The sequence below is a fragment of the Cervus elaphus genome, chromosome 18 (genome assembly GCF_910594005.1).
Source record: "Cervus elaphus chromosome 18, mCerEla1.1, whole genome shotgun sequence".
Taxonomy (NCBI): domain Eukaryota; kingdom Metazoa; phylum Chordata; class Mammalia; order Artiodactyla; family Cervidae; genus Cervus; species Cervus elaphus.
In genome coordinates, this window is record NC_057832.1 from 52,169,801 (window position 1) to 53,130,889 (window position 961,089).

The 961,089-nt window shown below is 38.7% G+C and overlaps 13 protein-coding genes, 2 long non-coding RNA genes, 2 other non-coding genes and 2 pseudogenes across 33 annotated transcripts; 10 read left to right on the forward strand and 9 right to left on the reverse strand.

The window, feature by feature from the left end:
- Positions 1–489: 489 nt before the first annotated feature.
- On the reverse strand, positions 490–86,657 carry PTPN12 (protein tyrosine phosphatase non-receptor type 12). 5 transcript variants are annotated; one of them, XM_043871591.1, is made up of 18 exons: positions 86,199–86,657; positions 49,176–49,284; positions 38,250–38,326; positions 36,587–36,682; positions 35,827–35,865; positions 32,824–32,895; positions 29,279–29,338; positions 27,021–27,163; positions 25,006–25,072; positions 22,859–22,936; positions 22,664–22,762; positions 15,253–15,338; positions 10,278–11,251; positions 6,242–6,319; positions 5,335–5,402; positions 4,341–4,371; positions 1,905–2,012; positions 490–1,367 (listed from the first exon to the last, which is right to left on the reverse strand). In XM_043871591.1, the coding sequence occupies exons 1-18, from the start codon at positions 86,295–86,297 to the stop codon at positions 1,306–1,308; spliced, it is 2,346 nt and encodes a 781-aa protein (XP_043727526.1). In that variant the 5' UTR covers positions 86,298–86,657; the 3' UTR covers positions 490–1,305. The 5 variants fall into 5 exon arrangements, with proteins under 5 accessions (XP_043727526.1, XP_043727529.1, XP_043727528.1 ...); XM_043871594.1 differs by lacking the exon at positions 86,199–86,657 and adding an exon at positions 86,036–86,054; XM_043871593.1 differs by lacking the exon at positions 86,199–86,657 and adding an exon at positions 85,030–85,403.
- On the reverse strand, positions 28,784–28,888 carry LOC122675000. Its single transcript, XR_006335156.1, has one exon. It is a non-coding gene; the product is annotated as a small nucleolar RNA U13 (small nucleolar RNA).
- On the reverse strand, positions 42,841–44,902 carry LOC122673748. Its single transcript, XR_006334816.1, has 2 exons — positions 44,742–44,902; positions 42,841–44,080 (listed from the first exon to the last, which is right to left on the reverse strand). It is a non-coding gene; the product is annotated as an uncharacterized LOC122673748 (long non-coding RNA).
- Positions 44,079–44,719, forward strand: LOC122673747 (60S ribosomal protein L17-like). The gene has a single exon (XM_043871596.1). The coding sequence runs from the start codon at positions 44,116–44,118 to the stop codon at positions 44,668–44,670; it is 555 nt and encodes a 184-aa protein (XP_043727531.1). The 5' UTR covers positions 44,079–44,115; the 3' UTR covers positions 44,671–44,719.
- Positions 86,658–86,913: 256 nt separating the features above from the next.
- LOC122674785 lies at positions 86,914–156,764 on the forward strand. The gene is made up of 5 exons (XR_006335034.1): positions 86,914–87,183; positions 87,984–88,039; positions 107,690–107,788; positions 112,016–112,152; positions 154,064–156,764. It is a non-coding gene; the product is annotated as an uncharacterized LOC122674785 (long non-coding RNA).
- LOC122674784 lies at positions 112,993–113,311 on the reverse strand (annotated as a pseudogene).
- LOC122674783 lies at positions 147,614–148,315 on the reverse strand (annotated as a pseudogene).
- Positions 156,765–200,729: 43,965 nt separating the features above from the next.
- On the forward strand, positions 200,730–292,118 carry LOC122674033 (gamma-secretase activating protein). Of its 4 annotated transcripts, XM_043872038.1 has the most exons (31): positions 200,730–200,931; positions 211,558–211,634; positions 213,370–213,426; positions 215,292–215,361; positions 215,657–215,710; positions 219,811–219,899; positions 224,274–224,343; positions 225,529–225,578; positions 228,719–228,823; positions 229,056–229,115; positions 230,304–230,347; positions 231,498–231,583; positions 241,682–241,759; positions 243,151–243,228; positions 247,862–247,954; positions 248,076–248,293; positions 256,833–256,902; positions 257,426–257,508; positions 260,718–260,771; positions 269,912–270,040; positions 271,107–271,165; positions 271,852–271,883; positions 273,621–273,682; positions 277,480–277,575; positions 280,041–280,111; positions 280,584–280,678; positions 286,225–286,344; positions 287,162–287,223; positions 288,756–288,857; positions 289,029–289,128; positions 289,526–292,118. In XM_043872038.1, exons 1-31 carry the CDS (start codon positions 200,823–200,825, stop codon positions 289,615–289,617), a joined length of 2,565 nt encoding a protein of 854 aa, XP_043727973.1. In that variant the 5' UTR covers positions 200,730–200,822; the 3' UTR covers positions 289,618–292,118. The 4 variants fall into 4 exon arrangements, with proteins under 4 accessions (XP_043727973.1, XP_043727975.1, XP_043727974.1 ...); XM_043872040.1 differs by lacking the exon at positions 277,480–277,575; XM_043872039.1 differs by lacking the exon at positions 213,370–213,426.
- Positions 292,119–292,131: 13 nt separating this feature from the next.
- CCDC146 (coiled-coil domain containing 146) lies at positions 292,132–436,154 on the reverse strand. The gene is made up of 19 exons (XM_043872043.1): positions 435,972–436,154; positions 412,215–412,384; positions 339,032–339,114; positions 335,630–335,839; positions 330,627–330,684; positions 328,609–328,785; positions 326,448–326,521; positions 325,334–325,561; positions 324,499–324,685; positions 309,166–309,261; positions 308,090–308,260; positions 304,840–304,928; positions 304,585–304,749; positions 303,149–303,373; positions 301,369–301,597; positions 297,857–297,985; positions 297,186–297,323; positions 294,052–294,300; positions 292,132–292,577 (listed from the first exon to the last, which is right to left on the reverse strand). Exons 2-19 carry the CDS (start codon positions 412,371–412,373, stop codon positions 292,374–292,376), a joined length of 2,871 nt encoding a protein of 956 aa, XP_043727978.1. The 5' UTR covers positions 412,374–412,384; positions 435,972–436,154; the 3' UTR covers positions 292,132–292,373.
- FGL2 (fibrinogen like 2) lies at positions 370,720–377,058 on the forward strand. The gene is made up of 2 exons (XM_043872042.1): positions 370,720–371,500; positions 373,680–377,058. Exons 1-2 carry the CDS (start codon positions 370,885–370,887, stop codon positions 374,387–374,389), a joined length of 1,326 nt encoding a protein of 441 aa, XP_043727977.1. The 5' UTR covers positions 370,720–370,884; the 3' UTR covers positions 374,390–377,058.
- A 245-nt stretch (positions 436,155–436,399) lies between the features above and the next one.
- Positions 436,400–502,740, forward strand: FAM185A (family with sequence similarity 185 member A). 2 transcript variants are annotated; one of them, XM_043873298.1, is made up of 8 exons: positions 436,400–437,066; positions 440,325–440,434; positions 445,031–445,123; positions 450,630–450,768; positions 466,628–466,669; positions 476,856–476,951; positions 480,864–480,998; positions 500,434–502,740. In XM_043873298.1, the coding sequence occupies exons 1-8, from the start codon at positions 436,637–436,639 to the stop codon at positions 500,544–500,546; spliced, it is 1,158 nt and encodes a 385-aa protein (XP_043729233.1). In that variant the 5' UTR covers positions 436,400–436,636; the 3' UTR covers positions 500,547–502,740. The 2 variants fall into 2 exon arrangements, with proteins under 2 accessions (XP_043729233.1, XP_043729235.1); XM_043873300.1 differs by lacking the exon at positions 500,434–502,740 and adding an exon at positions 493,463–498,188.
- Positions 460,537–460,608, forward strand: TRNAC-ACA. Its single transcript has one exon. It is a non-coding gene; the product is annotated as a tRNA-Cys (tRNA).
- Positions 502,741–513,388: 10,648 nt separating the features above from the next.
- FBXL13 (F-box and leucine rich repeat protein 13) lies at positions 513,389–723,031 on the reverse strand. Its single transcript, XM_043871784.1, has 21 exons — positions 722,772–723,031; positions 706,818–706,921; positions 706,261–706,351; positions 691,997–692,064; positions 690,777–690,931; positions 689,365–689,474; positions 687,256–687,420; positions 655,500–655,595; positions 652,963–653,095; positions 624,620–624,672; positions 620,951–621,051; positions 608,429–608,558; positions 586,575–586,673; positions 585,914–586,031; positions 585,655–585,817; positions 578,758–578,877; positions 577,886–578,012; positions 549,731–549,814; positions 528,630–528,764; positions 523,243–523,406; positions 513,389–513,572 (listed from the first exon to the last, which is right to left on the reverse strand). Exons 1-21 carry the CDS (start codon positions 722,985–722,987, stop codon positions 513,389–513,391), a joined length of 2,616 nt encoding a protein of 871 aa, XP_043727719.1. The 5' UTR covers positions 722,988–723,031.
- Positions 608,112–643,828, forward strand: LRRC17 (leucine rich repeat containing 17). The gene is made up of 4 exons (XM_043873296.1): positions 608,112–608,488; positions 627,141–628,046; positions 635,928–636,083; positions 642,339–643,828. The coding sequence occupies exons 2-4, from the start codon at positions 627,275–627,277 to the stop codon at positions 642,734–642,736; spliced, it is 1,326 nt and encodes a 441-aa protein (XP_043729231.1). The 5' UTR covers positions 608,112–608,488; positions 627,141–627,274; the 3' UTR covers positions 642,737–643,828.
- On the forward strand, positions 722,990–800,265 carry ARMC10 (armadillo repeat containing 10). The gene is made up of 6 exons (XM_043873301.1): positions 722,990–723,489; positions 762,425–762,573; positions 765,096–765,230; positions 768,269–768,445; positions 798,241–798,312; positions 799,333–800,265. The coding sequence occupies exons 1-6, from the start codon at positions 723,351–723,353 to the stop codon at positions 799,582–799,584; spliced, it is 924 nt and encodes a 307-aa protein (XP_043729236.1). The 5' UTR covers positions 722,990–723,350; the 3' UTR covers positions 799,585–800,265.
- A 260-nt stretch (positions 800,266–800,525) lies between these two features.
- Positions 800,526–897,891, reverse strand: NAPEPLD (N-acyl phosphatidylethanolamine phospholipase D). Of its 7 annotated transcripts, none has more exons than XM_043873292.1 (6): positions 854,785–854,919; positions 851,496–851,638; positions 825,725–826,031; positions 811,030–811,676; positions 808,043–808,157; positions 800,526–803,766 (listed from the first exon to the last, which is right to left on the reverse strand). In XM_043873292.1, the coding sequence occupies exons 3-6, from the start codon at positions 826,013–826,015 to the stop codon at positions 803,638–803,640; spliced, it is 1,182 nt and encodes a 393-aa protein (XP_043729227.1). In that variant the 5' UTR covers positions 826,016–826,031; positions 851,496–851,638; positions 854,785–854,919; the 3' UTR covers positions 800,526–803,637. The 7 variants fall into 7 exon arrangements, with proteins under 7 accessions (XP_043729227.1, XP_043729226.1, XP_043729228.1 ...); XM_043873291.1 differs by lacking the exon at positions 854,785–854,919 and adding an exon at positions 854,576–854,768; XM_043873293.1 differs by lacking the exons at positions 851,496–851,638; positions 854,785–854,919 and adding exons at positions 845,992–846,121; positions 846,862–846,914.
- Positions 897,892–897,995: 104 nt separating this feature from the next.
- Positions 897,996–925,957, forward strand: PMPCB (peptidase, mitochondrial processing subunit beta). Of its 2 annotated transcripts, XM_043873287.1 has the most exons (14): positions 897,996–898,139; positions 899,184–899,321; positions 900,058–900,144; positions 900,543–900,672; positions 902,721–902,919; positions 903,359–903,438; positions 905,911–906,023; positions 906,863–907,006; positions 909,899–910,059; positions 911,245–911,330; positions 911,418–911,506; positions 911,674–911,749; positions 911,841–911,949; positions 922,863–925,957. In XM_043873287.1, exons 1-13 carry the CDS (start codon positions 898,044–898,046, stop codon positions 911,903–911,905), a joined length of 1,464 nt encoding a protein of 487 aa, XP_043729222.1. In that variant the 5' UTR covers positions 897,996–898,043; the 3' UTR covers positions 911,906–911,949; positions 922,863–925,957. The 2 variants fall into 2 exon arrangements, with proteins under 2 accessions (XP_043729222.1, XP_043729221.1); XM_043873286.1 differs by lacking the exon at positions 922,863–925,957 and having other exon boundaries at positions 911,841–912,467.
- Positions 912,100–942,444, reverse strand: DNAJC2 (DnaJ heat shock protein family (Hsp40) member C2). 2 transcript variants are annotated; one of them, XM_043873285.1, is made up of 17 exons: positions 942,181–942,444; positions 939,937–940,038; positions 937,268–937,343; positions 928,991–929,089; positions 927,879–928,020; positions 926,459–926,539; positions 925,285–925,350; positions 924,861–924,952; positions 924,663–924,784; positions 924,101–924,250; positions 918,146–918,234; positions 918,002–918,071; positions 916,395–916,579; positions 915,632–915,732; positions 915,397–915,504; positions 912,464–912,618; positions 912,100–912,227 (listed from the first exon to the last, which is right to left on the reverse strand). In XM_043873285.1, the coding sequence occupies exons 2-17, from the start codon at positions 939,967–939,969 to the stop codon at positions 912,153–912,155; spliced, it is 1,644 nt and encodes a 547-aa protein (XP_043729220.1). In that variant the 5' UTR covers positions 939,970–940,038; positions 942,181–942,444; the 3' UTR covers positions 912,100–912,152. The 2 variants fall into 2 exon arrangements, with proteins under 2 accessions (XP_043729220.1, XP_043729219.1); XM_043873284.1 differs by having other exon boundaries at positions 939,937–940,127.
- A 3,513-nt stretch (positions 942,445–945,957) lies between these two features.
- Positions 945,958–959,429, forward strand: PSMC2 (proteasome 26S subunit, ATPase 2). The gene is made up of 12 exons (XM_043873297.1): positions 945,958–946,113; positions 947,827–947,864; positions 948,424–948,505; positions 949,584–949,683; positions 953,934–954,065; positions 954,468–954,540; positions 954,898–954,993; positions 955,665–955,829; positions 956,704–956,791; positions 958,558–958,760; positions 958,985–959,081; positions 959,167–959,429. The coding sequence occupies exons 1-12, from the start codon at positions 946,044–946,046 to the stop codon at positions 959,322–959,324; spliced, it is 1,302 nt and encodes a 433-aa protein (XP_043729232.1). The 5' UTR covers positions 945,958–946,043; the 3' UTR covers positions 959,325–959,429.
- The last annotated feature ends 1,660 nt before the right edge of the window (positions 959,430–961,089 follow it).

A 961,089-nucleotide genomic window follows, 5' to 3' on the forward strand; every position in this document is an offset into this window, starting at 1 on the left:
ATTTTTTGACATGAAATTATAATAGCATTTTCTCTTCCACAATGATCCTCCTTCTATTCATATACGATTACTTTATCTCACCTTAGTCTTGTAATTTCTTCCCTCTTTTGTATGCAGAGGCAAAGTACAGATTATCTAGCAGCTTCAATCCAAAATGTCAAAATTCAAACTTGGTACTTATGGACAGGACCTCTGCTGCAGTGCAGGATGGGAAGAAAGCAGTTCCCCTTATCCAACTGCACCTTTGTTTGGAGATTTCCTGGATCCCAGTAGGCAATAATGATAAGGCTGAGAAGTATGAATAGGGCTGACGCAAGATAAGTATTTAGGACTGCACAGCCATGTTGTTGCAGAAGGTGCTCCCTATTTTATAAACAAGAGATTAAACCCCATTCACAACATGACTTAAAGATAAGATTGAGCTGTCAGGAAGGTGGATATTAAGTCTAATTTTCTAAAAATGAGGAATGAAAAACCAAAACAAATAGGCACTGTAAAATTGTTTTTGTTTTTTTAATGGCAGGTCAAATATCCTGAACACATATAGTTTGATAGTCTTCTAATCCCAGTTGAGTTCAAATATTAAAGTAACACACACAAGCTAAGAGAATTCAATATTGTTCCAAGGCACTTACTGAATCTCCATGACTAGATGAAAACAAGGACAATTAGGATGGACAATTAGACAGTATATAATATAAAAATAACTTTTTGCTTACAATTTACAAAATGTATTATTATTACAATCTTTGATCTCTGATAACCTGTAAAGCTGGCTGCATGAATCCAGCAGTTTTAAAAATCAGAAACTATTTTCTAAAACTTCAGGGCAAATAATTTACAAATAAGGTACACAAAGATTTAGACCATGCAGAAATTTCTTACATCTTCTGTTAACAATATTTTATGACTGCAACTTTATCAAATTATATACCTACTTGCCCTGTACATATACAAAATAATGCATACATGATAAAACATTAGCAAAAAAGAGTAGTCCTTAAACTCAATTTATCATAAAAGTATTACTATATTAACATGTCTACAAGCAGCGTGTAACAGGGTTAAGAGACATTAAGGCAATAATACTTGAAGTTACAAAATAAACCAAATGTAATACTTTTCCTAAGTGTAATATAAGGCAGGTAGATGGTCCCAGCAAAAAAAAAAGAAAAGAAAAAATCACGAAGGTAACGATCTACACTGCTGTTAGTCCCACATTTTTAAGATGGAATACCATAAATCTGGCTTTCAGTGGCACTTGAATTTTCCAGTATAATTTAAAGTGTCTTTTAGTTCCCTGAATCATGTCCATTCTGAAGGTGGATCTCTTGGTCCTTTAGGTTTTCCACAGCGATTACCAAAACCTATAATCAAAATACCACAATAGTTGGCTAGTGTTCAGAAATACTTTTACACTAACTATTAAACCATATTTGTAGACATTCTTCTTTTCTGGAACAAATAAATTTCCATATGGAAATTTAGCATTTAAACAAATATCTACAAACATAAACCAACTCTTAATTTCTTCTGTATAGTTGAAAAAATAACTGTTTCTTTTATAAAAATAAAATCAATTCTATAAAAATGTAAGAGAAACATTTAGGATATTTTAGTCTTTTCAACACAAAAGTAAGATTTGTTTACATACTACATTTTATATTTTAGTTTTTAATCTCATATGAAACAGGATAAATTTACTTTACAATTAATTCCAAGCAACTTTGATGGTACATGTTTTATTCTTAGCAAGTATCATTTAAAAACCTGAAGAAATCATAGCATAAAGTTTGATAAACTTTGCCTTAAGGAAATTCTGGAATGATGGCAAATAACTGTTTTTCATTCTTGCCAGCATTAAACACAATTTTAGTTTAAAAATTATTTTGTAAACAAATTACCAATCTCTGTGGCTTCTGTTGGACTTTCTGATAGTTGATCTTTCTTGTTACTAAAAGTAGGTGGACATTCTGTACAGGTCTCTGTATGAATACCTCGTGCTGGATGATCTAAAATGCAAACCAAAGCCATTATTAATCAGTCATTTGTCGTATAATATGTAAAAAATTCCTCTAACTGCTTTTAATGTGGACAAATAGTTAAAAGAGCAGTTTTCTCTTGAGCATCACAGTTTTAGAGGCCCAGGCAAATGCAAGGGTAATGAACACAGGAAATCATGTTAGGTGTGCTTACAGGCACCTAGAAATCTGCTATGTGAGACTTCTTATACTCTTATTTTAACTTCAACTGAAACGCTTTTCTGTGGAAATCAATAGCAAATAAGTTCATAGTTTATTAATGGAGTTAATATTTGCACCTAAAAAAGTAGTAATTCTTTTAAGGTTTAGTATTGCTTAAATTAGTATTGCCTAAATTGTAGATAGTTTACTTATTTAACTGCCAGTGCTTAAAACTAGTAACAAAAGAAATCAACTACTATGATTCAGTCATTCTTTCACCACTCACCACCTTCATCACATCCCCTATACCCCTGTAATGAACTTCTCTGGAAACTTGGAATACAAGTCAAATGATAGACTATCCTTGTCATCAGGTACTCATAGTCTAGAAAGAGGCTGACAAACTTTTTCTATATATGGCTAGACAATAAATATTTTAGGCTTTGTAAGCCACATATGGTCTCTGTCCCATATTCTTCATTGATTTTTGTTTTTATTTTCTAAAATTAATTTTGCTTTAAAAATAATAAAATTTATTTTATTTTTTAATTTTACTGGAGTATAGTTGATTTACAATGTTGCATTTCTTTGTTTTTATGTTTAAACAACTCTTTAAAATGTAAAAACCATTTATTCAGCTCAAGGGCAGAATAAGAAAACAACCCAAGAGCAGAATTAGGCCTATGGGATATAGTTTGCCAATCCTTGGTCTCGTAGGAGAAACAGACAAGAACATTAATTATTATAGCAGTGTGGTAAGTATAGGGACAGAGAAGAAAGGCATGTAGATGAAACTAGTGGTGGTGATATATTCATGGTTGCCTTCTATGAGGAAATGATGATTTATATTAAAAGCCTCAATTTTCTGAATGAAGTAAAAGGTTTACTACTGAGTAAGAGTTAGTGGGATTCATGATTTTAGAAAAAAATAAATGCTGAGGGCTCAACTGTGGATCAACCTCAGAATTGTATGCTCAATCTATAAAACTGAACAATGTTCCCCAGCAGTATTGAGTAATCTTGAGTGATAAAATAAGATGGCATGGGAATCAGGGACAAGAAAGTTAAGGATAACTATGTGTGTGATTAAAGTGATGGATGATGGTATCTAGACTGAATAGAGGAGAAAGAGAAACCAGAAAGGAGTTAACAAAATAAAAGACCCAGGGATCTAGCAGTAGTAATATAATGAAGATAATAATAACAGCACTGCTACCATTTCAATGCCTACCATGTGCTGGGCACTGTGTACCTTCATAACAATCATAACCTACTCTAGAGTAGGTTACTATCATTATCCGCGTTTCACAGAGAAGAAAACTGAGGCCTAGAAAGATTAGGTCACTTCCCAAAGCCACGTCATAAGTAAAATGGCAAAAATAAGATTCCAATCTCGGTAGGCTTGACGCTAAAACTTCTGCTCTTTTTCCTTATATGTTGCCTCAGAAAAGTAAACAGAGAATAATAAAGAGTTTATGTGATGGAATGAGCTCCATTAGGTACAGATTCAGGGTGACAGCAGCTGAGGCAGAAGAGAGGTTAGGGCAGAGATGATAGATAAACTGAGGGAATCGTACAGGCTAGGATGTTTGGTGAGCCACTCACATGGTGACTCCTTTAAAGGAATGAACAATAACTGGACCTGTTTTACTATGATAGTAAAAGTAATGCAATGGAAAAATTTTCTAACTTGGTATTATAACACTGGGTTGAGCTAACATAAGCTTACAGACCTTCACAAATGTGAAAGTCCTAAAAAGAAAATTTCCAAAACAACCCAATTCAATCATCTAGGTTAATTTTGGGCATTTATTCAAATCACTGTCACATGTAAATCCTAGGTGTTTTTATAAACAACAGAAATAAAATATAAGATATTCTAAAAATGATTTCCTTCCTATCAGTCATTAATGACTGATAATAAATGCTGTTATGCTCCTGACCCATAATAATACCTGATATAATAATAAATTTAAAAGAATTACACTACATAATTCAGGTTTCAGAGAAGTCATCTTACATATGTTTTCACATGGAGAAATAACCAAATAATAACACCAAAAACAAACAAATAACCAAATGTGTACACCATGAGACATGCTATTTTATGTAACAATCTATATAATCTATAGCAGAAAAGAACACAATCCAACTTACCACATCTTTCACTTCCAGAGGTTATCAAGCCCTATAAGGAAGACATTCAAAAACTATTATAGTATATCCCTTTCATGCACAAAGTATAGAAAATGTGGTGTTATATGAGTATATATCCCAATAAATCAAGATCTATCAAGATTCTCGGTGTCAAAGGAAAAGAAAACAATGGTATTTTCAATTAAAGAGTTCAAAAATTTTTTTTTTCTTCTTTTTTTTTTAAGAGTTCAAAATTTTAATATGGTGTTTTTATGTTGGGAATAAAAAGACAGGGAAATTCATTTTTCCTTCTGGATGAAAACCAAACTTACAGCATTTACTGATGAGATAATATGCATACAAGTGCATTTTGCCAAGCCTCTACTGTATTCATCAAATTATATTACTGACTGTAAGACATATCTTTATTAGTATGTTACCAATACTTTATGTACCAGTTAAAGTATGTCACAATGTTTTTTTTAACCAATTTTAAGATAAACTCCAATTTCGGAGATATTCAAATATGAGGAAAATACACAAAATATTAATGTTGATAAAAACAGCATTCCCATTGCTAAAATATTGAGCTACCAAAACATTTCCTGAATGTGAAAGGAAACCTCACATAACCAGAAGAAACAAAGGGAGAGACTATATACCTGATTTTATAATAGAAAGAACAAACTCTAGGATGTACTATGACCCTGAAAATCATTAACTCCTGTTCCATTCATATCTCCAAAATGGTTTGAAACAAGGCATAAGTTACAAATTTCAAAAGCATCTTGGAAAATAATACTCTGAAGTAATGGTCATGATGTTCTTTAAAAAAATTTTTGATCTGACATTTTATATAGGCTTTTTATCTGAAATCATAGCATAAGATACAATTATCAAAAATTATATTTAATAGTGTTAAGGTAACAGCTTTTATAATAAACAACTGTTAAGATCAATTAATAAAAGAACAAAAATACTGAGCTATAGCTGTTCTAATCCCCAAAAGACTCACTTCAGGTTTTTTCTGTTCAGACTGTTCCTCATTTTGAAGTTCATTCCACTCAGCTCTTACAGATATATCTGAGAAAAATTAAATCTTACAATTAAAATTAACATCTTTAATTCTTTAAATTTCTTGCATTCAGGTAATATTTTAAAACAGATATTACAGATATTTAGAAACTATCACTTCCATTAAGTTTTTTCCCAGTTTTTATTAACTGAAGAATATTCCTTCAATTTTTTCTTTTTAAAATTTAAAAATTCCATTATCAGAGCTTATATAAGCACATTGTAATCTACAGGTATGACAGATTTATTTATTTAGCATTAATGAAGTTTACAGCTTCACTATTTTTTTTTTAATTCTTAAAATCAGTTAAAATTAATAAAATACTGGTAAAATGCAACAGATAAGACAGGTAGTAAGCACCTCCACTGAGCACAAGACATTGTAAATATAGTAAAGTTGTTTCTGTATTCCATTTCAGGATGAGGAGGAGAAATATGTATGTGATCACTTCTCCCACTTTTCATTGATATTCTTGTGGACTTAAGTGTCACTCAACATCATCTGAGTGACGCTGCCAACAACAGAATTTAAATGTATGTCTATGGTGTAAGTGCTATTTTTAACAAATGTAAGTGCTATTTTTAACAAATGAAAAGACAAATTATATACTGTTATAATTACATTTAACTGAATTATAGTATTTGATATAAATGCAGCCATTTTATTAGCAGTCTTAGCAAATAAAAACACCATTTTAAGGTATTTTTCATACAAAATATTAAAAACATTTATCACTGTAAATTCAAACCTGTTTTTGAATTTAATTATGCAGCTCAAGAGCAACAGATTGTTTTTCAAAGCTTATTATTAGAGTATAAAATACGTAAAATCAGAAAGATACACTCACTATGTTCATTTGCTAGTACAAATGATTCAGGAGTTCTTTCAGGTAGGGGAGGAGGCGAATCTTCACTAACATCAACATCTATATTAAATACATAAAATTTAGACAAATTATGAACTTGTTAGAAATGTTAACTCATTTAAAAATGAACTTGTTATCTAAACAAAATGAGAGCTTTTTTGACATTCTTAAAGATCACTGTCACAAGTATCTAAGAGAACTGGTCTTTAAAAGTGCAAAAAATAAACAAGATATCCTTATCACTAGACTCATTATCAAAAAGAATTAGGAAGCGTATTGAGCAAAAAAACCTCCATCATTGTTGCACAGAAGAAATGTCAGTGATTCTCCTGACACCCTTTAGGCATCAACCACACTGTCCTCTGAGTTTTCAAACTCCAACAGAGAAGCCAGCAGGCAAGTGCCACTGGGCTTGCTGATGACCCTTTGAGTCCACAGAGGGAAGCTTTGTCATTTGAAGTCAGTGTTTCCCAAACTATAATCAACAGCATAACTCCACTTATGAGCTTTGGCATACTGTGGACCATATAAATATATATTTAAGTCCCACTCATTTTCAACTTAATGATGTACTTCAGTCATGTTTTAAATAAATATTCATGACTAAAATTGATAGTGCTAGTTATTTTTCTAATACACAAAATATAACCATTACAAATTTTAGGGCAAGAGAGGGGACTTATGTATACCTATGGCTGATCCATGTTGATGTATGGTAGAAACTAACATCATATTGATAAGAAATTATCCTCCAATTAAAAATAATTTTTAAAAAGGGTCCAGTAAAATGATTCACATGGAAGCAAATTTTTTTGGAATGTTCATTTCTTTAATGCCTAATATCTTGTGAACAGTGCCATATGACCATACTTTGAGAATACTGACTGAAGCCATATTATAAAAGATTTTCATCAGCAAAAACAAAATTAGCTCTTGGAAAAGATAATGCATTAAGTAAGTCTCATTAAGTAAGTCTCATCAGTTAGCCTTATGATGCACATGAAGACTATTAGGTCCTTTGACGTTTCACTGGAGGTAGATAAAGAAAATATGAAGATACAATTTTTTTGTATTCCTAACCCTTAAAATTTTAACAACTGTGCTATGATACTTTGCTGTTTTACATTTGACAGGACATGAATTAAAAAGAGAGTGAAAATCAAGAAAACCCTTTTCAATTTTCAACATGCATGAGGCTAGGTATGATTACTGTGGTCCTTCTACATTTATTTAACTGAAGCCAAAGAAAATCAACAGCCCCCTGGATTCTCCTGAGAAGAGTTACAGTCCAGTACTTTATATATATAATATCAGTATTGTAACTCTTTCTTGCATATAAAGTTAAGCAAGTAAAAGAACTATCCACCTTACCCGGCAGTAACGGTCTGAGTATTAATCCTATTTCCCCTTGCCCCTGTGTTACTAACAGCTCACAGTGAAGAGATGGGTATTGTAAGGAAGGAATGCATCATCTTGGCATTGTGGTGTCATTTCATAATTAAGTGAACAAATCAAGGAAGTAGTCTGGTTCTTTACATCAAGTATCAAGTATCTTTTGAAAACTCTATACCTCTTCTGTTGTAACAGTCTTCATTTTTAAGACTTTATTTTCTAACTGTATACTTGGCTTCTCAATTGCATGTTTCTCCCTGGATCTTTGAATTGCCTTTCCTGTGTAATAAAATTCTGTTTCAGATGTTAGCTAACCAGAGATGCACATTTTCATAGGCTTTTGTAAATAATACACTTTATGGGAGCCTAGTGTAGCCATGTTTGAAAATCTTTCAGGAGGCCTGAGTCAGTATTAAAATCAGAATTCATAGCCAGGAATTTGTTTCCAGGCAATAACTTATGCAAAAGGTTGTTTCAGGCATCAAAATTATTCCATAACAAATTTTAAAACAAACAAGCAAACAATAATCTAATCCTGGTGTCAATGGTTCATCTACAAGGTAAAGAATAAATAACATTAAAATTTAGGACTGCTTGAGGGACTTCCCCGGCAGTCCAGTGGTTAAGAATCCACACTTCCACTGCAGGGTATATAAGTTCGAGCCCTGGTCAGGGAACTAAGATCCTAGTACAGTGTGTTCAAAACAAAACAACAAAAAAAACTGCCTGTAGTTACGTTGCAACACAGAATGTTCCACAGGAAAATCTTTAATGCCAAAGTCATTTAAGCATAGTTTTGGTCAAACTGCACTGCCTGATACGCTAAAACAGACAAAAAAAAACCAAAAATGACAATTTCTTGTCTATGTATTTTCTTGTGTAGCTATAACACAGCAGTTATTTTTTAAATCCTGAAGTTGAGGGAAAAAATATTAACAATTTTAAATTATGCCAAACTGTTACAATATTTATTATGGCAACCAGTATCTTCTAAAGATCCCTCAAATAAAATGCAGAAGAATCAAGAACTAGCTTGCTGCTGCTGCTGCTGCTATGTCGCTTCAGTGGTGTCCGACTCTGTGCAACCCCACAGACAGCAGCCCACTAGGCTCTGCCGTCCCGGGGATTCTCCAGGCAAGAACGCTGGAGTGGGTTGCCATTTCCTTCTCTAAGAACTAGCTTAGTTCTTAGTAAATTTAAGAAACTAGCTTAGACTCTCATCTACTCTATCAGATACATCCCAAAATAAAGAAAATGATAAATAATGTTTGAGGTAAGGAAAACAGGTACCACAGTATGGGTGGACTTGTCAGAATTAGAAAAAGTCACCTTTCATGTTCACAGTACTAATTTTGCCTGCACATAATAAACAGCAGTCTGTATGTGTCACTACCAAAGTTCATGGACAAGTAAAAGACCACTGATAATCAATCTGTCAGTAAATAGCTTTTGTGTTTATATATTTCCTCTCAACTTTATGTTCTGTTTAAGATAGCAATCATGGTAATTTTTATCAGATTAAAGAGGAGCTTCAAGACCCAATAATACATCGTGCAACTTAGGGCATGTGTTATCTTGAGATGCTTAAAGAGTCATTAATTCAACAGTAGTAGCACTGATGACTAGATATGGAAATATCCCACTTTTTACTGACTGAATTAAACTTCCCATATTCTGTTAAGCAGTTGCAATATTGCTCCTTGGTTAACCTCATTGTTGAAAGGAGCTTTTACTAAGAACAATTTTAAAGAGGTATGTTGTAGTTAAAAGATCATAAAAGATAATGAAATAGATATCTGTTATGTTTTTGTTGTTTAGTTACTAAGTCGTGTCCAACTCTTTGTGGACTGTAGCCTGCTCCTCTGTCCGTGGAATTTTCCAGGCAAGAATACTGGAGTGGGTTGCCATTTCTTTCTCCTGAGGATCTTCCCAACCCAGGGATAGAACCCTCATTTCCTGCACTGGTAGGCGGATTCTTTACCACTGAGCCAACTGGGAATCCCTTACTCTCTGTAACATACATGGGTGAAATTAAAGAGCCAATATGTCAGTGTCACTTTAAGTAATTCTACCTTCTCTAAATTATTTCCAACTATTCAATCATAGAAACTTTTGACCCATTTATACTAAGAATTGTAAGATATAAGAAGAGAAAGTTTTCAGTTACAACAGTTGAAATATTTTGGAAACACAAAGTCTGGTAATGCAATGTGATCAAACTAAGGTAACAATAAAAATAAATTGTTGTTATTGTTCAGTTCATAAGTCATATTTGACTCTTTTGTGACCCCATGGACTGTAGCCCACCAGGCTCCTCTATCCATGGGATTTCCCAGGCAAGAATACTAGAGTGGGTTGCTATTTCCTCCTCCAAGGATCTTCCTGACCCAAGGATTGAACCCATGTCTCCTGAACTGACAGGCTGATTCTTTACCACTGAGCCACCAGGAAAGCCAATGGTAGAGGTTTACTTTTTAAAAAAATTAGCATAAAAATTGAATTTTGCTGTATGTTCCAGAGTAATGTGTAGAATAAAACATAATGAATTAATATAACAAAACTGCTCAGAACAGTGACTGACTGGCACAAAGTAAAAAATTTTAAGTGTAGATACTATTATTATTACCTTTTTCAGCACCTGAATGTATTGTTCCCGCTATATCATGTCTAGCAATGGACATTGGTAATACTTTCCTTGTAGAAACGCTACTAGTGGCAGCAGAAACAGTGGCACTTGCTGTTGAAATACTAGTTTTATTCTTGGTCACAGCACCATCAGAGTTCCTTTCATCTGAGTCAGAGTCATCAGAGTGAAGAGGATTAGTAAAACTGAGGGGTGCTCTGAACAGAGGGGAGCTGTCATGATGATCTGCAAGATCATGGGTTTCAACTTGTATTGTGGGGCTTGGTGTTGAACTCACAGTTTTCATTGTTTGACAGTGGATATCTGAGGATTTGCCTTCAGAATCAGGCATGGGTAGAGTGTTCTCAGGTCCATGAAATGACCACGTTAAATGTCCTTTTCCATCAAGAGGTAAGTGGTCTGGCCTTGGAGGTGTGTCTGAATTCTTCTGTGAGGCTTCCGGTAGAATAATCGAATCTTTATTTGACTGTGTTGCATTGCAGTCCACACAAGAATTCTGGGAAATATCATCAACTTTTAGATCTCTTGAACTCAATTCCTGTGACTTAGAGATTTTATCAACTGTACACGGTGAAGCCGAAGCCGATTTAATTTTAATTGCGTGTCCCCTATTTAAGAGTGTGTTCCCATCAAAACTTTTTGGTCCTTCTTGAAGAGGAACCTTCTTAATCTCAAAACTTAAATTTCGCTCCAACTTTTTATCTATCTGTTCAATAGCTGATTCATTTTTCCCTGTAAGTTCTGTTGATTTATTATAGTTTCTGTTGAGGTCTGTTGAAGGTTGTTCTGATGAAACCATGTGCAACACTGGCTTTGGATGATATCTGTCATTGTCCTGCCACACAGTAGTGACTGTTGGAAAAGCTGAAGGGGGCGAAGGTGTCAAGATGGGGGGCACTGGGTGAGGTTCTGGAGGCTGCAGTATTTCTTCCTTAGCATCCCCTTCTACAAGGCAACTGGGAAACATGAAAAAAAAAAAGGTATTATAAGAATGTTTATCCTTTTAAAGAATAAGTTGATAGGTAAGTTATGTAGCTAAGCCTCTTATGTTAAAAGTCAGTAAATAAAGTCTGTGGTTATGAATAAAAAATTAAAATTTGCCTAACTAAGAAAATTAAATGTTTAACAAGGTAGTAATACATGAACATTGTTTCAAGAAGTTAGATAATATTAAGAATTTTAATAAAAAACCAGCAGTCCCCTCCCAGCCCTCCAGTTACCCTGAAACATCAAGTTTCAACTTTCTTATTTTTTCAACTTAAAAAAAAAATTTATTTAGTTGAAGGATAAATTTACACTTTACAATATTGTGTTGGTTTCTGCCATGCATCAACCTGAATCACCCACAGGAAGACATATGCCCCCTCCCTCTTGAGTTTCCCTCCCACCTCTCACTCCATGCCACCCCTGGAGGTTGTCACAGAGCCCCAGCTTGAGTTCCGAGTCACCTGGCAAATTCCCACTGGCCATCCACTTTACATACGGTAGTGTGTTACATGCTATTCTCTCCATTTCTCCCTCCCTGAAGTTTCAACTTTTTAAAAACTGCTGCTTCTAAGATTTACATCCATATTTCAAAATATTACAAAATGCACAAACTTATTCTGGATCTTTCTATTTCACACATACATTACTGTCTTCCAGCTATGTAAATGTCTTCTCCATCTTCCTAAGGCTACTAATGTTTGGTTAGTTCAGTCTTATGACTAAAGTTATCATTCATAGCAATGATAGCATCATTCCCTATTTTTTCTTACATAACTCTTGTTTTTCCCTAATAATTGCCTTGGGTTTCCTATATATTATCTGTAATTCAGTCCTTCAAATTTTCCTGCAGATTTGAACACCCTCTCAGCTGGTCAAACACACCACATAACCATCAATGCCACAGAGACGTCCCTCTTAGAAACCTTGAGCTTCCCACTCCAGTTTGGACCACTGGCCCCTGAGGCCACCGCAGAGCAGACGATCCTGTTTCCCAGATCACATCTTCCCTTTTCTAGGTATACACGCTTGATTTAATGGGTTATACCCTCCAATTGCTTCTTAAAAACTATAAATAGGAAACAAATTTCCTGAGGCCTATATAATTATTATATTTTCAAGGTTACTGACTTTTGGAAAAGGTATAAATTCTAGATTAGATATAACTTTCCTTCAGAATTTTATATCAGAATTATGATTCCTGTTCCTTTGAATGTGAGCTATTTATTCTCCCTCTTGTAGCTTTCAAGGTTCTCCCTTTTTTAAAAAAAAAAAAAGAAAGAAAGAAAAACCTTTGATGTTCTATAATCTCATGCATGCTTAATTGCTCAGTTGTGTCTGACTGTGCGACCCCATGGACTGCAGCCCCCCAGGCTCCTGTGTCCATGGGGATTCCCCAGGCAAGAATACTGGAGTGGGTTGCCATGCCCTCCTCCAGGGGATCTTCCCAACCCAGGGATCAAACCCAGGTCTCCTGCATTGCAGGCGGATTCTTTACCATCTAGGCCACCAGGTAAGCCCACAATCTCAGGGTGTTAACTTTTTAAAATCCATTGCATTACAGTTTTTAATCCACTGTATTGAGAACTTTCTATACAAACATTTATGTTAATACTAGGGACTTACTTCTTTGCTAATTTATTCTCTTCCAGTCTCCTTCCAGACTATGGCTAGCTTTAGTTTTCATTATTGTTACTACTATGTGACATACTTCCTAGTTTGATTCTCTAATATCTTTTCTCCACATTTTCTTCTTTTGTTCATTTTCTTGGGACATTTCCTTATCTTTGAGCCTTCCTTAATTAAAATTAAATTTTGATTTTAAAAACTTATGCTATTATTTTTAATTTCCAAGAGTATCTTCTTTATTATGATCTGGCTCTCTGGTTCTTATTTCATCGTTGCAGCACTAAGTACTGAGAAAACAGGCCCCTCCCCCCATTGTGTGCGGTCTGTTTCATCCACGTCTCCCTTTTCCCTGCTTATTTGGATATGTCTTTCATGTTAGAATCTTTTATCAAATGTCTGATAACTCCTGGCTCTGTTCATTTTAAATCTACAATTTAAATATTTATAAACCAGAATCATATGACTGACTAAATCGAACACAACAAATGAGCCACCTTCTCCAATATAACCTACACAACAGATTAACCTGCTTACTGCAGCCTACTAAAAAACAAAGTGTACTGTTTTTTATCAGTCTTATGCTATTTGGATTTTATTTTCAGTTAACAGACTATTCTTTGTGGAACACAATGAAATTCTGCCAATTTACTCTACTGCATGAATAAGAAAGAAGATGACCTAAGTGTGTTACACAAAATCACACACCCATAAAAATTTGAGTATATATCCCCAAATAAAACCATGACATAAGCTGAATGAACATTTTTCTGTTAATACTCATTTACTACTTTTTAAAATTACCTTTTCGTTTGTTGAAGAAAAACAGAACTCAAAGTCTTTAAAAAGGTATATGAGACGGGTTTAAAATTGAGAACACTCTACTCATTTTTTTCTCCTTCAAAATTAGGAAGAGGCTACCACTATTTGTTGTTGGAGGTAGATGACCATATAAATCACAAATATCAGTGCATACTTTGAGGACCTCTACCTTGGCTCAATCTCAAAATCCAAATGAAAATATTTTAGTGTAGCAAAACAATGTTTCTTCATTTCCTTTAAGGTCATTATAGTGTCTTTAGGACTCTAAAGAACTGAGAGAACTTACAAGCTATAGGTTTAAACTGGCTGCCTCCCACAGCAAATATGAAAATGAAAATCAAACAAGAAAGAACTGCTGAGAAGTGCTAGTGGGCAGCTAACACCCTAAGCATTGAAACACTGACACCTAAAACCATCATAGGTTTCCTGATCTTCCTTATAGAAGCATGCAAAGGAATTCTAGAGACTATGATATATAATAACTATTACATCTTTTCTTACTTACTGTAAGCTTTTACTTTTGTAAAGAAGGATCTCATAAAGTACAGTAACTCAATGCCAAGACACAATCATAGTTGCCTCACCCAACTTTAGTCAACTACTATCAAACTTTTAAGGGGAAAAAAATTGGTGAATCCTATACAAAGAAGTTCTACTTTGCGGAAGGTCAAGCTGTTTGGGCAGATCTATGCTCAGGATAAGACACAGTAAAGTCATCCCAACAGCATTATTACAAATCTTCCACTGCGCCTCCTTTTAACTCAGTAACTCAATCTTAACTCCAGCATTTGGTGAAAACCAAGTATGTGCCATATCCTGTATGTAGCATTTTCATATACATCAGTTGATTTACTCCTCAGGAAAATACTTAAAAAGAAACCAATGAACCAACCAAACAAACAGAAAACAAAAATCAAATAAATTAAGTGACTTACAACTTCAAAGCTCGTAAGCAGCTGAAAAAGATTTCAAACAAAATCATTTTGACTACCTATATTCTTTCCACACTACCATCCACCTGACCTAGCACTAACCTGAAAGAAACGGGGGAGAAAAAGGGTAACAGGAATATATATTGTTATCTATTATAAATGAGCACTTGGTATGAAAGTAAGATAATCTAGGGATAAACTAACTCATCTTTGTAATAATATTATTTAACCTCTTCATATAACTTCAACATGCAAATAATTTGACAGTCTTATTACTTGTTATTAGAAAACTGAAATAAATCTTTATAATATATAAATTTTTAGTTGTACCATATCAAAAGATGAGCTATAATCAATTCATGATTATGCTCACTGTTCTGGTATACTATTGAAAATTTATCTAATCTGAAAAGTATTTTTTATAGTATACCATTAAAAGATCAGCTGCCATACATATGCTACATTCTAAACAAAAGAATGATAAGAGAAGTTATTAAAAAAAACAACTTAGTAATATTCAGATTTTTGTTGTTGTTTCAGTAACAGTAAGTAAAAGATAAGTATCATTTCAAACAAAATGTGACATACAATACCTGCGGGTCCTTGGTGGTTTTGGAGGGGGAGAATCTTGTTTGTCATGATCTATGGAGCTGATCATATTTTCAGTGTTAACTTCATTCTGCCAAGAGGAAAAAAAGCTTCATTAAGGTTAAGGGAAAAATAATTTTCCTTCCTCATGTTTCAGATAAACTTTTTAATTGGGCTTTTGAATTTTTAAAACAATGTTAATTTTGCTGAATAGTCAAATAGGTATTATATCTTCTATATTTAAGAATGAAAAGCCAAATTCAATGAGAAAAATTAATATATAAAAAAAGTCCATCTCCAGTTACTAAAAAAGTCAATCGTATACAGCAGCATTTCAACATACTTCAAACGCTCCTGCAAAGAAACAGATGTTTCAAGAAAATGAAGATCAAAGATCTTTTTTTTAAGGCATCACTATCACTAGATTTGTAACATGCAGATGTCGGGGGAGGGGGATCCACAAAGTAAGTCTTATGTCCTTCAACTCTCCTAAACTTCTTGGAGACACCTATTGCTGCCTACTATTTTTAAACAGGTCCTGAAACGAACTTTAATCATTCATTGCTCCATCATCCCTCTGTCAACATAGAATGCCTACTCCATTAGGGTACACAACCCCTATATCACTGCCTAACCAAATGGACCCAAACAAGGCAGGCAGAGCCTCCAGGGATACACTCAGTTCTTGCTGGTGACATGGACCCGTGAAGTCACTAAAAGGGATGATCCAGAGTTAGTACAGCTTTAGGTTGTATTTAGTTATGATTGTGAATAGAGATGTGAAATTATTATATAAAACATTGTCTTGGATTAGTTTAGCTTCAGAAAGTACCTCATTTTTATATAGCAAGGCTGTGTTAAATCTGGGCCAGAAGACAAGAATGATTTTCACCTTTGCCTACATCTTAGATAATTTTAGAAAACAAACAAACAAACATCTTTCTAGATACTATAATCAACTAAAAAGTTAGTCACTCAGTCGTGTCTGTCTCTTTGTGACCCTATGAACTTTGTCAACTAAAAACTCTGAAACTGTAGTTTGCTTTTTTTTTTAAATCAAACGAACCTCTTCCATGTCCGTCATGACATCTTCCTTATATAACAGTTTCTTGCCAGTGTCCTTTTTACTAAGTACTCCCAACAAAAGGAATCAGAGACTCTTAACTCTACAGCAAATTTTAGTGTACCCGTCTCCTAATTTCAGATGCATCTGAAGTGTCTTACACATCTTACTGTGTATCTTGTTTTAGTCAAAACAAGAGTTACATTATGAGATGAAAGTTTTCATCCTTCATTAGCCACCTCTCAAATTGGAGGCTTCTGTTGTAGGGATATCTGCTCTAGATAGGGTGACCATACAATTTATTGTCCAAATTAGGACTTGTACACCTAGACAACGAGTATAAACTGGTTTTGCTTCAAGTAAATCAGGACTCTTCATTACCACACTTTTAGATCCTCGACTATCACCAGAATTTAGACTCTGTATCATAAAGATTCCTCTAACATGGTAGTAATCATTTGCTTATTATTCCTATTAATTAAACCATCATACACCCAAAATAGCACTCATTAATATATTTATACTAAAATCTATATAAATATTCTCACTAGGTTAAATAACTGTTTCTAACTTACAAAAACACAGCAATTTGTAATAATTAAAACATAAATAGCCTCATGTCGTGTCAAGTCAGGTTTTGCTACCAAACACATATGCACATACACAAACACACCAACAGTACGTTTTCAGCGCATTTTCAATTTTAGAACAGCAAGCATTGAAAAGGATACAAAAATGTAAAGGACATGGCCTCTAACTTTAAGAATTAAATAACCATCCAACAAAAAAGTGAAAGGGTAGTAAATCATAAAGTGGTAAAATCTGTACACTGAAGCTATGTGATCAGAGAAAGGACATGTTATAGATGAGAATATAAAGGATATAGTGGGGAAAATATTAAGAAGTTGAAAATATGAACGTACCATGCAGAATGGCACTAAGGGGTGGATAAGACATTGACAAGGAGAACAGAGGAGCGAGGTATAGAACAGGTGGGACTGGAACAAGAAGAGAAAGTAAGGATATCTGCAGGCAAATGACTGTATGTGACAAAGCAAAGAAGGTGTCATTAAAGACTCCTTATTCTGGGTGAAAGAGTGCCATTAACAAAAAGGGACAAAAGAGGAAAAGACCTTCTGGGGGAGGTCAGATTTTGAGCATGTTGAATTTCCAGTGATTAAAGGAATCGATGTGGCAAGGCAGAAATGCAACTCAAGAGAGCCACTGCCCACACTGCAAGAACAAAACCTCCTACTCACTGGACTTAAGAAGGGAACAATGTTCTTGGATTCCTAGTTTTTACCTACAATAATATTTGCTGTACTCTTATATCTTCTGATCTTCTTATATATACACCTTTTGTCCCCACATTTGTCCTAATGTATACTGCTCTCTTTGGCTGCTTTTATTACCAGTTAAAACAATCACCAACTTTTGAAGTTGAAAGGTATTTTAGAAATTAAAGAATCTACCAGAGATTAGGTTCTAGTATATTGTTTGTTTCAAGCAGAGATTACTAAAATTACTTTAAAACTTCTGACTACCTTCACCCATTTCACTAAAGTTATGTTATGTATTAATATTTCCACATAACAGAGCTGTATCAAGGGCCACAAAAAAAACAATTAGAACCTAATAGTCAAATACTAAGGATGACACCACTCTTATGGCAGAAAGCAAAGAACTAAAGAGCCTCTTGATGAAAGTGAAAGAGGAGAGTGAAAAAGTTGCCTTAAAACTCTACATTCAGAAAACTAAGATCATGGCATTCGGTCCCATTGTTTCATGGCAATTTGGGCTCCAAAATCACTGCAGCCATGAAATTAAAAGACGCTTGCTCCTTGGAAGAAAAGCTATGACCAACATAGCGTATTAAAAAGCATAGATATTACTCTGCCAACAAAGGTCTGTCTAGTCAAGGCTATGGTTTTTCCAGTAAGTCATGTATTGATGTGAGAGTTGGGTTATAAAGAAAGCTGAGTGCTGAACAACTGATGCTTTTGAACTGTGGTGTTGGAGAAGACTCTTGAGAGTCCCTTCAACTGCAAGGAGATCCAACCAGTCCATCCTAAAGGAAATCAGCCTTAAATATTCATTGGAAGGACTGATGCTGAAGCTGAAACTCCAATATTTTGGCCACCTGATGCAAAGACCCGACTCACTGGAAAAGTCCCTGATGCTGGGAAAGATTGAGGGCCGGAGGAGAAGGGGATGACAGAGGATGAGATGGTTGGATGGCATCACCGACTTGATGGACATAAGTTTGAGTAAACTCTGGGAGCTGGTGATGGACAGGGAGGCCTGGCGTGCTGTAGTCCATGGGGTCGCAAAGAGCTGGACATGACTGAGTGACTGAACTGAACTGAACTAAGGATGTATTATCATTTGCAGGACAAAATAAATATTACAACAAGGTGCTTTAAAAAAAAATGAGGAAAAAATTCAGAATTCGATAATATCACTCCCAAAATGTACAACATGAACATAACAAGGATCATGACACAAATTATTGTTGTTTTTACTCAATAATCCTAAAACCGAAAATTCTGGTGTCAATTAATGGTAGTATCTTTTACATACAAGAAAAAAGGCATGTATGCACACCTTACACACTTGCTTACTGAGATATTTCTTTTTTTTTTTTTTTTTGAGGTATTTCTATATCCCAAGTCCATGCTACTGAATTTGAAAATAAATTTTCTCTTTAGATCTCCTACTCTTTTTTTTTTTTTAAGATCTCCTACTCTTGGAAGTGATTTTAGTTGTAGTTGTAAATATCTCTAACAAATACTCTTTATTAAAGAGTCATATTGTTGACTAGCATTTCAAACGGAAATCTCTACAAAAATAATTCCAGAACGTAGAGCTTTAAGAGGTTTTGTTTCTAATTCCTCAACTTCCATATTAAGTAGTCAGAGAAATAATAAAGGGAGATTTATGATTATTTCTCAGAGCATAGGTTCAAAAATGTAAGTAATATATTTCAAATCATTTTACTCATCATACAATTCTAAGATAATTTCCCCCAATTTTTTAGATCCCACATATCTCTGACTGGGATTTGTGGCTTCCAACCGTATATAAACATGTTTAAAAAACAAGTCATTTATATTTTAAAGTACCTAGAAAACAAGATTTCTTAAGAGGAAAACATTTAAAAATTATCTAAAATGATAAGATATCTTATCCACTTCTGTCCACTTGTCTTATCCATTCATCCACTGAAAAATATATTCCAGACATTATGGTATACAACCTTTGGCAAAGCCATCAAATACAGCTTTCTTATAATGGATTCTATAGAAAATTGTTTTTCCCTCTTGTGAAATAGGAAAACCCACCTTGTTCAAATGGCAAATTCAGCAGTCACCCTGTCAGCTTTAAGAGAATTTAAAGATGCAAGCATGTAGTATGTGTCTCCTATATAACCAGGCAATGAGATAAGAGACTAGGACTGAAATAACTACTATCTGCTATTGTATGTTATTTAACCTAATCTCATATAATGTACGGTTTTTCTTGTATTCCTTGGGGATTTGTAAACCTTTGAGCTACTAGGCAGAAACTATAACAAAATTATACTTGTAATGTGGAGTTCAGGCTAGTAAAAAGGAAGTTTAATTTTAGGAATAAAATCTAAAGAAAAATCAGGTAATGAGAAAAACAAAGATGAAAATAATGCAATGTTTATCACATATTTTCTGGCGATAACTTAAATACAGTTAAAAGCTTTAAAAAATACAACACTGAACACTGTAATTTTTTTTTCTCTAGCAAAGGCAACAAAAACAAATTTAAGCAAGTGGGATTATATCAAACTAAAAAGCTTCTGCATAGCAAAGCAAACAATCAGGAAGATGCAAAGGCAGCCTACCAAATGGGAAACAATATTTGCAAACCATGTATCTGATGAGGGGTTAATACCTAAAAAAATTTAAGAAACTCACATAACACTGTAGCAAAACAAAACCAAAAAACAAACACAAAAAAACCCCCACCACAAACAAGTCAATTAAAAAATGGACGGAAGATTTGAAAAGATATTTTTTCCAAAGACACGAGGATGGCCAACAGGTATGTGAAAAGGTGCTCAACATCACTAATATTAAGGGAGATGCAAATCAAAACCTCACACCTATCAAAATGGCAATTATCAAAAAGACGAGGAAAAAACAAAAGGGAACCTTTGTGTATTGTTGGTGGGAATGCAAATTGATGCAGCCATTATACAAAACAGCACAGAGGTTCCTCAAAAAATTAAGAATAGAACTACTATATGGTCCAGCAATGCTACTTCTGTATATTTATCTGAAGAAAACAAAACACTAACTTGAAGATACACACATACACACACACAAATGCAATATGGAATATCATTTGGTCTTAAAAAAGAATGAAATCTTGCCATTTGCAACAACATGAATGGAACTTGAGGGCATTATACCAAGTGAACTAAGTCAGAGAAAAGACAAATACCATATGATATCATGTAGAATAAGAAAACAAAAAACCAAACTCAAAGATACAGAAAACAGATTGGTGCTTGAAAGAGGTGGTGTCGGTGATAGACCCAGAGTGAGTGAAACAGGGTCAAAATTTGGAAATTTCCAGTTATAAAATAAGTAAGTCATGGGATATAATATACAGTTTGGTGACTATAATTAATAATACTGTATTTTATATTTGAAGGTTCCTAAGAGTAAATGGGCTTCCCAGGTGGTGCCCGTGGTAAAGTATCTGCCTGCCAGTGCAGGAGACATAAAGAGACATGGGTTCAATCCCTGGGACAGAAAGATCCTCTGGAGGAGGGCATGACAAGCCACTCCAGTATTCTTGCCTGGAGAATCCCATGGATAGAGGAGCCTGGCAGGCTACGTCCAAAGGGTCACACAGAGTCAGACATGACTTAGCACATAAGAAAACAAATATTAACAGTTCTAACCACAAGAAAAAAATTCTGTTAACTATGTATGATGATGGATATTAACTGGACTTATTATAGTGATAATTTCACAATATATGCAAATGTTGAATCACAATGGTGTACACCTGGAAAGTAATGTTACATATTAATTATATCTCAACAAAAATTAATGTAAATAATTTCTATACATTAAAAATATTTGTTTCTAGAAATAAGGAAATGGTATAACTCTGAAATATAAAAACTTTAACTTTGAAATTAATATTGCATTTATGGAGAAAAACATATTTTTCAATTAAAGTTTCAAGAAAAATGTAGCTTCCTTAGTTTTTGTAAATTTAAAGGAGTCTCAAGTAAAATTATACACAGTAATATACAGACATTCTATTTTATATTATAAAATATTTGGCTATGTTGAGCACAGGCTATAACAGGCTTTAATTAAACTAAAGAGAAAACAGATGTGATAATACATGAGGCATAGTTGCACAATGATTCCTTTGTTGATGAAGGAAATAAGAATGAGGTCACATGCATGAATCTTAAAAATCCGAAACTATCACATGTCTAATAAAGGAAATACACTATCCCCCAAATGCATGGGTCAATATTAGATTACTTGACACACTGAGGCAATAAGCATTTGGTTAACAAATCTCTCATTTATAACACCAAGATATTTCAAACAAATAGTCTCGGAAATTGCCAAAACCACATAAAGGGGGAAAAACATTAAAACAAAAGTTGTAAGTTTTGCCACTAATATCTTCATTTTACTTAAGTTATAGGGGCTAAATTGGTTTATCAAGTGACAGTTAACTTAGGTTCAATAACAAAGACGTAAAGAAATTTATCCAAAAAAACTCCAAAATATAGCCCAATACCTTCAAGGATAGAATGATTATATAGAGGAAGTAAGAGGAGTACTTTTTAAAAAGGCAGAAAGAGAGCACTGTGAGAAAACACTAAAATGACAAAGAACTAAAGCCCCAAAGGGACATAATCGTGATCCTGTAATTCTACTTAATTAAAAAGTACACACAAAGTAATAACAAAGCTGTATATCATGATGACCAAAAACAAAATAAAATTCATGTAGAATCAACTTAGAATTTCTTTTGTTGGATGGAAGGGGAGACAAAAATGCAGTTAACTTGTTAAAAGTAATCTATACTTGAAATGATATTGAATTATATCATTTTTAAGATCTAAATTCATAACTTATTTAGAATATTATTTAACTTTTATTAGAGTCATTAAATATTCATCACAGTAGAGACTGAAATAGGGAGAAGAAAAGGAATTAAATAAAACTAATAAGTAACAGATATTTATTATTAGATAAAACACAAGATGAAAATTAAAAAGCTAAATATCACATCTTGGTAAAAAGTAAATTTTCTAAAATTAATAGGCAAAGAACACCTACCACTCCATCAGTAATTTTCTGGGTGCCATGAATTTCATATAGTTGTAGTTGTTTTTCAAACAGTTGGGCGATAGCTCTATGAACAAGCTCATATTGTTCCTATTAAGGAGATGAAGTGATAAACAAGGGAAAAGACATTAAAAAATGAAGGCAATTATAAAAATACACTTAATAAAGTGAAACAGAAAAACATACCTTAGTTTGTACTGCAGAATGCCTCTGTGTTCTCATTTCTTGTATTAAGTTAAAAACGTTAAATTCTTCTGGTATTTTCTAAAACAAAGAATTTAAACATGAACTCTGGACAATAATTCAGAAAAACAGTGTAACAGTCTTCAGCTTTTCATACAGATGTTATATATAGCTGGATAACTGAAAACATTTATTAAGCACTACCTACCATGTATCAGAGACTGTCTAGAGCCAAGAACTAATCTTGACTCTCAGCAGTTAAGTTAGTGAGCCAGATATGTTGACAGATAAATGTCCAGCCAACGTATGGTTGCAATACAGTGGGAGTAAAGATGCTGTGACCAACTCTGATATTGTGATTGGAAAATGAAAGAAATATACACAAACATGGCAGATAGAATGTATAATCTATTTGGGGAATAGAGAAACTTGTTGTAGATAAAACTAACGGAAAGACTGAATGAAGGAGAGCTACTCAAAAGAGAAAAGATAAGGCTACTTGGTATCAGAATACAAACATGATAAATTTTTTTTTAAATTCATTTTATAGGCTAGTTGAATTCATTTTATAGGCTAGTGTTTTCTTGGCTGTCTCTGTAATAGAGCTACGTCTCTGGAGACTGATTGTGAATCCTACAGAATTAAGTTTCTACACCTGGTATTTTAACTACTACAATAGGCAACCACGACATGAGCAGATGTGATATTCGGGTAACTTCTGTAGCAGGGCAAATAACAGAGTGAAAAGGGGAGAAACTGGTAGAGGTTTACTGAAGCAGTCCAGAAAAAAAAAAAAAAGAAAAGTAGAAACAGATTTGAGGCATATTGCTGAGGCAGAATTATTAGAACTTGGTCATCAGCAAGAATATTTTGGAGAGATGAAGATAGAAAAGTTAAACATGATTTCTAGGTTCACTGCTTAAGAGTCTTGACATATATCAAAATATTTTTTTTATCAATTCCTAACCTAAGGCTTAAGATTATATTTGTTATGTCAAACTCAATCAAATGGGGACTATATTCAAGATACACAATCCTTCTGAAATGACAAGATGTTTGTCTGCTTGTATTCATCCAAATGCTTCCCATCCCGATTTTAATCCCTAATTTTTATGTTAAAATGTGTTATAAAGCTACTTAAAATTTTTCATATAAGTATCAGGAAATGATTAGAATGGGGGAATACAAAAATAAAACTTAACAGGCTTTTTGAAAAAACTATTGAAAATTTAAATATTCCTTATGCAAAAGTACAAAATGGAAAGGCAGAGAAAAAAAAGGAAAAGAAAAGGAAAAGAAAATAAATTTTATTGTTTGTATTTTATATGACAGATTGACATATTCATAGAAACTATAATGCTGTGAAGAATAAAACTTCTTCCTAATTCATAGAAAATGAATGTACTATTGAATCAGCAAATAAACCAAATCTACATATAATGAGGAGACTTATGCTTTTTAAATCTGTAATGAAGGCTATTTCTTTATATCCTCCATGGTATCACAACCAATTTCTTGAAAACAGAACTAGTAGCAACAGTAATAACAAGGATAATAATAAAAACTAACAGTAAATGGAACGCTTGCTACCTGCCACACATAGTAGTGATGAACTTTACAAGTTTCTTAAGAACTTATTTAATTCTTCAATTATTGACATTATGATTCCCACTTTCAAATAAAGAAATTATGGTACAATGAGATCAAGTAATTTGACCAAGATCCCACAACTAGTAAATGACAGAGCCAGAATTTTAACCTGGGGGCGTCTAGCTCCAGTCAGCATTCTTAACCACTATACTATATAATGTTTCCAGGTAGACATAAATATTCACTGAATTGATTATATTTATACATAGATAAATATAAAAGGCAACAGGGGTGCAGTATTTTGAAAAGTCAATGCAGAGTGTACATGTCTAATGTAGGTCTAAATTCATCCAGAACAAATGAGTGACAATATGTTTATTTTGCTGCCCAGTGTATTATCTCAAGCTAATATGCATCATTTATACCTTTCACTGCCTTTATCTCTTACATAGCAAAGCTACTTCTAAAAAAGTAGTAACATGTATAATAAAACGTATGCTATAATTTACTGAACTGTAACAGATGAATTAGATATAATGTTATATAAAAATTATTCTTACCCCAGCTTTTAGTAAATTCCATGTATAATCTATGGCACAAATGGCACCTGTTCTTCCACAGCCTGCACTATGGATATAAAATTTGAAAAAAAAATTTGATTTTTTAAATAAAAGAACTATAAGATAAACGTGGATGGAAATGTTAATACTCAGATGCAAAAAATCATTTAAGAAAGCTGACAAAATTCTACTCATTTGGTAAGTAAAGTACAACTTAAGGTGTGTGCAGGCAAACATCCTTAATGTTATGATTTATATCTTGTTTTCCTTTAATTTAAGGAACTTTCAAGAGTAATACCTAGAAGCCTGAAGCCTTCACTTTGAAAGTCTGTCTACCTCTTGAAACCTTGTCTAGCTAACAAAATACCTTGCAGAGATAAATTTATACTATGTTCTAGATAGCTCTGGTAGAGGAAGAAATCTACATCATTTCAATTTGCAAAAGGTACAGGGAAGATGAAGATTAACAAGCCCTAGAAACTGGTTTGAACATAAGCAGTGATTACACTAAAGAAAGAAAGGCCACTAATGCTTTCTAATCTCCTGAAGAATAGAACCTAAAGAATGTAAAGTAAAATATCAAAGTTAGTTATTTTAAAACATGACAAAAATACTTTAAAGCAACTGGTTTTCAGCTAGAGGGAGGCAAATGTAACTAAGGACTGAAAATCACTATGAGTAAATTAAGATGTTACTGACATCTTTGATAATTTTAGGCAGAAAAAAATTTGGGCAGCACTTTAATATGTATTTTGAAACTTTTAGAAATATCAGTAATTTGTTAAACATGTAATCTAAGAATTCATGATAAAGTACATTATAAGCAATTTTGTATGGTTTTTTAAAAAGCTCTTAACAATAGACATCAATAATATTAATTTTAAAGCACTGATTTGTCAATTCCACACATCAAAACATTTCTAAAATTTTAGAGTTAAGAGTTATTAGAGCTAACTGATATGTATTTAAAACTTGATAGTTAAAAGTGTGATATTACAAAGACAACCATATCAATGAAACACTACAGTTAACGTAATATTTTGGTTGTTCAAAAATATTAAATGATCAACTTATTTTATTAAAAGAAAATCTTCACATCAAATTGGATTTATGACCTATATACATTGGCTGGACAATATGAATACAACAGGAAATAATTTCAGTTAACTTGTAAAGAAGTCAAGCCAAAGCAATTTCTTTATCTTACAATTCTACAATTAAACAGACCCTTCTCTTTTTAACCAGTTAGCTACTTAGACTCAACTAATCACAGACGAACTAAAGAAAAATAATTTTAATTAAGCAGGTTGCTAACTGATGCCCACGTCTACATCAGCAGGTCACCTTTCTGGTTCATAAGGAAAAAGCAGCCCTTTCACGTCACTAACACAGGCATCACAATCTGACCAACTGGCTAAGAAAACTATCTTTGGTGCTCCATCACCACCAATGTCTTTTTTTAACTTTTTGTTTTTTATATTCAAGTCAATTAACAATGAGGTGACAGTTTCAAGTGGAAAGCAAAGAGACTCAGCCATACATATACATGTATCCATTCTTCCCCAAACCCCCCTCCCATCCAGGCTGCCACATAACATTGACCGAGTTCCCTGTGCTATAGAGTAGGCCCCTGTTGGCTACCCATTTTAAATATAACTCCACTAATATCTTTTAACTATTGAATTAACCTGAGTTAATTAACCTCTGAGCCCAAAAAATTTCATTTACTTTTTATAACAAATGTGAATGCAGGTATAAGTCACTTAAAAAATAAATTGCTGTTTTATGCAATAAGTACTATGATTTTAAGTCTTTTGGAAGGATCTAATGTAAAATAAAAAATTAAGAAGGAAAACTGCCTCAGGATCCAAATAGCTTTTACTATTTAGAAACCCATATAGTGACCAATCTAATGAAATTCCAAACTTATGTTTCAAAATGCTATACATTACCCACATTATAATGCCATCTATATTGAAAAATATTTAATTGATATTTAGAAAATTCTTTTGTACCTGCAATGAATACAAATAGGCACATCTTCATGTTCCTGGTATTTCCTCATTAAGCTTATCATGTCCAGAATAGAATCAAATGATGAAGGAACATCATGGTCTGGCCAGTTCACATAATGAAACTGATACAGCCTACGGGATTCCTTCAAGAATAACAGAAATTCAACCATTATGAAAATACAGTTATAAATTTTTTATGAAAATACAGTTGGAAATTTTAAACCATACAGAAAAGCTGTACATCTCACTTTGCTGCCATTTCTAAGATATATATGTCATATTCAGCACCTCATTAAAAAAAATTGATAGCCTACATTTATCACATACCTTTACTTAATCCCCCATGTAATACGATGGGGAAGGTACTATTAGTACTACCCTAATTTTATAGGTAAGGAAATTGAGACAGAAAGAATAACTTGCATAATGTTTCATAGCAGATGACAGTATGGGATCTGAAAGCAGGCAGTCTTACTTCCAAAACCTGCACTTTAACCATTATACTACATATACTGTTTAGTTAATCTACAGTAGTAAATGGGTGAGAAATATACCATAAGTATTGTTTTAGAATCTATTATAGTTAGAAGGCTAATAGACTATTTAAATGAAAAAGAAAATTAGAAATGAAAATTTCCAAACCCAAACCTACTCAAATTATGGTGCAGGCTGCCATCCATCTCTCTACCCTTTCAAGGGGTTTGTGAAATGGCTTTCACACTATTTTAATAATACTAAGGTGTCATTTGCCATTTCCACTCATTCTCTCATCAGTCTTCTCAAGGCTACGTGACTTAGGATGATGTCATCACTTTGAGAGCTAATGGAATGTCTGCTTGTGTATTTAAAAAAAAAAAAACTCAGTTTTAATTTCAAATATAGTAAATGCTAAAAAGATATAACCCACATAAACCAGAGCTCTTTGGAAACTTCGGTAATTTTTAATAACCTGAAGAGTGGCTATTCTAGGTGTTAAGCAGAAAAAGCACTGCTTGGAATTCAGGCAAAACTGCATTCAAATTCTGCTTCTGTCATTAGTAACTTTAGGCAAGTTACCTAACTTCTCAAAGACCATCTTCATCAGGGGGCAATGGAGAAAACAGTATCTACCCCTATACAAGCTAAGAGGGCTGAAATGCCTGATACACTACTGAAATTCCATACAGTACCTATCATTATTAGTACAGATTAAAAAATAGCAACCAAAGTGATAATAATTGAGTCAACTAAAGGGAAACGATTAGTCGGGTCAGGGGTTGCTACAATTACTGGAACCATGTCTACTTATAATCAGGAAGGAATTAAGTATGTTTATAAATGCACTGGTTGGGGAAGAATGGTAAGCTTTATGGCCAAGCTTATTTACTTTAAAGTGATTTAAATTTAAGACTGAGGAAGAATTGATAGGCATTCTCTCATAGCCGTCAGATTTTTGATTCCTCCTTTGATTTTTTCCTGAAAAAAATGTCATTTTATATAGTTCTGTTGAAGTCACAGGCCTCAAGTAAAAACAAGATATTGAATGCACTGTCTCTTCATTGCTGCACATAGGCTTTCTCTAGTTGTGGTGAATGGGGGCTACTCTTCGTTGTGATGCAACGGCTTCTCATCGTGGTAGCTTCCCTTGTTGCAGAGCACAGGCTCTAGACAAGCAGGCTCAGTAGTTGTGGCACATGGGCTTAGTTTCCTCAAGGCAAGTGGGATCTTCTGGGACCAGGGACCCCTTGCACTGGCAGACAGATTCTTTTTTTTTTTTTTTTTAACGTCAGACAGGTAATGTGCCAATGTCTTAACAAGGTTTGGAGGGAGGCACATGTCACGCAACAGCGTGAACACCCAATCATCATGCTCATGAGCTACAAAAGGATCTACAGACAGATTCTTAACCACTGGACCACCACGGAAGTCCGAAGACTAGCTTTAATGGTGGCTTGTCTCTTTCTGAAACATTGTAAACTAGTAAAAGTGGGTAATAATTATGTAAATAATAACATAATCTGTTTATTGAAATAGAGGAAGAATATCTACAGCAAAGAAACCAATTATTCCATAGTGTGAATATTTAGGAAAAGATTCTAAGTGAGTTAAAGTTTATATTACTTAAAATATTACATCTGATTTTCTTCTTTGTTACACTACATGACAAAAAAAACAACACATCTCCTTAACTATGTAAGATAAGATAGTATACTGTTTACACATATCCTCTCTTTAGGGTACATATTCTTAGAAACTGTCTCTAAATGGAAAATACTTACATTTTGAAATTCAAGTAAGAGTGTCCTAATGAAGTAGTCTGTTCTTGCTTGTTCAGCTTCCTAAATAAAGAGAAACACTTGTGAGTCAGTGAGAAGATTAAAACAAAAATATTTACATGCCAAAATAATAATTTCATATTTAAAGTTTACAATATGAAATTACCACCTTTAGAATTCTAGGTATGTCTAATAATTATAAAAACAAACATTCTAAAAGCCATCAATTTGGTTATTTAAGTTTTATTTAGAAGTTTGTTTTTAAACAGAAGTGTCTGTCAACCAATTACTTGGCTAGGAGTGGATCATCCAACAAAATACTTGCAAAGTGACAACCATCACCAGAATCATGCAATAGAAATAACACCTACAAACAAAATGTCACTCCTAAGTACCTACAAACACCTTCAATCATTTTATCTATTATGCTTGATTTTTCTCTACCTAACACTCAAACTCTGAGTTAAATGGTTGCCAAATAGGTAAGGAAAAGGATGCATTCAGAAAATCCCAAATTATTATTTTGGTTGATGACAACATAGTCACTTTAAAAGTCTCTTACTGTTATTTGTCAAGGTATTAGAATGAAGCCTCTTCATCAGTTTGTCACTAAGTAAACTATTTTTTTGCCTTTTTTAACTAAAACTACAGATATGCGAGGATACCGATTGTCAAGAGCAACAGATATGCTGCTTTATTAATAAAAAAAGTCAACATTATTCCGGCTTTAATGTTATAAACCATGATAATTTATTTTGAACTTTTCAAATAACGTTAGGGGGAAAGTATGTTTTTAAAACAGAGAATAAATGAAAACATTGGTCCAAGACAACATTTGCTCACCTATAAAAGGTGAGATAAATATTTTTGACTTTGTAGGCCATAAAGTCTCTGTTGTGCTATGATAGGCAAATATGTAAATTAGTGGGTACGGCTGTACGCCAATAAAACTTCACTCACAAAACAGGCAGTGGGCTAGACTGACCCATGGGCAGTGCTGAGCGAAGTGGTTACAAGCAGCAACATGCTTCTGAGCTCCTGCTAGCCAGGCCCTCACCCTTCACCAACTCTCCCTCTTTCCCATCTCCAAATCGAGAGAACTTCTAATACTCTCAGTCTTTTTTTTTTTCATAATCTCAGTTTTTTTTTTTTTTCATTTATTTTTATTAGTTGGAGGCCAATTACTTTACAATATTGTACTGGTTTTTGTCATACATTGACATGAATCAGCCATACTCTCAGTCTTAAACACTCTGATTGCCAAGTCGAGTCAAATCACTTACTATGGTTATTTTCACTACCTTGCTTTCTAGTCATACATTTGATTTGCGTTTTACAACAGTGATAACAAATCTTGAGTTCTCTGAAACAATCACATGACACACAAATTACTTTCCATTTTCAAATCTTGAAAGAAAAATTTTGCTTTTTCAGCAATCCCATCACTGACAAATCAAACCAGCTCTTATTGATCAAATCAAACTTTTTATTAACAGGACTTTAAAAAATTACTCTTTAGTGCAATTGAAAAACTAATCCTCAAATCAATTCATCTTTTTCCAAATTTTAAACTCTTTCCTACTTTTCTCTATTCATTATGATAAATTGTTTACTATTCCTGATCCTTGCCTGTTAAAAAATTTTTGTTTTTTTGTTGACAATTAATCACTATATGCTGTCACCTAAATTGTGACATTCATTACAGTTAGTACATTTAAATTTAAAAATGTTCAACATAAGCACATTGCACAGAACTAAGTTTCCTGAACTGTCCAGGTACTTAATTCTGTAGAATACTCTCTAAACTGGGGGGGGGAGGAGGGGGCGGGTAGGGGTGGGATTAGATAGTGTTCTGTCACAGAAGTACAATATGGTTATATACTGTTTTTTACTCATTGCAAATAATATGAAATGCAGTAGAATTTTTAAATATTTAATTCACAGTTAATTCTAACCAGGATTTTAGAGAATTGACTATATATTAAATGCAGGCTGTTATAAATATGAGTTAAAGTGAACATTCTAACAATCACACTGCATTGTAAAGGAGACTGGGGAACATAGCTTGAGTCCTTATCTAAATCAACCAAGAAAGCACTAAATTCCTGGCAGCATAAGAGGAATTCAGAAGTCCTAAGTACAAATAAGTCATAAAATTAAGGACTGCTTGAATACGACGACGACGAGTAAGATCATAGAAATTATATTTCATTTAACCATGGAAAACAAAATAAAAAACAGTTTTGAGATGGGTAATGTAATGGTCAATTTTATGTGTTAATCTGGCTTGGCCACGGTGTGCTCTGATTCTTGGTCATACATTATACTTGGTGTTCCTGTGAGGGAGTTTTGGGGTGAGATGAACAATTAAATCAGTGGATTTTGAGTAGAGTGGCTGGCCCTCATCCAGTTAACCCATGAATAGAACAAAAGGATCAGACTCCTCCAAGTAAGAGAGAATTCTCCAGGAGACTGCTTTCAGCACTGGCTCTTCCTGGTTCTACAGCTGACCGTCTTTGGACTGGAGCTGAAATGTTAGTTTGTCTGGGTCTCAGCCTCCCCACCTTTAGACTAGAATTGCAGTATTGGCTCTCGGTCTCCAGGCTGTGGGTCTCCAGCCTGAAACCGAAGCATCAGCTCGTCCTGGATCTCCAGCTTGCGCACCTCTGCAGATTTTGGACTTACCCGCCTCCATAGTCTCTTTTCTGTATATACACATTCTACTGCTTCTGTTTCTCTGGAAAATCCTGACTAATATAGCGAAGTTATTTTATTTTCATGTAAGCTTGATCATGGTCTTTTGAGTTGAACAAATAAGACAATTTTCTTTTAAGTGATTATAAAAAGACACCATCATATATAATCCAAAGCAAAGTGTTGGTTCTATTCTAAAGCTTGCTGTTTCTTTTTTCCCCCTCATTGTTTTTGTTTTTTAATTCATCTTCTCAGATTTGTGCTTTGTTAGTTTTAGAACTTGAATTTAATTCATTTCCAAAGCTCATCAAATAGGTATCTATTTTAAGTTTTATGTCAAGTTTCCTGCCATAAAGGGTCAATCTCTGCTTTTAGGATGGAGGTTCTCAAACCTTTGTATATAATTATAATAATTCTGGGGAGAATAACATAGATATGAAAGATTAACATCATAAACTATGCTTCATCATCAAGGATCTTTCCCATTAGTTGAATAAGAGCATAGTTATTTGTTTATTCTTAGATATGTAACACTTATAATCAACTTACATGCAAAGACTAAGACATAATTAACATAATAAGGAAATTATACATTCATGAAAAGTCATTCTCAAAGTTCCTTAATTTATAAGCATTATGCAACACAATACTGTAAAACAATTATACTCAAATTTTAAAAAGCAGTATAAAACAAGCATTATTAATATTTGTTTATTATAATTATAGATTCACATGAACACGTTGAGTGCTTAGCTTATATAACCCATAAGTCAGCACATATTGTAATTTAACTACTCATCAGTCTGACATAGCCACTACCTGATTAAATAATGTATATGAAAATAAGTACTTACACAAGAAATTTTAAATGGTGCAAATGTTATAGGGTCTTCTCCATACAAAGGCCAATACCGTTCACATTTTTTCTGTTGTCCAAAAAAAGGTTAGTAAATAACTGATAATTTGTTTTATTTGAACTTTTACAAATATTTTGTGTTCCACTTGTTCTTCATTCCCAGAAAACAAACAACTGCCGTCAGTAGGCAGGGACTAGGAGCTTAGATTTATCCAACTCTTTAAAGGTGGGCTACTAATTCCTCATCAAGATTAGTAATAAGAACTTTATTCAACTAAGTGTATAAACTGTTCATTTCTACCTGCTTGTTATATAGACTCCAAAGATCCTCCTCTAGAAAAGAAAAATTGCTTTTTTTTTTTAAATGCCTAGCACAAGGAGGTCAATTTAGTATAAGAAGTTGCTCAATTTAGTGTAAGAAATTTAGCATGTAAGTTTTAATGGCTATAAAATGACAATATCTATAATACCTAGTTGAATTCTCATTAAGTATAAAATCTGTGGCATAGTGGAAAGAGCACTCCACTTGGTATAAGAAATGTTACAGGTAGCAATTTTACTATTTGTTTACATTTAGTTCCTTTACCTATAAAAACAGGGATAATAATCCTTATCTTACATGATTGTTTTAAGTAATTTGAGTATATTTCAAATGTTCTACTGTTGGTAAAAACACTATACAAGAATAATGTATTATTTAAACTATTCACTTTTATTTTAGATTAGAGAAGGTATAATCAAACAGTATCCTGTCTTATTTTCCCATAATAAACAGGTATAGAAATAGTAGAATATTCATTTACATTGGTTTCTAGTATTAAGCCTCATTATTTTAAAAATTTAGGTAAGTGAATAAAAGTCTAACTTCATAGAAGATCCAGTGATTCTGATGCAAGAAATAATGTAATTTTACCAGTAAGACCCAATAAAATGAAAGTCTTTATAACTGACAATCTAGCTTAAAATATACATTTTAGCAGCGGGAAATACATCATTCTTACTAAATCCTCATAGTTCTAAATACAGTAAGTGGAATTGTTACTTATAGGCTGGAATTAACTGTAAGTTGACAATACTGCTCTCAGGGCAAAAAGTAGAACTGCCTAATATGTCAGTTAGCTTAGAGTAAATACTACTAAAATTTTAGAAGGTTTAAAGTCACAAACTTCATTTCCCAGTAGAATTTATAGAAAATGATAAAATTAATTATTTTGAAGGTTTTTTTCTTCTTCTTGGTCTTTCACTTAGTAAAGCTTTAATATCCTGAAGCAGAAAACAAGTTTATAGGAGATTAACTTAGTAAGAATTGAAAGTTTGTGACTAACATGGCTCTCATTCAGAGCAACATTTAGTAAAGATTATATTGGTATTTATATTCCAGGTATGAACTAATTACTGATACAATTGATACCAAAATGTATGTGTTAAACATCATATATGAATTTTACTGTTGTTCAGTTGCTAAGTTGTGTCCAACCTTTTGTGACCCTATGGACCACAGCACGCAGGCTTCCCTGCCCTTTACTATCTCCTAAAGTTTGCTCAAACTCATATTCATTGAGTTGATGATGCCGTCCAACCATCTCACCCCCTGTCACCCCCTTCTCCTCCTGCCCTCTATCTTTCCTAGCATCAGGGTCTTTAATCTATAATAATTTGTCATTCATTTCAGAGATGAGGAAGCGGAAGCTCAGAGGGGGCAGTTCACTGCACCATGCTCCAAGTGCCAGTAAAGTGTAGGTTTGTTTGATTTCATTACCTGTGCTCTTTCCATTAGGTCACACTCTTAAGTCAAAGTGGAGATTATCAAATGAATCCATAGCCCTGACCGATAAAACAACAAAACCAACTAACAAAACACTATGAATCCAAAAAAAGTCATTAGGTTCAAAAAGTTTTTGCACTCAATACAACTTTATCTTTTAAGCATTATTACTGATATATAGTGTGAGCTTATTAATAGAAAGAAGAGAAACAAAGCCTAAATCTTAAAAGTAACTTAAAAAAATTTAGGAAGGTTAAATTTCGTAATACAACTAATTAATAATAATAATGGTACCGAAGTACATACTGACAATATTTAAACAGATAATTACTTAACAGTATCTTAGTCTGTATATTAATCTTACACTGTTCATTTTCTGTCCCATTGCTAATGTTTCCGCTACTGGTAACTAATGTGGTTGGGAGGAATGACAAAAATTACTGGTAAAAATAAGGTTTTCTAGTGATTTATAAATAATAATATTTTACATAACTGAAAGATATAGTATCTTGTTTTATGCAATGTATCCTTGGCTGAAAATTTTAATAAGTTTTACAACTTTTAAATCATTTCTTAGTTTAACTATAATGCAGTTAATGAACTATGCTTGCATAAGGATACTTCAAACTATCACATAATTTATTTGTCACATTTATAGACGTTCATGCTTAAAATGACGCTTTAGGAATCAGTTCTGCAGGAGATCAGAATGGTTTTGATACTAATTTCATTTGTACACATTTTTTACCAATGTTAAAAATTTCAAGTTAAGGAATTTTCTTCTCTTTATTTTGGAGATAACATTACAGAAATGTAGTGGAATTGGCAGACAGAAATTAGAAATTTCAAGCTGTAAATTAATCAGAATTATTTAAATCATTTTTATTGTCCATAAACAGTGTTCTACTTACAAACCATTAAATATTATAAGACTAATTAAGTAACAATATAGAATCTATTAAGTAACAATACTAAGTAACAATATAGAATCTGTTATTTTAAATATATCATAAAATGTACCTATAAAATATAAAAGTATTTTATGTGCTTAAGGATGATTTGGCTCCTGTTGTTAAAATGAAAGCAACAGCAGAACACACAAAAAGAGAAAAGAATTAACTATTTTAACAACTACGGCTAAGAATATAATAAAAGACCAAGAATATATATCCCTAGAAATGAAGTAATAAAAAAAAATACTCCACAATTACTTTAAATGTTAACAGTTATACATACCCTTCCCATCTCAAATTCACGACAGGCCATCACAATGATCTAAAAAGAAAGGGGGTAGGATAAGATTGAGAATATATCAGTTAAATGCAATTTTACTTTTCCAACAAAATGAACATTTCAAGAATTATTTTTATTCTGAGCAGAAGTATACCTGGTAGGTTTAATATTAAAAGTATGAGTTAAATTGGTTTCAAATAACAAGATGTATTTGATTTGAACTGAATTTTTTGAATCTTACAGATATGTCTTTTGTAATTAAAATAATGCATTCAGGATATTTATCACATAGAATAGCACTATTAAATACTTTGCTTACTAAAGGTTGAATGTAACTGTCTTTAAACATGAAGGTTATTACATTTGCTTTCCATCCCAATAGTTTTATAATGTAATGTTTCAAACATACAGCAAAGTTGAAATAATTTTACAGTAAACACTGTATAGCTACCATCTATGTTCTACCATTAACATTTGACAATATTTGTTTTTATCACATAGCTGTCCTTCCACCCATCTATCAGTGTTTGGTAGTTGTCTTATACTACCAACTTAGACCAAGATTTAAAGTACTGCCATACTCTATTCTTGAAATATTTCAACAAATTTGTCAAAATTTAACAAGACAACCTAGCCATCAGTTTCTGTCTTTTTAATAAACTAACTATAATTAACATATCATTAGGACTCAAAAGTCATATTGTAGGATATAGTTAACACATCATTATGGCTAGAAAATCATGCCATTTCATGCAATACTTACTACAACATTGTACTCCCATATCATCCTCCAAAAATCTATTACTGTATTTGCTAAAGGTCCTTGGGTTGCCACATACGCTTTTGGCCCATAAACACCCTAAAAAAGTTAAAAACATACAAATTATGATTACCAAAAATATTTTCTTACCTAAATTTTAAGTTTTCAAATTTTATTAGCATTCCTGCTGTTTTCACCTAAACAATTTCCAAATAATTTTTCTTTAATAACGTATAAAAGCATGACAAAATATATTTCACTTCAGCTTCTGGTGAAACATGGTTCATAGAATTCAAAAGTAAACATCCTTATGCTGTTTTAAAAATTATTAGTTACCTAGGAATTGAAAGCCCTAGTCAACAAAACTAACTAGCAGAAACTTAAAAGCATGCATCAATTCTAAAAAATAAGACTAGAACTAGCTAATAGTTCTTTCTTAGCTAGATTCTTCCATAGCTGCCTTTGGTTTAAGCACCTACTAAATATACTTTTAATAGTAAACCCAAGAATATATCAAACAAACTAGCAGACTAAAATGTTAAACCAGCACATACAGCGAGCCAGTGTTATTAGGTACAGTTAAAAACTAGAACTTTTAACAAATGTCCTTATGAAAGAACATAAGCATCAATTATATCTGAAAGAATGAACTATGTATTAGGTTTTTTTTTTTCATATTTATTCATTTATTTGGTTAAGCCAGGTATTAGCTGCAATACTCAGGATCTTCGTTACTGCATGTGGAAGCTTTCTGTTTGTTTTTTAGTTGCAGTATGTGGGATCTAGTTCCCTGACCAGGGAATGAACCCCTGCATTAGGAGTGGGAAGTCTTAGCCACTGGACCACCAGGGAAGTCCCTATGTATTAGTTTTTGTTTAACTATTAGTTTTGGGCTCTGCCATATTTGTAATAAAATTGACTTTTCAGGAAAAAGCTTTTATTTGGAACCATAATTCTTCAATTTTGACATTGATATTAATTTTACCATATAACTCTTACCATCTTAATATTTTTCTCAACAAAATACTATAGTAAATAAATTCAAAAGCACAGAGTAACAGAACAAAATAGTCTTCTATTTACTCAAGTAGCAGTCTGAATCTCTCTACTGGTAAATACCCTATATGGTTCATTAACAGAAATGACTAAGTACATTTGTGTACATAACAAACGTGACAATTTAGCAATCAGTAAAGGCTTCCCAGGTGGCTTGTGGTAAAGAACCTGCCTGCCGATGCAGGAGATGCGGATTCGATCCCTGGGTCTGGACGATCCCCTGGAGAAGGAAACAGCAACCCACTCCAATATTCTTGCCTGGGGAAATCTCATGAACAGAGGAACCTGGCAGGCTACACAGTCCATGGGGGTCAACAAAAAGTTGGATGTGACTTAGCACCTAATCAGCAACAAAGGTGTTTATAATAAGCTTTCAATGTAAAAGAAGAAACACATAAACAAAAGAACTTTATCTCCACTATCATAAAATTAAGCAAAAATCTTTAAGGATGCTAGAAGGAAAACATAAAAATATGTCATGGCTGTGACTTTATTTTTACTTCTTTTACTGTTGCTATCACATCAGGCAATTTAAAATTTTTTAATAAAACTAGTATTGTAGGAAGTCATTAAATATGGCAGAGAAACACCGTTTAACGTTAATACATACCTTAATAAAATTTGCATTGATATAGTCTGAATCTTGAGAAGGAGTCTTTAAAGTCAACTTAACTCGGCTATGATCAACTACAGGGAAAAAAAGGGATTTTTTTAAATAACGTCCTATGAGCAGACAAGTTTTTTCCCTAATGAGCCATAAATAAGATTAAATAGCTAAAATTATTCACTTTTAAAAAATGAATGAAAATTGACTTTAAGCAGGGTAATTTCTAACATCATATTGATAGGAAGTAGGTCTCATTATAAAGCTGTGTTTCAAAGTTCGAATCAGAATATTCAGAACCTCTTTTAAAAATACAAAGTCCTGGGCATCATCTTCGATTTACTATACAAGAGTTTGGGATTTACATGTTTACAGTTTTTAATAAGCATTTTAGGTGGTGAGCACTAAAACCACTTAATACATTAGTTTGTTTGTCAGAATTCTTTTAAGGAACTCTAACTTTCATATTTTATAAGAAATTATAAAAATTAAGTAAAAGTAAAAAATTAAGTAAAAGTGACAAGTAAATTAAGATGATGTGTGAAAAGTGCTAAATACTTCACTTGACAAATAATATTAATGGGTAGTGTTCACTCAGCTAAATTGGTGTCAGCTGATACCTCCACTGTTAAATTACTATCCTTTCTTTTGTACTTAGTAAATATCTGGGGCTAGATTTTGAGCCTGTGAAATCCTACTAAAGTAGTAGGATCACCTAATTTCATGGTCCTAATAACATGTAACATGCCACAATCATTTTGGTTGTTTCTAATCCAGGGACAGTGATTATTAAAGACAATTAAAATACAAAAAGACATACAGAAATGGTAACAAATACAAATAAACTTAACAGACTTTTTGTTTTTTGGCCTCGCTGCGTGGCATGCAGGATCTTAATTCCCCAACTAGGAACTGAACCCGTCATCCTGCAAGTGGAAGCGTGGAGTCCTAACCACTGGACTGTCAAGAAAATCCCCTAGCAAACTTTTTAAGAAAAATACTTAATTTATTAGTAAACAAACTGAATTTGTACATTAATACAAAGGCCCAGTTCTGCTAATTTCATTTATTTATTTTTGGTGAAATCTTCTTTGGAAATATGTAGGAAGAGATATATAAGAAAGACATACTAGTTTCCAATTAAAATTATTTATCCCCTTTCCATGTTTCCAGGAAAGAGAATACATGCATGTGTATCAATGCTTTGTTCCTTGTTTCATTACATCCGACATGTCTTTTTTAAAAAGCTATTTTAGATCAGAAATCTACATATAAAAAATGCTAAGCTTTGGGTAAATGATAATAGAACAATTCTGAAGTCAGTATATGGCAGTTAAATAACTATATGATGCTTCTTCTTACCATGTTTGCCAATAATGATAGGTCCCAATTAATTACCCTTATTCATGTGGCCTATCAGCCTATATACAAAGTATCTCAAAGACAGAGACTTTGTACAGTAGTTGGCTGACCACTGATCCTTAGTAAGTGTTTCTGGGGACTGTGAGTCCAATGAGCACAGTGGCTCCCAAATGACTGCCAATACTGGTACCAAGCTGCTGCTACATACAAGCTGGAAATTTTTAAAAAATTCTCTGGAAAATTTTATGTGTATATAAAAATAAATAGTATAAAGATCTTCATCTATCATTACCCATCTTCAGTAAGTGTCAACATTTTGCCACTCTCATCTCAGCTATTGCTGATCACATAGCAACAAGGGGCTGGGGAAAACAACTTAGAAAGCAAGATTTCTGAGTCCCATATTCTGCGGTAAGTCTGATTCAGTCAGTTCACGATGGGACACAGAAATGGATTTTTTTTTAATGAAATAATGCCATTAGAAACAACATGATGGACCTAGAGATTATCATACTAAGTGAAGTCAGAAAGAGAAAGATACAATATGACATCACTTATATTTGGAATATAAAATAGGACACAAATGAACATTATGAAACAGGAACAGATTGATGGACATAGAAAACGGACTTGTGGTTGCCAAGAGGCAGAGTGGAAGGGGGAAAGAAGGATTGGGAATTTGAGATTAGCAGATGCATGCTATTACATATAGGATGGATAGACAATAAGGACCTAATATATAGCACAGGAAACTATTCAATATCCTGTGATAAGCCATAATGAAAAGGATTATGAAAATGTATATGTGTAACTAAATCACTCTGCTGTACGCCAAAAACTAACACAACATTGTAAATCAGCCATACTTCAATGAGAATTTTTTAACGGCTTTTTTTTTAAACACTCTAAGGCATAGGCAAATTTTCTAGTCACTGCTTCATACTGTATAATCACAGAATATGATTGAGAATTTAAACATCAGTATTATGCTGTGTATAACATAGGATGCATATTTTAAGATTCTTTATCGGTGGTCCTGTTAAGCATAAACATGAGGAGAAATAACTTAAAGAATATGAAAGAAATGATTGTTTTTCATTTCATGGCTTTGCTGCCTGCTTCTGCAGTCTGCCAGGAGCCATTTCCAAATACATAAAACCAGTATTCACTACACAGGCGGCTCTTTAAAGTAGCAGCTTTTTTCTTCTTTAACAAACATCAACATCTATTCCAACAACAAATACACATACACACACAAAACAATATATAAATATATTGTTGCCTCCAAGAAAACACACACCTATTGATATATCCTAGGTGTGAGAAAGAAAAGAATCTCCATAATAACACTGGAATAGGCAGAATACCCTGATCCATCACTTCTAGAGGCTAGCCAGCTCAGTTTTAGCCCTTTCAACAAACAAAAGCGGCAGGTCATCCTTGACAAAGGAGTATCTAGAAATTTCTTAATTATGGGACTGGTCTCAGTGGTCTAGCATAAAATAAACCAAATCTCCAAGATAGCCTGAGAAAAACCTAAGTGATCTTTGAATAGTGATTATGAAATTACTTTTAATGGATCAAAAGTAAGAATGTCTGCTCTTGCCACTTCAAGTCAACATTATACTAGAGGTTTCAGCCAGGGAAATAAGGCAAAACAGACACTCAGATTGGAAAGGAAGGAGTAAAACTATCATTATTTACAAATGACAAGATTCTGATATGTAAAAAATCCTAACATTTCCACAGAAAAATTACTAAGAAAAATGAGTCCAGGAAGGTCGTGGTCGTTTAGTCACTAAGTTGTGTCTGTCTCTTGTGAGCCCATGGACTGGGGCCTGGCAGACTTCTCCGTCTGAAGGTCAGTGGATTAAAAAAAGAGAAAAAAAAAAATCAATGTGCAAATATGAACTATATTTCTATATACTAGTAACAACTTGAAAATAAAATTAATTCCATTCACAACAGCATAGAAACTTTTTAAAAGAAAAAATACAAGATTTGTACACTGAAAACCATAAAACACTGCTGAGAGAAATTAAAGATTTAAATAAACAGAGTTGTCTTATATATATGGTTCCCTGGTGGCTTAGATGGTCAAGAATCCACCTACAATGCGGGAGACCTGGGGTTAGTCCCTGGGTTGGGAAGATCCCCTGGAAAAGGGCATGGCAACCTACTCTAGTATTCTTGCCTGGAGAATCCCCACGGACAGAGGAGCCTGATGGGCTACGTACAATCTGTAGGGTTGCAAAGAGTCGGATACGACTGAGCGACTAAGCACAGCACATATATATACATAAACACTTTCTTTATCCATTCATCCGTTGATGAACACGTAGATTTAAAGAGGCAATATGTTTTAAGATTGCAATTATCCTCAAACTGATCCATAGATTCAACACAATCCTTATTAAAATTCCAGTAGGAATTTTTGCAGAAATTGACAAGCTTATCCCACAATTTATATGGAAATGCAAAGGACTGAGAATAACCAAACCAATTTTTTAGAAGAACACAGAGAACTTAACACTCCTTCTTGCTTTTAAAACCTACTATTAAAAAAAAAAAAAAAAACTTACTATAAAGCTACAATGATCAAGATACTGTGATCTGGTGTCAATGAAATAGAATTAAGGGGTCCAGAAATAAACTCTTACATTTACGGTCAAATGATTTCCAACAAAAGAGTTAAGGCAATTCAGTGGAGAAAGGATAATTTTCAACAAATGGTGCTGGAACAATGCCACGTGCTCAAAGATTATTTTAGATCCTTACCTCACACCATATTAAAAAATAACTCAAAATAGACTATACACTTAAATGTAACAGCTAAGACTATAATACTTACAGGAATGAAATGAAAAAAACACAGGAGAAAATCTTTGTCATCTGGATTAGGCAAAAAGTTCTTGAACTGAACATGAAAAGCATGACCCATAAAACTGATAAACTGGACTTCATGAAAATTAAAAGTGTGCATTAAGACACCACTAAGAAAATGAAAAGACAAACCATAAAACTGAGGGGGGGGAAATGTGCAAATCATAATACCTAAAAAATGACTTGTATCTGGGGTATATAAAAATACCGGGATGCATGTATCTCTTCAAATTAGTGTTTTTGTTTTTTGTGTATATACAGCCAGGAGTAACACTGTCGGGTCATATGGTAGTTCTATTTTTTTGTTTGTTTCTTGAGAAAACTCCATACAGTTTTCCACAGTGGCTGAATGAATTCACAATCCCATCAACAGTGTAAAGAGTCCCCATCCTAAAAATGGGTCAACTTTATGATATTTAAATTATACCACAATAAGGCTGTTAAAAAAAAAAAAAAAAAAAACATACCTGCAAACACTGGTCATGCTAAAGACTCAAAAGAAATTGTCAATTTGCATTATTTTTATGACAGGAGGAAAATACGTATTTCTAAAAACTATTACTTTCAATTTAATTTTCCAAATTAAAATGATTAGAAATTTATTGGAAACTGACTTGTCAAACCTTAAATAAAGTAAAAAGGTACTGCTACTCTGCCTACTGCACAATGGTTAAGAGCTCAGATTCTAGGGCAAGGTTTCTCAAGCTCAGCACTAACTTTTATTTGACCTTGGCTCTTCTTTGTTGTGAGGAGGCTGTGGCCTCTAGACTGTAGGTTGCAGTAGCTTCCCTGTCCTCTACGCATGAGATGCCAGTAGCGGCCTGCTCCCGCCACATCCTAGTTGTAAGAACCAAACAACCAAACTATGTCTAGCATCACTAAATGTGTCTTTAGGAGCAAAATCACTGTGGCTGAAAACCAATACTTTGGATACAAACTGCCCGGGTTTAAATGCTCACCACACTATTAGCTGTGTGGCAAGCTATTTAAGTTGGTGATGGACAGGGAGGCCTGGCGTGCTGCAGCCCACGTGGTCTCAAAGAGTCAGAAACGACTAAGCGACTGGACTGAACTGAACTAAAGCTATTTCACCTTTGTCTCACTTTTTTATCTGCAAAATGGCATACAATAGTACCTCCCTCAGTTTTGTTTTGATGATTATGGCAAATAATCCATTTCCTAAAGAAACTGGCAAACAACACAAAGCAAGGCTTTCATTTTTCAGAGGGCCAGTGTAACAGCACTGAACGTCCCCCTCTATCTCTAGTTAAAATTAATAAAGCTTCCTCCTTCTCAGTTTTCTCTATGTAACTCCTACTACATTATTCTCAATAGCACTAACCACTATGAGAGACCACACATGTCATTTGAATTGTTCATCACCTTGCCTACACTATAAGCTCTATAAGGGCAGGGTGTTTGGTCAGTTTGTTTTCTGCTGTTATGTGCAGCGCATTGTATATGTTCAAAGCTTCTTGTAAAATGAATGAATGATACAACATATGAAAACAGAAACCTGAAGCTGTTTGAGATTCATTTCCTCAGATGGTAGAAAAAGAAGGTGGAAACACTGTTTCTTTAAGAGTGTGCACCTTTTCCGGTAAGCGGCCTGAGCTGACCCTTAAAAATGGTGCGCTATTCACTCGACCCAGAAAACCCCACAAAATCATGTAAATCAAGAGGTTCAAATCTTCGTGTTCACTTTAAGAACACTCGTGAGACTGCCCAGGCCATAAAGGGTATGCATATCCGAAAAGCCACCAAGTATCTGAAGGATGTCACTTTAAAGAAGCAATGTGTGCCATTCCGTCGTTACAATGGTGGAGTTGGTAGGTGTGCACAGGCCAAACAGTGGGGCTGGACACAGGGTCGGTGGCCCAAAAAGAGTGCTGAATTTTTACTACACATGCTCAAAAATGCAGAGAGTAATGCTGAACTTAAGGGCTTAGATGTAGATTCTCTGGTCATTGAGCACATCCAAGTGAACAAAGCCCCTAAGATGAGGCGCAGGACTTACAGAGCTCATGGTTGGATCAACCCCTACATGAGCTCTCCCTGCCACATTGAGATGATCCTTACTGAAAAAGAACAGATTGTTCCTAAACCAGAAGAGGAGGTTGCACAGAAGAAAAAGATATCCCAGAAGAAACTGAAGAAACAAAAACTTATGGCCCGGGAATAAATGCCGCAGAAAATAAATGCAAATAAAAGTAAAAGTGTTGGTTGTCTTAAAAAAAAAAAAAGAGTGTGCACATTAATTCCGTCTCTTCATTCCAAAGCAAAAACGACAACCCAGTTGTGGATATGACTAGTGAGAGAAGCGAAGTCCGATGCTGTAAACAGTAATATTGCATAGGAACCTGGAATGTTAGGTCCACGAATCAACACAAATTGGAAGTAGTCACCGAAGATGGAAAGAGTGAACGTCAACATTTTAGGAATCAGCGAACTAAAATGGACTGGAATGGGTGAATTTAACTCAGATGACCATTATATCTACTACTGGGGGCAGGAATCCCTTAGAAGAAATGAAGTTGCCCTTATACTCAAGAAAAGGGTACGAAATGCAGTACTTGGATGCAATCTCAACAATGACAGAATGATCTGTTTATTTCCAAGGCAAACCACTCAATATCACGGTAATCCAAGTCTATGCCCCAACCAGCAGTGCTGAAGAAGCTGAAGTTGAACAGTTCTATGAAGACCTACAGGACCTTCTAGAACTAACCCCCCAAAAAAGATGTCCTTTTCATTATAGGGGACTGGAATGCAAAAGTAGGAAGTCAATAAATACCTGCAGTAACAAGCAAATTTGGCCTTGGAGTACAGAATGAAGCAGGGCAAAGGCTAATAGCGTTTTGCCAAGAGAATGCACTTCTCATAGCAAACTCCCTCTTCCAACAACACAAGAGAAGACTCTACATGTGGACATCACTAGATGGCCAACACCGAAATCAGACTGATTATATTTTTTGCAGCCAAAGATGGAGAAGCTCTATATAGTCAACAAAAACAAGACCAGGAGCTGACTGTGGCTCAGATTGGGAACTCTTCATTGGCATAGACTAAAATTGAAAAAAGTAGGGAAAACCATTAGATCATTCAGGTATGACCTAAATCAAATCCCTTATGATTATACAGTGGAAGTGAGAAATAGATTTAAAGGACCAGATCTGATAGAGTGCCTGATGAACTATGGATGGAGGTTCATGACATTGTACAGGAGACAGGGATCAAGACCATCCTCAAGAAAAAGAAATGCAAAAAATGAAAATGGCTGTCTGAGGAGGCCTTAGAAATAGCTGTGAAAAGATGAGAAGTCAAAAGCAAAGGAGAAAAGGAAAGCTACCCATTTGAATGCAGAGTTCCAAAGAATAGCAAGGAGAGATTAGAAAGCCTTCCTCAGTGATTAATGCAAAGAAATCAAGGAAAACAATAGAATGGGAAAGGTTAGAGATCTCTTCCAGAAAATTAGAGATACCAAGGGAACATTTCAGGCAAAGATAGGCTCAATAAAGGACAGAAATGGTAGGGACCTAACAGAAGCAGAAGATACTAAGAAGAGGAGGCAAGAATACACAAAAGAACTAAACAAAAAAGGTCTTCAGGACCCAGATAATCAAGATACTGTGATCACTCACCTAGAGCCAGACATCCTGGAATGTGAAGTCAAGTGGGCCTTAGGAAGCATCACTACACACAAAGCTAGTGGAGGTGATAGAACTCCAGTTGAGGTATTTCAAATCCTAAAAGACGATGCTGTGAAAATGCTGCACTCAATATGCCAGCACATTTGGAAAACTCAGCAGTGGCCACAGCACTGGTAAAGGTCAGTTTTCATTCCAGTTCCAAAGAAAGGCAATGCCAAAGAATGCTCAAACTACTGCACAATTGCACTTATCTTACACGCTAGTAAAGTAATGCTCAAAATTCTCCAAGCCAGGCTTCAGCAATACGTTCACCGGGAACTTCCAGATGTTCAATCTGGATTTAGAAAAGGCAGAGGAACCAGAGTTCAAATTGCCAATATCCGCTGGATCATCGAAAAAGCAAGACAGTTCCAGAAAAACATCTATTTCAGCTTTATTGACTATGCCAAACCCTTTGACTATGTGGATAACAATAAACTGTAGGAAATTCTGAAACAGATGGGAGTACCAGACCACCTGACCTGCCTCTTGAGAAATCTGTACACAGGTCAGGAAGCAACAGTTTGAACTGGCCATGGAACAATAGACTGGTTCCTAATAGGAAAAGGAGTACATCAAGGCTGTATATTGTCACCCTGCTTATTTAACTTATATGCAGAGTACATCATGAGAAATGCTGGGCTGGAGGAAGCACAAGCTGGAATCATGATTGCCGGGAGAAATATCAATAATCTCAGATATGCAGATGGAGAAGGAAATGGCAACCCACTCCAGTATTCTTGCCTGGAGAATCCCAGGGACAGAGGAGCCTGGTGGGCTGCCATCTATGGGGTCGCACGGAGTCGGTCACAACTGAAGCGACTTAGCAGCAGCAGATATGCAGATGACACCACCTTTATCTCAGAAAGTGAAGAAGAACTAAAGAGCCTCTTGATGAAAGTAAAAGAGGAGAGTGAAAACATTAGATTAAAGCTCAAGAAAACTATGGCAACCAGTCCCATCACTTCATGGCAAATAGATGGGGAAACAGTGGAACAGTGGCTGACTTTTTTGGGGGGCTCCAAAATCACTGCAGACGGTGACTGCAGCCATGAAATTAAGACGGTTGCTCCTTGGAAGAAAAGTTATGACCAGCCTAGACAGCATGTTAAAAGGCAGAGACATTACTTTGCCAACAAAGGTCTGTCTAGTCAAGGCTATGGTTTTTCCAGTAGTCATGTATGGATGTGAGAGTTGGACTATAAAGAAAGCTGAGTGCCGAAGAATTGATGCTTTTGAACTGTGGTGTTGGAGAAGACTCTTGAGAGTCCCTTGGACTTCAAGGAGATCCAACCAGTCCTTCCTAAAGGAGATCAGTCCTGGGTGTTCATTGGAAGGACTGATGTTGAAGCTGAAACTCCAATACTTTGGCTACCTGATGTGAAGAGCTGACTCATTTGAAAAGACCCTGATAGTGGGAAAGGATGAAGGAGGGAGGAGAAAGAGACGACAGAGGATGAGCTGGTTGGATGGCATCACTGACTCGGACTTGAGTTTGGGTCAACTCCGAGAGTTGGTGATGGACAGGGAGGCCTGGAGGGCTGTGGTCCATGGGGTCGCAAAGAGTCAGACACAACTGAACTGAACAGTAATTCTAGAGCATAATAAGAGTACCTCAAAATCATACTGCTTAATTTAGAAGAACTATTCAGAAATCCATACCATTCACTACTCTGAAGTGGATTGGTAAGAAAAGTGAATTATATTTTCCAAAAGCTTAATGAGTGGTTACTATGTGCTCGGGACAACTGTAGGCATTGTACATGCACAAAGTAATCTTTTAAGGTAATTATTATTTTAATCTCCATTTTGAAGATGAAGAAACTAAAGCACAGAAAGCATGAATCCAAAATCACACAGATAACAGGTGACAGAAGCAGGACTTGAACTTCCAGTCAGAACTCGTCATTATGCTCTGCGGCCAGCTTGTAATAACTGTGCTACTACCAGCCACCCGCAGGTCCCATATCTGAGAGTAAAGCTGAATAACAAGGATGAGGGATGAAATTTATGCAAAGAGGACAGTAAGAAAGAGGGAAGAAGACAAGTGAGGGAGGAGGCAATTTGAAAAAGGGATATTATAGAAGAAGGAAATTTAAAAAATAAAGACTGGTCAACAACATCAAAATAGTTAACAGAAAAGAATAAGCACTAAACAACAACAACAACAATAATAATAAAAGTCTATCAAATATGATAATTAAAGTCACTGGAAAATTTATCAAGGACATTTTAGAAAGAATAAGCTAGGAATGAATGAGATTTTGTCAATTATACTTCAATAAAGCTAGAAAAAAAAGGATGAAAGGAGAGTTGAGAGAATGGTATCATGGAATGTATACATTTCTAGATACTTGAAGGAAGGAAAAGAGAAAGACTATTGGCAGCTTTAAAAGGCAGCAGGTATGATATAAATTTTTAACTTTTACAGTTAAAGGTACTCTGATAGATTATAATGCTATCAGTCTTAGGCATAACCTCAGATACATACCATGTTCTTAGATTACTAAGAACAAGCAGACACACAAGCATGAATCATGGTTCATTTTTTTTTCATGGTTCATTATTAATGCTCATTAATCAATTATAGTTCTTATGAATAGATAATAGATGAGTTAATATTTTTAGCATTTTATAAAATGTATTATACTTATTGAATTATGTCTGTATTATTTTATTTTTTACAAAAAATTTCTCTGAACAGGGAGTCCACAAAATATATTTTTACTTGGATTTTTCAGATTTAAAAGTGGGGCAGTATCAGAGTAATTGTGATGCTTAAAGGGGAAAAAAATGAACAATAAAACAACAGCAAAATCTACTATCATAAGGAAAGGCAAGCACAACCACAAATTATTATCTTGTAGTGTACCTTGAAAGAGAAGCTCATCATTATTTTCCTAACAAATAAACTCATTAGGAAGAATAAAGCTAGTTTAAGCTATAAAACTACTAATTAGCATATCCATTTGTTCCATTAATGGCATTTTAAACTTACATGGCAGTATGTCCTTATATCTGTTCTTTTTAACATTTTCTTCTTTTTCTCCAGTGGCTGTGGGATAAATCTTTTCTGTTCTATATTTGGTTGACAATCTTCTTAGTCGCTTAAAATCAAAAGAAAAGAAGATTCAAATTTAGAAAAACATTAGTATTTCAAACTGTTAATGAAAATTTGAATGGTATTTAGCTCTTCATTGAATTTTGCTAACCCCAATTTCTCACAACTCATTTTCTTGTTTTTCTAAGTTCACGGTAATCTCCCTAGCTCTTAATAATTAAGCCCTTAATAATTAACCCTAAGATTTTTTTTTCTTAGCATAAAAGCAAACCTAAGATTAATATTCCAACTAGTAATTTTAAAAGGGGGGCAGTAGAATAAAAGTGGCGGTAGAATAAAAGTGGTAAAGAGTCCACCTAACAATGCAGGACTGAAGAGACTGGGTTTGATCTCTGGGTGAGGAAGTTCCCCTGGAGAAGGAAATGGAAACCGATCCAGTATTCTTGCCCGGAAAGTTCCATGGGCAGAGGAGCCCGGCTTGTTACAGTCCATGGGGTCACAAACAGTTGCACATGACTGAGCAACTGAACACAACATGGCACCAGATACAAATAATTTTATTTAAAGAAACCATTTTTAAGCTGAGTCAGAATATTTAACTCAGGATCCAAAAAACAAACTTTAAAATCACATCTAAAAGATTATATAAAAGTTCTTATTTCTTCTCTCAGTAAACCTTGAGCACCCATGATGTGCCAGGCTCCTTCCAAGGCATAAGCTAATAATTACTTATAAGACACTGCAAAACAAAGTTCTTTGATACTCAATTGGAAATGTTCAACAAAGACCAATTCTGCTTATTCAGTGCATTACAGAAGTGGTTTGTGAGTTAGTGAGAAATTCTTACCACATATGGCAGTAGGGATGTTCTTTGAGCTGGAATATTTCTGCATGTCAGTAATACACTTCCTGCTTTCAGAAGCACTGAAAGTCAGCATTGTGAATTGTTTAAATTCACTACTCAACCACATTGCTGAAATCTAATTTCAAAGGAACCTACTTTCTTCCAGGCTTAAAAACATATCGAAGGCATTCTGGTTCTACTATTCAACAAAAGTATTAAATACAAATGAAAAAGATGTCTGGTAACATTTAATTTTTTCACCATTTTATTTTTGTTCCTTGTGATACTGATAATTAAGCAACTAAGAATAGTATGTCTGTATTTTCACAGACAGAACTTTAATTGAACATCCTTAACTTATTCTTGTATTGACATACTTAACATTTAACATCTGAAATAATCTTAAAGTAGACCCTCACATACAGAATAAATAAGTTTTTTCTTCTTCTCTGAAAAACTCCTAAATTTTATCATCCCAATCTTAGAGACCTAAAGCAGGAATATGTTTTTTAAAAATGAAAAATCTTAACTAGAATTTTGTTTTGCACAGGCACAATGCCAAAGCAAAACTGTCCACTTTTACGATGTTATTTCCTGTAGTAATAAAGTTTTCAAAGTATGGAAGTGCATGGGGGGGAGGCGGTGTAGAGAATTGTAGTTATTTAGAAAGTAAATGGGCTGTTGGTGAGGGTGTGGGAAAACCAGAACTTTGACACAACACTGGTAGAAAAGAGTATTAGTACAACCCCTAAGGAGGGTAATTTGGCAATTACAAATACACATAACCTCTTAACCTAGAAATGCACGTCTACAAATTTGTTCTCTAGATTAATGGCACATGCTCATGAAATGATGTACACACACAGTTATTTACGGCAGAATTATTTATAACAGGAAAAGAACACAAAATTGGAAAAGACAGTAGAGGGCTGGCTAAAAAGGTCTGTTTCATTTACAGAAGCAGGGTTGAAAACAAATGACAAAGCTCTTAATATACAGTGATTTGGAAAGATCTCAAAAATATATATGAAGTGTAAAAAAGCAGAGAACACAGTAGTGTATATATTACTATTAGTGTTAAAAATATTTATTTGTATTTGCTTGTACGTGCATAAAACATCTCTGAAACTATTTACAAAGGTTGTTGTCTATGGGGAAGAGAATGAGTAGCTGTATGCTATGGATGGGAAGGAAACATTATTGTACATTCTTTCGTACATTTTGGATTATATGAATACATTACCTATTCAAAAATAAAATTGTTTAAAAAATAAAAGTAGAAAAGTTATTCACAATTTCTCTATTCTACATTAACAAAGATCCTCCTAGTTACTTACATATATATCTTGCATATTTATGCAATTTTTTATTTTCTCTGCTCAAAGATTTTCAAATATAGTATCAATGTATTACAAAATATTCTACGTGAATGTGACTAACAGAAAGATAGCAATCCAAACAGTAGCAGAAACACAGGGGTAAGAGACTGTAACTTAGGTAACTATCCTTGGAAAAAAAAGATACACCCACACACACTAAAAAACAAAACAAAAAAAACTACAAAGAAAAGGAAAGAGGGGATGAATTTAATTGTAAAATGTAAATGCACTTCTGGAATGCCTGCTCCAGTCACTCTAAGCATTTCTTCTTTTATAAGAGAAATTATGTTATTTAAACATGCAAATTAAAATTTTTATAGGAAATTACTTTTCATTTCTCATATATGAAGCTTTAAGAACACTTTTGTGTACAAGTAAATATCTAATTTGAGTCTGAATTTTTATAGATCCAGTTTTCTTAAAGACTAACACAACAACCTGGATAGCATATTTAAAAGCAGAGACATCACTTTGCCAACAAACGTCCGTCTAGTTAAGGCTATGGTTTTTCCAGTAGTCATGAATGGATGTAAGAGTTGGACGGTGAAGAAAGCTGAGGGCCGAAGAATTGATGCTTTTGAACTGTGGTGTTGAAGAAGACTCTTGAGAGTCCCTTGGACTGCAAGGAGATCCAACCAGTCCACCCTAAAGGAGATCAGTCCTGGGTGTTCACTGGAAGGACTGATGCTGAAGCTGAAACTCCAGTACTTTATCCACTTCATGCGAAGAGCTGACTCATTGGAAAAGACCCTGATGCTGGGAGGGATTGGGGGCAGGAGGAGAAGGGGACAACAGAGGATGAGATGGCTGGATGGCATCACCGACTCGATGGACATGAGTTTGAGTAAACTCCAGGAGTTAGTGATGGACAGGGAGGCCTGGCGTGCTGCGATTCATGGGGTCACAAAGAGTTGGACATGACTGAGCGACTGAACTGAACTGAACACAACATAGGATGTTTTTCTACAGTCATGCTTCCAACAAATCTATGTAAGTAGCATACTTAGAAATTTTCTTACCTCTTAAGAGATAATAACCTATGTTCTTACCTCTTAGAGATACTAATCTATGATATAGTATAAATAAAGCCATGGTGGTCCATTAAACATAAAAAATTGTTTTGTGCATTTAAAAAATTGACATAAAAAATTCTACCCAACTATATTAAAAAGATATCTTCAAATAGGAACTTATTTCCTAACAAAAAATCAGCTTTATAGTTAGTTGGTTGAATTAAAATTCTTGATCTGAAACTCTAGCTGTAAGACACTGAATATATTTAACCTGTGTCTCCTCCTCTGTGATCTGAGAATAATAACTACTCTCAGCAAAGAGCCTGGCATGAAAAAAATGGGCTCAATAATTGTTAACAATTACTATAGAATATTTCTGAAACTCTTTAAATGTTATTTGCTACTACAATTTTCTTTCTTTCTTTTCTTTAAATAAAGCCTTTCCTAGATCAGAGATCAAAAGGCATCACATATTCTAGGCAATTTGTTTTCCTAGGAGTGTTGCATATTATAAAGCATGCTTCATTCATACTGTCAATTTTGAGCATGCTTCACAGTCACCTGGAGGGCTTGTTAGACGAGAAACTGCAGGGACCCACCCTCAGAATTTGTATTTAATGAGTTCCCAGGTGATGCTGCTGCTGCTACAGTCTGGAATCTGTGCTTACGAGCCCCTGGTGTAAAGTATGTTCAAGAAGGAGTATAGTGACTGAACTGCATGACAAATACATAAACAGAATGCATGTTACTTCCTCTACTAAACTTTAAACTCTATGAGTACAAGATTATTGTCACATTAAAAAGTGTAATGCCCTGTATTACCAGAGCATACTTACTTCTTATATGTTAAATAAGTTAATTTTAGAATAACATCTGAATGCTGGGCTAAACAAAAGAAAATGGTTTCATTCTTTTAGTACCACATAAAATTTAATCTCAGTAGTGCCTGGAGGAAACAGCACCACCAAGGCTTATTTAACTATATGAAATGGAAAGTACTTACACATATAATGTCATTTTAATTTCCTGACCACCATTTCCATTATCTGTAGTGATGTTGTCTCTATGAAATTGAGAAACACGTCATAATGTACTAAGGAACGTTACTTTTAAGTATAGTGCTATGTGACAGTTGTATGAGAACAGCACTGAACCAAACACTAATAAAAATTATTTATTTATTAAGTTACACATAATTATACTAAAGTAAGAAAATACTTAGAAATCATTGTCCTAACTGAGCAAAAATATAGCTAAATGGTATATTTACATAAACTTATAAGCACTATTCACACCCTTTATTATGTGTGGCTTTTTTAACTAAGCAAAGGAAAAAAAACCTTTAAGAAAGACATTTTCAGCTACCCTTAAAAGTCTTGAGAAAAATCACATCATAAACTCATATAATTCCACTCTAGAATTTCTATTTTATAAAGCAAGTCTGGTCATTTTAAATCCCACACCTGAAAATTCTCCAATGGGTCTATCACATCCTAGATAAATTACCACATCCTTTAATTTTAACATATTTTGAAATCTGCCTGTCTAATTTCCCAGCTTCTTTTTATAACACTCTCTCACACAGAGTATGACACTTCAGCCATATAGATTTATCACCACGGCCACCACCACCACCACCAGCAACCTTCCACCCCTCAGTTCTACAGGTTTTACTCTTTCTGGTGAGTTAGTAGGACGACTCTGGCTAGAGTGTTATTTCCTTTCTGAAGCCTCTCTTAAACCTTCCCTTCCTCATTGCTCCCAATTCCCAGAACTAAGTAGTCAAGAATTCATTGCTCTATTACCACTTGTGAAAAGTATTTATAGTTTAATGTCTCACCCATTAAACTATAACACTGAAGCCAGAGACTGGGTATCTTACTGTACTCTATAAACTGCTGCTGCTAAGTCGCTTCAGTCGTGTCCGACTCTGTGCGACCCCATAGCAACCCACCAGGCTCCCCCAATCACATTAAAACAAGTGATTTCAAGAATTGTTTAATTAGACTTCTCAGGCAAGTTACAGAGATGCCTCTGATATGTTAGAATTTGTGATGCAAATAAAAATAGGGTTTAACAATCACTGTGTTTTAAAGTTTCAAACAAATCACTTTCTCTTTACTTTTTAAAAACACAAAAGGTTTACTCTCCAATTCTAAATCAGTAACTGATTCTCAGAGGCCTCTAAAGCCATATACAACATGACTATCCTCTTTAAGGGATCCAGTTGTGTGTCAAGACTTGGTTCTTTAAAAGGGTAGAACAGTTTCCTTGTTTATCTAAGGACCAAAGCTAATGAGAATGTGTTTGTGACGCTTGTTGACTCCAGAACTGTCTGTCCACTCGATTGTCCACTGGGTGTCCCATAGGCATCACAAAATGTCCAAAGCACATGTCCAAACAGCGCCACCATTCAACAGTCGCTCAAGCCTAAAAGCTGGGAATCATCCTGACTCCTGCCTTTACTCCTCCCACCTCAACATCCAATCAATCCACTGGCAAGCGGTGTTAGCTCTGCCCCTCAAATTTATCTAGTTCTCTTCATATTAACCAAACAGACCTAGAATTCAGAGTACATGTAGACAAGAACAAGTATTAAATTTGATTCTGACCTGGATTTTCAATCAGAACAATTAAGAAATCAGTTCTAATGAGATGGATGAAACTGGAGCCCATTATACAGAGTGAAGTAAGCCAGAAAGATAAAAACCAATACAGTATACTAACACATATATATGGAATTTAGAAAGATGGTAACGATAACCCTATATGCAAAACAGAAAAAGAGACACAGATGTACAGAACAGAATTTTGGACTCTGTGGGAGAAGGCAAGGGTGGGATGTTTCCAGAGAACAGCACTGAAACATGTATATTATCAAGGGTGAAACAGATCACCAGCCCAGGCTGGATGCATGAGACAAGTGCTCGGGCCTGGTGCACTGGGAAGACCCAGAGGGATGGGGTGGAGAGGGAGGTATGAGGGGGGATCGGGATGGGGAATACGTGTAAATCCATGGCTGATTCATGTCAATATATGAGAAAAACCAGTACAATATTGTAATTAGCCTCCAACTAATAAAAATAAATGAAAAAAAAAGAAGAAAGAAAACAAATTGACAGAAAAACAGTAGAGCTTAAATAAAATTAAGGCAACTCAAATTCTTTTTGGTGTAAGGTGGAAAATAGATAAATTAGGTATTGGAGATCAATCCTTCTAATACTCTGTTATTAGGTCATACACTACTGCCTCCAATTCCTAAATGTCCCCAACAACTGAAAAAAACAGTATCAACTTTATAAGACACTAATTTTAGAAAATATGCACACAAGAATATGCAAATCATAATAATGTACCTTAAAGTTAAATAAAGTGAAATTACTTTATACTGTAGCAAAATATAAGAATAACTAAACAGTACTGCTTTTGCCCTTGCTCTGTAATATTTCTGAAGCAATTATCAGGAAAACTCATCTGAAGTTTTAAAATTCATCTATGTGTACTGTGGCACATAGTTGGCAGACAGTAACAACTGATATGAAAAAAATTCATCTGGTTTTATGCCTAAAATATTAATGTCATCAGACACAAAAAGCCACTGACTCATAATACTACTGAGTTAACCCAACGACAATAACTGGATGATTATTAAGACAAAATTAAAAAATTTAAAACCTCAAATACAAAGTAGCAGCATCAAGTAGTAAAATCAGAGTATAATTTCCATAAAACATACACTCTCTAACTGGCTATTCTTTGTATCTTTACAAATATATTTATGTAAAAATATGTATGCTATTAATAATAACTTATAAGCAGTTAAAATAACAGGTCTTTCAAGTACACAACTGCAATGTTTACCTTTAGTTGCAAATTATGCAACTCTGCCTTTCAAAATTCATCTTCCTATCTTTGCTCACCCTTTTACCTACTGCTGCACGACAGACTAACTTATCTGTCATTCTTCAGAAATGCATCGCTATGCCTTCTCATGAAAGCTAAGTCAGGGCCCATACCGCTGCTTCATTTTGCTATACAGTAGAAACTAACATAACATTGTAAGACCACTATACTCCAATGAAAATTATTAAAAAAAAAAAAATGTAAGTCAGGGCTGGTACTTAAAAGACATACTTTGAAGTAAATAGGGGCCAATCGTGGGCTTCCTAGATAGCACAGCAGTATAAAAAAATTCACCTGCCCATGCAGGAGATGTCGGTTTGATCCCTAGGTCAGGAAGATCCCCTGGAGGAGGAAATAGCAACCCACTCCAGTATTCTTGCCTGGAGAATCCCATGGACAGATGAGCCTGGTGGGCTACAGTTCACAGGGTCACAAAGAACTGGACACGAATGAACACACATGCATCAAAGGGGCCAATCTTACCAGTCTTTAGGTAATAAAATTTCAATGCTTCAGTTATTTTCAGTTGGCCAAGCAAACTCCTTGCTTCTTTACTGCTCAGTACAGAAATCATCTTGTTGAAACATTTCCTGAGAATAGTACTGGAACCCAACCCCATCTTCCACTTCCTCCCTTATTGCTTCCTCATTTCTACTCACAGCACTTGGTATTTATCTCTCATCTAGAACATATCCCAATTTGCAATAATTATTTATATGTGTACATATACCATCCCTGATAGAATATGAGTTCCCTGAAGATAGAGACCATGTCTTATTCGATTAATAACAGCTACTACCAGTGTAACCTGTGACAAACTCCAGCAAGTCAATAACACTGTTTAGGTCTTCTCAGGTGGTAATATTCAGAGGGAAAGGATGCAAATCAGAATTGGCCAGTAAACTTAGGAAGTGATTTTCCTTCCCTCCTTAAACTTCATTATCACTTCATAATGAGACAGCTTTAAGTCAAAGAAGCTAGGGTTCAATTCCTAATTCCATTAAATACTAGCAAAGGGGATCTCTTCAACACAGTAGTTTTACAATCCTCCATGAATGGATGAAGCAATAGATCTTCATTTTGAGAATTAGTTTTTAAATAAAACTTTGTACTGCAGACTTTATTTTAAAACAATTAATATGGCAAAGCACAAAAGCTAACAGAAAAAAAGGTAGTAAAAAATTTCACATCAAGCCTATAATCATTTTTTGCATACCCTAGACAACAAGCAAATGGCTTCCTTTTCTTAAAGGAAGGACTCCAGTTTTCTAGTTGGAAAAGAAAATATAGTACTTTCTCAAGATCAAAATATTAGAAGGATATAATTTATAAATTATATAGAAAAAAACTAGAATCCTATTTGAACTAAGAGGACAATACAATTGTTTTGTTAATACAGCAAATGGAGGGACTTCCGTTGAGGTTCAGTGGTTAAGACTCTGCGGCTACTGCAAAGGTCAAGGGTTCAATCCCTGGTGAGGGAACTAACATCCACATGCCACGTGGTTTAGTCTAAAAATAAATGTAAAAAATAACTAATAATTTAAATGCAGTAAATGGGAAAAAATGGGTTCTCAGGTTTATTTTTGTTTCTGCTCACAAAGTCCTCACCTTCTCTTTCATCTGTTTCTTCATCATCCTTTATCTCATGCCCCTCTCACCATTTAACTCATGCAAACACTGATTCCATATTTTCTATGTCAATCCCAACTTCAAACATTTTCTTCCACTGTCCCCACAGCAAATTGCTCAAAAATTTCCAAAATCTACATATTAATGCTCCAGCTTCTGACTATGCCTCCCTTCATCTGGTTATGTCTTGACTTAAGAAAACACAATCACTATAGTCCTCATTACTCTGTAGTCTAAACTGGGAAATACTCTAAGCCCAGACTCTCAAAGTATTCCAAAGCAATTCATCACTAATCTCATTATTCCAAAATATATAACATAAATATACAGTAGACTTGAAGATTTTGAGTCCCAGGGTCAACACATTAAGTTACAATAACTGTCCAACTGAAAAATAAAGACCCCTCAAATTAATAGTGTGGATGTAGAATTCATATTTTCATCTTTGCAAAAACAAATGTAGCACAGGAAGAGTCACCTTTGCAATTTAAGAAAGCTCAGTTCATATTTACCACCATATGGAAATGAAACTCATACTTCTGGTAAACCATGAACTCCTGAACCCCCTGAAAATTTCATTCTTCTCTTTACCACTTGTACTGAAAACTACTGCTCTGAAGTCACCAATAATCTCCAAAAGGCATCAAAATTAATAGCCTCAATTCCTGTAAAGTGTTTAACAAATGATCTTCCTCTTTTTAAAACTCTTTTCTTCGATTCTATGAAACTACTGTCTCTTGACTTTCCTCTTACCCTTTCTGGTCCTTTAAGTATGTGTTCTCTATTCATCTATTGTCTCCTCAAATTTTGTCTTTTAGCAAGTCTATCCCCTGCTCCTTACTACTCCTTTAACTATTACATTGGGCTTTGTTGGTGGCTCAGTGGTAAAGAATCCGTCTGTCAATGCAGGCCGATCCCTGGGTTGGGAAGATACCCTGAGGAAGGAAATGGCAACTCACTGCAGTGTTCTTGCCTGGAATCCCATGGACAAGAGGAGCCTGGCAGGCTGTAGTCCATGGTGTCAAAAAACAGCAGGACACAACTTACTAACTAAACAACAAACAACTATTATATGACACAATCTCCAAATCTGTGTTTTCTGGAACATTCACAACAGCCTCTCAACTCTAACTAGATACAAAGAAATTGACTGATTTTTTCAAATGCTTCTATGTCCCTTTTGATATTCATGGCACCTCTACCCTCCTTAGCCATTCAGGCTTAAAACCTCCCAGTAGTTTTGGACTTTCCCCATTTATCTGTCCACTTGCTTCCTCTCACATCCAACCAGTTTCAAGTTCCAGTGAGAATACCTCAGTAAACAGCTACCAAACCCGACCCTTAACTTTCTAGTCCCACTACCAATGAAGAAAGATAGTTGTTTTAAGGACAGAATGATGGGTAACTTAATTTTCTTTCCTTTAATTATATTAAAGGAATTGTATTGTCTTTTCAATTAAAAATATTTAAGAAACCCTTTGAATGACTATGTAAAAATGGGAAATTTGGTGGCATAACAAAATAATAAATAACTGATAATTAATGTACGCCAAGGAGTAGAGACAGAAAAACGCATTTGTGTTCATCATCATGCATGCAAAGCACCCTACCCAACATTCACCATAGAGCTTGCCTTTAAATATGTAAAGACTGAGAAGAGCATATAAGATCAACAGATGAGGAATTTAAGGAACATTTTTAATTACGCGCTTCAGATTAGCTGACTTCTTATGGTGGTGGTTTACTCGCTAAGTTGTGTCTGATTCTTGCGACCCCATGGACTGTAGCCCGTCAGGCTCCTCTGTCTACAAGATTCTCCAGGCAAGAAATACTGGAGTGGGTTGCTATTTCCTTCTCCAGGGGATCTTCCCAACCCGGGAATTGAACCTGGGTCTCCTGCATTGCAGGCAGATGCTTTCCCAACTGAGCTGTAAGGGAAGCTGCTGACTTCTTATAGAAACTAGCAAATACCAAAATATCTTTATTTGTATATTCAAATAGTGTCTTTTTTTTCTTAAAAACACTAAGAGATTTTAATCTCTTAACGAGATTTTAATCTCTTTTTGTGTGTACCCTAAGATTTGATGCCATACCAGAACAGAACACTTGAGACCACATTGCTCATTACCAGTGACAATTTCTATTTAAAATTCAGAAAGCAATTTCCAACTATACATTATAAGTCTATTTAGGCACCATTAGACAAAATAAATTACAGGCAAAATTCCAGAATGGCTCACTGATGTTCTCCCTAATCCTTCCATTATGGATCTATGCAGACACCACATATGTCCTTTAATTTACCTAAAAGCTTGAAAATTACCTGGCAAACCAGGCTTAAGTTTACAAGCCATATTTTTGCGTCTTCTCACTCCACTCCCCAAGTCTAGTTACATATAAGGAACTCCTATTAAAATATGCTCTGCCAATTTTCCCTATCAATGCATAAAAATGCTTTGATTAATATGAAGTATTTATGTTTTTAAGATATAAAAAATTAAGTATAATAAAGGATCTACTTCCACACAATCATTTCATTTCTCAAAAAGGAGACCAAGTAGAGATAAAGTCAAGTTAGGTTGCCAAACTTTTGTTTGTAAATTTAAATTTTAAATTCTTATTAGAGACAGTTTGGCAATTCCTTAAAAGGTTAAATATAGAGTTACCATGTAATCCAGTAATTCCACCCCTAGGTATATACTCACGAGAACTGAAAACATATGCCCACACTAAAAACTATACACAAAAAATAATCATAGTAGTATTACTCATAAGAGTCAAAAAGTGGCAACAACCCAAATGTCCATTGACTGATAAATATAAACAAAATGTAGTCTAGTCAAACAATGGAATATTATTTGGCCACAGAAAAGGAATAAAGTATCGATACATCCTTAACTGATGAAAGTTGAAAACATGCTAAGTAAAAGAAGGCAGACAAAAAAGGCAGATATCATTCCATTTATATGAAATGTCCAGACTAGGCAAATTTATAATCAGAAAGTAGATTGGTAGTTTCTAGGATGCTGGGGTGAGGGGGAATGAGGTCTGACAGGTAATGGGCATAAGGTTTCTTTTTGTTGTGATTTCTGATATTAGATATTGATGATTTCTTGCAACAAGTGTTTCATTCTGGCATTATTTTAGACTTGGTCTGGAAAGGGCCAGATTATACTACTGTGAAGTTATGTTCACCCAAAGTTACCAAGGGCATGATTTTGTCTTCGCATATCTCTTTGTAATAAAGATAAATAGTACTCCTCTTCAAACAAAAAGCCAGACTTAATCATGAAAAACTAGGACCCACCTACATACAATTATCAAGATTTCTGCAATATTTTAAATAAAAACAAACTTGCAGTAACAGACTAAATACACAACAAAAATAATTTACAAATAAAATCTAGAATGTGTTTCTTAATTTTAGAATTCTTGAATCAAAATAACCCAAGATTTGAAATAAAAGATGTGACATTTTGATGACTTTCAACCATGGTCAAAGTCACTGAACAGAATTTACTAATATTTCCTCTAGTAAAACCTTTACTAAGACAGGCAGAAGATAATGTCAATCTGTATAGCAATCTTGGTAGAAAAAATAATAACTGAAACTTCAGGTGATTTTAAGAATTGTTAATTAAACTGAATTATGAGTCCATATTAACTGTTCTGAGAGAATTTTACTTTGAAAATGAATCACAAGTTTTATTTTATTATGACTGTTAAATTTTCATAAACTGTCTTTTTTGTGCAAAAGATGAATATATAGAAACACTATATAAAGGACTCCTACAACTCAATAAAAAAAACACACAATTTAAAAAGAGGCAAAGGACTTAGATACTTCTCAAAAATATATATAAAAAGCATATGAAAAGATGCTCAACATCACTAATGAGCACAGAAATACAAATCAAAACTACAATAAGATGCCACCTCACCAGTGCAACAGCTACTATCAAATAAACGCCTCCCCCCCCCAAAAAAAACGAATGTTGGTGAGGATGTGTAGAAACTATAACCTCTGTGTACTGTTGGTGGGATTGTAAAATGGTGTAGCCACTGTGGAAAACAGCATAGTAATTTAAAAAATTAAAACTTGAATCCTACAAGTCCACTTATGGATATATACCCCAAGTAACTGAAAGCTGGCTCTGAGACAGGTATGTGTATACTCAAGTTCATAACAACATGAATCACAATAGCCAAAAGGTGAAAACAATCCAACTGTCCATGGAGGGGCCAATGGATAAACAGAACATGGTATACAGATACAATGAAATACTAATTGACCTTAAATAGGAAAGAAATTCTGACACATGCTGCAGCATGGATGAAACATGAAAATACGTTAAATAAAACAAGCCAGCCACAAAAGAACAAATACTTTTTATTCCACTTAAATGAGGTATGAAGACTAATTAAACCCATATAGATAGAAAGGAGAACGGTAGTTGCTAAGGGCTAACTGGGAGAAGGGCAATAGGAGTTAGTTGTTTAATGGGTATAGAGTTCTGGTTTTGCAAGATGAAGAGTTCCAGATATTGGCCTCACAACAATGTGAATATACTTAGCACTACTAAACTGTACACTTACCACAATTAAAACTTCTTTTAAAAAAAAGTAACAAAGAAACCCTCCGTAGTTGTTTGAATAGAAATTAAATGCCCTAACCAATATAGGAAAGGGACAAGCTAGCTGTTGGGAAGTGCCTTTAAAGTGTCTCAGATTACCAAGTCACACAATATTCATGTAAGGTTAGATAGCTATGCTCTACTAATGAATTTCTGCCTTTTCATACTGTTCATGGGGTTCTCAAGGGAAGAATACTGAAGTGGCTTGTCATTCCCTTCTCCAGTGGACCACATTTTGTCAGAACTCTCCACCATGACCCGTCCCTCTTAGGTGGCCCTACACGGCATGGCTCACAGTTTCATTGAGTTAGACAAGGCTGTGGTCCATGTGATTATATTGGTTAGTTTTCTGTGATTGTGGTTTTCAGTCTGCCTGCCCTCTGATGGAGAAGGATAAGAGGCTTATGGAAAGTTACTGATGGGAGAGACTGACTGAGGGGGAAACTGGGTCTTGTTCTGATGGGACCATTCTGAAGTAAATCTTTAATCCAATTTTCTGTTGATAGGTGGAGCTGTGTTCCTTCCATGCTATTTACCTGGGGCCAAACTATGGTAGAGGTAATGAATATAATGGTGAGCTCCTTCAAAAGATCCCATGCATGCACTGCTACACTCTGCCCCCAACCCTGCAGCAGGCCACCACCAACCCACGCCTCAGCTGGAGACTCCTGGACACTCACAGGCAAGTCTGGGTGAGTCTCCGTGGGGTCACTGCTCCTTTCTCCTAGGTGCTGGTGCACAAGATCCTGTTTGTGCCCTCCAAGAGTCTATTTCCCAGTCCTGTGTAAATTCTGGCAGCTCTATGGTAGGGTTAATGGTGACCTCCTCCAAGAGGGCTTATGCCATACCCAAGTCTGCTGCACCCAGAGCTCCACAGGAGACGCTCACAGTTCTATCTCAGTCTCTGTGGGGTCCCTGGGTCCCGGTGTGTACTAGGTTTGTTTGACCCTCTTAGTGTCTCTGGCAGGAATAGGGTTTGATTCTAAACGCAAATTCGCCCCTCCTACTGTAAAGAGCAATATTGCATAGGAACCTGGAATGTTAGGTCCATGAATCAATGCAAATTGGAAGTGTTCAAACAGGAGATGGCAAGAGTGAAAATCAACATTTTAGGAATCAGCAAACTAAAATGGACTGGAATGGGTGAATTTAACTCAGATGACCATTGTATATACTACTGTGTGCAAGAATCTCTTAGAAGAAATGGAGTAGCCATCATAGTCAACAAGAGTCCAAAATGCAGTACTTGGATGCAATCTCAACAATGACAGAATGATCTCTGTTTGTTTCCAAGGCTAACCATTCAATATCACAGTAATCCAAGTCTATGCCCCGACCAGTAATGCTGAAGAAGCTGGACAGTTCTATGAAGACCTACAGGACCTTCTAGAACTAACAACTAAAAAAGATGTCCTGTTTACTATAGGGAACTGAAATGCAAAAGTATTCCTACTTTTGCAAGAAAGTAGGAATACCAGAGTCAAGAGACACCAGGAGTCAAGAAACACCAGGAGTAACAGGCAAATTTGGCCTCGGAGTACAGAAAGAAGCAGGACAAAGGCTAATAGCATTTTGCCAAGAGAACGCAAACACCCTCTTCCAACGACACAAGAGAAGATTTTACACATGAACATCACCAGATAGTCAACACTGAAATCAGATTGATTATATTCTTTGCAGCCAAAGACGGAGAAGCTCCATACAGTCAGCAAAAACTGACCAGGAGCTGACTATGGCTCAGATCATGAACTCCTTATTGCCAAATTCAGACTTAAATTGAAGAAAGTAGGGAAAACCATTAGACCATTCAGGTATGACCTAAATCAAATCCCTTACGATTATACAGTGGAAGTGAGAAATAGATTTAAGGGACTAGATCTGATAAGACAGAGTGCCTGATGAACTATGGATGGAGGTTCATGACATTGTACAGGAGAAGGGATCCACCATCCCCAAGAAAAAAAAGGCAAAAAAGGAAAATGGCTGTCTGAGGAGACCTTACAAATAGCTGTGAAAAGAAGAGAAGCGAAAAGCAAAGGAGAAAAGAAAAGCTACCCATTTGAATGCAGAGTTCCAAAGAATAGCAAGGAGAGATAAGAAAGCCTTCCTCAATGATCAGTACAAAGAAATCGAGGAAAACAATAGAATGGGAAAGACTAGAGATCTCTTCAAGAAAATTAAGAGATACCAAGGGAACATTTCAGGCAAAGATGGGCTCAATAAAGGACAGAAATGGTATGGATCTAACAGAAGCAGAAGATATTAAGAAGAGGTGGCAAGAATACACAGAAGAACTGTACAAAAAAGATCTTCAGGACCCAGAAAATCACAATGGTGTGATCACTCACCTAGAGCCAGACATCCTGGAATGTGAAGTCAAGTGGGCCTTAGAAGCATCACTACACACAAAGCTAATGGAGGTGATGGAATTCCAGCTGAGATATTTCAAATCCTGAAAGATGATGCTGTGAAAGTGCTGCATTCAATATGCCAGCACATTTGGAAAACTCAGCAGTGGCCACAGCACTGGTAAAGGTCAGTCTTCATTCCAATCCCAAAGAAAGGCAATGCCAAAGAATGCTCAAACTACCGCACAATTGCACTCATCTCACACGCTAGTAAAGTAAGGCTCAAAATTCTCCAAGCCAGGCTTAAGCAATCTGTGAACTGGGGACTTCCAGATGTTCAATCTGGTTTTAGAAAAGGCAGAGGAACCAGAGATCAAATTGCCAACATCCACTGGATCATCAAAAAAGCAAGAGGGTTCCAGAAAACCTATTTCTACTTTACTATTTCTACTTTACTGACTATGCCAAAGCCTTTGACTGTGTGGATAACAATAAACTGTAGGAAATTCTGAAACAGATGGGAGTACCAGACCACCTGACCTGCCTCTTGAGAAACCTGTATGCAGGTCAGGAAGCAACAGTTAGGACTGGTCATGGAACAACAGACTGGTTCCAAATAGGAAAAGGAGTACGTCAAGGCTGTATAATGTCACCCTGCTTATTTAACTTATATGCAGAGTACATCATGAGAAACGCTGGGCTGGAGGAAGCACAAGCTGGACTCAAGATTGCCAGTAAGCTCAGATATGCAGGTGACACCACCCTTATGGCAGAAAGTGAAGCACTAAAGAGCCTCTTGATGACAGTGAACAAAGAGAGTGAAAAAGCTGGCTTAAAGCTCAACATTCAGAAAACTAAGATCATGGCATCTGGTCCCGTCACTTCATGGGAAATAGATGGGGAAACAGTGGCAGACTTATTTTGGGGAGCTCCAAAATCACTGCAGATGGTGACTGCAGCCATGAAATTAAAAGACGCTTACTCCTTGGAAGAAAAGTTATGACCAAGCTAGACAGCATATTAAAAAGCAGAGACAATGCCAACAAGGTCCGTCTAGTCAAGGCTATGGTTTTTCCACTAGTCATGTATGGATGTGCGAGTTGGACTATAAAGAAAGCTGAGTGCTGAAGAACTGAACTGCTGTGTTGGAAAAGGCTCTTGAGAGTCCCTTGGATAGCAAGGAGATCCAACCAGTCCATCCTAAAGGAAATCAATCCAGAATATTCACTGGAAGGACTGATGTTGAAGCTGAAACTCCAATACTTCGGCTACCTGATGCGAAGAGCTGACTCATTTGAAAAGCCCCTGATGCTGGGAAAGACTGAAGGGGATGACAGAAGATGAGATGGTTGGATGGCATCATAGACTCAGTGGACATCAGTTTGAGTAAACTCCAGGAGCTGGTGACAGACAAGGTGCCCTGGTGTGCTGCAGTCCATGGGGTCGCAGAGTTGGACACAACTGAGCAACTGAACTGACCTGAACTGACTAGTGAATTAACTGCTATATTTCGGGGGGAAAAAGAAAACCACTTTCTCTGTTTGTTGACATACTGGATCTGGACACTTATAATAAAAGGAAAAAGTAAGAATCAATTATCACCTCATGAGGATATGTCTTATATCATTTTTTTCCTAACCTACTCTCTGTGTCAGATATTCGTTTAGGTGGTACAGATAAACCTGCCCTTATGTAGCATATATTCTAAAAGTAGATCCTAGTCAGGTATTTCATTCCTTCTTCTATCCATCATTTGTTTGTAAATTTTATCCCATCACTACCACTACTGCTGCCACCCAAGATTTTAATTTTCTATCTGCCAAAGATAATCTCCTATATTTATTTTAATTCCTCCACAATACATAGGGTCTTCCATGTATCACATATACAATGAAATATGACAAGTCTTTTAAATAAAATTGGCACCAATAACCATACTCAGAGCATCACATAGTCAATGAACTGGCACCCTATTATCACACTTATAACTTCCTCAGTTCAGTAAGTTGAGATAATACAGTCTGTGTAACTGGAGAGGATACATCTAAAATGCTACCTGAGGGACTTCCCTGGTGGCTCAATGGCCAAGAATCCACCCTCGAACCACAACTACGGAATCGTGCTCGAGAGCCCCCGAGCCACGGCTACTGAGCCCGCACGCCTACAGCCTGGGCTCAGCAACGGAGAAGCCACCGTGATGAGAAGCCCACACACAACGAGAGAGAGGAGCCCCCGCTTGCCACACCTGGAGAAAAGCCCATGCAGCGATGCAGACCCAGCACAGTCATAAACAAATAAAATTAAAATGCTACTTGAAATTTCATCTGTGTTGTTTACCATTATACTGATACGTGAAACTGATAAAAAATGAAGTGTAATTTAAAGTAATTATTTAAATGGAATAAGATAGAAAGTCCAGAGGTAAACCCATACACCTATGAGTACTTATCTTTGACGATGGTGGCAAAAATACACAATGGAGAAAAGACAGTCTCTTCAATAAGTGGTGCTGGGGAAACTGAACAACTATGTGTAAAAGAATGAAATTAGAACACTTCCTAACACCATACACAAAGATAAAGTCAAAATGGATTAAAGATCTAAATGTAAGGCCAGAAACTATAAAACTCTTAGAGGAAAACACAGGCAGAACATTCTATGATGTAAATCAGAGCAAGATCCTCTATGACCCACCTCCTAGAGTAATGGAAGTAAAAACAAAACTAAGCAAGTAGGACCTAATTAAGTTTAAAGCTTTTGCACAGTAAAGGAAACTATAAACAAGATGAAAAGAGAACCCTTAAAATCAGAGAAAAGATCAGCAAATGAAACAACTGATAAAAGTGTATGTGTATGTGTGCGCGGTCATGTCCGACTCTTTGCAACCTCAGGGACTGTATAGCCCACCAAGCTCCTCTGTCCATGGGATTTCCCAGGCAAGAATACTGGAGCGGGTTGCCATTTCCTTCTCCAGGGGATCTTCCCCACCCGGGGATTGAACCTGTGTCTCCCGAGCCTCCTGAATTGGCAGGCAGGTTGTTTACCATTACTGCCACCTGAGCAGCCCAGCTGACAAAGGATCAGTTTCCAAAATACACAAGGAGCTCATGCAACACAGCGTCAGAAAAACAGGCAGTCCAACTGAAAAAAGTAGGCAGAAGTTCCATTAAGACACATTTCACCAAAGAAGACAGATGGCTAATAAACACATGAAAAGATGCTAGTGATCACTCATTATTAGAGAAATGCAAATCAAAACTGCAATGACATATCACCTCACACATGTCAGAATGGCCATCATCAAAACATCTACAACAATAAATGCTGGAGAAGATGTGGAAAAAAGGCAACCCTCTTGCACTGTTGGTGGGAATATAAATTGATACACCCACTATGGAGGACAGTATAGAGATACCTTAAAAAACTAGGAATAAAACTATCATATGACCCAATGATCCCACTATTGGTCATATATCCTGAGAAAATCATAAATGAAAAAGACATATGTACCCCAATGTTCACTGCAGCTCTGTTTACAATAGCCAGGACACGGAAGCAAACCTAGATGTCCATTGACAGATGAATGGGTAAAGAAGCTGTGGTACATACATATAATAGAGTATTACTTGGCTATAAAAAGGAATGCATTTAAGTCGGTGCTAATGAGGTGGATGAATCTAGAGCCTTAATTACACAGAGTGAAGTCAGAAAGAAAACAACAAATATTGTATATTAACACATATATATGGGATCTAGAAAGATGGTACCGATGAACCTATTTGAAGGACAGCAATGGAGACAAAGAAATAGAGAGCAGATTTGTGGACACAGTGGGGGAAGGATCATGGAAACATGCATTACCACGTGTAAAACAAACAGCTGTAGGAATCTGCTGTGTGCCTCGGGGAGGTCAACCAGGTGCCGTGACAACCTAGAGTAGGAGGATGGGGTGAGAGATGGGAGGGAGCTTCAAGACGGAGGGGACACATATATACCTATGGCTATTTCATTGATGTATGGCAGAAACCAACACAATATTGTAAAGCAATCATCATCCAGTTAAAAATAAATTTAAAAATAAATAAAATAAAGTAATAAGCCCCTTGTCCTAAATAACATACCTGAAAACACTTTGTTTTCGATTTGTTTCTTTATTTTATTACCTACAATGTCACCAAAGAAAGTTTTCAATCTTTCACCACCAAGGGGGAAAAGGTGTAAATGGGTGTTAATACACACATATAAAAACCTATCCACAGAGTCTTAGAGATGAGGTATATATGTGTGCCTGTGTATACACACAGTTTCCCAGATGACACAGTGGTAAAGAATCCGCTTGCTAATGCAGGGGATGCAAGAGGCTTGGGTTCAACCCCTGGGTAGGGAAGATCCTCTGGAGCAGAAAATGGCAACCTATTCCAGTATTCTTGCCTGGGAAATCCCATGGACAGAGGACCTGGTGGGCTACAGTTCATGTGGTCACAAAAGAGTCTGACACGACTTAGTGACTAAACAACAACATATTTGTACAGTAAAAGCAAAGGGAGCCATTCTCAATGATGGGAAGCCTCTCAAAAGTCCAAGTTCCCAGATACCTACACCAAGGGCGAATCTTGCCAACTGGCTTTTCTGAGGATAGTAATCCCAGAGTTGTTAACTTTTTCTGCACATAATTATAAATGAAAAAGGAATCACCTCTCCTCCATATACCTCCCCTTTGAAGTAATCAACCAAGTTAAGCTTCTTGCCTTCCAAAAAAAGTCTTACCTATTAACAGACCTAAAAAGCTAGTTTTTCTCTATCCTGGCTGACATTTGCTATTATCAATTTATGAATTGCCATAATTACCAATTTTTAATTTTACCAAATTTGGTGGGAGCTGATGGACCTGTCTCCAAAGTAAATGCTAAAATAATTTGTATTTCTCTGATTATTGAATAGGTTGGTGATTTTTTCCCCATGCTTAGTAATTATTTGCATTTTTCTTCTGTTAATTTTCTTAGCATTTCTTAATTTTCCTATTGGAGTATTCTTTTTATTTATATACAGAAGCTACTTATATTTCAGATAATAACCCTCCAGCTGTTAAATGTGTTAAAGTGTTTTATCTTAATCCACTGCTTATCTCTGCATTACCTTTCATATTATAGATTTTTTTGGTGAGGTCAAATTTGAGATTTATTATTGTAGTATCTGTGCTTTAAATACAAGTCAGGAGAAAAAGCACTCTACTCAGATAGGCTTTCTCCCTAAATGTTTCACCAGTCTCTTTACATGGCATACTCACTCGTTTAGAGAACCATTATATTAAAAAAAAGTTTACCCAAATATGATGGATCTTTTTGAACTTACTTATTTGAAAATAAAATGAAAAACTCTTGCAATTCAGCTACCATTTTAGACTACAAAGGGAAGTCTCAGGCAAAGGAGTCTTCTCTTGCCTCACCTTGTAAAGTAACTATTCTTAGGTACTAGCTAATTTCTAGTGCTGAGGCCATTAGGCATCTGGTCCCATCACTTCATGGCAAATAGATGTGGAAACAATGGAAAACGGTGACCAACTTGATTTTCTTGGGCTCCAAAATCACTGCAGAAGGTGACTGCAGCCATGAAATTAAAAGACGCTTGCTCCTTGGAAGAAAAGTTATGACCAACCTAGACAGCATATTAAAAAGCAGAGATATTACTTCGCCAACAAATGTCCATCTAGTCAAAGGTTTGGTTTTTCCAGTAGTAATGTATGGATGTGAGAGTTGGACTATAAAGAAAGCTGAGTGCCGAAGAATTGAACTGCTGTGTTGGAGAAGACTCTTGAGAGTCCCTTGGACAGCAAAAAGAGCCAACTAGTCCATCCTAGAGGAAATTAGTCTAGAATATTCACTGGAAGGACTGATGCTGAAGCTGAAACTCCAATACTCTGGCCACCTGATGTGAAGAACTGACTCATCTGAAAAGACCCTGATGCTGGAAATGACTGAAGCACGGAGGAGAAGGGGACGACAGAGGATGAGATGGTTGGATGGCATCACCGACTCCATAGATGTGAGTCTGGGTAAACTCCAGGAGTTGGTGGCAAACAGGGAAGCCTGGCGTACTGCAGTTCATGGGGTCGCAAAGAGTTGGACACGACTGAGCAACTGAACTGAACTGAACTGAAGTGAGGCCATTAGGGTGACTTGGCACTTCACTGTCAGCTTGATTTCTCTGAGTCATACAAAACCTCCTGTCATAATACTTAATGTGTTGTGTAGTTACACTGACAATCTCTGGGAGTACATTATTTTAGAGCATATCCTCTACAATCAAACACTTATTGTTTAAATTATAAATACTCTGCTACCTAGAACATTTCCTCTAAATCTACTTTTACTACTTCTACTGTGGAAAACTGATTTAGTATTTATTCTAAAAGTTCATAGTATTTTTAAGCAATTCCTTGTTTATTAAGTATGTCTTAATACTTAGGAATCACTAACAGCTCTACTATATTAGTTATTTCTATAAATGTTCTTTTTGACTGTGCTTGTTTAGTTAATAATTCTACAAATTGGTGTCCCCTGTGCTTGCTTAGTCACTCAGTGGTGTCCAGCGCTTTGTGACCCCATCGACTGTAGCCCGCCAGGCTCCTCTGTCCATGAGACTTTCAGGTAAGAATACTGGAGTGGATAGCCATTTCCTTTTCCAGGGGATCTTCCTGACTCAGGGATCAAACCGGTGTCTCCTGCAGTGCACGCAGATTCTTTACCACTGAGCTACAGTGGAAAAGCCCATCATACCCAAAAGTAAACTCATGTCATTTAGAGTAAAAACCCAAGTTCTAACAATGACCTACAAGAACCTGGATGGTTTGCCGTAACTCCCAACACTATCACAAATCTACTAAATCTACTCCTACTCTCCTCCTCATCCTGCTCAAGCACACTAGCTTCCTTGATATCCCAACACACTCTAAACTCAGATACTTGGGCACTTAAAGCTCTTTCTGTCTGGAATACTCTTCTCCCAGGTAAATGCATGGCTTTCTCCTTATTTCAAGTCCCAGTTCTATGTCTTAACTACTTTATGTAATAATAATATCTCCTACACTTGTCATATGGTGAAAGCGAAAGTGAAGTCGCTCAGTCGTCTCCGACTCTTTGCAACCCCATGGACTATAGCCCACCAGGCTCCTCCATCCATGGGATTCTCCCGGCAAGAATACTGGAGTGGGTTGCCATTTCCTTCTCCAGGGGATCTTCCCGACCCAGGGATCGAACCCAGGTCTCCCGCATTGCGGGCAGATGCTTTAACCTCTGAGCCACCAGCGAAGCCGTAGATTTATCATATTAAAAACCTGTTTTTCAGCTCTTCCTATATTAAAACTGCACAGGACTTTGTAGTCCTTCCAACTTAAAGGGTATAATCTATTTCCTGAACCTTTGAGGTTGAGGTGGCATTATAACTTGCCTTGGTCAATAGAATGTAAGAGCACTTAGAACATACTTCAAAATATTAGATATGGCATAAACAATATATGCACACAAAACATGGCTTATAAACAATATAAAAACTTGCATATAATAAAGCAACAAAGGGAAAATTAAATGTGCTGGTTAAATATTCATCTTATACTTCTGGTTTAGATTAAATTGCGTTTTCCAGAAATACTTTAAAAAGAATCCACCAGCCATAGTAAGAATGTAGAGTATGAGAAAATATCAATGTTTTATTATTGTCTGAGACTCTTAATAAGCAACATTAGAATTCATGTCACTGTAATATTTCATAAGATTTGTAAGATTTTCTATTTTTTAAATATTCAAGTATTTGGTTCTATTTCTCTTAAGACCTAAGAGCACAAAAAACAGGAAATATGCTGTATCTGAGCCAATAATAGAGGAGAGAGACTAAAGAGGTAGGTGAAAAACTAGGTATAATGATATTTCATCATCTAGGAAAGAAGAGGCCAAGACAGTAGAGTCAGCCAGTGCCTACTTAATTACCCATTCAAGAAAACTTAGTTTAAGCATATCTCTTATAATTAATAATAACTTCTTTGAATGCTCTTTTTCACACAAAGTATTTCTGTTTCTAGCTTTTGAACTATTACCATACCTATCCTTTTTACTTTTCCATAAAATGAAAAGATAAAACCATCTGGCATATTAAACGTTAAAACTGTATTTCTTACTTTAATGATTAATTTTCTACTATCTAAATTATACAGTTATGAAAAAATAACATTTGTTATTTTGTGCAACATCTAATGCCAGTGAATAGGTTTAGAGATAAACATTTAAACATATTCAATTTCTTCAAATAGTTGCAAAATCCTAATATTAGTAGCTACCTGCACTATGTTCCTCCTTGGCATTTATAACCTATTTGCAGCACTAGAAGTAAAGAATTATAAACAACTAGGCATAAATTACAGGAAATTTCTGAATTATACAGTACATCCAAATCTACCTCTAACACCCATTAATGAATCTTTGGCACAGACAGGCCAATGGACAGAGTAGCTAAAGACAAGACAGAGGTACAAAGTCAGGCAGACAGACAGCACAGAGACAGACGCACTGACAACCAGGCATACACAGTATTAAAGTACTTAAATTTTAGATGAATCTAACTATATTTAGATTTATTCATGCAAAATCTTACTGGGAAGAAAATATATTAGTCTTTCAGATAGTGATAAATTTCACATGTATATTTAGAGAGAGAATAAAAAATGACTAGATATAATACTCTGATAAAACTGATCTTTAGAATTACACTTTCATCTAGAAGGTAATGTTCTGGTTTCATATTTTAACAATGAAAGTTGTAGCTTAAATCTTAAGTACCATAAATATGCAGCTCATAGACTATCTTACTTTTATAGTTTCTACACAGTTTAAGGTTTAGTATGTACTGTATATGTGAAATTATGCTCTGCCAGAGCCAACAGAGTTCTCTCACGTCACAAGAACTCTGTGCTTCTTTGTCCCTTCTCTGAAAGAAGGTGGGTGGAGTTTACTTGGGACTGAAACCTTAAAATAGAAGCTCATTTTTTCCCCCCAGTTTTGCTTCAAAGGTTTTTGTATTAGATACACCTTGGGCTACCAGTCTAGTTAAGTTAAGGAACTATAACTTTCTTTCACTAAGAAAAGTCCCTACCAATCACATGTGAACAAACTCCCTATCCTGGTCAACTCCACACATTTATACTACATAGTACCCATCTCACTGGAAGCAGGTTGACTGATGGGATGTGAATTTCAGGAATGTGAACGTGAGACAGCAATTCTAATTATTCTGAGCTCTTCTCTAAACAGACATAAACTGAGGAACACAGGTTAGATCACTTAAGAGATGCCTTTATTCAACAGCACGTGTAGTGGAAGTCGAATATGGAGAGCTAAGAGTAAAGCAGGTGCACACAGAAGCAAAGACAAGTGTCCAAGCAGCTCTGGATGGAGAAACTGATAGATATGGAGAACCACAAGGAGCTGAAATAGTCACCCAGGTTATGGATGGATCCCACTTCTTGGTTCCTGTCCTTAAAGCAGTTAAATAGAATACTCAAGGGCAGTATATATATACACACACACACATATATATATATATATATATATATATATATATTTTTCCCCCCACTTAAACTGGTTTCTTGGAGAAGGAAATGGCAATCCACTCCAGTATTCTTGCCTGGAGAATCCTATGGACAGAGGAGTCTGCAGGCTACAATCCATGGGGTTGCAAAGGGTCATACACAACTGAAGCGACTTAGCACGCAAACAGGTTTGCAAGTAGGCTACAACCAAAAATCTATACCAATAAAGAATTTTTCAATAATTTTCAGGATATTTATGCCCCACTTTTTTCCTTTTATTAACTTTTTCCCTAAATAATAATAAGACAACTGTTGGTCTCAACAACATCATGCTACAGAAAAAACATCTGCTATGATAACTTGGGACAAACAGCTCTGGAAACTTCTAACTGTAAAACCTGTAACAAGTTTCTTAGTTTCCAAATACCATTCATGTTTCCTTTAACATCAAAGGGTCTATGACTTATAACTCCAGTGTACAATGAGGGGAGGTGTCCAGAAAAAGTCACTCTCCACACTTTTATAGAACGGGAGTTGACTTTTTTCCATTCTCACTATAGTTGTCGTCCCAAATGTGTTGTCTCAAAATCTCAGTCATCACCTAGTAAACTAAAATATACTGAGGAATCTAAACAGAGGCTTACCACTATAAATAATTTGCTGAGGATCTATAGACTGTTTTTTAATGCAATTTTTTTACAGAGCATTTTCAACAGATGCTAATGAAAATCACTTATCTGGCCAATTAAGAACTATATAAACTGAGAGTACTACATTATGTATCTGGGATAAGGTAAAATTATCAGATTAAAAAACACTGGCTTTGTGGAACTCCATTTTAAAAAGATCCTTCATAACAACCAAACCATACATTGTAACTAAGAGTAAATAACTATGCCACAATCATGAGACATCAAAACACTCCTCACCAAAACATTCAGGAATGCTGAGGCCAGTACTATATGCATCTCATACTCAGCATTTAGGCTGTTCTCGCTCTGGGAATCTCTTCCTGTTTATTTGGTTATATCGGCTTTGCTTATTTTTTTTTTACACTGCCAGCCACCCTGTTCTTCTCATCTAAAACCCACAGTTCTTATCTCTGTGTCTTTGCAAACGCTGTTTGTTTTCTATCTCTGAAATGCCTTTTATCCTAGTCCACCTGACAAACTCTCCCTTCAAGAGCCAAGTCAAATGTGGCCCCTGTGCTAAAGCTGTCCATGTTCTCGTCAGGCAGATTTAGGCTCTCCTCCCTCTATGGTTTTAATCTTGAATATACTTCCCTTGGAGTAATAACACATCTTAAACTACTATTGAGTACCTTCTATGTACTACATTAGAAGCTTTAAATATACATTATCTTGGTCCTTCTAGGTAAGTATTATAGCCCCGATTTCCCTACATAACCTGCCTGTATGGATAACAGGGCCAGGACAGAAATTACTGTATGGTTCCAAAGCTGGTTATCTTTCTACTAGTCTAGAGTTTCTAAGATTTTTTGGAACCCTTGAGAATCTAAGAACCTTCACCTCTCTCCCAACAGGTTTACACACAAAACATGAAGTATAATTTTGAAAGGGTTCACAGACCCCCTGCAGCCCGTCCACTGCTCCCAGGAACACGTCTTGCTGCTTCTCACAAGTATATTCACAGCCAGTAAATTTCTTAAGGGAAACAACTGTCATATTTTCAGCTGCCAGTTCTAAACACAGTGCCTAGGGTGTAGTGAGTGGATGGCAGGAATCACGACCGACCTGAATTTTTGCATTTCTTCAGAGCCGACCAGCGTAACTACTCAAATGTTGTTAAATAGCTTTTCAAATGTAGAGTACAACTAATAACAGTTATTACAGGAAATGTAGATATTAGCATACATCCCAAAGCCTCTGAGATTAACATGAGCCACATTCCACATTCTCTAGGAAAAGCTTTTAGGGAACAACTACTTATATCTGCCATAAACCAGTTCACTGACATTCTAATCTTATACAAATGGAAACAATATCTGTGTTATTTCACAGGGAAGGAGGTAACTGTCAAGGTTTGAATGCATGAATCTAAAAAAATTAAATACTGCAGGAAATATGAAATGCTGGGAGAGGGGTTCAATTCTTGTTTGGAAGACTAGTGATTTAGAACAAGTGCGTTTATCACCGGACTTGCCTTAACAAGTCTTCAACTTAAATCTAATGAAAGGCTTTTTCTCCACGGTATTAAAATTCAAATCTGCAAAGGAGAACAAGTGCTTTAAGATAAACTGGACTAATAGATTTATCTCAGAAAGTGAGAGTTAATTACGATTCTTGCTTCTGAGTTCTGGGTGAATGTGGTCAAGTTATTCTAAATTTTTAGTGTCCTGATCTTCAAAGTACTGGACTATAAAATAGAAGGAAAGTTTTCTAAGAAAGCAGAAAAATATGTTCAGCAGTACAAACACAGATAAGCATTTTTCAAGGATGAGAAACAGTTCATTCCGAGGAAAGAAAGGACGCACACTGCAGAGTGCCCGAGTCTAACACTGGAGAGGATGAGAGACTGTGTTAAGGCTCTGGAAGGCCAGGTTAAGAAGTACAAACTTTATCCTACTGGCCTGTGATTCTAAACCAGGACAAAAACTACAAAAAGGGGTAGGGAGTAGGAGGAAGGGAAATTTGTAAGATGGACATATAAATACCGTTAGAAGAAAAGCAGAGCTTGGGTTTAATGCTTTGAAATGCCTTAGGCATTTAAAATTCCAATACTTTTAATGATCATCGAAAGGAGCCTTGAGGATTCCTGTGAAGTCACATTTTTCTGTGATAAAAATAAAACCATGTTTCCAATACAGTTCTATATAAATATTAAAGAAAACAAATGTAGGCAACAAACAGTGGGACTCAAACCCACATCTGATTTTAAAACCAGTATGCCTTCCATTATCCTACAGATGCCAGCACTTGAAAGCAGTATTTTAGGAAAGTGAGCATGATATATGGAAGGAATTACATGAGGCAAGAAACTACAGGCCAGGAGAGAACAACAGCTATTGCTGTAATCACTCCTGAGACACCTACAACTTACAAGATACCGCTACTGTTGAAGAGATGCCAGTGAACTGATATCTGGATTTTCTTAATGAAATCTAAAACCAAAAGTTAAAAATGGACATTTTATTTAAATTAATAGCCTATGATAACATACCCAGAGTACGAGTCATGGAGTGGAGGATACACAGGCAGTTACTTTAAGTGCTTCCCTCAGTCCTTATGACAGCAACCAGTGTCCAGAGAAAAATATGTACCACACTATTTTCCACATTTATGTATAAGATACTACAATTAATAAATACATACTTACTTAAAAGTTTTACTAAATTCATTCCAGTACTTTATCTTTTATTTTCCTCTTTTTTCTTGGGTACTGAAAATAAAAACATTTGTGCAAGCATGCCTGTAGGCAGGTGGAGGAAAAAGTAACTCTCAGGCTGATCTAAGAGACAAGCCTCTTGGACCACTTGAAGAATCCACCTGAAGAATAAATCTGTCTTACAGCATTAAGCTCGCTACAATTTCTGCTCACGCGACGGCCATTAATGCCTAAATGCCAGGCACTACATTAAGCAGTGGGGATACAGAGATAATTAAGTCCCAGTCTCCAGCCTCGGAGGCTTTCAGTCTGGGGAAGTCAGAAATGTAAATGTTTATGAATCTAATGAACTGAGTATTATAGAAACTCAGAAGTGTTTAACACATGAACAAAAAATTTTAATCTATCTAAATGTTAATATCTTACTTTCAGTTTCAATCTTTCAAAACCCTTTTCCAAATTAAATGTCAAATATTGACGGGAAAAAAGCTAACAACATTCTAAAAGTAAATACAGTGAAACAACCTTGAGAATTAATACTTCAGGTAAATTTTCAGTGTGCTAGCTCAGTGAGCCATTTCTGGAAAGTTACTTAAAAGTTCACTTCCAATTGTGAAGTTAGTTAAAAGATAAAGACATTTGGCTGGACACTCATCAGAGTAAGAAAATCTTAACTAAACCAGTGGCAATGGAAAAGGACTAAGATTAGCTCAAATGCTAGGACTGCAAAATATTGCCTATCATTCTAGCTTTAAAGACATTTTAGACATACCATACCATTTATATAAGCTTACTGAGATATACCTACAGGCCAACCACAAAATAGAACTTTACATCCTCTTAGCGACTTGGCAGCAGCAGCAACAGGCAGTTATCAGACAGACAGACAGACAATAATAAGTATTGGTAAGGATGTAAAGAAATTAGTGGGAATGGAAAACGTGCATTTTCCTGGTAGAACCATAAAATGCACAGCAGCTTTGGATAACAATCTGTCAGTTCCCTCAAAATGTTAAAGGTACTATAGGTATATATCCAAGATAATAAAAAACAGATATCCTAACAAAAACTTGTATAGGTTCACAGTAGCATCATTCATAAAATAATACAAAATGTATTATATTTCATGTATTATTATACAATACAAAAAATTCCCAAAGTGGAAACAACTCAAATGTCTATCAAGAATTGAATGGGTGAACAAAATGTGATATATCCATACAACAGAAAATTACTCAGTCATAAAACAGGATGAAGTCTTTCTGACCATGCAACAACACAGATGAATCTTGAAAACATGTTAAGTCAATAGGATCAGTCACAAAACACCACATATTATGATTCCATTCATATGAAATGTCTAGATGAGTCAAATCTATGGAGACAGAAGGTAGATTAGTGGCTGCCGAGGTCTGCAAAGAGGAGAGAGGGTGGGAGGAATGACTACTAATGGGTATGGGGTTTCTTTCTGGGCTAATAAAAATTGACTGTGGTAACGACTGCACATTTTTGTGAACATACCAAAAACGATTAAATTGCACAACTTAAAATGAATGAATTTTATGCTAAATAAATTATATCTCAATAAAGCTGTTATTAATTTTTAAAACACTACAAGCCACAATATTGAACAGTGTAACAAACAATGAAATCTTTAATACTATCTAGTGTGTGCAGCATAAGACCTTGCCAGGCTTTCAATCTTTCCTCTCCCATTTTTTAGCAAATCAATTTCACACCTTAAATCAAAACTTTAGAAGTCTTATTTGACAAGTTCTTGTTATCTGTATTTTTATGTGTGTGCTCACTCGCGTCCAACTGTTTTGTTACTCTATGGGTTGTAGCCCGCCAGGATCCTCTGTCCATGGGATTTCCCAGGTAAGAATACTGGAGTTGGTTGCCATTTCCTCCTTCCAGGAATCTTGCCAACCCACGGATCGAACCCACGTCTCCTGCACTGGCAGGCAGATTCTTTATCACAGAGCCACCATTTGTCTTTTAAAATTATAATTAAATAGCAATCATTTTACCAAAAGATATACATATAGATAAGAAATCCATGTATGAAAAATGCTGTCCCTATCTTATTATTATTATTATTTTTTAAACAGAAAGCAGGAAGGTATCTGTGTCTTCCTCTGGCTTCAGCCATCTACATTCAGAATGCTAAAGTAAATGGAAGGAATTTATACTACTTCAGCTATTTCCTCTTCAGCCTATGATAATCTGGCTTTATCCCATACCCCAACTCCAAACTGCTTTTTCTAGTCACCAAATCACTCCTACTTAGCAAACAGAATTGGTGCTTTCTTAAGCTCACCTTACCGGTCCTCCCAGAATTACGTGACTTTGGTAATGTCTTCCCCGAAACTCTCCCAGGCTTTTCTGACATCCTCTAGGTTTCTTTCCTTCCTCTTTGACCACACCTACCCAGGAGTAATCACCAATATTTTCATTTAGAGGCTGCTCTTTAAATGTTGTTGCTTTTCAACCTTAGGTTGGCCACACCATACACTTGACTGAATGAGTTCATGACTCTCATGCTTTCAAATACCTCTTACATGCTTTAATTCTGTCCCATTAGCTCTCTTGAGCTCTACATTTCTCCAAGATGTCTCATAGCTCCTCAGTTTTAATGTGTCCAAAACTAAACTCATTCTCTCTAATTCTGAAGTTTCTCCCAACCATCTTCTTCCTGGTCGCCTCTGCTTTTTGTCCTTCCTTCCTCCTTACCCTACCAAATAGAACCTTCCAACTTGGGTGACAGTATACCAAGCTAGAAACTCTAGAGTCATACTACAATATTCCTCTCTCCTTCACTGCTCACATCTAGTGAGTCATGAAGACTTCTTTCTTAGTCCTTATCAGATCTTTTGTATATTCTCTGTCCCACTATCTTAAGTTTGGCTGAGGCCGTCATATCTCACTTCCTATATTTCAAAAACTTCAAAAATGCTCTCCTTCATCTGGTCACCCATTCATCCATCAGAATCAACTTTCTGCAACACAAATCTGTCAAATGACTGCTTACTTTCCCTATAACGCCGAGACCTGTAGTGTATAAACTGTTCAAAATTACTGTTACTGATCTATAGAAGAAAATACAGCACAGATTCAAGAACCTTCACAACCTGATCCCTTACTGGCTTTCTCAGCATCCCATTAGCCTTTACCATGCTAATACCACTGTTTCACTGGTTCTCAAAATATGGTCCAGAGATGGCCCACACCTAGACCATTTTAAAGAATCCACGAGGTTAAAACTCTTTTCTAAGTTATGCTTCCTCACCTGCAAATATACAAATGCACAGACTTTAGTACAATGTTTTTATCATTTTCATTCTCCTTAGGAGTGTACACTGGATTTTTCTAGAGGATACATGACACTTGATGCTGTGAAATATGACACTGCATCAGTGTGAATGCAATAGATACGAGAATCCAGATCTCTTCTATTAAGCCAGACAGTAAAAAAAAAAATTTGCAAAAGTATAAAAATAATACTTCTTTCCACCAGCAATTTTTTCGAAAAATCATTTGTTATAAAATACAGTGTATGTATGGAATGGTTTTATCACCATTATTTTAAAGTAAATTATTTTTTAAAGTATCTTTTAATTTCTAATACAGTAAAAACAAACAAACCTACCTCTTTGGAGTCCTCAGTAATTTTGAGAATGTAAAAGACTCCTGAGATCAAAATGTGTGAGAACTGCTACATTAGTTATAGCAGATTATCTACCACTCTCTAAACATGCTCAACTCTAAAACCCCTATCCTTCGGCATGGAAATGCACCCTCCACTGCCTGCCAAATCCCAGCCAGGTCCAAAGGAACCTCGCTCAGATGCATTCTGGAGGATAAAAAAATCAGGTTTTGAAGTCAAGCAAGATACCTTACTTCTCAGAGTGCGTTTCCTTTATCTCTAAAATTTAGGTTATAGCCACCTCATAAACAGCAGATATGTTAAATAAGACAGTGTAAAATGTATGGCACAGTGTTTAAAAAACAGAAGGGATAAAAAATGTTAATCTTCTTTCTACTTAATTTATAACATCACAAACACTACTGTAGTAAGATAAAAACAATATAACAATTATTTAATCATTACAAAGCAAGCAAATTGGTTGCTTTGAGCAGTTCTTCCAAGATTACTATTCGTAGAGCAGATGGTTTTATATAATAAATTCCTTGAATGCATAACTACTAAGGTACTTCTGCAGTGACCTGTGATTGATAAATTTAGATTAAAATATCAGTTAGTCTAAATGGCATTTTAACTGAGGAATGCTTGCTATAATGCCTGTTTAGCCTTAAAAAAAATCCATAAATCTTCTCCTCCATGTTTCACAAAAGTACTGTAATTCACACCTCTGCTGCATCCTGTTTTTGAAATACTCCACTGACTCTACTTACTAAAGTATTGTTTTTATCTTCATAAGTACAACGAGAATGGGTTTTTAAACTGAAACTGCCATACTGATTTGCAGCTTTACTGTCATCTTTTACAATTTTTAAATATACAAGTGTCTAGTGTATATCACATAAACTTTAGCCTGATTATAATAAATTTACTTCTTGTTTCAATACTTTAATTATGCATGACAAAGCTTTAAAAAGCAAAATAAAATTACTGAAAAACGAAAGCCTAGACATCTCTTTCTCCTTCTATCTCATCTTCTTTTTTCTTCTATCTCTAGTTATATTTAACTGACTACATAAGTCAACCATTTGAGAATACTGAAGACAGCACGATCGTTTGTTAGATGAAGATCCTAAATATCAGTCCCATATTTCAGTCTTGTGAAGTAGGCAGCATTTATCTTCTTTCAAAGCTGAGAAAACTTGGTCAATTCATTTTCTTGCAAGTGGCCAAGGTCAGAAAACTAACCAATGGCAGAGATGGCAGTAAAACCCACACATGTCAAACATAAATGGGCATCACCCTATGTACATAGTTACTTCTCATGATCACTATCTGCAATTTCATAAAGATGACAAGTTGAGATAGTTGTGATCAAGTTCTGGATCTGACACAGATTATTGGTTTAACCATCAACTTAAAATCATTTTGGTGCTGTAGTTTACACCATCTCAATACCTTAGTATTCTCCTCTTTCACAGGACGGGGCACACAAAAGGCCAATGCCAGGAAGAGACAACTCACAGAATAACGACAGGCAGAAAAGTCTCTACCTTTACTAGTCATCGAGATATTCAAATTAAAACAACATACTATTTTTCAACCTCGAATTATCAAAGATCCAAGATTATTATATGAATACTCATATGTTACCGTTAGTTGTAAAAAGTGACACAACTTGAAAAAGTTATGCATTTACATGTATCAGATATTTACATCCTTTTATCTAGTACTTCCAACACCACTGGAAGATATGCAATAATTCAAAATAAAGAAATTCTATGCTCAAGTTCTCCACAGAATTATGACACATAATAGCAGAAAATCAGCAGCCTAAACTTTCAACTATAAGAAAATGATTAAGCTATCTGACAGTGGCTAGGTGAAATATTGTATAGCCACTTAAAATTATTTTTACAAAGGAAAAAACACCTAAATATTAAGTTGGAAAAAACCCTAAGAATATTAAATGGCACATGTAGTATGGTCACAGAGAAGCAATAAAGACATTAACAAAGATAGCCTCTGGGTGATGGGTTATAAGAAGACTGAACAGAATAATGGAAAGGAAAGACCAGTGTGAATGCCTATTCCACTTGCCTAAAAGTAAGGGATTCTTAATTAATTACTGTTCTAGAATTTCCAAATTTGAAACAATGAACATTATCACTTTATAACTCAATAGGGTTATAACAGCTAGATTATCCCTTAGGCTCAGTTCTCAAATGCTAAAAATTTAAAAATGCATTTTTAACCCATGTCAGAATTTAAGAATAACAGAAGAGTTTATTATTAGAAGAATCTATTAGCCTATATATTTTCTTTTTGTGGCAGAAGGGACAAAGTTTTCCTCCAGCTTTCTAGTCAAGAGAAAAAGAGGCATCAACTAGCAGACTTAATTATAGCTATTGCTTATCAAGTCACAGAATAAAAAAAGCAAGCACTGTAAAAGAACAGCCTTAGTCATCAAATCTTAAACGCAGAATCACCTAGCTCTCCCTAGGTATTAGGGAAGAAAAAGGAAACTCATTTAGTCCTGGAGAAATGAAATCTCCAATAGGAATCCCTGACTCATCCCCAAAGCATGAACCCGAAGGCTACTTCCCCTGTACAGGAGTTCAGAGACTGGGCACTTGTCCTTACAGCCTGCATCACCAAACAATGCCCTTTCCTGACAGGATATGCCCAAAGAGAACAAGAGGACCAACATGCCAAGTGGACAGGGGTCACACACCTCTCTTTCCACAACCAAAGTAAGACTGTATAAAACTAGTTTTAAACATTTTACATCTAAGTATATATTTTCTTTTATGTTTGCTAGCAAGTAATAAAAGGGGGACTCTGTCCAATTACTGTGATACCGTTTCAAAGATACCTAACACATTCAAAATTCCCAATAGGAAGAAGGAAACGTCTTCTTTAACTTTTTCAGAAAAAAGGGTAATTTGGGGGGAAAAAAATACATGGGCTAAGTATCAGGAGGAAATGTTTAAAATAAACCATAAATTATTTAATCAACATTTTTTACACTTTCAAAAGATATTAACAAAACCAAACTCCTATCTTCTATTATTGGTTTAGGGAGGCGAGAATCACAAAGCTCAACTATACTGTTATGCCACTGAGTAAAGTTAAGGGTTAAGAATTTTAACGCTAAAGTTTTACTAGACCGAAGTCTCTTTAAAATGTGAAAAGTATTTCGTATTTCAGTGCGAAAAGTCATTTCACCTGCACCTTGTAAACAATTAAACTGCACTTTGAAACAAAAACTACCAATGTTTGCGACTCATTTTTATACACATTAACTGTGTATCCTTTTCACAATCCAGAATTTCAGAGTTAGGTGACTACTCCCGAAGGTGAATCTTGCCCAGAAGCAAAATTTTCCCTAGCTTATTTCCCATTTCCAAACACCGCCAAGACTAAGGAGCAACCACTTCCCAAAGTCCCACTTCCTTTTCCATTCCCCAGACCTCCAGGGTTTCCAACGCCCCAGTCTTGCGCAATATCCGTAGGAGCAGCGCCGCAACCACCGCCTCCTAAACCGAGAAACAACCCTAAAGGGAACATTGTCCAGCAGAAAAATAAAGGAGGGGGGGTGGCAACGGAGGAAGTCGACTTCTGGTCCCACGCCTTCGGATCTGACCCCCTCGTAGTGATGGCTCGAGAGCAATTCCACGACCAAGACTTTTAACCTCCTCTCCAGCCCGCCAGTACAAGCAAAGGGCGGAAGGGGGAGGGGGATGTCGGAAGGGGGGTGGGGAGACTACGAAGGTTATCTCCCAGTTCAGGGCTTCAGCCCGTACAGTCGCCTCCGCCCCACCAGGACTATTGTTCCCAAGTTCCCCACCCCCACCCCGGATAGGAAGTGATAGTCACATCCCCTCCGCCTTCGGCAGTATCCCCTAGGGAGTCTGAAGTAGGCTTCCTTCAGGATAACCACGCACCCTCCACCCCCACGCCCTGCCTCTACGCACACTTACCCCTCAACCTCAAATCACGTTGACCCCCTACACCATCTAAAACCTGGGTCTCAAGAGACAGGAGACAGGACGGCAGTAAATGGAAATCGAACATACCACGAGATTTCCTATGGACTATCCTTTCTCTTGCATTGGAGATACTGCGAACCCAGAAAGAGCAAAAAGTCCTACCTTGCCCTCTTTTGAGACCAGCTTGAGCAAAGGGACCCCACGAGTTAAATGCAACCTTAATAGCCCCGTTCCTCAGTCCGGCGCTATCCGCTCTCCTTCCTGCCTCGACCCTCCCAGGAGGAGCAGACTGGATGGGGAGATGAGAAGAGCCCACCGGCCTGCGCCTCATTCGCCTCCCGCTCCCAGCCCGAGAAACAATAGGTGGTCGCGGGCGGCGGCGCTGAGTGCGGGCTTGGCCAGCGGCCTCTGTCTTCGCGTCCAAGACGCGGGTGGAAGGGGCCGCGATCGCAGGACGAGAGGAAAGGAGGACGAGGGGCGATCTCACCTCCCAGCCTCCGAATCCACCCCGGCCCTTGGGGTTGGCGCGCGCCCCCTCCGCCCGTCTCCTTACAGCCGCACACAAAGCGCTGGCGGCCGGGCCGGGCGGGCGAGGCGGCAGTAGGCTCGGATGCCGGTGAGAGGAGGCAACAGCAAGGGGAGGGACTCACCATGAAGTCCCGGGCGAAGTTGTCCTCCCCATTGTGGTCCGGACTCTTCATGGCCTGGACCCTCTGGATGAATTTCCTCAGGATCTCCACTTGCTCCATCCTCCCGCGTCCCCCCGGCTGCGGTCGCTGGCCCCCCCGCCGCCCGCCCGCCCGGCGCAGAGCCCGCTCAGTCTTCCCCAGCTCGCCCCCACTACCCGTCCCGTCTTTCCCGACCCCTGACGCTCCCTGCTCCTCCCTACCGCCCAAGGCAGCGGCGGCACCGGCGGCACCGGCCCGGCTCTCGATCCTACAACTTCCAGGAGCAGCCACTCTCCCACAGTAGTAGCCGAGCCGCAGCGGCTAGCGCCAACCCCAACCCCCAGCTTGCTCCATCCTCCTTCCCCGCCCTGCTCCTGCTCCGTCGGAGACGCAGCCACCGCCTTAGGAACACGGCTCTCCGATCGCCCTGCCCCCCCAACCCCTTCCCGGTTCCTCCTTCCCTCCCTCCCGACTAGCAACCGCAGCCGCCACTCTCCACGGGCGCGCCCCCGCCGCCACCCAGACGCGCGGCCCCGCGCAGCGGCTAGATCCCCGGGGCTACGCCGAGCTGAGCCGCGCCCGCTTGCCACGCCCCCAAGCCCGCCCCGCCGGTCCTAGCCGGGCTAGGAGTGGCTGGAAGGCGCTTCAGCCGTCAGCTGGGAGGCTTGACCTCATTTCCGGGGCGTGATTCCGCCACAGCAGTTTGCAGGTCTTAAGAGAGGTGGTTGGAGGGAATTCGACTCCGCCGGGCAGACCCTAGTCAGGTGGAGTAGGACTTGAGTTGGAAACTGCGGTCTCCCCGCCTTTTTGTGGAAAAAGCACATTTCTAGACTGCTTTCGCGCCGCCGCTAGCTGTGGGCTGGGACTGCAAGTCCCGGCCGGCAAGAGTCCAGGAGTAGGGGCGGGAGAGGGCGGCGGTGGGAAGAGAGGCATGCTGGGAACTGTAGTGTCTTCTCGTTCGCAGCAGGTACGTCTTCATCTTAATGTTGACGGCAATTAGATCTTGGCACTTTGGGCAATGGCTACGGCCAAGAGAAACGAAGCGCTTCTTCAGTGAGAGGACTTTTTTGCTTTTTTGAAAATCAGTCTAAAACCTGGTGAATGAGCGCCTGAGATTCACAGTGTGTCCTAATACATACCACACATGTTTGCTGAATTGGAGAGAATTTGTCTCGCCTTTAGATTCGGAGCAACTCAGAACTGAATAATAATTTTATTATATAAATTATATAATTTATATAATATAAATTATATAAATGATAACTGAAAAATAATAATTTTTACCATAGAATGCATCTTTGTAAGTCTTCTAGTAATCAAAGAAGTCTGTCCTAGTCTCATTCACCCTTTTACAATGAAAGTGTTTGCTCATGGTCCCCCAGTATATTCTTAGCAGAGCCCAAGCTAGAACTCAGATCCTTTTTATCTCACCCGCACCATGTTACCTCTCACTAAGGAGCGTAAACGTGATAATGTGACTGAAGTGGAAGACCTGATCCATGAACTTCTCTAGGTCACTTTCTTTTTTTCACTATACCCACAAACAACGCTTTTTCCAGATAAGATTGGTTAGGCAATTCGGTTAAAATAAATATCAGTAGCAAGCCCCGTTTCCCAGATGAGTGTTTAGAAGCACCGTGGAATTTAATAATAAACTTGAAGAAAACAGGTGTGAGTAGCAAGATCCAATTTCCTATTTGTTTTAAAGAAAAATATTTCTTTTTAAAATAATACAACTGATACATACCAATCTACTCTTCTTCTCAGAAAGAACCACTTCCAGATGTGTCCTTCCAAATGTCTTCCTGTGCATTTGTATACAGGTATGTGCATATAAAAAGATACAGTTTTGTCCTATATTTAAAAAAAGAGTTCCCTTAGAGGAATAGTTTAATTTCTGAGGTGAGCTTTTCAAACAAGGATCTGGAGTATTTTAATCAGATTATTGAGACTCACTGGATATGAGGAAAGATTAAGATCTGGATTCGCTCATCCACCAGTATAGCTCACTATAGGGTACCCTTTTCCCCTAGAACTAGGCAAGAAATTAGACTGTGAGCAGAGAAATGGGCAGATGATCAGGACTGCCTCTACTTTTGATATGTCAGAAGAATGTGCAAATCAGATTGATAAAGACTATATGCTGGACAAACTATATCAGTCTAGTGACAGTGGGGTGGAAAGTGTTAACTTGTTTGAGTTATCCAGCCCTATTTTGGCTGATGGTTTTGCTGGGGCTTTTTTGTTTTTGTTTTTAATTTTTCTTATTACAAGTTTCTCTCTCTCTCTCTCGCAACACGAGTGTCTCCAGATCTCAACAGCTACCTTTGGCATCTCATGTAGGTTAGGGAAAGCTAAAGTACCCTTATGGATTTCAGGTCTTTCTGGCCATGTATGAGTAAGTTGTGAGGTAATAAGGGGAGAGAATGGAATGAACACTTTTGGGAGGCAATACATGACACAACAAAAGCTGAAACTAAGATCATAGCACTGCAATTACAGAGACTCAGAAGGAGGTGAGAGAGAATGAAAGAACTCACAGAACTCAGTGACTGATTTAGTGGGCAAAAAAGAAGGTGAAATTTTAAAATAACTAAAATTGCCAGATTAGAAGAGATCAGAAAGTTTGACAGAACACGAGGCTGTGCATGGTATGGACAAATGGAGACTTTTGCACAGATGGTGTGAGAAACTGGCACACCATCTTTGGAAGCAGTTTGCCCTTGTGTGTGTGTGTGTGTGTGTGTGTGTGTTAGTTGCTCAGTGGTCTCTGCAACCGCATACCCCATTAACTATAGCCTGTGAGACACCTGTCCATGGAATTCTCCAGGCAAGAATACTGGAATAGGTTGCCATTCCTTTCTTCAGGGGATCTTCCCAACCCAGGGGTCAAACCCAGGTCTTTAATGTTGCAGGCAGATTCTTTCCCATCTCAACAACCAGAAAAGCCCAATTTGGCCATGTGTGTGAGTGTGTTAGTCACTCACTCATGTCCTACTCTTTGCAACCCCTTGGACTGTAGCCCACCAGGCTCCTCTGTCCATGGGATTCTCCAAGCAAGAATACTGGAGTGGGTTGCCATTTACTTCTCCAGGGGATCTTTACAACTCAAGGATCAAACCCATAAATGTATCAAAATGAAAATGTCATGCATACTTTGACTAAAAAATTTGTTGATAATATTTAGAGCTGTGTACAAGCATATGTACTTTATACAGGCTTATTTGTAATGGCAAGAGTGAAAACAGTGTACCTGCCTATCAAAAGAGCACTGGTTAAAAAAAAATGGCATATTTAAGTTCTATGAAGCCATTAAAAAATGAAAAAAATAGTCTGTGTTGAGGTCAAATAGGTTTCAGAATCTGCTTATTAAGTGGGAAAAGCTTGGCACACATTGCGTTCATGTTATTCCTCTATTTATGTAAAATGGAATGTGGATAAAATATGAATAAAATGCTTGAACATGCATAGAATTTTTCCAAAATATACTTCAAAAACTGTTAGCTATGATTGCCTCTAGGAGGACCTTGAGAATCTTTGGTAGAAAGGATACAACTTCCAATGAGCATACTCTGTTATATTCTGAGTATTTTAGGATGTGTGTGCATTACTTTTCAAACAAAGTTAAATCTATTTAATTAAAAAATGTTTAGACTTTCAGTCTAGGCAATAGGAAGAATGGCAGTATCTTTAATAGAAACACACAAAAAAGGAGGAAGCACATCTTGTCTGGGTGATGTTTTAAAATGGCACAAGCTGTTTCAGAATATCCACCTACTTATACCACAGTTCCCAAGGAATGTGACTGCTCTACTCATCCACAGCCAAGGATTTGGGCGCTTGACCCAGGTTAACCAACCCATGTTGACTGGCCAGCAGCCTTGACCTGATGTAGGAATGTGATCTGGGAGTGTCTGTTCTCACTGTTGAGAACTGGAACTTAAAACCTAGAGAGAGTAAGTCATTGAGCTCAAGGGCAGAAGCTGAATGCCCTGGGGTAGAATTAGGGGTTTGACAAAGCCTGTGAGAAGAGTAGGAAGTACGGAGAATCCGGTTAGTCAAGAAAGGAGCATGAAGTAAGCATACAGAAATAGTAAAGATGTCACCTTACACGCGTGTGTAAGAGGGGAGAGAGGGGGAGAATCTCTGGGACAGCTTAATTTCCTTGCACTTTCTAAGGCAGGTTCTGTTAACATTTATTCCAGTGGTCAATTCTGCTTTTCCTGAAATACAGTAGGGCAGTAATAAAGATCATGGGCTCTAAAATGAGAGAGATGAAGATTCAAAAGCCCATTACATTTCTTAACTCAGGGAAAATCACTTAACCTTGACTTTAAGCCTTAGTTTCATCTTCTAGAAATGCTAGCTGGTGCAGTCTTAACACGATGTGTTTCAGAATTAGCGTACTACGCCTCATACTTACTTATAGAAAACACAAAATAAGAACTGGTTAAAAAAAAAAAAAAGAACTGGTTAAACAAAGAAGGGAACAACAGAGGGTGAGATGATTGGAGGGCATCACCGACTGGATGGATATAAGTTTGAGCAAGCTCTGGGAGTTGGTGATGGACAGGGAAGCCTGGCGTGCTGCAGTTCGTGAGGTCGCAAAGAGTTTGGACACAACTGAGCGACTGAACTGAACTGAAAGAAAGATTTAATGATTTCCAGATCTTTTACTTTTTTGCCCCAACCTCTCTTCTTTGGCTCTTTCCCTACTCAATAGTAACCTTCACTGTGGGTAAATATGTGAGGGGTGAGAAGAAAGCCAAATAATGTTTTAAAAGATCTCCCTTAGTACTTTTGTGAAGATTTTAGTGGGAGTTTAAAACTAATAATCTGAAAGAGAGTTGAGGATTATATATCTATTTCATATTCATAGTGTTCCTTCCCCTTCTAGCTCAGGTGGAAGTAATGCTTTATATCTATATAGAAATTTAAACTTTTGTCATATTGTTATGTCTATTCTCATAAAAACTGCCCTTGTTATAGCTTTCATAGTTGTAGCTCTATGTGAGTTCTGGTTTTTTTCTATTACCTGGGAAGTTATTTGGCATCTCTGATTCATTAATAGATGAAAAACTGAATAAAACATGGGAGTGAACCTGAGTAGCTCATGTGAAAAACAAATGTCAGGTGCATGACCAGAAGCCACAGGTCCTGAGTTTCCAGCTTGTTGCATAAACCACTGAGTCACAGTGCTTTTATACCTGGTATAAGTGAAACTACAGATAAAGAATCAAACCCATTCCTAAGAGTCTCCTAAAGTAGCACTTCTAATATTAACCTTTCATTTCATGCTCCAGTCCTCAGTCTTCTCTCTACTCTCAAACTTAAGGACTAGTAGCTGATAAGTTATGGGAGCATGGATAAGAAAGGAGAGAGGGAAATTCTTCTCTACTTTATTTCTGGTATTCTTTACTCCCCCATCCCTAGACTTAGTTATAGCAACAGAGCTCTTTACATCTTTTTTTTTCTTTTTTCATTGAACTGGGTCTTCATTGCTGCATGCAGTCTTTCTCTAGTTGTCGCAAGCAACTCTCTAGTTGAGGTGTGTGAATTTCTCACTGTGGTGGCTTCTCTTGTTGCAGAGCATGGGCTCTAGGTGCACTTCACTTGTCGTGGCGCACAGTTTAGTTGCTCTGCAGCATGTGGGATATTCCCAGACCAGGGAGCAAATCCATGTTCCCTGCATCGGTGAGCGGATTCTTAACCATTGGACCACCAGGGAAGTCCTATGTTCACCATTTTTTAACATGTGAGTTTATTATTGAAATAAGAAATTCAGTTTATAGGGAACTGGATGCAAAAGGAGCATATCTTCTTTAGTCTATAGTAGAATAAGACTTTTAGAAGAAAGGCATATAAAAGTGGAAAGAAATTTGGAAAGGATGAAATTTTAAAATAAAATGCATTTCTAAAGTTATGTGTCAAGAGGTTTTGTTTTTTTTTTAATATTGTACTCCTTGTTTATTCTCATAACTCTGCCCTAAAGTAAGCAAGCTGGATAATATCATCTCTATCCTTATTTATACATTAGAATACTAGTAAGGATGCCTAAGCTTAAAGAAATGAAATGATTTGCCCAAAATCATATAGATGGCAGAAATGAAATCAAAACCCTGATGATTCTCAACTCTCTTGAAGCTTCAGTGTTACGCAACAAAGGCTGAATAGGATAACAATAAATGCTAACTACAGTTCAGTTCAGTTCAGTCACTCAGTCGTGTCTGACTCTTTGTGACCCCATGAATCTCAGCATGCCAGGCCTCCCTGTCCATCACAAACTCCCGGAGTTTACTCAAACTCATGCCCATCAAGTCGGTGATGCCATACAGCCATCTCATCCTCTGTCGTCCCCTTCTCCTCCTGCCCCCAATCCCTCCCAGCATCAGGGTCTTTTCCAGTGAGTCAACTCTTCGCATGAGGTGGCTAAAGTACTGGAGTTTCAGCTTCAGCATCAGTCCTTCCAATGAACACCCAGGACTGATCTCCTTTAGGATGGACTGGTTGGATCTCCTTGCAGTCCAAGGGACTCTCAAGAGTCTTCTCCAACATCACAGTTCAAAAGCATCAATTTTTCAACACTCAGCTTTCTTCACAGTCCAACTCTCACATTCATACATGACCACTGGAAAAACCATAGCCTTGACCAGACAGACCTTTGTTGGCAAAATAGTGTCTCTGCTTTTTAATATGCTGTCTAGGTTGGTCATAACTTTCCTTCCAAGGAGTAAGCGTCTTTTAATTTCATGGCTGCAGTTACTATCTCCAGTGATTTTGGAGCCCCCAAAAATAAAGTCTGACACTGTTTCCACTGTCTCCCCATCTATTTCCCATGAGGTGATGGGACCAGATGCCATGATCTTAGTTTTCTGAATACTGAGCTTTAAGCCAACTTTTTCACTCTCCTCTTTCACTTTCATCAAGAGGCTTTTTAGTTCCTCTTCACTTTCTGCCATAAGGGTGGTGTCATCTGCATATCTGAGATTATTGATATTTCTCCTGGCAATATTGATTCCAGCTTGTGCTTCTTCCAGACCAGCGTTTCTCATGATGTACTCTGCATATAAGTTAAATAAGCAGGGTGACAATATACTGCCTTGAGGTACTCCTTTTCCTATTTGGAACCAGTCTGATCCTTTCACATGATGACTTTTAGTTCCTGTATTCAGGAATGGGTTGTTAACAAGGACTGTAACATATGACTGCACCATGTATAAAATCCATCCAGTATATTGGTTGGACTCAGGTTCAACTGTCAGCAAAAAGCCACAAAATAAAACAGGCAAAAAAATCCCTTTTATTCAGTGACTGCTGTTATTTTAAATTAAAGATAAATTGTGGACAGAAACAGAGAAATACTGTATTATTTCACTTATATATGGAATCTAAAACAAATTCATAGAAAAAGAGTTCATACTTGTGGTTACCAGAGGCAGAGGTGTGGGGAGGGGAGACTAGAGAAAGTATTCAAACTATATAAACTTCCAGTTATTACATAAATAAGTATAGAGATATGCTATGCAATATGATGACTGTAGTTAACACTTTGATGATATATAGGAAAATTGTAGAAAGAAGAGTAAATCCTAAGAGTTCTCATCACAAGGAGAAACACTATTTTCTTTTTCTTTTTATTGTATTTATGAGATGATGGATGTTAGCTAAACCTTGTGGTAATCATTTCACAATATATATAAATCAGACTATCATGCTGTACACCTTAAACCTACACAGTGATTCATGTCAACTATTTCTCAATAAAACTAGAAAAAATAAATAGTGATTCCACTTATATATGAGGTATCTAAAATTGTCAAATTCATAGAAACATAAACTAGAATGGTGGTTACCTGAGTCTAGGAGTAGGGGGAAGGGCAGTTGTTTATTGGGTTTAAGTTTTGATTTGCAAGATTTTAACAACAATGTAAATATACCTAATATCACTGAACTGTACACTTTAAAGTGTTTTACTGTCTCCTGGAGGGAAGAGACACTTTATATATACTTAGTACCCTGATCTTTATGTCTGTTGGCACCAGTTGGGTGTCTGCTGTCTGGGATGTCTCTTCATTGCCTGGCTCTGATAGCCAGGAAGCTTGCATTTCTGGGTCCCATGGCACTGTGGCAATTCTTTGGCAAGTTATACCCCCAAGGCACTGTACAGAGTATAGACTGAGACACACCCCCCAGCATTTCTGTGAAGGTGGCCTCTTTGTTTATTTTGGATTTTCAGTCTGAGGAGCAGTCTTCAGGTTTGGCCACACTTTGTGGCATGTAGATCTGCCGTCAAGAAACATAGGCCTTGCCTTGTCATGCCATCTGGGCTGTTTCCCTGTGCCTTGCTTCAGTTAATCAGTATCATCCAGCAAAGACTTCATACACTTGTCTGGAGCCCTGATATTTGCAAGTGCCACCTAGGGACCCCTTCAGATCATCTGGGTATGGTGGCCAGTGGGACTTACACTTGTGGTCCTACAGGACTGTATACATTTGCATACATTTAAAAACTGATACTTGAATGTCTCACTTCCAAACAGCCTAAATCGAGGTGCTGAGATCTTCCACTTTGGGACACTGGAAGATCTTGTCACATACTTAACAACTGGGACCTATTAGAAATATAAGAAGTCTGCTTGGTCAAGCACAAAGATTTGAGAGATAGGCAAGAGGAAATGAAACAGCAAATTTCATCTCCTACTTGAGGCCACACCTTCAAGACTGGGAGAGATGGTTTCATCTGCTATTAGAAACCAACACACAGAGTCACGCAAAATGAAGAAACAAAGGAATATGTTCCAAATGAAAGAAAAAAATGAACCCTCAGGAAAACAAAACATTAATGAAGTGGAGATAAGTAGTTTTTATGATAAAGAGTTGAAATTAATGGTTATAAAGGTGCTCTCTGATCTGGAGAGAACACAGTGAAAATGTGACAAAGAGATGGCAAATGTAAGAAAGTACCAAAAAAGGTCACAGAGCAAAGAATCCAATGACTGAGCTGAAAAATACACTAGCTGGGTTTAAGAGCAGACTAGATGAAGCAGGAAAAAAGATCAGTCAACTCAAAGATAGAGCAGTGAAACTCACCCAATCAGAGAAGCACAGTGAATATAGCTTAAGGAACTAATGGTACATCAAACAGACTAACATTTGTATCATTGAGCTCCCAAAGGAGAAGAGAGAAAGGGGCAGAAATCTTATTTGAAGAAATAATGGCTAAATAGTTCTCTAACCTGAGGAAGGAAACAGACATTTAAATCCAGAAATCCCAGCGTTCCAAATGAGGGGAAATCAAGAGGCCCACATACCAAGACATGCTATACTTTAAATGTCAAAAATAAAGTAAAGACTTGCTGCTGCTGCTAAGTCACTTCAGTCATGTCCAACTCTGTGCGACCCCATAGACGGCAGCCCAACCAGGCTCCCATGTCCCTGGGATTCTCCAGGCAAGAACACTTGAGTGGGTTGCCATTTCCTTCTCCAAAAAATAAAGGTTAGAGAATCTTAAAAGTAGCAAGAGAAAACTAACTTGCTACACACAAGGAAACCCCCGTAAGACTTCCCAGAGTTTTCAACAAAAACTTTGCAGGCTATAAAGGAATGGCACAATATATTCAAAGTGCTGAAAGAAAAATACTTCTAACCAAGAATATTATACATAGCAGCAGAGCTCACTCAGAAGTGAAGGAGAGAGAAAGCGTTTTCCATATGTGCAAAAGCTAGAGTTCATCACCATTAAACTGGTCTTAAAATAAATACCAGTGGAAATTCTTTGAGCTAAAAAGAAAGGGTGCTAATTAATAACAAGAGCACATGAAAATAAATCTCACTGGAAAGGCAAATATATAGTAAAGATAGTGAATTAATCACTTATAAAGCTAGTGTGAAGGTTAAAAGACAAAAGTAGTAAAAAAAAAAATTAGTTACAAGGGATACGCAAGAGAAAAAGATGTAAAATGTGACATCAAAAACATTAAAATGTGGTGGGAGAAGTAATAACAAGCTTAACAGTTGGATCAAACTTAAGTTATTTTTACTTAGAATTTTATAGATTAAAGTTGTTATATATAAGCTTCATGGTAACCACAAAGCAAAAATCTTGAATAAATACACAAAAGATAAACAGAAATGAATATAAACATACCATTAAAGAAATTTAACCTACAGTCAAAGAGAGCAGGAGAAGAATAAAGGCACAGAAAGGAACTACAAAAACAGTCAGAAAATAATTTACAAAATGGCACTAAACACATATCTTTCAATAATTACTTTGAAAATGGACTAAATGCTCCAATCAAAAGACTGAATGGCTAAATGTATTTTTTCTTTTTTTAAAGATCCATCTATATACTCTACAAAAGACTCACTTTAAATGTTGAGAATCACACAGACTGAAAGTGAAGGTATATTTTCCATGCAAATGAAAGCCAAAAGTAAGGTGAAATAGCTATGCTTATATCAGACAAAATAGAATTTAAAACAAAGAATGTGATAAGAGACAAAGAAAGACATTACATAATGATAAAGGGTCAATCCAACAGAAAGATAAAACATTTTATAAATATTTATGCACCAAGCATAGGTCACCTAAATTTTGGAAGCAAATATTAGCATAGCTAAAGGGAGAAATATATAGTACAATAATAGTAGGTGACTTTAGTATCCCACTTACATCAATGGATAAATCTTTGAGACAAAACATCAATAAATAAACACCTTGACCTTGAACAGCATACTAGACCTGATAGACTTAACAGGTGTTTACATATGATCTGTATTCCATCCAAAAGCAACAGAATACATTCTTCTCAAGTGCACGTGGAATACTTTCTAATATCGATCATATATTAGGGCACGAAGCAAGTCTTGATACATTTAAGAGGACTGAAATCATATCAAGCATCTTCTCCAACCACAATGGTATGAAAGTGAAAGTGTTAGTTGCTCAGTCATATGCAACTCTTTGCAACCTCATGCACTATAGCCCACCAGGCTCCTTTGTGGCATTTCCTAGGGAAGTATACTGGAGTGGGTTCCCATTCCCTTCTCCAGGGGATCTCGAACCCAGGTCTTCTGCATTGTATGCAGTTCTTTACCATTTGAGCAACCAGGGAAGCCCTTGAAACTAGAATAAATAACATGAAGAAAACTGGAAGATTTGCAAAAATGTGGAGGTTAAACAACATGCTACTGAACAACCGAAGGGTCAAAGAAGAAATTAAAAAATATATAAAAATATACCTTGAGACAAATGAAAATAGAAAAAGAATATACCAAAATTTATAGGGTGCAGCAAGAGTAGTTCTAAAATGGCAGTTCAAAGCAATAAATGCCTTTCTCAAGAATTAAGAAAGTCTTAAACAACCTAACTTTAGTTTTTTTTCTTTTTCATTATGGTTTATTATAGCATATTCAATATAGTTCCCAGTGCTATACAGTAGGACCTTATTATTCATCCATTCTATATGTAATGGTTTGCATCTGCTAATCCCAAACTCCCATCCATCCCTACACCACTCCCCCATCCCATTGGCAACCACAAATTTGTTCTTTATATCTATGAGCCTCTTTCTGTTTCACAGTGCAAGGGAAAGTCACTCAGTCATGTCTGACTCTTTGCAACCCCATGGCAATACAGTCCTGGAATTCTGCAAGCCAGTATACTGAAGTGGATAGCCTTTTCCTCCTCTAGAGGATCTTCCCAACCCAGGGATTGAACCCAGGTCTCCCGCATTGCAGGCAGATTCTCTACCAGTTGAGCCACGAGAGAAGCCCAAGACTACTGGGGTGGGTAGCCTATTCCTTCTCCAGGGGATCTTCCCGACCCAGGAATTGAACCAGGGACTCCTGCATTGCAGGTGGATTCTTTACCAACTGAGCTATGAGGGAAGCCCTGCCCTTCTGAAATCTAAAATATGACACAAATGAACTTGTGTCATATTTTAGATTTCAGATATAAGTAATATGGTAGTTGTCAAACAACATAATCTACACTTCAAGGAATTAGAAAAAGAAGAATGAACAAAGCTCAAAGTTAGTAGAAGGAAGGAAATACAATTAGAGCAGGAGTAAATTAAAATGAGACTAAAAAGACAATAGAAGGAGATGGGAGGGAGGTTCAGAAGGAAAGGGATATATGTATAGCTATGGCTGATGCTGATTCATGTTGAGGTTTAATAGAAAACAACAAAATTCTGTAGCGTGATTATCCTTTAATTAACAAATAAATAAATTAAAAAAATAGAAAAGATCAATGAAATGAAGAGCTGGTTATTTGAAAAGATAAACAAAATTGAGAAGTTCTTAGAGACTTGCCAAGAAAAAAAAGACTCAAAATCAGAAATGAAAGAGGAGGTAATATGATCAATACCACAGAGACAGAGTGGATTATCAGTTCAGTTCAGTTCAGTCGTGTCCGACTCTTTGCAACCTCATAGACTGCAGCACAACAGGCCTCCCTGTCCATCACCAACTTCCAGAGTTTACTCAAAGTCATGTCCATCTAGTCAGTGATGCCATCCAACCATCTCATCCTCTGTCGACCCCTCTCCTCCCGCCTTCACTCTTTCCCAGCATCAGGGTCTTTTTCAAATGAGTCAGCTCTTCACATTGGGCGGCCAAAGTATTGGAGTTTCAGTTACAACATCAGTCCTTCCAATGAGCACCCAGGACTGATCTCCTTTAGGATGGACTGGTTGGATCTCCTTGCAGTCCAAGGGACTCTCAAGAGTCTTCTCCAGCACCACTATTCAAAAGCATCAGTTTTTCGGCACTCAGCTTTCTTTATAGTCCAACTCTCACATCCATACATGACTACTGGAAAAACCATAGCCTTGACTAGACGGACCTTTGTTGGCAAAATAGTGTCTCTGCTTTTTCATATGCTGTCTAGGTTGGTCATAACTTTCCTTCCAAGGAGTAAGTGTCTTTTCATTTCATGGCTGTAATTACCATCCACAGTGATTTTGGAGCTCAAAAAAATAAAGTCTGACACTCTTTCCACTGTTTCCCCATCTATTTCCCATGAAGTGATGGGACCAGATGTCATGATCTTAGTTTTCTGAATGTTGAGCTTTAAGCCAACTTTTTCACACTCCTCTTTCACTTTCATCAAGAGACTCTTTAGTTCTTCTTCACTTTCTGCCATAAGGGTGGTGTCATCTGCATATCTGAGGTCATTGATATTCCTCACTGAAATCTTGATTCCAGCTTGTGCTTCATCCAGCCCAGCATTACCAATGATGTACTCTGCATATAAGTCAAATAAGCAGGGTGACAGTATGCAGCCTTGATGTACTCCTTTCCTGATTTGGAACCAGTCTGTTGTTCCATGTCCAGTTCCAACTGTTGCTTCCTGACCTGCATACAGATTTCTCAAGAGGCGGGTCAGGTGGTCTGGTATTCCCATCTCTTTCAGAATTTTCCACAGCCTGTTGTGATCCACACAGTCAGAGGCTTTGGCATAGTCAATAAAGCAGAAATAGATGTTTTTCTGGAACTCTCTTGCTTTTTCAATGATCCAGTGGATGTTGGTAATTTGATCTCTGGTTCCTCTGCCTTTTCTAAGACCAGCTTGAACATCGGAAGTTCACAGTTCACATACTGTTGAAGCCTGGCTTGGAGAATTTTGAGGATTAGTTTGCTAGCGTGTGAGATGAGTGCAGTTGTGCAGTAGTTGTGCCTTCTTTCGCATTGCATTTCTTTGGGATTGGAATGAAAACTGACCTTTTCCAGTCCTGTGGCTACTGCTGAATTTTCCAAATTTGCTGGCATATTGACTGCAGCACTTTCACAGCATCATCTTTTAGAATTGATATAGCTCAACTGGAATTCCATTACCTCCGTTAGCTTTGTGTGTAGTGATGCTTCCTAAGGCCCACTTGACTTTGCATTCCAGGTTGTCTGGCTCTAGGTGAGTGATCACACCATCGTGATTATCTGGGTCGTGAAGATCTTTTTTGCACAATTCTTCTGTGTATTCTTGCCACCTCTTCTTAATATCTTCTGCTTCTGTTAGGCCCATATTATTTCTGTCCTTTATTGTGCCCATCTTTGCATCAAATATTCCCTTGGTATCTCTAATTTTCTTGAAGAGATCTCTAGTCTTTCCCATTCTATTGTTTTCCTCTATTTCTTTGCATAGATCATAAAAGTGAAAAAGTGAAAGTGTTAGTTGCTCAGTTGTGTCTGACTCTTTGCAACACTGCCAAGCTCCTCTGTCCATGGGATTCTTCAGTCAAGAATACTGGATTGGGTTGCCATTCCCTTCTCCAGAAGCCTACACACACACACAAGTGGAATCACACAGTATTTGTCTTTGTGACTGATTTGTATATAATACAGCACATTTTCTTTATTCATTCATCTAAGGACTGGGCTGTTTCTACCTTTGGCCATTGTGAGTGGTGCTGCTGTGAACATGTGTGTACGTGTATGTAGAGCAATATTGCTGGGTCATATGGTACTTCTGTGTTCAACTTTCTGAGGAACCACTAACCTATTTTCTACAGTGGCTGCACCTTTTTATATTCTCACCAGCAATGTACAAGGGTTCCAATTTCTCCTTATCCTTGCCAACACTTGCTATTTTCCTTAAAAATATTTTTTTCTTTTGCTAATTTCTAGTGATCTTAGTGGGTTTGAAGTGGTACCTTGTGGTTTGATTTGCATTTTCCAAAGATCATCGATGTTGAGCATCTTTTCTTACGCTTTTTGATTATTCGTATATCTTCTTTGAAAGCATGTCTGTTCATGTCTTTTGTTCACTTTTTAGTTATATTCTTTGTCTTTGCACTGTTGAGTGATAGCAGTTCTTTCTGTCTTATAGTTACTAGACCCCTATCAGGTATATATGAGTTGCAGATATTTTTTCCCATCCCATGGGTTGTCTTTTTCCTTGGGTTTTAAAACACTAAAACACTGCTCTCTGCTACTTCCATCCTATCTCTTTTTCAATTTTGAATACCTAATATATTGTTAGTCACTGTTTTAGGTACTAGCGGTAAAAATACAACTATTGTTTACTCTCTTCACACACTTTTTTTTTTCCTTCACTGTCTGTTGTTTTTCTCTTAATGCCTTAGTGTGAGCATTTTCTGGAGTTATGTTACTTTCTCTGTGGAGGCTTCTTGCCCCTTTTTTTGTCCCCGATAAAGCGTATTTAACCTTCAGGGCCCAGTCTAAACATCAGTCCTCTGGGAAGATTCTGTGATTTCACCAGGAATAATTAATCACTCCTTCTTTGATCCTATAGCACTGTATACATTTAAAACAATATTCTAGTCTTTACATTGTTTCATAACTGTTTATTTATATCTCTGGGATGTGAGCTCTTTAACATAGAGATCTTATCCTCATAATTAATAAATTTCTCCCAAGCTCCAGTAGAAGTCGGACACATAGAGGTTATTCAATAAATACTAAGTTATCGGACCCTTCTTTTTTTAAACTTTTCTTTATGAAAAATTTTAAATTTATTAAAAAAGACAATAGTGAGATGAATTACTGTTACTTATCTGTCAGCTTTGACAATTATCAGCCTGTGACCAGTCTCATCTCGTCTACTTCCCTTCCATTCCCTCTCTCCAGTGAATTATTTTGAAGCAAACCTCAGAAATCATTTCAGTCAAAAATGCTTTTCTGATATTTTTAAAGGGAATGTTTAAATATTAAATATAAAACTTTAGTGTACATGGAGTCAGCTAACTAGAACCCTCAATTAACTGTCCCCCAATTTTAACAGAACAAGACAGATGAGAAATTATCTGTGATCTCAAAGCTTATATAATTTGATTTAGTAGGTTCTAATCTTGTAACAAATCCAACATAACCTTCTAAATTTCTATACTTAGAAAAACTCTCAGATTTCACTAAGCTTAATGGTATTGCAAGACCTAAATTATCATAGAAATAGCCAAGGTAAAGTATTTCACTTAGGCAAGAAATATACTTTTTTATGGTAAAGTTAAAAAAATTTTTTTTGTTAAATCTCATTCCATCAGAAACATGTTTCATTACATTTAGATATAAAATGATAAAGCTGGAGGCACAAAAATTTTTTTAAATTACATTGCATAATGAAGTGTGGAGTGTTATATGAGTATGGTTAAGAATATTGAAAATTACTACCCTTTACTTTTTTTAATTTAAGGAACATCTTTTGAGCTCTTTCTATTTCCTGCATTACCTTTGGGGGTCTGTTGGAAACTTGTGAAGGTTTTTTCTGATACATCTAATGATTTACCACTTTGCTAAGCTACTGTCCTCTCTTGCCTGCCTTTTATGATAGTCTTCTAACTGGTCTTTCTGCATCAGCCCTTGCCTGTCTGCCTCAAAGGTCAGAACAGTCCTTTATAAAATATGTCAGATTCTATCACTACTCAGCTCAAAACCTCCTAGTTACTTCCTATCCCACTAAGAGACAGCATGCTATATTCTCAGTGTATGTGGATTGCTCACTAGGGTGTGTTTTGGAAATTTGTGCAAACCTTTTGCGATGTACCTTGATTGAGTGGCATTTAGTGTGTTTGAGCCTGCTAGTCCATCCTACAGCTTCCCTTAAACAATCATTTCTTATACTCTATGATTTTTAAATCAATTTTAGAGGTAAAATTTATATAAAATAAAATGGGCCATTTTAACTGTGCAGTTTGGTCAGTTTTGACACATGTATATACCCTTGTAGCCACCACAACAATCAAAGTATAAAGCATTCTCATCATCGCAGAAAGTCCCTTTGTGTGTCTTCTGCATGACTTTTGAATGTCCTTTGGACATTCTTGAAGGTGAAAAACCTGTTTATAATGATCTGAACCTAGACCTAACTCCATTTATATAAACATACAAAATGTTTTTGCATGGTTTTAAAGTACATTTGATTTTCCAGAAATGCAACCATCATATAATTTGAGGGAAGATGACACTCTAGAGTGTTCAGAATTTTACCAGAGGTCTGTCATTTAGAAAGGCATTTTAAAGATTGAATCAGCATCACCATTGGTGACTTTTGAGGCTTAAAGAAAACACACCTTTATCATTCTGCATTTGTAGGTGTCGCATTTACAGTGGTTAGAAAGGTGGCATTTTTATCTTTTACAGTGTTTATGTCTAAACACTTACCTATTGAAATAGATTAATTTTGTTATAACTTACTTCCATTTATTTCTCATTTGTATTACAGGTTCAGTATTGTATTAGTTCTTTTGAAGTTAGGTGTGTAGATAAGTTTTATCGTCAGTGAGGTTAATTTCAGGACATAAGGGAAGAATATACAACATTTGTTATAAAAAGAGAGCACTGGACCTTCAGATTAGGGGACCGTCCTGTATATTCCAATCCTGCCTCTTTCCTCCCCTAGATTACCCCTCTTTGAATCTGCTATTTACTATTCTCCTCCCTGCCCTTTTCCTCTAGCTACAGTGGCCACTGACTCCCTTGCTGTTCCATGAAATTTCCAGGCATGTCTGGATGTGTGTCCTCATTTGCTGTTGCTTCCTCTCCTGGAATGCCTTGCTACCACATATCCATATGGCCCGCTCCCTCCCTTTCTTCAGCTCTTTACTTAAATAACACTTTCTCAGTGAGGCTTTCCCTGGCCGCCGTATTTTAAATTCCATCTCTACCACTCAGCACTCCTCATGACTCTTCCCTGATTTATTTCTCTTACAGACTTATTACTCTCTGAACAGACTTTGTATTTTGCTCTTCTTTTTTTTTTTTTTGGTTAACTGTTGACCTGCCCTATGCCCTCCCCCTCACCCACCCCCCCCCCCACCCCCCAGCCAACACACTCTAAAATCTAAATTTCATGAGGACAGCTGCAAAATGTGGATTGGTTCAAAGTGGGGGTAAAAAATCATCCAGTTCCCCAGCCAATTGAAATTTGGTTCTGATATGCTACAGAGTCAGCCATGGGCTCCCTTTATCTTCCACCCTGGTGTATTGTACTAGCTTCCCCAACCTTTAGTCTTATTTAAAAAGGCAGCAGTATCCCTGAAGTTTAGAACAGTGCCCAGTTCACAGTAGGTACTCAATAAATATTTATCGAATGAATGACTGTCTTTAGATTTCCAAAAGAGGTGTTTTTGTGTGATTTTATCTAAGAATTTGGAGCCTTAGATACCTTTAGTTTTCCATTAATGTGGCTTTCTGGAGAGTAATACAAAGTGTATTACCTGGAGATGTACCATTTGTGTTCTCCTTATGTTGTAAAAGTTTGGTTGGTTCATAATTCGTTCTCTAAAGGTCCTTTTGTACTTTTTTCCTCATTAAGAAGATTGATAGCTATAACCTAGTGTTATTTATAAACTATACCCATAAGGCACATTGATGTGTGTCCTACATATGGTGTAATTAATCTGAATCGTAAATTACTTACCAATCATTTGCCTCCAGGTGTCAGAGGCAATATATGGTATCTTTCTTAAGAATAATACTGGGAAAACATTGTTAATACAAATATACTTCATTGATTTGAGCTCCTACTATTTTAGAAATTGAATTAATTTTCTTGAACTGAGCTAAAAATTTTAATCTTTGAATAATCTCCAGATAAAAGCAAATCAGTGGTTTAAAGAGAATTATAGGTGGATGATCAACCTGTTTAAGAGAACAGCCTACCTATAGATAATCATTTGACACAATCATTTGTTTATTCATTCAGGCCAATATTTATTAAGCAGCTGTATGCAGCAAGCGTGGGTCTGGAAATATAAGGGCAAATGAGGCAGACTCCCAGTCTAATACAAGCAAGTAGTGACACAAGTATAGACACAATAAAATGTCCTGGTCGTCAATAGAGCAGTCTTACAGGGGACAGAAAGGAATAGATGTGGCCTGCAATGGTCACGTCTGCCTGCAGAATTGAGAATTAGATGGAAAAGTCTTCAAAAAGAAGTTAATGGTTGAACGGAATCTCTGGAGTTACAAATGTGGCTGTGTGGGTTGAGTGATGAGATGAAGATATTGTAGGCACAAACAGCAGCAGGGTGTAGAGGACGGAAATAATCCACCTGGTTAGCAGAACTGTTTCAAAGTATTGGAGTATAGACCACTGTGGGAGCGCGATGAGTTAAGACTGGAGTGGTGGGTAGAGATCAGGAATGAATGACCTGGTACCATGTACTAGAGGAATTTGAACTTTATCCTGTGGGCCATGGAGAACCAGTGAAGTCCTTCAAGAGGATCATTGCATCACTTTACTTCACTGGAGTTTGGGAATTCATTAGACAAATGGAATGGGAGGTATTTCAACTGTTAACAGCAGTCCAGATGAGCATTGTTTGAGATCCCATAGTTAAGAATGTAGCAATTAAGATAAAGAAGAGGGAGACGGATTGGAGAAATGCTGGAATCTGTAGGACTGGCTGATGGTTTTGGTGGAGGCATGGAGGGGAGAAGGACTTAGCACAAGTCATAATCTCAGATGCCTCAAGAGCCAAACAGTTGACAAAAATGAATCAAAGAAACCTCAGCACCCATTGTGGCTGTTATGAATACTAGCTGAAATGAGAGCTTACCTGAGTCTAGATGGGACATCTACTCTTCAGTTTTAGCCCATTGTTCTGTATAAGTGGAGCCTGATGTTTCATCTTCTGATTTTTAAAGAGAACCCTAAATCCTTATTTTTCTGTGACATCTCCCAAATCTTACATGTTGGCTCAAAGTTTTTTTTTTTTTTTAAGTTCTGTCTGAACCAAAATAAACAACTTCAGTAAATAAGCAGATAGGTTGCAGCCTCTGTCCTAAGATGATGCCTTTTTTTTTTTTTTTTAATGATTAGAAGTACAATGCTGTTCACTAAGATTGGAAGTAGAGGGAGAGAAGCAGATTAGGGAGATGATATGGAGAAGACTAATGAGATTTTGAACATGTTGAGTTTGAGGTACATCAATTAACAGCAAGCTACAAATGCAGGTCTGGAACACAAGTGAAAGTCAACTGGAAAATAAAGACCTGGGAGTTATTAGTAAATGAATGGGAGGTGAAATTATTAGCCAGTTTGCTTTAAACAACATTTCAAGAAACCTTTGTTTTTCTGTTCTTGCTCAGTGACAACAATTGTTAGGTGTACCTCTCCTGGCCCATTTAGGAACCCTCCATAGTACCTGACACAGTCAAGGGCTTCAGAAAAATTCACTTTCTGACAAAAACAAGGATTTTTCTTGAGGATAGTTTCTGTAACACTACCCTTATTCCTATGTCTGTTTGCCTTTTGGGTTTCTAAGCAACATCTTTCTGTCACTGATGGAACCAGAAGAACTGACTTGTGGTAGTCTCTCTGAAGGCAAAAGTCAAATATCTCCAAATGTTGCTGGTTGTTTTTTTTTTCAATATTACAGATTGTAAGACCTTAGAAAATAGAGATTCTTCTTTCTTTCATAGTTCCTCATTAGCAGCTAATTTTCTTCTGTGAATACTTAGAAATGAGAATTGAGTGACATTATTCAGAGTTTGAATGCCATGTGAAGATGAACTCATTTCCCAAGGTGGTAATCTTAGTCACTTGCTCATATTACATGTAGGATTTGAGTTACTTGCAGCTCCATCAGCCTTCAAGTAGGTGTAATGTGTGTCCTCATTTCAGGACCTAGGCTGAAGGAGCATTGCTTTTTGGGGATGGCAGGTAAAGATGGCTGGTGGAAACTCACTGTCTTTTAAAACTTCTGCTCAGATATTGTGTATATCATATCTGTTCACATTCCATTGGCTAAACCTGACATCTGTGGGTGGGGATACATAATCCTCTTGGGGATGATCACCAAGGTCTACAGTAGTAGACAAGTGTGTTATCTGTGCTGGGGTGTGATGAGATGATGAAAAGGTAGGAAGTACTATAATTGAGATCTTACTCTTCTGATGGGATAGGAAAAGTGCTTATAAATAATTTGATATCTGTGTGGGAGAGTAAAGGATTTATTTTTATTAATGTTGTGAAAGAAAGAGCCAAATTCCAGGTACTATTAAAAAAAAAGAAAAGGGCCAGATTCCAGCAAAGTGAGTCCACAGTCAGATCACATGCTGGGCGCTGATGACAGCCACCAAAGTGGAGTTAGTAAAAGCAATACTGACGCTGCAATGGCAGTAGTAATGCATTCCTGGCATTCAGTTCTCTGCTGGCCTCTCTGATTTTAGACTCTCTGTATATCATGGCAAACACAGACTTTTCTGGACTATGATCACCTGGAGAGCCTCTGCCCCAGCTATGGGGAGCAGCTGCCATTTCCCAATCCCAACAGGTGTTGCCATGTGGGGACACTAAGGACACTGTTGCCACCTTCAATATTTGAAATCTCACTATTTTTCAGTGTTGGCTAAAATTTAAAAGAAACACACTGTGGGCCAAACAAAGTATTCCTGTGGGTTAAATCAATCTTAGTTTGTGACTGCTTATCTAGAGGAGTGGATTAATTTCATATCCTTCAGATAATCTCCCGTGAACATGCTTCTCTCAACATATGTATTTGTTCTAGTTGTTTTACAGTTCGGAGGTGTGATTGACTTCCTTTTGCAAGAATGGAGTTGCTTAAATGACATGTATTCCTGAATAAAAGTCCAAAAAGGAAGAGAAGGTAATTTCATCCCTTCTCGATTTTTATGCAATGATCAAATTATCAGCAGAATATTAATTTTAGAGCTGGCTTTTTTCCGTGGTATACTTGGAACCAACCCAGGAGAGGCCTGACTTACTGCACAGAGGCTGGAAATGATCTGGTAGCAGCACCTGGAGGGTACTTCCTTCTCATTTCTATTCTTGTATTTGTTCTTTCCACCACTGGCATTAGTGCTTGATGTTCTCCTCATACATAGCCAATTCAGAGTTCATAGATGATGGTGACTAGAAGAAGGTTTTACCCCTAATTTTATTAGAACCAAAGAGTCAGATTGAAATGGCTGTATTTGGATGTGTGGGTGTCCCAGTTGTTTTATAGTGGCTTCCACAGCTAAGCCCTTCTGTTGCACGAATAAGGCTAATTCACAGAGAATAAATACTCTACCACAGTGATCTTCACTGGGGTCTTCTCAAGGACAAGTACAAGATTTCCATAACCCCTGGACTGCCAAGATTCATATTTCAAGATGACTTCAAATATTCAGCTAATCAAAGGGGATAAAAACTTTAGAAACCACACCCAGAAATATGTCAGACTTGTTTCTTTTCTGACTATAAATCCAGAAAACAATTGAGATTCTTTAAATTTAAATATAAAGCCCTATGGTTTATAAAATTAAAGGAATTTTTCAGAGTATTAGGAGTGCATAGCATTGTACCGATAGCATTGTTGTTTAGTTGCTAAATCACGTCCAATTCTTTTGCTACCCCATGACCCCATAGCCCACCAGGCTTTTTGTCCACTGAATTTCTCAGGCAAGAATACTGGAATAGGTTGCCATTTCCTCTGGGGCATCTTCCCAAACCAGGGATTGAACCTGCATCCCCTGCATTGTTGGTGGATTCTCTACCACTGAGTCACTTGGAAAGCCCATACTAATAGTGTACATATTTCTATTTGGAGCAGTTTGACATAGTTAGAGGTAACAACCACATATACTTGCCACTACAGTATGTTAATAGATTATGTCTAAATAAACACATATTCATAGCATTTGCCTCTTGTGATCAAGTATTGTTTAGAAAGAGATAAATTTAAGCTTTTGTATTATATATTCAAATGCATTAGCTTTAATTACACTAATGGTTTAAATTAAGAAAAAAAGTTATATTAAGTTTGACAATATAAAGTTGTTTATCTGTACTCTTTAAAAATATTTGAATTTGAGTTAGCATATAATAAAGTACAGAGGCACTTAAAAATGAGAAAGAACAAAAGCTAGTTTATGAATGAGTTTGTGGGAGTGGAAACAATGGGTAGAGATGGTGAATAATTTACCTGAAACCTAAAAAATGACTAGATGTTAAAACCGAGTAGAAAACTTAACTCAAGATTTCTTGGTAAAAGGAGAAATGTAAGTTACATAGTCTTACTGACCACTAAATTGAAATAAATCAGTTGCTCAGAAGAAACAAATACTGCTTAACATTGAACTCAAAGGAAAATTTACCTCACAGATCTTATTATGAAGGACACTGTACAAACAAAAATGTCACCAAATTGCAATTTAATGAAAGATGCCACAATATTCTTTTCATGGTCATTTCAACATAGGCTTTTGGCAGAAGTCCAGAGATACAATGTTCAATAGATTTCTATGAAAGCTGAAGAAATGTACATTAATTTTGTAATTTGGGGGTGATGGTAACACGAATGAGAATAGATTGAATAATTGCTTTTCCCTTTAAAGTGTCCACTTAGCAAAAAATAAAAGAAATATTGAGGACAACATATTGTAAAACAGACCTCCTGAGATCTTTTTGTTTTCGTTAATTCTAAAAGTATTTATTGATGTCACAATGTATATATTTGTTCTGCATGTGACCTAAAAATGTTCATAAAGATCATATCTTTAGATGATCCTTAAGTATTTATATATGATTTATATATCCACTTGTTCTAAGGATTTTCACCTATGCTGAGGTGAGGATATATAATTAAAAAGAAAAAAATCAATAAAATAGTTCATGGGTCTAATTTGGACAAAATATTTTAAATTGTTAATAAGACAAATAGTTCAAATAATGAGCAAAGTATTTTTAAAAATCCAGAGACATTTGAGATTCTCATAAATTTTATCTGTCTCTTTGCCCTAGTCATTTGTATTTCTGTTAAATAAGTGTTTCAGGTCATGTTCATATGCATTTATTTTGAGCCTTGACTTTGAGAACACAAATAGCTAATGCACGTGCCAGGTGATTTTGATCATAATGAGTGATAAAAGATGAAAGAGAAAATGTGGTGATACAAACCCTATATCAAACACCAAAGCATAAAACCTAATAGTTTTCTCACCCTCTGCCCTTTTTTCTCAAGGGAAATTGTGTGTGACATTAGTTTGAAATGGGTAAGGAAACTCTCCAAAGGTTGTAGAATGGATGGGATTAACTTTATTAAGGCTCTCCTATGAGAGACATTGTGAGGTTTTATGTTGTGTTTCTTTTACAGATATTATATGTCTTCAACTCCTGTCCATAGCATCTTGTACACAGGTTAAGTAATTTGACAAAGAAAGTGTACCAGGTTGTAATGATGGCTGTAACACAAGGAAGCTGGTTCCCCAGGGGGTTAGGTAACCTGCCCAGAGTCCCGCACTGAGGAGAGGGCAGAGCTGGGGTCTGACTCCATGGTACACAAGCAGCAGTATCAGCCTAGAGAGACCATAGAAACAGGTATTTTTAAAATGGAAAGAGACTTCATAGATCATCTAGTTATTTCATTGTCCTTTAGCACACCCATTTTACACACAAGGAAAGAGAGATACAATAACATTTATGGTCTTTCAGATGGAAATAAGATGTGAAATTATTGAAAGTGACAGTGAAAATCGCTCAGTCGTGTCCGACTCTTTGTGAACCACAGTCCATGGAATTCCCCAGGCCAGAATACTGGAGTGGATAGTCTATCCCTTCTCCAGCAGGTCTTCCTGACCAGGAATCGAACCAGGGTCTCCTGCATTGCAGGTGGATTGTTTACCAACTGAGCTATCAGGGAAGTGTGAAATTATTGGATCAATTTAATTCTTTGCCTAGTATATAATTTATTGTTTTTGTTTTAGTTATTAAGTTGTGTCCAGCTCTTTTTCAAGCTCCTGGACTGTAGCCCAGCTGGCTTCTCTGTCCATGGGATTTTCCAGGCCAGACTACTGGAGTGGGTTGCCGTTTCCCTCTCCAGGGGATCTTCCTAAACTGGGGTTTGAACCTGCGTCTCCTACATTGGCAAGAGTATTCTTTACCACTGATCCACCAGGGAAGCGACTCATATTTTAATAAGTAAATAAGAGGACAATGTGGTAATAATTATTAACTTTTTTGTGAAGAGAAATACGTTGTTGGCAGTAAGACAAGCAGAGTAAACTGAATAAATAAAATCTAGATGCCTGAACTTTCCTGAGGTCCCCACCCAGACCTTCCCCCACTTCTCCCACTATTTTCCTATCAAATGCTTATAAGCTGGTTTAGGACAACATAGGAGTTTAGAGAAATCATAAGAGCATATTTTCATGTCTGAAGTTCACCCAAATCAATTAGCCTGCCCTTTACCAATTCCTGGCTTCCCTGGTGGCTCAGAGGTAAAAGAATCTGCCTGTCAATGCAGAAGATGCAGGAGACACAGGTTTGATTCCTGGGTCAGGAAGATCCCCTGGAGGAGGAAATAGCAACCCATTCCAGTATTCTTGCCTGGGAAATCCTATGGACAGAGGAGCCTGGTGGGTAACAGTCCATGGGGTCACAAAGAACTGGACACGACTCAGGACATGCACAGCATAGTCACCAATTTCTAATTGGAAGTAGTTCTGAAACTTAGGAGAGGTGGCCTACTTTAAAAAAATTAGTGGTTCTGGGACTTCCCTGGTGGCCCAGTGGTTAAGAATCTGCCTTGCAGTGCAGAGGATGTGGGTTCAATCCCTGGTTGGGGAAGTAAGATCCTACATGCCCCAGGGCAAGGAAGTCCATGTACTATGAGGAGCAACAAAAGAGCCCATGTGCTGCAAGCAAGACCCTACACAGCCAAATAAATAAATTTTAAAAAAAAAAAGAAAAAAAAAAAATTAGTGGTTCTGAAAACCTGAACTCTGAGTTTCTCCGGATAAAATGTTTTTGTAATGTGATAACTGTCTATTTTTGCTTTGGATAGAAATAACTACTTTACTCATCACATTTAATTTTTTTTTTTTCTTACCAGACTGCAGCAGGTTTAATAGTGGCCCCAAGGGTATGCCCAAATTGCAACCCCCAGAACCTACAAAGAGGACCTTATTTGCAAAAACAATCTTCGTACATGTGATTGTGCATTTTGAGATGAGATAGCTCTGGATTAAGGTGGGCCCTTGTTTGTTCTTAGCTGCTCAATTGTGTCGACTCTTTGAAACCCGATGGGCTGTAGCCTGCCAGGCTCCTCTGTCCATAGACTTTTCCAGGCAGCAATACTGGAGTGGGTTGCCATTTCCTACTCCAACATTTAATTTTTTTAAAAAACAACTACTCCTTTGCCTCTTATTTGGAGCAATACTAGTCCTCCCTCAGTGTGGCTAGTGATGTCCAGCTGGGGTGTGTGGTCCACAGAGGTTTTACCCGTTAAGAGAACTTGGAGACTGCAAGCTCTCTCTCTCTGAGTAGCTGGTTCCAGTGTTTATTCATCCTTGTAATTAGGGCATTCATCTTTACATCTACTATGCATGACTCCTACATTTTCTCTGGCTCTGCCTGCTATGCTGACTGGGACAAGCTGGGCAGAAATTCCCTTCCCAGGGAACCTTCCCAAATGCAGGCAGATGATGCCCAGTGCAGTGGTTGTTGCCATGTGAGTTGCAAAACAAATTGTAATGTGCCCATCATATCCTTTAAGTCACAATAATCCTACTCTAATGCTCAGCTCAAACTAGTCACTGTGGTAAATCTCAGTACCCCGAAATTATTGTATCTTCTCCTTCCTTTCCCCCATCAAAACAGCTACTTGTTAAATATTGAGTGCAACAAAATAATTATCTGATGAAATGTTTTTCATTTGGTAAGATTGAAGGAAAAGACTATTTTCTTCAGCAGCCATTTGCTTTTTAAAGTAAGCACCTATTGATTAAAGAATAAAATGCTTATTGCTTTTTTTTTTTTTAACAAAAGCACAACAGGACAAATCCACACTTTTATTTATTTTCAAGAAGTTTAAATCCTCGAACGGTACAGCATCACACAGATTCTGTGTCCAGTGGCCTCAGCAGGAGGATTACTTTGGAATTTGGCGCGGACCATGCCACTGTTTCCATGAGCTTGAGTTATCTTTCCCCAGATTACTCTGGTTTTGTTAGGTTTTCCACCAGGAGTTACTGTGTTGTTCTTTGCTTTGTACACATAAGCACTAGAATTCAGTTTTATCTCGAGCATATACACCTTCAATTTTCAGGAAATCAGTGTGTTCCCTTTGGTTCTGTAGACCCCGTTTATAGCCAGCAAAAATGGCCTTGGACCACAGCCTTCCAGACATATTTGTCGTTTTAGAAGTCCCGTTCCCAGCAGGCCTCCACAGGGTCCAAGATGGCTGAAAGAGAGCTGCTCATTGCTATTAATTATTAGAACTTGAAGCTAATGTTATTTCCTTTCAGGCTTGTGCAGTTTAGAAATAATAATGAAGTGTTTGGGGAGGGAGGTGGGAGGGGAGTTCAGGATGGGGAACACATGTAAATCAATGGCTGATTCATGTCAATGTATGGCAAAAACCACTACAATATTGTAAAGTAATTAGCCTCCAACTAATAAAGATAAATTTAAAAAAAATGAAGTGTTTAGCAAGTTGTACTCATCCCCCAAAGTAATACCGATTATTATTAGATCTGTATTATTATTAGTCCAAACAGTTCTTTGGTTCTATAAATAATATTTCTATCCCTTTATCTGAAAAGTTTTCTGCTTTAATACAGTCCATATTAACAGTTCTGAAATAGACAGTAGGTTAATAAGCTCATTTTCTTAAATTTGTCCTTATAGGTCTCATTATAATGTCCTTTAAAGCTTTAAGTTGCTTTTCCCTGGAATCTAAGTAATTTGTAATATATCTATAAGCATTTATTTTCCCCATATTCCTATAAGATGCACACTTTTAAAAATGTAAACAGCCAAAATAGAAACATTACTGTAACTTAGAATTAACCCATCCTGGGAACAAAGGGAAGGTAGCTCAGTGGTTAATATATTTTATAGTATTGCTCATACATAACAATGTTAGACACAGTTTCAAATGTGTTACTTTCTTGACTCATATTTACAATGAAAATCACCAGTATCCTCTATTCTTTTCTATTCTCTCCTGGTATACTTGTATAAACCCCATCCTATGTCAGTTTATACTTGAACAGATTGTTTTTCTTTCCTAAAGTAATTACACTACTGTGTTGTTCAGTCACTAAGTTGTGCCCGATTCTTTGTGACTGCATGGACTGCAGCACACCAGGCTTCCCTGTCCTTCACTATTTGCCAGACTTTGCTTAAACTCATGTCCATTGATTCAGTAATGCCATCCAACCATCTCACCCTCTGCCACTCTGTTCTTCTCCTGCCCTCGATCTTTCCCAGCATCAGGGTCTTTTCCAGTGAGTTGGGGCTGCTTGTATCAGGTGGCCAAAGTATTGGAGCTTCAGCTTCAGCATCAGTCCTTCCAATGAATATTCAGGGTTGATTTCCTTAATATTGACTGGTTTAATCTCCTTGCAGTCCAAGGGCCTCTCAAGAGGCCTCCAGGACCACAATTCAAAAGCATCAATTCTTCAGCACTCAGCCTTCTTTATGGGCCAACTCTCACATCTGTACATGACTCCTGGAAAAATCATAGCTTTGACTATATGGACCTTTGTCAGCAAAGTAATGTCTCTGCTTTTTAATATGCTGTCTAGATTTGTCATAGCTTTCCTTCCAAGGAGCAAGTGTCTTTTAATTTTGTGGCTGCAGTCACAATCTGCAGTGATTCTGGAGCCCAAGAAAATAAAATCTATCACTGTTTCTACTTTTTCCCCATCTACTTGCCAGTAAGTGATGGGAACGGATGCCATGCTGTTAGTTTTTTAAATGTTGAGTTTTAAGCCAGCTTTTTCACTCTCCTCTTTCACCCTCATCAGGAGGCTCTTTAGTTCCTGTTTGTGTTCTGCCATTAGAGTGGTATCATCTGCATATCTGAGCTTATTGACATTTCTCCCGGCAATCTTGATTCCATCTTGTGAGTCATCCAGCCTGGCATTTCACAAGATGTACTCTTCAAATAAGTAAAATAAGCAGGGTGACAATATACAGCCCTGACATACTTTTTTCCAATTTTGAATCAGTCCATTGTTCCGTGTCTGGTTCTAACTGCTGCTTATTGATCTGCATATCCCTTTCTCAGGAGACAGGTAAGGTGATCTGGTATTCTCATCTCTTTGAAGAATTTTCTGAAGTCTTGTGATACACACAGTCAAAGGCTTTAGTGTTGTCAGTGAACCAGAAGGAGATGTTTTTCTGGAATTCTCTTCCTTTTTCTATGATCCAACAGATGTTAGCAATCTGTCCTCTGGTACCCCTGCCTTTTTTAAACTCAGCTTGTACATCTGGATGTTCCTGGTTCACATACTACTGAATGCTAGCTTGAAAGATTTTGAGCATCACCTTGCTAGCTTGTGAAATGAGCTCACTTGTGTGGTAATTTGAACATTTTTTGGCATTGCCTTTCTTTCGAGTTGGAATGACGACTGACATTTTCTAGTCCTTTGGCGACTGCTGAATTTTCCAGATTTGCTGGCATATTGCATGCAGCGCTTTAACAGCACCATCTTTTAGGATTTGAAACAGCTCAGCTGGAATTCTATCACCTCCACTAGCTTTGTCCTTTAGTAGTGCTTCCTGAGGCCCACTTGACTACACACTCCAGAATGTCTGGCTCTAGGTGAGTGACCACACCATTATGGTTATCCAGGTCATTAAGGCATTTTTGGTATAGTTCTTTTGTGTATTCTTGCCACCTCTTCTTAATCTCTCTGCTTCTTTTAGGTCCTGGCTGTTTCTGTGCTTTATTGTGCTCATCTTTGCATGAAATGTTCCTTTGGTGTCTCCAGTTTTCTTGAGGAGATCTCTAGTCTTTCCCATCCTATTATTTTCCTCTATATATATATTTTTTTTTTTCTTTGCATTGTTCACTAAGAAAGCTTTCTTATCTCTCCTTGCTGTTCTCTGGATCTCTGCATTCATTTGGGTGTGTCTTTCCCTTTCTCCTTTGCTTTTCTCTTCTTTTCTCAGCTATTTGTAAGACTTCCTCAGACAGGCACTTTGCCTTCTTGCATTTCTTTTTCTTTGGGATGGTTTTGGTCATCGTGCCGTATACAGTGTTGTGAATCTCCATCCATAGTTCTTCAGGTACTCTGCCTACTAGATCCAATCGCTTGAATCTATTTGTCACCTCTACTGTATAATCATTAAGGGATTTGATTTAGGTCATACCTGAATGGTCTAGTGGTCTTCCCTACTTTCTTCAGTTTAAGCCAGAATTTTGCAATAAGGAGAGTTCATGATCTGAGCCACCGTCGATTCCAGGTCTTGTTTTTGCTGACTGTGTTGAGCTTCTCCATCTTTGGCTGCAAAGAACATAATCAGTCTGATTTTGGTATTGACCAGCTGGTGATGTCCATGTGTAGAATTGTCATCTCTTGTGTTGTAGGAAGAGGGTATTTACTATGACCAGTGAGTTCTCTTGGCAAAACTCTGTTAGCTTTTGCTGTGTTTCATTTCATACTCCAAGGCCAAACTTGCCTGTTACTCCAGGTATCTCTTGACTTCCTACTTTTGCATTCCAATCCCCTATGATGAAAAGAATATCTTTCTTTTGGTGTTAGTTCTAGAAGGTCTTATAGGTCTTCATAGAATCATTCAACTTCAGCTTCTTTGGCATTAATGGTTGGGGCATAGATTTTGATTACTGTGATGTTGAATGGTTTGTCTTGGAAACAAACTGAGATCATTTTGTCATTTTTTGAGATTATACCCAACTACTGCATTTTGGACTCTTTTGTTGACTATGAGGGCTACTCCATTTCTTCTAAGGTATTCTTGCCCACAGTAGTAGATATAATGGTCATCTGAATTTAATTCGCCCATTCCTGTCCATTTTAGTTCACTGATTCCTAAAATGTTGATATTCACTCTTGCCATCTCCTGCTTGACCACATCCAATTTCTCTTAGATTCTTGGACCTAACACTCTATGTTCCTATGCAGTGTTGTTCTTTATAGCATCAGACTTTACTTTCATCACCACACACATCCACAGCTGAGCGTCATTTCTGCTTTGGCCTAGCCTCTTCATTCTTTCTGGAGCTATTTCTCCATTCTTCCCCAGCAGCATATTGGACACCTACTGACCTAGGAGGCACTTCTTTCCGTGTCATGTCTTTTATGCTTTTTTATACTGTTCATGGGGTTCTCAAAGCAAGAATACGGGAGTGGTTTGCCATTCCCTTCTCCAGTAGACTACGTTTTGTCAGAATTCTCCACCATGACTTGTCCATCTTGGGTGGCCCTGCACAACATAGCTCATAGCTTCATTGAGTCACACAAGGCTATTATCCATGTGATCATTTTGGTTAGCTTCCTGCAAGTGTCGTTTTCATTCTGGATGCCGTGAGATTGCATTTCTTGCTTCTTCTGTCTGCCCTCTGATGGATGAGGATAAGAGGCCTGTGGACACTTCCTAATGGGAAGGACTGGTTGTGGGGAAAACTGGGTCTTGCTCTGGTGGTCAGAGCCATGCTCAGTAAATCTTTAATCCAGTTTTCTGCTGATGGGTGGAGCTGTGCTCTCTGTTAGTTGTTTGGCCTGAGACGACCCAGTCCTAGAGTCTGCAGGCCCTGTGGTACGGTAATGGTGACCTCCAAGAAGACTTACGCCAATACGCACCTCCTGGGACTGCGACTGCCTGTACCCCTGTCTACAGGGCAGACCACTGCTGACCCACGCCTCCTCAGGAGACCCTCAAACAGACAGGCAAGTCTGGCTCAGTCTCTTGTGAGATCATGTTAGTGGTATCCCACTAAGCATCTCCTGTTCTTATTCATCCATTTTTCTGTCTTGTTAGAAATTTTAGTTTTAATGCAAATTTCCTTGGTGGCAGCCATCTCTTTCAAGTTTGAAATTACTCTTAGCCATCATCATTAAAGTTGCTAATGAAAATGCTTATGGCATAGGGTTTAGGTCGGATACCTTGAGATGATCTTCAGTGCCCAAGTCCCTGTTAGCTCTGATAATACAATGGAAATAAGGAAACACTGAAAAGATGAAGATAAAATGTTTTTTTGAAAAGGGAAAGAGGCCATAATGTCAGAGAAATCTAGAGAGTCAAATATACAGAATGAATGATACAGATGAATAATATGACTAAATGGGAAGACGTGAGAACAGGGGAAAGTATGTGATCAAGAGAGAGACATATGGCAAATAAAAGTTCAGTAAGTAGATAAAAGTTCAATGTATACAGCAAGACTTACTTAAAATTGGCACACCAGATTTCCATTATTCTCAATGCTTGTTTTAAGATACACTTCTAAGATAATTTTTAAAATTTACCATTGGCATTTAACGTTCTCTTCAAAAGTTAATCTACCTTTTTATATGAAGAAAAATCAATAACATTTATATTTGATTTTGGCTAACATATAGAAACTTATATTTTTCATTTTGTAGAACCGCTGTATGAAATGCAAGAGTAGGCAGGGCTTTGAGATCCAGGTAGATTTGAATTCAAATCTTGTTTTTTCCATTTAGTACTTGTTAATTCCAAAAGAACCACTGAATTCTCTTGCCTCATAGGCAGAATGGAGCCAAAATTAAAAATGTTCAGGTCTATAATAAAGTTTAGAAATTATACATGCTAAATTATTTTTCAGGTAGTGTACATAAAATATATCAATGCTATTTAAAAAAAATATATCAAAGCTATTTTTATTAAGTCATGTAGTCCCATTAGTCATTGATATAAGTAATATTTCTTGTTTGGATTCCTTGCATTTCATTTAACAAGTCTTGTATATTTTCTTATTTTTGTGTGCTTGGTATTGTGTCATTAAATGTGAAATTTTAATATTCAAAACCAATCCTTACAAAATAACTCTACAATTTAATATAATTATTTCCTATTTGCAACCAGAATTCATATTGTTCTGCTAATGGGTATCACCTTAACCAAGTAATCAAGTTAAAATCACTAATGAGAAAAACTTCTCATTGTGTGTCCCTAATACAATGCACCAAAGACACAGCATCACTTATTATGCATTCTTGCCAGTGATACATGTTTTGATCTCATAATGAGGAAACTTCAAAGAAATCCAAATTGGAGGATATTCTGTAAAAACAAATAGACTATATTTTTAAAAAACATTTAAGAGGAAGGCTGGGCAACTTTCCAGATTAATGGAGATTGAAAGCTATAACAACTAAGTGCAGTGAGTAATCCTTGATTGGATTCTGAATTAGGAGGAAGGTTGCCATAAAGATCATTATTGATGAAGTTTGACTATGGGCAGTCTATTAGATAATAATATAATATTGTATTAATCTTGAAATCCCTGATTATTAAAATAATAACTATAAATACATACATAGATAGATAGGCGGAGAAAGAGAGAAAGCAAATGCTAAAGCAAGTGTGACAGACTGGTAAAGCTGGTGAAACTGGATGAAGAATATCAGGAATTGTATGTCCTATTTTTACAGTTCTTTTGTAAGTTTTGTAAATTACTTAATACGAAAAAGTTCAAAAATTGTATATCTTGTTTTATAGAAAGTAATTGATTTCCTGATGCAACTAGTTAACTTTTTAAATAGAATTTATTTAGAAAAGGCTTACAGGTCCAAATCACAGGTATAAGTCTGCCCTTAGCAACCTATCAACTTGTCATAATTGATGCATTATTTTCATGAATGTGCTTAAAAGAAGTAATGAGAGTGATGAATTCTCTCTCATCTTTTATAATGTGTGGTTCCTCCAGGCTAGCATAATGCCATAGATAGATCTGCAAGTAGAAGTTTGCATTATTAATGTGAATCAAATCGATGATTAAGTAGGAAGCAGCAGTTACAATGAGCAGTTTTGAAGTTTTAACTTTTTTTATGTTTTTACCTTTTTACATATGAATATGTAAAAGTTGGACCTAGCAAAAGAATAAGCTTCTTTTGGGAAAAATAAATCTCAACCTAGCCACTGATTTTCAGGGAAAACCATTAATATATGTTTTAAAGAATCATTTTGAATATTTTAGATTTGTTTTCTTTGAGAATCTAAGAAGATATCTCTCATATAGCTTTCTCTGCAATCTGGAAACAAATTAAATCTTACTTTTTAGTATTTGGTATTTCAAAAGGTAAAAGAGAGTCTTGAATTTTTCATTGTTTCCTCCTCTATTAGGAATGAGAAATTCTTTGTATGTGGCAGTCAAAAAATGCAGTTTTCAAACAACACAAAAATGGTACTGTTATTTGGATTAGCATCATTTCTGTATTCTCAACTTTGTGTGCATGCATTCATTTTAGTTTATAACTTTAGATTCTATCTTTCTTTAAAAAATAGATTTCCTTTATAAAACTAGCAAAAAGCAAGTGCCAATTTATTTCATATATTCTCTAGTTGAGAGTGGCCACAGGATCCAAGAGGCCCTGTGTCATGAGGTCAGTGTTGTGGGGGCTGAGGGCTTTTGTAAGCCCCTGGTTGGTCTGACTGGATTTCCAGGGTGAGTTAAAACAGTCTTTTATATCATGGGATACCTTTCCCAGGTTGTGCAATGTAACCTTTAAAACCAAGCAAACCTGTTGCTCAACTACTTCAGTCCTGTTTCTTCTGTATCCACATCAGGTTATTTTCATACAAACATGGTTCATTCAATAGGACATTTATGTTGCAGGAAGGGGGAACATTTATACCACCTGACAAGAAGGACTGGAAAGATTTCTGTGGACTTCTTGAATTTTTTTTTTAATTAATTTGAAAATATGCTGTAAGCCAACTGGGGTTTGGAACACACTCTGAAAAAGCAGGCTTTATTGTCTGGATAAAATTCAGGTTCAACCAAGAAGAGGTGATATCAGATGTAATTGTTGTTTGTGGGTGGCTCTCCCCCTTCTCCTCTCTAACCATCCAGGCTACCACTGGGCTATCCTTTATTTCTCAACCTAGGACTATGCCACAGGTGTGTCAGGGGAGGCACTGCCGAGAGCCACTTCCCACCAAGACCTTAGACCAGGTCACTGGAGTAGGAATGGACATACATGTTCTTGTTCTGGGGCAGAAGGTGGGAGAGAAAGTGAGAAGAGTACGTGAATCGTCCTGACAAGAGAGCATACTTAATCGTTTCAATCATTACAAATTTCTTTAGTTTTTACACAGTGACTTTAAGAGTCAGTCATCTATTCCCTTTGAAGTAGATGATTCCTTTCTTACACTTTGTGTTTTGCCTTCCAAATTTATTTTGAGAAAAATGTGCATCAACCAAGTTTGAACTCAGTTTAACTGATTAATTTGTTCATTCCTCAAGTATCAATCCCTCAAAGAAAAAGAAAACAATGTGATCCCAAGAAATGAGTTTGAAAATTTTATTTTTAAAAAGAGGAAAAGAAATTGCTAACATTTCTTTGGATGGTTCTATGCTGTAACTTTCCACTGTCAACATCTGAAACTTGCAGAGTTTCTGTTACAAAAGCTGCTCTTGCATAATGCTCTCTTCTTCACTTTATTCTATAGTATTTCAAGCCCACAACTACTTTGCTGCATTATGAGGATATTTCAAGGTCTACCGCATGTCAAAATACACATATTATTAATTTTATCCAGGTATTCAACAAATGATTACTGAAGGCCTTGTTATTGTTGTTTGGTTGCTCAGTGGTGTCCAACTCTTTGCAATCCCATGGACTACAACACACCAGGTTTCCCTGTCCTTCACCATCTCCCAAAGCTTGCTCAAACTCACGTCCATTGAATTGGTGATTTCATCCAACCATCACTGTCTGTGAGCCAAAGATACAAAAATGAAGCCCCCAGCCTAATAGAAATGTATACAGAATAATTATAGTCACAGAAATGTTAGAAAAAATACCTGTGAAGTGCAACTAGTACCGGACAATGAAATAGCTAGTTGTGCCAGAGAGATTCAAGGAATGTGGTAATATTTTATCAAGGTCTTAAAAGATGACTAGAGATTCGCCCAGTGGGTCCACCCAGTGGGAGTAGGCATTCCAATCACAGGGAACATTGTTTGCAAAAGCACGGAGGCCTGAAATGCAAAATAAATCCTGAAAGTGGCCTGGAATCACTGGAATTTAGGGTACAAAAATTAAGAATAACTTCCTTTCACCAGTTGGCTGGCTCGCTCTCAGCTGCCTCTCACATTATCCTCTTGATTTCACTCTGGCTTCTGCTTCCAGTACAACAGGGCTCTTATTAGCACTCAGCATCTCTGGTCACTGAGGGTAGTTTCTGAGCTAGTTTATGAGCATCAGACTCCTTTCATGAAAGGGACACACCTCGTGCCCCCGCGTATATTACTCTCTTTAACAAAATCAGTCCTGCCCAGTCTAATTATTCTCCCTATTTGTTGGGGTTTATTCCCAAAGACTTTCGACTGTTTTCAAGTCAAGTCTACCCTTGAAGAGTAAAGATTTGTCATCATTTGGGATAATTAACTAAGGAATACAATGCAAATCCTGGAAATAATCCTGAGAAGTATTCCAAAATGCTTCTAAAAAGTATTTAGAAATGCTAGCATCTTTATAGCCTTTTAAGATGATTCTTTGGAGAGAGATACATCCAGAAATAATAAGGTAAAACTGTGGAATTCAGTGGTGGGAGGGGAGGGTAGTGTGGAGAGTTTAGATGAAATAATATTAGTGAATAGACATTTGGGGTCCATTGTAATAATCCATTTTTACATATGTTTGAAACTTTTAATAATAAAAAGTTTTAAAAGTCACCTTACATTATAGTCATCTTTATCTGTTTTATAGGTTGGGAAGGAATAATCATTTTCATAAACATCAAGATACATGGTACACTTTAATGTCATCAGTTCATTACTTCCCCCACCCAAATTGAGAGAATCTAAGTTCTCTGTAAGGACCTCTGGTACCTTTTGCTATAAATTTTTTAAATATCTATTCATATATAGATAAATAATATTTTATCAATTTCAAAGATAATTAAGTAGGAAGCTAAGTATGTACTGTAAATCCAGTAGATTGTTCAATTGCGAAATCATGCCCAACTCTGTAACCATGTACACTAAAAATTCTACCTTTTACCTCAAAGAGTGCATTACTTCTTATTTTAGCTTGTCATTTTTTTTTTTATTTTACAGTACAACTGCACTATGAACACGAATGAAAAATACTATCAAATGTAAAAGTAGAGTTATTTTCCCCTCTGTTATGTCGTTATATTGATTTATTTGCCCCCTTTATAATGCCCTCCTCACCTATTAAAAAAAAACAACTTTGAGAACTGGAGGCATTCTTAGAGAATACAAATCATGTTCAAATCAGACTCTATTTCAAATTGCCTAGCCTGTAAAGTAGCTTATAGATGTCTTCAGCCCATTTGCAGAATATAAAATGTTTTGTTACAGGAATGGTAAAGTGACTCAGTGGGTCCTGTTATTCCCTGGGAGAACCCACAGACTCCAGAGCACAGGGCAAGCTTGCCAGTCCAGCTCACCTTTCGATCCAGAGAGCCTGTGGAGATGAACAATGACCGCAAGCAAGGTTGTGCTCTTCCTATTCAAGTCAATCCTGAACTCACAGCGTCTGCATTTTGTCGTGGTTCTCCTTACTCCAAATCCAGCTAAATTAACACACTCCTCATTCTTAACCTTTTCATTTTATAAATCCCCTCTACAAATTTAAATTTACACATTTTTCTAGGACACTTTCCCTTTAGGTGATGGTTTCCCAAAGTGTCTCACACCTAAATTGCTTGGAGTGCTGCCCCCACCACAGGCGTTCTGGATTAGAAACTCTGGAGGTGGGCCATGGGAATGGGACTCCAGTGCACGTTAATGACTGACAGCTAAGTCTTTGGAGGAAGTTTTCGTTTGGCTATGAAATGGCAGGAGAGTGAAAAAGTTGGCTTAAAGCTCACCATTCAGAAAGCTAAGATCATGGCATCCGGTCCCATCATTTCATGGCAAATAGATGGGGAAACAGTGGCTGACTTTATTTTTCTGGGCTCCAAAATCATTGCAGATGGTGACTGCAGCCAAGAAATTAAAAGATGCTTACTCCTTGGAAGGAAAGTTATGACCAACCTACAGCATATTAAAAAGCAGAGACATTACTTTGCCAACAAAGGTCCGTCTATTCAAGGCTATGGTTTTTCCAGTAGTCATGTATGGATGTGAGAGTTGGACTATAAAGAAAGCTGAGCGCTGAAGAATTGATGCTTTTGAACTATGGTGTTGGAGAAGACTCTTGAGAGTCCCTTGGACTGCAAGGAGATCCAACCAGTCCATCCTAAAGGAGATCAGCCCTGGGTGTTCATTGGAAGGACTGATGCTGAAGCTGAAACCCCAATACTTTGGCCACCTGATGCAGAGAGCTGACTTATTTGAAAACACCCTGATGCTGGGAAAGATTGAGGGCAGGAGGAGACGAGGACGATAGAGGATGAGATGATTGGATGGCATCACCGACACAATGGACATGGGTTTGGGTGGACTCCGGGAGTTGGTGATGGACAGGGAGGCCTGGCGTGCTGTGGTTCATGGGGTCACAAAGAGTCGGACACGACTGAGCGACTGAACTGAACCGAACTGAACTGTTCCTGTCCACTGCCCATCTTGAGAAGTGTATTTCCTCAAGTTGTAAAATGCACTGTTGATTTAACAACACCTTTTCATGCAAAAAAAAAAACACCTTTTGGGGAAAATTTTAGAAATAATTGCAAAAATATCCATCAGTTCTAGAAATGGTGACATTACACCTATATTTACCAGTTGTCAAGTCACTTAATAGTGAGCTCTTTTAAAATACATGTTTAAGTGATGAAGAATCACTTAAACTTGAAATTTTTATTTTCAAATTGTGAGTATTTTATGCCAATGAAAAGATACTACTGAGGCAAGTTGTGCTGTTTTGCAGTAGCAGTCTTCAAACTGTACCTATGCCTAAACTATGATATAAATACTTTGCAAGAAATATGAAGGCCAGAAAAAAAGAGTTTTAGGAGAATTAGGATTCTGTATATTTAGTTTCTCTTTGCACTCCTTAATAGTGATCTGAAAAAGAAATTTCTGGAGAGAGGACCAAGATGACAACCTAAGAGGCTCCCGAGCTACCCTCCCATGGATGCACTAAAAGTTGCACATGGAGCAGATACCGCTGAAAGATCCAGAAACTAGCCAAGCAACTCCTACACGCCGGGTAAGTAAGAAAATACCCACATAAAAACAGGCAGGAGAGAATGAGACATTCTCTCACCATAAATCTTACTCCTGGCATGGAGTAAGGACTAAACCCCCAACTCCCAGTTTTCCCTTCAGTGGAAGGCTTGCACCCTACATGAAGCACCCTGAGTTTTAGGACTCCCATTTAACTAGTTCCCCAAACACCTAGCTCTGAAAGCTGATAGGACTTACATTCACAAGGCCATAGCAAGCAAAAATAATATTGTTAATAAATTGTGTTGGAAAATTGGACACTTATCTAACATCCCACACAAAAATCAATTCAAAGTGGACTAATGACTTGAATACAATGATTCCATAAAATTCCTTGAAGAAATCATAAGGGGGTGAGCTTTTTGACACCTGGGCTTCCCCAGTGACTCAACAGGTAAAGAACCCACCTACAAGGCAGGAGACACAGGAGACACGGGTTCGATCCTTAGGTCATGAAGATCCCCTGGAGGAGGAAACGGCAACCTGCCCAGTATTCTCTCCTGAAAAAAATTCTGTGGAAAGAGGAGACTGGTGGGTTACAGTCCACAGGGTCACAGAGTCAGACACACCCGAGTGACTAATCATGAATGCAAACTCTTTGACGTTGGTCTTGATAGTGATTTTTTTAAATTTGATATCAAAAGTAAAGTTAACAAAAGTAAAAATAAAGAAATGAGGTGACATCAAACTAAAAATAAAACGCTGCACGGCACAGGAAATCATCAATAAGATGAAAAGGAAATCTGTGGAGTGGAAGAAAATATTTGCACACCACATATTCATGCAGAATATACAAGGAACTCATAGAACCCAGTAGCAAAACAGGAAATAACCCAATTAAAAAATAGGCAAAGTATCTGAATAGACATTTTTCCAAGGAAGACATACAAATAGCCAGCAGGTACATGAAAAGGTGCTCAGCAGGTAAATGCAAAGCAAAATCATGATAAGGTATCACCTCACACCTTCTAGAATGGCCATCCTCTAAAAGACAAGAGATAGCAAGTATTGACAAGGCTGTGGAGAAAAGGGAACCTTTGTGTCCTGCGGGTGGAAATGTAAATTGGTTCAGCCAGTATGGAAAACAGCATGGAGAGTCCTCAAAACATGAAAAATAGAACTGCAGGATGATCCAGCAATCCCACTCCTGGGTGTATATCGGAAGGAAGCTAAATCACTATCTCGAAGAGACAACTGTATTCTCTTCATAGCAGCAGTATTCAGAGTAGCCAAGATGTAAAAACAACCTAAGTGCCTGTCCTCATGTGAATGGATAAAGAAAAGTGGTTTTATATATACAGATACACATATAATGGAATTTTATCCCACCTTAAAAAGGAAGGGCATCTTGTCATATGCATTGATAAGGGTAAAGCTGGAGAGCATTATACTAAGTGAAATAACCCAGACAAAGACAAATACTGCATGGTATTACTTACATGTGAAATCTGAGGGGGGAAAAAAGTCAAACACATAAAAACACAGTAGAAAAGTAGCTTCCTGTGGCAAGGGTGGGGAGCTGGGTACAGTGAAGGAAATAGGGAGAGGTTGGCAAAGTGTTATATAAAAAAGAATGAATAACATCGGAGGATCTAAGTATAACGTGACTATGGTTGATAACAGTGTATTTATTGTATGACTGAATTTGGTAAAAGAGTAGAACTTAAATGTTCTCACACACACAAAAAAGTAAATATGTGAGGTGCTTGATATGTTAATTAACTCAATGGGACCAATTATTTTACAATGTATACATATATCAAATCATCACATAGTACACTTTAGATGCTTTATAGCTTTGTCAATTATATAGCAAAAAAACTGAAAAAAATTTTTTTTAGCTCATCTGCCTGAGGATACAACATTTCCACCTCTTCTTTCACACAATCCTGCCCCATTATCTTATTTTAAAGAAGCAAGGCCTTCTCTTACTCTGATCTTTCCATCGTGTATTACCCTACAGTAGAAAAACCTCTGTAACCCACTGGGGTAATATAGAATAGATATTGGTATTGTTGTTGAGAAAGGGAGTCACAGTAAAGAATTAATAATACATCCTTTTCCTAGTTTTACTATGTTTTACATATATTTTCCTAGTTTGCTTTTAGTAAAATCAGAGGAAGATGTCAATTATTTGGTGCTAGGTTTCCCCTGATTTTTAGCATATGTTTCTAACAGAGTGCAAAGAATTGAGGGCATTGCTGTAACAAAACTCCCTTTATTCCCACCTTTTTATTTACATGAACAAATTTTTCTCAACATCTACATTAATATTAAAACGCAAAAAGGTGGGGAGATAATACTGAGGTTGAAGCCTATCTCAATTTAGTCATAAGTAATGCATAATTATCTCTAAATTGATACCTGACCTAATTTTAGCAAAAGTTAAAATTGACTTAACTTTAACAAAACCATTCAGTTCTCATCCAGCTCATTAAGAGACATATTTAAAATAAAATTTTGTTTTTTCTGTTTAATAATCAAAACTCATAATATATTTATATTATCTTTATGAATAGTATACTAGTAGTAATAGAAATGATAACTCAATCCAGAATCATTTTTAAACACAGCTGCATAGTCACTGATATAAAAAAATGTAGTTTCAACATTTATGCCTTTTATTGTGATAATTAAGACAATTGACAAAAGACATAAAAATATGTCATATTAGGATCAAAATTTTTAATAGAAGCAGAATGAAAATACAAGTTAAAGGGGAAAAAGGAAAGATGCAAAATCTCATTGTTAAAGAACAGCTTGTTCATGTATTTTTTTAAAAACAGATGTTGTGGTACTTAGATTCTATTGGTTATATTTTTTACAGTGTGGTATTACTTTTTTATTTTTATTACTTTTTAAGAGACAATATTTACAATACACTGGAAGTTACATCCTTTGCAAGCAACTATTTTACCTTGGGATGAAACATTTTAGATGTCAGCTTAATAATATGCAAGAGAATACAAAGCTCTACAAGATTCTTTTGGAAATGTTTGCAAGTAAAAAGTTTGAAGACTATTTTAGGAAACTGTCAGCAATCAATGTGTAGAACAGAATAGAATAGGGAGAAATTGGGCAGGATACCAGTTAGGGAACAATTGATTTTTTCCAGACATAAGGAATTTGAACTGTATTAAGTTTATAGTCATGGAAATGAAGATAAACAGACTGAAACCAAAAGCTACTATGAAATAAGAATTGTTAGTGTCAGTCCCTGCTTCATTTCATCTTAAGTTTTAAATATTGTCAAAACTGAATTCCGGAGTGTTTTCCACCTATGGCTTCTGCACAACTTAGTCTTGAACTCTTTCCTGTCTTCTCCTCCCCCCTCTCCTCCTTCCTCCCTTCCTTTTCTCCTCTCTTCTTTTCTTCTTTCACCCACTGTTCATTAGGTACTCTGCAAAGTGCTGGGACCTCTGAAACAGTTAAAATCCCAAGTCCCTCCCCTATAGTAGGGAAGCTTACAGCTGAGTGTGGTGGTGAGAGAGATGCCATATGTGGCTCACGTAACTCCACCTCCCTCCCGTTTGTAACACGCTGAAGGATAGGGAGCGTGAGGGTCCATTTCCCAGACTTCCTGTGTGGCCCAGCCTCTACCCTAGCAGACGTATGAATGTCATCTTTGGAAAGCAAAAGTGAGACAGAGGTGGCACATCTGCTGTGTCCAATAGCAAGCAGGGATGCAGAGGATCTGGTTTTCTCTGGCAATGTAGTGGAGGCCCCAGGATCTGGTACCTACTTCTGTGGGTGCCAGGGACATCCATTTTGATGACGGGGACCTGGACTGATGCCATGTGCCTGGAACCAGCAGTTGGGGCTCCCATTTCCTTATTCCCCAGCTTTCTGATCATTCCTCAGTTTTCTGAGCATGGCACAGGCAATAGCTACCTTGGTTGACAATCATTCCTGGAGGCTCAGACTGGAGCCTGTTTCCCCAGACTTTCTAACAATTCTATTAACATCCAGTTCTTTATATTAAATCTCTTTAGTTTCAATGAGCCAGAGTGGCTTCTTTTATTAGCAGCCACATTCTGAATGACACAAATGAAGCCCATCATTTCTCCCAGCCTCCTACCAGCCTCTTGTATTGTTTCCTAGGTCTCTTTTTGTTGTCAGAGCTGTTACCCTACAAGCCAGAGATAACCCTGGAATGGATACATTGTTGCCTGAGTTGCTACTGTTCCTCTCCTGTGTGTTTTAATTCTCAGAACTAGTCTCTGACGTGACTTGTTGATCCTCTTTTTGGTGAACTAGAGTCTCTCCTGCCCTATCCTTGTGACAGCTATTCATAAATAGATCTAAAAGGTGACTTTGGAAGTATTAAACCTTACAGACTGTTTCTCTGTCTCTGTGTTCCACCCACCTGCTTGGGACTCCTTTACTTCCTCTTGTGCCCTTTGGACAGTATGCCTTGCTCACGTGGCTGCGCCTTCATGGTGTATCTTTCTGTAACTGGGTAATTTCTTTTAGAGCACTGATTCTGTTTAGCTCAGATGGTAAAGGATCCACCTGCAGTGCAAGAGACCGGGGTTCCATCCCTGGATTGGGAAGATCCCCTGGAGAAGGGAATGTCTTCCCAGTATGTCATTACCAGAAGGGAATGTCACTCCAGTATTCTTGCCTGGAAGATTCCATGGACAGAGAAGCCTGGTGGTTTAGGGGCTTCCCTGCTAGCTCAACTGGTAAAGAATCTGCCAGCAATACAGGAGACCAGGGTTCAATCCCTGGGTCAGGAAGATCCCCTGGAGAAGGGAACGGCTACCCACTCCAGTATTCTTGCCTGGAGAATCCCATGGACAGAGGAGCCTGGTGGGCTACACAAAGTCCATGGGGTCACAAAGAGTAGGACAGGACCGATCAACTTTCTGTTTAATTGACCTAGGAAGTTCCCTGGAGAGCTCATTTAAAATGCAGATGCCCAACCCAACTCTGATTCGGTAGGTTTGAGGTGTGTCTGGTAGTCTGCATTTTAAACAAATGCAGCAGGGCTCTCTGACCCACCCTGACCTTGCATTGCACCTTGACAGCTCTCTGATGTCCGTGCCTACCCCACTTTGACATCAGAGAGTTGTCAGGTGCAATGCAAGGTTAGGGTGGGTCAGAGAATCCTATTGAGAAATCTGTATGCAGGTCAAAAAGCAGCAGTTGGAACTGGACATGGAACAACAGACTGGTTCCAAATAGGAAAAGGCGTATGTCAAGGCTGTATATTGTCACCCTGCTTATTTAACTTATATGCAGAGTACATCATGAGAAATGCTGGACTGGAAGAAGCACAACCTGGAATCAAGATTGCTGGGAGAAATATCAATAACCTCAGATATGCAGATGACACCACCCTTGTGACAGAAAGCAAAGAACTAAAGAGCCTCTTGATGAAAGTGAAAGAGGAGGCTGATTCATGTCAATGTATGACAAAAACCACTACAATATTGTAAAGTAATTAGCCTCCAACTAATAAAATTAATGAAAAAAAAAAAAAAAGAAAGTGAAAGAGGAGAATGAAAAAGTTGGCTTAAAAGTCAACATTCAGAAAACTAAGATCATGGCATCTGGTCCCATCACTTCATGGCAAATAGATGGGGAAACAGTGCAAACAGTGACAGACTATTTTTTTGGACTCCAAAATCACTGCAGATGGTAACTGCAGCCATGAAATTAAAAGACACTTGCTCCGTGGAAGAAAAGTTATGACCAACCTAGACAGCATATTAAAAAGCAGAGACATTACTTTCCCAACAAAGGCCCATTTAGTCAAAGCTATGGTTTTTTTAGTAGTTATGTATGGACGTGAGAGTTGGACTATAAAGAAAGCTGAGCGCCGAAGAATTGATGCTTTTGACCTGTGGTGTTGAAGAAGACTCTTGAGAGTCCCTTGGACTGGAAGGAGATCCAACCAGTCCATCCTAAAGGAGATCAGTTCTGGGTGCTCATTGGAAGGACTGACGCTGAAGCTGAAATTCCAATACTTTGGCCTCCTGATGCGAAGAACTGACTTGTTGGAAAAGACCCTGATGCTGGGGAAAGACTGAGGGTGGGAGGAAAAGGGGGACAACAAGGATGAGATGGTTGGATGTTATCACCAACTCAATGGGCATGAGTTTGAATAAATTCTGGGAGTTGGTGATGGACAGGGAGCCCTGGCGTGCTGCAGTCCATGGGGTCTCAAAGAGTTGGACATGACTGAGCGACTCAACTCACTCTTAACTCACCCCACTTTGGTGGGTTAGAGCAGAGACTGGGTCCTAGCTCCTTCTCTCTTCCATGTACCATGAAGAATGAGGGAAGAGGGAGGTTAAAGGTAGCCCCTAGGTTGTAAATTTGTATGGATTATGATGGAGCACTGATTCAAACAGGGAAATGAAGAAGGAAAGCTGGTTTATAGAGGAAATAATGAATTCCATGTGAGGCATGTTGGTTTTGACATCCAATTGAAGATGGTGATTATATTGTTGGCAGCTTGTAATTGACTGATGACTCAGGTCTTGAGGTTGAGTAGTGAGATAAATTCTCTGTTGGGTGAACTTCAGAGAATTGCTGCTGTAGCTAAATTATTTCTTTAATGTGATGCAACCGTGATTGTCCTGAAGATGACATACATCTATTGGTGTCATTCCCAATATGACATGGAGTCAAATACAATGTATTTTGTGTTTTCTGTTGGATTGTAGAATAGGAAAAGTAAGAGGATTCATGGTGGGATACTCAGTGTTATATGTTGCTTAGGAGATGCCTAAGGCCTAACTCTTTCCCTTAGAGCTCTCCTCCTCTCCCTCATTCCTTCCTTTGCTTACCCCCAGCTAACTGACAGACATATTGCTGTTTTATAAATTGGGGGAGGCAAAATTATGTGGGATAATTGTAAGAGAGGAGAATAAAACCCAAAACTGCAGTTATTATTGTAAATGTTTCAACTGGGCACAAAACTAGGTAATATGAAATAGTAGTTTTCCTATAGATGTCTCACAGGTCTATGTCTAGGCTCCATCCAACCTATTGTAGAAGTTCTTTTTTATTACTCGGACTTAAAGCCATTATTTAAAAGTGACTTTCAAGCTCTCTTTTCAAGTGAAATCTTTTGTAGAAATAGTATATCAGAAATGTAACTGCACTTGATTGAGTTCAAATATATACCATGTATTCATTCTAAAGTTGTTGCCTAAATTTCATGAGAACAGTGAGGTTATTTTGAGGAAGATAAAAAATTTAAATTAGGATATATGGATGATGGTTGTATATGAGCAAACAGATTTCTTTCCATATATATATATATATATGTATATATATATATATATTTTAAAATCCTGATTCATTCAGAAAAGTGGATTCAAATTGAACACTTAAAAAAATGTTTTGGAACTACAGGACACTATAGATAAACAGATATGGTACCATAACCCTAACTCTGAAATCTACCCTAAAATGATTTGACCTTGGCAGTGGGTCAGTCATAAACAGTCATTGAACACTTAGTATGTTCTAGATACTGAGACTGCATTAGAGGAAACAGACTCAAGGAATTTATAGCCTAACCAGGAGGATAGTCACTAAACAAATAGTTCTAAGTGATTATAAGTACTTAAATTGCAAGGTGAAAGGAATTCTAAGTATGCTGGGGATGTATGACAGGAGACCTAACCTTGTACAAATGTGATCAGAGATATTCTTCTTAAGGGACATGATGTTTAAGTTGAGACATGAAAGGTGAATAGGCAAAGGGAAGAGCAAAAAAAGTATTCCAGGTAGATAAGCCACTACGTGTGATGGCCTAAAGGTGGGAGAATCATGGTTTATATGAGAAATTAAAACTTGTCATGGCTTTTCTCCAACAAAGCTGGAGAGACTAGTGAGCTGTTCATTAGAGGCTGTAGAGTATAAGACTTTCTAGCCAATGCAGTGGAGTAATTTATAAACTGTTAATTGATGTGTTTTTAGTGCCTGTACTGTATTAACCATCAACCTCCACCACTTGGGCTATAGGCAAAGAAGTATTTCCCCAAGATGTAAAAAGAATACCACAAAGAAAACAAAAAACAGAAACTTCAAATTTTGACTTTTAAATCTAAACGAACAAAAAATAGTAAGAGGCCAGCAACTAGAAGACATGGGGCCCTGTAGTGGCTGAGTAAGGTTATAGTGTAGGGCCGTCATAGGGTGCCTAAAAGAACTGGCAGAGACTTACAGATAAAGGTGATCTCCAGCAGGCTATGGGGAGCAGCCAGATACTATCCCACATGGCCAGAAAGTGACACATAAGAGTAGGCTGACCTTGAGGGTACTGGTGATACAGTGCAAACACTGACGAAGCAAGTGACTAGAGGAGGAAGGATCAGGAATCATATTGGGGTGGTGTTGAAGTCCATCAGTTAATATTTCCTATATCATCCTGACATATCTATGTTAAATATTTGGGCGTTATTTGAAAGATAATGGAAAGCCGCTGAAGGATTTTAAATAAAAACCTGATTTGATATTGTCTCTGTAGCTGGGTATAGAAAATGATTTGAAAGAGGTGGGGCTCATCTGGAAGGATGTTACAGTCGTTTAGATAAGAGATGATCATAGTCTGTGCGAGAATGGTAGCAATTGGAATAAGAAGAAATGCACAGCTCACAGACATCTGTTTTAGTTGGCTCAGGCTACTGTAATAAAATATATAATAAATATTGGGTGTCTTAAACAATAGAGACTTACCTTCTCACAGTTATGGAGGCTGAAAGTCTCAGATCAAGGTCCCACCAGGGCTGGTTTCTGGTGAGAGTGCTCTTCATGACTTTCAGATGGCCACCTTCTTACTATGTCCTCAAATGGAAGAGAGATCTCTATTCTATTTCCCTCTCTTCCTCCTCTTACAAAACCACAGTCCTAGCTAGCAGAGGGTGGGAGTAATCAAAGATGACACTTAGTTTTCTTGAGTAGAAATGATAGTAACATTTATGGAGATTAGGATCACTGGAGGTAGAGAATATTTGGCGAAGAACTATCTGAACCTAATGTTAAATGTGTTTATTTTGAAGTACTATGAGATATGAGAAAGCAAATGCCGAGAGAGTAAGTTGATTGTATGGGTTTGGAATTCAGAAAAGACATCTGGGGTACAGATGTTGATTTAGGACTTATCTCTCTACAGATGGTCAGTAGTCGTGGGAGTGGGTGAGAGCCCATAGGCAATGGTTCTCCATATTATACATCATCAGAATCACTTGGTTAGCTTAAGACACAGATCGCTTGGCCACATCCCCCAAGTTTCTGATACCACTGTACTTTCAGAGGCATATGAACAGTTTGAGACTTTTGAAATTTTGACTTTCAAGAGAGCTCATAGCAATTTATATTTCTAATCAGTTGAGTATGAGAAAGCCTACCCCACTGTACCCTTTATTTCATTCAATATTGTAATTTTTTGATGTTAGGGGCAAAAAATGTGAACTAATTGCAGGTTTTTGTTGTTGTTGTTGTTTTCTTGGCCACTCCACACATCATGAGGGAATCTTAGTTTCCTGACTAGGGACTGAACCCATGCCTTCTGCAGTGGAAGCTTGAAGTCAACCACTGGACCACTAGGGAAGTCTCTAATTGCAACTTTATTTCACACATCTTGGGTGTTTTTTTTAAATTGTCTTTGTTTTATTTATTTATTTTTTATTTCTGTCAGTGAGCAGCATTTCCCAGTTTTGCCTCCCCCCAAAAAATTCTTGGTAACTTCATCAAGTGGGATTATAGGATGCCTCTGTGATGGTGAACATTTTTTCCCCCACATTTTAAAATGCTGTTTGTGTGTCCTTCAGTTTTTGGTAAAAACCTTTCTGTTTTTACATATTTATCTTTTAGCACATCTATTCTTTGGCCCCTTCAATACACCATCACATTTTGTGACTGGCGTATTTGGGAGATAACTCACGTTGATGAAATGTACCCTAATGTGTGTGGATTGTCACAATTAGGCAGGTCTTTAATATTCATCTCTATGAATATGATGAAAATACTCTGCTACTGATACTTTTACAAGTTGAATAATACAAAAATGTTACCTAGATGGTGCTGGAGACAGTTTCCATGTAGGGTAAGTAAAAACCAAGACAGTCATTCTGACTTATCCTAGGTTGTCCTATGGCCAATTAAGGAGGTAGGGCCCAGAAAGTCTTCCTCTTTGTCTAAATGTAGATCGCACTTGACTGGCTCTGGTAAACTGGCCATGACCTAATGTTCCATTTTACACAATCCCACTGCATGTGAAAGCCAGCCCACATGCTTAGCAGTGAAGCTACTGATGACAAAACCGGATCCTGCTAGGAGCTCAGCTATCTTGTCTCTGTGGCTCTTCGAGTCAAAACTGGGTTTACTTTTAGTCAGCCATGTTAGATGACTTGAAATTGTACTTCAGTGTATGCTTCAAACAGTTTCTGGCTTTCCTGACCTGCAGTCTCCCTTGTTAATTTGTCATAAGATCTACCCAGGCTCCCTGTCATCACTTCCTTTGACACTTGACAATCTCAGTGCAGTGAAGCTGGGATTATGTCTGGTTTCATGGCAGTGAAGCAAATGTTCCTGCAGTCATCATCAAGTTGCATTTCTTAAACCCCTACCCTAGTGTTAGTTAATCATAGAGGTACTTTCTGGCTCTTTGAAGTGAAGGCTAGTTGGCAGATTTTGCAGAGTGAACAGAGACATAATATGGCCTCACAGCAAGGCCAGTTCTCTCCAAATCCAAGGGACATTGGATTTTTACAAGATATTTTTACTCCAAATGGAGATTTGGAGATCCTCTACCTTCTTAGATGGGGAAAGAACAGAACATAGTGGAATGGACTTGAATTTTGAGTTTGGCAGGTCAGTCCTCTGGCTTTATGATCTTGAGCAACTTTGCTTATTTCTTAGGACTTGTTCCTTCATTTGTGAAGTGGGGTAATACATTTCTTACAGGGGTGTTGTGAGAATGTGGAAACATGTAAAACACATTGCAGGTGCTCAGATGTTAGTTCCCTTCCCTTATTGACTAGGAATAGCTGTGAATCTGTAAAACAGGTTGTCAGTACATGACTAGGACTCAGAAAGTAAGTTCTTTAATAATAGCCTGAATGTTAGTTAATACTGGCTCAGCCACAAGGGTTTGGGTAATTATTTTATTGCCTTGAACTTCCTTTGGCACAGGGCCCCACCCACCCCACATGAAAATGAATACTACTGGGCAGCCAAGTGTTCCTCAGTTGTAAGCACTCTCAACACAAAGGTGTACAAAGGAATTTAATGACCAGAAAGCAAAAAACTGCAGTTGAGTATTGCATATGAAGAACAAGATTCCCAATCAATCCAAGGACTCTCATATGCCATGTCCTTAGCATGACTACCTTCCCTTCTCTTTTTATAGTCCGCAAAGATAGGAGGAGACAAGGAGGTAGATACAGAATGTTCCTGTTTGGGGCTCATTGAAAGCCTCTGATGCAGCTTCCTGCCAGAGCTTCACTTTCTCTTTGCTGGAGATTTTTCACAACTACAATAACACCGTAACTTGAACTTCTGAAAATCACAAATTAGGTAGAAGCTGGCTGGGCTTTAGATTCCACCTGTGCAGAGGGAGATGAACCATCCAACTTAGACTTGAGGTATGCTGATCACTATCATCCATATCAATTACTAAAACAGAATCTCTAATCTTTATGAGCAAGACATGGTGGACTCATAGTCTCATGGCTGTGTTTACTCCAAAGAACACATTCTTGTAAATTTTTTAAAATTTCATTCGATTAATTTGGGCTGTTGTCCACACAATCTCCCTTCTAATCCAAATTCGACAGGTATAATTATTTGAATATATTTTACTTTAAGCATACTGAATAGAGATATGAAAATCAGAATTTGTATAAAATACAATGTAATTTAGAGGCTGGTTATTAACTTTATAAAAAAGAGTTCCTTCTCTAGTTGAAACTTCATTAGCTCAATGAGAAAGACAGGCAGCATTACATGGGAAGAGCTCTAATCTAGATCCTAGGGCCATCACCAACTAGTTTTATCTTGTTATATCAGATAATTCTTTGGCCCTCAAAGAATTTCTTAATATTGGAAAGTTTGGCAAGATATTCTCCATTGTTTCTCCTGTAAATGTGGGTTATAGGAACTCATTTCTTGTGTCAATCAAGGCCCAGATTTCTTTCTTGGACACTGAGTTATGTCCAATAGCTCTTATGGAATTCTTAATTCTTATGGAATTCTTAGTGGAGTCAGGAATTTCCCAAGTTCTATTTCCCATAATTCCTGAGTTCTACCATTAAGCATCACTGGTAATCAAATTCTAAATATTTTAACAACAGCAATATAACATTAAATTTAATGGCATACGGAGAAAAAACAGTTCAAATTAAAAACATGCTAATATGTTTCATATGATAATAAGCTTATTCAGTAAACTTGAAAAGTTTCTAACAATGTTATATTATATGTTGCAACTAATATTTGTATCTATTTGTTTCTAACTAATGCAGTATTGTTTTACACTTGTATCTGTAAAATCCAGTGAGCAGTGCCTTTCCCATTCGATTCAAATGTGTACAAGTTGACACTAGTAAGATCACTTTCCTTTAAATCACACCAGCCATAATACATGATTTGAGACCTAAATTTAAATTCATACTGCATTACAATTCCCTTGCCTTTTTCTGATTCATTTAAGAAGGTTGATAGTATTACTCTTAATTTTTTTAACATTTTGGATAACTCATTATTTAAAACAAATTTGAGAACCGAAACTCCACTAATCATTAGAATGACTTTAAAAGTGACTCACCGAGTTTGGTGGTCAGCCTATTTTTTAAAAACTTGGTTCGAATGGAAAATTGAAAAAGTAAAGGGCTATTAATAATGACAGGAGGTGGGTGTATGAACAGGTGTAGTAGATTGTGGTGAGAAAGATGTGAAATTGCTGCATTTCTAAAGAACCACATCCCCATCCCCATTTTTTTTGTCACCTTCGCAAATAGTGGTTTTATGATTCAGAAAAATATGTACTGAATATTGAGACTACACCACCAAAATATGTTTCATTCAAGAGGCTGAAAAGATTTCAGTATAAAGTTTTAGTACTCAAAAGTAAGAATGAGTCTTCTTTGTTTTCACCTGAACTTTATACGAATAAAGGAGATCAAACGTTTTCGTAAGTGTTTATAATGACCATGGTCCTTCATTTCCCACATCCATGCAGTTATCAGGTCTTACTGGTTCTATGTCCTAAACATCTTCAGTTTCATCCTCTTTTATCTGTCTTTACTGTCATCACCTATGCTCATGCCATTATAATTTCTTATGATTCCATCAGTTCCCAACTATTTTATTTCCAATATTGATTCTTCATTCTGTTAAAAAATTACTGACCTTCTAAAATACAAGTCTAATTATGGCTCTCTTCAGTGAATTCCCATTGCCTTAAAAATAAAATTCAAACCTTCAGCGTGACATGGAAGATTCTTTATGATCTGACATTTGTGCTTCTGTTCAGCGTTATCCTCTCTGTTCCACTCTCCAACTTCACTTCTTGGTCAGGCTAAACCAAACTTTAGCTCCCTAAATGCACCCTGTTTTCTCACCATACTTCTCTGCACGTACTGCTCCACTTCCTTGCAGTGGCTTTCTCACTTTTTCCTCTGGGAAACTCTTACTCATACTTTAAGACTCAGCCACCATCTCCTTTCTTCACCTCTAAACACGTCCAGATTGGTGTTCTTCCAGAACATCCCCGTGGGTGCCCTGCTGCCTTCGTTCTGCTTTGAATTGTACCTCATCACAGCACAGATGTGTAGTTGTCCACTCTCTCTATTGAGAGCTCTTAGAGGAAGAGGATTGTATCTCGTTTATCCTTTTCTCTCAGCACTTAGCATGATGCCTGGCAGAGGAGGCCTTCTCTAAATGTATGTTAAGATAACCAATGTATAAATACCCTGGGAAAGAGAAACTCAACATGGAGCAGCTTTAAAATGGGATAATTATGACAGTTGTTCAGATTGTTTTCAGTACTATTGAAACTGCTATGTTTTATAATAGAAAGACTAAAAAAATATAAAAATCTCACAGGAAATATTATTTTTACTTGACTAGAAAGAACCACATTAAAACCTTTCTTGATACACTTTTATTTTACTTAGAAAAAGAAGCTTTTTCCCCCCTCCATAATTTTGTAAATTCATAATTCCCTTTCTCAAACTGCAGTTGTCACTGGCATCTTAAATCTGTGAAACCTTACCAATCCCAGTTAAAACAGTGGAGGTAACTATTGTTTGCACTCCAACAACCACTCTCTAGAGTAACTAGAAATTCTTCTAGTTGTATTTTCACAATGTAATTCTGTGAAAAACCCAAGTCCCAAAACAATATACTTTCACAGATAGAAACAGTAGGCACAGCAAGGATGAATCTTCATAAACTTGGGCATCCAGGAAGTATTATCTTATTATTTTTTTTAATATGATGGTCATTCTAAGAACTTAATTTCTACATAAGTAACCCACTCCAGTATTCTTGCCTGGGAAATTCCATGGACAGAGGAACCTGGCGGGCTACAGTCCATTGGGTCGCAAGAGTTGGACACAACCTAGTGACAACCACCACCACCAAGATACTGAAAATGAAAGTTGCAGCATGTAGCTTTCTACCAGAACCAAGTGATGAATTTTATTATCTAAGCTCCAAAGCACGTAATATACCTTCTGGGGAGTTCAAACCAATTTCATGTAAGTTAAGAATCTTATACAAGGTTAATGCATATGATGAATTCTGTGTAAATTAAAATATTGTATAAAGTTCAAAGTGTGTAATATTGTGTTGAACAATAAAAATTTTTAATGTCAAAAATAAATTATTTTTAAATTGTCAGCACTGTGTCTGCCAAACCAAGGATGTCTGCAGGACAGATTCAGCTTTCTGGTAACACATTTGGATCTGTTGATCCATACTTTGATTAATCAGTTTCCAGTGTTTCCTAACATATTTGACACCAGTATACAGGTAAAAGTATGAAAATATTTGTACAGCATATTCAAAGCTTCTTGTTGCCTAGAGGTATCTCAAATGTGGCCTTCTAATGCTTAGTTCTCAGCCCTCCCCCCTGAATTATTGAGGGGTTGAAGAGTTATGTTGGGTACCCCTTCATTGCATCTCTTTGCAGTGCCCACTAGGCATGGCCCAGTCTACAGTAGAAAGCATTGAATAGTGTTTAGAGAAAATGAGATGACAGTAACTTTTGGTGATGGTGTAATAGGGAAGAGGGGATGGTTGGAGGAGAAATCCAAAAATGTGGAGAAGTGTTTGGTAGGAAGCAGGGAGGGTGGCTGGCTAGAACACCTCAGTGAAGAACCTGAGTCCTGAGTGATTGGTGTAATTCCCTTAAAGGTCATTGTACCTCTGAGGCCTGGCACAGAAGCTGACACAGTGAAAGTGAAAGTCACTCAGTCGTGCCCAACTCTTTGTGACCCCAATGGACTGTACGGTCCATGTCATTCTCTAGATCAGAGTACTGGAGTGGGTAGCATTTCCCTTCTCCAGGGGATCTTCCCAACCCAGGGATCAAACCGAGGTCTCACACATTGCAGGCGGATTCTTTATCAGCTGAACCACAAGGGAAACCCAAGAATACTGGAGTGGGTAGCCTATCTCACCAGCGGATCTTCCCAACCCAGGAATCGCACTGGAGTCCCCTGTGTTGCAGGCAGATTCTTTACCACTGAGCTATCAGGGAAGCTGAAATAAAAAGTGCCTAAAAAATGTTTGTTCAATAAATGAAACCAATACCAAAGTGTTGATTCCAGGAGCAGCCTCAGCCCCACCTTGGGGGGATAGGGTGAAAGTAGTTCCTTATCTGTCCCACCCATGAGTACTTAACCTCTCCTTCCTCCTTCTCCTCACCCCTCCTTCCCTGGGGAATTCTTTATCCTTAGGGATCAGACTCTTTTTCTCTTTTTCTATAACCCTTAGAAAATATTCCCAGATTTATGTTTTCTTCCCTCTCTCTCTCTCTCTTTTTTTTTCCCCCCCATGATAAGGTAAAATGAAAGAAAGGAAATGCTAGTTGGTTTAAACCAAGTAAGGATGCACAAAGACTTCTAAGGGATAAGAAAGCCAAAAGACAGAATTACTGGATGGACCCAGCTTCTGGATTTCAACTTCCTTCATTCGCCTTAAAACTGATCTGCTTGAGGACACCCCCTCACTGCACTCCTTTCTCCTCTCTTACCTCCCCTTCCATAATCTCCGTCCGCTCCACCTCCTACATTAAGAAAAAAAAGACTTCCCTCCCTCTGAGATATTACAGCTCTTTGCCTTGGGGTAGAGGAACTTCTGAAGTGCCAGGCAATTTAAATTATTGCTGTGGACAGTGAGCAAGAGGAATAATTATAATAATCCTTTTGAAACTCAAGAGGTTTTCACTTCTTTACTTTCCACAAAATTAAAGGAGGAATTAATTGAGTGGTCAGTTGGTGACTCATTAAAGGTAGTTTTTAATTATCTATTACTATGTGATTTTAATTATATAACTCTTAGAGGCTCAAATAATTGTAGGTTATTGCTATAATAAAACTCCTTTCAATCCCATCTTCTCATTTATGTGAATAAGTTTTTTCAGAGCTTGGACTTTGCTAGTGGCCCAGTGTCTGGGACTCCACATCCCTTGTGCAGGGCTCCTGGGTTCCATCCTTGGCTGGAAAACTGGACCCCACATGCTGCAACTAACTCCTGACACAGTTAAATAAATTAAGTATTTTATTTTAAAAAATAGAAAACAAAATATATGTCTAAATTCTGGCAATATGTAATATTAGCCCATAGATGCATGTTGTTGTAGTTGTTATACAGTCTCTAAGGTGTGTCTGACTCTCTGCAACCCCAGGGACTGAAGCGTACTGGGCTTCCCTGTCCTTCACTGCCTTCCAGAGTTTGTTCAAACTCATGTCCATTGAGTCGGTGATGCTATCTAACCATCTCATCCTCTGCTGCCACAAATGCATACACTAAGTGGAAAAAGGCCCCTTCATGGTAGGTGGTGGTGGTGGTGGTGGTGGTGGTTTAGTCACCAAGTCTTTTCTGACTCTTGCGACCCCATGTACGGTAGCCGACCAGGGTCCTCTGTCCACTGGATTTCCCAGGCAAGAATACTGGAGTGGATTGCCATTTTCTCCTCCAGGGGACCTTCCCGACCCAGGGATTGAACCTGCATTACAGGCAGGTTCTTTACCACTGAGCCACAGGGAAGCTCCTCAGGGTGTGTAGAGTGTGGAGAAATAGGTGAAGGAGATTAAGAGGTACAAATCTCCAGTTATAAAATCAATAAGCCACAGGGATGTAATATTCAGAATAAGGTATATAGTCACTAATACTGTAATAACTTTGTGTGGAGAGAGATGATTCCTAGATTTATCATGGTAATCATTTTATAATGTATACAAATGTCAAATCACTATGTAGTATACCTGAAATCACCATAATATTGTACAGTAACTGTATTTCAACTTTAAAAAGTGAAACCTCATCTGCTTCAGGAAAGTATCAATAAATAATGACTAAAACTTTTTAAATCAACAAGTAGCAATATAAGTATGTTATTTGGACATATGGAGGTAAAAATAGAAGTAGTTGCCTATTGAAAATGGGAAGTGGGGGGAAGGCACGTAATACTTTGTTATATGTCTTCTAGGGCAATTTGATTCTGTTTAAACCCTAAAGAAGCCTTCCCTGGTGGTTCAGATGGTGAAAAACCCGCCTGTTCACCTGCAGAGCAGGAGCCTTGGGTTCTATCCCTGGATTGGGAGGATTTGCCGGAGAAGGGCATGGCAACCCACTCCAGTATTCTTGCCTGGAGAATCCCCATGGACAGAGGACCCTTGCGGGCTGCAGTCCATGGGGTCGCAAAGAGTCTGACATGACTGAGCAACCAACCACGCAAACCATAAAGATGTGTAAAATAGGAAAAGGTATCAAGGCTGTATATTGTCACCCTGCTTATTTAACTTATATGCAGCGTACATCATGAGAAATGCTGGGCTGGATGAAGCACAAGCTGGAATCAAGATTGTTGGGAGAAATATCAATAATCTCAGATATGCAGATGACACCACCCTTATGGCAGAAAGTGAAGAGGAACTAAAAAGCCTCTTGATGAAAGTGAAAGAGGAGAGTGAAAAAGTTGGCTTAAAGCTCAACATTTAGAAAACTAAGATCATGGCATCTGGTCCCATCACTTCATGGGAAATAGACGGGGAGACAGTGGAAACAATGTCAGACTTTATTTTTTTGGGCTCCAAAATCACTGCAGATGGTGATGGCAGCCATGAAATTAAAAGACACTTACTCCTTGGAAGGAAAGTTATGACCAACCTAGACAGCATATTAAAAAGCAGAGACATTACTTTGCCAACAAAGGTCTGTCTAGTCAAGGCTATGGTTTTCCCAGTGGTCATGTATGGATGTGAGAGTTGGACTGTGAAGAAAGCTGAGTGCTAAAAAATTGATGCTTTTGAACTGTGGTGTTGGAGAAGACTCTTGAGAGTCCCTGGGACTGCAAGGAGATCCAACCAGTCCATCCTAGAGGAGATCAGTCCTGGGTGTTCACTGGAAGGACTGATGCTGAAGCTGAACCTCCAGTACTTTGGCCACCTCATGCGAAGAGTTGACTCATTGGAAAAGAGCCTGATGCTGGGAGGGATTGGGGGCAGGAGGAGAAGGGGACGACAGAGGATGAGATGGTTGGATGGTATCACCGACTGGATGGACATGAGTTTGAGTAAGCTCCAGGAGTTGGTGATGGACAGGGAGGCCTGGCGTGCTGCGATTCATGGGGTCGCAAAGAGTTGGACGTGAGTGAGCAACTGAACAGAACTGAACTGATGTTCTTTGATCATTTTAATCTATTTATTAACTGTAATGGTAACTAAATACAAAAGAAAAAATAACAGCTTTATAGAACCAGAGAATATATCAATTTGCATGCAGATTTTTATTGCATTAAGTTGATAGTGATCAATCAAAGATTTTCAAACATCAAAACATGGCATGGGCTTCCCTGATGGCTCAGTGGTAAAGAATCCGCCTGCCAGTGCAGGAGACACGGGTTCAGTCCTTGATCCGGGATGGTCCCCCATGCCGAGAAGCAACGAGCCTGTGTGCTACAGCGACTGAGTCAGTGCTTTCGGCCCGGGGAACCGCTGCAGCTCCTGAAGCCTGTGTGCCCTAGAGCCTGTGACCTGCAGCAAGAGAAGCCCCAGGATGCTCGGGCACCGCAAGTAGAGAGCAAAGTCTGAGCAGCAACAGAGACCCAGCACAGCCAAAACAAAAAGAAATGAATGAATAAATACTTTTTAAATGGTCAGTTAAAAGAAACATATCAATAGTTATGATACTCCAAATCGCATCTTTTGCCATTATTAAAATTTGATGACAAAATTTATATGCCAATTTTAAAAGATATTAGAGAATATAAAGGTTTTCAAAGTTATTTTAGGGATGTTTCAAGCAGAGTCTTAAACACTGCTATTTTAGGAGCCAGGCCCCACATCTTGGGACCAAATAAAATCCTATGTACTTTTTTCAGTGGTTGGAGAGAATCCATCTTTAGTATTGTAATAAATGGTCTTATTTTTCACTTTGGCAGTGGAGCCAATACTAAAGAATGCTGCAAGAAAATCTCAGTAATTAGCTGTCATTCAGATAGGAGAAAATGTCTAGGGTGTTTAGCTTTAAATAACTTCTAAATGCAAATGATTCACAAACTTATAATTCTACCCCAGACCTTTTTTCTGAGTTCTAGATTTACATTTTTAGCTACCTGTGACATATCCACATGGTATCTTCTCACAGGCAATTTGCCAGTGTCATGTCCACATTTACAATTCTGGTGTCATGATTACCCTCCCTGCAACCCCACACTGGTTTCTCTTCTCAGTAAATATCCTTTCCATCAGAGTCTCAGGCACTGTTATCCCTTGCTTCTGTTACAGTGACTGCTGCCACCACTGATACTCCTACATTACTTGGAGTCTAAAATGGGGAAAAAAGAAATGGAAAAAAAAATTAAAACACTACATGATTTCTTTTGTCTTCTTTGAGTCTTAGAGATCCTCTTTCTTTTTCTTGGGCCAGAACTAGAGGCTTCTGGAGTCTCTCTGTGCAGGAGCAGGTCCAGTTCTGGTTTCAGTCTTCCCTGAGTCCAAACTAGGAGATACTGGAAGGGGGAAAAAAAAAACAAAACAAAACAAAACACAGGAAACTCCCTGCTGATTTAGCAGGATTTCACATTCTCATCTTCTTTTCCAACCTGTCTACTATATTACATTTTAGAGCAGTCATTTATTCTGTCCACGTTATATCTCCATTCAGTGGGAAAGACAGGAGGGAGTCACTTACCCTCAACTAGAACCTCTGTATTCTGCATCTTCACTTCTTTTTCACAAGCATTTTCCATTTTATAAAATAGTTAATAGGCACCTACCACACTTTTGATCAGACATTTAAGCTGCTTTCAATTTCTCCCTATTATGAACTATAGTGAATATATACTTAGAACTCAGGAAAATCTCTTTTTATGGGGCTTAGGTCTTCCAAGCAGATTTGTATTATAATGAGACTTCTATTCACCATCAGGATCTCTCTTATATTAAACAAATCTAATAGGTATTAATTTATAAACAAGATCAAGGAACTCTGTTATGGTACAATCAGCAAGATCCCCTGGAGGAAGGCATAGCAACCCACTCCAGCATTCTTGCCTGGAGAATCCCATGGACAGAGGAGCCTGGTGAGCTACAGTCCATGGGGTTGCAAAGAGTCAGACATGACTGAAGCGACTTAGAATGCATGCAACGCAATCCTAGTCTCCAGTTCTGATCATTTTGCTGCATTGTTTATTCTGTGGTGGCAAAGTTTCCATTCATAACTGAAATCTAGAAAGACTTCAAAACTTTAAGTTGAGGTAGTGGTCTAAGTTTTCTTCTTCCAACTCTGATCAAGCAGGTTACCAATGCTCTTCTTCCTGCTCTGCCTGCCCTCTGGTGGAGGTGCCAAAGTGTAGACTGGGAGAGCAAGCCAGCTATAAAAGGGGGTGGGTGTGGGGGAAAGACTGAGTTATGCCTAAATGGCAAACCAGCCCCTGAATAATTAAAGAACCAGTGTATGACTTCATAAACCTCTGTTCCTAGGCTTCTCTAACCTCAAATCGTGTCCCCACAATAGAATCTATCATAAGGCAATTGCTCCCAAACTGGTACTTCTCCATAGATACTGCTCTGCACCTTTGGTTTTGTTGACCTGATAATTCTTACACAGGGAAAACATTTTCTTTCCCAATTTTATATCTGGGAAAAACACAAGTTGGTGAATTAGAAAGAGCTAGGAAGTGAGGGTTCCGTTCCCAGCTCTGTTGTTCAGTCACCCAGTCATGTCCAGCTCTTTGTGACCCCATGGACTGCAGCATGCCAGGTCTCCCTGTCCCTCACTATCTCCCAGAATTTGCCCAAGTTCGTGTTCATTGCACTGGTGGTGCTGTCCAGCCATTTCATCCTCTGATGCCCTCGATCTTTTCCAGCATCAGGGGCTTTTCCAGTGACTCTTCTGTGTAAATCAGATGACCAAAATAATGGAGCTTCAGCTTCAGGATCAGTCCTTCCAGTGAATATTCAGGGTTGATCTCCATTAAGATTGACTGGTTTGATCTCCATGCTGTCCGTAAGACTTTCAGAAGCCTTCTCCAGCACCACAGTGCGAAGGCATCAATTCTTTGGCACTCTGCCTTCTTTACAGTCTGTCTCTCACAGCTGTATGTGACCACTTGGAAGACCATAACCTTGATTATATGAACCTTGGTGGGCAGAGTAATGTTTCTGCTTTTCAACATACCGTATAGGTTTGTCATCACTTTCCTGCCAAGAAGCATTTGTCTGATTTCATGGCTACAGTCACCATCCACAGTGATTTTGGAGCCCAAGAAGAAGAAATCTGTCACTACTTCCACCTTTTCCCCTTCTATTTGCCATGCAGTAATGGGGATGGATGCAGTGATCTTAGTTTTTTTAGTATTTAGTCTTAAGCTGGCTCTTTCACTCTCCTTCTTCACCCTCATCAGGAGGCTCTTTAGTTCATCTTCACTTTCTGCCGTTTAGAGTGATATCATCTGCATATCTGAGGTTGTTGATGTTTCTCCCTCCTATCTTGATTCCAGCTTGTAACTCATCCAGCCCAGCATTTCTCATGATGTGCTCAGCATAGAGGTTAAACAAACAGGGTGACAGCAGATAGCCCTGTCACACTCCTTTCTCGATCTTGAGCCAATCAGTTGTTCCATACAGGGTTCTAACTGTTGCTTCTTCTTTTTTTTAAAATTGTTTAGTTTTTATTTCATAATCATAAATTTAACTTTGCAATCCAGCTAAACTTGGAGGGGGATAAGGAAAATATGGAACCCAAAGAACTGTAGCAAGAGCACAAATAACATAGGATATGTCGAGCAGATGGGGGGAGATGGGGTGCTCTCCTGGGCTACAGAAGGAATGGTCTGGTGGTTAAGTAAAACACAAGTCAAATTTATTAGATTTGTCCACAGTCAGTAATGGTGATCTTCTTGCTGGTCTTGCCATTCCTGGATCCACAGTGCCCCATGGCTTCCAGGATATTCATGCCCTCTTTCATCTTGCCAAAGACCACATGCTTGCCATCCAGACCCTCAGTCTTGGCAGTGCAGATGAAAAACTGAGAACAGTTTGTGTTGGGGCCAGCATTTGCCATGGACAAGATGCCCAGACCTGTATGCTTCAGGATGAAATTCTCATCATCAAATTTCTCACCATAGATGGACTTGCCACCAGTACCATTATGGTGTGTGAAGTCACCACCCTGGCACATAAATCCCGGAATTATTCTGTGAAAGCAGGAACCTTTATAACCAAATCCTTTCTCCCCAGTGCTCAGAGCACAAAAGTTTTCTGCTGTCTTTGGAACTTTGTCTGCAAACAGCTAGAAAGAGACGCAGCGCAAGGGCTTGCCGTCGACAGCAATGTCAAAGAACACGGTGGGGTTGACCATGGCTAGACACGGGAGGCTCCGGGGTGGCAGCATCTGCAAGGCCTAACTGTTGCTTCTTGACCCACGTACAGGTTTCTCAGGAGACAAGTAAGATGGCCTGGTATTCCCGTCTCTCTAAGAACTTTCCAGTTTGTCATGTGCCAAGCAGTCAAAGGCTTTAGCGTAGTCGATGGAACAGAGGGAGATGTTTTTCGAAATTCCCTTGCTTTCTCTGTAATCCAGAAAATGTCGGCAATTTGATCCCTAGTTCCTCTTTCTTTTCTAAACACAGCTTGAACATCTGGAAGTTCTTGGTTCATATAATGCTGAAGCCTAGCATACAAAATTTTAAGCATGATCTTACTAGCTTGGGAGGTGAGTGCAATTGTCTGATGGTTAGTACAGTCTTTTGCACTGCCCTTCTTGGGAATTGGAATGAGGATTGACCTTTTCCAGCCCTGTGGCCGCTGCTGGGTCTTCCAGATTTGCTGATATAATGAATGCAAAACCTTGATGGCATCATCCTTTAGGGATTTGAATAATTCTGCTGGAATTTCATTGCATCCACTTGTTTTATTAACAGCCGTGCTTCTTAAGGCCCACTTGACTTCACACTTCAGAATGTCTGGCTCTTGGAGACCAACCACATCATTGTAGTAATCCTATTCATGAAGAGCTTTTTTCTACAGTTCTTCCATGTATTCTTTCCATCTCTTCTTGATCTCTTCAGTGTCTACTAGGTCTTCACCATTTTTATCCTTTATTGTGTCCATCTTTGGGTGGAATGCTCACTTGATGTTTCCAATTTTCCTGAAGAGATCTCTAGTCTTGTGCTTTTTTGTTGTTTTCTTCTATTATTAACCATTGTTCATTGAAGAAAGCCTTTTTGTCTCTTCTAGCTATTTTTTGGAACTTTGCATTTTAATTGAACGTATCTTTCTCTCTTGCTTTTTGCTTCTCTTCATTCTTCCGCTATTTGTAAAGCCTCCTCAGATAACCACTTGGCCTTCTTGCTTTGCTTTTTCTTGGTTCAGGTGGTTCAGAATCCCAGCTCTAGTACTGCTAATTAGTTGCATACCCTTGGACCAGTCCCCTGAACTCTCCTAGTCTGGGTTTCTTTATTTGTAAATTAAGAACAATATTACTAATGGGTCTATGTGAGGATCAAATGAGGTAATGGTAGTGAAAATGCTTTGTAAACAACAACCACTCCACACCTCTAGGATAATACTAATAGTGTCCACAACTGAATCAATGTTTAGCTTGACTTGGTTGCCTTTGTATTTTAAAGCAAGAAAAAAAATCACTTTATCCTTTTAATCTTTAGCAAATAAATGAAGCCTTTGGGCTTAGATCCGTAGAAGAGGCAAACTTCGTGTCCTGATGTGACCCAGGTCTTTGTGTGTACTCTCTAGATCTCATGTTCATTTTGCTTTTAATTACAGCATTTACAGAGTGGAAACTTTAAAATGACACATTTTAGAACTAGTCATTATTTAGTGACTCTACATTTCAAAAATATTTCTCATGTCTTTAAAATAAATTGTCAAGTTCTTTTGTTATTCAGTTCAGTTTAGTTGCTCAGTTGTATCCAACTCTTTGTGACCCTATGGACACCAGGCTTCCCTGTCCATCACCAGTTCCCAAAGTTTGCTCAATCTCATGTCCGTTGAGTCAGTGATACCATCCAACTATCTCATCCTCTGTCATCCGCTTCTCCTTCTGCCTTCAATCTTTCCCAGCATTAGGGTCTTTTCAAATGAGTCAGTTCTTCACATCAGGTGGCTAAAGTATTGGAGCTTCAGCTTCAGCATCAGTCCTTCCAGTGAATATTCAAGACTGATTTCCTTTATGATGGACTGGTTGGATCTCCTTGCAGTCCACGGGACACTCAAGAGTCTTTTCCAACATCACAGTTCAAAAGAATCAATTCTTCAGCACTCAGCTTTCTTTATGGTCCAACTCTCACATCCATACATGACTAGTGGAAAAACCATAGCTTTGACTAGACGGACCTTTGTTGGGAAAGTAATGTCTTTGCTTTTTAATATGCTGTCTAGGTTGGTCATAACTTTTCTTCCAAGGAGCAAGCATTTCTTTTAATTTCATGGCTGCCGTCACCTTCTGCAGTGATTTTGGAGCCCAAGAAAATCAAGTCTGTCACTGTTTCCATTGTTTCCCCATCTATTTGCCATGAAGTGATGGGACTGGATGCCATGATTTAGTTTTTTGAATGTTGAGTTTTAAGCCAGCTTTTTCACTGTCTTTGTTCACTTTCACCAAGAGGCTCTTTAATTCCTTTTCACTTTTGGTGGTATCATCTGCAAATCTGAGGTTATTGATTTTTCCTCCAGCAATCTTGATTCCAGCTTGTGCTTCATCCACCCCAGCATTTTGCATTATTAATACCCAGCATAGTGCCCAGCTTTATTACTACTTTGGCCTAAATATAAATTTGTTAACAGAGTGATGATAATGGTTTTTAGTTTAGTTTTATTTTTTAAAACATTTCCTTGAAATTGTAATAATTTAAAAGATTTATTTATTTAAACATATTACATGTTTAAGTTAAATTTAAATGTTTAAATTGTATATATATTTTGTTCTGTGTGGCTGAAGAGAAATGTGAAAATATATAGAATTTTTAAAAAATTATTTATTTACTTAATGTCGGGAGAGTGTGTAATTTCCTTGGTTCTGTCTTGCTGCAACAAAGATTTGAAACTGCAGACCAGTGTTGTAGCTTGGTTATGGCTCAGAGTTTTATTCAGTAAGCAAAGAATAGTACACCCTGGAGGCGTGAGGGTGTCCGACCCCAAAGGAGAGGCCTCAAGCCGTGCTGGCTCCCTCTTTTTACAAGTTTTGTTTCCTGCCCCCTGAGCCTGCCCAATGCAAATTAGGCCTGGCCAGGAAGGGGGCGTGTTTGCTTCACCCGAGATTCTCACTCAGGTCTGCGGGTTTTCTTTTGTTCTGTCTTTCACGGAATTTCCCCTTTCTTTGTCTTTCAGCCACCGCCATTTTGGACTCCCTTTTCCTATTCTAACTACTTAACATTTAACTATTTATTCTTGGCTGTGCTGGGCCTTCATTGGTGTTCTGGTTTCTCTCTCATTGCAGCGAGCAGGGGCACTCTCTAGTTGCAGGACATGTACAGCTTCTCATTGCGGTGGCCTCCCTTGTTGTAAAGCACAGACTCTAGGGCATGTGGGTTTCAGTAGCTGTGGCACGTGGGCTCCATAGTCGGGGCTCCCAGGCTCTAGAGCAAAGGCTCAACCGTTGTTGCTCTGTGGCATGTGGAATCTTCCCAGACCAGGGTCAAACCCATGTCTCCTGCATTGGCAGGTGGATTCTTTACCACTGAGCCACCAGGGAAGCCCCAAAATATATGGAATTATATAACTAGAATAATTGGGAGTTCTGTACTCCTTTCCCTCCTGTGCACACAATCTCTCCACACTCCTGCCTCATACTAGAAGAAAAACAACAAAGGTAGTTATCTGAAAAGAGAAAACTGTCAAAGGTGCCTGGTCTGAGTCACCATTATTCTTGCCTCGGTATTCAAAATAGCCACCTATCTGGTTTTCCAGCTTCAATCTGTTCATAAAATAGCAATCAAATGATTCTGTTAACATCCAAGTCAAATAATGCCACTTATATGTTCAGAAATATCCAATGGCCTTTACTCCTCAGTCTTCTTTTCCTGCCCACTCCTTCACTCCCTCAGTCCAACCACACTGGCCTTCTTGACCCCCAGGTCCACTTCAGCCTTGACCTGAAAGATGCTTCCCTCAGGTGTCCACAGGAGTAGTTTCCTCACCTCCTTCAGGTCTATTCACCTTTATGGCAACTTCCTTGTCATCTCTTAAAATTCCAATTCTCACCCCACCCCTATGTTCCTTCCTTTTGTAACAGTTATTACTGAATAATGTAACAATATGTTTATTTATTTCTTTTGTTTATTATCTATCTTCCCCTCACTGACCCAGGAGTGCAAAGGGTTTTTTGTCTGTTTCATTAACTGCTGTATCCTCAAAACCCAGAAGAGTGCCTGGCTCTTAGTAAGTGATCAATAAATGTTTGCTCTATGAATGGGTGAATAAAACAAAGATAAGTCATGGTCTTATTTGATTTGCAACACTTACTTGAAAAATTGCAAAATTTTAATTAAAAATTTTTAAAAAATGACACAGAAGCTTTGAATATCTCCTGAGGATGAGACCTATGACTATAACATCCAAAGCATCAGTGTTCTTTTCCAAATATTTTGGACATTCTATGTCTCAAAAATTAAGATCTCCTTTAATCTAGCACTGTCAAGTCTAATGTAAGTATAACTATGTAAACCACTCCTGATTTGTCATGAAATGAGGAAGAATTGAATTATAATGAAAAATCTGCCCTTTGTTTTCTTTTTTTTACCTTTTCATTTTTTTCTTTTTTAAAAAAGTATTTATTTATTTTAATTGAAGGATAATTAATTTATAGTATTGTGATGGTTTTTGCCAGACATCAGTATGAATCAGCCATAGGTGTACATGTGTCTGCTCCATCCTGATGTCCTCTGTTTTCTTTGGCGCCATAATTTCCTGATGATCTTAATTTTGGCCATCCATTTTCTGACTTCTGTTTCTCTCCGATTTCCAAAATACAGATATTAACAAAGAGTCTTGCTTGTATTTCTTCTCTCACTTGGCATGCTCTTATCCATTTTTATGGCTTCTGTTACCTCCTTTTTTAGATTGCTCTCAAATGTAGAAGTCCAATCTTGACATTTCTTTTCTTTTCTTTTTCAATTTGTTTGTGTATTTATTTGGCTGTGCTGGGTCCCAGTTGCGGCACATGGGATCTTTAGTCGTGGCATGTGGGATCTAGTTCCCCAACCAGGGATAGAACCTGGGCCCCCTGCATTGGAATTTCAGAGTCCTAGCCACTGGAACATAGGGAAATCCCCAACCTTGACATTTCTTATTGGCTCCCAGTTCTACATTGTCCAGGGTGGTTACATCCACCTGGCCGTCTTTCAAGTTCTCAAACCTCTCATATCTAAAATCACATTTACCTTTTTCCTTTGAAATTCTTTTCGATTCCAGTAACCTATTTCTGTTCATGACTCTGCCTTCTTCCAAACTTGGAACTGTTTCCAAGTATTGTAATCATTTGTGACTATTTTTTTTTTCACATTGTCAGGTGTCAAGCCTTGCTGCTTATACTTTTAGAATATCGTTTTAACCATCCTCTTCTTAGCTTTCGGTAGATCGGGGATGGGACCTGAGATTCTGCATTTCTAATATGCTTCTGAATCAAGCTGATGGTGCTGCTGTATTGACTGCACTTTGATAAACAAGGCGCTGCTCTAGGCTGACAGTGGCCATCTGACTTAGTTGCCCACTTCCCAGCCCATGGCCAAATCTGAGACTCAACTCTCTTTCAAAAATAGAGATCAAATATTGCCTAGTCTTGCTTAAAAAGTAAAAAGGTCTTTTCTGTGTCATAGAAGATTTGGAAAGTTACAGAGTCAGAAGATAAAAAATTCAAATCAACCACATTGGTCATTAATACTTTGAGATATGTATTTCCTTTTAGTTGTTTCTATATTGTAAATATACGTTCAGGTTATATCTGTGTTTTTCAGACCCTAAAAGGATTGTTTATCTTTTGTTTCCCAGTGAAAATTTGTTAAGTGTATTGAATCCCCTGACTTACAAAGTAGAATCTGCCTTTTCTATGTGATAAAATGCTTAATGCTCCTTTGCTCAATCTCCCTTACAGCTGGGAACTGAGGACTTGGTACGGCCAAGCAGATGCATCCTCTAGGCTTTGATTCAGGAGCTGGTGACTCACAGCAGCAGGGATGACGCAGAGTCCGCCCTGGCCAGGGCGCGGCGGCGATGGCAGCTGCATCCCGTTCCCGTGGCAGCAGGGCCAGCTGTCCTGGGGCAGCGTGCGGGGTCCGGCATCCGAAGGCTCGGCAGAGCACGCGTGGGCTCGGTGCTTGGCAGCTGCCCTGATGACTTCACAGGAACAGCTCTGCAGGGCGTGTTGGGTGTGGTTCTTGCCCCGTGGTTTGTCTTCCCACCTTTACTTCTTAAATTAGTTTAAAAGTTGAATTAATTTACTGGCAACAAGCACTAATGATGTTAATAATAACTAACTCTCAGATGCTAACAGTAACTGACTCTTGGATATTAACAATAACTAGCTTTGGATGGTGCTTACCGTATGCCAGGCAGATTTCAAAGTGCTTTATGTATATTAATTCATTTAATTTTTACAACAACCCTATGACATATACACTGGTATTATTTCCAGTTTACAGATGATGAAACAGCAGCAGAGAGGACAAGTTCCATGTTCAAGGTCATATGGCTAAATAGCAGCTCTGAAACTCTAATTTAGTCCGTCTTAACCTAGCTCTTAAGAGGTCTGATACATACAACATTTCATATCCTGATTTTCTCATATAATAGGAATTTTGTGAGCATTTCCATGTTCCTCTGAATATTTAAAGTAGTTGTATACTGTTCAATTATAAGGCTGATTCATGATTCATTTAACCAACTTGCTGTTGTTGGACATTAAGTATATCCTGGTGGCAAAACTTTTTTTTCTTGTTTCAGTTAATACCTATGACTGTTTCTCTAAGATAAAGTTCTACGAGTGAAATGCTTGGTCAAAGGGTATTCTGATTGCCTTCCAGAAATATTATTCCAGTTTACACATACAGCAGTGTGTGGGAGCATCCTGTTTTCCTTGAGACCTTATTAGCACTGAATATTATTAACATTTTTAAATTTGTGGTACTGAAACTGATACATAGTTTTCTTTTAAATCCAAAATTCTTTAAATATTTAAAAATACTTTTATTGACCATTTGTTCAGAGTTCTTTTTGTGAATTGACTGCTTTATCACCTGTGGGATAAAGTTGAAACTTAGAAGGCAATTCAAGGCCTTTCTACTCTGACCCCAACTACTTTCTTAATCTGTTCTAAACATTCACCCAACACACCAGTGGGGATTATTTTGTGTTAGTTGAAACCACATGAGGATACTATGTTTGTAGACCAGAAAGTGATTGACTATTGGCAGTTTTATGTGGTTAAACCTTATAAATCTCCAAACGTTTGCTCTCCCACTAGTATTTTCATGAATGTCCTCTGCCTGTCTTTGCTTGGTGAAGTCTTTCGTGTTCTTGATGGGGCTGAGTTCACTGGCATGTTCCCTGCTCCTTTGCATCCATATCCTGTTCGCCTCTCACTGTAGCTGAGGTTGCTGCAAATCACCCTTCTTCATTATTTCCACTCTGTGTCTTTCCTGTCAGAGCTATAGGATGGTCCTAGGGTACTGCGGCTGAATAATGTGTTTGCATCTGTGTGGCAGAGGCCAAGCCCTCTGCTGCTTTTTGCCAGCAGAGACTCTGTCTTGTTTATTTTGGCAGCCACAAAGCTAGCAGAGTTTCAGGCTCATAGCAGATACACAACAAATATCTGTTGACTTGAAGAACCAGTAATGCTAGGGCCCAGAAAGTGCCTTATTAGCCACATATTCATTGTGATTTCCTTCCACATTAAGTAAGGAAGAACAGGTGTAACACTCTCTTGTATCTTCTAATTTGACCGGTTAGTATTGTGTTTGGAATCAGTCCTCCTTATTTTGAATCCTCCATCCTTATAACTTTTTTCCTGTATTTTTGGATGTGATCATTATATTGGAAATCATTGAACATTATATTGGAAGCAAGATTCTCAAGGATGAAAGAACACAGTTCTCTTGCTAGCTAAATAAGTAATCTATGTACTTCTTATTTTTCCCTTTTAACCATATTCACCTTTTTTTCTTGGGTGAACTTTCAGGAACTTTTAGTGACTTCCAGGAAATACTAATGCTAATGCTAAAGTTACTATAACAAGATTCAGGATCATCAAAAGTAAAAATGTTTTTAAATATTAAAAGCATTTCAACTGAGCCTTAAGATAAAGGTTTCTGTTTATAAAAGAGATACATAGTGCATTCAGCTTAAATTGTACTTCAGGAAGAAAATCATGGAATCATATAACTTTAAAGGTAGAGAAGAACTCCCAAGTATGTACTCAATATGTACTGTCTGGTGGAAAAATCCATGTAAGAGTGGAGGAGAGAAGATAACTTTGGCTCCATATTCCCCCACCCAGTTAATTTTCAAATGATATTTCAACCTTTGTTCATCTCTTACCTACATATCCTGCCTTTGCCATGCCTTGAAGAAGTTCAAGTAGAAGCAGTGTCAATGCCAGGCCTTGTGTGTTTTTTTTGTTTTTTGTTTTTTCATTTTTGGCTGTGCTCAGTCCTCATTGCTGTGATGGGTCCTCATTGCTGCGCATGGGCTTTCTCTAGTTGGGGCGAGCAGGGGCTACTCTCTAGTTGCGGTGCCCAGGTTTCTCACTGCGCTGGCTTCTCTTGTCGCCAGCTCTTGCAAGCTCTGGAGTGTGGGCTCAGTAGTTGTGGCACATAGGCCCAGTTGCTCCAAGGCATGTGGAATCTTCCTGGACCAGGGATCAAACCTATGACCCCTGCATTGGCAGGCATACTTTTAACCATTGGACCATCAGGGAAGTCCTCCTTTGTGTTTTTACTCAGAAGGGACTGGATGCCCTGATATTGGCCTTTTCTTTCCTGCTTGGTCATTGGTGTGTGTGTGTTCAGCCTTTTGCCTTTTATAAGTGGGCTCCTCTAGCCAGGGAGCTGGTTCAGTTACCAGACCCAAAGATCCAAAAGGTCTGTTTAAGATTTGATATAGGGGATAGGATGTTACAATGAAGAAGACAGGTATTAATAAATCAGCTACTGACAAGAGTATAGAGAAACTGGAACCCTTCTGTACTGCCTGTGGGAATGAAAAATGGTACAGCTGCTTTGGAAAGCAGTCTGGCAGTTTGTCAAATAGTTAAACATAGAGTTACCATATGATTAAACAATTCCACTTCTAGGTATACAGAAGAGAAATGAAAATATATGTCCACACTAGAGCTTATGCTTGTACATGAATGTTCTTTGCAGTATTATTCAGAATAGCCACAAAGTAGAAAAAAACCTAAATAATCATTAGCTAATGAATAGATAAATAAAATGTGGAGTGTTATTCAGCAATTAATAGGAATGAAGTACTGATACATGCTACAGCATGGATAAACCTTGAAAAGAGGCTGAGTGAAAGAAGCCAGTCATAAAGGACCACACATTGTGTGATTTTATGTGAAATTTCCACATAGGCAATTCTCTACAGATAGGAGGTAGATTAGTGGTTGCCCAGAGTGCTGGCTAAGAGGGGTGAGGTTTCTTTTTGGTATAATGCAAAATTCTAAAATTGATTGTGGTGATATATATACAAGTTTGTTAATATACTAAAAGCCACTAAATTATATACTTTAAATAGGTGAATTGTACAGTATGTGAATTATATGTTAATAAAGTTGTAAAAAGGAAAGAATGTGTCTTCTTTTCTTTTAATTTTGTCTCCTATTACTTCTCTGACTAGTTGGACATTCCCAGCATAATTTCACATTTGCTTTGCCCTTTAATTCCGCTTGAAGTCCAGCCAATAGCTAATGTAACAGGGTAGAAGTTTAACTCACACTACAGCTCAGATGCAAAGAGAAAATGGAAGTTCTTTATTTAGTCTATAATTAGTCTGGCTTTCCTCCTGAAGCCAAACTAATGGATAGTGGGAAAAATGAATGGCATGTTTTGTTACCAGTCTCTGGGAGGCTGCTGGTATGGAAGGGAAGGCTGGAACGCATCTACCTGCTGCTCACACACACTATTCTTGCTGCAACTAGATCCACTCAAATGACCAGTGGACAGTGTGGTGCTCCATATGTATGATTCTGAATTCTTGTCTTGATTCTTGATCCCGTGCCTTACTTTGGCCTCTGTTTTTTATGTGATTCAGGACTTGCTTTGAACTCTGGTTGTGTGTGCTCCGTAACTCATGATGGCTCTTCTGATTACTGGCTCTGTTTTGAGCACGGGCTCCTAGTCAGTGCCTGTGACCTGGGTTTGCTGTAGCTGGTCACAGAGATTCATTGTTTCATTCTCCTAGTCGTGGCTTCTTATGCCACCTCTATGATCAGTAGGAGCTCAGGTGATGAAATGAGCATTTTGTGGTTTTCCAAAGCATTAGAGCTTAATAGAATAGAATGTGTGAGTGCGTGCTAAGTCACTTCAGTTGTGTCTGACTCTGTGACCCCATGGATGTGTAGCCCGCCAGGCTCCTCTGTCCATGGGATTCTCCAGGCAAGAATATTGGAGTGCGTTGCCATGCCCTCCTCCAGGGGATCTTCCCTACCTAGGGATCGAACCCATGTCTCTTATGTCTTTTGCATTGACAGGCAGGTTCTTTACCATTAGTACCTCCTGGGAAGCCCCAATAGAATAGAATACATGCACATATTCCCTTCTTTTGAAACTGTATTTAAAAGCACTCTAAAGTGTTTTAAACAAAATTTGCCATGTTTTTGTAATTTTGTATTAATGATGCTATGAGTACTTTTTTTTTTTTTTTTGGTAATCTTCCTCTCTTTATCTACATCTATATCCATTTTTTTTTTGGCAAGAGGGCTGTTGCAATTTGAATGGAGGGAAGTGTAGAATAGTACCATATTTGTTGGTCTGGAGGGAGATAGCCTATGATCTACATGTGGCTTTTTGTTGTCGTTGTCCTTGCAGTATTATTATTTTTAAATTTATTTTTCATTGGATGTTAATTGCTTTACAATGTTGTGTTGCTTTCTTCCGTAGAATGATGTGAATCAGCCATAAGTATACATATATCCCCTCTCTCTTGAATCCTCCTCCCAGCATTACCCATGCCACCCCTCTAGGTTATATGTACTTTAAAAATGGTTTTAGCTTGACCAACCCAATTCAGTGATGTGATAGTTTGGAAAGCAGTTTGAAGTAATACATTAGTTAAGAAAAATATGTGTGTAAGTGGACTCAAGCAGTTCAAACCTATATTGTTCAAGGGTTAGCTATTTACTGGCTATTTTGAGAAATTTTTTTCTGAAAATTATATGTTACATAAACAACCAAAAGCAAAAGGAAATTCAGAGGTTCTTGATGAAAGTGAATGAAAAGGGTGAAAAAGTTGGCTTAAAACTCAACATTCAAAAAACTAAAATCATGGCATCTGGTCCCATCACTTTATGGCAAATAGATGGGGAAACAATGGAAACAGTGACTTTATTTTCTTGGGCTCCAAAATCGCTACAGATGGTGATGGCAGCCATGAAATTAAAAGATGTTTGCTCCTTGGAAGAAAAGCTATGACCAACCTAGACTGCATATTAAAAAACAGAGACACTACTTTGCCAACAAAGAGCCATCTAGTCAAAGCTATGGTTTTTCCAGTAGTCATGTATGGAGAGTTAGAGCAGAAAGAAAGCTGAGTGCTGAAGACTTGATGCTTTTGAACTGTGGTGGTGGAGAATCTTGAGAGTCCCCTGGACATCAAGGAGATCCAACTAGTCCATCCTAACGGAAATCAGTCCTGAATAGTCATTGGAAGGACTGATGTTGAAACTCCAATACTTTGGCCACCTGATGGGAAGAAATGACTCCTTAGAAAAGACCCTGATGCTGGGAAAGATTGAAGGCAGGAGGAGAAGGGGACAACAGAGGATGAGATGGTTGGGTGGTATCAGTGACTCAACAGACATGAGTTTGAGAAAGCCCCAGGAATTGGTGATGGACAGGGAAGCCTGGCGTGCTGCAGTCCATGGGGTCACAAAGAGTTGAATCGATTGAGGGACTGAACTGAACTGATAAACAACCAAAAATATTTCAAAATTGATATTTATTCAGGACTGAATAGTGTCCTACAGTCTGAGAGCCCATGTGAGGATAGTCTTTTTTTGTTTCTTACCAAATAATATATTGTTTTGGAAGGAAAATTCAAATTTAAAAATATTTAAGAGACTTCCCTGGAAGTTCAGTGGTTAAGACTCCATGCTTCCTCTGTAGAGGGCATGGGCTGATCTCTGGTCAGAGAACTTAAGATTCCACATGCCACATGGTGTATGGCCCCCCATTTAAAAATATATAACATATAAATGCAATTTTTTTTGGCTGTGCCCTGCGGCATGCAGGATTTTAATTTCCCAACCAGGGATTGAACCTGCACCCCCTGCAGTGAAAGCACAGCTTTCACTTAACCACTTAACCACTGGACCACTAGGGAAGTCCTGCATATTGAGTTTACAAAAAGACAAACTTGATTAAAATATTTGATTACTAAATGAATAGGGATTTGAGAATGTATTTTTTTTTAGTAGTTACTTATTTATTTTGCTGTGCCGTGACACATGGGATCTTAGATCTTCTTTGAAGCATGCTGGATCTTTAGTTGCGGCATGTGGGATCTAGTTCCCTGACCAGGGATCAAACCCAGGCCCCCTGCATTGGGATCATGAAGTCTTAGCCAGTGAAACACCAGGGAAGTTTTGAGAATGTATTTTTTTTGGAGAATGTATTTTATAAGATCTTTTATTCAATAGAAGCTATCTATGTGTCTATTATGTACATATATGTAAATTTAAAATTCACAGATATATATGTAAAGATATTAAAAAATGCATATATAGATAAATAATAAATGCATGTATATATTCTTAGGTATATTGCCTAAGATTCAATTGGACATAATTTTCACATTATCACTTAATCAAAATCATACCTGTTAATTTCATAAGTTATACCTGTTAATTCACACAGAAAATGAAAGTTTGATAATGACAGTGTAAATCAGGTGTACTCTTTTGAGTATTTATTACTTATTCAGATATCCAAAAGTATTAAGGAGGTATAAAAAAATGCCCAAGTCATTTCTAACAACACTAAAGCAGTTAGAAGTAATACTAATAAAACATGTGAAATTAAGTAGGTCACTAGACCTAAAAAACTGTTATAATGGTAGACAAAGGACAGCCAAGCAAGAAAAGGAAAATTGAAAATGGGAAGAGCAAAAAGAAGGACTGAGCTAACCAAAGCCCTGGAAGGATCACTGGCAATCAGCATGGAAGAGTATAACACAGGAAGAATATGCTTATACAAGTTAACCGCTGATTGCAAGGACTTTATGTACCGTCCTTACACAGCTCATACCTCTCATTCCATTTGTGCTGATTGGGATACAGATTAGACAGACTGCTGTATCCAAAGGGCCCGACATCTAATGACAGCAGGTAAAATCCAGGGTCTGTAAGGTGGCTTGACTTAGGCCTGAGTGTCTGGGATGGAGGCTCCCTCTATTTTGTGTCTTTTCGATTCTTAAAGATGTTGCCTTTCTCATTCACACCACTGAAAATGGCTCATTACCATACCAACCAAGTCCACATTCCAGCCAGCAGGAAAAGGAAAAGAGGGCACAGAAGGCCTTATGAAACCTGGCATGGTTATCAGAAAGGGAGATGAATGAGAAAGACGCCTGACGGTGTGTCCAATGCAATTTAAGACTACTTCGATTTGGAAATTTAAACAGTCCCGGTAGGCAATATTGTATCTTTCTGGGAAAAAATTATCAATTTCTGAGGTACCCCCATCCATCCTGTTCCTCTCCTGAAGGTTCCTGGTGTAAATGGAAGAGGGATGTGGTTTATGTGTCCCCACTGATGTGGGATGAATTGGAGAGATTCGGCTGCTCACCAGTGTCAGCAGGGTACAGTCATTGAGATGATCTCTTTCCAGGTCACTGTGTAAGAATCGACAAACTCCTCTGCCCTTGATTTTACTTTCACTTGTTCAATACAGTGATTCCTGGACCAGCAGCCTCAGTACCACCTGGGAACTTGTGAGAAATGCAAATTATTGAGTCCTAATCTAGACCTACTGAATCAGAAACTCTAGGGGTGGAGCCCAGCAACTGTGTTTTAACAAATACTATACGTGATTTGAGGCTTATTAAAGTTTGAGAGCCATGATTTATTGCAATTCACTGAAAGGACAAATCAGAATACATGGTTAACTGACTGACTCTGTTATTGTCTTGGTCTCTCTCTTGTTTTTACAATTCCCTGGATCTAAATGAAGTAAGCTTTTTGTTTACTTCCCCTAATGTAATAGACTACTACTGTAAAGCACAAACTTTCAGAGCAACATCCCACAACAAAACAAACCAACAAACAAAACTTGTGGGAATGGGCTCTTTGAGTTTGGTTGGAATAAGTTACTTGGAAAATAACCTGGATTGCTGCATGATTCTATTTTGAGTACCAGAAGCTATTACATTTGCCTTTGCATTCCTTCTTTAAGATACACTAATTTCCAGCTCCCTCCCCTGCTGGATACCATGAACTGACCTTGCCAAGTCATCTTGTCCTCAGGGCGGTAAGAGAAAGCATATTATTTTTCCAAGTATTGCATTAACCGGTTGCACATACTCACTTTTGCCAGGAGTCTACACCTAAATTTGATGAGAATGATGAAGAGGACTGGCTGCCTGCTCCTACATACTCCACAGGAAGAAATAGTACAAGGCAACAAAAACAGAGAAATAGCCAAAATAGAGAATGTCTAATTCTGGCTCTGTTTCTGTCCCAGCATTCTCAGTGAAGTGCAGAGTTTCCCCAGATTATAAAATACAGATAATGTTCTGAATGCAACATTAAATAAAAAGGCATTTGTTTTGATTCATTCTGTGCATAGGAATAATCATTTGTCTTCCTTCTCAGTGTGAGTTAGAGTTTATTCTGCCTGAATAGAAAACAGTTCAGTTTTCATTCATTTAACAGTGGTATGTTTCCTTCAGAAAGAATTCTAGTAATGCCTAGCAAACCAAAAAAAGTGGAATATTAAACTTTTATAATTATTTAAAAACAGTAACTCTATGATACATTAATATGGTTGTAAATTGGAAAATTGTCATTTTTGTGAATAGGGGATTTAGAGAGAGAAGATTCTTGTCTCCACCTAAGCTCTTCTCCATATCTAACCTTTTGAATAGTTGTTTTAAAAATGTAACCTGCACACTCCCCTATCTTGGGGCTTCCCATTGCGTTTAGAGTCCCCTTCAGCTTTCAGGGCTCTGCCCTTGTGTTCTTTTGTGTTCCCCCCCAGTGTCACATCAGGGATTCTCTCCTCAGCCCCCCACCCCCACTCCTGCCCTTTGCTCATTTGGGCTTTCTTGCCGTTTCTTGAAGGAACCACACTCTTTCCCATAGGAGAGCTTCGGGATATGCCCTTTGCCAGGAATGTCCGTTCTCTAACCCTTTACAAGGTTAACTCTTACTTACTCTTAATTTCTCAGAGAATTGTCTCTTACTCAGAAATGTCTCTTCCTATGTAAATTTAGGAGTCTCTCTTACTAACCCTTTGCCTTCATATTGATTGTCACAATTTGTAGTTACGTGGTAATTTGGTGCTTCTTACTGTCTAAGTTAGATTATAAATCCTGTACCATCAGAGATCTTTTCCACTTTGCTTCCAGCATAGTGCCTTGCACACAGGAGGTGTTCAATAATTTTTTTTTTCCAAACCTTTCACTTTTATTTATTTACTTTTGGCTGTACCTCAAGGCATGTGAGATTAGTTTCCTGACCATGGATCCAACCTGTGCCCCTGCATTGGAAGGTGACGTCTTAACCGCTGGACTACCAGCAAAGTCCCTAGGAGGTGTTCAATAAATATTTGATGATTAGATTACCAAGTATGATACAGCAAAATTGGCATTGTAGTTTGAAATGATAATAAATTATCCATAAATTTTAACATTACAATGAGTTGAATTTGATTGTTCACAAATGGATTGAATTTCAGAGCTTGCAGACTGGTTATTTGACACTCAGATTACATTTCTCTAACAGAAAAGCTGACATTGTCAGTTCAGGTCTGCATCCACTGAAAACAACAGTTACAGATCTTCTGCAAGATCAGGACTTTGGTTTCCAATCAGGATTCCTGGTTTTCAGCCCATACATAATTTTTAAGGCCTTTGTTTTTGTGAAATTAAGATAGGAATGACAGATTCAAAAGGTGATTTTTAGTTTTCTTCTCTCTCAGTGTCTCTTTCATGATCCGATTGTTGGCACAAGGAGAAATATTGCTGTCAAGCTGTGCTCAGGATAAGGGATAGCCTTAAGAAGCTAGGCAAAAGGATCACTTCCAGAAGTAGTTTGGAAGGAGATCTGTCAGCACACCACTGTAGCTCCGGGAGTAGAAATATGTTTGTGTGTAAGTGAACTAGGGGTGGGGAGAGGGGGAGGAAGAGGACGGCTGCTGCTAGGAGCAGGGTGACCCTGGGATCGGCCCCTTGTGCCGATGGCTGGGGTATCACACGGTTTAGTCACAGTGGCAGCTGCAGAGCCCTAACCCCCGCTGGAATGCTGGCCATCAAAGACCTCGCCAGTGGCACCAAACGGCCGCCCACAAGTGCAGTTGTATTACTAAAAGGGTCTAATATTGCAGCGCTCTTCCCTTGAGGTCCGTTCACATCAAACTCAGTTTTGTTTTTCAGTCTGTCCCACACCTATAGATGCATAACAAGCTCGCAAAGGCCTAAGTGGCTAAAAATTTCCTGATCAGAATAGGAATTTCCACTAAAAACACGCCTGACGGGTGTTCCTCCGGCCTTGTTTGAATCAGTGAGTCAGTTCAGCCACTCAGTCATGTCCAACTCTGCGACCCCATTGACTGCAGCACACCAGGCTTCCCTGTCCATCACCAACTCTTGGAGCATACTCAAAATCATGTCCATTGAGTCGGTGATGCCATACAACCACATCATCCTCTGTCATCCCCTTCTACCACCTTCAATCTTTCTCAGCATCAGGGCCTTTTCCAATGAGTCAGTTCTTCGCATGAGGTGGCCAAAATATTGGAGTTTCAGCTTCAACATCAGGCCATCCCATGAATATTCAGGATTGATTTCCTTTAGGATGGACTGATTGGATCTCCTTGCAGTCCAAGGGACTCTCAAGAGTCTTCTCCAACACCACAGTTCAAAAGCATCAATTCTTCGGCACTCAGTTTCCTTTATAGTCCAACTCTTACATCCATATATGACCACTGGAAAAACGATAGCTTTGACTAGAGGGACCTTTGTTGGCAAAGTAATGTCTCTGCTTTTTAATATGCTGTCTAGGTTGGTCATAACTTTCCTTCCAAGGAGTAAGCATCTTTTAATTTCATGAGGTCACCATCTGCAGTGATTTTGGAGCCCAAGAAAATCAAGTCTGCCACTGTTTCCATTGTTTCCCCATCTATTTGCCATGAAATGATGAGACTGGATACCATGATTTAGTTTTTTAAATGTTGAGTTTTAAGCCAACTTTTTCACTCTCCTCTTTCACTTTCATCAAGAGGCTCTTTAGTTCTTCATTTTCTGCCATAAGGGTGATGTCATCTGCATATCTGAGGTTATTGATAATTCTCCTGGCAGTCTTGATTCCAGCTTATGCTTCATCCAGCCCAGCATTTCTCATGATGTACTCTGCATATAAGTTAAATGAGCAGGGTGACAATATGCAGCCTTGACATACTCCTTTCCAGATTTGGAACCAGTCTGTTGTTCCACGTCCAGTTCTAACTGTCGCTTCTTGACCTGCATACAGATTTCTCAGGAGGCAGGTCAGGTGTTCTGGTATTCCCATCTCTTGAAGAATTTTCCACAGCTGGTTGTGATCCACACAGTCAAAGGCTTTGGCGTAGTCAATAAAGCAGAAGTGGATGTTTTTCTGGAACTCTTTTGCTCTTTTGATGATCCAATGGATTTTGGCAAGTTGATGTCTGATTCCTCTGCCTTTTCTAAATCCATCTTGAACATCTGGAAGTTCAGGGTTCACGTACTGTTGAAGCCTGGCTTGGGGAATTTTGAGGATTAGTTTGCTAGTGTGTGAGATGAGTGCAATTGTGCGGTAGTTTGAGCATTCTTTGGCCTTGCCTTTCTTTGGAATTAGAATGAAAACTGATCTTTTCCAGTTTGGTGGCCACTGCTGAGTTTTCCAAATTTGCTGGCATATTGAGTGCAGCACTTTCACAGCATCATCTTTTAGGATTTGAAATAGCTCAACTGGAATTCTATTACCTCCACTAGCTTTGTTCATAGTGATGCTTTCTAAGGCCCACTTGACTTCACATTCCAGGATGTCTGGCTCTAGGTGAGTGAGCACACCATCTTGGTTATCTGGATCCGAAAGATCTTTTTTGTGTTCTGTGTCTTCTTGCCACCTCTTCTTAATATCTTCTGCTTCTGTTAGTTCCATACCATTTCTGTCCTTTATTGTGCCCATCTTTGCACAAAATGTTTCCTTGGTATCTCTAATTTTCTTGAAGAGATCTCTAGTCTTTCCCATTTTATTGTTTTCCTCCATCTTTGCATTAATCACTGAGGAAGGTTTTATCTGTCCTTTCTCTTCTTTGGAACTCTGCATTTAAACGGGTATATCTTTTGTTTTCTCCTTTGCCTTTTGCATCTTTTCTTTTCTCAGCTATTTGTAAGTCCTCCTCAGACAACCATTTTGCCTTTTTGCATTTCTTTTCTTGGGGATGGTCTTGATCCCTGCCTCCTGTACAGTGTCACACACCTCGGTTTTCAGGCTCTCTGTCTATCAGATCTAATCCCTTGAATCTATTTGTTTGAATACTCATCTCCTTTACAGTCAGTCCACTTCATATTTGGACAGGTCTCATTGTTACATCTTTCACTTCCTTATACTGTAATGAAATCTGCCTCCCTGCACTTTCACCTCATTTGTCTTTGTTCTGCCCTTGGGAACTATGCAGAATATGTCTAATCTGTCTTCAGCATGATCGTTCTTTAGACGTTTGAAGACAGCTGTCAGACCCTCTTCCCTAAATTCTCTTTTTACCCAGGTAAAAGAGCTTTCAGATCTTTCAGGTATATCTTTTATAAACAGTGTATTAATGTGGAAAATATTTGAGCAGTTGCCCTAGGCAGACCTGAGTTCTGTCAATTTGTTTACTCAATTATTTATTCTCTTTGCACTTAATCCCACTAATAAGTAGAATAAGCATAATAAATCCAGTAAAGAAAAGGTACACTAGGGAGGAATCTGACCACAGCAGGGGAGTTCAGCTAAGGCTGTTTTAGGAAGTCATGACTGATGGATGGATAGTCGTTAACAAGGTGAAGAGGAGAGTGCTTTTCTGACAGAAGAAACAATATGTACAAAGGCCCTGTGTGGGGTAGGCCATGTGATGGAGGCATCACTTATCCTCTTGATTTAAGTTCTGTCTATAAAATAACCTCTTCCCCTATTGTCCATATGGAATCATTCATAATAAAGTAATCTGTTAACCCAGTCAGGACTGTTCCTTCACTGTTCCACCAACAGTCATTCCCACTTCTGTCCTTTTCCTTCTGTTCTTCTCTTTCTAGGAAGGTCTCTCCTTTTCTGTATATCCAGTTCTTACCATCTTTACAGTCCATCTCCAGTTCTGTTTCCTCTGGGAAGTTTCCCTGGGCTCAGCCTCAGATCTGTTTTAGGATATTATGGTTAAATGCAGGGTTTTGTAGTCCTGGGGCTTTGAGTCTAGGCTTGATTACTGACTGCTTGGTGGCCTTAGGCAACTTACTTAACTTCTCTGATTTTCATATCTGTACAAAAGAGGTAATGATAGTAATTGCTTCATTAAAGTACTGGTGAGGATTGCGTGAGATTATATGTATATGTATCTGGGAGCCCTTCCCAGTGGTTTCACTTCCTTGTTCTGTGTGTTCTCTGCTCTTGTTCAGTTGCTGAGTCCTGTCTGCCTCTTTGTGACTCCATGGACTGCAGCACACCAGGCTTCCTTGTCCTTCACTGTCTCCCAGGGTTTGCTCAGGTATCACTATCTAGCCATCTTATCCTCTGCCTCCACCTTCTCCTCTTGTTAATAAGACTGACCCTAAGGAGACAGGAGTAGGGAGGACGCCATTTGCTTTGCTCCTGGGTATTTGAAGTCTCTGGTTCCCAGCTATCCTTGCTGCCCACCCAGTCCAAGTGCTCTTGCAGTTAGCCCAGAGCTGCTTCCCTGGTGGCTCAGGGGTTAAAGCGTCTGCCTGCAATGCAGGAGACCTGGGTTCGATCCCTGGGTCGGGAAGATCCCCTGGAGAAGGAAATGGCAACCCACTCCAGTATTCTTGCCTGGAGAATCCCATGGACGGAGGAGCCTGGTAGGCCCCAGTCCACGGGGTCGCGAAGAGTCGGACACGACTGAGCGACTTCACTTTCACTTCACTGTGCATGTACACAGGGCCTCTGAGCTATTCACTGGCTGATCTACTTACCTTACAGCTCCCCAGGTGCAGCGCCATCATGCACAACCAAAAGAGCCCAGGAAATTACAGAAGGAAGTTATAGTCATGCTTTAAATGGCAAGTAAAAGTATTTATCAGAATGTCATATTTAAGACTTTTTTTGATTTATAGTTCTTTTGCAGAATCTCATTTTGTAAATATAGCCTGATGATTTTTAATAACAGAAAAACAAATTATTTAATTAATGAACAAACAAGTTTTTAAAGAACTTAAATTCAAATGAGGTTAACTAGGTGAAATTCTAGTGTTACCTTTAAAAAGATAGCAACCTATTTGTCAAGCCTGCAGTCAAAGTTGTAGTGGAAGAATATTGAATTTCTGTCTCAAAAAAAGGAATGGAAGTATGCCAGATTGATTAAGTACATTGATTTAAGATTTTGTCTGTTTACAGACTGCAGGCAATTGTGATTCAATATTGCAAGTAATTTTCTTTGTAGAGTTAAAAGAATCTGCAAAATAGAAACTAAATCAGTGCTGCATTTGCAGTTTAAAATGCAACCCCTTACCAGTATCACTCTGCACTTATTTCATACTTCAGATATTTCTCATACCTTGCTAGGTCAGGGACTATAAAAGACATTTTAATGCATGTCTAGTTTTGCAATCAATCAAGCTAATTTAAACTATCCTCTAACAGGTGAGGTAAAAGATTAGTATTAAGGTCTGGGATTAACAAGTGGAAATAACTCATTCTGTGAGATCCTCCGGGACACAGCACATCTCAGGGTTTAAGGCTCAAAGAAAATCTATTTTGAGAAAGGCCTGAGTCAAAAACTCTGTTGTGGACAGCTTCGTGTCCTATTAAAGATTTTATCTTTAGCTTTTGTTTCCAAAACATCATCTCTTTATTGTGATATAACACAGTTCTACCCCACGGCCCTTAATTCTATCAACTGAATTTTTCTGCCCTTCCCTTTGTAAAACAGAGCCCCAGTCAAATTTACTTCAATTATTGTTTTAACAGATACTAAAACCAAGATCAGTGTGCCTGTTTTTCTGTTGCAACCATTTTGAATGTAAGTATTCAAACAGTATGTAAAATTTTACTGAAGCATGTAATTCAGAATTTGAAGTCCCGAATTTTGTTGTTCCACATTCTTGTCAACATTTATTGTTGTCAGTCTTTTGAATATTAGCCATTTTGGTGGGTATATAATGATGTCTCATATAGGTACTCATTGGCATTTCCTAGTAACTGATAATGTTCAGTACTTTTCATAGGCTTCTTGGTCATTCATAGGCCTTTATTTGTGATATTTCTCTTTAAATCTTTGCTACTTTTTTATTAGATGGCTTATGCTTTTGTCATTGGGTTGTAGTTCTCTATATGTCCTGGATACCAATCCTTTGTCAGATATATGTCTGTGAACCCATTTCCTCTCTGACTTCATCCATCTTGGTCTCCTTTCTGTAGCATAATTGAACCAGCATCAAGTATTGTCTCTGTATCTTGTCCAAAGACCCTTATAAGTCTGTAAAATAAATACCTGCTAGGTAATATCCTTCTTTAATGCCACAGGAAGGCAAAAGTGGGGTTTCAGAAAACTATTGAATGTCAGGGGCTGTTTTTTCTATTTATCATTCTATAGTATCAATGGTTATTTTCAGAATGGAAATTAGCATTTTTAGTTTACTTTCAAAAAATAATTTCATCTAGTTTTTTTTTCTTTTTTGGTTATTATATGTATCTTTTTATTAATTTATTTATTTTTAATTGGAGGATAATTGCTCTAGAATATTGTTTTGGTTTCTAAATACATCATCATGAATCAGCCGTATCTATATCCCATACCTATATCCCCTCCCTCTTGAGCTCCCTTCCCACTAGTTTTTTTTTTATGTTCATAAAGTAACACAAAGTAAAATAAATATAAGGATAATTATAAGAAAATAAAAGACAAAACTAATGTTTTAATGTTAATTTATTCATTGTTACCTAGGGGAAAAAGTAGCTAGTGCTATGTGATTTCATGGTAATAAAGTTGATAATGATATTGCAAGTTTGTGAAGACATCTTCCCCCCCCTCAAAGTACTTTCACGCCTTTTTTCAAATCTGTAAAATCAAGAAATAAACTTTAGAATTAATCTCTAAGAGAGGAATTAATACTGCAACTAGTGTAACTGTTATGGCAAATTATTGTGTTCAGTATTTGCTCTTAAAACCAAGATGCAAGTGAAAATCTTGGCATGTTAAAGTACTTTTGCACCATGCATTACTACACTGATAGTAATGCAAAAGATTAAAAACACTTCAAGCATCCCCCTATAGGAGACCAATTCAGATAAACTGTTCATGCATATGGTGGAATACTTCCCCTTCTGTGTCTCCTCCTACTGAATATATCACTTACGTTGTTTTATTTTTTCTTCATTATTTCATAACTGTAGAATTTTACAGATGAAAGCACTTTGGGGTTTTCTGACTCTATCCCCTCATTTGATAGAGGAAGAAAAAACAGACACTTTAAAAAAAATGTCCAAAACAATAGAACTTACAATTTTGGAAGTTGGGACTAGAAATAAGTCTTCTTTTGATTTCATAATCAAATCTTTTCATAATCTGAATAATTTTTTTATTTCATCTTTCTCCTCTGTTGTTAAACCCTATGGATTTGTGCTTTAAGGTGACACTTATATTTACCCTTTTCTTTCTACTGTGTTTGCCAGTATGGTGTCTAATTATATCTAAACTGGATTGTCACTCAGACTGATCTTTTTTCCTCAGGTCCATCTTGCACTCTTTTGTCTCACTGCTTTTCCTAATGTAGACCTTTCATCAGTTATCCCTGTACTCCAGAAACCTCAGTAATTGCCACTGAATCATGTCCTAAATTCTCAAGTATCTCCATACTCTAATCCCATCCTGCCTCTGCATCCTTAGTTCCCACTCCCCCCAACCTGCGCCTGCCCATCTGAATGGTCTCACTGCGCCCCGGGTGCATGCGGACTCCTCTTGTGGTTCCTGTGTTGGCTCCTTACACTGGTAAACTGCCTACTCTTCTCTCCATTTAGCTGCCTACATATAGTTCATAGTTCAACATCTAGCTCAAGCTCTGCCTTCTCCAGTTTTCTAAATTTCCTCAATTGCAGTGACTTCTAACCCCTAAATATACACTACAGCATCCCACTTAGCAACTGACACTTGTACTGGCTTTATAACTGATAAAACCCAAAATCTCAGTGGCTTAACATCATAGATTTATTTGTCGTTCGGTGAAGATAGTGTAAGTGTTCGTGTGTTGCTCATGGTGGTGGTAGGGGTGCTGTGCTTTTCGCAGCCGTTTAGGGGTCCAGGGTGATGCAGGCTCTGTCATATTGAATGCAAAGTTCCCAGAGTTGCCCAGGCATTGGAGAAAGAGTGGAGAAGGTACATCTGCTTCTTAGGCACCTCAGTCAAGTAAGGACAAGTCAACAGTTTTGGTAATGAGAACTAATCACCTTTGCTGGGAAATGTACCCCCTGACTGGGCAACCGCATCCTAAGAACTACTGTACTCTCATTCTGTTGTTTGGTGGGAAGCACAGATCTCAGAGAGGGGAGTAACCATCTGGCTTTGTTACAGTGTTATCCTGTACTGATTTTAATTGCTTGGTGTCTTTGTATTCCCAGCTGGATTTTACACTGTAACTAAAGTTCCACAAATGTATATAACAAAATGAGAGTCTGGCACATAGTGTATGCTTTTTTTTTTTCCCCATAGTGTATGCTTAGTGAATGATTGTTAAATAACAGAATAATTTATGCAGTCTTCTTTTTCTTTGAGTTTCTAATTCCTAAATTAAACCAGAAAGAAAAACAAAATAACAAATCTCTAGAGGTTCTGTCTTTGTTTTTTTAAAGAACACATTTGCATTGGATTCTTCACAGGCAGAAAGTGAAATTTAGCTGAGTTGTGTGTGTTAATCGCTCAGTCGCTCAGTCGTGTCGGACTCTTTGCGACACCATGGACTGTAGCCCACCAGGCTCCTCTGTCCATGAAATTCTCCAGGAGAGAATAACAAGGGGGTTGCCATTCCCTTCTCCAGAGGGTCTTCCCGAGTCAGGGATTGAACCCGGGTCTCCTGCATTGCAGGTGGATTCTTTACTGTCTGAGTCACCAGGGAAACCTTAGCTCTGTTATCTTCACTTTAAGAATAATAAGATTCTGTCCAGCTTCAAAAACTGTTTTTAGTTGGTGTATTGTGTTTCTCTTTCTTTCCCTAAACCTGTTCTGTTATTGAAAAATTGACACATATACAAAATAGAGTGAATATTATAACTAAACCCTATGTACACACCACCTGACTTCAGTGATGATTGAGGATCCAAACCCTACATTTTAGACATACCTTTAAAATATATTTTTTTTTAATTACAGTTCTCTCTTCCTCACTTTTTTCTTGGAATTTATTTATTGAAGAAACCAACTCATTTGTCTTATAATGGTTCTCACATTCTGAATGTGGCTGAATCCATCCTTATGGTTCCTTTCACAGTTTAGTGTACCTCTGTCCCCAGTATTTCCTGTAAACTGGAGTTAGGTCTAGAATCTTAATCAGATTCTGGTTTGATTTTTATCATACATGAGATTATGTATATCTGTCAGAAAAGACATAATGTCTTGTTATCACTCTTTTTTGCTATTAACATTTGTCAATGGGTTTAAGAGTTGTCACCCTCATCCATCCATTATAAATTTCTCCCTTAGCTTTCACCTTTGGTCTTGGCTGCCACTGATGATCATTACCTAGATCCATTATTTTATTATGCACATCCTGTGTTTGTTTACAATAAGATCTTCCAGAATTTTGATATGTTTTATTATTTTTTTATCTTATATTATTAAATATATTTTAGAGATTTAAACCCCACCCCCCATCGTAAATGTGGTAATTAAGATCTGTTTGACACAAAGTATTTTCACATACACTATTTCACAGATACCATCTAATTATTTCAAAACACCTTGGTGTTAAGCTGGCTCTGTGACCTTGGGCAAAGGTCCTCATCTTAGAGATGAGGAAAACAATAGCCACCTCTAGGATTATTATGAAAATTAAACAAGTTAAATACAGCCAAGTTGTTTAGAATAGTGCTCACCATATTATAGTAAGAGTGAAATAAAAATTTGCAGTTGTTATTATATTATGTTGCTATTGTCAAAATTTCTCTCAATTTTAATCTATTATGTTGCAGTTTTAACTAATGTTTCTTTGACATTTTTATCTTAGTTTTTATGAAGATTAATAGAAATGTTTCCATGTAGTTTCATAGTCTCTGATCCCCTGAGTCATAACCTTGATTAGCTTACTTGTGATAGCAACTTTACTATTGCTTACTGTTAAATATTATTTAAATGCTCTGTTTTCTTTACTTATAGAAGACCAATGAACAATCATTTTCCAGCCCCAACCACTCCCTCACCCCCCCTAAAAAAACAATTCAAAGAAAGATAATATTTAACTTGTACTATTTAGGCTATCTATACCATATACCTATATCTATATCATTATGAGATTAAAAAAGCAGCATACTTTCACTATTTTGTATGATAAGCTTTTAACACATTTTGGAATAAACCTTAATGAAATCATAGTATCAGAGCTTAGAGGATTTTGGAGAGCATTTCATTTGCAGGTGAAGCAGCTGAGGACTAACTAGGTTAAATGACTCATCCCAGTTGTCCAGCTGCAACACAACCAACCAATGGCAGAACCAGGACCAATATCCAGATCTTAAGTCAAAACCAGCCCAGGTCTCCGAACTCTCCATTACACTGCGTGATGCTCAACCATTTTTACTGTTCCTCCATTAATGCTCACAATACCTTTCTACAGGCAACAATGTTAATATTTAGAGTGAAAACTGCACGCTTGAAGACACAGGTGTCAGTGGAAGTTAGCAATGTAGAACCCAGAAACCCCTCTCTGTTTCATGACACCTGAGTGATATCAGATGGTAAATGTATGTAAGACTGAGTGTAATGTGTATGTACATTAATGCTTAGACATAAAGAGAAAAGACAACTCCTGTCCACCGACTCTGTGGAAAGGTGACACTTGTGACACATAGTCATATATGAGGATAGAATTGCAAGGCAGATTTTAGGTAATTTTTTATTTTTTTGGGGGGGTTACCTTTAATTGTGGAGAATTTTAAATATACACAAAAGTAGACATGATAGTATAATAAATTCTTATGTTCCCATCACTCGGCCCCAGTTTGCATTAACCTAAGGTCAGTCTTATCCCAATCCTCCCCTCATCCACTCCCTGCTTTGTGTTATTTTTTAGCATATTTTTCTAGAAGACAGAAACAGTTGTTGTTTTTTAAATATTTATTTTAATTTATTTTTTTTGGCTCTGCTGGTTCTTAGTTGCAACATCTTCATTGCAGCGTGCGGGAACTTTTTTTTAGTTTCGGCCTGTGGGATCTAGTTCCTTGACTAGGAATCGAACCCGGGCCCCCCTGCATTGGGAGCTTGGAGTCTTAACCACTGGACCACCAGGGAAGTCCCCAAAAAGAGTTTTAAAATAATTACTGCATGACCAATTATCATGCTTAAAATTTCTTACTAAAATTAAACAGGCAGTTGGTATTCAATTTTCTCATTGTTTTATTGATACAAACATCAGCTTTCTTAGTTTGTTTTTTGAATCAGAATCTAATCCCTCACATTGTGATTATTTCTTTATATGTTACCTCTCTGTTTGTTTACTCTTTGCAATTCACTTGTTGAAGAAAATAGATTTTTTTTTTAACCTGTCACTTTCCTCATAGTCTGGACTTCACTGCTTACATGCCTGCAGTGTAGTTACAAGACAGCTTGAAACATTAAAGAAAGGTTTGCACGTATTATTATCAGGTTTTACCAGTTTGGTGGTAATATCTTGTGCACTGATGATGACAACCAGAGGTCTGGGCTTTGATCCTGCTGGCTGTGAGTGCCTGGTGACGGTGTGAGATGGGCTTTTTCAAATGAGCAGCTGCCGCCAGTCTGAGAAAGCTTGGCTAGTGCCCCAGTCCCTTCCTCCTCTCTAATCTGAATTGGGCATTTTTTATATAGTTTCAGAGCATCCCTTACTTTTCCTTCATAATATTTGTCACAATGTGTAATTGCAGTGGTCTTTGAAGATTTATAGTCAGAAAAGTCAGGGGTGCATGAATGTAACAGTGTATATAACTAAATTCTTTATAACACACAAAGCATGGTTTCTAGCTCAGCATGGGAAAATATAAATTTGACAATTCATGCTAATCATTTCCACATTGGAAGTTTTTTCTCTTGTGATTAAGCACCAAGTCAGATTCCATTCTTCCTTCCTCTTCTTTTCTTCCCAGGGTTGACTGTGTTCTTAGGCCAGGTCATCCAGTGTATATGCTGTTCTTAACTTGGTCCTCACCTTTAACTGAGTTTAACTGAGTTGGGGGCTATTTCTTCAGCTTTCATTTTTTCCCAATTTCCCAGGCTTGTTGTAAAACTCTATGGTGAGTCAGTCTTCCAGACAAGAAGAGGAGATTCAGAGGAGGCAGGAGCAGACTATAGATGCTAAGGGGCCCTGAGAAGGGTGCTGGCATCCTGTCCCCTGCTGGGGCAAAACTGAGAAGGTAATTTCAATACCTGGATTTACTTAATTTAATCTCAGGTTTGGCCACACCCAGCTAATAGGACCTGGCCAGCAAGGACTGAACGAGTCCTGGCAGATGGGCTGCGGCCACCTTTATAGAACCTTGCACGTGCCAGGGTGCTGTGAGGAAACTGTTGAGAGGTTTTAAGCCTCTGAAGGGTTTGAGTTCAGTGGCAAACTGCCAAGAGGCCCAGCGAAGCAGGAGAGACTGAGTATGTGGACCTTGAGTCCCGAAGCATGGCGGAGACCAAGGCCACCAGAGTGGATGCCAAATACCACTTGTGGTAAACAGTACCTGCTGGTGCGTGTTCGTGACCCACCAAGGACTGCGTGGACAATAGCACCGCAGATGTCCCCAGTGCTGGAAGGTACTTAACATTTCCTGGGGAAGTTGGCTCATTCTCAAGAAAAAGGGAAGCAGAAGGAGGAGGAAAACTGAATCATGATGAATATCTGTGCTGTGCTTTGTCGCTCAGTCGTGTCCGACTCCTTGCGACCCCATGGACTGTAGCCTGCCAGGCTCCTCTGTCCATGGGGCTCCTCCAGGCAAGAATACTGGAGTGTGTTGCCTCTCTCAATGAATATTTAGTAGTTTTAAACAAAAAGGAACTGAGTTATCTTCAAGTGGCAAGGTTGAGTTAATTTTTTTTTCTTCCATCGGCAGAAAGGGGACTAAAAAGCTAAGTTTGAAAAAGACAGATAAAAGCAAATTCCCACACGTCTGGGTGACTATAAATTTTAAACTCACTACACAACTTGGATTTATGTGTTAATTTTTAAATGTCTGTCTTCACTATAAGTTTCATGAGGGCACAAACCATCCCTTTTATTCTTCTGCATTCTTAGCACCCAACCCAGTGCTCAGCGCTTGACAGATACTAAAGAGGAATTTACTGTATGAATATTAGGCCCGCACATCTGAGCTCCTTCCAAAGTACTTGATACAGAGCAAGCACATAATAAATGATCTTTTCTCTTCCTTCCTGGAAGAATGTATATTTCCTTGGGCACAGTCCATCTTGCTGGTGAAAGCCAATTCTGCCTTGGGTGGCTCTGAAGGTAAATGGGCTTTGGTATTGTATGTGGGAGCTACTTAAGAAGCTGAAGACACAGTGTTTGTGTTTTCTAACCTTTTTCTATAGCCAAAGGGTGCACTGGATATAGCAGTAGCTGTAGCTACGACTATAAAGGGTCTACCCTGTGGAAGATGCTGCATACACCATAGTAATTTCCCCACCACAACCCAGTCCTGGCCTCTTGATTCCAAAATTTCCTCTCCTTTCCCTCTCACCCTGAGATCGGATCTGTTCTGATTTTCCTCTCCTTTTTCTGTGCTTTTATCCTCTCCATTTTCTTGTGTGCTTTTCCCCACTTACACACCCAAGCTTCACCCCTTTTCAGGGTAGAACTCCCAGCCAGACAGGATATCCTGGATGCTTCACATTTCAGGAAGAGTCATCTTGTTCTTTGGGAAAATCAACAAGACATTTTATAAAATATTTCAATACGCAACTTAGCATCTAAATTTTCAGTTCAGTTCAGTTGCTCAGATGTGTCCGACTCTTTGTGACCCCACGGATGCAGCATCCTAGTCTTCCTGGTCCATCAACAACCCCCGGAGCTTACTCAAACTCATGTCCATCGAGTCAGTGATACCATCCAACCATCTCATCCTCTGTAGTCCCCTTCTCCTACTGCCTTCTGTCTTTCCCAGCATCAGGGTCTTTTCTAGTGAGTCAGTTCCTTGCAGCAGGTGGCCAATGACATCCTGGAGTGCAAAGTCAAGTGGGCTTAAGAAGCATCACTATGAACAAGGCTAGTGGAGGTAATAGAATTCCAGTTGAGCTATTTCAAGTCCTAAAAGATGATGCTGTGAAAGTGCTGCACTCAACATGCCACCAAATTTGGAAAACTCAGCAATGGCCACAGGACTGGAAAAGGTCAGTTTTCATTCAAATCCCAAAGAAAGGCAAGGCCAAAGAATGTTCAAACTACCGCACAATTGCACTCATCTCACACGCTAGCAAAGTAATGCTTAAAATTCTCCAAGCCAGGCTTCAACAGTATGTGAACAGTGAACTTCCAGATGTTCAAGATGGATTTAGAAAAGGCAGAGGAATCAGAGATCAAATTGCCAACATCCATTGGATCATCAAGAAAGCAAGAGAGTTCCAGAAAAACATCTACTTCTGCTTCATTGACTACGCCAAAGCCTTTGACTGTGTGGATCACAACCAACTGTGGAAAATTCTTCAAGAGATGGGGATATCAGACCACCTGACCTGCCTCCTGAGAAATCTGTATGCAGGTCAAGAAGCGACAGTTAGAACTGGACGTGGAACAACAGACTGGTTCCAAATCTGGAAAGGAGTATGTCAAGGCTGCATATTGTCACACTGATTATTTAATTTATATGCAGAGTACATCATGTGAAATGCTGGGCTGGAGGAAGCACAAGCTGGAATCAAGATTGCTGGGAGAAATATCAATAACCTCAGATATGCAGATGACACCACCCTTATGGCAGAAAGCGAAGAAGAACTGAAGAGCCTCTTGATGAAAGTGAAAGAGGAGAGTGAAAAAATTGGCTTAAAACTCAACATTCAGAAAACTAAGATCATGGCATCCAGTCCAATCACTTCATGGAAAATACATGGGGAAACAATGGAAACAGTGACAGACTTGATTTTCTTGGGCTCCAAAATCACTGCAGGTGGTGAATGCAGCCATGAAATTAAAAGACACTTACTCCTTGGAAGAAAAGCTATGATCAACCTAGAGAGCACATTAAAAAGCAGAGACATTACTTTGCCAACAAAGGTCCCTCTAGTCAAAACTATGGCTTTTCCACTTGTCGTGTATGGATGTGAGAGTTGGACTAGAAAGAAAGCTGAGCACCATAGAATTGATGCTTTTGAACCGTGGTGTTGGAGAAGACTCTTGAGAGTCCCTTGGACTTCAAGGAGATCCAACCAGTCAATCCTAAAGGAAATCAGTCCTGAATATTCACTGGAAGGACTGATGCTGAAGCTACAGCTCCAATACATTGGCCACCTGCTGCAAGAAACTGACTCACTAGAAAAGACCCTGATGCTGGGAATGATTGAAGGCAGGAGGAGAAGGGGACGACAGAGGATGAGATGGTTGGAGGGCATCACCAACTTGATGGGCTTGATTTTGAGTAAGCTCCAGGAGTTGGTGATGGACAGGGAAGGCTGGCGTGCTGCAGTCCATGGGGTCGCAAAGAGTGTGACAAGACTGAGCAACTGATCTGACTGAACCAGTGAGAAGAAATCTATGAGCTCAGTTAGACTTGGAAAATATGAGCTCAGTGGTATACGGAAAAATATACCACTGTATAGTATTCCTGAACTTGCCTGCAGCTTGTTAAGTGTGCCGATTCCCTCAGCAATTCACCTAGAGATCAAGTGGGTTGGCCTGAAACCTTTTAATTTTCCCTAGTTAATTCTTTGCATCTGTTAAGTTTAGGAAGAATTTCCAATGTACATAGCAAGGACTAGGAGGGTGAAGACATATGACAAGTACGGACATTAGTGGTAGAGAGCAGAGACAAGGAAATTTTTGAGTGAAACAGAATTTGATCCAGCACCTTTGTTCTTTCCCCAGTACTAATATATCTGCATGAATGCTGATATGAAAAGAAAGAAAACTGGAACTTCCCTGGCAGTCCAGTGGTTGACTCACTGCCAATGCAGTGAGGGTGGAGGTGTTCGATCATCCTTGGTTGGAGAAATAAGATCCAACATGCTGTGCAGCCTAGGGGTTTTGGGGGAACCTAATGGAATTTTGGAAAACTGATAATATTGTTGGTAGCAAAAGATAATGAACTATCCAAAAAAATACTGAAAATGTTGGTCAAGCTTGCCAAATAGTATTAATTACAGTCATTTCAATGACCTTCTTTCTGTTGTGTCTTACTATGATGCAGCACAAACAGTGATGTATAGCATCAAATGTGTGACTAAGCTGTAAGCTTTATTTGGTTAGAACAGTAACCTACCTCCCTCTGAATACCTGTTTGTATCTTTATATAGTCAGTGTTCATAGGTAGTTGTATATGAGCATGTTATCTTCTCAACTGTAAAATGTTAAAAAGAACATTGCATAGATAAGGCCAGTCTTTATTCTCATTTTTTGGAAATTCAAAGCAAACCCCTGTTAGAATAGTAGGTTACCCTTGTTATGATCTCTGCCTCTTTTGAGAATTTTATTTCTTCCCCCTTCCACCTTGAATAGGAGAATTTCACACTTCAGACTTACTCCACTTGGTAAAGAATAGCACTTACAGAAAGGAAACCCTGGAGCTTTGTACTCTGAGACCTCCACCCACCCACCTTCACCACTGAAGGCATTCTCAGTCGTCTCTCATTTCCTCAAGTCTCAGGATCAGGGGAGGAGAGCTTTCTCCTTTCTTTGGGTGTGTGCCAGTGGCGGGTAGGGAGAAGAAGAGTAGAGAGTTGGAGTGGGCTGGTGATGCCTGGAGACCTCAGCACTGGGAGTTTGAATGGCCTTGTGGAATCCGGAGCCATCTAGGCCTTCTGGTTCATGATCATGTCACTGTGTCCATTCCTTAAAAAGTGAGAATATTAGGCTAATAATTCTTAAAGGAAACAGTTTTGTAGTATGAATCTCTTCTTAACAAAGCACATGAAAGAGGATTCATAGCGTGGGCTTTCAGACTGTTGTAGTCTCCTCTCCCCAGAATCTGTGGCTCTGCTGTTTCGTATCAGCAATCTGGCTTGTGGCCAGAGAGAGCATAATTTCCAAGCATGTTGCTCTGAAAACTATTGTCATTCAGAAAAATTCCCCCTTGCTTCTTAAACTAGTACTTCCCAAATGTTGGATACTTTGAGAGGTGTGCAGACTTGCAGTCATGTCATTTAGTTTTGTATTAGCTGCTCTTCCTGTGGTATTATGCAACTAAAAGCATTGTCCTAGCTGATCAGGTACTGATGGAATTCAGCACTGAAGGACCTTGACTGTATTACTCAGGAAAACTAAACCTTGGTTCCCTGAGACTTGCACTCCTGTTCATCATTTCCTGTCTTTAGATGTCCCTACAGAATTGAGGACATCACTGAAGAATGAAAACACAGTGCCTTCTGAGTTTCTCACAACCCATTTTCGTGAATCAAAGGAAAATGGCACTGATAAGGAGAGGCAGGTTGTATTAGAATTATTTGAGTCCTTAGCTGGATTTCCTTACTGTCTGATTCAGTCCCTTCCTTTGTGTCTGCCTATCCGTCTGTGAAGAGGGGATAATTACACCTGTTCCTTAGAGGGATGTTACAGAGATTTGTTTTAGAAGTCTGTAAAGCTTTGTGAGTATAGAGAAGTATAATTATGAGAAAAATATATTGTCATTGCAGTGGTCCTGGCAAGTCTTGATTCCAGTCATTAATATATCAATGAATATGCATTATTCATTTTCATTACATAGAAGTTGGCTTTTCATGCTCCATTTTTCCTGATGCATGTATGTCTAAGAGGAGGGCATTGGGAGAATGGATAGTCAGCCATAAATGTGGGTTTTAAAAGATCCATTTTCTTTTCACTCACTCGTGTTCAGGCTTTGAGCTAAAGGAGATGAGTTAAACAAATGGCATGAAGAAAGTGGCAATCCTGAATGCCACTGTGCAGAAAGCAGATTCTAATATATTTCTAGCTTATGATCAAAAGGGGTCACTTGAATCAGAAAAGATTCCTTCAGGTCAGAAATGTTTATTCTGGGAAAAAACATCCTGTGTAAATCTTGGCAAATCACCTGAACCATTTTAATTGATAAGTTTCCCTAAAGATTTGAAAGAAAAAGTCAATGGACAGAATCCCTGTAATGGCAGTTGTTGATTATGCCAGAGGCAAAGCTATCACAGGTATATAGGAAACGCTAGTTTCTTCCCAAACATCATTTAACCTATTATTAAATTTCCATTGTCTTTTAAGGAGGAAAGCAACAGCTGTTTCCTGAAAATTGTTAAAATTGCAGTAACAATGCTAAAATTGCATCAACAATGTGGTCAACTAAGGAAAAGCGCAAACAAATCCATGTTAACTCAGAAACCCAGAATGGAGCGATTGCTCTTTTCCTCTATCCCTCACCTCTCATTATGCAGATCCACAACAAATGGTGGTCAAGTGCCTGCTATGTGATGGAATGGCAGTTCTCAAGTGTGGGTCCTCAGACCAGCAACCACAGCATCATCTGAGATCTCTCATTAGAAATGCAAATCAGAAACTCTGGCTGTGGAGCCCAGGGATCCTTATTTCAACAATCGCTGCAGGAGATGCCCATTCACATTAGAGGCTCCTCTTAGAGCTGGGATTTCACAGGGTAACAGTGAGGTAGACCGGACTGTGCATCATATGGGCAGTGCGTCCTAGGGGCGGTGCAGGTAGTGGCTGATCACCAGGGGCAGAGCCCATCCCTTGCACTCCTTACAGGGTGCGCCTCTGTCTGAGCCAGCTCAGAACTTGTATTTTGGGAGGGAAATTATTCTCTCATTCCGGTCTCATTCCAAGTAAAAAGCTCACATGGGAGCCATTCCAGCTTGTGGTTAATACTGCGTACGATGGAAAGCAAAGCTCTTCTCTACCGCTCTCGTAACGTCACTTACAGAGATGGAGGAGGGGGCCATGATGGAGAAAAAACGGACTCAAAGCCTGAAGAGGACTTAATCCTCACCATTACTCTCTCTCGTCTCTGTTATTCCCTACCACAACTCTTCTCCCCTTCTCTTCCTAACTTCCCCGTGTCTAGCATGCTCTCCAGTGAACACTGGGAGAGGTGAAAAAGTGACGGGGAGAAATGTTAGAGAAGGCTCAGAGAGAGAGGATGCGCAGGCCAGTCCCCTGCCTGCCCATTCACCTGGGATTCGCATTCTAAGGGGCCAGTTGCACATTGCTAACCGTAGCGATCCAGTGTCCAACGCCACTTCCTTCTCCCTCTCCTCAGACAAAAAGCAGTTTCTGGAAATAGAACTTGTCTTTCACTTAACAGGATGTGACTATGATGTATGTTCCAGTTTCAGCTCTTGCTGACCCGACTCTCAGTAGGAAGTGCCATCCCCACCCCAGGCTTTGGTGGAGAGTGGTGGGCAGTGTGGCCAAATTCCTGAGGCCCACAGAGCACTTCTGTCCTCATACAGTCTTAGCAGTCAGATTCAGGGGACCGATCATACTTGGAATCAATATTCCCTGCAAGAAACCTTCCCTTAGGAAGCCTTTGATCTTTGCAACATCAAAGAGAGACTGGGAGAGAGCAGACTTGACTTTACACCTATGGTTTAAAATTAATATGTAAATATATGAGAGAGAAAGAGGAAACTTAGATCCAGCTGTCTGAGGCAGCTGGGTCTTTATCTATGTTTTTTTAATGAGATGATTATTTACAGAATACACTGCAGACTTCTGAAGGACAAGACAGCAGGGTTGGATTCCATATCATCAGTACACAGGGAGTTAGGATTTTTTTTTAACAACGAAAGAAGTTTCGAAGAAGGCATTTTTAAATTTTCTTTTTCCTTTCAATCTTTTTTTTTTTTTTTTAGATGAAGACATTTTAAAGAAAAAATTAGCAACATTGCTTGAATTTTAGAAGGGATTAACTACCCCTAAAGGATTCTTAGGCATTTATCCAGTAGTATGTGGTAAACCTACTGTTTGCTTTTTGAGTGGGGATTAGGGAGTATAAGTGAACTGTTTTTCAAAACTCCCTAATGTTCCTTAACCTTCTATTCCATTTTCCTGGTTGGCTTTGTAGGATGTGTCTTACCTGGCTATACAGGGTATCTTTCACTGTTAAAATTTTTGTGTTTCCTTGGTTACTCAGTTCAGTTCCGTTCAGTTGCTCAGTCATGTCCTACTCTTTGCAACCCCATGGACTGCAGCACGTTGGGCCTCCCTGTCCATCACCAACTCCCAGAGTTTACTCAAACTCATCTCCATTGAGTCGGTGATGCCATCCAACCGTCTCTTCCTCTGTCCTCCCCGTCTCCGCCTGCCTTCAATCTTTCCCAGCATCAGGGTCTTTTAAAATGAGTCAGCTCTCCGCATCAGGTGGCCAGAGTGTTGGAGTTTCATATGCATGTATCCCCTCTTTTTTGGATTTCCTTCCCATTTAGGTCACCACTCAGCTCTAGCAGCACTGCCTGTGCTATACCTAGAGACTCTCAGACAGAGTGAAGGAAGTCAGAAAGAGAAAAACAAATACCGTTTGTATGAGGAATCTAGAAAAATGATACTTATGAACTTATTTGCAAAGCAGAAATAGAGACACAGATATAGAGAATAAACATATGCTTTTTTTTAAATACCTGAAATTCTTCACCCTCTTGAGACTCAGCTGAGCGTTTGACCAACCTGGTGTAGATATTAGGCTTTTTCTTAAGCAGCGAGTTTTGATACTATCGGGCTTCCCTGGTGGCTCAGAGGTTAAAGCGTCTGCCTGCAATGCAGGAGACCCAGGTTCGATCCCTTGGTCGGGAAGATCCCCTGGAGAAGGAAATGGCAACCCACTCCAGTATTCTTGCCTGGAGAATCCCATGGATAGAGGAGCCTGGTAGGCTACCGTCCACCGGGTCGCAAAGAGTCAGACACGACTGAGCGACTTCACTTTTACATTCACTTTTGATACTGTCAGAGAATACCCTGATTGGGAACTGTACTATCTGCTCCCAAGGGTAGACACAGATTAGATGGGCGTTTGGAAAGGTGGAGTCCGTGAAGGAGAAGGTGACTCATTACAGGCTTCAGGCCGCCATTAGTTCCAGGCATTCCATGGTGTTCAATTCCATGCAGAATGAAGAAATACCTCTTTCTCATTGGCTTGTATTTTTCTCTCTAGTCTCTCTTCCAGTGAAGGTCCAGAGACCAGCCTTCGCTATAATGACATAGATACAGATCATCTTTTTAAAGAAAAATTCTGCAGTGCGAGGAGGTATAATCTCAAAATTTGGAAAAGGTTTGGATTTTTGTGAATGAAGAGGGTTTAAATTACATATTTCAAACAATTAAATGGACATATGGGGGAACATTCATGGACTCTTCAATAAACTTTTTTTTTAAATTACCTGCAGATCTCACTTCCACCTATTAAATTATTTTCAGTAAATAACAGGGATTTTAAAGAGGACTAATGCCTTGTCATTTCAGTGATTAACTGCTGGGATCCTCTTTTGAATGCGCTGGGCTTGTTTCTGTTTCTCTGAAGTAATCTGTATTATTAGCATGCACAAAGAGAAAGGATCAGAGGCTTCCTTTTTTTTTTATTTTGGCACAGTAAAATCTTTTTCAAAAATATTTTCTATGATATGGATTTTTTCTGTCAAGTCATGTTCCCTTTGTATATTATGATTCATGGTAAGAAAAAAAGAAACCATCACCAAAATTTAAAAAGAAGCTACTTAATGAAGAAGATCTTCAAGCAGTTAATGAGTCAGTGTGTATTCATAGAACTTTGATCAATGCTTTCAGGGACTATTTTGTACTGAGCACAAAGACACTAAAGAGATAGGCCACTGGGAGGAAACTGGAGGGAGGGAAAAGGCTACCACGGAGCTCTGGAATCAGGAAATTCCCAGCCCTAATTACCAAAGCCCAGTGGAGGGGACAGTAGCAAGAATAAAAACAAAAACAAACCCAGAACCACAAACAGGTAAAAATTCTTTCGTTTTAGATCACTTACAGCATATTTTTACTGTGAAATCTTGTCCAAGAAAAAAGGTTCGTCTGATTCAACAGCTGAAGGACAGCCTGTCATGTCCCTTCCCCCTATAGCTGACACTCACTGGAATCCACTGAATCGGAGCTTCACATCGTATGGCAAGAATATTTCATTTTCATCAAATTTGTTTTCCCAGGAACATTCAAAAGAGCACACTAAACCACCGCTTTTCGAGATGGTAATTTATTTATGTAGTTTTTATTTATTCAAGACCGTGGACTGGCTGAAGCAGTCCCTGCAGGAGTTGTCCCTCCATAGGCGGTGACAATAGGCTTCTGTGGAGGGAACTGCAGCTTCAGTCAAGGCAGCTTTCTTTCAGTCAAGGGAAACAGGAGCTGCAGGCTCTGCTGCCAAGATTTTAATGAATTGCTTCAGATATTCTCTCTCGTGGTTTCCACTGTGCTTAGAAATCTGAAGAAAAAAAAATCTACGTACAGAACACATGGCATTTGGACATTAAAAATCTGCTGCACACACAAATATCTGTTACACGTTTCTTTTTAAATGGGTCAGTGTTGTTAATGAAATTCAATGTGTGCATTTTTAGTGAAAATGTTTTTGTAATATATATTTATTCTTTTTACGTCTTTATTATACTTATGCCGTCAGTCTCCCTATGAAATAAAGTCATCTGATTGCTCTGAAAAAAATGTTTAATTTTAGGAATTTTTTTTTTTTCCCCTGAGAATAGGTAATGGAAGATTCCTATTAAGGAAAAAAAGATAGTCATGTAAGAGGTGAAAAATTTTTCATCATACTTCTCCTTTTAATTGACTATGGTTTCTTTTCAGCTAGTTTTGGAGAATTCACTTCATAGAGCACAAGAACTACTAAGTTTAGTAATTTTATTTGCATTTCTGTCAATGCAATCTAATTGGAAACCTTCGCATCCTCTGATAATTCACTGTTTTAAATCAAATCCATTCATGTCACTATTTAAAGTTTGCTCTTGAGACAATAGATGGTATTTACTTCTATAGAAAATAATGAGACTTTTGAAACGCCAATCATTCTGATAAAATTTATGCTTTTTAAAATATTTTTCATCTTCAAAACAATCACAAACTTACAGAAAAGTTGGGGGTATCACCAAAATATTTTTTTTTCCTGAACCATTTGAGGGTAATTGCTGATCTGATGGGCTTCCCAGGTGGCAAAGTGGTAAAGAATCTGCCTGCAGTGGAGACATAGGAGACATGGTTTCCATCCCTGCGTCGGGAAGATCACTTGGAAGAGGAAATGGCAACCCACTCAAGTATTCTTGTCTGAAAAATCCCATGGACAGAGGAGCCTGACGGGCTACAGTCCAAGAGGTTGCAAAGAGTTGGACACAACTGATCGACTAAGCATGCACAAATGCTAATCTGATGTCTCATTATTTCCAAATACTTTAGTATGTATCTTCTACAAACAAGAATATTCTCCTACATGACTACAATACAACAATCAAAATGAGAAAATTAATTTTGAAACATCACTACTGCCTAATTCTCAGACCTGTTCAAGTTTATTCAGTTGACCCAATAATGAACTTTATTTTTTTTTAATTGAAGTATAGTTGATTTACAATGTTGTATTAGTTTCATATATATGTGTATATATATATATGTTATTTTTCAGATTCTTTTCCATCATAACTTCTTATAAGATATTGATTATAGTTCCCTATGTTATTCAGTTGGTCCTTGCTATTTATATATTGTACACATAGTACTGTGGATCTGTTAATCCCAAACTCCTAATTTATCCCTCCCTTCTTCCCTTTTGGTAATCATAAGTTTGTTTTCTGTGAGTCTATTTCTGTTTCATAGATAAATTCATTTGTATCACTTTTTTTTAGATTCTACATATAAGTGATATCATATGATATTTGTCTGCCTATCTCTGACTTCAGTTATTATGATAATCTCTAAGTCCATGCATGTTGCTGCAAATGACGTTATTTGATTCTTTTTTTTTGTATATTTGTACCACATCTTCTTTATCCATTCACATGTCCATGCACACTTAGGTTGCGTCCATGTCTTGGCTATTATAAATAGTGCTGCTATAAACATTGGGGTGCATGTATCTTTTCAGATTTTCTGAGTATATGCCCAGGAATGGGATTGCTGGATCATACGATCTCTATTTTTAGTTTCGTTTTTTTTTTTGAGGAAGCTTCAGATTGCTTGCACCAATTTACATTCCCACCAACAGTGTAGGAGTGTTCCCTTTCCTTTACATCCGCTCTAGCATTTAGACCCAATATGAATTTTATAGAGAAGTATCCAGGTTACAGTCTTGTCCATAGCTGTCATATTTCTTCAGCCACCTGCTGTCTGGAACAGTTCCTCAGTTTCCAGTGTTCTTCATGACTTTGACACTTTCAGAGATAACAGTCCAGTTATTTTGTAGAACGTTCTTCTATTGAGTTTGTCTGATGTTTTCTCATGATTAAACTTATAATTTTTGGAAATGATTTTATCCTATAATTTCTGTTTGTATTATTACCGATATTGTTTACTTTGATCCCTTGATTTCAGTGATATATTTGAGGATTAACCAGTATTTTGTGGAGTGGTACTCGGAAACTAGCTAGATATCCTGCTCTGCATCAAACTTTATTTATGTGTATTATGGTGTGTGTGTGTGTGTGTATATTCCTGCTTTATTTGATTTGTTGCCTTAATTAAACAGGGAGGCCATTAGACTGCGGTGAATCTAATGCTGTGGCAGCCTATGTAAGCAAACCAGAATCTAAGCCCATATATCCCTCAAGATTATGAAATCAAAACCTAAGGGTTTCCAGTTACAAAGAGCCAACCAGGTTGAAGCTAGAGCCAATCAATTATTTCCTTATGTTGTTCCCTACTGGAGTGCTCTTCAGTTCAGTTCAGTCACTCAGTCATGTCTGACTCTTTGCGACCCCTTGAATCGCAGCACGCCAGGCCTCCCTGTCCATCACAAACTCCCAGACTTTACTCAAACTTATGTCCATCAAGTCGGTGATGCCATCCAGCCATCTCATCCTCTGTCGTCCCCTTCTCCTCCTGCCCCCAATCCCTCCCAGCATCAAGGTCTTTTCCAATGAGTCAACTCCTCGCATGAGGTGGCCAAAGTATTGGAGTTTCAGCTTCAACATCAGTCCTTCCAATGAATACCCAGGACTGATCTCCTTTAGGATGGACTAGTTGGATCTCCTTGCAGTCCAAGGGACTCTCAAGAGTCTTCTCTAACACCACAGTTCAAAAGCATCAATTCTTCAGTGCTTAGCTTTCTTCACAGTCCAACTCTCACATCCATACATGACCACTGGGAAAACCATAGCCTTGACCAGACAGACCTTTGTTGGCAAAGTAATGTCTCTGCTTTTTAATATGCTGTCTAGGTTGGTCATAACTTTCCTTCCAAGGAGTAAGCATCTTTTAATTTCATGGATGCAATCACCATATGCAGTGATATTGGAGACCAAAAAAATAAAGTCTGACATTGTTTCCACTGTTTCCCCATCTATGTCCCATGAAGTGATGGGACCAGATGCCATGATCTTAGTTTTCTAGATGTTGAGCTTTAAGCCAACTTTTTCACTCTCCTCTTTCACTTTCATCAAGAGGCTTTTTAGTTCCTCTTCACTTTCTGCCATAAGGGTGGTGTCATCTGCATATCTGAGGTTATTGATATTTCTCCTGGCAATCTTGATTCCAGCTTATGCTTCTTCCAGCCCAGCGTTTCTCATGATGTACTCTGGATATAAGTTAAATATGCAGGGTGACAATATACAACCTTGACGTACTCCTTTTCCTATTTGGAACCAGTCTGTTGTTCCATGTCCAGTTCTAACTGTTGCTTCCTGACCTGCATACAGGTTTCTCAGGAGGCAGGTCAGGTGGTCTGGTATTCCCATCTCTTTCAGAATTTTCCACAGTTTATTGTGATCCACACAGTCAAAGGCTTTGGCATAGTCAATAAATCAGAAATAGATGTTTTTCTGGAACTCTCTTGCTTTCTTGATGATCCAGCGGATTTTGGCAATTTGATCTCTGGTTCCTCTGCCTTTTCTAAAACCAGCTTGAACATCTGGAAGTTCACGTTTCACGTATTGCTGAAGCCTGGCTTGGAGAATTTTGAGCTTTATTAGCGTGTGAGATGAGTGCAATTGTGCGGTAGTTTGAGCATTCTTTGGCCTTGCCTTTCTTTGGGATTGGAATGAAAACTGACCTTTTCCAGTCCCGTGACCACTGCTGAATTTTCCAAATTTGCTGGCATATTGAGTGCAGCACTTTCACAGCATCATCTTTCAGGGTTTGAAATATCTCAGCTGGAATTCCATCACCTCCATTAGCTTTGTTCATAGTGATGCTTTCTAAGGCCCACTTGACTTCACATTCCAGGATGTCTGGAGTGCTCTTAACCAGTTTCAATTTGGTGTTGCCCAATTCAAATGAAATTTTGTGCAAATAAACTCTTAAATTTTTAATATGCCTTTTATCTTTTAACAGTTTACAATCCTTTATTATAAATATTATTTCGATGCTCAAATTGTCCCAGGTGTAGCCAGTGGGAATCTCCTTCACACTGGCTCCTATGTCCTGACATGTTGCCATCATTCTTGGAGCACCTTCTTGCTTTCTGGCACTAAGAGATGTTTCCAGTTCATCTTCTTTCTCATACCAGACAGGTACACTGGCACTGGAAGTATTGTTGCTCCCAGGCTTTCAATGGTTGGAACTAGTGTATGTGTATATGTATATCGAACACATACACACATTTATATCACATCTACATTTCTATCTATCATCACCATCATCTCTCTAAAGAAAACTGTAAGTTTACACTAATACTTGCAAGTCCTGTCCAATACTACAGAGTTTACTTAAGCCTTTTTTTCTTTTCTGGTGACACCCCTGCCTGCCAATGAGTAACATGATTTATATCATTCTTAATATATTTACTTATCTGATACAATCCCCACGGTAAGTAGCCAGTCTCCCATCTCGGCTGCCATACCCACCCCTGTGCAGATGCCCTCCCCAAACCACCTGAAAGCTGATATCCCATACTGAGCAACCACCCCCACCTACCTGCCCAGCTCACCTTGATTGGATTCTGACACCTCATGCTAGGTGATACCTTCCACCTCCCTTGCCCCCCCGCCCCTGCCATGAACACCCTCTTCATCCTGCTTGGGCCCCGAAATATAGATTTTGGCCAACATCCTGCCCTCAACTCTAGCTATGTGAATGCTTTGCCCCACCTGATGGTTAGAGGATGGAATTGTTTGGGATAAGAAGAGGAAAGGGCTTTTTGAAGGAGGAAGGGAAAAGAATAAGGAGAGAAAAGGAGGAAGAAGAAGGGAGGGGGAACACACATCTTTGTTTAAATAAATCACAAGTAAGCAGATTAAGTTTCTGTTAAAATGATACAGTTGAAATAAAAGAAAACTCTAAGAAGCCCCTTAGAAATGGAGTGAGGTAGAATATAACAACATTTCTCCCCTTGGTAGTTACAAGTAATACCAAAGTCCAGATATTAGAGATGGCAAACCAACTTTCACATGATTGTATACTTCTAAGATGATCTTTTTATATTTTATACATACCACTGTTCTTCCTATTTGAGAAATAGTAATTCCACACAGATGATATTTACTCATCAGTTGAACTTTAAAAAGGAATTGGGGAAGCATTCTTGCTGTCAGAAGTATTTAGCACTGTTCTGATTATTTCACCCCAATTCTTCCCTATGCCCTGATTAAATCAGGTATAATTCCTTTAGAATGGGTTCTAACTGTTGTCTAGTCCATCTTGTTAAATGTCAGCCCTCTATATTCCTTCTAATCATAGGGCTATTATTGTCCAGAGCATTTCCTTACAGGATCTATGTCAGTCTTTTCAACAAACTGCAGGGAAAGTACTCTCACACTAACATTGTAATGATAAGCAAGCAGATTTAAACAGCTATTCTATCAATCACTGTTGTGAAACAGTGTCAGCTCTCTAAGAAAACCTGTACAGACATATACGATATCCCTAAGCATACAGCCATCTCCACAACACACAGGACAAAGATTTGCACATAATATCAGGAAGATGTTCCTGAAAGCTTGAACAATAATTTTATTAACAAATTCAGAGTGAAGATAATTTTTTTTATTTAAACTAGCTTTTAAAATAAAAAAAATTCATGTGTGGCCAAGGTTTTAAAAAAACTTTAATTATATTTCCCAGAGTTAACTATTGTTAATGGTTGAGACAATCTTAAATGGTAAGAAATAGGACTATGTCTTTTGTCTCTTTTTAAATACAGGAAATAGGATTACTGTTTTAGATGAAGAAGTGTGTTGGATGTCAGTGTGCTCCACTTTCACGTTTAGGACAGAATTTAACATGACTGCAAAAACATCCTATTATAACAGAATTTGGAATTGATTTAGGTACATACAAATTATCCACCTTGAACATCTTGTATATTTTTAAAGATTCCCTAGAAAAGCTACATCTTTGTTCATTTCCTATTGTGTAGATCTCTATATTGCTGAAGCCACATCCAGTAAAACAGTGTAAAGTATGAACACAAAGAAGGAAATCCCTTTACTTCTTTCAGGGTCACTGTGTTGTGATATGCACAAAGTAGGTATACCTTGCAAGGAATCTTGTAATTCTGAACCACTTGTCTCCTGTTTCTTGGAGTGAGATCTCTACTTCTGCACCAAATCCACACACACTTGGAACTCAACAACTCAGTCACAAAGAAAGAAAGAAAACAACTCTTATTTAAAGCATATAGTAGCTAGAACACTGCTTCTCAAACTTTAACAGGCATGTGAATCATTAAGGGTCTTGTTAAAATGCACAGTCTGATCCACTCTTTACCTCTTTTCTTGCCGGTGTTTGCATCTCTCCTGTGTTGCTTCCTGGTGGCTCAGAGGGTAAAACGTCTGCCTGCAATGCAGGAGACCTTGGTTCAATCCCTGGGTCAGGAAGATCCCCTGGAGAAGGTAATGGCAATCCACTCCAGTACTCTTGCCTGGAAAATCCCATGGACAGAGAAGCCTGGGAGGCTGCAGTCCATGGGGTTGCAAAGAGTCGGACACGACTGAGTGACTTCACTTTCAACTTTCACTTTGTGAAGTGGTAGCACATTACTGTTTGTCCACGCTCTGCTTTCTAAAAGTCCTGGGCAAAGATCCTTTTCTGTTTCCTAAAATTTCCTCCCTTCAGTTTCTGATTTCTGCAATTTGCTGCTAGAACTTGTGGCCTGTGGTCTGGTTCTAATTTATGGAATCTGTACTTACCCCCATTTTAGACTTCTCTCTGGACCGAGATTTTTAGTTCTGCGATGTCACCACAGCTAACCCATCCAAGCCTTTTCCTACCTGGCCCTCTCTGTGGCGAAAGTAAGGTAGCAGTACACAAATGGAAAGATCCTTGCATGAGGTAGGAGGACTTTGATATTCAAAGTGTCAGCTGTGGACCACCAGCATCAGCATCACCTCTGAACTTGTGAAACTGGAGACCCCAGCCTGCTGAGTCAGAATCTACAGCCTCACAAGATCCTCAGGTGATTTGTATGCTCATTGAATTTAGAGAATCTCTACTTGGGGTGATTTTAGCAGAAATAACTAAGAATTCAGTCCAAACTGGCTTACATAATAAAGGAGATGTATTGGCTCTTATAATTAAAAAGTCTGCTGAGTGAGTTTTAAGTGTGATCTGATCCAGAGGTTCTTAAATTATCAGGGCTCTGAAACTAATGTTTTGCTTATCTGGGTTTTTTTCCTCCAAGCATACTCCCCTTTTTTATTTTATTTTATTCTTTTAAAATATAAATTTATTTATTTTAATTGGAGGCTAGTTACTTTACAATATTGGTTTTGCCATACATTGATATGAATCTGCCATGGGTGTACATGTGTTCCCCATCCTGAACCCCCCTCCCTCCTCCTCCCCATCCCATCCCTCTGGGTCATCCCAGAGCACCAGCCCTGAGCACCCTGTATCATGCATCAAACCTGGACTGGCGATTCGTTTCACATATGATAATATACATGTTTCAATGCCATTCTCCCAAACCATCCCACCCTCGCCCTCTCCCACAGAGTCCAAAAGACTGTTCTATACATCTGTGTCTCTTTTGCTGTCTCACATACAGGGTTATCATTACCATCTTTTTAAATTCCATATATATGCATTAGTATACTGTATTGGTGTTTTTCTTTCTGGCTTACTTCACTCTGTATAATAGGCTCCAGTTTCATCCACCTCATTAGAACTGATTCAAATGCATTCTTTTTAATGGCTGAGTAATATTCCATGGTGTATATGTACCACAGCTTCCTTATCCATTCGTCTGCTGATGGTCATCTAGGTTGCTTCCATGTCCTGGCTATTATAAACAGTGCTGCGATGAACATTGGGGTACCCGTGTCTCTTTCAATTCTGGTTTCCTCGGTGTGTATGCCCAGCAGTGGGATTGCTGGGTCATATGGCAGTTCTATTTCCAGTTTTTTAAGGAATCTCCACACTGTTCTCCATAGTGGCTGTACTAGTTTGCATTCCCACCAACAGTGTAAGAGAGTTCCCTTTTCTCCACACCCTCTCCAGCATTTATTGCTTGTAGACTTTTGGATAGCAGCCATCCTGACTGGTGTGAAATGGTACCTCATTGTGGCTTTGACTTGCATTTCTCTAATAAGGAGTGATGTTGAGCATCTTTTCATGTGTTTGTTAGCCATCTGTAGGTCTTCTTTGGAGAAATGTCTGTTTAGTTCTTTGGCCCATTTTTTGATTGGGTAAGCCTACTCCCTTAATATTATTTTATGTTAATAAGAACAATACAAAAATACAGGACCATGTGTCCTAATGTGTTCAAAACCTATTATGACTGTAGGATTCTTTGGTGGAAGTTATGAAAATTGCAAAATGATAGGCCTTTAAAATTGAGAGCCTTGGCCTCAAGTAAAATAAAAGTCTGATTTAATTTTGTTTAAACAATAGGGAAATTTGTTATCTCTAATATCAAGAAGGCCAAGGTAGGGCTGGCATCAAGAATGAGAGGCCAAGGCCCTCCTTCTCTGCAGTTCTCTGGGCTCTACCCAGTTCCCAGTTCTATCTGTTGACTCCCTCTTCAGACTAGTAGCAGGACTGGTGAAGTTCCAGGAATCATATCCAGGCCTTGAAATAGATACAAGCTTTTATAGATTTCTCATGACTTTTTTTTTTCTTTTTTTTTAGGAATAGAGAAATCTTTCCCAGAAATACCATATTAGAGGTTTCCTTACAACCCATTGTCCAGAATCAGGTTTCATGCCATGACAGAGACCTCTAGTTGCTTCTAAATATCTGTTCTCCCCATTTCCTTTAGTAATATTATCCTGATTTTTTATCAGACTTTATGACTAGTCATTTAATTTTAAATTAAATTCCTTGTAAATTATTTCCATGTAAATGTAAATAAAAATGTTATGTAGAACTTGTGGGAATTATTTTTTAAAAGGAAGGCAGCATCCTCTTTTATCTTTCATTCTGATTTCTATAATGCAGACATGATGGCTGAAACTTTCACATTCACCTTGGACCATGACGACAAAGACATACTCAAAGACCTGGAAGAAGCCTGGGTCCCTGATGATTTCAGAGACCTGCCCTTAACGAGCACTGGACTACCTACCTCCAGATAGGTGGGAAAGTAAGACCCGTGTCTTTAATTCATTGTTAATTTGGGTTTGCATTGACTTCTGGTGAATCTAATCCTGACTAGTACACATGCCCATTCCCAATCAGTCGCTGGCAAGAGGAACTGTCACCACCTTACTGGGGGCAAGTGGATGGGTGAGGGGTAGTAATGATTACCACAGTAAATACTACTTAAAAATATATTAAGTACTTCTGCTAGAAACAGATTACTACAGGAAAGCAGCATTCTCAATATCTACATAAGAAGCCACCTTATGGTAAGTACTTTATCATCTTAGTTACAAAACTTAGATTATTATTTCCTAGAAAGTTCAGAAGAATCTTCAGTTCAGTCCAGTCTCTAAGTTGTGTCTGACTCTTTGCAACCCCTGGATTGTAGCACTCCAAGCTTCCCAGAGCTTGTTCAAACTCATGTCTGTTGAGTGGGTGATGCCATCCAACCCTCTCATCCTCTGTCATCCCTTTCTCCTCCTGCCTTCAATCTTTTCCAGCATCAGGGTCTTTTCTAATGAGTTGACTTGTCTCCTCAGGTGGCCAAAGTATCGAATGGAGCTTCAGCATCAGTCCTTCCAATGAATATTCTGGGTTGATTTCTTTAGGATTGACTGGTTTGATCTCCTTGCAGTCCAACAGAGTCTCAGGAGTCTTCTCCAGCACCACAGTTCGAAAGCATCTATTCTTTGGTGCTCAGCCTTCTTTATGGTCCAACTCTCATATCTGTACATAACTACTGGAAAAACCATAGCTTTAACTATATGGACCTTTGTTGGCAAAGTAATATCTCTGCTTTTTAATAGGCTGTCTAGGTTTGTCATAGCTTTTCTTCCAAGGAGTTCAGTTCTGCTCAGTTCAGTAGCTCAGTCATGTCCAATTCTTTGCGACTCCATGAACCGCAGCACGCCAGGCCTCCCTGTCCATCACCATCTCCTGAAGTCCACCCAAACCCATGTCCATTGAGTTGCTGATGCCATCCAACCATCTCATCCTCTGTCGTCCCCTTCTCCTCCTGCCTTCAATCTTTCCCACATCAGGTCTTTTCAAATGAGTCAGCCCTTTGCATCAGGTGGCCAAAGTATTGGAGTTTCAGCTTCAACATCAGTCCTTCCAATGAATACCCAGGACTGATCTCCTTTAGGATGGACTAGTTGGATCTCCTTGCAGTCCAAGGGACTCTCAAGAGTCTTCTCCAACACCACAGTTCAAAAGCATCAATTCTTTGGTGCTCAGCTTTCTTTATAGTCCAACTCTCACATCCATACATGACCACTGGAAATACCATAGCCTTGACTAGATGGACCTTTGTTGACAAAGTAATTAGGCATCTTTTAATTTCATGTCTGCAGTCACCATCTGCAGTGATTTTGGAGCCCAAGAAAATCAAGTCTGTCACTGTTTCCATTGTTTCCCCATCTATTTGCCATGAAGTGATGGGACTGGATGCCATGATCTTAGTTTTTGAATGTTGAGTTGTTTGCCAGCTTTTTCACTCTCCTCTTTCATCCTCATCAAGAGAATCTTTTGTTCCTCTTTGCTTGCTGCCATTAGGGTGGTATTATCTGCATATCTGAGATTGTTGACATTTCTCCCAGCAGTCTTGATTCCAGCTTGTGATTCATCCAGCTTGGCATTTTGCATGATGTACTTCCCATAGAAGCTCAATAAGCAGGGTGACAATATACGGCCTTGATGTACTCCTTTTCCAATTTGGAACGAGCCTGTTGTTCCATGTCTGGTTCTAACTGTTGAGGAAGAGGAACCTTGCTTATGCATTACTTAGATTCTAATGGGTTTTCTGATAACCTCTATTAATTTTCATGAAAAAATTATCAGCTGTGCTTTCAAAGGATTAGCCTCCAAACTATGAGGTTTGGATTTTAATTGATTCACTTCTACTTAATTTCAACCACTTGAGCTTACAAATAAAAATGTTCTTTTAGCACATTTATTGCTCCAATGAGTGCCAGTTTCAAACCTAGTATCTATAGTCCTTTCCTTAAAATCCTTGCAATTTTAGAATTTTTGGTTAGATTTGTTAAATAGGCCATTTTCTAACTTCTTCAAAATCAACATGTGTGATTTCCCACTTTCAGAAGTTCTTTCTTGGTTGGGAGAATGTGTGTGAAACTTTTAATTTTGACATCTCTATTAGATAAACTATTTTCATTTAGAAATTAATCACTCATCCCACATTTCCAATTCCTTTAGTTTTCTTCAACTCTAAAACTCAAGATGAAACTACAAAGAACCTAGGCTATTTTGAGGAAGTTATGTGGTTCAAATTCTGTGATTTCTCACTGTGGTCCCAGAATTCCACTCCAGTTAGGGTGTGGTATTTGTATAACTAGGAATCCTCAGGCTGAATGGTAATTTGAGTCTTCTAAGTCACTGGACATAATCAACACAAACACCGTTTGCCATAGACCTGTGTTCTGACCCCAACCTTGTGGTTAACTACTAGCTTTGCTTCTTGAGACCAGACACTAATTTCACCTTTTTAAGCCTGTGTCCTCATCTATAAAATAAAGGTCTTGATTATAAGATCTTTAAATCTCCAACTCTATGCTATGCTCTGGTATTAAGAAAGATGATGATTAATTCTTAAACCCCCCCCAAAGCAGAATATCCCTACTCTATCCAAAAGACAGTTCCAGTACCTAATGATTCTGAGGCAGCTTTCTTTTCTTTTTTTTTGGAGGTAATATTTAAAGTGTGCAATGTGAGGTTTAATGTAAATATAAATTATGAAATGATTACCACAGTCAAGTTAACACATCCATCAAAGAAGCAGCTTTTTAACTAAAGAAGATAGGACATTATCCAGTTCTGCATTCTCTAGAGCTGAAGGATAATCCATCAGCATTCTTTTCCTATTTACCTTCCACAAATTGTAAACCAGTAAGTCACCTTTCAGGGCTTTTCTGGTGGCTCAGTGGTAGAGAATCCCCCTGTCAATGCAGGGTTCCATCCCTAGGTCTGGAAGATTCCCTGGAGGAGAGCATGGCAACCCACTCCAATATACTTGCTTGGAGAATCCCATGGACTGTGGAGCCTGGTAGGCTAGAGTCCAAGGGTTCACGAAAGAGTTGGACCCGACTTAGTGACTAAACAATTACAAAAACCTCACCATTCACTAGTCTTTTCCTTAGTGAATTATCTCCAAAGCTCAGCTATTTGTATACTGTTTTTATGATGTTGGCTGTATCTTTCTAGTCTCTGTTATTATTTCTCAGCTTCTTTATGTTCTTTTTTTTTAAATTTTATTTCTTGGTTTTCAGTGATCTCACTTTTATGCACTCCCAATATTATCAGCCTAAGTAAGCATTTCTGTTAAAGAGTTTCATGTACTTTACAGGTAGGATGATTTTCTTATGAATATGGTGGTGAGAGTGGAGAACTACCTGAAATCAACCACTGCCTCAACTGGAAAACAGGTCTGTATGGGAAAATCAAGAGTTTCTTTTATCTTTATTTACAGAGGAAGTTTTCAGATCTTAGCAAGCCTAAAAAATCACCTTAAAAGAAAAATGAAGCTGTTAGTTGCTCAGTCGTGTCCAGCTCTTTGCAACCTAAGACCCTGGTTAAAATGCACATTTTCTGTGCCTTGCCCAGGTCTAGACTAGAGCCCAGGAGTCCACATGGTAAAACACCTTCCCAGATGACTGCAATGCACGTATTTTCAGACCTTCACTTTGAGAAACGTGACACAGAGCTCCTTAGTCTGTTACTGCATTTACTCATTCTTAAGTAACAGACGAGCAACTTCTGGGTGCTGCTGCAGAGAAGTGTGCCAAGAGGCAAGATTCAGTTCATGTCTCCATGTGGTATTTGATTGTCAAATGAGGTGTCCTAGCAACACTTCTCTATAGGTTCAGGGTTAGGAAGGTCACTAGGGGCTGAAGCTGTGAGAAGACTTTCTGGATCCAGCTTGGAAGGCTCTGGTGATTTTTTTTTTTTTTTTTTGAGAGGGAAGATGGAATCAGAGGGTTTCTGGAGTCAGGCCAACCTGGAACTGAAGGTCTAGGTGAAAAGGCTGGAAGGGTCAGGTAAAGCATAGGCACTTGTTCCTGGGGTCGGCTTTCCTCCAGGTCTTTACATAGGGACATGAAGACAGCTTTGAGGGAGAGTAATAACTTGGCATTCATGTTCAGGATGGATTGGATCTGCAGTGCCGGATCCAAGCAGTAGTGACAGAACACTCTCAGTTGGAAAGAAACCTGAATGGCAAGATTAAAAACAAACAAACAAACAAACAAACAAAAATACTGGACTTGTTTGTACTTGTATGGGGGTGAGATGGTGTCCAAAGTGACAGATAACCCTGGAGGAAGGAGAGCACTTTTCAAAGACAAAGTGCAAAGGGAGCCTTAATTCAGCTTCGTTGAAGCCAGTGTAGGGAACAATCTGGTAAACAGGCAGAGGACCTGTTCGTGTTGAGCCAGCTGACCCTTTCCAGTGTCTCCGCACCTCTCTTAAAATAGAATCATCTTCTTCACACACTCCTCCCTGCCACTGACTACCTAAATAATACTAATAAAACACCGTCACCCTGAAATTGGGTCGAGCAAGCCCAAGTCGCCACCTGCTTTGGCCCTGGCAATGAACTTGAAACTTTCTCAGGTGAACCAGCTAGTATTACCTCTCTCTAGCCAACTGGTTTCTGAACTTTGTTGCACAGTGGACTCACCTGGGCACTAAAAGAGACAAAAACAAACAAAAAACCAAACACCTAGTGCCCACATGTAACGTGCAGCATAATTTGGAAACCATCGGTTCACCCACATCTCCACAGCTTTTTCCTTTTCTTTTTTTAATTTTAATGGGAGGCTAATTACTTTACAATATTGTAGTGGTTTTTACCATACATTGACATCCACAGCTCTTAAAAGACCAAATCCCCCGTCTCTGCCTTCAGCCTGGAGGGTGCCAGCGGCGGGTTTGGGGCCGGGTGGGGTCTGGTCCCCGCGCCGCAGTCTCCCTTCCCCCCGGCCGGGTGTGCCCAGCTCGGGGCTCGCGTGCGCGGCGCGGGCCGGGAGGAGGCGGTGCTGGGGCCTCTCGGGTCCGGGCGGCGGCGGAACCGAAAGCGGGGCGGGGGGGTTGGGGGGGACTGGGGAGGGGAGAGAAGGAGGGGCGGGCGTCGGGCGCGGTGGTGCGCGGCCGGCCGGGAATGCCCGCGGCGCGGGGCCCCAGAGCCGCTCCGTGGCCGCGTCCAGGCGATGGCTCTCCGTCTGATCGCCGACTTCGATCTCGGAAAGGACGTGCTCCCGTGGCTGCGGGCGCAGCTGGCGGCGTCGGCGGCCGCCGGGGCCCGAGGCGGCGGCCCAGGTGCTGTGGGCGCGCGTCCGGCCGGGGGGCGGGGCGAGGCGGGGGGCGCGTCCGGCCGGGGGGCCGTGGGGGGAGTGGAGGCGGGACAGTCACTCATGTCTAGGGATTCTCGGGCTGCGCCCAAGTGGTGAGCGCCGACCCAAAGCGGCAGCCTGTGCCCCCTGCCAGCCTGTGAAGTTTGGTCCTGAAAGGGGAAGCTTGCCCTCTTTAGAGTCTGAGCTTTGCCATCCACACCCCGGGCCGCTGGGTGAAGGTTGAAGGGGCAGCCCCCGGGCAAAGTCTCGGCCGAGCTACACTGCTTCTTCTGGCGAGTCTGCCATCTTCTGGCTTACTGGTTGCCCACAGTAAGTCACCTTAAGCAGAAAGGCAGGGGACACTAGTGGTACCCTAAGCATCATCTCATCAGGCAGGAGGAGCAGCTGCCCAGGCTCTGCTCCCCTGGCGCAAGGCTGCGGGGCGTGGGAGAGGGTGGCTCTCTATGCTTCACTCACATCTCACCTGTTTTAAAAACGTTTGTCACCCGGGTAGGGGCTCTAGCAAGACTAGGGGCTGGAAGGTCTCACTTTATGAGAAAGAAAAGATGCTCAGGTGTCCTGCCCTATTTTCTCAGGGTGGATTGGAATACATTCCCCGCAGTTGAGGCTTTGGTTTTCATGTGTCTCAGAAATCCTTTGATTTTGAGGGAGTGAAAAGTGACTTTTGAGCCTTCCCAGCATTGATCAATTGAAGCTTTAAAGAAGGGGAACTCCGTGATTTCTCAGGTTGTTTTGTAAGAAGAGAAGTTTGCTTCACATAATATTGCATCTTCAGGGCTTAGATTCAGGTTCTAAGCAATGATACCCTGGAATCCCATTTGTGCACAGGAGCTAGCCACTTCAGTGTATTTCCCCCACTTCTGGTTTCCTAAGCACTGTAGACTGCTGGAAGGCATTTTTGGGAAACGGCTATCAAATTACCAGTATCTACAACTCCTTTCCCCTCATCACTGGAGAAAGTTTTCTGTCCTGTGGTTTTAGCAGAATATTTGTAGGGTTCCTTGTTTTGGCATGTTGGCTCTCTTGGTTCCAAATACAGAGTCATCTTTGTCTAGCTCAAGACTCCAGTTTGACTAGTGAGTTTGACTAATGACTAGTGTCATTATTAGTAAAGGCTCACTTTGGTGGGGTGAGGGGGTGGTGCTGCATTTTAAAAAGTCTCCTGGATGTCTAGTTTATGAAGGTTTGTGCCTTTCAACACAAAGTGGTCCTTTCTTTGGCCTGTGTACTCAGTCATGTCCAACTCTTTGTGACCCAGTGAACTATAGCCCACCAGGCTCCTCTGTCCATGGAATTTTTCAGGCAAGAATATGGAGCTGGTTGCCATTTCCTACTCCAAGGAATCTTCCCAACCCAGGGGTCGAACCTGTGTCTCTTGAGTCTCCTGCATTGGCAGGCAAATTCTTTACCATGGTGTCACCTGGGAAGCCCCTTTTCTCTGGACCATCTCCTTATATAGCTAAGTGGCAGGTGCTCAAGAATGAGAAGTTAGATGAAGTGTGAAATGCCACAGTCTTAATGTTTCAGTAATGTGTTGTGATTGAAAAGCTGTGTGTGAGCCTGTTAGGTTTTGGCTTCCTTGTGTCTTTAATTCATCTGTGAAGACACATAGACTTGTGCATTGACATTCCACCAAACAGCAGATACCCTTGGGTCCTCAGAAAGTAAACTTACATATTGGTAGTATTTTGCTCCTACAGAGCAGCTTGGCAAAAATATTAGCCCTGTTATACTAAAAGACATTGTTACTTCTGATAATCACTAGTGGTGGCAGCTTAAAAACCCCCACAAGTTATTTCTTCTTCTGCTGTAATTTGTAGCACTGGCAGAGGAAACTGGAATTCTATTTTATCTCTAGCATAGCTCTGACTCCACACATTTGTGCAAATTATTTTCCTTTCAAAGTCTTGGCTTTTCAAATGTAAATTATGAATAATTATACCATTGTAAAGTCTCCTCTCTGCACACTTGCTATCTAAATTTGAAGCCTTAATGTTTTTACATCAATAAATACAGTTGAAGATTTCTTAGTGGTGCTAAGTAGTACTCCTGAGGTATGACATATTTCTGGCAAAATAGCCAGAGAGCTAGGCTAAGTTAGCCAGGCAGAAATTCAGTGGGATAGCATTTTAGTCAATAAGGGGTTAAGAAATAAGGAGACCAGATTTGGTTACTGCTTCTGTTCCTGGTTCTGGGTTGAACTTTGGGGAAATTATTTCTCCTGAAATAAATGAAGAAAATGTTTGTTCTTTAAAAAAATTAAAACAGTTATACCAAAAAAAAAAATTAAAACAGTTATACAAAAGAATATTTTAACACATGTAAGCTATAAATAATATAAAAGCAAAACCATGTACTTGTCTTAAAAGTAGAACAATAGCAAGACTTTTGTTGGATCTTGGGTCTCCCTATTTGATCCTATTTCTCTTTATATTTCCCATCTATATGTTGTTGCCTACAACCATTTAAACTTTTATATATGTGAAAATATATTTGTAGTTTTAACCTGTATCTCCCTAAGCAAAATATCATTTCATTTTCTTTTTTTTCCCTTTATTTATTTATTTATTTTTTCAGTGGGTTTTGTCATACATTGATATGAATCAGCCATAGAGTTACACGTATTCCCCATCCCGATCCCCCGTCCCACCTCCCTCTCCACCCGATTCCTCTGGGTCTTCCCAGTGCACCAGGCCCGAGCACCTGTCTCATGCATCCCACCTGGGCTGGTGATCTGTTTCACCATAGATAATATACATGCTGTTCTTTCGAAACATCCCACCCTCACCTTCTCCCACAGAGTTCAAAAGTCTGTTCTGTACTTCTGTGTCTCTTTTTCTGTTTTGCATATAGGGTTGTCGTTACCATCTTTCTAAATTCCATATATATGTGTTAGTATGCTGTAATGTTCTTTATCTTTCTGGCTTACTTCACTCTGTATAATAGGCTCCAGTTTCATCCATCTCATTAGAACTGGTTCAAATGAATTCTTTTTAACCACTGAGTAATATTCCATGGTGTATGTGTACCACAGCTTCCTTATCCATTCATCTGCTGATGGGCATCTAGGTTGCTTCCATGTCCTGGCTATTATAAACAGTGCTGCGATGAACATTGGGGTGCACGTGTCTCTTTCAGATCTGGTTTCCTCAGTGTGTATGCCCAGAAGTGGGATTGCTGGGTCATATGGCAGTTCTATTTCCAGTTTTTTAAGAAATCTCCACACTGTTTTCCATAGCGGCTGTACTAGTTTGCATTCCCACCAAGAGTGTAAGAGGGTTCCCTTTTCTCCACACCCTCTCCAGCATTTATTGCTTGTAGACTTTTGGATAGCAGCCGTCCTGACTGGCGTGTAATGGTACCTCATTGTGGTTTTGATTTGCATTTCTCTGATAATGAGTGATGTTGAGCATCTTTTCGTGTGTTTGTTAGCTTCTTGTTTGTGAACTTTAAGTGAAAGAATATCATATGAATTCTGCTTTTTTTTCCTTCTCAGTATTGTAAGATTTATCCATGTTGACTGGTATGTGATGTGTGATGAATTGCTTCAGTCATGTCTGACTCTTTGCGATACCACAGACTATAGACTGCCAGGCTCCTCTGTCCATGGGATTCTCCAGGCAAAAATACTGGAGTGGGTTGCCATGCCCTCCTCCAGGGGATCTTCCCAACCCAGGGATCGAACCTGGATCTCTTATATCTTGTGCATTGGCAAGCGGGTTCTTTACCACTAGCACCATGTTGACTGCTGTAGGGCATTACTTTTCACTGCTGTGTAATATTCCGTTTGTGTGACTATACAATATGGTAAACATGGAGATGCAATGCTTCGATCTTTGTTTCAAGGACGGGCTTGTCCTAGGTGCTGTGAATGTGGTATCAGAGCCCTCAGCCATCAGCATCTTCAGGGATGGCTTCGGCAGAGGGCTGTATCACAAAGTTTATGCCCCTTTAGGTATGCCCTCCTCTAATAAGGGGTTCAGGTAGGATATAAAAGCCTGGGCATTTTTACTCACATGGGACAACTGTGGCAATTCATTTCAATTCTAGAGCTTCCTTGATGGAGGACCCCAACGTCACCTGAGGCCGCTGGACCTTTATTGTAGCTTGACTTCTTCCCCCCGCCCCCCCCGCCCCCGGTCCTGCTTTCTTCTCCTTCCTGTTACAGACATTAATCCTACTTTAATGAGCACAATCTAGTAAATATCCTGTGTACTAAAGTGTCTCAGGGTGTTCCCTAGGGAACCCAGCTTACTTATCCTTTTCCTGATGGTGACCTTCGGGAGGTTTCTGGGTTTGCTGTTATAGTCAATGCTTTTACTAACCTTGTGCACGTCCCCTGGTGCAAGCTCCTCCAGGACAGATGTCTGACAGTGAGGTTGCTGAGTCACAGGCCACGCACATCTTCACTTTTCCTGCATGCTCAACTGCTGCATGTGTCAGACTCTGCGACCCTATGCACTGTAGCCTGTCAGGCTCCTCTGTCCGTGGGTTCTCCAGGCAAGAATGCTGAAGTGGGTTGCCATGCCCTTTTCTGTGGGGTCTTTTTGACCCAGAGATAGAGCCTGTGTCTCTTGCATCTAAGACATTGAAGGCAGATTCTTTATCCACTGGGTGGCCTCCTGGGTAAAATACTTGTATCATTTGTGTTATCAAAATATTTTGGTACTCTGTATCTTTACAAGCTCTTGAATTTTCCAAGTGTTTAATTTCTTGTCAGACTGGTGTCAGAAGTAAATAATACTTCTTTATGATCTGAGGTTGAACATCTCTATATACTTAAGTGGCTATCTGTGTTTCTTCTTCTGTAGGGTGTTCATCCTTTTGTCTATTTTTCTGTTGTGGGTTTTTTTTTCCATATTGATTTTAAGGCATTCTTCATTCTGGATTCTAGTCCTTTGTTAATCATATATGTTGCAAGTATTTGTTGTTTTTTTCAGTTTGTAGTTACCTTTGATAAATGAGTTCTTGATTACAATGTAGTCTAATTTGTGAGTGTTTTTCCTTTATGGTTTGTGCTTTTGGGATATTTTAAAGAAACTTAGAAGCCATGAAGACATTTTTATATTAACTTCTAAAAGCTTTAAAGCTTTTCATTTTGAATTTTGTTATTTTTTAAATTCATCTGGAATGTATTTCTGTGTGTAATGTGATATACGAATCAGATAGGGGAACACTGGAACCTTTAGAAGTAGTCTTGATATCTGTTACTTTTAAGCTGGGTGGTCCTTACATGGTTTTATTTTGTTGTTATTTGTAGCTTCAGTTCAGTTCAGTTGCTCAGTTGTGTCCGACTCTTTGCGACCCCATGAATCGCAGCACGCCAGGCCTCCCTGTCCATCACCAACTCCCGGAGTTTACTCAAACTTATGTCCATCGAGTCAGTGATGCCATCCAGCCATCTCATCCTCTGTCGTCCCCTTCTTCTCCTGCCCCCAACCCCTCCCAGCATCAGGGTCTTTTCCAATGAGTCAACTCTTCGCATGAGGTGGCCAAAGTATTGGAGTTTCAGCTTCAGCATCAGTCCTTCCAATGAACACCCAGGACTGATCTCCTTTAGGATGGACTGGTTGCATCTCCTTGCAGGCCAAGGGACTCTAAAGAATCTTCTCCAACACTACAGTTCAAAAGCATCAATTCTTCAGCACTCAGCTTTCTTCACAGTCAACTCTCAACATCCATACATGACCACTGGAAAAACCATAGACTTGACTAGATGGACCTTTGTTGGCAAAGTAATGTCTCTGCTTTTTAATATGCTGTCTAGGTTGGTCACAGCTTTCCTTCCAAGGAGTAAGCGTCTTTTAATTTCATGGCTGCAATCACCATCTGCAGTGATTTTGGAGCCCAAAAAAATAAGGTCTGACACTATCTCCACTGTTTCCCCATCTATTTCCCATGAGGTGATGGGACCAGATGCCATGATCTTATTTAGTTTTCTGATTGTTGAGCTTTAAGCCAACTTTTTCACTCTCCTCTTTCACTTTCATCAAGAGGCTTTTTAGTTCCTCTTCACTTTCTGCCATAAGGGTGGTGTCATCTGCATATCTGAGATTATTAATATTTCTCCCGGCAATCTTGATTCCAGCTTGTGCTTCTTCCAGCCCAGCGTTTCTCATGATGTACTCTGGATATAAGTTAAATATGCAGGGTGACAATATACAGCCTTGACTTACTCCTTTTCCTATTTGGAACCAGTCTGTTGTTCCATGTCTAGTTCTAACTGTTGCCTCCTGACCTGCGTATAGGTTTCTCAAGAGGTGGGTCAGGTGGTCTGGTATTCCCATCTCTTTCAGAATTTTCCACAGTTTATTGTGATCCACACAGTCAAAGGCTTTGGCATAGTCAATAAAGCAGAAATAGATGTTTTTCTGGAACTCTCTTGCTTTTTCAATGATGCAGCGGATGTTGGCAATTTGATCTCGGGCTCCTCTGCCTTTTTTTGGCTTACATGTGTTAAAATATTCTTTTGTAAACTGCATTGTTTTTCTTTGTTAATAGCTAGTAGTTCCACGGTCACTAACCAGATAGCCCTACCTTTTCTCATTGACAGCAAAACCACTTCTTTTACACATCATGTTTCCGTATGCGTGTGAGTCTTCTTTTCTGGGTTTAAGTTTTGTTCCATTGGTCTATATAAGGTGAAGACATCTTAATAACTATCTTTCTGTTAAGTCTTGGTAACTGGTAGAGTAAGTCTCCTCACCTCAGTCACTGTTTGGATCCCCTTGGCTATTTTATGCTCCTTGTTCTTACATATAGATTTTGGAATCAGCCTGTCAGATTTCACCAAAAAGTCTGTTGGATTTTTTATTTGAGTTACAGTGAATCTATAGATCAGCTAGGGGAGAAGTTGCATCTTTACAGTATTAAATCTTCCCAACTGTGAACAAAGTATATAGCCTGTTATTTATTTAGAGTCTTTTTATGACTCTTAACAAGTCTTAAAATTTTCTCCATGAAGATTTGCTTGATTTACTCCTGGGCTATTATTTGTTTTTGTTGCTCTCAAAAATGGCACATTTAAAAACATTATATGTACTATTACTGGTATGTAGCAATATAATAGATTTTATATATTAGTTTTTGTGTCTAATGCTTAATCTCCTCTTGGGATGTATCAGATCCTCAGGAAACTTAAGAAGAAGTCTGTGGTATGTGAATTTTCTGAGGTTTCAATGGCACATATACTTAAGACCAGGAAGAATGTGGGTTTCCATTCCTGTGTCTCCTTGTCCACTTCGATTAGTACTAGATTTGTGAATTTGTTAGAATTTAGTAATATTCCAGACTGATTGTTCTTTCTAGTATAGTAATTATTCATCTTTTCCAGGGAAGTGGTATATTGTACCAGGTGACTGTCTCATGGGTAGTGCTTTTGCTGTTGCCTCCTAGGTACCCCCAGACAGATCTGGGGGCCAGAGACTGGCTTTGTCACATGATTGTTGTTTATCGTTTCAGTCTCTTGCCACTGTCCTTCCTGTTCACTGTTCCTTCCCCTACTCTCCTAGTCTTCTTTTCTGAGTCTCTTCTCTCTTTATGGCTTCATCACCCCACCCTTGATTTTCCTCATTTTATCCAGAACATGAAATATAAATCACATAATGATGTTTACTTCATAAGTTTAGGAATTATAGCATCTAGTCATATTGAGCAGGAGGATTTATGTGAATTATTTACAGAATAGAAATGTCATGGGTATAATCATATTTTAACACTCCTTGATCTGTGTTTTAGAACCTAGTTCAAGTTTTTTTATAAGGCTGTGAGACTTCCCATGCTCCCATAGTCATTGGAAAGAAAAGAAATACTTTTATATGAGATTTATCTTATTTCATAGCAATTGGAAACCATATCTGCATACTTGCTAAACATCTTCTTTTAAAGTGAAATCACTGGTGTTTAGCAAAGAATACATTGAGCTGGATGAGACTATGTGGCAAACCAGCTTAAATTTCACATGAGCTGTGACTTTGCCAACACCTTTAGTATCTATTTATTTTTTTATAATAGATTTACTTTTATGCAAGTATCTATCAAAATGCTACATTTTTTCTTCATGAACTCTGATTTAACTAAACTGTAAAATTAAACCACATTTCCTCATTTGAAATTGCTAAACTTCCTCCTCAGGACTTTCCAATGATGAACTGTGGGAGAATAGTCAGAATGAATAAGCAAAGAGGTTATTAAATAAGTCTTTAAAAGGGTGTGTCTAAAACATGAGCAGCTAATCTGAAGAGGAAGGGCTTGCCGGTTTATAGTGTGTGGTGAGATGCCAGTCTCTGGATTTCCAGTATTGCCAAATTTATCTAATGCAAATGTCCTAGAGATGAGAACCATGAGCTTAACTGCAGGATTATTTAAAACTGCAATCATTGCTCCCTAACAGACCCATAAAGGCATAATTTTTATTATTTCCTTCAAATCTGTATATCATGATTACATTATAAGCTGGTTATAATTGTGCTGTCTAATAAATATTGTTTAATGTATATCGTATATATGTAGTTCAGTGGTTCTCAGTTCTGGCTGCCCATTAGAATAACAAAGTGAACTTAAAAACACACACAGGAGAAAAGAAGAAAAAAAAAAAAAAAAAACACACACAGGAGAGAGTAGGACCTTCACCAGCTCAAAAAAAAATCTGAATATTTGGGGGCAGGATTTGGGCATCCATGTTCTTTTAAAATTTCCCCTGATGATTCTAACACAACCAGCCTTGAGAACCACTGATTTAATGGAATAAGCATATATCAATTGTTGTAATCTGCACTTGTTGAAGACTTTTTTCCTCTTTATTATAGTGATTTGAAAATAGGTGTGCTTTTGCAAGGAAATTGGATTTTCTTAACAAGATTCTTATAAAGCAGTTTCTTATCTTAGTTAAAACCTTTTAAGTGTACTTTTGAGAAAGTCCCAGCATCCTTATAATCTGGAAAGAAAAAAAATACTTTGCGAAATATTGACACATTCCATTCCAGGAGTTTTGAGTCATATGCAGGATGAAAAATAACTCACAGAAATTCTCTTTAGGTGTCTGCAAAATCTACCTTAAAGGATTTTTTAGTAATTACCCATTTTCCTATTGTAAGTATGATAGAGGAAACAGTTCATTCTGTTTACCTTTTCTTTGCTATTCAGCAGTAAGCTAACTGAATCATACTGTTATTCTAAGAGACCAAGTGATTATTTTTTTTAATCATTGAGAAGTGTTTCTGATACCTCACTAGACATTGAAAGCTGTATATACACATATATAAGCAACACTTGCCCCTCCCTTTGCTGTGTCTGCAGAAAATCCATGCAGTTTCTTTCTTTGAAGAGTTGGGAAGAGAGAGCGCAGGATGATTCCTGGGTTCTCAGTGAACCCGCTCTTTGCCTCTCTAAATGTTTTCCACTGCCAGCTCCAGTTGCAGGGATTGAGCTCACCAATTATCCTGATTTTGTATCTTGATTTTTCCTTTTTAATCAGGAATACAGGCTGAAATTTGCTCTGATTTATAGGGTATTTTGCATATTTTTTTCTGAATATTGGTATTTGTCATAATCAACATGATATTTTAACATCTGAAAACACTATTCTTGTATGGGGAAGATGAGTCAAGTTTAAGCAATTTATTTAGAGGAAATTGGGGAAATATGCATTTCTCTCTGATTAATGATAATAATTATCGATGATGTTTCTAACCAGTGTTTACATCCTTTAACTGTAGAATTCAGAGGAATATCCTAAAATTTTAGAAGAAAGGTGATGATCAATTAACTTACAAGTTAAATGTTTTGTGTAAACATCTTTATATCTGTCGTTGAAGAAGGCCTTCATACAGAAAAGTATACAGATCACAGTGCACAGCTCACTTAATTTTCACAAAGTGAGGCACCTCCGTGGAACCAGCACTCGGAGCAGGAAGGAGAACATGAATAGAACCCCGAAGATCCCCTTTGAACTCCTTTTCAGCTGTCGTTCATCTAGCACCATAGATTCTTTTTGACAGTTTTTGAAACTTGTGCATAAATTATATCATACAGTTTGTGCCTTTTTGGGGAGGAGTGAAAATACAAGTTTCTTTTACTCAATTATTTATGTATGTATGTATATTATAGCAAGTTAATTAATTCTTACTATTATGTAACATTCCATTGTTTGAATATATCATGATTTATTAGTTCTTTGCTTGATGAATATTTTGCATTTCCAGTTTTGGCTATTATGAATCATAGTGCTGTATATGTCATATGTGTCTTGCCAAACTATGTATATACTTCTGATGAGATATAAGTACACAGACAATTGTTGAGCCATATATATTCAGCCTTGGTAGATTCTGCTAGTTTTGTCCAATGTACACTTCCATTAGCAAGATTTCCGTGAGATACTTGCTAATCACTACTTTCCTCTTCCTTAGAGGTCATTACTAATCTGATCTCCATAAAATAGATTAGCTTTGCCTGTTTTTAAGCTCTATATAATGGAATTATCAGTGTTCTTTTGTATTTGGCTTTTAAACTCTAATGCAGATATATTTTTGTTAGATATGTTTTTAAACATCTCCTTTTAGATATTAACTTGTAATTATTTCTGTTTTAGGTGTTTTAGAAAACAATTATGAGTGCTTACGTGTACTAAATGTTGAAAGAAACAGAAATATTATTTATACCTGTAAGGTAAGTCTATATGATTTTTTAAATTGTGGTAGAATATACATAACATGAGGAGGGCATGGCAACCCACTCCAGTATTCTTGCCTGGAGAATCCCCATGGATAAAGGAGCAAAGCATTCATGGGATCGCAAAGCATTGAACATAGAGCAGCTAAGCAAACATACATATACTTAACATAAAATTTACTCTTTAACCATTTATATTTATTTTTTCAACAGAGTTTTATGCTTTATCTTTTTAAGGTGTAGTGAATAAGACTTGTTGGCATTTAATCCTTAACATATGACTTTTTTTTATTTTGTGAGATTGAATAGGGTAATTGAAATTCAGTCTTATGTAATATTTTTCCTTTTTTTAAATAAAATAAAACTATACCCAATGTCTGATACAGTGCTCAAAGGTTTTGAATAAATGAACAGTTTCATCCTCTAGAGGAAAAATGCCAAGTAAGAGATATTTGAACTTAATCAATATGTTAAGTTTTTATCTTTGAGAAAACATTAAATATTATTACTGTACATCATCTGTTCGGATTTCTGTATACTCAGAGTTTTGAGGCATTATTATTTAACAGTGTGTTTTCAATGTTAACTGTTCTAAGGAAAGAAAATTTAACTTCGTGGATAACTTTACTGTAATAGTGAAACATTAAAGAATAATTGCAGTGGCCAGTTTGCTTTGCAAGTTGTATTACTGTTTTTGCTTTAAAAAAGTTATTTTAGGTTGTATCCATGAGGATGCTACATTCAAGGAATTCTATGATTCATGAAGTTTTTGGTGGTTGTTCAGTCGCTTAGTCATGTCTGACTCTTTACCAAGCTTCCCTGTCTTTTACCATCTCCTGGAGTTTGCTCAAACTCATGTCCATTGAGTCGATGATGCCATCCAACCATCTCATCCTCTGCCGTCCCCTTCTCTTCTTGCCTTCAGTCTTTCCCAGCATCAGGGTCTTTTCTAATAAGTCAGTTCTTCTCATCAGGTGGCCAGAGTATTGGAGCTTCAGCTTCAACATCAGTCCTTCCAATGAATATTCAGGGTTGACTTCTTTTAGGATTGACTGGTTTGGTCTTTCAGTCCAAGGGACTCTCAAGAGTCTTCTCCAACACCACAGTTTGAAGGCATCAATTTTTGGTGCTTAGCCTTTTTTATTGTCCGGCTCTCACATCCGTACATGACGACTGGAAAAACCATAGCTTTGACTGTATGGACCTTTGTCAGCAAAGTAATGTCTCTGCTTTTTAATACACTGTCTAAACTTGTTATAGCTTTTCTTCCAAGGAGCAAGCGTCTTTTTATTTCATCACTGCAGTCACCATCCACAGTGATTTTGGAGCCCAAGAAAATAAAATCTGTCACTGTTTCCATTGTTTCGCCATCTGTTTGCCAAGAAGTTTTACTTATAAGACTATCATGGACTCATTCTACCTACTTTCAGTATCCATCGTTCATATTCTTTTACAGAAATAAATGAAAGTAGAAAAAGATTTGCTCCGTCACTCTGCTGTGTCCTATAGACAGGCTCCCTCAGACTCCCTGAGCTGTATGTTCTTGGTCCCTTTCACCGCTTGACCTGTGCTGCCATCTGAATCGTGTTCAGTCCTTCTCTGATATGCATAGCAGGCTACCTTTAGAGTGCTTATTGCTCATACTGGTTGAATTATTGCAGATTTCTTTTAAAACTAGTAAATTCCTAAGCAATGACCTTTAATAAACATCTAGTTAATTTTTTCCTTTCAGGACGATAAGGGAAATGTCTTCTTTGGATTGTATGATTACCAAACCAAACAAAATGAGGTAAAAATCACCATAAATTATACATTAGTTATCAGTTACTTTACTGCCTTTAGTTTCCCTTTTTATTTATACTATCTTTAAAAAAAAAAACAAAACTGTGAGGACTCCTGCACCAAATGTCAACTGTAGTCTTTTAGTCCTTTGAGATTTAAGCTGAATAGGCTCAAACCAATTATCCAATATTCTGTAGGAATGTAGGAAGTCCAGTGGCCTCCCTACGATGTGTGTTTCCCAGAATCTTAGGATGTCAGAATGACCTCTGACTCTGAGTTCTGCTTCTACAGAACTTTACTGATTTTCTTCTGGTTACTTCTCAAAGATCCAGTTATAGAACCAGCCTCTTTTTCTTAATCTTTCCCCAGACAACTCACATAAGACATTGGTTAATGTGACAGGCTTGTCTAAGTCTTGAGGCAAATGGGAGGGGTCCCTTTGTGTCTATATAAAAATAATTTGTAAATATCAAGAGACTGAGAAGTCTATAAATGTACACTGTCACAGAGTCATTCCAAAACACATTATTACTTGAAAAAGCAAGTTGCTAGAATAACGCATTCCATTTGTTTTAAAAAACTTGCAAGAAAATGACATAATATATATGTGTGTAAATATATTAAAAACTCATTTTGAATGATCTGAAAGACTACAGAGTAAATTACAAAATGTTTCTTTTTCAAAAGGGGTTGGGATAGGGTGAATATAATGGAGAACTTAGACTTTTTATTTGGTAGTGTTTGCATGTTTTAAACACTTATTAGACTATGTGTGTTATTATATAATTAAAAAGGAAGAAGCAGTTACAATTAAGTATATACATTCATTCCTCTTCTTATTTATAAATAAGGATCCCTCAGAGCAAGAATAAAGGAAACCATAATTTGTCACATGAATTCAGAGCCTTCTTATTAACTCAAAGTTTACTTTTCCTGACTTCTCGACATTTTTAATCAACTTTTGGCCATTGCATTCTAGTATGTTTTCAGTGCTTTTTTAGTCTGCAAATACTATTTACCTTCTTAATAGTTCTACTAGTCACTGTTTCTCTTAACTTGTTCTCTCCTGAAGTCTAACATTCTGTCTTTCCTTATACCCTGAATATGTTTTAAGAGAGTTTGCTTAATATAACTGTGATTGTCTCCATTTCCTCAGTCTGCACCTCACATCCTCCTTCTACATGACCATCTTAATTTTCTTTGATATTCCAGGAAATAGAATCTTGCAACATTTAAACAGCAAGATAATAAAATACAGATTAGATAAAAATAGCAGGTTACTTTGCCAGTATTCTAAAAATGGGCATCTTTTAGGAGATGCACTTGTGACAGTCTCTTAGACATAGTTAATGATGTCATAGTTATATAGTTTGATTAAAATGTTAACTTGCCTTCATAATCCTAATTGCTCACCCTTGAGTGCTTATTATGTGTAGCAGACATCGTAGTAAGTATTCTCACATGGATTATTTAACTTAGCACTTCTAAGGATCTCCCAAGATAGGTAGTAGCATGATTCCTATTTTGCTGGTGGGAGGATAGAATGGTTGAGTAACTCATCCAAAGTCACAGCTGGCAAGTGACAGAATTAGGGTTTGAGCCTGGGTCCAGCTTGACTTCAAGGTCTGTGCTTTTAACCACTACCCTGTGTTGTCTTGTGGTTAAATTTCAGTGCCAAACCTGGCCTACAATAGCAAACTTTTTTCTTAAAAAATAATCTGAAACTTCTCAGTATAGATAAACTGGTTCATTGATGGTCCTTTAATAAAATGCTTGCCACAGTGATACTTGCTAAAAAGCTGAGTGGGGATTTGCATTCATAAAATTGTTTAACATGAAACTCCAAATTAAAAAATACTTCTCTTTTAATAGCATCTCTATACATTTGAGAAAGATTTGCAAGTTGTCAGTTGCTCAGTCAACAGGGAGAAAACTTTGCTGGGTAAGTTGAACTCTTTTATTGCTACAAGTCGAGAACTAAGCTATATTTTTTGAGTTTCAAAGTATTGAATTTTTACAATAGTTGATTATTCTGGGAAAAGATGTACTTTTGAGATAAGATTTGAAATAAAGAATCTGTAGAGTCTACCTACAATAAAGAGTGCTTTGTATTTTACTTTAATTATCCACTGACAGATCCTTTGAGCCCTCCCTTATTCTGGGTGTTCTCTGGTAAACTTTAACAAGCCACTGCATAGATCATTCGCTAATGGATTTTTTTTTTCTTTTTCTATTAGCTACAAGTTTAGTTCAAGCTGCTAAAGAAGGAAAGAGTAATGAGCTTCAACCAGGTAATGACATTACAGTTTTTAGTACTTGTTGATAGATGAAGATTTATTGAACTACTAAGTCAAACTGCAAGCATATTTACAAATAGGTTTATCTCAGAATAAAAAGGCAAAGGTCATGTCAGGCATGTTCTTTGCATTTCTTCCAAGTAAACAAGAACGTACAGAAAATAATATGACAGTGAATAACAGAAATATTAAAAAAGGCAATTACCACCTGCAGACTGAACAGGTGCTACAGGCAGAAAGAAGCTGGTCCCAAAGGTCGGGAAGAGGTTAGTATTTGAGCCTAGACAGTTTGAGGGATGATCCTAGGAAACTTCATTAAAGGAGTTTTTAAACAGAGACCTGAAAGGAGAGGGGCAGCAAGCATGCGTCTATGCAATGGTTTGATCCCTGGGTCAGGAAGATCCCCTGGAGGAGGGTATGGCAGGCTACTCTTGCCTAGAGAACCCCATGGACAGAGGAGCCTGGCAGGCTGCCGTCCATAGGGTCGCACAGAGTCGGACACCGCTGAAGCAATTGAGCAGCAGCAGGAGGGGAAACACATTTCCGGCAGAAGGAGTAGCCAGCATGAAGGCCCGGAGGCTGGAGTGCTTGGTAGACTCTGGCTGTTCCAGGATAGTGAGGTCAGTGAGGCTGGACTGGAGTGAACAAGGGCAGAGTGGTGGGAAATAAGGCCAGCAGGAAATGAACATGAGTTGCAGACAGATCATGGAAGCCCTTAGGAGGTCTTTTGTTCAGCTACAATTTCAGAAATTATGTGACCAGAAAGTTATAGGATCTGTTGTAATGGTTAGTCCTTTGAACAAATATTATGCAAATATTTTGCCTTTTGCTGAAGGCTAATTTTTTGTTTGTGAATAACTTGATAAGCCAGTTGATTATAAAATGTAGTTTGCCTCAAGGTGTTAACACTGTGTTGCTTATCATGAGGTTCTTCCATTGCAGATGAGACAGACTATAATGTATCTCATATAAGCAAGATAGGGTTTCCTTGGTCTACAAACTTTACGACAAAATCTGTCAGCAGTACATCTCTTCTTGGCCGAGGCCATGCAAACTTGTTTTATTCAGGAAATGGTCTTCCATAGGAAGCCAGGCACAGCTGCCCCTTTTACCCTTCCTGGAGGTATTATATTTTCCCTAAGACATAGCAGGTCCCTGTGGGCAGTGTCTTGGGCCCCATTGCTGCTCCAGGACCCCAGGAGCCTTTGTAGTCAGTAAGTGCTGCAGATGCTCCATGGAGCTGCTTTGATTCCGAAGTTCCAGTAACCAGAGCTTCTAAACAACTAGACTTGACTGAACTCTTCCAACCTTTTCACTGTTTCACAATATGTACCTTTACCTGCATCAGACCAGGTTCTTTCTTTTTCTCACTCTTCACCCTCCCTGTGCCATGCCTATCCTTGTGCTTTTTTTTTTTTTTCTAATTTAAATTCAATTTAAACAAAGCAAAAATATTCATTCATTTCTCCCCTCACCTCCTACCCCCTGCCTCCTACAACCACCAATCTGTTCTCTGTATCTATAAACGTGGTTTGGGGGTTGGTTTGATTTGGTTTTTAGGTTCCACATATAAAAGAGATCATATGGTATTTGTCTTTTATTTTAGTTGATTTACTATATTGTGTTAGTTTCTGGTATACAGAAAAGTGATTCGGTCACGCACATATGTATTTTTTTTTTTTCAGATTCTTTTCTATTATGGGTTATTACAAGGTATTGAATATAGTTCCCTATGCTCAACACTAAAAACTTGTTATCTGTTTTATATATAGTAGTGTGTATCTGTTAATGCCAACTCCTAATTTATCCTTCCCTAACCCTTTCCCCTTTGGCAAAGTTTGTTTCCTATGTCTGTGAGTCTGTTTCTGTTATGTAAATAAGTTCATTGGTATAATTTTTTTTTTAGATTCCACATATAAACGATACCTTGATATTTGTCTTTCTCTGACTTAACTTCCTTAGGTCCATCCATGTTGCTGCAGATGGCATTATTTCGTTCTTAGTATGACTTACCTCACTTAGCATAATGCCCTGAGGTCCCCCCATGCGGTCCCTTTTGGTGCGGCTGCTCTGCTCCCTACAGCATCCGTGTCCTGCCGGGTCTGTCTTGCCTTTCAGTGATGTACTCCCAGGCTCCGTTGATACCTGGATTCTCTGAATTCTTAAGACAACTTTAAGCACTTCATGGAATCACTGTGGATTTTAGGGCCGAAAGTGATTGTAGAAATGGTCTGATTCTGTAGTTCTTCACTTTATTTTTTAAATAACAAAACACTGGTAATTCCCTGGCAGTCCAGTGGTTAGGACTTGGCTCTTTCATTGCTGGGGCCCGGGTTCATTCCCTGGTTGGGAAACTAAGATCCTGCAAGCTGCACTCAGTGTGGCCAAAAAAAAAACAAAAAAAAAAGCAAAAATAAACTAAAAACAGAGCACGAAGGCCTAGGAAATCTTCGTGATTTATTTAAGTATAAATATCAGGTTAGTGACAGATTTTAAACTAGAATTGATATCTCTAGAATCCTATTCCAGAGTGCTTCCTGTTACACTATGAAAGCACATGGTATGTTATTGAGACACATTTCTGTTTGCCCAATTACTCTTTTCATTAAGCTACTTATATAAGTATCTGGGCTGCCCTAAAGAAATGAAAAATTAGTATAGGAAGATGAACTCTGCCCTGCCCTTGATAAGCCTCCCATTTTAAAGGTAAGTGAATTTAGCTGATAATCTCACCTGGGAACAGATTCATTGACAAAAAAGCTGAATATAGGTGATTTATTATTTTTCCAATGAGAAGATTCCCCCGCCTGCCCCCTAAAAAGCTTTTTTCCCTAGTTGGAATATATAAACTTTTTGGGCAGGAGATGAAATAGTCAAATATCAACTTGTACTATTTACTGTATTAAATTAGTTATATATACTTAAAACAAGACAATAAGGAAAATTGCTTTTTTTTTTTGTCATTCCCACATTTCAGTCTATTTTTCTTCACAAGTATCTTTGACATCAATATTTCTTATTCTTAGAGCCATTTTTTGAGTCATCAGGCAGACTCCCAAAGCATCTCACTTTATCTTGTCTCAGTTATTAGAAGTATATAGCCCTTTTGAATCGTGAATGACCTGTCACTGAAATTTTTATTCTAAGTACCCATTGACCAAACATTTGCTTTTGATTTTTTTTTGTTGTTGTGTATTTGTGATCCCACATAATAACTCACTCACTGTTTTGCTTTCAGTAAACTCTAAAAGGTATTTTTATAGAAATATCCAGTTCTTTAAAATGTGAGGCAATATCCCAGAAAATATTTTATATTCTTTACATTTTTTTTTTTCTTGACATAGGGCAATACTCTTAGGTTGCTTTCTTATATAGTGAAAACTGGCATTGATTCAATTCCAGGCTGCTGTGCTAGCCCCAAATTGTAAATTATTACTCAAAATAAAGTCATTGAGAAAGCACATGAGAATATTAGAGCTGTTATAAGAACTCAAATATAAGGCAACTCCTTTTCTGAGGAGGGAAACTCTTGGTCTAAATTTGAATATCTGTGGTAACCCCATTCTAGCCTGTGTCCAAAACTTCCTCCTAATGACTATCTTTAATGACATTTGCTCAAATGTGACACTAAGGAAATAAGGGAGTCTTTATCCATGCAGCTCCACCCTTCCTGAGGGAAGCCCAGCCCCTGTCCTCGTTGCTGTCAACCCTAACACATTCATTCATCAGAAATCTTTATGTTTTCCTACACACACAATATTTGCCATTGTGCTGCAGAATTGTAGTGACACTGAACTGAGATGTATTTGTTTAGACTTAAAAGCTGAGAGGGCCCCTGAAGTGATGGTAAAAATAGCTGAGAAATGAGTGGGAACTGGTTTCTCACTCCATGTACATTGACTTCTCCTTTATGATGTTTTCTGTATCTATTTGCGGTTTTAAGAAGTCTCAATGTTAAGATAACTGCTTTTGTTTGTGGAGTAACTAATACAGTAAATAATGCATTTTACATTTTCAAAGTTCAGGCCTATGTGGAAAAGTAATGTGTAATATTCTGGACTTTGCTGCTATTAAAAGCATCCTTTACTTTATAGGATCAAAGTGCTTAACTCTGTTGGTTGAGATCCACCCCATTAACAATGTGAAGGTTCTGAAAGCAGTGGATAGCTATATTTGGGTACAGGTAAGTGAACATATCTTTATCACTTATCTCTTTAATCAAAAGACATGAAATCTAGAGACAGTGGTGTTAAAAGTGTTTTCATACACATTATCACATTTAATCCTCAGAATAATCCAGTGAATGGGTATGGCTGGAATGAACACCTCTTCCCTCGCAAACATGGAAATCAAAATTCAAACCTAGCTCTCTGTCTCTATTACATCATGGTTGTTTGATATAATAGATGTTTTTACATGATAAAATATTGAATATCAAAACACATTGAAAGGAACTTTAAAAATGGCTTATCTAATGTTTCATAGAGTTGACAGGTTAAATACCTGAGTTTAAATGACATAATTAATCCCTGAATTTCTCAACTCCATGCACTGATGCAGAAGCACTGTGTGTATAACACAATAGACTTAGATACAGTCAATCCTCATTACTTACACATAGAATTTGCAAATTCTGCTACCCACTAAAATTCATTTGTAACCCCAAAATCAGTCGTTGTTAGACATGTGAAAATTTGTCACCCAATGTACATGTTCCCTGCTGAGGTAGAACAAGGTGACCCAGCCTTTCAGATTCAGGTCTCAGACTGTAAACAAACATTGTTTTCATAGTCAACTTAATGCCATGTTTTTCACACTCTTTGGCAGTTGGTTTCATGTTTGACCTGTCCTCCAAGTGTATTGCTGAAGTAGTGTTTCATGTTTCTAAGTGCAAAAAGGCTGCCATATACTTTACAGAGGAAATCTGTGTGTTCATTAGATCAACTTCATTTAGGAATTAGTTTATAGGGCAGCTGACTGAGTTCACTGCTAGCGAATCAACAGTATCTTTAGTTGTGGCACACCAGATCTTTTGATCACTGATGCAGCATATGGAATCTTTTTAGCGTGCACACTCTTAGTTGCGACATATGGGACCTGGTTCCCTGACCAGGGATCAAACCTGGTCCCCCTACAATGGGAGTGCGGAGTCATAGCCACTGGACCACCAGGGAAGTCCCACAATGTCTTTAAATAGGGACACACATTAGACCAAGTTTTGTTTTATTTTGTTGACAAAAATGTTGCAGCTAGAGGCTCATAGGTGCTTTTATCACTATTTCCCTTAGGAACAGTGGTTCCGAGTTCAGTGTTTGTGGTGACCTTATGGAACATAGGGCTTCCATGGTGGTTTAGAAAGTAAAGAATCTGCCTGCAATACAGGAGAGTCAGGCTTGATCCCTGGGTTGGGAAGATCCCCTGGAGAAGTGCATGGCTACCCACTCCAGTATTCTTGCCTGGAGAATCTCATGGACAGAGGAGTCTAGCAGACTACATGGAGTCACAAAAGAACTGAAAATGATTAAGCACTGATGCAGGCACGTATGGATTGTAACTATCGCTGAGAACAAGAATCGACTGCCCGTGTTCCTGCTGGGCTGCATGAACAATTAGCTTGTGTGGCCTCCCCCTACCCTACCTGCTCTCAGCCTCTGACCCTGGGTCTCCCTCTGGCAGTGTGTGTTGGGAGAACGGGTTGTCTCTCATGTGCCTGCTTGTCCACTGTCAGCCAGCCCTTCCAGTTGTGCATTTCACCACCACTCCTGGCTTCTCTCTGGGCCGCTGCTTGCTGCCAGGCAGGGCCTGCCCTGGAACTGCTAAGCTACATTCCCTCCCCCAGGAATCCACTCTGTTTGTTTACACTGTCCTCAGTGCAGGGGTGACTGTGGGACACTTCCCTTTTCTGGCATGTTCTTTTGGTTTCCTTACCATTTTTATCCAGGGCTGTGTAGGCAATGATGATGTTATTGAAGGATGGGTAATCAGAGTGTAGGAAGGAAAAAGGTTTTACAAATATATTGTTGCATAACACTCTGAATATATTTTAAAAATACTGATTTGTATTATTAATAGTGAAAACTGTTAATAGTGAATGTTATGTGCATTTTATCTTAATTGAAAAAATTAAAAATGCAAGGTGCATGATTGCACCCCTACCCATGTGAAGTAGACCCACAATCATCCTGGTCCATCCAGGTCCAAGCCCTGCTCCCTGCTCTCATGCTCAGGTCTCTTAAGAAAGAAACTCCTCCAAGCCTCTACCCATGGCAAATCCCCACCTTCACCCTCTCTTCATTCTGCTCTCCTTTAGAGAAGCACCATTCATTGTCCACAAAATTTGGTCCTACCCTGTCATCTATTTCCTTTTTCTTTCCAAAACATCCATGATGATTTCCACTAGTACATTTTTCCCTCTACCTGTGCAGGCTTCGTGAAGAAACTTCTTCAGGACAGTAGTGAGTGGAGTCCGGATCTCAATCTGGGACTCTTGTAGAGTTCCCCACTGGCATGCACCTTCCAGATAGTTTATTGGATAATTACACACATATCCATGTCCACATGCCTATAGTATGTACGTTCCATCAATGAATATTAATGATCACAATCTAGCTCGATACCTTAAAAAAAATTATTTTCCTAATATAGTCTATATAGATTCCTACCCACAAAGCAAACAAAACAAAATCTCCAAAATCGTTGCCTGCTTTTGTAGAGCTGTGTCTGAAGCCTGTGTTACGTATACTCTCACTTGTAGGCCTTACTCCAGGGTTGCCTCAAATTAGAAAGAAAAACAACCACCTGAATGGAACTTTTAAAATCATGGTTGCCTCACAGAGACCAGGCAAGGGTTTAGAGCTGGTCTTCACCTTAGTCTAGGTCACAGCCCTAAGCCAGCAGGCCCTGGTCACCTCTGGAGACCCAGGGGACACCAAATCTGTAGTTTCTCCTTATTTTGAGGCATTGAGTATTTGCTCTTCCATTCTCTGTGCGGTTTCACTCATCATTGCTTCTCCGCAACTCCAGTGCACAAAGTATCCTTTTTGATGTACACAGTTTCACAAATCAGCAGAAATAAGCTGTATATTCTTCTCATAGCGGAATTCTTCATTGCTTTCTATTTTACAGTTTGGGGTTTGTTGCTGTGAAGAATGTGTGTGTGTGTGCGCTCAGTTGCTCAGTCGTGTCCGACTCTTTGTAGCCCGCCAGGCTCCGCTGCTCACGGGCTTATTCCCAAGCAAGAATACTGGAGTGAGTTGCCATTTCCTCCTCCAGAAGATCTTCCCCACCCAGTGATCAAACCTGGGTCTCCTGCATTGCAGGCAGATTCTTTCCCTCTCAGCCATGGGGAAGCCCTGCTCTGAAGAATGGTATATAGTTAATGCTTTGTTTTTCTCAAAGGGAAATGACTACAGGCAGTTTTAGAAGTTAACCAATTCTAGGGACTTCCCTGGTGGTCCAGTGGTTAAAATGCCAAGCTTCTACTGCAAGGGGCACAGCTATAATTCCTGGTTGGGTAACTAAGATCCTGTATGCTGCAGTGTAGCCAAGAAAAAAAAAAAAAGATAAATCTTTTTAAAAGTTGATAATTTCTATTCTAATTTGGCATTATGAAAAGTTAGGATACCATGTAATATATTTTATCAAAAATTTCCCTAGTCTTTAGAAAGGCTGTAGGCTGTAAAACAAGGATGTGAAAAGTTCTGTTCTTTTATTATGCTTTCAAGTTTGGAAGGAAAACCCAAAATTCACCAGTGGATCTAGTGAGCTGTCTTTCATGTTGCAAAGTGAAACTTCAGATTTATAGTTAATCCTATGATGATGAAGGAATTAAGTCACTGGAGTCATCCCATGGCCAGGTTCCCCTCATTATCACAGCTGATGGGGTCAGGCCCTGTGTTTCTGGCTGCCCGCTTTGTCCTGTGGGCTGACAAATAAGGGCAGGCACAGAGGAGGAGGAAGGGCTGGATCAGGCCTTTTCTTCCAGTGGCAGTCTTTGGATACCTTGAGGTAAATCCTCCACCACATGCCGCACTGTGACTCACTGTCCTTTCCTGGAAAGTCCCTGGTTCTGTTGCGCTTTGTCTCTCGGATGTGGAACTTTGGAAGTTGTCGTGGAGAGTTTGTTTACTTGGCTCTCAAATTAAACACTAGGTTTAGCTGCATGAGAAACTGTTATCGATCACTCTTTTTTGGTGCTTGTGAAATGGAACTTTCTGTTCAAATGTTGTTTATTGATATTGTTTTTGATTGACTTCAGAATCCCACGTTCCAAATAGGAAGCACCGTCCCTAGGACGGGCTCACAGTTCAGCCTTACTGTTTAGAGGAATTGTGTTGGACCCGCCATCAGTGCCCTCCTGCAAAACCAAGCTCCTGAAAGTGTTCCTTTTTCTTCCTTGCTCCCATCTATAGAGTGTGTGTGTGAATGTGATTTGCCTAAACTATTTTGCGGTTCCCACTCCCTTCTATGGTATGTAGTAGTACAGTAATTGAACATAACTTTTGAAATAATTGTGTAAGCAAGGTAGTTGCTTATGACTTTAATTTCCTGTTTATAGTTCCTCTACCCACATGTTGAAAGTCGCCCTCAACCAGAGAATCATCTGTTACTGCTTTCAGAAGAGAAATGTAAGTATATCTTTAGGGTTTTTGTAGGGACTTCATGAACAGCATTATCTCCTAGTGAAGCATAGGATGTGATGAAGCTTCTAACTGTCCACTCGCCAGTCCAAGAGTCCACTGACTTTGATGTTCACTGGAGATCTAGGACTCCTGTGGAAGGGCTTTCTCTCTGCCTCACTTGTTGTTCTCTGGGGCTCTGTTGTTCTCTGATGGGCTTCTGCAAATTTGGATTTCCAGTTTGGGCACATGGTAGAATGTGTGTAGAATAGTCATTTTTGTCTTCTTTAGTCCATCCTTCTTAGGATGTCTGTCACAGTTGAAACTATAATGTAAGGAGAGAGGCTTGGATGGACAGAGGGAATGGCACTGGAAGTTAGAAGAAACCCATGGCAGAACTCGAGGATACTTAGGGACTTGGTCAAATTCAGGTAGAGGCAGATAAGATTGGGGCATCCTTTAATGATGATTTCAAGTAGAAGGAGGGATGGACAAAATTCACTGGTGGATCTTATCTAGGAAGCCGCCTCTCTTGTTATGAGGTGAAGCAGCTGATTTGTGATTGGAGGGACAAGACTGAAGATTTAGTTTGTGTTCACTTCCTATACTCTTGCCCAATTATGTATCTCACATTTTTGTAACTAGAACCAGTAAAGATACATATGGCTCATTGTAAACTGCTTACTGAGAAAAAATGGTCCATCTATACATCAATAAAGTGTTTATCGTGTTCTGTTAATGACCCCTATAAAAATACCTCCCCCTAATATCTGGCATAATGAGTTTTCTATATGATGTTTTCATATAAAGAGGTATTTGGTATTTGGAAATCGAAGATAAACCCTGCCAAATGAGCCCTTATTAGCCCTATATAAGACTGATGGTACTGGGGAGGGAAACACTTGTTCAGCTAACCTAGGGGAGTAGCAGAGTTAAATGTTTCATGTGTTGTTGGTATTGAGGAGCAGAGTATATGCTGGACTTGAAACAGACTGTAAAGGGAGGGTGGAAAAAGGTGGGCTTTTGTTTTGAATCTTTCTTGTGAGATTGCCATCTGTGACAATACTATTTTTCAGCCAGTTGTTTAATCTGCTTTGCTTTTATATATAAAAAAAGTTCACAATTGTTGGGTGAAAAAAAGTACTCATATTTTTCATGAAGGTTAAACTGTCTTTCTGTTTTCTTTTTTAAAAGATATTGAACAATTTCGTATCCAAGTTGTCCAAGAAGATGGAAATCGAGTGGTAAATATTTGAAATTTTGCTTCAGAGTTTTTTCCCATAAAGAGTAGCATTTCTAGACTATTAAGGATGTATTCATGTTATAGAAACATTCTACTTTATTTGGTGTCTTTCAAGTTATAGATTGGTTGTTATAACATGTGAAATAATATAAGATACATGAAGGAGTTGATTATTTCCTTCATATCTTTCTCACCCCCACCCCCCAATCAGTCTCCTGAGATAACTAATGACAGCCTTGTGTGATGCTTCCATGCCTTGTACCTTGCTCAGGGTTAGGTGCACAGATACTGGGATTTAGTTGCTTTTACTAAAATAGATTCATAGTATAAATATTAATTTGCTGCCTTTGCTTTTGCTTAATATATCAGGGGTATCCCTGTAGGTTTCTAAACGGAGATATGACTTCTTTCTCTTAATTTGTATACATGTATACATATACATGCATATAATAAATGAGATCATAGCATATATGCTGAGGTTCTATATAGTTCAGTTTTATTTTCTTTTTTGCTTGTTTTCCACATCCCCTTTGACTCTTCACCTCTAACTTTTGTTCACAACCATGTGTATTGTGTATCTTTTCATACTTTTCTCCATACCTCTGTGTCTCACATCCCCACCCTGATACACCCAGGGGTTTGTTTATTATTCACTCTTTCTTTATTCAGCTTTGTGGAATTACTGCCAAGCAGCCGAGGGTAGCTTAGTTCGTTGCCTTCAGAAGTGCAAACAGTCCCTGGTGTGGATATACACAGTTTTGTCACCATTCTTCCATGGATGGATATTCACTTGATTGCCTTTTCCCCTCTTTTATTTGTTTACATTACAAATCATTTCAAATGTTTTTAACTTTACATGTTTGGTACACATGTTTCTTTGGGTTAAACCCTCGGGGATGGATAAGTGGGTTGATGGTTATATGCATTTAATAAACTTCAACACATTTTGCCAGATTACATTCCAAGAGACTTGTAACAATTTAGTTTTGCAAGCAAAATATAAAAGTACCCTTTCCCTCTATCCATACCAGTAATAGATGTATTTCCCTTTTTAAAAAATCCAGTTTGATGGGTTTAAGTTGTTATCATTATTATTTGAGTTTGTATTTCCTTTAATATTGTTGAGTTTGAACATTTTCTATGCTTATTGCCTATGTGAATTTATTTTTCTGAAAATTGTTTAGTTATATTCTTGTCTATATTTTTTTGCTAGGTTGTCTTTTTTCTTGACAGTTTTTGTGATATTACTGATATCAAAATGATTTCCTTTAATATTTAAACAGTCTACATCAAAATACTCTTTCTCTGATTTTAATTTTAAATTATGTGAACAGAATTGAAATGAGAAATGGCATTTGTTAATTGTGTATCTATGATTGAAAGCCTCAAATCAAGAGGCCTGGCTGGGAAATGATCAGAAAGTATGTGACCCATCTGGGCCCCAGATGGATGGGAGGGCAAAGACAAGGCCAATGGTTGGAAATGGTCAGGCCAGAGAGGAAGGACCAAGGTGCAAAATCCCAAAACCATCAGTGAGGATTTGGAGGTAGTTAAATAAACAAATTGGAGTCAGGAACTGGAAATGGCTACAGACAGAGGACTGCTGGTCAGAAGAGGGGTTGGGAGTCATGAGAGACATTGCCGGGAGAGTGAGGCCAGGAGGCGCTTGTCAGAAGCCCAGGAAGGATTCTCCTGGCCAAGATGATACAGCCCCAGCACACCTTCATCCACGTTGCCCTTCTGTGAGGCACTGCTAACACCCCTATATAACAGCCCTATAACAACCTATAACCCCTACAACAATCCCTAACATCCCTATATAAAAGCAATGGTATTGTATTTATCCCAGCGTTTTCAGGAAACACAACAACGTAGACTCACACAGGTAAGGTAACTCTGGAGAGGGAAGAACTGCTATATGAACCTGGGTTGCCATCAGATGGAAACAAGATGCATTTCCCAAAGTTAAGAGTCAGATAAGTACTCTTGGATCTTTTTCCAGAAAATGTGATGGAACCAGGCAAACAGAAATAGAAGTGTATGATTCTGCTTGCCCTGTGCCTCCCTTGAGTTCCGACTTAGCCTCAGAGGAGAAATCCCATTTGAGATTAGAGAGGGTTTAGGTACAAATATGGATCATTTTGATGGTCCATTAGACCATCAAAAAAAGGTCTATCCCTTCTTTCCCTCATTCTCCTACATCAGCTTGTCTTCATTCTTTATTTACCTGTCCCAGTATAGTTAGCTTTTGCTTGTTGAGCATTTTGAGGAAAATGAACTCTTCATTCCTTGTATTACATTTAGCATTTCTTTGTCAATTTAGCCTTGCATACCTTATTTCCTTTCCCTTCATTTGACAAGTATTTCTTGAGTACTACTACATACTAGAAACAGTCAAGTCATTGAAAATATAAAGGTGTTGTAGAAGAGTGCATACTCATTGGGGTAGACTTACAGCATTAACTAAAGTATAAATGTGATAGAAGCACGCCAAAGTGACATAGAAATACAGAGATGGGGAGTTTTGCCTTCATATTGGGAGGTGAAATTGGGTTTTGTACAGGAGGCAATACCTCAGCTGGGTCTTGAAGGATGAATAATTAAGTATTGCTGAGAAATGGGCAGTATCATCATACTCATTGTAGAAGATGGACAGGTAAGAACCATGACCAAAGCCACATGAAGGGTTTATGGCAGATCTAAGATTGTTGCCCAGTACTCCTCTCTCCTAGGCTTGAGTTTTCCCTTGTTCTCACAGTTAACCTTTGGTAGCAAAGCCCTCTAGACTGCAGATACTTGAGTGTATTATGTCCAAAACAGGAAGCTTTGAATCTTCTATTTGCCTAGCTGTTGATTTGTGATAGGTGTGGCCTTGCCTTCAACAGCCCCAGCCTGTCTAACTAAGAACAAGAAAAAAATAGTTTATTGCAGAGTGTTGTGAAGAGCAAGTAATGAAATGATACCTTAAATCTTTTTTGGAAAGACTTTCCATGTGTATATGTTGGAGGTAGGGGGCAACTAAAAATAAACTGTGGAAATATTTACATGTGTTATAAAGATAGAATATTCAAAATAATTATTAAACCCAGATGTTCTTCTTTAAAACAGTTATTTATTTCTAAAATCTCTTTGCCTCCTTAGGTAATTAAAAATTCTGGCCATCTCCCAAGAGAGAGAGTAGTCGAAGATTTTGTTTGGGCTCAGTGGGATATGTCAGAGCAGAGATTATACTATATTGATCTGAAGGTAAAAACTAGTCCACTGGCTCTCTTTTTTATGGGAGTGTTTTAATTTTGAATTATCACTATTGTAATTTATTAATTACTTCATTTTCATTGATGAGAGCAGTCAAAGTTTATTACAAATAATGAAGATTTTCATTACTGTTTACTTTTTGGTTGCTTCCTTTTCTCTCTCTTTAGTGTTTGTTTGTTTGTTTGTTTTCTTAATTTGTCACTTACACTGTTTTCTCTTTTAGAAATCAAGGAGTGTCTTAAAATGCATCCAGTTTTATGCTGATGAGCACTTTAAGTTAATGGTAAGTCCGGAAAATGATTGGGCTATATGGTGAAATTTTATACCCATTTTGTGATTTGTGTGAAAGTCGCTCAGTCATGTTTGACTCTATGACCCCATAGACTATACAGTCCATGGAATTCTCCAGGCCAGAATACTGGAGTGGGTAGCCTCTCCCTTCTCCAGGGCATCTGCCCAACCCAGGAATTGAACCCAGGTCTCCCACATTGCAGGTGAATTCTTTACCAACTGAGCCACAAGGGAAGCCCTTATACTAACAATTACTCCTTTTTAATGAAAGTGATCATAAAGAGCATTTTAGCATTCTTGATCATGTATTAATAGCTTATATGAGCAAGTAAGATAGTTCCTGCCAGCTCAAAGCTTCAGCTTTATAGTAAATGCAATTAATATAAGCGATTAGAAAAGCACACACAGGGAATTTCTGCCAACTGAATGCTTCACAACAAAGAAACATGGTTAAGAGTGAGGGTTAGTAGAAGGTAGTATTTAGTAGGAGGTAGTATGTGGTAGGTGTGCTCAGTATGTGATGACACGTCATTTGATCCAAAAGGATGTGTGAGGATGGTGGATTGAGTCTAAAGTTGATGAGAGGATATAGTTTAATTAATAAAAATCTAGAATCACTCCTGGAAAAGTATTTGGAGTGTAGTGAGAAGTATCATTGTAGTGAGGAGTCATAGTATCTTTATCTGTGATGGAGAGAACATTATTATTCTTCCTGGCTAGGATTAATATTGGTGTCTAATGCAGATTGACATCATACCATTATAAGAATTTCATTTACTCCCCCTCCCCCCACCCCCTGCCTTTTGGACTCACACTCATTCTCTTTCTAAAGATACCATTCCTTCCCTCCCTACACAATCGTCTGTGTCCTATAAAAGCCTACTCCTTCCAATTGACTTATTACACAACCCATCTATGGTAGTCAAATCTGAAGCAAAATCTTGATGTATATTTATGATTGATAAATATACATCAAGCTTGTGATTTATGTAGACTCCAGAATATTCCCAGTGGACTTTCTCTATGTGGGTTTGTGAAATAGCCTCTGAAGATAATGCTAGTTAAAGGAGCTCTTCATCATTATGTAAACATAGTGTCGTCAGGTTTGCTCTGGTTTCCAAAACTATCATCACTTAACTAATGTCATCTTTTGCTTTGTTATCACTTGATTTTTTGACAGTTTGAAGCACCCTTGGATATATCATTAAGTGACTCAGGATTCAAGTAGGTTACTCCTAAATTATTATTATTTTTTATAGACACTTCTGGACAGAATGATTATATTTAAACATAATCTGTGATATACTGCTAAAAGGATAATTTGATGTTCTGTTTGTGTGAGGGAGTGTTTCTCATCTTTTCAGTTTCTGTTTTCTATAGGGAATATAAACAATGTCATCAAGTATAAACACAGGGTTTTTCCATGTAAAGGCAATCATATTGATTTTCTTAGCCATTTATTTCTATAGGGTATCTTCATTTTTTTGATCTGTGGAAGTGCTCTGTAATTCAATAAAAAGATTCAGAGTCAGAGTCAGAAAGTTCTGTGTTTAGAATGAAGCATCAGAACCCTTTTCTTGTTGCCATCAAAGAGGATGTCTCAGGTCAATCCATTTATAGCTCAGCTGAGTCTATGCTTTATTTTTTTCCCCTGTTTTCATTTTTATACAAAAGGCAAGATTTTTTCGCCCCCAGACTATTTTACATTTAGTAAAAACAGGAGATACTTTTGAAAAAATAGACTCAGAGCCATCAGTGCACAGAAGAAATGAAAGTCTTCCTGAATTAATGATAATTGCAAAATGCTACATTTCACTAGCTTTATTTGATCATATATGAATATTCAGTTCTGTTTATTTTGAAATGTAGCATCAACATTATTCTAAAATTAGACAAAAGTTGAAATATTGTGTATTCTTTTCCCTATTGCCAGGACCATGCCATTTATGTACCATGTATTTTAAAAAATTACTGTTTTTTAAAAAAATAATTTTATTTATTTATTTTTTGGCTGTGTTGGATCTTCATTGCTGTGTGGGCTATCTAGTTGTGGCAAGCAGGGACTGCTCTCTAGTAGCGTCTCATTATGGTGGCTTCTCTTGTGGAGCACAGACTCCAGGGCACGAAGGCTTCAGTAGTCGCAGTTCCTGGGACCACAAGCTCAGTATTTGTGGCACATGGACTTAGTTGCTGTCTGCAGTGTATGGGATCTTCCTGGACCAAGGATTAAAAAATTATTGTTTTACTTATTTATTTTAACAAAAAGACATATTATCTACTTAAATTTCTCAGAGACATGTGGATAAATTATAGTGGTTACTCACATCTTTTATGAGGGAACTTATTTGTAAATTCTTATCCTTTATGCTCTTAGACTTGTCAACTTTGGATATAGTGATCTTCAAGACCAAGAGGAATTATCCGAACACCTGACCTTATGTGTTTTTACCAACCATACAGGTAGAACCGGGTTGTATTTGTCAATTTATTTAATTTTACTTGAGTTCCATATATTTAGCCATTGTTCAGCTATATAGATCCTGAACATAAGTGATCATGTGGATATTTACATACCAAATTAACTTCTCCACTGTAATTTTATACATTTGCTGTCTGTATAAAAGAAGCCACAGTCCAGCTATTGTTCTAAAAGTTTTTCTTTGTATTATTTCTCTGGTAGAAGGGATGGGTTCATATTTAATCAAGCTACATTTTCTCACCTGCTTCATTTTAAAGAAACGACATACAATGAGAGGGATGCTTTTTGTGTCTGGCTTACTGATGTTGGAGTTCTAAACCCATGTGATTTGCTACTTTCAGAGCCATGCTATAACCTACTGAGCTGACAATCAAATCTTCACATACAAGTTATGAGTATACAGTATTCCATCTCTTAAGACCTGTTTATTATAGATAGAAAAAGTAGAGAGGGGGGAAGATAATGTCTGAAAACGAGAGGAGAGCAGTATGGTTACGGTCAATGAATCTCATGAAAAAACTGCTCATTAACTTTAATAATCATCTAAATAATCAACTCTAATAACTAAATCTAATAGCCATATTTAATACCCCAACTTGAGTGGACAGTTACTATTAGAGTTAAGTAGCGCTTGGACTAAAATTACATTCATTTAAAGACATATTATGTAATATTCATTGAGCTGACACTTATGGAGCATTAATAGAAAGTTACTACTTAGTATGGATGTTGGACATTAAGTACGTGCACACATAGTATTTGAATAGAACCCTGGTACATTTTATGAATGAGAATTATAGGAAGCCATGAGAGCATATAGTGGAGGTTTAATAGAAGATACTGTTATAGTATGTTCAAGTATGTTCTACTTCAGCCAATGCATTCTTAGTCCTGAAAATTGCTTCCTTTTCCACCTCACTCTTTCAAAATGCTTCCCATAGTTTTCTCTCCATTTAGGGTCTCCTTCAGGCCCACAAGTCCCTCTATAAACCAGTCTTGGGGAATTTAGGTCAGGAAATAATATTTCCCTTGATACTTGAAGGATGTATGTAAGCTAAGAACAGGGTGACTAGTTGCAGTAAAGTGAGCAATAGGAAAAGTATTGGGAGAGAGAGCTGAAGAGGTAGGCAGGGGCCAGGTCATGTAGGGCCTCTCAGACCATGGAATGATTTTAGCAAGAGATGAGGGTGGCTTCTCTTGTGTTGTTGGAAGAGGGTGTTTGCTATGACCAGTGCGTTCTCTTGGCAAAGCTCCATTAACCTTTGCCCTGCTTCATTCTGTACTCCAAGGCCAAATTGGCCTGTTATTCCAGGTATTTCTTGACTTCCTACTTTTGCATTCCAGTCCCCTATAATGAAAAGGACATCTTTCTTGGGTGTTCTAGAAGATCTTGTAGGTCTTCATAGAACTGTTCAGCTTCAGCTTCTTCAGCATTACTGGTTGGGGCATAGACTTGGATTACTGTGATGTTGAATAGTTTGCCTTGGAAATAAACAGAGATCATTCTGTTGTTTTTGAGATTGCACCCAAGTACTGCATTTCAGACTCATGTTGACTATGCGGGCTATTCCATTTCTTCTAAGGGATTCTTTCTACTGTAGTAGATATAATGGTCATCTGAATTAACACCCATTCCAATCCATTTTAGTTCACTGATTCCTAAAATGTTAACGTTCACTCTTGCCATCTCCTGTTTGACCACTTCCAATTTGCCTTGATTCATGGACCTAACATTCCAGGTTCCTACGCAATATTTTCTTTACAGCTTCGGATTTTACTTCCATCACCAGTCACATCCACAACTGGGTGTTGTTTTTGCTTTGGCTCTGTCTCTTCGTTCTTTCTGGAGTTATTTCTCCACTGATCTTCAGTAGCATATTGGGCACCTACCTACCTAAGGAGTTCATCTTTCAGTCTCCTATATTTTTGCCTTTTCATACTGTTCATGGGGTTCTCAAGGCAAGAATATTGAAGTGGTTTGTCATTCCCTTCTCCAGTGGACCACGTTTTGTCAGAATTCTCCACCATTACCCGTCTGTCTTAGGTAGCCCTTGGGTAGCTCATAGTTTCATTGACTTAGGTAGACAAGGCTGTGGTCCATGTGATCAGATTGGTCAGTTTCCTGTGATTGTGGTTTTCAGTCTGTCTTCCCTCTGGTGGAGAAGGATAAGAGGCTTATGGAAGCTTCCTGATGGGAGAGACTGACTGAGGTAAACTGGGTCTTGTTCTGATGGGCGGAGCCATACTCAGTAAATTTTTAATCCAATTTTCTGTCAATGGATGGGGCTGTGTTCCCTCCCTGTTATTTGGCCTGAGGCCAAACTATGGTGGCGGTAACAAGGATAATAGCGACCTCCTTCAAAAGGTCCCCTGCGCACACTGCTGCACTCAGTGCCCCCAACCCTGCAGCGGGCCACAGCCGACCCACACCTCCGCCAGAGACTCCTGGATACTCACGGGCAAGTCTGGGTCAGTCTCTTGTGAGTCCGTGGAATCCTCCAGGCCAGAATACTGTAGCGGATAGCCTTTCCCTTCTCCAGGGGATCTTCCCAACCCAGGGATCAAACCCAGGTCTCCTGCATTGCAGGCAGATTCTTTAAAATGAGCTATCAGGGAAGCCCAAGAGAAGACAAAAGAGAAGACTCTACACATGGACATCACCAGATTGTCAACACCGAAATCAGATTGATTCTATTCTTTGCAGCCGAAGTTGGAGAAGCTCTATACCGTCAGCAAAAACAAGACTGGGAGCTGACTGTGACTCAGATCATGAACTCCTTATTGCCAAATTCAGACATAAATTGAAGAAAGTAGCGAAAACCACTAGACCATTCAGGAATGACCTTAATCAAATCCCTTATGATTATACAGAGGAAGTGACAAATAGATTCAAGGGATTAAATCTGATAGACAGAGTGCCTGAAGAATTACAATGGAGGTTCATGACATTGTACAGGAGGCAGGGATCAAGACCATCCTCAAGAAAATGAAATGCAAAAAGGCAAAATGGTTCTCTGAGGAGGCCTTACAAATAGCTGAGAAAAGAAGAGAAGCAAAAGGCAAAGAAGAAAAGGAAAGATATTCCCATTTGAATGCAGAGTTCCAAAGAATAGCAAGGAGAGATAAGAAAGCCTTCCTCAGTGATCAATGCAAAGAAATAGAGGAAAACAATAGAATGGCAAAGACTAGAGATCTCTTCAAGAAAATTAGAGATACCAAGGGAACATTTCATGCAAAGGTGGGCACAATAAAGGACAGAAATGGTCTGGACCTAGCAAGCAGAAGATATTAAGAAGAGGTGGCAAGGATACACAGAAGAACTATACAAAAAGGTCTTCACAACCCAGATAATCACGATGGTGTGATCACTCACCTAGAGCCAGACATCCTGGAATGCGAAGTCATGCGGGCCTTAGGAAGCATCACTATGAACAAAGCTAGTGGAGGTGATGGAATTCCAGTTGAGCTATTTCAAATCGTAAAAGATGATGCTGTGAAAGTGCTGCACTCAATATGTCAGCAAATTTGGAAAATTCAGCAGTGGCCACAGGACTGGAAAAGGTCAGTTTTCATTCCAATCCCAAAGAAAGGCAATGCCAAAGAATGATCAAACTATTGTACAGTTGCACTTATCTCACACAAGTAAAGGGTCAAAAAAGGGGAGGAGGTTTAGGAATTAGATTTGGACATAAATATACAAAGGTTATGTAGAACATTCAAGGAAAAAGGAAAGAGTATGGGGAGACAAGAGGGAAACCAAGTGAGATGTTATAGCAGCCAAGAGTCAAGGGGGTTTCATAAAAAAGAGTGACTTTTAGTAGGTGGTGAAAAGTGGAGCCCATTGGGTATGGCTGCATGGAAGTTACTGTGTGTAGTTTGTGCTGGGTGATTGAGGTAAAATCTTGATTGTGCTGGGTGAAATCTCATGTGAGAATTGAAAAATTATAGCAACATGTGCATGCAAAAGAGAGGCAGCAGCTGGATGGGGAAGTGGGATTGTGGGGATATTATTTTTTGAGACAGTAGAGACTGTAGTATGTTTGAACGCTTATAGGATATTTAGTGGAAAAGAAAAGATGACAATATACAGCAGAGAGAAATAACTAGTAGAGTGAATTTGCTTAGAAGGTGGGATGTAATGGGATCCAGAGCTCATGTGGTGCCCCCAGGGTTGGTTCTTCCCTGCTACTTAATTTAAATCTGTTGGATATAAACAATCATTTTAGGTTTTTATTCTGTGAAGCTTTTATTCCTTTTAATTTTATTCCCACAGGAATTTCTCACATATATTAGTAGTTTATAAATAGGCTATCTATGACATATCTTAGAAATGTTAGGTTAATTTGGCAAAAGATGTGAAAGAGCCTGTTTTTCCTTTCTCAGTGACGTCTAGGAGCCTTGCTTTTCAAAGTCAGCTTTGAAATCGAAAAAATAAGGCTGTTTCAAATGGGATGCTTTCAGATTTAAGATGAAATAAACCAAACGAAACACCCTTTTTATTTTCAACTCATAAGTTATCAGTTCATGTATTTCCCAAATTCCTTTTCAAAAACAGCTTTTGAAACTTTGTGATTAAAACAAATACCTACTTCAGCAAATGGAGAAAGGTGCAAATTGTCTAATTCCTGTATGGCTCCCTCTATAATAAGGAGCTTAGTTTTCCACTGGTGTGGAGAACAGAAAACATGGTTCATGAAAGAAATGCCAATAGACTCAGGACCTTTTACAAACGCTACTTATTTCAACTATTACATTCATGCTGATGCTGTAATAAGATTTGTTGTTCAGTTGTTCCATATTGGTCATTGAGAGCTACTTTGACCTTTCACCACCACTTCTTACCTGAATTTTCCTGCCCTAAGAAATGAAATCTGCTACCTTTCAGAGATTTAAAGGTTAAAATCTCGAAGATGAGGGTGATCATAAGAGTTAGTGCTGGGCAAAAGTACTCTGTTAATGTCAGACCACTGATTTATTAGGATTATGAGTTCCTATAGTTTTTTCTGATACATTTTTAACACTAGGATGGTGAATCAGGGACTTTCTACAGCATTGAAGGAAAGACTGTACACCCTATCTGAGTTGCTTAGTTGTGTCTGACTCTTTGCAAACCCATGGACTATACTGTCCATGGAGTTCTCCAGGCCAGAATACTGGAGTGGGTCAGTCAGTTCAGTCGCTCAGTCATGTCAGACTCTTTGCAACCCCATGAACTGCAGCACCCCAGGCCTCCCTATCCATCACCAACTGCCGGAGTCTACCCAAACCCATGTCCATTGAGTTGGTGATGCCATCCAACCATCTCATCCTCTGTCGTCCCCTTCTCCTCCTGCCCTCAGTCTTTCCCAGCATCAGGGTCTTTTCAAATGAGTCAGCTCTTAGCATCAGGTGGCCAAAGGATTGGAGTTTCAGCTTCAACATCAGTCCTTCCAATGAACACCCAGGACTGATCTCCTTTAGGATGGACTGGTTGGATCTCCTTCCAGTCCAAGGGACTCTCAAGAGTCTTCTCCAACACCACAGTTCAAGGGCATCAATTCTTCAGCGCTCAGCTTTCTTTATAGTCCAACTCTCAGATCCATACATGACTACTGCAAAAACCATAGCCTTGACTAGACGGACCTTTGTTGACAAAGTAATGTCTCTGCTTTTTCATATGCTGTCTAGGTTTTTCATAACTTTCCTTCCAAGGATTAAACGTCTTTTAATTTCTTGGCTGCAGTCACCATCTGCAGTGATTTTGGATCCCCAAAAAATAAAGCCAGCCACTGTTTCCACTGTTTCCCCATCTATTTCCCATGAAGTGATGGGACCAGATGTCATGATCTTAGTTTTCTGAATGTTGAGCTTTAAGCCAACTTTTTCACTCTCCTCTTTCACTTTCATTAAGAGGCTCTTTAGTTCTTCTTCACTTTCTGCCATAAGGTGGTGTCATCTGCATATCTGGGGTTATTGATATTTCTTCCAGCAATCTTGATTCCAGCTTGTGCTTCTTCCAGCTCAGTATTTCTCATGATGTACTCTGCATATAAGTTAAATAAGCAGGGTGACAATATATAGCTTTGATGTACTCCTTTTCCTATTTGGAACCGGTCTGTTGTTCCATATCTGGTTCTAACTGTTGCTTCCTGACCTGCATACAGGTTTCTCAGGAGGCAGGTCAGGTGGTCTGGTATGCCCATCTCTCAGAATTTTCCACAGTTTATTCTGATCCACACAGTCAATGGCTTTGGCAGTCAATAAAGCAGAAATAGATGTTTTTCTGAAACTCTCTGGCTTTCTTGATGATCCAGCGGATTTTGGCAATTTGATCTCTGGTTCCTCTGCCTTTTCTAAAACCAGCTTGAACATCTGGAAGTTCACGGTTCATGTATTGTGGAAGCCTGACTTGGAGAATTTTGAGCATTACTTTACTCGCGTGTGAGATGAGTGCAATTGTGCAGTAGTTTGAGCATTCTTTAGCATTGCCTTTCTTTGGGATTGGAATGAAAACTGACCTTTTTCCAGTCCTGTGGCCACTGCTGAGTTTTCCAAATTTGCTGACATATTGAGTGCAGCACTTTCACAGCATCATCTTTTAGGATTTGAAATAGCTCAACTGGAATTCCATCACCTCCACTAGCTTTGTTCATAGTGATGCTTCCTAAGGCCCAATTGACTTCACATTCCAGAATATCTGGCTCTAGGTGAGTGTGAGTGATCACACCATCATTATTATCTGGGTTGTGAAGATCTTTTTTGTACAGTTCTTCTGTGTATTCTATCCATCCACCTCTTCTTAATATCTTCTGCTTCTGTTAGGTCCATACCACTTCTGTCCTTTATCTTTGAGCCCATCTTTGCCTGAATTTTGTTCCCTTGATATCTCTAATTTTCTTGAAGAGATCTCTAGTCTTTCCCATTCTGCTGTTTCCTGACAGGGATCAAACCCAGGTCTCCTACATTGTGGATGGATTCTTTACCAGCCAAGCTGCCAGGGAAGCCCAAGAATACTGGAGTGGGTAGCCTATCCCTTCTACAGGGGTCTTCCCAACCCAGGAATCAAACCAGGATCTCCTGCTCTGCAGGCAGATTCTTTACCAGCTTAGCTACCAGGGAAGCCTGAATCAGGGACTTTCTAAAGCATTGAAGGAAAGACTGCACCCCCTATCTTGAGAGTCAACCCTGAAGTGGTACTTAGAATGCTCTGTTCTGGGTCCATGGTGGCTGTAATTCTTTTTTGTGCACCACCTACTGGGAGGTGGTAAGGGGTGAAAAGTGTAACTTCTCCGTCCTGCACATTTAATTGTAAGAGTTGCCCTTCACAAGTTCCCAGAATTAGGCCTCTGTTTTGCATTTTATAGAGCTTTTTACAATGAGATAATTTCCCTTGGAAAACTTTGTCCATAATAGCTTTCATTGTCCAAATGGTTTCCCTCAGGCTAGCCAACTTTGAGATATTATCTTCATCATTGATGAATATTCATTAAACATCGCTGGATACACCATTAAGAGCATGCTTTTTTTCCCCCCCAAACTCTGACTTCCCCAAACTCATAAATAGCAGCGAAATTATTCTGGAATAATAATAATAGCAGCTAACCTTTATGACTACATATAACTTTTTTTGCCAGAGCTTTATGCATTATTGTCTCATTTAACACTCATATTAGAACCACATGAAGGAGGTGCTATGCTTTCCTTATTTACAGATGAGGAAACTGAGGCTTAGAGATTTCAGTTAATATGATTCAGGCAAATGTAACAAATACTGATGCCCGAGTGTCAGCCCCAGAGTTTCTGATTTAGTCTGTCCGGGTATCTGTGAGCTCAGGAAGCTTTAATGCGCTTTCAGAGGCGAGAACCGGTGCTCTAGGGCTGTGCTGTCCCGTGTGGTAGCCACTAGCCACCTGCGGCTATTTAAGTTGTTAAAATTAAATAAAATTTAAAAGGAGTTTGTCAGTCACAGTAGCCATCTTTTAAATGCTCAGTAGTCACATGTGGCTCATGGCTACCAGACTTAGAACCAGTAGAACATTTACACGATCAGAGAAAATTCTAGGAGCGGGACAGGTTTGCAGAGCCTGTGCACAGTCCGTTTCCCCTTGCTGTGTCTTTTTTTCCCCCTTTGGGATTGAGAAGGGGGACTAAGCTGCAACCTGTTTGGAGATACTTGCTATGACGTCTGAATATGGCTCTCAATGTATGTTTTTACGTAAGTTTATTCTACACCTCATGTTAACTTTCTTCAAAACAAGGAAAACAATAACCTCCGTTCTCTAAAGAATGGTGTGTAGAGATTTTTTTCTAGAATGGAGATTATAATCTTCCTGATATTGTTTACATTTCATGCTCATTCCTTAGGACAGATTCCTAAAAGAACAGTTGCTGGGTCAACAGGTGTGAATATATTTAATTCTCTGCAAAACTGTTTTTTCAGAGACGTTGTACTCATTCACCTTTCATTACTATTATTTGAGATTGTTCTTCCATTGGCAGAATTGATTATAATTTTTAAAACTTTGTTAATTTTAAAAGAAAAATGTGGTACCTTATTTTAATTCTTATTTCTTTATTATCAGAGAGAGGCTGAAGTTTTAACGCTGTCTGTTAAAAATGTCTTTGTTCTAGTGATCATAGAACATAAAAGAACAGGATAAACCAGTAGGTTTACATTCTATAGTAAACATATAGAATGTTTACTATATGAAAGTATTCAAAGTGGTACATGGAACTTTGGTAACTCTTTTAATTACTATTTTTGTTTATGCTTTAGTGTAGCATTATTTTATTTTTAGTGAGTCTGCTGTAGTTTTAAAGAAAGTTATTATTGTGTGGTCTTTAAGCATAACGGTAATTTAAAATCTAACAGAATTGTTACCTTTTTTAATCTGATAGAGTTATTCTTTTTTGTCATTTCATGTTGAAAATATTGCAATAAAATGAATTTCTAACAATATATTGCAATCTTAAAAATCATTAAAAGAGTCAAAACTGATAAATATTATAACAGAATGCTTAAATACGTCCTGAAATAGCCTTCTTAGGGAAAATGGACCTTTTTTCCCTACCATGATTTTTAACAAAGGAACTCTAGTGGAATATGGTACAGGAAATGATTCACTGAAGTAGAATAATGATAGAGTTCACATAGCTAGTGAATATTCACTCTGGGACTAGAACCAGGTTAGTCAAGTTCCTTTCCACCCTAGAAATCTCCTATTTCAGGTGATCACATAAATGCTGACATTAGAATAGAAGTATCAGTCTAAGCATAATGCCCTCATTTGTAAGTCATTGATGAATTTACCCACATGTACAGGTGGCAGCAGCTGCTGACGTGATGGACAGTTTTACACATTGACGCAGGTGGGCAGGCTGAGGTTGTTCTGAAGTGGTGGGCTAAGTGAGCGGTCAGCACTCATCTGAAAAACCAGTCTATCCCAGGAGCTCTCCTTTGACCTTGGGCCACAGACCTCAGTGACCCAAATATAGGTGGGAACAGGCTCACACACCACTTGCTCTCATTGCCTCAGTTTGCCTTCCATTGTAAATAAATAATAAGACTGGAAACTGTCTGTAAAAAGGAGACATATTTTTGATCAATTGGGGTCCGTAGCTATTAGTCATGACTGGAGAACAGACTGAAAAAGAGCACAGCACGGGGGAGGACGTGTATGTAAGGAGAATCTCATGAAGCTTTGTAAACTTCTCCAGACTCCCATGATTTCGTATATGGAAGTCTCTCTCCAGTTTCCTAGCCTTCAATAGCCTACCACTATACATTGCATATAGTGTGTGCTGAGTAATTGTTGAATTGAAATTTCTTGAAAGTGAAAGTGAAGTCGCTCAGTCATGTCCAACTCTTTGCAACCCCATGGACTGTAGCCTACCAGGCTCCTCCATCCGTGGGATTCTCCAGGCAAGAATACTGGAATTTCTTAGTAACTTGTGAATAGTTAATTTCTAGAATTTGGGAATAATCTATGAGGTAAATTGAGGCAGAACATCTAAAGGAATGGCAGTAAGGTTAAGTAGCTTAGGAAACTTTATTTGTCTGTGATTCTTTTAAGCTTTACTAAATACTTTCTTCCTTCTAGGAAGTTTGTGTGTATGTTACTGCCCGAACTTTGACTCTTGTGAACAAATCACATATTCAGTGTTCTACTTTCATAAAGGTACTTTTCATTTATTCTTTTTTTTAGCATAATCATTTTTTCCAAATAGCAAAATATATAGATTTTAAAGTTTTATTACCTTATAACAAATTTGATCAGTACATCATATATCTGTATACTTATATAATACATATTTCCTAAAAAAATTTATGAATGATGAGTGTTGTTAGCTAATTATTTTTATATTATTTTAAAAATAATATTGTGTAATATATATTTTTTCTTGACCTATATCTTTTTACCAGGCCTATAGACCAATGCAAAGGGATGTATTTGCTGACAGTGTGTTTTTTATTTTTATATTATTACTAATTGAAAGGTACCTATAGATTTAGCTTACAAGGGTACATAAGGTTTTAGTTTAAAAAGTTTCTACCATCTTAGACTTTAACAGCTCTTAGACCTAAGATACATTTATTTCATTTCATACATCTGTGGCCCAAGAAACTGATATGTCAATAGTCAGCCTGGAGGACAGGAGTGAAGTGTTTAATCTTTTCTAGTTCTGTAGTTGATAGCAGAGTGCCCTTTAATAGTTTTAAAATTGACTTTTAATAGTTTTAGCCTGAACCATGCTAAAGTGTATTTATTCTGCTTGTTTAGTTGCTTAAAATTAGTAGTTATGTAATAATACTGTGGGTAGACTTAAAATTATTTAAAATTAGGATTTTCAAAAAAATTATGCCAGGTCACACCAGATTTTATTCTGCAGCCATGCCTAATGTTACATTCAGAAGTTAGAGATCAAAGTAAAAAAATGTTTAATAACTTAATAATGAAGAAAACAAGAAAATTCAGAAGACCTATATGCATGCTTTAATAATACAAGTTTGATATTTGTGGGACATTTTCATGCCTTTTTCAAATGGTTAATAATTAAAGCCAGTAAATAGAACTTTTCTGAAAGTTGTACTAAGAGCTAATAACCATGATTAAGCGTTAGGAGAATGGAACGTGAAGCCCAGTCCTACCCTGAGTATACCAGATAACTGACTCACAGTGGGCTTCCTCAGTGATTCAGAGAAGTCTTCAAGGGCCTTAATGACGGCAAGAGTGTGGCAGTGAGCCTTGAGGCATGAGGGCCAAACAGCCACCTGGTCCTCTCCATCTCTTGGATTCTTAAGTAAAGTTCTTTGGATCCTTCTATCCCAGCACAACCCACCTTTTAAGCTCTAAGATTATGTGTAAGCCCAGACTCAGGTGATCCGTCTTCAGTGCTGGCTTCTGGAGAGTGATGGGGGAACCGTGAGCTCTAGGACCCTGAAGACACTTGCTTTGTCAGTTTCACAGTTACTCAGTGTGGAGAGTATGATGTGGAGTCACTGCCTTGGGTGGAATTGCAGCTCTTTGTTTCTTAACATCCTTTCTCTGGCTTGGTGTTCTCTCCACAGGGCACAGCAAGACCTTCACTACTAGTCTTGGGAGTGTTGACTCATGTGTGACAAAGGGCATTACTTTTCTCAACCTTGGTGAGTGAGCAGCATATGTGTCTCTCTGCTCTGACCTTTCCTTCTGGTACATGTTAGGCCTTGTTTTTCTTTGCACCCCATTTTCTCATGCCTGTTTGGGACTCAGGTTGTGATGACTATGACTGACCTTTTTTTTTTTTTTTTGACTGACCTTTTTGAAGCCAGATAGGGGAAGGTTTTCTCTGGATGCACCGCCCCCCGGCCCCCACCAAAATGAGCTTTTTGAAAGAAGGGATGGTGCGGAAGGAATGTATCTCCCTTCTTAGAACCTAGGATGTCAGCGTTCCTATGTTTTTAGTAGCAATCCTAAAAGATCATTTGTTAGTATAAAAATGACGACAGTGAATGAGATGTTTCTTAAAAGCCTATGAGAAATAATACATCATGTTGTCCCTTGATTTTAGAGACAAAAACCCTTGAGAAATCATCTGTTCCCTGTTACTAATTGCTAAAAGCTTCTGAGTCCCATAAATCATTTATAGATAGATCAGCTTGAGTGAGTTGTCTTTCACTGAGTAAATATGGTAAAGGGAACTTGAGTATTAGACTGAAATACATTAAGTGAAAAAAAAAAAACATATTAAGTGAGTCTATAATGAAGTCAGTAAAGAAGGGATTTATTGTGGCTCCCAGTGGAAAGCTGCTTTTCCATGACAGTTGGGATGAGTGGGCACAAACCGGTTAGTTAGTACAAGACTAAACAGAACTATTGCTTGCCTGGCACAGTATTTTTAAAAGAAAAACTTCAGATTTAGAGCAGATGGGTTCTTTAATATTTTCTTTATCCCTGTTTCCCAGTTTGCCTACTATCATCACAAAGTCTTGTAAAGGAACTGGGCAAAGAAAGAACCAAAATGATAAGAAAGTTTATAATTTTTTTTGGTCTTTTAAATTGAAGTGTAATTAAGTTACAATATTATATTAATTTCAGGTGCACAACAGTGATTCATTATTTTTATAGATTATACTCCACTTAAAGTTATTACAAAATAATGGCTATGTTTCCTTGCCTATAAAATACATCTTTGTAACTTATTTATTTTGTACATACTTTGTACCTGTTAATCTCCTACCCTTATTTTGCCCTTATTCTCTCTCCTCACTGGTAACGATTAATCTGTTCTCTATATCTGTAAGTCTGCTTTTGTTTTGTTGTAGATAATTGTTTTATTTTTTTAGATTCTTCATATACATGATACAGAATATTTCTTACTTCTCTATCTGACTTATTTCACTAAGCATAATACTCTCTAGGTCCAGCCACACTGTTGCAAAAAAAAAGATTTTTATTTTGAATGATACTGTTGATGAGGGGAGATATCCTATGCTAAGTGGGTCAGTATGTGGCAGTTTTTAATATGAGCTCTGTGGGAAATTATTTCTGAGAGGCCTGATTCTACTGTATCCTGTGGTAAGAGAGATAAATGTAAGATTTCCTGGGTCTGAGACTTGATTCTTATCAGCAAAGCTATATCAGTATCCCATCTCTAGAATGATGTGGGAAACTTTCCACTAAAAAATCTTTCCATTTTGCAAGGTCAAATGTATGCTTCCTTTTTTTTTAACCCCTAGGAGTGACTCTTGATAAGGGCAGCCATGATTTAATCTATGATCTTTAGAATGTAGAGAGTGAAAAAATAGTAGAGCTTTGTTAAAAATAGGCTATCTTACATAAGTTGTCTTTCCTTCTTGAAACAGATTTTGTTACATAGGCACAAGTTTGTACCCAAGATTAAAACTATTCTAGAGGTGACTTTTATGACAACAGTATTGCTTTTTGAGTGAGGTCTTTTTGCAATTTATTGCATGTAATTTCCCTGAAATGTCACCCTATTAGAAGGGGCTTCTATTGATTTAAATATTAAAGAATAGAGTTTTAAGGGAATTTTTCATGAACCACAAACCACCTCTATATAAGACAGATATATTTATACATTAAAAAACTGTCTTTTTTTTTTTAACACTATATTCTAAGTGTTTTGCTTAAGTTTTCTTCATCTTTACAGCAATTCTTCTTGGTGATGTTATCCTTATTTTCAGTTTAGTCGCTCAGTCGTGTCCAACTCTTTGAAACCCCGTGGACTGCGGCACACCAGGCCTCCCTGTCCATCACCAACTTCTGGAGCTTACTCAAACTCATGTCCATTGAGTCAGTGATGCCATCCAACCATCTCATCCTCTGTTGTCCTCTTCTCCTCCTGCCTTCAATCTTTCCCAGCATCAGGGTCTTTTCAAATGAGTCAGTTGTTTGCATCAGGTAGCCACTTAAAGTACTGGAATTTCAGCTTCAACATCAGTCCTTCCAGTGAATATTCAGGACTGATCTCCTTTAGGATAGACTGGTTGGATCTCCTTGCAGTCCAAGGGACTCTCAAGAGTCTTCTCCAACACCACAGTTCAAAAGTATCAATTCTTTGGTGCTCAGCTTTCTTTATAATCCAACTCTCACATCCATACATGACCACTGGAAAAACCATAGCCTTCACCAGACGGATCTTTGTTGGCAAAGTAATGTCTCTGCTTTTTAATATGCTGTCTAGGTTGGTCATGACTTTTCTTCCAAGGAGCAAGTGTCTTTTAATTTCTTGGCTGCAGTCACCACCTGCAGTGATTTTGGAGCCCCCCAAAATAAAATCTGCCACTGTTTCCACTTTTTCTTCATCTATTAGCCATGAAGTGATGGGACTGGATGCCATGATCTTAGTTTCTGAACGTTGATAGCTCAGTTGGTAAAGAATCCCTACTTTACAGATAATGAAACTGAAGCTCGGAAAGTCTGTGTTGTGTTCTCAAACTTCTTTTTGTGTCTCTCATCAGGGGCGCTGCTTCCCTTGTGGCTCAGCTGGTAAAGAATCCACCTGCAATGTGGGAGACCTGGGTTCAACCCCTGGGTTGGGAAGATCCCATGAAGATCTTATATTAGTTTATTGCTGCAGTAAGAAATCACCACAAATTTAGCCCTTAAATAAGCAACACATTGTCTTGTGGTTCTGGAGGTCAAAATTCTAAAATGAGCAAGTCTTAGGGCATCATGGTAGGGGTAGAAGTGGTTCCTCTGGAGATTTCAGGAAAGAGTTGATTCTTCACCTCCTCCAGCATCTAGAGGCTAGCATCTCTTGGCTTGTGATCACATCACTCCAGTCTCTTTCATCATTGTATGGTCTTCTCTTCTGTAGTCAAATCTTCCTCTTTTCCTTATAAAACCATTTGTGATTACATTGGGTCCAACTGGATAATGCAGGATCCTCCTATCTCAAGATCCTTAATCACATCTTCAAGGTCTCCTTTATCACTTGAGGTGACATAGTCATAGGCTCTGGGGATTACCACATGAACATCTTTGGGATGTTTAGCCTGCCATAGGTACTACTGACACTTTTGGTGAGACAGTAACTTTTGTGTGCACACTGAGAGATTTGACATTCTTGGAGCCCATTCATTCATCAAATGACAGTATAAATCTCCCCTCTGCCTCAATAATTGTGACAACTTAGAACACCCTCATGTATTTCCAAATGCCCCCTTGCCCAGGGACATAGTACTACCGTAATTAACTGGTCAAGTAAGTGGTAGGATGAGGAGTTAATTTAGGTCATGATGTCTTTCCATTGTGCCCTACCGTATCATGATTTGTGTTTTTCTACTTAAGTGCTGTTATAATGCAACCACTTATGCTAAGTATTTTAGCATCATTTAATCTACATTGACTTGAAAGGACAGCTATAAGTCAACTATTTAGAGTTTTACATCCTCTTTCCTTTCCCTTCCACAGAATGCCTTTTATGAAAATAATTAGCATGTATTTCTTTACTTCTTAGGGAGAAAAAAGGAGTCTAGCTGGTTCACTTATATTAATAATCTAAATGCTTCATCTGCATGAAATTCACTCCTACTATATGAATTTTTCTGTTTTTCTAAGATCCTAGAAAAAATTATTGGCAAGGACTACTTCTATCCTGCCCCCTCTCCAAAAATCTGTTTTGTATACCTTGCCTCAAATCCGTATACAAAAATTCTGTTCTTTGTACAAAAATATCTCATGAAGGGACTGTGAAGGTGTGAATTCTAGGCAGCTTGTTATGCAAGGAAATAAATTAATACATCATGAAATGTCAGAATGCTTACAGAGATTGTTTTGATGAATATCAGTTTAAAGGTTCTTTAGAGAAAATGCTGCTGCTGATGATAATGGTGACAATGAGCAGTGGGCAAACATAAGAAACTAAATTTTAGAACTTCCCTAACATGTCAGAAATTATGAAGGAAATTCCCATGATAAACTATTTCCAGCCTGTCATATTAAGGAATAATTCATGTTGCTGGATATTTTTAAATTCTGATTTGTTCTCAGAGTTCATTCAGATTCATATAAAGCAACAATTCATAAACAAAACTACAGATATAAATTAAGATAACCATAGCTAAATATCTAAAGAGAGCTATAGGTAGAAATGAATGATATCTTGCTAGTAAGATGAAACATACTGACATCAGACAGCTTTTTATTACATTGGTCAAAATTTCTGTGTTTTTAGAGATTCAAAGAAAAATAGGGATACTGTAAAGTTGTTGACTCTAATCTATATTGTACAGCACTTGCCACTTGGAGCTGACTTAAATCTCTCTTCCATAGACTATTACGTGGCCGTTTACTTACCTGGTCATTTCTTTCATCTCCTTAACATTCAACATCCAGACCTGATCTGCCACAGTCTGTTTCTGACAGGTATGCCTGTAGTTTTTCCCTCATGAACATGGTCTGTTTGGGTTCGTTTAAATGTTAATGTTTATATTTGGGGGAGTGGGGTTCTTTTATTTGCTGATCTCCTTTTTTTTTTTTTGGCCAGAGAACAGTGAAGTGATTGGTATGCTACCTCATAGTCCTTTACAGTCACTGTCAGGGTCTCTGGTCCTGGATTCGTGTTCTGGAAAGCTCTACAGGGCGCTCCTCAACCAGTCATATTTATTGGAGTTCCTGTGGAACACCCGGCTGGACTGTGAGAGGATGGCCTTGCTTCACTGTGTGCTCTCATGTGGCCGAGACCCACGACGACTGGAAGCCAAGGTGGGAATATAGCTTAAGTTTAGAAATCTGCAAATGGACGACCCCAGATGTATACGTTTGGTGGTTGAAATGAACAGAAGTTAGGTTTATTCGGTGACAACTGAGGTTTATCATTTTTGTCCTGACTTGAAGGTATTCTTCCCTTGCGCTCTCCTTTTTTATGCACACAGACCTCATACTGTGAGGCATGTCTGTTCTTTTCAGTATTCTCTTTTCCATATTGTGAGTGAATGTTAGCTCTAGCAGTAACTTCCAAGGAAGTGCTCAGTAAAATAGAGAGTTTCTCAAATATCTACTTTTTCTCCTGGTCTGTATTTTGTGAATATCATCAAAAGGACTAAATTTATTTATTACACTTTAATTAGAGATAGCTCACATTTATATTTCACATTATAGTTTATGAAGCACTTTCAGACATCTCATTGCTTAATTTTACAACTATTTGGTGAAGTTGGAGAAACCCTTCATTAGACTTGATTGGGACCAATGGGTAGTTGATCAGTTGAAAAAAAGATACCTTAAATATTTTATTATTTTAACCTAAAACCTGTAGATGTACATTTATTTCCCTATCTTTTGATGTAGATTTAGGTCCATTCTTTGTCAGCTAATTGGAGTTAAAAATTATTTTTCTTACATAAAACCACTACTAATGTCATAGCTTTATCTGTACTTGTAAGGCTCTTCCAGTTACTTTCTTTTTCTTTTCTTTTCATTTTATTCTCTAAGGAGGTCAATAGTTTAAAGATCCTTTCAAAGCAGTTGGTATATTATCAGGCAGTTTTTCCTGTTATAGTTGTCTCACACCTAGTTTTTTAATAAGTGTTTTTAGAGATATGCCTTGGAGTCTTTCCCAAACATTCAACTTTATTTGTGTGTGTGTGTCCGAAAATATCTTTATTTGACCTTTACTTATAGCAGGGAGTGAGATTTATATTGAGAGTTTTGAGGGAAATAACAAGAGAAGAAATGATGATAAGGACCATTACCAGCAGCCGTGCCAGCATCCCAGGCTCAACTGCTGGGGAAAGCTGCTCTCCTTCTGTAATGATCATTTAACTGAGTATAGATATGAAGTTGATAGTTACTTTCTCTTATTTAGAAAATAGTAGAGAAGGACCCAAGGCAAGGGAGCCCTCTAAGCCCTCTAACGGGCAGAGCTATGGAGAGGGACTGGCCAAAGAGGCCTTCTGATCAACAGCTACAAGAAGCTCAACAAAAGACTCTGATAGGGCCATAATTCCTGCGGCAGAGGCAGTCCATGTTCCTGCACACTTGGCGCCGACAGGGTCCCCACAAGCCAAGCAGCTGCACCACCTTCACGCTCAACTCTCACTGGGGCAGAGCTGCCACAGGCAAAAGAACCAGTCGCATTTGTGCGCACAGGGTCTCTTCGGTCGTGTCTGACTCTTTGTGATCCTGTAGACTGTGGCCTGCCAGGCTTCTCTGTCAGAGAGGGGTTCTCTAGGCAAGATACTGGAGCCTACTGGCCAAGACTGGTTGCCGTACCCTTCTAGAGCACTATATTTCCTACTACCCTCGCCGCCAACCCCCCTGAACACCTGGTGCTGCCAGAACCCCTGCGCCCCAAGCAGATACACCACCTCCACACCCGGCCCTCACAGGGGCACACCCAAGTCCTCCAGGGCAGCCTCAGGAGCAAACCCCAGTGGACGACCCACATGCAGAGGTGGAAATAAAACCACAGTTGAAACCCAGGGGCAGTGTGGCTAAGGAAGAAGACCCAAAACCTTCCCACCAGCTGTACAAGCTGCAGATTAAAGCCACACAATCAACTAGGCAGACTCTGTGTCTGTGGAATATATAAAAGGCCATTGAGAGTGCCCACAAAAGAAGATGCACTAGCTCTGATAGCTGTGGACATTGGAGGCAAGAACACACAGGAGTAGGACCAGATTAGAATCTGAGCAGCCCCCACAGCAGGTCCAGAGATCAGCTCAGTGTTGGAGGGCATCCTAGGGAGGGGACTCTGACAGCAGTGACTCAAGAAAAACATTTATTATTCTATGTGTTGACTTGTTCTGTAGATTCTTTTGGATTGTTTTTTCTTTTTTCCCCCTCTGTTGTAGTTGTTGATTTTATTGGCACTAAGAAACCCAGTTAAGCTTTTGAGCCTTTTTTCCCCCCTCAGTCATCTTTTATTGTTGTCATAAACCTGTGCCTCTGCATTGGGCTTTTGCAGTTCTGTGGAGTTTTCCTCTTTTTTTTTTTTTCCTTTTCTCTTTTTTTAATTTTAATTTTTTAAACCTATTATTATTTTTTCTACATTTATTTCTTTGTTTGCTTTTCCTACTGTTCTTTTCCCCTTGCAGTTAATCTTTAACATATATAAACATTTATATGTTATATTTAACATATCTACATTTAACATTATCTTCCTCTATTTAACTCTGCATGGCTATTCTTTCTTTCCTTTCTTTCTCTCCTTTCCTCTCAACATATTTGTTACTTTTATTTCCATTGCTTTTTTCCCCAGTTGGCACTTTGCTTTAGTTTTTTTTTCCCCAGTTTGTGCTTTAATTAGTGTTCTTCTGGTAGATATAATTTATGGTTTCCTTTGTTCACCAGGTCAGTCTATCGTACTTTATTTTTGTTGAACTGTTTTGATTTTGCTTATGGGTGTATATACTGACAAAGCTGACAAAGACAAGCAAAGGTTAAGTGAATTCAGTGCCACCAAACCAGCTTTACAACAAATGTTAAAGGGACTTATATAGTCAAGAAATACAAGAGAAGAAAAAAGATCTACAAAATCAATCCCAAACAATTAGAAAATGGCAATAGGAACATATATATCAATAATTACTTTAAATGTAAGTGCATTAAATCCTCCAATTAGGCTGATTCATGTCAATGTATGGCAAAAACCACTACAATATTGTAATTAGCCTCCAACTAATAAAAATAAATGGAAAAAAAAATAAAGACAAACCTGGAAAATAAAAAAATAAATCCTCCAATCAAAAGACACAGACTGGCTGAATGGATACAAAAACAAGATCCATATATATGCTGTCTACAAGAAGCCCACTTCAGACCTAAAGACACATATAGACTGAAAGTCAGAGGATGGAAAAATATATTCTATGCAAATGGGAAGCAAAAGAAAGCTGGAGCAGCAATCCTCATATCAGACCAAATAGACCTTAAAATAAAGAAGATTACAAGAGATAAGGAAGGACACTACATAATGATCAGGGGATCAATCCAAGAAGAAGACATAACAATTGTAAATATTTATGCACCCAACATAGGAGCACCTCAATCCATAAGACAAACACTAACAGACATAAAAGGAGAAATTGACAGTAACACAATAATAGTAGGAGACTTGAACACCCCACTCACACCAATGGACAGGCCATCAAAACGGAAAATTAACAAGGAAACACAAGCCTTAAATGATACATTAGATGAGATGGATCTCATTGATATCTTCAGGACATTCCATCCAAATGCAGAAGAATACACCTTTCTCTCAGCTGCACATGGAACATTCTCCAGGATAGACCACATCTTGGATCACAAATCAAACCTCAGTAAATTTAAGAAAATTGAAATCTTATCAAGCATCTTCTCCAACCACAATGCTGTGAGACTGGATATCAATTACAAGAAAAAAACTGTAAGAAACACAAACACACACAAAAAAAAAAGAGAAAGAAAAAAAAAAAGAAACACAAACACATGGAGATTAAACAACAAGTTTCTAAATAACCAACAGGTTACTAAAGAAATCAAAAGGGAAATAAAAAAATGTTTAGAAACAAATGACAATGAAAACACAACTTAAAACCTATGGAGTGAAGCAAAAACAGTCCTAAAAGGGAAGTTTATAGCAATACAATCCTACCTTAAGAAACAAGAAAAACATCAAATAGATAGCCTAATGTTACACCTAAAACAACTGGAAATGGAAAAAGAAGAACAACAAAAAAAAACCCCAAAATTAGTAGAAGGAGAGAAATCATAAAGATCCAAGCAGACATAAATGAAAAAGAAATGAAAGAAGCAGTAGTAAGGATTAATAAAACTAAAAGCTGGTTCTTTGAGAAGATAAACAAAATTGACAAATCCTTAGCCAGACTCATCAAGAAAAAAAGAGAGAAGAATCAAATCAACAAAATTAGAAATGAAAAAGTAGAGGTTACAACAGACAATGCAGAAATACAAAGGATTATAAGAGACTATTATGAACAACCATATGGCAATAAAATAGATAACCTGGAAGAAATGGACAGATTCTTAGAAAAGTTCAATCTTCCAAGGCTGAACCAGAAAGAAATAGAAATAATGAACAATCCAGTTACAAGTACTGAAATTGAAGCTGTGATCAGAAATCTCCCAAAAGACAAAAGCCCAGGACCAGATGGCTTCACAGGAGAATTCTGTCAAACATTTAGAGAAGAGCTAATGCCTATCCTTCTAAAACTCTTTCAAAAAATTGCAGGGGAAGGGACACTTCCAAATTCATTCTACAAGGCCACCATCACCCTGATACCAAAACCAAACAGACAACACACAAAAAGAAGACTACAGGCCAATAATCACTGATGAATGTAGATGCAAAAATCCTCAACAAAGTTTTAGCAAACAGAGTTCAGCAACACATCAAAAAACTCATACACCATGATCAAGTTGGGTTTATTCCAGGGATGCAAGGATTCTTCAATATATGGAAATCAATTTGATAGACCATATTAACAAATTGAAAGATACAAACCATATGATGATCTAAATAGATGCAGAAAAAGCCTTTGACAAAATTCATCAACCATTTATGATTAAAACTCTTCAAAAAAGTTTGAAGAGTACATAGAAGGAAACTACCTCAACATAGTATAGGCCATATATGATAAGCCTACAGCAAACATTATTCTCAATGGTGAAAAACTGAAAGCATTCCCCCTAAGATCAGGAACAATACATGGGTGTCCACTTTCACCACTATTATTCAACATGGTTCTGGAAGTCCTAGCTACAGCAATCAGAGAAGAAAAAGAAATAAAAGGAATCCAGATTGGAAAAGAAGAAGTAAAGCTCTCACTGTTTGCAGATGCCATGATACTGTACATAGAAAACCCTAAAGATAGTATCAGAAAATTACTAGAGCTAATCAGTGGATTTAGAAAGGTTGCAGGATACAAAATCAATACACAGAAATCACTTGCATTTCTATATACTAACAATGAAAAATTAAAAAGAAATTAAGGAATCAATCCCATTAACTACTGCAACAAAAAGAATTAAATATCTAGAAATTAACTTACCTAAGGAGACAAAAGAACTATAACAGAAAATTATAAGACACTAATGAAAGAAGTCAAAGATGACATAAACAGATGGAGAGATATTTTGTTCCTGGGTAGGAAGAATCAGTATTGTGAAAATGACTGTACTACCAAATGCAATCTACAGATTTAATGCCATCCCTCTCAAATTACCAACGGCATTTTTCACAGAACTAGAACAAAAAATTTCACAATTCATATGGAAACACAAAAGACCCTGAACAGCCAAAGCAGTCTTGAGAAAGAAGACTGGAGCTGGAGGAATCAACCTTGCTGACGTCAGATTGTACTACAAAGCTACAGTCATCAAGACAGTATGGTACTGATACAAAAACAGAAATACAGACCAATGGAACAAGATAGAAAACCCAGAGATAAACCCATGCACCTATGGGAACCTTATTTTTGACAAAGGAGGCAAGAATATACAATGGGGCAAAGACAGTCTCTTCAATAAATGGTGCTGGAAAAACCAGACAGCTACATGTAAAAGAATGAAATTAGAACACTTCCTAACACCATACACAAAGATAAACTCAAAATGGATGAAAGACCTAAATGTAAGACCAGAAACTATAAAAACTCTTAGAGGAAAACATAGGCAGGACACTCAATGATATAAATCAAAGCAAGATCCTCTGTGACGCACCTTCTAGAGTAACAGAAATAAAAACAAAAGTAAGCAAGTGGGACTTAATTAAACTTAAAAGCTTTTGCACAGCAAAGGAAAGCACATAAGCAAGATGAAAACACAACCCTCAGAATGGGAGAAAATAACAGCAAATGAAACAACTGACAAAGGATTAATTTCCAAAATATACAAGTAGCTCATTTAACTCAATGCCAGAAAAACAAACAACCCAATCAAAAAATGGGAAAAAAACCTAAAGAGACATTTCTCCAAAGAAGACATACAGATGGCTAACAAACACATGAAAAGATGCTCAACATCGCTCATTATTAGAGAAATGCAGATCAAAACTACAATGAGATATCACCTAACACTGGTCAGAATGGCCCTCATCAAGAAGTCTACAAACAGTAAATGCTGGAGAGGGTGTCGAGAAAAGGGAACGCTCTTGCACTGTTGGTGGGAATGTAAATTGATACAGCCACCATGGAAGACGGTATGTAGATTCCTTAAAAAACTAGGAATAAAACCACCGTATGACCCAGCAATCCCACTCCTAGGCATATACCCTGAGGAAACTGAACTTGAAAGAGATACATGTATCCCATTGTTCACTGCAGCACTATTTACAATTAGCTAGAACATGGAAGCAATCTAGATGTCCATTGACAGATGAATGGATAAAGAAGTTGTGGTACATCTACACAATGGAATATTACTCAGCCATAAAAAGGAATGCATTTGAATCAGTTCTAATGAGGTGGATGAGCCTAGAACCTATTATACAGAGTGAAATGAGTCAGAAAGAGAAAGATAAATACTGTATTCTAATGTATATATACGGAATCTAGAGAAATAGTACTGAAGAATTTATTTACAGGGCAAGAATGGAGAAACAGACATAGAGAATAGACTTATGGACAAGAGGAGAGGGGAGGAGAGGGTGAGATGTATGGAAAGAGTAACAAGGAAACTTACATTACCATATGTAAAATAGATAGCCAACGGGAATTTGATGTATGGCTTAGGAAACGGAAACAGGGGCTTTGTGTCAGCCTGGAGGGGTGGGATGGGGAGGGAGGTTAAAAGAAAAACAAGAAAGAAAATAGTATTTGATCATCTGTGACATCTGTTGCAACCAGCCAAAAGTCTGCTGTCTGATTGCTGCTCCTTTTCAGATACATATTTTAAGATTTTTATATCATCTTGTATATTCTGTAGTTTCGTTGCAATGTATTAGCTGTGGATTTGTGTTATGTATCTTCTTCAGGATTTAGAGTTCTATTGCAAACTGGCGTAATGATTTTTCATTATGGAAAATTCTCTACCAATATGTCTTTGACTCTTATCTCTCCTTCATTCTATCTCTGATTTATTTCTGTAATCCTTGTTAGCTATATCTTGGAGCTTCTTGCTTTGTGTCCCTTGTCTCAATTTCTTTCATCTTTACACCAACTCTTTGTCTCTTTGAGCTGTATTTTGAGCATTTTATTTTTTCAGCTTTACCTTCTTTTTTTCAAACTGGAGTATAGTTGCTTTACAGTGTTATGTTAGTTCCTGCTGACAACAAAGTGAATCAGCTATCCATATACTCACATCTTCTCCCTCCGGAACCTTCCTCCCACTTCCTACCCCAGACCTCTAGGGCGTCACAGAGCACTGAGCTGAGCTCCCCGTGCCCTGCAGCAGCTTCCTACTAGCCAAGCCCTCAACTTTTACCGACCCACCAATATTCTTTTGGTGTCCGTATTTCACTTGTCTGGGGGGTAATATTTTATTAATATTTAAAGATTTAAATATTATTTAAACATCTAGTTTAAATATTTAAAGAATATTTAAACATTTAAATTTAATAATATTTAAATAATATATTTAAACAAATATTTAAGTAGTATCAATCAATAATATCAATATTATTATTAAATATTTACATATTACTAAAAATAAACATTATTTAAATATTTAATTGTTCAAAATAAGACAACCAGCATGATACGTTTGGAAATAAGGACAACTTGTTGGCAGGATCAGAAATGTGAGAGGCTCCATGGCTAGTCAAACCTCATGGCATCAGTTCTAAGGTTCAGGAACAAAGAGTTTTGTTTCTGCAGCAGGCTGTTATAGAGGTTGATTGAGAGAATCGTAGATATAACAGGGATTATACTGTCCTTGGGAAGACAGCATAGCCATGCTGACAACGATTAAGTGGTGTGACTGTGCTGGAATTCAAACCCAGGTCTGCTGCCTCCAAGCTCAGTGGTTGAGTTTGGTTTTCTCCTGTATCCATAGCTCTTCACGCTGTGATTTTGCTGTTATATGTCCTACTCTAGCAAAAACAAACACTGGATTGAAGAAGACTTATTTGGATCCTAGCCAAGGGCGTTTATTAAAATGCTGTATGAAGAGGACCTCATTTGTAAATGAGGTGCTGGTTACCCCCGCAGCTTTGTGTTATGTAGAAGTGAGTGTGTTCCTAGGCAATTCTAAAATAGATATCACACTTTAAAAGATTCGTACATATCTTGTGCTTCTTTGGTGGTGGGAGGGCACGGTTTAGATTTAAATACCAACGGAATTGTCTTCTTACTTTTTAAAGATTATTCAGTGGATTTCTGAGAACATCTCTGCCTGCCATTCATTTGACCTCATTCAGGAATTTATAATTGGTAGGTGTTTATGATGGTGCATGTTAAATTGAATCCGTGATCCTTTTGCTTAAGGGAAAGCAGTAAATTGATAATGCCTCAATATGTCAAAATGTTGGATAGGAGCATTTTATTTTTAAACTGCATTGTAGTCAGCAGCTAATTAAACTTCATTCTCTTGTGGTTTTGCAAGAAGCTGTGACTCTTCAGAGACTGATGAAATATAACACATGATCTTGATTCTATAACCTTATTAGTGATTTTTTTTCCCCAGTAAAAAGTAGTGCTCAGCATTGTGTTGGCTGGTTCTGTGTGAAGTGATATAATGTCATTTTTACAGATGTAAATGTCAAATAATTTTTGAACTTGTTCTCAATGTAAAAAGTAGAACCTGAACAGCAGATAGAACCATGATGATTAGCCTTTTGAGAATGAAGAAAAAGACAATGAAAACTTTTTTTGGTTTGCTTGTTTTGGTGAATTACAAAGTCTACTGCCTTTTCTTCATATTAAAACATGTCTCCCCCTCCCCAAACTTACTCAGCTTCTTCATATTGGAGCATTTATCCAGAGACAAGTAACATGGATAAACTTTTGCCATATTCCTCACTGCTCACTTGGGATACAGTAAGTTAACACTTTATATATTTCTTGTGTAATTAAAATTGATTCACCGTTGTGGGTCAGTTTGACATCCTTGTAGAAGTAACCAAGGCCATGATTTCATTTCTATTTTACCTCATAAGAATCTGAAAGTGAAAGTCACTCAGTTGTGTCCGACTCTTTGCGACCCCATGGACTATACAGTTGATGGAATTCTCTAGGCCAGAATACTGGAGTGGGTAGCCGTTCCCTTCTCCAGGGGATCTTCCCAACCCAGGGATCAAACCACATTGCAGGTGGATTCTTTACCAGCTGAGCCACACGGGAAGCCCAGGAATACTGGAGTGGGTAGCCTGTCCCTTCTCCAGGGGATCTTCCCAACCCAAGAATCAAACTGGGGTCTCCTGCATTACAGGCAGATTCTTTACCAACTGAACTATCAGGGAAGCCCCCATAAGGATCTGAATTGGAGATTTCTGGTAGAAGAGACAGTGAATTGTTACTGTTGGCCAAATGTATTTAACATAAAACTCTAGAATTGAAGGAGAAGATACAGTGTATGTGTTACCTTCCTACTACCAAGCAGAAAGAAGCTTCTATCATCTTCCAATTGTTTTAGTTTTTAAAGATTTTCTAACAGCAGGAGTAGATGAAAATAAATCTTAGGATTTTATAAATGAGCAGCGGCTGGACCACTGCTATTATTCAGAGCCATTCTATTTACTTAGTAGATTAGCACCTTCATAAGCTTTTCCCCCAGCCTTAGGAAGAAAAGCTGTGATAACTCTAGAGTGTCAAGATCAGTTAAACTCAGTAATCTTAAGCAAATTCACCCCATTCATCGTTTTCTTCCTGTTGGTCCAGACTCCCTTCCTTTTAGTTGGGAAAAAGTATTTCAGGAGAAAACATTGTTCATTGTCTCTTGAATGTGGTTCAATAAACTGAACTTTGTTGGATCACAAGTGAAAATCATGTACAGGCTGCCCCTGAAAAAGATTCTGCCTCTCCTCCTTTCATGTTTAGATGTTAGAACTACGGTATGCTTACTCTTGAGGCAGAAGTTTGTATCAACAAGGCATTTAGAAAAATAAATTTATTTCAGGAGACACAGGAAAATAAGTACTAGGATAAACTGTAACACTTCCCATTTTGTTTTAAAACTATCTAAATTTAATCCTTTAAAAAGGCCTTTCAGATGTGTTTGATTTTTTTTTTGGTGGTGGCCCTGTCATGCAGCATGTGGGATCCTAGTTCCCTCTACCGGGGATCGAAGCTGTGCCCCGTGCAGTGGAAGCACGGAGTCTTAACCACTAGGGAAGACTTAATCACTAGTCTTCCAGCCAGGGAAGTCCCATGTTTGATTAATTTCTAAATTATTGACATACACAATGGTAGTGTTTTCCCAAAGGTCCTTTCTTCTTGTCTCTCACTGTTAGAGTTGTTAAACTTTCATGGCGCATTGTAAAGTTATAAGGGAAAGATCTGAGCTTGTTTCTTCTCCAGGTCCTCACTGTTTGAAGAACATTCTTCAAAGGTGCAGACTCTGTGGTAATGTGGCAGGAAGTTTGCAGGTTAACCCCCACCTCCACCCTGGCCAGAAGCAGGAAATGTACATTTCAGCTTCCTCCCCTCACCACCAATGCAGGCTGTCACTGTCCTATGTTCAGTGTCTGGGAGACTAAACAGGACCTCTAGTTCCCAGGGTTGAGAATATGTTAGTTGGATGTTGTGTGACTGTAACCCTGACAGACAGTTCTTCACATGTGTGTTTCTCCTTCTTTGTGGGGCAGAGGAACTTTGTGGACATACAGAGTGACATCAGGAAGTCCTACAAGAAGTATAATATGAAAAATATGAAAAAACCAAGTTAAACCACTGCACAGAGCTTATTTTAGGGTTTACCACGTTGCTTTAAAGTTCTTGCGGTTAGAGTATGTTACCTTAAAGGTCTCTTCTAGTTCTGAAATTCTATGATCCTATGATTTGATTTTAGCAATGATATAAATCATTTACTTTTTTCTAATCTGCATATGCTGTTAATGCTATACTCTTAATAAATACTTGCCACAATAGAAAATTTTAATTCATACTTCTATTACTATATGGAAATAGATTATTTCTGTAAATAGCTGAATTGGATTTTTTAAGATACTAGAAAATATTGTGCTCTTACACATAGATAATCCTGAATTATGGTTTGCAGACAATGAGGCCTGTTGTACCTATTTTAAGATGTTATTTATAACCTGAAACTGTAGTGAAATTTCTGTTCCTGAGTAGTGATAAGTGTTAAGCACATTTAGATTCTTAAAACAGGCTTTCTCCTGTCACAGTGAAGATCTCGGTTGCTTCAATGTTTTGGAAATTTATTTCTCCATCCCTGTGATGCTATTTTTCTCAGGAATATTGTATGTCAATGAAACCCAGGACATTTGAGTTCTAAACAAATACCAGATTTTATTTCTATTTTCCCATATATCATCTACTTTTTTTTTAGGAAATGAAAGAGGAATTGACTAATTGAGATATTAATATATACATAACAACAAGGAACCACTCTTTTCAAAATAAGTGGCAATTTTGGCAGTTTATTTTTTTATTTAAATTTCTGTTTTAATGCTCATGAGTTAGAAGAATGTTATTATTTGGATTTCCTGATATGAATTGCCTCTTGCACATTTGCCATGGTGATTGTGCTGTATAAACTCTTTATGGAGATCTCTTATTTCTGAAATTATGTTGGAGGATGAAGTGCAGAACAGTTTTCCACTGAAGTCAAAAAAACAATCCCATTAGTGAGATGGGGATCAACTATAATATATTTAAATGAAGGGGAAGAGGGAGAAAGGAGTAAAAAAAAAAAAAAGGAAAGTGTCCACCTTATCATAATACTTGATGGTGCAAATGTAATTTGCCTCCTTTGTTCTTAAATGAAATAATAATAATAATGTATAAATAATACATTATTCTGTGTTTCTTCATAGTAGTCTTATTCTTTCGTTTAGTGATGCTGTCAACTATTATAATCGTAACTTTACAGAATATTTCCTTCCTGAGGTAAGAGATAGGCTGTGTTCACTAGTATTTATAAACCCCAAGGTTTATTTAAAGTAGAGGTTAGCAAACTGGGAGCTGCCCTCAGCTTCTTTGTGTACAGAAAATACTTCCTGAAGGCTCGGGCTGGTGGTAGTTGATACGTTTAGCAGTTGTGTGTGTGTTTCCCCCCTCCACAGGAAATTCCTGGAATAACCCTTGTGACAGAAGAGATTCCGTTGCCTCTTATGAAGGTAAGTGCTTACAGAGAGACAAAAGTGCAGGCTTTCATGGCTTCCTTGCTGGCCTCCAGTCACCTGCCCCAAACGTCATGGTAGTTCCAGAAGGGATTGTGAACTCTCAGGGAGGGTGGGGTGAGGGGGAGGGCCAGTTGTCTAGGCAGTCCTTCCTAAGTGGTAGTCTCTAAGGATGGTATCAGGGCAATTCTTAGGAGTGCTCTTTAAAGAGGGAGATTTTCTGAAGACAGAGAATATGAAGCATGTAAAAGTCATACTTTCCACTGTGCTTGAAGCCAGTCCACGCTGGAGGAAGTCCTGTAGATTTTCTCTAGAGGACCCGAGAGCTGTTTGTTTTTTTTTCTCACTTCATTTACTTTGTCACCCCCTCAACACACACACACACACACACCACAGAATCTTAAAACCATTAAGTAACCTGGGCTGGGATTATCTAGTTTCCCTCTGGTTTTGAGAGCGGCCGTTCTGCTTCTTAAGAGTGACCTGTTCGGGCTCTCTGTGGTCTCAGCGCACCTTCTTCCTGCCCGCCAAGCGGCAGCCTTAGTGTATCTCCACAGTCTGGTGGTTTCACAGGAGTTTCTAAGACAATGGGGAGGGTGGGGTAAGGTGGGTGAGTAGAAAAGAATGTGTATGTAGTTAAAAACTGGAGAGTATTTTAGCACAGTTTCCTTGAAGCTCCTTTGTTGTTTTTGGCACTGCCTCCTGTTAATTATAGCTTGCTGTGTGCTGGGAAATCTCAACTTCTGGCAGCAGGCAGCCCGGGGTGCCTCTTGGTATTTACATTTGATTCTTTTGAATCCACGAAGAGCAGGCCAGGCCCAGGAAGCTGGGAGGAAGCTGTGGGCGTTTGAGGTCATGGTGATGCCCTGGGGGTGAGAGAGGGCCAACTGGGGCAAGTTTAGTGGTTCTTGGGTTTGGACTTCAAGCATCCTTTGAGTAGAGATGGATAAAAGAGGTTTCTAGACAGCAATGTGAGACAACTTTGAAGATCTACAAAAGCAGGAAAATGATGCAAAAGAAAGGTTTGATTAATAGCTTAAAAGATTCTTATTAAGAACCTCCACCCTTTTATTTTATTGTTTTTGCTTTTACCACTAGTTCAACAAATCAAGAATGTGTTTAATGGACACACAATAAACCAGTGAAGAAAGTTTTAGAAGAGAGCCATGTCACCCACAGTTCTTTAATTTCTAACATAACTGTCTATTTGCCCCATTTCCTCTTGGTCTTTGTCATAGGTGTGCATATTTTGCCTAGTACTGGCCATCTAGGGATATTTAATAAAGATTACAAATTATAGTATATCATGTACATTTTCATGTTGGTACATAAACTTCATAATTTTCATAATTATGATTTCTAATGACTCCATAGGTTTCCACTGTGTTCCTGTGTCTTAGTTTACTTAATCATTCTTCCATTTTGAGACATTTAGTTTGTCTCTAGCCCTCATTGAAAAAATTATTTTTGCTATTAAAAATAATTTGGCAGTGAATACTTTTATGTAGGGTTTTTTTGGGGGGTGTGTGTGTATTATGTGATTTATTCCTCTAAGGTTAAATGCCCAGGAGTATTACTGAGTGAAAGGCCATGACAATTTTTAGAGCCTTTGATTTTTATTGCCAAACTTATATTAAAAAAATGTTGTGATAATTTACAATTACAAGGGATTTATGAGTTTATCAGTTTTACTATGACCTTACCAACATTGTGTATTTTCATTAAAAAAATTAAGTATAAAAGACTGATGGGAAGGTTCTCAAGACTTTTACCCATTGATTTATTCTAAGAATACAGTCTGTCTTTGCTTGGGAACAAGCTAGCTTATTTTGGCTCTCTAACTCTGTGTGTGTGTGTGTGTGTGTGTGCACATAAAATTATTTTTTTATGTAGTTCATTTTTTTCCCTCTTTGTTATTCACTTTGCCTTTTCCTTACTTTTTTTTCTACTCTCCCCTAATTATCTTTAGCATTTGGCTCTGCAGAGAGTTATTTCCCATTAACTGTTCCCAAACATGCTTGGGAGTTCTTCTGAGACACTACATGGTGTCATATACAAGTCAGAAGTATTACATAGGACAAGTATGAGCTGTAGATCTCTTCACTGTCCTTTCTATGCAGACATGATCCATCAGGGAAGCCATAGGAATGCAGAGGGATTTGCTCATGGACTCAGGAGATGGTGGTACTGAGTTTGGTTTGGCCAGCTCCTGCCCGTCTCGCCCACCCCCATAACTTATCGAACCTTTCAGTTCACAAGACACTTGGCCCTCACAACTCCCATTTGTTTTCCCATCTCTGCTTGCATAATACCTCTCACTGTAAGCAGCTGTCTTTGACCTACTTCAACCGCAGGTCCCAGCCCAATTATATTGCAATGGATCTTGTTGTAGTAGCATATCCCCCCTACTTTTCCTTCCTCCCTGGCCCGTTATGTGACTGTTCTTGCAACTTCCCTGATAGGAGTTGGCTCTGAGCACCCTTAACCTGAATCACAAGTTACCTTTTGAAAGTGTGCTTGCTGCTGGATTTTCTATGAGGCCCAAGGGACCCCTGTCTGCTCTGAGCACACTTGCTTCCATTCTGCTTGTAAGATGTCTGCCCTGATAAGGAGTCTGGAGAAGGAAGGACAAAAGGAAACTAGACGAGCACTTTCCTTCTGGTCTTCCTGCAAATAATTTTAGTGTGAAGCGGAGCACTTTATAAATGTTTAATATACGGACATCGAATTTAATTGGTTTATACCAGTTTATCATCTGAAAGACAAAAGGTTTCCTTTATAGAATGGTTTCTAAAAGAATTTTTAAAAATGAAACAAAAAGTATATTAAAACAAGGTCTGCACCTTAAAACCTTAAAAGGCATGTCATCGAGAATGGCCTTCCTAAGAATGATTTAATCCCTTCCACAGGAAGTCATGTAAGAATTAAAAAAAAAAAAAAAGTAGAAACAATAGCTCACTTGAATATCAAGAATGGAGAACTGTAGTATTTTTATTAAAGTATTTTTAAGACAGGCATCTTTAGTTTCATTTTATACAGTAAGAAAGGCTTTAATTTAACCATTTGTGTTGTGACTATTAACTATCTGACCCAGAGACTGGGAAGGAGAAGGACTTCAAACCCTTTCCAAGTTATGGCCGCTCCAAGTGAGACGGCTGCTGCAGTGTCCATCAGGGGTCTGCTGCAGTGTCCATCAGGGGGCTGGATGCCCCTGAGCAATTGGAGAAAGAGTGGTTGACACCTGTGCTGTTCTCCATTCAGAGACTTTTTCACTTGATTATGCTTCTTCTCTTCTTAAACACTTAAAAAGTGTTTTAAAAATACTGTTTTAATTGGGCAAAACATGAACATAATTAAGCTTTTAGTGAGATACAAAAGACACCTTTTTCCTTGATCCTTCCAATGCAGACAGCCACCATCACTTGAAGAAAAGTTTTCTTAGCCATTCAAAGTGTCAACACAATCACAGCGTAACAACTTACAGTTTTTAAAAATGAGCATTATTGCTTTGACAACAGTGTAGTATTACCAGAAATGTCAACTGGTTATGTGTGAGATATTGACTTTCCAAAGTTTAGTTTGTACATATGCGATCTTGTGATATAACTAGAAATATGTGTTTCATCTTCTTCCATGGTTCCTGGCACAGAGCTCTCCTAAAATCTTTGTGATTTCCTAAGAGATAAGAACTAGAGGGAGATCTTTTGTTATAATGTTAAGTGTTCCAGTTCCTGAAATAGCTCCAGAGCACAAAGGTGAAAAGAAGGTCTTATTATTCCTAACAAGCCCCTTTCAGCCACACCTGAGTTTGTCAGTGAAGTTACTGGAAAGCACCTGAGGGTGGAGCTGGTTGCCGGTAGAACTGACCATGTGATTAGAGGGTTGGCCCTTTCAGCCCTCTGCCAACACCACCTTCCAAGGCTAGAGTGGCTAGAGATAGAGTTTAGCCACCCATGGCCAATGGTTTAATCAATTGTGCCTGTGTGATGGAGCCTCCATAAAGAACCCTAGTTGAAAGATTTCAGAGATTTAATGGGTTGGATGAATATATGGATGAATATATGGAGGTGCAAGGGTGGGGGTGGTGCGCCCGAAGAGGACATGGAAGCTCAGAGCCCATTCCTGCCCTCTCATCTCTCAGTCTGGCTGTTACTGAGTTGTATCCATTTATAATCAACTGGCATATAGGAAGGAAACTGTATTCCTGAGTTCAGATCCACTGTAACACATTATAGAACCCATGAAGGGGGCTCTGGGAACCTCGGATTGACAGGCAGTTGGTCAGAATCACAGGTAGCAACCTGGACTTGAGAGTAGCATTTGAAAAGGGGGCAGCCTTGTGGGACTGAGTCCTCAACCTGTGGGGTCTGAGACTGTCTCCAGACAATTGGAGGACACCTTGCTGGCACTGGAGAATTGATGAATGTGGAGGGAAAAACCCACACATCTGGTGACCAGAAGTGAAGAATTTTGTGAATAGACTGTTGGAGAGAAAAAACACAAGTTATTCCTATATAGTGTATTTTTAGAGGCAGAGAATTATGGCAAGTTCAATTAAGATTGTAGAAACATAATTTTATAATGGTCCAAAGAAACACTACTTGTTAGAGACAGCACACCAGGCTGGAAAATCCATTCCTGTCATTATCTGTAGAGATGGGAGTACCTTCAGTTTACTTCCCAGATGTTCAAATTGAGGAACAGACCTGATCAAAGATTCCTGTTTTTCTTTCACTTCTGCCAGTCATTCGACTGTGCTGCTTTTGTTCATAGTTTGGTTGAGAACATAATGTTTAATTCTTAAGGTTGAGAGGAGGAGACTGTCTTAGCATGGGCTTTCTCAAGATACATGCTGATTGTGAGATGTAATAGTTTAGAGCCATATTTAGGAAGTTACATTAAAAATTACATCCCATTAAAAATGAGTACTACTACCCAGCTGGGAAGAGAAGAGAGGTATTTTTACTAAATGTTGGGAAGAAGGAGAAAGTCCACTTGTAACTAGGAGAACTCGTACATACAACATGCGGTTTTCCTAGCAGGACGCCTCAGGAGTCACAGTCACTGTCCTCTGTATGAATGGCCCTGCTTAGAGCATCTTGGCTCAGTATGGTACCTTGCTGGCTTTGTGGACACATAGATGTTTCTATTTTATTCTGTTTGTACAGGAGGTAGTGGGCCACTGTGTTTCTCTGGGCTGCAAGTAAAAGCTGATGCTGAGATAGTATCCACTGAAGAGCCAAGTTTGATGCTTTACCTCTGCTAATTGAGCCCTGGCATGAAGGGTAAAGTTGGCTTCCTCTTCTGTAAAAGAAAATGCTGGTTAATCAGCAGATGTAGGATCAGAGCCAGAGGGCCTTCAAGAAATGAGAGGCAGATGTTTTTTTCCTGGCAGTAATTTGCAGATGAGCCAATAAGTACCACAGTATTGTTTTGTTTGTTTTTTTTTCCTTTCTTGGTACTTCTTTTTTAAAGAGGAAAAAAATCAAATTTATTTCCCACATAAATGGGAAACAGTCTTTTAATATAACCCTTTAGTCCTTTTGTTCAATTAATATTAGTTGTGGTGGACTACATTTGGTAGTTATTTCATGTCATCCTAAAAGTCAAATTAAGATTATTTCTCAAGAAGAGACTTAAAATAATTTTCCTTCCTTTAAAATCAAAATGTAAAACTGTCCCTTGTATAGGGAAATGCTCCTGGGTCATTCCTTGAGGATCTGATGGACTCTAACGCCAGAGTCTCCCAGAAGTAGCTAAACTCATGGGTATTTTCTTATAAAGCATTTTTGTGTACTTGAAATCATTATAAACTCTTTTCAAGAAGCTGGCAATGTGCTTCTTAAATTGTTGTGGCTTTTCCTTTCCTGTTGTCCCTGATGAATACGGTGCTTAGTACTCAGCTAGTTCCACAAATGCTGCCTGACAAAGAGGAGTGTCTTTCTGTGCTCCCAGGTTGGCTGGTAGGGTGTGATTGTGTAGCTCCCACGTCCTCTTCCCCCCATACTATGTAACAACAGCTAACATTTTACCTTGGTGCTTCTTTTACTCTCTGGGTCAAGGAATGTGCTGGTGTTACTTTGGCATTTGAAGATTCTTTGAAAGTTAGATTGAACCTGCTCTCTAACCCTATCTCCTATTATGTCACAACACAATTGCAAGTCTGCAAGCAGGTGGTTCTTCATCAGCCTTTAAGCCAGAGATGTAGATGAAAACCTTTGAGAGTGGGTAAGAGACTGACATGACCTGGATGTGCTCAAGCATGTTCTCGGCCCAGGCTGAACAGTAGACTTGCCTGGGGAATGTCTAAAACTCACGAGGCCCAGGTCACAGCCCACAACAGTAGGAGTCTAGGGAATGGGACCCAGGTGGATACTGAGGTTGGCAGTCATACCCTAGGGGTAGACATCTTCACTGCAGAGATTGAAGTGCCGTGGGTTGTTTTCTCTACTTTTTCTAAAGCTCTGTCTGTGGTCTGAATCTTTGCTTATTTCCTAGGAGCTGCACGTGGAACATCCTGTCTTCACCCTTCACTTATATATCCATTTTCATCTTCTAGGTCTTATTTATTTCCCAGACTTCCAAATGGGTTTCCCTGGTAGCTCAGCTGGTAAAGAATTCACCAGTTCAGGAGACCCCAGTTTGATTCCTGGGTCGGGAAGATTCCCCTGGAGAAGGGATAGGTTACCCATTCCAGTATTCTTGGGCTTCCTTGCTGGCTCAGACGGTAAAGAGTCTGCCTACAATGTGGGGGACCTGGGTTCGATACTGGGTTGGGAAGATCCCCTGAAAGAGGAAATGGCAATCCACTCCAGTATTCTTTCCTGGAGAATCCCCATGGACAGAGGAGCCTGGTGGGGTACAGTCCTTGGAATCACAAAGAGTTGGATATGACTGAGTGACTAAGCACAGACTTCCAAATAGACCTCCCAGTTTATAATGATCTTTGTGAATTTTCATAGCTTAAAAAATCGCATCACTTATCTCGCAGATACCAAGTACTAACATACGCCATTAACTGTACTCTCTCAATATCTATATTATAACATCCAGCCCAGTGACCTCCTTCAATGACCTACACATGTTAAATAGACCTACAAATATTAAAATATTTCTGGGGCTTTTGGCTATCCTTATTTAAAGGTAAGTTATTGTTTTAAAACTTAGATAATGTTTCCTTCGACCTCAGTAGTTTTAAACTATTTTAAGCTATGGATTCCTTTGAAACTCTGATATAAACTATAGACCTTCATCCCAGAAAAGTGCTCATAAGAACACATACTCTGTTTTACATACAATCAATAGACTCAGGACCGCCTCTGAAGCATGTCCTTGGACTTGCTTGTTTTATCTGCTTATTCTCAACTAAGCAAGGTTATGAGGAAAGGGACTTTTTTAATGGGGCGAGGGTGAGAGGAGGGTAGTTTGGGAGAGATCTTTTCTTTGGAGCCGCAGTGTTTGTGTGAAAATAGAGTCTTCTGACAGAAGGATGCCTTTGGCCTGAGGGGAAGAAGGTCTTGCATAGGTAGGACACCATCATTCCTTCCTCCCCTGTCTCAGCCTGGGCAAGGTTGGATGGACCGTGCAAAGCAGGCAGAACTAATTGCACAACTGACCACTAGATGTCACCACAACACCAGTTAATTTGCTGGCTTCGGGCACTAGTTGCCTAAACTCAGATGTAGAATAGCTGCAGCAAGAAAAGCTGCAGTGACTTCCTGTCAGGGTCCTAATTCTGTCAGTTGTCTACAGGGTTTGCTTTCATTATTGTTCTTTCAATATAAGGGAGACAAAATGGTAGACAAAGATATATTCACTATCAGTGTATGGAGAAGGAAAGAAAAGATAAGAGAGATAGGTCAGGTGGAGAGTGGGACCTGACTCTAGGTTTCCGATTTCCTCTTGAAATAACAATTTCTTGGAAATAGCTCTTCCTGTCTCTGTGAAAATGGGTGTTGGCTGGACAGGCCTTTCAAGCTTCTAAAATAGCAAGTTTGTTTTGTTATGTAACTCACTTTCCTAATACCGGTATCCATTTTAAGCCACTTGTGACTGTGCTTTCAATAAGAATTTGGGTGATGTGCTATTACGTAACAAAGGGCATTTTTCTTGATGGGGCATTTTTTTTAAGTTCACTTTTTTTTCCCCTTGTAATACAGCCTAGTCTGTATTACACCGTAGGCATTAAGCTCACTTTGTTTCCTGGCCACACATTGTACCCTTGATCCCAGTCAAATCTTTTTTTTTTTTTTACTTTTATTTTATTTTATTTTTTTTTATTAGTTGGATGCTAATTACTTCACAACATTTCAGTGGGTTTTGCCATACATTGATATGAATCAGCCATAGATTTACACGTATTCCCCATCCCGATCCCCCCTCCCACCTCCCTCTCCACCCGACCAGTCAAATCTTTTATAAATGCATATATTTTGGCACGATAATAGATACCATGAATCTGTCTTCATTAATTTGCAAAAACAATTTTTTGTCAAGATATCCTTTAACATTAAAAATGTATTACTATAGCATTTTATTTTAAAATGAACATAGTGAATTTTTTGCTTTGGGCTAGTACAGTGATATCAATATGTCAAAAACCTAGAGGGGATGGGTGCCAGCTAATTCCATTTTGAAGTAGTTGACAACTGAGTGTGAAAGTTCACTTCACCTTTCTGATTCTTGAGTTTTGAAAAATACCCTTTGGAAGTAAATAAACTTAACTGGAAAGTAAACCTATGCTTCCATGTGCTCTAAATCTTGTGACCATTCTGTCACTGAACATGACATTGTTGATATAACCTGAGTCAGAATGGGTTTCTGGGGAAGAAATGACTTGATGTGTTCAAAGCAGACTTCCCTGCTTGGCCCTCACCCAGGGGGAGTCACACTGGCTTAGGGAAGTGAGCAGCTCTCTCTCTGTATAAAAGGGGCTCGAAAAGAAAGGGAGGGAGGCAAGCCCCTTTGAGTCTGTTTTAGAATTCCTGTCAGGACAAGACTGTCATCCCTTGTGGGAAGCATCCGCTCAGAAATGCTGTCTCATGAGAGCTTTGTAGCAAGGCCTGCCCGGGCTGTGCCCTGTAGTTCAGGCCCCAGGACCTGCTTCTCGAGCCCGCTGATGTTTTTGTCTCTTACAGGTGCATAGCTTTAAGGGCTACTGGGAAAAACTGAACTCCAACCTGGAATATGTTAAGTACTCCAAGCCACACTTATACTATAACAACAGCGTGGTCAGGAGAGAGTGGCACAACCTGATCTCAGAAGAGGTAAGTGTGGGTTCCTGAAAGGAGAGCAAGAAGCCTAGCAGGTTAGGTTAAGTGAGGCCCTGAGGTCATAAAGCTGGCTGAGGTCCAGCACTCTCCACTGTTGCCAAGCACTGTTCATTAGTGCTGCTGATCCCCAGCAGGCAGACCAAGGTGCTTCTGTGATTTCTTTCTCTTCAGGAGGAAATTAAAGTTGCAAAGAGGTTAAGGGACACACACAACACGTTCATAGTAGGAGTGGGATTCACATTCGAGTCTCAGATGTGTTCTTGCATTACTTACATAGTTAAAAAGTGATTTTAAAAAATCTATATGTTCCCAAATTTGTGGATGCTAGGAGTTAGGGAGGGCTTCCCTGATGGCTTAGTGGTAAATAATCCACCTGCCAGTGCAGGAGACGTGGGTTTGATCCCTTGATGGGGAAGATCCCCTGGAGGAGGAAATGGCAACCCACTCCAGTATTCTTGCCTGCGAAATCCCATAGACAGAGGAGCGTGGCTGGCTACAGTCCATACAGTGGCAAAGAGTCGGACATGAGTGATCAACTGAGCATGGCCAGACGGGTTAGGAATGGTCGAAAGCAAAAGAGTGAATATGACCCCTATAAAGGGGTAACACAAAGGGAGATCTTGGGGGTGATGGAGCAGTTCTGTATGTGGATGATGGTTGTACATTGTCATATGTGAATCTATACATGTGATAAAATGACAGAACTGTATGCTCACTGATTTGGGTATTGTACTGTTGTTGTTTATATAAGGTATGAACACTGGGAGAGACTGGGTGATGAGTATGTGAGCTCTCTCTGCAGCATTGTTGGATATAGTTGTAGTGTTATTGTATTGATATATAAAATATAGTTGGACTTGCAGCTCCTTGAGAACTTGTAATAGTTTCAGAATAAAAGTTTTTCAGCCAATTTTTTTAAGAATCTAGGTGTTATGATTACCTTGAAACAAAATCTCCTTTTTTTCTGAACTCTTAACTATATTGTATTATGACCTTAATGTGAAAAATGTCACCCACAAAACCTTCACCTTCCACACCTCTGATGTATCTTCACTCCTAGAAAACAGGAAAAAGAAGGTCTACGGTGTATGTGAGAAATATTCTTGATAATGCAATAAAGTAAGTAAAATGAAGGATTATTATAGCTATAAGATGGCTATCTTTTGTAGTTACTTTGCTGGCTGCCTTTCAGGGAAGTAGCTTATTACTTTTGTTGTATTCTCAATGAGATGATGCCGTCAGCAGCATCCCAAGCCCTGTTTTGGAGATTGGAGCTAGAGTTTCTTGTGGGAAAAGTTTATATGTTAAACCTTTTAGATTTGCATCCTGGGGATGGATGACTCAGAAGGAATAAGTGGTAATGAAAGCTCTTTTTAATAGAGCACTTTAGAGGGGTACAAGTAGTGGGTTGATTTTAAATAAGAGTTAGTCGGCTGGTGAACCTGCTCTTATTTTGAAAGCATGTTTTCTGAGTAGATGAGTCATCTCAGAGTGCTACAAGCATAGGCCCCATTCCAACCCCTGTTCTATTTTCTGTTCCCATTATTTCCAATAACTGAGAGCTGCAATTGTTCTAAATTACCGTCATTGTTTGCACTAAAGAGTTTTGAGATTTTATAGTTGCTTAATGTGGCTTTTGCCAAGTTGATTAAAGTTTTTGAGGTTTTCAGCAGCCTGAGAACAGTTTCTGCAGTGGTTTTATGGGTTTTTAAACGACAATATCTTTGTATGGTATTGTGGGTTGTTTTTTTTTTTTTTTAATTAATGTTTCCTGTGTGAATAACATTGGCTAATTTTTCTTGTAGGGTGATTTCTAACCTAGAAGCAAAGAATTTGGGTAAGAAAAGACCTGTAATAAAGCCTTCTGGATTTCAGTCAGTTGTTTGTTTGTAACACCATTCTTCCTCCCACTGTGGGTTGGCAGGGAAATCACTTCCACTAGCCCAGTGAAGGCAACACCCTTTACTATCTTCCTGTCAGAGCGGCTCCCAGTTTCTTCCATGTCTCTCTTGGCACCAGGTCCTTCGGGAACAGATGCTGAATGCGCTTTTGCTGGAGGACTCCCTGACTGTAGGTTTTCCTCCCGTTTCCCTGTAGAACTGATCTAATTAACATGCTCACTGGCTGTACTTGCAGGGTGTATTTCCCTTGGCTTAGAGCTATTCTCTCTCCAGCTGTCTATCTGTGGGACTCTTTCTCACCTCTTAAAGGTCAGCCTCGCTTTTTTTTTTTAAGCTGTTATTTTTATGTTTTTTAATGGGCTTGGATGTTTAGGTATGTGCTGGGTGACGCTAGTGGAAATTATTTCATACAGTGCTTTGCTGCACATCCTGCAGCTGTGCACACAGCCCGCATGAGCTGTGAAGTCACCGAGCAGCCCCGGGGAGCAGGTCGCCCGGCCTGAAGCCAGGGCTCTGCCACCAGTCCCGGGCAGGGGCAGTCAGCCAGGGGTGTGAGCATGCTTGCAGGCTCCCCTTCTTGCGTCACTCTGGGGTTTGTAGCATGGGAAGTGTGACTGGTCTGGCTGAGGTTCCTGTGTCCTCTGCTCCCAAGTCTGGTTAGAGCTCCTTCTGCTCCCGGACGTCAGGGCCGTTTGCATCTGTTACTAGTCATTCTCTCTTGATGCACTTTAGGGAACTCGCTGCTTCCTCTCACAAATTCTTTGTGCTAGTTTCCTAGGAAGAAAGTCACTGTCAGAAGTGAACATTCTTTGTGAAATGCGGAACAACCATGAAAACTGCTGGGCTCTAGTTTTGAATTTTTCATCATGAAGGTTATGTAGGATCTAGTTAGGATTTATCCCAAGGGGTCAAGAAGCATCTGTGCCCTCCTGAAAGGAGTCCTCAGCTCCCTGACCAGGGCAGTTCTACCTCTTGACCGGCACTGTGACCCAGGTTCTGGCAGAGGAAGATGGGGCACAAAGATGCTCTAGGAGATCTTCCTAGAGACAGTGTTGGCCTGCCCCTCCAGTCTTGCTGGCACAGTGCAAATCATGGTGGAGAAAGTGCCATTTGGTTTAACCTTACACACCACTTTTCCATCTCAGTCTAACTACATTTTCAGTCCAATAACTTGTGCCAGTTATTATTTGCCACAGTAACTGACTGCGGTGACTGGTCCCCTCACCTCAGTAACTATAAACTACAAGTTGGAGTCAGGAAGGGAGTCACGTGATCCTTCCACTCAGTCCCCATTGCTGGGTTTGCCACTCCTTAGGTTTAAGAGAGGACCTGAGTTGTTTGGTCTCCTGTGAAGCAGAGGATCTCAGTGACAAGCCTCCACATTGAAGAGAAATTGAAGCCAGAGGGTATTGGTGTTGGGAATGTGTTCCTCGTGTTCCCTCTCTCTTTCACAGTCTGTGCCTCACTCTGGTTCACAGCGCTCCCTGCATATCACCTGAGTGATAAGTTGCAGCATGTAGGACAAGGTCACACTGAATGAAAAGTTTTCATCCCATCAGGAAAGTGTTATATTTTCCCAGTGACTCAGAGAAGGGAAGCCCAGACTGAGGCCTCTTCCTTCTGGTCATTTCCTAAAAACCACCCTGCTTGACTATCACTCTTTTTAATTTCAGAGCCAAGATTAACACCCCTCTTCCAGGAGGAAGACAACCACCAGCAGCTGCTTATCGGGCTGGTAAGTGGGACATTTGGTGCTGGCAAACAGTGAGCTCCAAGGAAAGGGGAAAGGGCTAGATTGTATTTCTCATTCTGTCAACACATGGTTGTTGCCATCCACTCACTGTAGGCCCTGCGTGTTCACTGGTAAGGAACACATATATAATTTCTGCCCTCTTGGAATTTGTTGTCTTGTAAGAGAATCACAAATTAATCAGTCACCCCAATAAATGTATAAAGCATCATAAAGAAATGTATAGCACTGAGAGTATTTAAAACAGGAAAGACCAGCATCTCTGTGGCTTTTGTATTTGGTTTTAAAATACAAAGGAATAAAGTATTCTTTCTCAAGAGATCTTACTGCTAGGAAGACCAAAGATGTAAATCAAAATAAATTAATTGAAAAGAATTGGCAAATTCATCCAAAATCTTAAAAAACAAACAAACAAACAAACAAACAACTAGTTAAACATCTAAATCTGAAAAACATCTTTAACTGAAAAACTAGTTTTAAAAAAATTTAATAAAATATTTTTAATGCTGTGCAGGCTTAGAATGGGATAATCTATTACCTTAGATAAGGCTAGTTTAAAAATATGAGAAAAAAAAAAAATATGAGAAAAATATGTGTAAATACATAGCCATACACTTAAAAATTCTAGTTAAACAATGTTTCCTTAGCAAATAGAAATTACAAACTTGAGTCAAGAAGAAATAGAAAACCTGAAAGTATAATAACCATAAAATAATTTGGAAAAAATGTCAAAGATTATCTCTAAAAAAAGCCCCAAGTTATCTAATGAGTTAGTTCTTTCAAACTTTTAAAGACCAGATTATTCTCATATTATGTAAAGTATTTTTGAAGAAAGATGGGAAACTTTTTACTCACTTTAAAAAGCATAATCTTTAAACCAGAATCCAACAATGACCACTTTTACTTGTGAATATAGATACCACAAGCTTAATTAAAATACTTTCCAATACTCTGTTTGAAAATACAACTTGGCCACATGGGCTTATTTCCAGGAAGGCTTAATATTAGAAAATATATTAATGTAGTTCATCATATCACTGAGTGAGTCCAAGAGGCAAAAATGACTCTATGGGTGCTAAAAGTTGATGAAAGTATAATTCCACTCTTGGAATTTTAAACAAAGTATAGTCTAATATTAGTAGCCAACATCCTTCTTAATCTCACTTGGAAGCATTGGTATTAAAATCAGAAAGAAGCTAAGTATACTTGCTATTTTCACTAAAACTTTACATTATTCTAAAAATTTTAGCCAATGAAAGAAGAAACAAGAGTAAAAGAATATGGTATAATTGTCTAATACAACAACAAAATAATCAACTGGGAAAATGGAAAGTAAAGTTTTTAAAATAAAGAATAAAAATAATAATGTAAGTTAGTAAGCTGACAATGCTATATTTATTTTCATTTTATTAGAATTAACTAGTTAGAAAAGATAACGAAAAACAGTATATAATTTCCAAATCCTTAGCATCTAGCTTTAATGAAATTACAAACAAAAAGTCAATGAAATTTCTCTGACAATTGACTAAGTGACTCACTTAACAAAATAAGGAAGAATGGGACTGACATTACGAGATATCTAAATGTGCTTCTGATCTACAATAGTTGGAAAAATATGTCACTAACACAAAGATAGGAAATTCTAATTTAATTTTGAATATTTGGTGAATGATAAATGAAATATTTGAAAATCAATGTGAAAAGAAATAATTTTTAGTCAGTTGATCAATCAGTGGTTGACTATTTTGAAAAGTCAATTAAATTGGATTTTTCCCACCCCAAATACCACTTTATACCATAGAAATATCAGATTAAGGAATCTAATATAAAAATTAGTATAATGTATTAACTGTGAAATAATTTGAATAAAATAAGTGGATAATTAAATAATACTGAGAAAGCTTTTCAAGTGTATTATTGAATGTAAGCATATTGGTGAAGCTTGATTGAAATCTTGAAACAGAACAACAAAAAGGCAAGCAATAATATTTAGAAAAAAACATTTGCCACATAATGTGATAAAAGGATAACATTTGGCATATAAATAAAGCTTATAAATCAAGCTTATAAATCAGTAAGAGAACAATATACCAGAAGGGAAATGGATAAAAACTGTTACCAATGAATTTTCAAAAGTTAATTTAGGCTGAAAATATCTTGAGTTGGGGCAGAGAAAGAAAAACAATACTTAACATTGCGGTAACCAAATGACAAACAGAATAAGTATTTTTTTGTTTGTTTTTGCCTTTCAAATTGACAAAAATTAAAAATTATATTAGGAAGGGTCAGAGAATGGGGAATTTGACAGTCGCATGCAATGGAATTTGAAATTAGTATTAATATAACCTCAGAAGAAGGCATTTCAGCAGTGTCTCTGTAAGTCTAAGTATAGGACCCAAGAAATTCCATTTCTAGGAATTTAGCCTGACAAAATAATCAAGGCTATGATAAACAACCCTTGTATACAGAGTTTTTGGGTAGTATTATTAATAGTAATAAATATTCCATATGTATAAGAAGGGAATAAATAGTTCAATTATAGTATTTTTTTATAAAATTGGTTACTGTACAACTATTACAACTAGTGTGATAAAGAATATTTAATGATAAACTATTAAATAAAAAAGCAGATTGTAAAATATTAGAATGACTATACACACTGGAAAAAAGGAAAGTAAAAAACCGAAATGTTAAAGTAAAATATTAGAATGACTATACACACTGGAAAAAAGGAAAGTAAAAAACCGAAATGTTAAAGTAAATGGTAGGATTATGAGCAATGTAAATTTTCATTTATATGATTATTATGGAAAAATTAAACTGACAAGAATATGCATCATATCTTATGCAGAAAAAAAATAATGTTTTTTTTAAAAAGCTTAATCATTTAATACATGCAGGAGACCGAAATAATATACCACTCTGTCTTGGCCCAGGATGCCATGGGCTTAGTTTTGCCCTGGGTGTCTGTTGTAAATCTGCTTAGATACTAATAGAAGATGCCTACATATGTGTGTGTGTGTGTGTGTGTTGTCAGTTGTACAATTCCCATGGTGTTTATTGGTACAAAGATTTCTTTAGCCAAGAGGGTCTGTTGCTGAACAAGGCATTTAGACAAAAGAGACAAGAAAAGGAAGAAGAGAAGAGAAAAACAAAAAGCTGGGAACGCCACACTAATTGGGGAGCCCCAGGGATGGTCATAACAGTGCGGCTATAGAAATAAGCCAATTTGGAGGCACTAGAATAAATATTTCCATACCTTTGCATGTCAGGGAACTCCGTGGAATTGTTTTAGCCAGTGCGCAGAGGGAGGTATCTGGGGCATTTCCTTTTTATTCCAGCCTCTGTCCTTCCAAACATCCAAACCCTGTTCCTTCCCATTAGCATAGACTTTCTATGTTTAGAGTTGCTCCTGTTAGTTCTCCAGAGCCAGAACAGTAGACTTCAATCCTTTGGTAGATCCCAAAGTTTTTGACTACTGAGCCTAGTGATTTCCACTGGCTAACTTCCACTGGCTACTTTGGAGAATTCTTAACAGGACTGGCAGCCTGACTGTCAGCTGCTCACTGGGCTTTGGGTGTGTCATAAATCATTCCTCTTGAGGAAAATGGTAGTGCCGCCTGATTTATGCCCATCAAAGGAACATCGTGGGTTATACATTTCTGCTAGTGGGATCTTCAGGTCCAATATTTTTCATATTGATAGGGAATATTAATAAATGAATTCAAACCAGTTGCAGATGTGAGTGGGTAGGTTGTGACTTATCTACATTCTGTTTTCAGATGGTGTCTGAACTAAGAGACCATCTTTTGAGACATCTACAGGGTGTAGAAAAGAAAAAAATTGAACAGATGGTTCTGGACTACGTTTCAAAACTGGTTGGTTTTGCTTTATCTTCTCTACCCGTGCACCCCTCCCCCAACCCATCTCCTTGGTCCCCTGGTGTATAGTTTCCAGTATGTGGTTCAGTATGTTTTTCATATTAGAATTTTGGATCTCTCCTGTCCTCAAACCTGATTATATGATGCTGTAGATTGAAGAAGGGAAAAAGAACCAAAAAACAAGGAGAACATGGCCTTGGAAGTGGTTTATTTTTCCCTTCCAGTAGTGCTTATTATATGCTTATGGAACAGTGCATATATATGTTTACATATGCATGGAACAGTGACGAATTCAGCATGGGTGCCAAATGTTCGTGTCATCTTGGCATTTTCCAGCTCCTTATTAAACTGTAGGTAGTAATTTATGTACATGGAGGTTTATGCAAACGTGAGAGAACTTGAACTTCAATTCTTAATTAGCTCCAGCGGCCTAATTAGGCGAGATTCCAGCTCAGTTGTATAAACACTACCACATTAGAATCTGTAGGTGAGATTGGCAGCTCACTCACCAGGTAGCCATTCATTGAAATTGTGTGATCGAACTTAATAACACTGGTCCTTGTATAAACGGAAGTGATGAGGCTGGATTGAAATCTGAACCTGTCTTGCTATCTTTCAAAATGCGTATGGAACTGAGGCCTGACCCTACTTAGAATCTAGGAATAATATGATAGATAAAATTTTTTTAAGTATCTAAATATAAGGAAAGAGAAAAAAAAACTTCAATACTCCATTTCTCTAGTTTGGATAGGACTAGTGTATAAATGTGAACAAATATTTTTGTATTGAACGCCAGAAGATTCAATTTATTGGATATGGCTCTGATTTAATTTCATGTTCAATTTTTATAGTTTTTCCCTTTTATTGCAGTCACTAGGATCTGTTTTTAAATGATATATTTTAATTTCTACAGCAAAGTTTGACTTTTATAGGCATTTGCATATACTAATGTGTACAGACAGGGCATTGGCACTTTCTTAAATAATAATTCTTTACTGTAGAAAAGGAACTCACTTTACAAATGTGTTACTGGTCTTTCTTAGTGTTGATACTGACTTGATTTCATTGTCCTTTTAAAAAAATTTTTTTTTGTTTATTTATTTTTATTGTGCTGGGTCTTCATTGATGTGCAAGCTTTTCTCTAATTGCGGCAAGTGGGGGCTACCCTTTGTTGCAGTGTATAAGCTTCTCCTTGCGGTAGCTTCTTGTTGCAGAACGCAGGCTCAAGGGTGCATGGGCTTCAGTAGTTACAGTGCAACAGTTGCTATCCCCAAGCCTAGAGCACAGGCTCAATAGCTGTGGCCCGCGGGTTTAGTGGCTGTGCAGCATGTGGGATCCTCCTGGACCAGCGATCGAACCTGTGTCTTCGGCACTGGCAGCAGATTCTTTACCATTGAGCCACCAGGGAAGCCCCCTTCTTTGTCCTTTCATAATGCACGGTTATTTATCATATCATGTATCATCTTTCTTTCTGTTGACTTTACCTCTTCCAGAGTTTTAGGGTTTTTCTTCAAGCATCAGTCTTCCCTTTATTTCATCATATTAAAAAAAAAATCCATGTGACACTAGTTTGTGCTAACAGCTCCTAGAACCAATAGGACCAGAAATGGTAGCAATGTCGTCTCAGAAAACTGAGATCTGGTGCCCCCTGCCTTTCCAACCCAGCAGTCACTGACTGATGCCAAAGCTGCTTGCCCTGCCCAGAAGCAAACATCTGCGTCTCCCAGTCCCTCCTAGGAGGGTGACTGGACAGCCTTTAAAAGTAAATCCTGGAAAGTTGCTGCAGAACCTGATTATATTGCTTGTGTGTTATCTTACATGATTTCAGCCAGAGAGAAACTGGGAATCCATATCATTGAGAATAAGTAGTGTCTGTTGTGCTCATATGGAAACTTCCTAATTTTGCTCCCTGTCCTTTGCCTACATGTGCAGTGCATGGATTTGTGGTCCTGATAACAATTCCTTGAACACTGTCCTATTGCTGACAAGCTAGTAAAATGTAGAACTTGACTTGAAACTAGTTTTACTTCACAATCCATGCTCGGGACCTCCATTCTGTTCAAAATCGCCTTTCCTCTGTCAGCTGCCTACCGTGTCACCCTTGCCACATAACAGGCCTAAGGCAAAACCCTGTTGCACTTGACCTTCACTGGTGGACAAAGGCCTGTGATTGAGGGCCTGTGCTGTGAGCGGTGGGGCCGGTTAGCGGTGGGGAAGCCCAGCTGGGACACTACCCATGATGACAGTGGATGCTCTGTTAGATGTGGCTGCACATTTTCAGTCTTTCCATTTTGAATTCCAGTGCTTCAGAATTGACTTCTGAAAGGCTGGTTCTATGTCCAGACATAGCCTGAATGCCAGCTACCCTGAATGTGCCCGTCAGAGCTATGGGAGCAGAGCTGTAGGGGCTCCTGAGGGGAAAGGGTGTGAACGGAGGTTAACAGACTCTCTTTACCCTCTAGCTGGATCTCATTTGCCAAATACTGGAAGCCAGTTGGAGGAAACATAATCTTCATCCCTGGGCTCTCAACTTGTACGCAAGTATTTCTTGCTCTGTTTTATTCTGGTGTACAAAGTGCTAAACAATTCTGCTGCTGGTATTAGCAAAGCCTTGATTAAACTTAGTAGATGAAAGTAACTTTCACCAGTTCTTACACCATCCATCCTAGTTCTGAACTCAACATTTAAAGTTATGCCCCTGCTGCTTCACCCGTCCTCTTTCTTTGGCATATGCTTGGTGAGGAGGGAGGGGCACATAAACTCAGTTCTGCCAACAAGGGGAATTTGAGTTAACACAGTTTGTCATTTATGTGCCTACTGTCTCATTAGATTCTAGGCATTTCAACGATGGTCATCATATCTGGGAAGCTTTCTATAGGGTATTGCCTTTCACGGATAGCATGAATTTCATCTGGATGTGGCACTCAGAGCCACTGCTTATGTGCAAATGGGGTTTTGGAAATGAGCTGCTTGGCTGAATTGCTGCTTTGTTCTTTGACCTGCAGCAATAGACAGGCGAGTGCTGCTGAATTTGCGGTCTTTCACATTATGACCAGGATTTTGGAAGCTACTAACACGTTGTTTTTACCCCTGCCTCCTGGTAAGTCTTGGCTTGTTGTTGTTGTAATAAATTTGTTGTTTCTTCTGTACTTTGGCACATTATGAGTTTAAGAATGAGACCTCCTGAGTCAGAAATTTTTGGTCTCATGTCACTGTAAGAGATGGGTCTGAGATTGGTCTCTGCTGACCACGTCTCCTCTGATTTTTTAAAAAAATATTTGCTTATTTATTTATTTGGCTACACCAAGTCTTAGTTGTAATACAAGCGATCTTTAGTTGCAGCACACCCGATCTTTAGTTGCAGCATTTGGGATCCAGTTCCCTGACCGGGGATAGAACTCAGGCCCCCTGAGTATTGTATTGGGAGTACACAGAGTCCTAGCCACTGGACCACAAGGGAAGTCCACCTTGTATATTTTAAAGAGCAGATTGAAGAAGGCCAAGAGAATAGCCAAGCCTAACTTCTATGGAAACTTGCCGGTGCATGCTTTCTCAGTAGATGTGGGAAGCTTGGAGTCAGCTACTATTCCTTTCTGGAAATATGAAGTACTGGGCAGGGGAAACGGGAGAAGTCTTTTAGGAGGGTGCAGACTGAAGTGATGTAATCCATCTCCTCTTTCCTGGGGGAGGATTTATGGCCTCCTGCTCCCTCTCCTTGAGTGTCAGTGACTATTACCTGTATTCAAGACCCTATGGACGAGGGAGCTATGGTTACCCAGAAACTCTCCTCTGATTATTAAACTGTACTGTAGCTTGTCACCAACTTTAGGGGGCCAGATCTGGTCCTCTTGCAACTGTCTAGGATATTTTGAACCAGTGGAAAACTTTTGTTGATGTCTGCAGGCCTAGTTTATCTGATCAAGAAAGTTAACATTCAGAAGGAAGTGGACCTGGCTGTGTTTCAAAAATTGAGTTGATTCTTATGTGTTCCTTGGAAACTGAAAACTTCCCTTGGGATTTTGAAACAGGACCAAATAGGTCTCAAAGCACTCTTGGCACGTGTGTCTGCAGTCATTCATTTAATTAGTCATTTTTTAAAATTCAATCAACAAACATCTGTTGAGCAATTACATGCCAGGTACTGGGCTGGTAATTAGAGCAGTTCCAAAAATTAACAAAAGTCTACTAGGGAAAATATGCATATTAATCAGTATTCATTTTAAGAAACAAATAAGCTCCTGTTTGCTCTAAACTGCTTAACTTATGCTGAATATGTTTAAGTTCTGATGAATTTTAAGCTTATGGTAGCTGCTGCTGCTAAGTTGCTTCAGTCGTGTCTGACTCTGTGCAACTCCATAGACGGCAGTCCACCAGGCTTTTATGGTAGCTATCACTATGTAATATATATTAGCCAATTTAATTTAATTTGTTCTTTCATATACATCTATCCATCCATCCCTCATTAATTTGCTCCTCTGCTCATTCATTTTCCACTGACATGTATATGGTACCCATTTTTGTGCCAGGTACTGTTTTAAGTACTTTACATAAATTAGCACATTTAATTTTCATAATGATGCTAAGTGATAAGAGCTTAAATTGAACCACATTGAATTATTTCTATAAAATCAGTTTTTGACCAACAAAGATGGCACTTTCATATGGTTCCATTTAATATTATTCCCATTTTATAGATGGTGAAATTGAGGCACAGAAAGGAAGTAACTTGCCTAAAGTCACATAGCTATTAAGAACAGAGCAGCGCTCAAATCCAGGGAGTTTGGCTCTAAAATCTATGCTTCTAACTACTATTCTGTGCTGCCTCTTGAATTTTATATTCCAGTTGAATTAGTTGATATTGAAACATTGGCTATTTATGGGTGCAGAAAATCCCCACAGCACATCTCAGCTTCTCGGCATTTGTGAAGTATCTGATACAGTCTGGAATCCATTATACTTTCTCTATCCATACACCTTATTTTATAAGATCTGCTTGTAGTGGAGGCACACAAGGTGTTTCTTATGATTTTGTAGGGATCTGAAAGTGACGGTTCATGAGAAGAATGGTAGGTTTTAAATGGAATATGAATTGTGAAGTACCCTCTAGAAAAAATGAAAGGATTTCATGAAAGTTATGTATGATTTTCTGGCTTAAATTCTTAAATGCTTGTCTTTAATACAATAGACCTGGTCGAGGAATGTTCACCATGGATATCTAAGCTCCTTTTATAAATAAATAAAACTGACTGGGGATAATATTCTATCTGGGAGATCATAAAAATCTACTTTCTACGGAACGTTGCATTTCTTCACAGAGATGGATAAAGACAGGAAACAGAAAAACATTACCTATAGTGACTGAGAATTATTATGAGTAAGACTTAAATGGCTGGTGTCCATGGATCAAGTAAGGAAGAGCAGTTTCTCTTTCTCTTTTTTTCTGAAATGTTTCTCTAATATGAAGTGGCACTGGATTGTGTGTGTGTATAAATGCAGGTTATTTTTGTGTGTTCATATGTAAATGAGTTTGCTTTCCAGGCCCCCTGGACTAAGGAGAACTGTTTGAGTTCCAAGTACAGGAACTTGTAACTGGAATTAGTTAAAGATAAAAAAGGGAATGGGGACCACAGAAGGGAAGTCATAGTTTAGAGCTGGAGCATTTACAATTTAAAAGGGCCCTGTGTTCCCCTTACTGCCTGGAGAAGGCCCAGAGTCCTAGAGGATGAGTATTAGCGTTGGCTGGTGGAAGAACTCTCTCTTTTGGAACTGATGCCTACTTCTGCCCAGTTTGCTCTGTTGCTTAAATCTGACATGCTGAGAGGAAGCCAAGAACAGGCTGTTGAATTTGGGACTGTGCCCTTGGGAAAGAGGATGAAAGGGAGTGAGGGATCTTTAGGACATGGATGTGGGGCTAGAGAGGGATTTTGAATCCAGAGAACTATAAGATCAGTAGCCTATTATAAACTCTTTTTCAGAAATAATCTCATAACTTTTTTAATCATGGGAAGACTGTCCAAATCCATTTGAAAAATCTCATGTTGTTAATTAGCTAGTAGAATCTTTTTTTTTTTTTTTTTTGAATCAGGGCATTTGGAAGATTCATCCCATTGTCATCCCCTTAACATTTGCTTGAGGGCAGAGTCTGAACTTTATCTGACCCTCAATGTTGCCAGGACATGGGACTCAAGTCTCCCTCTGCTCATGATTCATGTGCTTGGAGAAAGAAGCTCTATGACCTCTCTGAATCCAAGTCCCAGCGGTCTTTGGCCATCATGTCTTTGTCATGTGTGCCTTTCAGGCTAGGCAGTGAATCTTCGTCATCCCCCACCCACATCTAATCAGTTTCCAAGCCAGTTCACATCACATTGCCCCTGCAGTCCCTTCCCTCCCTGTCACTATCAGTGTCCGCGATCCCTCGTGCACAGGTTCATGCACCGGCCTCCCAGCAGGCCTTCGTTCCTCTGATAGCAAACTGTCACTCCTGTCCATTCTTTGCCTGCAGAGAGTGTGCTTAGTCTCCCAGTTTTGTCCGACTCTTTGTGACCCCATGGAGTGTAGTCCACCAGGCTCCTCTGTCCATGGAATTTCCCAAGCAAGAATACTGGAGTGGGTTGACATTTCCTTCTCCAGGGGATCTTCCTGACCCACGGATCGAACCCGCATCTTCTGTGTCTCCTTCACTGCAGGCAGATTCTTTACCTGCTGAGCCATCAGGGAAGCCCATTCTTTGCCTGTTGTTATGTTAATATTTCGAAAGTAAAATTCAGAACCTCCAACCATCCTGCTCAAAAGCTTCCAGTGCCTCCCCTGCTAAGTCACTTCAGTTGTGTCTGACTCTGTGCAACCCCATCCCTGGGATTCTCCAGGCAAGAACACTGGAGTGGGTTGCCATTTCCTTCTCCAGTGCATAAAAGTGAAAAGTGAAAGTGAAGTCGCTCAGTCATGTCTGACTCTTCTCGACCCCATGGACTGCAGCCTACCAGACTCCTCTGTCCATGGGATTTTCCAGGCAAGAGTACTGGAGTGGGGTGCCATTGCCTTCTCCAGAGTTTCCTAAATGATAGATTCCTTGCTGACACTCAGCATTCAAACCCTGACACCTACATTCAGAGCACCCTTTACTTTTCCTTTGTAGAAATGGTCATTAAAAAAGTGTATATTTATTTTGTGATTATTTTATTGTCAGTCTTCCCCTTAGACTGGAAAGTGGATGGGAGCAGCAGTCATGCCTGTTCTCATCACTGCCTTTGCCTGTTTGTTGAGTAAATTAACCTCCCCAGCCTTACCTCCCACCATTCCTCTTACACATCTGTTCTAACCCAAGTGAATTGTTTACTCTTTCCTGAATGTGCCACTTGCTTTCTCACCTTTGAGCCTCTGTTCATATTATTCCATTAATACCAGTTATTGAAGCAAGATAACATGGTTAAAGGCCTAGACTAAGATGCTACAGCCTGGGTTCAAATGTCAGCTCTGCCACTTCCTATCTGTATGATCCTGGAAAGGTTTCTTAGCTCCTGTGAATCTTGGTTTCCCAATTTATAAGATAAGGATTGAGTAGTACCCACCCCATGGTGTTATATGAGAGGCAAGTGAGCCTGTACATAGATGAAAGACCTCAGGACGTGTCTGGTATTAGTCACCGTGTTGTACCATGTGCCAGGCTCTTCATAGACCTAGCTCGAGTTCTCACAGCAGCCCTGTGGGAAAGGTGCTGGTGATTCTCCTTGAGGGATGAAGAGACCAGAAAAGCTTAGTTACCTGTACCTAGTAAGCAGCATAGCACGATTCTGGCCTCTGTTTACTCAGACCCACGTGGCTTTTGCTGCTTCTCTAGTCTGTACATTATCTCACATCATATCCACTCTCAGGAATGGCATCAACCCTTCAAAGCACCTCTCACCTGACATCCAAGAGGGCTTTTCTGGTTTTCTGTTCAGTCTGATATCTTCTTCTCCCATGGATGTTGTGTGTCTGGGTTAGTGTTAATAGTGGACTTACAGCTCTAGCTTTGTGAGAACTAGGGTAGTCCTGCTCATGAGACTTAGATTTGAGAGTGCCTTTTTACTGAATTCCTATAGATTTGCTATCTGACCATATCATTTTAGTTTTTCTTTTCTATGATTTAGTTCAAGTAGACCCCAAAAGCCTTTCTCCAGGGAATACCCAAAGATTAGTCATAAAAAGTGTTCCCTTCTGGTCCAAATATTTTCTCCTTGAACAAAATGGTCCCTGGCCATCAGCCTTTAGCCTGGGCATGTGGAGTCTGAAGTTCTTCTGTTAATTTTTCTATTTTGCAATTTTATCATAGAATTATAGACCTATTAAAAATATTAAAAAAACTATATAAAAGAACTGTAAAAAAAAAAGTCCATTTTTATGCACTCTTCTTCTCTTTGGCCTAGGAAGATGTACAAGGTGGAGGGAATACATGTTTATTGGAAACTTACTACATACCATACGTAGTTGTGATAATACAAAGAAGGAACCTTGGACCTTATCTTCAAGGGTCTTCAAGAAGCATTTATTTGACTCTAGGCATCAAGCGGGGAGCTGAGTGCTTTCTTGCCATCACCAGATTCATTTCCTCTGGGAAGCTGGAGATGCTGACTGACTGTGTTTATCATCCTGGATCTCTCTTCCCAGGTTTTCACACTCTGCACATGATCCTTGGCGTCCGCTGTCTCCCTTTGCATAACCTGTTGCATTACATTGATCACGGAGTGTTACTTCTCACAGAAGCAGCTGTCACAAGGCTCATGAAAGGTAAGGCCTCTGAGTTTGCCTCATCCCAGCCCCAGCACCCCCAGGGCTGCCTTTGTGGGTGTGCGACTGTGTGGTCACTCCAGGTCCTGCCACAATCAGAAGGGCCCACACACAGTTTAATGTTCTGCCTTCAGTCTATAGCTGAAGGTGGGCTCCATGATTCCACAGCTGGGCCTACTGAGTATAGTTTGTTTCCCGTAACCATCCTTGGGCCTTTAGCCCTTCGAGGACTTCTCAATCCACATACAATCCTTTTCCGTACATGAGAGTACTTGAGGATAGGAGACTGAAGGCTTGTTTCTCAAGAAAAATCTCATAAAATGGCTTGCTTTCAGCTGATTAACTCTGTCCTCTCAAATTAAGACTTGGAATGCAAGGTAAAATGAGAGATACAGTACCTATGGGAATTTGAACTTGAAAAAAGGTCTGTAGTATAATGACTATTAAATTATTTGACTGTGGTATTTTATAGATGAGTTTTGCTAATATATATTGAAGTATTTGCCATTCCTCAAGGTGCATTCTGTTTTAAGTTAGCAAATTGCTTTTGTGACTGACAGCCTGTTTCAGAACCCTGTTTCATGATATGTAGCAGTGGCTTCAATAAGAAATCCCTTTTTTATTCATAGAGACACAAACTAATATTTTCATAGTGTTGTTAGGCTTATCTTGGAAAACAAGGTTGGGACATGTGTTATCAGGGTGAAGCACTGAAGTATTAGCTTGCTCAGATATTAAAACAGAGATTTCTGTTTTGTTTTGTTTTTTTCTTTTTGTTTTGTTTTATTTTGTTTGCCAATTTCTAACTTTCTCGTAGATCTGGACAATACAGAGAAAAATGAAAAACTAAAATTCAGCATCATTATGCGGCTTCCTCCGGTAAACCTGAAGTATACTTTATTTTCTAAGCCTTGGCATGTACCTTCTTCAATTTTTTCTTGCAAAAAGAGCATTTACTTGCTTTGGGTTGAAGTCAATTGAATTGTTTCACGCTTCAGCCTTTTCCAAGAAATCCCATCCATCCCCACCCTCTGTCTGCTGCCCCCGCTGGGGCTACCGAATACTTGCCACTCTGGCTGTGTGTGTGCTTCTTGGCACAGACCACCTAGAACGTTTAACCATTTTCTCCTCTTAGGAAACCACAGTAATATTTACATCTGTGAGTCCAAGGGGAGGCAGAGGGGAAACACATGCTTTTGGCATTTAAACTGATAAGAAATTTAAATACAGGTGAGGTCAGAAGGTTCTGGAACTGCATTTCCTCCCACTGTTCCTGCCATGGCAGGAAAACATTCCCGGGTTGGAGGAAAGATGAGAAACATGAGCGAAAGGGTTAAACAGGCACTCCTTGTTTTTGTGGAGGATATTAGCTCTCTGAGTCAGAAATGCTGTGAAATTAAGAAATCCCACTGCAAGGTCTTCAGAGCCTCTGACTCTGTGGACTTCCTGGCCCTGAGAGCCTTGGCCAGCTCTGTGCTGTTTACATACCTTGAACACTCACATCTCTAGCATGATCCTCTCACCAAGGGGTGTCTGATGCCTTTCGGGACCTAATCATCTTGCTTTGTAACATCCTCTCACCTTCACAGGCTTACCGAAGCAAAAGCAAGAATAGAAAACAAAGCATATTTTCCATGGCTAGATCTCTCTGGGGAATATCTCTGAACATTTAGTTTGGTTTCTGAACATGTTTTTTTTTTTCCCTTATACTCTTAGGGAATTGAAAATTTTTGGCAAGACATTGGCAGAGTACAGGGCTACAACCTTTAGCTTCATATCAAAATATCACTTAGGGTTGGCATGCACACACTCAGTTTTGAAGAGTAACAGATGAGCTCCATTTCAAAAAAAAAGTTTGGCAACATCAGTGCACAAATTGCTTTCCACAGAGTTGCATTTAAGGGAGTATTTATTCAAAATTCAGAAGCATACCTCATAGGAAATGGCCTTTCTCCAAGGTCATTAACCATAAAGATGACATCTTTTAGACTAACTAGCTGGAATACAGCTTGTAAAATTATGAGTAGATATAAGGTAAATTTACTTATTGCTGTGAGCTATAGGCTCCTCTCTATATTTTCCATATTTTTATTTTTTATTACTGACTTAAATTTTTTTATTGTGGAAGGTACAGAGATTTCCTACATGCCCCCGTCACCACACATGCATGACCTCCTCCATTATCAACAGGCCCCATGAGAATGGTCCATCTTTTACAATGGATGAACCTGCACTGACACATCATAATCATCGAAGTCCATAGATAACATTAGGGTTCATGCTTGGTGTTGGTCATTCTGTGAATTTGGACAAATGTATAAAGAGATATAGCTCTCATTGTAGCGTCATACAGAGTATTTTCACTGCCCTAAAAATCCTCCTCTACATATTTTTTTAATTTGCAAAAATAGCTTACAGGTCAGAAGATCTGTCGACTTTGGGATCATCCTGTTAGTTCTAATATTATTTCCCGGAACCATGTAAAGCGACTGCTTCAGAACTACAACAAACAGGTGAGTCTGTGTGGAGCAGAGCCCTGCTTTATGTTTTTTTGGAGCTGCTTTGTCCATTTTATGAATGGCGTTTCTTGGTGCTGAAGTATGGACAGTAATTTGTAGTTCTTACCACTTTAAGTTTGTGCTTTTTTGGAGAATCAGCTGCCTTCACAGCCATTTCCCTTTTAGCCCTGGAGTTCTGTAATGGACAAGTCATCATTCAGTGTGGAATTTCTGCCTCTGAACTACTTCATTCACATCCTGACAGACATCGAGTCCTCCAATCCAGGTAAGTCACTCCTCTGTTTCTCAGAATTTGCCTGTTTTCCTTTGATGCATCCATCAGTCTCTGTTTACTTCTGTGTACCCTTTTCTTGCCAAAAGGTCCCTTACTGGTAAGTAGGATCTTATTGCATTTGGTTTTAATTAGCAATATACAGTTTACTACCTCAATTACCAAGGGAATAACCACCTTTCAGGTTTTAAAAAAATTAAGAGTTATAACCCATTTGGTTGGTGTGAATGGCCTTTCTTGGTGCTGAAGATTAATAAATTTTAACAACACATTCTCAGAATAATATGTTTTACTAGGATATAAAATAACTATGATTTCAGTGAGTTGTAGGCACAATATTATAAATGTTCTGTGACCTCATAGTAACTCTTTTCTCTCTTTTTCCTTTCAGCTCTATATGCTTTTGAAGGACATGACAATGTGGATGCAAAGTTTGTAGAGGAAGCAGCTCTGAAACACACCGCAATGCTTTTAGGATTGTAAAGAGAAAATACAGTTATATCTGCTTCCAATATTTTAATCTTGCTTATTAGCTCCATTCTCATTAGGAATTCTTTAGCAATATTTTAAATTGGCAACCAAAGTCAGAGTACCTTGTTGAGCCATCTGAAGGTCAGTTTGATACTTTGTTCAGCTAGAACTAAACCACTGTGTTTCATCCCATTTTGAACAGCAAACGAACAGTCAAGTGTAGAGAAATGACAGCCTGCCCAAGGAGGTATGCAGTAGTGTAAATTCTTCCGAGTGATTGATCCTCCTAGTACTCTCATAGGCCAAAAGTTAGCTACTGTTATACTCTGAAATAAAATATGCTTAAAAAATGTAGGAACAGTGCTTAGAAAACCAAAAATTAGATGTGTCATTGAAATGAGTATGTGACAAGCAGAAAAATTAAAAGTTGCAGAAAAGCTCTATTGGAAAGAGGATACTTTTTAAAAAAACTAAATTTAAACAAAGTAAGATCTATTAATTCTAGTACAGAATAATTTGTAGAATATAAAAATTTGTATATACGTAGATTAGGATTTGTCTTTGTGAAGGTTCAGATGAAACTGTATTTAATATTGTAAAGTGTTTCTTTATATTTATAAAACTTTGATTTAGCAATACCTTATCATTTAAAAAAAAACACTGAAAGTTTTAGCCTGACTCCTTTGTTCTTTGAACTTTGCCTTTTCATTCCTATCAAGAATCATGAGTCCATGAACATGTGCCCCCAACCCCATGAAGCCTAATGAGTTTTCTTTTTTATCCCTTTCTCTTCTACAGTGACATTCTGACCATAATATAGTTGCTTCCTGTAAAAAAGCCCATGACCCTTTACTTTGGTCTCTTTACACTTTCCCTCAGTGAACTTGTAAAATTTTAGTATATGTGCTGCCAAAGCGAGCACATGAACTTGTAAAATTTTAATGATTACAAACATCACTAGCTGGTGTAACAATTCAGCTTTTCTAAAATCATCATTGTATTCTAAAAATTATCCTTTCTTACAGAATTTCCCGTTTTGGTTAAATATTTCATGGTCACTGAGGCTCAAAATCTTGGAGCCATATCAGCAAGGCGGTGCTGATTTTTCCTCCTGATAAGGTCACTATTTTTCATTCCCTACGCTTTCCTTTTCTTACCGGGGTTGTTTCTGTTGCTTTCTGAAGTCTAATTCATCTGACGCACATTTGAGATAAACACTAGTTTGATCCTGTCGCCACTTTCCTCATAATCCTTCAAGCACTTGGCATTTATTACAGGATAAATTCCAAACTCCTTGACGTTCAAGATCTCCCATATCCTGGCCTCATACACTTCCCTGGTACTAGTGTTCCCTTCACACCACGCTGGCTCACTGGGCCTGGAGCACGGCTTTTGTCTTCTTACTTCCAAGTCTTGCTCAGGTTATTTCCCCCACCTGGAATTCCCCTCCAGTTATTAAAATCTTATTTATGCTTAAGGGCCAGATAAAAAGTTGCATCTGAGTGATTGATCCTTGGCCATTCCAATGCAGAGTGGTATCTCACTCTCTAGACCTATAGCATTATTGTAATATTTAAGCATTCAAACCTTTCTGATTTTTAAAAATTAAGTTTCCTTTCGATATTGTTATACCTCCTATGTGTTTGTTTTTGAATCCCTAATTACTGATCCTGTAGCACAGCAGCTGTGTGTTAAGTATGCAGTATTTTCTGGCATTAACCACAGCTTATTCAGCATCACTTATAGGCACTCCTAAGGAATTGCTTTTTAATGATTTCACAAAGCAGTCAGGCGGATTCAGGACTCCTAGATTGAGGAGGAGATTCAGTCTATAGATCCAGTCTATCAGGTGGGGGCTTGGCACAGATTTTGTTTGATTTAGCAAAACAAACAAATGTGATACTTCTCACTCCCAGAGTAGAGAAATTAAATCCGTAACTGATATCAATTTGAAATTACAATAGTTTGAGCATATTAATGAGTGGAAAAACCACAGGCTTCAAATCTACTTGTGTACTTTTATATGAGAAAGTAAACAGAATCATGAAAGTATATTTGGATGCAATACAATATAGAGTAATGAAATAAGTGAAACTGGCCTCATTTTCAACTCTTTCACATGCAGAGTTTAAATATTTTCATTGAAATTTTGAAAGATCTGGCATCAAAAGAAAGTAATAACAAGTATATTTGCCTATAATATTGTGGAAAATCTAGTTTATAAGAAAGGTAAAATAGGGCATGATTGTTTTTGCACAAAAGGATTCTTTATTTGTAAACAGAATCATTTATAATGTCGCTTTAAAAAAGACAAGGTCCTTTACTGCTTTTCACTCAGTTTAGATTTACCAACATCAACTTCCAATACAGCTATTTACTTAACAAAGTGAGTTATGCCCCTGTGATACTTGGGATGTTCTTCTTTTAAACCATTTTTTCTTTCTCTTTAAAGTAAGTATATTGAGCAGGACCTCCTTTTCTTTCTGTAATAAAGACCACTGCCAATTTCTGTACTTTGTTGAAAAGGTATTTATTTTTATTGCATTTTTATAGCACTCAGACTACTATATATTTCTGAAATGTAATCAAGAGATGGAGTGAAAAATCAATGAGTGTGAAAGGAAGGAAGTATATGTTGTTGTCTGTTGGGTAATTGTGGATACTGTATTTGTTTGTAATTTAGGGCTATTTGCTGACATTTTCCAGCTGTGGATATGAAGAAGCCTGGTTGAAGTATCTCCTTCAGAAGCCTGGGTTGGTTCACATGTTCAGATTTCAATCGGCTTTGTAACAGGTTTCCTTATGTGTCTCATGTTGGCCCCAGGTTCACTGGGTTTGAAAGGAGCCAGAGCGCCATACGGCTTTGGCAGAGGAAGAGTGGCCTCTGCCTCTGGGATGTAGGCATTTGGACGCTGCTCCGCAGTTGTGTAAACACCATTGGGCAGCTGGCGAGTTTCAGCTTCCAAGAACTCCTGCAAAGAATGATTTATCCTTTTCAGTTTTTGAAAACAGTGGTTAAGTCACTTCATCCCCAGGGCCCATCAGACACAGCTGGATCTGAGCACCCTTTGGCTATGCTGGCCAACATTTCAAGGGACAAAAGGGTGTGGGGGTAGAGTCACCAAACCCACACACGTCCCCACATACATTTCCTCTCACTAGAGTGACCCATGTGGCTCAAGCATCACGCTGTTCCTGGGGTTTAGGGTTGATCACAAACTGGTTGATAGAGCCTAAAGTCACCACATTCCAAACTCAGTATCTTATGTTGCTGCTGCTGCTGCTAAGTCACTTCAGTCGTGTCGGACTCTGTGCGACCCCATAGGCGGCAGCCCACCAGGCTCTGCCGGCCCTGGGATTCTCCAGGCAAGAACACTGGAGTGGGTTGCCATTTCCTTCTCCAATGCATGAAAGTGAAAAGTGAAAGTGAAGGTGCTTAGTCGTAAGCACTAGTTATTTCCATCTCTGTGACAAAGGCAGGATAATCTATTTCCTTTGGTAGGTCACTGGTGAGCAAACGGTACAAAGGAAGAGATAGGAGTAAAATAGAATCAGAGGAGAGAAGAGGTCAGCAGCTTGCTTTGAGCCTCAAGATTCTGCCTGTATTTCTGGAAAACAGGAATCTCTTATAGCATTAAAAAGAACTTGGGGGAAAAAATGGAGACAGGTAAATGACAGCTGGGACACCACAGGTAAAAATCTGAATGCCTTCAAAAATACAATCCTAGGCAGTGAGTGTAAGAATGATAAGTCAGACCCTATTTTCGGGAATTCTCAGTATGTGTTTGGAATACACTTTTTTCTCGGCTTAGAGAGTGAACAGTGATCTTCTGGGGATGTCCGCCCCATAGTCAAGAGTAAGTTGTAGGTCTCTTTTGAAAGAGATGCCAAATTCCACTCTCAGATTATTGAAGGGTCGTGGGAGTAGGAAGAAGAGCTGGACACAGAGCTCCTGTGGAGTCAGTGATAGAGTTAGGTCATTGGTGGGAGAAGGGTGGCGCTGGAGTCATCGCTTCTGCACCAAATGCAGAGTCTGCAGAAACTTGTGGTGAGCATATGCTTGAGGCCTCACAATATGCTGTGGTGGCCGCAGCAGATGGACATCGAAGAGTAAGGTATGGTCTGAGCAGGGCTGCAGAGACAGAGACTAGAGATCTAAGATAAAACCAACGCCAGCATGGTCGTTGCCATGCCAGTGGGAGGCCTGGCATGGGACATGGTGCTTGCCAAATGCTCTCCAGGGAATATTCTGTTTACACTGTTGTACTTTGACTACCTACATAATAGCTTAAAAAAGCAAAGCTTCTCTCTAATGAGTTGTTAGGACTCTGTGTACGGTGGAGTAGAAAAATTTCATGTATTTTGGGAGGATTGACAACCCCTGAAACAGCCCTTCCTGGCACCCTTTACAAATGCAATGTAGAAAATACAGAAGCCATAGCTTACCTGAGACTTTTCAGCGATGGCCAAAGCATACATTTCTTCATCTCGAAGTACTTTCAACCATTCTCTCTCAATGTCTTTATTGAGGGGCAGACCCTTTTCCATCCTGGAATTGCAAGTGAAGATGAACTGTTCCTTCTCCTTGACTTCCTTTTGGAGTTCAATGGCCATAGCTTGTTTCATGGACAGCTCAGCAACAAGAGCCATCATTTTTTCAGTAGCATCTTTGATCTTTTTCTGGTAGCCATTCATCTAGGATTAAAAAGTCCAAGGCTTAGCCTGTGTATACACTCCATGAAGACAGGATACTGGTTGGCTGGGATAGTGGGTGGCATTTTTGCCTGAAGAAGGGAGAGGTTAAATGGGAATTCACAGAGATTAATCACTGGAGGACAGCTCAGAGATTCAGCCCAACACTCTGGCTGTGAAATAAGGACAAGGAGGAGGGAAAAGAAAGAGATCTGTTCATCTAGTCAACGGATTTCCAGGTGGGTAGAATTGAGGGGAATAGTTTAGTGTCTTCATATTTAAGAGGTGGTAAGAACAAGGGAAAGGATATTCTTGATGTCTAAGTTTTGACCTGATTTTGCCTTCTTACTAGTTTGCTACTTATCCAGGGGGGAGAATCTGATAGAATGGAACTGTATTAGTTACTAATACACTGACTTAAAAAAGATAATCAGCATCTGTGATGATTTTTAATAGAAGCTATTACCCTTCAACATGTATGTTTTATTGATCATAGTTCCAAGGATGCATCATTATGAGGTCATAAGCAAGCATGAGCTGAACTGGGCTATCTGGACACTAATTTGAAATGCAATATTCCTAGTTGTGTGTGTTAATGCGCATGTGCTTACCTTTTCCTATAAGCTATTTATCATTGAATTAAAGAATCAAAGAATTAAAAGATAAGACTAAGTGGAAAATTTGATTTTAAAGGACAGAAAAGAAGTAAAAGTTGGAATTGGTGGTTCCTATAAGCTTTCTGGCCCACTGCATGGCCTTTCAGTGTGGCTGTAGCCCTGGTGGGGCAGTAAGAGATGACTCCTCCCACCCGCCAACGCTCACTGTTGTATTATTTTGCCTTAGTATTTCTTCATATCCTTTCACTACTGATATCATAGTATAAATGTATTTGGTTATAGCCTGTCATCCCACAGGAATGATGGGACTTCATGGGGACAAGGACTATTTGTTTTACTCATAATGTTCCCAGTGCTTAGAATATAGGAGGCAAAATTAAAACTGAATGTTTGTTGAATGAAGGAATGAATACATTCTTAGTCTATTTTAATTGCTCAGTCCTCTGAACCAAGGTAATTTGAGACACAAATATGAGCTTCCAAAAACTACACCCGACCTCAAAACACTTTCTTCCCTAGAAGATCAGTAAACTGAGTTTTAAGATTATGTATATTTCTCAAGATCACTTGCTAGTGTTGGTAAATCACAGATCTGGGATCTGAATGTCTTATCTTCCAACTCTGCCTACTATGAAGAGGTTATTTTAAATGGAGGAGGATGAAAGCCAGGTAGAGAGCATGGAAGGTGGGGAAAGGAAAGGGGAGATAAATCATGAGGACAGGACTTAGTTCTGCTGGAACCTTCCTGGCCACGTGTATGGTCTCGACAGCTCCAATTTGTGTTACTCTGGCTTTCCAGTTGACCACTGGAGAGACTGCCATCAGCTTTGACAAGCCAACCCTAAGCAAAACCAACTTCCCCCACAGAAAGGGAAATTCATTTTCCAAAAGAAAAGAGGGCAACATTTAAAGAAACTCCAGATATGCTAATTCAGGCTAAGTTTATGAGCTTAAAAAAGTTTCTTAAAGGTTTCTTATTTTATGAGGCAAAGCTGAGATTTGCACAAGTGCTGCAGTCCATTAGTGGAAGTGATTAGAACAGAAGAGGAAAAACCAAATAAAAGTGGCCAAGAAGGCTTCAGATTTATAATAATATAGTGTGCCAGAACTGTTTCTTAAACAAAACTGTCAACTTATTCAATAAATGTGTTTCTAGAGGATGTGAGGCATCCGGAAAACTAAGAATAAGAAAGAACCACTGCCCTCAGGAGCCCGCAGTGGGGGGCATGGTGTCGCTGTTATCTGTGGTATCTTCTTAACGGTTTCCTCCCTTTAGCAATGTGTGGACATTGGGTCTTTCCCCTTTTGCACACAGCAGCTCGAGCAACTGTTGCTGACTGAATAAAACCCTGAGCTGTCACAGAAGGATTCTCCAAGGGGCTGGGGAGGCCAGGCAGGCAGCAGACCCTCTGACTCCAGACAGTGTGAAGTCCTGCTGCAAAGGCAGTGCAAAGCCTCCCGCCTCTCGGTATAGCTTCCAGTCTCTGCCTGACCCCTCAGCTTTGGATCAGAAGCCCTGGTATATTAAGCTTAGGGAATTAGGAAGCTCAGCGTTACTGGCCTTTCCTCCCTAGTGGGGCCTGGTGGCAGCTCTGCCCCGTGGTGCTCTGTGACTGCTGTTCTCTTTAATGGTTCCCTTCCATTCTGGGGGGCTTCCCTGGTGGCTCAGTGGTAAAGAATCTGCCTGCCAATGTAGGAGACGTGGGTTCAATCCCTGGGTCAGGAAAATTCCCCTGGAGAAGGAAATGGCAACCTACTCCAGTCTTCTTGCCTGGGAAATCCCACGGACAGAGGCGCTTAGCAGGCTGCAATCCATGGGGTTGCAAAGAGTCAGACACGACTCAAGAGACTAAAGAACACGCTGCTGGGATCTGGCTGCTTCTGGATTTCGGCAATTCCCATGCAAACTACTGGATGTGTGAGGCCCTCCCTTCACAAGGAAGTAGAAAGGATTCAACATGGCACATGAAATGTGAAGATAATGATGGTTATTTTTGAGTACATACTCTGTTAAGTGAAATTTGTGTACTGTCATTGAAAGGCTTAGAATTTCCCATTATAATGAGAATTCATTCAGGGAAACAAGACTGAAACTTACCTTGGGCGATTCTCTAAGAGTCATCTTTACAGTATAAATTTTAATTCTTTGTATTTCTCTAGTCATAAAGCCTCACCTCTCCAGGGCTTTTCTCAGTAAGTGAAGCCATCTATGGAAAATGAGGGTGATAGAGGAGGAAGGGCAGAAGAGAGAGGGCAGAAACTTGGGCAGACCTTCTTGGCTAAGAGTAGTGTGTCCTGCTTGCAGGCCTGCGTCTTGCTGTAGAGCCTGTCTGTGAGCCGGGAGACCTGTTCATAGATGAAATCCTTCTCCAGCAGCTTCTCCTCCTTCTTGGCCAGCTGTAGTTCCAGCTACAGTTAAAAAGAATTTCAAAGGGAGAAAAAAAGTCATGCAAGTCAAAATCTTCCCTAATTAGAGTACTATTCCCCCTTCCCCCCAGTGAAAACCTCTTGCCTTCATAACTCCAGAAGGTCTTTAGAACTGGACAAAGTCCAGACTTACCCTCTTCAACCTCCTCCATCCCCTCCCCTCACACGCGCTATGGAGTTCTTTCTCCCCATGGCAAAAAAATGGACCTCCATCTAGCTCCCATATTGTCATTCCTCCCCAATGCTTCCATCAGGAAGACTAATTCATTTAAGATGCCAAAATTGCTCCTATGGGCTGTGAGACAGAGATGGGTATCTTGAAAGCACTCAAATTTTGCTTCTTTTGGCAACATCTAAAGTCAAGCTTAGCTTTTCTTACTAAATTACAATGGAAGGACTACATTAGTGACTGGAATCATGAGGGATTAATCTGCATAACATGAAACAGTACCACAGATAATCTGTGACAGTGATCAACAAGGGGATAACATGCTATTTTAAGAAAAGACATTTACCGCATCCACTTTTTTGATCATTTCTTCCTCAGTCATATCTTTCCCTGGAAGTAAGCGTGTTCTGTTCTCTCCCTCGGGGTTTATAAACTTTTTCTCCAGGTCCTTTATTCTGTCTGTACACTGTGAAAACTATTAAACAAGAAAGAAACATTAACTTTGCTCAGTAAATCTTAAAGTCACATAGCCCAGGGTCTTTAGGGTCCTTCCAGGCACAGTTGGAAGGGAATTCTTAACAATCCTTCAGCTGTGACTCGGGGTGAGACAGTATTTCTTCTCACTCATGGTACCATGAGGAAGATGCCTGTTAACTGACTTTATTAATACAAAGCAAGGTGGTGACTTCTGGGGCATCAAAAAAAAAAAAAAAAAAAGACTTTATAACCAGTCCTTTTATTACTTCCCATCTGTGTTATATTCATGAGATACTGCGTAGCTGCAGAGCTCTGACTATACACACCTGATCTCTTTATTGCATGCTGTTACAGGGGCCAAGGTAGATAGCACACAGGGTAGACAACACACCAGACTCCAGTTTAAATCCCTTTGCTGGCAATAGGCTTAATGGCCTACCAGAGAAGAGTGAAGTTCTTATTACTAGGTGAACACAGTGCACAGTCTTTGAGGAATAGCCTGAACTATTTGTATTTTTTTTGGTAAACACCCAATATATTGTTTCATGTATCAACTATATTTGTTGACCCTGAGACTTTGGAGGTAGATGAAGAAATACAGAAATTCCCAAGGAGAAGTGGCAGCTAAAACTAGCTGTTTTATAGGGAGAGATGTTTAACACAGCGAAAACCAAGAGTCATCACTTTTAGCTTTTCTACTGAAAATCTGTATAATCTCAAGCAAATCACTTATCTTCTCTAAACCTTAGTCTCCTCAACTGTCAAATGGGAAAATAAATCCCAAATTCATGGGATTGACCCATTAAAAGGGATAATACATTTAGAGTACTTGACATGTCCAAGAGTGATCTAGGTAGAATTTAAAATTTTAAATTTATTCTTGTCCTCCCAGCAAAAAAGAATTTCAAATGGTGACATGAATATTTTTTTCTCTCTCCACACTTCCTAATTGCCCTTAATATGGAGTTAAAGTATCCTTTTATGTGTAATTAAGCATTTGTTGTAATTGTTATTAATAATATTTAATGTCTCCATGGTTAATTAGGGAATTAAATAGGAAAAAATATATGGTACTTGCTTATCAGAGTGGTACCTTGACTGATCTTATTTTCCCATGGGCTTGAAGAAAAACTGTTTTCTTTTTCTATATAAAATGGTGTTCTTATGTCCTAAAATAGTTCACATGACTTCTGAGGACCCTAAAAAGAGGCTATCATTATAAATAAAATATTGCAGGAAAATGTGACTCATGATAATCCTTGGATTAGACTGTTGGGCAATTAAAAACTGTTTCAAGGAACCAAAAAATTCAAACCTTAAGAGAATTCTGAAAATGATACAAAAAAGAGGAAGATTGGGGGGAGGAAAAAAGACCACAAAACACTGTCACCATAACAAACAACAGGGTATGACAGGGATCTGGCACTACATGGCAGGGGCTTGCCTGAAGTTCAAAACTTCACATCATATCCTTCAAAGGGCCCAAGTGATTAGTGCTGAGTATACAATTACATAATTAGATGCAGTCTGAAGACTAAAGGGAAACTTTCTCTTCAACTGTTCTTTAGCTTAGAACTAACTAAGATTGCCCCTGGGGGGCAATCTGGAATGGTGAGGCTGTGGAAGGGAGATGGTGGATGAAGGATGGAAAGACAAGCCTGTGAAATGGAGCTAGGCTGGAGTGCTGCTTGGGTCAATACACCTGGGTGACTGTTCCCAGTGGTGGGTCCTAAGAACTCTACTTGTCTGATACTTAATTTGAATTTCTTTGCATTTCTTTAACGTATCCTCTCACACTGGTGTCCCAATTCTTCAGTAAAGTCAGTTTACAGACACAGACCTCACAGGAATGGCCTTGTGTCAGTGCGGGTGGAAAGAGGAGTGTGACACAAAAGTGGATCAGATGCTGTGTTTGCGATCTGAGGAGGGGATCCCCCAAATGAACCACTGATTGGAAGCAGGAGTTAGTTTGGGGGAGACCTGGGGGAGGCCTGGGGGCTGTTCCAGCCAATCTGTCTGACTCAGGGCTACACTTATTGAAGAAGTGAATGGGAGAACATATAGCTAAAGAAACACTGGAATCCAAACCTTAGCATATTTGTGCAAAATGAAAGATCCTTTTGTCTATATAGCATATTACACATTCAAATGCCATGAAATAGTAAATGCATCAACCAATTTCATAAAGTCCTATAAATTTCCGTGACATGATTGAAAAAAAAAAATGACCCAAAACTGTGTCTATGGCATGAGCTAATGAAAATCATTTGCCTGTATACCTAGAAAAAGACCAGGAGGATCTCATCTAAATTTTTCGTAAGTTTAATAGTAATTATATCTTAGGGATGTAATTTTTGCTTTAACTTTTTAACATGTTTTACAAAACTTCGTAAGTGGAACTTGTCCTAATTTTATAATCAAAAAATCTGAAAGCAAAGGTGACTTTTTAGAAACATAGGTTAAAATGTGTTCCTGCTACATTGAATCAATGGAAAAAATTTAGCCTCAATTGTTTCAGTTTTTTTTTCTTCTATTTTCACTAAGAAAAAAAGTATAATTATTACATAAGAAGAAAATAGCTTTATATTAATGGTTTTATTTATTGGCTATTTTGTGTTTAAATGCTATGACATTATTCTACTTTTAAAAAACCACATCAAAGGCCACGTTACTAAATTACAGGGAAATTACAGGTGTTAACAAGGAGTCTATAGATGATTATCAATGTATAAGAAACAAAAATCTTGGCTCTAGAGAATAAGAGTATCAAAAGTAAGAGAGCTAGATGGTCTGCAGGATCTTCCAGCAGGCTTCAAAAACATAACTATGTGGGTGGTGGTGGAAGCCTATCATCCTCCCAGGTGGTACGGTGGTAAAATATCCACCTGCCAATGCAGAAGATGTGGGGTTCAATCCCTGGGTCAGGAAGATCCCCTGGAGAAGGAAATGGCAACCCACTCCAGTATTCTTGCCTGGGAAATCCCGTGGACATTGGAGTCTGGTGGGCTACTGTCCATGGTGTCAGCTACAGTCTAACATGACTGAGCACACACAGCAAAAGCCTGGATGACTCAAGTTTTGAGCTCTGAAGAAGCTGAGCTAGAGTTGAGATTTGTGAGGGTCTAAGTTCCAGGAAAGGCAGAAAGTGTTTCACCAGGGATTGAAAGACAGTCTATAGTTCAGATGTCTGAAGCACAGATTGTACCCTGGAGCAGCATTCAAGGGCATTTGTAAAGAAGACATGTAACTCATGAGTTCTCCTAGGTACCAGGAGTAGCATGACTTGATTTACAAGAAAGAACTTATATGACATACAAACAAAGGAGGAAAAAAAAAAAAGGCAAATGGTCCCAGGAATTGTGTCATGAATACATGTCCCACCTGAATCTGGAGCACGGCTAAGTCAGCATCCAAGGCACTCTTGACTGGCAGTGATTTCCGGGTCACGTGAATCTGCCTTTGCTTCTCAGCAATCTTCAGTTTCAGGAATCGGATCTTCTCCTCCAGGACATGTAGTTCAATTTCTCCATTAAGCTTCATCTTCTCTTGGATATTTATTTTTTCATAAAAAATGCACACTTCCTCTTCCCGCTCTATCAGCTGAACACCACTACAGTCAAATTAAAAGGCAAAGGCTGAGAGGATGTTGAGGCCACTGTTTTACTAGTCATTGTGGTACCCTCTGGATCTGGGTGCAAAATAACACATCAACATTGCATAATTCCAGAAGATACTCACTGTTGGCTTTCTAGTTAAACTCTACATTTTGAATTTTGAATTTTTCTGGGCATTAGACAGAGAGGGTTGTTTAGCATCTGGACTCTGAGCCAACTATGTTGTTGGCTGGCCGTAGTATATCTGCACGTCCCAAAGGTTTTCCCGGTGTGGGAAAGAATGTCACTTCGCACACACGAACAATGTGATCCCAGAGTCTGATTTTCTGTAGACCCTTTTCATGGGCCAGACTCGCCAGCCGAGATCTGGCCAGAAGTACCCAGGCAGGCAGCCAGGGAATGTGTTTCTTGCAGCTATTCTGCTCTCTCTAATTTGCCAGACCCATTAGGCTCTTTCACAGTTAAATATTTCTGATGCACATTTCCCCATAAGCAAAATCCTGTCTTTTGAAATCATGCCAGGGGAAAGACCCTTCTTGAGGAGACTATGGGGAAAAAACAAAGTAAGAATTTTCTAATTCCAGCCTCACAGAACCGACCAGGGTCTGGGAGCACACTGCCTACATGCTTCGATTTGTGCCAGGAGCCACATAAGAGGACTTTCTTTTCCCAGAGAGAACACCTGCCAGCCCTTTGAAAAAGTTGTGTTCGTTAGGACCCTGAAGTTCTCCCCTGATACTGTCGGCATCTATTATCCCAAAGCAATCTTTGATTGCTTTTCCTTTCTTTCTCTCACCTCCCTCAAGACATGTGTGCACAGGGTTATATTTGGTTAATCTTAGCTCTGTTTTTTGTCTCACTTACTATTCACTGGGTCATCTCCTGAGCTTCTTTAATCTCTTGACATCAGAAGCCAGGTGCGATGCTTTATCACCTTTTTTACTTTCAGGGCCCAGCACTTACACAGAACACAGCCTTACACAGAATAGCACACATCAAGGTTTGATGGAAAAAAAAAAAAAAAAAACAATGCCTGACGTAATTACTACAGGGTTCTATAGTCTCAAATGTCAGATTTCTTAGAGCACAAGAAGCTTGGGAAAACTGTTAAGTAGTAATCGATTAATATTATAGCTGGGAGAAGTAATGCTTCAAGAGTAACACCTCTTGAAGGTGATACTTACTTGCTGAGAAAATGTACTGGATGAATCATTTAATAAATCTGTCCCCAAAGTGAATATAAGATCCAAAGACTTGTTATTTATATCAGTTATTCTGAAATAATTTGATAGTATCCTAAATGGTAGCCTGAGAAAGGACTGTGATCTTTAAGCGAGCAGCTTCCCAAACCCTACTCTTGCCTGTCTCTCTTATGAGGACAAAGTGTCTTATTTTCAAGGAGAGCATGCAGCCCCCCCTCCCTGCCTTGCAGAGGCTAATGACATCTAAGTGTCAAATGTCCTGTCAAGTCTACATAGAAAAATGGGCAACATTTCTAAATCAGATCTCTGGGTTCTTTACTCTCACATCAGGTTCCTGGTTTTCACCTTTCATTTCGACGCTGAACAGCTCTTTCGTATTTCTTTCGAAGCTGTACCATCTCCTCTTCAATCATTGTGATCATGTTGGCAAGTCTGTCGATGTTATTTAGCTGGGCTTCTTTCTTCTCTTTCATTTCTTGAAGCTTTGCTACAATTTTGCACACATCGTTTTGCATGCTTTCTCTGATGGTAATGTTGTTGGCATGCTTCAGCATAGAATTTTGTAGCTTTCTTTAAAAATAATGGGAAAATGGGTATGATTATAACTTCCTTTAGTTTCTTTAAAAACAATGAAGACTTCAGAGAAATAAACTGTCAAAGTAGCTCTTGCCTTAGTATGTTCCTTGAAATGACAATAGTAATAGTAATGATGATATTCATCATGTCATACTGTTTGGAATTTCTGTAATTTTCCAAGTATCCAACTTCCTCTAATCTGGATTAGGACATCTTTCCTTTGTGCCCCAAGAATCTGCTGCTCCCCTTTATCAAAGCAAGAGACTACAGTGATTCATTTACTGCTCTGTTGCCCCCAGGGGACTCTGCTGTCTTGAGAGTGAAGGTGGTTATATCTGACAATGTCCACTGGACCTAACGTAGTGCTTGACTTAATATGGCATCAGAATCAATGCCAAATGAATGCATGGCCTCTGGAAATGACATTTGCTTTCATGTAGGATGAGAACCGGATTAGGATGATAGCTTTGTCTTTTCATACCAGTCCCCTCCCAGCTCTACTCCCATCTCCCTTCCACTACCCCCAAAACAAGAGCCTATTTTGTAATATCTTTAGAAAAGAAAACCGGGCAATAGTGGCCACCAGAAAAAGTCCAGGTTGCATAGATTCTATGAATCAGGGACTAAATACAGGTGGGAGAGTCCACCAGATCTTGTCACATGGTAAATAATAAAGTTTAAAAACAACCATTGGATTAATTCACTTAATAACAAAAAGTCCTATGTAAAGGGCTATTTCTATGGATTAAAAAAAGTGGGCCCAGAGAGCTAGGATTACTTGCCCCAGGTCACACAACTAGTAAGTGGCAGGACTGGGATTTGAGTCTAGAAAAGTCACCTCTCTTAACAGCTCTGCTATACTGCATCCCACAAGCACATTAGATGCTAGGTTGGTTAATTAACATTTGATTGTCTTCTAACTTTAAATGCAGACTGTCAAATTTGTGCTTTTATTTCTAGATGAATAGATGAAAATAAAATGAGAATAGTTACAGATTTAGTTTTCCCCTCACTTAAAAAAAATACAGCTCCCAAGAAGAAGCGTAAGGAATCACATTCAAATGCTCATTAGCTTGTCAGCTCTAAAGCAAGCTATGTGAGCAAGGGCTTTTCTAGCTTTGTAGAAGACTTGTTTTCTACTTTATCATCCCCAGGGTATTTTATCATTCAGTGACTCAGAAGATAGTAGTTACTGTAAGACTTACCTTTCTTGAGTAACTGCACTATTTCTTAAAATCTCCAGTTCATTTAATGACATTTTATGCCTTTCTTTTATTTCATTGACTTTCTGGTGAGCTTTGTGAAGTAAGTTAATAAATTTGTTTCTTTCATTTCGAATAGTGTCATACAGTTTAGCAAACTCTCTGAGTCTGTGAAAACACAAGAATTTTTGAAACTTGTGAAATAAATATTTGTTTCCCTCTCTAAACTAACTAGATAAGTCCTTGAGTAATTTTTACCTCCGATGAATTTCACGTTTTTTCTTCCTGTGTATCCGGATTTCAAGATCCTTTGCTTTGATCTCCCTAACAATGTTGGTATATTTTTGCTGAAATATAAAAGTTAATTGTGAAATTTTTAAAAAGTCCACCACCAACAGCATGTGGATATTCCCAGCCTCACCCCATCTCATAAGTATCCACTAAAGACCATTCTATCTTCATCAGCTGGGTTGTGCAGATCACAGGGAAGAGGCGAGGGCAGGGACTGAAAATTACCTGGCCAGCTGAACTGAATTGCATTGACTGGGACAAAGGGTTCACTAAAGGGCAGAAAGATCCAGAGAGGAGGGGGGGGAAGGGGTCTCCCCAGGTTGGTCTGAGGAAAATTCAGGGAACTTTTCAAGAGCCAAAGAATGATTATGGAAAGCAGGATTGGGTTGGGTGAGTGAGAAATTTGTGAACGATAGTTAAGGGAGTGGGTTTGGAATCAGGCTTTGTTTTTTGTTTTCCTTTAACTAGAGGATAATTGCTTTACAATATTGTGTTAGTTTCTGCCATACATCAACATGAACCAGCCACAGGTGTACACATGTCCCCCCTCTCCTGAACATCCCTCCCACCTCAGCTCCCACCCATACCACCCCTCTAGGTTGTCATAGAACTGTTGTGAGTTGAAGCCTCATGATTTCTGGTGAGAGACTGAAGTCATAATTTTATTTTTGTTTTTTTATTTATTTTTGGCTGCGGTGGCTCTTAGTGGCGGCAGTCAGGATCTCTGTTGCAGCACGAAGGTCTGTCTCTAGCTGCCCGGCCGGGGCTCCAGCATGCGCAGGCTCGGTACTTGGGGCGCAAGCGCTCTAGGGAGCAGGCTCCGTGGTGCACCGGCTTAGGTCCCTCCCACCCCCTCCCACATGTGGAATCTTCCTGAACCAGAGCTCAAACCTGCAAACCAGAGCTCAGACCAACCCTGCATTGGAAGGTGGATTCTTAACCACTGGACCACCAGGGAAGTCCCTGAAACCATGATTTTAAAGCACCTTTCCGTTATTTTGTACGGTGGGTGTTTTTTCCTACAGAATGAAGTGCTATGCTGAGACCAGCCCCATAAGGAGGTAAGAAAGAGATTCCACACAAATATTTTAAAAGACAGCAGTTATTGTTTCCAAAGTCCTCAAGATATACCAAGTGCTAAAAGAACTAGTACGTCTTCAAATCTAAAGATGTCGTGTCTCTCATCTAGGGTGAGAAATGTATTCAAAGAAGTACAGAATTTTGCTGGTAGAAACCAGTTTCTGCTGGCCTAAGGACTGTGAGAGCAATTCCCATAAAAGAAACTAGGCATCTAAGTAACTGTGTCTATGAAGAATTAAAGAGATGTAAAATGTAGTCATCCACTCCCACTTGGAGGTGATAGCAACGTTGACTTTCTTTGTCCCTTCATCTTTTATCTTAGGGATGTAGATGAGAGGTGAAAATAAATGATAAGATTGACTGATCCTTATGGAAAGTATAGTGTATTACCACTGTTTAACAGATTAATCCCCAGTGCTCAGAATACTTCCGGGAAACAATATTTTTCCTTTATTGATTTCCATATTTCAAGAGAAAGAATTGATCTCCTTTGAGAGCAGTTAGCTAAATTAGCCAATTTAGTCATGAGATTTGGCAGACATAGATTAGTCACACATGGGTAACACATGTATCAGGTTTTGAGGTTAATTTAAAAATTGTCTAGTTCATGAAACAGATCCATGCTTCTTGTAACAAGCATCCTGCTCCGTATTTCGTTCCTCTTCCTCCTCCCCTCTGCCACGCTGTTCCCTCAGGCTGCCTCCTTTTCCCGGTTCCTCCCTGGCCACTGTCTTTCTTTTTTTTTACGGAAACTCCCTGAACCCTACTGGGCTTTGCCTGAGCTTCTGGGACAAACTGGATCCAAACTGTTCAACGGGGATTAAGTGACCTTCACCGCCTGACCTCTCCTCTCGGGTCTCACTATTTGACACACTTTCCCCATCTTCCCATGCCCCAACCATGCTAAACTTTTTAGTTTCTCTCTCTCAGATATTCTGGGGTGGTGGGGATGTGGCAATAAACAGTTAAAGGGCAGTTTGAATAGTTGGCTATGGGTTGTGTGATGCAGATCTTTACCTTAGTTTTCTCTCATCTGTATTTACCCTCATGGCTCAATAATGCTCTTTTGTGCATTCTTTCCAAAAAATAAGAAAGAAACGCTACCCTGTGTGAATGCTTGCTCAGAATTAAACAAAGCTGCACTCAGAAACAGCCAGCATCTGGGTCACATGGTAAATTTAGGTATTCTACTTGGGTAACATGTCATATCATTTTTAAGAAGAGTTATATACTTTTTATTTTTAGTTTTTGGGGTGGTGGGTCTTTGTTGCTGTGTGTGGGCTTTCTCTAGTTGCAGCGAGTGGGAGCTGCTGTTTTTTGTGGTGCGGTGGCTTCTCTCGTTGTGGAACACCAGCTCTAAGTGTGTAGTCCTCAGTGGTTGCAGCACGCGGGGTTAGTTGCTCTGGGGCACATGGGATCTTCCTGGACCAGGGATGGAACCTATGTCTCCTGCATTGGCAGGTGGATTCTTTACCACTGGACCACCAGGGAAACTCCATAATAATTTTTAAAAGAAGGTCTCTGGATACAATCCTTATGTGGAATCAGTGATTATAATGTTAGGATTTTAGCTGTGATAGAAAGATTGTTTTGCTGTTGTTTCATTGTTGATTTTGTTTGGGGATGTTGCACTGGGTCAGCTCTGGTACTTGGTCAGGAGCCCAGGAAAGGCATAGGGTGAAAGAGTTACTAAAGGTAACTGTCCTCACATTGTTTTAAATGATGCTGACTCGATGAACTTGGGAAGGAGAGTGGTTTGATGCTGTGGCTCCTGAGTTGTTCTGGGTAAATCATGATGGACTGTGGGATGATGGTGAATCACAGACACCTGTGCCTTTGGGCCTGTCAGCCGTTTCACCTGGAGGTACCCACCTTATTCTTACTGAAATTGTCATCTGTTCAAATCCTCTGCTCATTGTCATTGAGCTAATTCTTTTCCCCTCTTAGATGGTTGACTGTTGCCAGCTGAATCCTGAGACTGTTTTTCAATGCATGGTTGAGTTTTGTTTAGGGAAGCTGTGTAGTCACTGAACTTGAAAGGGACTTAAAGTCATAGTTTTCTAATGAACATTGTATTAACATGAGGCTACCCTGGACTGTTGTGGTAATTAATGAATGGTTACAAAAATGCAGTTACCTGAGCTTTCAGGAAATCCTTGGATTTTTGCTCCTTCTCATCAATTTTGATTTGAGTCATACGGACAAGGTTGAATACCAGTTCTTGAATGTTTTCTTGCTCCTTTAAAAGCTTGTTCTCCTCAGCAAGTTGCTGTTCTACTAACTTAGACTCAGCTTCTGATAGGATTTTCTTTTGGAAAAACACAAATATTATAAAGTATTTATTTGAAGGAACACACTAAGGCCCTTGGACTGCAAGGAGATCCAACCAGTCCATCCTAAAGGAGATCACCTGGGTGCTCATTGGTAGGACTGATGTTGAAGCTGAAACTCCAATACTTTGGCCTCCTGATGTGAAGACCTGACTCATTTGAAAAGACCCTGATGCTGGGAAAGATTGAGGGCAGGAGGAGTAGGGGATGACAGAGGATGATGGTTGGATGGCATCACCGACTCAATGGGCATGAGTTTGAGTAAACTCCAGGAGTTGGTGATGGACAGGGAGGCCTGGCGTGCTGTGGTTCATGGGGTCGCAAAGAGTCGGACACGACTGAGCGACTGAACTGAACTGAACTAAGGCCAGTATCTCAGACTAGTTTTAAAATCTTCTATGTAGAGTTTATTTTATTAAAACACAAAAAGTAACTCTGCTGCCTTAGTACCAAGTATTTATCTTATAAAAAGAAAGTGCAAACATGATAGCATAGAACTTTTTCTTATTCAGATTGTATTTTCAAGTAAATTTTTGAAGAGAAATAAAAGCATGTTTTACGTTGACAGTGGTTTTGAATAAACAAAATTTGAAATTGGATATTGGTGAAATAATGCATTTATTATTTATTTTGAATCAGTAGGCTTTTTACTTTAAACTCTCATGAATTTGTATAATTTTTTTTTGCTAGCTCAAACATATTTTTTTCCTCCTCCAAAATTTTAATGTGGGTTTGAGTGGACTTTGAGATAAAGAAACAGACTCATATTGGGTAAGATCATACTCTCTTTGACTTTTCTACTAACGAGGTTTCATGGAACACAGTTAAAAACACAGCTTTGCATTAGTCATTCTTAGAAATTTAAGTGAAAGTTGATATTAACCTGCTGGGTTAAATTCCTCTTAGCTACTTCAACTTCCTTGTGGAGTTCTCGCCTTCTCTCAGATAATGTAGAATCATCTTTAGGAATAGCTTCAATCTGGAAATCAGAATTTAAAACAGGTATTATACAAGAAAGAAATTTTCAGTGTCCTGTAGTCAGCCCCATCATGAACCTTTTGAAAATGGTGGGCAAATTATGATTCTCACTCTTACAGGAAACTGCTTATCATGCTGAATATTCTTTGTAAAGTCATGGTAAATTGAAATATGAAGATTTGCAAGAGATTTGTAATTCACCAGCTGCAAATATTCTACTTCTTATTCATTTGGAAATAAAAACCTTACCATTAATAGTTGCTAACATTTATAGAGCGTGAGTGTGTGTTAAACAAAGTTCTAAGTGCTTATGTGTATGCTGCTGCTGCTGCTGCTAAGTCGCTTCAGTCGTGCCCAACTCTGTGCGACCCCATAGACGGCAGCCCACCAGGCTCCCCCGTCCCTGGGATTCTCCAGGCAAGAACACTGGAGTGGGTTCCATTTCCTTCTCCAATGCATGAAAGTGAAAAGTGAAAGTGAAGTCGCTCAGTCGTGTTCGACTCTTCACGACCCCATGGACTGCAGCCTACCAAGGCTCCTCCATCCATGGGATTTTCCAGCAAGAATACTGGAGTGGGGTGCCATTGCCTTCTCCAGCTTATGTGTATAGTCTTATTTAATTCTCATAATCACCCCATTAGATAAGTAATATTATCTCCAGTTGTACAGATGGCAATGAGGAACAAAGACATTTAAGCACCTCGCCATGGTGGTATATGTGTGAACCCAGCAGTCAGACTCAGAGCCCATGGTCTTAACACTGTATTTTACTACCTCTTCAATGACTCAGCACTTTGGAAACATGTATTCAAATGATATTTTTTATATCAATACTTACCTGAATTCATTTATGAAATACTATAAGGAAAAATGGGAATTATTAAGAAAAGAATAGTTGTCTACTCTGTAGTAGTTTGAGTACCTGGAAAGTTGTTATACAAAAGAAAACTCTCTTTTTTGTTGATCCTTGAGATTCCACCATTACATTTCTATTGTATTAGCTTGTGCTTTTGTCCTCTGTCAAAGTACTTTGAAGAGAGAACGTCTTATTATGAGATGTTGTTCCCTTATTAGCAATGAACTTATCAGATTCTTTATGATGGAGAAGAGAGCAGAGAAAAAGAGGACATGTGGCAGCTGAAGGGGAAGGAGTACCATCCAAGGATACAAGAAGGGTTACATCGGGGTGCTGACTGCATACTTGACTCAGAGAAGATTTAGAGTTGGGTCTTCACATCAAAAGCTCATGACTCCAGTCTGATGTGGTTTATTTCCTACTGTGACAGCATACACTTCTAGGCACCAAAGTTGAATATTGGCTAAAATTTGTCCCAAGAAGAGAAGATCATACTCTTTTAGTGATTTAAAGGTCACTAAACAGGATCCTTCTGAAGTTCACACTGATCTTTTAAAGTAGCTGAAATGTGTCTTTGGATGCTCCACACCTACGAACCTGTGCATCTTCAGTAGCATCTCTTTTGCCCACAGAGGCCCAATGACATCCTGCTTTCCACGGCCTCTCCTACTACAGAGAGCCAGCTGCTGAGAAGCACATACTGGACTTAGGACAATGAGACATGGTACTGTGAAATCCATGTAATAATATATAGAATTTGTGATTTGGATGAGCAGATAATTCCTACAGCAGGTCAGGAAGTGGAGAGCTTCACATAGACTTGAATAATCAAGGAAGGTTTCAAGGAAGAGTTGAGAAGCCAGCAAGGAAGACTTTGATTTTTCCTTCTGGAAAGTAGAGTTAATTCTTCCTGGACAGATTGGAGTCCAGCAAGTATCTTGGTCCCTGACTATTTCTCTGCCACTGATGCCCAGGAGCAGGCTGCTCCAAATGTTGCTCCCAAGTGTCGGCAAATCTGTACACGAACACTGACAGGGACTAGAGAAGCTTGTACAGTTTCTACAGAAGATACTATGAGAGCAAACTCATCAACTCCTCTGTCAGCTAAAGGCTCCTGACAAATTTTCCTGGATTCAGGTCTCAGGCATTTTAAGTTTTTTCCAATGTTTTAAATTACAAACAACACTACAGTGAATGATACTCATTTTTGAACTCTGCATAACTGCCTTTTAACATTTTCTCAATTCTCCACAAACCCAGCCCTCTAGTTTCAGGAGGGAATTAAGTGTGCTTTGTTTGTGAGAGAGGTAACAAGGTGAACCATTGGTAGCAGAGCTTCCTGGCTGCCTAGCCAATATCTATCCTCCACTTTGACCTTACTAACAGAACCCCAGTTTTGTTCAGAGCTGCTGTATATCCAAAAATCTTCAAACTCCTTCAAAGTTGGGGGGTGATGATAAGAGCCAGGGTGGGCCAATAAAATGTAAGTGGAAATCTGGAGGGGCTCCTGGAAAAGTGACTGTTTTAGGAAGACAGTGTCAGCCAAGTCAGCTGCCATGTGCATTTTGCTCTCTGCTCTTCCTCGCTTCTGTATGATCTTATGCCCAAAGGCTTAATGGCCATTTTGTAACCTTGGAGAAAAAACATCCATGTTAAAGATGACAAGACAAGAAAGCTCAGAGGCTCTGTACTTTTCATTATGTGAAACTGCTTGGTGTGTGCCTATCTTTGGATTTTTTTTATTATTTGAATGAAGCAACCCCTATTTACTTAAGCCACTGTAATTGAGTTTCTACTACTTCTTGAAGCCAAATTGAAAACCTGATTGATACATCTTTTCCAAAGGAAATCTTTCTAAGGTAATCTGGGGACTAGGCTGGAATTAAGCTGAAGTTTCCACTAATGGAGAAGAGAAAAACTGATCAAGTATCAAAGTTCTAATATTAAGTTCTAGTACCGAGGTAAAGTAATTGACCATTATTTTCGAGCCCCTAAGCTGTATATATAGTATGTTTTGTAAGCTTATTCATTTTAGTTATTTATTTGATTTTTATAGAGTAGCATTTGATATATTTTTTAAAACTGTGCATTTATTGAAACAAAAAATGAAAAAAGTAAGTGAGAAATTAAACATCTTTGCTCCCCACTTCCACATTCAGATGCTACTCATCAGGAGGCAGCATTAATACTTTGGTGTCTGTTTTTCCTGACATTTTTAATACATGAACAAACATTTACTTTCATAAAATTAAGAAATTAGGCATATTCTGTTGTAAATATCCCAGTTACTTTGTATCAGTGAACTTCAGTTTCTTTAAGGCTGTTGTTTTTCTAAAATATTTCAAATTTTCATGAGGTCTGTGGAATTCTGGGAGAGTCTCTACAGTCAAAGGCCTAAGAGAATCAAACAGTTGTCCCTAGGGGGAAACAAATTTTGAAGAATAGCCTGATCCCTTCATGCTTATCTTTTATCTTTTTTGGTTTTGGAATGCTTGCAAGTCTGAAATGTTCAGACTGGGAGTGACTGGCTTGACCCACTCCTATTTTCAAGTACCGCCAGTCAGCGTAGGACCATGGCTGGGCTAATTATAAGTCATAAGTTCAAAGAGGATGTTAGTCTCCCCCTGAAACTGAACTAGAACAAAAGCATAGACTTTTCTTGAAGTCAGTGACAGAAAAGGACTTTTATTTTCATTTCTGTTCTATGCTATATGAGTGTTATTTTATGGACTTAATAGCTAGAAGTAGTCCAATATAAATAGCATTTCTTTACTAAAATATGAACAACTTGTGAGCATGCTACCACAATTTCTTCTTTGGTCAGGAGAAATCCCTTATATATTTGTGTCAAGTGAGATAAGTCTATAGTGGCAAACCTCATCATCAGAAACAGCATGCAGTTAGCTTTATTGTACTCTCTTAAATATAACTTGATAGCTAAGGATTACCAGATAGATGAGAAAAATTTCTAGTAAGAAAGAGAAAAAATAAACAAGAACACAAAACACACACGCACAAAAACAGAAAAATGTAATTTTCAGAGAGAAGAAAAAAATAAAAAGCTATTATTAATATCTTTGGTGAGATTAAAAAAAGATATGAAGTATGCATAAGGGTACAATAAAAAATAAGCATTAGGAGAAAAATAGCTTATGGAAATTTAAAATATAACAGAATGGAAGAAAAAGTGGAAGAAATTTCCCTTGTAGCAAGTCAGAAAAACAAAACAGTGGAAAATATGAGAAAAAAAAGAGAAGAAAATTAAAAGGATTCTTTGAGAAGGTCTAACATCTGGATAATAGAAGTCCCAGAGAGAGAATAGTAAAATAAAAGTGGACAAACTTGGAGAAATTATTTAAGATGGTGTTTCAGAGATGAAAAACATAAGTCTCTTTATGCAAAGAACCCACTCTGTGTCCAGTACGATGGCTAAAAATAGAAGCCTCACAAGTGGGAACTTCATTGTGAAATTTTAAATTTTGGGAGGCAGTAAAAAATCCTACAAGTTTCCAGCATGGAAAAAAAGAAAAACTGGTTTCAAACAAAGAATCAAGCGTGAGAATGGCACCAAGTGTCTTAGTAGTGCAATAAAAGACAATTGATCTATACCTTCATTATGAGGAAAAATAATTTCCAATTAAAATATCATATCCAGTAAAATTATTAATTATCTGTTGAGCTAAAGTGAGGATAAAATATTTCTCGATATGCAAGGTGTTCTGACAATGCATTTTCTGACACACTGGTCTTAAAAGATTAGTTTCCATCCACCTTTTCTCAGGGAAAGGTGAATGATATTCCCTTCCCACAAAAAGAGAGTAAGTCAAAGAGAAATAGAAGAGACTCATGGAATACAGGATCTAACATAGGAGAGAGATAAAGGGAGTCACCAAGATGGTGAGTAAGGCTCCCAAGCTGGGGAGTGTACATGTAGAGAAGTTAGACCCAATTTGCAACAGATCAGAAAGCTGAGAAGGGAAAAGCAGCTTCTGATATCTGGCAGTTGACCTGGCCCTCACAGCTGGTGTTCTGTTGAACACAATTTCACAGAAAATCACCATCAGACAAGACCATTCTATGATCATAGACAAAAACAAGACCACTTTGTATTTGTCTTTGGTCACAGATACAAACAAGAACATTGTCCAAGCCACAAAATATCATGTATTCCCGTCTCCTGGTCTTCCTTGCTTATTATAGCTTTAGCCTCAATCTAGTCTTTTCTCTTTCTGCCATAAAATTTATTTATTTATTTATTTTTTTAATAAGATACTCATTCATAGGATTACCCTCACTTTCTGACAATATTCAAATCTAAGGCAAAGTCCTGTTTTCTTAAAACATCCCCCAAAACATATAACACCAGCCCCAAACCTATATGTCCTTTCTCATAGGCTATATGCTGAGACCCTACTATTCCGCCTGGTGTGTATTTTCTCTTGCTGCAATGAGTAGTAAACTCAACTCATTCAACCATAGATGTGTTCCTACTGGTCTTTGGCTAGAGATTACTGAAAAGTCTCAGAAGTGATTTCTATAAGAAGATTAAATGAATAGACTACCAAGTGTGTTTTAACATGCTGAGAGGAAATTTACACAGTAACAGGACAGTTTGGGGTTGAACTAATGATAAATACACAGAAAACTACAAATAAAAACACAATGTATATAAATATTGGGGAACACAATTTTGTAAGTAATTATCTAATGTGATTCAGGTGTGAATGACATTTATTCATAATAATGCAAATATGAAACTTCAAAATTGCTAAAATTATAGCATAAAGCTGTTTAGTATATGGAGGGACAAGAAATAGGTATGTTCAACAGACACGGTTTAAAATAAGCTTGAAAGTGAAGTCTCTTAGTCATGTCTGACTTTTTGTGACCCCTTGGACTTGTAGCCCACCAGGCTCCTCCATCCATGGGATTTTCCAGGCAAGAATACTGGAGTGGGTTTCCATTTCCTTCTCCAGGAGATCTTCCTGACCCAGGGATTGAACCCAGGTCTCCTGCATTGTAGGCAGTCGCTTTACTGTCTGAGCCACCAGGGAAGTAAAAAATAAGCTTAATCCTCATCTTTTATAGTGAGAAGTATTTTTTGTTTTTTTTTTTATCTTTTTTATATATAATAATTTGCATCTAGTTATATCTTTTTTTTTTAAAATTAGTTGGAGGCTAATTACTTCACAACATTTCAGTGGGTTTTGTCATACATTGATATGAATCAGCCATAGATTTACACGTATTCCCCATCCCGATCCCCCCTCCCACCTCCCTCTCCACCTGATTCCTCTGGGTCTTCCCAGTGCACCAGGCCCAAGCACTTGTCTCATGCATCCCACCTGGGCTGGTGATCTGTTTCACCATAGATAGTATACATGCTGTTCTTTTGAAACATCCCACCCTCACCTTCTCCCACAGAGTTCAAAAGTCTGTTCTGTATTTCTGTGTCTCTTTTTCTGTTTTGCATATAGGGTTATCGTTACCATCTTTCTAAATTCCATATATATGTGTTAGTATGCTGTAATGTTCTTTATCTTTCTGGCTTACTTCACTCTGTATAATGGGCTCCAGTTTCATCCATCTCATTAGGACTGATTCAAATGAATTCTTTTTGACGGCTGAGTAATATTCCATGGTGTATATGTACCACAGCTTCCTTATCCATTCATCTGCTGATGGGCATCTAGGTTGCTTCCATGTCCTGGCTATTATAAACAGTGCTGCGATGAACATTGGGGTGCATGTGTCTCTTTCAGATCTGGTTTCCTCAGTGTGTATGCCCAGAAGTGGGATTGCTGGGTCATATGGCAGTTCTATTTCCAGTTTTTTAAGAAATCTCCACACTGTTTTCCATAGTGGCTGTACTAGTTTGCATTCCCACCAACAGTGTAAGAGGGTTCCCTTTTCTCCACACCCTCTCCAGCATTTATTGCTTATAGACTTTTGGATAGCAGCCATCCTGACTGGCGTGTAATGGTACCTCATTGTGGTTTTGATTTGCATTTCTCTAATAATGAGTGATGTTGAGCATCTTTTCATGTGTTTGTTAGCCATCTGTAGGTCTTCTTTGGAGAAATGTCTGTTTAGTTCTTTGGCCCATTTTTTGATTGGGTCATTTATTTTTCTGGAATTGAGCTTCAGGAGTTGTTTGTATATTTTTGAGATTAATCCTTTGTCTGTTTCTTCATTTGCTATTATTTTCTCCCAATCTGAGGGCTGTCTTTTCACCTTACTTATAGTTTCCTTTTTTGTGCAAAAGCTTTTAAGTTTCATTAGGTCCCATTTGTTTATTTTTGCTTTTATTTCCATTATTCTGGGAGATGGGTCATAGAGGATCTTGCTGTGATTTATGTCGGAGAGTGTTTTGACTATGTTCTCCTCTAGGAGTTTTATATCCTGGTCTTACATTTAGATCTTTAATCCATTTTGAGTTTATTTTTGTGTATGGTGTTAGAAAGTGTTCTAGTTTCATTCTTTTACAAGTGGTTGACCAGTTTTCCCAGCACCTCTTGTTAAAGAGGTTGTCTTTTTTCCATTGTATATCCTTGCCTCCTTTGTCAAAGATAAGGTGTCCATAGGTTCGTGGATTTATCTCTGGGCTTTCTATTCTGTTCCATTGATCTATATTTCTGTCTTTGTGCCAGTACCATACTGTCTTGATGACTGTGGCTTTGTAGTAGAGTCTGAAGTCAGAAGGTTGCCATTTCTTTCTCCAGGAGATCTTCCTGACCCAGGGATTGAACCCGGGTCTCCTGCATTGTAGGCAGTCGCTTTACTGTCTGAGCCACCAGGGAAGTAAAAAATAAGCTTAATCCTCATCTTTTATAGTGAGAAGTAAAAATAATCAGGTCTAAAACTGAAAAATGAAGGAGTAGCATTATTCACATATTGCTTAAATGATGAAGATAGATCACAAGAATTAGCTAAAGGAAGAGGACTTAATTAAGAATAGGAAATAAATGGTGTATATGCTGTCATGTACCTTTCTATACCTGAGGCAGACATTGCTAATCAACTACAGAACTGATAAGCCAGTGCTGAGTCTCAGAATCCTTTGCAAAATGTTCACTACAGGGGGCTACCACCAGCTGAAGAGAATTGGCATTTGCTTTCCTTGGACCATATGATCTTTACAATTCCTCTCAGTTCTTTCATCCTATGATTATAATATGAATGTCTTGAGCAGGTGACACATGAAAGTATCATTTAAGAATTTTTTTTAATTTTATTTTTTTCATTTAAGAATATTAAATTAGTAGCAAAATGGAGAGTAGATTGAACCTGGAAAAAATAGAACAAAGGGAAAATAGCTGGTGGCAGTGGCAGTCATTCAGATGATGCAGAGTGGATACTGAAAGGCTTTCCTGAGGGTTATCAATAGGGCCTGAATGTGCCATCCTTGCCACTGGAATGAAATAGCCATATTCAAAGTCTTATTCTGATTATAAAATTTTATTTAGCCTTTGAAAAAGTTTATATATATATACAGGAAGAAAAGCAACAGTTGTTTCTTGGTACCGTCTTCTTGGAACCACATACTTTCACATCTGTAATCACTTTATTCCTTGCAATAATCCCAGTTCAAAGGTTGAAAATGCCAAACATCAGCAGCTGTTCAGTGAATTTAGGATTTAAACCTGACTCTGCCTGACTCAAAACTGATGCTCTCCTCCATATAGTTGTCACAATTGCCTTGAACACTGGAAGGGAGTCACTAAGAGAAATGCAGAATCACTTCTAAGAGCAGAGAGAGATGAATCTTCTAGAAAACTACAAATAAGGGAAAAGTGCTGTTGGAAAAAGCAGTCTCCTGCCTGCAGCCTTTCCACCCCCACTTGGCACGCACGCATGGCTACAAAAGAATGGGCTTTGGCCCTAGAACTCTTCCTTATGAAGAGATAGGGAATCCACACGGCCTGTACTGGGTTTATCACTTTGTATGGGAATATCTTTCCCTGTTTCAGGCACAGTGAGAACTCCTTGGTTCTGCTTAAGCCTGTATGTCAGTGGCCCTCAGGCATACTGCCAGCTTTCAGTATTTCAGACTCCACAAGAAGGATCAAGGTTCCTTTCACCGTAGTGAGACAGTTGTGAGCATAGGCCAATCACCCTGAGTTGGCCATCAGGAGAGACTGCTGGCCACTGGGGACCAAAGTTCACTACTGAAGCTGATCTTCCTGTCTCTCCTTTGTGGAGGTAGTGTTGTTCCATCCAGTACTTGACTGCTGTGTTTTCCTTGGTGACTCCAACACCAAGATGCAGTGGGCCCCCTCCCCAAGATAGGTGAGTGATGCATGTCATTCTGCTTCCTTGGGGTTGACGACCTGCGTGGTACATGACTTGGTGTGTACATACAGAAAATGAAATAGTTACTTGGTTAGAGGATTTTGTTGTTGTTGCCACAATCTTGAGCATGTTTTTATTTTGAAGGAAAATAACCTTACAGACATAATATTCCAACCCTTAAAACATGACAGTGAATGTCAAATCAAAATCCCTAGAGTCACTGAGGGGACTGTGTTAGAATGTAGATATGGGGTTTTATTCCTCTTCCATACCTCAGTGGAAGTCAGTAGGAGCTATGATTAAAATCAGAAGTGCACTTTAATGTGTAGTTTGATTTCCTGAAAGTGTGATATCTTTAAGAAATTCTCTACATTTCAATTTGTCATGGTTTTCCCTAACCCTAGCGAAATCTCTCTCCTTATGGCAGGCTAGTCTTTTTCTTTTTTTAAAGCCCAATAAAAATCATATATATTTCATGAAACTGCATGATCACCTGTATTTCAACATACAGAAACAGAGCCCATTGTACTTTAGTAATACTGGTAATATGGCACTTAAGGCTTTTCTTAATTAAAAGCCAAGAATCTTATTTGCCTTTCTTTGAAGGAAAAGACTGTAATAAGGGCAAAGTTGGCAAAGTGATGAACCAAAGAGAGAGGAAATTCTAGTTATAGACTTCAGAATTCAGTTTAAGATGTATATGGATGTTGGTTTTTTTTTTAACATTTTTCACATAACTCGTTATTTATTTTGGATATATTTAATTTTAAAGTATAGTTAATTTACAGTGTTATGTTAATTTCTGCTATACAGCAAAGGGGTTCAGATATATAGAGAGACATTCTTTTAAAATATTCTTTTCCATTATGGTTTATCACAGAATACTAAATATGGTTCCCTTTGCTATACAGTAGGACTTTATTGTTTATCCATTCTAAATATAATAGTTCGCATCTGCTAACCCCACATTCCCACTGCATTTCTCCTCCACCTCCTCTCCCTTTTGGCAACCACAGATCTGTTCTCAATTTCTGTGATCCTGTTTCATAGATAAATTCATTTGTGTCATTTTTTTGGATTCCACATAAAAGTGATATTTGCCTGTATTTTCTCCCAGTCCATTGGTTGTCTTTTCATTTTGTTTATGGTTTCCTTTGCTGTGCAAAAGCTTATATGTTTGATTGGTTTAGTCGCTAAGTCGTGCCCGACTCTTGCAACCCCATGGACTATAGCCTGCCAGGTTCCTCTGTCCCTGGGATTCTCCAGGAAAGAATATTGGAGTGGGTTGCCATTTCCTTCTCCATTATGTTTCATCAGGTCCCCTGTTTCTACTTTTGCTTTTATTTCTATTGCCTTGGTTAACTGACCTAAGAAAACATTGGTACAGTTTTTGTCAGAGAATGTTTTGCCTTTGTTTTCTTCTAGAAGTTTTATGGTTTAGCATTTTATATTTAAGTCTTTAAGTCACTTTAGTTTATTTTTGAGTGTGGTGTCAGGCAGTGTTCTCTTATAACTTCATGAATTTTTAAGAGAATGTGTTCAACTTCCCCAACATAACTTACTGAAGAGACTGTCTTTTCTCCATTGTATATTCTTGCCTCCTTTGCCCAAGATTAACTGACCGTAGATGTGTGGGTTTATTTCTGGGCTCTCTACTCTGTTGCATTGATCTATATGTTTTGTACCAGTGCTATGTTATTTTGATTACTCCATCTTTATAATATTGTCTAAAGTCTGGGAGGATTATGCCTCCAGCTTTGTTCCTTCTTGGCAGGCCCACCTTCTACCTGCTCATGCCTAGACTTGGCAAATGCTTCAGGGAAGAAAAAGCCTACCTGTATCTGTTCATCCAGGAAGTGTTTACACTGTTATAGAATTTACTTCCACAACTCGCATACGTCTTTTAAACATATGTGATTTTTATTTTATTAATTTTTTTCTGGTTCTTATGACAGGAACTATGGTCTACTCCAATGCTTTATATCTTAACTGGAAGCAGAGTTACATTTTGTATTGTTTATGTGCCCTTTTATTTTAGATTTTCTGGTAAAGACAAACTTAATTCTGTTTCAGTTCAGTTCAGTTCAGTTGCTCAGTCGTGTCCAACTCTTTGTGACCCCATGAATCGCAGCACGTCAAGCCTCCCTGTCCATCACCAACTCCCAGAGTTTACTCAAACTCATGTCCGTGGAGTGATGCCATCCAACCATCTCATCCTCTGTCGTCCCCTACTCCTCCTGCCCTCAATTTTTCTCAGCATCCGGGTCTTTTCAAATGAGTCAGCTCTTCGCATCAGTCAGCCAAAGTATTGGAGTTTCAGCTTCAACATCAGTCCTACCAATGAACACCCAGGACTGATCTCCTTTAGGATGGACTGGTTGGATCTCCTTGCAGTCAAAGGGACTCTCAAGAGTCTTCAACACCACAGTTCAGAAGCATCAATTTTTCGGCGCTCAGGTTTCTTCACAGTCCAACTCTCACATCCATACATGACCACTGGAAAAACCATAGCCTTGACTAGACAGACCTTTGTTGGCAAAGTAATGTCTCTGCTTTTTAATATGCTGTCTAGGTTGGTCATAACTTCCTTCCAAGGAGTAAGCATCTTTTAATTTCATGGCTGCAGTCACCATCTGCAGTGATTTTGGAGCCCCCCAAAATAAAGTCTGACACTGTTTCCACTGTTTCCCCATCTATTTGCCATGAAATGATGGGACCAGATGCCATGATCTTAGTTTTCTAAATGTTGAACTTTAAGCCAACTTTTTCATTTCTTCTCTTTCATTTTCATTAAAAGGCTTTTTAGTTCCTCTTCACTTTCTGCCATAAGGGTGGTGTCATCTGCATATCTGAGGTTATTGATATTTCTCCCAGCAATCTTGATTCCAGCTTGTGCTTCTTCCAGCCCAGCATTTCTCATGATGTACTCTGCATATAAGTTAAATAAGCAGGGTGACAATATATAGCCTTGACGTACTCCTTTTCCTATTTGGAACCAGTCTGTTGTTCCATGTCCAGTTCTAACTGTTGCTTCCTGACCTGCATATAGGTTTCTCAAGAGGCAGATCAGGTCTGATAGGCAGATGGTCTGGTATTCCCATCTCTTTCAGAATTTTCCACAGTTTATTGTGATCCACACAGTCAAAGGCTTTGGCATAGTCAATAAACCAGAAATAGATGTTTTTCTGGAACTCTCTTGCTTTTTTGATGATCCAGCAGATGTTGGCAATTTGATCTCTGGTTCCTCTTCCTTTTCTAAAATTCTGTTTAGTGTGTGTCATATTTTAGAACCAATATTGTGACTGTTATCAGCTTATAACTGCTTTTGAGATCACCAATAGATATTTCTCTACGTGACAAGCTATCTTACTGCTCCCATTCAACTTATCTTTCTTTCCACTTTTAAGAAAAATGTTTTGTTGAGTCAGCATTAGCAACATATTTGATAGACTAACTTCACTTACTACTGGAATCACCATAGTAGATTACTAAAAGCCATGATAATTTTTGTCCTATTATTGTTTAAAGAAATCTTACTATGATTATTTGCTTAATAAACAAGGATTGTTTTATTAATAAAAGCAACATTTACTGGTCTTAAGAGCCTGCTATTCACCACATCTAGGTTTCCACCAATTCTTGGAATAAATATTTTAACTGCTCATCACTGTAGATCTCATTGTGGCTGAGGTGGAGTACCAGAAAGTCTGTGTTTATCCAAAGTTCCAACTTAACTTTGTAATGTGCAAGGCTTTGGGCTAAGATGGAATAGCTTGCAGTAAGCCAGTACTTTGAGTAAGAATAACTTGAAAAGTTAGATTAAAAAATATATTTGAAGGTATAAGATTTGCAAAGATCTAGAGTCTTCAAAAGTTCTAACATTATCTGGGATAAAAGAATTTATACTGGACTCTAATAAGTCAAGGATGAATGATGTAATTTTAAGGGTAGCCACTGAAAGACTAAAAAGAGAGTGCAAAACTAATGCATATCAAAAAATGGGGAAAATAGAAAATAGAAAAATTCATCTTTTTGATTAATTTGAAAGAAGAAAAGACGAGAAAAAAATGGTACAAAAAATAGATAAGACAGAGAAAAAGCAATAGTAATACAGTGGCCATAAGCCCAAATGTATCTGTGCATGCTCAGTTGTGTCTGACTTTTTGCGACCCCATGGACTGCAGCCCGCCAAGCTCCTCTGTCCATGGGATTTCCCCAGCAAGAATACTACAGTGGATTGCCATTTTCTTCTCTAGCAAATGCGCTTTTGGACTAAATACAAGAACTGAAAGGCAGAAATTTTCAGACTAGATATTAAAAAGTATATGCTGTGTATGAAAGACAGACCTGGATAAGGACACCGAAGGAATGAAAGTAAATGGATAGAGGAGGAAATAACTATGAAAACAACAACAAAAAAGTACTGTAATGGCTGATGTAGAAAATGTAAGCTTTTAGAGAAAAAAAAAATTTTTAGAGTTTAAAACTTTTCAGTTATAAAGGAATCAATCTACATGTAGGAATTTTAATAAACCTATTAAAAATAGATGAGAAACATAAATACTGTTGTTTTAATAATAAAAATAATAAGCATTGTTTGTTTTGTAAAAGTGTGCAAAGCACTTTTCACCCCAATGAGATGTAAAAAAGTTCATGAGTGCCATCTGACAGTAAGATCGAGACCTAGTCATTTAGAACATTCATAACTCTACAAGTTATTTTCACAATTTAATAAAAGTTGGTCTTTCAATCATGATAGGGTAGGTTATTGCCTCAGAAACAAGTCTAACTATCATTACCCAAAAGCATGAAAGCTTATTTCTTGCTCTGACAAAGTGGCCAGTCAAGGTGGTTCTTCAAGACCACAGTTGGCTCAGTATTCCTGGATGCATTTATTTACAACATTTCCATATAATCATTGGAAGTCACCACAATGGCCATGGGAGGGGGGAAAGGGGCTAGAGGTTCTCACACTGCTCTAGGATGGAAGGAACATGTGCCATTTCTGCCCACAATCCATTGACCAGAACCAGTCATATGACCCTGCTCAATCACAGAGGGTACAAGGAAGTATAAACCTTTTATATACCCAGAAGGAGAGAATTAGGCTTATAGGTTAGAGTTGGAAGTGTCTACCATAGCTGGAAACTCCTGTTTACGTTTCTGAGGTCATAAGAAAACAGGTATGATTTTTGTACTCCCAGCTGCTTCATCTCAGAGACTGATCTCTTTTTCACCAAAGGAAGCACTGGCCAAGGCCTGGGCATAGGGATGCAGTCCTTTTTATGATTCACTGCCTTTCAGCAGTGCTTGGTCCATTAGCACAGGAGGTGCCATGTGAAAGAGGAGGGAATCAGAGACAATGGGACCAAAATCCCTCCATATGGGAGCACAGAGGTAGTAAGAAGGTAATAGCTATATTGAAGCTTCTCTAGCTGTAGTACACCTCTGATACACACAGAATTATTCAGGGAGCTGACACTGGGTTCTGATGGGCGTTGGCTAATTGGAGGTGCAGGCTGGCTGTCTATCCGTATTCACATCATCTGGTCTTGTTTCTGACTGTTGTAGTCTCAGTGACAGCATTCTGGATCAGACTCTTTGACCTCTTTCAAACATAGTGGTTCACTTGGTCCTACCCTGAAGTGAACCCATTAGCTCTTCCAGAACTGGATGGCCCGGCCCTACTGCTTCCCTGGCCAGGCTGATGCGTGATCCCAATAAGACATTTCTCTAATCTTGGGATAACAAAACGATTGAAACATTCTGTAAGGCTGGGCCTCTATAACAGATTTGATGCATTTTAAAGCTATCTTTTATCTTTTCTTTTCCTTTCCCTCTTTCCCTACTGACAGCAAAAACAAGTTCTTGAAATATTTTTGCTTCAGAAAGATGGTACTGAGGGAATTTCCTGGCTGTCTATGGTTAGGACTTTGTGCTCTCACTGCTGAGGGCCTGGATTCAGTCCCTGGTCAGGGAACTAAGATCCCACAAGCTGCACCAGTGCTTCTCAAAGGAAAAAAAGAACAAACCAAAAGCCAAAAAGATGGCACTGAGCTTGCAAACCAGATAGCAGTGTCCAGCACCCACCTCTAACAGAAGCCTTTGATGCAGTGCTTGAGTTTGAGTGAGCGCATCCCAGGACACTTTCAAGAGTAGCTCCATTTTTTTTAAATTTCGAAAATCTCGTTCTTTCTCTCTTTGCTTTCGAGAAAGTTCATCGTGGTAGTTATGCTTGTCAATAAGACAGTTTCGTAAATTGAGATCCAAGATCCCTCTGTTCCAGGTAAAAAGAGAATATGAAAGTGATTTGTCATCAACTGCCCTTTTTCAAGGTAGCATGGTCAGCAGATACATACAGAACTATTTTCATGTTAGAATCAAATTTTAAGTAATGCCAAAAGCAATTTCATTTGCAAGTTCTTGTCAGTGTCACAGTCATAAAAACCCAAATGGAAGAGCAAATTGGCAGAGACAGAAGTTCCTAGTTTCTCTGAAATTTTACTTAAAAATGAGAATTAACACTCTCCTAGAGACTCATATCACAGAATTGCTCCCTTTAGGAAAAATATCATGATTACCTCAGAAATACTGTAATCTGCAGGGGAAAAAAAAATCCTTCAATTATAGCACACTCCAATGATACAATTTTCCAGAGGTACATTAGAGAAACTTAAAAAAAAAAAAATAGAATAAATTGCGTCCTTAAGATTTGGTCACAAGAAATTGAGGACAATGAAGAATAAAGGATAGAAAAATACTTTGAAATGCTTTATTTAATAATATATTTTTATTAATGGTAAAATGATTTAAAATTCTATAAAAATGTTTACTAAGTGAATATAAATCTGTTTGAGATTATTTTGAATCTTAAAATATAAATCAAAGAAATATTTAGATGACAAAACACATTAATGTAACAGACCTTTCAGTTAGTGAACTTGCTTCGTTCTCTCTAGTTAATTCTAATAGCTTGACCAATTGGTTATATTCTCGCTCTTTAATTTCAAGTAAGGCCCGTTTGCCTTCAACTTCCTTTATTACATCCTCCTTCTCTTCCATTACAGCATTAATTTTGGTTTCAACTTTCTTTAGGCAATCATTTAGCTCTTTGAGTTCATATTCCAAGACAAGTTTTTTCTTTTCCATTTCTCTGTGGGGATACATACGTACACATATATGTATGTACACAACACATTCACACATACACATTTGCCTTATTTTGAGCCCTGAATGTCCTCACCTGTTTGTACTTTCTAACCAGGCAACAGAAGGTCTAGTCATAAAATCAGAAGTGAGATGAAGACCACAGATGAGTGGGACTGAGGGGGTATCTCCACTGAGTGTCCCTGAGGGTAAGCATTTGTCCAGCTTCCCTACATTCTCCCCAGGTCCCCAGCGCTACCATCTCTTGGGATTCAACCCTCATACTCTGAACTGACCTAAATTTCTCAACATTGGTACTGGTGGGGCTTGGGTTTTAGAACCACTACTACTGTCTGTCTCCTTTCCCCCCTCTTCTCCAGACTTTTGTATCTCCACTGATATGTCTTTTTTAGTTCCTCTAAACTTTGAGAATTTTCTCTGTGATTTCTGCCTGCAGTCTACTCTAAATGTGTAGGGGCTTATGCACACAGATAGCTGACAAGTGAAGAATTACTGTTTTTTGGGCTTCAGGCATCTGGCTAGCTGGCATATCTAGACCATGAAATTCTATGCAGTTCAAACAACTTATTCCATATGCAGTTCTGTTAAAGTCAGTTAGAGCTCTCCATAGAGATATGATTTACATATTAGAAAGAGAATATTGTCCCAAAATTAAGACATAAATAAAGTGTTAGGAATGACAGTAATGGGCTGCACCACATTCTTTTAAAGAACTTAATATGTACAACCTAGAGAGAGCCAAATGCAGATATTTCTAAAATTATAGCAGTAATTTGATATGTTCAGTGGCTAATATTCTTATTTTAGCATGCACACATAACTTGGGGAAATGTGGGCCGGAGGGATAGAAAATAAAAAATATTAAACCATACACTTTTTTGCGTGTTGTTTTTTCTATCTCTTTTCCAATTTGTACGGGGATGGATTGATGGTGGACCACTTCATCCTAGTAAAGAAATGGAGCCATGTTAAATTATGTACTCTTAATGAGAAGCAGTTAAGCAAATTAAATAGAAGAGAGAGAAAGGAGCTACAAGGTGTAGAATTTTTACTATCTGTCCTGTACCCTGCAGTGTGCTTTAATTATTCCATTTAATTCTCACAGTGACCTTTCAAGACCGTTGTGGTTACCATTTGAAAGAGGAGCTAACTGACCGTAGTGAATGCTGTGGGTGCTTTGCCCAGGTTCTCTTTATGGAGATACACCCATCCCTCAGAGGTTTTGAAGGCTGCTAACAGCTTATGCTTGCTCTCTCCATGGAGCGCCAGGGCTGTGGCGGTGATTGATGCGGAGGTCCAGCAGCCCACCCCCGACTCAGGGTGGAACAACTTCTGTGGTGCGATTCATGATCTGAGTTCCCCATGGGATCAGGTTGAAACCAGGGGTCTCCTGAAACCTTGTTTTGGCCTGACTTCTTCCACAGCTCTGTCCTGTTTCCCTCACTCACCTGTCGGATTCTCCTTAGAGCTTTACCTCCGTGAATACGCATCTTAATCTCTAAGGCTGAGGCTAAGAGAAGGTAAATGATTTTCCCAGAGTCACATAACTTCTAAGCAGTAAGGCCAAGATCAGAAGCTAACTTTGTCCAACACCGCTTTGCACTACGCTCTATGGATTCACGGAAGATTCACTTTTAGCCTCAAGAATGGTGTGTACATACATGGCAGGGGGTGTGGAAGAAACCCTTCCCACCTGAGGATCATGCTGGACTTTGGGGCCTGGGGTAACACAGATGCTTGGGACTTGAAGACATCCCTGCAGTGTGGTATATTTCTGGGGTCTTGCTCAGCAGTCTTGAGCAGATCTAAATTTTGTGAGGCTAAAACTTGTACAATTTGGGGAATTCTTTTTAAGAGAAAGAATCACAAGTTACAAATGCTAAATTAGGTTTAGGGCTTTGGAGGCGGTTCATGCATGTGAGAGGCTGCAGCCTTAGCTTCACTGGGTTCCTTGTAAATCCATCTCGGCTCAGTGTCCATGTTCTAGGTGGCAGCTGGGTATGTCTTGGCCAACTGCTTCTTCTCTTAAGGAGGAGGTCAGAGTGAATCCTAATTCTAAGCCAAGGCATCTCAGATGTGTTGCTTTAAAAAATAACTCTAGGTTACTTAAATTGTTTCAAGACCTGTTGCAAAATATTTAAAAATAAAATGAATTTTAATTATTTCTTAAAACATAAATATGTTTTAGGAAAGAGTCAGACACAACTGAGCAACTGAACTGAACTGAAAACATAAATATGGGCCTTGTATAATATTCACAGTGAGAGGGAAGTGAAGTGGAATGAAACAGGCAGACAAGGATAAAGTAATGTGTGTCAGTTGCTCAGTTGTGTCCGACTCTTTGCAACCCCATGGACTGTAGCCCACCAGGCTCCTTTGTCCGTGGGATTCTCCAGGCAAGAATACTGGAGTGGGTTGCCATTTTTATAAAGAGGTTAGGACATTTGGTTGCTCTTGAAGGAAGTGATTGTGTTTGTGACACTGCTTTCTAATATTGGAAAATGCTTGGCGAGGTCTCAGTTCAGTCCAGTTCAGTCGCTCAGTCGTGTCCGACTCTTTGCGACCCCATGAATCACAGCACACCAGGCTGCTCTGTCCATCACCAACTCCCAGAGTTTACTCAAACTCATGTCCATCGAGTCAGTGATGCCATCCAGCCATCTCATCCTCTGCCGTCCCCTTCTCCTCCTGCCCCCAATCCCTCCCAGCATCAGGGTCTTTTCCAATGAGTCAACTCTTCGCATGAGGTGACCACAGTATTGGAGTTTCAGCTTCAGCATCAGGTCTAGAGAAACCTTTTCTCCCAGTCAGGGCCCAACAGAGTGATGCTACTGAATATTCAAAAATCTTTTGTGAATCCCCAGAGCCCAGGTTTAGTTTGATAGGATCAATCACAACTGCATAACATTTCAGTTTGTGTGTTTTGGTCTTTGTCAAACCTCTGTAGTCAATGCAAAAAGTGCAGTGATACTCATGCATTTTCATGTCCTTGCAGATACAATGTCTACATATGTATGAGCTGAAGTAGCACACCTTTAAGGTGACCTGATATTCAAGCAGTTCTTCTAGCTCCTTCTGCTCCTTTAGTAATTGCTTTTGCTTAGATGTCAAATCTTCCCGTAAATTTTTAATTTCTAATTTCTTCTGCATTACTTCCTTACGTAATTCTTCAGTGCTTTCTCTCAATAGTCTCATCTTCTTCTCCATTTCCTTTAAAAGGCATGAAAACCATCAGGTTATACAGAGTCTGAGCAAGCATCTGTTTGGCTAAAAATAAAATTAAAAAATTTACTTACCATTTTGATTATATTTGTTTTGAGCTTCATAAAATATTTCTTACAGAGTTAAATGCAACTCTTGATTTCCAACCTTTTCAATAAACGCATAGCAATTATACTGTGTGTTAAACGTTTTACATTAGATTTGAACTCTTCTGTTTTTTTTTAATTAATGCTCTTTTCTGTCTTCCTACATTTTAAATGTTTCCTTTTTCTGAGTTAATGTTTATTTGATACCAAAAGGCATTAGTAAAAATTTCTAGCCTTTTTCTAGTAGCTTTGTGATTTGACAAATCAGATACAAATAATGTTTGAATATCTAGGTTATGGTTAGTCTGAGTCACACGTGAGAGTTAAAGATTAGGGAGTTCATATTAGGAATGTCTAATCCTTGACATTCCTTAATCCCCCACTCTCATTAATACTACTTCTCTAACTCATGCACATTCTCCTCAAATGCCTTCTGCCTCAGACTCCTAACAGGGCTTTGACTGTTTCCCGTGACTGATTATCTGAGGAGTGTTTAGTTTATGAGAGAGAAGCCTTCTTGTACTCAGGAGGGTCACACATTACTAATGACTAAGGGGAAGGATCCACTTAGCTTTCTCTGGCCTTTCTGCTTATGGCTCTCTTCCACAGCTGCTCCTGGAGGTTAAAATTGGTGAGTGATCCTACGATCTGAAACTAAAATTCAACATACTTTTTCCTATAGAATCTCTGTTGAAAATGGTGGTTAGGAATACTTATATGATAGTATATAATATATACTTATATATACATTCTTACATTCATATATAATATGTATATTCATACTCATATATGTAATAGTATCTTACTCTATGTTTAACAGGTTTTTGTGCCTTGGAATTAAACCACCAACAACATACTTTTTTAATAAAACCATTCAGAAGGTATAGTGCAGTCCCATTCAATGTGATGTGTGCTGATTTTCCATTTACTTTCTATGATAGCAAAAAAAAAGGGACATAAATTCCTCCTATTCTTGTTTGCATGCCTCTTTGCAATATGGCTGTGTCATATTTAGTGTAGGACCTCTGCCCCTTGATTCCAGATGTGGCACTATGACTTGCTTGGACCAATGTGATGTTACCAACAGTGATTTAAGCAAAAGCTCAAAAACTGCTTGTGTTGAGGTTTGCCCTTTCTTGAGATTATTTGTCTCTTTCTTGACACTGGAAACCCTTCCATCATCATGAGACTAACCAGTGACCTGTGACCTTAGACCGACTACACCAAAATGACTGACATAAAGCCATCCTAGGTCATCCAACCCCAACTGAGCCAGCTCAGGCTAGAAGAATTCACAACTGTTGAAAATAAGAAATGGCTGTTGTTTTAAACTAGTGTGTTTTAGGGAAGTTTGTTAGGCATGAATTACTAAGTGATACATCTGTATAAAAATTTCTTACAATAAGCTCCAGACATTCAGGAAGCTAAGAGAGTAATAACTGTAGCAAAAATAATATTTTTAAGTGGCAACCATAGAATCCTTTTTTCTTCTGAAAACAAAGCAGATATTGTCCAACCAAACACAACCTAAATTAGATGCCAAGGAGCTAAATCCTGTAATAGGCAGACTTATGCTTACTGCAGAAGTTATACAGGTTATTCCTTTCATCATCATCCATAGTTAAGACTTCTGGGCCTTTCAAATGTTTCAGGATATGGTTTCTGTGATAAACATTAATATTTATCAAAAAGGTTATTTCAATCCAGCTGTATTTAACAAAGTCTAGATCATCTAAGACTTACTCCTGGCTTAGGTATCTTCTCGAATTCCTTTAGTATGAGGTTTTTTTCTTCCACTAAGCTGCAAAAAAAAAAAAAAAAAAAAAAAAAAAACTTTGACAAAGTACAAAAAAGTAAACTATTTGCACAGTAATAATTTTCTACTTTCTCTTCTCAGAACACACTGTCAGGTGTGTTTGTCAACCTGGTGTCCATCCTTCATGATGGCTTTACTGACTCCCACAGGCTCATGTTAGGGGCTCCCTCTCCAGTCCTCCCTAACACTGTACACACGCCCATCAAAGGAGTTTTCTCACCACATTGTAGCTGCTTGGGATCACAACCTCCCCTCCAGACTCAGGTTCCTTCCAGGCAGGCTCTGGGATTTTTCTTTATATTATTTACAAGAAACTAGCACCTGTCTGGATTACTGCTACAGCCTTTACTGGTTCCATCAAATTAGCAAATCCCACTAGCCAGTAGGTCTAAAGAGGCATGCATACCAGGTTTATTTTTATGAAACTGTATTTGCAATAAGTAAATGAAGGTTTTTGCAATAACTGTGTGCCACACGGAATTTTATAGGTTAGTTGTGTGGACTGTAGGCTGAAGCTGAATTTCTTCAGAGTTTTGAGTACTTACATCTTTCCTTTTAGAAAGAAAGAAAGTGTGCGACCCCATGGACTCACCCGCCAGGCCCCTCTGTCCATGGAATTCTTTCTCCAGGCAAGAACACTGGAGTGGGTAGTCATTCCCTTCTCCAGGGATCTTCCCAACCCAGTGACCAAACCCAGGTCTCCCACATGGCAGGCCAATTCTTTACCATCTGAGCCATCAGGGAAGCCCTTTCCTTTTAGAGCTTGTATATTTAGTTCAGTTCAGTTCAGTCACTTGGTCGTGTCTGACTCTTTGAGACCCCATGGACTGCAGCACACCAGGCCTCCCTGTCCGTCACCAACTCCCGGACTTTACTCAAACTCATGTCCATTGAGTTGGTGATGACATCCAACCTGTGTACGTATTGCTCTTTTACTTCCAAGCTGTGGATCCTGTACCTCAGCTGTGTTGCCACCAGGGGGTGATAGTGTGCTGCCATCTCTGGGTTGCAAAGCCCACCTGCTTGTGCCTGAATTTCAAAATGGTGACATGAGACTCTCCCACAAGATAAGACTTAGTCTCTTCTTTAAATATAAAATGTTTTTTTTTTTTCTTGAGCAAACATAAAATGGCTAATTTTTTTGAATGTTTCAGATTAATTAAATTTCAATCATACATTTTCCTCTTTTTCATTAAGAGCCATTGAAACTGAGGAGTTAGGGACCTCTTCCAAAGTCACCAGTCAAGGCTAAACTAACTTTCAAACTCAGCTCTATCTGACTTCAAGGCACTGTTCAGTATCAAGCTATACCTGGAATACACTATTATTGAAATATTCCACTGATTTTTAGAATTTAGATTGCTTTAGATTTTTTGCTTTTATAAATAATAATAGGCATCTTCATGCATTGTCTTTTTTCTTGTTTTGGATTCTCATTTTTGTGGGGCATTACTGGGATGAGAAAAAGTTATTGTGTGTGTGCCTTTTGATATACATAAACCTCTAACCTTTCAAACTGACATTAAAATCTAAAACTGACACTTGCAGCTTTCCTGACTTAGGGGTGTTTCAGCATCAGAGCTCATTCATTTCTTTTCTGTAGCAAGAGTCCTAACTGAAACCATGCCATCCAAGGATTTTGGTTTTAAGGACTTGTAGGCGAAGAAGCAATGCCGGAAGCCACGTGTGCTGCCAAGTGCACGAGGCATCATCCACCATCAGGAGCAGAATCAGCTTGACTGGGTGGAAGTTGTAAGAAGGTCAGTTTCTTATCCAATATAAGCAACAGCCATCACGAGTCAGGCTGTCCAAAGCTGGGCTGCTCTGCTATGGGAGGCTGTGAGCCCCCATCGCTGGAGGTGTTTGAGCACACAGTGAGTGGTTACTGAGAGGAGGTTTGGGTGATTCTGAGAGTATTCAGGGCTGAGAACCTCTTTGGAGACCAACAGTTCTCAAACTCTGACAAGAATAAGAATCACATAGGAAGTATGTGAGCAACTCAAATGTTACCTTGGGTGGGAAGGCCTGGACAGAAAGTGGAATGGTTAGTGTTAGAGTTGGATCCACCTTTTAAACATGGATCTAAGGTGCTTCCCTTTCAGTTATGAGGACTATATGCAGCAAAACCTGTTCTAAGCTGTTTCTGTTCTTGGTTGCCACAAGAACTTTTTTTTTTTTTTTTTAATGTTTAGAAGGTAAAATCTGTTCCAGCTGTGAGTATTTTCCTTACTACTAATCCTGATGATCTGCATGTCCCTCTGTCAGTCTAACTTTCTGGAATTCCAGAGGCATCACTAAAATAATTTCTCTGTTCCTTTCTTATCAGATGTTTGTTTCTTGGTTCCAACTTTGCTATCGCTGTTGGACTAAGAATAGAAAATGACTGCTAAACCCCTGGGTGAGCACCAACAGGGATCGAGCCATGGCCGAGGAAGCAGTCACAAGGCCATGATCACACTGCCCAGCCCCGCACGCGTGCAGCACGCACATCCCCCTCCACGTCCACACCCGCCACAGACAGCACTGACCGTGGCTCTGTTTCCCCAGCTGACTAAGGCTTGTCAGGATAGTTCAGGTTTAGCATGAGAGACTCAGCTGATTTGCTGTCCAGATCTTTAGGATTTCTAGGAAGCAGAGAAGCCCCCAAAAGGTAACAAAGTAAAAGCTAGAAAAACCTTGAAAAGAATACTGAAAAGTCTTTTCAGGGAAAGTTTCTGGAAAAATAATGACTTCTACTTTGTTTCAAGTATAAGTTCTCAACAGTATTTATTTAATCACTTCATTATTTATTTGTATGTGTTTACTTATTGAAGTAGGTTGCATATTCATTCCTGAACTGCATAGTTACCAAGAGATCATCAGTGAGTGTTAATCCAAAGCCAAAAACTGTTGCAACAGATTTAATCAACCAACCATGTAATTATACTTCCCTCAGCACTTATTAAGGAGTTTATATTATTTGAAAACATAAGAAAATCAACTAAATTATAGAGGAAAAATCTTTTCTCTAGAATATTTAAACAATATATTGTTCTTACTAGTTGCCAATGATTCAGAAGTTCCTGAAGATGTTGGGGTAGAGGAGTGCTAGTTATTTGGACTTCTGTTATTCAGGCCCAGAATAAAATGAGATTTTGTTGTGCTGGTCTGAAAAATATCATCTGTATATTTGGATGAATAGGTTTTTTTTTTCCTCTCACTGGCTTGGTTTCTTTATTTTTATGTGGGGATGGAAATATCTAATTTCTTCCCAGGGAGGAAGTGTTGAGTGAATTTGTTTCCTTACCATGTATTACTAAGTATGTTAAGCCAATGAAATACACAGCCTGTAAGTCTTTCCTAGTATTTATTTTGATATCACCATTATTTTTATGGAAATAAGTTTGTTAATTCTTGAGCTAATAGTTGAGGATGCAGGGAAGTCTGCTTAAGCTAAAGTATTACATGTTAACAAATCCAAAAATAATACACACAAAACATTTCTGCAAATGTTCATTTTAAATGTTCTTGTTTACTGTAGATCACTGTGTACAGTCCCCACCCCCACCCCCATCCCAAGCAACTCAATGAACAATTTGCCTGTCTATACCTAAAAGGCAAGAGTTCTGGTCATTTTTTTCCTTTCCTCTTGGCAGGAATACTTGGAAATTTTAAACAATTTAAATATCAACTGACTTATGTTCCTCTTACCCTTTCATGGAAATGTCAAGCATTCATATTTTCAATACTAATGAACAACTACCAATTGTTTTAATTTCATTATTTTCTCAACTGAAAGAGTGCTTACAGAGCACAGAAATAGCTAAGCTTTCTTTTTATAGATTTCACTGGTGAGCCTGAAACAAGTTTAGATTGAAAGACAAAGAAGAACTCAGATTTTTTTCCCCCTGAATATAATTCTCCTGATTAGGCTAATCTTCATCCCCCAGTTGAAATAATAGGCCCCAAAGAGAGGATTTAAAACCAGGGCGCGCGAAGTCCTCCAAAGGTCACTCAAATCATTCCCTTATCTCTTGGCAGGACTGAGTTCCATCACTCTGCAGGGAATCTATCTACTCTTAAAAATCGCCAGAGAAAGTTCCGCCACCTTAAATGATAACACATTCTAGGAGAGATGGTTTGGCTTTCTCTCTGGTGGTACCCAGGCACAGCACATATCACAAAACGTAGACTGCAGTTATTTTGAAATTCAATCTAAATAGTGTGATTTGCTGAACAAACTCTCACTGACTTGCTACTCACAGGAGGAATGTTAGAGGCAATTTTAGAAATAGCATTTATCCCTTCCAGCAATACATTTCCGTTTTAGTTCATTGAATGACATCCCCCAGATTTGGATAAGTGAGTGTGTCTTCCAAAAGGATATCACTTTTTTCCTTGACCTTAAGGAATAGTCTGGTAATAGGAGAAGAGGGTTGATTATGTGGTCCCTGTTCCTGTATTAGAAGAATCAAGGGAACCAGGTATGGCCCTCAGCTCACATAGGCTTGTTTGGAAAGTCCTCACGGGGCACTCGCCATGTGGACATGGGATCCGGGACCACAAAAAGAAAGGGGCCACCACCAGGGCTGGAGAGACCACGAGTGTGTGCCAAGTCCTTGTTCTATGGAGCGTGTTCTTTGGTTTCAGTTCCTGATGCTTATGGTTTTCCTGACACACGGAAACCACCACAGGGATCTCCTCTTCCTAAGAGCATCTTCCTGAAACCTGAGCTTATTTTTCTAAAATTTTGTAACCTTCTTGTTCAGGGACTGCCTGTTCTAGGGAATCAAGGAAAGAACTAGGCTTGTGGTTCTCTTATCATTGCTATTTCATAACCCCTGTACCTGAAATTCCTTCTTCAGTTAGTCTAAGTTTTTTCACTTAGTTTATATGGAAGCAGCTTTGCTTGCATCTGTCTTCAGCAAACTTGAGAGAATCGTGTACTTACCTATTCAGTCTGTACTGATTACGGAACTCTCTTTCCTTCACTGCATTGTATTCATTTTGATACTTGAGAAGTTGTTCTCTCATTTTGGAAACTTCGGTGGTGAACGCCTGTGGAAAATTATCAGCTTGCTGCAGGTGAAACTGCTGCTCTTGTATTTGCTCAGTGAAACGTTTGGCATCCTGTAGCAGCTGGACCTCTGATTCTTGTGTGCTGGATCCCATAAAAACAGAGATTTGCATAATGAAAAGTGTATACCTTTAATACCCTTAGTAGCTCCTGTGGGGGGTCTGGTGAGGTGTGGAGGGAGTATGTCCACACTGCTGCCCTGTTCCTTCCATTCCTGGGTTCAGTTCAATTCAGTGGCATTTCTGTGCCAAGTATTGCACTAGGTATTAAAAGCAAATGGAACTCACAGTCTAGCCAAGGGGAGCAGACATGAGTAGGAAGCTGGAGTACCAGCTGACAAGTGCTGTCCCTCGTGTCTAGATCAAGATGGTGGGAGATGACAGAGAAAGGATTAGTTGGATGGGAATATGATATTTGCACTTGACTTTAAAGAATGATCATGACCTTCCATGGGGTGAGAAGAAAAATACCGAGAAGAGTGGGTTCTCCCTCCAACTGCCCTAGCAACCCTGGCTTTCTTGAATTCTTGGATTCTCATGACCTGATTAAAGGAAAATCTTTTCTTCCTTAGTGATAAGAAAAAACAGTTAAATTTTCTAATGACACTTTACCAGGAGACTAGGAAGGAAAATTCTTCTATAAAATTATGAACTTAATTTACATATTTCTGATCATAACTCCAATGCCTGGCTACAGCTGGATGTGAATGTCACAGAAAAGAGCAACACCTACAATTCCAAGTACATTCTATGGCTTTGGCCTTATCCTGGAAAAGGGTGAAGCATGTGGCTTGAGGCAGAATTGAATGAGCATAGAAACTGGACTTATTGGAATCGCCAGTATCTTCAAGCAATCGCTGACCTATGGTGCAGTCTAGTGTCAGATCCAGCTTTATCAGCAGATTTGACTCTTCTTTCTCAGAAATCCTTCCTCCTTGCATTTGCTATCTCTCCTCTTCAGAAGCAAGACCCTGCCAGTTCCTGTTTTAAAGGCAGCACTGTGTGCATGCTCCCCACCAACTTTTCTCACTAGGAGAACTCTTCAGGGTTCTGTTCATTTGCAGAGATGCCCAATGACTTAATCAAGCCTGTCTCAACTGAAGTTACCAGCCCCACCCATTTTCTCAGTCTTTACTACATCATTTACTCAACAGCAAAACATTTATTGGGATATCAGATGTTAGGTACCAAATAGCAACAACAGTTATAAAGATACATGTAATTTCCATTCATGAATGCTAGAGTTATTTCTTACAATTCATTTCCTTGTATATACTGTATATATATGAAGTTACCTGATATCCTTAACATGAGTCTTCAACTATGGAATTGTAAGGTATTGTCTTGGGCCATTGAGCCCATTTTCCCTCAGAAAGTAGGCAAACACAGTGGCTACGGTTCCAGCCAGAATGCAAATGGTAATTTACACACCTGAACTTGATTTAGAGCATCAGCAGAAGAGAATTTAACAACTCTTGTAACATGATTTCTATGGAAACCTCATTCAATTTCAGCTCAGCATTCGCAGCCTTTATCTGTCCCGCTGCAGCCCCAGCACCAAGAATGAGGAGTCTGCATCTTCATGTCTTTCCCACCCACCAGGCAGTGGGGGTGGGAGAGAGTGGTGGGTGTTCATTGTAATCACAAAAGAGGGAACTCATGTGTGTTTGTGTGTTTGGGGGGGGTGGGCAGAAGGAGGTAAAATGTGGTAGCAGAAGGGAAGTAGAAGGAGGTAAATGGTAGTAGCAGAAGGGAAGTAATGGTTTTGCGACACAGCCTGGAAGGAGGAAGAAAGAATGCCATGGCCTTGGTCCTGCATGACTCTCACTGGAGTCCAGGGAGCTGAGTTGTGAGCCAGGCAAGGAGGCAGCCACATAGCACCACACAGGGCTCTGTGGGCTCTAGGTTAGAGTTATCCAGAGGGTGAGAAGGGTTTCAGTCCACAAGGAGGCTCAGATAACTGTGTGGAATTTCTCACAGTAAAGCGGTGTGAAATATGTTGAAAAGATCACACCAGACTTTCCATCTAAATCCTCTAAGTTCCTGAGTCCTGAGAGCTGTGTGTACACGCTGGCAATTGGGATGAGTTGTGCAGTCCCTGTTATAGGGGTGAGGGTGAGAATTTGGTTTAGGGCGGGGGAGGAGCAGGAGACAAAGCTGAGGGCTCTGGAGGGTGGTTAGGAGCCAGGATGTAGCTGAGTGTGTATGAGGTGGAGCCTAGGGGAGGCTCCATAGGGATGCAGCTCTGCTCTCCTTCATTCCTCCCCTAGGCTCCCATCCTCAAAGCAGCCAAATTCCTAGGCAAGTGAAGCAGTAGGAGTAATGGTTGGATATGAGCGAGGGGGAGGGGGAGGGGAGGATGGCATGTCTATTCGCTGTGTCCTTGGATTTTAATGAAGACGTCATGCAAAGCTATGAGGCAGGAGGTGGGGAAAAGGAAGAAGGGGACTTGGGAGTAGCAGCACTACAGGATTTCCACTTCTTTCTTCACTCTCCTTCCCCCTTGATTCCCAGTGGCTGATCGAACATGCTTGGGAAACCTTGTTGAATTATTCTATTGTCGCCTAGTCTCTGACCTCTGCTGATTACAACTGGGCTAAGGTGAATGGCTGGGGACAGGAGGAACAGGTGAGAAGTAAAGACAGAAATCTTAGCAGAAGTAGACTGGAGTTGTTACAGAACCTAAACCTCTCGAGTGGTGAAGGTGGGGAAGAGAGAATCTTACAGGAGTGTCCTGTAGCAGAGAATGTCAGTGCCTCACCAGAGTCACCTAGGCCCACTCTAGTGGTCACCAGTAACTTTGGTGGACAGTTGTCATATATAACAACAGCATCTGTGTGCCTCTGCCTGAGAGCTTTCTCTGGCCATTGGAACTTACGGCTTCTCAGAGGGTAAGCTAGAAGTGTCAGGAGCTCATCTACCTAGAAGCAATCCTAGATCAACAGGAGATGGAAATTAGTGAACAGATATACCAGTGTTCTCACCCTTCAGTGGGAGAGTTCTGAGGCGTGTTCTGTAGTCACTCAGGGGGTCCTTGGTGAGACTGAGCCCCAGTTGTCTGCAGTGTTAACCTGAAGATTAACATATCCCCAGCTGAATAACTTTCTTCCCCATGTCACTTCCCCCCTACCTCATGATAATTTTTGGTATCACTGCTTAAACTGCTTGAACTCAAATCTTTGTCTCAGAGTCTGCTTTGGGGAAAATGAAAAATAAGACGGGTCCCATTTCAAGGAAGAAGTAGAAGCATGAGTCTCCATGTTGGTAAATAGCGTACCTCATCACAGTATCATGCAGCAAGGTGTACTTGGCTTTTAACTCTGCCATCCTGGTTCCAGGAAGTTTCCCCAGAGCATGTAACTAGCAAAGAGAACACAAGGAACACAAGACCACTATTAGCCATAATCCTCTTTATGCCTGAAGCAAAGACAGAATGGATATATAAAATCTTTCAACTAAACATTAGGAAACATGCGGCAACAAGGCATATTAGAAAGGTGGCAGGTGTTCAGAGAAAATGGTTCTAGTACTATTCTGCTGAGTTCCTGGGAAAGTCTTTTACCTCTCAAGATGAATACTGTGATTTCTTCATCTGTTACCTGAGGGAAGGAATTGATTTAAATTCTTCCAACTCTAAAAAAAATCTCATCTATCTAGCTTTAGCAAACAAGGTACAGAGTATAAATTACTAGGGTGGCTATTTGTAAGTTGAAAGAACTAATAATTATTGAGCCTCTATTATAAGCAGCTGTTGTACATTAGCTATTTCATTCATGAAAATGTTTTGTGAATAGGGGTTTTTCCCTTTCAAACTGAAGTTTAGAAAGCTTAAGTAATTTGTTTAAAGTTACAGAAGTAGTTAACACCAGTCGTTGTTTAGTCACTAAGTCACGTTCGACTCTTTTGTGACCCTGTGGACTGTAGCCTGCCAGGCTCCTCTGTTCATGGAATTTCCCAGGCAGGAATACTGGAGTGGGCTGCCATTTCCTCGACCAAGGGATCTTCCTGACCCAGGGATTGGACTCGTGTCTCTTGTACTGACAGGTGGATTGTTTACTGCTGAGCCACTACAAATGTCCCCAAATGTATTCATATGACACCTTAAATAGAATTCATATGTAAATTTTTAAGTGTTGAGTTGCTTTTGATAGGTTGACCTAATATTTGATTTTATAAACATTTAATTAAACACTTCTATTTTGGTTCTGCAGTTTTCTTTCTGTGTTTCTGAGCCAATATATAATTTATTTTGAATCACAGACATTTTCACTGGCTTCAAAAAAGAGTGCAGGCCATAGGCATTGTGCCTTTTAAGTCTAATTTCTTAAAAAAATTCACATGGGGCACTCTTAAAGGAGACAAGTAACTGGGAAAATGTTATGAAAAGGTTAAGTGTGTGTGTGGGCTTACATGGTTATGTGTGTACTAGGAAGCCCACACAGGAGCCAGCCTTGTAACTAGCAGCAAACTGACCTAGTGAGATAGTCACTGAAGTTAAGCCATTAGGTAAGGTAATCATAGAACCATATGTTTAAAAACACATATAGAACTTTGTTTTAAGGCTGTAAAGACCATTACCTCCCATCCATTGCCCTGCACCATGGAAACAAGTGAATTGACGTAGGGCCTACCCTACAGTAGCTCATAGTTTGAGGTGATAGGCACAACAGAAATTACTGAATGCTTAGAACTACACTCAGTAGTTTTAATGTTCATAAAAAAAGTATATTTGATATTTTGTAATTATTTTCTTTATATTGTAAGGTAAAGCAAATAAGTAAAATGATAAATTATAGACCCCTTCCATGGGGTGGAACTTCTAAAATGGTGGTGTGAAGTAGTTGATGAAGTCCTTCTCTCAAAGAAACATTGATCAAGCTGGTCAAAATTATCTAAGATACCCATTTATGGTCTCTGGAAATTGACCTAAGGGCATGATAGAAATTGAGAGGTATTTATTTAATAAAATCTACTGAAACTCAGACAAGTAAGAAGACTATGGCATTTACCCCATGAGCTGCATCCATCACTCTTAGGTCCCTCTTGTATAAGAAGCTTTCTGGGCAGGGTTGACAGTCAATGAGAATCCCATTGCCCCACCTTTCTGTTGCTGAAGATGTATTCCAGGGGGTGGGGCAGCCCTCCCCTCACCCCAAACTGTATGGGAAGAGCTTTACTGGGCAGGTGACTGAAGCTGTTGAGTAGTGCCCATCCCCGCTCCCCAATCTCCTGCTGAACAGGGAGACTCTGGGTAGGCTTGGCAGCCTAAGATCAGACCCCTTAACAAATGCTGATCACCTCCTGCCTGAGGCTGCTCACTCGATTTGGAAGAGTGTAGAGTATTCATGCCCCAAAGAATTGTCAAAAAGAATAGTTATCACAAGAATTAACAGTAAAAGGAGGCTAATAGTTTAGTGATATCAGTGGAGGCAGACCAGCAGAAGTTTAACAGAGAAATTGGGGCCAGAAAGAGTCAAAGAGGGCCCTGCTAGTATCACACTTGATACCAGTGGTCCAGAAGGCTGTGGAAAAGCTAAAGGCTGTGACCTGTGAGGAGGAACCAGAGAGTACACTTCCAAGGTCCCTGAGCTAAAGGCGGGGCAGATATGTCAACTCCCTGAACCTTGAAAGTAGTCCCCAAGCCACATACAGACTCAATGGAAAAGAGTGAAACCTTGAAGTGTTTACTGGCTCAGGAGGCTTAAATACAATCTCTGACCAACCAGTGGTTGACCAAGCTATGGAGCACCCCCCACCCAAGAAGCCAAGCTTAACAACAAAAACAAGGAAAGATTATCTACACAGAGACATTAGAGGCTGCACAAGAACAAAGACTAAAACAGCAACAAGAAGAAGCCTGGAGAGGATCAGAATCTGGACTTGCCCCAGTGTTATCCAAAATGTCCAGTTTTTCAACAAAAAATCATGAGATATGCAAAGAAAAAAAGTCAGAAACTGCTCTGGGGTGTGTAAATGTTGGACTTAAAGACTTCAAAGCAGCTATTATAATATGTTCAAAAAATGAAACAAAATCACATTTGAAGAATTAGAAGAGATTATGATGACAGTTCATCAGATAGAGACCATCAATAAGGTATAGATCTAGGTTAAGAACTAAGATTTTTTACAAATGATGTTCTTCGGGTAATAAGAATGTACAGTTTTTATATTTTTATTTTCACTTATCTATATTTCATAATTTTTTCCAAATGGATACATACTACTTTTAATAACAAAAAGTTAAAATATGCTTGAAAACAATTGCTATAAGCAATAGGAATTCAGAACAGAATTTCAAACTGGAGAATACTGTGATCAGATCGTAGTGGCAGATACAGCCGAATTCTAGCTCAGACTTATTGAAAACTCAGCTGAATTGTCCCTAACTTGAGTCTCATCTGAAACAGCAGTAGTTTGAAGCCTGATGGCAGGTCAGCCATGGATGCTTGTTGGCGGGTTTTATGACCACAGAAAAAGCAGGAAGGTGGACATATTTCTTTTCCTATTTGCTATTTACATCACTCCACCAGCCAGGTTACCTTTGGTATCCAGAATCTGGAAGAAAGCTGACAGGGCAACACTTGTGATATGTGTTTGTAGTTTCTGCATAACTTGGAAAAGGTTAAATTATAGATGTTTAGAAAAAGGATAGATAAGCTATCTTACTATGGTCTACTCTACTAAACACAAATATCTCTTAAAAAGAGTCAGGCTTCCCTTGTGGCTCAGTGGTAAAGAATCCGCCTGCCAGTGCAGGAGACAAAGGTTCTATCCCTGGTCCAGGAAGATCCTACTTCGTGTAGAGCAGCTTAGTCCATGCACCACAACTGCTGAACCTGTGCTCTAGAGCCTAGGAGCCGCAACTACTGAACCAAATGCCCTAGAGACTGTGCTCCACAAGAGAAGCCACCACCACAAGCAGCCTGCACACCACAACTAGAGAAAAGCCCCCACAGCAATAAAGACTTGGCACAGCCAAAAAGAAATTGAATAAATAAATATAAATAAAATTTTTAAAAGAAAAAGATTCAGTTCTAGTAGATGAAATTATTTGTCTGTAAACATAAACTTGGAAAAGACAGTTGCATTTTCACCCTGCGTGACACAACTGGTTACAGAAACCAAGTTTGTCATGTTTTAAAAATGCATGCTCTAAGAAATAGAGCATAAAGCCCAATCTTAAGTTGTCAAAGAATATACACAACAAAAGGTTAGATATAATGTCAGAAGTTCATAAATAGGATTTCACAATAGATTCTTGTGTTACTGAATTGCCTTGTTGGTAATTGAGACTGGAAGGAAACATTTACTCTAGAGTTAAAAGTGTAACAAGAATTCATGATTCATAGATGACATGTAATAATATGGAAAAAATTTCAAAAATTGAAATTTTGGGACATTCCAAGGAAACTAATAGCTCAGTAAGAGCTTTTACCAAGTGGACTTATCTGGAAGGGGTCAGCATGAGGAAACAATTAAGTGTCTGTGTGGGTGTCCATGGGGCAACCAAGGTAACCATGGTTATTAACCTACTCTATTCTTATTGCTTCTTTGACATTACCTACGGGTGGTCTCATCCTGAGAAATAGCTGCCATGCTATGGGAGGTAGGATAAATATTTACCATCCTTATCTCTCTCTCACCCTCTCCCTTTCACTGCTAGAAATAAAGAACATAGCCATTAGATGTAGCTCAAATGCAATCAAACTCTAAACAACAATTCATCACTCATTTTGTTTGACTTCTCGCCTTGGTTGTCATATGAAGTTTTAGCTTTTCTGTACACCTAACCTAACACATTGACCAAGCAAAATCTGGCCACCTAAAGTCATCAACAAATCTATTTATCTACACTTACACACAGCCTTAATTTCTTTCCCCACGTCTCAAAAATGAAGTCTTCCTTTCCTCCTGGTCATGTCCCACCCATCCACATGTGCTCTCAAATTATATCTCCTACCCAATCATTTCATGGGAAATAGATGGGAAAACAGTGGAAACAGTGTCAGACTTCATTTTGGGGGGCTCCAAAATCACTGCAGATGGTGATGGCAGCCATGAAATTAAAAGACGTTTACTCCTTGGAAGGAAAGCTATGACCAACCTAGACAGCATATTAAAAAGCAGAGACATTACTTTGCCAACAAAGGTTCGTCTAGTCAAGGTTATGGTTTTTCCAGTGGTCATGTATGGATGTGAGAGTTGAACTGTGAAGAAAGCTGAGTGCTGAAGAATTGATGCTTTTGAACTGTGGTGTTGGAGAAGACTCTTGAGAGTCCCTTGGACTGCAAGGAGATCCAACCAGTTCATCCTAAAGGAGATCAGTCCTGGGTGTTCATTGGAAGGACTGATGCTAAAGCTGAAACTCCAATACTTTGGTCACCTCATGAGAAGAGTTGACTCATTGGAAAAGACCCTGATGCTGGAAGGGATTGGGGGCAGGAGGAGAAGGGGACGACAGAGGATGAGATGGCTGGGTGGCATCACCGACTCCATGGACATGAGTTTGAGTAAACTCTGGGAGTTGGTGATGGACAGGGAGGCCTAGCATGCTGCGATTCATGGGGGTCACAAAGAGTCAGACACGACTGAGTGACTGAACTGAACTGAACTGAGCCCCTTCCTAGGCATATCTTCTCGCCTTTATAATAACACCTGCTTCCCCTCTTTGCTGCCTCAACACATAAGAGCCAAGTACATTACAAGTGGACTTTGGTTTGAATTCCAGCTGTGCTACTTTTTAACCCTGTAATTTGGAGTAATATTTAATCCATCTGTACCTCATTTATAAAAGAGGAAAAATAGCCCCATTTCATAAAGCTGTGAAAGTTGCTCAGTCATGTCCAACTCTTTGCGACCTCATTGGAATTGCCCAGGCCAGAATACAGGAGTGGGTAGCCTTTCTCTTTTCTAGGGGATCTTCCTAACCCAGGGATCCAACCCAGGTCTCCCGGCAGGCAGATTCTTTACCAGCTGAGCCACAAGGGAAGCCCTCATAAAGCTGTAATGAAGACAAAAGGAATCAATATATATAAGGTATTGAGTATAGTATCTGGTAAACAAATAAGGACTTTATCAATGTTAGTTATTTTATTATTATTATTATCATTAACATTATCCTCAACCTATAAATTTGCTCAAGTCTATCTTATAAAAACAAACAAAACAAAACATACCTTGAATGCCGTGCTCCCGTTTAAATAACCCTTTCTTTCTCTCCTTCTCTTTCATTTCAGTTTTTTCTCAGAAGAGTTGGCTCTGTCCTTTATCTCCACTCTCTTACTTTCCAGTCACTCACCGATCTATAGGGGTCAGGCTGCCACTGTATCACCAGATTGGTAAACTGACTGATGATTTCCCTATTTCTCTGGCTGATTTTGATATTTTTCTCATTATCACTGTTTTTCAATAATTTGTTTAGGATATGTCTTGGTGTGGTTTTCTTTGGCTTGAGATTTTCAGTGTTTTCAATCTGTGGGTTTATAGTTTTCATCAAATTTGGAAAAAAATTCAAGTGTTATTTCTTCAAATATTTTTTTCTGTCCCCTTTTCCTCTCCTTCTGTGATTCTTTTTTTTTCCCTTCTGTGATTCTAATTAAGCATGTTGGGCCACTTGATGTCCACAGATCACTGATGTTCTGTTCATTTTTGTCTTCCAGTCTTTTTTGTTTCATGTTGGATGGTTTCTATTGTCATATCCGAAACTTCACTCATCACTTTTTCTTTAGTATCTAACATGCTGTTAATCCCATCCAGTGAACTGTTCACCTCAAGTGTTGTTTTTTCATTTTTAGAAGTTTGGTTTGGGCTTTTTTATTCTACTCTCTCATTATGCTCATGCTCTCCTCTACCTTTCCCCCCTACATTCAAAGCATGTGTAATGGCTGTTTTATTGTCTTTGTCTACTAATTCTGCTTTTGTGTCTACTCCATTATTGGTTTTTCTCATTATAGGCCACATTTTCTTGCTTCTCTGCATGCCTACTAATGTTTGATTGGACGACAGACATTGTGATTTTTACACCGTTGTGAAATGGATTTTTTTTGGGGGGGGATACTCCTTTAAATATTTTGGGACTTTGTGAGTCACAGTTAAGTTACTTGGGAATAGTTTGATCCTTTCAAGGCTTGCTTTGAAACTTTGTTGAGGAAGTCTAGAATGAGCTTTCTTTCTGGGCTAATTTGGCCCCACTCCTGAATCAGTACACTTCTACTGTGCCAAGAGGTCTTCTAATCGCCTAACGAACTATTCTTGGCTCTGTGTGAGCTCCAGGTATTGTTCTATCCCAGTCTCTCTGGGAGTTCTTTCCCAGCCTCAGCACTGTCCTCAAATGCATGCACTGATCAGCATTCCTTGGCAGATTTCCGGAGTGCTCTCTCTCTCTCCCGCCCCCCACCCCTGTGAAACTCTCCCTTCACCTCACCTACATAATTTAGCCAATGTGGCCTCCCTGAACCCCAAACTCTGTCAAATCAGCAAGCCCAGCTGGCTCTGTTTGGAATCCCCTCCCTCTGTTATTACTTGGAGAAACACTCTTGTAAGTAGTAAAATGGGGCAATTATAGTTCTCAGCTCATTTATTTACCTATTCCAAGGAATCAATGCCCTGTGGTATTGTCCAAAGTTTGGAAACCATTGTTCCACCTGATTTGGTCCATTTTTCAGTTGTTTAAGGTAAGAGGGTAAATCTAGTTTCTGTTTCTCCATCTTGATTAGAAGTAGAGCCTTAGTGACCTCTTAATTATTAAATTCAAACATCCCTCTGTTCTTATTATACTTGATAATCTTATGACATTTATTACTATTGACTTCTGACAGTTCATTGTTCTTGAACTCTCTCCTCTGGTTCCTGTGGCATATGGTTTCACGGTTCTTTCCTAATTCTTCTGTTTTTTTCTCACCAACTTTTTGAAAGTTGGTGTTGCCCATGCTTTTGCCATGACCTTTTTTCTTTTTAAATTTATCCACTGTACCTAGTCTGAACTACCTGTATAGTCGGAACCTGCCTGTATGCCAATGACTCTCGAACAGAGGAGTCCGCAGGCTACTGTTATTAGACAAACTAGGACTTTGTTTGGGTAAGAGCCATTCAAGACTATGAGAATTAAGAGAGAGCAATAAACATCTTCCTCTAACATTTAGAATACATGATTTACTTAAATGATATAATATCAACATTCATATACTGCGACCATTTTTTAAGAGAGAAATTTGATATTATGGGGCATTTCATCCACAGATTCTGTTAAACTAGATATGTCAGATAGTTTCATAGAATAGACAGACTCTAGTGCTATACACAAGTCTTCATCACTTCTTTTTGAGAATGTGGCAGTAGATAACTAAGCACTTTCCTGACTTCAAGTTGTGTCCCCTTGAATCTCCTTCTAGCTGCCAGCAGAGTGCTGTATCTAAAATACAATTTTCGTACCTTTCCCCAGGGAGAGGTCAATCCTATTGAGGCATGGCCAGTTGGAGAAGAATGCCTGTGCCTTAAAGTACAATTTTCACCTTGCTTAAAAGCCTTCAAAGGATCCTATCACTTTCAGGGTGAAGTCTAAGTTCCTCTACTTGGTATACAAGGGCCTTGGTTATCTGGAGATTGCCACCCTCTCCAAACCTGGCTCTTCTCCTTCTAAACCTACTGTGACCATTTCATTTCTAGAACATGTCCTGTGGTTGGCAGAATGATGCCCCTCCCCCCAATCCCAAGATGTCCACATCATAATCCCTATTATGTGTAGATAGGTTACTTTTTATGGTAAACGGGACTTGGCAGATACGGACTTTAAGATAAGGACATTACTGTGGATTATCTGACTGAGTCTGGTCTAATCACATGAGTCCTTCAGAGCAGAGAATGTTTCTTGGCTGAGTTAGAGAGATGAAATGGAAGAAGAAGGAAAGATTGAAAGTGTGAGAAGGACTTGACCTGCCAGAGGAAGTGGACCTCAAGACAAGAAATAAGGGCTGCTTCTAGAAGCTGGAACAGGAAGAGAACCAGATACTCCCCTAGAGCCTCTAGAAAAGAATGCAGTCCTGTCAACACCTTGATTTTAGCCTATCAAGACCCGTATTGGACAAGATGTCCTACATAATATAATAAATTTGTGTTGTTTAAGCCACCAAGTTTATGGTAATTGGTTATGAGAGCAGTAGAAGACAAATACCGTCTCATACCATGTCTTGGTATGTTGTTGTATTGCCCTAGCTTCAATTTCTCCTGTCCACTTGGAGACTTCTTATTCTTCTTTTGAAACATCTCAGTTGTCAGCCTCTGTGGCTGGCTTTCATTTCCAGGCAGATTACTTCTTTCTCTCTACTGCTTCTTTAATTTTAGATGCATATCTTATTGTACACATGGTAAACTATTATCAACATATGTTTAAATATGTCACTCCTGTTAGGCTGTGTACTCCCCGATGATAGAAATCCTAGGGTGTTCATCTCTCAGCCCCAGCACATAGCTAGGTATCTTATAAGTACTCGGTAATATTCTTCACACTGTGTTGACTTAAGCTTATCTTAAAACCAGTGATGTGGCTGTAAGAACTCTCGTTCATTCATTCACTTCCACTCCAACTTTCCCATCAGAGAGGGCAGGTGTAAAAGGAGGACAAGAGCAGGTAACTTGGCCTCAACACAAGACTTGAAAGAGCAGAGAATGTGCCACACAACACAGGCCACCTCACCCACGGCTCCCCTGCTCCCTTCTGTGTGGCTGGCAAGGCTCACAGGATGAGCAGAGAGCTCCGGGACTGTTTCCCACAGCTGTCTCCTTCCTCCTTTGGTGGCCGACCACAGGAATGCGGGGGAGGCCACAAGTGGCAAACAGGGCCTCCCAGAGTAAAGGTATCAAATGCAGTGGACATTGTGGGTGAGGAATGCAGGTGGCTTAGCTCTGTGTAAGACTTAAAGTTAAGTTACAATAATTTTAAGATAACATGCACAGCCAAATAAATAAAAAGCATGTCAAAGCACATACATGCTAGTGAGTGACATTCCTTTAAAATACATTTGTCCCAGTGAAACTGCAGTTGCTTGGAATTTTAACAATCATTTATCCTTTGTTTAAATGATTTCCCCCCTACTTCCAAAGATCATGGGAAAAGATGATAGCAGGTTGGAGTGGCTGTGAGCCCAGGAGGCAGGAAATGAGCCAGATTAAAACCCAGATTCCTCTTTCTGAACTTCAAAGGGCGAACTAATGGTTAAGAGTAAAGAAGCTAACTGGGCCAGAGTCCTGAGGGGTATTTACATGAGAGTCAGAACATAATGGAGTTAGGAAACAGAGCTAAAAACCATGACAAATGACTAAAATCACAAAAACAGGAACTAGAAGAGTAGGGGTGGGGGCAGGAATGGCGGTGTGGGGGCGGGGCAGGAAGGACTGTGTTGCCTGCTGACTCTGACCAATCAGTTTTCATCCGTTTACATGCCGGGGCCCCACCTCTAGGGCACCTTTACAGACCTGTGCCTTTAGGTAAGGAGAGATCGAAAAGTGGAGCTGGGACCCATCTCAAACACAAGGGTTACAAATGTATAAAAGATGGTCAATTATTCATCTCACTATGCAGGTCACAGAGTACAGCCCCTGCATTGCTGCTGTCCCAAGGAGCCATCACTGTAAATGTGGGTGAGCCTGGAGCACAGTGGCCTAGGTCCCTGGATCTGCTACTCTCTGCTGCTACTCCCAACTTTCAGGCTCCTCTTTGTGCTAAGGACTCTGCCCCTCTCTCTTGGCTGGCAGCCAATTCCTCCTGCTCTGGGCTATGAGGTTACAGATAGAGGATATAGCCACTTCCCACAACAAAAAATCTTGGGACCTTTGGTGCCCACCTTCCTGTTTTGAAGATGCATTTGCCCACACTGCTCTTCCCGGTGTTCATAAATAACAGTGCATTTACCAGAGAGGCATCTGGGAAGCCCCGGTGCCAGCTGAGCATGCTCTGTGACAGCGTCCTCCACTTCCCCTTCTAGCAGGCAGATTGTGATGGACAGTGAAGCTTTTCACTGCTAACCAAAGAAGTGTCCTTTGGAAAAGAACAAAAACCTGAAGTGACAGCTCGCAACTTCCTCATTGATACCATGAAATGGAAACTCAGGAGCAGAATATGAGGATGTTTGAGTTGCATTCTTGCTAATCTCCTGGTAGGGGAGCCTTAAATCCTGGCAGCATATTTGGGCAAGCCATTTAAATTTTGTTCATTTTATCCCAAAGTATTTTAATCTTTTTGATTCTATTGTAAGTAGAGCTGTTTTTGTGATTTCATTTTTGGATTGTTTATTTCTAGTGTGCAGAAGCCATTTGATTTTGATGAGTAAAATTATTAACCATGAAAATATAGGCCACTCCTTAAAACCTGCTGTAAGCTTCCCTATGTGTTCTACAGATGCTTCTGTTAAGGCAGAATATCTCTCACTCTTTTATTCACTTGATATAGCCCAGATATCTAGAACCTGCTGAACAGTAGAAGTATTTCATGAGTGATGTTACTATAGCTCACACATTCCTCAATTAGAGTGCTCATCTTGTAATGTTGAAATCATGCTCAGATGTCTGTCCACCAGATGGGAAGCTCTCTGCAGGTGGAGGTCATTCTGATGTCTTAAGAACCTGGCACACAGCAGGTGCTCAGCATATGCCTCAAGAATCCATCAGCTTCTGGCAGACGGGGGTGTGGCATGAAAGGTTGCACATATCAGTAAAATTATTAACCGTGAAAATAGAGGGCGATCCTTAAAACTTGCTGTTTTATCTCAATATATGACCTGTCCTCGCCATATATACATGTGAATTGGGCCAAAAGGATAAAGGACATCACCTAAATAATATAAAAAAGTCAATCTAGAAGGAACACCAACAGCCTGAAGGGGGTGCGTGCGTGTGTGGTGTGTGTGTATGTGTATGTGCAGGTGGGCGTGTGTGTATAAAAGTTAAGAGGATATAAGCTGGTATTATTTGTGGAAGATTTATGGAATGGTTGATTGTATGTGGAATGCACATTCCCCATACAGGTTGGAATGGAATATTAGCCTTTGAATAGAAAAACTGTCCAACATTTTCTCCTGACAGCTTGTCACTGGGGGAAAGTCCTCAACTCAACCTGATCTACTTCCAAGGATGGGTAGCTCAGCCCATAATCACTCAGACTTCTATAGACTGTTAGGTCATATTTAAGTACCAGAAATATTAAAATCCATGAATAAAGCATAAAATCCAATACCTGAATGTTTGAATCCTAACGAAAACTCTTTAAAGGGAAAAAGAATAGAATTTTTATAACTAAATGGGTATTATAATGTGTTACACTTAAACTGAAAGATCCTCATAATCTTTTGTTATGTACTTATATGAACCAATTAGTCACTTTATAGATTTCTTGAAACACTATAACTTGAATGGTAACCAATGGATAGCAATTGCTCATGGTAATTATATAACAGCCTATTCTGGGATTTCCTCAGAGAAGGGTGGAATATTCAGAAATTAACACAGTTTGCCAAGAAGTCTGTTTTTTTATGATATTTGAAGACATAGTTTTTAGTTTTGAAAAAAGAAGAGAAAACCATATAATGTCACCAAGTATAATTTTAAAACTTTTTTCACTTGATACCAACTTTGATACCCAAGCAAAGTAAAATAAAAATACATGAAAAAAGTTTAAAAAGTAGATTTTAACAAACATTTCACCAAACACAGCTGTTTCTAGTTCACTAAGTCAGTGATTACAAAATATTTTAATGTGCTTTCTGGCAAACATAAAGAGCCTCATTTCATGGAAATGCCACGTTTCCAGTTATCCTTGATAGGTTGTAAAATTTAGAGACTGGTAACTATTTCTACATATTTCTTAATCAGGAAAAGTAGGTAAAATACTGCCTTTATCTCTTAAAATATATGAGATGGACATTAATCCATGTCACAGCAGTGTATTTTACTCCAAATATTGCAAACTAGCAGTCCCAGGTGGTGCTAGTGGTAAAAATTCCACCTGCTAATTCAAGAAATGTAAGAGACTCAGGTTCAGTTCCTGGGTTGGGAAGATCCCCTGGAGAAGGAAATGGCAACCCACTCCAGTATTCTTGCCTGCAGAATCCCATGGACAGAAAAGTCAGGTGGGCTACAGTTCATAGGGTTGCATAGAGTCAGACATGCCTGAAGCAACTTTAGCACACAGCAGTCAAAAGTATAAATCTGTAGATATTTTTAGTATGTACAATTTTTAAAATTAGAAAATTAGCTGGGAACATCTAAAAATTTGTAGATTTGGCCATAAAAACTGAATTCCCAGCTTCTCTTGAAAAAACTTTAGATTTGATGACATCGGATTCATATTCCAACATTACAATAATCAATTGGCATTTAGCAGAGACTGACTTTCAGAAATAATAAAAGAGGCTTCCCCCCTTTAAAAGGAGCCCAGTCTACCCTACCCTTCCAATGTATGTACAATGTACTAACATCTAGGCTGTTTCACTTGTTACCTTTACAGACCTTGTAGTAGTAGGCATTTAACATTGGGACACTGCTTTATGTTTTATTAATACATATACACAAACACATACAACTATATCATCTGAAGTTTAAAACCTAATGCTTTAAAATTTCTGAGATTTTCTTACTGTTTTTCCATTTCAGTTTCTGATAATTTTATGAAAAGATTAAATAAACATGATTCTGATACTTTTGACTAACATTTTAAAAATACTTAAATTGAGATATTTTATTATTTGGATATTGAAATATATTTATTCAGTTTATTAAAACTTTATACACCATGGAAAAAAAATTAAGCTAAAAAGGTTCTGAGGAGAATGTGAAAAAATGTGTCATTTGGCTCAATTTTGGAGGAGGGGGCTGAAAAACAGGAAACATTCAGTTGAAGAGGTTTTCCTTATCTACAAACACTACCCTAGCAGCTAAGGATCTTTTTGGCTTTGTATCTTATAAGCTTTGACAAAATAGCAAATTATAATTTGTAAGAAAGTTGCAGATAAATTCTGAACAGCTTACCCTAGCAGTTATCATTTTAGTTGAGCTTTGAGCCAAATAAGAAGTAGACACTGAGTGATGTAGTCAAATGAGAAAATTATTTCCAGGCAAGTCAAGCAGTGGAACCCTAGGGATTCTAAGAGGGGAGTCACTGGAACAAAAATATAGATTCAAAAAGAGCATAATTTATGACTTATGAAAGACTGAAAATTCCATTAAGTAGGGACCATGCTTATCTTTCCCATCACTGTGTTTCCAAGGTCTAGTTCCTACGGGACTCACAGATGCATGCAGAGTGAGTGAGAGGAAACACACATGCGGGCGCTGAGCAAACAGCGGTCGTTCAATAAATGTTTATTAAATAAATGGGTAACTCATCAAATGAATTTATTCATGAAATAGAACCACACCATAGTGAAAGTCGCTTAGTCGTGTCCGACTCTTTGCGACCCCGTGGACTTATACAGTTCATGGAATTCTTCAGGCCAGAGTACTGGAGTGGGTAGCCTTTCCCTTCTCTAGGGGATCTTCCCAACCCAGGGATCGAACCCAGGTCTCCGGCATTGCAGGCGGATTCTTTACCGGCTGAGCCACAAGGAAAGCCCAAGAATACTGATGAAAATATACAAAAAGTGCAAATTAATAATTCTTCTTTTTGACATTTTTTATTGAGAGACTGTTATGTACTATGTTAGGTGCTTTATGTATGTTATTTAGTCATCACAATAACCCTATGAAATAAATATTCCAATCTAAATTTAAAAAATAAAACAAAACTGAAGATGACTGAGAAACTTGAACAAGGTCACAAAGCTCTTAGGAGGAATTTGACCACAATCCTATTCTGTTACTCATTTTTAAGTGAATTAGAGAAGCTCAGGAATAAGTAGCATAATCTTGCTGATAGCGTGGAGATAGTGTGAAACACATCTAGAGAACTAAAGGTAGTACAGGTTGGCAGACATAAAAGACCATGTAGGGGTGGGTGGTATTTGTGGAAGGACACTGGGCCAAATTGATGCTGTGAGGATGGGTAAGAGGAAGAAGAAGATATTAGCTAATTTGAAATCACTTATAGTGTGAAACCAAACAATAGTAGTCAAAAATAATTATGAAAAAGGAGAAATATTATGTAATGGTATGAATATAAAGGTAACTATTGTAATAAAAGCACAAGCCTTCCTAAAATCCAGATGCTCTACTATGTATAAAGAGAGACATAAATAAATATAAAGGACAAATAAACTTTAAAATAGAATTATACTGTAAGAAGAGAAAACAGGCAAGGAGCTAGGGATAGAAGCAATAATTGTTTGAATACTTTGTTTTATAGACATGATTTAGAGCAGTAATAGTACCTTAATCATAAAATTAAAATCATTTCCTCAAAGCTGAAAACAAAATAAATCAATTAAACATAACTATGTATCCAGTTGTTTCATAACTGCATAATAACTTTAAATATTATGTAAAACAGAGAAGTATGAACTGACTGGATAGCTAATATATCAAGTAATTTTTCTTAGTTGAGGAAATATGATAATGGCATCATAGTTACACTTTAAGGGAGTTTTTGTCTTTTAGATATACATAATAAAATATTTATGAACAAAATTGCTTTGATATTAGGGATTTGCTTTACAGTAATCAGCAGTTCAGTGATATGGGAAATGAGTGAGGGATGAACTGATGATTGCTGAAGCTAAGTTTTGGGTTCTTGGGGGTTCATATATTATTTTCTTTACTTTAATGTAGGTTTGGAAATTTTCTTTAAAAGGTTATATATATTTCTTGATAATCAGAAGTATCAGAATTTAGATATCTAAGAGTGTTGACCTAAAATACTTTAAAGGCCATTAATTTATTCCAGTAATATTATAGTTTCTATATATGTATATTTATATATTATGAGCTTCCTATATATCTTAAAATAATCAAAATTATAATATATATTTAATCATCCACATAGTCAACATTGGGCTTCCCTGGTGGCACAGATGTTTAAAGAATCTGCCTGCAGTGCTCAAGACCTATACCACAGAATTAGAATATACTATGTTCACTGGTTTAAAAAGAAAGCATAAGGAACAAAATTTCCTAGAACATGTTACAGAGATACTTTGAATATGTTCTGACAGTCTTATCAAACTTAGAGACTACATTCTATTCTACAGAGGAAAAGAGATACAACATTGATTGGTATTTCATCAAAGTGGTTCTTTATTTTTTACAGAGAATACACTTATTTTGAGCATTTTGAGAAGTGCTGTGTATTTTGAGAACAATAGATGAATGTAATTAATATATATATGAATAAAATATTAGTTATAATTGCAAAGAAATCCATGGAAAAATCTGAAAATCTAAAAATAGTGTTTAGATTGTGCATAATAACAATATATGCTAGAAAAGTACACTAGGAGCCTGGAATATATTATCTCAATTAATCTTCTGATAATCCTATGAAATAGGTCTGTGTCAGAGAGTCTGTGTTCTAAGGAGAGAAGCAAGGGTTCAAATTCATGGTGACTTCAGGGTTCATCTGCTTTTCACTGTTCTACTCTGGCTCCTGCCATGTTGCCTAGAATCAGACAACAACAGTTACAGACTTAGTACTAACTATTGAGAATTTATTATCCCTTAAGCACTAATTTCAAACAAATAGCTGGCACCATATTTTAATTATGGAATTCTAGAAGAATTCCCATTAAAATCAGAAATAAGGTAGAGAAGAGTGGTAGGTATGAGTCATTAAATATAAATCAGAAAATATATACCAATGCATTTAGACAGAAAATGATGTGTATATATGGCAAAGAAGGAGAAATAGTCATTACTTGCAGCTGATATAAATGCCTACATGAAAAATAATTTTATAATGCAGTAAAGTAACCATTTATGAAATAAATTTATAAAAATATAGGTTTCCAAATTAATCAGACTAAGAAGTTTTAAAATATTGAAGAAGAGATCTGATTCATAACAATAGGAAAGATAAAAAATATGGAAATATATTTAACAAGAAATGTGAAAGCTCTGTATACAGAAAACTATACAAAAGTGTATAGGGAAATGTAAAAGAAGGTTTGAACACATGTCCCAGGTTGATATCTTTTTATAAAGGCCAGTTATCCCCAAATTAGTCACTAGAATTTTTGGAACTTAAATGATTGCCCACTCCTAGGCATATACCCTGAGGAAATCAAAATTGAAAAAGGCACATGCACCCCAGTGTTCATTGCAGCACTATTTACAACAGCTAGAACATGGAAGCAATCGAGATGGCCATTGACAGATGAATGGATAAAGAAGCTGTGGTACATATATACAATGGAATACTACTCAGCCATAAAAACAAATGCACTGCGGAGTCAGTTCTAAAGAGGTGGACGAACCTAGAGCCTATTATACAGGGTGAACTAAATCAAAGAGAGAAGTATAAATATCAAATACTGACATGTATATATGGAACCTAAAAACACAGTACTGATGAATTTATTTTCAGGGCAGCAATGGAGAAAGAGACACAGAGAACAGATCTATGGACGGGGCGGGGAGGGGAGGAGGGGAGGGGAGGAGGGAGAAGGTGAGATGTATGAAAGAGTAACATGGAAATTTACAAAACCATGTAAAATATGTAGCCAGCGGGAATTTGCTATGTGACTCAGGGAACTCAGACAGGGGCTCTGTGACGGGCTGGAGGGTGGGATGGGGAGGGAGTACGGAGGGAGGTTCGGGAGGGAGGGGACACGGGTGTACCCATGGCTGATTCTTGTTGATGTATGGCAGAAAACCACAAAATTCTGTAAAGCAATTATCCTTCAATTAAAAATTTTTTAAAAAGAATGCCCTAAAACAGATTGTACAGTTAGAATAATAAGTCATTTAAATTTTATAAAAGGAGGACTTTTAAGTGTGCATTTTCCCTTTCAGATTTAAGATGCATTCTAGATCTACGGTATTTAAACAGTAGGACAGCACCAGAATAGGAGCCATATCAATGTAAACAGAAAACATTTTGCTTATGGATAGGTTCAAGTCAGTGCAAGGAAAAGGTGGAATTCATTAACACATTATATTGTAAGAACTAATCAAACATTTTGGGGAATGATATAGCTAGGCTTCTATCTCACACTTTAAAACAAATCCTAGAGTAGTAAAATTCAAACATAAAAATTAAAACCATAAAAATAATAGAAAATACACATGGCCTTTAGATGATTGTAGTATTATGAAGGAAAAGATTAATAGATATAAAAATGAAACATCTAAAGACTTCCATATATTTAATTACCACAACTGAAATTCAAATGTCAAAGTTGAAAAAAAGTATGCAAATATTTGATATACAAATGGTTAATAATACAAATTTACTTTAAAAAGAATAAGGTTTTACAAATTAAAAGAAAAATATCATGTTAGAAGAATGAAGTATGGTGTTTAGGGATTCATGCTGAGGTGGTAAAACTGTTAAGAACAAAAAGAAAGTATTATTGTAAAAGTCAGGACAGTGGCTACCTACAGGTAAGTGACAAGTAGGAGAATTTGGGGGAGCTGGCAGTATTTTTTTTTTTTTGTCTTGGATGGTGGTTGAGTATTTGATTTGAATTGTCTCTATATTTTGGACACTTTATGTACACTTCAGACTTTTAAAAGATTAAAATCTTTGTAGAAGATGGTCTAATTTTTCTAAAGTTACACACACACACATATATATATTTGGAAAGATGATTTGAAATCTCTGAAAATGTTAATAAAAGTAGCATTACACTGTACTCAACAACAACAACCAAGAATCCAAAATGGACAAAGGATCTAAATAGACATTTCTCTAAAGAAGAATACAAGTGGTCAATAAGCACTCAACATCACTAATCACAAAGTCAGAATGAGATACCCCTTCACATCCAATAGGATAGCCATTATCAAAAGAACAGAAAATAACAACTGTTGGCAAGAGTGTGGACGAATTGGAACACCTATGCATGGATGATCAGAATATAATATGGTACAACCTGATGTGGAAGACAGTATGGCAGTTCCTCAAAAAGTTAGAAAACAACCGAAAAGTCCATCAATATATGGGTAGATAAGATGTATAAATATAGTGGAATATTATTCAACCTTAAAAAGGAACTATATTATGATACATGCTATACCATGAACAGACCTTAAAGACATTATACTGAGATAAGCCAGATGTAAAGGGACAAATATTGTATGATTCTGCTCATACGAGGTACCTAGAATATTCATATCCATAGAGACAGAAAGTAGAAAAGTGGTTACCAGGAATGGGGCAGCAGAGAAGGGGGTTTATTCAATAACGAGTACTGAGTTTCAGTATGAGATAATGAAAAGGTCTGGAGATAGATGGTGGTAATGGTTGCATAGCAACGTGACTGTGTTTAATGCCACTGAACTGTACACTTAAAAATGATTAAAATAGTGAATTCCATGTTATGAATATTTTACCACAATAAAAAGTGATAGAAAAAAAAAGATTTAAAAAAAGAAAAAAATGGTGGGAATGTAGTTGTCATATACATTTCTACATTTTTTTCTTTTATTGAGGTATAGTAACAGTTGATTTACAGTATCATATTAGTTTCAAGTGTTCAACATGGTGATTCAAATTTTTATAGATTATGTTCCATTTAAGATTATAGGATATTGGCTATATTCCCTGTGCTTTATGATATACCCTTGTAGCTTATTTATTTTATACATAGTAGTTTGCCCCTCTTAGACCCCTACCTTTATCTTGCCCCTCCCCATTTCCCTCTCCCCACTGATAACCAGTGGTTTGTTTTCTGTTTGTGAGTTTGTTTCTGTTTTGTTATATTTGTTCATTTCATTCTTTTTGTTAGATTCCATGTGGAGGAAATGCTTTCAGCTCTTCACTCATGAATATGATGTTAGCTGTGGGATTATCATATATGACCCTTATGTTGAGGTATGTTTCATCTATATTCATTTTCTGAAGATTTGTATTATAAATGGATGTTTAATTTTGTCGTATACTTTTTCTACATCTATTGAGATGGTCATATGATTTTTATTCTTCTATTTGTTAATATGGCATATCACATTGATTTGCAGATATTGAATCATCCTTGTATCCCTGAGCTAAATCTCTCTTGATCATGGTGTATGATCTTTTTAATATATTGTTGAAATTGGTTTACTAATATTTTGTTGAGAATTTTTGCATCTATATTTGTTATTGATGTGTGTATGTGTTGTTATTGATATTGGCCTGTAATATTTTTTGCGTGATTTTTGTGTAATTTTCTTATCTTTGTGGGAATTTTGTATCAGGATGATGCTGGCATTGTAGAATGAGTTGGAAGTGATAAGTCTGTGATAATTGGGGACAGTTTGAGAAGGATAGGTGTTAACTTTTCTCTAAATATTTGGTATAATTCACCTGTGAAGTCAAGTGGTCCTGGACTTTTGTTTCTCAGGAGGTTTTTTAAAAAATTATTTACTTATTTATGGTTGCACTGAGTCTTTGTTGCTGTTCTCAGGCTTTCTCTAGTTGCAACAAGTGGGGGGCCACCCTTCGTTGCAGCGTGTGAGCGTCTCATTGTGGTGGCTTCTCTTGTTGTAGAACACAGGCTCTGGGGCGTGGGCTTCAGTAGTTGCGGCACATGGGCTCAGTAGTTGTGGCTTGTGGGCCCTAGAGTGCAGGCTCAGTAGTTGAGGCTCACTGGCTTAGTTGCTCTGTGGCACGTGGAATCTTCCTGGACCAGGGATCAAACCCATGTTCCCTGAATTGCCAGGCAGACTTGTCCACTGTACCACCAGGGAAGTCCTGTTGGGAGTTTTTAAATTACTAATTCAATTGCAGTACTTCTAACTGGTCTGGTCATATTTTCTATTTCTTCCTATTTCAGTCTTGGTAGATTGTACATTTATAGGAATTCATCTATTTCTTCTCGGCTGTCCACTTTATTGGTATATAACTGTTCTTAGTAATCGCTAATGCCTCTCTGTATGTCCGTGGTGTTGGTTGTAACTTCTTTTTCATTATTGATTTTATTGTTTTGGACCCCCTTTTTTTCTTAATGAGTCTGGCTAAAGGTTTATCAGTTTTGTTTATCTTTTCAAAGAACTATTAGTTTCCTTGATCTTTTCTATTTTTTAAGTCTCTATTTCACTTATTTATGCTCTCATCCTTATGAGTTCTTTTCTCTTACTAACTTTGGGTTTGTTCCTTTAGGTGTAAGGTTCTAGTTCTTTCATGTATAAGGTTAGGTTGTTTGAGATTTTTCTTGCTTCCTGAGAATTTCTGTATTTCCTCATTTTTTTTTTTAATGAACAAGCATTACATTTATAATCAGAAAATTTTTCTATGAAAAGAGATTTAAAAAGTTTTTTTTTCACATGTCCTCTAGAATGTAGCTCTGGACAGGGTGAGGCATAAGATGTCTTTAAAAAATTATTATTCTAAGAACTTATATTCTAAGCCAAACAACACAAACAAGCATAAAAAACAGGTGGAAAATTGTAGCAATGGATTATGTTTTATATAATTAAAAATTGTAGCAATGGATTATGGATTATATACATATGTATATGTAATATATACATAAAAGTATAAAGGAAATTGAATCATATAGCAAGACATGTGAATAGTTCATTTGGTAACTCCCAGTTATTTTGAAATATAAGGAAACTACTGCTTTCTAAAACCCCAGAAGCATTTAGCTAGGAAAGTTTTAATATGGGTGGACCTTATTTTTGTAGCATATTTCTCTAGTCTAACTACAAATTAAGGGTACTGTAGAGATCAGTATAAGTAGATGGTGTGGAATTGGGAGACTTGAGCAGCCTTGGTCAGGCATGGGCAGGACATTTAGTTGTTTTGAGACCTCCTTGCTTATCTGTAAAATGAAGCGGCTGATAACATGTCCTGATAACATGTAATGTAATTTCCTGAAGTTTTACAGCACTAGAAAAGTGTGAAATAGTTGTTTAATATTAAAGTTCATTTAATAAACTAAAAGCAGTTTGTTTTAGATATTTTATATTAATTACTGGAATACATATCTAATATATTCAACTTCCACCATAATAATATTATTATTCTATTTGCTATAGTAGTGTTATTTTAAAATATGAAAAATACAAGAAATCACAGTGAATTAAATTGTTATGAAAGCAAATAGCTCCACAGTAAAACTCCTTTAAACATTGGAAATTGGGTATGTTGGCTAAAAATTTACATTGTTTGTAAAGTAAAGCTATTTGGAACTTCTATGCCCTAAAAGTTTATTTAACTTCATTTATATCAATGTAATAATACAATCTGAAGCAATTATTAACACAACTGACCACTGTGAAAATGATGGATAAAGCATTTATCTTTGATGCCCTAATGCTTGGATGCAGTCATGTCCTCTAACTTTGTTCTCTCAATACCCATTCCGGAAAAGAAATCCTATAAAATTAGCTTTACATATGGACTTAATATCTTCTTTAAACAAAACACAGACCCCACCATAATTCAATTTCTCTCCCTCTTTCCCCCTTGAGTCTCTTTTCTTTGTTTCTTTGTCATCTTTATCCCACCACCTTCATAGCTCTGGGCTCCACTACATTCCTCTGCGCTATGTTTCTGTTTTCTGTGTTTGGGTGGAAATTAGCAGGAAAATTAGAAAAGATGGGCCACATAATAAGCAGCAGATTATAGCTAGCTGTGGAGCAGGGAGGAAGAGCAACTTAACTCAGCCTAGATTCTCCAAGTCAGGCTAAAGCCCTCTTCTGGGTCTTGCCTTAGAAAAGAGAAAAGTAAACCACCCACCAATCCACATGCTTGTAGTTGCTAAAGAACAACTTCTTCTTCCTCCCTGCCCCTACTGCTTCACAATGCAGAATCAAAGATAAAACAGGAGGGAAAAAATAGGGAAAACAGCATATATAAAAGCAAAAAGTTTTAATATATTTACCTTCTATGCTCTTATATTTTCAGTGCTACAACTGTATCTTTATTCTGTGCATTCTGCAGAATCCATACTTTATTGAATTAATAAACCCTATGCTCATTAGGGCTCCTCAGGTGGCGCTAGTGGTAAAGAACCACCTGCCGATGCTGGAGACATAAGAGATGCAAGTTCAATCCCTAGGTTGGGAAGGTCCCCCAGAGGAGGGCATGAAACAAAACCGACTCCAGTATTTGTGCCTGGAGAACCCCATAGACAGAGGAGCCTGGTGGGCCACAGCCCGTGGGGTCCCAGAGAGTTGGATATTACTGAAGCAGCTTAGCATGCACATGCTTATTAAAGTAAAATTTAGACCTAGGGAAGCTATACATGCCATTTATATAAAATAGGATTTTCTTTTTAAAATCCCTTTCATTCCAAACACTTGTTTTTCTCTGCTTTGTAAATGGATCATTTCGGAGTGGCAGCAATTATGGAGGTGGGTTAAGACACAGAGAAATAAGCCTAATAAAGAAAAGAAAGTTCTCTTCTCTGCCAGGCAGTGTATATCCAACATAGCCATCTTTATATACAGACACTGTGCAATCTTTGTGGTCTAATTTGAAAAGAATGACTCTAAAAGTGGCTATTTTCAGAGTTAGCAAAGGAAGAGGCCAATGCCATGGCATTGAGGGAGGGAGCTGAGGGGTGCAAAAGACCTCAGTGCGCTTACTGACCCCCTCTCTAAGGCCAAACATACTGTCCTGGCCCAAGGCTGGCTCTGGTTTGAACTACTTTGCAGCTTAAAGCTCCACAAAGTGAGGAATGGGTCTGGTTTTTCACTGTTGTCATCCCCAGGGTCAGTACAGAGCACGACTCAATAAATGGAAAATAAGGACTCATTGAATGGAGGAATAACAAAAATGAAGTAGGTCTTTATAATTTTCCATTGGAATTAATGATTTAATCAAAGGACCATCTGCACTTATAACTTTCTATGCTATTATATGGCTTCTAAGTAATAACATTTAGTCATCAACTATTACACCTGAAAAGGACCTTGAGATCTCTAATCTGACCTCATATTACAGATGAGGAAAAGTGACAAGAAAGCTGGAGTTTGCTCACTAAGATCATGGGTTTCTGGACTACCACCCTAAGGCTCTTTTCACCCTGTCATGTCATGCTGTTTTTAAGATGATAATGGTAGTAAATGGAAACTTACTTTAAGCCTATGTTTATACCATAACTGACCACAACTTATGCATATATTTTGTCATCTTTTTGTGCAACAAAAATTGTTAAAGCTGAACTTTAATATATATAAATTATCAAAACACATGCCATATCATTTGTACATGTAAACATGATTGAAATAAATACACAAGCAGAGAAAGCTGTGGTAAATAGTGGTGGACACTTTAAAATAAGCAAAATAAGGGCCAAGCAATTTTACATTTGTTGATAATGATCAAGAAATGGTTTCTTATACTCTGAAAATTTTTCAGTGCAAACAACAGGATATGACTGAAATCATAGATAACATCAAGCCAACAGCAGAGAAAGAAACTCAGTAAGATAGACTATACTTCAGAATGCTATAGTTTGAATCATGTTTAAAAAGATTTACTTAGAAGAACTTGGATGATGAGTTATCGGTGTGTTCAAATGTTTACTATTAAATTACTACATTTACTCCATTTCCTAAGTTTTCTTTAGTTATTAGCACAGTGGAAATCAGCTTAAAATGAACATTTATTGAGAATTCATATACTGAGATGTATTTCATAAGATAAACTTGAGTCTTTTAAAAACAAATTTTGAAGAAAATAAAGAACAAGCATTCAAAAGATATACATTCAACATGAAATTATTCAAGTGGCATGGAATTAGTTTAATAGTTTTGCTTTTCCATAATAATTTAATTGTTTAAGATGCACACTATATTTATGAATGAACTGAAACAAATTCCTAAGTTAAATTTTATTATTCAGTTTAAATTGATATAACTATATAATATAAATGATATTGCATGATATTATATACAATTATATAGAATATAATTAGACATATGTAATATGTTACATATTATATAAATTCATATTTTTATATTATTTTTAAATGCCTAGTAAAGACAAAACAAATAATACCCTAAGGAACACAAATGATAAAACAGATAAAACCAAATTAACACTTAACTTGAAATGGCTATATAGACATTTCCAAGAATTTAAAGCCTTGGATTTTGTAACAATATACAGTGAATCTTAATTATCCATGTACTGTGTGTTTGCGAATTTGCTTACTTATTAGAATTTAGTTGCAACCCCAAGATAATACCCCAAGATAATAATGGGCTTTGGGGACCATTTGCAGACACGTGCAGGGCCGTGAAAAGTTTGAGTTGCCCACCGCGTACATTCCCAGCTAAGCTCAGAGATCAACACTGCTGTTTTGTTTCCTCTCTCATACTGTAAACAAGTGCTCTTTTTGTGATCTAAATGCCATGTTTTTCAACATTTTTGTGTTTTTTTTCCATTTATTTTTATTCGTTGGAGGCTAATTACCTTTTGTGTTTTTTTAATTGATATTTTCACTATTTAAAATGGCCCGTGAGCATAGTTCTGAGGTACTATCAAGTTGTTCCTCAGTGCAAGAAAGTTGTGATAAACCTTAAGGAGAAAATACATGGGTTAGAAAAGCTTCCTTCAGTCATGAATTATTGTTCTCTTGGCCATGAATTTTGTGTTAATGAATTAATAATATATGTTAAATAAGATGTCTTTAAACAGAAACATATTTAAAATAAGGTTATATATTGATCATTTGACAAAAATATTATGACCAGAGAGGCTCATAGAGACCTAACCCTATATTTCCCCTAGGGGCAATGGATTGGTATTTGCTAATTCAGTGTTTGTGGTGACTTTAGAAGATATAACTACCATAAATTATGAGAAACAATGGGAAGACACACAAAAAAACACAATTTCACTTTTTTTATGATTTCTTTCTTACAGTATTTGTTTTGTTCGAGAAATATGAAAGGAAGCTCAAGATCAATCTCTAATACAAGATACAAAGATATATTTTGTTTCCTCATTGGTTATATGAAGATTTTTAAGTCTCTGGAAATTTAGAAAAATGACAGCAAAATTAGATGCCATGCCCCATGGATCTCTTGGATCCTCCATGATCCCCTTCTTGGTGTGGGATACATAGTAAAGAGATTTTGTTGATAAGGTATTGACAGATGAACATTCCAAGACTCCCATGGAATATTCCAGTTTCATAAAATTTTAACCTGAGAATCCCTGGATACCCCACTGAAGACAGGCCATTAGTACATCAAGTGATTTTATGTTCTGTAGTCTTATAAAGAGTGAACCTTTGGATATTTCTGTTGATCCAGAACCCCTCTAAGGACCCACATAGTGGATCCTTCATGGAAGGTCCATGCTGGAGGGATTCCTAGTTTAAATCACATCATCTATGCTAGTGTGAAGTACTTGCAAGATGTAACAAAGAACCTACCAACTGTTATTCTAGCTTTAACCCAAATCAGGCAATTCTTGATCTTTCTGTGGGTTGCTGAAATTAGGCTTTTGTTTAAAGTTCTTTCCATGAGATATGCAATGAACCTTTAAGGAGTATTAAGATAAACAATATTTACTGTTGAGATTTCAATTCAAGTAGTTTAAAAAGTGAACATTTTAATTTTTACCATGAAAGCATGCACTCCCTAAAGAATTATTTAATAAGTCAGAAACTACAAATATGTTAAATTAATAGGTGTAATATCAACGAAGGGATCTCAACATTACAAATAATAATAATTATTAAATTTACTTACTCCCTTTGATAAAAATAGAAACATAAAGGGTTTATTTAAAAAAAAATTGTATTAAGGGAAATGAAAATTTGCTTTTGTAATCAGATCCAGATACAGTAAATGCAGATCCCTTCTAAAAGAAAAGAAGATTGAATATGTTGTGAACATGGACTGATGAAAGCACTTTTCACATAGGCTTTTTTTTTTTCATTTATTTTTATTAGTTGGAGACTAATTACTTTACAATATTGTAGTGTTTTTTGCCATACATTGACATGAATCAGCCATGGATTTACATATGTCCCCCTTCCCGATCCCCCCTCCCACACACATAGGGCTTATACAAACATATCTTACTACTTTAAAATTCCAACATATATTGATGTTAATTTGTTTAGATCTGAAAAACAAGTGCGTATAATGTATCAGTTTTACGTTGAGAGTGGATATGGGATTGAAGGTTCTGACTGCCCTCATCAGTAAATGATCCTAGGAGTCAGGACAGGCTGAGCATGAGAAAGTCCAGAATGGTTTCCTCGCAAGAGGGAGAAGACAGAGAATCAAGGTCAGAGGGTGGGAATTTTGTGCAAGTTGAGGACAGGAAGTCAGCTCTTCAAGTTTTTGGTCATTTGATGGCTGACTCCTTGAAACCCTCTCCCCTGGTCTTTGTGACACTGTACTCTTCTGATTCTCATATTTTACAATCCTTTTGGTTCCTGTGGTTTCAAATTGACATCCATTTCCATTCTGTGCTGTGTGTAATACTTAGATATTCAACTGTATATTAGATATTTCTACTTGGTGGCTTGTCACTCTATTCAAGACAGAAATACTACTGCTACACTCTCCCCAATTTACTGCTCCCTTTCGACTCTCACAGAGAAGGCAATGGCACCCCACTCCAGTACTCTTGCCTGGAAAATCCTGTGGATGGAGGAGCCTGGTGGGGTGCGGTCCATGGGGTCGCTAAGAGTCGGACACGACTGAGCAACTTCACATTCACTTTTCACTTTCACACATTGGAGAAGGAAATGGCATACCACTCCAGTATTCTTGTCTGAGAAATCCCATGGACAGGAGGGACAGAGGCAAGCTACAGTCCATGGGGTCACAAAGAGCTGGACACCACTTAGCGACTAAACACACACACACACACAGACACAGACACACACACACACACACACACACAACAATAGCTGCTACCCCTTCACCACCCCTTCTGCCACCATGCTAGCACCTTTCATGTGCAATAGCATTTCCTACTGGTTTCTAGCAGAAGATTCATTCTTAAAAACTGTGTTAAAGAAAAAGATTCCCATTCTCAATCATAATTTTTAAAATGCAGCATATATTATTTAGCTTATGGCCAGCTATAATGCATGCTAGTAAATGACTGATAATTTTCAGATCCACCTGTCCTGGAACTCTATTTTGACATAACATTTATCAACATCTAGTCACTCATGTTCCAGAAAACACACTTTGGGAATCAATAACTTAGACTATTTAAATGGCCTCTAAACTGTTCTCCTTACCTAATCTTTCCCTTTCCAATGTGCCTACAGTTTCAATGATTAACTTCTCTCAAATGCTTCACTGATTAAATTATTTCTTTGCTCAAAACTTTCAGTGAGTCCCCACTTATCTAAGCAGTGATTTAAGTACCAGGCTCTCCACAACATGGTACCAGTATTCTTTTTCAGTATTATCTCCCTGCCCCCCACATGACAGGATGGCATAGGAGAAAAGACATGAACTTTGGAGTAAGACCAGGTTCAAATTCCAGCTCTGTTGCTTGTTGTTGTTGTTCAGTAGTGTCTGACTCTTTTCGACCCCATGGACTGAAGCAGGCCAGGCTTCCCTGTCCTTCACCATCCCCTGGGCCTTGCTCAAACTCATGTCCACTGAGTTGGTGATGCCATCCAACTGTCTCATCCTCTGTCATCCCCTTCTCCTCCTGCCCTCAATCTTTCCCAGCATCAGGCTCTTTTCTAATGAGTGGGCTCTTCGCACCAGGTGGCCAAAGTATGGGAGCTTCAGCTTCAGCATCAGTCCTTCCAATCAATATTGAGGATTGATTTCCTGGTTTGATCTCCTTGCTGTCCAAGGGACTCTCAAGAGTCTTCTCCAACACCACAGTTCAAAAACATCAATTCTTTGGCACTCAGCCGTCTTTATGGTCCAACTCTCACATCCATACATGACTACTGGAAAAACCATAGCTTTGATGATACGGACCTTTGTTGGCAAAGTGATGTCTCTGCTTTTTAATACACTGTCCCTTAAAAAGTGTGAAACTATAGGCAAATCATTTATTTCTTTGAACTCTTTCTCTGCTCATCTGCACATACAGGAAGTAACTGTGTGGATGGGAGGATGTAGTGATACAGTATTTGTGAAAGCTTCTTGAACAACTGTAGCAACTCTCTGCCCCCATGGGCTATAAATTTACTAGGCAGGTTGAGCCTCTTTCATGTGCTAGTCAGTGTCTGCCCGTGGTAAGTGAACAATAATCTTTTAAAATTAAGAACTCAGAATCCCATCTATTAATGTCAATAAAAATGATTAATAAAGCAATTTTCTGCCTTTACTTTGGGTATTTTCTATGGTCCTGAAGGGACAGGAACCAGTTCCCATAGCACATCCAAACATTTTAGGTGGCACTATAACACTGGCCTTCGGCTAAGTGGGGTTTGCAGGGCCCAAGAATCAACAGCAGTACCTGGAAAGCAAATCCTTGATTCACAGGGATGAAACAACAGCCCAATGCAAGAGTCATAAAGCTGTACTTTTGTTAGATTTAGAAAAGCTTAAAAGTGCTTAAGATTTCACTTGAAAGTTCAACATGAACAAAATGCAAAGTCCTCAATACTCCTTCCTAAGAAGGAAAAGGGGATTTTTGTTTGATGTCTGCAGCCTAAGTGCCTGGAATAGTGTCTTGCATGTACAGGATGCTCAGTTAATATAGGATGGGTGGATCCATCTTTTATATGCTCTAGTGTACGTATCTTTATGTTTGGAATATACAAATCTGAGTATACAGATCTTTAATAAATACTTGACTGGACTTGACTGACTAAATGTGTGGATTAAAAAAACATATACTTATTAAACCCAACTGTGCCAGGTGTTAGTTGCAGCACACAGGATCTTAGTTGCCTGACTAGGCATCGAACCTGGGCACCTTGCATTGGCAGTGTGGAGTCTTAGCCACTGTACCACCAGGGAAGTCCCTAAACATGTGGATTTAGAGTCAATTCAGTCAAAGGCATTCAATAACGTACCTTAAACTAAACATTGTTCCTATGTATTTCTACTTTATAAGATATTTTAATCTATTATCTATATTATCATCATTCTTATTCTTTTTAAAATTCCCTAATCACTCATTTATTTCTCCCCTCACAATAAGGGAGTGTCACAGCTTGAAAGTGGGTGAGGAGAGAGAAATGAAATTAGGAGATTAAATATATATATTTTAGTCAAAAAGTTAAGAGTGTATCTAAGATTTATTTGAATATATTAAATGGAATGAAGAGAAAAACAAGCTTAATTTTTTAAAAAGCTGGAAGAAGATGGAGGAAAATGAGACCTAAGGTGTGTATAACATGTTTGTCAAATTTGTTTGGAAAGAATGTTACATTTTATACACTGCATTTTTCCTTCAGCACTCCAGCACTCAAGGTGTTTATAACTATCATTGCTGGATGAGGGAAGAATAGCCAAACCCCTCCTTCACAGTTACAGGAACCAAGATTCAGCAAAGCTAATGATAGATCCAATAAAAAGTAGATCCAGAGGTAGAATCTAGGTCCCCTGAGTATTCAGGAACAAATACAGTTTGTAAGTGTAAAGTGAACCTGACACATTTAGAGAACACGAATAGTTAGGTTGAATAGGAGAGTTGGGCTGGGATGGAGGAGTATATAGAAAAAAGAATAGGAAATCAGGTTAAAGAAATACATAAGAGACAGATTGTAGAGTACTGCAAATGATGATAGTAAGAATTTAGATTTTTAGCCATAATTTTGAAATGGTTTTTAAAGCCATAAAATCCTTTTAAAATAAATCTTGTTTTAGTCGCTAAGTCATACCTGACTCTCTGTGACCCCAAGGACTGTAGCCTGCCAGGCCCCTCTGTCCATGGGAATAGCAACCCACTCCAGTATTCTTGCTTGGGAAATCTCATAGACAGAGGAGCCTGGCGGTACATGGGGTTGCAGAAGAGTCAGGAACAATTTAGCAACTAAACCACCACTACCACCAATAAGAAATCTTGTATGAGATGCCAATATGTAAAACAAATTAAAAGGAAGTGGTTTCTCCAATAAAAGCTGTTCCCTCTTCCTGCCCTCAACCTCTCAGGAGAAAAGTTTGAAAACTGTGGGAAAAAAAGTTTGAAAAGTATGAAGTCAGGAATGCAGACATGTTCGCGGCAAAGTAGTGACGTAGCAAGTGGCATGGGGACCAAGCGGAGGGCCCACTGTGGAGGCAGAAAGCACAGAGGTGGGACTGGTAGGGCTGCCAGGAGGAAGGGAAGGCAAAGATGCTCGAGACAAGGGAAGGAGCAGAACACAGATGGACTAGTTCACAGACTCACTTGGGTGGTGGCAGGACAGCACAGTCACAAAACTGCCAAAGGGCAAAGGAGGAGGCTGCTGGTTTTGATGAAAGACAATGTTGTACCTTATAAAGTGTTTTCATCATTTAGACATTTCTCCTACACTGTGCGACGGTCAAAGAAATAGAAAGCAGAACTTTTTTTCTTTACTGGTTTTCTTCCCCTTTTCGAATAGATTAAACAAAAGTCCACTGCAAGAGTCAGAAAGTTGAGCTTTATTATATTTAAAATTGTGTTTAAGTGCTTGAGATTTCACCTGAAAGCCCAATGTGAAGAAACTACAGGATTCTCGATGGCTTATTCCAAAAAGAATAAAAAGAACCATATCCATTTTGGTAACATTTCTGTCCTTCACACAATCTGGATAGCTAGCACATTCAATTTTATCTTTAAAAACTATTTCCCCCACTGGGGAGTTAAGTATCATGAAATGATTTACTCCAAGTACAATTATTTTCTTGTGCTTCATTAAATAAACAATGAAAGTGAAACTTGTTGAATATGTGCATCTGACTGGCTGCACGAATTCCAAAGAGGATGATTTTGATTGAGAATAAATAACAGTTTTGGCAAACTGAGTTTGATGAGGACAGTCTCTTCCTCCGCGTTTCTGAGACTTGTGATGCAAAGAGCTCCCGCCCTTTCCTGAGAACACAGAAAGCCTGACTCAGGCCGGCCGCTGGCAGCTGCCGCTCTTTAAAACAGCTCCAGCCCGGCACCCTTCCCTACTGGGGTGAGTGAGCGCCACCGCAAAGATGAAACTGGCGAACTGGTGCTGGCTGAGCTCAACTGTCCTTGCTACATATGGTTTTTTGGTTGTGGCAAACAATGCAACAGAGGAAATTAAAGATGAAGCAGCCCAGGATGCCTGCCGGGTGAGACTAGAAAGCAGAGGGAGATGTGAGGAGGAAGGCGAATGTCCCTACCAGGTGAACCTGCCCCCGCTGACTATTCAGCTCCCCAAGCAGTTCAGCAGGATCGAGGAGGTGTTCAAAGAAGTTCAGAATCTCAAGGAAATTGTAAGTAGCCTGAAGAAGACTTGCCAAGACTGCAAACTGCAGGCTGATGACAATCGAGACCCGGGAAGAAATGGATTGCTGTTACCAGGCACAGGAGCCCCGGGAGAAACTGGGGACAACAGAGTGAGGGAATTAGAGAGCGAGGTTAACAAACTGTCCTCTGACCTTCAGAATGCCAAGGAGGAGATCGACGTGCTTCAGGGTCGCCTGGAGAAGCTGAATCTTGTAAATATGAACAACATAGAACATTATGTTGATAGCAAAGTGGCAAACCTCACATTTGTTGTCAATAGTTTGGATGGCAAGTGTTCATCTAAGTGTCCCAGTCAAGAACAAATACAATCACTCCCAGGTATGTATAATAATGTTTTCTTATCATTTGTTGATGAATGTTATATAACTCAATAGGATCTATAAACATTAACCTGATAAATTATGTTAAATAAAGGACAAATTAAAAGTTAAGCCTTTTATTCATCAAGGTAGTACAAGGGAAACTATTATCTTTCTAAATGTGACCACAGAAAAGAGATAGGACCTAATTACAAAAAAAAAAAAATCATAATGAGTTCTGTATCCATTTTAAAGCACTTTTAAAGATCTTATTTGCTGACACCAAAGCTACACACAAACAGGAGTGGAGAGAATGTCTTAATGTTTCGGTGACTTTAACTTACTTATTTGTTCACTGAAGTATCTGAAAACAATAGAGTTAAGGCAGTGTTTGTGGTTGTACCCTGTTCGCAAATCAGTTTTTTTGTGGTTGGGTGATTGCTCCTTAAACAGCAACAAGAGACCTTTGAAAGATTTTAGCAAGTAATCTGCAGTTAATAATCCCAAACATCTAGTGGAAATGGGAGATTTTCTAGATCGGATAAAAATAGTTATATGGCTTCATGTGTGTGCAAAACTTTTTACTTTGAGACCTAGTGGCACAAAAACTATTTTATGCAGAGTTTTGGCATGCTACTAAGGAAAGGAATACATTCTTATTTCTTCCTTTCTTTTATTAGAGTTCAAGCATATAGCAGTAGAATCCATCCTCCCCATCCAGATTATTTGAATTAACTTTAATAAATACATGTGAAAGACCACAAACCTAACTACCCACTCTGTCCAAGAACTGCTGGCTGTGGCACTGGTTCCCCCAAACACTGGTTTTCCACATGAGTTCTTGGGACCCTTGCTGATGGTCTTCTGAAAGCCGTCTCTAAGAGTGTGACGTTGAAGGGGTGTGGTGCCTGCGGCAGAGATCGCGTTCCTTTGAAAGAAGCACCTCATGTGTGCTCCACTCCCAGGGAATCAACCAGTGAAGGTGTTTGGGAGTTTCAAGGACCACTGTTGCTAATACTCCCAGCAGCCTGTATCTAAATGGACCCTGCACATTGCAAGGCAGAGGTTCATGTCGCAGGTGGCATACCTGGGTGCGCATTAAATTGGTACTGCATGGCAATGTGTAATGACAAGAACAAGATTCTGCTATTTTTCTACTAAAGTTTTGGGGAACTATCTGAATATTCTGAGTTCTAAACAGACATGAAGTGATCATTTGTGGCTCATAGTGGCTTGTATTAAACTTGCCTGATCTGGCAAGGATTTTTATAAAAATTATTTTGGAGTAAATATCTCTAGTGGTTCCTAAAGAGCCACATTATTTGATTATTATACTTATCCTGAATATAATCACCTATGGTTTCCTTCTAAAAACCAAACATGTGAAACGCTAAATATTTTCCTGGATAATAAATTCAGAATAAGGATATTCATGTATTAGTGAAGTTTTTTTTTTTTTTAACTTGAGCTTCTTTAATTGTCAAGCAAGTAAGATAAATGGAAATGTTGGTCAATGCTGTATTTTAGAATTTTAATAAATCATTTGGAATAATCTTCTAAAATGGCCTGAAAGTGAAGTATATCAGCCTCTTTAGGCGAAAGGAAATAGAAGCCTGTGCGTCCTCTGTATGCATGGAATGCAGTTCTAGGAGAGTGGGAATCATCTGAGTTTCAGGACTAAGGAATGAAGTGGTTACAATGACAAGCTTTGCTCTGTCCTGGCTCTGCCATTCAAAGATCCCATGAAGTTGAGCAAGCCACTGATCCTTTTTGAGCCTAAATATTCTTTTTCACCAGCAGAGTGGTAATACTACCTACATCATACAGTTTACGTGCAGATCAACTGTAAAAATGTCACCAAGTCATTGGCAGAATCTCTAAGACACAGGCAGAGCCCTCACTAAATATCATTAAATTACTAAAACTATCACTTTTATTTCTTATTGTTATTACTTGTTAATATTGTCAATATTATTAAACCAAGAGTGTGTTAAAGAACTTTGCCTGCTTTATAACACCGAGGCCTTGTTCTGAGGCTTTAATAAGCATTTGCTAAACAGGTTCAAGTAATTAGCCAAGCAAGGTTTCATTGTCACCATTGATCGAATTATCAAACTGCTTTTGTGCATATCAAGAATTCTTTAGATGCTTAGTTTTTATTAACAAAATCCAATGCCTTTCTTTTTTTATTCCTTCAGTTCAACAACATCTTATATATAAAGATTGCTCTGAATACTACACAATAGGCAAAAGAAGCAGTGAGCTCTATAGAGTTACACCGGATCCCAGAAATAGTAGCTTCGAAGTTTTCTGTGACATGGAGACCATGGCGGGAGGCTGGACAGTGCTGCAAGCTCGTGTTGATGGAAGCACCAACTTTACCAGAACATGGCATGACTACAAAGTAGGCTTCGGAAACCTCAGGAGAGAATTTTGGCTGGGGAATGATAAAATCCATCTTCTGACTAAGAGTAAGGACATGATTCTCAGAATAGATCTTGAAGACTTTAATGGTGTCAAACTCTATGCCTTGTATGATCACTTTTATGTGGCCAACGAGTTTCTCAAATACCGTCTACACGTTGGTAACTATAATGGCACTGCTGGAGATGCCTTACATTTCAGTAAACATTACAACCACGACCTGAAGTTTTTCACCACCCCGGATAGAGACAATGATCGATACCCCTCTGGGAACTGTGGGCTCTACTACAGTTCAGGCTGGTGGTTTGACGCCTGTCTTTCTGCAAACTTAAATGGCAAATATTATCACCAAAAATACAGAGGTGTCCGAAATGGGATTTTCTGGGGTACCTGGCCTGGCATAAGTGAGGCGCAACCTGGTGGTTACAAGTCCTCCTTCAAAGAAGTCAAAATGATGATCAGACCCAAGCACTTTAAGCCATAAATCACTAATGCTAATTCTTCTGGGTATTTATTACCCAATAGGGCAATTAATTCCTTCAGCACTTTGGAATGTTTCATACTCCTTTTCCATGGCTTAAAATTTATCTCTGAGCAATGGGTTCTTATGCTACATGGCATTTGAAATAAAACTGAAAAATATGCCTTTTAAAGAAGTCCTTTGTCACTATTCTGCTGTTATCCAAATAAACACTTGCAAGCAATTGGGAATATTAAGAATCACGCATTAGACTTATAGTTCTTTTAATTCCTCTTATTTAAAAAGTTTTGTATTACTTATATTACTCATTCTAATTAAAAAATAATTGGTTTTTTTCAGCAGGCTAGATTTTATACAAGTGACCTCTATTTTGACAGAGATTTAAACACATCTTTTCAGGCTATAGTTACTGGGTATTTATTTGTCTCTAAATACCCTCTTCCTCATTATGAGATAAACTTACTCAGTTTATGGCATTTACAGCATTTTAGTTTCCAAGAAAGGGGAAATATATATAATTGAACCTGCTCATGTACAATTTGTGAAATGTAAAATTTTATCATTGAAAATATTTTAAAATGTGATAGTATCATGTCACTCCAACAAGCATTTAGAAAATTAATTTAACCTTAAAGACCATGATTTAAAGGTAATTCTTTTATAGTTTATAACTCTTTAGATGTTTGATGGTAAAAACTGCTTTAATATAAAAAATATTTTCCTTTGCTCTAATGCATAATAGTTTTTAATTTAAGACTGCTCACTGTTGTGCGAAGCTACTGGTAAAGTTTCTTTTGGAGAAGTAGGTGTGGGTGAGGAGTGAAGCACTTATCCAGAGGCTATGACATTCTGAAAGCCAATCTTAGATCCAAAGCATCAATATTACTAAGTGATTCACTTTATACAAAGCTAAATTTATATGGCTAATAGGTAAATCTTCATGTTTATAAATAACTTGAATATGAAATATATAGAAGAGTAGTTCAAATATGTATTTCCACCCTAACTGGTGTATTGCTTACTTTGCTATCAGAACACAGGTTGTTTTTTTTTTTTCTTTTTTTAACACAAGTAGCTAGAATGCTTATAATTCATTAATTCTAAAATGCAAGAATCATATTTAAAGGATTATAAAAATAATTTGTTAAACTTCTCTATTATAAAAAGGAATCATTTCAGAGAGAACAGCAGTATTCTATAGCATGTTTTAAAAATGCTCTAGAATAACATTTGGAAGAATACACAATACTGTATGTGAGTCATAGACATACAGTCAATCTTTAATTTCTAGTGTCTTTTTCTACTAAGGTAGCCAAGTTTTCAAAAGTAAATTCACAAAAATGCAGCTTTACCCATTATTTGAAAATAATTGAGAATAGTATCATTAGGTAAGAAGTTAATTTTTCAAGTATTGCCTTTTTATAGATAATTTGAATCAAAAAGCAAGACATTCTTTTAAAAATATATAATGTACAAAGTTAAGGTAAACATAATGAAAAATTATGTTATTATTAATAATTATTAAAATGCCAAAACAAGGGAAATGCAAATAGAATTAAGTGATTACCAAAATATAAAATATCATTGCAGATTTCAAAGACTTCATATCTCTCAATTGGATACTAAGTGTAAATGTTGTAACTAATTTATTCTTTACTTCTCTTTCTTTTCTGATTTTTACAAAAAGGCTAAGAAGATTTTGATATTATACAATATAATATTTCAGATAAAGGCATTTTTACTTACTGTATGTAACTACTAACATGTATAAATTTAGGCAAATTTCTGAAATGAAAAATAGATTCCTTCAAAAATACAGTTCTAAAAAAAATAGCTCACATAGCAACTATCCACTGATTTTAATAGGATGAAGGTATCATTTCAGGAGAATTTGGCAAATAATTCATTAATCAACATAAATACTCAAAAGCCTGTCTATCTTTCCACCTTATTCAAAGAATCAAAATTTTATTTTCTATTATACATTTATGGCACCTTTCTCATAAATTCTATAACATAGAAATTCCTTTTAGAAGTCAGTTCATGTCACTTATAAAATATATTTTAGAGTTTTATAATTTTTACCATATTGATGGGAATAGATTCTATTTGAGAGAGTTTTTTGCCCTAGCAAAACTATTCACTAATATCATGAGTTAATGTTCACAAATGTGGATTGACTACTAACAAATATTTTAGAGTCTTGTCTTGGTTCCATTTTAATGACTAATATTTGTTATCTGAGGTAACAAATTATTTTTGAGCTTTATCACACTTTGAAAATATTGACTAAGATTAGGTCTTTAGAAATTCTAAATGGAATTGGTTCACTAATCACCGAGAAAAAAAAATCAAATTTTTCTGATAAGTAGTAATGCTCCAAATGAAATGATGACACGTTTATCCAATAAATAAAGAGCTTAAATATACAAGACAAAAGAAATCTGAGTAACAAATTTGCTGCTCCTTATTTTTGAATGTCTACCCAAGGAAAGGGTAGAAGGTTTAAAGATAAAAAGTGATGGGTAACAGTGTCATGATAAGCCTTTGCTTAGAATTCTTATTTTCCTTTATGTATAAAAGGAAATGTTCTTATGTTTATCTAAAACATAAAAATTGGTTTATGTTTTATGTCTTTTAAAAACATTGTAAAATAAAAGATTTAATCATCACATCTATTTATTTCTTCAATTTGGAAACATTAAGTACTATTGTTTATAAAATAATTTCTATATATTTACTGTTAGCTGAAAAGTTGCATAATGTTTACCTAATTAGACAATACCTTTCAGTCACTGATGACTTTAATGAGAACTATTTCATTAACAGGAAGACAGGGGCAAATACAGGAACACCATTATCTTATTTTCCTCTTGAATACTGTTGACACATTTGAAATATGGAAGTTCTGGTTTTATTTTTGTGGCATTTAACCCCATCTCCTCTTTTTTCCATCATTCATGTTGCTGCTCTGGTTTAGTCCTCAACACCCTCTTAGGATAATGCAAGCCCTTCCTAAGTGTGATCTGTGCCCTCAGTTTGAATCTATTCCAACCTGTCCTCCATATCACTACCAGAGGAATGATTCAAAAGTACAATCCCTGGTGGTCCAGTGGTTAAGATGCATGTTCCCAATGTAGGGCTCACAGGTTTAATCTCTGATTGGGGAACTAAGATCCAGCATGCTGACTGGTGCAGCAAAATATATATATATATATATATATATATATATATATATAATTTTGATCATGTTATTTTCCTGCTTAAAACATTTTAACAACTCCTTCTTTTTTTATACAATAAAATTCAGCAAATAAGCTCCTTCATTAACTGATTTCTGCCTATCCTTTCTGCCAATATTCACACTCCTGCCATACTGAATGCCTTGTTCTAGAATAAACCATGTTCTCTCATATTTTCATTACTTTGTGTTATGTTTCATTACTTTGTTGTTCCCTTGGTCTAGGTAGAATGCCATCCTTAACGCCCGCTGAGTTTTATTATCCATGATTAACAGCAGGGACTCAGAAGCCAGAATTAAGTTTTAATTTCAGCTCCATTATTTGCAAGCTCTGTGAGCACAAGCAAAATCACCTAATCTCATTTTTTTGGTTCCTTCAATTATAAAATAGAAGTTAGAGTAGAATCTGACAGAGTTATTGAGAGGATTAAATGAGATAGTGTATATAAGGACCTAGCATATACATATGTATTGTCATCGTTATCATCTTTCTAAATAATTATCTTTTCTGGGCAGCCTTCTCTGATGACATCAAGGGGGGTTTGGTGTCTCTTTCCATTGCTTTTATACCATCCTGTATATTCCTTATTATCCATTACATTATTCAATAATTGTGTAAGTTCTACTCTGAAATCAATCTGTTTGATTAGGATGTAAAGGAAATTTGATACTTGAGTGTTATTACTCAAAGTGGTTCATGAATATGTTACTACAGATGCAGTTCAGTTCAGTTCAGTTCAGTCACTCAGTCGTGTCCGACTCTTTGTGACCCCATGAATCACAGCATGCCAGGCCTCCCTGTCCATCACCAACTCCCAGAGTTTACTCAAACTCATGTCCATTGAGTCAGTGATGCCATCCTCTGTTGTCCCCTTCTCCTCCTGCACCCAATCCCTCCCAGCATCAGGGTCTTTTCCAGTGAGTCAACTCTTCGCATGAGGTGGCCAGAGTATTGGAGTTTCAGCTTCAGCATCAGTCCTTCCAATGAACACCTAGGACTGATCTCTTTTAGGATGGACTGGTTGGATCTCCTTGCAGTCCAAGGGACTCTCAAGAGTCTTCTCCAACACCACAGTTCCAAAAGCATCAATTCTTCTGCGCTCAGCTTTCTTCACAGTCCAACTCTCACTTCCATACATGACCACTGGAAAAACCATAGCCTTGACTAGATGGACCTTTGTTGGCAAAGTAATGTCTCTGCTTTTTAATATGCTATCTAGGTTGGTCATAACTTTCCTTCCAGGGACCACAAATGCAGAGCTATAGTCAAAAGAAGCCAGAGTTATAAATGGGGAAGGAGTGGGTATCATCAAATCTGAGAACTTAGGAGATGATGAATACAGTTTAGCAGTGATTGACTTCAGGGGAGGATATGGCAAGACAGGATCAGATATACTATAGGGTTGGGTACTTAAAACAATGGCAAACTTTTAGAAGGGGTCTGGGAACATGCTTATGGGTATATTATTATGCAGAGAAGGATGGTTTTACCAGGCCAGTGATTGTTCTACCTGGCTGAGTTTCTAAAGAAAAAAAGCATTTTACATACTTGTATTGCAATTTTGAAACTAATTTTAATCATAAAAAATGCATGAATGCTTTAATTTCTTAAACAATCATCACTTAGATTAAAGACCCCTTTGCAAACCACCTTCAGTTCCAATCCCCTCCCTCTCCCCAGAGCTAACAAGCAGAGTTGGCTAAATCCAGACTTGAATTTCATTCTGAACATTGACAAATTATAATGTTTATTGAATGATTGCCAGGTTTCTTTTGTTTATCTATTGGAACAAGTGGAAAGTAAGAACAGAAGTGAGGGAGGGAAATGGGGTATACTTAGAGAACTCAGAGTCCCCTGAATTCCTAAGTGTGACTGAGCCTCCATTGCTCCTTGAAGCAGTTCCTCCCCCACATTTAATAAGGTTTTTCTTGCTAAAGGCACTGTTGCATTCTTTCCTGAGGGAATAATCTTTCAAAAAATTTTTATATAATTGTTAAATGTTACTTTCCATTTACAGTCATTACAAAATATTGGCCATTCTTCCTGTGTTGTGCAATGCGTCCTTCAGCCTATCTTATACCCAATAGTTTATACCTTTCAGTCTTCCACCCCTATGTTGCCCCTTTTCCTTCCCCAATGGTAATGACTAGTGTGTTCTCTAGGTCTGTGAGTCTGCTTTTTGCTATATTCACCAGCTTGTTGTATTTTCTAAATCCCACATATAAGTGATATCATGAAGTATTTGTCTTTCTCTGACTTTTTTCACTTAGCATAATGCCTTCCAAGTCCATGTTTCTGAAAATGGCAAATTTTCATTTTTAATGGCTGAACAGTATTCTATTGTATTTATATACCACACATTTCTTTATCCATTCATCTACTGATGGATACTTAGGTTACTTCCATATCTTGGCAATTGTAAATAATGTTGCTATCAACATTGGGGTTCATTTATCTTGACAGCTGCATGTAAAAGAATGAAATTAGAACATTCTCTAATACCATATACAAAATTAAACTCAAAATGTATTAAAGACCTAAATGTAAAACTATACAACTTGTAGAGGAAAACATAGGCAGGATACTCTTTGACAAAAGTTGCAGCAATATTTTTTGAATGTGTCTCCTAAAGTAATGAAAATAAAAGCAAAAATAAACAAATGGGACCTAATTAAACTTAACTTTTACGCAGCAAAGGAAACCATCAGCAAGATGAATAGGTAACCTACTGAATGGGAGAAAATATTTGCAAATGATATGACCAAATAGGGATTAATATCCAACATATATAAACAGTTCATACAACTCAATATTAACAAAAAACAAAACCCACAAACAGCCCAATTGAAAAATGGGCAGAAACTGAATAGACACTTTTCCAAAGAGGAAATACAGATGGCCAACAGGAACATGAAAAGATGCTCAATTTTGCTAATCATCAGGAAAATACAAATCAAAATCACAGTGAGATATCACCTCATACCTGTCAGAATGACAACCATTTAAAAAAACACACACACAAATAACAAATTTTGGCAAGGATGTGAAGAAAAGGGAAATCTTGTATACTATTGGTGGGAATATAAATTGATGCAGCCACTGTGGAAAACAGAAAAGAGTAAAAATAGAACTACCGTGCTGCTGCTGCTAAGTCACGTCAGTCGTGTCCAACTCTGTGTGACCCCATAGACGGCAGCCCATCAGGCTCCCGTCCCTGGGATTCTCCAGGCAAGAATACTGGAGTGGGCTGCCATATGACCCAGCAATTCTACTCCTGGGTATGTAGGTGAAAAAAACAAAAACACAAATTCTGAAGGAGTGATGTTAATCCTCCTTTAGGCTCTTCCATCTCACTCCTCAGCATCTCCAGATCTATAACCAAGGTTAAGACATGCCCTCCTGAGAATTATAAAGTCAAATTGCCAGAGAAGCTTTTATACAACTTGGCTAATTTATATCAGCAGAAGTTTGGGGAACACACATAAAGATGGATTTTGAGGTTGCTTGACCAAGAAAGAAAGAAAAAAGTACCAGAATTTCATATGTGACTGAATTTATTGACAGAGGTATATTTACCAGAAATTCTGTATTCAGGAGGCTAGTTTGAGCAGATGTATTTGGCTCTAATTGTTTGATTAGTTAAAATAAACCTTGATTCAATAGCACCTAACACTGACTGAAGTTGGGAAGTCAAAATTGTCTTGGAAATAAAAGAATCATGAAGAGAGAAATGTTGGAGTAGATTTTGTTGTAATTCATTTTTAAAGTATTTATTGAGTGTCTGCCATGTGCTAGATAGTCTTCATGGAAGACAAAGATATATCAATGACTGAAACAGACAAAATTCCTGTGGCTCAGACAGTAAAGAATCTGCCTGCAATGCAAAAGACCTGGGTTTGATCCCTGGTTTGGGAAGATCCCCTGGAAGAGGGAATGGCAACCCACTCTAGTATTCTTGCCTGGAGAATTCCATGGACAGAGGAGCCCAGTGGGCTCCAGCCTATGGGGTCACAAAGAATCAGACACAACTCAGTGACTTAACAGTATACTTGGGGAGTTTATATTTAATCAGAGGAGATGAATAAACAATATATGATAAGTGCCATGAAAAATTAATCAGGGCAAGAGAGATAAGCAGTTTCAGAGGGAAGGTGTTATTTTCTATAGGGAGGTCTGAGGAGACCTCCTTGAGGAAGTGACATTTGATTAGAGACATAAAAGATAAGGGAGAGAAAAAAAAAAAAAAAGATAAGGGAGAACAAGCCAGACAGACAACTGGGAGAAGTATATTCCAAGCAAAGAGAGCATCAAGTACAAAAGTGCTTGGTGTGTTTTAGAGTCAGCAAGGAGCCTGGAAAAAGCAGGCAGTCTGGGGAGGAGGGGGTTTAGCAGATGAGATCAGAGAGAGCTTGGGGAGTTGGGCTTAAATAAGAAATGGGGGTGGGGGCTGCCAACTCATGTGAGCCATGATAAGGATTTTGCCTTTTGAGTAGATAAGAGTCATGAAGCTTTTGATTCCAGGAGGTAGATGATCTCATCCAGTTTCAAAAGGATCACTCTTGTAGCTGGGCTTCCCTGGTGGCTCAACTGGTAAAGAATCCACCTGCAATGCAGGAGACCCCAGTTCAATTCCTGGGTCAGGAAGATCCACTGGAGAAGAGATAGGATACCCACTCCAGTATTCCTGGGCTTCCCTGGTGGCTCAGCTGGTAAAGAATCTGCCTGGAATGTGGGAGACCTGGGTTTGATCCCTCCATTGGGAAGATCCCCTAGAGAAGGGAACAGCTACCACTCCAGTATCCTGGCCTGGAGAATTCCATGGACTATATAGTCCATGGGGTCGCAAAGAGTCAGACACGACTGAGTGACTTTCACGTCCTTTCTTGTAGCTGAGGGTAGGAGAGAAGAGTGGAGCACGAACACCAGGCCGATGGTGTTTGCAATGAACTTGGAGGGTGATGGGCTGGGATAAAGGTGTGGACCGTGGACAGATGTAGAGGTATCATAGAAAACTACAGTATTTTAGTCTGAGCAACTTGAAGTAGAGAGCTGCTGTTAACTGAGATGGGGAAGATTGCAGGGGGAGCCTGTCTGGAAAGTGTATGTGGGGGTGGTGGGGGAGGGGATGGGGATCAGCAGTTTTGAATATCTTAAGTTCAGGTCTATAACACATTCAAGTGGATGGCATTTGGATGTTAGTGTGATGTTCAGGGAAGATACGTAGGTTGCTAAAATATAGCTGGTAACAAATCCGTGGGACTAGATGAAATAACATAGTAAACAGATGCATGTGAACTGAAGACTTTCAGAGAAGAAGCTGGAGATAAGGAGGAACCAACACAGTTGCATCCCATCCGATCACCCTGTAAATGTGTCAATTGAGAAGTCTCTGGGTAGCTTCCTTATGAAGAGGGCAGAGATTTATTCCTAGTGGAACAGATACTTTCTCTGGATTACTGGAGATTTGGATGCGCTTTTTCTTGCTTCTGTCAGCCACACTGTTGTTGGCTTACTGGATGTCTTAGAAGCCATTATGTTACTGTGGATTTCTACAAGTCACTGCTTTTGACTTAAGCAGTCATTTCACAGTGAAGGGAGGAGGAATACCATATTGAGATCTTACACAGTGCATCATCTGGGAGACGCCACCTTCTGAGGGTGGAGGGTTGTCATTCATGCAGGATATGGTGTATGCATGTGTGTGTACACATGTGTATATAGCAAAAGAAATATGACCTAGGCTACAGACTGAAAAAACATTCTTTGTTGACAGTGTAATGCCCAACTTTGAGGAATCATGTATGGACATTTTAAATCATTAGAGCACTAGTTTGCTATGATTATAAACATTTAGTTAAGAGGAGACTTAATTTTATTCCTTTTTATTTTTGAGACGTTAGTGATCTTAAAACTTTTTTTTCACAAATATTTTCCAATAGTTTTCCAAGTCAGATGTAACCTAATTTGTATTTCTAATAGCTTTCAAAGTGCTTACAACAGAATGGTTATCAGTGAATGTGACTGGAAGTTTCCACTTAGGTTGGGTCCAGCAGCAGATAGAGGGTCAGGAAGACCCCCTGGAGAAGGTAATGGCAGCCCACTCCAGTATTCTTGCCTGGAGAATCCCCATGGACAGAGGAGCCTGGCGGGCTACAGTCCATGGGGTCACAGAGAGTCGGACGCGACTGAGCGACTAAGCAGCAGCCACAGCAGCTGCAGCCAGCAGTGAGTATAGGTCTCTGCATGTGGGGAGGTTCCCTTGTGATGTGTAGATGCATGCACACGTGCACATACGTGCACACCCCACATGTACATATATGATATACATGCAGGCTTACATGTGGAATTTGTGACATGCATGCTATAACACACAAGGAAGCCTGTCCATTGAAATAAAATAGACATGCAGCTCTTACATGTAGTCCAAAGTCAATACAACAAAAATCACAATGGGCCAATAGCTAGCTTATATAACATAGCTCATTTTATATAAACATATACAAATAGACTATCATAAAATTGAGCTTTAGGCAGTTTCTTTAAATCCTTGAAACAAATTCTGTGCTCTTAGTGCTGCTGGTATTCCTTGAGCCGCTCCTTCTGCACTGCCTCTCTTCTCATCCACAACCCCGTAGCATGGCTCCTTCTACTTCGCTCTTTTTACTCCTTTGCTCTTTTTACTTCTCTTTCAGGTAAGCAACCTACTGTCCTCATCATTATATTCAGTTCTCCATTGCATCTTTGCTCACCCAGAGTCCCAGGAGGGAACCAAAATTAAAACCTAGCTAACTTGTGATCAGTGTCCTCCTGGACGTCACATAGTAACTCAAAAAGATCTTTATTATTTTATTAGCTATTTTCAGAAGGAAATCTACACTATAATGCTGAGAATCTATTCTTTTGAAAGTGAAAAAAATCACATTTTAAAATAAACAGCTTTTTTTTTGTTTTGTTTTAGCCCCTTATAACAACTATTACATGTATAGTTACTATTTTAATCCAATAAATATTTATCATTTGCCTACTATGTGTATAGCATGGTGCTATGTGCTTATTAAAGTATTCTGAATAAGGTTTTTTCCAAATAATAACTTTCTGAACTCTCAAAATCTGAGTTTAATTTCTAGCATTCAGGATTTTCTCTGAGTAATTAAGGATGACACTATTAAGATGAATTGCTTCTCCATCACAAAAGGCCTCATACAAAAGTTCAGCAAATTTGAAATCATGTAGTATCTGAAAACTTGCTCACTTGATATCTCTGAAAATTGGGTTTCTCATCTTCTACAAGAGGGAAGTACTTTGTGCTTACATAGTCGTGAAATTTTATCAAAGAAGGGATTCAAAACTGTTTGCTTACATTTATTTCTCATTCAGTAATGAGTATCATAATTTTTCAGTCAATCTAATTAATCTGTTTTACTTTTTGTTTAGAGATTTTGCTTCTAAATGCTCATGATTATAAGCAACTATCACTTGCTGAGAGCCAGCCACGTGCTGGACACTTTCCTAGGAGCATTTCCAGTGTTATTTCTGTTTGCTGTGATTCATGCCACAATAAGGAGGTAATGTTTTACACTTAATAAAGTCTTCCCTGAAGAAGGGGAAAAAAAAAACCGCAATCTTTGTTATCTAAAGCTGTGCATCATGTGTGGGCCATTATCTATTTTCAGCTCTCCTGGCCTTCTTGGTGTTTTTCTCATGAAATAGACTAATTTTCTATGATAAATTACCTGTGATAATTCCATGGTAAAGTATTGGGTTGGCCAAAAAGTTCTTTTGGGTCTTTCCTGTAAGATGGTATATAAAAACTTGAACGAACTTTTTGGCCAACCCAATACATACATTGTAAGCCTCAGTATCACCCCTGCTCTGACTTTTTGTGTGAATCTACAAAACAGAAAATGGTTCCAAATAAATCTCAACTTAAAGTGAAATAACTCTCTTTGTATCTTCTCAAAAAACAATTACATAATATTCTGTTGACAGGAGATATTTTTAAAAATATATATATTTTCAAGGGTGTTAATGTCCTTACTTAACCTAGTGGTTAAAAATTATTTGCTTTCTGTAGCTAAGTCAGAATTTATAACAATTCTGACAGAAAAGGCAAGCAAGTTTCTGTACTCTCCAAACACTGTTTTACTTCCATGGTTACGTGGCAGGATTCACTAAGGAAAACATTCCATTTAAGTACAAAGCACTTTGTAAGTTCTTTGGGAGCCAAAAGATTTCTCTTGTAAACACTAAAGTTTTTATTTTCATTTGTTATATAATTCTTTTCAAATGCACATATCATTTAGATGAATGGTACTGGTGATGGTGACTTTGAAAATTTCTATCGTATAACAAGTCAGTGATTAAAAATCTAGAGAGACTCATGGGTATATCACGGGTAGTTATGTCAGTTGGATGGTTACGGGAGTTACGGTATTTATGTACAGTATTTATGGGGTTGGTATTTAACAGGCTGAACCACTAGAGGAAAGGGTCTCAAACTGTGTCCTCAGTCAACCTAAAAGGTTCTGCAGACATGTTTCATGAGTGCTAAAGGAAGCGGGGAAGGAGAGGATGCCAGGAGAATATATGATGCATGAAACACTGTTCACCTTGAATAGGTCTGGTTTTACTTTTATCTTTTTTTTTTCATTTATTTTTATTAGTTGGAGGCTAATTACTTTACAATATTGTAGTGGTTTTTGTCATACATTGACATGAATCAGCCATGGATTTACATGTATTCCCCATCCCGATCCCCCCTCCCACCTCCCTCTCCACCCGATCCCTCTGGGTCTTCCCAGTGCACCAGGCCCGAGCACTTGTCTCATGCATCCAGCCTGGGCTGGTGATCTGTTTCACCCTAGATAATGTACATGTTTCGATGCTGTTCTCTCGAAACATCCCACCCTCGCCTTCTCCTACAGAGTCCAAAATTCTCTTCTGTACATCTGTGTCTCTTTTTCTGTTTTGCATATAGGGTTATCGTTACCATCTTTCTAAATTCCATATATATGCGTTAGTATACTGTATTGGTCTTTATCTTTCTGGCTTACTTCACTCTGTATAATAGGCTCCAGTTTCATCTATCTCATTAGGACTGGTTCAAATGAATTCTTTTAAATGGCTGAGTAATATTCCATGGTGTATATGTACCACAGCTTCCTTATCCATTCGTTTGCTGATGGGCATCTAAATTGCTTCCATGTCCTGGCTATTATAAACAGTGCTGCGATGAACATTGGGGTGCACGTGTCTCTTTCAGATCTGGTTTCCTCAGTGTGTATGCCCAGAAGTGGGATTGCTGGGCAATGGAAGTTCTAATTCCAGTTTTTTAAGAAATCTCCACACTGTTCTCCATAGCGGCTATACTAGTTTACATTCCCACCAACAGTGTAAGAGGGTTCCCTTTTCTCCACACCCTCTCCAGCATTTATTGCTTGTAGACTTTTGGATAGCAGCCATCAAAAAAGAAATCAAAATATGCATAGAAACAAATGAAAATGAAAACACAACAACCCAAAACCTATGGGACACTGTAAAAGCAGTGCTAAGGGGAAGGTTCATAGCATTACAGGCTTACATCAAGAAACAAGAAAAAAACCAAATAAATAACCTAACTCTACACCTAAAGCAACTAGAGAAGGAAGAAATGAAGAACCCCAGGGTTAGTAGAAGGAAAGAAATCTTAAAAATTAGGGCAGAAATAAATGCAAAAGAAACTAAAGAGACCATAGCAAAAATCAACAAAGCTAAAAGCTGGTTTTTTGAAAAAATAAACAAAATTGACAAACCGTTAGCAAGACTCATTAAGAAACAAAGGGAGAAGAACCAAATTAACAAAATTAGAAATGAAAATGGAGAGATCACGTCAGACAACACTGAAATACAAAGGATCATAAGAGACTACTACCAGCAGCTCTATGCCAATAAAATGGATAACTTGGAAGAAATGGACAAATTCTTAGAAAAGTATAACTTTCCAAAACTGAACCAGAAAGAAATAGAAGATCTTAACAGACCCATCACAAGCAAGGAAATCGAAACTGTCATCAAAAATCTTCCAGGAAACAAAAGCCCAGGACCAGATGGCTTCACAGCTGAATTCTACCAAAAATTTAGAGAAGAGTTAACACCTATCTTACTCAAACTCTTCCAGAAAATTGCAGAAGAAGGTAAACTTCCAAACTCATTCTGTGAGGCCACCATCACCCTAATTCCAAAACCAGGCAAAGATGCCACAAAAAAAGAAAACTACAGGCCAATACCACTGATGAACGTAGATGCAAAAATCCTTAACAAAATTCTCGCAAACAGAATCCAATAACATATTAAAAAAATCATACATCATGACCAAGTGGGCTTTATCCCAGGAATGCAAGGATTCTTTAATATCCACAAATCAATCAATGTAATACACATTAACAAATTGAAAGATAAAAACCATATGATTATCTCAATAGATGCAGAAAAAGCCTTTCACAAAATTCAACATCCATTTGTGATTAAAACTCTCCAGAAAGCAGGAATAGAAGGAACATACCTCAACATAATAAAAGCTATATATGACAAACCCACAGCAAGCATTACCCTCAATGGTGAAAAACTGAAAGCATTTCCCCTGAAATCAGGAACAAGACAAGGGTGCCCACTCTCACCACTACGATTCAACATAGTGTTGGAAGTTCTGGCCACAGCAATCAGAGCAGAAAAAGAAGTAAAAGGAATCCAGATAGGAAAAGAAGAAGTGAAACTCTCGCTGTTCGCAGATGACATGATCCTCTATATAGAAAACCCTAAAGACTCTACCAGAAAATTACTAGAGCTAATCAACAAATATAGTAAAGTTGCAGTATATAAAATTAACACACAGAAATCCCTTGCATTCCTATACACTTACAATGAGAAAACAGAAAGAGAAATTAAGGAAACAATACCATTCACCATTGCAACAAAAAGAATAAAATACTTAGGAGTATATCTACCTAAAGAAACAAAAGACCTATACATAGAAAATTACTTTTATCTTGAATCTTGGGGCTTCACCTTCAATTTCACTTAAAAGATTTTGTTCTATTTTCAAAAAATATTGTAAAATCACTGCCTCCCCATTGCATATCCCTTTTGGGGCTCAGTCAGTGAAAATAAACCTAAAATAGATACACAATAGTTCTAACTTGGTATGATATTTCCAACTTGAAACATTTAAATATCTGAGAATTTTGGTGGGCTTGATGTGGAAAATGCAATCAGAAATACAGAAGAAATTTCTCCTCTTCAGTGTGCCTTGTAAAGTAGCCATTCAGTAGTGTGATTATTTTGGTGGAGGGTTTACTAATTACTATATACATCTATTCCTTTGAAAATGGCAGTCTATGGCCATACCACCCTGAACGAGCCTGATCTCATCTGATCTCGGAAGCTAAGCGGGGTCGGACCTGGTTAGTATGTGGATGGGAAAATGGCATGGCTACACGTGTGCCAAGAGTTTGCAAGGCATATCAAGAAGAATAACAGGCTTCCTGCTTTCAAAGTTCCTAAAGCTACTATAGATTAGCTTTTTTTTTTTTTTTTTAGATAAAAAAATGGAAAAAAAAATAAGTGGCGTGTGGTACAAGCACATGCAGAGAAGTTACAGCACAGAAGTGTCTCCACTTTGTCAGGAAGTGCCATGCTTTAAGAAGGTGGAATCTGAACTGTCCGGGGGGGAAATGGGTAGAATTCTAAAGCACTGAAATGTGGAGGAGAGCAGTCCCAGGCTGGGTAGAGGATGAACAAAAGCAGGCTGGAAAACCAGGAGCTAGTTAGAAAAACAACGATACATCTAATTTGACTGGAGCCTGAGTTATGTAGCAGAGAACAGTTAAAAAAACAAAATAAAAAAGGAAGAAAGAAATGGTGGATGAGACTGTAGAGGGATTTGACTATAAGTTCATGGAAGTAACATTTGATCTTTATGTTAAAGCAGGAAAAAATTCACAGTCTAAGTATCTACAGTCTCTCCCTGCCACCTATTGACTGGTTTTGTGTCTGAATCTGGGGTGATGTTGGGACACTGGGTGGGGAGGAAAGCTGGAAGTAACTCTGAAGACTGTTTTATAAAATAATGAAATGGCCAAAGATATCAAGGAAAAGATGGGTGTAGATACGAAGAGGAAAACCCAGCTGGGGATGGGAAAAAAAAGTTCCTGGAGGAGTTTTTAAAGAGGGAACAATAGGGGTATATGTGGTGGGGAGAGGCTTCTGCTGTGATGAGGAATTTTAGGAAGTTTTGCCATATGACATGCGGTGGAGCTCCCTCCTCTCGCCCTGAAGGAAGCTTCAGTGTACTCACATGGCTTTCTACGGCTTTCTGGGACAGATCTGTGTTTCCTTTGGCTGTGCTGAGATGGGTTTTAGGGTGGGAGAGAGGCGGCTCGCTTGAATTCAGTTAGACTATCTGCACAGAGCATGCGGGCTTTCCCCAGCGCCTTGAGGGACTGGGGCCCTAGTGCTGGCGGTGACAGGAGATGTGAGTGGAAAGAACAGGGGACCTTCAGCTCTGCATGCTTCACCTCTACACCCAACGTAGCCAACTCTGTCTTACATGCTGTGCTTCCATGTAAGATTTTTTTTTTTACTGGGAAACAAGTAATAAAAGCAGTTTAAAAGGAGGGTGAAAATCACAATGGTAGGCTGTTTGAGGTGCCTCTGAAGATGACAAATGTACTATTGGTGTAAAGTGAGGCTCAGGAATTGAAAGTGTATGACTAGTATGTGCAGAGCGGGAAAGCAGACCCATTTTTTACTGAGCCATTTTCCCACTCCCTGCCTCACCCAGCCACTGTGCCCCACCCGTCAGAGATTTTCTTTCCAAACCATTCAAATTTAAGATAGTTTGAGCCTGTCCATTCTTAGATGTAGACAGCAAAATTCCTGTTTTCTTAATCTGTGGTTCAATATTTGGTAATTCTTGTACCCACTTAATTCATATCTCTGATGCCACCCAGGTATACCTATTTGCCCATACCTAGGTATACATGCGGAGAAGGCAATGGCACCCCACTCCAGTACTCTTGTCTGGAAAATCCCATGAACGGAGGAGCCTGGTAGGCTGCAGTCCATGGGGTCGCAAGAGTCAGACACAACTGAGCGACTTCACTTTCACTTTTCACTTTCCTTCATTGGAGAAGGAAATGGCAACCCACTCCAGTGTTCTTGCCTGGAGAATCCCACGGACGGCGGAGCCTGGTGGCTGCCATCTATGGGGTCGCACAGAGTCAGACATGACTGAAGCGACTTAGCAGCAGCAGCAGTAGCAGGTATACATGGGCTGGGAATATGTAAAGAACATTTGCCTCGGAAGATAAGTCCAGAGGTTCTGGACTTGGCATGAGGTTCTAAGCTTGCTGTCATCTCCTTTCTGTTTCCCCTTATATCAGCATACATGCTAGATAAAATAAAGGCTAAAATATGATGACTCAAACTATCAATATACTAGGAGAAAACACAGGAAATAATTTATGATAACAGAGTGCCAAAGGTCTTCTTAAGTATGGCATAAAATCTTGAAGTTCTAAAAGAAAAAGTCAATAAATTTAAGCACACATAAAATAAATTTTCACATGGAGAAAAACCATCTTAAGCAAACTCAAAAGAAATCCAAAATCAGAGAATAAGATTTCTGCAATGCATATTATGCACAAAAGCCTATTTTCTTTATGTATAAAGAGTTTCTTTGAGTCTCTAAAAAAAAACTACACACAAAAAAATAAAAAAAGATGTGAATAAAATTTACCAAAGAAACAAACAAAAAACCAAAGTACAAATAGGTCTCTGTATTAACCAGCTTCTGTAAATTTGATGCTTTAACATCTGCCCTACATGCCTATGCCAGATACGCCTTGTTCTAAACAAGCTGATAATATGCCTGAGTCACCTTGCCTCCCTCATCGTCCTCCTCCCCCACATTGACAGGCATCTTCCTCCTTGGAGGAAGAGGAAGATGACTTGTCAAATGGAAACCAACCAATCCAGAGTCCACACCCTCACCAATCTCCTTTACTGGGCCCTTGTGCTCAGGTCACTGTGCAACTGTCCTAATCATCCCAATGCCAGGTGCCAAACAACTCAGGACATCGCCTATGCCCCAGAGTCTGCTGAGATTATCCACACTAGCCAATCCTAAGCTGCTTATCCCAAATCACCCGCTCCTTCCCAGGGAAATCACAATAAAAGCTCTTACGTACTGTTCCTCCCTCTCCTCTGCCTCCTGATCAACCTGGTGCTTCCCCATGTGGCCCCCCTCAGTGTTATGGCATGCCCCCCCCCTTATTTCTAGAAACGGTGAGTAATAAACTATCATTTCAATGACAATTGTCTCCTGACCTTTTGGCCTTCCTATATGCCACATTTTCTATTAATACATCTTATTTATTTATGTATTGGCCATGCCCCAAAATTGTAGGTTCTCAGTATCCCAACCAGGGGTTGAACATAGGTCACAGCAGTGAATGCACTGAATACTAACCACTAGATTACTAGGGAACATACAATACACTATATTTTAAAACAGTCCTAAATATATGAAAAGAAACTCTATTCATTTTAAGATAAATGTAAGTAAAGACTATGATGATATAACCTTTTCTCTCATCAGAGTGACAAAGGCTGAAAAGCCACACAGTGCACAGTGCTGGTATGAGTAAAGACACATTTATTGTTGAGGGGAACATAAATTATTACAACCTTTATGGAGAGCGTCTTGGCAGTAAAAAAAATTTTTTTTTAAATACACGAACTCATGATCTGGCAATTCTACTTCAAAAGAATTGAAAGTAGGATCTCAAAGAAATAGTTGGACACCCTGTTCATAGCATTATATTCATAATATCCAAGAAGTGGAAGGAACCCAAGTGTCCACTGACAGATAAATGTATAAATAAAATATGGTATTTTGGGTTGACCAAACAAGTCTTTCGTGTTTTTCATAAGATGTTATTAAAAACCTGAATGAACTTTTTGGCCAATCCAGTATAAATGGAATATTATTCAGTCTTAAAAAGGAGGGAAATTCAGTCACATGCTACGACATGGATGCACCTTGAAGACAATATGCTTAGTAAAATAAGCCAGTCACAAAAGACAAATACTGTAAAATATAAGGTATCTAGAGTAGGTAGCACAGGGGTAAAAGAATCTGTCTGCCAATGCATGAGACATAAGAGACACGGGTTTGATCCCCGGGTTGGGAAGATGCCCTGGAGAAGGAATTGGCAACCCATTCCAGTATTCTTGCCTGGAAAATCCATGGACAGAGGAGCCTGACAGTCTATAGTCTACGGGATCGCAAAGAGTCAGACTGAGCAACTGAGCACAGATGCATGAATGAATAGTCAAATTCATGGAAACAGAAAGCAGAATGTGGTTGCCAGGATCTGGGAGGAGGGGCAAATGAGAAAGTGTTGCTTGATACAGAGTTTCAGTTTTGCAAAATGAAAAATTCTGGAAATTGGTTGCACAGCACTGTGAATATACTTAGCACTACTGAACTGTACATATAAAAATGGTCAATATGGTAGGTCTACTTTTCCACAGTTAAAAATTTTTTTTGAATGAACAAACCCATTGAACCAACAATCCCACTATTAGGAATTTGTCCTATGATTATTTCAGTGTGAAATGATGTACACATGAGGTTATTGACTCTATCATTATAACAGCAGAGGATAGAAATAATCCAAATTAATCCAAATTTTATAATGGAAATTGGTTATATTATGTTCCATCCATGCACTGAAATACTATGCAAACATTAAAAAGAATATAACAATTGTATATATGTGTATAAAAAAGGAAGTATGAATATTATGCTACCACTTACGTGTTTGTGCACAGATTTCTGCAAGGCTCTCTAGGAGACTGTGAATGATGGTTGCCTCTGGGGAAGGGGACAGCAGCCTGGCATGGGTGGCAGACTGGCTTAATTTTCACTGTATGCTATTCTGCATCTTTGAATTTTGTACTGCATCATATTTTTTTGTATTAAAAAATGGTTAAAAAGAGAAAGATAGTAATCTCATGGTTAAAGTCTTTAATACCCGGCTCTCTAATACTCTGTTCTTTAACTTCCTGGCTTCTGACTCACTGGCTTCTATCTCACTGCTTAATTGCTGAGATCCTGATCTTGTTTGCCTAATGAAAACTGTAATAATTGCCTTGTTTTAGTGGACTTCTCTGATGTTCACTACTGCTGTGTGTGTGTCTGTGTTAGTCACTCAGTCGTGTCTGACTCTTTGCAACTCCATGGGCTGTCACCTCCCAGGCTCTCTGTCCATGGAATTCTCCAGGCATGAATATGGAATGGGTAGCCATTCCCTTCTTCAGGAGAGCTGCCCAACCCAGGAATCAAACCCGGGTCTCCTGCATTGCAGGCAGATTCTTTAACATCTGAGTCACCAGGGAAGCCCTCACAACTGCTGACTAATTTACTAATGTTACCTGTAAGTCCAGTTGCTGAAGAGCCAAATTCCCAATCATACACCTCTCAGCTTTATTCCCCAAATAGTCTACCTGGCGGACAAAAGTACCATCTCCCCATCCACCTATGTAAAATAGATTTTATCAAAAAGGGCATTATTTATTTTAATCCTTAAGCTTTCATCTTTAACACCTAATATATTCAAATAGTTCTTGGATTTTTAAAGGTTCTTTTATCACAAGATGCACATACTCTACTGAGAACTACAAACTTGATGATCAAAAGCCAACTTTCTCTCTCAAGAGCTGTCTTTCACTGAGAAGAAAACAATACATTAAGTATTTCTCCTAATCATTATATTAAAAACCAGCATCTGTTCACAGTGATAAAAAAAAAAGCATCTGAATTTACATTATTGTTTAAAATATTTAAATCAATTTGCTACAAAATAGCTAAAGAATCAATGAAAAATAGATAATTAAAACTTTGTTAAATATATAATTAAAATAAACACACCGGCAAGCATGCACACACAGACTAGGTTCTTGTGTCAGCAAAGCAATCAAGAAAGAGAAAAGGAAATCAAGGAACATAAACCAAACATATGAAGGAACAGATGAGCTGCAGAGGGTAGAACGCTCACTGCTATGTTTTCCTCTGGTTCCGAAGCCTGAGTCCACCAAGTGGTGGATGCTCAGGAAAGATTTTGAGAATGATTAAAGGGAGATAATCTTACATGTGGGCTTCCCTGGTGGCTCAGGCGGTGAAGAATCTGCCCACAATGTGGGAGACCTAGGTTCGATCCCTGGATCAGCAAGATTTCCTGCAGAAGGGAATGGCTACCCACTCCCGTTCTCTTGCCTGGAGAATTCCAAGGACAGGGAAGCCTGGCGGGCTACAGCCCATGGGGTCACAAAGAGTTGGACATGACTGAGTGATTAACACACACACAACCTCACTTACAGGAGGCAGAGGAACTGCCAATTCCTTTCAGTTCCCAATTTTTAACATTCTCTGACTCCTACTTGCCACTGATAACACGTTCAGATAGCAGAGTTTTTTTTTAACCACACCCCGGATTCATGTCCAGAATCATCTTTGAAGGTGCCAAGGGTGAGGATACCCTAACAGGGGACCTTCTTTTATCTTTTCCTGATACAGTTTTTACTGATTGAATTGGGGGTGTTAATCACTTTGCAAAGTGGAATATTGCTTCTATTCCCATAATCCTAATGTAAATTTCCAATCTTTATAAATAGACACAAGCCATGTTAATACCCCAAATGTTTAGTGTATTCCAAGCATGATCCATGATCTTCCATACTGTAAAGACTTTAAAATTTCTATCTTGCTGTTAAAGTAAAAAACAAAACACTTTATGGGGAAAATGGAACCTATCTGTATTGTTTAATAAATTATTAGTCTGTTGAAAGTTTCTTGACAGCCAAACAAAATCCTGAAGAATTATTCTTGCAAGCCTACCTAGATGTTTGAAGGAAAAGTAAAAAGATTCCAAAAACTATAAGACTTGTAGAAACATTTTTAAAAGAAATTTATAGTTGGTGTTTTTTTAGTGCATATCCTCTAAGTACAGCTATTAGTGAGGTGTGATAACTAAGAAAGGATAGGGAAACCAAAGAGAAATATTTAAATGGAGAGTTAAAATATTTATCTTTATTTTTTCTTTTAATATACAGTTTACTTTAAAAGTAAATTTGTAAAATCCTAAAATAGCAGTGTTTAAATGTGTGACTGTCAAGTGAAGCATGTCAGGTGAAATGTGCATCAGTGTTGGAGACAGGAGGCTAGGTTGCATGCCTGGCTCTGTATCTGCCTCGCAGTGCAAGGCAGGGCAAGCCTCAGCCTTTCAGAACCTTTAAGTGGAAATAATGATATCTCAAACTTATTTATGGAATTATTATGAAAATTAAATTACATACTTGAAACTGCCTTGCCTATAAGCTCCTTGGGGTGGGGGGATATCTTACATTTTCTTCTTTGTAACCAGTTACTTGATTAGTTAGTTCATGTATAAAAGAAGTAGAAAACATTATCTCAAGAAACTCTACACTCTAACAGAATTTTGTATTATACACAGATTCACACTTTTACTTCCTTACTGTTTTCTTCCAGTGTTCACACTGCCCCTTGTGTCTCCCAAATGCTCTGTGCTACTTTTTCTCTGTCCATTGGTTAAATCAGGTCAAAGACTTAACAATGACTGGCATAAAAATTATTTTTAAGAAATGAAAGGAGTTGCTGACAAGTTCTGATGAAAAGCAAAAGAGCCAAAAGGCTCAGGCAAGATACACTCGTGTTTTGGTTTGGCTCTTGGCATTCAGACAAGAATGATTTTATGACTTCCAAAGCTTGGAAAAGCTCAATATCTGACACTGACATTTGACAACCAAGTTGACCCTTGGAAATCAGTGCTACTTTACATAACCACGTACAGATTAAAAGTAGAAATTTTGACTTGGGGAATACCATGAAAGCTATCACTTAAATTAAGCCTGAATGTGTAACAGACATGATGCTTTGAACAAAGAGACACACACTATTTGTTAACAATATTTTTAAATACTAAATATTTACTACTTATCTCTGTGCAAGATCTTGAGCCAGGTCCTGTTTAGCACATGGTCCTTGCCATAGTGTTAGAAGAGGACAATTGCGTATAGCTCATCAGAGGGTATAACTTGGTACAGTCTTTTCAGAAAGCCATTTGAAAGTCTTTCCCAACATCGGGGACCCGGTGAGTCAGTGCTTCCCATCAGGGGGCCAAAGGATTGGAGCTTCAGCTTCAGCATAGTCCTTCCAATAAATATTCAGGGTTGATTTCCTTTAGGATTGATTGGTTTGATCTCCTTGCTTCCAAGGGACTCTCAAGAGTCTTCTCCAAGGCCACAATTGGAAAGCATCAATTCTTCGGTGCTCACCCTTCTTTATGGTCCAACTCTCACATCTGTACATGATTACTAGAAAAAACATAGCTTTGACTGTAGAGACCTTTGTCAGCCAAGTGATGTCTCTGTTTTTTAACATGCTGTCTAGGCTTATCATAGCTTTTCTTCCAAGGAACAAGCATTTTTTAATTTCATGGCTACAGTTACCGTCTGCAGTGATTCTGGAGCCCAAGAAAATATAATCTTCCACTGTTTCAACTTTTTCCCCATCTATTTGCCTTGAAGTGATGGGACAGAATGGCATGATCTTAGTTTTTGAATGTTGAGTTTTAAGCCAGCTTTTTCACTCTCTGCTTTCACTTTCATCAAGAGATCCTTTAGTTCCTCTTCGCTTCCTGTCATTAGAGTGCTATTTCTCCCAGCAATCTTAATTCCAGCTTGTGACTCATCCAGCCTGGCATTTTGCATGATGTACTCTGCATGTAAGTTAAATAAGCAGGGTGACAATATACAGCTTTGATGTACTCCTTTCCCAATTTTGAACCAGTCTGTTGTTCCATGTCGGGTTCTAACTGCTGCTTCTTGGCCTGCATACAGGTTTCTCAGGACAGGTAAGGTGGTCTAGTATTCCCATCCCTTTCAGAATTTTCCCCACTTTGTTGTGATCCAGACAGTCAAAGGCTTTAGCATAATCAATGAAGCAGAAGTAGATGTTTTTCTGGAATTCTCTTGCTTCCTCTGTGATCCAACAGATGTTCACAATTTGATCTCTGGTTTTTCTGCCTTTTCTAAATCAGCTTGTACATCTGGAACTTCTTGGTTTACATACTGCTGAAGTCTTGACTTGAATGATTTTGAGCATTACCTTGCTAGCATGTGAAATGAGCACAAATGTACAAAGTTTGAACATTCTTTGACATTGCTCTTCTTTGGGATTGGAATGAAAACTGATCTTTTCCAGTCATGTGGCCACTGTTGAGTTTTCCAAATTTGCTGACAAATTGAGTGAAGCATTTAACAGCATCATCTTTTAGTATTTGAAATAGTTCAACTGGAATTTCATCACCTCCACTATCTTTGATGCTTCCTAAAGCCCACTTGACTTCACACGCTAGGATATCTGGCTCTAGGTGAATGACTACATCATCACGGTTATCTGGGTCATTAAGACCTTTTTTATACAGTTCTGTGTATTCTTGTCACCTCTTCTTAATCTCTTCTGCTTCTCTTAGGTCCTTGCCATTTCTGTCCTTCATTGTGCCCATCTTTGCATGAACTGTTCCCTTGGAATCTCTAATTTTCTTGAAGAGATCACTGGTCTTTCCCATTCTATTGTTTTCCTCTATTTCTTTGCATTGTTAGTTTAGGAAAGCTTTCTGATCTCTCTTTGCTATTCTTTGGAACTCTGCATTGAGTTGGGTATATCATTCCCTTTCTCCTTTGTCTTTCACTTCTTTTCTCAGCTATTTGTAAGGCTTCCTCGGACAACCACTTTGCCTTCTTGCATTTCTTTTTCTTGGGGATGGTTTTGATCACTGCCTCCTGTACAGTGTTACAAACCTCCATCCATAGCTCTTCAGGCACTCGCTACCAGATTTAATCCCTTGAATCTATTCATCACCTTCACTGTATAATCATAAGGGGTTTGATTTAGTTCATGCCTGAATGGCTGAGTGGTTTTCCATACTTCCTTCAATTTGGGCCTGAATTTTGCAATAAGGAGTTCATGATCTGAGCCACAGTCAGCCTCAGGTCTTGTTTTTGCTGACTGTATAGAGCTTCTCCATCTTCAGCTGCTAAGAACATAATCAATCTGATTTCAGCACTGACTTTTTGGTGATGTCCATGTGGATAGTCATCTCTTGGGTTGTTGGAAGAGGGTCTTTGCTATAACCAGCATGTTCTCTTGACAAAAATCTGTTAGCCTTTGCCCTGCTTCATTTTGTACTCCCAAGGCCAAACTTGCCTGTTACTCTAGGTAACTCTTGACTTCCTACTTTTACATTCCAATCCCCTATGATGAAAAAGACATATTTTTTTGGTGTCCTTGTATGTCTTCATAGAACTGGTCAACTTCAGCTTCTTCTGTTTAGTGGTTGGGGCATAGATTTTGATTACTGTGATGCTGAATGGTTTGTCTTGGAAATGAACCAAGATAATTCTGTTGTTTTTGAAATTGCACCCAAGTACTGCATTCTGGACTTTTTTTGGCTTTGAGGGCTACTCCATTTCATCTAAGGGATTCTTGCCCACAGTAGTAGATATTTCATGATATCAACTAAAGTTGAATATAAGCCTAAACTATGACACAGGAACCCCAGTCCTAGGTATACACCTAAGATAAATGACTTCATAAATATAAAGCATGCACAAGGATGATCATGGTACTATGATTCCATTCATATGATTTTTTAAAAGAGGAAAAACTAATATGTAGTGACAAGTCAGAATAGCGGCTAACTTCGGTGGGAGCAATGACTTGGAAGAGTTTCAAGGGACACCACTGAGTTGCAGGAAATACATTTTCATGTCAGTGTGAATATGGCATGAATGAAGAAGAGATAAATTCAAGAAAAAGTTAATGGAGATATTTAACCCTCAAACTGATAAAGAGAACACAGGAGGAGAATTAGGATTGGGAGAATAATGAATTTAGTGCTGAACATGTTGGTTAATGGCATACGTAAAAAAGTGCTATACCCTGAGTATTTGTGACGTTTACTGAATATATGTTACACCTTAACAAAACATTTTTTAAATAAAAGTTTTCAACAGGACAAGAAAAGTCTGTAGAGTGTCAGTCCTGATCATTAGGCAGCCATGGCAGGGTTGAGGAGCAGGTGTCCAGAGTTAACCCACACAATCCATTGATGTGACTTCATTTCCAAGCACCACTTTGAACATTAATCCCAAAGAGTGAATTTAACACAATGTAGTCCCTGCCCTGTTAAGTCTTACTGTTTAATGTGATCATAATATCAGTGAGGAATTAAATCTGCTATGCAAAATATTGCATGATGAGAAGATATTCAATACATATCTGTTAATGATCCAAGTGAAAGTTACAGCCTACAAATGCCATAAGAATTGATAGGTTGGAGAAAATACTGTGTGCTGGCTGCTCAGATACAGTTTCTTGAAGGACGTGGGAACTAAGCCAGATTCTAAAAGGTTAGGAACTGATGCAGGGTTGCAAGGTGTGGCCTCTGCAAGTGTTTCATCTGATTTCTTTTTAGCGAGAGTAGCATAGTCTTTCAAGAGGCAACATGAATAGGAGAATTATGGACAGCCATGATCTTGCATCATGCTTTGTGACTATGTTGCTAGTTTCCTAGCCATCTAAATATGGAAGACTCCATACTAAGAGGAGTAACATAAACAGAAGATCATGAGGGCCTATGTGAACTATTAGATTGCAAAAGTAGTTTGGGCCCAAATCGCAGAGTGCTATGATTGCGGAACACATTCTGTAAGTAATGTTAGATGAGAGCATGACATCCATGTTTTACAATTAAGTAGCACTGGGCCAATTGTATGACTAGCGTTAGCAACAATAAATGTGTAAGCGACTTCTGGTTCTTTCAATGAGATACCAAGCATCTGGATCTTTAGAAGTGGATTTCTGACTGCTTTCTTTCAGAACTTTTGTTATTCTGCAGATTCAACTTCTGTTTGGACAACTGAAGGAGGAAGGCTTATATAGAATAGGTTAAAAAATTGTAAGACTGGGGAATCTTAGACTTCTGATTCTTAGAAAATAAAACTAGATGCCAATAGGAATAACCTCAGGGGTGTTTATTATGGAAATAAAGTTGTTTGAAGCCAGTAATTCACCCTGCAAGATTTTGCTGGCTTAAAAAAATAAAAAAGAGTTCTCAGGCAGTAAAATCACTGGTGTAAATACTACTTAAAACAGTTGGACAGTTCTTTGACCTTATAATCAAAGGTATCCACTATATTAGGGGGGGTCATACCCAATGATTAATAGCTATAATTTGTGCATACATGACTATTAACAGATTCTTGAAATATTTAATGAGTTGTTACCTTGAAGAGCAATATTCAGGAGAAGTTGTCCTAAGTTCTCCTTTGACGTTACAAAGCAAACATTTCCTGTTTCTTTATCTGTGGCTTAAAAAATTTGACTATAATTTTTATCATTAGCACAACCTTTGGTAGAAATAAACTGTTCCCTTATTTGATAGAATTATTAGGAATAGTGGTATGAAAGTAGAAATACTATTTCAAAGACATATGATGGATTTTAGCAGAAATAGAGAACCCTGATCATTTGAAAATATTAATAGAGATATAAACTCATCATTATAAATATATAAAGATACAGATAGAAATATATATAAATTTGTGTAGAATAAATATATTTATGTGCCTATTTCTTATCTCTGAGAGTACTTAGAAGCAATGACAGTCCAGTAGCAGTGAATACATCCAGCACTGAGATCTTAGTTTTCAAATATTGTTCTCCTCTGAAAAGGGAACTAGAAATCCTTCGAGAAATGGCTGATCCTAGAGTTGGAGCAAAGAAAATGTAAGATGAACCTGCAATATATTCTTATGACAGAAAGTTAAAAAGTACATAAAGAATCTTAAGAACATGTCAAAAGGTTAAGTGAGCCTTCTTGAGAGAGTTACACTGGCCAAATCTGGGACAATTGAAGTATCAAAATGAATAATGGCAATGATGGATTATAACTAACTGAGTAGAATAAGAACTCATAAGTTCACCCTGATGGATGGATGGATGGATGGATGGATACAGGAAAGAAGAGAACATTCTACCTTACAGTAGGAAGCCGACTAATAAGTATAGAAGAAATGATGGAATAAGAAACTTGCCATTTTGCAGCCATCATCATCATAATAATAATTAATTTTGGCAAGAATCATCAGAGATGTAAAACTAGTAGGTGAAAATTTTAGCAGAGCAGGATACTTAAATGGAAGCAATATAATCCCAGCTGCTGCTGCTGCTAAATCGCTTCAGTCGTGTCCAACTCTGTGCGACTCCATAGACGGCAGCCCTCCAGGCTCTGCCGTCCCTGGGATTTTCCATGCAAGAACACTGGAGTGGGTTGCCATTTCTTTCTCCAATGCATGAAAGTGAAAAGTGAAAGTGAAGTCGCTCAGTCGTGTCCGACTCTTCGAGACCCCGTGGACTGCAGCCTACTAGGCTCCTCCATCCATGGGATTTTCCAGGCAAGTGTACTGGAGTGGGGTGCCATTATAATCCCAGCTAAGTTAGTTCAAATCCTAAAAGATGACACTGTTGAAGTGCAACAGTGTCATCTTTTAGGATTTGAAGTAATTTAGCCATTATAATCCCAGCTAAATTACTTCAAATCCTAAAAGATGACACTGTTGAAGTGCTGCACTCAATATGTCAGTAAATTTGGAAAACTCTACAGTGACCACAGGACTGGAAAAGATCACTTTTCATTCCAATCCCAAAGAGGGGTAATGCCAAAGAATGTTCAAACTACCATACAGTTGTGCTCAATTCACATGCTAGCAAAGTAAAGCTCAAAATCCTTCTAGCTGGGCTTCGGCAGTATGTGAACTGAGAACTTCCAGATGTACAGACTGGGTTTAGAAAAGGAGAGAGATCAAATTGCAAACATCTGCTGGATCACAGGAAAAGCAAGGAAAGTCCAGAAAAAAAAATCTGCTTCTTTGACTACGCTAAAGCCTCTGACTGTGGATCACAACAAATGGTGGAAAATTCTGAAAGGGACAGGAATACCAGACCTGTCTCCTGAGAAACCTGTATGCAGGTCAAGAAGCAACAATTAAAACCAGACATGGAACAACTAACTGACTGATTCCAAATTGGGAAAGGACTACAATAAGTCTGTATATTGTCACCCTGCTTATTTATGCAGAGTACATTATGTGAAATGTTGGGCTGAAAGAATCACAACCTGGAATCAAGACTGCCAGGAGAAACATCAACAACCTTAGATATGCAGATAATATCACTCTAATGGCAGAAAGTGAAAAGGAGCTAAGGAGCCTCTTGATGAAAATGAAAGAAGAGAGTGAAATGGCTGGCTTAAAACTTGACATTTAAAAAACAAAGATCATAGCATCTGGTCCCATCACTTCATGGCAAATAGATGGAGTAAAAATCAAAGCAGTGACAGATTTTCTTTTCTTGGGCTCCAGAGTCACTGTAGACAGTGACTCAGCCATGAAATTAAATGTGCCTGCTCCTTGGAAGAACAGCAGTTTAAAAGGCAGAGATAACACTTTGCTGACAGGTTCTTACAGGCAAAACTATGGTTTTTACAGTAGTCATGTATGGATGTGAGAGTTGGACCATAAAGAAAGCTGAGTGCCAAAGAATTGATGCTTTCAAATTATGGTGCTAGAGAAGACTCTTGAGAGTCTCTTGGACTACAGAGAGATCAAACCAGTTGATCTCAGTCCTGAATATTCATTGGAAGGACTGATGTTGAAGCTCCAATACTTTGGCCACCTGGTGGGAAGAGCCAACTCACTGGAAAAGACCCAGATGCTGGGAATGATCGAAGGCAAAAGGAGAAAAGGGCAGCGGAGGATGAGATTGTTAGATAGTATTACCAATTCAATGGACATGAATTTGAACAAACTCTGGGAGATAGTGAAGGGCAGGGAAGCCTGGTGTGCTGCAGCCCATGGGGTTGCAAAGAGTTGGACATGACATAGTGACTGAATGACAACAAAGAAGATACTTAAATAGCCTCAGATTATCTCCCCATAGGGCCTTATTAATTTCAAGATGAAAAACAATTACTTTATAGAAAAGAAAGCTAGAAGTCACCAGCTTAACCAAGTGATAAAAGCTGAAAACATGAGTAATGGGACAAACTGACATCAGGTGTTCCTGATATGTGGTTTATATGTATATGTAAAACAAAAGCTCAACAATAGTTGTAGCAATTATTCAAAACATTTACACCAACAAAATATTTGGGTGGGGATTTACTTTTGCTTCTGGTTTTAAGTAAACTCTGATTTTACCCAAAGATTTTTTTTAGCTTATTTTTATTACTACTATCAATTTTCTTAGATGTTTTATTCAGTTATATTCATGTAAAGTTAGGAGTCCAGAATTCATATGTCCTCTAAACTCTTTTCTCAAGTACAGCTCTCAAAATTGACAAGTTGCTATGTGGTCAGTTATTATTAAAGAAAACACTCTCCTCATTTTTGGGTATTTCCTAACTGTTCATCTTATTTTTTAAAAAGTCAGACAGAAATGTAGCAAAAATCATATTCCCGGGAGGAGCCAAGATGGCAGAGGAGTAGGATGGGGAGACCACTTTCTCTCCTACAAATTCATCAAAAGAATAACTGAACGCAGAGCAAACTTCGCAAAACAACTTCGGATCGCTAGCTGAGGTCATCAGGCGCCCAGAAAAGCAGCCCATTGTCTTCGAAAGGAGGTAGGACAAAATATAAAAGATAAAAAGTGAGACAAAAGAGCTAAGGACGGAGATCCATCCCGGGAGCTCTTAGGCGGCATTGCTTGGGGTAGGGTCCGGCCCGAGTGCCCTGAGGACAATTGGAGGGAACTTCTGTGAGTTGCCAACTTGAACTGTGGGAGACCAACAGAGAGAGAGTAAATTAACCGGCCCGAACACACTGCCGGCCGTTCGCAGAACAAAGAGACCGAGAGGGTCCAGAGAGGAGCTCGCAGGCTGCGGACCGGCCCAGCCCCGCCGGAGGCAGGAGGCAGGGGGGAGGGGAAGGTCGCCGCGAGACACAGGGCGCAGGCACCCGACTGGCGCCAGCGGAAACTGAGACTGGGTCCGCGGAAGGGAGGGGGCGCGCCACACCCGGGGAGAGTGCGCCCACCAAGCCCCTGGCTGCCTGGACCGCTCTGACGGGGAAGGCACAGAGAGCAGGCGCAGCTTTTCCTTCCGCGCTTTTGTGGAACACTGGAGGGCTGGAACCTCGCGCAGCGCGGGGCGCACTCCATATAGAACAGCCGGGAGCCTGAGCAGCACAGACGGAGAAAGCAGCGTCAGCCCCTCCCAGCAGCCCCAGCCCATCCCCGCGGCGCAAGCCTGTCCCCACAGCGCCAGCCCCTCCCTGCAGCACAAGCCCCTCCCTGCCCCGCAGAGCGACGGAACTAGCTACCTGAATAAGAGTCCACCGCCGCCCGCCTGTGTCAGGGCGGAAATGAGGCTCTGTAGAGACCGGCAAACAGAAGCCAAATAAACAAAGGGAACCGCTTCAGAAGGGACTGGTGCAACAGATTAAAATCCCTCTAGGAAACGCTGACTACACCAGAGGGGCCTGTAGATATCGAGAAGTGTAAGCTGGAACGAGGAGCTATCTGAAACTGAGCCGAACCCACACTGACCGCAACAGCTCCAGAGAAACTCCTAGATATAATTTTACTTTTTTCTCTTTTTTTTTTTTTAATTTTTTATATTTTTTCTTTTTTTTCTTCTTTCTTTCTTCTCTTTTATTTTCCTTTAAAATCCCCTATTACTCCCCCATTACTCCTTAACTTTCATTTCCACAGACTTTTATGATTTTTTAATTAGGGGGAAAAAAAATTTTTTTTTCTTTTTTTTTTTTCTTTTTCTTTCTTTTTTTTTCTTTTTTTTCTTTCCTTTTTCTCTTCTATTTTCTATTTTTCTTTTTCTCTTATTTCTTTTAAAGTCCTCTAGTACTCCTCTACTACTCCTTAATTTTCATTTTCAATACACTATAACCTTACAAAAAAAAAAAAAAAGAAGAGAAGCCCTATTTTTAAACCGAAGATTATTCTCTCCCAATCTTGACTCTCTGTTTTCTACCTCAGAACACCTCTATTTCCTCCTTTCCCCTTCTCTTCCCAATCCAATTCTGTGAATCCTTGTAGGTGACTGGGCTACGGAGAACACTCTGGGAACAGACAGCTGCGTAGATCTGTCTCTCTCCTCTTGAGTCCCCCTTTTTCTCCTCCTGTTCATCTCTATCTCCCTCCTCCCTCTCCTCTTCTTCATGTAACTCTGTGAACCTCTCTGGGTGTCCCTAACAGGGGAGAATCTTTTAGCCATTAACCTAGAAGTTTTCTTATCAGGGCTGTATAGTTGGAGAAGTCCTGAGACTACAGGAAGAATGAAACTGAAATCCAGAGGCAGGAGACTTAAGCCCAAAACCTGAGAACACCAGAAAACTCCTGACTACATGGAACTTTAAGTAATAAGTGACCGTCCAAAAGCCTCCATACCTACACTGAAACCAACCACCACCCAAGAGCCAATAAGTTTTAGAGCAAGACATACCACGCAAATTCTCCAGCAACGCAGGAACATAGCCCTGAACATCAACATACAGGCTGCCCAAGGACACACCTAACACATAGACCCATCTCAAAACTCATTACTGGGCACTCCATTGCTCTCCAAAGAGAAGAAATCAAGTTCCACGCACCAGAACACTGACGCAAGCTCCCCTAACCAGGAAATCTTGACAAGCCAATCGTCTAACCCCACCCACTGGGTTAATCCTCCACAATAAAAAGGAACCACAGACCTCCAGAATACAGAAAGCCCACTCCAGATACAGCAATCTAAACAAGATGAAAAGGCAAAGAAATACCCAACAGGTAAAGGAACATGAAAAATGCCCACCAAGTCAAACAAAAGAGGAGGAGATAGGGAATCTACCTGAAAAAGAATTTAGAATAATGATAATAAAAATGATCCAAAATCTTGAAAACAAAATGGAGTTACAGATAAATAGCCTGGAAACAAAGATTGAAAAGATTCAAGAACTGTTTAATAAAGACCTAGAAGAAATAAAAAAGAGTCAATTAAAAATGAACAATGCAATGAATGAGATCAAAAACACTTTGGAGGGAACCAAGAGTAGAATAACGGAGGCAGAAGATAGGATAAGTGAGGTAGAAGATAAAAGGGTGGAAATAAATGAAGCAGAGAGGAAAAAAGAAAAAAGGATCAAAAGAAATGAGGACAACCTCAGGGACCTCTGGGACACTGTGAAACGCCCCAACATTCAAATCATAGGAGTCCCAGAAGAAGAAGACAAAAAGAAAGGCCATGAGAAAATACTCGAGGAGATAATAGCTGAAAACTTCCCTAAAATGGGGAAGGAAATAGCCACCCAAATCCAAGAAACCCAGAGAGTCCCAAACAGGATAAACCCAAGGCGAAACACCCCAAGACACATATTAATCAAATTAACAAAGATCAAACACAAAGAACAAATATTAAAAGCAGCAAGGGAAAAACAACAAATAACACACAAAGGGATTCCCATAAGGATAACAGCTGATCTATCAATAGAAACCCTCCAGGCCAGAAGGGAATGGCAGGACATACTGAAAGTAATGAAAGAGAATAACCTACAACCTAGATTACTGTATCCAGCAAGGATCTCATTCAGATATGAAGGAGAATTCAAAAGCTTTACAGATAAGCAAAAGCTGAGAGAATTCAGCACCACCAAACCAGCTCTTCAACAAATGCTAAAGGATCTTCTCTAGACAGGAAATACAGAAAGGTTGTATAAATGTGAACCCAAAACAACAAAGTAAATGGCAACGGGACCACACCTATCAATAATTACCCTAAATGTAAATGGGTTGAATGCCCCAACCAAAAGACAAAGATTGGCTGAATGGATACAAAAACAAGACCCCTATATATGCTGTCTACAAGAGACCCACCTCAAAACAAGAGACACATACAGACTAAAAGTGAAGGGCTGGAAAAAAATATTTCATGCAAACGGAGACCAAAAGAAAGCAGGAGTCGCAATACTCATATCAGATAAAATAGACTTTCAAATAAAGGATGTGAAAAGAGACAAAGAAGGACACTACATAATGATCAAAGGATCAATCAAAGAAGAAGATATAACAATTATAAATATATATGCACCCAACATAGGAGCACCGCAATATGTATGGCAAACACTAACGAGTATGAAAGAGGAAATTAATAGTAACACAATAATAGTGGGAGACTTTAATACCCCACTCACAACTATGGATAGATCAACTAAACAGAAAATTAACAAGGAAACACAAACCTTAAATGACACAATGGACCAGCTAGACCTAATTGATATCTATAGGACATTTCACCCCAAAACAATCAACTTCACCTTTTTCTCAAGTGCACACGGAACCTTCTCCAGAATAGATCACATCCTGGGCCATAAATCTGGTCTTGGAAAATTCAAAAAAATTGAAATCATTCCAGTCATCTTTTCTGACCACAGTGCAGTAAGATTAGATCTCAATTACAGGAAAAAAATTGTTAAAACTTCAAACATATGGAGGCTAAATAACACGCTTCTGAATAACCAACAAATCATAGAAGAAATCAAAAAAGAAATCAAAATATGTATAGAAATGAGTGAAAATGAAAACACAACAACCCAAAACCTATGGGACACTGTAAAAGCAGTGCTAAGGGGAAGGTTCATAGCATTACAGGCTTACATCAAGAAACAAGAAAAAAACCAAATAAATAACCTAACTCTACACCTAAAGCAACTAGAGAAGGAAGAAATGAAGAACCCCAGAGTTAGCAGAAGGAAAGAAATCTTAAAAATCAGGGCAGAAATAAATGCAAAAGAAACTAAAGAGACCATAGCAAAAATCAATAAAGCTAAAAGCTGGTTTTTTGAAAAAATAAACAAAATTGACAAACCATTAGCAAGACTCATTAAGAAACAAAGAGAGAAAAACCAAATTAACAAAATTAGAAATGAAAATGGAGAGATCACGTCAGACAACACTGAAATACAAAGGATCATAAGAGACTACTACCAGCAGCTCTATGCCAATAAAATGGATAACTTGGATGAAATGGACAAATTCTTAGAAAAGTATAACTTTCCAAAACTGAACCAGGAAGAAATAGAAGATCTTAACAGACCCATCACAAGCAAGGAAATCGAAACTGTCATCAAAAATCTTCCAGCAAACAAAAGCCCAGGACCAGATGGCTTCACAGCTGAATTCTACCAAAAATTTAGAGAAGAGCTAACACCTACCTTACTCAAACTCTTCCAGAAAATTGCAGATGAAGGTAAGCTTCCAAACTCATTCTATGAGGCCACCATCACCCTAATTCCAAAACCAGACAAAGATGCCACAAAAAAAGAAAACTACAGGCCAATATCACTGATGAACATAGATGCAAAAATCCTTAACAAAATTCTAGCAAACAGAATCCAACAACACATTAAAAAAATCATACACCATGACCAAGTGGGCTTTATCCCAGGAATGCAAGGATTCTTTAATATCCGCAAATCAATCAATGTAATACACCACATTAACAAATTGAAAGATAAAAACCATATGATTATCTCAATAGATGCAGAGAAAGCCTTTGACAAAATTCAACACTCATTTATGATTAAAACTCTCCAAAAAGCAGGAATAGAAGGAACATACCTCAACATAATAAAAGCTATATATGACAAACCCACAGCAAGCATTACCCTCAATGGTGAAAAATTGAAGGCATTTCCCCTGAAATCAGGAACAAGACAAGGGTGCCCACTCTCACCACTACTATTCAACATAGTGTTGGAAGTTCTGGCCACAGCAATCAGAGCAGAAAAAGAAGTAAAAGGAATCCAGATAGGAAAAGAAGAAGTAAAACTCTCACTGTTTGCACATGACATGATCCTCTATATAGAAAACCCTAAAGACTCTACCAGAAAATTACTAGAGCTAATCAATGAATATAGTAAAGTTGCAGGATATAAAATTAACACACAGAAATCCCTTGCATTCCTATATACTAACAATGAAAAAACAGAAAGAGAAATTAAGGAAACAATACCATTCACCATTGCAACAAAAAGAATAAAATACTTAGGAGTATATCTACCTAAAGAAACAAAGGACCTATACATAGAAAACTATAAAACACTGATGAAAGAAATCAAAGAGGACACAAACAGATGGAGAAACATACCGTGTTCATGGATTGGAAGAATCAATATTGTCAAAACGGCTATTCTACCCAAAGCAGTCTATAGATTCAATGCAATCCCTATCAAGCTACCAACGGTATTTTTCACAGAACTAGACCAAAGAATTTCACAATTTGTATGGAAATACAAAAAACCTCGAATAGCCAAAATAATCTTGAGGAAGAAGAATGGAACTGGAGGAATCAACCTGCCTGACTTCAGACTCTACTACAAAGCCACAGTCATCAAGACAGTATGGTACTGGCTCAAAGACAGAAATATAGATCAATGGAACAGAATAGAAAGCCCAGAGATAAATCCACGAACCTATGGACACCTTATCTTTGACAAAGGAGGCAAGGATATACAATGGAAAAAAGACAACCTCTTCAACAAGTGGTGCTGGGAAAACTGGTCAACCACTTGTAAAAGAATGAAACTAGAACACTTTCTAACACCATACACAAAAATAAACTCAAAATGGATTAAAGATCTAAATGTAAGACCAGAAACTATAAAACTCCTAGAGGAGAACATAGGCAAAACACTCTCTGACATAAATCACAGCAAGATCCTCTATGACCCACCTCCCAGAATATTGGAAATAAAAGCAAAACTAAACAAATGGGACCTAATGAAACTTAAAAGCTTTTGCACTACAAAGGAAACTATAAGCAAGGTGAAAAGACAGCCCTCAGATTGGGAGAAAATAATAGCAAATGAAGAAACAGACAAAGGATTAATCTCAAAAATATACAAACAACTCCTGCACCTCAATTCCAGAAAAATAAATGACCCAATCAAAAAATGGGCCAAAGAACTAAACAGACATTTCTCCAAAGAAGACATACAGATGGCTAACAAACACATGAAAAGATGCTCAACATCACTCATTATTAGAGAAATGCAAATCAAAACCACAATGAGGTACCATTACACGCCAGTCAGGATGGCTGCTATCCAAAAGTCTACAAGCAATAAATGCTGGAGAGGGTGTGGAGAAAAGGGAACCCTCTTATACTGTTGGTGGGAATGCAAACTAGTATAGCCGCTATGGAAAACAGTGTGGAGATTTCTTAAAAAACTGGAAATAGAACTGCCATATGACCCAGCAATCCCACTTCTGGGCATACACACTGAGGAAACCAGATCTGAAAGAGACACGTGCACCCCAATGTTCATCGCAGCACTGTTTATAATAGCCAGGACATGGAAGCAACCTAGATGCCCATCAGCAGATGAATGGATAAGGAAGCTGTGGTACATATACACCATGGAATATTACTCAGCCATTAAAAAGAATTCATTTGAACCAGTCCTAATGAGATGGATGAAACTGGAGCCCATTATACAGAGTGAAGTAAGCCAGAACGATAAAGAACATTACAGCATACTAACACATATATATGGAATTTAGAAAGGTGATAACGATAACCCTATATGCAAAACAGAAAAAGAGACACAGAAATACAGAACAGACTTTTGAACTTTGTGGGAGAATGTGAGGGTGGGATATTTCAAAAGAACAGCATGTATACTATCTATGGTGAAACAGATCACCAGCCCAGGTGGGATGCATGAGACAAGTGCTTGGGCCTGGTGCACTGGGAAGACCCAGAGGAATCGGGTGGAGAGGGAGGTGGGAGGGGGGATCGGGATTGGGAATACATGTAAATCCATGGCTGATTCATATCAATGTATGACAAAACCCACTGGAAAAAAAAAATAATAAAAAAAAATAAATAAAAATAAAAAAAAAATTAAAAAAAAATTCCTTAAACTAAAAAAAAAAAAAAAAAAGCATATTCCCTGTTTTGCTTCTCTGCTAATAGAAAACAGTATATTTCAGTGCTCTTCTAAAGTAACTACATTTAGTTAACTAAATGTATGTTCTGTCTATCATTATAAGACAAAACCTTTTATCTTCATTTTATTGAAGTAGTCTATCCAACAATGAAAGAAATCTCTCTTAATTAATTTACCAACAGACAGAATGCACTTAAGTCATTGCATGTATGTAAAGATTTATTATGCCTTCAAAGTATCAGAACCTAACTACTGCATTAGTCCAGGATTATATGATAGGCTTTTGGAAGAGAAGGTAGGGACTATTTTAAAGAGCTTCAAATAGTATGTATCACACACAGATTACATATAATAAATTATTTTGATAATGATATTAACTTCATCTGAATTTTTAAGTAGGTAAGGAGGCAAGTTTCATTGTAGTAATTTATAAAGAGAGTAATAAATAAATATATATGTACCTCATGTAGACAAATGAAAGCTGGAGTTGTAGATAAATCAACAAATCGCTCATCTTGGATATTAATTGTGGGTGCAATGGCATAAATGGGGTCTTCTTGAGCCTTTCCACCTTTCTCCTCTTCCTCTTCTTGTTCTGTGTCTGTGGTACTGTCTTCCATTTTTCACAATTCTAAAATAAAATCATTCCATATTTAGCTATTTTTGGATATCTTCAGTTATAAAGTAAAATTAATGGAGGATAGGATAATAAAAGCAATTAGAGTAATCTGTTCAATGAAATTATAGATCAGGAAACTTAGCTGCAATCACATTACTATAAAAGGCTACTTTGTTGCAAAGATGCTCTCCATTGATACACTCAAAGCAATTATTTCATTAATTGGAAAAAATAATTAGTAACTAGAATTTAGGTTCCATGAAGGCAGAAAATAAACCTAATATTGTTCACTGAGTATTGTAGTAGGCACTCAATTACTATTCATTGACTGGATTAATAAACAGAACCTTTATCCTTAAAATATAGCACAAAGTTAATTCAAAGTATTTTTGGAAACATAAAAAACAACACCCTGCGGTGCTCCACTCTGCCTTGGGCATGCACTTGTGCACAAGGCCCCCGGGCTAATTGCTCAATACCCACACTGCCTGCTGCCGCCACTGCTCAGGCCCGTATGCTGGTGCACGCTGACACCTGGCCCGTCTCTGTGCTCATGGGCATGTGCTCAACTGTTCCATCAGACTCCACTTACAAAATATAAGCTCAAAATAAAATTACTAAGTATTTCAAGCTGGTGACACCAGAACATTAAACCAAGTACAGGCCCCTCCAAAAGTGGGTCATTTTATCACTGCACAGGTCACACATCCTTGAAAACAGCCCTGTTTATTGACCATTGATTTGCTCATGTAGTCAAGTGGACATAGAGTCATTTCTAAAAGGAGCCCTGTGTTGGCTAGCAAGGTCTCTATTGGTTCACTTTGATGGCATTGGGATGGCGGCTCCTCTGAGAGCTGGTAAGAGGCCTCCATTGCATAGGAGAATGCCAATCTAACCTGCTCTTTTGATCTCCGCATATGTGAATGTGCACTCAACAGAAGAGCACGCCTGCTTTCTTCTCTTACTAGACAGGATAACTTCAACTGTCAGAATTTCTTTTTGCTTTAATTTTTAAAAAATTTTTATACAATTTTTAAAAGTTACTCTCCATTTTCACTTATTACAAAATACTGGTTATATTCCTCATGTTGTATAATACCTCCTTGAGCCTATGTTACACCCAACAGTTTGTACCTCCCTGCTGGCAATCACTCGTTTGTCTATATATTTATGAGTCTATTTCTTTTATATTATATTCATTAGTTTGTTGCATTTTTTAGATTCCACATGTAAGTGATATCATACAGTATTTATCTTTTTGTTTGACTTATTTCACTTAGTGTAATGCCCTCCAAGTCCATCCTTGTTGCTGCAGATGGCAAAATTTCATTCTTTTTTATGACTGAGTAGTATTCCACTGCGGAGAAGGCACTGGCACCCCGCTCCAGTACTCTTGCCTGGAAAATCCCATGGATGGAGGAGCCTGGTGGGCTGCGGTCCATGGGGTCGCTAAGAGTCGGACACGACTGAGCAACTTCACTTTCACTTTTCACTTTCATGCATTGGAGAAGGCAATGGCACCCCACTCCAGTTTTCTTGTCTGGAGAATCCCAGGGACGGGGGAGCCTGGTGGGCTGCCGTCTATGGGGTCGCACAGAGTCTGACACGACTGAAGTGACTTAGCAGCAGCAGCAGCAGCAGTATTCCACTGAGGAGTATTCTCCATCTTCTTTATCCGTTCATCTGCTGATATACATTTAGGTGGTTTCCATATCTTGGCTGTTGTAAGTAGTGCTGCAGTGAACATTGGGGTGCATGTATTTTTTTGAATTAGTGTTTTTTCAGATGTATACCAAGGAATGGAATTGCTGGGTCACATGGTAGTTCTATTTTTAGTTTTTTGATGAAGCCCCCATTCTGTTCTCCACAGTGACTGCACCAATTTACATTCCCGTCAACAGTGTAGGAGGGTTCCCTGTTTTTCCACATCAATGCCAGATCATGTTACTTGTGGTCTTTTTGATGTTAGCCATTCTGACAAGTGAGGTGATATCTCATTGTAGTTTTGATTTGCATTTCCCTGATGATTAGCAATATTGAGCATCTTTTCATGTGCATTTTGGCTGGCCATCTACATTTCCTCTTTGGTTAAACGTGTTTTCAGGTCTTCTGCCCATTTTTTGATGGATTGTTTTATTTGATGTCGAGTTGTATGAGATATTTATATATGTTGGATATTAATTCCTTATTGGTCATATCACTTGGAAATATTTTCTCCCATTCAGTAGGCTGTCTTTTCATTTTGTTGATGGTTTTCTTTGCTGCACAAAAGCTTTAGGTTTAATTAGGTTCGATTTATTTTTGCCTTTATTTCCTTTACTTTAGGAGAGGGTCCAAAAATATACTGCTGCTTTATGTCAAAGAGTGTTCTGCCTATGTAATTTTAAGGTTTTGTTGAGCACGTATCACCTCTCATGTCTATGTTATCCCTACTCTGATGATAGGGATTCTCCTTCCTTTAATATGGAAAATATGTTCTAAAATATGAATCTAGATGGCATGGTAGGCTCTGATTCCTGAATTTATTAAAGTGGTCACAGGCATATCACTGATTCATTGTTTTCTCCTCTCTAAAATGGAAGTGATAGTAACTAATTTTTCTATTTCATAAAGAAAATGCATATTAGATGTAATAATGCCTCTGGGCTTCTAGCTTCCACTCTACTATCTCAGTTTTCTGCCGCAGCCATAGACCGCACACGCACTTGCCTTCCTCCTCTCGCTACAATAACATGTCACAGGTAAGCATGCACTTCCATCATGAAGTACTGAATGTCTGGCTGTTTTTCTTTATGTGATATTAATAGTAATTGATATTGTTTGGACTGCCCCTTCTTTAACACACACACTTTTAATGCCATAATACAGTTTTTTAAAAAATAGAACCTGTTATTATTAAGGTATCACAACCTTAGTCAGTTTATTGCTTAAGTCTTCAGGGAACTGGAAATGGCTTGATGACATATCTAGATTTGTGTTAATAAGCTAAAATATGTATGTTCAATCATTTCATGGATGAAAAATTTTAGAGCTTTCCCAACAAAACATTTTCTTCAGAAAATCAGGTCATAACTGTTATTTTCAGCTTTTTCTTTTAGCCTTTTCTTTAAGAAATATGTCAAACATAACCATAGTAACTTCAACAAATAACAATTCATGAGTAATTTTGTTTTATCTAAACCTTTCACTTTCCATCTCCACTCTCCATATTATTTTGAAGCAAAACCTAGACATCTAGACTTAATAATATATACTGAAGAACTCCCTAAATATCTCTGTATATTTGTAGAGATAGTTCTCATTTCATTTCACAGCTGCAAGGCACACCTTTGCATGGGTATGCCATAAGCTATTCAAATAATCCCTTATTTATAAATATATGGAATGTTTCTGTTTTCTGCTATTACAGTTTTGCAAAGTAAAGTACACCAATTTATTTAAAAGTATATTTTCAAGGCTCTTGGAATCTTTATAATCCAGATGGCATTAACCTGGAAATGGAAGCTCAGGCTATCTTTTCAGAGCATTGCACCTTTAAATACAGTACAGCTTACCTGGGCAACGAAAGAAGATGCCATACCGAATTTGCACAAATTCCTGAGTCTGTTGATGTTTTCAGGCTCTATTATCTTGAAAACAGTCTAAATATTTTATGGCAGGTAAGACATTTTACATAGGAAAGCAACTAAAGGACACTAATTGAATTCTGATAGACATTATCAGACAAAGTTCAACCTTTAGAAAAGAAAGGGAGAGTAAGAAAGTAAAAAAACACAAGACAGGCAAGTGCAAAAGTCTCATGTGAATTAAATATAAAACACTAATCAATCTAGTTAAATATAGTGACAGAAAGGCTTTAAGTAGATACCAAAGTTTAATAGACAAAAAAAATTCAAGGATTACTTAATATAGCAAAGCCCATTGTACTAATATTATCATGCTGCAGTCAATATTAATTGAGAGCCATAAATATAACAACAATATATACTCGCAGGCCACAGTGATATAAAAAAGAGAATATTTATGAAACTTCTAAATGCCTGGTGTAAGAACTATATAGCTATCAAGTATAGTGATTCTAGAGCCATATATCTCCATAATACCTAAATCAATTAAGCAAACATTTATTGAGTTGTTTTATGAAGATCAAGAGTCTACAAAGGTGTAAGCAATTTACAATCTAAAGAGGAATGAATGCAGGGAAATAATTTCTGTGTCATACAAGATAAGTTACAATCAGTCATTTCAATTGCGTCCGATTCTCTGCGACCCCATGGACTACAACATGCCAGGCTTCCTTGTCCATCACCAACTCCCAGAGCTTGCTTAGACTCATGTCCATTGAGTCGGTGATGCCATCCAACCATCTCAGCCTCTGTCGTCCCCTTCTCCTCCTGCCTTCAATCTTGCCCAGCATCAGGGTATTTTCCAGTGAGTCAGTTCCTTGCATTAGGTGGCCAAAGTATTGGAACTTCAGCTTCAACATCAGTCCTTCCAATGAATATTCAAGACTGATTTCCTTTAGGATTGACTGACTTGATCTCCTTGCAGTCTAAGGGACTCTCAAGAGTCTCCTCCAGCACCACAGTTTGAAAGCATTAATTCTTTGGCACTCAGCTTTCTTTATGGTTCAACTCTCACATGCATACATGAAAACCATAGCTTTGACTATATGGACCTTTGTCAGTAAAGTAATGTCTCTGCTTTTTTTTTTTTATGTCTCTGCTTTTTAATATGCTGTCTAGGTTTGTCGTAGCTTTTCTTTCAACGAGCAAGCGTCTTTTAATTTCATGGCTGCAATCACCATCTGCAGTGATTTTGGAGCCCAAAAAATAAAGTCAGCCACTGTTTGCATTGTTTCCCCATCTGTTTGCCATGAAGTGATGGGCAGATGCCATGATCTCTGTTTTTTGAATGTTAAATTTTAAGCCAACTTTTTCACACTCCTCTTTCACTTTCATCAAGAGTCTTTTTAGTTCCTCTTTGCTTTCTGCCATAAGGGTGGTGTCAGCTGCATATCTGAGGTTACTGATATTTCTCCCAGCAATCTTGATTCCAGCTTGTGCTTCATCCAGTCCAGCATTTCACATGATGTACTCTGCATATAAGGTAAATAAGCAGGGTGACAATATATAGCCTTGACATACTCCTTTCCCAATTTTGAACCAGTCCATTTTCCATGTCCTGTTCTAACTGTTCTTCTTGATCTGCATACAGATTTCTCAGGAGGCAGGTAAGATGGTCTAGTATTCCCATCTATTTAAGAATTTTTCACAGTTTGTGGTGATCCACACAGTCATAGACTTTAATGTAGTCCATGAAGATAAAATAAACCTAAATAAAAAGCAGTTTTCTTAGAAATGTAGGTAAGGCTTAAAAAGAAACTTGTATCCTTGAATTTAGATTTTAATCTATATATATTGGGAGCCATTACATTTTTGGCAGAGAGGAGTTATCTGAATTTGTAAAGATGTTGCTGGCAGTGAGAAGAATGGTCTGGAAAGGGTGTGAATTTGGAGGCAAGGAAACAATTTAGAGGCTTTGAGCCAGTCCCTGTACTATGGGTAGCAGATGGATGCCATAGTGAGCAAAACCAGACAAGTCCCTGACCTCAGGGAGGTTCACAGACTGGTAAGCAAGATGGCAATTAATCACAGAATCACAGAGATAAATATAAAAATTATGAGTAACTGAAAGAGGTGCTGGGAAAGCATGGATGCAGAAGCAGGGTTATGGGGCAACTACATGTTCCCAGTGAGTGCCATACACAGGGAAAATTCTGCAGTGAAGAAACCCTGACTGGAAGGTTAGGTACTGAGCAGTACCAAGGCAGCGCCATGCTATACTATAGGAGCCGGAGGAGAGAGGCCGTGGCTGTATGAGGCTTTCTAGGAGGGAAAGGACATGCACTGAGCTTTGACACAGAAAAACAAAAGGCCGCTGAAGGAGGAAAGAAGAAAAGTAAAAGCTTTAGTCCCATTGCAGAAGAACACTGAACTCCTCTATTATTCACACTTCACCTCGGGGCTAAAAGACAGAGCCAAAATAGGAAGCTTCCCAAAGAATAATTAAGCAATAAACATTGCAGGGCATGCCTTGTTTTGTAAGATACACCACTACTTCCTCTTCCCTAAAGCTAAAGAGGTGATCATTTTGTCTTGATTTTGAACTGTTCAGGAAATTTGTCTTGATGTTTACAAGAAACACATGCAATAAACTGAAAACCCCGCACACCAGAAAATGGGCAGGATACACGAATGATGTGACTTTGAAGGTAAAATGGCAGTGCTTGCATCAAAATAGATGTAGCAGGAAACCACCATATTGCCGTTTGATATCACTAGTCACTAAACAGGCATACATTTTGCTTATCTTAGAATAGTGAGGTGTGATGTAAAGTCAAACATAGTATTTCTTTGTCCCACACAGAACCTGGGCATTAATTTTTGTCATTTAGCATTCTTTAATTGCCCTGAAAACATAATCACATGCTCCTTTCCCCATCACCCACTGCTATAAAAGGTTAGTTACATGAACATTTCTATAATAATTCAGAGCTAGACCTCTTGGAGGACGGGAAAATTCTGGGACACCTAATTTTTTGTTGTTTCAGTTTCCTATATTTATTAAAAAACATAGAAATGTCAAAATGGGGTTAAAAAACGGTGGTATATTTAAAGTTGTAGGGCAAGTGCCTCTCAATCCTGTCAGTGTATCTCTGTGATTATACATGTATTCTCTTTTGAAGGTAACATTAAAGTCTACATTGAAGGCTTTTCTTTCTGAGAGGCCTCTGGTTCACAGTGTGACAGGCTCAGAATACTGGGCAGCCAACCCAACACGCAGCCTGCAGTCACCTCGGATCCAATTAATTCAGCAATAACAACAACAAGATCATTATCAGATATTAAGACATTGGCAGTCTTAAATGCAACAGATACAATTATTGAACTTATTCATGTCTAGGTACTTTATTCTATGTACAATTATATAGTACCCATTAGTACCATGCAAAGACAAGATTAGACTTGAAAGTTTTTTTTATTAATAACAAATAGATACAGATTTCAGGTCATGTTTTTAAGAAGAGGGAATAGAAAAGCTTTGTCATTCAAAGACCCAGCAAATCAAACCACAGCTTCTTTCTGTTCCTAAAAAAAATGAGAAAGAAAAAGAGCCACTCAAAAAAGAATCTTGGAAAAATCCCCACAAAAAACCATTCTTGCACAGAAAATAAATAAATAAAACCACTGCAGTCAGTAGCGGAGAAGGCAATGGCAACCTACTCCAGTACTCTTGCCTGGAAAATCCCATGGACGGAGGAGCCTGGTAGGCTGCAGTCCATGGGGCTGCTAAAAGTCAGACACGGACTGAAGTGACTTAGCAGCAGCAGCAGTCAGTAGATAAAATCTGGTTCATAATCAAAGTGTTAAACTAATAATGTGGCTTGGACATCCTTTAATTAAAAACATTTCATACACTTAAAAGAAAACAAAACTCTTGAGAGGAAGCTCCAAGTGCATATCTAAACTTTAAAGTAAATGTTCACAGTATTAGAGAGTTAAGTCTTAAATGATAATGTATGCATGTATAATCAATGAAGAGGGCTTCCCAGATAGCTCAGTGGTAAAGAATCTGCCGGTCAATGCAGGAAACATGGGTTTGATCTCTGGGTCTGGAAGATCCCCTGGAGAGGGAAATGGCAACTCACTCCAGAATTCTTGCCTGGGAAATCCCATGGACAGAGGAACCTGGTGAGCTACAGTCCACGGGGTCGCAAAAGTCGTACATGATTCAGTGACTAAACAACCACCACGACCAGTGAGGAGCCTGTTAACTGCCCATCATCATAGAGACCCAGGATTCTTACAGGACGAGCTCCCTTCTCTGGGATGGAAAGATGCTGAGAGAGCTCTAGCCCCACTCCCAACTCATTTCACAGTCGTATCACCTCCTCCTGCACACTCCCACCCCAAACACAGATATAAGAAAAGCTATCCTTTCTTTAAAACTTCCTGCTTTCTTCTTAGAAATCTGCACTGCTAAAAGGAGCTCTATGTTACTCATTTCTGAGTGGGTATAACATATTGGGTCATGATGGTGAGCACCATCTATGTAGAAGAACTGTCATGGAAACAGTTCTTCTACATAGATGTGAAGCTGACATGATTTTTGTCTCTGACACACCCTCCTGATTGCCCCCATCAGCGTGCAGATACTCTTGCCCAGTGGTCACTTACCTGTGCACCTAATTATAAGAACATTTATATGGTCCCTTACTATTTAAACAAAACTTTCCCTCATATTGTTTTACTTAATCCTTACAACAGCCATGTTCCATAAGAATAATTATCTCCATTTCATAGGTGAGGGAATTGAAGGTCAGAGAATATAAATGATGTGACTAAGATCAGACAGCAATAAATGACAGTATTTATTCAAACCCATGTTTACTGCTCTAAATCCCTTAACCTTTTGCATTTTACTCTGTGGGACACTTGCCACGTTCTTAGAAAAGCCCTTGCCCCTAGGCCTCCAGTAGTGGAAAGCAGGATCAAGAACACAGGCAGGCTGATAGAATTTAACTTCTGTCACTACAAAGATGTAAGGCTAGGACCCCTTTGGGAAAGAGCAGGCCAGCAGAGTATAAATCAGTTAGAAATGAATTATTCTTGTAGAGCAGTGATTGTCAGTCCAAAAGGCCTTAAGACTGATCTGTGCAAAACCATGGAGTATAGAACTTGTTGTTATAGTTACAAATCAAAGGAATGCGTTCACATATATGAAGTATGACAAGAAATGCTGGATCTTACATCTGCAATAATTTACAATCAGTCTACAAGTTTGGTCAGGCTTCAGAAATTCAAAGAATGCCTGAGAGGTCCTATTGATCGCTCTAATAGTTTCCAAATAATTTAGTATTAAGCAGAGACTGAGTATCAAAGCCTGTGGGAGGTATGAAATGCCCAAGTATTTCTGGGCATTTCTGACATCTTCTGCCATCTTCTGCCAGTCTCCCAGAAGGTCTGTTAAACAGAGATTCTTACACATGTGCATACAATCTAGAATCCTCACATTGATGGCCATTCCTCACTCTTGCTATGAAAATGTCCATGGTTTTCAAATTCTATTATCTTTGCTTGAATTAAAAAAAAAAAAAATGATACCAGAAAGCACATGCATAGCATTCCAATATTTGCCTATCCTATCTAATCAGCCTTGCATACCTCTTCTGTCATTTACACCTTTTCTCTTCCCCAGGTCACAGTCAGAAGAAACTGTGGATCTGTTTCCTTAGCAAAGATGTTCATGAAATATGGGAGTGTCACTGCCTCCGAGCTTGCAAGAGCCCAGGTCTCTCCCTTCTTCCTTCTCCTTCTCTCTGTCCTCCCCCTTCTCCTGTTATTTCATCTAAGATTAGGATTAGTGTCTTTTACTTAGTCTGCCAGGATGACAGAAAGGGCTAACAGATCAATTACTTGGAATTCGTCAGTGTGGGCTTATCTCATTCCTCCCCTCTTCCTATATAACCCTGGGCAAGACGTTCAGCCTCTAAGTGGCTGTTTCCTTAACTGAAAGATGATTTAAGAGTTGTTGTGAAGATAAAATGGGACAGTGTATGTGAAGTCTCAGATTCAGCATATAGTCCTCAATAAAATGGCAGCCTCCTCCCATCTCTGCCTGGTTCCTTTGCTTTCATATACAATATGCCTTGGGTTATTTTTATAGGGAAAAAAATAAACAGAGGTCAGCCTGGGACTGCACCAAATTATTTCAGGAATCTATGGTCTGGAAAAGGCGACCTGGGTCCTCTTCAGCATGATTTTGTCCCAGAGCTCTCCTTAGGATTTGGTGTGAGAGTCCTGGTAAACCTAATCTTCAAATCCCACTGTGAGATGTTTAAATCTAGGATAAGAAAGACTATGTAGGATATTGGGTACTGGAGAAGCAGAAAGGGAGCAACTAAAAATTCTAAAAGTCCTTAAAACGAATATGTGTCAACTCTGAGTCACGGAAGAGCCAACTTTTTTTTTTCCCCCTAGATTTTATCTGTATTTATTTTTGGTTGCACTGGGTCTTTGTTGCTGTATGTGGGCTTTCTCTAGTTGCAGAAAGCAGGGTCTATTCTCTAGTTTGGGTGCGCAGGCTTCTCATTGCAGCAGCTTCTTTTGTTGCAGAGCATGGGCTCTAGGTGCGTGGGTTTTAGTAGGCGTGGTGTATGGGCTCCGTAGTTGTGGCTTGCAGGGCTTAGTTGCTCTGTGGTATGTGGGATCTTCCTGGACCAGGAATCAAACCCATGTCCCCTGCATTGGCAGGCAGATTCTTAACCACTAGACAACCAGGGAAGCCCTGTGGGAAGAGCCAACTTTACAGACAGTAAGTAAAGCAGTCAAGTTCCTTCTCCTATATTTAGAAATTTCACAGATTTCTATTTTCATTGCATGAGTATTTCCTGTTCACAGGTTTCCTCTGGTCCAAGGCAGATCTCTATTTTGGTCTTCCTCTCCCCAGGCAGCATCCCTTACTCAATTTCTTTCCATTCTCTAAAGGCAAAGGTTTTTACATTGCTTATTATAGGGTTAGAAAGGCAGAGACATTAATTGCCAACAAAGGTTTGTCTAGTCAAAGCTATGGTTTTTCCAGTTGTCATGTATGGATGTGAGAGTTGGACCATAAAGAAAGCTGAGCGCCAAAGAACTGATGCTTTTAAACCATGGTGTTGGAGAAAACACTTGAGAGTCCCTTGGACTGCAAGGAGATCAAACCAGTCCATCCTAAAGGAAATCAGTCCTGAATATTCATTGGAAGAACCGATGCTGAAGATGAAGCTCCAATACTTTGGCCATCTGATGGGAAGAGCCAACTCATTAGAAAAGACCCTGATGCTGGGAAAGATTGAAGGCAGGAGGAGAAGGGGACAACAGAGGATGAGATGGTTGGATGGCATCACCAACTCAATGGACCTAAGACTGAGCAAGCTCCGGGAGTTGGTGATGGACAGGGAAACCTGGAGTGCTGCAGTCCATGGGGTTGCAAAGAGTCAGACACAACTGAGCGACTGAACCAAACTGAACTGATAGGGTTAGAAGAATATTTAGCAAGACAATCTTCCTATTGTACATTGGAAGAGGAAATTGAAAATAAAATAAATCAATGCACCTTCTTTCTGAGCTGGGGAACAAGGAGAGGTGGTGAGGAATCAAGCTGGCATGGTCCCCTGAGGCACTCTGTCTACCCATGATCAAGCTCAGAAAATGAGACAGTGAAACTTGGACTTTCCAAGACATCAGAGGGATAATGTGCCTCTCATACCAAGTAGGACTTGGGGAAAGTGGCAAGTTTCCAGAGCCATCATCAGTCCTACCCTTTCATGTGATAAAGCAGAGAGGGTTGAAGAGATTTTAAAGTGGAATAGAAGAGGTGTTGAGGGTGACTGGGAGTGCCACACCCCAAGAGCCCTTGGTGTTATGATAACAAGACATTACTTCAGAAAGTTCTGTGGATCATACAATTGAGCATCAGATGGGGATGTAGGATTCTCAGAAGATGCCAGCATGGAGGCCCACATAGGGGACCCAGGTGGATGCACATCTCAGGAGGAATCAGCATGGTCAGACACCACTAACTAGACAGCCACTCTGAACTATAATGCTACCTAACAACCCTGAACTTGGGTCTCATGCTCAGGAGTAGGAGAGGAATGGGGAAACATGAATTCAGTAATTTTTTTTTTTAAATTCAGCTTTATTGAGGTATATAATTTATGTTAAATAAAACTCATTGTAAGTATACACTTGATGAGTTTTTACAGATACAGACAGGGTGCGATCACTGCCACGAACATTCCCATTGCTCTGAAAATGTCCTTTGTGCCCCTTTACAGTCAGTGCCCCTTCCCTTCCCGTCCCCTCCATCTCAGGCACCTGGAAACCACCAGTAGTTCTGCCTTTTCTAGAATTTCATGTATGTAGAATCATATATGTTTCTGGCTTCTATCATTTAGCATAAGGTTTTTGAAGCTCATCTACATTGCTATGGATATCAGTATTTCATTTCTTTTATTGCTGAGTGATACTCCACTGTATAAATACACCATGATTTATTTGCCATTCTCCAATTGATAGATGTTTGTTTCTCTTTCCTGGCTATTATGAATACAGTTGCTATGAATATTTAAGTACAAGTCTTCTTGTGAAGGTATATTTTGGGTAAACACCTAGGAATGGAATTTCTGGGTCAAATGGTAAATTATGTTTAATTCTATAAGAAACAGTCAAATGGTTTTCCAAGATGGCTGTACCATTTTATATTCCTACGAGCAATGTATGAGGGTTCCTACTGCTCTACATCCTTGTCAATACTTGGTATTGTCAGTATTTTTAGTTTTAGCCATTTTGGTAGTTTTGAATCTAATAATTTTGTAGTTCAATTTGTACTTCCATAATGACTAATTATTTTGAGCAATTTTCTGTGGGCTTAGTTGCCATTTATATATCTTCTTAGTTCAAGTGTATGTTCAATTTTTTTTTTTTCCACTCATTTAAAATAGTCAGTTTTTGTTATCATTATAAGAATTCTTTGCATATTCTGGATACAGTCCTTTTTAAATTTTATTTTTAATTGAAGGATTGATGTTTCATAAATATTTTCTCTCAATCTTTCCTAGTCTCTTCATTCTGAAGAGCAAAACTTCTGAATTTTGAGGAAATCCAATTTATAATTTTTCCTTTTTTAATTCATGTTTTTTGCATCTTGTTTAAGAAATCTTTGCCAAACTCGAGGTCACAAGATTTTCCCTATGTTTTCTTCTAGAGCTTTTATAGTTTAGCTCTTCTATTTGCAACTTTTAACTATTTCAAATTTATGTGTATGCTGTGATGTGAAGGTTAATGTTCTTTTGGAGGAGGGATGGAGAGGCAAATGGATATTTAATGTTTCAGCATATATGTTGGGAAAAGTATCCTCCTCCCATTGTTGTATTATAATTATAGTAGCACCTTCCTTAAAATTAACTAATCAGATATTTTTAGGTCTATTTCTGTAGTCTCTATTCTATCCCATTGATTTAAATGTCTCTTCTTATAGTCATACAACATTGTGTTGATTATTGCAGTTTTAAAATAAGTCTTAAAATTAAGTAGGATAAGTCCTCAAACTTAGCTCTTTTTTCAAAATTGTTTTGGCTATACTTGGCATTTTACATTTCCATTTCCATTTTAGAAGTAACTTGTCACTTTCTAATTTTTAAATAGAATTTAAAATAGAAGCCAGCTGAAATTTTTGACTGCACAATGAATCAATAACTAGTTTGAGTGATATGCCATCTTGAGTCTTATTTTCCTTGTGTAGTATTTCACTCCGCTTGCATAGATCCTCATTTTCTCTCAGTGGTGCTTTATGGTTTTCAGAAAATAGGTCTTGTATATACTTCATTAAATGTATCCCTGAGTATTTCACATTTTTGTATTTTATTGTAAATGGCATTGTCTTTAAATTTCAATTTCCAAATGCCATTTTTAGCCCTTAGAAATAGAATTGATTCTTTTGTTATTGACCTTGTTTCTTGTAAACTTTTTAATTAATTGAGTTTAGCTTTGTATAATAGTCCTTAGAATTTTCTATTTAGATGATCATGTCTACATATAGACAGTTTCACTTCTTTCTGTCCAATGTAGATGCCTTTCATTTCCTTTTATTGCCTTATTATAACATTTAGGGCCTCCAGAACAATCAAGTGGTGAGTGTGCCTTGTTTCAGATCAAAGGAAAAAGCATCCAGTCTTTTATGGTTAAGTATGGTACTGAGTGTGTGTTTTGCATGAATGCCTATATTAGGTGGAGGAAATTCCTTCACTTCCAAGTTTGTGGAGGGTTTTTAATCAGGACTGGGTACTGAATTTTACTAAATGTTTTTTTTTTTAATCCATTAAGATGATTATATTTTCCAATATGATGCTGGAACAACTGATCTTTAACATCCTTAGGTAAAAAAATGTTCCTCACCTCATACTCTGACTAATTTATAAAAACTAACTTGAAATGAGGCATAGGCCTAAATGTAAAACCTGAAAGTAAAAAAACTTCCAAAAGAAAATGTTTTGGAAAATCTTTGCAACCTTGATTTGGAGAAAGTTTTGTTTTTTTCTTGTTTTAATTTTTTTTTGTTTTGTTTTTAGATGGGTGAGTTTTACTTTGTGTAAATTATACCTCAATAAACTTGACTTTAAAACAAACCAAAGCAATCAAAAAAGATCTAAACATACACAGAATACTGAAATGTAAACTATTATAACAAAGGGAAAAAATTTAAAAAATAACCAAAAATAAAAAATAGATTCTCCACAAAGGAAGTAAATTAGACAACTAGAAGACTTCTCATTACAAAACCAGTACTTCCTCAGAGTACTCAGAGACAGTGCTTGTGTGCATGTCACTCAGTTGTGTCTGTCTCTTTCTGACCCCATGGACTGTAGCCCACCAGCCTCCTCTGTCCATGGAATTTTCCAGGCAAGAATACTGGAGTGGCTTGCCATGTTCTACTCCACTCCAGGGAATCTTCCCGACTCAGGGACAGAACCTGTGCCTCTGCGTCTCCTACACTGGCAGGCAGATTCTTTACCACTGAAGCCACCTGGCAAGCCCACTGAGAGACAGTATATGTCAACTAAGTTATTACTTAAGAGTGAGGGTAAAATAAAAACACTTCATAGTCTGAAGAAATTACTCAGAGACTCTCAAACAAAAATAAACCTAGAAGGAACGAGATGAGCAAATAAATTGGTAAACCTTGCTAAATTTAAATAAGCTTTAAATATAAATAGCAATAATAATAACTCCTTGCTTGGCTTCAAAAACAAGGTGGAACTAAAAAGCACAAGACAATAAATGACATGAAAGATGGAAGGGAAAAGACTTATGTTAGAGAATTCTATTATTTGAGATGAAGATAGAGATATTGATTGATTAGACATTTGCTAAGTCATGTGAAAAATTTAAGGATAATGATTAGAAGAAAATAGTCTTTCAAATTACTATAGAGGCAAAAGGTGAACAAAGAAAAACATTTAAACTAAAGACCTGAACGAAGAAAAGCAGGAACAGCAAGAACAAAAAAGGCACAAAAAGGCAAGGTTAATAGAAAACACAAAATAAGATGGTATGAATAAGTATAAATGTAAAAGTAATTACAAAAAAGTAGGTAGATTCAATTTACATGTTGATACAGGTTCTTGAATTAGATTTAAAATATCTATCTATATTCTGTTTATAAGAGACAAGTCCCAAATATAATGTCACAGGTTTGAAATAAAAAGATGAAAATATTATTATTAGATTAAAATATGCATCAAGATAGAAAGCAGTACTAGAGATAATGAGGGATATTATTTAATGACAAAAATTTTATCAAGAAGTAGTATTAATCCTGACCCTGTACACAACTAACAGTATTGCCTCAAAATATGTAAAATGTAAATGGAATTTCTACTCAAAGTATATGTTAATGGTACTGCAATGTGAATGGTTGCAACATTATTGCTGCTTTGTTAGAAGTTCAATGAAGAGTTGGCACATACAAGAACTCTAGATAGAAAGTATTTGACTCTAGCCTAAAGTGAGCTTTTAAAGTTTTTCTCTTATAAGTTAACTTTCTGTTGGCAATAAATATTATCTTAGACACATACACACACACACACACACACACACATTGCTTTAATGTATACCCTGAGAATCTTCAGATATCTGTAAACTAGATGATTTCTCAAGTTGTTCAATGTGAGAGAAATTTGACTACATTAAGTAACAAGCTTTTTCTGGTACATCATCTGCATGAAAACAAGTAACATGGGATTTCAAATGGAATTACCTACATATTCATTAACTACTTCTTAGTATTATAGTTATTACTCTAGATTATTGAGTTTATTAAGATTTTGTAAGAAGAACAGATGTTGTAAGATATAGTTATTTCAAGAGTTTATAATTAAGTTAGCAAACTCCTAGGGCACCCCTCACTTAAAGTGAATTCCAGAATCCTTTCTTTAGGTTACTTTTTTTTTTTCCTGAAAAGTCTCCAATGCCCTCTGCTGTTCATTTATTGAATTTTTTGTTGAAGTATCAGATGGTAAAGGGAGAAGGGAATGGCAACCCACTCCAGTGTTCTTGCCTGGAGAATCCCAGGGACGCGGGAGCCTGGTGGGCTGCCGTCTATGGGGTCGCACAGAGTCGGACATGACTGAAGCAACTTAGCAGCAGCGGATGGTAAAGAATCTGCCTGCAATGCAGGAGACCTGGGTTCAATCCCTGGGTCAGGAAGATCCCCTGCAGAAGGAAGTGGCTACTCCAGCATTCTTGCCTGGAGAATTCCATAGACAGAGGAGCCTGGAGAGCTACAGTTCACAGGGTTGCAAAGATTCAGATGTGACCGAGCGACTAATGTTTATAGTTGATAATGTGTTAATTACTGCCGTACAGCAAACTGATTCAGTTACACATCTGTATATATACATTATTGAGATATATATATTCTTTTCCGTTATGATTTATCATAGGATACTGAATATAGTTCTCTGTGTTTTACAGTAGGATCTTGTTATTTATCCACTCTTATATAAAAGCTTACATCTGCTAACCCCAACGTCCCACTCCATCCCTCCCCCTTGGCAGCTACCAGTCTGTTCTCTATGTCTGTGATTCTGTTTCTGTTTCATAGATAGTTTCATTTGTGCCATTTTTAGATTCCACATATAAGTGAAATCGTATGGTATTTGTCTTTCTGTATTTGACTTACTTCACTTAGTATGATATTTTCTAGCTGCATTCATGTTGCTGCAAATGCCATTTTTTCATTCTTTTTTATGGCTGAGTAGTGTTTCTCTGTTTATATGTACCACACCTTCTTTATCCATTCATCTAGTGATAGACATTTAGGGTTGTTTCCATGTCCTGGCCATCATGAATAGTGCTGCTATGAACATAGGGGTGAATGTATCTTTTTGAATTATAGTTTTGTCTGGATATATATATCCAGGAGTGGGATTGCTGGATCATATAGATAATTCTTTTCTGAGGAACTTCCATACTGTTTTCCACAGGGGCTACACCAACGTACATTCATTCCCACTATCAGTATACAAGGGTTCCCTTTTCTCCACATCTTCTCCAGCATTTGTTATTTGTAGATTTCTTAATAATGACCATTCTGACATGGCAGTACCTCATTGTAATTTTGATTTGCATTTCTCTAATTATTAGTGATAAGCATCTTCTCATGTGCCTATTGGCCATCTGTATTTCTTCTTTGGAGAAATTTCTATTTAGGTCTTCTGCTCAGTTTTGGATTGCATTGTTTATTTTTTGTTGTTGAGTTGTATGAGCTGCTTGTATATTTTGGAAACTAAGCCCCTTATTTGTTGCATTGTTTGCAAATATTTTGGAAACTAAGCCCTTATTGGTCGCATTGTTTGCAAATATTTTCTCCTAGCGTGTAGGTTTTCTTTTTGCTTTTGTGATAGCCTGCTGTGGCTGTCCACAGGAGATTTTTGTGACTGATATCACTCAGAGCATCTTGTAAGATGGAAGACAGGTGCTGATGTCATGCAAGTATCATCTGTCATTCATAGGGTGTAAGAGTTGTAGAGCTCTGCAACTTAGAAAACCTAGCTGGCATTTTTTTAATGCTGTAATGAAATTACTTATAATAATGCTTATCCTTGTATGTGACCTTACAATTGTGAGTTATTGGATCTTCAAGCACAAATTTTTTAAGTTTCTTATTTCTGTAGCACGAGGCAAGTAAATTTCCCTTTTTTAAAACTTGAGAGAGATCCCTTTCTGAATAGATTCAGTCCACAGAACTTAATGTGAGGACCATTTCCTGTCATCCACAAAAAGCCTTGAATCTTCACGACTTTGCAGCCTGAGAGCCTCATGATGAGTTAACTCCTAGAAGGACTCTCTGTAAATCACAGCCCCTGTGAAGGGAATGGAAGACACAGGGAAGGGATCTCCTGAGCGTGATCAAGACCTGGTGTACTTCAGCCAAATGGAAAGTTTAAAGAGCCCTAGGCAGATCAGGACTTCCAGCTGCAGGGGCCCCACCCTCCCTGCCCCCCTTGAAAAGACTCGGCCACTCAATGAGAGACTGTCATTCACTTTGCAGATGTATAGTCCAGTATGGAATGAATTTGTTCTATAAGGCTGTCTGGAGTATGTTAAGTCTTCATCACAGGACGAGGTGTCAAAGATTAATCACTAGGCTAGCTTAGGAAACAGCTGCTTAAACCACAGCTTTAACTATCAGAATAGTTAAATATAAAATATCTCAGACAAAATTTCATCATGCTACATTAAATTGTACACTCACTGAATATTAATTAAGTAAAATATTCATGGGCATTTAGATGGTAAGAAATCCTTTACCTATTTAATTATTTGTTTCTATGGAATATATTTTTAAATATACTTTTATGTTAAAATTCCTGTTATTTTTATTATAAAGCTGAGATCATACACTATACATACAATTTTATATTCTACTCATGTCACTTAACATTATTGTGAGATAACAGAACAATATATATCAATTGGTCTCTGTCCTTGGCTCCCAACAAAGGGCTCCCGAAACTCTTGTAATTTCCTGGGTGATAGGAGTGTCTTTTGTTTTAATGAAGTGCCTTTGGGTGGACTCCTGGATGAGGTCTGGTCACCAGAAAAAACAAGACATGATTTGAAGCTTGGAATCTACAGCTCTGCCCCCAAGTTTCTTGAGAAGGAAGGACTGAAAATGGAGTTGATAAGCCTACATGATGCAGCTTCCATAACAATCAGACTGTATGCTGTTTGGAGAGCTTCCAGATTGGTAAACACATCCACACCAGGAGAGGAACACATCCTGACTCCACGGGGATAGAGGCTCCTGCAGTCCAGACCCTCCCAGGCCTCACCCTCTGTGTTTCTTCATCTAACTGTTCATCTGTATCCTTTACTAATCCTTTAGTAAAGTGGTAAATTCAAGTATTTCCCCAATTTCTGTAAGCCACACTAGCAAATTAATTGAATCTGAGGAGGGGCTTGTGGGAATTTCCAATTTCTAGCCAAATGGGATAGAAGTTGTGGGTAACCTGAAGACTTCCTACTTGTGATCGGCATCTGAAGTGGGTGGGAGCAGTTTTGTGGAATTGAACCCCTAACCTATGGGATCTAACATTAGTGTCAGAATTGAGTTGAATTGTAGGACATCCAGCTGGTGTCACAGAAACTGCTTTTTGTTGAGGGGAAAACCTCCACACACTGGATGACTGGAAGTGTCAGAAGGGAAGTTATGTGTGGTAGTTGTGGGTGTAGTTCTTCGATACAAAGAAGGAGAATTATAGGTTTTTCTTTATGTTGTAGAAGATTTCACATATCATTGAACAGTCTTCAAAATATAATTTTTAAGTTATTGCATAATATTTCAGATGTTCACAAATTAATGTAACACCCTCCTATTTTTTGGACATTTAAGTTGCTTCAGTTCTTTATTATCATAAGTAATCCTGTAAAAAAATTCCTTGAATGTAAGTTTTTGTGAATATCCCTAATTTTATGTTTATATTAAGTTCCAAAAAGTACAATTTCTAGGTTGTGGATACACACATTTTTAAGGTGCTTTATGCATATTGCTAGACTGAACTCTGAAAGTTTTAAGAATATACTCCTATGAGCACTGCATGTTCATGACTGCAGGAATGGCTTTTAAAAAACTGACTGTGCAAAAATGTTTTACAAGTAAATTCTAAATATGGAGGGAAGTTATATACGACTTTCTATTCATTTCGTAAATAATTTTTTTTCTCCAAAGGTGTCAGGAAAATAGAAGGACCTTTTAGTAGAGTGGTGAGAGGGTCAGACCTTCTAATAGTTTCTTAATCTTTCAAAACTTGTCTCTTCATCAATAATGTGAGCATAAAATACAGAGTGTTTTGTGAGGATACCATGAGATGATACATGTAAATATGCTCTGAAAACTATAATGTCATAAAGGTGGAAGGTGGTACTTTTATTGGTTATTATTGATATGCGGACAGACTTGCTACATGACATCAGACTTATAAAAGTATCACTAACTTTTTAATATCTTATGTTAACTTTAATGTACATAATCTTCATTCTAAAGCTCAGATGATCCAAAAAGTAATGTGTTGGTCAGTTTTATTTTATTTATTTGAAAATAGTAAAGCAATGACTTTTGCCACATAGACAATTATTGTTCAGTTGCCAATTCCACTGACTTGGTTTGCGTCAGAAAAATCACCATAACAAAATTACCATACCATAACAAAATCATCCATTAGGGTTTCCTATTTAATCTAAAAATATTTGCCATGTGTAAGTTGAATGGTTCTATGAAGACCTACAAGACCTTCTAGAACTGACACCTCAAAAAGATGTCCTTTTCATTAAGGGAAATGGAATGCAAAAGTAGGAAGTCAAGAACACCTGGAGTTACAGACAAATTTGGCCTTGGAGTACAGAATGAAGCAGGGCAAAGGCTAATAGAGTTTTGCCAAGGGAACACACTGGTCATAGTAAACACCCTCTTCCAACAACACAAGAGAAGACTTTACACATGGACATCACCAGATAGTCAACACTGAAATCAGATTGATTATATTCTTTGCAGCCAAAGATGGAGAAGCTCTATACAGTCAGCAAAAACAAGACTGGGAGCTGACTGTGGCTCAGATCATGAACTCCTTATTGCCAAATTCAGACTTAAATTGAAGAAAGTGGGGAAAACTACTAGACCATTCAGGTACGACCTAAATCAAATCCCTTATGATTATACAGTAGAAGTGAGAAATAGATTTAAGGGACTAGATCTGATAGAGTGCCTGATGAACTATGGACATAGGTTCGTGACAGTGTACAGGAGACAGGGATCAAGACCACCCCCAAGAAAAAGAAATGCAAAAAAGCAAAATGGCTGTATGAGGAGGCCTTACAAATAGCTGTGAAAAGAAGAGAAGCAAAAAAGCAAAGGAGAAAAGGAAAGATAAACCCATTTGAATGCAGAGTTCCAAAGAAGAGCAAAGAGAGATAAGAAAGCCTTCCTCAGTGATCAGTGCAAAGAAATAGAGGAAAACAATAGAATGGGAAAGACTAGAGATCTCTTCAAGAAAATTAGAGATACCAAGGGAACTTTTCATGCAAAGATGGGCTCAATAAAGGACAGAAATGGTATGGGCCTAACAGAAGCGGAAGATATTAAGAAGAGGTGGCAAGAATACACAGAAGAACTGTACAAAAAAGATGTTCACAACCCAAATAATCACAATGGTGTGAGCATCACCTTGAACCAGACATCCTGGAATGTGAAGTCAAGTGGGCCTTAGGAAGCATCACTATGAATAAAGCCAGTGGAGGTGATGGAATTCCAGTTGAGCTATTTCAAATCCTGAAAGATGATGTTGTGAAAGTGCTGCACTCAGTATGCCAGTAAATTTGGAAAACTCAGCAGTGACCACAGGACTGGAAAAGGTCAGTTTTCATTCCAATCCCAAAGAAAGGCAATGCCAAAGAATACTCAAACTACTGCACAATTGCACTTATCTCACACGCTAGCAATGTAATGATCAAAATTCTTCAATCCAGGCTTCAATAGTACATGAACTGTGAACTTCCAGATGTTCAAGCTGGTTTTAGAAAAGGCAGAGGAACCAGAGATAAATTGCCAACACCTGCTGGATCATCAGAAAAGCAAGAGAGTTCCAGAAAAGCATCTATTTCTGCTTTATTGACTATGCCAAAGCCTTTGACTGTGTGGATCACCACAAACCATGGAAAATTCTGAAAGAGACGGTAATACCAGACCACCTGATCTACCTCTTGAGAAATGTGTATGCAGGTCAAGAAGGAACAGTTAGAAATGAATATGGAACAACAGTCTGGTTCCAAATAGGAAAAGGAGTACATCAAGGCTGTATATTCTCACCCTGCTTATTTAACTTATATGCAGAGTACATCATGAGAAATGCTGGACTGGATGAAGCACAAGCTGGAATCAAGATTGCTGGGAGAAATATCAGTAACCTCAGATATGCAGATGACACCACCCTTATGGCAGAAAGTGAAAAGGAACTAAAGAGCCTCTTGATGAAAGTGAAAGAGGAGAGTGAAGAAGTAGGCTTAAAGCTCAACATTCAGAAAACTAAGATCATGGCATCAGGTCCCATCACTTCATGGCAAATAGATGGGGAAACAATAGAAACAGTGATAGACTTTATTTTTTTGGGCTCCAAAATCACTGCAGATGGTGACTGCAGCCATGAAATTAACAGACGTTTGCTCCTTGGAAGAAAAGTTATGACCAAGCTAAACAGCATATTAAAAAGCAGAGACATTACTTTGCCAACAAAGGTCTGTCTAGTCAAGGCCATGGCTTTTCCGGTGGTCATGTATGGATGTGAGAGTTGGACTATAAAGAAAGCTGAGGATGGAAAAACTGATGCTTTTGAATAGTGGTGTTGGAGAAGACTCTTGAGAGTCTGTTGGGCTGCAAGGAGATCCAACCAGTCCTTCCTAAAGGGAATCAGTCCAGAATATTCATTGGAAGGACTAATGCTGAAGCTGAAATTCCAATACTTTGGCCATCTGATGTGAAGAGCTGACTCATTTGAAAAGACCCTGATGCTGGAAAAAATAGAAGGCAGAAGGAGAAGGGGATGACAGGGGATGAGATGGTTGGATGGCACCACTGACTCAATGGGCATGAGTTTGAATAAACTCCGGGAGTTGGTGATGGACAGGGAGGCCTGGTGTGCTGCAGTCCATGTGGTCGCAAAGAATCAGACACGACTGAGCTACTGAACTGAACTGAACTGAACAACTAAGTTGAGTGCGTTCTCAACATGCTTAAACCAATGCCTTTTGCAAAGTTATTCCTGTGGGATTTTATTAAAAAGACAGTTTGTAGATCAGTTTGAATAATTATGATGAAATGAAACACAAAACCAAGGACAGATATAATATGCAGTGGAAACCTGATGAACCTAAAAGCTTGCATTTATCATGAGTGAGCCTTTATAAGGAGGGAGATGGACTAGGACAGAAAGGAGGAAAGGATAACGGATAATTTAAGAAAAACACTTAATTTTTAAACAGGTAATGGCTTGCGAAGAACTCTGTGACTTGGGCCCTTGAGGACTTTAGCTCAGTTCATTAGGATTTTTAGATATAAAATAAAAATAGTATAAGCTGCAACTTGACAGCCTGTGCACTGGTGTTCACATCCATTATCTCATTTGATCCCTTAAAAAAAAAAAACAAAAAAACCTTTGAGGCAAGACAAAGAAGGTATTATTGACCTAATTTTAAGAGCAAGCAGTTAAAATTCAGATACATTCAATGAACTGCCCTGAGGTCATTTAGAGTCTGAAAGGAGACAAGACGCTAATGATATTCCTATATTTGCTCTCGAAGAGGGAGTTTCCTTTGAGAATACTAATGAGTCTTTAACCTCTTGCAGAGCTATTCTCCATTCCAGGGTAACCCGCACTAATTTAATGACGTTGGAGCTAACCACTCACTGAGGGTACTCCTATTTTAAATCACGTTCTCACCTTTAAAAGCGCAGTTTCTTAGCTCTTCTCTTCGTCCTGATCCTTATTTAGGCTCCTAATTTTTCTCAGTGGATCTTCCTCTGTCTCACTCCAAAGCTCCACCCTCTTCGGAGAAGTCGCGTCCTCGGTATCCAAGGAAACCAAGCAGCCTGGCCCATCTTTTGCTTTCCTCGCTTTCCATTGGCCAGTGGATACCGGTGTAGATTTCCCCCCCCCCCCCCCCCACCCCGCCGTCGTCCTTCCAATGGCTAAAGGGCTTGAGGGAAAAGCGCAGGCCTTCCGAGTTCCGTCCAATAGCTGGCTCTAACTACCCTTAGCATCCTGCGCATTGCCTTCTGGGAAATGTAGTTTCTCAGTTTTCCAAACCCTTCAACATCGGCCACCGTTGGAACTACCTATCCCACCGGCCCTTGCGAAAGGGGCGGGAGTAGGCGAGGGGTTCTGGTCAGGATGGATACTTAGAACTTTAAAATTCCAATTTGCCGCCTAGACCCGTGTAGCTGACGTTTACATTGCTGAACGAAGTGAGCGGTCTTGCTATTGCTTCAGCAGACCCTCTTATCAAGTATCTCCCTTTTGGCTTGGTCAGCCCAGCGGCAAGCCGACGGGACGTGGGGAGACTAACCTGAGGCTGAAGTAATCTGAGGGAGAAAGAGGGGCACGCCATGTTCCCCTTCTCGGGATGGGGGCTGGGCTGCCTCCGGCTCTGTCTGCTCAGAGTGTCGGCCGGCGAGGCCACCGGGCGCTGGGCCTGTGGGACATGTCAGCCCCGGCTGTACGGCTCAGGTGGGTCCCAGCCCGAGGTCTCTAGGTCTGACCCTGCGCGCAGGACTCTGAAGGAGTGGGCGCTGCTGGTGAGCCCTTTCGGACGGCTGCGGGCGCGGCTCCCATGCCACCTGACCGTGAGGCCCCTTGACCCCCTCACCTACCCAGACGGCGACCGCGTGCTGGTCAGAGTGAGCGGAGTGGAGGGCGGGGCGCGGGCCCTGGCCGGCCTGCAGGTGAACTACGACGAGGGGCAGAAGGAGGTGACCATCGTAGCTGATGCCATCGACCACCAGGCGTCCGTGGAAGTGAACGCGCCCCTGAAGTTTGGTAAGTGACTGTAAAACGGGTTTGGGTCCCGGGGCACACCCTGTGACCTTCTGAAATTAGGCCGACGTACATTTTTAATTTGTCCCTTTGGACCTGACTTTTCAACGTAATTTACTCCTGACCCCTTCAGAAGCTGTGTCTTTTTTTTCCTGTTTTACTTTGGGTTTCTGAGTAGCAGTTAGGAATTAAGTTTTCAGTTATAGCAATTTTACAAATCTAGTAGAAACATGATTTGGAATAACCTAAGCCACATAACCGGAGAAGGCAATGGCACCCCACTCCAGTACTCTTGCCTGGAAAATCCCATGGACAGAGGAGCCTGGTAGGCTGCAGTCCATGGGGGTCGCTAAGAGTCGGACACGACTGAGTGACTTCACTTTCACTTTTCACTTTCATGCATTGGAGAAGGAAATGGCAACCCACTCCAGTGTTCTTCCCTGGAGAATCCCAGGGACGGGGGAGCCTGGTGGGCTTCGGTCTATGGGATTGCACAGAGTCAGACACGACTGAAGCGACTTAGCAGCAGCAGCAAGCCACATAACATTTTTATTGTCTTATCCTCCTTTGACACTTTGTTCCTATTTGTGTTACTGCACTTTGTCCATAACAAAGTGTTTTATTTTTCAGGGTTATAGTATTTTGGTAATCCATTCAGTGGCATGGCAGGCCGTCCACATTTCCACTTGCTCATGGCCTGGGGTCTGTTCCCCAAACAGCCTTGCCTATAGTATGTTCCATATAATCTGGACCAAGTGTTTGGTTTCTAATAGGCACCCGGCTTCTTACTGAAAACCTCAGCATTCATTTTGGCCTAAGTAAATTTTCTGTGAGTTGCAGGCTTTGAAGAAAAACACATAGTTAGATTGTCCCAGAAAGGTCAATTGATAATGGCTGCCAGATATATTTTCTAGGTGTTTTGAGTTCCATGTTATTTCTCACATGGAAGCCACAGTTTCTGTGACACTTCTCTAGGAACGTCTTCCTAGGTTCTCTGCCTTCCTAAGACTGAAGGAAGATACCATTAATGATCATAATAGCAGATAACACTTCCAAGATAATCTTTTCTAATTACAATTGCACTATATTATAGACACTGTTTTGTCACCATTTACTGTAAGAGAATTGAAATTCAACAAGTTTGATGACCCCCTAGTGGTAAAGAACCCTCATGTCAATGCAGGAGACTAGAGACTGGTTCAGTCCCCTGGGTGGGGAAGATCCCCTGAGGAGGGCATGGCAACCCACTCCAATACTCTTGCCTGGAGAATCCCATGGTCAGAGGAGCCTGATGGCCTACCATCCACAGTGTGGGAAAGAATTGGATATGATCGAAGCAACACAGCACAGCACACGTTTCATATACTGAGTATTTACTATGGGTGAACAAGTAGAGGAGATCCATGCCCGCGTGAAACTTTATTTCTAGTGGGATAGATCAAAAAATATGCCTGTTGTCTCTCAGATATAAGGTGGTGGAGCTGAGATTTGAACTGACTAAAGTCTGCTGAACAACTATGCTTTATTGCTTCTCAACTTTTTTTTTTTTTAAACTAACCTAGATGAGTAAGAGACCCTGATCTCAAAATATAAAAGTCTACAGTGGGGAGGAAGATTTGCTAATGCATTAGATAGTACAAAATAAACTGAAAATTGAAATAGAGATAAACAAAATTTTATGGCAGCTCAGATAAAAATGAGCTACCCAAACCTCATTATTTGTTGATTCCTCTTTTCAGAGCCAGAATCCCATTTACAATTTTACTGTTTCCATGTGTGTATTCCACAGGCCCCTCAAATCAACATAGTTCAGTTTTCTTCATACTCAACTCGTGTTCCTCCAGTTTGTCTATAACTGTTTCAGTGAAAGAGTGAGAATAGCATTACTACCACTCAATATCTAGCCTTAACTTCTCTACCCATCTGTTGAGGGTAGAGTATATTTAGAGTCTGTTTTCTTTTCCCCATGCCTGTCTTTACTGCCTGAGATCAAGGCTTATGTTATAACACTACTTAATGGCTAAAAATTTGCCAGCTACATTTGCATCCATGTAAATATGGGGTAAAATTGTCTTTTATGTTTTTTATATTAATCCAAATCAAAATATTTCCTTTATAGAGACTACCATATACACAACTGTAGAAACTGATCTTTATTGGAATTGTAGTGTTAGGCCCCAGTAGTTTGTGTTTGGGGCAGCATTACTTCACTGGTCTGGTTTAAGGGAAATCATCAATATTTGAATTAGGGATTAAGTATTGGTGTTTTAAATTTTTATACAGACACATTTAAGGTTACATATTAAGTTGAATTTAAGGTTAAAGTTGGGCTTCCCAGGTAGTGCAGTGGTAAAGAATCTGCCTGCCAGTGCAGGAGATGTAAGAGACTTAGGTTTAATCCCTGGGTCGAGAAGATCCCCAGGAGTGGCCCACTCCAATATTCTTGTCTGGAGACTTCCAAAGACAGAGAACCTGGTGGTCTGCAGTACGTGGGGTTGCAGAGAGTCAGAGACTGCTCAGCATGTACGCATACACACAAGGTTAAACTTTCAAACTAAGCATGGCTTATTTTCTAAACTTTTTTCATGTATATTACTGTTATCCACAATTGTGAGGTTTTAATATTATTCAGTACTAAATTTTTCAGAGTGTTCTACTCTGTGTTGTTCTACTCTTTATTACTTCAGATTACCTTGTGATATAGCTGCATGATAATATGGAAGGTTAGAGGTAGGATTTGAAAACCTTAGTCATGATCATGTACACTGATACATACATTTCTTCTACAGTATGCTTTAAATTTGAGGGAGGTTTGGAAACAAATCTTTGAACTTTAAAAGAGAATAATCTAAATGACTTATCCAGTTCACCATAATGATGTTAAGTTGCTGTATTCTTACTCAAATTTGTGTGAGTGTATTTTCTCAGTGGGAAAGAGGCTTCTATGATCTTTCCCAGGTGTGCCTATAAGAATTTGGAATCTTCGACCTCCTTTGCTTACGTCCTATGTTACTTCCTTTCTTTAGATGATAGAGGCCAACAGAAATAACTGCTTTTTAAAAACTGGTAGAAAAGGGCTTTACATTTGGTCCTGCTGTGGTGGAGGTCCCTTACCTTTAGAGAGAGACTACTGACAACTATGTTCTTCCCAGAATTCTGTAATGTTATGAACATGACTGAGGAACTGAATTTCTGCAGAATACTTAAGTGCTTTGGAGCCATTAGCCATAGTAACTTGGATTTTCTTTTTTTCATTTGTAGATTTGAATATCCAGTCATCAGGGTCTGGCTGTGTAAAGGTCCAAAATATTGAGTGTGATAATTGCAAAATTGAAACTGAGCAGGGGACTAGCATCTTACAGTCTGTTAAGGTATATTTATTTTTCTAATTTTGTTTTAATATTATTTTTTAAAACACTTTAAACTGTGAACCATGGTATCTAGTGAAGGCTGTTATTCTGAACATTTACTGAAAATACTGAGTATCATTTATTTATCACTCAGAAATTCCTTGTAAAACTTTTGTTTTAAAATCAGTTTTGTTATGACACTGTAGAAGTTGTAGCAACTTTGGAGGTTTTCATCATATTACATTTAGATTTCATTTCAAAGTGTACAGCAAAACTCATAATACATTCTTAGTATTCTTAGATCTTACCAAGCTTAAGAGATTAAAGAATGATTTTCTTACATTTATTAAGGAGTAAGGAAAAGTCTTTAAGCATTATAAATATGCTTAAAATATTAAGTTAATCAAAATTATAATGTACCAGGTAGCCCATTACTTAAGGATTAAGTAGGTATTTCATTAAACAACAAAAGCTTCATTTTGTGCTGTAACACTTTTATATTTAATTTTCTTAAAATTAGATTTGTCTCAGCTCTAAATGATTTCAAATGCATATTGATAAATTTAGCTTATTCTTACTGGTACTTCTTATATTTCATATTCAAAACTCAATACTTTTGTGAACTTTGTTAGTATTGTTGAAGAGAAGTCAGTCATCTCTGCTTCATAATTGCAAAACATTTTCATTTTTAATTTCATAAACATTAATTAGAATGATTAATTGGATGCATTAAATTTTTTTTTACATTATTTGTTTTGTTCCAACCACCTTTATTTACACACCTGCCTTTGTCATCTGTTCACATGTGATCCTTTTCAATACATTTAGTTGCACACATATCAAAAAAGATTACATACCCTTTTGGAAAAATGAGATGGTTCCAGTTCTTATTGTAAAAGATTGCACAGTGTGGTTTTCATGTTGAATGACTAGCTGGATGAGAATACCACGGTCCCTTTTTGTTCTTATAAACGTATTGTTCACTCATCAATGCTTGAATTTCAGAATACTTGTCTAGAATATTGTCCCCTGGAGACTCAGAGTCTTAGATTTTCAATTTCACAATCAAAATTAGAAGCAACTATACTGCTGTCTGTCTTTGCATTAATCTTTTGATTCATCTGAAAATTCTGAAATATCTATTTTGTCAGTTTTTCTTTTTTCTATCATTATGTGCATTACATGAAAAGTGATTTCTCAGCTTTGGCACTATTGACATTTTGGGCTGGATAAATTTTTGTTGTCAGGGGCTGACCTATGCACTGTAGGGTGTGTAGCAGTATTCCTAGCTTCTGTAAACAAAGTGCTAAGAAACAGTCCTCATTTAGGACAATGAAAAATATCTCCACACATTGTCCTCCTCTGGGGGGCAAAATCACTTTTAGTTAAGAACCACCATTCAAAACTTCCCTCCTTGCTCAGTCTGTAAAGAATCCGCCTGCAGTACAGGAGTCCTCCTGCAATGCTGGAGACCTGGGTTCGATTCTTAGGTTGGGAAGATCGCCTGGAGAAGAAAATGGCATCCCATTCCAGTATTCTTTCCTGGGAAATCCCATGGACGGAGGACCCTGGCGGGCTACAGTACATGGGGTAGCAATAGTCACACACAACTCAGCAACTAAACTACCACCACCAAACACACTATTCAAAGCAAGTTTATCATTCTTCTGTTGTCTTATTCTTTTAGACATTTTCTGTCAGAGTTAGGAATAATTGAAAAATGATATTGAAATATCTACTCAGATAATGAAGTAGCAAATGTTTTGAGACATATGAAAAATAAGATTACTAAGATCCCATAATGTATTTTAGACTTACAAAGGAGCCCAGTGGACCATTACAGTAATTTTAAGATAGAATAATGCTTATCCTATTTAAAAAATTAGTAAATCTTCTATTTACTTTTTTAGGATACCTCTTAGAAAGAATAAAAGTCATGATACATCAATCCTACAAATAGAATGTGTTAGTTGCTCAGTTGTGTCATACTCTTTGCGACCCACCAGGCTCCTCTATTCATGGAATTCTCCAGACCAGAATATGGGTTTGGTTGCCATTTCCTTCTCCAGGGGATCTTTCCCACCCAGGGATACAACCCAGGTCCCCCGCATTGCAGGCAGATTCTTTACCGACTGATCTCCAGAGAAGCCCACAAATAGAATAGTTCAAAAATACTCAAAAATTAAATTTGGGTCCACTGAATCTTAGTGATAGTTAGAAGAATTGAGTTGAGAGAATCATTCTTGAGATTTCAGAATTTAACTGACTTAAATTCACAAATGGGGACGCTTCATAAAATACCTGGTTTAAAGCTTTAAATATGGTATAATATTATTTCTAGTTAGTGATTGCCTTTAATGTAAGTTTCTATTCCACTGATTTTAAGGATTTGAGATATATTTGATCTATGTAATAAGATGTTTATAGCAATAGTAATAGCTACTGGTGGCTCAGTGGTAAAGAATCTGCCTGTTAATGCAGGAGACATGGAAGATATGGGTTCTGATCCCTGGGTCGGGAATATCCCCTGGAGGAGGAAATGGCAACCAACTCCAGTATTCTTGCCTGGGAAATCTCAAGGACAGAGGAGTCTAGTGGGCTACCGTCCATGGGGTCTCCAAAGAGTCATACACAACTTAGTGACTGAACAACAACAAACAAACAACAAAACTGTCTACTGAGTTCTTATTATATATCCAGAAACTTAGCTAAGCCTTCATTTATTCCGTGAATTGTCTCCTTTTTATCAAGGAAGAAACTGTCAGATACAGAGACTGAGGAACTCATTTAGGTTCCCATAATTAATAAATAGAGCTAAGATTTGAACTTGGGTCTTTCTGCATTCCAAGCTTATGCTATCTTCACTTTTCTTTATTGTCCAAGCAAAATGTCTAGCAGAAGTACATTTTTTTCAGCATAATTAGAGAATAAATGAGTAAACTTTTCAAGCAATAGTCTCTTACCTCGTTGAATGCCACACATTTGCATTTTTTAAAATGCAGTAATAATAGTTTATATTATACTAAGTAGTTTCTGACTTATTTAAACATTTAACTATTTCATAATATTTTTGAGCTTTAGGCTTCTTTGAAAATAGGATGATTATTTACTTGGAAAAAATATACATATATATGAAATTTTGCTTACAATTTCGTAAGTTTTGCAGACTCCAGAATGTCATGTAAGTTTGGTTAAGAACTCTTGTTGTTGTTCAGTCCTGTCTGACTCTGTGACCCCATGGACTACAGCATACCAGGCCTCCCTGTCCTTCAGTTATTTTGGAGATATTCTTTTTTAAAGTTCATGAATTACTTGTCTCCTTGATAAAGACAGTATTATTAAATACAATTGGACTTCTGACTCATGTTTCTATGGGCATGAAGTAGTCTACCATGCTGTAACATAAATGAGCTTTTTAAGGGGGGTTCATTTTGCCCTTTTTACTGAATTTTTTGAATTTTATCCCTGGGCTGTTTTACCTAAAGTTTTATTGTTTTTTTTTTTTTTTTTTCCTCCAAGTAAAGCAACCAGAAGGCATGTGATTGTTTTGAACTTTTCCCCCTACTTTTTTAGATACTTTTCTGTTGTTGCTGGTTGTGATATTGATGGGTTTGCTTTTGCTGTCTTTCATTCTCTGGTATTTACCTGTTCGTTTTCTCTTTATACTTGTGGTAGAACTGAAGACTTACACAGATATTAAGGTGAAGAACGGTACTCTGAAAAATAGATCAAACCATCTAATAGCTCACACACAACTATAGTTTAGTTTTCATTTGTGTCCAAGTTTATTTTTCATTTGTGTTGGTGACTCATTTCTATTCAGTTACTGTAGGTTCCTTTCATCTTCTGGCTCTGTCATCTATTAAAGCCTTATTGTAATATACACTCACCTGATGGAAGGGGCAGAACACAGAGAAGGCACATCAGTTCTAAAAGCACAAGGCTGGGTATTAAACATAGCATTTCCACTTATATTCTGTTGGCAAGAACTTAGAAGCACCTAGGTGGCGCTGGTGGTAAAGAACCTCGCCTTCCAGGGCAGGAGGTGTAAGTTTGATTCTGTTTATAATTTGCTGTTTTCCTGTATATCACCTGATAAAGTTGTCTACCTTTCTGATTGAATTTCTTTCTCTGTAAAATGGGGAAACACATAATATGCATCACTCTGAGTTGTGAGAATTAAATGTTAGTTTGTAAAGTAGCGAACACTGTTATTGATGCAAAGGGAATGCCAAGTCATAGATGTTATTGTTATTAATGATATGCATATTAATAATGATGAACAGTAACTGATTATTGTTATCATCTTCATCATTCATGTTTAGTTAGCCAGTCACAGTGATCTTTGATTCCCACCCCTTTCTTCAGTTAAGCTACTAAAACCCCTGAGTCCCTCTAGTCCAAACAGCTTTATTTAATCCCTTTAATAGCAGTTGACATTCTTTTCTCACAGATGTTATTATTCAAAGCAGTACATTTCTATTTCATTCCTAGTTCCTCTGTTACTGCTTTATTATTATTATTTAAAAAGAAATGTATAAAATGTTGAATATTTATTAGTGTAAGTCAAATTTATGCTCTCTTTTTCTATATGTTTATTTTGTATTTGTCTTTCAGAGTCAAAAATTACATGTTCAAACGACAGGAGGCAAAGTGATCTGCCTGGGAACGGTTTATGGAAATATAGATATCCATGCATCAGATAAAAGTGTAAGATTGAAATTTTCATTTTTAGTAGTTGCAGTTTTATCTCAGCTTGGCTCACATAGAGGGTAGATTCTACAAAATTTGTGGTATAACTTCCCCTTTTTAATGCATTTTAGTTTATTAGTAAATTTAAGTTTGAAATAGAGATGATTAAATATTATACAACTTAATTTTAAATTTATATTTTAAAACTTTTGTTATTTAGCTCCTTATTTGGAATCAGTAATATCTTTAAATACTTAATATTTGTTTAAAATGTTTTAAAATTGAAGTAGAGTTCATTTACAGTATTGTGGTAATTTTTGCTATATAGCAGTGATTCAGTTATACACACATATGCATTCTTTTTTATATTCTTTTCCATTATGGTTTATCCCAGGATATTGAATATAGTTCACTGTGCTATACAGTAGGACCTTATTGTTTATCCATTCTATATGAAATAGTTTGTGTATAACCCCAAACTCCCAGTGCCTTTTTCCCAAATACTTAATATTTAATTGTGATTCTGAAGAAATTTTTTTTTTGATCATGGGTTAAAATTATTCATTAAGTAATACTATGAAGAAGTAAAGTGAAGTGAAAGTTGCTCAGTCGTGCCCGACTCTTTGCGACCCCCATGGACTGTATAGTCCATGAAATTCTCCAGGCCAGAATACTGGAGTGGATAGCCTTTCCCCTCTCCAGGGGAGCTTCCCAACCTAGGGATCAAACCTAGGTGTCCCGCATTGCGGGTGGATTCCTTTACCAGCTGAGCCACAAGGGAAGCCCCAAGTAATACTGTACTTGGAATTAAATTTTTCTTTTTTTTTTTTTTTTTTGCTATTAGCCCTTTATTGACATAATTTATAGAACACATAAAGAACTTACAACTTAGGGATTTCCTGGCAGTCTAGTGGTTTAGTTCAGTTCAGTCACTCAGTCATGTCCAACTCTTCCAACCCCATGGACTATATATAGCACGCCAGGTTTTCCTGTCCATCACCAACTACCAGAGTTTGCGCAAACTCATGTCCATCGAGTCAGTGATGCCATAAATTTTTCTTAGTGTTAGGTTTATCTGAGTATTTTTTTTTACCCAATACCTGTTCATTTTGCCTTTAGGCAATTGAAAGATGAGTTTCAAAACTCAACTTTCTTCAGTGTTTTCCACAAGATGGCGCCATTAGATAGCATTACTGTTTTCCAAACGCTTTTACTAGCCATAGGAATTTTCATTTTTATAAGACAGTTTGCATTTTTCATTCAACTTTTGTTGCTTTCTGTGATTTAACATAGTATTAAGAATAAAGGTATGATTTTGAAGTATAAATTTTCAACAATTTTTCAGCACAATCAGTAATATACTGAATCTTTTAGAAAGGTGTAAGCCACCTTTTGGGCTTCCCAAGTGACGATAGTGGGAAAGACCCCCCTTGTCAATGCAGGAAACATGAGACATGCCAGTTTCATCGCTGCGTCAGGAAGATCCCCTGGAGGAGGGCATGGCAACCCACTTCAGTATTCTTGCCTGGAGAATCCCATGCCCCTGGAGGGCATGGCAACCCACTTCAGTATTCTTGCCAGGAGAGCCTGGTGGTCTGCAGTCAGTGGGGTTGCAGAGAGTCAGACACGACTGAAGTGACTTAGCACACAGTTACAAGCCACCTTTTGGGGCTTCCGTGGTGGCTCAGGAGTAAAGAGTCCACTTGCAATACAGGAGACGAAAGAAATGCAGGTTCAGTTCCTGGGGCAGGAAGATCCCCTGGAATAGGAACTGGCAACCCACTCCAGTATTTCACCTGGAAAATTCCATGGACAGAGGAGCCTCGCAAGTTACAGTCTATGGGGTTGCAAAGAGTCAGTCACAACTGAGCACACAAGCCATCTTTTATTTTACACTTAATTTGCATGGCTGTTTCATCATGAATTTGTTCAGTTCCATACTCAACTTTATCCTCAAATGATTGGTAGAGAGGAACTGGAATCCTATATGTAGATTATTGTTGGCATAATTAAACAAGGCAGGTTATCACACTAGTTATTCTGCCTTTTTATTTTTCATCGCCTTTTCCTTAGAACCTGTGGGAGACTGTTTAAACCCAAACATTCAAATTTATCTTTTTAAAAAGTATTGAAAGACACTGCCTGGCTTTATGTGGCAGCTGTTTTGAGATGGCATTTAGCTTCACCTCTCTGATTGTGGTCTTGGAGGTACAAAAGGAAATTGGATAACTGCAGTTGTAGAATAGTACATACTGATGTTCAGATGTAACTATCAAAGATTTAAGTCATCATAATTATATTTTGGCCACTGTTTCCACTCATCATTTATCTTTTCTGTCAACTTTCATGGTTTATTGAATATTCATTTATTCTTGTGTTCTGTTTTTTTTTGTTGGTTTGTTTCCTGCCTAACTGGGTTTTGTGTTGTGCTAACAAATCTATTTTGATATTTCTTTTAGCTTATATTATGCATAGTGTTAATTTTTAAGACATATTTATAAGTTTGTGGGGCTTTATATAAAAATTGCTTATAAAATATATTAACTTTTAATATACAGCTTTCATGGAAATGTTTTGGATATTTGAGAGGTAGCATAGTGAACTGGTTAAGAGCACAAAATTGAGCATCAGCGTACTTGGGTTTGAATCCTGGCACAGCCACTTACTAAACTCTTTACTTTCAGATTAGTTATTTAACCTCTATGTATTTTGGTTTTCTAGAAAATGGAATAATGGTGTTACTCAGATGGTTGTCATGAGGATTAAATGAGTTAAAACATGATATAGATAAAGTACTTAATACAGTGTCTGGCATAGCTAACTCTGTTGTAGTGTTGATGACGATGATGTTGATAGAGGTAAGTGAAACACAGGAAAGATAATTTGACAAGTCCTAAACCTCCCAGTTAACTTGACTGAGACTCTTTCATTATTCATAACATAGGGATGGTGTTTTTTTTTTTTGCTCAAGAAGATTGTGAGAATCAAGTGAGCCTGATAAATACTCAACAGTATTCTTTATGTATCATTTTATATGGAATGGCTATTTTTTAAATTGTATTGTTAATTTCTATATCCTAAGTTTGATACAGAGAAGATAGAAATCCATTTTATCTGATTGTTGAATGAATTGATGATATAGTTATCATTTGACCTTCCTTTCTTAGTGTGGACTACAAGGCTACAATTTTCCCTTAAAGCTTCATTTTAATTTGATAATGTTTATTTATAATAACTAGACTTTATGAGAAAAAGTTCTTTTTGTGTAGGAAGGTAGATTAATTTATAGCAATATCTCTCTAAGAAAGGTATTTTTGAGTCTGCTTTTTGTTCTTTCTTTAAATAGCTCCTTTTCTTAACAAGCAAGCTGTACAGTTTAAATGAGTCTATTTTTTACTCTTTGTGCTGTTACCATTAATATAAATCAGACCTTCAATATTTAAACTATGGTGCCCTAAGTTTAATCATTCCAGTTAGTATCTGATACAATGCGTTATATATGGCCCTCAGTGAATTTTCTATTTCTTTAAAGTAATTTTATTGATTGATTGGTTAAAATAGTTATATTATTGTGGTGGGGAGAGTTGTATTTTTGGTTGCTTTCATTTGCTTTGAGGATATTTTTTTAGCTTCCTACAGGGTAAAATATTTAGTGTTTAATGAACAAAGTAAATTTTTAGCTTTTTCATAAATACATAAGGAATGTCTTAAAGGCTTATTTGATTGTGGGGAGAGTCTAATCAAAAGTTCCTCCTTTGCCAGTTCAATTAAGTTTCAAATATTCTTTCAATATTTATCTTTTGGTATTCCCTAAAACAGCCTCACTGTTTATAAAAAGCTAGAGTAATCATACTTGTCTGCTTTATGGAAATACTTGGAGAATTTGAAGCTATGCATAAAGCAACTTTTCATAAAGAAATTTTGTAGAAAAAGGATAATTTTTTTAGGAATATTAAACCTTTACTGTTACACTGAAGGATACAAAGCATGTGTATCCTCACAAATCTGAATGTATGTAAAATATCTGTCCTTTGACAGATTTATCAAAACTAGATTTAAAGTAAACCTGTGAATCCATAATTAGTGGAAAAGAAACTGTAGTAGATAAAAAGTAATTAGGTGTATTTATTTATTTATTTATTTATTTTGGGGGGTGTATTTAATATATCTAATAAAAGTCCGTTAAAAAAGAAAATTCTGTACTTCAAATCCAGATGGCAAAGTAATTCTAGTGTACTTACCATAACAACCTCTAGGTACTTTTATTTCTTTTTGTATTTTAGTATTCTTGAAACTCAATTCTTATTAGATAATATTTTGCACTCAACAATTTTTGAAGGAAATATTAAGATTGAATAATACGGATGCCAATGTGTTGAGAAACAAAGATGTTCTGTCTTTAAATACCTCAGTGTAATGCTTGAATCTGACCCTGGGCAAAACTGTGGCATGCCTTCCTGGTGATTAAGTTTTTATGTCAGCAATTTTATATTAACTATCACTTTATGCTTATAAAATATTTGCTTAAAATACTGTAAAGATAATCTGGAGTTCTTAATTAGATATCTTCATTTTACATTGTGCTCAGCATTTGAGACATAAATGCATACTAAATTTTGTTAGGGAAGCTTAGACATAAATATAAAAGTATTTCCATTTTGCTCGATGTAAAACTACTGACATTCGATGTAAGGGGAAAACATTCTAGAAATAATAGTTTATTTACTACATTAACAGATGAGAGGAGAAAAATCATATGATAGTCCAATAAAATCAGATAAAGTATATGCTAAAATTTAAAACCCATTCATCATTTAAACAGCGACAACAACAAAACAGATATGAAATAAAAGGGAGCTTCCTTAGTCTAACAAAAAGGGATCTAGACGATCTCTGTAGCAAACATCATACTTAATGATGCAGTGTTGTAAGCTTTCCCTCTGAGAACAGGAATTAGATAAGGATGCTTGCTTATAACTTCATCACTTCTATTCACTGTTGAATTGGAGGCCTGAGCTGGATAAGCCAAGAAAGAGCAGGAAAAATAATATGAGAATTGGAAAGGAAGAAATGAAACTATCACTTGTAAACAATATAATTATGCACATAGAAAAATTATTTTAATCCAGGTAAATTATTAGAATTAAGTGAGTTTAGTGAGGCTTCGAATTTAAGGTCAAATAAAAAACCAATTAAGATGAAATGATGTTTAAAAAATACCTTTTATAATGATATTTAGAAAACACAAAATATGAATAAATTTAACAAAGCATGAAGAACTCTACATAGAAAATATAAAGCATTATTGGGAGAAAGTAAAGAAGATCTAAATAAATGAAGGAATATAATGGATCTGTTCCACAGAGAATACACTGTTGCTCATAATCATGTAATTAGAGCTGGGGAGTTGAAGTCAGTAAGTTGACTGCATGCTATACATATTAGTTGCTCACTAATTCTGTTGGCATAGCTTTCACTTTTTATTAGCCTTCATTTTATACTGATTGAATCTTTCTCTTACTAGACTGTGACTGTAGATAAACTACAGGGAAGTTCTGTTAATATATCTACTGAAGATGGTTTGCTGAAAGTCAAGTATCTTTATACAGAATCATCATTTCTGTCTTCTGCTGCTGGGGATATTACATTAGGAAGTATTCATGGTAAGATGACAAAGGCCTAATACATCTTAGATATGCCATGTAACAAATTTTAAGACATGACTATTTCTTTGTCGTTGAAGGAGGATCTGCAAATTAAGAAGGTGTCCCTCTAAATAATTAGTTACAAACTAATCATCTTTAAAAACCCACAAAATAAAGTGACTCATAATGTACTGAATTTTATTTTGTCAAGAAATTGAATATCATGTTGTTATACATGAAGCTAAAAATAATTCTGATTTTTAATGCATTTCCTTGTAGAATGGAACAAACAAAGAAATGTGTGCAGGAATATTCAGAGGAAAGCATGATGAAGTGAAAGCAGTGTTAAAAAATAAAGATGGGTTCTGAGTGTTTTAGGTTATGATAGGAAAGCTAAGGATGAACTACATTAATGAAGCATTTGTGTGAGAGAGTATAGTGATTCAGTGATAGTAATTTTGGCTAAAATACTTAAGTGTGTTAGTTCTAGCACCAGGTCCTCTCAGTGCCCTGCCATTTTCAGTGTTCTTTAATTAAATACAATCTTACAACTTTCAGAACACTTCTGTGCAGTTAAATAATGTTACTTAGTTAACTTTTGTGTTACTGAAAGAAAAGAAGAGAACATAATGGTAAAGTAATATGGCAGAGGGCATGCTGGTATTTAGTGTCACTCAGCATGCTTCTTAATTTCCACATAGCGGATGATTTAAGTCCAGACATGTTTTCTGAAATATATATAGATATTAATAGAATTAAGAATCTCTTTTCCTGGCAGGTAGTGTATACACATCTGCTAAATGCCTTTTGGACCATTTTCCAGGAGTTACAAACAAACATTTGCTGTACATAGTTGACACTCACTTAACTTCTATAGGAAAGCTGAATATTGTTATCTATATACTTTGGTGAAACTTCCAGATTTTCATAATCAACATGAATTATTAAGTAGTGTTAGAAAACCTGACTAGTGCTAACCATGCTGTATAGCAAACTGGCAAGTAGTCTTAGAGTTAAAAAGAAAACTCAAAAAATGAGTACTTAAATGCTTGAAATAATTCTTGAACCTCAATTTCATAGTTAAACCTTGTCAATCATTCTTGTAGGCTTAAAGTATTATTTGAGACCAGAATAGCTTGTGTCCAGTAGAGCTGCACCTGAATAAAACAAATAGTTTTCTTACTTATTCATCAGGTTTTTTTTTGTTTTGTTTTGTTTTTTTGACTCAGTTGTGCCTTGACTAGTTCTGGTACTTTGTAACTCCATATTGGAACAATGACTTATATGTAAGCATTGCATTTCTAACTGTCAATTGTAACTGAAAGTGCTGTACTTAATATATTAAGTAACTTTTAGTGGAAAAGCAGTTCCTTACCATATTACATGTTGATTAACACTCAGGATAAGAACAGATCTCTTCTCTGCAGTACTTTATATCATGTTTATTCTAAATTCATTAATTTTTTTTATTTATTTTTTTGGTTTAAGTTAGTCAAGAATTGAACTTGGTACAATTTAACATCAGTAGTTTGCATGATAGTAAAACAAATGTACTTTTTTTAAGCAGTCCTCAAAATACTTTAGGTCTCTTGATTAGTTACAGTGGCTGAAACGGAAACAGATGGCTAGGAATAAAAGAGTTCATTTCTTGAGCTTTTGTAAAATGTTTTTTATTTACTGACCTCTACTTTGAAGTCAAATACCTTTTCTTGGGTTATTTAAGTCTAATCAGACCTGCATCCTCTTTCAGACTTTGTCTCTGGTTGGATTTTTGAAAGGAGACTGTAAGATGGAAATTAAGAGTGCAGCAGATTTACCAGGGAGGCCTCTGGGGCCCAATGCCATACAAAGGAAGAAAGCCTAGTTTCCACAGGAGAGATTAAACTTGATGAGTCTCAGCAACCCCAAAGGATGCTGTGAAGCTGAGATGGTCCTCAGAATTGTTTCAGGTTGGGATGAGGGGAGGTAGACCTTTATGTCCCCAGTCCTAAAATGCAGGCTGCCCCAGCAGCAGTATGATCCTGGATCAAAATGGCTCTCTTCAGCTAAACCAGTTCCCTCAGGGGGCAGACAGTGAGGACTGTCTGCCAGCAGTATTCCCAGCTGATCAGAAAATAAGCCCTTCAGTTACAGAGGGGATTCTAGATGACAGCGTACAGCATCCTCTACCTTTATATTTATTGATTCACGCAGTACCTTTATTGACCACCTACTGTGTGCCAGCTTTTCAGGCCCCAGGGGTATGAAGTTGGGCAGGAGATGATCTCTATCTTTAAAGAGCTCATAGTCTAGTGGGAGGATTGGGTGTCATCTTTCTTGTTTGTAATACTGGTAGAGCAGAAAGAAGTAGAAAGGAAAATTGATCCAGTTGCCATGGTACAAAAGGTTCCATTTGCACAAAGGTTGTACAAATACAAAAGGTTGTTCAGCCCTGCTTTCTCTATCTGATCCTTGGCTCTCACTCTACTTGGTTTTCCAGTGGTAGTCAGTATAAGAAAGAGAGAGATATGAAAGAAACCATTTTTGTTTTTTAGTCACACCCAGTGCCTGCCTACTTTTTAAATCACGCTTCAGAGAGGCCCAAGTTTCTTGCCTTTCCCTTCTATGCCATACCTAGTTCCATCCTTGTCCCAAGGGATTATATGCACGTGTTCCTTGAGTCTGGAGTGTGAAGATGGGATGGGTACAGAAGAGTAGCCAGTGTTCCAGCCGTACTTCCTAATAAGTTTAAAGATAGAGTCATGACTGGGGGGTGGAAGTCCCTATGTTCTAGCTACTGGAGTTTAGTAGAGAGAGATACCTCCCAAGAATCATCCTAAGCTGGAATGCTAAATATATATTCCAGTGAATTCTTTGTTATAAGTGGTGATGGTCATATAATGCAAATTAGATACATATTTTGGTTGTATTTAAATAAACTAGCTTGGGAATCTTTTATGGGAAAATAGATTGCTACTTCTAAACATCTTACAGAAAACAAACTCATAAAAATGTATATATTCTAAGACCTGCCTGTTGAGGATTTGTTTAGTTTGGCTTCTTTTTCATAAGGTAGATTTTTGTTTTTTAACTCCAACATACAGATGTTGTAAAAGCCTTTTATACCACAAACATCATAACAATAACTGTCTTCAGATATATGAATTTGGAGCCCTTGTGTCAGTAGGGGGGTGTGTGTGCACTAAATTGCTTCAGTTGTGTCTGAATCTTTGTGACCCTAGGGACCATAGCCTGCCAGACTCCTCTGTCCATGGAATTCTCCAGGCAAGAATACTAGAGTGGATTTCCTTGCCCTCCTCCAGGGGATCTTCCCGACCCAGGCATCGAACCCATTTCTCTTCTGTCTCCTGCATTGGCAGGCAGGTTCTTTACCACTACCACTGCCTGGGAAGCTCATCAGTAGGTGGGTGGGCGTTTGTGTGCAAACATTCATTGTGTGCTTCATGAAGTGAGTCTGCTTCTTTTACTTACTGGGTAATTGGCTGTTTATAAATGAAGACTATAAAACTTAGAAATGTCTAATTGTTTGCTCTCAGTTATAAGTTATTAGTGGAAGAGCAAGTATTCAATCCAGATTTCTTGACTTTTAGGGAGATGTTTTAAAACAGTGTTTGTACATAGCCATGGTGAATTTCTTGATTGCAACCCAAATTCTATCATTGCTTTGAGGGCTTCCTGGGTTGCTCTACAGATGCTTCCTCTAGGCAAACAACACTATAACACAGATGCACTGCTTCAGCTGGGTTCTAAATTGTAAACTCCAGTTTCAGGGTCATTTATTATGCCTTAAATGAGTTTTTGGTATTCCATAGAGTGTTTGGGTTCAGCTTAGCTCCGTGGAGCCAATCAGGTACTCAGTTCATTCTATAAAAGTGTTGCTGCTATCTTCAGTGTGTGGCTTCGAAGGGTTCCTTCCATAAAGGAAGAGGGAGCTTGAAATTTATTTTTGTCTATGTATTCTTTTTGTTCATATATTCTGATGCAAACCAGTACTGCTGAAAAAAGAGGATGCTCAGTAATGAAGAAAGGGAAAATGAAAGGAGTAATAAGTCTTTCCTGGCCTTGCAAATTGACTCCTATATGTAGAGAAAAGAAAAAAAATCTAAAATGTTTTTTGAAATGAAAATTTTAAGTACAGCTAGCTATATTTTCTCGATAAGAAAATAAGTAATCTAACTAACTAGTAATATTTACTATTTGTAATGTTGCTGCTGCTGCTAAGTTGCTTCAGTCGTGTCCGACTCTGTGCAACCCCATGGATGGCAGCCCACCAGGCTCCCCCATCCCTGGGACTATCCAGGCAAGACCACTGGAGTGGATTGCCAGTTCCTTCTCCAATGCATGAAAGTGAAAAGTGAAAGTGAAGTCGCTCAGTCATGTCCGACTCTTAGCCACCCCGTGGACTGCAGCCTACCAGGCTCCTCCATCCATGGGATTTTCCAGGCAAGAGTACTGATGTGGGTTGCCATTGCCTTCTCCATTTGTAATGTTGAGTACCACACAATTGCACTCATCTCACATGGTAGCAAAGTAATGCTCAAAATTCTCCAAGCCAGGCTTCAGCAATACGTGAACTGTGAACTTCCAGAGTTCAGGCTGGATTTAGAAAAGGCAGAGGAACCAGAGATCAAATTGCCAACATCCATTAGATCATCGAAAAAGCAGGAGAGTTCCAGAAAAAATTCTACTTCTGCTTTATCCACTACGCCAAGCCTTTGACTGTGTGGATCACAACAAACTGTGGAAAATTCTTGAAGAGATGGGAATACCAGACCACCTGACCTGCCGCCTGAAAAATCTGTATGCAGGTCAAGAAGCACCAGTTAGAACTAGGCATGGAACAACAGACTGGTTCCAAATCGGGAAAGGAGTACGTCAAGGCTGTATATTCTCACCCTGCCTATTTAAGTTATATGCAGAGTACATCATGAGAAATGCCAGGCTGGATGAAGCACAAGCTGGAATCAAGATTGCCAGGAGAAATATCAATAACCTCAGATATGCAAGTGATATCACCTTTATGGCAGAAAACGCAGAAGAACTAAAGAGCCTCTTAATGAAAGTGAAAGAGGAGAGTGAAAAAGTTGGCTTAAAAGTCAACATTCAGAAAACTGAAGATCATGGCATCTGGTCCCATCACTTCATGGCAAATATATGGGGAAACAATGGAAACAGTGACAGACTTTATTTTTGGGGACTCCAAAATCACTGCAGATGGTGACTGCAGCCATGAAATTAAAAGATGCCTGCTCCTTAGAAGAAAAGTTATGACCAACCTAGACAGCATATTAAAAAGCAGAGATATGCTTTGCCAACAAAAGTCCATCTAGTCAAAGCTATAGTTTTTCCAGTAGTCATGTATGGATGTGAGAGTTAGGCTGTAAAAAAAGCTGAGTGCCAAAGAATTGATGCTTTTGAACTGTGGTGTTGGAGAAGACTCTTGAGAATCCCTTGGACTGCAAGGAGATCCAACCAGTCCATCCTAAAGGAGATCAGTCCCGGGTGTTCATTGGAAGGACTGATGCTGAAGCTGAAACTCCAATACTTTGGCCACCTGATGCGTAGAACTGACTCAGTGGAAAAGACCCTGATGCTGGGAAAGATTGAAGGCAGGAGGAGAAGGAGATGACAGAGGATGAGATGGTTGGATGGAATCACTGACTCAATGGACACGAGTTTGAGTAAACTCTGGGAGTTGGTGATGGACAGGGAGGCCTGGTGTGCAGCCGTCCATGGGGTCGTAGAGTCAGACACGATTGAGCGACTGAACTGAACTGAATGTTGAATCACATATTAAGTATGTATGCCTTCTAATACAGAAGAAACTAGTGTATTCTTTGATTCAACAAAAATTCCCTAAGGTTCTGGCACTGAGAATCTAGTGGGAGAATAAGTACTTGAATAGTTTGTGTTCAGATGTAAAATTTTATTACAGTTTACTATCTTTTGATTTTCTTCTAAGTTGTCAAAAATTAGATTCTTTGTAAAGTGTAGTTTGTTGTATTCTGCTATTTGAATATTTGTGATTTTTAAAGAATTCTGTATTTATATGTATTCTAGTAAATATATTTTTAGAACATTTATAAATATATAGTATCCTGACTCAGAAAGAAAAGCTTCCTTGAAATGGTTTGCTGGGATTGATTTTACTTACAATTTAAATAAATTAATTGGGTTTAATATATAGGAGGACTCATGACAGTCATTTTAGTGTTTTATATTTAACATGTTATTTTTTGGAATAAATGATTAATGAATAAAACTATTTAAAATATTTAGATTCTCTGTATAACTTAGGATCTTATTTTAGGCTCTTTGGGAACATACATTAATAAATTGATGACTGTTAGTTCTCATCTTTCTGTACTTCAGAAGTCCTTTGTTGCCAAAAGATTTAGCAATATATACATGCTAAATGCTTTCTTAAATAACTTTGGATTTTAGAAACTTTCACAAAAGTAAAAGTTACATAAACTATGCAAATACAATTAATAATTTTGATAGCACTCAAAACTTCATAAAGATATGTTTCAGTTTTCTCTAAGAAGAACATATAAGTTCTGGTAAATTTATAAATCTGACTTATGAATTTAGAAACTCAGAAATACAAAATTCTAAAGGAAGAAAACTTTTATTGGATTAAATGGGATTCTTCATAAGCTCATGAAAATGCTTTGCTCTGATTTTAGCGTTTATTCTTAAGTTCATTAAGTTTGATTGTCATTTGACACGTAATTTATGTTAATGTTGAATCTGGACACTTAAACTTTTTTATGTGAAATTATAGCTTCCTTTGTGGTACAGATAGCGTAGATTTTTTTTTTCTTTCATGATTTAGACATGTGATAAATATGCTGCTATTCCATGCAGTGTTTGGACTCCGCTCATTTCCTTGGAGGGACTGGACTCCTTCCTTAAAGGTGATAATGCCATTTTCATTGTATGGCCTCCAAGCTTCCACTAAAGGAAGAGAGATCATAGAGGATCATGTGAGAAATTTGTTAGCCAGAATGTCTTAAAATGACTTTAATTATAGAAGTCTGAGATAAAGAGCTTAGTGTGTTTTAAGGAAGGAGAGAGGCACACAAATATTAGTGGGTGCTGGCGTCTGTGTCACAGCTTATATTTATAATTTTTGTTCAGTCGCTAAGTCATGTCTGACTCTTTGTGAACTGCAACATGCAAGGCTCCCCTGTCCTTCACTATCAACCAGAGTTTGCTCAGGTTCATATCCATTGAGTCGTTGATGCTGTCTAACCAGCTCGTCCTCTGTTGTCCTCTTCTGTTGCCTTCAGTCTTTACTAGCATCAGGGGCTTTTCTAGTGAATCGTCTCTCTATGTTAGATGGCCAGAGCATTGGAGCTTCAGCTTCAGCATGTGTCCCTCCAGTGAATATTCAGGGTTGATCTCCTTAAGGATTGACTGGCTTGATCTCCTTGCAGTCCAAGGGACTCTCAAGAGTCTTCTCCAGCACCAAATTTGAAAGCATCAGTATTTAAAATTGCTTTTTCTCAAATGTCTGTGAATTCCTCCTCTTTACACACCCCCTTGGTATTCAGCATTTCATCCTGTTTCATTGTTCTTTTAGTTCTTTCTTTTCCTTGGACATCTTAGACACTTTTGACTCAACTACCATTGTATTCCAATAATTCAAATTTGTATCTCTAGCCCTGACTTCCAACTTATACATCCATCTGCTTAGTAGACATAGCCATTTGGATCCTTAGAGTCTTCTCTGATGACTTCATGTTTCTAACTTCTTTTCTCCTATTTTCCCAGCCCCCACCCCCAACCTCATCCATAATGTATTCCTCCTCTTTTATTTCCATTTGCAGATTCTAATACTACCGTGTACGTTATTTCCCAAACTAGAAATCCAGAAGTAATCCTGAACTTCTGTCACCTTCCACATCTAGTCAACACCAAGTTTAGATAGGTTTTAGGTGGCTCAGTGGTAAAGAATCCGCCTACCATTGCAGGAGATGCAGGAGACACAGGTTTGATTCCTGGGTTGGGAAATTCTTTTAGAGGAGGAAATGGCAGCCCACTCAGTGTTCTTGCCTGGAGAATCCCATGGAAAGAGGAGCCTAGCAGGTACAGTCCGTGGGTTTGCAAAGAGTCAGACATGACTGAGCTGCACGAGCACACTCACCTAAATACTTCTTTCGATCTATCCCATCTTTTTCTTCCAAATTTCTACTCTTCTAATTAAGATTCTTGTCAGCTCTTGCCTCACCTCTAGCAATAAATTTGCTTCCAGTCTTGCCTTCTTCAAATTCATTGTCCTAACTATTGTGTGAAAGTGCAAGTGCTAGTCTCGCAGTCGTGTCTGACTCTTTGCCACCCCATGAACTTTACAGTCCATGGAATTCTCCAGGCCAGAATACTGGAGCGGGTAGCCTTTCCCGTCTGCAGGGGATTTTCCCAACTCAGGAATAGAACCCAGGTCTCCCACATTGCAGGCAGATTCTTTACCAGCTGAGCCACCAGGGAAGCCCAAGAATACTGGAGTGGGTAGCCTATCCCTCCTCCAGCAGATCTTCCCGACCCAGGAATCAAACCATGGACTCCTGCATTGCAGGTGGATTCTTTACCAACTGAGCTGTTAGGGAACTATTATATGATTGTTTATTAGAAAAGAAGCACATTGAACATGGCATTGTCTTACCCAAACCCTTTCCTACTCAGTGACTTAGCTAACTTACTACCTTTTTTTGACCTTATGCTTTGTGTTTTAGAATTACACAATCTCTTACTTCTTCCTGTATACATTCATACCTGTTTTATACTTCTGAGTTTTTGAGCAGAGCTTTTGATCATACAGATCAGTTATAGTCTTTCTAAAATGTTTTTCCCAGCTTTCTTTATCTCATTTACTTTTAGTAATCTTTTCATACTCAGCTAAAGCAGCCTTTCTCTGTTTCTGGCCTTCCATTGACCCATAAATTCTTGCCTGATTGTAAACTCCTCAATAGCAGGGATCATGTTTTATTTACCTCTATATGCTTTGCATTTAGCCATGTGCCTGCATGTAGAAAATACTTTCTTTCTGCTCCCCCAATCTTCCCCTTAAAAAAGAAGCACAAAAAGGATTTAACCTTTATGGATATCTTATTTCTGTTTGGATAATGAGAGCATGTGTGCTGTTTTTACCAAAATCACATCTATTTTAGTGAAGAAAAATAAACTGTCTTTAAATTGATAGCTAATTCCTCCTCTGATCCTTTTAGAATGAAGAGTGGCTAGTTAAGGAGAACTGTTTATTTTCTCAAACATTGGATTTTGTGGAAAAATTAAATAACTTGAAAGAAGAGTAAGCACACATAATTATTACAGATCATATGGCATCTGTTTTATTGAAAGGAAAGCTTTTACAAAGGTCTACTCCTCTCAGATAGTTGATTTGTTTATTGTTTTCACCGTCTGGTGATGGAGAAAGGTAAAACCAAATTATAGAAAACTGTGCTGGTAATGTCCATTCGGTTGATCTGTGTACTTTAAAATATTCTGTCTTCTTCCGCAAAGTATTTGAGATAATGACCTTGGAATATTTCTGTTTAGGGTAGAGATTTTCTAAACAGTTTGATGAGTTGAGAATATTTTTTTGTTTATTGTTTTAAAAGTCCTTTAGCACTAACAAAAACATTTTGATGTATTCCTTATATTTACAGATATTCTTTATTTCCATAGTTTTATTATTCCCTTATGCTTTTCCTGTACAGAACTCTAACATTCAAGAGAGATGTAGTTTGAGACTGTATAGATTCTGCTATAATTTAACTGACTTCCCTGGTGGCTCAGATGGTAGAGCATCTGCCTACAATGCGGGAGACCCAGGTTCAATCCCTGGGTCGGGAAGATCTCCTGGAGAAGGAAATGGCAACCCACTCCAGTATTCTTGCCTGGAAAATCCCATGGACAGAGGAGCCTGGTAAGCTACAGTCATGAGGTTGCAAAGAGTCGGACACGACTGAGCGACTTCACTTTATAATTTAACTAGTCCTCTTTTTTTTTTTTTTAATGAAACTAAAACTTCTATTTTTTGACTCTAAAACCATTGTTTTCTTGATCACTTTTGTCATACTCACTCCTGACTGACTTTTTGAAAAAGACCACATTTTCTATTTTTGTTTAAAAAAGTAAATTTTTATTGCATTCATTGGAGACTAGTTTAGTAAAGCTCCTTTTGTCTTGCTGAATGGGTGAACTCACTAACTAAATGACTGACTATAGAACTATGTCAGTTTTTTTATTGTTGTTTTACTAATAGTTAGAATCACAAATATAAGAGGTCTGCTTTATCTTATTTTTAAGGTGTTCATAAGGTGAAAACAGTAAAGAGAATTCTGAGTGTCTGACACAAGCTTAATCTTCCTAAAGATTAGGAAGGAGTGAATACTAGATGCTTTTCTTGTGTTCTTCTCATCTTGAAATTCTTCTTTGACTTTGGTATAGGACAAAGTCAGTAGACTAAACACTCTATGATTCTTCTACAAATTTGTTTTTACCTGTTTTTCCAAACTAAATTTGAACATAGGTTCAAAAAATAATAGCATTTACTATATACAGGGCAATATGCTAAGCTCTCAAAATATAATGCTAAGTAAGAAACACTTAATCCCTGTCCTCATAGACTGGCCTAGCTGCTCCAACCTAACTGATGAGCATGGTTTAAATATAGCACATGTAGTTACACCTTTTTACCTTTGCTTACATACCTTTTCAACAAAATCTTTCCCCCTCAGCATCAAATTTTACTCATATTTCAAACATAGACTCTGATGAAATCTCCAATATGATTTTCTCCCTGTTCATGCCACATCATTTTATTCTGCTTCCTCAGAATGGTTATGGAACCTAATACATACTATTCAGTTACAACATGAACTTAAAATTATTAATAAACACTCATTTTTAACTTTTCATGTATGTATCTCACTAGATAGCCTATAAGGTTTTGAGTGGCCAGTCTATCCTCTGCACCCCCTGCAAGTGATTGTGTCCTTCCCACATACAAAATACACTCCCTTCCTTTCAAGGTTCCCAGAGTCTCATCCTATTGCATATCTGCTCAGAGTCTAGAATGTCTACACCAAAATCAGATCCAGATGTAGATAAGCCTCCTTGGGTATAGTTGCTTAGGTCTAACTCCTCAAGTATAGTTCTCAATCTTAAGACCTGTTCTCTAACCTCCTCAGCCCATACACACCACCTGCACACTAAGCATACAGTGCTGGGATACACAGAGGGTGATGGCTATAGACTTTCCTGTCCAAAGGGGAGAAAAGTAAGGGGCACAAAGGAGTCATTGGTCCATAATGATTTTGAAATTTAGGTAGGAAAACATTGGAGATTCTTTGATTAGAATCATGGCCTTGTGATAATTCTTTAGAAAGGTTTCCAGGCTTTGCCCTCTGAGCTCTTGGTTTCTCCGTTTGAGTCATCCTTCCTTTTTCATGAAATATAGCATGTGTTTGCAGCTGAGGAATTTTCTTAATCTGCTTCCTGCCAGCAGAATTTTGGGACTCCAGTGGTCTCATTTCACTTTGTACTGTTACTGTCCCTTTTGGTCGAAGTTAGCAATGTGTTTGCTGATATAATTCTCACAAATTTTGTCAGCCTTCTATGAATTCACATTGGTGTTTATTCTATTAGATGAAGGCCACATCCAAGAATCTTTTCAAAATGTGGACTTCTGCAGAGAAATTAAGATATGGTGCTCGCAAGCTTTCTCAGGGACCTATTGCTTGATTGAGAGGATCTGTGAGATACCCTCAGCTGGTTTAATGGACTTTTTGTACAGGTAAATTAATACTGTGAGGTATCACTCTTAATCTTTCTGGAGTCTTGACAAAAGGTTTTACATCAATCCATCAGTTTCATTTTTAGGCCATGTTCTGGCAGTACACTGAATTCAAACTTTGTGTTGAAGCTATTCTTAACTTTCTCATCTTTTGCCATCTTGAGAAGCTGAGAATTTTCAAAATGATTCTTGTCCTGATTGTTTTTTTAAACAATCGTTTCTTTAGTGTATCTTACTTTGTTTGCATTTTACAGATGCTACAAGAAAAAATAGGCAGCACCAACGACACTTTAACTCTGCTTGGCCATCTCTTTAACTAGATCATTCAGTTCATTAGGCACATTTCCTACTTTCCACATTACTGAATGTGATAGTGTTGTGAAGTTTCTAATACTGCTTAACAAAGATCTGCCTTCCTCCAGTTTCCAAAACACTTTTTTCACTTCCATTTAAGCCCTTATATGAGAAGCACTCAAAGTCCAGCTTTCTACTAACACACTGTTCAGGCAATTTAGGCTTTTTCTACCATGCTCCTAAAAATCCTTCCAACCTATGCCTACTGCCAATTTCCAAAGCTATTCCCATATTTTTAGTTATTTATTGTGGCATCACCCCACGTCCAGCTTTCAACATCTTTTCTAGTTACCTTTTCCTTTGTAACATATTCAGCAGCTGAAAACAGCAAACACTTATTTTCTTATACTTTGGGTGGTCCGGAATCTGGGTATCACTTAACTGGGTCTTCCGCCTCAAGATCTCTCTTGAGGTTGTAATCAAGGTATCAGATGGGGCCATGGGTTATTTGAAGGTTCAGCCAAAAGTGAATCTGCTTTCTAGTTCACTCATGTTGTTGTTAGCAGGATTCAGTTCAGATTCTATTAGCTGGGGACCTCTTTAGGTCCTTGGTCTTGGGCGTCTTTCATAAGGAAGTTAGACAACATGGCTAGCTGGCTTCCATCGCAGCAAAAGGGAGCTGGCAAGACAGATGCAAGAATCGTTTGTAACCTAGTCTTGAAAGTAACATCTCATTGCCTTTGCCCTTATTCTCTTTGTTAAAAGCATCAGTAGGTCCAGCTTCCATATGAGTGAAGGAGCTCCATGGGCATGAATACCAGGAGGCAGGGATCATTGGAAGCTATCTTAGCAGCTTTATGATCCTTGGCCACTATTTGCATGTGAATCTGCATTTACTGGGTTTGAAAATTGGAAGAGTATCTAGAACACATCAGTGAAATAATATTTACTTAACCATGTAAGAGGAGGATCTGCACAGCCTTGTAAATTACTGAAACTTGAAAATAATTTTATAAGCTTCAGTTCAGTTCAGTCGCTCAGTCGTGTCCAACTCTTTGCGACCCCATGAATCGCAGCATTCCAGGCCTCCCTGTCCATCACCAGCTCCCGGAGTTTACTCAAACCCATGTCCATTGAGTCGGTGATGCCATCCAATCTTCTCATCCTCTGTCGTCCCCTTCTCCTCCTGCCCCCAATCCATCCCAGCATCAGGGTCTTTTCCAATGAGTCAACTCTTCGAATGAGGTGGCCAAAGTACACAAACCAAGTTTTACTCCTACACAAGTGTACCTCTTGTTCACATGCTCACGTGAAGTATGATGAAATATAATTTCTCTTTTAGAGAAATTTTTACAGTCAAAGCACATTTAACTGTTGGACAAATGAATCAAGTGCCTCCTTTCTTTGTTTTTCTTTTTCCCAGGTACTGATACATGTCAGTATTTAAAAGATACATGAAATGAAATAAATGATTTTACTCATCCTAGATTAATTCTGAGACAAAATTTATTCTTCTGCTCTTTACTTCTTTTGTTGTTTTTGTTCAGTTGATAAGTTGTGTCTGACTCTTTGTGATTCCATGGACTGTAGGTTGCCAGGCTCCCTATCCTTCACTATCTCTCAAACCATGCTCAAACTCATGTCCACCAAGTCAGTGATGCCATCCAATGATCTCATCCTCTGTCACCCCCTTCTCCTCCTGCCCTCAGTCTTTCCCAGTTTCAGGGTCTTTTACAATGAGTCAGCTCTTCGCATCAAGTGGCCAGCGTATTGGAGCTTCAGCTTCAGCATCAGTCCTTCCGATGAGTATTCAGGGTTGATTTCCCTTAGGATGGACTGGTTTGATCTCCTTGCAGTCCAAGGGACTCTCAAGAGTTTTCTCCAGCACCACAGTTCGAAAGCATCAATTCTTCAGCACTCAGCTTTCTTTATGGTCCAACTCACACATTTATACATACCTACTGGAAAAACCATAGCTTTGACTAGACGGACCTTTGTCAGCAAAGAGATATCTCTGCTTTTGAATACATTGTCTAGGTTTGTCATAGCTTTTCTTCCAAGGAGCAGGCGTCTTTTAATTTCATGGCTACAGTCAGTGTCCACAGTGATTTTGGAGCCCAAGGAGAGAAAATCTGTCACTGTTTCCACTTTTCCCCCATCTATTTGCCATGAAATGATGGGACTAGATGCCATGTTCTTAGTTTTTTGAATGTTCAGTTTTAAGTCATCTTTTTTCACTCTCTTCTTTCACCCTCATTAAGAGGCCCTTTAGTTCCTCTTTGCTTTCTGCCATTAGAGTGGTATCAGCTACATATCTGAGATTGTTGGTATTTCTCCTGGCAATCTTGATTCCAGCTTGTGCTTCCTCCAGCTCAGTATACCACATGATGTACTCTGCAGGGTGAGATAAAATAAGCAGGGTGAGAATATATAGCCGTGGCGTACTCCTTTCCCAGTTTGGAAACAGTCTGCTGTTCCATGTCCAGCTCTAACTGTTGCTTCTTGACCTGCTTCACAGGTTTCCCAGGAGGCAGGTGAGATGGTCTGATATTTCATTTCTTTAAGAATTTTCCACAGTTTGTTGTGATCTGTACAGTCAAAGACTTTAGTGTAGTCAAAGAAGCAGTAGATGTTTTTCTGAAATTTTCTTGCTTTTTCTATGACAATTTGATCTCTGGTTCCTCTGCCCTTTCTAAACCCAGCTTGTACATCTGAAAGTTCTAGTTTCATGTACTGCTGAAGCCTGACTTGGAGAATTTTGAGGATTACCTTGCTAGCATGAAAAGTGAGTGCAGTTGTATAGTAGTTTGAACATTCTTTGGCATTGCCCTTCTTTGAGACTGGAATGAAAACTGACCTGTTCCAGTCCTGTGGCCATTGCTGAGTTTTCCAAATTTGCTGACATATTGAGTGCGGTACTTTAATAGCATCATCTTTTGGGATTTTAAATAGCTTAGCTTCTTTTAGTCTACTTGTTTCTTACCATTTTCTTTTTTTACTCCTTTTTTACTCTTCACTATAGTTTTAGAATTATAATAGTGCAGTAAATATAGGTGGTATAACTCTAGGAGTAATTATCCCTTAAACACACATAAAGAAAAATCCAGCTGTATTTGATGCTTGAGGAAGGCACTGGGAAGAATGGTTTCAGTGTCCTATGTTTATCCTGGAAAATAGATTTTCATTGAAAGAAGGGACTATTTGAAGTTTTTTTTTTGTTAGTCATATTTCAATTATTTATTACTCCTGTCCCAAACCTTTTAAACTCTTGTCAGAAAAACCACTGAAATCTCACAGATAGGTTTGCCAAACTGGCCTAAAAAATAACAGTAATTACTCTTTTCCGTGGATTATTTTAGTGTTATTTGGTTCAAAAGTTGGCTTTGTGTGGTCTGATAAATATTGTAATATTTAGGTTGAAAATGCCTAGTCAGTACATTTAAGTCTTTTATTTATTTATTTTTTTACATTTTTTAACTTTTAGAAGAATCATTATTTTTCTTCCATGTTTTCCAGAAAGGGGTTTGTTTTTTCAGTTGTGCTGTAGTAGATTAAGTTAGAGTGGAAGAAGAGAGTTTGTATAGATGCCTAAAGCTATTTATTTTGTAGTTGTGCCTAAATCTCTGACTGGGATTGTGATACTGAGAAAAATTGTGAACAACAATAATAATATTATTAAATAACCTTGTGGATATCTAACCATGTTGTAGAACATTATTAATACCTTTCCTTTCTAGATTATCCCTAATGTGTAAAGTTGCCTTTTTCTCTCTTTTGCAGGTAATATAACATTACGAAGCAAGATGGGTAACATCACAGTAGGTATGTGCTAAGTGGTTGTTGGTAAATTTTGCATTCTTTTTAAAATAGCTATATTTGCAATATTTTATTAGAGCACATAAAATCTACAATTTAGCCGAAGAACCTAATAGTATCCTGATATACCAGTCAGATATAGGCAGACCCAATATATGAACTGAGGAAGAGATGGTTGGATGGCATCACTGACTCAGTGGGCATGAGTTTGAACAAACTCCGGGAGGTAGTGAAGGACAGGGAAGTCTGGTGTGCTGCAGTCCATGGGGTCACAAAGAGTCAGACATGACTTAGCGACTGAACAACAATAAATATATGAATGTGTGAAATTATTTCTAAAAGTTCATTGATTCATCATCCTATAAATACTATATAATTATAGGTTTGCTATCAATCAGAATACTGTTAGAATTCTAATTTCACCACTTTCTATTCATGGAAAATTACCTAACTGCTCTGTAACTAAGCTTCCACCTCTGAAAAAAATAGAAATAACAGTAAGAACCTATCAAATGGGGATCTTGTAAGGATTAAATGAGATATTTAAGTACTTTAGCATAGCATCCGACATATGATAAGTATTCAATAAATAATAGCCATTTTAATTATTGTTTTTGTTCTAATCCTAGGCCAGAACTAACAGTGGCTAATGGTCCTTTAGACCTAATCACCACATGTGATGCTGTGCCTGTGGGAATAAAAGTTCAGATTCCCAGATAGCTTAGATAGAGCTCTTTTCTATCCCTAGTTGCACCTGCTTGCCTGTTAGGTGAAGGCACACTCTGAGCTCTAAGAGTGGTGGTTGATTTTTAGACCTTAGAGCATAGGGGTCGGTGGTGGGAAACCAGGATCTTTGTTGAGGAGCTATGGCTTATTGCCAGTATCAATGCCCCGACTTCCTGGTTTTGTCCTTTTGACATTTCATGTTTTCTTTTGTGTGTGTTCTGACTGAAATGGTAAATATACTCAACAGTCCTTTTCACTATCACTTCTTCTGGGTTCTCAGACTTAAGATGCACATCCCTTTTTAAGATTTCTAGACATTGTAACCTTTATGTTCAGTGAGGGATAAATAGAAGATAAAGGCTTCCTAAGTGATAGTTGTCAATCATTTTAACAGAAAACATGACAGGATTTACCTTTGTCCCAGAGAGAAATCAAAATTCACTGTTGACTCTTCAGGCCATTCCATCAGAGGGTGCATCTAGGGTTAGTAAGGAAAGTTTCTAGGGTGAAAAAAAGATACACTAGTAAAAAGCTGAGCTATCTGGGGTGGTGCGGGGCGGGAGGAGAGTCCTAGACATGGGTAGAGTTTGTAGCAGTAAGGGAAGGGGAGGAAAGAAAAGGAATGTTTTAAATTGGGAGGCACAGTGAGTTTCGCTGCCCACTAGCAGGCCCTTTAGACAGATGAGAATTTTAGAAATACTTATATGATAATGCTAGTATTATTGTTGGATGAACTGTGGGAACGTAAAGGGGAAACCGTTCTTTCTAAAATTGGAAATAAATGCATTATTACCCATACTGAAAAAGAATAGCAACAGCCAGGATGAATGAACAGTAATTTACATCTTTGAAGATGTTTTCACAGTGTATAAATGATTAACTGTATAAATTTTAAGGGCTTCCCTGGTAGTTCAGCTGGTAAAGAATCCAGTTCTTTGCAATGCGGGAGACCTGGGTTTGGGAAGACCCTGGGTTGGGAAGATCCCCTGGAGAAGGGAAAGGCTACCCACTCCAGTATTCTGGCCTGGAGAATTCCATGGACTGTGTAGTCCATGGGGTGGCAAAGAGTTGAATACAACTGAGTGACTTACACACACACACACTAATCTGGATGGGGGTAAGAAGAGTGGGTAGTGTCCTCTTTCCTCTTTCATTTTATTATCTGTAAGACAGTAAGCCACAATGTTTTAACCTTAATAATAGTGTTCATTTCTTAAATTCCTTTGATTCTTTGAATATCTCTATTAAGACGTTGGAAGAAAGTATAAATTATGTCACTGTTTATATTGGTCTTAAAATTGTGTTAGCATTTGAAGACAACCCTGAATATGGCAATAAGTAGTCCACATATATTTACCAAGTGCCTGCTCCATACCAAGAGCTCATGTAGATACTGGGGAATATGTTGGTCAAAAGATATTGTCTTCATGCTCACCTTTGAGCTGAGAAGAAAGACAGTAAGTATGTGAATGACAAAAGATAATTTCACATAGTGTAATGAATAAATAAGAGAGGGTAGTGTAATAGAGGGGAAAGAAAACTGCTTCGTTTAGCAATCAGGGAGAGTCTGGAGAAGAGATACTTGACTTAAGGTCAGAATAACGGGGAAAAGGCATGTAGAATTCTGGATGCACAGCTCCGTAGATACAGAGGACAGCCAGTGCAAGCCCTTAATGTGGAATGAGTTTATCAGTTTGCAGAAAAGATAGAGTCTTTCATAAGCAAAGTGTCATTTTTCATTTATATATATCTATAATTTCTCTTATCTTGTTTTATAGTTTCCAGTGTAGTAGTCTGAGATATCTTTGGTTAAATTTGCTTTTTTGGCCCCATTATGAATGGAATTTTAGAAAATTTCATTTTCTAATGGTCTGCTGCTGGTATATAAAAAAAATACAACTGATCTTTATTCATGGACTATGTTTCTTGTGCCCTTGCTAAATTTATATATTCTAAATAGTGTATTTTTCAGAATCCAGAATTCTTTTCTAGGTTGGCAGTCATTCCATTTGCAAATTAATATAGTTTTATCTCTTTATTGCCAATCTGTTTTCCTTTTTTCTCTTGTGCCTTATTAGGCTAGGTAGGTTTTACAGCACAAATTGAATAATAGTGGCAGATTGTTCCCAATCCTAGTATCCAGTATTAGAGGAATACATTCAGTGTTGTGCCTTTTAAGTGTGATGTTAGCTATGCAGGCTTTTTATAGATACTCTTATCAGACTGAGGAAATTCTTTTTATTCCTAGTTTCCTGAAAGTTTTTTTTTTTCCTTTTCTTTGATCATGAATGTATATTGAATTTTGTCAAATATATTTTCTGTATTTATTGAAATGATTGCTTTTTTAATTCTTTTTTTACTCTATTAATGATCAACTGCATTGATTTTTGATGTTAACTAACCTTGTATTCCTCGGATCAACCGTACCTAATCATGATATAGTATCCTATTTATGGCAGAAAGTGAAAAGGAACTAAAGAGCCTCTTGATAAAAGTGAAAGAGGAGAGTGAAAAATCTGGCTTAAAACTCAACATTCAAAAAACTAAGATCATGGCATCTGGTCCCATCACTTCATGGCAAATAGATGGGGAAACAACGGAAACAGTGGCAGACTTTATTTTCTTTGGCTCCAGAATCATTGCAAATGGTGACTGCAGCCATGAAATTAAAAGACAGTTGTTCCTTGGAAGAAAAGCTATGACAAACCCAGATAGCATATTAAAAAGCAGAGGCATTACTTGACTGACAAAGGTCCGTCTAGTCAGTTATGGCTTTTCCAGTAGTCATGGATGGATGTGAGAGTTGGACCATAAAGAAAGCTGAGCACTGGAGAATTGATGCTTTTGAACTGTGGTGTTGGAGAAGACTCTTGAGAGTTCCTTGGACTGCAAGGAGATCAAGCCAGTCAATCCTAAAACAAATCAGTCCAGGATATTCGTTGGGAGGACTGATGCTGAAGCTAAAGCTCCAATACTTTGGCCACCTGATGTGAAGAGCTGACTCACTGGAAAAGACCCCGAAACTGGGAAAGACTGAGGGCAGAAGAAGAAGGGGGCGACAGAGGATGAGATCATTGGATGACATCACCGAGTTTGTGGACATGAGTTTGAGCAAGCTCTCGGAGTTGGTGATGGACAGGGAAGCCTGGCGTGCTGCAGTCCATGGTGTTGCAAAGAGTTGTATGTGACTGAGTGACTGAACTGAATTGATCCTATTTATTCGTGTTGGGTTGAGGTTGCTAATTTTTTTTTTGAGATTTATTTATTTATTTTATTTATGGCTGTGCTGGACCTCTGTTGCTGCGTGTGGGCTTTCTCCCGTTACGGCAAGTGGAGGCTACTCTCTAGTTGCTGTGTGCGGGCTTCTCATTGCAGCAGTTCCTCTTACTGTGGAGCACAGGCTCCAGGGTGCGTGGGCTCAGTAGTTGTGGCTTGTGGGCTCTTGAGTACAGGCTCAGTAGTTGTGACGGATGGACTAAGTTGCTCCACGGCATGTGGTATCTTTCCAGACCAGGGATTGAACCCATGTGCCCTGCATTGTCAGGCAGAGTCTTTACTACTTACTGTACCAGTAAAGCCCAGTTGCTAATATTTTGTCAAGGATTTTATATTCATGTTTATGATAAATGCTGATCTGTGATTTTTTTCTTTTGTAAAATCTCTGTGGGTTTTGTTATTGGGATTACACTATGCTTATAAAATGAAGTTGAATATGTATATATTCATATATAATCTCTGTCCATATGTGTGTACAACAGATGAGAGGAAAAGGAACACTTAGTGGGATGGGAACATGGATAAACATGAGCAAGCAGTTCACGGAAGAAATATTGTGTATATATGCACAGTGTTGTTTCACCTTACTGCTAATCAAAAGCATCTAAGTATAAACCGTCATGACTTAAAACATTGATAATATCCATTGTTGGGAAAGTTAGGGTGAAACCGGGATTCCCATCAGTTAGTTCAGATATAATTGATCATTATGTAAGTCAGTTTGTTAATGTATATTAAAATTGGAAGCATCTACATTTGCTTTGTTCCAGCACTTCCTCTTTTAGAACTTTATCTCTAGGAGAGAGTCTGGTAAGGATATAAGGATATACACATGAGGCTATAAAGATATATACATGATGTATGTACATATCATCTCTGTTTTTAATAGCAAAAGAAAGTATACATTTTAGGTTGTTCCCAGTAAGAGAATAACTAAGTATAGTATGATACAGTCATAAAGTGAATGTTCTTCAGCCTTTAACAATATAATTACTTAGGTCTGTAGTATACATTATAAAAAGATATTCCTGACATTTAATTAAATGAAAAAAATAGTAAAACATTGTACTATTATTTTAAAATATGCTTTCATATTGAGTATTAAGTCAGAAAAAAGAAGGGAGGGAAGGAGAATGAGAGTGGAAGTGAGAGGAGAGCACAGCAGAATTCATCCAGAATTTATATAGAAATCAAAGTTGTTTGGATCCTGTTACAGGTTTCTTCCTTTGAATATATCTGGACCTAAGTCACTGATTTGTGGGAATAGATCCCATTTTTACTGACAGCCAGAGCAGGAGATGCCATACAATTCATGAGGAGCCCACTTGAGCTCTATCGTAAGTAAAAAATCAGCATTGCTAATTTTTTGTTTAATAAGAGTATACTATGTAAAAGATTAAATATATAAACAAATAAGCTGACATAATCTTTATGCAAGTCATTATAGTCCTAGTTACTTACTTGGTGATGTGCTGTTTCTCACTTTAATAAATTGGATGGAAACAACTCTGTTAGTGCTGGAAAATAGTAAGCAATCAGGGTCAATGAAGAGTCAGAACTGCCCTGAGACAACAATTTTTTTCATTTCTGTAAGCAAGAGTTATGTACCTATCTGTACATTACTGAAGTCTTAGGAAAAAGAACTGATTTTACTAAATTGATAAATCTTTAAGTAGAATCAAATTTAACATTGTGTTTTTTTGGTGGGGATGGAAGCTCATTTTCTTAAAGTGTTTTGCTCTAGGAGCAGCAGACTTTATCTGTAAAGAGCCATATTGTAAAATTTTTGGACTCTGTGAGCCACATAGTCTATGAATACTCTGCAGCTTTCTCATTTTGATATGCTAGCAGCCATTGACAGTATACGAACAAATGGATGTGTCCGTGTTCCAATAATACTTTATCAATAATAAGAAGAGGTGGACTGTAATTTGACAACCCTGCTATAAAATCTAAAGACCATTGTTGTTATGATTCTGGAGAAATGTTGGGTCTGGTACCTTAATCCCAAAGGTGACTAGTGGGTAATGTTTATTTGAAATTTCTTGATTGGTTGATTTTTGTTTTCCTTAAATCAGAAGATTTGTTGGACAAAGTTGAGGCAGCTCAGCAAATCAAGACAACCTAATTAAAGTCACTTCATAACTTGAGTTTTGAGAAATTGAGATCAGTAGAAGCAAGACAATTACAAAGAAAAAGTTATTTAGGTACCTGAGAAGGAAATTTGTTAGTCTACCAGAGGTTTCAAAATATTGGAATGGATGTGGAGAAAAGGCTATACAGTATTATCAAATTGGAATATTAAGAGGCTAAAGATGATACAGTTATTATATTGTCTAATTTCAGGAAAATAGATTGTGTTATCTCCATGATTCCTTTTAAGAAGAATATGTGTAATTATGGTCCTTTAAATCTAGTTTAGGTAATATAATTGATCTGCTTCTTAGGTAATCTCCTCAATCACTTGGATTTTATATATACATTCTAACCTACATACAAACGGAGAAGGCAATGGCACCCCACTCCAGTACTCTTGCCTGGAAAATCCCATGGACGGAGGAGCCTGGTAGGCTGCAGTCCATGGGGTCACTAAGAGTTGGACATGATTGAGTGGCTTCACTTTCACTTTTCACTTTCCTGCATTGGAGAAGGAAATGGCAACCCACTCCAGTGTTCTTGCCTAGAGAATCCCAGGGACGGCAGATCCTGGTGGCCTGCCGTCTATGGGGTCGCACAGAGTCAGACACGACTGAAGCGACTTAGCAACAGCAGCAGCAGCTACACACAAAAACCCTGTTCTTCCTAATTTCCATAATACATATAGAGCTCTCTTAGAAGCTGAAGTTCTATTAAAAAAATTGACTATGTATATAAAAATCCTAATTTTCCCTACACTTATATTTTTAAAAATAGTATCTTTCTTCTGGAATACCTGGTCATCTTCCATTTTTAAAAAGTCAGTAGGAGAAAGCAGGGCTTGATAGTATATAATGGTGGAATAGAAGTTGCTCACCCAGCCTTACTTTGCCTGTTCTGTGTTCCCTCTTTTGGAAGGCACTTCCAGAAGCTGTGTACTGGAAATTATATCTTTTAAAAAGGGATATTTTCATAGTTTTTTTTTGAGGGGGGCTGGTAGTAGCAGTTGCCTTGTGTGTTTCTTATAAGCCCAGCCTGCTATAAGCTACCTTCCTAACAGAATTCCTAGGGGCAGGACATTAATTTAGAAAATTTTCCTCAAAGTGACCTTAAAATTCTGCCTTTGCAAATCCTTTACATCCTGTATATGAAATTTGTTCCTTGTTCTTAAAATTAGTGTAGCTTTGGAAGTGTAAGAATCAAATTGCAAAATCATTATCTTTTGTGTTGCTGTTCTTTAGTTATCTGCATGTTGAAATGAGGTAAAATTATAAAAATTCAGAAGAACTTTTCTGAATGTGTTTGAACAATTTCAAGAGAATTCTCCCTTTATCTGAAAGAAAATAGAAAAGTTTGGAATTTTAGCCTTTTGAGCTTAGTTGTTATTCTTTGCTTAATAGCAGAGTATATATTACAAATATCTATTTATTTGGTTATATGTAGTGTTAGCTGGTAGCTGACATCAGTTTTTCCCTTTTGTGTGTGTAATTTTCCAGGAAGACTCAGTGGTCTCTGTCAGATGAACAAAATCTTTTTCCAAAGTTGTGGTGATAGAAAACTCTCTGTGGGATTTTATTTATTCTAGTCAGTGTCTGTACTAGTAATTTTTGTTCACTTAAGCTCTAACGCTTTTTTCCTTAAGGCTTCTTCCAAGGTCTATAATAGAATTTCTCTGTTTTGTGAATCTCCATAAAATGAAATTCTATGAATGAAGCCTTAATTTGACTCTTGGTAATTAATTTTTAGTTCCATTAATTTGTATTAAAGTGAAAAGTGAAGTTGCTCAGTCGTGTCCGACTCTTTGTGACCCAGTGGACTGTAGTCTACCAGGCTCCTCTGTCCATAGGATTCTCTAGGCAAGAATACTGGAGAGGGTTGCCATTACATAGCTTTTAAAATATTACCTTTGCTTTCTCTTTTGAAAACACATCTTGAATTTTAATTTTTTGGACAGCCTCCAGTGGGTGGGCCAGTATTAGAGCTCAAGACTGATAACATGAGTGTATAATTTATTAATGGGTTAGGATATAATTACTTAGCTATTGTTTATGTCCCATGTGAAGAGAAAAAGAAGTGAAAAGCATTGTTTATGAGCTATATAAAAATCTTATGGGTTTCCCCTAGAAAAAGCAAGAAATTAAATATTGTTTCAAATATTTTACTTTGTTCAGCTTGGGGTAATACGCATTTTGTAGTTTACATTTCTTTTTTTTTACCATAATATATTTTTACTTGGCTTCTTTAGGATGCAGTAAGGCAGGAGAAGGGGATGACAGAAGATGATGGTTGGATGGCATCACTGACTTGATGGACATGAGTTTGAGCAAGCTCCGAGAGTTGGTGATGGACAATGAAGCCTGGTGTGCTGCAGTCCCTGGGGTCACAAAGAGTCGAACACTACTGAGTGACTGCTTTGAATTGAATTGATTGAAGAAGTTTTTATAGGAGTTTCTCTTGGTACCTGAGGAGAGAAATATTCATCTTTGTCCAGCTGCTGCTGCTGCTAAGTTGCTTCAGTCATGTCCGACTCTGTGCAGCCCCATAGACGGCAGCCCACCAGGCTCCGCCGTCCCTGGGATTCTCTAGGCAAGAACACTGGAGTGGGTTGCCATTTCCTTCTCCAATGCGTGAAAGTGAAGTCACTCAGTTGTGTCCGACTCTTCGCGAACCCATGGACTGCAGCCTACCAGGCTCCTCCGCCCATGGGATTTTCCAGGCAAGAGTACTGGAGTGGGTTGCCATTGCCTTCTCTGCCTTTGTCCAACTACTCCATGTCATTTATCTCCAGTGGCTTAACTTCCCAACTTCAGGGTTCACTTGTGACGCTTAAAAAAAGTGTCATCACTGACACTTTTATCCAAAAAGTGTCATCACTGACACTTTAATCCAAATTAAATACATTGGATCTAATAAATGGCATTTTGAATATAGGTTAGAGATAAATTATTATAAATTATCTTGAAGTCACATTTTAAACTATTTATTCCCAAGTTTTTATCTCTGTTTAAAGTCTTAAACATTTATTTTAAAGAAGAATGATGGTTCCTTTGTGAGTATACAAATTTTTTTTCTTCATGTTTTGTAAAAAGTGTATAATTTTTGGCATTATTTTCACCATACTCCTTAATTTGTTTCTACCTTGAAGTAATAAAAGCACCTAATAAAATATGCTTTTTACGAGATCTCTCTAAAAAATATTCTTTGATCTTCTCAGGACAATCAAATAGAAAAGCTCAAAGTTCTATTGCTGTGGGAAAGGACGAAAAAGGAGAAGCTACACAGCTCCAACTCTTCACCACAGTTATCTTACTTCTTTATCTGACTGTCATTATTCCCTGAAACTTGAAACATTGGATGATTGAAAACTGGGTTCAGTGATGACAAAGGGAAATCTGAGTGTCAAACCAGGACCACCTTAATTATGATTTTCTTCCCTTGACTTAAAGATAACCTGTTCAGTTTCCAAAACTTGAAATATTTAGATATAAATAAACTTCACCCACTTTTCATGTCATTCCTTCCCCTCCGCATCTCTCTAAGAAATGCAGCAAAACCTTGTGTAATGTAGTCTTTCACTGTTAGCTGCACTTTTTAGTACTAGCTCATTTGCTAAAAGGAGAAAATATAAGAGTTTTTATTTTTATTAACTTTGCTACTACTTCTATGTGACTGTATGTGAGATAGAATTCTTTAGTAAATTTTGAAAGTTGATGATAAACTAAATCTGTCAATAATACTTAATGGTTTGGGTTGTCATTACTTCCATAATATCCTTCCTACAAATTGGGCTTTAGATTAAACATGTTTAGAGTTAAGTTTTGGAGGTTACTGCAAACATAGGGATTTTCTTATTAGTTACCTCAGTGTAGATTTGTTACCTCTGATTCTGTTTTCATTTTTAAAGCAAAAGATGGTATGGTTACAAGGAAAATAGAAAACCTTCAGGATTCTTAGCTCCTTATCCTAATGCTGAAGTAGAGCCTTTTATTTCAAGTTTATAATTCCAGTTACTCAGATAAGAATGATTATGCTTATGGTTCTTTCTTCCTCCTAGATTCGTCTTCTGGATGTCTAAATGCCTTGGCTCAGCAGGGTGCCATAGATGTTTATGTCAGCCAGCTGGGGAAAGTGGAATTGAAAGTCCATAAAGGTTAGCCAAGTGCAATGTTTTATTTTGACATATGATATTAGAAAGATTTTATGTAACATTCAGGAAACAGAATGGTCAAATTATCTTATCTATACTGACAGAGATTTCAATAAAATTTTTCCATGCTAGAACCTGATTTAAAGACTGGAATACTGGCCCTCAACACCAGTGATCTTTGAAACTTTTGGAATAGATGGCCATGAAGACTATCTTTTTTTTTTTTTTTTTGTATTACAAACAAAAATGTTGTAATTTATTGACTGTTATTTTGGAATTTTTCAGTTTAATGTCTGAAATAAATACTCTTTGGAGGGAAAGAGTTCTCATACATTCTTTTGGTAGCTTTCCTGCTCCCTTGTAAGAGGACTTTCTCAGGCCATTATGCTAGAATAATACTTTTGAAGGTATGATCCTGAAATAAACGTGTCACCAAGAAGGTCCTCTAAAGTGATTATTAACTAAGTCTCTTGCAGCAAGGGTCCCCAACCCCTGGGCCTCGGACCAGTAGTGGTCCCTAGTCTGTTAGGAACTGGGCTGCACAGCGGGAGGTAAGCAAAAGACCAGTGAGCAAAACTTTATCTCTATTTACAGTCTCTCGCCATCCCTTGTGTTTTGGCCTCATCTCAGGAAAACAAGCTCAGGGCTCCCACTGATTCTGCATTATGATGAGCTGTATAATTATTTCATTATATATCACAATGTCATAGTAATAGAAATAAAGTACACAATAAATGTAATGTACTTGAATCATCCTGAAACACCACCCTCTCTAACCCCAGTCTGTGGAAAATTTGTCTTCCACAAAATCTCTCCTAGTGCCGAAAAGGTTGGGGGCTGTTGTAGTATCACACTTATGATGTGTCTCTTTGTGTAATCTTATTTCTAATATAAATAGCTTATTCTAAGAGTTCAAGTCTTTTATGAAAAATTATATACTTTTTAATCACCTGAAGGCTGAATATGCAAGTCTTTGCATGCATGCATACATGCACATAGATGTACACATGCATGGTGATAAGTGACTTGGGTACTTGAAATAGCTTGGCTATAGGGGCTTAAGTGATCTGGATTCGGAAAGTTAAGAACCATACCTCTATATAAAATTTTTTTAAGAGAAAATCTGGAAGCTCTTGCATATAGGCCAGAACATGGCTATGTTTATAACAAGGAAAAAAACCTCCATAGAGACCAGTTGTTCCTGTTAGTAATTTCTTTGTCATGTTGGTTTAGTACTTTTTTTGTTCAATGAGGCTCTCTTCTCGTATCAAAATAAAACTACAAGCATAAACATGTGAAACTGAAGTTATTGCTGATAGACAAGTATTATTTGATTTCTTAAGATCACATTTTTTCCTTTTAAATAAGATAATATTATGTTCTCACTAAATTTCTAAGAGCTTCAATAATACTGTTTAGGATATTTTGTAAATGTCAAAAAAAAATTCATATAATTGCATTCTTGTATTGTGAAGACCCAAGGAGAAAAACCATTGCTACATTTAATGTTACTAGTAACAGAGTAAAAACATAGTTTTGGATAGCTCTTACATGAAAATCATTTACTATTTTGTATGAATGGGAAAAAAAGTAAAAGCAAACAAAAAGCATTGTTAATCTTCGTCCATTTGAAGTATTTCTAACTATTATTTGGATTGTTTTTCCAGTAACTTACTGAAATAGCACATGATATTGCAAGATTTGATTGAAATTACAATTTTATGTTTTCTCCTATTGGGACCATGATACTGGCAGGAGCGTAAAGATAACTGGAAACAAAGTTTGCTATCTTAATTCAGGTCTCTTAATTCTCACTAGACTTGGGAGCACTAACTTTCTGGAGTGATGGAAAGTTTTCACAATTCTGTTGCTTACTAGTTAGTAAAGACATCTGGAATCCTTTCCAGCTCTGCCACTGTCTTGCTGAAGGGTTTAAGAGCCAGCGACTTGAGTCTCCTCTGCTCTCCTTTAGGCCCCTGTAGTCATTTTGCCAAGTAAAAAAAACTGTCACAATGCTTATTTCCTCTCTTCCTATGAAAGTTAACATGGTGACCTTATGAATTCATTTGAAAAGGCTGTGTTTAGGCTTGAGAGTCAGAGTCGCATCTGAGTACTGACTTTTCCACTTAAAATTTTTCCTTGATAAAGCCTTTAATCTTAACCACATAATGTCCCTTCAATAAATGATGCTATTATTAGTATTCACTTTTTAATTTTTAAAAAATGATATTGATGTCAGTAGCCATGAAGCAGTTTTTGAAGTGAAAAGAGTTTGAAGATATAATAGGTGCTGCCCTTTCTAAAGAAGATAGTGTTAGAGATGGCACTTTGGGTAGAGCTTTCAAAAATCGTGAGACTTCATTCACAGATAGGAATGGAATTTTGATAGTGATAGTTTTTGTTCTTTAAGGGTGTGGAGAGATAGAACTCTTCGCATCATTTAACATTTTTAAGACTCCCAGAAATTTACAGTCCCTTTATTTAAGAACAGAAAAAAAATATGTTTTTAAAATGATCACATTTGATATATTTAAAGTTTTAAAACCTTTAGAAAAGGTTTTTAAAATCCATTATTTTCTACATTTTAAAGTATACTTGGTAGAAGAACATGTATCTTCTATTTATCCTGACATTTTCCTAGTTTGCTTTTATTTTTGAGTTTTCCTAAAGCCCTCATAATATGTTTTTATGGGCAGCTCGTATTTAAGTAGCTGACACTGAAACTCTGAAAAGCAACTTGTGTTTTAAATAAGATAAACCAACTGTAGTAATGTGTTTTGTCTCCCCTTATGAGGAGTAAATGCTAAAGTCCATCAGTTTTAACTCCAGATTTCCAGCTCCCATTAGAAAGGCTGAGAAGATACAGAATTACTTAGGGAAACGTAAGCTGATGTTAACCAAACTGGAAAGCACACAGTGACCCATAAACAAAAGCCTTGTAGAAGCAGTCTTTACAGCATTCACAATAGTTGTCATCCTGACCTTCTTTGTGGACAGAGATGAGGTTACTGTTTTATGGGAAGGGCCTCTTATTTGTTTGATATGTAAGAAATGGAGGAAAAAACCTCTTGAAATGAGAATGTACTGGTAAATTTTCACTGCAATCCATGTAGTTGTTTTGAAAAATGACTCCTCCTTAACAGGTGTTTGTTGTTTTGGTAAGATTGTAGTAGAAGTAAAGTTGAGTGTCTTGCTTCAGGTACACCAAAAAAAGTCTGTAATCCATTAAAAGAAACATTAGCGAGTTGAAATCTAAATATTCCTTTTTAAATTTTTGTTATTGACCCTCCCCTGCCCCACAAACAAGGTACTACTGAAAGCATAAGAGCTCAGGGTTCTAGTTATAGTGAGCAGTGAGATCACAGTCTGGTAATACAATGAGGTAGCAGTGTATGAAATACCCCAATGATAAAGAGCACTGGTTTGTTGTCATTGTAGTGGATCTTGATTCTAGCAATAGCTGTCGAGGAAACTTAAGCAAGTTCTTACCTGTAAAATTGGGATTACAATAATACCTCATAAAGTTGAGAGGGAAATTAAAAGATAATGTAATGAAGGTGTCTGGCTCTTAGTAAATGCGCAGTTAATGGTAAATTCTGTCTATAAGCTGCGTGTCTATTAAACTCACTTTTCTGGTATTGGACAAGCTGACTAAGACTATTGGCAAAAGAAGAAATAGTAGTTCATGATGGCCTAGTGGCTCATATTCTTGCCAGAAGATACTGTGATTGCCTTGGGAATAAGAGATATTGACCACCTGAGAGTGAGGAAAAGGTATTACTATTTAAATCAAATATACTAATGAGTAAAGACAGACTATTGGGAGCAATGCTACTCTTTAAGTAATTTTTATAATAGTCTCCAGTACTTTTTATTTCTTTGCATTAAATAAGCTCTCCTTTAAATTTATTACAGGCTCTATTCTTGTCAAGGTTGCATCTTCTCTTCAAGCTTATTTACAGTTATCAGGGAAAGAGATTGATGTGAACTCAGATGTCCATGTTGAAGAAATGCATGAAGCTCATAGAGATGATGGTGTGATAATTACTGGTAAGGAGATTGCGTTTTGCTATGTAAGATGAATAGTCATTGTCTATCTATAAGTAGAAATATGCTATTCTTAAACTGCAGCTTCAATCTTTATTCTTTTCTGTTGTCACATAGTGATGTTTGACACATTTTTCTTCTAGCTGCTTATCAGTAATACAGTTGCAGGCATTTAGTCCTGTCTTTGGATAAAATAGATTTTAAAAACTTTCCTATCAAAGAGATTTCATTTATACATTCACCATCAATATAAATTTGAGTTGCTTCTACCTCCTGGCCACTGTGAATAATGTTGTCATGAACATGAGTGTGCAAACTTAGCCTTTAAAAGGAAGGCAATCTTGTTATATGCTTACAACATCAGTGCCCCTTGAGGACACTACAGTAAGTGAAATAAGCCAGTCACAGGAAGACAAATAATGTCTGATTACATTTATATGGGATATGTAAAGAATCAAAATAGAGAGAGAGGAAAATGGGGAGTTGTTCAGCAGGTATAAAGTTTCAGTTTTGAAAGATGAAAAAGTTCTGGAGATCTATTGCACAACAATGTGAATATACTTAACACTACTAAACTAAAGATTTTAAAATAGTTAAAATGATTGTAATTTGATAAAATGACTGATTTTTTATTATAATAAAAAACAATTAAATGGTAAATTTTATTTTCTGTGTTTTTTACTATAATCAAAAATCTCATTTTTTTTTTTCTGACATAGTTGCTTTCTAATTCTTGGTCTTAAAAATCAAATACAGTTGACCCTTGAATAACAGGGAAATTGTGGTCATTGGTCCCCCACCCCAGTGCAAAGTCAAAATTCCACCTGTAACTTTTCAGTCAGTCCTCCATGTTAGTGGTTCCACATCTGTAGATTCAACAAACTGCAGATCATGTAGTAATGTCATATGTATTATTTTTAAAAAATCTGTGTGTAAGTGGATTCACATAGTTCAAACTTGTGTTCTTCAGTTTGAACTGTAAACACATATATCATATTGTAAGATATGAAGTTGCTGCTGCTGAGTCGCTTCAGTCGTGTCCGACTCTGCACGACCCCATAGATGGGAGCCCACCAGGCTCCCCCATCCCTGGGATTCTCCAAGCAAGAACACTAGAGTGGGTTGCCATTTCCTTCTCCAGTGCATGAAAGTGAAAAGTGAAAGTGAAGTTGCTCAGTCGTGTCCGACTCAGCAACCCCATGGACTGCAGCCTACCAGGCTCCTTTGTCCATGGGATTTTCCAGGCAAGAGTACTGGAGTGGGGTGCCATTGCCTTCGAAGATATGAAGTTAACTTTGTATAATTGTAATAAATAAATAGGAGTTTGGTGTGGTATTATGCACATTGTAAACTTGATCTTTTAGTTTGACAAATTCTTAATTCCAAAAATGTGTAGTTTTTCCACATTTTTTTAAATTACCTTTGGCTATACTGATAGTTGATACTACTTCCAAAAATATTTATGGTGTGGATAATACATTTATGTAGTAAAAAGTGTAATCAGTAATGCTGGTGAACGTCTCCTTTACATCTTACTAGAGTGTAATTGAGAAAGACATTGAAATCACCATGAGGTTTTGATATAATTTTATATATATATATATATATATATATATATGCAAGGTGGTTTTACATTGCTGGTCTCTTCATTTCAAATGTGTTTCCAATATCCAGCATTTGCACTCTCCTCACGGTTGCTGGTTTTGATATCATATTTGTGTGTGAATGATTCCCTGTCTTTATTTTATGTTTGTCTTTATTGGTGAGCTTTCCTATTTGTAATTTGTTTCTAACTGTGGCCTTTTCTTTTCCATGTAGAGAAGTTCCTTCAGCATTTGTTTCAAAGCTGACCTGGCGGTGCTACGTTCTCTTAACTTTTGCTTGTCTATAAAGCTTTTGATTCTTCATCAAATCTGAATGAGAGCCCTGCTAGGTAGAGTATTCTTTGTTGTGGGTTTTTCCGTTTTCATCACTTTAGATGTATCATGGCACTCCCTTCTGGCCTGCCGAGTTTCTGCTGAAAAAATCAGCTGATAACCATATGAGGGTTCTCTTATATGTTGTTTGTTGCTTTTCTCTTGTTGTTTTTAATATTTTCTCTTTAATTTTTGTTAGTTTGATTAATATGTGTCTCAGTATGTTCTTCCTGGGATTAATCCTGTAATGGACTCTTTGCACTTCTTGGACTTAAGTGTTTCCTTTCCCGTGTTACAGAAATTGTAAACTATTATCTCTTCAAATATTTTTCCTCCCTTTCTCTCTCTCTTCTCCTTCTGGGACCCTTATAGTGTGAATGTTGGTGCATTTAACATTGTCCCAGAGATCTCTGAGTTTATCTTTATTTCTTTTCATTCTTTTTTCTCTATTCTGTTCCATAGCAGTGATTTCCACCAATCTGTCTTCCAACTCACTTACTCTTCTTCTGCCTCATTTGTTCTGCTTTGATTCCTTCTAGTATATTTTTCGTTTCAGTTATTGTATTGTTCATCTTCATTCTTTAAGGCTTCAAGTTCTTTATTAACCATTTCTTGTATCCTCTCAGTCTGTGTGCCACTCATTTTCAGAGATCTTGGACCATCTTTACTATCATTTCTATCAATTCTTTTTCAGGTAGTTTGCCTATCTCCACTTCACTTAGTTGTTTTTCTGTAGGTTTATCTTGTTCCTTCGCCTGGGACATATTTTGCTGCTATCTCATTTTGTCTAACTTTCCATATTTGTGGTTTGTTTTTCTCAGGATGGTAGTTCTTCTTGGTTCTAGTATCTGCATCCTGGGAGGTGAAGTTGGCCTAAGGTCTTGGGCAGGCTTCCTGGTGGGTGGAACTGGTGCCTGCCCACTGGTGGGTGGAGTTGGAACTTGTCACTCTGGTGGGCAGGGCCGTGTCAAGGAGTGTATTTATAGGCAGCTCTTGGCTCAGGACCAAGAAACTGAGAAGAAATGGAGTAGCCCTCATGGTCAACAAAAGAGTCCAAAATGCAGTACTTGGATTCAATCTCAAAAAGACAGAATGATCTCTGTTTGTTTCCAAGGCAAACCGTTACAATATCACAGTAGTCTAAGTCTATGCCCCAACCAGTAATGCTGAAGAAGTTGAAGTTGAACAGTTCTATGAAGACCTCCAAGACCTTATAGAATTAACACCCAAAATAGATGTCATTTACATTATAGGGGACTGGAATGCAAAAAGAGGAAGTCAAGAGCTACCTGGAGTAACAGGCAAATTTGGCCTTGGAGTACAAAATGAAGCAGGGAAAAGGCTAATAGAGCTTTGCCAAGAAATGCCCTGGTCATAGCAAATACCCTCTTCCAACAACACAAGAGAAGACTCTACACATGGACAACAAAGATGATCAACACTGAGACAAGATTGATTATATTCTTTGCAGCCAAAGGTAGAGAAGCTCTATACAGTCAGCAAAAACAAGACTGGGAACTGACTATGGCTCAGATCATGAACTCCTTATTGCCAAACTCAGACTTAAATTGAAGAAAGAAAGTAGGGAAAACCACTAGACCATTAAGGTATGACCTAAATCAAATCCCTTATGATTATACAGTGGAAGTGAGAAATAGATTTAAGGGACTAGATCTGATAGACAGAGTGCCTGATGAACTATGGACGTAGGTCCGTGACATTGTGGAGGAGACAGGGATCAAGACCATCCCCATGAAAAAGAAATGCAAAAAAGCAAAATGGCTGTCTGAGGAGGACTTACAATTAGCTGTGAATAGAAGAGAAGCAAAAGGCAAAGGAGAAAAGGAAAGATAAACCCATTTGAATGCAGAGTTCCAAAGAATAGCAAGGAGAGATAAGAAAGCCTTCCTCCGGGATCAACACAAAGAAATAGAGGAAAATAATAGAAGGGAAGGACTAGAGATCTCTTCCAGAGAAGGCAATGGCAACCCACTCCAGTACTCTTGCCTGGAAAATCCCATGGACGAAGGAGCCTCATAGGCTGCAGTACATGGGGCAGCTACGACGACTGAACAACTTCACTTTCACTTTTCACTTTCACACATTGGAGAAGGAAATGGCAACCCCCTCCAGTGTTCTTGCTTGGAGAATCCCAGGAACAGGGAAGCCTGGTGGGCTTCCGTCTATGGGGTTGCACAGAGTCAGACACGACTGAAGCGACTTAGCAGCAGCAGCAGCAGAGATCTCTTCAAGAAAATTACAGAAACCAAGGGAACATTTCATGCAAAGATGAGCACAATAAAGGACAGAAATGGTATGGACCTAACAGAAGCAGAAGATATTAAGAAGAGGTGGCAAGAATACACAAAAGAACTATACAAAAAAGATCTTCATGACCCAAATAACTATAATGGCTCACCCAGAGCCAGACATCCTGGAATGCAAAGTCAAGTGGGCCTTAGAAAGCATCATTATGAACAAAGCTAGTAGAGGTGATGGAATTCCAATTGAGCTAATTAAAATCCTAAAAGATGATGCCCTGAAAGTGCTGCACTCAATATGCCGTCAAATCTGGAAAACTCAGCAGTGGCCACAGGACTGGAAAAGGTCAGTTTTCATTCCAGTCCCAAAGAAAGGCAATGCCAAAAAATGTTCAAACTACTGCACAATTGCACTCATCTCACATGCTGGCAAAATAATGCTCAAAATCCTCCAAGCCAGACTTTAACAGTATGTGAACCGTGAACTTCCAGAGGTTCAACCTAGATTTAGAAAGTAAGGCAGAGAAACCAGAGATCAAATTGCCAACATCCGCTAGATCATTGAGAAAGCAAGAGAGTTCCGAAAAACATCTGCTTTATCGACTATGCCAAAGCCTTTGATTGTGTGGATCACAACAGACTGTGGAAAATTCTTAAAGGGATGGGAATACCAGACCACCTGACCTGCCTCCTGAGAAATCTGTATACAGGTCAAGAAGTGACAGTTAGAACTGGACGTGGAACAACAGACTGGTTCCAAATTTGAAAAGGAGTACATTGTATATTGTCACCCTGTATATTGTATGTTGTCACCCTGCTTATTGAACTTCTATGCAGAATACATCATGCGAAATGCTGGGCTGGATGAAGCACAAGCTAGAATCAGGATTACCAGAAATATCAATAACCTCAGATATGCAGGTGACACCACCCTTATTGCAGAAAGTGAAGAACTGAAGAACCTCTTGATGAAAGTGAAAGAGGAGAGTGAAAAAGTTGGCTTAAAACAGAACATTAACAAAACAAAGGTCATGGCATCCAGTCCCATCACTTCATGGCAAATAGATGGGGAAACAGTGGAAACGGTGGCAGACTTTATTTTTTTGTGCTCCAAAATCACAGCAGATGGTGACTGCAGCCATGAAATTAAAAGACCCTTGCTCCTTGGAAGAAAAGTTGTGACCAACCTAGACAGCATAATAAAAAGCAGAGACATTACTTTGCCAACAAAGGTCCATCTAGTCAAACTATGGTTTTTCCAGTGGTCATGTATGGATGTGAGAGTTGGACTATAAAGAAAGCTGAGCACCAGAGAATTGATGCTTTTGAACTGTGGTGTTGGAGAAGAGTCTTGAGAGTCCCTTGGAGTGCAAGGAGATCAAGCCAGTCAATCATAAAGGAAATTAGTCCTGAATATTCATTGGAAAGGCTGATTCTAAATCTAAAGCTCCAATACTTTGGCTACGTGATGTGAAGAACCGACTCATTGGAAAGGACCCTGATGCTGGACTGGGCAACATTGAAAACAGGAGGAGTAGGGGATGACAGAGGATGAGATGGTTGGATGGCATCACCAACTTGATGGACATGAGTTTGAGTAACTCCGGGAGTTGGTGATGGACAGGCAAGCCTGGCATGCTGCAGTTCATGGGGTCACAAAGAGTCTGACACGACTGAGGGACTGAACTGAACTGAACTAAACTGGCTCAGGACAACTTTATGCAGCCTGTCTGCTGATGGGTATGGCTGTTTCTCTAGCCCCTACCTCACCCCAGCCCCCCTACCCTGCTTCTAACCCCACATTAGTTATTTGTCCTAAAGCATCCCAGCACTAGAGTCTGCAGGCTTTTTGGTGGGGTTGGGTCTCAGTGTCAAAATGTTGACCTCCGGGAGAGTTCACGCAGATGATGATTGTTCACTGGGGCGTCCGCCACTAGTGTCTTTGCCTCCACAGTGAGCCACAGCTGATCCCTGCCTCCACCGGAGCCCCTTAAAAATCCACCAGTAGGTCTGGCCTAGGCTTCTATGGAGTCACTGGTTTTTCTTGGGTCCAGTACACATGAAGCCTGTGTGCACTCTCTGAGAGTGGTTTCTGTGTTTTCCCAAATCCTGTAGAGCTCCTGTACTGCAGCCCTGCTGGCATTCAAAGCCAAATGCTCTGGGGGCTCCTCCTCTTGTTGGCAGATCTCCAGACTGGGGAGCCTGATGTGGGGCTCAGAACTCTCACTCCTATGGGAGGACCTCTGTAATGTAATTATTTTCCAGTTTGTGGGTCACTCACTCAGCAGGTATGGAATTTGATTATATTGTGAAAGCTCTTCTTATACCATCTTGTTTTAGCTTCTCCATCTTTGGGTATAGAATATAATTTTTGGTAAGTTTGAATCTTTTGTTGATGATCGCTCAGCAGTTAGTTGTGTTTTTGGTGTTTTCATGAGAAGAGGTGAACTCAAGTCCTTCTGCTGCACAATCTTGTCTCTAGCTCAGAGGACACTGAAATGAAAGTGTGTGTATGCATGTATGCTGCAGGCTTACCCATGAGATATTCTTGAGAAGAAGAAAGTATTTGTGGTGGTGGTGGTGGCAGTGGGGTGTCTTCTTGAGTCAAGTTTCACAATAATTAACAGCCACTTTATTAAATCTTGGCAGAGTGTACAGATTATTTGGGGGGAGGGAGAATTTTTTTCCTCAAAAGTAAAGGAATTTATTTAATGATAAAAAAAAATCAAGTTTTGTCTTAGATATTCATTTTATTTATCATAAAAGTTAAAAAGGCAGCCTTAAAATCATAAAATATTAGCAAAAAAGTAGCAGTAGTAAAAAATAACACCTGTACAATTTCAGATTAACTCTGTGCTTAATGGTCAGACTCTTGGTTACACAGAGAAAACCTGATGAAAATTTTAAGTGTTAAATGTGGTAAGAATAAATTTCTTGTGATATGATATCTTGAATTTGATAAAGAACCAATAGGGTTACCTTTTTTGGCCCTCTTAATGTAAAGTAATAATGCAAATTTATTTAATAATGCTCTGAATGATAGCATAATCAAATTATTTTGCATGTTAGAATGTTTGAATTATAAATATTTTTTCACTTTTCATTCTGTAACTCATAAAATCATGCATTTCTGAAATTTATATTTAGTTTAAGTTCCTTTTCAAAACCCTAGTCTCATCATTTCAGCCTTTAAAAAAAAGACCTCATTATATGCTCTAAGAATACTTAGTAGTCCTGTCATTAGATAAAATCATTATTTGCAGACCTGATATCTTTTATTAAGTTCTTGCCCGTTTCCATTCCACTAAACAGGTACCACTTCAAACTTAATATATGTGAAAACAGATATTATCTTTTACTAGGCTAATTCTTCCTCCTCCTGTAGTCTCTATTTTCCTTTTTTTGGTCAGTCACTCAGCAAACATTTATTGAGTCAGGTACTGCTAGAAATTAGGAGTGCAAAGATAAGGTAATAAAGCATGGTCTCTCTGACATATGAGAAGCTTATGTCCTAGTGAAGCAACATAGACAAACCAATGAATATAATAAAGTGGAATAAATGTTGTAATAAAGGTATGTGCGTGGTACCGTGAGAGCATGAAGGTGGCACGTCTAAATTATACTAGCATTGTGAATTTGAGGAAGTAAGACAAGTTCAATATAGTTGACTGTAGCGAGTGAGGGGCACAGTGGTATACAAGGAGGCTGGAGAGTTCAAGAAGGATCAGATCATAGAGGGCTAATTTGGCTTTCATAGCAAATGCATTGCAAAGGCACTACAAGGTTTCAATCTGGAGTTCATATAATAGGATCTGTGTGTTAGAAAGATCACTGAACTTCCTAGTGGTCCAGTGGTTAAAATCCACCTGGCAAAGCAGGGGACATGGATTCAAACTGTCGTCTGGGAAGAGACCACATGCTGCGGGGCAGCTAAGTCCATGCATCACAACCAGCGAGTCTGCATGCTGTAGAAGCCGTGCTCAGCAACAAGAGATGCCACCATGATGACAAGCCCATGCACCACAATTAAAGAGTGGCCCCCTCTTGCCGCAACTAGAGAAGGGCCTTGCACAGCAGTGAAGACCCAGCACAACAGCAATAACAACAGAAAAAGAAAGATTACTGAATGTTGAGTGGAGGAATATTGGAAAGGACAGTGGCAGGTGAAGGAAAAGAAAAGTTAATGATAATTAACAGGTTATCACAGTAATTCAGGAGAAAGAGTTTAGTGGCCTGGACTCCACAATGATCTATTTTAAATCAAACAAGTGACTAAAAAGCCTTAAATAAATTTTGGTTGAAAAACATAGATACAATCAGTCCTAATGAGATGGATGAAACTGGAGCCCATTATACAGAGTGAAGTAAGCCAGAACGATAAAGAACATTACAGCACACTAACACATATATATGGAATTTAGAAAGATGGTAATGATAACCCTATATGCAAAACAGAAAAAGAGACACAGAAATACAGAACAGACTTTTGAACTCTGTGGGAGAAGGTGAGGGTGGGATGTTTCAAAAGAACAGCATGTATACTATCTATGGTGAAACAGATCGCCAGCCCAGGTGGGATGCATGAGACAAGTGCTCGGGCCTGGTGCACTGGGAAGACCCAGAGGGATCGGGTGGAGAGGGAGGTGGGAGGGGGGATCGGGATGGGGAATACGTGTAAATCTATGGCTGATTCATATCAATGTATGACAAAACCCACTGAAATGTTGTGAAGTAATTAGCCTCCAACTAATAAAAAAATTTAAAAAAAAAGAAAAACATAGAGGTATACCTCATTTTATTGTACTTTATTGTACTTCACGGATACTGTGTTTTTCACGAATTGAAGTTTTGTGACAATTCTGCGTGGAGTTTGTATATTGGTGCCATTTTTTTCCCAGAACATTTGCTTCCTTTGTGTCTCTGTATCTCATTTTGGCAATTCTTGCAGTATTTTAATTTTTTAAAGTTATGATGTGTTTTGGTGATCTGTGATCTTTGATGCTACTGTTAAAATTATTCTGGGACACCATGATGATCCCCCTGTGAGACACTGAACTTAATTGATAAAGGTTCTGTATCATCTGATTGCTCCACCAATTGGCTGTTCACCTGTCTCTCCCCCTCTCCTCAGATCTCCCTGTTTCCTGAGAAACAACATTATTGAAATAGGGTAGTGAAATAACCCTACAATGGCCTCTAATAAGTGTTCAAGTAAAAGAAAGAGTTCTAAGGAACTCTTAGAATGAAAGGAAGAGTTCTAAGTGTTCAAGTGAAAGGAAGAGTTCAAGTGAAAGGAAGGAACTTCCAAGTGAAAGGAAGAGTCCTAAGTGTTCAGGTGACAGGAGAAGTTGCATATCTCTCACTTTTAAGTCAAAAGCTAAAAATGATTAAGCTTAATGAGGAGCGCATGTTGAAGCCAAAATAGGACGTGAACTTGGCCTCTTGTACCAAACAGGTAAACAAGTTATGAATGCAAAGGAAAAGTTCTTGAAGGAAACTAAAAGTGGTACTTCAGTGAACACATGAGTGATTAGAAAGTGAAACAGGCTTATTATTGACATGGTGAAAGTTTTAGAGGTTTGGATAGAAGATCAAACCAGCCACAACATTCCCTTAAGCCAAAACCTAATCCAGAGCAAATTCCTAATTCTCTCCAATTCTACAAAGGCTGAGAAGGATGTGGAAGCTACAAAAGAAAACTTTGAAGTTAACAGAGTTTGGTTTAAGGAAAGAAGCCATCTCCATATCATAAAAGTGCAAGGTGAAATAGCAAATGCTAATGTACAAACTGTAGCAAGTTATCCAGAAGATCTAGCTAAGATAATTAATGAATGTGACTACACTAAACAATAGGTTTTCAATGTAGAAGAAACAGCCTTATATTGGAAGAAAATTCCATCTAGGACTTTCATAGCTAGAGAAGTCAATGTCTGGCTTCAAAGCTTCAGACTTTATTAGGGGCCAGGGCAGCTGGTGACTTAAAGTTGAAGCTAGTATTCATTTTCCATACCAAAAATCCTATACAGCTTCAGAATTATGCTCAACCTATTCTGCAGAAAAGACTAGAGATCTCTTCAAGAAAATTAGAGATACCAAGGAAACATTTCATGCAAAGACAGGCAAAATACAGGGCAGAAACGATATGGACTTAACAGAAGCAGAAGATATTAAGAAGAGGTGGCAAGAATACAAAGAAGAACTATACAAAAAAAGATCTTAATGACCCAGATAACCACGATGGTGTGATCACTTACCTAGAGCCAGACATCCTGGAATGCAAAGTCAAGTGGACCTAAAAAAAATAGAAAAAGCAAGAGAATTCCAGAAAAACATCTACTTCTGCTTCATTGAATATGCTAAAACCTTTGACTATGTGGATCACAACAAACTGGAAAATTCTTCAAGAGATGGGAATACCAGACCACCTTACCTGCCTCCTGAGAAATCTGTATGCAGGTCAAGAAGCAACAGTTAGAACTAGGCATGGAACAACAGACTGGTTCCAAATCAGGAAAGGAGTACATCAAGGCTGTATTTTGTCACCCTGCTTATTTAATTTCTTTTAGAGTACATCATGAGAAATGCCAGGCTGGATGAAGCACAAGCTGGACTCAAGATTGCCAGAGAAATATCAATAACCTCAGATATGCAGATAACACCACCCTTATTGCAGAAAGCAAAGAAAAACTAAAGAGCTTCTTGATGAAAGTGAAAGAGGAGAGTGATAAAGTTGGCTTAAAACTCAACATTCAGAAAACTAAGATCATGGCATCCTGTTCTACCTCTGCATGGCAGATAGATGGGGAAATAATGAAAACAGTGACAGACTTTATTTTGGGGGGCTCCAAAATCAATGCAGATGGTGACTACAGCCATGAAATTAAAAGACACTGCTCCTTGGAAGAAAACTTTGACCAACCTAGACAGCATAATGAAAAGCAGAGACATTACTTGACCAACAAAGGTCCATTTAGTCAAAGCTATGGTTTTTCCAGTTGTCATGTACAGATGTGAGAGTTGACCATAAAGAAAGCTGAGCACCAAAGAATTGATGCTTTTGAACTGTGGTGTTGGAGAAGACTCTTGAGAGTCCCTTGGACTGCAGGGAGATCCAGCTAGTCCATCCTAGAGGAAATCAGTCCAGAATATTCACTGGAAGGACTGATGCTGAAGCTGAAGCTCCAGTACTTTGGCCACTTCATGTGAGGAACTGACTCATTGGAAAAGATGCTGGGAAAGATTGAAGGCGGTAGGAGAATGGGATGATAGAGGATGAGATGGTTGGATGGAATCACCAACTCGATGGACATAAGTTTGTGCAAGCTCTGGGAGTTGGTGATGGATAGGGAAACCTGGCGTGCTTCAGTCCATGGTGTCACAGAGTCGGACAGGGCCGAGTGACTGAACCTAACTGACTCTGCCTGTACTCTAGAAATGGAATAGTAAATCCCGGGTTTGTTGCTGCACATCTGTTTACAACATGGTTCACTGAATATTTTAAGCTGACTGCTGCTACCTACTGCTCAGGGGGAAAAAAAAATTCAAAAAATTGCTTCTCAGACAATGCACCTGGCCACCTAGGAGCTGTGATGGAGACATACAGTGGTGTTAATATTGTTTTCCTACCTGCTGATACAACATCCAAGTTGATGTGGAGTAAATTCAACTTATAAGTCTTACTATTTAAGAAATAAATTTCATAAGGCTCGAGCTGCCAAAGATAGTGATTCCTCTGATTGATCTGAGCAAAACAAACTGAAAACCCTCTGGAATGGATTCACCAGTCTAGATGTCATTAAGAATATTTGATTTCATGGGAAGAGGTCAAACTATCAACATTGAAAAGAGTTTGGAAAAAGTTGAGCCCAACCTTCATGATGACTCTGAGGGGTTCAAGACTTCAGTGGAGGAAGTAACTGCAGATACAGTGGAAGGAAATGCAAAGAAGCTTGAATTATAAGCAGAGCACAGAAAGATATGACTAAATTACTGCAGTTTCATGATGAAAATACAATGGTTGAGGAATTGCTTCCGTGAATGAGCAAAGAGTGGTATTTTTGAGGTGGAATCTAGTCCTGGTGAAGATGCTAGCAGACTGTTGAAATTATAACAAAGGATTTAGAATATCACACAAATTTAATTGATAAAGCAGGAGCAAGATTTGAGAGGATTAGCTCCAATTTTGAAAGTTCTACTGTGGGTAAAATGGTGTCAAACAGTATTGCATGCTATGGAGAAATTGTGAAAGGAGTCAGTCAGTAGAGCAAACTTCATTGTTATTTTATTTTAGGAAAGTGCCATATCAATTCCAGCCTTCACCAACCACCACCCTAATCAGTCAGCAGCCATCATCATCAAGACAAGACGCAGTACCAGCAAGAAGATTATTAATTGCTAAAGGGTCAAATAATGGACATTTTTTAGCAATATTTTTTACTTTACAATTTACAGACTTTTATTATACTTAAAAGTATATCAAATTTTAAATTATGATTGTAAATGGATGCTATGAGGAAGATGTATGCTTACCTCATTCGTTACTATGAAGCTCCTTAGCCCATTTAATTATTTTTTGTGTTATTATATCTTATACTCTAGCCCCTGTTTCCTAAACCAGGAAGGACCAAATTGCAGAACAAAGTTTATTTTCTGCTCACAGCCCAAGAATCAGATTTCTTTTGGTGAGTGGCACATGATACACTGTGAGATTGGGCCCCAAATGGTTCTGTAAGTTGTCTCTGATATTAGATTAAATCCATAAGAATGGTAATACAGAGAGATTTCAGATAAATATTTCAGCAGTCTTTTGTAGAGACAGCTGTATGAACAAGTTATTGGGTTTAGAGAAACCTTTATGTTTCATTTTGATTTCAAAACTGGTGCTCAAAAGTCCACAGATCTCATTTATGAACTGGATGTAATAATTTAAGAAGAGGTCTTGAAAATCAAAACAGATTGTTTTTTCTGTAGAGATTTCCAGTCTGAAACCCAACTTTGGAAGTAATGAGCAGCTTTATATGTGAGTAGTTATTATAGGCAGCTGAGCTCAGCTCTTCTGGGCCTTCCTTACAGAGTCTGTGAGGCACAGAAACAGAAATGCCCTCGCTGCTAAGAGGTCTGGATTGTATCTGTAGCATGATTTCTATAAGAAACCATGCCAGTAAACTTTAGTTCGTAGGGCTCAGGCTTCCCACAGGGTTAGCCTGTGTTAGCCTGTAACTTTATTTGATTTCCTGCTCCGTGGTATCCCTTGTTGTTGCCATCACTGATAAGTAAATGTATGTTGTATAATTCTTAAAGTGATGTATAAATATGTGCTATTCTAAGGTCAAAGGAAATCCTGGAACTCTTAGGCTAAAACATTTACCTACTAAAGAGTTATGCACAAGTGTATTATTTGGGATATATTCTCTAATCCTTTTGAGATCCTTGATTCTAAAGTTTTGTGCTCTAACCAAATATGGTAGGGCTTCCCTGGTATCTCAAATGGTAAAGAATCTGCCTGCACTGTGGGAGACCTCAGTTCAATCCCTGGGTTGGGAAGATACCCCTGGCATGACAAGGGCATGGCAACCCAGTCCAGTATACTTGCCTGGAGGATCCCCATGGATAGAGGAGCCTGGTGGGCTGCAGTCCACGGGGTCGCAAAGAGTCGGAGACGACTGAGCTACTAAGCATAGCACAGCACGTATATGGTAAATTGGATAGGTGGTAAATAGCTTAGGTTAGATATTTTTTGAAATAAATTGACTTCTCTATTAGGTTTTAAACTGGATTCACCAACTTAAATTTGAAACCTCCCCACTGTATATCAAGCCATTCTCTAAGACCAGAGGTGCATGTGGTACAAAGTTCTTTTGTCTTAAAAGCGCCTCAATTTAAATGATTAGAGAGTATTAGAAATAAAATATGTTGTCAGTTAAACAATTGTTTGTTTGACATTGTCTGCATGGTAGGGAGAGTGGTATTAAATATTACTGGTTTCACTTTATTTTAGTCAAACTGTAAATGTAAAGCATGATGAAAGTAAGTTCATTTGGGATCAAAATAAACTACCAAGTCAGAAGAGAGTTCTCAGCTTGTTTGTATGCTGGAAACTTACATATTTAATGGTATTGTGATTTCTATTGGAAAACTAGTTCATTGGTTGGAAAAGAGGTTGAAATGAGACTAAGACCGCAGGATGCCACTTTTAAGAGCTAGAGACAATATTTTCTCTCCAAATAAGAAAAAAAGTTTAGTCTTTTGATATGACTCATAGGAATAACTTTTTTTTAGAACACACAAGTTTTGGTTTTCTTCCAGTTTATAGCATTTAGAGAAATATTGATTTGTCAGTCATGTAGATGTGCTTCAGGATGACAAGGAAGAAATTTGGTAACATTGAAGAATGCTATAGGTTTATGGCTGGTTGCTTAAAAATACTTTGACAGAGTTAATGTAGAAACTGCCTTCAGATTATTTGTGCTTTTATGGTATTTTGATTCTCCATTTTATTAAAGTTTAAGATCCTGGGAGTGTAATAGATAGACATCAGCTTTGTTTGTTAAGGTGTACCAAAAAAGGAAGATCAGGTTTTGTTTCTATTCATCTGCAAACTTTACCTGTTAAGGACAGATTGTAAATGTTAGATTTTTCAGGCTACATATGGTTTCTGTTGTGTATTCTCTTCTGTTTTTCATAACCCTTTAAAAATGTAGAAGTCATTCTTAGCGCTTACAAATAGGCCTCAGGCCAGATTTGGCCTGTAGGCCATAATTTGCTGACTCTAGACTAGAGATCAAAGTGCAGACCCCAGTCTTAGAGCATGTGAACTCTGTGTGTGATGCTTAGGTTTGTTTCTTTTTAAATTGTTTTTGTTTTCATATTTATTTTGGTCATTCAAGAAAGACTGAACTGTAGCCAAATCTTACCCTGAGGAAACTCTCCCCAGTAATGAAGAAAAAAAGATTTGTGCACATAGAAGTATAATAATGTAAAATTTAAGAAACAGTACAGCCATAGAAAATTTAAGATAGCAAGTAAAAACACAAAAACATGTTCAATATCACTAGTCAGTCATGAGATATGAATTAAAACCAGAATGAGATGTTACTATATACCTATTAGCATGGCCAAAATAAGAAATACTGATAATATCAAATACTGGCAAGGATGGGGAGAGATTGGGTCTCTCCTGCATTGCTGTTGGGTGTGTAAAATAATATAGCCACTGAATTAAGTCTGGCATTTTGTTAAAAAAAAAAAAAAAGAAAACTAAGTGTGAAACTACCATATGATCCATATGACATTCCTGGGCTTTTACCTTGGAGAAATGAAGCTTACTGTTTCACATAAAAACCTGTACACAAGTATTCATAGCTTTATTTGCAATAGCCCAAAACTTGAAATGACTAAAATATACTTCTACCAGTAAATTGTCACACACACACTGTGTGATATGTCCATACAATGGAGTACTGTTCAATAATGAAAGAGAACGATCTATTAATACAACTTTGCTAGAACCTGAAGGCATTATGCTGAGTGAAAATAGCCAGACTAAAATTGAATTTCTAGAAATGAAAGCTGCATTATCTGAGATGAGAAATACAGTTGGTGGAATTAGACACAGAATAATATTTCTTGGGCAAAACTGATTAGTTGTATACTTGCTCAAAGCCTAGTCTACTGTTGACTTTGTCATTTTCCATGATAATTGAGAGAAAATACGATGATGGGCAGCATTAAAACTAGCTCAGAAATACTTTCTTGTTGAAATTTGTTAAGATGTCCTGGGTTGCACTTTTGTCAAGGGAAGCCTGTATGTAAACAGTTTTAAGAATGTTGACAACATTAAAATATTTGGTTATGTGCTTGTGTTTGGTATTAGAGCTTTTGTTTGTGAAATACATAAAATAATAAGATTTCAAAGTAATTATTTTCATGCTTTTTCTTAAGTGTATAATTTATTTTCCTAGCCAGCTGGTGAGCTTCTTGAGGATTTTAGCATGTCTCTTTACATTGTTTAAACTTCCCTAAGATACTTAGCATGGTGCTTCCCACTTTGGGCGGTCATTAGTGTTTATAATATAAAAGAGGGAATCTTCCAACTGTGATGCACTGAAATTTAATTGGTTCCTAATAAGACAGCACCAGAATTATCCCTCTGAACCCAATGTAAGTAAACAAAGTCAGTTACAGGGTTTGGAGTGGGGAGTGGTGGGGTGGGTAGCAGGAAGAAGCTCACCTTAGCGAAGATGCTTAAGCCTATTTTTAAACAAGAGACAGAAATATTGCCAGTTACTCCTTACAGCCCTGTCTTTGTCCATGGCTAGTGCTGATTAGATCAGGTTCATTTTGGGTTAAATAATGTGTAACACCTCTCAATTAGGTATTTGGAAATCAATCAATCATGTAAATGTACAACTTGAATATTTATATACTTGGGTAAATTTGAACATGGCAGATTTTGAGAGCAAATGCATAAGTTTAAAAACATCCTGAGAATAAACTTTTTTCCCAATTAATGGAAGCCAAGCCACATGGGGATAGAGTAGTCATTTCCCATTTCCTGGTCAAAAAATATTGCCTGATTCTCATTGGCAAAGGGAATTAAAAAAGGAACAAGGTTTCTATAACCCCAAGTTCCAATCCATGTTACAAGATTTTTGTAGGAAGGAATTTATAAACTTTATAAATTAGAATTAGAGTCTCCACAGATTCAACCCAAAGTTCAGAGCTTTTAGTGAATTACTTATTGGCAAGAGAAAGCTCTTTTCCAGCAAGCTAAATGGAACTTTATAAATTACCTTGCTTGTGGTATTTTTCATAAGCTAAAATCACTTGTGTGTTCAGTTTGTTAGTAGTAATAGCACTGTGCATGGTCTCTATTGCTGCAGGAATAGAGGAAATAGGTAGATTTGGCTTCTCTTTCCATAAGCAAGCAACTCATGATTGGGATGAGTTGCTTGCTTATGGAAAGGAGGAGAAGGGGACGACAGACAATGAGACGGTTGGATGGCATCACTGACTTAATGGGCATGAGTTTGAGCAAACTCCAGGAGATGGTGAAGAACAGGGGAGAACGGGCATGCTGCAGTCCATGGGGTCACAAAGAGTCAGACACGACTGAGCGACTGAACAACAAAAGATCTTAGGTATTTGGGAAACCCTTACTATTTTTGACACTTTACTATTGTTGCTAAAATGTGTAAAAAAATAATAGTTCTAATTATTCCTGGTTGTTTTAACAACTGGTATTCAGAATTACCAAAGAGTTCATGCTTTTGTACTGTGGTGTTGGAGAAGACTCTTGAAAGTCCCTTGGACTGCAAGGAGATCAAATCAGTCAATCCTAAAGGAAATCAGTCCTGAATATTCATTGGAAAAACAGATGTTGAAGCTGAAGCTCCAATACTTTGGCCACCTAATGTGAAGAAATGACTCACTGGAAAATACCCTGATGCTGGGCAAGATTGAAGGCAGGAGGAGAAGGGGACGACAGAGGATGAGATGGTTGGATGGCATCACCAACTCAAGGACATGAGTTTGAGCAACCTCCGGGAGATGGTGATGGATAGGGAAGCCTGGTGTGCTGCAGTCCATGGGGTTACAAAGAGTCAGACATGACTGAGCAACTGAACTGAACTGATTCAGAATTACCAGTTCTTTCCTCTATGTTTGTTTTAATTACCAGAAAAAGAAATTCTATACTAGAGAAAAACTGTTGGTTATAGATACCTTGAAATCATGATCTATTAAATGCAGTACAGGCACAATGAAGAGATTAAAATTGACAAAATTGTGAATCCCTTAATAATAAAGATTAGAGGAAAAAGAGAAGCCTCTAACACAAAGATTCACCAGTTGAATGACAAAGATTAAGCAGTTTCATGAGAAATTGGGATATGATGATACTGGAAATACCGCAAAAGAAATGGAAGGAAAAATCTCCAGAGGAAGTCATTGAATACTCAACTGTCTTTTGCTGAAGATGCAGTAAAGAAATAGACAAGATTATGTCTCAGATCAAAGGGGAGAGGCAAGAATTCAGAGAGTTGTATCAAAGAAAGATACCAAGTCTTGACACAAAGACTGAATGGTACAAAGTAGCTTTTCAGCAGGTGGGAACATACATATATACTAAGGAAGGAAAAAACTGTAGTAGAGAAGAGAGTTTGTTTCCTGATTTGTGTGCTTGGATTCAACAAAGAAAATGTATATGATGAATTGAGACAGTGTATTCACAATATTCCTCAGTTCAGATTTGACTGGTTTCTTAAGTCCAGAATTGCAGTGGAGCTCCAGAGGTATAACATCTTAACTACCTTGATTGAAAGAAAAAAGAACTAGAAGACTAGAGATGGCAAAAAAAAAAAAAAAAACAGGTGAGCACAATGATTGCCATAGCCTATTAGCTTGAGGGTTTCCACGCTGTAGGTCAGGGAGAGGGGTAACACAGGCAGAGCCCAACATATTCACCACATGGAAGAGATAAGGGCTGCTAGAGTTAACAAGAGAAAGTTCCAAAGTGAGCCGAGTTATACAGGGTGCCCATGACTATTTAGCAAAGTATGGATCAACATGTGTGTAAGGAAACCACCTGAAACATGCTACAATGTGAACAAACCTCAAAATAATTATGCTGAAAGAACCTAGATATTTTTTAAAAGACTACATAGGGTACATATTGTATGATTCTATTTATTAAAATCATAGAAAATGCAATTAATTCATAGTGACACAAAGTAGGTTAGTAATTGTTGAGAGATTGGAAGAGGTGCAGATACGACAGGCATGGCAGGGCAGGAGGGAAATATTACAAAGGGACACAAGGAAACTTTTGGGAATGTGGATATGTTCATTATCTTTTTTTTTTAATTGAAGGATAATTGCTTTACAGAATTTTGTTTTCTGTCAAACCTCTTGAGGATGGTTTTTCAGACTTTTTCATATGTAAAAGCTTATTACATTACATACTTTAAATACATGTATTATTTAGTCAGTTATACTTAAATAAAGCTCTTTTTAAAGCCTGCATACAAAAATGAATAAATAAAAAACAGAGTAGTTTCCCTTTCCATATTGTTTTGAGGAAAAGAAAGGAGAGAACAAGCCCAGGTAACTAACCTCTTTGCAACTCTTCCAATTAAGGCTGTCTTTACTAAGATTTTTGCTGTTTAAAATGTTTTTTAGTTTTAGAGATATATTGTTAGGATATATGTAGTCAGTATTGCTCTTGTCAATCAGGATATAACTTTATGCAATTTTGTGTTTCAGGATTCCTGAATCAAACAAGCAAACATGAAAAATGGATTAAGGCTGATGCCCCAAAAGGAACTGTACGTTTTAGAAGCCAAAGCTGGTTTCAGTCCCTGAAGCTGCAGGACTGAATGACTTGAATTATATTTCTAACTTTTAACAATGACTACAAAAAAGCAAATACCAGTGTTCATACAAATGTTGAAAACAACAAACTGGAATGTCTTGGAGAAATCTTTTCAAAATTTGTACTTCGCTGTTAGTTTTCGTTTGTAACAAATTACCACAAACTTACTGACTTTAAAAAATACCTGTTTGTCCTGGGATCTTCTGAATGCTGACACTACTCAGCACTAGTCCTAAGGCCTCTACAGTCAACCACCTCGTTACCTGGTTCCATCAATCAATGGCCAGCAGCCTCTGCACAAGGAAGCACCTGGCAACCAAACAGATCAGGAGCCAACCAAGCCTACCAGACCACCTACACAGTCAGTCTGCCAAAATAGAAAGACCCATGCCCTCATAGGGGGAACTCCTAAGGCATATAGCTTTTGATGAGAGGAGTGCACTGCTGGAACACAGATCACTTCATGATTGGTAAACACAACCAACCTGTCAGATACATAAAGAACAAAAACAGCTAGTTAGGCAAAATGAGGCAATGCAGGACCGTGTTCCAAACAAAGGATTGAGATAAAAAACTCCAGAAGAAGAACTAAGTGAAGTGGGAGATATGAAATCTAACCAAGAAAGAGTTTAAGGATATCATCATAAAAATGACCAAAGAACTTAGGAAAAGAATGGCTGCACAGACTGATAAGTTAGAAGTTTTTAACAAAGAAAAAATAAAAAGAACAACCAAACATAGATGAAGAATACAGTAACTGAAATGAAAAATGCACTAAAATCAGTGTAGTAGACTAAATGATACAGAGGAATGGGTTTGAAGCTGGAAAACAGAGTAGTGGAAATCAGTGATGCTGAAGAGAAAACAATGAATAGAAATGAGGATATTTTTAAGAGACTTCTGAGACAACATCAAGCTCATTTTTATTTGCATTTTAGGATCCCCACAGAATAGAGAGAAAGAGGCTGAGAACATAATTGAAGACATAATAGCTGAAAACTTTCCTATTTTGGAAAAAACAAACAAAACCCAAAATTAGTCAAAGGGAAGAAATAATAAAAATCAGAGCAGAGATAAATGAAATAGACTCTTAAAAAATACAATAGAAAAGATCAGTGAAGCTAAGAGCTTGTTCTTTGAAAAGAATCTGAATTGATAAACCATTAGCCAGATTCATCAAGAAAAAAAATATCCAATTCAATAAAGTCAGAAATGAAAAAGGAGAGGTTACAACTGATGCTACTGGAATACAAAGGACCATAAGAGACTACTGCAAACAGCTATATGTCAAAAAATGGGACAACATTGAAGAAATAGGCAAATCCTAAAAACGTATGCTAAAAGGAATCAACAGTAGACTCCCAAGACTGACTCAGGAAGAAGTAGAAAATATGAACAGATCAATTATAAATAATGAAATTGAATTAGTGACAAAAAATTCCCAACAAACAAATAGTTCATGACCAGCTGGCTTTACAGATGAATGCTACCAAACATTTAGAGACAGCACTTGTGCTTCTTAAAGTATTCCAAAAAATTGCAGAGGAAAGAACACTGCTGAACTCACTCTACATGGCCAGAATCACCATAAGATCAAAACTAACAAAGATAATTATACACATATACAAGTTATAGGCCATTATAACCGATGAATATTGATGTGAAATACTGAACAAAATATTGTCAAATCAAATCCAACAATACATCAAAAGGATCATACATGGTGATCAAGTGGGATTTATCTCAGGGATGCAAGAATTTCTCAGTATACACAAATCAATCAATGTGATCCACCACATTAACAAGTTGAATAATAAAAACCACATGTCATCTCCTTAGATGGAGGAAAAGGTTTTGACAAAGTTCAGCTTTCATTTATGTTTAAAAACACTCCAGAAAATGGGCCTAGAGGGAACATACCTCAGCATAATAAAGGCCATGTATGGCAAATCAGTGCAAACATCATACTTAGTGGTTAAAAGCTGAAAGTATTTCCTCTAAGATCAGGAACAAGACAAGGATGCCCACTCTTGCCCGTTTTATTCAGCATAATTTTGGAATTTCTTGCCACAGCAGTCAGACAAAAGAAAAAAAGGAATAAATGGAATCCAGATTGGAAGAAGTGAAGTGAAGTCACTCAGTCGTGTCCAACTCTTTGTGACCCCATGGACTGTAGCCTACCAGGCTCCTCCCATGGGATTTTCCAGGCAAGAGTACTGGAATGGGTTGCCATTTCCTTCTTCAGAGGATCTTTCCCACCCAGGGATCGAACCCTGGTCTCCCGCATTATAGACAGACACTTTACCGTCTGAGCCACCAGATTGGAAAGGAAGAAGTAAAACGGTCACTGTTTGCAGATGATACACTGTACACAGAAAATCCTAAAGATGACACTGACAAAACTACTAGAGCTTATCACTAAATTTGTAAAGCTGCAGGATACAAAATTAATACAGAGAAATCTGTTATTTGCACACTAACAATGAACTATCAGAGAAATTAAGAAAACAATCCCATTTACCATCTCATCAAATATAATAAAACACTTAAGAATAAACTTACCCAAAGAGGTTAAAGGTTTGTATTTGGAAAACTATAAGACACTGATGAAAGAAATTGAAGGTAATTCGAACAGGTGGAAGGATATGCCATGTTCATTGATTGGAAAAATTAATTTTATAAGATGACCATACTATCCAGGGCAGGCTACAGATTCAATGCAATCTCTACCAAGGGCATTTTTTTCACACAACTAAATATTTCTAAAATTTGTATGGAAACATAGAAGACCCTAAATAACTAAATGATCTTCAGAAAGAAGGAAGCTGGAAGAATCACATGCTCTGACTTCAGATTGTACTAAAAAGCTAGAGTAATCAAAACAGCATGGAATTGGCACAAAAACAAGGGTGTAGATCAGTGGAACAAAACAGAGAGCCAAGAAATAAACCCATGCACTTACCGTCAATTAATCTGTGACAAAGTAGGCAAGAACATATAATGGGAAAAAAGTCTTTTCAATAAGTGGTGCTGGGAAAACTGGTCAAGTACATGTAAAATAATAAAATTAGAATATTCTCTAACACCATATGCAAACACAAATTAAGGATGGGGAGGGAGGCGGGAGGGGGGAGCGGGATGGGAAACACATGTAAATCCATGGCTGATTCATGTCAATGTATGGCAAAAACCACTACAATATTGTAAAGTAATTAGCTTCCAACTAATAAAAATAAATGAAAAAAAAAAAAGAATGTAATACCAGAAACAAAACTTCAAGAAGAAAGCATAGGTGGAACACCCTTTGACATAAATTGTAGCAATATTTTGGATGAGCTCTCCTAAAGTAAAGAGAGTGGAAAAGAAAACAAATGGCACCTGATTAAATTTAAAAGCTTTTGCACAGCATAGGAAATCATCAACAAAATAAAAAGACAACCACTGAATGGGAGAAAATATTTGCAAATGATACAGCCAATAGAGGGTTGTATCCAAAATATACGAACAGCTCTTACAACTCAATGTAAAAAAAAAAAAAAAAAACTGATTAAAAAATGGGCACAAGATCCAAATAGACATTTTTTTCCTAAACAAGTCATACCAGTGGCCATCATCACTTGAAAAGATGCTCAACATCATGATAATCAGATAAATTAAAATTAAAAGCATAATGAGATATCACTTCACATTTGTCAAAATAGCTATCATCATAAAATACCACAAATAAAAAATATTGGCAAGGATGTGGAGGAAGGAGAACCTTCTTATACTTAGTGGGAACGTAAATTGGTGCAGCCACAATGGAGAACAGTATGAAGGTTTTGCAAAAAAAAAAAAAAAGAAAAAACCTAGGACTAACATAAGACCCAGCACTTCTACTCCTGGTTATTTATCTGAAAAAACAAAAAACATTAATTTGAAAAGATACTTGCACCCCAATATTAATAGCATTTACAATTGCTAAGATATGGAAGCAACCTAAGTGTCCAGTAACAGGTGAATGAATAAAGAAGATGTGGTATATATAAATACAATAAGGGACTTACCTATTGGTCTAGTGGCTAAGACTCCACACTCCCAGTGCAGGGGTACCAGGTTCAATCCCTGGTTGGAGCCAGATCCCATATGCTGCAACTAAGAGTTTGCATGCTGCAGTGAAGATTGAAGATCCCAGATGCCACAACTAAGAGCCAGCACAGTCAGACAAATAAATATTTAAATACAATGGAATATTACTAGCCATGAAAAATAATGAAAATTTCAGCAACATGGATAGACCTGGAGGGTACTATGCTAAGTGAAAGTAGTCAGAGAAATATGCATACTATATAATATCACTTATATGTGGAATCTGAAAAATACAGTTACTGAATATAATTTTTAAAAAAGAAACATACATACAGAGAACACATGAGTGGTTACCAGTAGGGAGAGGAAAGTGTGGAGGGAACAGGATATGGGTAGGGGATTAAGAGGTACAAACTGCTATATATAAAATAAGCTGCAAGGATATATAGTACGACATGGGATATAGCCAATATTTTGTAATAACTAAAATTGAATGTTACCTTTGAAAATTGTCAGTCACTATATTGTATACCTTAAACTTACATAATATTGTATATCAACCATACCTCATTAAATTTTTTTAAAAAAATATGAGTTATTAAGCTTAAAAACGGAGAAGGCAATGGCACCCCACTCCAGTACTCTTGCCTGGAAAATCCCATGGACACAAAGGAGCCTGGTAGGCTGCAGTCCATGGGGTCGCTAAGAGTTGGACACGACTGAGTGACTTCCCTTTCACTTTTCACTTTCATGCATTGGAGAAGGAAATGGCAACCCACTCCAGTGTTCTCGCCTGGAGAATCCCAGGGACGGGGGAGCCTGGTGGGCTGCCGTCTATAGGGTCACACCGAGTCGGACACGACTGAGGTGACTTAGCAGCACCAGCAACAGCAGCAAGCTTAAAAAAAAACAACCCTGTTCATCAGCTCACTGTTGTGTAGATCAGGAGCTCAGTGTGGTTAGATTCTCTATTCATGGTATTGCAAGGCTGGACTTAAGGTGTTGGCCAGACTGAATTCTCATCTGGGTGATCTGAGAAATAGTCTACTTCCAGGCTCACTCATATTATTGGCAAACTCCAGTTCATCATGACTGTGTGACTGAAATCTGTTTCCATTCTGTCAGTTGGCAATCACTCTAAGCTTCTAGAAACCACCTGCATCCCTTCTCATGTGGCCCTCTCCATCTTCAAGCCAGCAATAATGCAATTAGTCCTTCTCATACTTTGACTATCTGAGTTCTTTTTCTGCAACCAGCTTGAGATAACTGCTTTTAAAGAGCTCAGAGGATTAGGTCAGGCCTACTCAGGATAATCTTTGTTTTGTCATCTAATCTAATGTAATCATAAAATGATATTTCATCATGTTCATAGTTTCCACTTAAAAAGAAGAAATTGTACAAAAATAATAGGTAATAGGGGGCAGTTATTTAAAAATTCTTTGTACCAGGGCTCTTGTATAAAATGTTTTCTACTTAGCACTTATTATGACAACAATATAAATTTAAGCTGTGGCTATATCACAAATACATACACAAATAAAATACATCAGAAATATGATACAATTGCTACTGATTCTTTTTTTTTTTAATGTAATTTAAAGCATAATGCATTCTGGTGGTGAGGCAGCATTCAACTACTTTATAGCCTGTTGTATGAAGATAGATTTTTACTTTTACAGTGATGTACTATCTAAGTTATTTTATGAATTTTCTTTCTTCCAAACCTTGTTGACCCCTGGAAGATTTAAATTATATAATACTGAATAGATGTTATCTATTGGATTGTATTTCTTTGGTCTTAAATTCTGATTTTCGAATAAACCTTTCCAAATATGACCTGTAATAGTCTCTTTTTGTTAATATTTAATTTATTTGGAGTTCTGTTTTTACCTTTTTATTTATGAAGCAAAAAGTCATCTTTGTCTGGTGTCTCAAAGTCTCTTTTTGGTTCATACTTCATAAAATTATAATTTGTGTGGGTTTGGACAACACTCACATGTTAGTATGTTTGATGTGATTGTGGTGTGTGTGTGTTAAATTATTAAGTAGAGGGAACTGGGAGGCAGTAAGGCAATTTTTATCATCTTTTCCACCTTCTGCAATTATATAAACATTTTCATGACTAAAAGTTTATGAACTTGGTCAACAATAGCCAGAAAGGTGAGCATAAACAGCAGTCAACTATATTTACAATTATTAAAAGAATGGTACATATTTGGATGACAGATTCAAGTCCAAACTGAAAGGTAAAGTCATGTATTTTACTGTCTTGAACATGGACCTATATATTTCAAATGCTTAAGATCTGAAGACCTACATATCAATAATATTATGGATACCTTGAGTAATTTGCACCCAGAACTTAACAATTTCACCACTTGTTCACTCCACTTCTTGTTCCCCTTTCATAGCCAACCTTTTCTAACACCTACCATTTTTCTTTCATTTCTGCTACTATAAAATCTGTCTCCCCATAATGAACAAATGTGTCTCTTGTTTTTGTTTAAAACAGGACCTTACTCAAAGAATTTTGGAGCAAGCGTTGGCAGTTAAATACCCTGCCTGGTTTCTAGAGAAACATAATGGGTGTGTTTCTCCTTACTGTGGTTTCACCCAGGCAGGCATTATTCCTTTAGAAAGCAGTTGCATCTTGCGTATCTTTCCAGTTATGTGCTCGAAATACTTAGGGGTCAGAAACTAATTTATATGCAGCTGCCAGAATCTACAAATTTAATTAAAAATCACCCTCTGGAACAGTCATCCTATGTCTCGGGTTAGGTGTTAAAATTTCCTACTCAGTTGATTCCGCAGCCATCCACTTCCAGGAACCATTTCACAGCTAAGTGATACTGCTTATTTCAAAAACTTTCAAAACCAACCTAAGAAAGGGGAGAATTACTAAAAGCATTTAGCTCATTTCAGTTCAGTTCAGGTCAGTTGCTCAGTCGTGTCCGACTCTTGTGACCCCATGGACTGCAGCATGCCAGGCTTCCCTGTCCATCACCAACTCCCGGAGCCTACTCAAACTCATGTCCATCACGTCGGTAATGCCATCTAACCATCTCATCCTCTGTTGTCCCCTTCTCTTCTGACCTTCAATCTTTCCCAGCATCAGAGTCTTTTCCAATGAGTCGGTTCTTTACATCACCTGGCCCAAGCATTGGAGTTTCAGCTTCAGCGTCAGTCCTTCCAATAAATATTCAGGACTGATTTCCTTTATGATTGACTTGTTGGATCTCCTTGCTATCGAAGGGACTCTCAAGAGTCTTCTCCAACACCACAGTTCAAAAGCATCAATTCTTTGGTGTTCAGCTTTCTTTATAGTCCAACTCTCACATCCATACATGACTACTGGAGAAACCATAGTTTTGACTAGATGGACCTTTGTTGGTAAAGTAATGTCTCTGCTTTTTAACATGCTGTCTAGGTTGGTCATAGCTTTTCTTCCAAGGAGCAGGCGTCTTTTAATTTCATGGCTATAGTCACCATCTGCAGTGATTTTGGAGCCCAAAAAAATAGTCTCTCACTGTTTCTACTGTTGCCTCATCTATTTGCCATGAACTGATGACAGGACCAGATGCCATGATCTTAGCTTTGTGAATGTTGAGCTTTAATCCAACTTTTTCACTCTCCTCTTTCACTTTCATCAAGAGCCTCTTTAGTTCTTGTTCACTTTCTGCCATAAGGGTGGTGTCATCTGCATATCTGAGGTTATTGATATTTCTCCCGGCAATCTTGATTCCAGCTTGTGCTTCATCCAGCCCGGCATTTCGCATGATGTACTCTGCATAGAAGATCAATAAGCAGGGTGACAGTATACAGCCTTGATGTACTCCTTTCCTGATTTGGAACCAGTCTGTTGTTCCATGCCTAGTTCTAACTGTTGCTTCTTGACCTGCATACAGATTTCTCAGGAGGGAGGTCAGGTGGTCTGATATTTCCATCTCTTGAAGAATTTTCCAGTTTGTTGTGATCTACACAATCAAAGGCTTTGGCATAGTGAATAAAGCAAAAGGAGTTGTTTTTCTGGAACTCTCTTGCTTTCTTGATGATCCAACAGATGTTGGCAATTTGATCTCTGGTTCCTCTGCCTTTGCTAAATCCAGCTTGAACAACTGGAAGTTCACAGTTCACGTACTGTTGAAGTCTGGCTTGGAGAATTTTGATCATTGCTTTGCTCGCTTGTGAGATGAGTGCAATTGTGCGGTAGTTTGAACATTCTTTGACATTGCCTTTCTTTGGAATTGGAATGAAAAAGGACCTTTTCCAGTCCTGTGGCCACTGCTGAGTTTTCCAAATTTGCTGGCATATTGAGTGCAGCACTTTCAGGGCATCATCTTTAGAATTTGAAATAGCTCAACTGGAATTCCATCACCTCCACTAGCTTTGTTTGTAGTGATGCTTTAAGGCCCACTTGACTTCACATTCCAGGATGTCTGGCTCTAGGTGAGTGATCACACCATTGGGGTTATTTGGGTCATGAAGGTGTTTTTTATATAGTTCTTCTGTGTATTCTTGCCACCTCTTAATATTTTCTGCTTCTGTTAGGTCCATACCATTTCTGTCCTTTATTGAGCCCATCTTTGCATGAAAAGTTCCCTTAGTATCTCTAATTTTCTTGAAGCGATCTCTAGTCTTTCCCATTCTGTTGTTTTCCTCTATTTCTTTGCATTGATGCCAGAGGAAGGCTTTCTTATCTCTCCTTGCTAGTCTTTGGAACTCCGCATTCAAATGGATATATCTTTCCTTTTCTCCTTTGTCTTTAGCTTCTCTTCTTGTTTCAGCCATTTGTAAGGCCTCAGACAGCCATTTTGCATTTCTTTTTCTTGGGGATGGTCTTGATCACTGCCTCCTGTACAATGTCATGAAATCTCCATCCATAGTTCTTCAGGCACTCTATCAGATCTAATCCCTTGAAATCTATTTGTCACTTCCACTGTATAATCATAAGTGATTTGATTTAGGTCATACCTGAATGGTCTAGTGGTTTTCCCTACTTTCTTCAATTTAAGTCTGAGTTTGGCAATAAGGAGTTCATGATCTGAGCCACAGTCAGCTCCTGGTCTTGTTTTTGCTGACTGTATAGCGCTCCTCCATCTTTGGCTGCAAAGAATATAATCAGTCTGATTTCGGTATTGACCATTCTGGTGATGTCCATGTATAGAGTCGTCTCTTGTGTTGTTGGAAGAGGGTGTTTGCTATGACCAGTGCATTCTCTTGGCAAAACTCTGTTAGCCTTTGATCTGCTTTATTTTGTACCGCAAGGCCAAATTTGCCTGTTACTCCAGGTAGCTCTTGACTTCCTATTTTTGTATTCCAATCCCCTACAATGAAGAGGACATCTTTTGAGGGTGTTAGTTCTATAAGGTCTTGTAGGTCTTCATAGAACCATTCAACTTCAGCTTCTTCAGCATTACTGGTCAGGGCATAGGCTTGGATTACTCTGATATTGAATGATTTGCCTTGGAAACAAACAGAGATCATTCTGTCATTTTTTAGTTTGCATCCAAGTACTGCATTTTGGAGTCTTTTGTTGACTATGATGACTACTCCATTTCTTCTTGCCCACAGTAGTAGATATAATGGTCATCTGAGTTGAATTCACCCATTCCAGTCCATTTTAATTCACCAATTCCTAAAATGTTGATGTTCATACTTGCCATCTCCTGTTTGGCCACTTCTAATTTGCCTTGATTCATGGACCTAACATTCCAGGTTCCTATGCAATATTGCTCTTTACAGCATCAGACTTTACTTCTGTCACCTGTGACATCCACAACTGGGTGTTGTTTTTGCTATGGCTCTGTCTCTTCATTCTTTCTGGAGTTATTTCTCCACTCTTCTCCAGTAGCATGTTGGGCACCTACTGACCTGGGGAGTTCATCTTTCAGTGTCAAACCCTTTTGCCTTTTCATATTGTTTATGGAGTTCTCAAGGCAATACTGAAGTGGTTTGCTATTCCCTTCTCCAGTGGACCAAGTACTAAGAAAGGGGAGAATTACTAAGAGCATTTAGCTAATTTTAGGGAACTGTATTAAAAATACCTTTTTAAAAAGTAAGACTTTTTAAAGCTTTTCAAAATAACTTTCATATCTTTTACCTAAAGTTTAATCTTTACTTTGTATTTGTGGGGTTCAAAAGACAGTAACCCAATTTAAGGGATGAGTAGTGGGGGAAATAGAGTAAAAGACTGATCTAATACTACCAACATTGTGGCAGAACAGAGTTCTTTCTTGGACTCTATAAGCCTTAGTGTTACATAGTATGAAATAAATAATCATACACTGGCATGTGATCATTGGAATTCTGTTAAAATCTAAAGAGAGTTATTATCTTTTATATATCTTTTATAATGATATATCTTTTATAGTGATATAAATTCATAGATTAAAACTTATTAAAAACTACATGTAGATACACAATCAGTAACCCATATCTCCTAGCATAAAGTTGGAAGCTTTTTTTGGTATAGCATAGTTTAAAAATTTCTCCATAGTGAAAATTTGATTAAAAGAAAATCTTTTTGTTTTTTAAGTTACCTCCATATGTTCTCCATAGTGGCTGTACCAACTTACATTTCCACCAACTGTATGGGAGGGTTCCCTTTTCTCCATTCCTTCCCTAGTATTTATTATTTGTAGCCTGTGAAGTGATATTTCATTATAATTCTGATTTGCATTTTTCTAATATTTAGTGACATTGAACATTTTTTCATGTGCCTATTGGCCATCTATATGTCTTTTTTGGAGAAATGTCTGTTTAGATCTACCCATTTTTTTGATTGGGTCGTTTAGTGTTTTTTTGATATTGCACTGTATAAGCTGTTTATATAGTTTGTAAATCCCTTGTCAGTCACATCATTTGAAAATTTTTCTTTCATTCTGTTGTCTTTTCATTTGTTTAAAGCTTCCTTTACTGTGCAAAAGCTTTTAATTAGGTCCTATTTTTAAATTTTTTATTTTATTCCCATTATTCTAGGAGATGGATACAAAAAGATACTGCTGTGATTTTTTGTCACAGTGTTCTACCTATGTTTTCCTCTATGAGTCTTATAGTACTTAGTCTTACATTTAGGTCTTTAACCTACTTTGAGTTTATTTTTGTATATGGTGGTAGAGAATATTATAGTTTCATTATTTTACATATAGATCTTCAATTTTCCCAGTATCACTTATTGAAGAGACCCTCTTTTCTCTATTGAATCTTCTTGTCATAGATTAATTGACCATAGATGTCCAGGTTTATTTCTGTAGTTTCTATTGTTCCATTGATCTCTAGTTCTGTTTTTTTGTGCCAGTACCATACTTTCTTGATTACTGTACCTTTGTAGTTTAATCTGAAGTCAGGGAGCCTGAATAAAAAATTTTTTTGCTTAGTTCTATGGAAAATGCCATTGGTAAATTGGTGAGAATTGCATTGAATCTGTAGATTCCCTGGAGTAGTATAGCCATTTTAACAATATTGATTCTTCTAATCCAGGAACATATTACATCTTTCCATCTGTTTGTGTCATCTTCAATTTCTTTCATATGATCTAGCACTCTTACTCAAAAACTAAAATTTGAAAAGATACTTGCACCCCAGTGTTCATTGCAACACTATTTACAATAGTCAGGACACATGAAAGCAACTTAAGTGTCCATTGACAGATGAATGGATAAAGAAAATGTGAAATATATATAGATATGTATACACACACACAACAGAATATTACTCAGTTATAAAAAGAATGAAATAATTTGGAGCAACAAGGATGAACCTAGAAATTATTACACTAAGTGAAGTAGGCCAAAGACAAATATCATATTATACCACTTATATATGGAATCTAAGAAAAAGATACAAATGAACCTATTTACAAAATAAAAATAACCCCACAAACAGAAAGCAAATTTATGGTTACCAAAGGGAGAGGGTGGTAGGAGAAAGGATAAATTAGAAGTTTGGAATTAACATGTACTCACTACTATATATAAAATAGATAACAAACAAGGATCTTCTGAAAAGCACAGGGAACTATACTTAAGGGTTTGTAATAACTTATAAGAGAATATAATACAAAAAGAATATGTATGTATGTGCGTGCATGTATATAACCAAATCACTGTGCTATACACCTAAACTAACACAGCATTGTAAATCAGCTATACTTCCATAAAAAAGGATCTTTCTGAGACATTGCAGGGACAGTGCAAATTTGATTAAAAGGGACTGTTTCTTTTTAATTTGCCTCTGACTGTTAAGTCAAATGTTGAAATGAGTCCTGGGTTAATTGGCATTTAGAGCTCTCGTTAAGTGTCTAGAAATTACTAGAAAGCTTTGTTTCTTTTAAAAATGTATATCTATATCATTTATAATAAAGCCTCACAGATCCTTAATGTCATTGCTCTCACTCAAAACTCTTACTGTTTTATATAGCCTTCTGCTTTCTTTTCTAAGGAGAAGTTTCTAAATTTCTTGTCAAAAACATCATATCTGTCAGGATTGTTTTGTATACAACTGTAACCATAGATTTGATAATCTCATCAAAACAATTGGTTTGATTAAGGTAAATTTAAGTAGAAAAGTTACATAGTAGCAGTATTTGATTTGGCTTTTTTTAATTGTGATTGTTAGATAGAAGAACTCATAGATGTATTTACAAACACATAGCTGGAATAAAAAATCTGGAAATGACTTCCGTCTTCTTTACACTGTTTAGATCCAGCTAGTAAAAAATACTTGCATCAAATGAAGTTGCCAGATTCTAGATTTTTTGTTCTTGCTTGAGGTTGAAGGTCATACTGCTTCCTCTTCAGTATTGTATGTTGACCCTTTTGTGGTCAATTCTGAATCTTTAAGTGATGTATTTTGTTGCTGTGTACGAGATTTGCCTTCAGAATCATAGCCAAACCAAAGTGGAGGGTCAGAAGCGCTGTATTCCTGGTGCTGAACTATAGATGACATTCTTATAGCTGCCTCCCTGTAATAACAGTGATGAGCATTAGCTAGTTGAAAAAGTAATTGCTAGTGCAGAATTTTCAAATTAGACCACATTTGGAGTTAAAGAACTCACTGTCACAACGTGAATTCACATCTCTTTTGCCTTCCTGAGGGGAGGGTGTGGGTAAATTGTGCTGATAATCAGGATCCCAAAGCTTCAGTGACTCAGTAGTTCTCTGGTTAAGTCAGGTCAAAGATTAACAGGTACTGAAATGGGTAAGGAAATAGCATGGCCAAGGCATGGGAAAACTGAGGGCATTCTGTCTGTAGCTAGCACTCTTAAGTGAGCTCTCTGCTTGTTATTCGAGCTTCTTTGATAGGAGTATCCTAACTAGGCAACCTGTGAAAGTTAGCTGTGCACCAGAGCAGGAACTCCTAACCTAGAGTCCACAGATCCCTGTTGGGTATGTGGATGAACTTCAGGGAGGGCCCAGGGATTCCTTGAAAATTCATGCAGTTTTGTATCTACTATGCCATTTTTTTTTTTTTTTTTGAGGAGAGGGTTTGTGACTTTCATTAATGTCTCAAAGGTGTCCATGACCAAAATGATTAAAAATATGTGTTTCTTAGAAAGAAGGAAGCAAAGAAATCATCAGAAAGTTTTTTGGGACCCCAGTTCCAATATGGGGTGGTGGTGTTCCCCACACCACCGAACAGTTCCAAGATATCAGCTGGCCGTCCTATAATTCAGCCCAATGCTGACACTATATATCCAGGCATAGCATTAGATTCTGCAAGTTAAGGGCTCAGACCCATGGAAAACCTTCCCAATGTCAATCTCAAGTCCAGGTTGTTACCTGGGCTTCTGATCTACCACCTACAGCTGCTCACAGAAAACAGAGACATTTACTTACTGAATCACTGGTTGATTAAAGGATATTACTCAAGAACAACCAGGTATCAGAGCTGCATGGGGCAAGATATGGGGAAAGGATGCCGATCTTCCTTGCTCTCTACAGGCATACCACTTGCCCCAAATCTATGCATTCAGCAAACTGGAAGATCTTCAGCCCATTCCTTTTGGGTTTTTATGGAGGCTTTATTATGTAGGCATGATTGATTAAATCATTGGCCATTGGGTGAGTCAACCTCCAGTCCCTCACTTCTCCCCAAAAATCAGAGGGTGATTTTTGAAATCTTCCTGAAAATGTTTCACTCCTCTATTCATGGTTGATTCCCTTGGCAACCAGCCCTCATCCTTAAGTGCTTTCCAGAAGTCACCTCCTTAACATAAACTCAGTTGTAGTAGAAAGGGACTTGTTATGAATAACAAGACACCCATATTTCACCTTGTGGCTCTGAATCAGTTTCAGAAACTAAGATAAGAGACCAAATACTATAATAAAAGATTCTTCCATTGCTCTTATCACTCAGGAAATTCCAAAGATTTTGGGAGCTGTGAGCCAGAAACCATGGAGGAAGACCAAATATATATAAAAGATAAATTTTGGTCCTCTGAATTACCAAATATATATGTCCTATAAAGCACAATATTTCAACATCAGAAAAAAAGTATATCTAACTTGGAAATAATGTCATTTCCAGGATGGAAGGATTTTCCTGGGAAGCTGGTTTGAATGTGAGATCAGCACTAGAAAGGAAATAAGTAACTGGCAGCTTCTGTAGGAACAGAGATAAGTAACAGCGTTTGTCCGTGGGGGGGATTCTTTGCTTGCTATTACTGTATATTACATTCAGTTATTAATTGCAAAAGTTTGGAAACTGGGTCATTGATACAGAAGCTGGTGTCATATACTTTAACTTAAGTTTGTGTTCAATGGCCATATGAGTTCTGGTATGGCTATGAAATTTACAAAAAAGCTAAGATAAAATACCGTTTTTAAAATACCGTTTCACTTCAGTCAGATCTTAGGTAGTTTAAAATAATTGTAAGCAAACTCAGCAGAGAGACAGCCAAAGCATTGCCAGTTCTGTTTCTTACCACATAGCTTTTTGGCTACTATACTTGCACTCATAAAACTTACAAAAGTTTAAAGAACAATTTAAGGAAAAGCAGTTGTTATACTAATTTCTAGTTCTGAGCCATGAATCCCTGTGCATTAAAACTTAGCAAACAGATGTCTTCTCTTTAGAGAAATATTTATTCTCAAATTTGAAGAGAAGTTTATAATTCAATATCAATATAAAGTTTTGCATTCTGCTAATTTTTCAATCTTTTTTAAGAAATGTGATTCTATGTTTTAAATTTCTTATATAATCTTCGTATGTCCTCTAAGTAGAATAGTATCATGCAAAAATAATAGATATCTTTAGCTTTCTCTGTTTTCCTCTGAAGATTTTTCTCCCTTTTCAATTCTATGTAGTTGAAAAAATTGCCATGTTTTTTAAAGTGTTTCCTGTGAGATTTTTTTTTTTACCTCAAAAACCTGCCACAATATAATACCAAATGCCGGGGGACTCAGAAGCATGGTTAAGTGGTTAAAGCACTATCCTGGGCAACAGAGATCTGTTGTTACTTAGCCTTCAGCCTGTCTCTGCCTGTCTAAACTTTGCCTGTCTTTTAAGACTCCAACCCAACTGTTTCCTCCTCTAAACTTTCATAGGAAGTTGACCATAGAATTAGTTTCTTTCCAGTACATAGTTTCATAGTATTAACTTTTTATAATTTTAGACTTTGTTATTTTTCTTTCCTTTAAGAAGGTATTTAAGGGCATATTACATTTCTTTGCATCTCCTGAAATACAGTAGTAATAGCAAAATCAAGAGACTTTAGTAGTTTACTCAGGAGCCCTTTAGCTATCTTATCTTCTGCTGGTTTTTGGTCTAGTTTGGTTTGGTTTAAGTTGCTGTTTCCAACATCCTAACAGCAGAGAGAGCGCTGGACACACATACTATATTTCACAGTTCTTGATAATTTAATGCCACTGATGATAACAGTACTACTGAGTTTAGGCAACAAGGTCTTGACCTACTGGAAAAGGACATGTTTAGGAGTAAAAGATTTGTAAATAGTTGAGCAAATTATTTATAATCTTTGGCCTCAGAAGAACAAGAGTTTTTGAGAATTCTAGTTAACTGGTAAGAGGATAAGTACTCTTAATGCTAAGTTTGTTCAGTTGCTAAGTCGTGTCTTACTCTTTGCAACCCTGTGGACTAGAGCCTGCCAGGCTCCTCTGTCTGTGGAATTTTCCAGGAAAGAATACTGGAGTGGCTTGCCATTCCCTTCTCCAATATTAAGTTTGGGGATACATAAATACTGGGTAATAGAGTTCCTCAAATGACTCATAAGACCCAGTAAGATAGATGGTAGGTAATGTGATATAAAAAGTTAGCAAGTAATAGGAGTTTGAAAAAATAACAAGAAAAAGAAAGTTGAGGATTTTGACTCAATATAGACAAGAAAAATAGGGAATAAATAGGAAAACTACTCATTAAATGCAACATCATGTGACAGAATAAAAATGAACTGCATGTTAAAAAATAAAAAGTTGCATATTATATGGAATTTAGAAAGATGGTAATGATAACCCTATATACAAGACAGAAAAAGAGACACAGATGTATAGCACAGACTTTTGGACTCTATGGGAGAAGATGAGGGTGGGATGATATGCGAGAACAGCATCGAAACATGTATATTATCAAGTGTGAAACAGATCGCCAGTCCAGGTTGGATGCATGAGACAAGTGCTTGGGGCTGGTGCACTGGGATGACCCAGAGGGATGGGATGGGGAGGGAGGTGGGAGGGGGGTTGAGGATGGGGAACACATGTAAATCCATGGCTGATTCATGTCAATGTATGGCAAAAACCACTACAATATTGTAAAGTAATTAGCCTCCAACTAATAAAAATAATTGGAAAGAAAAAAAAAAAGCTGTATATTGAGCCCTGGCCATAGATGAAGTACACAGTGGTACAAGCATTTCTTAGATCTGCAATTCCATACTGCCTCTACTTTAGCTGTTAGTGATAAGCACTGCTCTGCCTTTTACTCACAGTCAGCTTCACTGAAACTAAACATCAGAAGGTCTCCTGGCCATTGAAGGTGATCCGACAAGAGAGGAACAAAGGATCAGGTCTGAGACCCCTCTTCCCCCAGTCACAAATGCCAGGAGGTTAAGGCTTCCTCAAGTCTAGAATGTCTCTAGGGCTAACTTAGTTGTACATATTTTACCAGCAAGCATGGTCCTGGGGAAAACTGAAAAATCTGAATCTGTTTAGGGCAAATTTGGCATTAGTTTTAGAGTTTGAATACTAGTGTAGACTATTTCCTAGTTTGCTTCCTCTCCACCCTTTAGAAAATCTTTAGGCTGTAAACTAGCTACCCTCACCACCTTACTAGGACTTTTGTCATCCTTGCATTGACTGACTCCTAAGACACAGGACCTAACCAAGAGAACGGACCAGCATGGTGACCGCCAGTGAGTTTCAGAGTTACTTTTCACAACATTCTATGTCACTATGTATTTGCACATAAGAACTTTTGAAAAGTATCAGGAAACTTGAAAATGTAGAAACTGAATGCTCCTGCTAGAAACATGTTTGTCTGCCTGTTTGTCTCAAACGCCCCCTCTTTCTTTTTAATAACTTGATGCTCTAATCTATATGGGAGCTGGGAAGTATTGAAAAGAAAATGTCTACTTAGAAATCACTGTGTGTTCTAAGTTCCTTCAAGTGCGTATGGAATCCTTTGAGTACCTCCTACTCAGGCTTGGCCTGAGCAATACCAACACCTGGTAAGAAATGATTTGAAAACTGAAGCAGTCTACTGCAATGGTTAGTCATTACACATTTAACCTGGTGAGAGAGGTTTCTTTGGATCAGAATAGAACAAAGATTTTCAAATATGATATGCCACAAACAGTTGTATTACATTAGAGGGTTTAGTTTGTAAATGACTTTTGTTTTTCATAAATTAAAAGGGATTAAAGGTTCAATTCAGTCACAGTCATGTCTGACTCTTTGCAACCCCAAGAACCACAGCACGCCAGGCCTCCCTGTCCATCACCAACTCCCAGAGTTTACTCAAACTCATGTCCATTGAATCTGTGATGCCATCTAACCATCTCATCCTCTGTCGTCCCCTTCTCCTCCTGCCTTCAATCTTTCCCAACATCAGGGTCTTTTCAAATGAGTCAACTCTTCGTGTCAGGTGGCCAAAATATTAGAGTTTCAGCCTCAACATCAGTCCTTCCAATGAACACCCAGGACTGATTTCCTTTAGGATGGACTGGTTGGATCTCCTTGCAGTCCAAGGGACTCTCAAGAGTCTTCTCCAACACCACAGTTCAAAAGCATCAATACTTTTGCGCTCAGCTTTCTTTATAGCCCAACTCTCATATCCATACATGACAACTGGAAAAACCATAGCCTTGACCAGACGGACCTTTGTTGGCAAAGTAATGTCTCTGCCTTTTAATATGTTATATAGGTTGGTTATAACTTTCCTTCCAAGGAGTAAGCATCTTTTAATTTCATGGTGGCAGTCACCATCTGCAGTGATTTTGGAGCCCAAAAAAATAAAGTCTGCACTGTTTCCACTGTTTCCCCATCTATTTCCCATGAGGTGATGGGACCAGATGCCATGATCTTAGTTTTCTGAATGTTAAGCTTTAAGCCAACTTTTTCACTCTTCTCTTTTACTTTCATCAAGAGGCTTTTTAGTTCCTCTTCACTTTCTGCCATAAGGGTGGTGTCATCTGCATATCTGAGGTTATTGATATTTCTCCTGGCAATCTTGATTCCAGCTTGTGCTTCCTCCAGCCGAGCATTTCTCGTGATGTACTCTGCATATAAGTTAAATAAGCAGGGTGACAATATATAGCCTTGATGTACTCCTTTTCCTATTTGGAACCAGTCTGTTGTTCCATGTCCAGTTCTAACTGTTGCTTCCTGACCTGCATACAGGTTTCTCAAGAGGCAGGTCAGGTGCTCTGGTATTCCCATCTCTTTCAGAATTTTCTACAGTTTATTGTGATCCACACAGTCAAAGCTTGAAAATCACTAATCTAAAGACAAAAGAGCAGCATAGCAATGATCAGACCTAGGTACAAAGTATGGCTCTTTTATTTGTATGACTTTAGGCATGTTATTTAACCTGTTTAAGATAGTTTCCTTATTCATTTTTATGGTAATAGAGTATTTGTGAGTATTAGATAATAGGATTTAGCACAGTACATGGCAAATAATAATAGTTAAGTAATATTATTTGTTCATATTAGTAATAAAATTCAGTAGGTCCAGATTTCAAAGGTCTTTCCACAAAGACATTCCCGTGAGCTGGAGAGAACTCTGAATTTATTAAGATTTTCTAACAATGCAGATCTCTTACAGTGTTTAGGTGATAATTTACACTGCCAACAACTGCTAAATAAGGTCTTCAAAGAATTTCTGTACTGCTGTTCAAAACTCTGACAACCATCTAGATTTTCTCTGCTAATCTCTCTAATGTTTAAAATTTTGGATTCCAGACCCCAATAATGTCAGAACGGTTCTTTTTCTCTTTGCCAGTTATAAACTTAATGGCTCTTCTGCTTCTTTATGGCTCAGACCCTCCTGGATTGTGGAGACCATCCTTTGGGTCTTTCTCTGGCTTTCCATTATGCTTTTCATTTTTTCCTTTGCCTATCTTGCTTTCCTCACAGAGGTCTATAAGTTGAAAGACTTGTTGAATACAACTGCTTCAAATGTAGACAGCTAGATATTCTTGTCATATTTATAATCTCAGTTATTAAGAATTTCTCCTTAATTAAAGGAGAATTGTATCTCTTATGGGCTTCCCCGGTGGCTCAGACAGTAATGAATCTGCCTGTAATTCAGGAGACCTGGGTTCGATCCCTAGATCAGGAAATCTCCCAGGAATGGAATGGCAACCCACTCCTTGTGGGCTACAGTCCACGAGGTTGCAAAGAGTCAGATATGACAGCGACTTTCATTCACTTATTATGTAGACGTCTGGAATAATTTCCTGGGATCCCTTCAGGCTCTGAAGTTGTAGAATGACAGAATATCTCATACTGGAAGCTCTCCTGCAAAAGAGCTATAGATAATTTGCTCATTGACCAAAAGTTTACTACTTCCCTGGTTCAGAAAGGGTGGGCTGAATAGACCTCTTTGATTTGTAAAGCTAGTGAAATATTTTCAGATTCCATTGAGTATGGAGGAATTTGTATATAGGACAATTTCTTCTGAGGGCTATAACTAGATTTTATATGATTTCATACATTTGTATGTTCAAATGGAGTCAGATGTGTGGGAATATTTTGCTTTGTGATTCAAAGTCACAAAACCTCTTCCCAAGAAAAATCTCCTCCATCGTAACTTCCAGATGTTTCATTTCACCCAGACGAAACAAAGCTCTCGCTGTTGAGGGAGCAAGAACAAACAACGGCTTTTTTTTAGACTGGACGTAGGTAAGGGATTAGATACCATCATGAGCTTGTGTCTTCAAGGGTTCACATACTCTGCAGCATTTCCAGCTCCGCCAAAGGATCCCATGGGTCTAAGTGAAGAAGAAAATGCTCTAGTCTTTAGATCTGAGCCCCAACAGCGAAATGAGGCCAGACCTTACCACTTCTGTAATCAAAATTTTGAAACCCAGGTATCTTGGGACCTCCTTGACTGACAAGTAGCATCCTCTCCTGGAAGCTGGATGTCAAGACAGATGCTCCTGGAGCCTTACTGGTCCTGGCCACCATGCTGTGGGACAGCCCTCTCCACTGCTAGACAAGGATAGAATCAGAAAATTCTAGGCCTCTTTCTTACTGGATCTTAGCAGGAGTGGAGCTATAAGGGAAACTAAAATGGTTTGGCCTCTTTAGACAATAAGATGGGCAGACAAGCTGGCTCCCCTTTAAGCATGAGGGCCAAGTCTCTGTCTGCTCCTGGCTGATAGGGACAGCCAGGCCTGGTGGTAGAAAACAAAATAGACCTTTAACTGTCCTGGATTGGGTAAAGGAATTTTCCATAGATTCAGCTAGTTAACTAGAGTTTTGCATTGGTTTGGGGGGCCAACCCCAGCTAGTAGTAAAATCTTACTTGTTTATTTTCTTTGCATTTTTTTTTTCAATCTATGGACTTTGCATGAGGAATGGGTAACCATGTTTAGGTTCACAGGGACCCTAGCTAAGTCTTCCATTCATTTACTTAACATCCTACATTTCAGAAGTTTATTACCTTCCCAAAATAATGATTGGCAAAATATAATCAAAAGACTAAAAACTAAACTCCTTTGTGTAATACATTATCCATTGTCTATCATCTTACCCAAAGGTGACATCTTGGCTGTTGTATGATATCACAAGGTCAACAGAAACTCCTAGGACCTTATTTCATGGTGTAATACTCTGAGTTAATAATATTCAAACAGACCTATCAAGAAAGGTTGAATCTCTATTCTTCTTCAACAATTTTCAAGAACCTGCCCTCTTTTTTCTGATCCATTTTCAGTTGGCTGTCTTCTCCCTTGGCAAGTCTAGGCCCAGTGGGAGTGCTTATTCTATAAGTAATAGCTTTGTTTTTGTTTTTTCATCTCATTTTAGCACACATATCCCTAGATCAGAAATGATTTTCTTCCTCAGTTATCAAGTGAACAGATCTCATGGTTCAGCTCTTGCCAGGGCTGTTTAATTAAGAAAGTTCTTCTGTGAAATCTACATGCTTAGAACTTTGTACCTTGATAATTATGAACTTTGTACCTTGATAATATTAATTCTTAGTGTTCATTTTTCCAACTTTCAGAAAAGAACCTGACCTTCAGGGACTGGTCAAGAATTTTCATATGAACACTCCACGGGTTACTTCATCAGGTCAATTAAAATACTTCCATGTTTTTATTTCCAGTCAATAGAAAAAAAAAAAAAATTAACAACAAAGCAAAAAACTGCTTTCTATCTAAAAATTATAGGGTAACACCTGATACCGTCTACCTTTATAGATTTCTTATTTACCCAGCTGTTATTTCATTGGAAACATTTTATAAATTGAGGAAATAGGCATTTGGCCTGTAGCAGTTATCAGAATACCTTACTCTGAGCTCTAGATCTTAGTAAAATAACAAATATAAAACAAATAGCTTTGGGGGAGATGGGACTCTTAGGATAACTGTTAGTAATTTGTACCTAATTGTGAGCTAGCTCAAACAGTAAAGAATCTGCCTGCAATGCAGGAGACCAGGGTCCAAGCCCTGGGTCGGGAAGATCCTCTGGAGAAGGGAATGGCAACCCACTCCAGGATTCTTGCCTGGAGAATTCCCATGGACAGAAGAGCCTGGTGGGCTACAGTCTGTGGGATCACAAAGAGTCAGACACAACTCAGTGACTAACACCACTACTGCTATGTCTGATGATTTTCTTAACCCACATGGGAGATTAACTGAGTGGTATTATTTTGAGAAGGAAAGAGAGGAAGAGCTAGTGATTATTCCTTGAGGAGCAGAGTTAGGGCTTTGGGCAGCTGCACAGTCAAGGAAAGGGAAGCACTAAGAGTAGAAGGGCTACTGGAAAAGGAATATAAAACCACAAAGACCATTTTAGAGGTCAGCTCAATATATTGGCTTCAGTTAAGTGAAAAATAAAAACTTCCTAACTCTGAAAGCCACTATGTATTGTATTATGAATGCTGTGGTGACATAATCTGTTTTCTCAGGAAGTAGTTCTCAAAACTTTTCATACTCAGGTACATACTTACTTGGAAATAAGTCTGCAGTACTGCATCTTTAGGATCCGGAGTTGTCGGCAGCCCATTTCAAGGTTCTCAAGCATTTGGTCAGTAAGCAGGATACAACCAGAAACATCCAAAACGTGCAGGTAATGGCATTTTGCTGATAACATCTCCATTGCTGAGTCAGTAATCTGTACATAGAGCCAAAGTAACTACTGATTATTTCGACCAACTGCATCCCAAGGAAGAGTAGCATATTGGTCAGTTTGGGCTATTATAACAAAATACCACAGACTAGTTGGTTTAACTAGCATACATTTATCTCTCAGAGTTCTAGAAGCTGAGACGTCCGAGATCAAATTGTCCACAGGCTCAGTGTCTGGTGAGGGTCCTCTTCTGATTTGTAGATGGCTACCTTCTTGCTGTAACTGTACATGGTGGAATACTGGGGTGGGTTGGCATTTCCTTTTCCAGGGGATTTTCCCAACCCAGGGATTAAACCTGGGTCTCCTGCATTACAGGCAGATTCTTTACCATCTGAACCACCAGGGAAGCCCGAAGGGAGCTCGAGTTTCTTCCTATTCTTTAAGGACACTAATTCCATCATGGGGGTGCTACCCTCATGACCTCAATCTAAAACCTAGTTACCTCCCCAGAGCCTCACCTCCTAATACTGTTGCACCAGGGATGAGAGTTTCAACATGTGAATTTTGGAATGACATAAATACTCAGTCCATAACAAATATAGTCGGAACCCTTGCATATTCTCTTATCATGTGATGAGCCTATGACTTAGGTCAGTGACTTAGTCTGTTTCCAGAACAATAAAAGGTCTCTTTCAAGTGGTACTAATAGAATTTGTGATCTTGCCGTTATTTTTATTTTAGTTACCTGTTTGGGATGGGAAACTTGATCAAAATTTTCCTAGTAATACTTGTCACACCAGTATGAGCAACTTATGAAATTCTGCTGTAATAGCATTTGGCTTTAAATTTAAAATCCACTCTAAGGCAACATCAATTTGAGAAGCATAAGTTTAATAACATCACATGTTACAAAACTGTAATATATGTATTACATGAATATATATATATATAAATAATATATATTAACCTACAGACAGAATCAACTTGCTATAAGAAGTGATCTGGACATCTCTGATGGTTTGTGTATGGAATAATTGGTTCTGGAAAGGGGCTAGTAGGTGAGAGAGATGTTTGTAGGCAGCAGAGGAAAGAAGAGCAGAAGCCACAGAGGCTACATGAATCTCACACTGAGAATTTCTGCTAAGGGTTCCAACATCTTGAGGGTTTGCACAGATGTTCTGTAGAAGTAATTCAACTCCACTTCTTAGATTACTTCACTTCCTCAAGGTCTAGCATTTGAATTTATAGTTGAACTGAGACTTGCTGCAGAATCAACTAGATTACTCTCCCCAAAGGAATTTTTTTCCAACTGGATTTAATTTACTTTAAATGTTTGAACATTCTAAAAAACATGCCATGAGGCTAAGCTCTTGTTTTTTACATAAAATTGAGAGAATTATGCAGAAACCCCCTTTAATTTGAAATGTATACTTTTTATGTTTGGAAAGATAGATGTCATTGTCTAAGTATGCCCTGTTTCCAGAACATGCACAGGACCAAGGTTTAACATTGCAACTGATTCTCACATAAATGCTTTCAGACATTCCTGGCACACTCTATGGGTCTCTGAGGATATGATATCATTGGGAGCAGGAGTTAGCCTGCCCTAATGAATTGTAGAGAAGAGAAAAGACAATGAGATGATGGAAAAATCCCAGAGAGGTAGAGCTCAGAGTACTAGGTTTTTTTGATACTGGAGGAACTGAAAAGGAGCCCAGCATTTCCTGTAGATCAGAATCCCAAGTGTTCAGTGACTGAGGTGATGTTTTTGGAACTTATGGGAGCTGGAAACGAGGTCGAGGTGACTGGCCACATTCTTAACTCCCAGATACAAAGTCTTGATCTCAGTCCTATTGAGCAGAGATTATGTTATTCCCATTTTAGTGCCGGGTAGGATGAGGTCATAGTACTACTCACTAACCTGAGAGGTGAGCTGGTTGTAGGGACCTTCCAGGAGGTGTATAAGATGTCCATTCAAGGTTAACTCATGGATTTTTGGGAAATGTAGCCTAGAATGATAAGCCAGACACTGAAGTGTATTATGGCTCATCAGAAACAATGGAACTTAAATATATTAGACAGGATCACAGCCTTATGGTTTCTGAGGCTGTGGGGAGTGTTCATATTATGGTCATTACATCTTCTGAATCAGAATATTCATTTCACCTGCATAGATGGTAAAGCTCAATGCTTTTCCTTAACATTGAGATTCTGAAATAATCTATTCTCCTTGCTTTTTCTCAGTCTAGATCTTCAGTGTAGTATGATGCATTTTATAAAATGTTATTTTTGTAATCCTCCTTAGTTTCTGGGCTGTGAGCCAATGTCCACTGCACATTTTGTAGAAGGAACTCTGTCGGTTTTTCCTTACAAAAAACAAAACAAACACAAATCCTCTGCCTCAGTTCCTGTTCTCTTTAGAGTCTTTCCTTTTCTCATTCTCCTATTTCCCTCCCTTATTAGTGGAGCCTTTTAAATACCCAGTCAACATCTGTGCTTTCTTTAGAGACAGGGCAGTTCCCAGTGAGCCATGTGTTACCCATGTGTCTATGTGTCCGTGTGCAGTGGAAGCAAGAGCCCGGCGAGCTGTGACTGCCCAAGCTGCAGAGGGTTCATGGTCACTGCTGGCCTGAATACCTTACCACAGCTTACTTCTAGAACTAGATGACGCTGACCAGAAAGACATCTGGTTTCCCTAGTTCTAAAGGCTGTTGAACAAAGAAGAATTTTATTGTAAATTTTCTAGATAAATTTTGTCATGATTGACAATAGCTTTCCCACCACTGCCTCCCCCTTATTGTGGGATGGTTAATGATAGAGAAATCAGGAGGTTCTAGCATCACTCTCTTAACCTACTCACTACCCAGACTGAACAACTGAGAAGCTGAATTTTTAGACCAGTTAGAACTCAAGGAGTCTTGAAAGTTCAGGTGATACTTTAATGTGTGCAACAGAAGAGGACAAAATTGTTAGTAACTTAGCAATTTCTGAGGATTTTTTAAGAGATATTTTAGTTTTCTTCCCTTTGAGTATTTTACTTCCTCCAAGATTTTTCTGTTAATTTGTTTTGGTCTTTATCTTCTCCTTTAGAGGCTTTTCTCCTAAGTGTGGCCTCATGTCCTTGACTGTCTGCTCATGATTGATAGTGGAGAGCTAAAAACTGATTGGACTTCCCTAGAGGCTCAGCAGTAAAGAATCCACCTGCAATGCAGGAGATGCAGGTTTGATCTCTGGGTCGGGAAGATCACCTGGAAAAGGAAATGACAACCCACTCCAGTGTTTTTGCCTGGGAAATCCCATGGATAGAGGAGCCTGGTGGGCTACAAATAATGGTGTCATAAAAGAGTTGGACATGACTTAGCGACTAAACAAAAACAACAAAAGCTGAATAGAAGGTCTGAGTGCATAATATGGGCCTTCTCTTCTTTCAGCTTCAATGGGCTAAATGAGTTATTTGTTGGAAAATCCACAAATGTCAGTATTTTTCAGTGTTTCATCTTGGACTAGTCAGAGTCCCCAGAAAAAAGGATTCCAGCCTCCTGCCTGGAGGGAAAGATCTGGCAGCCAAATTCTGGATGCTGTGTTGGAAAAGTGCTGAGTATCTCTGCATTAAGCATTTAGTCACTTAATTCCCATTTTCACTTTTGTATCCAAGTTCTCAGTTTTACATGATGTCTCCCAGCCTGGCAACCTTCTGTTTTATTATCTGTAGAGCGGATAGTAGAGAGATTTTACTCCCTTCCTCCATCAGAGGACATTCAACAATATCTGGAGACATTTATTATTGTTATGACTGGAGGTATGGGGGGGGCTAGGTGCTACTGACATGTACTGGATAGAGGGCAAGGATGCAGTTAAACATCCTACAGTGCACGAAACAATCCCCTACTGTAAAGAATGATCTTGTCCAAATGTCAGTAATGCCACGGTTGAGAAATCTGGCTCTAGGAAATATATCTCAAATCTGGTGAGGATGAGGAGGGGCAGTTGCCTGAAAGCATAGAATAGGGAAGGAGATCTAATGATGTACCTACTTCTCAAGAACTTTTAACCCAGTCTTCCTTGTTTTAGCCATCCTCTTAACCCAGTTGTAGAAGTATACAGTATTGCCAAGTTTGAAGGCTATGGTGTAAATCCATTCTTTCCCCAGCTTTCTCTACTATTGGTTTAGGATTCAAAGTTGTCTCTGGTATGCTAAATTAATTCATCTATTTTCAGGTTTCCAAAATTTTGTTGCTTTTGTCTCCTACTGTTTTCCCTATCATTGTGGGCCCTCACCCTTCTTCTGCAGTTTTGGTAGCATTTCAAGAGGGAACAAAATTATCAGGGTATATTTAATCTGCCCTATTAATCCAGCACCAGAGACCTCTATTTCTTGACCTGGTGATAATATCCGTAGTATATTAAGAGAAAAGAAAGCAGGTTAAGTGTATTTTAGAAAGTATGATTCTGTTCTTTAAAAAGCAAGACAAACCTTCTTTAACTACAATCTCTGTACATAGAAAAGAATTCTAGAAGAGTAAGTATAAAATGCCAGTGGTTACGTCCTGGATGGTGGTATGACTTTGAATTTTTACATTCATACTTTTAATATATGCAGTCCAAAGATTTTGCAATAAGTATATATTCCTTTCAAAGACAGATATCAAGAAAAATTGTCAAACACTTGAAAATAAGACAAAAGATGGTTGCCTACCCTTTCAGCGTTTACTGGAACATGATTTAAACCAGTCCAACTGGGAAATTCTACAAGGAATTATGCCATTTTTTGGACATGCTATGTATTATTGATTAGGACTCAAACTCTACCTGTTGTATTTTTGTCTAAGAGAGATGCAGATTATTTCTGGTAGAAACTATAGCTCCAAGGTTATTGATTTGTTACCTTGTAGGACTTTAACCAATTTGGATTTAACCTAACAATCATGTTCCAACATTCTTTCTTCAGTTCCTGTAAATACTCAGTTTGATCAAATGCTGTATGGACTGACTTTATCATTTTGCTGGTTCTCTCATTAGTGAATTAAATATATATTTGACACATTTTTATATTTGTATGAGAATTGTCTTTAACTTTTTCCAGGTACTACTTTTACACAAATGAAATCATAAAGCTATTTACAGTTTGGGGAAGGAGAACTCTTGATGAATACCTCAGATATGGCAAAGAAAAGTTCTATTATGAGTCTAACACCTAATTGCTATCCTACCTGTGTTCTTTGGCAGTACTTCAATCTGACATGTCTGAGCTCTAACTCCTGCACATACCTTTGGACAGCCAGCAATACTGAGAGATGTGAGATTAATACAATAAATGGCCAATGCTTTAATAATTATATCTGATAGTTGGGGGCAATAAGAGACATCCAGATGTTCCAAGGTCAGTGAGCCTTTGCAGAATACCTGCAAGAAATTCCAAAGTTAGTGGTTTTCTTTTTTTCTTTTCTTAGTCTTTATTCAAATTTTATGCCATTTTACCCCGAGGCAGTTTATTTAGTATGCATTTCAGCTCTTGAGATGTAGATATGTTACATTTTGTTGCAAACAAAGAAGCCATTGTGTCCAAAATCTCCTTATAACAAAAGATATTCAGACGCCACTTAACATTTCAGTAATATTCAGATTCCTGCTAACAGAATTTGGTTTTCTATCACTAATGGAATTTTACCCATATGGTTAGTAATTATTAGAGTTATATTCAGTTCAGTGAATAGAAGAAATCTGGAGATAAGAATTAGATGGCTAACACTCTGGGGTTGACACTAAAATATAATGGAAAAAGCACAGTTGTTGGAATCAGACAGACTTGAGTTTTAATTTCATTCTACCACTTTATTAGCTTTGAAACCTTAGCAAGTCACTTAATTTTTCTGAGCCTCAGTTTCTTCAAGTTAGGGAAAATAATATCTACCCTCCAGCATTGTTCTGGAATGCCAAAATGTTCATCTAAAATTTCTAGGGCTAGAAAAGGTCTGGAAATCATTGAAACTTCTTCCCTTTATCTTGGTTGTTCTTAATTTTCATTCCTACTTTCAGTAAAAAGGAAAAAAAAACCTATATTAAAATTTATATATAGTGTCATTTGAGAGGCAGTTTAACAAATTGATTAGTTCTTGGGAAAGACTGAGGGCAGGAGGAGACAGAGGATGAGATGGTTGAATGGCAACACTGACTCAATGGACATGAGTTTAAGCAAATTCTGGGAGATAGTGAAGGACAGGGAAGCCTGGCGTGCTGCAGTCCATGGCGTCGCAAAGATTCAGACACGACTTAGTGACTGAACAACAAGCACTCAATAAATATTAATTATTATTGGAATTTGCATATGATACCAGTAATAATAAAGATGCACGTTTATGTTGTACTTTGGAGAAAACCAAGAGATATTGATTATTTTACCCTAAATCATCATCTTTTTCTGACCACAGTAACCATCAGTGATTCCACTTTCGTCTGACCTCATACAAAACTTGTCTTTTTCAACTGATTCAGCACTTCCAGTGCTTGACTCATTCCTGTTTTGTAGCTCAGTTTACATGGAGATTTGTTTTCTCTAGCAACTAAGTGAGGTCAGATATTGGAAGGGGCAGCTGGTAAGGCGATATTGAGGTCCCTGTTATTGGAGCTAATCAAGCATAGAGGGCACAACTAGGGAAATCTAGCTTTAAAGGATTGGAATTGGTCTTAAAATTCAGCTCACATTCAACAAGTTTTTCAGTTAGAGTGCAATAAGTCTCTCAGAGGTACTGTCTGGAACTCTGCTTGCTTCTTATGCCCCTTTCATAACATAGACTACAGTAAGTTCTCAATAAATACTAGCTGCTTACTCAATCTGTGAGTATCTTCAAGGATATAAAGACTTGTGTTTTAATAATACAGGAATTCTTATGTTGCAAGGGGTAGGATAACATTGTTTTCTATTTAGAGAATGGATAGAGTTCAAGGAACCAGAGAAAATGTAAAGCAAGAAGGAATAGTTAAACTATAAGAAAAACTTATTAAAAGATGAAACAAGCTTCAAAGGGAAATTCAAGTCTCTGCATGTCTGCAGACTCTTTTCAGAAGCATCTGTCAGTGTCTTGGACTGCTTGAATCAGTTCTGCTTTAAGCCATTTTAAAAGCTTTGATGTTCTTTGAAGTTAAACTTTCTCAGAATTTTTAAATTAAAGAAGAACATATAAAAATGATTAACAAGGCCTATGATGCATTCGTGGTAGCATTCTCATTCAGGGAAAATCTGAGGCACAAAGATGAGTCCAGGGCTTTATGTTTGGCATAAATCAGTGCAGATCTAAGAAATAAGTCAGAACTTTTCCTCTCTTACAATCCATATTTTCCTTTAGAGACTGTAAGTTGTATTAAGTACTTAAGTCTGCAGGCATGTTTTTCAGCATAATCACTCATGAAATTCCATACCCGCCCCTTACCCATAAGATGATTTATGCTCTTCTGGCTACAGTGCTTCAGAATCACACATATATCAATGCTGTTGATTTTCTTATCTTAGAAAATGCTAGACTGAGCTTCTTCAAAGTAAAAATCTTTTATAATGAAAATGGAGAGAAAGTGCAAAAATTATCTATTTGACTTTCATCCCATGTATCAACCAGTTTTGCCATGGGTTAGCAGTCTTGAGAAGGAAATGGCTACCCATTTCAGTATTCTTGCCTGGAGAATTCCATGGAGAGAGGAGCCTGGTGGGCTATAGTCCATGGGGTCACAAAGAGTCAGACACAACTGAGTGACTAACACTTTCACTTTCTCAGCAGACTTTAAGACAACTTCCAAATCTCTTAGTGAGTTAAATAATTTCTTCTCTGTATTTCATGAATTGAATCACTGTGTGGGGGCTTAATGACTGCATTCCTAAATTGGATATGTGGAGGAGACTGAATCTCACTAACATTTACCAATTGTGACAATAATGTGCTTCTGTCAAAATCCTAATTTAAACTACCTCAAAAGGTGTCAGCTCCCAGTCTTAAAAAAGCTCACCTCATGGTGCATACTCATAAAACCATCTCTTGACTATTTGCCTTATTAAGTTCTGATTAATCCTGCTACAAAGTTCTGTGTGGGAGTAGGATAGAGTTTTCTACTGATAATTATGGAGAATTCTTTTGCTATCATGAACCATTTTCTATAATGAAGACTATTTTGGGCTAGTTGAAATACAACTTCCTCAATTCTAAGTTATAAACTGAATTCAAAACTATAGTCTCTTATAATGCTTTGTCCCCATTAGGCATCAGAACAGGTAGGAGTGGTGATTGCCTGGGCATACTCTGGGCCCTGGCCCCAAAACCAAACTATCAGACCCTAGGTGTCCACCACCACCCCTGCCACCCCACTGATAAGATGCCTCCCCTGCATTCACGTTCTCCCTGCCAGGGAAACTAGGCTTACCTTGGGCTCAGCGTTAGAGGATTATACCACTTTTAGAGGAGCCTACTGTTTTTAAATACGGAGAGGACTGTGAAACGGAGAAAAGGCAAGGCCAAGACCCAAAACAAATATTTCCAAAGATACTTTCACCATGAAATTTCTTGTCAGTTATATAGTGATTTGAGGGAATAAGCCATAGCTTCAAACCACCTCAAATGTACTTTATTCCATGAAGTTTTTCCCAATTCCTCACTCTGGAAGTAATGACTCTCCAAAATTTCTATAGCTTTAAATTTTTTGTCCTTCTCACTTTCCACTTATATTATAGCTATATATATATAACTGTCTTATCTTCTGCATTGACTGTAGCTTCTTGAGGGCAGAGACCATGTCTAAATTATCTTGTGGCCCCAACATCTGGTATAGAGATGAAGTTCAAGATGAGAGTTTCCGAAGAGAATGGAAAATGTCTGTCATCAAAGGAGTGAGGAGAATGAGCTCCGATAGATTCCACTAAGCCCAGTCCTACCTGGCACTCTGTTCAGTAACTGTTAGTGAACAAGGGTGGTTAAGAGGACAGAGTTTGGAGTCCACTAGCCTAATTTCAAATCCTGCCACTTAGAAGCTCTGTCTCTCTAGATAAATTATCCAACTTCTCAATGTCTGAATCTCACTTGCAGCAGGGAAATAAAATGGTATCGTATTATGGCACATACTTATAGTTGTTGATAGGGGGATTAAGTAAATTAAGATGATTAAAGGAATTGAACAATGCCTGGAACATAGCAGTTAGTAAATAATAGCTAGTAATATTATTTGTACCTACTTATTCTCTATGGTTATGATTTCAAAATTTTTAAAATCATCACACCATAATAAAAATATTTTGAGCATATACCTCCAAAAAATGTAAATTAAATGTACTTGCAAATTATATAGATATTCAAATATATATTACAAAGTATATAAAAATAGAAATAAAATATATGAGATAAAACTAAATCTTAATAGAAGTTCTAATATTTTCTTGTCACACTGAAATAGATTATCTTGTCCACTTGCCAGAGTAAATGCTTTCTCTAGAGAAACCTACTCAACGGTATGCCTTTGGTTGTCAGTAAACCTTAATGACATACTGGCTGTACAAACTCTAGGTATTTGGTAAAAACAAGGGAATTACTTTTAAAGTATCAAATGTGACAAGTACATAAAAAGATGTCAAATGTAAGAAAATTATAAACAGGTTGAGTGAGTGGAAGAAAATGCATATTGGAAGGAAGATCAAGAAAGATCAAAACAAAGTATCTCTGAGTTATAATTTGAAATTAGGACTGTTGAAAAAAATCCTAGATTTTCATCTTCAAAAAAAAAATGAGCTAAGGTTGGACTACCCAAAGGTCAGTTAGGTATTTTTTTGTGGCTTGAAATATAACCGATATTTTTTTCCATTTTTAAAAAATAAGAAAAGGATATCAAGTGGCCCAGTTACCTGACACTCCAGCAGCCCTGTGGGACAAGAAGGGTGAGGAAATTGCTTTTTTTTTTTTTTGCTTTAAATGATTATTAATAGTATTTTTTAAATTGAAGTGTGGTTGGTTTAAGTGTTGTGTTGTGATAATTTCTGCTGTAAAGTAACTCAGGTATACAATATATGCAATATTTTTTGTATTCTTTTTCATTATGGTTTATCCCAGGAGATCAGCTGTAGTTTCCTGTGCTGTACAGTAGGACCTTGTTGTTTATCCATCCTATGTATATTAGTTTACATCTGCTAACCCCAAACTCCCAGTCCTTCCTTCTCCCAGCTCCCTCCCCTTTGGCAACCACAAGTGTGTTCTGTATATCTGTGATTCTGTTTCATAGATAATTTCATTTGTGTCATATTTTAGATTCTACATATAAGTGATATCATATGGTATTTGTCTTTCTCTTTCTGACTTGCTTCACTTAGGATGAAAATCTCTCCATGTTTCTACAAATGGCATTATTTCATTCTTTTTATGGCTGTATTCCATCGTATATGTGCCACATCTCCTTCATCTATTCATCTGTCAGTGGACATTTACTTTGTTTCCATGTCTTGGCTATTGTGAATAGTGCTGCTATGAACATAGGGTACATGCATCTTTTTACTTCTTTTAATTTTTATTTTTTTGGTTTTTTTTTTTAATTTATATTAGTTGGAGGCTAATTACCTTACAATATTGTAGTGGTTTTTGCCATACATTGACATGAATTAGCCATGGATTTACATGTGTTCCCCATCCTCAACCCCCCTGCCACCTCCCTCCCCATCCCATCCCTCTGGGTCATCCCAGTGTACCAGCCCCAAGCACTTGTCTCATGCATCCAACCTGGACTGGCAATCTGTTTCACACTTGATAATATACATGTTTCAAGGCTGTTCTCTCATATCATCCCACCCTCGCCTTCTCCCACAGAGTCCAAAAGTCTGTTCTATACATCTGTGACTCTTTTTCTGTCTTGTATATAGTGTTATCATTACCATCTTTCTAAATTCCATATATATGCGTTAGTATACTGTATTGGTGTTTTTCTTTCTGGCTTACTTCACTCTGTATAATGGACTCCAGTTTCATCCACCTCATTAGAACTGATTCAAATGTATTCTCTTTAATGGCTGAGTAATATTCCGTTGTGTATATGTACCACAGCTTTCTTATCTGTTCGTCTGCTGATGGGCATATAGGTTGCTTCCATGTCCTGGCTATTATAAACAGTGCTGTGATGAACATTGGGGTACATGTGTCTCTTTCAGTTCTGGTTTCCTTGGTGTGTATGCCCAGCAGTGGGATTGCTGGGTCATATGGCAGTTCTATTTCCAGTTTTTTAAGGAATCTCCACACTGTTCTCCATAGTGGCTGTACTAGTTTGCATTCCTGCCAACAGTGTAAGAGGGTTCCCTTTTCTCCACACTCTCTCCAGCATTTATTGCTTGTAGACTTTTGGACAGCAGCCATTCTGACTGGCGTGAGATGGTACCTCATTGTGGTTTTGATTTGCATTTCTCTGATAATGAGTGATGTTGAGCATCTTTTCATGTGTTTGTTAGCCATCTGTATGTCTTCTTTGGAGAAATGTCTGTTTAGTTCTTTGGCCCATTTTTTGATTGGGTCATTTATTTTTCTGGAATCGAGCTACAGGAGTTACTTGTATATTGTTGAGATTAATTCTTTGTCTGTTGCTTTGTTTGCTATTATGTTCTCCCATTCTGAGGGTTGTCTTTTCACCTTGCTTATAGTTTCCATTGTTGTGCAAAAGCTTTTAGGTTTAATTAGGTCCCATTTATTTATTTTTGCTTTTATTTCCAATATTCTGGGAGGTGGGTCATAGATTTGCTGTGATAAATAAATCTTGCTGTGATTTATGTCGGAGAGTGTTTTGCCTATGTTCTCCTCTAGTAGTTTTATAGTTTCTGGTCTTACATTTAGATCTTTAATCCATTTTGAGTTTATTTTTGTGTATGGTATTAGAAAGTATTCTAGTTTCATTCTTTTACAAGTGGTTGACCAATTTTCCCAGCAGCACTTGTTAAAGAGGCTGTCTTTTCTCCATTGTATATTCTTGCCCCCTTGTCAAAGATAAGGTGTCCATAGGTATGTGGATTAATCTCTGGGCTTTCTATTTTGTTCCATTGATCTATGTTTCTGTCTTTGTGCCAGTACCATACTGTCTTGATGTGTGGCTTTGTAGTAGAGCCTGAAGTCAGGCAGGTTGATTCCTCCAGTTCCATTCTTCTTTCTCAAGATTGCTTTGGCTATTCGAGGTTTTTTGTATTTCCATACAAATTGTGAAATTCTTTGGTCTAGTTCTGTGAAAAATACCATTGGTAGCTTGATAGGGATTGCATTGAATCTATAGATTGCTTTGGGTAGTATACTCATTTTCACAATGTTGGTTCTTCCAATCCACGAACACCGTATATTTCTCCATCAATTTGTGTCCTCTTTGATTTCTTTCATCAGTGTTTTATAGTTTTCTATATATAGGTCTTTTGTTTCTTTAGGTAGATATATTCCTAAGTATTTTATTCTTTTCGTTGCAGTGGTGAATGGTATTGTTTCCTTAATTTCTCTTTCTGTTTTCTCATTGTTAGTGTATAGGAATGCAAGGGACTTCTCTGTGTTAATTTTATAGCCTGCAACTTTGCTATATTCATTGATCAGCTCTAGTAATTTTCTGGTAGAGTCTCTAGGGCTTTCTATGTAGAGGATCATGTCATCTGCAAACAGTGAGAGTTTTACTTCAGTTGAAAATTTCCCTAAAATGGGGAAGGAATTAGTCACACAAGTCCAAGAAACCCAGAGAGTCCCAAACAGGATAAATCCAAGGCAAAACACCCCAAAACACATATTAATCAAATTAACAAAGATCAAACACAAAGAACAAATATTAAAAGCAGCAAGGGAAAAACAACAAATAACACACAAGGGGATTCCCATAAGGATAAGGATAACAGCTGATCTTTCAATAGAAACTCTTCAGGCCAGAAGGGAATGGCAGGACATACTTAAAGTAATGAAAGAGAATAACCTACAACCCAGATTACTGTATCCAGCAGGGATCTCATTCAGATATGAAGGAGAATTCAAAAGCTTTACAGACAAGCAAAAGCTGAGAGAATTCAGCACCACCAAACCAGCTCTTCAACAAATGCTAAAGGATCTTCTCTAGACAGGAAACACAGAAAGGGTGTATAAACTCGAACCCAAAACAACGAAGTAAATGGCAACAGGATCATACTTATCAACAATTACCTTAAATGTAAATGAGTTGAATGTCCCAACCAAAAGACAAAGACTGGCTGAATGGATAAAAAAACAAGACCCCTATATATGGTATCTACAAGAGACCCACCTCAAAACAAGGGACACATACAGACTGAAAGTGAAGGACTGGAAAAAAATATTTCACTCAAATGGAGACCAAAAGAAAGTAGGAGTTGCAATACTCATATCAGATAAAATAGACTTTAAAATAAAGGCATCTTTTTTAATTAATAGTTTTATCTGTGTATATACCTGGAAATGGGATTGTTAGATATTATGGTAGTTCTTTTTTTTAGTTTTCTAAGTGACCTCCATAATGGTCTCCATAGTAGTTGTACCAATTTACATTCCCACCAGCAGTGTAGGAGGGTTCCCCTTTCTCCATAGGGGATTTTTTTAAGTGATGTAGATTTTTTTTAGTGATGACCATTCTGACAGCTGTGAGGTTGTACCTCATTGCAGGGTTGATTTGCATTTCTCTAATTATTAGTGATGTTGAGCATCTTTTCATGTGTCATCTGTATTTATTCTTTGGATAAATGTCTATTAAGATCTTTGGGCAGGGAAATTACTTCAGCTATAATAATCAGCGTTAAAGAGTTGATGGGTTTCTATTTGCACAGTCAGTCACTGGACTTCTTATTTTTTCTCCTTCTTTCCCAAGAAAATGGCAACTCAGAACTTTAAGGACAAAGTCACAGTGTCCTCTTGTGACCTCTTCCATTTAAAAATCTCTGTTGAATAATGAGTTCATCAACCATTATTGATGCTTTGATCTCCAATTTGGTGCATAATGGAATAAGAGATGATGTAATCAAGGGAGGTTACTGGTCTAGAAGAAAAACAAAGGGCCAGGAATTTGAAGTTGTGTCTGTGACCTTGGGCAAGTTACTTAACTTCAAATTTCCTCATCTTTAAGAGGAGAATGAAAATAACTGTCTATTTCTCAGGTTTACTGGAAATGTGTACTCCAGGATCCCTTAGCAGACATAATACCCTATGTAAATGCTGACTTTTTGTCTGTCATCAGTGGAACCAGAGAGGCTGTAGAACAATCCTGCCTGCCAATTAAGACATGAGAACACCACCTTACCACCTTCAATGTGCTGGAGGGTTTGAGATGAAGAAATATTATGCACATAATTTAACTGGAAGTTAACAAAGAGGATTATTAGAAGTCATAACATAGAAGAATCACAGCTCCTATGAGACATGCTTCAGGTGCTCAGTTCATGTCAGGTGAGGTGCAGTGAGCCTAGGCATGCTGCATAAGAGAGAGATCAAAAACACATTAGCCACTTAGGCTTAAGAAACATAAACTCATGCTATTGTAGGAAAGTGAGATTCTGACGTTTATTTTTCCTGCCCTTTTATTTTTGCCTTCAGATAATCTGACTTTTGGCAAGTTTTAGCTTTTATAGGATAAACTAATGTTCCAGGGACAGAAAATTGAGAGAGGCCTCCAAAGGATTTTCTTCCTTTAACACATTCTCTTATAGTTCTTTTCTGTGGATGTTCAACATGAAAATAACAGATGTATGCATTCATTTAATGAATCCATCAGCATTTCAGTTGTTGGAGAATGGTTCTCTCCAGTGGGAGTAGGCAAGAAGCCAGGACTTGTGTGGGATGTTCTCAGTTTCAGCTGTTTATCAGACATGAAAACATGGTACCCAAGACTCCATTATGCCTTGAACAGTAGAGACTGTGGGAAAATGACAAGCTGTCAAATCCCACATCCTTTGAAGTGCTGGCAAATTTCTAATTCTATTGAATTGCCTCAACAATTGGAAACACACTAGCATAAGGAGCAGTGGAGAATTCTGGGCTTATTTCTTTTGCTCATAGCCTTTGAAAAGAGAATAAAGCCTAGGTATCTTGGTAGGAGTTTGTCTGTGACTCAGTTGATTTCAGGTGCCTTAGGTCTCTAAAGAGTATTTTGTTCTATTATAAATCCTAGGAGACTGTTCTTGGCATGGGTAGCCATGAAGCATCAATTTCTGTAACAAAGCTGATACTTATTCCAGGTTTTGTGGGAGGTGCTTTTTCCATAAGGTTTCAGATACTCCCATCTTAATTCTACCAGAGGGATTCCTTAGTTCCTTCTTCTAAGACCATGTAAAATAATTCTGAACCTGGGATCTTCTGGTACCTTCATCATAGACTATTTAGTCAGTTACTTCCTAATAATAACCTTTATTAGTAGATAAGATAAAGAATTTTCCTGAGTGGTATAGCCAAGAGATAAAGTGTCCAGACGTCTGGATGCCCCATGTTCCCACATGCAGGAGATTTCAGAGCTTCCACTCCACCGGAGGCCAAGAATTGTGGCCGTTTTGGAAATGGATCTTCTGTTTGTTGCTTTTCCTGCAATCAATAAACATAACTGTATCCCTGGGGAAGAGGTGGAGTTATTGAAATCCCATGCTTTGATAATTCTTAAATGGTTTAATCTTGGAAACCAAATAGAAATCAATGTTTTTTTTTAAAAAAACATTGTTGCCATGTGGAGCCAACACATCTAATTCATCTTTGGCACTGTAAGTTATTCTGTATCAAAGGCCACTAAAACTGATTTTGGTTTAGTACTGGGGGTGAGGTCTATGAACTGATGAGAATGAGTGATGAGAGTCTGGTATAAACAACATTTTATAACTATTCAGAAAGCTTAGTAATTCAAAGTAAGAGTTTAAGATCAGAAAAGAGTCACTGGAGAGTCATTCAGTTCTTGTTTTTAGGTCAAGAATGAATCCAGGATGACTGCTAGGGCAAAACAAGAATTCAGGTTTTCTTACATTTCCAGAACAGGCTGGCCATAGGCGATTATTAAGGAGGAAGACGCAGATAGGACTGTTGTGGAATGAGGTGAATACTCCTAGGCCTTTCCAACCTGACTAGCCATGTAGATGCTCCACCCTGGTTGTAAGGGTTTCAGTTCTCTAGCACAGGTAGTCCAGGGTACAGGACTGAGAACCCGGAATCCTCAGTCTCCAGTAGGACTCAGCCTGGAGCAGACCCATATCTATATAACCATTCAGTGTACTAAACATTCCTGGGTCAGGCTGAAAGCCAGATGATCAGCCATGGATCTTGCTTTGCTGTTCTCCCAGCTATGAAATAGCTTATAATTTGCCCCATATGGCCACACTTCCCCTGTCCCTTATTCCTTGATCTCTCCTCTCTTCTCCCCTTTCTGTTTGTAAGTCAAGATAAATCCGTTAGTAAAGGTCAAATAAAAAGTAAAATCAAAAATTTGTAAGTCAGGGTAAAAGAGGTCAAAACACAATGAAGATTAAAGGGGAAAAGGAACTTGTTGTCTCAAATGTCCAAGCAGTTAGGGCAAAATTAAGGATCTCAAAAAAGAAGAGTCCTTAATAGAACAATGAGGGATGTGAAGGTTCTAGCACCTCCTCTGCCACTTTTACCCAAAACCAAAAGTTATCAGATACCTTTGTGATCATCAGAGAATATGACATTAACCTAGACTTTAACTGGGCTCTTAAAATTCATCAGCGGTGCCATTTGCAAGATACCAGTAAACCAGCTTGTGAAGAATATAAACAACAAGCTAGACAGAAAAGACACAAGAGAGTAGATGAAGCTGAACCACTACCACATGCCTCTTACCTCTCTTGTGTGGATATAAGTCCTACCCACTGCATTCTGATTAGAGGGTTTTAAAAGATAGGTAGCCTTCTCTGTTACAGATACTTTTTTTCATTAAAAAAAATAATAATAAATAAAGAGGAGGCCATGACTGGGTTTGAAGAACAATGACAGTTACCTACATTTGAATCTTCCCAAAGCCATAAACTCTATTGAGAGGACAAATAAAACTACATAGGACCCATACATTCATCATTACTAGGACACAGAGACTACCTCACATTACCTATACATAGAGTAAAAACAGAAACAATCTCCAGCAGAGCTCCCTTAGCCACCATGAGTCTGTGGGTAAAGAGAGTGGGAGAGCGGATGCTTAAGACTGTCTTCAGAGTAAAGGATGACGAGAGCTGAGAGGATGCACAGACAAAATCACTCCCAAGAAAAGAAAGTGCAGCAGTAAATGCCAAAATGCTGGGTCAGACTTAGTAGTTCATAGCCCTGGATACCTGACTTGGCAATGGAAAAGGGCTTGAAAATGAGGATACCACAAACCTCCCAGGCAGCCAAATCAGAATCATGATTGTTAATGTTATTGTTCAGTCGCTCAGTCATGTCTGACTCTTTGTGACCTCACAGACTGCAGCATGCCAGGCTTCCCTGTCCTTCACTGTCTCTGGGAGTTTGCTTAAACTCTGTCTATTGAGTCGATGATGCCATCCAACCATCTCATTGTCTGTCTCCCCCTTCTCCTGCCCCCAGTCTTCAATCCAAAAGCATGGCCATCATCCTTAACCATAGCGTGACCCTGTCCCATCCAAACCATTACCATTCTGTGGATTTGCTATGCAGATAGTCCCTCATTCATTCTCTTCTGTTGCTGTTTAAGCTGCCGTCTTTCATTCTCTTCTGTTGCTGTTTAAGCTGCCGTCTTCTCTCCCCTGGACTATAACAAAAACCTCTCAACATATTTCTGCCTTTAATGGTGATAGCAATTCTTTCTCCCCTCTGATCTTCAATCCATCTTCTATACTGCTTATTAAAGTGATTTTCCAACAGATAGGCTCTCATTGTCATTCCCATGCTGGATTAAGTATCTCGACTGAATCCTTCTGTAGCTTCCTTTATCACAGCATAATGGCAAGAATTGTCACTCTGGAATAAGATATGTTATACCCTAGCTCACATGCTTGCTTGTTTCATTATTTGGGGTAAGATTCATAACCTCTCTGAACTTCAGTCTCCTTATCTGTAAAGTGGAATCAAAAGTATTACCTACCTCATAAAGTACGTAATTACTGTATGGGAAATACTTTGAACAGTGTCTGGCATGTAGCAGATGCTAAATTAATGTTAACTAACAATGACTAAGTAGTATTGGATTTCTCTAAGTCTCTTTATTCTACTAGACCCAGCCTCAATATTCTTTAAAGATTTTAAAATGATTTCTCTTTTCAAAAACAGATTATCTCAGTGTCCACTACATAGAAAGTCCAGTCCAAATGTTTTCAGTTCAGTCACTGAGCTAACTGTCACATTTTCATAAAATCAGTTAATTTGAATTAGACAGATTATTGTCTTACATGAGGGCATGGAGTTCTTCATTCAAGTTGAACTTAATCATCTAAGTTTTCTCCAATTTTGTAATTGCAAATAAAATTCTAGTGTTGTACTAAGGAAACTGAAGATCTTTCTGGAAGAACATGACCAAAGAAAGCACTTGAACTTTGGAGCAGCCACAGGCCCCATCTATATAAGCACAGCCAGGCACACTGCAGAGAGTTCACAACAGCCACAGGTGCCATGCTTGACAATGACCGCCTACCTGCCCAGCTTACCTATGGGTCTCTGCTCTTGGCTCCAGCGATTTTCAGTTCCTAACTTCATTGCTGGGCCTCAAGATCTGATTCAGAGCCCACTGTACATTGGTCATCCCTTTTTGGATGCTACTGATTCAGCCAACATCCAGGAATCCAAAACTCGTGTTCCAGACTTCCAGTTTCCAGTCTGTCATGGAAGTCTGGAACTTATCACTCCCATCCTCAAAACAAGAAAAAAGCTGAGCAAACTGAAAATCAGCAGCTCTCCTTAGATCTGTCAGATAATTGAGGTCATAAAACAAAACACCACTGTCAAAATTGGAGAGTCAGGCAAGTAACAGAGAATTCGGGCCTACTAGGAGGGGAAACTTGTGGCTGGAACAGTACCAGCAGGAACTCTGAAAGGGTAATTGACTAATTGCTGGAAACTGAGAATGGATGAGCCTGAGAGAAAAGTTCCTGGCAGGCCAGTTTTAAGGGGGCCTACAGCCTTTCATGAGCTTTCCCTCTAGGAGGGCCTCGAAGTTCTCACAGCAAAGACTCAAGGGGAGGAATAAAGTATTTAGTAACCATTTTGAAACAATGCTCGGACATATGCAAGGCTGGTTCAAAATTCAAAAATCAGCTAATGTAATTCATCACATCAATGGGCTAAAGAAGAAAAACTATATGATCATATCAAAGATTGTATTTGACAAAACCCAACACCCATTACTGAAGAACACTCTCAGCAAGACTATGAATAGAGGGGAACTTCTTTCAACATGATAAAGAACATGTACAAAAAATCTATAGCTAACATCATACTTGGTGAAAAGAAACCGGTGGTTTCCCCATAAGATCAGGAATGAAACAAGGATGTTTTCTCTTTTCACTCCTATTTTTCATCACACTGGAAGTCCTAACTAATTCAGTAAGAAAAAGAAATAGAAGGTATGTAGATAGAGAAGAAAAAAAAATGCCTGTGTTTGCAGACGGTATGACTGTTTGGTAGAAAATCACAAAGAAGTAACAAAAAGCCAAAACAAAAAAACATACCAACTACTAGAACTAATAAGCAATTATAACAAAGTTGCATGATATAAAATTAGTGTACAAAAAGGAATGTTCCGTATGTCCATTTTGGCCCTATAGACCTCCTTCCTCCGAGATTTAACAAGCTGTGCTCATACACAGGTGGGCAGTAAGAGGGCATAAACAGAGAGGCCTGCCTTTGTAGTATGTGAACATGATGCACAGTGTTATGAGATTGTAACAGAAGTAGATAATGGAGTCAGACTAAGATGAAAAAAAAAAAACAAAAAAACCCATCTGGGGGCTTAGGGCACATACACATTGCCAAAAGCAAAAGGGTTAACTCAGTGCCTAAGTGTGTACATCAATGTCCTTAGTATTATACTAATTTAACTGGGATGTTGGGAAATATGTCTAAAATCATAATCCTAATGAAAAACAATGATCCATTTCCTTTTTACTTTGTATATTCTCTTATAGCATTCTCAAGAATAGTAGTAATTAATTATGTAGTGTTGTAGAATTGCTTAATGCTCTTATATATACATATGTTTAATCAATTATAATTTAGGTGCCACTAAAAAATGCACCCAGGGATCAAACCCACATTCTCGCACATCACAGCAGATTCTTTACTCCTGAGCCACCTGGCAAGCTCCCCAAAATGCACTGGTTCATTCACAGGAATAAAAACTTCTAAATTGTTTCTTCTAAGAACATATTCGAAACTATCTCCATACCATAGGAAAAGGAGTCTTGCCATTTACATAGATACTTAATTTTTTAAAGTATAAACAAAAAGATAATTCTTTTAAAAAAAAAATAGACTTTATTTTTTAGAAGAGTTTTAGGTTCGCAGCAGAATTAAGCAAAAGTTACAGAAATTCCCCATATATCTCCTACCCCCACACATGTGTAGTCTCCCCTATTATCAACATGCCCCACCAGAGTGGTATGTTTGTTACAATTGATAAACCTGTATCAAGACATCATAATCACCCAAAGTCCATAGTTTACATTAGGGTTCCCTCTTGGTATTGTACATTCTATTAGTTTTGACAAATGTGTAATGACATGTACTCACCATGATAGTATCATACAGAGTAGTTTCACTGCCCTTAAAATCCTCTGTGCTCCACCTATTAATCTCTTCCTCCCCTATAGGTTTTGATCTTTTTACTGTCTTCATACTTTTGCCTTTCCAGAATGTCATATAGTTGGAATCATACAGTACTTAGCCTTTTCAGATTGGCTTCTTTGACAGTAATAGCATTTATACTTCCTCCATGTCTTTTCCCGACTTGGTGTCTCTTTTCTTTATGTTGCTGAATAATGTTCCATTGTCTGGATGTTTATGTATCTATTTACCTATAGAAGGACATGCTGGATGCTTTCACATTTTGGCAATTATAAATAAAACTCCTATAAACATCTGCATGCAGGTTTTTTTGTGTGTACATATACTTTTAGCTGAACTTTGATGCTTTGCAGGATTTATCTCCCATTCTTTGAAACAAACATGTCTAGTCAAGACTTCCAATATACCTCCCACATTGATGTAGTGAACCCTTGAGATAGTCTGCAGTATGTCCAGATGTTTCACATCCTTTCAGTTTGAACTGGAAGGACAGACTGTTCCTGGTTGACTTAAATTGAAGCAAGAGGGCTGGGCCTCTGCCTCATAGTATCAACCAGCAACTGGATTAGCTCTGATCCAGGGAAGAGGCTTACCCTGGGATGCAGCAGCTCCTGAGGAAGGACTCAACTGGGGGAGTGAGTGCCTTATCACTGTCCACCCTGACGCACCAGCTGAAACTGTGGAACTCAGGTTGGGACTTGAAACCATGGTCTTTAAACCAAGATCACACACCTGATCTCAGGAATTAATGAAGCTCAGGTTCTTGATGTCTCATTGCAGAAAGAATTCAGTGAAAGACAGTGATAGGTAAGAAACACATTTATTTAGAGAGAAACACACTCCACAGGCAGAATGTGGGCCATCTCAGAAGGTGAGAGCAATCAAAAAGATAATTCCTTAACAAACTAATTTTTATTCACCTTGAATATTGACCACAATTTATTTGGTATTAGTTAGTTTGTTAGTTCAGTCACTCAGTCGTGTCTGACTCTTTGCGACCCCATGGACTGCAGTACACCAGGCCTCCCTGGAGGCCTCCATCACCAGCTCATGGAGTTTACTCAAACTCATGTCCATTGAGTTGGTGATGCCATCCAAACATCTTATCCTCTGTCATCCCCCTCTCCGCCCATCTTCAATCTTTCCCAACATCAGGGTCTTTTCAAATGAGTCAGTTCTTCGCATCAGGTGGCCAAAGTATTGGAGTCTCAGCTTCAGCATCAGTCCTTCCAATGAATATTCAGGACTGATTTCCTTTTGGATTGACTGGTTTGATCTCCTTGCACTCCAAAGGACTCTTGAGAATCTTTTCCAACACTATAGTTCAAAAGCATCAATTCTTCTGCGCTCAGCTTTCTTTTATGGTCCAACTCTCACATCCATACATGACTACTGGAAAAACCATAGCTTTGACTAGATGGACCTTTGTTGGCAAAGTAATGTCTCTGCCTTTTAATATGCTGTCTACGTTGGTCATAACTTTTCTTCCAAGGAGCAAGGGTCTTTCAATTTCATGGCTGTAGTCACCATCTGCAGTGATTTGGAGCCCCCCAAAATGAAGTCTGTCCACTGTTTTCCCATCTATTTGCCATGAAATGATGGGACCAGATGCCATGTTCTTAGTTTTCTGAATGTTGAGTTCTAAGCCCACTTTTTCACTCTCCTCTTTCACTTTCATCAAGAGGCTCTTTAGTTCTTCTTCGCTTTCTGCCATAAGGGTGGTGTCATCTGTATATCTGAGGTTATTGATATTTGTCCTGGCAATCTTGTTTGGTATTAGGCTAAACTAAATAATATTATAGCATCCCTATACACAATTTGGGCATACTAAATATACACACACATTGACATATTCATGTAATCTAACAACTACTAAGATGTATACATATATTTAATTTACACACATATACTCAACAATTGGGCTTCCCTGGTGGCTCAGCTGGTAAAGAATCCGCCTGCAGTGCAGACGACCTGAGTTTGATCCCTGGGCTGGGAAAATCCCCAATAGAAGGGAAAGGCTACCCACTCCAGTATCTTGGCCTGGAGAATTCCATGGACTGTGTATAGTCCATGGGGTTGGAAAGAGTCAGACACGACTGACTGACTTTCAATTGCAGGCAGGTTCTTCACCATCTGCATCACCAGGTTAAGGGAATGTAAAAAGCAGTTGACTAAATAATTTTATTTATTCCATTGGTTCTATTCAAACAACTTAATAGAACAAAACTTCTAATATATTTGTACCATAGCATCTCAGTTAAAGGGGCTTCCCAGGTGGTGCTATTGGTAAAGAATCTGCTGCCAAATGTGGGTGACACAGGAGACATGGGTTTGATCCCTGGGTTTGGAAGAGGAAATGGCAACCCATTCCAGTGTTCTTGCCAGTAAAATTCCATGGACAGAGGAGCCTGGTGGGCTATAGTCCGTGGGGTTGCAAGGAGTCGGACATGACTGAGCAACTGAGCACACACACACATCCCAGTTAAACCAATTCTTTTGCCAAACTTGGCGGTCTGTTATTTAAATTTGCAAAATCCTCAAGGAAGAAAGTTTCTTGAGAAATGCCCAGCTATGACTATATCAGACATTGCTTCCAAAATGAGTGTGTCTTTCAAGAGTACCAAATAATTTTAGTTTAACGTGATCATTGAATGTCTAATGTTCTCAGGAAAAAAAAACTAAAGTTGGGAAAAGTAATTAAAACCAGATCCTAAAAAGTTAATACATCTGAGGCTCCAGATACTCAAACTTCATATTCTGTGGTTTCCAGTAAAACTAAAATGAGGTAATTTTTTATTCTTATTATGTTCATGACTCTTGCAAAACCAAGCCAGGGTAAAAATGCTTATCTTCTCCTTTTTCTCATTAAATCATTATGTAGTTTTCAATGTCATATGCCAAAAAGAGAGTCCCCTACCTTCTAAATAACAAAAAATTTCCTGATAAATTTAGGATAATCTAAACATCTCAGTTTAATCACGTTTGTTTCATATCCAGATAAAGAATTGTGAACGTGGCTTATGTATCACTTTCTCCTCCTCCCTCTTTGTTTCATCTCTTTGGAACTTAATGATTAGGCTGGAGGAAGGAAAGAGGAGAAAGATTACCACATGCCCATTAGTGTAAACCTTGAAACCTTGGAAGAGGTAGAAAGAGATTGAAAGTTACAGCATTTCAGTGTGAGCATACAGACACACATACACATACACACACACCACGTACACTCCAAAAGCAAGGAGAAGAGGGGAAAAAAAGGGATGATGAGAAAGAGAAAAAAAAAATTTTTTTTATGAACTTGAACAGCCAATCTTGTACAACTGATAATTAAATTATTCTGTATGTCCATGCTCCTGTATTCCCCATCTTTTGTTTTCTTTTAGATCACTGAAATCAATACATCAATAAAAGACTACATTTTTAAAAGCTATACCAAACTTAGCTATATGATCATACAATTAGCATATAGGTAAACTTTTTCATCTAAAATCTCAGAGCACCTTAAAATAGTATGATTTTCAGGCTCCCAAGAGGGAAAATAAAAAGGCCATGGCAGGAAGCACTGGCTTCCTGATACTTAGCTTCAAACTTTGGTCATCTCTCTCTTTCATTCCAAGAAACACTTTTAAATGAATAGTGATGGATATTAAGAGGTCTTGTGTGTCATCACCATAGGGGGTTTTAATACTTCTGAATGATTTGTAGTTATTGATCAAATGTAATTGATCACCATGAAGGAAATATAATCCAATATTAGAAATGTTAATATCTGTTTAATTTTAATAACCTTTATTCTGTTGCCTTGTTAAAGACCTTTTGAATGCTTGACTAGATCATATTTAGGGATAAAGTTTTATGTAAATTCATGTTTAATCCTTAAATGAACTGCGATACATAAATCATGGTTTAACCTTAGAGGAACTGCTTAGCTTTTTCTTCTAGTAGGTTACACGCATTATAACCCCTTTTGTTATTGTAGAGTTACAATCTTGCCCTATGCAAGTTGTTGGTCCTCTCTGGGATCTTTGCTTTGAAAAATAGTGTTTGTTCTTTTTACCTCTTTATACAGTTGAACATACTACTAGGTAGATTTCTTAGGAACCTGATAGAAATTTGGCAAACAGGATCTGAAACTGGGAGAAATTCACATCATTTGACATTATTGCCTCCTAAAGGAGACTTTTTTTTTTTTTTCTTTCCCGTCCCTTCTTTTTAAAGGAGACTTATCAGTGTTACATTTTCCTGTTCAGTACCATTACATTGTCCTGATACAATGAAGTACAGTGAAAATCATTTGAAAACAATTTTTCCCACTAGGTTATGTTGACCATCAACCATTTAGAACAGCAGTTCTCTGTTTCTACTCTTCATTTCTGTAAAATTAGATTAGTTTGCTGAGATGGCATAGGACTTTAGACTGTTTAAGCCCTCTGGGCCTTAATTTCCTCACTTGTAAAATTACAGAGATGGTTTAGATGATTATAAGATTCCTTCAGCTTCAGAATGGTGAAATTCTATGCTAAAGTCTAGAACACCATTTGACCTGGCACTCTGTAGCCCAACAGTTCATATAATGTTTTAACACTCTCCTATTAGTTATGTTAGAACTTCTTGAAAAGTTCATTTCAAATTCATGGAAGACAGCTTAACTTCAGGTCTGCCATGCTCTGGTGGACTTTTCACCTAATATTTGCATTATCTTTCTATGTGTGAGATGACTTCTTTTCTGTCAATAAGAGTTTGTATTTAAATTATTTTTCTGAGTTTAATCCCAGATTTTCATAAATACTGGGGTTTCTGAACTCTCAGGATACTTTAAATGGGGTTTCCAATGCATTTAACAGTTGCCACATTCCTAGATTATTAGTTCTGTTTAAAAATGCTGTCTGCCACTATTTTACTAATCAGTAACCAGATTTTGCCCTAGTTCAATACAAGTATGATATATAATTTCAGTTGTCTTCTTTTAACAGCAAATTGAGTTGCTTAATGTTGTGATAAACAGCATGTGTGGCTTGCTCACAATAACTACTTTATGACTTTCTATCTATCACTCAACACCAGGTCTAGGAAATTTACTTCTCATGAGTTCTTAAAGTACCATTTGAGCATATAATCATTTATCTTATCCAATTACTTATCTCATGCTTTCCATCCTGGCAAAGTATACTACCAATTATGTTTGAATAACTTAGTTCCTAATGGTTAAGTACCTGGTGTAATTTTTCAGCCTCCCCCAATTTTCATGGTTAGATGATATAACATTTCTTTCTACAGAATATTTCTATTATATTAATATGAGAAGACTTTTACCACATTGCAGTTCATTATTCTCCAAATAAAATGTCAACCTATCCCTGTCTATCCTATGAGTCTGACATCTGGAAGGGAGAGAGTAGACAGGAAAACATAGAAAAGCAAATCCTGTCAATCACCTCGGGCTGTGGAGACCTGACTAAAGGCAGAGTTGATCCTGGCTCAAGCAAGATCACATATGTATTATTAGTTTCATTCCGCTTCTTTTTTTTCCTGTTGTTACCCACAAAGGTTATTCAATTTGCACTTAATTTTCAATCTTAATTCTTTAACAACAACAACAACAAAACATAATTATCTTACCTGGATTCCAAAATCGGTGATTTTATCACACTCAGACACTGAAAGTTCCTTTAATTTTCTATGTCTGGAAAGTGTCATCAAACCCTAAAAATGTTTAATATAAAGATTATTTGATGATATATTAGTATAGAAGGTGTATTTCCAATAAGATAGCAACAGTTTATGCAAACTAAAAATACTTAGCTTCTGTTTTATATTTCTTTAGACCTAATCATACAATCACTTTGGTTAGACAACATTATTAAATAAAATTTTCAGGTTATCTCTAATGTTTTACAAAAAGTATTACAAATCCTAGAACCAGAAAACTTCTTATCTTGCCTCCTGTTTCCAGGAAAATGTTATATCAATCAATGTAAAGAAATCTTCAGATGCTTAAGTTTACAGCTTTATTTTATTTGAAGACACTTCATGTGGCTAATGAATCTATTTATCAATAAATTTATGCTTAGTCTAAAATCTGAAAATCTTTAGCTCATTTTATGATGTTTAATTGCTTGGAGGGAGAAGAAACACATCTTTATGTAAAGGCCCATAGACAGATAATTATTCACTAGTAGTTCATTTCTTTTTTCAGGCTAAAAGTTATGTTTCTTTTTATTTAAAAAACATGGATTTCACTTTCATTCCTTCACTTTTTTAATGTGTGGTTTTGTTGGTGCTCAGATGATAAAGAATCTGCCTGCAATTCAGGAGACCCGGGTTCAATCCCTGGGTCAGGGAGATCCCCTGGAAAATACTGGCAACCCACTCCAGTTATCTTGCCTGGAGAATTCCATGGACAGAGAGGCATGATGGGCTGTAGTCCATGCGGTGGCAAAGAGTCAGACACAGCTGAGCAACTCACTTTCACTTTCGTTGGTTGGCCCATTTCTCAGTACCTATTCTCCTAATCTGGTACAACATTCAGGTAAGGAACTGACTGTTGTGCCTTATAGATGCCATCCTTCTGTTTTGCATTCAGGATCATGTTACTTTTCTATTTCCTAGATATGCGTCCTAGACTATGTGGACTAGAGCAGTTTCTCCTCCTTTTATGGTCCCAGAGCTGGCTGGCAGGGAAAAATGCTGGAAATAGTATATGATTTGTCCTTTTTACATTTTATTTTCAGGACTTACTTACCTTTTGATCATAAAAACCACATTTGGACTATAATTGAAAATGGGTCATGCAGGTATTATATGCTGGTGTTTTTTTTGTTTGTTTGTTTGTTTGTTTTTTTGCTGGTGTTTTTTTTTTACTGATTTACATATTAGGCCTTTCATTTTTCAAAAACAAAATGCATATCAAAGAGAACAGTGCTTGAAATTCTACTTGATTGAAGTCACTGTTAAATTACAATTTCTAATTTCATTTAACAGCCTGTATGCCACACAAAAATAAAATGACCCCATTTATTCTTTTAATTTCATTGCAAATGTGATTCCCTTCCTAGGAACACATTATATTTTCTGTCTCATTGTTTCAAAACAAAGAATGGGCAAACTCTGTGAAGCCATCACATGTGGTCTGGGTTCCAGATGTGGATGCTGTTTTATTCATGTTAAAAGAATTGGAATTTAAATACTCTCCCAACAGAAACTAAATTGTTTGAACAAAAATATCAAGTAAGTGGTGCAGTTTTTCTCGTTGCCCTATGCTTGATAATAGCTAAACATGTTTTATTATTCTATGTGGAATTTGTTTTATGAAAAACTATCTCTAAATAGTTCCTCTGAAGTTTTCACTTTTTATTGCTTCAATGTAGGCTATATTAGAAATTTTTTAAATGAACTATAATGAAGTATACTTGCTAAGTATGACATTTAACAGACTATGGACAGATAATAAGAAGCCTTGGCACTGAAATTTATAAATGCTCCAAATTAGAAGGTGTTCTCTGAAGCAAATGATGGTTCCAACATTTTACAGTCTTTCTTTATACCTTAGAAGTCTTAAATCTCAGGTCTAGGCAAAATTCATCCATTCTTCATTTATTATTCATTTGAAAAATATTTAATTAGCATGTATTATATTGATCGGGCTCTGGGATAGAAGCTGGGAGTATAAAAGTCAGTGAGGTGCAGTGTCTACCCTCAAGGAGTCCGTAGTCTGGCATTGAAGACACACTTACAATAGATCGCTACAATCCTGTGAAGGTAAATATTGTGCACAATGATTAAACCAAAGAGGGAAGATGAAGCCACTATTTTGGATTAGAGAAGATTGGGGGAGAGTTATGAGTGGGGAAGTGCAATTTGCCAAGTAGACTACAGAGGGAAGGACATTCCAGGCTGAAGGAGCAGAATGCGCAAAAGCATTAAAGTGTGAAATATTATGGTGTATGTATGAAGCTGTATAGTATGGCATGATTAGATTTACATGGATTTTTAAAAAATTATGTGAAAAGCTGGTTGAAAAATTTCTCTTAGGAAGAAACTACAAGGTTTTGTTTTTGTTTTGTTTAATCCCTTGTTAATTGTTTGAGGGAGGAGTCCTGGGAGTTGGCTGTGCCAAACTTTTACTTCTGGGAGGGATGGAAAGAGGAAAGTGGGAAGATAAGACAGAAATAAGAAGGAAAGTGGATACTTAAATTTCCAGGGAATTTGTAGTATCATGAAAATGTAAATCCTCCTTCATCTCCTTCAAAAGTAAGCCAAACTCAAGAATGCTTTCCAGGAAAGGTTCTGTTTTATTTTGCCAAAACTTAGAAGGGACTGAATTATTGTAATCAATTAAAATGCAAAGGAAAGCAAATAAGTGGTAGCCTGGAGAAGTCACCAGCATTGCAGGTTATATGAGAATACCTTAGGAATTCATAGGCATCCTGGGGAGCACTTTTCTCCTAGACAGGCCATGGAATTGAGGGACCGGGAGTCCCTAGTGGAAAATTGGCTTATATTATAGCTCTGATGGCTTCTCAGGTGGCTCAGTGGTAAAGAATCTACCTGCCAATGCAGGAGATGAGGGTTTGATCCCTGGGTCAGGAAGATCCCCTGGAGTAGGAAATGGCAACCCACTGCTGTATTATTTTTAATTTTAATTGGAGGATAATTATTCTATAATATTTTAATGGTTTCTGCCATACATCAACATGAATCAGCCATAGGTATTCATATGCCCCCTCCTCCCCCAAACTGCCTTCCCACCTCTCTCCCCATTCCCCAACTCCAGTATTCTTGCCTGGGAAATCCCATGGACAGAGAAGCCTGGAGGGCTTCAGACACGACTGTATGACTAAACATGCATAGCTCTGGCATCATGTCTATAGGACGGAGTGTCAAGACTTAAGATTCAAAAGGAAGCAGGCACCACATCATGGGGGCCTTGAGCATTATTCTGGAATATAGATATTATCCTATGCAACACTTTAAACAAAACTCCCTCTTCAGGGAATAAATGACAGTAATGCAAAAAGGAATGAGGATGTGTTTCAAAAGAGGTATGGAGACCACAGAGCAGGGAGTGATTTATTTTAGTTGGAAGGAGGAGGTGTCAGTCTTTCGTGGAGGAAGAAGAATTTGAATTAAGCCTTAAAGACTGGGTAAGATTTTGACAAGTAAAGTAATAGGAACAGTGTTTCAGACCGAGAAAACAGCATGAACAAAGGCTTCATTTGGAAAGTGTGAGTAGTTCAGTCTGGGGTTCCTGGGAGTAGTGGGAGGGAATACTGCACACTGCCAGGAAGACTTGCGTGTACACCAGATAGTTGGAGCAGACAAAGCCTTTGAAAACTATTCTTTTTTCCCCCAGTTTTACATCTGGAATTGTTTAGCTGATGTAGATACACATCAGCAATGAACTAGTTACCAAATGTTGAAATAGTATGTGTGTTTGTGTGTACTTACTATATGACTGAGTCATACTACTCCAGGCTTAGAATATCACTGACGTAAACAGAAAACATACCTCCCCCAACTCTTTATTTTGAAAATATTCAAATCTATAGACAAGCTCAAAAAATGGTATAATGAACACTTACATATCCTTTATATTTATGTAGGAATATAGTTTTGTATGTATATATGATGTTGTTGTTGTTCAGTCATTAGGTCCTGTCTGACTTTTTTCGACCCCATGGACTGTAGCCTGCCAGGCTCCTCTGTCCATGGGGTTTTCCAGGCAAGAAAACTGAAGTGGGTTGCCATTTCCTTCTCCAGTCTATCTTCCTGACCCAGGGATCAAACTCGTGTATCTTGCACCTCCTGCATTAACAAGCAGATTCTTTACCGCTGAATTACCAGGGAATATATATATATATATATATTTTTTTTTTAATTCATATGTGTAGTGTGAAACATTTGAAAATAAGTCTCTGATATCATGATGCTTTACCTCTAAATATTCTATATGCATCTTCCTAGGACATTTCCCCAGGTAGCTATATAGTCTTATGTATATATAATATGATACCTAAGATTAACAGTAGTACATACTATATAATACAGAGTCAGTATTCAGATTTTCTTTTTATCCAATCCCCAGAGTTCATGCATTGCATTTGGTTATCATGTCTCTTTAGCCTTTCTTTTTTTTCTTTAAATTTTACCTTTCAAGATCCCAGGCCAGCCATTATATAAAATATCCTACATTCTGGATTTTTCTGATTGTTCCTTACGATTGGATTCTAGGTAAACATTTTCTGCAAAACTACTACCTAGGTGCTGTTTCATTTGAACTGTATTTTTTTCTATTTACTTAATAAATAATCCATGATGTGATCCTTTGAGACCACATGAGTTCCCTGTTTCTCAACATCCTTTCAGTCAATGATTTGAGCATTAATTGATGATCCTTGCCTAAATCAGTTATTTTGTTGAGAGTTGCAAAAATATACAGTTTTCTGATTCTGTCTTTCCTTCTGAACGTAGAATCCGGTATTCACTTAAACCTTTTTTTCCATTATTCCTTCTCTTACTCCCTACTGAATAATTTGGGAAGTACTTTGAATAAAAGATTATTTTAGACATAACAATTAACTGTCCCACTTAATTTTTTGTGTCAGTTATTAACAACCTTTTTTATTGAGATATAATTAACATATAACATTTATATTAGTTTCAGGTATACAACAGAGTGATTCAATATTTGTATATCTTGTGAACTGATCATCACAATAAGTCTCTTTAAAATCTGTCACCATATATAGTTCCAGTTTTTTCTTGTCATGAGAACGTCTAAGATCTACTCTCTTAGCAATTTTCAGATATACAATGCATTATTATTAACTGTAATCACCATGCTATATTATTATATCCCGTGACTTATTTATTTACTTATTTAATATTTAAATATGTTTATTTACTTATTTATTTTATAACTATAACTTATTTATTTTATAACTACCTTAACCACAAGCTTAACCCCACCTCTGCCAATTACCAATCTGTTTTCTGCATCAATGATGTTTTTTAAGATTCCACATATAATTGAGATCATGTGGTATTTATCTTTCTCGGTCTGACATTTCATTGGCATCATACCCTAAAGATCCATCCATGTTGTCACAAATGGCAAGATTTCCTTCTTTTCTATGGCTAAATGCACACACACACATATATAGACCACATTTTCTTTATCCAGTCATCCATCAATGGACACAGGTTGCTCCCACACTTTGGCTATTGTAAATAATGCTGCAATGAAATGGGGGGTACATATATCTTTCTAAATTACTGTTTTCATTTCCTTTGGATAAATATCCACAAGTAGAATTGCTAGGTCATATGATAGTTCTTTTTTTAATTTTTTAAGGATCCTCCATACTGTTTTCCATAGTGGCTACTCCAATTTACATTCCCACCAACAGTGCACAAACGGCCCGTTTTCTCTGCATTTTCACCAACACTTGTTAGTTCTTATCTTTTTGATCATGTTTATTTTAACAGGCAAACAATGTTTTAATTTTCCCACATTCCTGTTAAGTGTGTTTACAAAATGGAGTTACTCTTTTGCTTAGTGTAATTATGTTGTTTGTTGGCAAAGATGACACATTGAAGAAAATAAAAAACAACAGTATTTTGCCCCATTATAAGACTATAAACATTTGGTCATAATTTAAAAAGAACCAAGTTTTATATATGAAATTGAACTGTATGAAACCTTGTTAATCAGTTTCACAATCTGAAAGATTTAGTCTTTACAACTTGGATGTGGCTTTTTTTTCTGAAAGATGGTGCTTTCAGAAAAAAGTCTAGACATTATAGAATACTAACATTAGAATAAAATATAATGAAATTTATCTGATAGCCACATTGCCACAAACCACCCTTGTTTATGGTATGTTTCAGTTTGGGAACAGTCAACAGTTTAATAAGGCACACCAGAAGAGTAAATAAGCATAGATAAATTTTAAAATCTGTTCTTCTTTGAGTAAAGAAGGTCTCTAGAAAAAAACTATATAAAATTACATAAGATTGCGTAGTTTGTCCAACTTTTAATTCATTTTTTCTTGAATATTCTTTATAAGTATAGCTGGTAGACTTTCAAGATTAAAACACTGTTACAAGCCTCTCTTCCATAGTTATGAGATAAGCCTTTATAAAGGTATGGTAAAAATATGAAAATATGACAAATGATTAATAACTACATTATTACAAGGAGTTCATACAAGTTGGCAGAAATATTGAGACCCCCAATATATAAGTGACTAAAGAATATAAATATAAAATTTACATAAGAAAAAAGATAATCACAATGATAAATCTAGGGGGAAATTATATTGATAGAATTTTTTTAAATGCAAAATCAAATAGCAATAAAGTTATAATGTATATCTATTTTTTGTTGAAATTAAAACAGCCAATACTGGTGAATGAGTATAAGGCCAGCCTACTTATTTTTTTAGTTGATGGCAATAAAAATTACTACAACTTACTGGGAAAGCAAGTGACCAAAACAACAAGAAAATATCCTGTTCAAAGAAGGGAAGATTTTAGGGGGAGAAAGGTTAGTAAAAACTTTGGGGCAGCTTTCTTGTCTTATTCCTGTTTCTACCCTGAAACCTAGAATTACTGCCTTAAATATAGTAGGGACTAGATAATTAAGTACCAAAAGAAGGAGGAGAAAAGAATGAGTGAATAAGTAAATAAAATGTCTCAAATGAAAAGTAATTTAGAATAACTTGGGGGAAAAAACCAATACATGGGTGCATTATTAAATTCTTGTCTATATCAACAAAGAATTATATAAAGTATTAACACCATGCATATTTCCTGTACGAGACCCACAACAGTTCTGGGGAGTTTACCGTCTATTCCAAATAAACTGTAACAGCACAAAAACACCAATATTCAAGCAAAATATTAAACTTTGTATGTTAACATATACAAGTATGTATGTATATGAACAATTTTATTTAACAGAAATTAATATATCCTTCTCTGTATTCATGTTACTTGGTCCATCTGTGAAGTTCAACCTTGCTTTCTGAAACATCACTTCCCTTAGTTCCTATGACATCACTCTGAACTCTTTCCTTATCTACTGCTCTGGATGTTCATTTTCAGCTTCCTTTGTGGGTTTATCTTCCAAATCCACCCAGTAAGTATGCGAGTTCCCTGGAGCTTTGAAATTGACCTCTCTTCTTCTGTCTCTCATCCATAACTTCAGGCACCTCAGCCTTCTCTACAGCTAGCCCAGATCTCTCTTCTGAGCTCCAGAGTTTTAAAATTAGACACCTGAACATGCCATAAGCACCTGAAACTTAGCACTGTTACTTTCAAAGGACTAGTATTCAAACTGGAAACCACAGTGTTTAATGAGTTCTTCCTACTGTTTCTTGTGGTTTAAGCAAGAAGTCTGGTTACAGTTGAATAACTCGTGGTAGACTTTTCTTCTACTTAATTAAGTACATTGTTCCTTTCTCTGCATTTTACAACTCTTATGCCTCTCTCTTTGTTTTGGTCTTTTTTTCTTAATTGAATATTGTTAATTTATAATGTTGTGTTAGTTTCAAACGTACAGCAATGTGAATTTATAGTCTTTTTCAGATTCATTCCATTATAGGTTTTCAAGATATTGAGTATAGTTCCCTGTGTTATACAGTAGGTCCTGTAGTTTACCTATTTTATATATAGTAGTGTGTATATGTTAATCCCAAACTCCTAGTTTATCACCCCTCTACCCTGCTATCCCTTTTGGTAACCGTAGTTTGTTTTCCGTGTATGACTCTCTCTATAGCGCCTAGATTTCTCTACCTGGGAAATCTATAAATATAATCCATATAACTTACGATATTTAATATCTGATTACAGGATGTTGGAAAACACATCCTAAGAAATAAGATGGAATGTGGTACACAAGAGTCTAGAATGACTGACAATTTTGATATAATTATTGGAGGTGTGAAAAGTGAAGTCGCTCAATTATGTCCAACTCTTTGCGACCCCATGGACTGTAGCCTACCAGGCTCCTCTGTCCATGGGATTTTCCAGGCAAGAGTGCTGGAGTGGGTTGCCATTTCCTTCTCCAGGGGATCTTCCCAACCCAGGGATCGAACCTGGGTCTCCTGCATTATAGGCAGACACTTTACCTTGTGAGCCACCAGGAAGTCCATTGCAGGTGTAAATCTACCATTGGAGGTGTAGATCATGATAAGTCTGTAAAGAACAAAAGGTCCCTAACAGCAAACATAGGAAGCCTCCTTTCTTGTTGCTTTTTTGAGGATAAAATGGGATATAAGTTATTGTGATAGAGGGGATAGAGTTAGAAGGTATTGTTGAAAATCTTTTGTGTAAATTTTCTGTTTCAGTAATGCTTATATTGTAATATACCTAATGCCTATGATAACTTGGTAAATGTGCTGAGAAACAAAACAGACAAAAGTGAAGATTCTGAAGTCAAATGAATCTCTTGTCTTCTATCTGTCAACCAGGACAAAAAAGAGCTCTTAGTCTGGAGAGAAGTGTCCTGGTACTGGATAGAAACATGTTGAAAGAGAATTCAGCATCTTGCGTCCAAGTCTTAATACTTCTCTTGTTTCTTTTCCTGGTAATGGTACTGCTATGTCTACAACTGGTCAAATAAAAACGTGGATTTTATCTGCGTTTACTCCTTGCCCCACTGCTCTGCATATCCAATTAATCAACCACCAAGCCCTACCTACACTACCTCTAAATATCTCTTATACATGCCTCTTCTGCCACCATGATCGGAACCTCATTCTTTAAGCTGTCATCGCAAAAGCCCATCCTTCTTAAATAGATCTTCCTACTGTTATGTCTCTGTACACAAATCTGTTTGAGTCCTACTCTGAGTTTTGCATTGGCTCCCTTTGTATATATATAGCACATAGTCTGAATCGCTTTGCAAGGCACCCATGGCCGTACTCATTCTACCCTCCACCTCTTTCTCCAGCCTCATCTCCTGCCACATCCTCTGTCTCAGGCCATGCTCTGACAATACAAAGGCGCTTGTGGATCCCCAACACACAGCCCTCTCTCGTGTCTCCATGCCTGCCTCCCTGCTTCTTCCTTCACTGGAATGCTCTTTTCTTCAACTTAACAAACACCTACTAAAGCTCTTAGCTGCACCTCAAAAGCTGAAGAGCATCTCCTGACTCCACCACAGAGACAACAGAGACAGAAGCACTCACTTTCCAACTCATTCTTGCTGCCAAGATGCAGTGCAGTGCACATAACTCCATAACAGCAAATAGATCTCATTATGTCATAGGTCTGATAAATTATTGCTATATACTTAGGTTGGAGAAGGCAATGGCAACCCACTCCAGTATCCTTGCCTGGAAAATCCCGTGGATGGAGGAGCCTGGTAGGCTGCAGTCCATGGGGTTGCTAAGAGTCAGACACGACTGAGTGACTTCACTTTCACTTTTCACGTTCATGCTTTGGAGAGGGAAATGGCAACCCACTCCAGTGTTCTTGCCTGGAGAATCCCAGGGATGGCAGAGCCTGGTGGGCTGCCGTCTATGGGGTCTCACAGAGTCGGACATGACTGAAGCGACTTAGCAGCAGCTGCAGCATATACTTAGGTTAAGCAGTTTACAAGTCTTCACAACACTATGAGGAAAGTAATGTTATAACTACTGTATTAAAGAGAAGGTAATGGAGGCACAGAGAGGTTAAGTAACTTGCCTGAGCTCTCATAGTGTAGTGACAGCAGTGAGGATGTGAAGCCACACTCTGAATTCCTGCTTTTAGTAATTTTTAGCCATGTAATACTGTTACTCAGTGGTGTTCTTTTGCCACTAGGCTATACCTTGAGGTCTGTGTCTATAAGTTTAGTACCCCTAGATGTTTTCTTAGGCTTTGATACACAGCTGACAATGAATAAGTATCTGTGAGTGAATGAGTAGTCTATTTATAAAATTATCTATTTTGATGAACCAAATTTTCTCTTATCTTGCTAGTATACTCTCATAATTCTTGAGTGTAATCTATTTCCCTTTGTAATTGTGCAGCTTCCCTGGTGGCTCAGATGGTAAAGAATATGCCTGCATTGAGGAGACCTGGGGTCAACCCCTGGGTTGGAAAGATCCCCTGGAGAAGGGAATGGCAACCCACTCCAATATTCTTGCCTGGAAAATCCCATCAACAGAGGAGCCTGGCAGGCTACAGTCCATGGGGTTGCAAAGAGTCAGACACAACTGAGTGACTAACAGTTTTGTAATTGTGTGAATCATTGTTTACATTTAATATGTTTCTTTCTGAAGCAGTCACTGTCTTCAGTATTGCTTACACATTCTTTTAGGAATAAAGAACAAAACTTTTATCTGAAAATACGTTTTATCTCGATTAACACATCCTCTTTCTAAAATCACTGATAACACTATCTTGTACAATGTCCATGAAAATATATCTTTAACCTCACAAGTGATCTTCCCTTTTACACTCTGGCTAGCAATTACAATTTTGTAAAAATAATTTACCTTTTCTTTTTAATTATTTTTATTTCTATTTACTTGATTATTAATATGGATATTGTAACCATACTTTTTAAAATGTGCCAACCTTTCCAACCTAATTTACCAACCTACAAGTCTAAAGGAAAGCAGGCTTTGGTCAATACACAGAAATAGGTCCTCTATATGTTTGTGGAGGGAAAGAAAATAAGCATCTCTGTTTCCTGGAAATAGAGTAAGTCACCTTGGGTCTACTTGCCTCCTACCTGGTGGAGGTTGAAAGGAAAGTTATTTCAACCAAAGATTCTCCTGGAGGAAAGTTACAAGCTCAAGTTGGTCACTTCTTTTTTTGCAATGATATTAGTAGGCATTTTTCTGGAAACGGAGAAAATTGACTGGAAGCTCTATGAGGAAAACCGCTATTGCTAGTGATGGGACCAGCAGATTCATATAAGGCCACTGGGTGTGAAGAGGGGCCTGGAATGGACTAAGGAAAGGTCCAGTTCAATAGGAAAAAGTTCAATTGGGCAAACTTCTTATGTGCTTTTTTTTTTTTTTGATCCAAGGCAAATCCATTTATCTCTGAGTTATTCTGCTTTCTTTTAACTCCCATTCTTTCTGTTTCTTAAATCTCAAGTGATTTCCTGTGCTTCCCGCTTTAGGAGTTGTGGTGCACTAAACCTCAAGCCTTTATTTGTGTTTGTGTTCCATGCAGATGGGTGGTCTCTTGAAAGCATATCATCAGGTTAAGACGTGCAGGTGTAAGCATGCCCACTCCATCTCAGATCATAGCTGAGAAGATGTGGCATTTTGAAAAATCTTGTGTTTGGTTTAGAGGAAGAAAATGGTACCAGATCCATTCATCCCCTTACTCACTACTCACTGATCAAATATTTTACACAACTTTTATCCATTAGGTGTAATGCTGGGCATCCCAAAGATGGTACAATCCAGCTTCTACCCTGAAGAGTCTTACAATGTTGTAAGGAGGCAGGCATGGAAAAAATATTAAAATACATTGAGTGACTCAAAAATATATTGAACTGATTGCTTTATTGGAGACATTATAAAGTACAGTGGATATTTCCTCTTCACTTTCTGCAGAGTGGTGACATCTGCACATCTGAGGTTGGTGATATTTCTCCCGGCAATCTTGATTCCAGCTTGTGCTTCATTCAGCCTGGCATTTTGCCTGATGTACTCTACATACAAGTTAAATAAGCAAGGTGACAATATACAGCCTTGACATATTCCTTTCCAATTTGGACCCAGTCCGTTGTTCCATGTCCAGTTCTAACTATTGCTTCTTGACCTGTATACAGATTTCTCAGGAGGTAGTCTGATATTCCAATCTCTTGAAGAATTTTCCACACTTTGTTGTGATCTACATAGTCAAAGGCTTTAGCATAGTCAATGAAGAAGAAGTAGATGTTTTTCTGGAATTCTCTTGCTTTTTCTATGATCCAACAGATGTTGGCAATTTCATCTTTGATTCCTCTGCCTCTTCTAAATCCAGCGTTAACCTCTGGAAGTTCATGGGTTCACTTACTATTGAAGCCTAGCTTGGGGACTTTTGAGCATTACTTTGCTAGCATGTGAGATGAGGGCAATTGTGTGGTTGTTTGAACATTCTTTGGCACTGCCTTTCTTTGGGATTGGAATTAAAACTGACCTTTTCTAGTCCTGTGGTCACTGCTGAGTTTTCTGAATTTGCTGGCATATTGAGTGCAGCACTTTCACACCATCACCTTTTAGGTTTTGAAATAGTTAAGATGGAATTCCATCACCTCCACTTACTTTGTTTATAGTGATGTTTCTTAAGACCCACTTGACTTTGCACTCCAGGATGTCTGTCTCTAGGTGAGTGATCACACCATCATGATTATCTGGGTTTTTAAGATCTTTTTTGTATAGTTCTTCTGTGTATTATTGTCACCTCTTCTTAATATCTTCCTCTTCTGTTAGATCCATACCTATCCTTTATTGTGCTCATCTTTGCATGAAATGTTCCCTTGGTGTATCTAATTTTCTTGAAGAGATCTCTAGTCTTTCCCATTCTGTTGTTTTCCTCTACTTCATTGCATTGTTCACTTAGGAAGGCTTTCTTATCTCTCCTTGCTATTCTTTGGAACTCTGCATTTAGATGGATATATCTTTTCTTTTCTCCTTTGCCTTTTGCTTCTCTTCTTTTCATAGCTGTTTGTAAGGCCTCCTTAGGCAACCATTTTGCCTTTTTGCATTTGTTTTTCTTTGAGATAGTTTTGATCACCACCTCTGTTCAATGTTACGAATCCCCATCCATAGTTCTTCAGGCATTCTGTCTATCAGATCTAATCCCTTGAATCTATTTGTCACTTCCACTGTGTAATCATAAGGGATTTGATTTAGGTCATACCTGAATGGTCTAGTGGTTTTCCCTACTTTCTTCAATTTAAGTCTGAATTTGGCAATGAAGAGTTCATGATCTGCGCCACAGTCAGCTCCTGGTCTTGTTTTTGCTGACTGTATAGAGCTTCTCCATCTTTGGCTGCAAAGAATATAATCAACCTGATTTTGGTATTGACCATCTGGTGATGTCCATGTGTAGAGTCTTCTCTTGTGTTGTTGGAAGAGAGTGTTTGCTGTGACCAGTGTGTTCTCTTGGGAAAATCTGTTAGCCTTTGCCTTGCTTCATTTTGTTCACCAAGGCCAAACATGCCTGTTACCCCAGGTATCTCTTGACTTCCTACTTTTGCATTCCAGTCCCCTATGATGAAAAGGACATGTTTCTTTTGGTGTTAGTTCTAGAAGGTCTTGTAGGTCATCATAGGACTGTTCAACTTCAGCTTCTTCAGCAATAGTGGTTGGGGAATAGACTTGGATTACTGTGATGTTGAATGGTTTGCCTTGGAAACAAACAGAGACCATTCTGTTGTTTTTGAGATTGCACGCAAGTACTGCATTTCAGACTCATGTTGACTATGTGGGCTATTCCATTTCTTCTAAGGAATTCTTTCCCACTGTAGTAGATATAGTGGTCTTCTGAATTAAATTCGCCCATTCCAGCCCATTTTAATTCACTGATTCCTAAAATGTCAATGTTCACTCTTGCCATCTCCTGTTTGACCATTTCTAATTTACCTTGATACATGGACCTAACATTCCAGGTTTGTATGCAATATTGTTCTTTACAGCTTCAGGCTTTACTTCCATCACCAGTCTTCCACTTCCATCCACAACTGGGTGTTGTTTTCTTTCTGGTTCAGCCTCTTTTTTCTGGAGCTATTTCTCTGCACTTCTCCAGTAGCATATTGGGCACCTACTGACTTGGGGAGTTCATCTTTCAGTGTCATATCTTTTTGCCTTTTCATACTGTTCATGGGATTCTCAAGGCAAGAATGCTGAAGTGGTTTGCCATTCTGTTCTCCACTGGGCCTTGTTTTGTCAGATTCTCCACCATGACCTGTCTATCTTGGGTGGCCCCACATGGCATGGCTTGTAGTTTCATTGAGTTAGAGAAGGTTGTGATCCATGTGATCAGTTTGGTTAATAAAAAAAAAATTTTTTTTCTTTTTATATTTTTTCTTTTTTATTTTTTCTCTTTTATTTTCCTTTAAAATTCCCTATTACTCCCCCATTACTCCTTAACTTTCATTTTCATAGATTTTTACGATTTTTTTAATTAGGGGGAAAAAAAATTTTTTTTTCTTTCTTTCTTTTTTTTTGTTTTTTTTTCTTTTTTCTTCTATTTTTTTCTTTCCGTTTTCTCTTTTATTTTCTATTTTTCTTTTTCTCTTATTTCTTTTAAAGTCCTCTAGTACTCCTCTACTACTCTTCATTTTCATTTTCACTACACTATAACCTTACAAAAAAAAAAAAAAAAGAGAAGCCCTATCTTTAAACCGAAGATTATTCTCTCCCAATCTTGACTCTCTGTTTTCTACCTCAGAACACCTCTATTTCCTCCTTTCCCCTTCTCTTCCCAATCCAATTCTGTGAATCCTTGTAGGTGTCTGAGATACGGAGAACACTCTGGGGACAGACAGCTGCGTAGATCTGTCTCTCTCCTCTTGAGTCCCCCTTTTTCTCCTCCTGCTCATCTCTATCTCCCTCCTCCCTTTTCTCCTGTTCATGTAACTCTGTGAACCTCTCTGGGTGTCCCTAACGGGGGAGAATCTTTTCGCCATTAACCTAGAAGTTTTATTATCAGTGCTGTATAGTTGGAGAAGTCCTGAGACTACAGGAAGAAGAAAACTGAAATCCAGAGGCAGGAATCTTAAGCCCAAAACCTGAGAACACCAGAAAACTCCTGACTATAGGGAACTTTAAGTAATAAGTGACCGTCCAAAAGCCTCCATACCTACACTGAAACCAACCACCACCCAAGAGCCAATAAGTTTTAGAGCAAGACATACCACGCAAATTCTCCAGCAACACAGGAACATAGCCCCGAATGTCAACATACAGACTGCCCAAGGTCACACCTAACACATAGACCCATCTCAAACCTCATTACTGGGCACTCCATTGCTCTCCAAAGAGAAGAAATCAAGTTCCACGCACCAGTACACTGACGCAAGCTTCCCTAACCGGGAAACCTTGACAAGCCAATCGTCTAACCCCACCCACTGGGTAAATCCTCCACAATAAAAAGGAACCACAGACCTCCAGAATACAGAAAGTCCACTCCAGACACAGCAATCTAAACAAGATGAAAAGGCAAAGAAATACCCGACAGGTAAAGGAACATGAAAAATGCCCACCAAGTCAAACCAAAGAGGAGGAGATAGGGAATCTACCTGAAAAAGAATTTAGAATAATGATAATAAAAATGATCCAAAATCTTGAAAACAAAATGGAGTTACAGATAAATAGCCTGGAGACAAAGATTGAAAAGATACAAGAATTGTTTAATAAAGACCTAGAAGAAATAAAAAAGAGTCAATTAAAAATGAACAATGCAATGAATGAGATCAAAAACACTTTGGAGGGAACCAAGAGTAGAATAACGGAGGCAGAAGATAGGATAAGTGAGGTAGAAGATAAAATGGTGGAAATAAATGAAGCAGAGAGGAAAAAAGAAAAAAGGATCAAAAGAAATGAGGACAACCTCAGGGACCTCTGGGACAGTGTGAAACGCCCCAACATTCGAATCATAGGAGTCCCAGAAGAAGAAGACAAAAAGAAAGGCCATGAGAAAATACTCGAGGAGATAATAGCTGAAAACTTCCCTAAAATGGGGAAGGAAATAGCCACCCAAGTCCAAGAAACCCAGAGAGTCCCAAACAGGATAAACCCAAGGCGAAACACCCCAAGACACATATTAATCAAACTAACAAAGATCAAACACAAAGAACAAATATTAAAAGCAGCAAGGGAAAAACAACAAATAACACACAAAGGGATTCCCATAAGGATAACAGCTGATCTATCAATAGAAACCCTCCAGGCCAGAAGGGAATGGCAGGACGTCCTGAAGGTAATGAAAGAGAATAACCTACAACCTAGATTACTGTATCCAGCAAGGATCTCATTCAGATATGAAGGAGAACTCAAAAGCTTTACAGATAAGCAAAAGCTGAGAGAATTCAGCACCACCAAACCAGCTCTTCAACAAATGCTAAAGGATCTTCTCTAGACAGGAAATGCAGAAAGGTTGTATAAACGTGAACCCAAAACAACAAAGTAAATGGCAACGGGACCACACCTATCAACAATTACCTTAAATGTAAATGGGTTGAATGCCCCAACCAAAAGACAAAGATTGGCTGAATGGATACAAAAACAAGACCCCCATATATGCTGTCTACAAGAGACCCACCTCAAAACAAGAGACACATACAGACTAAAAGTGAAGGGCTGGAAAAAAATATTTCATGCAAATGGAGATCCAAAAGAAAGCAGGAGTCGCAATACTCATATCAGATAAAATAGACTTTCAAATAAAAGCTGTGAAAAGAGACAAAGAAGGACACTACATAATGATCAAAGGATCAATCCAAGAAGAAGATATAACAATTATAAATATATATGCACCCAACATAGGAGCACCGCAATATGTACGGCAAACGCTAACGAGTATGAAAGAGGAAATTAATAGTAACACAATAATAGTGGGAGACTTTAATACCCCACTCACAACTATGGATAGATCAACTAAACAGAAAATTAACAAGGAAACACAAACTTTAAATAACACAATGGACCAGCTAGACCTAATTGATATCTATAGGACATTTCACCCCAAAACAATCAACTTCACCTTTTTCTCAAGTGCACACGGAACCTTCTCCAGAATAGATCACATCCTGGGCCATAAATCTAGTCTTGGAAAATTCAAAAAAATTGAAATCATTCCAGTCATCTTTTCTGACCACAGTGCAGTAAGATTAGATCTCAATTACAGGAAAAAAATTGTTAAAAATTCAAACACCTGGAGGCTAAATAACACGCTTCTGAATAACCAACAAATCATAGAAGAAATCAAAAAAGAAATCAAAATATGTATAGAAATGAATGAAAATGAAAACACAAGAACCCAAAACCTATGGGACACTGTAAAAGCAGTGCTAAGGGGAAGGTTCATAGCATTACAGGCTTACATCAAGAAACAAGAAAAAAGCCAAATAAATAACCTAACTCTACACCTAAAGCAATTAGAGAAGGAAGAAATGAAGAACCCCAGGGTTAGCAGAAGGAAAGAAATCTTAAAAATTAAGGCAGAAATAAATGCAATAGAAACTAAAGAGACCATAGCAAAAATCAACAAAGCTAAAAGCTGGTTTTTTGAAAAAATAAACAAAATTGACAAACCATTAGCAAGACTCATTAAGAAACAAAGAGAGAAGAACCAAATTAACAAAATTAGAAATGAAAATGGAGAGATCACAACAGAGAACACTGAAATACAAAGGATCATAAGAGACTACTACCAGCAGCTCTATGCCAATAAAATGGACAACTTGGATGAAATGGACAAATTCTTAGAAAAGTATCACTTTCCAAAACTGAACCAGGAAGAAATAGAAGATCTTAACAGACCCATCACAGGCAAGGAAATCGAAACTGTAATCAAAAATCTTCCAGCAAACAAAAGCCCAGGACCAGATGGCTTCACAGCTGAATTCTACCAAAAATTTAGAGAAGAGCTAACACCTACCTTACTCAAACTCTTCCAGAAAATTGCAGAAGAAGGTAAACTTCCAAACTCATTCTATGAGGCCACCATCACCCTAATTCCAAAATCAGACAAAGATGCCACAAAAAAAGAAAACTACAGGCCAATATCACTGATGAACATAGATGCAAAAATCCTTAACAAAATTCTAGCAAACAGAATCCAACAACATATTAAAAAAATCATACACCACGACCAAGTGGGCTTTATCCCAGGAATGCAAGGATTCTTCAATATCCGCAAATCAATCAATGTAATACACCACATTAACAAATTGAAAGATAAAAACCATATGATTATCTCAATAGATGCAGAGAAAGCCTTTGACAAAGTTCAACACTCATTTATGATTAAAACTCTCCAAAAAGCAGGAATAGAAGGAACATACCTCAACATAATAAAAGCTATATATGACAAACCCACAGCAAGCATCACCCTCAATGGTGAAAAATTGAAGGCATTTCCCCTGAAATCAGGAACAAGACAAGGGTGCCCACTCTCACCACTACTATTCAACATAGTGTTGGAAGTTTTGGCCACAGCAATCAGAGCAGAAAAAGAAGTAAAAGGAATCCAGATAGGAAAAGAAGAAGTGAAACTCTTGCTGTTTGCAGATGACATGATCCTCTACATAGAAAACCCTAGAGACTCTACCAGAAAATTACTAGAACTAATCAATGAATATAGTAAAGTTGCAGGATATAAAATTAACACACAGAAATCCCTTGCATTCCTATATACTAACAATGAAAAAACAGAAAGAGAAATTAAGGAAACAATACCATTCACCATTGCAACAAAAAGAATAAAATACTTAGGAGTATATCTACCTAAAGAAACAAAAGACCTATACATAGAAAACTATAAAACACTGATGAAAGAAATCAAAGAGGACACAAACAGATGGAGAAACATACCGTGTTCATGGACTGGAAGAATCAATATTGTCAAAATGGCTATTCTACCCAAAGCAATCTATAGATTCAATGCAATCCCTATCAAGCTACCAACGGTATTTTTCACAGAACTAGACCAAAGAATTTCACAATTTGTATGGAAATACAAAAAACCTCGAATAGCCAAAGTAATCTTGAGAAAGAAGAATGGAACTGGAGGAATCAACCTGCCTGACTTCAGACTCTACTACAAAGCCACAGTCATCAAGACAGTATGGTACTGGCACAAAGACAGAAATATAGACCAATGGAACAGAATAGAAAGCCCAGAGATAAATCCACGAACCTATGGACACCTTATCTTTGACAAAGGAGGCAAGGATATACAATGGAAAAAAGACAACCTCTTTAACAAGTGGTGCTGGGAAAACTGGTCAACCACTTGTAAAAGAATGAAACTAGAACACTTTCTAACACCATACACAAAAATAAACTCAAAATGGATTAAAGATCTAAATGTAAGACCAGAAACTATAAAACTCCTAGAGGAGAACATAGGCAAAACACTCTCCGACATAAATCACAGCAAGATCCTCTATGACCCACCTCCCAGAATATTGGAAATAAAAGCAAAACTAAACAAATGGGATCTAATGAAACTTAAAAGCTTTTGCACTACAAAGGAAACTATAAGTAAGGTGAAAAGACAGCCGTCAGATTGGGAAAAAATAATAGCAAATGAAGAAACAGACAAAGGATTAATCTCAAAAATATACAAGCAACTCCTGCACCTCAATTCCAGAAAAATAAATGACCCAATCAAAAAATGGGCCAGAGAACTAAACAGACATTTCTCCAAAGAAGACATACAGATGGCTAACAAACACATGAAAAGGTGCTCAACATCACTCATTATTAGAGAAATGCAAATCAAAACCACAATGAGGTACCATTACACGCCAGTCAGGATGGCTGCTATCCAAAAGTCTACAAGCAATAAATGCTGGAGAGGGTGTGGAGAAAAGGGAACCCTCTTACACTGTTGGTGGGAATGCAAACTAGTACAGCCACTATGGAAAACAGTGTGGAGATTCCTTAAAAAACTGGAAATAGAACTGCCATATGACCCAGCAATACCACTTCTGGGCATACACACTGAGGAAACCAGATCTGAAAGAGACACGTACACCCCAATGTTCATCGCAGCACTGTTTATAATAGCCAGGACATGGAAGCAACCTAGATGCCCATCAGCAGATGAATGGATAAGGAAGCTGTGGTACATATACACCATGGAATATTACTCAGCCGTCAAAAAGAATTCATTTGAACTAGTCCTAATGAGATGGATGAAACTGGAGCCCATTATACAGAGTGAAGTAAGCCAGAACGATAAAGAACATTACAGCATACTAACACATATATATGGAATTTAGAAAGATGGTAATGATAACCCTATATGCAAAACAGAAAAAGAGACACAGAAATACAGAACAGACTTTTGAACTCTGTGGGAGAAGGTGAGGGTGGGATGTTTCAAAAGAACAGCATGTATACTATCTATGGTGAAACAGATCACCAGCCCAGGTGGGATGCATGAGACAAGTGCTCGGGCCTGGTACACTGGGAAGACCCAGAGGAATCGGGTGGAGAGGGAGGTAGGAGGGGGGATCGGGATGGGGAATACGTGTAAATCTATGGCTGATTCATATCAATGTATGACAAAACCCACTGAAATGTTGTGAAGTAATTAGCCTCCAACTAATAAAAAAATTAAAAAAAAAATATTCAATTAGGGTTACTTACTTAATTTATTTTTTTACAGTTCTATTTGAAAATAATTTGGGTGCTACCAGCAATTCAAGAGCCTTTATTGCTGTGAGGCCTTCTAAAAGTCTAATATCCCTTTAGGAGACTATGCTGTAATGTGGCAGAGATGAGATATGGTATACTAGGAACTAAAGAATGCTAACTTATTTAGAAAGACATGTAGAAAAGTTAATCTCACCATGTGATTTATGTTTTCTTTAAAAAAAGAATGCATCAATAAAATAAAACCTATTGATATTGCCTTGAAATGAACTATGTTGAGAGCGTGATTATCTGGTCATTATGGATAGCATGACTAATGTTTATTATAAATAAAATTACATCCAAAATATCTTAAAAGACGCTATTAGCTTATGTTAGGAAGTTGCAGCTATTGTCAGAAACATCCGTGATTTCTTGCTCAGCATCTACCCACCCAGGCACAAGTATGGAAGGAGGAGCATTCAAAGCTAAAAGTACAGTATGTGTAAATATCCCAAGGTAGGAAACAATTTGGCTTGTTTCAGGAGCTAAAAAGTGGCAGTGGGGCTGGAAGAAAGGGAATTAGAGGAGCAGAGACATGAATGATAATGGAGGAGTCAGCAGTGAACTGTTTAATTAATGGTAAATGTCTTTAAAACTTTGGTCTTTCTCTGATTTTATTTCTGTTTTATTAGACATTGCTGCATTATCCTCTCAACATTCCACACATGACTGCACTCTTCTGGTTATCTTAAAAACCTTTTTCATCTTCTATCTTTAGTATACTCCGTGCATTCATCTTCTTCCCACTCTTTAATACTGGTTTTCTTGTGTTCCTCCCAGGTACACATTTCTCCTTACTCCCTACACTCTCTCAGGATCTTTGCCACATACAAACCTCCATGCTGATGACTCCTAAAAATCTGAGTCTTCCTTCTGGATCTCTCCCCCAAGTCTTTGGCCTGAATATCCTACATACTCTAACTCATTCTAATAAAACCAAAACCACCTTTCCCTCAAAACCTATTACTTTTCCTGCATTACCTAACTTTCTTTGAGGTAGGACCTCCATCTACCCAAAATCAGATTTGGAATCATTCTTATCCTCTCGACCTCTAGGCCCTTATCTTCCCCATCTAGTCAGTCACCAAATTCTTTCAGTTTTACCTCCTAAGTAGTCTTGACAGTGTTCTTTCCACACTACTACTCTGACCTAGTTAAAAAATTCATCTCTTTAACTCTGAAATAACTCCCACTGCTTTCCCCTCCAATCTGTCCCCCAGAGAATTTGTTGTTGTTCAGTTGCTAAGTTGTATCCGACTCATTGTGACCTCATGGACTGCAGTATGCCAGGCTTCCCTGTCCTTCACTCTCTCCCAGAGTTTGCTTAAACTCATGTCCATTGTATCAGTAATGCCATCCAACCATCCCATCCTCTGTTATCCCTTCTCCTCCTGCCCTCAGTCTTTCCCAGCATCAGGGTCTTTTCCAAAGAGTTGGCTCTTTGCATCAGGTGGCCAAAGTATTAGAGCTTTTCAGGTTTAGCATCAGTCCTTCCGATGAATATTCAGGGTTGATTTCCTTTCATATTTATTGGTTTGATCTCCTTGCAGTCCAAGGGACTGTCAAGAGTCTTCTCCAGCACCACAGTTCGAAAGCATTCATTCTTCAGCATTAATTCTTCTCTGTGGTACAACTCTGACATCCATACATGACTACTGGAAAAACTATACAACTTTGACTATATGGACCTTTGTCAACAAAGTGATGTCTCTGCTTTTTAATATGCTGTCTATGTTTGTCATAGTTTTTTTTCCAAGGAGCAAGCGTCTTTTAATTTCATGGCTGCAGTCACCATCTGCAATGGTTTTAGAGCCCAAGCAAACAGAATAACCCAGATAATCTAAAATGGGAGACTGACCATGACTGTGATTCCCCTTCTAGGTGCTACTTCATCATCCATTGATTCAAGTCCAGACTCCTTGGCATAGTGTGACATTCCGGTGGTAACCTCGCCTTTTCACAGTATATTCTATCAGTACTAAGCTGCATAAAGTTCCCTGAATAAGCAAGCATAGGCATGCTTTCGTGTTAGACTGGCTGAGTTAATAGATCCCTTTCTCTGCATCCTCTATCACTCCATCTGCCATACCATATTTAAATGAGTCACATTTACTCTTCCAAATTGGGCTGCAGGGAACAAATCTTACTCATATTTGGTATTGTAGGGCTCAGCGTTAGTTCCTTCAGTGAATATTTATCAAGCATCTCCTACCCTCAGGATTCTGGGAAAACAGCAGTGAACTAAATTAAGTCTCAGCCTCATGGGTGTTATGTTCTCGTGAAGGGATGCCAGGAGATGGCCTACACAATGGACACTTAGGGTGAACATTTTTCTAGTGCTCATGGTGAAAAATTTTGAAAATCAGGCAAATGAAAGAGTCTTCTTAAACCACTGTCTAAGCATATGTCTGAAACATAGCTCTGACTCATTTTTCCTTTAAACAAGTATGGGTGGTGACTAAGGCAACCTAAGCAACAGATTTAACTGCCCTAACTGGGGATCCTGTGGTCTTCAGTAAATGATAATTCTCCTAACTAGCAGAAAACCTGTTCCCATATACTGGAAATATAACCTTATATTCAAACAATCCTCTGGGGCAATAGGGAATGAATAACATCCTGCTGAATTAGACATTAAGAAAAAGCTATCGAAAATTAAAGGTTTTTAAAGATACCATAAAATATCATCACATTAGTAAGCTATTTCCTTCACTTACAAACCCTATTCTCTTTATATTGGAAGATGAAAATTAATATCCTTCTTCTTTCTGTAAAATATGTTTATTAGATAACTTCCTAAACAACTTTGATTCTTGGATGATGTAATAGATTAGTCACTATTTTTCCCAAAAGGAATGAATGAAGACAGTAAAATTATTAAAAGGAATGTATAAAGTTTGAAGTAACTGTTCTCTTCCTTGCTGTCCCCATTTAAATTAGTTCTCTCAATTAAATATATTGCTTGATTTCTAAATATCTATAGTTTTTTCTTTGCTGATTAACTTCCTCATGAGCTTCCATGATTTTCCAGACATAAAAGCCCATTACCCATGAAACCTTAAAGAGTTCATCTACCTTCAAACTAGTAAATTTCACTGATTTCCCTGCTTATTTCTAGAGCTCTTCTACATCTCTGTAAAGCTGTCTTTCAGGTGACTCAAACTAAGCATGCCTATTTCCCCAGCCTGTAGCAATCCTCCTCCCACTGTGGAAAGGGCACAGCTCAGTAAGGGATACCACCGTTTATACAGCCACTCAAGCCAAAAACCTGGTATCATCCTTGGATTTTCTCCTTCTCTTCCTTACCTCCATATTCATTCTGTCTCTAGTTCCCATTGATTCTTTCTCCAAATGTCTCTCAAATCTGCTGTGCCAGCCTTACTACTGTCTCCCTGGTTCTAGCCCTGATACAGACCCTCATAATTTTTCACCCGGATTACTGCTTTATAATCAGTCACTGACCATTTATGCTTAGTCGCTCAGGCATGTCTGACTCTTTGTGACCCCCTGGACTATAGCCTGCCAAGCTTCCTTCTCCAGAGGATCTTCCTGGCCCAGGGATCGAACCCAGGTCTCTGGCATTACAGGTGGATTCTTTACTGCCTGAGGCACTAGAGATGCCCTAGTGCATTATTCCCATGTCTATCCAGCAGATAATGATCTTTTCAAAATTTCAGTTTAAATATTTTATGGCCTAATTAACAATACTGAATGTCCTTCTATTGCCAACAAGGCAGAGGACAAATTCCTCACTGTGGCTTCTGGGCCTCTCATGACCTGGCCCCTGCCTACCTGTCAAACATCATCTCTTACCACTCTCCTCACGATCAAGCTATATCCAAATGCGCAGATGTCCTTAATGCCACCATACTTTCAACCTCTTTATCTTTGTGCAAGCTGTTTCTGTGACTTACCACATACCCCTTCTCCTTCTCTTGTGAAAGAAGGTCTTCTCTGACTGATTCAGGTTAAGTTTCCCTTCTGTTTGTTTCCCGCACCCATCTCATTTTATAACCATTGTTCCACACCTGTCTTCCACTAGAATATAAGGGCTAGGAGGAGGGGCTGGGTCTGTTTGGTTCATTCCAGTACCCTTAGCACTGAGCACAGTGTAGTCAGAATAAATATTTGTTAACTAAATGTATAGTATGATTCAAACTGAAAACTCACTATTGAAAAGAATCGTGAGTGAGCATAATTATTAGAAAACATAATCTATTTTTTCCCAAAGGTATAAATGGTCACATTTGACCTCTGGTAATATCTGTAACATTCCAGAGCTTAAATCCTAAGTGTTAAATCTGTAGTCATATTTGCATTTCATCAGACCTACAGTCCAGGCTGGTGTTAGCTGCCCAGTTTGACATCTGGGCTGACTCATTTTAATTTGATTGTTTGAGGTTAGCTTCCAGAGCTGTTGGACCTTGTGTTGTCAGTCATTTCCCTTCTAGGTCAGAATTTAACTGACTTGAAGGAAGAAAACAATAGCCTTCAGAAGACTAATTTTTCCATCTTTTAGCAGAAAACAACTAACTTTCTTCTCCACAGGTGTTCTTTCAGATTCGTTTTTTGTTTTTTTTTTTTAACAAGAAAATAAAAACAGTGAATGGGACTTGAGGCTCTATCCCTAAATTTTATACTTATCCTCAGTTGATAAAAATTTTAATATATGATCTTTGAAAATAAAAACTGAGTTTTTCGCAAATGCTAAAAAGTAGGATAGAGCATCTAAACCTCCTTTCGTTAATTCAACAAATGTTCACCAGATACTTCAGGCTTGTGAGGAGTGCTGTGGTGGAATTATACTTTGATGTAATTTATAATGTGCTTTGATCCGTCTCGTTACCCTGTGATCCTTCAGACAACAGCTGGGCCTTCTGCTTGTGTGTCAGGGAAGAGTTTTTACAGAACAGCAGAGTAGAAAAACATCCTGGACTTGTAAGCTTAAAATTCTAAACCCTGAAAGACTTGGAGCATGACATTTTTAAAAACCATGTAATCAGTTGGAACATGTCTTCCACCCCCAGATTAGATAAAGAATCTATGCCAAGAGAAAAGACAGGGAGCAAAGAAGAGAAGAGGGGAGAGGAGAAGAGAAGGGGAAGGGGAGGGGAAGGGAGACAGCAGCTCAGGAAGGAGGGGAGCTTAGAGGAAGTAGAGGGGAAGGGAGAGCCAGAGGGAAGCAAAAGGATAAGATGCTGGGATACAGGGCCCATTTCCAGACCTCCCTGGACTTTATCTCCTGATAGGTTGGGAATATAAGAGTACATGAGAATTCATCCTATCTTTCCCTGGTATGCTTGTGAAAAGCAACAAGGGATCAGAGTTTCCCTATGCTCATCATTGTACCAGCTAAAATCTAATGAGGAAAATAAAAACAACTCTTGTTTAAAACTGAGGAAATATAATCGTGAAAGAAAATTGACTAATAGGTATTAGACACCTCAGGAGCCTAATGGAATAAGGACAAAATCCTGAAATTAGTAGTAGCAGGAAGCCAGTACGACGCCTATGCTGGAAGGACAATGGAAAGAGGTGGTGTTTCTGACAGCCCAAAGTCCAAGGTCATGTGGGAAACTGGAACCACAACAATCCTGACTAAAGGGAATAGATCACAAAAGAAATGCAGCTGATAATAATAATGCAGGGAAAGGTGGACAAGAACCCTGGCCCTCCCTGCTTCCGACCCCCCTGTTGTTCACAGATACCTTACAAGCACCAAACCCAGCTGGAATCAACTGACATAAGTCAGCCACTCTGTAGGAGAGTAAGAAGGGTAAGGCATGGGTCTGAGGACAAATACACACAGATGTAAAAGTGGGAAAATGTCTGCAGGGGATATCTGGGACTGTGGACCTAAGAAGGCCTCATAGAGTCCCCACACCTCAGGATGACCTGGAGGGGCCCAGAACAAGGCACATACGACAAAGGAGCCCCAAAACTTGAGGGGACCTTGGAGCTGGGACAGGGAATATGCATCTGGGATTTCCCTGGAAGGAAACCAAAGACCAGATGGGCCATCAGACTCTTCAGGGGATTCCACCTTGGACAAAAGACAGCATTGAGAAGACCAGGCTTGATTTCACCATAATGAGTTGACTACATGTAACTATCCTGACCTCCCCATGTCATTCTATATTTAGACAACACTCCAATACTCCTTAGTTGGTAAAGAAGCTGCCTGCAATGCCAGAGACCCAGGTTCGATTCCTGGGTTGGGAAGATCCCCTGGAGAAGGAAATGACAAATCACTCCGGTATTCTTGCCTGGAGAATCCCATGGACAGAGGAGCCTGGCAGGCTACAGTCCATAGGGTCGCAAGAGTCAGACACGACTTAGCAACTAAACTGCCACCACCAACAACACTCCAAGTAAGAGGAGAGGAGACCAACTAGCAGAATGGAGGCCAAATGTAAATTCACTCTTAGATAAAAAAGAGAAAGAACCGTACCAATAAACAGACACAGTTCTTTATTTAAAAGAGCCTACTGAATGTGTGGGGAAAGATGGACATATAACACAGGTATCAGTAATGTGGTGAGAAAGAGGTCATGAAAGGATACACTGAGGCTGCAGATGTACACAGAGAAGTTGCTATGTTTGCCTGCACGGTAGGACTTCTCAGAGAAGGCCTCAGAGACAGTGGTATTTGTTGAGATTGAGGGATGACTAGGGATTTAGCAAGCGGATGGAGGGGAGATCCTAGCCTCTGTTGTCTTCTTCTGTCCCTCCTAATGCTCTGATTTCAAGAGAAGCCAGCATATTTATTACCTAACTGCAGTCCATTAAAGTCTCTCAGAAACATGAAAATCTCTGGATTTATCTTCATTTTGAATGAAGCAGTGTTGGAATGATAGGATGGGTGTGACCTGTGTTTCAACTGTAATGAGTAGCTACAGCAGCTTGCAGGAAATTAGTTTCTTAAAAATATATCCTTTTATAGATTTGAAGAGGCCATTTTTATTCCCCCCCTTTTTTTTCATTTTTTAAAAACTTTTATTGTTTATTAAGGAGGCCATTTTTAGATTTCAGTTTTGAACTAAAGACTTGGATCTAAAGGCACTAAGGTAGTCTTTTGGAATGTGTAATCCACAAAGAAAATATATTTAAGCCATCTAAAATATATCTTCACAATGAGCAAATGTCCATAGTTGAAACAAATTTCAGATCTAACAGTCTGATCTGTCAGGACTTTCCTGCAAATATTGTATTTTGCCATTTTTTTGAAATAGAAACAAAACCATTGATTTGCAAATAACCTCAACCATCACTATTTCAGAAAAAATTTTCCCAAACTTACCCTTTATAATCAAATAATTTAAGAAACAAATAATTGTTGTTCTCTCCATTGTTTACAAAATGGAAAATGATTGTGTTACAGAAAACAATAGAAGTCCTTTTCTTTTACCTCATTAGAGATGTCTGTTCCAGAGAGATCAACTGATACCAAAGAAAAGATGTTTGCAATAAATTCAACTCCTAGGTCAGTCAGATGTTCACAATTTCGTAAACTCAAGTAGGTTAGATTATAGCACCTGAAAGAAAGTAGCATGAAAAAGTACTTTAAACTTTTCATCACCCTGTCAAATAGCAATTTCTTTGCATAAAAACTATCTGGGGAAAGCAAATGCTATTGAAACAAGGATTTTATTTTTCTCATCATAATGTTAATATTAATAGTAAGCTTAAAAGTGGAAATAATTGACATTACACAGCTGAGTGAAATATTTTTTCTGTGATTTCATTTCATCTTGCAATTTCTGATAAGAAAAAAATATCACATGCATGCAAAATAACTCATATAAATACCAAGATGAATAACCACTAAAAGGACAAAGTTAAATCTCTCACTTTTCCGTACACATTTACTACAAGAACTGGACTTCACCTGTGGTGAACAGCAGACCTTTGACAAGTAAAGAGGTTCAAGAATAAATTCACCCACTAGAATATCCCTTGGGATACACTGGAGTAATTAAAGGTTTACACAGAGACAATGTTCTTGAAAAGGACAGATAAGTCACCCAGGTATAGCTATTTATAACTTCTTGAGTGATTCCATCTCAAACTTTCTCCAAGGTGAAATTAGTAATAAACAGAGATAGGAAAATATTAATTCACTCTATGACTCCAATATCTTACTTGGTTTAACTGAATATTAGACCAGCTTCTAGGCATCCCTGATGTTTTCCAAATGGCTTCAAAAGTCTATCTCTGATCTCTCATATCAACAGATACACAACTACTAATATTATATATAATATTATTGTTTTATTGTACCGTTCTGATAGTTTTGCAATGGAGGCATCACCCAGGTGGGTACAGTTACTTAAGTTTAATTCTCTTATCTTTGTGCTTGCAGGACCGTCAAGAAATTGCTTTAGTCCCATATCGCCAATTCTGTAGGAAAGAATAAGGAAAGTTCTACATGTGATGTTATGTGTAAATATGTACAGTACTATTAAAATAAGAGCTACTACACCCAGTACATTCCAAAATAGCAAGGTAATATCTATATCTGGTATTTTGTCCACATTTGTAAACCAAATTTGGTTATTTGGCTTTTACTTTAATAGAAAATATATAAATGATAGTAATGGAAGTATTAATAAAAATGCTATTCCTGTTCATTTGTTCATTTAATTAGGTGGCATGACTATTAATAAAACAGATGGCCTGCAAGGTATCTTCCCTGAAGTTAAAATCTGATCATGTTAAATAGTGCCTGTTGCAATCTCCTGCAAAAGAAAAAGACCAAAACTTAGGATAGGGAGAACCAATACTTACAATCAAACTACTATCAAAATCTTAGAGGAATTTCCACTATGTACAGGTCAGTTTAGCTGGACTAGAAAAAACCCAGTAAGTTACATATAGATCCTTTCTGAAGCAGACAAAACCTGATGCTGTAAGAAGACCTTGACCTCAGCCTTCCCACACTGTCGTTAATCAGAGAAACCTGTGTCAGTGCCACCCCTCCCATAAGTCCTGATTTATAAATGATTCTCTAAATTATAGTCAACAAAAACCACACTTTTAATAAAATGACAAGAAGAAGAAAATTCTGAAGTAGTATTAGGCAAATTAAATAAAATTAACACAGGGAAGGCAATTCAGTTAAAATACTATGCTAGTAAAAATATTAAACAAGACTAACAGGGTAGTTTTATATTGATTAGGATTAACCTCCAAAGAAGAGAATATGGATGGGTGTGGAATTTGGAGATCATATTCTTCCCTGCCATGAAATTATGTACAGTGAAATGGTGTAATAATGTGGCAATTTAAGATATGTGTGTGTGATCTAGCAATTTATAAATATATGTGTTATGTGTTAAAAAAAATCTTACTATCCATAGAAATTAACACAACATTGTAAATCAACTATACGTCAATAAAATAAATTTTTAAAAAATCAGATTGGTCTTGGATTTCTTCCCTGCAAGAGAAATACCAAACATATAAATATAACAGTATAAAGAATATTTATAAAATATAAATTTTAAATGTATTTTCTGTTACAGAGGAAAAATCCAAGGCCAGTCTGATTTTTTTTCTGGTAATTTGATTTTTTTTAACATTTTAAATCAATTTATTTGCTTTGGAACATTTATAGGCAATTCTGGGCTTCCTGGGTAGCTCAGCTGGTAAAGAATCCTCCTGCAATGCAGGAGACCCTGGTTTGATTCCAGGATCAGGAAGATCCCCTGGAGGAGGGCTTGGCAATCCACTCCAGTATTCTTGCCTGGAGAATCCCCATGGACAGAGGAGCCTGGCGGGCTGCAGTCCATAAGGTCACAAAGAGTCGGACATGACTCAGTGACTAAGCACACACACAGAGGCAAAGTCATGTTTATGGTCATTGTAAATCAAATCTTACTTTAAGTTTTGTTTGCCTTTGAATATGGATTACAAATTTTTGAATATTAAGTATATTCATAAGCCTAATTGTAAAAAACTAAGTCATCCTACAATCTTTTAAAAAATTACCTTTTAACCAAATAATTCTTAAAAATACTACTATGAGGACAAAAATCCAAGTCATAACTTTTTATGCAACATATAGTGTTAGTCGCTTAGTCATGTCTGACTTTTTGCAAAACCATGGACTGAAGCCTGCCAGGCTCCTCTGTCCATGGAATTCTCCAGGCAAGAATACTGGAGTGAGTAGCCATTCCCTTCTTCAGGGGATCTTCTGGACCCATGGATCGAACCCAGGTCTCCTGCATTACAGGCAGATTCTTAACCATTTAAACTAGCAGGGAAGCCCCTTTATGCAGACATAATATAGCATAAATACAAATTGAAGGAAAAATAATTAGGAATTCAAAAAGAACATAACTAAAGTACAGTTTTGTATTAGACTTGGCTTTTGACAAACAAAAATGGGACATAAAAATTAATATAATTAATGTAATTTAAGTTTCATGGACTATTAAAGTATATTCAACATGATAAACAACTTAACCATCAACCTTCCCATCAGCCTTACCCCTAGATAAAGACTCCAAAAGACAGAGGTCACATGTTTGTACCATGATGTTATAAAACTAAAAATTAGTAACAAAATTATAATTAGATATAAACTACTTAGATATCTGAATATATTTTTAATAAATAATTCTTGGACAAAGAAAGAGAAACTCAAGTAAGCATTATAAAACTATATATCTTTCCAAAATTTATGTATTTAACATAATTTCAATTAATATCTCAATAGGATTTTTTTCTGAAATGTGACAAAATTATTCCAACATTCATTTGGAACAATAAACTGGCAAAAATATCTAATAACTTAAAAGAAGACAACTCATGAAGAGAGTTTCAGTCTGTTAGATATTAGAATATATTTTGCTGTTGTTCAGTCACCCAGTCCTGTCTGACGCTTTGCAATGCCATGGACTGCAGCATGCCAGGCTTCCCCATCCCTCACCTTCTCTCAGAGTTTGCCCAAGTTCATGTTCATTGCATCGGTGATGCCATCCAGCCATCTCATCCTCTGATGCCCGCTTCTCTTTCTGCCCTCAATCTTTCCCAGCATCAGGGACTTTTCCAATGAGTCATCTGTTCACATCAGATGGCCACAGTACTGGAGCTTCAGCTTCGGCATCAGTCCTTCCAGTGAATATTCAGGGTTGATCTCCCTTAAGATTGACTGGTTTGCTCTCCTTGCTGTTCAAGGGACTTTCAGGAGTCTTCCCAGCACCACAATTCAAAGGCATCAATTCTTTGGTGTTCTGCCTTCTTTACGGTCCAGCCCTCCCAACCATATGTGACCACTGGGAAGACCATAGCCTTGACTATATGGACCTTTGTCAGCATAGTAATGTCTCTGCTTTTCAACAACTGTCTAGGTTTGCATCACTTTCCTGGCAAGAAGCAATTGTCTTCTGATTTCATGGACTTCCCTGGTGGCTCAGATGGTAAAGAATTTATTAAGCTATAATAATAATGATAATAGATATACTTATTGAGTGTTTATTAAGTGCCAGACACTATTCTAAACATATTATATGAATTGATTTATTTTATCCTCACAACAATCCTGAGTATATACTCTTTATTTTCCCCATTTTTATAGATAAAATACTTTGCAAGATTAGAGAAGAGAGATGAATGATTGAAACAGAAAAAATAGCCTGAAAACACACATTTATACACACACACACACACACACACTGACGTGTATCTGTGTTTATATATATGTATATATAAATTTATATGATAATCCAGGAAGCATAAATATCAATAGAAAGGATTTTTTCACATAATGGTCAAGTTGATGGGTTAATGTAGTTAGTCCTAAACCTGGCTGTGCATCAAAAGTACCCATGTTGCTTTTTTAAAAAAATATGTTAGTTGATGTTCTGTCCCTAGATATTCAGACTCAGTAGCTCTGGGATAGAGCTTGGGCATGTGTAGTTTTATTCAGCTCTTCAGGTGATTCTGATGCTCTGGAATTTTCATTTTAAATCATAAGTATTTTTAAAATGTAGCTTTCTGTTACTGATTCCTAATTTAATTGCACTGTAGTAAGAGAATAGTTTGTTGATACCAGTAATATAAAAGTTGTGAGGACTTGCTTTAAAACTTTATACATAGTCCATTTTTTGAAGGATTCATATGTGGTTGAGAAAAATATATGCTTTGATTCTCAACTTTCCCATTTTAAGTGTATCTTCTATAGATGAATTTTTAAAAATCTAATCTAAAACTCTAATATTAAGCCTCCCCTATCTTTTTTCAGTCAGTTCAGTTCAGTTGCTCAGTTGTGTCTGACTCTCTGCGACCCCATGAACCTCAGCATGCCAGGCCTCCCTGTCCATCACCAACTCCCGGAGTCCACCCAAACCCATGTCCATTGAGTCGGTGATGCTATCCAACTATCTCATCCTCTGTCGTCCCGTTCTCCTCCTTCCCTCAATCTTTCCCAGCATCAGGGTCTTTTCCAATGAGTCAGCTCTTCGCATCAGGTGGTCAAAGTATTGGAGTTTCAGCTTCAACATCTTTTGTTATACTCTATTACATTTTTCTTTTTATTTTTTCACTCTGCTATCATATCTTCAGTTATCTTCCAACTTCATATTTCTCTGTTCACTGAGTTCTAATCTGCTGGTTAGCAATCCATTTTATTTCAATAATTATATCATATTTTTTTATTTCTAAAAGTTAGTTTTTCAAGTTGTTATTCAGTCATTAGGTCATGTCTGACTCTGCAACCTGATGGACTGCAGCACAGCAACCTTCCCTGTCCTTCACTATTTCCTGGAGTTTGTTCAAACTCTTATCCATTGAATCAATGATGCCATCCAACCATCTCATCCTCTGTCATCACCTTCTCCTCCTGCCTTCAATCTTTCCCAGCATCAGGGTCTTTTCCAAAGAGTTGGCTCTTTGTATCAAGTAGCCGAAGTATTAGAGCTTCAACATTAGTCCTTCCAGTAAATATTCAGGGTTTATTTCCTTTAGGACTGACTGGTTTGATCTCCTTGCTGTCCAAGGAACTCTTGAGAGTCTTCTATAGGACCACAGTTCGAGAGCATCAATTCTTCGGCGCTCAGCCTTCTTTATGGTCAAACTCACATCCATACCTGACTACTGGAAAAACCATAGCTTTGATTATATGGACCTTTGTAGGCAAAGTGATGTCTCTGCTTTTCAATATGTTCTGTAGGTTTGTCATAGCTTTTCTTCCAAGGAGCAAATGTCTTTTACTTCCATGGCTAGTCTAGTTATTTTGTTGCCTGCTCATATTTCTGGTTCCATTATCTATTTATTCAAACATTTTATACATAGTTACTTAATATTCTATGACTGATTCTTCTAATATCTGAATTTCTCAGCTCAAATTTATTTTGCATATCTTTGTACACTTGATGACTCATATCTTGATACATTTGGTGGTCTTTTTTTTTTTTTCATTTGATGGTCTTTAATTGTGAGCATCTATTTATTTGATTTTAACCTATGGGAATCCTGGATGCTTAAAGAGAAGATGCTTTCCTTCAAAAAAGCTTGGAGATAACTTATTCCAGGGGCTTGGGTACTATCTACTTGAGACTATTTTGTCCCTTTTGAAGGGTCCAAACGCTGCAGAAGTCTCATCCTGCTTCCCTATCTTGAGTCTTACTGAAATTGATTCTATCAATGCCAATGTTGAAATGAACATTTATGCTAATAGCAGCCCCACCTTTTATGTTTGCTTGCTCTTCACTCTTCATCTCAGAGAGTCTGCTCATTGAGAGGATGGTGATGAATCATGAACTGGATATTTCTGTTACTCTTTGTAGGCTCAGCAATGTATTGGAAGTATGTTTCATCAAGAATCTAAATTGTTTGTATTAATAGTGAGGAGTCCTTTGAAGTGTTTTGCCAACTATACTGCTAGAAGCATAAAAACCTCCATTTATTTTTAAAATTAATTAACCTACAGAAGCCTGAGTGAAATATATGAGTGCAATTCAATTTTATTTATTTTAATACAAATAGGATTAACTGTTATGTTCTTAGTTGCTCAGTCATGTCTGACTGAGTGACTGAGCGTGGACTTCAGCCCACCAACCTCCTCTGTCCATGGGGATTCTCTAGGCAATAATACTGGTATGGGTTGCCATGCCCTCCACCAGGGGACCTTCTCAACCCAAGGATAGAACCCAGGTCTCCCATACTGCAGGTGTGTTCTTTACCAGCTGAGCCACCAGGGAAGTCCATTAGCTGTTGTATAATAGCTTCCATATTGTGCTTCCATTATGATTACAGCTTGTTCATGAGCTTGCAACTACAAGATATCAGCTGGGGCTTTAGTCATCTGCAGAATTTACTGAGTGTGGAGGATCTGCTTCTAAATTTACCTACATGTCTCTTGGTAGGAGGCCTCAGTTCCTTATTGGCTGTTAACTAGAAGCTTTATTTCCTAATCCAGGTTTTTCCCATTTCAAATCCTGTCTTTGCCTTCCCTCCCAACCCTTGGTGCCTCCCCATTTTAATAATAGGGACCATGGGTTAAGATTTTGTTTAGCGTAGCTTATTACTCTGACTTGTCTTATGTTATCCAAACTATTAACCAGTTTCTTTGTAGATCACATGCTATTTTGTTATCTTCTGGCCCCATGATATTTTAAGAAATTTACATAGGAAAGAGACTGAGATATCAATTGGGGAAGAAATTTTAGCAAGAATTTGATCCTTGCCCACCTGAGAATGCCAAGTTAGAAGCCTATTTGTAACTCAGGTGAAAAAAAAGGGTTTCAGTAAGAACTTGCCATCTGTGAGCAGATACACACAGAGGAAAAATCTAACTAGTACCCAAGATGAAACACTTCAGTAAGATTGGTTCTTCATAGGCAAGTCAGAAAGTCCATTTGGGAAAAAGACCTATTAACTGAACTAGCTGTGAGAACCTTCACTAGGATAAGTAGCCCACAAATGTTCTGGTGACTTCATTTAATCTTACAAGAGCCTGTGATTCCACATATCCTGAGCATTCCCTGATAATCTCCCCGTGCCCACATATAACTACTCTGGGTTGGGCGCCCCTCCTTTGTTCTACCACAGAACTCTGCACTTAGCTCTTCTTAGATCCCTAACTTTCATGTTTACTATACTAACCAATGAGCATCTTGAGGAAGCCTGGAACATTCTAGATAATCAGTGTTTCTTGACTGAATGACTGTTTACCTTACACAGTTTGCCAGATTCAACACAGTGAGATGCTTCAAAGGTGAGAGTGATTTGAGGCTACCATCTGTTATTCCCTTGCAGTCTACCATGTAAATGTGCCTGATGTTTGGATAACTCTTGTCTATAAGTTTGAAGCATGCATCAGTAATCCTTTTATTTCCTGTTTAAAAAAAAAGAAAAAGTTAAGGATTGTATTTGAGTCACCACAAGATTAAAAGTAAAAATTAATGCTAAACTACTTTTTAATATCTCACACCTTCAAATCGGATCTTTTTGATGTCACAAGCAGAAAGAGCTTTGAAAGTACTATCGGAAATATGTGGTGCACCAATGAAAACTACTGATGAAATACGACGGCATTTTTCAACTAAAGCCTTTAGAAGGAAAAAAAGAAAAGATTAATCAGATTATATAGAGCACATTTATCAAAGTCATGAGATTATTTTTTCTCTCTGTCTTTTCAAAAATGGACACATTAACTATTAAGTTGTCCTACTGTCAAAGAAAATGGGAACTTTTACTTTTTCCAATATACTTTACTACACTTACATTTGAGTAATGCGTAGGAATCTAAATGGTGTTACAAAAATAGGAAAACATGAGACAATGGAATACTGAAAGAAATCAGTACATGTAGAACTAGACATGTAGAACTAGACTTAAGGTTTATACTTAAGCTTACATATGATTTTGTAAGATTTGATTGCAATATCATTGAAATAAAAATATCCTAAATGTGAAATGAAGTTTCTTAGGGTATTTAAAGATTCAAATGTTCAAATGTGTGTATAAATTTCATAATTATATAAACATCAATTGCAATGAAAAGCCCATTTATATTTTTCAGTAATTCAAGCCACTAGAAAATGTGCCTACCAAATGGGACTGAGAAGAAAATGTAGTTTCCAAATACCTACCTTTACACAGTTGTCCGTCAGAGTCGGCATGTCATTGATAGTCAGATGCATTATCCCACTGCAGCTGTTTGCAATGTTCCTGAAGCCTTGGACTGAAATCTGAATTGTACAAAGTTGGTGAAAATGATGGGAGAACCCATTAGCATCACCTCTAATAAAACCCAAAGATAATAATAACCAAAGATGTGTTATGATTTTGCTACTGTGTTTTAAAATTGAAACCATAACGTGTTGCAAACATAAAAAGGAAACACATATTCCAATCTTGATTTCCTTATTTTAATTTTTATATGTATGTTTTGTGAAATGATCACCATGGTAAGCCTATTTAACTTGTTATTCTATTTTGTATTGAAGTAAAATTCATATAACATAAAATTAGTCACTTAAAGTCTCTTAACTAATCATAATTTTGTAGTCACAGCTTCCATGTAGTTTCAAAACATATTTATCACCCTAAAAAAAAATCCTTTTCCTTATTAAGAAGTTGCTCCCCATACACACCTTCCCTGCTGCTGCTGCTGCTAAGTCGCTTCAGTCATGTCTGTCTCTGTGCGACCCCATAGACGGAAGCCCACCAGGCTCCCCCATCCCTGGGATTCTCCAGACAAGAACACTGGAGTGGGTTGCCATTTCCTTCTCCAGTGCATGAAAGTGAAAAGTGAAAGGGAAGTCGCTCAGTCGTGTCTGACTCTTAGCAACCCCATGGACTACAGCCTACCAGGTTCCTCCATCCATGAGATTTTCCAGGCAAGAGTACTGGAGTGGGGTGCCATTGCCTTCTCCGACACACCTTCCCTAGCCCCTGGCAATCACTAATCTGTTTTCTGTCTCTTTGGATTTACCTATTGTAAATATTTCTTACAAGTGGAATTATGCAGTATGTGGTCATTTTGAGTCTAGTTTGTTTCACTTGCCCTGATGTTTTTGAAGTTCACAATATGTTATGTGTCAGTACCTTATTCCTTTTTATGGCTGAATAATATTCTATCTTATGGATATATCACATTTTGTTTATCCACGTATCTGTTTTAGATCTTTTGGACATTTTGAATAGTGCTGCTGTAAACATACATGTACATCTATTTGTTTGAATACCAGTTTTAAATTCCTTTGGGTGTACACCTAGGAGTGAGATTGCCAGATCATATGGTAATTCTACTTTTAACTTTTTAAAGAACCATCAAAATATTTTCTACAGTGGCTGTACTATTTTACATTCTCACCAGCAATCTACAAGGGTCCTAATTTCTCCACATCTTTGCCAAAACTTATTTTTTTATTTTTTCATATTTTGCTTTTTCAAAAAATTTCCTGAGTTTGCAGTAGTACCTCATTGTAATTTTGATTTGCATCCCCCTGATGACATCTGCATTGCAGGCAGATTTTTTACCAGATTTTTTACCAGCTAGGCTTCCACCAGGGAAGCCCAAGAATACTGGAGTGGGTAGCTTATCCCTTTTCCAGCAGATCTTCCTGACCCAGGAATTGAACTGGGGTCTCCTACGTTGCAGGCAGATTCTTTACCAGCTGAGCTACCAGGGAAGCCCAATGACTAATGAGATTGAAATCTTTTCATGTGCTTATTAGTCGTTTGAATGTCTTCTTTAGGGATATGTCTATTCAAGTCCTTTGATTATTTTTTAATTGGTCATTTGTCATTTGTTCAGTTATAAGAGTTCCTGTATATTCTGGATTCTAGACCCTTAGATATATGACTTGGAAATATTTTGTTCATTCTTTAGGTTGTCTTTTCACTTTTTAATAATGTCCTTTGATACACAAGTTTTTTATTTTGATGAAGTACATTTTCTCAGTTTTTTCTTTTGTTGCTTATGCTTTTGATGTCATATCTAATAATCCATTGCCAAATCTAAGATCATGTAGATTTATTCTCAGTTTTTTCTTCTAAGTGTTTTCATTTTAGTTCATATTTAGGTCATTGGTCCATTTTCAGTTAATTTTTTTATATAGTATGAGGTAGGGAACCTACTTCATTTTTTTCATGGATAATCCAGTTGTCCAGCACCAGCTGTTGAAGAGAATATTCTTTCCCCAACTGCATGGTCTTGGCACCTGTGTTGGAAATCAGTTGGCCATAACAGTATAGATTTCTGGACTCTCAGTTCTACATGTCTGTCCTGTGGCAGTACCACACTGTTTTGATTACTATAGCTTTGTATGTTGACTTCTTTCAGCTATCATTATCTACATTAATAGAAGCAACAGTGGTAGAGAGTTTTCAAAAAATAGTTACTGGTCAAAAGATCAAATATATTTCCCTATGGGTTATCTTAAAATAACATTGTTATTTAGACTTCATTTCCTAACAAATGGTCTTGGATGGGCAATAAGATGATGCTCTGATTCAGTAATAGGAAAGTAAGACTCTTTCCAAAAACAAATATCAGGGGGAAGTCTTGTACCAAATCATCTTCACAATATGAGAGGGAGATAGAGGAATAGCAACTGTATATATTATGATCTCAATGTTGTTTTTAAAAATATATGTGTCACAGACAGACAAAAAACTGGAAACATTTCAAAATATTGTTTATCTTTGGATGCTGAGCTTATGATTTTTATTTTCTTTTATGTTACTTTTTTGTTTTAAAAATCTTATTTAATGAGCATATAATTCTTCTGTAATCAGAAAAAATTGAATAAAAGGAAAGAAGAAGGAAATTCAGTCCTCTTCCTCACACAGTAGGCTTGCAGTCACATACCTAAAGAAATCTAATGTATGCTGAAAGTGAGTATCTACTGAAGACTTCTGCTCCAGGACATGGTCCTTTTAACTTGTTAAAAGGCCAAGCCTCTAGGTGATATTTGGCCTAAAAGTGTCCTGTTAGATGATTTCAAAGACTTCCTGGTAAAGCTCAGGAAAACGTCTATTGAATTCCTCTTACCCCTACTCCTTAGTCATGGACTGGAAGGGAAAGTTTCTGATCATAGTATCCAAAATGTTCCATGAGAAGCTGTGGTGAGCTCTTGGAGCCCAGTAGGTCTCATAATAGCTATCATTTAAGTAACACTTATTGTTTACCAGGAACTTTTTAAGGCAGTTTTCATATTGTTGTTCAGTTACTCAAACATGTCCAACTCTGCAATTCCATGAACTTCAGCATGCCAGGCTTCCCTGTCCTTCACTGTCTCCCAGAATTTGCTCAGATTCATGCCCATTGAGTCAGCAATGCTATCCAACATCTTATCCTCTGCTGCCCTCTTCTCCTTTTATGTTCAGTCTTTCCCAGCAACAGGGTCTTTTCCAATGAATTGGCTCTTTGCATCAGGGGGCCAAAATATTAGAGCTTCAGCTCCAATATATTTTCACATAACTGGTCTGTGTCATCCTCACAACCACCCATTAGGATGTGGATCCTAATGCTACCGTGTTAGTCTGGGTTCCCCAGAAAAACAGATCCAATAGGAGATAAGAAGATAGATATATAGACAGACAGACAACTAGATGGAAAGGAAGGAAGGAAGAAAAAATATGCATACATAAATAGATAGATAGAGTTCTTATAAGGAACTGGCTGAAACAACAATAGAGGCTTCGAAGTCCCAAGATCTGCAATTGGTAAGCTGCAGACCCAGGAGAGCTGAAGGTATTGTCTGAAGTCAGGGAAAGACTGATGTTCTAGCTTGAAGACAGTCAGGCATAGAGAGTATATTTTCCCTCTCAGCCTCTTTGTTCTATTCAGATGCTCAACAGATTAGATGAGACCCACCTACATTGAGGAAGGCAATCTGCTTTAGTCAGTCCACTGATTTAAATATTGATCTCATACAGAAACACCCTCATGGACAAGCCTAGAATAATATTTATCAAAAAAACTGAGCACCCATGGCCCATTCAAGTAGACACACTAAAATTAACATCACAGCTTCCTTGAATATTTTGGATGTTGACTTTTCCTAGACTCATGGTTAATGCTCTTTTTGCTCTTGCCTGCTTTGTCGTGGCTGATCATCTAAGCTTGCCTGGCCACATTTTTATCCAGATCAGCATCTTTGAGACCATCCACCCCATCTGGCACCACTAACTGTTTGAATCATACACAACTAATAAGAAAGCCCTAAGACCTTATTGTTGCCCCATATTTTCAAGTTAAAACACAAAGTCTCAAGTCTTAAAATGTTAATTCGAAATATTTAATTGAGGAGCTTAGGCAATCATAAAGGAAATCAGTCCTGAATATTCATTGGAAGGACTGATGCTGAAGCTCCAATATTTTGGCCACCTGATGCGAAGACCTGACTCACTGGAAAAGACCCTGTTGCTGGGAAAGATTGAAGGCAGGAGGAGAAGGGGATGACAGAAGATGCGATGGTTGGATGGCATCACTAACTCAGTGGACATGAGTTTGAGCAAGCTCCAGGAGTTGGTGATGAACAGGGAACCCTGGCGTGCTACAATCCATGGGGTCACAAAGAGTCAGACACGACTGAGCGACTGAACTGAACTGAGTGTCCTAAAGTTAAAGTTTGAAATCGGTAGGGGAAACATTCCATTTTAGAAAATATTTTAGTGAAGTATATAGTTGATTTACAATGCTGGGTCAATTTCTGCTGTACAGCAAAGTGATTCAGATATATATATATATATTTTCTGTTCTTTTCCATTATGATTTACTACAGGATATTGAATATAGTTCCTTGTGCTGGACAGTAGGACCATGTTGTTTATCCATCCTATGTATACTAGTTTGCATCTCCTAATCCCAAACTCCCAATCAAAAATTCCATTTTTAATGCTTGTGTATGAGTATTATTTAACTTGTACAGCCTGTATTTTATTATTTAGACTGTATAACTTAATTTTTATTATTTAACTTGTGTAGCTTTGTGACCAATCATGTTTTCAAGCACTGTGAAAGTTCTCACAGGGTATATGTGATTATACTATGTTGTGAAAGGTCTCATAACTGACTGCTCACACTTAAAAGACATACTACAAAATGTCTGGAGGCAGGAACAGTAAAAGAAGAGAGGCTGTTCTAAGGAGCTGAGACTTGTATAGACTGAGGTAGCCCCAGGAGATGAGGAAATGGAGACTCAGATCTCTTGATCGATTTTCTCCAGATTACAGATTGGTAGAGCAAGAACACAGATGGGCAATCCAGTACTCCTTCTGATTAACATTCTGCAACAATAACATCCAGTTCAACGTTCCATCCCAGCTTCCAGAGCCCTTCAAACTTCGTCATTCTGGCCGTTGAGGCGTCCAATTCTCCAGTACTCAGTGGACCTGTCTGCTCTTTGTCCGACCTTGTAACCTTTCTCCACATCTTTTTTCATCTAATCAAGCCTTAGCTATTCCTTAAGTCCCAGTGACTCCAGCCCTATCCTGCTGCCTTTCTTCTCTCGCCCTTACAGGTCTGTAACTATTTTAGCATATAACATTCCTATAATTTGTGCATGTTATATTTCCCCCAAGGAGATGATCTTATACTCTCTTTCTTTTAGACTTCTTACTGTGTTGAATAACGATCAGGGGATGGATGAATTAAATTTAGGAGTAAGACAAAGTCTGGGAAAGAGTACAGAATTTGGCTACAGACAAGATTGAAAATGATTCAAAGTTGAAGGTAAAACACAAGCAAAGGCAGAGCAGTGGGAGCCCTGGGCTTAGATGGTGTGGCAAGATCACCCTTGGGACGAATAAGAAAAACTTAGTAGGTAAAGAGGGAGGAAAAACTAATGAAAGACCCATAAGACAAAAATTAGGTATTTCATATTGTACTGCCATGGATTCTTGAATAAGTTTTCCATAAGTACTCACAGAGAAAAGTCCAGGGGAGATAAATTAACATTGTAAATCTGGAGAACAGAGGACAGGGAAAGAATGCTGGGCTTGCAGCCAGCAGAGCTGGGTTTGAGTCTATCTCTTTCTCACTTATAACAAAAGGCAACTCAACCTGTCTGATGCTTAGTTTTCTCATCTATAAAATGGGTATAATAATACTTATTTTAGGAGATTCTTGAGAAAAGAGAGTCGTGTATATAAAAGTGGTTAATTAGCATGATACCTGGTATGTGCTTCGAGTACTAGTTTTCCTGTTACTGTTCTTCTGGGCATATTGTGAGCTCACTGAAAAATAAAGATTCAAGAACTAGAGGTAAAAGACCTTGAAAGATCATTCTAGTGTATCCCTCACACCATAAGTATGATGAAATGGTATTTAGAGAAGTTGGGTGATTTGAGAATAGATTCCTTATCTATTCCTCATTGTGTGTCCCCATGCTGGACATGGTGCCACACACAGAGTGGGTGCTCCATAAGTGCTGAATGAATGAACAGATGTTCTTGAGTCACACAGTCAACGACAGAGCCAAGGCCAGAGACCATTTCTCCCCATAATGAATAACTCCAGATCCAGGGATGGGAGCAGTTGTTTTTCACAACACTTCTAAATTTCTCCCCTTATCTCAGCCGTAGTGTATTGCCCTGCTTCCCCAATGACTAAGCAGAATCTGCCTGCAATGCAGGAGACACAGGTTCAATCCCTGGGTTGGGAAGATCTCCTGGGGAAGAAAAGGGCAACCCACTCTAGTATTCTTGCCTGGGAAATGTTATGGATAGAGGACCCTAGCAGGCTACAGCCCATGGGGTTGCAAAAGAATCAGATACAACCTAACAACTAAATAATAACAACAACAAGTTTATTACCCTAACACTTGTATCTCTAATAATGGCTTCCCAAAAACAAGTAAAAAACTTTTTCTCTCTTGCTGTCTTGGAAACATGTTCATGACAAGATTTCCTGAACAAGGGGGAAAAAGTGATAGCAGAAATCAGCCACAGCTGAGTGGTTCCTTGTAATGCAGCCAAAAACTGGGTGGTATCAACCAATAAGATTGTATCCAGGAAAGGAAGGGGGAGGGGCAGGGAGACCTCTGAGAAAAGCTTTTCAGTTTTGTCCTGGCATGAAATGCTTAGTTCTGTACATAGTTTATTTTAGAATATCCAAAAAGATGCTTGGCTAATATTTTATGACTCAAATATTCCTGCCAGAATCTTTTAGGCCAACCAACTATTAGTTGTCCTTTCTCTTCACTGAAGTAATGAGGATACAAGCCTAAAATTAAAGATTCCTCTCTAAGAGAGAAAGCAAACTATTTCACCATGGTAAAATACTGGGTTTTGCCACATCTGATATCTGTGCATTTTCTTTATAGGATTTTTCTAAAATTTGGGGTCGGATCTCTTTTTGTTTACTTTTGAGGTAATTTTGGCTTCAATTTGGACAACTGGAGCCCTGCCACACTGCTGTTTTCTGGTTAAGCTCCCATTGGTTGAGAACTTGGGGAAGTCGGCCACACCAGTGGTGTTCCAGTCTCAAATCCCAGCAGACAGCTACTGCTGCTAAGAGGGGCAAAGAAGCCTTGGTGCTCACAGGGAAGTTCTCTCCATCTGCCTCTGGCTGGGTCTCAGCACAACAGGACAGAGTGGTCTGTGAAGGAAATGAGCTCTCAGTGAGCCACATGAAAAGAAGACCAAAGTGCTGAGCAGCACAATCTAGCTCAGATCCCTCCTCAGTGAGGATCACATCTTACCGAGCTCCCATTTTCCAGTCCTCCTTTGTCTCTGAATCAGTTAGCTCAACAACACAGAAAAAGAGATATATGTAGGGTGAGACCCTCGATGACAGAAACACCCATCTTAGGTAGACATAGCCCATGTTGTGTTCCTGTACCATTTTCAGCTGTTCCTCTCATTCTCACCAGCACTATAACCAATGGCTAATGAGTAATGTGATGACTTCAGTCTTATACATATATCCTTCACAATCTCTTGATGACCTCAAAGAAGCCTGACTTAGCAAGTGGAATGAACTGTTGGAAAGAAGGATTTCTCCCAAAATATTATGGAACATTTTGTTTTATTGCATTCAAATGTGCCTCAGGCTTCAATAGCAACACTTCCCAGGATCTGTGTTAAGAGAGCTTGATAGGCTTTCAAATATTATGTCTTCTGTGGTGGTAGGATAAGAGACCTAATTATTATACCTACCAATCTCTCTCTTTGCCTGTACCTGTACTTTCCAGCCTATATATTCTTCATGGCCACTCCCGCCTCTATGTTCACTAATGCACTTCTCCCAGGTAGCTCTGGACGAAGCTTCGGGTAGAGCTGTCTCTTTCTCTTACATCTCAGAGCACCAACAACCAGAGCCTTCACGTCGCATTGTGCACCTTCTGCCTTGTATAATAATTCCAGGTGTGCACATGTGTAATATCCCTGCCCATCTTATCCATCAGGCCCTTTACAACACCGTGCTGGGAGCAAAGTATGATGCAACAACATCTTGTTAATAGGCCAAGTAGTTGTCAAGTAAATTGTGTGTAGAATGTAAATTAGAATTAGTAGTTCTAAAGTGGAGAGGGGGGCCATGGTCAATATCATCCTTTGTTAAAGATTGTCATATTTATCTAAGAACATTGAACAGCCAAAAAAAAAAAAAAAACTTTCATTTTTCAGTGTGAGTAAGGAAAATAAAACTAAAGCACAAGATTAGTGAAGCCTGCAGATACCAGGAAGGCAAGCATAGGTGCCAACTCTGCAGGTATGTACTCACGGCACAATGACTGAGGACTGTGACCTGCAGAAGCAGGCTGACCCTTCCGAAACTCTACCATTCTTGTCTGGAGTATACTACATAGTTCTCTTCTTCACCCACTGGCCAATTACTTACAGCTTCCCCTGTGCTGTAATGGAGGCTTATCTCCTTTTAAATCAAGAGAATCACAACTACAATACTTTCTTCTTAAAACACAATGATCCACAGAGCTCCTTTGTCTAGATTTATTGAGTTAGATGGAGGCTTTACAACTACAGTCCTAACCACAGGCTTCACCCAGATCCAAAGAACTAAAGCAGAGTTTTATGAGCAGTTCATGAAATTCTGTGTGTAAGCCATTTGCTATGATAGGGAAAAGAGAAGAAACTGAAATAAGTTTAGTTTTTCAGAAAACATTACAATTTTTTCAAGCCTATTTTCAGGAGGGGGTAATATGATCTGAGTCCCCTGAGACTCATCATTTTATCATCCGATTCTTCAAGATCTAAAAATTGTTGCCAGATGTTTTATTTTTTACTACTTAATGTAATAAACATCCTTAAATATTTTGGCTACAGAGATTACATTAATCTATGGATACTAAACAATAGGCTTTTGTTTTATTTCTTCATTTTTTATTTCAATGCGGCTTGTATTAAGTTGCATTCAAACTAATAATTATGACAACCATTTAAATGTATGAGTCTTAATAAGATTCATAAAATTTTTCATAATTTCTTCAATATTTTTTTCCCAATACAGGTTGAAGTGTGATTCAGAAAGGACACAAAACATTGCTTTAACAGGAAAACTGAGGCCCAAGACCTGACCCAGAGAAGCAGAAATTGCACTGTGACTTCTGATTCATGCCTGCTTTTCCACTACAACCACTCCTGAGTGATGACACTTAAGACCATATAACATTTTTCTCAAATACAAAATTTAAATGCAGCAATAATTTCTTTATCATATACAATATATAGCACTTTATAGTTTTACAAATGATAGTCTAATGGCTCAACAAAGGACAGAAATGGTATGGACCTATCAGAAGCAGAAGATATTAAGAAGAGGTGGCAAGAATACACAGAAAAACTGTACAAAAAAGATCTTCACAACCCAGATAATCACGATGGTGTGATCACTCAGCTAGAGCCAGACATCCTGGAATGTGAAGTCAAGTGGGCCTTAGGAAGCGTCACTATGAACAAAGCTAGTGGAGGTGATGGAATTCCAGTTGAGCTATTTCAAATCCTAAAAGACGATGCTGTGAAAGTGCTGCACTCAATATGCCAGCAAATTTGGAAAACTCAGCAGTGGCCACAGGACTGGAAAAGGTCAGTTTTCATTCCAATGCCAAAGAAAGGCAATCCCAAAGAATGCTCAAACTACCGCACAATTGCACTCATCTTACATGCTAGTAAAGTAATGCTCAAAATTCTCCAAGCCAGGCTTGGGCAATATGTGAACCATGAGTTTCCAGATGTTCAAGCTGGTTTTAGAAAAGGCAGAGGAACCAGATATCAAATTGCCAACATCTGCTGGATCATTGAAAAAGCAAGAGAGTTCCAGAAAATCATCTATTTCTGCTTTATTGACTATACCAAAGCCTTTGACTGTGTGGCTCACAATAAACTGTGGAAAATTCTGAAAGAGATGGGAATACCAGACCACCTGACCTGCCTCTTGAGAAACCTATATGCAGGTCAGGAAGCAACAGTTAGAACTGGACATGGAACAACAGACTGGTTCCAAATAGGAAAAGGAGTACATCAAGGCTGTATATTGTCACCCTACTTGTTTAACTTATATGCAGAGTACGTCATGAGAAATGCTGGGCTGGATGAAGCACAAGCTGGAATCAAGATTGCCAGGAGAAATATCAATAACCTCAGATATACAGATGACACCACCCTTATGGCAGAAAGTGAAGAAGAACTAAAGGGCCTCTTGATGAAAGTGAAAGAGGAGAGTAAAAAAGTTGGCTTAGAGCTCAACATTCAGAAAACTAAGATCATGGCATCTGGTCCCATCACTTCATGGCAAATAGATGGGGAAACAGTGGCTGACTTTATTTTTCTGGGCTCCAAAATCACTGCAGATGGTGATTGCAGCCATGAAATTAAAAGACGCTTACTCCTTGGAAGGGAAGTTATGACCAATGTAGACAGCATATTAAAAAACAGAGACATAACTTTATCAACAAAAGTCCATCTAATCAAGGCTATGGTTTTTCCAGTTGTCATGTATGGATATGAGAGTTGGACTATAAAGAAAGATGAGCCCAGAAGTAATGATGCTTTTGAACTGTGGTGTTGGAGAAGACTCTGAGAGTCCCTTGGACTGCAAGGAGATCCAACCAGTCCATCCTAAAGGAGATCAGTCCTGGGTTATCATTGGGAAAGACTAATGCTGAAGCTGAAACTCCAATACTTTGGCCACCTCATGAGAAGTGTTGACTCATTTGAAAAGACCCTGATGCTGGGAAAGATTGAGGGTAGGAGGAGAAGGGGACGACAGAGGATGAGACGGTTGGATGGCATCACCATCTCAATGAACATGAGTTTGGGTAAACTCCGGGAGTTGGTGATGGACAGGGAGGCCTGGCGTGCTGTGGTTCATGGGGTCGCAAAGGGTTGGACACGACTGAGTGACTGAAATGAACTGAACTGAATGGTTGAGAGCCTGGTCTTCAGAATTAGATGGATCAAGGTTCTAATCTTTGTCCAGACATTTTCAATGTGACCATAAGCAAGTTACTTACCCTGTTGTGGCATCATTATAAGTGGAGATAGCTTATATTAGCTTGCAAGAGCAGGTTGTTAAAATTTTAGGAACTATGCAAGCCAGTTGTTAAACACAGCTGCTAAAAAATTAAAACATATAAACTTAAATAAGCCATATTAACAAATGTAGTGAATACCCAAACTTATGACTTTATAATTATTTTACTATTATGTTTTATCATTATCTATGCTCTTGAAGATATGTATGTTTATTAGATCTGTGTGATGACAGTATTACATAGCACACATTTCTTCCTTTCTCACTGTTCATTGACCTCTGTTAGCTTGAATAGGCCCTGGTGAGAGTATTTACAGCATGGAAATTAGCAACCACTGTAATTCAGGAATTTGCCTGTTCCTTCTCAGGTGTTAAATGTTTACCAACACACTAGTGCTCAGTTTCCACATCTCAAAAATGGGAATAATAATACACACCTCATATAGTTATTTATAAATATTAAATGGGATAATAAATGCAGAGCACATACCTCAACATCTAGTTCATAGTCAATACCCAACAAATGGTACCAATTTTTATTGTTGTTTAGTCGCTAAGTCATGTCCAACTGTTTTGCAACCCTATGGACTGTGGCCCTCCAGGTTCCTCTGTCCTCTGTCCATGGAATTTCCCAGGCAAGAATACTGGAATGGGTTGCCATTTCCTTCTCCAGGGAATCTTCCCAACCCAGAGATTAAACCCTGCATTAGCAGGCATAATTTTTTACCACTGAGTCACCAGGGAAGCCCACCAATTATTAGTGCCATCCATTCAAATATAGAATAAGGTAAAATATAAGTAAATTATAATTTTGAATTTAGCTGTTACCAATTCATTTTGGTACATAATCTCTTTATTCACAGCTGGCTTAGCTGGTCACATAACTCTTACTATTCCAATTACCCTCTATTGATAAACTGCCAAATCTGTACCTCCATTCCCAGCTCTGCTGCAAGGACAGGACTTCCACTCTCAAGTAGTTCTTGCCATTGACAACTAGATGTATCACAGGAAGCTCAAATTCAGCTTTTCCAAAATAAAATTCATTATTCTTTTCCCCCACTCATACTCCTTCTTTAGTTATCTTATTTAATCATCTTATAGAAACACAAAATCCTAAAGCTGAAAAAGATCTCAGAGATCTAGCCTAACCTAGCCATTCTACAAAAGAGCTGAAGCAGAAAAACCAAGTAACTGCCCAGGGCTGCACAGGTGCTTATGTGGCATAGCAAAGGCTAGATGGGGGTCTCTTAACTTTAGTTTGGGGCTCCATTCACCAACCCAGTGCCTTCTGCTTATGAGGCAGAGAGAATGAGATTGCTCTGCTTATGCAATCTCTGTTACATTTGGCTAATACATTCATCTCTGGAGGTGCCTCCGCAGCTTTCTCCCACTTCTACCACAAACCCCAGCAGTGAATAAGTAAGACCTTCCATGATCTTTCCCTCTCTGAAAGGGGAGGTTGGAATTTATGTAGCGTACGGAGAACTGAAATGACCTTAGAATCCTCCAGTTTGCAGTTTACACAGTCCACCTTTAAGATTCCTGAGTCTCAGAGAGATTTAATAGTATAAGAACTACTGATAAACATCTGTTGCTGTATTGAGTATTCTAATCATTTGAACATTTCTGGGATGCTATCCCTTTTCATTTCTGTTGACTTGTATAATAACTGAAAAACAGTTGATGAAACCATAACTTTCACTGTAATATTTTGTAGTTTCCTAGGCTCTTTTCTCCCAGTAAATCTGAAGAAATATCGGGCTCAGCTCTTACCAAGAAAAGATAATCAGACCTTGCTCTAGCAAGTTACCAAGTTCTCAGACACCTAACAAGTGTCCTGAGCTTCTACCTGAAGAACTTCGCTAACCATGCTCTGAAATCGGCTGCAGTTTCTTTCATTCATTCATGAAATGTTGATCAAAGTCTTACTATGCGTCAGGTATTTATGATATGCCAAGGATACAGATACAGATAATTAGGCTCAATCCTGGCCAGCAGGAGCTCACAGTGGGGCAGAGAGCAGACAAATAAGCAGACCATCAAATACATAGAGAACACTTAGTGGAAGTGGGATGAAGAAATCTTAACCCAGATGGGTTAGGGGAAAGGTGGGGTCAGTGAAGGGTTCCTGGAGAAGGTTGTCATTGAACAGAGCCTCAGAAGCTATATGAACGTTAACCTGATGAATGGGAAAATGAGACAATATGAGGGTATTTAGGCAGAAGGCAAAAAGTGAGCCTAGTGAAAGTATTTAGGCTGGATGGAAATGAAGAACAAAGGATCAGAGAGGCAGAAACTATCATAAGCCCTCTTGCTCTCTGGTTTAACTTTAAGCTGAAAATCTTAAATCTGTACCTTGGTCCAAACTACCCCCTCTTCATCTGGATCCTTTTCCCACTCCATGTTCAGGGTTACTGGTTTTCTGGACATTTGGGTTTCATCCTGAGATTGGCTACAACCCAGCCTTCATTACCAGCACAACTGTGGTCACTCTATGCATAACTTTTTATATAATGCCATAATCCACTGCTAAACACAATTGGAGAGGCATTAAATATGTAGGAAAACTGGCTACCCAAGGCAGTATCAACATGAGAACCCTTGAAGTAACACACAAACAGAGCAGAGGGTAAAGGAAAAGCATAACCGGTGATCTGCCCTCCTAATCGGCACTTTCTCACGTACACATAGGGTAGATTTATCCTTTCCATTAAAACTGTAACTCCTACCCATATTTCTTGAGATTTTGAAAGAAACAAGATCTTACAGAGCTCTGATATGAACATGGAAAACTAATGTGGATCTCTTTGGAGCATTTTGGCTGATACCTTTTAGTCATGTCTTCATTCATTAGGGGCATATATTAGATAGACGGGCTTCCCTGATAACTCACTTGGTAAACAATCTGCCTTCAATGCAGGAGACCCTGGTTTGATTTCTGGGTCAGGAAGATCCCCTGGAGAAGGGAAAGGCTACCCACACTAGTATTCTGGCCTGAAGAATTCAGTCTGGCCCCTGTACAGTCCATGGGGTCACAAAGAGTTGGACATGACTGAGCAACTTTCACTTTTCATGAGATAGAATAAAACTAGGTGAGAAGCTGTACAGATATAGCTGCAGAGTGTTGCAGGCAAGGAAAACAGCCTGTGCAAAAAACCCGGAAGCAAGAGCTTGTATGTTGAAAGAACATCAAGGAAGCCAGTGTGGCTGGAGAGGAGTTGGTAAGAGGAAGAATAATAGGAAATGAGGTCAGAGAGACAGTTAGGGAAGGAGGCAGATTACACAGGGTCTTGAAGGTCCTTTCAAGGCTTTTGTTTTGTTGAGCAAATACGAAGACTTGCCAGGCATTTGAACTGAGGGAGTACATTGACTTCTGTTTTCAGAAGACCATTCTAGGTGCTACTTGTTGAAAAGAAACTTAGAGGTTGAAGTGAAAGCAGAGAGACCAGTTAGGAAGCTGTCACAATAATCCAGGCAAGAGATGATGGATTGGATGATGACTTGGATTTGAGTAGTAACTGTAGAAATGGTGAGGAGTGGTCAGATCCTGGATAGATTCTGAAGTGATAGTCAACTGGACTTCCTGGAAGAGTGCACGTGGAATGTGAGAAAAAGAGGAGTTAAGATTGCCATATTCGTTGGCTAGGTATGCTGTAACAAAGCCACAAACTGGTGGCTTAAACAAGAGCAATTTGTTGTCCAGCAGTTCTGGAGGCTAAAAGGTCCAAGGTCAGTGTTAGGGGTGTTGTTTCATTCAGTGTGAGGGAAGGATATGGTTCAAGCTTCTCTCCTTGGTTTCTAGATGGCTGTCTTCATGTTTCCATGGCACTGTCCAGTATGCATATGTTTGTGTCCAAATTCCCCCAAATTTTAAAAAAAAAGGACATCAGTCGTACTGGATTAGGGCCCACCCTAATGATATCATCTTAACTAATTTCATCTGCAATGACATTATTTCGAAGTAAGTTCACATTCTAAGATACTAGGGGTTAGGAATTCCACATATTAATTTGGAGGGGATACAATTCAATGTGTAACAGATGAATTCAAGACTCTTGGCCTAAGCATCTGTAAACATGGAGCTGTCATTAACTAAGACAGGGAAGGCCAAAGGAGGAGCAGGAATTATCTTTTAGAGCAGAGACTTTTTTTTAAGATAGGAATCTAAAATTTGAGAGAGAAGTCTGGATTCAAGATACATATTGTCTATCATTAAATGTATCTATGTGCATATGTGTGCGTGTGTATGTATATAAATGTACACACATATATACGTGTATTCTCTATATAACATATATATACACATGCTCATACACATATATACTCCTATAAGCATATATACTTATATATGTATATATGCATATATAAACATACTCCTATGTACATACATGTATTTGTATATGTGCATGTGAACATATATTTGTGTGTGAATATTACACATATATGATTTTATGTGTGTGTGTGTGTGTGTGTGTGTATTTGTCATTGTAGGTGATATTTAAAGCTATAATCTGTTAATAGGTGACATCACCAAGGGTGTGATGAGAAGAAAAGTAGACCCAAACTGAACCTTGGGGCTCTCTGTGATTAAGAGGTTGAAGAAAAGAGGTGACTTAGAGAAGCACCTTAAGAAACATTGTCAAAAATAGAAAAAAGAGTGAGAGCTATAGCATAATATAATTTATGAGAATTAATATCCACACACAGAACCACAATATAAGAAATAAAAAATACATTAATATATGTATATTAATGTATTCTTTTTTGTTGCTAGAGGAAGACTTCCATGTTTTGCTCATTTTTTAATTGAAGTACAGTTGAATTACAATATTGTATTAGTTTTAGGTGTATAGCATAGTGATTTAGTTTTTTTGCAGACTATATTCCATTATAGGTTATAAAATACTGGGTATAATTCCTGTGCTACACAGTAAATCCCTGTTGCTTATCTATTTTATGTATGGTATTTTCTATCTGTTAATCCCATACTCCTAATTGGCCCCTCCTGCCCTCCCCTCCCCTTTTGTAACCATAAGTTTGTTTTCTGTTTCTGTGAGTCTGTTTCTGTTTTGTATATACACTTATTTTTGTATTTTTTTTTAGATTCCACATATAAGCTATAACATACAGATTTCTCTTTTCTCTGACTTATTTTACTATATATATATGTAATATACATATAACATATATGTGTGTGTGTGTGTGTGTGTGTGTGTGTGTATTTGTATACATAAAATTGTTATAGTACCTAAAGAGTTCTGAATGGGTTCTGCTAAGGTCATGTTCTTCCTGGAAAAATTGTAGCAATTGCAGATGGAACTTAAGAATGTCTAGGCCTGGGCCAAATGATAGTGGCCATTGGAAAACACTGTTAATAGTCTAAAAATAATATCTAATAGTAGCTAAGCATTTCCTATATGCAGCCATCATTGTAAGCCTCTTACATGTGTCAAATCATTTAATTGATACAAAACACAGGTAGTCACTATTAAGAGCATTTTCCCCCTCTCATAGATAAGGTTAAGGTATACAGAAAGATTAGGACCTGCCCCAGTCCCATACCTATCAAATAGCAAACTCAGGATTAAAATGCAGGTACCCCAGAACCCATTTTCCCAATTACTGTGGTATGTTACTTTCACGATGTCATGAACCACATCCTCAGAACCACAAGGGAAGGGAGAGGAGTGGTTCCTTGAAGCAGAGAATTAGATGCAAAGGAAAACTACCAACATCTCATATAGTGGTTCATTAGTTTCACTTCTTTAACTAAACATTAATCCAAATATTCAACAAGCATCTGATAAACATCTACCATGAGTTAGGTCACACATCATTCCTTAAGACGTATAAAAAGATGAATCCATTCACTGTCACCAAATGTCTCCCAGATCATAAATTACAAAGGAGCACAGGAAAAAGTAACTTCTTTACATGATAAAACCATTTTGTCTCCAAAGAGTCTTACCACATTGTATTTAAATATGGTTTTTAAAAAATCATTTTATGGTATAAGCTTAGATTTTATAACTTTGAGTAAATAGTAAATATAAAAGCAAACAAATTAAATTTGTTTGACTGATTCAGCCAGAATCATTTTGTTAAATGAATGTAGTTTTTTTTTTAAGGAAAATGTTGCACTCAGGCTCTGAAGAAAAATTTTTTAGAAAAATATGCTAATAGGCTTTATTTTTTAACACCAACTGTGTTAGGAACTTAAGTTACATTATCTCCAATATTCCCCAGTTTGAAAGAAAAATTTTAATTACTTTGAAAGATATTTTAACAATGGCAGCTTATTGAGATAAAAATGCTATCATTCAACAAATATTTATTAAGTGCCTGTATATGGCTTAACTTTGCCTGGAAATCAAAGAAATACAAATTGAAAATATAAAATAGCATATTCAATGTTGAATTGACAAGTTTTTTATATAGAATATATTTATGGGATTGGGAATACATGTAAATCCATGGCTGATTCATATCAATGTATGACAAACCCACTGGAAAAAAAAAAAACTATAAAAAAAAAAAGAATATATTTATGAAGATAAACTATTTTACATTCATCATAAATGTAAATCGGGAATCTTTGTAGAGCATGGACAACCTTAAAAATAACCTCTGATCATTTCATTTCTAAAAATTTGACAAACCCACTGGAAAAAAATAATAATAATAATAAAAAAAATAAAATAAAATAAAAAAAATAAAAATAAAAATTTGTACCCAAAATTACATACACATATGCTAAGATATGGCTACAATAATTTTCCTCAGAGATTATTTATGATAGCCAAAAAAAGGTAGACCAGGAAAAAGAATTGTAAGCCAATAATGAATGGTTAAAATATAAATTGATGTTTTGATACAATGGAATCCTATATACCTATTAAAAGTAAAGTTACAGGAAAATATTTAATGGAATAAAGAAATGGAATAATGAAAGATATGTGTAGTATATAATCCATTTCAATTCAAAAGAATACTAGACATGCATAGCATAAAGACCCTAAAATTCTAGTAGTGTTGATTATTTCTGGGTGGTGAGTTTTCAGGTAATTTAATTTTTTTCTTTGCAGAGGATAGTGAGAGAGCTCACTGCAGCAGCCCTATCACAATTCAGGCCAAGAGGGAGCAGAGGTTCTTCCAAAGAGACGAAACTGGGCAGAGACATTACTTCAGCCACATCAAAGATGGTAACATGCAGGAGAACATGTAAGTGCTAGTATTCATTAGGAAATCAGTCATATAATTTAATGCACCCTACAGTGTTTATCCAGTCCGATAAGAATGTAGAATATTTCTAAAGCATATGTAATTGATTTTCACTTTTCTTTGTAGTTCTCCATCATCCAGTTATTTATTTTTTCTAACAAGTATGGTTCAAATACTTTCACAATATTGTATAAATACATCTTTCCTTTTTTGGGCAGCCATGGCTACATTAACATTTAGCTCTTGACATATTTTGTTTATGTTAATCCAGAGTTTCCAAAGACAGAGATGCTATTTTACTCATCACGGTGCCCGGTATGCAGCAGGCTCTCAGTAAACACCAATGAAAAACATTTAGTCATAAGCTTCTATTCTCAACTCTTTTTGTTTTATCAGGACATTTTGCCTTGGTCAAATATATTAACACATACCTTCATAGTGCAAAATTGCAAACATATAAAAAGAAACTACATTTTAGTTTCCAAGGGACTAACCTATAAAACCTGCGAATAGTCAGCTTTCCTTCTTTGAAACCATTTTGTATTGTCACACCAATGCAATTAGACCAGGTAGGGTGAAACTGTACTCATAGGTAGGTAGATGGAGCCAGGAAAGTAGATGAAACCTCCCCAGAAGACTTCATAAGTCCCTCGGGAGCAGTAACTTCCAAAATACACTTATTCGTCCGGAAGTTATAGCAGCAGCCATTGTTAACGTATCTATGGTGCATAATGAGCCCATTTCTTACAAAGTTTCAAATGGTAAAATTTCCAGTGCCTGACAACTAGGTTAAATCTCTGTTTGTTGATAAATTATTGAGTGAACAAAGGAAAATGGAATATAGATGAATAAAAAACCCCCTAACATTATTTTGCATGATGTGAAATACTAACATCACTGTAGTTTGAGAATTACAAATTCAGGATCAATTAGGAAACAAAATCTATTCTTGATACATTCAGACCAAACTCAAACACCTAAGACAGGCAGGCAATGCAGTGAAGTGGTAACTGTCCCAGAGTAAGTGCATGTTTGGACATTACTGAGTGGAGAAGAGGGTGGTTCACTGAGGAGAGGGCTCCATTTCAAGGGGGTGAGGCTGACTCTGTTCCAGCCCCTTTTACCATGTGGGAATGCAGGCCCAAATTTGCTAGTTCTTATGTATTTTTTTTTTTAAGAGAAACTTGAAGTCTAGATTTTTATTTGAAAACTCCAAAATTCCAAATGTTGGCTCAAAATTTAAAGACAGACTGTATCTATATGTTTTGTATAAGTATCTGGCCAGAAGGTCATCAGTTTGAAACCTCTGACTTTGAGCTGTGTTTGAAAATATTTAACCTTAGGACATGTTTATGTGTGTTTGTGTGTCTATGCATGTGTTTGTGTTGTTGCTGCAATGAATACTTGGTGGAAACTGAGAAGAAAACAGAGTTAAGTCACACTGTGAGGAGGGTTCTGAAGCACTGAGGTGAGTTAGACACTACTATATATAAAATAGATAACTAATAAGAATCTAATGTATAGCACAAGAAACTCTACTCAATACTCTATAATGACCTATGTGGGAAAAGAATCTAAAAAAGAGTGGATGCGTGTATATGTATAACTGATTCACTTTGCTATACAGCAGAAACTAAACATTGTAAATCAACTATAGTCCCGTAAAATTTAATTTTAAAAGAAGGACTAAAGGATGTATCTTTCAGGGAGAGATTGATCAGTGGGATGTGTCGAAAGCATATTGAGTTATTTCTGAGTTTGCAAATATTCTTCCTTTGTGATCAGGCCATCTGTGTTTGCTGACATTCATATCCAAGTTAGGCCCCCATCATTCCACAGGGACTGAGAGATACAGACACTCTCTCTCTTGATGATTACATATCAAAGGCTGGCTCCCAGGTCCTTGAGGAAGACATTCATGGGTTGGAAAACAGGTAAGAAACTTTTTAAGAAGTCGACATCTCAAAGGGAGCAAAAACAGAATGTACAACTGCACGTTTTCTAAGGTAAGAAAAAGGAGGTCAGGGATTCAGGGTCAGAAAGAAGCCTGTATGAAGTTTTGTCAATCTGGAGGGAACATGAAGGCCATCTTGTTCATAGAGTGGCAGATGTCGGTGCTTAGCAAACTATTGATATATCAGTAGATTGGATTTAAACAAATGCAAACTCTAGCCTTGCAGCTCTATCTTAGCATCCCCCACATCCTTTCCCCTACATCCTCCCCAGTGCCTAGTGTACCAGGAAACCATGATGTGCCAGTGGTGGTGGCTAAGTAAGATTTCTGTCCATTCAAGAACTTGGCGGAGAAATCCATGCTGTCCCTGTATTCCTTCCAGGAATACCTGCTTATAGCAGTACCAGCATGCTTTCACCAGCTGTGCAAGCCTGAGGACCTTGGTCTTTTCATTAGATGAGCTATGCACAGCATGTGTATGCGTGGTAAGTGTGATATGTATGAAACTCTCAACATGGTGCCTGGTGTTTAGTAACGGTTCTCATTTGTGTCGTTATATTATTTTCATGGAATGATGAACATATTATGACACTAGTTGCAATACACAGAGAGGTGGAAGAAAAGTCAAATGAGTGGTGACTTAAATCGATCAGAACAGAGCAGAAGAAACAATCCAGGAGGCAGGAACTGTTTCCACAGTGCCATGCCATTCCCTCCACAATTCCACACTATTTTCTGCCCAGGTTTCTTAGTCTTGTTCCTTCAGACTTAAATATTTCCCCATGTAGACCTCAAATCTTCATGTTATTTGGACCAAGGATATAATGCAATTAAAAAAAATCATTATCTTTGTTGTATTTCCTTTCTTACATTGATCACTTGTAGCATTTTACCTAATACTATTTACTCTCAGAGTCCACGTGGAAGCAAACTAACTTTTCAGGAAGTTCTTTGCAAATTCTCCCCACCCTCTCCCCCAAATATTTTTCTTTGTTTGTATCTTGGTAGCAATTCTAAAAAGTTTTCAAGATTTGGACTCTGCTATCATAATTGTGCACAGAGTATCTACACAGAAGTGGTCTGCTTCATCATCCAATGAGCTCTGCCTCTTCGTGGATGTGACACTCCAATGGAGGGAAGCCAAGAGCCTATAGTAGCGATCCTGGGGAAAATTTAAGCAGCTGTGTTCACGTAATTGAAAACCTCTGAAAAGTGCTGCAGTCTGTGCACAGCGTTAGTATAACATGAGGGCTGGGGCTGGATGCAGCCCGTTCTCTGGAGGACTTCTTTGCCTGCTGCAGGAAAGAGAAGGCTGAAAGACAAACCTGGGTGCAGCCGGAAAGGTCCAGATAGATGAGCTTGTGGCATCCGTTCCCCAAATTCAGGTACTGTAAACCTTTGTCTGTGAACTTTCTGCAGTAAGCCAAACTAAGATTCTGTAAATTATAGAAGTACCTGAGAAGACAGGAAGAGAGAAGAGAGGAAGGAAAGTAATTATACTTAAGCTGTTTCCTCACATCTTTGTTAAGCCACTATGACAAAGAGAAGTAAAGCTGTAAATTAATCTTTTCTCCTTGCAGATATTCAAGAGTTGAACTTCATTGTTAATTCTCTTCCTGTTAAGGAGATTTCAGTAGCATATCAGATAATGCATAATAACATTTCAAATGAAAATAAAGATTTGTCTAGATATTTAAGAAAACCGATTGGGATAAAGCTTTGGGGGCGGGGGAGGTCTGTGCATTCATATTGTTTGCAAGTTAGTTTGTGTTTGAAAGCAGTTTCAGTTTGTGTTATTGTTGCATTTAGCTTTTATATTGGAGCACCGAAATAACAGTGCAAATGTCTAGGAGGACAAACACTTTGTAAACATTTAAATGGTGATTAACTGTTACATGAGAGTTAGGATTTGGCGCAGAAAGTTAAACATAATAGGCTCTTAAAATGGACATAGTAAGCAAATGGCTTGAAAAAATAGATTTGCATGTGCATGATTTTCTAAGTAACAGTTTCATTATTATAACTAAAGAAAGACTGACTGATACACAGAGCTTAAAAGTGGATTAAAAACAGTCTGCAAATGTGTAGGCAACATATGAGAGGAATAAAACCATATCAGAGGCTATAAATCTCACTGGAGTTGCAACAGATTAACTATGGCATTACCACCATAACCAAAATGAGAGCTTTCAGGAAAAAGGAGGGTCTTTAGGACAACTCTCTGCAAGACTAACAGTTTGAGGACACTCTATGGGCAACTTTCAAAGCCCTCCTAAGCCCGGCATTTTTTAAAAGTGCAAGAACTCTCACTTCTGCTCTTGTAATAGAATTAAACAACATGCTCTTGGCTTGTGATCTGCAGCAGTTTAACAGTGAACTAGAAAGCAAAAAGGACAAAATGTAGGAGAAAAATGCCTCTCTGTCCCTCAAAAGCCCACAAATGACTAATAAAGTTTACTTCCACATAAATGGAAAATTAGATATGCAAGCTTTGATCATTAATCAGATTTATTTCCCAAATCTGAAAATATTTTATGATATAATTCATATTTCATAGAGGATTATTTGACTCACACACATTTCCCTCTGGTAATAGCTATTTCCCTGAGATTCAGCAGAACAGAGAGGGAAGTCTTCTGGATTCCCCAGTGGCTGGTGGGCAGGGCTCTGAAGGAGAGAGCAGCACTAACATCCCAAAGACATGACCCTTCTGGGGCCCTTGAGAGCATTGCCAAAGTTTTAAAAATGTTTTATCTTCCTCTCCCTGAATTATACCCTTGTGATTCAACTAAGTAAAGTACAATTTTCTTGGGGGGTTGTCATTCCCAAGAACTTTTTAGCTTTCCAATTTGGAGAAAGGAATAGTGAGGCAGGCACCATGACACAATGGAAAATACACAGGGTTTTGGAATCTGACCAAATTGGATTTGAATCCCAGCCCTGACACTTACTGCAACTGCCCCTTAACTGCTCAGAGACTGTTTCCGTGTTTATTAAGTGGAGATTATAGTATTATCTTTTTTTTCAACCCTGACCAACTGTGGGGCCTCCAGCTTTCCTGAACCTTAGTTTTCTGTAACATGAACATCTGTAACATGAACGTAATGTATCTGCTTTTTCCTCTTAATAAAGATGTGGCAAGTACATAAGAATGTATATATAGTAGTATTATATTGAGGATGATTTTTGATGATTAAAATCAGCAGGGATATGGTAAAACCTTTAAAAATACATACATTGTTATTATTGCTACTACTGTCTCAAATAATACATATGAATTATTCTTACAAAGTTTGACCTTTTTTCCATTTAATGGAATAGGTACTTACCTGACAATAGTGGTGCATACAACTAATTTGAAGAGTTTGAGGGGCCTCGTATTCCATCTGTACCCTATTTCAGTCATGGTGGTAAAACCATGTGTAATCTGTTAACCCCAGTGAGATTGATAGTCTGCTGCTGTTTCTGTTCCTCCATCTGTTGCCCATTTATTTGCTGACTGTTCTTCCTAACCTATTTTTAAGCTCTGTACATCAATCAGTCTTTCTTCAGGTATAATAAGGAAACCATTACTTACACAATCATGCATATTCAAATATATTCAAGTCTGGTCCAAGTCTATTTTTCAGTTTAAGTGCATGTGATCCATTAACAAATACCAAAAATGAGAATTGAACAAGCAGCTTTTAACTTTTTTGTGTGTCACAGATACTTTTGGATCTATGGCCCCTTTGTCAGCATGATGTTTTTAACGTAAAATAAAATACAATTACAAAGGCAGCCAATTTTATCCAAAGATATTATTAAAATATTTTTAAAAACCAAATGAGTGAAATAATTGTATATGCTTCTTTATTAACATGTTAAACAACAACATGTAGTGACGGGTCTATTAACTACAATGCTTTTGAAGCAGTACTGAGTACCAATGATAATTTTAAATATTTGTAACAACTATAAGAAAATACATGTGATAAGAAAACAATTGTGATTTGTATGGATGAAAGAGTCCCAGGGACTGCTAATACTACCCTGATTTTTTTAATCTATATTTCAGTTAGAGCTTAGTGAAAATAGAGATTTTTTTTTCTCCTATCAAAATTTATGGAACCCCTGATTTCCATTCATGATCTTCTTGGAGGATCCACTGACCCCAGGTTTGGCAAAAGTCACTTAATTAAACTAAATGACTCTGAGATTCAAAGTCTAGATCTATCTCTTCAAAGTGGAACCTCATGGAACCATCAGTTTGAAAGTAAAACACAAATCTTGAGTGGCTCTGTTAGCCTTTCTAGGCTTTTATAGTGCTGCAGACTTAGAGCTTTGGGGGATGAGAAAAATATTGGTTGACAGTGAAATCACACTTGGCAAATTTTATGCAATATTGCCACTTTTTATCCTGAATTTTGGCAAAGAAATATGTCCCTTATATGAGTAAGATCTGGTTCATCATTTTTCCAATCCAGAGATGACTTGATCATTCTAATTATACTTGAGGCAGTGTTTTCAGACAATGTTTTCTAATTATCTGATAACTTTTTCTTATGTGTGTGGGGAAGGTTCTCTTTGTGATTTATTTTTCTACTGTTACTATAATCTTTAAGACATCACAATTCTTACAGAAACTACAGAGATCACTTTTTCTTGTTTCTTGGGGTTTTTTTTCCATTAAAGAATTGAGGCCCTCTGTGTTAGATCTTCAACACCTGAGGGTACCTATTACTAGAAGGAATGTAGAATTCTGTATTTAAATTAACATTTCTCTGAAAAATCTCAACACAAGGTCCAGTCTGTAAAAGAGAGTATTTGCATATGGATTCTTTTGAGTTGAGTACTGGACTTAGTCTTGCAGAGGCAGTTTTTATTTTTTTTTTTATTTTTTTTTTTATTAGTTGGAGGCTAATTACTTCACAACATTTCAGTGGGTTTTGTCATACATTGATATGAATCAGCCATAGATTTACATGTACTCCCCATCCCGATCCCCCCTCCCACCTCCCTCTCCACCCGATTCCTCTGGGTCTTCCCAGTGCACCAGGCCCGAGCACTTGTCTCATGCATCCCACCTGGGCTGGTGATCTGTTTCATCATAGATAGTATACATGCTGTTCTTTTGAAATATCCCACCCTCACATTCTCCCACAGAGTTCAAAAGTCTGTTCTGTATTTCTGTGTCTCTTTTTCTGTTTTGCATATAGGGTTATCGTTACCATCTTTCTAAATTCCATATATATGTGTTAGTATGCTGTAATGTTCTTTAGAGGCAGTTTTTAAATAGAATTCCTGCAGAAAATCCAAATGCAGTGACTTGACCTCCTATTTACAGTGTGGACCCTAAGGATTTCCAGTCACGGCCACAGCTTACTCTGTTTACCCCGCTCTGATAAGTCTGTGGCAAGACTATATAACATGAGGGTACTTGTCAATAAGAAGTAGCCAGTCAATTTAAGGGTTGATTCATCTATAGGAAAAATAGACATCATGCTTCTATAGCATATAAGGCTCCATTAAGAAGCAAAGATCATAATATTAGTATCTTTACTCACCACTCTGTGCCCAGAATAGTGGGAAATAGCAGTTGATCAATACATGGTGAATAAGTGAATGAATGTTGCTACTAGAACTCAGGGAGGAATCACTGTGGAGTTCTGATAGATGGTATGATTTGAGATGTAAAGTCTGCAGATTAGCAAAAAGAAGAGAAAGGCATTCTAGCTTGTAGAGAAAGAGAAGCATGTAGCAATCAACTGACCAGAGTTGAGAGTTTCCTTTGGAAAACCTAGTCAGATAAGTTTGATCAGATAATGATAAAGAACAATAAAGAAGAGTCCAGACCTTAAGCATGTCAAAGACATAATAAGACTAATTTCAGGACAATACACCTCACAACATAAGGGAAGAGAGACCAAGGGTGAACTATCTGGATGCTGCACCAAATGAGGTACTGAGAATGCCACCTCGACTGTGGCAATGGAATAAATGGACAGGGTTTAATCCAGGAAACATTTAAAAGCAAAAAATACTTTGGAATGGGCATGTGCTATGGGCAGGCCTTGTTTTCAACTTTAGAAAACTAAGCAAGTCCCCAAAGAAGTGAGGAAAAATATTCAGATAAAAAATTGGCAAATCATTGTTGCCAAGAAAGGCAAACAAATTACATTTTTCTTTGGAAAGAAACGCTAAAGGCACCAGAGAGAGAACACGAACAGCAACAAACAACACTTCTCTAGTTATTTATAGCTTAAAAAATGTTATTACACACCCAATCATGATTAAAACAATAGAAAGCAGAGCAGAAATAGAGAATCATTATGAAATGTATTTTTATTATAGATAAGAAAGCCAGTGTACATTTTTTTCATATGATGAAAAACATCAGTATCAAGTAGCATTTATCCTGAATGTTGTCTCAATAGCAAGAACTAGAAGTTAAAATCAAAACAAAATTCTCATTTTAGGTCCTATTTTCCTATATGTTGCCCACTAAAGATACAGCTTCATTTGTAAAATAAACATCCTTAAAAAACTATGCAGAGCTGTACTATTATTTTAAATTTTCTAGAAGAAAAAGTTATCTTAAAGTATGGTTGGGAAAAATGTTTTGAGTTTAAAAAAAAAGTGATATATATGCTACTCCCAAATTGTCTACTTAAAAGAGTTCAGATTTTCACATATGGATTTATAGATTTTTAAATATGTATCTCTCTCTTCCCTCTCCAGCCCCCCCGAATCACTTTCTATCTATAGATAGATAAAATACATACATACACATCCACACATGTACTATATATATGAACACATTCATACATGCACATATATTCATTCACACACACACATATATATCTTAAGTGGAATTTCTAAAGAAAACTACTGAGTGATATTCTATATTGCAGGACAGAGAATCCTACAGAATTCCTGAAAGGATCAGAGGCCCTCCACAGTGGTGCTGCTGGAGCTGGCTTGCACTAGCCCATGAGAACCAATTGTTAGCATCTCTTCTCAACTCTACATTCAGAGGCATGTTGGTAGCTTAAAACTGGCCATGATGGAATTATTTATGTCACAGAAATCAGTAAATCCTACAAATCAAAGCATACCTTGACCCCCTACCTCAGGCAGTTATTAAATATTTACTGGAACACTGCTGTCCTAGGAACACACTTTGAGAACTACTGGTACAGAGAATGCAGTATTGCTGAGAAAACAATGATGAGAAATAAGATGATAGCTTTGAAGGACTGGAATAAAAATCTGACCTGAAAATGAAAGGGGATTCTTAAGATAAAACATGAACAAATAATGTTGAAACATTAAAAAAAAGAAAAATGTCCATCAGTTAACCTAAATTGAGAGATTGTTTACAAAATAAATAAACAGTATTCTTCAAGTGTCATAAATAAACAGGATTCTTCAAGTGTCAAGGTCATGAGATACAAGGAGCAACCATGGACTGGTACAAACTGGAGGGCACTCAGAAGAAATGACAGCTGAATGTAGTGTGGAAGCTCACATTGGATCCTAGAGCAAAAATAAAAGAACATGAGTGGAAAACTTGATGAAATTTGAATAAAGACTTTAGTTAATAGAAAAGTAAAGAGAAAACTATCTCTTTTTTAGCTGAGAAAATTTGTTTTAATGTCTAAAAGGTTTACTGTGTCCCAGGAAAAATTAATTAAAAGAACACAAGTTTGGAAAATGTTTTTAATTTCTCAGCAAAAAGGAAATTCCTGCCAGCATCTTGGCAGAAAAAAAAAATAGATTACCAACAAAAGAAGAGAAAAATCAGGCTGGCTTTAGACTTTTCTTTAACTTGAAATAGTGAAGATTATGGAGCAGCATTTGTAGGGTTTTAAGTAGAGTAAGGGGACATGATTCAAGAACTATACCTTGAGAGAATTTGTTGTTCATCCTCTGACACAACAAAAAGTCATCTTCAGAAAGCTATGACTGAAAATCTAACATTTGCACATATTTCCAGATAAAGAGTTTGTAAAACAATGTTTCCAGTCATCATGCATGCATCTCTGTCACTTCAGTCATGTCCGACTCTACTCTTTGCGACTCCATGGACTGTAGCCCACCAGGCTCCTCTGTCCATGGAATTATCCAGGCAAAAATACTATATATATATATATATAGTGGGTTGCTATTTCCTCCTCCAGATCCCAGTCATCATAGGATGAATCAAAATTAAAGAATAAGGAAATTGTGATACAAATAGACCCTCAATGAATGACAAAACTACAGTTGGTGGTGATGGTGGTTTAGTCGCTAAGTCATGTCCGACTCTTCTGTCCATGGGATTCTCCAGGCAAGAATACTGGAGTGGGTTGCCGTTTCCTTCTCCAAAACTCGGATTAGGACCACCTAATCATAAATATGATTACAATATTGAGTACAGACATCAAAAATCAATATTAAAAAGAAAGATGATAAAAATCACAATTCATATGTATTTACATATAGGTGAGTCAAAGTAGAGGAACATCAAGCTCAAGGGAGAATTAGAATGTAGTAGATCTCTTGTCAAACACAGGGGGAGCCAAAGTTAGTATTTCATTGTGACTTTAATAATTAGAGAAATGCATGATAAAGCATGTTTTTAAAAAACATAGAAATAGCCACTAGTTAGAATACACAACAGAATATGCATTTATCTAAATGCATTCAGATTATAGATATAACACATTTTATAACAAAAAGCAGAAAAGATAAGTACAGTGCAGTAACATAAAAATAAAAAACATAAAGCAAGATGATAAAAATAAGACTATATACTCAGTTTTGACAAGAAATATTAGTCTTTTAAACCACTTTCTTAAAAAGGCAAAGAGATTGAAAATTTTTAAAATAGAAGTTAACTATGTGGTACATGTGAAAGATAAACCTAAAATATAGCAACACAAAGGTTAAAAATTATGGGTATACATAGTTATTTCACAAAACTGCAAGCAAAAGAAAACAAAGGTGACTGTGTAAATAGCATTTTAAAAGAATTTAAGACAAAGAAACTTCAACCAGGATAGAAAAATATCATTTTATGTAAATAAGTGCTACAATTTATAGATAGATTGTATGTACAAGCATACTACTTATTAATCCTTATGTGTTAAATAACATAAAAATAAATTAATAAAAACTTCATTATAATAGGCAACTACTATATCACTATGACATTAAGAATTTACACAATCACATGCATATATACATAGAAATTTTGTTCTCTGAAAGAAACTCTCTTGTTTTAAACATTCATGGATGATTTATTGAAATTGATTATATTAAGTAGTCCACCAAGAAATCTCCATAAATTTCAAAAAGTAGAAATAATTTTGTCCACATTTCTTGACCACAGTGTACGAAACTAGAATTAAAAGCAAAATTCTCTTCTAATAATTATTGGATCAAAGAGGTAAGCAAATATATAACAGTTTTTCAGAAAAGGAGAACAATACTTATCAAATCATACAAGCTTTGCCTAAGTTCTTCTTTAAAAGTAATTTCATACCTCTGTTTTTTTATTTTAGGAGAAAAGAAGTCAATTAAATCATACAAATGAAAAGTTTAAAAAGATACATGTACATCATATCCAAATCCAAAAGTATTCATTTAGAAAATATAATGAGGAATCATAATCAGAAAGGATACCATGCACAATGGCAATTAAAGACACCACAAAAACTCTCTGTATGAGTAAAACAAAATTTTGAGACACCTAAGAGCATTTGAAAAGATATTTTTTTGAACTATACTATGTTCCTGATGGGCTTCCCTGGTGGATCCTTGGTAAAGAATCTGCCTGCCTCTGCAGGAGATGCAGGTTCAGTCGCTGGGTTGGGAAGATTCCCCTGGGGGAGGAAATGGCAACCCACTTCAGTATTCTTGCCTGGGAAATCCACGGGACAGTGGGACCTAGTGGACTACAGCCCATAGGGCTGCAAAGAGTTGGACACGACTAAGCGACTGAACAACAAAATGTTCCTGATAGGGAGATTAAATACTGTAAAAATATGGCTTAATTTCTAATTTATTTTATCTTTAATTATTGGCATACTGGTAAATATCTAACAACTGACTCTTCAAAAACATATATGCATATGTATATATGTTTGCTATAAAATTATACATCTTACTATTTCACATTAACTATTCTACAGATATAAAAGGTGAACAGCCCACAAATTACAAATAGTAACATACACAATACTGTTTATTACATAGCCAGTTGATTCTTACACAATGCTTTCATTAATTGACTTTTGCCAAACTCATAAATATAGCTGGTACTTTTGTCTTCTCCTGTGTGTACTCAAAGGAAAAATAAAATTGGTCAGTCTGCTATATTTATTTTTACCAAAAAATAGAAGTAAAATTTAAAAAATTGAGGAATGAGTATAATTCCAATACAAATATATTTATTTATATTAATGGGTAAGGCAAAAGTGAAAGAAAAAGGTGTGTGTCCAGATTTCACTCAGTCATCAATGATGTGACTTCTTTGCTGAATCAGATAACAGTTTTCAAGTACTGAAAAGATACTTGCTCAACATTTTTGTGCTATTCACAATGTTGCAGCTATAGACATGACATGCCTTTTTTCAGTATGTTTTGTGGAAGTATAGTTGATTTACATTGCTGTGTTAATTTCTGCTGTACAGTAAAGTGATTCAGTTATACATATATTTCCACACATTCTTTTTAATATTCTTTTCCATTATGATTTGTCATTGGATATTGAATATAGTTCTCTGTGCTACACAGTAGGACCTTGCTGTTTATCCATTGCACATATAAACACTTACTTCTGCAAACCCCAACCTCTCACTCCATCCCTTCCCCTAACTCCATCCTTTTTGGCAACCACCTGTTTGTTCTATGTCCATGAGTCTGTTTCTGTTTCATAAGTAAATTCATTGGTGTCATATTTTAGATTCCACACATAAATGATATCATATGGTATTTGTCTTTCTCTTTCTGACTTACTTCGTTTAGTATGACAATTTCTAGATCATCCATGTTGCTGCAAGTGGCATTATTTCATTCCTTTTTATGATTTTTTTATGATTTTCTATCATGTATGTATATACCACATCTTCATCCATGCTTCTGTTGAGGGACATTCAAGTTGTTTCCATTGTCTTGGCTATTGTGAATAGTGCTGCTATGAATATAGGGGTACATGTATCATTTTGAATTATAGTTTTGTCTGAATATATGCCCAGGAATGGATCATATGGTAATTCTATTTTTAGTTTTCTGAGGAACATTCATATTTTTTCCCACAGTGGCTGTGCCAACTTGTATTCTCACTAAGAGTGTAAGAGAGTACCTTTTTCTCCACACCCTATCCAGCATTTGTTATTTGTAGTCTTTTTAATGATGGCCATTCTGACACGTGTGAGTGAGGTGGTACCTCATTGTCGTTTTGGTTTGCATTTCTCTAATAATTAGCAATGTTGAGCAGCTTTTCATATGCCTATTTGCCATTTGTATCTCTTCCTTAGAGAAATGTCTATTTAGGTCTTCTGCCGATTTTTCAGTTGGGTTGTTTGACTTTTTTGTTGTCGAGTTGAGCTGTCTGTATATTTTGGAAACTAGGTCCTGTCAGTGGTATCATTTCAAATCTTTTCTCCCATTCTATAGTTTGAAACATGACACACTTTTAATCTACTATATTGTTTTCTCCAGTCTAAACAATCAACAGAAAAATAAGCCAGGCCCTAATTTTGTATTATTTGCCATTTTCCATGCCATTTTGGCTGATTTCAAGCTATCAATGAGAGATCACTGAACATGGAGTTGGGAAAAGATGCACGGAGCACACTATTTTATAGTATTTTCACCATACAGGTACAATAGACATAAATAACCTCAAGAACACAGATAATAGTGATGTGTACAAAAACATTAGAAGATGATGAGTTTTTAGTCCTACCTATATAAAAACTTTAGACATATAAGGAGATATCACACATCACTTAAGAAAAGTTTTATTCAGTAAATGATGCTGCAATAATTGGTTAGTTATTTAACAAATCTTTTTTTTAATCACTGAAGTATAGTTAATTTATAATGTTAGACCCCAGTGTTATAGTATTAGATCCCAGTGTATGGCAAACTGATTCAGCTATACATACATGTATACATACATATATATATATATATATATATATACACACACACACACACACACACACACATGTATATAATATATTCTTTTTCAGATTTTTTCCATTATAGGTTATTATGAGATATATAGTTCCCTGTGCTATACAGTAGGTCCTTGTTGTTTATCTGTATTATATACAGTAGTATGTATATGCTAATCCCAGACTCTTAATTTATTTCACCCCCTCCCCTGCTCCGCCCTGCTATCCCCAGGAGTTTGACAACTCTTTTTTTTTTTTTTTTTTTTTTTTTTTAATACAAGTTTTTTGTTTTTTTTTTTTAAATTTTTTTATTAGTTGGAGGCTAATTACTTCACAACATTTCAGTGGGTTTTGTCATACATTGATATGAATCAGCCATAGATTTACACTTATTCCCCATCCCGATCCCCCCTCCCACCTCCCTCTCCACCCGATTCCTCTGGGTCTTCCCAGTGCACCAGGCCGGAGCACTTGTCTCATGCATCCCACCTGGGCTGGTGATCTGTTTCACCATAGATAGTATACATGCTGTTCTTTTGAAACATCCCACCCTCACCTTCTCCCAGTTTGACAACTCTTGATGTGAAAACAAATATTCTGAGCTCATGGACTGCACACAAACAGGCTTTGGGCCACATGGGTCGAACCTGTTAGATCGTTGCTTTATTTATCTACCAAAATAAATTCTAGCTTGATTATAAATTTAAAAACAAATCATAGAAGAAAAAAATGTATATCAAAAGCCTGGAAGGAGGAAAACTCTCTATTTTTAAAAGACTCAGAAATTTCAAAGGAAAAATTTGGTAGATTTGACTGAATAGAATGCGGCAAGTCAATTAATGAGATTAACAAATATGTCACCACCCTTTTCCTAGGCTTGCACATTTCCATAAAATGGTTAGAAAAGATAAGGAAGAGTACCACCTAAAATTTTTTCTGTTTAAGCATCTCTGAATACCTCACTGTCATTTTTAAAAAGATCCTAAAATAGTTTCATTCTCAAAAATGATTCACTCCTTCATAGGAGTTTGAAAAATGTTTTGAATCTCTCCCAATATGAGTATATACTTTTTCCTGATTAGTTTTTCCTTGGTGAAAATATGGAATAATTGAATGATGTAAATTTTGGATAAAGTTGAATATCCTGTCAGCTCTTAGTAATATATTCTTCTGTGCCTTCTCCTCCAAAGAAGTACTAGCTTGTCAACAGTCCATAGGTCAAAAAAAACCCAGCAAATATTAGGTTTCCTGGAGGTGATAAGGGAGTCCTAACAGGTAACCAGAGTATGGCAGTTGGGAAGCTGGCGCTGCAGAGTTCAGTCTGAGAAAGCAGAATATTGGGTTTCTGTTGTAGAGAAATCTGAACACTGGACTAGAATTGAGGAGCCAGGCTTCAAAGTCCAAGAATGAGGACCACCAGAAAGAGAAAGGCAGAGCTTAACTCAAGCTACTGGGCAAATTCCTACAAGAGTGACACCAAAACACCAGCCAAGGCAAAGGATCAGTTAATTATTCAAAGGGTACCCACCAAGAAGGGAGAGCATCAGCACTTGAAAGCAGTCTCCTGTTATCAGGATAGGGCTGCCACAGTCGAGGGGTGTTAGTAAAAGGAGCACTGCCTTTGGGTGATACTACAGCAACTCAGGGCCTAGAGGAGCATAACTATTTTCAGGGTAATACAGATAACACAAGCATTACCTTGGCAGGAGTCTCATTGTCCTGTTGGTGATAACTGTGTTAGATAGATTGAGATACAGGACTCCAGGGCAGCTCTCAGAGATGTATCTCATTGATTCATCCTGCATAACAATAGAGGGAAGAATCTTATCAAAGTCTAACAGGCTTTGCTATTTCCCCATTATCTATCATCTCTCTTCCTTCCCCCAAAAAAGTATATGCAAGACTTGGTCTCTTCATACTCTTTATTAGTTATAAATCAAATCAAGTAGAAGGTTGCTTTGCTTGCAACTTCATTACTCCCTCCCCTTCCCTTTCTTTGGGCTTCCCTGGTAGCTCAGACAGTAAAGCGTCTGCCTGAAACGTGGGAGACCTGGGTTCTGTCCCTGGGTTGGGAGGATCCCCTGGAGAAGGAAATGGCAACCCACTCCAGTACTCTTACCTGGAAAATTCCATGGATGGAGGAACCTGGTAGGCTATAGTCCATGGGGTCCCAAAGAGTCAGATATGACTGAGCAACTTCACTTCACTGTTCCCTTTCTTTGGAAATAAAGTCCCATTCCATCCCAATGACACTTTATTAAAATTTGAACCTTTGCCATTTCAGCGCCATGACAGGAAATTTGAGCTCATGTCAAAGTGTCAAACAGTCTTGACTCTTTAGATATATGAAAATGATTGAAAAGGGGCCCATTTTTAAACTTTAAAATCATTCTGAAAGACAGGAGTAGTAAACTCTTTCAACTGGACTTCATTAAAAAGTGAGTCCATATTTATACACAGAGATTATATATATATATATAGAGAGAGAGAGGGAGAGAGAGAGAGGGGGAGAGGGAGGGAGAGGGAGGGGGAGGGAGGGGGAGGGAGGGGGAGGGAGGGGGGGAGGGAGGGAGAGGGAGGGAGAGGGAGGGGGAGAGAGGGGGAGAGAGGGAGAGAGAGGGAGAGAGAGGGAGAGAGAGAGAGATGTTTGTGTGTGGTGAAGTTTCTGTGGTTCCATTACGGAATATTTAAAACAGCTGAACAGATTTTCACCAAACTTATGATAAGTTTGAGATGGGCTGAATTATAGGCTGCATACATGTTGAACATGAAATTTAGTGTCGGGAAAACTGTGCAGGAGAATCTTAAAGATTCAGTCAGCCCTCCTCCAGAGAGTTGAAAACCAGAACAAGAGAACAGTATGACTGCAACATGAGAAAGACAGAAAAACAAAGAATGATTTCAATCATGAGCCCTAAACTCAGGTTTACAAGATAGATGAACTGCAAGCTTGGATTGCAATGGTGCTGCTTCATGTGTGGGTAACTATTTGTAAAATGTTCTAGAATGAGTAGCAGCAGGTTTGTGTTTATTTAATGATGGTGGATGAGTCTCCCCGGGAATACTGAAGAGGTCTGCTAGTTTTAAATATCTGTGGTACATTGTCCTAGAAATAGGCCATTACAGGAAGAGGTAAACTGTCACTAGGCTAGCTGATGTGGTTTGGGGAGGGATTCTTCATGGTCAGTATGGCTGCCCCCAACAGCACAAAGGATCGCAAATGTTTAGTTTCAGCAGGACTATCAGTGCTTAATATTCTATTCCTAGCTATTTCTTGGAACCATGAATACTAAAATAAGAAAATCCTACAGGTCAAAGCATCTTGCACATGGGATAAGAATTGGTTGATTTAAGGTGCAAACTGTACTTTAAAGAGAACATAAGGGTTTTTTTAGGTGTAAAACTGTAGTTCTGCTGTAGAAAAGATTCTGTGTGTCAATAATGCCTGAGAACAAGTACAGGGCTTTTAATAAACACTGTATTCTTGTCACTGCATTCAAGATGCCAGCAAGTTTTCTAGACATTCCATCACAGAAATGTAGGATTGGGATATGCATGTATAGATTTAAAAAAAGTAAACAGTACACTTTTCCCCAACAGAAATGGAGAGAACAAGCATAATGTGTGGCGTTATAGTTTAATACAAAGAATCTATCTTCAAAAATATTCATGGTGTCAATCAACTATTGAAGTGACTATGCGCCTGTTGGAAGATTCCGGCAAAAATGCAGATGAAATGGGACATGGAGGAGAGAAAGCTGGTTTACACCCTTAGAGTTGTAGTCACACAGATGTAACTGTGGGAACCAGCAAGAGGAAGATGTAGTAGGCTTTCTGTAGCATGGAATAATCTGATGTTCCTTTGAGATGAGGAAGCAAACCATTCTCTTCATTTTCCTGTCTGAAGGAGAATCAAACTAATTTTGTTTTCAATATTTAAAAGAACAAAAGAACTCAAGTTGCAATCCCCAGATACTTGAGCACATAAATGCAAAAACTGTTTCTGTGTTTAACACTGCAAAATGGTCTGTGGAATTTGTCCACAATGCACTCGAATCTTTCTGGATGTAATATATTCATAAGGCAAGCTTCTTAAAAATCAAACCTTTCTGAGTGAATGTTACTCAACTCCTTAAGCCTGTCTCTTAGTCTTTGTCTCAAAAGGAAAGACAATAGTAAAATGTAGCTGGATGAAATTATCAGCCCTGTATATTATTAGACTAAAACTGGAAAAAAGACTTTGATGTTCACAAATTCAACACAGATGGCATTGTTTTGACTTTCCTATTAGAAAGCCAAATTTACAAAATATGATCTTTTTTCAAGCAGGAACTAAAACTCCCTGAGGGCAAGAATTGGAACCTAATTCGTCTTAAATTCCCTATAACACCTCTATTTTATAACATAAGTTCCCTATATATAATGTATCTTTAACACAGTAGGTACTAAAAATATGCACATCAAGAATGAAGTAGAGTAGAAATCTGAAAGAAGAAACTGTAATGATGAGGCTGGGTAGATAGCAAGAAGGAGCCAATTCATGAAGTCTTTTCACCTGTGCCAAGGTGCATGGACTTCAGTCTGGAACTGGTGATTTATGAGCAGCAGGAAGCAGTCAGGCTCTTCTGTTCCTCCCATCTCCAAGTGAAGAGCACAGACTGTGCAAAGGCGGAACAGCAGGAGGAGCTTGGCGCACGCAGCGAAGAAAGCATAGCAGGTTGTGGCTGCTGCAGCTTAATGTGCAGCAGGATTTAGAAGAAGATGAGACTGGAGAGGGAGGCAGAAGCAAGCTCACCAAGGGTCTCCAGAGTACACTGACTTTATCCAATAGTGTGGATGACAGGCATTTGTATAAATGGTGGAAGATAGTAGTGAAATGGTCAGATATGCCTTCTAGAAGGAATATTCTGTGGTCACGCAGTGGAAGACAGATTGAAAGAGAGGATGCCTGGAGACAGGGCCAGGAAGGAGCTGACTAGGGCCATGTGTTCATTTCCCTCCTCTTGGGCACCACAGCTGACAGCCAGGAAGACTGATAAATTGAGCCTGTTGTCTCTGCTGGAGCCCATTTTTTTCTGTCCCATACACGTGTGACCTTAAACATAAATGTAGTTCATTTTTGTGTTATTGTTGAATAGTTTTCACTTTCCAGAGATTCCAACCTTGGGCATATCTATAGGATAAATAATAGCATTATATAAATTGGATAAAATTTCTTGGCAATGTTTAACATAGTTTGCTTTCTCCATATTTAATATAAATGAGCACACAGGCATGTATTTTGGCAGAACCTCTGTGTTATTAGTACTCTAGTGGAGTAAGTCTGAATCCATATAAACAACAGTAAAATAAGCTTCTTATACTCACTGTGAGTGTTGGACAGTCAGAGACATTCAGCTCTTGCAGGTTTTTACAGAGACCTAAATCAAACAAGTTACATATTGCTAAACAACATATTACAAATATTTAAACTTAAAGGTTTTCCACCCTACATTCAATGCTGTGTATTCATTAGAAAGCAAACCAAAACCCTGGTAAGTAACTTGCTGTAAGTATATGGTTTCCTTTCCTAGAAAAATTATTTGGACTTTAAATTAAAATATTCTTATTATTGTTTGAGGATTACAAAAGGAAAGGGGATGAGAGAAAAATACTACTTTGGAGGAAAAACTGTATATACTTAGAGCTTTTTAGCTTTGAAGCATTTGAAAAAAAACAATTTGGTTTTTTTGTGGTGTGACACTTTTGTTAATTTGGGAGGTTGTGTTTCCTTTTAACATTACGAAATTTTTCAAACGTACAAAGAAGGTTGAGAGAATTGACGGATTATACAATGAATATACTCATCACCCATATTCTATAATTCATATTTTACTATATTTGCTTGATCACATACCCACCTGTACATCTCTGTCTCTATCCCTCAATCCATCTTACTTTCTTATGAATTTTAAGTAAGTTGCAGACATCGGGACACTTACCCCCAACAAATACTTCAGCGTGAATGTCATGAATAATTCAGCATGCACAGTAATTGGCAGAATGTTTATATTTTAGGTTAAATATCCACAAAGTTTACAAAAAATTTTAGATTGATATGTGGAGAGTCAGAAAGGCCAAGTGCCTGATGAGTTCTGGGACCAGAGACACCTGCCCAGCTTGTGATCTAGAAGGGAAATCAAGACATGTGTGCAAAGAGCTAGACAGCAAAGTGTTACACAGTCAGCTCTCTGGGTCTAGACTGGCATGAGTAAGACTCCAAATCTGAGACAGAAGAGAAACAGTGAGGGAACACACAACAGCGAAGGGGAGGAATGCTTGGGGCAAAGAGGAGAGAAGGCATTCTAAATGGAGGAGACCGCTACAATCAAGAAAACTCCAGGCAAGGAGTGATCCTGGCATTCACACTGAGACAATGAATAGAAAACACATCTGTTGCTTGTAACCTCAGAGCCCCACGATAATAACAAGAGAAATGTTATTAATCATAAATCCATTTTGAGCATTTCTTTCTCCTTACAACTATGCCCTAAGTAATAAGTGCAAACCAGAACCAATTTCAGAATTTTAAAAATGAAAAAAAAATTCTTGAAAATGTGCACATTTTGGAAGTCATCAGTAATACTGAAGGGAAAAATAGATTCCAAAAAGATAACTAAATTTGAGATTATTCATATTTTAAATAGCAGTTACTTGAATTCATGCAATTCAACAAACATTTAACAAGAACCTGCTATGTGCTAGAAACTCTGCAGGTGCTGGAAATACAGCAGTGAACAAAATAGAGAAAAATTCCTGTCCTTACGAAGTTTATATCCTAGTTGGGGAAGAAGGACAATAAACAAAAGAGGCAACATACTTATTTTGACAGATGGTGATATGTGCTCTGGAGAGAAATAAAACAAGAAATGGATTAGAGAATCACCAGTGAGTGGGAAGGGGTGCTACTTTAAATAGAGCAACCAGAAAAGGTTTTGCTGAGAAGGTGACATTTGAACCAAGATGTGCAGGAGATGGCAAGGACAGTTGCAATTTACCCTGAGCTTTTCTAGAGCCCACATTCAACATGATTGGTGATTGGGAGATGGCAAAGGAAAGAAAAAAATAAGTTCAGCAGACCATCCATTGCAGTCCTACTCTTGTTTGCACATCTCAAAGCTATAAGAAGAATCCCTTTAATTTCTTGAATCCAGTTTCAGTTTTCATAATGCTAAGTGCTAACAGTTTAACTGAGCTCTTCCCCTGGACCAGGAACTGTGAAGTATTCAATGCGGTGAGCCTGTTTCATCTTCCCCCAAAATACTAGAGGTATCATCAGTCCCTCTTCACAGATGCTGAAGATGAGGTTAAGTAATTAGCCTCAGATCACACAGTTAAGCAAGTAGAAGAGCCTTGATTCACATTCAGAGCCCAAACATTTAGCCATGAAACCAGGCAAGTAGGAGGGCGTGGACGCCACTTTCTACATGTACCTTTATTATAATAATTGGAATGCCTTTGCCTTAAAATAAAAAATAACTTGAGTTCCATGTCTCTTGGTTTAGAGTTTATGGGAACTTGAATAGAATTTGTATCCTGCTGTTATGTGAAAATTGTATAAATCTTCATTATGTTGAATTCGTTCATTTCCTTCTACTTTTGTGTCTATTCTATTAATTTTTGAGAGTTTGATATTGAAACCCCAACTAAAAAATCTTAATTTGCCTACTTAAAAATAATTTTAATATATAGTGGAACTATATGTAACTTTGCTCTGTATTTTCCAAGTCTCCTGTAAATGTGTTATCATACTTCCATAATTTAGAAGAAAAAAAACTTGAAAATTTGATTTTATTCGTCAGTTGCAATGTTCACAAAAGTCTCTATTTTTTTTCCTTTTGCAATCTAGGGACTGCCGTACCTCAGCTGGATCTCATTCTTCCTGAACTGCTTTAGTTAAGATTACCCAAACTTGGATTTCAAAGGAATACTTTCATTGTTCCATCTGTCACACCAAGTAATTGGGACCAGCTGGATGTCAGGATGCGGGTGGTGACCGTCGTAATCCTACTTTTCTTTTGTAAAGTCGCTGAGCCCCGCAAGGCAAGCCCTGGGGGTGCAAGAAACCGGGTGAACCATGGCCGGGCTGGTGGGAGCCGGAAAAACTCCAACCCGGTCAAACGCTATGCACCAGGCCTCCCCTGTGAAGTGTACACGTACCTTCACGAGAAATACATAGATTGTCAAGAAAGAAAACTAGTTTATGTGCTGCCCGACTGGCCTCAGGATTTGCTGCACATGCTGTTAGCAAGAAACAAAATCCGCATACTGAAGAACAGCATGTTTTCCAAGTTTAAAAAGCTGAAAAGCTTGGATCTGCAACAGAATGAGATCTCTAAAATTGAGAGTGAGGCTTTCTTCGGTTTAAATAAACTCACCACTCTCTTACTGCAGCACAACCAGATCAAAGTCTTGACAGAGGAAGTGTTCATTTATACACCTCTCCTGAGCTACCTGCGTCTTTATGACAACCCCTGGCGTTGTACTTGTGAGATGGAAACGCTTATTTCAATGCTGCAGATTCCAAGGAACCGGAATTTGGGGAACTATGCCAAGTGTGAAAGCCCACAAGAACTGAAAAATAAAAAACTGAAGCAGATAAAATCTGAACAGTTATGTAATGAAGAAGAAAATGAACAATTGGTTCCGAAACCCCATTTGTCAGGAAAACCCCCAGTCATCAAGACTGAGGTGGACTCTTCCCTTTGCCACAACTACGTATTTCCCATACAGACACTGGACTGCAGAAGAAAAGGTTTGTAAGTTGCTTACTTTTTCATTTTTGTGGATGATTAAAAATGATTTTTGAATGTTATGAATCCCTGCACCACCACCCCCCACCCCATGACTTAGAATTTCTGGTGTCATTTCCACCATGGGAGATTTTAGTGAGGCTCTTGACATATTAGTGAAGACACTCTCAAAGTGTAGCCTGAGCACTGTTAATCTACCCTAGGACAACAAACAATTTAGTTGTCTCTCTCATTTCTGGCATGGGTTAATAACTTATTTGTAATATTAAATTAAAACCAGATGTCATTGGATTAGCGTCATATAGAACATGGTATTCTTCCAATTACTGTAAGGGTTTTTTTTTTTTTTTTTAAGAACAGAAAGGAAAGGTTAAGATGAACCAAGAGACTCCAACACATCTCAAAGAAATTATAGACAGGAATCTGTTAATGTTGAAGAAACAGAAGTCACTTTGTTGATTTATCAGCAAAGTCATGCACAAGGCTTGCCCCCCTCACTCTGAGTGTGGAAGGTGTCACGTGGTTAGATCACACCATGACCATATGACACCAGAAGATTCGCTTACTATGACACTCTGTGAATTTTGATGCTAAAGTAGAGCAATTACAGCATTTTGGCTGGGAGATGCCATCCTGGGATCCTCTAAGTTTGAGAGAAAGTGCTCATTAATTGAGAATCTACTATGCTCCAGGTATTCCACATACATGCTGTCCACAGCTGTCAGCAAGGTAGTAGTAGTATCCCATCTGTAGAGGGGAGGAGGAGGAGAAAGAGGCTAAGGCATGTTCAGACACTTGATTGTGGTCTCACAGGTAAGCAGCAAAGCTAAGTACATCTGAGCCTCTGGCATCCAGAATTAATCTAATCATGTTCAAACAAGCTCCTGAACAAGGGAAGCATTCAAAAATTCGAGGAAAGTCAGTATACATAGTTTCTCTGTAGCCAGATTGGGTGGAATTTCCCTAACACTGTTACAGTGAGTACTTGGTGCTTCATGCCAAAGAACACGTTTTACTAGAATTTTCTTTGTAATGCTTAAAAACTTGAATTATATATTTTAAAAAACTATTACAAAGCTACTATTCCTAGACTTGAGTTAGAAAATTACTTGATATTGCTGAGGTTCTATATTTAAGCTAAAGTTTATTTGTACTTGCTATCCCAGAGAAAATAGAGTTAAATTCATTAATTATCTGAGAAAAAATGCCATCAAAACAAAATTGAAGATTTCTACAACTAGACCACTCTGTAATTTAAGAAAAGATAACATAGTAGTAAAGAACTTTCTTTTTTACTGTTTTTCTACCCTTGGGCCATTCCTTCTCCAGTGAGTCTATTTCTGCCTTTGTCTTTGTTTCCATAATATTTTTGTCTCTTGCCAAAAATCAACTTAGAAAAATACAAATTTATTTTTATTGCTTTCCTTCCTTAAGCTATTGTTATCTAAACACAACCTTTCAGATATGCCCCATAAACTCATTACCCTTGCTTTAGAAACACATATTATTTACTGGGAAGCAAAGTTTCATGACATGCACAGTTAGTACATATCATTCAGGTTCATACACTATAAAGGACAACTTAAGCTCCTCCACTTATTAATAATGATGTAAATCAGAGCCTATACTTTTTAGATTATAAAATGAAGGGTAGTTTTGTCTTTTAATATCATCAATATAAATCTCTCTTAATATGGTTGATATCACTCAATTGATTCAGCTGATCATTTACTTTTCATTTTTTATTATATTGTTGATTCCCATAAGTTTAAAGTCAAAGATCTTGTCTTTTAAATTCCCTTTGGTACTGCCTGGCACAGGGCCGTGTTCTTTAGATTGATGGCAATAATTGAGCTGCTTCCTTTGCTCTTACAAGGCAGTAATTTAAGCAACTTTTAAAAATAAAAATACATAGAAATTAAAAATCATGACTAGAATTCAACTATGACAATCTGGAATTTTATCCATTGTAGTTTTCCTTATTGCATTCTACAAATAGATAATAAATGTCAACTACTAAGAATGAATGTTCAGTACTGTTCATCTCTTAACTCTCTGCCAGAGTATAGTAATATTTTTGATTGTGCTCCACATGTTGGACACCATGTAGGATCTCATTTCTTTTTTTTTAAGTTACTCAGTTGTGTCCAACTCTTTGCAGCCCCATGGACCGTAACCTGCCAGGCTCCTCTGTCCATGGAATTCTCCAGGCAAGAATACTGGAGTGGGAAGCTGTTCCCTTCTCCAGGGGATCTTCCCAACCCAGGGACTGAACCCAGGTCTCCCATATTGCAGGCAGATTTTTTACCATCTGAGCCACCAGGGAAGCCCTAAAGAAGTCAAGAGTGGAACTAGCAGTAATATTAATGAGAAGAAGTGTTAGTCGCTCAGTCATGTCTGACTGTTTACAACCCCATGAACTGTAGCCCACCAGGCTCTTCTGTCCATGGAATTCTCCAGGCAAGAATACTGTAGTGGGTAGCCATTTCCTTCTCCAGGGGATCTTCCCAAACCAGGGGTCAAACCCAGGTCTTCTGCATTGCCGGCAGATTCTTTACCATTTGAGCCACCAGGGAAGCCCATATTAATGAGAACTGCCATCTAAATGCTCTGTGTGCCTAAGATATAGCAGTTTTATGCATTGTCATTTAATCCTTGGGGCTTCCCCAGTGGTTCAGTAGTAAAGAATCCACCTGCAATGCAGGAGACCTGGTTTCTGTCCCTGGGTCGGGAAGATTCTCTGGAGGAGGGCATGGCAACCCATTCCAGTATTCTTGCCTGGAAAATTCCATGGACAGAGGAGCCTGGTGGGCTACAGTTCATGGGGTTGTAAACAGTCATAACAAGAAAAAGAAATAATAGCTGTATTCACTGGAGACAGGCACTTTGCCAACAAAACTTAGTCTTTCAAAGGGAATAAATGTGAAATTAGTTGAAAGGCATATTTATGCCTTATTGAGATGGATGGATTTAACAAAAATACATGAAAGTAAGTTTTAAAACTGCTTTTTAGCTTCACACCAGAATAATTTGCCATTTTTAAGGATTCATTTTCCTGCTAAGATTAGGGCTGGGGAGAATTATGACCAAAAATTGCTCCCAGCTGCCTCCGAAGTTAATTTCACTATTAGTTTGAAGAGTAATTAGGAATCTTTAATTGGCAATAGACAAAGTCATTTATGTCTCTCTACCTACCACTACACCAAACCTTCTGACATTGCTGACAATCAAGATAGCCTACTAAATGGGAAATTACATGGAAAAAATCCCAGTTTCCTCCTCAAAATCAGCAAAGTTTGGTGAGGGGAGAGGCAATGCTTGTCAGGGGTGATAATCAAGTAAATTTGGTATTTATTGAAGGTTTACCAAAATTATTGGATAGCAGCAAATAACCATGTGGTGCCTGGTCTAGAAATGGGGACATTGACCAAATTTGACTTCTAGTCTCAGGACATTTATATTTATATAATCTTTATCAAAGCCAACCATATTTCACATCAATATTTGCAATTGTCATTTAAGTTTAAGGTTAAAAATAAAGGACTGTTTTTACTCATCAGTACAACAAATAAGATTTTTCCATGTGCTCTAAGCCTACTGGTGGAGGCTTTGGTTTGCCTTTACTGATATTACTTGTGGATCCTATTTTTACCCAGGGCTGCTGGTAACAATGCTAAAGTTGGTTCTGCAATTCATATTCCTCTTCCACAGGTCTACCACAGTGGTTAAGCTGGGTTTTAGGGTGTTCTCATAAACATTTTTTCTACCCATTTATTTGTGGTAAACCCACTTTAGCTTGTTCTACAGTGGTTGCTTGCAAGGCCTCTTGTCATTCACTCTCATGTCCAACCCAGCAGATGTTGGTTCAGCAAGCAAATCCTGATAAATAGGCTGCTTTCCAGAGCCTAGAAGATACTAACTCTGCTAGCAAGGAAGACCTCAGCCTTTAATGGCTTTGTTAGGGTTTTGGTGAGGACTTGGGCTTTTATTCATAGTGATGTGAGAAACAAAGGATCCTGCCATCTGGAAGATGGCAATCCATCTGGTAAAATGACAGATCTGACTTATGTTTTAAAGTCATGTGGACTTAGGACAATATTGGGATAATCCGGACGAGAGGTGATGGTGGCTTAGACCAATGTGGTCACAGTGAGGGAAGAGAGGGGAGGTGGGATCCTGGGTATTTTGAAATGAAACTTTATTCTTCTTTTAAAAATCTGAGAAAATGCCACAACCATTCATTGTCAGTAATTATTCTAAATGCTAAATGTCAAGAAATTATTTCTTCTGCCTGCCCTCAAGTATTCTCTGTGGTTTTCAGTTCTTCCTAGGATCTCCATCTCCTTGTTTACATGGAGTATGTAAGAGGGAATGTAGCTCTCCATTCAGGGTCTTGCTGATCCTAAAGGAAGATATTACCTCAGTGTTCCATTATAATAAGTTCAAATCTTAAAATCTTTCACATTTTTATGTGTTGGCAGACACAGCTCTAGGTCAAACAAGACAGTATCTTATCAGAGGATGGAAATAAAGTCAATCCAAATTCTCAAAGCACTTTTACTATAAGAGGGCTCAATATTCTTATGGCTTCCCTAGTGGCTCAGATGGTAAAGAATCTGTCTGCAATGTGGGAGACCTAGGTTCGATCCCTGGGTTGGGAAGATTCCCATGGAGAAGACAATGGCAACTCACTCCAGTATTCTTGCCTGGAGAATTCCATGGATGAAAAGCCTGGTGGGTTACAGCCCATGGGGTCGCAAAGAGTAGGACATGATTGAGTGACTAACACTTTCACTTTCATACTTTCAATATTGCTGAATCATTTTGGGTTTCAAAATCACTGCAGATGGTATCTGCAGCCATGAAATTAAAAGACGCTTACTCCTTGGAAAAAAGCTATGGCCAACCTAGACAGCATATTAAAAAGCAGAGACAGTACTTTGCCAACAAAGGTCCATCTTATCAAAGCTATGGTTTTTCCAATAGTCATGTATGGATGTGAAAGTTGGGCTATAAAGAAAGCTGAGTGCCAAAGAATTGATCCTTTTGAACTGTGGTATTGGAGAAGACTCTTGAGAGTCCCTTGGACTGCAAGGAGATCAAACCAGTCCATCCTCAAGGAAATCAGTCCTGAATATTCATTGGAAGGCCTGATGCTGAAGCTGAAGTTCCAATACTTTGGCCACCTGATGCTAAGAACTGACTCATTTGAAAAGACCCTGATGCTGGGAAAGTTTGAAGGCAGGAGGAGAAGGGGACGACAGAGGATGAGATGGTTGGATGGCACCACTGACTCAATGGACATGAGTTTGAGCAAGCTTCAGGAGTTGATGATGGACAGGGAAGCCTGGCATGCTGCAGTCTATGGGGTCACAAAGAGTCGGACACTACTGAGCAACTGAAGTGAAACTCAACATATTTAACGAGCTCATTATTTCCCATGTGTTATTAGATAACTAACTTTGTTGCTGCCTAAAAATGACCCCAAACCCTAGCAGCTTAAAACAACAAACTTTGTTATCTCACAGTTTCTGTAGGTCAGGAAGCCAGACGTGGGTTGGCTAAGTCCACTGCTTCTGGATCTCTCAGGAGGCTGCAATAAGGTATTGACCAGGGCTTGGTGCTGTGGTCTCATCTGAAGGCTCAACTGGAAAAGTATCTTCTTCCAAGTTCATATGGCTTGGCAGGATTCAGTTCCATAAGGACTGAGGGACTGAGTTCCTTGCTGGCTGTCAGCCAGAGGCCACCCTTAATTACTTGCCATGTAAGCCTCTCCAACATGGCACCTTGCTTCATCAAAGCCACCAAAAAAGAGTCTGCTAGCCTGACAGAAGTCACAATTACTTATAACCTAATTATGAAAGTGACATCCTATCATATTTGCTACGTTCTATTGTTAGAAGTAAGTTACTAAGTTCAGCCCATACTTAGGGAGAAGAGTTTACACAAGAACATGAATATCAGTGGAGGGATTGTTGGGTGCCATTTTAGAAGCTGGCTTATTTATTTGTGATATATTAGACATTGTTCTAAACCTCCTTCATGAAGCTTTCATGGATAGGAGGGTACAAAAATGAAAAAAAAAAAATCAGTAAGATGTACACTGTATCTGATATTGCTATCTACTGTTGAAAAAAAAAATGGAAATGGTTTATTACTGTTGTCTGCTTGAAAGCAGAGAGATGTCATTTTAAATACAGAGCCAGAAAGGTCTTATAGCCTTATATATTGTTTCCACCCCTGTTGCTACCCAACCCTCACTTTACCCTACATACACCAGGTTTGAGGATTCTAGGCAGATGGGCAGCATAAATGAGGCTGGAAGGTACCATGACTAGCCAGCAGAGCATAGCAGTTAGAAGCAAAGGTTTGGGGGCTAGCATGTCTGTGTTTAAATCCTAGGTGTGTGACTATGAACAAGTTGTGCCTCTACTTTATCTGTAAAATGAGGATAAATGTACATACTAGCTTATATGATTCTTGCACATAATACTTGTTAGAACACCTAGAAAAGTTCTCATGCAGAGATTCTAAGATACCAAGATCCCATCAAGATGAAAAAGCTAATTTAACAGTAATAAGGATACCAGAGAAGGAACCATTCCATTGACCATGGATTCTAAGCTGTTAAAAGAAGGGAGGAAATCAGACTGGATCTTTATGAAGGTAAACATACTATTAGTTAAGAAATCATATATACCAGAGGGTTTTAAAAAAATATTTGGAAGAAATTATCAGCAACTCAGTTATTCAGCAAAAAGGGAATCATGGACAGATGTATACTACCTTTCATAAACTTTACCTAGTTCAAAGAATTTCTACATATTCAAGAAGTCTTTGTGTCATGCTACTTCTCAGGTATGAACTAATCTGCGTATTTTATTTGTTGCTTCTAGTTTCTTTTGTTCAAACAGGTTTGTTTCTCTTCAGAGCTTCCACTTGCTCTACTTAGAATTGAGCAAAACCTCTTCAGAATATTTTGCTAAAGATTAAAATAAAGGGCAAGTATTATGCTAAAATATAAACACACTTTATAGTTTTATAAAAGCATACTTTAAAGACAAATATAAATATGAAAGATAGGTGAACCTTAATTGCCTATTAACCTATGAAAGCTGGACTCTTCTTGCAGAGGCTTCTCTTGTAGCAGTAGCAGTGGTAGCATTATTATTATTGTTGTTGTTCCTGAGGAGTCCAGTTACTGCAATATCTCGGGAAGAGTTAGGGATGAGTGAGTACAACTGAGTCACAAGGATTCAGGGAGTAAATGGTGATCAGGAAGCAGGAGGAGCAAATGAGGACTATACTTTCTCGAATTTTAGCATCCAAGGAAAGGAGAAATAAGATGACAGCTTGAGGGTCATCAAGGTCAAGGGCTTTTGCTTCTTTTTTAGGATGGTGAAATCTGAGCTTATCTGTTGAGAGGGATGAAATGAAGATACCGCAGAGAGGCAGTAATTAGTAGTCAAAGCTCTTAGAGGAGTAGGAAGGGAATCAGAGGGGATGTGCTCATGAAGTGGTTTGATTTGTAAGTTTTATTTTGTTTCAGCTTTCTGTTTTTAAAAAGCTTTCCAGGTGATTCTAACAAACGGTTAGCCTTGAGCCCAACTAGCCCACACTGCCTGTTGTCCTCTTCTTGATTTCTTGCCATCTCTAGGAAGTTTCTCAGAACATTTCAGCAATGAGCGATATCTGACCCTCTAAGTGAGATGCACTTAGGTTGCTGGGCTTTGGTGGAATTCAGTTATATTCTCAGGCTTGTTCATTGGCTTTAGATGGGTTATCCCTTTTCCTTTCAAGAGCTGACTCTTTATCACATGAGTGATAGAGTCAGTGGGGTCAAGAGGAAAGCTTGGTAACCTGAACATGATTTTGTTTTCTAGAGTTGAAGAAAGTCCCAAACAACATTCCTCCAGATATTGTTAAACTTGACTTGTCACACAATAAAATCAACCAACTTCGACCCAAGGAGTTTGAAGATGTTCACGAGTTAAAGAAATTAAACCTCAGCAGCAATGGCATTCAATTCATAGATCCTGGTAAGTTCCACAAATAGCCCTTTTAACAGGCCACAGGTATTCTCTGGCAACGTTTATAGTAAATACAATTTAGTTTTTGAAAAACTAAAAAGAACTTTGAATTTAAATTAATATGATGCTTAAATTAGAACTTGCTTGGCAAGAAATATTTGCCAAATTGTTGCTTTATGAAGTATGTAATAGTGTATATTACTAAGCAACAGTTATTAATTGGTCAATTATTCAATTGGCCCAAAGAAGTGTTTTGTAGGCTATATTTTAAAAATAAGAGTATGTGGCTAATAATATGCTACACATGTTGTGATTTTTTTAAAAGGAAATTCAGATTTGGCATTCTCTTTGCTATTCATTAAGTCCCAACTTGTTTAAAGTAAGACTTTAACAGTAAATTTGAAACATTCTACTAAGCAGAATAAATTAAGTTCATAAAATTAAGCATGCTCATAAATTAAGATAAAAATGTGCTCAACTTAGAGCCATATAGATTTTAACCTAATCCTGGATCAAAATCAATTCTTTTTCATCCTTCAAATCTCTTCTCCATTTGCTAAGCAAAGCCTCTGATAAGAATGAACATGGTAAGTTAACACACTGAATTTAGAAAGAACTGAGAATGATTACAGTGTTGATCAGGTTTGTAATGTACATAATATTTGTGTCTTCCTAATTGAGAAGCCCACTGTTTAAAAATGTGTATTAATGCATGTATGCTATCCTAAATCACTTCAGTCATGTCCAGCTCTTTGTGACCCTATGGACCGTAGCCTGCCAGGCTTCTCTGTCCATGGACTTCTCCAGGCAAGAATACTGGAGGGGATTGCCATGCCCTTCTCCAGGGGATCTTCCTGACCCAGGGATAGAACCCAGGTCTCTTATGTCTCCTGCATTGGCAGGTGGGTTCTTTACCACTAGTGCCACCTTGGAATACTATTTTGTTGTTATCTTTCTTTTTTAAAAAATTAATTTATTTTTTTAATTGAAGGATAATTGCTTTACAGAATTTTATTGTTTTCTGTCAAACCTCAACATGAATCAGCCATAGGTGTACACATGTCCCCTCCCTCTCATACCTCCCTTCCATCTCCCTCCCCATCCCACCCTCTAGGTTGATACAGAGCCCCTGTTTGAGTTCCCTGAGCCAGACAGCAAATTCCCATTGGCTCTCCATTTAACATGTGGTAGTGTAAGTTTCCATGTACTCTCTCCTTACATCTCACTCTCTCCTCCCCTCCCACCCCATCTGTGTCCTTAAGTCTGTTCTCTATGTCTATTCCTCTTTTGCTGCCCTGCAAATAAGTTAATTCGTACCATCTTTCTAGATTCCACATATATGTGTTAGTGTATGGTATTTATCTGTCTCTTTCTGACATATTTCACTCTGTATAATAGGCTCTAGGTTCATCCACCTCATTAGGCACACAAACGTGTGCCTTTTGTGACTAAGTAATATTCCATTGTATATATGTACCATAGATTCTTTATCCATTCATCTGTCGATGAGCATCTAGGTTGCTTCCATATCCTAGCTATTGTAAATAGTGCTGCAGTGAACTTTGAGGTAAATGTGTCTTTTTCAGTTTTGGCTTCCTCAGGGTATATGCCTAGTAGTGGGATTGCTGGGTCATATGGTGGCTTTATTCCTAGTTTTTTAAGACTCTCCAAACTGTCTTCCATAGTGGCTGTTATCAATTTACATTCCCAACAGTGCAAGTGGGTTCCCTTTTCTCCATACTCTCTCCAGCGTTTGTTGTTTGTAGACTTTTTGATGATGACCATTCTGACTGGTGTGAGGTGATATCTTATTGTAGTTTTGATATGCATTTCTCTGATAATGAGCGATGTTGAGCAATTTTCATGTGTCTGTTAGCCATTTGTTTGTCTTTGGTGAGATGTCAGTTTAGGTCTTTTAAAATTGAAGTATAGTTGATTTACAATATTGTATTAGTTTCATTTGTACAGAAAAGTGATTCAATAATACATATATATTTTTTCAGGTTCTTTTCCATTATAAGTTATTACAAGATGTTGAATATAGTGACCTGTGCTACACAGGAAATCCTTGTTGTTTATTTTATATATAGTAGTGTATAGTTTCACTGACTTACTAACTCATTATTGTAATCTCTAAGCCCATCCACATGGCTGCAAATGGCAATATTTCATTCTGTCTGAGTAATACTCCATTGTGTGTATATGTGTGTATATAAATAAACATTCATCTGTTGATAGACACTCAGGTTGCTTCCATGTCTTGGGTATTGCAAATAGTGCCTGCAATGTTATCCTTTCCCCCCTTTGTTCAACTCAATTTCAGGAAAGTATGATCTTTTCTACATTAACAAATATGTACTGAGTATCTGGAAAATGTCAACCACTTTCCTTGGTAAATCTTCTGGAACAAAAAAGCATCTCAGAACTTTTAAGTGGTCATTTCAGGCTGATCATTTAAGTCAAAATGATCTTTAAAACTTTTAAAATAAATACCTTCTATATTTCAGGGTTTTTGAGTTGAAACACTGCCAAAGCAAACTTACTTTAATGATGTATGCTGGTAGGTATATAAATGCAGTGAAATATATAAATCTTTTAAAAGGCAGTGTGAATAACAGTCTCATAAAATGCCAGATATTATTGCAGAAAAAGGAAAGAAGGCACCCCCCATTTTAGAATCTGAAAAGTAGCTTTCCAAAGTGCCCAAATACGTATGGTTTAAGTAACAACTTTAGCATTTTCAAAACAAAATATAGGAATGTTTACAGATGCTTTCAATCTGAAGGGCTAACTTCTGTTAAGAAAAGTAAACAGTGAGATGATTGACTCATAAATGTTAGCAATTTTTTTTTAATGCAGTCTTTTCAGAACTATCATTGCAAGGGCTGACCTTTTGCTCCTTCGCAGCAGCCTGCTCCTCACTCCCTCCTCCTCCCCACGCCCAAGTCATTGCTTTGCACCAAAATATAATTCTTCGGGGGGCTTCCCTGGTAGTTCAGCTGGTAAAGAATCCTCCTGCAATGCAGGAGATCCCGGGTTCAATTTCCTGGGTCGAGAAGATCCCCTGGAGAAGCGATAGGCTACCCACTCCAGTATTCATGGGGTTCCCAGGTGGCTCAGAAGGTAAAGAATCCATCTGCAATGTGGGAGACCTGGGTTCAATTCCTGGGTTGGGAAGATCCCCTGGAGGAGGGCATGGCAACCTACTCCAGTATTCTTGCCTGGAGAATCCCCATGAACAGAGGAGCCTGGCGGGCTACAGTCCATGGGGTTGCAAAGAGTTGGACGCAACTGAGCAGTTAAGCACACATGGATTTTGTCTGAGAACAAATGATATGAAAACAGTTAATGGTATTGGTTTGAGAGTGTATTTTTGAAATTCAACATAAGGGCACTGTATACCCTAACCAAAAGTATTTTAAAACAGCAATGAGAAAATGTTTAAAATAGAAACAAAATATTTAAAATCAGGATTTGCCTGTTATAGCATACCTGGTCTATTCATATTAACTGAAAAAGGGATAATTTATGTTTAGATTTCTTTACTCTCAGAGAAGGAAAAATAGCTTTTTGTTGTATTATTTTGTGTTATGTGTTCAATATTTGTTTTAATTATCTACCCTCTGGTGAGATTAAATACATATGAATTCAAAGCTGATACCTACCATAGCTTGCCAAAATACAACCAGATGTTTTCAAAATATTGATACATTTTTTTTTTGTTTTGTTTTGGACAATACAATAGTATAATTCCTTCCCCATAAGCTTGGAAATGGCTGTTTTCTAGGCATATTCAGAGTTTATTCATGTCCCAAAGAGCTGTCAGATTTCTGAACACATTTCTCATTTTTTGTGCACTTATGTCTTACATTGAAATATTTTCCTAATTCATGTCTTTCTGTGGCATTTTTCCAGTGAGTATTAAAAAAAGGCACATGAGCACAAATTATATTTTTTAGAGAGCTAACTTAAAACTGATTTTTCAAATAAAAAATTGTACTCCAGTTAATCTAATCAAGGGGAGAGCTTTGAGTAAAAACATGTTTCAGAATTTTGCATTTAGACATGTATACTGTTAGGGAAATATAATTAAAACCAGAGCCCTCACTCAGTACAGAAATCCTCTCCACAAAGTAGTAGAGAAAGAAAAGTCTTTCATTATTGAATAAGCATTAAATCAGAATGTGATGTACACAACAGGCAATCTGCTAAGAGATTGCAGAGGCAGAAAGAATCTCACCCTTTATGTAGCCAAGCAGAATACAACCTAGCATATATGTGTTTTTAGGATACATGTTTGATCCCCGGGTAGGGAAGATCCAACCCAGAGAAGGGAAAAGGAAAAGGGAAAAGCTACCCACTCCAGTATTCTGGCCTGGAGAATTCCAGGGACTATACAGTTCATGGGGTTGCAAAGAGTTGGACATGACTGAGTGACTTTCACTTTCACTTTCAGTCCTTAAGTAAGACTTGACAGCACCACTTGCCAAACATAATTCATTTTAAAACCTTACGGAGCAATTGGAGTAGCCATCTGTGGTAGCTAATTGGTTTTATCAAGAAGAAAACAAACTTCTGTCTTTATGACAAGAGATAATTTTGCACCTTAAAGGCTCTACCCTCCCACAGTGAGTGGGAGGCAGGAGTGTTTCCTCCCTTGATGTTTCCATTTCAAAGAGATTGTTCCCAGGTTTTTGGGTTTTTTTTTAGACTTTAATGATTTTTATTTTTTTGAAAAAATACAACATTTAAATAGTTCTCACACCTTACAAACTTGCAATTCATTTCATAACCTTACAAATTACCGTCATTAATTTCTAGTCAAGAGATGATAAATTTCCAGTTCAGCAACACATAAAATGGAAACAATGCATGTGCCCACAACACAGCAAAGAGACACAAAACCAGGATCAACAAATACAATGACAGTTAAAAACTTCTCAAAAAGGGCACTAGTATGTGAAACCTACTCCATTTCAAGTATGAAATTAAAAGCCCAAAGAGGACCATGATCAAACACAGTGATGACTGTTAACACCAAGAGACAGGGGTCCAGAAGAATGCAGTGTCTCTCCTGAGGATGTCTGTGTCTGGTCCTGTGAGTGACAGCCCCTGGCCTGCTGGCACCCTACCCCAAGTGCTTCAGTCACTCACATGCTGTAAAACTCATTCTTAGAAACTTCTCAAGAGGATCCATTTCCCCTGTATTATTGCCAAATCCACATTCAAAACAGAAAACAGGAAAACTTTGAAATATGTAACAGCAATTACATTCACATCTCAGGGGTGTTATTTCTTAGAACGGGTGGTAATATGTTCTACCTTGCCATCTTCAAAGTCTTTAAAATGCAATCTCCTGTCATTCTGAAGGAGACATTCTAAAATAATCTAAAAAAGAAAGTCTATCCACATAAGTTTTCTGAAATTCTGGGGGAGGGGGGTTCAGGATGGGGAACACATGTAAATCCATGGCTGATTCATGTCAATGTATGGCAAAAACCACTACAATATTGTAAAGTAATTAGCCTCCAACTAATAAAAATAATTGGGAAAAAAAAATATTTGCCTTACCCCTTAGCAACCACAAGTCTGTTTTTCTATGTCTGTGAGTCTAAATTCCTTTTTAAACATTAGGATATAAAAGTTTGACATTTAGATCAGTCAGGATCAACCCTAAGGGGAAAGAGATGGCACCCACAGGTTAGAATATTTTGAGGAAACTTTTAATTTACAAAGGAAATAATTACCAGGGTGGACCGGGGTTTACAGAACCACAGATGTTCCCATCAGCACAAGGAATCCAGCAGCAGTTGAGGTGTTAACGACACCCAAACCTGAAAGGTGAAATCACAGATACTAATAGAGAGGAAGAAGGAGAAGCAGAACATGGGGCAGAGAGACTTCCCTGGCAGTCTAGGGATTAAGACTTTGAGCTTTCATAGCAGTGGGTACAGATTCCATCACTGGTTGGGAAATTCTGATCTATCTGCCTCATGTTCCCAGGTTTTTAAGAAGGATGTTCCTCAGAGAGCTGAGAAAGGCCTCTTTAGTCTTCGAAAGGATGTATATACATCCTTTCAAAAAAGAAGAGAAAGTACTTGGAAGTTTTCTAAAGTAAGAACTCTGAGAAAAAGGAGGTTAAGGAAAATCTTTTCCTTTATTTTCAACAGCGAGAATTGTCTCTTACTTTTAAATTTGTCCTTATAATATACAGTGCACTTAACCTAATTATTCATTGGTTTAATAAATATTTCCTGTTTCTAGCTGCTTTTTTAGGACTCACACATTTAGAAGAGTTAGATTTATCAAACAACAGTCTGCAAAACTTTGACTATGGTGTGTTAGAAGACTTGTATTTTTTGAAACTCTTGTGGCTCAGAGAAAACCCTTGGAGATGTGATTACAACATCCACTACCTCTACTACTGGCTAAAGCATCACTACAACGTGCATTATAATGGCCTGGAATGCAAAATGCCTGAAGAATACAAAGGGTGGTTTGTAGGAAAATATGTTCGGAGTTACTATGAAGAATGCCCCAAAGACAAATTACCAGCATACCCTGAAACATTTGACCAAGATATGGAAGATGATGAATGGGAAAAAGTACATAAGGATCACACAGCAAAGAAGCAAAGTGTAAGAATCACTATTGTGGGATAACGGAATTGTTCTTGTTGCAACTAGTTTTGCCTTTGCTATACTGGTGTTGGAAAACTGCATGTTTACATTTTGATTAACTGTATTACTTATTTATGCAGGATTATTCAACTAAAGGAAGGTTCCCTTGATTATTATTGTTGTTGTGACAATATAGTAATCAAAGGAATACTCTTATCCTGCTTGCCTGCCTGTTTGCCGAACAGCTTTTGATGATGATTCCACACTGGTAACCTGCAGAAGTTGGGTCCTAATGATGGCATTAGATTTTCATAATGTCCTGTATAAATCTTTTTACTGCTTTTTGAAAATAAAAAAAAAACTTGGTTCATTTTTACATGCTTTTCAAGAGTTGCGTGCACATACCTAAAGATGATCAAAATGAAGAGATACAAATAATTAGTAATAATAAAATCTTATTGTCTCCCCTCTACCCCCTTTTTTTTTCCAGTAAGTCAGCTTATGCACTGAATAAATTTCCATGTTTGATTCCTGTGCACTCCAAAATGAGGTCCTGGTAAACCCAAATTCTCCACTACTTTTCACTGATCCTTGCAAAAAAAAAAAAAATGTCAAGCTAAACTGGAAGAATTGTCACATGCAATAAGCCAAGAATCTGAGAATTATATTAGAGACTGGTTAGAAGACCGGACTCTGAGAAGCAGTTGTACGTGGTGTGAATCATGAGCCCTGAACAGGTATAGACACTAGTAAGTGTGGAAACAGCACTGATGTTTTAACAGAATTTAGGCTATGGAGCTGCCTGTCAGTGGGAAGGATCTGAGCCCTTCCTGCTAAGCTAATATGTGAAGGAGCATAAAACAGGATGAAATTAGGATTCAGGGTCAGGATTTGAGATGAAAAAGAAACAAAAAGGAAATTGATATCAAAAGCAACTGAGGGAGCAGGTGGTATGGAAGAGAAGCCCTATGGGGTTGCAGGTTAAAATTAGCTCACCTAGAAAAACAGATCCACAGAAAGAGAGGAAGTATTTGGAGACTAACCCCATCAGTTTGTATTTTGATAGTACTATTGTATTAGAAAAATAAAATGAAATATATACATATCATTAAAAATACAACTTTTTTATGCAAATTTCCTTTTTCATATTGAGTTGAATATATTTTCATTTCTTATTCAAGGTATTCGTACAAAGTTTAGCAACTGACCTTTGATACTTGCACAGATTTCCAAAGTATAGAAATGGTAAATAACAAATAGTATTGAACATGTTTTTTTTGGCTGTGCCATACATGTTTTTTTGGCTTATGGGATCTTAGTTCCCTGACCAGAGATTGAACCCAGGCCATGGCAATGACAGTGCCCAGTCCTAACCGCTGGACCACCTGGGAATTCCATTGAGCATTTCTGAAGCACCTACTAGAGCTCAGACACTGTGCTAAGAGCTTCACATATTCTTTTCTAATTCTTACAAGATTCCCCCGAGGTACATAACATTATCCACCTTTTCTAGATGAGGAATCTGAGGCACAGAGTATGTACTTTTTCTCCTGAAACACCTGTGAGGGCAGGAGACAATCTTTGGGTCAAGTCAGTTAAATCTGTACTAATATGTATAGGAAACCAAGAGAGTGGGAAACAGAAAGAATTGCTGGAGCTTGTGGTTCAGGAAATGACACTGCCTTGTAAGATTCTAACCTCTATGCCCTTTTTCCTATGGTTTGGGTCAGGGTGGAGACTTAAGAGACACTGGTTCTCAAAGCAAGTTCTCACATTATTCAATATGAGATATTAAATGCAGCTGTTAAATTTGAAGTGTTACCAGAGAGATGTAATAAATTTACTTATTGTTGATGAGCACTTAGAGTGGAATATTAAAGAAAACATCCAAGATTTGATGGTGGAGAAAGCCCAGGTGGGACCATAGTAGGAGACAAAGGCACACAATAGAGATGTGAAGGTTCTGGAAAGGAATAAGGATATTAAATCTGATTCAAAGAAAGGACCCAAATTACTCTCTGGTTTAGTTTTTGGAGGCCAGCTGGGAATTTTATTGGTTGATTTTTATGTTCAGGATTATCCCCAGGGATCTATTTGGAAATAAAGCTCTGGAACATATTGTGATAGAAACTGATCTGGATCATCCAAAAGTAAGTTGTTTAGAATCACTACTCTCTTCCATGGCCAAAATTTAAATATGTTTTTAAAAGCTTAAGATTCCTATTTTTCTGTATCAGAGTTCATACTTTTCTCAGGGAAGCATTGCTGATCAATGATGGAATGAACAATTAGACAGTTCCTCTCCTGCCAATTTCTTACTTATCATTTAAGAACTTGTCTTTGCAACTTCCTTCTGTTCAATAGGTGATGAAATTCAGGAGTTTTTTAAAAGCATATTTTATAGTAGTCAAAAATAATACAATCCTGAGATCTCCGTATTTGAACACATATGTTTAAATATCACTTGAATTTTTATTCAAATACCCAAGTGTTTGCTTTTTTCAACTAGTTCTAAGATTCTTTGGTTTTTTTTTTTTTTGAAGTAAATCACATTTACTACAAGCTAAGGTCTCCTGAGTCCTAAGTCTGAGTCAGTTTTGACCTAAATCTTGACTCTTTGAGGAAGATATTTAATATTAAATAATGTGGATTATTCATTTGTTAAACATTCCCTTCCCTGGAGTTTTCACCGTGGATCAATTAATACCCATTTCTGAGAAATCTGAACAAGGCTCCTGCTCTGGCAAATAGAAGCAATTCAGTAATAAGAAATTACTTGGCTAAATTCTGTGAGATTTGGGGGCTTCTTTCTGCAGGAGGCAGAGTATTTGGTGAGTGGATGGGGAGATGTAATATGTATCAGTCAACAGTGTAACTAATCAGTATAAATGAGAGAATCAGTAATAATAACATGTATATGGTAGGCAAACTAGAAAATTACTTAATAAATTCTATTCCAAAAAAAAATTAAGTATTTTATTCTATGAATTCTAGAAACATAAACATGCAACTTTGGGAATATTTACAAATCAAGTGTTTGCTAAACTGATCTCATCTTGCCAGTCATTGAGTCAGTGTAGAAAAAGTGCAGTCAAGTGGAACCTCTCATCCCTTATGAATCTGTTTTGCTCAGGTTCAAAAATGTAACTGCTGGACTTAAAAATCACTATGTGTAAAAAAAAAAAAATATGTGTATCCTTCGCAAATGTATGCTCAAGTGTTTGATCATATACCCTGCATCAGTTCAGTTCAGTGCTACATCACATACTCTGCATCAGTTCAGTTCAGTCGCTCAGTCATATCCGATTCTTTGCAACCCTATGGACTGTAGCATGCACGGCCTCCCTACCATCACCAACTCCCGGAGTTTACTCAGACTCATGTTCATTGAGTCGGTGATGCCATACGCCCATCTCATCCTCCGTTGCCCCCTTCTCCTGCCTTCCATCTTTTCCAGCATCAGGGTTTTTTCAAATGAGTCAGCTCTTCACATCAGGTGGCCAAAGTATTGGAGTTTCAGCTTCAGCATCAGGCCTTCCAGTGAATATTCAGGACTGATTTCCTTGAGGATGGACTGGTTGGATCTCCCTGCTGTTCAAGGGACTCTCAAGAGTCTTCTCCAACACCACAGTTCAAAAGCATCAATTCCTTGGCACTCAGCTTTCTTTATAGTCCAATTCTCACATCCATACATGACTACTGGAAAAACCATAGCTTTGACTAAACGGATCTTTGTTGGCAAAGTAATGTCTCTGCTTTTTAATAAGCTGCCTAGGTTAATCCTAGCTTTTCTTCCAAGGAGCAAGCATCTTTTAATTTCATGGCTGCAGTCACTATCTGCAGTGATTTTGGAAAGTGAAAGTGAAGTCACTCAATCATGTCTGACACTTTGCTACCCCATGGACTGCAGCCTACCAGGTTCCTCCATCCATGGGATTTTCCAGGCAAGAATACTGGAGTGGGTTGCTATTTCCTTCTCCAGGAGATCTTCCCAACCCAGGGATTGAACCCGGGTCTCCCGCATTGTAGGCAGATGCTTTATTGTCTGAGCCACCAGGGAAATGATTTTGGAGCCCCCCAAAATAAAGTCTCTCACTGTTTCCACTGTTTCCCCATCTATTTGCCATGAAGTGATGGGACTGGATGCCATGATCTTAGTTTTCTGAATGTTGAGTTTTAAGCCAACTTTTTACTTTCCTCTTTCACTTTCATCAAGAGATTCTTTAGTTCTTCTTTGCTTTCTGCCATAAGGGTGTTGTCGTCTGCATATCTGAGGTTATTGATATTTCTCCCAGCAGTCTTGATTCCAGCTTGTGCTTCATCCACTCCAGCATTTCTCGTGATGTACTCTGCTGCTGCTGCTGCTGCTGCGTCGTTTCAGTCGTGTCTGACTCTGTGCGACCCCATAGACGGCAGCCCACCAGGCTCCCCAGTCCCTGGGATTCCCCAGGCAAGAACACTGGAGTGGGTTGCCATTTCCTTCTCCACATGATGTACTCTACATATAAGTTAAATAAGCAGGGTGACAATATACAGCCTTGACATACTCCTTTGCCAATTTGGAACCAGTCTGTTGTTCCATGTCCATTTCTAATTGTTGCTTCTTGACCTGCATACAGATTTCTCAGGAGGGAGGTCAGGTGGTCTGGTATTCCCATCTCTTTAAGAATTTTCCACAGTTTGTTGTAATCCACACAGTCAAAGGCTTTGGCATAGTCAATAAAGCAGAAGTAGATGTTTTTCTGGAACTCTCTTGCTTTCTTGATGATCCAGCAGATGTTGGAAATTTTATCTCTGGTTTCTCTGCCTTTTCTAAACCAGCTTGAACATTTGGAAGTTCATGGTTCACATACTGTTGAAGCCTGGCTTGGAGAATTTTGGTCATTACTTTGCTAGTGGTGAGATGAGTGCAATTGTGTGATAGTTTGAATATTCTTTGGGATTACCTTCCTTTGGGATTGGAATGAAAACTGACCTTTTCCAGTCTTGTGGCCACTGCTAAGTTTTCCAAATTTGTTGGTGTATTGAGTGCAGCACTTTCACAGCATCATCTTTTAGGATTTGAAGTAGCTCAACTGGAATTCCATCACCTCCACTAGCTTTGTTTGAAGTGATGCTTCCTAAGGTCCACTTGACTTCTCATTCCAGGCTCTAGAGTCTGGCTCTAGGTGAGTGATCACACCATCATGATTATCTGGGTCGTGAAGATCTTTTTTGTATAGTTCTTCTGTGTATTCTTGCCACCTCTTCTTAACATCTGTTTCTGTTAGGTCCATACTATTTCTGTCCCTTATTGTGCCCATCTTTGCATGAAAAGTTCCCTTGGTATCTCTAATTTTCTTGAAGATATCACTAGTCTTTCCCAGGCTATTGTTTTCCTCTATTTCTTTGCACTGATCACTGAGGAAGGCTTTCTTTCTTATCTCTCCTTACTATTCTTTGGAACTCTGCATTCAAATGGGTATGTCTTTCCTTTTCTCCTTTGCGTTTAGTTTCTTTCCTTTCACAGCTGTTTGTAAGGCCTCCTCAGACAACCATTTTGCCTTTTTGCATTTCTTTTTCTCAGGGATGGTTTTTATCACTGCCTCCAGTACAATGTCATAAATCTCCGTCCATAGTTCTTCAGGCACTCTATCAGATCTAATCCCTTGAATCTATTTGTCACTTCCACTGTATAATCTTAAGGGATTTGATTTAGATCGTACCTGAATGGTCTAGTGGTTTTCCCTGCTTTCTTCAATTTAAGACTGAATTTGGCAATAAGGAGTTCATGATCTGAGCCACAGCCAGCTTCCGGTCTTTTTTTGCTGACTCTCCAGAGATTCTCCATCTTTGGCTGAAAAGAATATAATCAATCTGATTTCATTATTGACCATCTGGTGATGTCCATGTGTAGTGTCTTCTCTTGTGTTGTTGGAAGAGGGTGTTTGCTGTTTACAAGTCAAGCATTTTCTGAACTGATCTCATCTTGCCAGTCATCGAGTCGCTGTAGAAAAACTGCAGTCAAGTGGAGCCTCTCATCCCTTATGAATCTGTTTTGCTCAGGTTCAAAAATTCAACTGTTGGACTTAAAAATCACTATGTTTATCCTTGCCAAATGTATGCTCAAGTGTTTCATCGTATACTCTGGCTACCTATCATAATATTTGAACAGGCATTTCTCAGCCTTGCTCTTATCTGTCTTTTAAACATTTTAAAGAATATGTTAATTTTCTTCTAAAGTTTTTTGTAGATAAGGATTACAAGTACAACTCAGCCAAACAGCCTAAAATATCAGCCAATATTTTCCTTCAATCTAACAAAAAGTGAGAAAGTCAAACTTCTTACCAGAAATGTGTATAACTTTAGGCATATCAATAAACCAACTGACCTCAGCTGGGGGGAAAAAAAAACTGGAAAAGCTGAAACATCTCTGAGATTAGTTTTTTAATCTTTGATAGACTCAAGGTTGTTGAAATGAACAGTGATTTTATTAAATAAGCTATGGCAACCAGACAACCCCCTAAGGCCTGCTGCCGGCAGCCCTGGGAACTGGCCCCATCCTTCAGCTGGTGAACACCAGCCCCAAGACCTGCCAGGCCTCACAGCCAACCCAGTGGGCCAATAACCACTGAACAAGGCAGGGTCTTTCCACCAAACTCACCAGGGACCAGCCATGTCTACCAGACTGCCCACTGTCGTTGGCCCTGCCACAACAGAAGGACCCTTGCAGCCCACCCTGAGGACAGCCCTAGAGCATTTAACTCTGGTAACCAGTGGAGAGTGTGCTGCTCAGCCCCATTGGACATAGCCTACATAAGACCACTTTTCCATGATTGGTAAGTTTTTTACATTTCTTAAACACATAGAAATAAAAACAGAGAATTAGGCTTAATGAGATAGCAGAGGAATATGTTCCAAATGAAGTAACAAGACAAAACTCGGAAGAAGGACTAAGAGAAATAGAAATAAACCATCTATGCAATAAAGAATTCAAGGTAATGATCATAGAAGTGCTCAATTAATTGGGAGAAGAATGAATGAATACAGTGAGAAGTTTAACAAAGAGGGGAAAAAAACCTGAGGAATATCATAACTGAAATAAAAATATACTAGGAGAAATCAACAGTAGATGAAATAATACAGAGGAACAGAACTGGAAGAGTTCACCCAACCTGAAGAGAAAAAAACAATTTCTTTAAGGATACTTTAAGAGACTCCTGGAAAAACATCAAGTGTACTAACATTGGGCTTCCCAGGTGGTACTAATGGTAAAGAACCCACTTGCCAATGCAGGTAGATGTAATAGATATGGGTTCAGTCCCTGGGTTGGGGAGATCCCCTGGAAGAGGGCACAGCAACCCACTCCAGTATTCTCCAGTATTCTGGAGAATCCATGGACAGAGGAGCCAATCAGGCTGTAGTCCACAGCGTTGCACAGAGTCCGTCATGACTGAAACAACTTAGCACACCTGCATGTACTAACATTTGCATTATAAGAAGGAGAGAGAAAAGGGCAAAAAACTGACATGATAGATGAAAACTTCCCTAACCTGGGAAAGGAAACAGACATTCAGGTCCAGAAAGCACCAAGAGTCCCAAACAAGATGAACTCAGAGGTCCATAACAAGACACACTGTAATTAAAATGGCAAAAATTTAGAAAGAGAATCTTAAAAGCAGCTAGGGAAAAACAACAAGGGAACTAACATAAGACCATCAGCAGACTTTCCAGCAGAAACTCTGCATGCCAGAAGGGAGTGGCATAATGTTTTTAAAATGATAAAGGGAAAAGGAATACTCCACAAGGCTACCACTCTGATTCAAAGAAAAGACCAAGGGTTTTTAAAGAGGAGCAAAAGCTGAGAGTAACTGGGTTTACAAGAAATGTTAAAGGGACCTCACTAAGTCGAAAAGAAAAGGTCACAACTAGAAATATGAAAATTACGAAAGGAAAAAATTTCATTGGTAAAGGCAGGTATCCAGTAAAGGTAGTATATCAACCACTTACAAAACTAGTAGGAAGATTAAAAGACAAAAGTAGTAAAATCATCTATATCGACAATAAGCAGTTAAGAGATACACAAAAAGGTATGAACTGTGATGTCAAAAACAGTAAACTTGAAGGAGAGTAAAAGTGCATTCAAACTTAAGAGAATAGCAACTTAATCAAATATGTATAAAGATTGCTCTACATACACTTCATGCTAACCACAAAACAAAAGTGTAAAACAGGTACACACACACAAAAAAAGAGGACATAAATCCAAGCAAACACTGAAGATAGTTACCAAGTCACAAAGAAAAGAGAACAAAAGAAGAAAAAGTAATAAACTGGTTTAAGATGGCAGACTAAGTACCTGTTTCAATTTTCCTTTCCTACCCAAATTACCGGAAACAAATTTTTCTAATCTATCATGTCCTTGGAAAACAACAGGGATCGTCTTGGTGGATCAGAAATTAATAGCTCCTAAAAATCCAAATGCAAACATTACCAGACTGAATGAGGAACATTCAGAAGATGGCTGCTGTAAAAGATGGAACAGCATTGTCTTTGTGAAGGGTGTGTCCCAGAAGTTAGAATATGTAGGAATAGTAACACCATTCTCACTAAAAATACAAGAAAATGATTCAAGAATAAGACAAGAGAGCTGCATATCCTTGCTACCAGAGAAAGAAGTAGAAGATATAAGAATAGTAATGAATGGAAATATTTCCAGATGATATGATAGTCTACCTAGAATACCCAAAAGAATCAACTGACAAACTATTAAAACGAGGAAGTCAGTTTAATATATGATCAGATAAAATGACATTATATATAAAGCCATCACTTTCTGCAGCACCAGCAATAACCAGTCAGAATAACTCCATTTTGTATTTTTCTTTTGCAATTAAAAAAATACAGATAACTGTTGAAAGCCCTTGTGAACCTCTTCCCCATTTCATTCAACTCTCTCCATCTCAGAAGTAACCGCTATCTTGCGTTTGGAGTTTTTCATTTGCATGCATGCTTTTTATATTTTGCTGTCTGTGTGTGTGTCTGTATATGTGTACACAAGTGCCCTTAAATATATAGCATTGAAATTATTTCAAAAAATGAAGTATATAGTATTATTTTACACATTGAAAATTTGTATACAAATGGTATTAGATTACATATATATATTTGTGCAACTTGCTTTCACCCATTAATATCTTTATCATTCATATTGATATTTTGAAATCTATTTTTTCTCTCATTTCCAGAAATATATATATGGAAACTTAAAAATGTACCTCAAAGGACATATGTTTTAATGCAATGGGCTGAATGTTTGTGTCCCCCCAGAATTCATATATTGGAATCCTCACCCCCAATGTAATGCTGTTAGGAGGTTGGGCCTTTGGGACGTAATTAAGATGGAATTCTCAAGAATAGGATTAATGCCCTTATACAAGGGATTCCAGAGAGCTCTCTCTCTCCTGCTGTCTACCATATGTGGATACAGGAAGAATACAGAAGTCAACAACCTGAACAAGGCCCTCACTAAAACCCAACCAAGACTAGGCACCCTGGTCTTAGACTTCCAGGCTTTAGAACTATGAGAAATAAGTTTCTGTTGTTTACAAGCCACCCAGCCAAAAGAGAACTTTATTATAGCAGCCTGAACTAAGACAGTTAAACACAAAACTTTACAAAGCAAGTTAGAAAACTTGGAAATAACCTTAGTGTCCATCAGTAGGAAGAAAGTTAACTAACTTATGGTATAGCCATAGTATGGTATTCCCTAAAATCAGGGAAATGATTTTAAGTACTTAAAAATAATTTAGTAGTTCTATATGTACTGACATGAAAAGATTTTCAGGGTATAAGAGAAAATATAAAACAATATTATCCCTTTAATGTTAAAAATTAAAATTGTGTATTTTTAATCACAAATGCTTAAATGTATTTTAGAAAAACAGAAAAAGTAATAATGTTGAGTACCACTGGGTAAGTGAATGGATTTGAGAGGAATGAAAGTAGATTTTTTCTTCTACTGTCTATTGTTATTATTTCTTTAGTGGGAATATGTCCTTATATTGTGGATAAATTGATGGTATATAGATACACAAATGCTAGACAAAAAAAAAATCATTGAGAATGACCAAAGGACCAGGTCTCAGGGCATACAATACAGGAAGAGCTGACTCTATTATAGGACTTTTAAATAGTTTTAATAGGCATTCTCATGGCCTAAGACTGTAACTGAAGTTTCCATTTTAAAATACAGGGAAGCAAGACAAACAGTTAGTAAACATACTTACTGACAGATCTCAAAGTTTTCAATCGGAGAACACAACCACGAAAATTCAAGCGCAGCACGTTTAGACGCCACCTTTGCAAAATAGACACTATATATTTATCTGTGATTATATTTCTTACTGCAGAAAAATCAATCTAAAAAGGATAAACAAAAATGTTAAGAAATGAGAAAGATCTTTGGCATGTGAAATTTTAAAATATTTTTAAAGCATCAAAGAACTAAAATTTCTTTATCGCATCACTCTTTTTTGTTTGTTAGGGTTTTTGTGGTCATTCCCAGGTTTAACTACAAACAGATTCCAAATGTCCAGTCCAGGTTGACAGCTGGGAGGGCAGGGATCTCACATTCACCCCCAACAAGAGTCAATTTGTCATGGAGTGCCTGGATGCCCACCCCTTCGTTCCAGGTGAGCCCCAAGGCTTCCCCCTACTTCAATGTCAATGGACCCTTCTGCATTCATCACTAATGTGTGCCTGCTTCTTTTTTCATGAGCACAAACTATACATTGAGTGCTTGACTATGGAAAGACAATATAGTATGTGGATTATAACGGATTTTCCATAACTCATAATTTTGTGGGGGTAGTCCTAGAGATAAGGAAAGATGATCTGGGTGCAGTGTATAAAACTGAAAAGCACAGATTTTTCTGTAACCTCTGAATGGCCAGGGCTGGTGGATAAAAAACAATATAGTATTTTTTTATTGAAGTATAGTTGACAACAGTAACATAGTGTTAAAATACTACCTTTCAGCTAAAAGGTTAAGTGTACTGAACATCCTATTTCTTATTGCTTTCTGAACAAAGTTATTCTTCATGCTAAAAGGTTTATTACAGTTGTGTTACATTTGAGCACTCACAAATACACACAGACATAATTGCAAATGAAGGGCAACAGATAATTGTGGAAAGAGAAATTTGCTGAACATTAACTTCCTACTCTGGCTTTGCTCTTCACTGCCATGTGCTCATATTTTCTCCATCTTTACCCAGTGAGGTCTCTGGGCAGGAGTGCTGGCTTTTTCTGCCAGTTTTCTGTAAGATTTGCCCTGATTTAATATGGTACATATTCCTTCTTTCCCAGACCATTTGGATTCAGTTTATTTCTTCTTTATGGGTTTTCCAAAGGAAAAAGTGACACCCCCTAATCTGTCACATAAGTAAGAGATTTATTATTTTAAATCAGTGGTTCTTAGTGTGGTCCAGAGACAAGCAGCATCAGCATCACCCAGGAACTCACTGGAAATGCAAATTCTCAAGCCCTTCCTCAAAAGTACTGAGTCAGAAACTCTGGAGGTGGCAACCAGCAATCTAACAATCCCTTCCAATGATTCTGATGCATTCTCAAGTTTAAGAATCCCTGCCTTCAACTAAAAATTACGTCTAAGACAAGAATACTAAATTTGGTAGCTAAGAGGTGTTAATTAAGACGAGAACATTTTTAAAAATTATCATTGCTACATAAGGTAAGAGTAGAACACTATAGTCAAGAATGGAATGGTGCTCTGATGGGATGTAAAGATGCTGAGTTGATTATGGAGCTAGATTCCTTGTACCTTGCCAACTCCTCTTGGGTTCTTTGTCAAAGTTTCTACAGAATGACCCCAATCACCTATTCATAGGTCAGTCTGAGCACATGATATCATTAGTCCTCTAATCAATAGCAATTAAGGAGGGGTGGTAAAGTCAGCTATTGACTGGACATAGGCAACAAGGAAAATGTTGCCACTCCAACATTTGTTGATGGCATAAATGATCAGTTATTAAGATTAAAGCAGTCATCCAAGAAAAAGAAAAGAAAGGTCATCAAGGATAATACATGCTTATTTTTATCATTGGCTAAGACCTACCACTCAATGTTTCTTTGGAATGAAAAATAAAGCATGTTCTACTTTATGGGAATAGTATAAATATAGTGCAATGACAAGAATAATACAAGAGGCATGAGCCTGGGAGTCCACATTAGAAAATGCCTGAGTGTATATATGTGGATGTGCATGCAAACACACCAAGAATTATCAAACAAGCTTTGTTTACATGTTGTCTATTTTAGCCTGATTTCAAGCTCAGTGGTTTTTTTCTTCTTCTCTTTTACTCCGTATTTTGTGCTGCTTTGTTGTGTTTTTTTGAACTAAGAACAGTAGCTAATATTTATTGAGTGCTGCCCACATGCCAGACTCTACAGTAAGCACCTTTCTTGCATTTTGCTTAGTTTATCTCTGGAGCTCCTTGAGTAAGGCAATGTTAAGCCTAACTCAGATATAATAGAGCTTTATTTAAATCCAAAAAATAATATTCAATTTATTTCTACTATTTAAATTAGAAAATACTTCTATCAAATCTCTTCAAATAACATTTTTTATCTTTTCCTTCAGGCTGTGCCTGGACAAAAGTTAAACAAGCGTACCTCCTTTTTGTGATCCCATGTTGTGGAGCAGGGAAGAAGGTAGTCCCCATTACTGCTATAAGGTGGCCTTATAGCAGTCTATTCTCCTTTAAGAACTAGAATAAAGACATTGCTTCAGGTAGTGTCTACTTACACCATTCCACAATGAGCCCATTTGTGTCATCAACAACCAGGAGCGATTAACTTGACCACATATTATCACATCTCTTAAACTGAGGTAGGAGAAAATCTAAACACAAAGAAAAATAATACACAATTTTGAAAAACGTGAATTTTGATCTAACTCTTCCATTTTCCATTTGTGTGAGTGTGTGTGTGTTAATAAGGGTAATACAGTCCATATATTGTGGTAGCAGGGGTTTATGTGCTTGCATTTTATCTAAAGATAGAAATTTCGTCTAGAGTTCTAGAACTTATTTGATGATGCCTTTGATATAGTGTGACCAAATTGATAGTTGCAGAAGGATGGTAAAGAAGATAGGTAGATTTATTTTGTTTTCCGAATGAAAATAGCATTCTGCTAGAAAGTGAATGATTTCCCTAAATGAAGGCATTCAATAATCGTTTGCTGAAATGAACTGGGTTCTTTTTAAAGTTACAGGATTCCTGGGAATATACTTAAAATGTATGTTGTAGTGAGTTGATATATGTATACATTGTGAAAGGATTCCTCCATCTAGTTAAACACATCCAACACTCACATATTTATCTTTATTTTAATTAATTTGTTTTTATGAGAACATTTAAGTTCTATTCTGTTAGCAGATTTCAATTTTACAACACAGTGTTATCAACCATAGTCACCATGTATCACTTTAGATTCTCAGACCTTATTCATATTATAGCTAAATGTTTATACCCTTTTTCTAAACTATGAGTTACATAGCAGAAGAAACCCAGCTGATGCAAAAATAGCAAACTGGATCATGTAAGATAAAATTACACAGGGTAAGGCACAGAGGTAGAAAGAGATGGAAAATATGAAGGAAGTTAAGAGCACATTATATAACATGAAAAGGTTATAGATAACATTATACAACATTCTATATATGCCCTTATAGAATTTCCAGAAGAAAGGAAGAGAACAAATGGAAATCAAAGCAAAACTCAAAAATATTAAAAATAAAAATGTTTTAGAATGATGAAAAGCAACAATTATCAGATATAAGAAGCACAAGAAATCCCAAACAGGATACTTATCCCATGGCTTTGTAGTGAAATTACAAAAGGCCATAAGCAAAGAAAAACCTTAAGTGCAACCAGAGACAGATTATCTACAAAAGAATGTCACTTAGCAGTCTCAGAAAGCAAAAGTCAGCAGAAAGTACTTATCAATCTCAGGTACCACATGTAAGTAAATTACAACTCAAGGATGAGTATTAAGTAGACACCCTATGACGAACATTGAGAAAGTTTGCCTTCAATGGACCCATCACAAAAGAACTTGTAAATGATGTTTATGTAAGAAGAAAGGAGTGAGATGAAATAGTAATGAGAGGCAAAGAAACTAATAAGCATAGGAGTAAACCCAATAACCTTATAAAAGCATATAATGATGATGACTAATGTGAGGGGTATAAAAAGCAAGGGGCAAAACCACTAGAAAATACCAATATTCTAAGACTGGAGAGAGTAATCAGAGTTAAAATGTTCTAAATTCTGGTAATTATTCAGGAAGAAAGTTTAGATATTCATTTACTTTAAGCTTTATTAAGGTAAATGTACATGTTAAAAATATTTAAGTGAAACCATTGAAATAGAAGAAATAGAATGGATATCTTCTAAAATATAAAAATGGGGGGAGGGAATAGCTTTTTAAATTCAACAAATAAAGGCAGAAAAGGGCAAAACAAGGAAGCACATAAAAAAACAAGTAGTATAAAATGAAATGAAAAACTGAATCTAAGTATATCTAGTAATAATAAATTTAACAAAATTCACCAGTGGGAAGACAAAGATTACCCCTAATAATGTTTTTGCTTTTAAGTTTTACCTTCTGATATTAATATAGCTATCAAAAATCTCCTTTCAGTTGTGTTCATCTTGTTCAGCATTGTACTTTAGGTGGATTTTTAAAGTTTATCTGACAAAGAAGGTCACTACATTATAATTAAAGTAATTCTAACAATCTACTAAGGATATATAACAATTCTAAATGTGTAAGCATCTGAAAACATAGCCACAAGGATACAATGAGAAATTGACAAATCCACAATCATGATGAAAGGTTATATCAGAACTCTCAATTGTTGATAAAACATTCTGAGGAAATAATCTTTCCTGGATTCCTCAGTGCTCCTGCAAAAAACTCTAGTCTCCGGAGACACAGAAATCTGTATGACGTAAAGGTAATGTTTTATCTTTACCTCCTCTATAAACACTTTACTTTCCTGTGAACTATGGAGATTAGATCTGTAGCTATCTGTCTAGTTAATTCTCTGATCCGAAAGGATGATAAAAGTTTTCTTTTCTCCCCAAGAATGTCAAATGGGTATAATCCAGCCTACTTTCCTAGGTCAAGCTCCCAAGATGTCAGGAAGATCCTTACTAATTTAAATTCAAAGAGATATGGGTCCCAGGACCTTGGCAACATCTCTATGTCATAAAAATCAGTGATACTGATTCTTATCTGGCCCTTGGAGAGATGTATTTAAGCCCTGCCTCCCTGATAGGTCAGTTGGTAAAGAATCCACCTGCAATGCAAGAGACCCTGGTTCGATCCCTGGGGCAGGAAGATGTGCTGGAGAAGGGATAGGCTACCCACTCTAGTATTCCTGGGCTTCCCTTGTGGCTCAACTGGTAAAGAATCCACCTGCAATGTGGGAGACCTGAGTTCAGTCCCTGGGTTGGGAAGATCCCCTGCAGAAGGGAAAGGCTACCCACTCCAGTATTCTGGCCTGGAGAATTCCATGGACTGTATAGTCCATGGGATCACAAAGAGTCTGACACAACTGAACAACTTTCATTAACTAACTCCCTCTTTTATTTACAAGGACCTTGTTACTACATTGGATCCACCCAGATAAGCAAGGATAATCTCTCCATCTCAAGATCTTTAACTCACTCACATCTCCTAAGACTCTTGCCTTGTATTCACAGGTTCTGAGGCTTTGGTGGGGTATGGGGTTGGGGTGGGGGAGCAATTATTATTCTGCCTATCATACTATGTAAGGAAATGAAGGTGAAAGTGAATTTCCCCTAAAGTCAGGAACACAACAAGGGTGCCCACTCTCACCACTACTATTCAACATAGTTTTGGAAGTTTTAGTCACAGCAATCAGAGAAGAAAAAGAAAGAAAAGGAATCTAGATTGGAAAAGGAGTAAAACTCTCACTGTTTGCAGATGACATGATCCTCTACATAGAAAACCCTAAGGACACCACCAGAAAATTACTAGAGCTAATTAATATAGTAAGGTGGCAGGATATAACATTAATACACAGAAATCCCTTGCATTCCTATACACTAACAATGAGAAAACAGAGAAATTAAGGAAACAATCCCATTCACCATTGCAACAAGAAGAATAAAATACTTAGGAATAAATTTACCTAAAAAAAAAAAAAAAGACCTATATATAGAAAACTATAAAACACTGATGAAAGAAATCAAAGATTACAAACATAGATGGAGAAATATACCGTGTTCATTGATCAGAAGAATCAATATAGTGAAAATGAGTATACGAACCAAAGCAATCTATAGATTCAATGCAATCCCTATCAAGCTACCAATGGTATTTTTCACAGAACTAGAACAAATAAGTTCACAATTTGTATAGAAATGCAAAAAGCCTTGAATAGCCAAAGCAATCTTGAGAAAGAAGAATGGAACTGGAGGAATCATCCTGCCTGACTTCCGACTATACTACAAAGCTACAGTCATCAAGACAATATGGTACTGGCACAAAGACAGAAATCGAGGTCAATGAAACAGAATAGAAAGCCCAGAGATAAATCCACGCACCTATAGACACCTTATCTTTGACAAAGGTGGCAAAAATATACAATGGAGAAAAGACAGTCTCTTTAACAAGTGATGCTGGGAAAATTGGTCAGCCACTTGCAAAAGAATGCAGCTAAAACACTTTCTAACACCATACACAAAAATAAAATGGATTAAAGATCTAAATGTAAGACGAGAAACTATAAAACTCTTAGAGGAAAACATAGGCAGAACTCTCTCTGACATAAATCATATCAAGATCCTCTATGACACACCTCCCAGAGTAATGGAAATTAAATAAAAAATAAACAAATGAGACCTAATTAAACTTAAAAGCTTTTGCACAACAAAAGAAACTATAAGCAAGGTGAAAAGACAGCCTTCAGAATGTGAGAAAATAATAGCAAACAAAGCAACTGACAAAGAATTAATCTCAAAAATATACAAGCAGCTCCTGCAGCTCAATACCAGAAAAATAAACAATCCAATCAAAAAATGGGCCAAAGAACTACACAGACGTTTCTCCAAAGAAGACTTACAGATAGCTAACAAGCACATGAAAAGATGCTCAACGTCACTCATTATCAAAGAAATACAAATCAAAACCACAGTGAGGTACCATCTCACGCCAGTCAGAATGGCTACTATCAAAATGTCTACAAACAATAAATGCTGGAGAGGGTGCAGAGAAAAGGGAACCCTCTTACACTATTGGTGGGAACGCAATCTAGTACAGCCAGTATGGAGAACAGTGTGGAGATTCCTTTAAAAACTGGAGATAGAACTGCCATACAACCTAGCAATCCCACTGCTGGGCATGCACACGGAGGAAACCAGAATTGAAAGAGACACATGTACCCCAATGTTCATCACAGCACTGTTTACAATAGCTAGAACATGGAAGCAACCTAGATGTCCATTGGCAGATGAATGGATAAGAAAGTTGTGGTACATATACACAGTGGAATATTACTCAGCTATTAAAAATGCATTAGAATCAGGTGAGGTGGATGAAACTGGAGCCTGTTATATAGAGTGAAGTAAGTCAGAAAGAAAAACACCAATACAGTATATCAATGCATATATATGAAATTTAGAAAGATGGTAATGATGACCCTATATACGAGACAGCAAAAGAGACACAGATATAAAAAACAGACTTTTGGACTCTGAGAGACGGCAAGTGTGAGATGATTTGAGAGAATAGTATTGAAATATGTATGTTACCATATGTGAAATAGATGACCAACCCAAATTCGATGCATGAAGCAGGGCACTCAAAGCTGGTGCCCTGGACAATCCAGAGGGATGGAATGAGGAGGGATGAGGGAGGACAGAGGGAGGTTCCAGACTGAGGGACACGTGTACACCCATGACTGATTCATGTCAATATATGGCAAAAACCACCACAATATTGTGAAGTAATTAGCCTCCAATTAAAATAAATTAATTTTTTAAAAAAGAAGTGGGAAAAAAAAGAAAGTGAAAGTCGCTCAGTCATGTCTGACTCTTTACAACCCCATGGACTATACAGTCCATAGAATTCTCCAGGCCAGAATACTGGAGTGGGTAGCCTTTCCCTTCTACAGGGTATCTTCCCAATTCAGGGATCAAACTCAGGTCTCCCACATTGCAGGCGGGTTCTTTACCAGCTGAGCCACCAGGGAAGCCCAAGAATACTGGAGTGGGTAGCCTATCCCTCCTCCAGTGGATCTTCTTGACCCAGGAATTTAACTAGGGTCTCCTGCATTGCAGACAGATTCTTTACCAACTGAGCTATCAGGGAAGGATATGTAAGGAAATGATCAATACTAAATTTAAGAAGCCAGTTACATCTGTGGGAGGGAAAAAAAATCCAGAGAGGCTTTAACTGTATTTGTTAAATCTTATTTCTTAAGCTGAGTGGTGATTACATTCATTATATATTTTTTGTGCATGCCTAAAATATTTTATTTTAAAAACCTCATTTTGACAAAAATATCTAGGAATGAATGTAACTAAGGTGAAAGACTAGTACACTGCAAGCAACAAAGCATTATTGAAAGACATTTAAGACCTAAATTAATGGAAAAGTATCCCATGTTAATAGATTGGAGGACATAATAACAATAAAAGAAATTTAACCAGAATTTGAAATCTGCCTATGAATAAACACACACACACACACAAACCCTGCAGATTCAAAGAGTGTTCTATCAAATATCCAAGGAATTGATAATACTAACAAGAAAAGTACTTAAGATAGCAGTACTACCCAAAGTGCTCTACAAATTCAATACAGTCTCTATCAAAATGCCAATGGTCCTAGCAGGCAAGAATATACAATGGGGCAAAAACAGCCTCTTCAATATATGGTGCTGGGAAAACTGGACAGCTACCTGTAAAAGAATTAAATTGGAACACTTTCATACACAAAGATAAATTCAAAATGGATGAAAGACCTAAATGTAATACCAGAAACTATAAAACTCTTAGAGGAAAACATAGGCAGAACATTTGATGACATAAATCAAAGCAAGATCCTCTATGTCCCACCTCCTAGAGTAATGGAAATAAAAACAAAAGTAAACAAGTGGGACCTGATTAAACTTAAAAGCTTTTGCACAGCAAAGGAAACTATAAGCAAGGTGAAATGACAACCCTCAGAATGGGAGAACATAACAGCAAATGAAACAACTGACCAAGGATTACTTTCCAAAATATACAAGCAGCTCATACAACTCAATGCCAGAAAAACAAATAACCCAATCAAAAAGTGGGGGGAAAACCTAAACAGACATTTCTCCAAAGAAGACATACAGATGGCTAACAAACACATGAAAAGATGCTTAACATCGCTCATTATTAGAGAAATGCAGATCAAAACTACAATGAGCTATCACCTCACACTGGTCAGAATGGCCATCATCAAAAAGTCTACAAACAGTAAATGCTAGAGAGTGTGGGTGTGTGCTGTTGGTGGGAATGTAAATTGATACAGCCACCATGGAAGGCGGTATGGAGATTCCTTTAAAATCTAGGGATAAAACTGCCATATGACCCAGCAATCCCACTCCTAGGCATATACCCTGAGGAAACCAAAATTGAAACAGACACATGTATCCCATTGTTCATTGCAGCACTATTTACAATAGCTAGAATGTGGAAGCAGCCTAGATGTCCATTGACAGATAAATGGGTAAAGAAGTTGTGATACATATACACAATGGAATATTACTCAGCCATAAAAAAGAACGCATTTGAGTCAGTTCTAATGAGGTGGATGAACCTAGAACCTATTATACAGAGTGAAATGAGTCAGAAACAGAAAGATAAATACTGTATTCTAATGTATATATACGGAATCAAAATGCTGTTATGTATACACTGGCCAAGTCATTCTGCAAGGACTACATGTTCAAGTTGCTTGGTAAAGCTGAAGAAGGATGACTATCAGGTTGAGATATATGTATTTCTTGAGGCTTATACAAATAAAAAATAAAAAAATAAAATGCAGGAATGAGAAAAACGTGCCTGTGAAAGGCATTGGAGCATTGGACCTTCAGTGGGAGAGGTGGGCACCTCAAGTGAGACAGGGGTGAGGGGTCGGGACTGGAAGAGGAGGGCATGGTGTGGGAGGTGAGGCACCAGCAGCATGAGGCTGGTCCAGCACAGGGCTTAGAGCCCAAGTGCACAGGAAAGGGGTCTAGTCAAGGAGTGGGACTCTAGGGGAAGAAAGTCAGGTGGTCATACTGAGGGGTAGGGTGGAGATGGACCTTAGAGATGTGAGAATCACATCCATTCATGAGGTGAAGGACTGGCCTGTGTGGAGTATCAGAACCAGAGGAGTGTAAGGAGGGTGGTGCTTGCACAGGAAACATGGCTATGACAATTAGAGATTGGTACATATGGGGAAGAGGTGGATAAACCGAGTAAGTTAAAAGCCTAGAAAATTGGGATCCAGGTTTCTCCCTCTATGAGAAGGTATAGTTGTGAGTGTGGAAAGGAAGAAAACTAGAATGAGCTCTCTGCTGTTAGATTGGAATTGAGTATTAATGGGAAATCATGGTTTTCAGTACACAAGTAGATAAGAGATGAGGCTTGGAGTGGGAAAATCCTCCCCTGAAGCTCATGGAGAGTGGACTCTTGAACCAAATCAAACTTCTGTCAGCAAGAAAGAGCAGAGAGATTGACTATTGAGCAGGAAGCATCTTGCCAGTCCACTGTCCGATAGATCATCAAAGTAGGGAGCAAATGCCTTTAGCTCCAGGACGCTTTTACCACTTATTTGATTTCCTGGATCTTACTCACTAAACTGTAGTTATTGCTAGATCATGCATCAACAAACATTTTCTAAAAAGGGGCAAAAGAGTATATATTTTGACTTTGTGGGCCAAGAAGAGATGTCTTCAACTCATTGAACAACAATTCACCAAGAGATAAATTGTCTTTTTTTACATTTGAAAATGTGAAAACTACTCTTAGTTAGAAGTTCATACAGAAAAGGTGGTGGAGGGCAGTTTTGTCCCTTAGGCCACAGTTGGCCACCCTTGCTATAAATCATCCCCATCCCCATCTCTCCCATGATGGGCCCAGCCAAATTCTTAACCCTGTTTATTTTTTTTTGTCACCCCTGTCCTAAGGGCAACCTGTGTCCAGAAATACTCATTTCATCAGAACAAATAGAACCAAATTTAGGGACAAGAAATGAAAATTCCCCAAAGATATTTTTTGGCAATACTGCCTTGTCTCAAAAAGGCCAGTTTTCACAATTCCCAGAGATTAAAAATAGGATTGTTAGAATGTGAATGTATTTAAAGATTGACTAGTAATTCAGGTCATCATTAGACATAAGTGTTTTTATATGTCAGAGTAAAAGTCTTGGGTCCATTCCACCATTGATTGTGTACCAGTGGGATTGTTTAGTATTGGTTTAGTCACATTTAGTATTAGTAGGCATGTACACTTATAGATCACATCAACTTTATCCCCATTATACAAATCAGGAAACTGAATACCAGAGAGATTAGATTACATGCTGTAGGTTATACACTATTTCAGTCAGCTCAGACTACTGTAACAAAATACCATAGACTGAGTCACATTTCTGGAGATTGGGAAGTCCAAGATCAAAGCACTGGCAGATTTGGTTCTTGGTAAGGGCTCTTTTCGTGGCTTGTAGGCATCTGCCTTCTTGCTGTGTCCTACATGGCAGAGAGGAAGCTCTGGTTTTTCTTCCTCTTTTTCTCAGGGCAATAATGCTATTATGGGCACTCTACCCACATGACCTCATCTACACCTAATAATCTCCCCAAGATCCCACCTCATAATACAATATCATCTCACTGGGAGTTCATTCTTCAACACATGAATTTGGTGGAGGCACATTCAATCCATAACACACAATTATTCGGATCTCAGATTCATACTCTGATTTTCTACATTTAAGATTCATTTCCTTACACAATTTCCACAGAAACTTTTCCCCATTCTAGAATGATAGATTGTTCTCACCCGACTGCCACCCTGCCTAGAATAGAATGAGTCACAAAACACCTTTCAGCATAAAATTTAATCCTCACCATATAAATTCTATTTTGAGCATTTTTCCAAAGGCTCATAGTTACTGGACACTTTCTAATCATAAATTTCTTGACAGTATGCAATGACTTTCATAATTTTGCTGATAAATTCTCCTAAGAGACATTTGTATAAAAATTCTGCAAACACCCATTTACTTGAATAAAAAAATTGTTCAAAAGTAAACTGCAGTTGTTTAATAAAGCCATTCTCCTCATCCAAAATCAAAATGAAAATTTTACCAGCACAAGGTCAAGAGTTTTCTGTTCATTGTTTAAACTAACCTTTCCTTTTAGCACAACACTGAATGTCAAAAAATATAACAACACTGTCACCTCCAAACACGTAGTGGAAAATTTATATTCTGTTAGAAATAGAACTCCCAAGAATAAAACAGTTAATCTGCTTTCATGTTCTATTGATGCTTAATCTTTAAAAAAAAATCAAGTATTATTTCAACACCTGGACTGTTCTTAGGAAATATCTTGTTCTGCTTACTCAAAGTAGAACATTCTAGAGAAGTTATTTTTGTGTTGTTTTTTTTTTTTAGTTGAAGGATAATTGCTTTACAATATTGTATTGGTTTCTACCATACACCAACATGTGTCAGCCATAGGTATACATATGTCCCCTCCCTCTTGAGCCTCTCTCCCACTTCCCTCCTACCCCATCCTACCCCTCTAGATTGTCACAGAGCCCTGGTTTGAGTTCCCTGAGTCATACTGCAAATTCCCACTGGCTATCTGTTTTACATATGGTAGTGTATAGTTTCCATGCTACTCTGTCCATTCGTCCCACCCTCTCTTTTCCCCACTGTGTCCACAAGTCTGTTCTCTATGTCTGCGTCTCCATTGCTGCTACACAGATATGTTCATCAGTGCCATCTTTATAGATTCCATATATAAGCTTTAACATACAATATGTACTTTTCTCTTTCTGACTTCACTCTGTATAATAGGTTCTAGGTTCATCCACCTCAATAGCACTGACTCAAATGTGTTTCTTTATATGGCTGAGTAATATTCCATTGTATATATGTACTTCTTTATAGCTTCTTTATACTTTCATCTGTTGATGGACATCTAGGTTGCTTCTATGTCCTGGCTATTGTAAATAGCTCTGCAATGAACACTGGGGTACACGTGTAGTTTTCAATTATGGTTTTCTCAGGGTGTATGCCCAGTAGCAGGATTGTTGAGTATTATGGTAGTTTTATTCCTAGTTTTTTAAGGAATCTCCATATGGTCTTCCATAGTGACTGTATCAATTTACATTCCCACCAACAGTACAAGAGGATTCTGTTTTCTCCATACTCTCTCCAGCATTTATTGTTTGCAGATTTTTTAATGATGGCCATTCTGACCAGTGTGAGATGATGCTTCTTTATAGTTTTGATTTGCATTTCTCTAATAATGAGCAAACAGTGGAAACAGTGGCAGACTATTTTTTTGGGCTCCAAAATCACTGCAGATGGTGACTGCAGCCATGAAATTAAAAGATGCTTACTCCTTGGAAGGAAAGTTGTGACCAACCTAGACAGCATATTAAAAAGCAGGGATATTACTTTGCCAACAAAGGTCCGTCTAGTCAAAGCTATGGTTTTTCCAGTAGTCATGTATGGATGTGAGAGTTGGACTATAAAGAAAGCTGAGCACTGAAGAATTGATGCTTTTGAACTGTGGTGTTGGAGAAGACTCTTGAGAGTCCCTTGGACTGCAAAGAGATCCAACCAGTCTATCCTAAAGGAGATCAGTCCTGGGTGTTCATTGGAAGGACTGATGTTGAAGCTGAAACTCCAATACTTTGGCCACCTGATGTGAACAGCTGACTCGTTTGAAAAGACCCTGATGCTGGGAAAGATTGAAGGCATGAGGAGAAGGGGATGACAGAGAATAAGATGGTTGGATGGCATCACCAACTCAACGGTCATGAGTTTGGGTAAACTCTGGGAGTTGGTGATGGACAGGGAGGCCTGGCGTGCTGCAGTCCATGGGGTCGCAAAGAGTCAGACACGACTGGGTGACTGAACTGAATAATGAGCAATGTTGAGCATATTTTCATGTGTTTATTAGCCATCTGTATGTCTTCTTGGGAGAAATGTCAATTTAGTTCTTTCTTCCCACTTTTTCATTGGGTTGTTTGTTTTTCTGGTGTAGAATTGCATGAGCTGCTTGTAATATTTTGGAGATTAATCCTTTGTCAGCTGTTTTATTTGCTATGATTTTCTCCTATTCTGAGGATTATCTTTTTACCTTGTTTATAGTTTCCTTTGCTGTGCAAAAAATTTTAAATTTAATTAGCTCCCACTTGTTTATTTTTGTTTTTATTTCCATTACTCTAAGAGGTGGATCATAGAGCATCTTGCTATAATTTATGTCAGAGTGTTCTGCTTATGTTTTCCTGTAAGAGTTTCATAGTTTCTGGTCTTATATTTAGGTCTTTAATTCATTTTGAGTTTATCTTTGTGTATGGTATTAAGAAGTGTTCTAATTTCATTCTTTTACAGGTAGCTGTCCAGTTTTCCCAGTACCACTTATTGAAGAGACTATCTTTTCCCTGTTTTATATTCTTGCCTCCTTTGTCAAAGATAGCATGCCCACAGGTGCCTTGGTTTACCTCTGGGCTTTCTATCTTGTTCCCTTGGTCTGTATTTCTGTTTTTGTGCCTGTACGATATTGTTTGTAGAATAGCCTAAAGTCAGGAAGGTTGATTCCTCCATTTCCATTCTTCTTCCTCCAGATTCCTTTGGCTTGTTTTTGTTTTTAATGCAGTATTTCTGATGTATGAAATGGTAGATATTCTGAAAATTTTATGAGTGTTTTCTCATGTATATAGAATCTTAAGAAAAATAAGAATTTAATGTTTTTCACATATCTTTCTTCTGTTTCTCCCTAATTTAAATTTATTCTCAAAGGAGACATATGCTCTCTAGAAGACAGTATCCTAAAAAGCATTCTACTATGTCTTCCAAATGCCATTATAAATCAAAAAGCTGTTTTGGATATAATACGTTTCATATGGGTCTGAACTATGATGGTTAGAGTCTGACGTTCAAGAATTGGGTCCCAGGGACATACAGGCCAATATCTTTATGTGTCACTTAAAATATTTTTAAAAATATATTTCATAGGAAAAATAATTATGTGGCCAAATAATTTTTGGAAATTCAGATCAAAACAAAGTAAAATATTATGAAACAGTTAAGCACAGAGAGAAAGAAAGAAAGTCACAAACACTAGGCTTTTTGATGGAAATTCTCTATTCTCATGCTTTCAAGATGCCACATTATCCTGGTTTTTCCCTGACTCTCCACCCCTGATTCTCTGCCCTCTCCATTTTCCTATTAGTCTAAAGAAACAATAGGATACACAAACATTTACACACACACTAAGGAATTTGCTCCCACAATTATGGAGGCTGAGAAGTCCAAGATCTGCAGCTAGTAAGCTGGAGACCCAAGAGAGCCAGAAGGGGTAGTTACAGTGTGAGTCCAGGGTCTGAGAACCAGGAAAGGCAGTGGTGTAAGTTCCAGTGCCAATCCGAGTCGAAGACAGGAGACAGATGTCTCAGCTCAAAGGCAGTCAAGTATAGAGAGAATTCTTTCTTGCTTACCCTTTTATTCTACTCAGGCCTTCAGTGGCTTGGATGATATCCACCCACGCTGGGGAGGATATCAGTGGCTTGGATGATATCCTCCCACGCTGGGGAGGGCCTTCTGCTTTACTCAGTGCACTAATTCAAAAGTTAATCTCATCCAGAAACATCCTCACAAAACACACCCAGAACTAATGATTAGCCAAATATCTGGGGACTCATGGGCCATTCAAGTTGACACATAAAATTAACCATAACAGTCCCCAGGTGGCTTCCTTGCCTTTTCTTAAATCATGAGTATTTCCCAATACTCACCCTTTGGCACCAGCAGATTCTTAAAATTTCTCTCCCTCAAAGAGTTTGTTCATTCTTAGGGCTTATATGATATTTACGATAACAACCTAATCAAATTGTTTAATGCTATACTTTCAGTAAGAAAGGAAAGGTTGTGTGGAATTAGAAAGGGCACTTAAATTTATTGTGGACTTCCTCTGTGCTAGGCATTTCATGTCAATTCTTAGAAGACTCCTGTTATGCGTCCATTGTTATCCTATTTTAAAGATGGAGGGACCTAATTCCACATTACTTTCCAGTTCTATCTGGATTAGGCTTGACAAATAAGATACAGGATGCCCAATTAAATTTGAATTTTACATAAACAGCTAATAGACTTTTAGTACAAGTATGTGCCACATATTGCATAGGACAAAGTTATCCTAAAAAGGAAAAGCAAACTTGAGTTTTAAATTTAGTTGGGCATTCTATATTTTTACTTGCTAACTCTGGCAACCCTCAACCTGACTGGGGTCTCCCATTGCTTGTGCTTGTCCTGTAGCTCTGTATATAGACCCCCAGTGTCAGCCTGGCCATCTGTCCCTGATCACTTGCTTGTCACCATGGTCATCACATGTTGACAGCTCCCATAGCCTGATCCATGTGCTGTACACATCTACAGGACTCTCATCAGGAAGGAATTCTTCCATGCTCAATACACGGCCGAGTTGTGGCTGTTTGGGCAAATCTTCTGAAGACTATTCTCTATCACAAGCAACTTTGGGACAGTCTTCCCCTCACTCCACCTAGAACTAGCACCACCCTGGCAGTCATGCTTCTGGTTGAGTACCCCACTGGCATATAATTCACCTCCAGGAGAAAATACGGATAGAGAACTGATTTAAAAGAACAAAGCCAGAACACTTACTCGGCAGGGGACATAACCATGATCACACACACACACAAAGGCAGAGAGGCATGTCACAGCTCAGGGCAGCATATGTGCCCCAGAAAGGGAGAGTAGACAGGATTTGTGTTCAACATTTTTTCACCATGGATAAGACTGTAAGTATCATGTTTATGAAAGCAGTGAATTCCACAGGCTGTACGACATAGCTAACTCACTGAATATTGGAACTAGTACCAAAATCAACAAGATGAAATTGAACAGAAATAACAGGAACCACTGTGTTGAGGTTGCGAATAGCAGTGACATAAAGTAAAACTGCTGGCCAGCAGTTCAGATAAAGAAGACCTCAGCATTTTTGTTCAACACAAGTTCAAGGATAGGCATTATGATGTAGTAGGGGGAAAGACAAGACTTAGATTCAGACATACCCTATCTCAATCCCTGATTTCACCACTTAGGGAAAGAGTGGGAGCTTCTGGCAGACATCTGTGCTACATTCCCATGCAGACATGTCTCCCTAGTGGGAACCCTCTGAAGGCCACAGCAACTGACTGCTGAATAGCCTGCCTTGAGCACGATGGTAAAAGTCCCTGTGCCCATCCTTGTTTCAGAAACTGTGGAACCTCCTACCTTCAAAGGACTGAGTCAACTTAGGAAGCACAGATGTGATGGCCAGTGTGGGCTCAAGTGCAGTGTTCTTCTTGGGTACTTGGGCTCTAAGATTTGCACAACCAAGGAGCAGGACCCAGGGGGAATTAGGATTACAATTCATGATTGAGATTGACTTTACTGACTGCCAAAAGGGGGCATATAGCAAACTGACCTAAGGCCATCAGGGAACACACATGAAGGGTAACTGACCAAGACTAAGGGAGAGAACAGAAGCCTTTCTGGAAATGTAGTCTTTCTGGAAAAGATGACATCTGAGCTGTGCATTACAGGAGTGAGCCAGTCAAAGAATAGAAGGGGGCCCTATACAGAGAAGGCATAGTGACTGCAGAGAGTGTCCTATACTTGGGTAATAGACTAAGTAATGCAGTATGGCTAGAGCTGAAGGTTCCTACAGAGAAATGGTGGAGGATGAAGCTGAAAGATGGTGACGGGCTAGATCAGGAAGGGCTTTGTGGGCAATGTTAGAGCCAGTGGGGAGTCAAGGAGAGATTTTTAAGCAGGAAAGTGACGTGAATAAATGTGACTTTATAAAGACAGCTCTGGTGGACAAATGAAAAATAAGTTGGAAGGTCAAGGTCAAGAATAAGTGCTGGGAAAAAAAAAAAGAATAAGATGCTGGAAGACCCAACTAAGGTGCTTTGATATTAATAATGGCACTGAAAGTAATGAGTGCCAAAGAAAATGGAGAGTAGAAAGTATGAGAGATTACATGTTAAAATGGAAAGGTAGGGACTTCGCTGGTGGTCCCGTGGTTAAGAATTCACCTGCCAATGCAGGAGACATGGGTTCGATCCCTGGTCCAGGAAGATGCCACATGCCCTGGGGCAACTAAGCCTTTGTGCCACAACTATTGAAGCCCAAGAGCACCCTAGAGCCCATGCTCTACAAAAAGAGAAGCCACTGCAATGAGAAGCCTACATGTCACAACTAGAGTAGCCCTCACTCACTGCAACTAGAGGAAGCCCTTACATCACAGTGAAGACACAGCACTGCCAAAAATAAATAAATATAAATTTTAAAAAAGGAAAATGTATTAATAAAAGAAAAGGAGGACAGCATATGTAGTGGGGAATAAAGGAGGGAAGTTTATCATAACTCGCAGATTCTAGCTAGATTACTGGAGTCGATGATGATGCTGTTCATTTAGAAACGGGATACAGGAGAAATAGAGGGTTGGGGGAGGCAAATGATGAGTTCTACTTTGGAAATGATGAATTGGCTTGTACCTTTGGAACACCCAAGTAGAAACCATTTTAAAAGCAGTTTTTTAGTATCTCTGTAGGTAGGTGGGAGGTAAAGTCAAGATATTTTACAGCTCTTACAAGGAGAAAAATATATTAGCTCAAAAAAGGACGGTTGAGAAATGTTTTATAGAATAGAAATGAGTTGCATACAGTTATAGACACAAGGAAATAAATTAATAGAAAGAAAGAAACTAAAGGGGCCAGGGAAGGAGCACGGGTAGCAGTTCCATCCTATTTAATTTTACCTTATAGTGCAGTAAAAGGAGAGCTGTCTTCTGAGTATACCACACAGCTTCTTGAGTTAACTGGTAAATTGCCTAGTGTGGATCATAAGCCATCTGAAACAGATGGTAAACTGCTAAAATGAATTAGGTTCCACCACCCATTTCAATGGAACATTGTATAGTATGGAAAGAAAAACACTTGGCAAGCAGAAGCATGAGTCAGGAGTAAGTGGTGAGTGGTGTGAGTCATGCATGCATTTAAGATCGTCAAAATCCTGGCTCTGCTCCTGACTTCATTACTTCTGAGCTTCTCATCCCTCTAGATGCCCAGGCTCAATGATATCCTATCAGCCTCCTCACTCATTTTTTCACTCTACATACTACCTGCTTCAGAATTCTGTGAGTGCTTTGGTTCTCACATGGGCCCTTTCCTTTTTATTCCCACTAAATGTTTTTTTCAAGTCTGCCATCAGGTCACTGCCCACAAGTTTAAGCCCAACTCCTGAGTAGACACTCAAGGCCTCAACGATATGGCTCTGTCTCATTTTTCCAACTTTATATCTTGCTACTCCCAACACATTATTTTCCATTCCAGTCAAACTGACCTTATTCACCCATACCTGAACTGTTTCTACCATTTTCCTGGCATCATTTTTCTTCTAATTCTCACCAAATACCCCTGTTTTTGTTCTGTTAGAAAAGTGTTTCCTGACAGTACTATCTACAACAGCACACCCGTCACTTTTTCTTTTTCAACTGAGATATGTTGTTCAGTCACTTAATCATGTCTGACTCTATGCGGCCTCAAGGACTGCAGCAAGCCAGGCTTCCCTGTCCTTCACTATCTCCTGGAGTTTGCTCAAACTCGTCCCTAGAGTCAGTGATGCCAACCAATCATCTCACCCTCTGTTGCCCTCTTCTCCTCTTGCCCTCAATCTTTCCCAGCATCAGGGTCTTTTTTAATGAATTGGCTCTTCACATCAGGTGGCCAAAGTATTGGAGCTTCACTTTCAGTATGAGTCCTTCCAATGAATATTCAGGGTTGATTTCCTTTAGGATTGACTGGTTTGATATCCCTGTAGTCAAAGGGACTCATGGGAGTCTTCTCCAGCACCACAGTTCGAAAGCATCAGTTCTTCAGTGCTCAGCCATCTTTATGGTCCAACTTTCACATCCATATATGACTACTGGAAAAGCATAGCTTTAATTGTATGGACTTTTGTTGGCAAAGTGATGTCTCTGCTTTTAATATGCTGTCTATGTTTGTCATAGCTTTCCTTCCAAGGAGCAAGCATTTAATTTCATGAAATTAATTTTATTAATTAATTTTAATTTGTTCATAAATTCATTTTAAATTTCATTTAATTTCATGGCTTCAGTCACCATTCACAGTGATTTTGGAGCCCAAGAAAATAAAATTAGCCACTGTTTCCATTTTTTCCCCTGTCTGTTTACCATGAAGTGATAGGACTGGATGCCATTATCTTAGTTTTCCGAATGTTGAGTTTTAAGCCAGCTTTTTCACTCTGCTTTTTTACCTTTATCAAGAGGCTCTTTAGTTCCTCTTAGGCTTTCAGCCATTAGGGTGGTGTCATCTGCATATCTGAGATTGTTGATACTTCTCCAAGCAAACTTGATTCAGCTTGTGATTCATCTAGCCCAGCATTTCCCATGATGTACTCTGCATATAAGTTATATAAGCAGGGTGACAATATATGGCCTTAAGGTACTCCTTTCACAATTTTGAACCAGTCCATTATTCTATGTCTGGTTCTGTTGCTTCTTGACCTTCATACAGATTTCTCAGGAAGCAGGTAAGGTGGTCTGGTATTCCCATCTCTTTAAAAATTTTCCACAATTTGTTGTGATCCACACAGTCAAAAGTTTTAGTGTAGTCAGTGAAGCAGAAGTAGATGTTTTTCTCTGGCATTCTCTTGCTTTTTCTATGATCCAGTGGATGTTGGTAATTTGATCTCTGGCTCCTCTGCCTTTCCTAAATCCAGCTTGTACATCTGGAAGCTCTCCTTTCACATACGATTGAAGCCTAGCTTGAGGGATTTTGAGCATTACTTTGCTAGTGTGTAAAATTAGCACGGTTGAACAGCAGTTTGAACATTCTTTGGTATTGCCTTTCTTTGGGATTGGAATGAAAACTGACCTTTTCCAGTGCTGTGGCTATTGCTGAGTTTTCTAAATTTGCTGGTGTATTAAGTGCAGCACTTTAACAGCATCGTCTTTTAGGATTTGAAATAGCTCAGCTGGAATTCCATCACCTTCACTAGCTCTGTCCCTAGTAATGCTTCCTAAGGCCCACTTTACTTCACACTCCAGAATGTTTGGAATTCCATCACCTTCACTAGCTCTGTCCCTAGTAATGCTTCCTAAGGCCCACTTTACTTCACACTCCAGAATGTCTGGTTCTAGGTGAGTGATCACACCATCGTGGTTATCCTGATCATTAAAACCCTTTTTTGTACAGTTCTGTGTATTCTTGCCACCTCTTCTTAATCTTTTCTGCTTCTGTTAGATCCTTACCTTTTCTGTACTTTATTGTGCCCATCTTTGCATGAAATGTTCCCTTGGTATCTCTGATTTTCTTGAACTGATCTCTAGTCTTCCCATTGTATTGTTTTCTTCTATTGCTTTGCATTGTTCACTTAGGAAGGCTTTCGTGTCTCCCTTGCTATTCTTTGGAACTCTGCATTCAGATGGGTATATCTTTCCCTTTCTCCTTTGCCTTCCACTTCTCTTCTTTTCTCAGTTATTTGTAAGGCCTCCTCAGACAACCATTTTGCTTTTTTGCATTTCTTTTTTTTAAGGATGGCTTTGGTTACCTCCTTCTATACAATGTTACAATCCTCTGTCCATAGTTCTTCAGGCACTCTGTTTATCAGATCTAATACCTTGAATCTAGTTGTTACTTCCGCTGTATAATCATAAGAAATTTGATTTAGGTCACACCTGAATGGTCTAGTGCTTTTCCCTACTTTCTTCCATTCACATCTGAATTTTGCACTGAGGAGCTGATGATCTGAGCCACAGTCATCTCCCAGTTTTGTTTTTGCTGACTGTATAGAGCTTCTCCATGTTCACTACAAAGAATATATTCAATCTGATTTTGGTATTGACCACCTGGTGATGTCCATGTGTAGAGTCATCTCTTGTGTTATTGGAAGAGGGTGTTTGCTATGACCAGTGCATTCTCTTGGCAAAACTGTTAGCCTTTGCCCTGTTTCATTTTGTACTCCAAGGCCAAACTTGCCTGTTATACCAGGTATCTCTTGACTTCCTACTTTTGCATTCCAATCCCCTATGATGAAAAGGACATGTTTTTTTGGTGTTAGTTCTAGAAGGTCTTGTAGATCTTCACAGAATGATTCAACTTCAGCTTCTTGTCTTTAGTGAATATAACTGACATTAATGTTAGTTTTAAGTATACAACATAGTGATTCAATCTTTGTATATATCACAAAAAGATCACAGTAAGTCTAATTAACATATATCACCACACAGCTACAATTTTTTTCATGTGATGAGAATTTTTAAGATCTACTCTTAGCAATTTTCAAATATACAATATAGTATTATTAACTATAGTCACAATACTGTACATTACAGGACTTACTTTAGAACTGAAAGTTTATGCATTTTGACCACCTTTACTCATTTTGCCTACCTCCACCAGTCTGTTTTCTGTATCTATGAGTTCATTTTTTCCTCTTGTTGTCTGTTTTTTTAGATTCTACGTATAAGTAAGATCATACAGTATTTGTTTTTCTCTTTATGACTTATTTCACTTAACATAATGCCTCCAAGTTCTAACCATATTGGCAAAAACGCCAAGATTTCCTTCTTTTTATGACAGAATAATATTCTAATATATGTTACATATAATAATTTCACATTTTTTATGCATTCATCTGCTGATGGATACTCAGGTTGTTTCCATGTCTTGGCTAATTGTAAATAGTGCAGCAGTGAACATGGGGTATCTTTTTGAGTTAGTGTTTTTGTTTTCTTCAGATAAATACCCAGAAGCAGAACTGCTGAATCATATGGTATTTCTATTTTTAATTTTTTTTTTGAGGAACTTCCATAATGTTTTCCATAGTGGCTGCACCAATTTGCATCCCCACCTTTGCTTTTGGCATTCCTTTTAGTAAAGGTGTTCTTCTTTTACCCTGATGTATTTTCTTCATAGCATTTAATTCTGTGTAACATGTCCTTTTGTGTTTCCTTTTTTACTATCTTATTCTTCACACTTGCCCTGTGAGAGCAAGATATTTGTCTAATCCATCACTATACCCCTAATACCTAAAATGGAGCCTGTGTATTATAGTATTATAGGCATCCAACATAGTCATTAAAAAAATAAAATGACATCCTTGAGTACCTGCTTGTGCCAGTCTCCTAGATGCTGAGGATAAAGAAATGTAAAACATCAATAGATAGAAAGTTCAATTAAATAGAGTTGGGAGACCAGAAAGAGGATCTTTCACACCTGTAGGGAGAACAGAGCCCAAGAAGAAGGACTCCTCTTCCTCCCACGGCAGAGACTCAGCCAGTGAGAAGCCATGGACTCTTTGTTTACTTAGCCCTCACTCACAACTTCCTTCTCCTTCCCTATAAAAGTGCTCACCTTCCTCTGACATGGGGGGACTTGCAAGTGACTCACAATGGTTACAGACCTCTGATTGCAATTCTCTGCTGATTCTGAATAAACAAACCTTTGCCAGAGAACTGTCTGACAGTGCACTTGTTTTAGTTCAACAGAAGTAATCAAAACAGATGTAATCCCAGTACCCCAAAAGCATGTAATTTAGTGGGAGAGACAGACAAAAAATAAGAACACGGTTAAAAATTAATATTAATACTAATTACAGCGAGAAGTGCTATGAAGGAAAAGAACAGGGATTGATTTTAGATTAAGTAACCATTTGTAAACTTCTTGACTTGGCATTACTGATTAGGGCTAAAGCAATAAAAGTCAGGTCTATGGACAGAGCAATCTTGTACCAAAAATAAACTGATCCTAAAACAATTTTTAGATGTTTGGATTCATTTGCTTTTTTATCCACACCACAAATTGAGCCAACATACACATAGTTCTTTGATGGAGCAGTGTAGTTTTGGAAGCCTCCCTTATGTGAAGTTCACACAATACTTTCCTAAGAAATCTGGAACCAGTCTGCTTTGGTGAATTGAGGTCAGACTGACCCCTGAGGTTATCAAAATATGGACTCAAAAGTCATTGAGAATACTCTTTTGTTTTAGAATCCCAAGTAATTTAATCTAACAGGCTTGGACCATCTGGTTTTCCTCCTGCAACATGGTACAAGTTTTAACAGTTATCCAGTTGTTGTTTTTTTTATCCCCCAAGTGAGATGAGTCATCAAACTATAAAATCTGAAGGCGATTTTGTAAATTTTTGCAAGTCCACATACTATTATCATTTACAAACAGAAAGTTATAGGTGTTTAAGATGAAAGATGGCCCTAAGATACTACTTACATTATTAAGCTAATTAAGCGCTCTTTCATTTTATGACAACTGAATTACTTAACTAGATTATTTAGACTTTCCAAATTCATCAACATAGGAGGTTTTTTTTCTGTATTGCTTGCCAAACTACACACATACAAAAAACCTTGCATTTTCATGGAAAATAATCTTTGCCAACCCTCTCAACTAGCTCTGAGTTTGACTGATAGTGTATGAGCTCTACCATCTGCTAACAAAGCAGCCTTTCATAATGGATAAATGATACTAAGGAAAATGATAGTGAAACATAACCTGACTTGTTTTCATAAGTTGATGCAACTGAACATAAAAAGCAAGCCTACACTTTTCCAAGTGAAGTTCAAATTGTATCCCAATAATTGAAACTGGGTGCTGTTTGAAATTATTCCTTCAAAACATTGAGTGAGTGAGTGAAGTCGTTCAGTTGAGTCCGACTCTTTGCGACCCCGTGGACTATAGTCCACCAGGCTCCTCCATCCATGGGATTCTCCAGGCAAGAATACTGTGAAACATTAGGCAGTCTAAATACATAAATCTCTTTTAAAAGCTAACACTTCCAAAAACTTTAAATAAAGTTTAGATCCAACTCATATTACATTGTTTAAGTCCCCAAGAATTAATTGACCAGAGAAGTCACCAAATTAAATGTCATTTTAAAACTATGATTAAAAAAATTAACTCTGAAAATCTATTGTATTAATAGGCTTAATAAACCCAGTTCTTCAAGACATGAGTGTTAGAATCATTAATTTCCAGTTTTACACTATAAGTTTACTCTTTTATTACCTGTACATTTTAATGGATATCCTTGACAACTTATTTGACTGGGGAAAATTTGAGAATGTCTCCAAAAATAATGCTGTGCTTTAGTGTCATGTCAAGATTTAGTAAATTTTAAAAGTTACTCTTTATTTTTTTTAAAGGTAGTACAACTAAACAGATATATAATGGCTCTTAATTATTGTTTTTTGTTTCATGTTTATTTTACTCCTATGTATATATATTATGGGGCTTCCCAGGTGGAACCCACCTGCCTGCGCAGGAGACGTAAGAGACGCAGGTTCCATCCCTGGCTTGGGAGGACCCCCTGGAGGAGGGCAAGGTAACCCACTCCAGTATTCTTGCCTGAAGAATCCCATGGACAGAGGAGCCTAGCAGGCTACAGTCCATAGGGTTGCAGAGTCGGACACAACTAAAGCAACTTGGCATGCATACATATTATAAATTATTATTTTACATATATATGAATAGCACATTCATATATGTGTGTGTGTGTGTGTGTGTAAATATATACATACATTCTTTTTACTTAGAATTCTCTAAGAGGAAAAACCAAAGTGATAAAGAGGCTATAATTTTAGCCAAGTAGTCAGGAAAAACAAGTGCTGGTCTTAGTTTCATAGCTGTCTGGCTTTGGGAATGTCATTTAATTTCTTAGCTCCTCAGCTGTCCCTCCTGAAAAAGGTAAAATCTCAGTATAAAAATCTGTTCTTTTCTAGATCATGCTATGGTTTAACTATTCTGGCAGACTCTATAAATCTATCCCCAAAGAACTCAATATCATTCCAGACTGAGGCGGAGTGGGAATTGGAATAGAAGGAGGGACAGGAAGCCTGATCATTACCCACGACATGATGTCACAAAGCAATATTTAAAATGCAGAAACTGGCAATGATTTTCATTGTCCTCAGCAACATCCCCAATAATTTTACATGTTTCCCATATATTGATAGAAGTGAATCCAAATGTCAATTAATTCAACATAAATTCTTCTCTGTAAGTTTAGTTTTGTTGGGGTGATGAGCAAGGGCCAGGAGGGTTGAAACAACCAACAGTCAAATCACTAGTGAGTAGCTGGACTTTTAATCACTATATTATCAAACTAAAAGACTTCTTATGAGAAAACATGCAAGCTCATTTCTCCATCAGAACTGCTGAAGTTTCCATGTACAAGTTTCTGTTAAGGCCTGGATCACATTAAAAAATGGTTTATTGGCTCCTGGGTTCTGTGGTTCTTTATCAGTTGGCATTTTTAGTTCCTCTAAACTGGAAGGAAAGCTATAACAATGAGACATCACTTTACCAACAAAGGTCCAACATATTAGTCAAACATAATATGTCAAGATATTAGTCAAAGCTATGGTTTCTCCAGTGGTCATGTACGGATATGAGAGTTGGGCCATAAAGAAGGCTGAGCGCCAGAGAATTGATGCTTTTGAATTGTGGTGATGGAGAAGACTCTTGATAGTCCCTTGGGCTTCAAAGATATCAAACCAGTCCATCCTAAAGGAGATCCATCCTGAGTATTCATTGGAATGACTGATGCTGAAGCTGAAGCTCCATTACTTTGGCCACCTAATACAAAGAGCTGACTCACTGGAAAAGATCCTGATGCTGAGAAAGATTGAAAGCAACAGGAAAAGAGGATGGCAGAGGAAGAGATGGTTAGATAGCATTATCGTCTCAATGGATGTGAATCTGAGCAAACTATTAGAGATAGTGAAGGAGAGAGAAGACTGAAGGGCTGCAGTCCATGAGGTCATGAAGAGTCAGACATGAATTAATGACTGAACAACAACAGCAGAACTGGAAGGTGGAAGTGGCTCCTTTGCAGCCACTACATCTTGTTTCTTATTTGTTGTAATTGTTGTTTTGCTTTTCACTAAAACCAACACATTTTTTTCCTGATAAAGAGGAATGCCCTTTTAAATACTGACTGATGAATGGCAGTTTAGATCCACCTTCAATGAGACTGACCATCTGTTATCTCACCCAAGCCCCCACTCACAGTTCCATGGCAGTCTTGCAGTTAGATGTGGCTTACTGGCAAAGTTCTAATCTAAGGCACATCATGGGAAGTCTTGACTGTGAAGTCTTAGGGAAACTTTGGCTTTCCTAATAATCGAAGGTAGACAACCTATTGCCTTCCACCGCTGTGATGTTCCTCCTTCTTCTGGGCTGGTAAGTGAATATGAGGTTGAAAGAGGAGAAGCCATATTGCAACCATGAGACAATAACCAAGAGGATACCAAGGGTTGTGAAGTGAAAAAATAGAAGAATTCCATTTTTATTGGCATTGTGGAGAAGCAGCCCCAAATGGCCTTCTTCTGTTATAGGGAAAAAACAAGTCCTTGTTTCTTTAAGCCCCACCATCAGTCATGTTTTCCTGTATTGGTAGGTGAAAACAGTATGACCTGATACCTTAGAGAATTACTAGACCCAGAGTGTTGTGCCTAAAATAGCTACTTTGAAGCACAGTGCACTGTTTGCATCTAGTCAGCTTCTGAAACTAAGGACTTAAATGTTTTTATGCTCTCTGTAAGTCACCTATATGGAGGCCCATAAAAAGAAAGGTACTGTGTTCTTGAGGCCTAAAGATTGTTCAGAACCTTATCCTTTCCTCTTCTGTTTCCATCAGCACTAGATATTTTTTATTTATTGAAAACTTACTTTTTTATGTCTAACCATCAATAATTGCTGACTGTCACAGCACAAGAAATAACCTGAGGAAAACTGTGATCCTTTTATTCTAGATCTGTACTACCTTTGTAACCTTGAATTGGAGCAGCATAATCTAATTTTTTTTTCATTTATTTTTATTAGTTTGAGGCTAATTACTTTACAATATTGTAGGGGTTTTTGCCATACATTGACATGAATCAGCCACGGATTTACATGTGAATCTAATTTCTTAAATGACATATTCATTCACTTGATTAAATATTTTAAAATATTCTGTATGCTTGTAAATCAGAGAATATAATATGAATAAGACATACTCCTAGACATCCAGGAATAATTTCATATGTATTTCATTGAGTGCTTTGACTAACAGGCAACAAAACTATGTTGAGAAACTATCTTGTGTTTGAAGTTAATTATGCCACTTTCTGTCAACTGCCCCTCATGGACTCAAAACTGACATTAATAATGGCCTGAAAATAGCTTGTATCACTACCTATGGCAGAATTTAAAGAAAGGTATCTGATATAAATATTCTATATTATATACACAAAATGCCATTAGAACAGAAAAGGAAGCAAAGATGGGTATGGATGGTACATTTGAAAAGAGAGTACAAAGATTAGGAAAACAGAATTGAGGAAAGGGGTCAGGAAGTAAGCTGAAGGAGTTCCTACCTAGTGGCATATAGTTATTCAGTGAAAGATGGAAAGTGAAGGTGAAGGACAGTGAAGTAGGGTAGTTAGCATGAAAAATTGAACAGTGGTAACAGTCTGTTCAGGGTGCCACAACAAAATACAATAAATTAGGTGGCTTAAACAACAGAAGTGTATTTCTTATAGTTCTGGAGGGTGGGGAGTCCAGGATCAAGTGTCTGTCCAATTTGGCTCCTGGTGGGAGCTCTCTCTTCTCTGCCTTCTTGCTATGTACTCACATTGCAGACAGAGCTCTGGTGTCTCTGCCCCTTTTTGTTCAGGCAACTACCCTACTGGGTTAGGATCCCAACTCTATGACCTCATTTAAGCCTAATCGTCTCTTCACAGGCCCTGTCTCCAAATACAGTCACATTGGAAGTGAGGGCTTCAGCATAGAAATGGGGAGAAGGAGGGACACAAACATTTAGTCCATAAATGAGAGCTTCAAAAGTTTCTGTAAGAAATGGAAGGAAGAGACCCATGGAAGGATACATGGGCACTGTTTGGAGCAACTGAAGTTAAATACCATTCAGGTTCAGAAAACCATGATAGCCCAGGCTTTCTGCATAGAAGCATTTATTGGTGGCTTGTGAGAGAAAGAGTGCCAGGCAGGCTCACTAAGTCAAGGAAATAGATAATGGGGTTCCAAGATGTTGAGGTTGCTGGAATCTATTGGCAAAGTGCTGGAAAAGTGGAAGTTACACAGAAAAGAGGGCTCAAAAAGTCTGCATAGGGATCCTTGCCTCTTTGACTGCATTTTAAACAGTGTGTCTGTGCAGGGGACATGCCTTGAGGCTGAACAAGAAAACCACTCCTGGGGACAAAGCATGTACCAGGAATCTGTAAACAGTACAAGTCTAGTTCATACTGGACTGGGAAATTTACAAATTGAGACAAATCAGAGTAGAGACATGTCACAGAACACTTAGGGCATTCAATAAAGATCCAGGAAGGTCACTTGATAAGAGTAAGGATAAACTAGCATAAAAATATGTTATTCTAGTCTTTCCTTAACAAAGCTTAAGTATAAGCTGAGAAAAGATGAAGCCTGTCTTCAAGTAAATTAACTGCAAAACCCAAGTTAATGCTTCTTAAAGGAAATAGGCACTCAACAATGTAACTTACTAAACATCTAGCATATGATAATTAAAAAATTATAATATCTGTAAAGAAGAAGGAAAATCTTACACAACACATAACCAAGAGAAAAATTTAGAACGTAAACACATAGAGAAATTACAGGGATAATAAAACTGGTAATCAAGTTCTTTAAAACAGCTATTATGAAAATGCTCAAGGATTTCAAAGAAAAATGAAAGAGAAAGTAGAAAAATGTTTTAATGAACCAAATAACTTCTAGAGCTGAATGTAACATCTATAGTGAAAAAAATCACTGGAATGGCTTAATAGCAGATTAGACACTACTGCTTTTTTTTTTCCCCCTAAACAAGCACTGTTTAATTATTTTGAAGTTATGCAGTCAACAATAAAAACAAAATTAAAAATCCCTACTATAAAACTAGCCAAATGTCACTGCTGCTCCTGCTGCTAAGTCACTTCAGTCATATCCGACTCTGTGTGACCCCATAGATGGCAGCCCACCAGGCTCCTCTGTCCCTGGGATTCTCCAGGCAAGAATACTGGAGTGGGTTGCCATTTCCTTCTCCAATGCATGCGTGCCGTCTATGGAGTCGCACAGAGTCGGACGCGACTGAAGCAACTTAGCCAAATGTCACTAATAATCAAAAATTTCCTTGCTCTACATTCTGAGGAAGTTATTGTTTATTGCAGCCATCCTCTCTGTCTCTTCCTGAAAAGTTTCTAAACTCAAGATTGACTGGATGCATTTTTCCCCTTTTAAGGTAGCTGAAGAAAAAGCAGGTTAATGAAAGCTAGTAAGAATTTTAAAACATTGTAAGTTCATCCTACTTCCAAAATTCAGCAGTATGTTGCAGGCCATCTACTATACAAATCATTGGTGCCTTTTTGGGCTAATTTTATGAGTAATTAAACAGAAGTTAATGACTTTTTAAAAAACAGTTGCATATTTACTGTGCTGAACTTGAAGACATTACAATAAATACTATTCAAAATGAAGCACAGGAAGGAAAAAAAGTCTTAAAAAAGGAAAAGGAACTCAGTGAAATGTGGGGAAATACTAAGTTGTTTAATGTATGTGCAATTAATTATGTATTAATTAATGTATGTGTATGTGTAGTCCCAGAAAGATAAAGAAGAATGAAAAATATTTGAAGAAATAATGGCTGAAAACTTTCCAAATTTTCTGAAAAATATAAACATATATATCTATGAGTTCACTGAATTCCAAGAAAGACAAACACAAAGAAAACTACAAGGCATATCAAAATCAACTTGCTGAATATTCAGTAATAAAAATAAAAGTCTTCAAAGCAACAAGAAAGGAAAAAGACACATGCATATAAAGAAAAATATTCCATTGACTTCTCATTTAAAACAATGATACAGAAGATAATAGAATGACATCTTTTAAATGGAATGAACGAAATTTTTAAAGGTTGAGAAAATACAAGCTAAGAAAATTAAGCACCAACAGAAATGTGCTTCAAGAAATGTTAAAGGAGGTTCTTCATGCTGAAGAAAAATGGTTCCAGATGAAAACTCAAATCTAAACTAGAAGAAAGAACACCACAATCAATCAATTTGTGGAAAAATAGAAAATACTTTTTTCTGTATCTTTAATTTCATTAAAAGATCCCTTCCACTACCCTTTCACTTTCTTCTTTCAACGCAGTTCAATCCTTAAGCCATTAGATTGGTCCAAGCGAAAGAAGCATCTGTGCCAAGGTGAGGGGCTCATGGGGGCTCTGTTTGCCCAAAGCAAGGCATCAGAACTTGGGGAGCATCCATTCAGTGGAGCAGCCTTCCTTGCACAGGGTTTTGGAGACCAAGACAGGTAAGGAGGGTGTCCCTTGGGGGAACAGGTAAAGACAGTTCCCCCATGTCCCCAAGGGGGAATGGCCCACAGTAGAATATCAGAGCCTCAGTGGAAAAAGGAAGACAAATGAGGAAGCATGGCTCACTGTGGGATGCTGGAGCCCAAGAAGAGGACATCTGCTCAGCACAGACGGAGACAAGCAGAATGAGAGGGCACTAGTCCCTGTGGAAGAACCGTGTAGGGTATTGGAGTCTGCAAGGAATGAGGGGGAAGTCCCTAAGGAGGGACAGCCATTGTGGGATATAAGAGCCTGAACAAGACAAGAGGATGGCCTAGTGGTTTCCCTACTTTCTTCAAGTCTGAATTTTGCAATAAGGAGCTCAGGATCTGAGCCACAGTCAGCTCCAGGTCTTGTTTTTCCTGACTATATAGAGCTTCTCCATCTTCGGCTGCATATAATCAATCTGTTTTTGGTACCAACTATCTGGGGATATCATGCTGTGCTATAAAGTAGGGAAGTGCTCAGAGGATAATAGTTATGTGTCAAAGGGACATAGAAGGGAACTTGAAAGGACTCCTACTTCTGAATCTGGAAGAATTTGAGCTTCAAAATAAATAGTGTTGGTAACAGATTATATATCTCATTGAATAAAATAGAAAACCATGAGTCATACAGATATAAATAAACTGAAAGGTTGATGAGGAATGGGAATATTTACATAATTGTAAAGCACCTCCTCGCAAAATGCATATCCATTTCAAAGAGGGCAGTTGAATAGTGGAGAAGCAGACACCACCTTAAACAAGCAATCACCTGTGAAATCACCAGTCCTGGGCAAATCCAAATTCTGTATCATGTAGTGAGAAGAGCACAGTCTAATGTCTGTGGTATTTCTAATAAAAATTCACAACCTGAATCTATTCTGGAGAAAACAGAACAAGTTAAAATAAGAGATCTACAATAAAATTGGCCTGATTTTCATGTCAAGGGAATGAAAATTAAAGAAAGGCAAACTCAAGGAGACAAATGGCCATGGTAATCAGCTGTTCTTGTGTGATTCTGGATTGCATCCTTTTGCATTATTGGGACAACTGGGGATACCCAAATTAGATCCAAGGATTTTGATGGCTAACTTCAAGAGGATGCCCTTGTATATAGTGAAAACTCCAGTGATATTTAGGGGTCATAGGTTATCATGTCAACAACTTACTCTCAAATCATTCGGAAAAAAAGTACTTTGTATTGCACTTGCAACCTTCCTGTTTGAGATTGCTAAACATTAAAAATACACATTGGATGAAATATAATTGACTCTTTAAAGGAAAAATAAACTCTAGTGTAGGGTTTATAAACACATAAAAATAAAGTACATGGAAATAATAGCATGAAGCACAGGAAGAGGAAGATGAAAGCATACTCTTGCTAGGTTCTTATATGTAAAGTGATAAAAAATATTTTAAGGCATAATCTGAAATGAATTGAAAATTCAGGTGCTTACAATGTAAGCAAACATTAGCAGTCAACATATAGGAGTTCAAAGAAAAACCAGCTACATAATTTTAGGAAGGAGTTTGATATGGCTTAGAAAAATAGCTAAGAATGACATATTAATATGACATAAAAAGAAATAATCAGGGCAATAGTAATGGATTTTGTTACATAAAGCTTTAAATTTTCTCTGGTCAGACTCCATGGGCAAAACTGAAAGCAAGCATGAAGTGTAGGCATTAAGGGCTTCCCTGGTGGCTCAGACGGTAAAGCATCTGTCTGCAGTGCGGGAGACCTGGGTTCGACCCCTGGATTGGGAAGATCCCTTGGAGGAGGGCATGGCACTCCAGTATTCTTGCCTGGAGAATCCCCATGGACAGAGGTGCCTGGCAGGCTACAGTCCACAGGGGCCACAAACAGTCTGACCCGACTGAGCAACCAAGCACAGCACATTAAGTGTAGGGGAAAAAAATTTCAAATATATTCCAGACAAAAGGTGAAAACTACCAGTATATAAAGGGTTCTCTTATAAGCTGTAAGAAAATTATAGGAATTCCAATTTAAACACAAAGAAGATGTGAACAGGCAATTTATAAAGAAGAAACAGTGGACAAAAATGTCCTCATTCTGACTCTGTGCTATACATAAAGTGCGAGATGAAATATATATACAGGTATACATCTTGTTCCCCAAAATAACTTGAGCTCAGTTCCACATTTAGAAAGATGGGTTTACTACATGGGATTTTATAATGTAAATCTGCCATCAACCAAAATAAGGTGATATTTTACAATTCTTCCACCATTTATCAGGTAGTCCCACAAAATAGGGATTACATATTTATCAAAATAGGACAGAATATAACCAGTAGTTGGAATTATGGTTTACATTTCAGAGATCAATTCAATGAGTTATAAGATATAGATACATGATTCTTGTTTTTATAAACTCACAATCTAAGGAAGAAAGATGAGGGGCATAAATATATTTAACTAACTGAAAGTTGCTTTATGACAAGCCCCATTTACATTCCAGAGTGTAGGTGTAACACTAAGGTTAAAGGATTAGGGATTAGAAATTAAAAGGTATGCAGTGAAGCATCTAAAATCTGTTGTACCTTAAATGACAACATGTTCTTGAACAAGGAAGAAAAGAAGGACATTTTTTCATTCTTATTTACTATTTCTTTAATTTCTCCACTTTTGATTATTATAACAATTTACAGCCATCCAAATGGATGACTTTCAAAAACTGAGATAACCCAAAGGTAGTTGTAAAAAATATTTTTTCTTCAAAATATGGTTTCCATCATTCATACAAGGTTCATAAAACCACCCTTTAAGAAATTATCAAAACAACTAGTTAAGACATGAATTCATACGAACCTGTAATATTGCTCTTTTGGGTAACTGTGAAATGTCAAATTCAGTAATCCCACCTACAAGAAAGCCTTCAGACACAAATTGTTCAGGAAAAACGTGTTCTTCTTTAGACCTTGTTTTGAATTTTAACTTGGAGAATTTTTGTAATTGAAGTTCATGCTTTAGCATCTGCCATGAAAATAATTTACAGGTTCCATGGAATTGTTGTAAGGACTAAATGAGATGACACATAATAAAGCACAATGCTTGATACAATGATAGCACCAAATAAACATTATCATCATTGTCATTATATAAATTATCATTGTCCAGAGCATATGTAATAGTCTCTGAACCACCAAAGCATTATAGATCATTTCCACTAGTTGTCATACAATACTGGCATAGGCAGTCACCTTGAAGATGTGGTCCAGCCTTCTCTTGTAGAAATGAGAAAGCTGAAACCCACAGAGTCAAGGTTCTGGTAATGACAGAACTGATACTTGGGGCATGGAAGGGTAAGGGTTACCCTGGAGCTATAAGAGGAGAGTCAGGGGACTTCTTCTCTGGTCCAATGGTTAGGACTTCACCCTCTCACTCTCAAGAGCCCGGGTTTAAGGTCCCTGGTTGAGGAACCTAAGATGCTAGAAACCGTGTGGCATGGCCAAAAATGGAAAAAAACAATATATATATATATATATATATATATGTATACATATATAAATGTTTTTCTTTAAAAAATGTCAGAAGGAAAGAATTTGGAGAATTGCCTGATGTATCATTACAGTAAATCCCCATTTTTACTTTCAATACATTCATTAAAGTGCATAATCAAGGAAAAAACCCTAAAGGGCAAAGAAGTGCTGTACCCACACACACACACGCGTTTGCTGTAATATGTGTGCGTATTGGAGCCTGAGGGAGAGCGCACGACGGAGAGCTGGCGCATGGCTCTCTCCTCCCAGCGGACACCTCATCCTCACTCCACCCTAGTGAATGCAGTAGTGCTGTTAGGCCAAGAAATCACATAGCTAAAATAAAACAGTTTTTTAAAATACTCAATTAACTATTTAATGCATATCTACTCTAGTATTCTTGCCTGGAAAATCCTATGGGTAGAGGAGCCTGGTAGACTACAGTCCATAGGGTCGCAAAGAGTTGGACACAACTGAGCAACTTCACTTTCACTACTTTCACTTATATTAAGGATACTATTACTCTGTCATATATAATATACACTATCATATATATTTATATATATATATCAATTACTACAAAATATTATGTTTAGTATATGGGGATGGCTAAAGAGAACAGTTCTGCCTTCTCTCAGGGACATTCAGTTTAAGGGGATATAAATGGCAGCCTGGTCACGCAGTTACCTTTTCACCAGGAACCATAAAACGGGGTTTAATTTCTTCCTATTTTTCTCTTTTCTATTTATCCCGACTTTATATTTCAGACTAATAGTAAAGCATTACATACTAAATAATGTAACTACAAAAATTCCAGCATGTCTCTGTATCTGTTCCTAGTAGTTACTGTGAATATTCTAAAAAAACATTAAATTATAATCTACTATACTGATAGCTAAAGCAAACTAGAGATGTTTTTATTATTATAAGTTTGGAGGAGTTTGCTTGGATCCTCTGTTTTGACTGCTTTAATTTCTAATAGGTGTCCCAGTTAAGAATGATTCAAGTGTAGAAATTTAATAGTTTTAAAGATAATTTAGTATTAAGATTTTATCTGGAAAAGAATAAATTTAGTCTTTATCATTTATTTCTATTATAATCATAGCAAACCATTTCTCTTCCACTTTAAACATTTATTTCCACCTAAACACTTGCTTAAACAAAATTCTTAGTGTCTTTATCAACAAATTTAAGGGAAATGTTAAGAAGATTTTTCCTTGATGTTGAACTTCAAATGAAAGAGCAAAATTTATTAGGAAATATTTTGGGTAAGTGAGGAGGCATTTAGATTATTAAATTAAAAGAACAAGGACCCCACTAAAAGTATATAATATTCAAGTTGTTAGTGTTTTCCACACATAGCATTGTTATCTGAGACAACATCAATGTAACAGCAAAGTTCAGTTTCTAAAAAAAATAAGTTTACAATATGCCATACCAGCTCATCTTCTCTCTTTCTAAACTTATGTCTTGCTCTATCCCTCCATTTATTTAGGGTAATTATCATCTTGTAGCAGTGGAACATCTTTTGTATCCGCAATAGTGCATCTGAAGAAAATGCATTAGATTACTGTATATAATTACACAGTATTATAATTAATATTCTATCAGGTTTATAATATGAAACAATGCTGTGTCTGATAGTTTTTATTTTAATTGCATCTGAAATTGATTACTTTTGACAGCAATATATAGTACTGCTGAGACTTCATTAACTTGTAAACATCACCTTTGCCCTTATAAATTAAGATATTATAGATGTAGCAAAATGCCAAGTTATATAGCATTTCCTTTTTAACAAATCTGTTCTTTATAAAACCAGAACTTCCAGATTTATTCATAGAAATAGAGTCATGAGATAGTACTTTTATATACCCTGTGATTAAATAGATTGCCATATATATACATATATATATATATATGTAAGCAGAGGTCCAAAGCTCAAGCATAGGGGCCAAGCCAGGAAGGAGGATGATTAAGGCAGGCCTTGGGGACACCATTCTTAACTATAGCTAATTGCTTCCTTTCAGAAATAAAGACCCACTACCTGCTTAGTCGGTAAAGAATCTGCCTGCAATGTAGGAGACCTGGGTTCGATTCCTGGGTTGGGAAGATCCCCTGGAGAAGGAAATGGCAATCCACCCCAATACTCTTGCCTGGAAAATCCATGGACAGAAGAGCCTGGTGGGCTACAGTCCATGGGGTTGCAAGAGTCAGACACAACTTAGCGACTAAACCACCACCACCACCCTTATGTTAAAATCATCAGAGTCTACTCTGAGGTACCAATAGGAGCCAATCAAGAGGAAAGGATTTACTGATTCGCAGCAGCCATAAACAGGTCAATATGTAGTTAGCTGCATGAAATCTCTATTCCTGCTCTAAAGAGCACATACATGCACTGTCCGCTCATTACAACTATCAAGGGTTTAAGTAAAAGAAAATTGTTTTTCTTTAAGTTTTCTCAGAAATTCATTAAATGAAATATAAAGAATAAAGAGCTCTTTATAAAAAACAATTTTGATATCTAACTGTCCATCTACCTTTCTATCCCAACTCTTTATTTTGTAAAAAAAAGTTAATAGTAGCTCCCTATTTATATTGAACCTTGTATATATATCACACAAATAGATATAGAATTTTATTTTGAATATGCCTGCTTTCTATTACACTAAAACTCTTTGAGACAAATCTCATTAAATACTTTAAATTAGTGACTTTACATTTCATGACAGTATTATAGACATAAAAATAATAAATTCTCTAGTAAAAATTATGTTTAACTGTTAAGTTTGTTGAAACTTTGGATCCATGAAAACAAAAACCAATTGTTACTGTATAAGGATTTACCTCTAAGTTGTTCTTTTCTATTTTTCACATAAGAGTGCCAGTGATGTAATACATGTTTTTTAAGTCTGAAATTGTCATATACTATTGCTGCTTCCATTTTTTCAGCCAGAACTTCGTCTTCATTTGTAAGAGGTATTGCTATCTCTTTCCATGTGCTATAAGCAGAAAATACAGGAATATAATATTTTGAAGTTACAGTAATACATTAGTAAATAAACAGAGACAGAAGTAATATACTGGGCCTCCTTTACCTCCTCAAAAACCACAGCTTCAAGAAAGCTGTTAAATTATTTGCATTGTTTTATTTACAGTCAGTCCTTGCATTTTCTTGAAGCTTGCATTTCCCTTGTATACATTTCTAAAGCCCCCAAAGCTCTGAAATTGAAACTCTTTTTTTTTTTCTTCTCCCATAACCTATTTAGAGGCAAAGCTAGACCTGACCTATATTTTGCATCAAAACTTCTCAGAATCTGACACATAACAGTTCATAGTATTTCTTCATTTCCCTTAGCAAGAATATACAAATACGTTTTATTGTAGAAATACTAATGTGTTCAGATATGTTTGGTTCCAGTGTGCCATCTCAGACACAACTGAAGATGTTATATAATACACAGTGTGTACAGAGATTTCCTTTTTAAAAAATTTTTTAAGAAAGGGAATCTAGTCTCCTCCTTATGGGGCAGTGCAGCTCTAGACCAAGCTGTATCTGTTTGGGAAGGGAGGAAAAGCAGTAGCTGGCATCCACAGCAGCTTCTCCAGGTGAGTGGTGCTGGAGAGGTGTGTAGGACTCTGCGTGGCCAGCCACAGAAGCTACCCCAAAATTTAATATCCACTATGTCCCTTTTGTTCTTCTGTTTGCTGTTAACATCTAGTAAAAGTTAATGAACCTTTAAAAAAAAAAAAAAAGAAAGGGAATCTAGATTTCCAAATATGTCTGTCTCCAAGGATTTCAGATAAGGGGATTATAGACCTGTACTTTCAGTTTTGAAGTTCTATTTTAAAAAAGACAAAGTGGTATCTTGAAGAAGCAAAGACTATCTTTTAACTAAGTAAAAGCTGAATAAGTATAAAAGAAATATATAATATAAAATGGTGAAAACAAGATTAAATAGATAAAATCAGTACAACTGGCCAAAAGTGAATTGTTCTTCATGTGGAGAATCTCTAGAATAAGAACACAAAGAGGAGGGAATAATATATAAAACTCATGTTCTTACTAAAAGTGGGTCTTCAGTAAACGCCCATTATAAAAATTACATGCTTTTATCATTAATTCTGGAGTCACCTAAAATGAAGAAAGACATGAAATAACAAGCATTAGAAATAAATGGAATGCACAGGCTACCTCTGGAAGATATACAAGAGAATGAGAGCAGTGATTGCATCTGGAAAGTAGAATTAGGCCTAGGGAGATAGGAACAGACTTCTAGAAGATCAGTTCAGTCAGTCAGTTCAGTCACTCAGTCATGTCCTACTCTTTGCGACCCCAGGAATCGCAACACGCCAGGCCTCCCTGTCCATCACCAACTCCCGGAGTTTACTCAAACTTATGTCCATTGAGTTGGTGATGCCATCCAACCATCTCAGCCTCTGTCTTCCCCTTCTCCTCCTGCCCCCATTCCCTCCCAGCATCAGGGTCTTTTCCAATGAGTCAACTCTTCACATGAGATGGCCAAAGTATTGGAGTTTCAGCTTCAGCATCAGGTCTTCCAATGAATACCCAGGACTGATCTCCTTTAGGATGGACTGGTTGGATCTCCTTGCAGTCCAAGGGACTCTCAAGAGTCTTCTCCAACACCACAGTTCAAAAGCATCAATTTTTTGGCTCTCAGCTTTCTTCACAGTCCAACTCTCACATCCATACATGACCACTGAAAAAAACCATAGCCTTGACTAGACAGACCTTTGTGGGCAATGTTATGTCTCTGCTTTTTATTTATTTATTTATTTATTTTTAAATTTTTTGTATTTATTTATGTGGCCACACCAGGTCTCAGTTGGGGCACGTAGGATCTTTCAGCTGTGGCATGTGGGATCTAGTTCCCCACCAGGGATCGAACCCAGGCCCCCTGCATTTGGAGTGAGGAGTCTTAGCCACTGGACCACCAGGGAAGTCCCCTGTCTCTGCTTTTTAATACACTATCTAGTTTGGTCATAACTTTCCTTCCAAGGAGTAAGCGTCTTTTAATTTCATGGCTGCAATCACCTTCTACAGTGATTTTGGAGCCCAAAAAAATAAAGTCTGACACTGTTTCCACTGTTTCCCCATCTATTTCCCATGAAGTGAAGGGACCGGATGCCATGACCATAGTTTTCTGAATGTTGAGCTTTAAGCCAACTTTTTCACTCTCCTCTTTCACTTTCATCAAGAGGCTTTTTTAGTTCCTCTTCACTTTCTGCCATAAGGGTGGTATCATCTGCATATCTGAGGTTATTGATATTCTCCCAGCAATCTTGATTCTAGCTTGTGCTTCTTCCAGCCCAGTGTTTCTCATGATGTACTCTGCATATAAGTTAAACAAGTAGGGTGACAATATACAGCCTTGACATACTCCTTTTCCTATTTGGAACCAGTCTGTTGTTCCATGTCCAGTTCTAACTGTTGCTTCCTGACCTGCATATAGGTTTCTCAAGAGGCAGGTCAGGTGGTCTGGTATTCCCATCTCTTTCAGAATTTTCCACAGTTTATTGTGAGCCACACAGTCAAAGGTTTTGCTATAATCAATAAAGCAGAAATAAATGATTTTCTGGAACTCTCTTGCTTTTTCAATGATCCAGCAGATGTTGGCAATTTGATATCTGGTTCCTCTGCCTTTTCTAAAACCAGCTTGAACATCTGGAAATTCATGGTTCATGTATTGCTGAAGCCTGGCTTGGAGAATTTTGAGCATTACTTTACTAGCACGTGAGATGAGTGCAATTGTGTGGTAGTTTGAGCATTCTTTGGCATTGACTTTCTTTGGGATTGTACTGAAAACTGACCTTTTCCAGTCCTGTGGCCACTGCGGAGTTTTCCAAATTTGCTGGCATATTGAGTGCAGCACCTTCACAGCATCATCTTTCAGGATTTGAAGTAGCTCAACTGGAATTCCATCACCTCCACTAGCTTTGTTCACAGTGATGCTTTCTAAGGCCCACTTGACTTCACATTCCAGGATGTCTGGCTCTAGGTGAGTGATTACACCATCACTGTGACAAACCGTGCAGAAGCGTGGCTGTGAGGAACTACCCCTCACCCAAGGTCAGGGGTGGCTGCCGAGAGGAGTTACCCCACATCCGAGGTCAGGGGCTGCGGCCTAGAGGAGCTACCCTACGTCTAAGGAGCGGCGGCTGCACAGGCGCAGGAGGACCAAGAGGAGCTACTCCACCGTTCAAGGTCAGGAGGGGCAGCCATGAGGAGATACCCCCCAGTCCAAGGTAAGGAGCAGCCGTAAAGAGATACCCCACGTCCAAGGTAAGAGAAACCCAAGTAAGACAGTAGGTGTTGCAAGAGGGCATCAGAGGGTAGATACACTGAAACCATAATCACAGAAAACTAGCCAGTCTGATCACGTGGATCACAGCCTTGTCTAACTTAGTGAAACCAAGCCGTGCCACATGGGGCCACCCAAGACGGATGGGTCCTGGTGAAGTGGTCTGACAGAATGTGGTCCACTGGAGAAGGGAATGGCAAACCACTTCAGTATTCTTGCCTTGAGAACCCCATGAACAGTATGAAAAGACTAAATGATAGGATACTGAGAGAGGAACTCCCCAGGTCGGTAGTTGCCCAATATGCTACTGGAGATCAGTGGGGAAATAACTCCAGAAAGAATGAAGAGATGGAGCCAAAGCAAAAACAATACCCAGTTGTGGGTGGGACTCGTGATAGAAGCAAGGTCCGATGCTATAAAGAGCCATATTGCATAGGAACCTGGAATGTAAGGTCCATGAATCAAGGCAAATTGGAAGTGGTCAAACAGGAGATGGCAAAAGTGAATGTCAACATTCTAGGAATCAGCAAACTAAAATGGACAGGAATGGGTGAATTTAACTCAGATGACCATTATATCCACTACTGTGGGCAGGAATCCCTTAGAATAAATGGAGTAGCCATCATGGTGAACAAAAGAGTCTGAAATGCAGTACTTGGATGCAGTCTCAAAAATGACAGAACGATCTCTGTTTGTTTCCAAGGCAAACCATTCAGTATCACTGTAATCCAAGTCTATGCCCCAACGAGTAACGCTGAAGAAGGTGAAGTTGAACGGTTCTATGAAGACCTACAAGACCTTTTAAAACTAACACCCAATAAAGATGTCCTTTTCATTATAGGGGACTGGAATGCAAAAGTAGGAAGTCAAGAAACACCTGAAGTAACAGGCAAATTTGGCCTTGGAGTACAGAGTGAAGCAGGGCAAAGGCTAATAGAATTTTGCCAAGAAAACGCACTAGTCATAGCATACACCCTCTTCCAACAACACAAGAGAAGACTACACATGGACATCACCAGATGGTCAACACCGAAATCAGATTGATTATATTCTTTGCAGCCAAAGATGGAGAAGCTCTATACAGTCAGCAAAAACAAGACCAGGAGCTGACTGTGGCTCAGATGTGAACTCCTTATTGACAAATTAAGACTGAAATTGAAGAAACAGAAAACCACTAGACCATTCAGGTATGACCTAAATCAAATCCCTTATGACTATACAGTGGAAGTGAGAAATAGATTTAAGGGACTAGATCTGATAGAGTGCTTGATGAACTATGGATGGAGATTCATGACATTATACAGGAGACAGGGCTCATGACCATCCCCATGGAAAAGAAATACAAAAAGGCAAAATGGTTGTCCGAGGAGGCCTTACAAATAGCTGTGAAAAGAAGAGACACCAAAAGCAAAGAAGAAAAAGAAAGCTACCCATTTGAATGCAGAGTTCCAAAGAATAGCAAAGAGAGATAAGAAAGCCTTCCTCAGTGATCAATGCAAAGAAATAGAGGAAAACCACAGAATGGGAAAGACTAGAGATCTCTTCAAGAAAATTAGAGATACCAAGGGAACATTCCATGCAAAGATGTGTTCGATAAAGGACAGAAATGGTATGGACCGAACAGAAGCAGAAGATATTAAGAAGAGGTGGCAAGAATACACAGAAGGACTGTACAAAAAAGATCTTCATGACCCAGATAATCACGATGGTGTGATCACTCACCTAGAGCTAGACATCCTGGAATGTGAAGTCAAGTGGGCCTTAGAAAGCATCACTACGAACAAAGCTAGTGGAGGTGATGGAATTCAGTTGAGTTACTCACTAAGTCATGGCCAATTCTTTGCAACTGCATGGACTGCAGCATGCCAGGCTTCCCTATCCTTCACTATCTCCTGGAATTTGCTCAGATTCATGTCCATTGAGTCAATGATGCTGTCCAACCATCTCATCTTCCGCTGGCCCCTTCTCCTGTTGCCTTCAATCTTTCCCAGCATCAGGGTCTTTTCCAGTGAGTCAGCTCTTTGCATCAGGTGACCAAAGTTTTGCAGCTTCAGCTTGAGTCCTTCCAATGAATATTCAGGGTTGATTTCCTTTAGGATTGACTAGTTTGATCTCTTTGCAGTCCAAGGGACTATCATGGTCTTATCTATTGAGTGTAGAGATAAATTTGGTTCAAATACATACCAACTTCCCAGAATTCAGAATTCTACTTTTCTAAGTCAAGCATTTTTCTCATTTGCTCATTGCTGTAAATGCTTTGATAAGTTAATAGATACAGCATGCACATGTTAATCATGAAGTCAATTTTAGGCATATAAGAAAGGCCTGTGTGCCCCCTGATATTCTGCCTCATGTTCAGTGACATTTGAAAATTCTTGCTTTTAGTGGGCATTACAAGTAAATTGTCTGTGGTGAGGGGAGAACATAAGTTATCGAAGTCTTTCTTTACTAAATTCTGATCTTCATGCGGGAAAAGAATCCAGAGGAGTAAAATCAGAGTTTCGGGGTTGGTGCAGGGGGAGCTGCATGACATCTGTCTCAGCCCCATGGATTGTGGGTCTGAGCCTTATGGAGAAGAGACTACAGCAAAATCCAAAAACTTGCTCTTATGAGGTGTACAACACAAAATAAGGCAAGGCATTTCCCCCACTTCCGTACAGCACACACAGCACAGTGCCATCAAATTTCATGGGACTTTAAATTTTGAAAGTAGGAAATCATGTGATATAAAAGTATTACCTACCAAAATCTTACATTATGCCAGGTTTTGAAATAATGCAGACCCTCAAAATAAAGTTTTATCAAGAAGCGCTTTATTTCAAAACTGGTGGGAAAATGAATGGAAGGTTTTAAGTCCTTGCTAGACGGTGGTAATATTTGGGGGGCATGTAAATAAATGTGGCCTTAGACTCAAAGTACAGGTTTGACTTACTAGACATCTTCAGAAAAGTTATAAAAGTTATCTCTTTTGAACAGTGTGACCACCAGGTATGGTTTGAGTAGAGCAAGGAATCCAGTGAAAGGAGTGCTATTTTGGCATCACAAGGATTTGTGGTTAAAGGAGCCTGAAGCTCCACCTCAAGTTAGACACCAAAGCTCTTAGGAAGTCAAGAATAGCAGTACTACGACTCCACCTTTAGATGGTTTCACAGGTTTGGGACAGAAACAATCTTGGAATTCTTGAATTCACACAGAACAGCTTTGGGATTCCCAGGAGCAACTGATTGGAATTTTAAGGAAAAACCAACCTCTGTGTTACCCAGATAGGGGCTGGAAGCAGTGAAATTTGGGATATCAATACTGTTAGCAATGAGATGTTGAGCTTCCCTGGTGGCTTAGTAATGCGGGCATGGGTTTGATCCCTGGGTCGGGAAGATCCCCTGGAGAAGGAAATAGCAACCCACTTCAGTATTCTTGCCTGGTAAATCCCATAGACAGAGGAGTCTGGTGGGCTACAGTCCATGCAGTTGCAAAAAGAGTCAGACGTGTCTTAATGACTAAACTACAACATCAAATCAGTACTCTTTTTTTTTTTTTTCTTCAGCTAAGACAGCAAAAGAGATGATTTATTGTACACGTTACATTCAGCCACAACTGAGAAGAGAACTAGTCCATAGTTATCACAGGTCCAGGGCAAAGGATCAAAAGGGACGGCTTTGATACGAGCAAGGTAGGTCTCTCAAAGGTGGTCAAGGTGATCAGAATGGCCATAGATGTTCCAGATCCATTGAGAAGTTCTAGATAGTAGGCATGCAGTCCACAATTTGTACCAGCGTCCCTGGCCTCTGGCTTCCCTTGTCTCTGCTTCTGTGGCTTCCATGGGTGTACAGGTTTACTTGGACCTCTGCCTCATCTTTCTTCTTTCACGCTTCAGCCTGTGCATTCACTTCTTCCTCCACTTCGCTCTCATGGCGCAGAGGTTTCTCAAAAGATGGCGCTAAGGCCGAGAGCCAAATCAGTACTCTTACTTGTATCCCAGGCTGCTGAGAACTGGGGAAATTTTATTTTTTAATCAATTAATTAATTTTATGGGGAAATTTTGAAATAAATGAAAGGATAATGAAATGCCATTACAAATCATTAATTCTAGCTTACAAACATACCAAATTCATGGCTGTTTAATGTCAGTAGTGATTGGTCCCATTAATTTTAAACTTTGTAAGACACTTACTTTATTTGCGTGTGTGCTCAGTCGCTTCAGTCGTATCTGACTCTTTGTAACCCCATGCTCTGGAGCCTGCCAGGCTCCTCTGTCCATGGGACTCTCCAGGCAAGACTACTGGAGTGGGTTGCCATGCCCTCCTCCAGGAGATCTTCCCAACCCAGGGATTGAACCCCTGTCTCTTATGTCTCCTGCATTGACAGGTAGGTTCTTTACCACTAGCAGCACACTAGGCTTCCCTATCCTTCACTGTCTCATAGAGTTTGCTCAAATTTATGTCCATTGAGTCAGTGATGCTATCCCACCATCTTGCCTTCTTTTCTTTTTTCTTTCAGTCTTTCCCAGCATCAGGGTCTTTTCCAATGAGTCAGTTTTTCACCCCAGATGGCCAAAGTATTGGAGTTTCAGCGTCAGCATCAATCCTTCCAATGAATATTCAGAGTTGATTTCCTTTAGGATTGACTGGTTTGATTTCCTTGCAGTCCAGGACTCTTCAAGAGTCTTCTCCAGCACCACAGTTCAGAAGCATCAATTCTTCATTGCTCAGCTTTCTTTATGGTCCAACTCTCACATCGGTATGACTACTGGAAAAACCATAGCTTTGACTATATGGACTCTTCTCTTTCACCCTTATCAAGAGGTTCTTTAGTTCTCTTCACTTTCTGTCATTAGAGTGGTATCATCTGCACATCTGGGTTGTTGATATTTCTCCCTGCAATCTTGATTCCAGGTTGGGATTCATCCAGCCTGGCATGTTACATGATTGAATGTTTATGTTCTCCAGAATTCATATGCTGAAACCTAATCCCCAATATAATGGATGGTATTTAGAAGTGGGGCTTTTGGGATATGATTGGGTCATAAAGGTGGAGCTCTCATGAATAAGAAGTGTGTCTTTAGAGAAGAGACCCCAGAGAGTTCAGTCTCCCCTTCTGCCATGTAAGATTATAACAAGAAGATGGCAGTATATCAACCAGGAAGCAGGCTCTCAAGACATCAAATCTACCAGTACCTTGATCTTGGACTTCCCGGCCTCCAGAACTGTTAGAAATAAATTTCTCTTGTTTATAACCACTCTGTCTATGATATTTTCATTACAGCATCCTGAACAGAATAAGACAGGGTGGAGTGAATTAATTTAAATCCCTCCCAGTTCTAAAATATTTATTTTTCATAGGCTATAAAAGTTAATAGTAAAAAAGAAACCATGCCTTTAATGAAGAAGTGAGCAGGGTCTAACATAGGTATCATGGCATGACATAAAATGTTAGATTTCTCATGATGAGTAGTTTTATTTTTTGACCTCAGCATTATTGAAAGACTATTTAATGCTCAAGGGGCTTTTGTACATGGAAGGAAACAGTGACTACTTTTTGTATTTTAGAGCTATGTTTAATAAACATATTTAATTCAGTACCACTTGGAAAAATCCATTTTTGTTAAACATGTAAATATCTATTGCAAATTTTATTAGGTAAACTCCTTGAATGGCATCATCAACTCAATGGGCATAGGTTTGGGTAGACTCCGGGAGTTGGAAATGGACAGGGAGGCCTGGCATGCTGTGGTTCATGGGGTTGCAAAGAGTCAGACATGACTAAGCGACTGAACTGAACTAAACTGAACTGAACTGAAACTCCTTGAAACAACTTAAATGAGATTAAAACCTTACAAAGATGTTCTTTAGAAGTCTCAAATGCCATACATAGCAGAAAAACATACATTATGCCATATCATTAGCTACTATTACTTAACTTTACACTTAAACTTATCCTAAAGTAAACAGTATGAATCTAGTTTCATATCTTCATTTGTTGTTGTTGTTCAGTTGCTAAGTCATGTCTGACTCTTTGCGACCCAGTGGACTGCAGCACGCCTGGCTTCCCTGTCCTTCACCATCTCCCTGAGTTTGCTCAAAGTCATGTCCATTGGGTCAGTGATGCCATCCAACCATCTCATCCTCTGTCGCCCCCTTCTCCTCTTGCCTTCAATCTTTCCCAGCATCAGGGTCTTTTACAATGAGTCGGTTGTTTGCATCAAGTGCCCAAAGTATTGGAGCTTCAGCACCAGTACTTCCAATGAATATTCAGGGTTGATTTCCTTTAGGATTGACTGGTTTGATCTCCTTGTAGTCCAAAGGACCCTCAAGAGTCTTCTCCAGCACCACAGTTTGAAAGAATCAATTCTTTACTGCTCAGCATTCTTTATGATCCAACTCTCACATCCATACATGACTACTGACAAAACCATAGCTTTGAGTAGGAGGACCTTTGTTGGCAAACTGATGTCTCTGCTTTTTAATACACTGTCTAGATTTGTCATAGCTATTCTTCTAAGGAGCAAGCATCTTTTAATTTCGTGGCTGCAGTCACTATCCGCATTGATTTTGGAGCCCAAGAAATTGAAATCTGACAGTTTCCACATTTTCCTTATCTATTTGCCATGAAGTGATAGGACCGGATGCCATGATCTTTGTTTTTTGAATGTTGAGTTTTAAGCCAGCTTTTTCACTCTCCTCTTTCACCTTTATCAATAGGCTCTTTAGTTCCTCTTCACTTTCTGCCATTAAAGGGGTATCATCTCCATATCTTCATATGCATATCTGCATATCTTCATTATTTGTATTTTTTTAAATTTTTATTCCTTCCAGATTACAGTGACACTTATCTTAATGCCTGCTCAGGAAATAGTAATCCACCCACTCTCACAAGAAAATGAATACTTTTGTAAACCAGCAAGGATATAGGATATGGTTATCTTGTTTGGGGAACAAGGTCTGTGTGCTTCTCCCAAAGTATTAAAACCCCAAATTTCCTTTTCATAGTTAAGCTTCGTTTGTTGTATCAGTAAGATTTTTTTTAAGTCCGTATCTTTCATTTAAAGTTTGGTAACAAAGTGCTCTCTCTGCCAGCAAGAATAGAAGGCTATATGCAGTCTGATACTTCGGTGTAAGAAGTAAAAGGGAAGGGGGATACAGTGTACTTGCTCACATTTTTTTCAAAAATAACAGTGGGGAGATACACTAAAAGCTACTAAAATTGGTTACCTAGAGAAATGGATGGAATACAGTAAATAAAGAGGCTGGAAAGGAAGCAGTACTTCCCTGAATACTCCTCATTTTATTGCTCTGATTTTGCCATCATGTAATGTTAAAAATAATTGAAAAAGCATAATTATAGCAAAGAAATAAAAGATGACCATCAACACAAACAACTATTATTTTAAATAACAAAAAAATATTATTTTAATGAAAATACCAGGTAGGATATATACATCTTCAAAGCAAAAAGAACTGAGTAATTTTCTTAAACTGCTTTCCATAGTTCTATGGTTAGTAGTCCTCTTGTATAGTTATTTCAAAACCATTATATAGGTATTATAGGATGAAACTAATAACCAATTAGTTAATGTCTGTAGGAATCAAGATTCATTAAAAGTGGGTCAAGCAGACCATGGGTGCCTCCTGATACAATGCACTGGAAGGAGCCCAACATCTGCTCTGCAGTATTCTTGTTACCAGAGAACAAAAAGAAAAACAAACCTGAATATCAGGTTTGTAGATTTACCTGCACACTTGCAGGAAATACAAGAAACAGGACAAATGAAAGGAATTAAAGGAAATGGGATGTGGGACCTTTTATATGACAGGTGGTCTATTTTCTTCAATAAATTAGTGGCAAGGGAAAAAAAGAAGAAAGAACTATTGCAGATTACTAGAGATATTAGATATTAATATGTAACAACCAAGTATAATATGTGGACCCTGTATGGATTTCAACTTAACAGAGCCATATGTAAAAAGGCATTTTTGAGGCAATTTGGAAAACCCAAATATGGACTGATTATGGAGTCTATATATATATATCTGAATGTAGTCAGTACCAGATGATATTCAGGGATTATTGCTCGTTTCATTGCGTTTCACAGACAATTGCACTGTGCTGAGTTCTCTGTCAGGGCTTTCCAGGTGGCGCAGTCGTAAAGAATCTGCTTGCCAAAGCAGGAGACGTGGATTCCACCCCTGGGTAGAGAAGATCCCCTTGAGTTGTTGTTGTTCAGTTGTTCAGTTGTTCAGTGGTGTCCCATCCCCTGGAGGAGGAAATGGCAACCCACCCTGGTATTCTTGCCTGTGAAATCCCAACGACAGAAGAGCCTGGTGGGCTCCAGCCCATTGGGTTGGACATGACTGAGTGACTGAGTACAATATTCTCTAAAAATGCCATTTCTTATTAAAGATGCACAGTGAAGTATTTACCAGTAAAAGTAATACAACTCCTGGGATTTGCTTTCTAATACTCCAGACCAAAGGTGGAGAGGAGAATAATTAAGAAAATTGGCAAAATATTGATTATTATTTAAGCTGAACGAGGGAGATTATTATATACCCTCACTTTTGAGTTATGTGTTTTTTCTATAATAAAAATGTTTTAATGCTATAAATGCCTTTTCTTCTTATAATTAGTAGGCCCATCTAGAGATTTCGTTTCCTAAGAAATGAGAATCAAGTCTGTGAAGCTATTTTTCCTTCTTAACAATAGACAATTCTTTCATCTTGGAACACACAGTTAAACTGTCTATCTACTGTTATGAGAACAATTTATCTTTTTATAATTGTTTGGCTTATGGTTTCTTGTATTCATTCTTCTCTTGACAAAGAATAACAAACAAATGTTTATTATTAAAATGGGCATGTAAACAGGCTGTCCTTGCTGTGAAGGACCGCGTATTGTGAAGCCATGATAAATGACTGCACCATAAAAGATGCTGAAACCATGCAAAGCACTCTTAATTATCAATGAGGAAAATTACGATTGTTTGTGATCTGTAAAACATTTTTATCAAAACATTAAAATCTCTCTGACTAGCAGTTATAACTATAGGAAAGAAAAATGAAGGGGGAACAAAACTAATGTTTATTTGGTGTACTATAATTTAAAATGCCTTGGGATTGTTTAGTCGTTAAGTTGTGGTTGACTCTTTTGCGACCTCATGGACTGTAGCCTGCTAGGCTTCTCCGGCCATGGAATTTTCAGGCAAGAATACAGGAGTGGGGTTGCCATTTCCTTCTCCAGGGGATCTTCCCAACCCAGAGATCAAACTTCAGTCTCCTGTATGCATCTTTTGCTTTCCAGGCAGATTCATAACCACTGAGCCACCAGGGAAGCAATCATTGCATATGGTGACTACAGCCATGAAATTAAAAGATGCTTGCTCCTTGAAAAGAAACCTACAACAAACTTAGACAATGTGTTAAAAAGCAGAGACATCATTTTACTAACAAAGGTCTGTGTAGTCAAAGCTCTGTTTTTTCCAGTAGTCATGTATGGATGTGCAAGTTAGACCATAAAGAAGGTTGAGTGCCAAAGAATTGATGCTTGTGAATTGTGGGACTGGAGAAGACTCTTGAGAGTCCCCTGGGCTGCAAGATCAAACCAGTCAATCCTAAAGGAAATCAACCCTGAATATTCATTGGAAGGACTGATGCTGAAGCTGAAGCTCCAATACTTTGGCCACCTGGTGTGAAGAGTCAATTCATTGGAAAAGACCCTGATGCTGGGAAAGATTGGAGGCAAAAGGAGACGAGGATGGTGGAGGATGAGATGGTTAATAGTATCACCAACTCAAGGGACATAAATTTGAGCAAACTCCAGGAGATAGTGAAGTACAAGAGAGCCTGGTATGCTACAGTCCATGGCGCTGCAAAGAGTCAAACACAATTTAGCAACTGAACAACAACACACATTTGCAGTTTGCAAAGTTATATCTAGTTTCTGTTTTTTCTGACTTATGAAGTGGGCATTCTTTCTATGCCTTGGTGAATTGTCATATCCCATGCTAAACCTGGATCCGCTGCTAATATTTTGTACTTTTAATGTCATGAAATATCTCTGAGAATTTCTTTTCAAGTGAAACTTAAGATTTGAAGTAGCTACAGTGTCTCTTAGAATTCTGTGCAAACTTTTAAAGATTCTCTATCAGCTTCCAGCTAGACATTGGACACAATCTGATTGTGTTTTATGAGGTCAGTTTCAAAATATTGACAATGTTTACCCTTCTGGATCAGTGGTTTTTAATAATTTTAGTATCTTACAGCAGTGGTTTTCAAGCTTTTTTCATGTGACATTATTCTCAATGCAGGACTATCTAGAGAATAAGGGGTAAGGAGGAAAGGACCAAGAATGCCATCCCCTGGATCTTCCCTCTCCAGCTCCTGAGGTTGCCCCAAAACACTTCCAAGAACACACTTTGCAGATGTCTGTACTCCATAGTGGATCAAAATCCTGTGCTTGATACAGTCATTGAGATTCACATATCATGATGCAGATCATTTATGATCAAACAAATGGGTTCTTCCCAGTGTATTGGTGCCTCAGAATCATCCCAGCTTGACAGAAATATCCCATCCCTCTATTTCGTCTCTCTGTTGCAGACACTGGTTAGGATCCAATGTTACTCTCTACCCATCCTTCTTGTTCTTTTTTTAAACTTGTTCTTTTTTTAAACAAGTTTTTAAATTTATTTGTTTTCCCTGGTGGCTCAGTGGTAAAGAATACACCCGCAATGTAGGAGATGCAAGAGACATGGGTTTGATCCCTGGGTGGGGAAGATCCTCTAGAGAAGGGAATGGCAACCCACTCCAGTATTCTTGCCTGGAGAATTCCATGGACAGAGGAGCCTGGCAGGCTACAGTCCATGATGCAAGGAGTTGGACACGACTGAGGAACAAACACTTTCTTTTTGGCTGTGCTGGGACTTTGTTGCTCAGGCTTTTCTCTAGTTGCAGTGAGCAGGGGCTACTCTGCATTGCACAACTTTCTTGCTGCAGTGGCTTCTTTTGTTGCGGAGCACAGGCTCAAGGGCACTGAGCTTCAACAGTTGCAGCGCGTGGGCTCCATAGTGGTGGTTCCCCAGCTCTAGAGCACAGGCTCAGTAGTTGTGGCCAATGGGCTGAATCGCTCTGAGGCATGTGGGATCTTCCTGGATCAGGGATCAAACTTGAGTCTCTTGTGTTGGTGGACAGATTTTTACCACTGAGCCAACAGGGAAGCCCCCCCACCCATCCTTCTAAATGACTCTTCAGTTCATTCCTGGCTCTCAGCACTCGCTGTGACCATAACTTTGATTCCACTTTTCAATGCCTGGCTTCACCAGCAACTAGCCCTGCCTACGCCCACTGAGACACTGGTGAGGGATCTAGAGATATCACACATCTAATTCAAGTTGCTGTTTCTCTCCCCGCATGCCTTTTGTTATTTTAGCTTCTCTCAGTTACACAATCCGTTCTAAAAGTCTCCATATCCTGCAGTACTTCCTTGCCCTCTTTACAGGGTCAAAACCAACTGTTGGAGCTGGTTGTTTCTCTCATTAAGTTGGTCTCACTTTTAAGTTAGGTCTTATTAATGTTTCAGCCATATCTTTGTAGCATAATTCCTGGACAGACAGCAAAGAAAATGGAGGAGGATGTAATACAGAGGAAGTAGATTAGAATGGAAAGAAACTATCCTCCTCTAAAGCTTTCCATAATGCTTTTTTTTTTTTTTTACCATTGTAAAGATGCAAGAGAGGGGCAGAAGGAAAAAGGGGGAAATTTAATGGGAAGATCTTATCAGAAAGATGAATAATAACTGCCTATCCAAATGCTTCTTGGAAATTTGGGGAGGTTACTATGAGTGTTGCTTTGTGTGTGTGTCTGTATATATGTATGAAATGTTCCTTCACTTTCCTAAGTGTCCTCAATTTCAAAAACAATTTGACCTCATACCCCTCATGAAATCTAAAATCTATTTGAGAGCTCCCATCCAAACTTAAGACGTATAATGTAGAATGTTTGGTTAATAATACTTACCAGCTGATCATCCAGTCCAAAAAGTTGTTCCAGGTAAGTTTCAGACAGTCTCCGAATTTTTGGTTTCATTAATGGATCAATGCACATATCCCTTTAATAAAATCATAAGATGTAGTCAAAAAATCATTTCATTTCATAATTATTAGCTCCATAATTAAATCTGTGATTTTAAAGAGTGGAGGGGAAGGGAAGGAAAAACACTTCCCCTTGGGAGAAACATGTCAGAATCACCTGGAGAACTTTTTCAAATTACTCCCCCTCACAATTCTGCTGATGTCATCTCCCCAAGAAGGGATGCCTCTGTCCTCATCCTCAAGTTGAAATAAACTGCCCTATGAGCACATGTTCTTGATAACAGTGTGCTATGTTTCTGAGTTAGGAACCAGTGGAGAAATTATTACTATTGAAGTTTAGGGGACTTGAAAGCCCATGCAAAGATTCTTTAATAATCTTAAGATTGGAAACATTCATTAGCAACACGTCTTTGGATACTATACAATGAATGTTTTATCTTCAAAATAAAATATCTCCCTACCATTAATCAAAACATTACTCACCAGAGTAGAGTTTCAAGACCGTTTTCCATTATTCCAATGATCATTTCCTCTAAATACCTCAGAGGATCCTCAGGACATGTAACAAGTAGACCACATAACAGAGCCTGGGGAAATGAAGTACAGTCAGTGTGTCTGGATATGCATGCTCTTCCTAAGCAACAGATAGACTTTCTGTTCAGTCAATTACAAAGTCAAATAATGTGACAGCTTTTTAAGTAAATGTGCCTTATCGATACCCCCGCTATATTTATTCAGTGCTACCAAATGACAAGAACAAAATGCAGTTTACCTTTACTCTTTAAAAAAAATACATTGTAAATGGCAACAGAGTCATTGCACAGAATTTTGCATTACTTGAGGAGTACTTTACAGTCCAACTGAAGACGTAGTTGTGATTACCATAGATCAATGGTTTCTACCAACTTTAAATATGAGGAACCCTTTTTTATTGACGTATAGTTGATTTACAATGTTATGTTAGTTTCTGGTATACAGCAAAATGCTATGTGTGTGTGTATATATATATATACATATGCTGTGCTATGCTTAGTCGCTCAGTCATGTCCGCCTCTTTGCGACCCCATGGACCGTAGCCCACCAGGCTCATCTGTCCATGGGGATTCTCCAGGCACGAATACTGGAGTGGGTCGCCATGCCCTCCTCCAGGGGATCTTCCCAACCCAGGGATCGAACCCTGGTCTCCCACGTTGCAGGCAGACACACACACACACACACACACACACACACACACACACACACACACACACACACACACACACACACACACACACACACACACACACACACACACACACACACACACACACACACACACACACACACACACACACACACACACACACATATATGGGCTTCCCTGGTGGCTCAGTGGTAAAGAAACCACCTGCAATGCCGTAGATGCAGGAGACATCATGAGTTCAGTCCCTGGGTGGGGAAGATCTCTTGGGGGAGGGCATGGTAACCCACTCCAGTATTTTTGTCTGGAGAATCCCATGGACAGAAGAGCCTGGCAGCCTACAGTCTATAGGGTTGCACAGAGTTAGACATGACTGAAGCGACTTAGCAATCACACATGCATATATCCATATATATATATATAATTTTTCATTATGGTTTATTATAGGATATTGAGTATAATTCCTTGTGCTGTACATTAGGACCTTGTTGTTTATCCACATTATATATAGTAGTTTGTATCTGATAATCCCAAACTCCTAATTTGTCTCTCTCCACTTTTTAACTTTTTCCTCTGGTAACTGTTTTCTATGACTGTGAGTCTGTTTCTACTTTGTAAATAAGTTCATTTGTATCACATTTTAGATTTCACATATAAGTGATATCATATGGCATTTGTATTTCTCTTTCTGGTTTACTTCACTTAGTATGATAATATCCAGGTCCATCCATGTTGCTGCAAATGGCATTATTTCCTTCTTTTCTATGACCAAGTAGCTTTCCATTGGTTGTATATACTGCATTTTCCTTATCCATTTATCTGTTGGTGGACATTTGGGCTCCTTCCATGTCTTGGCTATGAGGAACTCCTTTTTAAAGTCAAAAATTTCTCAGATTCAACCATGAAAATGACTGAGAAAATCCAACATCAAAATCAAAATCTACTGTGAATTCAAAAATTCTTTTAAAAATGCTTTCAAATTTTATCATTCACAATATTTTCAGGGTTATATTTGAAAAACTGTTGCACAGTTCATGTACTTGATAAACAAATGACTTATTGGATTATATCTAAAATAATCCTTAAGGCACATATATGGAACGTCAGAAAGCTGCTGCCATCTTATTTTCTTCTATGAGTTCCTCCCCAAAGAAGAAACTTCTTATTAAAGTATTGGTGAGACATATATTGAATATCTCTCCATTTGAGACAGAGGAAAAGGATTTGCAGCACCCATCTCACAGAAACCACCTGGAATCCTTAGACATTTCTCTTTGCCTCTTGGTTCACTGGTGGGTCTCCTGGGTGTGTGTGTGTATCTGTGTGTGTGTGTATAGTGATGGAGGCACTCCCTTTGGCCCCTATTCCACACAAGACCTACTCTTTCTGGATTTTTTCCTGCTCTTATCTCTTATGAACAAAATAATTCCTCCTTCCAGTCATGCAGAGTTCTTCCCACCTCCATGGGCCAAGTCAACAGATGCAGGCCTCGGGTCCTGTATTAGATCCTTCAAATAAGAAGAGGATCATCTCTCTTGATTGAACCCACACAACACATTTTTCCCCTTTCAGTAACTCCATGTCCCTCTCTTAGTGCACAGCCTGCAAGTTGGGAACCTAGCCTTTAGGACTGTGCTAAGACCTCCATGTCTGTCCCTCCTCACCTCTGCCTTCTGACCTAGCCCCACCCCAGGTGCTTACAGTGACCACTCAGCCATCTGCAGACTAATTTCCTTCTCCCTCAAACCTAAAGAATATTGTGACAGAGGAGATCAGTATTTTCACCAAAGTTGGCAAGCTGGATTTGAACAGCCTTCTATTGAAGTTGTTACCTGGAGGCTAGACTTCAGAGCCTGGCAGGTTACAGTCCATAGGTTGCAAAAGAATCAGACACGACTTAGCAACTAAACAACAACAATGGCAGGAATTCAGCCAGCTCCCTAAATAGCCCTGATGAAAAGCCCATCTGCATTCTAGCACTTCTGTGCCTTGATCACTAGAGTACTGAGCTCCTCCACTTCCTGCTCCACATCCTCCCCCTCATCCTGGTCTGGTACCCAGAGGACATCTGCATCAGCATAAACTGGGAAGTGACCCAGTCTCAGAGGATGAGACATAGGAACCTGCATTTTGATTAGCTCCCCGGGTGATTCTTATCACACTAAAGTCTGAGAACTAGTGCCTTACTGGAGATCACCTTTAAAATAAATTATTAAGGAAACTGGCTTCTGATTAATGAATATGAGAAGTTGCTTATTTCTTTATATTTCCAAGCTCCACAGATCAGAAAACTACTTTTCCTGAAAAGTTATCCTGCAGAAATCAAATCAAGTTGAAAGGGTAAGTCTCTGGATTGCTAGCAAAGTCATGTAGAACTAACATACTTGAAGTATTCACTTTTTACATAAGAAATCTCATTGTTCATAGTTTCCCATTGGGCAAAATAAAAATCTGAGGTTTGACATATTAATGTGTGAATAGTGCATAGCTCCATATAAATAAGAAAGTGTATTTCTTATGCTTATCTGTTAGTGAATCAACAGATTTTTTTTTCTGCTCAGTGAAAATAAAAACTGTAAAACCATTAACTTGGTTTTTATAAGCAGAGACAAAATATGCAAACATGCCCACAAGATGAATTTTCAGAGTTTGATTCTGAAAAACAATGAGTAGGGCTTTATTATTGCTAGTCTTCTTAGTAAAAACTTACATGGTCAAGGACAAAAAAACACCATGGCTTAGTTGTATTCTTCAGGTTTATAAATTCACAAAGCAATTGTGCAACCCTCCACTTTCTTTTGGCTCTGCTTCCCTAATCTCAGTCCAGAATATTTCCCAGATATTCTGAAAAATGTCGGGGTACTGAGGACAAATGGGAGTTTATCCAGGACAATTGTTTCTACTCCTTTACACTACTACCCATCTTTCAAGAAGCAAGATAATGCAATGAATGGAGTCCACTGGGTTTAACTCTGACATCTGTAATTTTCTAGTATGTAACCTCTGACAAGTTACTTCTCTTGTTCTTCTGTTTCCTTAACTATACATGGGATAATAAAAGTATGTATGTTATAGGGCTATCCTGATAATTAAATGAATTCATGTATGTAAAGAACTTTAACTTGTTTCATAGCACAAAATAAGTACTCAACAGATAAAAGTGATAGTAAGCCATCATCATTTTTAAACCATTTCACTGCTAATTATCACTTCCATTAGAGAAAAAAGATTGGACAAAGAGAAAATAAATTTTAAAACATTCCCTCATACCATTCAAAGGCCAGTGTAATGACAGAGGAAGAGAGACTTACTTTATACCAAGTCTACTAGAAGAAATTAAAACCAATGCATTTGGTGGGAAATGGTTAGGAGAGAGAATTTTATAGAACAATAATTTAAACAGCAAGATAGTAACTGCCTATTAGAACTAATGGGTAGATGTAAGACACTTGAGAGAACAAATCTTGTTTATCTTTTTAGATACTCAGATAAACATAGTAAAAAAAAAATGCTAAGGGCCTAAGTAGCAGTATAAAAAATGATTTCTTCTTGAGAAGAAAATGACTGCCAAATGCTTGCAGGAAACTCAGAAGTTGGAGAAACTTTCAAGTGGTAAGGAAACAGTAAGGGTCTTTCTCTTGGCAAGAGCAGAGCCTCAGGAGCACAGACCAGTTTGGCTGGAGTAAAGGATAAATGTGAGAGATGAAGTCAGAGTCACTCTGTGAAGACACCAGAATTCCATACTGGGACCCAGGACTGGTTCCTCCTCTACATCCATTAGGTTATTCACAATCAAACCCATGCAAGATCAGTCATGTGGCCAAAGTCACAGATGGCCATATGTCAGAGAGTTACAGTTCAGTGTGTTTCTAAAATCTCTCTAGGGATGACCTTGACTTTTAGCGGGTACATTCTTACTTCTGGATTTCACAGATGAGGCAAAGAAGGGCCAAGTGATTCACAGAGCCAGCATATTTTTAAACTACAAACCCAGGACTCCTCCCTTGCGCATACTATGCACTGAAACAAAATTGTGTTGCGTGTGTATCTTCCTCCAGAACTTGAGGATTTTTTTTCACATTATCTATCCAAAAACATTTTTATTCATATGCAAATGCAAAAACACATTCTTCTTTCAAATAGATCATAATCAACATATAGTTTACACCTTGTTGCTGGTTTTTGTTTTCCTTTCTTTTTTTCAGATGAGATTGCTTTTAAAATTGCAATGTCAGCATCACATACAGAAACCCCTTTACTTAGGAAGTGGCCTAAGTTCCTAAGCCCTGTTCAAAGTCCCTTCTACCTTCGTACCCTCCAACCTTCAAAACAAGTCCAAAGTGACATCTCAGAAATGTTCACCATCCCCATCTGTGGTAGAGATGGTGTTGGCATGTGTCTCTATGGATTTTACAGTTAAAAATGTGAAAGTAAAAGGAGTTCTGTGTCTTGTGGACATTTAAGTAGAGGGTGCCAAATTTTTATTTTAGATACTCTATAGCTTAAAACATATTGAAGATTATTGAAAGGGACCAACTGGCTTTAAGCATTAAGGAGGGACCCCAGGGACAGGAAGATGCCTCTCGAGGTTAGAACTTGAGGAGTTTTAAGGCAGACTGGACCGGTGAGGAGACCGGTCTGTATAAGGTGAGAGCAAGACATTGGATCCCAGGCCCAGCAGGATTGTGTGTGGCCCAGTGGGGTGGTGGTTACCAGCCAGGTAATCCCAAGTTGAGTAGGTGAGTTGTTACTAGAGAAATAGTAAGTCATATGCTTTTTGGCTGAGTGTCCCATGGGTTTGTCTCTGAACTGTATCTATGAATCGGTGGGCTGGGCTCAGCAAGCACAGCTGCCCCCAGGAGAAGCCACGACCTTCTGGCTCCAAGGTCTAGCAAGATGACTTAGTGTGACCAGTTCCTTCTCTTCTACAAAAGCCTGTAGTCTCTTGCTCACATATTTGGTAATTCCTGATTCTTACAACTGTGGCAAGTATTTGCAGCAATTAATCTAAAAAAAAAAAAAAAAATTCTGATAGTAGAATCTATGTGATTTAGAAATAAATGTATTTTTAAAATACAGCTTGGAAACTTAATCATGAGAGAAACACAAAGTATAAAAACTGCATAAAAATTCTTTAAAAGTATTTATTTCTAAAAATGGAAAATTTTGCATAAAAACCATGATTTGTAACTGAAACATGCCCTCTGCTGGGCAGATCTAGTTTTGCAAATTCCTTTAATCTTTCTCATATGTTAAACGGAAACCTGAGCTAACACTTTTTCACTCTCAGATGTAGTCTCTGTATGTAGCCGTTTAATAGTTTTGTAGACACTATACCCTTAATATCTTGCCCGTCTTTGGTCCTTATGGGGCAGGCCTTGTTTGTAGACAGTGTGCTGACTTCTGCCTAGTTGTAGAAAACTGAGGGAGAAACAGATTTCTAAATACTTTTGATGACCTACTTTTGATAGTCTACCAACAGGGCTTCATTGTATGGACTCCTAGTTTGGTGATAGCTTTTTAAAATACAAATATCTTTTGAAAGGAATGTCTCCAAGGAAGGAGATTTCAACAGTGGTAGGATGTGTATTTCAGAGTTCTCAGAGAGAAAGAAATGATGAATATAGTGAGAGTGAAAAATTAGAAGGCAATGTTCAGTTTCCCTACAATTATATTGAGGTGCAGGCTCTCAGTGTTGACAAGTATGCAGTTTTTTTTAAGCTTTGAATTTCTAAAGTATACTTTTGCCAAATCTTAGAATAATATATAGAAAGTGAATATTTTATTGTCCAAATCCCCAAATCTTTGATCGTTTAGTTCATTTATTTCAAATCTAAAATTAAAGTTAAAAAATATTTGGCTCCAAGGTCTGAAAAAGGTCACTATATTTATTTCTGCTATATAAACAAATACATCTAGGTTGCATGAAAGCTGTGCTAGATGCTAATGGTCTATAAGGGAAAACACTAGCTTGCTGCAACACAGAAGATATGAACCATGAAGGAAGAGATTATTTCCTGCGGTTGATCACAGTGGTTTCAAATTTAGTTTTTAAATCAGAAAGAAAAAAATCTTTTAAAAGAATCTAAACTCATGAAAATCCCAAAATATAATCCAGATGAAAGCAGAGTTGCTCTTGGATGTTTCTGGATGGGTATAAGTGGAAAAAGAAAAACTCTTTTTTAACCTCTAGAGCATACCTCACAGGAATTCTTAGAACTAGGATTCTGCTAAAAAACAACAACAACAAAAAAAACCTTTGGAAATCTATCACTGTGCAGCCAGCGACACACAGGCCTACCTGGAACTACAGAGAGAGGGTTTTATGAAAGTGCCATCGTAAGCTGAAACAGAGGCTAGCCCATCTAGGGAAGAGGGTGTCCAGGAGATCCCAGCTGGCCAGAGGAAAAGGATTCGCATCCCAAGGAGACCAGACAAAGGCCTGCGAACTGGCCAGCCTTTCTGACCTCCTGACTTCCTTGGATGAAAAGCCAACATTTCCCAGCAATTAGTGTTTTTATGTTTCCTATGCTTTCTCTGTATGTTTTTCTGATTCTCCACCAATCAAATTCACTTGATAATAGTATGGGAAAGCAAAAAAAAGGAAGCACATTTTCCTACACAAGCCTGTTTTCATTATTTTTTTTAATATAGGAACTCTTTCTGATTATAAAAATAGTATATATTAGATGTAATTTGGAAAATTGAAAAATACAAAGAAAATAAAAATCAACCATCATCCTGACAACCAGAAATAACCTCTAATAAAAATTTTAATTTTAGTCTTTCCTTAATACATATATTTTTTTACAAAATTAAAACTAGTATCATAATATATATAATTTATTTCTCCCTTTTTTTCTTAATTCCTGGCTAGTTATTATATTGTGAGCATTTTTACATGCCACCAAAAATGCTTCAAGACATCATGTATTGAGATTGGTTGATAATCTATTGCATAAAACGTATACCATAAATGTTAAAAAATTTCAAAATGATTGGACATTTGTTTCTTTTTTCCATTATTAAAAATTATATGATATACATATTAATTTTCACTGCAAATGATAATGTACATATCTTCACTCTATTTACCTAGAAATAAAATATAGAATCGAACTGTATATTTTGAAGCTCTTCATACATTTCTCAAAATTGCTTTTCTAAGAAGATAGTATCAGTTTATACTTTCATTAGTAGCCAGTGGAAGTGTCCATTTCACCTTGCCAACTCTGAGAATCAAAACATTTATTTTGTTGATTTGAGGGAAAGACTACGTTTTATCTATATTTCATTTTTGTCAGTGGAGTTAGTTTTCTTACATTTCCCAACTGCTATAGACTGAATCATGTCACTGAAAAATTCATATATTGAAACTCTAATCCTCAGTGTAGTGGTTTTTGGAGACTGGGCCTTTGGGAGCTAATAAGGTTTAGATGAGGTCATGAGGATAGGATCCTTACAATGGGATTAGCACCCTCATATAAAGAGATACCAGGGACATTTGCTCTTTCTCTGCCCAGTGAGGACATGGTGAGAAGGCAGCCATCTGCAGGCTAGGAGGGGAACCATCACCAGAACTCAGCCATGTTGGCACCATGATCATAGACTTTCAGCCTTCAGAACTGAGAAAACAATTTTTTGTTATTTGAGCCACCCAGTGTATGACATTTTATTTTAGCAGCCCAAGACAACTAAGACACTAGCCACCCATGATTTTCTGTACATTTGATATGTCCTTCATTTAGATAGGGATGCAAGATACAATAGTAACCAAAGAGAGAATCTCAAAGGGATAGTGAAATTCAGAAAGATGGCAGGACCACTTGTTGAATCCCTACTCATATCCGCAGAAGTCTCGCCTGGAGTCTTTCTCAGCTAAGGGTTTAAAGGCTTTTGTGGTTTAAGACAAGCCATGGCAACACTTAGTCCATGACTTATTCTCTGTTTTAGTCCGTTTGGAATCTTATAACAGAACACCATAGACTGGATGACTAATAAGCAACAGAAACATATTTCTCACAGTTCTAGAGACTGGGAAATCCAGGATCAAAGTGCAGGAAGATTCTGTGTCTGGTAAGCAGTACTTCATAGATGGCCATCTTCTGACAGTGCCCTCATGTGACAGAAGGCTGAATGGAACTCTCTGGAGTCTTCATTATAAGGACTCATACTCCATCCACGAGGGCTCCACCCTCATGATCTAATCACCTCCCAAAGGCCACACCTCCTAATACCATCACATTGGAGATTGGGTTTTAACATATGAATTCTGGGGAGAAACATTCAATCTACAGAATGTTCATATCACTTTGTTCATTTCCACAATAAACACTAATCATTATGATTCCTAAAGATTTGAAAATAGGTATGTATTTGCTTCGGTGCATGTGAGAACAACTGTCCCATCTGTGACACACTGCAGGTGACCAACCTGACTAGACAGCCACTTCACCTTCCCTGTGCTACTCAGACTCTTGCTAAAGTTCCAGAAACTGGGTGCCCGTGGAAACAACAACCTTCTCAGAGACACAATGATCATTTCTGGGTCAAAGGTAATTTTCTCTGACTTATTAAATATGTTAATACATTCTCAACTTGCACTGTCTAAAGTTGCTGCTGCTAAGTCACTTCAGTCGTGTCCGACTCTGTGTGATCCCATAGACGGCAGCCCACCAGGCTCCCCCGGCCCTGGGATTCTCCAGGCAAGAACATTGGAGTGGGTTGCCATTTCCTTCTCCAATGTGTGAAAGTGAAAAGTGAAAGTGAAGTTGCTCAGTCGTGTCCGACTCTTAGCGACTCCATGAACCGCAGCCTACCAGGCTCCTCCATCCATGGGATTTTCCAGGCAAGAGTACTGGAGTGGGGTGCCATTGCCTTCTCCACTGTGTAATGTGGCAGCTACTAATTTCATGTTGCTATTGAGTCAGACACAACTAAGCGACTGAACAATTGAGCACTTCAGATGTGGCTTGTCCAAACTGACATGTGCTGCAAGTATAAAGTACACACATTGTTTTGAAGACAATATGATTTTATATTGAGTCAGTATGAGTCCATATTGAAATGATTATGTTCTGGATAGATTGGTTTGTAGAGAATCTAATGTCACCTATTTCTTTTACTTTAATGTGTCTGTAGGACACCGAAATGGATAAATGCATAGGGTATTAAGGAGAAACTTTGAGCTAGAGACAGCTTCAGAGTCATAGCTGCAAGTGGTTGAAGCTATTGACGTATTTTCTACCAGCACAGGATAGATGCCCAGCAAATGTTTGCTGATGAAAAATGGTCTAAGGTACCCTTCTTAGCTGTCCACTCTTGCCATCCTGTCCAAGAAAAAAAAAAAAGATCCTAATCTGTTGTTTAAAAAAAAAAAAAAAGGAACCTGATTAACTTGAATTGAACATAAAATCCAGCAGTCTTTAAGCTGGTGTGCAAATCTCTAGAAGCCCACAAAGGCTTTCCAAGGGGTATGTGAGAGTGAATAGTATAAAGGACTCCCCAGTCTCCAGATCCTCACCTTCTCCACATATTCTTTCCTGAACTTAATTTGCCTCAGGACACATTTTGTGGTTTTCTTTTCCCATTCTTTCCTTTCACAATTGCTTTCTCCTCCTCTACAAAGTGAGGGCCTGTCTCTCATTCATCTGGAATCTGACTACAAATAAAACTGAGTCAGAGAGATTTAGAAACTTGCTCAGACTTACACACTTAGTAATTGGCAACACCAAGAGTCAAACCTAGGCAATCTCATAATAAAATATTAATATAATTCCCTTACATTGCTTCAGACACTTTAGGCTTCAATTATAAATGTCAACTAAACATGGAGTTTATTGGTCCTACACTAGAAATTCTAAAGGTAGATCCTGCTGTAGGGTGAATTTAATCCGGTGACTTACTGACGTCAGGAGAGACCTGATTTCTTTCCATTTTCCCACTCTACCTTCCTTCACCCTAAAACCATCTTCCCACGTGGACACAAGAGAATTGGCGATGGCTCCCAGGGCTACATACTTCCCCACAAACATCCAGAGATGCTAGATCTCTGTCCCAGCATTCCAACCAGCAACCTGACCTAAAATGGTTTAGATCACATCTTGCCCTCCTCCATGATCCTTGCTACCACCTGCCATAGTCACAAACATTATGACCAGGGGAACTTGAATGTGCTAGTTACCATAAGTCAATCAGGGTCCAACCCCAGAGATAAGGATAATCAGCTTCCCTGAAGCACCCAGGCTATGTGGGGAAGAGGTAGTTATGGAATAAGAATGTAAGAAATAATAGGAAGAGGGAAGTAGATGTTATGTAGGCAGCTTGTTAGTGTCCAGTATACATCTGCACCTGAGGAACATAGAAAAGAAAGGAGAAGGGATATTTACAGAAGGGTTGAGACCCACTTGCTGGGTGATAGTAAACGATATCTTTGTTCAGATAATACTTTGAGATCCAACTTGATCCCAGATTCTTGTATGAACAAGCTGGGTATATCTGATTATATTCCCAAAATGGCCATTACAATATCTCCCATCCCATGAGTTCTTTTTGGATTGTGACTTTGATACACTTCCCATTAAGAAGTGGGGTCTATGTTCCCTCCTCTTGAATCAAGGTGAAAATAATGTTATGTTGACTTCCAAGCCTAGGTCATAAATGATGATATAACTTCTACTTAGTTCTCTCTGGGGACATTTGCTCTTAGAACTGAGCCTCCATATTGTGAGGAAGTCCAAGCAGCCCATGGAGAGGCACATGGAGGAACCAAGCCTCCTGGTTCACAGACCTACCTCTGGCACCAACTTGCCAGGTATGTGAATGAACCATCTTAAAAGTGGATCTTTAACACCCTGCTGATCCACCCTAGATGGTATCACATGGAGCAGGGACAAGCTTTCCCTAAAGATCCTTGCAAGAATTTAAGATTTTTAAGCAAACTAAACCAAATGCTTCATGTTCTTTTAGGCCACGAAGTTTTGTCGTTGTGTTACACAGCAATGAATAATTGATACAGAAAACAAATGATAAATGACTGTATAGCCAGATCAAGCTTGTCATTCCATCCATCCCTAGCTACATACATTAAGATAGAAAACACACAGCCATGACTATCTTTTAACACTTTATTATGGAAAATTTCAAACATATATAAAGTAAACAATGAACCCCTATGTGCCCATCACCGAGTTTCAACAGCTGTCACCATTCTGTGATTTGTGTGATTCTTTGGGTTAAATCAACATAACATTAATTTCATCTGGATTATATGTTTCCCCATTTTCCACCTGTTCTCTATTATAATATTTTAGGTAAAATCTACATGAATTCAAACGCAGAAATCCTAGTTGTGTAATTCTGACAATGGATACACTTAAATCTCAGTCGTTTTCCAACTTCCCAGAAAGTTCCCTTGTGTAGCCTTCCAGTTAAGCCTTCTGTATCAGTCAGGATCCAGTTAGGAGACAGAAATCACACCAGTAATTTGAATAAAGAATATTTATTCTATTTTAATAACTAAATTCTAATAAATAATTTAATTCAAAGTTGTTCATATTAACAATGATTTTAAATTAATAATAATTAACATGTTAAAGAAAATAGGAAATGATAGACAAAAAGGATGAAAAGATGCAGGATTTTAATTGGAATGTATAAAAAATCAAATGGACATTCTAGAACTGAAAAATGCACTATCTGAAATTAAGAACTCATTTGATATACTTAACAGTAGACTAGACTCAGCATAAAATAGAATCTGTAAACTTGAAGACAATCAATGAAAACTATCCAAACTTAAGCACAGAGGGAAAAGAGAATGGGGGAAAAAACAGAAAAGAACAAAAGAGGCATAGGACCAAGTTAAAAAAAAAGAAAAAGCTAACATATTTATGACGGGAGTCCCAGAAGGAGAAGAGAGAATTAGGTAGAAGCAAAATTTGAAAATGATCAAGAATTCTCTAAAACAGATGAAAAATATGAATCAACTGATTAAGTAAGCCCAGTGAATCAAGTAGGATTAAAAGAAAGAAAATCAGCCTCTATTCAAAAGTTGGCAGGGAAATGATATCCTAAGGAGACAACCAGGTTTTATTCAGAACAGGTAGGTGGAGTTCAGAAGAGGTTAAATATACATGGAAATCTGTGATGAAAGATAATGTATTCCAAAACTTGCAGAAGATGGGTTTTAGAAGAGTTCTAGGCATGGAAAATTGGATCAGGTGAATAGATGGAAAGAAAACAGGTAACCAGGTTAAGGTGGGTATGTGACACTCTCTTGCACCTGCTGGTAATGTGGTAGCAGAGATGAGTGAAGGACTCCTTAGAATAATATTGTCTTAGGCAGTAGGGAGCACTTCTAAGGGCTTCCTTTCTCTGGGGGCAAAGCAGGGTGGTAGGCTGGTGTGGAAGAGATGCTCTCATCCAGAGGAGGAACCAGGGGTGCCTCCAGCAGCTGGGCAGTTTTATGGCAAGTGGAGAGGAAGGCGAGGAGAGGTTACAACTTCCCTGATCCTCAACTCAAGTCCACTTGTGCTACCTGTTCCATGGCCAACTTGGACATAGCTATGACTCAGAATGGCTTCATACTGAATCATAAATACAGTCAGCCCTCTGTATCTGCAGGTTGTTTATTCAACCAAATGTGGGTCCAAAATGACTGGGAAAAAATTCCATTGTTTCAAAAAGCAAAACTTTAATTTTCTATGTGGAGGCAATTATTTACATGGCATTTATACTGGATTAGGTACTATAAGTGATCTAGAGATGATTTATTTAGAGGTGATTTATACAGTAAGATGGAAGTAGGTTGTATGTAAATACTGTGTATGCATAGATTTTAGTATCCATGGGGGTCCTGGAACCAAAGCTGAGGATACTGAGGGATGACTGTATTACATCCTTTGAAGAGGCTCTGTCTTCTTCCCCAGCTCTGGGTGTGAGGGCAGTTTCACCCCTCCAGGCCTACTTGCATTGATGATAGTACAAAAATGGTTTCAAAAAGGAAAAATCGATGATCCAGATTTTTCAGGTTCTCCCCATGGAAACTAAAATTCATTTTCTTTATAAAAGTTTGAAATTGTGCACTATGAAGTCAGTCATGTGTTAATATATCTAACCAAGAAAAACGTTTAATAGAAAAAAAAAGATGATTCTGAGAGATAATTGTGCAAACATTCCACTTTCTGGCCCCTACCTCCTACTTTTCCAGCTCCCTCACTCAAATACTTCCTCTACCCTTTTTCATTCACCTCTTACAAACTTCCACTTTCTACCCACATATCAGTATTATGTCTTGTTCTCATATCCCATGCAGTCCTTAGAGTCCTAGGCCCATCACTTTAGGCACTCTCAAAAGCTTAGCTCCCTCCCCACTGCCCTTTCATTATACATGTGTGGCAAACTCCTATCCTGGATGAAACCAACTCTTATTTGTGTACTTAGGTCTGATTTACTGAGTGCTGCTTGAGAAAATCATGCAACTGGGAAGATAAGTAGCAAGCTTTCTACACATTTTCAAATATAATTGTATAGAGGTAAAACATGAATGAAACTCATCATAAAAAAAATTAAAACCATACAGATGTATATGGAGTAAAAGATTAGAGTTCTCCCCTAAAGCTATCCCCCAAAACATTTGCTGTTAATAGTTTGCCATATATTCTATGCATGTATTATTGTCTTATATACATACACACACATATAAAAACACACTTATATACAAATACACATATGCATACAAATATGAAGTCAGATAAGTAGCTAGATTTTAGTAGACACATTTGTTAGGTAATTTGCATTTTTGTCTTAAGGCACAGGTATATATTGTTCTACATAATATCCCATTCCCTTATTTACTATGTTCACTATGTGACAATGTTACAATGAATACACTTGTAAATCCTTCTGGTTACATGAGCAAGTATGTCTCTAAAGTGGATCCTCAGAAGTGGAAATGCTTGGTTTAAGGATATTCATATTTAACATTTTAATAAATATTTGAAAATTACCATCCCAAAAGGAGAGGGCTGTACTGAATTGCCCCCCCATCCCGACTTGCATAGGAGATTACTCCCCGAGCTGGGCTCTCAACACTGCCTTACCCTTCTTCTTTCCTTCCCTGGACTTCTAATTCTCCCTCCTTGTCTGAATAACTTAACTACTCAAAACCCCTTCTACAACCGCCATCTCCTCCCAAACATCCTCATTCTTGACAAACATTTCACCTCATATTTGTAGAGAAAATGGAAGTCACCAGAAGATAATTTTATTGGCTTCCTAACTCGGACATGGGTTTGAGTAAACACCGGGAGTTGGTGATGGACAGGGAGGCCTGGCGTGCTGCGATTCATGGGGTCGCAAAGAGTCGGACACAACTGAGCAACTGAACTGAACTGAACTGAACTCGGAGCCTACAAAGCCTATCCACCCCTTGTCCTTCTTCCTTCCTGTTACAAGGTGGGTGGGGAAGGACAGTCTTTCCTCCTTCCTTCCTGTTACAAGGTGGGTGGGGAAGGACAGTCTTTCCTCCCATTTAAGTCTTGGTTGTGTGGATCTTCCTTTCACACAAATGGCTGACTACTTTCTGGGTCAGGAAGATCCCCTGGAGAAGGAAATGGCAACTCACTCCAGTATTCTTGCCTGGAAAACCCCATGGACAGAGGAGCCTGGTGGGCTACAGTCCATGGAGTCACAAAAAGTCAGACACGACTGTGTGACTTCACTCACCTTCTATCTAAAGATCTCAGTTTCCACTCCTCAGCTAACCTCAATCTATTTTCTGCCTTCATCACTCCATTGAAAACCCACACTTACTTTGGGCCAAATCCACTACAACTTTTCAAGTCTTTATCTTAGGTGACACTATTGCCCACTTTCTTCATAAGGCCACACTCTCCTGCTTTTCTTCCTCTATCTCCAACGCATTTCATTCTCACTCCTCTAGCCCTTAGTTCCTCTTGTCCAAACCTTAAAAGCTGGAGTTTGGGGTTTCTGTCCTGAGGCCTTTTCCCCTTTCTCCCTGGGAGATGTCACTCATTCCCACCCCCCTCCCCTTTCAGCCACCATCACCCCGCTGTCTTCAACTCTGATCTGTGTGTTCAGCCCAGACCGCCGCCCTGTCCAAAGCTGACTTCATCTCTCCCCTTTTCGCTCCCCTTAACCTCCACTTCCTCTCTTCGCCAAATTCCAGTCCCTCCTCTGGGAATTCTCTGCCCCTTCTTCCCTTTTCTAACTCCGCCGCCACGTGGCTCCAGTACCTCGCAGACCTGAGGAATGTAGTTCTCCTTGAAGTATTTCCTCAGCCTGGGGCTGGCCCGGCGCAGCGAGGCCATGACCTGAGGCCCTACTGAAAAGCTGCGCTGCTCGGTGGCCCTCCCCACGCCGGGAGCAGCAAGAGCCACTCCGGAGCGAGGGGCTAGCGCGTCCCGGCGTTGCCACGGCAACCGCGCGACGTAGAAGGCGGGGCTACGCATTGCGTTGCTTCGCGCCCTCAGTGGCCTGCCGGGAAGAGAGGCGGGCCTCGGCCCCGGGCAGGGAGCTGCCTCCGGGCGTCCGGGGCGGGCCCCGGCGTGTGCTCTTGGGCGGTGCAGTGCTTGCTGCGCTTCACCCAGTCTAGATCGCCTCCAGCCGTGCCCCGCCCATTCCCCAGGAAGCCGCCGGGAAGCTTACGGGCTAAGTGGACTCTTTCACTTTTCAGCGGGGCGGTTTCTGAGAGGCGGAGCTCAGTCGCCCATTTCCTTTCTCCGGCGGCGCAATCCCGGGCGGCGGCGCCTGGACCCTCTGGCTTCGGACACTCCCGCGCCGGGCCCAGCGCTGTGCGCGGCCCCAGAGGTAGCATGGGCGGCGCCCGGGACGTGGGCTGGGTGGCGGCGGGCCTGGTCCTCGCGGCCGGCGCCTGCTACTGCTTCTACAAGCTGACGCGGGGCCGGAGACGAGGCGGCCGCAGGCTTCGGCTGCGCCCCTCGCGGTCCGCAGGTGAGGCCACGGGATCCCTGGCAGGTGGCGGGGACTGGGACTGGGGCTTTCCCTGGATGAGGGGTTGAAAAAGCTTCCCGTCATTGTGTATGATCCTTTAATGTGTTTGCTTGGAAGCTCTTGGCTTCCTTGCTGCTGCTAAGTCGCTTCAGTCGTGTCCGACTCTGTGCGACCCCACAGACGGCAGCCTATTAGGCTCCTCTGTCCCTGGGATTCTCCAGGCAAGAATACTGGAGTGGGTTGCCATTTCCTTCTCCAATGCATGCATGCACGCTAAGTCGCTTCAGTCGTGTCCGACTCTGTGCGACGCCATGGACAGCAGCCCACCAGGCTCCTCTGTCCACGGAATTCTCCAGGCAAGAATACTGGAGTGGGTTGCCGTTTCCGTCTCTATGGCTTCCCTGTTCTGGGAGTAAATAAGAACCCCAGCCAGGGAGGGAGGTTGGTGAGAAGGGCGAGGTCGGAAAGCCCAAGTGCAAAAGGTGGATCTTCCTCTTAATTGGATGAGTGTAGAGCTTGGTTCCCTACCTTCATTTCTTTTTTTCAAAATACCAGGATGGAAAATTGCTGTAACTTTCTTGCCCAAGTCTGGTGGCACAGAGGAGGATTAAGTTTCCCAGAAGTGTGTTGATTGCCTTTCGCGTTAAATCTTGCTCCTGACCTTTTTGTTACCAGAGAGTTTCTCCTGAGTGTGCGTGGGGTGTTGCCCGGCCTGCAGCGATAGGTGAAATTCTGCATGCGGTTAGCCTGGAAGAAGGGACACCTGAGGGGCAGCTCTGAGAGGAGGTACTTTGAAGTCACCGTGGTCTATGTATAAGCAAAGTTTGCGAGACAGGAGATACAGATATAGCTATGTATATCAAATCAGAATGCTTGTCTGCATGCAGGACAACCCTCTTGGTGGACAAGTGCATGATAAAGTTTGGGTCCAAAAGTTGATTGGTCCTTTCAAGATTCTAACAATTTGCTCATGTTCTGAGGGGATATTTCAGGTCATGGGAGTTGTTACAGAAATTATTAAAAAATAAAATCTGCCAACCAAGAAATTCCTCTCTACAAATGTGGGAAAGAACTAAATAGTTTTATTATCAAATAAGCATTTAACCAGATGGCTATGCACATCACGAGCAGTCTGCTAGTGGGATTGCGAAGACTGAATTCTCACCACTTTTAGTATCTACGCAGGTGCAACCTGTTTCATATTATGTAGGTACCCTCATGATAAACAGTAATTTGTCCTTAAGAGGACTTAACTGAACCATTTGCTACACATGGTTCTCTCTAAATTCACTGGTAGTGAGATGGTGTTTGTGTTAATTACTCTTATATAAAAGGAAAAAATAAGACTTGTCAGTGTCTTTATAACCATGTAGTCACAACATAGAACTAAGTACCAAGCTCAGACTCAAACGGATAAGGAGATGGGGACTCCTTCCTTGATTTTTACACTTCAAACAGATGACATCAAAGCCACTGAGAAAGACTTCTTAAGGTTGTAAACCAGCAAGAGGCTTAGCTTTCTAAAAGATGTACATTCATACTAAAAGGACAAAGGAGTTACAGTTAGAAGTTTGCTCAAGGAAATCGTCACAAAAAAGGGAGTAGGCACAAGGAGAAGAGAATCCATTTTTTAAAAGATTTGTACTTATTCTTGCTGCCAAAGCTTAATTTGTTGTCTTTGTGTCAGAGATATTTCTGTGTAAGTGTTTAGTCAGGTGACCTGAACCCAGATACCTACTAACTTATACTTACTGAAAAAGACGAAACTGACAGTCTTACTACTTCCCCAAATCATTACCATGGTCAGACAGCTTACAAAATAAGTTGTTCACAGTCCCTCCTGTTGGTCATTTATTGGACTGGAACCTGGTGGTCTATAGTCGATGATGAGAGAGTGAAAGAAGGAAAGAGGCTAATATTCCCTGGGTTACACAGCCGACTTTTGTGCTACAGGGAATCAGCCAGAAATAGAGAAAGACAGACAGACAGATAGACACGGGGACCCAAGCTCTGATGGAGCAAAGGTTTTAATCAACATGGTGTGAGCATATATACTGTCTTACAAGGTAGTTATTCTCAGCAAAGATAAAGATTAAAATTCCAGACTTAAAAAACATAAGGCGATCCATATTAAAGAGAGAGAGTTGTAAACAATCACTTTTACTGTATGGTTCGTAAGAAGGAAGAGGGTACTTACCACTGTATTGAAAAACTAACAAAGGAGATGCCTGGATTCCTCAGCCCCGGGAAAGGCTTGCCTTTCATCTTAACTCCTGAATATTCAGGAATTAATAAGGAATAGAGGATTCCTATCAGATCCAAAACAGCGCACAGGAAGCCTCCTGTTAAATGCTTCCTGACAAGTCCCCCTATTTTATTATATTTGTAAAAAAAAAAAAAAAAAGGGTCCTGATCAATTGAGTCTGGTTAATATTAACCAACCTTGTAGAAAGGCAACGATAAACAACAAATACAATTATCAAGATAATCACCAAAGTTCCAGTTCCAGACCGGATGCTGTGGGTAATACTTTGAAACCATTCTCGTGGGTCTGGCCCAGATAGTTTGTTCAGCTAAAGTTTCCAAATTAGTGGAAGAGGGCAGATGTGTAGAAGAAGTTTCAAAGATTTCCTTTTGCAGTAATTGTACATTCAGAGAGGCATTATCATGTAAATGAAATTTGATTTGTTCCCAGTTGTAGGTATTATGATTGAAATGAACAGGGGTAACACAAAATTGGCAGTTAATAGAAGTTACAGAACGTAAAGTCTTATTAAATTGTAAATTTCCTATGGCTATAACAAAAGGAACTGGGACACAGGCCTGTATAAAATATGACTGATTATTGTTATGCCCGATGTCCGAATCCCCGAGCGGGGAGAGAGAGAAGGCTTCCAAGACAATGCAACTCGCAAAAAGGGAAGTTTATTACTGTCTCGAGCCAGGGCTTTCTGCCACAAACATCACAGTGGTGCAGGGTCAGAAAAGCCCTGGCTCAAGCTTGGTACACAAATTTATAAGATATGCAAAAGCGGTTAGTAGCTGGCTTAAGCGGATTGGTTACATGTTTGCAAAGTAATTCTATCGGTACAGACTTTCGCGGGCTTTTCAGCTCTCCCTTTGTTCTTACTGGGCGCATATTGATTGGCTGGCTCCAGGTTACCTGATGGGGGTAGGGAATCTTACCATTTCGGGGGAAGCTAAAACTTAGGTCCAGGCCGCCCGTCACGGTATTAACTCTGGCAGCCTCACATTCCCCCCTGTCTTCTTGTTCCTGTAGAGGAATCCTTCTCTTCATCCTGAGCTACCATCTGATATTGCTGCCTCAATACCATAATCTGAATGGTATTTAGACGTTCTTTAATAAATGACATTAGCCGGTTTAAAATACAAGGGCCAAATGTGAGTGTTAATAATAGCACTATAAGCGGGCCCAGGAGGGTGGAAACTAAGGTGGTCAGCCAGGGGGAGCGTTGAAACCAAGACTCAAACCATCCCTGCTGGGCCTCCCGTTCCCTCTTTCGTTGCGCCAGCCCTTCTCTTACTTTTGCCATAGATTCTCTTACCACTCCTGTATGGTCTGCATAGAAACAACATTCTTCTCCCAGAGCCGCGCAGACCCCACCCTGTTGGAGAAAAATCAAGTCCAATCCTCTCCTATTCTGCAAGACCACCTCAGACAAGGAAGTCAGAGACTTCTCTAAGTGGCTGATTGATTCTTCTATGCGAGTTATATCTTCATCTATGGCGGCTCGTAGGGAAGAAAACCCTTGGCCTTGCAGAGATAGTGAAGCTATTCCTGTCCCTGCTCCTGCCAGCCCAAGACTGAACAAGGCTGCCATGGTGATCGCACTGATTGGCTCTCTCTTTTGTCTTGGCAATTCTCGGTCCCAATGTGAGTACATAACCTCTTCAGAGTGGTATAAGATTTTTGGCATTACAGCAACCAGAACACAGAATTCTTGACTCTGGTTAAAAACCTTCACATTTAAACATGGGGTTAGCCCAGTATGTGAACAAATCCACCAGCCCCCAACCTCTGGCACAATCCAATTTTTGCCATATAAGCGTAGGTTACTAATAGTCCGGGCACAGAGGGAAGTTTTATCACGTGGCACTGTGCCCAAACAGAGTCCCTGTCCCCAAACTTCATTCATTGTGAGACCAACCTTGCGTTCTTCCCATCGGCATGGGGGTGGGTTCTGGCCTGAAGATAAGTAGTAAGAGACATTGAGGCCTATGGCCTCATAGAAGGGGGGGTGAAGATTATAACAAAGCCAACAGGACTGGGTTGCATTAGGGTTGGTATGGTTTAAGACCGTAAAGGCTGCATTCACTAAGGCCCATAGGGGGTCCTGAATTGCTGAGCTAATGGTAACAGCCAGAGGGCCAGGGGTTTCTGTCAGTTTGCCTCTGAGGCTAGGGGTAGAGGAGATGTTAAATGTTCCTGGCAAGCTTGGTCTGAAGGGGGTTGGCTTGGGGGTCGCCTTGTGCCCCTGTAATGCTTTGACCAGATTGGGACCTAAACTATGTACCTGCACCGGCTCAATAACCTGTTTAATGATTAAAAGCTCGCCTGGGTAGGGGCCGGGCCAATTTACGTGGAGCTGAAAACCCCAAGTCAGTCCTGAGGTCCAGCGGTTTTCTTTCTTCGCCCGTTCCTGGTTAAATCGTACTCGTACCTGAGGCCCCTGGTGTCTACGGTCCTTGAAGGTGAAGCTAACTAGATCTCTGTTTCCGACATCCCACCTCTGGGGTCCATCACAAGAGGTCACACAACTCCAGCTCCTGCAATAATAGCTTTCTATGCCACCACAGGTTTTCCAGTTATTTTTTACATAGCCCGGGCAAGCCCAAAACCCCAACCTATGGTTTTTTATCCCATCCCTATAGTACTTATCATGGAGACCGTCCTGCTTTGCGAAGAGGCTTGAGAGGTCGAAGTTCAGGTCCGGCCACCAGGTGTTTGGAGGGTGGATTCCTGAGGTCTCATTGAGCAGCTCATGAGTTTGCCCGTCGTTGAGTTTCCATGTGATCTTAGCAGGTTGATGGGGGTTATGACTGGTCGCTCCTGGGTCTATGAGAGCTGCCATCAGCAGGAGAATTAGGAGGTCTCCCAGCGGACAAGTTTCAGTTTCAAAGGATTTGACGGGTGAGGACTCGCCTTCCATTCTGCTCGCGCTTTTTCCTGTTCTTCCGATGTGGCTTGCCGCACGTGATTGCAATGAACCCAGGGTCCAATCCCGTCGACCTTGACAGCGGTAGGAGTGGTAAGGAGAACAACATAAGGGCCTTTCCATCTAGGTTCTAATACTTTAGATTGGTGTCGTTTTACCCAAACCCAATCACCTGGGCCAATATTATGTGAGGGGAGGGCCCTCTTGTTTTGGCCCTCATGTATCTCTCGAATCAATTTCCAAACATGGTTATGCACCTTACTTAATGCTATCAGAGTTTGCTGGAATTGTCCCAAAGTAGGGGGTGGCAGATATTTTCCTTCGAAAATAGGATACACAGGAGGGGGTCTTCCATACAGAATCTCAAAAGGAGTAAGATTCAGCTTATAAGGGGTGTTACGTGCCCGAAAGAGTGCAAAGGGGAGGAGGGTCACCCAGTCCCCGCCAGTCTCTATTGCCAACTTTGTCAAAGTTTCTTTTAGGGTCCGATTCATTCTCTCAACCTGTCCTGAGCTCTGGGGATTATATTCGCAATGTAACTTCCATTTCGTCCCCAGAGCTTGGGCCAGCCCTTGTACAATCTGGCTCACAAAGGCAGGTCCATTATCAGAGCCCATAGTCACTGGCAGCCCATACCTAGGCACTATCTCCTCTAAGATCTTTTTAGCAACCACTATTGCTGTCTCTCCCTTAGTGGGGAAAGCTTCCACCCACCCCGAGAAGGTATCTACCAGTACCAACAGATAGCGGTACCCATACTTGCCTGGCCTTACCTCGGTGAAATCTATCTCCCAATGTTGCCCTGGCTTTTCCCCTCGGTACCTCGTTCCCGAGTGCTGCTTCTTCTCTGCCCTCATCAGCTGGCACGCTTTGCAGGCTTGAATTATCTCTCGTACAGTTACATTTTGACGAGGGAACCTCAGGCAGGCCATCTGGAGAAGTGTTAGGGTCTTTTTTTCTCCCAAGTGTGTAGTTGTGTGCAGGTGTTCACACAGGTGACGACCCAGGGAGGCAGGCAAGATCAGGTTGTTGTTTTGGTCTCGGTACCATCCATCTTGGTCATCTTTCTGGAGGGTGGTATCCTTGTTGATCCAGGCGAGATCGGGGAGGGAATATTCGGGAACTGGTGGCAAGGTCCCCATACCAGGGGGTGGAAGTCCCACGGCTAATATGGGGGCGGCATAGTCCCGGCTAGCCGCTTCTCGAGCGGCCGCATCAGCAGCACGATTGCCCAGCGCCTTAGGGTCTTCTCCCTTCTGGTGACCGGGGACATGTACTATAGCTACTGCCCGGGGTAGTTGGACAGCTTCCAAGAGCCTGCGAATCTCAGGCAGATTTTTGACCTCTTTTCCCTCAGCTGTCCGAAATCCCCTTTCTTGGTATATGGGACCTTGAATATGGGCAGTGCTGAAAGCATATCGGCTGTCAGTAAAAATGGTGACTCTCTTCCCTTTGGCTTGCTCCAGAGCCTGTATTAGGGCAATCAATTCTGCTTTTTGTGCAGAAGTGTTTGGGGGTAGTGTCTCAGCCCATATCGTCTGCCCTGAATCATCAACTATGGCTGCTCCCGCCTTCCTTTGCCCATCTTTCACATAACTGCTCCCATCGGTGAACCATACTAGCTCACTGTTGCTTAGGGGTACATCAGTTAAGTCTTTTCGTGCCGCCAGGGCCTCAGCCAGTATCTCACTGCAATCATGGAGAGGGCTGTCCTTCTCTGGGTTGGGTAGGAGCGTGGCCGGATTTAGGAAGCAAGGGGTCTGAAAACGCACCCGTGGGGCATCGAGCAGCAAGGCCTGGTAGTGTGTCAAGCGGGCATTGGAGATCCACTTACCCGGCGGCTGCTTTAAAACCCCTTCCACGGCGTGGGGGGTGTAAACCGAGAGTTGCTGTCCATACGTCAACTTGTCAGCGTCGCGGACGAGGAGGGCTGTAGCTGCAATGATGCGAAGGCAAGGGGGCCACCCAGCGGCCACCGGGTCTAATCGCTTCGAAAGGTATGCTACCGGCCGCTTCCATGGTCCCCATTGTTGAGTCAAGACCCCCTTTCCTATTCCTTGCTTTTCATCTATAAACAGCTGGAATGGCTTATTTGGGTTAGGCAGGGCAAGGGCTGGGGCTTCTAGTAGGGCCCGTCTGAGTGTCTGGAAAGCCTGTTTCATTGGCTCAGTCCAAGTCCACTTTGGGGTCTCTTTACTTCCCTCATATAAGGGCCGGGCCTTCTCAGCAAACCCCATAATCCACAGTCTGCAATATCCAACAGTCCCCAGAAACTCTCTCACCTGGCGGGGGTTTTTGGGCTCTGGTATCTGCAATATTGTTTCTTTCATGGCCTGGGTTAGCCACCTTTGCCCCTGCCTGATCTTATACCCCAAATAGGTGACCTCTTGCCGGGCTATTTGTGCCTTCTTTGCGCTAGCGCGATACCCCAAGATGCCTAGGGTCTGTAATAGGTCCCCAGTGGCACGGCTGCAAGCTTCCTCTGTGGTTCCAGCCAACATAAGGTCATCTACATATTGTAGCAGAATGACCTCTGGGTGGCAAGCCCGATATTCGTAGAGGTCCTCACTCAGAGCCTCATTAAACAAGGTAGGGGAGTTCTTGAACCCCTGTGGGAGGCGGGTCCAAGTTAATTGTACTACTGGTTGGCCCTCCTCCTCAGTCCACTCAAAGGCAAATATCTCTTGGCTCTGGACTGCCAGGGGTAGGCTGAAAAAGGCATCCTTCAAGTCCAGCACAGTGTACCAAGTGTACTCAGGCAGTAAACTGCTCAGGAGGGTATACGGGTTAGGGACAGTTGGGTGTATGTCACTCACCCGTTTGTTGACTTCTCGCAGGTCTTGGACAGGTCTGTAATCTGTCCCCCCTAGCTTCTTCACCGGCAGTAAGGGGGTGTTCCAAGGGGATCGGCATCGCCTGAGAATTCCGGCCTCCATGAGCCGTCGAATGTGGGGAGTGATCCCCCGCCGAGCTTCTTGGCTCATAGGGTACTGTCTCACCCTCACAGGAACTGCCTCGGCCTTTAGCTCGATGACGACCGGATGTCTCTGTTTAGCTAGTCCCATTCCTGCTGTTTCTGCCCAGGCCAATGGATATTTATGGACCCACGGTTGTACATCTAGTGCTATGGTCTCTGAGGGCTTAGGCGCAAAAAGTCTGTATTCATCCCTTAAGGCTAGGGACAAGACATGTATCGGTTGTCCAAGTCCATCCGTGACTGACATTCCCCCTGGGTCAAAATGGATCTGAGCATTAACTTTAGTCAACAAGTCTCTTCCAAGTAGAGGGGCTGGGCATTCTGGTATCACCAAAAACGAATGGGACACCTGGTGGGTCCCTAGATTTACTTTCCGTTCTGTGGTCCAACAATATCTTTTTGTCCCCGTGGCTCCTTGCACTAAGCTGGCTTTCTTAGACATTGGTCCCAGTTTTTGATTTAAAACAGAGTGTTGGGCGCCAGTATCCACCATGAAGCCAACGGGTTTCCCCTCCACATGTATGGTTACCCAGGACTCGGGGAGGGGTGCCGAGTCTCGACTCCCCTAGTCACTGTCTTCCCCCGCATATAGAACTCGAGTTCCGGGGGGGATTTTCTCTCTCTGGGTCATTCCTCTCCTTGAGTCCCTCTTAGGGCACTCGTTTTTCCAGTGCCCCTGTTCTTTGCAGTAGGCGCACTGATCCTTCTTTAGGGCCTGCCTTTTTGGTTTTTCTTTTTCTCCCGTCCGGGGGTCTCGAGGTTCCCTCAATTCTGTTCCGGCCTTTAACCCCGCAAAAAGAATCTGGGCTAGCTCCTTCTGGTTCTTCCGGTTTTCCCTCGCCCTATGTTCCCTCTCTTCTTTCCTGATCTTTTCCGCTAATTCCCTTTCCTCCCGCCGAATTCGCTCTTCCCTTTCTTCTGGGGTCTCCCTATTATTGAATACCTTTTCAGCTACTTTCAGTAAATCCTGTATTGTCTGTTCTCCCAATCCCTCTACCTTTTGTAATTTCTTCCTAATATCTGGGGCTGCCTGATTCACAAACGCTAACAAAACTGCAGCGCGTGACTCCTCAGCCTGGGGGTCCATAGGTGTATATTGCCTGAAAGCTTCCATCAGCCTCTCTAGGAAGGCTGCCGGGCTTTCAGTGGGCTCTTGCCTTACTAAATTTACCTTTGCCAGATTTGTCGGCTTTCTTGCTGCAGCCCGCAGGCCAGCCATTAGAGTCTGGCGGTACACTCGGAGACGCTCCCTACCTTCCACCCGCTCAAAATCCCAGTTAGGCCGCAACAGAGGAAACCCCTCGTCCACAAGATGAGGCTGGGCGGTTGGCCTCCCGTCGACCCCTGGTACCCGTTTCCGCGCCTCTGCCAGAATTCGCTCCCGTTCTTCCGTGGTGAAGAGCACCTGCAACAGCTGCTGACAATCATCCCAGGTGGGATTATGAGTAAACAAAATGGAATCTAAGAGGTCAATGAGGCCTTGGGGCTTCTCTGAGAAAGGAGGGTTTTGGGTCTTCCAATTGTACAGGTCACTCGTGGAAAAGGGCCAGTACTGATAGGTTCGCTCTCCGTCCGGGTTAGTTGGTCCCACTCGGACGGGGAGCGCCTGAACAGTGGATGAAGGTAACTCTGGGTCCCCAGGGTCTTGCTTACCCCTATCTCCCTTAGTTTTCCCCCGGGTCCCCAATGCCGGTCCCCCCTCACGGTCGGTTCCCGTTGGCCCTCTTAATCCTCTCGGTTCACCTGTGGGAGCTTCTCTCCTCGGAGGGGATTGCAAGGAGGGCACATATGGCGGAGGCCTTATCTCCGTTTCTAGATCTATCAGGTTTGGATAAGATGATTCCTGAAGGACTGGTTTTGGGTCCTCTTTCTTTTTGGTTTCCTCCGGGGGGGTCTCCATCACCAGGACCTGTGAACTGGAGGAACTAGGAAGTTTGTAAACAAAAGGTTTTAACCATTTAGGCGGATTTTCTACTAGATCCTGCCAGACCATGACATAGGGGACTTGACTCGGATGGCCCCAGGGATCAGGAGCCATAATCTTCTCCTTCACAGCCTGTATGATGGACGGTTGAAAGGTGCCTTCCGGAGGCCATCCAACCTGAAAGGCGGGCCACTCTGCAGAACAAAGAGTTATTAATTTACCTTTTTTGACTAGCAAAGACAAGTCATGGGCCCTGGCCCTGACATCCGAAAAATGGTCAGTCATGAGAGAAAGTGGGGTAGATTCTCCCTGCCCCATGGTCAAAGAATAAACGGTAAGGAAGAGAGAGAATAAGTCAGAAGTGAGAAAGAACGATGCACCAGAAGAGAACGAGACTAGAGACAATGCCGGCACACACACAAAAACACGGAGAGCCAAAGACAAACACACGGACAAACAAACGTCGGCCGACGACACAGCGCTGGGTTTTCGGGCCCCCTGAATTTTCTTGCCTCCCGGTAGCAGATTCACCTTACCGAATGACGTCCGCTGTTCACCAGGCTCGGGGTCGGGAGAGGAACTTTCCTTCCCGCGGAGTCGGCTGCCCCCCAGCGCGTCCGCTGGCCTTGGCCTTACGCCGGCTTGCTCCCCCTTTATAAAAAGCCTTCTCGCGGAGTCGGCTGCCCCCCAGCGCGTCCGCTGGCCTTGGCCTTACGCCGGCTTGCTCCCCCTTTATAAAAAAGCCTTCTCGCGGAGTCGGCTGCCCCCCAGCGCGTCCGCTGGCCTTGGCCTTACGCCGGCTTGCTCCCCCTGCTTCCTGAGCACCGGTGTTATTATTTATCCTTCCCCTTTGTCCTGTAAGCGTTCTCTTCTCCCTGTCAAGGGATCCCGGACGAGCCCCCAAATGTTATGCCCGATGTCCGAATCCCCGAGCGGGGAGAGAGAGAAGGCTTCCAAGACAATGCAACTCGCAAAAAGGGAAGTTTATTACTGTCTCGAGCCAGGGCTTTCTGCCACAAACATCACAGTGGTGCAGGGTCAGAAAAGCCCTGGCTCAAGCTTGGTACACAAATTTATAAGATATGCAAAAGCGGTTAGTAGCTGGCTTAAGCGGATTGGTTACATGTTTGCAAAGTAATTCTATCGGTACAGACTTTCGCGGGCTTTTCAGCTCTCCCTTTGTTCTTACTGGGCGCATATTGATTGGCTGGCTCCAGGTTACCTGATGGGGGTAGGGAATCTTACCATTTCGGGGGAAGCTAAAACTTAGGTCCAGGCCGCCCGTCACGGTATTAACTCTGGCAGCCTCACAATTATAGCGAAAGAAATAGTTACTATGACCACGACTGGTCCCTGTGAAATGTCCGGTCTAAGTCCCAAGTTCTTCGGTGCTGGCAGCAAGTTTCCATATGTCCCATTGTTCAGGCCCAATTTGTTTATCAAGGACGATTTGAGGAGGTGGAGTGGATGCCATTCCACAGTCAAGCCAGCCAAGAAGTCCTTTGTCATGGTAATGTTTCATTTGTAACCTTTTAAATAATGTTTTTTGTTCTTTCCCTAAAGTTTCAGTAGTGTAAACATGGTTTACATACAAAGGGCAGCAATGTCCAAAAGTCTTCTTTTGGAGGCAGGACGAAAGCTCAAGTTTGTCGACTAACGTTAAAGCATAATTTTGCTGGGCCCAAGCACAGTGAAAGGACTTCATAACCTAAAGAAATGTTAATTAGTTTTCCCTCCTCCCCAGGGTGTGAGGGTTCCAGGGAGGGGGTATATGGGTGGAGTCATTAGTTGATATGATCGGTCTTTTCTCCGTCCATTTTATGACCTATAATAAAGGGAGGTTGGGTAAGAAAGCCCAGTCAAGTTTGGGAGGCACAGGCTAGCAGGCTGAGCATTGTCAGGAAAGTGTATTCAGGACTCCAAGGCATTCCCTGTTGAGAGACCAAATTTTCAGCTTGATTAGTAAGGGGTTTTTTTTTGTCTTTTTTTTTTTAATAAATTTTTCAGACACTCAGTCGTGTCTGACTTTTTAACGACCCATGGACCGTTGCCCGCCAGGCTCATCTGTCCATGGGATTCTCCAGGCAAGAATACAGGAGTGGGTTGCCATTTCCTACTCCATAGTAAGGGTTTTTATCTGTCCTCAAGAGGGGAGGTCATAGGATTGATGCTGTCAAGGGCAGTGCTTCCTGGAGATCTTTAGAGCCGCCATGGCCCGTATTGGAATTTCTTCCTCCTGGGGTTCTTGTTGTTTCATCTTCATTTTGAATGTCGGGGGCCCCCTTGGGTCAAATCTTTCGGAGAGGAAGCCATGTGAGTTCATTGGATCCATCTGGGGAAATACAAGCATATCCCTTTCCCTGTAAGATTAGTTTCCCAGATTTCCATTGTTTATTGAACCCGTCTTGATACCAAATGGGCAGAGGAAGAGAAGTGTCCTTTAATTCCTTCGAAAATGTCTTTCTGGCCTTGTTAAAATATTTCCCTGTGGTAGGTTTAAAAAATTTAAAACAAATAAAGCTGTATTAACAATAGTTACAGGTTTAGAAAATATCTTATGTTGGAATCTAGTAAAGTCTGCTTTAGATAAGGAAGACAGTAGTGTTCCTGTGTATTCCCCCTTCTTTAATTTTTTTATTTGTAACTTTAGTGATGTGTTCGTTCGACAGTGTCTTGTGTCTGTGGATTATTAGGAATACCTGTAATATATTTAATAGAAAAAGATTTTAAAAATTGTTTAAAGTGTCTAGAAATATAGGCAGGGCCATTGTCTGTTTTAATAGAACTAGGAGTTTATGGTGGAGGTTTCTATATTTTTTAATAAAAAAAACAATGTATAGAGTCAGAGACTATATTAATGGGGTAAGGATGTAGGCAAATAACTTGAATTCATTTTGTTGAGCAGAATGAAATTTAGTATAAAAGACTTTATATTTTTTAAGAGACTAGAATGAAGCTTTGGTGTTTTTAGTCCCATCTATATAAAAGAAATGCAAGAAATAATAAATTTTTTAGAAAAGCTATTTGGAAATCAGTAGAAGTTTGCAATGTGTTCTCAAATTGAGATTTATCATATATAACTACTAGCAATCTGCTAATTAGAGAAAGGAAATGTCTCAAAACTCAGATAGCACCCCGGCCCCTCACCCACAACATGCATTTTGAGATAACCTTGGCACCAGGTGAGTTGTCCCAGGCCATAAAATGATTGACATGAATCTTGAAGAAAGGCAGATTACCATACAAATAGTTTTGTTTACATAGATTAGGGGAACAATATCTGAGTATAACATACTGGCTTGTCAAGTAGGTTCTGAGCCATTAGGCGGAACCGACTTGAAGACAGAGTCTGGGGTAAATGTATAGCATATTAACATAGCTTAAGACAAACACTTCCATAAGAAAAATGCATTGGTTAACTAAGGGTTTGAGAATAGTTAACTTCAAGTGAAACCAGGTGTCATTATGGCAACACAATATTTTAAGAGAAACCTCCTTTTAAATTTGTAGAGAAGGAAAAAAAAAAGAAATATCGCTAGTTTGTTTCCTCCTGCCACTTAAGAGAGATAAAAATGTCTGACACTTGCAGCCTATTTTCTCCATTTGGAGACCCCTGGCCTTCCTGCCTGTTAAGTCAAACTAGATTGGCCAAGTAAAAGACTGAAGGTTTGTGGGGGCAGGGGCCCAAAAAGTCTGGTAGGTATTCTAGAGGGGACTGCTTGAGGGTAAAGGAGAACGTCATTTAGGGCTGGTATATCGACGGCAGCACTGCCAGATGTTGAGGGTTTGAGGGAAAAGATGGAATTTGCCCCTGGTTTTTGTTGAAGGGGATCTGGGGGGGTCTCCTGCTTGGAGTTTTCTGGAATAGGTTTTCCTTCAATGTCAAATTTAGATTTACATTCTTTGGCCTAATGCATTTTTCTATGGCAACGGGGGCAGACTTTTGGAGGTTTTTTTTTTTTTTTTTTAAACTTTTCTTAGGGAAGTCCCTTTTTAAATGGTTTTTATCTCCACATGTAAAGCATCCTCTATTTTCCTTTTCTTAAGGCAGCAGCCATTTTTCAGCTAGCATTTACATCTTTTGAGTTTCTGATCTTATATTGTGACAAGCCTTCAAATAATCAAAACTAGTCCCTGTCTCACGAATTGAGGCTATAGCCCTTTGACATTCCTGATTTGCATTTTCATAAACAAGTAATTTTTTTCGTTGTCTTTTAGCTTTTTTCTTTCTTTCTTTTTTTAATTACACTATGGGCTTAAGGGAGTCGTTGCCAGAATCATTAGGTTCTATCAAGGGAGAGACTTTGGGATTTGTGCCCGCTGGCAGGGGAGGAGCACTTGGAGCAACTGGGGCAGGGTTAGTGGGAAAATTCTGCAATATCTTATGTTGTTCTAATTGGGCCTTTTGTAAGGCTTCATCGTTTAATTCATATTCATGTACTAAGTGTTCTGCTTGTTGCTGAATATCAGGAGGGCTAGAATTACCTTGGAATGGCAGAATCACAGCTTCAGTGAGAGCCCATAGGGGCCAGAAATCTATCAGAATATTTTTCTCTGTCTGACGGCTCGTTCAACATTCTCTTTGACCTGATGCCAAATTTCTAAATCAAAACTACCTTCATCAGGGAACCAAGGGATACATTCAACCACTGTCTGAAGGCAAGCCTCTATTCACTGGTGTGAAACCGAAAATCCTTGAACTTTAAATAAGTGATGAAGTAAAGTAGAAAAGTGAGGGGGCTTTCCAGCCGATTGACCCATGTCTTAGTACTTACCGGCCTCAATAGACCCTCTGGGGTCACTCCGTCTGAATCTGCCATGTGTACCAGAGTCCCTCTTCGGGCGCCACTTGTTGGTCCTTTATTGGAAAACCTGGTGGTCCGGGGTCGATGGTGAGAGAGTGAAAGAAGGAAAGAGGCTAATATTCCCTGGGTTACACAGCCGGCTTTCACACTCCAGGGAATCAGCCAGAAATAAAGAGAGAAAGACAGACAGACAGATAGACACGGGGACCCAAGCTCTGATGGAGCAAAGGTGTTTTAATCAACATGGTGTGAGCATATATACTGTCTTACAAGGTAGTTATTCTCAGCAAAGATAAAGATTAAAATTCCAGACTTAAAAAACATAAGGCGATCCATATTAAAGAGAGAGAGTTGTAAACAATCACTTTTACCGTATGGTTCGTAAGAAGGAAGAGGGTACTTACCACCGTATTGAAAAACTATCGAAGGAGATGCCTGGATTCCTCAGCCCAGGGAAAGGCTTGCCTTTCATCTTAACTCCTGAATATTCAGGAATTAATAAGGAACAGAGGATTCCTGACAGATCCAAAACAGCACACAGGAAGCCTCCTGTTAAATGCTTCCTGACACCCTTCCTGAAGCTATTTTTTTTTTCCTTTGAAGAAGATTTAAGAAATACCCATTTTGTCAGAATCATCCTTATATTTTGCATGGTTATCTTTTTTTTAATTGAAATAAACATTGTATTAGTGTTAGATAAACAGCAAAATGATTTTAAATTTATTTGAATTGCAAAATGATCTCCATAAGTTTAGTTGACATCTGTCACCACAAATTTTCTTCTAATGAGAGCTTTTAAGATTTATTCTCTTAGCAACTTTCAAGTATACAACACAGTATTATTAACTATAGTCACCAAGCTCTTTATTACTATAAGTACTTATTGCCCTTATAACTGGAAGTTTGTACACTTTGACCAAAATCTTCCCATTTCCTTCGGCCCTCAGCCCCTGGCAACCACCATGACACTCTCTGTTTCTATGAGTTAAGAGTGTTTTTTTTTTATATTCCACATCAAAGTGAGATAATTCTGTACTTGTCTTTCATTTGTTTGACTTATTTCAGTGGACATCATGCCCTCAGGGTCCATCCATGTTGTCATAGTGGCAGGATTTCCATCTTTCTTTTGGCTGAATAACATGCCATTGTATGTATGTGCGAGTGTGTGTGAGTGAGTGTGTTACCATGTTTTATGTATATATTCGTCCATCGATTGACACAGAGGTTGTTTCCCTGTCTTGACTATTGTAAATAATGCTATAGTGAACATTGGGGTGCAAATATCTTTTCAAGGTAGAGGTTTTGTGGAATCATGAAGTGGAATTGTTAGATCATGTGATAGTTCTATTTTTAATTTTTTGAGGAACCTCCATATTTTCCATAGTGGTTGGAAATTTGCTTTCCCACCAACAGTGCACAAGCATTCTCTTTTCTTTACATCCTCACCAGCATGTGTTTTGTCCTTTGAAGAAAGCCATTCTGACAGGTATGAGGTGATAGGTAACTGTGGTTTTGGTTTGCATTTCCCTGAAGATTAGTGATGTTGAACCCCTTTAAATGTACTTCCTGGTCGTTTGAATGTCTTTCAAAAAAGATCCATTCAGAACCTCTCCCCATTTTGTAATCAGATTGCTTCCTTTTGTTTTTTCTTACTGAGTTACATGAAGATTTTAAGTATATTTTAGGTATTAACCATGTATCAGATACATGATTTGCAAATGTTTTCTCCAATTTCATAGGTTGCCTTTTCATTTTGTTAACGGCTTCCTTTGCTGTACAGAAGATTTTTTAATGTAATTCCACTTGTTTATTTTCCTTTTGTTGCTTCTGCTGCTGTTGTTTAGTTGCTAAGTTATGTCTGACTCTTTTGTGACCCATGGACTGTAGGCCACCAGGCTCCTCTGTCCATGAGATTTCCCAGACAAGAATGGAGTAGGTTGTTATTTCCTTCAGGGGTTCTTCCCAACCCAGAGATCAAAACCACTTTTCCTGCATCAACAGGCAGATTCTTTACCAATGAGTCACCAGGGAAACCCTTTGTTGCTTCTATTTTTTGGTCAAATTCAAAAAATCATGTTAAGACCAGTGTTAAGAAGCTTACCGTCTATGTTTTTTAGGAGTTTTAAGTTTTCAGGTCTTATATTCAAGGCTTTGATCCATTATGAGTTGACTTTGTGTATTGTGTAAGATAATGGTCCAGTTTGATTATTTTGCATGTAGCTGTCTAGTTTGCCAAGCACCATTTATTGAAGAGACTGTTCTTTCCCCAGGTATATTACTGGCTCCTTTATCATAAATTAATTGATCATATACATGAGGGTTTATTTCTGGGCTGTCTGTTCTATTCTGTTGATCTTTGTGTCTCTCTCCCCTGCCCCAGTACCATACTGTTTTGAGTACTATAACTTTGTAGTATATTTTGAATTCAGGAAGCATGATGTTTCCAGTTTTCGTCTTAACATTACTTTGACTATTTGCGATTTTTTTTAGTTCCATAAAGATTTGGGGTTGTTTTATTTCTGGAAAATTGGCATTGGAATTTTGATACCTCTTGCTTCCTTGGTGGCTCAGATGGTAAAGTATCCTTCTGTAATGCAGGAGACCTGGATTAGATCCTTGGGTCAGGAAGATCCCCTGGAGAAGGAAATGGCAGCCCACTCCAGTATTCTTGCTTGGAGAATTCTATGGACAGAGGAGCCTGGTGGGCTACAGTCCATGGGGTTGCAAAGTATTGGACATGACTGAGCAACTAACACACTTTGGGTGGTATGGACATTTTAGCAATAATAAATCTTCCTACCCCTGAGCATAAGTATGTTTGCATTTATTTGTATCATCTTCCATTTTTTCCATCAGTGTCTTATAGTTTTTGGTGTACAAGTGTGTCACCTCCTTGATTAAATTTATTCCTGGATATTTTTTTCTTTTTGATGCCATTACAAATGGGGTTGTTTTCTTAATTTCTCTTTTTTATAATTTGTTTTTGTGCAGCTGATTTATTTTTCAATTTTTATTTATTTGTTTGTTCATTTTTGGCTGTGTTTGGTCTCCCTTGCTCTGTGCAGGCTTTCTCTAGTTGTGGTGAGCAGGGGCTACTCTCTAGTCGCAGTGCACAGGCTTCTCATTGTGGTTGCTGCTCTTGTTGCAGAGCACAGGCTCTAGGAGTGTGTAGGCTTCAGTAGTTGCAGTGCACAGGCTTACTTGCTCTGTGGCATGTGGAATCCTCCAGGACCAGGGATCAAACCCATGTCCCTTGCATTGGCAGGCAGACTCTCATCCACTGCACCACCAGGAAAGTCCACAACTGATTTTTTTTTTTTTTTAATATTGAATTTGTATCTTGCAACTTTGCAGAATCCGTTTATTGGTTCTAGCAGTTTTTTAGTGGAGTCTTCAGAGTTTTCTCTGTATGTCATCTGTAAATAAAGTTTTACTTCTTGCTTTCTGATTTGGATGCCTTTTATTTATTTTTCTTATTGAGTTGCCCTGGCTAGGACTTCCAGTACTATGCTGAATAAAAGTGATGAGAGTGGGCCTACTTGTCTCGTTTCTCAGAAAGCTTTCAGTTTTTCACTGCTGAGTATGATGTTAACTGTGGGCTTTTCATATATGACCTTTATTATGTTGAGGTACATTCCCTCTATGGGGCTTCCTTGGTGGATCAGTGGCAAAGAATCTGCCTGTTTAATGCAGGAGAAGCGGGTTTGATCCCTTAGTAGGGAAGATCCCCTGGAGAAGGAAATGACAACCTACTCCAGTATTCTTGCCTGCAAAATCCCGTGGACAGAGGAGCTTTGCAGGCTCCAGTCCATGGGGTTGCAAAAGAGATATGACTTAGTGACTAAACACCAACGGCAACATTATCTCTGTACCCACTGTCGAGAGTTTTTATCAGGAGTGAATGTTAGATATTGTCAAATGCTTTTTCTCCATCTGCTGAGATAATTATGTGATTTTTATTCATTTTATTACTGTGATGTAACACAGTATTGATTTGCAGATATTGAACCACTCTTGCATATCAGGAATAAATCCCACTTGATCATTGTGTAGATCCTTTAATGTGTTCACTGATATTCTGTTGAGAATTTCTGCATCTATATTCTGAGTATGTCGACCTGTAATTTTCTTTCCTTGTGGTGTCTTTGTCTGATTTTGGTATCAGGGTAATACTGGCCTTGTAAAATAAGTTTGAAAGTGTTCTCTTCTACTTTTTTGGAAGAGTTTGAGAAGGACTTGTATTATTTCTTCTTTAAATTTTTGGTAGAACTCACCAGTGAATCCATCTGGTCCTGAACTTCTGTTTTTAAGGCAAGTTTTTGATTACAGATTCAGTTTCCTTACTGGTAATTGTTCTGTTCAGATTTTCCATTTCTTCATGATTCAGTTTTGGTGAGTTTTATGTTTCCAGAAATGTATCTCTTTCTTCTAGGTTGTCCAGTTTGCTGGTGTGTGATAGTTCTTAGTAGTCTCTTAACGATCCTTTGCATCCTGTGGTATCGGTCGTAATGTCTCCTCTTTCTGTTCTTGTTTGAGTCCTCTCTTTTTCTTGGTAAGCCTAGCTAAAGGTTTGTTTATTTTATCTTAAAAAAAAAAAAAAGCAGCTCTTGGTTTCATTGATCTTTCCTGTTGCCTTTCTTGTCTCTATTTCGTTCACTTCTGCTCAGAAATTTGTTATTTTCTTCCTTCGTCTAACGTTGGACATTGTTGTTTGTTTTTCTGGTTCCTTGAGGAGCAGTAAAGTTCGGTTGTTTGACATCTGTCTTGTTTCTTATGTAGGCATTTATTGCTATGAAATTCCCTCTGAGAACTGGCTTTGGTATATCCCATATATTTTGGTATGTTGTATTTCCATTTTATTGCTTTATTTATTTTAATTTATTTTTAATTGGAGAATAATCAGTTTATAGTGTTGTGTAGTTTTATGCCAGACAACTATGTGAATCAGCCATGTTGTAGGTATTGTTTCTTCGCACAGTAGTGTCTTGAGTCTTTGGACCCCATGGACTGTAGCACGCCAGGCTTCCTTGTCCCTCACTGTCTCCCAGAGGTTGCTCAAACTGATGTCCATTGAGTCGATGATGCCGTCCAACCACCTTATCCTCTGTTGCCCCCTTCTTGTCCGGCCCTCAAATCTTTCCTGAGGTCCTTTCCAATGCGTTGGCTCCTCACATCAGGTGACCAAAGTATTGGAGCTTCAGCTTCAGTCCTTCCAATGAATATTCAGGTCTGATTTTCTTTAGGATTGACTGGTTTGATCTCCTTGCTGTCCAAGGGGCTCTCAAGAGTCTTCTCCAGCACCACAATTCCAAAGCATTAGTTCTTCAGCCGTCACCTTTCTTTGGGCTTCCCTGGTGGCTCAGCTGGTAAAGAATCTGCCTGCAATGGGGGATACCTCGGTTTGATCCTTGGGTTGGGAAGATCCCCTGGAGAAGAGAAAGGCTTCCCACTCCAGTATTCTAGCCTGGAGAATTCCATGGACTGTGTAGTCCATGGGGTGGCAAAGAGTCAGACATGACTGAGTAACTTTCACTTTCAGCTTTCTTTATGGTCCAAATCTCATTCATACGTGACTACTGAAAAAACTATAGTTTTGACTATACGGACCTTTATTGGCAAAGTAATGTCTCTACTTTTTAATACACTGTCCAGATTTATCATAGCTTTTCTTTCAAGGAGCAAGCATCTTTTAATTGCATGGCTGCAGTCACCATCTTCAGCAATTTTGGAGAGCCCAAGAAAATAAAATCTGTCACTATTTCTACTTTTTCCCTCTCTATTTGCCATGAAGAGATGGGATTAAATGCCATGTTCTTAGATTTTTGAAAGTTTGAGTTTTAAGCCAGCTCTTTCATTCCACTCTTTCACCTTCATCAAAAGGCTCTTTAGTTCCTCTTTGCTTTCTGCCATTAGAGTGATATCATCTGCATATCTGATGTTGTTGTTATTTCTCCTGGCAATTTTGATTGCAGCTTGTGATTCATCCAGTCCAGCATTTCTCATGATGTACTCTGCATAGAAGTTAAATAAGCAGGGTGACAATATACAGCTTTGATGTACTCCTTTCCCAATTTTGAGCCAGTCTGTTGTTCCATGTCTGGTACTAACTGTTGCTTCTTGACCTGTATATAGGTTTCTCAGGAGGCCAGTAAGGTGGTCTGGTATTCCCATCTCTTGAAGAATTTTCCACAATTTGTGGTGATCCACACAAAGGTTTTAGTGTAGTCAATGAAGCAGAAGTAGATGTTTTTCTGGCATTCTTTTGCTTTTTCTATGATCCATTGGAGTTGACAGTTTGATCTCTGGTTCTTCTGCCTTTTCTAAATCCAGCTTGTACATGTAGGAGTTCTTGGTTCATGTACTGTTGAAGCCTAGCTTGGAGAATTTTGACTATTACCTTGGTAGCATGGAAATGAGTGCAGCTGTCTGGTAGTTTGAACATTCTTTGACATTGCCCTTCTTTGAGCTTGGAATGAAAACTGACCTTTTCCAATCCTGTGGCCACTGCTGAGTATTTTTAATTTGCTGACATATTGAATGCAGCACTTTAACAGCATCATCTTTCAGGATGTGAAACAGCTCAGCTGAAATTCCATCACCTCCACTAGCTTTGTTCATAGTAATGCTTCTTAAGACCCACTTGACTTCACACTCCAGGACGTCTGGCTCTAGGTTTGTGACCACATCATCGTGGCTATCTGGGTCATTAAGACCTTTTTTTGTACAGTTCTGTGTATTCTTGCCACTTCTTAGTCTCTTCTTCTGTTAGGTCCTTGTTGTTTCTGTCCTTTATGTGCACATCTTTGTGTGAAATGTTCCCTTGGTATCTCTAGTTTCCTTGAGGAGATCTCTAGTCTTTCTTATTCTATTGTTTTCCTCTCTTTCTTTGCACTATTCTCTTAAGAAGGCTTTTGTATCTCCTTGCTGTTCTCTGGAACTCTGTATTCAGTTGGATTTATCTTTCCCTTTCTCCTTTGACTTTCTCTTGTTTTCTCAGCTATTTGTAAGGTTTTCTCAGACAACCACTTTGCCTTCTAGCATTTGTTTTTCTTGGGAGTGGTTTGGTCACCATCTCCTGTACAGTGTTACTAACCTCTGTGCATAGTTCTTCAGACACTCTGTCTACCAGATCTAATCCCTTGCATCTATTCATCACCTCCACTGTATAATCATGAGGAATATGATATAGGTCATACTTGAATGGTCTAATGGTTTTCCCTACTTTCTTCAATTTAAGCTTGAATTTTACAATAAGGAGCTGATTATCTGAGCTTCTCCATATTTGGCTGCAAAGAATATAATCAGTCTGATTTCAGTATTGACCATCTGGTTATGTCCACGTGTAGAGTCATCTCTTGTGTTGTTGGAAGAGGGTGTTTGCTATGACCAGTGTGTTCTCTTGGCAAAGCTCTGTTAGCATTTGCCCTGCTTCATTTTGTACTCCCAAGGTCAAACTTGCCTGTTACCCCACGTATCTTTTGACTTCCTACTTTTGCATTCCAATCCCCTATGATGAAAGGACATCTTTTTTGTGTGTTAGTTCTAGAAAGTCTTGTAGGTCTTCGTAGAACCTTTTGACAACAGCTCCTTCAGCATTAGTGATTGGGGCATAGACTTGGGTACTGTGCTGTTGAATGGTTTGCCTTTGAAACAAACAGGGATCATTCTGTCTTTTTGAGATTGCACCCAAGTACTGAATTTTGAACTCTTTTGTTGACTATGAGGGCTACTCCATTTCTTCTAAGGAATTCTTGCCCACAGTAGTAGATATAATGGTCATATGAATTAAATTTGCCCATCCCTGTGCATTTTAAAATGTTCATTGATTCCTAACGTGTTGATGTTTACTCTTGCCACCTTCTGCTTGACAACATCCAATTTACCTTGATTTATAGACCTAATATTCCAGGTTCCTATGCAATATTATTCTTTACAGCTCAGACTTTACATTCACCATCAGACACATCCACAACTGAGCGTTGTTTCTGCTTTGGCCCAGCCTCTTCATTCTTTCTGGAGCTATTTCTGCTTTCTTTCCCAGTAGCATATTGGACACTTACAGACCTGTGGGGCTTATCTTCCACTGTTGTATCTTTTTGACTTTTCATATTGTTCATGGGATTCTTGAGGCAAGAATACTGAAGTGGTTTTCCATTCCCTTCTCCAGTGAACCACATTTCGTGAGAACTCTCCACTATGACCCGTCTGTCTTGGGTGGCCCTGCATGGCATGGCTCATAGCTTCATTGAGTTACACAAGCCTGTGATCAGTGTGATCATTTTGGTTAGCTTTCTGTGATTGTGGTTTTTATTCTGAAGACTGTGTTTGATTATAGTTCTTGCTTCTTCTGTCTGCCCTCTGATGGATAAGGATAAGAGGCTTGTGCAAGCTTCCTGAGGGAGGGACCAGCCGTGGGGAGAACTGGCTCTTGCTGTCTTGGGTAAGGCCATGCTCAGTAAATCTTTACTTCAATTTCCTGCTGGTGGATGTGGCTGTGCTTCCTCCCAGTTAGTTGTTTGTCCTGAGGTGACCCAGTCCTGGAGTCTACAGTCTCTACAGTAGGGCTAACTAGCAACCTTCCAAAAGGACTTACGCCAACACGCACCTCCCTGGACTGCTGCTGCCAGCGCCGCTATCCCTGAGGGAGGCTGCTTCCAACCCAGGCCACTTCTGAGCCTCGCCTCTGCAGGAGACCCTCAAACACTCACAGGCAGGCAGGTCTGACACAGTCTCTTGTGAGGTCCCCACTTCTTTTTCTGGTGTGCACAAGATTTTGTTTGTGCCCTCCAAGAGTCTCTCTTTCCCCCAGTCCTGTGGAAGTTCTATAATCAAATCCTGCTGTCTTTCAAAGTCAGTTTCCCTGGGGATTCCCTTTGCTGGCTCCCAGTTAGCAAGTCTGACGTGAGACCTAGAACCTTCGCAGCAGTGTGAGAACTTCTTTGATATTATTCTGCAGTTTGGGGGTCGCTTACCTGCAGGTATGGGATTTGATTTTGACGTGATTACATCTTGTTGCAGCTTCACCTTTGTCCTTGGACATGGGATTTTTTTTTTTTTTGGTGAGTTCCAGTATCCTGTCAGTGGTTGTTCAACAGCTTGTTGCTATTTTGGTGTTCTCACAGGAGAAGATGGGCACACGTCCTTTTACTCCGCCATCTTTTATCTGGTGATGATGACCATGTCATTGTGGTCATAAAAAAAATTCTTAGTACTGTTTCAGTCTTCTTAAATGTATTAAGACTTGTTTTGTAGCCTGACATGTAAACTGTCCTGGAGAATGTTCCACATGTGATTGAGAAGAGTTTGTATTCTGCTGCTTTTGAATGGAATGTTCTATAAATATTAAGTTCATTTGGTATAATGTGTCCAATGTTTCCTCATTGATTTTCTATCTTGATGACCTATCCATTGATGAAAGTAGGGTTTTGATTCTGCTACTGTTATTGTATTGCCACCTATTTTTCACTTCAGGTTTGTTAATTTATGTGCTCCTATGTTGGGTATATAAACATTTACATATGTTATATGCTCTCGTTGGTTCAAACCCTTTATCATTATATGATGACCTTCTTTATGTCTTATTATAGTATTTGTCTTAAAATCTGTTTTGTCTGATAAGTATGTCTGCCCCTGCTATTTTATTATTTCTATTCGCATGGAATATGTTTTTTCATACCTTCACTTCAGTCTTGTGTTTGAATCTTTAAAACTGAAGTGAATCTCTTGTATACAACTATAGTTTCTGTAATATTGTGATTTATAATAAGAAATGTGTATTTGGTCTTTGGGCTTCCCAGGTGGCTCTGTGGTAAAGAATCTGCCTGCCAAGCAGAAGATACAGGTTCAATCTCTCAATCAGAAAGATTCCCTGGAGAAGAAAGTGGCAACCCACTCCAGTATTCTTGCCTGGGAAATCCCACGGAGAGAGCTGGTGGACTCCAGTCCATGGGATTGCAAAGGAGTCAGACACAACTTAGCGACTAAACGACAACAGCAAATATTTGGTCTTTATATCCATCTCTGGCACAGAGTTCCTAAGACCCTTGGAATTTCCTAAGTGATGTGATTGGAAAAGGTGATTTTTTAATGTTGATGAGGTGACTTTTGGAAAGCATTGAAGGTTGGGGGCTGATTGCTGGTGGAGCCAGCTTTGTGATTAGAGGGTTGGAACATTCAGTCCCACTTTTCCCACTTTCCCCTGACCTCTGGGCTGGTGAGAGGGGCTGGAGGTTGAATCTGTCACCAGTATCCAACAATTTAATCAATTGTGCTAATGTAAAGAGGTTTCTATAGAAACCCAAGAGGAGGTAATTCCTTTGTTCCTTTCTTCTGCTCTTGTTATTTTCCTTTGTGATTGGATAATTTCCTGTAGTGGTTATGGGGCTTCCCTGATAGCTCAATTGGTAAAGAATCCACCTGCCATGCAGGAGACCCCGATTTGATTCCTGGGTCAGGAAGATCTGCTGAAGAAGGGAAAAGCTACCCACTCCAGTATTCTTGGGCTTCCCTTGTGACAGCTGGTAAAGAATCCACCTGCAATGCAGGAAACCTGGATTCAATCTCTGAGTTGGGAAGATCCCCTGGAGAAGGGAAAGGCTATCCACTCCAGTGTTCTGGCCTGGAGAATTCCATGGACTGTATAGTCCATGAGTTTGCAAAGAGTCAAACACGACTGAGCAGCTTTCACGTGTAGTGGTTGTAACAGTCTATTTTAGTTGATAACAGCTTTCAGTTTGAAGGTATGCATTCCAAAGCTCTGCATTGTTACTCTCCCCACCTGCAACACACACTTTGTGTTTTTGATGCCACAGTTTGCATCTTTTTATTTTGTGTATCCCTTAACAAAGGCTTCCCCAGTGGCTCAGAAGGTAAAGAATATGTCTGCAATACATAGACCCGGGTTTGAAATTCCTGGGTTGGGAAGATCCCCTGGAGAAGGGAATGGCTATCCACTCTAGTATTCTTGCCTGGAGAATCCCATGGACAGAAGAGCCTGGCAGGCTACCACAAAGAGTTGGACAGGACTTAGTGACTAAGCACACACGAAAGGCCAGTGTAGTGGTGCTGAATTCCTTCAGTTTTTGCTTGTCTGGAAAATCCTTTATCTCTTCTTCAGTTATGAAGGACAGCTTTGCTGGATACAGTATTCTTAGTTGACAGTTCTTTAAGCATTTTGAATGCATGATGCTCCTCCCTTCTGGCCTGCAAGGTTTCTGCTGAAAAGTCTCCTGATATTCTAATGGGGGTTTTCCTTAGATGTAACAAGTTGTTTTTCTCTTACTGCTTTTAAAATTCTCCCCTTGTCTCTTAATTTTTGTGTTTTAATTATAATGTGTCTTGTGGTTCTGTCGTGTTCCTCCTATTTATAACTCTCTGCTATATGGATCTGGTTTTCTTCCTTCCCTAGGAAGGTTAGGGAAGTTTTCTTCCATTATTTTCTTCCTTCCCTAGGTTAGGGAAATTTTCATCCATTATTTCTTCAAATAAATATTCTGCCTCTTTGTCCCCTTTGGGATCCCTGTAAGGTAAATGTTGAACCACTTGATGTTATCTTCACTTTTTCTTTTTTCATTTTTCTGTTCAGATTGGATGAGTTTCACTGCATTTAGAGTTCCATGATCCTTTTTTTTTACTTCATCTAGTGTGCTGTTGAACTCCTCTAGCTTCTTTTTCAGTTTGTTTATTGTATGCTTCAGCTCTATGGCTTCTTTAAAACTTTATTTTAAATTGGAGGATAATTGTTTTTCAATGTGTTGGTTTCTGCCATACAACATTGTAAATCAGCCATAAGTAAACTCTTACTTCTGTTTAGTCCTTTTTTATATTTCCTTTCCCTCTGTTGAAGTTCTTGTTGTGTTCATTCATTCTACCAAGTTTGGTATGCGTGTTTATGACCCTTACTTTGAATTCTCTATCAGGTAAATTACTTACCTGCATTTTGTTAAGGTTTTTTTTTTTTTTTTTTGATGTTTTATTTTGTTCTTTCCCTTGGAACATATTCCTCTGTTTCTTCATTTGACTTGATTCTCTGTTGGTTTCTATGTATTAGGTTGAAACAACCACCTTTCCCACTTAGAAGGTCTTGTGCAGGAGATGAACCTTACTGTTCAACCTTGCCCCAGCTCTTAGCTGTTTCTCAAAACTTGTGGTTGTCCAAACAGCCTGTTTTATTTTTATTAGCTCCTAGATTTTGATGATGTGCCAAGAGCTGTCAGTGTCCCAAGAGGAGATTCTCAGTAAACCCCTAAGTGAAGATTGATTGGAAGTCAGACTCTAAGGTAGCAACTTTTAAAGTATGCAAATATACCTCTTTTGGGGGAAGTCTGGGAGATGGGTGTTTCTGTCTGTACCTTCTTTACTAAGCTGTGGAATGGCAGCCAGCTAAGTACCATTTCCTTGTTTGCTACTGTCTTATTGAATCTGTGAACATAAGCCCCACTGACCACCCCCCGAGCCAGGTGATCAAGGGGTGTCCCTTGGGTGGCAGCCCCAAACCAGAGGCATACACAGACTCCTTTCTGGGAAATACCAGTGACCTGCAGCAAGGCAGGGAGAGAATGCAAAGATGGCACCTGCCTGTTCTCCCTGTCTCTAGAGAGCCTTGCTCTTGGTTTCTTTCATTGAAAATGTTGGCTTCAGTCTTTTGCCTCTACTGTGTCCTTGGGGGTTAGCCATGATGATTCTGTAGAAACCCTTTAGGTTACTCTCTCTGAATTCAGTATAGCCTTGTGAGTCTTGTGAATGCAAGCCCTGTTAACTTTCAAAGCTAGATGTTTTGGGGGACCCATCTCTCACGTGGAAGTCTTAAAAGTTGGGACACGAGATGGGGACCCTAAACCCCTTGCTCCTCAGGGAGAAGCTGGGAGTTGTCAGTTCCTTCCCAGTTGTGTGTCACTGAACCAGGGGTGGGGTTGATGGTGACAGTGTCTCAGCCTTTCCTACCTGTTTCCCAGTGAGTTGTTTTCTGATTTGCCCACTATATAGGAATCACTCAGTTTCAAGATTTTGTTCACAGGAAATTGTTTCATATGTAGCTGTAGATTTGGTATGTCCACATAGGAGGTGAGTTCAAGATCTTCCTGTGTGACTATCTTGAACAAGAACCAAGTGGTCTTTTGTTTGTCTTAAACATTAAGAAAAATTTAATTCCTGTTCTGTTAACACTGTTTGAGAGCTTGAAAGAGATGGAAATAGTCCCAGTTCATTCAACAACTTGATCCTCAACCTGACAAGAATAGCATGAAAAGACTGTAAATCTGTCTCAATTGTGAATAAAGATTACAAATACTAAATAAAATACTAACAAATTAAACCTATTACACGATTAAGGTAATAATATTCCAAGACCAAATTGACATAAAGGATCCAAATTGGAAAACAGATTGATGTAACTTTTTGCATAAATAGATTAAAAGCAAAAGCACATAATGACCTCATAATTAGAAAGCCATTTGATACAACCTTGTAAATCAGCTATACTTCAAATTTTTTTTTTTAAGTTGCATTAGAAAGATATTTGAAGGGGAATCCCCTGGTTGTCCAGTGGGGTTAGAGCTCTGTACTCTCAACACCTAGGGCCTGGATTCAACCCCTGGTCAGGGAACTAAGATCCCACAAGCTGTGTGGTATAGCCAAGAAGAAATAGAGAGAGAGACATTTGAATATCATTATTTCTAGTAAAAACAGCAAGTTAGGAATAAATAGAAGGAAATATTCTTAAGTTGTTGAGGAACATCCATCAAAAACCGAAAGCAAACATTCTTTTCCATGGTGAAACACTACTAGCATCCTTATTAAATTCAAGAACAAGCAAAGTATGGGATTTTACTGGTGGTCCAGTGGTTAAGGCTCCACACTTCCACTGCAAGGGGCACAGGTTTGATCCCTGGTCAGGGAACTTTAAGATCCCACATGCTACATGGCATGGCCAAAAATAAACAAAAAGAACAGGAGAAGGGTACCTGATGTCACAACTGTTATATAGCATTGTCCTGGAGTCTTTGGTAGCTTGATAAGAAAGGAAAAACTGGATGAATATTAGAAAGGAGGCAAAAGTATAATTAATAAATCACATAATGATTTACTTGGAAAAACTTAAGAGAATAAACTGAATAACTTTAGAAACAAGAAGAGTTGAATAAAGTAATTTGAATGCAAGATAAATATACCCTATAGCTTTTTGTATATAAGCAGTAACTAATTCAAAATATAATTGAAAAGATTTTATGATAGCTATAAAATCTTTAAAAGTTAGAAACACATCTAGCAAGAAGCCTATACAAAGATAATTTTTATAAAGGACATAGACGCCATAAAGAGAAAAGCATATTATGTTCCTGATTGGAATGATTCTGAATGGTGACAATTATCTTGAAATTTATCTTACTATAATGTTATTATTTGGTAGTCACTTTTCTTTGAGAATTGTAATGTCTCCTCAGTTTACTTGAAGAGATGATGAACTACTGAACCTAAAATTCTTTCATCATCTTACTAGTATAAAGCTAAGTGGAGAACTGGGACATACATACCTCACTGCCTCACCTATATAATAGCAATCCAAAAACTAATCAGTTGAATTGCTGGATATTTGATCATCACCATCCTCTAAACTTTTTAGACTTTTAAGGCTTTTATTTCTTTACTGAAAAAGTAAAACGTGATTTTTAGTAAAAATTCAAGCAGACACCCACCAGTGGTCTGACACCAATTTTGGGAACCCCAAGATCCTACATCTACTCATAAGTGAGCCAGCGGTAGCTTTGGGCCTGAACCCCGCCCACCAGTTGCCAGATACTTTGGACTTCTTAGCCAGCCACCCCAGAAATCAACTCCACCCACCAGAAGACCAGCGTTAGATCTGGGAATCCCAGCCCTGTGGTCACTCATCCCAGAACCAAGCTCTTCCCACCAGTGAGCCAGCACTAGGCCTGGGACTCCCAGAGTTTTGCAGCCGGCTGTCTTTTGGCCCTGGCAACCAACTGGATGAAGGGTCTGCCACACCTACCAGACCACCACAGTAGTCAACCTTCCACAACAGAAGAACCCATGCCCCCCCATGTAGGGAGCCCCCCTAGGGATTATAACTCTGGTGACCAGAAGGAGTATGCTGTTGGAACCCATAGGGTGTCTCCTGCATAAGACTGTTTCTCCAAGGTCAAGAAACGTAACCAGCATACAAGATAAATAGAAATAAAGACAGTAAATCAGGCAGAAATATGACAAAGGAACATATTTATCCAAAGAAGAAACAAGATAAAACCCCAGAAGGACTAAATGAAGTGGAGATAGGCAGTCTGCCCAATAAAGTGTCTGAGATAATGATAAAGATGATTGAAGAACTCCAGAGAAGAATGGATAAGTACAGTGAGAAGTTTAGCAAATTAGAAGATGTAAAGAAGACCCAAACAGAGCTGAAGAAGATGATAACTGATTTAAAAAATATACTACAAAAAAATCAACAATAGAAGAATAGATTAGTGAGCTGGAAGACAGTATAGTGGCAATTATTGAAGCTGAACAGGGGGAAAAAAAAATTTTGAGAGACCTCTGGGACAACATTAAGCACACTAATATTCACATTATGGCAGCAGTCCCCAAACTTTTTGGCACCAGGGACCAGTTTCATAGAAGACGATTTTTCCATGAATAGTGGGCAGTTGGTGGTTTTGGGATAATTCAGGCACATTTCATTTATTGTGCACTTTATTTCTATTATTACATCAGCTTCACCTCAGATCATCAGGCATTAGATCCTGAAGGTTGGGCACTCCTCAATCATGGTGTCCTAGAAGGAGAAAAAGAGAAAGGGGCAAAGAATATATTTGAAGACATAATAGTTGAAATCCCTCCTAACCTGGGAAAGGAAACAGACGTCCAAGTCCAGGAAGCAGAGAGACTTCTAAACAGGATCACCCAAAGGAGATCAGTCCTGGGTGTTCATTAGGTGTTCATTAGAAGGACTGATGTTGAAGCTGAAACTCCAATACTTTTAGCCACCTGATGTGAAGAGCTGACTGATTTGAAAAGACCCTGATGCTGGGAAAGATTGAGGGCGGGAGGAGAAGGGGACGACAGAGGATGAGATGGTTGGATAGCATCACCGACTCAATGGACATGAGTTTGGGTAGACTCCGGGAGTTGGTGATGGACAGGGAGGCCTGGCCTGCTGCAGTCCCTGGGGTAGCAAAGAGTTGGATACAACTGAGCAACTGAACTGAACTGAAAGAGGATCACACCAAGACACACTGTAATTAAAATAGCAAAAAGTAAGATAAAGAGATTATTAAAAGCTCCAAGGGAAAAGCAACAAGTTCCATGCAAGCAAATTCCAGTATGTCTATCAGCTAACTTTTCAGCACAAACTCTGCAGACCAGAGGGAGGTGGGACAATATATTTAAAGTCGTGAAAAGGAAAAACCTACTTGGCAAGGCTGTTGCTCAGATTTGATGGAAAGAATGAAAATTTTAGAAACAAGCAAAAGCTGAGTTCAGCACCAACAAATCAGCTTTATAAGATGTTTTTTAATTTATTTTTTTTTATGTTGGAGTATAGTTGATTTACAATATGTGTTAGTTGCAGGTGTATAGCAGAGTGATTCAGTTATACCTATATCCCTTCTTTTCCAGATTCTTTTCCTATCTAGGTTATTACAAAGTGTTGAGTTCCTTATGCAACACAGTGGATTGTTGTTGAGCATCTATTTTATGTATAGTAGTGCATATATGTTAATTCCAGTCTCCCAGTTTATCCCTCCTCCCCACCTTTCTGCTTTGGTAACCATAAGTTTGTTTTTCATTTTTGTTTTTTAATTTTCCTGGCTCTGCCAAGAACACAGTCTAGAGTCTGTGTTCTTGTGGTCAGCAGTTTTCATCTGCTTTCTGTAAAAACAACGGGAATGTGTGTCAGGCCTTTATCTGTATCTTTCAAGGAACTGGGAGTTTGGTGATTCTGTTAGGTGGCAGGATTATAGTCTAAATTGTTACCATTTCCTTAGCCCAACAGCTGGTCTTTGTTTCCTCTTCTTCCCATTTCCCGTGGGCCGGTCATTAACTGTTGAGTAAGCATATTACTTCAAAAGACAAGGACACGGGCTTGTACACGGTTTCAGAATGATCATCTCTAGGTCCGTCCAAAGAAATATTAGTGCAAATGGCGTTATTTCATTCTTTCTTATAGCTAAGTAATATTCCATTGTATTTATGTACCACAACTTTTTCTATTCCTTTGTGGGTGGGCATTTTGGTTACTCCCATGTCTTGGCTATTGTAAATAGTGCTGCAGTGAATAATGGGGTACATATGCCTTTTTGAGTTACTTTCTCCAGATATATACTCAGGAGTGGGCTTGCTAGATCATCTGGTAGCACTACTTTTAGTTTTTTAAGGAACCTCCATTCTGTTCTCCACAGTGGTTGTACCAATTTACATCCCCACCAACAGTGTACGGGACGAGGCCCTTTTCTCCACACCCTCTGCAGCATTTTTGTTTGTAGATTTTCTGATGATGGCCATTCTGACAAGGGTGAGGTGATACTTCCATGTAGTTTTGATTTGTATTTCTCTAATAATTAGTGATGTTGAGTATCTTTTCATGTGCCTTTTGGCCATCTTTATGTCTTTGGAGAAATGTCTATTTAGATCCTCCACCCATTTTTTTTGGTTAGGTTTTTTCTTTTTTTTAATACTGATCTGCATGAGCTGTTTGTGTATTTTGGAGACTAACCCCTGGTCAGTTGCTTTGTTTTCAAGGATTTTCTCCTATTCTGTGGGTTGTCGTCTTCTTTTCTTGATGGTTTTATTTTTGTTTTTACTTTCATTACTCTAGGAGGTGATTGAAAAACAATATTGCTGCAATAGGTATCAGAGAGAATTCTGCCTAGATTTTCCTCTTAGGGGTTTTATAGTATCTAAACTTAGATTTAGATTTTGAGTTTATTTTTGTGCATGGTGTTAGGGAGTATTCTAATTTCACCCTTTAACATGTTGCTGTCCAGTTTGCCCAGCACCCCATGTTAAAGAGACTGTGTTTTCTCTGTTGTGTATTGTTGCCCCCTTTTGTAGTTGACCATTGGTGCATGCGGCTTCCCTGATGGCTCAGACAGTAAAGAATCCACCTGCAATGTGGGAGACCTGGGTCGGGAAGATCCCCTGGAGGAGGGCATGGCATCCCACTCCAGTATTCTTGCCCGGAGAATCCCCATGGACTGAGGAGTCTGCTGGGCTACAGTCCATGGAGTTGCAAAGAGTCAGACACGACTGAGCAACTAAGCAAAGCACAGCACATCGGTGAATGGGTTTATCTCTGGAGTTTTATCCTGTTCCATTGATCTATATTTCTGCTTTTGTGCCAGTAACATTGTTTTGATGACTCTAGCATTGTAGTATAGTCTGAAGTCAAGAAACTTGATGCCTCCAGCTCCATTTTTCTTTCTCAGGATTGGTTTGACTATTTGGGTCTTCTGTGTTTCCATACAAATTGTAAAAAAAAAAGATTTGTTCTAATTCTGTGAAAAATGCCATTGATAGTTTGATAGGTATTGAATTTAATTGGTAGATTGCTTTGCTTAGTATAGTCATTTTAATGATACTGATTCATCCAACCCAAGAACATGGTTTATCTTTCCATCTGTTTGTGTCATCTTCAGTATCTTCCATCAGTCTTATACTTTTCAAAGTACAGGTCTTTTATCTCCTTAGGTAGGTTTGTTTCTTGGTATTTTATTCTTTGTGATGTGAAGGCAAATGGGATTTTTTCCTTAATTTGTTGTTCTGATCTTTCTTTGCTAGTGTGTAGAAATGTGACAGATTTCTGTTTTTTTAATTTTGTATCCTGCAACTTAACCAAATTCACTGATGAGCTTTAGTAGTTTTCTGGTAACGTTTTTAGGAATTTCAAAATATAGTGTCATGTCATCGTCAAACAGTGAATTTTACTTCTTCTTTTCCTCTTTGGATTCCTTTTATTTCTTTTTTTTTTCTCTGATTGCCCATGGGTATGCCTTTAAAAATTATGCTGAATCATAGTGGTGAGAGTGGATATCTTTGTCTGGTTCCTTACCTTAAAGAAAATGCTTTTGGTTTTCACCATTGAGAATGATCTTTACTGTGAATTTGTCATATGTGGCCTTTATTATGTTGGGCTTCCTAGGTGGCACAGTGGTAAAGAATCCACCTGCCAATGCAGGAGACAGAAGAGACACAGGTTCAATCCCTAGGTCGGGAAGATCCCCTGGAGTAGGAAATGGCAACCCACTCCAGTATTCTTGCCTGGAAAATTCCACGGACAGAGGAGCTGGGTGGGCTGTAGTCCATGGGGTTGCAAAGAGTCAGATGTAAGTGAGCCCATCCTAAATATATATGGGTGGGGGAGTTTCCCTCTCTGCCCCCTTTCTAGAGAGTTTTTTTCTTTTTTTAATAATCACAAACAGGTATTGAATTTTGTCAAAAGCTTTTTCTTCATCTATTGAGATGGTCATAATGTTTTTTATTAGTTTGTTGAAGTGGTATATCACATTGATTGATTTGTGTATGTTGAGGAATCCTTGCATCCCTGGGATAAAGCCCACTTGGTAGAATTTGCTTATGAAGCCATCTGGTTCTGGACTTTTGTTTCTTGGGAGCTTTTTAATCACAGTTGCAATTTCGGTACTTGTGATTGGTCTATTCATATTTTCTGTTTTTTCCTGGTTCAGTCTGGGGACATGGTACCTTTCCAAGAGGTTGTCCATTTTATTGGCATATAGTTACTAGTAGTAGTCTCTTATGATCCTTTGTTTTTCTGTGATGTCAGTTGTAACTTCTTTTTCATTTATAATTTTATTGATTTGAGCCCATATCCCACGTAATTGGGCAGTAGGCACATGAAAAGATACTCAACATTGCTAATTATTAGAGAGATGCCAATTAAAACCACAATGATATATCATCTCACACCTGTCAGAATCGCTGTCTTCAAAAAGGTCACAAATAACAGATGCTGGTGAGGATGTGAGAAAGGGGAATCATTATATACTGTTAGTGAAAGTGTAAATTGGTGCAGCCACTGTCAAAAACAGTATGGAATTTCCTCATAAAACTAAAAGTGAGACTACCATATGATCCAGCAATTCCACTCTTGGATACGTATTAAGAGACATAAAAATGCTTTAAGGTTGGCACTGTTACTCAGTCACTAAGTCACGTCTGGCTCTTTGCAACCACATGGACTGCAGCACTCTGTTCCCTATTGTTCACCATCTCACAGCGTTTGCTCAGATTCATGTCCATTGAGTCGGTGTTGCTGTTTAACCATCTCATCCTCTGCCACCCTCTTCTCCTTTTGCTTTCAATCTTTCCCAACATCAGGGTCTTTTCTAATGAGTTGACTCTTTGTATCAGATGGCCAAAGTATTGGAGCTTCAGCATCAATCCTTCCAATGAATATTCAGGGTTGATTTCCTTTAGGATTAACTGGTTTGATCTTCTTGCAGGCCAAGAGATTCTTAAGAGTCTTCTGCAGCACCACAATTTAAAAGCATCATTTCTTTGGCACTCAGCTTTCTTTATGGTCCAATACTCATATCTGTACATGACTATTGGAAAAACCATAACTTTGACTAGACAGACCTTTGTAAGCAAAGTGATGTCTTTGTTTTTTAATATGCTATCTAAGTTTGTTATAACTTTCCTTCCAAGAAGCAAGCATCTTTTAATTTCATGGCTGCAGTCACCATCTGTGGTGATTTTGGAGCCCAAGAAAATAAAATCTGTCACTGCTTCTACTTTTTCCTTTTCTATTTGCCATGAAGTGATGGGACCGGATGCCATGATCTTAGTTTTTTTAATGTTGAGTTTTAAGCCAGCTTTTTCACTCTCCTCTTTCACCCTCATCAAGAGACTCTTTAGTTCCTCTTTGCTTTCTGCCATTAGTGTGGTATCATCTGTGTATCTGAGATTGTTGATATTTCTCCGGACAATCTTAATTCCAGTTTGTGATTCATCCAGCCTGGCATTTCACATGATGTACTCTGCATAGAAGTTAAATAAACAGGGTGACAGTATACAGCCTTTCTGTACTCCTTTCTCATTTTGGAACCAGCCCATTGTTCCATATAAGGTTCTAACTGTTGCTTCTTGACCTGAATACAGGTTTCTCAGGAGACAGGTGGTCTGGTATTCCCATCCCTTTAAGAATTTTTCACAGTTGTGATCCTACACAGCCAAAGGCTTTATCATAGTCAATGAAGCAAAAGTTAGATTTTTTTTTTTTGAATTCTCATGTTTTCTGTCTGATCCAGTGAATATTTGCAATTTGATCTCTCGTTTTTCTGCCTTTTCTAAACCCAGCTTTAGAAATGGATACATCTGGAAGTTCTCAGTTCATGTACTGCTGAAGCCTGGCTTGAAGGATTTTGAGCATAAGCTTACTAGCATATGAAATAAACGTAGTTGTCTGGTAGTTTTAACATTCTTTGACACTGCCCTTCTTTGGAATTGGAATGAAAACTAACATTTTCCAGTCCTATGGCCACTGCTGAGTTTTCCAAATTCGCTGGCATGTTGAGTGCAGCATTTTAACAGCATCATCTTTTAGGATTTGAAATAGCTCCGCTGGAATTTCATCGCCTCCACTAGCTTGGTTTGCAATAATGCTTCCTAAGTTCCACTTCACTTCACACTACAGGATGTCTGGCTCTAGGTGAGTGACCACACCATCATGGTTATCCAGGTCATTGAGAGCTTTTTTGTACAGTTCTTCTGTGTATTCTTGACACCTCTTCTTAATCTCTTCTGCTTCTGTTAGGTCCTTACTGTTTCTGTTCTTTATCGTGCCTATCCTTGTATGAAATGTTCCCTTGATAACTCCAATTTTTTTTTGATGAGCTCTCTAGTCTTTCCTATTCTATTGTCTTCCTGCTCTTTGCCCTGTTAACTCCCTTGGAATAGATGAAGAAACTGAGGCTTCGAGAGGTTATGTCTCTCAGCTGGTAAACAGCTTAGCTGGAATTTGAACTAGACTTAACCTTGGCTTACTTGTAACTACCACATTACACCTCCTTCTTTCAAGAGAAAATTCTATGCTTTAACCCTTTTCTCTATAAAATTTCATTTGGCTATTCATTAATAATTTATATATCTATAAAACTTTTTAATTAATAATTTATATATCTAAAACTTTTTAATGGTGTGTGGGAAAATGTGTGAGGAAGTTATAGACTTTGAAATGGTTTGGAGGTATGAATGAGTTAAATGTATCCTTTTTATGCCATGTGTGTATGTATAAAATTACACAACTTCGGGGCTGCATAGGGACTTCTGGGATCACTGTGGTGTTTGACCAGCCTTATTTTACATGTGAGAAAACCGACCCGAAAGAGGTTAGGTGGTTGCCTGCAGCTTTGTGCTTTGATTTCTCTGGTCTCTGCTACTCACTCCTGTGTGATGTTAGCCAAACCCTTAGATGATCCTGATCTCAGTTTTCTTGTGGGTAAAAACACTTTTGGATGAGCCCACAAAAGTCTTTCTATATGACAATCTGTGTTTTTATCATGCTTTCACTTACCTTTTCAAATATTGTTTGGGTGAAATACTTGTATTAGCTGTAAATGAGGTGGGTAGTGGGTTCAGGAGTAAAAAGCATGATCCAGAGGTTCTGATTATAAGACATGGGAGTGAGAATCTGCTCCCTCTTTAGCTTTTAGATTTTCCTAATAGTTGATTTCTTATTTGGCTGCTTCAGGACATCAGATCACCTATTGGTTCTCATAATCTAAGCTTGTCCATTTACCTCATATTTGTCTGTGATTCCTCTTTAAGCAATATATTCTATTTTAATATAATACTATGTGTTTATTGTAAAAAAAAAAAAAAAGAAAAGAAAAAGAAAAAACAAGAAAGTACTCATGAGCCTGGGGTAGAAGATAAGTCATATGTAATCCCAGGATCCAAAGATGATAAGTTGAATAATTTGAGACACATTTTACTTTTTAGGATTTGATGAATTATTGTGGATGGTGTGAGAGAAGTATAAAGCAGAGACGCCCTTGGTTTGGGAAACCAGGTAGATAGTGGTCTCATTCAGTGAGAGAGAGATTTTGAAGCCTAGTAGACTTGTATGGGAAGGTGATGTCTTCAGGATAGAGTACAGTTAGTTTGAGGTATCTTTAAGGTACCTAAATTGAAGTGCCAGTTAGTAAATTGATTTCTATAAATTAAGCTCCAGAAATAGAGTTTTAACTTCGGGATTAGGATTGAGGAGTCATCAGCATATAGATGAACACAGCTATGATATCATATAGCAGCACCTATTGTAAATTGCAACACCCCGCCCCCAGCCACACTCCATGGAGGGCCATGTATTGTGGACTGTTGTGCTGTCTGACCTGTATACATAGCTTAACTTGGAAAGAATCATGTTCTATGTTTATAACACAATGACTGCATTATACAAATGGTTTCTGTTTTCCTGTGGAGATTTCTATAAAGGACTTTTTAAAAGGTCCAAGCTTTAAACTTCAGAACTTCTGAGCAGATCCAGCATTTGACTGCTTGCTCTTTTCCTTAGAATGACAGCTTCTGTCATCACCCCCAGTTGGACTGTTCTTCTGGCATCACAGTCGTCATGCCTTGCTTATAGAAACTGAACAAAAGTACCTCACTAGCAGCATGATTGGGTCCCTCACATAGCTTTTCCTCTGGCCTGTGATCGGAGCAGTTCTCCCAAATGCAAATTCTGTTTCTTAATGAAGCTATGCCTGTGGGAAGTGTTCCACTGGATGGGTGTACGTGATTTTTAGAAAGAGGAAACAGAAAATGCTGTTGGCATGCAGTGCCTTAGTAAAAGAAAAGTACCAAGACCATCGCCTAATTTCTTAATACCTATAAGGCTCAGTATTCCCTCTGTAAATTGAGAATCATAATAGTATCTTCTAAGAGATCACTTGACAATTAAATGAGTTAAGGTATATAAAGTGCTCAAAACTGTGGTTGGCATCAGAGTATGATTCAGGATTGTCCCTTTAAGTCTTATATTGATCTTAAATGAACTTTAAATAACTTTATTCTTATGTAGAAGACTTAACCAGTGGATCATATGATGACACCCTAAATGCTGAACAAGTTCAGAAACTCCTTTACCTGCTTGAATCAACTGAGGATCCTGTCATTATCGAACGAGCTTTGGTCACTCTGGGTAACAATGCAGCCTTTTCAGCCAACCAAGTGAGTACCCTAGTCTCCGTAAACATGCTCCTCCCATTCTCACACACCGGCAGTAATTGTGACTCTGATAAGTTACTTTACCTCCCAGAACCTCAGTTTTTTCATCTATATATACTGTGGTTATGGATATCTACAAAATAATGTTTGTTTACTTCTAAAAAGCATAGCCTAATAGTAATATGATTAGTAATCAGATTGTATGTATCTATGAAGTTGGTTACCAGCATCACGTTTGTAATAAGTGTATCTAATCAACACTTAGTATTATTGCATGGCCTTTTTAATTATTCACAACTCAGCAGTGCTGCAGTAGAGCAACAGAAGCGTCTGACATTTAAGTACGTGCTTGACATTGTACAAAGGGCTGACAAGGATGGTTCTGAAGCAGGTTCTCGCTGGACCACACTCTGACAGCCATGGACCAGTGTAAATGTAAATGGCTTCTGCTTCCCCCCAGCCTCCCATGGAGAAAGAGTAAAACAGTTTTTGTCATTATTTTCAGCTAATGCCCTTTGTTAACCTTGTCATGAATGCAAAATTTTGAATTTATACTTCATTTCAGTCCATCTTTTATCCATCATGTCAAGGTTAGCTCTAGAGATTTATAGGGAGATATAAGGAATATGTGTGTATTATGTACCTTTCCATTATAAGTGACAGACCCCAACTTAGGTTATTTTAAAATGAAAAGGAAAACTACTGAGCTCAGTTAACTTGGACGTCCAAGGATAGCTTTGGTTTGAGACAGAAGGGTGAATAGAGATCAAGGTTACAGAAAGCATTATCAGACCTCTCTCTCTCTTTCACTGTCTTTTGACTGCTTGCCCCTGCTTCTTTTTGTGTAACGATTTTTGTCTCTCTGGCCACAAAGAGGTTTTCTTCACAGGGATGGAAAGAAAGCCACTGGCCTCTCAAGCTTTCATCTTTGACCCTCATGCTCTAAAAGGTGGAGTTACTCTACTAGTATCAAGTGCCAACACTTTGGCCCAATTGTTGGGCTGGCCTGGGCCATGATTAGCAGGTCCTGGCTCACACGCAGACCAAAACAACAGGGAGGGTGTGAACACAGTTGACCAGCAGTCTCACCAGGAACTGTATGGGGTGGAGGAGGTACTGTGTCCGTCCCAGTAGAAAGAGGGCTGCCAGGCAGACAAAAATAACAGATGGTGACTAGCTTATTAGCATGCCTGTATTGAGGGTATTTCTGATGCCATAGTTTTATATTCCTTTGAAACAAACTGTAGTCAGAGTGGGTGAGAAGCCACTGTGAACAAGTAGTTTCTTGGGTAGCAGGAGTTGGTGGCCCTTGTCATCAGTTATGGTGCCTTCATCTGCTTTTATAGTACAGTTTTTTGCTTTTTGTTTGTTTTTTTAAGACCGTCTCCTAGTAACCACAAGTCCTTAGGAAGAACCTGAAATTGCAGAGGGAAAGCTTCTTTATCTCTTTTCTTGATAGAACAGCATGTTTTGACCTGACAGGAGTCATTTTCAGCTTATTTTTCTTGTAGGAAATGAAGCGTTATGCCTCTTTGAATGTTGGGATGAAGGCACATAATATTTAGTGTTGCAGTTGGTTGTGAGAAACCCCCAGATTATTTTTTCTTTGAAAATTTGGACATCATTTCCAAACTGTGTGGAACTTTAATTCTTCAGGATGTTAATAAGTGTTCCTCCCCTCCCACAATTGAAAAATGATCTTTTTGGATAAAGTTTATAGAAGTACTATATTCAATACTCCCCTCTTGGAGATTCCAATCACATGACCATAGGATTGCATCACAGTAAAGAGACATGTTTACTCTTGTTATAACCAGAGTTTCTCAAAGTTACTTATCTATGAAACCTACTTTTTTAAATGAGACTTTTGGTTGCACTTGGTCTTTGTTGCTGCATGCGGGTTTTCTCTGCTATGAACACAGGCTTTTCATTGCAGTGGCTTCTCTTGTTGTGAAGTGCAGGCTCTAGGCGCACGGACATCAGTAGTTGTAGCATGCGGGCATAGTTGCTCCATGGCATGTGGAATCTTCCCGGACCAGGGATTGAATCTGTGATCCCCCTCATTGGCAGGTGGACTCGTCACTGTACCAAATCTCCTTTTTAAAAATGGAACATCTGTTTACATCTTGAGGAATTAGTGTTCCAAAGTATTCATTTCAGCAAAACACTAGTTTTGATCTAAATCTTAATGCATTTGCAAATTGCCCTGTAAGAGAGAGATAACTTATTTCAAAGTAAAATTATTTTGTTTGTAAATTACTTTGAGATCACTGCAGTAGCTCTACAAATCTTCATTGTATATCTCTGCTATAGTTTAAATATTACATATATTAATAATTTATTTTCAGTTTCTTTAGCTGTAAAATTATGTGTAATAAACTTTTAAAAAAATAAGAATTAGAGGTTGAATATGGGAACATTATTTCCGAAGAGTCATTAATTTATATTTATATTTGTAGATCCAAAGAATGTAGTAAAGGAGAGGTTGCATATTTGAAGTCATGGTTCTGTTTTTTTCCTCCTAGATCGTTATTCGTGAATTGGGTGGTATTCCAATCGTTGGAAGCAAAATCAACAGTCCAAATCAGAGTATTAAAGAGAAAGCTTTAAATGCAATGAATAACCTGAGTGTGAATGTTGAAAATCAAATCAAGATAAAGGTAAGTTACCTGAAATTACAAAAGGTAAGATTTTCTAATAAATGGGAGAGGAAAAAAAGGTAAGTAATGAAATTTTAGTAGACCATACTTTATAGCTTTTAGCCAAGAATTTATTATTATAAAGCCAGATTTATTATTTCTGGTTTTATTCAGATAGAATCAACATAAACATTGTATAAGTTTAAGGTATAAAACATGATTTGGTACATGTATATATTGCAAAATGATTACCCCTACCGCATAGCCTTGGGCTTGCAGGTGGTACTAATGATAAACAACCTGCTTGCCAGTGCTGGTAGACGTAACAAACGCGGGTTCAGTCCCTAGGTTGGAAAGATCCCCTGGAAGATGGCACGGCAACCCTCTTCAGTATTCTTTCCTGGAGGAGCCCATTAACAGAGGAAGCTGGTGGTCTAGGCCCATAGGGTGACAAAGAGTTCGACATGACTGAAGCGACTTAGCATGCATGCACTATACAGCCGTAGCTATCACCTCTGTCACCTCATAATTACCTGTGCATGTGCACCTGTGGTGAGAACATTTGAGACCTCCTTTCTTGGCATACAAGTATACAATGTAGTACTGTGACGTATAGTTATCTTGCTATACATTAGACCCCAGGACGTATTGATTTTATAACTTTTAAGTTTATATACTTTGATCAGAATCTCCCCTTTTCCTTCACCTGAACATGCTACTCTCTGTTCTATGAGTTTGATTTTTTCATATTCCACATATAAGATTTTTGTCTTCTCTGACTTATTTCACTTAGCATAATGCCCTCAGTCCATCCATTTTTCACAAATAGCAGAATTTCCTTCCTTTTTTATAGTGAATACTATTCCATTGTATATACAGGTTACATTGCCTTTATCCATTTGTCCATAAATTGACATTTAGGCTATTTCTGTGTCTTGGCTATTGTGACCAATGTTGCAATGAACATGAGGGTACAGATACTGCTTTGAGATAGTGATTTTGTTTCCTTTGGATCTATACCCAAAACTGGGATGCTGGACCATGTGACAGTTCTGTTTTTAATTTTTTGAAGAATGCCCATACTGGTTTCCACAGTGGCTGCACTAACCACCAGCAGTACACAGGGTTCCTTTTTATCTTCTTTCAATACTTGTTACTTCTTGACTTTTTGATAATAACCATTCTAATAAGTGTGAGGTGATATTTCACTGTGGTTTTGATTTGCATTTCCCTGATGATTAGTGATGTTGACCATCTTTTCATAAACCTATTGACTATTTGTATTTCTTTGGGAAAATGTCTATTCAGGTCTCCTGCTCATTTTTTTATGCAGAATAAGAGGAGGAAGGCACCTGAACCAGCCAATAAGAAATACAGTGGACTTTTGAATTTGATGTTCAGTTTAATCAAAGTGTGAAAAAGGAACCAGGCCAAAGTCAGATAATATCAGCAGAAAGATACAATAAGTTAGGAATTAACGTTAATTCAGCTTTTATTGAGCTCGTGCTTTATATTGTAGAGTTTAGAAATGAACATGATTAACTCTTGTAAGAAAGCTAGAAAGAGGGATAAGGCAAGTCCAAAAAGAATTGTAATTCAAGGCAGAACATGATTAAATACTTTAAGGAAAAATGCAAGTAAAATATTGTTGAATACGCAGAAAGGAGAGTTTTCATTCAGAAGCTTCTGTAAAAGGTAGAGCCTGAGGTGGCTCATAAAACTGTCCAAGGTTTCTACAGCTGGAGTTGAGGAATGAGGGAATCCCAAGAGAAAGGAACAAGGTGAGGTAGGCAAACTCCAGGAATAACTGAGATGGCCTGTTTGGTAATCTTGTTGCTAGAACTGAAGTGAAGATAAGATTCAGAGGCAATAAGGATGTAAATGCTCAGCACATTTTAGGAAATGCTTGGAAAGATAGGAGCATCCTATGAAAATATATGATTTATAATAAGCTAAGGAAATTCCATTTTTTAAAGGATGGGTGCATAATGAAATTGTGACCCAGGACAGATTGATTTGTAAATATAATTTGGATTTTGAAGCCAGATTAAAAATTTAATCTGTTTTACTTACACAATTTGCTTTACTGCCATCATTTTCGTTTCTGTGGTAATATGAATACATTTGGAAATTTTTTAAAGTTAGTTCTGGCTTATGGGACAGTTGGTAATTCCTTAGCATTTTATATTAGGGAATTTTTCTTACCAGTTAGAACTCTTGATGAAGTTCAAACTTAGGTGAATACCAATTACTTGTGAGACATAATTTTTTCAAGCTGGAAGGCTCGTGGCCAGGCATAGAAAATAGAGTTTCAGAAAATTTTCTGTCTCCCTTGGTTTAGTCTAGATCTATCATGTGTGACATGGGCATACGACTAGCATTGCATTACTTTTAGCCAGTGGTGGTTTACAGTATTGTAAAGGAGTAGTTCATCTACATATACGTCATAAATAACAACCTTGGACCAAATAGAGTTTGCCTCTGCTTACTCGTAAAAGAAAGAGCTCTGAAGAAAAGCTCTATTTAGTGTCCCCCTCCAGTTCTTTACTTCTAACATGATGTGCCCCTAGATCCTACAGTTCAGGTACGGACTATGGTACAAAATGTCCCCGCAGATCTTCCTCCTTACCCTGACATGCCCAGACACAGAAAGGTAGACAGAATTGGGAGGCCCCCAACAAGTGAGAGGCCCCCCCACTGGTGTTGAGAGCCTGGTCTCTGGGTCTGGCCATTGCTCTACTGTCTTATTACATTGGGTGGAGAATCCAAGCTTCTTGAAGGGTTTACAGTCCTTGTCTATAAAATGACCATAATACCACTGTCCCATTAGTTGTCTTAGGACTGAAGTGAGTATATGTGTAAAATGCTCAGTGCCTGCTATTAATTAGGGAACTTAAGAAAAAAAAAAGTTATCCAAGTTTGAGATCTTGATAGAGATGCCATCTTTCTTAAAGAGTCAGCTTCATCCTAAACAATCACCTGATTCCACTGTGCAAGAGTTACGGTTTAATAGGAAAGTATTGGAGATTGTAAGAAGATCCCCTTTTCCCCATCTTCAGGTATACATCAGTCAAGTCTGTGAGGATGTCATCTCTGGCCCCCTGAACTCTGCTGTGCAGCTGGCTGGACTGAGGTTGTTAACAAACATGACAGTGACCAATGACCACCAGGACATGCTTAGCAGTTACATTACAGACCTGTTCCACGTGTTGGTCACAGGAAATGGAAGCACCAAGGTATGAAGGAAATGGTGAATATTTGCAGTACAAACAGCTATTGCATCCATGTTATTAAGATTGAAATTCATTTTACAAGTCACCTGTCTTAAGTTGATGTTCCTCAAAAAGAGAGAAAGTTTAAAATTTATTATTAAAAACCATTCACGGGCCCAAGAAAGTATATTATTTTTATATCCTAACACTGAATTTCAAAATTAACTTAGGAAAATGGTCTGTTGTTTCTCTTATCAAAAGAATGATATTCATTTGGTTTTATGAAAATCAGTTTCCTCTTTACAGAAGGAGCTAGTGTTGACTGCAGCAGATGCAGGACTATTGTGATAAAAGGAGAGTTGGAGTGATGGTGCTGGCAATCCCAACCTCCTGATTATCCCTCCCCCTTACCATTCCCCTTTGGTCGCCATAAGTTTGTTTTCTAAGTCTGTGGGTGTGTTTCTGTTTGGAAAATAGTGTATTTGTATAAATGTTAGTTTCCATCTCTCCGTGATGTACACGGTTTGTGTTTCTCTATCTGATGTACTTCTGTTAGTATGATCATCTCCAGGTCCATCCCTATTGCTGCAGTTGACATTCAATCTTTTCTTATGGCTGAGTAATAGTCCATTGTGTATATCTACCACATCTTTTTTATCCACCCGTCAGCGGACATTTTGGTTGTTTGCACATCCTAACTGTTGTAAATACAGCTGCAGTGAAGGTTAGGGTACATTTCTCTTTTCAAGTTATGGTTTTCTCTGGGCATAGGCCCATGAGTGGGGTTGTGTGATCATTTGCTAGCTTTTTTTTTTCAGTTACTTAAGGAACCTCCATACTGTTCTCCATAGTGGCTGTTACCAATTTAAATTCCAGTAACAGCCTGAGAGGGTTCCCTTTGCTCCATGTCCTACCCGCCGTGTATTCACTGCAGACTTGTTCATAATGGTCATTCTGGCTGGTGCAAGGTAACACCTACTTGTAGTTTAGATTTGCATTTCAATACTAATAAGTGGTATGGAGCATCTTTTCATGTGCTTTTTTCCTTAAAACAGTGTGTAAAATTTACCTCTTTGCATTGGCTACTTGAAAGTCTACCCTTTTATGAATTCTCCTTCAATTACCACACCATTTGTTCAGGGCAGATATCATTTATAGCCCTAAAGGCCTTGGGAATATAATGTGCCTATAAGCATCAGTTTTCAAGCTATAGATATGGGAAATGACCACAACATGTCAGAAGTTCTTCATGCTCAACTCCATTTACTGGGGCAGCAAAGCCTTCCTGACAAACATCTTCCACAGTTGTAAACAAGAGAGGCATGTGCCAGGAAAACAACCAAGCCCTTGTGTCTCTTTAATTCTCTCTGTTACCCTTCATCACCCAGATAAAGCCCAACCTCTACAAGAGCTCTGTGGAGGGCACTGTCTTCCGTTAAATGGGAGGATCCTAAGTAGGAATGCTGGGGTTGGAAACCAGACCACCAGGAGTCTAGGAGAACAGATGTGTTCTAAAAGCCCTACCAGCCCAGAGGGTTCACCGTGCTTTGGGTGCAGTATGTTTGGTTTGGCTGTGGGAGGTCTGACCTAGCTCTGGGCACTGTGGTTCCACCCAGAGGGAACCAGGCACCGCAGGTCCAAGGGGAGCTCATTTGCTGGCACCTCCTTCCCAGCTGCAGCAGCCCCTTAACAGTCCACATTCGGGGACCAAGCCTGCCTGGGCTTCAGGAATGCGAACCAGCCTAGGAACCTGAAGCCAGAGAGGAATGTAGTCGGCATTCTTCTTTTTTTTTCCTTTTAATTTTTGGATTCTGTTGGATTGTAGCTGATTTGCACTGCTATGTTTAAGCGTTTAGTAACTTGATCCAGTTACATGTAGACATACCTGTGTGTTTGGGGGTTACTTTCCCATGTAGGTTATTACTGTGTCAAGTCGAAGTCCCTGTGCTATTGGTTAGCAGGTATTGCTATTGGTTGGTTACCTGTTTCATTTCTGTTAGTGGCTGTGTGTTAATTCCAGCCTCCTAATGGATCCCTGCCTTCTGCCTTTCTCCTTTGGTTAGAATAAGTTTGTTTTCTAAATCTGTAATTGTGTTTCTCTTTGGAAAAATGTACTTCATTGCTCTCAGTTTTTAGATTCCACCAATCAGTCACATCTTAGTGTATTTGTCTTTCTGTCTATGACTTACTTCATATGATCATTTCCAAGTCCATTTACACTGCTGCAGATGCCATGTCTTCCTTGTGTTCTCTGGCCGAGTAATATTCCCTTCCATAAAATATATCACATCTTCTTGACCCATCTGTCTGTGGATATTTTAATTACTTCCATATCCAAGCTACTGGTCAGAGTGTGTGTTTCTATTCCAAGTATGGATTTCTCTGGATGTAGGGCAAGGAGTGGGATTTCTAGTTCGTATAATAGCTCTGTTTTTACTTTGTGAAGGAACCGCCATCATCTCCATAGTGGCAGTTACCACTTTAAAGTCCAGGCAACAGCTTAGCAGGATTCCATTTCTCTAATTTTTTTCCACTGATTTATGTTTTTAGATTTTTAATGATGAGCATTCTTTTTGCAGCCAAGTGAAACCTCATTGTGCTGTGATAAATTTCACTACTATAACCAATGTTTAGCATCTTTCCTTGTGCTGCTTTTCTTAAATCACTGTGAGTGAAGTTTACTTCTACGAGGTGGCTTCCTGAAACGCTGACTTTAGTGAATTCTCTCTCAGTTACATACCCTAGGACATTTGTCGGGGGCAGGTATCAAAATGTGAGAGGCCTTTTGAAAGTGAAGCGCCCTTAGGCAGTGGTTTTCCCATTGTAGTTTCAAGAAGCGACCACAAGGAGGCAGGATTTCCTCAGGCTCCACAGGGCTTGCTAGGATAAACATAGCCTTGGTGAAAGTGCTGCTTCTGACTTATAAATGAGAGCCCCATGTGCCAGAACAAACAGCCAAGGCCTGGTATCCCATTACATCCTCCACCTTATTATTCACCCCGTTGGAGACATCCCAAACCTGCAAAAGCTTGCTGGTGTGCTGTGTTCCAAAGTTGGGGTGACCCTAAGGAAGGAGGGTGGAGGTGGGAACCCCAGCAGCAGGAGGTGCTGCTGCAGACCAGGTGCCTCCTTCACAGGTTTGGGTATTGAGGGTCCACCGTCCCACCACCCTTGAGTGTACTTGCCTAGGTTTAGCTGTGAGTGGTCCTGCCTTGTTCCTGACCTTGTCATCCTGTTCACCGGGGACCGGGTGACACAGGTCCAAGGGTCCTGTAGTGGTATTTGCTGGCACGTGCTTCAGCAGCTCCCTCAGCCCCGTGGTAGTCCAAACTTGGGAACCAAGGCAGCCCAGGCTCCAGAAATGTGAAACAGCCTGGGCTCTTGAAGCTTGAGGGGAATGGAGTAGGCATTTCATTTTCTTTTTAAATTACTTTTTAGGTAATATTGGAGTGTAGTTGACATACATGTGGTGTTTGTTTGAAGTGTGGAACTGGATGATTGAGTTTAATACAGATATGCCTGTACTCGTTTTCAGATGCTTTTTTCATGTAAGTTATTACTGTGTTGACTCTGGCTCCCTGTGCTTTACAATAGGCCCTTGTTGATTATCTGTTTAATTTGTATGAGTGGGTATGTGTTTATTTGAGACTCCAATACATCCTTGCTTCCGTCTTTCTTTTTCATTTAGGATTAGTTTGTTTTCTAAATCTGTGTGTTTCTGTTTCTATTGTAGTTGATTTACGCTGTGATGTTTGAAGTGTACAGCTGGATGATTGAAGTTATTTTTTTAATTTATATATTTTATTGAAGTATAGTTGACTTACAGCTATATAGTTTCAGGGGTACCACAAGGTGATTCAGTTAAAGATACTGACTATAGTTCTAAGTGCTATACCTTTGTAAACCTTTGTTGCTTGTTGCATATCTTTTTAACTAGAAATCTAGCATTTTATTCTTACTAAATGAAATAAGTGGAATCAAAATGTCATAAATTTTTTAGTTTGGCAAAATTTCACAAGTTTTCTAAAATATATATGTTATACATACTATTATATATATATATATATATATATATATATATATATATATATATATAATACAAAAGCTTTTCCACTACACTTGATAAAGGCTTGAGAAAGAACATCCAAAAAAAAAGGGATAGAGAAATTGGAAAATATAAACTAAATGAAATAGCACTGAATATGAAATAGTAAAAGTAAAACAAACTAGATAAAAGTAAAAGATCATCATATAGTCGAGTTGATTTTAGACGTGGCTGCTCATTAGAAACTATTTGGAACTTTGGAGGAAAAAAAGAATACCTGGATGTTTATATTTTTCAAAAAAGTCCACGGTAATTCTGATATGCATCTGGATTAAAAAAGTGATGAGAGGTAGAGGTTTTTTATTAACTGGTAATTTTGGTGATACAGAATTACAGTATTTTTCTGTTGACCTGTCGTGATACAATGGTGCCAAGTTGCTTCAGTTGTTTCCAACTCTTTGTGACCCTGTGGACCGTAGCCCGCCAGGCCACTCTGTCCATGGGGTTCTCCAGACAGGAATACTGGAGTGGGTTGCCGTGCCCTCCTCCAGGGGATCTTCCTGACCCAGGGAAGGAACCTGTGTCTCTTATGTCTTCTGCATTGGCAGGTGGGTAGCCCAATACAATGGTGTTAAGTGAGTGATTGTTACATAATCACATTAGTGAAAAATGTTTTTCACAAAAGATAAAGGATAATTACAGACAAAAAATAAAAGATAATTATAATTTAAAACCATAATGGGAACATGATTAACCTAACAATATAAAATAATTACATACAATTTGGGCATCACGCACAGTGATGTGCTAAGTAGAAGTACATACATGTACATGTTTTCATCCACCCAGCCAGCCTGTGTCTTTTGGTTGGTGCATTTAATTTGTTTACATTTAAAGTAGTTATCAATATGTATGAACCTGCTACTATTTTATTATTTGTTTTGGGCTTCTTTTCTATAGGTCTTTTCCTTCTCTTGTGTTTTCCTATCTAGAGAAGTTCTTTCAGCATTTGTTGTAAAGCTGGTTTAATGGTGCTGAATTCTCTTAACTTTTGCTTATCTGGAAAGCTTTTGATTTCTCCATCAAATCTGAAGGAGAGTGTTGCTGGGTAGAATATTCTTGGTTGTAGGTTCTTACTTTTCATCACCTTAAATATATCTTGCCATTTCCTCCTGGCTTGTAGCGTTTCTGTTGAGAAATGAGCTGATAAACCTGATAAGAGTTCCCTTGTATGTTGCTGTTTTTCCCTTGTTGCTTTTAATAGTTTATCTTTGTCTTTAATTTTTGTCTATTTGATTACTATGTGTCTCCGGGTGTTCCTCCTTGGTTTTATCCTGCCTGGGACTCTGCTTCTGGACTTGGTTAACTATTTCCTTTCCCATGTTAGGAAAGTTTTCAACTATCATTTCTTCAAATATTTTTTCAGGTCCTTTCTCTCTCACTTCTCCTTCTGGAACCTGTATAATGTGAATGTTGTCCCAGAGGTCCCTTAGACTGTCCTCATTTCTTCTTTTATTCTGTTTTCTATATTCTGTTCTGTGATTTCCACCATTCTGTACTTCAGGTCATTCATCTGTTCTTCCACCTTAGTTATTCTGCTGTTGATACCTTCCAGTTTATTATCCATCTCTTTTTGCTTGTACTTTAGTTCTTCTGGGTCTCTGATAAATATTTCTTACAAATTCTCCACTGTTTTCCTGAGATCCTGGATCACCTTCAGTATCATTATTCTGATTATTTTTCTGGAAGGTTGCCTATCTCCACTTCATTTACTTGTTTTTCTGGGGTTTTATCTTGTCCCTTCATCTTGGACATATCTGTCTGCTTTTTCATCCTGATTAACTTTCTATAATGTGGCTTTAGTTCTAACTATGGGATTATGGTTCTTCTTTCTTCTGCCCTCTGAAGGAGGAGGCTAAGAGGCTATGTAAGCTTCCTGATGGGAGGGACAGTTTAGTTCAGTTCAGTCACTCAGTCATGTCCAACTCTTTGTGACCCCATGAACTGCAGCACACCAGGTTTCCCTGTCCATCACCAACTCCTAGAACTTGCTCAAACTCATGTTCATTGAGTCAGTGATCCTTACTACCATCTCATCCTCTGTCATCCCCTTGTCCTCCTGCCTTCAATCTTCCCCAGCAACAGGGTCTTTTCTAATGAGTCAGTTCTTCGCATTAGGTGGCCACAGGATTGGAGCTTCAGCTTCAGCATCAGTCCCTCCACTGAATATTCAGTACTGATTTCCTTTAGGATTGACTGGTTTGATCTCCTTGCATCAAATGGGGAGGCACTGATGGTTGGAAAAAATAGGTCTTGGTCTGGTGGGCAGGGCCTTGCTCGTTAAAGCTTTCATCCAGTTATCTGATGATAGGTGGGGTTGTTTAGGCTGAAAGGACCTGGCCCTGGGTCTGCGAGGTCTGTGGTAGGGTTAATGATGACATCCAAGAAGGCTTACACCGAGGGAGGCCTTGCAGGGCGGCTGCTGCCAGTGCCCCATCCCTGCAGTGAGCCTCTGCTGACCCGCATCTCCTCAGGAGATGGGCCAACACTAGGTAGTTTTGGTTCAGTATCCTGTGGGGTTACTGCTCCTTTCCTTTGGGTCTTGGTGTGCCCAGGATTTTGTTTGTGCCCTCCAAGACTAGACTCTGTTTCCCCCAATCCTGTGGCAATCATGTAATAAAATCCTGCTGGCCTTCAAGGTCAGATCCGAGGAGATTCCCAGTCCCTTTGTCAGCTCTCCAGGATGGGAAGGCTAACATGGGGTTCAGAAGCTTCACAACAGTGGGAGAACTTATTTGGTATTCAGTTCAGTTCAGTTCAGTCACTCAGTCGTGTCCGACTCTTTGAGACCCCATGAATCGCAGCACGTCAGTCCTCCCTGTCCATCACAAACTCCTGGAGTTTATTCACACACATGTCCATCGAGTCGGTGATGCTATCCAGCTATCTCATCCTCCATCATCCCCTTCTCCTCCTGCTCCCAATCTCTCCCAGCATCAGGGTCTTTTCCAGTGAGTCAACTCCAGTGGAGAGCAGATGAGAGCCAGTCTATAAATTCAATGAAGTCTTCTCCGGGTCTCTGTAATATTTTAACAAATGAAGTGGTAGGCTCGTCGGGGTCTGATACTGTCTGCCACATCCTTCAGCAGCATTTGGCAATCCTTTCGTATGCTCCCACTAGAACACCTTCATAAGTCAGCTGGGCTCTACCCTGTGCCTATGAGCATTTTAAAAGTAAGATTATGTCCACTGGCCAAATTAATACGGGCTTGCTCTTGGCATAGCTCAGTATAAGAAGCAAAAAACTGTAAATGTTGGCGACCACTTAACGCAGCTTTGGCTACCATTTTAACATCGTAAGGAGAACATCTCCCACGCAAACAAATTTCCAGTAGCTCCTGTGTATACAGGGAATCAGCCCCGTTCAACCTAACACTAGGTTTTAGTTCCTTTAAAACCTTGATGTCAAAAGTTTCATGGGTTGCAATAACCTGAGTGGGATTATTGGGGTCCGGCCTGTAATCAAAGGGAAAGCAAGATGGTCCTCAATGTCTAAAGCACCCATATAAAGGGCAGAGGCTATGGCGTGCTGAAAACAAGTCAATGGCTTATCCTCCCAAGACATTTCTGGACCCAGTGGAGACAGTGGTGGTGGAAAATCGTGCTTGAGCTTAGGTGACAAAGCGGGGCGGAAGAGTTAACAGGCGCCGCCTCTGAAGACACTGCCTTCCCATGTGATTTCTCAGTCTGTAGAGGGTGTAGGACTGATGGCACTAGCCCCCGGGTCGCAAATACTGTCACGGGTATCAGGTCCCCTCTCCTGTGTGCTGCTTTCAAACTTTCTCCTACTCGATCCCAGTATTCAATATCTGGAGTGCCTTCTTCTGGAAACCAGGAATTATATTTAACCACCTCTCTTAGCAATTGTGTCAATTGCTCCCCTTCATCTGCGCTCCAGCAGTCCGGAGGAGGTGCCTCAAAAGCTGGAGATGATGTTTCTCAGCTTTACTCAAATCATTCCCCATTGTTTACCCTGACTTTGTAAGACAACAAGGGACTTTCCACCCCTAGAGTTTAAGGGCCTGGTCGTGATCCAGGCATCTTACTTACCACTCGCTGTCTTCACTTTCAGTTTTTTCCCTCAGGGGAACCCTTCCTGACTTCAGGTCCCTGTTCCGGCACCACCTGCCACGTCCAGCCCAGCGGGTGAGAAAGACCTGAAATGGGGGTGAACGCATAATGAAAAGACAGACACACATAATTTGGCAAGTGGAGAGTCAGAGGGCCCTCCTGACCTCCATGGCAGGAAGACAAAATGGCTTCTTTCAGCCCGCACTTTTATTGGCAGAAGTCACATGAGATCTTTAGGAAATAGGTATACTGGGGAGTTTCATCAGCATACCATAAAGAGAGAGTAAAGTTAAGACTCTGCTGTTGATCAGGAACATCTTGTTTTGTTTCCATGGGAATGGACGCAGGGGCAGGCAGTGAAGTGGAGCAGAGAGCATGTCCCGCCCGAAGTATGTCCATTTGGCATGCTTGCTAGGATAAGCATGAGGGTGCAGTTTGTCACACCCTTGAGTCATGAGGCAGGTTCTGGTCTCTGCTCTGCCACGCTGCAACATATGATCATCTCCAAGTCCGTTTCTGTTTCTTCAGATGGTATTACAGCATCCTGTTTTCTCTCTCTGTAACATTCCCTTCCATATGTAGCACAGCCTCTTCATCCATGTGTCCACGGACATTTTAATTACTTGCGTGTCCTGGCTACTGTAAACAGATTTTCAGTTCTTTTCCAAATTTTTGCCTTCAGTTTTCTTTTTCTCAACCTTTTTTTATGGCTATTTTGTGTGTTTCCTAGTAATAGCTCATAATGTTTGTGAATTGAATTTTTCTACTAATAATCACCATTGGAAGACTTCCCCAAGTAGCACTAGTGGTTAAAAAAAATAAATAAAGGCCTGCCTTTCAATGCCAAAGGTAAAAGAGTCCTAGGTTCAATGCCTGAGTTGGGAAGATTCCCCTGGAGGAGGGCATGGCAACCCACCCCAGTATTCTTGCCTGGAGAGTCCCATGGCCTGAGACGCCTGGCAGGCTATAGTCCATGGGGTGCAGAGAGTTGGACATGAGTATCTTTCTTTGTGCTGCTTTTTAAAAAAAATTAGCATGATTGAAATTTATCTCTTCAAATTGGCTTCCTGGAAGTCTCTTCCTTACTGAATCCTCTTCTATTACAGACTCCAGGTCATTTTTTGAAGGCTGGTGTCATTCATAAGAGGGAGAGGCCTTTTGGATCTGAAGTGCCCTTAGGCACTTGTTTTCACATTATGGTTACATGAAGTGGCCACAGGGCAGCAGGATTTCCACATGTCTCTTGGTGAAAATCCAAGAGATTTCCAAGAGAAATCCAAGCCTTGGTGAAAATCCTCCTTCTGGCTTGAAACTGAGAGCCCAGTGTAAACAGAACTACACTAAAGCCTTTGACTGTGTGGGTCACCACATACTGTGGAAAATTCTCAGAGATGGGAATGCCAGACCACCTGACCTGCCTCCTGAGAAACCTGTATGCAGGTCAAGAAGCAATAGTGAGAACTGGACATGAACAATGGACTGGTTCAGAATCGGGAAAGGAGTATGGCAAGGCTGTATGTTGTCACCCTGTTTGTTTAACTTATATACAGAGTACATCATGCAAAATGCCTGGCTGGACAAACCACAAGCTAGAATAAAGACTGCAGGGGAAAATATCAATAACCTTAGATACGCAGATGACAGCATCCTAATAGCAGAAAGTGAAGAGGAACTAAAGAGACTCTTGATGAAGGTGAAAGATGAGAGTGAAGAAGCTGGCTTAAAACTCAGTATTCAAAAAACAAAGATCATTGTATCCAGTCCCATCACTTCATGTCAAATAGATGTGGGGTGGGGGGATGGAAACAGTGACAGATTTTATTTTCTTGGTTCCAAAATCATTGCAGACGATGACTGTAGCCACGAAATTAAAAGATGGACCCAGCAATCCCACTCCTGGGCATACACACCAAGGAAACCAGAACTGAAAGAGACACATGTACCCCAGTGTTTATCGCAGCACTGTTTATAATAGCCAGGACATGGATGCAACCTAGATGCCCATCAGCAGATGAATGGATACGAAAGCTGTGGTACATATACACAATGGAATATTACTCAGCCTTTAAAAAGAATACATTTGAATCAGTTCTAATGAGATGGATGAAACTGGAGCCCATTATACAGATTGAAGTAAGCCAGAAAGATAAACACCAATACGGTATACTAACGCATATATATGGAATTTAGAAAGATGGTAACGATAACCCTATATGCAAGATAGAAAAAAGAGACACAAATGTATAGAACAGACTTTTGGACTCTGTGGGAGAAGGCGAGGGTGGGATGATCTGAGAGAATAGCTTGAAACATGTATATTATCAAGTGTGAAACAGATCGCCAGCCCAGGTTGGATGCATGAGACAAGTGATCAGGGCTGGTGCACTGGGATGATCCAGAGGGATGGGATAGGGAGAGAGGTGGGAAGGGGGTTCAGGATGGGGAACACATGTAAATCCATGGTTGATCCATGTCAACGTATGTCAAAAACCATTACAATATTGTAAAGTAATTAGCCTCAACTAATAAAAATAAAAGTGAATTTAAAAAAAGATGCTTGCCCCTTGAAGAAAAGCTATGACACACCTAGAAAGTGCATTAAAAAGCAGAGACCTTACTTTGCCAACAAAGTCTGTATAGTCAAAGCTGTGGTTTTTCCAGTAGTCATGTATGGATGGGAGAGTTGGAGTATAACGGTGGCTGAGGGCTGAAGAAGTGATGCTTTTGAACCATGGTGCTGGAGAAGACTCTTGAGAGTCCCTTGGACTGCAAGGAGATCAAATCAGTCAATCGTAAAGGAAATTGATGCTGAATATTCATTGGAAGGACTGATGCTGAAGCTCCAATACTTTGTCTACCTGATTCAAGAGCTGACTCTTTGAGAAAGACCCTGATTCTGGGAAAGACTGAGGGCAGGAGGAGAAGGGGGCGACAGAGGATGAGATGGTTGGATGGCATCACTGACTCAATGGATATGAGTTTGAGTGAGCTCTGGGAGTTGGTGATGGACAGGGAAGCAACAGAGGATGAGAGTGTTGGACAACGTCATTGACTCAATGGGCAGGAGTTTGAGCAAACTCTGGGAGATAGTGAAGAATAAGGACTCCTGATGTGCTGCAGTCCATGGGCTTGCAGAGAGTCAGACACCACTGAGCGACTGAACAACAGCATGTGGATAGACACACGGGCAGACTCAGAGGGAGAGTCCCTGAGTTGCTGAGTCGCACCCTTGTAGTCTGAGTTACTTTTATGGGGCATTTCTTCTGGATTTCCTTCGGCCAGCCATGGTTCGCCTGGTTCACAGTCCACATTTGATGTATCTCAGGGTCCTCCCACATGTGCACTCACATCTCAGCCAAGATTTATTCCACCACAAAGGCGTCTGGGCAGGACATCTCTTGACATGACTCACCTTGGGCCTCCAAGGAGCCTTTTCTGCACATGTGTGGTCAGGGAGTTTTCCTAACTTCAGGAATGAGAAATATGTGGTCTGTGCAGGGTCCAGCCTCCTCCCTTAATCGCCCTGCTAGTCTTGTCTTGGAATTTCGGTCAATAGAGAATGAATCTCCAGTTTCTTTTACCTGGGAGTTCCTCCTGCCTCAAGGTGACTCCTTTACAGATCTTTGGGTCTCAGGGGTCCACCATCCCACCATCCTTGGAGTACATTTGCCTTGGTTTAGCTGTGGGAGGTCCTGCCTTGTTCTGGACTTTGTCATCTGATCCACAGGGGAACAGGCACTAGAACTCCAAGGGACTCATTGGCTGGCACATGCTTCACAGCTCCATCAGCCCCATGGTAGTCCAGACTTGGAACCCAGGTCTGCCCGGGCTCCAGGAATGTGAACCAGCCTGGGACCTTGAAGCTTGAGGGGAATGGAGTAGGCATTCCATTTTTCTAAAATTAATTTTTAGGTAATATTGGAGTACAGTGCATTTATGCTCTTGTGTTTGTTTAGGGTACAGCACATTGATTGAATTATGTGTAGACATACCTGTCCTCGTTTTCAGGTACCTTTTTCATGTTGTTCCTGTGTTGTCTGGGTTCCTGTGCTATACCATAGGTTCTTGTTGATTGTCTTATTTCATTTCTATTAGTGGGTATGTTTCCGTCATAATGCATCCTTGGCTTCCACCTTTCCTCATTGGTTAGGACAAATTAGTTTTTTAAATCTGTGAGTGTGTTTCTGTTAGGAAAATGTTCCCCATATCAATCAACTTTTACTTTCCAGCCATCAGTCATCAAAGCCATCTTTCTGTGAGTTACATCATGTCACATGATCATCTCGCAAGTCAATTTCTGCTGCTGCAAATGGCATTACTGCATCCTGTTTTCTGTCTCTGTAATATTCCCTTCCATGAATGTAGCACAGCTTCTTTATCCATCTTTCCATGGACATATTAATTACTTGTGTGTCCTGGCTACTCTAAATAGTGCTGCAGTGAATGTGGATCGCATCTGTCTATCCCAGGTATGGTTCACTCTGCTCCAGGTGACCCAGGAGTGGGATTTCCAGATGCTGTGGCAGCTGTGTTTTTAGTCTTCTTTTGGAACCACCATCCTCTTCTCCACAGTGGCTCTTAGCCATTTACAGTTCCAGCAGCAGCATGGGAGGGTTCCCTTTTCTCTACATTTCTTTCAGTAATTTCTTTTTCTAGACTTTTTCACGGTGGCCATTCTATCTGTTCCCTAGTCATAACTCATTACTGTGAATTGAATTTCTCTACTAATAATTGACGTTTAACATGTTTCCAGGTGCCACTTTTCAAAATTGGTATGAATGAGATTTACCTCTTCAAATTGGCTTCTGAAAGTCTGCCCTTTTGTGAATTCTCTTTCCATTACATACCCCAGGACTTTTGTTGAAGGCAGGTATCAGTTACAACCTCAGAGGCCTTTTGAAAGTGAAGTGCCCATGAAGTGAAGTGAAGTGAAGTTGCTCAGTCATGCCTGACTCTTTGTGACCTCATGGACTGTAGCCTACCAGGATCCTCAGTCCATTGGATTTCCCAGGCAAGAATACTGGAGTGGGTTGCCATTTCCTTCTCCAGGAGATCTTCCCGACCCAGGGATTGAACCTGGGTCTCCCACATTGTAGGCAGATGCTTTTCCGTCTGAGCCACCGTTGTAGTTACAGGAAGCGGCCACAAAGCAGCAAGATTTCTTCATGCTTCACTGTGGGAAATAAAGCCCAAGGCCCAAACCCATCTGGTGATGTCCATGTGTAGAGTCTTCTCTTGTGTTGTTGGAAGAGGGTGTTTGCTGTGATCAGTACGTTCTCTTGGCAAAACTTTGTTAGCCTTTGCCCTGCTTCATTCTGTACTCCAAGGCCAAATTTGTCTGTTACTCCATGTATTTCTTGACTTCCTCCTTTGCATTCCAGTCCCCTATAATGAAAAGGACATCTTTTTTGGGTGTTAGTTCTAGAAAGTCTTGTAGATCTTCATAGAACCGTTCAACTTCAGCTTCTTCAACATTACTGATCAGGGCATAGACTTGGATTACTGTGATATTGAATGGTTTGCCTTGGAAACAAACAGAGATCATTCTGTCGTTTTTGAGATTGCATCCAAATACTACATTTCAGACTCTTTTGTTGACAGTGAGGGCTACTCCATTTCTTCTAAGGGATCCTTGCCCACAGTAGTAGATATAGTGGTCATCTGAGTTAAATTCACCCATTCCCACAAAATATGGAAAACTCACAGGACTGGAAAAGGTCAGTTTTCATTCCAATCCCAAAGAAAGGCAATGCCAAAGAATGCTCAAACTACCACACGATTGCACTCATCTCACACTCTAGCAAAGTAATGCTCAAAATTCCCCAAGCCAGGCTTCAGCAATACATGAACCGTGAACTTCCAGATGTTCAAGCTGGATTTAGAAAAGGCAGAGGAACCAGAGATCAAATTGCCAACATCCGTTGGATCATCAAAAAAGCGAGAGAGTTCCAGAAAAACATCTACTTCTGCTTTATTCACCATGCCAAAGCCTTTGACTGTGTGGATCACAACCAGCTGTGGAAAATTCTTCAAGAGATGGGAATACCAGACCACCTGACCTGCCTCCTGAGAAATCTGTATGCAGGTCAAGAAGCCATAGTTAGAACTGGACATGGAACAACAGACTGGTTCCAAATTGGGAAAGGAGTACATCAAGGCTGTATATTGTAACCCTGCTTATTTAACTTATATGCAGAGTACATCATGAGAAATGCTGGATTGGATGAAACACAAACTGAGTCAAGATTGCCAGGAGAAATATCAGTAACCTCAGATATGCAGATGACACCATCCTTATGGCAGAAAGCAAAGAAGAACTAAAGAGCCTCTTGAAAGTGAAAGAAGAGAGTGAAAAGTTTGGCTTAAAACTCAGCATTCAGAAAACTAAGAAAATGGCACTGGTCCCATCACTTCATGGCAAATAGATGGGGAAACAATGGAAACAGTAGCTGACTTTATTTTTTTGAGCTCCAAAATCACTGCAGATGTTGACTGCAGCCATGAAATTAAGATGCTTGTTCCTTGGCAGAAAAGTTATGACCAACCTGGTTCAGTTCATTTCAGTCGCTCAGTCGTGTCCTACTCTGCAACCCCATGAACCGCAGCACTCCAGGCTTCCCTGTCCATCACCAACTCCCGGAGTTTACCCAAACTCATGTCCACTGAATCAGTGATGCCATCCAACCATCTCATCCTCTGTCATCCCCTTCTCCTCCCGCCCTCAATCTTTCCCAGCATCAGGGTCTTTTCAAAAGACCAACCTAGACAGCATATTAAAAAGCAGAGACATTACTTTGCCAACAAAGGTCCATGTAGTCAAAGCTGTGGTTTTTCCAGCAATCATGTATGGATGTGAGAGTTGGACTATAAGGAAAGCTGAGCACTGAAGAATTGAAGCTTTTGAACTGTGGTGTTGGAGAAGACTCTTGAGAGTCCCTTGGACTGCAAGGAGATCCAACCAGTCCATCCTAAAGGAGATCAGTCCTGAATATTCATTGGAAGGACTGATGCTGAAGCTGAAACTTCAATACTTTGGCCACCTGATGCGAAGAACTGACTCATTGGGAAAGACCCTGATGCTGGGAAAGATTGCAGGCAGGAGGAAAAGGGGATGACAGAGGATGAGATGGTTGGAGGGCATCACCGACTTAATGGATATGAGTTTGAGTCAGCTCCGGGAGTTGGTGATGGACAGGGAAGCCTGGCGTGCTGCAGTGCATGGGGTCACAAAGAGTCGGACACGACTGAGTGACTGAACTGACTGCCCAAACCCAGAGAATGGACCTGGAGACGGGAGGTGCACCAGAAAGCCAGGCTTTAATGACAGTCTTGCAAGATCAGGAGTCTAGTAGGCAGGCACACCCCTGGCAGTTACAGCAAGCATTTTTATATTCTAGCATGCAAGTTCCTCCCCCAGTTCCTTATTGGCTGAGTACTGCAGGGTGAACAATCTTCCCGAATGTCTCCTGGGTTCATCCCTTTCCTTTTTATGGGCTGGCCCTCCTTTAAAATCTTGTTTTCCCCTTTCCTGTGCACTTGTTCTTATATTTTGAATTCACCAATAGAATGAGCCCGCATGAAAACCCTAAGCATTCTGCTCTCTGTTTACCTAGATTTTCCTGCTTTGTAAGCCTTGGGGCTGTTAAATCAGCAAGCTATCACTCAGAGCTAGCTATCCTTGAAAATGGACCACTTTAAGTTGTTATTTCTTATATTCACTCTGCTTACTGGAGTTAGCAGAGCCTTGGTGAAAGTCCTCCTGGCTTATAAATGAGAGCCCCGTGTGCAGAACAAAGAACCAAGGCCAGGTGTCGGTGTCCCATGACTTCTTACCCGTCATTCACCCCACTGGAGAAATTCCTAACCCTGCGATAGCTCTGCCGAGGGTGCTGTGGTCCATCTGACTTTGGGGCAACTCTAAGGAAGGAGGCCAGAGGTGGGAGCCCTGACACCAGGAGACCTGAATACCAGGTGATTCCCTCTCAGGTCTTTGGGACTCCAGGGTCCACCATCCCACCATCCTTGAGGTGCGCTTGCCTTGATTTAGCTGTCCTACCCGGTTCCAGACATTATCATCCAGTCCGCAGTGAAGCAGGCACTGCAGGTCCCAGAGGGGCTATTTGCTGGCACATTGTTCACAGCTCCCTCAGCCCCATGATGGTCTAGACTTGGGAATCAAGGCTGCTCAGGCTCCAGGAACGTGATCCAGCCCAGGACCCCAAAGCTTGAGAGAGGAGTGTCCTAGGCATTCCACTTTTGTAAAATTAATTTTTAGGCAGTAGTGGACTATAGGGCATGTATGCTGTTGTGTTTAACTGTACATTGAATTATATGTAGACATACCTGTATTGTCAAGTACTTTTTTCATGTAGGTTATTACTGTGTTGTGTCTAGGTTCCTAGGCTGTACAATAGGTCCTTGTCAATTATCTGCTCCATTTCTGTTCGTGTGTATGTTTCAGTCCCATCCTCCAGTGCATCCGTGGCTTCCACCTTTCCTTTTTGGTTAGAATGTTTGTTTCCAAAATCTGTGTGTTTCACTTGGGAAACATACTTCATTTCTTACCATTTCTAGTTTCTACCTATCAATCACATCATAGAGTGTTTGTCTTTCTATGAGTTACATCACTGCATATGATCATCTCCATTTCTGTTGCTATAAATGGCATTACTGCATCCTGTTTTCTGGCTCAGTAGAATTCTCTTCCATATATGTACCACATCTCTATCCATCTGTCCATGGACATTTTAATTACTTGCATCTCCAGACTACTGTAAATAGTACTGCAATGAATGTCACAGTGTGTCTGTTCCAGGGATGGTGTTCTCTGGGTACTGAGCCAGGAGTGAGACTTTCATATTGTGTGGTAGCTGTGTTTTTAGTTTCTTTGGGAACCTCCATCCTGTTCTCCACAGTGGTTCTTACCAATTGACAATCCCAGGAACAACATGGGATTTGGTTGTTCAAATCCCATTTTCACATTTGGTCAACACTTTCTTTTTCTAGACTTTTTCATGATGGCCATTCTGTTTCTTAGTAATAGCTTGTTGTCACTGTGAATTGAATTTCTCTACTTATAATCAACAATCTGGGTGTTGGAGTTCATAAGACAGGGGCCTGGGATCAAAGGGAATGTGTTCACAGTAAACTCTCATGTGCATGGGGAAGCCAGCTACAGAAGGCAGATTCTGGAAGGGTCAGGTATTGAGAAAAAGATAAATGTTTTTTTGGTTTTTTTCTTTTCCCTCATAGAGGCTATTACAATTTGTTCAGTAGAGTTCCCTATTCTATGCAGTAGGTACTTTTTCCTTATCAACTTGATATATATTACTGTGTATATTAACACTTTCCTCCTAAACTCTTAATTTATCCCTCCCTTCTAACTTTCTTTTGATAAGCATAGTTTGGTTTTCTCAGTGTATGAGTCTGCTGCTGATTTGTAAATTAGTTCATTGGTGTGAATGTATAGATTCCATCTGTACATGATATCCTACAATATTTGTCTTTTTCTCTCTGACTTACCTCACCTAGTATGATGATTTCTCAGTTCATCCGCGCTGCTGCCTGTATCATTATTTCATTCTGTGTCATGACTGAGTAGTATTCTAGTGTGTATATGTACCACTTAGTCTTCCTTTTTCTGTCAGTGGACATTTTTGTGGGTTCTTTTATAAATAGTGCTTCCCTGAAAATAGGGGTGCATATGTCATTTTGAATGATGATTTTCTTTATGTTTAGTGCTTCAAGGAATCTCTGTACTGTTTTCCATAGTGGCTTCACCCTTTACCTCCCCACCAAGATTGTAGGAGGATTCTCTCTTCCGTACATTCTTTGCAGTATTTATTCTTTGTAGACTTTTTTGATGATGGCCACTGTGACCAGTGTGAGGTGATGATACCTCATTGTAGGTTTGATTGGCATTGACTCAGTAATTATTGATGTGGAGTATCTTTCCACTTGCTTTTATCTTTGTACACCTTGTGAGTACAATTTACCTCTTAAAACTGGATTCTTGAAAGTTGACCTTCCTTTTGAATTCTTTTCCGATGATTTGTTGTTATTGTTCAGTTGCTAAGTCGTGTCCGACTCTTTGTTACCCCATGAACTGCAGCATGCCAGGCTTCCCTGTTCTTCACTAGCTCCTGGAGTTTGCTTAGACTCATGTCCATTGAGTCAGTGATGCCATCCAAGCATCTCATCCTCTGTCACCCCCTTCTCCTTTTGCCCTCAATCTTTCCCAGCATCAGGGCCTTTTCCAGTGAGTCAGTTCTTCACATCAGGTAACCACAGTATTGGAGCTTCAGCTTCAGCACCAGTCCTTCCAATGAATATTCAGGGTTGGTTTCCTTTAGGATGCACTGGTTTGATCTCCTTGCAGTCCAAGGGACTCTCAACAGTCTTCTCCAGCACCACAGTTTGAAAGCGCTCAGCTTTCTTTATGGTCCAACTCTCACATCCATACATGACTACTGGAAAAACCATAGCCTTTACTACATGGACCTTTGTTGGCAAAGTTATATCTCTTCTTTTTTACACTAAGTTTGTTATAGCTATTCTTCCAAAGAGCAGGTGTCTTTTAATTTTGTGGCTGCAGTCACTGTCTGCATCGATTTTGAAGCCCAAGAAAATAAAGTCTGTCACGGTTTCCACATTTTCCTCATCTATTTGCCATGAAGTGATGAGATGAGATGACATGATCTTTGTTTTTTGAATGATGAATTTTAAGCCAGCTTTTTTACTCTCCTCTTTCACCTTCATCATGAGGCTCTTTAGTTCCTCTTCACTTTCTGCCACTAAAATGGTATCATCTGCATTTCTGAGGTTGTTGATATTTCTCCCTGCAGTCTTGATTCTAGCTTGTGTTTTCAATGATTGTCTCAGGACATTCCTTGAGGGCAGGTGTCATTTACAGCCCTGTCAGATTTGTGACTGTTAAGAGCCCTTGAGTACCTGTTTTAAGGTGTATATATTGATCTGAACCAGCTAATTACTGACTGATCCCCACACCTTTCCTTTTTGGTAACCCTAAGTCTCTTTTCTAAATCTGTGAGGCTGTTTCTTTTTTGTAAAGAAGTTTATTTGTATCCATTTTTAGATTCCACCAGAAGTGATAACCTATGATACTTGTCTTTCCCCTTCTCACTTACTTCACTTAGTATGATCATCTCTAGTTTCTTTCCTGTAACTGGAAATGGTGTTTTCATTCTTCATGTCTGAGTAATATTGCCTTCTGTATATGTTCCCCATCTTCTGTACCTATTCATTTGTTCTACACGTAGGTTGCTTCCCTGTCTTGGCTGTTGTACCTAGTGCTGTCACATTATTTGGGGTGTAGGTGTCTTAAAATTTTTTATTTCTCTAGGTCTGCATGTGTGGGATTATTGGGTCACTTGGTACTTCTTCTTTTATATTCTCTTAACTCATTTGGCTGTGCAGAGTCTCAGTTGTGGCATGTGGGATCGTTAGTTGCAGCATGGGGGGAGAAGGCTCAGGGCCTTCTGCATTGGGAGCACAGAGTCTTACCCACTGGACCACCAGGGAAGTCCCACTTGGTACTTCTGTGTTTAGTCTTTTAAGAACCTCCATACTGTTCTCTCTAGTGGCTGTACCAATTTATATTCCCACCCACAGTGTAGAAGCATTCCCTTCGCCACACCCTCTGCAGAATTTACTGTTGTAGGTTTTTTGAGATGGCCATTCTGATTGATGTGAAGTGATAACTTCATTGTACATTTGATTTGCCTTTCTCTAAGAACTAGTGACCCACTCCAATAGTCTTGCCTGGAAAATCCCATGGATGGAGGAGAGCCTAGTAGGCTGCGGTCCATGGGGTCGCTAAGAGTTGGACACGACTGAGTGACTTCACTTTCACTTTTCACTTTTACACATTGGAGAAGGAAATGGCAACCCACTCCAGTGTTCTTGCCTGGAGAATCCCAGGGACGAGGGAGCCTGGTGGGCTGCCTTCTGTGGGGTCGCACAGAGTTGGACATGACTGAAGTGACTTAGCAGCAGCAAGAACTAGTGATGCTGAGCATCTTTTCATGTGCTTTATGAAGCTGTCTCTGTAACTTTGGAGAAATGTGCATTTAGATCTTTGGCCAATTTTTTATTGGGTAGTTTGTTTTTTGATATTTTGTTGTGAGTGGCTAGTATGTGTTGGGAGATTAATTCCCTGTGGGTAACTTCATTTGCTTTTTTTTTTTTTCCCCATTCTGAGGGTTGTCTTATTCTTCCACTGATGGTTTCCTTTGCTGTGCAAATGCTTTTAAGGTTTATTAGGTCCCATTTGTTTATTTGTGTTTTATTTTTCATGATTCTAAAAGGTGGATCAAAAAAGAACTTGCTGCATTTTATGTCAAAGCATGTTCTGCTTTTTTCCTCAAAGGTTTCATAGTATCTCTCCTTCAATCTGTCTGGATTTTATTTTTGTGTATAGGGTTAGGGAATATTCTAATTTCATTCTCATTTTCCTTGCTAAGGAACCTGTATACTGTCCTCCACAGTGGCTGTTCCCAATTTCCATTCCCAGTCAGTCTAGGAGGGTTCCCTTTTCTCTGCACCCTCTCCAGCATTTATTGTTTGTGGAGTTTCTGCTTATGGCTGTTCTGTCCAGTGTGAGGTGAATACCTCAAACCTCGTTGAAGTTTTGGTTTGCATTTCTCTCGTATTTAGTGATGCTGACATCTTTTCATGTGATTTCTTTAAAAAGTGAGTTAAACTTGCTTATTCAAATTGGCTTTTTGAACATCTGCCATGTTATGAATATTTTCCTGGTTACCTCCCTTCCAGCATTTCTTGAGGGAAGATTTTTTTACTTACAGCCCAGCAGGCATTGTGAATATTAAGTGCCCATCAACAGTGGTTTCAAAGTTGTTGTTATGGGAAATGGCCACAAGGTAGCAGCATGTCTTCATGCCCAACTCTGGCTGGGGAAACTGGGGAAACCAGAGCCTTAGGGGAAGGTCCTGTTCCTGGATTGTAAGTTAAGAGTGGAATGTGCCAGAAGACACATTTAAGGCTTGTATCTCATACCTTCTTCCCTTTTTACTCCTTATTGTTAGTTTGCTTAGTCATGTCCAACTTTTTGCGACCCCATGGACTGTAGCCTGCCAGGCTCCTCTGTCCATAGAATTCTCCAGGCAAGAATACTGGAGTGGGTAGCCATTCCCTTCTGAAAGGGATCTTCCTGACTCAGGCATTGAACCTGAGTCTCCTGCATTGCAGGCAGATTCTCTACTGTCTTGAGCCACCAGGGAAGCCCTCTTTACCCTTTGTCCTCTGGACAAATCCCAATTCCAGCAACACCACTCTGCAGAGGGTGCTTTCACCCATAGGTGGGGCAACCCTAAGGAAGGAGGCTGGAGATGGGAGCCCCACCACCAGGAGACATGGAGCCCAGGGGACTTTTCAGGGCTCTTCCAGCCCAGAGGCTCCACCATGCTTTGGGTGCAGCAGCCATAGTTTTGCTGCCGGAGGACCCACCTGGATGTGGAGGTTGTGGAGGTTGTGGGCCCATGCAGAGAGACACACACACACCAGGTCCATGGGCAGGGCTCATTGGCTGGCACATCCTCCCCAGACCCATCAGCCCCACGTCAGTCCATCCTTGGGAGCCAAGCCTGCCCAGGCTTCAGGGATGTGACAGCAGCCCCAGTCACCAAGGCCTAAGGGGCATAGAGTCGGCATTTTCTTTTTGTAATTTGTATCTTGTATTGGTATATGGATGACTTACAATGTTGTAAGGTCTGTTTGTTTTTTTTAGGTGTACAGCACCATAAACTAAAATATATATAGTTTATTATATAGCATTGACCAGTAGGAGTCCTCGTCCTACAGTGGGTGATTTTTGATTATAAAAAGTATGTTCATCTACACCTGCTCATTTCTTACTGCCCACCGCCTTTGCCTTTTGGTAACCATAAGGTGCTTTGCTGTGTCTTGTGAGGCCTTTACTGTTTGGTAAAGAAGTTCCTTCGTATCCATTTTTAGAATCAGTCTCTAAGTGGTATCATATGATACTTGTCTTTCCTTGACTCACTTATTTCACTTAATGTTAAGTGTAATTGTCCTTCCTTCCTTCTTGGTGGTGTGTGTATGTATCCCATCTTATACACCCATTCATCTGTCCTCATCCACTTAGGCTGCTTCCACATCTTGACTATTGTACATAGTGCTGCCATGAACGTTGGGGTGCATCTGTCTTTTTTCTTTCTAAATTTATTTATTTTAATTGGAGGCTAATTACTTTACAGTATTGTAGTGGGTTTTGCCATACACTGACATGAAACAGCCATGGGTGTACATGTGTCCCCCATCCTGAACCCCCCGCCCATCTCCCTCCCCATCCCACCCCTCAGGCTTGTCCCAGTGCACCGGCTTTGAGTTCCCTGTTTCATGCATCAAACTTGGATCTGTTTCACATATGTATGTATGTTTCAATGCTATTCTCTCAAATCACCCCACCCTCGCCTTCTCCCACAGAGTCCAAAAGTCTGTTCTTTACACCTGTGTCTCTTTTGCTGTCTTGCATATAGGGTCATTGTTACCATCTTTCTAAATTCCATATATATGCATTAGTATACTATGTTGGTGTTTTTCTTTCTGACTTACTTCACTCTGTATAACAGTTCATCCACCTCATTAGAACTCATTCAAATGCATTCTAATAGCTGAGTAATATTCCATTGTGTATATGTACCACAGCTTTCTTATCCATTCATCTGCTGATGGACATCTAGGTTGCTTCCATGTCCTGGCTATTATAAACAGTGCTGCGATGAACATTGGGGTACACGTCTTTCAGTTCTGGTTTCCTTGGTGTGTATGCCCAGCAGTGAAATTGCTGGGTCATACGGCAGTTCTATTTCCATTTTTTTTAAAGAAATCTCCACACTGTTCTCCATAGTGGCTGTACTAGTTTGCATTCCCACCAACAGTGTAAGAGGGTTCCTTTTTCTCCTCACCATCTCCAGCATTTACTGTTTGTAGACTTTTTGATAGCAGCCTGGCATGAGATGGTACCTCATTGTGGTTTTGATTTGCATTTCTCTGATAATGAGTGATGTTGAGCATCTTTTCATGTGTTTGTTAGCCATCTGTATGTCTTCTTTGGAGAAATGTCTGTTTAGTTCTTTGGCCCATTTTTGATTGGGTCGTTTATTCTGGTATTGAGCTGCAGGAGCTGCTTCTATATTTTTGAGGTTAATTCTTTGTCAGTTGCTTTGTTTGCTATTATTTTCTCCCATTCTGAAGGCTGTCTTTTCACCTTGCTTATAATTTCCTTCATTGTGCAAAAGCTTTTAAGTTTAATTAGGTCCCATTTGTTTTTGCTTTTATTTCCTTTACTCTGGGAGGTGGGTCAGAGGATCCTGCTGTGATTTATGTCAGAGTGTTTAGCGTATGTTTTCCTCTAGGAGTTTTATAGTTTCTGATCTTACATTTAGATCTTTAATCCATTTTGAGTTTATTTTTGTGTCTGGTATTAGAAAGTGTTCTAGTTTCATTCTTTTACAAGTGGTTGACCAGTTTTCCCAGCACCACTTGTTAAAGAGATTGTCTTTTCTCCATTGTATATTCTTGCTCTCTTTGTCAAAGATAAGGTGTCCATAGTGTGTGGATATCTCTGGTCTTTCTATTTTGTTCCATTGATCTAGATTTCTGTCTTTGTGCCAGAACCATACTGTCTTGATGTCTGTGGCTTTGTAGTATAGTCTGAAGTTAGGCAGGTTGATTCCTCCAGTTCCATTCTTCTTTCTCAAGATTGCTTTGGCTATTAGAGGTTTTTTGTATTTCCATACAAATTGTGAACTTATTTGTTCTAGTTCTGTGAAAAATACCATTGGTAGCTTGATAGGGATTGCATTGAATCTAGATAGCTTTGGGTAGTATACTCACTTTCACTATATTGGTTCTTCTGATCCGTGAACAGGGTATATTTCTCCATCTATTTGTGTCCTCTTTGATTTCTTTCATCAGTGTTTATAGTTTTCTATATATAGATCTTTTGTTTCTTTAGGTAGATATATTCCTAAGTATTTTATTCTTTTTGTTGCAATGGTGAATGGTATTGTTTCCTTAATTTCTCTTTCTGTTTTATCATTGTTAGTGTATAAGAATGCAAGGGATCTCTGTGTGTTAATTTTATATCCTGCCACTTTACTATATTCATTGATTAGCTCTAGTAATTTTCTGGTGGTGTCTTTAGGATTTTCTATATAGAGGATCATGTCATCTGCAAACAGTGAGAGTTTTACTTCTTCTTTTCCAATCTGGATTCCTTTTATTTTTCTTCTCTGATTGCTGTGGCTGAAACTTCCAAAACTATGTTAAATAATAGTAGTGAGAGTGGGCACCCTTGTCTTATGCTTGATTTTAGGGGAAATGCTTTCAATTTTTCACCATTGAGGATGTTTGCTGTGGGTTTATCATATATGGCTTTTATTATGTTGAGGTATGTTCCTTCTATGCCTGCTTTTTGGAGGGGTTTTATCATAAATGGATGTTGAATTTTGTCAAAGGCTTTCTCTGCATCTATTGAGATAATCATATGGTTTTTAATATTTCAATTTGTTAATGTGGTGTATCACATTGATTGATTTTGTGAATACTGAAGAATCCTTGCACTCCTGGGATAAAGCCCACTTGGTCATGATGTATGATGCATCTGTGTTTTAAAATTACAGTTTTCTGGAGAAGGAAATGGCAACCCACTCAGGTATTCTTGCCTGGAGAATCCCATGGATGAAGGAGCCTGGTGGGCTACAGTCCACGGAGTCGCACAGAGTCGGATACGACTGAGCAACTTCACTTTCACTTTCACTTTCACCCCTCAGCTGAGAAGACTTTCAGCTCTTGTGTTTGCTATTGATTGTTTTCTTGAGTTCTCAAAGACCTGTGACCACATTTTTTTTTAAGTTGCCTGTTTTCTAATTGCATCACTTTACACACTGTTGTCTAATAATATGTGGTATTTAGAATGCCTTCTTAATTACTTTGAGCAGCCATTGCCTGTATTTTCTTAGCACCTCCTTGGTTTTCTTACGTGAACTCATATGACAGGGAAATGCAGCTTTTTTGTTTGCCCTCTCTGCATACTGGACCGTCTGAGTCAGTGTTCTAACTAATCCCTGATGGTCTCTGAGCTACTGTTCTACCAGACTCAGTAGTTATGTGCTTCAGGAATTTTTCGGTAGAATTGGTCCTATTAGGAGACTCTTGGTGTCACCTTTGTTATCTTAAAAGCTGGTCCCTTCGCTGAGGCTCTTAATTTTTTGAAAACTTGATGCTATTTCAGCTGAAAAAAATTGGCAAGTCCATTGAAAAAATTGAGGGAAGCCATTTAAGAAATTGAAAAGTAATCGCAAACAACATAGAGTAGTTGTGACTTTCAGTTCTGTATCAGTTGAATTTTTGTGCTCTTTTCCCTGTGTACGTGGTGGTTCTATTTTTCTCCAATAAAACTTTTTATTTAAAAAAGTAAAATAAAATAAAATTATAGTTTTCTCTGAATCTATGTCCAGGAATGGGATTGCTGGGTCCTATGATACTTCTCCATTTAGTTTTTAATGAACCTTTGTCCTGTTCTCCATGGATTTACTGACTTTCAGTCACACCAACAGTGTAGTAGTGTTCCCTTTTCTCCACACCCTCTCCGGCATTTATTGTTGTAGATTTTTTTGATGATGACCATTCTGAACTGTGTGATATCACATTGTACTTTTGATTTGCAGTTCTGTAATAACTTAGAAATGCTGAGCGTCTTTTCATGTGCTTAATGGCCATCTCTGTGTCTTTGGAAAAATGTTCATCTAAATCTTGTGCCCCCATTTGATTGGGTTGTTTCTCTGATACTGAGATGAATAAGCTGTTTGTATGTTTTGGAGATAAATTCCTCATGGGTGTCTTTGTTTGCAAATATTAGTTACATTCTAAAGGTTGTCTTTTTGTTGTATTTATGGTTTCCTCTGCTGTGCCAATGCTTTCAAGTGGAATTAGGTCCCATTAGTTTATTTTTATTTTTCATGATTCTAAGAGGTGGATCAAAAAAGAACTTTCTGAAATTTATATCAGAGCATTATCTGCCTGTATTTTCCTCAGGAGCTCTATAGCATTCATCCTTTTGTTGAGGTCTTTAGTATGTTTGGAGTTTATTTTTCTGTATGTTAGTGAGTATTCTAATTTCATCCCCCTTTTCATTTATTAAACAACCTGCACACTGTTCTCCATCTTGGCTGTTACTAATTTACCTTCTCACCACGGGTGCAGGGAGGTTTCCATTTTCCCACACCATTTCCAGCATTTTCTTTTGGACAGTGGCCATTGTGAATAGTTTGAGGAAATCTCTTTGTAGTTTTGATTTGCATTTCTCTAATATTTAGCAATATTGACATCTTTTCTTTTTGTAAACAAGGTGAGTGAAACAGCTCTTGAAATTGGGTTCTTGAGCATCTGCCCTGTTTGAAACCTTTTCTGATGTCATACCCCAGGATATACCTTGAGGGCAGGTGTTTTTCTTGACTGCCCCTTGTGAATCTTAATTGCCCATCAGCACAGGTTTTTACAATTTCCCTTAGGGGAAAGAGCCGCAGGGTGATAGCATTTCTTCATGGCACCTTTTCCCCACCATTTAGTTTTTCTTCTTCACTGGTGCAGAGTTGATTTTCAGTGTTGTATTTGTTTTAGGTGTACAGGACCTTGATTCAGTTGTACATAGACCTGAATCTTCTTTTTCGGGTTCTTTTCCCATAGATTATTAGTGTTCAGTACTGTTCACTGTGCTATTTAGTAGCTCCTTTTTATCTGGTCAACATACATCAGTGTGTATATGTTAATAATGAGTGATGTTCTGTATCTCTCGATGTGCTTATATTTTATGAAGTATAAATAAAATTTACCTCTTGAAAGTGGCTCCTTTAAAGTCTGCCCTGTTTTCAATTCTCTATTGTTGATTTACCCCAGGGCATTTCTTGAGAATAGGTATAGTTTAGAGCCCTGCAGGCCTTGTGCAGATTAAATACCACTCAACTCTGTTGTTAATATTGTTGATCTAAGCGGTGGCCACAAGATAGCAGGCTCTCCTCAGCCCAACTGTGGTTCTTTAAAGCAACCTGAGCCTCAGTGAAAGTCCTGATTCAGTGTTGAATTTTAAAGTGAAAAGTAGGATAACACAGACTGAAAGCTTGTCTCCATTCTTGTTATCTTTAATTAAATTCACTTTTATTTCTTACTGTACGAACACTGATATACAAAATGTATTTTCAGCTTTGCATATATACATATTGATTCACAATTGAATTTTTTTCCCATATAGCTTATTACAGAGTGTTGAACTCCTTTCCTAGGTCTTTGTTGATTATCTATTTCATATAGTGATTACATCTGTTACATCTAAACTGTATAATTTATCCCTCACGCCTCCTCGTTTAGTATGTTTTTTAACTCACGTCTGCTTGTACTTTCTCAAGTAATCTATGTGTATTTTTAGACTCCACTTTTAAGTGGTACTTGATATTTGTACTTTTCTGATTCTTACTTTCTTCACTCCTTTAATCACCCCCTCGTTTACCTGTGTTCCTGAAAATCACAATAATTCATTCTTTTTCTTGGCTGCATCACATTGTATTGTGTACATGTGTCACTTCCTTATCCATTCCCCTCTTGATAAACATTTTGTTTGCTTCCATTTGTTGGATGTGAAAAATTCTTGTCCAGTGCATAATTGGCTGCATGAGACTTTTCAAAATCTGGTTTTCTCCTCAAATACCATTTGGGGTGGTTCTGCATGAATTTTGTCTCAACAGTTTCTTTCAGACATATATCCAGGAGTGGGATTCCAGATCAGATGTAGCCCTACTTAATTTGTTAAGAAACCTCCATAGTGTCCTCCCTCGTGGCCGTCACTAGGTTACTGTCTAAGCAACAGGCTAGGAGGGTTCCTTTTCACCCCGCCCTCCCTGGCAGTTGTTGTTGTTGTTTTTAATGATGGCTCTGACTGGTGCAAGGTGATCCTTCATTGTAGTGACAATTTGCATTTCTCTACTAATGAGTGATGGTGAGTATCCTCTTATGTGTTTCATTTCTTAAAAGAATATTGTCAGCAAAACTTAACTCCTGAAGTGGCTTGAAATTTGAGCCTATTTGGAATTTTCTTTTGATTGCTTACCACAGCACATTTCTCCAGGGCAGGTTTCATTAATAGCTGTGCAGGCCTTGCAATAATACAGTTCTCAGCGCTGGTTTTTCCAGTTGTAATTATGGGAAGTGTCCACACGGTGGCAGCATATCCTCTTTTCCCAGCAAAGGGTCCATAGGGCAAGGAGATTAGGGAAAGTTCTGATCCTTAAAAAAACTAGGGATGCATATGTATACCTATGACTGATTCATGTTGATGTTTGACAGAAAACAATAAAATTCTGAAAAGCAATTATCCTAAAATTTAAAAAAAGGAAACTAGGAATAAAACCACCATATAATACAACAATCCCACTATTGGGCATATACCCTGTGGAAACCATAACTGAAATGCAGCATTATTTACAATAGCTTCAACATGGAAGCAACCCAGATGTCCATCAACAGATGGATAAAGCAGCTGTGGTACATATGTACAATGGAATATTAGCCATAAACAAACACATTTGAGTCCATTCTAATGAGGTGGGTGAACCTACAGCCTATTATAAAGAGTGAAGGAAGTCAGAAAGAGAAAAGTATCATATATTAACACATGCATATGGAATCTAGAAAGATGGTACTGATGAACCTATGTGCAGGGGAGCAATGAAGATGCAGAAATAGAGAACAGACATGTGGACAGTGGAAATGAGAGAGCGGGATGATGAGAGAGTAGCACTGAAACATATACATTATCATATATAAACTAGATAGCCAGTGGGAACTGGCTGGCTGATGCAGAGAGCTCAAACCCAGTGCTCTGTGACAAGCTAGAGGGGGTGGGGTGGGATGGGAGGTTCAAGACCGAGAAGACATGTGTATACCTACGGCTGATTCATGTTGATGTATGGCAATTATTTGTAAAGCCATACATGATGTAAAGCAATTATCCTCCAACTAAAAATGAAATGCCAAAAAAAGAATGCAAGTAGTTTAGCTAGTCCAGTGTAAGTTGTTAACATGTTTTTGCTGATTATATCACTGTCTGTTTAAAAGACTATAAAATTTTTCACATAACAGTATGCACCAGGAATCCCAGAAAGCTAATAAAAAGCACCATATTGTAAGTCTTCATAACCAGACTTTCCCTACATTCTCATACTTTAAAGTAGAAATAAACTGAAGTTTGAGAGATGGCTTTTTTGTTCCAAAGATCACATTTTATGTAACAGTAATCATAATAAAGATTATTTATGTAACATGTTAAAGTTACCCTGTGTTAAGTATTTGTGTGGGCCAGTGGTGGGAAGTGAAGACATTGACTATTTTCTCCCTATCAGTATAATTGAAAAACTAAGCTTTTTAAGTAAAATGAATGGAGAAGACTTCGTGGAATGGAGAGAATTTAAATTAGACCTTGAAGAACAGGCAGGACTTTAAAATATGGACATGGTTGGGAGACAGCACGTCAGGTAGAGAAAATCCACGCTTGGTTGTCTGAAATAATCTGATATTTTTCTTGTTTCAGGTTCAAGTTTTGAAGCTTCTTTTGAATTTGTCTGAAAATCCAGCCATGACAGATCGACTTCTTGATGCCCAAGTAAGTACCTGCATATTTGTGCTGTTTATACAAATATATCAGTTTGGACAGACAGATCCAGAAGGAAAGGCTTTACCCCAAACTATTAACAGGAATTCTCCCTGAGGAGCAATATTAGAGGCGGTTTTTCCTTGTTTTGGTTACCTTTGCCTATATGAATCACTTCAATTTTCTATAAAAACCATATTTTACTTCTGAAAACTGTTTTGGAAAGGTCTCCCTAGTAGTAGTAGATGGTAATTTTTGTGTCTGTTCATTTGGGGTACTTATCACACCTTTTATACTTGACCTGTTAATGCCCAGTGTATCTCAGTATCCAGGGACACTAGTATTCATGGAGGCCCCACCATGCGCCTGATGCCCAGTTGAGTGCTAGGATATACCAGTGAGTACAGCATGATGTGGTGCTTGCCTGCTTGCCGCTTACAGTCTAGGTAGAGGAGACAGAAAATGTAAGAAATGAGCAAGATAATTAAAAGCTGTGGTGTTTTGAAGGAAGCATAGTTTGTACTATGATAGAATATCCTATAGAAAAGGGACCCTGTTTTATTATTCATCTGCTCAGCCCTTACACCTGGCACCTTGAATTAATGAGTTTCCATGACGACTATATATGATGGATCTTAAAGAGGAAAAATGACTACATTCTAGGATTCCAAGAAAACAGTATTTTTAAGCTAAGACACAAAACCTCGTGGGAGGGGGGTTCAGGATGGGGAACACATGTAAATCCATGGCTGATTCATGTCAATGTATGGCAAAAACCACTAAAATACTGTTAAGTAATTAGCCTCCAACTAATAAAAAATAATTGGGAAAAAATAAATAAAAAATTAAAAACAAAACCTCTTGTTTCCTTTGGTATATGATACAGGGGTGCTTAAGATTTTACACATTTATGTTATGCTGTTTCAGGAACAGTTTTCCATAACAGGATTTTTAAAATGTGTTCAGTACATGTGAAAAGACCCATGGAAAATGTTTTTGTATATTTTTAATTCTCATTGTTTTCTATTTCAGGTGGACTCATCATTCCTTTTACTTCTTGATGGCCATGTACCAAAGGAGATTCTTCTTCGAGTTCTCACACTGCTTCAGAATATAACAAACTGCCTCAACGAAGAGCGCAGTTTAGCTACGCAGCCAACTTTCCCTGCAGGTTCACTGTTTTCCCTGTTGTATGGAAAAGAATGTGCCCAGAAAATGAAAGCTTTAGTTCATCACCATGATGCAGACGTGAAGGAGAAGGTAACAATGATACCAAAATTCTAATTGGTTGGTCATATTTTTCCAGAGTAATGCAGTCCAGAAGTAATACACAGAAATTTCTCATTTTTCACCTTCCTCACAAAGAGATTCTTTCAACTGCTGAATTTAAACAGTAAATATCATGTACTGTAAATACATTTCATCTTCAACACAGCTACAACTTGCCATGGTCTTCTGGTTTGCTTTGGACCATTTTACTGATACCAAATGAATATAAGAGCTTGTTCTGAAACTGTTTTTATTTTGCTTTTTGGTAAGCTACTTCAGCTATTCCCTCTACACGGAGCGACAATGACGTTTTGTATGTAAGCTACCCTTCCCTTGTCGAAAGAGATTTGCAGTTACTCCACCGGGACAGCAACACTGTTTCCTAACTGCCCTAGGAAGGACCTTGTTCTTCTAGTAGTGATGAGATCCTGTACTCCCAAGGCCACCTGCCACTCAGGTCTGTTCTAATCATTAGAATCTATTTTTCGTCCATGAAAACTTTTAACTATTAGGAAAAATGTTTCCTAATACCCACTCCTCTTTACTGTGTATAACATACTGGTATCAATCAAAATTCATCCAAAGGCAGCTGGTTAAATCAGTTATCTAGTCTTTAAAGAGAAGTCTCAGTGTGCTGATACGTAAGGACATCCATGAAATACAGTTGTTTTGCAAAATACATGTTGTAGAAAAATAGCTGTAATGTGACTCCATTTGTGGTTTTTTAAATCTAAAAACATATGCTTATATATGGATATATGCTTCTGTCATTCATATATAGGCATGTTGGTATATCTAGAATGAAACCCAGTCTCCTGAGAGCAGGATTGGAGAGTGAGGAAACGACTTTTCTTTGTACAGGTGCTTAGTCTAGTGTTCAAAATTCAGAATGGATGCTCACAGTAAAAAATTCATAGGTTTTTTTTTAAGTAGAAAAAAGTGGCAAGATTATTTTATCCCTTTAAGTGAAAAGTTTTATTAATTTTCATCTATATTTTACATGACTAAAATTATAAGATAAAAATTCTCAGCAGTTATTTTAATAGTATTTTTGTCCCATAAACTACTGTAACAATTTGCTATGTTTGACTTCCCCTTCTCTACCCCACATCCCCATGTTTTGTAATATTCAATTTCATGACCACCACCATGCTTAGTTATTAAGTAAATCAGTTTGCAAGCAGGTTTCCTATTCACATATTTAAGGCAAATCTTTAAGAGTACTTTAAATTTCATTTCTAAATACGTAGATTTCCATAGGAAGTTACAAATCCTCAAACAGAAAATGTGCTTTCTCAGGGTTATACTGATACAGAGATGAAACTTGGGAGAAATATTTTTTACAGTAGAAAACATTCAGTATATGATGAAAATTCTCAACTAGCTGTACATTATGAGCACTAAGAATCATTTTCAGTGATGCAAACGTTAAGTATTACTTCCCTGAAAGGCACATTTCTTTATAGCAGTTTTGCGTAGTCTTCCTCATTTAATGAAAATATATATTCAAAATGTACACACATTAAAATCAAGATTAGATTTTAATGTGTTGTAGCAGCACTGGATTCTAAAACTCCCTCTATTCTTTTTCTCAAAGAACATTTCCTGGGGATCAGAGCATTGAGTTTGAAATGTCAAACTGCTAGAGAAAATCGGCAGGGGGGAGTCATTTTAACTATCTAGAAAGAATCACACAGTGAAAATGCAGAGTTAGATCTTTACCTTTGCAGGTCAGGGCACATCTTACTTTTTTAGGTGGTCCTATTTGATGGCTGCACCCTCTTGGGCAATGAGTATCAAAGTGCTCCTCAGACCACAGGAGAAATGAATTTCAATAAAATCTTACATGTTGGTATGGATACTGGCTAATCAAAGAGAAAAATGAAATTGACTTAGAGGATAAGACAAATGAAAGGTATTAAACTGACTGGAGGGAACGGAGGGGATTTCTCTAATTTTTCAAAATCTGTCTGCTTTGCACATAAAACTCTTCAAAATGTAGATAGGAAAGATGAAGCCCAAAGTGGCAAGAATGCTAATGTTGATAAAAATTATAAAGCATGGAGGAGGCCTAGAAAAATGAGGCAGGTCCACTTCAAGTTCTTGGAGACCCTCAGTGAAACAATACATGCGAAAACAAAATTAACATTGAGGCCATTCAAGGAGAAAAAATAACTAAGCAAGAGGCGCATGGCTTGCTTCACAGAGATGAGGTAAGAGATGAATTTTCAGTCTGGCGTGCAACAGCAAGGAAGGTGACCACAGAGCACTGGCTAGTATTAGGCCAACATGTGCCAGAGCTAATCCACCAATAAGCCTAACATCTTGAGTCCTGTCTGCTTGCGAGATGTTCCTTTGGAGTGAAAGTGTTTTGTTTTTTTTTCCCTTCTGAATGTTTATTTTATGGGGAAATTTTCTGTGCTTTAGTGCCCTCAAATCATATACATTTACCTGTATTACATATACATTTCCCCTTAACAAATTTGCTGCATCTTTGTAGCTAGAAATACTGAAATTTTAATAAAGATTATTTACATTTATTTTGGCTATAACTCTGCAAATTTACAAAATGCAGGAAAAGGAGATAAACTTGTCAGTCCTCAATGTTTTACTGCTCCTATATATGCTTGAATATATGAAAATATATCAAAAGCAGTAGCCTGTTTTCCACTTTCAAATCTACCTATCTATAGTAGGCAGTGTATTTTCAAAGTGCTTAAAAAAAAAAAAAACCACCACCACCAATGACTATTATTTATTCACTTTTGGAGGTAGGTGGGAGTCATCCTGTCATTGCACATGAGGACACTGAGGCACACAGAAAGTCCACGGTGGAAGCAGGACTGAAGTTCAGATTGGCTACGTGCATATATGTGCGAAAGAAATTACAGGGCACTGCCCGGGTAGCACTTAGTGTAGAAAAACCTGTACTCCGATTACTTTGTATGAATAAAATTCATTTTACTGAGACTCGATCAGGGAGACAGAACAGGCTTCTCTGCTCGGCTCTCCTCCTTAGGAAGGGTTACAGTCACCAAGTACCTGTAGAGCCCGTCTACGACTAAATCACTGTGTCTTACTAACCACTAACATTCCACACAGGCTTAATACAAGTAGAACCGTGCTTAAGGATCATTTGATATAAAAATATAAGACATCACAATCATGTAAAACATAGAATACTTATAAATCTCGCTGACATTGGAGTTTGAGCTAAGAAACCAGAAAAAAAAAATGAGTATATATACATAGAGAGGAGATGGAATAGGGAAAAAATAAAAATCCAAAGTATATGGTCTATCAACATATAAGATGTGCATTTGTCTTTTTAAATTATTTCCTTGCAGCTATATTTGTGCTGAGCAGGTCTGACTTTTAAATTAGAAATAGAAAATTTCATAAGTCATGTCTCATAACCACACTTCCCAGCTCAGAGGGCTTCTGCCATAAGGATTGTAGATGTGTCATAGAATATCCTGTTCCTCTCTTTGAAAAATTGTCTTTACAAATGGTAACTTAGTCCAAACTATGTTTTTATGTTTAAAAAAATAAATCACTTACCATTTGGCATAATCTTAATAGAGCACAAATTGCTATAAGCATATGGGAATCAATGTCATAATTTACTGTGACTGTGACTATAAAAAATGTTTCTCTGTGCAGGCCTCTGAGAAAATCTAGGTAGGTATATAGCCTTGACTTACCTTGCAGAAGGCCCCTAAGAATAAAAAAAGAGAAGTGAGTTTTTAAAATCGGTTTTTCATAACCTCAAAACTCTACCATGAAAGCAGAATGCTTTAGTGTAAAAAAAAAAAAAAAAACAAAACCCATTGCAGTGTTTATGTCACTGAGACAGGACCTTAAATAATGAGTTGGCTAATGTGGATTTTAATGACCCACCTCTGAACTCTTGTTTATATGGACCAGCAATCATATTAGTATCAGGTGATAACATAAACCTACAGAAGTTGTTTCCAAATGTAAAAAATCATAATATTCATGAATTTCTTCATCTTTTCACATGTATATCAAATGATGCCTTTTTCATGAAAAGCTCTTATGTTCATATTACTCAACATCTTCATCATCAGTATTAAGGTATCTTGATTCGCCATGCTTCAGGACAAAAAAATCCTCAGTCTTAAGTCCATACCTTTCTAGAGCTTCACACAGTTTCACTGGAGGCTCTAAATAATGCTGGCAAAGGGCAGAGAGAAACAAAAGTGGAAAAAGATTAAGCACACCTATATTTGAGAGGATAGTTCAAACAAGATTTCAACTAAAATAACCAACATAGCCTGCTTAAAATAATATCTTTCCATTTCATCGAAAGATTAGCAAGTGAGTCAATCACTTTCAATTTATCTAACACCATGTATGTCAACTTTGGTGCCAACTTAGATTGAACATTAGACTGCATGAACTCTGATCACTATTTCCCTACATGAAATTCTAGTTTAAATGGAACCAGTGCTAAAGAATTGTTACCAATATTTGGGGAAAATATAGAAACTTAAGATTATAAGAGTATCTGTGTGTAAGCAAACACTAGAGACAATATCTTTGACAATATCTTGCCTGCAGAAGGGCTGTCATCCCCTGCCAGATACCACTTCTGTAGCCTGAGAAGTGAAGAGGGAGCTGGAGAATAGATTTGACAAGTGGAGTTTCATTGTGTTTCCTCACCTAGCTCAAAAAAAAAAAAGTGAAGCTAGCACACTACTGAAGGATGTTTCAACCTACTCAAATGTTTTCCAAATAAATTAAAAGCACTTGAGTGTGTTATAATTATTAAAGTAAAAGGTATAAAACATAAGTCATTTCACCGGTTTTATTTCTGAGTTAAATCTATACATTGGATAGTGGCTTTTTTTATATCAAATAGAAGGGGGGAAAACAGCTGTTACAGAAAGGGTTTTTATTTTCTTTTTTTCAATTTCAATCAGAAAAGCTGTAACATGTGAAAGTTAAAGCAGGAGTAAAAATCGCCCACCTCTGCTCTGATCGCCGGCGGTAAGTCCGCTGCTACCTTCAGGCAGTGGTGTCTTTTGAGTACCCGGAGTAGCCAGGTCAGGGAGCCAAATAAGAGTGCTGGCCTTCCTGGAGCTTACATCCCAATTCACAGACAGGTAAGAAGTGAACAAATAAGAAAACAGTCTTGGGGTGGGTGATATGTTCTGGGGACAAAACAGTATCAGAGGTGGAGGTTTAATTTTAAATACAACCACCTAAAAAGTCCTCTTGGAGATGGCAGCACTTGAACAGACACCTGAAGGAGCAGATTGCACGGGGCTTTACAGGTGCTGTGGCTTTGACTTGGGGGTTGGGGGGGAGTTCTATGGGAAGAGAAGTGTCATGATCTGATTTAGGGGTAAAGGTCGCTGCCCTCTGCAGTGTGGCGAACAGACAGCAAGGGGCAGCGTGGCCTGGTGAACAGGATAAGAAGCAGTCAGAGTCCAAACATAGTCTGAAAGGTGAGCTGACTGCATTTGGAGAAAGTGGGACAGAGGATATACGACAGTAAAGATTTTAGCTTGAGGAGCTGGAAGGAGGATTTTGCCATTTACTGAGATAAAAGAGAAACAAGTTTGAGGAAAGAAAAGGAAGTTTGGTATGAAGCTTTTTAACTTTTTAGTATGAAGGTTTTGTAACCTGATGGACATCCAAGTGGAGAAAAGTAGGTAACGTGGATTGTAGGGAGAAACCTGGGTTAGAGAGCTTACAGTGCACAGACCGTGTTTAAAGCCATGAGCCTGGTGAGCTCCCCCAGGAGTAACCCATTAGAGAAGAGAAGGGGGTCCCTGGACGATGGAGTCCTAACATTCTCACTGCTGGGAGGGAGAGGAGGAACCAGCCATAGAGACTACGAAGGGCCAGCCAGTGATGCAGTAGGAAAACCAGGCAAGTTTTCCATGGTTTCAGATGCACAGATCTGCTAACAGTTACTGGCCACACTCCAGTTTTTCCTCCCTGCTTGCTCACTTCTAGGTTTATGGCTGTGTTCAGAGATGCGTTGCCACTGTCTGCTGAGTACTGAGCTTAACTAGGCATTGGTTACCCCGTATTCCTAGAAATAGCCACTTATTAAGGTCAGCTGATAACAGAAATCTGTTAGTCTTTTCTTTGCACATAGGAGATTGCTAATATATCACCAGTGAAATATAACTTTAATAGCCCAAGTCAAGAAGCTTTCCTTTGCAAAATTGTTTTTAAGAGATTTCAAAATGATGAAACTCTTCCCCACTTCCCCTGAGTTCTACAACTCTCAGCCAATAATAAAACACTTACACAATTATCTCACACTAATAATTTCTTTCCTAAACTGTAACTTTAATTATAAGCTATAACTTAGTATGGATTTTGATGTTGCACTATCTCTGTGAGTGTCTTCACAGGTCAGTTCTTGGCTGCTTCAACCATCTAGAAGATAACTTGAGAAGTAGGCAAGAAAACTGTTTTAGTGCAGGCACTTTAGTCCTGCAGGAAAGACAGAAATGCCCCATGGCCCTGGGACCAAACAGCATGCATTAATCAAGATAGTAGATTAGACATAAATAGGAGGAAGTGGTGAAAGCTCCCAGCAGTCTGGACCCACTGAAGGCCAAGCTACCAGCCCCAGAAAACTCAAACTGTTCCCTTTGTAAGATAGAAGATACTCAAAATGGACTGGTCATTTAAGACGTTAACATATATAATGTAGTGCCTACAGTCTGTTTCCACCGAAACTAGTGACTTAAATGCGTAAATACATGTAAGAAATTCACTCAACATTCCTCAGATAAAATGTATATACAGCAACCTCTGACTTAAGTGTTGCCAAGTCAAGGACATCCTTAAGCTGCTTATACTGTAGGAAGCAGTTATTACAACTATTTACATGCAAATCATTTTAAACTGTCTGCAAAGCATAGGCTAAACATCCTCCCCACAAATTCTTTATATTTAGCAAACTCACAAGTTGTCAGATTTATACAACTAATGTCAAAAAGACTAAATGAGTTTGTATTTTATTTTATGTTTCATTAAGAAGTAAAGATGAAGGTTAGATTTTTAACAGGAGTAAGACTGAATAATACAATAACTCTTAAAGACTGAGGTTTTTCTCTCCTTTCCTCAAGTTCCCATCTCAGTCAGTCAAGAGCATAACCATCTTCCCAGTTACTCAGGTTAAAAATCTAGAATTCATCTTTGACTCTTCTGTTTGCAGCATTTAATAAAATACTATTACTTCACCTAAGTTGCTGAAATATAAATGGACCATAAATAAGCATACTTATATCTAAATTTATATACGTATGGAATGCACACACACGGAATAAGACACCGCCACTAAATACAGCGGTAAACCTGTGTACACAGAACACACACTCTCCTTCACCCTTCCTATGCCCATGGTCATTCAGCTATTGATTCTGTTGTGTCCCCCGAGCAGTATAGCTCAGGATCGTACCACTGCAGAGTGGGGATTTTGATGGGAGGGAGTAGACAGGGGGCAGGCAGTGTGTTGTTTACGGAATAAGATGCAACCAGGGAGAAGGCAGGCCAGAAAAAGGACAGAGAGAGGGAATGCTTAAAAAGCAGAGGACTCCTGCAGAGAGGCCCTGGAATGTGGAAGGTGCCATGGAGAGCAAGGAGAAGCAGCTGCGTTCACTTGTCCGTTTCTAAGTTTTGCTGAGGACAGGCCCTGGCTCCAGGAGAGGAGAGAAAGCTTATTGGTAAGCTTCTGTTTGATCCCACAACTCTGCCTAGTAGCAGAGTTCTAGGGTCCAGGACCCTTATAGGAAAAGGAAGTCTTCTCTACTAGTCTAGGAATAAAACCACCATTTATTTATCCCAGTGCCTGGCACACAGCAGACACACAGTCAGTGTTTACTGGACAAATAACACTTCTGAAAAGCTCTAAGCTGTCCAGCCTTACTTCCCCTGCTGCTCTTGAGAGCGTTCATACTCTGGCTGAACTCAATGCTCACCATCTCCATGCGACAGTCTCCTCATCTTGAGATGCCTTCTTCCTTACCTTCTCACAGCCAGGTTTAAATGTCACCTCTTCCACGAAGCTCTCCCTGATCCCTTCAATTAGTAACAGTCCCTGACTCGGAGACCCCTTTATCTGCCCCACTTTTTTTAACATTTTTAGAGCAATTCCGTACATATCTTGTATCTTCCACTGAAACAAAAGCCTGCCTTGAGAGGAATGACATGGTGATTCATTTTTCTATTTCCTAAGACCACACATATTTTTGGTTATATAAATAATTCAAAAGACCCCATGCAATGAAGAGGTTTTTTCCACTGTATATAAATAGTTTTACTAATTAACCATTTACCACTGTAATTCACGTTGATGACTATGATGACCACACAGGTTCAGATTCTAGTCTGGTTTCTGAACACACTGCCAGGTAACACTGATGCCTGAATCCTGTCCTGTGTCAGACACACAATGAGTCACTGTGACCACAGTCGTACTTACCTCATTTGCTAAGGCAAAAGTTCCCCAGTGAATTGCCACAGACTTCTTTGTCTGAACATCAATGTGAATCTTTACAGCCTCTTCTGGGTCTACATGCTGGTACTTCATAAACCACCTTAGAAAACAGTAATTTATTAAATATGGCCTTTGAAATATACACTAAATTCTAATTACTGCTTCATCAACCTTTAAGATTCTACACAGGAGTAAGTCACAGTAGTCAAAACCATCTCCCTCAGACCACTAAAATATTTTTTGTACAAACTACTATACAGTAGGTTAAGTCTCAAGCAAAACTCCCCTTTGACTAGTAAGATTTTGTTCCACATGTATTTTCATTTTGCTGAGAATTTATTCTGAAGAAATGTCTTATCTTAAAAAGATTTGGTCTTGGTACTAATCAAAGAAGTGGAATAATGGGTAACAAAAATCAAAACTTCAGTTGCAAAATAACCTGAATAACTTACAGAAACCATTTTTTTTTTAACATGCTAAAAGTGAAAAGCAAACAAAAATTACTGTATAATTTATAATATCAGGAGCAAAAAAAAAAAAATCCAATTACTAATCAAGGATTGAATTAAACATCATACAACCACAGATGAGGTGTGTGGTTTGGTAAGAAAAAGGGGGACTTCGGGGGACTGGACAGAGTGTAAAAATGCTGACCAGCTGCCTCATGCCTGGTAAGAGCAGAGCTCTGGAGACAGGGGGCCTGGGCATAAACCCTGGCTCTACCAATTCCTGGGAATGCCTTGGCAGCCACTTCAAATTCTCCAGGTTGCCTCTTCCTTGTCTTTGAAATGGTAGCTATTCCCACTTCACAGGGGTGTTGTGAGGATTAAACAAGAGTTTATTCAGAGCATCAAATACAGCACCGACTTAGTTGACACAACCAGCACTTTCAGGACGAAGAATTATTTCTGATAAGTGAAAGGTACTACCTAGAAGTAAACCCTTTGCTTTCCCAGCCACCACTTCAGGAAAGCAACAGTGTCTTCACATTATTTATATCCTGGGTCTGCTATGGCCAGCTCATGCTGCAGTTAAAACTAAGCGATCTGGCTCCAGCAGGGAGCTGCTCCGGTTTTCAGAGACATTATGGAAAAGCCAATCTGTCTGCAACAGCACAAGGGGCGTTACGGATGGTGAGGAGCTGCGGGGCTCAGGACGAAGCCCCTGTGTCCTGCTCAGCAGCAGCTGAGAGACGCACTCGCTCTGCTGTGTCGCCTGCACCCAGGGGCGGCAGGACGCAAACAGCTGCTCCTGGCTCCACTGTAGAGTCAGGTGTTTCTGCTGATTTGTTGAAACTTGGACTCCAAATCAAAGAAATACACATACTCCTTTCTACCTTCATGTCTGTCTGAAATAAATTTAAAACGTTCACTCAGGTATAAAAATTAAAAACTTAAAATCCCACCTGACTTGGATAGGAAACTTGATGACAGGGGATCCCAGATGTAAGGATGAAAACATTCTAAGATCACTGAAAATCATTTTGGGTGTAATCGTCTTACATTTATAGACTACTTTGAAATGCTTCTGATAACATTACTTCTAAAACTTTAAGTACTGACCAGATAACTGGATTGCAGAGTAGAGGCTACCATGATTTAATTACTTAGAGCAAACACTGTTCCCTCCCCGATCCTTCTCCCATCTTAGGAACAAGATAGCCTCAATGCAAGCAGGAAAGGGAATTATATGAGTGCATTTGTATACTTAGGCTGTACACACTGTATCATCACCTATATATATGGCACATGGATCTTGCTACATATGAAAACTTTTTTTCACAATTACATATAAGAAGTATTCTAATATACTAAGAAGATATATTGAATAAGGATCAATACCATATAAAATTGATGTGTAAACAGGTTGACTGATATTCTGAGAGATTTCATTAGAATTCAGAATCAGAAGTATGTGGAAAAGGGAAATTCTGGTAGTGTTAATGGTTCATAATAGTTTTCAATAAGGTAAAAATATCTAGTCCCTTAAATGAAGAAACTAGGAGGAAAAAGGGAGAAATAAGCATTAATAAAAATAGTAATGAAATGGTTTATGATGAACTTAAAAAAAAGTTTTAAGTATAACAAAATCAGAAACAAATGCTCAGATTTAATCAGTTCATCTGTGTCAGCCTTCTTCTCTTTGTAGGACTGCCTAAATAAAATGCCATCCTACATACCATTCTGTCTGCATACATGACCCTACACATGCACCTTAGAAAATACATTTTTTAAATTAGCCCTTATCTCATTATTTTCAGTGTTTCTTTTCTCTTCACGTGTACATATCAACCACAGTCCACTGAAATCTAACCAAGTTCTTTGAAATCACTTCTTTTTTTCTTTAAATAGTTAAGGAAAAGATAGGCAGTGGATGGGTCTCAAATGCTAGTGTGACCTTTATCTGCTCTGAAGTCAGGTGATGAGTGCAGAGAGGTTGGAGGGCCACTGAAACCATCAGTCGTGAAACTTTTGACCCGAATGACTGCATTGCTGACTGAAGTGAGACCATTGGCAGGGACTGGTGCCATAGGCCAAGTCCTTGCTTTTTCTGCCCTCAACACAGGGCAGGGGATGGGGGCAGTCCAGTCATGGAGCAAAAGGTGGTTCTTTCTATAAGGAGAGTACCTTCCATGTGAAAGGCAAAGCCGGGGTCAGATATGATTATCAGCTGATGGGTTTAACTTTAGTTGGAATAGTACATGAACTTTGCGCTGGGTGTAGTAATTCTTTAAACTGTGGTGTTCTTTCTTGGCAATATAATTTCTGATTTTGAATAATAATTTAACTGATATGACTAATTAAAATGTTTTGAAATTTAAAAAAAAAGTTTTAACTGAGTCTGACGCATAGGCCCCTACCCAATGTATAACAAAGTCCACCAATAAAATCACAAATTATATGTATCATGACTACTTTGAGCCCAGTTGATTTACCATGTAGCAGGAATGCTTTCTCTGGACATCTACATACCGTGGTTCATACGCTCCAATGGGAATAGCTGCAAGGTCAAAAGGGCCGAATCTTTTTCCTATCTCTTCAAAAGCAGAGCAATAACCAGTATCTCCTGCGAAAAAAAATCGGTTCCAAGGCCCCAAGACAGACCAGCTGCCCCAGAGAACCTTGTTGTCATCCATCAGAGTCCTTTTACACCAGTGCTGGGAAGGCGTGAACACAAAGGTGACCTTGTCATGTCCGGGGACACAGTTCTCCTCCCACCAGTCCAGCTCGATCACATTCTCACAGCCGCATTTCTGCATCCAGTCCAGGAGCCCCAAAGGCACAAACCATCTCAGCTCGTTACCGAATCGCTCATTGAGAGCGATGACAGAATTGTAGTCCAGGTGGTCATAGTGATTGTGGCTGACAAGGACCGCGTCTATCCGGGGCAGCTCGGCGACAGCGCATGGGGGACGACGAAACCGCTTGGGGCCCACGTGCTGCAATGGGGAGGCCCGAGCACTGAAGACGGGATCTGTGAGCAAGATGAGCTCGTCCATTTCCACCATCACTGTCGCGTGTCCCAGCCATGTGACTCTTAAGCCAGCTTCCCTCACTCCAGCTTCTTCAGGGTCATCAATAAAATATGGCTTCAGCACCGGGAGTTCTTTATCAAGCTCCTGTGTGTACAAAGAAAGGCAGCAGTTAATTTAAAAACAAAAAGAAGGTATATATATCATCATGAGCACATTTTGGCCTAAATTATAGAGAGAAGGGTTATTTGAGAAGAACCAAAGTCATTTGATAAATCTTTTTTTTTTTTTTCTACTGAAAATGCATATACTTCTTTCTGAATCAGACACAGTAATCACTATATAGTAATGTAAGATCTTACTTGCAAACACAACTGACAAAGGGAAAATTAAATTTAAAACTTTGAGTACTGCTGACTTCACTAAATATTTGTAAAGGCTCTCTTCCATAAGTGCCAGAAGCTGACTGACCTAGATGCAGTCCTTTTGCTCAGCTAGTGCAAAACTCTCAGGAGGTCAGCCTCTAGAAATAGTAAAGAAAACCTTTGACGACGTAAGTGCAGATCCTGGATCTCTTATGAACCTAACTTTCTGAGTACATAGAATTCAAAGCAGAGGACTGTGATCACTGCTGGAGAGTCACACGCAAAGATGGTTCTCCTTATTCCTTTCCTTTGAAGTTTTCTACCACTAATCAAACCAAAGTTAAATGTGGTCCTGACGTGATAAGATGATCACTTTGGGGGTAAGCAGGTGTGAACCAATAACTAAAACAAATGTGTTAAGTACTATACCTTAGGTTATTCTACATTTAATCCTTGGGTTAAGCAACAAGAAGCTGTGTTTTAGGGTCTTACATGAGTGCATGCTGTCACTTCAGTCATGTCTGACTCTTTGCGACCCTATGGACAGTAACCCGCCAGGCTCCTCTGTCCATGGGATTTTCCGGGCATGAATACTGGAGTGGGTTCCCATTTTCTTGTCCAGGGAATCTTCCTGACCCAGGGATTGAACCGGTACCTCCAGCAGCTCCTGCACTGCAGGTAGTTCTTTACCGCCGAGCCACCAGGGGAGCTCATTTCAGGGTCACATTCCTGGGTTCTATAAACTTTCACAAACTGTGTTTTGCTGTTCTGCCACTGAGCTGCATTGAGGTCTCTCCCAGGAAGCCACTTGTGAAACTTGCCGAGTATGTCCCATGAGGCTGTCTTTAGAACTGGGTACCCACTCAACCTCCACCCCACCTTCACACTCACCCCAGAAACATTTCTCTCAGTTCCCTGTACCAGGAAAAGCTCCTCTTTTCCAGAGCAATTTGCTTTATTCATTTGATTGTCATTGGGAGAAAATTCATGCTTTGATTTTTGCTTGGACTAGGAAGTTCAGAGTAAAGGCTGAAGCTGTGCCATCCATGTGCAGGATGGAACAGGGAAGGTCAGCAGGGAGTGACGGAGAAGGTTTCTGTCCTAACTTAATCTTGAAACTTTATTGTTCTACCCTAATTGTCCACTTCTATGTTTATCTGTCTGTCCAACCACTATGAGAACAATAAAGAGAGTCCTTAAAAAAACTAAAATTAAAACTACCATAATCCCCCAGGGGACCCAGCAATCCCCCTACAGGGCACATACCCCAAGGAAACCAGAATTGAAAAAGACACATGTATGCCAATGTTCATTGCAGCCCTATCTGCAATAGCTAGGATGTGGAAGCAACCTAGCTGTCCTTTGAGAGATGAATGGATAAGGAATTTACGGGACATAAATGAAATGGAACATTTCTCAGCTATTTGAGAAAAAAAAGACCACGCACTTCAGTCAGTTCTGATGAGGTGGATGAACTTAGAGCCTATTATACAGAGTTAAGTAAGTCAGACAGAGAAAGACAGACCGTATATTAAAGCATGTATGGAATCCTGAAAGACGGTACCAACGATCCTACACATAGGGCAGCAAAGGAAACAGATGGAAAGTAGACAGACTTCTGGACAGTGCAGGAAGGCAAGGCTGGGGTCATTTATTAGAACAGCACTGAAAGGTGCATTATAACTTGTAAAACGATGAGCACCGTGGGGCGAAGTGAAGCACGGCATGCGAAGCTGGTGCTCTGGGAGACCTGCAGGGACGGGCTGGAGAGGGAGGTGCGCGTGGGGCTCAGGATGGGGGGACACGTATGCCTGTGGCCAACTCACAGTGATGCCTGGCCAAAAAATAATAAATCAGAATATTTTAAACTAATTATCCTCCAAGCAAAGCGAATAAACTTTAAAACACACAAACATAAGAGGAACACACCAGCACTCTATAGGACAGAAATGCCACCGGTAACTGCAACGGGGGATCACCTCGGGACAGTCAAGAGTGTCCACTATTGAAAACTCTACAATCAGTCCTAGAAAGGAGCTGCTTAAAAGGAAACATGCTAGCCATATTCTCCGAAGGGAAACCAGTAAAGCTACTAAAGGAGGACACTATGAAGGTTCCGTGAATGGTAAGCAGACCTACATTTGATCTGTATTCACATCCCTGGGCTTATATCGGAAAGAAACACTAATAAATATAAATATAAATATAAATATATATATATGCACTTCACATTCACTGCAACATGCTGTCCACACCTGGAAGCCAGCAACAAACTGGCCATCAGCACAGGATGGTTCAGGAAGACGGGGTACACAGAAGGGAAAATTACTCAGCCATGAAACTCAATGAAATCAGACACTTGCAACAAAAATTCTCACACAACCAAAAATGAATGATAAACCGTACTAGAATACCATATAACCTGCAAGTGGTATCTGACCAGAGATACAAACACATCAATTTCTAAAGAGAAACAGACTCACAAACGTAGAAAAGAAAATTAGGGTATCAAAAGGGAAATGCTGGGAGGAAAGAATAAACAATCAACTTGGAATTAACACTTACATACTGACAGATAAAAATCAGTAAGAAACCTGGCCCAACTGGCTGGCACAGAGAAACTTCTTAACACTGGAATAATCTATACGGGACAAGATTCCAAAAAAGACTAGGTGTACACATCATGATACGTAAACTGAGATGCTTGTCCCCTAAAGCATACACAACAGTGTTAATCAACACTAGTCCCACATGAACAAAAAATTAAACGACAATCTACAAGGGAATCTACTGACTCGATTCCCCGCATGCCTGGCTCTGTGGGCCTAGTATTTCATCCCTGGAGCCAGAGCTGGCTGTATCCTCATGTTGCACAGTCATGGGGCTCAGGGAGCTGGGAGGCATGTGTGAGAGAGTATCCCCCTGGACCTGTCGTGCCTGGAACCTCGGGATGGGACCAGACTGTCCTGACGCAGGAGGGTCACTGGACAAGGAAGGTAAGCAAGGGCTGGAAAAACAACTGACTCTCTGGGCTGCATAACTTTGCAGTATCACCTGGCTTCCACATATCCTGGTGCTCCAGGGTCCCCACAGAAGCCTCCTTCCTTGGAGACCCTAGCCCAGAAGATAGAAACCTCAGCATCAATCCTTGGCATAAGCTGACATCTATTCAGAGTAAAGGGTAAGGGGCGGAAGACAGTCCAGGGCATTTCTTCTGGCACCGGGCGTTCCCAGGAACAAGCCAGGAGCAGGGCTTTTCCTAACCTGGCCCTATTAAACCAGTGCTGGGACTTCGAGAATGCTGCTGCCTTGTGGACACTTCTATAAGTACCACTGGAAAACCAGTGCTCTTTTGAATTCACCAGAAAGCCTGCAAAGCTTTTAATCACCTGGAGAAATTTGCAGGTGCCTTGGAGGAGGAAAAGGCAACCCACTTTGGTATTCCTGTGTGGAAAATCCCATGGGCTGAGGAACCTGGAGGACTACAGTCCATAGGGTTGCAAAAATTCGGAGGAGTAGTATGCATGCAGGCAGGTAATTGAAAGAAAATTCAAAACAGGGCCAAATCTCAGGAAGCCAATTTTAAGAGGTAGATTTTTCTCGAGTTTTTACTAAAAGACAAACACTAAAGATGCTCAGTATCCCTCATTAGTAGATAAATCCAAATGTTAACTACAATGAAGGGTCACCTCAAACCAGTCAGAGGAGCCATCATTAAAAACTCTCCCCATAGTAAATGCTGGGGAAGGTGTGGGGAAGAGGAATCCTCCTAGCCTTCTGCTCGGAAGGTAAACTGGCAATAGCCACCACAGAGGACACTATGCAGGTTTCTTAAGAAACTAATTATTGCTACATTTGACCTGTAATCACACATCTGTGCTTATATCAGAGTGAAACTGTAATGAGAAGAAATTCGTTCACTTGAAGTTTCATTGCAACATGCTTTCAAGAGCTCAGAAATGGAACCAGGCCCCAGCTGCTCATCATCAAACAGATACAAGAGGAAGACATCCAATGGATATAAAAGGGGGCACTCAGCCATGACACAGTGAAGTCAGTTCAGTTATAATGGACAGGGAGACACTCACACAATGAGAAGCAAGTCAGAAAAAGAGAGCAGCATACGCTGTCACCCCCAGGAACAATCTAGAAACTGATACAAAACCACCAATTTGTAAAACAGAAACAGACTCACCGGCTAAAAAAAAATTTAGGGTCACCAAAGGGGAAAGCTGGGAGAGAGAAATAACATTGCAGTTTGGCATGAACATCTGTACACTGACAGGTATAAAACAGGAAAAAAAATTGGATCTACTGTCTAGCACAGGGAACTCTTCCCAACAGTGTGGAGTAACATGTGAAACAGTCCGAGAAAGACCAGATGTACACCTCAGTGAACTGAATCAAGCTGCTTCACACCTAAAACAAATGTGGCAGTGTTAATCAACTCTATTCCAACATTAACTAAAAAACGACAATCTAAAAGGGAAAGAAAGTCAAGTCACTCAGTCATGTGTGACTCTTTGTGAACCCCATGGACTGTAGCCCGCCAGGCTCCGCCATCCATGGGGTTCTCCAGGCAAGAATACTGGAGTGGGTTGCCATTTCCTTTTCCAGGGGATCTTCCCAACCCAGGGATCAAGCCCGGGTCTTCCACACTGCAGGCAGACGCTACCATCTGAGCCACCAAGGAATCTCAAAAGGGGGAAAAAGCTGACTTTATTCCCCACATGCTTGGCTGTTTGGGGCTGGTATTTCATCCCTGGTATCTGAGGCTGGATGCCAAGGCAGGACTCTCATGGGGCTCAGAGAGCTGGGAAGAATGTGCCAAAAAAGCAACCCCCTTGGACCTGTGGTGCCGGGAACCTCGGGCTGGGACCAGACTGTCTTGGATGCAGGAGGGCCATCCAACAAGTAAGTTAAACTAAGTGCACGGAAAACAAGTCAGACCCCTGGGATGCAAGAGCTTTGAAAAGTCAGCTAGATGCTACGTCTCCTGGTGCTCAGGGACCACACCTCCGGTCTCCTTCCTTGGAGACCCCACCACAGAGGACAGCAACCTCAGCACCCATCCTTAGTATAAGCTGAGATGTGTCCCAGGGTTAAGGGCAAGGGGTGGAAGAATTGAGACAGCATCTCTTCTGGCACCCGGGGTTCCCAGGAACAAGCCAGGAGCAGGTCTTACCCTAGTCTTCTTGTTCCCTGTAGAACCAGTGCCTGGAATGAGCAAATACTGCTGCCTGGCCATGCTTCCCACTGGAAAACCAGTGCTTAGGTGAATTGCCTCGTAGGCCTGCCAAGCTTTTAATGAAACCTCCCCAGAGAAATGTACTGGTAGGTAATGACGAGAAAATACAAAAGAGGGTGAATTTCAGGATATGCAATGAGGTAAATTTTAGTCAAAACGTTCTATTCGGTGCGGGGTGGCGGGGGGGAGCCTAAGAGCACCTCCATAGCTCATTAGTAGAGGAATGCAAATTCTAACTACAATGAGGGATTACCTCCCAACATACAGAGTGGCCATCATTAAAACCTAAATGCTGGGGAAGCCTCTAGCCTGTTCCTCAGAAGGTAAAGTGGTAAGAGCCACCAATTAGACACTAGGGAAGTTCCTTAAAAAAATAATTAGAGCTAAATTATCTGTAATCCCACTCCTGGGCACATATCTAAAAAACTATAAAAATGTGTACACCTGAAAATTCACTGCAACATGATTTCAATAGCCCAGACTTGGAAGTCAAGACCAAACTGTCCATCACCAAAGAGGTGCATAAGGAAGACAGGGTCCATATATACAAGGGAATATTACTCAGCCATGAAACAGAATGAATCAAACCATTTACAACGACAGTGATGCATCTGGAAAAGCTCATACTATGAGAAGCAAGTCAGATAAGGACCAATAGCATATGAAAGCACCTCCACAACCCATCTAAAAACCAACACAATCCATCAGTTTGTAAAACAGACTCACATCTCAGTATTTCTGAATCAAGGTGCTTCACACCTAAAACAAACATAACCATATTAATCAACTCTACTCCAACATGAAAACCCCATGAACAGTATGAAAAGGCAGAAATATATGACACTGAAAGATGAGCCCCCGGGTCAGCACGTGTCCAATATGCTACTGGGGAAGAAGAGAGAAACAGCCCCAGAAAGAATGAAGAGGCTGAGCCACAGTGGGAACGATGCCCAGTGTGGATGAGTCTGGTGGTGAAAGTAAAGTCTGATGCTGTGAAGAACAGTATTACACAGGAACCTAGAATGTTAGGTCCATGAATCAAGGTAAACAGGAAGGGGTCAAACAGGAGATGGCAAGAGTGAACATCGACATTTTAGGAATCAGTGAACTCAAATGGACTGGAATGGGCGAATTTAATTCAATGACTATTATATTTACTATCGTGGGCAAAAATCCCTTAGAAGAAATGAAGTAGCCCTCATAGTCAACAAGAGTCCTGAAAGCAGTACTGGGGTGCAATCCCAAAAATGACAGAATGATCTTGGTTCGTTTCCAAGGCAAACCACTCAACATCACAGTAATCCAAGTCTATACCCCAACCACGGAGGCCGAAGAAGCTAAAGTTGAATAGTTCTATGAAGACCTACAAGATCTTCTAGAACTAACACCAAAAAAAGATGTCCTTTTCATCAGAGGAGATTGGAATGCAAAAGCAGGAAGTCAAGAGATACCTGGAGTAACAGGCAAGTTTAGCCTTGGAATACAAAATGAAGCAGAGAAAAGACTAACAGTTTTGCCAAGAGAACACAGCAAATACCCTCTTCCAACAACACAAGAGATGACTCGACACGTGGATATCACCATATGGTCAGTACCAAAATCTGATTATATTCTCTGCAGCCAAAGATGAAGAAACTTTATACAGTCAGCAAAAACAAGCCCTGAAATAATTGTGGCTCAGATCATGAGCTCCTTATTGCAAAATTCAGACTTAAACTGAAGAAAGGAGGGAAAACCACTAGGGCTTCAGGTATGACCTAAATCTAATCCCTTATGATTATACAGTGGAAGTGACAAACAGATTTAAGGGATTAGATCTGGTAGACAGAGTGCCTGAAGAACTATGGACAGAGGTTCATAACACACAGGAGGCAGTGACACAAACCATCCCCAAGAAAACGAATCGCAATAAAGCAAAATGGGTGTCTGAGGAGAGCTTACAAACAGCTGAGCCAAGAAGAGAAGCGACAGGCAAAGGGGAAAGGGAAAGGTATACCCAACTAAATGCAGAGTTCCAAAGAACAGCAAGGAGAGATAAGAAAGTGTCCTTAAGAGAACAATGCAAAGAAATAGAGGAAAACAATAGAATGGGAAAGACTAGCGATCTCTTCAAAGAAAATTAGAGATACCAAGCAACATTTCATGCAAAGATGGGCTCAATAAAAGGCAGAAATGGTATAGACCTAACAGAAGCAGAAGAGATTAAGAGGAGTTGGGAAGAAGAACCGGACAAAAAAGATCTTAATGACCTGGATAACCACGATAGTGCAGTCACTCACTCAGAGCCAGACATCGTGGAGTGTGAAACCAAGTGGGCCTTAGGTAGCATTACTACGAACAAAGCTAATGGAGGTAATGCAATTCCAGCTGAACTTTTTCTTAAAAGATGATGCTGTTAAAGTGCGGCAATCAATATGCCAGCAAATTTGGAAAACTTAGCAGTAGCCTCAAGACTAGAAAAGGCAAGTTTTCATCCCAATCCCAAAGATGGGCAATCCCAAAGAATGTTCAAACTACAACACAATTGCGCTCATTTCACACATTAGCAAGGTAATGCTTGAAATCCTTCAAGCTAGGCTTCAACAGTACATGAACCAAGAGCTTGCAGATGTACAAGATGGATTTAGAAAAGTCAGAGAAATCAGAGATCAAATTGCCAACATCTGCTGGATCATAGAAAAATGAAGAGAATTCCAGAAAAACATCTACTTCTGTTTCACTGACCACGCAAAAGCCTTTGATTGTGTGGATCACAACAAACTGTGAAAAATTCTTAAAGAGAAGGGAATACCAGACCACCTTACCTGCCTCCTGAGAAACCTGTATGCAGATCAAGAAGCAACAGAACCGGACATGGAACAACAGACTGGTTCAAAATTAGGAGATGAATACATTAATGCTGTATATTGTCACCCTACTTATTCAATTTCTATGCAGAGTACATCATGCAAAATGCCAGGCTGTATGAATCACAAGCTGGAATCAAGATTGCTAGGGGAAATATCAACAATCTCAGATATGCAGATGACACCACCCTTTCGGCAGAAAGTGAAGAGGAACTAAAGACCCTCTTGATGAAGGTGAAAGCACAGAGTGATAAAGCTGGTGTAAAACTCAACATTCAAAAAACTAAGATCATGGCACCCAGTTCCATCACTTCATGGCAAATGATGGGGAAAAAATGGAAACAGCGATAGACTTTATTTTCTTGGGTTCCAAAATCACTGCAGATGGTGACCACAACCATTAATGGTCAGCCATGAAATTAAAGATGCTTGCTCCTTGGAAGGAAAGCTATGACAAACCTAGACAGTGCATTAAAAAGCAGAGACATCACTTTGCTGACAAAGGTTGCTCTAGTCAAAGCTATGGTTTTTCCATAAAGAAGGCCAAAGAATTGATGCCTTTGAACTATAGTGTTGAAGACTCGAGAGTCCCTTGGACAGCAAGAAGATCAAACCAGTCAATCATAAAGGAAATCAACCCTGAATATTCATCAGAATGAATGATGCTAAAGCTCCAATACTTTGGCCACCTGATGCAAAAAGCCAACTCACTGGAAAAGACCCTGATATTGCAAAAGATTGAGGGCAGGAGGAGAAGGGGGAGACAGAGGATGGTTGGATGGCATCATTGACTCAATGGACATAAGTCCGAGCAAACTCAGAGATAATGATGGACAGGGAAGCCCTGTGTGCTGCGTTCATGGCATCACAAATGGTCAGACACGACTGAACAACAACTCCAACATAAACTAAAAATTACATGACAACCTAAAAAGGAAAGCAGCAGACTCTATTCCTGCCTCATGCCTGACTTTTCAGGGCTGGTATTTCATCCCTGGAGCCTGAGGCACCTGGATCATAAAGCTGGACTGTCATGGGGCTCAGGGAGCTGGGAAGGACGTGTCAAGAGAGTAACCCCCTTGGACCTGTGGTGCCTTGTACCCTGTAAAGAGACCAGAATGTCCTGATCCAGGAGGGCCATCAGAAAACTAAGCTAAGCCAAGTGCAGGGAAAACACGATAGACCCCCTGGGTTGCAATAGCTTTGAAAAGTCACCTGGCCTCCATGTCTCCTGTGCTCCAGGCATTCCCACCTACAGCCTCCTTCCTTGGAGTCCCCACCTACAGAGGATGGCAAGCTCAGCACAGCGCTTTGGCAGGGGTTGAGATCTGACCCAGGCTGAAGGGTAAAGGGTGAAAGTATCGAGACACAGCCCAGGTGAGAGTTTCTTCTGTCATAGTGGGCTCCCGTTAACAACCTAGGAGCAAGACTTGCCCTAATCTAGTCGCCCTTTGTGACAGTGCTGGGAAAGAAGAAATGCTTCTCCTTTATGGACACTTCCCATAACAACAACTGGAAACCATGGGTGAGGAATCGCATCACAAGGCCTGCAGAGCTACTGTATTCGTGACTTCCCCACATGCAGTGTGCTGTCCTAGGTAATCAAAAGAAAATACAATACAGGGGTGGCTCTCAAGAAGCTGATTTCAACTGGTAAATATGACTCACAAGGCTCTTTTAAGGAAAAAAGCCCAGGAATAGATGCTCAACATCACTCACTATTAGAGAAATGCAAATCAAAAGTATAATGAGGTATCATCTTGCACCAATCAGAATCACCAACATCAAAACGTCTACAGAGGATAAACGTTGGAGAGGGCCTTCCCTGGTGGCTCAGTGGTAAAGGATTGGCCTGTGAATGCAGGACACATGGGTTCAATCCCTGGTCCAAGATCCCACATGCCTCAGAGCAACTAAACCTGTGTCCCAGGACCATTGAGTCTGAGCTCTAGAGTCTGAGAGCTACAAATACTGACCCCACACATCGCAACTACTGAAGCCCGCTCACCCTAGAGCCCGTGCTCCTCACGAGAAACAACCGCAATGAGAAGCCCACACACTACTAGCAGCCCCTCTCTCTCTGCAACTGAGGACAGCCTGTGCACCAATGAAGACCCAGCACAGGCAAAACGGAATGAATGAATATATAAAATTAAAAACAAAAAAGAATAAATGGTGGAAAGGCCATGAAGAAAATGGAACCCTCCTATGTTAACCGGTAACAGCCTTTATGGAGAACAGTATGAAGATTCTTTAAAAACCAACAGTAGATATACTATATACCCGGCAATACCATTCCAGGGTGTCTATCAGAGAAATCCATAATTGAAATGACAAATGCATCCCAACAGTCATTGCAGCACTATTCACAGCAGCAGCACATGGATTCAGCCAAAATGTCCATCAATAGATGAAGAAGATAGATGAAGATAGGTAAGGAAGATGTGGTGCATGTCTATATAAGGGAATATATACTCAGCCCTTAAAAAAAATGAAATTGTCATCTGCAGCAATGTACATGGCCCTTCCAGTGATCATACTGAGAGAAGCAAGTCAGACAGAAAAAGACAAATAAAATCTGGTATCACTTTTAGGTACAGTTAAGGAAAAATGATACAAATGAAGTTATTTGCAAAACAGATAGACACAGACTTGGAAAGCTCAGTGGCGGCTGCTGTAGGTACAAGAAAACATGGCAGTGAGGGATAAATTAGGAGTTTGGGATTAACATATAGACACCATTAAATATAAAAGAGAGAATCAACATGGATCTTCTGTAAGGAAAAGGGTACTCTTGTCAATATTTCGGTAATACCCTGCATGAGGAGAAGCTTGTAAATCAACTATAATCCAATATAAAAAAAAAAAAAAACTAAATTGAAAATCAAAGAAACAAGAAACTCCTGCCTTTAAAAAAAGAAAAAAAAGGGTGGGATGGGGAGGGAAGTGGGAGGGTATATAGGTAAACCTATGGCTGATTTCAGAAAACTAAGATCATGGAATGTGGTCCCATCACTCCACAGCAAATAGATAGGGAAACAGTGGAAACAGTGTCAGACTTTATTTTTGGAGGCTCCAAAATCACTGCAGATGGTGATTGCAGCCATGAAATTAAATGACGCTTACTCCTTGGAAGGAAAGTTATGGCCAACCTAGACAGCATATTAAAAAGCAGAGACATTACTTTGCCAACAAAGGTCCGTCTAGTCAAGGCTATGGTTTTTCCAACGGTCATGTATGGACATGAGAGTTAGACTGTGAAGAAAGCTGAGCGCCGAAGAATTGATACTTCTGAACTGTGGTGTTGGAGAAGACTCTTGAGAGTCCCTTGGACTGCAAGGAGATCCAACCAGTCCATCCTAAAGGAGATCAGTCCTGGGTGTTCTTTGGAAGGACTGATGCTGAAGCTGAAACTCCAGTACTTTGGCCACCTGATGCGAAGAGCTGACTCATTGGAAAAGACCCTGATGCTGGGAGGGATTGGGGGCAGGAGGAGAAGGGGACGACAGAGGATGAGATGGCTGGATGGCATCACTGACTCAATGGACATGAGTTTGAGTAAACTCCAGGAGTTTGTGATGGACAGGGAGGCCTGGCATGCTGCGAATCATGGGGTTGCAAAGAGTCAGACACGACTGAGCGACTGAACTGAACTGACTGACGGCTGATTTCATGTTGATGTTTGGTAGAAACCAACACAATGCTGTAAAGCCATTATCCTTCAATTAAAAATAAATAAGTTTTAAAAAATGCTTATGCTTCATTAAAGAATTCGGCTCCCAACCCCCCACCCCATTTCCTTTTCCACTTTATTATTCCTCAAAGCACGAATCATTTTTCACTATCACACATCATTTACTTATTTACTGTCTCTCTTCCACTAAACCTAAGGCCCCAGGAGGCAAGGGTGCCTTCTGCTTTGTTCATGGCTTGAGCTTTAGCACCTGGACAGTGGAGTTTAGGAACCACTGGCCTGATGAGTCCTCAGAAAATGAACCCAGTTTCTGGTCAGTTGTCTCTGAATCGCCGAGTGTTCAGAGGTGTGCTTCCGCTTTCGTGTGGTCACTCACTTTCCTCTTTGAAAAGAAGGAGAACTAAAGACACCACTACTGCTGCTGTGTCTTTGGAGGCTGCGGCCCAAACACCAGGAAGGACTTTGACCCAACAGGTGCTCTACCCATCTTGGCCTCCTCCCCTAAGCCCTTCTTCTCACAGCTTGACTCCATGTTTCTCTTCGTACCGGGTTCTCTAGAAGAAACAAAAATGGTCTTGTTCCTCCCAACCACAAAGTTTAAACATACAATAAGGTTTTACTTATTAATCTCCTGACTCACTCTTAAAAATTGCTGGGAAAATATTATTCATGTTAATTCTGTTAACTAGGATTCCTTGGCATTGAAGTGACAATATGGGTTGTGTTTTGTTTTTTAATCCCATATCCTTTAAAGAAAAATGGACACATTTACCTAAAAGATCTAACGTCGTCACCACCCACCTATTCCCCCCTTCCTGCCTCACTGCAGATCAAGCCTTCAGGGATGTCCCCACTCTTTTCCCACCCACTTCCCACTTCCAATCCCACCCACTTCCAACGCCTGCTGCCTTATCTCTCAACTCCCCACAGCGTCTGGCAGGACAGGCATTGCTGGAAAACAGAGGACAAGGTGGGTAGGAGGAACAGAGCAGCCAGAAACTAAGAAAAGAGAGGAAAGTCCTACTGCAATTGGGAGCCACCCACTCCCAGCCAAAGTGAAATCTCATTCATCTAATAAACCGTAGGCCAGAGTTTGTTTCATCGTAAGTATAACTGGCATATTGCAAGGCCAGGAACCTACTCTCCATTTTTAAAGGAGTGGAAGGTTATTTGATGATTTCTTTTAAATTTTTAGCAGCTTTATCGAAGAATGAAGAGCCAAGCACTCTAGGCTTAACCCTTGTAATTCATATTCCAAAGCACGGGCTAGCACACTCTGGAACACGTCATGCACTCTCACCTTTTGTGACCTTATTCATGCCACCATCCACTGGGAAAACAATTGCCAAATACTTTTTATCTTTCTAGGCCTACTTCAAAGATCATCTCCTCTGTAAAACCATTTCCAATCCCAGCAGTCAGAATCAACAGCTTCCTTCCCTGCACTTTTAAGACATTATGTTCCTACTTCTAGCTGCCACCAGTTCAGAGCTAGTTATACACACATGTGCTCCGCTGCTCCACTATGAATGTGAAGGCACCTTATTCATGTCATCTCTCCAGAACCTTATCATATAAAAGGGCTCAGTTACCTAACTGGAGTGTCATAATACAATTTACAGCAAAGTTAAGGAATACATATATTAAGAGCAAATACACGGGGCTTTCCCTGGTGGCTCAGTGGTAAAGAATCTGCCTGCCAACGCAGGAGACACGGGTTTGATCCCTGGCCTGGGAAGTCCCACATGCTGCAGAGCAATGAAGTCTGTGCAACACAACTATTGAGCCTGTGTTCTAGAGCCTGGGAGCTGCAACTACTGAGCCCCTGTGCTGTGATTACTGAAGCCCAAACGCTCCAGAGCCTATGCTCTGCAACAAGAGAAGCTGCCGCAACGAGAAGCCTGGGCAGTGCAACTGGAAAGTAGACCAGCTTGACACAACCGGAGAAAGCCCACACAGCAAAAAAGACCCAGCGCAGCCAAATAAATAATTAAAAATAATTAAAAAGAGCAAATACAGAGCACTCGGAAGACAAACACTACCTCTTTGGAGCATGGAACACTGCTGTGATCTCTTTCCATTATCAGCCATCTGAGAACATTTGGAATAGAGGGATTTCTCCACGTTGGCCAAGGGTTAACAAATCTCCCATCCTTCCCTTTCTTTGATTTAGTTACATCTTCTTCTAGTCTGTAATCCAGTTTGAAAGTCTTCCTGGAAAACCTAGAAGAATCACGTCCTCCAGAATTCCGTGAATTTTGGCGCTTTCTTACTGCTTCTTTAGGATACTGGCTACTTGTCATCAGGGGCTGGTTGGTTTCATTTTCATCCATGTTCTTTGGTGAAGACCTAAAAACAACAACAACAACAAAAAAATGGAGGGAAGAATAATATACTGAGTTTTAACGCAAAAAAGTTAAAACATACACATGCTGTTATGTCTCTATTAGGCTGAAACTTTCTTCCTGTAAAATGTCATTTTAGAATCCACTATTATCGCTTGCTAAATAGAAAAGGTGTTTGTTTTACTTATTACTGCCAAACCTTTTTAAAATTGCTTATGTGCTGTAATTCAAAACAAAGCTACTTCACCAACCAGCAGTGAAACATGAAAAATTTCCATTTCAGTAACATTCTATAGAATAAAGTATCTTCATGAATCTGTAATACTTTCATATCTGCATTTTTAAAACATCATGGTTAATAACACATAAGAAGGATTGTCTTAGTTCTTCCAGGATATTTCACTAATTCCAATGACTTTACAACCCCACAAGGCCTAGTTATTTTTACTTTGAAGACAAACTGTTACTCAGTTCAGTTCAGTCGCTCAGTCGTGTCCGACTCTTTGCGACCCCATGAATCGCAGCACGCCAGGCCTCCCTGTCCATCACCAACTCCGAGTTCACCCAAACACACGTCCATTGAGTCAGTGATGCCACCCAGCCATCTCATCCTCTGTCGTCCCCTTCTCCTCCTGCCCCCAATCCCTCCCAGCATCAGGGTCTTTTCCAATGAGTCAGCTCTTCGAATCAGGTGGCCAAAGTACTGGACTTTCAGCTTCAGCATCAGTCCTTCCAAAGAACACCCAGGACTGATCTCCTTTAGGATGGACTGGTTGGATCTCCTTGCAGTCCAAAGGACTCTCAAGAGTCCTCCAACACCACAGTTCAGAAGTATCAATTCTTCAGCGCTCAGCTTTCTTCACAGTCCAAATCTCACATCCATACATGACCACTGGAAAAACCATAGCCTTGACTAGACAGACCTTTGTTGGCAAAGTAATGTCTCTGCTTTTTAATATGCTGTCTAGGTTGGCCATAACTTTCCTTCCAAGGAGTAAGCATCTTTTAATTTCATGGCTGCAATCACCATCTGCAGTGATTTTGGAGCCCCCCCCACCACGCAAAAAAATAAATAAAGTCTGTTACTAAACTGTTACTAACGCCCTCCAAAAACTGCATTGAGTCCAAACACCAAAAAAGGAGATACACACTAGTTGAGAGACATTTCAACAATGTAACAGGTTAACAATACAAATTTGAACTAACTCAGACATAGAATTGCAAGCATGAATCCTTGCTCTATAAATTTAAGCTAGTGTCCTATCTTCTCTGTGCCTTGATTTCTTCATCTGAAAAATGGAGATGATAATAATACCAGCCTCCAAAGGGTTATTGAGAGGATTGAAAAAGCAAATGCAAGTAAAGCACTTAGAAACATGCATGCAAAATGTATAGAGCAAATGTAACACATGTCTGCACATCCTCACATGCATCAATCGCACGCATCAGGCTCACCAGCTCAACAAGTCGGAGCTGTTGCTGCTGCCCTTTTCATTACTGCTACTATGCCCACTTACACCACCTACCTCAAGGCATGAAATCCTTGCTTTTGAGCTATACAGGATTCCAGACACATTAAAGTAAGCAATGATGCAGTAAGACTATCCATTCACCTGCCATGGGTTTCATCCCTCTCCTATTCTGTTAAACAAACATTTGCTTTCTGAGAAAAATAAGTGCAAATAACAGAGAGTCAAGCATTATGATTTGACTTCACTGGTGTTTAAATAGAAATATTACCCAGGAAGAAAGCAAAATAACTCAAACCCCAGGATGAACACATACACGACAAAAACTTTTACCCCCAAACTGTCTGGACTAAACACTTCATGGTCCAGAGAAAAATAGTATTAAGAAACCACAGCTGACAAAAGCTGAAGCACCCATTTCTGTTCAGGCATGGCTGCTAGTGGGAGGGCCCAACAGCTACCACAGCCTAACCAGCTTTATGTCTTGGGCAGGTGACTTAACCTTTCCAGCCCTCCATTATCTTATCTGTTAAATACCTACTTATCTCAAGTGAGGTTTCAAAGAATTAAATGACATAATATACATAAAGAGCCTGCTACTCACTCAACTGCTAATTCTTTATTCCCTAATCCAATTAGCATCTAAAGTCATTAACTTCTATTAGAAAGCAAAGGGTCTGGGAGATTTATCTCAGTTCCTCCTATAGAATAGCTTTGCCAGGGTTATAATAAAGTTTGGGTTCAGGCAGAAACAAAGACCATCCATTTAAACCCTACTTCATCGAACAGATGAAAATACACAGATTTAGAGAGTTTAAGTCACTTCTGGACAAGATAATATGTCTAACCAGTGGCAGAGCTGACCTCATGCCCACCCCTCAGGATGACTGACAGTTTGAGAGATTCATATTCATAAAGACACACATATGTAATAATTCTACCAAATATAGAATAAAGTTTTGGCTCATTGTTTTCAACAATCAAGAGATAGGGGAGAAAAAAGAAAAGGGAACTCTGATTCAAAACCAAACACAAAAAGTTCAAAGCAGGGTTTTCAGACAACACCCAGTTGTCAAATGTACCTGGAACATCAGATGCAAGAAAGGCTTTGAGAGTCGGGGTGGCAAGGGTGTAAGGATGGGATGAAAAGGGTGGGCCTGGGGCTGAAACATTAAGGAGGTCTGGCTACGCTCAGGCAATGGGGAAACACTACAGGTACTTAAATAGGGAATGTTTGGGGATGACAACTCTGGTAGCAGGATAAAAACAAAAAGGGAGTAGCAAAAACCTGGAGCCAGGGACATAAATGAGTAGGAAATAGAAGAAACCCAGAACGTCACTAACAGTGAGGCTCTATGCTACATTTCACACACTGCATTTATTTTTTTTTTCATTTATTTTTATTAGTTGGAGGCTAATTACAATATTGTAGTGGGTTTTGTCATACATTGACATGAATCAGCCATGGATTTACATGTATTCCCCATCCCGATCCCCCCTCCCACCTCCCTCTCCACCCGATTCCTCTGGGTCTTTCCAGTGCACCAGGCCCGAGCACTTGTCTCATGCATCCCACCTGGGCTGGTGATCTGTTTCACTATAGATAATATACATGTTTCGATTCTCTTCTCTCGAAACATCCCACCCTCGCCTTCTCCCACAGAGTCCAAAAGTCTGTTCTGTACATCTGTGTCTCTTTTTCTGTTTTGCATATAGGGTTATCATTACCATCTTTCTAAATTCCATATATATGTGTTAGTATGCTATAATGTTCTTTATCTTTCTGGCTTACTTCACTCTGTATAATGGGCTCCAGTTTCATCCATCTCATCAGAACTGATTCAAATGAATTCTTTTTAACAGCTGAGTAATATTCCATGGTGTATATGTACCACAGCTTCCTTATCCATTTGTCTGCTGATGGGCATCTAGGTTACTTCCATGTCCTGGCTATTATAAACAGTGCTGCGATGAACACTGGGGTGCACGTGTCTCTTTCAGATCTGGTTTCCTCGGTCACACACTGCATTTAAACTAACATCCCCAGCAAAATTTCAAGGTAGCTATCATAATCATATGTTTTTAACTGAAGAACTAAAAGGCAGAATAGCAGACCAGGCAAAAGATGATGAGACAGTGATAGTGAGAAAGGAAAGATTAATTCGAAGAGACAATAAAGAAGCCTCATCACTGAGATTTGAGAGTCTCTGGATGGTGGCCAACTTTGGCCGCTTTGTAGGGCAGGTTGAGGCCAGGAGTTAAAAATGGGATGAGTCAGAACTGGAAGCCTAATAACCCAGCAAAGGAATGAGGGGAAATTAAGTAGATGTTTCAAGTGTGGAAGAGAAACTGGATCTGTGCCCCAGTGAATCTGAGGCAGGGTTTGAGATCACAGGGAAGGAAGGATCCAAGGTGAGCACTGACAGATGGATCTCTGGGATCCAGGATGCTCTGGGGGTGATGAAAGAGAGAGCAAAGAGGCTTCCAGGGGCCTGGAGACGGAAAGAGAGTGAAAAATAGGTTTGGTGACTCTTCTTCCTGGACAAGAAACTTTTTTAAAGTTGTCTATTCACATGGAACCCATTTTTCCCCCCAAGTCAGGTTTTCACCCAGATTAATCCTTAGAAGCAGGTCTCCACCAAAACCCATCTAAGATCAGATGCCATGATCTTAGTTTTCTGAATGTTGAGCTTAGATGGTCCCATCTGGTCCCTAACACATACAAAATCCAGACTTCAGAAGACAGCTTTTTAAAGAAATTTTTTTTTTTTAAAGCGGGGGATGTGGTAAAGGGGAACCTCGAGAGAATGTCCTCTGTTCTTAGAATGAGGACAAAGTAAGCACAATGGTCCGTGAGGGCATGTGCTTCTAGCTCTGCCCACACTCTCCTCTGTTCCAAACACAGGCCCTTCATCTGTTTCTTCAGATGCATCATACTCCCCCTCACGGCCCCCTTGCCATCACAGTGCTTGTGCACATGATTCTTAAAATATCCTTGGGGTGAGAGGAGGGGGTAGCACATGGACACCGATGAATTCACAGGATTATGTACGCCCATGAAAGGTGCTCAGACACCACAAAATGCTGCCACTATGATGCACCGTTCCACACTATACACTCTAAGTGTGAGATGATCAGAAGGAACCAGAAGAACATAACCTCAACTGTGATAACCTGGACTCGTTCCTTTGGAGGAAAAGTACTGGAAGTGCATCTGGTGAATGTGCACAATGACGAGCTTTGTCAACAGACGGTCCAGTGACCGAGGGAACGTCAGCTCGTGGAGACACAGAGCCGCTGCGTCACGCGAAGGCTCTGCGTCAAACATCACCCTTGTGATCACTCTGTAGTAGATACAGAACAATCTCACAAAGGCCATCCTTAACCATCAAAGATAAAATAACAGGGCAACCAGAACTAAGGGAGACTGGATCCTGCTCTGCTGACTAGCTTTCAGCTTTGCAAACTTAAAAAATATATCTAACTAACCATACCCAGGTTGGAGTTTCCTTTTTCAAATGTAGCGGACTTCCCAATTATATTTTGTTATATATATGTCTCCAAAGTTAACAACCGTAAGTGAAAATTCTGCCTTGATTTCCGGCCAACACTGGGCACAAGGAGAGAGGCATATTCCTGAGGACATATACACTGTCAACAGCCTGTGACAAAAGGGGTCTCAAAACTTGGTGAGGATCTTTACATTATGCTGATTTTTATCCAACTTAAGACACCATGGATTCATAAAGCAGTTGTTTTATGTGCCACTTAGAAAGTTAAAATGTTATCAAATGTAATTGTCATAAATTATAATAAACTCAAAATGAATTAAAGAACTAAATGTAAGACCACATACTATAAAACTCAGAAGAAAATTTAGGGAGAACACTCTTTGACATAAATCGCACCAGTATCTTTCTGGATCAATCTCCTAAAGTTAACAAAAATAAAAACAAAAAGAAACCATTGGGACCTAGTTAAACTTAAGGGCTTTTGCACAGCAAAGGAAACCATAAGTAAAATGAAAAGACAACCCACAGAGTGGGAGAAAATATTTTCAAATGAAGAGACCAACAAGGGATTAATCTCCAAAATGTAGAAATAGTTTACACAGTTCAATATCAAAATAAATAAATAATCCATCAAAAAAATGGGCAGAATATCTAAATAGACGTTTGTCCAAAGAAGGCACATGGATGGCCAAAAAGCATGTGAAAGGATGCCCGACATCACTAGTTATTTGAGAAATGCAAATCTAAACTACAAAAAATGAGGTATCACCTTACACCAATCAGAATGGCTATTACTAAAAAAAAAAAATCTACAAACAATATATGCTGGAGAGGGTGTGGAGAAAAGGGAACCCTCTTACACCATTGGTGGGAATGTAAATTGGTTCAGTTACTATGGAGAACAGTACGGAGGTTCCTTATAAAACTAGAAATACCTGGAGTAAGAACTGGCAACCTGCTCCAGTATTCTTGCCTCGAAAATGCTACGGACAGAGGAGCCTGACGGGCTACAGTCCACAGGGTCAGAGAGAGATGGACACAACTGAGCAAACACAGGCAAAGAATACAGCTTTTTCCAAACAGTGTAAAAGTGGTCCCCGACAAGCTGACTCAACTTTTCACACAAAGCAAAATAGATTGTATATTCAGTTTTGAGTGATGGTTTTCAATTTTAATAGGAAAAGGGCCCAAATGTAGAATTTGGCCATAGCCAGAAATTTCAAGATAATTTGCAGTTCATCTGTTTGTTTCAATAAATGATCCCTCAAAGTTCTGGCCTTTACCTCACACTCCAGTGGATCCTCTCTCATATGGCCAGAGTCTAGTTTATGTTCATTGTGGCCAATTTTTGGCCAATGTTTAACTACAATGTTTCAGAAATAAAGGCTTGTTCTCTATATTGATCAAAGTTTTATGACCCTTTTCTAAAGCTGTGGCTTCATTTTGCCAGAATATTTCTGCAATTCTTTAAAATACTTGCTTTGAGTTTGTCAAGAACCAACAGGAACTATGTGGTCTTCAGTTGCAATGTAACACCACTTTAAACCAGCTAACATATACTGAGTACTTATTAGGCACCTTTTAATTCACATATCCATTTTGACACTAAACCCAACACTGCATTGGAAGATTACTGTTTTTTATTGCACTACAGTTTCAAAATCAGTGTGTTCAGATATAACCATAAGAAAGTATATTATTATGTGCAACTGGGTTTGATTCTTTGAACCTTTCAAGAACTCTTCCTTTAAATATGATCTTTGAAAGTTGCTCAATACATCTATGAAGTTTCCACAATCTATTAAAAAAAAAAAAAAAACACTAAAAACAGAACTAACATATGATCCAGCAATCCCACTTCTGGGCATACAGCCGAAGAAAACCATAATTCAAAAGGATGCTGGCACCCCAGTGTTCACTGCGGCACTGCTCACAATAACCAGGACAGGGAAGCAACCTACACGTCCATCAGCAGAGGAGCGGATACAGATGTGGAATTCCATAAGATTCCATACAGTAATGGAGTACTACTCAACCATTAAAAATGAAATAATGCCACTTACAGCAACATGGGCAGAACTAGAGATGATCACTAACTGAAGTCAGAGCAAAGATCATATATCACCAAAGGGGAAAAGTTGGTGGGAGGAGGGATAAATTAGGAGATTGGGATTAACATATGTATACTACTATATATAAAATAGATAATCAACAAGGACCTAGCTTACAGCATAAGGAACTCTACTCACTATTCTGTAATAACCTATATGGGAAAAGAATCTGAAAAAGAATAGATATATGTGCATGTATAACTGAATCACTTAGCTGTACACCTAAAACTAACATATTATAAATCAACTATACTCTAATATAAAATAAAAATTAAAAAAATTAAATTGTGAATTCAGTATTATTTTTGATATCTGAAAATACAGTTCTGAATATTTTCCAGATAAATGTTAGCATCTTTGATATGTCATGGATAGTCACTCAATTATTATTTATTGAATGTCAAACCTAGGAATGATGATTTCCAATGTTGTGATTCATGAGTATGTTGAAATCTCAAACACATATTGTACTGTTATTTATTCCTTAATTTTTTTAATGATAAAGCAACACATTCAATTCCAGGCAGCTGGCAATCCTTAAATGTCAAAGAAAGAAAAGATAAAACACTTGCTTTTGAAATAAAGCATTCTTGTTTTTTGAAAGCGTTTTACCCATGTGTGCAGTTTTTGAACTAAAATATTCGTACTTGGACAACCTGTCTTCACCAAATGTAGCAGTTCAGACCTCTCTTTGGTTAGAGACACAGGAATAAAAGTTTTTCTGCTATTAAGTTGTCATTTAATCTTCTAAGAAACGTAGAGAATGCAGTTGATAATTACTAGATAGAATTTATGCTGTCCTTTTGGAAACAAATCAGTCTTAAAAATTTTATATTTTATATTTATCAGTTGTCACAGAGGCTTTATTACCTTGAAATCTGCTTCTGGATTCTAGTTTTCTTTTCCAAACTTAGCTATCAATATTATTCACAAATCCATCTGTTGTTCACAAAGGAAAAGAGGGTCAGCAAATTAATACTTAATTACCAAGATCCCCTGGAGGAGGAAATGGCAACCCACTATAGTATTCTAGCCTGGAAAACTCCATGGACAGAGGAGCCTGGCAGCCTTGCAACGAGTCAGATACAACTGAGCATGCACACATTGCAGTGTTTTTAATATACAACTCAGTAACAATTATTGTATCAAAAATATATTAGTCAGAATTTATATATATATATAAATGATTACACTTAGATATATGTATATATAATATATACTATACATCAGTGAGCAATTTATCCTCACAGTAGTGGAAAGTACATTAGTTGGGAATCGGGACAGGACTCAGTTCTCCCATTAACTAGAGGTTAAGCTTAAGGAGAGAGTAATTTAACCTCTCTCAACTTGGGAGTCATAGTGGTTTAGTCTTCTGTCGTGTCTGATTCTTGCGACCCCATGGACTATAGCCCTCCAGGATCCTGTCCATGGGATTTCCCAGGTACAAACACAGGGATAGGTTGCCATTTCCTTCTCCAGGGGATCTTTCTGTCCCAGGGATCAAGCCCGCATCTCCTGCATTAGCAGGCAAATTCTTTACTGCTAATTCAACAGGGAAACCCAAACTTGGGCTTACTTAACTGCTAAATAAAGATAATACCTAACTACATCCTTAAAGGACTGTAATGAAGAGCTATGACATCATGGGTTAGTATTTCTCCTGTGTTAAGTCATTTCAGTCGTGTCCAACTCTTTGTGACCCTATGGACTGTACCCCACCAGGCTCCTCTGTCCATGGGATTCTCCAGGCAAGAATACTGGAGTGGGTTGCCATCTCTTCCTCCAGGGGATCTTCCCGACCCAGGGATCGAACCCTTGTCTAACATCTCCTGCACTGGTAGGCGAGTTCTTTACCACCAGGGCCACCTTTCTCACTGCTACACAAATACAAAGAGTATCACTATTATTTGTGATCAGAAGAGTAAATAGAGTAAATATGACAAATAGAACCTTAAGACCCAACTGAGCTGCCTTTTTTTTTTCAAGTGGAGGATAACATCCTAGAATTTCAGATTTCAAAATTCAGATTGCTGAAATTTCTTTCATTAAAAATTTTATGTAAAAAAAGTAATAAAAAAGTTTAAGTGTCCTTATTCTTTATATAAATCAGTTATCTTCTGTGTTAAAAAAAAAGAAACTTTAAATCTGTCTTATAAAGTGCTCATCTGATTATAGTCAGAAAAATTACTTTGACAAATGATAAAGTTAATACACACACACATATATATACATATATGTGTACACACACACATATATATACATATATGTGTACACACACACACACACACACAGGGCTTCCCAGGCGGCACTAGTGGTAAAGAAGCCACCTGCCAATGCAGAGACCTAAGAGATGCGGGTTTGATCCCTGGGTGGGGGCAGATCCCCTGGAAGAGGGCATGGCCACCCACTCCAGTATTCTTGCTTGGAGAATCTCATGTACAGAGGAGCCTGGCGGGCTACAGTCCACAGGGTCACAAAGAGTCGGACACGACTGAAGTGACTTAACACGCAACATACTATATATATCAGGACCACCCGCCACCCAGCAGCCTGGCCCACATGACAAATCTGAACCCAAGTCAGCCTTCACCTAGGGGAAATACCTGTCAAGGAATCCAAACACACACCATGCACAACCCTCCAATTTAGCTAAACTACCTTTTGACGTTACCCTAGAAAATAAGACCTGCTGGCTTTATAAGGAAATGACCAGCCTCCTGGACCAACTGAATCCTGTCTCCAGGCTGCCTCTTCTAAGGAGTTCTTCTGTAGAACTCCCTTTTGCCCAAAATCCCCAGGGAGGAGCACTCCACTGTTTGTGAGGCCCTGTACTCCCCCAATCCATGGGCTGTTTTCCCTTGAAAAAAGGGTTGCAAACTGGTTACTAAATTGTTTTGTTTTTGTCATTTGACATAATTAATTCCCAAAGAAACACTAATTTACCAAGAGCACACAGAAATCAGAATACGCAGTTTTGAGAAGGATGAATGTAAAATACAATCAGGCTCTGCAGGACACGAATTAGAAAACATGTTTTCTTTTTAAAAAGCAGTCAAGAATAACTAATGTCCCTGATCATAGAATGCCGAAGGCTTTGAAAATTCTTTGCTATTGGACAAAATTCAGTATGTTGAGCTAAAAATCATTTCACAGGCTCTTTATAGATTTTAAGTCACCAAGATAAACTCTGTAGATGCTTCCTCTATGATAAAAGTTTTTCCTGTATGTTAATAAGAAACCAAAGCTTTGATTATGATTAGAAACAAAACAAAAAAGATAAAGAGCCAGCTTAAGACCAAAGCCCATTCAAAAATACAACTTCCAGTATTACAACAGAAATCCTTGGGATTAGCAAATTAAAGTGGCATGTTACAGCAAACTGAGAAGACATGCATAAAATAAGTTTAGTGAAATGATATAGTCATCACCTCCTTAATATCTTGAAAATAATACCAAACAAAAAGTGCAGATTCCTTTCTTGTGTAATCAATAATGCCTAAATAATACACAGAATTATTTAATTGAAAAGGTTGAGAAGGATGAGAAGGAAAAAGTCTAAATTAATGCCTGTGTGACTTCAAAATGTATCACATTTTGACCTCTAAATATGTTAAGAGGATCTTAAATGTTCATTTACTATTCCTTAATCCTAGGTTTCAACAAAAATACACTTGTCAAAATGTGGTCTCAGGGAGGCTCGGTGGTAAAGAAAATGCCTGCCGATGCAGGAGACGTGGGTTTGATCCCAGGTTCGAGAAGATCCCACATGCTTTGGGCAACTAAGCCCACATACCAGAACTACTGACCTGTGCTTCAGAGCCTGGGGGCCAGGACGACTGAAGCCCGCACACCCAGGGCCCATGCTCCACACCAGTAAGGCCGGAGCACAGCTACAGGGGGCCCCGCCTGCCGCAACTAGAGAGAAGCCCTCACAGCAACGAAGGCCCAGCGCTACCAAAAATAAAGTTATTAAAAGGAAAAATACGGCCTCTCTTTCTCCTGTCTCATAATCAATGATGGAAAAAGAAAAACTGCCTGTGTGTTTTTTTTTCATAGAAGATAATAGCTTTATAATATTGTGCCGGTTTCTGCCACACATCAACATGAACCAGCCACAGGTGTACAGACATATGCCCCCTCCCTCCTGAACCTCCCTCCCATCTCCCACGCCATCCCACCCCTCTAGGCTGTCACAGAGAACTGGGCTGAAAGCTGCCTGTTTTTAAAGCATAACTCATAAGGAAAGGAAATCGAGAAATGTGTATTCATAGCTCCTGGATAGACACGAAGGGTAAGGAGGGGAAAGGTGCACTCTTTTAAAAAACTTCTGACTTCAGTTCTGGTTCCAAATTTGCCCTACTGAATCTGCAACCTTTAAAAAGTCACTGACTATCAAGGCTCACTTTCTTCATCTGTAAAATGAGAGGACTGGACCATACCTGCAAAAAGCCAACCCTTTTCTAACAGTCTTTGCACCAAACAGCCCGTTTATGCCACCCTGGAGCTGCCCCGTCTAAAGTGGCCAAGAGCCCTGGGCTGCCCCTCTCCAGTGCCCAGCCTCCTAGGAAGTTTCCAGCTCAAGCAGCTCAGATCTGGCCACTTTCCCTAGGCCAAGTTAGCAAGGGATTTGGGCTCCCCTCGTGGCTCAGACGGTACAGAATCTCCCTGCAATGTGGCAAACCTGGGTTTGATCCCTGCGTCAGGAAGATCCCCTGGAGAACGCAAAGGTGACCCACTCCAGTATTCTTGCCTAGAGAATTCCATGAACAGAGGGGCCTGGTGGGGTTGCAAAGAGTCTGACACGACTGAGCAACTAGCACTTTCACTTTCAAGTAAAGTATTTTTCACCCGAGAACAGCAGAGTTGGCCACAGGGACAAGGTGTAGTTTCCCAGGTTGATTAGGCAGACCAGGAGTCATTCAGAGCAGAAGTACGTCAGAAGGCACTTCATGACGAATCTGATACATCAAACAACCCTTAAGACTTTCAACCTTAAAATAAGATTTGAGATATCACTTGTAAGGGCCTCCAGTTAAAGCGTTTTTAAAGTCATATTTAACAAGCACAGTTTGTCTACTGTATCTAAATTCTAACTCTCTAGGTACAGTGGGTAATACAAGCCCCTAACCTCCAAGCATTCAAAATCCTTCAGGGGCAAAAAAATAACAAAACCCACAAGCAACCATACCATATTTACAGAAAGTATCAGCTTTGAATAATGAAAACTCATCTTTAGTATAAGGCACTTCCAGAACAATGGGCCCTACATCTCGAAATGGCAAGAAACACTTTTCCTTACATGCCAAGTATTAATAGTTCACACTGACAAAGTCCTTTGATTCCCGGGGCCAGTAAGACTGAAAAGGCTCTTAAGCTCCTGAATGCAGACAAGTTAAAGGGCCCTGATGTTGACAGAGGGTTACGGGAAGCAAGCGGGTCACTAGAAGGGTTACGTGATTCACTGAACATGGCAGAATGGCAGACATCATCCTGTCCTGGGTGTCACTCTTGCTGATCCTTTGTGAGAAAAAGGTAAATGACAAAAACCAAACCAACAGTGGGGGCTTTTACCAGGAAGCAAGGCCCAGGGCAGTACTGGGGTCAGACGCTGGTCAGCCGATCTCCTGTCAGTGTAAGAGGTTCCGAGTAAAGGCCTTCAGACACCCCTAAGAGAACCTGGAGGCTCAAAAGTATTTTGAGATCCCTGAGTTAGTTCAATATTTAAGAATACTAGGATGTAGTAAATTATACAAGCATTATCCAAAAAAAAAAAAAAACCATAATGTACATTTTAAATCATTTATCAGGAAAAGACACACAGGAGACTTAAAACATTTTAAAAATAAATACTTCTCAACTTGGCACCCTTGTCATGTTTTCTAAGCCTAGTTTCCCTGTTTGATGCCTATTCATTGGATTATTGGACAAAAGGCACATAATCCTTCAGCCCTGTGTCCGGCACACAATAAGTCCTCAATAACTAAGCCACTGTTTTACTGCATGCTAAACACTGCTTTAGTAATAAGGGTTAGTGGAAAAAATTCCACTTTGACATTTCTGCACTAAAAAGATGGGGGCTGAGGGCAGTGGAGTGAATAAACTTGAAAGGAATAAACTCTGGACTGTTTTTGTTCTTATATTGGAGGAAGAGAAGCCCCGGTCTTCCTAGAATTCATACAACTCTTAAAAAATATGAAACCACGATTCTCCACAGAACTCTTATGTAATCCCACAGCTCCATGTGGCCCCACCTACTCCTCCAGATTCACCAGAAGGCTCTCACAAATTTTGGCAGTGTCTGGTTCTGAAAATAACAATCCCCACCCGCTTCATCTCCCCTTATTGTCCCTAGAGAACAAAAATGAGCAAACTCACAATAGCAGCCACACCCACAACTCGCAGGCTCCCCAGAGCTCAAGCCCCAGTTACTGAGGTTCTCCAGCTCAAAGGAAAATATCTCCCAATAGGAACAAGCAAAACAGGCAAGCAAGGCCAGCTCTAGTTAAGTGTCCCCTAAAGCATTTCACTGTCTCACATGTCCTATCCAGGTACTAAATCTCTGAGCTCTCCCACATTCCCCTTCTGGCGGTCAAAACAGGTTATCAAGGAGGGCTCTGCTTGTATGACTGACGACGGATAAAGAGCAAAGTGGGACTCCTCCCTAGAGTATTTCCAAGCCAGCTGGGTACAAGTCCTCAAACGTGTGGTTCTCACTGCTGGCTGCACATCAGAATTACCTGTGGAGCTTTGTAAACTATACCAGAGGCTCCTGAAGCAAAATGTCAGGTAGGTATTCCCCAGGTAGTTTTTAAAAGCTCTCTGGGTGATTCTGCCATGGAGGCAGGGTTGAGGAGCTAGCACGGGCATTTAGGTTCTCCAGCTCAAAGAAAACACTTTGGCACCCTCAAATTTATGCTAGCATAGCAGTCGCCAACAAAGCCTATTCTTCCTCCAAAGTCTTGCACTCCAAGTTAGCAAGGTGGCCGAACCTCAAGGCCACACAATGCTAGGACTGGGGAGACCACACTGCTAGGGACAAGGGTTGACAGGTCCCAGACTTGTACTCAATCCAGCTGAGTCACAAATTCAACTCTGTGAACCCAGGAAGCCAAGCCAAAAAAAAAAAAAAAAGGGAAACACACTCAGTGATAATGAACATTGTCTATAATAACCCACAGCAGCCTATGCATGATGTGTGCTCAATAAATATTTATTGAATGAATAAATGAACAGGAGCTTAAACCCTAATTACTCTTCACTGGGATAGACTTAATTTTTCTCAGAGAACCTGGTGGGAATCAAATCACAGGAGGAGCAAAAGTAACCAAAGTACAATGAGACAAAATTCAACCAGGGGCATTCCCATCAAGACTACTAATTATGGAGATAAAAATGGAAAAATCTTTATCAAGGAATACTTAAGTAGCTGCATTCTGTGGTGGTAAAGTGGTGACAAAGAGGTAGAGACCAGAAGATGCCTACCATAAAATCTAGTCCCCATTTTCTCTTCAGTAACAGAATGCCAGTTATACTTAGGGTAGCTATGCCCCAGCTGAGAAGAACCAAAGAGCCTCCTGATTAAAGTGAAAGAGGAGAGTGAAAAAGTTGGCTTAAAACTCAACATTCAAAAAACGAAGATCATGGCATCCGGTCCCATCGCTTCATGGCAAATAGATGGGGAAACAGTGGAAACAGTGACAGACTTTTTTTGGGGGGGGCTCCAAAATCACTGCAGATGGTGACTACAGCCATGAAATTAAAAGACGCTTGTTCCTTGAAGAAAAGCTATGACCAACCTAGACAGCATATTAAAAAGCAGAGACATTACTTTGCCAGCAAAGGTTCATCTAGTGAGAGCTATGGTTTTTCCAGTAGTCATATGTATGGATGTGAGAGTTGGACTATAAAGAAAGCTGAGGACCAATGAATTGATGCTTTTGAACTGTAGTGTTGGAGAAGACTCTTGAGAGTCCCTTGAACCGCAAGGAGATCCAATCAGTCAATCCTAAAGGAAATCAGTCCTGAATATTCATTGGAAGGACTGATGCTGAAGCTCCAATACTTTGGCCACCTGACGCGAAGAACTGACTCATTGGAAAAGACCTTGATGCTGGAAAAGATTGAAGGCAGGAGGAGAAGGGGACGACAGAGGATGAGATGGTTGGATGGCGTCACCAAGTCAATGAACATGAGTTTGAGCAGGCTCTGGGAGTTAGTGATGTACAGTGGGAATTCCTAATAATGTACTTTCACAGCCTTGAGAAATTCCACAGAAATAGTACCTGGAAAAACAGCATATGTTAAGAAATTACGTTAATGATTATCTTTCATGTTTTTCTTAAGAATAATCTCCTTGTTACAAACCCCAAGGCCAGAACCAGAAGGGAGTATGACTGGGATCATAAAAGCACGGACCTTGGAACATAGGGTTGGTGCCAGGCATGAACGCTGCCTACACACTTGCTAGTTGTTCCCGGGACTAGCCCAGAAGGGAACGGCCTGAGGTAAACACAAGGATGATTGTGTAAACACAAGGATCTGGACTATGGCAGTATAGTCCATGACACTAATAGGAGTACGTGATTAACACAGCATGTGTCTTGAAAAAGATAAGATCTGAGAAAATCTTGTAGTCTGCAATAGGAATAAAAGTTGTACTCAGAGTGGACTCTGCACCTCAGTCCAACAGAGTCTGCAGGTCCCCTGACCCATTGCATCAGATTTCGTGTTCTGTCTTCATTCTCCTCGCTCGCTCCTGGCCCATTAGGGCAACAGTGATGGACAGGGAAGCCCAGCGTGCTGCAGCCCATGGGGTCGCAAAGAGTCGGACACAGCTGAGCTGACTGATGCCCCAACTAATGACCACCTTTCCACACCATCCAGCCATATTGACGACACTTTAGCGGATGTAACAGAAGCAGAAGTCTCATGGGGTGCCTCCAGGAGTCTCTTTAAGGGAAAGGGAGGCATTCTTGAGTCTCCCTGCATCCTGCTGCCTCAAGCCATCTTGAGCCATGAGTATGATGTCAACTCACTGGGAATGGCACAGAAGCTAGGACTTCAGACAGAGGCCATGTACCAAGCCTGGGCCTTGCAACTCTGGACCTCCCAAAACTAAGCCGAACTGACACAACGATCTTAACTTGGAAGTTTAGGGAAGCTATGAAAACATGTAAGGTAATTATCCAAAAAACAGAGCCTTCCTGATCCAAACACGGGTACACAGAGACAGATGACTGCTGTAAGTATATCATTTATTGAGCACTATGTGTCAGACAATTTATACACATTCATTATCTCATTTAATCCTCATAACATTCCCACCAAATAGATATCATCTTCATGTCACAGGTGACACACCAGAGGTTCACAGAATTTAACAGTTTGCATAAAGTCCAAAAGCTGGTAACAGTTGGACCTGGAAATCTAACCCAAGTTGATAAGACTCCATAATCCATGCTCTTTCCACTAATCATGTTGAATGCATAAGAAAAACCCAAAAACTTTGTCTTGAACAGATATCTAGGTTCTAAAGTTAGTAGCACACAGCCAGCAGCATGGTCTCACAAACAAGGCTAGCCCTTCTTGCTTTCAGCAATGTTTCTCAGACCCCAAAGCAAAAAGCATTTAGTAGACAATAAATACCAATTCTCTTATAGCCGCCCTTTTAACTTTACATGGAGATTTTAAATGCTGTAACTATTTCATTTAACTGCTAAATTATTTTTGTTTAAAGTTACATGGAAAAGAATAATTTAATCCTATACTTCAGTCATATAAACAGAAAATATATATGAGGCCTTGAAGTTATTTCCCTTGCCTTGAAAATATGTCTTTGAGTTCATCTAGTATATAACTACCTGGCATTTTATCCTTCCAACTTGAAGAATTTTTAATTAAATCCCAAGAAGAGACACTTTCAGGTAAGAGGATCAATACCCCAGGGCTTTCCCGGTTTTAGCACTGGAAGTCCTGTATCCTGGGAACTCCATCAGTCCTGGGATAATCTGAAGACTGATCACTCTGTGGCCTCAGGGTACCGTATATATGCATAGTTATGTCTTCAACAAAATGTATTAGAATGTGGACAGTTTATATGAAATTGGAGATGAGCATTATTAAAAAGGGTAATTCCCTGGTGGCTCAGCCGTAAAGAGTATGCCTGCATAAAGAAAAAAAAAAAAAAAAAGTATGCCTGCAGTGCAGGAGACGTGGGCTCAATCCCTCTGTCAGGAAGATCCTCTGGAGAAGGAAATGGCAACCCACTCCAGTATTTCTTGCCTGGGGAATCCCATGGACAGAGGGGCTTGGAGGGCTACAGTCTATGGGGTCACAAAGAGTCAGACACGACTGAGTGACTAAATCACCACCATTATTATAAAGTATGATTGTAAGATATTTGGGCAGCTAAGCAAAAAAAAAAATTATAAAGCTCAGTATAATCATGCTTAACTAAGAAAATGTTGCTGAGAACATCACAAGTGTATGTCAGATTCTTCACTGTGGTGATAGTCAACAAGTTCACCAGGATTACCATTCACCCAGTCCAAAAATGGGCTCTGACAGGCACACACATGTTTACATACAACAGACATTTTATATACATATATAAAACTGAGACACTGTATGAGGAAAGAACAAATTTCAAACAACAGTGTCAGAGCACAAATGGTTCCTGACTTGTGTGTGCCCGTGTGCCGTGTGCTCAGTCATGTCCAACTCCTGCGGCCCCACGGGCTGCCGCCCACCAGTCTCCTGTCCACGGGATTTCCCAGGCAAGAATACTGGAGTGGGTCGCCATGCCCTCATCGAGGGGATCTTTCCAACCCAGAGATCAAACCCACATCTCCTGTTTCTCCTGCATTACAGGTGGATTCTTTACCCACTGAGCCATCAGGGAAGCCTAACCTACAATGATCCAACTTATGGTTTTATCCACTTTACCAATGGCACAAAAGCAATATGCGTTTAGTAGAAATCCTACTTCGAACGGTAAATTTTGATCTTTTCCTGGGCTAGTAATAGGTGGAGTAAAAGATTCTCTTGCCTTGATGGGCAGCAGCAAGCCACAGCTCCCAAAGAATAACTGGGGTTGCTGGCTAGCAATCACCATGGTAAATGACCCATATTCTTACAACCATTCTATTTCTCACTTTCATTAGTATTCAATAAATTATATAAGATATACAACACTTTATTATAGAATAAGCTTTGCAGCAGATGACTTTGTCTAACTGTGGGCTAATGTAAGTGCTCGAAAGTCATTCAGTTGTGTCCAACTCTGTGATGCAATAGACTGTAGCCCATCAGGCTCCTCTGTCCATGGAATTCTTCACGCAAGGATATTGGAGTGGGTTGACATTCCCTTCTCCAGAGGATTTTCCTGACCCAGGGATCGAACCCACATTTCCTGCATTGCAGGCAAATTCTTTACCATCTGAGCCACCAGGGAAGCCCAATATAAGTGTTCAGAGAATGCTTAAAGACAGCTAAGCTTAGCTATCATGCTCGACAGGCATAGTAAATGGATTTTCAAATGATGATATTTTCAACTTATGTTTATGAGAACGTAACGCCATCATGGACAGAGGAGCCTGATGGGCTACAGTCCATGGAGTCACAAGAGTCAGACACAACTTAGTAACTACACCACCAACAACAACCCCATCATAAGCCAGGGAGGGCTGTACCTCATCTCTGTGAAATGGTGGAAAAGTTTAATTTTGATGTTTCAGTTCCATGGTATCATAAGAGGCTTAAAACTTTCTGGGGTAGAAACAGGAAATCTGTAAGTTAAAAGAGGTTGGACCCAGCCATATACTTAGGTCCTTTGTAACCTGAACACTCCATGACCCAAGTCATCCCTTTTTGCCCTCTTTTACAGAAGAAACAAGTTAGGCCAGAGAGTTACATGGCACTCCAAGGATCCAGGTCTATAGGTTAAAAGTGGTTGAACCCAGCCATATACTTAGGTCCTTTGTAACTTGAACACTCCATGACCCAAGTCATTCCTTGTGACCTCTTTCTTTTACAGGAGAAACAAGTTAGGCCATAGAGTTACATGGCACTCGAAGGGTCCAGGTTTGGCTTGTGAAAGAGGCTGGACAGCTGATTAGCCATATTCTCATCAGAATTATGCTCAGAAACACTTAGAACCAACATAGCCTGTGGTCAGACAAGTAACACATTTCACCTCATGGGGGACATTTCACATAGTTTAACTCATAAACAGATGAACTTGCCTCAAGTTTTAAATAGAACTCTGAGCTCAGAAACTCTTTGTTATTAGTTACTTCAACCATACAATCGCACAATATACATAGCAGTCCTTTCCATAAACTCTCTGAACAAGCCTAAAGAATGAACAAAGTAATTTGAAAACAAACACCTTTGTAGTCTGGAGGATCTGGAGGATCTTCAAAAAACAGAAAACAATTTTCAAAACTAATTACTGCTGTTGTCCAGTATTTCCAGCATCAGGGTCTTTTGTAAGCAAAACAAGCATCTGTCCATTATAAGCTGTGCCGGAATAATGAGAAAGCTTGGTGTGTATTCTGACAATTTCATTCTTCTAGCTGAGAGAGATTACAAACGCGCACAGAACTCTACAGGCATATACTGCTCAAACAGTATGGCACTGTCTCTTAATCCGGGAGGCCCCCAAATCAGATAAATAGGAAAACCTGCTGCCTCAGAGGGGAAAGATGAATTGTTCCAGGTAGCAGGCTTGTACCGAGTTGATTTTTAATCACTTTTGAATTTATGCTGATCCATCTAGACGCCGGCCCTGTGCCCAACAGATACTACCACTTTAAGGGTACAACTTACGGCTGTGATGCTGACCAAAGCTTGCTGATCCAAACCACTCTTACCTTGGCTTCCAGTGGTACCCGTTTCTAACAAGCAGCAGCAGTGGATACACATACTGAGCCTAAGGCCGGGGCTGCTGGGCTAAGGATCCTCGGGTAAATCACTCAAATCTCCCGGGCTCTCAGTAAGTCTCTAAAACCAAACTAAATGTAAATATGTTTTAAAAAAAATACTTGAAAGAGTTTTTGTAAATTATGAAGCTATAATACTGAAGAGGAAAAGTTAAAATTTTACGTAACCTCCTGCTCCTTCTGCCTCTATAACACAGCTTGCTCCTTGCAAAGTCTGGATCACGTAGGTCACGCAGTCTCAGAAAGTGGGGACTTACAATACTAGGAACTGGAGCTTATCTCACTCACCCCTGTCCTGCTCTTTGCAGTTGCCCAGCCCCCGCAAACCTGCTTATTCATGCCTATCCGTGTATAGGTCAGGCATCCCCCTCCCCATCTTCACTGCTGTTTCCACGCGAGCGCAAAACCCCTTAGTTTAAACCAGCCTGTTAGCAGCTAGTGTTGCCCACTATAGTCTATAAAAACTCTGTAAACCCTTTGCTCAGGGCTCAGAGCTTGTAATGTTAACTCCTCTGGGCCCACCAGCGTCATAAACCTCAGTTCTCCAACTCTCTAAGTGTGGTGCTTGGTTTCTTGATTACTGGTTTCTGCAACATTTCTGGAGGCCCCAGCAAGATTCCAACCATGCCAACCCCTGGAGCTGCCAGACTAGTGGCTTGGCTGGGCTGGAGCGAAGGAACCCTGAGATGAACGAGGAGGCATGCCACCTGATGGTATTCCCCGTTTTCTTTCAGACTCGTGTTCCGACTCTCTGGATGGCTGAGCCCCAGCTGGACTCATTGGAGGGATGGACCAACTCACCAGGAATGGCCATAGGATCAGGTCAGGTCCTGGAGCCAGTCCCGGTCAGGTCCTACCCCAACGGGTAGAAGAGGAGACTGATCACCTCCTTGGAGCTCCCAGGAAGGAAGGAACAGTTAAGGTAACCTGAGGACTCAGGAGAAGGGAAGTATTGTGATAGTCTCTGAATGATTGTGAGTGCATGACTGCTGACTGAATGGAGTGAGAGAAATTTTTGTTTTTGGAAACTGCAAAACCAATTCTTTTTGCATTTGAAATTAAAAACAACTAGCTTGTTAAAAGGCTTTCATAAGGAAAAATTTGAAGTTAACCCTTTCCATTTCCTTGAAATACACAGCCAACTTTGCCTGAGGCCTCAGCCTTAGGCAAGTTAGAACTTCAAGCAAGTGAAAAAGGAGGTCAAAGAGATATTTTAAATCTCAAACAGAAAACTATAAGATCGCTGTCTGTCTGTCTGTCTGGATTTATGTACGTTTCAGTGTATATCCTTTGTTTTATTTCTGATAATATTGTTGAAGTTGTAAATGAGTTCTAATTTAATTGGCCTAAAGAAAAGCAAGCACTTACGAATCAAACAATTCTAAATATAAGAAAAATTAATCTAAATTTCAGAGTCACATAAACTGGGTAATATTCAACATTAAATATCTAGTATTAATGTTTGTTTGCTAATCTAATAAGGAAGAAGTAGGATGTATGTTTTTAATAAGGAAGATATAAAAATTAAAATTACATTTTATAAAGGGAAAAGAAAGTAGGTCTGACTTACAGATGGCTGTTACAGAAAGTGGTTAAAAGGTATGTGAAAGGTGGACCCTGAAAAAATGTTTTGTGCATGGGTAGGACTAAGTTTAAAATAAATTTAATTAAGTTTACCTAAATGAGTTTAAAGTAAACTGGTGCAAAAACTTAAACTCGGCCTTTCTATTAAGAGGACATACTTTCTTCAAACGTTGAACTGCTTTTAATTATAGATTTAAGTTTACCTCTTAATTGATGCGTTCTATATTTACCTTTGAAATCTTTTGTTAACTTTGGCTAAGTAAATAACTATTATTTCACAGTAACTTATATGATCCTACCTGACTGAGTGTTATAAATCCTTTTGACATTTATTGACAAAACTTCCTTAATAACTTGACTTCTAGCTAACTTTGGGATGCTTCAGAGGGCCCCTGAGACATTCCAAAGAGCTATTAAGTTACCTTGGTTCACTGGACATGTTAAATCACATGGGAAGTACTGTTAAAGGGATGATAAATATTTTCAGGTTATACTGTATGATTGATGCTCAGTTCAGTTCAGTCACTCAGTCGTGTCCGACTCTTTGCGACCCCATGAATTGCAGCATGCCAGGCCTCCCTGTCCATCACCAACTCCCAGAGTTTACTCAAACTCATGTCCATCAAGCCGGTGATGCCATCCAGCCATCTCATCCTCCGTCATCCCCTTCTCCTCCTGCCCCCCAATCTTTCCCAATATCAGGGTTTTTTCAAGTGAATCAGCTCTTCGCGTCAGGTGGCCAAAGTATTGGAGTTTCAGCTTCAACATCAGTCCTTCCAATGAACACCCAGGACTGATCTCCTTTAGGATGGACTGGTTGGATCTCCTTGCAGTCCAAGGGACTCTCAAGCGTCTTCTCCAACACCACAGTTCAAAAGCATCAATTCTTCGGCACTCAGCTTTCTTCACAGTCCAACTCTCACATCCATATATGACCACTGGAAAAACCGTAGCCTTGACTAGATGGACCTTTGTTGGCAGAGTAATGTCTCTGCTTTTTAATATGCTATCTAGGTTGGTCATAACTTTCCTTCCAAGGAGTAAGCGTCTTTTAATTTCATGGCTGCAATCACCATCTGCAGTGATTTTGGAGCCCCCCAAAAAATAAAGTCTGACACTGTTTCCCCATCTATTTCCCATGAAGTGATGGGACCAGATGCCATGATCTTAGTTTTCTGAATGTTGAGCTTGAAGCCAACTTTTTCACTCTCCTCTTTCACTTTCATCAAGAGGCTTTTTATAGTTCCTCTTCACTTTCTGCCATAAGGGTGGTGTCATCTGCATATCTGAGGTTATTGATATTTCTCCCGGCAATCTTGATTCCAGCTTGTGCTTCTTCCAGCCCAGTGTTTCTCATGATGTACTCTGCATATAAGTTAAATAAGCAGGGTGACAATATACAGCCTTGACGTACTCCTTTTCCTATTTGGAACCAGTCTTTTGGTCTATGTCCAGTTCTAACTGTTGCTTCCTGACCTGCATATAAGTTTCTCAAGAGGCAGGTCAGGTGGTCTGGTATTTCCATCTCTTTCAGAATTTTCCAGTTTATTGTGATCCACACAATGATGTTACTAATATAGATATCCTAAAATTATGTGAAATTCACATAGCTTTGATATGCCCTAATAAAATATGGTCAATTGTAATTCTAGTTATCATATTAAAGTGTTATAACCAGGTTTGTCAATTGCAATAGAAGCAGATTTTTAAACATCCCTTCTATGGTTTTACTCTCATGCCTTTAGAAAAATACTGCTAGTTCTTCAAGATTTATGGAAAAGACTTTCTAAAATTAAGCAGATAAACAAATTTTTGTTATTACAGTAAGCTGGTACCAGACTGGAATTTGGTATTCTCTCTGTTTAGAGAACAAAGTTTTCTTAGAATGCAGCTTTTGATAACAGATTATTAATTTCTTTGCCTTTAAGTGGTTTATATTTGTTTTCAAAATCTTTTTGTTACTTTGGTAAAGTAAATAAACATTATTTAAGATTATGGTACATGTAGAGAAAGCTCATTCTGCTTCAACAAAAACTAACCCCTCACAGTTAGATTTTCGCTATCCTAATGTCCTTAAAACATGGCAATAGTCTGCTCCTAAATGAGGAAATTAAAAATGGATAAACAGCTAAAAATAAGAGAGCAGGGCTATGGGAAATCCAAGACACCCACTTGGCTTTTCCCGGCTCCCTGACAGACCTCATTTTAATTTGATGGGTTACAGCCTTACCTGGCTACAGTGTTAATGTCCTCACAATGAGTTCTCCAAAAAAGAAAAAATGTTTCACTGAATATTCTAGTTTTGTTAATTAAGGTCAGTGCTTACTAGGACTCACTTCTGAGACAGTTTCTTGTTATACTGCTAAAAGATTTAATTAAGTTATTAAAAAGGACACTCTAAGATTGTTTCTAAAGCTTATCTCAGTAACCAGTCTTTGGATGAAGATGCTCCATGATGCACAACCAGGAGATTAACACTTGGCTATAATCATTTAATGAGTCAGATGACCTGGGGTATATCAGGGTATACCCAATGAAAGTTCTTGACTTAAATTCCTGCTTGTAATCTTACTAATAACTGCTAGTTATATTATTTTCTATGTAGCTTGCTTCAGAAGATTATTTCTTACGTTACCAAATGTGTGACTGAGCCTGTGATAAAATGCTGGTGCGCAGTTCCATATGAGATCAATAATTGTAATAATGTAACTCTAGATATGGGAAGAAGCAACAAGAGGAAATATTTTCCTGGACCAAGAGGCTAATAAGACAGGTGTGGTCCAGAGACTTTTGCTACTTACCAGGCCTGGTCTAGTGACAATACACTGAGTGGCCTGTCAACGGAATCTTTGTTAGATCTGGGAATGAGACTTTCCAGCACCGTAGGACACAATGACCATGAAATGCCCCAAAACATGGTCAAATATGTGGCTATGAAAGGGCCCTGCTGACTGGAAGTTGGTCCTTGCCAGGTGCCTCTACAGAGGTTAAATCATGACCACTATAAGATGCTGACCTTCAACACCCCCTTGAAAGGAGTTCAGGGTGGAGACAAAAAATAAGGCACTCTGGGCTCTGGGAAAACCCCAGACAAACAGGCTTTCAGATAGTCAGATGTTTTCAGGTAAAGATTTTTATGAGTCCAAATTCTGGCATCTTCTCATATCTAGAGAAACACTAATGTCACAAACCAATGTCTGGACCTAGTTCTCCTGGCTAGCCCTCCAGCAGCTTTCCCACTTCTGTTAATCTTTCGCCCATGTATCTTTAACTTTCTGGTTAAGTCTGTGTCTCCAAGTAGTAGTACGACAAGAATATCCTCCAGCCAACACCCAGACAATGCTGGAACAAGCTGCCTTATCATTCTGTGGACTCTCACCTCCCCCTGTAAATGCACCCCGAAATCCTATTCTCCCTTTGAGATCTACGGGAGACCACCCCCAGTGATAGAAAAGCTCAAGGGAGACTACCAACAACTAGCTGAACTGGAGCTGTCCCAACACCTCCAGTCCCTGGGAAAAGTCTTCCACCAAATTGCCCGAGAAACCTTAGAAAGGACACCCATTCCTTTGGGCGGTTGGGTTCATCCCTATCAGCAGGAGATGAGGCATGGGTTAAAGATTGGAAAAAGGAACCACTTCAGCCAGTTTGGGCGGGCCCTCACACAGTCGTCCTGGCAACCCCTGTTGCTGTTCATAGCATAGGTGTGTGTTCAAGTCATAGGTGGCATTCCTTGGATCCACCACACCAGTCAAGAAGGCAGCGATTTCCTGTGATGAGGACACCTGGAAAGCAGTTCAGGACCCCCCAAAATCTCCTCAAGGTCCAGTTCCAAAGACAACAGCCCTCACCCGTGAAGGACGCTGAGCCCTGCTCTGGTCCCTCCAGAGCTGACCAGTCCACGCGCAGCAGAAGCTTGAGGATTCTTCAGCCTGGCTCCAGCCACACTCCAGCAGTTGGCTGGTCAACACACAGCCGAAGCTTGAGGATCCAGCTGTCAAAATATCAATGGATTTTCATTGTCAACCCTGGCCTCTATCCCTAATCGGTATTATTGCTGTTCTCTTCATTACAGGACCACCTTGACTTCCTGGCTGAGGGGGTTTTACAAAGTAGGGAGGGCTAGGCCTACTGACAGCCAAAAAGGGAGGAACCTGCCTCTTCTTGAGTGAAGAATGCTGCTTTTATGTAACCAATCAGAAATAGTCAGGGACATGGCCCAACAGCTAAGGGAATGAATCATAAAAAGGAGAGAGAAACGAGCTAATTCCTGGGATAACTGAAACAATATGGGAGCTGGGCATCGTGGCTTCTCCCTTTAACAGGTCCTCTCTTCACGCTCTTTGCAATGCTCTTGTTTGGCCTTTGTATCCTCAATACAATTACCAGGATCATAACCTCTTGGATTGAATCCATAAATTTACATATGGTAATAGCTCAATATAGCCCCCTAAACAATGGAGAGCTCTGAAAGTCCTACCAAAACATGCGATGATGCTTTCTACAGTGAATGAGAGAAGCATGAGGAGGGGAGAATGAAGAGGAAAAGCTAAAATTTCACATAATCTCCTGCTCCTTCTGCCTTTGTAACTCAGTTTGCTCCTTGCAAAGTCTGGATCATGTAGGTCACACAGTCTCAGAAAGTGGGGAATACTAGGAACTGGAGCTTATCTCACACTCACCCTTGTCCTGCTCTTTGCAATTGCACAGCCCCTGGAAACCTGCTTAATCATGCCTGTCCGTGTAAAGGTCAGGCATCCCCCTCTCCATCTTCACTGCTGTTCCCGTGCATGAAACCCCTTAGTTTAAACCAGCCTGTCAGCAGCTAGTGTTGCCCACTATAGTCCGTCTATAAAAACTCTGTAACCCCTTTGTTCAGGGCTCAGATCTTGGAGTGTTAACTCCTCGGGGCACGCCAACGTAATAAACCTGAGTTCTCCAACTCTCTAAGTGTGGTGCTTGGTTTCCGGATTTCTGGTTTCTGCAACAATACATTATTTAAAGAACTGAGTTGGCAAAGACTGTATCTCTGATGTAACAATACTGCCCCTGAGATTTATGAGTTCATGCATAATCTGTCGCAAAGTCTGTTAATTAAAATATTTAAATACACAATTAATGGTTATTAAATTCAAAAGACAAGTCAATGAAAGCACTATAAATATAGAAAGGTAGAAGTCTTCAGTATTCTAGCTTCTAGAACAGTACACTACTTGACTTAGACTGGAAATCACATGGGTGATTCTTTAAATACCAGTTTTACACATGCCCTCAGGCCTTCAGGATAAATTGTGTGGGCATTAATTATGTGCACAGTTCATTTCCCCAGTAATACTTCAATGAAAACATTTCTTACCTGTATGCATTTCAATCTAAAATGCCCAGATCAATACAAACCACCTACAGGCATATTCTAATTTACAAAGAAAAAAAGAATAGAATGGAATGGAAAAACTCACTATAATTACATCTGTCTACCACCACAAAGAAAAAGCAGAATGAAACAACAAATAAAAGGCAAGCAGTACTTTTTCAAACACGGACAAAAACGTTCTTAAAAATCGCCCCAATTTCCCAAGTTCACTAATACTCAAAATTAACATAACACCCTTTTCATACAGGATGACTATCATAGAAAGCATAACTAAATCCCAAACCCTACAAAGGAACGCTTATATTAAAATGTCCTTCAAATAGTTATAACTGAATTAATTTCATAGTTAAATTTTGCAATATGAATCCAGCACAGTATAATGTGAGATGCTGAACGAAAATAAGAGTATGAGAAATACACTAAGTATTACTGTCTCTTGGAGACTACAAAATTCTTGCAGCAGGAAGACCTGCAGAATGTAATTAAATAAAATCTGAAAACTGTGACTATATTTTCACTTAACTTAAAACATTTTGAAGTCAGTATCGCTCTTAAATTTTAAACAAGACCTAAATTTCTTCTCTAAGAGACTGAAATTTTCTTCCAACAAAATCAGACTACTGTGGGAAACTGGTAATCTTTTCTTTTTAAACATTACATAACTTCTCCCTAATCAATATGGATGTCTGAGGCTAAATCAAAACCAATGAAACCGAAAATAGAAGTGGAACGGCTAGATACTCATTCTTAACAAAGATGGAAATTATTTCTTAATTTTCAGAGAGCTGTATTTCAGGAATCACTTTCTCAATACATTAACCAGAATTATCAACTAGCAAACACTTGATGTTAATTAGCCAAAGTAAACCAGGTGAGTCATATTATAACATATACAGAACTGCAGTAAAGGAAAAACCAAAAATCAAGTGACTTTTTAAAGGTTAACTTTTCTCATACTAGTATTTTCCAGGTGTAACAGAGATACGGTTCATTAGACTCTGAAGCCTGTAGAAACGTATTGATCTCAACTACCAGGATTATAGAGAGTTCCAGTCAAAGGAGGGGGGGGGAACTATCTGAATACCTGTTTTGAAAAGCCTGCAGTAACACTCAACTTGAGAAACAAATCACCGAACAGAAAACAAGAAAGCACGGTGAAAAAAACAAAAAAAGCAAGCACCGTCTTCCACCACCTCGCCGCACCTTGCTCCAAACTTTAGCTCATTTCCTCTCCATGGTTAACTTTCAAAATAAATGGGGAGAAACCTGTCGAAACGAATTTTTAGAAATAAGTACTATAGGTGAAGCAGAAATAAACTGTTCTAAGGAAGTTGCCTAACCATTCATTTACATGCACCAAAAGACACCCACATTATTCCAGTCGGTGAAGATGCTACCTCGTGAACTGCAGAGAAGCTTGGACCTGTATATAATAAACCCCAGAGACGGCTACTCTCCCAATCGGGGGGAGAAAAAAAAACAAAACAAAACTATGTGGCTCTTCAAACACGCAGCTTCAGAGATGCGGACTCCGCACAAATTCAAACGAAGTCCTACCGTTCACAAGTGCAGCATCTCCGAGATGAGGCAGGGCTCGGGAGCAGGAATCCACCCACAGCCCGCTCTACTCCGCCGAAAAGGCCAAGCAGCCCCAGGCCGGGGCGTGCGGACGGCTCCTCCCCGAGCCCGAAAGGAAGCGAGCCGAACCGCGCGGTGGAACGGAGCGGAGCGCGGGGGAGGGAGGCGGGCGCGGGGCGTGGGCTCACCTGGCGCGGGGGGCGGTCAGGCGCGCGCGCCGCCGCCTCTGCAGCTGCGGCTCTTCGGCGACTGGCCGCAGCGCCCCCGGACACAGCGCCCCAGCGCAGCGGGAGGGGCCCCGGCGGCCGGCGCCCGAGTTCCTCCGCCCCCGGCCCCGCCGCGCCGGCTCCGCCAAGGGCGCCAGCAGCTGCAGGCAGCGCCTCAGCGCTCGCCGCCGCACCATCCCGGGGCCGAGCAGGCGCCGCAGCCCACCCGGCGGCCCGAGGCCGTGCCGGGCCCTGGCCGAGCTAGGTTCCGCTCCACGTCGCCCGATCACTCACTCATCGTGACCTTCGAATCTGGCAGCCCCGGGCTGGCCGCCGCTCTGGCCTTTACCAAGATGGCCGGACGCCGGCGGCGAGGCGCGCTGCGCCCCTCCCGGCCCGGCCCCTGTCCTTGCCCCACTCGCCCTCCGCACAAGCCCTGCTGACACCATGCTGGCTATCCTGTCCTAGACCAGGCGCTAACTTGCAGATAGCTTGAACAGCTCCCGGATCAGCCGCCCTAATTGCTAAAATTAAATGGAATCGCGGTGGCGGCTCTTAGCCTGCTCTGTCCTAGTAGGCCAGTACCTGGTGTCAAGATACTTACGGTGATGACCAAATACCACCAGATTACGCTTCTTAGCTTTCCCCCAGGTTTTCGTTTTTGAATTGCAGGATGCAATTCATTGTTTTTTAAAGTGTTTTAAAGTATAGACAGATGCAAATAGAATTCAACAATGAATGGTTGGGTGTTCACGGGCCAGAAAGAAATACCTTCTGCCTGGGCCTCCGAATGCAGATATAACTGCGGGAAAATGCAAAACAAATTACTTTGCAATTTGAAGGTGAACGTGCCAAGTGTAATAGCGTAGGAATGTAAATCAGATTATAGCAGGTGTGGACTTTTACTTCCTCGGGGAGCTTGCAGCTGAATCTTATTGACTTAAGAGTGATTAAGAGCTGCTTCTTACTGGGTCACAGAGTGTTCCTCGCTGCAGCAGCTACAAAACCAAACTATAAATTGAAGCTACTGATAGCTCAGGAGGTCTTCACAGTGCCCTTAACTAAGGAACTTTTGAAAAATGCCCTGTGTTCCCCTCACCCCAATTCTTTATGATGATTTTCAAATATATAGAAAATAGAGGTGTCTTTTTGTTATATGTCTGAATAAATTGCAGGTATCAAAATCAATCACCCCTAAATACTTCAGCCTGTGTCTTCTAAAAAAATAAGAACATTGACCTCAGAATCACAATACCAATACCACATCTAAGACAACAATTCCCTGATAGTATTTAACATCCAGTCCATTTTCAAGTTATGTGATTGTCCCAAGAAGGTCTTTTAAGCCTCCCCCCACCGCCAAACTAAGATTATTGCCTAGGCTCATGCACTGCATTAATGTTTATGCTTTCTAATATCACATAAACTTTATGGATTGTGTTGTCATTTCCACTCTACTTCTGTTGTAGAAAGCCCCCCACCCCCACCCCCCAGGGCCCCGCGGGCTCTTGTCTAACACTCGGAAAAGAATTGTCTGAGGAGACATGTGCTGACAAAGCAAGAGGCTTTATTGGAAGAAGGCCCCGGGGCAGAGAGCAACAGGGTAAGGGAACCCAGGAGAACTGCTCTGCTCTCGGGTTTTATGGTGATGGTATTAGTTTTCGGGTTGTCATTAGCCAATCATTCTGACTCAGAGTCCTTCCTGGTGGTGCACACCTTGTTCAGCCAACATGGTTGCCAGACAGAAGGATTCTGGGAGGTGGTCAGGCATGTGGTGTCTCCTTTTAACCTCTCCCGAACCTTTCTGGTTGGTGGTGGCTTATTAGTTCCATGTTCCTTACCAGGACCTCCTGTTGTAAAACAACTCATGCAAATAGTTACTATGGAGCCTGGCCAGGGTGGGCAGTTTCAGTCAGTGTGCTTCCCCTAAAACTTCATTTTTTTTGACAATGAAAAGCTGTTTAGTATACCAATTTTTATCATTCCAGGCAAAACCTTGCTTGTCCTGCTTCACAGTACAGAGCAGAATGAACTCTGTGCCTCTTGCATTTCACTCATGGTTTAATTTTAGATCCTGACCTGCTGAATTGGGTTTTATATGTCCTTCACTCTTTGGTGACCCCCTAGAAAGTCAGGCATTTGGCATATAATGGTTTGTCTTTTAAGTTGTCACTGTTAAAAATAAGACAACAGGCCTAAAATGGAGTCACTTAATGCTCAACTCCACATCACCAAACGGGGACTTACAATGTCAGCCTCTCCCGGAATTGGAATCTTAAACCAGTCAATCAAGGAATCACCTGGTCAGCACTAGTGAGATAATCAGCCTGATATATCTATGTCATGACACACCCAGACCCACATCATCCCTTAAAGGAAAGTGACCTTGTCACAACCAATTCACTTTCTGCTAGTATGACTTCCAGGTCCCAACTTCTTCTGCCTGTAAAGTTCTTTAATTTTGTACAGTGCCTTGGAGCTTCTTTCTTTCTGTGAGATGGGATGCTGCCAAATTCATGAATCATTGAATAAAGCCTATAAGATCTTTAAAATTTACTGTTGAATTTTTTTTAAACATTACTTCTCTTTTAAATGTTAATTAATGCTGTAAAGAAGAGAAGCAAATTTACACAGCTCCCTTAAGTGGTTAGGTGGCCAAGGTAACATTTCTGGAGACTAGTATTAAATGAACTTATTTTAAGTACTTCACAAAATCTTAGGCTCTACTTAAATAACTTCTGTAAAACCACATATAAACCAATTTTAGCACAATAGCTCATCTGTAAAGTGAGTTCTGCAATCAGTATTGTTCTTTCTTCTCCCAATTCCAAGCCTAAAGGCACAGAGGACTAGAGCACACGTGCCTACTTACTGCTGCTGCTGCTAAGTCGCTTCAGTCGTGTCCGACTCTGTGCGACCCCATAGAAAGCAGCCCACCAGGCTCCCCCAGCCCTGGGATTCTCCAGGCAAGAACACTGGAGTGGGTTGCCATCTAGGGGAGTTTAATTCAATGTGTACTTATGGCAGCACCTGTGGAATTAACTACTGCATTCACCTCCAGTTAAATCAAAAATTGTCTGCATGAACATTAAGAATCTATAAATAACTTGTAATAGCAATGAGGCAGCTAACATCTAAATCTACCATTAACTACCTCTTTGACCTTGGAAAATACCCATCTCACATCATCAGGCCCCCACTCCTACCCTCCAAAATGACCAAGTCTCTATGGCCACTTACAGTTGTAACATTCAATGACTCTAATAAAAAAGATTGTGGGGGGCGGGTTAAATATGTGAAGACTGCATGCTGATTCCAGGGTAAGGTGGATTACATTAGGCCAATGATCAACCAAAATTGACCTGAGGACCAGGTCTAATCTGCCCCCTAGTTTGTTTTGGTTCTGATTCAAACTAGTTCTCAAAATATAAAATCCTAAAATTTTACATTATAGTAATACTTTTTCATTTCTTGAATTGGGGTAAAAAACACATAACTAAAATGGTTAAGGTGGAAATTTTTAAAGGTACAGTTCAGTAGTGTTAAGTATGTTTACAATGATGGTAAACAGATCTCTAGGACGATTTCATTGTGCAAATCTAAAATTCTATACTCATTAAATAATACTCTTTTCCCCCCAACTCCCAGGCCTTGGTAACCACCATTCTATTTTCTGTTTAGGTGGATTTGACTATTCAAAAACTTCATCCAAATGGAATCACCCATGCTCCCTTCAGCGGCACATATACAAATGGAATTATCCAATATTTGTCTCTTTATGACTGCCTTCTTTTTTTTTTTTAGGTCTTTATTGAATTTGTTACAGTATTACTTGTTTTATGTTTTGGTTTTTTGGCCATGAGGCACATGGGATCCTAGCTCCCGGACCAGGGATCAAATCCCCAACCCCTGCACTGGAAGGCTAAGTCTCAACACTGGACCATCAGGGAAGTCCCATGCCTTATTTCTCTTAGTGTGATTTTCTCAAGGTTCACCCATGTTATAGCATGTGACAACATTTTCTTCCTTTTTAAGGCTGAATAGTATTCCATTGTATGTATTTGCCATACTTAATTTATCCATTCATCTGTCAATGGACATTTGGGCTGCTCCCACAGATAAGACAGTCAGATATTTCTCCAGAAAAGGTGGGTTTATTTGGGGTCAGCAGAGAATTGCAATCTAAGGTCTGCAACCATGGTGAGCCATATGCAAGTCCCCAGAGAGCAATGGAAGGAGCATGTTTTCATGGAGGAGGAAAGAGAGTTGGGAGGGCTCAGGAAACAGAGTTCATGACTTTCCCTTGGTTGAATCCTTGCCAGGAAAGAAGAGTCTTTCTCCTTTCCATTGGGCTCTGCTATCATCCCACGGTGTGACAGCTTCCCCTTCTGGTCTCCCAACTCTATTTAATTGAGGTTTATTAATTTTAAAGTTTCCATAGTGGCTACATCATTTTACAGTTCCACCAATAGTGCACAAGTGTTTCAATATCTCCATATCCTCATCAACACTTGTCATTTGTTTTATTAATAGTAGCCATCCTAATGGGTATGAGGTGATATTTTGTTATGATTTTGATCTGCATTTCTCTGATGATTAGGGATGTTGAACATCTTTTTGCGTACTTGTTGGCCATTTATTAATATATACCGTCTTTGGAGAAATTTCTGTTGAACTCCTTTGCCCATTTTTAAATTGAGTGATTTTTGTTGTTGTTGAGTTGTAGAATTCTTTATATATTCTGGATATTAACTGCTTATCAGAAATATGATTTGCAAATATTTTCTTCTATTCCATAGGTTCTTTTCACTTTATTAACCGTGTCCTTGATGCACAAAAGTTTAAGTTTGGTATAGTCCCATTTGTCTATTCTTACTTTTATTACCTGTGCTTTTAATGTCATATCTAAGAAATCACTGCCAGTCCAATGTCATGCTTTTCTTCAGTTTTCTTCACTTTTATAGTTTTAGGTTGTAACCTGTTTTTGTATGGCCTGTGAGCTAAGAATGATTTTTTTTTTTTTACAGTTTTACATGCATGATTGGGAGGAAATTCAAAAAATAATATTTTGTGATACCTGAAAATTCTGTAAAAATAAAATTTCAGGGTCCATAAAAGTTTTATTTACATAAAGTCATCTTAATTCATTTATATAACATCTGACTACTTTTGCAATACAAGGGCGGAACTGGGTAGTTGCAACAGAGACATAACCCATAAAGCCTAAAATATCTCACCTTTTACCAAAAAGGTTTGCTGACTTCTGTGTTAGGCTATTTTTAATCATGAAACTTTAGATATATTAAAAAAAAATGGTGAAAGAGGAAACTTAAAGTCACCAATACATATGTATTTTGTGATTAAGAAAAATTATTAGACTTCAAGGGTTTTTTTTAGACTTTTCTATTTGAGTTTATTTTTCATTTAACTTTTAACACATAAGTTTTAACTTTTAAAAGACTGCTCATGTTGACTATACACTTCAATGTTTAATCCTTATGTTATTAGATTGTCAGGTTGAATCCACTGACAAAATAACCAGATGGGAAGACCCACTTTGATTTTCTCCAATGAGAGAGGACTCCTCCTACATCTAAGTGGTTGAAAGAATATGACTTGAGGGAAGTCTTCATCTGGGCGCACTGCCTGTGAAAAAATCAACCTTCTTTGTTCTCATGCTTTTCTGCTAACATTATTTTGGGTTTCCATGCAGCTGAATTACACAGTTAAAACCAAAGATTGGAATTTAGAATAAAGACTCAGGCACTTTTCAAACTCTAAACGGCAAAAACTGACTGCTAATGTTGAAGACATTAAATCTTATTTATCCTCTTCACTCTAGCTAACTGAACATTTTATCTTATGAAGGTTGGACCTTAAAATAGACACTTCCCTTTGATTTGTTGGATTAATATAACTTCTTTTTACATTCTGTTCGCTGCCCAAAGAAACAATACAATGTTAATTCAACTTGGATGACATTTATTATGGCAGAGAGAGAAAAGATGTCTTGCCTTCTTCCCGACAAACACCCCAGGTTATCTGGTTTTTCAGAGACTGAGGACTAGTGAGGGTTACTTGTCCTAGTCCTCCTCCCTAAATTCCGAAGTCCCCAGCCAACAACAGCTGTGTGTCAACTGCTTCCAATTCAAGAACAAAGAATATGGCTCCCTGTGTTAAAGAACCCTCTCTTCCCCTGAAAATATTCACCTCCTAAGCCCCAGAGCCTGTGAATATTACCTTATGTGGCAAAAGAGATCTACACATGTGATTAAGGATCTTAAGACGGGGAGATCAGCCTGGGTTATCCACGTGGACCCTACATGTAATCACAAGGGGCCTTAGAAGGAGGCAACAAGAAGGTCAAAGAGAAGCAGGCCCTGTGGTACCAGCAGCGGGGACCGTGTGATGCAGCCACAGCCAAGGAAGGTGGGCAGCCTCTGGAAGAAACCAGCCTTGCTGACACCATGACTTTAGTCCAGTGAAAAAGACTGGCTTTTGGCTTCAGAACTGTAAGAAAATACATAAATATGTATAACCACCAAATTTATGGTACTTTGTTATAGTAGCAATGGGAAACCAATATATTCTCCTTTAGGCAGTCTTTGAAGTGTGGTAACAATATATATAAAATATTTGTCAATTAGCATAGTTAATGAATGGACACATACATCTAAACTCTATACTTTTACTTCCAAGTTGAGCTCTGAGAGACCCAATTTCCAGGCTTTGTAGGTTACCAATATTCCAGGCTGATGCCAGGAGTCATGGTTAGAGGATTCAGAGAAAGGAGCAGAAGGCCTTGTGTGGGAGAGATTGGTAAGGAAGCAGAATTGACCAACCTAAAATGTGTCTCTTGACATGAGGAAGAAACGCAAGGCTTAGGAAGTTTTTCTTTTCAACTCTCACTTACCTGCCTAAAAGAATTTAGACAGAGGGCCTGTTTCAGAAAAAAGAACTATCACCAGAGTTATCTATATAGCAGGCGTCCCCAGCCTCCGAGCTAAGAACTAGTACCTCCTTTCAAATCAGCAGCAGCATTAACGTGCACAATAAATATAACATGCTTAAATCATCCCAAAACCACCCCACCCTTTACCAGTCTGAGGAAAAGTTGTCTTGCACAAAACTGGTCCCTGGTGCCAAAAAATTTGGGGACCGCTGATCTATAGTATAATATGAACTGGGTGTGGTAGACGGGAAGGAACCTAGAAAAGTCTGTTAAAATTCTCCTCTGTGTCCCATTGTTTGTTTATCCCAGCAAATATGTATTTACTAAACATCTGCTCTCTTCATTCTTCTTGTGAATTTACTTCTTTATTTTTCAAGTCCAAGACTTCTACTATCGTCTCCTTGATGCAGGATGACCTCATTTTACTCTCTGGAATCTCCTGTATTTATTTGGATTCCCTGTACATCATGGGCTTCTCTGCGGTTCAGATGGTAAAGAATCTACCTGCAATGAGGGAGACCTAGGTTCAATCCCTGGGTTGGAAAGATCCCAGGAGAAGGAAATGGCAACCCACTCCAGTATTCTTGCCTGGAGAATCCCCATGACAGAGGAGCCTGGCTACAGTCCATGGGGTTGCAAAGAGTCAGACACGACTGAGCAGCTAAGCACAGTACATTCATAATTAAATTTTTTTCATCTGTTTATCTGTCTTATGTCATTTTATTCAACCAGCCAAAAGAATTAAGAGGGGAAGGGGAAAATATTTTCTCCTCCCAGCAGATTGCTTCTGGTCCTCCTGTGTACAAGTCATTAAGTACCCTGAGCCTCTATAAGGTTAATTTACATAATCCCTAAGATCTCTTTCAATTCCAAAATTCAGAGCTGAAGCAAAACATGGTTTAACTTTGAATTTCACATTCACATGTTCCTGCTGTTACAGTCACTCTTCAGCCAACCTTTTCAGCCTCCCTATCCTCCCAGAGCCTGCATGTCAACCACACACTGATCTGCACTTGTGTACACACTGCTTCTTAGAATGATCTGCTTAGAATGATCTTCCCCGGCTTCACCCCTAAGCACTCAGGCTCATCTCGCAACACTCAAATCAAGAATCACCATCTTTGAGGAGCTCTCCCAACTTCTCAAAGCAGAATGGCCAACTCTACTTTCATGCGGTCAGTTCAGTTCAGCTCAGTCAACTTTTTGCGACCCCATGGACTGCACCAACTCCCGGAGCTTACTCAAACTCATGTCCATCGAGTCAGTGATGCCATCCAACCATCTCATCCTCTGTCGTCCCCTTCTCCTCCTGCCTTCAGTCTTTCCCAGCATCAGGGTCTTTTCCAATGAGTCAGTTCTTTGCATCAGGTGGCCAAAGTATTGGAGTTTCAGCCTCAACATCAGTCCTTCCAATGAACACCCAGGACTGATCTCCTTTAGGATGCACTGGTTGGATCTCCTTGCAGTCCAAGGGACTCTCAAGAGTCTTCTCCAGCACCACAGTCAAAAGCATCAATTCTTCGGCGCTCAGCTTTCTCTCACATCCATACATGACCACTGGAAAAACCACAGCTTTGACTAGATGGACCTTTGTTGGCAAAGTAATGTCTCTGCATTTTAATATGCTGTCTAGGTTAGTCATAGCTTTTCTTCCAAGGAGCAAGCATCTTTTAATTTCATGGCTGCAGTCACCATCTGCAGTCCTCCCAAAACAAAATCTGTCACTGTTTCTATTGTTTCCCCATTTATTTGCCATGAAGTGATGGGACCAGATGCCATGATCTTTGTTTTTTGAATGCTGAGTTTTAAACCAGCTTTTTCACTCTCCTCTTTCACTTTCATCAAGAGGCTCTTTAGTTCTTCTTTGCTTTCTGACATAAGGGTGGTGTCATCTGCGTACCTGAGGTTATTGATATTTCTCCCGGCAATCTTGATTCCAGTTTGTGCTTCATCCAGCCTGGCATTTCGCATGATGTACTCTGCATATAAGTTAAATATGCAGGGTGACAATATATAGCCTTGATGTACTCCTTCATGCTGTCAGAGAACTAGTAAAGTAGGGAGCAAATTATAGCATGACTATTTGTTTCCATTTATGTTTCCCCAAACCAGGATGTGGGCTACTTGTATGCAGGTACTCTGCTTGATTCGTATTTACACCTCTAGCACCTACTACTGTGCTAGGCACACAGCAGACACTCCTATTGTGTCTGTGGACTGAATAAATAAATTATGATTTACTGAATTCTGAAGAATCAACTTGGGGCTGGGCAGGAGTGGGAATTGGGGGGGATGGAAGGGAAGTACAAGAGGACAGGAAATTTATGTTTCTGCAAGACTTCCAGAGCCCTAGAGAAAAAAATGAGGCTGATGTGTGTGATGATTTAATTCAAGGGTGTCCTCAGATACTCATTGTACATGCAATCTAGCATTTCTCTTGACCTTGTTTCAAAGTCAGTTTTTAAATGGAGTTAAAAGTATGAGCTGCCTCACACAGCAATCTGCTGATTAGTCTCTTAACTGAGGTAGATGGCAGGCAGCCATGCGTGACTTGTCAGCTTTGCATCCTTGTGTACTGCCAGGCAGAGACCACAACTTTAGAATTTTATGGTAGCTTAGTTAACAACTCTGTCCTTACAGACCATTCTGAGTAACACTCATAAAACTGTCTACATTCAGCGTCCTTTCTTAGGCATAAGAAATACCCTCCCTCTGCTAGTTGAGTGATCTGGATATGCCTTCCATTTTCTTGAAACAAAGTAAAAATGACAAATCTACTCAGAAAACCTCCTTAAAGTGGAAATGAGGTTATCATTGCCATACTTTAGAAAACCTATGTAGTATTTTCACAACATATAGACTGATGGTAATTTAGTTTGTCTTTGATCATGCATTTCTCTTTATAATGTAGTCATCTCTGTATGTTCCTTTGCTGTATTATTCCATATTCTTGTGTCAGTTTAGAGTTTTAATATTTGAGATTCAGCTTATTATTTTTTGGCACCACTTATTGTAAATTTTCCAAATACCAGACACTATGCTAAGGGCTTTACAAACCTTTTAGTCCTCATAACAAACTCAGGCACTAAGCATTATTTTACTCTTTACTTTTTAGAGGAGGGAGCTGAGATTTTTAGAGGCTAATTAACTTTTCTGAGGGCACAAGGCTAATAAGACATGGAAGCAAGACCCATGAGAGTTGGAGAGTTGTGTCTATTGGAGAGTTCTCTCCGTTTCGATTCTTAGGGGGGAAAAAAGCAGTTAATTTATAATAGTATATTAATTTCAGGTGTACAGCATAGTGATTCAGTATTTTTTACAGATTATATTCCATTAAAAGTTACTGTTAGGTAGTCAGAATAGGGAAAAGGAGTCCAGAATGGCCGTGGCTAAAAGACCTGGAAGGGAAAAACCCATGAAAATAGAATAAAGGAAGGTCCGAGGACTGGAGTGAGAACCTCAGGTAAAAGAAACAGCACTCCTGGCTGGCCCAATTTACATAGGACAGGCCCAGGGAGAGAAAACCATACAAAAAGAGGAGCCAAAGCTAGCTCTCTCCCTCTCTCTCACCTGCGCACTGGGGTGCTCTTCTCTTCGCGTCTTTGGATCAACAAGCCCTCATGCCTCGAAGATGGATTTCCCTGCTATTATCTAAATAAAATAGAGCTCTAACACTGAGCTGTAACACAGATTTATCTAACAGCTATAACACGGTCTGTTCGAGACCTGAGAGCTATAACACGGTCTGTCCAAGACCCCAGAGCTGTGACCCGCCGAGGGGGCTTTAATGTCCGTCACTCCAAACCTTTGTTGTGACAAGACAAGAACTGAGGAGCGTACACTCGCCTGACATCTACGGTGCCGTGACTCGGGTTTAACCTGGCTGAAACAACCTCCGTGCAGAAGAGGCCAAGTGCAGCAGGAGCCCACCTCAGCGGAGCTCCCGCGGTAGAAGCAGAGCGCGGAAAAAACCCAGCGCAGGGGAAGGCCTGTCATGCTGGAAATCAGGACAGCGGAAAACGAACTCAGCAGAAAGCCTACGCGGCTCAGCCTCAGATTGCAGAAGACCTCCGGTTAAGGTAGGAGGTCCTCGCTCCTATGGCTGGAGGGACATATGCCTAATGAAATCTTAACTCCTTTACAATCTCTCATTTCCTGTTTCCTCGAACCCCCCGCGAACAGGCGGTGGCAGTGGGCGCAACTGAGGGTCTCTGGAGAGGCTACTCTTCGGTATGTCCCAAAGGCACTATCTGCTGGGCCCCAGTAGCTGTTACCCAAGCCGGTGGGGGTTCATCTGTCCTTACTCTTCTCTGTGCCAAGAATCAGACCAATGAAAACTGTGAGCACCGGTCAAGAATTTAGCAAATTTTCCAACAGGCTATGAGAGGGGATTGCTTGGCACGTTTTTCCCACTGCTTTTTCCTCCTTTCCTTCAGCTCTTTCTCCCGGGACTCGAGCCCGACCAAAACCCAGGATGCCCGGCTTCAGGACCTAATGAAGCTCAGGCTCTGATGTCTCATTGCAAAAATTCAGTGAGAGACAAAGCGGTAGGTAAGAGGTGGATTTGTTAGGATTCAGAGATAAGCACCCATTCTAGGGGCACAGGCCAAAGAATGTGGCCTGGCTAGGTTTTGCAAGCGGGGTTAATTCATATGCTAATGAGTGGGAAGATCATCCCAGCCATTGGGGAACCACCCACTCCTCTGTCTTTTGACAGTGGTTTAGAGCTGCTCTGTCGCCTCTGGGTGCGTCTTTTGGCTTACAGATTAGAGATTAAAGTTTACTTAAATTTGACTTGTCATCTTGGACCTAACTGATTTTAATTGGTTTACGTTACACCTTTGTGCTATGTCATTCTTTCAAAGGTTGTGTGCTCTCCCCCCCACTTCCCTCCTGTTTCATGCTCCTTTCCTCAGCCCCATCTGGGCCCACAACGTTGCCTCTACAACCTTCTAGAGGGATAACCAGAAAATAGCTGGCCTTGGGAGGGAATAATATCCAACCCCTTGATCCTACCTAGCACTGGTCACACTGGAGACCTTGGGGAAGCCCAAAATCCAGCCTGGGGGTCCTAGGAGGTCGTCACGCCTCGACCTGCCCAGGGACCCAATTCTCGGGAGGCTGTCATGGTTCAACGTGCCCGGGCATTCGAACTCTAGGAGGCTGTCACACCTCAGCCTGCCTGGGGATCTGCACCCTGACCCGGGGACGCCTGGCTCTCAGGTTGCAACAATACTGGGTAGGATAAGCTTCAGAAAGCCTATTAGGTTTTTTGTGGGGTTTTTTTTTTTTTTTTTTCTGTTCCTTTTCCTCCCTGTCATGACTGTCTTTCAGATGGGAAATAACCAATCCACTTCCTGGCAGATGCCCTTGAGATGCATCCTTGATAACTGGAAGCTGTTCGATCCTCTAACTCTGAGGAGGAGTCGTTTAAAATTTTTTTGTGCCACTGCGTTGCCATGGTATCCACTGGGAGGCGAGGAACACTGGCCTGAGGATGGGACTTTAAATTACAATACCATCCTGCAATTAGAATTAATCTGCAAAAGACAAGGGAAATGGACAGAGATCCCCTATGTCCAAATTTTCTTCAGACTAAGAGATATGAAGGAACTCTGTCTTAAGTATGGGATTGTTGTATGCCCTAAAAGTGAGCCCACTAGGCAAATGGTGTTAGGCACAGGCAACCAAGAGAAGGACCGCCCGCCCCCGCGCCCCCCCCCCCCCCACCGCCGCCCGTGAAGGCTCACCTCCCACAGATCCTGAGTTGTCTGGTGTTTCTTCCTTGTATCCAAGCGTACCCCCATATCCGGGAGCACCCCCTCCACAAAAGCCAGCTTGAATATGTCCCTTAGTTAAAGCTGGAGGAGGGGGAAAAAAAAAAAAACAACTGGAGGAGAATTCGGACCAACCTGGGTCCATAAGCCTTTCTCTCTCTTAGAACTAAGACAGATCAAAGAAGACCTGGGAAGCTATACAGATGACCCAGGCAAATATGTAGATACGTTCCAACATATTACCTTGGCTGCTGACCTGACGTGGAAGGACATCATGGTCATATTTAGTCAAACTTTATCTGACCCTGAACATACTAGGGTCTTAAAGGAAGCCCAGAGGTATGTTACAGGGCTTCACATGTCCAGTGATAAATACCCAGTAGGGGAAACTGCAGTCCCCTCCTCTGATCCTAATTGGAATTATAGCGACCCTGAGCACATCTGGAAAAGGGATCATTTTCTAATCTGTGTGAAGGCAGGAGTAAAAGCAGCTCAACAAAAAGTAATTAGCTATGCCCGGGTCTCAGCAATAACTCAGGAGCCCAATGAGAACCCCATTGCCTTTCTGGAAAGGCTAAAAGAGGCCCTCCAAAAGTTTACCAATTTGGACATAGACTCTTACAAGGGACAGGTGATTTTAAAGGATAAATTTAAAAGGATAAATCCTGTCCCAATGTGCATCAGATATCAGAATTAAGTTACAACAGCTACAGCAGCAGGACTCTGTTGCCTCTTTAGATGAGATGATCCAGACAGCCACCAATACCTTTTATAACAGAGAACAGGAGAGGGAGGCCAAGGCCCAGGAGAGGGAGAGAAGGAAAGAGACAAGGCATGCCCAGATGCTGGCCGCCCTCCAGGGAAGCCCTGTGGCACACCCCAAGTCCTTGAAGGACAAGGCACGAGGCAAATGCCTAATCTCTACACAGGCAGGGCATTGGGCCAAAGAGTGTCCTAACCATCACAAGTCTCCTAGAACGGCTTGCCACAAATGCCATCAACTAGGACATTGGGCGGCACTCTGCCCTCGGGACCCAAGAACCTCAAGGTCAAGCGCCAAGCCTTCCCTCACGATGGTTCAAGAAGACTGAAGCGGCCTGCTCCAGCCAGCCCGCCTGTCACAGATAACCATTACGGGGCTGGAGCCAGGGGTGCAACTGGATGTGGCAGGTAGGTCCGAGAATTTCTTGGTTGACACAGGGCTACCTACTCTGTCTTGATTTCCTACTCCGGAGCCTTCTCCTCCCAAACCTGTACCATTTTGGGTGCTACAAGAAAAGCAACTACTAAAAGAGTCACCCAAGCACTTCTTTGTTGCTGGGATGGACAGATATTCTCCCACCAGTTCCTGGTGGTCCCTGAGTGTCCTACTCCCTTAATGGGAAGAGACATGCTCACTAAACTGGGGACCACCCTTGTGATGGGAAGCTTTTCAGCCCCTAGGGCCCTACAGCTTCTGGTTACTACTGAAGAACCCATTACACCTTCTCCAATAGAGAGGGACCAAAAACTATGGGAGGACAAAATTAACCCCCAGGTGTGGGACCAGGGAATTCCTGGACAAGTCCACCAAGCTGAACCGGTCATCATTGTCCTCTGAGATCCCACTCGGTTTCCTAATCAGAAACAGTATCCCCTCAAAAGAGAGGCGCGGGAGGGACTACAGCCTTTAATAAATAAATTCCTTGCTTATGGGCTATTGGTCCCCACCAGTTCTCCATGTAACATCCCAATCCTCTCAGTAAAGGAAAAGGACGGAACCTGGCGAATGGTTTAAGATCTCCGGATCATAAATGAAGCTGTAGTCCCCCTCCATCCCACAGTACCCAATCCCTATGTAATCTTGGGAGAAATCCCCCCCAGTGCCAAGTGGTTTACAGTCTTGGATCTCAAAGATGCATTTTTTTGCATACCATTGGCTAAAGAATCCCAATATCTTTTTGCCTTTAAGTGGGAGGCCCCAGGAGAAAAACACCAACAGATGACTTGGACAGTATTACCTCAGGGGTTCAGATACAGCCCCCACTTGTTTGGACAGGCCCTTAGCCGGGATCTCCTAGATCTGGACCTGGGATCTAAAGGGAAAATATTACAATATGTAGATGACCTACTAATCTGCTCTCCAGATGAGAAAAGTGCCCAACAACATGCAATTCAGGTTCTAAACTTTTTGGCAGAAAAGGGATATAAAGTCTCCCATGCTAAGGTACAGATGGTCGAGACAAAGGTCACTTACCTGGGAGTTCAGATTACACATGGGTCTAGGAGGCTGTCCTCTGATGGGGTACAAAAAATCCTCCAGTTGCCCTCCCCCATGACTGGAAAACAATTGCGAGCTTTCCTGGGGCTAACTGGGTATTGTAGAATCTGGATACCCAACTATGGTCTAATTGCCCAGCCCTTATATGAAAGCTTGAAGGGACGAGACGATTCAATCTCACTGATGTGGGAAACTTCTCAAAAGAAGGCAGAGGCTACAGTAAAACAGGCCTTAACTCAGGCACCTGCCTTGAGGTTGCCAGATCCAGAAAAAGCATTCCAACTTTATGTCCATGAAAGAGAGGGAATAGCCTTGGGAATGTTAACTCAAAGGTTGGGATCTGAGCCCCAGCCTGTAGCTTACTTATCCAAGAGACTTGATCCAACCGCCCAAGGCTGGCCCCCCTGCCTTCGAAATCTTGCAGCTATTGCAACCATGATAGATGTTTTAAAACTCTCCTTTGGGGGCAAACTAACTATTTTTACCAGCCATCGAGTAAAACAACTCCTAAATGGGAGAGGCCATTTATGGATGTCTGATCAAAGAATCCTCAGATATCAAGTAATGCTGATGGAAAATCCAGGCCTCACTATATCCCTTTGTGAGGTTCTTAATCCAACCACCCTCCTGCCTACCCCCGAGGGCTCTCTCCCCTTTCACTCCTGTCTAGAAACCTTGGACCACTGGACAAAACCCTGAGAGGGATTGTCAGAAGATCCTCTGACCAACCCTGAGGAAATCTGGTATACTGATGGAAGCAGCTTTGTCTTAGATGGAAAAAGAAGAGCCAGGTATGCAGTAGTCTCCAATTTTGAGACCATAGAGGCTAAGCCTCTGCCACCAGGTACTTCAGCCCAACTAGCTGAGCTCATAGCCCTGACTCAAGCTTTAGAGCTGGGAAAAAGAAAAAGAATAGCCATTTACATTGACTCCAAGTATGCCTTTCTGGTGCTACATGCACATGATGCTATTTAGAAAGAAAGGGGCCACCTGACCACCCAAGGGTCCCCAATCAAATATGGTGATCAAATCCTTAGGCTCTTGGAGGCAGTCCTTCTGCCCGCTGAGGTTTCAGTCTCCCACTGTAAAGGACACCAAAAAGGGAGCATGGAAGTGACATGAGGGAACCAAGCAGTGGATCAGGCAGCTAAGAGAGCAGTATTAGGGAACAATGATCTAATAAGGGTTGCCACCTTAGTTCCACAGACTAACTTGCCAGAAACTCCTTCATATATTGAAGGTGAGACTCTTAAAGCTAAGAGTGAGAGCTTTCAAGAAGATCATATGGGGTGGTTCCAAAAGGAGGGACTCCTTTTTCTGCCTGGGAACCTCCCATGGAAGTTGGTTAACTCCTTACATGCCACCACTCATTTAGGGGAAAAGGCCCTCCAAAGATTACTAGAAAGGTCCTTCAGAGGAACAGGCTTCCAAACAACTATAAGACAAGTGATCTCCTTTTGTCCCACTTGCCAATTAAACAACCCCCAAGGAGCTCAAAGACCCCAGCTGGCCCAGCCCATCCAATGACGTGGGGCCTAGCCAAGAGAGGACTGGCAGATGGACTTCACCCAGATGCCAGTTTCTCAAGGGTATAAATACCTATTAGTCATGATAGATACATTTACAGGATGAATCGAAGGCTTTCCCACCCGGACTGAGAAGGCTGAGGAGGTGGTAAAAAAAAAAAAACTGCTCCATGAAATCATTCCAAGATTTGGTCTGCCCAGATCATTACAAAGCAACAATGGGACATCATTTACTTCTAAGGTCACCCAAGGGGTCTCTAAGGCATTGGGCATTACCTATTATCTCCATTGTGCCTGGAGGCCTCGGTCTTCAAAAAAGTAAAAAGAGACAATCAATTCTTAAAATCAGCGATAAAAAAGATAAGCCAGGAGACCTCCCTGGGATGGAAGGAGGCTTTACCAATAGCTCTCCTCTGCACCCGTATTGCCCCTAAGGAACAGGTTGGTTTTAGTCCTTATGAGATGCTATATGGGAGACCTTTTGTTTATGTCAATGACCTCTTCCTAGATCCAGAGGTTCAGACCCTCCAGTCTTCTACCATGGCCATTGGGCAATTCCAACAGGATATACGCTTGTGGGGTATGAACCAGGACCCAAAAGATTCTAAAGAGTCACCACTATATGCTCCAGGGACTCAAGCCCTAATTAAAGTCTGGAAAGATGGGTCCCCAAAGGCTCAACTCCAGCCCACATGGGAGGGCCCCTACCCTGTAATACTCTCTACTCCGACAGCGGTCAGGGTGCCAGGACCTGACTCCTGGATTCACTACTCACGAGTCAAGCGGTGGAAGAAAACAGAAGAGGACACTCAATACACCTGTGAGCCCCTAGGAGATCTCAGATACCTATTCAGAACTACAAATGAGTGCTATTCTAATGAACACCCCCAAAACCTGGTCTCTGGGGATAAGATTTCTCAGGACAGCTCTAAAGAGCCAACACAGCTCAACAGGGATAGTACTCCAAAACAGACAGGAGATGGATCTTCTAATCCCTAAACAAAGAGGGACTTGAGCCATCCTGGCAATGTAAATTTGTAATTGGCTAATGCCCCTACTAGTCCTTGCTATGCCACACTGATGCCGCTTGTGATTGTTCCAGGTACTGCCAATGGTCTAACCTGTCCTGTCTCTGCCCAGGTCAAGCTGCAACATGCAGTGCAACAAAGATATAAAACTACAGCCGACCACGGAAAATATCTCTCATCCTTAGATGGACACCGCTGTGAGGACTCTGAGGCTTGAGACTAGCAAGAGGGGGAGGCCCAATGCCCCTCGCCGTTCCAGTTCAGCAGGAAGTAGCCAGAGAGACCTCGACACCCCTATTCCCCAAAATTTGGGCCTCCCATCTCTTGAGGGGGGAATGTTAGGTAGTTAGAATAGGGAAAAGGAGTCCAGAATGGCAGTGGCTAAAAGACCTGGAAGGGAAAAGCCCGTGAAAATAGAACAAAGGAAGATCCAAGGACCGGAGTGAGAACCTCAGGTTAAAGAAACAGCACTCCTGGCTGGCCCAATTTACATAGGACAGGCCCAGGGAGAGAAAAACACATAAAAAGAGGAGCCAAAGCTAGCTCTGTCCCTCTCTCTCCCGCGCGATGGGGCGCTCTTCTCTTCTTCGTGTCTTTGGATCGACGAGCCCTCACGCCTCGAAGATGGATTTCCCTGCTATTATCTGAATAAAATAGAGCTGTAACACTTATTTATGTAAGAGCTATAACACGGTCTGTTCAAGACCTGAGAGCTATAACAGTCTGCCCAAGCCCCGAGAACTGTGATCCGCCGAGGGGGCTTTAATGTCCATCACTCCAAATCTTTGTTGTGAGGAGACAAAAACCGATGAGCGTACACTCACCTGCCATTACCAAATAATGGCTATAATTTCCTGTGTTGTAAGATATGTCCTTGTTACACCTGGTTTATACATAGTAGTTTGTATCAATACTGCACCCCTAGCTTGCCCCTCCCCTCTCCCCACTGGTAACTCCTAGCTTGTTTTCTATACCTGTGAGCCTGCTTCTCTTTTGCTATAGACATTCGTATATTTAAGGAGGTAATGAGAGAGACAGGGCTGGCGGGAGGGATCGGACAGAAGTGACTGGAAAGGTATCTTTGAAAAGATGAAATTTAGGTTGAGACTTAAATGATGAGGAGTTACTCATGTCCAAAATCTCTGGTTTTTTTTTGTTTTTTTTTTTTAAATCTCTGTAAGCGTATTACCACACATTCCAGCGAAGTCTAGCAAAGGCTTGAGTACTGGAATGAGGTTAGAGTTCAGGAACAGCAGAAAGAAGGCCAGTGTAGTTGGACGACTGGGAGAAGGGAAGAGATGCAGAAGATAAAATCAGAAAGGCAGATAGAGGCCAGATCATTTAGGAGCCACTTAGGAGTTTTAAATATGGAGCGTGTGTTGGGGGTAGGGAGCATGATCTGGTTTAAACAAAGAGCCGTACATGGTAACTCATAGATACTGTCAAGAGATGCCTTACTCAAGGTGTTTGGGCCTGGAGGGCACTTAGCGGTGTTGCTCAGTCCACTCATCCAGAAATTTCTGTCCCTCCATCTTTCTGTCACTTAGGACTTTATAAGCATGTTTTTCAATGTTTCATCCAGGTTATGATACAAACATAGCTTCATAGAGAGAGGCTGAAGGCCCCAGCCATCAATGATAATAAAAAAAATCCGAAACAAGGTTCAGATCACAATGTAGGAAGGTCAGCTGGAAGAGCAAGGGGCTCAATCAACTTTCCTCCCCCTGTTCTCCCTCCACCCTTTTGAAAGAGGAAAATCCTATTTGGAACTAAAAGATGAATAAACACATCTTGAACTGAAAAAGGAAAAAAAGCAGCCCTGCTGTCAATCAGCCCGGAATCAGCCCGGGAGGGGGAGCAGAGAGCAGCTGCAGAGTTAACAGAAACCATTGTTCTCCCCAGTCGGTAAAATGCCACAACCCTCCTCTCTGAATGACTGCTTCTTTCCTTTCAAGGATGCCTCAGCCCATCTCATTACTCTCATCTCTTGCTGGGGATTCCTCATTGCTAAACCACCTCCATTCCATACCCACCACCTGGTGGTTTACTTCTCTTAAGCCCACAGCAGAAACAGCGTTCAATACAAGAGCTGTGCCCTGCTTCCCTTACGCCCTTCTCGGAATCCTTCAGAAGGAACCTAAGCTTTACAAAATGCTTCCCTCCTCCCTCTCTTTAATGCTCTCCCTCACTGCATGGGGTCAGTAAGTCTGGTTTTGTGGGACCACAGGTTTGTGCCCGAGGATCTTACCACCTGGCTCATTCTGAGCCCTCCCTGCTTGCTTTCCTCTGACTAAAATATGGTCACTGTGAGGTTGTGATTCAATTTTTAAACTGAGATACTTGTAAAAGACAAAGATGCAGCCAGCTGTCACCTAGGTGCTATTTGATTAGTGGAGAAGGCAGTGATACTGATAGTTTTGCTACCGAAGAGGGGGTAGGGGACTGGGACTCAAAGTCCTTTCAGAAACCCATGACCTCAAACTCTCCCGCCAGAATTCCTGTTCCTATTGACAATTTCCTTCAACTTGCAGTGTCTAATCTTTTAAAAACTTCTCTAGTTTTGTATAAAAAGGGTTCCAATGGCTATCAGCTAATCTTTATTTTCAGGGTTTCCAGAATTAGCAAAATGGCCAGAAAAAATTATGAAGCTACTACCAGGAATGTTTATGTTTTCTGAAAGTAAGGACAGAGTTCACTTATTAAAATATAGAAATACAAATATATGTTATTGAGACTACCAGCTCCATGCTTGACTTGACTTTCCCACGAATAGAAATTTTACCGTTTTACATAAATCATAGGTTGCATGTATGATGTTACCCCCAAGAACAGAAAAACTGTGGAGTCACCCGTGCTCAGATACAGTGAGGAGTAAATGTGTTCCTGGAGTAGAAAGATCCTGGGTGAGAAGTCACACGGATTTCGGATTGCTTTTTTGTAACTCTATGACCTTGGGCTATTACTCATCCTCTAAGCCCCAGTTTCCTCGTTTATCAAATAGAGATAATTATACCTTCCTCACAGGGGTGTTTTGAGGTGAGTGAAAGCATATGCAGTCCTAGCAACGTGACTGACACACAGTAGGTGCTCATTGAGCAGTTGCTATTTTGATTACTATCAGGTTCCACCTAGTCCCCCGACCACTTAATTCCCGCTCCCCCCATACTGTGATACCATTCACACCCACTCCAGCCTCTACTCCAGGAAGGGCGACCCAGCTCTGGGCCAGCGTGCAGGCTAATCCTGACTGCAATGTCTGCCCATCTCCACTGCTGACTTTCTTGCCCTCCTGCTTCTGCTTTGAGATCTGGCCCCCTGCCAGGTTCCTGCGGGCCTGCGTCTTGGTGCTCCATCCATTATCAAGTCTGCCTCTTTGGGACCCTCCTGTCAAACTTCCCAACTCTCATAATCCTTCCTCCACAAGGAGGATCAAGGACAAGAGTCCTGCTCATGAGGCCAGTCCAGTAACATGGTTCTACCACAAGCTAACAAGCCTCCCTGATCCCACTGCTTGGAGTTCCAAGTGTTACCTGTTCTGTCCTTCCAGGCCTTGCCCCTCATCAGTTGGGAGATCCCAGTTACTAGGAGCTAAATCCCCCTTCACCTGGCTTGGGCAGTGTGTCCCGCCTTCTGGAATACACCTTTCTCCTAGTATCTGTTCTCTGAATACCTGTCCCAACCCAGCTATGAGGTCTGATTCCCGAATTCTGTCTACGTCTCCTGCCTATTCGTACTGGAAGACGGATCGGGGTAGTAGAGCCATCATACTGAGGGGCACACCGAGGTGCATAAAACCTGGTTACGTCCTTGACCTTTTGACCTTGCAAATGGTCATGGAGACTGCAGATATCAGTATTAAAGTACTCTGGGGATGCAGGCAAGTCACTGCATCTGTGGAGCTTCAATCTGATGTGCATGAAGGACTGGAGAGCTCAGCTGCTCCTAGCATCAATATTTACTGGGGCTGAGCTTCAGTGTAGATAGTAGGTTAGTGTTGTAGCATCACCAGTTCTTACACAACACACCTGTCACTAGGTTGCTGACTGTATTTAGGAGCTTGAAAGTATTAAGAAGCAAGCACAGCTGGTACTATTTTGCCAACCCCGTTTCCTAGGTGTGCCCACTGTGGCCCAGCAGGTCACTGGGCTCAATCACCTTTATTCCTGATGAGGCACCTGGACAAATTTCAAGCATCAGTGTGTTGTTCTGAAGAACTGTTTCTCTAACGCTTCTATCTGCCTGTTGGCATTAAGCTAAGTTATAAAGACAATTAAAAAGAGCATTTTAGATGACAAAACAATGCATGCTCACTTTATAAACTAAGAAAATACAGTGAAATACAAAGAAGCAGATAAAAAAAATCACCATTCACCCCAGCATCTAGAGATAAACATTGTTAACATGTTTATGCTATCATATTTGCCAGTTTAAAAATAACTCCGTTTGACTTACAGACTTACAGGATGAACTTATGGTTGCCATGGAGGAAGAATAGGGGAAAGGGATAGTTAGGGAGTTTGGGATAAACTTGGACACACAGCTATATTTAAAATGGATGACCAACAAAGACCTACTATATAGCACAGGGAACTCTGCTCAATGTTATGTGCCAGCTTGGATGAGAGGGGAGATTGAGGGAGAATGGATACGCATATATGTATGGCTGAGTCCCTTTGCTGTTATTCACCTGAAACTATCACAACAGTGTTAATCAGCTATACTTCAATACAAAATAAAAAGTTAAAAAAAAAAAACAAACCCTAAAATCCCACACTGAGAGCCTATTTACCACAATTACTAAAGTTAATATTATTGATTTTGAAAATCATCATAAAAATAAAGTATATCATTATGTTGAAAAGTAGCTCTGCATATAATAATATGTGTTTATTAGGAAATAACATTTGGGAGAAAAATAATGACAGTAATGACCACTTACTGAGAGCACTTATGTGCCAGCTTCTGTACTAAGTGGTTTAACGTATTTAATTCTCCCAAGAGCACTGTGAGGTAAGCTGGTGAAATAAGCAAAAGTGGATTCAAATGAGGCAGCCTGTCTGGAGTCTATCTTCTTACCCAACACACTACACAAAGAAAACAGAAGCTACTCATAATCCCAGTGGACTCACAGGACTGCTTTTCACATGTTACAACTCAAGAAACAAATTTCAGACGTCACCAGATGTATTTTGTGCTTTAAGAAGCAGGAGCGATATTAAACAATGCACCAGTAACATTTAATAGTTCTTTTATATGGCACTGCTCCAAACTTAGACATTTTCTCTCACAAGCAGAATGATGCCATAGAAACTAACCTTTTGTCAATTCATTTATTTCTTAATGCATTTGATCAATTAAACTGTGCTTTGGTGACTAAAGGGAAAAAGTCTGAATAAAGAGGAAAGTAAAGAAAAACAGCAGTACCTAAACAAGCCGGGATGGAAGACATCTCAGACATAACTTCCTGAACTGACAGTTTAAAATCAGCCTCTTCTGGACTAGATGACTCTTCCATGACAATTGTGAGTTATTTTGCTGGTCTACCAGCACCCTCTCTGGCATGTTCTGATTCATTTTCCACAGAGAGTAGCGAGAGTTTCCTTGTAAAACACAGATTTTGGCCTTCTACCTCTTAGAATGAAGACAAGCTCCTTACCTGTCTCACTGGACTCTGCAAACCTCACTCTTAGAAGTGTCACAGGTTTCCACAGGTGCTAAGACTCCTACGCCTCTACCTCCCAGCAGTCCCCGCTGCGCCCTCTGCCTGCATCACCATCCACAACGCATCTTCTTCCTTAGCTCGAAGGACTTTTCTCACAGGAGTCTTTCCTGACTTCCCCGAATAGGACAGGTTCCCATCCATTGAGTACGTACACAGCTTGTCCACCTCTCCTTAGCATGTCACAATCCCAGTTTTGCATTGGTGCATTTGACCATTTATTTGATATCCGTCTCGCTGACTAGAGTTGGATGAACTCCATGAGAACAGGCTCCGTGTCAGCAACAGATCCCCAAAGCCTAGCATGGTGCCCAGAACAGAGTAGGCACCCAAAAGTCAATGAATGATTAAATAAATATTTACTGAGAAGTCTACTATTTTTATAACAAGTTGCTATATGAATTACTGTGTAATTGAGATGATAAGTTAACATATGTAATATTAAGAAAAAAACAGACTGATACAGAGTGAACACTAAGTTGAATTTAACGTCCCAATTTGTTTTTCAATTGCTAACTCATGTACAACTCTTTGTGACCTCATAGACTGCAGCACACCAGGCTTCCCTGTCTTTCACTATCTACTGGAGTTTGCTCAAATTCATGTCCATTATGTCAGTGATATTATATAACCATCTCTTCCTCTGTCGTCCTCTTCTCTTTTTGCCTTCAATCTTTCCCAGCATCAGGTTTTTTTTGACTGAGTTGGCTCTTCACATCAGGTGGCCAAAGTACTGGAGCGTCAGCTTCAGCATCAGTCCTTCCAATGAATATTCAGGGTTGATTTCCTTTAGGATTGACTGGTTTGATCTCCTTGCAGTCCAAGGGGTTCTTAAGAATCTTCTCCAGAACCACAATTCAAAAGCATCAATTCTTTGGCGCTTAGCCTTTTTTATGGTCCAACTCTTACATCTGTACATGATTACTGGAAAAATCATAGCTTTGACTTACATGGACCTTTGCCAGCAAAGTGATGTCTTTGCTTTTTAATACAATGGACCACAGCCCACTGGGCTCCTCTGCCAATGAAATTTTTCAGGCAAGAATACTTAAGTGGGGTGCCATTTCCTACTCCAAGGGATCCTTCAGATCCAGAGATCAAACCCACGTCTCTCAAGTCTCCTGCATTGGCAGGCTAATTCTTTACCACTAGCACCACATGGGAACATACAACTGATGCAACAGGAAAAGAATTCATCTCTGTGAGATGGAACCTTGAGGAATGGACTTAGTTTTAAAGCCAAATCCAGAAAGGCTATGATCTAATGGACTTGCTGATTGGTTGAATTCATGAAGTCCACTTGAATTCAGACAGTACAATTAGGTCACAGACAGAAAACTATTTCACCATTGGGACACTTTGCTGCTGGTTCCAACCAATATTCTAAGAAAATCTATTCCAATTCTTTCCTCTGAAGTTCTGACTGCTTGCTATCTTGCAATTTCCCCTGATCTTCAAAGCTCAGTTCTGCAGATCCTTACTTTGGGGACTCCCCCAGAAAGATCATCTTTTCTTTTACCTGGTCGGTACATTGGTTTGCATTCATCTCTCCAACAAGGCCAGTGATAACTTTCTCAAAGGATTCTCATGGAGATTATTAAAACAACTCAAGGGTGGAAGGTAGTAAATGTGTAATGTACTACTTAATAAAGATTGTTAGAATTTATTGAAAATGGTGTTAGTGATTCAAATGATAAAATTGTTTTGTATGAGGACCAGTATGCCAGGCCCCACTAAATTTTGCTATGCTAGTAAATAAAGACTATCTCCATTTTTCTATAGATCTTCTAAAGGAGAACAGGAAGGATATTTTATGGAGAATCTCCCTGAACAACTTTTTCTTCATTATATTGTTGACCAAAAAATTAATAGTCAATCTGACAAAGAAACAGAAAATTTTATTCAAGTCAACCTGAAGATTATAACCCAGGAGAGAGTCTTCTAGAAAGCTCTGAGGACTGTTTCAAAGAGGTAAGGATGGGAAAATGCAAGAAACTGGGTTCTTAAAGTTTTCTCCTGAAGATATTTAACTATTTGAGGGCCAATCTGCCAGTTTTCTCAGAGTCCAAAATGCTTCATCCTGATCTTTGCCCTGAATTCCTTTCAAGGCATATTATAGGTCAGCAACTACAGCAACTAATGACTTGATCTTTGTAGAACTGGATGGTGGGCTATGTTCTTTATTTTACAGAGCCCTCTTTTTAGTCTTATTTTTGCTAGATTTCAGAGTCATTTCATGATCAGTGTGTCCCATGGTGCTAGAAACACTCATTCTCAGATCAGGCAAGGATTTCATTGACAGGCTACTCAATGTGTTATTATTGGACTAGGCCTTGTTAACAGTAGCCAAAAGCCCACCTGTCTTACTAGTCTGTCATGGTCCAGGAAATGGTTCCTTCTTGTTGCTTCTTCCCATATCTAGAGTTGCACTATTACAATTATTGATCGTATAGAATTATATATTTGGTTAATTGTTTCAAATCACATAGTCATTATTTTTAATAAGAGAGTCAGTCATACATTTGGTAATGCAAGAAACAATAATATTGTAAAATAGGCAGAATACAAATAATGTAGCTAGTAACATTAATAAGGTTATAAGTAAGTAATACTATCTTCGAAGGAGTTATATGACTTGCACCAGAAGAAAAATTGAACTTCATGGTTCAGCTGGTATTTCTGCCCTTGGGGAGGTCTGGTTAATGCATAATGCAGATGTACAGTGCACATCCAGAGGGGTGGGAGGAGGCCCAAATGGGCAGAGAAAAATTGTATGTTTAAATTTTTGTCTTACCTTAAAATATGAATTTTATTTCATCCATATTAAATGAACTCATGTGTTCAGTACCATAAAATTCAAGGCTGAGGTTGTTCTGAGAAATTTCTGAGACGTCTCTTAGAAGTAAAGCCTTAGAATAATAGAAGCCATGAAGAATAGAATTTGGCCAGAGTTCTAGGTTGTTTTTAGCATCTCTCTTCTATTTCTTCAAAGCTGTGTCATCTTAGCTTCTCAGATCCTCAGTTTCCTCATCCATAAGGTAATCATATCAGCTGACACCAGGTTGTTTTAAGGACTTAAGAGAAACTTTTCATGGGAAACTTAACTGCCATATAAACTGAGTAATTATTAGTTGTGTATACAATAATATCACTTTTATATACAATAATAATAACTGGCAGGACAAGAAAGGGAATAAAGTTTTAGATAGAGTAGTTAATCATAAACTCAGCATGGGAACTTGATTTTAGGAGGACTCAGTTTCCTATATATGTATGTATCTATATACATGTGCATACATATAGCATATATTTTCCCAAAGAAACTTCCATTTATATGCCGTAAATAAATGAATCATTTTGTTATTCACCTCATCATTTTCTTTTTAAGGTGGAGAAATGATTTCATGAATCATTCATGCCTGAAAAGATCTGCTATCTTAGAAGCACCCTGAATTGAGACAAAGTGACAGATCGACATTTTGTGTGTCTTCTAAAGTTCTTGGTAACTAAAGTCTAGAAGCAAAAACTGTGTGTAGATATTGCAGCCTGATCCTCCCTGAAGGAAAATCCTAAATCACTCCTTTCAAAAGCCTGAGCTTTGCTAATGAGGAACATTGCAATCTGCAGCCATTATGTTTTACTTTAAGCCAGATTTCCTTACAACTCAAAAGTACAAAGAATCAATCTCAATGCCCTGAAGACTCTCCAGGCTATTGCTCAGCTATTAATCTGGGGGAAAAAACCCTATTTTCAACTTAATTGGTTGGAGAACAACCTATAGATATATTTTAAAAAGTGCAATTCACAGCCCACTAATGAACAGCTATTCAAGAAATGCTCACACCGTGTGAGCACTATGCACATTGTAAGAGATATATAAAGCAGCATACTGCTTAATTCACATAAAATTTTTCTGGTCTTATTTGCTTGGTTTATTTTTTCAGTTCCTATCTGCTGCTTCAATGAGTGAAAAGAACTGCTAAGCAGAAGTCTTTGAAATACTCTTTAAATTCTGTGCTTATTTTTTATTAAACATTCCTGGCTGAATCACAAATGCTGATGCTGGCAAAGCAGTCACAGTAGGACAAGGGGGCAGGGGTTTAGGTGCTTCATTTTCTCAACACTACTTTGTTACTATTGTTATAAATCTTTGGGCAGTCAGTTAAGGTTTAATTGCCTCTTTAGCTAGGTTTTGTTATATCTCAAAAATGAGTTGGGAAACTATCAAGGCTTAGCACGGTAGAATCTCAGATTCAGAAGAGACCTTAAATCAGGGAAGGTCCTGGCAAGAAAACAAGATTCTATGCAAAGGGTTTAAGTGAAGATAATTTTTTTTTTAAGTGAAGATAATTTAGTGGCAAGATAATTTACAGGGACATGGGTAGGGTTAAGGGATCCAAAAAGGGATGAAGAACTGAGGCAGCAGATAGACGGGCCCGGGGCTGAGCAGCTGGAGCTTGTCCCCTGTGGACAGATACTCCAAGAGCGAGCCCTGCCCAGGAAGGAGACCACATGTTTCCCATTCTCAAGGTCAAGGAGACCTTTCCGACCTCACATGTGCAGAAATGCTCCTCGGAGTCAAAAGGGAGGTGTTGACACCTCATAGTAAATGATGTCAACCTACCCACAGGCCTCTTCACCAGAATCCATCTTGGCTAAGAGATGTGTGAGGACACAGGGGAGGACCCTGAGATAAACCAGATATGGACTCAGAACCAGGCAAAGCAAGGAAACTGGCCACAGGCAGCCTGGAAGAAATGCCCCATATGAGTGATTCAAACTACCACAAGGATGTGACTCTCTGAGCCTGCCCGTGTGTGCCTATTCACACATACTCTTTTCTCTCCTAATCAACACTTTACTTGTCTCACTATTTTTTGTCCTTGAGGGAATTCATTTCCACAAAGGCTAAGGGCAAGGGACCTTGTCACTGGCCACTGGTCCCTGGTGGTCTAGTGGTTAGGATTCAGCATTCTAACTGCTGCAGCCTGACTTCAATCTCTGTCTGGGAACTGAAATCCTGCTTCAAGCCTCAGCAGGCTGCGGCCACCAGAGATCACAACCACCCAGGACTAACAGTGGGCTTGGTACTACTTTGGGCATGAAGGGCAAGGGCAGAAGACAGTGATGTGAGTGCTGGAGCTATGAAGGGAGGAAGCTGTAGTCCTACGCAGAGGAACACAGAATCACTGCTGGAACTGAATTCTAAGGCAGGGAAGCAGCAGGAAGAACTTCCATCTCTCACTCCCCATCCCTTGGCAGTGCCTCCTATTGGATGAACCCTAGGAGAAGCCAGAGGTGGGGAGCCTGGATGATGATGTAAGGCTCAGCTCCCACCTGGGTACGGAGATCAGGGTAGAGAGGGACAGAATGGATGAGGGAGAAGGCTACAGGATGACCCAACAGACCCTTAGGGGCCCACAGGTCCTGTGATTCCCAGACCTGGACAGGCAGCAAAGACATGTGGAGACTGGCTTATTCCTTACATAATAACTTCAGTCCAGCCAACTGTAACTACACACCTAACACATGCCAAGCCCTGTTAAAAGCAGGTAAATTTGGAGATGCATAAAGCATCATTTCCTGCCTCAAAGGAACTTAGAGCCTAAGTCAAGATAGACCATAGGGAGGTCATTTCAATATAATATGATGTGTATATGTAGTCATCTACTGTAGCACTGTTTTTTCTTGTGTTTTTTTTTTTTTTTTTTTTTGCAGCACTGTTTTATAATAGCGAGAGATTAGGAGGAAGTTATGAGAGTCAGACATGACTTAGTGACTGAACAAATCCCCACCACTGGGGATTGGTTAAATAATGACACATCAATTCAGTAGAATCCTATGTAATTCAGTTCAGTCACTCAGTCGTGTCCGACTCTTTGCGACCCCATGAACCAGAGCATGCCCTGCCTCCCTATCCATCACCAAATCCCAGAGTCCACCCAAACCCATGTCCATCGAGTCGATGATGCCATCTAACCATTTCATCCTCTGTCATCCCCTTCTCCTCCTGCCCTCAATCTTTCCCAGCATCAGGGTCTTTTCAAATGAGTCAGCTCTTCACATCAGGTGGCCAAAGTACTAGAGTTTCAGCTTCAACATCAGTCCTTCCAATGAACACCCAGGACTGATTTCCAATTGTATATTTAAAACTGTATATTAAAGATATTTAAAAATTTAAGATCTTGATGCAGTGCTATACAATGATCTCTGAGATATATTGTTTTAAAAAAACAGGAGTTGAATGTTGGATATAATATGCTGCCATCTGTATTTTAAAAAGGAAGGGAGAAAGGAGAAAAAAAGAATATAGAGTGTATATATATGTTCCCTAATGTTCACAGCACTGCTATTCATAATAGCCAAAACAAGGAAGCTACCTAAATCTTTACCAATAGATAAATGGGTGGATAAAAATGATGTATTCTGCACACAATGGAATACTACTCAGCCATAAAAAAGAACAAAATAAAGTCATCTGCAGCAACACGGATGGACACATGCTAAGTGAAGTCAGAAAGAGATATATAGAATCTAAAATATGGCACTAATGAACCCATCTACAAGACAGAAACAGACTCACAGATGTAGAGATCAGACTTGTGGTTGCCAAGGGGGAAGAGGGAGGGGCAGAGGGATAGACTGGGCGTATGGGGTAGGTAGATGCTAACTGTTATATTTAGATGGATAAACAACACACTCTTACTGAATGGCACAAGCAACTATATCCAGTCTCCTGGGATAAACTATAATGGAAAAGCCTATAAAAAACAAAAAGAATATGCATGTGTGTATAACTGACTCACTTTGCGGTACAACAGAGGTTGGCACAACACTGTAAATCAACTATAATTCAGTTAAAAAAACACTCTGGGATTAAGCATGGCTTTGAGGGAGATGAAACTGGAGATACAGAGGCGACGCTACTGTTCCAGTCCTTGAAACACAGGCACATTTAATAAACACAGGGACATTTAATTCCATCAGGTGACCTTCGAACAACTGGGCCAGCAGCAAATCCAAAATCAAAATCATCTTTACTTACAAAGAAGGTGTGGTGTGTGTATATATATATATACACACACAATATAGTATTACTCAGTCATAAAAAAGAACGAAATACTGCCATTTGTGCAATATGGATGGATCTGGAGAATATCATACTAAGCAAAGTCAGAGAAAGACAAATATATGATATAACCTATATATGGAGTTTAAAAAGTAATACAAATGAATACAAAACAGAAACAGACACACAGACATAGAAAGCAAATTTATGGTTCCCAAAGAGAAAGGGGACAGGATAATTAAAATGGGTTGACAGACACACACCACTATATATAAAATAGATAAACAACAAGGATTTACTATATAGGATAGGGAACTGTATTCAATATCTTGTAATAACCTAGAATGGAAAAGGATCTGACATTATATACATATATATGTGTATGTATATATATATAAACTGAATCACTTCTCTGTATTCCTGAAACTGGCACAATATTGTAAATCAATTGTACTTTAATTTTAAAATCATCTCCGATTAATTTCCCTTTTTCATCATATGAGATTAATGTTTAACATATTATAGATGTTCAATACAATATTATAGATTGACTAATGGCAATTCATAAGATTAAGAGGATTTTAAGGTTTATATCCAGTTTTAACATTAACTCAAAGTTCACATATTTAAACCTTTACTTATATTTGGCCCAAGATAATTTAATTAAATAAGCTAGTAGGTTGAGAGACAAAGATAACCTTGGAGGAGGAAAGCATGGATTTTAGAGTCAGAAAGCCTGAGATTAGATTCAAAGTTCAGACTTTCATTCATTTTGTACCTTGGCAAGTGGCCTAATCCCCTTGAACCTCAGTTTTCTCACCTCGCTAATGTGAATAAAGAAACACCACCACCTGCCATTCTATTTTCTACCCCCACCTCCTCCTGAGCAAAGAATGTAAATTAGTGAAGTTTAGTTTTCCAAGTGCTTCCACTTAGAAACACATAAAGGAGCCCCATACAACTTCCAAGTCATAGTCCTAGGTACCAAGTATGCATTTTATCCGTTACCAGCTACACTCACCTTAAAGACAGACACCAAAATCACAAATTCATTCATCTGTTCAACAGATGAGCTCCGCCACGGGACCAGACGTAGTGCAAATTGTTGGGGTAAAACAGGCCTGGTTCCACTCTCACAGAGGTCAGGGCTAACAGGGAAACGGTACAATGAATTAATCCAGAAACAAATATAGAATTGATATTTGTGAAAAGTGCAGTGAAGGAAAAGAAGGCGGACATGAGACAAAAATGGGGACTGTCACTTCTACTGTGGGCATCTTAGGGCAAGTTCTCTAGAAGCAGAGCCTGAAGTGGGGATGCCTGTGCAAGTGATTCATTGAGAGAGCACTCCCAGGAGCCCGGAAGCGGGTGACGGCAGCAGAGAGCGCGCAGGGGGAGAATCTGGGCAAAGATGGGGTTTCGGGGGAACTTTAGCTACAGCCTGATCCCACCAGGAGCTCTGAAGCTTCAGTTCAGGACCAAATCCGTCCTGCTCAGAGGCAAGAGGCCTGAGAGCTTTACTCCTGGCTTCAATTGACAGTTGGTTAAGGCCACCCTCTTGGGGGAGAATAACCTCCCAAGCATCTTCCAGCCAGGCAGTTCTCATCAGTCAAAGGCAGTGCTCTAGAGAAAGGGGCAGGTCGGAGCGGTTAGCGGCAGCCACCCCTGCAGTGGCTGAGGGATGTCCCCTACCCGGGTACACGGGTTGAGGTGGGGCATCAGAAGCATCTGCCGCAGGGTGTCTGGGGAGGCTTTGTTGGAGGAGTGACTTTTGAGTGAAGACTTGAGGGATGAGGGAGAGTTAGCCAAAAAACGTGTATCCCAGGCTCAAGAGACAACATGTGTCTGATGAAAAACAAAAAGATCAGCAGGGCTGGAGAACTGTGCTGCAGAAGAAAGTGGATCTAGATTATTTGGGGGAAAGCCCAGGTCATTTTGGATTTTATCCTAAGGACAATGAAAAAAACATTGAAAGGCTTTAAGTGGGGAAGAGATATAATTCTCCCCACAGTGTTTTTATAGCTCTTTGGACTGGTCAGGAAGGAGTGAGAAGCAGGAAAGGGGAGGAGCTGGGAAACCACATAGGAGGCTGGTTTACAGACGTCTGGGCTACACAGGATAATGGTTTTGACTACAGTGGAATGGGAATTGAAAGGGAAAGATGGACTCAGGATATATTTTGATCATAGAACCAACAGAATTTGGTAATGAATAGTCTGTGATAAGGGAAGTTTTATATCCTGATGGAAGATCAAAATAAGAATTTATATTTATATTATTTCCCCCTCTTTTGTCTACAATAAGCAAAACACAGACTTAAAGCCTGGTCTTGGGGATGCTTTTTTTTTTTCCTGTTTTTTTCCTGGTATCTGGTAGGGCATACTGAAAGAAACTGACAATAAAGCAAGGAAACAAAATAGCCACTCTGCAACAGCTAACTAAACTTCCGGAGATTAAATTGTGTATAAATTTTCTACAGCGGCACAAGTCAACACAAATTTAGGGGCTTACCATGTCCATCTATGATTTCACAGGTTTCAAAGGAGGCTGAGCATGACTTACCTGAGTTCTCTGCTCCAGGGTCTCACAAAACTACAATCAAAGTGTCAGTTCAGGGCTGGGGTCTCACCTGAGGCTTGGGGTCCTCTTTGAAGTATACATGGTTGTTGGAAGAATTCACTTCTTTGTGGCTGCAGAACTCTTACTTCTTACTTCTTCAAGGCTAGCAGTAGAATGACTTACCTCCAGACCCTGTGAAAGGGCTCACCTGATTAGGTGAAGTCTTCCCAGGGCTATTTGATTAACTTAAACTCAATTAACTAGGAGCTTTAATTCCTTCTGAAAAATCCCCTCACTTTGCCATATAATGTAATCTAATCCCAGGAATGAGAGTCAACAGGAGGGGATTATATAAGGGCATGGGTCATTGGGGGTCATCTTAGAATTCTGGCCACCACACACTGAAACTAAAAAGAGATCAACAGGAAAAAGTTTCATGCCAGCTTATGGATTTGGTAGGAATCTTTAAAAATACTTTTATATTAAATTATACTTCAGGATTAACTATCTCTGGTAGCTCAGATGGTAAAGAATCCACCTGCAAAGCGGAGGACCCATGTTTGATAACTGGGTTGGGAAGAACCCCTGGAGAAGTGCATGGCAACCCACTCCAGTATTCTTGCCTGAAGAATTCCATGGACAGAGGAGCCTGGTGGGCTACAGTCCATGAGGTCACAAAGAGTCAGACATGACAGAGTGACTAACAATACTACTACTACTAGCTATCTCTATACAAATTTGGTGAAATCAGCCAGGGTTAAGAAGAGAGGGATGCATACAAGAGATCCAGGCAGATAGAAAACCAAACTGACTTGACTAGCGTCTCTCCCTGGAAACCTAAAGTTTTATTTATTTATTTTTGGTTGTGCTGGGTCTTGCTATGTGTTGGCTTTCTCTAATTGCTGCAAGCAGGGTCTACTCTTCGTGCGGTGCGTGGGCTTCTCATTGAAGTAGCTTCTCTCGTTGCAGAGCACGGGCTGTTAAGTGCAGTGGGCTTCAGCACTCGCGTGCAGGGGCTCAGCAGTCGTGGCTCATGGGCTTTAGAGCACTGGCTCAGTAGCTGTGGCGCAGGGGGCTTAGTTGCTCTGGGCATGCGGGAACTTCCCAAAACAGTGATTGAACCCTTGACCCCTGTATTGGCAGGCAGATTCTCAACCACTAGACACCAGGTGAGCCCCTCCCTGGAAATCTAAATTACTTAATTGGCAGATCATCATTCCTATAGTTTCTGAATTGCCTATTCTTTTTTCAGGTACCAGATAATGGAGAAAAATGTTGAAAATAGGTTCAAATCTCACTTTTCTAAGAATCTTATACTCAGGTCTGATGAATAGTATCCTGTGACCCAGGTGACTTCATACTCTTGTGTATTTGTTTTGAGATCTTTGTAAAAGCTTCTTCAATATTAAATTAGAACCTATACTCTGTCTTCTACATTCTTTCTCTACCAGATCTGTTGGATGTTTCCCGTGAAGATTTAATAAGTTTAAGTCACATCCTAAAGATGTGACTTAGCGACTGAGCACACACACACACCCCCTACTGGAGTCATCCACAGCAGAATATCTTTTTAGAAGGTACTGTAGGTCTTCACTACAGAAAAGACAGAGTCTCTAGGAAGGTTTGTGGAGTAAATGGAGCCCAGGGGAAGAAACATTTAGTACATATTAATCCAATGTGAGTCAAGGAGCACTGAGCATATAATCAATGGAGAACAAGATGAGGAGGCAATTCATGATTTAAGAGTCCCAGAAAGACCACAGGGTATGCAAAGATCCTCGAAATTTGAAGTCATCTAGACTAGCAGAAAATGAAGGTGAGGAAGACAGAAAATCAGATTTTGCTACCATCATAAATGCTGGACTTAATTTCCTATAGAAGAGACCTAGTGGCCTGAGTGGATGTAAGTGGGAGTTCAGATTTTTCAGCAATTACTTTTCTTCTACCACATTTGTTTATAATTGATTCCTAGTTAATAAACACAAACCAGAACTTTGAAGGATGGGAAATTGTTTGTATAAAGTACCCTACATTTTCCTCTGCCTCTGTCCTCAAGGACAAATCGGGTAATCTATAAGAATGACAAAAAAAGACACACCTGCACACACTCACTCAAACTCAGAAACATTCAGGACATAGAAAAAATGCATAAGAAGGACTTGGACAATAGTCATGTGGAGGGGGCCATGAGCTACATTCCCATGGATTGACTGTGGCCTCTGTTCCCATGGTGATTATACATTCAACTCAGGGCCTCCTTCCCACTCAGTGTAACCTCCATTAAGAGGCAAAAAACAAAAGGAAACAAAGCTAAAGCGCTTCAGTGAGTCCACACTGGGCACAAAGGCTGCCAGAACCACAGCCAGACGCGGGGAGCTGCCCCAACTGTCACATTACACACCTCACAGTCCACTAATAGCTCCCTCCTCACCAGAGGGCCACCGTGGAAAATGCGGGATCAGGAAAGCTTTGTGAAACATGCAAAGATTTTTTTACTCCAATTCATTTGCAATTTGCTTTATTACCTTATTAGTTATGCCCAGATGAACAATTCTAAATTTCTCTTCCTATATCAATTTGTAAGAACCTCTGTGACTAATGTGTGTGTGTGTGTGTGTGTGTGAGTGCCTGACTGTGATACGTGACGATCAGTAGATAGAAACAGTACTTTTCCCACATGGTTCTTCTCCCACAATACAAAATTTTTTTGGAACTGTAATCTCTTTTTCTCCTAAAATTCAACTTTTTATTTTGAAGTAATTGTAGATTCACATGCAAATGTAAGAAATAATATAGAGAGATCTCACGTACCCTTTATCTATCTTGTCCAACAGTAATATTGTTCATAACTGTAATACAATATCACACCCAGGAAATTGACTTTTGATATCAAGTCTAAAAATTCTTCACCTAGCCCTACATCCCAAAGATTTTATGTTATGTGTTTTCCTAAAAGTTTTATAGTTTTACGTTTAAGTCTATGACTCAATTTTAGTTGATTTTTATATAAGGTGTGTGATTTAGGCTGAGGTTCACTGAGGGAAGTGGGGAGGGTATCTAGAAATATCCAATTGCTCCAGCACCATTTGTGGGAAAGGGTATCCTTTGACCATTAAATTACTTTCTCATCTTTGCCAAAAATTAGTTGGCTAGATATGTGTGGGTCTATTTCTGGCTTGAGATAATCACAAAAGATTGAAATGAAAATGACAAAGCTTCAAGAACTTGGAGAGATGCCAATAAACATGGAAGACAGATAAAATAATTCATCATAAAGAGAACTGTTATCCCCAATAAAGAACTCACTGAGTGGAATGCCAGAAGATGTAATCAAAGAGAATTTTCCTAAAATGAAGAAAGATGTGAATCTGCAGATTGAAAAAATATACTGTGTTCCCTGAAATTTTGATGAAAATCACTGAACACAAAAATTACTCAAAGAAAGAAAAAAATTACTCAATATTAAGATATATCCATAGTTAAGTTATTAGACTTCAAGAATAAACCATTTTTTTTTTAGATTTTCAAATAGACAAAGTGAGCCATATTTAGGGTAGTTAAAACAAATCTGGTTAGCCTCTGTTTCTCCAAAGCAATATTGAAGAAAATAATGGAGCTGTGTTTATGAAATTCTGAGCAAATGAAAATGTGACCCAAGAATATCAAGCACAGATAAAATATTGTTCAAGGATAAAGACAAAAGCAGATATTCTCAAACGTGAAAAGCATAAAGGAATTTGACATCCATAAAGAAACTTTCAAAACAACAAAACTAGCAACAACTATTTGACAATGAAATTCAGTCAAAAGATTAATCAGTTTAGAAAAGCCACATAAAAGGACTGGCGATAAACACCAACCTATTTAAATATTATGACCATACCAACAAATTGTGCCGAGACAATTAGACATCCCATGCAGAAGAACAAAGTTGGACATTCTATCTCATATGATATTATAAAAATTAACTCAAAATGGATCAAAGACGTAAATGAAAGAACTAAAATTATAAAACTCTTAGAGGAAAACACAGATGTAAATCTTCATAATCTTTGTGCATTTTTTTTTAATATGACACCTAAAACAAGCAACTAAAGAAAAAAACAAATACACTGGACTTCATCAAATAAAAACTTTAAGGTCTGAAAATGAGTAGGAATCAGAGGCCAGGCAGGATGCCCACAACACTGCCACCACCAGGAGTTCAGTGCCTCCGACACTCCTCGGCTCTCCAAAGGCCACTTCCATAAGTCATTTCCCTGCCTCCCCTACACTCCCTCAGACATCAAAGCAAACTCAAAATCCCAATGAGACACCATTTCACCTCCACTAGGATGGCTTAAATTTTAAAAAGAGACAATAACAAGTAGGGTATGGATGCGGAGAAATTAGAACCCTACGTGCTGCTACCAGAAATGTAAAGTGATACAGCACTTTGGAAAACAATACGATGGTTCCTCAAAAAGTTAGGTGTAGAGTTACCATTTGACACAGCAATTCCACTCTTAGATATATACCTGAGAAGTGAAAACAGATGTCCACTTGTATACTGATGTTCATAACAGCATAAATCATAAGAGCAAAAAGGTGGAAATGACCCACAGGTTTATATCCATGAAACAGAACATTATTCAGCAGTAAAATGAATGAAAGACTCACATGTTCGACGACATGGATGAACCCTGAAAATATTACATAAAGTGAAAGAAGTATAGTCCTTGATTATAAGAAACAAGTATACTCAATGATTAGATGAAAGACTATACATTCTATTATGCCATTATTAGAAATGTCTAGAAAAGGTAAAACTGTCAAGAAACAAGGTAAAGTTTTTTTGGTAGTTATCTAGGGTTGGGGGAAAAGGTCAGAGTGGAGGTTGACAGCAAAGGGTATGGGTTTCTTTTTTTGAGGTAATTAAAATGTTCTGGAATTGGTGGTGATGGTGACCCAACTCTGTGAATATACTGAAAGTCACTGAACTGTATAATTTAAGTGGCAGAATTACGTGATGTGTGAATTATTTCAAAATTGTTACCAAGACTTGGATAAAGGATTTGAATAGATATCTTAGTTGTTCTGCTTTTAAGATTTTCTCTTTCTATAGTTTTAACATTATGATATGTCTAGGTGTAGATGTCTTAGAGTTTATTCTACTTTGAATTTGTTCAGATGTTTAGACATGTAGATTAGTGTTTTCCATCAAATTTGGGTGTTTTGGATCATTATTTCTTCAAAGATACTTTCTCTCCCTTTCTCTCTGTACTTTCTATCTGGAACTCCCATTATGTGCATGTTGGAATGCATGAAGGTATCTCAAATAAATCTGAAGCTCTGTTCATTTCCCTTCATTTTTTTTCTCTTAAACCCACACACTGTTAATCTCAGTTGATCTGTCTTCACTTTCTGGCTCTTTCTTCTACCTGTTCATAGCTGCTGTTGAGGCCATCTAATGAATTTTCCATTTCATTTATTATATCTTTTAATTTCAGGATTTTGATTTAAAGATAATTACTATTCTTTGTTGATGTTCTGTATTTGATGAGACATAATTCTCATACCTTCCTTTAGTTGTTTAGACATTGTTTCCTTTAGTTTTGTGAACATTTTAAAAACATCTTATTTAAAAAAAAAATCTTATTTTAAAAGGTCGTTGTCTTTTTAAGTCCAATGTCTTGGCTTCCTCAGGGACATTTTCTTTGATTTTTTTTTTTCCTGTGCATGAATGTATTTTCTTAGTTCTTTGAATGTAATTTTTCTTTGAATTGTCATTTTTTTGTTGAGAACTAGACATTTAAAATAATATAATGTGTCAGTTCTGGATATCAGATTCCACTCTCTCCCAGATACAGTTGCCACTGTTTACTTTAGTGACTTCTTTAAATGAATTCCTTAAAGTCACGTGTTACCACTGAAGTTTCTGCTCAAATAGCTTAATGGTCAGCTAATAATTATATAGATACTTCCATGAAAGCCTAGGTTCAATGAACTTCTCAGTTGTTGTCAAGAAGCTCTGTGCATACCTTCAAAACTCAGCCAGGCAGTTGACAACTTGGCCTTAGCCTTTTCTTCCTGCGTGCACACAGCCTCAAGGTCAGTCAGTGGGTTCTCAGGTCTCTCCTGGGCGTGTGTACCGCCCTGAGTGTGCACACAGCCATAGACATGTGCATGGCTTTTCAGACTCCCAGAAATATGTCTGGGCTTTTCAAAGCCTCTATAGGTAGACCTCAGAGATCTTGTAGGTTCAGTTCCAGACTACCAGAATAAAGTAAATATTGTAATAAAGTGAGTCACATGAATTTTTCAGTTTCCCACTTTACATAAAAGTTATGTTTATACTATACTGCAATGTGCAATAGCATTATGTCTAAAAAGCCAATGTACAAACCTTAATTTAAAAATTATCTCTTGCTAAAAAGTGCTACCCATCATCTCATCTGGGCCTTAGTAACATTCAAGATCACTGACATCACAGATCATCATAACAAATATAATAATAATGAAGAAAGTTTGGAACACTGTGAGAATTACCAAAATGTGACATAGAGACACAAAGTGAGCAAATGACCCAGGAGAAAATGGTGCCAATAGGGCTGCCGCAAAATTTCAATTTTTAAAAGTTGCAACATTTGTGAAGCACAAAAAAGTATAGAGCAGTAAAATGAGGTATCCTTATATGGACAACTGAGGCCCTAGCTTTTTCTTTTAAGCTTCTTGGTTTGCCTATTGTTTGCCCTTAACATTATCTGCTACCTCCAAACAGCCACCTAAAGTTAGACGGCTGCCTCTAAATATTTTCGACAAACATCTCCAGAAGAAGGCTTCTGGCCTTAAGTCAGGTCAAATAAAGGCAAATTTATAAGTGAGGTCATCCAGAAAAGCATGAAAAGTGAAAAAAGTGAAAGTGTTAGTTGCTCAGTCACGTCAACTCTTTGCAATGCCATGGACTTTAGCCCACCATGCTCCTCTGTCCATGGAATTTTCCAGGAAAGAATACTGGACTGAGTTTCCACTTCCTTCTTCAGGGGCCTTCCTGACTCAGGGATCAAACCCGCATCTACTGGATTGGCAGGCAGATTCTTGACTGCTGAGTCACCAGGGAAGCCCCAGCGGAGCCTGAGACAGGTCAAACAATTCAGATTCTCTGGATTTGAGGCCTTGAAGGAATTCCAACCCATTTTACCCCCTCTGGTGGCTGCCAGGCTGCTGATTTTCACCTTGGTTGTGGGATCCTGGTTTTCAAGTGTACCATGGAGTTAGGGGCAAGGGGCTAAATACAGACTTAAACACTATAATGTTAAACCCTTAAGTTAGAACAGTACGAAGCTCAGTATTCTTACTGAGATTTCGGTGTTTTTACTGGATAAAAAAAATAGCACCCCAGATTACTGCAAGCCTTGTTTAATTTTCAGAGTTTTGAAAATGTTGATTCTGGCCATTTCTATTTTTCATTTATTTAGGCATGCTGCATGGCATGCGGGATCTTAGTTTCCTGACCATGGATCAAACCCATGCCCTCTGCAGTGGAAGCCTGGAGTCTTAACCACTAGACCACCAGAGAAGTCTCATATTTTGGTCAATTTTAAAACTAGTTTTCTCATTTATTTTATGAAAAGAAGAGAGAATTTTCAGAGGTCTTTATTTTGTCATTTTCCCTGAGATCCTAAACTAAGTTTGAATTAAGATGTGCTGAAATTTCCCAGGTGCTTCCTGTGATTATACCTAAATATTTTTGTATATATGTATGATGTTTGTATTTCTTTATTGTTAACACACATTTGTTTTAGAAACATGAAGGAATAAACTTGGCTGTATTTATTACATAATAGGTCCTGTAGGCTGAACCTGTGGATCATAGCAGAAGGGAGAGGTGGAGAGAGATGAGTCTGAAAAGATAAGTAGGAATCAACTCATGAAGGGACCTGTCTTCCATACTAAGGAGCCTTCACTTTATCCTGACCAAGGGAAGTTACTGGGGGGTTCTTCACAATGGGACTATCATACTAAAAGTTGCATTCAAAAAAGACCCGTTGTTCCAAACACTATGACAGTTGGGCTGGAGTAGATTGAAAAGGCTGGAAAGGGGTGTATTAATTGGATGTTGAGAATGAGAAAAAGGGAGGAGCTGAGGATGAAATCCAGGTTTCTGGTTTGGATGTCTAGTGAATGGAGGTATCATTTGCTGTTTTCATTGACTATACAAGAATAGACTTAGGAGCAAGCCAGTGAAGTGCATTCTGGACAAGATGATATTGAGGTGCCAATGGGATATTCAAGTGTAATTGTCTAGTCACTGAATGGTTAAGTGGGCCTGGTCTCAAAAGAAAGACAAACAGGGAAGGCCTCCAGTGAAAGTGGAAACCATCAGGGAAAGTGTGCAGTAGTAGAGACCCAGGCTGAGGTCCAAAACCCTGGGGAACACCAACTTTCAGGGTAGGATGATGTGGTGTTTAAGAGCAAAGGCTTTGGAGCTACATAGCCTATTATTAGTATCCTGAACTTTAGTCATGTATGGATGTGAAAGCTGGACTATAAAGAAGGGTGAGTGCTGAATTATTGAAGCTTTTGAAATGTGGTGTTGGAGGAGACTCTTAAGAGTCCCTTGGACAGCAAGGAGATCCAACCAGCCCATCCTAAAGAAAATCGGTCCTGAATATTCATTGGAAGGACTGATGCTGAAGCTGAAACTCCAATACTTTGGTCACCTGATGCGAAAAACTGACTCATTTGAAAAGACCCTGATGCTGGGAATGATTGAGGGTGGGAGAAGAAGGGGACGACAGAAGATGAGATGGTTGGTTGGCATCACGGACTCAATGGACATGAGGTTGAGTAAGCTCCGGGAGTTGGTGTTGGACAGGGAAGCCTGGTGTGCTGCAGTCCATGGGGTCGCAAAGAGTCGGACACGACTGAGTGACTGAACTGAACTAAACTGAACTCAGGCAAGTTATTGATCCCATTTTCTACATCTATAAAAGAGCACAGGAATAGTACAGTTAGTACAGTGCTGGCTATTTTTAGTCTCACTAAGAGATATGTGCATAAAGAGCTGCCCAAGAAGGTAACGAAGAAGGGACTAGAAGAAACAGCAGCTCTTAAGATACAATGAGGAGGATTTCCCTGGTGCCTCAGTGGCAACTAGAGAGTAACCTTTGCTCACTGCAACTACAGAAAAGCCTGCACAGCAACCAAGACCCAGCACTGCCAAAATAGATAAATAAGTAAAATAAAACGATGCAATGAGAAAAGTGGACTTCCCTGGTGGCCCAGTGATTGAGACTCCTCTTCCAGGGCTTCGCTGGTTGTCTAGTGATTAAGATTCTGCCTGCCAATGCACTGGACAGAGTTCTGTCCCTGGTCCAGGGAACAGGCCACATACCTCAGAGCAGCGTAGCCTTGTGCACCACAGCTACTGAGCTCAAGAGAAGCCCCTGCGATGAGAAGCCCCTGCAAGATAACAGAACAGCAGATAACAGAACAGGAGCACCCTGCTGTCTGCAAGTAGAGAAAGCCCCACTGCGCAGTAAGGAAGCACAGCCAAACAAACAAATCCTAACAGAAAGAATTCTCTTCCAACACAGGGGATGTGGGTTTGATCCCTGGTCATGGGAACTAAGATCCCACATGCCACAGTGCAACTACACCCACCGTGGGCAACTTCTGAGCTAAAATAGTTCATAGTCAACTACAGGCGCCCAAACTAGAGGGGCCCTGTGCTCTGGAGCCCCACCACCACTAGAGAAGTCTGCGCTTTGCAAGGAAGAACCCCGTGTGCCGCAACTAAGACCCTATAGAGGAAAATTAATAAACAAATATTTTTAAACAGATAGAATGAAGAAAGAAATCCATGTCAAGGATTGTACGTCCATCTTTCAGCATTTAGTGGCTTCACCAACAATGTCTGTGGCATGGGATGAGCCAGACTGTAAGGTGCTGAAGAGTGAATAGGTGTCAACACGGACACCTGCTTCTCTCCCCTCACCATGCCTGTCCTTTGCACTAGAGACTTCCTCTAAGGACAGTGAGGAATCATGTTCCTCATATTACGGATCAAATCCCCCCTTTTCCAATCAATTTTACCCACCAGTGGGATAATATGTTGCCCCAAGTTACCTTTAACTCTTCTACATTGGTGCCTTGCACGTCGTAGGAGATAAAAGTAACCGCTGGTACAGGGGCTTCTACAGACTCCCTAATTCGTGTTCTTCAGTCAGCACCACGTCCAGAAAGATTCCAAGACCGCTTACAGGGCTGTCATTCCCATCACGGTCACTAGGTGGGGTCCGCCCTCTCGCCTGGGACCTCAGGTCATGACCCCGGAAGCACATCCTTCCTACAGTCCAGAACTGAGACGATGGCGGCGGCGGCCCGAGCGGTGCTGTTTTCTGCGGCGCGGCGGCAGCTCTGCGGTTTCACAGAGAGGCTCCTGATCCGGGGCGCTGCTGGGCGGGTGAGCTTCCGTCTACTTGTCTGGGAATCAGGCTAGACCGGGCCTCACCCGCAGGACCCCGTGCGTCGACCCTGAGTTAACGGGCGCCCGGCCGGGCCGCCGGCGTTTGCCCCACACACTTCCAACTGCGGATCCGGCTTTAGCCAAGACCCGTGGGGCATCCGGCTGCCGGGGACGCTTATTTCTCGTCGGTGCTGGGCTGGCTTTGGTCACCCGCAGCGCGTGACTTGCCAGGGACGTGTGGGATGACCGTGGTTTACTAACCCCCTCCCCCAGTTACTCAGAAGTCATTATAAAGAGTGCGTGTTGATTACCAAAATCGCAGTGGTTGCAGTTGGCTGGGGGGAGGGGGGTGTTAAAAACTGAGGACCTCCGCATCCCATCCGCTCTCTTTTTGCCTAAAACTGGCTGTCGTCCTGTTCATCAGCTCTGTTTCCTGTGAACCCTGGGACAGCTAAAGGAAAAGTTTGAATAGGTATTTTTCTCGTAAGAGACTAGCTTTCTCTAGAGTTCGTGGGACTTTTAACACATATATAAAGAAGAAAACATATGGGGACCTGCGAATAGTCCATAGTCAGTCAGTCAGCCAGAGTGTATCTTGAGTAATTACCCTTCTTCCTACCTTCTCTTTTTCTGTCCTTTTAAAAACTTTCCTTTTCTTGAACAGTGGAAGCTAAACATTTCTTTACTGTGCGTGTATTTTTATATTTTTCTCTCCTTTTCTTGACTTTTTTCTCCCCTTCTTGTTCCCTTTATGAATACTAAACATTTCTAGAAGTATTGAAATAAAAGTAGTTTCTTTTAGGATAATGACAAAAACTGTTCATTTTCCGTGAGGAAAGGGCATGTTTGTAGACATGTTGCTGGCTTTAGCAAAGTGGTTGGTTGAGGAATGTTCCTGGGGTAGGCAAAGGGGTGGATCTAGTGGAGTAAAAGTTGAGGAAAGAGTACTTTAGAGTCTCTTTGAGATAGATTTGGTTTTCTAATCAAAAGTTTGTATTAAGAATAGTGATATGTTTTGCTGCTTCTTTTCTCCCCAACCAGTCATATTTTGGAGGAAACAGATTGAGAAGTACACAGGCTGCTACACAAGTTGTTCTGAATGTTCCTGAAACGCGAGTAACCTGTTTGGAGAACGGACTCAGGGTGGCCTCTGAAGACTCTGGGCTCTCAACATGCACAGTAAGTGATTTAGTTTGACCCCTCATTAGGAGAGAGCAGACCGTATGTGTAAAGCTTGTCAGTAGGTTGGCAGGTAGTTGAAAGTAGCAGCAGTTATTTTGCCTTGGCAAGTGATTGTCACTTGTGAAGCTTTTCTTGTAATACTTCCATACTGGGTGCATGTGTGCTTATTTTAAGTGACTACATCTTGTAGCAGGTTGTACTGTGCAGTGTTTGATAATAATGAGAGCAGTATATTTGCTGGACTACTGTGTGCTAAATGTTTTTACATATCTTGTCTTATTTGATCTTTAAAATACTTCTTTGTAGCAGGGATCATTGCATCCATTTTATAGTTGAAAAACAAGATTCGAGAAGTTAAATGGTTTTGTCCAAGATCACAACAACTAATACATGACAGAACCAGGATCTTAACCTAGATTTTCTGCCAGTCTCTTCTGATGTTCTTTATACTATACTTGATAATTGAGTGTAGTAACACATTGGGCTAACAATCTGGGTCCTCAGTAAAGCTGGCAAGTAAGTATTTGTGGCACCCAGTAGCCTAACGACTTAAAATTTTTAAATCTCATAATTCATAGGATTATATTGTCAATCCAGTCAAGTCAAAAAAACTTTAATGTTAAGACTGGAAAGCATTTGTCAGAAAAAGGAAGAACACTGCCCCCACCCCTACCTTATCCCCTCAAAAGAAGGAAGATGATGTCTTATCTAATTCTTACCTGACTGTATTAAGGTTGGGCTCTGGATTGATGCTGGAAGTCGATATGAAAATGAGAAGAATAATGGAACAGCTCACTTTCTGGAGCATATGGCTTTCAAGGCAAGTTATAAAGATTATTTTTTAAATGCTTTTTAAGAGACAGTAAACACAAAGTCTTATTCTAAGGTAAAGAGAACTACTTCAGAAGTATAGCATATCTTATTTTTATTATTTTTTAGAATATTTCTTTTTTCAGGATAATTACCTGAAATAATTACTGATAATTGCTCAGTAGGGGTGAAACAAAGATTTTCTTATGGGATGTAAATGTCATCTGAAAGTATGTCACTATTTCTGAAGCCTGATGTAGTTTAGAAACCAAATTTGGTTCTTACATCAAACTGTACATAGGCTTCTGTCCTCATATTCATTGTCTGAACTGTGTAGAACAAATGAGGGATAAAAGGAGAGATTATATATATATATATATATTTTTTTTTTTCCTCTCTCTATTTCAGGGCACCAAAAAGAGATCCCAGTTAGATCTGGAACTTGAAATTGAAAATATGGGTGCTCATCTCAATGCCTATACCTCCAGAGAGCAGACTGTATATTATGCCAAAGCATTCTCTAAAGATTTGCCAAGAGGTATTCTTATTTATATTGCAGATGTGTAATTTTCACAGGCATTCAGAAATAATTTAGTACTGTTTTCATTATGTTTCTTGAGTAAACCCCAGAAATGTGAAAATAAGTGAATCAAACTCTGGGTGAGGGGGCACCTATTTTTTCTACAAATATGACAAATGGTATTAAATATTTATAGGCTGAAAGATTTTTACAAACCAGGTCCTAACACTTGATTCAAATACTAATTCCTCCAGAGTCATACCTGGGTAGTAAACGATTTTTAATTGTTTTATTATATATTCACTTTTACTGTCTACTTTTTATTTTTGTTTTTTCTCTGTTCTGTTATCTGAATTTTTCATTTCTGTTACAAGCCAGAACATATTTTATATCTTCTGACTGCCGGGCTTTGTTTTTGAACAGAACGTGCTTGCTTCTTTATTGCATTTGCACATTCTGGTTCCTCCTCCTGGAGTGCCACTTCTTTCGTAGCTTCCTTTCCATTAATTTTTTTTCAAAATCCAATTTATTTAAACTAAAACCAAAAAAAAACCTAAAACAGCTCACTTCTTTTTCCCTCCCCCATCTCTGGCGATGACCAATCTGAATAAAACTGTATCATTAGAATACTTAAGCAATAGTTTGCCCCAACTAACTCCCAGGTTGTCTGGGTTTGTAGCTACTTCTAGAATAAACAAGTGATGGTATTAAATTATATGTGTATATGTGTGTATGTATATATAAATTCTTTGATAGTAGTATATATCCTATTTCTGACTTCATTTGACTTAGAGTATCTTTAAGGCCCAATTTAATTTCAGGTATGTTATTGAGGATCTATGCTTTTAAATTTCAGTATTAAGTATACATTAGAAAGAAGATTCTGATTAAAACATAAATATTGGGAAATATGAACCCCACTTTTAGGTACCAGTCTAGACTACTACTTCCAAATAGAGGAGGCTCTTCATACAGGCTCTCTCATTTTCCCATCTGTCTTTGGGCTTCTCCTTATCCATCTGGGCATTACTTGTCTGGACAGATGGGGTTTTATTGTTTTAAAATTTTATTGGAGCATTTTTGATTTGATTCACAACATGGTGTTAGATGGACAGATAGCTTTAATTTGGTTTTACAAATTACTTTTTCCTCTTGGCCATAATCTCAGATGTCCCAGCTTATTCTTGCAGTCAGTTTTGTCATTTTGGGCAATATCAGTTCAGTTCAGATCAGTCGCTCAGTCGTGGCCGACTCTTTGCAACCCCATGAATTGCAGCACGCCAGGCCTCCCTATCCATCACCAACTCCCAGGTAATTAATTATAGGAGGTCCTTAGTACTGGACCATTATTGCTTCTGAAACAAGTCCACTTTAAGTGAACTTAAAGAACAGAAGTTTACAGGAGGGTAACAAAATGAAAGTTGATAAATTTGTTTTCTATTTACTAAAATTTAGATTGTGATTACAATTGTATACTAATTCTTCAAGGATAGTTGAGGTTTCTCTTCTTTGGAGAAGTGTGTACTTTCTCTGATAAAATTGCTTAATAGCATGATATATCCTTCAGTTTACTTGTGACTTTTTACAAATTAGGGTCATTTTTGTATAAATATTTGAAGGTTTCATCAGTTTTCCCCAAGGGTCACTTGATTATCCTTTGATAGTCACATGTATGTCTTTTGGGGTAATTATCCTTTACTTCTACTGTTAACTGTTCCAGCTCTGTTGAATCCTCATTTATCAGAGACTTTGATAAACAGTCAGAATCTAACCAACACTGATCATTAATTGGAATTAAGTGGGGAAAGATGTTTGAGACAACATTAATTCTGGCAAATTTAGGAATTTTCTCCAAGCTCATCTGTACCACAGGGGATTATATTTTTCATTTTAATTTAGTCCTTTTAGGTATATCAAATGTACAGAAACATTTATTTCTTCCAGTTTAATAATTTATTCATTATTGAGTGCTGGTCACTATCATGGTTTCTGATGCTAATTTAATAGATATTAATAGTGAAAATTAAGACTCTTAGTGTTTCTTCCTGTGTTTTATTTTCAATTAGCTGTAGAAATTCTTGCTGATATAATACAAAACAGCACATTGGGAGAAGCAGAGATTGAACGTGAACGTGGAGTAATCCTTAGAGAGATGCAGGAAGTTGAAACCAATTTACAAGAAGTTGTTTTTGATTATCTTCATGCCACAGCTTATCAAAATACTGCACTTGGACGGACAATTTTGGGACCAACTGAAAATATCAAGTAGGTATAATTCTCAGATTTTTTCTTTTTTTGAGAAAAAATTTGAATTGTGAAAATTAACATTCACAAACATTCAAAAAGCATGTTTCAGAAAGTTATTTTTTGCCCCCAATAATCTGAATGAAATTGTATCATTACAGTACTTGAACGACCTTTTAGCCCCACTTGACTTCCAGGTATCTGGGTTTATACCTATTTCTGGAGTAAACAAGTGATGATATTACATGTTTTATATATACATATATATATATATATATGTTGAAATTCTTTGATACTTGTTGCATATATCCTATTTCTGACTGCATTTAACTTAGAATAACTTTAAGATCCAATTTAATTGGATATTAAAGGTATATTATGTGAGGTATAAAGGTATATTATATGAGGATCTGTGCTTTTAAATTTCCCTTTAGTACGGCTTTTCTTACTCCATTTACAGATCTATAAATCGTAAGGACTTAGTGGATTATATAACCACACATTATAAGGGGCCAAGAATAGTACTTGCTGCTGCTGGAGGTAAGTTTAAATTTCTGTGACTGTTTTAAACAGAGTGATATGCTTATCAGTTTGATCCTGTTGGGAGATATCTTTAGAGTTTTCATTTACAGGGCATATTGTTTAGTATGCTGTGTAAGGGCAATGTGGAACACTAAAATCGGACTTCCCCCGTCTTCTCTTTAGTAGTTTTTAACAAGAAAACTTGGTGAGCCTCTAGTACGTAAGTGTACACACATAATGGAGTTTATTTGCAATGGAAAGGCGAGTGGGTGAGCTGGAGGAGAATGATAGTTGGAAGACAGTGTTCAACAGTTTGGGAATACAGTTTGGGAATCTCTTGAGATTTTAAATTATTTCTTGAGAACCAGCTTCATCCTTGGTCAGGCATGGCCTGAGTATGTTACATTGTTTATTCATTCTTTGATTTGTTCCTTCATTCAGTAGATCTGCTAATTACTGAGAAGGGGAAGTATATAAGGGATTTTGAGACTATTTAATGGGAATTTGAACATGAAAGTGGCATGAGGCCACTCCAAGGCCTCCTTGGAGGAGCATGTTTGAAGCCAGTGAAAGACAGTAAGTTCAGGTTAGATTTTGCTAGATTTCCTGGTAGTCTGACTTTAGGCAAATAGTACATTTTATTGGTTTCCAGTTTTATTTTCTCTTTTTAACACAAAACGAAGATTTACATGGAATGTTCTTTTGTGTAAATTTTCCTTTAGAAATGACAATAATTTAAAATTCTAGTTGGCCTGGATAGACTTTGAGCTTATTACTTGGGAATAATGAAGAAGATGAAAATGAGGTTAACTGTCAGAAACATGTTACCTTTGTGTGGCTCTATGTGCTCTAAAGTTCTCTTGAGTTGGTAACACTGTTTCTAAAATGGCTGGTGCTAACTGGAGTTACACAATGAAACTGCCTTGGAAAGGGGACACTGTTGGTTGGATGGGGCCTCAACAACTAAGTTGTCTAGGAGATTCTGCCATTGTTGATGGCATATGGATGCAGTGGGTTTTGTCACACAGTTCATTGGTTCATTTTGACATTGTCAGAGTTGGGATATCTTACAATTAATTAATGGCCTATCCTAGATTAATTATCCTATTGCCTTATTAGTACATAAGTGATGATGTTTCTTATAAACAGTGGTATTATAAATTCAGTGAAATAGGCCAGACCCAGCTTCATTTTAAAAAGAAAATAAATTATTGGCTCCCCTGCCTTTTGGATAGAGGTAAGTGGAGGTGGTACTGGGACAGGAGCTGAATGTCTGGAACATCCAACCAGGAGGGCTACAGACAAAGGTAGTAAAACAGTGGAGGTGGTTGCCAGGTGCTGAGAATTGTGTCCATGCTCATGGGTCTACACTCTGCTTGTCATCTTTGTACCACTAAGGTCTTCCTATTGTTTTGTCACCGTCTGGACTGATATCCAAGGTGGCTCTCTTATGTAGTGATTGTGAAAAGAATGTGTATATAATCATTCACTGTCTTGTTTTATACCAGAGAGTGTTTGGAAAATATGGGTGTAAGTTGTGCTTTTATGTTCTAATGGAATGTTTCATCAAAAAAAAATCTTGTGGCTATATTTTTTAAGGCACTTTACTTATGCCTGAATTTGTCTTGTAAATTTAAGAATCTTTCACTGAATCTCTTTAGGCTCAAGTTTGGAAAATAGGGCTATAGAATCCAAGTACTTCTTAAATTTTGGATGGCAAATAGTATTTGATTAGCTATGAATTTATTCAGGAATCTATAAGGTTATTTTAGTCCTGAATTTTGATAGCAGAGCACAGAGAATAAAACATGTCTTATGCCCAGCTTTCTTTAAATGATACAGAGCTCATATTCTTTTCTACTTTAAAAATTTTATTGAAAAGTAACCCCTTTTTGCTAGTTTGCAACTAGGGCTTTTGGGGGCTTCCCTAGTGGCTCAGCTGGTAAAGAATTCACGTGTAATGCAGGAGACTGCCTACAGAGCAGGAGACCCGGGTTGGATTCCTGAGTCGGGAAGATCCCCTGGAGAGGGAAATGGCAACCCACTCCAGTGTTCTTGCGTGGGAAATCCTATGGGCAGAGGAGCCTGGTGATCTACTGTCCATGGGGTCGCAAGAGTTGGACATGACTCAGCAACTCAACCACCACCACCACCACCATTCTAGGACTTTTAATTACTTAATATAACATGATTTTGTATGGAAAGTAATATCTTCAAGCTATCTTATCCTTATCTTTGAATCAGTGGATGAAAACTGATTGTTCTTCAGAATGAGAAATCTGTGCAACCGCAGGTCTTATCACCAGGGATACAATGTGCTTTGTGAGCTTACTCTTGAAGAAAAGGCTTTTACTGACTGCAAGTAGTCTTTCTGTAACCTGTTATCAGTTATTCCACCTTAAGCCTACTGTAAAGAGAAGTACTGGCAGTTAATTGTGTGCTTTACATTTTATTGCTGCTGGATATATGAAATATTTTCCTTCAATATAGGAGTTTCCCATGATGAGCTGCTTGAGTTAGCAAAATTTCATTTTGGTGAATCTTTGTCCACACACAAAGGAGAAATACCAGCTCTACCTCCGTGCAAATTCACAGGAAGTGAGGTAGGCCAAGCCTCCTAAGCTAGCATTTAACCCTTTTGGTTTCTTGTGTTGTATTTATAACCGTTTGTACAAAATGTGCCTGTTCCTAACAGTAAAATGGAGGAAACCAAAGAAGTCCAAATGCACATGGACTGAGTTGCTGATATTTCTTCCTCTTCCATATATTTAACCACCTATTTTTCTTTTTTAAGGAAAGTATTATTTGGTCTTCTTGACATTTTGCCTATTTTCCTATTGGCAGGGCATAAAAGTAATCTTTTATTTTAAAAACATCCCACATTTTGACACTAGATTTATTCCTGACTGAGACTACCCATAGTACATTTCTGGGCATAGCTGTTAAAGCCAGAACTTCTAGAGAAATCTGCTCTGTATCAGCTATTTCTTTAAGCCTCATTAGAAGCTTTGTTTGCCACATTAGGGATGATGCTCATATATTAGTATCTGGAAAGAAGCCTGATGTTGGCAGTTACATGAGACTAGCATTGGCAGTACAAAAACAAGCCTGTTAAGATTAGCCTAAATTTAGACAGAAAGATTCAGACTGATGATTATTTCTGCCAGTAAATAATGCAAAGCTTTTTGACCACGTGATTATCTGGTGATTGTGTCTGTAGTATTTCATCTGGAGATCTTTTGGTGAAAGCCTTCTGAACTATGGAGTATAATAAGGCCTGATTGTTAAAAAAAAAAAAAAAAGGCCTGATTGTTTAAAAAACAAGAGTGTCATGGTGGGCATTTTAAGTTTGCAATTAATAGAACTGGTGAATTAGTTTCTTGTCAAGCATGTTATAGAGTGGTAATCTTAACTAGAGCTTTGCATCCTTTATCCCAACTAGATTCGAGTGAGGGATGACAAGATGCCTTTGGCACACCTTGCAGTAGCTGTTGAAGCTGTTGGTTGGGCACATCCAGATACAATCTGTCTCATGGTTGCAAACACACTGATTGGCAACTGGGATCGCTCTTTCGGAGGAGGAATGGTATGTGATTTTAAAAGTAAATTTCCATAATAAATGAGAAGATCAAACTGTGCTATCAATTTTGACTTATGTATGAACTGATCCTGGATTGCTCCCAGGCATGGAAAAAAACAGTATTTTTTCTTTTGCTGTATTGTCAAATTTTGATTAAGGATAGAAGGATTCATTGGTAGTACTATATCAACGTTAATAGCCTAATTTTATAACTGTAGTGAAGTTAAATTCATTGTTTTTCAGAAGTGCATATTAAAAAGTATTTGGGGGTAAAAAGGATATCTGCACTATATTCTCAAACAGTTGAAAAATATGTTAAAGAGAATGATAAAGGAAAAAAAGTAACAGTTGCTAAGGAATTTGGATAAAGGTAATTCTTTGTACAATTTTTGTTCCTATTCTATCTGAAATTACTTCAAAATTATTATTGTTGTTCATTTGCTAAGTTGTGTCTGACTCTTTGCAACCCCATGGACTGTAGCACACCAGGTTCCTCTACCCTCCCGTGTCTCCTGGAGTTTGTTGAGATTCATGTCCATTGAGTTGGTGATTTCATCCAATTATCTCATCCTCTGCTGCCCCCTTCTCCTCTCGCCCTCCATCTTTCCCACCCCCAGGATCTTTTCCAGTGAGCCGAGCCTTCACATCAAAGTATGGTGGCCAAAGTATTAGAGCTTTGCTTCAGCATCAGTCCTTCCAGTGAATATTCAGGGTTGATTTCCTTTACCATTTAGTTTACCTTTACCATTCCTTTACTGATTTCCTTTACCATACTAGTTTGATCTCCTGGCAGTCTAAGGGACTCTCAGGAGTCTTCTCCAGCACCACAATTTGAAAGCATCAATTCTTCGGTGCTCAGTCATTTTATGGTCCATCTCTCGTATCAGTATTTGACTACTGGAAGAACCATAGCTTTCACTATATGGATGTTTCTTAGCAAAGTGATTTCTCTGCTTTTTAATACACTGTCTAGGTTTGTCATAGTTTTTCGTCCAAGGAGCAAGCATCTTAATTTCATGGCTGCAGTCACCATCCACAGATTTTGCAGCCCAAGAAAATAAATCTGTCACTGCTTCCCCTTTTTCCCCTTCTATTTGCCATGAAGTGATGGGACTGGATGCCACGATCTTCGTTTTTTGAATGTTGAGTTTTAAGCCAGCTTTTTCACTCTACTCTCACCCTGAACAAGAGTGTCTTCAGTTCATCTTCATTTTCTGCCAGTAGAGTGGTATCCTCTGCATATCTGAGGTTATTGATATTTCTCCCAGCAATCTTGATTCCGCCTGTGATTCATCCAGCCCGGCATTTCACATGATGTACTCTGCATAGAAGTTAAATAAGCAGGGTGACAATATATAGCCTTGTCATACTGCTTACCTAATTTGGAACCAGTCCATTGTTCCATGTCTGGTTCTAACTGTTGCTTCTTGACCCGCATACAGGTTTCTCAGGAGACAGGTAAGGTAGTCTGGTATTCCTATTTCTTTAAGAATATTCCAGAGTCTGTTGTGATCCACACAGTAATAAATAGCTTTGGCGTAGCCAGTGAAGCAGATGTTTTTCTGGAATTCCCTTGCTTTCTGTATGATCCAGTGAACGTTGGCCATTTGATCGCTGGTTCCTCTGCCTTTAGTCTAAACACAGCTTGTACACCTGGAAGTTCTTGATTAACATACTGCTGACACCTAGCTTGACGGTTTTGGATTTTGAGCATAAGCTTACTTGCATATGAAGTGAGTGCAGTTGTGTGACAGTTTGAACATTCTTTGGCATTTCCCTTGGAAGGAAAACTGACCTTTTCCAGTCCTGTGGCCACTGCTGAGTTTTCCAAATTTCCTGACATTGAGTGCAGCACCTTAACAGCATCATTATACGATTTTATTTTTTAAAATTTTTTTTTCATTATACAATTTTAAATAGCTAACAAAGTGTATATATTTGTACTCAAAGACTTTGACAAAATATATTTCATACAAATATCTTAGGTTCACATGCTATATTTCAGATTTTTAAGCAAACTGCCAAAAGCTCTACAAAGTACGTTGGTAATAGCAGTGCATTATTTTACTTTTTAAACTAACCTTTTCTAACTTTTTTGTTGGCAAAGCATATTGGCATAGTTTATTCAGTTTTTTGGTTGATATGGTTATGATTATTCAGCCAAGCTGGAACACATACATAATTAATAACCATATCCCACTTCAGTCAGTGCTAGAAGTGGAATGCTGGTTTGGATTAGCCAAGGGATCCTGAGAATGTGCCCGAACTCCAATATGTGAGATCATCCCATTTTTAATTTTAGGGATAGCTCTGTCCTGACAGGATTTGTCACCTTTTTTGGTTTTAATTTTTATATTGTAGTTGATTTATAATGTAGTTGTGTGAGTTTTGGGTATATAGCTAAGTGATATATTTATATAAATCCATTCACAGAGTACTAAGTTTCCTGTAAGAAAGAGTTCCCTGTGGCATGCATAGGTCCTTGTTGATTATTTTATATATAGTGGTGTGTATATGTTAATCCCAAACTCAAAGTCTGTGAGTCTGTTTTTCTTTTGTAGATAGTTTTTTAAGATTCTACATATAAGTGATATATTTGCTTTTCTGTGACATAGTATGATACTCTCTTAGTATGATAATGTATTATTTTAGAAGTGGGTGCAGCTTCTAAGGATTAACTCTTTTAACATTATGACTTTCTCTGGGGATGATGCATTGGGCTGGTGAGGTAACTATAATTCTTGGTTTCATTGAATTTTAGCTTTTTATTGAGATATTGCTGAATAAAACTGAGAAACAGCCTTTTTGGGCAGTCACTATTTCTACACCTCATTTTTCTTTCTGGTAGTCTGAACATGTATACCTACAGTTGTCTTGGACAATTTCTTTTCCTTACAGAATTTATCTAGCAAGTTGGCCCAGCTTACCTGTCACGGCAACCTCTGCCATAGCTTCCAGTCTTTCAATACTTCCTACACAGATACAGGACTGTGGGGAATCTATATGGTTTGTGAACCAGCCACTGTTGCAGATATGCTACATGTTGTTCAAAAAGAATGGTGAGAAAATAATTTAAATCTTGCTTAAGAATTACCAATTTAGACTAGTTTCTTCTTTTATATTGTTGACAGTGATTTTTTATGGTGATAGCATTTTATTAAGAGAACAAGACTAAGTACTGTTCAATAGTAGCAATTGTTGCAATGTTTTAAAGATCACATTTCTTCTGGGTTTCATGTGAAACTGATTTATATTATAGAAAGTTCTTTTTTTTAATTTATTGCATGCTACCCCCAAAGAAAGTTCTTAATTATTAAGTAGCAGATTACTTCAAAAAGATCTTAAAAGTTAAAAATGTTTAAATGCCAACTGGAATTTTAGAAAGTATTTCTAAACCTATCTGGCTTGGAAAGGCTGTGTTATAAAAATGAATCTGAAGTTGCCATTATTAAAAGAAATGTAGTGTTTTAGTCAAAACTAGTACCTTGAGAAAGGTGGAAGGTCCCACAGCTTCTTGGAAAACTGTCATTTAGCTCTGGTCCCTTTCCTACTCTTTCAAACTCTAGCTAGATGTGAAGTGAAGTGAAATAGCTCAGTCGTGTCCAACTCTTTGTGACCCCATGGACTGTAGCCTTCCAGGCTCCTCCATCCATGAGATTTTCCAGGCAAGAGTACTGGGGTGGGTTGCCATTTCCTTCTCAAGGGGGTCTTCCTGACCCAGGGATTGAACCCAGGTCTCCCACATTGTAGGCACACACATTACTGTTTGAGACAGACTTAAAAGAGATGTAATAATTAACTTAATTACTAAGTTTAAGTTAGACTCAGCTAGATTCTTTTGAGAAACCAGTGACCCACTGATCTATCATCTATCCCCTAGCAAGTCAAATCCTAATGCATGGGGATTCATAAATTTTCAAAATGATTGTAGAATTTCTCAAAATGCAGTTAGCCTATTTTTATATTGTAGTGAATCTCTGCTAACCATATCACTTTTGAGAAATTAACCAAACCAGGAAAATAATCAGCAGTATTTTAACTTTTGTCTAACTGTTGGGATCAATAGTTACTATTGACAGTAACAAGTTACTATTTCAACTTTTCACTAAACTGAATTCATAATCACTTGTACATTGTGGTGTAACAGATAATATAGCATCCTTTCTTTCTTTAGGTCATTAACTCATAAAACACATAACATTTTCAAATTACTTGACCTTTGATTTTTTCCAAATGGTTTTTAGGATGCGACTATGTACAAGTGTCACTGAAAGTGAAGTTGCACGAGCCAAAAATCTTCTGAAAACAAACATGTTGCTGCAACTTGATGGTAAAAGAATAAAGACTTAATGTCTTATTTTCACATGGTTGGTTGATCTATATTCCAGTCCTTAGTTTTCCTTTTTCTTTAAAACAGGTTCCACTCCCATCTGTGAAGATATAGGTAGGCAAATGCTATGCTATAATAGAAGAATTCCCATCCCTGAGCTTGAAGCAAGAATTGATGTAAGTAGTCCTTAGATAGTGTTGGATCTGTGCAAAACTGTCTTTGTTATTAATACAACAGCTGAAGATAGGTATCATAAAACTTGCTTTAGCTCTAAAACATTCCAGGTATACAATGTCTTTACTACTAGAAAAAACTCTGAATGCTTGTATCTTCAATTTTTCAGGCTGTAAATGCTGAGATAATTCGAGAAGTGTGTACCAAATATATTTATGATAAGAGTCCAGCTGTTGCTGCTGTTGGTAAGCCTGACTCCTAATCTCCCATGCAGAAAGTTGGCTAAGGACTTTCCTTCGAATTTAATTATAACTGTCTTTTCTTTTAAATCCTTAGGTCCTATTGAGCAACTACCAGATTTTAACCAGATTTGCAGTAACATGCGCTGGCTTCATGATTAAAAATGCTCCTAATAAACATTCGGAACATTATAAAACTGAGACCCGTAAGTCATAAAGAAAAAAAAAAAATCTATATTGGTAAATATGAATAACTTTTAAAGGATAAGACCACCACAATGAATGGTAGATCTCTGAACTCTGAGAAATTATGCTGGGACACACTTTAAGTATAATTTTAAGAATGAAAATTTGTATAGTATTTTCAGTTTTATTATAAAAATGCATACACAACAAAGATTGTCATAAGTCATTTCTTGCCTCTACTTGCATTCAGCACTTGTTCTTGAGCAGCTTTCTTTGCTTTTACCATTTCAACCAGTTCCTAGGAAGAAGACAAACACAAAGTTGTTGTCAGGATTTGCACACATTTCTAGTGTTTGATATAAATATGTAAAACATTCCAATTGGATAAATCTGTACTGAAAGGTTGATTTTTTTAACTAACTGCCAGAGCTAGGAAATTTCTAATACTGGCCTCATAACTATGGTGGTATTGAAATAAGCACAAAAACATAATTTAAATGATAATAGAATCTATATAAACTAAAGATCTACAACCTTGTATCGTTTCATGCAGTCCTTCTTTGTCCTGCCAGGCACTGCTTCTGCTATTTTTTCCCATCTTTCAGGTGTGTTTACTGGGTATGTTTTCAAAGCTTGTTCCAAAAGCTTCTGTTCTTCTGTTGTCCAAGGGGTGAAATCTGTGCATGGACCTGTTTAAGAAACAAATTTTATATGAAACAGTTATCCTAAATGATAGAAAACTGTTTTGGAACACCTTCTCAGATGAGTCATTTGGTAAGTGCCCATCTGAATCTGGTGTGTAATCTTGAACTACTTTGAGATTAGACACACATATACCAGTATTGAGTTGACCACCAAGTTTTTCTGTCTTATGGAAAAACCCAAACAAACTTTGTGGCCAACCCAATATTAAGTGGGGAAAAAAAACTTTAGATAGCTCACATCCCAGGAAATTATCAGAGACAAAAGAGAAGAAATGCTTTGTATTTCTGGTCTCAAAATATACTTGCCAGACATTTTTTTAAAAATCAGATTTAAAATATACAGTTGGACTGCTGGGTTCAAAAACACAATCATAAGTCACTTTAGATTTCTCATAATCTAAATTTAGTTCCTTATAGCATAGAGAAAAGAGCTGCCTAATTACACAACTTTTAGCTGGATGAGAGCCTGTAAACCACTCTTTATTTTACACTGGAAAAAAAGATTTTAACAAAATTAAGGCAGGCACCCAATGCTATAGAGGCAGTGTGAGACTAGACTCCATGTTCCCGTCTGCCACTGTCAGCACGCCCACTAAAGCCTGTGCTGTACATCTCTACTAAACCAGATCTGTGTGTCTGATGGAACACTTCACAGATGTATCACAAACACATTCCCTCCTAAGGATGTAAGAAGTGCACATCCCACTTTTGTAGGAAAATTAAAATGGTTAAAAAGCTGACTTGGTTTAGTAGTAAGTCTAAGTTAATGGACTGATAGCTTAAGTTATTTCAGACCATGCAATGAGAACACAGTAGCACCCATCCTGCCAGTAATGAAACTACTACTTCAAATGGTATCTGGGGATGAAGTCTGGAAATCTAAGTTGTTTCCCAATTAAAAAATACTCATAGGCACAGTGAATAAGTTAAAAAACAATAGACCTCAAAAAAAACAGACCACAATACGCCTCAAGACAAGGCAGAGAACTTCCATTTAAAGACAGATTAAAGACTTTTTTGGAAGTCTGGAAAGCCAGACTTTTTTCTGGCTTTTTTGAAGTGAGCTTTTAAGTTCCAGAAAGCCTTTAAGTGGAATTTTATTAGTTTGAAGACCTGTTTAACATCATAGATTTAACTCACTCTCTCTCTCGGAAAAAAGATGGAACTGGCATGTAATTATTATCTGCTATTATTATCCAAGTATTGGGTTGGCCAAAAAGTTCATTTGGGTTTTTTGTAACATTTTCTGGAAAAACCTGAATGAACTCTTTGGCCAACCCAGTACTTCACAATACCAAAATGAATGAAATGTGAAATTTCTATGAGAAATCACCATTCCAAAAAATGCAGCCAGCTTGCTGTTTACTGGTACAGTTGGAGAGAGGGGGGCCTGCCCATTTAAATCCATAGAAGAGATAAAGGAGTCGGGCCCAAGTACCACATCACCGCCAATCACTCCTGCCCTCACAGGGTCACCCACTTGCCAGAAAACAACCATCAGTGTCTGCCTCAAGCATGTAAATTAGTCCCACAAAAAAGGGCTGAGAATAACCGTAATATCTGAACACGTCTGCATTTTGTGGAGGGGATAGGGAGCAAGAGCATCCAAGTGTCCTGAAATGTCCACTTTGTTACTTATCTTTCTTGTGCTCAATTGCTCTGTAGTTTCTGGCTTTTTGTGGCCCCATGGACTGCAGCCTGTCAGGTTCATCTGTCCATGGAATTTTCCAGGCAAGAATACTGGAATAGTTGCCACTTCTACTCCAGGTAACATTCTTAAAAGAGCCAAAATAACACTCAGCCTAGACAAAAGTCATCCTTGATTTTGCAAATACAACGAGCGAACACAATGATTTTTGCTCTTTATAGAACATTCTAAGTCTCTTCTATTAAAATATTTTCAAATTGAAATACAGGATAATAAATCAGACTAAGAACATAGGAAAAGTGGCACTGCTAAGATAGGGACAGGAGATCACAAAGAGTCAAAGCTGTTAGTTAATCCCAAAACAGATTTGGTACTGTGATCTGGAAAGTGTATTCAAGATTAGCTTAGTTAGGGAGAAAGGACTGGTGGCTCACAAATGCATGAAGTCCAAGAGAACTTTTCAAACTTTCGTCAACAACTCACAGGAAAAATGTATCACATCCCCAATACATATACACATGAATAAAAGTTTCACAAATACCCACTTGTATAAAAGATGTAATGCCCTCTGATATTTTCTATTCATGACCCATTAAACTGATTTCATGATCCACTTGGGTCATAATTTGCATTTGAAACACACTGGTCCAGAGTAATCAGATTAGCTAGAACACTCAAGACAATGTCAGCATAACAAATTGTGTCTGTGCAACTTGTTCTGAACCACGTGATTTGTAGGCATGCTGCCCCTCTACTCCTGTCTTCTCTTAAAAACTAGGACATTTCCTTACATATAGTGTATTTTTCAAAATCAAGAGATTAACCTTGATAAAAAGTTAAAGACCTTATTTAAATATCAATTGTCCTAATATCCTTTAATACTGATTTGTAAAATCTGATAAACAAAACAAACACACCCCTCCCCTCATGGCATATGAAATGGAAGAAGTGCAGTTCTCAGTGGTGTTGAAGTCAGTCAGTCCTAAAGATTACACCTTCCAGTCCGCTAAATGCTTTAATTCCCAGTCATTCTGCATGTAGGCCTTAGATCTTTTATATTCTCAGATAGACACAAGGTTTTAGCATTTTCTATCAGAAGAATGAAATTTCATTACCTTCAAATCGTTCTGAAGGTGTTGCATTGTCTGCCTGAGGCACCACACCATGTTCTTTCTTAAATTTATCAAAAGCCTTTTTATTTATGTCATCCTTCTGATGAGGGTCTGAGAAGGGAAAAAAAATTTTTTAATATAATACAATTCATCTCAGTCTTTCATTAAATTGCATAGATTACTTTTCAAATATGTATCTAAGGTAACAAAGAAACTGATTTGGCAAAAACTAACTCACCAAGTTTTTGAAGGCTCTTTGCTTTGCCAATAACATCTTTGGCAGTTCTCTTAACTCCAGAAGAAGAATGTATATTCATGTAATTAGCAATAACTTCCCATCTGGAAAAATGGATATAATAATGAGAAAAAAGAAACCAAAACAAAACTCAGAATGACCCAACATTTTTACTGCAGAAGGGTTAACTATAACATCTAAAGAATCAGCTCTAAATTGGTGCTCTAATTATTATTATTGCCTGGACTTGAGTGCTTAAATCAGCTGTGTATAATCTTGGTTTCAAGTTTGTATAAAATCTTACAGATTGTGTAAAAAATCAACAAATAAAAGCACACATTTGTGTACACTGCCATTTGGACACATACTTTTTTAAGCTCTAGGTTGAGGTGGGAAGTAATAAAGGAGAATTAAGACTAAAGAGAAACCATGGAACACAAAACCTAGTGCCTAGTATAAGCCACAATGGAATAGGGCAACATGACAGTCAAGGTTTATGTCTCATGATCCTTAATTTCCTGAGAAACTGATGATGCATATATGTATCCTGCTGTATATATGGATTTATGTATGTGTGCTGGTGTAAGCTGTTAAGACTAGCAGGTTCAAAATGCACTCTGCTTTTTACATTTTCCACCGAGGCACAGAATTTAGCATCCAGACCCAAGCACATCTTTGGAAACTTGCTGTAATATGCTGCTATTTCAGATGCTTGTCTACATAATCCTGAGGCTCCAGTGAAGAGAAGCTTCATTATAACCAATACCTTGAATTTGTTCCAGCAGGGAAGAGATTCACAGCTTTAATGAGTAACTGCAGGTCATCTTCTGACCAGTGTTTACTTCCGTTTCCGCCTCCGCCAGCTGACTTCTCTGCATTCTTAGATGCTTGGCGCATACGAGCCTCAGCTTCCTCTTTCTCCTTTCTAATTTGCTCATTTATTTCTTCTATCTACACAAATATCATAGGTAAGTCAGGGACTTAAAGCATCTTACTACTCTGAGCGCTCTTTCTGGCTGGGCCCCTGTGGTTCTCGACCCTCAGCATCATCCAGACAAGGACCCTACACTGCCCCAGCCAGGCTGCATATCTCTGCTTCAAGGAACCAAGAACCAGCCTCAGCCTAACCTACACTATTCCTGTCACATGATATCTATTTGCTGTGGACACTACTTGTCAAGTCTACAGTCAGTGGGTTACTCACCCACGAGGCAACTTCAAAGCTCGTATCTATCCACTCTTTTGCAGACAGCATCATTTATTCTCTACGAAAAGGGAGCAGCACCACAAAGCGCCCTTGGTTTAATCTTTAAGTTCTACCTTTTACACTGTCACTTCCAGTGTGCCTTCAGACATGCACAAGTGACAACAGAAACAAAAACATGCCTTCACTTGATGTTGCTTCTGCTATCCTGGGAGTCATCTTTGACTCATTTTCCCACTTCAGACCCTTAGAACGCGTCACCGAGTCCCACAGATTTCAGTGATTCCCATCATCACTCATGGTCCAAGTCCTCCAAGTGAGATTCTTAACACCAGTCACTTACACTCATCCAATGCCTCTTGTCTAAAATGCCAGGTTAATAGCAGTGTTAACCCTTGTGCTATTCAAAAGAGCTGTGCTTACAGAAACTAGTCATCTTGGTATTCAAATCTTGCTTAATTTGACTCTACTCTTCTTAACCAACTTACTCTCCCACTTCCCCCCCCTCAACTTTCTACTCCTACCTGTATTTTATGGTTCATGCTGCTCCCCTGACCTTCATTTAACAATGTCATCCTTCAAAACTGGCTCAAACCCTTCACTGAGCTTCCCTGACCACTCCAACCTTGTGTGGGCACTTCCTCTCTAAGCGACACACAGTATTTACTGGGGGTCCTGCATCCTTTCATCCTTAGGCCTTTTCTCTTTAGTGTAACTGTTCCTGAACTTTGTGGCAGCAATAAATAGCATGAGACTTTCTCCACATCACCTAGGCACAGGGTTATACATAGCAGCTACTAACACTTGTTGCACTGAATTGAATTTCTGGGCCTGTTTCCTCATCTGTAAAATAAAAGGTGTAGACTAGACAGAATAAAAATCTCTTTTGGTTCTAAATGTTATTATCCTACAAAAATGCTCAAGGAATTAATCAACACAATTTTTTAAACAGTGATTCTGAAAAATCTATGATTAATGTGCTAGATGACCACAAATCAAACATATATGATAATAAGCATAAATACTTAAATCCAGTTTACATCAACCCAAACAGAAATGAGACACTTTCTGCCCCTACTGTAACTTCCATGTTAGGTGGGGAAATACTGAGGTGAAAGCAGTACTGAGGCAGATTAAGTGCTAAGTACAGGTAGAAGTGATATGATTACCTGTTTTTCCAGAGCAGCCTTTCCTACTTCTTTAGTAGACGATGTAAGTGTTTCATTCAAGCACTGTAAACTTAAAAGAAAAAAGGGGATGAAACTTTATCCTAAGCCCAACAGAAGACTTCAACAGCAGCTTTATAGTTATACCTTGCTAATTCAAGCCGATCACACAGTTTTTCCACTTCTTCCATCATTTTAACACGTTCTGCCTCACTGTCAGAAAAGTGATTCCAGGTCTAGAAGTATAAACACAAACATTTTCATCTTCTATCTACTGGCACTTAAGACATCCATAAACACAATTACAAAGCTTGAAGTTTTCAAGAAGTTCTTAAGTTGAACATGTTGCCCTTCTGACCACCAAAAACCACATTCCTAGGGCACCTCCCAAGGCTCTCCTTGGCCAGCCAGCAATAAAGAGGCATCAGCAAATGGATGGAGGAGCAAAACAGAAACAATGTGATGGTGCAGAAGACCTCTGCATGTTACAAAACAATGATTCCTCACAGAACCACTGAAGAATCAAGAAACTCTTTACAACAAAATCCCTTTGTCAGGCTCCCTGTTCTATCTAGTGTGTGTGCCAAACTATTAATGTGTTAAGGAATAGGAAGTCCAGCAACACCTGTTGACTAGAGACGATACTTAGAATGGAATGTCATGATGTGCGTGGATGAACAAGAATCAGAAAGTACTTCTCATGCTTCTATAAGCTGCTGCTGACACATCTCCCATCCCTCACTTCTCCTTGCTCCCTTACTCCATGCAACCTGGTGCTAAGGTTCCAATGCTTTTACTGGGACACTTCCCTAGGCTTCCAAAAGCTTTACTGATTTTCTTCCTACCTCTTTGGGTCACTCCTCAGGCTCCGCTCCCTCTCAGTTCAGTCACTAAGTCATGTACGACTGTGCGACCCCATGGACTGTAGCACGCCAGGCTTCCCTGTTGATCACCAACTCTGGAGCTTACTCAACTCGTGTCCATCGAGTCAATGATGCCATCCAACCATCTCATCCTCTGTTGTCCCCTTCTCCTCCTGACTTCAATCTTTCCCAGCATCAGGGTCTGAGTCAGTTCTTTGCATCAGGTGGCCAAAGTATTGGAGCTTCGGCCTCGGCGTCAGTCCTTCCGATGAATATTCAGGACTGATTTCCTTTAGGATTGACTGGTTAGATCTCCTTGCAGTCCAAGGGACCTCAAGAGTCTTCTCCAACACCACAGTCAAAAGCATCAATTCTTCGGCACTCAGCTTACTTTATAGTCCAACTCTCACAACTGAACATGACTACTGGAAAAACCATAGCTTTGACTAGATGGACCTTTGTTGGCAAAGTAATATTTCTGCATTTTAATATGCTGTCTAGGTTGGTCACAGCTTTTCTTCCAAGGAGCAAGCATCTTTTAATTTCATGGTGGCAGTCACCATCTGCAGTGATTTTGGAGCCCAAGAAAATAAAGTCTGTCACTGTTTCCGTTGTTTCCCCATCTATTTGCCATGAAGTAATGGGACCAGATGCCATGATCTTAAGTTTTTTTAATGCTGAGTTTTAAGCCAACTTTTTCACTCTCCTCTTTCACTTTCATCAAGAGGGTCATCAGTTCCTCTTTGCTTTCTGCCATAAGAGTGGTGTCACCTGCATGTGTGAGTTATTGGTATTTCTCCTGGCAATCTTGATTCCAGCTTGTGCTTCACCCAGCCTGGCATTTTGCATGATGTACTCTGAATGTAACTTAAATAAGCAGGGTGACAATATACAGCCTTGATGGACTCCTTTCCCAATTTGGAACCAGTCTGTTGTTCCATGTCCAGTTCTAACTGTTGCTTCTTGACCTGCATACAGATTTCTCAGGAGACAGGTAAGATGGTCTGGTATTCCCATCTCTTTAAGAATGTTCCAGTTTGCTGTGATCCACACCGTCAAAGGCTTTCGAGTAGTCAGTAAACAGAAGTAGATGTCTTTCTGGAACTCTTGCTTTTTCTATGATCCAACAGATGTTGGCAATTTGATCTCTGGTTCCTCTGCCTTCTCTCAATCCAGCTTGAACATCTGGAAGTTCTTGGTTCATGTTCTGTTGAAACGTTGCTTGGAGAATTTTGAGCATTACTTTGCTAGTGTGAGAGATGAGTGCAATTGTGTGGCAGTTTGAGCATTCTTTGGCATTGCCTTTCTTTGGGATTGGAATGAAAACTGACTTTTCCAGTCCTGTGGCCACTGCTGAGTTTTCCAAATTTCCTGGCATATTGAGTGCAGCACTTTTGCAGCATCATCTTTTAGGATTTAATATAGCTCAGCTGGAAATCCATCACCTCCACTAGCTTTGTTCGTAGTGATGCTTCCTAAGGCCACTTGACTTCGCATTCCAGGATGTCTGGCTCTAGGTGAGTGATCACACCATCGTAGTTATCTGGGTCATGAAGATCTATTTTGTATAGTTCTTCTGTGTATTTTTGCCAACTCTTCTTAGTATCTTCTGCTTCCATTTTATTGTGCGCATATTTTCATGAAGTCTTCCCTTGGTATCTCTAATCTTGAAGAGATCTCTAGTCTTTCCCATTCTATTGTTTTCCTCTTTTTCTTTGCATTGATTACTAAGGAAGGCTTTCTTATCTCTCCTTGCTGTTCTTTAGAACTCTGCATTCAGATGGGTGTATCTTTCCTTTTCCCCTTTGCCTTTAGCTTCTCTTCTTTTCTCAGCTATTTGTAAGGCCTCCTCAGACAACCATTTTGCCTTTTCTTTTTCTTGGGGATGGTCTTGATCACTGCTTTCTGTACAATGTCATGAACCTCTGTCCATAGTTCTTCAGGCACTCTATCAGATCTAATCCCTTGAATCTGTTTGTTACTTCCACTGTATAATCGTAAGGGATTTGATTTAGATCATACTTGAGTGGTCTAGTGGTTTTCCCTGTGTGTGTGTTAGTTGCTCAGTCGTGTCTGACTCTTCGCAATCCCATGGAATACAGCTCACCAGGTTCCTCTGTCCGTGGGATTCTCCAGGCAAGAATACTGGAGTGGGTTGCCATTTCCTTCTCCATTTAAGTGTGAATTGTGCAGTAAGGAATTCATGATCTGATCCAGTCAGCTCCCAGTCTTTTTTTCACTGACCATATAGAGCTTCTCCATCTTTGGCTGCAAGGAATATAATCAATCTTAATTTTGTATTGACCATCTGGTTATGTACATGTGTAGAGATGTCTCTTGTGTTGTTGGAAGAGGGTGTTTGCCATGACTAGTGCATTCTCTTGGCAAAACTCTGTTAGCCTTTGCCCTGCTTCATTCTGTACTCCAAGGCCAAACTTGCCTGGTATTCCAGGTATCTCTTGACTTCCTATTTTTGTATTCCAGTTCCCTATGATGCAAAGGACATCTTTTTTGGGTGTTAGTTCTAAAAGCTCTTGTAAGTCATCATAGAACCGTTAAACTTTAGATTCTTTGGCATTAGCGGTTGGGGCTTAGACTTGGATTACTGTGATACTGAATGGTTTGCCTTGGAAACAAACAGAAATCATTCTGTCATTTTTGAGACTGAGCCCAAGTACTGCATTTTGAACTCTTGTTGACTATGAGGGTTAGTCTATTTCTTCTAAGGGATTCTTGCCCACAGCAGTAGATATAATGGTCATCTGAATTAAATTCACCCATTCCCATCCATTTTATTTAGTTCACTGATTCCTAAAACGTTGACATTCACTCTTGCCATCTCTTGTTTGACCACTTTCAATCTACCTTGATTCATGGACCTAACATTCCAGGTTCCTATGCAATACTGTTCTTTACAGCATCGGACTCTACTTCCAACACCAGTCACATCCACAACTGGGTGCTATTTTTGCTTTGGCTCCGTCTCTTCAATCTTTCTGGAGTTATTTCTGTTCTTCTCCAGTAGCATACTGGGCACCTACTGACCTGGGGAGTTCATCTTTCAGTTTCGTATCTTTTTGCCTTTTCATACTGTTCATGGGCTTCTCAAGACAAGAATACTGAAGTGGTTTGCATTCCCTTCTCCAGTGGAACACATTTTGCTAGAACTCTCCATCATGACCTGTGCGTCTTGGGTGGCCCTACACGGCATGGCTCATAGTTTCACTGAGTTAGACAAAGCTGTGGTCCATGTGATCAGTTTGGTTAATTTTCTGTGATTATGGTTTTCATTCTGTCTGCACTCTGGTGAATAAGGATAAGAGGCTTATGAAAGCTTTCTCACAGGAGACTGACTCTGGGCAGGGCCCGGCCTGGGGGGGCGGGGAACTGGGTCTGGTTCTGATGGGTGGGGCTATGCTCAATCTTTAATCCGATTTTCTGTTGATGGGCAGGGCTGTCTTTCCTCCCTGTTGTTCGTTCCCTCCCTTCAAATGGCAACCCACTCCATTATCCTTGCCTGGAAAATCCCCTGGTAGGCTATAGTCCATGGGGTTGCAAAGAGTCGGACACGACTGAGCGACTTCACTTTCACTTTTCATTTTCTTCCTTAAGACCACCTGTTTGGTACTTTTTCAACCTGGTACTCATCTTTAATTATTTCAGTTGCCTGTTTTCTTGTCATTCTCCATCATTAAATAGTGGATTCCTGAAAGCAAAGACTGTGTTATCATTATATCAACATCAGTTGTGACTGCTTGGCACATACTTAGTACCTATCAGATATGTGTTGAATGAATAAAAGAACTTATGCTGGAAAGGAGCAGTAATAAAAAGTTACCAAAGGCCAGAACTTTAACCCTCTTTTATGTACCATCTCTAAGAACTATTTAAACTTTCTATTTTCTAACTAACTTTTAAAGTTTTGATTCAGTTCTCCTTATGCCAAATCTAACAAGTGCTACATGTGAATGATCTCCTCTCATCTTCGTAACTCTTTCTAGGTATTACTTCAGTTACTGTAAAGGGGAGGAAGATGGGACACAAACAGGCTGAGGGAAGCCCCTGAGAACCACAACCAGGACAAGGAAGTAGAGAATGACTTCAAATCTAAGCTGCTAGCCCTGAGCCCCTGCTCTCAACTATAACACACTGCATTCTTTTCAATTTTCTAGGTGAAATCTCAGGAAAATATTTCATTTTTTGTATTTAGATTTTCCCCTTGTCAAAAGTCTGAAGAGACAGATTGTATTTTTATTAAATGTCTTTCAAAGCCTAGTGATGGGCAGTTTTAATTTCAATTTTATTAAGTGAAGATAAGATGCCATTTATTAGAATACATATTCTAGTGTCTGGAGCCTCTAGACAGTTACATGAAAGAGTTTTCTGTACATAGTAAGCATGAACATACTTGCTGAATTAAACTACAATGGTGCAGTATATGGTGTGGCAATCTCTAGCTTGGAATTTCATTAATTTATTAATTTGATGCTGTGTGGTATGAAATAATACTGGTCTCTAACTTTACCAGTTTAAAACCTAAGACCGTCTCTTGGAAAAAACTACATTTGAAAACTTTTAGGCCTTTTTAGTCAATATTTTTAGTAAAATCTATATTTGAACACAAATTACCAGCACTGAACTAAATAATATCCCTTTATTTAGACAAAAATGAAAGCTTTTAGATCCTTAAAAGCAACCCATGTTTAACTTCTAAAAGAACTTTTTCTGTGATAAAAATTAATTTTAACACTATTAAAGAAGCAACCAGACAAAACCAATTCGTGGTACATTCTTAGAATAAATGATCTGATTTCTCCAACTGGGGGAAAGGGGTGAGATAGTGGTGGTAGGGGACCTGTGACAGACACAACCAGGAGACACACAGCTGACACTGTTGCTCTTATTTAGATCCTAATTTGAACAATTCAAGTATAAAAAGATGTTAAGATAATCAAGAAGATCTGAATATGGAACATGTATTAAAATAATAAGCTTTTTTCTTTTTGATGGTTTAAAAAGCCAAGATGGTTATTTTAAAAACAAACAAAACACGACCCTATCAGAGTTGCATACTGAATATGCATGTGTGAAATTTTTAAAAAGTGAGTTTTAAAATATTTATATTTTGAGATAAAGTGCAGATAGTAGTCTAATTATATTTTTACCATATAGAAATATTTTAAGTTTAAACAGAATTTGATTTACTTGTATGTAGTGTTTGTTCAATCAGTCAACGTACCTTGCATGAGTTTCGAAGTTTTTGCCTTTCTTTCTTAATGGCTTTTTTCTGGATATCTTTCTCCTTCTTTGCCAATAATGCTTGTTGTCTAACTTCCTCTTCTTCTTTCTCCTTTGCTAACCGAGCAGCTTCTAATTCAGCTTGTCTTTGCTTTAATAAAATTATTTAGTAATAAAATTAGAATTCTTAAATGCTCTATAACCTTACTAAAAAAATACAATTTTTAGTAACTTATATTACAAAAAGGTAAACATCAACTTATCAAAGACTGAAGGAAAAGCAGATAAATTTTAATCTTTTTATAAATTTTTTTCTACAAAAATTTATAGAAATGTAAAACAGACATGAAATAAGTGTAGTATTAAGAAATTTATATGACATCATGTTTTTGCCCAGTAAGAATTTGGAGGTAAAGAAGATCCTTCTATCAACTATGCCAAGTGTCGTGATTCATTCATAGTAGCACCTAGGTCTCTGCTGACAGATTCTGTGTTTAAAATAGATCTGAAGACTGACAATATTATGAACATTTAAAGTCCAACTTTATCAAATGTCATCTTACTTTCTCTTTAGCCTCTTGCTCCTTTCGTTTTGCGTCTGCCTTTGCTTTCTTTTCTGCTTCTTTCTTGGCTTTTTCCTCTTCCTTAAATTTTTTTATCCTTGGGTCACAGCTATATGCATTATCTACCAAAAAAAAGTTAAATCTTTTGAATGTCTAACATTTAATTAAAGAACTCTAAAACCCAGCAGTTACACTTACCAACTAATGTTCTTATTCTGTTCATTTCTTCTTTTTTCCTTTGGGCCCTTGTTGCTCTGTTCTGCTTTTCAATCCATCTCCTTTCGTCACGGCTATTAAACAGGAAATATTGGAAACAAACTATTGCTTATAGATGGTATGATAGGAAAATGTAATGTTTTATAAATAAAACTAGTTAAGCAACCAGAAGAAAAAGAATTTGCTGACTTGAGCTTTATTGACAATTTCTTAAGTAATTTCATTAGCATATCATATTTAGCACTATCAAGCTTAACTTGTGAGATGGGCTCTCAAAATATCAAAAAACTCATTTAAAATGGATACACAGAAAAATGTGAAAGAAAATACACATGGTGCATTTTTTATATCATCACAAATACCAAAGAACCAAATAAAATGTCTTATCAATGATTTACATACATACCATTCTGCTTTTTCTTTTTCTTCTTCATCTAAATAAGAAAATTCTCTCCAAGAATCAAAATTATACCTAATATAAATAGAAATAAAATAAAGTCAAGCCAAAACAAATGAAAAATATCTTCCTTTTAAAATTAAGTTAGGAGCATAAAATTTTAAGAAACTTCAATGACAAGTGGATGAGTTTAATAGATCCCTCCCCTCTTTTCTGATACTGAAATCACACTATACTCAAGTCTTTTTCTTCTTCTTTTTAAAATGAGCTGTATTTGGAATGGAAGTCTAAAATACTTATCAGCCCTAAATCAAAATAGCAGCTTCCTGCTATCTCTTCTGAATATCAGGTTTTACTCTTGACTGGGACTTGTTACAAGTTGTTCCTGCCTTCACCTCCCCTAGATTGTCAAGTTTTAAGGTCACCTAGTAATGGTTACTTTATCTGGTTTGTATTCTCTGAAGCTAAGAGCAACTACAACTGACAGAGCTAAATTTGTCGTTTATTTTACAGTGATTTTGTTCATATTTACCAGATACTTAATGAGAAAATATAGCACACGTAATATAAAAGTAGAAAATGAGTAATATGTATTAAAATTAATGAACCAGTTAGAGACCGCAGAATTCCTTGTCATATATTCAAATAACTTTAAAAAAAAAATGAAAATTTTTTTACTGAATTCAAATGACTCATTTTTCATTGTTTTTTTATTGCTATAGTGTGCTTGACATCTAGAAATCTGGTTGATAGAAAACAGATTGAAAAAACAATCATAAAAGCCTAAATAGTACACAGGAGATAATACAGCATTCTGTGGAAACTTTGATTTCTTAAAGTGAAGTCACTCAGTCGTGTCCGACTCTTTGCTACCCTGTGGAGTATAGCCCACACAGGCTCCTCTGTCCATGGGATTCTCCAGGCAAGAATACTGGAGTGGGTTGCCATTTCCTTCTCCAGGGGATCTTCCCAACCCAGGGATCGAACCCAGGTCTCCCGCTTTGCAGGCAGATGCTTTAACCTCTGAGCCACCAGGGAAGATTTCTTAAAAGAGTCCTCCTTTTGTTCAGTGAAGGTTCTGTGATTTTCCCATCCATCAATTAATTTATAAAAGTCAATCAAGTACTTATTGGATACTTTTCTTAAAAAATGAAAGCACTGGAGAAATAATGTATTCACTCACCAGAAAGAATAAAATGCATCTACATCTTCAAATGATGAATTCATATCACCAAGTTTAGGGACATTTTTTTTATTTGACCACCTGAAATATTAAAAAAAAGAAAAGCTAAAAACATTTTGTACAAACGCTCAACAACTGATTTGTTAAAAAAGTTTTTATGAATCCCTTATAATCTCCCTGCTACGTCCTCCATGACTAAGAGATAGAGCAGGGGGATCAGTAGTGCTGTGATGAGCAATACAGGTGCAGTAAAAGGGAGGACAAGGGGAGGATGGGGGTGCAGGAGAAAACAATGGAACAGTGTTCTAACTCTCAGCTTATCTTCAGTTCTGTAAATTACAAGGTTATGGAAGATGCCAGGGTAGCCAGGAAAAACAACTCTAGCCCCACCTTTCAAGCTCACTTAGTCCTCAGTACAAGCAGTACAGAAGGGACCTGCAGGCCGAGCCTTTTAAGAAACGTGAATCCTCAGAGGGAACAGATTTCCACCTCCTCATCTCTACCACCTCCCCCTTAATAATCAGACTTGTAGGTTTAGCACTTGACCCACCATCTCCGAAAGGATCCTGAGACTGCTACTGATTTGTTTTGCCAACTTGATGCAGTGTTCCACACACTCACAAATACACTAATTTTTTTTTACAACCTTAATTTTTTTTAAATCACAAAACAAAGGTAAGGAGAAAGGGTGTAGGAAATAGTAGGCTGTATCAAACCACCAATCAAAGTGCTTCTCAAACTTAGCTACCCATCAAAATCGCCTGCGAGCATTAAAAAACCTATAGGCATTCCAAACCACTTAAATTAAAATCAGTTTCTCCAGTGGAACCCAGGCATCAGGAACTGTTCAAGCTCCCCAGCTGATTCCAATATGCAGCTAAGATGTGCTCTGAGGAAACCTTCCAATGCAGACGGAAGCAAAAAAATGTAGATTACTGGTTCACAAACAATTTGAAACTGATTTTAATTAAATAAATTATATATGACTTAAATCTTAAATATAAATTCACCCTTTGTCAGAGAACCTTATGATAATCAGATGCTCAAAAATAGAATAAAAGTATTTCCTAAATGAAAACTGACCAAATGTAGTAGTGTACCTGTTAACAAAGGGGAGGGAGAAAATGGGAAATCACTGTCACCTAAGTATCAGCGTCACACTACATAAAGTTAACCACTATTCTTTCCCCCAAAGGAAATTTAAAAGAAAAATGTCCTGTGAGTTAATTTAACTAAAGGAAGGAAGAACTGTTTAGAGAATAAAATAAACAATTATAGCAAGTTCACCAGAGGAGCTCAATACTGTAAAGGAGGAGGAAGAAGAGAACCAAACTATTACCAGAGGGAAAAAACAGAAACTTGGAACTCTAAGAAGCCAGCCAGTACAGCATTATGATCACAAGGGGATGCCATAACTCACCTGGAATTCCTTTCAAACACTGGGGAAAATACTTCGAAGAAACTGTCCTTTGCTTCACTTTTAGAAGGAACTGAGTTATCAAAAGTAGGATCTACACTGTTAAATGCTCGTCTTTTCACTGGATCAGATAACATTTCATAAGCTGAAGAAAAAAAAAATCAAAGGTCACATCACCATAATGCTACATTTTTTTCCTTAAAAAAAAATTATTTTTTGTACTTAAAAATTGTGTGTGCTTATGGGGAGGGGAGGACTTCAGTAATAGCGGGAGCATTACTGGTTAAAACGGGACTTAAAAACTTCTGTAAGTATCTCTTCTGGAAAAGACAGGACAAAGCAATAAACACACTCAATCTTGAAGAAAGCATGACTGAGGAAAAAGAAATAGCTAGAAAATTAACTGTTAGATCCCAAGGCTGTCAAAAAAAGAAAAAAAAATCAAAGGATCTTTGGCATCCTGAGCACTGTGTAAGAGCGAGCCAATAAAGAGTAAGTTTGAAAAGTGTGTATACAGCTTTTAAAAAATTAGCATCAAAATTAAAAATCACATCTAAGGAAGCATTTAGAAATGGTGGTTCTCTCTATTAATTTGCTTATGAGGATATGGCTAAGTAAATAGCCATTGACAGTTGTGGGTCCTTTACTAGGACAGAATCAACTTCTTGATTTAAATAAGCAAAATATCTGAGGAACGATTTAATCCCATAAGGCATCTGAAACTGAAAAAGATCTTAGTAGTCTCAACATTAAACACAGCACTTATATGAAGTAACTCCAGGATAAGCTTCTCATAAGAATCACCTGCAGATCTTGTTAAAAATAACTAATAAAAATAATTGGAAAAAAAAAAAAGTAGATTCAGATTCAGTAGGTCTGGGTCAGGGCCAAAGCTTCTGCATTTCTGACAAGCTGCAGATGCCATTGGTTGGGAGAACCTCACTTTATATAGTGAGGCTCTGGGGGAGATTACCACAAATAACCAGATGTTAACTAAAAATGTTTTAAAATGGTATGGTATAAATGAACTACAGTATACACAGGAAACCCAATCCAAACAATTAATAAATAATATTCACTATTAAAAATTCCCAACCCTTAAGAGGCTTTCTTACCTTTAGTTATGCAAGTGAAGTAGTCATTATCTCCTTCTTTTATTGGTTCACCGGCTGCTTTCCGTTTGTCTGGGTGATGTTTTAAAACCATTGCTTTATCTACAAAGTAAGATTTAGATAACTTGTCCTTTTAGTCATCAAAATTAAAAAAGAAGATCAGTTAAGCAGAGCCATTTTTAAAAGCATAATATTAATTTAAAAATATTTTCTCCCAAAGTAAAACATATGCTTATTAAAAAGAAATTACACAGAAATAATTTTAGCATGTGTGTGCTCAGTCATGTCCAACTCTGTGCGACCCCATGGACTGCACTGCACCCTGCCAGGCTCCTCTGTCCATGGGATTTTCCAGCAAGATTATTAGACTGGGTTGCCATTTCCTCCTCCAGGGGATCTTCCCGATCCAGAAACCCAAGTCTCTTGTGTCTCCCACATTGGCAGGCAGATTCTTTACCACTGGGCCACCTGAGAAACCCTGAAATAACTTCAAGAACTGGCCAAAGTGCCAGCATCCAAAAAGACAACTGCCATTAATATTTTGGTGTACGTCCACACAGACTTTTTCCCCCTTAAGCATATACCTTTAAAAATGTAGGTATAATCATACTATATATACCAATTTGTGATTATTTTCAACTAAACATTACAGCAGTTCCATTTTCCAGGCAGTTGCAAATGTGTCAGAAAATTTTAACAACTACTTAGTACAGTATTTCAAGTAGATCTATCATAACTAATTCAACTATTTCTCTACTGTTGGGTATTTACTATAGATTGTTTCCAATTCTTCACTGCTATAAGCTATTTCAATATGAATCATTTTGTACACAAGTATTTTCATATTTATGACTCTTTCTTCTCAGTATATACTTAGAGAAGTATATCAGTGAGTGAAAATGTATGAACAAGTCCCTTTCTGAAAGTTATACCACTGCAACCCCTATGTTAACATTCTTTTCACCACAACCTCAACAGCACTGGATCCAATTGTTTAAAACATGATTATTACCGGTGCTCAAGGAGATCGAAAACATGTTTGTGGTTATTTCTATCTTTCTTCCCTTACTTATGGAGTAATAGAGAGCTATCTTAGCTTTTCTTCTTAGTGTGCGAGTCACTTTACAGTGAATAATGGCTAGCTGTTAATATCCATTAAGCATTTAATAGGTGCCAGCACTATTTATCAATTAATCTTTTCAGTAACTCTGAGAAAAGTACTATTAGTTTCTCCATTTTACAGATAAGGAAATAAGGCACAAGGAGGTTAAATAACCACTTACTTTACCTCTATGCAACCTGTCCAAAGTCCTGGTCAAACTGGGCTCCAATCCAGGCAGCCTGACTCCAGAGCCTGTGCTTGTATGCTGCCTCTCCTAGTCCATCATGCTTGATGCTAATGCTTTCCCCAGCTGCTGTGACCATTCTTGTGTTTTTTTTTTTCTTTTTTTTCATTCTTGTGTTTTTAAAAAACATTCAGTTCATTAATTCATATTTACTGATCATTTCCTTTATACTGTATTCCAGTACTTATAAAGGAGGTCCTTCATTCTTCAGAAGTTTGATATGTTTCTATCTGAGTATCTTCTATGGTCAAAATTGAAAAGCTTATTTAATTTTCAAAGTCCTAACATTATCTAATAATCCTTCCCTTCTCTACTAATTTGTGAGGCTTCCTTTATCTCAGTAAATTTTACCAAGGTCTGTTTCTGGCTGCCTATTCTTGTTGCGGGATTATCTTTAATTAATTAATTATTATTATCTTTAATTAATTAAAGATAATCCCATGACAAGACTCTATCTTTCTAATATATTTGATGGTACCTTCCAGACACTATTATTCTCATTTATTTTTCTTGCACTTGGCTACTTAATTCAACTCTTTTAGTTTTTAGGTAGATCCTGTTACCTACAGCATCCCTTGTGACTCAGCTGGTAAAGAATCTGCCTGCAATGCGGGAGACCTGGGTTCGATTCCTGGGTTGGGAAGCTCCCCTGGAGAAGGCTACCCACTCCAGTATTCTGGCCTAGAGAATTCCATGGACTGTATAGTCCATGGGGTCACAAAGAGTCGGACATGACTGAGCGACTTTCACTTTCACATATTACCTACAAATAATATATTTCTTTCTTATAGTTCTCTCTCCTTTAATATCTTAATTCACTGACCCAAACTCCCAAATAGCTTAAAAGTCATCGGCAGGCTCCCTCATGGGTTTTTATGAGAGTATTACTAAGTCACACAGTTATAAGTTTGTTGACAGTGAAATCTGAAATATGTGGGAATTACATTTCTTTTCAAAGTTCTATTTATCAAAAAGGAGTGAATATTAAATTGTACTATATGTACTTTCACTATCTTCTTAGGACATCACATTGATATATTGATAATATTATGTAAAATATAAGTAGATTTAGCTTCATTCATATATTTCTTAAGAGTAATATTCATTGGCAGTATTCTTTTAACATATAGTTGAATTCATTTTGCTATTAACTGTTTTTGGTTTTTTTTGGTATTATTCAATACATTCATGGATGATATTTATAGTTTTTTTTTTTCTGGCCACATTTAAAAAAGTAATTAGTTTTTAAGATTCACAACAAAATTAAGAGGGTGATTAACAGATCTATAGACCGTCCGCCCTTCCTCATCAACTCCCCCCACCAGAGCAGTCCATTTGTTTTTTTTTTCACCTAGCTTTTTTTTTTTTTCAAATCTGGCTGCCCCATGTGGCTTGTGGGATGTCAGTTCCCTAACCAGAGACCAAACCCAGGCCCTGGCAATGAAGTGCTGAGTCCTAACCACTGGACTAGCAGGGAATGCCCACTATTTGCTACAACTGATGACCCTACACTGACACTTCATAATCACCTAAAGGCCATAGTTTTCACTCCTGGTGGTGGACATTCTGTGGGTTTGGATGAATGCATGACAACAGATATCCATCATAATATACAGAGTATTTTCACTGCCCCCAAATCCTCTGTGCTCTACCTATTCATCTCTCCTCAATCCCTCAACCCCTGGCAACGAAGAACTTTTCACTGACTTTTCCATAATTTTGCCTTTCAATGCCAGGTTTTCATACTAGGATTACATTAACGGTCATGAAATGAATTGTTTCTAAAACAGTTTATGTTTGGCATGAAAATTTTCAATTCCTTAAGCATTTAAAAAAAGAATTAACCTAAGAAATCACTTAGGTCTACACATTTTCAGGAGATAATTCTGGGTAACTCTTTAAATTTCTTCAATTTCAAAAAAAGCCAATTTTATCAAAAATTCCAAATTCCTTGCATATAACTGTGGTCTCAGTTAAAAATACCTTCTGTAACTGTTTTTATTCCTTCTGTACTCTACTATGTTTTTCCTTCTTATAAATCTATTTTAAGATATTGTTTTATATACTTTTTTCCTTCCATCTTCCTCAGTGATACTCTTTTAAATATTTGAGTTGAATGTTTTATTTTTCTCTCCTTTAGAAAAGGTAACAGAGGTATTCTCTGGTGGTCCAGTGGTTAAGATTCCACGCTTCCACTGCGAGGGACCTGGGTTCAATTCCTGATCAGAGGGCTAAGATGCCACGTGCCTTGCAGTGCAGCAAAAAAAAAAGAGGGGGGACGGGGTGGGAAGGAAAAGGTAACATGATAGCTTTGTAGGCAATGAACTTACCGACGGTAGGGCTCTAGCTGCCAACCGTCTGTTCTGATAGTCAATGATCTTGCTCTCAATACAATTTTTATTTCTGTCTAGGTCCAAATGTGTATAAACAAATACTCAAGTGATTTTTTTTTTTGGTTTGTTGAATCAGATCTACTTTATTACATAGAATAAAGTGTTCATATTTTAAGTACTCTGTTCAAAAGGTTGTGACAATTGTATACAGTTGCTTAACAACCACTCAAAGGAAAACACAGATTGTTTCCATCACTCAGAGTTCCCCTGTACCCCTTTTCCAGTCAAGTCCCACCCCCCACCACTTGGGGCAACCTTTCTGACTTCTCTCATGAGAGATTATGTTTGTATGCTCTTGAAGTTCATCTAAATGAAATCATACAGTATGTCTTTGTATCTGACATAATGTTTTAAGATTCACCCCCTTATGTGTATCAGCAATTTTTAAAAAACTGCTAAACACTACTCTATTTTATGAATACAAGCAGTTTGCTTATCCATCATCCTGTTGGTGAACATCTGGGTGGCTTCCAGTTTTTGGACATTGTGAATAAGTCTGTTATGAATATTTCTGTACAAATCTTTTTATGGCATATTTAGTGAGTTTTGTATACACTGCAAGGTTTCAGAAACTTTGATAAATACACTTTTGTTTTTTTAAGCTACAGTAAAAAAAAAACAAGTATATTATCAGTTTCTCCACTAACACTCAAGAGGAGACATTTTCACCTTCTAGCCGGTTTAAGGAGAAAAGGAATTTATTGAAGGTTATTAGGCAGCTCACAGGAACTAAGAGTCTGACTATTAGGCCTGGAAGCTTACTAGCCAGGAACAACCATCACATCATATAGGATAGTTCAGAGGTGTGATGACCCCACCACTGTTGGGCACTGCAGGAAGGGAGCATTGGCTTTTCCCACGGCCAGTGCTTGGGGAAAACCATAGCTTCTCTAGCCACCACTCGGGGCTCTTCCACCCTGGCTGGCAAAATGGATGCTGTGCAGCTCAGCCTGACTCACACTGTTCTCCTTTGAAATGCAAGTGTGTGCTGAGGAGTAAACCCTAATGGCAACCCATTCCAGTGTTCCTGCCTGGAAAATTCCATGGAGAGAGGAGGCTGGCAGGCTACAGTCCAAGGAGTCACAAAAAGTTGGACACAACTAACTACACGCATGCACGCACACATGCCTACAAATATTCTCAACCTCAAGTCACAGCTCTTTATAAATCAGGTAAGTTTTCTTTATTTGCAATTACTGTCTCTGTCACATTTATTCTGACCTGTTCTTTAGGGAAATCTGACATCTTTTTATTCTTTCCTTCTGAATCTTGGGAACATTTCTCTAGACTGTCCTCTGCTTTACTGTTTTCTAATTGTATGTCAGCCTTTGTAATTCTAAATCCTGCTCTCCTGTTTTGAGTTTCCAGGCAATTCTATTTTTTTTTTCTCTTGAATCTCTTTCTGCAATGCCTATGTCACCCCCCCTTAACCCAATGCAACATCTTTGTATCGCACTGACAAGGTAGAGCAAGTCTTCTTTTGAACCTTATGATAAAGTCTGAGATAGGCAATGCCTGTTTTTTGTTAATAGTCTCCTCTTATGCTACACTGTTTTTTCCTTCATTGACTTCTCCACCTAGTCACCTCTAGTCATTTATGTACAGTATACTCTGCCCAGAGTTGGGGCTGAAGGAGGCAAAAGATATCCTTCAATATTAAAAACAAGGTAACAGAGGCCAAAGAACATCTTTCAGTTTGAAAAAGAGACAAGGGTAATTTCTGAGCAGCTGTTGTGCATGATTACTGTAATTTCAGACTTCTCTCTCCTCCCTTCCTCACCAAAGACAGTTTCTGGGGTTTTGAAGGTACATTACTAAATGGACTTTTATTGTACATTCATATTGCTATTATCAGAAAAAGCATTTATGATTTTTTTATACAGAAGTACAGCTGATTTACAATATTGTGTTAGTTTCAGTTGTATAGCAAAGTGATTCAGATATTTATATATTTTTTCCCCTGATTCTTTTCCATTATAGATTACAAAAATGTCTATTATTTCTAATTTTAAGAGGCATTCTGTGAAACAGTTTTCAGCTTAAAATATGAGAATTACTTTTCAAATATTTGTTTATTTATATTTATTTGGTTGCAATGGGCCTTAGTTGTGGCCTGTGGGATCTTCAGTTGCGCATATCGGATCCAGCTCCCTGGCCAGGGATTGAACCCGGGTCTCCTTCACTGGAGCAGAGTTCTAGCCACTGGACCACCCAGGAAGTCCCCCATGAGAAGTATTTTAAGCTAAAATTATTAAATTTAGAAAACTCAAATCAAAGACTTTATTTCCAAGCAGCGACTATCAAACCTACATGCATCATTTGCCAGTGTGGCAATTTTTCTTCAAGAAAAAAATGGAAATACTTTTAGTATGCAAGTACTTTCTCTTAATCCATCATTCAACTTTCCTAGCAATTTATTCTTTTCAGATAATGCATAAAAAGAAAAAAAAAAAAAGACCACTTACTTTATCCACTCATGAATGAATCCCTAATTTTCATCACAGTCATTCAAAAAATTTTAAAAATTAAAACTTTCAACAAACTATTATGTATAAAATATGCTATAAGGATATACTATACAAAACAGGGAATATAATCAATATTTTACAGTAACTGTAAGTGAAGTATAACTTTTAAAAACTGTGAATCACTATACTGGACACCTGTAATTTATATAATACTATACATTAATTATAATTTAAAAAACTAAATAAAATGTAAAAAAAGCCTACAACCTCCTTTATGTGTTGGTAATAGGATTCAAGAACTAGAAGGGTCTCAATGTAATCAGACTCATATTATTAGGTTTGTCTATGCTAATAATTACAAGTTTGCAAAGAATTAACTCTGCATTTTTACTTTTGGACTAGATTCCAGGGAGCAGTAAGTAGCAGCCATCTATTTTACAGTGACAGAGGAAAGAGAATGTCAGTCTTCTGAATAAATACTGAGAAAATACAACAAGGAGGCAGAGAGCTAATCGTAAATCCACATAATGTTAATCTGTACATTGGGGGTGCAAAACTTTTGGCAACAGAATATTCAAAAATTAATTTCTATTATCCCAATAAAATGGACTTAACAGAAGCAAATGGATGTTTCTTTTATAATTATTACATATTTTTCTATCTTTAGAGAATTCCTCACCTTAAAACATAAAACTACTTTCATAGTTCTAAATCACTTCCAGTTCTTTCATAAATTTGTATGTGTCAACACATTATAGTATTTGTATGCTATTCTTTCAGAGTAAGACTTCGCAGATACTTTTCCAGGGCAAATGAATTTTCTTAGCATTTATGTGTACTGCAATGACTATTCATATGCATTAACATATGCTTATTCTAAAATCATGCCAGCCTTTAAAGAAATCCAATAATAGGTCTTAGATATTCTCATATATTCCTTCAACTAACAAAATGAAGAAGACACTTCCTGTGACTTTCCTAAATACAAGCAATAATGGGAGTTTTGAGTTTCTTTTTCATAGTTGTGTGCGCTTTGTGCACAGTCATATCTGACTCTTTGTGAACCCCCGGACTGTAGTCCACAAGGTGTCTCTGTCCATGAATTTTCCAGGCAATAAAACGAGTGGGTTGCCATTTCCTGCTTCAGGGGATCTTCCCGACCCAGGGATCAAACCTGCGTCTCCTGCATTCACAGGTGGATTCTTTACCACTGCATCACCTGGGAAGCCCCATTTACCATACTTAGGCTCAACCAGTATTTTCCAACATGAGGTAGGTCTCATTCAGTCATCTTTCTCCAAGTACAATACTTTCCCTTCTTGACTGACCCTGATACCCTCTTCCTTTTTCATATGGCCACAATTTTACCTCCTCTGATCTCAATATCCATTCTCTAGAGTAGAAGGTAGAATACTGTTCTAAGATAAAAGAGAAAACTGATCACCTTCACCTCTTTCATGAAGCTTTACTAATTAGGTGACCAAATGGTGTGTAAGAAATTATGTCCACAAGACGTCAGAGGACAGAACAGTTTAGAGCACTAAGTGGACAGTGACTCTTAAGCCAATGAAGACTGGTTTGCCAATGATTTCTGCCCCCGCACCTGCCACCCCACCAATTTTTAACCTTGTCAATAAAAAGAACAGTGAAGCATCAGATACCTCTTTCTTGGACAGAAGAGATAAGATGGTACCAACAGAGATGTGACCTAAGATCACAAAAGAGCACCAACAAACTGAAGTTATCAAGGCAACTTCCACTAAGCGCAGCTGGCCAAACTTCCAAACGGAGGTGAAATACTATTTTTTAAAAGCATGCCATTAGAAGAATGTTGTTTATTCTGTCACAAATACACTCACCTGATTTCTTGACCCTAATGAGGATATCCATTCAGGAGACTTATTGCTTATTTTTGATTTTGAAGGTAAGGGGACTGTGGTTATACACTGGTATACTACATAACTTACACTAAATCTAGTTATGCCTAGAGACTGTGATCATGTAATACTTTTTCAAGAGGATAACATTTCCTATAGCAGATATTTGACTATTCCAAAATAACCAAATACTTACGAGCTGCTTTAATCTGTCTCTGTGTAGCTTTGTATCTTACATGGCCAAGTCCAAGTACTGCATAATGATCTTGGTTCTGATAAAGACACAAAAGGAAGTCAAATTTGAAATGAAGCCGTATATCCTATCCCTTGTGTTGCTATCCTAATACGGTGTTTCCCAAAGTGAGACTCTCATAATAGAAGTTTAGTGAGATATTCCACATGAGTCCTGAGGTCACAGAAGTTTAGGAAACATGGACCACTGTATATCTAGCCTTCTTTATAATCTGTATACACAGAAAGCAAACAAAGGCTCTGAGAAGCCCTGCAGTTAAAAAAAAACAAACAAACAAAAAACCCAAAACAAAAACAAGCAGACAAAAACCTATAAAGTCTAGTATTTTTTTAAATCACTTTACCAAATAACTCTTTTTTCTATTAATACAAATTAATATTCTATGGCTATCCTTAAATCAGGGTATAGCCAGCAAGATTTCAGAACTGAGGGGAGCATTACAGAAGTCCCAGTAGGTTCGGCCAGTGGCAATGACAGTATAGGAACCATGTGGAGCAAAGAAGGTTGGAGGAACATTTTGAGAAACTGGTGTTTCTTTGGATAGGAAGCTCCTGCTTTCATTTTCCTTGCAAATTTAGAGGTTGAGGCAGCACTTGAGCAAAGGCTCCTGACAGAACTCAAAGGGTGTATCCAGTATCAGAGAATGAGTGGGAAGAAAGGGGAGTTGAAGGTATAAAACATGGACGAATAAAGATCAAATAGGATCAACTGGTTTTCCTTTAAATTCAGGACTGCAAACTCCCAATGGATGGGTTCCTTGATCATGCCTGGCATTCACACTTCACTCCACTCTCTAAAACTATTATTACATACCTTGGTCCTCTAGTCTTTCCTTAAGCTTCATAGCCCCTGCTCCACCCTCTCATCAATGGCCTTGTTTCCTGCTTAATGAAAACTATGTAAATTACCATACTCAAATTCCTGCATCTTTTTGCCATTGTCCTGCATCCATGTATCTTTTACCTTTCCCTCACCACTGAGAAAGCCTGTCCTACTAAGACAAATTACTCCATTCCTCTTCTTGGTTCTAAACACCATCTTCTCTACATCTCTCAAATGCTAGCATCTTTCCGCTGTCTTCTAAATTTCAACTGAATTATTTTTATCAGTATTAGAAGATGCTCTGTTATCGCTCCTCATTCAGACCTTGCTTGTGTTTCTTTGCTTCCCATCATTACTTCTTGAAAAAGCTGTCCTACTTTAGCTCTACATTCTCTAGCATTTACTTTTCAAATCACTCCAATCTAGTTCTACTCTGTCCATTCTCAGCCCTGGGGTTATGAAGCTGCTCTCTTCAGACTCAATTTCCAACTGCCAAATACAAGATCACCCAACTGCCTTTACTTGACTTCAACTTTCACTGGCAGCACAGGTGACTCTTGAAACATTATCTTGCTTTAGTTTCTGTGAATCCACTGTTTTTCTCCCATCTTTCAGTAGCTTTTCCAGTTATTCTGACTGGCTTCTCGATGCCCTGCAAAGCTCAGTCCTGGGGTTTCTTTCTGTCTCTCTCTCTACTTTGGTCCAAGGTGATCTGATCCAATGCCAGGACTGGAAGATGGTAAGTGCCCTGTAAATGTTCATGACTCCCTAGTTCACTATAACACAGACGTCTGAGTTCCAGATGCAGAGTAACACAACACCATGCCCCCCCACAAACTTCCTTTTCCTTCAGTGCTGTGCTGGTGACCACCACAACGGTCTAACAGGTGACTCAAGCTGGGGTGATCAGGGGTCTTCTAAATACGTCCCCTTCTCTTGGGCAGCACAATCAAGGTCTCCAAGACTCATCAAGTCTACCTCTCCTCAAAGCAAATCTTTCTCCTCTGTCTCAAAACTTGGCTACAAATTTAGTTCAAGCATCAAGCATTCACTTGTACACTAGCCCTATAACAGTAAACTATTCCCTTCCCCTCTCATCCTGCTCTCCCTTTTCAAGCAAATTTCTGTACTACCAGAAATTACTTTTCTGAAATTAGCTCAGAAACTTCAGATGATGTCTTACTGTCCTGAAAGCAAAATATAAATTCCTTCCTTGGTATGGCATAAGAAGGACCCTCCAGAGTTCATTCAGATTCTGTTTTCAGTCTGATTTCTCACCACCACCCTTTCATGTGCTACTCTACCCTTCACCAAGTCCTGAAGAGGCAGCACATATTCTTTCACTCCTTTTGTCTTTGCATATCTATTCCTTCTGACCAGAACACCTTTTCTCCCTCTTACTTCAAAGATTGTCCCTTAAGGGTTTAAGACCACTCAGACATGACCTTTTCTGTGAAACCTTTCTGGATTTCTCCAGTAGAGCTAGTATCCTATGGCTAGTGCTGTCCCACTCAGGATTTGGCCATAAACAGGTGCTAAATTATGATTATTTTGTTGAATCATTTTTTTTTTTTTAATATTTATTTTATTTATTTATTTGGCTGTGTCGGGTCTTAGTTACAGCATGTGGGATCTAGTTCCTTGACCAGGAATCAAACTCAGGCCCCCTGCACTGGAAGCATAGAGTCTTAGCCACTGGACCACCAGGGAAGTCCCTGTTGAATCATTTTAAAACATGGCTTAATAATGGAAAACTGCACCTGACTGAACAAGATTCAGATATTAAATACCTTCCAGTCTTTGGGATCAAGTGTTTTCAGCATGGGAAACTCTTCTAACTGCAATTCTTCATCTTCCGATTCTTCTGATAACTCTTTCTTATCCTCCAGTTCCTGAAAAGAGGCAGAAGCATTTCTGTTTCTCCTCTTAACAAAAGCTTCAAACCATCTTCCCACAGGTTCAACTTGACAGAGTGTTGAGGCTGTGATTGAAAGTGTTGAGAGAGGCTTCAGTGTATTGCACAGAATAAATCCGTTCCAAGGCAATAAATAATATCAAACCAGTGACAGCATAAGTATATAATTTCAAAACCATCAACTGAGAAAATAACTGCAGTAATCCAGTTAACATGAGAATAAGCAATAAATAATCATTTCCTAGTATTTACAGAGAGTTAATCAACATCTTCCAATTATCCAATAAAACAGGACATTCAGCAATGTCGATAAATTGATACTTTTCTGAGGAAATGAGAGGAAGATGAGGGTTAGGGAGAGATGTTTCTAACTGCCTTCTTTTTAGACTAATAATTGTAATAAAGTAACAAATAATTGTAAACTCATAAACAGCTAGCCTCATCAAAAAAATCTAAAACCAACTAAAAATATTTTACTTATTAAAACCTGAATTTAGATAGCTTTCAAACATTTTAAGAATTCACTAGCAATGATTTTTTCTGAAAGACAATTTTCAAGCAGCTAACAGGGATTTACTAATGAAACTGTGCTTTAGTGGAACAGCTCTGAAATCAAAAGCTGTGAATTTCAGCGTGGGTCTGGCTATTAGTAGCTATGTGAAATGAGTCAGAGATGCCTTCAACTGTAAAATGGGAATACTTATCTGCTACCTTGTAAAACTGGATGACAAACTATGAAAGCATTTTGAAAATCAGAGAAACAAAGAAAAGTGAATTCGCTCACTCGTGTCTGACTCTTTGCCACCCCGTGGACTGTGGCCTACCAGACTCCTCTGTCCATGGAATTTTCCAGGCAAGAGTACCGGAGTGGGTTGCCATTTCCTTCTCCAGGGGATTTTTCTAACCCAGGGATAGAACCCAGGTCTCCCACATTGCAGGCAGACCCTTTACATCTGAGCCACCAGAGAAGCCCCAAACTGTTAAATGAAAGTAAGTCTTTATCATTATTCCTGGGAAGTGCGGTAAGTCACTATACCTTTGTACATTAACAATTCAAGAAAGGTAATTTGGGTCAGGAAAAGAGTGAGCATCTTGATTTCAATTTTTTATTTCAAATGAAAGCAAAAAGCTGTATTGTCTAATAATAACTCAGATTTAAGTCTTTCTTTGTACCGAATGGCCACAATTTTGTAAAACTATTTCCGCTTTTCATGTTTTACTTGGGTAGGAAAACTGAGGTTTCTTCTACCATTCACAGAAGATTCCAAACCACTATGTTCAAGAAGCACGACCTGTGTAGTGCAGGTGTGGCTTTCAAGCCTTTCTATTTGCGAGATTACAGAGAAACCTCTGTAAGTAGGAACACAACATGTGCCGTGAAATATGTCTGAAACCACAAACAAGCGTCTATATACGTAGTTCTGATAATCAATGAAATCATTGAAAACTAGAGACTCTTTAAATTTACAATACCATGACTGTCCTGGGCTATAAATCTAAGAAGCTGCAGCAGCAGGGGAACTTTCTCTCCCTTAAACAAAAACAGAAGACAGCTGATTTACATAGGACGTTTCGCTTAATGACTGCCTTTAAAAGTCTGTCTACACGGGTCTTACCACCACCACACAGTGGTCTTTTCTTACCGAATATAAAGAGCACTGTTTGGGTTGGGACATCTAAAAAACAAAGCCGGAGCAAATGTACAGAGGGAGAAAGGTGTTTAAGTGAGCGCCGGCAGCAAAGCTTTGTAGGGGCTCAGGCACGTGGGGACCTAGCTGGGGGCAGTTTCTTGCCTTAGGCAAGGAGATGCTTGTAAGAACCTTTTTAGGGTACTGGAGGGTTCGGGACCGAACTGCTCCGCCTGATCCATGAGTCAGCAGCAGCGACACGAGGAAGAAATTGCGGGGGCAGAAGGAAGACGCCCCCCTCCCTCCTTCCTTCCAGTCTGAGGAAAGACTTCTGCGTAACAGGGAGCAAAAACACACTCGTCACGTCGCTGCCCCGCACTCGATAAGCTAGCTGCCACGGGCAAGGATAGAGAGGTTACGGGGTCGCCAAGGTGGAGGACCGAGGGAGGGGCGGCTGAGGCTAGACGGAGCCGGGCTGAGTGGGCACGTACCAGAGGTCAGAGCGTGGGTGATGGCGGTGCCCTGGCCGTCTGCAGCGCTTGGCAGGAGGAGCATGATGACGCCGGAGCCAGCCCCGCGGGCGCAGCGGCTCGCGTCCCAGGAGGAGGGCGCTTAGAGTCCCTCCAGCTCTACCTCCCTGTCCGAGCCTCGCGCCTTGGCTCTACGAGGTCCAGGAACCGGCGCATGGAGACGGCCAATAACTACTTCCGGGATGAATCCTTCGTGGTGCGTAGGCCAATCCCACCCCCACTCCCCTCGGCCAACGTGTGCGGCTGCCTAGGTCCTTTACTGACTAATATCCGGCTGGGGACCAAGATTCACGAATGAAAGGTTCCTAGAATTATCAGTTCCCTGGTTAAAAAAAAAAAAAGGATTAATTTCCACTTCCAGTGCAATACATAGAACATGATTTTCTAAAGCAGCTCTTACTATATTCTTTTCCTTTTTAAGTTACTACTACTTTATTAGTCTGAATGTAACCGTTCATTTTTGTAGTAGCTCTACTTGTTAAAAGGTGAAAAGATGTGTACGAATTAGTATTGAGAATAACTGTTACAGCCTACACCTTTATAGAGAATTCTGTACCTACAACTCTAGTGCAATTATGTTTACCTAAATAATAGAAAGTGAAAGTGAAAGTGGCTCAGTCATGTCTGACTCTTTGCAACCCCATGGACTCTCCAGACCAGAATACTGGAGTGGGTAGCCTTTTCCTTCTCCAGAAATAATAATAGAAGCTAATGTTTGTTGTGCTATTACTAGTTTACCTGTGGTATCTCATTTAACACTCCTATCATTTGCAGAAGAAACCCCTCTTCAGTGTTAGATCCTAATCCAAGGCCAACAATCATTTTACACTGCTCTAGCAGCATCAGGTTTTCTTTCAGGATATTCCCAATTACAGGACTCTGGGACTAAACTGTTCATTAAAGACTGTATGATTCCTTCGAGGACTGAAGTAAAAAAGCAAGAATTAGCAAAAGGAAAACAGTGGGTGAAAATTCACAGACCCTCCCACCCCCCAACTCCCACTCCCATTACCCCTTCCAGAGTATCTGGATTAGGTTGTGCAAAAGAAAAGACTTGATGTACCCACTTTTCTCCAAAGAGAACCAGAAATAAGCAAATTATTATCTAGGAATTAATTTTCATTGTTAAAATACATTGACTTTACCTGTATATGCTGTATGACAAAACTGGTATTTCAAAAACTAATCAATCTCCCACTAAAACTCTTATTGACCCCTTTCTTTATTAATTTTCAGTTCAGTTCAGTCGCTCAGTCCTGTCTGACACTTTGCAACCCCATGGACTGAAGCACGCCTCCCTGTCCATCATCAACTCCCGGAGTTTACTCAAACTCTTACGTCCATCGAGTCGGTGATGCCATCCAACCATCTCATCCTCCATCGTCCCCTTCTCCTCACTCCTTCAATCTTTCCCAGCATCAGGGTTTTTTTCAGATGAGTCAGTTCTTTCCATCAGGTGACCAAAGTATTGGAGCTTCAGCCTCAGCGTCAGTCCTTCCAATGAACATTCAGGACTGATTTCCTTTAGGATTGACTGGTTGAATCTCCTTGCAGTCCAAGGGGCTCTAAAGAATCTTCTCCAACATCACAGTTCAAAAGCATCAATTCTTCGGCGCTCGGCTTTCTTTATACTCCATCTCTCACATCCATAGATGACTACTGGAAAAACCATAACCTTGACTAGACAGACCTTTGTTGGCAAAGTAATGTCTCTTTTTTTAATGTGCTGTCCTAGGTTGGTCATAACTTTTCTTCCAAGGAGTAAGTGTCTTTTAATTTCATGACTGCCATCACCATCTGCAGTGATTTTGCAGCCCCCCAAAATAAAGTCTGACACTGTTTCTCCATCTATTTGCCATGAAGTGATGGGACCAGATGCCATGATCTTAGTTTTCTGAATGTTGAGCTTTAAGCCAACTTTTTCACTCTCCTCTTTCACTTTCATCAAGAGGCTCTTTATTAATGTAACCACTGTTAAAACAAGCTCCAAGGTTCAAGATAACCGGACTCCATTTTCTTAATAAATTTTTTCTCACACCTCTTCCATCCATTTTCATCATAACCTTTAAATTGTAGTGAAATAACATAAAATTCTCATCTTAACCATTTTAAAGTGTGCAGTTCAGTAGTGTTAAGTACATTCACTCTGTTGTGCACCCAATCTCCAGTACTCTTTTCATCTTGCAAAACTGAAACTCATGGTGTTAAATAACAACTCCCCATTTCCACCACCCCATGCCCCCATCAACCATCATTTAACTTTCCATCTCTGAATTTGACCCCTATAGGTACCTCCTATAAGTGGAATCATACACTATTTGTTTTCTTGTGACTATTCCCTTAGCATAATTTCCTCACAAGTGGTTATGTGTCAGATTTTTTTCTTTTTAAGGCTGAATAATATTCCATTGTATGTACATCTTATTTATGCATTCATCTGTTGACTGGGTTGCTTCCACCTTTCAAGTATCATGAATAACGTTGCTACTAATATGGAGGTACAACTATCTCTCTGAGACCCTGCTTGTGTGTATTCTTGTGTGTATATACCCAGAACTGGAATTGCTGGGTCATGTGACCATTCCATTTTTAACTTTCTGAGGTACTGCCATACTGTTTTCCATTGTAGTTACACCTTTTAAATATTTCTATAGCTAGACACAAGGTTTCCATTTTCTCCACATCCTCACCAACACTTTTTTTCCCCTTTTTCTTGATAATAACCATTCTAACAGGTATGAAAGAATGTTTCATAGTTCTGATTTGCATTTCCTCAGGGCCTAATGATGCTGAACATCTTTTCCTGTGCTTGTTGACCATTTGTAGAACTTCTTTGGAGAGATATCCATTCAAGTACATTGTCTATTCAAAGAATCAGGTTTTGTCCTGAGTTTTTTAGTTTTTTCTATTCTCTTTTGAAGACACCACATAGCTTAGAGGATCTTAGATCTCCCACCAGGGATTGAACATGGGCTCCCACAGTGAAAAAGCTCTGCGTCCCAATTTCTGGACCTCCAGTTCTAACCTTTGGACCAAGTTTTAGTCTTTTATATATTCTGTATGTTAACCCTTTATTAGATACATGACTTACAAGTATCTTCTTCCAGTCTGTAGATTGCCTTTTCACTGCTGTGTACAGAAAGGTCAGGCTTTTTTTTTTTCTTCTCTAAATTCTACAATTGTCTCCTAATTGCTCTCTTCTGTTCCTCATCTCCTGAATTCATTTCTTTCAAAACCTGTTTTCTCTGACTTCCCTGTATCTGAAGACGGTACCACTCCTTAGCAGCGAGCTCAAAAATGGCAACAATTTACCTCCCGATCCGTCGTTAACATCAAATTAATGAACAACTTCAATTTACGTTCACTCTATAAAACAAACCACTACTCACTGCATATCTAATAAGCCAGGTACTTTACAAACGTCGTTGTTTAATGCCTCCACAATACTCTGAGGTCAAGAGGAAAATTAAAGCACAGAGATTAAAGAAGTTACCCCAAAGTACAGCGTAAATGACTAAAGCAGGATTTAAACTCAGCAACCTGAGCCTGTATTGGTCTTGAAATCTGTTGCTGAGGGATCTCGCCACAGTGAGAGGCTGAACGAGAGCGACGTTCGCCCTCAAACTGGGATATCTTCCCCCTTCCCCGCTTCGCCGGGTGCAACGCCAGCGAGTGACGCCCACGGCGCTCTTTTGCCTGGCGCCGCAGTAAAAAGGCCCGCGGAGCCGGCTTTACTTCCGGTGAGGAAGGGAAAGGTGGGGGCACCACCGGAAGCGAGGAAGGTGCTGTGTAATCACCGAGCTGAGGTACTTGGAGCCCTTAAAATGCCTGATTACCTCGGTGCTGATCAGAGGAAAACTAAAGAAGATGAGAAGGACGACAAGCCCATCCGAGGTGAGTTGACACAGGCGGGGGCTCCGGGCCGCGTCAGGACCGGTCTTGGCCCGGCGTGGGGGGAGGGCAGTGGATTCCAGGTTGGCTCTGACGCTTTTGTGCCGCTGGTGATTTAGTCTGGTGCGGCAGCCGGGTTAACCGGCTGGTCTGCTCTCTCCCCTCTTTCTGTCCCCCGTCTTGTGTTCATCTCTCGCTGAATGAAATGTTTATTCACATGCAGCTCTCAGGCCTTGAAGAAATCACGCACTCCACTTGGTCTTGCAGGCCTTGAAAACTTCCCCGCCTGGTGGTGGTTGCTTCCCTGGACCCTCTTTTCCGTCCCTCCGCCCCCTCAAGTGACAACTTGCTGCTATCATTGCAGCGCCAGGATCCTGAGACATAACTGTAAAAAAAAAAAATTCCTTTGACTAGGTAATGCATTCACATGATTCAAAACCCCAAAGAGAAAAAGATAAATTGAAAAGCGTCATCCTTGACCGCGGCCATCCCTCCACAGAGGAAGCTGATGTTGCCATTTTGCCTCATCTTTCTATACATTTTCTGTGTACATACAAGCAAGTTTGCTTATATATTCCTATTCTTTTTAAAAAAAGAAAAACATAAATGTAACTTTCTGTACATCTTGCTTTTTTAAAAAAATCTTAGTATGTTTTAAGAGTTTATATCATTATATAGAGTCAGTGTGAACTGTATAAAATCCAGATTATTGGACGTTCAGTCACGTATGAATTAATCATCATTGATGGACATTTCGTTTTCTTCTAATCTGTCGGCCATTATAGAGCGATGAATAACCTTGTTCATGTAACTCTTAGCACATGCACAAACACAAGCTGTAGGGTAAATTTTAGAAATGCAGTTGAAGTTTTTCCTTTTTGACATTTTTATAGACAATGCTGGATTACTCTCCTTAGAGACCATATCACTTGACCCTTTACCCGCAACACTTTCCTTCATGATTTCTTTCCTTTTGCATTCTCATGTTTATGCTGTTTTGCTTCTTATAGGTTATTTTAAAATGTTCTTATGGTGGTTTTTTGCTTTTTGTTTTCTCTTAACTCTTTTCTTTCTGAACAAGTTCAACCTCTCCTAGCATCCTGTCTTCTTAATAGTCACCCACCCCTCAAAGAAGCATTTCCTCTCCACTTTCATCTCACTCTTTCCTTGAAAGAGGTGCTCAGTCACCCAGTGGAAAACTTAGTCATTGATTTAACATTTCATCTGTGTATTTCTCTGGATGTTATAATTCTGTAAACATATTAACAGGTTTATCCCTTGGATACAGTTATAACTAACATGTGTAGAATTTTTTATGTTTCTAAATTCATGTCTTACTTGATCTTAAGGAAACACTGAGGCTAATGTTCTTTCAGGTGAGAAAACTGATGCTCAGAGAAATTAAGTGGTTTTTCCAAGGTAACTTAGCAAATGCATGACCCTGCTGGGACTCAAGTCGTTTTGATTCTTAAAGTCTTTGGGCTCTCGGTTCTTGTTATGTCATATCACTCTGAAGCTATTTTATATAATGTTAAGAATCTGCCTTCGCCCAGTTAGATAAAAGTTCCTTGAGTCCAGGAACTAATTGATGGTTATATTTATATCACTACAACTTTGCACAGTTCTTCTGATTTGGTGTAGTTTGAATTGAACAGAAAAAATTGTAAGCTCAAGTTTCTTTTGTTTGAATTTCATGTGTTATCTCTCTTCTTTTAGCGCTGGATGAAGGGGATATCGCCTTGCTGAAAACTTATGTAAGTCTTTTCAGTATCTACAAAATACAGATGTTTTGTGTTGAAGTAAGGACTCTGTTGGTATTGTGTTTCCAGAATAGTTAGAAGAGACTTTCAGCAGTTTAATCTTCACTGAAAAATGTTAAATATCTACAGTTTCTATCTAGAATAAATCAGAAGCTTATACATCATTTTTATACTATTTGTAATTAAAGTGTGATACTAAATGGAAAGATATTTGAAATAATTTACACAAACATTTACTGTATTGAAAATGTATGAAAATGAATTAACTGAAATGCTAAGTTTTTTTTTTTTTTTTTTTTAAATGCTAAGTTTTAATGCATAGAAATGGGCCTCAATTTTAGATAATTTCAGGTATCACGTTCATTCATTATCTTGCATGAAAATGGTGTGTTGCCTGCTTGGGGGGGTATAGGTTGGTTCAGGAATTGTTCTGAAAATAAGAAACTCTCTACTTTCATTTTACAAGCTTTAGGACAATAAGAGCTATTACAATGTAACTTAAAAGTTTTTGTTAATATAGTTTAATAAATTGTTGATATCCTTTATCTCCTAGGGTCAGAGCACTTACTCTAGGCAGATCAAACAGGTTGAAGATGACATTCAACAACTTCTCAAGAAAATTAATGAGCTCACCGGTATAAATATATTTTATTCCTGTTTCCTTTCTTTATGTGTAATGGTTTAATTATATTAAAGGAGCGGAAATACAAATGTTACTCTTTAATTAATCATACATTTTAAAAAAGTCATCCTTTACCAAAAACTATTTGCTACAAATAAATATGCTATTCCTCTTATAGTTTGTTTTCACTTTAAAAGCCAAAATAGAAGAGAATTCTTCCATAGAATCAGCGCCAAAATTCCATATTAACCACAAAAATCCATTATGCACTAAACTAATACACTCTAAGTTTTTATTATTGTTTCCTTTTTTCTTTCACTTTTTAAAGTTTTTTATGTCTACTGTTAGTCATCCCTATTCTACTCTTAATTGCTAACAAGGAGTATTATAAAATCCAGTCTTCCAGATTTAAATTATGTATTATTTCTGCCGAAGTGTGTAAAGCAGTATGTGTAACTTTATTTTCACAGAGAATAAACTAAAAAATGAAATGTAAAAAAAAAAAAATTCCCCTTATCTGTTAAGAAATTGCATCTCATTTAATAATCTCTCTCACTACTTCTACAAGCAAGTTTAATGCTTAGCAATTAAGAAACATCATCCTTTAAGCAAGTAATGTTTCTGTTGGTCAAGGCCAAGTTCAATAGACTCTAATAAACAAGTCAGAATTTCTTGAATAAAAATATAATCTTACATGGTATTTATTGCTTGAAGTAAGCAGACTGTAGCCTAGTAGTTAACTTTTCTTCTTGAGAACTTGAGTGGTGAAGTTTTATAGTATTTGACCTGCACAAAAAAATGTCAAACGTGGCATTACATTTTTGGCCTATGTGTCCTTTGGGGCAGTAGTTTTCACTTGGGGTGATCCCCCTAGGACATTCGGCAGTATCTGGACTCCTCTTGATTCTCCTATCTTGACGGGGAAGTGGTGCTAGTGATGTAGTGGGCTAGAGGCCAGGGATGCTCCCAGCCGTTCTGGGATGCACAGGACGACGCCAGCAACCAGTTACTCAGTCCGAAATGTGAGTATTGCTGAGGTTGAGAAAGCTTGCAGTACATTTCAGTGAGTTTTGTGATCTTTCTTTATGTAGGTATTAAAGAGTCTGACACTGGCCTGGCTCCACCAGCACTCTGGGATTTGGCTGCGGATAAGCAAACACTCCAGAGTGAGCAGCCTTTGCAGGTTGCGAGGTACGCATAGTGGTCTCTGGAAATTTATTTTTTATCTGTACTTTTGAGTATAAGGCAATAGTTCATAAAGAATTTTTATTCCATATTCCAAGTAAATAAAGCTTTCTCCAAAAGTATCTGGGGTTAAAATTTTATGCTTTTAATAATAATTCAAGAAATAGGCAAAGACATAATCATATAAAAGATTTAAATGATATAGGAAAATACAGAGCAAAATACAAAAACCTCCTTTTCCCTCCTCACTGTTCATAAGTGATGATGTTCAGACATCAGTGCTCCTTTGGACACTCATGTTAAGTATTTTTCTGGGTATGTGCATACATACCTATAGCATAGCTTACTAGAAGTGGAACGGGGACAGAGGTATGTTTTGAAATGTGTGGAGAAAAAAATGGTTCGGCCAGTTTAAACTCGAAATGTATATTTGCCTGATCAGTGTTAAGATACGTGATTATTGATTTTTACACTTTTGCCACTTGGGCAAAAAACCCAGCTCACTTTAATTTGTATTGTGCTAATGACTAGTATGATACCTACTTCTTTTTTTTTTTTTTTTTGATACCTACTTCTTATTAAACATTTTTTTTATCTGTGGTGCTGGGCTTTCATGTCCTTCAGTATGTAGATTTTCTTGAAACTCTTGGTAAATGATTTCTTTGCATTTTCTTGGTCCTCTGTTCTGGACTTTTGTTACTGATACTGGATTGTTTGGATACGCTAATCTTTCTTTCCTGCTTTTCTGTGTCTTTTTGATCTACTTTTTCGTGATCTTTTCTTAACTTTGAGTCCATGTATTGATTTTGTTCCCCCTGTCACTTAAGTTTTTAATTTCTGAGAGCTTTTCTTTCTTTCGGTGTATATGTTTTGCTTTTTGAATGTCCTGTTCTCATATCACGGTCATAATATGTTGTTGTCGTCTCTAAGGAAGCTAAGCCTAAACTGGAAGGTTTCTGTTTCCTCTAAGATGGTTTTTCCCTCGTTTCTTGCTTGGTGTCTTTTTTTAAAAAATTTATTTATTTTAATTGGAGGCTAATTACTTTACAATATTGTGGTGGTTTTTGCCATACATTGACATGAATCAGCCACAGGTGTACATGTGTCCTCCTGTCCCAAGCCCCCCCTCCCCCTCCCCTCCCCATCCCATCCCTCTGAGTCGTCCCGGTGCATCGGCTTTGCCCTGTTTCATGCATCAGACTTGGACTGGTCATCTCACATATGGTAATATACATGTTTTAATGCTATTCTGTCAAGTCATCCCACCCTCGCCTTCTACAGAGTCCAAAAGTCTGTTCTTTACATCTGTGTCTCTTGCTGTCTTGCATATAGGGTTGTCGTTAACCATCTTTCTAAATTCCATATATATGTGTGTTAATGTACACATATTATATGATACAGAATTATACAGAATTAATATACTCTATTGGTATATTTCTTTTTGACTTACTTCACTTTGTATAATAGGCTCCAGTTTCATCCACCTCATTAGAACTGACTCAAATGCATTCTTTTTTATAGCTGAGTGATATTCCATTGTGTATACGTACCACAGCTTTCTTATCCATTTGTCTGCTGATGGACATCTAGGTTGCTTCCATGTCCTGGCTATTGTAAACAGTGCTGCAGTGAACACTGGGGTGCACGTGTCTCTTTGAGTTCTGGTTTTCTCGGTGTGTGTGCCCAGCAGTGGGATTGCTGGGTTGTGTGGCAGTTCTATTTCCAGTGTTTTAAGGAATCTTCACACTGTTCTTCCATAGTGGCTGTACTGGTTTGCATGGTGTGTGTCTTTTATGCTAGATGTCTGATAATCTTTGGGCTTCTGTTTTAGTGGGAGGCAAAAAAGCTGATAGATGCTCTAGATTCGGCAGTGAAGCATGTCTGTCCTAAACATCACTGTAGCTTATATGATTGAATGTTTAGTTGGGGAGCCTTCAGTGTCAGTATCTTTAGATCTTTTTGTTTTGACGGTCATTTTTCCTAGAGAAGTTGTCTTCTGTCTCCTGTTGTTTCCAATCTCCAATATTTTGGAAGAACAGTGGAGGTAGGGGTCTAGGGAATGTCAACAGCAGGTTCACTTACGTTTAATCGCCCTTCCCGTCTCACCTCCACACCCGCCTCATTTTCAGTCAAGTTAGTACCACCACTGCCACCATCCTACCCCTTGCCCCAGCATTTCTTGGTACCTTCTGTTTTACCCTCTGCCAAATATTTTCACCACCTCCAAACAAAACCCAAACACATTAACTGCCCCTGTTCCCCTTTCTCTTAGGACATGGCAGCTACTAATCTACTCTCTCTGTATGGATTTGCCTATCCTGGATATTTCATGTAAATGTAATCATGTAATGTATCACCCTTTGTTTCTGACTTTAGCTTCACATAATGTTTTAAGCTTCATTCATGTTGTAGCTTGTATCAGAACATCATTCTTTATAGCCAAATAATATTCCAGTCTAATTTCTCTCTTCCTTGGTATTCTCTGTTGGGTAAGACATTGTTCTCACACTTCCCACTAATTCTTTAGACATGGTTTCCTTTGGTTTTAAACAAAAACATTTATGACACGGATTAAAGATTCTGTTTAGTAAGACCAGTGTCTTCTTTCGGACTGCCTTTCCCCTGTGTATGGGCCGTATCTTACTTGTCTTTGTGTCTCATAACTGTTTGATGGAAACTGACGTCAGTTTTGGAACTCAGATTTCTCCTTTCCCCAGGGTTTGTTTCTGTTGATTTGAAGTTTTTTGGTCAACCTTTTGTTATCCCCAACTGGTAAATGCTGCTTCAGACAGTTGATGTTAAGTAACTGCCACTGATTGTTTCCAATAAATGCCCTGTGGGGAGGGCGTCTGTAGACAGTGAACTCTGAGTCAGGTCAGATAAAAACAAATGCTGAGAACTTTTTAGCTAGCTGTCAGACAGGTCAGGAGTTCTCTGAGGCTGGGCTTTTGGAGGAGATCTGTTTCTTCATCCCTGCCTTCCCCCTGGGAGGCTCCTTGTTCCCACCTTCACCATGGCTGGGAGGCTGTTAGCTTTCAAGTCTTCCGCAAAGGTGGGGAGAGGGCTATGGGATTAAAGTGAGTTTAAATGCAAAACACTCACTGTTCTTACTGGGATTTAGCCTTTTTTTTTTTTTTTCCTAAACCTGTAGTTAATTTCCAGAATTCTGAGAATGTTGATTTGGACTGTTTTTGCCAGTGTTCTCTTTGCTTTTAAGGATGAACAGGTTTCAAAAGTCCTTACTTCAACGCTCTGCAAGTTGAGGTCCGTGTAATACATACTTTCTCAGCTGAGGATTAAAAAAATCTGTGTTGGCAGGGTCTGTCAGATAAAGTAGTGATGGATACTTTATTTAAAATTATACTTCCCTGGTAGACTTTGGCTAATAACAGAAAACGGAGTCCTGTCCACAATTTATGCTGCAAGGACAAAGCGTTCTTTACCTTACTCTTAGCTCTGCCTAAATGCACATTCCAGAGACTATTTTGTATTTCCCTGTATTTGTTGTGATAGCTTATAAGCTTTTTCTCATATGAGTTCTGTTTGTTTTTGTGTTTCTTCTGTAAGCAGATAGTATAGCAAATAGGGAATAGATTACTTTCTCCTGTGATGTATGCTGCTGCTGCTGCTAAGTTGCTTCAGTTGTGTCCGACTCTGTGCGACCCCATAGACAGCAGCCCACTAGGCTCCTCCATCCCTGGGATTCTCCAGGCAAGAATACTGGAGTGGGTTGCCATTTCCTTCTACACCTGTGATGTACGTGGGATAGCAAATTCACTTTCACCATAACCCATAGGAAGAAATATATTTAAGTTAAAAATAGCAGCAACAGTAAAAATGAGTTTGAAATATAAACTCAGGGAAAAATGAAAACAGATTTAAGAAAACATGATATAAGACAAGATGACAACTTTTAATAAGAAAAATAAAAGGGAGAATGCCTGAAGATACAGAGGAGTATCACTAATAAAGGGACATCGTTATGAAAATCAAGAAAGGGAACTTCCTAATGATGAACTATTTGGGTTTAATTTTACAGGGGAATATATCTTCTGAAATTTTACTGGCTTGACTAAAGCTGAGCAGACCCCTGGGACTGAGCATATTCTGTAGAGAGGGATCCTTAACAGTGGCCCAGTTTCTGCAGTTTACACCTGCTCAGTAGTGTACGGCTTGCCCAGGAGAGAATCCAGTTACTTCAACTCATTATTAGTGGTTCAGGTTCCTTACTCTAATCAAGCCTTTTGCCATGTTAGATGCACAAAGATAATCAATGCTGACTCAGAGGACCCGAAGTACATTATCAATGTGAAGCAGTTTGCCAAGTTTGTGGTGGACCTCAGTGATCAGGTGGCACCTACCGACATTGAAGAAGGGATGCGAGTTGGGTAAGGTTTCTATCTACAGTAAATACTCATCTTTCATTAAAAATGCCATGTCACATTCACGTCCTTGACTTTCTTTTGAGTGAATGAACTGGGTGTCATGGATTACCAGGGGGTAATCTAGTAGAGGACTGTGGTTGAATATCCTTTCTTCTGCATCTGCTTCCTGACCTCCCACCCCTACTTAGCCTTTCATGGCCTCAAATGTCAGGATTAAAGTAAGTACAAAATTTTAGAGTTGACTTTGCCTGTCTATTTAAGGTGACATGGTGTAGGTGGAGGAAGCACTTGCCCTAGGATGGTTATAAGGACTAAGTGAGTTAATGTAATTAATGTATGTAGAACACATGATAATTCAGTATTTTTTTTGTATGTGTTAGTGAGGATCTTTTTTTACCTCTTTAGTGTGGACAGAAATAAGTATCAGATTCACATTCCACTGCCTCCTAAGATTGACCCAACAGTTACCATGATGCAGGTAAGAAACTGCGGGAGGGGAAAGGAATGGCATGAATTTGAATACAGTTGCATTCATCTCAAAAAGTGTTGAAAGTTTTAACTGATAAAAAATGTTAATGTGTGCATGTATACTGAAGAGATTTTTTCAGATGAGAAAGTTCATCTGTCTTTTACTAGTTCATCTCTCACGTAGTGTTATAACAGGTAGTACAGCTTTTGAGTCTAGGACATCAGCAGTGTATTCAATTTTTATTAAAATTCTTACTTGGTATAAGTCTTGATTTTTCTTTAGGGTATTGGGTCTACTCTACTGGATAGAACAATTAGTATTCAAAAGCGTGTGGCTCTATGTTGTACATTTTCGTCCTTCTCATAGGTGGAGGAAAAACCTGATGTTACATACAGTGATGTGGGTGGCTGTAAGGAGCAGATTGAGAAACTTCGAGAAGTAGTTGAGACCCCACTGCTTCATGTAAGTGGTTGAGACTGTTGCTTTTTAAATTTCTTTGTACAAAGATATGATAGCCTTTTGCCTACTGTGCACTAAAATTCTGCCTATATATTCACTTTAAATATTTTTATTTTCCTAAATAAAAAATTTTGATGGGGTAGAGGGTAAAGGCGTGGAGAATTGGTAAGTTCCAGAAGAGAAGGCAAAAGGATTGAGCAGCCAACCCTATTCAAAAAAGAAAAATCTATTTAGAGTGACAAGGGAGGTTGAGATATAACCTTTATAAATATCTTAAATATGTTATAGTAGGTTATTATAAAAGAAGCAATGTGTTTTAATGAAATCAAGAAGAAATGGTCTTAAATTGAATCAAATTAAGCTTGGGGGGGGATAATGCAAAAAACCAAGATAGTAAATATGAGATAATACTTATGTTATTTAAACACTTTTTTTTTTAAATTAGGGGAAAAAAGTGTTTTTGTCAACCCTGGATAGTAGGATATCTTTAAAAGCCATTAAGCCTTGGGTATTAATGAGTCTGGATCTTATATCATAGAATAAGTAAAATTCTTATTTAGATCAAATGCATAAGTTGTGGACTTAATAATTTTGGTTTAAAAATATTGATGTAGAGATAGTCTTGTTTTTATCATAGAGAAGTGGTAAGTGTAAAAATTATGTCTCCTTCACAGCCAGAGAGGTTTGTTAACCTTGGCATTGAGCCTCCCAAGGGGGTGCTGCTCTTTGGTCCACCGGGTACCGGCAAGACACTCTGTGCTCGGGCAGTTGCTAACAGGACTGATGCTTGCTTCATTCGAGTTATTGGATCTGAACTTGTACAGAAGTATGTTGGTGAGGTAAAGTAAATTGATCATAATCAAGGAATATGTAGCTCTATGAAAGATTTATAAAGCATAGATGAAATTAAAATGGTGGTTCCACATCAGAAGCTTGAGACCTGAAATGTTTTGATTGATGGATTGTAATTAGTAGTTAAAAGTCTAGAAGCCACTAGTCTTCCCTTGTACTTATTTGGAAATAAACAACTGCTTAACATTTTTTATCAGTATGCTCCCTACTGAAGGGTGCCATTTTCTACAGATTTGGTTTATAAGATAAATACCCCAGCAATGCCCAGAGAGTGTATTAGAAAGTGTATTTACTTCAGGGGCCGTGTTTTATGTTCTTTTGATGAAGAGACCAGAGATTGTCTACATATGTGTGTGTGGAGGGGTGTATGTACACATAACAGACAGACTTTTTTTTTCATTAGGGAGTAAGTTTAGGGCTGAATATATTACATTGAAACATTAATGATTAGTATACTTAAAATGAGAATTAGAAAAGGATCTTCATATGTGGAGATATACTTTTATTCTTTGATCAAAACTTACAAATCAAATTCAGTGAACAGAAATGCCAAGTGCTCAGATTCTTTTATTTCTGCAAGTTTTATTGTTTGAAATGGTACCTTTATTTAATTGTGTTAATTTCATCTCTTCAAGTCTTAAAGTTATTGACTATTTAATAAGGACAGAATCATGAAATTACTTAATAGTGCTTTAAACCTAGTGAGATTAATTTGATGGAATAGGTAACACACTTTAATCTTTGTGAAAAAATTTTAGGTAATGATAGTTGATACTTGTAGGAAATACTGAAAAGTTTGAAGCATACCTATTAAGAAGATTTTAGACCAGGTCTGAATTAACAAATTATTTTTTTCATTAGGGGGCTCGAATGGTTCGAGAGCTCTTTGAAATGGCCAGAACAAAGAAAGCCTGCCTTATCTTTTTTGATGAAATTGATGCAATTGGAGGTATGAATGGTATCTCAGAACTTTAGGACTGAGTTTCATGAGGATTCTATAGTAGTATGTGTGGAGGTCCCTGATATGTTAATCTTGCGTGAAATTTTTAATTTCAACTCTTTTATGAGCTTTGGCCCATGAGAGCCACAGATCTAATAGTAGGACTACGCCATAAAGGGGAAAAGCATTAAATAGCATTGGTTTTTCTCAGCCTTTATCTTTGAACTTTCCCAATTTCATTCACAGAACTCGTATTTTCACACTTTGGCAACTCCTTACTTGAGATACAGCTTCACTTAATTGAATCAGAAAGCAGTTGAGGCATAATTTAATTGGTAGTAGTTCATAAAATGGGCTTCCCTAGTGGCTCAGATGGTAAAGCATCTGTCTGCAATGCTGGAGACCCAGGTTCAGTCCCTGGGTCAGGAAGATCCCCTGGAGAAGGAAATGGCAACCCACTCCAGTATTCTTGCCTGGAAAATCCCATGGACAGAGGAGCCTGGTAGGCTACAGTCCATGGGGTCGCAAAGAGTCGGATACGACTGAGCAACTTTACTTAGTTCATAAAATGTACATAAAATAATATTACTGGCTTCATAGATTTGATGAAATACAATATTAGCTGTGTGATCTAAACCAGTTGTCTTAACTAACTCTGAGCTCCAGTTTGCTTCTCTTATAAAAAGAGTAATTACAGCTTTATTTCATGGGTTTTTGAGAAGCTTGAAGTAAGTAAGAAATGTGATAGACTTTGAAAACTCTATACTGTTCTGTTGTTCCTTGGCTGTTGTTACAGTCTATACAAGTAATAATCCCTGTTAGCTCCTGAAGTGTTACGTCATTAGACAGTTGTGATTTAATGAACTCAGTGACGAAAGATATAGTGGACACTGTAGCACTGGTTGGGGACTGGTTGTTAGCCTTGCTTTTAGACTTGATGGGTGTTGGTGGGCTTTGGACATTCTTTAGTAAATGTTCAAGGGCCGTAATTTGACCAGTCTATAGATGTGGTGTGGTGACTTTGATGTCATTTTTGTAATACCTTTGGAATAAGCCTTATGATATGAGGATGCTCTGAATCCATGGTTTCCAAAGTGGATTTTATATAAAACTATTAGGGTATAGTTTTGTATAAAACTGTATTAGGGTATTGGAAGGAAGTACGGGAATTTTGGTTCATATTTAATCTCATTTTAACAATTTTTCATTTTGGTGTTTGATACTGTACATAATACATTAATACAACAGTATGTATTTGTACAATTTTAAAATGAAAAAATATATATCCGGAGGTCTTTTTTTGCACTGTACTGATTGAAATGAAGACGAGTGTTGACACTAGAGTATTTTAATATATCCAAATTGGTGTGACAGTAAGCTGTTACAGTTCTGCTGTATTATGGATTTAGCCATATTTTTGACAGTTTTGAGAATTTTAGAAGAGCGTGGCATTTTCTTACATATAATCAAATACCATTATAGTGCTAAAGTTTGCATATATTTTTGTTACCTAGTCCAGGTGTATATTGTGTCAAACAATGGAGGTGTTCTTGAGTGACTTAGAAAACAAAATTGCTTAAAGAAGATTTTAAAAAATACTTAAAAGAACCTATGTTAAATAAACCTATGATGAACCCTTTCTAATTAGTTTTGTGTAAAGCACAAAATTTACTTATAACTGAGAGGTTCCTTTGGGCTGGAGGGTGTGATATTCACCAGACAGAGTGCTTCTCTGAGTGAATGTGAAGATCATGTCTTTCCTCCTGTCTTCTCAGGGGCTCGGTTTGACGATGGTGCTGGGGGTGACAATGAAGTGCAGAGGACCATGTTGGAACTGATCAATCAGCTGGATGGGTTTGATCCTCGAGGCAACATTAAAGTGCTGATGGCTACAAACAGACCTGACACTCTGGACCCAGCGCTCATGAGGCCGGGGAGATTGGACAGGAAGATTGAGTTTAGCTTACCTGATCTAGAGGTGGGAACATCATTTCACTTTATTTATTTTATTTTTTTTTTTTGGATTTTTTTTTTCCCATTTATTTTTACTAGCTGGAGGCTAATTACTTTACAATATTGTAGTGGTTTATGTCATACATTGACATGAATCAGCCATCATTTCACTTTAGAAAAGGGATTCTTGAAATTTTTTCCTTCCTGTGCTATTTTCCATTTTAACATTGTCACTTTCCCTATTTTCAGGGTCGGACTCACATTTTCAAGATTCATGCCCGTTCAATGAGTGTTGAAAGAGACATCAGATTTGAATTGCTAGCACGACTGTGTCCAAACAGCACTGGTAGGTGGGCAGGTCTTGCTTCTGTTTGTCGGCCTGGCTGTCTGGGTGGCTTTACTGAAGCCTGTTGCTTTCTTTTGTGTGAAAGGTGCTGAGATCAGAAGCGTCTGCACAGAAGCTGGGATGTTTGCCATCCGAGCACGGCGAAAAATCGCTACTGAGAAGGACTTCCTGGAAGCTGTCAATAAGGTCATTAAGTCCTACGCCAAGTTCAGTGCTACTCCCCGCTACATGACATACAACTGAGCCCGGCCGTGTTTGTGAAAACATCTCTTTTCGTTGGAATCCTGACCTTATACAGGTTTCTTAATAACCATTTCACACACAAAATAAATGGTTTTCAAAATTGTATGCTTTCTTCCCCGATATCTTTTTTTTTTTCTCTGCGGTACAATAAAGGGTGATATTTAATGCCATTAGACAGGAAAGCTGTTTTTGGACTCACTAACCATTTAAAGGTTCCAAATTGTAAAGTGCTCACTTTGACCACATATGTTCTAGACATATGCTGGCAGGGTGCTGTACCTATATTACCTCATTGTGTCTGCCACTGTATCTGCCCAGTGAGGTGGGTTTAACAGATGCAGAATTTTCCTACCTTGTTTCCTTGTCACAGAGCTGAGATTTGAGTCCAAGTTTAATTGCTCCAGCGCCGATGCTTCTGTCCATAATACTCTTCTTCCCTTATCACAGTGGCCCATCAAGGCACATGATCACATGTGTTTCAATAGTTTTTTTTTCCTACAATGTTGAATAATAAAGCTTTGGCTGAACTTTGTTTAAAGTGTAAGAAGCATCTGATGTAATGTGTTCTGCTTTTCCATTTAAGTCAATTTCAGATTAATTAAGGATTGTTGATATTAATGACTAGCAAAGTAGTAAAGTAGGAAAAATAATATACATATTTTCTAAAAGAAAATCCAGAATTGGTTTTATACAGAAAAGTACTTATTTTCATTTTATAAATTAATGGTTTTAAAATTTTGGTAAAGCTCCCATAAGAATTCTGGTCTACACTGAAGTATTTCTAAAATAAAAGTTATATTAGAATCCTAAACAAAGCTCTTTAAAATTATTTCATGTACCACCACCACCAAATTCCCTCCCTCTTTCACCACAATAGCCCCTTTCTATGCCCCTCCCAAACACTGAGACCCAAACACAATAAAGAATATTTTTATTGTAGTTCAGTATTCACAGGTAATGCAAAATAGAGATGGATACATTGTAATTCACAAAAAAAGTTGACAACATAGAAAATGCTCTAAGCGTTGTATTGAAATCTTTAAATAAGAAAATTTTTAAGCCGAAAAATTAAAGCCATTCGTTCATAAAATCCAGCCAACATCCTTTCTCTTTTCATTATTGTGAACTTGATTAGAAAAGCTTTTCTTCCTTAAACCTGCTGTAGTCTTTCAAGAAGTATGAAGTAAAGTGAACCATTTCCAAGTGATGCTTGTAAGTGAATACTAAAGATTTATGTTCTTCTACTGTTTTGATCAATGTATGCATTTAGAACACTCTTGAAAGTCTTAGCACTTGTTCATATCACCACATACATCAGATGCACTAGTTTGAAACAGCTCAAGTTGGATATGTGGTACTCAGGCCGAACCTTTTATAGGTTCTAAATAATCTTGACATCTCTGTTAGATGATGAAAATCTACTGGCCACACATCAAGTCAACACTAACTAGAGTAGCATGTCTGTATTCCATTTAAAAAGAAGAAAATACACATTCACTGGTAACTCCCTGCACGTGAAATATGTATGTGTGTGTACAGACACACGTTTACACATGCATCAGCATGCTGATAGAATACAAAGGATTTCTGACTTAGAAAAATACTGTAGTGACCTTTTAAATAACATTTTAAAAACATGATTAGATTTATAAAATTTAATTTCCACAAAGGTTCATTGGTTAGCATAAAGCTGAAACACTATGCACCAGTACAATGAAAAGCCTGGTAAGGCAAAGTGGATTTTTGAGATACTCAAACTATATTA

Coding starts and splice junctions, on each gene's coding strand:
- DNAJC2 (XM_043873284.1), bottom strand. CDS start 942,244: ATGCTCCTCCTGCCAAGCGCTGCAGACGGCCAGGGCACCGCCATCACC. Junction 924,953..925,284: donor GAAAAAGAAAAAGCAGAATG/GTATGTATGTAA, acceptor CCTGTTTAATAG/CCGTGACGAAAGGAGATGGA. Junction 912,619..915,396: donor ACCTTCAGAACGATTTGAAG/GTAATGAAATTT, acceptor TTTCTTAAACAG/GTCCATGCACAGATTTCACC.
- FAM185A (XM_043873298.1), top strand. CDS start 436,637: ATGTTCCCCTTCTCGGGATGGGGGCTGGGCTGCCTCCGGCTCTGTCTG. Junction 445,124..450,629: donor TCCATGCATCAGATAAAAGT/GTAAGATTGAAA, acceptor TTCTCTTACTAG/ACTGTGACTGTAGATAAACT. Junction 466,670..476,855: donor GATGGGTAACATCACAGTAG/GTATGTGCTAAG, acceptor TCTTCCTCCTAG/ATTCGTCTTCTGGATGTCTA.
- PMPCB (XM_043873287.1), top strand. CDS start 898,044: ATGGCGGCGGCGGCCCGAGCGGTGCTGTTTTCTGCGGCGCGGCGGCAG. Junction 900,145..900,542: donor TGGAGCATATGGCTTTCAAG/GCAAGTTATAAA, acceptor TCTCTATTTCAG/GGCACCAAAAAGAGATCCCA. Junction 900,673..902,720: donor CTCTAAAGATTTGCCAAGAG/GTATTCTTATTT, acceptor ATTTTCAATTAG/CTGTAGAAATTCTTGCTGAT.
- FBXL13 (XM_043871784.1), bottom strand. CDS start 722,987: ATGCGTAGCCCCGCCTTCTACGTCGCGCGGTTGCCGTGGCAACGCCGG. Junction 706,922..722,771: donor ACATTCCTCAGGTCTGCGAG/GTACTGGAGCCA, acceptor TCATTTCCCCAG/GCTCTGTTATGTGGTCTACT. Junction 586,674..608,428: donor ACCTTTCCGGCTGCACCCAG/GTTTGTCTTTCA, acceptor TGTACAATTCAG/ATTTCAGTCCAAGGCTTCAG.
- ARMC10 (XM_043873301.1), top strand. CDS start 723,351: ATGGGCGGCGCCCGGGACGTGGGCTGGGTGGCGGCGGGCCTGGTCCTC. Junction 765,231..768,268: donor AAAATCAAATCAAGATAAAG/GTAAGTTACCTG, acceptor CCCCATCTTCAG/GTATACATCAGTCAAGTCTG. Junction 798,313..799,332: donor ATCGACTTCTTGATGCCCAA/GTAAGTACCTGC, acceptor TTTCTATTTCAG/GTGGACTCATCATTCCTTTT.
- FGL2 (XM_043872042.1), top strand. CDS start 370,885: ATGAAACTGGCGAACTGGTGCTGGCTGAGCTCAACTGTCCTTGCTACA. Junction 371,501..373,679: donor ACAAATACAATCACTCCCAG/GTATGTATAATA, acceptor TTATTCCTTCAG/TTCAACAACATCTTATATAT.
- LOC122673747 (XM_043871596.1), top strand. CDS start 44,116: ATGGTGCGCTATTCACTCGACCCAGAAAACCCCACAAAATCATGTAAA.
- LRRC17 (XM_043873296.1), top strand. CDS start 627,275: ATGCGGGTGGTGACCGTCGTAATCCTACTTTTCTTTTGTAAAGTCGCT. Junction 628,047..635,927: donor ACTGGACTGCAGAAGAAAAG/GTTTGTAAGTTG, acceptor TTTGTTTTCTAG/AGTTGAAGAAAGTCCCAAAC. Junction 636,084..642,338: donor CATTCAATTCATAGATCCTG/GTAAGTTCCACA, acceptor TCCTGTTTCTAG/CTGCTTTTTTAGGACTCACA.
- NAPEPLD (XM_043873288.1), bottom strand. CDS start 854,999: ATGGTGCGGCGGCGAGCGCTGAGGCGCTGCCTGCAGCTGCTGGCGCCC. Junction 808,158..811,029: donor ATTGGAGCGTATGAACCACG/GTATGTAGATGT, acceptor CTGTTTTCTAAG/GTGGTTTATGAAGTACCAGC. Junction 803,767..808,042: donor CTTTTGCCTTAGCAAATGAG/GTAAGTACGACT, acceptor GCCCTTTGCCAG/CATTATTTAGAGCCTCCAGT.
- CCDC146 (XM_043872043.1), bottom strand. CDS start 412,373: ATGGAAGACAGTACCACAGACACAGAACAAGAAGAGGAAGAGGAGAAA. Junction 335,840..339,031: donor CTGCATGATACTGTGATGAG/GTACGCTATTTA, acceptor TATGGGATCCAG/CACACAAGAATCAGAGGTCC. Junction 330,685..335,629: donor AATCAGTACAGACTGAATAG/GTAAGTACACGA, acceptor TTTTTTTTGCAG/CTTAGTGGAAGAAAAAAACC.
- PSMC2 (XM_043873297.1), top strand. CDS start 946,044: ATGCCTGATTACCTCGGTGCTGATCAGAGGAAAACTAAAGAAGATGAG. Junction 954,066..954,467: donor GAAGAAGGGATGCGAGTTGG/GTAAGGTTTCTA, acceptor TTACCTCTTTAG/TGTGGACAGAAATAAGTATC. Junction 959,082..959,166: donor ACTGTGTCCAAACAGCACTG/GTAGGTGGGCAG, acceptor TTTGTGTGAAAG/GTGCTGAGATCAGAAGCGTC.
- PTPN12 (XM_043871591.1), bottom strand. CDS start 86,297: ATGGAGCAAGTGGAGATCCTGAGGAAATTCATCCAGAGGGTCCAGGCC. Junction 49,285..86,198: donor ACTTCGCCCGGGACTTCATG/GTGAGTCCCTCC, acceptor TTTGATTTTAAG/CGACTAAGAAGATTGTCAAC. Junction 29,339..32,823: donor CACCATTTAAAATTTCTTGT/GTAAGTACTTAT, acceptor CTCTTTATTTAG/GAAGCTGAACAAGCAAGAAC.
- LOC122674033 (XM_043872038.1), top strand. CDS start 200,823: ATGGCTCTCCGTCTGATCGCCGACTTCGATCTCGGAAAGGACGTGCTC. Junction 215,362..215,656: donor CAGGGAGAAAACTTTGCTGG/GTAAGTTGAACT, acceptor TTTTTCTATTAG/CTACAAGTTTAGTTCAAGCT. Junction 257,509..260,717: donor CACTGCTCACTTGGGATACA/GTAAGTTAACAC, acceptor CCCCCTCCACAG/GAAATTCCTGGAATAACCCT.